Genomic DNA, 1,153,433 nt, shown 5'->3' on the forward strand with positions numbered 1-1,153,433 from the left:
GTGGATCTGTAGTCAAGCATCTGTTGGTGATTCCAGGGCTGCTCCTGGTCAGAGGAGGCAGAGTTGAGAAGAGTTGGAAGTGGAACAGAGTAGAGTGAGAAGCCAGGATCCTCCAGGTACCCCTGTGTCTGTTCTTTACTCAAATGTGATGATTTCCGATAGTGGTGCCCACTGCTTCACATCAACCTTCTAAATTTTGTACAATTTTCTTATTTGGCCATTGCTAACAGAGACCTATTCATGGAAAGAGAATGTGAAATACAATTCCCAGGTGAGCCTGGTTGATAATAGAATGATTCAGCACCCCTACAGTTATCAAGACACAGCTTGTGGGAGTCTGACCAGGACTTGAACCCAGACAACCTGGTTCAGATTCCAGTAGAGTCCACCTCTTTGTGCCCTTTGTGGTCTGGTTCTTAATAACTCTGCATTTCTCTGTTTTCACAGGTTTCTCTTGTACTTCCCCTGCTTCAGCCACCCAGGGCTACCTCAAGCGACCCGACTATAGGATGCTCTTCTGACTTCTGGGCATGTATTCTCAGCTCAGCTGTCACTGTCTCCAGAACAACTTTTCTGTCCTTTAAAGTGTGATTTAAGTACCCACAGTGTGATAGAATCTAACGCTTGCTGCTCTCTTAGGACTTGGCACACCATTACCAGGGCAAAGGCCTGTAACTGGGAAAATCTTTAACATCCAGATAATCAATTAAATGTGTTCTCTATCTAGTTAATTGGCAAAGACTTCGCATGAAAATTTACTTGGAATTCAATATTCTTCAGCTTAGATCATTAGACTCATTAATCACACTCTTTTATTCATCTTTCAGGCAGACTTACCAAGGTAAAATGATACCTAGAAATTCTGAGGGTTTTTTTTTTTTCTGTTTTGTGACATTACAGTATAATATAACTGACTTCTTAAAAGGATTCAAAGTTACCAAGTAATAAGTATGGGAATAAATTGTTGTTATTAGAGAATGAGAAAAATTGACTTTGCAAATTCTTGCTGGTTATCCTGTTGGACTTGATTATTGTGAGAGATGCATTTAACAGTTCTGCTTGCTCACGATTTCTGATAAAGTCCAGGGAATGAAGCAATTATGGTACTCATTCACAAGGAGGCTGTAATCCAGATGTGGTATAAAGAAAGGGAGAGTTAGTATTGTGTTTTCTATGAAAATACACTGGTTTCCCCAGGAAAACCAAAGTGAATGAATATGCCATGCTTTCAAGTAAATCCTAATCTTATCCATCAATGTGTGAGGGAGCAAAAAAAAAAAAAAAGAGGAGAAAATTACATGATCTAGAACACAATCTAGTGTAGTGGTTATATTACTGTGCCCCAGGTGGGGGTACAAAAACATTTTAAAGGTAAAATCAACAGTATCAACCACCTAAACCAAACATTAGGAAAAAATAAGCCTTTGAGAGATAAAGGAGAAAGTTTTAAATAAATGATCAGCCTGTCATTAAGTTTTACTTAAGATCAAACAAAAATGTTAGTAGATGAGGCCAGAGGTGTTAGTTGGAAAGTTTATGAATCACAGTTCCATTTGTATTTGCATTGGAAGGGTAATTATTTGTTAATGCAAGAGTTTAGTCCTTGACTAAGAGGATCAACAAATGCAAGTGTTGACTGAGCCTGAGTGAAATCGAGATGCTTATAATCCACACACAAATGTGGAGACTGAGATGCAGAGTTTTTTGTTTAAACAAATGATTAAGGTTAAAATAGGAGTATAAACAGAGTCATAATTCATGACACATCCAACTCTTTTTCTTGCTGCAGTCATTAGTTTTCTACCTTCACAGGAACACCCAGACGACTTGCAACAGAACAGATCCTGACTCAAGGATTTGGTAAGATCTCGCTTTACAAGAAAACAAAAGCAAACAAGACATTAAGAAAAAGTCCTGTGCATTGCTGTTTGGTGAAGAACTACATAGGTAGGCTATGGAGAATTCAATGGTATGACTCTTCTTTCATTTCCAAGTCTGTGATATACATGCAGGTCTATATTATATAAATTAGAATCAGGACTGTAATAATCCCCTGGCCGTTAGTTTTAGAGAAATGGAAATCTTGATATTAGGACTTTTCAACTGCTACTGTTCCAGGACCTACAGGATATACACGGTATATGGTGGAAAATAGTTCAGTCTGGTCATATATAAGCAGTTTCTCCTTTAAAAAAGCATAATAAAACTTGGGAATTTGTAAATCAGAAATCTACTTTCCCATATGCATGCTGAAGTAATGCTTTCAGTTATTTCTTAATTGCAAAGTAAAGTGATAAAATAGAATGGCAAGGAATTCTGAGGTACGTGCCTTTTTGTTACAATAGATAGTAAAGCTTGTAGGTAATTGGATTCCTAACCTTGACTTCTCCCTCTACCATACTCCCAAGGGGAAGTCATCCTGGAGAGGAAAGATCATTAAAACAAAAACACCAGCCATAAAACAATAGTTGGGTTATTGCCTTGGTTACCTCTATGCTATCTGCCTTCATGAATAGCAACACAAAGTTGCTAAGGTCCTAAATGTAGAAATTATGAATATTGGTAATTTTGAGATTATAATGAGTTATAATAATAATTCACGTGAAACATTCTGTTCAATGATTTGAAAGCCATTAAAAGCCCAGAAATAAGTGCATGCATTTATAGTCAATTGATTTTGGTAAAGATGTCAAGAAGATGTGATGGGAGAAGAGAGTCTCTTCAATAAATGGAGTTGGCAATACTGGATGTCTAGGCAGAAAAATGAAATTGTACCTAACAGCACATAATGAATAAACTCAAAATGGATTAAAGTCTTAGACATAAGACCTGAAACTGGGGCTGGGGTTATGGCTCAGTGGTAGAGCACTCACCTAGCATGTGTGAGGCCCTGGGTTCGAACCTCAGCACCACATAAAAATAAAGGCATTATGTCCAACTACAACTAAAAATAAAATTTATTTTTAAAAAAGACCTGAAACTTAAATTTGCTGGAAGAAAACAGGTGAGCTGGGTGTAATGGTGTAATGGCATACGCCTGTAATCACCGAGGCAGGCGAATAGAAAGAGATCAGTATTAGCAATTTAGCAAGACTCTGTCTCAAAATTAAAAAAAAAAAAAAGTTGTAGCTCAGCGGTGAACCACTCCTGGGTCAAGCCCCAGCTACAGAAGAAAAAAGAGAAGAAGAAGAGAAGATAGGAGGGAAGCTCTGTGATATTGATCTGGGCAATATTTTAAAAAATATTTTTTGTACTTGTAGATGGTCATTATATCTTTGTTTATTTTTATGTGCTAAGGATCAAACCCAGTGCCTCACTCGTAGTAGGCGAGTGCTCTACCACTGAGCTACAACCCTAGCCCCTGGGCAAAAGTTTTTTAGATATGACCCCCAAAGTATAGGCAGCTTAAAAATAAACAAATGACACTACATTAAACCAAAAACTTGGGACAAGTTTGTGGCTCAGTGGTACAGCATTTGCCTAGCATATATGAGACACAGGGTTCAATCCTCAGTACCACATAAAAATAAATAACTAAAATAAAGATATTGTATCCACTCACAACTAAAAATATCAAGAAAACCAAAAACTTGTCCACAGCAAAGGAAACAAAAGAGTTAAAAGACAATCTACAAAATTAGAGAAAATATTTACAAACCATACATCTGATAAAAGGAATAATATCTAAAACATGTAATGTAATAGTAAGAAAACAAATAACTCAATTAAAAGTTGAGTAAAGGTCCTAAGTAGACATTTTTTAAAAAGAAGACATAAAATATCTAACAGGTATATAAAAAAAATGCTGAGCATCACTAATCAAGAAATTGCAAATGAAAACCACAAAGAGATATCACCTCACAGCTGTTGGAATAGCTATGATAAAAAAGATAAAGACTAGAAGTTTGGGGGAAGATGTGGTAACCCTTGTATGTGTGTGCTGCTGATGGGAATGTAAATTAAGTATAGCCCTTATGGAAATTAGTCTGGACGTTCCTCAAAACATTAAAAATAGAATACCATAGGGTCCAGCAACCCCACTTCTGGGCATAAAATATAAAGAATATAACATGAGTATGTAAAATAGATACCTGCATTTCCATGTTCATGAAATAATGCAGGGTGAATGCTTGGTGTGTGAAGAATCATCTCTCCTTATTTCCAGATTCATATTAAAGTATTCACATGATTTACTTTTATTTATTCCTTGATTTTGACCTACATGTTATCAATATAGGTAATATGATTCATATATTCATTAAATATGTTTAATGTTGATTAACATTGGTCATTAGCATATAGTGTACTAAGTGCTGGAGACATAAACATGCATAGATATAACCCCAATTTCAAAGAGTTCAGAAACTGGTAAAAGAGAAAAATAGAGCCTAAAATTCAATACAATTTCAACGCTTAAAACCTTCAACAGAAGGAAAGGAAGATGTTAAGTTAAAATATTTCCTCATGGTTGCTGTGCGTTTCTTCTTGAGGCATACACTGTAAATATACTGGAATTTCTCTCTTTATGTTGGATTTTCAGTCAAGCATAAAAACTATCTTTAATAAGAAAAGAAATGATAAGAAATGTCTGTAATATAACTGCACAATAGCTTTATCATTAATAGTAACAGTTCACTGTCTGTATTGTGTTAATCATTGTTAAAAACAGTGAAGATCCAGGCACCGTAGCCCACGCCTATAATCCCAGGGGCTTGGGAGGTTGAGGCAGGAGGATTTGAGTTCAAAGCCAGCCTCAGCAATTTAGCAAGACCCTAAGCAAATCAATGAGACTGTGTTTCTAAATAGGATATTAAAAAAGGGTTTGGGGATGTGACTCAGTGGTTAAGTACCCCTGGGTCCAATCCCCAGTACCAAAAACAATAACAACAACAACAACAAAAACAAAACAAAAAAACAAACAAACCAGTGACGTACCTTTAAGGGAGTGAAACAGATTATAAACCATCTTCAATCATTAACTGTTTATCTTTTCTGTGGCACAATAAAACAATGTTCTAAGGTATGTCTGCGGTAGAAACATCTATCACTAACAGCAAAAGGAGAAAAACGATAGATCTGGTTAGAAGCACATTAGTCATTCCATGGGTTAGTCTGTGTGGCTGGACTCAGGTCTAGGGGGCTGCTATGGCTAGCAATGTGAGCTCTATACCCTAAAAACCCCCGTATTTAAATCCCCACTCAGTTGTGTGCTACCTCTTGGTAAACTACTTAATTTATTGAAATGTCATTTCCTTTTTCTGTAAGATGATTGTATTAATAGAATCTATGGTTAAATGAGGTAACAAAGTAAATGCTTCGTACCTGGCACACAGTAAGCAATGAACAAAACACAGACATGATTTCCATCATATTATTATTGTTTAGTTATTATTCCAGTTCATCCCAAATTTGTTTTTTATCCATAATGGGAATGTGTTTGAGAAGGGTCAGTCAATCCTTATTCTGCCTTAAGAGCACACCATGGGAGATACAGCAGTGGTAGAAATTGATATTGTCACATTGCACTATTTGTCCCCATATGTCTATCAAATCCATCATTACAGGCCAAGGTGCCAGACCACTAATTTTGCATTTATGTCTTTCAGGAGCTTTCATTTGCATCAGAAAATATCTTGGAATACTTTGTGCTCAGATAAAAGTTCTGAAAATCTGGGCTGGGGTTGAGGCTCAGTGGTAGAGTGTTTGCCTAGTATGCATGAGGTTTGATCCTCAGCACCCCATAAAAATAAAAATAAAGATATTGTGTTTACTTAAAACTAAAAATTAAATATATATATATATATTTTTTAAATGATTCTGAAAATCTGATAACATAACTCAGCAAGCAGTATGATGATTTGATGACCATTTTCTACCACTTGGAGATGATAGTCTGAATTCCTGAGTGAAGAATAAAGAAATTTGACCAGCCCTCTTCCTATCCCCAAGACAATAACTGCCCTGCTTGTCTAAACTGCCATCATCGGGGTAGAGAGAGAAGATGGGAGGGGAGGGGAGGGGGGATAGTAGAGGATAGGAAAGGTAGCAGAATACAACAGTTACTAGTATGGCATTATGTAAAAATGTGGATGTGTAACCGATGTGATTCTGCAATCTGTATTTGGGGTAAAAATGGGAGTTCATAACCCACTTGAATCTAATGTATGAAATATGATATGTCAAGAGCTTTGTAATGTTTTGAACAACCAATAAAAAAAATCTCAAAATAAAAAAAACAAAAAACAAATAAACTGCCATCATCTGGGCGCTGTCTAACCCTAACCCAACTCAAATTACTGCTCAGGTTGGTATGGTGCCATTTTGTATTTGGCCATTGAATTCCCTGACCATTTTTCTTCTCTGTGTATATATATTTTTTTAATTTAAAAATTCTTTAATTTTTATAAATATATTAAACCTATTCCACATTTCTTGCTGCCTACACAATCAATTTGTAGGAGATCAGTTGTTTCAAAAAACTCCTTGTGGGTGGACAATACAGTTGGGAATCTATGGATGTTTGTGAAATTCTGTTTCATGATTCCAATGTAACTGTGACAGTCTGTCTTAATTCAATAGCAAAATGTGCTTAGCAATTATTATGTATGAGGCAGATGCCCTAGACATAATCTCTTCAGTGATTTTGTGACATGGAAATTGGTATGAATGTCTTCACAATGTATCTTTTCAAAGAATAGGCTGTTTTTATGATTAGGAATGCCCACAAGGAACTCCTAAATGTCTTCCTTTAATGTATTTATTTCAATATTATTTTGACACCACCAATAGTGTGTTAAAGCTGTTTGAATTTACATAATACACAATCTCTGGAGCAGAGGCTACATTTCTACTTTCAAACAATTACTTTAAGAAAGTATGATGGAGAGAATAGGTTTTTACTTTTAAAAAAAAAGATTTAAAATTTATCCTTTCCACATAGTTTAATCACGGACCTACTCTTCTTGCGTTTTTGTTCTCTAACTTCCGTGCTTTCTTTTGGGTACAGAAGGAAATAGTTGCTGTATATTTCTTCCTGAGGCACACACTGTAAATATACTGGGAGTCAGGGAAAACACTGAGAAGTTCCAAGGTTGGCAAATCATTTTAGAAGGAAAAAGTCATCAGGAACATGAGACTCTAAAGAAACAGATGTAAGAATTACTTTTATAAGTTTTGTTACCAAATTTTTCCCAATTTGCCAGTTTTAGGAATTATGTAGGTGTATGGTTAGGGATGTTTCAGAAAAAAAAAAGATGCTTAGTGTTCAGAGATTTAAAACAATTGAAAAAAGGTAGTATTGAAATCACATTGTATTCAAATGTGATTTCACAGAGATTAATTTGTGTCAGGTCTTACATAATTTGGCAGCATATAAATAGGTGGATTTTATATCTGCTTTTACTAAGAAAAATTGGAACAATGTTGATGCCAAAAGAAAGTAAAATAATTTTAGCATTTCTACTTCATATTTTTTTTCATGTCTCATGATTTTGTTTCTGTTTAAACTGAAGAATTCTATTTTTCTTTTTCTCTCTCTCTGTCTCTCTTTTTGTATCAGGGATTGGATCCAGTGGTTCTTAACCACTGAGCCACATCCCCAGCTCTTTTTAAATTTTTTTTCTTATTTTGAGACAGTGTCTCACTAAGTTGATTAGAGCCTCCCTAAGTTGCTGAAGCTGGCCTCAAACTTGAGATCTTCCTGTCTTAGCCTTCTGAGTTGCTGGCATTACAGGTGTGCACCACTGTACCTGGCTCTGTTTTCCTTTAACTTACATATTAGACAAAAATAATTCATTGTAGAACTAGAAAATCTGTTATTTTCCCATATGCAGTTACAATTGTTTTATATAAAATCAAATAAGGTCAGCAGAAAATAGAGAAGTTTTAGAATGTTTGGGAGTAGTTTGATGTGCTTAACTAATTAATTATTTTTTGAGATAGGATCTTGCTAATTTGCCCAGTCTGGCCTTGAACTTGTGATCTTCCAGTCTCAGCATTACTAGGAGCTAGAATTACAAGTGTGTACTGCCACACCCTCCTTGGAGTGTATTTTAATTTTGAGATTGTCTTTGACATATTATACCAGAGTGAATCATCAGAAATATACTTATTCATATTAGTATTTATTAAAGGTAATAATCATACTAATATAATTAACATTAGTATTATATAAATGAAATAAATATATTTATATTTTCATTCAAGTTATTACTTAAAATATATCAAGGATGTGAAATACAGAATTATAAAGTGGAGAAGGGTCTTAGAGATTTTTTAATCCTTTTCTTCAATCCTATGTAGGAACTCTTCCCATAATATTCTATCTTAACCTAGGCTATGTACTCCGGGGATGAGAATCTCACTACCTTCTGATGCAGTTTGTTACAAAACATGAAAAATATTTTGAACTAAAAGCACACATTTCTAGCTAGCAAAAGTGATTAAGTAAATAAACCACCAGAGGAGAGTAGTAAAAGACAGAGAAGGATCCTCAAGAAGCTTACAACTAGGGCTGGGGTTGTGGCTCAGTGGTAGAGCGCTTGCCTAGCATGTGTGAGGCACTGGGTTCGATTCTCAGCACCATATACAAATAAATAACATAAAGGTCCATCAACAACTAAAAAATATTAAAACAAAACAAAACAAAAAAACAGGATCTTACAACTTGGCTGAGGTCCTAGTCAAGAATATTAAACACTGGCCCAGAGAGGGATATCCTAAAAACCACTGTCCCCATTGCTTCCCAAGTCCCTGGCATCATCAGCTTCTGCCCTAGGACTTCAGGAAAAGTGTAAACAAGATATAGTGGACTCACGTACCATGCTTTTTCATCTTTTTTCAGAATCAAACTCACATATTATCTTAGATTCAGGGACTTTGGGTATTTTTGTTTAGTGTTCATTGGATACTTAAAATATTCTATCTGGGTATTTTATCACATTGATCAAGACTGAGGTGCTGTGGCCAGGCTGTCTGGGCTCAAATCCTGCCCCTTCTAATTTCTGGCATAGCCTTGGGAATGTTATCTAACTTTTTTGTGCCTTGGTTTATTTGTAAAATGGGGAAATAAAATAATATATTCTATGAGACCTCAGCTTGAGAATGAATGTGATACACTTAGTAATGTGCCTGGAACATGATTTATCACTCAATAAATGTGGCTTTTGTTATAGAAGCTACACATTTCACCAGCAGTTATACATTCTCATATTAATAAGTGAGGATTTAGATATTCCAGTTCCTGAGAAGTTGAACCTCTTATCTGGTCTGTATAAAGTCAAGGCATTTTGACAGGCAGTGAGACAAACACAGCAGAATAAACAAAGAGACAAGAAAATGAACTCTTTCTTCTGCTGAAATATTTTTCACCTGATTCCTAAAACTCACAAGAGTCAGCCTTTTATTCCATAAAGACAAATAATTTGAAAGCACACACTCTAGGATGTTACTTATGATAGTATGCCTTGATTTATGATGAAATATTAATGGCTGTCAACCTTTTTTGTTTTAAAAAAAAATGGGGGGGGGTGGAAAAGGGAAGGTGGTAGAATAGAAGGTATTAGTGGAGAGGAAGTAGGAGCAGGGGAGGTTGAAAGCCCAGAAGGAAGTTCACCATAGTCTTTTCTTCCCAGGTTTGTCCAACATCTGCATATGTGAATTCCCCAAATGGTTCAGTTCTAGTGTGCCTGGGAAAATGTTCATGTTAATGGGAAATATACCTGCAACTAATTTCACAGTCTTTGCCTATAGAATCCCGGTGTCTTCATTTACAATTGGAAGGAGAAAAGAGATTGTGCCTTTGTTAAAATTTGGGGTGACACCAAATGAAGTCCCTCCCCCTCTTCAAAATATTCCTTCCCCAGTGATCTCTGTTGCCCTTAAAAGCACAGCCATCCCAGGCTGCAAAGCTGGAAGTCAGTACCTACCAGTCCCTTGAGCATCTTTCAAAGCTGCTGGTGATCTTGTAGGCCTGCCATTGTCTTGTTTGATCTTCATTCTTTACACAATGCTCTTAACTCATTGTGTGCTTCAATTTCTCCTTCTCTGGGTACCTCTAAAGGATCTGAAAATCCTAATCCACCCCTTTTAACTCTCTGGTTTAAAAATCTCCCAATACTTCACCTTCACCTGAAAAGGGAAAGACTCTCTCCTTAACATATCCAAGAAGGTACTTTCTGAACACCTGCTTTGCTAAGAGCCCATCTGCTGTACCTTCTCATCATGTGGGCAGCAGCCTGGAACTACCAGCCATTCCCCGAACACTGTATTCTTCATGCACCATGGTGCTTTTTTTTTTCCTTGTCTGCCAGAATTCTGTGTATGTGAATTTGGAATTTGCCAAATGGTTTTAGTGTGCCTGGGAAAATGTTCTCCTTAACGTTTATCCTTTTTTAAAAAAAAAAAAAATTTAAGCCTCCTTTGAGGTCTTAAGATTTTTCAGGATCCTTGTAAAACACGCTCTATGAAGTTTTTCCTGACATCTCAGGCAGAAGAGTTCCTTTTTCTGTGTGCCAAGTCGTGTGCTCATTCATTAACGTACTTCTCATAAAATGTCCTAATTATTAAAATATCTTATCTCATATGGGTTTCAAGAAGGAATGGACAGGATTTAAATTTCAAAATCAGTGCCTGGTAAGCCACAGCTTTCAGTAAGTGCTGATTGTGACTTGGCTTGGTCTCTAGACTCCCCACTCCTACTTCAGGGAATGCTATTTCTGAGGCACCCCTCAAACACAGGTTACTTTATGGAGCCTCCCCTATGCCCTTCTCTTCCACCCACTGTGCTTTTTCTCCCTTCTATTTCTGAAGACCTATAAATTGTTTTCCTCTGATTTGAATGTTTAAAATATCCTATAATGTCCAATTTATTTCATTGCAGTTTGAGAGGACTGAAATTCCAAGGGCGAATGTGCATCTGAAAAATAAACTTTATTAATTCACATAGCAAATGGGAGAGAGCCAATTATATTTCTTTGCTTTTTAAACGCAGTTAATGTAGGATGATGGAAATGATGATGAATTTGATTCAGGACCAGGTGGAAGTTAATTTAGGTGGCTGGATACTTTAAAGTTTTGAAAGAAGAGGTGGAAAGGGGGAAGGAGTGGGAGTTGGGCTATCAGGGAGGACATGAGGTTAAAGTAAAATTAATGAATTCTACCTTGGAATTCTTGGGGCAATAAGATGAGTACTAGCACTTGGAACTTAGAACAAGAACACTTACATATTTCAGAAAATTTCTATTGAACCTGTTCTAATCTCGCATCAGGAACCATAATGCAGATACATTATGGGGCAAACAGATTTTCCTGGGGACTCTAATGAAGCCAGATTTAAAATTAGGTAGTCAGTGTAGTTAGGTAAATTGGGTCTAATATCCAGTGAAATCTAAAATGGAGGCGATGTTGAGAATGAATTCCCAACTCTCAGAATGTTAATGAAGTCCAGGAAACAGCCCCCAAAAGATTTGAAGATGGCTCATACCAAAGAAATGTTAATGAACAGCAAACTTGAAGATGCTGACTCGGAAGTGCCCAGATTACTTCTTTGGCCCACCTGTATCCCACCCCTCTCGCCTTCCCCTCTACATTCCAAAACAGAAAACGATAAAATGGAGAGACAACCACACTTCCATGGATTCCATCTCTTGGGTCCCCTTCTTCCTCCGGGAGAAGTCTTTTCTGCTGTCCTTTATTAAATTTCTAATTTTCCACTCTGACCTGGCCTCAGCGTGCTTCTCTGGTGTTATTCTTCAACATTGGGGAAGCAAGGACTTGTCACTGGGTCAACAGCCCTAACACTAATGTTGCCTCTATGAGAAAAATATGTTCACATTTTACACATCAACAAGGCTCAGTTTTCTTATTGACAAGTGAAAAGATTATATTTAATGTCTAATTTTAGAAGATTCAATAGGAGTACTTGGAGAAAATAAAGAGTTAAAATAAAGCAGGGTGATAATTGACTAGATCATCGAAATATGAAGAAAAGAGGAGGAAAGCTACTTCAGAGTGAAATTGTGTTAAATTACTTCAACCCCAAACCTGATGGTGACCAGAGAGAGCTTATCAATCTATTCGGAAGCAGAAAATTTTACCAAAGGAGGAAATAAATTATGCGAAGGATGGGCAGCTGAAAGGCATTAGGAGGAAAAGCTATTTGGAAGTCATGCGATATCTCCCTGGGAAATGGAGTTGGCAAAATGGCTGATGCTAAAGAGGTTAACTATTTGCTCCAAACCTTCTGAAAGACTCTGAACTCCCTTACTTCTATTTACCCCTTGAAGTGTTTCAACACCTAAAAGACTTAGCAAGGAGACCGCAAAGTAGAGATGTTATATGCTTTTCCAAAGTCAACACCACTAATTGTACAATTTCATCAGAAGCAAATGGAAAAGAATCTTTTTTTTCTTCTTTAGTTTTCGTTTGTTTACAGTTTTAAAATACCTGTAGAAAGAAACTATTTCATTTCCCTAAGAGGTCCTACAAGAGGCTTCAAGGTTTCTGAAATCCCCACCGGCAACTGCAGGCAGAGTGTGATGTGTGCGTCTATGTTTTTTTACGAGGTGTGTAACCAACATTTTAGTAACTTCTCCAAAGTGTCCCTGGCCCTGGAAAGTTGAAATCCACTGCACTCTGCCTGGTCTGGGGGCCCCTTGCAGTTCTCAGCCAACGGTGCACTTTTAATCTTTGTTCCTCTAGCCTAAAAGATTCCTGGACACCTCTCCTGAACTTGACCAGGGGAGGATCCAGGACTGAAGTCCAGGTGATGCTCTGAGAAGCGGACGAGGCTCTGGGCGCCCGCCCCAGCCCCACACGGCTGACCCGCAGCGGGCAGCGCGGCCGCGCCAGTCCGCCCGCCGCTCCTCACACAGGCGGCGGCGCTGGGGCAGCTCCAAGTGCGTCGAGAAGTGTAATCCCTCCGCTAAGTACTTGGCTCTCAGTCTCCAATCACTAGTGGGAGCTGGAGAGGGCAAGTGAAAAAAAAATTCCAGAGGCAGCCGAGGAGCGAGAAGGAAAAAAAAAAAAAAAAAGTCCCGCGGCGGCGGCGGCGGCGGAGCGGCCGTGGCGGCCAGAAGTTGACGGCGCGGCCCGCGGAGGCGGCAGGGCGTGCAGGGCGCGCCGGACGGTGCGGGACGGCGGCGTGGAGGACCCGAGTGCGGGAGCGCAGCGGCGGGTAAGGCGCACGCGGTAGGGAGGGCGTGGCGGGGCCGCATCCCCGCGCTGGGGGTCGGGCAGCCGAGCTCCAGGGGGCGGCTGGACCGGCGTTAGCGGGGCGGGCTGGAGCCCTGTGCGGCGCTCGGCGGCCGTTGACCCGGGCGAGACCGAGCGCGGGAAGCAGGGGACTGGAGCGGGCGGCGCGGCCCTGGGGCGGCGGCGGGGAGGGGGTCAGGCGGTGGCCGCCGGGGCTTTGTGAACAGGCGCTCTGCCGGGACCCCGAGGCCTCGTGCCTGCGCCGGCGAGCAGCTGGGAGCGGGCAGCGGCGGGCGGGACACGTGCTGGTGGAACTGGGGAAGGAGGGACGCGCCGAGGCGGGGAGTCTGGAACTGCACGCGGAGGGATGGGGCGAGAGTAAAGTGCAGTCGCGGAATCCGGGAAATGGGAGGGAGCCCTGCTGGCCCGGGAAGCAGGGCGGGAGGAGGCAGCACCCGCAGGCACCTAACTGGGTGCGGAGCCACCTGCCTCATCCCGAGACGCAGCTCGCAGAGGGAGAAGGTCCTCTGCGGCGGGTCCTGAAGCTAGGTCACTGCTTCTGTTGTCTCTTACCCTGTCTCTGGCTTCTCGCTCCGTCTCCACTTCCTCCCTCTTTTTTCTTTATTTCTGTGTTTTCCCTCTCTCCCTGTCCATCGATCTCCCCTTCTTGCAGCCCAGCTCTGCTTTTCAGTCTCAACCAGTGTGTCCCTCTTTTCTCCTTCACTGTCTCCCCTAGCCTCTTGGTGTCTCTCTTTGGAGGCTTTCTGTTCCTTGTCTCACTGCTCTCCTTCCCTCCTTCTGTTCCTGGCTGCGCCCATCTCTGTCCATCTCTGTGTCTGTCCACGCAATTTCCATCTGTCCCTTGCAGTGATAGGATGTCAGAAACTAGCTAAGACCTCCGAAGGTTGCGTGGTGTGGTGGGGGTCCTATTCCTTTAGAGCCCCGCCTTTGCAGCTGAGGACTGGGTCCTTGGTGTTTGTCCTGAAGTGGAACGCTGAGTTTGCTTGAGTTATTAGGAACTGCTCTTAGTCACCTTCCACCAAGGTGAGGTCAGTGACTGTGAGCAACCACAAACGTGCCAGTGAAAGAAAACAGAAGAAGCCAGCAGTTTAATTGCCTCCAACATATAAAGAGAATGTTCCAGACATATCTGTGTTGAAGCAGAACCACCTGAGAAAAGGTTCTTGAATTCTGGAAGGAATCACAAAAGGTTCCACCAGGAATGAGAGGGTTCATCTGAAGAGTGTTTGAAAATAATTTGAAAAAAGCACTTAATGGAAATCTTTTGCTGTACTCAACTAATGCCAGCTAATCTGTTTTCTTACATATATTTTTAGGACCCCAGTGACAACTTTCCTAATAATTGTTTGGGAAAAGTTATGGGAAATACCTTGTGTCAACTGGGACATTTGTATTTAAGAAAATATTCTGTCTTTGTACTTTTATACCTCTTTACACTCTAGTGATCAAGAAGAATTATTTCTAACTGCAAAGAAAATAGGAAAGGATTTGTCAGTGATTTTTTAAAGCATGAGACATTCCCGGGATCAATAATTTCTTTGGAAAACTCTCATTATAAGGATGTTTTGAAGGATATTACATCTTAGTGAAATATGCAAGTTATTACACACTTAGATCATTGTGCATGCAAAAAAGTTTGTGTGGTAAGCAAATCAGTAGTGATGGTTTTTATGGGAAACATAGCTGGGAAATTAATTGCTGTGATTTTCACTGTTTTCTTTAGACATGCATAATGTACCTTTGTTTTTAGCAAAATATGGCCTAAGGCTACAAAACTTGATACAGTGTGTTATTTGTCCAATCTGAATTACCATTTAGAAAACCACCTTTTCCTTTTGGTCACATGATATAAGTTGATATGATCTCATTACTCATGTGCTAGGGGATGCTGATGAATTTTAACGGCACTGATTTGTGATTTTAAATCAAAATGTTAGTTTTTGGTGAGTTAAAAATCTTGATTTATGTCATGTTATTGAATCATCACTATTTATAGGGACTTTGCCACCTTGTCTGCCAGGTGCTGCCCAGCATTTAGTCCAGGCAGGGTTGTCCAAATCTCCCTGTTAGATTGACACTGAGTGACGTGCTACTACTCATGGTGTGTTCATATATGTGTCTCAAAATGTTCCAGTCATTAAATAATATTTATTAAAAGGAAATCGACTTAATTTTTCCCTCATAAACTTTGAAAACTCTGTGAGACAGCCTGATAAAGTATTTTATTACAGTAAATGCTGATTTTATAATTATTTGTTTAAAAATATGAGGCAGTTTAAAATGTGGTTAGCTTTTGGTAGGTATAGCAACTCTCCCCACTCTTCCTCAGCACCACTTATTTTTTTGTCAGCTATCTCCAACCTAGTAAAACCTTTTCTAGTTTTTATAAGTCCCCATCATCTTTCATGTTTCTGGGTGCTCACTTCTGTAGTATTAACTACTTGCCTAGTTCTTCTCTTTGGGACTATTATCTAATTAAAGTGAGCTAGTGTTCTTCTTTTTTTTTTTTTTCTATTTTTTTTTTTTCTTGAACTTCAGATGCTCAGCACAGTGCTTGACATATGATAGACAAAAAGTCCTTGAAGGGCACTTGGTTCTGTTTAAGGTTCTCTTTCAATTTGTCTTGTAATTCTGATTCTTGGTACGTGAAATAGGTCAAGGGAAATATATTAGCATGCAATACCAGCAGGTCATCAACTTAGACATAAAAGAGTTTTCCAGAGCTTCTTGCCACACATTAATATTGAAAATGAAGAGGATGAGGGCTGAAGAGTTTGAAAACCATGCTCAGAAATACATGGAAGCCACAGTAGCTGTGGAATCAAGTCCTTGTGCTCCTTCACCATACCAGTACTTCTCATTGCTGTCTTTCACTTCACTCTAAATGGGTGAATCGGTCTATAATTAGAAGCTAACAATTAAAATATGAACTCTAAAGATTTCATTCTAATCAATAAAAGCCATGAGTGAAATTTATCAATTGTGGTAACTGATAATCACTTGTGATACATATGCATGAAGGTAATATTTATCTTTCAGAACATTGACTTGAAGTTGCATCATTTATGTGCTAGATATTGTTCTGGGTGCTGTGTCATCTTGGGCAGAAGAATTATTTCTACTTGAAAAGTTCTTTGAACTTAACTATTTTCCTCTATGGCTTTCTATATGTGGGTTGAAGGCAGGTAGAGAGAAGAGAAAAAAGTTCATATCAGATTAGTGGCTGGTTTTAAAGTTTTTTTTCCCCCTAGAGACCATTAATTTTACTTAGGAACAACTTCAAATTTATGACCCTTACATATCAGTCTTCCTTGTAAACTTATTTGAAGAAAACCTAAAAACCTTAAGAAAGCTTGATAACTATATCACTTGATGTTCTCCAATCTATTTTCCAGTTTTTGAATTTCATAATCAAATATAGTTAGCTTTTAAATATGGATTTTGGGGGCTGGGGCTGTAGCTCAGCAGTAGAGCACTTGCCTCGCACATGTGAGGCACTGGGCTCAATCCTCAGCACCACATAAAAATAAATAAATAAAGATATTGTGTTCATCTCAACTAAAAAAATATTTAAAAAATAAATGAATATGGGTTTTGGTGGCTGGTTGGTAAACATTAAGAGTAGAAGGAGAGAGCTGGGGATGTGGCTCAGTGGTAGAGCGCTTGCCTAGCATGTATGAGGCACTGAGTTCAATTCTCAGCAATGCATATAAATAAATTAATAAAGACACATCAACATCTAAAAAAAATTTTTTTAAAGCTTTTAAAAAAATAGGAGAGATTGATTTTGACTAAGAGAGGATTAGTTCAGGTTTCCACATGCTAAATTAGATGTGATTGTGGAAATTGAAATAAAAGTGTTGTGATATGTTGAGGTAAGCCAGAATTCAGGGAAGAGAGTGGCCAAGATTAGAAATGTAGATTTTAAATTCATTTCCATTGAATTAATAGTTAAAATTGTGGGAAAATAAAACTTTTTAGGGATAGAGATTGGAGAAAGAAATATATGAAGATTTAGGAGTGGATAAGAAAAACATTCTCTTTTTAAGTTCATATGTGTAAGGCAAAAAAAGATAATGTATAATTTCCAGAAGACAATAATTTGTTTTCATGATTCTTAGGCTATTTGCTTATATCCTGGTTACATTCATTTTTACTAAAATATTTGAGTACTCTTCAGTAGTTACCATTATATGCAGTAGAAAGATTGCATCTTTAAGTGACACAGGGTCCTGGATGTCATTGAACTTAAATTCTCGAGAGTGGAAACAGTGAACTACAACCAACCATATGAGTAAGATAATTTCCAAAAGTGAAAATTGCCATTAAGAAAATCAGGATATATGACTGCAAATGACAGGTCTGCTTTAAAGTACATAAGGTGGTAAGGAAAACCTCTCTAAAGACGTTCCTAAATAGCAAAAGCACCAGCCCATGAAGATCTAGGGGAACTTCCTGGCAGAAGCAGCTGCACATAAGCTGGCTGGGGTGGTTGGACTCTGGCAGTTAAGGCACATGGCTGGAATGATGTCAGAGGCAGCCAGGCCCTAGGATGGGAAGTATGCATTTAACTCACAGTACATTTTATTGAATACCCTGGAGGATTGAAACAGAGAAGTGAAGAAAGATGACTTGGCATGTCTGTCTGTCTGGTGTGAGCAAGAGTGTCTGAAGTGAAATGATGTGGGAGGCTATGGAAATGATGCAGCTGGGAGTTTGGCCAAGGGTGGAACCTGGAGAGATTGATCAGACATTGTTCTTATCACTGAATAGGAGGTTCATTGAGTTGAATCACCCTCCCCACCCCCAACCTGATCTACATTGCAGCAACTCAATGGTTCATTAGTTGTTTTTACTTTTAAATGTTAGACCTCAGCATCTTCTTAAAGTTCCCAGACTTAACTTTCTTATCTTCCTTCAGATACCTCCTGGACTGTAAACTTCTTTCTGGGAGAGCCTGCAGAATGTCCTGAGAAGTGCTGTGGTTAAGTTCTTAGGGCTAGGGATGATCCCTGCACTACACTGCAGTGCTGGGCTCTTTGAGAAAAGTGGCCTAGAGGGCTAACTTAAGTAGTGTCTTTCCACTGGATTTTCGGTAAGGTTTGTGTCTGAGCACAAAGGAAAGTAGCAAGGGAGAATTCCTTGATTGTCTTTATTGTGTAAACCCTCAGCTTTGAAAAGCTTGGATGCTTCTTGAAGACTTCCCTGTCAAGTTCACATGTTTAGGTCTGGATATTACCACTGTTGAATGTCAGCCCACGGAGAGTGCCAGTTTAGAGTAGGCATGCAATAAATATTGTGGGATACTGTTAGATGTTTAATTTAGTTGGTTTTATTTTTCATGTCTTTCAACAAATATATAGCTGCAGCTTTAAAAGATTTTAAGTAGTAAATTTGGAAATGATTTTTCTGGAGATTGTATTTACTAATTGGTTGAAGGAAAAAAGATATTTTAATGTGTATCTGTTAAATGCTTCTTGTGCCTGGCTTTCTTAAGGTAATGTTTTAGTCATTTTTATAGTAGTTAGATAGATAGGGACTTAAGCAAGTACAGAAACATTTGTCACTGGTTAATTTGATGATTAATGAATCTGAAATGATTCCAAGGAAGTCTGTAATGATGGTGCCTTTGTCTAAATTAATCTTTTGATAGAAATCTTGAGTTTTATCTAAGTAATACACTTTATAACCGTCTATAAATGATAAATTATCTTCAATTCTTTTTCTGGAAACAAGCTACTATTTGATTGTCCAGTACACATGTAGCCATAATCACCTACATGGTGGGGGATTTTCCTACAATCCTTCCTCTAATTGCAGAATGTAGTACAGCATTCTAATGGGGTTGCAAACATTGGGCCATCATCTCTCTCTCTCTTTTTTTTTTTGTATATAGTAATTTCCTTCCATTGCCCCAATCCCCTGTTATACTGGAGATTTAATTCAGGAGCACGCTACCACTGAACAACATACTCAGCCCTTTTTATTTATTTATTTTTTAAATTTTGAGACAGCCTTGTTGAATTGCCCAAGCTGGCTTCCAACTTGCAGTCTTCCTGCCTCAGCCTTCAGAGTAGCTGAGATGACAGGAGTACAACATCACACCTGGCTCTACTGTATCCTTTGATGCTTCAGCTAGTTAAGAATCCTTTCTGTGTCTTTATCATCTCCCTTTCCCCCTTACTCCATTTTGCCAAAACTCGGTGCATTATTCCCATTGGCTTCCATGTCAGGTATCTCTGGTTGCCTCTCTAGGTCTTCTCTGAATCAATCTTTCTTACGCTTTCTTCCCAGGAAGATAACCTGATGAACCACCTGGATTACCACATAGCACAGGTCACGCACGGGGAAGCCTGGCAGAGTAGAGGGAGGGTGGGGGAGAGAAGATGTTCATTCTTTTGACTCCTTTTCTGCTAGATCAACTTGTGCTGCCTGTGTCCCTGCACCGAATGTCACTGTCCCTCTCAAGATAGCCTCTCTGTAAATTTCTTCTTCAGATTCCAGTCATCCCTAGAATAGCTCCTTTGCTTTTACGAGCTGATCCTTATAGTTCTTTTGCCCACAACTTATTAACTTGTTGTTTATAAATAAACTCTCCTCAGTTTATCAGGAGCTAAAACAGTTAAGGCTCCATTTTTTGTTGATTGAGCTTCATAAAGCCTCTTTCTTTTTGGAGTCTTCTTGGATTGGAGCAGTTGGCTTCTCTTAGCTCTGTTGGAAATCTGCTTTCCTTTCCAAATTGTGTGTTTTTATTGATGAGACAGTGGTCTGAACTCAAAGTTGTTATTATGTAGGTACTTTTTCAGTCAGTTTGTTGGTTTAATCTTTTTACTGGCTAGGCTGTATATCTTCTACATGGATACTGTTTCATTCACTCTTTCATTTATCCATTTATACAGTGCATATTATAGAGGCACTGTTTAAGACTAGGCAGTGTGGATACAAAAAGGCAGATCTTTGTCCTTATTTGAAATGCCCTTTTTGGGCATAGTAAACAGGAAATACACAAACATAATGTTTACAGTCAGATTTTTGTTTAGAGCTAAAAAGAAAATAGGGTGCAGTAGAAGAGAGAAATAGGTAGGATTATCATTTGGTTCAGATTACAAGCAACTCAGGAATGGGCATTATCTATTAACCTATATCTTTAATGCAGGCTTTTAATATATAGACTTTAAAAGCTTTTCCCTATGACACATAGAATAAATCTTGCAGGAAAATTAGAAATTGCAAATAAACCTTAAGAAAATAAGTTGCTTTATACCATTGTAATGGTATAAACTAAAATTAATAGTGTATATCTACATATATATCCCTTAAGAATTTTCTTTTGCATTCTGTACTTTTACACAAAAGAGATCATATATATTTTGTGACTTGCGTTTTTCATGTCATCATGTATTGGTAATATCACATCAACAGATGCATTTTGAAACATTTAAGTATGATCTAATACAAATCACAAGGATCCTCCTTTCCCTGCCAGATTTTAAAAAAATTAATTTTTTTTTAGGTTTTCAAAAAAAGAAGAAAGTTAAAATGACCTAAAATGATACCACACAAATAATCTCCGGATATTAGTAGACTTTTTGAATGCAGGTATAGAAATTGTGTCATACAGATTTTTATTTCATCAAAATTCCTTTGAATTATGATGTCTAATAAAATTAAATGACAGTTTAATCAAATCTCTTATTTAATCATTACACTCTGGAGTTATTTTAGGACTAACACCATTGCTAGTTATCACATATTAAGTGAAAAATTGGGGTTTGTGGTAATGAGCCATTTGACTAATCCAGATAAGCCATTTCCACATAAGTGTTTTACTTGGTTGCCTCTGCTTTCTCAGTGAGCCCCATGGAAAGGGCCTTCTGTGGAAGTGGGCAGCCCAGGAGAGACCCCACAGCCAACTGCAAACTGAGGGGCGTTGTAGGTGACTGGGTTGGAGTGTAAGCTGTCTCTCCCTGGCTCTGAGGTCTTGGGAAAGTTCATGAACCTTCTGTTCCCTGCTTCATTCTCTATAAAATGGGAATGAGAATAATAGTGTTTCCCTCAGAGGGCTGTTTGAAGATGACAGTCCTCAGTGTTTGTAAACAGTTGAGACCAATGGCAGGCTCATGGTAAACCTAAGGAAGTGTCTGATAAGTGAGTTAATAAATGGCCAATCATGCCTAAGAATTGTTGATACGCTTACACTGCAAACTCTTCTGAGCTTTTATTATGCTGTCAGGGATTATGACAGTTCTCAAAAAGAGTATTTGACTGTGGGACTTGTGTTTTCCCCTGCGTGATCACTGGACTGATGCTTCTCTAAATACACGTTGGGGGAAAAGATGGTTCAGATAATTGACTCAACTTTTCCACTGGTTTGTTATCTCCTGAAGGGGAGAGACCATTTCTATCGCCAAGACTTATTCTTACACCAGTTATATTTTGAGAAGGAACCTACCCAGTTCTTGTTTTTTTTTTTTTTTTTTTAACTTTTTCCTTTCAAAGATAAAAGTGCATGCTTTTCTTCTTCATCTGGAGAAAGAATCCAGCCACTGTACATGGATCTCTGCTGCTCATGAGCTCAGGATTTGCAGGGTATGATATTTTCTATAAAGGTACTGATTGTTATTTTCTAACTGTAAAGAATACATATTCATTGGAGTAAATTTGGGAAACGTAGGGAACTCTCACAAAATCACTTACTCTTACCATTCAGGAATAGCCACTGTTAACATTTTGGGTCTTCTTTCCTTTACAAAATCGGGAGTATAATATTTTGTGTCCCTTTTCACTTGACTTTGTTGATAAAAATATTCTCAATCCAAAACATGCAGTGATTTATGGCTTTCGTATGATTGGTAATCTACATTTCAAAAGAGCTTCCTTCCTTCCTTACTAAATTCTGAAGCCAGAGACAATATGAAAATAAAATGGTGTACGTAGAATAAGTTTCTCCCTCATTTAAAGTGTTCTCGGAAATTGGAACCACCTGGTAAGCAGTTGGCAATTCTGTTGAAAAGACCTGGAGTAGGTGACCTCAGGTTGCTTCATTTTTATGAGTCATTCCAGTGTTCAAGCCAACAGCCAGATGGACTCAGCACAGTCCAGACCAGGTTGTTTTGGAGGCATTACTTACTCATCTTGAGTGGCTTGATTGAACTTATATAATGTTGAGATTAACTAGGAAAAGGTATTCATGGGAACCTGAATTATTCCTACATAAATTTAATCGACTATTTAATTTTTAAGTGGTAAATCTCTTCCCTCCATTGCATGGTGGAGGTAGAATTCTCATATATTCATATAGGTAATAAAATGGTCTCTAAATGTCTGATGTAATTTTCAGAAGGAAATGATATTGAATCGATGTGACAGTGCATAGTGTAAAGACTTTAAATATGCTAATTGTTGCAAGTTTTTACTTTGTGTTCTTCATAAATGATAGATGCTGAAGTGGTTAAAATATACCTGCTGAATAAGCCATTTTTATTAGAAAGTCCTTAATCAACAACTTTGAATCTTCCTTTCAGTCACTCCTGTAAGTACTTTTTTTTTTTTTAAACATCTGTAGCAAATGAAAATATTTTAACCCTCTCTGAAGAGGAAAACCATACTACACTGTTTAATTGAATTAAATTAGCTTTTCAGGGAAATTTACCTACGAGCTGTTTCTGGAACCAATTAGGAAAATGATCTTTGTATTCTGTGGCATTTATGTTTGATTATGTTTTTCTTAGTAATTCTCAATGGACCTGATTCACTCCTTGCTTCGGTCATCCAACCCTTGTGATTTTTGTAGGAAAATTAGGCATTTCCTACTCCACAATTATGCATATTTATGAAATAATGTATGCTTCCTCTTTGAATATAAATGGTATAATAAATTTTTAATTCTTTAACAATAAAATTGAGTTTCAACATTTTAACATTCTGTGTAATATGTTAAAGATGAGATAAACAGTCATATAAAAATTAATTTCATCCAAAAAAGGTTTTATATATTTAGCTTTTAGCACCTTAACTGATAGATGCAAGAGATGTTGTTTGGAAAAATGGTAGATAATCCAAAATTTTTCATGGACGTATTGTATTGCCTTGGAATATTCTTTATTTTAGACCTGTTGAAGATTTGATGCACTATATTTTCTGCATTCTTTTTAAATTGCAGTCTGTTGTTTTACAAAGCCATAAGGAAATGAAATTGTGCTTGAAAAACTCAATATTTTCAAGTTTTTTAGCTGTAAGACTTTCTTTTGTGATGAGTAGTATGGGATACATTTTATATGCTTGGCACAAAGACTAAAGGACTTTATTTCTTGAATACTTCTGATTTAACAGTTTAAACAAAAAACTAATCTTCTTAAACAAACAAACAAACCAAAAAAACACTTTGCTTTCTGTGCCTCAATCTGAATCTCAGAATTGCTTCTGTTTTCCATGTAAATCCTAGAATATATAAATGCTCACTTGCATTCTTTTTTACTATCTACCTTCCAACTACCCCCATCCAACTTCTCATAATCTTCTCTTTGTCTCTATCACTTTTGCACTTGATTTGAAAATGCTGTTTTCTGTGACTCCTTTTCTCTGGGACATCAAGAATTGAAGTGTACTAATTTCTGTTGTGAACACCCAAAGTGTTCCCTTACTAGCTGTACTACTCTGTGACTGACCAGAGCTCTGACTAAAGTAGCATAATTTGGAATGATGATTTGGCATTTTATAGGCATAATATTAAAATATTTTAATGTTATAAACAAATAACATCAAGATGTTAATTTTGTGATGAAATCACTTGTAATTTCACTCCAAATGTTTTTATGAATTGCCCATGTTTTAAACATTTAAAGAAAAGCATTCCATGGCCAAAAAAACTAACAATGGAATGAACATACATTATATTAAATATTTTCTAGATATTATTTGTATCTGTAATTTTCATTCTTTTACATAATCTCTTTGATATGTAAAAATTTATAATTATGTAGTACAGGTTTTCATGAAAACCTTTTTAGCTCTCATTTTATTTGAAATTTCATGCATTTATTCTTTTGGTTTGAAAGCTGTTATTTTGCATTCTTAAACATTTTTCTTCAAACTTACTAGCATGAACCTTGATTTAGCTATAAATTTCTTTTTTGGCTCATGTTTCTTAAACTTGGAAGGTATAATGCAGTTCAACAATAATATTTTACATCTTTAGCTTATGAACAATGTCTTTCTTACAAATGGAATTATTAAATATTTATGTGATGTGAATGAATTTGATTCCATACTGTAAATCAAAGCGTGTCAAAGAGATAATCAAGTCCTGTTCTAAAGGGAAAGATGTTTAAATTTACAGGTGAATAAAAGCATAAATAGACTGAATATGGAAAAGAAAATGAGAGAACATTTTCGAGAACATGTTGAGAACATTTATGAAGTGTCAAGTTGATTCAGTCTATTATTCTGTCTTTAGGTGATGTATTAGGGGATATGTTAGGGAAGAGTAGATTGGTGTTCCATTATTTCACTTTTAAAAAATTAGTATTCTCTCTTCTTAAAATCTGTTTTCCTTAATCTAAACCTCAGAAGTCTGCCATTAATGAAATCTGTGCTCCATTCTTGGAAGTGATTAATACTTTTAAGGTTGTTTGATTTCTTGGCTTTATATTTTGTTGGTCAACTGAAGTGAATATTTAGTTGAAGTACTGCAGCAGTGCCTCAGCTGTGTCTTTGCCTCTGGGCACTGTCCATCTTGTACAGCACGTGCACTCCTTACATCTGTTGGGTTTCATTGTAAACTTTACATTTCTACATGGAAAGCAAGCTGACCTTTGTTTTTCTTCATATGGTTGTCCTGAGGTCCATGGATCATTTTATTTGCTTGGATTTTCCTGAGTTTCTGTTTTATTTTTTCTCCCTTCTCCTTTTTGGTGAAAGCAGAGTTGTAATTTTTTTTTTTTCCCATTAAGAAGCAGATATTTTTGGAGTAGCTAGCCTGGGTTAGACCAGAGCTGCATGCATGTAGCATCTCAAATAATGATGAACTCCATTGTTGTTGCTTTTGCTTTTTTGTTGTTGTTGTTGTTGTTTTTTTCTGGGATTGAATGCAGAGTCTTGCCTATGTGAGTCAAGCGCTGTACCATTGAGCTACATCCCCAGGCTGAACTCTGGTTTTAAATAAGATGAGAATCACATTTTCTGTTCTTAAGTGATGTTCGTGCCATTGTTAGCTCTTTTGGCTGCAGGAACATATTAATGCAGCATCCCAGAGGTGACTTTTAAGCCCCTTTTTATGATAACTAAGGCTCATTATCCTGAGAAGTACAGTAACCCTATAGCTTTCCAATTTGAGTCTTATTTGAGTTTTCCCCCTAGTAACTCATAAAGTTTTGGAAATCTTGTAGGTTATCCCACTGACTTGGCATTTCACATAGTGGAAAAACTTAGTATCTTTTGCAGACCTGGAAAATTTAATCTACATTTCCTCTTCTGCATCATTTTAAAAGATGTTAAATAAGACCACTTCCAGCACCTTCCCTATTTGTGGTTTTCCTGCCAAAGTCATGCCTTTTTTTTTTTTTTTTCACTGTCTTTGTTTCTCCAGTAAAGGTTCATCTAATCCTATGATGATTCAGTTCTTAAACTTTTGTGGTAGTTCCTTGTCAAGGGCTGTTAAAAAAACCAAGTGGATTATATTGACTGATTTCTCCCTTGAGACTCAACAATTTTTAATTTGCCAAGAGGTGATTATCTCTGAAAAGAATCAAAGCTACCTCCCCTCCATGATTATGTTTGCTAAATTCTTCAGTGATCTTATGCTTTAGCACATAAAGATCTCACAAATTTGCCAGATTTTTAAAAAGCAATTATAGCACTGAATTAGGGAAACTTCAAAGACTGGATAAAAGAGGTGAAACTCAGCATTAATATGAATGGTCAAAATGCAATTATATATAACCAGGAAAAAAAAAGAGGCTATAGTGTTTATCTTTCCTACATTTCAGGCACTATGCTAAGCCCATCCCATTGAAGACACTAAGTATGATCTTATCATTTTACAGTTGAAGGAATTTAAGGCACATTGAGGTTCAGTAGGTGGTGGCCCTGGACAGTCATGTAGGAACCTCTGCTGCTAAATCTGTGTAGGTGTTGGAGACGCTTGCTAGAGCCCATGTTGGTTGGTTACTGATGATGCAGAGCTCTTTGGCACTCAGCCATGTGGTCCTGAGCTTGGAAACATGCAGAGGCAAGGAAGAGACTTATGCATCAAGAACTGCATGAGATAGTAATTGTGTGTGGAAGGTGCTATTAGAGAACAGAGTAAGGAGTGATCAGGAAAGAGACCTGGGGTTGGATATGGTGGTACACACCTCGGCCACTCAGGAGGCTGAGGCAGGAGGATCTCAAGTTCAAGGTAAGCCTCGAAATTTAGGAGACCCTGTCTTTTTTTTTTTTTTTTTTAAAGAGAGAGAGAGAGAGGGAGAGAGAGAGAGAGAATTTTAATATTTATTTTTTAGTTATCGGCGGACACAACATCTTTTGTTTTTTTGTATGTGGTGCTGAGGATCGAACCCGGGCCGCACACATGCCAGGGGAGTGCGCTACCGCTTGAGCCACATCCCCAGCCCGAGACCCTGTCTTAAAATATAAAAAGTAAAAACAAAACTGGGAATACAACTAGCTGTGTGATAGAGCTACAGCCCACCTCCTCGCCCCACCCCCCCCCAAAAAGACTTGTTGATCATATTCTGAGATAAATGATGGGTGAAGAAAGAAAATGTTTAAAATCTTGGAAAAATTTATTTTGAACCTAAAATGATATGGTCCCCCCACCCACCCTGCTCATGTAACATTCTATAATGTTCCTATACAGGGAATACTAGCAGTAATTTTTTTTTTAATAGAGGAAAATTATCACATCTTTATTAAAACTTACTTTTACATTTGACCCACGTGTTGTGTGTTGTGGGATGCCACCCGTGAATTATTTGAGCTTATTTGAGCTATTATTTGAGCTATTTTGTGGCTCCTTCCAGTCAAAGGATTGCACAATGCACGTGACCTCTGTCTTGGCTCTGCTAGGGAGACTGCTCTCTTAGCTTTGGAGTGGGGCGTAACCCCTTGGAAACTGGACAGCCCACCTCGTACCTTATTTGGCAAAAGAACATTCTATGGAAAACATTTGATGCTTCCCACATATAAGTAAAGCAAACACAGGCTCTCACTCTCTTTCCAGTGTGGAAGCTCTACCCCTAAGGTTGAAGAGCAGTCCCATCCCCACTTTCTAAAATTACTTCCTGTGTCTTATGGTTTCTTCACCCTTTTCTCTTTCATAGCTTTGTTTTGCCGCCAGCCCCTTACACACGGAGTCACCTCAAATTTCATTTCCCGGGTGGGACAAGGGTGAGAGTGTGTGTGGTGTATGAGGGGCATTTAATATGGGTTAGCTATGACATTTATAAATTTGGGAAATTAGATAGCTCAAGTAATTCTATAAGAATACAGGAGTGCCAGACAAAGAAAAAGTCATTTAATTGGTTTATCTGAAATTACATTTTTAAACTTATTTTGAAGGAAGCATCATGACTTATCACCTACATGTGTGGCTTCACAAAGGTTGATGTTGCGTTGTGGAATGGGACCAGAAGATAATGTACTAAAAAAACAATAAAACCTTTAGGGAGAGTTTTTCATCTTGTAACTTTTACAGATTTTATGTGGTATTTGAATGATGGTAGATCATCTTTTGTAGTAGGACTGTCAGAGTGTACCAGAGGGAATGGAAATGAAATCACTGTAGCATCTTCCAGGCTGGCTTGCAACCTGTCAAAACTGTCATTGTCAGTCACTTTGCTTCCTATCTCCCCATGTCTTTTCCAGAAAGAAACCTCCCTTTGTTTTAAGTACAGTACTGTTAACATTTTGCAGAGAAAAATGCAGAGGGGCATTTTTACTATGGCAGCAGAGTTTAGCTGAGGCAGAGTTACTGAATTAAAAAATAAATTTTTGTTTTCCAAAATGACTGGATTAAACATGCATGTGGTGCTATGGGGAAAGCAAGTTTTTTTTTAAAATAAATCTATTTATTTATCTATTTATTTGTTTATTTATAGATGGACACAATACCTTTATTTTATTTATTTATTTTTATGTGGCACTAAGGATCCAACCCAGTGCTGGGTGAGCACTCTACCAATGAGCCACACAACTCCAGCCTGAAAGCAAGGTTTAATGGATTTCCGCATTAAAAGTAAAATGGCTGTTTTGCTTTGTAATATTTTTATTTTAATATTTAAAATATGTAATATTGGGTGAGGGATGTAGCTTAGTGTTAGAATACTTTCTTATCATATGTGAAGACTTGGGTTCTATCCCCAGCACTAGAAAAAATAATTAAAGATACCATGTATATGTCAAATCAAAACCTTTTTTTGGTAATTGAATAACCAACAGTTGATTTTCCAAAGGAGTATAAATATTATAGAAACATACCAAGTTATAATTTGTAACAAATAGAAAGCTTCCTACTGACTCCTTATATTCCAAAATATAATTTTTCCATTATGGAAAATTATATTCATGTCGAACATAAATAATCAGATATTTGCTTCACTAATGGTCTAGCTTATTTTGAAATCATGTTACTGGATTTAACGATGTGACCTCTGTTCTGCGACCTTGTGTATTCTGGAGGCTTGTTATGCTTGTCAAGGGTATTTCCTTTTATTTGTTTTAATTTTACCTGCCATTTAAATCATCGAATGACCCTTTATAATTTTATTATGAAACCATATAATAAGGAAGGACTAGTTGATTATTTTTTACTTTAACTTTCATAATCTCATATAATTCAGATCTTCTTTGTGTTCTCATTTCTCAGTTCAAATAATTCCAATTTCTTTTGTAATTTCTCATCACAATAATGGATGTTATAGAGTAACAGGTTTTAATGCATTCATTCTTACTTTAGCTTCCTTTACCTCTGCTCTTCCACGGGAGGAAGTCAGGTAGCATGTTAAAGAACACAGGACTGGGAGGCAGGAAAGGTCATAATTGGTTCTGAACCTCAGGTTGACCACTGAAAATGAGGTCAGCCAGACCCTCTTAGCCATGCTGGCTCTGAAATACTATGATTCTGTAACCTGAATGGGCAAATCATAGCTTGCTAAAAATTGCAGAATGGCTGTTGTTTCTTTTAGGGCAAGCCATCTTGAACTGTTTGATCATTGTATCTTTTTTATTCCGGCAGTTTGGGGAATTTCAGATACCAAAGTGAGGGTTGATAACTTAGGTCCCTATCAAACCTAATCAACTCTAAGATTTTATGCTTCTTTATAAGAGTCTGATACTTACAAATCAAATAATTACACTCTTTACCCCTTACAGATACCTTCTTATAGATAAACTCTCTCCTTGAGGTTAGCAAAGAATTTTGGTTAATGGGAAATAATTTTGTCAATCAGTATTATACTCCTCTCTTGGAATTATTTTCTAAGAACTTTAAAGCAATTGTTAAAAATATTTTGTTCAGGGGGCTGGGGTGGAGGCTCAGTGGTCCAGTGCTCGCCTAGCATGCATGAGGCACTGGGTTCGATCCTCGGCACTTCGTAAAAATGAACTAATGTATCCACCTAAAACTAAAGATACATAAATAAATAAATATTAAAAAAATTTGTTCAGAATTTGATTCAGTTTCATGTTGATTGAATTGGATGACAATGGCTAATTTTTGAGAGACAAAATATGTGCAACTTGACTTGCCCCAATATAATAAATTAGTTTCTATGATTGTACCTTTTCACTAATTTGTAAGGGATGACTTACCTTTAGGTGCCTTGTCTGTTCCTTTTATCCCTTTGTGTCTGCATGCTAAGTGTTCTTTTTAAAACAAAGACAAAGATTGACCTAGGTTTAAATGTTGTGCACTTAAACTGGCTTCCTTTTTTCAGAAGTTAATACCCATTTGGTTCTTTTCCTAATATTCTTTTTTCATATTATTGTAGGACTGGTTAAATGTTCTGATATCTTTACACACACAACACACACACACACATACACATTTTTTTTAAAAAAATATTTTTAAGTTGTTGATGGACCTTTATTTTACTTATTTGTATGTGGTGCTCAGAATCGAACCCAGTGCCTCATGCATGCTAGGCAAGTGCTCTACCACTGAGCCACAACCCCAGCCCCCATACACATATTTTTTAGTTGTAGGTAGACACAGTATCTTTATTTTTTATTTCCATGTGGTGCTGAGAATTGAACCTAGTGCCTTGAGCTTGCCAGGTAAGCACTACCACGTGAGCCGCAACTCCAGCCCCTGGAGTTTAAATGTCTAGGAAACTTGATATCTTAATGTTTTCAAATCTATGGATAATTTCCTCTGAAGAGACTATATTTTCATACAGTAGTCAACTTTATTATTTTTATATATGTGGGGATCTCAGTAGTGTTTTCTAGATTATCCATACCAAGTTTTTAGTCCCAGCATGCTAATGTTCAACCTTTCCTTACAGTATGTCAATACGTGCCAATGGGAAAATTACCCTTATCAATTTAACTGAAATGTAATGAGAAGATAGATCATCAGAGTCCCTAAAAATTCATCCTAGAGCATTTGCTTTAATGGAAGGTGGGAAGCCTCTCATAAAGTGAGGTGCAAATTTGCATGAATATTTTTTGCTTTTATATAAGAGGGGAGAAAAATTGGAATTCTTAGGAAACACTAAAAATGTTTTTATTCACAGCAAATGGGTTAGAGTTCATGATACTAAAACTTTTAAATTAGAATGAGAAAATGGGAACCAGAAGAAGGTGGCTCTCTTTTTGTGGACTGTTTTCTTGGCAGGTGGATTGAAAAGGAACAAAATAATCCGATAACTTATGCCCAAATGTCCAATATTATTCATGTGTTTTTATAGTGCTTCTATTCTTCTTACTTGCCCAATTCATAATTCACTTTTAGAAAATAGTGTGTTAATCACATTGTATTGGACTCAGTCCCTCCCATTGTCTCCACCCCTCCTGTTCTTATGTACTCTGCACTCTATCAATTTGTAATTACTAGCGTCTTCAATGTTAAAGTACATCCATCCTTTCAGTTTGAGCTGTATTGAATACCAAAACCTGTTTCTGTTTTTCACAGTATGGAAAATGAAGTCCAAAAGATGCTTGGTCAGTGTTGACTGATTTTAATGTGATTATAACCTTGATTTCTTGTAATTTTAGAAATTTTAATTTTGAAAATATGTGAAGAACCTTAGGATTAAAAAATGTATCATTGGTAATATTTGTTTTAAAAATGCATTCTCAGAGGGACTGGGGTTGTAGCTTGCTAAGCATGTGCAAGGCTCTGGATTCGATCCTCAGCCCCACATAAAAATAAATAAATAAAATAAAGGTATTGTGTTCAACTACAACTAAATTTTTTTTTAAATGCATTGTTTCAGATATGGAATAGGAAAGATTATTTTTTTTTGTTTTGGCTGAAGTTATATCAGACTTTGAAAGTTGATGCTAGGATTTGTATTCTGGCTCTTCCACCTCTAAAGTAAAAATAATAATACCTATTCAATAAGGATGCTGTAGGAATTAAGTACCTGGAGTACTACCTAGCACATAGTAAAAGTTCAATAAATGTTTCCTCTTTTGTTTTAAATATCTTTATGTGGCTTTGACACTCTTTCTACTGGGTTACTACATAAGATTTTCTTACTAAAATAGAAGAAGAAAATTTATGAAGTCAATTGATTAAGTAATTATTTTTTTTACAAAATGTTTCCAACTGCAAACATTTTTAGCTCACAGATGTTCAAGAACTTTTTACATAGAAAGTTGCTTCCTTCCCTGCTTATTCAATTTTGGATTCTTCCATGTCTATTTCAAATGCTTGCTTCTCAAGAAAAGTTTATGTAATGAAATAAGAAGCTGAATTGTATATTTTTATTAATTTGAATGACATTTTCTCTTGGGTGAATTATGAAAAGTCTGGTTAACTTTAGCATTACTGGGCCTTGAAGAGATGCTAATATTAAGCCAGTATTTAGTTGCATGACATGATCAGTTTACACTGTTGTGGAGACTTAATTAAAGTTTTATTAAACTGTGTAAGCCATGATCCAGTTTGGATTTGAAAGTAGATAGACATCTGTTTTAAATATTATTACTACAACTGGAAATTAAGCCTTTTTCTTTGAAAGTCTGAAAGTTTCCCTTTTGAAACTTTTGTTTTTAACTCCTCACCTATTCCCAGTGTATTAAAATAATTTTGAGGCATAGGTTTGTGTTTTTGTTTTCAGTACTAGGGATTGAACCCAGGAGTGCTCTACTGCTGAGCTCTATCCTTAGTCCTTTTTATTTTTTGAGATGGGGCCTTGCTAAGTTGCTTAGCCAGGCCTGGAATCTGTATCCTCCTGCCTCAGCTTCCTGAGTACCTGGAATTATGGGTGTGTACCACTGCGTCTGGCTAGGTGAAGATTGCTTTAAAAATCATTTTAATAATTTATATATTATCTATATGGAAGAAAGACAGAAAAGTCTTTGGAAGTATTAAATAGCTTTCTTGCTGAGGACAATTGTGCCTCCTTTCCTCTCTCCCTGTCTTGATTTCTCCTTTAGGAAGTGAAAACTAACTCTAGGCAAATTCTGGTATTATTTTGCTTACTGAACTGATAAACATGAAGTACTTTAATTCATTTTCATATTCTCTCTCTCTCTCTCTAATTTCTTTGCCTTAATGATCTCAGAAGGTTCTTTAGAAAATGTAGCTCTTTAATTGACTTTTATTTTTTGTTTTGGAAATTAATTTTGGTACCTCATTCATTTAAAATTATTTAGTGAAATCTGGAGAAAAAAATTTAAATTTAAATTTTGTATTACATTGCCGAATTGATGGAAAACAAAACTTGTAATACCTTAAAGTCCAGGATGCATTAATTTATCACTATGTCTTGCTTCTGCAAGATTATTAAATGAGTACAAGTTTAGTGGAAACTTCTTAAAGGGGAAGAGGTCAAGAAAGAGAAAACAAACAAACCACTTGACAGTGTACCACTTGGAGCCTGTTGCTTTTTACCAATTTGGTGGTCCTTTAATGTTTTCTCATGCATTCTTTCAAATGTTAGCAAAAGTGGGAAATTACCACCTTGATTTTGTGTTTTGTTTTTTTGCTAGAAATTTTTCCTCATGATATTAAATATGCTTAAAATATTATTTTAATTAATGTCTGGAAGACATTGTGTACATTTTTATCATAAATAATGCCGAAGTGATTTTTATCTGTTTTGTTTTAGGAATACTTATATGAAAACTTTCATATGTGGCAACACATTGCTTTCCAGTCAAGTCATTCTAATTTATAATTCTATTGAAAGAGTATATATTTAATTTTATTTGTTTGTAGATAAATTTGTTAATAAATAATATAGTTACAGCTGTGAAATCTCTATAAGACTCAAGAGAATAAGCACCCCACAAAACCCAAAAAACTAAAAAAAAATCTAAAAAACAGAACAGTGTGAAAGACCCAAAAGTTTAAGTAGTTTTGAGGAAGTGGATTTTTAAAATTTTTTTATTTACAACAGGAAAAAGAAAGAAAAATAGCTCTCTCTTCTGCTTTCATAAGATACCTTTCTCCCTGCTTTTTCTAACTTCCATCTATGAGAGAAAACATATTCCCCTCAAATTTCTCAGTCTGGCTTATTTTGCTTAATATAATGCTGTTCAGTTCTAACCATTTTCCTAAAAATGACATAATTTCACTCTTCTTTATGACTGGATAAAACTCCATTGCTATAAAAAAGGGAAAAAAAATAGTTTTTGCTTTTTACAAATACTGATCATTATCACTGATAAATAATTTCATTAAATTTACAGGAATATACTCAAGATATAGGAAAATCTGTAGTTTCTTATGATACTGACTTTCATCTTCCTGATGTCTAATGTTGTCAAGAATCTTTTCATGTGTTTATTGGCCATTAATATGACTTCTCTGGAGAAATGTCTATTCAGATCCTTTGCTTATTTTAAAAACTGGGTTATTCATCTCTAGCTGTTTCTGCAGCTGGGGGTGACATTGAGCCCTGGATATGATGCCACTTTATAGAGTCTGGCCAGCCACCTGATGGCAGATGAGTTATCTTGGATGTCTTTGAAAGAGGCAATTTAGTTTCTTTGCCAGAACTGATATATATATACACACACACACACATATATACATATATACACATACATACATACACAAATAATAGGTAGAAGTTTTAATTTCCTTGCCTAAAGAGATCCAAAACCCTCTGAGAGTGTAATCCACTGATTGCCTAATGAATCAACTAAAATATCAGGACACATTACCCAAAATATGATACCTTGAATATTTTAAACTGAAGGGATTTGTGAAGTGGCCAGGTGACTTTCTGATCTTTCTCAACCTTTTTCTTCAAGTAGGTTATAAGACCCTTATGTTAGACGACCACACCTCCCCAACAGAGGAGAACATCCCTGCCTCTGAAGATGGAGGGAGGTAAAGATGTTGAGAGGAAACCAAATGAATAGGCTTTACTAAGATTCTCCCAGTTTGTTACACATAGCTCACCTTGTCCTATCACATTTTTGTGCAAATTTTGACTGTTCACCAAGCCTAACATCAAAATGCTCAGGTTTAGCAATGATTAGCCTCTTTAGTTCCTTATGCAGTGGCTCCTGTGCCATGTAAAATCAATCTGTGTTCTTTTCTCCTGTTAGTCTTTTGGTACAGGATCCCAGCTTCTTGAGAACTCAGAGAAGTAGAAGGAAAAGCAGTTTTTCCTCCCCTATAATATAAGTGTGGTAGCCCACATGGTGTTTCCTTGAATCTGTTTTACACTTGAGCTCCTGGTCACAGGTTTCATGGGTCTCATCATGTTTCCCAATACCTAGAAGCATCTGGATAGAAGAGTGGAGTGTCCTCTGGAAGGGGTATATGTTATTCCAGATGGAGCATAGCAGCCTCCTTTGTGCTATTAAAATTGGAAAAGCTATCCTTTAGTGAGAAACTGGAGCAGCTTGGTAAACTGAGATTTTAGGAGAAATGGAAAAAAAATGAGATTTGAGTGGCAAAATCCTAATCTTTTTTTTTTTTTAAGAGTGAGATAATTTTTTTTAATATTTATTTTTTAGTTTTCAGTGGATACAACATCTTTTTTTTAGGTTATTAATAGTTGCTGATTTATTAAACACATTATAAATGTTATCAACAAAGCACAAACATAAAAGAAATCAAAGCAGACCTTTTTGGAATGGTACCAGAGAGAACATTCAAGACACAGGAAAAAAAGAGAGTTATCAATTACTGAGTACTTTCCTATTGGCCACCACTTCAGTTTTGTATTGTGAAATGCCTTTTATTCCAAAGTCAATATGGTAGGAAGAGCTAACCAAAATCAGCTTGGATGAGGTCTCACCTGTTTTAATAATTTGATTCTCTAACATTTAACTTTCCTACTCTTTCTCTCTCCTTTTTCTCTCTTCTCCCACTCCCTCCTCAATCTAATTCCCCCACTCTTCCCCACCCCCCATTTATCTTCTGAAATGAATAAAACTTAATTTTGTAATCCCATATTTGCTCATTATTGTTAAACTATCCTTTCCTCCTTTGATCAGTGGCCTAAGTCTTTCATTACTTGGCACTTAGGTGATTTACAATCTATTGTAAAAGATGTGTAAATTCTTGAAGAACCCCAAACCAAGTTGTTCCTCATTTATCTGTCATATTTAAATAATGGAATATTCAAATCAAGATAATTTTTCAGATATTCAGCTTTACCTTTCTGACCATTAAATATTTAAACTTTACTTGTAAGATTGCTTTAAATGTATATTTTCTTGCCTCATACAACAGGTTGTATTGGACATAATTCAGTCTCTTGATTACTCACTCAGTCGTTGTTATGGATATACCTTTAAAAACTCTCATAAGGATCTCTGATGTACATGTGCCAATTTGTCCCTACTCGGAGTGTTCTTGGGGCTCCGTTCTTTTGTCTGTTCTGTGGCTTTGATTTTTGTCAGCTAGTATATGGCTGCAGTATTTCTTTTTGTTTTTGGCCCATACTGAGTCCCCTTCTTTATTTCATTTTTATCACCCTCTTTTATTTTTGAAATACAACGTACATATCTCATTACCTCCCTTTCTCTCCCTCCCCTGCCCCATGTGTACACGCGTACACACACACACTCTCACACTCACACTCTTACTTTTTGCTGCTTCTACTGCTTTGAGTCCTTGGGAAAAAAAAATCAGATTTATGCCCAAAATAAGTGCTTTAATCTGATGCCAAGAGACTCAAGTGTCTCAGCCTCAGTGTATGTGTTATCTGACATCTTTTATTGCTTTGGTAGCTTTGTTTAATTTGCTTTTCAGTCCTTGGCTGTGTTAGAGTTGAATTTTCCAATTAAACATTCTTTAGGTTAATTGACTCCTTCCCCTACTACCCTGTGGTAGTGGGGATTGAACCCAGGGGTGTTCTACAACTAAGCTACACCCTCAGCCCTTTAAATTTTTAATTTTGAGACAGGATCTTGCTAAGTTGCCTCAGATGGCCTTAAACTGTAATTCTCCTGCCTCAGATTCCCAAGGATCAGTTTCCCAAGTCACTGGAATTACAAGATTGTACCACTTCATCTGACTTCTTTAGGTTAATTGAGAAGATACTGTAAAAATGTAATTTTTAGCTAGTTACATAAGAATTTTGAAACAGAATCGATTATGAAAGCATCCTGAAAATAACAACTTTCTTCTTTAAATAATGTTCATTAAACAACCATAGATACATAAAACTTACTTGAGAATTACCCAAAACAACAATCAATGGATTCTGCATAAAATAATTACTATCATGAAGCAACAGCATTATTTAAATAGTTCCAGAAAAGGGAACATGTGTTATAACCTTTTGTATGGAAGGATGTATAGCAAATCTCTTACTGAAACTCATTTCCAAAAATAGTTTAGCTCTAGGTTAATATTTAAAGGAAGCAAAATATTATACCATACCTGGTACATTAATATGACTGCAGAGATATAGAATAGCCTCAGACTTTGCTGTTTGAATTTTGTTTTGTAGATTTCTATCACATTTTTTAAATATATATATATTTTTGGTTGTAGGTGGACACAGTATCTTTATTTTATTTTTATGTGGTGCTGAGGATAGAACCCAGTGCCTCATAGCATGCCAGGCAAGTGCTCTACCACTGAGCCCTGGCCCCAACCCCAGCCCATCCTATCACATTTATTTTTATTTATTTATTTTAGAAGAAAGAAATTTTGTAAAGGTATTTACACATTTTTTCTTCTTTCATTTTTTTCTAATTTCCAAAGACATCTAATAGGATACATGAATAATGATGGCAACATGTGAATGTCTTTACTTTTAAAACTCATGGCATCTCTCTAAATATTAATAAACGCAGTAGAAAACTGCTAGGCACAGTTTCTACTGAATTGAAATGTAAGTAACAAGGTGTTGATGCTCAATTATTCAATTAAGTTAAATCCTGATTGCATGCTTGACATTGAATCACTGTTTTACAATCATCTTGTGATGATAAATGTAACCTTAACCCATGTTTTAATGACACTTGGAGAAAGTATATGTAATCATAAACAGATAAAATTACAGTGATTTTTTTAACTAGAAACATTATGCCTAACATAAATTGAAGGTGCGAAAGTGTCTTCTCATTATTAGGTATGAAAGCTAAAATGGTGGTGTCATTTCAATGTTTCACAAAATCCTGAGGTAAAAAAGCCTAATCATTTATAATTGAAACTGTAAATAACTGTCGGAAATCTAAGGCATGAATTACTCTGAGACTCGCCAAGAGAGGTCTAAAAAGATATTACTGTAATCAAGTGTAAGAAAAACAATACCTACAATCTTCACCTTCTACCAACCATTCATAGAAAATGAATGTTGAAAATGTCAAGTTCTAAGAACTGGTCTATCTCTGCATTCTTTTAAAATTTCCTTTTTCATGTAGTTTTTGCCTTATAATGAACAAATGGCAAGAAAAATACCACAATGCAAACGCTCATTTCTATAAGTATTCTTTCATATAAATACATTTGTGAACCAGAAAGTACTTAGATAAACATGTGCACGTCTATTACTGGTTTTATTCCATCCTGAAACTATTTTTTTTTATTCTACTAGTGCACTATAAGAACTCCATAGGAGAGAGGATATCTTAATTATATCCCTAGGACCTTATACAATATGGTGCTCAATAACACTTGAACTAAACTGAGCCTCAAAATGTAGGTTTATTGCTAAATTTCCCATTTCAAATTACATTATAATAACACAATAACACTAGATCCCCAATGACATTATTTAAAATGAAAAGCAGTGGGAAAAGGCCTGTGAAGAGACTTTCTTTTTCCTCAAAAGATCAATTTTCTCCTTATTTATTTATTTATTTATTTATTTAAATTAGGTATATGTGACAGTAGAATGCATTTTGATGCATTGTATACAACTGCAGCACAACTTTCCATTTTTCTGTATATGATGTAGCGTCATACCATATGTGCAGTCATACTCCTATGGCATTTTAAAAAATGGTATTATTATTACTTGGCATATTTGAAGGTGGTCAGTAAATTAGGTAAGTTTACATGAGGCTTCAGAAATGCCATTTTGCTGGATGTAGTGGCTTGTGCCTATAATCCCAGTAAATCAGGAGGCTGAGGCAGGTGATGGTTAAGTTAGAGGATAGCTTCTGTAATTTAGGCCCTAAGAAATTATTTGAGACCCTGACTCAAAATAAAAACTAGAAAGGGTTGGGAACATGGCTAATGCCCCTGGGTTGAATCCCCAGTATGGCCCTGCCCCACAAAAAAAATAAAAATAAAAACAAAAACACTTCATCTGCAGATGTGCTTAGTAATACTTGTAACAGTATATTTGTAACAGTAGTTTGTAACAGTAGTATTTGTAAAAGTAGTTTGGCTCCATTCTGTTGGACAGTAGGTTTGGTAAAATTGCAGAGTTGTGGCAAGTGTTTATGGCTTCATCCTGCTTTTGAGTAGCCTGGATAACCAAAAAGTTAAGTTTTTGGTCAAGACAGGACTGAATAAATGGAATAAGTGACATTTAAACACATCTCTTCATTGTTTTTAAATCTCCTTAAAGGCAGACTTTAAGGTAACAGAAGTTTTGGCAGAAGAGGGTATTCTTTATGTGCTCTTGGTTCTGTGTTTTGCTCCTCTGCCTTTGTTGGGCTTCACCAAATTTCCATTGATTACATTTCCAATATCAATCACAGTTGTGTGGATTATAGGGAAGCAACATCAAAAATCACCTCCAAAGTAATTTTTGAATTTCTGATCTGTAATTGTATCAAGATTAATAGGGTCTGCTTGTTTATTTAAATATTAATAGTGTTGTGTTGAAGGTTTTAAATAACTTGCCTTCTTTAGGAGTACTCAGAACTCAAGAGAGATGTATGTAAGAAATATAATTTAGTGAAACCTTTATTTTCAGAATAGAGATTTACTTAAAATGATAGGGGGACTTGTGTGTGTGTGTGGTGTGTGTGTGTGTACACATACATACTCGTTCCTTAAGTGTCTCTTGGATAAGCTGAAGTGGTATGTGGTAGATGTGTTATTACAAAAGGAATGATTTAACTACATTTTATTTATTTATTTATTTTTTAAAGAGAGTGAGAGAGAGAGAGAATTTTTAATATATATATATATATATATATATATATATATATATATTTTTTTTTTTTTTTTTTTTTAGTTTTCGGAGGACAACATCTTTGTATGTGGTACTGAGGATCGAACCTGGGCTGCACACATGCCAGGCGAGCGCGCCACCGCTTAAGCCACATCCCCAGCCCTTAACTACATTTTAAATATGAATACTGAAGGGTTTGGGAGCTATTGAGGCAAAAATTGTGCCCAGCTTGTGCTTGGCAATTAAGATTGCAGTGGGATCATGTCCTAGGGGCCTGGACTACGCAGTGTTCCCGAGATCTGCCTAATGACAAGGCTTTCCTGGATGTAGTGTGTGTGGTGGGGTATTAGAAGCACATTTCTAAGTCCTTTCTGAAGACATTCTGATTGGGTAAGGTTGGGGTGGAGCCCATGGATTTGTATTTTTTAACACGTGTTCCAGATGATTCTTATTCTTAAGCATGTTTGGAAAACACTGTCATGCAATAAACTAGCAAATAGCTTTAAACCCAGAACCATTGATGCAGCTGTCAAAGAGCAATACTTGAGCCATTTGACTGTTTTCCTCAGTGGTTAGAGGATGAGTTTGTTGAAGTGATGCTAGGAAATAGCTCTGCTTATATAATTGCATTGCTTTTTTATCATAATAGGTAGCATTTTATTTGATACTTAAGATGCACCAGTTATTTTGTTTATCACATATTGCAATTGTGATTATTACTTTATTTATCTAATTTTAATCTTTTAAGTAGGATCAAATTTAATGAGTGGTGGAAGTATTTAAATCCAGGCAGACTATTGCCAGCATAAGCACTCTTAAGCAGAGTATGTTATATACTTTGATTTCCCCTTCCTTTGATAAGAGTTTATAATCCTAAAATTGTTTATATTACACAGTAGCATCTCTGCTGTAGAATTATTTCTCATAAGAACACAATTCTGGCAAAAATTGGTGTTGGCTGTTGAGAGTTTTAGAAGGGGTTGCTACCATTCTCAATTAAATGTGTCCCACAGCTCTGGAATGCCTTAGTATAAAGAGACATAAAGTCGCCTACCATGGTCCTACAGGGTGCCCCACTCTCAGATATGGAACTGCCACATTGGGCGTGGGAGGTCCTAGAGAATGAAATTGATTAGTGAATATTGTGTGCATGAAGAATATGCTACCATGAAACCCACTCTTTTGTGTAAGTATTATGCACCAGTAAAAAACAAACAACCCTCTCCACTCACACACCAAAATGAAATCATAACAAGCCTTCCCCAAAGTATTTTCTTGTTCCCACAGACATTATCTCAGAAGCCAAGCAGGAGCCCCCTTCACTTATGTTTTTACTTATTGACAGACCTTTGGCAGGTTCAGCTGCCTCTGACCTCAGTGGTAATTTGTGACATCTGCCAGTCAGGCCAGTGCTGCAGATCGGAGTGTGTGATCAGGGTGCTGATGACCTGAGGTGTTGACGGTGTGAGAGGTTGAGAGGTGCAGAGTGGGATTTACCCTGAGTCCTCAGAATTATAGGTTCTGAAGGTTTCTTTTTTGCAGTTCCCACCCACTGCTGTGTCTTAAATAGATTAATTAATTTGTCCTGAGAATCTGTTCATCCATACTGTTCTTCTGGAAGGCAGCATGCAGAGAGCAAAGTAGAAGAGGAGCAGTAGCCTCAGCAAGATATTTGGTTTATCTGTGTCTTGGTGGTGTTGTACCATCTCGTTGAGCATCCCAGAGTGTTTAGGTGTGTGTTTCTCTGAGACCCCTGAAGCTTTCCCTTCTAGTCAGTTTGAAGCAAAAGAAGAATAATGCTGGTTTTCTTAGTGTACTAGCAGAGTGTAATTTTTGAGTATAGCCCTCCCCCCTGCCCTTTTATACTGGATGAGGACTTTTTCTCTTGGTGGCTGAAAAGATTCTATCTTTGCATGCTGAGTAGAATTCACACCTACTGCACTGGGTAGTAATGCCTACCCATTCTTCAGACTCCAGGGAAAGAGTTCATTGAGAACTTCCTCAGACTCTCTGGAAAAGCAGGAAGGGAGAGTCAGGTTGTGGTTTTTTTTTTTGAAAGAGAAGAATTGCATTTTCATGTAATTTAAAATGACTGGGTTTTTAATTCGTGATTTCCCCCCTTGTTTGAGTGCATTTGAGTTTCAGTATCACTTTTCTAAATGGAATTCAATCAGAATAGTGTAATATTTGTGGCTGAAATCTGTTCTCGGTTAAATGGGGCTGCAGGATGACCCCATATTTCTCTCATTTGCCTCTTTGCCCTCGTTAGCAAAAGATGTTCTTTCATTGCTGTGTCTACAGAAAGAAATTCCAGACTATTATCAGGGCCTACACAGGCTAGACTAAGTCAGGAATTGCTCTTTTGGCAAGGTTTACAAACTTATAATCAGAGATGCTTTGTGCAAGAAGAGCTTTTAGATTCATATGTGAGATTTTGCATTAGTTCAGAGCTTATGTTTGAAGAGTGTGTAGAAGATGATTTATTTTTCTGCTGTTTCAGGTATTGTTAAATAACCCAATTATAGACATTTTCTTTAAGGATTATTTAGATATTTACTTGTGGTGGGAAGCACAACTGTTTTGAGGTCTTTTAGTTTGTTTTACTATTTTCTTTGGTTAGTGAACGACCTTTTGGTGCATAAGTCAGGGACTACTAAGTAGCCAAGCTTTCTTCTCAAGTAAAGGGGCAGCTGTGAAGGAGAGAGTTGCTTTTGCCCTGCCTGCTATTGTGTTTGCCTCTGCCACTCATTAGTAGTATGACTTCGGGCCGGTCCTTTCCATCTTTGGAGTTTGGTGTCCTCAGGTGTAAAATAGAAAGGATCCAATTTGGACATTTTGCCTTCTGAACTGGGTTGAGGATTCCCCCCCCCCCAAAAAAAAATGCCTTTTTAAATCTCTAAAACAATTATTTAAAAATTAATTGGCTGTATTTTTTAACTCTTATTTTTTCATATAATTGCTGCTCTTGAAGAATTACAACTTGTGTGAACAGGATTTGTATGAAAACAAGTATACTGAGAGCAATGTAAAACACGGTACAGCCAAATGCAGTTCTTTTTCATCACTTTGGAGGCTTTACAGGAAATCAAGCAAAGAGAAGGTGGATGTAGATAGATGAGTTAGAGCAGGCTTGCAGGAGTAGGAGGAATTTTACAGTGTATACCGGGCAGAGGGTGTGAAAAGACTTAGACCTAGAGCAGAGAGGTACGTGATAGTAAGAATGGAGGTCAGCTGAGTGCCATGGAATTGAAAATTGTCTTCCTATGCCTTGTGGGACCGAGACTCAGCCTTCCTAGCTTTTTCCCTGTGCGTGGAACAACTCCAGTTCCTGGAATTCTTTACCTCCTCCTTTCTCCTCTCAACCTGGAGTCATTATCTCATGACTGATCATCACCCATCATTAAGTTTGCCCCCTGTGTTCCTATGGTACCTTCTGGAAGATCCCTTTACTTACCACATTTGCATCATGTTAGATATGGTACTGTGTGGTCTAAATATATCAGTTCCTTTTGTCATCGTAGCTTCAAGAATTAGTAGTACTATTATCTTCTTTTCCTTTTTTTAAAAAAATTTTTTTAGTTGTCAATGGACCTTTATTTATTTATATGTGATGCTGAGGATCGAAACCAGTGCTTCACACATCCTAGGCAAGTGGTCTACCACTGAGCCACAAGCCCAGCTCCTTATCCTTGTTTTCTAAGTATTAACAAAAACCCTGAGACTTTAGAAATTTACATCATCCAGCCAATAATAAGTATTGGACTTGAACTAAGTCTGTGTAACTGTTTTTCTCAATGATAGAGAACTGGAAGATAATTTTAAATTATTTATAAAAAAAATTTGGGAATTGAAAGATACTTTTACATTATTGATCAAAAAAATTTTTTTTTGCATACAAATATGAGAGAAGAAAATGAGGCAAAATACTTTCCCCATTATTCTTTTACCCTATTTTGCTGAGCAGCAGATAAAATGAATTTATGGATTAAATAAAGATGATATTTGACAGAACTAAGAGTTAATGACAACTGACTCGGGTTTTAAATAATATATTTTCTCCATTGTGAAAAAATAATATTTATTTTTATTTGTCGTTGGACACAATACCTTTATTTAATCTATTTTTTAAATGTGGCACTGAGGATCGAACCTAGGACCTTGCACGTGCTAGGCAGGCATTCTACCCCTGAGCCACAACCCCAGCCCCTCTGTTGTGAAACTTTCTACTATGTAAGTCAAACTTTTAAAATTCTGATTATAGGATTCTGTTATTTCATAATTACTAATGAGTGAATATATATCAAAGCATGTTGGCTAAGCATTGGAAAATTATTTTTCTGGTTTTTAGCAGGGAGGACTACTCCCCCTGGGGTGGGAGGTGTTTGTGTTTGGTTATGTGTGGTAGTTATCTTCCATAATTGTATTGAGATGGGTTCTGCAGAAATGGAGTATACTGGATGTGTTTGGCCTCCTGCTTTCTTTGGTCATTGCTTCTGGCTGAACCACACAGTGTGTTGAGGGTAGCCTGGTCTCGGAGTGTGGCAGCAGGACCAATGGTGAGGGGCCGCAGGGCTGCTGAGGGCCCCCCCTAGGCTGGCCCAGGAGCTTCCACGTTTCCCCAGCAATGAAGCAAAGGCTCTGACTCAGGGAAACTCCCAAAGTCCAATCTAACCTTAAGTTACTTTTGTCCAAGGAGGTCACTGAAGAGAAAGATGACAGAGGTAAAAAATAGAGAAAGGTGAAAATGGAATTTGAGCTGAATGTGAGGGGTGGTACATGTGCTGAATAGAGAACAGGAGCAAAGACCTAGAACTGATACCACATTGAGGATCTTAGTGGAAGTCTTGATAGCACTAAAGGAAAATGTTTTTGAGGAATCCCAAATTATGTTACAACTTGGATGCACAGAGAAATTTGAGCTTTATTTTGTGTCTGATCTGGACTTTCTGATAAGGCTCATTTTTTTCTCATTGTTCAACAGGAAAAAAAAAATAACCCCTAAATCAATCTGGATTAAAAGTAGGTAGAATCTGTAATTTAAACAGTATCTTTGAGTAAAACTACCACTTTCTAGGAAACATCTCTCAATATCTCGCCCTTTTTCCTAGCACTTCTACAAGATGGGGTAGTGGCTGTGCTGGGTGGGGTTTGCAGATTTATTAATCTTGTGCCCACTGTCCCTTGTCCTTGTCTCTGGGGCATTACCTGTCCCTAATTGCGTAGTGCTCTATCAGTCTCCAGTGTTGACACTCGGAAACGATGACCTCGTGGTTTGTTCTTTTTCATTTCCCCCCTGATGATTCCAGGCTCCTCCTTGGCTCCTACTGGACCATAGGCCCCTCCAACATCTGGCTGCAACTCCTGAACACAGCTGCCCTGCAGGCTTTGTTCTAGAGCTGTTTCAGTTGATGGCAGTGGTCTCCCCCTGATGAACATCCTTGCCGGTTTTGTAGGTGTGGCTGTGTTCAGTTTGCCCTCACAGTAATCTGTCACTATGCAGGAAGTGGAACCTCAGTGTCTCCTGCACCTGGCTGCACTGCTTTACTTTGACTTGGCCTCTCTCAAGTTGTTACAAGTACTCAAGACTCTCAAATGTCACTTGGCTAGTGAGCCGAGTGGACTCTTGAGAAGTGGAGGATGGACCTGTGGCTGCTTGTGTATTTTCTTCCCCTCTTCCCTTCCTTCCCACAATTCTTCCAGAGGAATTGCCTACTTCCTCTTCCTTTCACGTCTTCCTTATGTAGGACTTTAAATTTTAACTCAACAGGGATGGGAAAGAAAGAACAGAGGGCTTTATGCAACCTTTTTTGAAGATAATAACAATATGAAAGCTCTGGTTTTGAAGCAGATTCTTATTTCCTGAGTATCAGAAGATGAATATTTCTTTTGTCTTGGACTTTGTACGTGTGAATACATTTCTTCTGTGGTGAATCTCATTTCCCCAAGATGGACTCTCATGGAAGAGGTCATGGCTTAAAAACTCAAAAGGTAAAACCTGGGTCAATATTCCATAATACAGGGGCTGGGGATGTGGCTCAGCGGTAGCGCGCTCGCCTGGCATGCGTGCGGCCCGGGTTCGACCCTCAGCACCACATACCAACAAAGATGTTGTGTCCGCCGAGAACTAAACAATAAATATTGAAAATTCTCTCTCTCTCTCTCTCTCTCTCTCTCTCTCTCTCTCTCTCTCAAAAAAAAAGTGTTTGTACAGTTGCCTAATTTCTTTGAACTAGATTTTCCAAACTGTTTTCTATAGGAAGAGTTAATGGTAGTTTAAAATGATTCTTTCCAAAAAGGAATCTATGACCAAACAGATTATCTCTCTGGCTTTTAGAGAGTCACAATGAATACTTATTGAAGCTTCTGAAAAGTCCTACAATTAACTCTTGATCAGTAAGTTAAAAAAAAAACGTAAAAATTGGCTGATTTCTAGTGGAAAACAGTTTTTAACTATGACTGTGCTTTCAGGGCAGGGTCATGGGCATGTCAGTCAAAGCCTAAAATCAAGGAGGAGTCAGAAATTTGAATGGCTGTTCATATAACTTGCGTGGTGATGCTTTCTTGCCAAGGACTATTAGCAGGCTATAATGAAGGAATTTTTCAAAGTAAATGTATAGATCAAACCTGTTCACCCAGTGTTTACCTTGAGCTGAACTCTGGATAGAAATAATTTTCTTTGGGACCTATTTTTTGGTAAAGTAACTTTATGTGATGTGGAAACTATTTTGTAACACACATGCCCAAGCAGCGAGCCTTTTGTTAGATCCAATTAGAGTTTTCTCTTCTGATTAAATGTGAGATTGTAGTGTTTCTCTTGGCTGCAGGCACACTAACTCACTTGGGAACTCTTCTGCATCAGCTTTCTGCAGATGGAGAGTAAAATATTAATAATATTTATTTTTCCATAATTCTGGAATTCATTATAAACAGAAATGGCTAGGATATATACTTGTCTGAACTAATGTACTAACTATTCATACTGATTTAAGAGTCCTTCTGTAATCTACAAAATGAATATGTTGTACCTGTAAGAGGGATGTAGTAAGTCTTAGAAGTATCTAACTGAAAAAGCATATTAGAACTAGGAGAAATGAAGCCAGTGCCTTTCTGTACCATATGTGGAAGCACAGAAATGAAGCCAAACAAGTTTAATAATTTTAGGATCCTGTAATGAGCTCTAAAATATAATTTTACCTCTATTGGTAAACTGATCAATAGCACTTAAGTAGCATTTTTTGATAATATATTACACTGAAATAATAAAAGGAATCTGATTTTTGTTTAAATACTCATTATGGTTGTTAAATAACCCCCATTGTCTCTATGAAATTGTTTAATTCATTGAAAGGAAGTATATTTGCAAAATTGACAAATGTGAAGAAATAGCCTTGATTTCTGATTTGTAATGAAAGGAAGAGAGTTTTGTGGTTGAAGAGCTGTGGCTTTGTTGCAGAAGACTTTTGTCTCTTAATTGTAATGGATTGAGTTCTGGAGCCACTGGGAACTGAATTTATAATGCAAATATAAATCTATTCATTTATTTACTGACTTATTTTTGGTACCAGGGATTGAACCCAGGAACACTTAACTACAGGGCCCACATCCCCAGCCCTTTTTCTAAATATTTTATTTAGAGACAGGTCTCATGAGGTGCTTAGGACTTCACTAAGCTGCTGAGACTGCCTTTGGACTCGTGATCCTCCTGCATCAGCCTTCTGAGCTACTGGGATTATAAGCATGCACCACAGAGCCCGGTGCAAATATAAATCTTACTTACACTCTTGCTCCTTAAACTGGCAGTGAGTTTTATTTACTTTTTTTGGTACTGGGGATTGAACCTAGAGTGCTTTACCACTGAGCTATATCCCCAGTCCTTTTTATTTTTTATTTTGAAACATCTAGGTCCACTAAGTTGCTAAGGCTGACTTGGAAATTGTAATCCTCCTGCCTCAGATTCCCAAGTTTCTGGGATCACAGGCATGTGCCCCCATGCCAAACTTGAAATGGATTTTTAAATATCAAAGTCCCAGAACAGTTATGTAGTTCTGATGGGGATGGGAGAATGACCAGGGGGAGGAGTGTGAAAAGTGGGAAGACAGTGTGGATGGAGATTGTGGCCAAAATTTAGCTTTCTAAAAAAAATTATTTTTAGATATACATGACAGTAGAGTGTATTTTGACATATTATACATACATGGAATATAACTTTCTTTTTTAAAAAAAATCCTTTTAAGAAATATTTTGTTTTAATTCTAGATGTATACAGTGCCTTTATTTTATTAATTTTTTCATGTGGTGCTGAAGATCCAACCCAGTGCCTCACACATGCTAGGGAAGCATTCTATCACTGAGCTACAACTCCAGCCCCAACTTCCCATTTTTGTGGTTGTGCACTATGTGGAGTTAAATTGGTTGTGTAATCATATATGCATATAGGATAGTAATGTCCCATTCATTCTATTGTCTTTCCTATTCCTGTTTCCATCCCCCTTTTATTCCCATTTTTCTAATCCAGTGAACTTCTATTCTTCCCTGTGCCCCCCAGCCCCTTAAAGTGAATCAGCATCTGCTTATCATAGAGCACATTTGGCCTTTGTCTTTTTGGGATTGGCTTATTTCATTTAGCATGAGAGTCTCCAGTTCCATCCATTTACTGGTAAATACCATAATTTCATTCTCTAAGGCTGAGTAATATTCCACTGTGTTTATGTACCACATTTTCTTTATCCATTCATCTATTGAAGGGCATCTAGGTTGGTTACATAGTTTAGCTATTGTGAATTGAGCTGCTATACATATTGACGTGACTTCATCAGTGTAATATGCTGATTTTGAGTCCTTTGGGTATATGCCAAGGAGTGGGATAACTGGGTCAAATGATAGTTCCATTCCAAGTTTTCCTTGAAATCTCCATACTGCTTTCCAGAGTGGTGAACCATTTTGCAGTCCCAGCAACAATGTGTGAGCATACCTTTTCCTCCACATCCTCACCAACATTTACTGTTGCTTCTAGTCTTGATAATTGCCGTTCTGACTGAATTGGAGATGAAATCTCAGTGTAGTTTTAATTTTCACTTCTCTAATTGCTAGAGAGGGTGGAACATTTTTTCATATAGTTATTCTTCTGTGAAGTGCCTGCAAAACTTAGCTTTTAACCTGGGAATGGCTAAATCTGTTCTGTTTTGTCCTAGGTTTTTTATGTTTTTATATTAAAATTTGCACATCCTGAAACATAGTAGCAGCTAAAAAGTTATTTATAGGATGAAGAATATGAGTGAATAAATATAGATTTAGAAAATTGTAGCCAATAGTAACACTGTAACAGAGGAATGTTTTCCATACAATTTAAAAGTTCCCAGTTCCTGTACAGTACATTTGTTTGATGTTTTCATTGCCTGGAGATTAGCAGTAAACCATATATTTTGGGTTCCAGTGCAAGTCAACAAATTCTTTTTGAAGCAATACATTTTGTGAGATGACTTGTAAGTGTAGTTCAGTTTACTTGATTGATGAAAAACTGGCCTCTTTTTATTTTAAAGGGACTTTTTTTCTTAATGTATAAGGTTGGTCATGAAGGAATGTGTGTAGAACTTAGGCTGAGTCAAGGCACCCCAAGATATTCAGGGGATTCAGTCAGTGCTGACAGTTAATTTCTCCACGTCAGGCCCCAAATCAATGTGCCTTCCATCAGGACTGGGGTCTGAACAGTATCACTTGGTTGGCGAGGTGATGGACTTTGTAGTTCCCATTGTTTGGCAGACTCTTGGCTGCTGAACTTGAAACGAGTTATTCAGGCTCTCAAAGACTGTTCCTCAGTGGTATAAAGCTGTGGTAAAATGAGAGCATGGCCTCACTTCCCAGGTTCGGTGAGGATGAAGTGGGTCTTTTGATATGTCAACTGCTTAGCACAGCTCCCAAGGAGGTTGTTGCACTAGTCTCTGGTAATTCCTTCCTCACTTTCCCTCTGTATTATGTTACTGTGTTGTAGGTCAGAATGTAAATAAATGAGTTAATTATGTTTCTAGTGTGGTAGTTACTTCCTTCATTACATTCAGAGCTTCTAGGTAAAATAACAGACACCCAGTTAAATAATATGAGTATGTCCCAAATATTATGTGGGATATACTTATAGGAAGAAATTATTCACTGTTTATCTGAAATTCAGATTTAACTGATTGTCTCATATTCTTATTTGATGAATCTGGCAACTGTCATTCATTTTGAATTTACATTATTAGTAACTCTTATTCCTTTTTCATATAAAAGACATTATTACTAAATAAGCTCATAATGAATAATAAATATTGGGGGATTGCTAGTTATTTATTTATGAAAATAATTAGAATGGAAGTAATCTATATTAAAATTTTCACATTTGATGTAAAAATTCTGTTATTTATATATAAATTTGCCTGTGTCATAATTCTTGAATGAAAAAACTAGAAGTGGGGCAGGACAGGTATGTGAGATAAAGATTGTGAATGTTAACTAATGAAATGGATCATTCTTCAGTAATTAATAATGATTTAATTTAACTTGAAGTAGTGAAATGTGATAGTAAATCCCATGAATGTGTCAGCCACACCTGAGACACTGAAGAGAACAATAGTGATGTTTCGTAAACTGTAGAGGATAGAATGTACAGAAGCCCCCCCCCCCACCCCTTATCCATGGGGCAGGAGTTCTAGCAGCCTGAGAGGGTAACTGAAACTGCAGATAGAGAGTGTTTAAATTCTATGTCTTTCTATCTTAGCTATGTACTGTGGCCAAAATGACTATTTTTCTTAGTAAGTTGAGAATTTTCATATTAAAGAAATACTTTTCAGCTTCTCTTTCTGGTTACCAGCGTCAGTATTCTTACACTTTGGAACCATTATTAAGCAGAACAAGGATCATTCCAACATAAACAATGTGATACCAATACCATGACAACTAATCTGAAGACCATCACTAGGTGACTAAAGGGAGGGTAGAGTATAAACTGTGAATACACTGAACAAAAGGATGATTCATGTCCTGGGTGAGACAGAGTGGGATGGCATGAGATTTCATCACACTTCTCAAAGCAGCACACAATTTAAAATTTATGAATTATTCTCACAATTTCCCACTTAGTATTTTTTAGACCATGGTTATCTTGAAAATAAAACAGTGAATAAGGAGGGACTATTGTAAATTTAATCTGGATCCAACATTATTTTTAACTGAATTTTTATATTTCTTTGGCACTTTAAATAGTGAAGAGTAATGAGAAGTTAAGAAAAATTTTTTTAAGTGCAATGCACTTGTAATATTCGTCAATTGCAGGTTGCTATTTTGCAATTATTTACAATTGTTGAGAGAATGCCACATTTGTTCTTAATGTTCTTTTAATTTTTTTTTCATATTTTGGTATACTTAATACATTTTTTTCTAATTGAAAGACATAATATTCCTAATACCGAAAATTTGAGTTTAGAGAAATTTAGACAAGAAAAATTATCCATGACCCCATTACCCAAAGAAAACCACCACTTAGATATTTTAGTTTTCATCCTTTTCTCTATGCATATTTTAGATTAATCATAATCATTGTATTACTATAATATATTCAAAATTATATAATTATAATTTTAGTGATTATGTGATATCATGTCTTGCTTTATTTGTACAATAATTTACTTAGGCACTCCCACACTGCTAGATGTTTAGTTTGATTGTAGGATTTTTTTTTTTTTAATTAGTCATGCTGAGGTGGGCAATTTGAAGCATAACAGCTTTTTATATGGTCATGATTTTGCTTTAAGATAGTTAGCAAAAGAAGAATTTTAATGGTTCAAAGAAATATATACATTATAAGGCTCTTGCTATGCAGTTTCAGAAGTACTATCTGAAGGGATTGTGCTTATTGTTGTCAAGACTGGCAGTATGTTAAGAATTTATGTTTTATTTCATCATTGACTTTTCAGTTTCAGAAGTACTATCTGAAGGGATTGTGCTTATTTTTGTCAACATTGGCCGTATATAAGAGTTTCTGTTTTATTTCATCATTGACTTTTCTTTTACTTACAAAAAATTGCTCATTTTAAAAAACTGAGTTTTTTTTGCATTTCTTTGATTATTCTTACAGTTGAACCTTTATAAATATGACATGCTTTTGGTCATTGTACTTTTTGTTTTTAATGTGGTGTGAGCTCAAATGTTACTCATTCTTTGTTGTTTTTATTGTTTTTAGATATACATGACAGTAGAGTGTATTTTGACATACTTTTCTGATACTTATATTTTAAGGTAGCATGTAAGGTACATGAAGGGAGCCTAATAGATGCTTGTTATTTGAATACTTGTATATAGGTAGAACATTATATAAAACTGTGCCCATTGAACAGTTTCTTGTTTTGCCTCTGTTAGACTGTAATTTTAGAATATTGTAAATGATCAAGTGCTGAAATTAGCATACTCTGATTTCTTCCATTTTAACAAAATTATATAATCTCAATAAAATAAACACAAGCTTACTTACAAATGAAGTTACTATTTCTGTGTGAAATGTATACAGATTCAGATGATGCCACTTTGCCTTCTCTGAGGATCATGCTGACTGTAAGTTGGAGAGTGCAAACAACAAACATGCACAGCTCTTTTATTCTCTAGTAGTAAATATTCTCCTAAGTGATGACTTTTGCATTCATGTATTTCCCTCTTCCTTTTGTATATACTGTATATGTAGCTTCTCCCCAACCAACTTTTTGTATTTTTTTTAATATTGTTTTTTTTCAGTTGTAAATGGATCTTTTGTTTTATATAATTTATATGTGGTGCTGAGGATCAAACCCAGGGCCTCACACATGCCAGGCAAGTGCTCTACCACTGAGCCACGACTCCAGCCCCTGTGTTTTTTATCATCTTCTTTCTAGAACTCATTTGTTTTACTCTTCAGAAATAGTGGCCACAAATCTGAAGGACTCAGGAATACCAATTAGCTTTCTGTAGCTTTCTACTGTAGGGAGTTTTGCATAAAGCAACGCATCTATCTAGTCTCTGCCAGTGTTCAATATTTGAAAAAGAAGCAGCAGCATTTTCCTGAGGAGAGGGTGGGACTTGGGCAGCAGCTGTGATTTCACTCTATAGAGTCTGAGTTCCTAAAAGAAAGTATGTATGCAGGTCAGTGCCACCTCACAGTTATTCAGCATTTGTCTAAAACCACAATGCAAGAGGTATAATTTATAGCTTTTTTGACCCTAAACAGATTGGCCACAGACTAAGATCCAACAGGCAGACCTTTTTCTTTATTTTATACTTTAAAATGAAATTCTCAAAGGGAAGAGTGTTACACAGGATTACAGCTTTTGGAGGGGTATTTTCTTTGCATTTAAGGGTTGGCATTGTTTGTTTTCTAGCCCATCAAAGTATTTTTATTGTTTTGTGTTGTTAGAGACTTGGTGTAATATGTTTAGCACCTGTTGGCCATATACTGTCTTTGATGAATGCCATGTTTATTTGATAAACTTAGGAGACTAAGCAACGTGGAAATGTGAAAAACATCCAATTTACACAATATAAATAGGTGTGCAGGTTGAATATCTCTTATATGAAGGACTATAAGTATTTCAGATTAGGGAATTCTTTTTTAAATTTTGGAATATTTGCATAGATTTTGAAAATCTCAGATTAGGATGTACAACTTGTGTAACCAAATATTACCAATAGTTGATCATTTTTGTTCTTGTCTCTTAGAGGAATGTCTAATCATTTTTTGGAATTAAAAAATTAGTGTTGGACTGGGGCTGGGGCTCAGCCATAGAGCACTTGCCTGGCATGTGTGAGGCCCTGGGCTCGATTCTCAGCACCACATATAAATAAATAAAATAAAGGTCCGTTGACAACTAAAATAAATAAATAAAAATCAGTGCAAGGCCAAGTGCGGTAATGCACGCCTGTAATCCCAACAGCTCAGGAGGCTGAAGCAGGAGGATCACTAGTTCAAAGCCAGCCTCAGGAAAAGCGAGGTTCTGAGCAACTCAGTGAGACCCTGTCTCTAAATAAAATACAAAATAAGGCTGTGGATGTGGCTCAGTGGTTGAGTGCCTCTGAGTCTAATCCCCAGTACCTGACCCCCCCGGGGAAAAATCACTGCAAGGAGAGAAGGAATAAATTTGCTTTGTGAATGGGATCTTACAGTGAATTGGAGATATTTTCTGAAGAGCAGAATACAGGAAGATTGGGAATTAAACCCTCATGAAATGTTTTATTACACAGAAGGCAAATGCCATTTGATCTGTATTTTATATGACCAAGTAGAGCCAAATTAAATTTATATTCTCCAAATATCTAAAATGTATTTCATACTTCATTCTTTGTTTGTATAAGGCATAACCTAACCTGTGTTTCTTGAGGCTGTTGAATTCATGTAAAGCCAGAGGAACAAATATGCCTCGTTGAAACCTTACTGGGATGCATGTGTATTTAACCCTTGTGAGTTGGGTAGCTACCTTAGTGTCTGGTACACAGTAGGTAATTAATTGATGCTGGTTAATTTGTATGATTCTTTAAAGAAGTGTCAAGAATCTTTATTAGTAGTTATAAATATGAAATATATATATATACACACACATACATATCATATTGCAATGTTATGAATATTGAACTGAAGATGTTCTAGGTATAAGGAAAATCTTGATGTTTACATGATTCTCTATGAAATTGGAACTAAGAAAAAGGTGTTATGATAAAGGCACAAAAGGAAGCATAATACATAAATGAATAAATACTAATGAATTAAAGTTCTCAAATAGTTCAGTTAATACATCTAATCATAATACTGTCTGTTGCATAGCACAGTATCACTAAATGTGTGTTGCTTAACCATTAGAAGTGATAGAAGTTAATTTCTTATTCACATAAATTCCAAAACAATAGATGGTTGTCTGATTAGTGTGTGTTTCAAGGACCCAGACCAATTTCATATTATGGTTCCACCATCTTCTTTGGTGCTGATGTGCATTAAACCCATTGAAAAGAAAGAAAGAGCAGGGAAATGGGACCATGGAGGTTCTCATGGTCTGGGCCTGGAGGTGCTGCATGTACTTTTGTGCACATCCTGTTGGCCAGAACTCAGGCATAGGTCCTCACCTGACTGCAAGGGAGTACGATGGCAATTTTCCTCTGTGTCACAGTATAGGTAATCAGCTGCAACCAGTCTTAAGTCACTCTTGGCTTGTGAATAAGATGACTCCAATATGATTATCATAGTCCTGCTTAGGATGTTTATTAAGAGAACTGATAGCTCCTTTAAAACATGAGCCATGTATTGAAAGCTTGGGTACAAAATTCTAGTTTAAGAACTGCTAAGCTTTGATATCTTGGTCATGACAACTTCAAATACCAAGGAGAGAACCTTCGAATCCAAATATTTTCTTTGTATAAAAGGCCCACCCACAATAACATTCATTTGCAGAAGGAAATGATTTATTGCTCTCTGTGGATGAGTGCCAAAAAAAAAAAAAAGTTTTCTCCTAAAATACAGTGCCAGCGTTTCCATATAAACACAGTTTTACCATATTCAGAGATGTGGAAATTTATTTTTTCATAGAATTTATAGGTTTGGAGATGTAAAGGTCCTCATAGAGTCCTTGTGTTGCTAAAAGCTTAAAAGTATTTAACTTTTACAGTTTGAAAACTTGTGCTGTCGAAATGATAGAAACACTATCTAGGGGACATTTGCAGCTTTCCTTTTTCCAGCTTAGGTGGTCTGCTTGCCAAGGGGACACTACTTCATGTTATCTTTCATTAAAGAAGCACTTACTGAGCATCACCTTGCTGTGTGATGAATTCACACCTCATCCCTAGTTCTCCAGAACATGAAGCCACTTGGGGGGAAAGAAGCTCCTAACAGATGGAGTCTAACACGGAGTCCATACCATGACGGAGGGAGGAGTGAAGGAGGCTAGTGTTTGTGAGGAAACTCTGTTAAGTTTTCACAAAAAGATAACATATTTTTTGGTCCTGAAAAATCAGCAGAGTTTTGCCGGGAATGAAAAAGAGGGTAATCAAGGCAAAGAACAATATGAACAAAAGTGCATGCATAATTGGAATTCTGTAAAGTAGAAGATTTGGGGGTGGAGATGGTGGGATGGGTACCTATCTCAGTAGGCTGAGCTCATTTTACAGCCAGTACTAAGCACTTTTGGATTTTTTTTTTTCCCTGTAGGTACCTGGGAAGCTATGGAAGATCTTAATTTGGGCATGAGATAATAAGATCTGTACTTCAGAAAGATTGCCCTATTAGCTGTGCAAATGATGTGTTCATGTTGAAAAGAACAGAAGCAGGGAAGGGGGGATTGAGGGCAGTCCCTGGAGATACCAGCAGAAAATGCGTGAGGGAGAGAGAGCACTCGCTAACAAGTAAAATTGCTAAAACATGGTGATGAGTTCATTTTTGAACTTTTTTTTTTTTGTCATGAGAAATTGAAAAAATAACATGTACTATTGGGTAATGTATTTGACCCAAACTACAAGAAGTTTATTTTAAATATAATTTATGGACTGCGCCATGTGCCAAGCCCAGGAAAACATAAAAGTTAAAATGCACAAGAAAGTTGTCACCACCTTTGATGTTTCTTATTGTGACAACATTTGCCATTTTACTCTGGCTTGATCTCACGTAGTGATTTTAACCATTATTCTAACTCGTTTATTCATTAGTTAATTAAATATTTATAGAACACCCAAATGTGCTCAGAAATGATCTAGGTCATAAAGACAAATTAGAAAACTGTTGCCTGCATGGAGTTTATATTCTGTTAAGGGAGACAATAGTGTATCAGATAAACAAGAAATAAAGCAGGGGAAGGGACAAGTGCCAACTTATGGCCCCGGTGTCACATAGAGGGGATTAAAGAGAAAGTGACATGAGAGGAGAACCTGAAGGTAGTGGGGAAACAAGCTGTGTGGATGCCTTGGCCCTGGAGAGGAACAGCAGTGGCCACCACTGAGATGTGAGGAACAGCAGGGATGGCGCTGTGATTGAGGGGGTGTAGGTAAGGTCGGCCAGGAGGCAGAGGGCACATCACTGGAATCCTGTCCGGCTGTTGTCAAGATCCTGGCACTTTCTCTGAATTAAATGGGATGTTAAGTTTTTTTTTTTTTTTTTTTTTTTAGTAGAGATGTGACATCATGTTGGTTTTGAAATCATAGCTTTAGCTCCTGTGTTGAGAGTAGCCTACCGTGGCCCATGCAAGGAGGCAACGAAGAGGCTCCCTCAGCAGTTCAGTGAGGACCCAGACCAGGCCGGGGGTGTTGGTGATGAGAAGTGATGAAATCCAGATTCTGGGTGCTGACAGATTGGATATGTGGTGTGAGATACAGGAGTCAAGGATGACACCAAGGTGTTTGGTCTACACAACTGGAGGGATGGAGACAATTAACGATGTCAAGATGGGGAAAGCAAAAACGTGGGTGGAAATAAGAGGAGTTCAGTTTTGTCCTCTTTGGTTGCTGCGTCTGGGAGATGTGCCAGGTGGAATATCCAGGTAGGCAGTTGTATGTAGGAGTCTGACGGTCAGAGTAAGAGTGCGTATGTTGTGATTATATTTGAAGAATAATATAGAATTAATTTAAAACCGGTAGCAAATAACTCAAGTATCTATTCGTAAGTACTTAAAAAAGGTAACATTTCAACATAAATAAGGGTATGACAAGAACACACTTTCTATAAAAGCATTCTTCTCTGTCACTCTTCTATTTTATTCATGTTATCTTAAAATTATTTTTAACAGATTCTTTTTATCAGTATTAAAGGAGTACTTAAAAGGTGGCTCAATTTGAGGTTCAGAAAGCTTTCCTGAATGCATGATGTGTTATTTTCATAATACACATTACACTTAATATGTTTACCTGTTTTTTGCTTTTTAGCAACAAATTTTTGGAAGGGCCACATATTGAGTGCCAAGGAGCAGAATGACTTTGTGTTAAAGAGCATGGGTTCTGAACACATCCTGGGTCTGCAATTTATTAGCTAGTGAACTTAGGCCAATTACTTACTATTCCCTGTCTCTCATTTTCCTTAATAATAAACTAGAGATAATACAAATATAGATCATTGCAAGAATTAAATAAGTCAATGGAGATAATGTGCTTAGAGCAGTTTTGGGTACAGACAGTAAGCATAAATGTTAGTTGTTTCTATTGGCTATTAATTGTTTACTATATATCAAAACTTATTCTGGGCACTTTGCATATATTATTATTCAATTTGAATCTATTATCATATAATTTCTTATAAATATGTATGATATATATATATATTATACATATATATATATATTATATATATTTAGTTGTAGATGAACACAATACCTTTATTTTATCTATTTGTATGTGGTGCTGAGGATCGAACCTAGTGCCTCACACATGCTAGGCAAGTGCTCTACCACTGAGCCCCAGCCCCATGGTATATAATTTTAAGGTACATTTGTCTGACTGGAGTATACTTACCACACTGATTAACAGCATTCATGGGAAACTAAATTTTAAAAAATTACTTTGAATTCTACCCCCTGAAATTAATGACAAGTTCTCTTTCTCTGTCTTTTTAAAAATTAATCTCTCAGTCCTATTTGCTATTTAGGCTATTGTTTTGTCATTTTCAATGTTGCAGGATGGTCATGATCCTTATCTATCTATTTATTTATTTGTCTATTTAATTTATTTTTATATGGTGCTGAGGATCGAATCCAGTGCCTCACATGTGCGAGGCGAGCGCTCTACCACTGAGCTAAAACCCCGGCTCCTCCTTATCTATTTTAATGTAACAAAAATTACTTGGTACATATCTCTGGTGGATATTTGAACTTCCTAAATAATAAACAATGCTGTCATATACTATTATGAAGTATGCATATTTCCTGGCATATGACTCCCATTATTTTACTAATTTTCTGATGTTAAATTTTTAAAAGTAGAATTAGTAGGAAAAGGAGTATATGTTTTTTGCTGTGGAAACATTTTGCCAAATTTCTTCCAAAATTGCAGCACACCCTCTTATTAATTATGTATAGTCACTACTGGTAATATATATTTTTATTTTGCTAACTTGGGATATGTCGGTAATATGCTGATAAGTTGGTATATCAGTAATATTTATTATTTTGCTGAGTCGAGGGGACATTGGGATGAAAAACGTGAGTGCTGAAATTGGGCTGACTTGGTTCAAAATCCATATCACATCTGGCTGAATGTGTGATCTTGGAATGTTACTTACCTACGCTCAGCATTGGTTTCCTGGTCTACTCTGTAAAGTATGAACAATTCTATAGCTGGGCTCGTGTATTTATTGTTAAGGAATGAAAGAGGCATGTATGAAAATAGCATAGTTTCTGACATTTTACAAAATAGTTTTTACGTCCAGTTTTTCCTATCTGTGCTTTTGGCTAATAGCATGATGAGTTATATTGAACAATTTGGATGCTTGCTCATATTTTCATTTTTTATGAGTTAACATTTCAGAGTTCATATTTTTTTCTAAGTAATTAATATATATTTTCATAGAATGCAGTCCACATTATGGCTCTTTTTTTGTTATTTTGGCTTGTGTAGTTCCCTGGTTTGTTGCTTTTCTGTTCTTTTAGTTATTATGTTTAAGAAATATAGGATTCATTACAATATCTTTATATATTTGATAAATAGTTCTGTTTTATGGCAGTATTTATATGATTTGAACTATTTGAACGGAACTTTATCTGTTTAGTATAAAATATGAAGTGTGGATCTAAATTACTGCAGATGTGCCTAGAATTATGAAAGGGTTATGGCCTGATAAACTTACTGTGTCAAGAATATTTTAAGTTGCAAATGCATTTAATACACCTAAGCTACTGAAATTCTAATCTTCCAACACAGTAGGCTGTAGAGTGTGGGTGGTTTACCCTTGTGATGGTGTGGCTGACTGGGAGCTGTGCTTTGCTGCTCTCACATTGTGAGAGATTATTGTACTGTCTCTTGCTGGCCTGGGAAAAGATCAAAGTTCAAAGTTCAAGTATCCTTTCTAATTAATGCATACAGTGTTCACTACATCATAAAGTTGAACAGTGGTTAGTGGAACCATCTTACATCAGGGACTGCATTTCTAAATTGTTGACCTTTATTCTTTGCTATGCTATTGTTTTATAGTAGCTAAGGCTGTTTTTCTTTAGAAATAAATACAAAAAAAGAAGCTATAAAATGCCTCTTAATAAGAAGTCTAGCTATTGCATTGTTTGGTACTCTGTCTTCTAAAAAGCTAATTTTACAGGAGTTATTGTACTGTAACCTAAAAAAATCTCTATTATCAAGAAAAATGAAGTAATCCAGTTCTTATTAAAGTCTTTATTTGTAAAAGTATGATGAAAATAATATTTTTTGTGTGTCTGTCTATGTAAAGATTGTGGGGTGGTCTGAACGTGTGCCCTAAAATTCATGAGTTGAAACTCAATGGCCAATGTGATAGCATTAAGAAAAGTAGGGCTTTCAAGCAGGTATTTGCACCATGAGGGCAAAGGGCCATAAAAGGGCTTGAGAGAGTGGGTTCATTCTTTGCTGTCTTGATTCATACGAAGACTCTCCTGCTATACAGTGTTTGTCTCATCTACACGACCCAGGAATAAGGTGCCACCTTGAAGCAGAGAGCAACCCTCACCTGACATTGACCCTGTTGCCAGTGCCTTGGTCTAGGACTTCTCAGCCTCCAGACTGTGAGCAATAAATTTCTGTTGTTTATAAAATACCCAGACTCAGGTATTTTGTTAGAGCAGCACAAATGGACTATGTCAGATGGTAATTTCCTCTTTTTGAGAATTCTTGGCTGTTATAAGAAGTTTAGTTGTGAGAAGAATGTGCCATAGCATTTCTAGAAAATTTGTTTTCAGACACTGAACAATTTTTTCCCCCTAGTACTTGGAATTGAACCCAGGGACACTCTGCCACTCAGTTAAGTCCCCAGTCCTTTGTATTTTCTATTTTGAATCAGGCTTTTGCTAAATTGTGCCCACGCTGTCCTCAAATTTAATGATACTCTCACCTCAGCCTCCTGAATTGCTGGGATTACAATCGTGTGCCACAAAGCCCTGTAGACGCCGAAGCTTTAAAAAATACCTGGGGTTATTTTTTCCTTCATAGTTTAAGAAATTTCCATTTTATGTTCTTTGGTCCAGATTCTGGATCTGTTGTTTTCTAGGCGTGTGGCCTCTGGCCTGTTAGCCTCAGGCCTCAGCTTTCTCTTCCTCATCTGCAAAATAAGAATTGGGAACCCCTCCCTTGAAGGCAGGGCTGATAATTAGCCATATCCTTCCGTTGCTTCTAGCTGGTGTCATTCTGATTGATCAGTGCCTGTGTCCTAGTGGCTGCTAAATACATTTAAAGTTTCCTCTGCTTTCAGGGTTGCTGTGAGGATGGGAGATGGTGTCTGTTGTTTGCTTCAGGGTTAGGGCGGTGGTGATGAGAGATAGATGCTCCTCAGAAAAGCCATCAAGACATGCAGAGAAAGAGAACCTTTCCCATGGCCCTATGTTCCTCTTTCAGCCCCTTTCAGCAGAGTGTCTTGTACTGATGGAGTGTGTATGTGCCTTAACTGTGTTGGGGTGGAAGAGATTAGAAACCATCACTCTAGATAAATGGTTCTTAACCATTACTTCACAATAGGACCACTTGGGGAACTTTAATATAAAGTTAAAATCTGAAGTGGGGTGGGGTACTCGGTTCCCCTTCTCCCCCAAATGATGATTGTCTTGCTCATCTAGGTTTGAGAACATGTGCCCTGGGGTTTTTCTGAGATGAAGCAGTGCTGCCCTTTGTGTTCTGTCTTGTATATTACTTTGTAGGGCTCTTTATACGTGTGCTTTTCAGGGCTCCTTGACTTACGTTGAGGTTACATTCTGATCAATCCATTGTGATCTGGGGATACCATACATTGAAAATGCGTTTAATACCTTGATAAGCCTGTAAAACTTTGCAAAGTGGAAAATTCCTGAGTCCAACCCTCATTAGGTTGGGGAATGTCTGCACTCTATTTTAGCTCAGCCTTCTGGGACTCCTCATTTATTCAACAAATAATAATGTAAAATATTAATAGACTGATAACTTTGTGCCAGGGTTTCTTCTAAGTACCTTAGGTATCTAACTTAATTTTCATGACAAATATATGGGATAAGTACAAGAGGAAACAGGTACAAAGAAGCTGAATGTCTTGCTTCGGATTACACTGTTAGTATGAGGTAGAGTTGTGCCTTGTGGGTATATTCTCAGCATTTATCTTCCTGCCTGTGTAACTGAGTACTTACAGTGTGCCAGGGACATAGTGAACACGGAAGTGAACAGCACAGGTAGAAATGCTCTTATAGGTCATACATTCTAGTAGAAGTTCTAAGAATTTTGTCTTAAAATGCTCCTGAATTTTAATCAAGATATTGTGTGTCAGCAAATGTTCTACCATTGAGCCGTTGCCACTTCCCATATATTTGTTTACAATTGTACATAACTTAAAAATATGTCGTATTCTTACTTGAAGAAATTTTTTTATCTATCTAGACTGATTTGGGGAAGCAGATGAATAAGTGAATCTTTATAGAAAAGAGTTCTCCATGTAGTCTCTAGACTTTCTCAAGGCTGTTTGGTTTTCTTTTCCAGGTTTAGGTTTGGGTCAGAACGTTTACTTGTTAGTGCTTTTGCAGGCTTCTCATCGAGGGCTCTAATACTTCCTTTTTTTTTTTTTTCTTTGAAGTGGTAAAACTTGAGTGCTCAGACTTTTATTAACCCTCATTCACCTTTACCACCTCTCTTGTGGCATCCCTTTCTCCCAGAGCCCTGTTAAGCCATACACATGGCCAACAAACTAAAGCAATTCAAGCTAAAATATTATGGTTGGTGATTGCTTAGGAGCTACCTATTCTAATACCAGCTGCGTTTTAGGAGAGCATCAGTGTGAGCTCCAAAGAAGGAGCTGTGTGGGAATTTCAGGCACTGGGGCACAGCCAGTGGAAGTATTTTTAGTCTGGGGCCCTTTCATCACCCCTCTAGTCACATCACTTAAACAGCTGCTTACTCTGTGTGTGTGTGTAAACAAGTTCTTCTCTCTCCTCCCTGAGGACTTAGATTTGAGACCCTTCTTCAGTCCCTCACAAATATAGCATTGGTTGTGACCTTTCACTCTAATCTGGACACTCTTGAGATTTTCAAGTACATGCTGACAGGGGTTTTGTGAGAATATGTGAGTATCTGCTTCAGGGTAAGAAACAAACCTTTGAGCAAGGAGCTCACCCAGGGCTGTGCACTTGGACACAGTTGGTCTAGTACCTTAAGAGTGTAGCTCAATGTGCCCAGCAGACATGTTTTTTGAAATGTTGGCTTGAAAACATTTTACTCATTTGTTGTTAGAAGAGAGCTTTCCTGCCAAAACGAGCAGTTCCTAAAACAGTCTGTCATCCTGAGTGTGTGTTCTCCCCTGCTCCTTCCCTCCAGCCCTCTCCAGCTTCTCATGATTGGGGAGTAGCACCTGGATGGAATTTGCCTGCATTTATTACCAGCTCTATCCACAAAACTGTAAGATCCTTGGAGCCGGTTGTGCATCTCGTTCAGTGTATTCTTCCCATACCTCATTCCACAGGCCCATTGAAACCTTCAGTATGTACCTGTGGAAGAGAATGAGGAGGAATTTTCCTAGGGTGCTAGACCTTGACTGTGGAGAATTTTCATTTGGGGTGATCTGATGCCAAAGTTCATGGTTTATTTTTCACACACAAAAAAAGTTGTTGTTAAATGAATCAAATATGGCTACCAGAATAGAAGCCATCCACAAAAATCTTAACTTCCCGGGAGAGCCTTACATAGCTGCAGATTCCCAAGCAGTCTGTCAGTGGAAGCAGGCATCGCTTCCACTGTGTGCTGAGAAGCAGGGTGTGTGTGTGTGTGTGTGTGTGTGTGTGTGCTTGGCTTCTTGGTTATTCCCAGGACTATGCAGAATGTTCCCTGAATAAGTGTTTTTGAACTGCCTAATACCCCGTTTTTAAGACAGGGTTTTCCTCATAAAAAATGTGGTAATGATTTGCAACAACAGAAGCCTTTTCTCTGAGAAGTTAAAAGAGATCAGGACTTTTAAGAAGGACACTAACTTATTCTCAGAGAGCAATTGTACCTCAGGTTGTAAAATAAAAATAATGAAGTCTGAAATATCGATATGTTTTCATGTTTTCAATTCTTACAGATGTTAACAAAAATACATACATATTTAATGGATACTCAGAAACTTCATAAATTAAAAAGATGTACATTTAAACTGGTTGGGGGAAAAAAACTGGACTCATGTTAGTTTTAGTGCTAACTTTAACCATATAACATGTTGCTAAAATTAGAGTTTTCAAAAATATAGTATTCACAATAATTAGAATAATGGACTCTAGGAGAGATCATTAGAGCTCGAAGTGTGCTTTAACTCTTACCAGCTGGGACAGGGTACCCCCTTACTATTCCTCAGATTTTGCCTAGAAACTTTAAAAGCATCTGTTTATAAACTGGAACCAATACTTAAGTGTCACTGGATTAACACTTCAGAATTTCATGTTTACACATATATTTCACAACTCTCTTTAATATGCTCTAAAGCTGGCTGAGACTTATTTATGTGTTACACAGCTATACTCAGTTCCATAATCTATAGCTACTTTCTTTTGAAATTAAATTTATTGCCCTTGAAAATTGTGGTGAAAATAAAGCCAAAAGGTGTTGCAACCTACTAATTGAAAGCATGTATTCTATAGCTAGTGTGCATGAGTATGCACTTGAGAGGTCAGTTTTATTTAGATTTTTTTAAAGTTTAACACTAGCAAAAAAATTTAATATTGTTAGAGTTCATCAGAAAATACTTTTAGTTAGGATGTAGCTACAGTACATATGTTGTATACATATAGATGTATATACACATATACACATATGTGTCATTTAAATTTATGTTTATTTTCCTTTATTTAAACCTAACCTCTAATTCCAAACAGAATTCATGCAAGATTATGAATCAAAATTAATAAGAGTTCAGTAAAACATCAGAGCATATAATCTATTAAATTCAGTTTCATAAAACATTTCTTGAACTCCTATTTGTTGGATTTGTGCCAGCAATATATATGTATGAGAATAAATGTGTTCTAGAAGTTTTCTGGTGGAGTTTTTTAGGTTTTCTAAATATAGGATCATGTCGATGGCAAATACAAATAGTTTGAGTTCTTCTTTTCCTTTTCAGATCCTTTTAGTTTCTTTCTTCTGTCTAATAGTTCTAGCTAGAGTTTCCAGGACTATATTGAATAGAGATGGTGAAAGAGGGCATCCTTGTCTTGTTCAAATTTTTAGAGGGAAGGCCTTCAGTTTTTCTCCATTTAGAATGATGTTGGCTTTGAGTTTAACATATAGCTTTTATAGTGTTGAGGTGTGTTCCTACTATTCCTAGGTTTTCTAGTGTTTTGAACGTGAATGCTGTATTTTGTCAAATGCTTTTTCTGCAGCTGTTGAGATAATCATGTGATTCTGGTTTTGGTATCAGGGTGTGTTAATAGATTCATAGAATGAGTTTGGAAGTGTTCCTTTCTTTTCTATTTCATGGAATAATTAGTTCTTCATTGATGGTCTGGTAGGTCTTGGCTGAGCATCTGTCTGGTCCTGGGCTTTTCTTTGTTGGTAAGCTTTTGATGGCATCTTAATTGCTTGAAATTGATCTGTTTAAATTTTTTATGTCCTTCTCATTCAATTTTGTGTAAGTCATATGTCTTTATAAATTTGTTGATGTCTTCAAGATTTTCTATTTATTGGAGTATCCATTTTCAAAATAGTTTCTGATTGTTGTCTATTTCAGTAGTGTCTGTGATGATATTTCCTTTTTTTTTTAGTTTTTTAAAAAAATTTGTTCTAATTAGTTATACATGACAGTAGAATACATTTTGACATATTGTACACAAATGGAGTAAAATTAGTTTTTAGAATTAAAAAAAATTATCTTTGGTTGGATACAACCAAAGATAAACCAATATTATGAGGATATGATATGTCATGAGCTTTGTAATGTTTTCAACAACCAATAAAAAAAAGAAAAAAAGAAAAAAAATAAATTATGAAAAAAAAAAAAATTTGATATTTCCTTTTTTTAAAAAAATTTATTAGTTGTTGGTGGGCCTCTATTTACTTATTTTTATGTGGTGCTGAAAATCAAACCCTGTGCCTCACACATGCTAGGCAAGCTTTCTACCACTGAGCCACAAACCCAGCTCCATCAGTTTTATTTAATTTTTCAAAGAACCAACTTTTTGTTTTATTGATTCTTTTTCTTTGAATTTTTTTGACTTTCTGTTCTTTTAAGTAATGATCTCAATGCAATGAACTTTCCTCTTAGAACAGCCTTCCCAGTGTCCCAGAGGTTTTGATATGTTGTATCGCTATTCTCATTTACCTCTAAATATTTTTTTATTTCATCCTTTATTTCTTCTGCTATTTTTGGTCATTCAATAGCATATTATTTAGTTTTCATGTGTTAGAATAGCTTCTATTTTTTATTTTATTGCTGATTTCTAATTTTCTTCCATTATAATGTGATAGAATGCAAGACATTATCTCTCTCTCTCTTTTTTTTTTTTTATATTTATTAAGAGTTACTTTGTGGCCCAAGATATGGTCTGTTTTAGAAAGTGATCATTGTACTGCTGAGAAGAATGTGTATTCAGTCATTGATGGATGAAATATTCTATATATGTCCAGTCTAAATTATGAATTGTATTTTTTTTAGTTCTATAGAATGTGATACAAATGCTAAAAGTTGTATGGAGTTAATTTTATGTTTAATAAAGACAAGGTTTATAGATGTTTCTTGCTTTGTAGCCTGGGTCAGTAGCTTTTGTCAGTAGCTAGTTTTTAAAGAAAAAAATTGGTTGCTTTTGATAAATTCATATCTTTTGCTTCCTAATGAATCTTCCAGTTTTTCCTTTCCCCCTCCTATAGTTAATGGGATATTTCTAATGCTAGTACATAGCTGTGTGTCACACTTACTTTACTGTGTGGTGATTTCTTATTGTCTTAGTACTATTTGTGTTGCTATAACAGAGTACCTGTGGCTGGATAATTTATAAAGGACAGAAATTTATTGGCTCACAGTTCTGGAGGCTGCAAAGTCCAGGATCAAGGTGCCAGTGTCTGTCTGGGGCCTTCTTGCCATTACATCGCAGATGTGTAAGAGTAAACAGACAAAAGGTGGCCAAACTCACTCTTTTGTAATAGCATTACTCATCTCCCACAGGCTCCACTTCCTAACACACCACCACCTTGGCAACTAAAATTCAACGAGAATTTTGTAGGGAACAAATATTCTAACTAGAGCACTCATTATATCTGTGGTTTTTTTTTTTTTTTAAACTTGGAGCACGACTTTCTAGAAAGTAGAGACCCTTTCTAATATTTGCTGTCCAGAGCTTCCTAACACGTTGGATATATTTTACTGTGGTTGGATGTGCATGGATTATACATTGAAAGGAAAGGAGGAAAGTGGAAAACAGCAAAGAAAGAATGAGAACAAAAATGGACAGAGTTGAAGAGAAGGAAATATAGGGAAGAATAGGAGATAGATAGCCATCTCTCTTTCCTGTCCTCTTCAGGTGAGACTAGATGTTACCCTAAGTCCCTGGGTGCTGGAGATAGTCATCTCTTAAATGCACCTAAATGTGATAGCATTGACTGAATAGCTTTGGCCTGAGAGGAGTCTCTAGGGCTTATTTAAATGTCACCATTTTAGCCTTAGTCCTTAGGTGAGTCATTTGGGTGCATTCCTAGGATGCACTCCAACCGAGGCATATGGGGACCTGCCAGCCCCTTGTTAGTCCCCTGAGGAGCAGTGTTACCTCTTATCTACTTACTGAACCAGGGCAAAGCTCACTGAGGTATATTTAGTGTAATACTCTGTTCTTCCCACATGAAGTTATGGTGATTTTTTTTTTTTCCAGCCAGTCATTGAGTGATGATTACACTTGAATGGGAAATGGCTATTCCTAAAATGTGTGCTTTAGATATATTTTTGACTCCTGGTTAAAAAGTATCAATGATGGGGAAAAAAATGTTTTCAAGTTAATATTTGGTATCAATGTTTGGCAGCATTCCCACAGGCAGCCACTGTTTATGCTGTAGTATTAACTTTCCTATTAACCAGAAACACTTTTAAATGCTTAGTTGGAATCTTTTGAAACCATTTGTTATTGAGGTTGTGGTGCCCTTGCTCAGCTCATATCCTAAATTAGCCTTACCAAGGAGCAAGAGAAGTGCTTACAGAATTCTGAGACAAAGCCAGTTCTCAAAATTCTGCTTAAAGCTAGAGTGGAGTGAGCCAAGGAAAGGGGTTCTTTGCTGTTGAGGGGCTGCTGAGAGAACTGACTTAATGGAAAATGGTTTTCCTTCTTGTACTCACTTCTCTCCTGGTGGGCTGCCAGGTTCCATGCATGGTCATGTGTGAACTGTAGGTGAAAACTGATTTTTGGATCTGTGCTTTGGGGAGCTCTGCCCCCATCTTGGAGAACCAGTTAGGTTCTCCTAGATGCTAGGTGGTTCTGGGAAACACCTAGCAGAGAAGGAAACAGTGTTCACAGTTTGAATTAAAAAGCGGGGCGGGGAGAGTACGCATGTGCGCCAGGATTACACACTGTAATCCTGTGCTGCGCACGCAGCTCAGCCTATCTCTATGGCCAAATAGTGATTTTTACATTTACTTCCCAGGGCTATCATCTGCCTGAGATATGGCCCAAAACAGGTTGGTTGTGCCTATCAGAGCAGCCCACAGATTGAAAACTAATTGATGATAGCAACCTTTTAGTTTTTGGAATTTAAAGCAAATTTTCTTTAGCATTGTAGTGAAATAAAATTAAATGTTTAATTGAGCAGCCGGGTCAGTGTTTAAAAGTTTAAACCATTTTCATTCGAATTTTGATGTATTGATTTACCAAATAATTCTAATTAGTCTGTTCATTGCCAACCCTTTTCCATACATCTACTGAGGTGAGAGCTAAGGGAATCTTCCTCACCAGAAAGGATTTCTTAACTTTTACTTCCCCACAAATTCCTTAGTTGACCAAGTACTCCCTTTGTACTGGTACATCTCTCTGTGGTGCTACTAATTATATTGTATGGTGATTGTCTTTTCAGTATGATTTCTTTACTAGACTGTGGGCATATGAATAGAATAAGTACCTTTTTAAAAAAATTGTTTATTTTTTATTTATATATGACAGCGGGATGCATTGCAATTCTTATTACACATATAGAGCATTAATATCCAGAATAAGTATCTTAATCACCTGTGAAACCACTTTATGGTTTCTCCCCAAATGCAGAACCAACATAGTGTATCCACATAATGTTTGAACTGATTGGTTTTTAAACATCCTAGATATTTTGTAAAGATCTCATTAGAATAAACAAATTATAAAATCAGTACATTTTTTTTTAACTGTCTATTTGGCATTTAGAGACTGAGAGTATGAAAGCAATGACTTATGAAAAAAGAAACAAACCCTATTTGAAATGTTTGATTCACACACACAAAAAAACTTCCTTGTTAAATGAAGAAATCAGTGGGAGAACTTTGCTGGTACATTTTTGAATAGAAACATTTTTATATTAGGTAAAATTTTAATTTTGGTCTGTGAATGTAGTAAATTTCTATATGATATTAAAATTACTGTCCAGTTTCTTTTTTCTGCAAAATTTTTGTTATAAATTGTCTAAAAATTATCCACGTGACTGGAATCCTTGTCAGTTTATTAACCAATTTAAATGGACATTTTGTTCATTGCTGTGTTAGAATGATTTGGGGTATAAACGGAAAATTCCAATCACAATGACCTGAACAAATAAAGGAGTATATAATCCTCTTCAATAGATGTCCCAATAGTTTGGGTGCCAGGGGTGATTGATGAGGCTCAATAATGTCATTGCAGACTCAAGATTTTTTTTGGAGGGGGTATCGGGGGGGAAGGTATATTTCTAGTCCCTGACATTGCATGTTGTCCCCATTCTCTGGTTGTTAACATCAGACATTGCCTCCAGATCCAAGGACATTTCCAGGGGGGAACAGTGACATCTTGTATTATGCTTCTTTCTTCAAATGGAGGAAACTTTTCCCAGAAGTCTCACAGCAGACTTCTCACAGCAGACTTGTTTTCTTGGCAAGAACTGGGGCACTTTGGTTTCCCTAAACTTACATCACTCAGAAGAGAAATGGATGACAATGACTGGCTTAGACTTGTCAGATGTATTGAAACTGATACATTCCCCAGCATCTGAGTGGCTACTATAATAGGCAAATTCTGCCTATGTACAAATATCAAGATGTTTTATTTACACAATGTGGAAACAAAATGGAATTCATTGCATGTGAATGAAGATAGGTTTATGAGAAAATTAAAGCACATAAAAAATACACATTATATTTGTACAGAATTGAAAAAAAACATGACAAAGGATTTATTTTTTCAGGTTTTTCAGAGTGTTGGAGCCAGGCATACAATAACTTTTTATTTTATTTAATTTTTTGCATTAAGGATATTGCTTTTTTTTTTCTCCATGCCATTGATTACCAGAACAAAATGTGAATGGTTTTTATTTGGGGAGGGGGAGGAATTTTATAATAATTTCATGAGAAGAATATGAATTTGTGTTTTATTTCTTTTTATTTGATATGGCCAGTCAAAAATAAACAAATTGACAGAATAGTACCAAATATAGAACTTAGATTTTTGGAGATACAGAGTGAAGAGTAAATGAAACGTTACTTCTTTAAACATGAACTAGAGATGTTAGACCAAGAGGGTTTTGGCTGTGCTCTGTTGGTAGTGGGCTGATAGCTTGTGAAAAAGGTTAAGGGTTCAGCAAGGGTTGGGGAATGTTGCAGATGTTATTCCTCTGTCAGGAGCAGACATTTGCACACCTGCAGCACTGGGGTCTTCTTTCAACTTGCTTAAAAGCTCACTGGGGGCCAGACTGCTTCCAGATTGACTTCCTGCCCACTCTGTTCTCTCTTCCACTGTGCTTTTCTTACTTTCATTTGTTTAAACATTTTTGGAAGGAGTTGGTATGTGCTTGCAGATTTTAGATTTCCTTATAATATTAAAAAATTATATCATGGACATACATATTGTTTTTTTCTTTCTATTCAATTACTGTCACCATTCTTAAAGTGATTATAAACAGAATCTAGTAAATGTATTCTTTGGGGAATACCAACCAAGCAGGAACATCTGGAAAGTTCTGTACAATAATAAAAAAATGGAAACAGATGCATAATTGCTACTCTCCCTCCTGTCAGAAATCTCTGTTATTAGTAATTTAGGAAAAATTTCATTCTGCCTAACCACAAGAAAAGGTAAATATATACTTAAGATATTAAATTGTTGAAACTGAAATCAGTAGATTTCTGTTAGTCATATTAATTTCAGTAAAAAATCCTACATTTCTAAGAGTAACAATTTTTTTTGCCAATAAAATGTAGACATTAAAATATAGTAACTGCCAAACAGATGTAAATTCTTTAATTAAAATTTATGATTAAAAATGCAACTTAATATTTTACAAATATAATTATAAAAATAAGTTCCAAATACTGAATTCTAAAAAGAAATCTGTAGGATGTTAAGGAAGTAATTTTTCTAATATGAAATATAATTTAATTTGGCTCATTAAAGGAATACTGTTCCCAAAATGGCATTCTGTGTAGTAGTAGTTCTCTTTTCCTCATTCCTAATCCCTGTTTCTCTGATACAGTTGGTTGAGACTAGAGTGGCAAAGCTCCTCCCTTTGCAGAGTAAGAATATTAAGTGATGATTCCTTTGTCTTTGACATTAGATAGTATGATTATGATATAAGGTCCATATCATCCTTTGAAAATTAAGTGTATATGAAGAATTAAGCTCTGTTTCTCAAGCATATTATTTATGCTTCTATCCTGTTTTCAAATTGCTGTCTCAGTCATTCCATCATAGATTCAGTAAATACGTGGAATAGCTATATTATACCAGATGCTGGGTTAGACCCTTGAACAGGAAGATTACCTCTTCTCTCAACTTACTTAAGAAAAAAAAAAAATCTTTATTTTTTTTTTAAAGTAAGTTCGAACCCAGTGCCTCACACATGCCAGGCGAGCACACTACCGCTTGAGCCACATCCTCAGCCCCTCAACTTACTTTTAAAATTCTATTAAATATTCACTGATGCGTTTGTTCAGAATTAACTAGTCTTTTTATTCTTCTTGTAATTAATTCTTGCTCTTAGGACAGCCAGCAGGGCTTATCTTCTAATATAGGAGTATTTGGAAGCATCTTTCTGTACTATGATATGAAAGATTTATAATGTGCATTTATTTTCTCATGCAACTTTTGTGGTTAAAGGGGAGGAGAACAAGAAATGTCGCTCCATAAAATGAACAGGAGGAGTATAGAGTTGTCATGGAGGCAGTTCCGTGGGATGGAGAGGTGACTGGAGTGTGAGTCAGAAGACATGTCATCACCTAGCTCCAGTGAATAGGTGACTCACTCTGCTGTTCCTTTTTTCAGTTAAACAACTCATGGTAGGAGAGAGCAGTGTTGCCCTGTCAGCTTCACACCCGGTGTTTGTAAACATCAGATAAGATCACCCCTGAGAAAATGTTTTGGCCTGAACAAACTTAAGGTATCTCATTCTGTTTACTCTAGCATTTCATGAGTAAATGTGAGCAAATAAATATCAATTTGTGGCTTCCAGACATTCAAATTAAAATTGTGTTAGATTATGAATAATTTCTAATTAATTGGATTGAAGCACTGTGTAATTTTGATAGTTACTTCACACCCAAGCTACAAAATTTAGTATTGTAGGGAATGATACATGTGATGGGTAAACTGCCTGATCTGAAATTAAGGTGCTGTCATATAGTAAGAAGTTAGATTATTTCTATGGACAAAATTATTTTTTATTGAAATGCATTTTAAGGAAAAAAGAGGAATAAAGCTTAAAGAGTTAAAAGTAAAATTTTTTTTCAAATGTGTTCTATAGGGCTTGGTAAGATATAACTGCTCTTTGATTAAAAGATTTCAGGGTCACATAATTTTGTCTGATAAGCAATTTAAGGCATGTTAATTTGTTGCAAAGCTTTTTAGAGTATTTCATATGCTAATGTGTATAATGAAATTTTTATGCAGCAATTTCCAATACACACTCCAGAATGGATTTCCCCCCTCTACAAGTTCTGTTAACAGCATAGTAGGGCACTTGTCTTCAGAGTGTGGCCTAGGAACCAGCAGCATCAGCACCACATGGGTTCCAGTGCAAACGTACTGAATTGGAATCTCTGAAGGTGTGGTCCAGCTGAGTGTTTAACAAGCCTTCCAGGTGATTTTGATATGTGTAAGAATGGCTTACCAGGGTTTCCTGGAACATAGTTTGGAAATTACAGATCTAATGAATTTAAAATATTATATGCTTTTAAAAGAAAGGCATTCTATTCTGAGTAGTGATATTTAGATCTCAAGTTTTTGTGCTGAGGTGTGTGTGTGTGTGTGTGTGTGTGTGTGTGTGTGTGTGTGAGAGAGAGAGAGAGAGAGAGAGAGAGAGAGAGAGAGAGAGAGATCATCAAAAAAAAAAAGTAAAAGAAAGCACCTTGCCAAATAGAAAATGTGTGGTAGAATGAAAAAGGTTTATGATTTATGATTTAGTAAAAGTTGAATTCCATTACCTTTAGATTACATATCTTATCTCACATACTACACCCTGACTATACTCCTAATTTATACTTCCTTAAGTCAAAGAAATGCATACTTTACAATTAATGAATCAGTAAAGTTTTTCAGGATTTTAATTTACACAAAATAGTATGATTTTACCTTTTTCTTTAAGCTTCCTAACTCTACCAATTTATTCCAGTAGGTCATAGTTCCTTATGCTACTGCTCTTAGGAAATTATTTCAGCAGTGTATTGGGGCTTGGTAGGCACTATGCTAAGTGCAGGATATACATTAGTAAACATAAACGGCACAGTAGCACACATCTACAGCACATAGCAAAGTATAGTATGGAGCAGCTGTTTGCTCAAGAGAAAGTATTCTGGTAAGGAAGCTCAAGGTGCCAACAGAAAAGGAGGACGTGTAATCTAGACCTTGGGGATTAGGAGGGGTTTTTCAGAGATAATGTAGAATAAAATATTTTTGATGTGACAGAGTCAGTTTATTTTTTTACACAGTGATTGTCTTGTAAAATATTGTGGGGGATATTACATTTCTAAAATTGAGAAGGAAAAATAGTACTTAGTTGGAAGGCATCATGTAGGATAAAATTCATGGCATCTTTGTAGAAAAGAGTTTGAGAAAAACCAAAGACCATAATTATGCTGAATTTAATAAATTGGAAAGGAAATTTAATAAAATAAGTATATGGTGTGTGGTTATTTTAAACATGTTTTGATAAGTAATATTTGGGGGCCATCATAAGAAAAAAATGTTATATTAACACTTGCATATATTTCTTAGAATGAATTTCTCTCAAAGTAAAAAATAAATTATTCATTCGGTTAGTTTTAAAAGGGAAAATTCCAAATTTAGGAAACATAATATTAGAGATGTTATTAGAACTTTTTTAACTTAAAAAGGGAAGTTAATGTGTTAACACAATGTGAAATTATAGAATTCTTTCCATATATGTGTTTATATTTAAGTGCTTCAATGTTTTGCATTTGTAAATATAATTTTATTTGACAAATAAGCCATTTATGACAATAAAAGCAAATCTTTATTTTAAAATTTCAGTATTTAATATATTTTTGAGTGACTTTCATTAACTACCTACTAATTATCAGCACCATAGGTAAGATTTGACATTACATAGTATATAGTTTAAAATTCTTTCTCCTTCCCTTTAAAACTCTTTCAGTAGTTGTTACTCTTGGGAAAATATACCTCTATAAACTGCCACAAAGTCTGAAATAGAGATGGTTGTTAATAAATATGTATTGTTTTTTAAAATATTTATTGCTAAATGTATATCGTCTACTTCAGACACTATTATTACTGAAGTTTAACTGGAGTCCCCAAGGGTCCACAGAGGAAGGTTTATTTGATCAAAGGGGTGGCTGCCCTACTTGTTCCATCAGGCTGGTCATGTAAAAAGAGGGAATATAGATATTGTGGCCATACTCCTGGGTCAGATCCCCACTGCTTGCAAATTGAGCAAGTCATTGAACTTTTTATGCATTTCAGTTTCGTTGTTTTTAAAATACAGTTATAAATAGTACCTACTTCATTGAGTTGTTATGATTAAAAAGGTTAATTGTTGCCAAGTTCCTAGAATAGGAACTGGCTCATAGATGATCGGTAAATGTTAGTAATTGCCATGTTTCTTTTTGACCTTCAATAGCCTTTCATTACTCTTAAAATGAAGAACAATATTCTTAACAAGGTCATAAAATAGCCTCCCTGTATCTGGCCACTGCTCATGCTTCTCTTTTTTTTCCTCTGAACCTTTCAAGATTCTTTCCATTTCGGGGGGCTTTTGTACTTCCTTTGTTAATGCTTCATCCTCCTTCCTTGACTGTTTTCTGAAGCAGATTTGAGCTCAGGTTCACATCCTTAGCACACCCTTCCCTGGTGTTCCTACCAGCTGTCAACATTGCCCTCCCTGCCCAGACCAGATACTGTCCCCATGTTACCAGCTAACGTCCAGGTAGCATTTCAACAGTGTCATTATACCATTAGGTCATCTGTTATCTTTCTACAACAGAGTGTTTTATGGACCCAGAGTTGCTGTTAGCACACAGTAGGCACAGAATAAATATTTGAGTGAGGGATAAAGAGTGAATTGTGAGTAAATGAATTGCCTTTTGTAAACTTGGATCATATGCATATTTAGGGATTATTGTACAGGTACCAGATAATCCTTACACATGAGGTTGGATTATTTTGTTATTCTTGAAAGTAGAAAGTAGATTCTTCATTAGATGCAGTTATACTTGAGAATGACCCATACAGAGTGTAGTGTATTGCTTGGTTGATTCAGTGAATTTTTAATATTTGTGTATTGTGCTAAACAGATTAGAAGTATTACAGAACTTGAAATATGCTAATCACTGTATGAACATTGCCAGTCCTCTCCCATTATCCCTGGGTATTTACATCTCTCTACTTTGAACATCTTTCCTGGCTGCAGAGGCACAGTTGTGTGGAGGAGCACATCTGCAGGTGAGTACCCTGAGGCTATTGCCTGTAGGAAGCCACTGAGAACTGGGACAAGTTGGATGCCAAGGCTCCTGAACTAGCATTACAAGTACAGATTTGTTTGGGGGACAGATCAGTTCTGTTAGGTTGTACTTTCAGCATGTGCTTATCTTCCTTGTTTTTTTCCTCTCCCCTTTCTTTTTATATTTGTTCTACTTTCTTTCCAACCCTTCTTGTTTCTCCTTTCTTCTTCCCTCCATGCTCTTGCATACTTGCAAACATTTCTCTTGTTCCTCTTTACCTCCTCTTTGATTTCAAAAGCCAGGGGAGTCTTTTCCCCTTCTAAACTTTTAAGATTCTTCTGTGACACCGCCTACATCTTTGACATAGGCGGTGAAAAACTGATCAAAATGAAGCCTATTCAAAGACATTTAAACTCCTGTTCCACTGGAAGATGAAGGTTTGGCATAGAAAACGAAACTCTATAGTTAGAGCCTTATGAACCAGAACCAATAAAATGGTTCACCAGAATGCGAGTGTTTTATACTTTCTGGATCACTGGTTATCCAGAACAGCAAGTTCAGCGTCACTAGCACAAGCAGTAGCAGCTTTCCGCATCTTACTCTGAGATGGAAAGAGCAGTGCCAAATAATAAAGGGTACAGACTTTTTCCTCACTGAAGGAATCCAGTTCTTAAGAATGAGTCCATTGAGCTGAAGTCGTAGTTCAGTGGTAGAGCACTTGCCTAGCATGTATAGGGAACTGGGGTCCATTCTCAGCACTGCATATAAATAAATAAAATAAGGATCCATTGACAACTAAAAGAAGTCAAAAAAATAATGAGTCTATCACTAAAATCTCAAAGGAATCTGAATATTGTGTAGTCTGTGCTGGCTTTTTTTTTTTTTTTTTTTTTGAGGGGTACTGGGAATTGAACTCTGGAACACTCAACCACTGAGCTACATCCCCAGCCCTATTTTGTATTTTATTAGAGACAGGGTCTCACTGAGTTGCTTAGTGCATCACTATTGCTGAGGCTGGCTTTGAACTTGCAATCCTCCTGCCTCAGCTGCCAGAGCCACTGGGATTACAGGTGTGTGTCACCACACCTGGCTAGTTTGTGCTTTTTTTTTTTTTGTGTGTGTGTGTGTGTGTGTGTGTAAGAAGTAGTCTATTTAAATTTTGGAATATTTGATACTCATTAACATTTGCACTTTCTGGGCCCTTTAAAAGATATACAACTGGGTATAGTGATGCGTGTCTGTAATCCCAGCTATTTAGGAGGCTGAGGCAGGAGGATAGTCAGTTCAAGGTCAGCTTGTGCCCCTTGGTGAGACCCTGCCCCCAAATAGGAAAACAACAACAGCTGGGATTATAGATATGCATCATAATACCCAGTGGTATATCATTTAAAGTGCCCAGAAACTGCAAATATTAATGTGTGTCAAATATCCCAAAAGGGCTGGGGATGTAGCTCAGTAGTAGATTACCCCAGGGTTCAATCCCACTCTGGCAAAATAGAAACAGACATACAAACTTTTGATTGTGAGTCATTGTTGGTTGTATCAACAGAGAGAGTTCTAATTTTCCATTGAACAGTGTGGGTTATCCTTACAGTAATTAAAAAACTATAAGACATGATTTATTGACCTTTTTGATAACACTATGGATACAAATCTTCAACTACAAAGTCATTCCTTATACATGTTAACATTTTGTTTGAAATTATTTTCTTAAAGGAATGCCTTTTATAAATTGAATGACCTTATGGTAAAGTTAACAAGTGGTCAAGATTGTAATAAATTGTATCAGTTGGCAAAGCATTTTAAAACTGTCATAGCAACAATCTTTTTGGTAATAAATGTGGCTTGAAATATGCAATAATATATTTTAGCTTCAAATTTATTTTGAAAATATTACCTATTAATTTTGTAAAACTCAATTATTTAAAGATTCTATCTCGAAACCATGCTAAATTTTTTCAAAAGTGAGATCACCAGCTACTTAGGATTAATCCCATTTCCACTGATGATAGTTAATCTGGTAATGATAGTGATGGAATATCTGTAAATGATATAATTTTCAGTAATGTTTTTTGGTATTCTAATCTTTGTGGGAAGTCTTCTCTCTATAAGCTACCTAAAGAAAATTATTGCTGGATGAGCTGAAGGACATTATTTTAAAAATAACTCTTTTGCATGTGGTGTTTCAGCATGCAAACATACTCTCATACAAGCTCTGTGCAACCAGAATAAAAGGTGTTTACTCAGTTTTACTGGGTAAGTAGATTTTAAGGCACATGCTATGAAACTTAAAAGCTGCAATAGTGAGCTCTCTTTCTCCTTTTGTCTTGCATCTGCTCACATGTCTTTCCTAGAGATAATTGCTGGCACCAGGTTTTTGTTATCTGTCCAGATATAGTATGTATGTGTAGAATTCTTGTGTTTAAACACATGCTTGAGTATCTAAATGCAGTTGTGTATCTAGCTTTTACTTATTGTACTTGGTAGTCTTTCCATCTTATTACATATAAAGCTGCATCTTTGTTGCATATAGTAGCAGGGTGAATATAGTGGAATTTACTTGTTTTTTTCCAACTGCTTGCTATTTGTAGACTTGAGTGGATAGGTCTGTGGGAACATTTCCACAGGACAGAGGGTGAAGTTGTACATCACAGAGTATGTATCATTTCTATGCCCATGAATGATGGGTAGGAGTGCCTGATTCCCTGTACCCTATATGCTTACCTTGAACATTATGAAACTTAAATTTTGCAAAGCTGGTAAAGAATAAAATATTATCTATTTGATATTTTATTTTTCATTTCTCTTATTATGGGAGCAGTTCAGCATTTTTTAAATTTACTTCAAACCCACTTGTTAGGATTTTTTTGAAATATTTATATTGATTGCTTCTTGTAAATTGTTGGTTAATTATTTTTTAAGGAGTTTATATATAGAAAATAGGCATTTGTGATCATTTGGAAATATTTTAATCAATTTATATCTTGACTGGATTTATTGTTGTTTTTGGATAGTACTTTGCCCTTTGTGCTAAGTACTTTTTAAAACCTTTTATCACCTTAATTTATTTGAGCTTCAAAAATTAAGAATAGTCACTAAGAGGGGATAAATATCTTGCCCAGAGATGCAGAGCTAAACCTATCTTGGGTACTCTGACCTAGCACCTCATCTGCTTAGCTGCTAATCCTCTTTTCTTAAAAACCACAAATGTAATGATGATTTTTTAAAAAAAATTGTAACTTATGCCATTTCTTTTTCTTCTTGATATGAACAACATGATAATTAGCAGGTACACATTTTTTTTCCAAATATAGAAAGTGATTTAGTATTCATTTCTCAGTGAAATTGTTCTTATGGCTAGAAAAGCGTTTTTATACTCAGTTTTTAAAATCAGAAGCAAGGCACATTGGGTGTGGAAGAAAGGTGATATTTATATAGAATAATGCATTTTGGATTATATTTTTCTGTCTGAAAAACCAAGTGCCTTTACTGATTGGATTTTAAGTGGAGTGTAAAGGTTAGATTATTTAGGAATATTCTTGGCATTGCAGAATCCTAAGGCAGGGTGCATTGCAAAGACGTGGCATCATGCTTTTTGTGATTCCCCTTTTTGGAAAGGTGGAAAAAAGACCAGCACTTGTCCAGGTCCTCAGCTTTCTATTACTTGGATAAGCCTATTATTGAGCAAGACCTTTTGTGAGTATTTGTTTTCTGTTTTATGTGTAAAAAAATTATTGTAAAAATACTGCTTATTGACATATCTACAAATTTCTTAAAAATTGTTTTCTTAAGTCTACTTTAAAGGCTTATCTACAGTCAGGTTTTGTGGGTGCTTTGGTAAAAGTTAGTGAATTGTATGATGTCTCAAATAGTGGAGAGCAGACAGTCTTATGAGAGTGGGGGGAAGATAGCAGGTGGAGCAAGGCATTGTGGAACCCAACCTTGGAAGAGGAAGAGGGAGCAGTGGTTTTGACAGCAAGGGCACTGAGGAGATCTGTGTCTGTGGGTCTGCCAGGAATCCAGGGAAAGAGAAGTCACACCAGAGCTGTGCAGCAGACATATAATACAAGACACAATTATGATTTAAAATTTTAGTAGCTACGTTACATAAAGTTAAAAATCAGGTTACATTGATTTTAATAATCTACTTTGTCTAAACAGAAAAACTGGATGGGAGCTGGGATAGATTATGTCATATGGGCTTTAAAAAAATTGTTAAAGGAGAGACTTAATGCTTTAAGTTGTAAAAGGGGATTCAGAAGAATGAAAAAATTCAGAATATAGGAGACTAACTGGGGCAGTATGGATGGAGAGCTTGGTCTTGATTGGAGAAAGGAGAACTTTTTCTGAAACTAAGAAGGGGAGTGGAGGACTGATAAAAAGGAAGATTTGTGTCTCAATGTAGGCTTTCTAAGTCTAGAAAAACTTTAAACTGTGTTTACAATTACAAATACAGCTTTTTATGAGGAAAGATTAAAATTTCATAAAAAATCCAAATTGTTCATAAAACAATAGAATTCTTATTATTTGTGTTCAATTTTCATTTTTGATAATAACATTAATTCACACTAAGAGATGGCTAGTGACAGAGGACTATAGAATATAGTTGACAAGAAATGTCACCAAAGGAGAGCTGCCGCTTCCTTTGGATTTTGGTAGGGGGATACGAGGCTGACTTGCTACAGAGAGAGTCATGGAAGTTTTAAGCTAATTCCTACAGAAAGAGATGGATGTCGATTGATGGGAATTCTTGATGTCAAGCACGAAGGAGTAGAGGGGGAGAGGAGGAAGGATGGTATGTGGAGAGAGAGCTGCATTCACTTGAGTTATAGAAGAGATCTGTGGATAAGAATATCTTTGCTCCTTGCCTCAAGCTATGTTTTTCTTTCAACATTTTTCTCAAGAATATCTGTGACATTACATAAAATGCATTTCAAACTCTTTTAAAGAAATGCACTGGCTTACAGAATTGGAAAGTGCAACAGTAGCAGGTCAGACAAAGTTTGGCCCAGAGGCTCAGGATGCCCTTGAGATCCAGCTGGTTTTCTGAGGTTGTCTCTACTCTGTCCTGCTTCATGTTTGTTACTCTCCACATGGGAAGTCCTCTTTGTCTCATACCTTCTTGGTATATTATGCAGAGGAAGAGCCAAGTGCATTGGACCAGGAAGTCTAGGGAGTCAAGGGTCCTGAGACTTGGTCTGATCAGACTTCAGCTAGACTGCAAAATCCATGCAAGGGCCCAGGGATGGAGTTCTGTTCCCTGGATGACTCTGCCCTTGGGGGAAATAGGGCTTATTAGGAAGGTGGGGATGGTATAGTCCAAGTTCCCCATAGTACCAGGGGAGGGGGGATGAACACCACCACGGATTTGGATAAGTATCTTGAAGTAAAATCTTTTGCCTTTTTTTTTTTTTACATCTCTTGTTTTATTTTTTAAATATTAATTATAATTTTAAATATATTCTGAAATACATTTTAGTCTAAATCAAGAATTCCTTTTAAATATTTCAGTAAAATGAATGGTACAAATCTGTTGTTTAACCATGATTTCAGATATTACTTGGTACCAGGAGGTCAGTGTAAATAAGTCTTACACAATCTTCACCTACTCAATTGTTTAAATACACATTTGGTGTTTAAAATACATTGAACACTGAAAGATATTTTATAAATATTATATCATATAGTTTCTAGAAAACCATGATTTTCATAAATGTTGCCCATTTTAAGAGTGGGTTATCTACAATTCACTTTTATTTACAACTCTGTGAAGTCGTAGCAATTAACTAGTTCTTAGATATTAATAGCCACAGTAAAAACATCTGAGGATACTTTATTTTTTAATGTGCTTTGTACCCAAGGTCATTAAATTTAGTCTGAGAATGTGTTTAGGAGCTGTAATTGTGCTGTGGGACAATTTAAAACTAGAATTGAACTCTTAACCCCAGGTTTCCTCTGAGGTAATTTTAGATGAAAAATAGTTAAGAGCAAATAAATCTATTTATCTTCATTAATAAAAATGCCTCACTGTACTGTTCAATACCTTTTAAAAATCTAATGATATTTTCATCTTACACACACACACACACACACACACACACACTGATCTTAGAAAACAATTATTCATTTACTCCAATACCCAGATTTCCCATGAGATGTGGGTCCTAAAGAAAAACTTTTTTAGTTATTTTTAAGCAGGAACAGAAATTAACTCTCTTTCAGCACTGTTTCAGTGTTCATAATCAGGTTTAATACTTTAAAATTAACATTAAAAATCCAGATCCAATTAAGTGACTTTGGGCAAGCTGTTTATCTATTAAGTAGCCACTGGAGAACCTAGGCCACCTGAGTCTGAGATCCATGACCTTAACTACACATGGTGCATTCCTGTTTATTCTGTTCATGAGAAGTAAACCTTTGCCAGATAATTGTGTGGGAGTGCATCGTCAGCATGGCTTGCGGTGATACGTTTCTTGGGCTTTCCCTGTTGGAAGGTGGACAGCCAGCCTGCGTTTGAGCTTTGGCATCAGAGCAGGCTGTTTCCCAGAAGCACATCTGTGCAGTGCCTTTTGAAGTCATGCTTCGCTGGGTCTTTGATGTGTTTCTTCTGCCCAGGTTCCTTTCAGGTGTCTAACTTCAAATGAATGGTAATGGTTCCATTCTTCAGCGATAACATAACAACATAATGGAGCTGGCATTCTTTTATCCTTGTCCTTATGTTGGCCCTAAAACGCAGCATTTTTAGAGAAGTTTTATTTTTAGCCAATCAGCACAGTGAGTTTTGATATTTATCCTTTGGTGGTTGTTTTATATATTTAGTCCCGTCAAATGGTAAATTAAATTAGAAACTTTTAGAAATGGTTTTTGGAAACACTATTCCATTTAGAAGAAGTGTGGGAATGGATTTTTGTTTGTTTGTTTTTGTTCTGGTAAGTGTCAACCCATGGAAGGCTTTAGAAAATTTCCTCTCCCCTCACTGAGATGCAGCTCACCTGCATCGACTTTCCTTTGAGTTGTTAGTTACACCATGCTCCAGTTCAATAAGGCATTCCCTGTTTTTTTGTAGGAATAATAAGGATGAGTTGGAGCTGCAGCACTAAACCAGAAACATAGGAGAAATGGTAAATGTACTTTTAAGATTGAATTTAGAGAAACAAAGAATAGGATGGTGTTTATCAGGGGCTGGGGGAAACGGGCAGATGTTGGTCAGAGGGTACAAATTTTCAGTTTTAAGTTCTCCAGATCAAACGTCTAGCATGGTGACTAAAGTAAATAATGTATACCTGGAATTTGCTAAGTGTAGATCATGTTCTTGTCATCCACAAAAACACTAAAAACAAAACAAAACAAAACAAAAAAACCCCAAAGTCCAAAAACTTTCAACAGTGTAACCTTTCTGTTTTGAATCATGTTTTTAGTATGAACTGTCTACTTTTATTTTTCTTTCTTTGTGGCTTGCTCTTTTTTGGCCCTCCCCTAACCCCAACTCCCTCTATGATAGACATAAGAAACAAAATTAATCTTAAGGAAAATAGATTGATTGGGAAGGTTCAGAGTGCTTCAAGGGGAAGGTTGAACACTGGGGTTTTAGGACTGGGGCCAGTGAGTTAGTTGCCTGTTTATCTGAGTATCTAGTAGTTATAAGTAGATGACTTACTTCAGATTTCCTTCTCTACTTAAGATTACATAATCTGAGAGCAGGCAGGAGGACGCAATTCTGTTCCCCACATGAGCCCATCTCTATGCCAGAGGGACATGTACTGTATGATGGAGCTTGATGCAGAAGACCATGTCTCTCCTGTTCTCTTTGTCTCTTCCTCTGCATTTCACACAGTCTGGGACATAGGCAGTCAAATTTGATACAGGATTTTGCTCTGGGGAAGAAAGACTTGCTGAAAAAGGAAACAACTAGTGGCTCTGGTTTCCAAATCAGTTTCATATTGATCGCTGGGTAATTCTCAGTGAGTCATGTTTTTCACTAATCAGTATGGCAAATTGGTAAGATTGATGAATGTGACTGAGAGCATAATAGTGAGCCAGAACACAGCAGCCATGTCTTCACCTGTGTCCTTCTCCAAGGAAAATCCAGAGGAAAGAGGAGGAGCAATTAGATTAATACTGGTGCTGCTTGTTCTGGTTCTGCTTTTTGTAAGATTTCTCTTTCCAACTAGAAAGTGAGCCAAATAGAATATTAATACTAAGAATGATAAAAAAAATTACATGTGGAAGCTAAACCACAATAAATGGGGGGTGCAGGGGAAGAAGAGAAGTTCAGTAGATTAGACAAAGGGTAATGAAAGAAAGGAAGAGGGTATAGGAATAGGAAAGACAGCAGAATAAATCTAACATGATTTTCCGGTGTACACATATGAAAATACCTGAGTGAACCTCACCATTGTGCCCACCCACAAGAATGGGGTCCTAATTAGAATAAGATATATCCTATGCTTATGTAATTTTATCAAAATGGATTCTACTGTCATGTATAACTAAGAAGAGCCAATAAAATTAAATTAAAAAGAAAAAAGGGGAAAAAAGAGACCTGAAAGGATCTAAATGGGTCTAAATAACTTAATTGCATCACAGAATAAGGCACAAGACTACTTTTAGGAATTCAACAAATATCCTGCATTTAAGTTAGTGTCTGGTTAAAACAACAAAATTCCTAGGCACGTAAAGAATTAAGGAAGCACAACCCACAGTGAGTAGAAACAATTCCAAACTGGCCTACAAAGTGCATAGATTGTATAATTCGGAGACTATTGGGTCGTTGACCACTTATAAATGAGAGGGATCATGAAGAATCGTGAGGAAATACTTGATAGTGACAGATATGTTCATTACATTTATTGTACTGATGGTCACAGGTGTATACAGATGTTAGAAATTCTCAATTTACATGCTTTGTATCTGTACAGTTATTGTATATAAATTATGCCTTCATAAATTTGTACAAAATGAAAAAGTAATTAAAAACAATGTTGATAATTAGAATTTTGTAAAATAATATATCACAGATGACCTATTTCATAGAGGATTTAATTACATAATGTGAAGAGCACTTGGGAAAGAAAGTTATATGAAGTTTTTTTTCCTAGGTTAAATTTACATTTTTAAAAATAAGTTGAGTTCAGTTAAATTGCTGAATTTTTAGATAGTTTGAAATAAATTGTGTATTAGAAAAGGTGAAACCAAGGAAATTTTTATTTTAAGAAAAATCACTTTGAGATCTTAGAGCAACTCCTATTGGATTTATTCATAATTTGAAGTTTCTACCTTTTATAGCTTATGTTTAAACTATGTAGAACTTGTTTTTAATTAAAATTCTGTCTATGTATAAGCATGAATATTAGTGTCTAGTCTTATTCACTTGTAATCCTTTAAGAAGAAATATTAAGTCAATAAGTGTTATTATTTTGGCTTAACAGAAGATCAAGATGTATAGGGGAGGAATTTGGAATAAATCCCCCCCCAGGATTCAAAGTTAATCTTTCTTAAGTTATCAAGAATATTAAAAGTGTACTGTGAATTGCTGTGGAAGCAACCATGAAAAATACCTGGTTTAATATAGTTGAAGTGTGTGTAAATAAATGCAATTCTAGTCTGTGATAATCTTAGGATTCTGTTAGGAATTAGAAAAAGGGAAACTATATTTTAACTAAGCTCTTTCATCTACTCTTTGAAAGCCATTTTTAGGAGGGGAATTAAAATTCATTGAACCGTTTCATGTAATAATTTTTCATAATTAATCCCCCAAAGTGTCCAACTGGGATACTTTTTATTCAGAGAAGTATAAAAAGGGAAAAAAAGTTCTTGTGAAAAATTAATCACTGCAGTGATTTTCATGTGTTAGGTTTGGAGTACAGTTTATTTTGTGTTGTGAGGAGACCTTCCTAGCAGAATGAACAAATGCAGATGACCATGGCAGCATGTGGTCAATGTGCTTGAAGACTGGCCACGGTATGCCTGGTGTGGTATGATCCAAGAGGAAAATAATGAATTCAGAGAGGTGACAGGCAGTTAGATCATGATTGGTCTTATAGGCAATTGGAAGAACTTTAGTTTTATCTTTAGTGATTTAAGAAACTCATTGAAACGTTTGAACCAAATGAATAACAAGAGTTGTCATTGACTTTATAGAGCCTGTTCTGGATTCTTCATGGGGAGGAATGTTAGGAATAAGGGTAGAAGAAGTTAGACCAGCTAGAGACTACTGAAGCATCCCAGGTGGGACCCTGGTGCAGAGGAGGAGCTGATGAGGAAAGGTAAAATTCAGGCTATATTTCAGAGAGAAACAGAAAGGAATTGAATTGGCCGTGGGTGATGAGTGAGAGAGAGAGAGAGGCATTAAGAATATTTCTAAGGATTTTTCCACAACAAAAGATGCAGTTCCCACTTACGGGATGGGATTTGAGGAGGTTGAGAGGTGAAGAAGTGGGTTCATTTTTAGACACATGGAGATGCCAATTAAAATGGATCTATGAGGCTGGAGTTCAGGGAGGAGCTTGGCTGGAGATTAGAATTTGGGTTCTGTTAGTATGTAAGTTACCTGAAGCCACCAGACTGAATGAAGTCTGTGTAGGAAGTGAGCACAGATAGAAGAGCAATATGAAGACTGAGCTCGGAGCACTCCGTGGTTTGGAATTGAGTAGAGGAGGAAGGATCACCTGTGTCCTACTACTTTCCTCTGGGAGTATTCACTCCAGGCATGCTGACCTCCTTGTCATGTCGTGAAAGTATTTCAAGGAGGAGGAATTGATAACTCCAGTTAGGTCCTGTTTAAAGTTCAGCAACATGATTTTCTTTTTAAAAATTAAAGTCAAAACAGCATGGTAATGATCTGGTAGAGAGCATGAGAGACGGGGACCTGCTGCAGTGCTGGGCTCACATTGGAGGGAGGAGATGGGATCTAGTACAAAAAGGAGTGGTCTACTGTGCACAGATTGTCCAGTAAGGAGGAAGGAGATCTGTTCGTGGACACAGATATAGGTTGGTAAGTAGGTGTGATAGGCATAATTGGAGTTGTTGGTTTTTTTGTGGTGTGTGTGTACTTTTTTTGTGTCAATTTTTGTGAGCTATCCTAAACAGAGGACTGAAAGGTGTGGAAATGAGAGGTAATTGAGCACTGGGAGAGAAGGCACTTTTACAAATAAAATGAAAAATCTAGCCATCATTAGCTTTTTAGAGTAGCTGATGTCTCTCCTAACATGTATTATATTCTGACTCAGTTTGTTCCAGTCCTTCAGACAAAACTGACAGCACATAGAAGGTAGCCCTCTGATGTCTGCCTTCCCTCTCTTTGCTTCTTTTTTAAAATATTTTTTATTTTTTTTTTAGTTTTATTGATTTTATTTTTTTAAATGCACGACAGCGGAATGCATTACAATTCTTATTACACATTTAGAGTCCAATTTTTCTTATCTTTGTAATATACAGTATGTTCACGCCAATTCATGCCTTTATACATGTACTTTAGTTTTTTTTGCATTACAATTCTTATTACACATATATGCCACAATTTTTCAAATCTCTGTTCATATATAAAGTATGTTGCCACCCAATTTGAGTCTTCATATATGTATTTTGGATAATAATGTCCATCACATTCCACCATCCTTGCTAATCCCCTGTCTCCCCCCTTTCCCTCCTACCCCTCTTCCCTATCTAGAATTCATCTAATCCTCCTATGCTCCTCCTCCCTACCCTACTATGAGTCAGCCTCCTTATATTCAGAGAAAATATTCAGCATTTGTTTTTTTGGGATTGGCTAACTTCACTTAGCATTATCTTCTCCAACGCCATCCATTTACCTGCAAATACCATGATTTTATTCTCTTTTATTGCTGAGTAATATTCCATTGTGTATATATGTCACATTTTTTTTTAACCATTCATCCACTGAAGGGCATCTAGATTGGCTCCACAGTTTAGCTATTGTGAATTGTGCTGCTATAAACATTGATGTGGCTGTGTCCCTGTAGTATGCTGTTTTTAAGTCCTTTGGGTATAGTCCGAGGAGAGGGATAGCTGGATCAAATGGTGGTTCCATTCCCAGATTTCCAAGGAATCTCCATACTGCTTTCCATACTGGCTGTACCAATTTGCAGTCCCACCAGCAATGTATGAGTGTACCTTTCCCCCCACATCTTTGCCAAAACTATTGTTGTTTGTCTTCATAATAGCTGCCATTCTGACTGGAGTGAAATGAAATCTTAGAGTAGTTTTGATTTGCATTTCTCTAATTGCTAGTGAAGATGAACATTTTTTCATATATTTGTTTATTGACTATATGTCCTCTTCTGAGAAGTGTCTGTTCAGATCCTTGGCCCATTTGTTGATTGAATAACTTGTTTTTTTTTTTTCAGTGCTTAGCTTTTTGAGTTCTTTATATAACCTAGAGATTAGTGCTCTATCTGATGCATGAGAGGTAAAAATTTGCTCCCAGGATGTGGGCTCTCTGTTCACCTCACAGATTGTTTCTTTTGCTGAGAAGAAACTTTTTAGTTTGATTCCATCCCGTGTATTGATTCTTGATTTTAATTCTTGTGCTATAGGAGTCTTATTAAGGAAGTTGAGGCCTAATTCTACATGATAAAGATTAGGGCCTTCTTTTTCTTCTATTAGACACAGAGTCTCTGGTTTAATTCCTAGATCCTTGGTACATTTTGAGTTAAGTTTTCTGCATGGTGAGAGATAAGGGTTTAATCACTTAAACCCTGTTTATAGCAGTATAATTCATTTTGTTGCATATGGATTTCCAGTTTTCCCAGCACCATTTGTTGAAGATGTTATCTTTTTTCCAGTGCATGTTTTTGGTACCTTTGTCTAGTATAAGATAATTGTAATTTTGTGGGTTAGTCTCTGTGTCCTATAGTATTATAAAAGAAACCAATCAATGAAATACAGCTTTCAAAATATAAAAGGTGCAATGTATGAGTCTTTATTATGTGTTAAAACAATAAACCACCGACAGATCTCATGACTGCCTTAATTTCAAAGTAGTAATGTAAATAATTAAGATAACAACTGAGATATGATATGAAAATGTGATTTCCACTGGTGACAAGGTCACCAGCATTGGGTAAACAGTTCTGTGACTTGTTGCTTATATTTATAATTAAAAGAAGTGCTAAATTTCAGTTAGCAGTTCATAAAAATAAGACAGTCTTTTTCTGATCCAAAAGCTGTCCTTCATTCTATGCATGAATCTATTGGGCAACTTAAGTTTGACCTCTGCCTCAGGTATCTCTGAGTGTGCCTCTCCTCTCCAAGGCCAATCCCTACTACCTGGAGTTTAGTTCCATACCTGACATTCCTACCCATTTATTCGAAACAGACATCGAAGATTGTTCTTATATTTTAACTCTGTCTTTTTCTCCTTGGGTGACTTTCCTTCCTTCCTTTGAACATACTTGCATTTATTCTATCTATTTTCCTGAGGGGCAGTAAATAGCCTTTACTTGCCTAGGTGTGGCCAGTGTGATGACTGGAATGTACTTTTTAAATGTGAACTATTTGTAGAAGCTGCTCACAAATATTTATTAGATAAAAAAAAAGAGGTGCTCCTGTTTTCACTGGAAATTCATAGACTTTTGTCTAAATCAGAGAATGTGTTGTCCTCCTGCTGATGAGGGGAAGATCTTTATAGGGTTGATGAGTATCATATAAGCTCTGGTAAGAGTGTAAAGTTCAGGCTGTGAAGGTTAACGTTCTCACAGACAGTTGTGCCAGATTTCCAAATTTAAGTAATTTTTAAAAAAATATTTTTAGTTTTAAGTGGACACAATATCTTTATTTTATTTTTATATGGTGTTGCGGATCGAACCCAGAGCACTGTGCATGCCAGGTGAGTGTGTTACCTCTTGAGCCACATCCCCAGCACAAAGTAATTTTTTTAAATATATGTTTTTAGCTGTTGATAGATCTTTATTTATTTACATGTGGTGCTGAGAATCGAACCCAGTGCCTCACACATGGAAGGCAAGTGCTCTACCACTGAACTACAACCCCAGCTCCCAAATTGAATTTTGATGAGAAAAATAGGTTGAGTATAAAAACCATTTCATTAGTTTTTATAAATGTCTGATGGAGAAGATAATTTTGAATGATTTATAGCTTGCTAGACTTTAGAGTTAAAAAATGTTTAACTTAAAATTTCTTTAAATCACGTGTTTAAAAATATACTTCTCATTCAAAATTTGCAGAACATCAATATGGATACCATGTATCTTAATAGTGTTCAGGGGCAGGGGTTGTGGCTTTGTGGTAGGGTGCTTGCTTGCCAGGTGTGAGGCACTGGGTCCGATCCTCGGTGCCACATAAAAATAAAGATATTATGTCCACCTACAACTAAAATAAATATATGTATATATAAATATATATATACTCATATATAAATATTTATATATGTGTATATATTCATATATATATAAATAGAGTTCAATGGCAATAGATTTTAGTTTGGGGAAGTATTCACTATTAGTATTGGAACATGTCTTTTTTTTTTTTTTTTGTGGTACTGAGGATTGAACCCAGGGCCTTGTGCATGTGAGGCAAGCATTCTACCAACTGAGCTGTATCCCCAGCCCTCTTTTATTCTTTATATAAAATTAGTATAATTAGCTAAATTAATTTGTTTTCCCCATTCCAGTAACTGATATTCTTTGAATACATCTTCTAATTTATATGGCTACTAATTTTTACTTGTAATATTTATTCTGTTCCTCTCTGTGTTGGTTAGCTTTTTGTAGTAGTGACCAAGATACCTGACAAGAATATTGGAGAAGGAGAAGTTTATTTTGGAGTTAAAGATTCAGAAGTCTCAGTTCATGGTGGGCCAAGATGAGGCAGACCATCACGGCTAAAGGGCGTGGGGGGAAAAGGCTTTCAGTTCATGGCAGCCAGGAAACACGGATAAAAATAAAGGCATGTCCCTAGTGACCTACTTCCTCCAGTTATATCTGCCCACATTCACTACCCATTAGAATGATCTTTTCAAATTATTAACCCATCAAATGGATTAATCCAGAGTTTAGATCACAGCTCTAATAATCTCATCATTCCACCTCTGAACATTGTGTCTCATGAACTTTTTGGGTACATCTCATATTCAAACTGTAACAGTTGTCATTTTCTATTTAATTATTGAATGAGGATTTGAATTCTCTATTTATGGAAACAAACGAGTCTATATTCAGTTGATTGTAAAGCTGTTATATTGGTACTTGGCACTTAATAAGCACTACACAAATAAAATATGAACTTACACACACGTATATGCAAAAATATTTTATTTACTCAAACTATGTCATAAACCTCGCTGTAAACCTCTGTGTGAGGACCTTGTTCTGTACATCTTCTCATCCCCCATTCCTGGCACAGTGTCTGGCTCATAATATGTTATCAGTGTTTGTTGCGTGGAGGTGAGCCCCCAAGGAGTGCAAGTCATGTGTAGTGGAAAAGATATAGTAAGATATATATATCATTCAGGTTTCTCATGCTGAAAGTGAAACTATTTCCCCCTCTTTATCTATTTCTATCCATTTCTTACAAATACAAAATGAGTGTGTTCACTGCAGGTGGATGAGGTACAGGGAGGGACAGTATTTAGCTGGGATACTAGCATGGCTGGTTCCTTATGGCCAATCTTCCCATCCACATCAGGTGAATAGCATTTTGAATATGATCTGTGGGTTTAAATGGATATTTGGAAGAAAAGTTATTCAATTAATAACTTTTATATATAGGAAAAAATGTACTATTCACACACGTATGGAGCTTACTTTATGTTTAGTTTTAAGCAATGATAGAAATTTAATCATATATTCAATATCAACCATTTATATATCAAAGAACCTATATAAATGGTTAATCTTAATAAAACTAAGAGATTATTACATTTTAAGTGTTGCTTTTCCTAGTTAAAATTGGCAGTAATGGCAATGAAATGATTGGTTTCTTTCCATTTACATGCTTGCCAGTTCAGTAGAGGATTCAAGTATTTTACAGGGTCATGAAAATTAATCAGTAGCATTTTCTTGCCCCAATGGCAGACACTCATATTAAAATTATCACTTTCCATGAACTTTACTTTTTGATTATCATTGTCTTATTTCTTCTCTTTAACAAAAGCAGAGCAACTACTAGATTATATATAAATTTATTTTATACTTGCCAATTGATCTTCCCTTGGGGGCTACTGTAGGTTTTATAAATAGCTTGCTGACTTCGAAGAAACATAGTTCTGTTCTTAGGAACTCATCTGGAAAGGGCATTTCTTTAGGGGATATGGAGTCCATGTGTGTGTGGAATTTCAGCTACAGGAAAAATTCCAGGATTTAGACAAAGAAATATTAGGAGGTTTAAAATCCAAAGTCAGTTTGTGAAAAATGGGTTTGCTCTTAATAGCCACAGTTTGTTTTTAGAACCTAATATATTGTGGATTCATAGTCCCTAGTCTAGAGTTCCCAGATTCCTAGGGAATTGTAAATCCAGATTGATACCACTGATTATACTATCCTGGTCAAAAATATTGATTTTTTTTGGAAATAGTATGTTTCTGGCTTATTAATAGTGAGCAAATATTTATTATTCAAAAATTATACTTTCCTAAATTTTTATAACAATGCATTCATGGCATAAAAATAAGAAGTTCCCTTGGGAAAGACTCATGCCAGTTCAAAGCTTGACCTATAGATCCGTCAGATATGTGAGACTGCTACCTATAGAAATTTTAACTTATTGAGTAACTATATACATTTGGAAAGCTAAAGACACAAATTACTTAACTGAACTTTATTTACAATATGTATCAATGTTTGAGCTACTTTTTCTCCAACATTAAAATTTTTGATGAAAGACTCTAGTAGTTTTATAATAGTTCCATGATATATGCACAGAGACTGTATAGGTTACTTTGTTGCTTATATTACCCTTAATGTGATGAATGGGTAATGCTAAATTCATATATTTAAAATACAGTCACTTTTATTGTGTTTGGATTAAGAGCTATTCAAACTAAGCTTTGCTGTTTTCAGGGCCAGCATTTCTCTCCCTCTTTTCTCTCTCTCTCTCTCTCTCTCTCTCTCTCTCTCTCTCTCTCTCTCTCTCTCTCTCTCTCTTCCTGTTTTTTTTTGGGGGGGAGAAGGAGAAAGTCAGGGTTAGACTAGTAGCACATGCCAACCTCAAACTACAGCATTCGAAACATATTTCACACTCGATCCTGTTCCTCCAAATCATTGTAAATGCACTAAAACTCTTACTGAAGAATGTGAATGAACATAGCATTTTGAAATTTTAAACATTTAATGAATAGTTACAGAGTTTTCCCAATTTACAGTTCAATTTAATTTTTAAGAAATTTGCTTATCTTATTCTTAAATGGCATAGAAATGTGAATTAGAAATTGCTCATTCTTGTGATTTATAGTGTTTTTCTTTGGGATGCTATTCTAAATGCCTAATCTAAATTCTTTTTACTGCAAGTTATACTTACATTTTTTTCTTCCATCTATAATTGAAGGAAAGTAATTAAGTTATTTGCATTTCCTCTGGGCTGCCTTCATTTATTTGAGAAATACTATGAAGCTCTCTATTCTTGATAGCACTCTATTCCTTTAAACCCCTAAATGCATTCATAACAACACAAGTATTATGAAATGATAAACAGTTGACATAATACTCTACTGTATTCCTAGTATAATATAAAGCAAAATTTGCATGAAAGCTATTTTTTATAAAAAAATTTAACACATTTTCAAGAATCATATAAATTTTTATATGGAAATATATGGGCATGACTGCACCAGTAGTGGTGTAGCTAGACACGTGTACATGTGTAGCATCATTATGAACACCATAGCTAAATGGAGGCTAAAAAAGGTTTGTTCTATCAGTGACTCAGAAATGAGTACTATTTACATAATTATTGCTTTCTTGGAAAATTCAGTGTATATTAATAATCTTAACAATGGAATAAAAGTTTAGACTTAGATAAGCATAAACATTTTTTTTTCTCTTAAAAAAAGTTGTGATCCACTCAAGAAAGTTATTTGGGACTCTCCCATATAATAGGAGAAATTCAGAAGCCTATTCTCAGCCATGTAGTCACTGTGCAAGCCCAAAATGTGGTATTCAGGAGGTCAATTCAGAATGATTCCATTGAGAACCTTTGCTCCAGGTTAAGCTTTTAAGCTAAGGTTGTTTGTAAATCATCAGTAGTTCTCCCCAACTCTTCTGTAGTTTAACCAAATTTTCATAATCTTAAATATGAGAGGAACAAAAGATTTGCTTTTCTTAATCTCAGAATATGCCTATGACATATTGTATATGTGAACATAATAATCTAGGTGTAAAATGAATTTTTAAGCAAATTATTAGTCATTAACAAATGATTATGGGTGATTACCAAAAAGCTACTTTCATGTTCTTTGAACTGAATTCCAGTTCCCATTGAGAATGTTTTATTTTAAAATGCATGTGGGATGATAACGGTTAAAGGCACTCATCAGACAGTTATTTTTACCTGACTTCTCTGATTTTTTAATGCCCAATAGCCATCTGATGAAGTAGGGATTTCTGATATCTTTATTTCACACCAGGGAAATCGGAGCCATAGAGAGGTTGATTGTCTTGCTTATTTTCACACAACTACTAAGTAGCAGAGCCAGGATTTACACCCAGGTTTTTCTGCAGTTGCTCTGATTGTAGTGCTTTTCCTGTGACTCTTCAGAGGTGGATTGTCACTGTAAATTGCTAGATAGCATAGACATTAAGGAAAGGCCTCCCATCTCTTCTGATAGTATAACTTATCTATAATTCCTCTTACTTTCCCACTTTTCTTTCTTTCGAGCCAGCCTGTCAGCCAGCCAGCCAGCCAGCTAGCCAGCTAATATGAGATATAAAATGAATTATGCACAGAAATTCTGCTTGGTGTTATTTAAGAGACATTGATCGGGGGGCCAAGTACTTGGAACTTGCCAACATCATGATGCTCATCAGTGATAAGCAAGTGAACTTAGCCTTCCTGTGTGGTCTAGAATGATAGCAAATGCAAAAACACTGTCATGTGTGTGTACTTAACAAAAACTGTATGAATAATAAAACTCAGAAGGCAGAGCTTAGTGCTTATTTTTTGTTAATTACCTGTCCACTTCAGCTAATGGGAAAGCCTGTTTCTCAGTTCTTTTGGCACCAGCTATCACTGTGTTGCCCTTGGTGATACTCGTGACTTCTAGATAAATATTGCCTTCTAGTCTCCTGCATGTGCATTAATACATTTATTTGAAAGAAAGTTATGTGAGTGGGTCAGAAGAGTTCTTGTGCTTGGCAGTAATCCAATTTCAACTTAGTTGTATCATTTAGAAGGATCTGATTTGGTCTTTCCACAATGTATAGATGTATCAAAACATCATATGTACCCCATAAATACATAGTTATTATTTCCCATTTAAATAAAACTCAGAGAAAATAGCATTTGACATGATCTCTTCCAGATTTTCTGCCAAAAGACCACTGATGACCTAGGAGGAAAAAACTCAAATGAAATAAAACAAAAACCATCAAACTCACAATAACGGTGGAAAGGATTGGCAATTGATAGAAATTTGATGTGTTTCTTCTGCTTCTAAGAACTGCATTGGGAAAAACAGGTTGTCTCATGAAACCAATAACCCAGTTAGTCCAGTGTAGGAAATGTGGTTTTTTCCTTTGTAACATATACTCTTGCTGGAGACCCATGATTTTGAACAGTTAAAAATCTGGGCAGCCTTCCAGCTGCTGTGTGGATGTCCTTTTTTTTTCTGTGGAAGCTAGAATACTATAATCATTGTGGCTTCTTCTGGCCTCCTGTTTCCTGTGTCCATGTTCTCTTCTTACCTCTGTCTACATCCATCCAGCACCAGAAATTCAGAGAAAGCAAGTACCTGAAGTTCTGGGAGAGGCAGAGCAGCTGACTGTGGCATCCTGATAGACAGAGGTCTCTTCAGGTAAAGGGCTGAAGGTGGTTACAGAGAACTGAAAAGTTGGCATGTTCATCTTCGGTGATCTTTTTCAATCTAGCAATATGCAAATGGAGGAGGTTCCTTTGTAGTCCAGGAGACAGGTTCAAATTAATGCTGCCCCGTCAGTGAGAATTGGGCTAAGAACTCTTTGACAATATTTGCATTCTTGCTACAGGATTGAAAAAGTGTTTCAATAATCTTCCAAGGCACAATGGACCAGGCCAAACTCTCTGATGGAAGAACCAGTAGAAAGATCCTGGCAACTTGGGACCTATTCAAAAGTTCTGTGCTTCAGAGTGAGTGCCAATCATCCTGAAGGTGCCCAAGTATATTTTTTGAAAGTCTTTATTGTAACTAGAAGAACATTTAGAGAACAGTTTAACATAGCAAAGGTTGAAGATGTGAGACCTATGAAACTGCAGCAGAGAGCTCCAGGAAGAAAATAAACTTGTATTTTAATAAAAATTAGGAAAGATTCAAGTAACACGAAGACTAAGAGGGGAAGTCAAAGAGGAGTCTGTCTAGAGAAGGCAAGAAAGAATTCCTCTTTTGAAAAACTAAATGATGTGAAGAACTAACTTGAGAAGCTTCTTGTATTTGAGAGAAACATCAGGAGATAAAAGGTAATAAATGTGAAGGAAAGAGAACTGAAGTGATATGAAAAAAATATAGCCTTATTCTTTTTTTAAAAATTATTTTATCTGTTTTAATTAGTTATATGGTAGAATGCACTTTGATACATCATATGTAATGGAGTATAATTTCTTCTTCTTCCTGAATGTACGTGGTGTAGAATCACACCAGTCATATAGTTATATATGTACATTCTTATACAAAGAAATGAAATGAAAATAAAGGTGATTGATTGTCTCATTGTCTCTTTTGCCCCAAGTTAACAAATATTAGGCAACAATAACACATTTTTTTTTGGCATAAGGTCAGTGAAAAAGTACTGATGGAAACGAATAGTTATTTAGGCTGTTGGATAACATTTTATTTAATTAAGTAATTTATTTATATAAAAAAGCACTTTATCTTAAATGAATCATATCGGTATAATAATTTGGAAAACATACAGCAAACTCTGAGACATTTAAATGTAGTAATACTTTGTAGCCTTCAAATAGTCATGGTTTTGAAAAAATTTAAAGATAAGGAAATATTATAATATATGTGGTGTCTGTGTTTCCCAAGATGGCTGTTAAGAGAGTAACAAGGAAAATATACTTAGTGGGAAATAAATTTGGGAAGCTGCTTGCTACCCAAGTTTATTATGACTTTCCATGTCATTTCTTATTATTTGAAAAAAATCATAAAAGATGTCTGTTCACTTTTTTAAAAACCTTTTTATACCATTTGTTACCACAGAAAACATTTTAGTGGAAGAGATATTAATATATCACCTCCCAGATTATATGAGTTTGAGAAACAGTGTTATATTAAAGAAAAGTAGATAAAATGGAAGTAAATACACAAAATAATTTAAAAATCATCTCTGAATAATGAAATTATTTTTGTTTGTATGTAACTCCTAAATTTTCTTCATTAGTCATTTCTTCAAAAAATGCAATACTTTTATTATTATTAAAAACACAGCAAATATATATTTGGAAATTTGGGAAACTGGTTTTAAAACTTAATAGTCATTAGTGTATTTAAATGGAACCATCCTCCTGATGGAATTCATATGATAATTTCTTCCTATTACAGAATTTTTAATTAGGCATTTATTTTAAAATATGGTGAGAGAGATTTGACTAAATCTTTAATGATGCATATAGAACTAGCTCCTCATGAACTGTGAATAATGAATTCAAATAGAGCAAAAAATTGAAGTGTTATCATAACCTTAGTGGAACTAGTTGTTGCTTTTCATTTATTTTGCTTTAATCAAAGAACTGAATACAACCTTTCTTATTTGTGTAAGAAAAATAGAATTGGAAGGTTAGTTACTGTTGATGTTGGAATGTGGATGTGTCCACATATATGTGTGTTTAAGCTTTGTGACTTCTTCATTTTCTTAATTTTTAATATATCAAAGTGAAAGACACTGTAATCCTATCTCCTCAGCTTTTGTCCATTTCTTCCAAATCAATGTAAATTCTTCTAATTATTCACAGATGAGATGAAGTCCAAAGGAATTTTTGTTCATTTTGTTGTTCTGTTTTCTTTTTAATTTTTTTTTAGAAAAGACTACGTTCTTTTTGCAACTATGTTAATAGATAATCATGTCAACATAGCTTACTGTTGCTATAATCATGTTATTTCATTAATGTAAGAATTTTAGACTAACAGGCAAATCTGGAAGTAATTTAGATCCTTGTTTTTTTTTTGAAGAATTTGAACTGTGGTCCCATCAGTCTATCTAGAGAAAATTGGGTTGGGAGGTGAGAGAATTAAGCTGCAAGAGGCTAGTCCTTATGTTAGATTGGGGAGTAGTCATGGTAACTTGTAAAGTGAAATAAAAAGAAATACATGTTCTAATCAATAATTCTTTTTAAAAACATAACTTTATATCTTTTCAGTTATCCAAATTAATTTTTTTGTGATTTAAACTGAAAACCACAGCACACAAGATTAATACCCTTCCTACAGGGAATATTTGGATGCTGTAGAAGCAAACCAGCCTTAAAATGTACTGGAGTGTGTAAAGTATCATAGTGTTTCCCCCATGTTAATTTATTAGGTAAGACATCAATTCAGAAGATCTTCTTGCACATATTTATTTTTAGAACAAAGATAGAAAGTACTGAAATCCTCATATGGTCAGCTCCTGTATTCTTGATTTCTTTGAACTCTTTGATCAGTGTAGTGTGGCAGGTTTGCAGCCAGATCTCAAACCAGGTGGCATAGAGATGACGGGACGGACCTTACAAGCAACATTCAGTGATGAAGCTTTTTTTTTTTAAGTGTTAATATGCAGTAATAACTAAGTACATAATATTTGAGAAATCCATGAAGACAACAAAATATTTTTGAGTTATTTTGACCCAGATTGTGCACAAATCGCTTAATTTGATATGGATGACTAAAGGATGATGTAGTAAAGATTTCAAAAGCAAAACATTTTCATTTCATTTCATTAAAAATCTTCCTCTTTTGGGGTCTCCAGGAGCTCAGTTACTCATTTGCATCATGATCAGCAAAATTTTGGTGGTTTTTATCTATTTCTATTTGTTGTTGATTTGAAATTCTACCTCCAGGGAGAATCTTCCTCATCGGAATAAGGGAGGCCATTTTTCTGTCTAATTCTTCCTTCACAGATGATTTCTTAACATTTTCCTCAGTTGGGTGGATGTACTGCAGATGAGGGGAGAGGTTGAGGGTTGAAAGGATATAACAAATTAACAATACTGTTTCTGCATTTTGTGTCCTGATTTTCTCTTTCTTTTTGTTGTTGTTAATGGGACATTCTCTGATCCTCTGATAGGAAATTAAGGATGAAAATTAAATGATATACACTACAAACTTGAAGAGCAAAAATTGTGACTATAGGAGCATTTAGAGATACATGAGTATCATTATGATGTTGAGTTAATGCTGTTTCCAAAACAGTCCTTAGATGCTATAGAATCAGATAATAAACTCACAGAAGGAAGCTCTTGACAACAATTGCTATTTCTCACTTAATTTTCAATACCTACACTTAAAAAAGCAGTTTTTATATGAGGAGTGTGGTTAAATCCATAAAATTAAAAAATCAAGGCAGAAGGATTCACTTCATATTCTTTAATTGAATTTGTTTGTCTCAGTCTCTGTAACCAGATATATTATTTTTCTTTTATTTTTGAAAGAAGATATAGGTGTGACATATAATTTTTTTAAGTTTCTGTACGAATTTGCTCTTTCCCTATATTAAAGCAGTAAGAATATAGGATAGTAAATACTGTTTTATAATGATAAAACCTGCTTTGGAACTTGGCCAATCTGATCTTCTTGATTCTAGGTGTTTCTGCTGTCCATCCATCTTACATGAAGTTCTTGGAATAAAGTCCACCTAAAAGTTGGCATTTATGTCTTTCCCACTCCATTCCATTCTTTAGGCCTTTATATGTGTGTGTATATGTATGTTTTTGTCTATGTCATGAGAGTTGTAGAGAGTGATTAAGATAAAGGATGCTGCAGCTTAACTGAATTTTAGTCCTAGTTCTGCTGCTTACTAGGGTAAATTTTTTAACCCCTTTGTGTATCAGTTTCCTGAGGTGGAAAATTGCAGTAATATCACCTTGCCTTCCAGAACTGTTGTGAGGATTAAATGTGGTAATACACACAAAGTACTTATAGCATTGTGTGGTGTGCATATAAACTCTGAGTGTCTTTGAAGGCTAATTAGAACTCGACATTACCTGTTTCACCCAAAAGTTGTTCCTGACCCAGTATGATGTTTTTATTTCTATTGACCAAACATAAACTCTTCCCTTGCTATATGCCATCCATACTCTGTGAGTTGCTAGAACATCCAGTACCCTGCTTCAGCTGTCTAAATTCTATTCTTGAAAGGCCAGATGGACCCTCCTATTCCACCATTTTCTTATATCAATCAAAGTAAAGGCATATTCTTTAGTAAGTATACAAAACGCATATCACCAAACTAGATTGTAAGTTTTTTGAGTGTAGACGCAGAAATTATCTTTTATGTATCCCTAAATGGTCCTTATCATAGGAAAAAGATTTTTCCTATAAACAAATTATGCTTGTTGCTAATTCATTTTTCAAAAGAGATTTAGGTCAGAATAGAATTATGCTATGTATATACATATATATATATATTATACATGTAATTGAACAATAATTTCAGTTGTGAATTTTATTAATAGATTATTATAACAATCAGGTTGTTTCACATTGTATATTACCTGAACATTGTTTGAATAAACTATGATTGTCCTATGCATTTTATCCAGGTGGTGAGGAATTTGTATTTACTGCTTATCAATCTTTAATTATGAGGAAACTGTACATTTTAATGGACATAATAATAGTAACAACAGTAGTTAACATTATGTAATGCTTGCTATTTGCCATGTAGTATCTGTCTACCAACACCTAAAAAACCTTGAAAAAAATAAAAATAAAAAGTTATGATGACTTGTGAGAGAGTCTAAATTCAAATATATATTTTGGAAACAAGTTTCTTCTTTTTTTAAAAAAAAACAAGTTTCTTAATGAAAGATTTTAGTTTAAGAGAGTGTGTTTAATGGAAGAAGTGCCTCTAGAAAGTTCTCCAGGTTCTTTAGGCTACCTATGGCTCCTGAGGATACCAGTCAGTGGTGGTTGGCAGAAGGACTAATGTGAGGCAGTGGACACTGTAGCAATACAGAATGGGGAATAGCAGTACTAGGAATTTATTTTCCACTAAAAATCTGAGATCTTCAGTCTGTATAAAGTAAAAGTTGAAGAAAATAGTAGCACTCTGTATTTAGTTTGCAATTGCCATTTGGTTTCTAATTTAGGTTGTATATTTTCCTTTAATGTTTCATTTTGACATAGTATGTTTTAGAATGGACTTTTCTTGTGGATAAAATTTTATGATATGCTTTTTCTTAAGTTCTAGGCGACAATGTGGCTGTGTTTTATTTACTTGGAATCATTTGTGATAGGAACCAGACTCAAACTTATTTCAGAAATAGTGTTAATTATACAAATAGAGGCAGATATCTTTTTGAATCTTCTGCACAGTTCAGAGTTGCTCTTGTGGTGCATTCCTGAAACTGTATTTAAATAATCACACATCATCTTTGAATGCAAGAGATATTTTATTCTTGCCCGTTGGAAGTTATATTTAATTAAATAATTACCCAATAATGTGTGGTCATGAGACAGAATAGTGTTCAGTACACCGGTAGCTAGTGTCTGGCAGTGAGATTAAAGGTAATGGAAGATAGATTCTACTATATATGATGAATTGCTTATTTGTTTCTTTAATTATCATAGGTTTTAATTGGTCTCATTTTGATATTAATAAAACAAAAGGGAAAAAAAATGTCTGTCAGGTTATGTACTGAGGTATAAGAATTCTGAGTGGGTACAATACAAGGAATATATAGTGCAAAGAAACAGTGGTTTGTGGCCCAAGCATGCCCATTGTAATTCCTGGAGTCTAGTCTTCAGAAGGCCATTCTCCGTGCTGGAACCCAGAACAGATTCTAACCTTTATCATTTATTTTTGTGTCTTTTTCATGGCAAGTGGAGATTGTTGGTGGCAGGCAAAGGGAGGTCAGGATAAAGATCAGAATTTAAAAAAACCCTCCAATTATTAAAAGAATCAAAATCAAGTTAATATTCTGAAGAGTTTTTGTGGGGTGGGGAGATGGAGAGAAGATTGGTAAGTCAGTTTGGGTGTTAGGGTAACCTGAATTCCTTAGAAAGGAAATGTTTGTTAGCTACTCTTTCTGGGCCATATTTTTTTAAATTTTAATTTGTTATATATGACAACAGAATGCATTACAATTCATAATACACATAGAGAGCACAATTTTTCATACCTCTGGTTGTACACCATATGGTTTTGTTTTATATTTCTTTTACAAAAGGCTCTTTTGATAAGATTCAAAAATTAATATTAAAATACTTAAATTGTATTTAAAGTGATCATTTCTTTGAATTTTGTGACTATAAAGAAAACTTGGTTGTATTACATCATTGCATTTGTTAAAGGGGTTCAAACTCAAGATACTTTATTTATGATTTGGAAATAAATTAGTACTATAGGCTAAAAGTCAACAAAAGATCAAACTTCCTTGATTGCCTTTTAATCAAGTTTATTTTAATCATATTTCATATAGCAGTGAAGACCAAGATAGAAGACATCTTAAACTTCTTTTCTTCTCAAATAGTTTTTGAATTACCTGAAAAAATATTTTTAATAGTTTAGTGGTAAATAGAAGCTTTGTTTTATAGTTTACAAATGGTATACTTCAATGCAATATATTTATGATATTTTAATATTCAATTTTTATTTATTCTAGATTCAGGAAAATGTAAAATGTTAGTTTTATTAAAATGAATCTGAGAATATAGTACCTAGTTCAAAATGTAAATCTCTTCATACCAGTTTTTACTTAAAACCATTCAACAGTTCCAGTTGCCTTCAAGGTGGGGTCCAACATCTGTAGCCCAGAAATCTCATCTTTTTCATTTATTCACTTGCTAAGAGGGAGGAAGAGCAACATGCACTGAATGACAAGACTGATAAAAATTTTTTTTTTTTTTTGGAGATGACAGTAGAGCAGTGTAATGGTCTTATTAAGCATGTAAAATATTTTTCTTTTTCTGATTTGTGTTAGAAGTTTTCAAATATATAGCATGAATATAAAAGACCACTTATTGTATAACCTGCTGAAAAAATGAGTACCCATCATGAAGTGTATGCTTAGGTGTAAATCTTTGGCAGTGAGGTGAATGCACAGGTCATCAATAGGTGATGCTATAAATTCTTGGTCTCTAGTGTTTTAGGCACTAATCGCAGCTGAGCAAATCTTCTGTTTGTCCCCAGTCTGATTCCTCTCCCATTTCTCATAGGGGTCATATTACTGTCATCTTCTTAAGCTCTCTACATTCAATATATCTCTGTCTTTTTTCAGAGGATGACCATTTCCCTTCCCTCTATGAGAAAATACATGTCATCAAAAATGGCCATCTTTCTTCTGCCCATACTGGTATCCCCCGCCCCCCATTCTCATAAATTCATGCTGCCGTCTCTCCTTGCAAGGTATAAAGATTACATGCCCCCAACAATACTCTTACTCTATCATTTTCTCTCTTTCCTTCTTCCCTCTTCTCTTCCTTCCTCTTTCTTTCCCCCACCCCCTCGTTTCTGCTGGCTCCTTTCTTAAAATCTTTTTGCCCTTACCAAAACCCTTCCTTGGTCCAATGTCAGCCTCTAACTGCAGCTCCCAATCTCTGTCTGGAAGAACACTGTGTTCCTTACCACCCATTCATTGTTTATTTCACTGTAATCTCTGGCTGGAAATGCTTTCACCAAGTCACTAATGTCCACTGACTTGCCAGGTCCTGTGGACTCTTATTTCAGGCATGTGCCTCCTCTGTACCAAATGGAGCCCCATATTGAACACACAATAAATATTAGTTAAATGAATGATGTCTTCTGTTTACATTATCTTACTTCCCCTCTTTTTACTTACATGACTCTTCTTTCTCTTGTGTCTTTGCTGGCTCTTCTTTCTTCTTCCTAAATATTTATGTTCTCTGAGGTTCCGAGAAACTGCTTTGTCTTTCACTTTAGCAGGATTTATCCTTCTCTGGATTTCACAAGCTTGCCTCTAAAAGATGCATATATAGCATATCTCCTCCTTGACCCTTATTAAAAGGTTGAAATATTTTGGGGGGTTCATGGACTTCTCGATTTAAGTGTATTCAATTTTAAATTCATCATCAGTCTCAGTGTTCCTTTACATTATCACCTATGAATAACATCCCTGTGAGTGACAGCACCAGATACACAATTAAACCAGAAATCCAGGCATAGATCTTGCCGCATGCAGTATCTTAATTCTAGATTCTTTTTCTTCCTTTTTATGCCTATCATGGAATACCAGTTCAATATCATCTCAGTTTTTACCTGGAGTACCTCAGTTTAGTTTTTTTGCCCGACTCTCTAGTTTGAGTTATCATTGTTTTGTTATTTTTGTTCTCTTTTTTATTTTATTTAATGCCAAAACAAAAAATTGTGGAGTGCCCCTGGGTGGCGTGAATTTTGTTTTTCTGGAACGGAAATAGTCATTTGTGAACCCTTGGGAGAACATGATTTTTCAGAAATTTCAAAATGTGATTGACATTCAATAAGTATTTATCATTTAAATAATTATTGTTGAAATTTAGTTTTAGCTATAGATTAAAAATCACAGTTCACTTCCTTAAGTCAGCAAAAAAGGGGGAATTCCCCCATTGGTACAGGAGTTAGTTTTGGGGAGATTAAATGGGATCATATTTCCCTGGATGGGGCCAAGAAGTGTCCTTTATTTCCAGTGTTGGGGGATTAGCAGGACTTGGTTAGATCTGAGGGAAAGGCCATGCTAGGCCGGGGGTAGGCAAATGCCAAACCTTGGTATCAAGAAAAGAAGCAGAGGGAAAAGAACCTTGGAACATGAACACTTTGGAATTTAGAATAATGTATTTGCCTTATTAATCAAAGGCATGAGATAGGAGGATGAGGATTTATAATCAGCCAATTCACATTGTAACATATATTTTATCTGAGATTCCCAAATTAGTAGACTGAGGCAGGAAAGACTGAATGTCCCACTGTAATTTCTTCTGTAACCTCTAATTCCTGGTGCAGCACTCGCTGCTTGTTTGCTCCGTGGTAAGTAGATGCAGAGTCATCATTCAGAAGATGTTAGAGTACTTGGAACAGGGTTAAAAAAATACACAGCCACATCAATGTTTATCGCAGCACTATAGCTAAACTGTGGAACCAACCTAGGTGCCCTTCAGTATGGATATGGATGCCCTTCAGTATGAATGGATAAAGAAAATATGGTGTATATATACATAATGGAATATTATTCAGCATTAAAAGAGAATAGAATCATGGCATTTGCAGGTAAATGGATGGAGTTGGAGAATACTAAGTGAAGTAAGCCAATCCCAAAAAACCAAATGGTGAATGTTTTCTCTGATTTAAGGATGCTGATTCATAATGTGGTTGGGGGCGGGGCATGGGAGGAGTAGATGAACTCTAGATAGGGCATAGGGGAGGGAGGGGTAGAGGGGGCATAGGTGAGATGGACATCATTACCCTAATTACATGTATGAAGACAGAAATGATGTGACTCTACTTTGTGTACAACAAGAGATATGAAAAATTATGCTCTATATGTGTAATATGAATTGTAATGCATCCTGCTATCATATATAACAAATTAAAATTTAAAAATAAAAAAATCGAAGACTATATCTTAAATTTTTCTAAAATACATATACAAAAAATAAAAACCCTGCACTTAAGTTCTTACCACCTTATACACACACACACACACACACACACACACACACACACACACATACAGACACATATATACACACTTTTAAAAGGAGGAATGATAATTTGTGTTCTACTTGCTAGATAATTGGGGAATTTTACTCTTTTTATATTGTAAAAGATGAAAACTCCTTGATCTTTGAAAATTAGAATTATTACTCATATATTGTATGAAAATAATTTTATACTTTTTTTTGTTCAGTGTTTTTTCCTCTGTATTACTTAGCATCAGAAGAAAGTCAGACTTTTTTTTTTTTCGTGTATTACTAAAATTTCTTCCAGATCATCTGCTGTAGTTTCTTTTCGTTTTTTTTCTTCGAGGCTCTTCTTAAATGATCAAATACAGACTTTAAGTGTATATGGCCAGCCTGTTAGTCTAACCTACTTTGTCTAAGTTTATGTTACTCAGATAGCATGTATTTTTAATATTCTTTTGCATATGGGCTATACTTTAACAGATAGTATGTATTTTTCTTCTTTAAGTTTTGACTGAATTAGAAGCATGTTCATCTGCCTTATATAGGGTCCAAAGACCTGCTCGACTTTGAAATACTCGACTTTTGAAATACTCCTATTCATTCTAAAATAAAATGTGTATTTCTAAGTATGTATGCTTTTCATAGTTTTCATTCTAATTTGTTATTTTTCCTTGAGATCATGTAAAGAGTTCTTTTAAAAATTTAGTTTTTATAAAATGGTTCATGTTCCATCTATACTTGGCCTTAATTTTTTTCTAAAGATGTGCAATTGAGTGGTTGTAAGGAGCAGGAATACCAACCACTTTCCCCTTTGAGGTCTGGTTAGTACTTATATGCAGCATAACAAGTATCTTTCAGATTGAATAAATCAAGCTTGATGAGGCTGAAGTTCATAGGTTTAAAATTTAGAGAAGAAATTTCTAGAGAAATTTATATTTTAAGAAAAATTGGTTTTGGTTTCCTAAGTAGCCTTTTAAAATTCTATTTTCATAAACTCTGATCTATCTAAAAATCCATATTATTTGCAATGTGAACTTAGTGCCATATTTGGCTATGTTTTGTGATTTTCCTTCTACTAAAGCTTGGAATGCCATCTTGAAGAGTAAGTTTTGGCTTTCGAGGGCCTTTGCAGTCACGTGCTGGTTCATCACTGTGTCTGTGGAGTATCGTACTATTGTAGCTCTCAGTGAAATATTTCCCCTTCTTTCTGTTTCCAGCTAAGATTTCTTTGGAATGTTTCAGTTAAAAAGAATCTACAGTTTTAACACTTGTGGTGGAGAACATCTTTACTTGGTTATTCTCTTTACTGTGTGAGGGTTATGGAATTACAGCTATAATAGAAACTGTCAAATTTAAGTTATCAGCTTTGGAATAACAGAATCCTTAGCTTTTATTTTCCGCAGTCATTGTGCTCATTTCATTATACCTTTGGGAATGGAGAATGGGGAATAATAAGAAATGATTTAGTGTTCCATCATTTAATTTGACTTTTTTTTTTTTTTGGTATGTGCTAGAGTCAGCCTGAAATTTTTGGTTACAATGGGACTTTTGCATTATCTGTGGATTTAATAGTCTTCTGGCACAAATTATACTCTATTAGTACCATGAAATGATAATTGCTCCAGCATTATTCAGAGTCTGGTGTTGGACTCTGTCATGAGTTTGGAAGCAAAGATGATACAATGGTTAATGTGAGTTTGGGTTTGGGATTTCACATATCAGCATGGGAAGGTGCCTTGTGGTAGGCTCTTGAAAGGCAGATGTGAGCTGTGTAAATAGCCTTAGACAAGGAGTTGAGCACCTCCAGAGCTTAGGTGTGTGCTCTGTTGCTTAGTTTTAGACTCTTATATGTAAATAAGATTCTGATTCCCGACAACCCCAGAAATATCTAATGCTCCATACATGTTGTCTTAGGCATTGTCTGCATTTTACAGATGAGGAATCCAAGAATTAGGGAAGTTAAGCAGCTAGCCCAAGATCAAACAGAGAATTCGTACCCAGGAACTCTCTGGCTCAAAGACCTGGCTTTTCACAGCTCTGCTTCTTTCTTTCTTCCTTCTTTTCTTTTTTTTTTTTTAACATGTGCATCTTATGAAGATTACCTAGCTAATGTGTACATCCTTTGTGAGGCAAGCTATTAGTCTTGATATGGTAAAAATATGAACACTTTTGGAACTTGGAGCTGTTGTTAATCCCTCCTGCTATTTTAAGGCTTTACATTTACTTCCTAACTTTACCTGTAAGTATTTTATACATTCAAGGTTGCTAATATTTTGTCTGTATCATGTTTCTTGATTTACAAAGTGCTCACATGTTTTTCTCCCCCCCACCCCTCTAAATCTTTACTAAAAGAGAAGGGAATCTTCTGTATTCCATGGGTTTATTTATTTTTATTTAAAAAACATGGTAAGTTTACCTCAGACTCTTTTTCATTCCTTTCTGATTTCCAGATTTTAATAATGATCTCTGTTACTTATAATCTTATGCAAGAGAGTAGGATCTTTAACATTTCATTATTTAAAAAAAATAATCTGAAGTAAGCACTTATAAAAAAAAGTATTGATTTGCTTCAGTAAAGATACTGAATAGCCAAGAATTTTGAACTTTATTTACTATCTATATACACAAGCTATTTTGAGGGTTCCTGCATTACTGAAATACTTTTGGGCCTTCCTTAGTTTGTATACATTGCTGAAATACTCCAAGATCTGATTCTAGAATGTACAAAAAATTTTAAATTGCAAGAGGAAAACAAATGAATGCTTACTCATGTTGTAACACTTTTCTGTAATTTACCTCAATTTCTGAGGTTGCCTTACGGTACCTTTTATTGAGGTTAGGAATAGATTTTAAGTACTCTTGATTCCGAGTAATTTGTTTAATTGTCCTAATGCTATCTTCATAATGATTTTAAGCTGTGGCGCTCTGTGAGCGAGTGCCCAGGGGCTGGGTAATTGACATGCTGGCAGAGAGGTCTGCTTTCTCTTACTGGCCCTGTGGCAGCCTCCGTGACCTCGAAAGGGCGCTTTTGAAACGTTGTAGCTTCCAGCAGCTCTGAAGGCAAAGTTCTAGAATAGGGTTTGGGATTTAGTAAATATGATAATTTAAGTAAATTTCAATATTTGTAGACAGAGCTCTCAAGTCTAAATTGTAATTTTAAGTATCCTGTAAAAGTATGAAGAGATGGTTCAAGGTTATTTTTTGAACTCATAAGCAATACAGTTTATACTTTCCGTATGATTATTACCTATTTAGTGACCGTTTCAACTATTCATCTGAAATATAAAAGTGCTAATTCTGTCCTTCAGTTAAAGTAGTGTTATATGAGTTTTTTTAACCATCTGAGATGGGACATTAGAAAATTTTCCTTTATCTTTCATAAATAGTAAGAATTGAATCTACTAGATTTTGGTGATATTTTAGATTTACCTTTTTTTAAAAAACAATTTCAAGTATTTAGCACATTTCCCCATAAACATTCATCAATAAAAAATGGCCAGCAATTCCCCAATGACTTATATGATGCTTTCTTGGAGCATGAAACCCAATCTTTAAATGTGTAGGATGTCAGAGGTAATCTGCTTCTAAGAAGTTTCAAGAGAAGATATTTCAGTTTTCTATGTTTCAAAGGTAGTAAAAGTCCACACTGGACTTGAAAGGTTTTTCCTGGACGCGTCTTCATTTATGAGAAATCCAGCTGATCTGGTTGCCTGGGGAGGGGGGATCCCAGGCCACCCTCATGTGCTCCTGGACTGTATCGAGAAATACTCCTCCTGAATTTTTCCTGCCTTAATGCTGACTTGTTGGGTCACCGTTGAGAAGTCTGAAGCAGATGTTTTTGACTTCTTTCTCTCTCCTTCTGGTCTGCGGGGTCAGAGCTTTGCTTGTTTTGTCACTTCAGAGACTCTCCCTTGAGTACTGACCACCTTACGCAGTGAACCTCAACCTGCTCTTCCAGTTTTATCTGGGCTACACTTCTGTTATTTGCCTGTTAGCTTAAACTTTGCTGTTTTCCTCCAAATGACTTTTTGTAGATTCAGTCTTCCACCTGAACTTTCTACCCCGCTTTTCTAAATTTTATCTCTACTTAGAGGCTATGAATTCTCACTTTATAACTTCCAGTATGTTACCTATGCCTTATCACCTTTAAAAAAAAAGTGGTAGAAAACACATAACAAAATTTATCATTTTAATCATTTTAAAGTGTATAGTTCAGTAGTAATAAGAATAGTCACATTGCTTTGTAGTGAATCTCTAGAACTTTTTGATCTTGCTGCCGAAAGCCAAGTGCCAATGTCTCGGCTTGGCACAGAATCACGAGCCACCACACAGCTTTGTAGGTTCAAACAGCAATTCTTTATTCCCGATCTCACACCAGCCTCCACACACGTTCAGGGGCAATTCCAATATGTCCGATCCCAAATCCTACTCCACGAGGCTTTTTCCAAATCCCATTTTACTCTCACGCCGAACTCAACAAGCCGCAGGAACACCCTAATCCCAGCAGCAATAATCTTCAACCTCAACTTCCCTAAAACCCATATTCTTAAACCGGGAAACGCCTTAAACCCAAGGACCGGGATACTTCCTCAAACCTGCAGGATACTTCCTCAAACCTGGATCCACCCTCGATCACCTTGAGCAGGGTCATCTTACTAAAGCACACAAGCAAGGTCGCAGCAAATTTCCAAGGCAAGTCCATTTAACATGGGGTACACTGGCAAGGATTACGATGTGTCATACCTACTTGATAATGGCCCTCAGCATCTTGCAAACCTGAAACTCTGTACACATTAAACCACAGCTGCGCATTTCCCATCCCCACCCGCAGGCCCTGGCAACCGCCTTTCTTCTTCCCTTTTCTTAGAGTTTGACTACTTTAGGTGTATACAGTATTTATCTTTTTACGACTGGTTTATTTCAGTAGCATTATGTGACTATATCTCCTTTTTTCAAGACTGAGTAATATTCCGTTGTTTATTACCATGTTTCATTTATCTGTTCATCCTTCAGTGGGCATTTGGATTACTTCCACCTCTTGGTTATTTTGAATAATACTGCTATGAACATGACTGTACAAATAAATCTTCAAGGTCTTGCTTCCAATTCTTGGACATTGATCCTTGAAATCTGGGATATATACCTAGAAGGGAGATTGCTGGATCATATGCTAATTCTCTTTTCATCTTTTTGAGGAACTACCATACAGTGTTTTAATAGTATCTGTATTATTTTAAATTTCTACCAACAGTGTATAAGGTCTCTGATTTCTCCATATCCCTTGGTCTTTTCTTTGGTATTTTATTTTTATTTTTTTTAAATTTTTTCCTGCTAAGGGTCAGACCCAGGTCTTTTGATGTGCTAACTCTGTGCTCTCCTACTAAGTTACAATCCCGGTCCTCTTTTTTTTCTTTTTGATGTAGGCATAATAATTGGATGTAAGGTGATATCTCACTGTGGCTTTTATTTGCATTTCTGTAGTGATTAATGTTTAGCTTTCCATCACTACAACAAGATATCCAGACAATAAGCATAAACAGAGGAAAGGCTTATTTTGGGTCACAGTATTGGAGGTCCAGCTCATGGTCCTATTACTTTGGGTGTGTGGTGAGGTAGTGGCTTATGAACCTTCTACATGGGCCCTTCCTCTCAAAGGGTCCAAGAGCTCCAGTAGCACCACCCTGGAGATATAGTATTTAACTCCCAGGCTTTCAGGGGACATTCAAGGTCTGACCTATAGCAATGAGAGATGGGGAGCATCTTTTTGTGTTTACAGGCCATTTGTGTATCATTTGTAGAGAAATGTTTACAGGTGTTCTTTGCCCATTTTTTAATCAGGTTATTTCTTGTAAATTGTGATTCTTTATGAACCAATTTGATATATAATTTGGAGGTGTTTTCTCCTATTCCTTAGCTTGGCTTTCATGCTGTGGATGAAGTTTGGTGTGGTCCCATCTTATTTGTCTAATTTTGCTCTTGTTGCCTACCTATGCTTTGGGTGTCATTTTCAAGAAACAGTTGTCAAATTTTATGCCAGAAATCTTTTCCTCTAGGTTTTCTTCTGGGAATCTTATAGTGTCAGGTCTTTAGGTCATCAATCCATTTGAATTAATTTTCGTAGGTGGTGTTAGGTAAGAGTCAAAGTTCCTTCTTTGCAGGTGGTTATCTACTTTTCCATAACCATTTGTTGAAGAGATGGTCCTTTCCACACTGAATAATCTTATTCTCTTTGTGGAAGAGTCTTTGATCATAGAAAAAAGAGTTTATTTTTGTGGTCCCTATTCTGTTCCCTTGGTCTCTACGTCTGTCTTTATGCCAGTACCACACCGTTTTGATTACTATAGCTTTAAAGTGTTTTGAAATCATTAGAGTGGGTGAATTCTTTAGTCTTGTTATTCTTTTTTTTTCAGAATTGTTTTGGCTATTTGGAGCATTGCCTTTTAAACACAAATACCATATATAGCTTATTCATGGTTGTCTTCTGGGCTTATTGCAATGTCTGGCTCACAATAGTTATTTAGAAAATAGCAGATAAATTAATGTTCCAGGCCACTTTTGCACTGAATTTATGAGTTCAATTCTTGGGTGAAGGGCCAAATAAGTGCTCAGCTGGCTGATCTTCCAGGGAAGTTGAATAATATAAAATCCATACTTCATATGTAATGGAATTAATGAAACACAGCTGAGTAGTAAAAATTAATTTTCATTAAAAATGAGCAAATTAAGCAAACTACAGTGTCAGCAATCTTTACATGATAAAAAGTAGAACCCTTAGAGATTTAAAAGAGTTTTCAAAACTACTTGAAGTAAGATGATAAAAACCTGCATAGGAGTTAAACTTGCTTGACTGCTTAAGCCATTTCAGATAAACTTCTCTCTCTCTCTCTCTCTCTCTCTCTCTCTCTCTCTCTCTCTCTCTCTTTAAATTAATGATCTAGTTTCTACATATAAAGAACATAGTACATTTAAAAGTCTTACTTCATAAGGAATGTGTTGTTGAACATCTACCAAAGTCATGATGAATGAGAGGAAACATGAGTACAGTATATCATTGCTTTTTGCTGATTCCTCTAATTGAAGAGAATATTGCAGATTTTAAAATATGCAAACATATGGAGGTTTGTGAATGGACAGCCAGATTATGTATTCTTATGCTCAGATTGTGTACTGATGGAGTTCCTCCTCATTAGCTGATATCAAACCCAGATTGTTAGTGATTTGAAGTCCCCTGAATTATGTATTTTTTAAATTCCTGATTTTACACCAGCATGGTTCTTGTTAGACATGTTCTTTTATGATATAATCCTATAAATTGCCATAGAAATTGTATTGTCTTTTTTTCTTTTTTCTTTTTTAACTGGGGATTGAACCCAGGGCCACTCAACCACTGAGTCACATGCTCCAACACCACCCCCTGCCTTTTTTTTTTTTAAATATTTTTTAGTTGTAGGTTGTAGATGGACACAATATCTTTATGTGGTGCTAAGGATCAAACCCAGTGCCTCACACATGCTAGACATGTACTCTACCACTGAGCCACAACCCCGTCCTCATCCCCAGCCCTTTTTTATATTTTATTTAGAGACAAGGTCTTGTTAAGTTGCTTATAGCCTTGCTAAGTTGCTGAGGCCAACTTTGAACTCATGATCCTCTTGCCTTAGCCTCCCAATCCTCTGGGATTACAGGCATGCACCACCATGCCTGCCAATTGTATTGCTTTTGACCTCATGTCAGTCCTAGGACTATGATCATTCTCTCCCTTAGGGGTTGAGGTATATTATCATTTGGGAGCAAGTGGTCATCTCTGCAAACTGAGAGCTTTTTAGTAAGAACTATGACTTCAGCAGGTTGTCTACCCTGAAAAGATTCCTGGGTTCAAACAGTCTTTGACCTAACAGTTTAACAGTCCTGCTGTCCTTCAGATTTGATTGACATCAGGTTTTGGCTGGTAATCCAAACGTGTATGCTCTCATGAGTCTAAGTTGATAGGAAAATGTCTGAAAGAGATTTGGGGCCTGGGTCTAAGTCACATACTCTGTCTTTTCTTCATTTTGGAGAAGATTGCTAGCTTCTCATGTTCAAAATGCAGTTTGTTTCTGAATTCTGAGAGTCATAAGTAGTCCCTCTTTGAAAAAGAAATTGTTGTGAAAGAATATAAAATAAAGAAAATAATATTCTTTTTGAAAGTTTTATCTTTGGATAATCTCAAAATCAAAATTTCTTGCAATACTTTATAATGAATAAATAGATTTTGATTTAAATTAAATGTTAAAAATATCTAATACACCGCATTAATCATCCTGGTGGTAACATTTATAATGTCCTCATTGAATATCACAACTTTTCTCAAAATATCATGACTTTACAAATGAGGAAATTGAAACATAGGAGGTTCGGAACTCATCTAAGGCCCAGATGAGATACAATTTTTAATTCCTTGATCCTAATTACATATCTCCTATGTGTCAAGTCCACATTTCTAGGTGAATCTGTCTCCTGTAGACCTTTCAGGCAAGATGCCCCTGTAGGAAGCATTTCAGTATGATGCTCTTGTGGCGAGCTGTGACCTATGTTGGCTACACCATTGTGATGCCAATGCTCTTAAACTTCAGTGTTCTTTACAACACAGGGTAAATAAATGAACCTATTAATTTCATACTTAGCATTATATATGTACTTTTGTTTTTCAAGTTATTAAAATGTTCTCTTCATGAATCCAAAGTCTCTTCTGATTTTGGGTTAAATGCAGTTGTTTTCTGGCAAAAATCTCATTATTATTTTGAACTGTATATGCAATAGATTTTGTATTGTTTTAATGTTATATCAATATTATTTAACTTTAGCAGTTTAATGCAGATATTAATTTGTTTGACAACCTGAAAGCAAGAGAATGGAGAGTGTTTACAGTTATAATCTTATTTTTGACATCAGCTTTACTGCATAGCCCTACTGCTTTTTGAACTTTATTCCAGTTTCACATTTACCTTTTGAAAAATACAGAAAAACTATTTCATACCTAATTAAGATTGAATTATGGTTTAAATAATTTATTGAAATAAGGTATTGGTGATGAGAGTATTAACATAAGGTTATAGAAATCTGATGTGTTTATTTTTTTGTTTTCTATATTTTAGTAAGTAAACTGAGTGAGAAAAATATTTTGGAGTAACATCTAGTTTATATATTTACTCTCCAAATCTATGGCTGTTCTTTTATTTGAATAAAACTCTTGTATTAAATAAAATCCCCACAGTGCCAAGTCTGCTTAGACTTAGTATTTGCTTCTTTTTGGAAACCTGCAAGAAAAACTTAATATGATGTCTGTTTTGTTATATTGGATAGTATCTGTTCTCTTATTTATAAGTTTGGAGCTCAAAAGTGAGAACTTTAAGGTGCTATGATATGTGTATATTTTTCAGTTCAATTTTGTATACCATCAGTTCTGCGTTTGAACTGGTAAGTGATAATCCAGATTTTCCTCAAGCCAATAGATAAAAACAAATATATATTTTTTCTTTTTGTTGACAAGGTGGAGTTCAGCTTACTCTTTCTTAGATGTGAGAGGAAGAGAAAGTCGTTTCGTGCCTTGCTGATAAAGGTAAGGTCATAGAAATTATTAAAGAAATTGGGATGTTTGGTAGGCATCATTATTATGCTTTGACATTTTGACTTTGTGGCATACTGAAATCAAAAGAAAGATAATGTATTTATACAGTAATAGAATGAACAATTGTTCCTTTAATTATCACTAAGAACACAGAAGATAAGAAATAGGTATAAATCAACACGGCAAAGTGGATGTGGATTTGCTGTGTAATGAGCAAGTAGCTTGTGGCTTTCATTTGAAATGTTGGCTTACACACTTAGACTATTCCTCAAACATTTACACACTTAGTAATAACCTTTCTCAAATATTGATGATATCATTTTCAGGTTAATGCAAACTAGATTACAAAACTGTGCTGTTTTCAAGCAAATCAATCTATTACCCTTTTCATGATGATAGTTCTAGTTGGCTTTGTTGAGTTTGGAGGAAAATGTGAAATGGGTTGTGTGGACTCCAGGCCCACCTTTGTGAAGGCTGCCCTGTGCATTGGTGACTGTTCACTAGGAGACACTCTTCTAGCCATTCTGTCCCGTGGTGTGGCTGTTTTGTATAGAGTGCTACAGTTCTTGAAGCACTGTAAAGAAGGCTTCACCCATATATCTTTTTCACAGCACATTGGTAAGGACAGTTTTGTTTCCATTCCTGTTTTAAAGAAGTTAAAATTGACACATTGGGAAGGTTAAGAAACTTGACTCAGGTTACATGGGCAGTAAGGGGTAGGGCCAGAATTAAGTTGATACCTCCTGCTCTTTACTGCTGTGCTGTACTGAAAATCTGTACCAGGGTTTGAGCAGTGACCCTGTGGCAGAAGACCCTGCATTATCACACATCAACTCATGGGTTGAGGTACAAATGTAGACTTTTTGCCAAATTTTACTTTTAGGTAGATTTCTATATTTCACGAATAGTTCTTAAATGGCCACTTGGTTTGTTTTCATTAAAAAGCAAATGTCTAAAAATAGTGGGGCATAGTGCCACACACCTGTAATCCCACTGGCTTGGTGGGCTGAGACCAGAGGATTGCAAGTTCAAAGCCAGCGTCAGCAACTTAGCAAGGCCCTAAGCAACTTGGTGAGAGACCTGTCTCAAAATAAAAAATAAAAAGGGGCTGGGGATGTGGCCCAGTGGTTAAGTGCCCCTGGGTTCAGTCCCTGGTATCCCCTCCCCTCCCCTCTAAAAAAAATAATTTCTGTGAGAGTTACAATGTATTGACTATTTGATCTCCACAGTTCTGTCCATGTTTTTTTTTAAAGATTAAAATTGTTATATTGAAAGGTGAAGGTAATATTAAATAAACCAATATCTATTTTTCACCTTTTGATTAGTAATTGAACATATTTTCTACTTAAAAAAGGGCTCTGGGAATTATTCATCATTTTATATTTTTTCGAATATTTGAAAAATCACAAGATTAATTGCACTTTCTATGAAAAGAAGTCACTTCATTTTTCTTGGAAAATGACATATGTAGGGATGTGAATCAAATACTCATTGGAGTGAAGTTGTTCACATATTCTATGTGACTAGCTATAGAGGCAGGACATTGCTCAGAAGTTCTTTTCATTAGAAAGTTTAGGAGACCAAAGAGGGCTGAAAACCTTCCCAAGAGGGCTGTGTCATTTTCAAACTTGTTCCATATTGCTCTAGGTAAAGGCTCACAAAAGGGATGTCAGTAATTGTTTACTTATTAGATTTTAATTGTTTTTTTTTGTAATGCAATCTCTGATGAAAGCATGCTCCCTTGTTTTTTTTGTTCTTTTTGCATCCATGGTGTCACCACACTGAACCCTGTCTCTAACAGAGGGAGGAACTAAGAAGGCTTTTAAATGGTTTCAGACCTAAATTTCAGTTTTCAATCCACTACCTCTTTCATGAACAAACACCACTTCAATGTGGGACACTAAAAGAACAAGGAATATATCTGAACAGCTCTTGAGATTCTGAATGTCAGAGAATTCACGAGTCAGATTAGAGTGCTTGGCTTGATCTGCTTTTAGGAATTAGACAATAAAGGAAATCCTAATGCAACCCAAAAAATGAATAAGAATTTTTTCCCCCAGGTATTTCAGTGAGATTGTGTCAGTTCATTTTCAGTAAGAAGGAAATAAGCAAGAAAAGGTCAGGAAAGGGTTGTTTGACACTTGTTCCATGTGGACATTGCAGGGTGAACTGGTTCACAATAATCATAGGAAGATGTACTTATTTTTTCTCATATCTTTTCTCATAACAAATGAGCAAATGTAGGAAGAATAAAAATCATACTTGTTAATGTATTTGACTTTAATTTACTACAGTGAAATTTTAAACTTTTTTTATACTCTATATCATTTTTTAAATATTTTCTTTAGTTGTAGATGGACACAATACCTTTATTTTATTTATTTTTATTTTTATGTGGTGCTGAGGATCAAACCCAGTGCCTCACATGCATGCCAGGAATGTGCTCTACCACTGAGCCCAACCTCAGCCTAAATCATTTTCAAAATACTCAATAAAGTTCTCAGAGGGTTACTTTTCCATATTTATGAAAGATTTTATTGCTTACTTAAAAATGCCCATTAAAAGATGGTGGCATAATTTTAAGATTGCAGAAATAATGCAGTTGAGAGTATTGGTGTTCCTCCTTTGGGGGCTTAAATAGAATTCGTTTTCCCCCTGGGTTGTGGTTTGGAGGGTAAATTTATGTTTTAGTTTTAAAAATATTTTTAAAAGTTAAAAAAATTTTAATGGACATATAATGGTCTGTAACTTATGGGTTAAAATGTGATTTGTCAGTACATATATACAAGGTATAATGATCAGATTAGGGTAATTTGCATATATATTACCTCAAACATTATTTCTTTGTGCTAGGAACATTCAAAACTGAAGCTAAAATTTTAAAACTTAAGTTTTCACTTTGGCTGCTGCATTGTGCTACTGTGCTTCAAAACCGTGCTGACTTGGTGTTGTGGTTTGGATGAGAACCCCAAAGGTCCATGTGTTGAAGGTTTGGTTTCCAAGGTGGTAATAGTGGGATGTGCTGTGGGCTTTTAGGATGTGGAGACTTAAGGGAACTCCTTAGATGGTTGGGGATTGTGGGATCCTGCTTTTCCTCCATAATTTTGCTTCCTGGCTCAGGGTGTAAGTGGTTTGTTCCATCACATGTTCCCACTCTGAGATATTGCTTTCTTCAGGGTCCCAGAGTTGTGGGGCCTAGGGAAGTATTTTGCCTTGTGTAGGTCACCTTTAGGTCAGCAGTACAATAAGCTGTTGATTTCACTTTAGATGATGGCCAGGGTGTCTTCCAGGTCTGAAAGTCATCTTGGTGAAGCAGGTGGAGATATCCTGGAGTAGGCCTTAAGCAAAAGGAAGGTAGGCAACTTCCTGTAAAGGTAAGACAGTGTCCCACCTGTGGTTGTGCACCTTATTAAACATGGAGGCTTTGAAAAATGCTGCTTCCCTTCTCTGAAAAATGACTCCATTCTAGACTCAGGATTGTCTATTATTGTAAAGCTGTCTAGTGAATCTGATGGATAGTCAGGCTTGGAACTATTTGTATAAAAAGGCTCTTGAGTTCCTCTTCCTCACTCGTTTTTCTTAAATGAAGGATGGAAGAGGGTGACATCTTTCTGTGGGTTGTTCAGTTTTTTAAAAAACTTGTCTCTTTCCCATGGAGGAGGATCTTTTTAATAGCATGCAAAGGGAAACATGATAGTCATTTGTGTCTATCAATTCTTGCACCACATACATTTTGATTTCCTATTGAAACAGGTATAGGAAAACAGATATATATATATATATATAAATATCTCATGGAAACAAGTACTTTCCTTGTTGGAGCTTAGCTTAGGGGTGGCATTATGAGTAGAGATACAAATATTTTGATGAAGAATTGCCGTTTTGCCTTTCTATCCCACAATAATGTGTAGTTACATTTGCACTGTACTTGTCAGGTACTGTGCTAAAATCACTTGGTGCATATTTCATCTGGTTGTTGACTCTGTAATGGAGAGCAAAGTTTGTAGTCTTCTTTTTATAAATGAGGAATATCAGCAGCACAGTTTTTATTTATCTGGTCCAGAATAACCCAGCTAGAATTGGTACAGTTGAGATTTGAGTTTAGGTGAGTCTGACTTGTAGTATTTATGAAAGATAATGGTGTATGTGGTTTTCATATAGGGTCTTCACATCTCCTCCAAGGTCATGAGGTAAAGGTGAATTAAATTTTTAAAATTTTTTTATTATTTGTAGTTATACATGACAGTAGAATGTATTTTGACATCATACATACATAGAATATAGTTTCCCATTTTTTGTTTTGTTTTATGTGATGTGGAATTACACTAGTCATGTATTCATATATGAACATGGGAGAGTTATGTCTGATTCATTCTACTGTTTTTCCTGTTCCAATCCACCCTCCCTTCCCTTAATTCCCCTTTGTCTAATCCAATGAACTTCTATTCCCTACTCCACTTATTGTGTTTAGCATCCACATATCAGAGAGAACATTCAGCCTTTGATTTTTGGGGATTGGCTTATTTCACTTATTTCACAGCATAATAGTCTCCAGTTCCATCTCCATTTATCAGCAAATGCCATAATTTTATTCTTCTTTAGGACTGAGTAATATTCCATTGTTGTATATATATCACATTTTCTTTATTCATTTCATTGACTGAAGGGCATTTAGGCTGGTTCTATAGTTTAGCTATTGTAAATTGAGCTGCTATAAACATTGATGTGGACCCATTATTGTAGTATGCTAATTTTAAGTCCTTTGGGACTTAAAATTATATATATATATACACTGAGGAGTGGAATAACTGGGACAAATGTTGGTTCTATTCCAAGTTTTCTGAGGAATTTCCATACTGTTTTCCAGAGTGGTTGCACTAATTTGCAGCCCCACCAGCAATGTATGAGTGAACCTTTCCCCAACATCTTCACCAAAATTTATTGTTGCTTGTATTCTTGATAACTGCCATTCTGACTGGAGTGTGATGAAATCTCAGTGTAGTTTTAGTTTTCAATTGTCTAATTGCTAGTGATGCTGAATATTTTTTTTCATATATTTGTTGACTGTTTGTATTTCTTCTTCTGTGAAGTGTCTGTCGAGTTCCTTTGCCCAATTATTGATTGGGTTATTTGTTTTTTGGTGTTAAGTTTTTTGAGCTCTTTATGTATTGTGGAGATTAATGGTCTATCTGAGGTGCAAGTGGCAAAGATTTTTTTCCCGTTTTTCAGGCTTTCTGTTCATGTTCTTGATTGTTTCCTTTGCTGTGAAGAAGCTTTTTAGTTTGATGCCATTTCATTTATTGATTCTTGATTTTACTTTTTGTGCTTTCAGAGTCTTGTTGAGGAATTTGGTTCCTAAACCGATATCATGGAGATTTGGGGCTACTTTTTCTTCTAATAGGCACAGCGTTTCTGGTTAATGCCTATGTCCTGATCCACTTTAAGCTGAGTGTTGTGCAGGCTCAAAAGAGAGACAGGTGTCTAATTTCATTTTGTTATATATGGATTTCCAGTTTTCCCAGCACCATTTGTTGAAGAGGCTTTCTTTTCTCCCATGTGTGTTTATGGCACCTTTGTCTTGTATGAGATAATTTATGTGGGTTTTTCTCTGTGTCTTCTGTTCTGTACCATTGGTCTTTATGTCTCTTTTGGTGCCAATACCATGCTGTTTTTGTTACTATAGCTCTGTAGTATAGTTTAAGGCCTGGTACTGTGATGCCTTCTGCTTCACTTTTCTCACTGAGGATTGCTTTGGCTCTTATTTTATTCTGGGCCTCTTAATTTTCCAAATGGATTTCATGACTGCTTTTTCAAATTTTTATGAAGAATGTCATTGGAACCTTGATAAGAATTGCATTAAATCTGTATAGTGCTTTTGATAGTATGGCCATTTTGACAATATTAATTCTGTGTATCCAAGAATGTGGGAGATCTTTTCATCTTCTAAGGTCTTCTGCACTTTCTTTCTATAGTGTTCTGTAGTTTTCATTGTAGAGGTCTTTCACCTCTCTTGTTAGATTGATTCCCAAGTATTTTTTTTTTTTTTGAGGCATTGTGAATGGGGTAGTTTTCCTAATTTCTCTGAAATTGGATTTTCTAAGACCATTTATCTGATGTCATGTTTATAAAATATTTTCATTGCTGTAATTTTGTTGGCAGTACAAATTAAATGGAAAACTTACCCTTAAAGTTGCTTATAAGTAGTGTAAGAACTGGCCCCAGGAGAAATATGAGAAACATTGAGATCTTTTTGCTCTGTCTTGTCTTTTCTTTCTTCTCTTCTGTGAGTTCCCATTTCATTTAATATACTTATTCAAAAATTAGCTTCTAGCTAGAGGATTCTTTATTGAGGTCTGGTCAATACATAGAGGAAATAATTAAAGTCCAGAATATAGGATGCATAGTTGGCTTGAATTTTTTCCTTTGTAAGTAATCTTCTCCTGATTGTCATGATTGTGTAAAGCTTAAGTTTGTGACTGTTTCTCTAAGTGAGAGACTGGAAATTTCTGTGAGTTTTCAGGCTGTACCCAATTCTCAGTTCAGGGTTCTTTCTCCTTCTCTGCCCTTCCTGTTGGCATCCCAGAGAAGCACTGAAATGTAACTGAGTTTACCTCCTTTATTACACTGCCGAGGGAGTGTTATCAGCTGGATTCCAGCCCAGAGACTTGTCTTTCACTAGGTGATTATGCATTCAAGGAAGCTTTTTGGAAGAGGATGTCTGTGAACAATGAACCACATACCAAATTTGTATATATGTACATTTTCTGGTCTACAACTTTTGTTTGTTACTAATAAGATACTACTGTGATTGCTCATTCCCCAAGGGTTTCTTAATTATTGACATACCTGCTCATTTATTTGTGGTTTACATCTTTCTTCTATTTTTACAAACTATTTAAGATTTTATATAAAACAAGCAGCTTATTAATAAAGTAACTTTTTATCCAAATGGAATATATTTCATAATCTTATATATGTATTAATGAATGTATTATATAAACATATCAATCTCATAGTAGTGGGCATTATAACATGATATATTCCTTAATTCATGTGATGTCACATTATAAATATCATATAATTACTTATGGTAAAATTACATAATCCTTAGTAAATTTCACAAACATTTCATTTAATATACTTAATCAAAAAGTAGATTCTAGCCAGAGGATTCTTTATAGAGGTCTGGTCAATACATAGAGGAAATAATTAAAGTACAGAATATAGGAGGCATAGTTGGCTTGAATTTTTTCATTTGCAAGTAAGTAATCTTCTCCTGATTGTCATGATTGTGCAAAGCTTAAATTTGTGACTGTTTCTTTAAGTGAGAGACTGGAAATTTCAATTTATCTAATCCAGAGGGCTGATGGAGAAGGGTGGGTGGGAGCAAAATGATAGGGAATAGTTTGGACTGTGACAAAATAAGAGAGTAACTGCACTGCTTAGAGCATTTGTATTCACAATGTAGAAAAACTCTGATAGCTTAGTAAACATGGGCAAGGCCAGATGTATATGACTCCATTCCACATTCTGTGTAGACGTAATGTCAACAAATGGGATATATTTGTGATTTACGATAGGATAAAGCAAATGACTTTCAATCATCCTTTAAGGAACATGTGATTTTTAAAAATTCATATCTCTTTTATTTTAAGCTAAAACTTCCATGAGTAGAATTACCTACAACCGATAAGAATATTTGCTACGTAAGAGGTGTGTTATACATTTAACAGTGTAGGCAGTTCCAACCCTAAACATCCCCTAAATTGGTCTGTTCTCATGCATTTCCACTGTCATTACCCTATTCTAGGACAGTATCATATTTGGGCAAAAATATTGCTAAAACCTACAACCTACAAAATATTTTTTTTTCTGATTCCAGCCTACTATCTGTCTCAAAGTCAGAATGTTCCTCTAAGGATTCAAAAGTAATGATACAACTTTTTCAATTAAAAGCCTTTAATAGATTTCCATTGCCCTTGGGATAAAGTCTTTATGAGCTTCCTACTAGTCTGTCTGCTTTTGATTAAAAAAAAAATTGGCCTCAAGTTAGTTAACTGGAAGATCCCATCGAATGGGGTAAGAGTTATGACTGCCCCAGGGAAGTTAAGAAATTTTACATGGACTTATTTAGATGTGATGGAATTTTCAGACACAAATAAAAAGATATATCATAAAATATCTACTGTAGACATAAGCTTCATTCCTATAGATTGTGGCTGATCAATTCCAAAAATGTCTCAAACTTCCCCTCTCCTTCTGTGTATACTCCTTGCAATATGACTTTATTTAGAAAAATCGTCTTTTGCTGAGTGTCATCACACATACCTGTAATCCCAGTGACTCGGGAGGCTGAGGTAGGAAGATAGCGAGATCGAGGCCAACTTCAGCAACTTAGTGAGACCCTGTCTCAAAATAAAAAGGATTGGGGACTCAGCTTTGCCCCTAGGTTCAGTCACCATTACACTTGAGACACTTTGCCAGCATTAAAACATTTAAAATTCTGTGGAGGTTATGATTTGGATTTGGAGTCCCTCAAAGGCTCCTGTGTAGAATGCTAGGTCCTCAGTGCATCAGTAGGTGGGCCTTTGGGAAGGTGATTGGATCATGGGCTCTAACCTCATTGCTGGACTACACCACTGACAGATTTATAATTTGATGGCATTATTGGGAGGTGTCGAAATTGTAGGAAGTGGGACCTACTTGGAGGAAATAGGTCACTGAGGATGTGCACTAGAAGGATATGTCTTGTCCTGTCCTCTCCTTCCCTGTCCCTCCTTCCTTATCTCTCTGTCTGCTCCTCCTGGCTGCCATGAGGTAAGCCATGACTTCAGTAGCTTTTCTCTGACCTGTCCCTTGCCACGATGTGACTGCCTTGCCACAGGCCTAAAAGCAATGGAGCTTGCTGACCGTGGACTGAAACGTCTGAAAGTGTGAGCCAAAATAACTCCTTTCTCCTTTAAGTTGTTTTTCTCAGGTGTTTTGTCAGAGGGTCTAGACACTGATTAACATAGTGGAACATAATTCTAAATTTAGATGGCTTTTTTTTTTTTTGGTAAATAAGATATAGTTTCAGGAGTCTTATTTTTTCTTGTTTTAATAGTATACTAGAGCCCCAACCAAAAATAAATCTATAATGTTCTTTTGGTATATCAGTACCACAAGCCTCTTGTATGGCAACCAAATTTCACCTGTTCCTAATGAATTTTTACTATAAGTAGTAGAGTGATGATGTCCGTGATGTATTATCTCAAAGGGAACATAATTGACTTTTAATGATGATATTTTATTTCTTTTCTTTCTATATTTTTGTTTAAATTTGCCTGTGATTAAATTGTGGAACTTTTTGCAAAATTGTGTAAAAATTTAAAATTATAGTATATAATACACCATAACCTAAAATATCTATAATGAATTGACATTATATGTGATAGGCATTCTGAGCCAAATATTTCTAAGCTTTGCGACAACTTTATGCTATCTGCATTTCCCAGATGAAGAAATAGAGGCGCTAATTAGCAAAGTGAATACATTAAGATTAAAATCTTAATCTGTCTGCTCTTTTTGTTTCTCCCGCGGTTTTGCAGAGAATCCTTCCAGAGAGAATCACCATATTATACCATGGCTTTCATGGTCCCAAATAGGAGACCTGAGAAGGAGCCCCAGTCTTCCTCAGAGCAACAGATGGTTACTGTTTAAATGAGGGGAAACTCTGCCCCTCATCTATGAAGTGACTTTAGTTTTCTGTGGGATGGGTGGGTTTGGAGGTTAGGTCATGGGAATAAGCTAGGAACAAGATTTAGGAGGAAGAAGTAAACAAACCAAATATCTGTAGCTTTTTTCACCCTTATATACTCTTTAATCACCGTCCTGTGGCAGGTTGTATTTTTCTGCCCTCTGCTCCACCCCAAATAGAGGGGGAGGGATGAAGGGAGAGCAGTGCAGGCTGTTGGAATTTGTGGTGTGTTGGCATCTAGCAGTGCATTTTGCTCTGGGATAAGTCCTGTGGCTTGTTTTCTGCCTTCGTGAATAGAGCCTTTCCAACTTTGCCAAGCCTCCAGTTAATGCGGTCAAGGGATTTATTATGAAATGTACTAAATCTTGGCATGGAGCTAATTGCATATAACAAGAAGCGTGCTAGAGACTTGGACCTGAGAAGTGACACATGCAAAAAGCATTCTCTTTCTGATGCTGCTGAAAGAGGTTTTGTGTAAGGGAATGTCTACATGTCTGCACTTATTGCTAATGAGGTAACTCCCCCACCCCCAAAGTATATTTCTTAGTTACTTGTTAAAATAAATGAAGAGTTTTTTCCCTCTTTTTTGCATTTGTATGAACAACTGGCAGTTGAAGTATGAATATTTATTTACTATATCCACTTCTAAACTTCTTAACATATCATAAAAATATATTCATGACAGTTTAAACTACATGAACATAATTATGCCTTAGAGTAATTCTTCTATAAAGATATAAAAAAGAAGTTGTCTTAATTGTCTTGGGTTGATATAACAATATACCACAGAGTGGGAAGTTTAAACAGCAGAAATGAATTTCCTCACAGTCCTAGAAAAACAAGGTACTGGTTGGCTTTTGGTGAAGACTTTCTTCCTAGCTTGCAGATTGCCACCTGCTTTTTGTGTGCCCACAGGGTTGAGAGGCAGAGCATATTCTGTGGTGTTTCTTCTTCTAGAGGGCAGTAATCCCCTTCTCTTGACTCCACCCTCATGACATCATCTGAACCTGATTACCTCTCAGTGTTCCATCTCCAGGTACCCTCACCTTGGTGGTTAGGGCTTTAACATATGCATTTGAGGGGGACACAGTTCTGTCCAGGGCATAAAATTTTAAAGGAAAGGGCAAATATTGCATCTTTTAGAGTTCGTTATGTATCCCCAAAACTTTATCTAAAAATGAAGCTTAAAAATAATAAAGAACTGTTTTTATCCTTTTCTGTTTTTGGTACAATTTGTTGTCTGAATTTTCTCAAAGCTTTATTAGGATATTCATCTGTATATTCCTTCTAGGACCATAAGGTACAAAATGTGTGTAGTAGATGCTTAATATTTGATTCATTTAGCACTTGATGACTTAACACGCTTGGTAACTTAATATCTTCTGCACTTTCCCTGTCTACATGCCACTTGAATCTTATTATTAGATGTGTAGCGATAAGGCAGTAAGACTTGGTTCAATGGAACAGTCACCACACTTCAGATATTATGATAAACATTCCTCTGCAAATAAGAGGAGTGGATTCTGTTAACAATAGCCTGGTATATTTAGGGAATAAATGCAAAGTTTAATGGATTTCTTCCCAATTTAGTAACATTCCTGTGCTCGAAAAGCTAAGGACCTGATACTTAATAACTTATTATAGTGGCTTCCACCATATGGTTAACAATGGTATTTCTGATACTAGTGGTTTTTGAAATAGCAGTCATCCTGAGCTTAAGACACAGCGGTAGTGGCCATGAATTTCATCCTTGGCACAGCAAAAGGGAAATGTTGGAATGAAAGAGTATGTAGTATTTGATGGGGTGGGGGAAAGAGATAATTTCAAAACTACTTTTAATAATAGAGTACCAAAAATACTTTTAATAATAGAGTATCAAAGAGGTTGTGCCCTCCATCTAGCATTGCAGGTTCATTTGTATCTAGGGCTTATGAAATCTGTTAGAATAGTGATCAAATACCAGAAATAGGCATTGATTGGGGTGATTAAAACCTTATGATTTCCAGACAAAGAATGGCTTGCTTGTTTGTTCATTCAGCATTTATTTACACAGGCTCTCCTGTATTGAGGCACCATGCCAAGGACCTAACAAAGAGAAAAATCAATGATAGATTTTACTGTCAAGTCCTTCATTTTTATTTACTTGCCTAATATTAAGTTGAGTTCCCCCTACATATAAAGCACTGTCTTGCCTCTTGGGATTGAATATACAAACCTCATTAAAAATGGTACTTTTCAAAAAAGCTTATTGTCTCATTTAGGGAAATTCACATAAACATGTAATTGCTCTTAGTTATTAAGTTTAATAACTTGAGGTTTGGTGCCAGGTCTAAATGGAAGTTAACATCTAAGAGGAATGTAACAACTTTCTAAACAATTAAATAAGTCTGGTACCCATATCCCAGTAGATTTAAGTCTCTTCTATCCAGAAGGTGGTCTGGTAACCAATTTCAGTGTCATCACCTGAGAGCTTATAAAATACAGAATTTCAGGTCCCACCTCAGACCTCCTGAATGTAGTCTACCTTTTAATAAAATTTTCATGATTTATATGTGTATCAAAGTGTGAGAAGCTTTAATATAAGGTTTGTCTTGAATTCATAATTAAAGGACTTGAGATTTTTTAATCTCATTGTTGAGATGTTTTATTTGCATATGCATTATTTTTTAACAAGCTTTTGTTGAACATGAGGGTTTATTGAATGTACACTAGCTACTGACTGGGAATTGAGGTCAAAGAGAAAAGATAACCTTTAATCATAACTCACAGTGAAATTCTGTAACTCAATAAAGAAGTAATTATGTCGGTATGGAGAGGAGACATGATTCTTAAACTAGACCTTGAAAGATGCATGTGGATTTGTTCAGGGGGAAGGAGAGAGCATGGATAGGTTGTTGAAAGTCTTAAAAATTATTATGTGAACTTAGTCAAGTTTTTATATTTTGGTGCATTTTGTCAATAGTGTACATTGTACTTTTGTTCAGAAAGAGTGGAATAATGAACTTTAGAGTTCCTTATGAGTGGTTTTATGTCCTGAACAGTTTCTTCATCTGTAAAGTGGGAATATTAGTCCTGTAAGATTACAGTGAGGATGTTAGAAATATTTTAGCACGATGGAATCCAATTAAGTTTTAAGTGTTATTAATGATTATAAGAATAATTTTAATTTTTTCTGTGTGTAATGTTTCTAATTTACCAAAAAATATAACAATGTGATGTGCTTAAAAGAAAAGTCTTCCTCTGTAATATAAATGAATTGAAAACATGTAAGTATGAAAAATTATGAGTCAGAATATCCACAGATGACAGAAAAAATATTTTTACCTTCTCAAAGAGGAAAATTTGCAAGCCCAATATTCTCTTTTGGCTTTAGACTTTGCACTTAGTGTTTATAGTCAATCCCAGGACAGGCCCTCTCTGTCTATAGTAATGGGCCATTTCAGACCTTCTTAATGAGGCTTACCCCCATGCCTTTTAAATATTTGAATAGGAAATTTGTGTGAAGTGGACTCTTCACCATGTTGTGTGTGGGCTTCCGAAGAAGAAATAAATGCATATGTTCTTAGATAAAAATCAGACTTCTCATTCTTCTTTTTTTTATTTCATAAATTCAGGAAATACATTTTGGTATCATGCTGATAAAGAACAACTGATTCTTTCTTGTATAAACAGAAATTGAAATTAGATTTCTCTAATCAGTGAGAAAGAAATGTTCTTTATTTGGTGCTCAGGAACTGGGTACGCTTGTTTTACGGCTGGAGTCTGACATGACTTCAGGCAAAATTTCTTGGTGCCTTTCCATTCCTGTAAAATGGCATTCTGAGAGCTACCAGTAGAAGGCAGAATGTAAATGGGAGGTATTAATCTCAAAACAAGGCAAGAATGGTGGAGAGAGTCCATTGCTGTGTGGCAGAATCTGAAATGGATACCATCATAAAGCGGGCTGAGGTACAAAATCTGAGTCTCACAGTGAAATGTGCTACTCAAGGTAAACAGTTCACTTTTGTTGTCCTTGGCAGTTCTTGAGAACCTTGTCATGTTAACGTAGTTATTGAAATTGAATTTGGAAATTGTAATGTTGCTCTCGTATTTCACTTAAAAACAGTGCTGCTGACTCCCACCTTGAAAGGAATCACATGTATCTCATGAGCAGGGTACTGCTAATATTTTTGTAAATCCATAAAAAGGGTAGTGAAATGAAGTACTGTTAAAAAAAAAAAAAAACAACAACACAACTAACTTGCATTTTCTTTTTCCAACTTGTTTGCAGGGAGATGCATAATATAAAAGTAGATTACTGCCCAGGTTCTCTTAACAAATACACAAATGTTAGTCACTGTGTGTCAGAGATTGCCTGGGGTCTCTGTGACCTTGGCAACATTCCAGGGGTTACGTTTTCACATAGATAAACTGTTCTTGAACAGTTTCTCCAATGTATTGGCACAGGCCAGCTTTTCTTCAACACTAAGCATTTATACTTTCTTTCCCCACCTATTTTCCCTAACAAACTTAGCCATTATGGGGGCAAGTGTGGGGAGAGAAGAGAGAAGGCCCTAGTTACCACATTTCCATATAGTCCAATGTTGTGATTCCTGATCTTGGTCTACATTTGCCCTATATTTTATTTTAAAGGATTAACTTTTTAAGGATTTCCTTTTTGACAATATTCTATTTTGTGTATTGGCCCCCAAAGAACAGTTAAAAGGGTATTTATAAAATTTGATATGTAGTTTCCTTGACATATCTTTTGATATTTCTAAGAGTTGTTTATTTGACTTTTGGTTATTTTGGAATTATTTGAGGAAAGTAAAATTATTATAGTTCTTCAAACATGGTAATCTTGGTCACTGGATACTGAGAGAGTGTGCTCTTTATACCAATTATTTTTCTTTTTTGTTCTTCTTTCACATTTTAGCCTACTCCTTAAAATGGTTGTATGATTAAAGTAAATTCCTTTCATCATTATTGGAGTCTCAAAATTGTTTTAAAATTCATGATGAAGCTTGTAATTTCCCCTTTTGAGTTCTCTGAGTATTAGTCAAAACTTACTCTGCAAGTACCATGATAGAGAAGACTAATAAAAGAAAATAGTGAATATAGATGTCCCAAGGTCCTCAATGCACCTTTGTATGGGAGAGACTTGGTAGGATCATGTTCAACTTTTAATGTAAACAAGTATCACAAAATTCTTTTTTCCTGCTGGGTTTTACAGTTGTATAGCTAGTCCAAAGTCTAAAATGTGTTTGTTCTTGAAAGGAAAATGTCTCGCATTGCTTAGATTAATGGTGCTTTAAAACATGTTTATTCAAAAATGGCAGCAAAGAGGTGAATAGGCTAAATGCTCTGCATTAGAGATCACTGTGTCATATACAACAGATGCTGTCAGTGAACTGTTTATGTAGCTGCCATCAATTTTCTTTGATTTATTGTCTATGAGAAAATTGAAATGTTTCGTTTCTATTTTTTAAACAAATATGGAGATTTTAGACAAACATATTCATTAATTTTAAAAATCAATTCCTGAAGAAACTTTAGCCTGCTGCATGTCAGCTCTATTGTTAAATTATATATTAAGGTTCTTTCAAGAGTTACTCCATGGAGAAATTGAATCAAGGAAAACTATTTTGATTTGGGGTTCTTAGAGGCATCCATTGGTTAAATTTGAAATATGGTACTTCAAAACAATCCTTAATAAATACTCTTATGTTTGAGATACTTGACATCTGTCATCTTTGAAGGGTTATAAAAAATGTGCCCTATGTATATACACACAGTTAATATGTGAAATTTTTCCTAAGCCTTTGTTTTGTTTGTGTTCGGTTATTAGGAATCATTTTTAGAACATTCTAAAATATTCAAAAGTTTTGTACTATATGCTTTATTTAGTGCTAAAATGTTATACAAACACAAATCGTAAGAGGGATGGATATTTGCAGCTATATGTAGTTTGTTCTAGAGAGCTTTTGGTTGGTAGTGGACTTCCATTCTATTGGGGACACAAATATATCTTTCAGTATGTTCTTTGTGACAACTCTCACCAGTATCACCTTTTAGATGTAACTAGCAGGATAGCAGTAAAAACTTTCTACTTCCAGAGATTTATTTTTCATTCAATGACGTAGTCCTGGTTAAAAGCTCTTTGGGGATTTGTAAAAAATATATTTTTCTAATACCAACTCAAAGGATAAAAATGAATAATATCTTTCATTAAGGGTTTGAAAAAATTATTTATTCTCTTGTTGCTGTGTTTAAGTTGATGTGACTTCTCAAATTCGTGATATATTTGTCTGTGCATGTGTGCATTGCCCATGAGTATACATGATTTTAGACAGTTAAATCTAGGCTTGATTTTCAAAACATCTGTTCCAGTATAGAAAGAGGAAAGTTTGGGAATGAAGTTTTTAATTAACACTTGAGAGGTGATTTTTTTTTGATGCCTTGAGATTGTTGAATCCAAATCTGAAAGTTGAAAATTAACTACAATTTGACCATGATCCATTTCTTCACCAGTTAATTATATAATTTCTTTGATTATGCTCTAATTTTAGGAACTTCTGAAGCTCAAAATTAATAAAAAATTATTTTAAAAACTAGAATTAATTAGAAAAAATAGAGTTTTTTAGAATGTATTTACAAATATCAAATGCCAAATTATTTTTAACATCCTAAATGAAAATATAAATTTTTGAGGGAAAAAAACACTGTATAATTTTTTAAATACATTTTTGTTTAAAGGTGAAGCTTCTGGAATTTTGTGAGAGTTAGTTTTTTTTTTGTCCCTACAAATAAAATTACAGCTATATCCAAGTGTTTCAGAATATATTTGGGTCTTAGAATAGTAAAATATTTTATAAAATGGTTAAATGCCAAAACTAAAACTCTATCATAAGGAGGGGCTTGGGCCAATAAATTAATATAAACAATACACTGAATCACAAGTAAGTAAATAGAGGATGTTGATTTGAAAGGTTGAATATCTCCTGCAGTATTTCTGATTATGTGTAGTAAGGAATATTCATAAAAAGGACTAATTGGTTTATACCTTGGCTTATACATGAATCTGAAAGTATCATAGGGAAGGAAGTCTGAGACAGGTTTGCATGATAGGTTTTGCTTGCTAGTCAGGCAATTGGAGTAGGTTTGGAGCCTTGACCTTGCCTTTCAGAAGCTTGCTGATAAGAAGAGCTGCCCACTCCCCAGCTAAGCCTGGCTCCTTGCTGTACCATTACCACAGGGAGGTGGATTGAAGCCCCAGGTTGGAATCACATGGCTTGGCTTTTGTCCCAGTTCTTCCTGCTTGTGTAGGATGACCTTGAGTGGACTCCAAAACTTCTTGTGCCTTGGGTGCTCCCAGTGTAAATAGGTGATAATAGTATCTATTCCTGCATGACTCACAGATATTCAGTCATTGTAGATAATGCAGTATATTTGAAGGCATTTGGGAGTTTTGGCTGGTAAGATGTTATTCTTCTGTCTTGCAATTACCCAGAAAACTAGAGCATTTGTAGCTGCCAGCTGCCCCCATTATACTGCCCCACAGCCTCTGGTTAGAATATCTGGGGCATTTTAGTAAAACTGTTAAAAGTGTTGAAAGAAAGAAAAAATCAGCTATAATGTGCATATGTCTTTCTGGTATTTTTTCTAGGCAGTTAAAATAAGAAAGACAATAATGGATTTATTCTTTATATGTTGCTTTTTCCATGTAATATTATAGCACAAAGGTGTGTTTTTTTTTTCTTTTAGCTCCAAAATCTTTGTAAACATTGTTTTTGATAGGTGTATAAGACATTCAGCCAGGGAGACACACTGTGATTTGCTTGCTTCTTCTATACTTGGATGTCTAGATTGTGTCTAGTTTTTGATCGTGTATGTAATATCATGCCATTGGGCACATCTTTGTAACAATTGATCTTATTTTGGCATGTCTTCTTAGTATTGATTCCTAGCAGTGGAATTACTGAACAGAGTAGTAAAAGTGCTTAAATGTTCTTCATAATTATTCAAATTATTTTTTGAAAGATTTTAAGGGTATTTTACATTTGCCCTTTGGACTGGGCAGTTTTCTTGGCTTACACACTTTAAACACACTTCTTTTTTCTACTCCTTTCAAATATGCTCCTCAGACACCTCAGCACACTGAAGTAGAATCATCATTTTTCTCAGGTGTTTGTCCCCCACGTTGATTAATACAACTTGAAAATCCAGGGTTTTTCTGAGGTGGGACTGATTAAATGTTAGTTTTCTGAGGCTGCTGCAACCAATTACTACACACTTATTGGCTTAAAACAACAGATTTTTTTTTCTTCTCTCACACAGTGGGAGAACAGAAGTTTGAAAACAGTGTTCCTGAGCTGAAATCAAGGTCTCAGCAAGGCTGTGCTCCCTCCCAGTATTTTAAGAGAGAATTCATCTCTTTTGTCGTCCAGCTTCTAGGGGCTGCTGGCATTCTTTGAGTTGTGTCCTCCATCACTCCAGTCTCAGCCTCCCATCACATTGTCTTCTCCTGTTGTGTGTGTGTGCCATCTCCCTCTGTCTCTCCCTCATAAGGATACTTGTGATGGCATATAGGGTCCACTGGGTGTTCCAGGAATCTCCCTATCACAAAATCCCCAGTCTAATCACATCTGTTAAGAGCCTTTTCCCAATAAGGTTACATTCAAGGCCGTAATATTAGTTTTGTTCCTAAAATGAGTACTTTGAATGATGATTTGGATTTTCATTTAAATCTTATATATTCATGGGAGCAAAATAACTGAGATGACGGGGAAATGATGTAGTTGGGAAGATGAACATAAAGATGTAAAGACTATTATAGTTGGAGTATTTCTACAAGTATTAAAATGACTTCCTGTTAAATGTGGCATATTTATATTTATTGAGATATTACAAAAGAAGAATTCATAGTTATAGTCAATTTTTAGGAAACTTCATCAGAATATGAAATTTCCTACTTCAGACTCATGGAAAATCAAGAGACTTTATCATAGTCACAGAGTTAAGCAAGATATTTAAACCTTTCCCTTTGAAATGGGAGTGTCTGTACTGAAATTAAATTGAGCATGTTTTCTCTCTATAAACACTCTTGATGTCAACCAGTGTCTTTGTTTACCCACACATGGTGGGTTTCAGGTATATTTTTTGGACAGTCTACACCAGGCTCAGTGCTTGCTGTTCAAATTGCTACTGTACAGTTTCAGAAAATAGCAGGTTGTCACTTGTAGACTCCCAGGTGCGAGAGGAACTCAGGGAAGGTGGGAGAGAAGGCAAGGGTTAGAAATAACCTGCCAGTTCTAATCTTCAGAACCTTTGCATAAACAAGATTGGAATGAAAACAGTGTTTTTTTTTTAAAATTTAGAAACCTGTAACTTATCCAATCATAACATTCCTTGCTGAGTGCATGCACACTTTTAGAAAGACACCACAGTGTAATGCTTGAGGTCCCCAAATCTCCTTCAGTGCTGGCTTTGTGTATAACTTGAACTTAAGACGTCAATTGGCCGCATGGTGTATTTTTACATTGCGTTCAGTAAAATGGAAAGAAAGGATAAAATAACTAGTAAAAAATAGTTAGCAGAGTGGTAATAAGTTTTAACAGCATGTTACATGTTAATCAGAGTGTCTATTCCTATATGTCACATAGTTTTAGTACCTAGCCTCAACTAGATACATTGGAAATGTGTTAGAATCAAGAGCTGAGGTCTCAGAAAAGTATAAAAGCAATCTAAAATAAGCCCAGTGTCCTGCACCTGATTATTTTGTTTGTGTACAAATGTCTGTATTATTTGAGGCAACAGTTGGAACAGCAAAGAAGCTGTCTGTATTATTTCAGTAAGAATATCAATCAATAAGTTATTTGATTACTTCTTAAGGAATGAAATAATTTTGTAATTTTGTTATGGCAAATCTTGGGAACTCAAATGAGTTACAGAATAAAGTATGCTTCTAGGTATGTTCAAAATATACTTCTGGCCCACACATCTCTAAAATCTGAAATACAATTTATCAAACAACAGCTTCAAGATGAATACTGCCTCCCTCAAATAGCTGAAAAAAAGCCCTTAAAATTTTACCCCCCAGAGTGCCAGACATCCACAATTCTATATCTCATCTATAGGAAAGGTAGATAAAACTTTAACACTGAGTACTGAAAGCCTGGAGACTCTTGGACAAAGGGCAATTTAGATATGCCTGCTCTTAATACTTTGCAGAATAGGGAGGGACCCTCAGCCAGAAGTGGAAAAATAAAAGAGAATTTTCTTCTCCTTAAGCAATTGAGCATAGAAGAGAGCCAATATTTTCTAAACTCGGTGATATGATCCATTAATGGGATCATGACATCAACTAGCAGTTACACAGATGAAATAGAAAATATCATGTAGGGAGAAGTATTGTGAAGACTTTTGTTTCTGTTCTGTAACAAGATGTAAGATCTAATACACTGTTCTGAGATCTGGCTCATTATTGGGGAAAGAGTGCCTAGTACACCACTGGTTCTTTGTGTTCAGGTCTTGCGAGGGTCTCAGATACCAGATGGCAGTTATTACTGCTGTAGATGATTGTAGGGGAGCAAACAGAGAATGACCTGAGGCTTTAGACTTTGTTTAGCATGACTGAGAGATTTTCCTCTACCTTCTTGACCAGCTGTTCACTTTCCTGAATTGTGGACTCAATCATCTCCAAATATCTATAATCTAGGAGACAGCAGTGAAGCTGGGCACAGCAATGCACACCTGGAATCCCAGTGAATTGGGAGGCAGGAGGATCACAAGTTCAAGGCCAGCCTCAGCAACCTGGAGACACCCTGTCTCATATAAAAAATAAAAAGGGCTGGGGTTGTACTTCAGTGGTAGAGAACCTCTGAGTTCCTTCCCCAGTACTGTCCCAAAAAAGCAAGAACACAGGAAACAAACAAAAACCAGCAGTGAAATACCACTTTATAGTTACCACATTGGCAAAAAATGATATCCAATATCCTGACATTAATCTGAATGTGGCAAAAGAGAAATTATTTTTCTGCACTTTAGAATGCAATTTGACAATTCCTGGTAAAGCAGAGAAAATGGGTGTAGCCTCTGACCCAACACCTTTGTGACTACAAGTTTGCCTGGAGGAGCTCATCTGCATGTGTACAGCATTATACTAGGTGTGTTTATTCATACATGAAGCAGAGTATGGTGGAGATCAGACATGTGTGTATTAATTCTGCTATAGCCTGCTTCATTTCAACAATAGAATGGGAGCTATGCAAACTCTGTGTGTGTGTGTGTTTAATAGTCAGCAACTCAAGTTGAGGAATAATAACAAACTGATTTATTTATGCCATAAATATAGAAGTTGGACCAATGTAATACTTTTATAACATACACACACACACACACACACACACACACACACACACGCGCGCGTCAAAAATAGAAAAAAATGCTGCAGAAGGATTTGTATCATATAGTGTGCTACTTATGCAAAACTTTGACCTATAAAACACAGTGGTATCTATTATGTCTAGGCATTCATACATATTAAAACGAAAATCCTGAATGGAAATAATAGTCTGATAATTATCTCTGCAGAGGGAGAGAGTAGGAAAGGATGATGGGAAAGACTGGGTAATGATATTTTAGATAATGTCTGTAACATTTTGTTTTTGACAGAAATAAAGATTTTGAAGCAAAAAGAGCAAAATGTTAATTCTTAAAAATTATTGATCTTTTCTGTTTAAAACAACTTAAAATGTCTAGTCTATCTTTAGAGGTAGAATAATTATTGAGTTATAGGTTGATAAGTTTGTTGGAACTTCTATATCTCTTTGAATGCATTAAATTTAATATTTTAAAGGAAGAATGTATTGATATATTCCAACTGTTCCATTTGCTGATTTTTGCTGTTCTCAGCTTCATTTCATTGATGAAATGGTTGAGTAATTTGAAATACTCAATTCTTTGCTTTTGCTGTTCTCAGTGAAGTCACTGTTGATTGCTGAATTCAGTTCTGATTTCTATGTATGGTACGAGAACAGAAGCATTGGGAGGCTGGGATTTTGATCTTGATTTTACCAGAGGGTGGAATAGGAAATGCCTGACCCATACCAATGTGTTTGAGTCAGATTTTTTGCTGGTGTCACTGAAGACCTGACAAGAACAATTTTAGAGGAGTGAAACTTTATTTGGGGTTCATAGTTTCAGAGGTCCATAGATGGCTGGCTCCACTGCTTTGGGCCCAAGGTGAAGCAGAACATCACAGAAGGAAGAGTATGGAGGAGGAAAGCAACTTGTGATATGGCAACAGGAAGCGGAGAGAGCTCTGCTCACCAGGTACAAAATATAAACCCCAAAGACATGCCCCTCAATGACCCATCTCTTGTAGTCACTGTCTACCTGCCTGCAGTTACCTCCCAGTTAATCCCTATTAAGGAACTAATGCACTCATTGGCTTAAAGCTCTCATAAAGTTCACCTCTGAGCTTTTCTGCATTGTTTCCCACATGAACTTTAAGGACATAACCTCATCAAATATTTGGAAATATTTGTTGAATGAATGAACAAGTGTATAAAGAATGAATCTGTAGCTACGAATGCTTTGTCACAGCCTGTTAGCATATGCATGTAGCATGACTGGTTCTTACTTTTCTCCTAGAATGTAGATTGGGGCATGGATTCTCTGGATTGACTAATCAGCTATCTAACTTTGAAAGATAGGAAGTCAGTTTACTCCCGATCTTCCTCCCTATTGTACCCCTCTGTTTTGAGTTAATTCCGAGTTAAATTAGTGCCCAGGTGGACACAGTGAAATTATTTTGTGTATACCTCTATCTATCATGTCTGATGGGTTCTGACTTGTCGTTTTTGTTATTTTATTAATCATATTTCATAACCATATAAACTTCCTCAAAAGTATTGAAACAATTAGGAAAAATCATTTCCCTAGAAATTGCATTTGCTTTGTACGATTCATAACTGGATTCTGTTAAAAATGTGGATTCCAGGCACATTTTAAATGGTTCCGTGTTGTTTTTTAGTGAGCCATGTGCAACAGGAATATCATTTTATGTGAAAGTAATTTGCCATGCTAAGCCTTTCAAAAGCCTAAATTTTAATAGATAGTAATATGCTATTTTATCTTCTGGAAATATGGAATCATGTACAAATGTAGAAGGTAAGTCTTAGAATCTTTAAATAATTCATGTTTTTGGAAGGTGCCATTAGAATTATTTTGAAAAAAGCATTTTAAAATGCATTTCATTTAAGTCATATTCTGTCTGTCAACTACACACATTGTTCAGAGATGGTAAAATTTTGTCTTTAGTTTAAGATAATTATATTTGTTAGAGTGTTTTGAATTTCTTACCTGACCAAGTAGCACGAGTTAGCTTGAACAACTTTATTCACTCTTTGTATTAAGGAAACTTAAAATTTTCAGATTTGTATTCCACATAGTAGTATTTATGTAATTATCATACCACTTGTCATTAGATAGCAATATGACATCAATGGTTTGCTTTAACAGTGCCTTCCAGTACATGAGAATCTTATAGCGTATATGTAGCCACATTTCTTATGGATGTATAGTTCTGTAGTAATAATTTATACCTATAATAGTGACTTTCAGGAACTTGTATATTTCAGGCACTTTGCTACTTTAATTAGATTTAGTGTTAATTTTAGAATATTTTATGAAGTGGTCAGAAATATTTATTATATGGTATCAAACAGTGATTCAGAATATAAGATTAGCTCCTTGCTTAAGTTATTGGTAAGTATGATTCACCATATTGCCTTTGTAGTAACTAGCTGTGTGTGTTTTGGATTCAGCCAGCCTAAGTAATATGTGAATTACTAGTAAGAAATCATACTATAAACCTTTGATCAGCCTTTGTGCAGCATTCTTGTGCTTATTCTGAAATGAGAGATGTGATAATAATGTAGAACCTCATTTTTTTCTGGGAACAAGTGTAGAGGTAATTCCTCTGAAGTTTTAAGGTGTATTAGATTGTGAAAAACCCATGCATGGAAAAGGTCAATTGTGAACTTACTTTTTAACATTGGCTTGCTTTATTCTATAGCATAGTAAAATAGTAAGTTGTATTATTGCATTCTTCTGTTTCCTTTTCTTCATCTCCTAAATTTCTATGTGTAAATGCTACAAAAAATAAAAGCAGCATCTTATTTTATTTATTTGTCTATTTTTTGGTACTGAGGATTGAACCCAGAGATGCTTTACATCTGAGCTATATCTTCACCCCTTTTTATTTTTTTATTTTGAGGCAGTCTTGCTTAGTTGCTGAGTGTCTCACTATGTTGCTGTGGCTGACATCAAACTTGCTTCGGTCTCCCAAGTCACTGGGATGATAGGCATGCACACCAGCAAGAATGTAAAAACAGTGTTTTCTTTGAAGTAGTCTACCCTACATTCTAAATACTTATTTTTAAAATAACTCTCGAGATTTACAAGTCTTGAATTTTTAAATAATTCATTCTTTTGGAAGGCGCAATGAGAATTATTTTGGATAAATTATTTTTTTTGTGTGTGAATTCCTTTACATACATTGTTCAAAAGTGGTGAAATTTTCCCTTCAGTTTATGATTGTGATTGTTAGAGTCTTGAATTTCTCACCTGATCAAATAGAGTGAGTTAATGTAAATGACTTTTTTTCCATTCTTTGTTCATTAAAGATCAAATTATGTTTCATAATTCATTGGACTGCTTTGGTCAGACATGGCAAATTTCCTCATTTTAATTTGGTTTAGAATGTGTGGACTTTATTGCCATTCAGTATTGCTTCTCTAGAGGACAGCTGATGACTAAAGCAGAGTAATTGGTTAACAGTTTTAAAATCATAGTTTTAATAATCAGTTTGTGGTTTAGCAACTTATTGATAACTATAAATATTGTTTTTAACAGCTTAATGAAAAATTAATCTCTATTTTCTGTTGCTTTGGGTTTTCTGATAATCCGACCTCTTTTGCCAATCAGATCTTATTCTTACATATTCCTTCTTCAGATATCCCCCTTTTGCTTAACTCCATGCATACTGTATCCAAAAGGTGGTTCTTGTGACTGTGTTGCATGTTCTGCATTCCTTTGCTTGGCCAGTCAGCCTCAATGTTCAGAGCTCCTTACAAAAGGGGTGATTGCCTACCTCTGGCACTGTGGCTTCCCTCAAGACAGGTTATGGTGGTAGTGCTTGGAGGGCAGGACAGTCTCCTCTCTCCCTTCGCCTTCTCTGGATTTACTTTATTTTTTTTTTCTGATGGGAAATTTGGAATTTTTACATTTATTATGATAACAGTGTTATATTTTACAATTTAAATAGTAGGAGTCTTTTTTTCCTTGTCCCCCCAACCACTTTTAAAAAATAACAACAGAAACTTATTTCCCTTTGGGAAAGCAACAAGCTACAAAGGAATGCACAGTAAGATGAACAGAGTAATTTTAGTGATTTTAAAGAAGTATTTCACAGCTAAGGTTTATTCTTGTCAAGGAAATAGTTTCTGTTCAGCCAAGATTTTTCTCGACTGAATAGTGTTTGGACGTAATTCATATTATCCACAGTGACTCTCCTTTTTCCTGGCTGCCTAGGCTAAATGACACCTTTGATTGATATTTTTCTTTGTGTAGATATTTTGATAATCCAATCAGTTTAGAGTCAAGTCTAGTTGATTTGAGTCAAGTCTAGTTGAATTGAGAATCAAATTGTTTTAGAAACCAAATGGTCTCTAAAAACTGCAAAAATGCCTTTGAAAACCAAATTAAAATTAAAACTTCTGTCAAAAATCACAGTTCAAATGTTGATACATTTCAGATTAAACATTTATTTATGTAACATTTATTTATTATTTATGTATTATATGGGCAAAAACACATAAAAATCAACACTTGAGAGGTAAAGTAAAATATTTAATGATCTACTTACAGTCTTTGTGACTGTTTAGCCAAGAAAGAGTCACCCTCTTGTTTTACATCTTTTTGGCCAGATCTCTTAGTGTTGAAGTAAACCTTTGAGGGTAAGTATATATCCTTTGTTTTCAATTTTTAGGGGGTAGCTCACATTTTTGTCTCCGTAATATAAATGTGTTGTTCCAGTTGTAATTTCATCAGTCCATGGGTCTTGCAGAGCCATTCTTGGGTTATAGTCTCTGTCAGGATCTTTCCACCTATCTTTTTTTTAAATCAATTTTTAAAATTTATATATGACAGTGGAATGCAGTACAGTTCATATTACTCATATAGAGCACGAATTTTTCATATCTCTGGTTGTATACAAAATATATTGGATGGGCATCATTATCCAAAGTACATGTATGAAGACACAAATTGGTGTGAATATACTGTCCACCTATCTTTAGGCAGATATCACAGAATGCTTCACTGTTCTGCTTTTTGAGTACCTCTTGGCCTAATGTTACACCATAGTCCCAAGCTTCAGATCAGCATCTTTGGGATGTGTGACAGCCAGGCAGGGAGGTTTTTCAGAATGCATCTCTGTGCTTTAGCCTAGATGTTCTACTACTTTGGAACTTTGAAGGTGGTAGGGGGACTTGTACATTTTTGAACATCTTCTCAGTATATTTTGATATGTTCCCTTAATGAAGAAACATTGATTATACCACATGAGTATAGCATCATCCCTGGAGATATGTCATTGGCAATATTCCCATTTTGCATGAGAGGAAGTCATCTTTGGTGGTTTCTGACCCAGAATGGAAGGAAATGCCTGTAACTAGTGAAAGAGAATCATGCTTTATTCAGAGAAAAAAAAATTAATTCATCTGTCATTCTTTCAGTCACTTAGGGTACCAGTTAAGAGTCAGTATTCAAGACTCAGCACCCAGGTGATCACCTATGCACGTGCTTGGTCCTTTCTCTCCAGAGTTCTTCTCTTCTTCATTTTTTGTTTCCCTAACTAACTTGTGTGTTGTGATGTAAATCAGACAGTGCCATCTGTCTCAGTGACACCCTTACCAGTACCTTTAGGTAGATTTGGAGGCCAGCTCTGTAGTACTCTAGAATCCATGGATATTGCTCTTGTCTATGTTTCATTGTCTGTAAAAGTGTTCTCATTGCTTGTGGTGGCTTACTTGTGTATCCTTCAACAGACTGAATTCATTCAGGAAAGAGGTGGTGACTTTTGCCCAGCTTGGGAGATCTGTGTCCCCCATGCCTTATACAGCACTACTTTTTAATCTAGTGGTAAAGTTAATGGGAATGCATGTGTCTGAGGCCTTTATAAGTGCAAAGGTAAGAGATCTTGCAGAAGAATGGACTATACCAATAAATACAGGAAATCTTGTCTGTTCCTTTTGGCAGGAAATAAGATAGTTCCCCTGAGAGTCACACTTTTTATATTGAATTAGAAGGTTTGATGGTATTATCAGAGTTTCAGAATTTTGTAAAGGTAAATTTAACATTATGTGTCATACTTTACACACTACATTTAAAATTTACTTTTTGCTTCCTTATGAAGTCATTCGTCGAGCATTATTTGAATTCCTCCTTCTGAGCCCCTCCTTCTCTCATGGTTGCCATGAGCTCTTCTCTCCTGGTAATCTTCCAGCCCCTCATTCTCTTTTGCTTCTTAACACTTTATTTTTTCATGAAGGCTGTGATGTTCTTCTGTCCTAATTATCTTTCAATCTTAGTACCTCATTCTCCTTTGCTTGCTTTTCAAATTCTACATGGTAGAGTTTCTTAAGGTTTTATTCGGATCAACTTCTCTTTGTTTCCTTTTCCATTATCTGTAATGATATCAGCCTTTCTTAGGGCCTCTTGTACCATCTGTATGTTGATAACCTCAACATTTTTATCTTTAGCTTCAATACGTTTATTATAGGTAGAAGTTCATTTCAAAAGTTCAGTCATGAGTAAAGGGTGGACTGATGGGTATCTGCAGCTGAAGACAGCAATTTTCATCAAATTCAATAGTGTTTCATTAATGAATTCTTGTCGGATATCTTTTTCTCTTTAAAAATTATGAAAAACTCATATTCTTTTCTTTATTAATTCTTCCATGTTTATAGTTCTCACCTGACCCTCTTGATCTTATTCTGTATCACAGTCCTAGGGCTGCATTAAGAAACTATCATCAACGTGGTAGCTTGAAACAATAGAAATTAATTTCCTCTTGGTTTTGGAGGCCAGGAGTCTGATATCAAGGAGTCAGTAGGGCTATGCTCCCTCTGAAGACCCTGAGAAAGAATCCCTTCTTGTTTTTTTCTAGCTTCTGATGGCTCCTGACCATCCTTGATTTTCTTTGCTTTGTAGCTGAACATTTCAGACTCTGCCTCTGTCTTTACTAAGCCTTCTGTTTTATTTTACCCCCCCCCCCCAGAACTGGGGATTGAACACAGGGCTCATACCTCTTGAGCTACACTCCCTTCTTAAGCCTTCTCTTGTGTGTAACTCAGTATCCTTTTCTTATGAGAACCAGTCTTTAGATTTAAGACACAAGTGGTATGACTTCTTTTTAACTAATTATATCTGAATAATTCTTCATTTCCAGTGTTCTGGGTGGCATGAACTTTTGGGCAGTATACTCCTTAGGTTTATCCATGCAAAATGCCCTGTTGTAGTGCACAGCTAATGTAAAATTTGGAAAAACGGCTGCCAAACTCTGCTGCCTGTGGTTGTGTGGCCTTGGGCAAGTTACTTAATGCTCTGTACTTCAGCTTCCTTGTGTGTAAAATGGAGACAGTGATGCCTAACCTCATGGAATTGGTGTGAAAATCAAAACATTTGCATGTTAGTTAATAATTGCTATTATAAATAATGTGTTTTTTTGTTATATTAATGAAGGTGATTTCTTGAAAGTTTTCTCCATATTAATCTTCTCCTCTCTGTCTTCTGATTTTATGTATTATTTGTTCTCTTTATTCTTGTAATCATCCATGAATTGCATCCATGCAAGGGTTCTGCTGTAGTAAAAGAGATGGCCTAATTTACCTTCAGAACAAGGTCAGTTCTGGACTGACCCACTTAGAAACCTGTGCATGGTTGAGTGGTTAGAGATTATGGGCCTATTGTGGCTCCAGGTGCCTGTGGTTACCTGGGATTCTTGGAATGTTAATTAATTTTCATATTTCCTTTAAGTTACCTCTGTGGCTTGAACAAAAGCATTTCTGAGCAATGTCCCCAAATGTCATTCTCTTTACTGAACACCCTTAAAAGAGGCTATGCTTGAAACTTTCTTTTAATTTTTAGGAGCCTTTCAAATGCATCGTAGATCAGTAAAGCTTCTTTAAAATCTGCTCCCAGGTCCAGAAACTTTTGGTGATATCTTCACACCAAAGACTATGGTATAACTTTTAGATTATGTGCCTTGTAATAAACACTCTAGATTTATTGTAACTGAGAGACCCTGAGATAAGGGAACATAATCTCATCTCTCCTCTGAGAACTTTCTGGCTTCATTAGAAGTTATATTGCTTGAAAGTATGCCTCATTTTATATTCTTCTCTGCTGCATTTTTTCTCCGAAAGGAAAAAAAAATAAAACCAAATTTCTAAGGTGATAGTAGTACTCAGTGCCTTATTTGGGACTTGATATATCCATGGAAGTAAATTGAAGACTCTGGCATTCTTTTCTGCTCTTAGAGATGAGTAGCAAAAAGCAAGATTCATTTAAGCTAAGCAGTACTTAAGGTTGTTTACTTTAAGTAAAAAAGTATATAAAAACACATTTATTTTTAGATTTAGTTGCTTATTACTACTGTATTAGCAAATGATTTGTTTAAAAATTTTTATCAGCTGGGCATGGTTGTGCATGCCTGTAATCCCAGTGTCTCTGGGGGCTGAGTTCAAAGCCATCCTCAGCAATTTAGCGAGACACTAAGAAACTCAGTGAGATCTTTCTCTAAATAAAATACAAAATAGGGCTGGAGGTGTGGCTCAGTGGTTAAAGTGCCCCTGAGTTCAATTCCTGGTACCAAAAATAAATAAATAAATAATAATAATAATAATAATAATAATAATAATAATAATAAAAAAATTCTTACCATTGTTATATTGTGTGCATGTATGAATATGTAACAACAAATACCACCACTGTGTACAACTATAATACACCAGTAAAAATATGGAAAAAATTTCTTACTAATAAAAATAGAATTTATTAAATTGATTCATTCCCTGTAATTATGTTAACCACATATACTGTACTTTTCACCACATGTATATATTTTTTATATTTGATACATATGAATACTCAAAACTAGTTTATTGTCTTTGTACAGTGGGATGAGCTGAGAAAATTGCCCACTATTTACTTATAAATGTTATTGTAAATATTATTGGCACAGTGTTAGACTCTGAGGGTGGAGAGATGAATGAGACCCAAACCTTTGGTCAGTGAATCTGGAAGAGGAAATTGGTGTGTAAATCATTGAAGTCTAGTATGAAAAGGGCAAGAGAAAGAAATTATCTTGATCTAGATATGAAGGTGGGGAGGAGTTTACTTACAGGAGGAAAGCTGAGCTGTACTTTGCAACATAAAGCTTGTTGGCTGATGTGAACAAGGGAGAAGATGACCAGCAAGAGCTTCTCAGGTATTATGGTGTTATAAAACATAGCATATTTAAGAATTATCAGCAGGGTTTGGGCTGTGGCTCAGTGTTAGAATGCTCATCTCACTTTTGTGAGGTAATGGGTTTGATCCTCAGCACTACATAAAAATAAATAAAATAAAGCTATTGTGTCCAACTACAATTTAAAAAATATTTAAAAAAAAGAATTATCAGCAGCTGGGTATTGCTAGAGTTTACAGTACACAGTTGTTCCGTTTGTAGGACTCCTCTAGTACTTGTCTATTTTTTTTTCCCCCCTGGGTGATGCTGGAGTTTGAACCCAGAGCTTCTCGCATGCTAGACAAGTGCTCTATCACTGAGTGACATCTACAACCATGTATTGTGTCTTTGGGTAGTTGTGGATATTTGGGAAATTTTACTTGACCTCATGCTTGTCAAATCATTTGAAGATGATGTAATATCAATAAGCATTTGCTCATGAGAGTGTAGACTAAACCTGGGAACTGATATCAAACTTAGAGATTTGAAATAATACAGTTAGAGAATTTTTAGTCTTCCTTCTGCCGTAGTGCATCTCAGAGTTCTAATAGTAATGGTGGCTCACCATGACAATTACTCTTTATCTTGGGGCAGTTGGTTTGGGGTTTTGCCCAATTGGGTGAAGCAGTTGCTAAGGCCAATCTAGAACTTATTATAGATATATCTTAAGATATGGATGGGTTAATATATTAAATATTTATTAAGTAAAATACAAAGTAAAAGTTTTTGACTGGTAGCAGGTATGAGATGAGTAGATATTAAATGGGAAGAGAGTGAGCCCCTGGTGGTTACTTGGGGTTCACAGTGATAGATGCTCCTCAATTTTCAGCATATAGCTTATGAAATTGCCTTGGGTGACCCCAGCCAGGTGGCATATGATGGGAGAGAATGGAAAAATCTCATATGCTTTTTATCTAGCTAAGCTCTGAAGTGACATACTTATCTTCTGCTCATATTCCCCTGGTGAGAATAAGCATCAAAGCCCCTCTAAATGAAAAGAGGATGGGAAATGGAGTTGCCTGCTGCTGGACCACTGCTACCCAGCAAGCTGTATGGAAGGTGACTGTAGATGTCTGATGGACAGCCAGTTGTCTCTGTAGCCAGGATGTGTGAGAATCTGTAGCAGGGAATGCAGGTTATGAGTGTAACATAACCTAAGAAATCTTCTTAGGCCATTTTGTTTTCTTCATTGAAGCATTATGAACACTAGGCAATTCTCTTTCTAGGCAGATATGGATCTGAAAATTCAGGAAGGGTAAGTTTTAATAGTTTAATGTTAGATGTTGGTTAAGTATTTCACATACATCATTCTTGTTTTATTTTATTTTCTTAACAATCATAGCTGTTTTTGGTTTCCATATAATTTTCAAAATCTATTTTTTAAAAGAATTGTTTAGAATTCTTAAAATCCCTGGAGTAAAATCATTTTAGAAAATACATTTTAAAAGTTAAATTTCTGCCAGGCATGGTGGTGAATGCCTGTAATCCTAATGGCTCTGGAGGCTGTGGCAGGATCCCAAATTCAAAGCCAGCCTCAGCAACTTAGTGAGGCCCTAAGCAATTCAGCAAGACCCTGTCTCTAAATAAAATGTACAAAAGGGCTAGGGATGTGGCTCAGTGGTCAAGTACCCCTGGGTTTAATCCTTGGTACCAATAAACAAACAAACAAACAAATAAATAAATAATACATTTTTAAAAAGGTATTTCTTTTGGGAAAAGTGACAGAATCCTTGAGTTGATGAAGATTTGATGTAATATTTTTATTTTAATGTAATTGTTAATATTACACTATTTGAGTATAATTTTGGTTAATGAAGAGTCCATGAGGAAATAATTTTTTTTAAAGAGAGAGTGAGAGAGGAGAGAGAGAGAGAATTTTTTTAATATTTATTTTTTAGTTCTCGGCAGACACAACATCTTTGTTGGTATGTGGTGCTGAGGATCGAACCCGGGCCGCACGCATGCCAGGCGAGCGCGCTACCGCTGAGCCACATCCCCAGCCCATGAGGAAATAATTTTAAGTAGGCAACACATATATATTTTGTAACTCAGAACTAGAAGTTGTACTTTCTGATTTCCATCTTCATTTCAACAATAGCTGCTGTGGGATTTACATTATTAACTTGTAAACTTATCTAAGGTGGTAATGACTCTTAGAGTTAATAATAATTACAAAAACCCTTAGAATGATATTTAGAATTTCTGCTACTGCTGATAATTTCTTGGTTTTGAAACAGTCACATCCTTTTGTTAACCCATATAAAGATCAGATCTGCCATAATAAATGAGATGTTTAGTGTGACAACCTGATCTACAATTTTTTAGTCATCTTAGCATCATTTACTTTAAATCTGTAAACTTTAAATGTAACTTGGCTTCAGTTTCTTAACAGCCTTTTTAAAAAAAGAATAGTAAGGAGATGTGCCAAACAACGTATGGGATTTCAGAAGATGATTTATAGTCTTTGTTCCATTGTCTTTATATTCATTTCACCAGTTCTCCCTGTGTATGTATAGCTCTCCTGCAGTGTTTAAAGCTCTGTGATAATTGCCAGATGGAGAATAATGTGTAAAAAAGACACAATCCTTGCCTCCTAGAGTTTATGCTTTAGTGTGGTATTGTTCCATAGAATTTCCTGCAATGACAGAAATGTGGCTCATTTGTATTATTCAAAGTGATAGTCACTGGACATGTGGCTGTTGACTAAAGCAAATGAATTCTTAATTTTAGATAAATTAAACTTGAATAGCTACATGTGGCTGATGACATCTTATTGGACAGTGCAATTCTAGCAGAAAGACTGTTATTTTCAAATAATCACACTACAAAAATATAAAATTTCAAGTGTGACATTTTGTATGAAGGAGATATATATGAACATTTGAGCTCCTGTGTAGGTTTATTTGATTTACACAAGCAGGTCATTAAAGGCTGAATTTTGGATGATAGGGATGAAGAGAAGTAGATAAATTTAAAGAATTAATAGTTCATAAAGTAGAGAAGATGTAGCAATTGTTTGAAAAATGAGTCTGAAGTGCATGGTCTCAAAATTGACTTCTATATTTATTGTTTGTAAAACTGAAGAGATAAGGTCATTAAGAGAGAGAAAACTGTGAAAAAGGACCCAATTGAAGGTAAAGCAAATGACTTCAGTTTTGTCATATTGGTTTGGAAATTAGAGGCCAAATCTCAGATGAAAGGTTTGGGCCAGACATAAGTACTTGAGGGCTGAAGTGGTGAGCAGGACATGCTCTCTTTTCATGAACTGCGTTGATTAGAGGCTAGTCATGAGCTGCAGAACTTAATGCTGAGTAAGAATTATGGATTCTGAGAGAGTTGAGGAGCCAGTGAACTTGAGGTTCTAATGAAGGCAGAGGATGAGCTTAGTGGATATAGTTGAATAAGTAGGCTGGAGGACAGAGGCTGATGGTCTAAGATATTTGAAGAAGTGAATTTTGTTTCATCCAAAAGATGGAATTTTGGGGGTGATTATAATATTCAGGATCTGATTGTGAGAATGGGTGACTAATATAAAATAGAGTCTGTGGTCATAGAGATAAAGGTCATGGACTGTAAAAATTAAAGTCAAAATATATTCCATTTTGACAAAAAAGGCAGTCAGAACCAGTCTTCCATTAGAATTGTAAGATATTTAAATGTATTTCATAATGTTCATGTACTTAAGTAAGGAGTACATTTTATGAAACTCATTTGTTATGGTGCATAATAAAACTAGTGATCACATAATATTCCTTAGGAAGGTTTCAATCATTTAAAATGTGAAGTTTTGCTCTAGAAGATCATTTGAAAATGACTAAAGAGGTTTTGCACCATTATTTTTAAAAAGTATATGACCTCCTCGACCTTGGCATGTACCAATAATAAAGTGCCTTGAATTTTGCATTTGTAGCTTTGAAGGGATTACTGTGATTGAATCATCCTTGCTCTGTAATCTTTAAAACTGAGTATTTGATCACTCATCTTTCATTACCATTGGCTGTTTCTAGCTGCCCTTACATTTTCTTCTTCTTCTTTTTTTTTTTTTTTATAATTAGCTGAAACCACAACCTGGAAAGAACATGTTATTTGAATCATGTTCTAAGAAAGCCAGTGAAGTTTTAATACCTACAGGGAAATAGATAGTTATCAAAATCATTATGACTTACTCTCTGTTAACTGACTCTCACCCAGCCTTCCATGCAAAACACACATAAGTTGACCTTTCTAGCTTGGGTCATGTTTTAAAATACTAAAATTATGTTTAAAAGCACAACATTTAGTTAACATAAAGAAGATATTAAAGTAATGATATAAAAGAAAATTCCAGTTTTTAGGTGTGATTTATTTCTAGTATATGCACAATCATATTTGATCATCTTACCAACAACTCCATAAATAGCCATAACAAAAATATTTCTGTATGGAAAGTTCTTGTTTTCTCATTTTGTCCAGACTTAAGTCTTGAAGCAATTCTATTCAAGTTGCACAAATATACATACATCATAGTGCAATAGAAAGAAGTTAAGTTCTTTATTCTCATGAATAGCCTCATTTTAAATCACAAAATAGTAAAAGGGCAATTTTATTCATTATTTCTCATAAAGTAATGCAATTTCTGCCTTTAATGAATTTAAACTTCCTCCTGAGCTCACTCTGCTTAATTCCTGGTTTTTAAAATTATAACTTTCCAATTAACAGTATTTTAGCCTCTTCAGGATTAAGCCATTTTGACAAACTAACTCTTTTGCTGTAAATAGTCAATCTTCTAATTTCTCTGAATCCTTCCTATATTACTCTGTAACATGACACTCTTACTTGTCCTGTGGAATTGGGTCCTTTCAGTGTTCTATCACTATAGGTTCTTTGCTGTTGGGAGTCTGGTTTGATGTGAGCCTATTAATGTCAGCTGAGGGGTGACTGGTTCTTTATGATCTTTTGGGTCATTGTGAAGGTATGGTACACTGAAGCCCACAATCCCAAATGTTCATCTTCAGTTTTGAAGACCTCAGATAATGTACCTCCTTTCTGCTCCTAGGCCTTGTTACCCACCACCTTGTCTGCATGACTATAGCTCTCAGTAGGTTTTAAGAGATGTTCTGAATCCTTCAAAGCCATTCCCAAGTCCTGGACACCCAGAAGGACCCTGTGTTAGGAACTCTGTCACTGCCTTCTTCTAAGCAGCATTCATATTCTCTTCTCCTGTAGGGTATGGAGTTGAAATGTTCTTCTTCTAGAACAATTGTTTTAAAAACTGGCTATAAAGTGTGATAGTGAACACAGCTTAATTGAATTCATTGAGGATGTTCTTGTACACAGACCTAATAGAAACAAATACTTAATCCTTGCTTCTTGAGATTACAGCTTGATATTTTCTCTACTATTCTAACAAATGAAAAAATACCTGGAAGTTTTGACCAATACCTCTTTGTTCCCCAAGAAAGGCTCAGGACAGATAGTAGGGTTTTGTGAGGTCATTTGGATTTTATCTCCTGCTGTTCATCTTTCTCCTACTCTCTCATAGCCACGGAGCAGACCTCTTCCTTCCTGCACGCCAGGCCTTCCCTTTTCTTCACAGGCCAGTGCTTTCTCTATTACGGGTAAACTCACTGGTGCAGGCATCTAGCCCTTGACATGGGAATGGTGCACTACCAAAAAACACTAGTTACAAAAATTTTCTAAAAATGTCATCCCAATATATTGATTGGGATCATGCTGTTATATTAGGAGATTGTCTGAGTCACTTTTTCTATTTTAGACAAAGCTGGTGATACACGTGGAAATAGTGTCCTCATTTTTCTGTTACAATTTTCGAAGGTAACCATTTTTCAGTTGTTTTTGCATATTAATAATTCTTATTTATAACTCTGGAATACTGTGTTGGACTATGGTGCTGCTAGTGGAAAAAGTATGTTCTTGCAAGTTTTCATTGTGTTTGTAATTTCCAGAAGATCCTTCAAATACTATTTCATGTGAGGTTTAAAAACAGATACACCTCATGGGTATTGAAAAAGGAGGGTTATTGTTTTCTATATTACTTGAATGAATGGCATTCCGACAGATAATTCTAAACAAACAATGGACCACTTTTGTCACTATACAAGGAAGTCCTCTTGATAAAGAGCAATTATTTTAGCTTTTTTTTAACAAGCATAAAATATTGTCCAGTTTTTAAGTTTTGTGTGGCTTTATGATCATTTTTATTGAAATGCTTATTGTCTCTTGTTAACTGGCTGTATTAATTCTACGACCAGTGCCCAGTTTCTCAACCTTTTCCAGAAGAAGCCCCCAGTTTCCATTAAAGAGTTTTATGGGGGCTCCCCACATGTCAAATTTCACCCAGCCAGCTACACTGGCTTTTTATAAAGGTCTTTGAATGCAATGCCAAGGCCTCCCACTAATTGTTTTATGAGCGCAGTGTGGGATCTGCATCCCTGACTGGGGAAGCCCCAGGTTAGAGGGCTGTGGGAGTGAGGAGTTGTCCAACACACCAAGAGCAAGCACCAAAAAAGAAAAAAAGAAAAAAAAATCCTGGTTAGCTGCAGTGTTGTTGCCAAGGAGCATAAGCAGAGTCACAAAACACGCCAAATGCTGACTGATTTTAAACAGTGACCCCTATTTCAGAGAATACTCACTTCATTACATTTTTGGGAGAAATTCAAATCACAAATAGCTGTATAATTAATTTGAGTGCTCACTTAAGGGTTGGCACTGGTAAATTATTGTTTCCTAAGTGGTTAAAAAAAAAATAACAACAACCAACCAAATGTTTTTTTTGTGTTCTTTCAAGGAGAAAGAACTCATCCTGGTTATCTGTGAACATTTAGTACTGGAATAATGCGTTCAAAGTTGTGTGCCTTGTTATCTTTTTTCCTCTGAGGAGGTTAAGGGAGTGTGTTTGTGCCCCTGTTAACCATTAAATAACCATTTTTTAGTGTCTGCACTAAAAAAAAAAAAAAGTAAATTTTCTGGACTTTGAGAAAGAGTTGTAGTGATAAAAATGAAAATTTTGCTTGTTCTCAGCCTCTAGTAGTATTTCTTTTAACATTTATTTTTTAGTTGTGGTTGGACACAATACCTTTATTTTACTTATTTACTTTTATGTGGTGCTGAGGATCAAACCCAGGGTCTCGCGTGTGTGCGACATTGAGCCACAATCCAGCCCTTAAGTAGTCTTTTTGCCATTTTGAAGCTGTCTTTTCTTTAGAAACCAAATCAGGGTATTTTCAAGGTAGAATATGACTTAAGAGAGTGCTGTTGGCTTGGTTAATGTTGAAATGTGACCAGAATTATTGGAGTCACACTTGAGTTGGTTTGGAATGGCAGTGTTATATTCTGTAGGAAGATAAGTACAACCTGTCTCCTCACAGCATGATAGCATTCAAACTAAATGATATATCTCAAAATTCACAAAAACATTAATATATCTTTTAGAAGTTGAAGAAGAAAAATAAATATTTTTAGTAGTCTAAATATGCTACTCTTAGAAAATATTCTAATATTTCAAGTAAACCTTGGATTAACAATTCCTTTTTTTAATATTTTTTTATTTATTTCTATGCGGTTCTGAGAACTGACCCCAGTGCCTCGCACATGCTAGGCATGTGTTCCACCAATGAGCCACCACCCTAGCCCCGGATTAACAATTCTTTATGAAAAGTTAGAACTCTCCTTTTGTTAATTATATTCTTTTATGTGTGTAAAACATGTAGATATTTCTTATGGGGTGTGTGCAAGTGTGAGTATGTGTGTGATAAGTCTATATGCTGTTCTGTTATACTGTTAATACAAGAGCAGTATGTAAAGTGTAAAGCAAATCAAGATAAAGCATGATGTATGTTGAGTGTAAATATTAGTTGAGTTTTGTAGACTATGAAAATAATGTTAAATCTGTTAATATTTTATACACAGAACTATTATTGTGTTCTTTCAAAATTGGTTATAAGATTGCAAAACTTAAGTCAGAGTGGAGATCTTAATGGTAATTTCTGTATCACTGTGATGTCAAGAATTTTTCTTCTCAATTATAATAATTTTGGACAGTATACCATTACTTTATAGAAAAGCCAGATTTTATCTCTGGATGGCTTTTTTATTTTTTAATCACAGTGTGGCCTTCCTCCTCCTCCTCCTCCTTTTTTTTTTAATACCTTTATTTGTTTACTTTTATGTGGTGCTGAGGATAAAACCCAGGGCCTCACACATGCTAGGCAAGCAGTCTACCACAGAGCTATAAACCCAGCCCTGGATGGCTTCTTGATATGTCTTTATTTTGAATAAGAATCAACAGTTTAACCCCTAAAACCAACTTTAATATTCTCTATGAAGGATAAATTTTAAATTATCTTTACAACTTCTGTGGACTTAAATTGATAATTTCCTTTTTGAACTCCAGAGTATGTAATCTTTTAACCATTGTCAATATTTCCTCGCAAGGCTGTTGTAAAATTTGCCCCCTTTTTTCCTTCTTACCTCTTTCTAGCTCTGGCCTTGTGCATATGACATATCTCTTTACCTACCACACATTCCCCACAACCCTAAAAGAAATATGTTTGATAAGTGACTAACTTTGAGAGAGTAAATCATAGAGGTGCAAATCCTCTTATTTCTAGAACTATGGGACATGAACTTTTATCTTAAGAAATCAAAATTCTTTATGCTACCTAATATACCCTGTCCCACTGGTAAGATCAACTAAATAAATTATTGGACCAGTACCCTTCCTGCAGTAATTAGTCCACTAACCTCCTCTCCTGCAGGGCCATTTGGATGGAGCGCTTACCACTGCTCTGTGCTGCCAGTAGGTTCACGTGTCCCAATGGAACTCACATCAAAAGTCCTGTTTCACTGACCCATTTTCCACTGTGGGTCCCTAAAATGTTACAACAAGACATTTATCCTTATGTGTAATTATTTAATCTTTATACAACTTATTTTTCTTCATCAAACATTTTGCTTTAGAATTATTCTATTGATTATCTTTCTGAACATTTTTTATATACATGATAGTGACTTTTAATTGTTTTTTGTTTTGGGTACCAGAGATTGAACTCAGGGGCACTCAACCACTGAGCTACATCCCCAGCCCTATTTTGTATTTTATTTAGAGAAAGGGTCTCACTGAGCTGCTGAGTGCCGTTGCTGAGGCTGGCTTTGAACTCGTGATCCTCCTGTCTCAGCCTCCCAAGCTGCTGGTGTTACAGGCATGCACCACTACGCTCAGCTGATAGTGACTTTTTAAAGTGACGACAAAATTCTGCAGCCTCAGTAATACAATATAAAATAATGTTCTGAGTTATTTTCAATTAATATTATCAATTGGAAAATGTTTTCTCAGTAATGTATACATATGTTACATGCATATTCATATAGTAAACTTATATATATATATATATATATATATATATACACACACACACATACATATATATATATAATCAGCAACTTTAACTGCTAATCTTTTACTGGTAGCATAATGTTTTTCCTCTTTAAAGACAGTTGAGTTTTAAGAGAGTTTGGTACCTGTCCTGCAGTCACATATCAGGTAAACAGAATTAGGATATGAATGTAGCAGGCTTATATGCTCTGACATTTTATTTTTGTGTCAGTATTGCAATTGAAGGTTCTACTTACATATTCTGATTCACTTGTTTCAATTGGTATCTGAGTTAGACCACTCTAGGTAACCACTAATAATAGATGCACAATTTTTGTTGTTCTTGTTGTTGAATGACTTGAAGTGGCCTGGGTTCACGTTCTAGCATTTTTTTTTAAGATAAACAATTGAACCTTCTTTGACTTAAGTATCTCAGATGGAATAATAATGAGTTTAGATTCATTATTCTTTTAACCATAAAGCTCTTTGTTCAAATAAAGTTATTTCCAGAAGCTGTTTTGGTAGAACAGATAAAATCAGATTTGTTCTTGTTGGAACTAGAGTGATAGGAGAGGGCGTGATTATAACATGTTCTCTACCCCTAGGCACAGTTTGAAATGTACTAGATTAGATGATCTTTCAGCTCAAGGGTGTTTTGGGTTCTAGATCTCTCTGTGATCTTCTGAAAGGTCTGGCTTGTGTGAACACAGCCTTTGGAAAGTCCGCAGTATGGAGCTAACTAATAGGATGAGTAAACTGCTCTTGAAGGGCTGCCTTTGGCACTGGGTTGCTTCCAGTTATTATGGGATCCTGTTTAAGATGTTATGTCTTGACTAGCATATGTTGTTTTGGGGACTGTGGTATTCACTTTCATTTTTGGAAGAAATCCCTGGCCTTTCTGAGAATGATTTTTCTTTTCCTCTCTGCCCTTAGGCATTAAAAACTTTTACTTGACACGTCTGTATTACTTCTATTTGGCAACTATAGTTGCTTTTCTTCACTTTTTCTGGGACAAGCAAGGTAAAGTTGGAACTTTAAAATTACTGAAACCACCCTATCAGCTAAACTATTTCCTTGTGTAGTGACTAAAACTTACTGTATTCTTAAAGAAACATAATATAAAGAACATTTTTGGCATTATATTTTATTTTCTTAACCTAACCTAGAAGAGGTGGTGAAGCTTGAGAACCCAGTAGAAGACATAGTCACTACCACCTTAATTAGGAATAGGGGCACTTGGGGAATATTTTGCTGCTTTTGATAGTAAATACATTCTTGTATAGCTGACCACCACTTCTCAAAATAGGAACTATGAAAAAGGGCAGTGACACATGCCCTGTATATGGGATCCGAATGTGCCCCAGACTTGCTTGGTGGGGTGCCCTATTTGTCTGCCTTCCCATCTCCTATCAAGCTGTCCATGGTTCCCTTATGAGTGTCTATGAGTTTTCAGAGGCTCTGACTTCACCGCCTGCATGTAACTTAGATCAAGACAGTCAGTGTATTTCGTGGTTCTGTTGTGACGATGTATGCAGGATGGGTATGTGACCTAATCAGTTCACAGAGTGAACAACAGAAGTATGAGTATTTTGGAACAACAATGCTCTTTCTTGCATGTCAACAAGGGAAGTATTTAGCTTTAAGGAACTTCTGGCTGCTGTGCTGGAATAACGAGCTAAAAGAGTAGAGTGAAAAAGTGAAAAGGGTCCCAGTGTTTGGTTATTTCACAGAACCCTTGAATCAGATCTTACCTGAATCTTATACTGTTTCTTAACTTTTCAGTTGTGTAAGTCAAAATATCTCCTGTTTGAATAGTTCATTGCCACTGAATGAACTTTGTATGCTACATCAAAAGCTTTGGTGTTTTTGCCTGCATCTTACTAATTTAGTTGACTTTCCTAGAACCCAAATCTCCTGTCCACTTAGAACTCAGTTTCCTCACCAATTCAGTGCACTCTGTAATGGGCTATACAGACTATCTGTTGGATCACTCTTTTCCTCTCTGCTTCTAAGACCTGGAACTCATGTCTTTTACATCAGAATTTTGTCAGCTTCTTTCCTCTCATTTAGCAAGACTGCCACCCAGACTCCAGTAATATTAGGAATGTGGATTCCTTCCATACCAACAGCATGAATGCCATATACTTTAAGTCAATTTCACAATCTGTGACTACTCCTCTCCTTTTTTTAAACTCCAAAAATATAATTTTAAGATGTCGATTTTAAGAGATGGGCATAGGAATGCTGAAATGTTGTCATTTCCCCATTAATCTGTAATTCTGAAACAATTCACAACTATAGAGAAGCTAAGAATTAATGATGCCAAAGACAAGTGGTCTGCCTTGATGTGTCAGTGACTTTTACTGTTGTTTTCCTTAATAGCTCCCTAACCTTAGCCAGGCATATCCTAGGTGCTATCTGTACTTAAAGGTAATTGTTTGAGAAAAGTTTCACAGGTCAGCCCAATCTTTCACCCAGTGTTAGTAAAGTAGCTAAGAGCAGATGCCTTAAAAATTCCAAGTCCATGTCAAATTCACATGTTAAAAAAAAAACAATCACAGACATGCTTTGAATCTTGAACATGGTACTGGAAGGGTTAAATGGGAGTTTGAGTATTTATAAGGACCTTAACCATCTATTAAAAAAAATAAGGAAAAAAACTGAGTCGGTTTTTAAAGTTAAATGGATGGTGATGGTGATAGGGTATTGGTGGAAAATAACTTTTATTGGTTTGTGTCAGGTGGTGATTCACAATAATTGGACTTTATAAGAATTCAGTGAATGTAATTAGTAGTAATCCAATTTCATGAAGCAAACAAAGATTACCTGAAAGGTACAAATTTCTTTTCTCTCTTTCTGAATAGGACAGCTTTGATATGTGTGATTCAGTGATGAATGAGTAGGAAATATTATTTATGAAAAATAGGTGTGCTTCTCCAAGCTACGCTGCAGAATGCTTAGTGATTTTTTCTTCTAAATAGATATTTTGTAGGATCTAAAAATTTTATATCATACTCATTCCTGTGCATAAAGTAATAGTGCATTGTCACATGTAAGCATTAGACTCCTCTAATTTTTGTTGCTTGATAGCCAGAATTATGCAGAATTTCTCTGTGTTTTGAAGTTATTACTTAAATTAAAGATGTTTAAATTTTACAATTTTTATTTAAAGCCAATCACAATATTAGCTTAGAAAAGTTTGCCCTGGAGTTCAGATGCATCTGCCATTTTGAATGGATGCTCTGGGGACCTGTCTTATTTTGTTTCTCTCAAGAACACCTTGTTAACTTCAGTGATCATGTCCAAAGTCAGCAATGCATGCTGAGTTTTGTGAGTTATTTGGCTATATATTAGGTTGCAATTTTCAAAGCTGTCACTATTTTCATTGAATCTTATAGTGTTATATTGATTTATATAGTGTCTCTCTGTGTGTGTATGTGTGTGTGAATTGTAAATGGCTACCTTTGCTTTTCACAGTTACAAAAATAGTACCTTTAAATGGTATTCATAGGTGAAAATCTAGTAGATAATATTAAAAAAACAGATGATCTCAAATTAACTTATGTATTGACCTTTATAAAAAAACGTGATTTTGACTATTTCCATTTTAGTTTAAAAGAGTTATTTATTTATTTATTTATTTTTACCTTTGGGAGCATAATAGGAGTTACTAAAAATATATTTGCTTTCTCAAAATTGACTTGGTATTTACTTTGTTTGAAATTATTTGCATATAATCCATTCTTCCAGAATTCTTAAAGTTTCACTGCCTGCAATTGGCAAACTCAGATTATGTGGATACAAATTCAGGACACAGGCTTATGATACAAGGAAGGGAGAGTAAAACCTCTAGTGGATAGACCAGTTTGTCTATTCCTTGTGGGTCATTGTTGAGTTGATTCTGCTCAAAACTTTCATTGTGTTGTTAATTGAACATACAATTAAATTCAGTCAATGCTGATAGTGTTACTATGGTCAAATCATTAGTCTCCTCCAGGTGAGAAATAGCTGTTACATTTTTTCTCATGGAACCAATGGATTACTTAAGCGCATGGCAGAAACAATGATAAATAATGTTCAAGACATAATATGCTTTGAACTATTCAAAGCACAGGCATTCTATTGGGCTCAGAAGGGCAGGGTCAGAGATAGATGGGGAAAGATAAAATCATCATGAAGGATCAATGAGATTATGAAGGTACTCAGGTTTGTAATTATTATTGAAGAATCAAGCATCCTTTAGGTGAGAGAAGATGCAGGGAAAGGTCATTCCACTGGCAGAAATGGCATGAATAAAGTTAGGGAGGTCAGAAATTGGGGAAAGGTAGAGAAATGAAGTTCCAGAATAGCGAGTTGTGCATGAGGAAAATGGCCATGTAGTGGGTCTTAAATGCCAGGCCAAAGAGCGTTCCCTTAGTTTGTCAGGATTTGACTTGGATTGTGCATCATGGAGAGCAGTCAGGACTCTGCTTGGCATGACCTGGAACACACTTGGAAGTTGCACAGATAGATAACAAAGGGTCTAAGCACATTGTGGCAAAGGTAATGGAAAGAAAGACAAATCTCTGGCACATTGAGTTCATGGAATCCATTGAATTTGGCAGCAAATTAGATATAGAGGGTGAGGGAGGCTGGAGTTAGGATAACTCCACAAAGTTTTGAGGCTGTCTCAGGAATTTTAACAGAAATTGGAAAATAAGAAGAAGGAGCAGTTGTGGAGAGGAAATGTAGGAATTTGATAAAAATAGACTTTTAAACCCATAGCTCCAGTAGGCAAAAATCTCATTTGATCATTAAATATGTGTGTGTTTAATATTAGTATCTTTAAGCCTTTCTTATGAATATGTAAAGTTCTTTTTAGGTTTCTTAAGTTGTATTCAGAAGCCTGGGTTATTATGTATGAGGGCAGATATTTTAATCTTGTGGAAAAGTTGGGATCTTGTTCTAATTTCTGATAGATTCTTTTGAAACAATTCTGGATTGATCCAACATATTGTCTTGTCAAGCAAATGAAGTGAAAGGTGTGAATTTTTTTTCTGAGAGTTCTATTTTAAGACAAGAAAAAATATTTTGGGGTGCAAAGGTAAATAAAAAGGTGGCTGGGACTGTCTTTTTGCTTGAGATATTAAAACATGTTTAGGAAGACATGTAAAGTCTTGCTCTTTAATTTTTGGTTTATATCAGATGTTTTACCTTTATAACTTTTATATACATTTATATACCAGTGTTATCCACAAATAACATAGTTTTTTGATTCTTCTGTAATCCTAGCTATATCTTATTGCATGTTTAATGGGCTATCTAAGGAGACAGATAAACTTATAAGAAAATAAATCCTTCATTGCAATTAATATTTTATAAAGAACAATAAATTGTAACTTTATTAAGTCATTTATGTCATACAGAATCTATAACAATCTATTCTCATGTCATATTTTTATAAGTTTTATACTTGACATACTTTCCAAATGCTTTAGATAGAGAAAAATTGATTTTATTATTCTGACAAGACTCATTTAAAAAATAAAAGTATTTGTGATACATCTCCACGAATAGTTTTTATGACACATATACTTAAGAGGCACTGGCTTTAGGTGTTCTTAACAATTCCATTTTGCCAGACTGTGGAACATGAAACTTGATGAAGGTATTGGCTTGAGAGATCCCTAAATGTTTTGACCCAGTAGTTGTCCCAGAGCTCTTTCTTTACCTCCCACTGAGGCTTTAGTCAAAGCGACTAAAGATTGGTATTAATTTTGGAGGATTGTGGCATATCATAAAAACTTGACTAGGATGACATGCAGTGGAGAAGGTAACCTTCAATCTGTTGGAACATTTAGTAAGTGACAGGAACTCTGCTGAGGCCACTTTCTCTTTGTTCTTGTAACATGCTGATTCTCATTGACTTTTGTCTCTTCTGTTATCATCTTTACTGAAACTCTGTAAAGGTCATGGATGATTTCTTTGGTTCTAAAATCTGTTGGCCTCTTTGTAGTCCTTTTGCCCTCTCTCAGGAGGGAAAAATTAGGAATTCCCTTCTTCTAAGTATTCTCTGTGCTCTTCTGACCACCATGCCACATCTCCTTCCCTTTGCAGGTCTCTCTACCTTACTCTGCTTCCCATCTTGGGGTTCCCAGGAATTCAGTCTGAGGCGCTCTTGTCGAGGCCCTCTCCTGGCACACTGCATCCACTTTCATGACTTCATTAAACAGTACAATATGCTGGTGGCTCTCCTATCTAGTATCTCAGAACAAGTTTGTCTTTCTTATATTGGATCTGATAACTTCTGCATGTACAGACATTATGATTTTTAATTATAATTATGGGAATTACAGAAATACAATCCTGCATTTACAGAAGTATGATTTATCATTATAATTTCAGAAATTACATTCCAATTAGAAGGTAAAGAGGAGCTTCAAGCTTGGCATGTCTCATGTCCCAAATAAAATTCATCTTCCCTTCCCACATCAGTTTTGCTGCTCCTCCTTTGTTCCCTAAATTACTAAATCTGTACCATTATTCTCCCTGTTACCCAAACAGAAACCTAGTACTGCTCAGGAGTCCTTGCCTGCTGTATCCTCAACTCAGTTTTTAAGACCCGCTTGCCCTCTCTCCTTAATATTTCTCAAGTATGTACACTATTCTCTAGGACTAAGCTGTAGGACTCTATCATTTGTCTTCCAGATTACCACGACTACTTCCTAACTGGCTTTCCTGCAACCAGTTTTGACCCTCTAGTCTCTATTATATAGTCAAAGTGACTTTGCTAAAACTCATCCTTGATGGTTCCTCAGGAAAAAAAAATGCAAAATCCTTAGTGTACCATTATCAGACTCTTGAATATGTATGGTACTACTTCAATCTCTTGATATGTTTCATCATTGTATTTCATCACCTGTTCCATGGTTAACTCCAGTGTAGTGTGGATATGTGCTCTCCCTAATGAGCTCTATGACTTCTCTGTGCTCCTGTGGCACAGTGTGTTGAACTCTAAGACACTTGCACTAACTTGTTTTATTTAATTTTTTTTGCGACCCTCTTAACATTTATGCGATAAGACTGTGACATTCCCCCCACTCCTTTATAGTGTACTACTTACAAATATTCAGCATAGGGCTAATTGGTGTATTTGTGAGAACGTTCAATGAATTAATGAGTAACCAAACTGAAATCAGCAAAGCCAGCATCCCACTCAAGCAACTCATTGCCTAGTGAAAAGAGTTGTAAGTACAAATCATTTTTAAAAGCCATGAAAAGACAGTTACAATATAATGTGGTCGGGGCTAGTAAAACTCATGATTAAATGCTAATATCTCAAGGAACTGTTTATATTTTCTTAAGAGAGTGTCTCTTGAAGAGATATAATAGTATATAGAAATGTTCATGGTGTCCAGCCATGTTTCTTTGAAATGAGGCCATTTTGTGGCATTGGAGATATTTACAGTACTGTAAAAAACAATTTTACTGATTCTCTAAAACTCTATCTCATCTTTTGTCAGTTTTATGAGGATTCACAAAAGTGAGACAGTATGTATTAAATTTTTGGGTGACTATTTGGCTGGCCATGAAGACCATTGTTTCTTTTCCTTTTCCTTCTGAAACTACTGTAACAATTTCTGTTTTCTAGCAGAGTTTGAAATGATTCTGGGCTCTGAGTTTAATTTTTATAGATAATTCACTAATAACTACTTACAAAAATATGTTTTTCCCCCATCTTCTTTCGAAAACAATTTGGTAGGACAATATGCATTTTTAAGAACTTGGGTCTGTTACTTTGGGAGCCCGTACATTTTAAACGCTGTTGATGAAGCTCTGCAGCCCTGTTATCTCCCCTTGTTTAGTCAGATCAGCTGCTTTTGTTATCTGTTGGAATTTTTTTTTAAATCATTTTAGAGGAAAACATCTTGAAAACCATTGGTTTCATGCAGGTATTCAAGGAGATTGCTTTGCTGACAATTGTGAGAACCCATGAAATTAGAAAATGTACACAGTATTTTCTTTCACTGACTACCCTTTTCACATGTCACTTAGAGGCACCCTCAGAGACAGGGGCTGGGAAGTGCTTGTGTGTTTCTAAGTGTTAAGCAGACAGAGTGGCCTGTCTCATCTGTTTTCCATCAAATACTTTTGAGTCCTGCATGATATTTCCATTGTCTGGTAGGAGAACCTATGAACTGGGGGAGGAAGAAATTTTGGGGGATGATGAGAAGCAGAAGTTGAGTGCTTCTAAAGAGCCAGGGGAAAGGTGGACAGTGTTGCCAACGTCATGGTGTTCACATCACAGTGCGGAGAGCTTTCGTGCCAGGAAGCCCAGGTCAGGTCAGGGTTTTATAGATTCTGGCCAAAGTCTGTTTCAGATGGAAAGTAAGTGTTTAAAAGGAGCTGACCATTGCCCTAACTTTCTCTCCCATTCTTTTAGTTCCTTACTTCTCTCCCCTGCCCCAAACAAGCTTATCCCAGATATGAAATCCAGGTCGCTACCATGGTAACCATGCAAATAGAGCATAAAGGAGTGCTTATGTGCTTTAAATATCATGAAGATGGAAGGGAAGCTACACATGGAGATAACAGAGGATGGTTCAGGGAAGTGTCTCTAAGAGAGAGGCTTAGAATGGACTTTACCCAAGAAATAATTTGGATCTTAAAAAAGCAGATATAATGATTCTTTTTGACCTAGGGAGTAACTGTATCTCCTGAAACACTTTAAAAAGTTGGCAGTGTTGATTCAAAACACTGTTTTTCAAAAACTGACTTTCAAGATGATATTTTTTAGAGAAACTATAACTGTCATTTTGAAGGATGGGATTCTCTTCAGCAGAGCTTGTAAAAATATCTGTGGCCATATGTGAAACAGGTTTAGGGCAGTTTGTCATAAATAAATGAGTTTGTCAAATACGTACACACAAAACTTTTTTTTTTGGCCTCAGAGGAAAAATTCCAGAGTCATAGGTAAAGAAATATTGGCATTTTTACAGCATATCTCACACATAAGTAACATAAGTAGACATTACATTGATATACATGTTACTAGGAAACAGTAGCTTAAGGACAGGGATTAATTATATCTGGGAGAAAGATAATATTGGCTAGTCCAGAGTTGGATGTGGTCAGGTCTGGGGTCTTAGTAAGAGCCTGAGAAGAACATAACCTTTTTTCTGCCAATGATTGCACAAGAAGCATGGTCTTTAATCGTGGTAGCCTTACTTGGTTTAAATTCTTCTCGTGACTACAATCACTTCACTTCTAATTATGAAGACAACATTCATTCATAATAGGAATTGAGTTTAGTTCTACTACCTTTGTGGATACTTGTGATTTTTTTTGTTTTCTCTTTTTGCATGGTATGCATATTTTAAAAATGCATGTATAATACATTTTGACATACACATATTAAAATTGGAATCAAGCTATACATTTAATTTGTAAGCTGCATTTTTATTTCATTCATTTAACACTTCTTCATTGTATACCTGCCATAATGTAGGGATTTTATATCTGTTACATATTCCCTAAAAGCATGGCTCTTAATATTCTGTGTTATAATTTATTGATCTAATTTTTTATTTTTGGACACTTACATTGTTTTAGATTTTTTAAAAAATTTTAATATTTCTTTTTATTAGCTGTTGATGGACCTTTATTTTATTTACTTATTTCTGTGTGGTGCTGAGAATCAAACCCAGTGCCTCATGCATGCTAGGCAAGTGCTGTATCACTGAGCCACAAACCCCGCCCTGTTTTAGGTTTTTGCTATAATAGTTAATGTTAGATCATTGTCTTTTTGCCACTTCAGTTCTTTTGTTGCAGTATTTTATTTTCTGAAAAATATTTTCAAGAAATATAATTATATTTTAATAATCCACAATTCAATGGTACTGAGTTTGGGGAAAGTTAGATGAACTTAAGTTTTTATAGAGCTCAAACCATAGAATATTCATGAGAAAACATAAGGCACAATTACTACAGCTTCCTTTTCAGTAACCCAGAATGCTTGGTGGATTTTAAATGATTGAGAGTTTAGCATCACTTTATTGTTGGTGCATCAAAGTTCTGTTACTGTGGGATTGACTGATACGTCACAGGTATTTGTGGTGAAATATAATGTCATTGTGAACTGTTTTTTATTTCTCATTACTTTTCTCAGACACCTATCTGAGACCCTCTTAAACCCTGATTAGTAGGTATATAGCAGTGCTTAGGGCCTAATCCTGTGTACATTTCTGAGTCAGTGATGCTAGAAAAACATTTTACCTTACTATGACTTTAGGGAACAAAAGAAAAGGAAGAATTTAAGAGAAAGATCTTACCTAGTGCATAGATGTATTTGCTTGTGTTTCATGACAGTCAGTGAACTGCTTTTATTGAGTTTTAAACTATATATGGTAAGTGGTTGTTTTAGATACACTCTGCAGCAGCTCATGTCTGTAAGGTGAAAGATAACTGATAGTTTGCTTCCTTCTTTTCTCTCTCTCTCTCTCTCTCTCTCTCTCTCTCTCTCTCCCCCTGACTGTATGCACATACATTTTTTTTTCCAAACAGGTGATTTGGTTCATGTCAGTAATTTGTAGCATCTACAGATATTTAGTCAAGTGTTTAATCTTCCCATGAAATGCCTCAGAGTTCGTCATGTGAAGTCATTGGTTTCTCTTCAGTGCTAAGTCATAGCAAATTATCATCTTTCTTAGGTTGATTTTGTAGAGTGTTAAGTACTATTTAAATTTCCTTAGATATGAAGCCAGTTATTTTTCTCCTAATCACTTAAAATAGCACAAACCAATCAACTGGAGTTTTTCTCTTTTTTTATGAATCTCCTGATCTACCTCTGACTCACGTGCGTGTTTCTGCCTTTAGGTCAGTGGGAACATTTCCCAGCCATGTTTTCTTTCTTTTTTTTTTTTTTCTTTTTTTTCCCTTCTCCCCCCTTCATTCCTAATTTCTTTCAGGAACAAATGGCAGCATAGTTAAGCATTAGAAACTTGTGGCTGAAGGTGCTAACCTAAACATCAGTGCCAGGATACGACTGAGACTTAATAGACTAATTAATTTGTCTACTGCACCCTGACCTGGGAATTACATACAATGGGCTATACTTAGGAAACTGAGAGCCTGGAATCCAGAGTAGGGAAAATGCAACTTTTGTATGCTTTATATATCAACAGGCAATTAATACTGGTTTCTTTAAGAAAGTGGGTTTTGAAAGTGGAACCCTATTCCATCAGGTGTTTTGGAAAGTTGGATACTGTATGATTGTGTGTACCTTTTTGTTTCATTTTTTTTTCTTTTACATTTTACAGTATTGCCAAATAAAACCCTCAGATTATTCAATCCAAATATAGATGTACTGCTGACCTCCAAAAAGGCAAAATTATATATCATACCACGGTTTCTCTATTATCTCTTCTAAAATAGTGTGTTCTCCTAACAAGCACAGTAACTCCTAGAAAAAAAAATATGAACTTGAAGCGTTAATAGCATTCTGAAACTTGTTTGTGGTATGAATTCCTCGCTATGGTATTCATACTTCTTTCAGCAAGAAGATTAGTTTTGTTTCCTTTTACTTCCTTTTCTCACTTTTCCATCTTAGAGGTAGTTTAAACACATTTCAGTGTCAGCATTTGACCACTGAATTCATGGTGCTGAGAAGCTGAACTGAATAAACCTACTACTATTACTGTCCATCTAGGATGTCTTGTGTACTCACAGAGACACTAAATAATCTTTTTCTTGTTAGAAGTTTATTTAGAACAAGTTTTAATATTTTAATAGTTTTGTGAATTTGGAAGCATTCATTAGAGCACCAAATGTATGCAGAGCTCACTCTTCTAGGCACTGCTGATAAAGTGGTAAACATGTCTGTCATTTCCCAGCTCTGCTGGAGCTTGCACAGAGGAAGTCATATGTCAAGTAAACACACAGAGTAATAATAGAGCTTAAGGCTGTGGTGTAAAAAGATGAAACAAAGGATAGAGAGTGATTGTGTATGTGTATGTGTGTGTTTTTAGTACCCAAAGTATTTAGGGAATGGCTTTCAGGGAGGTGAACACAGAAGAACTAAACAGTGAACTGGTAGCCTTTGGGTACATGCTGATCTCATTTAGTTATTAGTAGCCACTTTACTTGAAGAAATAGGCAAGATTTTATGTTTCTCAATATAGGTGTAATGTATGAGACATAGTAGATGCTCAGAGAATGTTAACTGGATGAACAAAATAGATAAATATGGGTAATATTACTCAAGGAGGTTTGGTTTATCTTTTTAAGTTATAAAGTTGCCTCCAGTGCTGGAGTTAAAGGTTTTGGTTTTGTATGCAATTTCTTGTTGCTAAAATGTGATGCTACCTCACCTTAGCAGTGATTCATCATTTCTTTTATCTTATAGGTTTCAGCGTGGTCAAAAGTGTAGATGTACTTGGATGACTCTTGTATAAATCCAGTAAGAGAAGGCTGCTTTTATAACAGTGTCTTATGCTACAAAATGTCATTGGCATATTTACATGATTGGTCTTTTATATGAAACCAGATGGTCTTGATTGTGTACCTCATAGAAATTATATCATTGATATTGACACATAAAATCATTTTATGGTTTTCTTTTTAAGTTCCCTAAGGCCATTTCCACGTGTCTAACCAGGTCACATAGATGTTACAGCAGTAATTTGAATTCTGAGGATCTTGTGATTCCAAATGAAGGTAAGAAGTCAAGTGGCACAAAAGCCAAATACAATGAGTGACAGTCTACTTGACTTTCTGCCTTCAGATGAATTTTTTGTACCCATTTTAAAAAGCCAGATGAGCAGGCATGTTTGCGGCCTCTTCACTTTGACAGGCTTTTTGGAAGAGATGGGCAGGAGGTGGAATTCTGTTATCTCTGAACACTTGGTGTTTGAAAGACATTCCAAGATCAGTAGGCAGATAAAGGGTTTCCAGTTTAGTCTTTAAAATATTAAATCTTGGCCTGTTTCTTCTTGTTTATACACCAAGAACTACAGTTTTAAAGCTAGAAAGTACTTTTAATTTATTTTCAAGGTAAGAATGGATTCAATTTTCAGCAAAGATTCATGTTAAATGTTGCTCACAATTCTTTTCCTGACTCTCTTATTCCTTCGTTTTCATCCACACCTATGCTTTTTTGTTAAAAATTATTTTGGTTGTTGATGGGCCTTTATTTTATTCATTTATTTATAGGCGGTGTTGAGAATCAAAACTAGTGCCTCACAGATGCTGGGCAGGTGCTCTACCACTGAGCCACAACCTCACTCCGCACACCTATGCTTTTAATGATCACGGTTCCTTTCCCTGCATCCCTCAACTCAGCTTCTCATCATTTCTGTTAGACTCTAAAATAGTTTCTTATCTGTCCATTCTTCCTTCTTTTCAGACCACCTATCATTTAATCTGCAGAATGGACATCTAATCTTGTCACTCTCCATAAAGTGACCTCCTGATGCCTTCAGGGTTGGAGGAATATGTCCTGAGGAATTAGGGCCCTTCAGCTTCATTGAGTTCTTTCCTGCCATTCTCACCTTGTCACCTGTCACTAGCTTTTTCACACCCACACTGAGAACCTGTGCGTTTTTAAATAGTTCCTTACACATCTGCTTGCTCATCCACACACAGGCGTGTCTCTTTGCATTTGCTGTTTCCTGCTTTCTTATCCTGCATAATTATCTTTTGTCTTGTTTACTTGGCAAATTTTATTTACCCTTCATGATTCTGTTTATAGGAAATCTATCTTTCTCTGTGATACCTTTCTTGGCAGAGTTGATTAAGCATATGTTGACTATTTTAGTTTGCATAGGGATAAATCAGATAGGGGAAAGTAGAATAATGAATGATGGTTGAAGTGGATATCAGTGATATGTTAGAGAGAGGTGAGTCACATACAGTGATAGTCAAGTGCTGACTGCAAACACCAAATGGAAAATAAGATGATTGACATTAGAATTTTCTTTTTTAAATAGTAGATTTAATGAAGAGCAAATAGTACAGAAATACTATAGGGCAAACCAAATGGTCTAAAGGTAATAAACTGGGGAAATTTAACAAGTCCTGTTTTGTTCAGATACTTTTCTACATCCCTGTGTCTTCAGAGATGAGCATGCTCATTTCTTCCTGGATTAAGAAGAGCATTTCTCACATGCACATCTTATGACCTACTCCAGGAGAGGTTTAGACAATCCTTTGTAGGTTTTTTATGACCTGCTTTAGGGATGAGGGGTAGGAGCTAGGTCCAAGGGACTTTTTGCTTCTGGCATTTTCTCAGACTCCGTCAGCTTACCATAATATGCCAAGTTCCATGTTTAGGGAAGTGAGTCCTGAACCTTGTCAATTCCATGAAGGTAAAAACAGTGTTGATTTTGCTTTTTCATGTGTCTAGAAGAAGAACCTTATGTGACAAAAGACCTATCCTTGGGTACTAAACAGTAGTTATGAACAGTATTTATGTTATGGCTAGAACATTGTTTATCCTTGTGGAGAAAACAAACAAAAAAAACCAGAAATAAAAGCATGTAAGCAAAATGCCAAATTCATGAGGTTTCAAGAGAACTGTGAGAACAGTTTAATCTGATTTGAACATGGCTGGGGGATCGAAACAGAACCATCTCCCTGGGGGATCAAAAAAAGAGGAACCAGTGGGAATGTGCAGATGGCTTACAGACCAACCAAGTAATTAGGTAAGTGTGCAAGGTTGAAATCAATAGCCACAAGAAGCAGCTATAAAATTCTCACTTGCATAATAGTTCCCTGAGAGCATTGGGCTAATTCAGTGACACAGACATGAGACAGGAAGAAAATTTAGGGAACTCTTAGCCATGTTGTTCCCATTGGGTCCTGAGATCTCCAGTTAACCAGTGCCTCCCCACTTTTCAGTTTCCTTTGTGTTTATATACGATGACCAGGTACTGGCAGGAATAGAAAGATGTGCTCGTATGCATTAGCACTAGAATCACTTACATTTTAAAAAGTTCCTGCTTGATCTTTGGAATTTGTTATTGGTAAAGTCCCTATTCGGTCCTTGGAATTTTTTATTAGTGCATGTTGAATTGATAGCACTTTGTAGATAGGAAAATAGCGTTCTCAATATGCTTTGGATTCTGAGGCACCATAGAAGATAACTGTAATAATAGTTTACACTTAATATATTCCAAATTCTCTCTAAAAGCACATTATAATTTGAACAGTATACTATTTCTGTGACAACCCTATGTGCAATGGAAATTAGGTCAAAGAGAGGTCTGTGAACTTTGCCTAAAATTCTAGACAGTTGAATTCCATAATCTGAACTCTGAATCACTGTGTCCCTTCTTGCCATAAGGCAAATAAAAAATTGTTTTAGGGCTCTGATATCCTAAATGAGAATCACCAACTTTTAGAAAAGTATTATGGAGACTGGTGATGGACCCAGATGCTTAAATTGATATATTCTTAAGGAAATCTGTATATGATTAAAAAAGAGCTACAACTGGAAATTTAATTTTTAATCTTCATTTCTTCTTTGTTCTGTAATTCATTTTATAGTGTCTAAACTAGTATTGTGAGATAAAACCAAAATAATAACTAAACTCTTCAACACAAATTTAACACTTCTCAATAACATGGTGGTACGTGAGTTCATTAGGTCATTCTGACCTCTTAAAGACTTAGATTTTAAAGTATGTTTAAGTGTCCATTGTGAGTGTGTACTTGGAAATTTTCCTAGACTAATCTAAAGTGCTAGTTTGTGCTTGATTTCATCAGGCCTGTGAAGTTCATAAACTTTGTTAAACCTGTTATGTCCCTATGTTCTGTATTATAGAACATTTATAAAAATTTCAATTGAGCAATTTTATAAGTATCCTGTGCAATTTTATGTTTATATAGGTATCCTATATATAGGATGATGGCACATAATAGATTTTAAAGACAGGTCCATAGCAAACTGATAGCTGCCTAACATTTGATGTCTCACTGCAGCTTTCTGATTTTCTGTTAAATTCTTCACAGAAATAATCAGAGGTAGCGTATTTCTACTACAGCTTGATAATATGTAGCAGAAAAAAATTCTTATGTTATTTTATAAATTTTTACCTTTTCTGATTTTCATGATTTGATCATAACTTTCTCCAGATATTTCCTAGGAAACTGTCACTTTTGGGGTGTGACATATTTTAAAGCTAGAAGCATATTGAGACTTCTTTACCACAAGTGAAGCAAACCAACACTCATGAAATGACCTGGTGGACTTCTCCAGTATCCTATGCAGTCACTGTGAACAGTACTTTAAACTGAATTGTTGCCTGTGAACCAAATACTTTTACAAGTTAATACTCCTCCTTCCCCCAGTTTTCTTTTTTGTCTAGGAACTAGGCCAGCAGCACTAATGCCTTTGGGGGTTTTTATTATGTTGTGATAATCAAACATTTGTGAATATTTCACAAAACAAGGACTGACTGGCAGAATACAGTTAGACACTGAGTGTGGTTAGTCAGTCTGACTTCTTATAAATTGAGGCTTTTCCAAATTTGTTTATGGGCATTTCAATATGCCATAGTCCTTGGGGATAAAAGTGTCATAGTTTTGTCAGAGCTTTATGTTCTTGAAAAAATTTTTGTGTCTTTTTCATAATTGTTTAACATGTGAAGAAGTAGCATTTACTGAGTTGTAGGGTAGATATAGGCTGCATTCAATTGAGGCCACTGGATTGCTAATTAGATAGCTTATTACTGAATTAAGTGTCTCTTTATCTTATCCCCAGCTATGCACTAGAGCCATCATAACTGCACTGAATTTGCTTTTCATCAGTAACACAGCCATCCTCTTCAAGGCTTTCATCCTTGAGCTACTGAGTTTTGCACAGAATTTTAACTGTTTTTTTTTTTTTTTTGCTTTTGATGTTTCTAACCCCTGAAGAATATTTTCTCTGATTTTTGAAGTGCATGATAGTACATAAATTATACGTATGCCATATGCTCATTGATTGAATTAGAAATTAGTTCTCAGAGGTAGTTGTAAAGCCTGTATCCTGGCCTTCCTATAGGTGTTTAATGAAAAAAGAAGTGCTGTTTTTGAATGAATAAACATTTAGTAGTTAAATATAAAGTTAAAATTAATATTTTCTTTATAAAGATTTTCCATTTTTATTTATAAAATAAATTTAGACATTTAGAAAGATGAAGATAATGATAAAAGATTAGCAGTGGAATGGGAAAAGTAAACAAATGAAAGTGAATTAGCATATTTATAGAACATTTTCACAAAATATTGGGGTTGTTGAATTGGTAATTATCCATTTTCTGGGCTTATTTTCAATGGTTTGGATTTATGTTTTCAAGATGAAAAATAGGGTTGGGGATGTGACTCAGTGGTAGAACATTTGCCTAGTATGTGCAAGGCCTGGGGTTCAGTCATCAGCATTGCACACACACACACACACACACACACACACACACACACAGAGAGAGAGAGAGAGAGAGAGAGAGAGAGAGAGAGAGAGAGAGATCTGATTTTAGCCTTTTGCTTTTTCATCAAAGTTTTTTAGTAAAATTGTTGATGCTGAAATGTGTGCAGAGAAATTGTGTAAACATTCTCTTCTATTGTTTGGCTTCTCAAACATCACTCATCCATTTCCAACAGGTGTCCTGCCAGCTGTGTCCAAATGGTTCCAATGATTTAGAATCTGTTTCCACACTTACCTTGTATTGTGGCTATTTACTGTAAAAGGAGTTCTCTGATTACAGAGTTCTTTGGCACAGGCAAAAAACCAGGAGATAGAAGAGCGAGTCTAATTTGAGGTTTACCTGCTTGTTGTTACTACTTGGAAGAGGGAAGAAGTGGGGGTGCTAAGATCACTTTGTGTGTAGTGCTGGCGCTGATAAATGGACTTTTCTTTTAATCTTGTGTACTTTGGCATGTATATTTATGTTGTGGCAAGGAAGAATTTAAATGGAGTCAGAATAACTTTATTTTCACAGCTGCATGAAGATACAATGAAAGACAGTTCCAATTCTCAGAAATTCTAAAGCTATGTGGTCTATTAAAATGGAAAAGATCTCTTTCCCTTTACTTCTTTGATGAAGAAGTGAGCAGCATGTAATGTCTTTTCTATCTATAAAGCTATATGGTTAGTGATCATAAATAACTGGGAATAGATAGGAAATTTTATGAATATATCACCTTTTTGTCAAGATAATAAAAGCAAACTTAAGTACTTCTGGATACTTACATGTTTCACGCTGGTGAGATTAAACTGTTCTTTGTTTGCTTGTTATTAATCAACCAAATAAATAAGACTCAATAGGCAGTACATTAAACAAAGCAGTTTCTCATGCTGATAAGAAGGTTTTGTTGTCAGCTATAAATAATCATGGTTGAAACATCTCATTCAAACTATAGTTATAGAGTTAAACATGGTAACAGATACGATGTTTCAATGTCATGTTATAGTTTATATCAGTTTTAACTGTTGCTGTCACTTTATGGCATGCTACTATTGGGTTGAATTCTAGCCTTACAATTGAATTCTAAATAAAAGCAAGTGTTAAGAAATGTTGCCTTGGAGTTTTAGGAACAGGATAGAGTATATCCAGGAAGATAAATATGGTCTTATTTGTGACATTGCAAATGTATTTGCTCTTTGTGGATGGAGTAAAATTTGTTAGAGCCTAGGGAATGATCCAAAACTTTGTTTGTATTTGTATATGTATATCCTGTGTTATATACGTGTATCTATACTGTATTGTAGAACTGTTCTTCATGGCAGTGATCTCAAGGCTCTGAAGTGACCTTTATCATCAATCTGCCACTATGAAGTTTTGAACTTTCCCTTTAAGTAGAAAATTAAAGCACCAGACTGTTTTATTCTAAGAATAATCAAGTATAGGTTGATCAGCCCTAATCCCAAAGTCCAACATCTAAAACTTTTGTTTGTGGTTCTGGGGGTGGAACCTAGGACCTTGCAAATACTAGGCAAGCAGTCTACTATTGAGCTACATCCACAGCCCCCAAATCTGAAACTTCTTGAGCATCATCAATAGGTAAAGAGTATGTAAATATTTCAGAATCTGAAAATCTCAAAAATCAGAAATCTTCTGGCCCCAGGCATTTTTTAAAAAGGATTATTAATCTGTGTATGCACTGTAGTGTGGTGTTGGACAAGCTGGATGTGGACTCGGGCAGCCTGAGTGTGAAGCCTTGCTCTTCTGCTCTCCACTCAGTGTGACACTGCATGAGCTATTAACATCCATTCCTCCGTGTGTTCAGCTCCAAGTGAGGATAATAATAATGGCTGGGCAGGCTGTGGCTGCAGCAGCAGTAGGCAAAGCAGCCCTAGCATGAGGGAGAGGCCAAAGATTGCCCCTCAGCTGTATTTGGGGCTGGTCCTGGAAGAAGTACGCAGGGCTTTGGCATAGGTTTGTTTGAAGGTTAAATTAATTAATATGTGTGCCATGCTTAGGACAGTGTCCTGCATCAAGAAAAGCATTCCTGTGCTTGGTCCTTCCATCCTTGACAACTACGGCTTGAGAATTACTTTGGCAGAAAAGCAGGACTTTAATTAGCCTCGTTTTTCACGCTCTTCACTTTGAAATTAAGGAAGTGGAATACCATAAGTAATTTCTTCAAGATTAGACAAGTAGTTAGTGTCACATTTGGCCTGAAACTTAGACACCACCCCCATCTCTTTTCCCCAAAGCCACTCAACCACTGAGCCACATCCTCAGCCCCTTTTTAAAAGTCCCCCCCCCCCCAGATATGGTTTCACCCAGTTGCTTAGGGCCTGGCTAAATTGCTTAATCTGGCTTTGAACTTGTGTTCTTCCTGCCTCAGCCTTCTGAGCTGTTGGGATTACAGGATGTCACCATACCCAGCTAGACCTTTTTCTTTTTCTTTGTTTTTTTTATTAACATTGAGGGGAAATTCACGTATCATAACTTAACCAATTTAAAGCATATAGACAATTCAGTTACATTTAGTACATTCACAGTGTTGTGCCACCATCATCTCTATCTGGTTCTAAAAGACTTCATTACTTCAAAGGAAATTTGTGAAACAGTCATACCTCACTGCCCTTTCAGCCCCTATCCATTGACAAACTACTTGTGATCTCTAAGGATTCCCCGACTCTGGATATTTCACATAAATGGAGTCATACAATATGTGACCTTATGACAGACCTTTGTCCAATGTTCTGACTTTGTTCTGTTTTTTTTTCTCCTCTCAAAAATATTTTAGAATTTTTATAGTTATCATTTAGACATTTGATTTTCAAAATTTCCCTTTTATTCTTATTTGGACTTTAAGATCATTAAAATAAAAATAACAGTATCATAAAAATACTGAAAATGTGTATAGTAGAAAATACTTAATTCATATATTTTTAAAGTTATTTAAAAAATCCTCACTTGGACTACGGTTTGCATGCTTTGTTATGAAAGAACCTAAAATGAGGAAACCAGACTCTTCTACATTGGCATCTGACCCAGGATGAAACTACTAAGTATTCTCTGCCATATAAAATGGTAGCAAGTTTTTAAATACACAGGTGTAAGCTCTTAGAATTAATAAAGCATGATTGCCTTGCATTTCTCTGGAGACCATAATTTTTAATCCATTGTATATTCTGTAGATATATTACTAAAAATGGCTTTATTTGTTTAGAAGTTCTAATAATTATGCAATTTTTGCAAGCTCTGTGATCTCAAGCATTAAGGTATCAGTGAGATGATAATGTTTGTACTTTTTGGGTACTTCTAGGGGTCAGGGAAGCTTACTAAAAGCGGAACTATAGAGAGGACTTGATTACTTGCCTTCAGTGTTTTTTTTTTTTTTTGATGAACTTATTGCCTTATTGTAATGCTACTATTAACATTTATGGTGCAACCTGTATACCTCCATTGACTGGAGAGATTGAATGGCTTGACTGTCTGGGATATGTAATAGATTCCAGCCTTTTTCCGTGACATCATTATTATAACAGACTTCTTTGAGAATATGAACAGCAGCTGTGCACTTTTGTGAGTTTTACATTATGAACCATAACAACTTTTCAGCTCTATACAAGTGATAGGGCAGCTTGATACTTAACAAATGAAGCCAAATTCTGAGCTGTGAAACTGTTAACAGATCTAGTAATGACATGGGCCCCACGTATGGAACATTTCATAACACAACAGGGGAAATGGGTGACGATCATTTAGCACATTGGCTAAAGGTTTTTCTTTACCTCTTGTTCAGTGTAACTTCACAGAGTTAGTACAGAATTACAATTTGTGTGTCAATACCTTATCACAAATGTCCTCACATGAAGTAGCTTAAATTTAGTTTTATTTTGAAAGTTTAATCAGATTTTTTTCCAGCATATTAGTGCTCCATTTTCCATCCCTTAAGTAAAAAAAAAAAGAAAAGAAAAAGAAAAAGAAAAAAGAAATTTTTTGAAGATAAAAACACTCCTACCCTAAAAGTAATAATATGAAAGGAAACAAATCTTTTGGTTTAACATCCATGGATAACTTAGGTGCAGGAAGAGATATATCTACTTCTAATTTGCTGAATAGTAAAGCAAAAATAAAACATCTTAATAGTAAAATTTATTTAGCTATTGAAGAACTCATTGTAAAATTCTTTACTTACCATGTTTGCCTCATCAGTTTTCTTTTCTTGAATAATAATTAACACTGTGATTGGCAGTATAAACTATAGGACTTCTGTGTTTCTGTTTTCTGTAGTGAAAATATAGCTTAGTAATAACTTTGGAATATTTTGTTTTCCTGGGATAGTTAAATCATGCAGAGTATTTTAAACAGATCAAAATTCCTGAGATGGGGACATTTTTAGAAGAACATTTTTTACAATTCCTTATTATAAATCTAGACTCTTGGAATAACAATGATCTCACAAATCTTTATGTATAAATCTTGTTAAAAATAGTGTATATTGTTATGGAATGTTGATGAGCATATTTGTTATCTCTTTCGACTTGGTAAAATTTTTAAATTTAAAAATTTTTAAATTTTTAGATTGATGTCACTTCTTTTGTTTTTTTTGAATGGGCATGACTTCTTTGTTGGCAACATTAAAGAATATAGAATATGCATTTTTCTTTTTTAGATTCCCATTGAAAATTGTGGGAAAATTATAACTTCTGAAGACATCAAATCTCACATTGTTAATGAATAGTTGTTCTTAACTCCTTATCAATTTTATCTTTGTTTTCATACATCACTTAGTTTGAAGTGAGGATGTTATGGTTGAGACAATTAATACCTAGAGGAAAAAAGTTGATCCCTGAGAAAGGTCTTATAATAAGACTTCTTATAGAAGGCACTGGAATAAATTTTAAATAAACTACATATAATTGAATTTTCAGTAATAAAAGTTGAAAGTATAGTACATATTGCTCAAACTAGCCCAAAATTATGAATCTACTCTTACGAATTTTAGCCTCAATTACTAACTTAGTTTACTCAGTCAAGCAAAAAATCCAGCATTAGGTAACTACAGTGTTCCTTTTTAAGTGCTCTACTTTGAAATTAGAACTCACAGTTTAAGCCATGATATTCAAAAGGGAAAAATTCAAGGAAAGGTCTTAACTTTAGAGGACGATGTGAGGTCATAATCGGTGCGTTTCTAAGGATTAAATTTAGGTTGAGTTATTATCACTCCAGGAATAAGGATTTAATGAGGTATATGCTGAATGAATCTGGAAAGAAATTCTAAATGCAATCATCCAGTGAATTCCTTTAATAAGTGGTATTTTTTAGTCAAGAGAATTCCAGATATACCTATTAGGTTGGCTTATATCCTTTCCATGATTATCTCTTAGTGAATGTACTTTAAGGAACTAGATAAAGTGAAAGATTTGATAGTGCAAGATTGCGTAGGAATATTTGTGTGCAATAGGCCCATCTTAAAAAACTGTCACTGTTCTTCCCAGATGCCAATCCTTTGAGCTCTTCAGTGGTCCTCATTAATGTGTATTAATTTTATGTATTCTAAGGTTTTTGAGGGCTGGAGCATCTATGCATGCATGCCTGGAGATGAGAAGCACAGTAAGTGTTTAATTTAAATGTTAGTTGAAGTCATGTGCTTGCCAAGGAACCAAGATTTCAGCTCCAGGTCACAACCTTTGTGTGGTGGGACCCACTGGATAAGTAGCCCAAAAAGCAAAGATCAAGTTGTTCAGCTGCCTGGCTTGTCCTAGTCCTTAGGGTTTCATACCAATGCTGACATGGGGCCTTCTCCAGCCTGTGCCACCTCTGGCTGTCCCTAGCCTTAGTCCTAAACCACACTTATCTTAACAGGTTTCACTTTATTTTTTCACTACTCACAGGTTCAGGTCATATGATTGTTGCTCCTACTAACTGCCCCTCCATCACCACTAGCCACTACCTATTGATGGCCATTACGTGTTTACTACTTGACTAAAGTGCTAATTTATTTAATTCTCACAATCCTGGGAGATAAATAACATATTCAATGACACACACCATACAGATGGAGACAGGACACTCACCTAGAGCTGTCTGACTCTGGACCTCTACCCTGAACCTCTTCCTGGTCACAACTGTTGTCTACATGTCAGATAGTTGCATTAATCTAGCTTCAGCTGTGTACTTACAATTCAGACTTTTGTCCATACCAGGTGATTGATTCTACTGTAAAACCACCAGAATCACCCTGAGAGGTCGTAAAAGAACAAACATGTTGAGAAGCATGAAGGAGACCTGAAGTGAGGAAGACAGAGAGGTGCCAGGGTAGTGCTAGAGAGAGAGTAAGCTGACCTTCATAGTTCTGTGTATCTGTGATCAGAATTCTCAGGCTCCCAAGCTATATATATTGTAAGAATAAAGTCAACATTTCTTCCTGAAACCAAATGAAAGAGTAGAGCTTTGGAGGTGTCTGTTCCTCATTTAAGTGGGAGCTAACAACAAGCCTAAAGGAAGGATAAGGTTTTGTAGTTCCTACCTTTGAGGAGCTTGGGTGCTTTCTTTTAAAGGGTTTGAGGGTCTGTGTAACCTGAGCTCCTCGTCTAACCATGCAGTGTTGGGCAACTTATGTAACTCTCTGAGTTCAAGTTTCATCATTTGTAAGTTGGAGATTGTCATGGCAGATTCAGGCTGTAAAACCAAACCTCTTGGTTTCTTTCCCTCCTTTTCTTTCTTTTTAAGCTACAGGTGTCTAGGAACAGTCCAAGTTTGCTAAATTACAGCCTGTGCCTGGGCTCGGGCGGGGGTCCGGAGATGAGACTGTGTGGGAGGCTGCAAAGTATGTTCTTCTTGGGAGTGTGGGCATGGCTTTCTGGCTGATAGGGTGGCAGTCAAAGAGTTAGTTTTTAAGCAGTTTGTTAAGTGTTCTCCGACAGCAGTAACTGAAGGTAGGCAAAAGGGTATGCCATCACAGAGGTAATTAAACCTGTCTTTATTTTTTGGAAATGTGTTAGTTGAACTAAACATGTTTGTCAATAAATTGTATTCTGAAAGGAAATAAAAGTGAAGCTAGTCAAGAGACTAGCCTTCTTTGCAAGGATGGATTTATATTTCTACTTCATCTGCAAGTAAAAGTTCATTCATGCTTTTAATTCATTCAGTAATGTTAATTGGTGTCTCTACCAGGTGCCAGACTCAAATATGTTACTTCCTCAAAGAAAATAATGCAATCTTATCGAGTTGCTGCCTCATGTGAAAAAATTGAAATAGGTTATTGTGAGTCAAGGGAAGGAGGATAGCTCCTGGGGACTTTTAATTGGCCTGAAAAATGTGTTAATTATCTCTACTTCTCACTCATAGGTACCTCTTAATCACTAACATTTAAAGGCAATAGATTTTTCAAAACCGCTCATACTAAGTTTTTAAAAGAAAAAACATTTGGTTTCACTAGCAAGTGCAGAAGAATGTGCCACAGACTCTTTATATCTATCACCTCTGCCTTGTTTCTGCCTGGTCTCCAGTACTTTCTCTGTGTGTTTGGAATAGGTTGCATTTCTCTTCCAGAAGTTTTATTATGGGGAACAAACAAGTCTCATTTAGACTTTGGTTTCAGTATTTGTCACCACATTCCATTCATTACATTGCCATTAAAATATCAGCTGGGATTTCCTTTATGATGCATATTTTTTTACAGTAAAGTGGAGGCATCTGAAGCTAGTTCAGCTTTTACTAGCAGGTGATAGGAACAGAATACCTGCTGAAAGCTTTCCTGTTAATTTCCTTTAGTCAGAGTCAGGTAGAGCTCACAAGGGTGAACTTACCCACTCATGTTTGTGGCATTGTTACTGGATAGTTGCTCTTTAGAGGTCAAGAGATAGGGTGAGGAGGAAAAGCAGGTTGGGATTTGTGATCCTGACAGCAGGCCTACAAATTAGTGTACCACCATCAAGTTCCTTATAGAAGGATGAGGGCTCAACTTTCTCATTTATACAATGGATCTTTTAATTCCTATCTGATAAAGTCACTGGAGATAAAATGTCCTTAGAAATAAGTATCTGACTTAATGTTAAGCCTTAAATGCTACTTTCTTCAAAGAAATGTTTCCATCCTCTAAACAGGAGCATGAAAGAGCATGTCACATATGCTTATCATGAAACTCCCCCACCCAAAGGAAAAAGATCCTTGATAAGGTTATATATTTGTATTTAATTCTTTTCTCCAAGTGAGCTAGAAAACTGTATTCTCACCTTTTCTTCTCTGATATTATAGATTTCACATTTTGTATTTGTAAGTGGGTTTTTTTTTGTCCAGAATATTGTTATATCCATTAATGAATTCAGTCCTAGGAATACCCTGTTTCAAGCATTTTGCATGTGGCTTTGACCCCATCCTTTTCTGTCACCTCTCTGACTTTGAACCTTCAGGGTTGTCTCTTTGTTGCTCTTCAGTTTTTTTATCCTACAGAAGGGAGAGCTTTTCACGATTCATCCTTATGATACATTGCTGCCAGTTTCAGGGCTTTGAAGTAGTGGTTATCTGTACTTTCCAAGACCTTGCTTTTGCTCTCACCCAGGGCATAGAGGTCATATGGGAGGTGAACTAAGGACCTTCAGTGTTTCTCACTATTCTCTATGATGAGCCAGTGGAGATGGGTTTGAACAGATCAAGGGCTGCTTTACTCCCTAGAGCCTAGAGCAAATCTGGCTCATTACCATACTTTGACTTTGTGGATTGCTTTTTCTCTGGCTAAAATTTTCTCAGCCTTTATTTTCTGCTCATATATTTAATGGCTGAGTGAAAAAGAGGAAGACTCTATTAAGATCTCGACTTACAAAGTGTAGACTTGGCTAGATGATTAAACTTTATACCTATGCAGTTGCAGATTGATGTGGTTGCCATACTTGGCTGCTCAGATTGTACACTACACAGTCTTGGGGACTCTGTTCACCTAGATTGCAGTATGTGGAATGCACAGTTGCCCTTACTGGGTTGTTATGAGAAGTATGTGGACCCATAGAGTAGTTAAACACACGATAAAGAGTCTGAGCTCAAGTGCTTGGGACCATAGCTCAGGCCTTCAGTCTAATAGCTATCTGATCTAGGACAAATTATTTATCCTTCCTGTGTCTCACATTCCTTATTTTTAAAATAGAGAAAACAGTGCCTATCTCAAAGGAGTATTTTGAATGTCAATTGCATTAGTATTTATAAAGTATGTAGAATAGTTTTGGCACATAGAGAATACCCAATAATGGTTAGCAGTTTTTCCTACTTTATGAAAATCATTTTACTTATGACATGTTCCTTGTAATTCCTGTTGACATATACGACTTATCATTCACATTCATGGTTTCTTCTCCTTTAGGGCTTTCCTAACCTCCCTACATTTCAGCAATTTTTTTAGCTATATATTTAAATTTCATGCAACAGCAATTATAGTCAGTATGGAATTTAGCTTAGAATTTATGCTGCGGACAGCATGCATGTTTCTGTCTCTGAAGTGGGAGGAACGTGAAGGCCAGCACCATGATCTGTGCCTTTGTGGTGTTCTTAGCTTTACTCCCTTTTCTCCTCCTTGCCTGCCACCAGTTAGTTGAACACATCCAGTTTTGCCTTCTGCTTAAGGATTGAGCTTTGGGAATTGTAACAGACCACAGAAACTTTGTACTCAGTCTCTCTTTTAAAGATTTTGTGATCTACTTGATTGTTGAAAATTTACATACACCACAGTGAACAGTTGAAAGTGTAATTTAATTCCACGATATAAGACTGATAGCAATGAATTGAGAAGAGTGCCATATCCCTAAGAGCCAAGTCAGTAGGATGAGGCTCTTGGTGGAGTTCTGCTTAATTGAATTGTATGTGGATAGATGGAGGTGGTCTGGCCTTCAGCAACCTTGAGAATATGTAAATACTAGCACTAGTGCCCACATTAACTAAGGGCACACACCAACAGGGTGCATCCTATGCCAAGCATTTCTGTTGGTAATTTAGATATATTAGCACATTTAATTCTTACAATAATTCTCCATGGCAATAACTGCTATTGGCTGTTTTATAAATGCGGAATCTGATGTTGCCAGTTGATTTTACTTAATTGTGTTTACGACTACAAGTTTTACCTTCTTTCATAAGTTCATAATTAAATGAAAGCCTTTATGATTACTTGAGATAGCCAACATTTTGAAATTATGTTTCATTATATTTTTTAACCAATCATGTCCTGGAACTTTTTAAATAAAGGTTTAAGGTTTTAGGCAGTTTAAGGTCCATATGTTCTTTTTTAAGTGAAAGTTTTAACGTTAATGCTCCATAAAGATATAATATGATTATCAACAATAACACAAAAATTATAAAAGGCTTTTCATGTTTTGGAATGTGGAGTAGCTCATTTTAACCTTTAAAAAATAATTTAGGTCAGCACCATTAGATTTTAATTTGTGTGATTAAAAACAACTGGTAAAACTTGTCTCCAGTGAGAAAAAGGACAGAGTATTGAGTTTGCAAAAATATGTATTTGGCAAAGTTTTGTATTTAATTTCTATCTACTTGAGTGATAGTAGCAGACCAGAAACTGCTTTCTAACAATTTTGATAATGTGATCTTGTCAAACATTATAATATAAATTGTAGATCAGGGGCAAATTCCATCAGCATTTTTAGGTGGCCCTTTGGTAGAAATACACTTTTTTATTGTGTTATTTAAAGGAAAACATAATTTAATATTTTTATACTCTTCAAAGAATCTGCCTCAGTTTCATTTTGATTCATTTCTAACTACATCTTTTTCTGATGAGACATAGACTGAGTCCTGTGACATCAAGGAAAATTCCTTATTTTCTAATAGAAATCAAAATTTTATTTAAGGGTCAGGTAAAGATGAACACTGACTGTATTGTCATAAAAATTGACAGTCTTTTAAGTGGTGGATGACTGCGATTGTTCTTGGCTTATTCATTTGCCAGCGTAACAGATAATCAATAGGGCAAGTGTGTGAGGCCTTTAATTGGGGCCATTTTTCTCGCCTGTGTTTGCCTGTCTTTTCCCTTCTCATTCACAGATCTTGCTGTGGATTAGTGTTAACAATCCTGTGTTTGAGCATGGCTGTGAAACCTGATGCCTCACCTGGAAGGCCTGCCCTCCATGGCGGTATATGAGGTGTGACTATGAAGTGTGAGACTGGTTTCCACTTTATGGACACGCTGTGTACACAGAGTCGGCCTCCTGTTTGGTGGTGCTTTCCTCTTGCAGTATGGGTGTGGAGGATTGTGTATAAGTATTGTCTGTGGCTCTTCCTTTTTAGCAATTTTCTATCGAGACTGTGGGATGTTTGAAAGGAGTTCTAGTACTTAATCCACTATGTTTGTTCTTTCCTTTGCCTATTTTTCACTCTGTTTTTCTCTCAGGGTCTTCTGCTCTGCACTTTTGGGTGAGAAGCAGTTTCCTTTGGCCCACCTATCCTACTATGTTCCTTTCACTAATCACAGTGATGTTTCATAGATGACATTGTGGTCATGAAGTTCTTAAGGGAAACATAAAACTTCAGTTAGTGAATTCAAGTTTCATCAACTCTAAGATATGGGATACATTCTGATTGCCTAGGATCATGACAAATGTTCTGATTATAAGATGTGTCTTTTAAAAAGATGTTAAAATGTAAAACAAATAGAATTACAGGGCTTTGTATCAGTAAGTTATGTTAGCATTTTCATTAGAGGAAGTCATTCATGTTTGATATGAAAAGTAAAAAAAACATTAGGATAGACAGACTCAAGATAGGTATCTGTGCCAAACTTCATTATTTTTTTTTAATTGTAGTTGGACACAATACATTTATTTATTTATTTATTTACTTACTTACTTACTTACTTTTATGTGGTGCTGAGGATTGAACCCAGCACCTTGCACATGCTAGGCAAGCACTCTACCACTGAGCCACAACCCCAGTCCCCACAAACTCCATTCTTTGAGTATTTCTGAAAACAACTCTTTTAAATAGGCCATTATTAATTTTAGACCTGACTATTACATATGTTCTTAAAAATCACAGAATAAAAGGAAAAAGAAAAAAGAAATTGTGTAATTTTCAATTCATTGGCTTGACATGATAGTTAATATCATGAGCTTTAGAGGAAAATAGATGCAGGCTCTAGTATCTGTGAGGTCCTGAGCAAATTACTTCATTTCAGGTTTGTTTTTTCCTTTTATTCAGATTATAAGCATACTTTCTGCAGAGCAGTGTTAAGAAATAACACTTCTTAGAGCTGGTGTGTGGGTTAGTGGTATAGCCCTGGCCTAGTAGGCAGGTGCCTTGGATTTGATCCCCAGCATTGCATGGGGGTGGGGGAGACACTACTTAGTGTCAGGACATGTGGCTAGTGTGTGTAAATTTGCCAGGGCTGCCATAACAAAACACCACAAGTTTGGGGTTTAAACAACAAAATTGATATTTACAGCTCTGGAGGCTGGGTCTTAACTGGATGATGAGGATACTAGTGTGCGTTTAAGAAAAAAGATCACAGATCAGGAATTATAAATAATGTTTAAAATCTCAAATTTGGAATGGGTGTGGTACTGTTGGAAAAATGTGAGAAAGCTGATTTGGATGGAAAAGAGCTTGAAGTTTGGAAATCTTGAGAGGATAAGTTCTTGTGAGGGATGTCAGTTTTAGAATTGCTTGAAATACAGGCTTAGAATTTTTACCTCTAGGTCCTTAGTGATGGAGAACATCTATTGAAGTTATTAAACCGGATAGTGACATAAGAACTTAGGAGAGCCATGTATGTGTTCTAGGTTCTAGTTCTACAAGTTTCTGTGTATTTTTTTTGGGGGGGGGGAGTGGGTGGGTACAAGGGGTTGAACTCAGGGACATTCAACCACTGAGCCATATCTCCAGCCCTATTTTGTATTTTATTTAGAGACAGGGTCTCACTGAGTTGCTTGGGGCCTCGCTTTTATGGAGACTAGCTTTGAACTTATGATCTTCCCGTCTCAGCCTCCTGAGCCACTGGGATTACAGGCATACGCCACTGCACCCAGCAAATTTCCGTGTATGTTTAATGTAAGAAACAAGAATACCATCACACATTATGCTGTAGTGAATAGAAATACCTCTTAAAGTATTTGAAGTGATTCTGTTAGTAGTTAACGATAATGATTAGGTAGTTGAGGTATTAGCAGTCTCATAAGATACGTGGAGTACCCTGAAATAAAGTGTTCAGGTGATTGCTTCAGGTGCCCCCTGCTCTCTGCTCTGTGACAACAGCATGAGATCTGAGGACCCTTCCAAACTCAGTCTGATTGGACTCCCTGCAAAAGGCAGCATTTTATGGAGACTCCTGAAGTTGAGTACTGCTTTGGGTTGTTAAAATATTTCTTAGTTCTCGAATTTCTTTTAAATATTTTTACCATTATTATTGTCTGAGCCACATTGGCTATCTTTATAAGGACAGCATTCTTTCTTGAAATGTAATATAAAATTTCATTACAAAATATGTAGTTGGGTTCCATTTCATAAAGTTAATTTACTTCACAGAGGTTTGGAACTGCTTTGGCCATTGAGGTTTTTGATCTTTGATTAAAATGTCAGGTAATAAAAATATTATGTGAGTTGAGATATATCTGAAATAAAATCTAGGGTAGAGAGTATGACTGTAGAAACCACTTGGAAAGTTTTGTGCATTATTTATTATTTTTGAAACCCCTTTAAAAATAAGAAAAAATAAAATGTCCGAGTGAGAGATAATTTGAAAATTAATTTTTAAAGCTTTAAATGTTCATTGAATTATCTGCATGTTTCCAATTTTAAAGTATAGTCTTTGAATTATTGCTTATATTGAGTGTTAGTATCCACACATAATTATTGCATGATCATAAGAATCAGTGACTTTTTTTCCCCTCGTTAGAACTGTCTGGGATGCTAGATTTTTATTTCCTTTTGTAAATATGAAGGGCCAGAAACTTGGGGAATCTTCGTGTTTTAAGATGGAAGTTTAGTCATTTATAAGCATAATTTCATTTATAAGTGTCCTATATACCAAACTCTTTAAGAGATCTTTATCATTGGACATTGTTATTTTTCCTACTCAGTGTGCCAAGGAACCATTTTCAGGGACAACCCAGAAACGGTGTGGTCACTTTCTTCTATAGCCACATGTTTTTGGAATAGGTGATAGTAATGTTAGAACATAACAGAGAGGAAAAATAGTTGGCATTCTGAGGCAAATTAGATTTTAGGGTCTGCTTTAATTTTAAAAACAAAAGCTCTACTGTTTCTAGCCAGAAAACCAAATATCTTGGAGTTAAACATGGAAAATGTTTATAGTGTTGTATAGTTTTATTACTACAGACAGAAGGAAAACAGTTTATGGAGTACTTTTCAGCCAGTAAGAAATTTTATACAGGCCAACAATCAAGAGGTGTACGAATTCTTTTTTTTTTTTTTTTTTTTTTTTGGTTTAGTGAGAAGGAATGATACAACTTAAGATACTGAGGCATTCATTTTGAATCCAGCACAATCCTTCTTGACTTTTATGTGGCAGTAGAAAGCTAAGGTGAGTAGAAAGGTTTTGTGATTTGCAGAATTGTCCTTCAAGTGAGGGACATGTCCTTTTTATTTTTATTTCTTTAGCCCATCTTTTTTCCTGCTGGCTGGAATACTAATTTGATGGCTAGAACTCAGGTATATACTTTGTATCATATTATTTTTGTGTATTATTTTTTACCATATATCATATTTTTTGTATCATTATTTGTATCATATATTATTGTATCAGTATTATTTGTATCATACATTATTGTATCAGTATTATTTGTATCATATATTATTTGTATCATATATTAGTATAGTACCATATACTAAAAGTTATATGTAAAGGATGGTGACATGGGAGTATAGAAGGAGCCTGGGCCTTTCGGAATTATGGAGTTGCCATACCAGACCTTTCTGTTACCTTTCGATTCTCTTTAAAAAGAGAGGGAAATGAACTTCTGTCTGTAGTGTTATTTCATGTTTTCAGTCACAATAGTGACTGAGTTACCCCATTTTCCCAGCCATATGTAGTCTAGGAGTCACTAAACTATAGTCTGTGGACTAAATCTAGCCAACTGCCTCTGTGAATGTGTGTGCACGTGTGTGTGTGTGTGTGTGTGTGTGTGTGTGTGCGTGTGCGCGCATATTTATGTTTGCCGTAGTTTAGATATGGAATGCCCACCAGAAGTGTACAGAAGTGAGGCATTTAGAGACTGATTGGATCATGAGGAGACTGACCTCATCAAATGGATTCATCTATTGATAGCTTAAAGTACTCCTGAGAGGTAGGACCTATTCAGAGGAGAGCAGGTCACAGGGAGTAGGATCTAGTAGGGTTTATTTTCTTCCCAGCTCCTCTTCCTCTTTCTCTTCCATGGGGCTCCCTCCTCCCCTCCCTCCCACACCTCTGCTTCCTGGTTGCCACGAAGTGAGCAGCCTTCCGCTACCCTACACCCTTCCACCATGTTCTGCCTCACCTCAGGCCTAGGTCAATGAGGTAGCCGACCATGCACTGAGACCTCTGAAACTGTGAGCCAGAGTAAATTTTTTTGTTTTCTAAGTTGTTCTTGCCAGGTATTTAGGTCATGGTGATGAAACCCTGACTAATACAATTTATTTATTTAAATTTTAACATTTATTTTTGTTCATTTGGGTACAGGCTGTTTGTGGTTGGCTGTGGCTATATTCTTGCTACAGTAGCAAATTTGAGTATCTTTGTCAGAGACCATGTAGCCTGCAAAGCCGGAAAGATTTGTGATCTGTTCTTTATAAACATTTTTTTTTCCTATTCTTTTTTTCTGGAGAGTGGGTATCACTGTCTTGTCCAGGTTGGCCTTGAACTCCCTATCCTCAGGCCTTAGCCTCCAGAGCAGCTGTGACTACAGGCATTTGCCACCACTCCTCACTTAGAGAAAAATTTTCTGATCCTAGAGCTAGTTTATTGACTGACTTTATCTTTTTTGAAAATGTCTCATCTTTTTTTCCTGTATTATTGTCAGACTCTTACCAGGGTAATTCTTTTCACCTCATGTCTAAACTATCTTTTTACCTTGCTCTTTAATTGTGTAATTTTATCACTTATCCATCCTAGTAGATAAACTGTAACATGGTAGGCTTTCTTCAATGGGTCATATTATGTCCATCCCATGATCAGAAATTTACAGTGACTTCCTATTACTTACAGCATTAGGTTGTAGTATTTTTGCTTGCTTTTCATGATTCTTTTGTTCTTGCCCCTACTCTACCATGTCAACATTATTTCTTTTTAGCAATTTATTTTTAAGATGCCAACATGTGCTAGGAAGTCAGACATATCTACAGTTCAGATTATCCTTTGTGAGATAGCAGCTCCTGATGGGTCGCTTGCCTCCCGTATCTTGGTCTTTCTTCTTTGGTGCTTTCTTTGATGCTTCTTTGATGCTTTCTGGTCTCAGGTGCACTTTGATACAACCTTCAGTGACTCCAGATCATTTCCATGGAAGGCTCTTCAGCCTACATAGCTTGTTGGCATACCTTATAAGGTCTTGTGTGACACGGACCCTGTATCCTTCTGCCTGCCTCTCTCTCTCTCTCTCTCTCTCTCTCTCTCTCTCTCTCATATATATATGTAGTTTTTTTAGTTTGAGTAAACCACCTTTTACTCTGTCCTTGAAGGACTTGCCACTTCTGGAATTTCAACCCAGTTTCTGTTCCTTTTGCAGATATAATGTTTCTATCTGAAATATCCATTTTTTGGTCCTCTTTTCCTGTCAATCCTTTTCTCCCATAATGTGTCTTTATCAACCCTTCCTAGATTAGACACAAATGATGCTTTCATTGTGAGGTGTTTCTGCTGCTTCCTCCCAGGTTCTTTGCTGTCTCCTGTGCCACCACGTAGCCTTTGCATACCTGTGACTTAATTGGTGTTGGGTCATACAGTCACTTTTCCTCTCCTAGAGAGTGACTCCTGAGACTGAAATCTCCTGGTCATGTGCTGTCTTCTTATCTTATAACTTTCCCTCATGCCATTTATTATGCATTTTAAAATTTGTGTTATCTGATTAATAGTTGATTAATAACTTTGTAGTTTACTGTTACCTAATCCCAGACCAGACCTGTCTTTTTGCTCAATCAATGTATAGCTCAGTAACTAGAACAAAATATACCAGTATTTAATTGCTGAATGGGTCAATTAATTTGTTGAGAACAAAGATTTTTATCTTTTATGTTGTACCTCTGTCATACAGCACTGAACTCAACAGTGATGATTATAATTACTAATGATTATGGTTGCTTTCTTCTATAACCATGTTTTTTTTTAAAAGCATTCTTTTTATTTTTTTTAATCTTTATTTATTTATTTTTATGTGGTGTGGAGGATCGAGCCCAAGTGCCTCACAACATACTAGGCAAGCACTCTGCCACTGAATCACAGCCCCAGCTCCCCACGTTTTTTGAATAGGTGATGTTCATGTTAGAACATAACAGAAGACAAACATATTTGTCATTCCCAGGCTTTTAAAATGATAATGTACATTTCAAAATACAGAAGGATTTTTTAAAATTTATTTGTTTATTTTGGTACTGGGGATTGAACCCAGGGTGCTTAACCACTGAACCATACCCTAAACCCTTTTTATTCTTTTTTTTTCCCCAAACCTTTTTATTCTTTATTTAGAGACAGGGTCTCACTAAGTTGTTTAGAGCCTCACTAAGTTCCTGAGGCTGGCCTTGAACTTGGGATTCTACTGCCTCAGCTGCCTGAGCTGCTGGGCTTACAGGTGTGTACCACTGTGCTCTTTAAGGATTCTTTCTTAATGTGGAAGGACTCTTTCCTCAAAAAAATTTTATCAGAAGTCCTAAAAGTAAAAGGGGTCAAATGCAGTATTTGAACATACTTCTCCCTTATAACCCATTAGGCTCCTGAGGTAACTTCATAGAATCCCTGGGACCTCATGGGTTCAATGCATGGGAACTCACTGTCGAGTAGAAATGCATTGGCTGTTTTGGGAGGTAAGCAGTGTTTTTCACCAAGCCCTGTCTGTGGCTTGGTGACTTTGAGCAAACCATCTAACCAGTCCAAAACCTGGTTTTCTTTTCTTTGAAATGAGAAGTTTGTCCTTAATGTTCTTAGCATTTTTTTTTAGCTACATATCTAAAAATTCCAGGCTCATTCCAGCCCTTAGTCCTCACTGAAGCTATGTACTTAAAAAAAATATATTCTTTTTAGATGTACAAGATAGTAGAGTATATTTTGACATATTATACATGCACAGAGTATAACTTATTCTAATTAGGATCCCATTTTTGTGGTTATACATGATGTAGAGTTTCACTAGTTGAATCTACATATATAAACACAGGAAAGTTTATGTCTGATTTATTCTACTGTCTTTCCTATTCCCATTCCCCGTCTCCCTTGCCTTCATTCCCCGTCTCCCTTGCCTTCATTCCCCTTTGTTTAATCCAGTGAGCTTCTATTCTCTCCCCTCACCCTTATTATGCGTCAGCATCCACATATCACAGAGAACATTCAGCCTTTACTTTTGGGGGATTGGTCTATTTCACTTAGAATGATAGTCTCCAGTTCCATCCACTGGCAAATGCCATAATTTCATTCTTCTTTATGGGTGGGTAATATTACATTGTGTATATGTACCACATTTTCTTTATACATTCATCTGTTGAAGGGCACCTAGGTTGTTTCCATAGTTTGGCTATTGTGAATTGAGCTGCTATAAACCTTGATATGGCTGCATCACTGAAGCTAGGTACTCTTAATGGAATTCACATGCCTCTACTTATCCTAATGCTAAATTTTCTCCAAGACCATGTCAACTTCTAATTCCTTAAGAAGTCTTTTGCTTATACCAGTGCTTATTGCTCCTATTGCATTCATTTTCTACATCATAGAAAGTAGAACCTGATATATAGAGTTTCCCAGAATAATCTACTATCATATATTATATTAGTTGTCCAGGCATTATCCACTGCCAGTTTTGCTTATCCTACACATCCTAATATTATTTCAAAATGTTAAGGTTCTTTTTATCTATCTATCTATCTATGATTTACCATCTGAAAAATATTTAAGCTTTATTAGAACACTGTATTAGTGTCTTTTATTAATAATTTTGATTAGCCTATCTTCTTAACTACAGAGAGATTTCTGTGTACCTCCTACCAATTACTCTTTACTTGTTAATTGATCAGTTGAAAGTTAAAGGCCCATGTAGTTGCCTAAGTTAGAAGAGGAAGATATATTTTGAATATGGTTTTGTGTTAGTCAGCTTTTCATTACTGTGACCAAAATCCCTAACAAACACAACTTAGAGGAGGAAAACTTTTATTTTGGCTTACAATATGGAGATTCAGTCCATATTGGGCCCAAGTTGAAGCAGAACTTCATGGTTGAAGGGCCTGATGGAGGAGTGTTACTCCCTTCATGGCAGCCAAGAAGCAGAGAAAAAGGGAAAGGACCACAGGGAACGTGAACCCTTCCAGGAAACAAACTCAGTGACCTACCTCTCCCAGCCACACCCTGCCTGCCTACTTTACCACTAGTCAGTCCATTCAAATTAGGATGGACTTATCAGGTTACAACTCTCATAATTCAATCATTTCACCTCTACATATTCCTGCATTAACACAGGAAATTTGTGGGTTACCTCATATCCAAAACAACAGTTTGGTAAGACTGTAATTTCAAGCAGGTTGTTGAAAATGTATTCTACTTTTCTTTGTCCACTGTTTATTAGCTCAAAGAACAAAGCAGAAGAGAACCCTATTTTGGGAGTCAAACATCTGAATATGAGTCAGAGCTCTGTGTCACCTTTAGTCAAATTAAACCTCTATGACTTTGATTCCTTATTTTAAAATGGCAGTAATGCCTCCTTTCTCAGGTTGTAGTGAGGATTTCTTTGAGCTAGCTAACATTCATACATCATATGTAAGTATATATGTATCTCTTTATAAATGTATGTATACATGTATATATATATATATATATATATATATATATATATATATATATATATATATATATATATAGTGTATATGTATATCAAAAGCCTGGCTTATTGTGGACCCTTCACCAAGGTTAATTATGTTTAATTTATGTTATTAGCCTGGAATAATTGGAATAACCTGGTATCTAACTGGAATAACCTGAGGTGAGTGCTGCCTGGGTGGTGGTGGTGGGTTGTGGAAATTCAGGTATTCAGAGAGTCCGTGCAAATCCATTTTCTGGCCTGGGTTATGTAAGATATTACTTGTTGGGTATTTTCTCCCCCCCCACCCCCTACAAATTTTCTTCTAGTATAAACCACTGAAAGAAATTGGAGCAAATATGGAGATTTAGTAACTTTGGTTAAAGCTGGTCAAATTTTTTGTAGCTGACTTTTTTTCCATCTGAATTTATCTGGTGCTACCCTGAAGAAATATTCTTCCTGGTGAATGTGTTTTAAAGAAAACATATTTTGATTTAGGTTTAAAGAGCAAATTGTGTGTGTGTGTGTGTGTGTGTGTGTGTTCGTGTTCTCATGTTCATACATATTCACAGGAGTATCAGTGTGATAAACACATCTCAAGGCACTCAGCAGCTCTGACCAGTATATAAAGCAGCAGCACTAAGCTCCAACAATGGAGCATTTGTGGAATCAGAAAACACAAAGAAACATTGGAAAGCCAGTGCATTGGCACACAGGAAAAGCGTTAGCCAGCAAAGCACTTAGAATGAACGTACGACCACACAGTTGTAGAAAAAAGGTTTTGAATCTCTCAACACAAAGTCTTGGCTTTGGACTCCTTTAGTTTAAATATTGACTTTTGAAATGGGATGGAAGTTGATATATGCCATGTTGCAGTATCTTTCTCACCACATGTAAAGTGGCAGTAACACAACCTTGTTGGATAACTAGTACTGTGTTGTTTCTGATTTACAGCCCTGGTAATTTTTCTTGTTCTGGGAATACATTGCATGAGAACACATGTTGAAGCTAAAATTAGCTTCCAACCTGCCGAAGTAAAAAGGAGAATTTTCATATAACTGTAACTGATAAATGTTTAGATTTTAAAATGTTCCTTAAATGTATAGATTTAATTACCTTTCTCAGAAAAAAGAATCAGAAGAATAAAAATATATAATCATAGAAACAAAATAGCATCAGGACTAATTGCAGTGAATGATAGATAGTTTGGTTTTCAAAGAAAATAGTGTTGACTCTGTGTGTTCTTAAGAGAGCTCAGTGAGTAGAACACGCACATCAAGGGGACCTGGCAGGGGGGAAAAAGAGAAGGTAAAGGGGAATGAGACTAATCAAATTAGGTTGTGTGCATGTACAAATATGGCATCATGAATCCAACAGTTATGTATAATTATGACACACCAGTTAAAGAAAATGGAACATTCAAGTATCCATGAGAACAACCATAGTGTAAAATTTTTGCTACAAGAAAAACAGGCATATGTCTGCTTTTACAGAATATAAAGAATATACTATAAAGAAAATAATGAAACTTTTAAAATTGGTCACATTGTTTTTTTTTCTTTCCAGTGAGTAATGCATTATACAATTAATATTCTCTAAGTAATGAACTATTTATACTGAACTATATGAAAAATCTCCCAGTAACTGGGTAAGTCTGGAACCTTCATTGGCCATGTATATAGAACATAAATGTTCTCAGTAGAATTTATGACTTAACTTTAATGCCTGAAAAAATTGCATTTCATTAGTTTAATTACACATAAAAGTTGAAAACCTAAAGTTTGGTGACTACCTTTACACTTTTTACAATTATTGGAGGGTTCTAAATGGTAGATTTATACTGAAAGGTTTTCATGAACGAATCAGCTGTTCCCTTAGAGATAGGATGGAGTCGTTAAGGGGCAGATTCTGGGAGTTCCGTGAAGCCAGTCAGGGCTCTGGAGAAATACTATTCAGCCTGTAGTGGCCCAAATATTTTATCTTGGGAAGTGACAGAAGGAACCAGGAAACCCAATTGTCTGAAATATATTTATATATTTATTTATGTAGGAGGGATATGGGAATCTGTGGTGGAGTATCTCAAAATTTGTGTTGTATTCAAGCTCTGAGAGTTTACAGAGAAATGAAACTGTAGACATAAGAGATATATTTTTCACCAGGACCAACCAAGCCCTTTTAGAACTTTTGCTACTCAACTCTGCTAAGCAGAAATACAAACACCTTTAAAATCTTTCTTGTGGAAACAATTAATGGTATCTGAATTGAAAAATTACATTAAACTTGAGCCATTCAGAAAATTGAGTCTGTTCCAAATACAGCCCTGCTGTGATAGTGTCTATCAGCCATGTTGATTGTAAAGTCACTCTCTGTAATCACATTTCATTTTTATTAACTTCTATTATAGCAATTTTCATTTGCAAGTGTTTTTTGCCACATGAGACAGAATTTTTTCTATTAACTATTTAATAAAACAGTAAGTACACTCTATTCTGATCATAGTGCTCTAAGAGCTTAAAATCAGTCAGACTCAAATTTATTGTAGAACTAGAGACAAAAATACATTCTGAAGAATGGCCATTTTCTTTATCTCACTTGGAAGTTATCTCTAAAAACATGATGACAATAACATCTTAGTAGTTTACTTTTCCCATTAGTAGTTTTGCAAGTGTTAACTGTATTTGTAACTTTACTTTCAGGGAGATTTTCCTTCTTGTCTTCTTTGAACTTTTCTGGAATCTCTCAGACATCATTACTTAATCATATTTGTGTGGTTTATTAGGCTTTATTTGCTCAGAAAGGACCAAAGCTAAAAGATCATAGAGGTTAGAACTTGCTAATTATGGTGGCTCCATCCTGCCTGGTTGCCCTTCCTTGTCAGGAGAAAATCTCACTGGGCCTCCACCTGGAGGAACATTATTAGACTTGGGATTTTTTTTTTATTAAAAAATAAAATGGCAAGTTTAAGAAAGCTACTTTATGGACTGCACTTTAACATTTTAAAGATGAAAATGATACATTGAATTCTGGGTAAAATGTGTTTATTTAAAAATTAGACACAATACTTTATCAGACTTAATGTCATTAAAAAAAATTTTGCATTGCTTTAGCCACTAAAATGTTAGCCTGGGGGGAATATTGGAGAAGCAGCAAGCCCAAAGTGACTTTGTATTTCTTAATTCAGTTTTAGTTTTGATTCTCATGCTAAAACTTAAAGGCAGCCCCTAGAGTTGGGCAGGTGTTTAACCTACAGCCTGTGGGCCTCTGATGTTTGAGATAGCCTCCTGCCAACCCACTGATTTAAGATCCTCCTGAGTTTTACCCCTTGCCTTTATGGTCGTTTATGTCCCAACTAATTTTGCCGTTTGTGGGGATTCTACTCCACCCAGTTTCTGCTGCCAGATTTCTCTGATGTTCTCTCTGGAGTTCCCAGCTTTACCTTGTGACTTTCTTTGTGGGTTTTCCAGCAGTTTTTCTGGGCAGGCATGTTGGTACTACTTCCTGGATCTCCTGGGATTGCTGCATTCTGCCTATCTCTCTGACTACATTCTGACACTGAGACCCTTCTTTGGTCAACAGCCTGCAATTGCTAGGACACTAAATTGGATTGTCCAATCCATTCTAACAGCTAAGGCCTTCTTTTTAACATTGAACAATGTTCTCAGAAAACTTGTAGCCCACTGGGGAGGCATGCCTGGGAAAGTCAGGGATTTAAAATATCCTGTTTGCATTTTAGGATTAAGAATCTATGTTCTTGCTGAAATAGACAATATAACCCAAATCTTCCTTGTCTGTTTAATTTTCTTTTTAGTGATTATCACTAACTACTATGCCATATATTTCACATTTGGATCATGTTTATTGTTTGTCTTCCCCACTAAAGTAAAGGTGTATTAGAGCAGGAAATATTGTCTGCTTTATTTCCCTCTGTATCTTTAGTTTTTGTTACGGTGCCTGACACGTAGTATGTGATCAATAGTATTTGTAGCTTGAAATATCCTTTGATAAATAATTATGTCTTCAGTTTTAGAAACCTTCCCAAGAGAATGGTGTTGATGTTTTGACTGCTTTGTGCTTTCTTACATGTAAAAAAGAATGTGATATTTTTATAAGTTTTTAGATGTTTATTATACATTTAAATGTTTCAATATTTTTTACATCTCAGAGTTATGATTTCTTTTTTTGTTTGTTTTAATTAGTTACATATGACAGTACAACGATCTTGACATATCATACATTTGAATCGAATGGGGTATAATTTCTTATTTTTCTGAGTGTATAGGTTGCAGAATCCCATTGGTCATATAGTCATGTATATACACATGTATATATACACAGCAATACTAGTGTTTAATTTATTCTGCTGTTCTGATTAGCTTCCTTGGAACTTACAAGCCAGGATTATTTTGTTGTTGTATATCCCACTTTGTATAGCTCCTTACATTTTCTTATGAACTCAGTAAATTCATTGAAATCAACTATACCATACTTAATTAATTTTAAGACACAGTCTTAACTCTTTTTTTCAGTTGCTAAATTTGTCATGTTTTAATGTCATCATCACATGACAGTTGCAGCATTTTTCTCAATACTACATAAAATTGGTACGGCAATATATGTAATGATATTTTATATTTTGTGAATTACTTTAGTTATGTTTCAAATTTTAGATAGTTTTTAGAATCATTAAAATTTGATTTTTAAGGTAATGTGTTCCCATTTGAACAAAAGAGTCACTGAAAACATTAAAAAAAGATAGCCACCTTTTATATATTTTATATTCTGCAATTATTCTAACAGTAGTATTTTGGAGAGGGTTTGCTATTACTGTTAAATGAGAGGGAGGATTTATTACCCAGCAGTGATTGCAAGGTACTACTTCTGAGCCAGTATGTAATGGAAACCTATCCTTTTGCAATTTGACAAATGAAACCAACTCCTTTGTAGGGCTTGAGTACTTTAGAACTCAACAAGGCTGGTTGCTGAATGTTTTGTCCTCTGTGGGCTTCTGTATTAAGGAGCCCTGATGCTGAGAGTGTGGACAGATTTGAACATCAATCCAGATGTTCCTTACATGTGACCTGCTCTGTAAGGTATACTTTTCATCTGTAATAAACCACAGGTACCCTCTGGAGGCTTATTCAATTTTTGAAAGAATATTAGAATCATATGTTAAACAAAATATTTGTGAGAATCTAGAATATTTCTCCCATGAAGGAAAATCACCCAGCCTCTTTGAGCTTCAGTTTTACTTGTGAAATGGAAGAAATGGACCATGGAAGCTGATAAGTAAAAGGAAATAAAAATTACTGCTTTTCTTCCAAGATTAGATGTGTTATAGAAGGGTTGTTTGACATAAAATGTGTCTGCTTCTTGGAAAAATGTGTTTAAAGTCAATGCATACATTGGTTGAATTAATTATTACTAAAATCTTAATAAGGCAGCTTATTATTAAGTTAGTTATTTTAAGGAAAAATAATTACATTATAGCTTCTATCACACATGCCGGTTAGTTGCAGTGCTTAAGTTTCATAAAACAATTAAAACATTTGTAAACAAAAATTATTCTCATTGTATCTAGAGATACTGCAGTTTCTGTCAATAGCTCCCTATTTTTCTTCCCAGTCATACTGAGCTTAGCAACATATAATTCAGATCCATTTTCTATTTTATCTTTGCTTATTTATTAGTACAGTTGTTGCTTTCAATACTTAACAATAACATTTCAGATGGTTTAATAACAATTCAAGTTTTTAAAGCATCTAATATCTTCATAATTAAATTTTAATGACTAATATAAATTTTATTAGCAATAAAATATAATTTCATTAAATGTAATTTTTTTTACCATGAAATGGGAAGTTCAGGAATAGTTTGTTTCTCATATAACACTACAATTTTAAACTAATATTGGCAGTTTTTCTCCTTAAAATATTTCCTCTCCTAGACAAAGTGCTATAAATCAGAGTAAAATGATGATCTTTTTAAAAAATAATGATGATGCTCCTAAATGATGTTAAGATCATTTAATTTTATTTGAAATTAATGGTATTTGTATGAATGATTTGTGAGATCATTTAGTATAAATTAGTCCTTAACATCAGTGAAGAAATTAGAGGAACTTACTATTCAAACTTAACAGTATCACTACAAATTATAGTATGTACAAAAGTTACATTTATTTTTTTATATTTGTGTTATTTTTTCTACAATAAATAATAGAAACCATCAGTCAAGTCATGGTAACATGATGTCTTCTTTTTTTTTTTTTTTAAGAGAGAGAGAGAGAGAATTTTTTAAATATATTTTTTTAGTTTTCGGCGGCACTACCCCTTGAGCCACATCCCCAGCCCCAATGTCTTCTTTAATTTATAAAGTGTTTTGGGAATAACCAAGGTCACTATAAATATATAATTTGTATTCAACTTTTCTTGGTAGCTGTAACTTTGCTTATTTATTGTGTCTTTAAAATGATAACTTTTTTATGACCTTTAAAGAAATTTATGTTCGTTGTAAAACATTTGAAAAACATGGATGATACAAAGAAAAATGTAAATATTTATTAGTTTTATCCCCTGAGAACCACAGATAATGTTCTTGTCCATTTGTTTCCTTTGCCTTTTCTGGGTATACATGAATAAGTATTCAAATAAATACCTTGCACATGTTTTTCATAGTTTGATTGTAATATTTTAATATATCTTGAGCATATCTTAATTTACTACATTTTACTTAAAATATATTTTAATAGTATCATGCAATGTTCCATAGTTAGTTGCTTTGTGTTTTTCTATTTCTTGGTCTCATAAATGCATCTAATAAGCAGTGAGTACAAAAACATAAAAGAGCACAAACTTTAGAGTCAGACACACGCAGGTTTCAATTGTAGGTTTAACTTTTTTTTCTGGATTTTTACTCTGCGCTACTTATTTTATCTATTTATTATATGAAGATTTTGCTGATATGGAAGTATTAAATATTAAAAGTACTCTGGGGGCTAGGGGTGTAGCTCAGTTGGTAGAGTGCTTGCCTTGCATGAACAAGATCTGGGTTCAATCCCCAGCACCACACACACACACACACACACACACACAAAGTACTTTGGTAACAGCATTTTCATAAAACCTAGTTAATCATAGATGCTGAATGAATCAGTGTCATAATAATTGGTAATATTTACTTTTTGACTATGTAGCTATGCTGTGTTTATTGAATACAAAATTGAAATTTATGCCTCTGACTTTTGATAGATTTCTATGAGCTGAATTGTTAAGAATAAAGTATTTATAGTATTGATATTTAAAGACTCCAGTCATAGATTTATTGGTATTTTAAAGACTCTGGTCATAGATCCAAATTGCTTTCCAGAATGCTTGTATCATTTCATCATTGAAAAGTAGTATATGTGTGCTTTTCTTTCCACATCCTTGTCACCCTTGCATACTATTATTAAAACTCATACAGATTCTCTTAACTGAAACTGTCATTGTTTTTAAAATTTTCATTTATTTTATCACCAATGAAGTTAAGATAATTTCCATGGTCAGGGTTCTGTTCTGTTCATTATATATTTTTAATCTATTAGTATTTTTCTTACCAACTTATATGTATTCTTTATATATTGAAACTTTTAACTCTGTTGTATTTATAAAAATATATTATTTATAGTTTAGTATTTATCCTTAATTTTATAAATGAAAGATTTTAACATTCAATATTTATAGAAGAGTCATTTTAATATCACTTTTCCATGTTGAACTTAGGTTGGCTCTGACTCCCGTTAGCCTTTGAAGACTAGCATTCAGGGCTCCCTATTCCTGGTGTCCCTCATGCATACCTCGTTTATTTCCCAACTTTTTCCTCAAATCACTGATGCTGCCAGATAGACTTTGCTCCTGTCTGCCTCTTGTAGATCATGTTTATGGATATCATGATATCATTTCTATATTCTGTGGTTTTTCCTTCAAAAACCTGTGATATCTGAGCATGGGTCTAGTGTCTGATTATACCACAGTTTAGTATTGGATTATTTTATAATTTGTTTTATGTTTCATAATTAGATTAGTTTCCCAGCTGCATTAAAACATGCTTCATAATAGAGCTCATACTTTATGCCTTTGTGTAGCCCCAAATCTCCTCGTACAAGTAATAAGCACCCATTGAATAGTAATTTTGTTTTTTCTTTAATACCACAAAATTGTAAAACCTGACCAAAAAGTTTTGTTTTATTCAATTATTTCACCTAAAGATTTATAGACAATGTCATTGGAAAAAAAAAACTTTTGACTTTGTGAAGTTTTATCAGAACATCTAATTCTATTTTTAGTAATTTCTGTAACATTTCCCACATATAATCAAAATGAGATGTAGATTGATCCTTTTGTGTGCCTATTATTCTAACCGTAATAGATTGTTCCAGTGTATAGTGGCTTAAAGCTACAACATCTGTTTTATATCACAGTGATTCTGTGGGTCAGGAATTTGTGTAGACTTTGTTTGCTTCTAGCTCAGGGTCTCTCAGGTGTTTGTAGTCAGCCAATGAACAGAGTTTGAACAGAGAGTGATGAAGTAGGGGGCTAGTTTGGCATCACTCTTTTCTTATAGCTTCTATTGGACTCTGTAGTCTTTGTAAATGAGCGAATTTGTGTTTCCTGGAAGCATGGCAGCCGTAGGTAATTGACTGCTAATATGGCAGCTTAATGTTTTAAGAAAGAGTTACAGTATTGTAATGATCAAGGTGAAGACTGCGTAGCCTTTTATCACCTAGCTTCTGAAATCAGAGAGCTTTGCTTCACCAGGGGTCATAAATTCAAGATGAGGAAAAATAGATGGCAGGAGTGTCAGAGTTACATCATAAGACAAGTAAGTGGGACAGGAGAGATTATTGTGGTCATCTTTGGAGAATGGTCTTCCACAAACCATCCTCTAACCGCAATCATTTCCAGCTCTCTCATGCACAGTTACTCATTCCTGCCCTCAGAAACCCCAAGTCGTGTTCCATTACTACATGAACTTGACATCCAGGTCTTGTCTTCAAGTCTAGGTGCAGAAATTGGGTAAGGCTTCTTGAGTACTGAAAACCTTTGAACTCAGGGTTCTTTTGAATAACTTTGAACTAAAGAGACAAGTTATCTGCCTTTTACACATTCAACATCCAATGGTGGGACAAGCATCATGGGAAAATTCTATAGTTTTTTTTTTTTTTTCAAAGGGGGAAAATGGGAGGTGTTGTTACATTTCCCAGCAGTTCTGAAGTGAATTGAGCATGTAGTCCTTTGCTTAAGGAGAGCTCAGATCATTCCCTGGGAATTGTTCTTTGTGATTCATGGCTATTCCCACTGTGCTCTAGTTTCCATGTTCTGAATCATCATTCTTTTCCCAAAAACACGTCCTGGATTTAGAGCTGACAATTTTCTAAGCCTTATTTCTGAACATGGCAAATTTGGGTTCCAAAGACCACTTTTATTTTGTATCCTTTTAGTTCCAATTTGTAGAATTCTTTCAAAATCTTGGAGGGTTTCTTACGTATTAAATAATAATCTAGTCCAATAGCAAAAGTCACACCTCCAAATTTTTGAGATGATCTTATTGTTTTTAAATTTTTAACCAGGGATGCCCTGTGAGGCTGCTGAGGGATAATTCTTAAGATTATTAGTAATCCTTTTGTTTAGCAGAAAAAGTCAGTTATTAATGCCCTCCAGATTCTTGGAAAGCCTGTATCTGTCTTAAAATTAGACCTGTGAGACATCATATCCCCAAGGTGTTAACAAACGGGATTTGTTGTTACCTCCTTACCTTTAGTTTAGACCAGGTCTTCCTGATTGTACTAAGTATTTTGTCTTCTCCAAGGCTCTCCCTTAGGGTCAGATTGCTTTACAATTTGAAGTGACAGGGAATGCAAAATAGTTTTATTTGTAAACACAGCAACTTTTGTCTTTTTAAAAAATAGTTCCTTTAGATTTTGCTGAAACCTGAAATTTTCTTTTTTTAACTTATCTACCTCTATCCATTTTTTTCAAAATTTTATATTAATGCATTATAGTTATATATTATATTGGGGTTCATTTTGACATAATTACACAGCATGGAATATAATTTGCTTCAATTCAATTGCCAATATTTTTCCTTTTCCTGTCTTTCTCTCTCCTCTGTTCCCTTTCATCGATTCTGTGAGTCTTTCTTCTATTTACTTATACTTTTTTTTTTAAATTAGTGCATTATATAGATACATAAAGGTGAAATACACTGTGGTATTTTCATACATGTATGTAGGATATTTTGATAAGTTTCATTCCACAGTTTATCCTATTTCCTATCCACTCTTGCCCTTGATCCCCTTCCTCTACTCTAATTTTCTCTTTTCTATTTTAATAGGATTCACTGTCTCAAACCCTTTTTTGCTTTATTTTGGTCTAGATTCCATATGAGAGAAAATATTCAACCCTTGCTTGACTTTCTGGGTCTGGTATATTTCACTTAATATGATGTTGTTCACTTTCATTCATTTACTGGCAAAGGCCATAATTTCATTCTTCTTTATGACTGAGTAAACTCCATTGAATATATATATATACCACATTTTTCTTTATTCATGTGTCTGTTGATGGACAACTGGGCTGGTTTTATAACTTGCTGCTGTAAACATTGGTGGACCTGTATCACTATAGTGTGCTGATTTTAGTTCTTAGGGATAAATAACTGGGTCTTATGGTGATTCCATTCCTACTCTTTTTAGTAATCAACAAACTACTTTCTAAAAGTGGTTGTACTAATTTGCAGTCCTACCAACAATATATGAATGTACCCTTTTCCCCACATCCTTTTCAGCATTTATTATTATTTGTATTCTTGATAATTGACATTCTGACTAGAGTGAGATGAAATCCCAGTGTAGTTTTGATTTGCTATGATTGCTATAGGTATTGAATATTTTTTCATATATTTATAGGCTATTTGTATTTTTCTTTTAAGAAGTGACTGGTTTTTTGCCCTTTTATTAATTGGTTGTTTTTTTAGTTCAGTTCTTTATAAATTTGGATATTAATTCTCTGTCTGAGGAGCAGGTGGCAAAGATCTCCTATTTTGTAGGTTTTTTTCTTTACATTCTTGTTTCCTTTGCTGTACAGAAACTTTTTAAATTTGATGCCACCCCCTTATTGATTCTTGGTTTTATTTCTGGTGATATAGAAGTCTTGCTGAGGAAATAAATGCCTTTGACAATGTATTGGAGTGTTGGGCCTACATTTTCTTCTTGCAGTTGCAGAGTTTCTGGTCTAATTTTCAGGTCTTTGATCCTCTTTGAGTTGACAGAGAGGGATCAGTTTTCATTCTTCAGTTTTCCCAGGCCTGTTTGTTTAAAAGGCTATCTTTTATTCAACATATTTTCATTACTTTTGTCAAGTATCAGGTGGCTATACCTATGGGGATTTGTCTCTGTGTCTTCTATTCTATTACACTGGTCTGGTACTAACACTATTGCTCTTTTTGTTACTCTACCTCTTTAGTATTATTTGAATTCTCTAATTGTGATGCCTCTAGTAATTTCCTTTCTTGTTCAGGATTGCCTTGGATATTCTGGGTCTCTTATTCTTCCAAATGGATTTTTTTTATATAGTTCATTGAAGAATGCCATTGGTATTTTTTGATGGGGATTGCTTTAACTTTGTCTAATGCTTTTGGTATATGGACATTTTGATAATATTAATTCTGCCTGTCCAAGCACATGGGAAGTCTTTCTTTTTTTTCCTTCTAAGGTCTTCAATTTCTTTCTTCAGTGTTCTATAGACTCCATGATAGAGGTCTTTTACCTCCTTGGTTAGATTTACTCCTAAGTATTTTATTTTTGAAATTGTTGTGAATGGGATAGTTTTCCTAATTTCTTTTTCAGCAAATCGTTTATGAAAATATAGGAAAGTCTATATTGATTTCTATATATTGACCTTGTATCCTGCTACTTTGCTAAATTTGTGTATCAGCTCTATAATAGTCTTCTGGTGGAGGTTTTTTTTTTTTTTTTTTTTTTTTGTGGGGAGGGGGTCTCCTAAATAGAAGATCATGTTGTCAGCAAAGAGAGATAATCTGGCTTCTTCTTTTCCTATTTGTATCCCATTAATTTCCTTCTCTTGCCTGATTGCTCTGGCTAGAATTTCAAGAATTAGGTTGAATAGAAGTTGAGACAGTGGACATCTTTGTCTTGTTCCTGATTTTAGAGGACATGCTTAGTTTTTCTTTGTTCAGTATGATGTTGGCCTTGGGTTTGTCATATATAGTCTTTTTTTTTTGAGAGGGAGAGAGAGGGAGAGAGAGAGAGAGAGCTTTTTAATATTTATTTTTTAGTTTTCAGTGGACACAACATCTTTATTTTTTTAAATTTTTTTATTGGTTGTTCAAAACATTACAAAGCTCTTGACATATCATATTTCATACATTTGATTCAAGTGGGTTATGAACTCCCATTTTTACCCCAAGTACAGATTGCAGAATCACATCAGTTACACATCCACGTTTTCACATATTGCCATACTAGTGTCTGTTGTATTCTGCTGCCTTTCCTATCCTCTACTATCCCCCCTCCCCTCCCCTCCCCTCCCATCTTCTCTCTCTACCCCCTCTACTGTAATTCGTTTCTCCTCCTGTTTTTTTCCCTTTCCCCTCACATCCTCTTATATGTAATTTTGTATAACAATGAGGGTCTCCTTCCATTTCCATGCAATTACCCTTCTCTCTCCCTTTCCCTCCCACCTCTCGTCCCTGTTTAATGTTAATCTTTTTCTCATGCTCTTCCTCCCTGCTCTGTTCTTAGTTGCTCTCCTTATATCAAATAAGACATTTGGCATTTGTTTTTTAGGGATTGGCTAGCTTCACTTAGCATAATCTGCTCTAGTGCCATCCATTTCCCTGCAAATGCCATGATTTTGTCATTTTTTAGTGCTGAGTAATACTCCATTGTATATAAACACCACATTTTTTTTTATCCATTCATCTATTGAAGGGTATCTAGGTTGGCTCCAGAGTCTAGCTATTGTGAATACAACATCTTTATTTTATTTTATTTTTTTTATGTGGTGCTGAGGATCAAACCCAGCACCCCACGCATGCCAGGCGAGCGTGTTTCCGCTTAAGCCATATCCCCAGCCCCTGTCATATATAGTCTTAACAATGTTGGAAGTTCCTTCTATTCCTACTTTCTCTGGTGTTTTAAACATGGATGGGTGCTGCCCTTTGTCAAATGTTTTTTTCTGCATCCATTGATAATCATGTGATTCTTTTTTAAAATTCTGTTTATGTGGAGAATCATGTTTATTGATTTATGTATGTTGAATCAACCTTGCATCCCTGGGATAAAACTAACTTGACAATGGTGCACTCTTTTCTTAATGCATTTTTAAAATGTGCTTTGCAAATATTTTATTAAGAATTTTTGCACTTATGTTCACCAAGGATATTGACCTGAAATTTTCTTTCCTTGATGTGTGTTAGTCAGATTTTGGTACCAGGGTGATAATGGCTTCATATAATGATTATAGCTTTGTGCCCTCATTTTCTACTTCGTGAAATAATTTGAGGAGGATTGGCATTAGTTCCTGTGTAAATGTCTGTTAGAACTCAGCTGAGGATCCTTTTGATACTGGGCTTTTTTTTTTTTGTTATAAGGCTTTTAATTGCTGTTTTAATTTCACTACTTGATATTCATCTGTTTTAAGTTTTCTAACATCCTCATGGTTTAATATGAGTAAATCCTGCATCTCTAGAAATTGGTCAGTATCTTCAAGGATTTCAAGTTTATTATAGTATAAAATTTCAAAATATTTTCTGATGATCTTCTGGATTTCGGAAATACCTGCAAAGATATCTTCTTTTTCACCTCTAATTTTCTCTCTCTTTTGGTAATTTAGCTAAGGGTTTATCAATCTTGTTTGTCATTTCAAAGAAACAACTCTTTGTTTTATTGACATTTTTAAATTTTTTATTCTGAATTTCATTAATTTTGGCTGTGATCTTAATTATCTCCTGTCTTCTACTGATTTTAGTGTTAAGTTTTTTCTTTTGCTAGAGCCTTGAAGCGTAATGTTAGATTATTTATATGGTATCTTCCTTTTTTTTTTTTTTAATGTACAAACTCAGTGCTTTAAACTTTCCTCTTATAACTGCCTTCCTACTGGCCCAGAGATTTTGATATGTCGTACCTCTCTTCTTATTTGTTTCTAAGAATTTTTTTTTATTCTCTCCTGATTTCTTCTGTGATCTGTTCCTTATTCAAAAGTATATCATTTAATTTCCAGGTGTTAAAATGGTTTCTGTTTTTACCTTCTCATTGTTTTCTAATTTCCTTTTATTATGATCCCAAAGAATGCAAACAATTATCTATTTTTTCATTTGTAAAATTGTGCCCTAAAATATACTATTTTAGAGCAAATTTAATGAGACCCTGAGAAGAATGTGAATTCAGTTGTTGGTGGATAAAACATTTTATAGTTGTTCATTAGGTCCATTTGATTAATAGTACATTTTAGTTCTGAAGAGTCTTATTTTCTGTTTGGATGATCTGTCTAATGGTGAGAGGTGTGCTGAGATCATCCAGTATTATTGTATCATGGTCTATTTGATTCTTTTTATTGAGAAGGTTTTGTTTTATGTACACAGAAGCAACATTGTTTTTTGGAGCATAAATGCATGCAATCATTATATCTTTTTGGTGGATGATTCCATTAACCAGTATGAAGTGACCTTTATCTCTTATTAATTTTGGCTTAAAGTGTACTTTGTCTGATATGGGAGGAACTACTCCTATTTTCTTTTGGTTTCTATTTTCATGGTATATCTTTTCCCATCCCTTCACCTTCAGTCTGTGGGTGTATTTGCCTGTAAAGTGAGTCTAATGTCAACAGTATATGGTTAGGTCTTTTTTTTTAATCCATTCTGAAATCTTTGTCTTTTGATTGGAGAGTTTAGACCATTTTCATTCTGGGTTATTATTTTAGAGCAATGATTTTTATTTGCTGTCCTTTTGATTGATTTCTAATGCTGAATTCCAACTTGATTTTTACTTTTACTTTTCTAGTACAGGTCATCACTATGCTGGGTTTCATATTTTTTTATTTCTTCAGCTTATATATCATTAAGTACATTTTGTAGGGCAGGCTTAGGGGTTATGAATCCTCTTAGTTTCTGCTGACTATGGAAGGTTTTTATTTCATTGTCAATTCTTAAACATAGTTTTGCTGGATATAATAATCTTAGTTGGCACCAATTTTTCTTTCAGGGATTGGTATTTATAATTCTAAGCTCTCCAGCTTTTAGGAACTGGACTGAGAAGTCAGTTAAAATCCAAAGTAGTGGGCTGAGGTTGTGGCTTAGTGGTAGAATGCTTGCTTAGCACACATGAGGCACTGGATTCTATCTCTAGCACCACATAAAAAATACTAAATAAAGGTATTGTGCCCATCTACAACTAAAAAAATTTAAAAACAAAACAAATTGGCTTACCTGTTAATGTTACCTGCCTTTTTTCTTTTAGGACTTTAAAAATTCTGTCCTTATTCTATGTTTTAGGTATTTTAATTATAATCTGTCTTGGTAAGGATCTTTTTTGATGTTGCCTATTTGGTGTTCTATATGCCTCTTGTATTTGGATTTCCATCTTGTTCCTATGATTTGGAAATCCTTTTTGATTATTTCTTTGAAAATATTGTGCATTTATTTAGTTTGTATTTTGGAGCCTTTTATCCTAGTGATTCTTAAATTTGGCCTCTCATTGTTATCTAAGATTTCTTGAATATTCTGGTTATGGTCTACTAAAAGTTTTTATTATCAAGCTTATTTCAAGATTATATACTTGATATTCAAGATCTAGGAATCTCTCTTTAAAGTAGTATCATCATTGTTGATACTTTCTATTGATATTTTAATTTGATTTGTTGAGTCTTTCATTCCCAGGATTTTTGTTTAATCCTTTTTCAGAATCTCTATCTCTTTATTGAAATGATCTTGCATTTCCTATATTTCCTCCCTAATCGTATTCCTTATATATTCTTTTTGAACATTTAAACTATGAACTTTCTAAATTTTTCTCTGGAATCTCCTCCACTGTGGTGTCAATGGGATCAATTTTTGAAGCAAAATCTTATAGATGGTGCTCTCCATAGTGCTTACAATCCAGGTGTAAACTTTTAGTAATGTTAGTTTTTGGCATCATGATGGCACCAGCCACAACATGGAACACTTTCCTCTGTTTCTTTTCTAGCAAAAGTAACCCAGTTGTTCCTTTCTTTGTTCTTGGATTCTTGGAGTTAATTGGTCCATTTTCTGTTTTCAGCATCAGTGGGCTAAATTTATTGCTGAATTTTCTGCCACTGCATAACAAGAATCTTTACCCTTTAGTAACATAGTCCTTATTTTTGTAAAGCCTTCACTGTTCCATTGACTGTCTGCTCCAGGCCCTTTTACCTTCTGAATGCTCTCTGGTACCAAGGTCAATACCACATGCTTTGAAATTATTTAATAGCATATCACCTCTTTTATCAAAATATCTTCTCTTTGCCTATTGATTTTTAATAAAATAATTGTGTCACTTCTCATGGTTTCTATGGGTCAGGATTTTGGACTAAGCTCAACTGGGTGGTCTCTTAGGGTCTTTCATGGTGTTGGCAGTCTGGTGGTTTCTGGAGGTGGGACAAAGAGAGTTTGATGCAGCTGGGAGTTGTCCAGGTGTGTCTTTATTCATGTAGTCTCAAGTTGTCCCTGGTTTTGCCACACTGGGTAGTTTGGTCATTCTAGTATAGTGTAGTAGCCTATGGATGGTGAGACTTCTAAAATGGTAGCTGAAGGTTTTGAGAATATATGTTCTGATTAGTAAGGTGAGAGATGAAAAATTATATAATTTTGTTTGGAAATTATATAATGTCACAGTCTCCATGGTTTTAAGTTCACCCAGATTCGAAGAGAAAGCATTTGGAGTCCAGCTGTCAATGAGAGGTGTGCTTAAAACACATCATAAGAACATTTGTGATGGGAGAGATTGTTGTAGTGATCTTTGTGAAGTAAAATCTGCCATACATTTTTGTATCCAATCTTTATAGGTTAAAGCTAAAACTAATAGAAATTTGATATATAGTGTTTCATGTTAAAAAAAAATCCCTTAACCTTAACATACTTGCTTTCACACTCTAGTTTTGCTATTTATACATCTAGTGAATTTCTATTTATAGAATTTAATGGTATTTAAATTTGATGTTTTTCTCTTGGCAAAACCAAAATTATGATTGTGGGTGGTGCATGTTTTAAGTGATATCAATTTCTCAAACATGCAGAATTTATGAATGGTGATAGTTTTAACTGGCCAGCTACTGAAACCTTGTGTTTCTTTAAGAAAAGAGGAAAAATGTTCTTTAAAAATGAAGAATTACATTTCTTTCTAAATCCATGCATAAGTACTGACAGATTGTCCCAGCAGTTCTTAAAATTAATCTTTTAAAGTATCATGACCCATATGGTTGAACTTCATGAATATGAACAATGAAAACTTTATTGAAGGCGATGAATGTGCAGCTGCTGGCATCTCTTTGCTCTCGGCCATACCCATTTAGTTGATCTTCTGTCGCTACATATGTGGGCCATGTGTGCTTTGAAACATTTTTGACTGTTTCGGATGTTTAGTCTGCCTAAGCTGGACCCTGTCCACTGCATCGTATTACTTTGGATTCCTCTTTGCTTTCAGCAACAATACTGTCCAACTAGTTTTTGTGAGAGAGCCAGGCATGCAGCTTATGAGAATCAAGGACTAGAAAACTGCTACCTCTGTGAACATACCTCTGTATGTTCCATGGGCTGTCAAAGGACCAGGCTCCATGTAGCCTTCTTAAAAGGATCAAATATAGAAAGAGGAATGAGAAATACCATAAGTCATCACAGTTCACTGTAATTGTTGTGCCTAGGAAAGCACGTCACATTTTGGCAATCAGCTTGGTCACTGATGATGAAATTTAAACCTTTGCAAAATTGAAGGCAGTGTTGCTTTTTGTGAGTAAGCTTACTAACCATAGTTTGAATGATGTTCTAAAATACAGGAAAAGTATAATATAGTAAGTTCCAGTATAGCATTGATTAATTTGTGTCATAGCCATAATTTTACCTCATAAATTCACTCTCAGGTAAATTCCTCTATCATGCAAAATGAATCCTAGCAAGAAGTCCAGTGAATTTTTTAATTATGTGCTGATTTTTAAGACTATTGGAAGGTCTTTCGAACCAAGCTATTGAACAGTCTATAAAAACAACATAAGGCAAAGATAATATGAAAAACATCAGAAACTGGTTCATAACAAATTGGATTATAACTGGATTATAACAAACTAGATTATAACAAACTGGATCATAACCGGATTATAACAAAATTAACATGAGGTGGGTAAATAATTGGAATATCAGTTTTTGATAATAAATATTTCCAGACAATTTTAATTTCCTTCTTCCAGCATTTCAGCTGTTATGAGATTGTATATACATGATTATATATGTAACAATTTATCATTGTTATTTGTGAAAATTGAACTTGTTATTCATTCTAATCTTTAATTTCTGATTGGTCAGTAACTCACTGATTATCAAGGTGTTACTTATATTAATTATATGTATTGTGTTCATCATAAAAGCCAAATTTTATTAATAATTTGAACATAAGCCTTTTAGGTCTTTGAATTCCTTTTTTTTTTTTTTTTTCCCCTACCACAAATTGAACCTAGAGGCATTTAACCTCTGAGCCATGTCCTCAGTCCTTTTTATTTTTTGAGAGTGTCTTATTAAGTTGCTTAGGGCCTCGCTAAGCTGCTGAGGCTGGCCTGGAACTTTTGATCTTCCTGCCTCAGCCTCCCAGGCCACTGAGATTGCAGTCATGCACCACTACTCTTGGCTAGGCCTTTGTATTTTTTTTGCTTGTCTCCTAAGAGGTTCACACCCCCAGCCTCTTCTGCATCCTCCACTTGGCTCCTCAAATCTTAGCACATCCCTCAGTTTCTTAAAACTGCTCAGTGGTCTGCCCTTTGCTGGATGACACCTTTTCATGGCAGAGCAGATCTTCCATGATTAAGTAGGCACTTCCTTTCTTAATGTATCTCCTGACATCCCTGTCCTGGAGCTTCTCCTCCAAGCTGCAGAGACTTGCTTGTCATTCTTTCCCAAAACTACACCGTTTCTCACCGTTGTGCCTCTTTCTGGAATAAATCTGCTCTGCCTCTTCTAATGGACTAATTTTTATTGGTGCATATTAACTATGTGGAGGGCTGGGTTTCATTGTGGTGTATTTATACATGCATAAAACATAATTTAATTAGTTTTACTCCCTATTATATCCCCTCCATTCCTCTCCTCTTTCCTGCTTATCCCTTTTTCTACCCCAGTTGTCTCACTTGTACTTTTATGATATTCCTTTTTTCTTATTTTCCCCTTCTACCTTTTACATGAGAGAGAAAATATGCATGATTTTTTTCCTGAGTCTGGCTTGTTTTGCTTAACACAATGCTATTCCCTCCATGTCCTCCAAATGCTTTTCCTACAAACAGTGTGATTTTGTTCTTATTTATGTTTGAATAAAACTCCTTTGCATATATATAATTACATTTTCTTTACTCATTTATCTGTTGACACCTAAGCTGGTTTCATTAGGTGGCTATTATGAATTGTGCTGTTACAAACATGGGTATGCATGTATTTTGACTTAAAGTCTTTTGTATAAATACTGAGGAGTGGTACAGCTAGATCTTATGATAGTTCCATTTTTAGTTTTTTTTTTTTAAAGAAACATCCATACTGATTTCCATAGTGTCTGCACTAATTTGTATTTTACCAACAATATATTAAAGTTTCTTTTCCCCCGTATCCTTGCCAACATTATTACTATTTATAGTCTTGATGATTTTTGCCAGTGGAAAATGAAATCTCACTGTCATTTTGACTTATATTTACCTGCTGGTCAAAGATGTTGAACATTTTTTTTATATTGTTAGCCATTTGTATGTCTTATTTGAAATCTCTATTTCATTTGCCCATTTATTGAATGGCTTATTTGCTTGGGGGTTGATTCTTTTGTGTTCTTTATATATTCTAGATATTAATCCTCTGTTAGGAGTGGCTAGCAAAGATTTTTCTCTTATTCCATAGGTTATCTCTTCATTCTGTTAATTGTTTGCTGTGTAGAAGTTTGTTAACTTGATGACATCACATTTATTGGTTCTTGGTTTTATTTCCAGAGCTATAGGAGTCCTATTTAAGAAGTCATTGCCTTTGCACATGTGTCGGAGTTATTTCTCCTCTGTTAGAGTAATTCTACTTATCCTGTGAAGACCTGATTCTAGGATACCTTTTCTCCCCAATTAGGTACATTCAGATTGATCGCCTCTGAATAGCTCTTTCATTGCTTTTATTACTATGTATTACGGAGTTTGACAGCGGGTTGCAGGGAGGTAGGCGTTGTGTCTTATTTTTTTCTGTTTATACTGGGTACCTGATATATATTAGACACATTCAACATTATTCACTGATGGAATGAGTGAGTAAATAAATTTATGACCCTATTTTTTATTTTCATTTGAGTCTGCAGTTTCTACTCAGCAAACTCTCATCTATTGGCTCTTCTTGTTTGGAACATAGTGGTACCACTCATTTAGATTTCCAAGTATTTTTCCTGTGTCTTTATTTTATCAAGTTGGGAGAGAATGGGAGCCAGAGCTTGGAAGTGGAAAAGTATATTTGCACAAGCTTCTACTAGCATTCTGCTGCTTTGATATGTCTTCCCTTTGACTATGGAAGGTTGCTAAGTCTTCATTATTGATTCATTAATTAGCTGATTGTTTAACACAACAGAAGAAAGGAACTGTGATGTGCAGAAAGATATAAAACATAGCTCCTGATTTCAATGTCATCTACTAGGAAAGGAAAGACAGATACCTAATACAGGTTGAGAATATTATAGCTTTTAATAAAGGTCCCCAAATAATTGCAAAGGCTGAGATAGAGATTACCTTATCTGGATTCATCAGATAGAATGTTGAGTAGAAGTTTTCATTTGTTTTATCTCATGGGCTGTGAATTCCATAACCAGTGGACTATGGAGAAAACTTGTATACTGTCTTGAAATTTTCTTTGAAGAAAAATTGGTTGTAGTAATTCATACATATGCAGTTTTTATATCTCCTGTTGAGTGCTTGAGCTTTTTAATTAATTTCCCTCGAGTAGTTAGCATACTTTAATATGCTAATAGAAGCTTGAAGAGGTGGTCCACAGTGGAACCCTTAGTGCTATAGCACCACATCATAATGAAATCAGATTTTGTCTGAATGTTTTTTTCCCTTGGAATGTGACCAGTACTTGATTGCTACTGCTGTTTTTACAATTAACTAAGGTTTCTTGATTATGAACAATTATTAACTCTCAAAAAAAAATAAGAACCTAAAATGATAGAGTTGGAAAATATGAGGTTTTAATATGATTAGGAGACTTTTTTCTCTACTAAATACACTCTGAAAAAAAGATAATCCAGTGTGTTTATTTTAAAAATAGAAATGCCAACTGCACCTGATAAATGTATCTAAGTGTACATAAACTATCAGGTTCAAACAGTCTTAGTAAGTAACCACATTTTTTCTCAAATATTATTTCCCTGTTCAGTCATGCAGCTTTAGCAGTGAACTCTTGTCAAAACTACATGCTGCAAAATGATGTGTTGGGCCCTTTTAAATGGGATCAAGTACACATAAGATTCACACATAGTCGGTTATGAGTAATGGAAAAGAATAATGCCTTGTGAAGGTGGTGCCTACAGCCACAGCTACTGGGAAGGCTGAGGCAGGAGGATCACTTGCACTCAATAATTTGGGGCCAGTCTGGGCAACAGTGAGACCTCTATTTCTTTAAAAGTAATAATAACGTAAACAAAATTTATCTCAGTTTTTGTATATATTTTCCTCAGAAGATATAAGGTTATTTAAAATTACAAGCAAATGCATTTTAAAATATACAGAGAATACATAAAAGCAATGAATTAGATGGATATGACTGCCTCAGACACTTCCAAAAAATTGTTTTCAACTAAATTGTTTTAATTTTTAGAGGAAAGCATTTTAATAATTATTTTTGTTTTCTATAGAGGGAATTTTCTTTAGAAAGGAAAGTATTTCTGAGGGACATTGCTCCTTTTTACCAAATATCCAGATAGAAATGAAATAATAGGTGCCTGACAGAAATTTCAAATGAAACTCTTACATTTCAGTGACTGTTTTTATAATTAGACTAACATTTAATTATAATGGCCTTAAGTAATGCTTCTCAACTTTGGGTGCACATGAGAATCACATGGAGGACTTTAGAGAATATTGATGTCTGGTCCTTACTGTAATGATTCTAATTTCATTGAGTTTTGGATATGGCCTGGGCATCTGCATTTCTGAAAACATCCCAGATGATTTTAACATGTAGCACATGTAAGAGCCGCTGACCGGAAGCTCCCACATCTTTCAGCCACCATTGACTTATCCCACATGATCATGTGCTCCCCCCTCTTTTGTGTCACTTGAATACCAGAGATTGTTCTTATCCCAGGGACTTTCCCTTTACTGGTTCCTTCTGTTTGGAATGCCCCTCCTACTCATTAGTACATAGCCATCCTTTTTTATCATTTAGGCCTCAGCTCCAAGGGCTCTGCTTCAAGCAAAGCTTTCCTTAAGCCAGTCCCCTCTGAAGCTTTCTTTTCCCCAGCATCGCCACATTATTCTGTATTAGTTTTATTATTGCATTTGTTTTACCATGAGATAGTATCATATTCGTCTGTTAGTTTTTCCTTTCCTACGAGGGCAAAGAACAGGAACATCTGGTTCCCCACAATATTCCCAAGGCTTAAAACTGAGCCTCACACTGCAGTCGCTCAATAAATGTTTTCTGAATAACAAAGCAGATAGAAAAAATTATTGTGGTAATATACATAATTATATCTCTTTTATCCCTCCAAAAATACTACATGGGACCTCATTTTAAATATTAAAGACAGTGAAATGAGTAGAAATGTCAATAAAGAGTTAGAAGCAAACCTAGAAATGTGGCTAAGTACTGAAAACTTAAGGGCAGCAATACTAAACCTGGAATAGTTAATAGTTACTTCCACTAATAGTTACCTCCACTCAAACTTCTCTCTCCAAGACCATGTTTTGATTCTTACCATCAGCCCTATAGTGCCCTATATTTGCAATCATTAAATACTTTTTGGTGAACTTACCTCTTTTAAGAACTCAGGCATCGCCTCCCCCTCCTAAAATCCTTTTCTGAGCTGTGTATCTAGGAAGTTTATCTTTTCTGTTCTGCATGTTTGTATCGTGTCTCTTGTACTCTTGGAATCTGGTTACTGATATGTCTCCCTCACCAGCTTTGGAGAATAGAGATGGTGTCTGTAATGCCAGGCACATAACAGGTTCCTAGCAACTGTTTATTGAAAGAAAGCATAAAAATAAATACAAAATATTCCAAAAGAAGCATTAGAAATGCTAATTAGAATTATAAAATGGATTTGTCAGGAATATAATGAAGTCAAAGTAGATTCAAATAGAAGAAAGCAAGCAAGGGTAGCATAAGCCACCTGGGGGTGTGTGATGTTATGCACACTTAGGAAATTAAGAAAACATTGTTGGTGCCAATAAGTCTGAGCACTGCTTTCTAACTGATATGTGGCTTGTCATTTGAACAAGGTTTTCATCACTCACTCGGGACTTTTTATACATTATTTACTCTTTTGATAAACTTTTCAATAGCTGCTATTCAGATGGATGCATTTTCCAGTAACACCTGATATGCATTTTAAAATGTAGCTTTTAATTGATATTGATTGCCAGTAAATCTAATGATAACTTTCACCAGTATACTCTGAACTTGGTTGTTCTAACCAAAAGAAAATGCAGCAATCTTTAGGCACATAAATATTTAAAATTCGCTACGTAGATGCCCTGTTAGTTTCATGGGTTCTGTTGTCATAATGCAAGCACTTAAATATTACTTAGGATTCCTATAACAGATTGTATTTCTGCTTCAAAATCTCTGTGGCACCACCATACGTAATTTTACCCGAGAGCTAGATGACTAGGGTTTTTGAAAGGAACATCATCATACAGTCGACACTCATATTTTCATTGACTAATTTTTTTTTTATCACAGAGATTATTTAAAAATAAAGACGAGTGGGTGCTCAGGACAGAAATGCTGGTCAGAGCTCATAAAATCATACTGAAATACACCATGTAGTCTCAACTGTGCTGCTGAAGGCATGGGATTTGTATGTGCTTTTCCCTTCAGTTTTCAGGAGGAAACCAGTGCACAGCAGACAATTTGTTACATTTCTAAAGAGAAAGCCATTTTTAATGTCAGAATTACAGCAACCAAATAATATTTCTTCTTTTAATTTGAATCTGCATGTCCATACATTTGAATCCAGTTCTTCATGAGCTTAAAATTTACTCTGTGGAAATAAAGGTGAACAGAATGCCATTCTGTGAAGAGGCACAGAGGTGTGGAAGTGTGGCACATGGCATTTCCAGAGAACATATGGTTTGGTAGGTTAGGAGAGTATATTGTGGGATTTATGTTATAGACAAAAGGGAAATGGAGCTGAAAGGGTAGGGCCAGGTCAAGATGGTGGAAAGGCCCATATTCCATGCCAAGAAGTCAGAACCCTGCTGTCAACAAGAAAAGGTGTTGAAAAAAAAAGTTTTTTTAAAGTATAGTAACAATATAGAAGATTGATGCAGGAAAGAATAGAGTGTTGATGGAGAGACTTGATTATGATCACTTTGATATATAAGGTTATATAAAAGCTAAATATGAATTTTTGATAGAAGTAGAGGGAGAGGAAAAGAGAAGACCAGACTCCAGAGATTTTTTGAAAGAGAGAATCTTGAGTATTTAGTTTCCAGTTGGAAATAAGGAAGAACAGAAGTGGGACACAAGGTTTTTAATGTGGCTGATTAAGTAATGGTCCTATCATTAACCAACAGTGGAGAAACTGAGATAAGAGCTCTCTGTGTGTGTGTGTGGCCATTATCAACAAAACCTGCCCCAAATTGGAACATTTCATTCTGTTCCCTAAGAATTATTATTTTTTTTTCTCAAAGGAAAATAATTTCTACTGAGATATTTTCCTGGGGTGTTACTGAAAGATTGACTGATCAGGGAACAAGATTTCATGTGAGAGGACCTGAGAATTCCGTCTATCCTTTCAAACTTTGACATCATGTGTTGTTCTCTTACTTCAGTTTCCTCGTATATAAAGTAGGGATGCTCTCATTACTTGCCCTGCAAGTCAGATGATACGATATTAGAAAGAACACTTCTTAACAATATAAAATGCTATGTAAATGTGAGTATTGGACTTGTACATATCATTTGGAATTGGGCAATAAGGCCCTGAGAGAACATGTTTTGAGGTTCCTTTTCTGTACTTCCAAAATATTCTATCATATTCTCTGCTGACATTTTTAAAGTATGGTTTTCTATTTGTATATGCTTTTCCAAACACAAATATTTATGCAAAATAATTATTTTTATTCAATGGTTTAATAAAAATTAAAGCAAAACAGAAACATAAGCAGGTTGATATGCTATATGTTGATATTATTTGATCTCTTTAATTGGGTCATGTAAAAGAAGTGTATGGATGTCCTTTATTTTTACTTTTTCTGCTTTTACCACCCATCTGTCTTCAGCCAAGTTCCAACTCTGCCTTTGCTCAATTTAAGGCTCATATCAGAATAAAGCAATTAGAAGAGGGGAAATAATCTGCATTTCCCTACAGCTTTCACCTACTCTAAAGTAGTCTCGTGAAACTAAAGCTTTAGAAACTGGAAAAGATTACATCAATCCATATCAAAATCTAACTTAATTAACTCTTGCAAATGTGTTATACATGACAGTTTTCAGATCTACTAAATTACAAAGTTAAAACAAATATGAGATTTTTTTATTGTTAGCTTTTTTTGGCATTAAACTTAAGTTATTTTTGACACCACATTTCAAGAAAATTTTAGGCTCTGTCAATCAGGACAGCTAGTAGAAACAACCACATTTTATATGTGAAACAAGCATGATAATAGATGTTTCGTTCATGTTCATTTCTTGTTAAGATTACTTTGCTTTGTTATTTTCTTCCTGTTTTCTCTTTTTTAAGAAAACATATTTTAATGGAAAAGATCTGGTATTAAAATGAATAATGATATTTTTCAGGTTTACAATTTAAATCATCCATAGGAAAGCATATTTATCATGAAACAGTAAAAGAAACCAGTTGTTGTTTTCGTTTTATTTTCTTTGATGAATTATCAGACTTAGTTTACATTCCTGTTTTCACTACTTAAAGTTAGTCATTGAGTGGTATTTTCACAAACTACTGGCACATGATTGCTAGATTAAAAACAAAAACACATCTTAAATTTGGTAGACAAGCACTTCTCTCCCTCGCTGAGGTCATTGAGTTGGTTTTTGTGGAATCTTTCCTGGCTGGGATTTCCCAGTCTCCATCCTAAAGCATGTATGGCTTTGGCTTATTATAGGAAATCCTGCAATGTTTGCTTCTTTCCTTTCATCTAATATAAATACCTATAGAATGGATGGTTCCAGGATCACCTTTTTGACCCCTCTCCTGTGTTGTAAAAGACACTAACTAGTCTCATGATTCCAGTTGCATTTACTTAAAAAACAAAACAAAACAAAACAAAACAAAAAAAACACTGCAGTTTTTTCTACAAACATTCTATTAAATTAATGATACATTGCTAATTATGGGCATTTGTATAAATGAAAATAATTCAAGTGAGTAATTTTTAAAAAAGAAAGAAAGTAACAGGTATTAAGAGCTCAACTACATCTTTTTGATGAAAGAGAACTCTTGCCTAAAATGTCAGGTAATGATTAGAACCACCCAGTGATGAATGGAATTAAAACTCTTATGCAGATTTTTACTGCCATTTAGACTTAATTTCGATTTTGGAGTGGTAGTAGAAAAATTTGAATTAGTGGGGATTAATTCAACAACTTTAAGAAATGTCAGCTGATTGCAGTGGAATACAACTATAATCCCAGCTACTTGGGAAGCTGAGGCACAAGGATTGTAAACCTGAGGCCAACCTGGGCAGGTTAGTGAGATCCTGTCTTAAAATGAAAAGGTGTGGGGATTGTATAGAATACTTACCTATCATGAGCAAGGTCCTGGGTTAAATTCCCAGCACTGAAAAAAAGAAAAGACAATTATTTAAAGGTAAATGCTAATTTTAAGAATTGTTCTAAAAATAGGAAACTGTATTGCAAATATTATGTTAAAGAAAACTTTTGACATTGACTTCATAGTAATAGATATGTACAGTAGTAATAGAAGAAAAAAATGGAAATACTGATACATAGCTGGAAACTTAGGTATTTTTAATAAGCATGAAGTAAAATAAGATTTTGTCCATTAGCAACAACTAAAACATAAAAATAATGACATTTCTGATGTTATTCACCATTATTAACTTATTTCATTAAGCATAATTGAATGTTATTGGTTCTGGTTATGTGCATTCTATGAAGTATGAATTTCAGAACAATTTATGTTTATATTTGATAAGGTTTTAGTTTGGCATTAGTTTGGTGTGATATCAAATAAAAGTTTAAAAGGATACACATTCTTTGCTATGGTTTGCTTATTTAATATATTCCTTCTCAGTTTACATATAACATTATTCCAGTTGAGAAGAACAGATGGCCTATTTATTAATTGCGCAGTCAATACTTCTCAAACTAATAATGGATAAGTACTTACAATAAAGTGGCAGCAGTAAGAGTTAGTAGACTTATATATGTTTTTCCTGTGGGGTCCTGGGAACCCAAAGTATTTATTACCTGAGAACAAAGAACCTTAGAGTTAAAGGTAAGCAACTCTATCTGATATAACTAATACTAGGCCTCTAAAGGAAGAAAAAGCAGAAAATTGTCTATGGTTTGCTCTTAACTAGGAGTCAGTTTTCTTTTTCCTCAGTCATTAATGATGAAAGTCACATATTACCTCAGGTGAAAAATGAGGACAAACTTGTATTACTAATATTTTGCTTGTAGCTATTTGCCTCTGAGCAGTGTGTCATTCTTTATAGGGTTAGATAACTTTCTATTATTCCTATATGATTAAGTTGTTAACAGCATTTCTTAAAAAAAATCCACTGCTTAGCTTTTTATTTTATTAACCTCTTACTTCAAGGAAACATTAAAGCATTAATATAACTAATTACAGTTTCAGTTTCCTAACATTATCTGATGCTTAGCTTATTAAAGTACAATGCCAATATAGGTAGCAGTTATCACCACGCTGAACAGAGAATTATTCTGTTTTCTCTATGTTTGCTTTTTTCCTTTCAAGACTTTTTCTCATTATTAAATATTCTATTGAGTCTGTATAGGAATTCAAGTTTAGATTAAAAACTGAAAGAATATGCTAGTAAATATTTCTAATTCTTTAATCTTTCATTTGTTTATTAATTTATTCACTTATGAGTGAATGGATATGTCTATGCCAGGTACACCTCCTTTAAGCACTTTAAAATATACTTTAAGCTTTATTTGGTCTTAAGAATTTTCTCAAATAACGTTTACCAAAAGTTCAGAGTAAATACCTCAATGGCAAATAAGAACATGAAAATACACTTAACATTATTAATCATTGGAGAAATGACAATAAGATTCTATTTCAAATATTCTATTATCACTCTGAAGAGATGCTTATAGATATCTATTAATTACAGGTGTTTGTGGAGAACCTTCATATGTTTACTGGCAGGGATGTAAAATAGTACAGCCACTTTGGAAAGCAGTTTGACAGTTTTTTTAAAATGTTAAATTACCAGATTGCTTAGCAGTTTCATTCCTTGGTATTTACCCAAGAGTAATGAAAACATAAATTCAATCAAAAACTTGTACATGAATGTTCATAATAGCATGATTCATAATGGCCCAAAGTAGAAACCAACCCAAATGTCCATCACCTGATGAATAAAACCTGGTGTATTCATACTGTGAAACATTTTTACAATAAAATGAAGTATATACTGATTCTCAATGACACAAATACTAATATTGAACCCATTTTTATTAAGAAGAAATTAAGGCACATATATAACTTATATTGTTAGTTTTTCTGAAAAGAACAACTTAGAGGAGGAAAGTTTTATTTTGGCTCATGGTTTCAGAGGATCCAGCCCATGTTTGGCTGGCTGTATTCTTTTGAGTCTGGGGTGGGGCAGAATATCATGGCGGTAGAGAAAAGTTCCTTAGCTCATGGAAGCTGGGAAAGTAGAGAGGAAGAGAAGAAGGAGCCAACAAGAGTCCCCAGCCACCTCTTCCTCCAGCGTTGTCCCACTTTCTTAAAGGATTCACCATCCCAGTAAGTGTACTCATTACTAACCCATCAAATGGATTAAACACAATGAGGTCAGAGCCCTTAGGAACCGATCATTGCCTGAAAGGCCCAGCTCCAGACCTTGCTGCATTACGGAGCATGCTTTTAACACATGAGCCTTTGAGGAGGACATTCCAGACCCAAACCATAGCACAGTCCAAGGAGAGAGAAAAGAAAACTCACGTCACCACGAACTCAGAGAACTTACTTGACCTCTACATTGTAATGAGTTTTTGTTCCTGCTGTTTGAAATCACTGTCCCTGTCCTCCTTTCTATTTTCTTCCTGAGCAAACCGTTTGAGAGAGATTTTACTCTTATCCCACTTCACACGCTGATGTCCCCCCTCCAGTGGAGACTGCTCAGGTACCCATGCTTGCTTTCTTCATAAGTTCTTTGCAAGACGTCATTCATATGCCATAAGTTTAACAGTTTTAAGTTATGTATTTCAGTGGTTGTAGTGTCACAATACATCCTGAATAACGTATATAATTGGCTCTTTTCTATCCTTTTCATATTTGACCTTTTTGTGACATTTGGCATTGTTGACTTCTCATTCCTATTAATACACCAATCTCGTTCATCCCTTTTCTTTCTTCTCCTGTTTACCTCATAGTTGTTTTCCGTCTTTGTGGGTACCCCCTTCCCCAATCTGCCTTTAAAATTTTGATTTGGGGTTATTTTCTCATTATACATGCTTCCCCTGAGAGAGTTCATGACTTCAAGAACCACTAATGTGTGTGGCTCACCAATGTCTATTTCAGTCATTTACCCAATAAATATTTATTATGCATTTATCATGTTCAAGGCTCAGTTTAGGTATTTGGAATCTGTGCTGTTATTGAACCTACTTTCTACTGGGAAGAGAAAAGCAATAACAATGAAGTAGTAAAGAAGGAAGTTTGCAGTTTTAAATTGGCAATGATAGGGTTTGCTGAGCAGGTGCCTTTTGAACAGAGAATTGAAGGAGGCAAGAAGACAGTCCTGCCCCTGTTTTCAGGAAGATCATGTGAACATGGCAACAGCAAATAGAAGGATACTAATGACAAACTTGTTAGGCACATTTTAAAAAAAGGTAGGGAGATAAGTGAGCAGGAGTTGAGGAGCGGGGTGGATGGATGTTGGTGCTGAGATACTGAGTGAGCAGGTCAAGTAGAGATTTATGGATCATTATGAGGTCTTTGGCCTGTATGTAAAATGAGGTTGAAGTACAGGATTTTGTTGAGCAAAGGAATATGATGGGCACGTCTTCTGTGTTCACCATAGACTCCATGGTGACAAAGTTTGGAGCAGGAAAACAAGAATAGAAGACTAATGAATTGGTGCAGTCTTCATTCTCCTGTATCATAGACCAGCACACCTAAATGTCCATCGAAAATACTTACTAGGTCGCCACACTTCTCAAGTTCATCATCTCTAAAGCTAAACCTATCTTTTTTCCCAGCTGCCTGTTCTAATGTTTCTCCCTCCTTCTGTAACTTTTGTCTTGAGAAAGGCCCAAAAAACCACCCTTGACTTTTCATGGGTTCCTTACTCTTCAACCAAATTGAAGATTAAAAATGTTAAGTTCCTCATATGGCATACACTACTTTACTTTCATCCAGTGATTAGTTAATCATGTATTTCTGCTGCCTTTCAGTAATTGATATTAAAATGACTTTGGTTTCTTAGATAAATGCAGGATAAGGCTCTTTCAGTCCTTTCTGACTTGTGAAGAACCTGCTCTGTTCACTTCCCTGCCTGGCCTGGGCAGCCTCTACTTCTTATTTAAGTGACTGATATGAAGGTGGTATGTGCTATAGTTGGGTTGTATTCCTGCTCTACAATTTATGAGTAACATGACTTTAATTACCACTTAATAATAATTCTAAGCCTCATTTTCTTTCTCTTAAACAAGGCACAAGCATAACCATCTGTCTGGATTGTTTTTTTTTTGTGTGTGTGTGTGTTAGTATATATAATACCTCTAAAGCCTAGGTAGTAATGACTCAAGAATAATACTCCCTCTAGCGCACATGCTTCAAGAAGACAGTAGAAAGGACTTAACTGAAAGTCATAATTGACATTAGGACTTACTCTTTGTGTTGTATGATGCTGTGGATCTTGTCAAGTGCATCTGCCACCACATAGACATAGTATCATAGACTAGTTACAGTGCCCTAAAATTCCTATTTCTTTCTATCCCCAAAGCACCCTTGGAAACCATGGAACTTTTTGCCATCTTTTCTGTTGCCTTTCCCAGGATGTGAAACAATGGGAATCATATGGTTTATAGCCTTTGCAGACTGTTTTCTTTCACTTAGCAATTGAATGGATAGTTTTAATGGAATCCGTGTCTAGGTTCTCTACTTCTACATATACTTTTTATTAATATTGATCTGGCTAAGAGCAATGCTTTAATAACAACAGTCTTTTTTCTTATTCTACAAAAGTAAGGCACCCTCATCCATGTCAAATCTTACTATGGTGCATTGCCTTGGAGTCAGAAATTTTAATATTTTAACAATTTTAACTAATGCATTAAAGTTTTACTTTAGAGAAACCTGACAGGGAGACCAGTGAACAACTTCTAATTATAAAATATATTACCCAAAAATTCTATGAAGAAGCAAGATGGAAGTAAAGGTCAAGAAAATAAAGTGTAAAATATAAGTTTCAGCTATTAAAAGTATCTCTTTGTATATTTAAGGGGATAATGATTATACTAAATTGTTATGGATTTAGATTCTATTGAGTATATTTAAAATATATGATGTCTTATTTTGAAATGGCAGTATTTTCTAACGGAGTAGAAATTAAATTCTTTGAAGGCATACATTTACTTTAAGTGAAAATTGTAGATGTTAAGTTAGTAATAGGTGAGGGTTATATAATGTTTCAAAATTTCAAAAGTCAATGAAAAATGTTGAAGGTCTACCTACTCTATAAAACTTAAGTTTGTTAACCTGGCTTGTAAAATCCCTCTACACCTCTCCTTCTCTAGTCTTTTTTTTTTTTTTTTTAATGTTTTAAAGTACCTTTTCTTTCTGTCTTTATTTTCCAGCAAGAATGAACTGTTTGATTTTCCGTGTGCATACCCCACTCTTTCCCACCTGTCTTAATTGTGTTATTCTTCCCTTCTTTGCCTCACTAAACTGCTCATTCTTCAGGTCCGGAAGTCTCAAGTGAAGAACCCCTTTCTGTATCGCCCTCCTATTGGCTCAAGGCTCCTTTTCCTTGGTCCCTCAGTCTTCTTCCTGGGACTTTACACATTGTCTTGCAGCCAATCCCCCAACCCCCCCACTTAGACTATTAGCTCTTCCAGAGTAGGAACTGTGTTTTATCTTTGCCTCCTCAGCATCTAGCTACTACATCTTCTGGCAAGGAGTTTATTTATTGGACGAAGATTAATTATTGAAGTAAGAAAGATAGATTTCATTTGTCTGAAAGTTAATTGGACAGCACTTTTGTTCTTTCAATTACTGTTTTGTTTTATGCTAATTTTCTGGCTGTTGTATCTGCATTTACTGGTAAGGTTTTCAGTAAACTTTCACATGAAGGTGGACCTGAAATTGAGTCTGAGAAAGAGAAAGAACACAGTCTTTGAGCAATTAGGCAAGGACTCTAGTTTTGGCTCTGCTGCAGAGTTGCCACTTGACCCTGGGCACAGTAATAGCCTAGGTGGGGGTTGAATTTTTTCATTAGTAAAGTAAGTGACTAGATCATTTCAAATGCCTTCACCTTGAGAAAAATTAATAAGGTGAACAAATGATTACCCTTGACACAGAGAATAAAAATTATGGGCTTCAGTTATTTTCTTATCCTTTATACTGTGAGCATTATAGGTTTTATTGGTAGATGATAGGGATCTTATTCATATCACCTACAAACTATAAATTAAAGTAATTTGGGGTTAATACAGTATGTTGATTCATATAATTTCAGATTACATTTAGCTTTTTTCACCAAATATATCATTTACCTGATAAATATACTTTCTAGTGCATTTCTATTATCCTAGAAATGAACTTAATTATGTCAAAACATTTCTTTGTGTCCAATTACTGAGTCACTGTAGCCTTAGTTTAATGAGAAGTAATATTAAAACAATTGCAAGAATGCTTTCCTATGTTTTTGGCCATTTATTATATGTAGTAATTAAGTTTTATAAAGCCTGATTGAATGACATTTAGGTCTTTTATAAAGGGTTTGAGATTGTGTTTGGCCAGAACAAAGGCAGTATTTCCTTTCTTGTCTTGCACTCCTCCCTGCCCCCCCCTTCTCCACCTGCTTGAGGAAAGCTGTATTTCTTCAGACAAACCTCATAATTGCCCTTCTGTGCCTGATTTGGGCCTCAGGAAAGGCCCATAGCATCTGTAAAGCTGGCAGCAAAATGGTATTTCCAGGCAGGCACAGGGTTGCTGGGTAGTGAGCCAATCCACAGCTTTGTCTGAGCAGCTGAGAACTTTGCCGGAGTATTACCACGGTGTTCAGTAACACAGACCTGTGCCATGAGCAAGTAAAGCACTGAGCAAGTGTGAGGGTCAATATTTATAGACCACTACGTAGCTGCCTTGCAGAGAGAGACGAGAGAGAAACACGCAGGCAGAGGGCAAGGAAAGAAAGACCAGAAAGACCGCAGTGGAGGAAACTTGAATTTTCAATGTTGTTTTTTTTTTTTTTTTCTGAAAAAAATTCTTTTTAACTGTCAGGTTCAAACTTCTGCTGAATCATAACCATTTGGCGCTGAGCTATGACAAGAGAGGAAACAAAAAGTTAGACGAGCAAGCCTGCCTTAAGTGAGAAGGTAAGTAATTAGCCAGTTTAGTCTCGCTTTTACTTGTAAACTCCATCTCCCTGTTGGCTGTTCTGATCAGTAAGCAGAGGACTGTGTGGCATGCTAAAGCTACTAAGGAGGGTTGTCTGCTTCTGAAGAGTGTTCTTGGTGGCAGTGTAGTTTTTTGTACTGCTTCCGAGAATGCTGTGTACATACATAATGCACTTGATGTTGGTGGTGGGAACAGCTGTCAAACACTAATTCCATGTGTGTCCTATCAATAAAGTTTCTGTCTCTCCTTTCTGTCATTCTCAAAGTCTTCCAGTTGGTGAGTTCCTCTTTATTTTTTAATATCAGTAATTAAAACATTAGTATCAGTTAAGTTTATAGTAGTGTCAAGGCTAGGGGTGTATGGGAATTTTCAGATGAACATGTGAAGATGTAGTAGATAGTGTCAAAATGTAGAAGCTGGGAACATAGGCATCATGTTGGTTTTCTTTTTTTTTTTTTCCCCCTAAACCAATGTCCATTTGATAGTGCACTGAAGTGAAATAGTGCCTTTGGGAACAAAGGTAATCAGGAGTGACGAGGAGTAAGAATATCCTTCTTAATCCAAGGTGCAAAAGACTTAGGCACTTAGGACACAGTCCTTGCTTGTCCAGGTGACTTGCTACTGGTTTCTTATAAAACATGACTTGCTATTAAACGTTAAACTAAAACTAGTGCCTCTTGGTACACATTGTTTATTTTTCCTGTCACCACGCATAGCACTTGTTTCTGTGTGTGTTCATAGTGCTGCAGTATGTTCGTTTATCAGTTTGTTTCTGAATATCCCAGATTATCATTCAAAGTAGTAATGTTGAAGGAGACAGGAATAAATTCTTTTCTATGCATTTTTGGATTTAGAACACTCACAAAGTTTATATGTCTATTACCCATGGCTTAGAAAATAAATATATTGCCTCTCTAAACTGTGGCAATAACTACATGATATTTATGTACTGACATAGTGAGAGTTTCCTTGTTTGTTTGGTGTTTTGGACTGTGGAACCATAAACAGTATGATATTTTGAATTTTTACATTATACATGAGTTTATATTTCCAAAGCGTTTTCTTACTACATATGTAAGTTAAAAACACAGATAATAGTAATGCTGCGGTACATATTAAATGATAGGCCAATAGAAATAAAGAACAACTAATACTCTGGCACATATTTTGTTAGGGCTACTGTGCAGAAACCAGCTTATTCTAAAATAGGATTATACCAGGTCAAAGCAGCAGGTGGAATAGGTCTCAATTAACATAAATATCTTAAAATAAGGCCAGTAGCTGTGCAATATCACTTTTTTAAATGCATGTATAATTTTTTAAATTACATAAAATGTGCACAACATCAGATTTATTAACTCATAAATGCTTTAAGACTGATCTAATTGATATCTAAATTTGAAGTATTTTTAACACTTATTTAATGCATGTTTCATCCTCTGAATCACTGTTTCAAGTTCTTCCTGTCAGTTTATTAATGAGTTTGATTTAGATTTTTGACACTGTTTATTTTGAAAATGCCATCATGGTTAATCCAGGATAGGTATTTCTCAGTTAAAGAACCTGAGTTCAGCAATAATGTTATTTTTTTCCTGACAGCCTTTGAGATACTGTGTCATGGGCAAGAATATAATTTCAGTTTTTTATTAAGTATCTCTCTAGTTTTTTTTATCTTGCATATACATCATAATGCTTCTTTACCCTTTTTATTTATTTATTTTTATTCCTTCTGGCATCTTGTTTCTGAAGTATGACTTTGAAACTTTGGGTAGAAAACAGGGCAAATAAATCACTACAACAAAGAAAAACCAAAGAAACTTTTTTTTTTTTCTGTGAATAGAAGGAAAATAATAGAAAATTGAGAGATTGGTGCATAATGTCTAAAGTGGGCTATATATTGCTTGAAGGTTTTTAAAACTTGAAAAACTTGTTCAACATTGTTTTTTTTGGATTATTGTTAATCCTATATTAGTTATTTATCATTTTAAAATAATGTTTTTATGTAGGCCATTATAAAAAATGAATGTGGGGACCTTTTGTATTATGTGTTAAGTATCTATGGAAGCAAGGTGAGTTTTGAAATGTTAATTTCAGCTTCCTAATGAACCTCACTGTCTCTACTCATGTGTTATGATTCCAGTCCATCTGCTACATCACCCTTGGAGTAATCAAATCTCCCACCTGGTGAACACATTGCTTGCTGCAAAATCCCTCCCATCTCTAGTGCTAGAGATGGGAGGGATTTAAAGGTCAAGCTTCTAGGTACTGTGAGACTCTTTTTGACCTGGCTGCTACTTTTCTGTATTACTCTTCTGCCATTCCTTCCAGGATATTAGCTACATCTGTCCTACCCACCCATGAGATTGTTACCCATTTCCTCTTTTTCATGCACCAGCAATATTCAATATCTTATATTTCTTGAAACCGTCTAAACAGTGTTGCTTCTCTCTGGGATTGACACTGCCCTCTCTGTCTTGAAAGCCTTCTTCCACATCTTTGCCTGTCAGTCTCAATGGAGGCGTCCCTCCCCAGGAACCCTTCTTGGTCCACTCTCAGCTTCTTTATAGGCCTTAGTTACAGCATTTGGCAAAGCTTTCTATAATTTTCTTGGGTTTATTTTTCCATGTGAGACTGTAAGCTACTTGTGGCCAGGTTTTAAAATGCTTTCTTTTATGTTCCCCTAAGACCTACCATATAACAAATGTTCCAGAATTTGAAAGAAAAAAAAAAACAAAAAATTCAATTATTTATTTTAAACACCCACTTTTTAAATAGCTCTTTTAATATATTTTAAAACTGGTTAGATTGAAAGAAAGAAACTCAGGTAAATAATATATGGATTGAGGACAGTAGTAATGATTTGTAAGATAATTATTTTGTCTTTCCAGCACCAATCACAGGATTGTGCATCCTCATCCTCATCCATGCATGCAGATAGTTGTTGAAAATACAAAAAAAAAATGTACAAAATGCATTGTTTTGAAAATGTGTATTCAGGATATATATTTCCCAAGTGTTGTTTACTCAGTTAATTTGATGAAATCTATCAACATAATAAGCTAGTTGTGGCTGCCACATGGACTGCTGAGATAAATTGATACCCAAGCAAACTAGCCAGTGGCCCACCTTCCAAAAGGCCAAGAGAGAAATTCAGGAGGATCCATCCTCATGGATCCTAGAGAATTATAGCATGGAATTATTCCCAAAGTTACTAACAAAGGTATTTCTTCAAATTTTACTTTTGTTGCAGAGATATTTAGGGATTTAGGGAAATGATAGAAAATCATGGCTTAAAAATCCTCAAACCCAAAAGGTGATACTCCATTTTAGTCAGAAGAAGAATTTTCTTCTCAAAATAGAAATGTTGAAAGAAAAGGAAGTCGATGTTTAATAAAGTAGTTGAGAAATAGCAGCTGTTTCTTTTTGTTCTGATACTCAATAAAAATAAAATTTATTTGGTCTTTAATGGTTTTATTTACCCATCATACATAAAAGTACTTACTTTATATATGAAATATTTTGTATACCAGAGACAACTATAAAGCTTCATGCATAATTTCGAGTAATTTACAGTTTTTCTCATTTTGATTATTTTGACTCCTTAGTGTACTCTACCAGCACTTTCCATTATTATTTAAGACTTATAAACCTTTTCCAGACGTTGAATATGACTCTTTTGTTTGTTTAACCTTGAATTGTATCTTTCTCAGGAATGAAAACAAGATTGGTATTTTCATAGGAAAATTTGTTAACCTTTTAATTGCTTGGAATGGACCATACTCAATTTGGAATTTCTTTTCAGATATATTTTGTCCCTGTAACTTGCCTTTGGTAAAACTGATGTGAACTGGCATGTCAAATTACATATGTAATTTATAGAGGCTGGGAGGGTAGGGGTTTCACTGGTCATGGATGTAGAAATGTACCTAGCTCCCATTGGCCAGTAAGGACAGAAATCCAAGTTTCCCCCAGTACTGAAAGATTATATAGCAAAACCAAAAAGGCAAAACACCATCACCACTACCAAGTAAAGGTCAAAGAACTTTGTGGTTGGAATGAGGTATAAAGGATTTCACCAAAATAATAAAGTCTTATTTTATTATTGTTAGCAGCTTACCTTGCCAATGAAAACTTTTCTATAACTAAGCATGGCATAGAATTCATAGAACCCGAAAAAAATAATAAATCCGAAGTACCATCTTGAAGCTTTTCTTCTTCAACTCTTTCATGTTGTAGACAGGCATTTGTAGCACAAATGGGTAACGGAACTTTCCAAACACTAGCTTTTAAGGCATCCTAGTTAAGACTTGGATTTAAAAGAAGAAATACATAATTACTGGGCCAGTATTTTATTAAATATTCTTACCTGATTTTAATGACTTTTAATTGATTTAAATTGTCTTTATTATGCATACTCATTTAAAACAAATTTGTTGTATTTTTGTATCCTATTAGTCTTATTTCTTAATTTGTGAAAGTTAAAGCTAACAGTTATTGTCTGAAGTGAGATGATACTGTGCTTTTCCATTCATAACCAGATTTAAAGTATTTTTTTCCCCCTTCTGATAGCTCTCCTTCCTGGGCCCCCTGGTTTTCCCTGTTCAGTTTGGTAGTGTGATCACATCTATGCCTCACAATCTTTTTCCTTTCAGCAGAACGTGGTAGGTAATCCTGAAGCAAAGACAAGAATCTACAGAGACAAGTTTTATGCTTTGATTGTATCTAAGGGATTCGAATAGGGAATACACAGTTATATTTTGTTTTCTAACTTTGTTTTTAAGATGATTATTTGTTCTGGTTTACAGCAGGAAAGAGCCCTGAATAAAACAAAAATCAAAGGATCAAGTGTGCTTTTCCAGACTATATTGATTTTCATCTAGAATTCTTTAAACACATGTAAATAATTAAAGAGGGAGAAAGGGGCAAAACAGGGTTGTTTTAAATATGAATTCTTCTAGTAGGTCTTTATTCCTCCAGTCCTGTTTCTACCACTCACTCCCAATGAAATTGGGGACTTGTTGCCTCCTTAAGATTAAGGTTCCTGGTCAGAATGGTTTGCATACTTAAAGGTTAAGGAGTTTTTGAGCAAATAGTTAAAGGTTAATATCAGCTTCTTCCTGTGATTTCTGTACTTTCCTATGTCTTCCCTCACATCAAAATCAAAGTAATGTTCTTTCCACACTTCCCCAGTCTGATTACCCTTTAGTGAACATTTTCTATTAGATTGGTAATGTTTCACATTGGATCTGTATCACCCATTTTTAAAAATTCTTTCCTGAAGAGAGAGTTATAATTTTGTGATCCTTTGAGGAAAGTGATATTTAACATGCTTTCAATTACTAGTGAACTTAAATCTAAGGGAATCACTAATAATTAGGATTTTATTCTTTATCATTTCTATTCATATGTTCATTATGTTTTCAGGGTTACATTTGCTTTTCTTGGTTTAAAAAAGTTCTTTTTTTTTAAATTAAGTTGATTCTTTTTTTTTTTTTTTTGAGTGTTCTACTTGTGAGCCACACCCATTTGAGTGTTCTGCTCCTGAGTGACACCCACTAAGGTCTTGATTCTTTTTTTTGTTGTTTTGTTTTTTTGGTACCAGAAATTGAACTCAGGGGCACTCCACCACTGAGCCACTTCCCCAGCCCTATTTTGTATTTTGTTTAGAGTTGCTCAGCACCTCACTTTTGCCTAGGCTGGCTTTAAACTCACGATCCTCCTGCCTTAGCCTCTGAAGCCATTGCGATTACGGGCATGCACCTCCATGCCCTCTTAAGGTCTTGATTCTTTAAAGACTTACTGCATCTGTTTTCCCAAATTTTTATTAACTTTTTACTGTTGTATGTTTTGAAATATCTTTATTTTTACAGGTAATCAATATTTCCTTCATCTCTGTTGAAATTTAGAAAGCTTTTATGTCCAGAAATAGTAAAAATATTTTTCTACATTTTTTGTTTAATTTACTTAAGTGTTAATACTGGGATCCCCATAGATCTTTTTCAGCACTTTTATTGAATCATTCTCCTTTTCCACTTTTTTTTGTGAAATAATCTTTCTTTCATCTTCCTGTTGGTACAAATTTAAATCTTTGTGCTACCTCTCAACTCATATTGCATTTAAAATTTTAGCTGTTTGGGGAAATAAAGTTTGTTTCTTATTAAATGAGATTTAAGCATTGGCATATGTTAGGGTGGTGGTAGTGGTATTGGATTTAAATTGACATACTTCTTGAAATTGTTGGGGATAAGAGGCCAGGTATATTTCTTATGTTAAAATAAAACCTAATGAGAATATTATCTGTGTGAGAAATTATGCATTAATAATAAGCACTGTTAATGAAGGATGTGTGCATGTGTGTGTTCCTCTAATCCTTGTAACAGGCCTTTGGTTGACTGATTCCTTTTTAGGATTAAGAAACTGATACCCCCAAATGTAAAGTAACTTGGTCAACCTGACATAGCTAACTCATAGGGTCATGATTTAGTGTCAGATCTGGCCTAAATCCATCTTTCAAGGAAGTATTGCCAAATAGAACAAATATGCTTGTTACTCTAAGTAGTGTAAATAGATGTGGGTCTATAGGGATCAGATGTCAGAAATACCAGCTTGAGTCCATCTGGGAAAAAGTGAGTTCAGGAGCAATGGCTTCCTAAAGTGTAGCCACCGATCAATGAAACTGGTGAAACTTGGAGCTTTTTGTTATTTGTCATTAGCACTGAAGATGCCAGAATCTCAAAATAGAAGTAACTTTGTCCCTTAAGTCATTTTGGAAGCAGTCAAAAAATTCCTTTAACTTTCCTGTGTTTTAGGTCTGCTGTTGATTTAATCATTTTGTTCCATGTTTAATCCAACTTAGATTTCAGTTCTGCCTTGAGAGCTTGACAGAGCACCATTGCTTCCCCCCTGCCCCCATGTCTCCTGATGACCTTAGCAGGAAAATTGGCAAGGAACTGCCAGGACACAGTGGCTGTTGCAGGTGGCTTACTGTTTCTTTACTGTAAGTAACACGAAAGGGAGAAATGAGTCTCACCACCTAGCTGCCTTTGCTGTCATTTCTATTTTAAGATACTCATTTAAGAGACTCAAACTTGTACCCTATGTATCAAGCTTTGGTAGTCCAAGAAGGAAAAGAAATTCTGTATATTTTGATATCATTGAAACTTATATATTTATTGGTTACCTGGAATGATGTAAAAGAGAATAGCGTAATCTGCTTATAAATGGACACACTTCATAAATATCGTTTATATGTATATATGTGGGGGTCCATATGATAAAGTTTATAAAAATCACTTGTAATCTTAATTTTTTAATGTTTTTGATCACCACTAAATAATTTGTTCAATTTTCCTCTTTAACTCAAGGCAAATATTTTTGCATAAGAGTAATAAAGGACTTTTACTACTTGGATCATTCTTGTTGATACATTGGTATATCTTTGGAAGTAATCATTCTATATTTCATTGGGGTTTTTGTTTTATAACCTTGCCCTGGAACATTTAAAAGTAAATTATAGGGCTGGGGCTGGGGCTCAGCAGTAGCGCACTTGCCCAGCATGTGTGAGGCACTGGGTTCGATACTCACCACCACATTAAAAAAAAAAAAAAAGGTCTATTAAAAATTTCTAAAAATAAATGAAATCTTGTAGTTTATAAACAAGTGGTTCTTATTATCTGGAAAATTATACATCAGTATTTGTGCTAATTAGAAGTCTTAAGATTTATAAATAACTTAGGTATAAAGAGATTACTCGTATTATTCCTCCTTTTTTCAATCATGTTTAGTTTCTTCTTAAAAATGTACAGAGGATTGTTACTGATTAAAACATATGATTCTGTATATTAATTCACTAGGTAAATATTTGCTTTTTCTTTATGTAAAACTCACCCCCACTTAAAAGTTTGTTTTCTACTTTTTCCATTCCAATTTTTACATCATCAATAAATTAGCATATTATTATTCCCTGTGCTAGTTTATGTTACTAACCTTGAAATTTATTTCCATGTTTATTGTCAGAGTCTCATTGGCAAATTGAACTTGACAATAATAGGGAAAGAAAGCATGGTGACCTAGGACACACCATTCTACTGAAGGAATTCACAGTTCTTTGAATGTGTAATTTTTTTTGTTCATTTGTTTTAAATGAACCAATATACAATTCATATAGTCTCTTGAGTTATTCATTAATACTCCACATGCAGTTCTTTTAAATTATTATTGGTGGACATAGACAATGATTGAGTGATTTTTTTTTTCCTTGTGCTGTTACCGTCTGAAGTAGATTGGTACAATTTCCAAAGTACAATATGAGTTTAAGATATAAACTGATGAAACCATCTATTCTTAACTTGGGGGACTGGTTTTGTATGGGTTATAAGCTGTTTAAATACTACATGCTTCTCCTATTGGAAAGGAAATCGGATATCTATGCTAACATGATTTCAGTTTCTTAGTATACCAAACATGTACATAAGATTTGTAGAGATGAAGAATCAATTTTAAAATTTTGGTTGGATTTTAATGAAACATTTCTGTGACACATTTATGTTTCTATTTATTAACTGTATGTTTCTAGTGGTATTATAATTGATGCTGTTACAGACAAAAAGCATACGTGAGACCACATTGTGGTTTACAAATGTTCATAAGATGTGGAATACACAGAAACTTCTGTACCAGATATACTGTATGCCTGCTCATTTCTTCATGTTGGGCAGCTCACAGTCTTCCTAGGGAGGAGCAGGTGGCCAGCTAAGAAGCATCCACCTAGCTAGGAGCTATGCATGCTAGCTGTTTCTCTCTTCCTCCTGCCCTTGGTTACTCTTATTTCCCCCCCCCCCCCACTTCCTCCTCTAATTCCCTTCTACCTTTCTGTCCTGATTATTTGCCCTTGTTCATGAATGGCTATTGTACTGGTTATATATCATACCAAGTTGATACAAATTTTTTTAGCTTTAACTTTTCCTTTATCTTTTGACTTCCATATATCACCCACTTCTATCAGAAAACTGTTCTTTTGTATTTTACAGTTTGAAGAAAATTTTCAAGCTTCAACAAACATTAAATGCCTGGAAGTCAAGAATTTTTTTATCATAGAGTGTTAAAGTACAATTAGTATCTTTCACAATTTCCCTAAAGTCATCTACTTTCTTATTTTATAATTAATGGCAACTTAGCCAAGATTATGCCATGGGTATTTGTATGTAAGATAAGAGTCTCAATTAACTCATAATATTGCCACAGAATGGTTATTATCCCCCTTTTAAAGGAGAAGTATAAATTCAGAAAGGTTAAATAACAATGCTTAAGATCAAACAGCTTGGAAATTACAGGAGGTAGAAATGTAGTCTAATTCTTTTTGACTTTAAAAGCTTCACAGTGTAATAATGTGACTTTCTTTTAAAATAGGCAATTTCACTTTTCTTACTCCTGTACATGTCTAAAAGCTTGAGAAGCAGCAGAGTGCAGTATCTTTAGAGCAGAAAGCTTCTAAATGTAGCAGATGTCTACACCAAACATCTCCCCTCCCTGCAAGAAAGGCAAAGTTCTGTTGACACCAAGTAGAGAAATATATAGTGTATTCTCATTTCAGTCCATATTTTTTTTTCAGTTTTCTAATTCTACCTGGGTTTCTTTATAAAAACAAACAAAAAACATACTTTAGAAAGCATTTTCTTTCAGATAAATTCAGGCTACCTCTTGAATTTTTTTAATTAGTTGTAGATGGACACAATACTGTTATTTTATTTTTATGTGGTACTGAGGATCGAACCCAGTGCCTTCTACATGCAAGGCAAGTACTGTACCACTGAGCTACAGCCCTAGCCCTCTGGATTGTTTTTGAGGCAGGTCAGATTTTCATTTGTGCTCCACACATTTCTTAATTTTAGTTAGATTCTAATAGTTTTTTGCATTAGTTTTATCACACTAGAGTGGCATAAATCATTAGATCACATCCTTATAAAAACTGATTTTTGTTGTTGTTGTTATTTGGAGATAAGTTTTTCTGTTTATATTTTAACATTTAACCTTCGCCTTGTTCTGCTTTTCAGGACCTTTACTAGAACTATGTGGTGTAGAAAATGACATCCAAAACAAAATTTATTTTCAGTCCATTTAAAAAATCTGTTTTTTTAAAGACTTTCTATGGAAGAAACAAAGAATATAGATAAAAATGAAATTATTGGTTTTCCTATGCTTGTTCTAGCACCATGTTTATAGGATGTAATTTAAGGTTATTATAAATTGAAGTGCCTATGAAATATTTTTAGTGTAACATCATTTTCAAACAGTGTTTGTTTTCACACTCTTTCCCCAAATACTTTAAAGTAAGTATGTGACATGCATTTTAAGGATGGAAACGTTAATGTGAATTGAGGGTGGGTGCAGATCCTAGAGTGAAAAACCAAGTGTTTCAACCTTCCCAGATTAGTTCTAAAACTTGATTAGCTTAATTGTAATATATGAAACTGTAAAGAAATAAATTTGTAATTATGTGTTAACTCATACCAGACTCTAGTAGAAATAATGAGTAGCAGGTGCAAGTAATTTAAGAAAAAAAATTATGAGTATTATCTAATATTGAGAAAATTGTATAAATTTAATTTAGTTGTTTCTGAAAACTTAGAAAAAAAGTTTAATATGATCATAATGGCAGAACACCTGTATTGAGCTTGTGGAATTATGTGAGAATCTAGTTTGAGAGCCACTGAATTATTGTGAAAAATTTCTTAATCAGTATATAAGGTAGCAGTAATATTTTTCTAAGCAGTACTGGTATGTCAGTAAGAGTTTATAAGGAAAATAGTCCAGTTTAAATAAACTACTGAATGTCTCATATAGCATGGGGTAAACTGATGACAGTGTGACTATGTACAATTATTTAAACTATATAAAAACTCTTTTTTAAAAAATTTATCAGGGTGGTGTTTTCCCCCTTAGCTTCCTCTACTTCTCTTTCATGTAATGATATGTGTGGACGTTAGTGCCTCCATCTATGGCATTCAACCCAGCCCTTGTTCTGGTTAAATCCTGATGAGCCTTGAATCCAAGCTGCCACTATAATAATTGACTGGTTTTTCATATGGAAAATGAAAATTCATCCTTACCTCATTCCATAAATAGAAGCAAATTGTGTACGAAAGAAGCACTTAACTATAAAAGGCAATATTTTAAGATATTTGGAAATGAATATGTTTATTGTCTTCAGAATAAGGTAACAGTTTCTTTAATAAGAAATAGAATGAACAAACCATAAAGAAAAAAGTTAAACGTTAAAATTTTTTTTTAAAAAATGTGTTCATCAGAGGACACTAAAACATAGAGTAAAAAAGGCCCAAACCAGTTTGGTATACAGAATATATTGAGGTTCCTGTGAATCAATAAAAAAGTAGAGAATAAAAATAGGGATTTCAAAAAGAATAAATCCATACTGTCAATAAAGATATGAAAACTTGATGGGCTTCATTAATAATTAAAGAAATGAAAAGTGAAATTAGAGTGATACACTATTTTGTGTATACCATGTTGGTAAAAACATAAAAGTCTGAAAATAACAAATGTTGATGCAGATAAAAAGAATAAGAACTCTCATACTCTGCTTATGGGGGTGTAGATTGGGACAATTGAATTATAAATAGAAATTGAACGTAAAAGTATTTTTTTTTAGCAGTTCAGCCCAAGTTGTCTATCCTATAGAAATTTTTACTCATATATGTCAGGAAATAGGTATGAGGTTTTACATACACACACACACGCACACACATATAATAGCTTTGTACATAATAGCAAAACATAATTCTGGAAACAGTCCAACAGAGAACAGAATGGATAAGTTGGCAAATATTTGTATATAGTAGTAGAATTAGCATAATTATGAAAATGAATGAACCCAGCTGTGTGTGTGAACCTCTATGAATTCTCAGAACTTAATGTTCAGTGAAAAAAACAAGTCCCTCCAAATACTTCACAATTTCAATTACACAAACTTTGCTCAGAGGCAAACCCAAGTAATATATTTTAATGGAACCACATGTATGAGATCAAACTATAAAGAAAATCAAAGGAAGAGGATATTGAGTCCCTCTAGGGAGGGAAGGGTTGGATTCATAAAGGGCCAGAGAGCTTAGGAGCTACATAAATGAATGATTGTCAAATATAAATATTCAAATTGTTATAACAACTATGTTATAGATGTTAAAATGGGCTTATATTATATGTAAAATTGTAAATTATAAGTAATTATTTAAAGTATACATACATAAGTAATTAGTAATGCAAAAAAATATATAGGAAAGCATTTTCTCTCCTCATCATTCTGCAAAACACCTTTAAAATTTGAAGCTAATTTTCTTTAGAACAAGCTTCTTGATTTTATGTGGGTGCTTATAAGATTGAATTTTTGCGCACTTTATGCCTACTATCCCTATTTTGCTAGCTATTCCTCAGATCCAGAGATTTTCCTTTAGTTGTTGTATTCATTTCTTAGCCTGCCATGATTTTCTGTTTGTAGTAGTGTGGTCGAATGGTGCACGTGCCTCACTAGCTTTTTTTGGTCTTTACTATACTCAGATTTCTTTATTTAGCTCCCATGAGCTTGGCTGTAGTGCTCTGAAATTGCCTTTTCTGGATTTTTTTTTCCCCTGCAGTATTTCTGGGAATCTTCAAGGGATTTCCACCTGGTTTCACATGCAGCCAGGTTGCCTCTGTGAGCCAACACTCGGGCCTTCTCCAGGCTGCCAGCGTCCTAAGTAGTCACCATCTCCAGTGTCCTTCCTGCTCCCAGCAGAGGCATGCTCCTTCAGTTGGCCAGTGTTGCTGCTTTATATTGTTGTATGACTTTATGTCAGAGGGATTAACTATGTTGGGTTTTTTTTTTTTTTTTTTTTTTTTTTTTGCTGCTGCTCTTGATAATGCTAATCTATTCCTGACTGCTGGTGTATCTGCTTCTTCTAGACTCTGAAGCCTATATTCTTGCGCAATGCCAGTTAATCATCTGTTTAGCCTCTGATGGTGTACCTTCTCTTGCAAAGTGAGAAAGGTAATAGCTGCCTTCCTGCTGGTACTTTTATTTTGAGAACCTCCAGCATGTTTGCTTAGGCCCTAAAGTGTTGCAGGTTTTATGGAATATTGTTTTCTAGGCACACATGCCACCAAGGTAGATGGATCAGAAAGGGTTACATGTATTTTTAAAGTTATAACTAGAAGCATTGGTTTCCTCTGAATCTCTGGTCCTGTTGCCAAGTCTGACTTGCCAGGTCTGGCTCTTAAGAATAAATTCTCTCTTAGAGATCCTGGTTCCCCTTGAAAATTTACTTTTAGTATTTTTACAATTCATTTATAGCTTCATCTGTGGAGACAGAAATCAGTCAATCAATGAGGCTCAGTCTGTCCTCCACTCCCTTTTTCACTTACACACACACATACCACCCAACCCTAGATTCTTAGATATCCAGTCATGCCTGCACAGGTGAGAACTCTTATTTTAGATCAGGTTTGAATTATTTCTTAGAGGGTTCCTGAGTCCCCAAATAAATCTTTGGTGCACTAGTTAGCTGGAGGGAATTGGTACTTTTAAAAGATATACAGCCACATGTATCAGCAACTAAACTCCAAACCCAGCCAGTATTCCATTAATAATGATGACCAAAAAAAAAAAAAAAAAAAAGCAAAAGAAGCAGCAGCAACTACATTTCATGTTTTATATTATTTAATCTCATTAAAATAAAACATATGAGGCAGGTTTTATCATCCCCATTTCACAAGTGATAAAACTGAGACTCAGCTTATAGAACTAATTCAAAACTAGATAGATAGTAAAAGTGGAACTAGGCTACATTATACATGATTATAAACTCTGTGTTTTTAACCTCAAAAGAGATGTAATCTTAAAAAATGCATTAAAATAATTTTATTAACATAACACTTTTATTTTTAAATTAATTTTAGCTGATACGCAAAAACATGAGAATCACACACACTTATGGGGTACCACTTGATATTTTGATAGTTGTTTATATTATATAATGTTTAAATCAGGGTAAACCTGTTTCCTCATTTATCAGTTCTTCATGGTGAAAACATATAAAATCCATCCTTCTTGCTTTTTGAAATATACTGTACCATATCATTATCTATAGTCACCCTACTGTACAGTGGTACATCAGAACTTACTTGTAACTGTAACTTAGTGCCCCTTGATCAGCCTTTTCCTAGCCACTTTTTTCTCCCCATTTCTTAACAAAAATTAATTTCAATACATTCTTTAAAATCTGATTTTAGATTCTCTTACTAGTTTCTTACACTGAATATATCATCAAAATTATGAAGTATTCTTTAACAATATTATAATCATTTGTTTTAAAATGACAAATTAATGGCATAACTTATTTTGTGTAAAATATTCAAGATTGGTGTGTTTAATTTAATTTGATGGCTCTTTGTATATGAGAATGCAACCTGTAAAAATTGAGTATCTCATCTACTAAACCAGAAGCTGCAGAGGCCACCATGTTTCCTTGACCAGTAAAATCTCTGTAGTCAGCTTTTATTGCATTGTTATTAAGATTTGTTAAGCTTTTGTTAATTATTACAATTAAATGTTGTATTTTAATAACATTTTCCTTGAATATATAGTTTTGAGTAATAAGTAGCTTCAGTTTTTGAATTTGGGTTGTCTTATAGAATGATTAAGGATGGAATGAGAGTGATCAAAATTCTCTGAGAAAAAACATGTATATGAGTCTTCATTGTCACACTGTAAATGAAAAAAAAAAGTCACTTAAATGTCGGTTCTTAGTAGAATACATGAATAATTACATAAATAACTTATTATACAATTAAATCATATTTAGTAGTTAATATACTGGAGCAATGTTTACCAACAGGGTTAAATCATTAAAACATAGTATTGAGCAAAATAATTTACTGCAGTGTTATGTTTGGGTAGGTGGTGACCCCCAAGAGCTACTGTGTTAATGTAGGAATGTTACAGGGGTGAAAATGATTAGATTATGAGAGCTGACCTGATAGTCTATTGTAATTTGAATGGAGTAATTGGTGGTAACTGTAGATAGATGAGGCATGGCTGGGGGAGGTGGGTCAGTGGGTGAAGGCCCTGGAAGAATTCATTTTCCCTGCAGCAGATTGCACACACTCTTTCTCTGCATCCTAACCCCACCACAAGATAAGAAGCTTCCTTCCATTGTACCCTTCAGCTATGGTGCTTTTCCTCACCTGGGACCCAGAATAATGGAGTTGGCCCACCATGGACTAAACCTCTGAAACTGTGAGCCAAAGTAAACTTTACCTCTTCTAGATTGTTCTTGTCAGATACTTTTGTTACAGTGTTGAAAAATGATTAACACATGAAATGCAAATGGATTTACAGTATCATTTATAAAAAATGTTTATAAACATTCCACAAAATAATATATATATAGTTTATGGACATGTGCATAAATATACATATGTGTGTCTGCCAATCAAATAATATTAAAATGTGCTTGATAACAGTAAACAGAAATACCAAGAGAATAGGTTGCAGATACTAGGTCCTATTAGAAAGTTTTAGCTCCTCATGCATGGTCCATAGTATATGTGTTTAATTGTTCATGTTCTGGATATATGCATTTTGTCCTTTTGGAATTGCATTTAGATGCAAATAATGGAAATTGGAAATATTAGCACAATAAAACAGATTGTTTCTTAAAGTCCAGAGGTAAGCCATCAGGGATAGTGTGGGTTTTTCAGGATCCTCAGGGACCTAATATCTTTCTATTTTTTTCTGCCCTCACCAGCCTAGTATGTGGCTTCTATCTTTATTGATATGTTATGGTCCATAGTATCTGTTATTGTTTTGGCTGCCACATCTAATTTCTAAGTAGTAGGATAAAACATAAATGTGGCGAATAGAACTTATGTTCAAGGATCCTAGTCAAGTCCTTTCTTGTAAGCAGCAATTCAAGATATCCCATCTTGGTTACATTTCATTGGCCCATTTTTAATTAAAGAGCCATATCATAATTTTTTAGCTGAGTATATTGCTACCCTGAAAAACAAAGATTCTATTGTCAAGGAAGAAGAGAAGAATGGATAATGAGTAATGGATAATGAGAACTTGTTTGTTCTGCCTCAGTTGTTCTACTTAAGATATTGATGGGAGTATTTCATAGACAAGAACAATGGACTTTTATCTTAATTCATAAAACTTAAATGTGCAGATTCCCATTCTGAAATGTCCCTGATGGAACATTAAAGTTCATTTAGCCATTTAAAATAATGTTTTAAAAGTCTGTGCTGTTTTCCTCTTTTTAATACATTAGGTTAAAATGCAAACTTCCCTGAAGAGATTTGAATATCTTAGATAATTGAGGAACTATGGGATCTACTACAGACATCTCAGTCTGAATGCATAGATATGTGTAAAACCTTAGGTATGTTAGAGGGAAGGTGTATAATTCAGACAAAATGAAAATGTAAGGTAGTGATTTGTCTTAAGTTCACAGGTGAATAAATTGTATATTGTTATTTTAGTAAGTTACAGTGTTACTAATTCAAGAGAAATTGATTTTTCATGTATTTGAATGATTCATTTCTAGTCTTAAGCATAAGTACTAAACTTCAACTTTATATACTTTGATATGATTGTACTTATGCAGCTTCTAATTAATATTGATTTGGAATTAATACTGGTATAGGGACAGTTATTTTGGGTGCTTTTCCAGCTGTATAAATACCCCTATTGCATAAACAGACTAAATTTAATCACAGAATTTACTGTGCTAGCAGTATTTACAACTTCATTGTGAACCCAATGTTTTAAACATCTGTCTTTCATTTACTATATCTTAAATATAGACTTTTATAACACAGGCAGAGTTATAAGTATTTATACAAAGATGCTATAATGAAATCGTTCTTGGAGGAAGGAATAAAATTTCCAATTTTTTTTAAACAAATAACACTTACTTGGCAATCCTGTCTCCCCTACAAAGAAATAGGTGTCTATCAAAAATAAGGATAAAGGTATTTTTTGAGAGAGCTCCTGAGAATCAAAATTTTAAAATAACATTGAAGATATTGAATGGAATATTTTTAAAGGAGAGATTTATGTTGTTTTCAAAATATCTTTGTCATGTGTTAAACAAATTATGCAACTTTTTCATTAAATAGCTATTCTTTCAATGAAAAAAGTGTGGTCTTCAAAGGAGTTTAGAAGGATGTACAAAGCAGAGAAACAGATCTTGTATATATCATTTTCAAATTAACTTGTTTCCCACCAAACAATGGCTTTATATCTGTCCAATTTGATTTTATAAAAGTAGAGTCTTATTTTTATAGTTAATTTTTTAGTTAGAGCCCTGCAGGGCTGGTTCCTTGTATATTTCCTCCAGCTGATTTTATTTTGGATAAAATTATTTTTATCTGATTTTCCTTTGAGAAAACATGGACACTTGCTTCTTTGGCTGACTTACAGGTATGAGTTGAGTACTGAAAGACCCACATGAATAGACTTCACACAAGAGACACCCCATGCAGAGGTGCTTTCCAGGCTAGTTTTTGTGTTCTGGAAAAGTCTAAATTACCTGAGAAGACAGGTACTGAGACTGCTCTGTTTCTTGGACTTAAGCAGTCTTTTTTTTTTTTTTTCTATGTACATGGTAGCAGATAGCGTTCTTAAAGATGATAATATTAGAAAATGTTAACTTCTAGAATTGTACTACTGATACATGGATTGGAAAAAACCTACAAGGTTAAAGAGGTGATGAATTAGAAAAAAATATGGAAGTCATCAGCGTATACTGAAGTACAAATGTCTGTTGCACTTATTATTTTACATTATAAAGCTAGCATTCTTTTGTACTATTTATTTACATAATTGCTTTATAAATGTATATATGTATTTTCACTAGATTCCAGTTTCTTGAGAAAACTTTATTTTTTATTTTATTTTATTTTATATTTTGGTCTCGGGGCTCGAACTCGGGCATTCAACCGCTGAGACACATTCCCAACCCTATTTTGTATTTTTTTGGGAGACACGGTCTCAGTGACTTGCTTAGCATTTTGCCATTGCTGAGACTGGCTTTGAATTTATGATCATCCTGCCTCAGCTTCCTGAGCTGCTGGGATTACAGGCGTGCACCACCGCTCCCAGCGAGAAAACTTCTTCAAAATTCCCAGTAGAATCTAGCATTATGTCAAATATTTCATATGCCTAAAATAAAGATGTTTAACTGGATCCAGATGACAATTGTGGTTGGTAGTTGTTTCTTGGTACAGGGTTTGAGGGTTCGAGGCTAGGTTTGTGTTGTTAGAAAAAACATGGTGATAAATTAGGCGAAGGACTCTATTTTGTTTATTGAAGTATATCTGGTGCTCAGAATAGTGTCTGACAAGTTGTAGAATTAAATAATTATTCGTTGAAAGAATGAATAAATGATTCTGTAACAACTGAGGAAGCAAGTAAGTTACAAAACATTTTAGGCATCCTGTAACTAAACCAATTCTAAAGTTTTTTTTCTTCTAATCCTAATCTGTAATTAGTATAAATATTTGTTGATTCAGCAAATGTTCAATCATTATTCAAAATTAGAAGTTAGAATATCTTACTGATAGAATCCACTCAAGAAATGGAGACTCAGAATTACAAAAAATAATTAAATTTAGTAAAGACAATATTTTGTAGGATTCACCATCATGATTTAAGAAACAAGAAAAAAAATCTCCTCACCTGTTTAACTTGATGAATTGTGCAGTTGTACTGTGTTATGTCAAACTCCAGTTAATGTTATGTTAACTGAGTAGAATTACTCTTCAAATTATATTGGATTTGATATAGTGTGAAAACCCATTAACCTGGTTGTTAAATAAGGTTTGGAAATGATTAAAATTTCTCTCTTAAGTAGGGAAAGATTATACTTGGAACTTTTATCTGATTTTATCATTATAACATCAAAATTCAAAAAGAGGTTTAATCTCTCTTTGATCTCCATCTTTTATATGTAAGATGAATCCTTAGAAATTAAGTGATTAGATTTGTAGATTTTGACTACAGGGAATAAATTGCCACTGGAGTATTGAGTCAACTCTGGCCATTTTGAAATTTCATCAGTCCAAAGTGATTTTTTTTTTCCCACTAAATACTAAGGAAGACATTCTGTTAAAACCCAAATGATTCTGCTCTGCGCAGAGAGTCATCCATTAGTCACTTTGGACTCCTCAGTGTATGATGAGAAGAGGCAGCCATAACATTGACCCTTTGTCAAAGTGTGGTCCTGGGGCCCCAGAGGTCTTCAGGAACTTTCAGGGTATCTGTGAATTAAAAACTATTTTCATAATAATACTGAGATGTTATTTGCCTTTTTCACTGTGCTGATGTTTTCTCTGAAGGTTCAAAGCAACGGTAGTTAGGTGTTGGCACCTCAGCACCAACATTGTGGTAACAAACCATATTATTTGACATTGTGGTGGTCTCTGGCACACAATTGAAGGGAAATAAAGGAGGGGGAAAGGTGAGCTTTAAGTTTTAAAACGTCCTTAATAAAATGGTAAAAATTGTCAATTTTATTGCCATATTCCTTTTAGATATTCTGTGGGATAAAATTGGAAATTGGCTTCCTGCTGCATTCTGAAGGACAATGGTTTTACTCAATGAATTCCTGCTAACCTAGTTCCTTTTAAATAGAATATCATTTTTAATTGAAAACACGACTAACAGACAATCATTGGAAATTCAGACTTGGATATGGGGTAGACATTTTCTTGAAAATGAGTGAAAAAAGCCTGTAACTTTAGGAAAATAATTGATGGTATTTGTGAGGGCAATAAAATTCAAGGTTTTAAGTAAAAACTCCAGTTTTGGAAAATGTGTAACTGCCATATGACCTTGAAAACATGCAATATTAAATTATTAAAATCTTTTTGGTTATATGCTTGGTGATGTTACTAGATGTGATATTTTGTTCCTGAATAAGGGAATGTGCTACTTTTGGGAAGTTCCATATGACTCAAAGAACCAATATTTTCCAAATGTTCAATGCGTGACATAAAGTTATGCATGGATCAAAGATTGGTTTAAAATGCAAGATAGTAGATTGGATTGTAATGTTAACGGGGTACAAATATTTCCTTGATAATGGCTCAGATTCTGCATCCTAAATAAACTTAAAGAAACTAGTAATTGTTGAACTTTGGAGTAGTATTAAGGAAGAATCCTCTGTAAATATTGAGGAAAATATCATCACTTAATTAAAATCAGTTTAAGTAAATTTTATTATATAAAATTAAACTTTTTATTGATGAGGTAATTATTAAAGAATGCATGTCAGTCATGTATATATAAGGCTATAAAACTTGCATTTTGATTTTAGTAATAATTTGCTTTTGTAGTGCTTTTCTTCCCCCCAAATCTTATTTATTTAGTACCTTGGAGTTATACAAAATATTGGAATTTGTTGTTACATATTTGTTCATGCATGCACTATAACGATACAATTTGTTAATTTCATTTTTTAAGATTTAATATTATGTTTCAAGAATGATATTACTGTCAACAGTTATGAATTGAATTGGAGGTTGTATGGAAATTACCTACATTGTTTTTGGAAAGTAGTTTTTAAAAAGAGTGAATAGTCAAATTTTAAAAGTGACTAATAATAGTTCCATAAACCAAATAATGAAGCCATTTACTCTGCACTTTTTAGAAAGTGTGCTCTTAGGCCCATAAAGTGCTATTTAGTAGCTAGGGGGGGTGCTAGTTACCAATATCCACACAGTACTCTAGTTGTTTCCCAGAGTTAATATTAACTACCACAGATTTCTAATTTATAATGTGAAAATATTTTAGTCACTGGATTACCTGGATTATTTAGTATTTTGTATTCCTGTGAATAGCCACTTGTTCATGGAATGATATGACCTTTTCATGCTGCTATTTATGGGATTATTTCACCTAACTGAAATATCTTCTTAGTGATATGTATCTACTGTTTATCAAAACTTCTAAAGAAATAAGCCGAGGATTCAATTTTGGGTTGCACAGAGAGACGCAGTATGGTTAAGAAATGGAACCTGAATGGGAAGAGTTAATCTTCAAGTACAACTAGAGCTCTGTTTACTGATCCTTTTCTGCTGCTGCTTGTTAATTGGCACCTCGGACTCCATACTAATTAATGGAATAGCAAGGGGCAGGGGTGCCATTCTATTTTGATAATCCTTGTCAGCAATGTCTGTGTAATCTTCTTGTTTAATTGTAATGAATGTGCAATTGGGGTACATGAACTTTCAACAGTTTTTTTTTCATTGAAAGTTCACTGGTCAAGGACAGTTTTTCAACTGTCACACATGGCTGCATATTCAAGTTTCAACACCACAGTTACTAATTCATACAAATGAAAATCACTACTGGAGGTATAGTGTTTCTTTAAAACTAGACAAGTATAACTCAATTCAGAGGAATAAAAAAATTGCTTTAGTTGTGCCTTTTTTTGAGAGAGAGAGTGAGAAATTTTGTTTAAATAGAGACATTTAATTTTAAGAGGACTTAATGGATGAAAATATTAGAGTAATGTTTTCTCTGGAAAGAAGAGCCTAGGCGGGAAGTCAAAATAAATGGAACTGCTTTACTTAAGAATTTGCAAGGTTTAGCTGTGAAATGACTAGATAAATGATTCCTTGGAAAGTTAGGTACCTACTATATGATGTATATTTCACTCATTTCCATTTTAAAGAGACTGTTATGCTTCCAAGTGTAAAGGTGTGTTTAGGTAAAATAAATTCACCATATTAGTCGTTTTTAAGTTGGGGGACTGGTCTTAAAATTGTAATCTATGCAGTGCATTATTTATTTGGGGGAAGTGGGAGAAAATGAGGGAGGAAAAAGTCAAAAAACACCTCCTTGGCTGTTAATACCTTGAAACTTAGTGGAAAGGAAATAACACCCAATTTATAAGAACTCCAATGTAAACAAACAGGAGCTATGATAGGAAATAGCACTAGGGCCAATTTATAAGACTTGGTACATGTTCATTTTTCAGATAAAACTTCCTGTACTTACCCCTAACCTTTTGGATCAGACCAAAACCAAAATAAATCTTCCTCAAATAGTGAAAAGAAACATTTAAATTGAATGATATTTTTGGAAAATCAGAAATAGTTACTTCTACGATTGGTACATTGATAAAATTTTAAAATATTATTGAAGATCAAGTTTATATGAAATTAGATGTTATGCACTTTACAATTTATTACATAATAATGAAACTTTATCATAGCATGTTTGTGTCTAACCAGAAATGCTTTCTCCAACTTAGTTTAAATTTATAATCTAAATCCAGTGCTTTAAGTCTGAGGTTCTCAATCCTGAGGGAGTTTTGCCCCCCAGAGCACATTTGGCAGCATTTAGAGACATTTTAAATTTTTACCATCAGGAGAGGAGCTGCTGGCATGAATGAGAAGAAGTAAGGGAATGCTATCTAGTATCCCACAAGTGGAACAGGCCCTCCCAAAATAATTTTTCAACTCAAAATGTTAATGTTACTGGGATTGAGAAACTTGGCCTACCTCAGTGACATCATCTTCTGATAAAATACTGTCTTATTTATGATAAGTGGATTGTAGTGGAAACTTCTTGAAGAAATGCTGTTATATACACTGGAAGAAATATTCACATGTGGGTATGCATGTGTTGTGTTGTGTGTGGTTAACTAGAAATAGCAAGTTCCTAATTTTTATTATTTCATTTCCCTTATGTATTATAAGTTGTCCTGCAGTAATAAAGTGATTCTTTGTGGGTAGGTGTCCAAAATATGGAAAATTGCGGTTACAAATTCTTTGTGTTTTTATCTATCTCTCCACACTACATTTGTATGCAAAATGGGGGAAAGTGCAGTACTTAGTTCACCTAGAAAGTATACAATGATTTGCCCTATTGCATGCTTTTTAAGTTTACAAAATCTTGTGTCATTTGCTTGGTGTGAAGTAGCTGTATGTTAAAGATTTTTTCAGTGTTTTAATCTGTAAGTAGTAGACAAAATTTAAACCACATACTTACTATGAAACCAGTAGATTGATTTGAACTTAAACACTTTAAATTTTAACTGCTCATTATTTTTCTTTCATGATTAATGCAACTGAATAAATGCTGATTAGGGTGTATCAGATGTCCTTTTGGCATTTTGGTATATATCATCTATGTAAAGTCACTAAGTTGGTTCTTACCGGTTTCCATATATGATAGTACTTTGCAAAAATTGTAAAAATTGTATATGTTACAAAATATATAAGGCCTATATAAGTTAGGAAGCATAAAAGTACTTCTCCCATTGCATCTGAGAAATTTTAAGTTAACATTCTTCATACTGTTTGCATCTTGGCTGACATAGGTGGAGATATTTGTTCTTGGGCCTTGTCCATTCTCAGGGGTCCTTGGCAAAGCATGTTGTATCTGAAGAGCTGTGTTAGCAGGGTGAGGGGCTTCTCCTGTGTTTGTTCCTAGAAGATAGCTTGCTAAGTAAATGAAAATAACTTGTTTGAGAAACAATTTAGTATATTTTTGCATTTTATTTTCTGGGGGAGAAAAAAATAGGACATGCATCCTGGCTAGCAGAGCTGTATGTAGGGAACTCCTTAGATGGGGAGAGGCTTTGTGCACAGAAACACGGAGGCTCATTCAGCTCTGTGACTGTGGTATATTTTATAAGGAAACTTGTGTCTAAAAATAGATGCTGAATGAAACTTCTCTTAGAGAGCAGGGCCATATGGTTTTTAAAGGGATACTTTGTTTTACTGGACAGAAAATATGAAAACTCCTCATTTGGAAGCAAGTCTTAGTAATGGCGGTTAGAAAACATCTTTTGGGGCACTGATACTAGGTAAGTGTTCCAAAACATGTTTTCTCACCATATTGTTTACGTAACAAACTTGAACTGTCAATCTTTTTGTAATTCTGTTACAGTTGGCTTCTTTTTGAATGATAGTAGAAATCATTTGGCATGGTCAGTTTTTTTTTTTTCTGTAAATATTGGGAATGTTCAATATATGGCATAAAATGTGAAATTGAAGCAAATTTTATTGAAGTTCTAGGTGAAATTTCATATTTATATTTACTTATTCATTTTCTTAAAAATTTACATGATATTCCTAGAAAATAGTTTTTTTTAATTTTTTTATTGGTTATTCAAAACATTACAAAGATTGCAGAAAATAGTTTTAATGTTGTGTCTTATGGCTGGAAAATATGTTTTCAAGTGCATGTTATAAATAGAATTCATTTCTGTGGCATCAGTGAAATTTCTGAAATTTGGGTTCAGGAAAAACTAGGTGAATTGAGTTTTTAAATGAAACTCTGTTAGAGTGATATTAAAATAGTATGTGTCGTGAAACTACTACTGCTAGTTTAAATCAATGAGAAAGATTTAATGTAAAATCTGTTTTCCTTCTGACAGAAGAAAAGAGGATGTGCTTTCCTGTTGCAGGAAGGACTGTGTGGTATCTTGTGGTGCTTAGGCTAGATGTGGGAAAGGGGAACTACCCTGTTAGTAGGCCTTACTCTCAAGTTCCAGTTGAGAACAACCTCAGATGTTTTCTTTACCTACATCAGCACAGAGCAGTTTGAATATTGTTTCCTCAAAATATGTGGTACCAGAAGTCTTTTAGATTTCAGATTTTTAAAAATTTTGGAAAAATTTGCATATACATAAGGACGTATCTCAAGAATAGGAACTGGGTATAAACGTGAAATTCATTTATGCTTCATATATGTCTTACACACATAGCCCGAAGGCAGTTTTATCCAGTATTTTTAGTACACCTGGTTTTGGCTGCAACTGATCACATGAGGTCAGGTGTGGAATTTTCTGCTTGTGGTGTAATGTCAGAGCTCAGAAAGTTTTCAGTTTTAGAATGTTTGGATTTTGGAATTTCAACCAAAAATCTTAAGGTTCAACCTTAGAGATACTCAACCTGTATATATCATCTTTATAGAAAAATTACCAAGAATTTTATTCTCCTGAATGTGACAGTATTTCCCATTTGTAATGGGGAATTCATAGGACTCAAAATATGAAGCGTATTATGTTTCCAGTTTAAATACACATCCACTCAAAGCTTTTCTCCATACCTTTCTTCCCTCCCATTAGAGACCTCTGCCCTGTCCTGTACAGAACATGCTGCCAACAAAACTTCTAGTATGGTAAAATGTTTTTAATTTATATGTTCTTTCCAACTATTATGTCAGAGGCTCTTGTACTTACTTCAGATCTAGAAGCAATGATGGCAAGCCTTCAAGGCTCACTTCTTTTAAAAATGTGTTTACGTGCATTTATGTAATGTTTTTGGGTTCTGGCCTTTGAAGCATATGACCACAAGTGAAACAGACCTCTCATATCAAATGTAGTTTAATATATGCAAGTTTATGCACATGCATGAGAGTGTATAATACAACATGTTTTAACATGAAGACTTTAATTTTGGGCAATCTCTTATAAATTATAAGCTTTCACATATGATACATCATTTGTTCAATGTGAAGGTATTGTGAGCCATAAAGGAATTTTGATTTAATAGTAAGAACTGATGCTTAGAGGAATTAAGTGAACTACTCAGTATTGCAGTAGAGCTGTGACCCTTAGTCCAAGGTGCTTTTCAGCAGACCACACCAAAAATACATTTCAAAAACCCAACAGTGTGTGACACTGCTTTTTCATAGTACTATTGAATTCAGAATTACTGGGTCTGTAAATTAGCCACGAGGCCAAAATTCTGAGCCACTTTAGTGGTGATTCTTTTAGCTAACATATTGAAGTCTCTCTCTGCACAATGCATATTCATTATGTAACTTTAGCTTATCTTATTTTAGAAAACTGCCTTTCTGTCTCTCATGATTAAAAGAGATTAATGGTGATTTGGCCTAGGTATTTCACATTAGAGGTTCAATTTGAGATTTACTCTGGATATAGTGCTGCTAGGTATTGATAGAGTAGATTGGATATTAGATCTGAAAGAAAGGGAGGAGTCAAGAAAGAGATAATGGATATGTAAATAGAAAATATATCTTATTAGAGGTAAAAATGATACTGGATTATCAGTATATGTTTAGAAGTATGAAGTATCAATCACCTTAGTATTTTGTATTTGAATTGCTTTGTGATCATCTTTATCTGATCAAGTTCTCAGAAGTTGCTATTTTAGTATGTTCTAGTACACAGTCAAAGAAGGTGAATGGGACAAATTTTACACTTTAAATATGAAAGTGATTTTCAGAAATATCTTCATTAGGAATAGGTATCTTTTTTTGAATATCTGTTGTAGAACTTTGATCATAATGTCAGTTTTCTAGAATTTTTTTTCTGCTTATGAGAGGGTAGTATAGTTTATTTATCAAGATAAATAATATTATTTCAATTTGTGCTATAAATTTGAAAGATTTAATGCAGTTTTAATAACTTTAAGAGAGCAAATATAATTGTTAAACATTTGTTTATTATTCTAGCTATCATAGGTTTATGATTGCATACAGTACATCTTAGCCCACTTTATAGAAGTTGGAACCCAACTTTATTGTGTTATGTGGAGGCTTATGTTTGACTGTTTTTTTAATTTATAACATGTAGGTCACATATGTAATATATATGATTCTGAAATCCTGTTTTAAATTCAACCCCAAATTATAATATTAGAACCAGTCCTAAAATTATAGAAAGGCATAGCCTCCAGAATACCATTGTGAAGCTCTACCTCCTATAAGATGATTTTCTTTCCTTATTGACTATCTATATTAAGCATGAATTGGTTCTCACCGTTGCTTTCTCCAAGTATTTAGGTTCTCAATTTCATTATTAGTGTTTTTCATTTTCCTGAAGAAAAATAGTTCTTCAATATTTATACAATTTTTAAAGACCATTAAAAATTTTCTCATAATGTTTGTTATTTTAGATAAAAATGGTAATTATGAAAATTATCCCAAAACTTGATTTTCTAAAATGTTGTTCAGTGTGCTAGCTAGATTTTTTTGAAGTCTGTACTTTTTATAACATTAAAGGCAGATTTTTTCCTAATTACATATTTAAGATTAAGTATAGTCCAGGTTATTATTATTATTATTATTATTTTTAAGCCTCATTAAAAGAGAAACAGCGCTCCTTTAGGGTCAGCAAAGCAGCTAGCTTTGTAGAACATGATGAAAAGAAATATTTGTTAACAAACCTCAAAGAACCTGTTTCCCAACTAATTTTTTTTCTTTTGTGTTTTATTAAAAAATAAAACACTAGAGTTGGAAGTACTGATTGTTTCATGGATTATTTCCTTAGCTTCTGAAATGCTAAACCAGTTATCTGAATTTATCTGATTAGAACATGAAGGAGAACCCCCAAATTTCTTCATTTCTTATCACCAAATCCTGCACGCTTTTGCCCCAGTATGTGATTTTGAGAGGGAACTAGGCTTGCTTTATTGTTCTTCTTTCCTTTTGAACTGGATGATAAATGCAGAGCCATCATGTCAAAACCTATTCTGAAAATTTCCATAGTAACAATGAAGCCTTTGTGATGAAAATAGCCCAAGATGGCTATTTACTAACGCTGAATTTATTTGTTATCCATATTCAGTGCACTTTTGCACATAGACTTTCTTCAATTTATAGATAGGGAAGACATGAGTTAAATTATTCTAAACAGAATATAAATTGTTTCGCTTTCAGTCTTGTCCTTTAATCCCCAGACCACTCAGATGATTAAGCTGATAGATGAGATGCCTGTTTTTGTGCATATTATTATTTGTCCAATAAGTTCTATAGTACTTCTTGGTGCTAATAGTGATCTTATATATCTGTGTCATTTTTTACTTGATCATTCCAACTATGTCAAAGATCATCTTGTAGAGATAAACTTTCCACAAGGGAAGAGCTCCTCAAGTAAAGGAAAACACACTATTATTCAAATGATTTAACTTAATGAAGATCATCTCTTCTGTGTAGAAGCAACAGAGAGGCAGGGCCAAAAGCATTTGCCCCAGGAGGTTATATATAGTATGATTGGAGACATTCCTAAAGACAATGAGGCACTAGCATTTGTGCAAGAGGGAGGCTATTTCACTCTGAGCACTCATGCTGGAATTAACTGGTGTCATTTTGAAGGAGTGTTTTGCTAATTGGCATCTCCCAATTGGATATAATGCCAACACCTTTTTCTATTAATTATTTCCCACAAGCATAGCTCAGCCAGGTAAAATTGCCTGCAAACTTATAAAGATTTAAGTGGAACTGTTGCAATTTAATTAGTTTCCAAAAGCCCTCTGTGAACTTAACAGTTGGTTGGTATTATTTGTGTAATGTTTTGTTGTTTGACGTTGGAAGCATTATGTTCCTGTATTGTGGTGATGGCCTGCTGAGTAATTGCAAGGTTCATTATACTACCAGGACTGTCAAGGGGTGTTTATGGATATTCATGTGCAGTGAACCCTTGAACTTGAACTGGTCAGTCTTGTCTCCCGTGGCTGGAATTGTGTTTACTCTAAATGGCAGCAGAAACTTTAATTATGGAACCAGAAAAGAAGCAAAATTATCTGTTTAAAATTGTAAAGGACTATTAAGATATGTACCTGCATCCCTCCCAATACATACATGTCTTTACTCTCAAGAAAAGTTGTCATCATTATAAGCTTTAGAAATTTTAAAAGATTTGGTGTTTTGTAGTAAATGTATGCTTAAAAAATTATGTATTTTTTTTGCTTATAAAATGATATTAGAGATTTAATATTTTGACTGAAGGAATTCTGTACATTGACCAAACATTAGTCAAAAATAAAAAGGTTAATATGAAGTTTAAAATGTGATCTGAGCATCAGTTAGAAAAATTTTGGAAGTATGGAAGAAAGTAAAATTTGAGAAATATATACACACATATGTATATAAATATATGTATATATATATATATATAAACTACATATTCATGATATGTACATGTTAATATGAAGTTTAAAATGTGATCTGAGCATCAGTTAGAAAAATTGTGGAAGTATGGAAGAAAGTAAAATTTGAGAAATATATACACACATATGTATATAAATATATGTGTGTATATATATATATATATTAACTACATATTCATGACATATTCATCATCATCATTATCATCAGATGTTTTGTTTTTTCTCCCATTCTGAGGGTTGCCTATTCATTTTATTGGCTGTATCCTTTGATGCACAGAAGTTTGAAATGTTGATGTAGTCTAATTTATCTGTTTGTTGTTGTTGGTAGTGATTTGGTCTCATAACCAAAAAATCATTGCCAAATGCAATAGCATGAAGCTTTCTTTTGATATATACATATCATGAACATGTAGTTTTGTGTTTAAGCTAAAGTATATCTTATATTACTTAGAAAGATCCCTTTATGAGTATGTCTCCCCAGTTGATTTTTAAGTTCTTGAGAACAAAAACGTTTTCTCAATCTGTATGTCTTGTACTCTTTCAGTGCTCAATGCATAGTGCATATTCAGTAAAAGCCTGTGGAATTGAATTGAAGAAAACCAAGAGAGAAGATGGCATATCAGAGAGGATTGCTGTGGAAAATAGAATGTTGTAACTGGAGCATGGGGTACATGAGAGATGGAATTTGGGAATTAGGCAGTGCAGATACTTCTGTTCACAGCAGCTATGACTCCATTCAGAGGATGATATGGTGCCATTGCAGGATTTTATGTAGCTTATCACTCTGAGAGCAATGTAGAGGATGAAGATAAGAATGGAAATATGAAACCATTTCTTGTTTTACCAGGCTGGCATATGGCATGCTGGAATTCTGGGTTGAGCTAATGCCCCCTCCACCTCCTTTTAAAAAATATTAAAAATATTGCAAATTGTGGTAAAATACAAAAAATAAAATTTATTGTAATGATTTTTGTTAAAGTTCAGCAATGTTAAGTATGTTCACATGAATGTATGGCCAATCTCTAGAACTCTTCATTTTGGAAAGCTGAGCTCTGCTGGTCTGCTGGTCTGTTTAAGTTGCTATAACAAACACCGTGTGGCTTAAACAGCAGACATTCTCACAGTTCTGGTGGATGGGAAGAACAAGGACCAGGTGCTGGCGTATTTGGTTCCTAGTGAAAGCTGTCTTCTTCACATACTGCTGCTGCCTTGCTGTCTCTTCACGTGGTAGAGAGAATGGGGAGTGGGAGCCAGTGCCTAAGCCTGTCTCTGGTTTTTCTTCCTCTTCTTATGAAGATATTAATCCCATCATGAGAAACCCACCTTTATAATGTTATCTCAACCTAATCCCCTCCCAAAGGGCCCACCTTCAAATACCATAACACTGGGGTTAGACCTTCAGTATAGGAATTTTGTGGGGACACAAATATTCTTTCCATAATAATCTCTATATCCATAAACAACTCTCCCTTACCTTTCAGCTTCTGGCAACCACCATTCTACTTTCTCTCTCTATGAATTGGATTACTGTAGATATTTCATGTAAGATAAATATTTATTTCTGTAAACTGGATTATTTATTGCATTCGGTGTAGGGCTCATCCATGTTATAGCACGTTTTAAAGAAAGGAAATTGGTCAACAAGCACATGCAAAGGTACTCAATCACTAGGGAAATAAGCAGAATTTCCTTTCTTTAAAAGATTGAATAGTATTTCATTGTGTCTATGTACATGTATCACACTTTGTTTATCCACTCATTCATGATTTGGTCTGTTTTGAATAATTTTGCTCTGAAAATGGGTGTACACATGTGTCCTTGAGACCTGCCTTCAGTTAATTCTTTGAGGAACTACCATATTGTTTTCCACAGCTGCTATGCCATTTTTTTTATTGGTTGTTCAAAACTTTACAAAGATCTTAACATATCATATTTCATACATTAGATTCAAGTGGGTTATGAACTCCCATTTTTACCCCATATACAGATTGCAGAATCACATCGGTTACACATCCATATTTTTACATAATGCCATATTAGTAACTGTTGTATTCTGCTATGCCATTTTTAATCCTACACAAGGAAATCAGGACACAAGGGCTCCAGTTCTGCAGATCCTCATCAATACTTGTTATTTTGTGATTTTGATAGTACTCATTCTATTGGGTATAAAGTGGTATCTCACTGTGGTCTTGACTTCTGTTTCCCTAGTGATTGAGTACCTAGTGACAGGCACCCCCACCTAAGGAAATACAAAATGTAGTAGAGGAGTTGGCATGCATAATTATAATACAGGGTAGAGTAATCAGATACATATCATAGAAGTAATACTGATTGAATGCCATGGAAGTTTAGAAGAGGAAACAATTATTTTTGTTGACAGGACCAATTTGATTTTCCTGAAGATTTTATATATATATAAAATATGTATACTTTTCCAGTTGAAATAACAGAAACTGACCATGATTAATTTATACAGAAAAGAAAAGTATTAAAAGTATATGCTTGATCATAGAATTTGTAGGAATAGAAGAGAATTTGTTTTAAAAGAGACACAGTCAAGAACATCACTTAAAATCCCACCCCAGAATTTATTCTGTAAGGACACCATTGTCATTAGTGCTTAGCATGGCCACTCCAACTTACACTGTTCTTATTGTCCATGCTAAATTTGGATGGTGTCCCTGGCAGTGTTGTTGTTGGGAAATAATTATGGCCTGTGGTTTTCTCTGTAGGCTTCATGTAAAAGCCTAGTGCAGATACACACACACACATATATGTATATATATATGTGTATATATATATATAATTTTTTTCAGGAGAAGCCAGGGAGGTGAGTGTCTTATGCTTCAGCCTCTATGCTGGAGGAGCTCTGCCTTCAACAAGTAAAAATACCCAACATAAATAGGAAGGGGCAGGATCTAAAGCTAGGTGGCTACACAGAGTGGTGATATCCACACATTGGCAAAGATTGAATTTTTCTGGCTGCAGGAGAAATTGTAATGTTCAGACACTCAGAGGCAGTTGGAAATATGAAATAGTCATTCAGGAAAAGATTTAACCCAGTAGTCGAAGTGATGCTAACTGATCCCCTGATAATACAAGTGAACATCTTTGAGAGAAGAGATGATTGAGAAGGAATCATGATCACCTGTATTTTTGTAACTGGAAGAGGAAGGACCTTGGATAGATGGGCCTTCATCATGAAAATCAAAGGTACATGGTTATTGTTCAGTTTACTTTTAAATCAGTGAAGCTCTTGAAGCAGTCACAGTACCCAGTGTTACCTAGGGCTGAAAAGCATGAAGACTAAGAAAAATCCATTTGTTGACCTTTGGGGAAGATATTCATTAAAATGATAAAGATATAATACCAGAGGGCAAGTAGGGTTTATAAGGAAAATGTAATTAGGATGAGACTGATTACTGGCGTCAAGGGTCAAGTACTTCAGAAAAGAGAGAGAATTTGCAAAAGAAATGCTTTTCAAGAAGGGACTTACTGAATACCTACTGTTACATAATCATTGCTTCAAGTGCTTAGAGTAGTTCAGTAACAAAATGAGCAAAGATTAGTGTCCTTGCATTCTACAGATTTGAACTGAGATTGACAATGAACCCTTGACATAGTAAATGAGTATATTATATATGTTAGACAGGGACAAGAGCTATGGGGGAAAAATAAACCTAAAGCTTTATAAGAGGCATTTAAGACTTAGGGTGAGGGTGGTTGTGGCAGTAGGGTAGGTTTCTTTGAGAAGGTGAGATTCAAATCAAGATCTTCTGGAGATGATGGAGAAAGCTGGCCATTATCTAAGGGAAGTGTGTTTTCAGAAGAACCAGAAAATGTATCTCTCTGAGCTAGAGCATGCATGATATTCTGAGCACGTGTAGAAGAAAGAGGGTGAAAATTGGGAGAATAACCCAATGAGGTAGTTAGAAGCCACATCTCATAGGAACTTGGAAAGCTTGCAGGTAAGGACTTTGCAGGGACATACCACTTAGGTTAGGAATGTTAGCTGATATTTTCTGTAGCCAGACATGAGGATAATGTAAAATTTCTTGTACTGGTCAGAAAGATTTCAAACTTAGTTTCCATAGGCGATTGATGTTTGTAATAACGTCTGGAAAGTGATAATGTAGAAAAACAAAGCAAAGCAAAATAAAACAACAACAACAACAAAAAAAAACCCACAAAGAGATAAAGTTATATAACCAAGGCAGAGGTGAGGCCAAATCCTCCATTTAAGAGATAGAAGATGAACTATGATGAATAACTAACTCATGGTTGTTTTGCCTAAATTTTATATAGTGGAGTAAACATTTTTCGTTCTATGGTCAATTTCTAATTCTCCACATATTTTAATAGACAATTGAAAATACTTCTTAAGGAAGTGATTCTAGAAAGCAGCTACTCCTTGAGAACTTCCTTGCTTTTCTTTTTTCTTGGCACATCCTTTGGTGGAGGTGCTAATGAAATGTATTGAGGTCTTTGAAGTGTTTCCACAATAAACATTTGTGAGACCTCAAAGTAGAAATTATGGTGACAGTTTAAATCATAGTGCCTGTCCTAATAGGCCTTAAATCATCTGGATAAATACAAGTTTTACCCATTTTGGTTAAGGTTGAATTTGAATGTTGCATTTGGCATAATTCTTAGGATAACTTACTGACTTTCTCTCTTTTTAGTGAGGAGTTTGGTGGTAGCAGACAGAGGCATACAGAGTGCTGACTGATTGTGAGGAGGGGTGTGGAGCAGGCTGATCAGATAAAGGAATGCTGTATAACCAGGCCCTTGCTTGACAAGAGCGCATTACCATTTCATATCTTCCTATTGGACTAATAGAAAAAAAATTGTTTTTCTGTAAAAATATATCACTGGTTTTATCTGACAGCCTTATTACTTAAGTTTATCCTCTTTATCTCCATAATTTAAGCATCTCACTTCTGTCATTTCCTACACATTAAATATCTTCTGATTTTGAGAAGACACAGAAAGAAGTACCAAACCTGCATCTCTGTTCCAGTTTTACTAAGGCTAAAGTCTGGTTTCCTTATACTGTAATGTTCTCAGATAGAAAAGTTCTATAAATGTGATTTTGTTTTACTTTTTTTCCCCCCATAAACTAATTTTGGAAACAACCAAATCAACCTTCAATTTTCTGAAAATTCTCCATGTATGAAATCAGTTAGAAAGGCTTTAATGAGATTACCAAGAACTGTTACTTCTTCTGATGAAAAAAAATCAGGCCACTAAGCAGCTGTGCTTTTGTATCTGAGGACAGACAAAGGAAGATAAGTGTGTGTGTGTGTGTGTGTGTGTGAGAGAGAGAGAGAGTGTGTGTGTATACACACAAGCACATACCTATTAAAGAGATATGTTTTCAGAGATCCTTTTCATATCAATTAGTGATTAGGAACATATTTCATTATACACAGTTTACTGGGAGAATATGAAAAGGTTCAGTATATCATAAAATCTGAAGAAAGAATGATGGAATTATTGCTTCTTTTATTTGGAAATACTTTTTTTGTGTACATAGATATCAGTGTCACTTAAAAACACTGGCTTCCTCAAACCTTTGTATTTCTTCTGGCATTAATTTTTGAAGACCACTAAGAGCTAAGTCTACTAATGAATGTGTAAATCACACACTGACATTTAGTAGTGCTTTAGTTGAGGCTTTCTATGGAAAAGCTAGTGTATGCTAAGTAAGAACAAAATGTCTTGCTATTAGTAATGTCTTCTGTTCTATTTTAAATAACATTGTTTTTTCATATAACTCTCATATTTAGGTATTTTTGAAAGAGTGGAAAACAGATCTTGGAGGAGCTGTCTTTATCTGGCATGTGGAGAAGCAAGTTCAGCATGCCCTCCTCAGGGGTTTAAACAAGAGCTATGCTGTGTGCACCTTCTTCATTACTAAAGCATATTCAAGGAAGCTAAAGGGAAATGTACAAGATAAAATATAGCTTCTATGGATATTATCATTTCTATTAAATTTTTCATTTTCAATTTCCGTATATCAGTTCAAGTCAGATTTACATGAATGCCATACGCCATTGACTTTAGGATGAAATAAGCATGATAGTAATCCTCAGTAAGAAATTGGTTTTTATATGAAAGTTTGTTCAGCTTTTTATAAATGGATATCACGGGAGGCATATAGATACTAGAGATTTTGATTTGCTGCTCAAGGATGCTATATCACTAATTTAATAAAGAAGATAATGATCTTAGAACCTCTTTAAAATAGAGCATCTGAACCCGGTGCAGTGGTACATGTCTGTAATCTCAGCAGCTACAGAGGCTGAGGAAGGAGGAACGCAAATTCAAGGCCAGCCTCAGCAACTTAGTGAGCCTTTAAGTAACTTAGTCAGACCCTGTCTCAAAAAAAAAAAAAAAAAAATTAAAAGGGCTGGGATATAGCTCTATAGTAAAGTTCCCCCTGGGTTAAATCCCTTGTATCAAGGGGTATCAGGGAACACGGAAAGGGAAAAAAAAATAGAGCATCTGGTAAGTCAGGTTAGTAAACTCAGGGTTTGCACAGTGTGGAATTTTAACTCTCTGGAATTCAGGTGCTAAAGTGTTAACATATGCACAACCAGCATGTCTGATGTTTTTCAAACAAATGACAAATGGCCTTTTCTCATTTAGTTCCCCCTAAGTGGGGCAAAGTAGACCTTCTAGAAAGTTTTTCTCTTGGTGTGAAGAAGGAAGGCTCTTTTGTTGCAACAAACTCAGACTCATCTAGGGAGGGAAGGACTACTCACATGGTTCTGAAGACTTCATTCATCCACTTTTTTTCCTCCTCAGTCTGCAGTGCTCTCTCTCCCTGGACCCTCTAAAGCACAGGCCTGTTCCAAAGAAACAAATCTCTTTCCTCCATTCTAAGGCACCCCCTCATCTTAGTTGCTTCCCTTGTAAAATGGAGCCAGTGCACTGAGTGCTTGTAGGAAGGTTTAAAAGAATGTGTGCAAAACACTGCTTTAAGTTAATAATGACCTCTGTATTTGATTATTATGTCAATTTTTTTTTAATGACAAATAATTAAAGGGGAGTTCTGCCTCTCAAAGCATTTGAAACCCCTGACTGGATGCACTGCTGTGGCTTCCACAGTGTTTGGAGTCATCTTCCTCTGATCCCTTCTGCTCCAGCCCTCAGAATCTCTGGCAGCCATGTTTCCTGAATGTTTCATTCAGAGTCTCTGAGTCCCCTGTCTACTGAATGGATTATTTTTGCCTTAGATGTTTCTTACTGAACAAAAGCAAATGGGTCCCTACCCAGTGAAGTAATGATGTCTGATCCTGTAACCAAGTCGTGGGACTCTTGAGGCACACTCAGTATTCTCATCTGTAAATGAGAATGGCCTTCCTTACCACACAGGGAGGCAGTGCAGACTAAATATAACATTTTAGGGATATGGCGTGATATCTAACAAAGAGTAACAGCTTGCCACATGGTACATCTCAGTCATCTATCATTGTTATTGCCATTCTATATTTATTTGGAAATAACTGTGCTTGTCTTCCCTGGGTTCCTTGCTTCCTTACTCCGGCGCTAGACATCTTCCTTCTATTCGGTTTCAGTTTTGACCTGAGATACTCCTGTTCACCAGGTGATGCGATTTGCCCTAGAGTGATTGACGTACAGAAGAACCTCAAGTTTTATCTGTCATCTAGGTCCCTATTACTGGGGTACAACTTTGACTTTATATTCCTTTAGTGGAGTAACAATCAACTAAACATTATGTGCATATATGAGACTTCTGGAGGTTGTTTTTAACTGCAGAGTTTATCTTACAACGTGTATTGAGTTAATTTTCTTTGATAGTTTTAATCCTGTAAGTTGTCTTTAAATCTCTTCCTATTGTATTAATGTTCTTTGCTTTGTTTTCTCATAAATTATTGTTAAATGGTTGTGTATCTGATCTTTCTTTGCACACGTTATACATATAATTTTTATATTAATAGAATGAAAATAGTTTTTTAAAAAAGAACTCTGTGTTTTCTAAGTAAATGATATTGCCATTGATTTAAGATAGCATTCTATCCCCATATTCCACAAAGCATCTTTCTTTGAAAGATTTGGTTTTGCTGATGATCAAATCATGCACGGTAAATACATACACAACATTGCAATGTCGTAGAACACAGTATGGGACTTTTTGTTCTTTCTCAAAAGTAGCCTCAAATTCCAGTGACAAGTTGTGAGGAGGAGCAGTAATAAGAGTCCAAGCCTGTAAAGAACATATCATTATGTCTACTCCAGAATATTGGGCTCTTGCCTGCTAACAATGATAATATTTATATTTGATGAAAAACAACTTAGGCTATTGACTGGTATTTAATTTATGTCAAGATATTCTCAGATTATTTCCTATCAAATATATTTCCTCCATCACTTATGTAAATGCATCAGAAAAGATGCCCATTAAGTATAATTGTTATAAAAATTTTGTTTAATGTTTGAAATATATCCTTAATAAAATGTCTTCAGAAAAAAAACAGCAAACTGAGATTTAGTTTATAGTTATAGTTTTGAAATTTTAAAGCTGGAATGAAATCTGATTCTCTATTTGTGTGTGAGTTTTTTTGTTGCTAGTGGTAACTCTAGAGAATTTTTTTAAAGGCACCCTTTTAATAACAATGGTCTCCCCAAATATACTGTGGCATTGCTTTAAACTTTATTAAGTCTGCCTTGGACTCCCCCTTCTTATCCCTGAGTAAAGGGAAGAAAAGTTTGGCAGGCTCCATGCTGTGCACTTGATTGATGTCCAGAACATCTGAAGGACTTTTGTGTCCTGCTTGCTCTCCATGAGTGCATAATGTGTGAATACTTAAGGAAGGTCAGCCCTTATCACATGTAATCTAGGCCTGAAAGCAGATCAGCAGTGACAGTCATATCCCGTAAGTAAGGACACAAATCATCCTCTACATGCTTTAGACAAGTTGTGGGATATTTTGTCTCTCTTTTTACCCCTTCCCACTCATGGGGGACCTTGGCAGAGCAATGAAAGCGGAGAGGAGACGTGCTCAGAATAATGTGTCACCCTTTCACGGGAGGAAGGGATTGTTTATTTGTAATGATGTGATGGTCTTTCACTGTGCAGCTGAGGGGAGCTCTGGGTTGTTAATGACTAGTGATGTGGAATGCTGCAAATTAGACCAGGGTTGGGAGGCAGGAGGCAGACTGAAAGCAGACAGAAGTTGTGGTCTTTATAAACTCCAAAGTCAGGGGGAAAGTTTTTATACCTTGAATTCTGTTTTTTTTTTTTTTTCTTTTTGCCCTCATAATAGGGTAAGGGTTTTTGTTTTGTTTTTTAAATGTCAGTGGTTAGTTGAAAATCAGAATAACAATATAAATTACCAGTAGAATTCTGATTGCTGTGTTCTGTTTTCGGCACAACACATGAAAGTTTGAAAAGTATTTTAGTGCAAGACCGTGGAATGGTGAAGACTGAAAATGCTATAACTTTCCATAGGAAGAAGGCAGTAACTATTGTTTTTAATGCCTTTTTATTTGAACAGAAGTTTAATTAAAAGTTGATTTTATTCCAAACAATATTAGCAGGGATGTGAGGGATGTGCAAGTAACAAAGAGAATAACTTATTATTTCCTATTAAGGAAAATTAAGAATTTTGTTGGTTTTCCTGTATAAAAAGGAAAATATTTTCATATTATTCCTAAAACTTTTCTGTTTAAATTCGGCTGCAAGAAGTAGTCCTTGCAGCAGTCAGTTTATACAATAGAAAATAACCTATATAGATGCCTCCAGAAACAAGGAATTGCTTTCCCATGTCTGTAGGATAAAATCAGAACTTGTACTTAATGGGGTGCGAGTCCTCTCCGACTGCTCCCAGTCTGCTCCTGCAGCCTAGTTCCTGCTCTGTAGACGGATCCAGTTTCTCATGTCCCCTACTCATAAATGTCCGTGCTGGCTTTTCTTATGTGTAGTATTTCTTGGCCCTCCCTTCACCCACTTATCTTTGAAGACCTGGCTCAACTGCCTCTCCCAGGGAGTTCAGCCCCCACCCTTGGGCAGAATTAATCCCTGCCATACTTTCCTGTTCCTTCAGCACAGGGGGCAGACACTTGACTGCATTGTCACTGTTTGTTTGCCTATGTGTGTCTTTACCCATGACAAGGTAAGCTTTTTTTTTTCCTAAAACCATGTGCTGGCTGTGGTTTTAGAAAATGTCCTCACATCTCATTCATTAGACACAGTCCCCCCAAATGTAGCAAAATGTGAATGTTTGTGAGAGAGTAAAAGACTACATATACATAAAACCAGGAGGTTTGAGTGATTTCTATGTGAAAAAGTCGCAAATTGAAATTGGTAACAAGATAGTCTCATTTTAAAATGATTAGTATACTTCTCCAAATGCATGGAAATTTAATGAATTAAGTAAGAATAAATTGGCTAAAAGATATTTTTAAATTTGAATATAATTTGAATTCTCTTAAAACTTAAAGACATATTTTGATAAAAATAATAAGCAGTGGATGACGTGTCCTACCCATATTCTGTGATCTTCATACTGCACCTTTTTCCTTTTCTTGCTTTTCTCTCAGGTTTGCATTTTCAAAGTAAGAGCTTTTTTTTTAAAAAAATTTTCTCTTAGAGCTTTCATGGAGGCCTCACTTAGTGTGTAAATTAACTTGTAGAATTAAGTGAGCTGTGTTAAAAGCTGAAGAACACCTCAGGCTTAGGCATGCTGTTCCCCTTTCCTGTATTTCTGCTTATAGATAAAAACACGATTCATTGGAATAGAAAATGTTGGGCAGTTTAGGGAGGCAAGGGTGACAGTTCACCAGCAGGTACACAACCCCTGCAGTGCTGGCTCTAGGTATAGAAGTCAGCTCCACTCTTAGGAAACCAGGGTGCAGATTTAACTGCAATTATTGATCTGGTACACTTAGATGACTAATTAGATTGGATTTTAAAAATGGAAACATTAACTGTGGCTAAAATGGTATACAGTCGGGTGAGTGGATTAAATCCTATGCAAATCTGGAATGCATGTCTGGCCAGCTTTCTGATAAACACAACAAGAGATTTATTAGGGTTTTTGAGACCTGATTATTGTATGCATTTTAAAAGAATATATACTTTATGATCAGCACCCACCAAACAATAGAGGGAAAAAACCAATAGGGGTACATCTTGAATTTCTTCCAAGAAAGAAATCTATATTAGTGAAAAAAAAAATGATGGAGTAGAAACCTCTCCTTAAAGTTTTTATCTAATCTTCATTTCTCCCCCATTCAGTTAGAAATTGTGTTCAGAGATTTATGCTACATTCTGAAGTTTTGAACCTTTTTTTTTTAATTTTAATTCATCAAGCCAGTCAGTTTCTCAAAAGCCTTTAGTTACTTGTTTATTATATAGTCTCAACTCTGTAACCTGTATTCAGAGTCCTGCATAATCTGGTTCCACTCTGTCTAGCTTTCTTTCCAACTTACAAATAGGAGCTGTCTGTTCCAGTAAGGTTTTTCTTCTCGTGCTGTTGCACTAATGAAATATTTATTCTTACATCTAAATCTTGCTCATTCTCCTTCTCTACCTTCTGTGCTGCTGTATACGTTGTTCAATACATCTTTCAGCAGCCAGCTTTCCCTTCAGTGTTTGGCCTAGGCTCATCTGTCCCCTACTCTGAATGTCTATGTATGTTCCTTTTGGAGGTACTTCATCTTAAAAGATGTAGCTTTTTTCTTACTTACTATATGATTTTTTTTTTCCTGTGATGTTTTATGTTTCTTGAGTGCATCTGCTTGAGCTAGCAAACAGTTAAAAATCAGAACAAGTTGTTGACATAAGTTGGTTTGAACTGAATTGGGATTCTGAGGGGAGAGTAAGATTCTCTATGCTTTGAACCATTTATAGATATCCATATCGAGGACGTGGGAGCAGTGGGAGCTGTCCCACATTTCAGCCATTCACTCCTTGCGCTAACACTCAATGCTTGTTTCCAAACTGTCCGTGGAACCATGTTGTGAATGTGGCTCTGAGCCAGACAGAGATTTGAACAAATTCAGTTGTTTGATTTTTGTCTCTTTTTCCCCACTTATCACCTACCTCTCCTGATTGTCACTATTTATTTTACTATTCCAAAATCTCCTATCAAATAGGGATACTCATAAATGACACTGAAAGAAAACCCCTTTTCGGTACTCCCAACTGCCATTTTCCCAACAAATAGGTTGCATGGCTTCTGCAAAATGCATGCTTTATTACCTTCTGAATATTCAAAGATTTCATAGGTGACTAAAAATACCATATTTCTGTTAAATTTTGTCTTATGAAAGTGTAAATTGAAATAGTGTTGGATTGATTGCAGTATTTGTAATATCAGAAAAAATAATTTGGGGGCTCCCTAAGGTGAAGGGTGATTTGAATGTCCCTTGTAGTGTAGTGCTTAGAGGTACAAGGTTAGGTGGAGGTGTGTGTGTGTGGGGGGGTCTCTTTTAAAAGTGAGAAGAGAGTGGAGATATTTTTCCCCAAGAAAATAATTCCAAAAGTATCAAACATATCATCATGATATCTTAGATATAATCATTGAAATATTTCTGCTTCTATATCCATAAATCCTGTATCAGGCAAGCTGATGAGGTTTAATAATTATTTCTTTTGTATCTGTGTTGTAGTTTTCACACGTACGACAATATAATTACAGTTCTTGTTCTCCTTATATTGGAAGTCCTCAGAGTAAAAGAAAAGAATATTTTTTTTTAAAGACCCTTAGTGTTGAAAAGAATTATTTAACATTAAGGAAAATGAAACCTTCCAAAAATGTTCACAGTTTTCATTGAAACATAGTTACAGTCGAAATCTAAAAAGTTGAATAACTTATATTGGTGTTATTATATAAGATTGATTAGATCCTCAACAGTTTGTTTTCTATTCAGGTAACTTAAAACTGTTATTACTTAGAATTAATTGATAAGTGAGAAGCATAACTGTGAAATATGTTAACTTGCAGTGCTCATCAGTGATATCTTACAGCTGACCTTTTATTATTATCTGTGCACTCAATTCAACAGTATTTGCTTCATTATTTAAATGTTGATGAGGATAAAAGCTGCTGAAACATGACACTTTGATGTGTTGCACTATTTGTCATTTCATCAAAGGGGAAAAAAATTCTCCTTTCTGCATTTCTCAGTTACAATTCTCTGCTGAGGAAAAAAAAAAATAGAAAGAAACAAGCTCTTTTCTGACAGTAAAGTGTAAGTGTGGTCTGCTGTGGATTCCCTCCTCGCTGCTCAAGAGATTTGGTGGACCAGGGTGTTGCCAGTGCAGGGTGAGGCCCCCTCGTGTGTTGGCCCTTGTGTGGGCAGCTGGGTCAGGCTCTTTTCTTAGGAAAACAATCCAGCTCGGGGGTCCTCACCGCCTTTTGTTGTCCTCCCCACGAGGTGATCAGTTGAAGTCTCGGTGGTGACAGAACCAGTTTGTAACAGGCTTGTCTTTCAAGGTCCTGTCTCAGGCTTGCTGGCAGACTTGCCGGAAGATCTGACAAGAGTGGCAGCAGAGGAGTCTCAGTCAGAGAAGGCCAAGCAAGGAACAGGAGGCGTAAGCAGGCAGGTCACAGTGACTGCTCTCCTGCTACAGTGGGTTGGCCTGAAGAACCAAACTGGCAGCTTCACATTTCCTTGCTCATTCTTCTCTCTGTGCATGCGAGGGGTAAGAAGATGAGTGCCACACCACAGTGCTGACAGGGAGCTGAGTTAGTGTCTGATTTTGTGGCTTTTGTCACAGAAGGGAAAAGTTCAGGGCCGAGGCTCCATGGCTAAAAATGTCCACCCCCTGTCCTCCAACTGCTCTGTAATTTTTACTACTTTCTCTACTAGGGCAAAGCTTTCTAGGTAATCTATTAGAATAATTGTAAAGGGATTTAAAGTTTCTGTTTTCTCTAATAGGAGTCAAATAGGATCCAGTTTGAAGCTTTGAGAAGGAAGTTAATTTTTAACAAATTGTGACTTTGTGTTTAAAGTGCTTAAGATAGTAACAATTCTAGCAAAGTTTGTTGTGATTATGGTAATTTGAATACTGTTAGATTTTTATAAGTTAGCTAATTAACTTTTAACTTCATTGCAATTTTTATATCAATGCACTGAGTCAGTCAATCTGTAAGTTACAATGACAGTAATTATGGCTTGTGAATGTATGAAATGTTTGTCAACATTTAAGAACAGGGGCTTGATTGGCAGCAATTTTGTCCAGAAAGATCATTTCTCATATCAAGTTAATAAAAGCAGTTTTTAAAAATTATTTTAAGTTTTTGAATTAAAAGAGAGTTCAAGAGTAGTTGAACTGTTTTCAAATTAGAAAATAGGTAACTTAATGAATATGAAATGAATATGGTGTTAGTAATTGCAGTGAAAAAGTCATGATGTTAGATAGAAATTAAAAATGATGATTTTATAAAATTAAGCCAGATAAATAAAGGAATATATACGAGAAAGAAATGCATTTGTAGTTGAACTTTTTATGTACTTCTGAATGTGTTTCATAGAACTAATTTGGCTATATTATTTATGCAGAAAGTATGTATTATTAGTTGGCATGTACTTTTAATTGACACAGGATTAATATTTCCATAGTCTGCAAGTATTTTCTGTGACACTATGAAAGTGTATTTTATGACTTGGCTCTAGGGAAAAATGCTTTAAATTTCTAGTGTAGATAATTGTAACTCAAAGGAATTTTGTGCATTGATATGCAGGAATGATAGATAGATCATTTACCTCATTTGCTAGTTTAATTCTTATCATCTCCTGCCTTCTAGAAGAGCACTGAAGGATCTCAGAATTAAAATTAAATTCTTTTTAAGAAAGTTCCAGGGAGCTCAAAGCATGATACACATAAGGTAAAATTCTTATTCCTTTCTTCTAGTTACTGTTACTACTACTCTATTGCTTGAAGGTAATTTTGAATTTTCTTTTAGGATTTTCCTCAAAACCCGTGAATTCCTTAATTCGCTACTGAATTAAGCCAATAAAAAGCAGAGGCCAGATGCTGCATACAGAATCTTTGATCATGTTTCTAGTCTCTTACAATATTCCCTAAAATAATGTTGTAAATATATATATATATATTTTTTTTTTTTTGAAGTAATGAGGTTGAAGTCCAGAGACATTCCCTGCTTTCCTCTAGTTATGTAGTCGTAAACAAAACCAGAAAACTCCCTGTCCAGGACTCTTTCGTGTGTGTGTGTGTGTGTGTGTGTGTGTGTGTGTGTGTGCGCCCCAGTATATACTGCTATTTATCTTGTAGCCTGGTGGTGAAGACTATGAATTCTGGACCCAGGATGCCTGGGTTTAATTCTGCTCTGTTGGTTACTAGATAAGTGAACTAATATTGATGTCTTAAATTTCTCTACTATAAAATGGCAATGATAATTATATTTACCATAGAATTCATTTATTTTTAAATGAATAAACATACCTAAGTACTTAGAATAGTGTCTGGTGCATGTGTAATATTACCGGAGAGTTTGCAATCATAAATACAATCATTAATAATTATCTTATGCTCAAATTGAGAGGCAACAAAGTTGGAAATGTACATTGAAACAAGATTGTGAACAATCTGATAGTTCACTTTAATGTGATTAGTAGCCTGAATCCCAATTGACATTTCAAACTTTGTCACCAATTAACTTTACCTTTTTTTTTTTTTTGAGGAATTTCCCTATCAATAAGGTTTTAGAAATGAACTTTGGTACTTGTGACTTTTTCCTGATGACAATACAGAATGTGCTACAGAGATTTTGAATTGAACCTGTTAAGCATCTTTGACTACTGAAGTGCAATATTGACTGACAACTTGTTACATGCTTTACAGTCATTAATTCTGCAGCCACTTCAGTGAGAATGATGATCGCAAAATCAAAATAAAACAAGAAAAAGGTGAATATGAAGCACAGGTAAATAAAGTGGCCATGACACTTAAGCGGGTGACAAAGCTGAGATTAATATTCTTAGGCCTTAAATCCTTGTTTAGAGTAAATGTGTTTCAAAATGACAAGTAGAGATATTTGGAGAGAGTGAGCTTTGGGTTGATAGAAGTATTTCGTTAATCAAATGCATGGAGATCTAAACATTTTATTTGGAAGAAATCTGCATGGTACTGCAGTTCCACTTCAAATGTCGCAAAAGCTGCATTCAGTCCCAAGTGGAGAGAACACTTTGTACTTGGGGTAGCAGCAACAGTAGACTGTGTATAGGGACACACATAGCCTAAATCTCATCACTGCCTAAATCTTATCTTGAATGTTAAGTAATGAGCAGTCACAGTCTTAGGAAAAAAAGAAGCAAGAGTACATCTTGGTAGGGGTTTTGAATTTTATGTTTTTTGTTGGCACGCTGTGATTGCTTTAAATATGCATTTTTAAAGCTAGAGATCCTTAAATGTGACATTACCTTTCTGAATGTGAAAATATGATCTGCAATGGTGAAAATCTGTAGTGCTCATTTTTACTTAAAATCAGTTATTTAAAAAATTGAGCTACTTATACTACTCTGCCCCTTTATTTTCAAGGCATAGTAGAGAGTCTCTGAGGCCTAATGAATGTGATGCAATGTGTAAACAGCATTGAAGTATTCTTTTGGTCACTACCATTCTTCTTAAGTTCTGCTAAGGGAATTTAGTACAGTTAGAAAAATGCTAAACTGATAGACCTAAAAAAGTGAATACGCTGTGTTTGTTGTTCTACACATTGGCAGATACAGTGTGCCCTTCCTGGCAAGAATGGGCCTCACGTTCTGGCATTTAGAAAGGTGAAATTTTTATTTGGCTATATTATATTGCTAAATGTACATGTGAAATTTCCTACAACCCCCTCCACAAATAAAAGTATGTTAATAGGTTATTATAGTGATACAATTAATATAAAAGTTATCAGCCATCTTTTAATCTCTAGTTTTAGAGATTAGAATGGTTCTACATCATTGGAGATAGTTAACACCAAAACATGGTGAGACAGGAAGTAGAAGTCAGCTCTCTTTGAATACAAAACAAACAGATTCCAATCTCCATGGCCTCTATAGTTTTATAGATTTTATATCCTGTCTGTCCATTGTCAGGTCATATCCCCATAGTTTTCCTTAATGTGTAATATTCATATCTGCCCTAGCTGACGCTAATTCAAAATTCAAAATTGCTGTTATAAAATACTTCAATAAAAATTAGTTCAAATAGGTAATCCAATAACAGGAAGATAACAAACAGGGCTATGAATGCAGAGTTTCAAAATTACAATGGTGATATTGCTATAGGGTATCAATATTTGGTAATATTTTTTCAGTGAAAAATGATCCTTGTTACCATATGGCAAAATATAGTGAAAATCTGAACTGTTAGACCAACACAGCTGTTAAATGCATCAATGCAGTGCTGTGTTTAAAATGTTTTCTACTGCCTCTATTATTCGGCATTTCTAACAATTAATCTCAGGCTATTAATGGGCAGTACCTGCAAGTTGTGGTGAGCGTCACAGATGTAAGAAATCTGATCTCTGTGGTAAATTACCTAGGAGGAAAATGACTGAACTATAGCTTTCAACCTAAGTTCTATAGATTGGATAATAAACATTTATAGAACTATGTACTACAGACTCAAATCATATTTGATTTAACTTTTTTTATGAGAAGTCATTCTTTAAAAAAGTGATAGAAATCACACATGGAAGTCTTATATACATATAACTATCTGTGTATCTATAATTTAATCTTATATATTCATGAAGGCTATGGAAGAATAACTGTATTAGAAACATCATAGTAATATCAATTTTTTCCTCTCTAAGCCAATTGAATTTGGAATGACATTCTAGAAATCTTCTATTGATTTATAACTGATAAGAACAAATCTGTGGATGTTTTTTCCTACCTTTTCAAGTGCATATCTATTTTTATAATTCATACAAGAAATTGAGCAAAGACTCGAGGAAGTATCAACTATTATAGGAAAATGATCATAATCAGCTAAATTTTCTGTCACTATGTTACTTATGCTACAGGTTAGATCCAGATGGACTCTGTTGGTCTTTACTACTACCAAACTTTCTATACTTTTTTTTTTTTCATCTTAAAAACAAGTGATTTTGAGAGGTGGTTTTTTAGATTTTGGAGTGTGCACATAGAATAACCTCACTACGCTAGACCCCTCCACTTTTAACTTTGAAGAAGCTGTGGCATTTCAATGAACTGATTTCTCTATTTAATAGCATCTCCATCACATTTCTTTTATTATTAACTATTCATATAAAATCACATTATTAGTATGGATATTTTAGTTGTGGAGAGCAGAAACTTTAGTAGAAAACAAAGTTGAATGGAGACATGAAGAAAAACTAAAGGAAACTTGGGCCTCCCGAGAAGGCTGAGAACTGAGCTTCTACTCTGTGAATCTTTTTGAGGGCCTTCCTGGGCAGTCTCTCCTCTCATCCTAACCAACCCCCCCGGCCCCCCCCTGCTTTTAATTGCTTCTTTTTAGTTATACATGACAATAGAATCCATTTTGATGTAATTACAAAAGCATGGAATATATCCTGTTCTAATTCAGTCTTCTCTTCTTGCTTATGTTCTGATTCCTACTTTTCTTTGGGTCTAATAAAATTCCTCAGACACTCCTTGGATTTAGGATATAATGCAGATCTTTATTTTGGTGGGGGAGGTGGGTATCAGAGATTAAACTCAGGGGCACTCAACCACTGAGCAACATCCTCAGCCCTTTATTGTATTTTATTTAGAGACAGGGTCTCATTGAGTTGCTCAGGGCCTCGCTAAATTTCTGAGGCTGGCTTTGAATTTACAATCCTCCTGCCTCATCCTCCTGAGCTGCTGGGATTATAGGCATGCACCACTGTGATTACAGGCATGCACCACTGTGCCTGGCTAAAATGCAAATCTTTGTATGGCCCACAGGGTTTGGTATCAGCTGCCTCTGACTTGCTTTGTATATCATCTCACTTCTCATTAAGCAACAATAAGATATACCTTTTACTGTTTTTTTTTTTTTGTTTTTTAAATCTAAAACGTTTTCTCACATATTTCACATGTACTATTTCTACCGTCTGGAAAGTTCTTTGCCTTTCTTCTTTGCTTATCCATAGGCTAAATGTCATTGAATTTAGTTTTCCTTAACAGTGCAATTTGAGATTCCCTTGATATAATCACTCCCTGTAAATTTTATTTTTCTTTTGTAGTTTGCATCATGATTTATTATTATACAGGTCTCTCTCCTGACAGGAGCTTGCTTCTCAAAAGGAAAAGCTCTGTCCATTTTGTTTATAGTTGTCTCTGGAGTGTACAGCACAGGTGTTCCATGTAGAGGAGTCTGTCTCCTGGATATCCTCAGTATTTCTTACATGACCACCAATAGTGAAAAGTCTCTGGTGTTCTGAGACCTTTTCACTTAGATCTCCAGAGTCCAGTTATAAATGTTTCATTGTTGTTTGTTTGTTTTGGAAGGGCTAGGGATCAAATCCAGAACTTCACACAGGCAAGCATTCTACTACTGAACTCTACCCCAACTTTTTATATTTCATTTTATTTAACTTTAAAATATTTTTAGTTAGGGTCTCACTAAATTTCTGAGGTTGTCTTGAACTTGTGATCTTCCTGGTTTAGTCCCCCACAAATAGTGGGCATTATACGTGGCTGTTTCACTGTCAAAATATTTTCAAATTTTGAGAAAGGGATTTGCTTGGCTGCTGATCCTTAGAATAATCATATGTAACCCAGCTGTACTATGTAATTGCCTAATACCAGGATGCCACTAGATAATAATAACCACTGTGGACATGTGCAGTTTTTCTGGAAGAAGTTTTGGATTAGGTTGATGATCAGAAACATTTAATATGGCTACTACTGTCAGTTATAGCAATATAAATACTCCTAGTATTCTCTTGTTTATGATTAAAGAAGCTACTATTGGTTACTAATTATTTATTTTGGCTGTTTAAAACATTTAAAAACACTTAAATATTTCTCACTCAAACTTAAGTATTTAGGAACTATTATAACCAATTATTTTTTTTTGGGGGGGGGAAGATAGTCTTTTATTTTTTATTATTATTTTTTTTAATCAGAACATTTGATTTTTATTCAGTTTTATAAATGCATAGTATTGTTTGTATGGTAAGAATTTTTTGAAGTTAAAACTTTTAAAGTTTCTGAAAATTTTATGTCCAATGTGGCATTAACTTCAGCCTCAGATAGATCATCAGGTGGTTCTTTAGATTCTGTCTCCAACTGAGGTTTAACTTCTCTCAGAGAATCTGGATTTTTTTTTTTTTTTTTTTTTTTTGGTATCATGGATTGAACCCAGTGGTGCTTAACCATTGAACCACATCCCAAGTCCTCTTATTCTTTATTTTGGGACAAGGTCTTGCTAAGTTGCTTTGGGCCTTCTTAAGTTGCTGAGGCTGGCTTTGAACTCACAATCCTCCTGCACCAGCCTCTTGAGCCACAGGTGTGCCCAAGTACACCTGTCCCAAATACCATGAGTTTTGAGGAAAGATTTTATTCTGGTTCCCTCAGAACTTTACCAATAGTTGTTCATTCCTCTGGAAATTTTATAACCAATTATTAAGATAATATATTTCTCCAGTTACTATAGAATTATTTTATCAGTAAATGAAGGGCTAAGTGATTAGTTTGCTCTCTTAAAAAAAAAAAAAAAGAAAAAGGTGAAGTTTAAGCCAGACATGTTGGCACACTCCTATAATCCCAGCTATCAGGAGGCTGAGGCAGGAGGATCACAGTTTCCAAGCCAGCCTATGCAATTTAGTTAGACCCTGTCTCAAAATAAAAAGAGCTAGGTATGTACATCAGTGGTAGAGTGGAATGTCCCTGGATTCAATCCCCATTAAAAAATCATGTTATCAAGATGGTGGCAAAAATAATATTTGAAACAAGCAGAGTCGTGACTTGACAGATTTTAGTTCTGTAAGATTGTTAAGTGTAATTTTCACTGCTTTATTAAAATAGTGGTTGCAAACATTGTGTCTCAAAGAACATAGTGCATTTGGCATTTATAGTCCCTGAACAGGCCATGAATTTTAGGCTAGCCCTGTACATCATTTATTTGATCAGCTTCTAGAATGTGTAGTATGTGAAACTACGCTTCTGATCTCAAGAAAGTTAATGTGCATTTCTATCTCACTTTTTAAAAACTTTATGAGTACATGTTGCAAAATGACTTTGGTTTATAGTTTTCTTTGCTCTACAGTACCCTGTGGTATATAATGTCTCCATGTTCATCTTGGTATCTTCATGATTTTCACGGGAGTTTTACATGTATGGAAATAGAAAATTAGAATACTTCTTCATCAGTTGTGTAACTTCAGTGATGTGGGAACTAAATGGTTGAGAGGCATCAGTCAAATCTGAGAAAGTTAAAATAATTTTCCCATTTCTGTTTACCTTAAAATATGAAAAAAAATCAATATTTCAAGTCAGTAGTCTTTAAATCTGAAAAAATAAAACTTGCTGATTGGAGTTGAGTTTTAATGATTATGTACTTTTTTATGGGGCTAAATCTCAACTGAATGTTCATCTTGGTTAGCATTATTAGGCTCAAATGAGTACTGTTTTTAAATTTCATTACAGAGCAACAGTCTTTTTGTGTTTCTATTTTGGAGGAAAAAAGGTTAATGTAAGAATAACATGCTGTATTTATCCATGAAATGTTAGATCATTTGAGTAAGGGTCTTTGCAGCAGCAGCTCCTCTGTGGAAGAATATTTGAGTAGCTCTCTGAATTTAACTTAGCCTCTGGAATCAGCTGAGGCTATTGAGAATTGTGCAGTGACCCAGAAAACAACAACAAAAAAAATGAGTTCCATCATGACATGGTCACAAAGAAGGGTAGATGCTACTTAATTGAAATTGCTAAACAAATTGGCTTTTAACTTTGTACATTTTCTTATACATTATCCAGATCCATACAGATGTTTCTTATATATCTGTGTATATTTTATAGGATTATTACACTTTATTGAAATCAGACCATATCACTAAATATTTCCTACTTAATTTCCTATGTCCGAGTGAAATGTTCAAACTGGGGCATGGTTGTAAAGGAAAAGGAGCCTCATGCTAAATCATGTGATTTGACAGACACATGACATTCTTTCAATGGGGGCATGTCTGGAGATTGTTTTTGGCTTTTATTTTATGCATCTATACCAAACAGTCAATTTTTGACTTAAGTATTTAAGAGCTATTATGAATATTACTAATCCATACTATTAGCCTTTTCGAGTGAAAAATACAATTTTCTGTCTTTTTTAAAAAAATAAGACTTAACGACAAATATCTTGCAAATTAGATTTTCGTATATTTCATCTCTTTCTTATGCTCAATTTAATCTATCAAAGCCACACATTGTAGAAGACATCTGGTATTGAGCTTAAGCAGCTGGGTTTCATTTGTAAAGGTTTTGAGCAAATTTTGGTGCATGCCAACAATAATAGAGCAGTTGGCCAGTGTGTTTTCTTTGCGGCAGCTTTGTGCAGTGTGGTAGAAGAGCCTGAGTTCAGGATCAGATGATTTTCTGCCTCTTTCTGGCCTGCCTGGTAGAATTGAGGGGTTTATCAGATATTCCCGGAACACTGACTGAGGGCTTATTGCAATGGCTATTGAGTAGAAACTAACTGGTGTGTGATATGCAGTCAGTGTTCATCAATTTAAGAAAGGTAGTCTCCAGTTCTCACATAATGGTTCAATATTTCTGATATTAGAAACACTATAGGTCATTTTTAAGATATGGGTCCCAGTACCCCTAATCTGCTAAACCAAATATTTGAGACTTGAGTCCTGAAAGCTTAAACACAATACGGTTTTGTAAGGGATTTCCTATACATTGGATCTGAGTTAATAAATTCTAGTACATTCTCACAGACAGAACCTCTAAACCCTCTTCCACCTTTCTGACCAATAGAAGATGCTATTTTATTAATTAGTAGGTAATAATTATAGACTATATATAATTAATATAATTACATATTGTATGTAATCGTATATGTCATTACATACAATTGATTAAGAAAATTGTTAGAATTTTTTCCAAAAGTAATTTACTCACATATCTAGTTTAGACATGCTTTTATAAAATATGGCACCTGCACGACCTGTTGTTTAATAAAATAATTGTTCTTGTACTATTAACACCTTGTCTTCCATGAAGAGTAAGAGATAAAATAAGTCTGAATTTATTTACAACAATTTAAGTATGATCTGAAAGTTTTCTGGTAGAATAAAATGAAATGGGAATCACATATTTCCTGTATTTCTCTCTGATATACTTAAGCAAATAATTTCTGTTTTTAAATAGTCGTTAAACACTTCTTTGGCTCCTGGAACTCCTCTCAGAATTTAGCTCTGTGAACTACCCTCAGAAAGCACCGTATTGTTGCTTGGTAGCTACTGAACCTGTGCCTACCCCCAATTATATTAAATATATTATTCCCAGTGAAAAAAAATATATTTTTTGTGGCTGTCTAGTAGGTCTGGGGACTGTTCTGGAAGGAAACCAAGCCTCTTTTTTTTCTGCTTCTGCTGGAAAAGTTCTATGCCAGAATTCTTACTACCTTAGTTTAGTGTTGTTTTGCTGGTTCTGAGTCCAGAATTAAGTTTTCCAGACAAACACTTTTAAGTTCCAGTGCAACATGGAAGCATACCCAAGGAATCTGTATTGATGTGAGGTTTGTCTCTTTGAAAGTTAAGAGGTAGTGACTTGTTAAAATGTCATCAACTAAAAATTTCCTCCCCCCCTTCTTTAAACTTATCTTACTTTGAAAATTAGCACTCAAGACAGTAATTTTGTGAGAGCTTCTGTGTTCCTGCGGGAACTTGATTTAAAATAAACATGCACTACACACTCTTGCATGTGCACTCACACACCACTGATATTCACAGACAATATCCCAGTAAAGAAGGGTAAGAGAAGGGCAATCTAAGTGCTTGGGATTGTCTCTTTCCGTGATCCATGTCATGCATGGGCTACATCTGCAGCTTTTTAAAGTTGCTGGAGGAAGCTCAGTAATGCAGCTGTCTCTAATGTACTGTGAACCTTGAAAAGGAATTTCCTTTCAAGTAAGAAAGGAAGTAGTTTGTGTGTGGGATGATGGAGCTGAAGGTTTCTTTTAACAGAAAATAAAGTGCTGTTGTGTACATAATCATCTACACCATCTAAAAACAAACCTAGTAGAACTACATATTGAAGGAATCTACATTTACATTTGGAAAAGACTTAATTGATTTTAATTGATCTACTTTTGTTTTCTCATTTTTTTTCAAAGGAGGAAAATGAGGTGAGAAGTTGTTAGGTGGCTTGTCTGGAGTCTCACTGTTAAGTAGAACAGAATTTGGGATCCAGAGTTTTAGTTCTAGTTCTTCAGGAATTACATTTGATTATAGAATTGCTACATAGGCTAAATGTGCAGAGAGCTGAAGCAAGGTCTTTGCCACATAAACATTTTCTGTAAGAGACAGATTACAAAAAAGACACACCACCAGCAAGAATAAATTTCAGCTTATGAATATAACACAGCTGATAGCTTCTGTTTGAATTGTCCACTTTATTATAGTACATTCTGGTTTACTAAAAAGGACTCTATGCAGCCACATTTAGGCTATCATGATTAAGTACTTTGAGGAATGCAACTTCCACACAGTTTGTTCTGAGCCAAAATACCTCAGTATCAGAAATGAGGAATATGTTTGGGTTCTAGGAAATAAATTTGCATCCCACACTGAAGAATGGAGCATTTTTTCCTTTTACCTCTTCCTAAAATATTAATCTAAAGAGCTTACTTGCAAAATATCCTGAGTTGTTCTGACATGCTAAGAAGAAATGTGATCTGTAGCTTTACACCTTGGGAGTGAATGCTAACACCTCTACAGATTTATTTCCTAATGCCAAAATTACATGGCTATTGTTCCTTTTCATCGTAGCATATCATTTGTACTGGGATCCTCTAGATTTACACATTGGATTTTATGGCTTTGGGCAGTTGCTGTTGAATGTTTTAGAATAATTGGTGAACTGTTTTTAGTAAGTAAAATTGCTGTAGTGTTTATCCTAATTTTTCTCTCTCTCCATTGATTATTTCTTCATTTACTGTGAAACTAGGCTTTGATTTTGCAAACTGAATGAAAATGCATGGTCTTTTGTTCTGTGACTTTGTTTTAATTCTTGTATCTGATACTTAAGAGGGTTTAAAGACATGCTGAGGATATCGTATTATCTATTTGTATTTTACAAGATACATGGGCAAAATTACCCCCCAGAAGTTCTATAATGTTTTACTTCTCAGTCTAGATTATTTTATTATTCCTGTACTTTTTAATAAATTATTAACTTATTATCTACAAAATTATCTAAAGGATCTAGGGAGAAAATGGAAAGTAGCATTCTTATAGTTACATTAAATATTAACAGCTAAATAGATGATTACTCATATATTTCATTTGGATTTTATAATTTACAAATTCAAGGATACAAATGTCAACATTCTTTTTATATTTTAACATAAAATGATTTGTATTTGTAGATGTTAATCACAGAGCAAGGTAAGGATATTTGCCCTTCAACTTATTATGGTTTTGCAGTTTTATAGCTGTACTAATTAATGTGATTATGGCCTAAGGTAAACTGTGATGTAGGTGTTTTATTATCTTCATTATACTGAATAGGAAACAGGTTCAGAGTTGAATAACATGTTCAAGGTCACAGAGTTAACATGTAAGTAGTATCTAGATTAAAATAAAGATTGTCTGGCTGTGTACATTCTATCTATACTAAAAAATATCAGGAGAATTTTCATAAGACTGAAAATCCAAAAAAGATGAAGAAAAACACAAAATATAAAACATTTTAGAATTTGATGTTTGTAATGTTGGGTGTCATGGCACATGCCTATAATCCCGTAGGCTCTGGAGGCTGAGGCAAGAGGATCACGAATTCAAAGCCAGCCTCAGCAAAAGCAAGGTGCTAAGCAACTCAGTGAGACTCTGTCTCTAAATAAAATACAAAATAGGGCTGGTGATGTGGCTCAGTGGTCAAGTGCCTCTGAGTTCAATCTTTGGGAAACAAAATGAAACAAACAAAAAATTGATATTATTAAACTTAATCGTTCAGCAAAACAAATAACAAATAAGTGAAAGGACAAGCCACACAGTTGGAAAGCATGCCTCGGCACATATAACTGAGAAATTCAATTGTCAATTGTATAGTAAAGATTGTCTTCAAAAATGGTTCTAAATTTAAAAAAATGGCAGAAGACAGGAACAGGCAATTGACAGAGCAGGAAGGTATAGACATAGGAAAAGAAGCGAAATAAATAGAGAATTTTAAGTTAAAATAAAACAAGTCTAAGAATACTGATGTTTGGCAAGGATATGGAGAAGTGAGAACCACTGACTACTATAATTTGAAAGATAAATTATTTTAACTGTTTTGAAGAGTGATTTCTCATTTTATAGGTGAATATAGGGTTGATATTTATAGGCTTAGCAATGGTTTTTTTATATAACCCCTAAAGCATAATCAGTAATAAAAAATAATGGAGTCAGTCAATTAAAAAGGAATTTGTGTACTTCATAGTAACTTGTGTACATCACCAAGAATATCAGAATATTTGCAAATAACATGTGATAATGGGATTTAAGTCACATTATATAGAGAACTCTTACAAATAGTAATGAAAAATAGTACAATTTAAAAATGGGTAAGAATCTGAACAGACATTTCTCCAAAGAATATATACAGATTCCTAGTAAATAAATAAATGCTTAACATTTTATTTATCAGGGACATTCCAATCAAAACCACAATGAGATACTACTTCACTCCCATTAGAATGGTTGTAATCAACAAGACAGATAATAAGAAGCACTAGTGTGGATGTGCAGAAATTCAAACTCTCTTACACTTTTTTTTGGAATTTAAAATGGTGGAACCACTTTACCAAACAGTCTGAAACTTCCTTCAAATATTAAATAAAGTTATCCTATGACCCAGAAGTTGACTCCAGTGCGTATAGCCAAGAAAAATGACACAAAAGTTCATAGTAGCATTATTCATAGTAACCCCAAAGTGAAAACCTAAATATCCATCAGCTCATAAAATGATAAACTAAAATTGTGTGTGTAAATATAGTAAAATATTTGGCAACAAAAATGAATGAAGGGGGCAGGGGCTGTAGCTCAGCCGTAGAGTGCTTGCCTAGCATGTATGAGGCACTGGGTTTAATCCTCAGTACCACATAAAAATAAACAAATAAAGATATTCTGCCCATCTACAAATACAAAAAAAATTGAAAAGAAAAAGGAATGATGTATTGACATTTGTTACCACACGGATAGCTTGAAAACATGCTAAAAAAGCAAGATGTAAACACTGATGTTGTTTTATTCTATTAATTTGGAAATTCAGAATAAGCAGATCTGGACAGACAGTCTGGGGCTGAGGACTGGTATCAGAAGTGACTGCTATCAGGTCTAAAGTTTGTTTTAGGGGGCTTGAAAATGTTATAAAATTAGATTTTTGATGGTTATCCATCTCTGTGTATACATTAAAAAGGATTGAATTATACATGCTCAATGAGTGAATTTATGGTATGTGAGATTTATATCCAATAACAATCTTAAAAAATATTAATATGATAAATAGCAAATTTATGATAGTGAGGAATACGGGAGAAGCAGGAACTGGTCTTCATTTGGCTTCATTTTATCACATTTTATCCCTGAGAAATAAAAATGTCCAAGATTTTATAAAAGTGAGTCGTGAGAATTCAAGATTCTCTATTCTTTTTTTTATTTGTATGATTTTATGTAATAGAAAATAATTAGAAATCAAATCAAGTGTATACCCATCCCCTTTCAGCTAGAAAACATTGTTTCTCCTTTACCCTGTTAACTGAAGACCTTGTTCTGGAAAATATTCTCTACAATAAAATATTATGTTAGAGCTCCTAATGTTGTTTGTTAGTGAATGATGTTTGCTGTTTATAATATCAATTATAGTATTTTATCTCTAAAGTCAGAATTTTATTATTTGGTTTATAAGAAAAAGTCTTTGTGATTAAGAGTTACCATGAGCTCTGGTTCAAATCAGGTCATTTTTTTCATTGCTAAAACCTTAGCAGAGTGGACAACCTGCAATCCTGCTTGCTCAGAAAGGGGAAATTTTATCTTCTTAGGAGCTGCTATTCATAATTCTGAGTCTGGCCTTGTGGGAAGCTATTAATTTGCCTCTGAACTTTTGTCACAGACTTTCCCTTCACAGATGAAAAGATCCTCTTGAGGACAGAGTCTAGGAAGGCTCATTCCCGAATCAGAGGTGCTCATTAATTTCCTTCTTGCTAATATAGCCCAAATACCTTTCCTGTCATAGGGGAGAATGAGGGGTTGGTAACTTGCCCACACTGACAGGCCCTTCTCTATAGACAGGGCTCATAGTCATAACAAAAACATATTTTCCTAGAATGTTGTTTTGTACTTTACCCACTTAGTGCTGTGGCCACCAGTAGGGAGGGAAATAGACCCTGAAGCCTTGAGGTTTGCATGGCAGAGTATTAATACCAAGCAAGGAAGCTGACTCTGGGTGGGTAAGGATATAGTAGTGGCAGCATTCAAATACAGTTACCTTGTAGAGTACAGGTTAAATTTTCCTTATTCTAACATAGAGCCTATAAAAATAAGAGCACAATTAAAATAGTAAACTAAATCAAAGAACTGAGAATGGTGTGGAGCTAGAAATTTGTGTAGGAGTGTGGAAGTGGGTCATAAAGGCTAGATAGTGACCAGATCTTACTTTCCCAATCATGGTTCCTGTGTGTCAGCATTACATGGGAACCTGTTAGAAAAGCAAATTCTTGGGTCTCAATCCAGAGCTACTGAATCAAAAACCTCAGGGGAAGAGCCCAGAAATCTGTTTGAACAAGGCCTACAGATGATTCCTGTTTGCTTGAAAGATTGAGAAGCACTGAACAAGTTTATGTAGGTGAATAAGTTTGAACTTTATCTCACAGGCAACCAGGAAATATTTATGAGCAGAATATGGAATGATTGGAATGATTGATAAATGATTACTAAAATGTTTTAGTTATTAGTCTTCTGCCTTATTTTTCTAGTGAAGGAATTTTAGGTAAGTTTAAAAAAATGCCACAATATCTAGTGATCTGATTTAACTTACACATTTATTTTTGTTTGTAATTTCTCTTAATTAAAAAAATTATTTAATGATTTACTTAAAACTTTGAAAGTTTCAAACTTAGGTGATTGTTATTTACTGTAAATTATTACTTCCCTTGTATGTAATTTTGTTCCTTAAAAAACTTTACACATTTAATATGACCTAGGTGTACTTTTAAACCCTGAAGATATTATGCAAATGATTTTAGAAAATGGCTAAGGGCATTCCTCAGGTCATTTCCTGTGTAATCTTTCCCAACTATGTTTTGCATTTTAAATGTTTTCATTTTTTTCTGTAATCTTGTTATGTATCAGTAACACATGATGTGTTGGCATCTTCTGGAATAACACATTTGTTCCAAGTGAAAATGACTAGACTCCAAAAACCTAGCTGGCCAAGATGTTTACCCAACAAAACCTATATTGCATCTAAAATTAATGTGTTCACATTTTCCATCAGAATGAAAATAGAAAAAGCCAAGAAAATACTCTCAAAAGTTTTCTAGTCTTTGCCTTGAATGAACAGCATTAACTAAATATATATAATTTAGTTCCATGGATAATACAAAACATGTTGGAAAAAACCCTTTTTATCTTTTACTTTTTTTTTTTTTTTTAATTTGAGATGGAGCCTACCCTGTGTTGGTTAGGTTCAAGTGATCTTCCCGCTTCAGTCTCCTGAGTAGCTGGAATTATAGGTACATGCCACCATACCCTATGGAAGAAGATTTTTTAGCAGTAAATCTGAGATGGGGGTGACAATGTCTGATTTTATTATTCCTGTCCTTAAGAGTCATTTTGGGCCGGGTGTGTTGGCACATGCCTGTAAGCCCAGCGGATCTGAAGACTGAGACAGAAGGAAGGATCATGAGTTCAAAGCCAACCTCAGCAAAAGCAATGTGCTAAGCAACTCAGTGAGACCCTGTGTCTAAATAAAATATAGAATAGGGCTGGGGATGTATGAAAATAACAATTTTATTTTACTTCTGGATGGCCTTATTTTTCTGTTTCAATAGAAATTGAGTATTAAAATGCAATAGGTATTTTTGATCTTCTTTCTACCTAATTCTATAAAATATCCTAAAACATATTTAGATCTTGTCCAAGAGTTAACTGAGAAAAGGCAATAAGTAGCCTTTTTGGATGGACATAGGAAGACTTACACTTTTTCTCTGCTGTTAGATACTTAACATGACTTTGGATATCACCATTAAAATATCTTTTCTATATGATGGATGTACCCTTCATAATACTTCTAGTATGGATGAACTAAATAACAACTTCAGATTACAGTTTTTCGTCTTCTCTATTTTACATCCCTAGTCTTATACTCCAACATCCTGAGGTGACACTCCCAAATCCACTGTCTCTATGTATGCAAGTGTCTTGGCTCTGCTTTCCTAGGAAGTCATGGTTAGTTAAGTACCTTCAAAATATATCTCTAGTGTGACTGCTTCTTAACACCCCTCCTACCACCACCACCCTTGTCCACGCCACCATCGTGCTTGCCTTAATTGTTGCTGCAGCCACCTAACTGGCTCTTTGCTTCTGTTTTTGCTCTCTCTTATCTATTCTTAGTATAGCAATCAGAGGAAACGTTTCTATTGGGGGTCTGATTCCCATTTCTTCTCTGATTCACCTCCTACTGTGGTCCCTCTTGTTGAAAAAAAACCTCCCCTGCTGCTCTGTGAGAATACCAGGTATGCGTCTGTCCCCAGGCTCTTGGTTGAAATCACTCTGTCTAGAGTGTTCTTATGCTTTTTTTTTTTTTCTTTTCTTCAGTGTCATCTTCACCTCTCCCTTCTCAAGGATGACTTTACAATAAGTAAATTCTAACCATCTTATATAAAATCACCACCATTCCTAGTAGGACCTATTCTATGTCCCTACTTTATTTCTCACCATAGCACTTGGGGTAATTTATATATTTTCATGTTATTTGGTTGACTGACTCATTTTCTCCAATGATTCTGTGAGGGCATGGAATTGTATCCACTTCTTTCCACTGGAACAAACCCTGGGGCCTAAAAGGTGCCCAAAAAATTCTTGCTAAGTAAATGAATGAAGGCATATTTTAGGCAATATAATTCTGGGATGTAGTGTGAAGATGATTAAAGGAAGGCAGGGATACAGAACAGAGATTGAAAGGTTTTTGCTATGAATCAGATAAAAACTGTTGATGGCCTCATTTAGCATGTTTTGACAGGAACAATGAAGATGATGGATTATATGAAAACACAGAAGACTAAAATGATTGTGCTGTAGATGGTATAGATATAATGAATATGAGACAGGGCAATATCTAGGAAGACCCGAGGGTCTTGGCATTGACAGCTGGGTGCTTGTGATTATGAGAGATAATACTCAAGAAAGCAGATATAGAATGGAAAGAAATAGAGTGAAGAGGCTTCAGGAAGGAGAAAAGATGACTACAGATTTATTACATATGTTTAGTTTGAAAAATTCATCAGCAAGACTTCTGAGCATCAAATGGTAGCAGAGTAGTTGTCAGATGAAGTATAGCTCTAGAGGTCAGGAAAGGGACTATAAGCCGACTGTCCCAGTAGAAAATGGTGCCTGGCAGTAGCAGGTAGCCCCTCAAAAACCAATTGGGAATCCCCATGCGGCTCTTTGAGTCCCTAGACTAGCACAGGAGTTCTTAACTATTGTCACTATTTATTTTGACTATTTAAAAAGGAGAGAAAGAGAGAGAATTTTGAAAAAGAGAAAAAAAATTCTCCTTGATTCATTTTGTTGGCATATTTGAAAGTATGAAAAAGGCATTTATCTGAAGATGAAGTGTCTAAGTACCTCTAGAGTGCAAGGAATTTACCTTTGGCTTGTCCTGGCTTTCAAAGTCATCTTCTTTGATTGAAAACATGTTGAAGCACTTTTTTTCCTTTAGTCACCGGAAATGAGTGAGTTCTTTAGTAAAACATTAAAAATACATGAAATAAAAAAATGTCTAAATGTTTCAAGTAAGATTTTTGGCATATCCATATGTGTAATATAAAATTCATATTATATTTAGTAATATAAAATTCTTAATGGTTCTGTTCATGAACACATTTTTCATTTATTTTGATGCTGAGTGTTTTGCCAATAGCTTTCATACCTCTGGTGATTTTTATTCCCTTATTTAGTATAGGAGAGTCAAGCGTCTTGAACTGGTCTTCAACCTAGAAATTTATTAAACAATTTGATTTCTCAAGGGAGCAATGCTGTTGGAAAGATTACTTTATACAAATCTCTGGGCCAATAGGGGATATAGATAGAAAAAAATACTGCTGATGGAAATTTATAGGAATGAAAACAAATTCACTCTCTCTGATTAGTGATTTTCTCTTAGTTGGCAAGTACACCTAGACTATGAGTAAAATGTTACTTGAGTCTAATCCTTGCTGTTTAACCTTGTGGTAACTCTTTGCAGCATGCTACAGTGTTAATCATCTCCCAGTTTGGGCTTACATTGGATACTCCATACAGTGATGAGGCATTAGGGGCTGCGTTTCCTGAATCTCTATTAACAGAGCATAGAGTATGATATATTACTTTTTTTTTTTTACTATTTGTATACTTGTTTATTTATATATGACAGCAGAATGCATTACAATTCATAATACACATATAGAGCACAAATTTTTCATATCTCTGGTTGTATACAAAGTATAATCACACCAATTCGTGTCTTCATACAGGTATTTTGGATAATGATGTCCATCACAGTCCATCATCATTTCTAACCCCATGCCCTCTCCCTTCCCCTCCTACCTCTCTGCCCTATCTAGGGTTCATCTATTCCTCCCATGTTCCCCCTTGCTACTATAACTCTTAAACTATATTGTTGGCAGTGAAATTACAACTCTTGCTTTCTTGGATGGAAGAAATTGTGAGAATCACAATGTAAGGGCCTAAGACAGTTCATATTTAATTAAAATTACCTATTGTATTTGTTTAAAAGAAACTTGGTTATTTAATAAGCCTTGTAAACTTATAATATGGGTATTAGGATTCTCCAGAGAAACAGTCAGAAGCATGGGTATACATGGTTAGAAAGAGATGTATTTATAAGGAGTTGCCTTATATGTTATGGAGGCTGACATGTCCCAAGATCTGCAGGTGGTAACCTGAGGACCCAGAAAATACTGATGGTATAATTGCTGTCAGAAGGTCTGGAAGTGTGAGATCAAGAAGTGCTGAGGCTTCCGCTTGATTTCAAAGGCAGAAGGGAAAAACAAAACAACCAACCGTGTCCGGGGTGGAAGGCAGTCATGAGGGTGGAAGGCAGTCATCAGGAAGAGTCCCTCTTGCTTGAGGGAGCGTCAGCCTATTTTGTTCTGTTCAGACCTTAAATGACTGCTTGAGACTCACTTACATGAAGGCAATCTGCTTTACTAGGTCTACCCACTTAAGTGTTAGTCTTATCCAATAGTCTTCATGTCTGTTTTGGTACCAGTACCATGATGTTTTTGTCACTCTTGCTCTGTAGTATAATTTAAGGTCTAGTTTTGTGATTCCTCCTGCTTCATTTTGCTCACTAAAGATTGCTTTGTCTATTCTGGGCCCCTTATTTTTCCAGATGAATTTCAGGACTGCTTTTTCTATTTGTATGAAGCACATAATTATAATTTTAATAGGAATTGCATTAAATCTCTATATTGTTTTTGTTAGTACAGCCATTCTGACAATATTAATTCTGCCTATCCAAGAACATGGGAGATCTTTCTGTCTTCTAAGGTCTTCAATTTCTTCCTGTAGTGATCTGTAGTTTTCATTGTAGTGGTCTTTCACCTATTTTTTAGATGGATTCCCAAGGTGTTTTTTTTTGTTTGTTTTTTTTTTTTTTTTTTTTTTTGAGGCTACTGTGAATGGGATAGTTTTCCTAACTTTTCTTTCAGTTGATTCATCATTGGTGTATAGGAACGAAACTGATTTATGGGTGTTGATTTTATATCCTGTTGCTTTGCTGAATTTGTTTATGAATTCTTAGAAGTTTTCTGGTGGAGTTTTTGGGGTCTTCTAAATGTAAAGTTATGTAATATTGGCAAATGAGGTTAGTTTGAGCTCTTCTTTTCCAATCTTTATCTCTTTGATTTCTATTGCCTAAATGCTCTGGCTAGAGTTTCAAGGACTGTGTTGAATAGACGTGGTGAAAGAGGGCATTCTTGTCTTGTTCCAATTTTTAGATAGAATGCTTTCAGGTTTTTTTTTTTTTTTAAAACATTTAGAATGATGTTCTTGAGTTTTGAACATGAATGGATGTTGTTTCTGTCAAATGCTTTTGATGCATTGATTGAGATAACTGTGTGATTCTTGTCTTTAAGTCTATTGATGTGATGAATTACGTTTATTGATTTCTGCATGACAAACCAATCTCACACCCTTGTAGAAACATCCAGGATGTTTTTTTTCTCCTTAAACTTTTATTAATCACTCTCAAACTTCTCTGTCAGATATTTTAAAATCAAGTTGTTTCCATTAAAAATTACCGATTTTAAAAACAACTTAAAACTGCCACGTACACACAAAAACAAACGGTTCACAAAACATTCTCCTTTCCTTCTGAAGGTTTTACAGTGTGTTGGTATCATTAACCAGACTTCTACTCTTAAATGGTAAGTTGAGACAAATAGTTCTGATACCTTTCTTTCACTGTTGATTAAGACTTGGGTGACAGATATTAAGGATAATATTCCTTTAGCCTTTTGAGCTTTCTGGGCAAACTTGGTGACTTTAGCTCCAGCAGCTTTCTTGTCCACTGCTTCACTGACACCCATAGCAACCCTCTGTCTTGTGTAATGAATAGCCAAAAGACCCAGAGGTGGATAATCTCTCAAGACACGAGTTACCAGGAACCATACCAGTGAGGGCAGCATGACTGGATTTCAGGAATTTAGGACCATCTTCCAGCTTCTTACCAGAAATGGCAATCACCCCTCCCCACCCCCAACCGCAGTTTAGCAGACTTTCAAGCAGTGTGAGCTGAGTGACAGTCAAGTTCAGGGGCATAGTCAGCAGTGATTGGGCCTGGATGGTTCAGGCAAATCACCTGAGCAGTAGTACCAGCTGCTTTGTTGGTGAGTCACTTTTCCTGTCATCAGCAAGGCTGCCACATGAATATTCTTGAAGCCCATTGGAACATCAGTTATTGACCCCAGGGCGCTTTACTCCAGGCTTCATGGTGCATTTCAACAGACTTTTTACTCCAGTTCTGATGATGACCACCATGCTGAGTTTGGGAACTCCAGTCTCCACATAGTCCTAGGACAGTTGCAAGCCCATCAATTTTGTAGGCTTTTCCTGGATGGGAAGACACAAAGGCTTGATAGTTGAATGAGTTAGTGGTAGGATTCAACCCAGATCTTTAAATGTTGACGTTCTATGGTTACATATTTATGTGTGATTTTCTATCCTAGGAGCTAGCACTTGGCTCCAGTATGTTGTCACTGTTCCAACCAGAAATTAGCACAGAACTTACCGTATTGGGATTATAGCCAATTTTACTAATTCAGGTGTTGGCTTCCTTAATGATTTCCTTATATGTCTTTTGGCTATAGAGAGGCTCAGTGTTAATACTGTCAATTTGTTGTTTTGGACTCAAAGTCTGAGTCAGAAGAGCATGTTCATGGGCCTGTTCATTCTTGGCAGGATTCATAGCTTCACCATCACAAACATCATCAGCGACATTAGGACAGTACCCTCAGGATACAGTGTGCCTCTAATCAGGTCTTTGAAAAGTCCTTGCATCCTGTAACATCCATAATGGTCACCTAATATATTCTGGTCTCAGTTTTCCATGGTATATTCTGTGATGATACTGTGCTTATACTTGGCTATCCAGGAATCCTTAAAGGAGCCCTGTTCCCTCTTGGCAGCCTCCTGATTTTTCAGTGGTACTTTGTTGAGCTGACCACATTTTTTAGATCAGATGGCTGCTGGTGGTGGACTTGCCCAAATCTACATGTTTGTTTGTTTGTTTTTTCCCCTTCCCATTTTGGTTTTGATTTAGTGCTGGTTTTTATGATATCCCCCTCCCTTTTTTATTTTTTGCTGCAAACCTGCAAAAAAGGCAGAATAATGTTTGAGCAAATATCTGGTGTCCCAATTTAATTGACATATTAAATTAACCATCAAATAACTTATTTTAAATTCATTCAAATTTATTTAGTCAGTAAACATTTTAGATACATCTCTGGATTCAATACAGGGTTAGACATTTTAAGTACTGTAAAGAAGTAGAAGACAGTTGTCAGGTTACCTTTAATAGAGATCAAAATAAAACAGTAAAATAAGGAAAAAAATACAAGTTTTAATGTGGTTACATTCTTTACCAATATTTTTTTTTCATGTTCAGATACTCCCCAGTTTATGAGAGGGTTACATCCTAATAAACTCACTGTAAATTGAAAATATTATAAGTTGGAAGTGTGTTTGATACACCTAGCTTACCAAACACCACAGCTTAGCTTACTCTACCTTAAAAACACTCAGAACGTTCACATTAGCTTGCAGTGGAGCAAAATCATTTAATGCAAAGCCTGTTTTAAAATAAAATGTTTAATACTTCATATAATTTATCTAATACTGCACTGAAAGTAAAGAACAGAATGGTTGTATGGGGGTATTTTCACATCATTCAAAAGTAGAAAAATCTTAAGTCAAACCATCGTTAGTCAAAGATCATCTATCTATTGAAGCTGACTATTTGGACTAAATTTATGTTTCTTATTCTGAACTTGAAATTGTTAAGCAGCCAATAAAACCCCATAGATCTACTTTTTTCTTTTTCTTAACCCCCTTTTATTATTAATATATATTATAATACTTATCTGGAAGGTGGTAATATAATTGTCAAATGATGAACCCAGACGGCTTAGTCTGTGTCTTAGTCTGTTTTATGTTGCGCAACAGAATATCACAGATTGGATAATTTATAAAGAAAAAAAAATCATTTCTCACCATTTTGGAAGCTGAATATTCAGTCGAAGTGCCAACATCTGGTGGAGCCTCCTTGTCGTGTGATAAGATGGCAGAGGGCATCACGTGTGAGGAGAGTAAGAGAAAGCTGAATAAACTCTGCAGGAGATCCTCTTCCATAGGAACTCACCCGTTCTTGGGGGTAATGGCCCCACTATGTTCATGGGGATGGAGCCCTCATCACCTCCTCACTGCTTGGAGGACTGCTTTGAAGGTTCATTTCTCAGTACTCCCATAAAGCCAATTGAATCTCAACATGAATTTTGGAGGGAATGTTCAAACCGTAGTAGGCTGTGTTTTAAAATGTTACTATGCAAGTGGATACTGAAAATTCCTTAGCATTTTGTGACCTGAGTTGCCTCATTATATTCTTGTATCACATTTAGTGGCTCGCCATTTTGTGTTTCTGAATCCAGGCACTATAAAATGTTTCTGTGTTTACTGGTTGTAGTAGTTTTTATTTTTTTTATTTGAAAGGTAATGTGAGTCCCTATAAATATGAAATAATTATTTAGTCACAAAGCAGAAGTGATTAAATAACCATTACAAATTTACCTCCTGTCTTTACTCCATCCTTACCCAGACCCACCGAAGCTTAAGAAACTGAGAGGTACAAGGCAAGAATATGAAGTTGTATTTTTGGATTATTCGGATCAGTTTAGAATAAAAAAGAAAACAAAAATTATTCGATTTATCATTTTTTTAAAATTCAGAAACATTAACATGATATAAGTACTTTGAATTTAGTCATCTGAGAAATTATAAAAGTGGGACTACATTAAATAAGCTTTTTCATCTTGTCAATTTAATGGTCATCTCTTATTTTTTTCCAATTGGACTGATATTTATCTTGTTTCTAATTCTATGAGGATGACAAGGTAGGGTCTTTGGCAGTTCAGCTTTTATGAAGTTACTCCATAGAAACCTGTCCTTGTTTCTTGGTTGAGGAAGCAAAAGTTCTAATAGATAAAGGGAAAAAAAATTGTACATACAGAAAGAGCAAATGCATTTTTCTCTTTTTTACAGATAAGTTTTCAACAGTGAATCAGGAGTGTGGGTTTGGGATAGATTTGCTCTTAGTTAATATTTGCCTTGCCAGGATGTTGCACTTCTGAGACTGGCCTCAGGAACCCTGGAGCTGCCACACTGTCTTGTGGGCATCTCCTCCCTTTTGGAGAAGCACTTAGGACTTTTAGCAGGAGACATTTATCTGGGTGGTGTTATTATCAGACTGTTGTTTAGGATTGATGTGAAACGCCACACTTTGGAATGCTTCCTGTGAAGATTTAAATGCAGCATGGTGCATTTACTTTTTTTTTTTTTTTTTAAAGAGAGAGTGAGAGAGCATTTACTTTTTTAACAATAGGACTTGCCACATTGATTTAGACCAAAATATTTCCTCCCAAGATCATAGTCATTTTATTGTTTAGAGGCACAGAAGGTATTATAAAGAGTTGGTGACATATTCTGGATGATTTAAAACCGGATGAGATATAAAAAGAAAATATGGCCAACTGAGATGAAAATATTCTGTATTTTTAAAAAGTACCCAGTACGAAAATATCTTATTTTTGTCTTTCTGAATGTTCTGGCGATACCAATTATTGAGATAAACATCTAATACAAAAGCAAATGTTTACAGTTGCACTTCTTTGTGTGGGCTCCACTTTGGAGTCTTATTGTTTTTCTCTCTCTGCTTTAAGGGAAGGGAAAGAAGTTCTCTTAATGTCTAATGAATATTTATGAAGTCCTTTGACAATTAGGAACTCATTAAAATTCACTTCAAAAGAAAAGAGATAAAAAACACTTCTAAGACTAAAGCAGAATGTGGTGGTCAGTGGAAATTCCAGTTTCTTTTTGCTGGCTGCTTGTGACTTGTCAAGACAGAAACAATGCAAATAAAATGGCTTTTTAAAATGATTCTAGGTAGTAGTTTGACTATAACAGACACATTTGACTATTACATGGTGACTTTAGTTTTGCATTGACTTTTGGCTTGGCAAGTGTTTGTCTCTGGAGATACTTGAAAATCCTGATTTAATCATATCATAATGGTTAGGAGATCAGGCTTTGGAGTCAAGACTTGTGTGTCTTTAAACCACAGTATCAGCTTTTTCCCGTTCTGTGATCTTGAGCAAGTTCTCTGTGCTTCAGTTTCTGTATTGAAGTGTAGAAGATACACACTGCACATGCCTCAGGTCCGATTCCAAAAGGAAAGAGGCTTGCTTATTTAGATTTGCAGAAGTAAGCACAGACTTGGAAACCAAAAAAAAAAAAAAAAAGTTGTTCTATTGGTTAACACATTCCTCTAGAGAGTTTGCCACTGTTTTTAAGTTATTTGCCAACTTACTTTATACATGATATGTCATAACATTGAGTTTATCCTTGTAAAGTGATGAGTAGCTCTTATTTAACTCAAACTTTATCTTTAAGATATCTCATAAATTTATGCTGATAAGTCATAGTTACCATTGGAATTTTTATTGTTTTCACCATCTGCTCTCTGCAGAGTCTGTATACAAGTTGTTGGATTTATTTCACAGGAACTAAGGAAACTTTTTCCTTCTAATTATTTTCTATTGGAAAACGATGTTGTAATTATGATTTTCAAGCAGATAGTGAATCTGTGATTCAGTCTTCAGTTTTTTTAAATGCATTGTAAGGAGACTTCATCACCACATCTATATGTGCATGACTTTAATAATATGATTCTGATGAAAGACTAGAAAATAATCCTTTTATCATGTCATGGCTACTGCATATTTATTTCCAGTTTTGATTGTTAACTTTGCCTTTATAATCCTAACCCACTAGTCACTATTTTGGAGTGGACAACCTTTAGAGAATGTGGCCAGTTCTCTCCATGTTTTCCAAGTAGACCATTAGCTACACTGGTGATGATCAGCATGTTTGTATGTTAAGGCTTCTGTCTTCCAGCTCAGAGTGGTCTGTAGGTGGCCTCATCCAACCAGCCACTATCACAACTCTATGTCCCTTCTTGTTTTAGTTGAGCTAGGGGCTAAAGGATCAGAGTTTTGGGACCTTTTAAAGAGGGAAGGAAGAGAAAGGCCTTTGAAGCTAAACTATAAAATAAGGCTTAATTGTTTTGTGTTAATGGTAAAATGTTCAGAAAGCATTAAAAGAAAGTTCATAAATTGTGGCCAGAAATGAAAATATCCAGTTAATAAGTTTGTCTCCTCCCAAGAGTCCCACCTTGATTTACAACCTTCACTTCACTGTACAGTAAAGTTTTAGGATGAACCGATGCTGTGCTTGAAGGAATGAGCTTATTTCGTGCTTGGAAGGAATCTATTTTAGTTAGCTTCATTAGTATTACACTCCAGAATGGTCTTATACCATAGTTAGCTTTGTCCTTTAGACCTATTATGATAATGGATATATTTGCTGATATAAAACTACTTTGAAAAGTTATAAAGTAATCTAATTTGCTTTAAAAATTTTTTGTGCTTTAAAAACTTTAATGTCTGCTCAAAATTTTATGAAGGTTAAAATCAGAGTTGGATTCTTATATGAGCCAGTTAACATCAAACAATGTAATTCTTTGGTCACAGATTGCAGCTAATAATAGTATATAAATTGTGCCGACTCATATGGGGCAAGCTGTTCTAAGATGTTATTCTAAGCATTTTATGTGTATGAATAAATACTACTATTATCCTCATTTTTCATGAGGACATGAAAGTTCATGGAGGTTAAGTAACTTTTCTGAGGTCATGGTTAATTCAAATTAATAATCAAGTGGGTGGCTTGTATATAAATAAACATAGTGCCTGCAATAAGTCATTCAATAGGTCGGGATATATATGTGCAGATACTATTTAAGATAGAGTAAAATATAGCATGGTAAAATTCCATGGAAACATCAAAAACAAGCATGTACTTCCTACTGGAAAATGTAATATAGATGGCAAAGGAAAGATGTTGTAGGCTGCACAAATATTATAAAAAAAGACATGAAAATATAAAAATTATGGTGCACATAAGAATAAGGTATAGCCAGGGAGCACACTATGATAGGCGATGAAGCTGGAAAAATAGTTTTAGTCAGTTTACGGGAACCTTGAATGCCTTCCTAAGAACCTGAGAAACATTAGATATTTTTGTTTATTTTGCTTGCTGTTTGGTTTTGCAAGGACATGCATGTGTGTTGTTATTTTTAAGTCAGCAGTGCAAATAATGGATTATGGAAGTGGGAAGGAGATCAGAGAGTACTATAGTAGCACTGATTAGTGACAGGGATAAAGGGGATAGAAAACAAAGGCTCCAGCCAATAGCTTGTGTTTTGTTATAAGGGAACATGGAAAACTTAGAAAAACCTTTCCTTGCTATTGGAAAAAATAGAAATCGAATTCTCACAAACCTGCTGACGATAACATATATTATTATTATTGTGTTTAAGTATTTTATTAAATATCAACCTTTGAGTAAATACCTTTTTTATACTGTCTGATGAATTATGAAACATATATAAGGAAATTCTTCAAAATACCAAAGAATAATTTTTGAGACTAATTCATGAAAAGAAATTGTTATTAGAAGGAATGACTGACAAACTATGGCATTGAAAATTGAGTATTTGCGCACATATTCTCAAAAATGAGCAAAGTAAGCCTGCCACTCCTGGGATAGTAATTGACAGTGGTTTTTGCTAATGATAAAATTTAAACTTTCAAGCAAAATTTAGGATTTTGGAAAGCTTATATTCACACAATTTGTCTGCATAACTCAGTGAACCAATTTTTTTTCCAGGTGACAAGGCATGGTGTTTTATATTTATGCATAGGTGAAAGATCCATTCAAAATACATGATTGGCAGCAGGTTTTGTAATTTATCAGAATATGAAAATTTCATTCATAGAGGTTTCAATCCTACATCATAACTAACTTTTAAGAGAATGTCATTTGTATACTTCTAAAGTCTTAAAGAATTTTATTGTATTTAATGTTTTAATGTATTAAAGAATAACCACTACTATGTGGAAAGGCTATTAAAATATCCTCCTTTTCCATCACTTTGCCACTGGGCTACATCTCTCTAATTGAAAAAATTAGTTAACTTTGGAATAGGGTCTTACTAAGTTGCCCAGGTTGGCCTCGAACTTGTGATGCCCTTGCTTTAGCCTCCTGAGTTGCTGGGATTACAGGTAAGTACTACCATACTGGGTCTCAGGCCTTATATTCTATATATGTCAACCAAAGCAGTTTATTTTGACAGATTAAGTGCAGAAGCAGATAATCAGCTTCTTCTGTTGAGTTAGACATTAAAGAGATTTGCAAAAATGTAGATGTGCCACTGTTTTTTGAAAATATGTTCAAGTATAATGAATTTACTATTTAAAATACATTAAACATGTGTTAAAACTGTTCAGTTTTAGTTTCTAAAATGCTAAATTGAAGATAGGTAAATGGTTAATTCTCATTTAATCTTCTCCAAAATTCTATGAAGTATAAGTACTGTTGCCATGAAATATTTCAGATCAAAGGAAATTAAGAACTATTTTAAGATCACATAACTTTAATAATTAATGCCAAAACTAAGATTCTTAATTTTTTAATTAATTTGTTTAGTTTTGGGGATTAAACCCAGGGCCTCATACAATTTTTATTAACATAATATTCACTGTCCATTTTTCATAGTACAGATTGAGGGAAAAATGCCTATAAGAAAAACAGAAATTTACATTGGAAATGCTGGCGAGACTAGAGAATTTATCTTCTTACACTGTCATTTTAATGATAAGGTATTTCAGGGTACACATATATAACAGTATGACCCCTAATTTGCTTTAAACCTGGGGATATTTTTAACATAATGCTCTCTCTCCTCCCTTTTTTAGCCTTCTGTTTGTTTTTTTTTCCTTAATGAAACTGAAAGCAGTCAAGCATCTTTGGGAAGAACTACACTTCCTCTCCCACACAGATGCCATTGAAAAAGAAACACAAAACACAGTTAGAAGGAGGACAGAAAGGTTATGGTAAACAATCACAGCCTTCTGTGGCTACTGGTTTACTTGTATTCAATTTTTTTTTTCAAACCCTAGAAACTTGTGAAGTGTTAGAAGTTTAGCTGAAGTGACTTTAAAAGGGTATAGGAGGAGTTGTAATATTTCAATTAAAAAGCAAAAGGAACTGAAAATGTTTTGAACAGGAAAATGCACATGATAGGGCCAGTCAGCCCATCTCCTCAGAGCAGACTGCTAACAGGGTCACACACCATCTTCCAGTGGTTTCTAAAGATGAGGGCATACTACTTGACTGCACTGTGCACTCTGAGGCTGGCTTTCTTTACCCACAACCTAGAAAGCCTAATGGAGGATGGAGTTAAGGTTTGGGTCATCACTCTATGATATTTATTTATTCCTTTGTGTTTCTTCATAAATATTTTTCCAATTTACTAAGTAAAATTAAAAAACATAACCAAGTAAATATGTTGTATCAGTAAAATAGAATCATTGTTTAAATATATTTTGTGTACCTAATAAGCTCAAAGGAAATGCAAGTTATTTTCCAACTAATATGTTAAGTTTGAAATTTACATGTCAATTTTTTTTCTGTAATGTAGTCTCCTTTCCACTTACTTATCAGTAACTCGTTAATGCAAGCACATAAGCACAAACAAGTTGATGTATATGAAATATTCCTTAAATAATGCAAATCAGCCTTAAAATATACTTGAAATTAGATGGATGAAATCAGGGCATTCATGTATACATCAATATTTAATATATAAGTCTATGTATATCTTTTTATTTTTATATCTGTATGTATCTTTATATATATATATACTCAGTATCATTCATATATATATATATATATATATATATATATATATATATATATATATATATATATATAATCTGTATGTATTGTATGAATGATTTCCTGTGCTCATGGCCATGCAGATTTAGTTTATTTTTATTTCTCCTGTCCTTGACTAGTTATAGTTTTAGACAAGGGCAGTTAGATGTACTTTCTCCAAATCCTTTATGAGCTAAGCATAGAGTTGGAAGTAGAGGTGGTAGTCTTTTGATGTACTTTGAAGTTACCAAACAGTTACCACTTCTTTCTGCATGTGATTCCTTTCTTTAGAAACATCCATTTTCACCCTCTGTTATCCGTGCAGGGAATGTGGTCCTGTCTGTGTGGCAGTACCACATATGGTGTTGACTCGGGATCATTTCCTCATAGTCGTTTCTAATCTTGACAGGTATGGTTAACTCTTTTCTAGTGATCTCATGAGTTTGCTCAGTATTCCCTCAACAAATATATCCCGATGACCTTTGTTTGGTAAGTCCTCACAGGGCTGGTTTTCCAAACAAGACATCGAGAAGATTTCCAAGTCAGTAATGTAACTGGGGCTAGGAATCACGGTTCTGACACCTGTTTGGAGTCTAGTTATCCTGTTACACGTGTGACTTGGCCTTTTGTAAGAGTTGGTGCCTGGTTACATGTTTTGTGTATAAGTCATTACATTTTGATATAACAGGCAAAGCATAAGCCTGTCAGGTTTCCTTTCAGGGATCTCTCACCCTTTCTTCCCAATACCCTCATTTTCTCTTTGTCCTAAAATGCCTCTTCAGTTGGGCTGATTGAGGCTGGGAAAACTGCCCTTTGATGGTAAACCAGGAGAGGACCTATGAGGCAGAAACCATCCTCTGTGAGAGGGACGGTGGCCCAAGCTGTGCATCCGGGTGTGTGAGAAGAGATGGCATCCGGCAACAAATGGCAGGGCAGCTCCCCTGGGGCAGCAAGCAGGGATGAAAGATGGTTCCCAGGAAGGGATTAGTGTTGAGTGGAGGGGGCCACAGGGCCATTTCACACCTGGTGTTTCCTAGCTGCTCAGTGCAAGTGGCAGGGAAGAAAGGAGACACACGCATCTTGGAGAATATTTCAAAATTTTGAGAAAGTGTTAGGGGTTGGGAGACAAGAAATGACGGAGGAGGCAGAAAAGGATCTCAGATCCGAAAGGCATACCCTGAACATTACTCAATAGATTTCCCTTCCATCCGCCTTCCCACACATTGTGAAGGGTGAGTGAAGGCTTCTGAGGAGAAAAATCAAACTGAGAACGCTGGTGTGTGTAGGTATGAAGTGTTTAAGCAAAGTTGTCAGCCACCATTGATACTGCTGCGGAAGCGTAGAGTGTCACCGCACACCCTGTCCTCACATTTAGTTTTCGTTCAGGGGCCTGAGTATTCAGGCACTGGTGATTTACTTAGAAAAGGGTAAAGGGAAACATTTTCTAGATTTTTGATCATTAGCTGCAGGGTTTGTCCAATAATAAGACATTTTTTTTTTGAGGCTTGTAAAATGGTAGGAATATTTGTCAAGTAGAGATAAGTTTATGGGAGTAACAGTTTGTTACTTGTGGATCCTCATGGGACATATTTGTGGAGTATGAGTATAAAAAGGAAGGGTATATAAATACAAAACATTTTGAATGGGTATTAATGTTATTAATGGTGAAATTTTTAAAAAAAATTTTTGTTTTAGTTGTAGTTGGACACAATACCTTTATTTTATTTTTATGTGGTGCTGAGAATTGAACCCAGCACCCCACAGTGCTAGGCTCTACCACTGAGCCACAACCCCATCCCTAATGATGAATTTTTAAAGATTAAACTGATATGATTTTGGGGGGGTCATGAATAAATAACAATAAGAAATCTAGGATTATTAGGTCATTCTACTGATGGGCAGAAATTTTCTGGACTTAACTGAGAACCTTGTCATCAAATAAGAATTACTTTCTTCCTGTCCTTTTTTAAAACAAAATTGAGAACATGTCACATTTATATTACTCTTTTTATTTAGCAGAGATTTCAAAGGACTAACAACACAGGATTTTGGTTTTTTGTTGTTGTTGTTTTTAGCATAAATATGGGTATTTTCACCTCTCAAAACAGTACTCCTATTTTTCTGGGTCATGACGGTTAAACTAGCAATCAAAATATGCAATGCTTTTCTCAAGACCAGTGGCCATTAATGAGATTTGTTTTTTTTTTTAATGTTTGTTATTTATAACCTAACATTTATTTATTTTTCTTATGGGTTGCCATAGTTTTTCACGATATGACAAAAACGCATATGTGTTGGTGTTGTATGTTTTATTGTTCAGCTTGTTGGATTGTTAGGAAAATGGAACAGAAGGGGTGATATTGGAGAAAACATTAAAGGTTTGCTAAGAGGTGGTAGTGAGTTTGATGTTATTAGCAGAGATGCTTTTGAACAATGCTGCTAAGGAATAGGTCTAATGAGATTTGGGATGTTTTTAGAAATTAGTCAGCATTAGTGTAATATTCCTTTAGGGAGCATTTGTAATGCCCACAAGAATGTGTTGGTAGAGGGATCAAATTCCAGGCTAACTTGCAGGTACTTTCAGTAGTTGACATAAAGCACACCTGTGTGTTCTCTTCTCTGACCTCAAAATTGTTTTGAAAAGCTTCTGACATCTGGAAGTGTGAAAAAGAGCAGATTTTCATTTGTTTTCTGACAAGTAGGAAAAATACGTTCTAAATATAGTGTTGTGCCTCTATATGGTGCTTGCAGTAAAGGCCTGGGTTACATGCTTCTTTTTTAATTCTCAAAATGATTTGTCTAAAATTCTACACGCTTTGGTAAATAAAATCACATTTTTAGCAAATTTGCAAATAATTTCCCATTTGGCTCTCTAAAAATGAAATCTTGATTATTTAAGAACATACAAATAGAATTGCATAAATAGTGTCTGTAAGTCAACTTCTCTGTGAGAAATAAAGCTATTTCTCAGAAAACTACTTTTTCACTGATAAGTTTGCTTATTTCTTTTTTTAAAATTGGTTCTTTTTAGTTATATGTAACAATAGGGTTTGTTTTGACATAATTTTAAAGCATGGAATATAATTTGTTCTAATTCAGTCCCCTCCTCCCTCCCCAAGTTCCCTTCCAACTACTCTGCTTCTTATCACTTGTGGAATAAAGATTCTCCAAGTTTCCATGATATATTTAAATTTTATAGTATATTTTCTTGAAGCATTTTAAAGTACTATAGATAAATGGATATGTATATACATATCCATATATATCCTTATTTATATGAATGTACATATATATATATATATATATATATATATATGTGCATTTACTATAAGGTATAGAACAGCACTCATAGGGTTTTGTTTTGGTTTTTGATCTAGTCATTTAGAAATTCTCTCATAGTAAATTATTTGTGGATAGGAATAGAGGTCCGAAAGAAAGTTGACCTAGTTCAATTTTACTTTTTACATAGTGATAGCTAAAGCTTTCCTTGATAACATGTATTTGCTCAAATTTCAGTAAATTTACTTCAAACTTCAAATTACTCTGCAGTAACTTCAGTAAGTGAATTGGTCCTTTAAAATATGTCATATCTTATAAAATATTGAGTATTTTTACATTTTAGCATCATTGGCATCCCACATTGATTTTTATTATAGTTACAGATTTTTCTTTTCAAAATTAACCTTCAGTTGGTTTGGCATCAACAGTGTGTTTCTTGTGATCTATTTAATTGAATAGTTCCTGGTGTTTATTCTAAAATGCAGATAAATGGCTTTCAGCACACTGTTTATAGTGGAATAGCTCCTGAAGTGGGTCGACATTATCAGCTAGAGTCTCCCTGTCATAACTAATGATCTCTGTGCTTATACTTTCCTGCTGGTGAGGAGACGCTGAACTCCAGAGGCAAGAGCCTGGCACAGCTGGGGTCAGTGGATTGTTTGCAATGGTTCCTATTGGACCAGGATTTTTTCCCCTTACTGATTGGTGTGAAATGGGAATGGGAATATGTCCTGGCCCATGATTTTAGCATGAACAAAAGCTGTGTCCTAAGTGCTGGAGTGAGGAATATGTAGGCAGGACCTGTTAGAGAGATTTGCTTTACTTCAGATTATCTATTTAATAATTAGCACAGTTTCAAAACTTTTCATGCTTTTTGACTTAATGATAGAGAATAGAAGCCACTAGGAAATATTCATGTTACTTCTAAGTACGTACCATGGTTTAAATGAACATAAATATTGTATTTCTCAAGATGGACAAAATAAATAATTGTTAAATATTCATTTATCATAAATGGGGCCTTTACATTCTGAAAGATCATCATAGTCTTACTTAGAGGAAAAAAAATCTCTTTTAGCAGGGGAGGGATCAACAGGCTTGATGACAATAAGCTAAAACTGAGAAGTTTACCAACTTCTACTGTTTGACTGGTTTTATACACAGAAAAATAGTGCATTCTGTAGGTTATTATAGGAAGTAGTTTCTTTTTAGCTGAAATGCCAGCTAATTTTGGCAAAATATCTTGTTTGATCTTGTACGTTCATTGTGAATATGGAAAACTTTCTGAGTGAAGTGGCCATTGAAGATGTCACTTGTGCCCCTTGCTAGTATAGTGATCGTTTGGGAGCATTTTGGATATTTAAAATAGAATGTATATGTATTTCCTCTCTTCTTACTCTGATATTGAAATTTAGGATTATATACTCAATTTATCACAGTATTTCAGGATGAAAAGTGTGACATACACACATCTGCCTTATGATTCAAAATACAGAAATTTGTGATGGAATTGTGAGGGGTAATTATTTTTCATATTGCATTTTAGAGTCAGTCTTTTAGTGGGTTTTGGTTTTTATTTTTATTTGGTGGTTGGTTATTTATTCTGAGAGTCCATGCTGATAATTATTTTAAAAAGTAATAAGGAAACATTATGATCTTACTATAGAAGGTGTGAATGAAAACATTATTGGCATGAATAAAGGAGTATAAAGAAAGAAAATGAAAGGCAAAATCCGTGAGACTTTTAGAGACTGGGCTACAGAGGCTAGTAGGAGTTATACAGTTAAAAACCAAAGTGCTTTTGGAAAATGTTTTGAAAACTAAGCCATTTCTTTATCAAAAGAAGGACAGCTTGGGCAGCATCAGGCCAGAATGTTCCTGTGTGTGCCATACCCAGATTGAAGATAACACAATTGTTATAAAAACATATTTTCAATTCAGATTGCTCCTCGTTTCTCTTCTGCTCAGAACCCAACATGATTGTCCTTTGGCCGTCTTCCTGCAAATGAGAGCAAAGTTGATGGTGATTCAGAGTTGGGCACCATTTTAATGGTAACTTAGTATAATTAAGGGAAAATGGTCAAAACTATGTATCATAGTCTTACACATATCCATGACCTAATTCATTCACTTTATTTTACCTTGGATGCACAAACTGGATTAATGGGAAGAGTTAGGAGGAAACCAATATAACATTTGTGGCATGCCTCCTAAATATTGGCCTTCCTTCAGTTGGTCTCAGAGTGTTACTTGGAACTCTAAATATAGTATTAGTTCTAACACTGGCATCTGAATGTAAGGTAAAACTATTAAAAACTTGTCAAATTCTGAAATTTCTTTTCACCCTATTTCTCCTAATATAAATCCTATGTATAGATTCAGGTTTTTTTCCCTCTAATAAAAAGCCTTTAGACACAACTTGGTTTAGCAAGTACTATAATTAGTATCTGAGCAACAAAGCAAAAATAAAAAATGTTAAACATATCCCTTAAGTATATTTAAATTATATTTAGCTTTCAAAATTGACAAAATCTCTTTATTTCAAGCTCTTTTGTGCATAAAACAAACATTTGTTTTTTAACCATCTGCTATTAGGAAAGGACATTTTTTTTCTTTTATAAGTTTTAGGTAGTTTAAAGTGGCAGACTCTAGTGTTGGGACAAATGGTTTTGCTTCTATATAGAACATAAGAGGAAACAGAGTTTAAGTTTGGTGTGAGTGAGTAGTCAGCATCCTTCTTATGACAAGGGAACAGCAAAATTAGTTACTTCAGTGCTACTCTCCAAGTAAACTTTTTCTCTTTGAGCCTGTGGTGCTTTTCAGGCAGCCTGTGCATGATAAGTATTTCTTAAATTGATTTAGACTTATTAACAATTTTATAGTGGTTATAATAAACATTTCATTTTGGTTTATCCACACATGATCAAAAGGACAGTTGTCTCAAATATGAACAGTATATAAAATTTTTAGTGAGTCAGTCCAAATTATACATTAAATTTGATGAAAAGATTGAACTAATGGCAATGATTTGGTATTCAATTTTCCCACCATTTTGAAAGGTTGCAGATTATAAAAGGAATTTGACATACATAGTAAAGGTAAACCTCTTTGAAGAAAGATGTTTAACTGCTTGTGTTGCTTATCAATTGTGAAATTGTGCTTAAAATAAGTTTAAGATAGTGCATTTTGAAATACCATTCTGAAGGTCGAAAAGACATATAAAAAATAGGTTCTAGATGTTTAAGTGATAAATTCTGAACTTTTTCCTGCCTTGCATATCATCAGAGGCAGCTTTTAACCATCTGGGAATGTTACATAATATACTGTGGTCAATGGCCTCTCTTCTTTGCTTTCTTCTCCTATTCCAAGTTTTCTTTTCTCTTTTACCTTTCCACTGTCATATGCCATGGATCCTGAACACAGTTCAATGCTTGACCAGAATAATCTCTCTTGCCAGCTTATAATCAAAGGAGTACTGAGAAAAACAGCTGAGCTGTATTAGGCAACCGCAGTCTGGACTGCATTTCCTAACTGCTGAATAACACATCACAGGTGCAGGATTAGTGCTGCCTACGGTGCTGGGCTTTTTAGTGGGAAGTCCTAGCAATTCTGTGCCTCCTCCTCATGTCTGTCTTCCCAGGGAACCTGGCAACGATATATCAAGCGTGCAGAAATCAAAAGTGAGTAGTGGGAGACGCTTACCATCTTAGAAACATAAGCAAGATCTGTAAAGCCAATTCTGGCACAAGAAAAAGCTTTTTGAACTTAGACTTTCTTGGCATAGAGTGTGGAATATAACAATTCGGGGGCTTTACAAATTTTATGCACAAAAATCAGATGACAAGAAAATGCAGCTTAACTGAACTGTCATTCCAATGCATATAACGTAGACTATGCTTAAACAAGTGAAGTTTTATTTTACATGTATTATTTTAACTTCTGTAGCATGGGTGTTGCATGACTGTGTTTGCCCCTGTGAATTTTCCAGCACTGTCATGGTTAAAATTGTTGTGGCTCTATCTAATTATTCTAGTGTTTTGACATTATAAAGTTCTTTGACTCTCTATGGCATTCAACTCTTAATTCATAGATTATTTAAGTCAAAGTTTCATGCTTTCAAATATGAGTTTTAAAAACTGTGAAATTATTTTTTAAAGTATAAGGTAAGTATTGGATCATATGAAGATTTTGAAAATATAGTGACTGAATCATTTACTTTTGATAAGGAAGGTTATAAAATTACATTAGCAAGATAAAGCATATACTTGGAGAAATGATAGCAAGTGCATTTTAGTAATTATTATCATTTTGAGTATAGATCTTAAGGAAACATTTCTGTGGAACATAACAAATATCCAATGGATAGCGATGCAGGTTTTCAACAATTCTCTTTAGTTTCAAGCTTTCTGTTAAAATTCTGTAATGGCTTTCTGGTATTCAAATTTTTAAAATTCATTGTTTCTGGAATCATTATTCCCTGATGTTTGAGCAGAGATAGTCCTTTAAAAAACTCATTGATGATGATAGTAGTTGACATTAGTATATTCAAAGTTTAGTTCAAAATGTATGTACACACAATTACACACTATATTTTAATAATGCAAATATTTAAGCACTTTAAATAACAATATATGTTTTAGGTCAATGTGCAGCATATCTAAGGTGTCCTTTAGCAATTATCCTATTGAGGATACACTCAGGATTAGAAACAGAGATCCTAAATACTTTCCAGGTTTTTTCTTTGGGGAAAAAGAATAGCTTGAACATGCTGCTTTAGCTTCTGATCTGTCTAGCTTTTTTGTTACTTATCTTCTTTATATACGGATCTGTTCAAAGTAGTTTTACACATCATGGTGTCCTGAGAATGCTTTGCAAAGCTGCAGAGCAAATTTGTGGTGGCAAGTTGAACATCACTTCGATTAGCTTCAGAACTCTGTGAAGCAGACCACTGATAGAAACGCCACCGAAATAAAACCTTAGCTCCTGGCTTGGAAGTCTGCCAAGTTCTAGTTGATTCTTTGACATCATTGTCAAAGAGACCATGGTTCAGTTTCTTTCCAACAATGTGTACCTGAACTGACACATTAAATATTTTAAAATATAGAGACGTTTTAAAATTTTAATCATCCTATCAGTTGCGATTATGTTGCCTTGTATGTATGGATTCAGTTTGATTTTTAAGTATATTTTCAAACATCCTGATTACTTATAAGGTTTTTTTCTATTTTAAAGTAGTTTTAGAAGTATTTTAGAGTAGTTTTAGAAGTATTTTAATTAAATAAACATTTTGGTCAAGCTTGTCTAAATTCAAAGGCATGATAAAAATTAAGGGAAAGGCTAGCTATTGTTTTAATTTTTTGAGAGTATGACTGTGATGTCCAAAACTTTAATTACTGCCATAATTAACTATGCTTAGCCAAGTTTAATATCTGTATGGGTTACCTGGAAAACAAATAAATATTAATGCATATATTATTTGTTGACATTTATCTAATATTTAATCTTTTCATGATTTGATTAAGCCATAATCTGGCATCACAAATAAAATAAAATATTTGAGTGATTGAAGCTTTCATTTTTTTTAATCTAGATGTTTTGGGGTCTCTTGGCAGGATTTTATAGGAAAACATGATTATTCAGCATAATCTTAGGGATTTGGTAGTGTGGATGTGCATGGGGAAAAGAAACAATTGCCTCTGACTAGAAACATGTATAAATATTTTATGATAAAAGCTCTACTTTTATCATAAAACCATCACATCTCTTCCATTTAAAAACGAATATGTTTTCCTTAGTCTATTCAGTGTTAACAGTCTAGTTGAAATGAAAAACTGGCAGTTTCCTTGGCTTTGGTGGTTATGTTTTCCATAAAATATATGAATTGATTTCTGCCTACCAAAGTAATTTTCCCTCTTAGGCCATCCTATCTATGACTTAAACATTTGATGATTAGATGTGATGTTGTGACGTCTGTTTTATTGTTTTCACATACTAGTTTTTGGTTTCTCTGCATAGTTAGTCTCACCATGTTCCACATGGAGCTGATTTGTCTTATCAGGGAGATTATTTCATTGAGGTCATTCTCAGGTATTCTGGACCATCATGTAATATAGATATATTTAGTTATTATTTTCTTAAAAAGTCAGCATACCACAGGAAGGAAAAAATTCAATGACAGTGTAATAGTCGTCCTTGAATAAACTTGAAATATTTCTTAAGTCAAAAAGCTTTATATTTATAGACACTTTGCTCACAGTGATGAATCTAGAGAGGAAGGGAGAGTAAAAGGAAGTGAAGTGAAATAAAAGAAAAGGGAATGGAAGAGGAAGATGAGAACCAGGAATAGGATAAGAAGAAGAGAAGCAGAAAGGAGATAAAGGAGTAGCAAAAAGGAGGGGGACATTAGGAAAAGAAGAAAAAGCTTGAAGAAAAGACAGGTAAATTTCAGCAGCAGAGAAAACAGCAATCATTGATTTTCACTCCCTCAAAGAACTCTAGTAGATGCTTTGCATGGATTATCTTACCCAATACTCACTCAGCCAATGAATGCTGCCATTCTCCTCCTCTTTCTCAAGGAAGGGTAAGTTGCCTGCTGAGACCCACAGCAAGGAACTAGCTGAGCTGGAGTGTGGACCAGTTTGCTTCATGTACTCTGCATCCTGGCCAGGTCTGGCTCCACTACTTGAGGACCATACCTGACACTCCCTGTCATTTGACAGTTCACTGCCCCATTGCATGCCCAGGACTGACACCAGCTTCTTCTTTTGGCCAACTCTCGTCTGACTCTTGAAGTTAGAAAGTTCCTATGTGGGTAACACCACAGTTTCTATTCTGTCCCTGCATGTGGTACTCTGGTATTGGAATCAAAATTATGTTAGTACTTCATACTTACCTGAAGATCTAAACATATATTCCCCAATTTTTATTAATGATGATTCCATGTTGTTTATTTGTATATATGTGTATATATGTGCCTCTATTTGTATACACACAATATGTGTACATACATATACACACACATACATGTATATACATATATATTTTTTTCATCTAGGTTTTTGCTGCCAACAACATAGAAAATCATTTATTTGAAAATGTCTTAGTATAAGGAAAGAATTTTGAAATGAAAATGAAGGTCAGACCTTTTGAAATTTATCATTTAAATCTGAGCAAAATGAGTCAAGTTTGTATATAAAAATCAATTACCTATATAAGTTCACTATTGTATATCACTAAGCATTATTTTAAAAATTAGTATTTTTTAAAGCTCTGATTCTGGTTTTATCCCTGTATAAAATACTCTAAGTAAAATCAGTGTATGTATTTAAATTACATTTGATTGAGAAGGGAAATGAGCATTGATAACATTATTTGTTGTTGTAAGCATGTGTGTAGGGCTAGGATGGATCATTCCCAAAGTTCAACAATTCAGCACTTAATTTTTTTTTTTTTTTCTTGCTGACCTCTTTACTCAAGAGAAAGTACAAACTTCTGTGATTGGAATTTCAATTTCTTTTCTTGCTCCTGCCTGCCCTCTAGTGTGGATGTCACTGAACAGTGGAAACAAACAAAATTTTGGAGTTTTAAGTCAGAGAATTAAAAAAAAAAAGTCAAAAGAAAAATAGATTATTAGGAAACCCTATGACAAAAATGATCACATGTCACTTTTCAATAAATTTTAAGAACAATATCCTTTAAGTGTAAAAATATATTGAGATTTAATTTTACTTGGATTGTCTATATTATTCATAGAGATCATTCTCTCTATATTTTCATGTGAGAGTGAGTTCTGATATTTTCTTCACTATGTATGTCCTAAAGACAATCCTTTATATCACACATTTAAAATGTTTTATTTATGGTATTTTTAAGAATGTTACTGAGAAAAAATAATTAAAGCATGGCAGAAACATACTTTAGATTATAATGGATGAATATTGAAAACAAAATTTGATTGTTATAAAATTGTACCCATAGTTTTTAATATTGTGAATTTTTCATTTACTTTTGTGTCTTTCAGTTTTTCTGTGAAAGTAATGTTTCATTTTTTTATAAAAATCATATGGAAGAGTATACAATAATATAAAATGATACAGAAATATTTTAAAGAACTGATTTATTAAGTATATACATCAGTGAATGAGTTTATTTTGTTTGTACAAAGCTTCTAGCTAGTCATTACCCATTTCCAAATTAATACTCTAAAGAACTTTTTATATTTCTGCCTTATTTTTAGAAGAGATTCCATAGAAAATGTGTACATAACTGAAACTATGTATAAAACTAACATTTTAAAGAAATTATATGCAAAAAATAGTTTAACTATTGTACTTAAATGGAAGTAACAGTTAAATCTATGCTGATTATTAATGTTATTTCATGAACTTTGATGAATTTGACTAAAAATCTATTCTCTCTCTTATACTGGAGAATCATAAGGAATGTAACTTAATCATGATATACTAACACCAAACTATATGTCATAAATTTCATTCTTCAGTTCAGTTGTACTCCTAAAATCTAGTGGTCCTCTCAAAATTGAGTACTAATTTTAGATTTATTTTCAAAAGCCTTTTATTATCATGGCAATTTGGATAGTTAGCTACCTGGTTTAACCACACTGTAACCCACTAAGCTAACCACATACTCAGAATGTCTAAATTCAAACTATTAAGCTAAATAGAGGTTACTATAAAGGGCTGGGGGATGGGCAGACAAGTGGGGGAAGAAAGGAAACAGAAGTAAAATGGGGTATAAAAGAATGATCTGTTTAGTGTAATATTTATTCCTATAAAATTTCTAGGCAATCTGTGTGTATGAAAAAATAACTGGAATGTTATTGGGAAGAAATTTTATTGGAATTTGCATAGCAATTAGGTAGAAACTGTTCACTATCTAGCTTTCCTTGGTGAAAAAAATTTAAGATTTTTTGCTTGATTTAGTAAATACAATATATTAAATTATACTCAATGTTTCTTTAAGGTTTATGTACTTTCTACCTTTTCATCAATGGTTATTTTCTTTTACATACAACTTTAAAACAATCAAATAAAATGAGAATTAATAAAGGTCTTACCTTATATGAGCTATCTAAATCAAACTTTTAATTATCTCTTTAGATTTCTGCATTTCTTCTGTTTCTAAAAGAGGGATACTAGTGATAAAAAGTGACATATATTCTGATATGTGGTTTTCATAATCTCATGTTCATCTAGATGTTCATTTAATATAAGTACATATATTTTAAAAAAATTATTATAAGTTGTTATATATGACAGCAGAATGCATTTCAATTCATAGTATACATATAAAGCACAATTTTTTTATGACTCTGGCTGTGCTCAAAGTAGAATCGTACCACTCGTGTCTTCATACATGTACTTGGGGTAATGATGTCTATCTCATTTCACCATCGTTCCTATCCCCATTTCCTCTCCCTTTTCTCCCTCCCCTTTTCCCTATCTAAAGTTTCTCCATTCCCCCATGCTCCCCTCCTCATCCCCATTATAGATCAGCATCCTCATATTGGAGAAAACATTCGGCATTTGGGGATTGGCTTACTTCACTTAGCATGATATTCTCCAACTTCATCCACTTACCTGCAAATGCCATGATTTTAGTCTCTTTTAATGCTGAGTAATATTCCATTGTGTATGTATACCACAATTTCTTTATCTGTTCCATCTACTGAAGGCCGTCTAGTTTGGTTCCACAATTTAGCTATTGTGAATTGTGCTGCTATAAACATTGATATGGCTGCGTCACTATAGTATGCTGTTTTTAAGTCCTTTGGGTGTAGACCTAAGAGTGGGATAGCTGGGTCAAATGGTGGTTTTATTCCAAGTTTTCCAAGGAATCTCCATACTACTTTTCATATTGGCTGCACCAATTTGCAGTCCCACCAGCAATGTATGAGTGTGCCTTTCTCCCCACATCTTTGCCAACACTGATTGTTGTTTGTATTCTTAATCTGCCATTCTGTCTGGAGTGAGACAAAATCTTAGAGTAGTTTTGATTTGTATTTCTCTCATTGCTTATCTTCTATTTATTTCAGCATCATGGACTAAATTTTTAATAAAATGATCATTCTTTACATATGTATACAGTTGCCTTTTTAATGTCTTGTTATTAGTCTAAAATACCCAGTTTGTGTCCATGAGGCTGGACTTTGTACAAGTTCAGTAGAACTTGACATCTGTGTGGTATAAAGGTGTGTTAAGAATTGTAATGCAAAAAGAAAAAAGTGTATGAGAGCTCATGTATAATGGCATAATTTGGCATGAACATACTTTATATACAGAGTTACAAAAATTGTGCTGTGAATGGATAATTATGAATGTAATGCACTCTACTATTTTCATGTTTGTAAGAAATAAATTTTAAAAAAAGAACTTGACATCAGCTAGTGATCCTTCTGCAAGTCCCTTTCCATAGTTATGACATTGGCCCCTTTTTTCCAACATGAATGGACACTGGAACTTTTTTTTTTTTTTTAGTCTTTCTTTTTTTAGTGTTCTTAGTGTTTAAAATGAATCTAACTATGTCTGTTCACTTTGCTTTTTCTTCTCTTCCTTTTATCCGCTGCCTTCTCTCTGTTAACCTCCAGATTATCAGTTACTCTTATCTGGCAATTGGAAGTATTGTGATTTGTTTGATAGTGATATTTATTCATAGGGAATTGACTACATGTATATTAATAAACAACAATTGCTTGCTTATATGTGAATTATTTCCTTTATTTGATTTTTTTTGACAAGAGCAGGTGAGGAGCTCTCTACCTTACCCATATTTGCATTTTATATAATGTTTAATGAAAAGCAGTCATCATCTCTCAACTTTTCCTTATTCACTTCATTAGGTTGTTGTCTGTTAACCTCAGTTTATGGAAGTGGTGTCTCTCGTATGATCCTGCAATAGCTTTACCCTTTTGTTCCTGTGAATGTGTTTCTGGCAAGATAGCATATAGTCTGCTTGCATATTAAAATGTTACGTATTTTTAGAAAGGCTAGAAGTAATAAACATCTTCATCTTTATATTAAAGGTGGTTCTTACCTGATTTTCCAGCATTTGAAATGCAATATTTTGCTTTAAAGGTTGCCTGAAGTTACCAGACTCACATGTTTTTCCTTAATAACTGAACAAGGTAACCTAGGATATTCTATAAAATATTACAGGTTGAATATACCTTATTTGAGATATTTGGGGATATAGAAGTGTTATGGATTTCACATTTTTTTCAGATTTTGAAATAATTGCATATGCATAATGAGATATCTTGGGGCTGGGACCCAAGTCTAAACACAAAATTCTTTTATGTTTCACTTATACCTTATACCCATAACCTGAAGGTAATGAAGTTTGTATACATTGAACCACCAGACTTGCGGCATCATATTGGCACTCAAAAAGTTTCAGGTGTTGGAGTGCTTTTGACTTTCAGATTAGGGATGCTCAACCTGTGTAAAATAGATTGTTGGTAATTAATAGAATGAGCTGCATGGATTTACCAACAATGAAGCTCGGGTACATCCTGCATACAACAGGGTAGTAAACCATCAGTGGATTTAGTATTACTTATCAAGCCACACTCATTGGCAGGTGGTGACAAAGAAAAGCTGGACAAGTTCCTTCTTTTTGGCTTGGTGATCTTTTTTGGTATCTTGCTTTTTCTGTTGTCATTGATGTTCTTCATTCCATATCAGAATATGAGACAAATTTTTTCCCTGTTTTGAACTGATAGAGCAATTTAAATGCATTTTCAAATTGCCTAAGTGTTATTTGTTTAAATTTGCAAGTCCATAGATTTAGGCAGATATAGAAACAGGAGTTAAAGCCCCTTTGAATGCAAACTGAAATTTCATGATGTAAAATGATCACAGAGCTAATTTTTCTGTAAGAAGTAGGACCTTTGTGTACTTTGTGATTATCTGTATAATGACATGAATCCTCCCCCCTCTAATACAGGCTTCAGTGAGCCTATATTAGATATGTTATTTCAAAATCTATTTTGCTTGTTTTAACATAATTTAAACAGACTTATTACTTTTAAAAAATCATCCCAATCTCTCCCTCTCTAATAGCAACTTCATCTATGACTTTTCTCATTTTGTCTTTTTTGTATTTTTCCTTATTATCTCTGAATTAAGATGTGTACTGCTGCCTTTTAGCTATTTAATTTTAGGCTTAACCTTTGACTTTCACAATGAAGATGAGGGTTTAGTTCTTTTTTAAAATCATACTCACTGTATGTATATATATTTCTATTCTCTGCCACGTAGGGTAAAATATTTATTTCTTTGGTGTCCTATGTTTCCATCAAAAATTAATTTCTGAACCCTAATTTGGATTTAAAATGCAAAGTTGATTCTATTAATTTCAACAATGTGCAGATTGCCCTTCCAGAGTCTTTTGACCAGTTCTCAATGAGGCTTTGGGTCTTGTCTTATTATGCATGTGTACCATTATTTTGGGGGGTATGCTTTACCTTCCTCTTGGGTTGGATCTGTCATTAGCAGGAACCTATTAATTCTTCTTTTTAAAAATTTATGTTCTTATTTTGATGGAGCATCTCCTTCATCAGACTTAAATGATGTCTCATGTATGTGTCATTTTATTCTAGTTTTTGGTTTTACTGTGGGAAGTTCGGTGCCATGCTTAATTATTTTTTTATGGTAATGAAGATTGAACCCAAGGGTGCTCTACCTGTGAGGTATTTTCTCATCCGTTTTTAGTTTTTAATTTTCAGACAGGGTCTCACTGAGTTGCTGAGACTGATTTCAAAGTTGCAGATCCTCTTGTCTTAGTGTCCCAAGTAGCTAGGATTATAGGCGTGCCCCACCACATCCAGCTTGCCATACTTATCCTTTATCTTTCTCTCTTTTTTTCCCTTGCTTCTGTCTCTGTAAAAACTTAGGGTTTTCTTTTGTCTCCAATGTTAGGGAAATTTACAATGGCACATTCTTAAGCTTCATGGGTCTTTTCAAATTAGAAATTCATAGTTTTCATTTATGGGACTTTGCATGACTCATGATACATATATAAGTCTTCTCTGTTTTCTCAAGTCTCAAGAGAGTTAATATTATTTATATGCTGAATTTCCTGAATTGATGCTCTAAGTTACTTAAACCTTTTCCTATATGTTTTGCTCTATTAGATATTTCTTACCATTTATTTTTTCACTCATCTGAGCTCTTGATTTATACAATATTTTTTGGGGGGTGGGGAGTTGCTGAGGATTGAACTCAGGGGCACTCAACCACTGAGCCACATCCCTATCCCTATTTTGTATTTTATTTAGAGACAGGGTTTTGCTGAGTTGCTTAGCACCTCACTGTTGCTGAGGCCAGCTTTGAACTTGAGATCCTTCTGCCTCAGTCTCCCGAGACGCTGAGATTATAGGCCACTATGCCTGGCAGATACAAAACTTTGTTTTTCTAAAGTTTTTATTTTCTTTCTTTCAGTGATCTATTTTTTTCCAAGTGGAAGTGGATTTCTCTATGCTTTTGTTTTATTTGCAGTCTTTGATGTTTGAGGCATTCTTGAGATACTTAAGTGACTATGAATTAGTGGCTCATGCATAGGAGAGCAGAGCACTGGAAGATGTGTACATATATGTTACTAGAAGAGTTTCCTGAAAGCTCTTGTGCTTGTCACTAGAATGCCTCCCTGTAGGATTACACAGATTCACTGAGAAACCCTCAGTTTCTCTATCTTCAGCTTTTTGTTTGTCCCTGGCCCAGTTCCCTAGGGAAGAAGGCATAAGCCACATGCACTGAGTTCTGGAACCATGGTGGGGAGGAGGATGGGAGGCAGTAGTGTCCGGTGCATGCATGTAACCCACGAGCCTGCAGTAAGGTGGGGCGCCTGCCCTTCTCTGTGCTTGGCTTCCCATAGTCCCTGACCTGCATGGTGGAAAAGGAAAATAAGGAAGGTGTCTCAATGATGTGACATACATGTTACCCTTCCAGTCCTCTGCAGGGGTGAGGAAGACAAATTACTAGCCTGTAGGGAGTAGGGAGGGGTATCCAAGCTCTATGTAGAAAAAATAGATTTTTAGCCTCCTGTTTTCATTATCTCCTTCACCTTCCTTTCTCATAGTGCCACTTCTAGATTCTTTGGGGAGTTGTCTGGTAAACTTATGCTGCTTCTCAGCTTCTCCCCACCTTTGTTGAAGGAAACTGTTTTCTTGGCTTTGTTGAATCAGCCATTGTTTGTCCTTCTGCTCCCCCAGCTTTTATTTCTGGTGTCTCCTCCTTCTTGATCTCTGATTTTGTAGGTTTCTGTCTAGCCCATTTTCCTCTTATTGTAGGAGGATTCCATAACTAGACTACTCCATAATCCACTCTTTTCACTAAACATTATATTCTACCATTTTTTTCTTGTCAATGAGTATACTTAATTCTGTTTCAACATTTTAATGGCTATAAAGCCATCTCATTTCAGAGATGTAACTAATCCCTTACTGTGGTAAGCCTGGATTGTGATAAGCAATACTGCAAGGAATCTTCTAGCTAAATTTTATACCACTCTTTAAATAGATTGATGATGTTAGAAAATTGTCAATCTTCTCTTAAACTGTTTCTCCCAGATTGATGTCTTATTTCTAATCAGATGAAGAGGTTTCCTTTTCTACTTTAGACCATTCAGTGTCACACATTTCATTTAACGACTTTTCCCAGAAGATGGGAAATTCAGTGGATGCTGTATTCATCACAGTAACTCAGGTTGTGTCTGGGGAAGTGGTAGGCACCCAATACATGTTCCTTAAGTAGATATTTGCATAATAAATGAATTTTTATTATTTTATTTTTAAACTTCAAAGACAGCCTGGTATGGAGGGAAGTAGAATGCAGTTAAATACCCTGTTTTCATCACTTTATCCCTTCAGGCAATTCAGGTCATCAAGTTAGTAAGGTTGAGAACCAGATTTAAAAGAAAGGAGCCTTGGGACAGGGTAATATAGTGACATACACACACACCACCTGGATCACAAGCTTGCTGACATTCCTCCTGAACAAATGGCTTATAAAATGAAGTACTAACAGGAACTATGTTTAACTTTTCTTTTTCTGTTGTACAGAAATAATATACACCTATTGAGATTAATGTGTGATTGGATTTAACAAATAGTCTTTGCTTAATCTAGCCTAGGGTTTCCCAAAATGGAGTCTGCACATCAGCTATCTCAAACTCAAATGGATCTTATTGAATATGCTCTTTCCTTGACTCACCTGAGATTTCCAGAACCATAAGCACTGTGGACAGGGAAGGATTCTTTTTTTATTATTATTATTAGTTGCTCATGACAATACAATGATCTTGACACATCATACATTTGAATCAAATGGGGTATAATTTCTCATTTTTCCAAGTGTACAGGTTGCAGAATCACATTGGTTATATAGCCACGTTCATACATACAGCAATACTAGTGTCTATAAACGTTTAAAGTACCTCACATGTCCACTGGTCAACATCCTTTACTAGACTAAGTTGGCAAAGAAATGTTTGTTAGGTACACATAATGGAAGTTTGAAAAACGTAATGAAATATCAGAGTTAATAATGCTAGAAGGAGATTCTAATAAATGTCATTTTATTAATTTTTACTTCAACTACTAGTCTCTAAGAATTTGACTAATTAGCTTAGAAATTGAGGAAATCATCCTAGATTATTTTCCCCTAAATTTCTTATTCTGTGATGTAACTGGTGAAATTAATTTGTGATTCAAAAAAATCACACTTATTCTGTGATGTAACTGGTGAAATTAATTCGTGATTCAAAAAAAATCAAAATTGCATATTATGGCACTTCTTATACATAACTTCAATTAAAAAACAGAGCCCCACAGTATTTGGTTTAGATAATATTTTGTTGAAATTTGATTTATAGTCTAGTTAGATGTGTTATGAGAAACATTATAAATTGAACATTGGTTAAGGTGATAGTTATGGAGGGATATGGTGTATATGAGAGCTCTTAACACAATTTCTGAAACACACATCAATTAATGCATTCTCCCTTTTATGTAACATATGTTTGCTAACCTTGACATCAAATGTAGGTGTTTATAATTATCTTCATTTTAAAGGATAAGCAAGTGAAGTTCAGGAAGATTATTTATAAAGTTTTCCAAGGACAACTAGCTAGTGTATACTCTAGTTGATTGTAAAACCAGGAAATTTTGTCTACAAAATCATATCTACTATATTGTCATCCACCAAAAATAATAGGAACATCACTAAATAGTATGTCAGCACCTTCACGTATAAAAGCTGATGGGGAAGATGTATCTTTAAAAGTACATCTTGATATTTACTGTTTTTATTTTCCTACCTGATATTATTCAAGGAAATATTTCTGATAATTTCTTTTTTAAAAATACGTAATGTGTGTCAAATACGGAAACTTTGTGATGTGGTAGAAAGACAGTTTTAGGTTTCAAGCAATCTGTATTTTAAATTCTAGATCCTTTATTTAAACTTTGTGAGTCTTGATTTTTCTCATCTGAAAAAATGGATTTGATAATATTTACCCCTTGCATCAACATAAAGAGTAATCTTTAAACATGGATTCATTGAGCAACTTGTACTCAGTTAAATACAAGTATTATAATTTGATACATAAAGCAGTATCCTGGGAGGATTCTGGGTATTTATTTGGGACATATATAGAATATGAGACATACATAGAAGGTATATTTTTAATATAAAGTGGAAAACCCTCTCTTTTCTGTTTAAACCTTAGTCATGAGTATTTCATTTCTTATTTACTCTCACATTATTCTTTGGAGAGAAGATTGTGGCAGGCTACCCTGCATTTGCTTTAACTCTCACTCTTTCTTCCTTTCAGCAAACTTCCATGATAACATGCTTTTGCGAAGTTCAGGAAAATTAAATGTGGGCACCAAGAAAGAGGATGGGGAGAGCACAGCCCCCACCCCTCGTCCAAAGGTCTTGCGTTGTAAATGCCACCACCATTGTCCAGAAGACTCGGTCAACAATATCTGCAGGTTGGTGATATAAATCATTTAAGCCTAGCTTTAACAAGTGCTCACACTTTTTTTTTTTTAATCGTAAGCCAGTATTTCCAAAGAATACATTTTGAAGAATAGTACCTAACTACAATGATGCTTAGAACTGTGCTGTACTTAGGGAAATACAGAATTGTGTTTTACCCTGACACAGCATTCTGAGACGTCTTCCTTCCTTCATATAGCACTTATGCACATAAACAGCACAGATCCTAGCCTTTCTGTCAAGGAGCAAAACTACTTATTATTATTTTTTTTCAAAATACCAGCTCCCTGCAGTCAATTCAACAGCAGCAAGTGCCACATATGTGTGATGTTTTTTGTTTTAAGAATTTGTGGGAAAGAACACCTAAGCTATTGGAAATATTGACAAACTGGCTCTGGGAAGCAATATCATGTGGAGCATATGTGAGTCCATCAGATGTCTTAGGAAAGACATTGTCAAAGAACTAGAAAAGTCAACATTGAACTTGATAATCATGGTTTTATAAATGCTTTGTAACATTTGAAACTGAACTGTAGGCATTTTTCTTTCTTACATGTCCTTATGCACTCCCATCCATCTTGCTGATCACCATGGCTGTGTTTACTCTCTAGTGAGAAAGGCAGTCTAATGAGGCCAGAATGTGCCAAGGGAGAAGTGGATAAGTTAACCAGAGAAGTGTGGATCTCAGGAGTTAAAATGTCAGAGAAGCAGAACAGACTGTGTTATAGTTTGGATCTAGAAATATCCCCTGAAAAGCTCATGCTTTTAAAACAAAATCCCCAACACAGGAAGGTTCAGAGGTGGGGCTTTTAGGCAATGATGAGAGCTGTAACCTCATAAGTGTCTTAGTTCATTTGGTGAATTAATAATTTGAATGGACAGTTACAGGTGGTAACTGTAGGCAGGTGGGGCAGGGCTGGAGGAAGTAGTTCATTGGAGGAGTGCCCTCGGGGATTTGATCTTATCCCTGGCTTCTTGCCTATCCTCTCTCTTTGCTCCCCAGCTGCCATGAATTGAGCAGCTTTCCTCTGTGATACCTTCTGCCATGATGTTCTGCCTCACCCTAGGCCCAGAGCCACAGAGTCAGCCAGCCTTCAACTGAACTTCTGAAACTGAGCAAAATAAACCTCTGAAACAAAATGAACTTTTACTCCTCCAATTCGTTCTTGTCAGGTATTTTGGTTAGTGACAAAACAAAAAACACCTGACTAACACACATCTGGGACTTTATCAGCCAAGAATGTATGGGAAACTGATTTGAGTCTTTTTTTAATTTTCCTTTCAGAGAGTTTTTGTAAAGTTTCCTATGATGCAGAAAATCTAATATAGGTTGAGAATCTCTAAAAATTCAGAAATCCAAAATGCTCTAAAATCTGAAATTTTAGATTACAGAAATGATGTGCCATAAATTGAAACTTACAAACCTAACCTCGTGTGGCAGGTCATAGAATACAAGCTCATTACACACATTGTATGTTATCTTCAGGCTATGAGTATAAGATGTATGTGAAACCTAAATGAATTTTATTTTTAGATTAGTTCCTGGCCCTTAGATATCTCAGGAATATGCAGTTATTCTAAAATCTGAAAAATTCTCATGTCTGAAATACCTCCAGTATGGGTAAGGACTGCTCACCTTGATAAGCTTACTAGAATATCCTGAAGATCTATATAATTAACACAAGAAATAACATGTTAACTGACTAACACAGGGAGAGAAGTTGTTGGGTGTATTCAAAAGCACATGTCTCATTTAATCAGCAGTACCATTCAGAAGGGAGGGGAATTGCATATTCTCATTTTAGACATGGGATTTGGGATCCAGGGTGGTCTGGTAACTTGGCTCTTTACTGCAGAACAATGCAGAGATCACTGAGTTTTGTGCTATGGTAAAATAATTTCTAGTTGTTTTTTCCTGGGAAACACTGTCTCTTTACAATAAACAGAAGATTGTCAGGAAAATTAATTTGTTTTTCTGAATAAAGATAAATTAGCAGGAGGAAGCAAATTAAGGGGAGGTAGTTTACTGTTTTATCTAAGCCTGTGGTGTTCGTAATACATCTCTGTGTCATTTGAGCTATTGTCTTAGTAATCCTTTGTTTAGGATTTTCCATATCTATCTCAGTTTAAAATATTTGTCTTTTTTTTTTTTTTCATTAGCCACAGGAGTGTACTAAGTTGGCTTGGGAGAAAATGGCCAGGCAGGGAAATTCTCTGTTGTAAGAAGGGGAGCTTATTGTGTTCAAAGAAGACTGGTTTTTTTTAGAACAGAGGGTGTAGGAGATGTGGTAGGAGCTGAGCATGGAGACAGGGGAAAGATAACTATGCCTGGTAGGCTATCGTAAGCAAACCTAAGAGCCTTGGAAGCCATTGATAGAGGTGTTTCAGTGGTAGGGCCAATGGAGAGTGACATGATCCTTTTTGTCTTTTTAAATTTGCTTTGCTACAGTATATTAAATGGGTCAGGAGGAAACAAAAGTGAATTCAAGAAATACAGTTAGAGAACTTGGAAGGGGATTCAGTAAGTACAGTCCACGTGAGAAAAGGATCTGGAGCTAGTGTGGTGTTGGTGAGAGAATTGAATGCATTTGAGAAACATTCAGAAGGTAAAGTTGAATGTTAATGGATTGGATATTGGAGGGAGAAGGACAAAAGAATTTTACAAGACTTAGGTTTAGATTTAGGTGCATAGTATAGCTTTTTATTGAAAGAAGACAGAGGCAAAGAACCATATTCCTGGCTCCAAATTGAGTTTTGGGTTTTTTTTTTTTGACATTTTCCAATAAATAAGTGAAACAGTCTGTACAGTGGGATATGGATCTGTGCTCAGAATAAAGATTGCTTTGATAGTGTAGCGTACGTGGAGCATTGGTTAGTGTTTGCTGTAAAATACACAATCTCAAAGTCACAGAGGCTTACATGTAAAGACGTTTATTTTTTACACATAGAGTTTGATAGATGGGTTGCAGTTGTGCTGGGCTCTGCTGGGATTGGCTGGGCTTGACTTCAGGCTGCCAATGGGGTACAGGCTTGCTCTATATTTCTTCATTTTTCTTGGACCAGTGGTTGCCTGGGACATTTCTTTCTCATTTCATCACTCCCGTGGAGGAGTGATGTTTTAAAGCCCCTTTCTGCATCATGTCCTCTAATATTTCATTAATCAAATCAAGTGATGCAGTCAAGCTCAAAGTCAAGGGGAAGCCATCATGATGGAGAAGGATGCGGAATTGGGATCAATAGTAGAACAATCTACCACCTACCAGAGCAGGACTGAGCCTTGAGACATTTAATGCTTGGGTCAAGGACATGTCCCAGGAGATTAAGAATTAGTGTCCCCAATGCTAATTTTACCAAGGGAAATATTAAGGCTGACTATCTTCAATGCAATTTGAGGTCAAGTAGAAAAAGAACTAGAAAATGGCAATCAGGTCCAATGACATCAATAGAAGCAGGTTGGAAATATTTAAGGTAGTAGAGATGGAAGCCAGGTTGAGATGGGCTTTGAATTATATGTTTGCCAATCTTTGATTTTTGATAATGAAAGAAAGAAAATCACAGGAAGAAAAACAGCAATGACCAAAGAATCCCTCAAAAGAACATAGTTATGACCAGCATAGGTGGGTTAACTTGGAGAGGTCAACAGAAAACTAATATTTGCTGAAACTTTTATAAGTTTATAAGTTTAAAATAACTTTTATAAGTTTCAGTAGCATATTTATTTTACCTATCTTTAACTAATAAACATTTCTATATAGAATGTAGCATTATCTATATTTTCCAGGTAAGAAATCTGAGGCTATGGAAAGTTAAGTAATCAGTAGGCATGATGACATGATGAGAAATTGTGGCCACAATTCCAAAATCACGAATTCTTAGCCAAAAGCCAACCCTGACACTGGTTCTTAGAGGATTGAACATCCACTCTTTTTTTTTTTTTTTAGAGAGAGAGAGAGAGAGATAATTTTTTAATATTTATTTTCTAGTTTTCGGCAGACACAACATCTTTGTAAGTGGTGCTGAGGATTGAACCCTGGCCGCATGCATACCAGGCGAGCGCGCTACTTCTTGAGCCACATCCCCAGCCCCAACATCCACTCTTGAGTAAAATGCACATGTATTTTTCTAATGAGATTTCAACTCCAATTGAGACTTCCATGAGCTGAGATCAATAATGTGCAAATCACAAGGACTACTTTTGTTCCCTTGTCCTAAGACATAGAGTAAATCCTTGACTTTCCACCTTCATTTCTGTTAGCTCACACTGGATTCTTTGCCCTCCAAAGAGTAATTCTCTAGATTTCTCTGGTGAAAGATAGCCACCCCCTCTAAAAGTAAAATAAAAATGAATTATTAAAAAAAGAATATAAACTTTGCAAATTACATGCCCTTTTTTTCTATTTCTATCATTTAGACATGGATTTATACACTGAAATTACTGTATGAGTTTCAATTTCTATATTAACTCCTTCACAGACCAGCAATAAGCAATTTTCTGTCCTGCTGGGATGTAACTTAAGCAACGCTGCATTAAGTCTTGCACTCTGAAGTAAAGCAGTTTTCAAGGCAAAGGGGTGCTTTCTTATGCCTTACATAAGGGCTGGTCTAAATTGTTTGGCCTGAGGCCTTGTACCAGGCAAATGTCAGTCAAACAGTGTGTCCCAGGAAGGCTTCATGTTCATCACATCCCAAAAGGGACTAGAAACGAGTACTATCTACTATAAAGAGATTCTGAAATATGTCACTGTGAGATTGTGAGATATGTTAATTCAGAGGATGTGTCGTCAGTTCAGGGGTTCGTAAATTCTTCACTAGTACCATCAATTGTTCGCTCTATCAACCAAGTTCCAAGGCCAAAGTCATGCCTGGATTGATCTCTATTAGCTGCACGTGTGTCTGCTACCCAATTGCATGCCATTCCCATTGCTCATGGTTTGCATATTGGAGAATATAGTGCAAATATATCATGACTGAGTATCTATATATCTATAATCCAAAGTAAGGGTAAAACCATTTTACTTTTCCCCTCACGATGATGTCTGTCTTCTAAATGTTTTTCCAAGAGTAACTTTGCATTGTAATCCTTCCAATTCCTGATTCTATTCCTAGGACCATAGACCATCAATGCAAAGTCTTAAATAACTCTTCTTATGTGATTTTTTCACTATGCAAATGTTCTGTGTCATTTTCCTGTTCTAGCAAGTGTTATCTTAGACTTGTTTATTTTTCTGTATATAACTGAGTCTGGCTTTATATAGCCTTCTTGTTTTACTACTGTGATCTGTGATAGTCATATTTGTTCTCTCTCAACATCTCTTTCAGGTTTCTTCATGCCTTCATGAATGTCTATCCATTTCTAAAAATTATGTTACATTCTTTTTTCAGAGGTAATTTTTAGTATTGGACACTGAACAAAAATTCTGCCCAAAAGTTTTCAGGTTTTAGAGAGATGATAAATTGAAATGTATGTTTGCACAAAAGTTATGCAAATGACACCAAGCTGCTTAAATTGGGATCTAGACAGGTCTCCCACTATATATCTTGAAGGTCATAGGGCCAAAAGGAAAATCTTAGGGGCTGCAAGTCTTTTTACAGGGTATATTAACTTGGGACTTTTAAACCTCTTCCTGAGTCTTCAGACAGGTGCTCCTGACCTAGTCTCAGAGGATTTAAAATGAACGTGCTTACCTTGTATGCTGAGTATCACTGTAAGCCATCCAGTTTTTGCCACTGTGGCCCAGGCCACCTAAACATTGAACTTTATGATTCTTTTCCAGGAGAGCATTCTGATTTCGAACTATTGCACTTAGAAGAATGGTGGGTCCCTCATTAGAAATTTATTTAGTTGGAAGAGTATATGATTTCAAATTTGCTGACAGAGCCTTTTATGAAAGATAACTCTCCTTTTATGCCTCTGGTTAATCAGAAATGAGAATGTCAAATGAGGCCAGTTTGTTATTGGGCTTAATGAGAAGTCAATAGTGTAGGGCTCTTTAAAATGGTACATAGAGAACAATTGAAGGTTATTGATCAAAGCAAGAAAATGTAGAATCTATCAGGCAATATTGTGTGCAGTGGGTAAAGGGTTAAGAGAGGAGAGAAGTCCTTCAAAGAGACAGTGGGGATCTGTACAGGGTGGTGGAGGTAAAAATATATGAGCACTTGATGAGTGTATAAACTGAGACAGAGTGGAGAAGTCTTATATGTCAGAAAAAATAAACACAATACTAAGTCATTTAGTGTGTTGACCAGGGAGGAGGGGTGGACAGTAGTTACATGTTCTTGAGGACAGAATAGAAAAGGGCAGCCCCCGCTGGGGCTTTGTCATTAATGCAACTGCACCTCCCAACTGCATAGCCCTCTCAGAGAAAAAGCCAGAGGAGGGCACAGTAGAGCCATATATATTTCATTCCATTCCTTTCCAGTTGTATGGGAATCTATCTAAGAAGTTAAGGAAGGGAAACAAATCTCTAGAATTCTGTTGCTTTGGTAATTATTACTATTCATCTTTTTTTTTTTTAACTTTCTAATTGGTAGAAAACACTTGGGTAGCTTGTGATTTCTATTCCTACTGCTCCATTGAATGCTGTTCTTTTTCTTTTAGGATTTGGTGGCCTGTATTAGTGACTCTCATGTCACTTAGCTCAAAAGCAAAGGCCCCGTCGTTCTTGCCCTGACATTCTTGCCATAACTCAGCCAGAGTCATAGTATTCTCAACAAATATCAAATGAACCACCATTAACGAAAAGCTCTATGCATTTCCAGCTGTTTTAGTCAATGGACTGAAATGTGCGTGATTTAAATAGCAACTTGACAAGTTGTACACCTCTTTTGAGTTTACCTGTGACAGGAAGTTTTGAAAACTTACTTTATTCCCTTGCATATGAAATTGATATTTTTGAAGATAGGATGCTCTCAAGCATTTGCTTACAAATGACCCAATATTAACCAGCCTTCTGAGATCCATTCTAACAACCACATTCAGACTAACTTTATGAATTCTAGCATTATAACTAAAAGAGGGAAGGATAAATATTGATCAGTCAAGAGAACTGTTATTTCTTTGGGTAGGTGATATTGAACATATTGCACCCATTTATATAATTATTTTTTGTAGAGACTAAATTTGAAATAATACTTTTAAATTTTCATTCACTTGATTGAGCGAAGCAGATACACTTTTAGAAATTATTTCACAGTGATGTTAATCTTTATATAAAGATTTAAACTAGTTAGAGGAAAAGTTTTACGATAGTGCCTTCTCAGCTTGGTGGCTGTGAGCAGCCCTTGGGTTTTCAAAAGAGAGACCTGAGGTCTTAGTGGAAGAATAGAGTTGAAGGGACCAAAGCTTGGATGAGCCTTGTACACACTGTACTCACATTAAATCAAAATGCTGTCAGTGCAGTTTTTAATGACGTATGAAGTTTCTCACCATCTACAAAGCTCAGGAATGAGGATTATAAACTGATGTGACCAGAAATGAGAGGAATTAAAAACCCTCAGTCTCTACTTGCATATCTACCTAAAAAGCATATCATTTAGTCCCTCGAAGCTTTAAAGCAGGTGCACTCCTTTCTTGTTGGTTTATGTTCACTTGGACACACTGAAAAATCTCTTGAAATGGTTACTCCCTTGATGATCTTTCTAGATGTTCCAGACACCTTTTTGCTCTTAGAATATTGGTCAAATTTAAGAAACCTTAATCCTGCAGAACCATCTGGAGAGTTGAGCTATATTTTCCCTGCTGTGACCTCATGTAACCTTTGAATTCTCACATTCTTTGCTTTTTTATGAATTTAGTGTTCCGTGAGGCATCCATCAGCAGCACTCTATATGCTCTCAAGTGCTATCCTGTTTCGTTGTGTACTTTTCTTTGCCTGTGACCCAGAGGGGGCAGAATTTTAAAAATGGTACATCTGTTGTTCTTCTATTTTTAAAAATTCATGATCATCACTCTCACCATGATTCGTCTTATATTAATGTATACATCTCACTACTTTTGATTTGATTTTAAAATTATTTCTATTTTGATTTCCATTATGATTCTTCATTTCCTCTTCCTGTCACTATCAACACTGTAGGAATGAGGCTGATAATCTGCACACATAGAACTAAGTTTAAATAGGTCACCCAGGCAGCCGTCAATAAGCCAATGGGAGGAGTCAGTTGCCCTCTGTATGTGACATCCAGCGACCAGCTCCTGATGGTGGGCAGAGTTGATCAGCTTTGACTCTGGAGCATAGGTTGGTTTAGATTTATGCTTGTTTGAGAATTGAAAGCTCTCCTGTGATTCTCAAGCTGGTTTCCAGTTAATGTTCCTTGCTAGACAGCAGTTTCAGTGAGGAATTTATAAAGTACTTTAGCTTGCTGCAGATAATATGCCCCAAAATGGCTCTGTCACCTTCTTTCTTGTTCTTCAACTAATATTCCTTTCTGAATTTATATTGATGGCAAATGAATTCTTTTCTCCAGAGTCTTTCTCTCTTTCACCATCCTTTTATATATTTTTTGATTCCTCTCTTTGCAAACAAGGAGGTGTACATTTAAAGCTTGAGTTATTCTCCTTCAGTTTTGTATTTTCTAGGGCATTACAACAGTACTTGCCAACATCTTTATCTGATTTTTCTATTGCCATTTTAATTCTTTTTTTTTTTGGCAATACTGGTGTCAAGAAAATAAGCATAGAGGTTTGCACCACCACTGAGTTGCATCCCCAGCCTTTTTTTTTTTTATTTTGAGATGGGGTCCTCCATAAATTGCTTATGCTGGCCTCAAACTTGTGGTCTTCCTGCCTCAGCCTCCTGAGTGACTGGGATTACAGGCGTATGCCACCACCGTGCACAGCACCCCTCCCCACCTTTTTTACTCTTATAAATTTACAAGTCCTTATTTTCAGTCTTTGATTAAAGGGAACTCATGATTAAGGAGAAACTATTCTGTAGATGTAATATATTACATTGACTGCTATAGCCCCTATGAATTCCTAATGTCAGAAAATTAGGATGGCTTATTTCTGATAGTTCCTGAATCTTGCTTTAGATAAGAAATGTAGGTTATATATCATCTAAGTCTGTAGGAAAAGAATTTTAAAAACCATATGAGTACTTTTCACTCAGATTGTTTAAATTTCTAAGGAACATTTATTTATTACCTTCAGCATCTATATGGCTTACATTTTCCTGGCAATTTTAGTGAATTGGCTAAAAAGCCCCAGAGAATTTAGAACATAGGCTATTGAGAGAATTTTTTTCTTCTCAGTAATATTCATGCATTTGACCTTCGTCTGACAAAGGTATTTATCATTGACCCTTCCAAGCCATTCATTAGTATGTGTGAACTTTGCTCAGCTACTTCTTATAAACTGAGGCATGCTGGATTGCTTGAGGGTGATAAGCTGAGTAAACACTTCTAAAAATGTTGATGATAACTGAAGGGCTTATGTGTGGCAGAATGCTGCTACCCCTAAGACAGAACAGACAAACTACAAATCACATCTAATATATGCTCCAAGCAGTAGTGGCTTATGGCTTACACTGGGAGTCTACTGGCATTTATTATCCAAACTTGTGAAGACAGTAATGTCTGTTTTCAAATAGTTATATTTTTACCAGTTCTTGTTTTTCATTTTAGTCCCAGGATAGCAAAAAATTATGTGGGAATTAAGTAAGAGAGCCTTTATCCAAACCCTGGTTCTGCAAATGTTTATCTTTCAACCTTATGTAAGTGTAGTATTCTCTCTTATCTCCAATTTCTTCATCTGTAAAATAGAAGAAATATTACTATTTTCTCTCTTGTTAAAAAAATATATGACATTAGTGAATGTTAACCTAGGAAAACATAAAAATTAAAAATTTGCTTTTTTTTATTGTTTTGTCAAAAACCCCTTCTTTCTATTGTCTGCCCTTATCCACTCCCAGCATAAGCCCAGACTGCTTAAGCCAAACTTCTGGCCAACCCAGAGGCAGGGGAACCCAATGGTGGAGTCTTTGCTACCTAAGATGTGCCCTGCTGGACTGGCTCCTACCTGTCTGTAGTTGTCATACCTCAGTGATAATAAGTTTACTTCACTACCTCAGGCCAAGGGGAGCCGGCCTAAATATTCACCTTCATGGGTTCCAACTCCTGCCTGCCTTCTCTCACTGACTGTATGACTCATGTTCTCTGAGCCTCAGTTTTCTCACATAAAAGGTGAGGATGGTACTACTTCCTCAGAGTTTTATGTCTTGATTTGTCCAGGCAAGTGGTATCTGTGAAGGGCCAAAGTTCATCAATGGTATATATGGATATCCATGTTAATTAATGATATGTGCTATTTGGACATTTTACATCCCGTGGCACAAATTTCTAGGTAGAGAAGATATTACTAAATGTTCCTATGATAATTAAATTTACTTTCATAAAAGGGAAGTTTTGAGATTCTCCAAAGTGTGTAACCTATAAAGATCATTGACTTTCTCCTTATTTATAATGAAGCAAATGATACATGTCATGTATTTTGCTTTCCCTGAACTCACAGACTTTCTCCCTCTGCCTCCCCACCTGTCTCTCTCTCTCTGTGTCTTTCTGCCCGTTTTGCTTTTAGCACAGACGGATACTGTTTCACAATGATAGAGGAAGACGACTCGGGGATGCCTGTGGTCACTTCTGGATGCCTAGGACTAGAAGGTTCAGATTTTCAGTGTCGGGTAAGGAAGATAACCCGATTTCATTTGTGATTTTGCATTGGCTGTATTTCTACCAAGATTCAAGTAAGACAAAATAGTTATTTTTCATGGCTAGCCCATTTTTAGGAATCTAGAAAGTAATTAAAAATTCTCATTGGACCAACTCTCCCTTTTTTTTGAAATGCCCTTTTTAGTTTTGTTAACTTCTTGTTAGTGTGTCATTAGTTCATATTCTTCAAAACCCATTTTATCTAATTGCATTAAACCAAGACTTCTTCCTCAGTTTATGGACACTGATTATTACAAATATAGTGGTAATTTGATTGAAATGCAGAAGTTGCAATAATATACAATAATTTGAAATGGATTATCTGATACAAACTAACATTTTCAAGATGTTTGTATAAAATTATTGGATGTTTAAATGAGTTCTCTTAGTAATCGTTTCTTATATTTTAGACCAACTGAGTTTGAAATTTAGAGGAGACTCACTAAAAGCTGTTTGGGTTCAATTTTAGGACACTCCTATTCCTCATCAAAGAAGATCAATTGAATGCTGCACAGAAAGGAATGAATGTAATAAAGACCTCCACCCTACTTTGCCTCCACTGAAAAACAGAGGTAAGGCCAGGATGACTTTCAGGCTGGCAAAGCTTGGGCACAGTAAAAATGAACATGGGAAGCATTTTTTCTTTTTCCAGCTCTTCTACCTGCAACATTTTTCAGAGCTGAAATGGAGGGCTGAGGCAAGATAACATAATGAACCTGTCACTCAGAGAGGCATGCAGACAGTTCTGGGGACAGTAGTTGCCTGTGATTATACTTTTAGGATGTGTGTTGCTTTGACTTCTCCCCACTTCCCTCCCAGAGTTGTAGTTCCTAGAGCTTGCAGGGTGTCTCAGGAGAGGAGAGGGAGATGGTGCTTCGTGCTTACCCACAAAAGGTATTCAGAAGTTGTATTTAACTTGGAAACTGCCATTTGGCTTTCTTGATTTTAAAATAAAAACCTTATAAAAGACTAAATAAAAGATCATTTGCTATATGACATTTCATTTTATCAATGCTAGAGTAATTTTTACTCATCATATATCAATAGACTGATAAAATAGGGATGATGTTTATAAGTTTTAACTTTAAAACTTATACATTTAAGTTTTGCTCATTGAAAAAAAAGATATTAAGTCCCAAAAGACTTTGTATTAAAAATAACTCCCATGTTTCCTTTCTTCTCTTTGTTCTCACACAAATAAATGATTTGTATTGTCATGGTCTTGATTGCTAAGTATTATATAAGTGGGTTCAAGGGATCCTTCATGGTGGATTTTCTTTCTTTCTTTCTCTCTCCTTTTTTTTTTTTTTGTACTGGGGATTGAACTCAGGGAGCACTTAACCACTGAGCCATACCCCCAGCCCTTTTTATTTTTTATTTTGAGATGGGGTCTCACTGAGTTGCTTAGGACCTTGTTAAGTTGCTGAGACTGGCTTTGAACTTGTGATCCTCCTGCCTCAGACTCCCAAGTCACTGGGATTACACATGTGCTACATCACAGCTGGCTGATTTTATTTCTTAAAAAGAAAAAGAATTCACATCAAAAATTCACAATTTAAAAAAAAATCCAAGCAATAAGATATATAGAAATGGATAAAGACAATTTTTGCTTTCCAAACTATACTTTAGAATTCGAGAAAGAAAATGTAAATAATTGACTTAGGTTTGGTGAAAAAATTTCAATAATAGAGTTAGACAGTAAAGTATGTTAGTTACATAAAAAAGTGAGTGGCTAGCTCTGGGGTGGGAGGATATCAAAATAGCCTTTTAGAAGTGACGCTTGAATAAGACTTTACAGATGAACAAGAATTACCTAAGTGTGAGGAAGGATAGGCTACATGGGTGAAATTTAAAAATTGTGCTGAGTATTATGTGAACTAACCCAATTTATACCTTACAGAAACTCTATGAGGTACTTAGGACTGATGGTCCCATTTTAAAAATGAGGAAATTGCAATATACAAAAAAGGTTAACTTCATCAAATTTACACAGCCTGTGCGTGGCATGATTTGCTTTGCTTATTTTTCACTGCAGCACCAGCAAAGCAAAATACCTTAGGATAATATTCTTTCTCCAGAATGAGGAAATATGAAAAATAATTAGATCAACTCCAACACCTTCATCAATAACAAAATATGACTCAGAAGCCTAGTAACACTACAGCTGTTGGTAAGAATAGAAATGAGAAGAAACGTCTGTTCTGAAGTGAAGGAGGATGTGAAGAAGTCCCTCATCCCAAAATTACTTCTTAAGTCACATTGATTTATTTATTTGTTACCCAGGATTGAACTCAGGGAACTGAGCCACATCCCCAGCCCTATTCTGTATTTTATTTAGAGAGAGGGTCTCACTGAGTTGTTTAGTGCCTTACTTTTGCTGAGGCTGGCTTTGAACTTGTGATCCTCCTGCCTTAGCCTCCCAAGCCGCCAGTATTACAGGCGTCTGCCACCACACCCGGTTTATAGCAGCATTTGTTTATTTTTAATGAACACTTAAATAAATGATAACAGTGTCAAAATGAAATAAATAGAAGCTCTTGCTTTATTAAGTAAGATGCTGATTTGGCTTGTGAAAAAACAAAATTTCTATAATTGAAGAAAGTTGGTGTGGGTTTTAATGTTTAAATATTGAAATTACTCATGTACTACATATAGACTTTATAGAAAATTTTTCAGAAATAACCTTCTGTTTTGGAATGTGATGATTTTAATGTAGTTTCAGTCAAATTATAATACAGAATTTCCAAAGTTGAAAAATTTTTTTCCGTTTAATAAATATAGTGTGCGCAGCTTACAGATTTATGTTAAAATGCTATCCCTGACATGCCAGAAATGGTGGTATACACCTATCTATAATCTCAGTGATTTGGGAGGATGAGGTGGGAGGATAACAAATTTAAGGCCAACCTGGGCAACTTAGGCCCTGTCTCAAAAAATAAAATAAAATAAAGCTGGGGATGTAGCTCAGTGGAAGAGCACCCCGAGTTAGATCCCTAGTACAAATAAATAAGCCAACAAGTAAGTAAATAAAATGCTGTCCTTTAGGTATTGCCAATTATAAACTAAAGTCTCTAGGTAAAGGCATCTAACTAGTGAAACATCCATATTCTCCTCAACAGATGGAATGTATGCTAGTGTACAGCATGTGAAGGGGAGCCCAGAATGGACCTTCTGTTGTGCAGGTTGTGCCCTCAGTATTGTAGACCAGTATACGAGACGGAGCTCAGTTCCTTGCCAGAGAGTAGTGCTAACATTTCTTGCAATGCTCCGCTCCTTTGGTGCCCACTGTGTGTTCTTGCTGTGAATAAGCATAGGCTGTTGTGACTGGCACTGAAGAAGAGATGGCACAGGAAAGCCGAGCAGATGTCCAAAGCCACTCAAACATGCAGGGACCACGTTCATGATCTGTAACTAGAGAGTGGACTGGTCTGTGGACTGGCCCAGGACACCAAAGGCTACTAAATAGCCGGCCCTTTAGTCCTGGTTTCTCTCTCTGCATGGATCTCCTCCTGAGGTAGCTGCTGAGTGGCTCAACTCTTGTGGGAACTTGTATTTAGGAAGCTGTGGGCTGTGCAGAATTGGCATCCGGAGAGAAGGCTGGTGAGAGGCCCAGTCCTTGAGCTGTGGCCAAGGCAAGGAGAACTCCTCTACCCTGAGGCCATTCAGACTTGGAGGAGCTGCAAAAAGGGGCAATTGTTAAAGTGGGTAGAACTGCCTTCCAACTGGGCAGCTCTTGAGAATGACACATGACTGGGTTTTGTGCCCATTGCCAGCTATGTCTCTGTCTTTTCTTACCAGTGTACATAAAATATACTGGTATTTGTCCCCCCCATACACCCCCAAAAATAAAATAAACACTCAATTCCTATCTGGGAAATTCGGATTAAATTTGTGTGTAAGACAGATGAAAGGAATTCAGAGGTAATTAACTTATCCCCCCCATTCTCATACAGAAATTTGGATATAAAAGTTGTTTCTTAAATCTCCTTTATTATCAGGAGATAGGACCCCAAACAGTTTTATACGTGAGAATAACTAGAATATTGTTTTTATTCTTAAGAAAAATTTAAATCTAGATTTAACTGTAAAAAGAAATCCCAACATATGATAAAAGTAAATATATAATGTTATTACTAACATTGTGTGTCAAGGCTATTCTTTTTAAATTCTTTATACTGTATTGATTGGATGATATCTCCCGATTATCCATAATCATTAATACTTAGAGTGCTTGAAAAGATATCTTTGGACAAGCAATTATTTTCCAAGATCCTTTCTAGCTGTATGATTTTTTTTCCTTTTTATTTCATGTTGCAAATATGAACCACCTTCTAGTCCTGTAAACACAGTCCTGTCAGCCTGAGAAGTTCCTAACTACTCCTCTGCTGGGTCATTAGTAGTGACAGGTGCAGTTTTGTTTCAAAGTTGCTGACGATCCGTACTTGCCTCTTGGAATCAGTTAGACATCCCTGGGGAACTCTTGGTTCAGTTTCCTGAGTAGTTGGAGTGACAGTACAGGTAGAAATAAGCTGCCCAGAGAGAACTGTGGGCTCTGCTCTTTTCCTGATAGGTATCTGGCCTTGTTGGCTTTGGAGACTCTGGCAGAGACTTGAATGTTTACATTTGTTAATGCTCTGAGCCCAGGTAATGGTAGATTAAAACATGACTGGTGTGACAAAAGGTGTATTGCTAAGGATCTCCTGTTCATGAGGAGAGACAGGGGGATGGACAGGGAGGCTGCAGGCGCTAGGGTATTGGGGCCACAAAAAAAAAATGTGAAAAGGGAGGTAAAACTAGCCTTAGAGAAAGAGCTTATTGGTAAGGAGAGAGCCTTTGTGGTCTCATTGTTTTCACAAACCAGAAAGATCATGAAATGAGAAGTAAATACAGTGTTCTTGCAGTTTAGGGTGTATTCTGTACTCATCATTTACATGAAAAATAAAAGACAAGGGAAGGTGAGAATTTTAGTAAAACTGTATCACTGGAATTAAAAAGAGTTTTGTGTCCTTATACTGAAAATGTGTTGTGATTATGTGAACCTCTGTAGTTTTAGTTGAGTAGCATTCTTTTTGAATTTCTGCAAAATCAAACTTTTCTTACTTTTAAAACTGGGAATACATTTAAAACTGGGAATACAGTGGATAGGAGTGTTATTCTGCAACTTTATATAGTTAAAAAATAATACAGACATACAAAAGTAAATAAATACAAATGCAAATATATGTATACGTATGTGTGTGTATACTGATACACACACATGTATGGGACACTAATAGAGCAAGAGAATTATAAAACAAATATAAAATTTTAACAATGAGAATAATTGGCATATTGGAGTTGTTTATTCTCATAGATTATTAGTTGTTTATTCTCATAGTTGATTATTCTCATAGTAAGGCTGAAATATTTTCAAAATAGTTAAAACATTCTTACATTGATAATGTGGTCTTTTTAAAGGATGTTTGACAATATGACTTGAAATATATGTCCTTTGACCTAATAATTATTCTAGGAATTCCAAAGAAATAAGCATTGACATGTGCCAAGACATATGTGTTTACTTACTATAGAATTGTATTTATTATAATAAAGAAATATTATAGCAAAATCTTTGAAATCTCCTAAATAAACAAGAGAAGACTGGCTAATTAGGATGTCCCTACATATAATAATATGTAGTCTTTAAATCATATTTCAGAAAAAAAAACTTGTTGTTTTGGAAAATGTTAACAATATTATAAATTAAAATAATCTATAATGCAATATATTATACAATTTTTGAATGATTTTGCTTATGAATTTTTTTTATTCATTACAATGACACCAAGATGGCATATACCTAACTGTTGGCTATAAATTCTCCTGTGTGGTAATGAGGTAGTGATTTTGTTTTTAACGTTAGTTAGTTGATGCTTTTTAGTTTTTCTTCATATAACATATACTTTTTTAATGGAAAATAAGTAACATTGGGTGGGATAAGAACTTCATCCAAAGAAATTGTTTGGGTGGCCATATTTGTAAAGATACACAGTTGGAAAATCTCCACTTGTAATAAAAGACAATAATAACTCTTCTCAAGGGTAAATGTTGCCCTTAACAATAATAGTACTCATTCTGTTACTGCATGAGTACAGTGCACATTGCTTTAAGTCATTTTTCTCAAAATATGGCCCAGCAACCACTGCATAAAAATTACCTGGGTTTGGTGGCTCATACCAGTAATCCCAATGACTTAGGAGGCTAAGGCAGGAGGATTGCAGGTTTGAGGCCAGCCTCAACAACTTAGCAAGACTGTATCTCTAAATAAAAAAGGCTAGGATGTAGCTCAGTGGTAAAATGCTCTTGCCTTCAGTCCCCAGTACCAACCAGCCAACCAACAAACAAAAACCCATACACACACAGTCAGTAAATGTAAATATGCATTTGTATTGAATGTCTTTCTGTCATTCTTACTCATACAAAGTTTGAGAAAACAAGCATTAAGTAAATCTGGTTTGTCAAGAATGAGAGTTAAGACAAAGTGAATATGTTTCATGTATTTTTATATTATAAATTTTATATTATATATACATAATAATATATAATATCATTTAAAAGTTTCACATATTCTTTGGCAAGAACACATTCATTCTTTTATAGTGTGTTTCCATTTGAAAAAAAATTGTATTCATGAAGGACATCCATTTGCTCTTGTCCTGTTCTCTCCATGCGTTTATCCTGTGCCAAGTCCGTTCCTTCCAGAGAGGAAATGTATGCTGTTGAAATGTGTCTACATGAAGGATGATTGACATAAGTCAAACATGTAGTTTTGAGTGTCTGTGTATTTTTAATCAATTGTCATGCTAAAAGTGTTTTCATATCTTGGATATATTGCTTAGCAAGTACTTTTGAGAAAAAGTTGTTTCCTCATTTTAAGTAAAAATATTCTCCATATCATGACTCTCTTTTTAATTTCAGATTTTGTTGATGGACCTATACACCACAAGGCCTTACTTATATCTGTGACTGTCTGTAGTTTGCTATTGGTCCTTATCATTTTATTTTGTTACTTCAGGTAAGGTTCTAACAATGTAGATATGGAATTTGGCATTCACAGTACCTTTCATAAACTAATATTCTACCATTTTTTTTCTGTTGATCTTCTTCATTGAAGCTTTCCTTGGTCTAATTGGATTTTAGACTTAAAATATTTGAAACTATTGACAAATATTTATCCCAAGGAAGTTATAAATAGGTACCCAACTCATTTCCACTTCAGACATCAAAACTATTCTTATAAATATTTCACCTCTAAGGAAATCAGGGGAGTTCCAGCACTGATTACTTCTCAGATTGATTCTAAGTAAAGCAAGGACTACGCTGAACTTTGAGTAGTTCAATTTATTCCATGTTTCTTGAGCTAAAAATTTCTCATATAAAAGATTTTTAAATATAATTTATAGAATAAATGTTAAAATAAAAAGTTGTTATAATAAAGTATGACAGCTACAAACTATTTTCAGTCATCTAAGAACTTATTTTCTAGTTTATGAAATATGAAAGATCTTTATACCCATATAATTTGTCTTTCAGGCAATTTAATATTCATTTATGATACTCTGCAAATGTGTCAATGAATGGATTCAAATAAATTCATGTTCTAATTGAAAACATTATAATTAAAAGGAAAATAACTTAGGGAATAAATATTGAAACTATGTGGAAATATTAACAGAATATAGACGTGCAATTGAAAGAAGCAGAAAAATTGTAAATGGTTGACACTGTGTAAAAAACATGACGTTTATTTTTAAAAAATCAGCAAAATTTAAGATTTGTATTTTAGAAACCATAACTAGGGGCAACATTTGATCTTGTCTTGCATTTTTATGATAAAATCAAACCTGCTGTGATTAGTGTTTATCTGCAATGCTTTATCTGTGTCAGTACATTTCAGTTTCTAAAATTATCCCAATCGTCTATCCTTAGGTATAAAAGACAAGAAACCAGACCTCGGTACAGCATTGGGCTGGAACAGGATGGAACTTACATTCCTCCTGGAGAATCCCTGAGAGACTTAATTGAGCAGTCTCAAAGCTCAGGAAGTGGATCAGGCCTCCCTCTGCTGGTATGAGAAGAACATATCTTGAAAGGAAATGTCTTGTGAAAGGAAATGTCAATAAATATAGGGTTTCATTTTACTGAAATAGATAGGACAGTGGAGAAGGAGAACGCTTTAGGCAGTCGATTGGACATCAGATTTCAGATGCAGGGCTTCCTGATAACATTTTGACATATTGAGGGTAAGGTGATTGTTTTTTAATGAAAGTGTATGGTTACAACCTAGACCCTCAGACATCTTTCTGATACAGAGCAGATTAGAAAACATTAAACGTGGGACTATCTTCCCTCTGTTTTCATTGAGGATAGCATTACAGCACTTTGGCCTGGCTATTGAAGGCAAAAGTATTACAACCAATTGGGATCTGAGCACTTCTACAAAGGAAGAAGGCTGCATTTCAGCCACAGAGTTCATGTTTCAGGTTGAGATCTTAGCTTTTCCATTCAGGAGAGGTTTAATTTTCCAATGGTGAGTACTGCCAGCCTGGACAAGCATATATATACCAAATTCCAGGCGCTTGCTTTAATGAGAAAAATATTTGATTCTTTTATGAACCATGAAGAAAGATAGTTGGGATTCATGATATAAATAATTCTCATGAGGAATGATCTGGTTCTGACTTTGGATATCTTATTTACTTTATTCATATGATGGCCTTTGATTTACTACTATGAGTAATAATTTTGAGACCAGGCAGAAAATAACTGATGGAGCTCTTTCAGCCTTCCCAAATCTTTAATCCTGCTAGGTTCTTTCCCTGGATATGACATTATAATACCCAGTGCTGCTCCTGGGTCTTCTTTCTTGGCTTGATACCCATTGTACCTAAGCTCAGCCTGCCTGCCCACCCTCTCCTACCTCCCTTCCCTACCTGCATCCTGAACTTAACTTCACCTTTGAGTAATTTCTTTCTTTCTTTTTTTTTTTAAGAAAATTCTCTTTAATGGTCCAAGTTCAAAGTGGAAATTCTGGTATACATTATTATTACCACAAACAGAAACAGCCTATACACAGATATGCACAGATTCATGGCAAGTTTTAGTTACAAAAGAGGTGGAAGAATTTTCTTGACAGTTCTTTATGTAATTGAAAGTAAATAAAATTAAAATCTTGCAAGCCAGTACAAATATTATTGCAATTGGTATTTTAATTATCATGCATTTACTATACTAGAAAGGAAAAAACCCACTTTTACCCACTATCCAAAAAAAGAATTAAATAATTTTTTAAAAGACTGTTTTACTCAAAAGGGAATAGGAATGAAATGGTAAAGTTAAAAAAAAAAAAACCAAAAAACTCCATTTCAGGATGGGCTGGTAGCTCAGTAGTAGAGTGCTTGCCTAGCATGTGTGAGGCACTGGGTTTGATCCTCAGCTCCACATTAAAAAAAATAAATAAAATAAAGGTATTGTGTTCATCTACCAAAAATAAATAAATAAATAAAAAGCTATTACATTTGTGCCAGTATCATCTAAATTAAGAGTGCAATATCTTTCAGACATATCACTAATAAAAGCAAACTACAGATATTTGAAAAGTTGTACTATCATGAACAAAATACTTCATAGACATTTTTAACCTTTGAGCAATGAAAATATTTCCTTTGTCCTCTCACATAAAAGGGGGAATTTGTTAATAAAATAACTAATATTTCTATGTATACAGTGCTTTCAAAACTACCACATCATTTTAATATATATATACACATATATACATATATATCATAGTGATATATATGTATATATATGTCATTATTTTAATATATATATATATACATATACATATATAGCATAATGATATATGTGTGTATATGTCATTATTAACTGAAATTTACAGATAAGAAAGCTGAGACCAGTGATCAGACAGTCAGAATTTGGTGGAGCTAAAACCTAAATTAAGAACTTCCAGGTCTACATTTCATATAATTTCTACTACACTCAAAGAGAAAGAACATTTTTATTTGTTGGTATTTTATATATGAAAAATCTCTGCATTTAAGGAAGATAAACATCATCTTGCCACCAATGTAAGTTCTCCATATATAAAGCAATATATTTTTATTTTTCTCTGACCTGTGCTTGAAATTTGTTTTTGTCAATAACTATCATTTTTTTTAACATAATGACCTTTCTGTAATTACTTCTTGAAAACCAGGTATGTCCACATCTTCACAAATGTAAGCTCTTTATGGAACATTCCTCCAACTTATGGCCAAGGCCTACTTCACATTTTATCTCTCACAACTTATCAGTTACCCAAGAATGAGCCAATTTATTTTGTCTTTTATCATAATATTTTCCTTTTAATACTAATATGGCTGCTTAAAATAAGGTTACAATTAATGTTAATGTATCTTTGTGTTTTGGTGACCTGGGTCCTGTTTGAAGGTGGAGATTATATTTTATTCACTTTGAATCCCCAGTAGAATGTCTGATTCATTAAGGGGCTGCTCAGTCATTTGTTTTAGAAAGCTTTCGGTTCCTACTTTTGCAGTCTATAAGGATACTGTTTCTATAATCAAGATACCAGAATAATGACATTTTCCTTATATCATACAATTATTAGGCATACAAATCCTCAAGCCACATTGCCTGGGTTGTCTAGTCTAGACAATGGCCTTTATATATATTCCAATTTAATATTCATTCTAATCCTGTGATGTAATAGAGCTAAGTGTCACTTAATGACAGGGACAGATTGTGAGGAATGCATCACTAGATGATATCATTGTATGAACATTACAGAGTGTTCTTATACAAACTAAGGAAACTCTTCCATCAGTAGGCAAATTCATTGTCTTACGGAATCATCATTACATATGCAGTCTGTCTTTGACCAAAACCTTGATAAACAGCACATGACTGTACTAGAAATATATCCTTGCATTTTCACATCAGGGGATACAACAGAAATAGGCCAACTAATTGGTGTATGAAAAAGTAAGGATTTAAACCCAGATGATGGGACCCAGTCAGGATTTGAACCTAAAATCTGTGCTTTTAACCTTTGGAAGATAGGAAGCAAATGTTCAATAAGTCAAAGAAATGCATTTGATAGGAGAAATAAGGAAGGAGGGTTCTATAAAATCCTGTCAGTAAAAAATAAAATAAAATAAACAAAGTCTCAGCATTACAACTTTAATATCTGGTTTTAGGATTTGGTTTTTCAGATTAAAATATGCTGAAGTATATGGTCTTTTCTCCATATATTGTTGTGTAAATGAATATCTCACCTTAGTACAGATTTGCTGTTTATCTCATTAATGGAAGAAAAATTCATGCCTTAACACATATGTGGACCTAATGTTTACCAGATGATTTTATATCCTTTAATTTGGGGTCCTCTCTTTTTTTTAACATAAAATATCTATTTCTTTCTTCCTTAAAGAGAAGGAATATCAGAGTTGTTGAAAGAATTAAGATAGTGTATGTTTCTGTTCTCTGTGTGTGATGCATATGTATTCACACACACACATCACAATTACTGGCATATTATTTAACATACATATAGTATGTATTTAATAAGTAATAACTTATTGTTACTTATATTCTATGTTTTTGATTTTGTAAAGGAGCACAAGGTAATTTTTCTAACTGAATATTAAAGCTCTTTAGTGAGGAGTCTTGTGAAAATCTTTCCCATACATATTATTAACACAGCCTTATTAAGTGAAGTATTTTAAGCCACATAGTTGTTTGTAGAGGGGTGTGTGTGTGTGTGTGTGTGTGTGTGCGTGTGTGTGTGTTGCTCATTTAGAGACACAGGAGAGAGTGGGCAACATTATTAACAGATATGTATTTTTATGGTACATGGATTTAAACATTAGACACTATCAGATCATTAAGTAAGATGCTAATCCTGGAATAGTTATAGCTCTTTATAAATCCTTATACATTCACTTGTATCCAGTGCACATGAAATAATTCTTCTTTAGAATCGCAGTTACTCTGATTTATATGTAAGATGAAATCAACTAGTAAACAGAAAAGATCTCTCTTGGTTCACATTTTAGAGATTTCAGTCAGTTAGCCCTGTTACTTCAGGCTTGTGGTAGCACATCATGACAGGAGTGCCTGAACTGCCCATCTCATGGTCAGGAAGTAAAAGAGAGAGAAAAGAAGAGTCCATGCTCCACAGTCCCCTCTGAAGGCACACTTCCAGTGACCTCAGTTCGTCTCAGTAGGCCTCATGGGTTAAAAGTTTCCACCTCCTCCCAATAGCACCAGATTGACCTTTGAGGGGCACTTAAGATCTAAACTATAGCAAGATATTTTATGTATACACCCAACTTTCAAATATTGATGTCTACCAATATAATATAGAATGAAAATGTAAGTACAAAGAGACCAGAAATATTTGCTAAATCAAATAAAAACTCAAATTTTAGTTTTTAAAATTGTCAAGTTATATTTTCATGCCCTTAGGTGTTATAATCCCAAAATATAAGTGCATTTTAAACTCCTGAGTGTTAATTTATTATCTTGAAGATATGTTGGTCCTAGTTTATCAGGCTTTGCCAATGCTGTCAGTACTTTCATTAAAGAAGATGTATTATCACTAAAAAAGAAGCAGATGCAAAACTGTTTATGTTAGGGAATATTCACAGATTTACATAAGCAATGTTTTGTAACATCTATAAATCGAGTACAATATCTCTTTAATAGATGTGGCAAGTTTCCTGTCAAGTGAGTAATTAAACTGCTTATGTATTTGGCTCCCAGCTGCTCAGTGCTCTTGAAGCTCCTGTCAAACGGTTTGGGGATGGAGGTATACCAAAGGTTTCCTTGCATAACACATTTGGCTGCTAAATGAAGGGCGACTGCTTGTGTGTACATACTTGCTTGCTTATTTCCATTTGGCTTCATGGCTTTATAGTATGTCAGTAATTCTCTTTTATTTTAAATTCTTTTAAAGAAACAGACTTTTCCCCAAAAGCTTTCAGTTTGTTATCAGTGCCAATAATGGTTTGGGGAATGAATAACATTACGTTTTGAATTGATAAAATACCTTATTTAAAAAAAAACCCAGAGAACTGATCCCTGTTGGTAAGACATCTGTGGTAGGTGGAATAATGCCTCCCCCCATTTCCATATCCTAATCCTTAGGATCTGTTATGATAAAAGACAAAGGGGAATTAAGGCTGCTGATCTGCTGAATGTGAGGTGAGATTATTTGGATTATTTGGGCTGTTCATTGTTATTGTACATAGTTAAAACTGCAAAAACAAAATGGAAAACTTAGGTTTTTACTCAATATAAAACATATCTGTACATGAGTACATTCTTTGGATTCTTTATGAATGTTTTATAGATTATGTAAATTATCAGAGATGTTTAGGCCTTCCAGTTATGGAACCATTAATATCGGTTTTCTTAAAATATCCTTTTGTAAGTATCGAGTGGAGAAAGATTATGTGTACAGGGACATTTAACTTTGATTTCACTTTTATTTTCTTTTTCTTTGCTCTACTGCATTCTTTAAAATTCTTCGGAGCTGTCTTATAGCTTGTTAAATAACTTTCTCTTCAGCTCGTTAGTTTTCTCTCATTAACGTTTCTCTTTAATCTGCTGCTTTGCCTGTCCGTTTTGCATTTTTAATTGTGACAATTAACTATTCTATTTCAAAAGTGTAATTTTCAATAATCTCTTCTTGTTTGCTTATTTTTCATTTGTTGTTCTGTTTCTTAAACACTTCATTTAGTTAGTTGGAATTCTGTATGTGAAAATTATAATAGGTTAGCTGACTGAGTTAAATTCATTTGCTGTGTTAGTATGGACTCACAGTGGCTGTTTCCTTTTGTCTTTTGTTTTAAGGAATTCATTCTGTTGGATCTTCTCTCCCTTTTCCTTTTCTCTTCTTTTTTTTTTTCCTGTTGTTCTCTTCCTCCCTACCACCTTGGAAATTTTCTCTATTGTGAGTCCATCAGTGTATTACAGTCACGTTATGTGATGACAAGAGTTTCTTCAAAATACTATGATCCCACCATGACTGTAGAGTGAAAAGTATTCTGCATTTGATTTCCTCTAGAGAGGATTTATGTTCATTTTTCGCCAAGAGCCATGACATGTGCCCAACCTAGATCAAATTTAGTACTGTTCCATGGTTTTAGCTTGATGCTGAAGTCCTAGAATTGCCCTGGCACATGACTAAATGGGTCAGGGTCACTCCAGGAGAACTGGGCTGGCACGAAATAATGACACACAGACAGAGAAATACCTTTTTCTTTGGGTTCTGTGACGGCCCCTCTGACCCAGCTCCCACCAAGGAGGCAAGGCAGGCAAGAAACAGAGGGAGCACGCCTCAAACCCAGATTTTATTAATGGAGGGAGCAAATCCATGGAACAGTCTATCCAAAAAAGGGCAGAAGGGTAGGATTACAACAAGCAGGTGGGTGTAATTCAACCCCATCAGGTAATGCCCATTCCTAGAGCTTCACCTTTATTATCCGAGTAGAGGTAAAGTCCAGTTGCATTGCAGGGTGCAGTACCACTCCAGTACTTCTCTACTGAGGACTTAAATAAAGGTGTGTGCATAGCTCCTGAACAAGGTGGCCCCGGACACTAGAGTAAGTCCCCTTAGTTTTTTAAAAAATCACTGTTTAGATTCTGGATCCCAGCACTGGTATTGTTCTCTGCCAGACAGAAGTCTGGCTTTTCTGTATGTTTAATGTGTATCGTTCCTTGCTTTGGTCTCAGCTCCCTCCCTTCTTTCTACTCCCTTTTCTTTTTTCCCTTTTTCCTTCCTTTTTTTCCCCTCATGTGCCCAACAGTATATTATAATTTTGTTTCATCTTAATGTGTCTGTGATTGTTATACGTTGGCAAGAGTTCCTTCAGAGAACACAGTAACACTGTATAGCAGGGAAGTCAAAATATTCTGTTTTGCCATTAGCTGCGAACCCATTCACTTTTTTTTCCTCTGTAAACATTACAATTAGAGGAATGAAATATTTAATAATTTGGAGGCAATATGTTGAGCATTCAGAATCCACAACCATCTCAAATAGGTTTAAAAGGGAATAGTATAAATTAATAAATAAATACAAATAACTAATCTATATCTCATCTATATAAAGAAAAATCCTGACTACATATATTTTACATGCACTAATCGTTTCTTCTCTGGAAGAAAAAAAAAAACAAACAAATCTGTAGTGCCATGAATACACTAACAAGAGTGTTTTGGGATTTCACAGGTCCAAAGGACTATAGCTAAGCAGATTCAGATGGTGAAACAGATTGGAAAAGGTCGCTATGGGGAAGTTTGGATGGGAAAGTGGCGTGGCGAAAAGGTAGCTGTGAAAGTGTTCTTCACCACAGAGGAAGCCAGCTGGTTCAGAGAGACAGAAATCTATCAGACAGTGTTGATGAGGCATGAAAACATTTTGGGTAAGTCTATACAGCGGTGCTCAGGGTTTTCTGCTTCCCTTGGTCTTTCCGGCAACATCTGCCTATGAAAGTCTGTGTACATTTGCTATGAAATGTATAGATGAGTAGAGCTTTTCTTCTTGGCATTGGCCCAAGACCACAGCTTCTAGTGGGAGGCCTCACAGGCAGAATGACCAAGACACTCCTGTGAATGGATGGCAGACTGAACTTGGAATGCTCTCAAATGTTTTTCCTTCAGAAACTGGAGATACAAACGCAACACCAGAATTTCTTAGGATTTGAAGGAGCATGTATTTTTTTTAAATGTCAAAAATTATGGGCATTTTATCTGCAGGGTTTATTTATGTCAAGAATTTATGATAAGAATTGATTGACTTTCTATTAGGCCAGACTTGGTCTGTCTGCATCACGGAAGGGTGAATGCAAACTGATCAGTGCGGTGTGTATCTTAACTCAAGACTGGGTTTTGCAAACAATGTTGTTCATGTCACTTTAACATCATAAAGGGATTTAAATGTCATCTACTGATCAGAAAGGAGTCATGTTTTCCGACGTAAACTTTTAATCATTCTTCATCTCTACAATTTCAAGTGTGTCTGATTGTTATTTGTAATTTAATACCACCACAGACATGATCGGAAAACTTAGTGAAACTCTAAAAAAACGACATCTCTGGACAAAGAATCATATTTGAGACTGTGAATTATTCTAGATTTTATTGAGAAAACACCTCCAATCTTTTTTGTCTCTTTTCCTTTTAGGGTTCATTGCTGCAGATATCAAAGGGACTGGGTCTTGGACCCAGCTCTACCTCATCACAGACTATCATGAAAACGGTTCCCTTTATGATTACCTAAAGTCCACCACCCTAGACACTAAATCCATGTTGAAGTTAGCCTACTCTTCTGTCAGTGGCTTATGTCATTTACACACAGAAATCTTCAGTACTCAAGGCAAACCAGCGATTGCACACCGAGATCTGAAAAGTAAGAACATCCTGGTGAAGAAAAATGGAACTTGCTGCATAGCTGACCTGGGCCTGGCTGTTAAATTTATTAGGTTAGTATCAATGTGAACAAATATGCTTTTTATGATTGTTTTCTATCATTTTAAAAGATTATACACTCTGTAGCTCAGTGTTTGTAGGATATTTAGTAGGTGAGGCATTTCATTAATACCAGCTTTTCTTTGGGGGCAAAAATATCACTCCTCATTTCTGTGCTTATCAGGGACCTGGCTTAGAAACTGTTGATGTTAGATTTGCAACCGTTATGAACCTCTCTTCTGTGGAAAAGAGGTAGCTAATGCCTGGGAATCTGTTGTCAGAATTCTGTGTAACATTTGTAAATAGGAAAAAGTTTAAGGAAAGAGCTATCCGTTATATAATGAGAAAGGCCCTGTTTTGTTTTGGTTTTTAATTTTTTTTAATTGAGAATAGGAAGATAACTTGCATGAGTGTTTAATAAGAAATATTAGAAACTTATCTAATACACCCAGTGTTCAGCACTATTCTACTGTAGTTTAAATAATGAATATAACACTTGGGCACCATAAACCGGGGTGTATTAACAGTGGTTTTCAGACCCCCTTGGGGCTGATTGGTCTACACAATGTAGAGCAGATGGGCCCAGTTGGGACTTTATTTTAAGTGGAAAGGCTCCTTTTTTTTTTTTTTTTTTTTTTTTTTGAGGATGATTTAATTAGAGGAATGGTTCTTCTGTTCTGAAAACAAAACAGCCAAGATGAGTTTGGGTACCACTGGCGTAGAAGAACCATCATATACCTACCTGCCTTTTTGAAAGCTCACTTTAGATTCGAGGGAGAGTCATGGAATGATGAAAATTTTGGAAAATAAAATTCACAAGAAAGGACAGATGAGTTGGTATTTCCACCTGGAAGTAAAGGCTGCAGTGTGATTTAATAATGAACCCCAAACATAGAAGGTCTTTACCATTTAAACATGACAAATTAAAGTTCCTGATCTTTAAAAACAAAGGAAATGCTTCGGGCTATAGATTTAAGTTAGAAATATGAATCTCCTGCCAATAAAGATTATTACGTCCCCTCTTCCTTCTGAGTTCTTTTTAATGACCTGTAGCCCTTTTCAAGTCACACACACACGCACACACCATGGCATTCTTCACATTACTAACCTTTTCCTCCTTCCTCTGTTAAATTTCTCCATAGAGGTACAAAGGGTAATCTGCTTTCCCAGCCTAGTAATTTTTAATGTCATATAATGTGGCTTCTGTTTCATCCCCTCCTGACACTTCTTTAGTGAGACAACCATTTGTCTTTGTCACCAGGTGGCCGCATCCCCTTCCCATCCCACGGTCCATAGCATCCAAGCCTTTCCCTTCCTCCTCTTTTCATGAGACTTTTTTCTGCATGTTCCCTCTTCTCTCTCCCACTATGTCTTCTTACCTGCTTTTTAAATACTTTCCACCTGTGTGATTTCTTGTTCTTTCTTCTAGTTCTTAGTTTTGCTGAACCATCCTAAACCTAGGATGTCTAACATCTTCTTTTGTTCCCAAACTTTTTGTTTTTCTAACAAATGAATTCTGTCTTCATGAAATTCCCACTTGTCCCTGGCCAGCTTGGGCCCTCAACACCAATTTTCTAAACTCAGGAGTGAAGCATTTTGCAGTTATTTCCTCTTTGTCTTTCCATTATTCAATCTTTTCTGCATGCTTTGCCCTTTATTTTCTTGGAGTATAATTTTGGACATTATCATAATTTCACAGTTTCCTGTGGCTTTGGGTTAATACGTAAAGTCCCTTGGTTACAGTGGCCTCTCTTTCTTTACTGATCCTGGACTATTGGTGAGCCCTATTCATAGCACACTATTTACTTTTGCTGTCTTTGTTCTGAACCCTTTATATGTTCATACTCACAAGTTTATTTTTTTAAAATGCTTTTATTATCTGAATACTCATATCCCCTCCTCCATCAGAACTACTGCTGGTCTTCAGTTTCTTCCTTAGAGATGTCTTCTGTTGCTATTCTTATACAAGTCTTATTTTTAGTTCATCTTCTTGTATACCTCCAGGGTGACCCTGCACCTGTTATGATACTTCTCACTCTGTTTTATAGTGATCATGGGCTATTTATCTGTCCCTCCCAATAGAGAATAATCCCCTTGAAGGAAAATAACATATATTTTTTCAAATTTCTATCCCAGTACCTTCCATTATAAGGTGTTGCTTATAATTTTTATTTAATAGATAAATGAGTGATTCCATATGGACCACAGAATGAAGAAGAAACACCTTTCTCTAGCTCCAGAGATCCTATACATTATGCATTAAATCCACCTTCCTAGTTTTATATTCTACAGACTCCAATTTGTATACTTTTACAGAACTGAGTTGCTTGCAGTTTCTCCTTATAATTCCCCATGCTTACTACTGCCTTGTATTTGGTTACACATTCCCTGGCTTGAAATGACTCTGCTTCTCCATGTACCTTAATCTCAGAGGTGCTTCTAAGCTACTTTATTCACCCCCACTTAGAAATAATGATGTTATCTTCTGTCCTCCTGTAGTAATTTCCTGGCCCTTGTCTGCCTAGTATTATAATTATTTTGTTACATGCCTCATCTCTCCTACTAGTCATCAGGCATCTTGAGAGCAGTATCTATGCCAAAATTTATTAATGTTTTTCCCATTTAATATGGTATAACACGTTATTATAAGTATTGTTATTTTGTTTTAAATCAATAAATGTAGGCAATAGCAAATTAACTGATACCTAATCTTCTTTGTAGAACTTCAAACAAACACAGTATCTATTATGTTTCTGAAACTTAGTTTTGCTTAACATAAGGGGAATGAACTGAATGGTCTCTCAAATTTTATGCAGACCTTGATTGTAGGAAGTGGAGGGGAACTACTTTAAGGGACAATTCAGAGATTTATTTGGCATTTAGTGGCTTGTTCATCAAGGGAGGAGAGAGATGTGGCCCTGACTCAGATGTTGCACAGATTCATATAGCTAAAGATGAGCGAGGCTCATTCACATTTCTAAACCTCAGTTTCTTCTTCCATTAATTGGAGCTTACATTTGATCATTTCAAAGGTCCTGTTCATATTATTTCCTACATCTCAAAGTTTGCACCTCCAGTTTGTGGCCTAAATTTTAAGCCTTTCTTTATATGTCCCTTTGGTTTCTATCGTTTTTTTTTTTTACTTTTATATTTTGTGTATGTGTCCATGTACAGATATTCAGAACATTTTATTGCAAATAGAGTCATAGCAAATCCAGTGCTGAATTTTCGGACTTCCTATGCGAACTTCCTGTGAAAACAATCTATATTCCAGTGTCTTCGTTATGACAAGTGGTCTCTTAGTTTCTTCAGTCATTTCTGGAGGTTCCCAGGGAAGTGGAGAGTCAGAGAGAGCCTATGGTGCCTTACGACATTTCCTGCTCCTGGAACTGTTTTGCCCTGTGTTCAGTTCTTCCTGCACTCTTCTGACAATGACCTGAGTGCTGATGCATTTCCTGCTCAACTGAGATTTAATTCAGGTGATGCCCTGGCAGATATCACCATTACCCTGGATCTCTCCTGGGGAGAGAAAACAATGAGACATGAAGGAATTTACACAGTTTTTAATGTTTTACTCTGGAGAATCAAGCAATCCCTCTGGTGCTTCCATGTCAGAATAAAATATTTTCTTAGCAGGAAAATAAATCCTGACTCAGGCCCTCTCAGGTATTAAATTTTAAATAGAAAATCTGCAGTGAACACTAGGCTGTCACACAGATATCTCCCAGCTGATGATTGTCAAGTTGTCCAAGTGTAAAGAGATGGGTGGCCCAGCCCAGCAGGGACTGAATTTCCCGAGTCCTTCTGATGTCATTATTTTCTGCACTGCTTTGGTTTCTATACTTACTAGGTTGTTTTTTTAAAAAAGTGACATGGCTAAATGACTCACAGATGTCACAGAACTAAACTCATTAGTGGCAGCCTCAGCACTCCTCCCCAGGTTTCTGCAGCCAGAGAATTTTTAGTTCCAAAGTTCTGTTTCCAGGAAACCCGGAGATTTCTCAGAATTTAATCACAGCAGCATTGAACCCAATGAAAAGTGCTACGGAAAAATCTCATTGGTGAGCATCAGAATGGGCAGAGTTTAAGTGAGCAAATCAGTTCCACGGCCATTGAGAGGGTGCTTCTGGAAACACAAAGGAAAGAGCTCAGCTCTGCTGTAAGCTTCTAAGACTCTTTCACACTTTGGGGGAGGGTATTTCTAGTAAGTCACACACTAGATCTTCTCACCCAGCCTTGTTTTACATGTTCTTCTAAAGTTTTAGATTATTAAAGGTATACAGTGTTTACTTTTCCTGTCTTTCTCTATGACCTTCTTATCCCCCCAGTTCCCCTTTCCCCTCCCTGTTTCAGGTAAGGTATCATGAGGAGGAGCCTGGTCCTCCAAGCTAAGCACCGTGCTCCTCCCAGCTAAGCACTGTGCTCCTCCAAGCTAAGCACTGTGCTCCTCCAAGCTAAGCACTGTGCTCCTCCCAGCTAAGCACTCTGCTCCTACCAGCTAAGCACTCTGCTCCTGTGAGGGCCTCTGTTGTCATGAGGGCTCTGCTTAATACCTTCATGAGGCTCTTCCCTCAGGGAATGGTGCTATGGGGATGTGCTGTGTGCTGAACTGAGCAGAGGCGTCTCCCTTTATATAACACTTCTCATCTGGAAGTTTAATGAGAATCATTCAGTATAAAATACAACTCATACTGATGCTTTGTACTTTTAAATTTCCCTTTATTCCCTGTCTCCAAACTCAAATCTTTGGCTTCCCTTTACCTAGGGCCTGGTGACTAAGCACCTAAGGCATGTCCTGTAGGTGCTCATGGTTTGTTCTCCTACCTGCTTAGGGTCCTGAGTGGATGCTGCACTTCCAGGCTTTCTGCAGTCCCAGATGTCCCTCTGGCCATAACACCAACACCTGTGGTGACTATGCACCATAGACCCCCGGTACTGTGCTGGAGGTATGCTGGGCCAGTCACCAGGTGTAGGCATGAGGGAGTGAACTGCTGGGGTCATTCCCTTCCCTGGGTCATTCCCTTCTGTCCCTCCCAGAAGGAACCAATTCCTGTTTTATCTTTTGGCTGTACAGATTTCTAATCGGACTACAGATGTGTGTGGCTACTAGAGTGCATAGAACTACTTTGTGGGTGTGTGGTGTCTGCCTCTGTACCTGTTCTGTGATCAATGACTTTTCCTGCCAACCTGGTTTCTGACTGCTCCACACTCCTCCGAGGGAAAGGAGCTGGAGTGGGCTGAAGGCACCCTGGCCTTTTCTTTCCCCTGGGCCTTTTCTTCTGTCACACCATACTCTGTTAAATGTCTTACTCAAGCTGACTCTACCTTCTTTTTGTGTTCTTTTAATTCTTGATGCCCCCCCGTATTAAATCATTTTAATTTCTAATTTTGGCCTTGAAAATTAATACAAGGTCACATTTTCTCTGCAATTATTTGAGAATAGGTAAAGTGATGTTACTGAAAAACCTAAGAAATGCAGTTTAATTACTTTCAAGCATAGAAACATGCCTGAGGGAAGAAGGGCAGAGCTTTATGTCTTAGAGAGTCTGCTACTTCGTAATATCAGACATGAATTATTTAAAATTAACATGTTTGTTTAAATGTAGTGCTAAAGGCGTTTACCATGAGGTCAGTAGTAATTCTTTACAAAATTAATTTGCTCAGTGAAATTCTATTTATTTTCCTGGATATTGATAACCTCTCATTTCATGGTCTTTGTATGGCCTTTCTTTTAAAATTATCCATAGCAAAGATGGCTATAAACAGGCCTTTTCCTTCTTTTATTACAAGTATATTGTTTTCCTACATGTGCAAGAGACACCATGAGTGGAGATGGACTGGGGCTACCTCCCCTCTTTAGGGAAATACCATATGATGATGACAGATATTGGGGGCTTGAAGGAATTTATAATCTTATATTGGAAATGATTATTTATTCAAATACTACCAGGGAAGATATTTATTTAGGGAAGATATTATTCAAATTCTATTTGGAAAAACACCAGGTATGGGGGAGGAAGAAGAGGAGGAATAGCTGTGCTGAGATTTTGTGACTGGTGGAAGGAACTGGCTTTTTTTGCATTTGACCAGAATTCTTAATTATATGTTTTTGCAGTGTTTGAGGGGGAAAAAAATAGAGATAACTACATATAGTCTCACCATCACCCATCCTGATTCTTTCCCTAGGTAGTAGTTACTTTTCTGTCCTCCAGTAGATGTCTCCATATCACACTTTCCATTGCCACTTCCTGACTTCTCCAGTTCAAATAAACATGAAGGAGCTAAGAGTCGGAAGGGAGTGTAATTGCCAAGATCTTTATCCACTGTGGTCAGAATATAACTTTGACCTTTGCAAATGCCTGCTTTGAGACTATTCTTAGATGGCTTTCTCAGGACATGTTCTGGTTTATATTAAAGCCCTTAACTATTTTCTTTTCATTTGCAAACCCCTGTTTATTTTCTCTGCTTGAACCCAGGTTTCCTTACCTAGGGCCACCACCGTTTTCTTCTAGTGATTAAAAGTGATAAATTATAATACATTCAGAAAACATATTAATGAAATACCTGCTGTGTGCTCACATGAGAGGTGTGGGCAGGTAGAGCAGGAGAGAAGTTCTTCTCCTGGTAACTGGGGGTGGAGCTGGTGCAGTGTCTTTTCAGCTGACATTTTCCCAGTTTGTCATTAAGTCTGCTCTTGGCACACTTTCCTCCCTTATTTACTATTTTGATACACAGACAAATTTTTCTTTAGTATTATGTTGTAACTACTGAATATTAATGTTTTTATTGTTTTTTTTAGTTATCCATGACAGTAGAATCCATTTGGACATAATTATAAGAGCATGGAATGTATCTTGTTCTAATTCAGCCCCCAGCACCTCTTCTTCCCCTCCTCCTGCTCCCTTCCTTCTACTGTACTCATCTGAAAATCAATATTTTGGCATCTCTTCCTAGGAAAGAACCCAGTACATTAAGACCTGTTTGTCTTAAATGTAAGACAATGTAAGATGATAAGGGATACCTGCTATTTAATAAATTTATATTTTAACTTTCATTTTATGAAGATAGGTTCTTTGTTACTCCTAGACAACCATAAGAAATCTGGTGAGTATATTGGTGACATGTCTTTGGGAATAGTTTTTATCTTTTGGAATAGATTTTATCTAGAAGTGAATTTCAGAAGGTTTTTTAAAAGAAAGCTTTATAGTTATGTTTTAGTGAATGCGAACCATTTGAGAGCTACAGAGCGACATCTGCCATACTTTACATTTTCCCAAATGATGCCACATGCTTTATGTTTTAGTAGATAATGAAGCAATAAGATCAAACCCAGGTGTTGTTGTTTTCCTCAAACCTGCTAGTGTTTCCGTAAGTTTGGTATTGATCATCTGTGACATCAAAAATCCTCACCTGGCTTAAAAAAATAATAATTCTCTCAGACTGGAGCTCAGTGGGAGGGGGCTTACCCTAGCACGCAGAGCCCTGAGATCAAACCCTAGTACTACACTACACTACACACACACACACACACACACACACACTGTCTTTAACAAACCAAGTTGTTATGTGCACATACCAATTATAATAGCAAAACTATTAAAATATAAAGTATTTTTAAAACTTTTATTAGATATTTAGCAGTGGGTTAGAGTCTAAATTTGATCTAGTGGTAATGCAGTTTTTTCTGGTATAGTTTCATGCTGCATTGGGTTTTTACCTGTGGGCATTTGCCATAACTTCTGGCAAGAATTATTTTTCAAAGAAATGTTTTTTTATTCCCCGAAAGGTTTTCTTTTCCCACCAAGGTTTTCTTTTCTCGCCGTCTACTACAGCCCTATTTAAAACCATCACTTCAAACTGTCATTTGAGGGTCCTCTTCGCTATTGATAACGCTCTGCTTTATTCTTCTTTCCTTAGTGATACAAATGAAGTTGACATACCACCCAACACTCGTGTTGGCACCAAGCGCTACATGCCTCCAGAGGTGTTGGACGAGAGCTTGAATAGAAACCACTTTCAGTCTTACATCATGGCTGATATGTACAGCTTTGGACTCATCCTTTGGGAGGTTGCTCGGAGATGTGTTTCAGGAGGTAAGAAACCATGATGTCTCTGAAAAGTTACTATGGGAGTTACTGCAAATTCTTTCTTGCTGATCAGAAATCAAAGTCATATTGTCTACAGAATCAGGTTTTCTTTTATTTCCCTTTTTAAACAGAAGTTTATGTGTCACAGTCTTTCCAGGGAATGATATTTGACAGAGTAATCTTTGCCTCCTTCCCTCCATCTGCTGTTGAAGAATCTCTTCCAAACACTCTGTTAACTTCTCCTATCTCCTCAAAGAATATCTTCTGCTGCTCTGTGTATTGTTTCATTTCTCTTTTGGGCTTTTCCTCCAGAAGTTCTCTTTCATGTCAATACTCTTTCCTACAAGCCTTTTCTCACCTACCTGACAGCCCCTTCTCCAACCCCACTCTCCCATCCCCTGTGCTTCCTCTGCAGAGATTACTGTGGAGACATAACCCCTGGGTGGGACATCCATTCATTAACTCTCTATTTCTTTATTTTCTATAAAACTTCTTGTAAACTAATTTTTAAACATTGATTTTTAGCAAAAGGAAATTAAAACATCAGAATATTGTTATTGTTTATGATAATTTTTCTACAAGCATAGGGATTCCCTAAAAGACCAACTATAGTTGATATCAAAAAGATATCCTTAAATATTCAGAAGTATTATTGGTTGTACTGTTTTCGTTTACTGCTACCGTATCATCTTCTAGAAGATTCTGATTCCTTTTAGGTAAAGAGTGTTATCCTCTTCTGAGTCAAGTACAAAATATACACTGTAAATTATTCTGCACATGGTTGTGCTCCTGAAAAAAGGTTGATGCTGCTGTGGTTCCTCTACATGGCCAATTTAAATGCTTCACGTAATCATGAACTTGCTCCAAGTTGTGAAAGTACATATAACTATTACTGGGAATTGTTCCTTTACCTGCTCTTTATTATCTGGGACATCTTGGGAAAGTTGCTAAACTTTTCCTTGATTCAGTGTTTTATTAAAAATGAGGCATATTATTGTATGTAACTCAGACAGTTGTGATGCTTCAGTGAATGTAAAGAGAATTAAAACCGCCTGGCACATAAATGGCACTCTATTAGCAATACATACTATTAATTTTCTTTTTGGTTGGTGGAGCCATAATACATGCAGATTTGTATTTAAATTACATAAAAGCAAGAAACAGTTAATGGATAAACATTCATACATATAGATGTAGAAAGATCACCTTCAATAATGCAGTGCCTTCTAATCACCTTGGGAATTCTGAGCCTTTTATAAGCAATTTGAAATAGAACTCATTCCCTTTGAAATGAGAAAACTGTTTGTACAAAGGAAAGTGAATACAAGAAATTTACTGTAACGAGCTATTGACTAAATCTCCTGTTGTAAGTATGAAGAAGAAGAGAAGTAGCCAAAACATAAATAGATTAATTGCTTTTGCCTTGATTTCATGCTGTGTAAGTAGGAGGGGAATTTATTTTTGAATAATCTGCTTGCACTGAACTAGAATAGTTTTATAGATGTTAAAGGTATAGTAGAGTACAAGATGACTTTCTACTTTTGTTTTCCTGAACATCTAAAGCAAATAGGTCTACAAACTAGAAGTCTAGGTTTGAAAAGCCTTATGTCAAATAGAGAAGAAATGATCCCCAGCTTTAGAAACAAACTAGTTTTATGTGCACAGCAGGGTCTTAATTGCTTTGCCTGGGTTGTCTTTGCAGGTAGAGGTTTGAGAAATATCCCTGCAGGAGATCGACTTGTTTCTCAGAGGAAAAAGTCCCTGCTGTGCCTCAGGCCAACTGCATGGCCTTGAGCAAGTTTTTTAAGCCCTGGGAACCAAGTTTCCTCTTTGTGTGTAGTAATCCTTTCTCATGAATGTGTTTGTGAGAATTTAATCAGATGAATTACATAGCATACCTACCTGCATGCTTGGTCTAAGTGGGCTCTCAAAAAATGTGTTTCTTTTCTCTTTTCCAGAGAGGCAAAGCACAGTAATTTTTGTTCTGTAACATTTTGAAGTTTTATGAAGATATTGGAAGACTGGGGAGTTTGTCTTTCTAGTTCAGGAAATCTGGGGTGAAGAAGACATAACCAGATGTAGGCCTTTCAAACTTGAGAAGAAAGTGGTGGGGAAAGAGAAAATAAACCACAAAATTAAATGGCAGCTCACATGGAAATTTTGATAACTTGGTTACATGATAAAGAGAAAGAAGTAAGGTCTATGGTTCAAAGCCAGAATTTGATTGACTCATAATTTTGTATGATTGGTTCTGCTGGTGTCTATTGTAGTTTATATTCCTGCCTCACCATCCATCCATCCATCAATTCATCCAAGCAATGGCACCACCATTGGACACTGAGGGAAGTGTGAGATGAATCAAGTAGATCTGGTGGTTGCCCTCAAGATGTTTGCAGGACCATTGGCTTCATAGTCGTAAAGGGAGGAAAAATTGAAAAGAAGCTGATCTCCTATGTGTCTGACCCTGTGCCTTTATTATCTTTTATGCTGAGATGATAAAGAAGCACCGGGAAGGAAATAGAAACATAGTTAATGCATGTAAGAGGCTTAGTTGTCACAGCAGGGGGGCACAAATGATGAACAAATGGTGGGTTGGAATGGTCTTTTATGATTTTGAATGGGTTTGATATTACACAAAAGAGCGTAACACACACCCAGGTTTTGCCACAGTGAACCTCCAGTGGATTTTCTGATGTGGCGTAAAATCTGCCAAGTTGATGGTTTCATCTTTGTCAGGTGAAAAGCAGTAGCATTTCTATAAAAGGTGATTTAGGATAGGGGGCAACGGTGCTCTGGAAAGATTTTTCAGAAGAGAATCCATTCATCCTCTGAGACCAGGAGCTGCTTAGCATTATTGTGAGGAGTTCATCAGATAACGTTAAAAGAAAGACACCAGTAGCCTTTTTTAAAGGACAGATTGAAAAAAGTAAAAATTACTTATTAGGAAAGATAAAATAGAGGAGTATATACAGAAAAAAAAATAAAGAGAAAATAAAAATTAGACAATCTTTAAACCTAAAAAATATGGTTAAGATTTTCAGTATATATACAACTTTCCAAATATTTAATGTGCAGAAAACCCCATTCTTATGATTAAGCAGAAAAAAATATGTCTGACATTTTGCAACCAAACTTATGATATTCCTAATTTCAAATTACAGTAATAGAAACAGTCACATATTATGTAGTATGAATTCAAGATGTGTTTTTCAAATTTGCATTGATTTAATATAAATGTCTTAAAGATTTGGTCTTTATAAAATTGGAAATTTTGATATGTTCATTTCACTTAGCATTTGGAAGTTAGAAAAAAATAGCAAAATAGCTTGAAGATCTATGAAAGTATTTTCTTCTGGGTGTTTTAATTTTTGTAAGTTAGGCTGAGAATCATTTGGATTAGGTTTCCCTCCCATCCCCAAGATCTATTGTTGTTTGTTAGCCTAAACTTGTATTTAAAATTGATAGTAATTTTCTTCGAGAACAGTTTGTCTGTTAAGAGTTTTTTTCCCCCCACTTTACAGAAAATAATAGTACTGAAAACATATTTTCAGGTATAGTGGAAGAATACCAGCTTCCCTATCACGACCTGGTGCCCACCGACCCCTCTTACGAGGACATGAGAGAGATTGTGTGCATCAAGAAGTCACGGCCCTCATTCCCCAATCGCTGGAGCAGTGATGAGGTAAGGCCTGAGGTCACTGTGTGTTCCATGGTCGTCTCAACAGACTTTTCCTCTAATTCCAAGTATTCCCTTAATGTCATTCTTCTTTGTTTTGATGATGATGATAATGCTGCCTTACTTCAATAATTTATATGGAGCTATGTGTAGTGTGCTGAATCTTCCGTTCATTTCTTCCAATTTTATTTTGCCACTTCCAGAATATATTGGGTGGGTCAACATTGAGCCTACAAAATAGATAACATTATATCATTTATTTATGAAGTCTTGATATTTGCCTAAAGGCTATTATTTGTTTTTATGAATATACTTTAAGCATCGTGATTTTTCTTCATAACAAACCCAGAAATAGCTTTCTGCCATTTGGATGAGAGAAAAGGCAGGTATCTGAAGAGCTGAGTTTTCTGTACAGTGAAGTGGTACAAGTTGTTCTAGTTGAGCTGCCTGACCGAGAGTCTTTGTTAATAAGGATGATGAGATATGATTTGAACAAATCCATATTCAGTTTGGCTCTGAGGGCTTACTGGTAAAACCCAGATGTTTCTGGAAAGGAGCTAACAGAAAGGACAAAGTGAATTGGGCAGGACATGCCTTTCTGACTCTGTTTCCTCTGTTCCTCGTGCTTCCTTCACTCACTGTGCCTTCGACTCATCCAAGCCCTGGAGTTCTCCAGCATGCTGGAACATTGGAGATGAATTTGAAGTACACCCAGAGAAATAAAAGAGACTCTTATCAAAATTGAACCAAACCCCATGCAATCAAGCAGGCAGAGTACTATCTATGAACTAATTGTTCAGTGTAAAATTCTTAGAAAAATAATCTTTGTTTTATTGGCTTTGCATGTAGTCACTGAAATGATAAATAATATAAATGTTTTCCAATGAACTGTGCAGAAAGCATTTTGAAATGTTGGAGTTACATTATTTCAAAGGTAGTTATGGGTGTCAATGTTATTTGGAATCCCTTCACTAAGTATTTCTGATGAAGTGAAATTGTGCTTTTCAATAAGAAGACCAATGATTGATGTAGCATGGGAGAACACAGGAGAAAGTTTTAGTGATGCTGTGCACAGGTCATTAATCTTGTTAAATGGTACAGTGTGATGCTAATATCGTAGCAGGCAACTGTGGTTTAGGAATAACCATGTTTGTTTGAATATTATAAAATTAGATGAAATATTTAAACTTATCAAGTTTATAAACAATCTGGGAGTGTGGTATAGAACACAGACTTCCTTGGTGTCTGTATATTTGCTTAATATTCAAAACTTCTTCAAATAGACCCTGTACTGTACCATCAGCAAAACATTTGCTTGCTCCTATTTCAAGAAAGACCTGAAAATCTTTTTGAGTGATTATCATTTTACATAAGAAGGAATTTTAATGGAATTTTGTTACTATGTAGTTTTAAGGGTACATCTAAAAATTATTTTCAGATTTTATGAACCCAAAACTGAAAGACAAATATCAAGTGCCAGCTTTGCAGATAATATATTTCTTAAACATTATTCCAACATTCCTCCTCTTTTTCACAGTGTCTAAGGCAGATGGGGAAACTCATGACAGAGTGCTGGGCTCACAATCCTGCATCAAGGCTGACAGCCCTGCGTGTTAAGAAGACACTTGCAAAAATGTCAGAGTCTCAGGACATTAAACTCTGATATGAGGGTAAAGGAAGCATCTCCGCCGAAGGCCAATAGATACTCGTCTGCTGTGGGCAGAGCAAAAGGTGTTAAAGAAGCATCTGCAGTCCAAGCCTCGAATGTTGTCCTGCTTCTTGGTGGGTTCAGACCTTACCTCTCAGGGAGCAGCCTGGACATAGAGTAGAGAAGTTCCCAGAACCACAGATTCCTCTGTGTCTGTTTGTAGGAGGGAGAAACCGCTTGGGTAACTTATTCAAGATACGATGCACGTTGCTTTCTAAGAAAGCCCTGTATGTTGGGATTGCCATTTTTTTAAAAAAAGATGCTTTAATTTTGCCAAAATAAAACAAATATTGTATATGTTTTAAGGTTTATACTATTATAGTTTAATGATAACAAAAGTTCTTCCCAGAAACTGTGTTGGAAGGTAAATTAAAATATATGTTTTTCCATTGGTAGAATATGTTGCACTCTAACAAAAGACCGTCTGTGAAATTGGAGAACATAGAATGGAACTCATCTTAAGATAACCCCCAACCTGGCCTCCTCCAACCTGGCCTCCTCCTACCACTTTGGCCAGCCCTGCATTTGGGGCTGCCACAACAATGTGAATGCATGTGGGCACAAGTTCTACCTTTCTGGGAACATGTTTTGGAATTCCTGCAGGTGGCCTTTTGCAGCTTCAGACAACATGGAACAAATGAAGGTTTTATGTGTCTGTAATAGAAGTGTTGATGGGTGTTCTTCAGAACCACTTCTGTCTCTGATTGTGTTCGGCTGTTCTTTCATGGTGAAATCCCCTCCTTTTCATTAAACACAAGCAAAGCTTTTTCTCATGTGCAGAGAATTGACCTGTGCATGCTTTTGATCTCTCAAATAGAAAGATCAATATTAAATAAAATGGCCATGAGTTGTGTTAAAGACAAGGTACTCTAAAATAATTTGCTATTGTGTTGTAAGAACATGTCAGCAAGGTAGGGAGGACGCTGAAGGTGCAGATGACTTGTTTCTCATATGTGCAAAGGAGCCTATCTCAGAAGCACAAGGAAAGAAGTATGCACATCTTATTTTGTATGGTTAAGGATGGTTTATTTTTGTTCTTTTTTCTTATCTGAATTAAGAGATAGAGGGGAAGCATCTGTCTGGTTAATTTCATTAAACTTTAATTTAAAAATAGATAAATATAACCTTCAGATAGAATAGCAGAAGAGAGTTAGTGGAGACCACAAGATATTATGGCTGCTGTGATTTATTATGCTAGAATAGATATGGTTCTAACATGGGCATCTTCAATGATCATTTCACATCTTAAGATCACTGGCTCACTTTATTCTTGTGATGTTCAATTCACTATCTAATTTATTATTGTTTTTCTGCTCTGTAATACTTGCGTAAAATATTTCTCCATTTTAACTTTTGAGCAATAGGAATAAAATTATCGACAGTGCCATTATTCCCTAGCAACAAGAATCTTATAGTTTTAAACTGTGCACACTGTTCTCATTTTTTTTTTCATTTCATTTCCTTACAGTGGTTTTCCTTTGCTTCTTTAGTAGTTAGTTAAAAAAAAAAAAAAAAGTCAGCACTTCCCCCTTGGTGTTTAAAAAAGACATTCCTTCCAGAATACTCCAGGGGGCAGTGTTTTCTAATGCATTTTCAGCGGGTGACTGAAGGATGGAAAGTTTTTGAAAAATTGACAGCTGCATGAAAAATGAGAAAATATTTTTCTCACTTCTAAAGTAGACCTGTAGCTGGTGTCTTGTTCATCCAGAGAACACTCTGAAGCAATGAGTGCATGGGAGACTGCTTTCGGTTTAGGAAAATCATGAGACATGCAGCACTCTCCATTCTGCATTCATTTCCCTGGGTTTCTTCATAGCAACGTTTTGTTTTTCACTCAGAACAATTTCTGAATCCTTGAGTTTGAAAAAAACTTAGGAGTAAAAACAATTGGTACCAAATATAATTGTAGTCAGAAGGCTGCTTACTGATATTAAAGTAACCTCAATAGCAATGTAAAGGTTCGTGTCTGTTGTGTCAAATTATATTTTTTTGTGATAGTTTAGAAGGAATACAAGGTTAGAACTAAGTGTGATGATCACCTGAGCCTTGGAGAGAAACTTTGGTGCCTCTAATCAGATCATCTACAAGCAAGTAAGTAAGCATTTTTGCCAGTTAAGCAGGGCATAGTGTTTTTTTCTTGGGTTTCCCTAAATGTAAGTGAGGTTGGGTTCACCTCTTAGATAAAACTGTGATGTCTTTTTCTTGAACATGAATAACTTCAAATGAGAAAATTTTGTGGAGAGGTTATGATTTAAAAGTAAACGAGATTTCTAGGGTTCCAGTGGATAGAAGGAAATTCAAAGAGTGTCCAAATTTCTTCTTTGTTGTTCATTTGGTTGCTTTGGGGAAAACCGATAGCTTACTTTATAATCCCCAACCTGATTTATTTACTATGAAAATTTGAAAATGATTCCTGAAATATTTAAAAATACCCACATAGCTATGATAGTATTTCAGTGAAACAAGAATTTGTTTATGAATAGATTTTTTTCCCCCCTCGGTATCTTACCAAAATATACTTTTCTTAGGTAATACTAAATTGTTCTTGAAGACTACCTACTCAGCTCCCAATAATCCTTTATAGTTTTTAAATTTCTAGCAGCTAAGTGAATTTTATTTTTATTATTATTATTTTGTTTTGTCTTTCAATTGAACGAGTGAGAACCTGACAGTCATGTAGTTGATTGCTTATTTTCTTCTAACCCCTCTGTCCCAAAGGAATTCTAAATTATTAGTTGTTAGATAAGCTTTGTATGCTAAGACGTTCAGGTTTATAGCTTATGTATGTGTGTACATATTATTATAAATATAGATGTATATATAAATATTATGTTCAGTCTGGAGTCTGGCACAACTCCATTATGTGGATTAGAGAGTAAAATATTATGGATGATAAAGTACTAAATGAAACATAATATTTATTTATGAAAGCATATAAGATTGTTAACTCACCAGTGAAGTGCTCTGAGCATCATGTATGAGGAGACCTGCCTTTGACCTGGAAGCGCTGCTCAAGAGTCACTCGCGACAATTCTTTTTATTCCCCAAAAGAAATCTTCTTAGAAAACATGCTGGGGTTTTATTTAAAGGGAATTTTTGGATTCTGCATTTCAATTGGTGTGTAGTCAAGTATAGCATGTACTTAATTAATGGCCGAATTGCGTGCTCCTAGGGTCATGCGTTTTCTTTTGGAGTTTCATGTGGGGCCCATCCTGGCTCCTTGGAAGGCAGAGAGAGGAGAGTCTTCCACACTTGAGTTTGTTCAGTCCTAATATCTCCTCAGGAAACTGTCCCATAGCAGTGAGAATGAAAGGAGTAGCATCAAAAGCGATTTAGTTTAGCAAGTATTCCTCTCACAAAACAAACACAACAATGCCATGTTTGGGGGAGAAAAGTTGGGAATATAGAGGGGTTTTGTTGTCTGTCTGTTTCAGAAGAAGACTCATTTGTGTTCTTCGGGGGAACCAGTGCCTTAAGAATTTGTATATACTGTAATTATTCAGAACTAGGGAACAAACAATTGTATTTGTTACAAATTGTATATGGCTTTGTTTTAACATTCCCTTAAATAAAATGGTTTCATTCTCCCCTTAGAGAAAACATGACTGTTATTTGTGTCTTTTTTTTGTTTGTTTGTTTTTGAAAATATCACATTGTAACAGGAGGAAAGCAAGGAAGACGGCAGATGCAGGTAAGTGTGAACATTTTGTGGAATGAGAACAAGCAACATGGCCCAATGGCTTCCATTTTCCCTGTAATTAGGAAACACAGTCATCTGCTGAGAATAAGGGGAAAGTCAGGGCCGTCAGTGGTTTGAGGAGAGTGAAGAAGGTTTAAAATTGCACTGTGGAGAATGATAGCTTCCCAGAGAAACAGCCAGCTAGGTATGGGCAAGACCAAGGGCCAGTGGAGGTAGGTCATGCTGGGTGACACCATAGCCCAGTCTCTGGGCCACCAGCCGTCCTGTATGTGAATCCAGGCTAAGTCATTCTCCCAACTCTGTGACACTAGGCATGTTCTGAACTTCTCACAGACTCACCTTCTTCCCTGTGCAGGTGAGAATAATATTAATAGCTACCATGTGAGTTGTTCTGAACATGAAATAATCCTTGTACCAAGCATAGCTAAGCACCCAGCTATTGCTGTTAGCTCTATTACAGATTCATAGTGCCCATTTTCTATGTGGCTTGTGATTTTTATTTTTATTTTTTTCAGCAACCCCAAATACAGGCACAGAGACAGCAATGATTGGCTTAATTTAGCACTGGGGTTTTTCAGTCACAGGCAGCAGCACATCATGGAAAAGAAGAATTACTATCATCAAAGGGCCATGTGACATGGTCTGCAGAAGGCAGGAATTAAAGAGAGGAGGCTGCTAATAGACTGGAAGGAACTAGTCAAAAGGAGGGAATCCTGGCGGAGTTGGAGCTGTATTGGTGGCTTCTGAAAGAGCTGAGGTGGTCAGAATCAAGATTTCAAAGGGGTACCAGCAAGACTAAGGACAGGCTGAGGGTGTGATCTCAGGAATGGATCTCAGGAATTTAGTGAGTGGACAGGATTATTGGTGATGAAAGAGGAACCGCAAGGCCTGGCTTTTAGATTTGCTGTCTCTGTGGATTTCAAAGCTCCCCTGATGGCAGTCATTAGAAGAGCATATGAGGCAGAACTATCCAAAGGCCTTGGAAAAAAGGGTGGGTAGTTTGTGGGGCCAGAAACTGGAGGTGAGGTGGTAGGGCCCACTGGCCTGAAATGCATGGAGGGGTTTTTATGCAAGGGTAATGATCTAGCAGATGAAGAAGGGTATGAGAAAGACCCTGCCTCCTTGATAGCTGTGAGGCCCTTGGAATATGGAAGAACGAGACTACTGCTGTGGCCTCAAAAACTTTCCCAAGGGAGGAGAAGATCCTCTGCCAAAGGGCAGCAAAAGTATCAGGGCTGATTTTCCAAAGGTCGTGAACCTTGGAGAGCAGGTTGGGAAGTTTGATTTTGAGGGGGACCCATTGGAAATGGGATCAGGAGAGAGGAAGCACAGAATTGTTTGGGGTGGAGCATGCAGGAGGTTTTGCATCATGAACTGTAATCGGGGACTGAAAAGTTGGCCTTTGGCTGTCCATGTTGGCAGCTTCATTCCTGCCAACTGAAATGTGACTCACAGTTGGGGTTCAGACTGACCTGGTTCAAATCCCATCATGTTCACTTTCTGAGTCCTGCAGAAGTATACAACTTTGCACCCACAACCCTCTCACCTATAAAATGGGATAAAAATCCCTACGTCTACCTTATAAGGCTCTTATGAGGAACATGAGATGATACATGAAGTATGTGACAGCCCCATGCCAGGTGCATAATAGGTGCTCAAAACACTGCCTGACATTAGTTTCACCTGGACATTTCCTTTGGAACATCCCTCCTACCCTTTCTGCTCCCCACTTCATGCTGAGACAGCCATGCTTCTCTAGACTCACAGGCAGACAGTAAACCCCAGCCAAGGAAAAAAGTTTCTTCTCTTGGGTCACTTTAGGGACAGGCATGGTTGTTCCATGTGTCACAGTGGCAAAGTATAGATGCCCCCACTCTCAGGAGAACAGAAATGGTTGCTCGCTGATTCCTAACCACATTGGGATATAATCCAGCTGTCCTGTCTCTGGGCCTGGGCAAAGTTCTTTGCCTAGCACCCACAGGCAGGCACAGAGGGTGGATGGAGAGCGTGGTCAGTTCTCAGAACTTTCCAGTGACCTCAACTTGGAGACAGGCTGGAGTTGGGTTCCCTGACTTGACCTTGAAAGCCTTTGTGTGCTTTCCTGGGAGCAGCAGCTTTCTCAGCGGGATTCCCAGCTGCTGAAGCTCCAGAGGAGAGGTCAAAAATGGGCTGAGACGGTGCTACCAAGTGTTTTCTTTGTACAATTTTTGTTTGCTTTTTAATTGAATTTTTATGCTTCCAGCCACAGGCCTTCATTGATTCTACCTAGGTTCCAGTTTACATAGTTTCATTATTTCCTTGGCCCTGAACAAACATTTGTGATGCCACCACTGAATCCATGGTAAGTCGCTGTCCTGAGGCCCATGGATGAGAGTTGCCCAGCCCTGCTGCAGCTGCCTACACTGGCTAACCAGGCTGAGGACCCTTCTTGAAGTAGTTCTCCCAGGGAGGAAAGCGGGACCATTGCTCCCACTCCTCAGTCTCCTAGCTGCTTTTCACCTCTCTCCTGGAGCTTTCTGCTGGCTCCCTAAGGGAACAACTAGGAGATCTGTTCCCAGTTGAACACCTTTGCTGGTATTTTGCTCCAGCTCTTAGCCATGTCATGGAGTTTCTGTTAACCTTTCATTTCCCGTTAGTGTCATTGTGTATAAACTCCATTTATAATCAGATCTCTGAGGGTAGGACCTGACACCACTGGCAAGTTCTCCAGGAAAATTTTGACACAGATGGTCTAAGACACTCATTCTCATTCTCAAGTGCTCACTGGCATCACCTGGGAACTTTCCAAACTCAGTGCCCAGGCTGCAGCCAGACTGATTACACTAGAATCTCTTGAGGTAGGGTCTGGGCATTAGTTTCTGAGTCTGGGGTGATGCCTGTGTACAGCAATGTTGAAGAAGCACTGTCTTAGAATGTCATCCTGTGACTGAGGGAGGTTGTGACTACCATCCACACAGGATCCAGAGGTCTTGGGTCCTACCAAAGATACATAATGATGCTTTGTCATGAAGAAACCAGGGAGGCAGGCACTCTGTTGCTTATAAATATAATTTATTACCTGTTTAAAAATTCTTTCTTACATTTTGTACATGTTGGCTGATGGAATAAATGCAGGCAATTTACAAACCAAGGGGACTGCAGGAAAAGTCAGGAGCGGCAGTAAGAGAGAGGAAAGAGGCACACCCAGAGCTGGTGTCCCTCACCTCTGCCACACAGCAGGGCGACAGACAGAGTGCCCAGAGAGCTCTCCTCTGTCACCAGGGAATTTTTTTTTTTTAGAAAAGGAATTGCATAGAAGATACAGCAAGAGGGAACTTCACAACAACAAAAGAGGTGTTCCATATCTGAGAAGCCAAGGTTGTGTTGTTTTGCTTTAAAAAGAAAAAATGACAAAGCACAAAACCTCAATCTGACATTTCTGCGGTTGAACTGTTCCAAAGAAGACAACAGGAGGACGAGCCAGCCGCTCCCACTCAGACCGCTGCCAGTTGTTCTCTGACAAACCCTGGTTGTCATCTTTAGAAAGAGCAAAGAGGAAGTCACCATGCTACAGCTCAACATTCAACACAGACGACACTGTGACATCCCACACACACACAGTGATGATATTCCCTGCATCTGGGCCCAATGCCTTCTGTCTGGGCGAGGGCTTCACTGTCGACAGCAGGTCTAGGTAAGACTGAAGAAGGCAAGTCACCTGATGAACTCGTCCTGATTCTTGCTCTTTTTTTTCCTTTCCCAAGGCCTGGAGGACTATACAACTGAGGTCACATCCCTACATTTACAGATGTTGTTGAGGACTTTAGGAACATAAAAGGGCAAAGGCATTTCCTCTGGCTGTAGAGTTTTTATGCTATTTTAAAACAAGGCTTGCTTTAACACCTAGAACACACTCAAGCCATGATTTTTGATGTTGCCTTACCATAGTGCTGAGGATCCAAGGCCAAGAGCTGATCAACCTCTAGTGTACAGATCAGTAAAAGCTGCACACAGTTCAGGTTCCAAAATCCACAACGGGGAGTGGGGAGTGCTCCACCCCTGTTAGTGGCATCCGGCTCCACAGCAGGCTTGATAGTGCCTCCTCCAGTAGGCCTCAAGGATGACCCATGATTTAGACTGATTTGTAAGGGAGCCTGAAGTGTTCTGACCTGCACTTGATAACCTTGCTAAAGCACAAATTTGAAGTGGTATGATAAAATGCTGCTGTTGTAGGGTAACACAATGGCTGTTGGGCAGCTGATTTTACCTCGGGGCAGCTTCCTTGTTTTCTATTCAACTGGTGGGGCCTTAACTGCTATGATGTTCTACAGGGATTTCCAGTTTAGCATTCTGAGAATTTCTGGAAAGATCGGTTTGAGTATGCAAGTGTGTGAATACGCCAAGGACTGGGGAACAGCCCCTGAGAATTGCTTGGTTTTGTGCGCTCATACATTTGTGGAGCCCTGTGGGTTTGTCCTGGTAATGCCTCCCCAACCACACTAAAACATGCCTGAGGCATACAATACACTTGGTTGAACGAGCCCATTAATGTCCCACCACAGATCAATACAGGCAGTGGCCAAGCCCACTGGAAAACCTAGGAGCCATGAACTCTTCTGACAACAGTGAAACGTGAACAGCCACATGGCCAGTGAGATGAAAGAACCAGGAGGGAAGTTCACTGTTAGACCTAGTCTGTAGAGAAAATCCACCCATGACATACATGAGTATCTCCCCACTTTTCAAAAATAGGTTTTCAGGCCAGAATTTTGGAAATAATTATGACTTCATTTGGCTTACTTATCCTACATGGACACAAGCTTAAATCAACATTGGTTACAATATACTTATTCCCCATATTCCTTATTTCATTAAAAAATCATTAGGGATGCAAAGGAAATCTTTCAAAGTGATCATTAAAGCCAGAGATTATACAAATAGATCTCTTAGGGTAGAGAAACAGTATTTCATTGCACAGAGGAAAAGTTCTAAGGATTTCAGTCACATCAGCTTAGTACATTTAAAAAATATAAAAATAATACAAAAACAAAGTATAATAGTTGGTCCTATGAGGCACTCGAAAGGCTAAAAAAATTATTAGCTTGAGATAATAATAAAAATATTCCTTATTGGATCTATAAAATCTAATGGTCATTGGCCACGGTCATCTTTACAAATAATTGGTTTTGAGCAATGGCATTTCTGATTTACAAAGGCTTCTCTGTTCTCAAAGAAGATGGCTGGAGCCTGATTTCAGTTCAGCTGTTTCTGCAGCACTCCCTTCATTCATTGGCCTTGGACTTGCACTGAGGTCTCCATATGAAACTTGTGCCCTGTCCAGAACAACTGCTTATGAAAAGCTGAAACTCACATTCAGCTTGAAGACTGAGACTCAACAAGTAAACCTTTCCACCGTCATTATCCACTCTTGGAGGTTCTTACACAGGTTTCTGTTTGGTCCTGGGGCCAGGCCTTCTAGAAGCAAAGGCCTGTGGATTCTGGGGAGATGTGAGCATCTCCCCAGCTCCCCACTTCTTGTGTGGATTACAGAGCATGAATGACCCAGGAGCACAGCTGCTGTGTCCCTGACAGAGACACAAAAGAAGAAACTCAGGGCAAGAGCCTGGTTTTCTCTTCTCCAGAAGAAAAGTCTAGAGTCTACCTACCCTTTGAATGATGGGTTATAAATATACCTCACTTACAGGAAAAGGCCCTTAAAGACCCTTTACTTCATGCCTGGTTTCCAGAGTGTCCTAAACTCAGGCCCCATGACTTTTCCCTAAAGAATGGCTCTGTTCTTTGATGGTCGAATATGAAGATGGGCTAATGATGATGCATTTTAGTGTTGGGCACTTCACCCCACAGTGCTCTGCCCTCCAAGAGCTTGGACCACTCATGTAAGAAGGGGGTTCCGGCATCACAGGGGAGTGTCCATTTTGGAAGATATCCATGAAAGGCTGTTAGCTGTGTGTTCTTTGGTGTCACACATACTCGCATCATGGTCTGCCCAGTTGCCAATATTGAATCCAACTTTATTCCTTCCAGATCACTTTAAGAAAATCTGAATTAGGGTTGTGAAAAGAAAATAAAACCAGGATGAAACCTCTGCCATTAAAATCCCAAATTCAGAAGAAAGGCTTCTTCTCCATTAACAGTCACAATTTCTCTTCCTTTAGACATAGTGTTCCTATTTGCATATATAAGACTTATTTCTTTCTAAGCAGATACTCTTACATTTCCAAAGATAAATATTAGGAGAGGAGATTTAAAATATACAAAGCCCAGTTAAAACCATAAATGTTAAAAATGACAACTTCCAAAGACTTTTATACAGATTTTATGTATTTCTGTTACAAGAAAGCAAATAATGATGCGTATGAATGACTTGATGATGTACTAGGCTCATAACGACATGTAATTTTGAGATGGATGATTGAAGTGAAACTGTGAGAATAAGAAAATTACACATTCGAAGTGATAATATCCCCACATCTATTTGTTAAAAAGGTCCTGTTGAGTTGTACAGGTACACATTCCCTTTGTCAAACAACTTATATTAAACTCAGGGCAGATTGCATTCCACACCACTAGATGGCACCATGCACAAATGATAGTTCTCTCCCTCCATCCAAATGAAGGAAGCTGGCCTTCCCCAAACTGTGTAAGCAGGATGTGGCACATTGGATGGCTGATGAAGTGGCTCCCTATGAAATGAACTGTTCTGTCCAGACCTTCTAAGTTGGAAAGCAATCTAACAGCTATTACTTCACTCCCAAAGAGAAGGAAAGCAGAATTCTTAGTGAAAATTGACATATGGTGTGTTGTTTGGAAGGAAGTTGTTCTTCATCTGATAGGAAACATGAGCTCTGTGATAGATGAGTAACTCTCAAGAAGTCAATCATTCTTCTCTCTTCTAGTGGTGAGGGGTAGGACCAAAAAGCAAGCGTCTGAAGTGAACCCTAAGGGCCTTCAATGGCTTTGACAACACCATTCCTGCTTGCTCACTGTTTGTTGATTTTTTTTTTAATCAAAAATTTTCAGCAAAAGTTTTGGGATTGATTTCATATGTATAGCTACATATTTCCTCCCCTCTATTTTTATGAGGCACAAAAGTTCCTTTGAATATCCAGGTCAGATTTCTTGGTTTCTATAGATGATTCTGCAACACCAGTACTAAAGAACAATCTTGACAAGTTTATTTTAAGATGCAGCCATGGACAATAACTCCTGCTCTTTTTAAAAATATCTAAATTTTTTAATTTAGTAAAATCTCATTGGTACAGTCATTTATCCACTAAACTTGTGTACTAGTGCAATCTCCCTCTTCCTGATCAGTGGAACAAATATTTTTATATGTGGAAATTTGAATGCACAGGTTGGCTAGAGAGAGATTATACAATATGTATCTAAAACAAAAGATAAATAGCACGAAAGAGGCTCCATAACTAGGTACCAACTGTTCCTCAATCATGGGGCTGGAGAAATCTGAGAATATCAAGAGGTATCCAAAATGGGAGAGGAAATACATGTTGTAAGATGGGATAAAATGTATAAAATGATTTCTAATTCAAATCCAGCCAGCATCTTGGATACCTCCAGCCTTAAAGTAAACCACAGTCATGTTTAGAATGTTCTTATTTGAGCACACTCAGTCTTGGTTTGGCTTCTGGCTTTGACTTTGTTCCCCACCAGCTGAATGAATAGATTCACTGTGTTAAACGAAGAGCCTGTGATGGTCCCAAGGAAACTTCCTTATTGACACAAAGTAGTTTGTTGACTAACATTTTACAGGTAAAAAAAGGGGGGGGCTAATTAAGCAGCCTTTGTAAAAGACTGTGGGGAATAAAACACATCAAGTTCCTACTGCAGGAAGAACTTGTAGGAATGATTTTGATATTAAGAGAACAAAACAATAACAAAGCAGAATTTACCACTAGTCAGGAAGGCAAGAAAGCTAGGGGTCCCATGAGAGGAGAAGAACATGATACTAAAGGGATGCTGTCTCTCATCGAGCAGCATAATGCAAGGATATAAAGAAAGGACTTTAAAGCTGAACAAATATATTGCAGGTTAGAATAATTCTCTGCCAAGTCAAAATGATTTGAAAGGCATAATGTAGTGGGGGGGGGGGGAAGGCTAGCTGACTGAATGATCCAGGTCAGAGTCTGTTATCAACTTCAGACTGATGAATGAGACTGGAGGCCTAACAATGGAAGTCCAGCATTGTTGAACCTTGAAGGTGATCTAGTCCCATCCCTTATGTTACAGGTAAGGAAGCTGAAATCCAATGAGTTTTAATGCCTTCCCCAAGGCAGTTCAGCTAGACAGAATTGGTTTTCTGATTTCTAGCTATTTCCCCAACCACACTGCCCCTAAGGCAGACAGAGTACTATGGAGAGTCAACGTGGCACCACACAACTACACTACTAAGTGAAATTCAGGGGGAACACTTCTCATAGTAAGACGCAAAGGAGAAAGACCCTGTCTGAGCAAGCTGAAAGAATTGATTGATAAGCCAGTGAATGCTTTCTACCTTTCCAGGGTAGAATGGTAGAAGAGGGTCAAAGGTCAAGGAAGCAATGCCTGTTGGACTAAGCTGGTCACCACACCCACCTCTTATGTGAGGAAGTGAGGCAGGTCTTGTCAATACCAAATACTAACAGTACCGCTAACAAAAACAGAAGTTAAAAGAAGACCCTTTTACTAAAATACTTGCAGATACTCATCAATAATAATAATGATACCTTTTTAAAAAAAATCTTTAAATTTCATATTTCAAACACGCCAAGAAGAAATGTTTTGAGCATTTGAACATGAATCACTATCTTCCCTGCAATGCTACAGCTTTACTCCTAAAAAGCGCACCAGGCAGGTGCACCCAAGGCATAAGGAATCTTAAGTCATTTCTCCTTTCCATTGAGATTCTCCCCTTCCCTGATACAAACAGTAACACTGGTTCTACAAGTTCTAGAAACAGAACATTGATTGGGAGGATTATCTGAGACACTGGATGTACGAGATTTGTAGCAAAAGTCTGACTTCTTTGTAAATTACTAATCTGAAATAGACACAACAAACCGTCCACAGCTTCAACTTCAAATGATTTTGAACAAAAATAGAATGCGCCATGGACAGTGTCTGCATCCCTGTCCAATTTGATGTAAACAACATTTGTAGAAATTGGGTTTGTTAAGAAAGTTTATCCATATATCTGGATAGCAATAAAAAGCGTTTCCTAGGAAACTGTAAGATCCTGTACCATACAGCATACAGCCCAACTAAGAGGAAAATTAGGTTGACTTCTAAATTCAAGGTACACATTTACACGATTTTTCTTAACTCCTGTGATACTGTCCAAGTCAAGTGGGCATGTACATTGGTAGTCGTATCTGTTCTCCTTCTCTCTCCTGCTTCCATCTTGCCTGTGAAGCTCATTGGTCTAGTTTGGATTTCCTCCTCAGCTGTGTTTTCCCTGGACGGCCACAGACTCCCTGTGCATTTTCCTCCTTCATCTTCATTTCCAGTGTGGTCAATACTGCCCTTCTGCTGCTAAAGACACTACGGTTTCATGTCTTCCCATTTCTTCCAAGACAGCTGCCAGCATGCTCAGGTTTCCATCTGGGAAGTTCTGTGCCTCCCAGAGATCCAGGATTACACCAGTGGGGCTTGATTTGGTGGCAAAGTAATTCAAGTACCTGTAATTGGGAACGGGAAAACGTGCTGAAAGGCAAGATTTATGGATCTATTTTCTCTTCTGTTGTTACAGGGCGGAACTTTTCTGTCTCTCCATCTGTCTTGAAATATCTCGGCCCCACTGTGGTTTACAGTGAGCCATCCTAAATGACTAGCCCATACTTAATTAGATCAGCTCCAGACAGGAGACGTGATGTTTAACTTTGTTAACCTCAACTCTTGAGTAAGATAATTTAAGAGACGAGATGTCTATGGGTCATATCCTAAACAGGAAATCAAGAGACTTATGTTTTCTTTCCAGCCCAGGATCTTTGACAGGTCATGCCACATCCTTTGCCCGGTGGTGATGGCAACATTCTACCAAGCGGAGGTTCCTGAGGTCTCATTATAACTTAATATCAATGCTATGTTGGCATGATAATTATTCACCAAGCATTAGGTCCTGCTCCACTGGAGATAAGGAACAATAATTTAGTGAACGGATATAATATCTAGGAGCATTTAGCCTATCAACTTGGCAAAGTAGGTCACAAAACCCCACGCTTACAAATGTCAAACAAACCAAGAATATCTCTGTGAATTAGGATTGTAAGTCTGTGTTGTGAGATGTAAAGAAGCAGCTTAATACAGGTTTGCAGAATGAAAAAGTAAATAGATGTATGGGTGGGAAAAAAATGAATGCTGTGCTATGTCTAACAGTTATCAGTCCTGGAGACTTGTGTCTAACAGAAAATAACAGAAAGAAACCAGTCTTGGAGCCTGGCCACACCTACCTGTCCAGATTTAGCTTATGAGCCAGCATCCTCCAGTCATGGCCTCTTGTCTGTGGGGCATCCAGGCTGCTGCAGAGCTTCTGCCTGATGGGAAGAGGGATGCTGAAAGCACTCGGCCCTGTGACGGTGGTGATGGTGCTGGCAGGATCCAGCAAGGGCAAATCTATGCCAGTAGGTTCCTGTAGGAACAGCACAGCATTATTTGTGGACAAAAGCAATCCCTATTGAACTCATGAGCATAATATGCCTTGCTTTGAGTGATAAGAAGAGAATGGGTGCTGTTATTCTCCTCAGTAAGAATGGCTTCTTACAGACCTGAAAGTTATGCCTCGCTGTAGGTAACTTGGCCTGGAGGTGGACAGAAGTACATTTTGAGCTAGTTTGCATAGCCTTGCCTCCTAGATCTATGGTAAGGATTAGGTAGATGAAAAGCTCTGTTGTGATTCAATCATGGTTTTTGTAATGGGATTCTCTAGGAGGAGAGAAGAGAGGGAATATCAATAATCCTAAAGGTTGAAATTTCAAGAAGGGAAAATGTTCAAAAGGGCAGTTCTTTTGAGAATGAACAGATTTGAGATTAGAGAGCTACTGGAAACCATCTGACCCTGAAGGGAATGCCCTGGACCAGTGCCTGAGTAAACTCTTTCTCTGACCCTGCAGAAGGTGGTTTGCTTCTTTCTTTTCTTGCTGGGTAAAATGGAACGAGTCTAAACGATATTAAATTAAGACAAACTTTTTTATAGAAAATGATAAACACAGTATATTGCCTTAGGGCGAGCTGCTAACGGCAGGCATCCTCCAATTGCTGCACATCCTTTTTTTTAAAAAAAAATCTAATTTTAGCAGAGAAAACTATAAATTGGCTCTTAAAATAGTTTCAGCTCATAAAACAGCACAAATGCAAAAATCGGAATTTCATCTGCAAGAGAAATTCTAATCATTTTCTGATCACTTCTGTTGGTTGGAAAAGCAAAAGCAAATGTTGCCTGGGAACTATTAAAGCAATAAAAGAAAATCTACTTAATCTACGTTAAATGTCATATCTCGTTCTCTCTCTCTCTCTCTCTCTCTCTCTCTCTCTCTCTCTCTCAAAGCAGGTTACTCCTTGGTATGCATAATTAGTTGCTGGAGGATAAACTAGCCATACAGAGTCTCAGCCATCATGAAGTTTCTGATGTCCTGCAGAGTGCTCAGCCCAGGAGGTCAATGCCACAGTTTCCCAGAGTCCCCTGTACCTGCTCTACACTGCTTTAGTGGCCTCTACAGATATGTGAGTGCTGGCACAGTGGTAGGTAGGTGGGGTCTCAGCTATATGCATCCCAGTGTAACTGGCAGTGCACTCTGTATTCTGGGATCTGACTTCTAGTCAAATTGGCTGCTGACTTCTCGTTTTGTGAATTCCCACTGCACAGGGACCATCCAGGGACTTGTAGGGTATTGTTGAAGCAAAACTAATTAATTTTTTTTTTTTTTTTTTTTTTTTTTGCTATACTGTGCACAGTGGTGTTGGCTGCAATCACAGTGTTTCGCCTCAAAATCCAAAGCTTGGCAAACAGATTCCCTTGGTTCCTTTGTGTTAGCTCCAGCACATACCAGGATTTAAAGGACTGTGGTATGAAGCATAGAAGCATCCAATGGGAGTTGGAATACCTGAATGAATATCACAACCTGTTTCTCTTCTCCCCTCAGGCACAGAGGTCTTTCTGAAGAACAGGAGAGAGAGTTCCTGACCTCTAGGGGAACAGAGTTTAAAGAAAGGTAACCAGAAGAGTGATCTGAGGATGCATGGCAGTGTTTATTAAAGGATTTATGTTTGTGATAGCTGAACCCAAGTCCCAGTGCTCATATTGGACATAGCAGGAAGTATGGATGGGTTGGGGGTGTGCAAGCAAAGAGGAATCCCATGCTATTCCTATAATATTGTGCCATCACCTGTGTAGAGTCCTGTTTTCTTCCTTTCTGGGCAATAACGATAGGGCCAAGGGAAATCTACCATACCCCCTAATATACCACCACCTGATTGTCCCTGGGTGGCAGTGGAGATTAAAGTCTGCAAAGAGAGAAGTCAGACTTTTGAAGCTCTGACTTGTGTCCCCAGAGACTCTCCTTATTACTGTTGGCCACAGAAACTCCCTACTGCTTACTGTGATCCATCCTGCACATCTGCCTGCAGGGCTCCAACAATGGGCACCACTATTTCTCTTGTCTTTTTTCCTCTTCTCTCATTAAGAAGTGTTACATACCCCTCCTTCTGCATAAGTTCCAACTCATAAAATTTTTTATTAATAAATACTAATTATACACATTAATAGGGTTCTGTGTGATCTTTCTATACATGGACATGAGAGGTCTTTCCATCTTCTAGTATCTTCTTTGATTTCTTTCTTTAGCGTTTTATAATTTCCACCTAGTTAGGTTTTTTCCCCTGGGTATTTTATTTTGAGGTCTTTATGAATAGAATTATTTTCCTAATTTCTTTTTCAGTGAGTTCATTATTGGTGTATAAAAAAGTCACTGGATTTTGTATGTTGATTTTGTATCATACTACTTTGCTCAATTTATCAGTTCTCAGAGTCATTTGGTAGAATCTTCGATTCATATCACCTGCAGACAGGGATAATTTAACTTCTTCCCTTCCTATTTATATCACTTTTTTTTCTTTCTCTTGCCCAATTTCTCTGGTTAACATTTGTATACAATGTTAAAATGAATAAAAGTGATGAAAGCAGATACTCTTGTCTCATTCCTGATTTTAGAGAAAATGCTTTCACTGTTTCCCAATTTAGTGTAATGTTGGCCATAGGGTTGTCATATATAACTTTTATCATGTTGAGGTATAATCCTTCAATACCTAGTGTCTTCAGAAATTTTATCACAAAGGGATACTGAATTTTATCAAAGGCTTTTTTTTTTTTTACATTTATTGAGATGATCATGTGATTTTTGTTTTTGGTTCTATTTAGGTGCTGTTTTGTATGTATTGTTTTCTGTATGTTGATCCATCCTTGCATACCTGGAATGAAACTAACTTGACTGTGGTGTATGATATTTTTAATGCATCACTGAATTTGATTTACAAGTATATTATTTTGGATTTTTGCATCTGTGTCCATCAAGGATGTTGGTCTGAAGTTTTCTTCTGTTGTTATTGTTGTATCCTTATCAGGTTTTGGTGACAGGGTAATACTGGCTTCATATGACAAATATAAAAAAGTTTTGTCTCCCTATATTATAAGATAGCTTGAGGAACAGTGGTGTTATTTCTTCTTTAAGAGTCTTGTAAAAGTCGACAGTGTACCTGTCGAATCCTGGGCTTTGCTTTGTTGCAAAACTTTTTTATAAATGATTTAATCTCATTGCTTATTATTGATCTGCTTAGGCTTTAATATCCTCTTGGTTCAATTTTGTTAGGTTACACATGTCTAGAAATTTGTCTATATCTTCCAGAAATTTTCCATTTTATTGTAGTATAATTTTTAAAATAGTCTCTAATTATCATCTGGATTTCAGTGATAGCTGCTGTAATATATTTTTTTTCTAATTTTATTTATTTCAGTATTCTCTCTTTCTTTTCATTAGTTTAGCTAAGGATCTGTCAGTCTTTTCAAAGAACAAAGTCTTTGTTTCATTGATTTTTTTTTTTTTTGTAGAGTTCTTTTAGTCTGTCTCTATTTCATTCAGTTCAGCTCTGATCTTTATTATTCTTTCTTCTACTGATTTTGGTTGCTTTATTCTTTTTTTTAGGACCTTGAGATAAATCATTATCTGAGGTCTGTTTTGTTTTGTTTTTAATGGAAACGCTTATATCTATAAACTTCCCTCTTAGTGCTGTTCTTGCTGTACCCCCATATTCTGAGATGTTTTGTTTCCATTTTATTTCTTCTAGGAATTTATAAATTTCCCTCCTGATTTCTTCATTGACATGTCTGTTCAAAAGTATATTGAACATTCTCTATGTGTTTGTATAGTTTCTCTTGCTGTTGATTTCTAGTTTTATTCCATCACAGTCTGATAAAATGCAAGAAATTATCTTAACTTTCATGTGTTGAGATTTGCTTTATGGCCTAAAGTATGGTATATTTTGGGAAAAGTTCCAACAGCTGATGAAAAGAATGTATATTCTATAGCTTTTGGATAGACTATTATGTAGATGTCTATTAAGTATAGTTGATCTATAGTATAATTAAATTTGTGTTTCTTTATTGTTTTGGGGTCTCTCTGTAACTTTTATGTCCAGCTATGTTTGTGACATTTGGGCCATACATACTTATAATCATTAAATTTTCTTGATGAACTGTTCCCTTTTTTAATATGTACTGATATTCTTTGTCTCTTTTGACTGCCTTTGGCTAGAAATCTGTTTTGTTGGCTGTGAGTATAGCTACTCCTGATTGCTTCCAGATTCCATTTGCTTGAAACATCATTTTCTATTTTCAATTTCAGTTCATTTATGTCTTTGTCAGTGAGGTGGATATCTTGCAGGTAGCAGATTTTTGGGTCTTGCTTTTTAATCCAATCAGCTGGAATATATCTTTTAATTAGAGAAGTGAGACCATCTATATGTACCAATTATTTCATTTTCTCTTGTTTTTCTTTTGGCTGTTTAGAATAATCTATGTTCATGTTTTTCTTAAAGGTTTGTTGGCTTATGGAATTAATAATGCTTGATTCATTACCAATTATCATTGGTTTACTCTTCTAGTGAGAATTATTCTTTCCTATATTCTATGCTTGTGTTCATCTTGCTTTCTCTTCTGTGTGTAGGATTTTTTTAAGAATCTTTGTAAGACTTATTTGTCATGAGTTCCTTCTGTTTATGCTTATCTTGGAAGGCCTTTATTTCTTGTTATTATATGAAGGATAATCTAGTTTGGCAGTTAGTTTCTCTCAGAACTTGAAATTTATCATTTCATGTCCTTCTGACATTTAGAGTTTCTGCTAAGAAATCTTATGTTGTTCTTATGGGTTGAGTTTATAAGTGACTTGTAACTTCTCTCTTGCAGATTTCAGAATCCTTTCTTTGTTCTGTACTTTTGATAATTTAGCTATATTATGACATGGAGAGTTTTTTTCTGATCATTTATGGGGTCCTAAATGCATTCTGTATACCTTGATGTGCATATAAGATGTGATAATCTTCTGCTATTATTTCACAAATAGGTTTTCTATACCATTAGCCTGTATCTCTCTCCTTTGTCTACCCCTATGGTTTGCACCATTTGTCTTATAATCATGTCCTATAGATCCTGCGTGTTTTGCTCATTCTTATATTTTTCTTCATTACCATTTGAATGTGATAATTTGTCAACCTTACCTTCAATATTATCTTCTTTCTTAGGCTTGAGCTACTCATGATAAGGCTTTAAACATGATTTTTATTTGAGTTTTTGAGCTTTTTATTTCTAAGATTTGCTTGGTCATTTTTTAGAATCCATATTTCTTTATGAAATTGTTCTTTTACATACTTCATTCTCTTCCTTAATTCATCCAGCTCTTTATTCTTATGGCCCTTGAATTCATTGATCATTTTTACATCAGACTTTTGAATTATTTGGTATTTCATTCACTTCAGTATCTTTGAAAATATGCAATGCTTCATGAATGTGTGTGCCATAACTGCACAGAGGCCACGATAATCTTCTCTGTATTGTTCCAGTTTTAGTATATATGCTACCAAAGGAAGAATCAGCTTTTCTGTTTTTATTCAAGATTTCTTTGGCTATTTGTGTTTCCATTTGAATTTTAAAATTGTTTTTCCTTCTTCACATAAGAAGGTAATTGGTAGTTTGATGGGGATTGCATTGAATCTGTAGATCACTTTGGGTAGTGTGGCCATTTTAATTAATATTAATTTTTTCATTTTTGTGAATTCTTCAATTTCTTTCATTAGTGTTTTATTATTTTCATTGTAGAGGTCTTTCACTTCCTAGATTGGTTTTCCTATTTATTTTATTTTTGAGGCTTTGTGAATGGAATTGCTTTTTTTCTGATTTTTTTCTTAGTTCATTATTGATATATCAAAAAGCTCCTGATTTTTTATTTTGTACCCTGCTACATTACTGAGTTTATCAGTTCTAATAGTCTTTTAGTGAATCTTTAGGATTTTATATCTATAGGAATGTGCAAAGAGAGATAACTTTATTTCATCCCTCCATTTTCATTCTTTCTCTTGTGAAATTGCTCTGCCTAAAACTTCTAGGAGTATAGTGAATAAGAGTGGTGAGAATAGACACTCTTACCTTCTTCTTATCTCAAAGGAAATGCTTTCGGTTTTTCCATATTCTTTGTGATGCTTGTTGTGGGTTTGTCATTATAGCTTTTATTATGTTGTGATATGATCCTTCTACACTTAATTTGTACCACGAAGAGAAGTTAAATTTTATTAAATGTTTTTTTTCTACATCTGTTGAGATGATTGAGTGACTTATATCCTTCATTCTACTGATGTGATATATTATATTTAGTGATTTGCATATATTGAACCGTCATTATATCCAGGGAATGAAACCTATTTGATTATGGTGAATGACTCTTTTGATATGTTGTTGAATTCTATTGGCTCATTTTTTCTTCTTCTTTGCATCTATGTTCATCAGGGTATTGGTCTGTTTTCTCTTTTTGCTATGTCTTTGATTTTGGTATTAGGATGATATTGGTCTCATAAAATGTGTTTGGAAGGGTTCCCTCCTGTTAATTATGTGGAATGATTTGAGAAGAAGTGGTATTCGTCCTTCCTTAAAAGTTTAGTCCCAACTCTTCATTAAGCAGCGACAGATATTTTCATGACCTGTATCAGTGGCTCTTATTAGACCTCAGAGTTGGCGCATGTAAAGTGAAGAGCCTAGGTCCAACACAGAGTAAGATCTTTCACAATTTCACAGTCTGACCCCAATCTTTCTCAGGTTGCCCCATCCTTAGTCTGACTTTATATGACTCATACTCTCAGAATAGACCACTCACTCTTCCTAGCACTATTTCCATGGGTGCCCTCTCACCTCTGTCTGGCATATACCTCAAAGCATGGCTCAAATGGCATCCTCCTCCTTGGAGGCCTCCTAGGGCCCTTTCACAGTTCTTCTGCTTTTCTCCCATTCTGCCCTGTGCATTTTCTTGAACTTGTATGTGACTTCTTTGATTTCTCAAATTTTGTGAAGGTGAAAGAATTTTTGTCATTAGGACTGCTGTGATCCCTAGCATTGTGTTCTGAACATGAAACCCACTCAATATTTGTTGAAATGAGAGAAAATATTTTTTTTTTCCTGGTATAGGACATAGAATTCCACTCATGGAGTAGTGTGTTCATCTTTCTTCCAAATAAATGTGACTAGTGGGTTGATTCTTTTTTCATTTTTAGATCCTGAAGTTAAAGGGCAGTTAAAAATAGGCCTGGATCTCAGGATAATCTGCTTCCATATTCATGTTGCTCCTCTTTTCTTGGTGAGTAAAGAACCATCACCATTTATGTAGGCGTTAACATCCTGAGCTCTCTAATCCTGGCTACTGTGTATATTTCTTTCTATGTAGACAAAACAAGCTCTATAGGGCATAATTTCTTGTCTCTCTTCCATATGGCTGACAATAGCCTTGGAGATAAAAAAAAATATATGTACATTTACATTCAAATTTCGTCTAGTAATTTCTTTTACTGTTAGTTTTTCTTTTACTTCCAGGTAAAAGTAGAGATCACTCTCATGGCATGCTTATTACAATAATTGTTTATGGTATTCGTACCATCTGTCTCTGATGTTATGATTCTCTTAAACATATGATTTTTCAACATTAACCAAACAGCTGCTATGGGTGATGGCACATATTTCAGGACCCCACACGTTCTAAGCATATGCTGTACCACTGAGCCCAACCCCCAGCCAGACCTTGAATTCCCTAGGCCCAGGTAACCCTCCTGCCTCAGCCTCCCAGGTAGTTAGGATGATACTTGTATGCCAGTACACCTGGCTTCTCTTTCTAAAATCACTTAGAAAAACTAAATTTTCCCAATTTTGAGGAGGTTCTAGAAAAGAAATTTAAATAAAATGGCTATAGCAGAGTAATATTACATTGTACATTTTCAATATTCTTGTATATATGAAAGTGCTCTGGATCAGCTGTTCACAAAGGTTTTAAGATATAACAAATTTATCTGGAAAGCTGTTATTAGATAACTAACATCTTAAAACATTACTTTTCCATTGTCCAGAGACATGAGCTGAGCAACCTGTGATAAATAAACTTGGGACATATGCCATCTTCTTTGGGAGCTAATTTGCTTGTATTACTTGGTACTATGTAGAAACTGAAAGGGAATCTGAAGCTAAGGTGATGAAGGATCCTGCAGATTTGGGTGGCAGAGTTAGTCTGAGAACTGGTTCCCCTAACAACAGTGAGAATGGTGGCCATACCTTAAGCCTGGGCTCTGGGTCAACTTTTGTCCACAGCATTTATTAACACCCACTCACCTAGTTTTTACAACATGCCCAACATATATATTACTATATGATTTAAGCATTAGGAAACTGAGGCCAGAAGGGGTAAATGCCCATATTCTTCTAGAGCTACCTACCTGAGAATTTACTACAATGGGTCTTTGTCTATAGCTAAAACTGAGAAAAGGCCTGAAAAAAAACTATAAGTTTCTTTCTGTATACCATTTATTGCCTTTGTGGTGTTCTGGCTATTATTCACCCCACATCTGTCTAAAATATATATATATATATATATATATATATATATATATATATATATATATATTTTACATTTTGGTATTTATTCATGCCCAATCTTTCAGACTTCCAGACATTTTCATTCTTCAACTTCATCTCTATATAATGAAAGTCAGGAATCTTTGGTACAGGAACCAGAGAGGTTCATGCTGTATGTCACCCACAGGCTGGTCTCCCTAGGGTGCAACAGGTCATCCATCTGCCAGTGAGGCCAAGGCCTATGTGCTTTATAGGAGTGCCCTTGGGTGGTGGAGGAGGGGTGCTTGGGGGAGGGGCAACATATTCCAGACAAGGCCACTCATTCTTGGGAGGTAGGACATTGGAATTGGAGCACCAGTCCACCTGCCACCTTGCCCTGTGACCCTAGGAAGGAACAGAATTCAGAAGAAAACAACTGCAACTGGGGCCTTTTCTCCATTTGTTTATGGTTTATCAGTCACACTGGATCCCTTCTCATAGTTTTTGGGTCTCAGGACTCCCCATAGTCCTTTGTTCATCAGCTCAGGGCCTCAGGCTCCAACCTCTGTGTTCCCTGACCCTCATTCAAATGCTAAGCACATGGTGGGACTGGTGACCCAGAAGGAGAGTCAGCAGAGTGCCTCTAATCCCCAAAGTCATGCCCACTCTGGTCACTTCTTCCTTCCTCAGTTACATGCTCTTGTCTGTCTCACATGGGTAATTGCCTCCAAGGAGACTGCAGGGCTGGCCTCTGAGCTGACTGACACCCGGTTGCAAAAGAAATCATCTTTCCTCTATGTTGGCACAAGAAAGAAAGTCCTTAAATTGTGATCACACTATGCAAAAGTGTTCTTTCTCTGAGAGGAGATGGTGGGCCCGAGCAGGGGAGAGTGCTGAGCAGCTCTCTTTCATTTATGGCTGCATCTGATCCACCTTTTCAGCACATAGCAAATGTTCCTGCCAGCATCAAAGGACCAGACCTCCTCACCCCCCTCCCAAATTCCTCAGCCTTTGTTGTCACTGGAGCTGGGTGGCTATTGAACTTTGCAGACCTGCTGGGCCTGGAAAGTGAAAACACCCTCCAGAGCCAGCAGGGGTGGTGCAGTGTGCCTGGGAGATAGGGCTGTGCATCCAAAGGCCCGGCGGTTGCCATGGCACCCTGACACCGAGATCATTCCTTATGAATGTCACTGGGGTCTGTGACTAAAGTTGTTTATGAGTCAAAAGTCTCATGGAACTACAGGAGGAAAGGATGACCGCACCATGGCAGGCTGTGGGAAAGAAGGATGGAGGGTGCCGGCTGAGCATGATGGTCTTTAAATAGGACATGTGGAGCAAGGCGAGCCCAACAGGCTGACATTTCTTCATTCGTCACTATGCATGAGACAGTGAGGGAGAAGTAGTATTTTAAATCATATACTGGCCTGCTGAAGATGTGAAATACGACAGTCCCGTGCTTTGTGGCTCAGCAAGCAGCGTGGACTCATCTCTGAGCGGCCCCTGAGAGGCTGCCTCCTGACCGCTTCCCTTATTCTTTTTCCTTTGTTCCTCCAGCATGAAGGGTTACCAGTTTTCAAACTATCGCCTTTGGATCCAAGGGAACAGATAAGGTCACGGGCACCTCCTCTTTCCTTACAGAGAAGTTTTAAATAGCAGTGATCATTGTTATGGCCATCATATGGTTGTATAAAGATGCCCAACTGAAGTGTGTGAAAATCATAGCAAAGAAAGGCAAAAAAAAAAAAAAAATGACAGCTACAGGGGGAAGATATGTAGATTGGACTATTATTTCTGAGACACTTCCCTACCCTGGGAAAAGAACGTCTCTCTTGATACTTGGGGGATGATGTTATGAGAGATTTCTCCTTACAATATGAGGAAAGACCAGGAAAAGAAATGGGGGTGCAGAGGCCTCACTCTCTTCCTCCCACTTAATGGGACATAAAAGGGCAAAGGTGTGTGTGTGGGGGGGGTCTCTGAAAAAGAACCAGAAAGGGAAGAGGGACAGATGGAGGACGTGGGACACTTGGGGGAAAGTTACATGTGCACACTCCTTAAACCTTGCACTTGAAATTCAGATCTGTTTTTAAAAAGTTAGAACAGGATGCTTAAATTCATGTCACAAGAAATGAAACTTGAAAAAGAATTCCCTGTTACATACTTTTATGGATCTTGCTCCCCGTATGCAATTGAAAATATTATCCTTTTAGCAAGGGAGACTTGTAGAAAGCTTTGAGGACCATGGGAAGAAAGGATGAGGACTCCCCAGCAGGCTGGGGAGAGGAGGATGGAGTTTTCTGGGGCCCATGTGTTCCCCCTCCCCTGGTTTGCTAAGGAAGATGGTCTTCACTTTGGACATGCGCAGCAAGGCAAGCTGAACGGGACGACAGTGAGACACGTCTTGGTCCCACTCCGCCTCAAGGGTCCCTTCCATCCCCAATATGTGTGATTGACAGGAGCTTCTTACCTCTGACACGGTGCAGTTCAGCTGGAAGATCTGCCCTTCTCCTTCCACCTGTCGTACACAGAGTTTGCAAACCAGCTCCACTGTGTTCAGGCTAAATCTTTCCAGAGTGAAGGTACAGTGGAGGTTTCTTTGAGACCCACTCCAGATATGGTAAAAAGGAATTTCCTAAAGGATATGAAAGTGTTAATCACAAATGAGGGACTAATTGTACCTATTAGACACTGGGCAGGCAGGTGCTCATCTCAGTATTCCACAGAGTACCTCACTTAACCCTCATAATAGCCCTATGTGCAAGTATGTCCCCCTTTCACATGAAGAAACTGAGGCCCAGAGAGGTCAAGTAATTCATTCACAGTCACACAGCTAGTAAGTGGCAGAGTTAAGATTTGATCCCAGGAAGTCATCCTTCAGAATCCACATACCTGACCAGTCTGCCACATGTCTCTCATTTACAAAAATATAAAGCCATTGTAAATGATATTTTTTTATGTTTAAAAAATTCCCAAAATAAAATCTACACACGCCATCATTGCTCATTAAAAGGAATCCCTGCCGTGACATTCCGGAGAAGAGCAAAGAAAGCCCAAAGGAGAACGTGCTGACACAGTTCTCTTTCATGCCTCTGTCCTTCCTCTGCGCAGGACAGGGGGCAGCCAAAATTCCCTACAGTTGAAAATTGTAGACTCATTTAGCTGTCCCCAAAAAAGTCCCTGGCCTAAAAAGCACCAAATGTCTAACAGGTATTAATTCTCTAAAAGTTTGAGCACCTTAAAGAACCCATCTTAGAATCTTGTTTCAACAAAGTTGATTGATACATTAAAAATTGGAGAACATGGTGATTAAGGGCAGAGGTTCTGATGCCAAATCCAGTATGATTGACAACATCCTGCCCTTGTTGATTTGATAATTCAAGGCCAGTTACTTAACCTTTTCACGCCCCAGTTTCCTTATCTGTAAAAGAGTGGGCAGTGGATTACTTAAGTCATGAACGGGCTAGGTTCACCGAAATAAGCCAAGTGCATAAGAGAGTGTTTGCAGGATAGTAAGTGTTTTCAGTTATGATTATACCAGGGAAATTGTTTATGAAAGGGAAGAATTGTGGAGTTTTAAGAATGAAGAAAGTGAGCAAAGGAAGAGATGTTATGGGAAGTCAAAGCCTCATCTAACAGGGCTGAGGTATGGGTAAGGGTGAAGTCTGCAACCCTCACCCAAGCTCCTGTTTGTTAACAAAGGAGTAGATTTGCTTCTCTTAATCTATGTGTAAGTACTTGACATACGGAAGTGAGAAGGGAGAGAAAAGGAAATTCCAGTCCTTACAGTTATGTTCATTGACTTATTTCGGGAACTAGCCACCAGATCAGCAGCAACACTGGGGTTGGTTGGATTTGTATGTGTGCAGATGTGGATTCACAGCTTTTCTGACTGCGTCCGCATCTCATGGGCAGGGTTGAGATCTGTGGTCCATCAGGATATCAAGTCTCAGAGTGCACAGGCTGACTGACAGAGGAGGAGGTGAAAACCCTAGAGTCCTGCCATTTTTCCACAGGTACCTCCAATGAGATGAACCAATATCTTTATACCTGTGACTTAATAAAATCCTGACTAAGTTTTACTTTACATGCTATTTCAATTCCCAAATTGGGGTTCCTTCTAAGTTTTCAATGTAAGGGTACTGTCCTAGCAAGGCTGAAGACAAATTTGTGTCTCAAGGGGTATGATGTCCTCTATTATTCCTATGAGTGCCTTTGAAGTTGTTTTAACTCAATGAATTCCCTATGAAAATTAATTGAAATAAAATTGAAGTGCTCTTATTAATTAAAAATATAACAAAGGTAATATAATTATAAGGATAATTGTTTTGAAAAGCATTCCTTCAAATATGCCTATCAGCTACTTTATGAAAATCCTGAAAATCCTGAATGATCCCAAACTCTTTTTTTTTTTGGTACTGGGGATTGAATCCAGGAGTGCTTAACCACTGAACCACATCCCCAGCACTTTTTAATATTTTATTAGAGATAGGGTCTCGCTGAGTTGCTAAGTGCCTTGCTAAGTTGCTGAGGCTGGCTCTGAACTTACAATGCTCCTGCCTCAGCCTCCCAAGCTTTTGGGATTACAGGTATGTGTTACAGCACCCAGCAGATCCCAAACTCTTGATGAAACAAGTACTAACATAAAAGCATTTTCAAGAAAGGGGGTTGGTTATGCCTACATAACTTTGGTTATTTTTCTTCTAGCTGTCTCCAAGCCTTTAGTTCAGCATGGTGAACTTACCTGATATTTAGCCAGCAATTTGCTCTTCCAGAGGGAATGGGCAACGTCATGAATGGATAGGCGCAAATTGTGGGTACTTCCTTTAAAATGAAGTGCCTTGGGTTCCTCCAGAAGCTGTCCTCCCATCTGTCTCTCAAGTTGTAAAACTTCCTGCAATGACATGCCCCAAACCAAGTCACATTGTATAATTGTCTCACTTTTATCTGTCCTTTTATTAAAAGTGTGTTTCATCTTTGCGCCTCCTGAGCAGCAGCCCTGGTTTAAGCAACAGCACGAGCAGCTACTTCTATAGCCCTGACCCTCACACTGAGGCCCATGCCATTTTGTATGGGATTGGGCCCTACTAACAAACTGTTTCTGCGATTTATGTCAAATTGCTGGGAAGCAAGTGCAGTTCAGTCTGCCTTTACCAACTGGCAAGTGGATTATTTAACTAAATAAATAAAAGGAAAAATACATAGAAAATATAGATAAGTAGATACAAAAAGTAGACTTCAATTAACTTTCAGGGAAATGGGAAAATAATTAAAACATGTGTTGGACTGATAAAAACCAATGAGCCAACAAAAATTTGGAATGCATTTTAGATGTTTAGTTTGAGCTCTTGTTTTCTTTATTGGTGCATATTAATTATGTAGAATAGTAAGTCTCAATGTGGCATAGTCACACATGCACAGACAGTTGGATCAATTTCATTTGCCAGTACCTTCCTCTCCCCCCACTCCTTTTTCCCATCTCTTCCTTCTACCCTGTCTACCTTCTACTCTCATGACATCTTTTTCCTCCCTCATTCTTCTTGATGTACAGAAATTAAAAAAATTTAGATTAAAATGATTCTCTGCATAATTACCAATTATCAAAAGTAAATAGAAGATATTTATTTTATGTTCTATTTGAAGAAATTTTGATACAAATTAGCAAGTTTTTTTTACTAATTACTCAGATTAAAGTTTACACATTACTCAGATTAAAGTTTTAAAAGAACAACTCATTTTTTAAGAATTGTGCTGATGAATCAGCCTCCTTACAGCAAAGAAAACATTTGACATTTGTTTTTTTGGGATTGGCTAACTTCACTTAGCATTATCTTCTCTAACTCCATCCATTTACCTGAAAGTAGACGAACTCTTGATAGGGCAGAGGGGTTGGAGGGAAAAGGTGTGGGCATGGGGTTAGAAATGATGGTGGAATGTGATGATCATTATTATCCAAAGTACATTTATGAACACATGAATTGGTATGAATATACATTGTATACAACCAGAGATATGAAAAATTGTGCTCTATATGTGCAATAAGAATGGTAATGCATTCTGCTGTCATATATAAATAATAAATAAATTAATTAATTAAAAAAAAGAATTGTACTGATGAAAAAATTTGCTCCATAGTTTACTTACAGTATAAAGATATAACTAGAAGACAAATTCTATATCTACTTCCATTTCTCAAGCTTGTTAATGGGAGTTAATGAAGCATTTCCAACAACAGCTGCAATTATCCACACAGCAGCATGCCATAAGTTACCAGTGAACAAAACATCCGGGTTCTCCCTTCCTGACCAAACCGTCCCCGTGAACTTTACTGCTCTTACATCTTAAAGGTTTTAGTGACAAAAGATGCATAATTTGTGTCCTTTTTTTTTTAAAAAAAAAAAAACAGGATCAAGAAAAACAATGGATTTTATGAAAAGTCAAAATATGATTTTTTTCAGTGATATTTTAATAAAGAGGGAGTTCAAGAACACATGTGTTCAGTAGAATACCTCCTGCATTTACTGGGAATCTATCAGGGTACAAAGTACATCAGATGGGTCACAGTAGAAGTTCCAGTAAGGAAACTAGACTGACAGCAGAAGCATATGTACTTTGCATTTGTCGAATGAATGGTAACCCACACACGGGCCCAGTAAGTGCAATGCTTACCAACCTCATCAATGAGATGCAAACAGCTCATTCAAGCTGCTGCTTTGTGGGGTAACCTTCCATCATCTTGGGACTAGGCCACTATCCTGGACAATGCAAGCTGCTAACGGTCCTATGGCGTAGGGAATACTAGGGTAATGTGGAATGCGGGCTCCGACAGGGAGTCCTCTAATTAGTGTCTAACTGAAGTGATGAGGCAACAGCACCCTCATGTTGAGAAGCACGTGGTTCAGCTGCCTGACAATATTGACCTGCTCTTTCCTGTGGCTGGTGATGAGATGAGTAGCTATTACTTGTGACAGGAGACTGAGCAGTCATGCGGCCACCCTGACACATATGTTGTGTCACTGTGCCCTGACTCTGCTGTGTCTGCACTAGCAGGTCTCAAGGGTCCCCAGTAGGCCACACAGATCCACCCAGCTCAGAGTTACCCATGGCCCACCAGAATGCCCTTCACAACACTGCACACCCCATTCCTTGACAAGAATCTGGCCATGTGGAAATCGAGAAGAAGAAGAAGAAAAGTGAGGGTTAATTGCAGTTTCTTCTGCTTCAGCAGGAAAGCATAATGAGCTTATGTTGATCATGTTTGGTGTCTAGTTAGCATAATAGAGAAAGCTGATGTTCCCAGTGAACCTGGCACCTGACAAATTCTAAAGCCAAAATGATGTTTGTTTATAAGCCATTAGAAGAAAAGAAACATAATTAGAAATCTTTGAGATTACAGTCATGCCAATCAATCAGTTCTAGCTTCTTTCCAGTATGCCCTAATTACCTCATCAAGACGTCTAAAGAGCAATCGATAGTAATTATCTGATTACTATAGATCTTCATTACATCCAAATTATCTCCCTGGGATGTCTAAAAGAAGATGCATTGTATTCTGGGAGGTAATTGTACCCAACAATGTATAATCCACACCCTATCCCTACAATCAACAAAGACTGCCAAAGGATACTAGGGCATCATCGGTTTTCTTGTCAGGGGGACCACTGAAAAAAAAACCCATAACTGCCTATTGGCTATGACCTTGAAGTCAAGCAATCTAATACCAACACATTTTAAGTGCAAAGTATGAGTTGAAGTCAGCCAAGAATAAGGCGCATTCCCTGCTTTCTTGAGCCATAACTCAGAAGTCACGGTAAAGGCTTTTCCCTAGTGAAGACAGTCTGGCCTGGCTTAGAGAGCCCTTTTTGGAGAGAACAAACTCAATAAAGTGACAAAGAACCAAATTTAGTGACAGTGGAGCCAGAGAACACACTCTCCATATTCCTAAGCGCTCTCTCTCTCCCCCTCAACCAGGAGGGACATCAAGTTGCTGCACAGAGCTGGGAGAAGCCTGACTTTTCTCTCCCCTTCAATTGGACATGAAATCTGTGACAGAAAACTGCCCATCTAGCTGCCTCTATGCTAAGAGCAGAAGGCTCTAAGCATACTTGCTTGCATACCTCTACCAGTCATAAAATTGACTATGCATTTTATGTTATTTTCCTTATAAATTATAGACCTATATTAATTCATCAGTTCGTCAATATGTTACATTATAAATATACAGTTAAAACTGTGAGGTAAGGTAAATCAACAGAGAAGTACTAATATTGCCCCTTTTTGCTCCAATGGTTCATGGGCCAGGGTTTGTGAATTGCATTCTGGAGACTGCTCGGGTAGGCAGCTGTCCTCTCACTAGGACCTTGGGAGAAATCAGCCCAGGAGTGAATGATTCAGTAAAACGAATCTTTTCCAAACTTAAATTTAACACATTTTCCTAAAAAGTATCAACGGGTATCATTATATGCAGAATGTTCAACTTGAAGAAAACATCAAATACAGCAGAAGACGAGAACCAAAGCATTACAGAAATTCAAAGAGAAATGAAAGATACCTCAATCAATAAATAAAACTCCTTGGAAACTAAACTAACACCATACATGAGTCAGAGTTGACTTACCACGTACAGCAAATCCCATGTGTGAGTTTTGTGTTAGGCGATAGAAGCCAGCCCCAGGACAGGCTAATCAGGTTTAGGTTCCATATTGCTACAGTATTAAGTATAAAAATTTCAGATATGCTATTGCAGATTCCACTTAAAAAGACACTGTACCTCGTACTTCAAAAAAACCCTGATTTTCTGGATTCTTTCTGCATGAAATCATCTTGGCTAATACTTATGAGGTACAGATATGCAAGAGGACATAAAAGTGGCAGACACAAAAATCAATAAACTGTGGCTTTACAGTTAAATGTGTTCCTTTCTTTTATCTTCCTGGGAATGTTCATTTAACATCAATGAGAGGTGCAAGGCCTGGTAGGAGTCATGTTAGGGTCTAGAGCATGCAGGCAAGGGAGTCTCAGTCTAGCCTCCAACAGCTCCTGGTCCGTGGGGGAGACCGACATGTGAATACCTAAACACACTGTCATGTGCTCAGCTCTAAAGCAGCTCCTAGACACACTGATTCTGGATCACAAAGGTTAGTCTATTCCCCACATCTTTGGAGAGAACAAGTACCAAATATACTTAAGGTCAAAAGATTTAGGAAGACTTAAGAAAAATATTATGACCTTGAAAAGAAATGCCATCTAGGCTCTGCTTTTAGAAATATAAATATCATCTTCTTCTGTAGGAGTTGTCTTTCCAACTGGTAGCATCACTCACCCTAGGTGCTGGGTCAGACTCTGGGCAATCCACTATTGCTCTGCTGAGCTTGCTGTGCTACACGAGAAGGAAATCCATGCATGGTTCTATCTCCATCCCTCTCCCTTTACCTTGAAAACGTACTCACAGAGTCAGTTATTCACAGAGGTGCCCCTAGCCCACCCTCCATGACAACATGCATGTCTACACCTGGGAGCCTCAGCAGGAATGACACCGGGAGTCTAGTGTTTCTAGGGATCCAAGCAATCCTGTGGGATGGCACAGTGCAGTGGCAGCTTCCAGCATGAGCCTGAGTGAGGGCTGAATAGATTCCAGAAGCTGTGAGGGATTGCTCCAAAGGCGGCAACAGGGGATTCCACAGTAGAAACAAGCAGCTTGCACAATAACCAATTAAACCAAGACATTATCCAGGCCGAGCCATTAGCCTGGGCCACTTAAGAGCCCTAATAAATTCAAGCTGTTTTAAAGGCCTGTGCATGAAAAGGGAGTAGCTCTGGCCTGTGCCCAGAATGCTCCCGGCTCCTACATGATAGGATCTGCTGCACTGGGCCTGACAAAGAGAGGCAGGAAAGGGATGCCCCTGGAAGCCCTATGACTCCTCTGCTCCATTTTTTCTAATCTCATAACTTGTCACTTCATGACTTTAAGGTGAGATTGCATCTGTTTTCTCTGCTTCTCTTGTCCTTCTTTTTCTTCCTGGTTCCTCCAAGCCTGGTCAAATTCCCTTCAGTGAAAGTCTTGGAGCTATTGTTTCTGGGGCCACATAGATGCTTGAGGACCATGTTTAAGAATATAAGTTTCTGAGCCTGGTCCAGTGGCACACACCTATAATCTCAGTGACTCAGGAGGCTGAGGCTGGAGGATCCCAAATTTGAGATCAGCCTCTGCAACTTAGTGAGACCCTGTCTCAAAAAATAAAAAAAGTCAGGGAATGTAGGTCAGTGTAGAGTGCCCCTGGCTTCAGTCCCTAGTATCAAATCAGAAAACAACACCAGAAATCCACAAAAGTCTGGCTACAGGGTCACAGGTTCCAGGTTGAAGCTGGTTATGCAAAGGGAAATATTGGTGACTTTGGCCAAGAAATTTGAGGGGCAGAGACTCCAGAGCAATTTTGGGAGACCTTTGCTTCTGGTGAGGGCTGTTCTTCTCAGGCTCTTTCCTTGCCCTCCTCCTCCCCACCCCCCTCTGCTCACCATTGCCCTGAACAATAACTTGCTCCTTCTCTGACTTCACTCCTCCAAACTGCATCACCTTGGAAGCATCTCTTTTAGCTTCCAGGTTCTCAAGGGCTGTTTTTCCTTTTGGTGGATTATATAGACTTCAGTGTAGGTATGTCTCCCTCTCTTTCCTCTCGTTTCCTCCCCAATTGCTTTCCTATCATTTTTTCCCTTTCTTATTAAAAACCTCATCCACCAGAGAAAGGGTAAAACAGATGATAAACGTAAGTCTTATATAACCCATTGAAGAGAAGGTTGAAAGGAGGTTAAATCATGGTTTCACTTTGTCTTGCTTTGTTCTTGGTACCATTTCTAGATGTTATATTTCCAGCATCCTTATTCTCAAAAGAAACAGAATCATGGATTGGCTGTGCCTATTGTTGCACAGGAGCTGGAGAATGGCATCAGGCCCATGAACAGACAGAGGGAGCTATTGTGGAGAAGACTCTGAGATCCTGCACTGAGACTACAATGAAGCAGCACCCAGCCTTGAACTACAGCTATTCCCTTTGTGTTAGATGGAACCCCTCCCCTATGCTCTGTCCATGGTGCTGGCCAAGCTGGGGGACCAGTAGTACCGCTGCCAGCCCCACCTTCACCCAGCTTCTGCAACAGGAAAGACACAGGGAACAGCTCAGCATGCCACATGGGTTAAACCTCAAAAGACCAACCTTCAATGATTGTGCTGACTGGTGTTGAAAAGAATCACATCTGCCAACAGATTTAGCGGAACCTGCTTCTATTGCTTCTATTCATTCTTTAATCCTGTGTTGAAACCTGCCCTGGTCATTGGGGATGAGAAATTTCTCTCTTAGCTACTGTGGCTGTCGCCACTGTCTCTGTCACAGCTGTGTGCCTGCACTCCACCAAAGCAGAGGCCAAAAACAGTGACCATCCTTCTCTCCTGTTCCCTGCCAGTTTTTCAGCAAGGCTGCTCTCTGCCCTGCATGTGCTGTCTCCTCCTCTGGCCTTCGGGCCTCAGGCTGCTGAGCCAGGCAGTGGGGAACATCTGACTGTCAGCTTGGCCTCTTCCACCTGCTCAGGTCATCCTCACTGGCACCCAGCCTCGAGTTGCTACTTTCCCTTCCTGTGTTCACGCTGGGGTGCCCTGCTCTCCCTCGGTGTTAGTCTGCCTTGCTTCATCCCTAATAATAACAAGGCTGGACTCTAGTGACCATGTGCAAACATTTCCACATCAAGTCACTTCATTTCCAGGGCTCTGCCTGCTGTTCCCACAGCTGTTGCTGCCATGGATTCTTGGTCTGAGATGCCACGTCCAGCCTGCCAAGTCAGGGAAGTTTGTGACACTTTTAAAGCAAAGTGCCAAGGGGTAACATTCAAGGAAGTGGCCATGCCCCTTGGATTCCCCTGGGCATACTCCTGTGTTTTTGTTTTCCTCTCACATCTATGTATTGGGAATAGGTTGCTTTAGGTCATTTTGGACTAACATTGCATTTCTTAACTGTCTTACAGTCAGAGAGGTCAGTAGTCCAGCATAGGCCTAACTGTCTATAACCAAGTTCTAATTGCCTTCCTTTTTGAGGCTTAAGGGAAAACTTTGATTTTTTTTTGTCTTTTCCACTTTCTGGAGGTTTCTCACATCCCTTGGCTCATGGTTTCCTTGCTCCATCTTCAAGTCTAGCCATAGCACATATTTCCAGTTCTTTTTCTATGATCATGCCTCCCTATACCTACAGCTGGGAAAGGGACTCCACTTTGAAGAACCTACATAATGAGATTAGACCCACTCAGACTGTCCAGATTACAGCAAGGCAGATCTCAGATAGTTTCATGACAGTGAAATCAGTTTTTTTGTTGTGTAATACATATTCACAAATTCTGAATATAAATGTGTAGGTATCTTGGGGGGGGCACTATTCAATCTACCACTACTTCTATTCTCCCTCTGTCTCTTAAATAAATTCAACATGGCAGGTCATTTCCAAGCTACAGGACTGGCCAGGGCCAAGGCTAAGTCTCCTGAGAAGATAATAAATAAAAGGTGAATTTTAAGGTACCAGAAAAGATCCTTGTGATTAAATGGCTGAATGATCAAACTACCAACAAACCTGAAATGCGTCCCACAATTACATCAAAATTCAATGTAATATTTTCATTGAGCTATTATCTTTAACATGCCATGATAGTCTAAATTCCCTCTGTGGGATGATTAAGAGATTCATATCTAGGTCCTATTTTGTTCCAGGACATTTAATAATCTTGATCTCCTTGAATCTTCAAGGTATTCCTGAGGCAGATAAAATCATTAGGAAACTTTTAACACATTTTTTCTTCTCGTTATGCAACACATGTGTCATATGCATGAATAGATTAATTTAATTCCCAAAAGCAAGATTATGAAAGTATATAAAACACAAGTTACGGTCATTTTAAGGTTTGTATGAGGGCATGGTAAGTAAAGCTGTGGCTAATGGGGCCCAATCTATGGAAGGCCAGCCTTCAAAGGCCTAGATGAAGTAGACTGAAGAGTTCTGGGTTCAGTCAGGGCACAGGTGGGCATGAAAGAAGCAACAGAAAGAGGCCAGTGGAGGTGGTGACAGGTGGTAGGATGAAAATAAAACCACCTCCCCACTTAACCAGCTGCCTGTGACTGTCTCCAACATGGCCAAGGAAGGTAGCAAACAATTCTCAACTAGGCTTCATCCAAGACATTTATTTTTCTCCACTTTTAAGTGTTTCTTTTTTTAAAACATGATATTATCTTTCACAGAGTTCTTCGAGTATATTAGAACCTAGATTAGGGTGTGTGAAAATTGAATGAATCCAACAAAGACTCTTCAACCTTCCAGGTGACTCCATAAAGCTATAATATGTCAATACACATGATTTGGTTCATATCATAAATACATTTGTCAGAAATTCAACGAAAATCTCACACTATCCACACTATATGAAAATAACTCCACTTTTATGTTCTGAATCTCAGGGTTTATATAAGCCCCTTTGTTAGGAGCAGAGTCTCAGATATTTTACTCTTCATGTAGTGGGGCAGAAATTTCTTATTTTTATGTAGATGTACATTTCTCCTTGGGTGTTTAAAAACTTATTCCAAATATAACCTTGCTCTCTGTTAATTTCTGGTCTATTTATACTAGGATTTAAGTCTTTACAAATAATGAAAGGAAAACACCATTTTTATTACTTTAATCACCTGATGAGGAAGGAAAAAGAAAAGCTCTGATACTCCAAATACCATCTTTTCAATAAACTTGACCTCTCTATTTGAGTTGATTTCCAAACTACTCTCAAAATTCTTAGCATCTTTATGTCTTTATGTGAACTCAACCTGAGCATTGTTCCCACTGGTCCTTCAAACTCATGCATAGGAAAAACCCCTCCTGAAAGGTGTATAAAAGAATTCCACTGTTTCCCACCAGCCTTGACTTCTACCCCGTCAGTCACTCCTGGCATTCTGATTCCATACGAATGCTTCACAATTGCTAAATGTGGCTTTTAAGTTTCAGGTGACCATTTTGCCCCAAGGCTTAACAAAATACAGGAAAATTTGTTATAAGAGCTGCCAAACTCAAAGAAGTATATGTGAGATGAAAAAAGGTACCAAGGTTACTTGAGAATGACTGATATGGAAACTTTCTTTTTTTCCCCATCCATAAATATGATAATATAACCAGAGATGATAAAATGTGATAGCATTCTTGACACACTCCTCTCTAGACATTGGGCCACCATTTTTTTCTAAAATCTTTCAAGGACTGTGCAGCTATGTCCCCTGAGAGTGACTACTCCACAGGGGCTCCATATCTACCCTCTTCTGATGTTTTTGTGAGTTTTTCTGTCATTCATAATGAATCCCCAACTTACAATAGCAACTTTAAGAAATTATCAAGTCCTGAGAGGACCACCTTTGGGCATTACTTGCTATGCTAAAGATGGAAGTGGCAAGGAGTTGGGTTAGATCACAAACAAAGAAGCAGAGCTTCTTTTCATCAGAGTCCAAATTATGGAAGAAGAGATTGAAGTTAAGGATTTGTAATCAGAAAGGATGCATCCACTGGAAGGTGAGGTCATTTCTAAACATGGAGAGGCAGGACAACTGGGAATTTCAGGGGAGTGGAAGATACTTGGAAGAATGCTGCGTGAAATCCAACAGTCTAGAAGAGAGAAATAAAAGTGTGTGGAGAAACAGGTGAGGTGTTGCTTAAACTCAATTGGAAATGTATGATTTTTTTTTTCATAGCAGTACAACAGAGTAGAACTGAAAGTTGTAGTAGAGCATACGTGTTCATTTGAGGTCATCATTGCTATGGAAATTCATAAAGCCTCCTCCAGCTCAAGATGACAGGTGATTTCATGTGGGAAGTGAGTTCCCTATAGATATGGGTAAGAACAGAGGAAATTTTACAGACTTTTTATAGATCAGGAGACCAGGAAAGGTTAAGCAAGTTTCTCCTTAAGAACCAAGGGCAGCTTCAGTGTGCAGCAAGGAAAGATGGTTGTAGTCATTAATTAAGCCAGTCACCATTGGAGGTCTTGGCAACAAGGATGAAAGCTATAGAACATTTATACTGGTAGGTAGATAATGTGGGATGATCAAATGATGGAATAGAGGACCTCTGGGCCAAGGGATTATGATTTAAGTGGTGACACTAAATTTCAGAGAATTGTTGGAATAAAATGGGTAGAAAGAATGATGGAGACAAGTCTTGCTAGGATGAGGATATTGACTGTGCTAAGGGAATTGAGACAGGTAATGAGCCACACAAGGAAGATCCAGCCCATAAAATGGAGAGATGCCAGAGAAATAGTCATGGAGTATGAGAACTATTAGAATTTTCAACCTAGTTGGGTGTCCACCTGTAATCCCAGCAACTGGGAAGGCTGAAGCAAGAGCATTGCAAACTCAAGGCCAGCCTCAATAACTTTATTGAGACTCTGTCTAAAAATAAAAAGTAAAATAAAAAGGTGTGAGGAATGTAGCTCAGTGGTAAAGCACTCCTGTGTTCAATGGCCAGTATCATTCCCAGCCCCCCAAAGAATTTTCCTTTTGGCCTGTGGTGAATTCAAGGGTGTGGACTTCGTGACAGGCATTGTTAACCTGGAAGATCTACTGGTAGTTAATGTGGTCAGGTAAAGAAATGGGGAAAGAACCATTTGGGGGTGTAGGGAAGTTTGTCCTTAATACAATCAAAGTTGCAAAAAAGAGATGAAAATATTTAGGATGAGTTCACAAGAGAATAACACAGGTAGCCGTAAGAAAAAACTTCAGTACCCAGACAAGTTAGATCAGAGCCTTTGGGGTAGAGCCCTGGAGTGAGTCTTTCAAAAGCTCGTCACTGATTCCTATGTGTGTTGAGATAAAGAACTAGTGGGTTGGGAAGAACATGAAACAGGAGTGGGGTAGGCCTGAAGGAGGAAGAAGGACTTGGGAGGGGTGATGTACTATGGGTTAGAGCGACAAGAGAAGCAGGGACATCAGAGAGACTGGCAGGGAACATTAGCAAGCAGGGTGCCAAGAAGGCAAAGTTTGAGCCTTGAAGGGCCTTTTCCAGCTAATCCACTCCTAATCCACTCACAATTCAAGGGTGAATGTGAGATTGTATAAATGTGACTAAACTATCTCTTTGGTATGTTGGACAGACCATTTACCTACAACTAGAATTTTGATATTTTTGCATTATTAAAAGTCTATGAGGTTTAAGAATGCCTCATCCATTATTCATGTTTTGGTTCAGGCTAAGTGCTGGATCCCCAGATGCTGAAAATTTATAAAGGTCTATTTGGAAAGCACTGACCACAATACAAACTACTTTGGGGTTATTTTCACTGCAAAAAAAGCTGTTCATTGGTCTTTCTCAGTGTTGACCATTGGCATGGCTTTCTAATCAACATAATCAAATGTATTTTATAAAATATACATTTGCATTTTTAATAGATCTCTGTGTGTCTGCTGGGAAGACAGGACAAGAGTTTTCTGAGTATAACTATGTGTGTGAATAAAACTACGTGTACCAAACACTTTAGATATGATTTGGGTCTTCTATGGTATGATTTTTGCAATAATTTTCCTGGAATTCTTTGAAAAGATTTGTGTTAATCAGATCCCAGGATCCCCAAACAAATACAACTTTCCCTAAGAAGAATTTAAGCCTTGCATGATTTCTACCTTAGAAATCATGATGCTTCTTAGTGTCTTAGAGGTATTGCATTTTCAAGGAGTCTAGAAGAAATGTCCTGAAGCTTTACACTAGAGCTGTGTGTTCGCATCATTTATTCCACATCAAAAAAAAAAATCCTATAGGCTTGATCATCAAAAATACATCCAGCAAGCAACCCACCGGGTCTTATCCCCTCCCCTGGGAACCAAGCTGGTCAGATCCACCATGAGGAAGGATGATTGCAATTGGCTCCTCACTTGTCTCTCTGCCCCCATTTGTGTCCCTTGAGTCAATTTTGTTTTCATGACCCCAGAACTACCCTGTAGATGGAAACTCCATAGGAAATACCCTGACAGAAAAAATTTCTTCCCTTGGCTTCCTGGACTTGTTTTTCCCCCTTCTCTTCTTCCTCTGGATGCTCATCTTTCTTTAGCAACTTGGGCACCCTGCTGGCTGTCCTTTCTCCTCCTTGGTCCCTGTCATCCAGGATGTGACTCTTCAAGCAGCTCAACCTGACATCCAGATGCAGCTACAAAGCCTGACTTCTCCTCATAGTAGCTGATGCAATCTAGAAAAACTGACTTGAACTTTCTGTGCCATGTTTAGCATATCAGTCAAGTGGGGATAATGAGATTGATATAGAATTTCTGTGAGGATTAAATGAGTTAATACAAAATATTTGGAATTTTGCCTGGTACATAGGAAGCTCTCAGAAATACATTACTGTTTTGTTGTTATTATTATTATTATTTTCTCTCTCTATTGTCTTTTAGTATTTTCCCTGGTCACCTTGGATGACAAATATCAATATTGTTGGTTCCTGAATGTATATCTTGGGATCATCTCTCTGTCCGGACAGCCACATCTATATTTATTTCAAAAAGATTGGGTATGGCTTTTTAAACATTGCCTTAATTGACACATAATAGTTTTACACATTTATGGGGTACACTTTGATACCAGGCACAGAAAGACAAACACTGCATGAGCTCACTTATGTATGGAAATGAAAGAAGTTGATGTCATAGAAGTAGACAGCAGACAAGTAACTACCAGAGGTGGGCAAGGACAGGGGTTGCAAGAGATTGGTACAAAGCCACACCTGTATTTCTAACTGTGCCCGGGTATCTCTGTCTGAATGCCCAATTTATGCTTCTAATCCAGTATTCTAAAAGAATAAGCACTGTTATAGATGGAATATTTGTATCCTTCAAAATTCATATTTAGTGATCCCAACCCCCAATGTGGTGGTATTAAGAGATAGGGCCTTCAGGGTTGGGGTGAGGGAAAACTCTAGTAATCTCTCTACCATGTAAGGACACAGTGAGAAGTTAGCAGTCTGCAACCAGGAAGAGGCTCTTACCAGAGCCCAGCCAAGCTGGCACCCTGATGTCAAGTCTCCAGCCTCCACAACTGTGAGAAAGAACTGTTGTTTAAGCCATCCCATCCTGGGTATTTTGTTATAGCAGCCTGAACTAAGGCCGTAACCTCAAAGTTGCCTGTCCCCTGAGTTTACTACCATTTAGAGATACAAGTCTGATCTCTTACTCCATCCACTGAGGTTAGTGACCAGGCCTGATAAAGGTTACTGAACAGGACCTTTTCTCCTGTTCCATTTATCATCCTCTTCTATTATCATCTCAGCTCTATCCTGCTCTTCTTATTAACTGACTCTCTCTTCCCACTGAAGTCAAACTAATATTTATTTTTTAAAAAAATATTTATTTTTTTCCTTAGGTGTAGATGGACACAACACAATGCCTTTATTTTTATGTGGTGCTGAGGATTGAACCCAGGTCCTGCCTGTGCTAGGCGAGTGCTCTACCGCTGAGCCACAATCCCAGCCCCTCAGACTAATATTTCTAATGTATATTTTTGATCATGTCTTTCTTCTGTTTAAACCTCTCTATCTCTATTAACTCATCAGATTGAACCTCAACTCCTCTCACTGAAAGTCAAGGTCTCTCTTCATGGGAGGAACCTGTCACTCTAGGCTTCCTGGAATAATATGCCTGCCTAGAGGCATCATTTGCTCTGTGTTTCTGCATGCTGTTTCCTCCACCTGGAAATATTGAATTTTTAGTCAAAACCCTACCTTCCACTTTGGTCAATTTCAAATGTTAGCTTCTTTTCATCTTTTCTCAAAATAACATGACGCCTCTGTCTCTTGAACTTGCATGAACTTTGCATCTTGGCTGTGACATTCATCACATTCTGACTTATCTCCTCATCCTTGCCATACTTCTTTTATTCTTCTTTCTAGATCATAACTTTTTCAAAGGCACTTATTATATCCCTTAAAGCTTCAAATGGGATAAAATGAATGGCAATAATCACACCAGGAATTAAGCTCATTTATTCTGCAAAGCAGCAGCCTGTTGTCAAATGCTAACCCTCTCCCTCACAGCCCTCGTAAAAAGAATGGGAAAGCATATAAATGAAGTAGCACACAAGAGGAACATACAGTGTGAGCAATTACGCCAATTTCTTTTATAGGAAGAACACAGCTGAGATAAACATGGAAGCAGATTATTTACCATCCACGGGTTTCCTTGCCAAACTCTTCTACATTTTTCATTAAAAGAAATCAAGGAAGGTAAACAAAAGTAGCCCATTGGGAGGAATCAGCATTAAGGAAACGGCTCATACATCAGCATGGCCCCAGAGATTTGTCTGTTTCTTTAACTGTGTCTTTTGGGGCGGAATGCACGTGTTCACACACCTGGGTGCATGTGCACAGACAAATCTCCAGGTGTGTTCAGCCACACCAAACCTTGGCTTACAAGTGGAGTGAAGAAGAAGGAGTGTCAGGCAGGAGTCACTAACCTTCAGGGCATCCTGAGTGTCATCCAAACAGTAGACCCGGATGCTGTACTCCAGGGAGGAACAGCAGAGAGGCCCAAAGATGGCTAATTTCAGGCGTTTTGCTGCGGCTTTGGTGGTGGATTGCCCAACCAGGGCGTAGGTGCTGAGGTTCTCTGTGAGGATGTGGCAGGCCTCTGCATCCAGCTGAATGTAGCAGGGGGTAGTGAAGTTTTCCTCTCCAACCACTACTACATCCTGGAAGAGACAAGGGACAGGGCTTATAATATATATTTCTAAGCCACGGAGGATGCATGCTGGTCGCTGTGGGTGGTGGTAGGCAGAGTAGTCTCCTCTCCTGAGTGCTCATTATTCTTTATCCTTTCCTATTCCTTTCTTTCTCAGGCCTTTTGATTCTGCTACTTCCACTCTTCTTTTTTTCTTTTTTCTTTTTCTTTTTTTTAGTTGTAGATGGACATAATGCCTTTATTTTGTTTATTTATTTTTATGTGGTGCTGAGGATTGAACCCAGTGCCTCACACTTGGTAGGCAAGCGCTCCACCACTGAGCCCCAGACCCAGACCTCTACTTCCATTCTTAATAATTATAATTATCTCCTTTTCTACTCTTCCCTTTGCCACCTATATGCTGATAATGTTCTTTATGTTGAAGTCTTTTACACAGTGCATTTTTTTTTTTTGGTACTGGGGTTTGAACCCAGAGGAATTTAACCACTGAACCACATCCCTAACCCTTTTTATATTTTATGGAGAGACAGGGTCTCACTGAGTTGCTGAGTCTGGCTTTGAATTTGCAATCCTCCTGCCTCACCCTCCTGAGCCACTGGGATTATAGGCTTGTGCTACCTTGCTTGGCTGTTTTTTTGATCTTCCTAGAATCTACATTACTGGAATCTACATGAAAATCCAAAATACCTTCATAAGTTACCCTGACTTCAGTACACCTTAGTTTATTTTCTGTTTCTGAGAAGTGAATGATTTAATATATATTTATTATTTAATCTAAAAGTATAATGTTTTGCTGTGCCATTATAGTATAACAGTTTTTCCCCTAAAAAAACCCATATACTTGAAAAGAATTAGGAAAACTAAGGCCTTATGCAATACCATCCAATTGCATTCTTTCAAAATTCACTTGCTAGTTACTTCCCAAAGCAGGACACTGTTTTTTTCAAACTATCTTTCTTGCCACATTTCATGGAAGGCAAGATTTGGCAGGCTTGATGTCTTTAATATACTTTTTTTTGCTGAGTGCAGTGGTGCACAGGCCTATAATCCCAGCAACTTGGGAGGCTGAGGCAGGAGGATTGCAAGTTCAAGGCCAGTATCAGAAATTTAGTAAGACCTCGATTAAAAAACAAACAAAAAACCCACAACAGACTGGGGATGTAGCTCAATGACAAACAATTCTGGATACAATCACCATTATCTCCCTTACACATACATACACACACACACACACACACACACACACACACACACACACACACAGAGCATGATCTCCTCATATGGCCAAGAGTAGCAGATATCCATAGAAAGAAAAATCTAATTAATTCCAGGATGCCCTCCTATTCTGCTAACTCTACATTCCTAAAATATTAGGGGTTTAAATCTTCAAATATATCTTTAAAAATTTGTTCCCTAAATGAAAAATACCATATGTAATCATGAAGTACATAATATATACTTTGCATATTATACATGTATATGACATACTTATGTATATATATAGTATAACATACTTTGTATATTACAACTTCATATTTCATAATTTTATTATATATATATATAGAGAGAGAGAGAGAGAGAGAGAGAGACAGAGAGAGTTATATAATTGGCATTATTTGATAAAGCATATTCCTCAGATACAGGTGCTAAGTGACAGGTTCTGATGTGAGAAGTGGGGCCCACTGAAGGCCCTGAAGTTATGATGGCAATAGATGTAGAAGGACAAGGTGCCCCAGATTCTCTTCATTCAAAGTAGAGCTTTGGAGACACTTCCTTTCTGTTTTCTCAGTTTAAATTCACAAGACTATATCTTAAATACTTCTCTGCAATTAAGTGCCTAACATGCTCTAACCAAGGTACAATGTGCAATGACTCTCTCCCACCAAATTTAAATAAATTAAAAAAATAAGAGTGTATGTATGTATATGCATGTATATGTGCATACACAAACGCGCGCGCGCACACACACACACACACACACACACACACACACACACAGACACACTACTCAGAAACTAGTCTCTCTCATTTTGAGTACAACCTAAACTTCTCCCCTGATGTTTTGCTTTAGAAATGAAGGCCTCCCATAGTTACTCCTACTGATGTGCACGAATCCCATCTTTACTCTGAAAGAAGCCCCCTCACCTCCCACTGTCCCTGTGCTGTCTGGTTTTTGAGCTGGATCTTCCAGTCCTCTGTATTGGGATCTGCACAGTGATGCAGAGTGAGGATGACAGGGCGGGTCAGCAGGGCTCCCGGAGGCCCACAGCTCACCACTGGGGTCAAGAGCGTCTGAGAGTCTTCCATGGGTGGCCTGGTAGGAGAGCAGAGAACTATGTCAGTGACATTTCATAGTAATTATGCACTGCGTACTTGTTGAGATCTGAGATCTAAAGTTGTACAAACAGTTCAAATAGTTTTCTCTTGGGTTTTTTTTTTGGGGGGGGAGTGGGGGAGTGAGGCAGAAATAAATGTGAAGACATGCTCTTTATACCAAGGCTTTCATCTTTCAAGACTGGAGGTCTCTATGAAAACAGGGAATTTGCCATCATCTCTTTGATTCCCTCCCTCAGACACAGGTTGCCTTTGGTAGCTTCCTCTGAATATATGTGCTGATACTTTTCAGGATGGAATGAGAAAGAACAGAGTCCTTATGAAGTTATATAACTAGCTTTTCTGATAATACTTGCCATTGGTCTCACAGGGTTTTAAATACTTTTGTGTTTTTAGGACCTAACTTGTAAAATACTTAAAAAAAAAATCACTTCAGAATGAGGACACCCTGGAGCTAAACTTAGTCCAAATGACTTTCAGGAATAATTCAGGCTAGTATGGCAGATTCATTCTTTCAAATATGACCAGACACACTATAGAACTGTATTTCTATAGAAATTAAAATAAGTACTCTTTATTTATATATCTCATATTCAGATCTGGGCAGAAAGAACCTCAAAGATCTAAATTCTTTTCTTTTATTATTTTTTAAAGACTAACATATTGTTTCCCCCAAAAGATTTTAACCAACAATCAAATGGATAAATTAACCTATCTTGATAGGTGAGTAGTCATCTCATAAGTGTTAAGTGGATGGTACAAAGTCTCACACCTCGTAAGTGCTGGTTAGCGCAGGGACTAAAACTGATGCCTTCCCAATAACAATGCTCAAGCCACTGTTAGAGTAGCCTGGCCTTAGAGAATGTGGATCCAAAGAATTTCACGATCCCTCAGGAGGCCACTGAACATCACCTTCTATCTAAAGCAGGAACCTCTGACAACATGGCTGTGCTTTAGACACATCCACATTGACAGTCCATTGCTACCAAAGGGTCATCCTGTTTATTAAACACTCAAATTTCAAAAAGATCCTTAGCTGGGATGAACCCAATCTAGTTTCCTGAAGTTTCTCTTCACCAATCTTTGACCTGTTTTCTAGCCCACTTTGTTTCATATATTTGGAGATTGTTACAACTCCAAAATCTTCATTTCACACCAAACATTCTCATCTTTTTTCAGCAACAACTGGCAAAATATGGTCTCCAGATCTCTTCATCTTCACATGGAATTTTTACAGTGTCCACCATAGTTTGGGGAATCTTAAAGTGAACTCAATATTCAAATACTATGAGGTACTACTATTTCTTTGATTTGAAATGTGTAGTTATATTCATTCATCATAAAATTGTTCTCTGAGATTACTGGTAATCAAGTAATTACTTATAAATATTATTGAGAAGGCTCCAGTTAGAAAGAAAGATGGAGATAGTATGGCTAAGTATCTCCTTTATAAAATGAGGCAATGAAAGGCCCAAGGAAGTTAAGTAATTTGTTAAAACTAACCACTCTATGTGTTCCTTACATGAATGACTCTTAGGCATACTTTATATTGTTATGTGTTAGCAGTAATGGCTTTTGAATCTAGGTATGGTCATTTAAATTAAGCTTTTTGATTTTACCTTAATAGTCTCACAGTAAATTTCTTAATGTTACGTCTTTCTTCCAAATATTGGCTGTATCTGCCAGTCTTTCATCCTTAGGCATAAATCTCATATGTCTGCCATCTGTGCTTTCACTACAATCACTGATAACATTGTAACGCAAGAATAAGGCAAGGACAGAAATCTTTTCAAGGACACCACTTGAAAACTCTCTCCCATCTAGCATCAATACCTTTGAGTTATTTAGTTCAACCAAATAGAAACCCATTAAAATGTACATTGTCCAGTTGACATCCCCTTTATCTTATTCACATAGATATTAAAAAGGACATATCAAATTCCTTTGTAATTGCAATGGCCACTTGAAATTGATTTTTCTCTATTCTTTATCTGTAGTTTATATATTATTTATTACAGCATCTAGAAGTTAGTTTATCTGGCTTACCTTCATTTAACACTCAATGAATGATAGTAGCTATTATTATTTTTAATATTGTTGGAAGATAATTCTCCATGGATTTCTCATATTACTGTGCACTCTTTAATGTCTTTTCAAGGATGCTTGTAGAAGAGTTGCCTTGGAATATAAAAATAGTGTCTGCTCTGGAGCAAATGGCAGGCAGTTTTCCTTCTCATTACAAAGACCCAGGTTCCCTAAGCTCAGAGGTCCTTTACTGGAATCCAACATGTAAGTGTGTAGATGTCATCTGATGCTCTTTGTATCACCCTTTGAGAACCTGGGCTCAGGAAACTAGCACAAAGAGATAATATTCTAGATGACATGATTGCTAACAAACTGTCCTTTGTCTCTGACCCAGGAGTTTTGTATCTTCCATCAGTAGCCACAAAATCAAAGTAGAGACCTCACACCTCACAAGTAAGGTCACATCTTGGAGCAATCACAGATGACAATTATTATCAGTTCTAAACTCTGAATTAAAATTTGGCATTTATTATCCTTAAAAAGTCTTAGCTATCACTGCTTCCTCTCTAACTTTAAAATTGCACTCAGATCCACCAACCTATGTCTTTCTCTCTTCCTATTTAGAAACCCCAAACAAACATTACCTACTTTTAGTCTTTTAATATTGTCTCCATTCTCTATGAATAACAACAAAGTTTTCTCTATTCAATCTAAAGTTTTCTAGGTACTTGGAAATGTACTTACACTTCAAATCATAAGGTTATCAGCAGCAGCTTGAGACCTCATTACTATCCCCTTTTCCACTCTGATTTTCATTTTCTTTTAACCCAGTTTGTCCTCCTTCTTTCCAGTCTGAAATTCATTCTCTTACATGACTGAAGTTTTGCTTTCATTTTGTCATATTTAATATTACACTATCTGCCTTAGGCAGTGACTTTATTATTGCTTAATTCTACTTTTCCTTCCAAGGAGAAAAAAAAAAATCTGCAATGATTGCATTTTCCAGAGCACTGCTCTTACCTTTTAGTTACAAGTGTACCTCAAGAAGTGAGTATTAAACTTTTGAGGAAGGAGCCTAAAGTGGAATCCATTTCAAGTGGCCCTTGCAATATAACTGGAGATTGGAAACATCTGTCTCTCAGTCTGGTGTCAGCAGCCAGTGCTTGAAGGCAGGAAGGATAGGAAGCAGGGGTTCTTCTTGTCATTGAATTGGAACAGAAGGGAGCAGAAGATTCCCTGCTGGGTTGGGGAGCTGTCAGACTGGTATTCTCCAAGCACACCACTGGCATGCAATATTGATGGGCACTGTTCTTGCAGGAGGGATAGCAAGGGAAGCGGGGAGGAAGGAGGGACAATGAGTGTCAAAAGAATTTATTAACCCAGTGAGGTGGGAGAATGTAATGAATAGGGAAGTGGTGAAGTGGAATTCATAACAGGGGATGAAAAACAAAGAAGAAATAATAAGACACTCAAATGCTTTCAAGATGAAAGAAATTGGCTTGAAATTGGAAACATTTCTGAGCATATACAGAAAGAGTGACTTAGATCAGATTTAACTTTGTGAAACCAAAGGTCAGAGTGTCTAAATTCACCTTTCCTTTATTTATATAAAGGTAGGATACTAAGCATACATAAAACAGTAGAAATTAAATATAACTCTGATTCATGTTTTGTAGAGAAGGGCCTCACTCCATCATGTCTCTTGTGTTATCCAAGCTATTCAAGCAGTCTGTAAATATTAATTGCAGATGAAATGGAGATGAACAGAGAGCAAAAATTAGCTGCAGAAGCAGCAATTAAGTAGAAATTTAGCAATGAACAATGATTAAATTTTAGAGACTTCTTAAAGACCAACAAAGACAATATCATGGTAAATGCTGGATGGGTCCTGAGGCCTGTAGGACAAAGTCCATAAGAGTTTGTTTCTTGTCAGAGATATTTTTCATTTCTTGCTTGCTATTATCAGTGAGGAGAACTTCTACACAGAAGTGCATAATTTACACAATTTCCACATGAACAATTGCATTTGCTGCTCATGGCATACCTGTAAGGTAAAGTGTTTATATTACATTTTTTTTCCCCAGTATGGTAAACTGATATCCAGAGCTGTTAGTTAACATGCTTGCCTCAGGACACAGAGCAAAGCGAGATTTCAAACAGGAGTCATTTTGTTTCTTTCACACAGTGGTGTATTTTGTGTTGCTTGTAATGGGTGTAAGGACTTTCTTGTCGGTTTTGTTAGAGCAAAACTCTTTAGAAAGAAAGAATGGTTCTCCCTCCATCCACCTCTGGGTGGACATGAGATGCTCATCTCTTTTGTTAGGCCTCTCGGGATGACAGTCCCACCCTAGGCTCAGCTGCCTTTTCAAGCACACGCCTTCCCACATAACTGGCAACTTGAAATATTTGCACTCTAGGTACCTGACAGGGAATATCTAACTCACTTGCTATCAAAAGCTCAATTGAGCAAAAAAACATATTTATGCAAGCCACTCTGAAGGGCATGCCACCATTTCCCCAGACAGGCAGAATCTATCCCTGGATGAAGCCAGAACAACTGAGCATTGTGCTCTGGATGGAATAGCTGGGTCTTTGTGGAATTATTTCACTGAATGTGTGCTTAGGCCTTAGATAATCTGTTTCCACTGAAGGACACTAATAGAAGCAGACCTTGAAACTCATTGCTATTTTTATTATCAGAATGCTGTTGGTTGTATTATCAAAATGTCTTGTTTTTGAGGAATCAGAGAATGATAATTGAGCTTCTGGGCCTATTTCACATTTTCCTTTTGAAAGCTTAGAAACAGTCAATTCATGATCTATTACCAGGGAATGTGCAGGGAATTATATCAAATCTATTATATTCCAGCTGCTCACCTGACTTTATCTTATCTTTAATAACCTTACTTTCCCCATTTTCTTATCTTTTTTTTTCATCCACTTCTTTAAGTTCATCCCTTCCACTGAGACCCAAAAGAAAATAATGTATTTTTTATAAACCACCTTGCAACATTTCTTTATAAGTAGGATTTCAATATATAAACATGGTTCAGAATCAGGAGAGAATGACATTTACATATACCTGGTCTCTGTTGCCTCCACCCTTTAGTCTTTTTATAGCTATTGCTTCAATCATAGGAACTTGGGACCCATGAACGAGAAAGGAGTCTCTCTACCAAAAAGGAGAAATAACTCTAAGTGTCACTGAGAAATGTCAACTGCTATTTTATAAAATTCCAAACGGTAACATGTCAAAATAAACAAAAAGGATTTAGGCATGATTACTCACCTAATGGAATTTTGGCCTTCCACTTTAACCTAACAAACACTTCACTGTTTGTATTTAGTAGATATATATATGATAGCTTTGGTGGCCTTCCTTAACTCACCTTAAACCATTCTGAAGTGATTTCTACAGGAATTTTGGGGGAAAAAAATTCTAAACACTACCAATTCCTACAGGCGACAAACTGTATTTATTATTATTTTTGTCTAATTATTTATACACATACACTTGCATTGTACATACAAAATGTGTATTTTTCCTTGTTCTTCCTCTGTCTTTACATTTTGTTTTGGCATCTGAACTGTTAACCATCTCAGCCATCTTGCTCTTTCCCTTTGTTTCTTGGGATCCCCCTCTACTGCAGTTGATTGATATATCCTTATACAAATATTCTTTCATTCAAAAATATTCACTGAGGAGCCCCTTCATGTCAAGTGCAGTGCTGCATGCAAACTCTTTATCTAGTTCCTTATCCTTACAAGGTAATTTAGTTTCTCTCTTTACACCCAAACCTGAATGGGAATATTTCCCAAAGTTGTTTCCCCAGCTTTCTTCTTTCTGTCCCTACATTTTCTCTGTCACAGACTTATCCACTGCCACGACTGCTCTTGTGTGTCTCTAGTGGACTCCTTATCCCCACTTGCATCCCGAACACCTCTTGTTTGCAGTCCATGATTCCCCGCCTCCAGCCAGTTGCTGCTTCTGACCTCTTTCTTCTGTTGCTCTGCACATTCTTACAGTGCCCAGGACTTGCATCCTAAATGGATTCTGTGCATTCCTTCTCAACACTGTGGGTCAGGGATGAAATTCCTTCCCTTCCTCAATACATTTTACTTTCTGTCCTCTCAGACTCAGGCCTGACTCACTCTCCCCTCTCTCCTCCCACCTAAATTGCTGCCACAGCAGAACCCAGCACCTAGCCTTCAGGAAGAGTCTATTTCCTCTATCAATTCGATCACACTGTCGCCAAATCAATCTTTAAAAAGCACCACTATTCCTGTGTCACTTGGCTGCTCAGAAGCCTTCTGTGGCTCCCTACAGTTTACAAAAAAGAGTTCTATTTACTTTTATATTTGGAAATTCTAAATTGATTTTCTTTTCTTTTTTGCTTGCCTTTTGATAAAGCCACTGGGAGAACACTAAGGAAAGGGGAAATTAAGTTTTCTATATATTTTTTCATTGCTGGGGATTGAACCCAGGGCCTCGGGCATGCTAGGCAAGCACTCTACTCTCAAATTGCTTTGCCGTAAGAGCTGACAAAGGACAATGTTTCGATCTTAGACTAATTTTAAAAACTTGTTACTAGAAATGAGGCAAAAGGGCCACTTGGTCACGGAACTTGTATCCACAGGGGGAACAGGCTTTGCAACCTCTCTAGATCTATAAAGCAGGAGAGGCAGAAATGCTGGGTGCAGCCTTGAGGCTCCACACCCTCTTTGGTCAGAGGTGGCTTGTCGCATCTCTGGCTCTTTCAGCCTATCCAGCTTGCGCTTTCTAAAGAGCATATTCAGTAATGATAAGGTCCCTCTTGTCACATTCACTATGCCACATGCAATTAAGTTCACGCCTCCTGTCAGGCAATTCATATCAGCAGATGACCAGCTGGATACCATCCAGCTGGAAACACACCTAATTTTTGATATTATGAAAGAATCAGAAAGAGGGAGAATGGAGGCAAATATTCAGAATTTTCCTACACATGCCTTGAAATGATACCCATGCCTTCTGATCCTTACCACGTCTTCCTCCAGAGAAGTTCCATCTCATATCATGTGAGGATGGAAAGGGTCTTTAGTGAGCAGTAGACACTCTGTCCACAATGCAGGATCATAAGAAACAGAGGTTTGCTGAGTGCCAGTGCTATGCAGGAGGAATGAATCTAAGAACACCCAAGAGTCCTTGGGGTCAGACGAACCTGGGTTTGAATTCTGCCACCCTTAGTTACTAACTGGGAAATCTTGACTATGTGACTTAATTTCCCTGAGACATAGTTTCTTAGTCTTCAAAGAGAAGCTCTTTATCACTTGCAGAGCTGCACTGAGGAATAAATGAGGAGTATGCTGAAGACATTGCCACAAAGCTTTGCATTATTACTATATTAAAGCACAATCTTGCCATTGTGCTTTTTACAAGAAAAAATGCATCTAGGTCACAATGGAACATGAGTGGAGAGAGGACTTCTCATTTATCTGAGACGGTCATCTTCTTGTGTTTGTTCCTTGTTTCATGGTCTCTGGTGCATATTTTCTTTTGAGATCTTGAGCTTTGTCTAGAATCATCTTTATAAACAGGACTTCTTTGTTGCACTCCAAATTCAGTGAAGTGATTCCCTGTGCACCTAACCTTAGGTGGTAGGCACAGCAAGGAGTGATTTATTGTTTTCTTTTCTTTACAGTTAAAAGAAATGGAACCTAAAAGCAGTGTGTCTAGCTTTACCAATTTTCTGCTTTCTCTTTCCTTCATTTCAAATGCACAATTATCCTGGTTAGAATGCCAACTAAAGTTTGGGAAGAAAAACCAGATGAGTTACACATATTCAGCTTTAGCCGGCGCCTGCAATAGCCCCTTAAGGTCTGATCTTCAGCTGCAGATAATGGTAATCAGATGAACATAGAGGCCATCAGCCCCTCATGGTTTCTCCAAAAGCACAAGCCAATACTCATTTCTACTTAAGCAAATGGCCACGTGGGCAAAAGCCTTGATGGATGGACATATTTAATGCTAACTTTAACCCCGAACAAGAGAAAAAAAATGAATAAAATAAAAGGATCTTGGAGTTTGCTAATTTTTTTTTTCTCCTGCTGCAAAAGAAGGAGTTCTGAGGTCTGTGAATGTAGCTTTGCATTGGGAATGAAAAGAATAAATATTTGATGTAGGTAAATACAGGCCTTTAAGTGACTTTCGGTTGCTCAAATTTAAGGCACGAATAATGCTCAAGGAATTTTATTCTCCTCTTATTCTGGCTATTGTTTGCATAGGTGAAAGTACACCACCTGAGGAAAAAAATGTTCTGGGTCATACCGATTATAAATACCTATCTGTCCACCTGAGTGCATAATAAAGGAGCTCTTTCAGCTACTGAAGACTAAAAATGGATGTTTTTCTGAGGATGAGAGCGGGTTAAAGAAAAGGCATAATGCGTGATAATGATAACCTACTTCTACATTTGTCACTCACTCTTTGTACTCTGAGCTCAGGGCTGAGGAGCCCACACTATTCCCCTCATGATGAACAATGGTCATTACATGATGAGGGTCTTCCTTTTTAACAGCGTCTGTTATATTAAGGCTTCTGTGTTCCTTAGAGGCCTCTGAAGGACTATTTAACACACACTTTATGTGGGAACAGATTGAGAAAGACTCTCAATGATTCATTAAACTTCAAACTGAAAACTGATTTTAGAACTTCTAAACCCCTTGTGTTAATTTTACTGAAAATAATTTCCTCTTTGTGATTAGGACCCATTCGAAACACAACCTTTTGATTCCATCTAGTTTTAACCAACCCTTGACCCACTTTGAAAGGCCTGAGTTTGAAATTTATAAGTACTAAACGTAAGAAGGGGGCTGATGACACATTGGAAGAGAATCACAAAAAATTCTGTGGGTGAATGTCGGCGCTAAACTGAGGTAGGAGGGGCGGGTCAGGGGTTATGGGTGTCCAATCCTTTGAGACCTTTAACCCTGTAATGGGAACAGGCTAGATTTCTGAATAGGGCCACACAAAGTCAATGTCTCTGTGTCAACTCACACATCTCTCTGGACATTTCAGGGATCACATTCTGACCACTTTTTCCATGTTAATATGGCCACATGTCTACTTGGAACAAAGATCTTAGGCATTCCACCCATCCTCAAGATCTGCAAAAGTGTCAGAAGCTTCAAAGGTAAAAAGAAGTATAACTTGACCTTTTACAGGTCTAGAGAAAGCTGTATGTCATTTAAGACAAAAATATGTTGGGTTTATTGTTTCTCTTGTACAATTCTCCTCCAAGTTAGACTGGTAAAGTCAAGTGCATCAGGGGGAAAAAAAAGCATATTTACCTCATATTTTCTTTCCTGTGTACAGTCACATACATTTCGTAGACTCTCCCTTGGGGAATGGCCCCAGCAGGAATCAGCAAGCTTACTCCTGAGCAGCAAAAGAAAAAAGCAGTTGTATGAGACCTGTGAATCAAAAGGAAACTTCTAGAAAGAAATGCCTTTGCAGCAAGCAAAAAGTAATGAGGAAATTCTGTGATCACGCAGCACTAAGACTGCTGCTTTTTCTCCAAAGACATGTAAATACTCATAGCTGCCCTGTTTTCCTTCCTTATTGGCCTCTGTAGTTACCACAGTTCCCTCTGAACTGTTATGGAATTACTTAGAGGAAGGATTTTTTAAACCCTGGTTTTATTTAAGGAAGAGACAGATGGTTCCACTGTTATTTTCCTTGTAAAACAAGAGAAAAACCAAAAACTGCTATAAACTTTCAAACAGCAGTAATGATCCATTGTTTCTAATTAAAAAAAGTCTCCACAAGATTCAAAGACAACCTCAACCATATCAAAAAAGATTTATTTCTGAAATATCTGGTTATCATCATGTATTCTACAACAGAATCAGAATTGTTGAGGTACTTTTGTTACACATAACTCAAAAAGGTGAACTGTGAGTTTAGTTAGAGCCAGGCAAAGCACTTCTACTTAGCTGCTAATTGGTGCCCTGTGGGAGCACTTTTGGACTGAACTGTGCTCTAAGCTAACTGTGCATGCAGCAATCCTTTGCCATTGAGTTTGCATCAGGATCACCTGAAGGGTTTGTTAGACCACAGATTAGGGGACCTTACTACAGAGTTTCTGATTGAAAATGTTGAGGTGGGGATGGGAGATTCTATAGTTCTGATGAGTTGCCAGGTGATGCCCATGATGAAGGTCCGGGGCCCAGCCTGTAGGAACTGCTGAAGGGCACTACTGATCATCATCTCAAAGTGACTTGGGACTGGGGTTGGGGGTCAGCATTGTGAGGATGTTTAGCTCCATCATTTCATTCCCATGAAATGCACTTTAATTCAGCTCAATAACGATGTATGGAGTATCTTTGTGAGAACAGTGTTTGGCACCATTGTGAATGCCAAGTAGGAAAAGGTAGTGTTCTTGTCCTTGAGTAACATATAGTTAACAAGGAAATGGTATATGTCAAATGAACATGATGCAACAAGAAAACTTGCCCCACTGCGTTACAATAGCTCAAGAGGAAAGAAGAGAGAGTCAAGGGGAAGTAGGGATACAAAGGCCTTGGAATAGCTCATGGAAGATGCCGAGTCAGGGCCCTCTTGAAAAGGAGAGTGATGAGGGAGCCCTGGTGGGGCAGGAAGGTCAATATCAGGCTGATATATAGAGAATGGTTGTGGGGGGCATGGAGGGAGAGCAGGAAGAACACACAAATCCAGTAAGACTCAGCATTTTTTTCCCCAATGAAAATCATAAAAATGTACCTTTGTCTTTGTTATGGGGATGACAAAAATTATAGATGTAAATTAGAAACAATAAGGCCTGGCAAATATGAATGACTATGTTACTTTATTAAATGAAATGATGTTTCTGATCATTGTCTCATACATATTAAGTACTTAAAACATACTGGCTCCCTCCCTTCCACTTAAGAAGCCTTTATATAATTCATATATGAATAAGTGGCAAGTGTAGCAATGGGAAGGAAAAGCAGAATCCCCAGGGGGGGGCGGGAAATGGTCTTAGAAATAATCATAATATTAAAACAATGGGAGAAAATAGAAAATGTTTTCCTGGAGTCATCTGATGTCCTAATATAAATATACTAAAATATCATAATCTTAAAGAGCATACAAATATAATGAAATTGAGAAAAAGGCAAAAAAAAAGCATTTAAAATAAAACATCTCAGCTATGTAAAATGTATAAAGGCAAAATGACATTCTATTAAATATTTCAACTGTATTAAAATTTTTCTTCTTTAAAAGTATGCTATGAAAGGCATTGCAATGGGAGAATAAGAATCAAAGACAAGCCAGGTATGGTAGGGCATGCCTGTAATCCCAGCTGCTCAGGAGGCTGAGGCAGGAGGATCACTAGTTCAAAGCCAACCTCAGCAAAAGCAAGGTGCTAAGCAACTCAGTGAATCCTTGTCTCCAAATAAAATACAAAATAGCGCCGGGGATGTGGTTCAGTGTTTGAGTGCTCCTGAGTTCAATCCCCAGTACCAAAAAAAAAAAAAAAAAAAAAAAAAAAAAGACAATTTCATATGCAGGTCTAGAGATCCTCCATAGGTCTGAATATTAATTGCATTTTTCATGTGACATTAACACATTAGGTCAATGAAGTTGCTTTCTATTACTGTATTTAAAAATATTCACATTTTTTTTCCAAAGAGTGAAGATAGATTCAAAGAGCAAGTCATTAGCCCTCTTCTGGCCTATGGTTCCAAACCCATTACTATTTCTGATTCATGAGTACCAATCTCTAATCCAACATCATTGGTCACTAACTTAAGGTCACCATGGAAGTCCTTCTGAGGCTTTTTCTCTAGGTTGATATTATAGATGGATATATCCAAGGTCAGACTTATAAATACTTTGTGGTTGAAGATTGAGGGATGAAGAGTTCAGTTAATAAAGGAAGAATCTGATGTCTATTATGAGGTCTCTGATCATCAAAAAATTAGTGTTCTGAAACGTCTCTTCCTTTAGTTAGCTGGAACTGAATCAACTGACATTTTTTTTTCTAATTAATTTGTCTTTTTATAATACAGTGACAATTGTGAGGGCTCCTGGTTTACGGCTGCCTCCCGAAGCTCTATTAAAAAGAAGGTCAATGACAGTTCTAAATTGTATCTCAGCAGAAAGTTGGGAGTCAAATATTTCTAGAGGAAGTGTTTCAGACTTGTTTGAGGGAAGATAAATGGTTTTGCTGATTGGGTCTGAGGTAATATTTGATTTATGCTGAAAGGAGATTTGGGTTAGATACACAGTTAACTTTTCAGTTTAATAAGGAAACAGGGATGTGGGGACAAAAATGTTTTCAAGTTGCATCTTTGCCATTGAAACCTTTAGGAATTACCTGAATTGGGAACAATAAGGTGGCCCCCAAGGGAGTTGAAGGTGCCAAACGCTGTACAGGATGGGTCCGTCTGCCTGGCGAGACTCTGATTCTTCAGGTTAAGGGCCTCATTCTCCAGCAAGGACTGGGTCATCTGCGGGGACAGCTTGGCTGTAAACTCAGAGAGGTCATCTTGGGGAGTGACAGCCCCCGAGGTGTTGTACACTTTGATTTTCAGGTTGGGCAGTGGATCCAGAATTGGAGAATTGGTCATTGGGATTTTGTCTGAGACGTCGTGTAGGGCGTAGACAGGTCCCCTGTACATGGCTGCCGCTGAAGTGAGGTCTGGGGGCACCGCCAGGAGATCTGAGTCAGAGAAAAGAGAAATTCCATTGGCATTCTCCATTCGGGCCAGCCTACATAAGTCAGACACCCCCTCACACTTTCTGAGCCCAAAGCAAAGCAGCTCAGCGAATGTTAGAGATGGACAGAGTCTCAGGCTCTGCTGAAAGCAGGGCAAGTGGATAACGAGCATCCATTTTGTTACTGGCTCATTCTATATTTTCCTTTGAGGTCTCTTCACTTTACCCAAAGGATCTGGCTGTTGCAACAGACTGGGTTGAAGAGTATGCCCCATGAGGTCCCCATTAGGTAACAGTGTCCCTTTTCTATATCAGATTTGGGTTCATTTGAAAATCACTGTATTCGTAGTAATACAAGGTATCTTGTCAAAGAAGGTAAAGAAAGAGACTAGGAAGTCAGTCCACAAATCAATGTTCTTTTTGCCAAACAGAGGTTAAAAAGTGTGACAGAGCAATGTGCCAGGGGGGCAGAAAATGATTTGTGAACACTGTCAACTCTTTTTTTTTTTTTTTTTTTGGTACTTTGGATTGAACTAAGGGGCACTCAACTACTGATCCATATCCCCAGCCCTATTTTGTGTTTTATTTAGAGACAGGGTCTCACTGAGTTGCTTAGTGCTTTGCTTTTGCTGAGGCTGGCTTTGAACTTGAGATGCTCCTGCCTCTGCCTCCTGAGCAGTTGAGATTATAGGCATGTGCCACCACACCTGGCATGAATCTTGACAACTCTTAATTTGTTTTGTGGAATGACATCAATCCAATAATGAATAAAATCAATAATGTCATTGTCCTCAATGAGCTTACGTTCCAACTGAACTAGAGGACGGAAACATCATTGATCTTGAAACCACCTAAAGAAACTTCATACATGCATGAGTAACAGGGTGTGAAGTTCAATGTCCACCAACCTTGTCTGGCGGCCTTGATGTTCACAGGCTGAAAGCCCCCGTTTAGGGCTGAAGAGTCAATAATATCAGACTCAAAGTCACGATGGTTCTTCCGATACACAAATAGGGCCACGACAACAGAGATGGCCAGGCAAACAATCACTGCGATCACAATCCCAACATAGAGAGCAACATCATCCGAATCAGGAGCAGCTAGAGGGAAAGATACAATGCTGGACTAACTGCTTAGAGAACTTTCTCACAGTACACATATGTATTGCTATAATTTTTTCAGACATTTATTGCCTTTTTTATAGGTTAATTTCAAAAGCTATATAAAATGACTGTGGCCTTTCAGTGGAAAATTATCTCTGATTTCTTTTTCTTTCTCTCTCTGCATCAATCCACCCACTAATCTATCTTATAATTGGGCAGGATAACAGACCATTTATTACCAGGCATATAAACTAGAGCTAAAACCAGCCCAATCCATGGGGGGAAGAGTTTATTATTCTTTCAGATGAAAAAAAAATGGAAGGAGTTTTGAATTCATTGATAGTTCTTTAAGAAACATAAACACCTGGCGTGTTTGGAATCTGTATGTTTATTGAACCAGAATATTTTTCTAAGAATCATTCCAAGTCATAAAATTACTTTCCATAGTACTCTTCTTACTTTCCCTAAATCAATGAAGCAGTGAATGGGAATAGTGTAACTAAGAATCGCAAGTATTAGGAAAAAATATATTGAATAAGAAAGGGGTGCTTTTAGAAGGCCCAGACTTGGGGGCCAGAGGTCAATTCTGGTGACTTTTGCAAAGTCCAGGCTTTTGATACAGATACAGTATTATCTCTGAGAACCTTCAGCTTCTCGTGGGGCCTGTCAGAGATTTACATTTGAGCTTGACATTACAGGAATAAAATATAGCTCTATAATGTACTAAGTCAGATATAGCTCTGGCTCAGTGATCATAAAGGCCATACTACCCCAGGGTAAACATCTGACCAATACAAGGTGCCGTCCGTCCCAGGGGACCCATGTTTGGAAGAAGCAAGAACAGAACTCCTATAAGTGTTGTATGTTCCTTGGTGGCATGAGACACGTTTGATCTAACTGGAAAAGATGATAAAAACTGATAATTTAAGCCAAAATTAAACCTTTGTTGAACTACTTTGAACATTGTTAAGTCTCTGGTTTCAGTTTTCTGTGACTCACGAGAAATGCTCAGCAAAGCTAATTAAAGTTGCTGCTCTGCTCACTACAAAAGAGGTGTTTCAATTGATACTTCAGGTGGTCAAGGCAAACTCAAATTTTATGGTCAGTTTTATACACACGTATTTGTGGGAGAAAGAATTTTCCAATTCATAGGTTCTGTGACCTCCTAAAATTTGAGGAGCCACTGCTCTTTCCTAAGGCTCACAGCCACATGGTTTATATGGGGGACATAACTCATCCCTTCATTTGCCAGTGGATCATGTGATAACCCACACTCTCCAGTCATGGTATTTTTTGTATGTTGGGAATATAAGTGAATTTGCTATTGGAAATTGCTTCATCTCTTTTAGCATTTCATATTTAAATGTACTATGGAAGATGATGCTTTCTTCTTAAAAATACTGTTCATTCTAAAATTTGCAGAATATTTATTGTCCTGTCAATCAATCAGCATTGACATATCTTTTTTTCCAGACAACCAGTGACATCCTAAATACTCCTGACTATGTGAGCACTAATCTTAAAGTGCTGACACCTCTTTGCTGCTGGTTTTTATCTAAGGCTTTGCAGGAAGATTCTGAAGTCCAGTTAGAATATTATATTGAAATCCTTAATGTTTTACTTTACCAGGCCATAATTACTTACTCAACATTCATGATTTCTAGCACAATAGGTCTGCATTTTCTCAACCTTTTCCCTTTTAATATTTGAACCCTGCCCTTTATTTATATCAGCATGGTACATGATATGTTTTCTCAGTTACCAGACTCAAGCTTTGAATGGTAGACTGACAGATTTTTAAATCAGGCAGAGACTTGAAATGACCCTTTCTTCTCTTCTGCATCAAAAATCTAATTTGTTTTTCATGTTAGAATATATTAGGTTCCTATTTCCTGTGTGCACATCTGTGATCCAAAGAAAGGCAAATTTGAACTGGGGGCAATAATGTTAAATGATTATTCAGCAACATAAAATCCAAACATCAAACTTACAAGAAAATCCATATTCATTCTGGGTTCTCTGTTCAGTTGAAATAGGATAAATGAAACCTTGAAAAGAAAAAAAAAATGAAACAAAAATGGGAACAAAATCAAATTAATGAAGGAAACAAAATGGGAAGCATGAAAAATGGTTTAATTAAAAGAAAAGGAAAAGAAACCTGTGGTCCTTTAAAATTCTGGTTCAGTACAGAATTATGATTTTTGCATCCCCTGTCTGCTCTGGAGCCTCACTAAGAATTAATAAGGAGGCAGATTGAATTTCAGAGCAAAAACTGGTCTCGAGTCACTAACATTGGAGTGCTTAAAATCTTTCTTTTATTGAGCATAAACTCTAATGGATCTAATTTATTTCAGACATCAAGGGTCATTAGCATAAGGAAAATCTTTTTTCCTTATCCCTGCCATATGTTTTAATTCCCAGGACATACTCAGTAAGGCTCTAAACAGTTTTTTTTTCCTGTTTTATTTAATCATAACAGCTCACTCTTGGTCTAATAGAACTAAAGGAGACCTGTCGTCATTGGTCAAAGGTTAAGTATCCATTTACTGAGCTGAGTTGTGACCACCTCTCCCCACTACCTCAAATCCACTTTTTGTATTTTCTGTTGTTTCCTGTCTCTTTCATTTAATGGGAATCCAATAGGGATTGCTCAGGGATTGAGCAGTTTGTCAGTGCAATGGAAACTGAATGTTCTTTATTTGAAATCATTTGAAAATCAATAGGGCCTAAAGGTTATAAGGTTATTTATTTTAGGGCTTCAAAAGAATGTTGTAAATTGGGGAAAAATAACCTCATATCAGCTGAAAATACAGAAATAGTACTGTAAGGTTTTCTTTGTAATGGATTATGAAGTAGGAAACCAATAATTATAACAACACAATACTTAAAATGGTAATAACATGAAATGGAAGAAAAGAGGAAAAAATGTACAACATGAAGTTCTTGAAATGAAAAACCTTTGGAAAACTTTTAAGTATAATTTACAACTGGCACCCACAGTTCCCCAAGATTCAATATTCTGCAGCATATGAATTAATCAAATGACATAGCACCATTTGGATTAATCAAATGAAGACGAACAGGAAGCATGCAAATTAAATATTCCTAGTAATACTCAAGGGCAAAAAATATAGGGAAACTGCAAGAACCACAATTAATTGGTTCAAAATGAAAGGTCTGTAAAGCTTTAATACTAAAAGCAACTCTAAATCATGCTTCAGGTAGCCCCTCTGCAGTTTGCAGCGCACTCAGTTCCTATGAGCTATTTACCTATTTGGGAACTCATTCTGGAGACACATGCAGCGCTACTTTAATGAAAGGAAGGCTTGCTGTAGCACAGATAGGTTTGCTATGAATTAATTTTTAATGCTTTATTTTAGAGCAATGATTGCAACCTCCTACTCAGTTTTATAAATATTATATTCCTTATTCCAGTTGTCTGAGTCCATGTATTAGGTTTGATTTTCATTTTTAAACATCTTTGCCTGGTAATAACCTTTTTCCATTTGTATTCTATGAACTCAATAAAAGGACATCTGGGACAGATAGAGGCTTTATTTTAGGAACCCAAAGACTTATGCCAAAACAAGTTCACTGCAAATGGGGGAGACCAGATAACAATGTCAGGGGTTTGGAAATGATGCTGCTATGTAGAAGGTAGTCAAAAGACTCACTTTTTACAGGTGAGAGGGCAAGGGTAGGAGCATGAACTAGGATATTTAGAAATGTTCTGATGCTCACCTGGAAAATTTTGGTAAAGACCCACAGGGGCATATTTGAGTACAGAAGAGTAACTCTTACAAACGAAGAAGTCTATGTCCATAAATAAATAACATGGCCTGTTTATCCCACCAAGCAGTTCTGAGTTTTCCATTGCTTATATCCTTATTTCACCAACAGAATTATTGTTCTTAACAGGCAGATCAAAGAATAATAGAAAAGAACTTTATAATTTTGATTTTAACTTCTACTTTCTCATATTTATTTAGATTGGGATCACTCAATAAATGTACTTGTGCCTTATGGTATTTTTATGAGACATATTTAATTCCAGGCACAACAGACTTAGAAGTAACTCATTCATTCAACAAATGCTCTTGAACCCTTCTGTATTCTGGGTTCTATTCTAGGCACCAGAGATACTTTCTTGCATTCATGGAGCTTATGTTCTAGTTTAATAGAAAATACAGAAGTAAAATAATTTTGAGTATTGAAAAAGTCCTTTTAAAAATAAAGCACAAGAATGTTCTATGATTGGAAATAAAGGGATGGCCAACTTAGAGAAGAGGGAAAAATTTTTTTCTTATTCAGATGAAATTTGAGCTGTAAGTGAAATTTAAGTGATGATGAGGAACCAGCAGGATAAACATCAGGAGGCAATAAGGTTGCAGGAGAGTGACAGCAAGTGTAAAAGTCCTCACAAAGAAACAGAGTGGTTAGAGGGTAGGGAGTAAGGTAGGAAAGGGAGGGGTAGGGTCAAAGAGGTAGGTAGCAGCCAGATCATGTAGGCCTGGTGGCTCAGGAGGAAGAGTTTTAGTTTCATTCCAATGAAATGCAAATCCTGGGATTGAATTTAATTTTGAAAATAATCACTTTGGTGTCTCTACAGAAAATAAATTGCAAAAGGAGGAAAGTGATAGACTTTTATAAACAATTATATAATGTGTGGCTTGAGAGATGTATATCAATAGGTATATCAATATATTTGATGAAGTATTTATGTTTCAAGCTGTTCTAAAATAATATATATATGTATATATATACACACACATATATATATATACATATACATATATATATATACACACACACATATATATATATACATATACATATATATATATATTTCAAATATCTCATCCACAACCAGTTATTCCTCGTAAACAATTAGGACCAATCTAGCCAAACCATTATTTTCCAACATGGGGAAATTAAAAACAGAACAGTATTAAGTGTGTTCAACAAAAGCTCAACACCCCAATTTACTCTGTTATGGAAACACTGATAAAGGGTTTTGGAAGACAACCCTATAAAAAATTTCCCATCCCTTTCAAAAAACTTCTGCAACTACAGAAGTAAAACATCACTTAGGAGACAAGAAATCAGAGAAGAAAGGGATTACTGTTCTATCCCCTAAACCAAGGGAACACAGAATCACTTTCCAGAGTTTGTTTTTATGCTTGTCCATCTGATCCGCATGTCTCTGAACAACAGGGGACATTTTCTTCAGCTAATGAGGTAACCCTGCTGAGAGTAGTCCTAGCAATAATGAAAAATAACATCTCAGGGAGAACACAGCACAAAATAATTGTTAGTGTCTCTCTGACAGGCAGGTTCCTAAGTTAGGGATTTCAGTTAACTTTTCTGCTACTTGAAAGTAAGGCAGAATGAAAAGACACCAAGGCTGAAGGCCAAAGCAGTGGAACACATGTGAACTTTGAGTGTTTTCAGTCTCATGAACTTCAGTTTGAATCCTAGCTCTGCAAGTTCTTTAACTGTGAGAACTTGCTCAAACTAATTCCCTTCTCCAAGCATCGGTTGTCTAATCTGTGTAAGGGGCTATGAATACTTGCTTCCATTGTTGTGGAAAGGATAAATGAGATTTGGAAGGTGTTGGTATATTGCAGGCAATCAACAAATGACCAGCAATTATATCTATATCATTATGATGCATACTGCTAAGCTACACTAAGAATTCTTAAGAGAGATTTTATTTGTAGAGTTGATATAGCCTATTATTTAATGAGGAAACTTAGGAGGTTTTTGAATTTCAGTTTCCCTGGTTGTTACAGAGACAAGGAGCAATATAATTTTAAGTCCTATGTACTCTTTAACCCTCTCTGCTCAAAGAGGTTTATACCTGGTCTTTGTCACTTCTGACAAAGGTATAGTGACATGGTTCAAGAGCAAATTTCCAGAGTCAGAGTGAAAGTTGATTCTAACAGAGTATCTCAATCAGGAGATACCACTTTTCTAGGAGATGTCTGGGAATGGCTGGAGCACCTTTTTTTTTTTTTTTTGGATTGTATTAATTACAAGGTCTAGGGGGTTATTTTTGGTATTTAGTGAGGAAGGCCAAAGATATGTCCTGTAATGGGAGTCTTGCTATGGAAAAACTTTTGGTGACAAAATGCACCTCCATGGATGAGAACATTGTCACCTGTCTTGGACTGATAGAAAAAACACAGGCCCACAGCTAGGGAAAGGACACTGCAGGCCAACCCAGGGCTGTGCTCCCCTGGAAAATTTGTTTTGTAAAGAGAAGATTTTCCTTACCTGGAGGACTAGGGGCTGGAAGTTTGTTTGTGGACAGAAATGTTAAAAAGTGAGCGAGGACACAAACAGTTGGAAAACGAGAGCAGGCATCCTCTACAGTTAGTGCAACAATCCTTTTGCTTTAAAGCCAGCTTAAAATTGCTCACAACATCATTTCAAGAGATTATCTTGTCCAATCTTTTTCAGATGAGGAGACTGAATCCCAAAGGTGAGAAGTGACATTTTCAAAGTTGTACAAAGTGTTAAAATCCAACCAACTGAAATTGGTTTCCGCTATCTCATCAGTAGCACTGACCACCTGCAAGTTTTGCAAGTTCCTACACTGGGATGGCACCCTTCATCCACACATGGCCATTTTTTGGCTGATGGTGTTAAGGTGACTTGAGGAAGGACTTTTTCTAATTTGTCCTAGGACATTCATCTGTTAAACGAGGGGCAGCATTGTCCATATTTTTCAGCTAGTGTCTTAACTATTTTAAAAGATCAAAGCCCATGTCCAATTATTTTTTTAAAGGAAAGAAAACTTGCCCTGGATTTATATTGCAGTAAGTAACAACACATTTTCTGTTAAGGTCTGTAAATAAGTCAAAAATAACACCTGGTATTTTGCCAGAGAAATGTTAGAGTTCGTAAACAAGTCTGGGTGGTGCCTGGCAAAATGTCAGAGGGAGTGGTTTGAGAAGTAACAAAAGCGAGCCATTAAGTGTGGAGATTCCTTATTGGTTGATTGATGTATCTAGTTTATGCTAATTAAGATAAGCTGTGCAAAATGTATAAATAGCTCTGTTGCCCTACAATAAACGGCTCCTATTCCTGCTGTATCAACGTACACAAGTTATTCGTCACCCCCCCGGCTATTCTGCTGCAGCCGGACCCCGGCAATTTTCTTTATGTACATGGACAATACTTAGTAATTGTTTAGTAATATGCCAGGAGTAGCCTATTTAGTGGACTTATATTTGGGAATCCTCAGGAAAAATGCCAGAAACTAAGTGTAAATCTCTCTTTTCCCATTAAACGGCAAGTATTTTTATTTTTCTAGTCTTTAAAAGTTTTTTTTAAGGTGGTATATATAGTAGTTGATAACCGAAAATGATCATGGTTTTACAATTAAATTTTTTAAAAAAGGTAATACAGACTGTTACATGAGTAAAATGTTTATAGGAAAATTATCCAGCAAATATGCCAATGTAAAAAATGTCACAACAACTTCTAAGCATCACCAGCCAAGTTTAAATTCAAGGTCAAGTCTATGCCTCTATCATCTTGGAATCATCACAGATCATAGACTAAAACTTCCTGTTTTAACACTTTTAAGCACAGAATGGTAAAGGGACTTGTCTAATATTCAAAGCTGGTGAAGCAGCAGAGCAAGGGTCAAGTCTCAGCCCTCAGGCTTTAGCCCTGGACTATGTAAGTACTGGATTATATAAACGTTAATTAGTAGATTTAAATCAGGAAGGATAAGGAAATTATAGAAAATGGCTTGATATGTTCCTGGCTTCATTTGGAATTCCAAGTTTAAATGAGCTAATGTTAATGATTTAGACTGAAAAATACCTCTCCATTTGAAACATCTCTATTCTTGAAATTTAGAAAGGTGAAATAGAGAGGTTTTCTTCCTCAAATGAGACAACATCCTAGTAGTGTCTTTTGTCTCAAGAGTGGGGCAAGCAAACAGGTGCATCACACCTTGGCCCAAGGTAACTGGAGAAGCTTGCTAAAACTATGTTGCTGTGGAAGTATGATAATCTTGTTAAATTTGTCAAAAAAATCCTACAATAAAAAGGAAATATTTAAAGGAGAAACATAATTTCTTTCAAGAATGATACCATCAGGAGAAAAGGAATAAATATTAATAACTGGAAAGACTATACATCAGAGGAATTCTCATTTTAAAGCAATAAAGTCTGGCAGCCATTTGTGTCCAGCATCCCAGAGCCTGCTTGAGAACAGCCTTAAATATGATACAGATTTGGGGTTACATGTTGGCTGTGGCACTTGCTTGTGGGCATTGGGTAGCTTGCTTCAATTCTATGCCTGAGTTTCTTCTTTGCAAAAGAGAACTATTAATAGGGGTTTATCAAAAGCCCTGTCTATAAAGTTATTTTTTTCTTTCTTTCAGAGTTAATTAAGTTAACTTGAAGTTGATTTTGTCTCAGGATGGCCATGCCTAACATAGAAGATTGGAGAGGCCACTTGGCAGGGCCTGACATCAGTACATTAAGGTGCAAAGTGAGTAGAATTAAAGTTGAATCCGAAATTCCTTTATGTACAAAATATAAGATACAGTAATTTTTATGCCATCCAAAATATGAGAACCACTTATGGAATACCTAAAAGGAGAGTCTATATGAAGATACCTGTCTTCATATTAGGTCTTCAAAATGGAGAGAGGTGAAGTTTTACAAAGTGTTCCATCTTGCCTTCAAGGTTTATTTGTTATAGTTCAACATAAAGCTGCATCTACATCCTTAATGCATATAATTTTAAGATGCAGGGAGGATTAAAAAATTTAAAATATGCTCTGATTCATATTTTATACAGGGATGAATATGCAGGCTATGCATCTGATATAACTGTAGTTTATAAGTACATTAACTATTTTCTATAAAAAATTATATTTTAAAATGACCAAATATTGAGTTAGTTTTAGCCCTATTTACCTACTTCACTAGACAACCTCATAAGACTTTATGATCTTATCACGAGAAGGCTTTTCATTCCCAATGGATTCCACCTTCTCCTTGACCTGCCTGCTTGGTCTTACTTTTTACTGGTAATTTTATACTAAGCCACAATGTGGAATTTTTCTCACCCCAATTACATTTCTTATGATGCAAATGTTCTTACTAAAACCTCAAGGGCCATTCAAAATAAACATGTCCAGATTCTCTTTTTTCCTTTCAGGTCAGTTCTTATCTTGCAAACCCATCAGGGTTGCACTAATGATGTCAAAGGTCAGGTCTGTCAAAGACACCCAGGGTCCTTTATTATAATTTACCACTCTTCTGAGGGCTTATGTATTGATGGGACTTAAGGAACTACAAATAAATGAATACATCAATTCTAGGACAAGACAATTGAAAAGAACATTTGCTTATCACTGTTGTCAGTAGCCTAAGTTTGCCATTGTTAATCTGCTTTCCTGGCCTTCAGAGGTCAGTTGGCCATAGCCCTGATCCTGATGGTAACTAACCATACCCTTCTGAAAAGGAATAATATAGAATTAACATCCCAGGATGTAAAAGTCTTATCTCATGACTCATAGTATGTACAGCATAAATGTCTGAAACCCATCAGTTCATTAAAATCATCTTCATACATCAGCTCTTCAAGTGTTTTCATGTAGTAGACTTCATCCCCATCAACGTTTTTATTTTATTTTTAATATTTTAATATTTCTATTTGTTATTGATGGACCTATATTTATTTATTTATTTTCATATGGTGCTGAGAATTGAACCCAGCGCCTTACACGTGCTAGGCAAGCACTCTACCACAGTCCCCCATCAACATTTTTTAAAAAGAACAATGCATTATTAAATCTAAAAGTAATGCAATCCCTCCATAGCAGGAAAAGTATCTGATAGAAAAAGTAAAATAATGGAGAAGCCTAAAGTAAAGTGGCTGAATCCCAGAATATATCATCCTATCTGCTAGACTTATAGGCCAAAAGGAAAATGTAACTAACACCCTTGTCCTGCCCCCATGTGCCCTCCTGCTTTGCTCTGTTGCTTGCACAGTGACCTTTCTGGGTCCCTCATAGCTCTGAAGACCTTGCTTTTGTCTCCTCACGCTAACCTGTTTGGGATCCTATAGGTGTTCATCAGGTTTCTATGGGCTAGAGTTTCTAACCACATCCCTGCTTTCAAAAGCAGGAAAATGTTTTAGCAGAAAGGAAAAAAGCAAACCACACTGATTATACCGGAGACTGTCAAGCACTGTGTGGGGCAGGCAGTCCATGTACAGAATATTTATTTGCCATCTGGGACACTATGCATATCAAGAACTATACAAACATGGCTATGACATCAGCTTCTTACAAACTACAGATAAAAGCACTCACTGTCTAACCCTCACAATTATGCTTTCCTATCAAACTGCTGTGCTGACAAGAATTTCACTGGGAACTGACTAGCACCTTCTCAAATCTTACCCTGGGTGGTTATAAACACATCATTCTGAAGTCGGGACATGACGGTTTGTAAGGTTAATTATTTCCCCACGTTAAATGCACCTGAGATTCTGGGGGCCCTCGTATGCAGCGTGTCCACACTGAAATTTACACATGGAGAGTTCTGCTACTTCCTCTGGTGAGAATTAATGGAAGAGCTGTGTGACATGTAAATGTTTTAATGAGTAGAAAGTGCTAAATTTGCAGAATGCATAACATTTTAATTTCCCAAAGTCAGGAAGTTCACTGATGCAGACACCATTCGAGGCAGTTCTTGTTTGTAAATTGCAATTTTTAATTTGTCTTCTGTGGCATAAGCTCTCTTCAGCAAGAAGGGAGTAATTCTAAAATCAGATTTGAACTCTTCCATATGCCCATGTGAAACTTCAAACCTAAAATAGGATTAAAAGCTAAAATCCTTATGAATAGTTGCAAGAATGTAATAATCTAATCGAATGCATTCATAAATGTAGATAAATCCACATTTCTGGACCAACCCACATATACGGTCTTTAGATTGCTATTTTCAAAAGGAAAAGGTAAGCATGGGTTAAACTATTATATCCAACCATGAGAAAGTAGGTCTTATAATAAACTCATTATAAAGATTACAAAAGTTAAAAGTTATCAGATCTCCATAATACAATTTTATTTGAACATAAAAGGTAAATGTATTTGTTGGCTTAGCATTTTTGAAGGTTTATTAAGGGTTTTCTTACTTTCCTTATCTTAATTAATTAATTAATTAATTAATTCATTTCCTCTCCCTCCCTCTCCATCTTTACCTCCCTTTCTCTCTCTCATTAGAACTATTTCATGTAATCCTATTTTTTAACTGCAAATTGGGGGGGGGTAGTGCTATTTTCATATCATTTTAGGGATGATAATAAAGAAATCCAAATATTTTAATGGATAGATAGTCCAGTGGGCTCTCCAATACGGCCTTCTGAATAAGATGCACTATTCTGTAGTGCTATGAAATAAAAACAGTGAAATTTGCTGTTAATATTAAGTTTCCTTTTTCATACCAGAGCGATTAGACATATGTTGTTATTTTCAATAATGTCAAACACCTCAGTCATTGTTCTTTCTTGTTCAATGCAATCCTTAACATTTGATGTTCCAAAAGACTTTGGTTTTTAACATTTTTTTGGTTTATTTAAAAAAAAAAATAACAATGTGCCTATAAACCAAAAATGTTCAACTTCTTTCTGGGGCATTAATGATTCTAAAGGTTTCGAATTATCTTTTAATAATAGCCTTTAGTTAAATTCTACCAATTTATGGAAGTTCATAATTTAAAGGTTCTAATGTGGAAACTACCTTTTTAGGCCAAAAGACTATATAGCCTCTGTGTGTGTGTGTGTGTGTGTGTGTGTGTGTATAAAAACTATGTAAAATATAGAGTGATGTATATGAAAGGTTGAAAAATTTAGTGGAACTTTTGAAATTGCTTAAAGATTGTGATCTTGTTTCATAAGTGAATTTACACAGAATCGTGCACAGAATTGATTTATCCAACAGTCTAAGAATAAGACAGTTGCAAGGACAGAGTAATGTGTATATGACAGGCAATTGGGAAATAATGCAAAACTATAATTCAATTCCAAACCCCCATGTCTTTAAAATACTTATTTACTGACTATAGTAGCTCTTGCCACCTAGGGTTTTATACAGTGAGGGCTTTCTGCAGGTATTTTGTGAAACACTATTCTTGGTAATCTAATTTAAGCCAATGTGACCAAATTCTCAGAATAAGTCAGTGATATTGTTCTGCCTCGAATCCAGAGTACCATGCTTCTAAGAGCTTACTGTTCTCTAGCCTATTGTCCACATTTCTTTTCAAAAATGTTATTTACAATTATAAACATAATCAAATACTAGATATAAGGAATGTTTAGAATATAGCATTTTTTATGTAGAAAACATTACATGCACTCTCATAAGCCCTGAAAATGCATAAATTTTATTGATCTTTTTCCAAAAAGCATACTTCTATGCAGTTATGACAGAAATATGTATACATCCATATTCTGCTTTTCTATGTGAAATATGAATATTTTAGTGGCAGTGTAAATGTTCTATTTTATAGGAGTACCATGTATTACTTAACCATTACCTTAACATTGGACTTTGGGTTTAAATTTTTATAATAATAGAAAACAAATACTATAGAAATATTTGAAATGTATGTTTTTAAGTATTTAGCAATTATATTAATTGCTATAAAGTGTAGTCATTGAAGTAGGATTACTGGGTCAAAGGGTACCATTTACCAATTTTAAAGCTCTTGATTTACATTGTGAATAATTGCTTCCACAAATAATTATAAAAAGTTGTATTCCTATTAGTGAAGTATAGGAGTTTCCATCTAACTACACATGTCAACATTTCCATTGTTATGTACTTAAAATACTAAATAATACTATAAGTTATTTTCAAGAATGTTGATTAAAAATTTCAATTATTGTTATTTGAGGAAATACATGGGCTTCAAGATGTCTTACATGACATCAATAGGCTAGCAAACAATTTTGATAATTTTTGATTATTCAGTTGAAAATTAAACATTCTAAAAACTATAACTTCTAAGAGAAAATAATCCTATGAGTTAGAACAATGAGCAAGAACAATATCTTATGTATGTTATTTAGTCACAACATAAAATAGAATTGAACAAAGAAAGTCCAAATAGATGGTTAAGGCCATTAACTGAAAATTTAAAGATAAATACTATTAGGTTCTATTTCCTAACTTTAACCTTTCTTTGTAATTATGATTTAAGTATACCATACATAATCAGTATAAAATTTGATTTTTCTATATAATTTTTAATTTCCTTTATAGTGAGTTTAATTCATCTATACTCTGGTCTCCAATATATGTAGATTTATTTTTAGCATCTTATTTATTGTTGGCATTCACTATGTGTTTTCTTCTTTCTTTATTTATTTTTTGCTCCTTTTCAGCCCTTAAAATTTTTATTTTGAACTTATCCATTCAACTTTTACATTTGTCTTAACATTTTAACTGGAACATTTGAGTCATTAAAATTTAGTGCAAATAACATTACTATTGTTTTCCTGAATAGTATGTGAAAACTGGAAAATTCTCAGTTGAGACCTTTCCATGCATGTGTGCATAGTTGCAAGCATTTTAAAGAGTCAGTTCTTATTTTTGGCAGTTTACTCAATGAGGGTAGTAGGTACTCTCTTACACAATTGTTTGAAAATCTTTTAAGTGTTGTTCTCTTGTGTAATAAATGTGCAACTTTTTTTTTTTTTTTTTTTTTTTTTTATTGGTCGTTCATAACATTACATAGTTCTTAATACATCATATTACACGGTTTGATTCAAGTGGATTATGAACTCCCGCTTTTACCCCGTATACAAATTGCTGTATCACATCAGTTACCCTTCCATTGATTGACATATTGCCTTTCTAGTGTCTGATGTATTCTGCTGTCTGTCCTATTGTCTACTATCCCCCCTCCCCTCCCCTCCCCTCCCCTCCCCTTTTCTCTCTCTACCCCTTCTACTGTAAATCATGTCTTCCATTTGTATTCTCTTGACTTAGCCCTCCTTACCTCTTATATGACATTTTGTATAACCCTGAGGATCGCCTTCCATTTCCATGCAATTTCCCTTCTCACTCCCTTTCCCTCCCACCTCTCATCCCTGTTTACTGTAAATATTCTTCTCAAGCTCTTCGTCCCTACCCTGTCCTTGTTTACACCCCTTATATCAAAGGAGTCATTTGGTATTTGTTTTTTAAAGATTGACTAGCTTCACTTAGCATAATCTGCTCTAATGCCATCCATTTCCCTCCAAATTCTATAATTTTGTCATTTTTTAATGCAGAGTAATACTCCATAGTGTATAAATGCCACATTTTTTTTATCCATTCATCTATTGAAGGGCATCTAGGCTGGTTCCACAGTCTTGCTATCGTGAATTGAGCTGCTATGAACATCGATGTAGCAGTGTCCCTGTAGCATGCTCTTGTTAGGGCTTTAGGGAATAGACCGAGAAGGGGAATAGCTGGGTCGAATGGTGGTTCCATTCCCAGCTTTCCGAGAAATCTCCATACTGCTTTCCAAATTGGCTGCACCAATTTGCAGTCCCACCAGCAATGAACAAGAGTGCCCTTTTCCCCGCATCCTCTCCAGCACTTATTGTTGTTTGACTTCCTAAAGGCTGCCAGTCTTACTGGAGTGAGATGGTATCTTAGGGTAGTTTTGATTTGCATTTCTCTGACTGCTAGCGATGGTGAGCATTTTTTCATGTACTTGTTGATTGATTGTATGTCCTCCTCTGAGAAGTGTCTGTTCAGGTCCTTGGCCCATTTATTGATTGGGTTATTTGTTATCTTATTGTCTAATTTTTTGAGTTCTTTGTATATTCTGGTTATTAGGGCTCTATCTGAAGTGTGTGGAGTAAAGATTTGTTCCCAGGATGTAGGCTCCCTATTTATCTCTCTTATTGTTTCTTTTGCTGAGAAAAAACTTTTTAGTTTGAGTAAGTCCCATTTGTTGATTCTATTTGTTAACTCTAGCGCTATGGGTGTCCTATTGAGGAATTTGGAGCCCGATCCCACAGCGTTTAGATCATAACCAACTTTTTCTTCTATCAGATGCCGTGTCTCAGATTTAATATCAAGCTCCTTGATCCATTTTGAGTTAACTTTTGTGCACGGCGAGAGATAGGGATTCAGATTCATTTTGGTGCAAATGGATTTCCAGTTTTCCCAGCACCATTTGTTGAAGATGCTATCCTTCCTCCATTGCATGCTTTTAGCCCCTTTATCGAAAATAAGATAGTTGTAGTTTTGTGGATTGGTTGCTGTGTCCTCTATTCTGTACCATTGGTCCACCCGCCTGTTTTGGTACCAGTACCATGCTGTTTTTGTTACTATTGCTCTGTAGTATAGTTTGAAGTCTGGTATCGCTATACCGCCTGATTCACACTTCCTGCTTAGTATTGTTTTTGCTATTCTGGGTCTTTTATTATTCCATATGAATTTCATGATTCTTTTATCTATTTCTACAAGATATGCTGTTGGGATTTTGATTGGCATTGCATTGAACTTATAGAGAACTTTTGGTAATATCGCCATTTTGATGATGTTAGTTCTGCCTATCCATGAGCAGGGTATGTTTTTCCATCTTCTAAGGTCTTCTTCTATGTCTTTCTTTAGGGTTCTGTAATTTTCATTGTATAAATCTTTCACCTCTTTTGTTAGGTTGATTCCCAAGTATTTTATTTTTTGGGGGGATATTGTGAATGGAGTAGTTGTCCTCATTTCCGTTTCAGAGGATTTGTCGCTCATATACAGGAACGCCTTTGATTTATGAGTGTTGATCTTATATCCTGCCACTTTGCTGAATTCATTTATTAGCTCTAATAGCTTCTTTGTAGACCCTTTTGGGTCTGCTAGGTATAGAATCATATCATCTGCAAATAGTGATAATTTAAGTTCTTCTTTTCCTATTTTTATGCCTTTAATTTCTTTTGACTGTCTAATTGCTCTGGCCAGTGTTTCGAGGACTATGTTGAACAGAAGTGGTGAGAGAGGGCATCCCTGTCTTGTACCAGATCTTAGAGGGAATGCCTTCAATTTTTCTCCATTCAGAATGATGCTGGCCTGTGGCTTATCATATATTGCTTTTACAATGTTGAGGTATGATCCTGTTATCCCTAATTTTTCTAGCGTTTTGAACATAAAGGGATGCTGTACTTTGTCAAATGCTTTTTCTGCATCTATTGAGATGATCATATGGTTCTTATTTTTAAGTCTATTGATGTGGTGAATAACATTTATTGATTTCCGTATATTAAACCAGCCTTGCATCCCAGGGATGAATCCTACTTGATCATGATGTATAATTTTTTTGATATGTATTTGAATCCGATTCGCCAGAATTTTATTGAGGATTTTTGCGTCAAGGTTCATTAGAGATATTGGTCTGTAGTTTTCCTTCTTTGATGTGTCTTTGTCTGGTTTCGGAATCAGGGTGATGTTGGCCTCGTAGAATGAATTTGGAAGTTCTCCCTCTTTTTCTATTTCCTGAAATAGCTTGAAAAGTATTGGTGTTAGTTCCTCTTTAAAGGTTTTGTAAAACTCTGCTGTATACCCATCCGGTCCTGGGCTTTTCTTAGTTGGTAGTCTTTTGATGGTTTCTTCTATTTCCTCTATTGTTATTGGTCTGTTTAGGTTGTCTATATCCTCCTGGCTCAATCTGGGCAGATCATAGGACTCAAGGAATTTATCTATGCCTTCACTATCATCTATTTTATTGGAGTATAAGGATTCAAAGTAATTTCTGATTATCTTCTGTATTTCTGAAGTGTCTGTTGTGATATTGTCTTTTTCATCCCGTATGCTAGTAATTTGGGTTCTCTCTCTTCTTCTCTTCGTTAGCATGGCTAAGGGTCTGTCAATTTTATTTATTTTTTCAAAGAACCAGCTTTTAGTTTTGTCAATTTTTTCAATTGTTTCTTTTGTTTCAATTTCATTAATTTCAGCTCTGATTTTAATTATTTCTTGCCTTCTACTTCTTTTGCTGTTGTTTTGCTCTTCTTTTTCTAGGATTTTGAGATGAAGTATGAGATCATTTATTTGTTGGTTTTTTCTTTTTTTGAGGAATGAACTCCAAGCAATGAATTTTCCTCTTAGAACTGCTTTCAATGTGTCCCATAGATTCCGATATGTTGTGTCTGTGTTTTCATTTAACTCTAGGAATTTTTTAATTTCCTCCTTGATGTCTTCTAAAACCCATTGATCACTCAGCAACCTATTGTTCATTCTCCAGGTGATGCTTGCTTTTTCCTTTCTTCTTTTATCATTGATTTTCAGTTTCATTCCATTATGATCAGATAAGATGCATGGTATTATCTCTACCCCTTTGTATTGTCTAAGAGTTGCCCTGTGACATAGTATATGGTCTATTTTTGAGAAGGTTCCATGTGCTGCTGAGAAAAAAGTGTAGCTACTTGATGTTGGGTGGTATAGTCTGTATATGTCAATTAAGTCTAGGTTGTTAATTGTGTTATTGAGTTCTATAGTTTCCTTATTTAACTTTTGTTTGGAAGATCTGTCCAGTGGTGAGAGAGGTGTGTTGAAGTCTCCCATGATTATTGTATGTTGGTCTATTAGACTCTTGAACTTGAGAAGAGTTTGCTTGATGAATACAGCTGCACCATTATTTGGGGCATATATATTTATGATTGTTATGTCTTGTTGGTGTATGGTTCCCTTGAGCAGTATGAAGTGTCCTTCTATATCCCTTTTGATTAGCTTTGGCTTGAAATCTATTTTATTAGATATGAGTATGGACACTCCTGCTTGTTTCCGCGGTCCATATGAGTGATATGATTTTTCCCAACCTTTCACCTTCAGTCTATGTATATCTTTTCCTATCAAATGCGTCTCCTGTAGACAGCATATTGTTGGGTCTTGTTTTTTGATCCATTCTACTAGCCTATGTCTCTTAATTGGTGAGTTTAAGCCATTAACATTTAGGGTTATTATTGAGATATGGTTTGTTCTTCTATCCATATTTGTTTATTGATGTTACTAAACCTGATTTGTTATCCTCTTTGACTACTTTCCCCCCTTTACTGTCCTACCTCCCATTGTTGGTTTTCAATGTTGTTTTCCATTTCCTCTTCCTGTAATGTTTTGCCAAGGATTTTTTGAAGAGATGGTTTTCTAGCTGCGAATTCTTTTAACTTTTGTTTATTGTGGAAGGTTTTAATTTCATCTTCTAACCTGAAGCTTAATTTCGCCGGATACACGATTCTTGGTTGGAGCCCATTGTCTTTCAGTGTTTGAAATATGTTATTCCAGGATCTTCTAGCTTTCAGAGTCTGTGTTGAGAGATCAGCTGTTATCCTGATTGGTTTACCCCTAAATGTAATCTGCTTTCTTTCTCTTGCAGCTTTTAAAATTCTCTCCTTATTCTGTATGTTGGACATCTTCATTATAATGTGTCTAGGTGTGGATCTCTTATGATTTTGCACATTCGGCGTCCTGTAGGCTTCTAGGATTTGGGATTCTGTCTCAATCTTCAATTCTGGGAAGTTTTCTCGTATTATTTCACTGAATAGACTGTTTATTCCTTTGGAATGGAGCTCTGTGCCTTCCTGTATCCCAATGACTCTTAAATTTGGTCTTTTGATATTGTCCCATAATTCTTGGATGTTCTGCTCATGGTTTCTTAGCAGACTTGCTGAGCTGTCTATGTTCTTTTCCAGTTGAAATACTTTGTCTTCATTGTCTGATGTTCTCTCTTCTAAGTGATCTACTCTGCTGGTAGTATTCTCAATTGAGTTTTTAAGTTGGTTTATTGTTTCCTGCATTTCTAGAATTTCAATTTGTTTGTTTTTTATTACCTCTATCTCCCTGTGAAATTGATCTTTTACTTCCTGGATTTGTTTGTCAATGTGATCTTTCATTGTCTGATTTTGCTGTCTCATGTCTTCCTTGAGACTCCAGATCATCTGAAGCATATATATCCTGAACTCTTTATCTGATATTCCATCTGTTGCAGCTATTACCTCTTCTAAAGTTGAGTTGACCTGCATTGCTTGTGGACCTTTCTTTCCTTGTCTTTTCATACTGCTCGCGTTTCTTTCTGCTTGGTGCAACTGTTGTGTTTTGAAATTTACCCCCTATTTATTTATGTTGCTCTTGTATACTTGAAAAGTCTCCCTTGCAGGTGCGGGCGGCGGCTGTGCCCCTACTCCAATTGGGGTGACGTGTCTACCACGCTGGCGGCTCTCTGGGCCTGTTCCGGGAGTGGAAGGCGGCTCTGCTCTGTCCCTATTCCAATTGGGGTGTCGTGACTACAATGCTGGCAGATCGCTGGGCCTGTTCCGGGCGTGGGCGGTGGGCTTGGCTGGCGGGATTCCACCTAATGGCAGTCCCTAACCTCCCTGCTTGCTAATTAATGGCTTCTCTGAGGCGCCACGCCTTCTGTAGCTGCGGGGCAGGCCGCGCGAATCAGTTGGCCTGGATCTCCGGGGTCCTGCTGCTGGCTGTTTTGATGTTGCAAGCTGTTGGAGAGTGGTAGTGTATTCTTCAGCTTTCCCGGATGGTGTCCACTGACTGCCTGGATGGAGTGTCCGCTGTTTTGATGTTGCACTCTGAAGGAGAGTGGCGGTGTATCCTTCAGCTTTCCCGGATGCTGGCCGCTGACTGCCTCGGCGGGGTGTCCGCTGTGGGGGATGGGACTGTACCGCTTCCTTCCCCTTCTGAGAACCCGTGCTCGGCCCAAGGGTCCGTGTGGGCTTGGCTGGTGGGATTCCACCTAATGGCCTTCCCTAACCTCCCTGCTTGCCAATTAATGGCTTCACTGAGGCGCCACGCCTTCTGTAGCCGCAGGGCAGGCCACGCGAATCAGTTGGCCTGGCTCTCCGGGCCCTGCTGCAGGCTGCTGGGATCCCTGGCACTCTATCACTTTGATTTTTTCTGCTTGCCCCTCCCCCAGCGCTGGCTAGCCAGGTTTCCTTTTGGCTGCTACTGGGAGGAGGGGTTGGAGGTCAGGTGTCTCTGGTTTCCCCCTGGCCTGTATGGAGGCTCAGCTTGATACTCCCTCTCCCGGCAAGCCTAGGAGAGATTTTATGCGAATTCCCGCTGTCTGGGGTGTGAGCTGAATGACACCGACCTGTTTTGATGTCGCACTCTGAAGGAGAGTGGCGGTGTATCCTTCAGCTTTCCCGGATGCTGGCCGCTGACTGCCTCGGCGGGGTGTCCGCTGTGGGGGATGGGACTGTACCGCTTCCTTCCCCTTCTGAGAACCCGTGCTCGGCCCAAGGGTCCGTGTGGGCTTGGCTGGTGGGATTCCACCTAATGGCCTTCCCTAACCTCCCTGCTTGCCAATTAATGGCTTCACTGAGGCGCCACGCCTTCTGTAGCCGCAGGGCAGGCCACGCGAATCAGTTGGCCTGGCTCTCCGGGCCCTGCTGCAGGCTGCTGGGATCCCTGGCACTCTATCACTTTGATTTTTTCTGCTTGCCCCTCCCCCAGCGCTGGCTAGCCAGGTTTCCTTTTGGCTGCTACTGGGAGGAGGGGTTGGAGGTCAGGTGTCTCTGGTTTCCCCCTGGCCTGTATGGAGGCTCAGCTTGATACTCCCTCTCCCGGCAAGCCTAGGAGAGATTTTATGCGAATTCCCGCTGTCTGGGGGGTGAGCTGAATGACACCGACCTGTTTTGATGTCGCACTCTGAAGGAGAGTGGCGGTGTATCCTTCAGCTTTCCCGGATGCTGGCCGCTGACTGCCTCGGCGGGGTGTCCGCTGTGGGGGATGGGACTGTACCGCTTCCTTCCCCTTCTGAGAACCCGTGCTCGGCCCAAGGGTCCGTGTGGGCTTGGCTGGTGGGATTCCACCTAATGGCCTTCCCTAACCTCCCTGCTTGCCAATTAATGGCTTCACTGAGGCGCCACGCCTTCTGTAGCCGCAGGGCAGGCCACGCGAATCAGTTGGCCTGGCTCTCCGGGCCCTGCTGCAGGCTGCTGGGATCCCTGGCACTCTATCACTTTGATTTTTTCTGCTTGCCCCTCCCCCAGCGCTGGCTAGCCAGGTTTCCTTTTGGCTGCTACTGGGAGGAGGGGTTGGAGGTCAGGTGTCTCTGGTTTCTCCCTGGCCTGTATGGAGGCTCAGCTTGATACTCCCTCTCCCGGCAAGCCTAGGAGAGATTTTATGCGAATTCCCGCTGTCTGGGGGGTGAGCTGAATGACACCGACCTGTTTTGATGTCGCACTCTGAAGGAGAGTGGCGGTGTATCCTTCAGCTTTCCCGGATGCTGGCCGCTGACTGCCTCGGCGGGGTGTCCGCTGTGGGGGATGGGACTGTACCGCTTCCTTCCCCTTCTGAGAACCCGTGCTCGGCCCAAGGGTCCGTGTGGGCTTGGCTGGTGGGATTCCACCTAATGGCCTTCCCTAACCTCCCTGCTTGCCAATTAATGGCTTCACTGAGGCGCCACGCCTTCTGTAGCCGCAGGGCAGGCCACGCGAATCAGTTGGCCTGGCTCTCCGGGCCCTGCTGCAGGCTGCTGGGATCCCTGGCACTCTATCACTTTGATTTTTTCTGCTTGCCCCTCCCCCAGCGCTGGCTAGCCAGGTTTCCTTTTGGCTGCTACTGGGAGGAGGGGTTGGAGGTCAGGTGTCTCTGGTTTCCCCCTGGCCTGTATGGAGGCTCAGCTTGATACTCCCTCTCCCGGCAAGCCTAGGAGAGATTTTATGCGAATTCCCGCTGTCTGGGGGGTGAGCTGAATGACACCGACCTGTTTTGATGTCGCACTCTGAAGGAGAGTGGCGGTGTATCCTTCAGCTTTCCCGGATGCTGGCCGCTGACTGCCTCGGCGGGGTGTCCGCTGTGGGGGATGGGACTGTACCGCTTCCTTCCCCTTCTGAGAACCCGTGCTCGGCCCAAGGGTCCGTGTGGGCTTGGCTGGTGGGATTCCACCTAATGGCCTTCCCTAACCTCCCTGCTTGCCAATTAATGGCTTCACTGAGGCGCCACGCCTTCTGTAGCCGCAGGGCAGGCCACGCGAATCAGTTGGCCTGGCTCTCCGGGCCCTGCTGCAGGCTGCTGGGATCCCTGGCACTCTATCACTTTTCGCAACTTTTTAAAAATATATTTTTTTTGTTGTAGATGGACACCACATCTTTATTTATTTATTTTTATGTGGTGCTGAGGATCAAAGCCAGTAACTCAAATGTATGAGGCAGGAGCTCTACCACTGAGCTACAGCCCAGTCAACTTCTTACTCTGTCCTCCAATGGGTCTTAACAGTTCTTTTACATAATCATATATTTTTTTGTCTTTCTTCCCTGTATTGTAGGAAATTTCCTGAGATCTACATTCCAGTTAACTAATTTTGTCTTCAGCTCTATCTATAGCTATGTCTGATTTTTAGTCTGCCATTACATTTTAGATTTGTCATCTTGCTTAATTTCTAGACTTTCATTTGATTTTCCCTCAAATGTGTCTGTTCTTTTAACAACATTTTCTTCTATCACTGTATTTATATTACATTTAAAACATAGTCTGTCTTTTCATTTTTACTTTGTATAGGGTCTTGATCAGATTGCTGTATGAGTATGTTCTTAAAATGCTAACTGTATATTTCAGACTCTCCTTTACAGTGAACTGTTTTCTTGGATGATTTGAAACTTAGTATTATAAGTTTATTTTCAGGGGTGAGCTATTTTTGTCATAGTCCAATGCACTTCGATTGTACAAGGGACCCAGATGAGTGGCTTGCTGTTTGTTCTGCTAGTGCCCCAGAAGTTTTACTCAACATGTTAATTACACATCTTTTGTTTTTGCTGCCTGTACTATATCCACACCAGAGCATGCCAGAGCTGGGTGTACTAATGTGGTTTTACTATAGGTTTTATTTAAGTGAAGACTTTGTTTTCCTCTGACCTACCATGAATTTTCCTGTGGTTTCCTTGGGCTGGTGGGTGAAAATATCTCAGTCATTTCTCATGGTGAGGCAGCTATTTATGAATTCAGTTTTATTCAAGGTTCTTGTTTTCAAGTCTCAGATCTTTGCTTTCACAAGGCCAGGGCTTCTGCCTCTCTGCCCAAACTAAACCCCTAACTCCTGGCCCTGAGACCTACCTACTCCCATGTCTACTGCTCCTGTTGGCTATCCTGCTGGCCCACACTTACCTCTCCCTTTGAATTGCAACTGCATTTCTGGAACTTGAGGATTTCCCTCCCTCCCTTTCTATGTATGTGTTTTATCCAATATTTCCACTATTTTGAACCAAAGTTATTTGTATTAAGGTAAGTGGTTAAGGAAGAAGTGTGTCTGAATTTGCTGTTTTTAACAAAATAATAAACATTGACAACCACATTTTCTCTATATTTCACATTGTATTACCAATTTAGCTTTTTTAAAAAATTGCTACACACTACCACCCATATCAAGGTAACTTAGTCCTACTCACATCCACTATAAATTATGATTACTCTTATCCAACAGTATACCTACATTTATATCAGAATTTTACATATATATATTGAGTAGATTCAGAGATTATATTTTATATCTGGCTCAATGGTAACTAGGATAGCTTTATTTTGAGCTCTATTGCAGTATTGCTGTGATACATTAAGACCCTAATTCTCCAAAAGTAAAATATTAAATGATAATTCCTAATTGGTAATGAAAATTTTCTGCCTGTTTTTTCTACTTTTGTTCTGTTTCCTACTATAAACCTCAACCCCTCTTGTAAACCATGTAGTTTCATTGTTAAGAAAGTCTTTTGTTTTCCAAAGTAAGTTTCTAAGTAATATTATTTCTTTGAAAGACTTTGGCCAGAAACACCAAGCTTATTGGTAAACAGAAACTATAGCTTTCACTGTAAAATACTGTAATTACACAGCACAGCAATATCTCTGTGGTTTTTATCACTGAGGAAATCAATAGTAGAATAGACTGCAATTCTCTGTCGGACAACAGTAGATATAAGAGGGTAGATGAAAGGGTTTATTGACTTAGTAGGAGTGCTATGATAGCAAATCAGAGCTGCCCAAGGAAATAGCTTTTTAACTGAACGATTTTAATCCAAACATCAAAATGTTTCAGTCTAACAAAAGACTTGATAAAAATTAAACAAAACAAATAAACAAACCCCAAACCCCTCTTGTAGTCTCATGTCTTATCCCTATTTACACACAAACTCCAGACAATAATTATTGGCAAATATCCAGTCACAAGAAAAAATTCTGTGAATGTGAATAAGGAATGATTTAGATGTTAAAGAGTTTCATGTCATGAGAGCCTTAGTTTGATGATTTCATATTTGTGTTTGACCAACTTAGTCCCTCTCATATCCACCATGAACTATGAATTACTCTTATCCAACAGTATACCTACATTTACATCAGAATTATATGCATATATACTTGAGTAGATTCAGAGATTATATTTTATACCTGGTTCAATGGTAACTAGGATAGCTTTATTTTGAGATTTACTGCAGTATTGCTGATGAACTATTTATTAATACATTAAGACACTAATTCTCCAAAAGTAAAACATTAAATGATAATTCCTAATTGGTAATTGAAATTTTCTGCCTGTTTTTTTGTACTTTTGTTCTTTTTCATAATTTAGAAAGACTCATTTTGTATAACTGAGAAATGATCCAGTGTTCCAACTTGTAGCATTGCAATCCTTGTTAAATAGGTTGTTGTGAGGATTATTAAATATGGATAGTAGAAATAATAGATATTAAAGCATTCAAGGTTGAAATATTAAATTGAGAAAGGAAAAAATGTATAAGAGGGAAACAGAAAAACTCTAAATATTGCTACTTTTCAACTACATAAAACAGTTTGTTCTATAGTAAAGGAGGAATCCCACATCATAAAATTTTTAAAGAAAATAACTGGTGCATATTATGTTGTTATTTTATTTCTCAATTTAAACTCCAGCATAGGGGAGGAACCCTGTATCTCTGGATAAATGGTTGGTAAAACAGCTGTATTCTTCTCATTCTAGCATTTCTGATACAAACTTAGCAAGAAACACAGTTGCAGGCCCCAATCATAATCAGAGGCTATATGCTGCACTCAGCAGCCTGTTCTCAAAGAATGCAATGTGTGGGGAACATAAAAATAGAGGCCGATTGAATTTTTACTGTGTGAGCAGCATAATTATTTATTTGCATTTTAAGTGAGATTTCCTTTTAAAGTTCCTTGAGTGTATAGATTCTGAAAGGTAAACAGAATTTCATATGTGTGGCGAAAACAAAATACTTTTCCTAAATAATAAATACAAATTGCTCTACACAAATACATTTGATTGCTTGAATTCTGCAAACAATCTGTAATGCATTATAAGAAATGTCAACATTTGGCCACCATTAGTTCAGATCCAAATGCAACACTTTGATCCAATCATCTGAACAGGTGCAATTTCAGTACAATTCTTAGCACCTTCATTCATGGTCACAAAAAAGATGGTAAACTGTGAACAGCTAAGGGCTCTCAGTAAAGGGATAAGAGTTTATAAGTATAGAAATCAAATTACCATGTCATTAAGAAAATCTAAAGACAAAAAACATCTAAGAAACAAAGACATGAAAATGGAGGTTATGAAGTTTATATTACCCACTGTGCCACTCTTATGCATTCATTTTTAAAATTTGTTTTATTAACATTATGTCTTTTAAATATATTAAATCATACCCACATTATAATTTCTCACACAACCTCAATACTTTAAGAAACTGTGAGATGTCCTTACTAAACAGTTATTATGAATTGGTAAATCTACCTGCAGAAACGTTCACAATCCTTATATATTTTACACTTCATAGACATTGGTTTGGTGCATGGGTTATGAATAAATTGCTCACTTTTTGGAAGTCATGTCTTGATTCTATGAGGAGTTTAGGGTACCCTTTTGTGCATGCTAATAAAACTGAGTCATGGTTCCTTGGTGTGGAAAGAATGACAGCCCCTGCACGGAAATGACTAACTCACTCCTTGCTCATGGAAAGCAATGCTGCGTGTCATTTGTTCACTAGACATAGTTATTATTCATTCTGGTTCCTAGGAGATTAGCTTTTTCCAATTTTAAGAGAGAACTAGGATATTGCTACCTTATTGCATTTTTTATTGTTGTTCCAAGAGTTCTTAATTTCTAATATTTCCTTCAAAGATGTCTAAATGGTTTAATCCCAGGCCTCTTAGCATCTGTACTTTGCTCAAATCCACTTACTCTGCATGCAAAGCCCATCGGTGCAGTTCTTCGATTGCAAGACCAGGCCATCACAGTCCTTGCCCCCATTCTTAGGGGCTGGTGCTGTGCACTCCCTCCTGCGCCAGTGGGTACATTCAGTCCCACAAGTAGACCACTTGCTCCATGAGGTCCATCTGCCATCCACTGCCATAAGAAAACCAGCATCAGGTCAGAGGGAGAAGCAGGTACTCAAAGGGCCGAGGGGGCAGAGTTTGAGTATAACATAACAAAACATAAAATGGAGGAAAACGCCCCACTGAGAAGTATTACATTAATTTCAAGCACCAGAAAGTTTATCTGATGTACTGTACACAGTCTGAGTTCTGTGAATAGTTTTGAATGTCATATGACTGTTTTCTCACTGAGGAGCCAAGAAAGGACCACTGGGGCACATAGAAACCAAAGTTGCCACCAGGAACTGTGTAAATCCATGCTGTAGTGCCACCCTTTTTTTCTACTGGGGGAAGCTTCTGGATTTTGTATGGAGAATTAGGGTTCTCTTTTTGGATCCAAATTTCTCTCATTCATAGTAACATGTGAACAATGAAAGCAAACTTACTTGCAAGTTGGAAAAAAAGATCGGTACAGTAGGGAAGAAATCCATTCATTCATTTATTCATCTCTCATTCTTGCTCTGTCACTCCATCTGTCCATTTATCCATTCATCCATCCATCCATCCATCCATCCATCCATCCATCCATCCAAATAATCAGTTCACCTCCATCTATATCTTATATACTTTTAATTTTTCCTTTTTTAAAATTCAGACTGCATGATTTAGCTGAAATCTTCTGCCAATACCTTCTTTAAAAGGCTATTATTTGATGATTCCATTATTTGATGATTCCATTATTTGATGATGTATCCTTTTTTTTTTTTGTCGGGTAGAATATTGCATTTCAGACACATGTTCTCACTGAGTTGCTTAGCAAGTCACTTTTGCTGAGGCTGGCTTTGAACTAGTGATCCTCCTGCCTCAGCCTGCTAAGCCAATGGGATCCATTTATATTTATTTTAAAAATAATATTTAGCTAAGTTTCTAATTTTTGCCATGATTGCATCATTTAGAATTGGCTCACTTTCTTCCTAATTTTGGTGGCTGACTTGTGATCAATTTCAATGATAATGAACTAAGATATCTCTTTTAAAAACATTCTACTTAAGTCCCAATTCGAAAAAATACATAATAAATTTAACTGGCTTACTTTAAAATGAATCTTTTAGTTTTTTCACAGAAATAGGTTAAAAATATTGTACTACAAGTTTTAAAATGTTTGATTTTTTAGTGAAACACATGTTAATTATGATTAGCTAGGTTTCCATGTATAATACTATCAAACATTATTTACTGAACATATAGACCTCTAAAATCTGGATATTGATAAAAAGTTATAAAAATGTTAATAGTTTACATAGTTTGGGACATCTGTATGATTCCATGGTCTAATAACTATGTAAATATACATACTGTGCATAAAGATATAAACACACTTTGCAGGAAAAAAATGAGGATAGCATTATTATTTCTACCATACAGAGTTGGCTACAAAAGCAACTCCCAACCATCTGAAGCAAAGACACTTGCTTTGACCTAGAACATCCTGGTGTACTGAAACACACACACACACACACACACACACACACACACACACAACACGCCACACACCCTTCTATTTTAACTCAAATTGATCTGTGCATTTTTAATTGCGAGAGTCAGCACCTAGATAAAATATAGGAGAGTGCAAGATAAAATTTGAAATTCTAAGTCTAGCTGAGTGTCAAAATTTGTTCCATAAATAAAAGCTCTCAAAGGTTTCAGTGTGGAAAACTATTTTGATAGTTGGAAATCGATGCATGAGAATGTAACATGTAGATTTTATTTTTCACTCCTGTTTATTTCTCCATCCCATTTTTGACAAATGTTCTATTAAGTATGGACAAAACAAAATTAGGTAAAGTAAAGAGAAGTAAGGTGGTTATGTATCTAAATAATAAAATTGTTAACAAAATAACTACCCCAATGAAAGTATTAAATTTATTGATTATTTCAAAATAATTGTGGCTTAACTTTGGGATACATTGTATAATGAGGCATTTTAATATATTTTGGTTTTGGCAAATAGTAACTTCAGTTTACCTATGTGTATTAGCAATATGAAATAGTATTAAAAATGCTAACAGGCAGAGGGATGCAATTTTGCTTCAGGTACCACTGAAAATAACTCACAAGACAGATGACCAATATGTACAGATAATAAAGAGCTGACTGCATTGTATTTTCAAAATCCATTAACTTATAAGTCACAAAGCCTTGACTTCCTTTTAATTCATTCCAAATATTTTATTTGCCTTTGCCCCAAAACTGACACCTTGTGCAGAAAAGAAAAACATTTCAATAAAATATATTTTCTAAACTGCAATTTCAATTCATTTCCATGGTTTTCTGAAGATCAAGGGTTGTTGTTCTTAAAATGTGTGGGTTTTCAATGCTGTTTAAATTCCTTGAATTTCAGAGCCTACAATCTTGGCTTTAGCAGTTTCATTGATATAAAGAGATTACGTTCACATGTTTCATTTCCTGTTTTCTACTATTTTATATGTTGAGATAGCAAAGTTATTCTTTTTGAGGAAAGTACTTGATTTCTCAGCAATATAAATAATGAATACAGAATAGATTTAAACAATGTTTATCACAGATTTAGTTCAAAAGTAAGGCCTTTGTATTCATTTCTAAAACTCTTTCTAGAATGGTGGAGACAATTGGAATAAAAGGACTTGTTTGTTTACCTGGGCACAGTGTGGTACAGGCTATTTTCTGCACGCTCTGCCCCTCACAGAAGGCCCCGCCATTGAGTGGTGCTGGGTTGGTGCAGGTCCTTGTGCGTTTCTGATACCCTCGTCCACAACGGCTATTACACACAGACCACTCTGTCCAGGTGGACCAGCCACCATTAACTGAAAAGAGGCAACAGTAAAAAATGGATTAAATGTGTTATGTACACACAGACACACAAACCACACACAACACACAAATAGAAAGTCATCTTCCAAGTGACCATTGAAAAAATTCTAAAATCTCAAAGTTTTATTACATAATTGAAGAATCTAAACAAAGGGATACACAAAATTATTTACCGTAATTTACTTATACAGAAAAATAAATTATAATGTGCTCAGTTTTCCTTGGCTAATATTCTCTAAAAGTAAAATCTGTCCCCTTACCTAGTTGAACTCCCAAAATTACTTTTGATAGTTTATCTCAAATAATAAATGTTTACGTGTTTATGCGATGCCACAAGTGGATTTGTAGCATGGGGACTAAAACAGAAATCACTTAGCCTTTTGAAAGAAAAGGAACAAACAGATGATTGATTATTTTTCTTTAGCATTTGCAAACTTTATAAGCTCTTAAGAAATTTTATTTTCACAAATTAAAAAGTAAACTTTGTTAAAAAGTAAAATCTCATAGTGTTGGAGTTTTAAATTGACCAGCAATTTGAGTGAATTGGCAATTAGTTGACATAATTGAAATGGACACCTCTTTTGTGTAGGAAACCTGATTATGGTGTTTGATGGAGCTGTCAGTACATGTATGATTATAAAACCTACACCCTAACACTCCAGAGACTATTCACCTTCAGAGAAAAACCTACACCCTAACACTCCAGAGACTATTCACCTTCAGAGATCTCCTCCTAGAGAATACTTATAGTTTATGAGTATTTTGATAATGTGAGTTCACATAATTACTATGCCAAAGCAATTTCTAAGAAAAATTATTTGCTGTAGTTCAAATATGGTACAACTAGTATATACATTTGTCTTCTGGTAATAAAGAAGTGTGTTAGCCATTGAAGTAATACAAACCATATATGTGTATCATTTGTTCAACTTCTTATTTGCTAGAAACCTATCCAATTGGGAATAAGCATGAGTTTGTTTACAAACAAAAGTTTTTTTATTCTTTCACAGCAGAGCTTTTTTAATATATAAAATAAAAAATTAAAACACTTGTAATGTTCAAAAACAGAAAGTGGTAACATAAACTATACTATATTAGCTTGTGTGATGAGACTCCTGGGCAGCCATTAAAAATGATGCTGAAGAAGGCTATTCATATATTAAAGTATATAAATATTGTGATGTTATGTTTTAAGTAAAGATAATACAGTATATCCCTTATTTTAAAATCCAATATATGCATTGGAAATATCAGTGGTTAAAAAAAATATATATAATGTTTTTTTAACAAAAGAGTCTCTGTGTATGATAAGATGACAGTATTATAAGTATTTTCCTCTTTGACATTTTCTATGTTTTTTGAATTTCTTCTACTAGCTATATATTCGTAATCTAAAAATTGTACTAATAAAAAATAGAGAGAGCAGACTCAAAATAATAAATACTGGTTGGAAGTATGTTTTTCTATGGCCTTCTAGTGATCCCAGCCTATGAGCCTTGGACAACCCATTTCATGAAGCCATGAAAAGGATAAGTGTTCTAATGAGCAACTGAACCTGCTCAACTTAGCAACATTTCCCATGCCATGGAATTGTCTGTATAAAAGGCTTACTAGCCTATTGTCAAGCTATTGTTTAGGGCTGTAGGATACATGTACTACTCTACTCAAATTTTAATGAGAAATAAATAATCAGAAACTTTTAGAGACAGAAACATCTTTGCAAATCCAAGGCTCTATGCTTCATTTTACAGAAAAGGAGACAAGGGCTTAGAGAATCTTGGTTTAAAAAGGACAGTTAGTAGAGGATCTAGTCCTAGAATACATGATTCCTGACCTTAGTTCTGACCTTATCTCAAAATGCTTAAGTTACTAATGTTTGTTCCTTCCTAAGACAATGTAATCATTACATTTATAGATATTGAAAGGATGTATGCATAGGAAGAGATTTGCATGTGTGTTAAATATCTATATAATGCATCTATATATAGTCTGCCTTCATTAGTTATTTATGATTGGTACATGCAGTGATTGGACCCCATTTCTACTTTGCATTTCAAATGCTGTTAATCAAGTCTTTCAGGCAGCTTAGACAAAGATAAAAACTAGGAAACATTTTATTGTGATTTAAGAAACACAACTGCTTATGATTCAACATAGTTGTTATCTGGACGAGGAAATTAAACCTCAGAGTAATCAGAGGATTAAAAAAATTGTATGCATCTGTCCTGTAATTAAAGTGACAGTTTTAAAGCATCACTACATTCAGCCTTTGGAACATCATAATGTTTCTGTTCTCATAACTCCTTACATCATAACCACACATCCACTGGGATGGCAGGAGAGGCAAAATTTTAATCTCAATATTTCTAGGTTTGTTTTTTCATCTGGACCTGATTAAACTAAATAAGAGATAAAACAGGAGGAAAGCATATAGATTTATTTAATACAATATATAGGAAATTTCATAAAGAAATGAATACCCTAAAATGGCATTAGAATTAAATATTGTAGGCTGAATTGGACAAAGAGTGTTAAGTTTTGAAAAGGTAACAAAATTATGTGGTGAGGTTAAAGGATTTAGTGTTATTTTAATAAATCAGTATAGACTTATCTCAGTCTCCAATTCCTATCCTTAATGGTAAGAATGTTATTTCCCTTGTAGGATATGGAAAACACCTTTCATTTGAGAATTTAATTTCCTGATTTTAAGAAAAAGAAGGAAGATTAGAGTGATCTTTCTGTGCCTGCTGTTTTTCAAGTGTCTTTAATTCAAAAAAGGGTTAATAATCCAGAATGGCATATTTTGAGGTGCTATATTCTTAACTATTTGAGCACTACCTGCAGTAAGTACCATGAACCATATATGTGCCAGTGACTGTCCCTCTTTCAGTCCCTCAGACACCAAGTCCCCTGAATATCATTTCCCATGGAGGCAGGGATGCAATCTTTGTTATGCTCTGAGTGGTGCTGAGACCTGGGCATGTCATGCCAGAGGGAGTACCACCTCAAAATATTTCCCAGGGATGTGTAATTTTCTCTGGGACAATAAATCCACAATGCTATGAAGACTTATTGTCAGTCTAACATGGTGAGAAATATGTAAATACACATCCCAGTCTCATGGTCTACAAAAAAAGCTAAAAGCTTAGCTGGGGAGTTAAAAAACCACTTGAGAAATGACTAGAAGACAACTGAGAGCTAAACTGCACATGGAGATAAAAGCAGATATGCCACATTAAAATGTAGTGTGAAATTGGTTGGTACTTGAGGAGAAATGATAGGTTTAGAGATGAGCTGGATTAGAGAGGGGAAAAGCTTCCTGAAAACGTCCTCATGTGAGCCTTTGCCAAGTCGTGAGAATGAGTGTCACTCGATCGTGGCTGCCTTTATCTCTGTGCCTCTTTGGAGGGAGCAAAGCAAGTTCTATGGATATCAAGTTGTTCTGTGGTGTTTGGGAAACAGGTTAGCTCCAGTTTCCTTGAGGTTTCACAATCACAGGGCTGAGCCTAGGACCACAGATGCATCAGTGGGCTGGTTAAACACTTCCACCTCTAGACTCAATCCAGACCTTGGTGGTTTAGGTCATGGACAGGTGAAAGCTTAGGGAAGCAGTGTGACCTCATAGACATCCTTTACTTGTCTATGAACTGACTGACAAAGGACTAGCAAAGGCCAAGCCTAGTTTTTCTTAAGAGGATCAGAGAAGCAGCTATGGGAGACAGGACTGAATGGCAATAGGGACTGAGAAGTGTCCTTGACTCGAGACTCTAAAATAACAATGAGAAACTGCAATTTGACATGAGCTAGGTTGAAAACACCCAAATATGACACTCACCATAGACTATGACAGTAGCAGTTGTGCTTTTCCTCTTGGCAACAATGTTTTTGGCGACACAGGTATAATTTGCAGTATCTGAGAGGCGGGCCTGCTTTATGATTAGGTTGTGATCGATTGTGATATAAAAGTTTCTATCTTCAACAGGATCAATTATGTCTTCATTTTTCAACCATTCCACCTAAAGATGCAAACAAACAAACAAACACAAAAACAACAACAAAAAAAATCCAAACAGATAAATCCCCAGTGTGGATCCCTTGATGGCTGCCTATCTCCATTTGTATTTATATGTACAACATTGTTCCATGCTATGAACTTCTGCAAACCAGGGGGAAGTAACTTTCTGAGGTCATGTTAAGTATCACTCACCTGCCAAACATGCTGATTCTGTCTGTACTACATTATTCTCAAATGTCAATGAACCAATTGGGAAATACAGTGTTCAAATTGTTTTCACTTTGCCCTGCAGGCAGGAACCTGGAATGTGCACTGCCAAGTTCAGAACCCAATCAAAAATAATAGGCTAAGCATTTCCAACTGAACTCAAACCTTTTGCTATTTGATTTGTTTACTCTTGGCAAACTTACCTGCTGCTTTTCAGAAAAGAATATAAGGACTATAAAAAAGGCATTTTCGACATTATGTAGCTCTAACAAAATAACATTTGGATGATTTACTTGTAGCCTCACTGCAACATATGGATTAAATTTCCCTGAAAATGCTCAGACTTTAAAATGTAGCAAAAACACATATTTAGTGATGTATCTAAGCCAAAATATTTGGGAAAAAAAAAGATTTTTCTACCAATCCTCAATATAATCAAAATAGCTCATAAGTCATACTCTGATTTCTCTTTTTCTACCTGTACTATTCAAATATTTCACTCATGGTTTGCTTTTGGGGAACCTGACCTAAGACATGACTGTACAGAACTATTGAACTATTGTTTTTCTATGCAAATAATATCAATTTAGCAGCAGTGATGTTATCCTTGCTGAATAAAAGGAGGGAAATAAACCTGTACAGGCTGTCCTTCCTGAGGGTAAACTATATCATATTCTGGCTTTTTAAGCGATGCACAGGTTTTTCCATAAAGCAAAAACAATCTTGATATTTACCACACTTAAAGTTTCCTTTTGCATTAGAGTGGATGTGGATACAAGCAACCTTTAGTGGTAGGGAGTCAATATTGTTGCCATTTTCAAAATCTTAAAGAGCTTCTCTGGCACTGCAAGAGGTCTAAAAATTAATCTCTAAATCTGTCAGTGGGCTTGACACAGCACAGTTCTAAGTTATGTCTAATGCAGGGAGTCTCAAATAATGCTCCTCTAATCCTTACAAGAGGGGCCAACATTTTAAAGGGGAAAACAAAAGCCAATCACAATCCTGAAATATAGAGAGGGATGGGGATGCAGATTAGAGCAACTATTTGTAATAATGTAAATTTTGGAATAGTTAAACACTCTTGACATTTGTTCTAATGGTAGTGAGAAAGAGAATGGAATCCATAAAAAACAGGAGATTTTTAAAGTGTGTGTTTTGTTTTCAAATATAGAATATACTCAGCTAGGAGCATGCTTGGATATATCCGATATGCATACTCATACTCCCTGGACCTGGGTGGATTTTCTCAGAGTTTGGTCCAAGTACAATATTATGATCTTGATGAAAATACACAGGAGAAAGTAGCAAAATGGATCCTGTCTGAAATCTCTTTGAAGATAGTTGAAAGTAGACATTCATATATTTTGAATCTAGTCTTTAACTGGGTTATCTCTGCTGCTATCCTAAAGAAAGCTTTCTATTTATAGAAGCATTCTTGGGTTCCATTTCCATTGGTCTTGGATCCCTACTTTTTGTGTTAATATGCTTATTTCTCAAGGATCCATATCTCCTGTTCTTTGAGGGATATCCCTCAGACTCATGAACTCTCAGGCACAACTTCTCCCCACAGGCTTTCTGCTAACCATTGACCAATGGGGGCAGAAATATGCCTACTGTCCAACTGGGTCAGAACTGAGTTGAAACTCCTCAGAGTTTGGTCAGTCTAAATGTCGTGACCGTGAGACCTTGACTGAATTTACCCTAGACATCTTCGCCTTTTATCTCCCACTTGCTCTGCTCATTTCATGAGCTCTACTGGGAGTACTTCCTTAAAAAGCTACTTGCAGTTAAATGTTTGGCTCTTGGTTTTCTTCTGGAGAACTTAGCTAAGTCATGGCTGTCCAAAACTCTGGCTTCTCTATGTAAATTGACATCAGTTTAACAACAGTTAAGTTATCCTAATCACAACTGACAAAAAGAAATCTCAAGGGATATTGCAAATCTCAAGGGATATTGCATACTTGTTTATTGGAAGGGTTTATTACATGGAAGAAAGAGTTCAATTTGCATGGTTGACAAAAGATTTAAAGAAACATACGTACTTGCTGGGTATATGATCTTTATGTTATCATACATAATGCCACATTTTACTTGGTTGTTTCTCACCAATTTTGGATCAGTGATTTTGTCCTGAGCCTCTGGAACCCCTAAAAGTCCCCCATCCCCTGCAATGCTGTGGACGCTCCAGGGTCCTGTGCAGGGCACTGTTCTCCTCCATAATGACCTCTTTAATTCAGAAGCTCTGCTTTTATCTTTTCCATATTTGGTTGGCTTACATACCTTCACTGGAAGAAACAGAGGGTTCTAAAGCTAGGAAATAGCTATAAGAATAAAGGGAGAGCTAAGGATTCTTCCCCAGCTTCTGGCAAGTTCCCTCAGTTCCCTGCAGTGCTGTACCACCAACTGTGCCATGGTCCTCTGCTTTGAGAACATCACCTCCAGAGGAGGCTCAGTTCAGGACTGCAGGTCATCCCTCACCTCCTGCACCATGATCCCTGGTTGTGCTACACATCTCCATTGCTCCAAATCTTGAAACCTTTCCGTGCTGGCTTGATATCCGGCAGCAAAACCTCCCAAGTTTCAACCTCATTTTAGATTATTTACTTCACATTTTTCCTACTTAAGTCCAGCTCATTTTGGATATTTCTTTTGGAGTCCTCTCAATTGGTAGATGTTTGATTTCCAAAGTCCAACTAACCTGAGCCTGGCAATCAGGTAAGTGTCCTTGTTCTACACTGTCTATTTCAGTCCATTCTTTTTCGCTCTGAATCTCATGATGAAAAGCAGAACTTTTTAGGATTAAGGGATTAAAGTCTCTCAGGGCAGGATGAGACAGGCAGCCTAGCTCTCAGTCTTATGTTATTAGTAGCCATCTAGGAAAATTAGGAGTTAAAAAGTGAGCTTGACTTCAGGGCTATGAACAAGCCAGGAGACAGGAGGCTGAGAAGTCAGCTCAGCCCTCTGAGATTATGTAGTCAGCAGAAATGCCAAGAAGCTGGAGCCAGACAAAGCAAAATCACCATGTCAAGGCCCCTGAGACAGAACAACAGTCTGCCTGGTTCTGAAATAACCTTAGGAATTTTCTCAGATGATAAGGAGCAGCTCCAGGTGGTGAGAGACAAATTCATGTGAAGAATAGTCACTAAAGAAACTCAAGGTCACCTTTACCTTATTAGCATAGTAAAATATACAGCTCTAGGTGGAGATTGAAGAGGGTAATGAGACAGGGGACTCATGAATTAGCCTAAGAAGAAGATACATGCACAACCAAACCCCCACCTCTACATGTGATGACATCACAAAACTGGGTTCCTACCTGCCCCATAAATGCCCATAAAAGCTACATATCTTCGTCCTTTGCTTGTACCTGCCTGAGACTCTGCGTCAGTGTCTTCTCCCTTCTCATTCATGCAGAACCCCTCCCCCAACAGTCTTGTTACACTGTAACCTCTGCCTGATTCTTCAGTAGGGAGCACAGAAGCCAAGAGCCAGCGACAATGCCCTCAGATATCACCTAATTCTGTGTTTTTTTCCTATAGTCATCTACAGACTTCTGGGCTTATAGTTACTCCACCCAACAAAATTTCTGATGACTTTAACAGCCTCAAAGATGACACTTTTCATGTCGTGGCCCTTCAGTTTCATGTCCCTTTCTCCCAGAACAATCGTGGCTATGAAGATCACACATTCTAGGCCAGAGGTTTTCAACCCTGGTTTTATGACAGAAACACTTAGAGAGTATTTGTAATGCGTGAGTTCTAAACTCCATCCAGAGAAACTTCTGACCCATAGAAATTCTGATTCTCTGATCGGAAGAGGTCTAGAGTCAGTATTTTTAAATTTCCCCAGGGGGTGGTAATTTACCACTAGATTATTGCCTTTCAAACTGAGGTCCCTGGACTAACAGCATCAGAGTCACCCCACCCGGGGAGCTTGACAGAAATGCGGAACTCAGACTCTGCCCACCTAGACTTACTGATACAAAAATGTGCTCCCTAACAAGGATTTTGGTTGATTTATATACCCATTTAAGGTTGAGACATATTGGTTTGGCTCTTGTCCTTACCATTAATTACGAGCTCTCTGAAAATTCAATTTCAAACATGCCTTTTAATATTTTCTGTCTTTCCTGCTCACTTTCCTTAGGATCTCTTGCTCAACAATCCTCTTCACCCAGACTTAAAAGCTACTTTATTTACCAATTTCATTTCTTACTCTCCTTTAGCTACCTATTCCTTCTTCCCTAAGCATAAATTCAATGTCTAATTTTATAAATAATCTTTACATTATACCCTCAGCTCACTCACGCTTCTTCTCTTACTTCTGGGAACTCACTGGTCACTATTCCCCTCTACCACCTCTGAATCCTTGAAGTGGAACATGGCTAGAAACAGCCATATTGGATGCGCTCATCCAAAATTCATGAAAACAGAACACAAGTGGGCTTTGGATTCTGCCAAAAAGTCATACTATATTTTCATCATCTGCTCACTCTCCCATTCTCCTAGACAAATGTTTCACACTTTGTCCTCTCTCCTCAAACACTACTTCCCCCTCGCTCCTCACTTTCAGCTGATGACCAACACGAATATGTAACCGAGAAAACTGACAATCAGTTGAGATCTTCCAAAGCCCCCATCTTCTACCTACCCACCCCTCTTCTGCACCCTCTCCCTCAGCACTAGGAGAGCTCTCTGGGATCCTGTATGTCACCTCTGTGTTCCATTCTCAGGCTCCTATTCAAGGACAAGTCTCAGCAATTTCCTTTCTTCTAAATCGTTCAATTTTGCCTCAATTCAGAATAATTTTCATAAGCATCCTGACTTGCTGTTTTTTTTTTTTGTCAAGACAAAATCCTTCCTGCCCATTTTTTGCTTCTATTTACCCACACATTTCTCTGCTTGTGTTACAAGACTCTCTAGAAGAGTCGTTTTCACTTTGTGCTCAATTCTCACCCTCTTCATCACTGCACCCATTCGGATCTGTGTTTACTCCCACCACGTGTTCATGACTCTTTCTCCAAAACTCCCCAAAGCTGCTAAGTGCCCTGCTGAGAACTTGGTGCTCCTTGCGCTTTACTCAACAGCAGCACTTGATTCCTGCACTTGACCCCTGATTCCTCCCTCCCTCCTCTTCACCTGACTTCTTTGCACTTTCCTGGCTTCTGTTCTACCTTATTTCATTCCCAACCCCCAGCTCCCCTGGGCTAGTGTGTGTGCCCCTGTGGCTAAGTCCTTGGATTTCTATTTTCTCTTTTTTTCTCCCTATTCACTTTCTTAGTGAGCTCATTCAGGCTCATGCACATGACTCCTAAATTTATCTCCAGTCCAGATTCCACCCCTGAACTCTAGACTCATATATCCACTGCCTTCTTGTGACTCTACTTGGTTGTCTAATAGTGACCTCCCAAGTAGCCTTTCCAAACCTGCTCCTCCCCCACCGGGCAGCCATCTCAGTTGAGGCCACCTCCAGTCTCCAGTTACTCAGACAAAAAAACCTCAGACTTAGCATTCACTCCTTTCTTCCTCCCTCTTTGCCCATTCAAGAGTCTGATCATTTCTTATACCCTCATCACCATCTCCTTCTCAGTTCGACTCACAACCATTACTCCACTGGATTGTTGCAAGAACTTTCTGCCTTATCCTCAGCACAATGAGGCTAACCCATAAACCCCAAGTCACAGCATGCTACATACACCACATCTCAAATCCTCCAACTACTTCTTGGCACATTTAGTGTCAAAGCCAAAGTCATTACAACTCCTGAGCCCCAAAACTCTGCACCTCTAGGACCCCTGGCTTCCCTGAGTTCACCTCCTTCACACTCTATTATCTTTTAGTGTGCTGGCCTGTTTGCTCATCCTTATCAATATCAGGGGTGCTTTCCTTCTTTGAGGATTTTGAATCTGCTGATGTCCCTGGAGGAAATAATCCTTCCCCATAGGCCTGTTTGCTACCTCCCTTCTTTCAGTCATTGTTCAAGTGTCACATTCTCTGTCATTTTCTGGTCCTCTTTCTCTGCCTACATTCTAACCTGTCACCTTTTTCTCTGTGGAGTTTTTATTATCTCATTTAATCTATACTTCTTTTTTCAGTATTGAGGATTGAAACCAGGGCCTCATTGATGCTAAGTAATTCCTCTATCACTGAATTGTCTCCCCATCCCTTTTTATTTTATTTCAGTGTCTTGCTAAACTATTTAGGCTGACCTTGAACTTTCAGCTCTCCTGCCTCAGCCTCCTGAACAGCTGGGATTACTGGTGTGTACCGCTGCACCTGACATTAATTACACTAGTTATTAATTTTCTCCACAATATAAACTCCATGACTTGTCTTTTTCTTTCTTTTTTTAATTTTTATATTCTCAGGGCTTGTAACTGATCCATAGTAGATGCTTAGTTAGTATTTGCTCAGGGCTTGTAACTGATCCACAGTAGATGCTTAGTTAGTATTTGCTCAAATGTTTGAGACATGTAGCAGAGTCAAATCTATGGCATACACAATTAGTCCTATATGAGGTTTATGCTTTGACTGTTAACATTAATATTCAATGTATTTAGTGAGGGTCATTTTCAACATCTCATATAATTTGATGTCATCGTTTGTCTATGGCTGTTCTGTTGGGGATTAAGAATAGAAATTCCCTTGCCTTTGAGGATAAGATGCTTTGGTGAAATCATGAGACAGAAGAGGCCGCCAGTATTATACTGGTAGACTTCCATTATTTCACTGCTAGTTAGTTGAATATGAGTCTACAGCTTCCTATGGTCAGTATGTCCAGCTGTGAAAGTGGCATGTCCCTCTAGTCCACATTATACCTAGATATCTGCTAGAGAATTTAAAAAATGTGTTTGGATAATTATTGTAAACTTTCATCTAGGAGACACAGAATAGTAAGCCTTCTCCTGAAGCAGTTTTAAGAACTTTAATTTTTAATTATCAAAGAGGTAGACATCCTGTGATTGCAATTCAATTCTACAAACCCTGAGTACCTATTATGTGCCAGACACTGAGTACAGGGTGTGCTTGTTGTGCTCTATAGTTAAGAAGACAAACCTGTACTAGTATAATCACAGTACAGACTGTACTAAGATGTGGGTAAACTGAGGCTGGATTACATCAGAGGAGGATGTGTGAGGAGAAAATATCTGAACTCCTTTCTGAGGATGGAGTTCAACTTAGAGGGAAGACAAAGGAAGGACATGGGGTGAGGAGGATGCTTCAGAAAGGATAGCAGGTACCTGGGTTCCCTCTGTTAAGCTACTTGAGTCTAAGCACTTGACAGCTAGGTATTAAGGGTATAGCCTGGTGGAGCGCAGAAAGGAGGGAGAAGTTTGCATTTGGGAACACTTGGACTCTAATGCACTGATGACATGTTTGGCCCCACCCATGGTTCCTGCAATCCAGTGAAGGGTTAAGATGTGAAGGAGCATGATGATACTTTGATTTAAGAAAGGTATTTTAGGGTGAATTAGAAGGGGGCAATTTGGAAGCTGGAGAGCTGTTAACAGACTCTTACTACAGTCCAGGTGATAGACCATGAAGAGTGACTTGAAATGGGGCAAAGAAGATGCAGTAGATTCAGACAGTAATTTAAAGGAACAAAGGACAGGGCTTATGAGTTGATTGTGGAAAGGGGGACAGAAGGGGGACTTTCTTGCAGTTTCTGGCTCGGGACCGTGTGGAGCAGGGATGGATAGAGGAGGCAGAGGGCTGATTTCCAGTTCAGATTGTCCTGATCTTACAAGGAATCCAGGTAGCACGGCATGATTTTGTCAATGGCTAAAATGCTCAAAATTTTCAATATTCCCATTATGAGAGAGGTGCTTTTCGCTTAAGTTCTGAAAACAAACTGACCCCAAAGGCTTTTGCTTCTCTAGAGTCAGCTTTGTCCTATCATTAAGAACTGAAATTGAATATTGTTAAAAGGATATCTGCAGGCAAAGTGGGCTGAAATAATATTTAATTACTATTTTGGCCTTGACAAAAATTATGAAGCACTAATGAACACTTAAAAGTGCCTGGAAAAGAAAGAAATGTGTGAGAATAGTTCTGTTTACCATGCTAAAGACTGAATCATCAAGAGAAATCAATTATAGAAGAGCCACAACATATAATTTTTTTAAAAAATCATTTTTCATGCAATATTTCCAGAGCTAACACAATCAAATAAAGTGACACTCTTTTGTCTGAAGCAATTCCTCAGTGAGTCTCCTTGCAAATACTGCATATAAAATTACAAGAAATGGTACAAATCTTTTGTTGTGCTAGAATTGTATTGTATTGAATAGTAAGTAGTTAGTTCAATTGTTGCAATGCTATCTATTTAGAATTCAATTTCCTTTAGTCAGGAGTCAGTACCTGTTCTGGCCTCTAAACTGTTCGTATCTTGGTCATTTCCACGGTTTCCGTTGATTTCACCTTCAAATCTTCCCATCCCTCCCACTTAGCAAACTGATTTATATGAGAGAGAAGTCTTTGGGAGTTGGAAGTTATTTTTAGCTCTGTATAAAACATTCAAGATGAAAGAAAAATCAGTTGAAGTTCAGAAAACGATAAAAGGTTTCAACCATAAACCATGAGTGGTCGCCATGGCTGAAAGGAACAACACAAACTGGTGTTCAGCGTCTGTCCTTGTGGCTCAGTAACCACAGCCTCTTCAGCAATTTGGGGTATATTTGAAGTAATTTACTCAAGTGTTTAAAAAGATACATGATTTTATTAAGGGGTAATAAAAATAGTTACAAGGCAATATCAGGATGATCTACTTCATATTCTGCTGTTATGTTTGATATTGATCAATCCCATGGTGTAACTGAGTGTCTTACTTGAAAAAGCCTCAGCTAAGAAGGCTGCTCTTGACTGCAGGGGTGCAAAAGCTAAAATTCCATTTTGGGGGTTATTTGTGCCTCTCTTGGGTGGGTTTTTTATTTTCCGTACGCTGCAGAGTCCCTATTTATAAAAACAAGAATGACTCTAGAACTCATTTCACAAGGTTTGTAGGGAACCAAATGAGTTAAATACATAACACTGCCTGGCATACAATAAATATTCTAGAATTATTAACATTTAATTAAGGATATATTAAAGGAGGTGAATAAAACCAAACAACTCTAAAAAACAAAAAATAGTGAGAATCTAAAACTAAAAATATTTTAATAACTGAATTTCTTTAGCTTTCATTGACATTTCTACCAAATTCTACTCCATTCATATTACAACTGGAACATTGCACTAGAAGTAGACAGTATTCAATTGACTGATCTATTTGAATGCTAATCTGTATGTATATTTCTACTTATACTCTGTGAATCTAAATTCTGGAGATAAAATTAGCATGCATTTTCTAAGTAGATATTAAAACAACAATTTAATGAATCCATATGAATATTATTTTCTAATTAAGTTATAAGAAATCATTACTACATAAATTTTTTAAAAGTTTAAGTAAAATAAATTTTTAATCAAAGGTATTTTATTACCCGGGTGTGGTGGCGCACGCCTGTAATCCCAGCGGCTTGAGGCTGAGGCAGGAGGATTGCGAGTACAAAGCCAACCTCAGCAAAAGTTATGTGTTAAGCAACTCAGTGAGACTCTGTTTCTAAATAAAATACAAAAAATAAAATAGGGCTGGGGATGTTGTTCAGTGGTTTAGTGTCACTGATTCCTGCCACCCACCTCTATTATTATGTCGATTAGACTTAATCTGAGAAATACAATTGTCTTTGGTAATAAAGCATGCAATAAGCAATTTATATTTTTACTGTTATCTAATCTAAACCATCTGTAGTTTTCTAGTATTTATATTCCTTTAAGATTTGTGAGTTTTTCTGTTTTTTCCTTGGGGTACTTTAATCCTCATCATTTCTTCTTTTAATGGGAAGTGTCTCTAACCCACCCCACACCCATCCCATGGCACAAGTCTCATTAGCTTTAATACTTTTATCTAGATTTCAGGAAATGGAAATTTCCCTCCAGTCACCTCTGTTCTCCCCAAAGGCCCTGAATTCACGTGTGATTGTTCCCAATTCTCTCCTTGCTTCTTTCTCCTGGTAGCAAGGATTCTAGAGGCAGTTGGGTTGATATAATGGGAATGAAGAGGTAGGATTTCTGGGACACACCCTGTGGATATTGAATAATTACCCTTTTGGGGTCAGGGGAAGTAGGGAGTGTGATTGGGAGAAGGCAAGGGCCCCCTATTCCCCAGTGTGAATCATGAGAATAGTGACTTGAATTAAGGGAGCAGAGAGTGTTTAAAAGCTGAACATTTTCTCTATGCTGAGAAAGTGGAAGGAGGGGAGAGGAATGAAGAGTTTGGCCAAAGGGGGAGGAAGAGGAAAGCAGGAGATCATCTTGACAGTTCCAGACACTCAGTGAGGTCCTTTGTATATTTAATCTCTAGTCCTTACCACAGAACTCTGGAGGAGGTATTTATACACCTGTCTTTTTCAGATGGAGAGATGAGGTTCAGAGAGAACTTGCTCAAGTTTACAAAGTCTGTGCAGGAGCACAGATATGAATTCAGAACGGCTGGACCTCCAGGCTCTTTTCTGTCTACTACGCACAGAATTCAGAGGGAGCAAGTACAGTGACCCAAGCTTGAGCCTTGGCAGAGTGGACTCCAGGTAGAGGCTAAAGAAGTAGGACACTAAGACACATTGTACCCCTCCGGGACTTGAGCGAGCCTCTAGTTGGTGCTCCCAGGAAAGCAGAGAGGTCTTGAGGAGAGGCATTGGCTGTGCCCTCTCTTATCACCATGACCTTGACCACTCACATGGCCAGTGAGGTTTACTTTCAGGGCTGGCACCAGGCCTGGGTATGCTTTGACTTGAGTGATGCCAGGAAAGCCTCCTAACTTTCCAAAATTACCTCCCAAATTTTTGGCAGTAACCTGAAATGTCTTTAAGAGGGACAAGTGCAAGTTTTTAATTCCATCATTTCCCCTCACGTGCAAATGACATGAAGAAATAACATAAATGAAGCCATACAAAATACTAGAAACATGGAATATAAAAGCTAATGGAACTCCTCGTGGTTTAGATAAAGAGGAGTTTGAAGGTAATATGATTTCAAAATAGGATTTCAAATTGCAGAATCACATCGGTTACACATCCACGTTTTTACATACTGCCATACTAGTGTCTGTTGTATTCTGCTGCCCTTCCTATCCTCTACTATTTGTATTTGGGGTAAAAATGGGAGTTCATAACCCACTTGAATCAAATGTATGAAATATGATATGTCAAGAGCTTTGTAATGTTTTGAATAACTAATAATAAAAAAATAGGATTTCAAAAAAACTCAGATCAAAGCATCTGGCACTGTACAAAAATTTCTAAGGGATACACACCAAAAATAATTTGAAGGGAATCAGTATATCTTTAACTTCTACATGTAGTCCTTCAAAACTAATCCTTAAGAATATTCTTGTAATTTTCAAGGATGGCATCTCTTACACTGAAATTGTACCATAACACATTGTCTGAGAGCACAGAAACCTCCAGGGTGCCAGACATGGAGAAATCTGGAATATGAGTGTCGGTACTTGAGAAAACAGTGGGACTATAATAACTGGGTAACAAATCCTTCTACAAGCCAGGTGTTTTACAATCCTAAACTTTCATCAAAACTGGAGGAGGGACTAATATACCAGCTGGTGGAATGCTGGACATAAATTTTGAGGATAGGTCACTATGTGATATTTGGCATATAAGTCAGAAGTTGTACAAGGAGTTGAGTGACATGTGAACAGCCTAACGATGTATTCTTACTTATGTATGAGAAGAAGAGTCTCAGAATTTGAATTTATTATAAATGACAGAAAGAAATAAAAATGATTTTATCCTGTCTCATTTTAGCCATAAGTAACATAAAAATGTGGCTGGATGAGCTAACTGGGGGAAGATGACAACCCTATTTCTATTATTAAAAGATATATTTTCTACAATAAAATTCTAGGATTTATGGCAAATAATTACTTACTGCAATCTGTAGTAAGCTGGGTTTCTTTAGATCAATCATGTACTAATTATAATGAATATAATGACAATATAAAAGAAACTTTAAAACTAAAATTCTTATGGTCATAGAAAATAAAATGTAAATGTATATTTTTATTACAGAGAAGTATGTCATGGTGATCAATGACAAAATTTTATACCTAAAATGTATTCCATTAGGTTAAAAATCATGGAAGAAGTAGTATAGAAATACAAGTTAAAATAGAAAAGGGAACATGATTAATCTCCCTATGACTATTAAAGAACAGTTTATACTCAAATTTTATTAATAGATGACATTGAGTAAGAAGTCATTATGATGTTGGCTTTCCACTGGATAACTTTAAATCATCTAACAGTTTTTAAAAAGGTAACAAATATTTATAACCCAACTAGACCTAGCATCTTTTCCCAGCATTTAATTCTAATTTTAGATACCTACTTAAAAATGTGTCAGGGGATATATACTTTTTGTTTGTTTGTTTGGTTGGTTCTGGGAATTGAACCCAGGGTACATAACTAGTGAGCCACATCCCCAGCCCTTTTTATTTGTATTTCTTAAATTTTGAGACAAGGTCACTAAGTTGCTTAGGACCTTGCTAAACTGCTGATGCTGGCTTTGAACTTGTCATGCTCCTTCCTCAACCTCCCCAGGTGCTAGAATTATAGATGTGGAGGGACATATCCTTTTAAAATATTTAGGGATAGTCAAGAAAAAAGTTTGAAGATAACTGCTCTAGGGCATGGGAGGATAGTTGGTGGCTTTGATAACAAAAAAAATAAGAAAGAAAGAAAGAAAGAAAGAGAGAGAGAGAGAGAGAGAGAGAGAGAGAGAGAGAGAGAGAGAGAGAGAGAGAGAGAGAGAAAGGGGGGAATTTTACCAAGGGAGAATGAAGCAGGCTAAGATCTGGAAAGACCAAAGAACAGGGTGGTAAGAGTAGGAATTGAAGACTAGTGAAAATAACCCTCTATGTATTTCTCCTGGATATTTCTACAGTTATTTAAATCAATTCACTTTTATGAAAGGCCAGTGAGCCCTTGCCAAAAGACTCAGACCCACCTGTGCCATTCCTTGATTCTATGATCTTAAGCAAGTTATATAACACCATTAAAGCTTATTTTTATATCTCTAAAACAAGCATATTCTACCTTACTCATAAGATTCTTATGAGGTACAAAAACTATATACATATGAAAGCACTTTTGATGACTACTATGCAATTTTAGGCTGAAGTTTTATTATGATTATGTCTCCACAGAGTAAATAATCCATTCTAGAGTCTTGAGACAGTATACTTAGTACTGTAAATGATTTTCATAAATCAATATTTATAAATAAGGAAGAAAGATATAGATACCTAGCAAAAAAATGAAAGATCTTTAAAATATTTTTAATGGGTGCATATTTTACCCATGGTATCCCATTAAAATCTGTCCTAAAGACATTTGCTGATTCCTTTTTTGGTGTGGGGGGTGTATACCAGAGGGTGTTTATTTACATCTCCAACCCTTTAAAAAATTTAAATTTAGAGACAGAGTTTCACTGTTGCTTAGGGACTTGCTACATTACTGAGGCTGGCTTTGATCTTGCAATCCTCCTGCCTCAGCTTCCCGAGCCCCTGGGATTACAGATGTGCGCCACTGTGTCCTGCGGTCTTTAGTTATATATACATACATATTCAGATACTTATAAGCCACCATTTTAATCTCACTGGCCATTCTGTGGTTTGCTATGACAAGGATTCTGAGCAACAACAAGACATAGTTCTATTAGGAGTAATCTTCACATGTGGTCCTTGTTCAACATTTAATTAAGGAAAATCAAACAAAAATGAAGTCATCCTACTCTAGCTGAAAGTGTCAGCACATTAGAAAGAGAGAAAGTGGTTCAGTAGTTATGTGCCCCTGGGTAAGGTGGTCCCACATGTAATCCCAGCAGCTCCGGAGATTAAGGCAGGAGGATTTTGAGTTCAAAGCCAGCTCAGCAAAAGCGAGGTGCTAAGCAACTCAGTGAAATCCTGTCTCTAAATAAAATACAAAATAGGGCTGGGGATGTGGCTCAGTGGTCAAGTGCTCCTGAGTTTAATCCCCCGATACCAAAAAGAAATAAAAAAGAATGTTAACCCAGAAGACACAAAACTGAAGGTTTACAAACTCCTCTCAACATTCCCAACTGCCTTGCTGACTCTTGTACTCAGAAATAGTGTCTGCTAGTGACTTCCTATTCTTCTACCTCTTGGGCTTTGTGATGCCCTGGGACTCCAAAAATTTAATAATTTTGTAATCTCCTTTAATCCCAGTGGATGAAGCATGCCTCTTTTTTTTTCTTCCAACAGATTAAATAAGTCAAAAGATAGAAAACTCCTCCCAAAATTCTTTGCTTTCTTTTGCATCTCCGAAATTGTCACACATATGTGTCTCTTCCATCTCGATAGCAAGTCCACAATGAAATTATCACTCACCTCCCTAGTTGTGCTTTAGCCTTCTTTTCCCTTAACAGAATATTTTCCACCTCCATATATTCACCTGCCCATTCACTCTTCAACTGACCATTGTCTGAATTCACAGTCACTACACTACTCAAACTTCACTTTGAAAGGTGACCAATGGCCTCCTAATTGCCAAGTCTAAAGCCGTCTCCTCTTCATTGACCTCCCTAAAAATGTCCCTCTGAAAACCTTTCCTCTGGTTTGGGGTTGTGACTCAGTGGTAGAGTGCTTGAGTGCTTGCCTAGCACATGTGACGCCCTGGGTTCGATCCTCAGTACCACATAAAAATAAATTAAATGAAATAAAGTCATTGTGTCCATCTACAACTAAAGAAAAAATTAAACAAACAAACAAAATCTTCCCTCCCACTGCTGCTCTTTTTTTTTTTGTTTTTTTTTTGGGGGGGTCCCCTAATTATCTGTGCTTTTGCAAAGCTTTCATTAGTCCATTTATTTTTATTTACCATTTTCTTATGGTCCTTCTTGGGGATCTTTCATTATTTCTCTTTTCCATTTTATATCAGTGGTTCTTAACTTTGTACATTGGAATCTTCTGGGAGCTTTCAAGACCTCCTCCTTTCTGGACCCTATTTGCAGAGGTTTTGATTTAATTGGTCACATCAGAGGTCCAGGCAAGATGTTTAAAACCTCCCTAGGTGATGTTCATCTGCAGCCAGGTTTAAGAACAACAGGCTTATGAGCATTGCTTGGGTGATCTTATTCACTCTCATGGCTGATAACTCAAAAATCATTAACTTCAGTTCCAATTTTTGTTAAGCTCCATCCATATTTCCAATTACTTTCTAGATAATTTCATCTAGATGCTCAACAAATATGAAAAGCATAACAAGTGCTGAATCGATCACAATATATCTTCACATTGATTTCTCCATAAACTTGGCTCTCCTAGTCTTCTTGTTAATGGAGTCAGGAATAGACCTTAAAGTTGAGTTTAATTTCTCTTTTATGTTCTAAAATTCTAAAATTTTTATTATTTCATGGAGTATGTGCCTATAATAACAACACTCAACACAAAATCATGGGCTTAGTCTCAGAAAATTGATGAGCTGATGTATCATATTTTAAATAAGTTAAATGAATCTTCCCCAAAGATATTTTTGTCTGGATATTATCTGATTAGCTTACAAAAATCCATTGAATAAGGCCACACACACAATCTGTGCCATTTTAATGGGACAAATTTCAAAGATGTACAGTCGATAAAACTTTTTGGTTGTAAAGGAAAAAATGGCTTTGGAGCTAGGCCTGATTGGCTCTGTATTCAGCCTCATCACTAATTGGGTTCACAGCCTTAAGTGGGCTGCAATCTCCCAGAATCATAATCTTTACCTGTACAATAGGAAGGACCATTGTTCATCTGCAGCCAGGTTTGAGAACAACAGGCTTATGAGCATTGCTTGGGTGATCTTATTCACTCTCATGGCTGATAACTCAAAAAATCATTAACTTCAATTCCAATTTTTGTTAAGTTCCATCCATATTCCTCCAGGGGCTATTGGAGGTTTTAATGAGATATGGAAGAGAGAGAACCTGGAATTAGGAGGTAGTCAGTAAATTTAATTGCCTCTTCCTTAGTACTTAACTGTAACTCAGAGCTTTATCAACATAAATGTGTCTTCAATGCATTCAGTACCCCTCAGTGTCTCTATTAAGAAGGACATTATCTTTAAATTCATAATACCAATTAGGAAAAAAAAACAAAGAAACAAACACCTGGGAGAAATCTGACTTTCAATTCACTGCTGCAAGTGAACCACTATAGGTGGTTGGCTTAGGAATCCTCATCCAGAAAACTCATGGTGAGGAAAGTTTTCCATGGTTACAGTGACCAGTCCTTCCAGTGTAGGCAGCAGAAGAGATGCACATTTCTAGCCTCCCCCATGTGAGGACTGATTTCCAGCTCTGGTAGTTGAAGGATAAGATGTCTAGAAGTCCCTCCAACAGTTAGGTCTCTCCGTTCTATGGAGGCCTTCACTCTGGCACAGTGTTCTCAAAATACTAACATGATTTGATTAATGAAGATCAGGGATTCCCAGTTCCATTGTGAGTTTCAGGACTGAAGTATACTGAACCCATATTGTGTGTTCCCAGAAAAGGTGTATAAAACTGCCCTCTTTGCTTGTGTGTGGTGTGATTTAAGGAACAACTTTTTTATGGTGCCGAGATGCATGGTTTTATAGTTTCACTGTTACTAGCATTTTATAAAAGTCAGAACTGTTGGCTGTGTAAGTTCTGTCAGGGAAAGAGAAGTTTTGTAGCAAGGCATGGGGATCATTTTTCAATGGCTCAAGCTTCTATAATTTCTTTTGAGTGGCTACTCCAGCATTTAACAACCTTCATATTAAAAAAAAAAGAAAAAGAAACCTCTATTCCTCTTTTCTAAATGCTTTTTCCTTTAGTTTAAACTTCCTTTTTGATTTATATTATCAGCAAAGAGAAAAATGTATTAATATTCCCAATGGGTTGTCCATTTAAAGCTCATGATTAAATATGGGATAAATTATAATCCTCAATTTAATCTTGATTTTCCATAGTCATTCTCTCACCTTTATTCACTCCCATCCATCTTTCTAATTAAACATTGTACAAGCTAGGCTACCTAAGACAGATTTCCAAATTTCAAGTTGTGTTCTCATATTTAAGAGTTTATAAAGTAGGGGCCCCATTTAGGTAGTTTTTAAACTGTCATTTATTTCCAGTAATTTTTAAAAATATAATTCACTAAAAGTTTGACACATAACTATGTTTATGCTTTACTATTAAACACCAAAAGAGAAATATTTGGGGCAAGGTGATACAATTTTTTAAAAGTCAGAGCCATGGCCTTCTTGATTCTTCATCCTTCCCAATTCCCCAGGCAAAAGGAATATATTCCAGGATGATTTTTTTTTTCTAGGAATACCAGATACCAGGGTTAGTAACCATAACTATTTTTAAATTCATTAAACATATTCTCTGAGTTGTTTTAAAAGAAAAGCAAATTAATGTCATAGTAAGAATTTCTAATTTGACATTTTGGTCTTAAATTCTGACCAACAGATCTTAAAAAAAAAAACAAAAAGGATGATATATTTGAAACCATAATAATGACATAAATGTTTCAAATAATAATGGAGACATCATAATAACAAATGATGATGTTGAAACTTTACACAGTTGAATATTAAATATTAGAAATGCCAGCCACATTTGGTGGCAAGCATATTCTTTTAAATTCTAAACAAAACAAAAAGCTTTTTGTAATGACATGCTTTGATCACCTACAGACGACTAACTGATTGATTTCATAAGTCTTTCCACTTTTAGAATGGACACAAGGGAGGAGGCATCTCTTGTACCATGAGATAATCTGGCTACAACTCCATCTCTTAACACCCTGCCAAATACGTACTGCAAATTCCAGTAAAATAACAATAGAAATAAAATCATTTTTTCCCCTAATCAGAGGCTCTAAAGTTCAGATACATGGAAACAGAAACAGAAATAATAACATATTGATTCATATGTGTATAATGTTCACTCTGATCTACAGGCTGGATTTTGTGATTTCTTTCATTGTAATCTTTTATAACCATAAAACTGAATTCTTTCTGAGAGATTTAAATATTTCTACATAAGAATTTGTTGATTTCTGTAGTGCAAGGTAAGTAATATACCTGCTTTTTACCAGTAGGGCCATATAATTTTGTTATTGTGAAAAAAGAAGGAAAGATCACTTAAATTCTTCTTCTTTTTTTTTTAATCACTTAAATTCTTTGCAGAGCTAGGTTAACCAGTTTGTTTTTGGTCAAGATCATGCTGACAATGAGAGGTGCACAGCCCCTCACCCCCCCCCCCAGTAGCTATTGGCACTCCTTGCCCTTTTGATTCATGAACTTGTTAACCTGGGATTGGTTAAGGAATTGTCTAATCATACATGTCAATAATAAAGAGCAAAGCACCTTACAGTTTTCTTTCCTATTGTACTCCCCTGTGAAAGACAGATGTGTTGTGTCTAATTATTCACTGATTGGTATCGGGAGAAACATTAACATAATTGGCACATTTGTCCTAATTAACCAAGGGAAACTGCCACATGCCACCCAAGATGAAGAGTGAGTCCTGCAACCATCAGCAAGAAAAATCCACGTCTATCAGAAAGGTTACTTTGTTAATCTTAAACGGGACCCATCAAGTCAGAACACTGGGGTTGAAAATGACATAGAGACTTGTGAAGTGTGTGCACACCTGTGAGAATGGAGGTTCAGCCTGGAATCGTTGTATACAGGTACATTAATCAAACAAATGGGAAAAGCAATTATGGGGCAATTATCGAAAGCACATTCAGCCAAGCTAAGCTTCTCCAAGGAGCATTAGCTAGACTCTGGGAGTCTGCCAAATTTACCAACTGGTTTAGAAATGACAAGTTTGAAGTTTTCGTATGTTTGTTAGTCATAACCTTGCCTTTTAGACCAGTACTTCTTAACACTTTGCTGCATTTTAGAATCATCTGGGAAGCTTTTTAAAAACTTAGTGATCAGGTTACACTGCATTCCTACTAAATCAGTATCCCTAGGGTTAAACAAAAGAGGTAGTAGTTTCTAGCCATTCCCAGGTGATTCCAATAAACCCTCAAGTGTGAGAACTAGTAGAGCAGGCTGGTTCTGATGATCTTGCTAAAATGCAGATTCTGATTAGGTGGTTGATGGTGACGCCTGAGATTCTGCCTAAGAAACTTCCAGATCATGCAAATGTGGATAATCTATGTGACACAACCTGAATAACAAGGCCTTGAAAATTCTAAAACTAGGTATAGCTAATACATCTTCTTTATACAGTCATAGATAAGGTTTGGCTCCAGCTGCTCCTGAAGTTGAAATACCAGAATTTTCTTGTTTCTCACACTTGCAAAAAGTGCCTCAATGTCCCTTGTTGGGGCTTCAAATCACCAAAAAGGTATTCTGCTATGGGGAACTGTGCTAGATGCTCTCTCTTGCCAAGAATGGAAAGCCATTTGGGTATACAGCTACTTGCTTCTCAGATCTGGAATAAAATAAATATCTATTCTCTTCTGTATTGACCATTATGCAATATACATTGCAACTTTCAGAAGATTTGTAAAAGTATGCATATTTTTATGTTTTAAAATAATGTTGGTCTTCAAGTGAGTTGAAATTATGTATTTCGACAATTGTTAAAAATAGACAAAGGATTAAAAACATACACACAAAATGGAAGCTGTCGTGATATTTTGCTGGGTTGTTGTAACTTCTGCAAAGGGAAGGAATTTGCCAAGAAGGGGAATGTGTTTTCCTGCTGGGAAAACACTCCTTAATCGCACATATGCCTGGGTCATTGCTTTTGAGAGCTGAACATACATAGACCATATCATGGAGAAAAACTTGTCTTGAAACCTGAAAACTTCTAAAACCTAAGTTAGAACATGAGGAGATTAAAAGCATGTGGACAAGTGAACTACTAGCAACAAAACATGGTACATAAATCACTAACTAAACCAAACTTAAAACCCTTAAAACCAGAGGAGAATGACTTATATAAGAGCATCTTCCTATGGAACGAGATAGCACTGACATGTCCTTTTTTTAAAATTAATTAATTAATTAATTAATTAATTAATTTTTTATTGTTGGTTGTTCAAAACATTACATAGTTCTTGATATATCATATTTCACACTTTGATTCAAGTGGGTTATGAACTCCCACGAGTATGGCAATATGTAAATCAATGGAAGTGTAACTGATGTGATTCTGCAATCTGTATAAGGGGTAAAAATGGAAAACTGACATGTCCTTAAAAGGCTAAATTCTTCAGGGTAAAAGGACTAAAAATTAGCAATTCCACAGCTTGATCTTCAGCAGTGTTTACTACTAACTTGCCTTTCGGGATAAGCATCTTTCTGACTTTCTTCTTATTTACTGTTTGGGACTACTGCTAAATCTTTAGATAAAGCAGGCTCTGGGCCTTCTATCCATAATGAACTTAAGTATATAGAGAATCATCAAAAGAAGTTCCAAATTAAGAGAACTCATCAAAGAAATAAGATAACATTGTTTTTTTTTTTTTAATAAATAAGGACCTCAAAATAAAAGACCCTCCCTGTGTGTATGGGCATTGGCCAGGTCCTTGCTGAAGCACCCTATGATAGAGACTGTATTTGAAAATAGCTGAGGTTTATTGACCACTGATTTTAGGTCATCTAAGAAAAGATCAGGGTATAGATCTGAGGAACTTTAGCATGGAAGATCTCGCTTTCTCCTGAAAGAACAAATATTTTCAATATTTAGTAAAATCAAATTTAAATGCCACACTTAGAGTCTTTAATTTCCATGGAAATTAAAACATGTTTGTATTTCTTTGCTTTTCTCCCTCTCTTCTATTCTCACCCAGGTACAAACACCATCTTCTTTTTCCTGGGTGGAGGAAAGATTCCCTAAATGGTGTCCCTACTTCCATTCTTGCATTTCTTAAAATTATTTTCCATGAAGCAGTGGGAATTATCTTTTAAAGACATATACCAGGTCTTGACAACTCCATACTTAAAATCTCCAGTGGCTTTTCATTCATTTAGAGATGATTCCAAACCATTCGCCATATCTGTACATCTCTGATATCCACCTTCTCCTCCACTAAATATCTTGCTCTGCTCTTTACTGCTAACTGGGTCTCAGACACAGCACCTCCTTTATATGCCTGCAATCATGTCAGCTCCTTCTGAGGATATTCTTTCTCCTACTCCCAGTCTTGGGAGTTTTCTGGCCCAGATCTTTTTAAGACTGGCTCCTTCCTCTCATTCAGATCTCATCTCAACTACTACCTGTTCAGATAGACTTTCTATGAACTCTAAAGTGACTCCCACCCTGAACAACCACCACTCCCTCTCATAAGACCATGTCTTCCATCCTTTAACTTATAGCATCTGAAAAAAATTTTATATATATATATATTTCTTATTGTTTTTCTTCTGTAGGAAATTTGACTTGTTTTTCCAGTAATCACAAGAGTATGTGGCACAGATTTACATCATTTCTTAAATAAATGAATTAATAATAAAAAATGAAACCTGAATTTTGTACTATAGGCTTGAAGCAACCACTATGTATATGTAAAAAAAAAGTTCCAAATCTTAGACAAGATTTATTATTTTATCTTTTGTTTTAAAATTTATTTTTATATTGCCAATTTTATTATGACTGTTTTTGGCGGGGGGGGGGGCGGTACCAGAGATTGAATCCAGGAGCACTTAATTACTGAGTTGCAGCCTCATCCCTTTTAAAAATATTTTATTTAGATACAGGGTCTCACTGAGTTACTTAAGGCACACTAAGTTGCTGAGGCTGGCTTTGAACTTGTGAAACCTCCTGCCTAAATCTCCCCAGCCACTGGGATTTCGGGTGTGTACCGCCATGCCTGTTTGCTTACTGTAACTTTTAATTTGCATGATTATATGGGTTTGGGTGAGCTCTGTATGTAAGTATTAGAGGTAGATCAGAAGAAAAATGAGTGGGGTGATCTTAATAAACAGGTGATAGTAGATGTTGATTAGACTATTGCAAAACTTGAAAACTACTAGCCAAGAAACCTAATACTTGTGAAAAACTGTTTTCAAGGCTGATAATCATCTCATAATCCAAACCCCTTCTTGTTCTTACACACATGCTAGGAGAAAATTCCAACAGATATTACTGGGCACTGAAAGCAATGTCTCCCTTCAAATTAGTATTCTAACTCTTTTCTCTCGGAATCTCTTTTGCCTGCAAAGAATATAAAATGCAGCTTAGTCGGCAATGCACCTGCATGGAAATTCATTGACATGAAGTTCCAGTTATGAGAGAATGACAGTGAAACACGAATCACTCTCATGAAACACAGTGTTGTGCAGCCATATTAATAATCAATTAGGTGGATAACCACCTGATGCTGCACATGTGGTGGCACCTCCAGCTGCCTGTGGCTTTATGCCTTGACAGTATCAGCTGAAAAAAAAAATCTGTTCCCTGTTTATCACGACTAAACTCAGCAAAATAATCCATTCTTCTGCACTTCACCCCATATTTTCCCACTTGATGATTAGAGATGCAAATGTTGATAAATAAGTTGACTGTTTTTAAGTACAACTGGGTCAATAAGTTGAACATTGTGCTCTTTTCCTCCAATTACACTCCTATGAGAAATAGCTCAATTATAATTAGGGAAGCAATTATCCCCTTGTTAAAGGTGAAACAAATCACAAGTTTTAGTGAAAAATTCAGTTTTGCTCCTTTTACCATGCCAACTAATCTTGTATCCATTGATGTTTTGATCCCAGTGCTCTCCAAAAGGGATAATCTGATGAAATAAAGCATCTTTGAGTGTATTTCTGGCTCACCATGTGATAGTAACATTTTCTAGGCATAAACTAAAATGAGCAAGAAGGGATTAATTTCATAGAATGCTGCCATTATGCCACTGGAGCAACCCAGCACCCATCCGTGGGTTTATTAATTTTCTTGTTTCTTCAGGGAGATGGGAGGGAGGTTTGCCTACTGAAAGGGAGACAAATGCTGCATCAGAAATGTAAGGAAGGAATTTTATTTTCGGTTTGGTCCTTTCAAAAGTGTTGTAAAAATACTGAGCAATATGATTTGAGAGTATTCTGGCAATGGGTTTTTCTTTATTTTACCCAGTCTGCCTTAAAATTTGAATGTGATTATTATTAATCTCCCCTATAATCCTTGAGTTAAAGTATATCTCAGTGGCCTTTTATTCCTGGTCCTAGTGGATTGGAACCTTGCTCTCAGGTTCAGGTTGATGGATTCTTCTTCCTCCTCTGCACTGAGTTCTCTCAATAGGGTTGTGTCTTCTTGGTGAAAAATACCTTTTTTTTTTTTCCCATTTGGTCAAATGTGGGAACCTACTTAGAGATCCATAATCAGTTGGTGTTAGAGATAAACATGAACAAAAGAATCTTTTGCTCCTTATCTTGTCACGATGTAGTCAGAGGCAGAAGAGTAATCAGATAACATTTCAATGCAAGTTGTGGTCTGACTGTATAAAATTGTGACTATAGAGGCTTCCATTTAGCCAGTCACACTGATTCATCCATACCAAGTGTTAAACACTGAAATAGTTCTGAATGTGTTGATAAATAACTGAGTGCCTGCACCACACATCCTGCCTTGGAATTCCTGGACTAACCTATGGTTCGGCTGCAAAAGGGATTATATCAGATACAACAAAAGGCTTTCAGAGCTCTGTTCCTATGCTAATGGCAGTGTGCAGTTATTAAATATTTTTCATAACATCCCTAGATAAAAAGAAAGGATGTAGGGAGACTAGAGAAGAAAGTAGCCAAGTCTAGAGCTGTGAAACCCTTGTTCTTCATCTCTAGGGTCCCCTCAACCTAGTTTTTCTTAATCAGTAATACTGGGAGGAGTCAAAACTGCCACCACATGGAGAGATGGCATATAAGGAATCCTGAGTTGGCCTCTTCTTCCTGTGAGACTGTTATTTCCTTGGGCTCTGAAAAGGAGATCCAACAACAATCATCTCTGCCCCAATTTCCTCTTTGGGAGAAATCATGAGGACTGATCCACTATCTTAGGACCAGAAGGACCAAATGAATGAAAGTAACTTTAATGTTAACAGTAAGCAGAGAAGTATATCATGATTTGCTGTAGGTGTTTACAGGGACAAGTCATTTGATGGCATTGCTGAAAGTGCATTTCTTTGTTTTAAAGTTCACAATGTTATCTTTCTTTGTAGCACTTATGAACTCCAACCAAAGCAAATGGCTGAAAGAATACCGGACAGCATCTTGATTCTTCTTCATAGAATAGAAGTTTCTCTTCATACCCACAGTGCTGAGCAGTGGGCAATGTACTCAACAGCTATTTTGAATTCAAGAGCCAAGTACCATTTTTCTGTGAATAACTGATAATATCTAATAGTACTAATAATATGTTATGTTCCTCAATTGTCTTTAGATATTTTCTAAGTGATATCCATGTATCATCTCATTTAAACTTCACTACCCCACTGTGCCTTATTATCTCCCTTTTACAATGCAAGAAACTTAAGTGCAAAGAATTTAAGTATCTTGTCCTAAGGTAAAGAGCTGGAAATAAAATGCTTGGATTAAGTTAACCATGAGGTCTAAAAGGAAATTAGGTTTAACATTCTACAAAGATGATTAAAGAAGGCCAAAGTAGAGAAATTAAATGTTATTATCTCAGTAATGCCTTTGCCATTATTTCCATCAAGTGCAGTGCTATCATAATTGAGATTAGAACTCTTGAAAAAATTGCTAATTTGGATAGGAAGAGAAAAAATTACTGCTTCCTGATATTCTGCAAAGAAAGCATCTCACTTCTTCCTCAGTGAAGCTAGACATATGCTGATAAAAACAAGAATCATTTGAGTTGATCAGCTACGTGTTCTTTGAATATTTACTATCTGACTCTCTTTGAGAATCGTTTGCCTGGATAACAAAGCACATATCCAGCCTGGTCTGATCTCCTAAGAACTGATCTAATTATTCCAAAACACATGTATTTTACCTGCTGGTTTCCATTTAAGATCAAAATTTCCTTTTATAGTATTTTTATACTTTAAAACTCCTTAAACAAATAAATGAAATTTAAATAATGAATGCATTTATATTTAAACTAAAATGCTCATATAATCCTTTAACTCCCCAAGTTACCTTTCATTCCTTCCTTTTTTATTTATCTGTCCCTCATGAGCAAATGGCAGTTGTAAGGTGTCATGTTAAGGTGTTCATTAGCTTTCTGATCTTGGTGATTTTAACAGTGTTGAAAAGAGTCTACACAGGAGTTTATTAACCTGCTCTTGAGCTTGTATGTTTGATCTTTCTTCTGACTTCAAAAAAATGGAAAAAGTAATATGCATTAAATATAGTTCTTTGAATGTCAAATGGGTAGATGATTTTTGAGCTTGCCAAGTGTTAATTGGTCTCTTCCCCAGTGATGATACAAATAAAATTCACAGCCAATTAGTTTGCAGTCATGAATCTTTACTTCTTGACAAAGTGAACTACTTTGTTGAGGAGACTGAAAAAAATGAAGAGCACCAGAATCTCCTCACTGAAAGTCTTTGCAGAGATCAGTTGCCTTTAAAGAATTTTGAGTGAAAACAAGGCAGGGAGAGCCATCTTAATCATGATATGTTTTGGATTTCAAGGGGGTTTGATGAAAGAGGGTTGCATTAGAATTTAAGAACTACAATTAAGCAGACAGATATACTATTGTAATCACTAAATGAAATATTGCATAGAGAAGAGTTTTTTTTTCTTTTTAGTCAAAGTAAATCACACTATGTCTTGGTGCTGGAAGATAAGGACATGATTTTGGATGAAATAGCTACAATCAAGGAGTCTTTGATTCAGTGCTAGAAAAATGTCAACTACAAGGTAAAAAATTGCTCTCTTCTTCCAAAGTAAAAGGGGAAATTTCATTAAAATTTTCTATGAGATTGTTACATTGCTTCTTAGATATGTGAAAAATGGAGTCATTTAGGCCCTAAATTTTTACTTAATTTAGTATTAATATTAGTTTGGAAAAAGGAATCAGGTTTGCTTTTTTGTCACGGGCCCAGCGGAATAAGCTGATTCCCACCTTTGCTTAAATCTCTAAAAGACTGAAAAACTGTGAGAGAGCAAATAGTAAAGGCCTTATTAATTATTTATGAGTTACTCACCACTTTTTGAACAATGTTTTAAATTTCACTGATAGATAAAATTTCAAATTTTTATATTATGAAACATCAGCTAACTCCTATGCATTGAATGCCAATATATCCAAATCGCAACACCTAACATATACCTCTTAACACATACAAAATTTTTGAATGAATCAAATGTAGTATGGAGGCTAAGGAGAACCAGAAATTAGCACCTATGTCACTTGTCAAATTAAAATGTGCCTGGGTTTATAGGACTGGGCCAGCTAAGATAATCATCTTGGGTGCATATCAGAAGAATGTCTCCTAATGATCCTGTGAAAAGTAAAGTTTTAGAATTTGTGATTATCTGTTAGTGAATTAAAGTCACTGTATTAGAGTTCCTCAACAGGATGCTCTAAGCTGGTGGTCAGTGTCCCCAGGAGAGCATGTAATCTCCCGTGAGTCATGCAGGCCTATTCCTTGGAGACAGGCATTTTCAAAGGGCATTGTATAGTTGGGTGCCGATGAAAAGTTATGGTATACATCTGATTCCTAATACTTCGTGAGCATTCAATAGGCTTTGTTTTAGCAGACACACAAAAAAGCTTATAGGATGAAACTAAATGACACATTACTCAAGCATGTTCCAGGCAGGTGGATATGGCTTTTAGGGATGTCCATGATTACATCATATAATAGGAAATACACATGTAGAGTGTATAGACTCACAGACAGACATGGATTCACACACATCCTTCTCACACACTTTTTGCACATTATCAAGTGTCACGTTAAGTCATACCATCTCTCTCTATAAGTGCCAGATAAAACAGTATTTCTGATTCCTTGAAAGAGACAAAATTAAACCAAGCTGCCTGTGGCTTTGTCCAGTGGGGCATTATAATTGACTCCCAAGTCATTAATCAGTTCCCAATCAATCTATTTTGCCAGCAGCAGGCAGTTAGGACTCCATTACCAGCCATTCATCATGCCATGCCCTAATTCACCGCACCATTAGCTATGGATTAGGCCTCTGTTAGAATAACTTAAGTGCCAATTGCTAAATGCAAAGAATTTTTGTTACCTCAGCCACTGGGATCCCTTCAGGTGGTCGACACTGGAGTAAGACTTCCTGTTCCAGGGACACTTCCTTTCCCAGGGGTTCCTGCTCAAATGTCTTCCGCAGATCTATAAAGTACAGGTGATAAATTACACATCAAAACTAAGTGACATTTATGCATTTACAGAAAGTGCCAAAAAAGTTTAGCATTTTATGTCTTTGTATTCTTCAGCCACATGTTAATACTGTGCCATACTTAGATTTCCTCTGGTGGAAATTATGAAATTCAAAGGCTATGAATTATCCCTATTTTAAATTTCAACAGAAACCTCTGGGGATCCTCATTTTTAACCATTAGTAAAATTCATTAATTGTACTTCTTTAGTATTTCTTTATAATCAACTATGGGGATCACCTTCTTAATCAAAAGAAACTCTGTTCTTGTTATTCAAATTAATATAGAGTCCCTTATGTACATATATATTTTCCTCTCACAATAGATACTATTAAAACTGTAGAAACTCTAGAATCTTTTGATCAATAAATAAAAAACAAGCTTCTGTTGCATGCTGGACACCAGGATGCTGGAGTCTTCAAAGAAAGAATACAATTTCTTGAAATGTCTCAAATATGAGGCAGGGAGAGAGTAACTATTGAGAAGAATCCAGAAATAACTCTAATTAAAAGGTATTCTTCAATTAGAAGATTAAATAGTCATTTCTGCTTAAATATACCAAGTACATAATTATGTGCTTATTTGGTAATAGTTGTTACAGCAATATGCAGCCAAGTTTTAGAAACTATTATTATAAGATAAAAAAATATTAGAAACCAGCTTGTTATTGAAATGCATCAGAGGTACACACTTTAGGAAACAGGTTTAACTAAACTATCATGAAATATCATGTGATTGCTTTATTTTAATATGTTGGCTTAAGCTCTAAATAAGTTTTTATCTCATTTCTAAAGTTAAGAAGGTAGTCAGTCATGGAGTTTTAAAGCAGCTTTTAAAAGAAATCCCACAAATTTTTATTTTATTTATTTGGGTCTCATAGATTGAATCCAGGGTGCTTAACCACTGAGCAACTTCCACAGCCCTTTTTAAAATTTTTTACTTTGAGATAGAGTCTCACCAAGTGGCTTAGGGCCTCACTCAGTTGCTGAAATTGGCTTTGAACTTTTGATCTTCCTGCCTCAGCCTCCTGAGTTGCTGGGATTACAGGCATGTACCACCGTGTGCAGCCCAAAATTTTATTTTATACTTCTACACTTCAGTTATTTCCAAAAAAAATTATTGGAATTTTATCCAGTAGATTTCAATAAAAATTATTGCCTCTGTCCTTCCATCCCAATTCCCCATGAAGACAGAAGAATCAGAAGCACCATTACATCCTGTTGAAATAATAGGTGGAAACCTAAAGACTCTAGAGACATGCCCCTAATGTCTCTTCCATAAAGCACCACTTAGAAAAAATGCATTGAGGAAAAAATATCCATTGTTACACATTTGCCTTTTTGTTGAATTTCTTGGCAGAAGAAAATCTGCAAGATTATTGTGGTTCTAAAAATTTCTGTCATCAGGGAACCTCTAATTTGGTTTTCAAGAAATTGAGTATAATGTGGAAATGAATACTTAGAATCCACAGTTACTATAACTCGAAAGGTCTCTAAACCATGCCTTTGTTTTGCATATGAAGAAAATGTGTACTGAGTTACCCAAAGCCTCACAGCAAAATACCTGATGCTGTAGTTGAACCCGCTGACCTCAGTTTACACAATTTGCCATTCCTTCTAACATCTCTTTTGGTTAATCTATACCCTCCCAACAGAAACATTGAAAATGTTTTCTTCTAATATGGTAGTTTCTGGGGATTTTTTTTATTTGCATTGAGATAAAACTTTTGGCAATTCACCAGATAACAATAAAAAGACTAGCAATGAATAACTTCTAGGGGATTTAAGAGCAATAGATAAGGTATATCTTGTTTGCAGAAAATGACATCAAATAGCTCCCATCCTCTGTGAAGTCAGGTGAAGACATAATAACTGGAATTAGTTCTCAAATTAAATAGCATACTAACTCACTCTCCAATTAATCAGGAGCCTACAAAATTAGGTGAAGAACAAGAAGAAGTGAGGCATATATGTATCCAAAGAATCAAAGAAGCAGTATCATCAATATTTATTTTCTTCTTATGGTAGACATTTTATTGGGTATGTAAGAAGAAGATGTGTAAGATGCAGAACCAAAACTGGAGAGGTAAGCTGAGGTTTATTTACAAAAATCCTTTCTACCATGGTAACAAATACCAAACCCTCAAAGACTCCTAAGCAAACAAGGAGATCAGATGTCATATTGTCCCTAGAGTGGCAGATGGATTGAAGTGATGGTGAGAAGACAGAAGGTAGTTAGGGGCCCATTTGGATAGACCAGGAAGGATGATGGGGTCCTGAACTCAGCTAGTGATAGTGGACAGAAAGAGGAGGAAGCATATTCCAAAGCTAAGTAGATGAGCCTAGGTATTTGGAAAGTGCCAGGAGGTAAGGGTATTGCTGTATTTTTCACTACTGCATTAACTTGGTACTAACACTAAATAAAATGGCACCCACCTGGACAGAGAAGTGGAGAGAAAGATAACTTTGTGTTGGTAGGTGTTCAGTTTAGTGTATCTGTGGTATAATCAAATGGAAAGCCCCAGTAGGTCCAACTCTTGGTTTCTGAACTTCTACACTATTAATTTTGTGAACTAGATAATTTTATTTGTTGTGAGGCTTGCCCTATCCATTGTAGGATGCTTAGTAACATCTCTGGTTTCTACTCACTGGATGCCAGAAGAACCCTCATAGCCATGACAAAATTATTGTTAGCTGACACTAAATGTCCCCTAGTAGAAAAAATCCTTTCTTCCTCCATTGAGAAACACAGTCTAGAGTTGGAGAAAGAAGTCCTGGTAGGACATCTTGTCTTCCTTGTCTAGGCAATGGCTGAAGCACTAGGAATAGATGACATCACCAGGGGAGAGACTGCATCACAAGGACAAGAGGGCTCCAGCATTTAAGAAGTATGATCGCCAGCAAAAATGAGTGAACCAAGAGGCAGGAGAAAAATCCAAAGAGAATTGTGTCACAGAAGCTAGGAGAAAAAAACATTAAGAAATATGGAGATCAACAGGACAAATGCAGAATAGGCAAAGGGGAAAAGTCATTGGTTTGAGAATTTCAGAGTGAGGGGAAGTAGAAGCCAAGTTATGTTGGGGAATTCATGGGGATTGGAGGAATGACTGTTAGAAATACCTACGACCCTATTCCAAAATTTTATGGTGACAGAAGTCAGCAACACCACTAAAGGGCAATGGATTTGAGTGTAGCATGCTGTCATTGTTGATAGGATGTGGTGTAATTTTTGGCCCACTTTTCAAATTCCTGCACCATGAAAGCATATCTCATGCAGTCTTCATTTCCTAATTGAGATGGTGACAACCAGAGGCACCTACTTAAAGAGAAGGTTTAACTCAACCATCATTGAATACCATATCATTGTTTTGTTTAAATGGTTTGGTTTTCATGTCTATAGAAATTTTTTTCTAATTTCTAAATATCTCACATTTAACCCCACACAAGACAATACTTCCTCCTGAAAAACGCTTGTAATTCCTGCCATAAAACCTCTCCTCCAGCTTTCGGGGTGTGTAATGAGCATAGAATATATTGTGGCTGAGCAGCGCAGCAGCTGCTCACTGCAGCCTCCACACTACTCTGCAAGGGGAGGGTGGGAACATTTTCAGCATATCCTTTATCATTTGTAGAGATGTGATAGAAGGCAGGCCTGATGCCTTGCAGGCTGAGTGAGCACAAGGGTGACGAATGAATAAGCATGAAAAACGGACACTTGTCAGCTAGGAATTAGATGTAAAACAGAATGGTTCAGAATAATGTGAGCCTTCCTGTCAGAAAAAAATGAGATGAATTTTTGCCCTTGAAAGACCTTTAGGATTCTAGTTTTCTTTCCATTAATTCTAAGGTTGCCTTGAATAAGAAGCATTACAACTTAGATTACTTTTGCAAAGTCAACTTGGCCTGACTCCTGATTTAGCTATTGATTCTACCAATTAAAAGAAAAATCAGCTCTGTCATAAGCGTGCATTCAGAGATGTTTACTCAAGAACATGAATATTGGCTTACTAAATCCATACACTGAAATCCAATTAACAGATGTCAAATCAGACTTGAAATGATATGAATTTCTATTGACCATTTATACTTAATCAAAGAATGCCTTTTTGAACATATACATGTGTGCACACAGTCTCATTTTTCATTGTAGAATTAAGATGCTTTTAATTATTATTTTCGATGCTAATAATGCTGTGGTTGAAAATTATCCATGATGTGGAATACACTAATTCATGGCATTCTGCAAGCATTAGCTCTGCTTTTTGACAATGTAGTTAACAGAAAAGAAGGTTAACTGGGGCATGAAAGACTTTCTGTTCTTTTGTTTTCCTCATTTATAAAATGAACATAAAGAACTGGAGATTGTTGAAAAACTCTTTTGCTATAAGGGCCTATGACTGAATAAGATTTTAAATATTCATTTTAGGAAAAAATATCCTATCCTTTGTGAAATAAAATAATTCTTGGTTGAAAGCAGTGTTTAAGAGAAATAATAGAAGAAATTATTTGTAAAGTGTCGGAGTTGACACATCTTAGAAAAGAACACCCCAAATATTCCCCTTGAGACAACTTTCATGAACATTTTTAATACGTTGATCTACAGGTATGGGTAAGGTAATTGAAAACTGGGGAGAAGGTTGGTTTCCAGAAGACCCAGTGTTAGAAATATTAGAAAATTCTGTACAAATATCAGAGTTCTGTAATATATTATACAAAGTTCTGATTAAAAATTAAAAGTTCTCATCATTATAAATATACTGAAAATTTTTCTGATAAAACTAATTTTTCAGTCTCCATCAGAGAGAGAGGAGGGAAAAAGGAAATGCTTACTCCAATAACATGCAAGAAAGCCCCTCATGCTAATGTGCATATTTACAAAAGAGGCAGAACATGGTGCCTCTTCCTCAGTGACAATCTTGAACAGCTTTGCCTGATAATCTGGAAAGGGTAAATGTGGCCTCTAATAGGAAAGTTGAGGCAGAACAGGTCCCAGCTTGGAGAAAAACAGGCCACACCGCCATCCATGCACCTGTGAGCCTTGCTGATCTGGGATGGAGACAGGAGAAAATGTTAGCAAAAAGATCCATCACCCAATATTTAAGCAGACAGGTTGCTAATACTATCATCTTTACAAAAGATAAACATGTTCTTGCTCCAAGTTTAAAAAAAAATGATTTACACTTTTAAAAAATGTTCATTCCTTCAGCAATGCTACATCATTATTCAGAATGATTTACTATAATGAAATATGTTTTAGAGAACAAAATCCTGGCAATATAATAGACTAGTGTTATAAAGTCAACAATTCTCCAATAGTTTATACTTCAATGGACTACTCTAGTGAAATTCAAATCTCTAAATTCTATAGAATGATAAGATATAAGTGAAATTTTACATTATTAACATTGGCTTTGCTTTTAGATCTCAAAGGGTATTACGAATACTAGGACACATCAAATTCAAAAAGGGTAGAAGATAGTAAAGCACAAAGCCCAAGTAATAAACTTTTAGAGCTACATTTATTATTACTCAGACAGTTTTGGAGTAAAAGACATGTATACTCATGTGTAAATTTTCAACATGTCCCTCTCTTATGGATTTTGACTATATGATCTATGAACTATAGTATCTAATAATCCTTATTGTTTTGTGGAATTTCAGATTTATTGCTGTTTTTCAAACTCTGTCATGACCCTTTGGAGGGCTATGGAATCTATTCAGTAGATTAAAAGCCAGTATTAAGAAATTTGAAATTGAATAAACAGAAATTATTGAGATATACATATTATGTACAGGTTTAAGTGTGTGCATGCGTATTTGCATGTATTTGTGTGGTGAGAAGGTGGGTATCCTGTCCATTGGATCAAGATATAAACAATATATTTTTTGGTCATTGTAAGTCACTGTAGGAAAAGACCCTGGGAGGAAGGATAACATTGTGACTAAGAGCAGGGTTTAGTGCAGACAAACCTGGGTTCAGTCCTGACTTTACCAATTGACATCTGTGTATCCCTGCTTTAGTTTCTTCAGCTAAAAAAATGGATATACTATAACAGTAAATTCAAATTGTCAATTTGATTGAATTAAGAGAGACTGATGATGAATAGGCTTATGGGTGTGTCAATGAGGGTGTGTCTAGGAATGACTGGCATGTGGGAAAGCCAACTGAAATGAAGACCCTCCCTAAGCATGGGCAGCAGTGACCAATAGGATGATGGCTTGGATGGAATAAAAGTTGGAAGAATAAGGAAGCAGCAACAGATGTAAGTTCAATTCTTCTTGAACAGGTTCTTTATTGCTGCTGTGATTGTCTGAGGATATCGGACTCTTGCCTTTTCACTCTTCCAAAGAGGACCCTGCCATTGATTCTTTAGAAGCCTTTGATCTCAGACTAGGGTAGCACAAGTTGATTCCTCTAAAGAGGCTTCAGCCTCTTGGACTGCAGCTACTGTTTCTTCCAGCTCTCCAACCTGCAAGCAGCCATTGTGGACTATCCAGCTTCTGGTCACATAAGCCCCCTTTTTATAATTATACTTCCTGTTGATTCTGTTCCTCTAGAGAGCACTAATACATACAGTAATAAGTATCTATTCCACAGGGATACAAAGGAAGGGGCTCCTATAAAATGCTTATGCCTGGAACACAGTGAGCACCCAAAGATAGTAATCCCCACCTCCTATTTTCCCATAGTAATAGTGAATTTCAATATGGCATACAAACATTTAGCATTATTTTTATTATTCGTTGGTCAAACAAAAATGAATGAGACAGAGCAACTCCAATATGGGAGGACTGGTGATTGCAGGTAAGGTTTCATAAAGAGAAATCCAGGAGAACCATGCTGCGCTGGATAGTCATGCACAGTTCATATTCAGGTTGGGCCTTGAGAATCTAGATTTAACAAGCCCTGTAAGTTTCATGCACAGCACGAAAATCTGAGAACCACTGAGGGATGGATCGATTACTTGATGGACTGTGGACCACCAAGATCTGCATGGTGCTGCTCAACACTGCAGGCAACCCAGGAAGCTGTGGGGAGCCGAGGAGACCTGCTCACACTGTAGCTCTCACCAATTGGTTTACCTTCAGTCCCTGCTAGTAATTACGCAGCTTTGGCAGAGCTCACTTTTGTGACCAGGGAGAGTTGACATTATCTATCAAAGGACTTGAACTTCACAGGTACCTTCACATGAAGGTAACATAAATGGTACAAAGCTAGGAATAAGAATGTTTTTGTTTCCAGAATGCTCACCTGGGTTATCTGTTGGGTTCTAAATTTAAATAGGATGTGGGTAAAAAATAACAATAAACCAATCCATTTCCTCTTTATTCTCGCTACTCAGGTCTGGCTGCATGCTTTCCAGAAGAATGCAGCCTCTGTGACCACAGATACACTTCTTTTGTAGCGAGCAGAAATTGGTAATATGAATTTCTGTGTAATTATTTTCTAATCATGTATATTTCCAACTACTCAAGAATTTATTGGAATCTTTGTTTGAGCAATATTTTGAGTGCTAAACAAAAACTTGTGGAGCTTACTGGGCCTGTGGACCGCCATTTTGAGACAGTTGGTCTAGCAAGTTCAATGCTCAAAGTAATGGAAGTTAATATTTCTTTCTTTTTTTTTATTGGTTGTTCACAACATTACAAAGCTCTTGACATCTCATATTTCATACATTAGAATCAAGTGGGTTATGAACTCCCATTTTTACCCCAAATACAGATTGCAGAATCACATCGGTTACACAACCACATTTTTACATACTGCCATATTAGTGACTATTGTATTCTGCTACCTTTCCTATCCTCTACTATCCCCCATCCCCTCCCCTCCCATCTTCTCTCTCTACCCCATCTACTGTAATTCATTTCCCTCCGTGTTTATTATCCCATTCCCCTCACAACCTCTATATGTAATTTTGTATAACAATGAGGGTCTCCCTCCATTTCCATGCAATTTCCCTTTTTTTTTCTCCCTTTCCCTCATGTCTCTGTTTAATGTTAATCTTTTCTTCCTGCTCTTCCTCCCTGCTCTGTTCTTAGTTGCTCTCATTATATCAAAGAAGACATTTGGTATTTGTTTTTTAGGGATTGGCTAGCTTCACTAAGCATAATCTGCTCTAGTGCCATCCATTTCCCTGCAAATTCCATGATTTTGTCATTTTTTAGTGCTGCATAATACTCCATGGTGTATAAATGCCACATTTTTTATCCATTCATTTATTGAAGGGCATCTGGGTTGATTCCACAGTCTAGCAATTGTGAATTGTGCTGCTATGAACATCGATGTGGCAGTATCCCTGTAGTGCGCTGTTTTAAGATCTTCAGGGAGTAGTCCAAGAAGGGCAATAGCTGGGTCAAATGGTGGTTCCATTCCCAGCTTTTCCAGGAATCTCCATACTGCTTTCCAAATTGGCCACACCCGTTTGCAGTCCCAACAGCAATGTACAAGAGTACCCTTTTCCCCACATCCTCGCCAGCACTCGTTGTTGTTTGACTTCATAATGGCTGCCAATCTTACTGGGGTGAGATGGTATCTTAGGGTGGTTTTGATTTGCATTTCCTTGACTGCTAGAGATGGTGAGCATTTTTTCATGTACTTGTTGATTGATTGTATGTCCTCCTTTGTGAAGTGTTTGTTCATGTCCTTGGCCCATTTGTTGATTGAGTTATTTGTTTTCTTATTGTCTAATTTTTTGAGTTCTTTGTATACTCTGGATATTAGGGCTCTATCTGAAGTGTGAGGAGTAAAAATTTGTTCCCATGATGTAGGCTCCCTATTTACCTCTCTTATTGTTTCTCTTGCTGAGAAAAAACTTTTCAGTTTAAGAAAGTCTCATTTGTTGATTCTTGTTATTAACTCTTGTGCTATGGGTGTCCTATTAAAGAATTTGGAGCCCGACCCCACAATATGTAGATCGGAGCCAACTTTTTCTTCTATCAGACGCAGAGTCTCTGATTTGATATCTAGCTCCTTGATCCACTTTGAGTTGACTTTTGTGCATGGCGAGAGGAGGGGATTCAGTTTCATTTTGTTGTATATGGATTTCCAGTTTTCCCAGCACCATTTGTTGAAGATGCTATCCTTCCTCCATTGCATGCTTTTAGCTCCTTTATCAAATATAAGGTAGTTGTAGTTTTGTGGATTAGTCTCTGTGTCCTCTATTCTGTACCATTGGTCCACCCGCCTGTTTTGGTACCAGTACCATGCTGTTTTTGTTACTATTGCTCTGTATAGTAACCTGATTCACACTTCCTGCTTAGTATTGTTTTTGCTATTCTGGGTCTTTTATTATTCCATATGAATTTCATGATTGCTTTATCTATTTCTACAAGAAATGCCATTGGGATTTTGATTGGAGATTAGTGACATTTTAAATAAATGTAAGTCAGGAAAACAAAAAGTTCTTTGATGGCTGAAAAGACAAGTTATCATTTCTCTAATTCTTTTTTTTTTTAACCATACGATTTATTTTTATCATTTCTCTAATTCTTGATGACTGTATAGGACAAAAATGCCCCTACATTCTTTCCTGAACCAACATCATTGCTATGGTTGCTACATATAAAAACCTACAGCTCTTGCAGGTATAGCAGGAAACTGTCAAGTGATTTTGATCAGCGTTTAACTCTTGTTCTTCAGAGTAGAAAGGGCAAATATGTGGCACCACTGTTTTCACTTCCATCTCATATTTATATTCTTTACCACAGAGTCTGAACATAGCTTCAGGATCCTCCTCAACACTGGACTCCAGGAAGCTAAAACTAGGCAGGAGTTTGGAGTTAGTATGTGATGCATTTGTATCCCCAACATAGAGTCCACTGCACAAAATTTCCTGGTATGGAACATGTGGGTACAGTTACTGCCATCTTTTTATCAGATATATCACCAACCAATTGCATGCTAAATTTTGTTTTGTCTTCTTTTGTTTTTTGGTTCCAGGAACTGAAACCAGAAATGCTTTACCACTGAACTACATCCCCAGCCCTTTTTTATTTGAAACATGGTCTTGCTAAATTACCGAGACTGGTCTTGAACTTCCTGTCCCAGTCTCCCAAGTCGCTCTGATTATAGGCATTCACCAGACCTGGCTTGAATACTAAAATTTTAAATCTGGGGAAAAATTTAAAATTAGACAAATTTTAGGACAAATATGTCTCCATGAATTCAGCATAGAAGTTCCTTAATAAATGCTGAATTTAATTCATTTTCCAAAATAATCTGATTGCCTCCTTTATAATTTCTCTTATGGAGCAGAACTATAAAAGATCTTCCAACTTGAATAATCCAGTCCCCTCACTTTACAGATTATACAATCAGGACTCGGAGAGGTTAACTCCCTTGTTCAAGTGGCCCAGCCATTTAGAGTAGGTGACTCCTTGATGTAGATGTGTTAGGGGATGAGTGTTGCTTTGCGGTTGTATTCATGTCCTGTGGAAATGACCACAAATTTCCTGGCTTAAAACAACAGAACTGTATTCTCTCACTGTCCTAGAGGCCAAAAGTTTGAAATGTTTCACTGGATCACAACCATGGGCAGCAGGGCTGTGCCTGCTCTGGAGATTTTCTGAGATACTATTTGTTAGCTCCAGACTCTTGGTGGCCTGCATCCCTCATATTCGCCTCCATAGTTACACTGCCTTCACTTCTGTGTCAAATTCACCTCTGCCTTTACCTTGTAAAACACTCTTGATGGCATTAAAAGTCCCTCTGGATAATTCAGGATGATCTCTGTATCTTAATCACATCTACAAACATGCTTTTTCCAAATAAAGTAATATTTACTATTCCAGAGATCACGGCCCTGTGCACTGTGGCCACAATTCAACATTTTACAGTGGATAAAAGCATGAACCCAAGCTCCATCCTGCCTGGGTTTAGCCCTGGTTCACTGCTTAGTGAGGTTTCTGTGCTTTCCCTTCTGTATACACAAAATGATGATTGTATTGCTTATGTTATTGTGAAGACTAAATAACAAACTTGGCATGCACAATGGTGCCCACCTGTAATCCCAGTAGCTCAAGAGGCTGAGGCAGGAGGATAGCAAGTTCAAAGCCAGCCTCAGCAATGGCAAGGCACTAAGCAACTCAGTGAGACCCTGTCTCTAAATAAAATACAAAATAGGGCTGGGGATGTGGCTCAGTGTTTCAGTGCCCCTGAGTTCAATCTCTGGTAACCCCACCCCCCAAAAAAGAAAACCAAAAACAACAACAACAACAAAAACCTCACTTGGGACAGTGCAGTTACATTAAAAAAAAAAAATCCTCTCTAAATACCCAGTATATCCTGTCACCAAATTCAGTATAGCTGTCAAGTGTTTCCAGTTCATGTTGTACTGATATTTATTTATTTACTTATTAAATTTTGACTGAAGAGGGCAAACACAAGCATCAGAATTAAGTTTCTTGCCTCCAAAATTTGAACCTGTCTTACTAAAATAGCTCTAGATTTAGGAGAATTGTGTGCTTAGATGAGATCCTTGTCACAGCATTCTGCTGCTGTCCATCTTACATACTTTCTGACACAGGCCTGACCTTGCATTAAGCAAATACAGCTGCTTTACTATGATTCATAGTTTCATACTTTCAAATTACTTTTCAATTAAATTTTTACGTGTTCAATAAACAGAGGTACAGAATACATTTTTAATTTTTTTAAAAAAAGTTTTAATGTATTTTTAAAGTGTTCCTCTAGTGAATAAAATAATTCCACGGTCAGATAAAACATGAGTACCTGTGTTCTTACAGTGAAAAAAAAAATGTACCTTTTCACTAATAATGATGGAAGGGACTAATTATGTTGTCATAGTAGAGTAGAATTTATGTTTAAATCACCCAATTTAGCTATTAATGGGAAATAACTGCTGTGAACCAACCAGTACTGCACATTTTAAGAGAAGTAGATTAGTCTTTAGAGCTTTGAGTACTTATTAAAAGTGAAAAATACCTGGCTTAATGCCATAGAACCTTAAAATGTTTGTCATGTTTTCTGTTCCAGGAAAGGCATATCTGATTTTTTTCTGGATTTTTTTTTAGATCACAAAATATTATTATATTAGTCAATTTTATTGTATTTTTAAATGCAAGGGATACAAGGTACATAAAAATTAGATGAAATTATCTTTTTTCTACTTGCCTTTTGATCTCAAATATTATGAGTGATAAAATAAACAACAACCAACCAACCAACCAAGATGAACTACATGCAGTCACCTCTTTGGTTAGATGGAAAAGTTTAAGAGTCATTTCTGCTATTCTGTGCAATGAACTAGACTGCAGAGAGAAGAATTTGCTTAAAATTCAGAGTTATCATTTCTCAATGATAACTCATGATGACTTAGGCAAGTTACCTAATATTTCCATGCTTCTGCTTTGTTCTTTATCCAATAAGGGTAATAAGTGCCCACCTCACAGGCCTTTTGAGAGAATCACAACAGCTAATGTACATCAGGATCGCCAGTCAGGTGCGTGGTGCACAAGCCAAGATGCTGGCTACCTGGACACATAGAGCTTCTTAAGAAGAAAGGATGAAGATGATGGATTTTTGTTTTTCCTGTTACTTCATGATCTCATTTCCCTTCTGTAAAAGCTAAAGTTTTTTCCACTCTTAGAAATGTACCACAAAACCTTTCATAATGTCATAAGTCACATCCAGGGACAGAGGCCAGCATGTTGGCAGGAGGGTCATGTTGGCAACATCCTCAGCTAAGCCCAGGTCTATCCCTCACTGCACTGAGATCTTTTAAACTCAGAAATCTCAAAAATAAAATAAAAAAATAAAAATAAACTCTGAAATCTCAAGTGAACACAGTCCCTGAAGGAGGGAAAAAGAGTTTCAGCCCTTCTTCTTTATTTCTTGACTTTGGGGTATTTATAGGACAAATACATTTGTATTCAGATAGTCTTGCTAAAGGGTTTTTTAAAAAATAAATATTTTAGAGCTAGAACTCTAAATGACATCCATTACCGAAGAAAGGGAGAAAAAAAAACACCCCCTGTAAGTCACTCTTTTATATTCATACTGCATCTTTAGTTTCAGAAAAAAAATGATTATATGTCATCACAATATTTTTAAGGTATGTCTTAGGGATAAATAATAAGGAACATGCCGACTTTATGGATGAGGAACCTGACATACCAAAAAGTTAAGGCTCTTTTCGCTGAGTACAAAGAAAGAATGCAATGACAGCAGACAAGATTTTTGCAAATAAGCATTTTAGCCATAAACTTCCCTTTTCGTGTGGCATAAAACATACTTTAATGACACATTTTAGTCCAGTGGGTTATCAGCCCTGCCTATAACATATTTATAGATGATTTCCTCCAAAATATAACTTTATGAGACAGAATTCTATGAGATGGTCCCCTGCATCTCAAAATAAAAATGGGTTATAAATACCCATGGATTTGTGGGGTCTTCAGGAAACTCAGGAGCTTCTGCTCATCTATAAAAGTAAATAAGTTTGGAAAAATATAGACTGACACAATCAGGTATTTGCTACAGTTCTAAATCTTGAAATAGAAATATCATTATACACGTCTTAATACCATACAACTATTAAGATCTATACAAAACAAGCAGAAACTTAATGTTAAAATTTTCTCCCTTATTTAAAAAGTGCAATTAATTCTGATTCAAAATTCAGCTTCTATTATTTACAATGGGCATTAATGGGGGCTTAACAGTTGTGTAAGGGATTAGACTCAACTCAGACGTGTACCTTAGCAAAGAGGCCATTGATCCTAGTGTCAGGAAATCTGCTGAGTTCTAAGACACCACTATTCCCAGCTACTAGACACTGTTCATGGCATGACCTTTAGCATAAATAAATATATTATTTGGTTAAATCATATAATTAATTTTATTTTATGCCAAATATTTTAGACAGGTATAAAATCGAAAAGTAACGTAAGGGTCATAACTTAGGACTTATGTATATATAAACCATCACAATAATTCACCACACACATACACACACACACACACACACACACACACACACACACACACACACACACTGAATTCTGATACCTGAATATAGAACCTGAATGTAGAAGTGCTATTTCACCTACTCCTTTGGGATGTGCATTGAGCACCTGAACTGTGTCAATCATTATTCTAAACATTTTGAATTCATCATGAAAAAAATCAGACACACATCTTTGCCCACAAGGAACTTAGTTTTTAAGGGGACGAGGACAGAGAGAATACAAACTATGAACATAGTAAATATGTAATTGTAGAGTAGCTTACACATTGATAAAGGCTAAGGTGTGTATGAATAAGTACAAGAGAAGAAAAAGGGGGCTTGAGGAAGCGAGCACAGAGGCAATCTCTTGAGCTGATGTTCTTGCATTCCTTGAAAAAGTAACCATTTTTATCAAATGAACAAAGGATTATCATTGTATAGCATCATCCCTTTGCCTCATTAGTTGCTTTCAGTTTTACTCCACTTGTTGCCACTTATTCATTGTCTTCATTAATTTAGCAACAGCCACTTGCAAGGCATTATTTTTAGGCAATGGGGATATGATGATGAAGAAAATAACAAGCCTGTCCTCAGGAAGCTTGTATTCTTGTAGGGCAGATGGTCAATGAGAAAGTAAACAAATAATGTCAAGAAAAATAAAGCCGTTTTGGGATTAGGACCATAGTACGGTGGTCAACCCCTCTGAAGAGGTGATAGCTCAGCTGATAGCTGAATGAAAGGAGGAAGAGAACCCCAGGTTTAGTGTTGGAGAAGATCCTCTATTTCTGAATAGTTGGTTGCTTTTTAGAAATAAGGAAATGGTGTGTTTAGAGCAGACCAAGCAAAAGGAGAGAAGCAGGAAGCCAAGATCCTTTTTACTTCTATACTGTAAATAGAGGTGCTCCCTGTTACTTCATGACCTCATTTTCCTTCTTGTCCACTCTTAGAAATGTACCACAAAACGTTTTATAATGTCATAAGTCACTTCCAGGGATAGCCAGCATCCTTCTCACCTCCTCCTGTCTTTGCACCCAGCGTGTTGGTTAAAAGCAGGGCTGGGCTCCTGGACTGACTCACTTCTCCATATTCCAGCCCTGTAACCTCAAGCAGGATTTATCATCTCTACTTGCTTTCAATTTCCTCCATCTACAAAACGGGATAATAACAGCATCCATCGCACAGTGTTGTTTCAAGGACTGGATGAGCTCACACGTAAGAAGTGACCAGAACAGTACTTCCATTGCCATTCTGATATCCTCGAGCCCATCTGTTCAACACCAGCCACTTGTGGCTTTCAGCACCCAACCTGAGGCTCCTTTGAACTGAGAAGTCCTGTGGGTGTACATATACCGGATCTCAAAGACTGGTATGAGAAAAACAATATCAACTATTTCATTAATGCTTACTTACATTGGTTATTTTGTTATAATGCTAGTTTAGATATTAAAAAATGAAGTACATTATTAAAATTCATTTCACTTGTTTCTTTTCACTTTGTGAAGCGTGGCTATTACAAGATTTTAGGCTACAAGTGGCTGGCATTATATTTCTACTAGACACTGTTATTCTGAACAATGGATTCACAAATATGAATTGTCAGGTGGATAACAAGGTGGTTCTGATCACAGAGAAAAGGCAGCATGAACTGTGAGAGGAGGGTAGCAAGGGCCACCTTGATCACCTTAATTCTTTCCAGGAGCTATCTGACTGCCCTCAGTAGCCAGTGGCCTTTGTGATGCTTGCTGTGATTTATCGGTTTGCAAACATGATAAATAGGAATCCTGAGGACCTCTCCCACCATTTCCAGGGAGATGGATTCTTGGTGCACATAAATCCCACTTTCACTCATGAATTGTAGGAGGGTGACCATATGACCTGCTTTTCCATCCTCAGGCATGGGCAATCATTATATTCTAATGTTGTGTGAATCAGAAAAGAATTTTCATCTCTAGGATTCACAGCCCAGGTCCAGGACATGAAGGGGGTAAAGGAAGAAGAGAGTTTTAGTTTTTCAAGCTGGTTTAGCATGGAAAAGTTTCAAAATGAATATATCAGGTCATTTAAATTGTTATGTTTGTTATCATGAACATGTGTTATCATTCACTGAGTGCTGGCTTTTGTGTCCTGGCATTGTGCCATATGCTATACAAGTTTATCTCATTAAATCTTAAAATAGCTTTATCATTTTCATTTCATGGTTGATGAAACTAAGGCTCAGAGAGGTTAAGTAACTTGATTGGCATCTCATCAGTCAGTGATAGAAGCTGGATCTGAACATAAGTCAACCTGGCCTGAGGCCAATGTGCCTCAGCTAAGTGCCATTCCACTTAGCTGCTTTTATCACCTCCCCTCCCTCTCCCCAGAAGACCACACCACTGCTGCATCAACACCAGTGACAGCCACAGCAGCAGCAATATTGAAACCACAACGATTCTTAAAGAAAGTGTTTGCTCTCACTTTGCCTATTCCATTCTCCTGCGTGCCTCACACCTTGAGATCCTCTCGTTGGCCCTTAGCAAGAAACACTTGAAGAAACAGACCCTCCACACTCAGCGGTGCTGCCAGAAGAGTTCTACTTAGTCACTGCAGCATCCACTTGAGCTTTCTCAGCAGAAACTTCTCTCTGCCAGGGAAGCTAGAGCAGCCACCTGAGAAATCTGGAAGAACATGTAGAGCAGTCCCACTATGTTCTCAGTGAATTCAAACTTTCCAATTTCCGTATTTTTCCTCTGCCCTGATTGTTTCACAAATTTATTTTTTTATAACTTTATTTCATTTACTTATTCAATTTTTATGTGGTGCTGAGGATCGAACCCAGGGTCTTACACATGCAAGGCGAGCCCTCTACCGCTGAGCCATAACCCCAGCCCCACAAACTTATTTTTTTTCTCTCATATAGTTTGATGGCATGGAATATTCTTGGCAAACAAATACTTGTCAATGTTCTCTTCTGCTTAATCAACTTCTGACAATCGAACTTTTTCAAGAAAGAACGATGGACCCATTACAGTATACCTAATAAGCATAAATCTAATTAGGTGAGAAGTCATTGTACTTATTTAACCTTAGCATTGTGGCTATCTTCACCTGTGAATTAAATTTAAACTTTAATTGCACTTCATGTGATGGCCATCTGTCAAGTGTTACTAGGCAAAGCACACACGGCTCATTTGAGGCAATGAAGACTAGAAAATTGACATGCATGGATTAGCAAGGCCTGCTTGGTAGGGAGCAGCCTTAACAGAGAGAACCTGTAACCTCACCTGTTTTGTTTCTTCACATGATATATATCTATACGAACAAATCATCACATGTTGGGTGGTGTTCCCTGGCCACACACAGGAGTTCTGTTAATTATAAAGTTTTAGGTAAACCACTGTTAAGTATTCTTATAGGACGGAAAAGGTGCTATGGATTAATTAATCTCTTCCTAGAGTTTAGTTTCTTATAATTGGAAAATGTCAAATAACAATTAAAAGCCATGAATTAAGTAGCTAGGTTTGCAGAATATGTTGTATAGAAAGATGGGGGGGTTGTATTTTATATACCTAATTTTTACATGGAAAAATAGGATGTGTATACCAATATTATTTACATATATATGTAAAATTGGCACCACAATCTTTCTAAAAATCAAATCAAATTGAAAGCTTATTAAATAGAAATCCAGCATTTGAAATTATGCAGCCCTTAAATTTCAGCTTTAGGCAAGTCAATAATTTAGTATAGAGAATAGACTCCAATTTTAAATATTTATTGTGCTTGATATACATAGAAATGAAAGATAAAGGTAAACTTTTTTTATCATTGTGCCTCTTTTGATTATAAATCAAGCTGATTTTGAATTCATTTAAATCTTCAACCAAAACAATTAGTTTCTTGTTTCTTTATAAAAATGATTAAAGACATATTTCTTTCTTATAATAATAACACCAATTCTGCAGGGATTTGTGGAAAAAGATTATAGGGGATGTGGTGATATTCCCCCTAGATCCCCTTTCAGGCCTGTCCCCTCCCTATTGGCAATGTTGGTGTTGCCAGCTCTCCATCTTTCTCTGGGAAGAAGGCTGCTTGGTCCTAGGTCACACTCGCTGTTGGGGTAGGCAGTACATGAGGAGCCCACATCCACTGACTAATCCATCTAAGGCCTCAGCCTCCAGGTGGGCCAATTTCATATGGCTACTGGTGCTCCACACCTTCCTATAGGTTAGCCATTGTTGGATTTGCACTGAAGTTCAATTTCTCCTTCTGCCCAATCCTATTGACTCCATTCCTCCACTTAACATCCTGATATCCTTAGACTATTGTTCCTAAGAGTGCTCTTCAATACATTTTCTGTAAGTATGTCTCCGTCTCACAGTCTATTTCATGGAGAATCCACTTGAGACAAAGAGCAAATCTCTTTAGACATATTCGAAGAGGAAAGATTAATGTACAGCATTTCAATAAACTTCAGAGGGAATTCCTTGTGGTTTATAGTGGTTTTATTTCAAAAACATTTATTAAGCATCTAGGGTTTTCTAGGCATTATTCTAAGACTTGAAGACATAAAGTAAAACGAACACTTGATCTCAAGGAAGTCATTGGAATGAAATACAAACATTGCAACAAATGAATATAATTAAAATGTGGCAATCCCTAGATTAAAAGTATAACAAACTGCTCTGAAAATATATAGAGAGGAATGTCTATCCTCCATGCATGGAACAGGAATGGTTTCACCAGGGACACGTGATAGAAATTCTTCAAAAGGCTCAGGTCTCTTGAACTATTCTTTCTTCTCTTCCTCTCACATCCCAACTCTCCACCAAAGCTCTTCTAAACTCATTAAATGTGTCTAGAATCTTGCTCTCTGCACTCCATCCCTGCTTTTGTTTTGGGCCTGCCCAACACAGCTCCTAGCTGCAGCCCTCTTCCTGTTTCTACACTTGTAGCCCTTCCAGGTCTCTTCTCACCAGCCCTTAGGTGATTTCCCCAATGAAGTCAGATGCAGTTGCTCCGCAGAAAAGATTCTAAACATTTATTTTAAAAACAAAGATGTCACAGCACCTACCGAGTCCCACATCTCCACACACCCCTCTCTGTCTTTACCCTCCAGTCTTACCTTTCTCAGGCCCTCAGGTCTCTCCCATCACACAGGCTGTTTGGGCCTCTAGGGCTAACCACATTGCCTGGATGATGCTGTGCTGCATGTGCCTGCCTCAGAGGTCTGTAATCAAATCCCTTGCTGCTCGGTTGGTCAGCTGAGTCCTCACCTGGCCCTTTTCCTGCAGGCAGATTGACTCAGCCATCAGCTTATTCAGGAAACTTTCCCTGACCACCTTTACCCTGACTACCCATTCCGTTTTTCTGCTTTATTTTTCTTTACAGCACATACTAGCCGCTCCTTAACTGGTTATTATTTATTTTATACAGAGGTTGCATTTCCTCACCAGAAGACAAGTACCACGAGGGCAACCATGATTATATGTTTGGCTTCCCCAACCATCCCTAATACCTATAATTGTCCCAGAACTGAGTAAATCCTCACTGAATGTTTGTCAAATACATTAATTTTAAAAAGTATAATAGAAACTAAGATGAGGGTGAAATTCTTTAGGCATAAGCAACAGTCCAAAGGCATGGAGATTAAAACATTTCTAATCTAGTGTGACTAACGTTTAGAAATCCTTTGTGGTCAGAGCTTGAAACATAGCATGGATATGGAAATCATGAAATGTGGTGGTTATGAGCTGAACTGTATCTCCCTGCTCCCAATGATTATGTTGAATCTCTAACCATTAGTATCTCAGGAGTTTATACTAAACCTCTTATACTAAAACCACTTTAACTTTGTCAAAGAATATATTTCTCACATTTATTTGATTATAGAACCCTTTGATATTTGGAAATAAGGCCTTTAAAGAGGTGAGTTATTTAAAATAAAACAGTTATACTGGGCTTGAATCCAATCTGATGGCTGTCATTATAAGGAAAGGAAATTTGGACTCTCAGAGAGACACAAGGGATGTGTACACAGAGAGAGAGAGAGAGTGACCATGTGAGGACTCAAGTGAAAAGGTGGCCATCTGCAAACCACAGAGAGGCCTCAGGAGAAAGCAAACCTGTTAACACCTTGATCTCCAGAATTGTGAGAAAGTTAATTTCTGGTTTTTAAGGCACTGGCCTCTAATATTTTGATAAGAAATTTTGACTTTAAATGTCCCTGAAACATTTTAAGCAAGGGTAGAAGTGAGATTGAGACCTAAGTTTCAGGAAGACTGTGTTCGTGGTAACATGGAAGAAGGACTAGAACAGGGAAAAGACTTAGCCATGGAGACTAAGGGAAAGTGTCTGCAATGGTCCAGATCCAGATCAAGTTGAATGAAGGGAAGCAAGAAATGGGCATCCACCTGAGAGCACATATGAGTCAGCACCAATGTGACTTACTGACACAGCGGATGTCTTATTGACACCTGCCACAACAGAAAATTCAGTAAGTTTCAGCCATTTAAAGAGGTTCAAAAAATAAAGCATGTGAATTTCAATGGAACTTAAGACGGTCTAGCAACACTCATGCTGCTCCAGCAGTAGAGTACTCAGGGAGAGAGGGTTCTGCAGGGGCTTGGTCTCTCTTGGTGATAATGTGCCTATTAGCATATCCACAAATCTGAGAAATTTTACAATGAATAAACCATTTAATTTTGTCAAAGAATATATTTCTCACATTTATTTGATTATAGAACCCTTTTTTTCCCCCTGAGGCACTTTTCCTGAACATGACTATTCTAGAAATGAACACAATTTGGAAAACAAGGCTGTGTTCTAAGGCACTACAACAGTTCCTAGATAAACAGAGAAGCTTGATCTGGGCAGTCTTTATTTCCAATAAGGACACTGCTCAATACAGTTTTAAATCAACTCATAAAAGGAATATATTTGGTTCTCCTATAGCCTAATTACTACAAGATTAAAACAAAATAAGAATCTTTTGAAAGTAGAAAGAATTCTTTCACATCTCTAGAGGAAAACTACTCACTGCCTTGAAAAAAAAAAAGATATCTCAGGAACTTCAGAGGGAAAATGAAGAAATCTGCAGCAATTTTTTCACCAGGGATTTTGATCAGAGACACTAGATCCAGTTATGGTCTAAACTTTCTGATATTTCCATAGTTTTTGAAACCCAGTGTGTGTGTGTGTGTGTGTGTGTGTGCAGCGACTCACATGCGATGCGCACATAAGCCTTCCGACTCTTCGTGGTGCCTGCTGAGCTCCAGGCCACACACTGGCACCAGTAGTCTTCAGGCCCAAAGAGTTCTTCCACTTGCTGTCGTGAAATCTCAATGCTCACTTCCCGGACAATGAGACCTGAGAAGAGAAAGGGAGGTTCAAGTCAAGAGAAGATCTGTACCAATGAAATATGAAACACATATTTTTCTCCCCAATGATCCTTCTTGTTGCTAAATGCCAACATCCAGATGTTGTCTCTCATCTCTGGTTTTTCAGCTGGCTCCTGTTGCTTTATTTAACCACTTTTTCATTCTCTTATTTGCTATTTCAAATCTTCTGGATTCATCTGAAGATGAAAGCGGAATGAATCCATCACCCTACAAAATAATGGATTTCCCCAGAGAGCTTGCTAAAATTCATCCCCCACCAAGTTATAGCCCTCTGTTTACTGAGGAGTGAACTCAGATTTCACATCTAAGGACTGTACCTCAATTAAAATGTGGCTAGGATGCCCAGGTGCTATACACAGTCTTCCAACTCCTCACAAGAAATGAGAGAGAACAACCTAAATCTATAATCTTTGTGGTGCTAATTTAACAATTCAATTACTTTAATAGTTGTGTTTCAATTATAATAGCCCATTATTTTTTGTGAAAGAAATACTTCAGTTAACATACCTCTAATATCCTAATCAAAGAATATATGCCTTTAGGGTTTTCATGCAAGATATCTTGAAAGTCCACCTGATGCATTATAATTGCAATGTAACTAAAATCCTGTTAAAGTCCTTCAGCCAAAATGCTGAAATAATTGCAATTTATTTCACAGCCTTATGTAATCTTGGATAACAAAAATTGAACTAAGAATCTGGGATTATCATTTCAAGGATATATATCTTTAGCTATCAAGATTGTTACAGAGAATCATTCTGCAATGCTCATTTTTGCAGTGAGTAAAATGGATTAACTGAACATTGTATGTGGGGAACTTTCAGTTCTCCTGGAAATGGAATACACATATTTTCAGAATGGAGTGTCCATTGAGATAACTAGCAGAATATCCAGGGAGTAGGAGAACTTGTTTTGAGCCAAGTAAGGGCACACAATAAGAATGATTAAATAAATCTCTTTGCACTATTTACTTTATATTTATTTATTCATTGAATAAGTATCTATTGTCAGTTACATAAAAGATATTGTACTGAGCACAGAGAAATTCTAATTACTCATATTAACAATGGGGTATACTACTTACTATTTAAGAATAATTGTTTTTAGTGCTGCAAAGGCGAGCTATAGGGATGTGAGAAAGTAACAAAGAAGTTCAATCTAGCCTGAAAGATTGAACCAATGTGAGCTATCTTGGTAGCATAATATAGTGAGAGCCCAGGGTGGGAGCACATGCCTGTAATCCTAGCAACTCAGGAGGCAGAGGCAGGAGGATCACAAGTTTGAGGCCAGCCTCAGCAACTTAATGAGACCCTTTCTCAAAATTTAAAAATAAAGAAACCAAAGAACATAAGGAGCTAAGAAAGATATTTAGGAGACCAAGAGCCCAAAATGTCTCTGAGCACTGTAAGCACTGGATATGGAGAATAATAGGAGATGAAACAAGACAAAAGAAAGAGTCTAATTCATGTATTCTTGTGGTCCAATGATTCTCAAAAAGTGACTCCTATGACAATGTCATCAGTTTCACCTGGGGTCCTGTTAGAAATGCAAATTTTCAGACCTTACTCCAGACTCAGTGAGTAGGAAACTTAGAGAGTAAGGCCCAGCAATCAGTAGGCTTTTAACAACTTACACCAAGTGTAATTCTGATACATGCTAAGTTTGGGAATCATTCTGTGTGTACACAGTGCTTAAAATTTTGGATTTCTTCCTAAAAGCCATGGAAATCATTGAAGTGTTTTAAGCAAGTAGATGTCATGATCAGAGAGGAACATATATGTGTGTGTGTGTGTGTGTATATATATATATATATATATATATATACATCTTATATGTATCATATGATATCATATCATGTGTCTGTATATACATGTGTGTGAGTGCATGTGTATATTGTGATATTGTGCATGTGTGTATATGTATGTCAGTGTGTGTATATTTATTTATTCAATTCCTTGGAGTTTAACAAGTTCCAAAAAGTAATAATTTTTTTGTAATGTTGATCATAGGTGACAGGAGAGAGTATGCCTTTGGGAAACCCCTAAAAAGGAATTCCAGAAATTTCTCTGTAACACATAAGAAATACTCAAATGAGTGAGAGTACTCAGGAAATTAACAACCACCCAGTGGAAGCAGGTACTGTCCCCCAGAGGAGTGAACAATATATTCTATTAAGAGCTGAGAGGGCTTGAGTCATGGGAACTAGTAGGCTCTTAGGTCCACTAAAGATCCTCTCGATTGGATTGAGGACCAGGAAAGTGGGTTTTAGAATCATAAGAAAGGATGAGATCCATTGTCAAAAGTTTACTGAATATATTTAAAAAATATCTTAAAGTTTTGAAAATTAGTAATCCTATCATGTTTATACAATGACCAGTTTAAAAAGAAATTTCAAGTAACTGCTATAATGCAACCCTTCAGCCCTGTCTGAAAAGCCAGTGCATTATTTTAGCCAATGTCCAACTGATATAACAATCTTCACAGCAAAAATCCCAAACTATCAGTGAATAGCATTACTTTCGACCCTCTTTCCTGGCTCTGCTCAGGCCTCCTGTTTTTCTGATCTTATTATAATTTTTCTCATTTTTCTAATATCTAGAAATTTGTGTCTTTGGATAGATGGACTGCAACCTCTCTCCCAACCCCATCTCCTCCTGTTTTCTTCTTCTTCACTCTGGTGTTTAATGCTTTTCTATATTCAAATGAATATAGAAATTCTTTATACATTCCCTTCTCATGCAGAAATTCAGTTACTGGAAACACAACTCTTCCAATTTACAGTTACCAAAGGGCTGATAAACCTGCTGTGTATATTTCCTTCAAACTATAATGGCTCTTTCTAAAATTCAGAGCATCAACAAATGGGCTCAGGATATTAAAACCACATACAAATATTTTGTGTCCCAAGAGGATACCTCAGATTTCATTCCCCACTTTTACTTAAAGCAATTACAGGAAACCTAATTAAATGCTAGTGGAACTTCACTAGGTCCACTGTATCCTTTAGCCCAAATAGGCTCATGGATGTTTCTACTGACCACAAATCTGAAGCCTTTTAAGAAGCCACAGACCGACCCTCCTGCTACAGGAGCTATTCATAGTATGAATGTTCTGAATTGTGTGGTCTGGGCTGGAATCAAGCACACACCATTTTTTGTCTTCAGCTCCACAGACACCCCATTCAGGAGGAGGTGGACTAATTACAGTTGTGTACAGTTATTCTGTTACATGTTCCAAAGTTTACATTCCAACTTTTGGTCAACAACACAAGAACAAGAAAGAATGGCACCATAAAGTATCAGTTCAGAATTCCCTGGAATCGGCTGCAGTATTCAGACTCTGAGCTACAAGGTTACATACCATAGTTTTATTACCATAGATAAGTTCATTACCTATGACATTTTGCTCATCATCAAACCAGGGCTAGTGGTTTGGGTAAAAGCAGGTAATATCTTTTCTCTTTGAAAGTAAAATTTCAAATCTGCTTGAAGTCCTGAGATGGAAAAAGCAAGCTTTCTTGAAATATGAAATGCCATCAGCATTACTTCCAAGGCAGGCTGCTTTGAAGAGCATTTGGGAACTTGAAATTGGTTTCAGGTTATTTAAGGGTAGGGGAAATGCTTCAGTCTACAGGATTTACACAAATACAAATGTGTAGTTTCCATCACATCTGATAACATCAAAGATTCCCCATCATTATGTTTCCCTTAATAGTGGCATCTCAAAGACGCATGCTGTTTGAAGTTTTCAGTGATTTGCTTTCATAATATGATTCATTGTGGTTTGGGAGCTAGAGTGCAGGAAAGTAATTAGCATGTTATAGCAAGAAGTCTTATAATGAGTCTGAGCATACACTTGTTAACAGGGAGTTTCAAATGAATATAGAAATCCAGATGTAAATGCCACCTTCTGAGTGGATCTTTGTGAGGCCATACATGGATATGGCAATAAAACCTACTAAATGACATTGATTACTTATATTTAGTATACCTTTAATTTTATAATAGTGATCAGGCACCCACAAATAGCATTTTCCTAGGATATTATTCTAAACTAATCAGCAATACATGATGAATTTCCTTGAATAATTATTCAAGACAATATGTGTATTCCCATAGAAATTGAATTTGTAGTGTCATCAAACACGTACTTATTAAAAATCATTAATGTCAGAGACTATGTTAAGTTGCAGAAATATAAAAATGGATCAAATGTTGTTTGGCTTTAGCTATTTATTTACTGAATAAAAGTACCTTGTTTATTAGTTGATACTTAAAAATTATGCACCATCTTAATACATTTTAAAAAGTGTGGTTACCAAACTGTACCTTCTGATAATTCATGAGTGTTTAACTGAAACCCACCTAAGCCAGCATTAGACTTGGGTGTTATGTGTGTCTGAGCTGTATTCCTCCTGCCTCCCAACGACTTCATCTTCCCTTTGGCAAAGGGAGACAACACATTGCACAGGCCCAGCAATTTGCCTCCCAGCCCCACCCCCATCTCTCTAATGGAGAAGAGCTGCAGAGCTCTCCCAAATCTCATTACAGGACATTCACAGTTAGGACAGGAGTTAGTGGGAAAGGCACAAAGTTGCAGGTAGGGATGTTCTGGAATATATTATGACATTTTATTGAATTAGTGTGGTCTCTTTCTTATGCTTTCATTGGGAGCCTAATCCTATTAGTCTTCACTAATATGATCTAAAATATGAAACATATCAGTTCTAGATGTCTTAATCTAAATTAAATCACAAAATACCCTGCCATTATTTAAAAGGATGTCATACCATAAAAACTGATAATCATTTTAGCAACCTATAACTGTGACTATAATAATCAAAATATGATAACTTGAAAGGCAGAACTTCACTATCAGGATGCTAGATTATATTCCACGAGGTCATCTGACAATCTTTACAGCAGGTTATATTCCACGAGGTCATTTGACAATCTTTACAGACATTGTAAACACATAATTTACCAACTCTGCTCTGCAATGTTTTTTCTTGAATTTTTAATGTAATTTTTAATATATGAATAGGCAATGAAAACTAAAATTATGTTGTGCAATTTGAAACTGAGCCTTAGTTGTGTATTAGCATTATTGTTAATATAATTTTATTAGTTACATTACTGTATTTGTGATTGAGATGAATTTAAGAAACACAGTGCCTACAAAGACTGAATCATAACAAAATAGAAAATCTGAATAAATGATGAATAAGGAAATTTACTCAATAATGAAAAGTCTCCTATAAAAGAAAAGCAGAGGACTGGATGGCTTCACTGTTAAAATCTACCAAACACTTAAGGAAGAATCAAGAACAGTCCTTCTTAAACTCTTCCAAAAAAATCAAACTAGCATTATCCTCACATCAAAACCATACAAAGACATTATTAGAAAAGTAGGGGCCAATAATCCTGATGAATACAGTTGTAAAAGTCCTCAACAAAATATTAGCAACCTGAATTTGAAAGCATATCAAAGTTCTACCATGCTCAAGTGGGACTTACTCCTGAGACAGAGGAACAGTTCAATATATGGAACAACATGATACATCACATTAACAGAATAAAGGACAAAAGTCATATGATCATCTCAGTGTACACAGAAAAGGCATTTGACAATATTCAAAATCCTTTCATGATAAATACTCTCAACTTAGGAGTAGAATGACTGTACCTCAATATAATGGAGACTATATATGACAAGAACACAGCTAACATAATGCTCAATGGTTAAAAGTTGAAAGCTTTTCCTAAAAGGTTTAGAATAACACAGGGATGTCCACTGTCAAAACAGAATGGGGGAAAACACTTGTAAACCATACATCTAATAAGGAACTCAAACAACTCAATAGCAAGAAAACAACCTAATTAAAAATGAGCAAAAGACCTGAATAGATATTTCTAAAAAAAAAAAAAGACATACAAATGGCCAAGTATAATACCAAGTATATTAAAATATGCTCAACATCACTAATTATGTGAAATGATACACTTATTAAAATCATAAAGAAATATCACCTCATACCTGTTAGAATGACTATGATACAAAAGATAAAGGATGAAAAGTATTGGCAAGGGTATAGAGAAAAGGGAACCCTTGCATACTATTGGTGAAAATATAAATTATTACAGTCATTATGGGAAAATGTGGAGGCACCTCAAAAATTTAAAAATAGATCTACCATAAGATCTAGTTATCCCATTAGTAGGTGTATTCAAAGGAAATAAAATCAATATGTCAAACAGACACCTGCACTCCCATGTTCATCGCAACACTTAATAATAGCCAAAATATGAACCCAATAGGTGAATGGATAAAGAAAATACAACACACACACACACACAGGATGGGATACTATTCAGTATTAAAAACAAAAGAAAGGAATTTTGTCATTTGTGACAATGTAGGTAAACCAGAAGGTTATTAATTCAAGTAAAATGAGCCAGGCACAGAAACACAAAAACTGCAGAGTTTCACTTATAAATGGAATTAATCCACTTTTTTTTTTGAATACAAAAAAGTCAAACTCATAGAAGCAGAGAGTACAGTGGTGGCTACTGAGAGCTGATTGGGGAGTTATTGGTCAAAGGATAAAAAATTTTAGGAAGACAAAAAGAATAACTGTTAAGAGAACTATCATACAAGTGGTGAATATAGCTTCATTATAATGTATTATATTCTTGACAAAAACTAAGAAAGAAGATTTTGAGTATTGTTGCCACACACAGAGAAAAGTACCTGAGGTGATGTGTATGCTAAATAACTTGGTTTAACCACTCTACAATGCAGGCATATTTGAAAATATCATGTTGCCTACCATAAACTTACCCAATTTTTATTTGACAATTAAGAATTTTAAAGGGATGAATTCACACAAAGTTTTAATAATAACATGGCTGGGACTGAATGGTGCAAGTGATTTGCTTAGAAGCTTTTCATATCTGTCATTGACTTTATTTCCTTTTCTGGTTATAGTTTTATAGTCGCTTAATTCTATTTAAATGGTACCAAATGTGTCAAATGAGGACCTGTGTTTTGTTGTCTTTGTTTTGTATAAAAGTCAAAAGAATATTCAATGGATTGTGACTCTGGGTTGAAGGATTCCTAGTGCCTCTGGAAAGCTCCATGATGAGTACAGTTCAATGCACTATTTCCTGTCTTGAAACTTAAAATTTTAGTTACGATATTAAATAGAGTGACAAATGATTCTTACTCCAGCAATAACAACATTGTTTTTCTGTTTCTTTTGTGGGAGCATTAGGTTTTGAATTTCACAGGAGAAGCAGTCCTTCTGTTTTTTATTTGAGTTTTCAAATACATGGCACCTAGAGGGTCAGGTCTGAAGGATAATGGGAGTGATGGGTCTGAAAATATTTCTGTCTTGCATTCAAGGTTGTAATGAGTCAATAGAAATCAATACTACCAGCATTGACCATCATTTAATTCTTATTCTTAACTTTGGTGGTGAAAAGAAATCTATTGAATCGGTGCCAAGAAACTTTTCTGAGGCCAAACTGGAACTAAAATGCTTTCTCTAACCTCTGCCTTGTGTGAATTCTTTGGAATTCAATGAAGCAATTTTATAAAGACATGATGGCAATTTGTTTAATTCAGAAGGGCACATTCCCTTAAGTTGGCAAGTAGAACATTCTTCTATATATCTTTCCTAAAACATCAAACCTATCACTATATTTGATTATATACTCTCCACCATTTCTCTTTGACAGTTTAATTCTTATTATGACCTAAATCTGAATACATGCATTTCTTGGCTTCCTTGTTTTATACATTTCATTAATTTCAATAAAATTTTTAAAAAGATTCCAGTCAATAGGGTGAATAATGAGTTCCTGGAAATCTAGTTAACACTACTGTTATGAATTATAGGTCTTCCTATCCTTCTTGCTTGATCATTCAGTATATACTTATTGAGGCTCTACTATGTGCCAAGCACTCTTTTTTTTTAAATTTTAATTTTTAGTTGTAGTTCAACACAATACCTTTATTTTATTTATTCATTTATTTTCAGGTGGTGCTGATGATCAAACCCAGGGCCTCACATGTGCTAGGCGAGCGAGCCCTGTAGCGCTGAGCCACAACCCCAGCCCCTACCAAGCACTCTTCTATATGCTCAGGACACATTGATAAAGATTGCAGAGAAAGTCTCATCCTGTTATGTTCTGCCATGGAGATAATCCTTGAGCATCTGTTTTGTGCCTGGTGGTTGTGTCCTAGGAAATCATAAAGATGAATCACTTATAGTTACTTCATTCAAAAGAAAAGAAAATAGGCATGCATTGAGTATAGGGACTCTGTCATAAAGATTTGGTTTTAATCCATGGAGTAATTGTCAAAAATATTTGTCCAGTTAATGTATGTTAAATGAATTGTTTGTATCTAAACAGCTATAATGCAAAGGAAAAGGTTTAATCACAGATATGAATTTAATTGTAGCTCAGAAGAGTAAAGATAACTAGTATCCTGTGAAAGGAAACATACCAAATTATGCTGTGTTTATGTATTATCATACCACTATGATTGCTGCCTTTATATATGATTATAACACACTAATGAAAATATTAATAACAACAATAGAAGGGAAATCAGTACAGTAGAGCAAGCAGATCAGAGGGAGGTAGGACAGGAGGAAAAAGCAATATACTGAGGAGTGTGATTGGTCAATTTATGTCATAGCATGTACAAATATGGCACAATGAATCCCACTACTATGAATAATTATCATGCACCAATAAAATTTTTTAAAAAGATAACCAGTGTCTACTATGTGTCTTAGTTAATCTGCATATCAATGATTATGAATTAGTATTATTATACCTGTCATACTGGGAAATAGCAGAGATCAGAATTTAAACAATGATTCATACAGCCAATGTGTACTGAAAAAAGGAATCAGCTACATATTTGTCTGAATTCAATATTCTTATTCTTTCCACTACATTAATATTTATCAAACCATTTCTCAAAAAAAAGGGTTCCATAGTTAAACATCTTCAAGATTTCTGTTTAATATACCTTCCTTTAAGAAACTCAGAATGCCCATCAGTAAATTGCAGACATTGGTCTGAAGTTCTGCCATCAAAGTTGGTGTAATGTGAATCAGCACCATTTCCCCTAATATATCAAACCACAGAACTTCAGGCAACACTGACACAGCCCCATCTCACTATGGCTTTCAATGTAGTTTTGTTTGGCATTCTCTATGAGGGTCCCTTCAAAGTAATTCACAGTTTGGGAAATCCTGGAAACCCCACGAAGAAAGCTGTAGTGATGTAGTTTAAGACAGAGCCATCAGGAAAACATGGGCAAGTAAAATATTTGAGATTGACACAGATGCATAGTTTGGGTTTAGAGAGTGACAGGAAAATCAAAGACACTTCATGAAGAAAGCATAACAGTCAAGTCAAAGAGCAGAGATTCAACAACAACCACAACCATCACCACAGAACATTGCAAGGAAAAATAGTTCACATAAATAGTTCACATAAAAATGTTGAATGTGAAGAGAGATTCATGGAGAACCTTGAATGGCAACTACAGACGTTTGTTCTTTGGAGCAGGGAAACTGAATATTGTAAATTGGTGAAATGACTTTTTAAAAAATGTTGTATTCTTTAGGAAGATTAATCTGTCTCTGCTAGTAAACAAGGCTAATTTGACTTAGAATTCTAATAATTTTAATTGTTATTACAAAATTGTTTCAGTGCTATGTTCTTATATCAAGTCATTAATCACAAGTGTTAAGAGCACTATTTTTGGTAATCTTCTGAAAACACTCTGACAATGGCAGCAAGATCTATGTTTCCACAATCATAAATACTACCAGGCGTGGTGGTACACACCTGTAATCCCAGGGGCTCAGGAGGCTGAGGCAGGAGGATCTCAGGTTCAAAGCCAGCCTCAGTAAAAGTGAGGCTCTAAGCAACTCAGTGAGACCCTCTCTCTAATAAAATACAAAATAGGGTTGGAGATGTGGCTCAGTGGTCAAGTGCTCCTGAGTTCAATCCCCAGTACTGTTCCACCCACAGTTGGGCCTCTTTTTGCACTTACTCCAAATAATTCGAAAACAAGCATTAAGAGCAATCATTTCTGAGAGAAGGCCACTTAAATAGTTTACACATAGTATAGTCTATTGGGGACAGCTATTTGATTATCATAAAAATAGTAGGTTCCAGGGTTTGGGCTGTAGCTCAGTGGTAGAACACTTTTGCCTAACATGGGTAAAGTACTAGGTTCGAACCTCAGTACCACATAAAAAATAAACAAACAAAGTTATATATTTTTTTAAAAAAATAGTAAGTTCCAAATTCCCAGTGAAATTTTTCAAATAAAAATGTAAGGATTTATATTTTAACAAATTGTACTCATCCAGGAAAGTTGTTATAACAACTGGTGGATAGAAAAAGTATTCATCTAACATACAACAGCCAAGTGATTTATTCAGATAGGAAAATAAATTCCTGCTCTGTATTATTATTTGACTTTTGGCAAGCCAAATTTCATCAAGCTTTTATTCCCCAACTTTAAAACAAAGCTTTTTTTGTGTGTGTGTGTGTATGTGTGTGTGTGTGTGGGGGGGGTTGCTGGGTTGTGAGAAAAGAAATGAAGGAATAGTTATAAAAGTACTTTATTTATTTATTTATTTTGGGTACAGCTAGCCATTGTACTTTCTGGTTTTATTTTTATTTATTTATTTATTTTTATTTTTTATTATTAGTTGTTCAAAACATTACAAAGCTCTTGACATATCATATTTCATACATTTGATTCAAGCAGATTATGAACTCCCATTTTTACCCCGTATACATATTGCAGATTCACATCAGTTCCACATCCACTTTTTTACATATTGCCATACTAGTGTCTGTTGTATTCTGCTGCCCTTCCTATCCTCTACTATCCCCCTCCCCTCCCCTCCCCTCTCCTCCCATCTTCTCTCTCTACCCCATCTACTGTAATTCATTTCTCTCTCTTGTTTTTTTAAATCTGTAAAATTCCCTTTATATATACTTTTAATATTTTGACAGTAAAGTATATCATCATTTCAGGTACTGAATAGACTTAGGAGATGAGAGGAGCCTTACTGGTTGGATATTATCTTAGGTAGACACTAAAATGAGAAAGATGTGGTAGTTGATTTTGGAAATTTTTAGTGGAGTTAGGTGAGCTGGGTTAGGTGGGGAGTTTCATTGTTCAGGGCCATGAATAGGAAGCCAGGATAGTAAGAAATGGAGTTTGAACACCTGAATGAGTTCAAGAGATTTGCTTTGGTTATTTTGCCTGTTAGCCAAGTCACCTGGGATTTTACTAATCCCCCAGATCTCTACTGAATGTTGTTTTGTAGACAGATTGGAGCTACCCTGACAAAGTGGGTGGCAGTGTGTAATCCTAATTATATTAGCAATAGAATGCTTGTGCACCTCCTTTATTTGGCCTTCCTGATGCTCCTGTTTAGTAGTAACAGGTAAGACCAGAACATTCAGCAACTGTATGGAAATCACCAAGTAGGCTAATTTTGAACAGGATAAGAAGATGTCAATATTTAAGTGAAGGTATAACATGGACGATCTCATGCCCTCTTGGGTCTTTACATTTTCCAACTAGAATATGAGCTCCATCAGGGTGGAGATTGTTGGCTGTGATGTACAGTTTCCAAGGACTTGAATCATGGCCAACACATATTACAGGCATACAATAAGTATTTGTGGAATGAATCAAAGAATATTGTCCTAGAACACTATTATACACTTATTTTAAAGATATGTGATTATGTGCACTCTATATAATGTAGAAGAAAGGGATTTTCAATCAAGAGAGGAGTTGTATCTTCTACCCTAGCCAGAAAGACATCATAAAAACCACTTTGATTCAAAATTGAGCATGCTGGGCATTCACACTAAAAATAGGGGAAAAATTGAAGTTTCATGCCTTTTAGATCTTCCAAAATTATCTATAATAGCTGAGTAAATACAGATCAAGTACCAATGAAAAGATTTCTTTTTATTCTCCTTTTTAAAAACCATTATGATATACAAAAATGACTCACTAATGTACATACAACAAGGAAAATTTTTGTGGAATTTCAAGTGGAGATGAAAATGTTAGCATTACATCTGGTCAAGGTAAGAGCATGTATTTTGAACTTGTGCTAAAATATCAGTTTTCAAATTTAACGTTGTATAGGGATTGATAAATAATTACGTATTCTCATATTTCCAAAATATTTCTATACATTCCTGAAATCCTAATATCAAATCATTCTTTTATCATTCTAGAGGGAGAAATAATTTAATAAAATGCCCAGATATAATGAATTTTCTAAATTTTTGTTACCTTTTTTTAACAAAGAAAATCTCTTTGCCCTTCTGCTGACTCTGTTACATATACTTACTTTCCCCCCTTTGCACTTAGTTTTTGATAGCATAAGGCTTTACATAGAATTGCAGACTGCCAAAGTTATGCTAGTAAAACCTTATTTTAAATTACTCCTTGGCAGTTGATTTAACTAAGAGTATGATCTTTGAAAAAAGAATCTGGTTGAAATTCTGGTTCTTCTTTAACTAAATGTAGGATCTTGAAAAAACTTCTTCATTTAATCTGACTTTCCTCAACAGAGCAATGGAATTAAGGTTCCTAATTCAATGGGTTGTTGTAAGGATTCAATGAGGCAATGCACATAAAATTCTTGGCAGAATAAGCCCATAATATGAGTTAGCTAACATGATTTTAGAAGCTGGAGTAGTTTATGCTATCCTGTGTCCTAATTTTTGTTCTGTGTCCTCCCCTAATTTTTCAATATCACAAAGACATCTTCCAGAACCAGCCATGTCTTTTTCGTCAGGGTGTATGCCTAATATATTATATGCCTGTTCATGTCTTCAGGCAAAGTTTTGTTCTACTTCCTTTTTTTTAAACATATTCTCTTCAAAGGATACATAACTCCTCTAAATTTTCAGCATCACAAAAGGTCTCTCTTCATGAGATTTCTAGGAGATCTTCCCTTCTAACCATGGTTTTAGAGTTTCCAAGAGAGAACAGAGGACTCACACTTGCTCTCAAGTGTCTTAGCTGGGAAGTGGCAGCATAATTGTCAGTTGCAGTCATTGGCAACAAATGATCACTCCACCCAGGTGAACTTTTAGGAAAGGAGGCTGGAACTTAGAGTATTCCTACGTACCTAGGCAGCAGAGGTCCTATCACAATGTAATTGGGGGAAAAAAGCTGCTTAGGAAAAGAGAAGAAATTTAATTTCTAAAAAATCACAATGCCATTGAAATGCTAACAGTCATCAAATAAAAATGAAATTTGGATTATTGTTTTCTGCAGAATGAAATCTTTAGTGACAGAGAAAACTAAATATGGAAAAATAGAACATTAAAATGAAAGGAAAAAAACCTGATTTTTGATCCTGGATTGGCTACTATCATAAGTAAATTTAAACATGGCACTAAATTTCTCATTTTCTTAAACTTTAAATTGATAAAAATAGTTTTTTTTTTTCTCAGTGCACTTCACAGAACTGCAATGAGATCACAAGAAATCTTGAAAAGGGACTACTTTTATAGACAGATTGCATGGCAGAGACTGCCAGCTCCTTACATCTTCCCGTGGACACAATTTGACCATATTTTCTAGCTTGCTTAGTTTCAGATGTGGCTACAAAGCAATACTGGTCAACAGAATGTGAGCAGAAGCCATATGTACCTTTTATAGGTCAGGCTTTTGGAGAAGCTGCTGGGTCTCACTATATTTCCCCTGCTACTGCCGCCTGGATGCAAAACAAAGTAAGACCTCAGAGGATGGTAGAGAGACAGTTTGGAGGAGCCTAAGTCCATGCCCCAGTAAGGGAAGCAGTGCTGCAGCAGACAAGGTCACCTCCCTAGGACTGTTACATAAACAGGTGTGTCATTGCATCATGCTTGAGCTACCATTCTTGGGCAGGGAGGTCTAAATGTTACTGCAGCTTCATACAGTACTGACTAAAATGCTATAGACTATAACATGAATGGCACACAGTAGTTTTCAATTAATGCCCATTGGATAAATGGATGAAGAAAATACTTATAAATCCCATGCACTTTGGCAATGTTTTTTTTTTAATTGGTTGTTCAAAACATTACAAAGCTCTTGACATATCATATTTCATACATTTGATTCAAAAGGGTTATGAACTCCCATTTTTACCCCAAATACAGATTGCAGAATCACATCGGTTACACATCCACAATTTTACATAATGCCCTATTAGTAACTGTTGTATTCTGCTACCTTTCCTATCCTCTACTATCCCCCCTCCCCTCCCCTCCCATCTTCTCTCTCTACCCCATCTACTGTAATTCATTTCTCTCCTTGTTTATTTTCCCATTCCCCTCACAACCTCTTATATATAATTTTGTATAGAAATGAGGGTCTCCCTCCATTTCCATGCAATTTCCCTTTTCTCTCCCTTTCCCTCCCACCTCTTGTCTCTGTTTAATGTTAATCTTTTCCTCCTGCTCTTCCTCCCTGCACTGTTCTTAGTTGCTCTCATTATACCAAAGAAGACATTTGGTATTTGTTTTTTAGGGATTGGCTAGCTTCACTAAGCATAATCTGCTCTAGTGCCATCCATTTCCCTGCAAATTCCATGATTTTGTCATTTTTTAGTGCTACGTAATACTCCATGGTGTATAAATGCCACATTTTTTTTATCCATTCATCTATTGAAGGGCATCTGGGTTGGTTCCACAGTCTAGCTATTGTGAATTGTGCTGCTATGAACATTGATGTGGCAGTATCCCTGTAGTATGCTCTTTTAAGTTCTTCAGGGAATAGTCTGAGAAGGGCAATTGCTGGGTCAAATGGTGGTTCCATTCCCAGCTTTCCATGATTCAATGCTGAGCTCAAATAAAAATATATTTTTTTAAAAACTGACACCATCTGATTTAACACATAAATAGAAATTTGTATTAATTCTGTTTTCAAATATGTGAATGTTTGATTTTAATATTTATGCTTAAAATATTATAAAATTTAGAGGAATTTATTTATCATATAAAATTACTTTCAAAATGTTATGTGTGCAATGCTTTCAAAATATCATTTCAATATTGCACAAATTAATGTGAAATACTAGGTCATAGTTTTTAATTGTCATTATCACTTTTTTGCGGTCAAACAAATTTTGATGTTTTTGCAAGAGATAAATAAGCTTAAAGCAGAAATGACTGAAGAATGATACCTGATCCTGAATATTGTTTGTAACTGATGATGTCTTTTTGTCCATTCTCCTCTAGCATCATAAAGAAAAATGACTGTTTCTCACCAGGACTCCAATTCCCCAAGATATTTATATACCTGTGTAATATTGCCAACTGAACAAACGGCTTCCTTCATATGTCTGTTCATATCTCCTGGCAAAATTTTGTCATTTTTCCTTTTTTTATATGAAATATATTCCCTTCCAAAGATACATACTTTAGTGGATAAACAACTTTCATGGGGAGAACATGAAAGACAACTATATAACAAGTAGAGTTGGAGTCAATGAGGTATGGAATCATAGTTAAAAAATATTTTGCAATGATACCAACACTAATAAAGATCATGCCATTTTCATGATTAGCTATGTTTTTAGTAAAGGGAAATTAATGGATGGTATTATTCAGTCTAAATGATATATACGACATGCTGACAGACAAAATTGGGTTTCTGCCTAAAGTGAATATATTAGACAGTATACTCATGCGCCTAACATCTCTGTGTACATTTTTATGCATGTTATTCATCTAGTATTTTCTTTGTACCTACAAGTTGGAATGCACTCACTTCATATCCTATTATAACCCCTTTTAGTTGCATTTCTGTCAGGTTCCACTTACTTATGCACTGTTGAATAAATCAGTGGTTAATAAATGTTCTTGGAAATGTGTCTTGAGATAAATAATGAACGGCACTATCTAACCATAAATGTACATCAAATACACATTTTTACTCTCAGAATCCTAAAAAGAAAGACAGTCTCACCTATTATGTACATACATGGGAAAAAAAAGAGAAATAATTACAGAGAAATCATGTAAAAGGAGACTGACTAGTTTATTATTCTTGAATGGATAGAGCGAACCTTTCCATCATAAGTACATTTTGTCACCACTCCAAGGCCTTGGGGTGTGAGCCCAGGCCCACAGCATGTAAAGCTGCAGGACTCAGGACTCCAGCCCTTCTGGGCCACCCTCTCGCAGGTAATACTGGAGCTGACCACACATTTTTAATTTGCAGTAAGATGGTCTGACAAGCAGATTGTGAAGATGGTAGAGGTGAAAGTACAGATCAAATGCTGATTAAAAATATGTTCACTTTGAAAAATACAAAGAAGACATATTTAACAATATACAGGGATTATCTATTAGAAAGATGAGAAGCATATTATTGCTTCCTTCTTGGTAATTATCACAATCCCCTTTAGATTCTATTCCAAATTTTCCATAATCAAGTATTTATATAAATCTTACATCTAAAATACTTTATACAGCACATGTCTTATCAGTATCAGCCTCTCACCTCTCATACCTTCTTGCTATGCAGCAGGTTTTCAGGTTTGTTTTAAAAATCTGTCCTGCAGGTGATCCTTTAGCAATACTTTGAAGTATCATCCCTATTAAAAGTGAAGAGGGTTCTGGGGTCTTGAGAAACAATGAGACAGAACGGCTATGATTTCGCATGTTTCTGATAGAAAGCTAACTGTTTAAAAATTAAAAATATTAGAACACATGTGCCAAAGTAGAACTGAAAAAAAAAAAAGCACAAATAAAATTTGGGAAGTAAAAGGGGCCATGTAAAGTCTTGCTAAAGGTCTGTGTTTTACATAAAGCTGCAGTTGAGACTTCACAAAGGAAATCTCTGCACTTTTTATTTCTGGTTCAGAGGATTGACATGCTCTTTCTAATGATCTGGGCCTTCAGTACTGGGTAATGTCTCCCAGTCCCCAGCTTAGCACTCATGCAAAATTGAAGCACTTTGGAGGCAGTTTAGTAGCTGCAGATGAATCTCAATGTGCAGGAAAAGGCATAATGGCTGTTTAGCACTTGCTAGGAGAAGCTGAGGAAATCAGGGGGAAAAATCTATTGAACTTAAGCCATCTGGGAAGCCAACTGAGAGCGACTGCATTAACAACGTGTTTACATTCCCATTGTGTTGCTAGGCCAAGCAAAAATAAGTGTGTGAATGTGTGTGTGTGTGTGTGTGTGTGTGTGTGTGTGCTCACGCACTCACATAGGCACTCACATGCGCACAGGCGTGGGCAGAGAAAATCATGAAGTGCAGCCCTTTGATTGTGTTAGCTCTTCTGGTTTGGCTCTGGCAACTATGTGGGGAAAGAATTTGTATGTGAAACGTGGCCCTGAGAGTTTTCCTGTCTCCATGAGACAGGATGATGGTTACAGTGCAGGGCTGGCAAGGACACGTTGGGCATGAGGAAAATGAGCTGTACACAGAGCCTGGCTGAACAGTTCTTTCCCTGTCTCTGGCTTGGAGTGCGACACAGCAGATTGGGGGAAGCTTTAGAAAGCTGGTAAAGAACACCAGGGAATGCTTTCATTGCCTGCTACATTGATATTTAACTTAGAAATTCCGAACAAATGAGGAAAAGCAGCCAGGTAAACAAATGCGTTTCGTGTTAACCCTCACCAATCCTACTCACTGTCTTCACCAGCATGTCCCTTTCGTCTTGTCACATTAAGGGATGTTTTCTTTTCTTTTTTTTTTTTTTTGGTACTGGGGATAGAATCCAGGGGTGCTTTGCCACTGAACTAAGTCCCCAGCCCCCTTTTATATTTTATTTTGAGACAAGGTCATGCTAAGTGGTTGAGGGCTTCCCTAAATTGCTGAGGCTGGCTTTGAACTTGTGATCCTCCTGCTTCAGCCTCCTGAGTTACTGGAATTCCAGAGGGGTGCCACCATGCCTGGATAAGTAACATTTTTCTTATAGATGCCTGGGGACACAAGTGAGCTAAATGATGGTCCCCTAAAAGACACGTCCACATATGAATCCTTAGGATCTACGAATGTGACCTTGTTTGGTACAAAGGCCTTTGCAGTGGTCATCAAGTTAAGGATCTTCATTTGGGATAAGGACACCATCCTGGAAGATCCAGGTGAGCCCTAAGCCTAACAGTAAATGTTGTTGTAAAAGACCCACAAAGAAGACAAACATGGAGTATGGGACAATGTGAAGATGGAGGCAGCCACCTGAATCAGAAAAAAAAAAAAAAAAACAAAAAAAAAACAAACAAACAAACAAGGAATGGGTTTTATCCTAGAGTCACTGAGGGAGGGAGCATGCGTGACTCTGCGGAACTTGAGACTTCTGGTCCCCAGAACTGTGAGAAAATTCCCATTGTTTTAAGCTGCCACATCTGTGCTGATTTCTTGTGGCAGGTCTAGGAAACAAAGACAGTGACTAAGGGCATTTACCGTCTGTCTCCACATTCAAAGAGTGGCCTCAAGAATCTGACAGAGGAAAAAGGTGAGGAAAAGCTGTCTGCCATGCAGTGTTTTTCTGGTTTCACAAACGCTCCCAGAATGGGTGTGGGGAGGTAGCCTTTTAGTCATTAACATCACCTCATACAGAGGGCTTCATTGTCAGGACCATCCGGGCTGGAGTAATACAGAGGTTTGACATTCAGACCCTGCCATCCCTGGACTAGCCTTCCACAGAAGATTCTTTGGGTGTTTCCAGCTTTATTTTCACTCACTGAAGCTCCGGGGTACCTCTACTTTCCCCAGAAGGCTGCAATCCCTCAGTCTGAGCAGTTTAATAGGCAGAGACAAGGGGAAGGATACTGAAGAAAGCAAGGGCTCTATAACATGTAACTCCACACCACAGAATTTCCAGGGGTGGAGATGTTCATGAACTTGTTTATTATTCTCAGAATAAGAGGAAAATCAAGCAAACGGTAAAGCAGACCTTTTTCTTCTAACTTCTCCTTGGCCTCTTTTGCTGGCTCTAGATGGGGCTCTCCTGTAGTACAGTCATCTCCTTGGTGATGTCTATGCTGACAGCACCAAGCCAAGTGGCTGGGTCATGGTTTTTGAAAACAATGTCTAGGTCCTCCCTGTACCCTACTTTTACAACACAGTGTCTCTCTCATGCCCTGTTTGTCAAGCTTGGTGGTACCTTAGCATTACTAGAGAGTTTAAAAGCAAACCAACCAACCAACCAACCGACCAAGGAAATGCTATGCTCTGTTCCCAATTAAATCATTACCTTTAGGGTTGGAGCCAGGACATAGGTGTTTGCAAACCTCTCCCCTGGTGATTGTCAAGTGCAGTCAGGGTTGACAGTTCCCTGCCTTAATAGTTTCTTGTTGCTCTTGCCTTCATATCCTGGGAAATGTCTTCCAGAACAGAATTTTTATAATCAGGTTTAACCTCAATAAAATTAGGAACGAGTCCAAAATTTCTCTATTCTGAAATTGTTCTTCATTGCTAGATGTTATACTTCCCATGTGCTACGCTTACATTTTTTTGCCAGATACCCTGATATTTGGCAAATTGTAGTGTTCATGTAATACATGCTGATTTTGTGTCTCCAAATGTGCTTTTTCAGAGGATCTGGCAAGAATGGATATTTCAACAGGCATCCCAAGAGGGCTCTGAGAATCACTAGCTAACGGATGACTCAGAATTGATGGTATGTTGCAGAGAAGATGAAAGGATCCAGGACTAGTCAAGTTCTCTCCCCTCAAAGTTTAACATTATATTATTCATGGATTGTAGAGTTTTAAAACTCAAAAAATGCTCTATTGTGTCTTTAAAGGTGTGAAAATAACTTGGAGTGAGGAGAGAGAAAATAGGATTTTGAGCAAATTATTGATAGAATAATGGGTATTAAGATTCAGTGACAGGGGCTGGCAGCGGTTGTGGTTCAGTGGTAGAGCTTCGCCTAGCACTTGTGAGGTGCTGGGTTTGATCCTTAGCACCACATAAAAATAAATAAATAAGATAAAATGTATCGTGTCCAACTACAACTAAAAAATATTAAAAAAGAAAAAAGATTCAGTGATATACAACCAGAGAAGTGAAAAATTCTGCTCCATTTGTGTACAATGAATTGAAGAGATTTCTACTGTCATGTATAACTGATTAGACCTAATTAAAAAAAAAAAAGATTTGATGATCCAGAAAATCATATCAAATGGATAAGAGTTTGTGACATCACAGAATAGAAAAGGATAACAGTCTACATTGTACTTTGCATATGAGGTGTTCCCCAAAGCCTCCTGTCAGTGCAGGAATATTCAGAGGCAAAATGATTAGATTATGAGAGCTGTAACCTAATCTGTCCATCCTTGTCTGAAATGGTCTGACTGGGTGGTAATGTAGGCAGGTGGGACAAGACTGAGGGAAGTGAGTTTCTCAGGATGTGCCTGGATGGGTTGTTCTTCCCTCATCCCCTTCCTTTCTCTTTGTTCCTGACTCCCATGAGCTGAGCATCTTTGTTCCTCTGGGCCCTTCTGCTATAATATGCTGCCTCACCTTGGGCCCAGAGCAATGAAGTTCACCATCTGTGGACTGAGACCTCTGAAAACATGAAGCCCAAATAAACTTTGTTGTTCTTTTTAGGCATTTTGGTCAGAGCTACGATGAAGCCAACTAAAACAGCCATTCTCTCATCATGATCTACTAAGTTTATTTACACATTAACACCATTGTTTCAGACACCTAAAAAAGAATAAAGTTGAGGACAAAAGCTAAGCTCTTTAGGAAGGTAAACTGCCATGTAAGCTGAAATTGCTTCATAAAACAACCTCTATAAACATGATGCTCAATCTGTTTCACATATAATTCAAAATTCTCTTAAAGGGCTGGGATTGTGGCTCAGTGGCAGAGTGCCTGCCTAGTATGTGTGAGGCACTGGGTTTGATTCTCAGCGCTACATAAATTAATAAAATAAATTGACAACTAAAAAGAAATTTTAAAAACTCTGTTAAATATGTCCTTTCTCCCCCATGAAAATAAAGTAGGAGAGATCCTTCTTAAATCCTTCTCATATTTTTTCCAAAGGTTAGATTTAAAAAAAATACACCATGGCTTTTTAACAATTGTGCTATTCTCACTTTGAAGTGGCACTTTAAAACTCTAAGCCACAGCGTATGCACGGTTGCTGGGCACAAGGCATAATTGCCATAGCAACACAATTACTAGTGTTGCTCTGAAATGCCCAGTTTGGGCAGCAAGTAATCTAGATGAAGAATGTCCTTGGACACCTGCTTCTTACTGTAGCCTCTGTATTGGCTTGAGGGTGGTCGGACTTGGTTCTCTCTTTTTCTGAATTTGGGGACACACACACACGTACTTACATATTTACTCACATGCATATACTTGACTAAATTGTATTAATCCATGCTTTCATCTTAGTTGTGGCAAAAGGAGTAGAAACAGATTACAAATAACCTTGCCCTATGTGTTAATTGAAAGGGGAGGGTTCTTTTATGTTCATTATGTTCAAATTCTAGCTATTTGTAATTTTAGACAATTTGGGCTTTCCTCTAATAAAACCTAGCTTGCTAAAATAGCACTGAACAGTGTAACATTTTCTTATCTCTACTTTTCATTCATGTTCTAGGCCATATCTGTTCAATAAGTAATACTATTAAAATTTTCTATCCAGTGTTCAATGTAGATATTTAAAATATTCCTCATGGGGTTGGGCATGGTGGTGCACACCTGTAATCCCAGTGGCTCGGGAGGCTTAATCATGAGTTCAAAGCCATCTGCATCAACTTAGTGAGACCTTGTCTCAAATTAAAAAATGAAAAAAAAAAAGGGCCGAGGATGTTGCTTAGTGGTTAAGTACTCTTGGGTTCAATCCCTGATAACAACAACAACAAAAAATCCCCAAGAGATATAAAGATATAATTAAATTAAAATTAAATTGTTCTGTAAATACAATGTAATTAGGGTGTTTAGGCATATGTGCAAGCTCTATAATATTACTATTTGCAAATATTGGGACAGCCAGAAATGAACAAAGGCCAAAAACAAATATTCACAGCATAGTAGATTGGCAACTAAAGAAACTCAAGTGTGTAGCCTAAAACATTCAAAGTACTCACTTCTGTTCACAAGTTAGGAAATGAATGGAGATCTTTAAAGTCAGGTTTATACACAACAAGTGAAACCAAATCACTCAACCTAGCAGAGACCCATCTTCCTGATAGGACAGAAGTAAAAGCACTGTTAAGTTTAAGTTCTGAAACTCTGACGCCACTGTGATTCATAACTGCAGCTGAAGTTATGGCAGCCACATCAGCCCATGCATTTCAAGACAGCATCACTGTGAAATGCGGACGAGCCCATTGTGAACACTACACAATGAAGAATAAGAAACAGCATATGATTCAGGATAACTGACACTCGGTTATGACTATCTGGCAACTACTCTCTTGTGAAGTTATCAGATTGACTCAGTAGAAAAGCCTTTGTGTACTGCATGGATCCTTATCAATTTTCTATTTTTATTTACTCAGCCCTGAGACCAACCTTATATTGAAAAGAAAAATTGTTCGTTTCTGGTATTGAAATGAGTACCTCTGGGAAGGAAATCAAATAAATAATTGATTTATATTCCAGAACCATTTATCTTCATTGGCAGACAACTATATTACAGATATAAACCTCCACTTTTACAAAGTCAATATGCCTACTGACTTAAATAAAAAAATATGGAATGAAGTTCAAACACACTTCCTACATTTTATGCATCATTTACTCAAATTTAAACAAAACCCATGTAACTTCCTTTGGAACATATTCACTCTGTTAAAGAGAGCTGAGTTTAAGATGATTATATTACAAGGAGAATAATGAATGGTATGATGTGTATACTGAATGTAGAAAATAACTCTTCTTACAGAAGATTAAGCTATCTTTATGTATTCCTCAAATCACCTATTCATGAAATATTCCAAGTAAACACATCATTGGTACATCTCACTAAATTTCAGTTACTTAAATTTAGTCAGATGAGTAGCTGTAATCTCACAAAACAAACGTTCATTGATCATTTCCTGTGCTTAGTGCCTTGTATTGTAAATTTCAAATAAGACAATGCTTTACACAATTTGAGCTATACCATGTCATTCTAATCTTGCTAAAGATGCAAAGATCATAGATAAAATGTACATGTTTATGAATAGATCTGTGTATAGATGACTATAACTTTCATAAATAACATGATAAATATAAATTGATAAGAAATTATGAGTTGTGCACCTAAAATTGTCAAATTGTTGAGATTTTCAGGTGCATTAACATAAAATATACATACACATAATATATCTGAGTGAAATGAAATGGGAGTACAAGTAGGAGAAATAAGGATATGTTTGCTTATGACTTGGGGTTTTATAGAAATATTCTTCTACAGCATTGCATTTAAGATACTTCTTTAAGAATGAGTAGGACTTTAACAGAGGTAGGATGGAGGGAACTATAGAATGAAGAATAATTCACTCAATATGTATTTGTTGAACACCTACTATGTGCAACACCAAGTTAAGCATGGTACTGGAACAGAGAAAAAGACAGGCATAACTGCTGATCTCCTGGTGCTTACCCTTCAATGTACAGTGTTTAAACTGAAGAGGAGAGATAAATTGTGAAAGGAGACATGATAACTGTCTCTTTTATGTATTAAAGATTAATAAGATGATAGTCTGTGACCAGACCTATTTTGTAAGCAACTTTATGACATAAGTAGATTCATAAAGTCAAGATAACAAAAAATTGGTTACATTCAATTTAATGAAAAGCATGCCAACAATTCATCAAGTTTAACTTAAATGATTGTCTCAAAATTTCTGTTTCTTAGACACAAAAGTGTAAAAGACAAGAGCATATGCACCAATTAATAAAATTTATACAAATCCTCCCTTATTTCCCTTCAAAATGTACAAGCAGCATTTCTAAATCATCTCCTGTGTGACAGTAAGTGTCATGATATTTTAGTAGAGGTTCTGTAAAAAATAGTTTAGTTACCTAATAGTAAAAAAGGCTGTTCATCATCAGAACTTTCCTAAGACTTCTGCATGCTAGTACACATCTGATATGGCCTGTATATTTATGTCATCCAAAATTCATATGTTGAAATCCTTACTTTCAAAATTGGAACAACTGAAATTTAGTGAGATATACCAACAATGTGCTTACTTGAAATATTTCATGAATAGGTGATTTGAGGAATATGTAAAGATAGCTTAATCTTCTGTAAGAAGAATTGTTTTTCACATTTAGTGTAGATATCATACCATTCATTATTCTCCTTATAATATAATCATGTTAAACTCAGTTGAAATTCTTACTTTCTAGGCGATGGTGTTAGGGGGTGGGGGGCCTTTAAGTGATCGGATCATGGAGGTGGTCCTCATGAATGGGTATTAGTGCCCTTATAAATGAGGTAAGAGACAATCTCTTTCTTTTCTACTGTACAAGGACACAGTAAGAGGAGCAGACCCTCACCAGACACCTAATATTGTGGCACCTTGATCTATGACTTCCTGATCTTTAGATCTATGAGAAATAAATTTCTTCTATTATAAGCTACCCAGTCTAATATATTTTCCTAAAGCCAGCCCAAATGGATTAAGACAAATTCATATTTTTTCCAAAAGGGGAATATAGTTATTTGCAGTGTTTTATAAATTATTTGACCACAAAGCTTTTGTTTGCTTGTTTTCCAAAGTAACATCTATTAAGAACTTAAAAGACACCATAACTCATTGAACACAGATAAGAAGAAAAATCCAATTGGTCTATCATATACAGCATGTGGCAGAGAAACTATTAGAATGATCTAGAATGTTTGATAAGGAACTAACTATACTGAAGAGTTTAAAGTCTTCCAAAGAGGATGTCCTTTATTCCAGGGACAAAGGGAAGCCATCCTAGAATTTTAAGAAGTAAAATGACATCTCTTGGAGCTGTGCTTAAGACTCATAAATACCTGGACAGTGGAAAAACCGAGAGAAAGGCCAAGACCAACAATATCCATGGAGCACCTTAGTCTAATAAAGACCTAAACTGGGGAACAGAAATAAGAATAAAAACAAAATGATGATTTGAGAAGGTATTGACAGCAAGTGATAATCACTGTTTGGCGGAGTGAAGGGTTAAAATGACATGTCTATTTCTTGGTACTGGGATGGAGAAATAGGAATACAAAATGAGAATAAATTTCATTGTTCCACTCCTGCAAAAATTGAGGATTTGACTGACAGTGTATCTGTGAAGGCTCCTGGTGAGGTATGGAGTAGAAGCCATTCACTTAAATTCATGCTCAATTATAGTTCCTCTTCTCATCAACTTTTTTTTTTTTTTTCCTACTAAGGCCCACCTTTTGCTCAGTGACCAAATATTAAAGAGTTTCAAGAACAAAGGAATCAAATCCTAAGCACTGGCTTAAGACATTACATTCAGGAATCACAAAGGCCTATGTGTAGAAAACTAACACAAGACAAAGAAGGCATAAAAAAGCAGTAAAGATACAAGAGTTAGCTGGCATTTTGAACCAGGCTTTCTGTTCCTGAGAAAAGGATGATTGTCCTTTTTTAGATTAACTCTTCTGTGTTTAGCAATTGTGACAGAATTTAGGGAGACACTGGGCACAGTGCCAACAGCAAAGGTTTTGGAAACAGAGAGTCCTCGGTTCATATCCTGATTCTAATCACCTCCTCTGTATGTGATTTGGGGAGAATTAGTTTATTTATCTTGTTGAGCTTCAACAAGATAAATCCCCCAAATCTCAAAAACCATTTCATAGGATTTTTGCAATGTCTAAAGGACATCATACATGTAAGGTGTTCTGTATGTGTCTTGGAACTCTTTTTATCATTATTGTGTTGGTCTTATTGACATTTTCTGCTAATTTGAGAATAATTAAAGATGAAAGGAGAAAATCTCAGGGATTATTAAAATTTGAAAACAACTGTGGATTTCCAAACTCCCTTGCTTCTTTACAGAGGAAAAATATTTGCTTTTAGATGGGGGATCTTAGATACCATGGAAACAAGAGTTGAAAAGACTTCAAGTAAATAGAAAGCAAGCTGCTGAGCCTGAGTTTTTCTTAAAAATATAACCATAAAATTTTGAGCAGATCAAGATTTGTATGGAATTTTGAAGGCCACATAGGTATGTATTACTCTATTACCAAATCAAGAGCTTGTACTGAACATTTCTAAACCACCTAATAAATGCTGCTTTCCCTTTACTGTTTCTTATATTATGCATATGCAAGAAATGCAAGTACAGTTTAAATGATGGAAAGGCAAACAGTAATCATAATGAATGCTCTTTAATCAGTGCATTTCGTTATGATCAATGGTAGAACTTTGCTTAGTACAAATAACCATTTGTTTCATTCTTTAGAGTTAGAGAGATTTTTTAACAGCTTGACAATTTAAAAGGAAGAATTTTTTAAAAATGACATTTTTAGTTTCGCTTTTTTAGTTTTGCTTTCCCAGTTTTGTGATTTTTTTTTCAGTGTAAAGGTATGTTTGATAGAGATTTTAGTGAATGTAACTGATTTTTGTTCATCACAAGGCAATGTCTCTGATGGACACCAAATATGCTTCCAAGTGGTATTTCTAAGGGCAGAGGTCTCTGTAAAAATGAACTTGTTTGCAATATTTTTTATCTGTCCTATCATCTGAGAACAAACCTGATTTTTTAAATGCCCAGAAAATTTATCTGATTTGTAATATATTTCAACACTGAATGTATTCTAATATTTCTTAGTATTAAAATCACCAAGGCCCTAATAATACTATAGTCAGATTGTGTTAAGTGGAGAGCTGAGGATCAAAATTGTAGGTGAATTCAGTTTTATGCAAAAACTATTTAGATGCTATTCACAATATTTCTGATATCACAGAAAGGTAAAAAACTCTAATACCAGAGACCTACAAATTTCCCCACAATATTTGTCCAGATTAGAGATTGATGAGAGCAGGAAAAGAGATGCAATAATGTGGTATGGGAAGATTTTCAGGTTTCATTATTTATTCTGAAAATAATATATTCTGAGTACTTAAAAAATCAAACAATAAAAGTCTCTCTTTATCACCAGGATTCTAAGCTGTCAAGTGTTTGTTGCACATTTCTCTAGAAAATTTCAATGCATATATAAATACGTTGTATAGCTTCTTTCTTTGCAAAATAGGAACATATCACACGAAATGTTCTGTGCGTTGGTTTTCCTGCAAAATTTTATCTGAGAATTTTCCACAGCTTCACATGTGGAGCAACTTCAATGTTTCAACCAGCATCACAGTATTCCATCCTAAGGAAAAACAGTACCTGATATGCTACTGCAGTGGACAACTTGCAAGGACAAGACTTTGTACAAATTTGGAATTTTATTTTTAGATGGTTCCTAGACTGGAAATTACTCAGTGAAATGGTATGTATGTATTTCAATATTGGATGTATCTTTAAATTGGCTTTCAAAAAGATTGTATCAATTTACAACCCCATCAACAAAATATGCCTGTAATCAACTCTGTATACTAACAAATGTTTTAATCATGATAACATCTCTTTGGATGCTTAGTTGCTATTGGCATCTCTGTTCCTGTATCTCCATGTTCAAACTCTCCTGAATCTTCCCTTGGGTTGTGGTATTGTGTTATAGTTTAAAAAATGACTATATGTTAACTAAATTAGTCCTTTGACTAATATACATCCACAGATATTAATAACTGTTTTTTTTTAACCTGTATCTTGGTTTTGCTTGAAGTATTCTTGCTTTGGATATTCAAGTTAAGTAATGCATTCCTGTAAGATTTCTAGATTTTTTCTTGTCTTAATAAAAAAGGCTTGGAACACCACTGTTATGATTTAGATATGAGGTATCTCTCAAAAGTTCATGTGGGAAATAATGGTAGAATTTTCAGAGGTGAAATGATCAGATTTTGAGAGGTGTAATTTAATCAGTGGATTAATCCATTTATATGATTAACTGGGTGGTAATTGTAGGCAGGTAGGGAGAGTGGCTGGAGTAGGTGAGTCACTGGAAGTATGCCTTTGGGGTTTACATTTTGTCTCTGGTGAGAGGAAACTCTTTCTACTTCCTGGCTGTCATGTCCTGAGCTGCGTTCCTCTGCCGTGCTCTTCCCCTACAATGTTCTGCCTCATCTCGGGGCCCAGAACTATAGATTTTGGTGAACCATGGACTGTGCCTCTGAAACCATGAACCAAAGTAAACTTTTTCTTCTTTAAGTTTTTCTTGTCAGATATTTTGGTCACAGTGATGAAAAAGTTGATTAAAACAATCACTGAAACCAACTGACCAATCAACAATTAGTCAAAAATTTCTCCTAGTTATGATGGTGATGGTGATGATGACAATGATGACTTTAAGTCCTAATATCTAGAATTTATTTTTAAAAATAAGATAGAATTCAAGCTTGCTTCCTTGCTTGATTATACTTATTTTTCTGTTTTCTGTTTCCTAACCTTGTCTCATCTGTGCATTCAGTAAACTCTTTTCCTCAGTGGCTACAAATATATCTTTATCACATTCTGAAAGGCTTTAGGCATTTGAGAATTTTATCTAATTGATTTTAATCCATTAATATGTGTGTTTTGTCTTCTGCCAAGATCAAACTCACTTAACATCTTCAGATTTATAATACAACAATAAAAACCTGGGGTACCCTGATGACTCTACTATTTCAGAATTTTCCCAATTTTTTTTTGTGAATTGTTTTTCATAAAATGTTAATGACCTTAAAGATTCATTTATAAATAGCAGAAATTTTAAAAATATTAATGATTTCTACTCAAGTACAATGTATGTCTATTTACTTGAGTCATAATATTTTTTTATTTTTAAATTTTTGGCTTCTGTGCAGAAAGAACTTAAAACTTTTCTTTTTAGGCCCAGGATGTAACTCAGTATTAGAGTGCTTGATTAGCACGTGTGAGTTCCTAGGTTTGGTCCCAAGCACTAAGAAAAAAACAAAACAAAACAAAACAAAACAAAAAACTGTTTTCCTTTCCAAAATTTGACAAATGTCTTAACTTTATTCCAAGTAATATGTTTTATTACATTTTAGTTCAAACTGGCTCTCTGTACAAAGAAAAATTAATAGGTTATGCACATTTTTTATCAGCTACTTTTCTGTATTCTTGATGTTTTTCCTTTGAAATTAGACAACTTTTCCAGATATGAAACCATACCACTTGTCATACATGATAATTTCTCACTTTTAAAATAATTTAGTCTCCTTAATTACTTGTGTTGTCTAATAACACTGGTTAGTAAGTTAGAACAATACCAAATAAGATAGGCATCTGCAGACATCTTTGTCTTTTCCCAATTTTAGACCTAGAATGTGTCTAGAATATTAATTTTAGGATGGATGCTGGCTTTCTCATAGAGTTTCAAATGGAAACAAAACCCAATAGAAAACCATATTGCATTTGACTCCACCCCTGCCATCTTCAGAAAACTGTGTTAAAGCTCCCAAATCTCTTCTTCCTTCTCATCTATCCATCCTGAATTTGATTAGAAATATGTCATCTATTTTAGTTTATAGTAACTTTAAAAGGTAGTTTCAATCATTGGATACATGTAGTAACAATTACTTTTGTGTAGAAACATAGAAAACAAATGTTTTATGGAAAGAAACCCTGTGTGTGTTTGTATAAGTGTTACTTACATAGCATGACGTTGGCAGAAGTGCTGAGTATCAAAGAAGTTTTATTATTATTTGTAATCTTTCTAAACAGGCATTTTCATTAATTTGGCAAAGACAAGTGTATAAAGTATGTTGTGAGCCTAATGTTAGCTTTTGTGATATCTTATTTTTCTCCTATCATTAAAAGCTTAGGTATCCAAAATCTTTACAAATAAATGAGCTGAAACAAATAAAACTCAATCCACTTGAGAATTTGAAGACATCTGGTGGAGTTATTTTCTGAGTAATTAGACCAAGAGGTGGGGCAATTCCCTGAAGTAAGCTACCCTACAATTGGATACCCAGCTATTCCTGCAGTCAGCAGCTTACATACAGTGAACATATTGATTCACAAATAGACAAGCAATTATGAAGAGTTGCCACCTGATTTCCAAAGACCCATTATGTTATATGAGTTTATGTTCCATATAAGTTGCCTTTTCTTAATTATCTCATAGTAAATTTTATTTCTTTATGTCCTATTAATTCAACATACTACTTTTGCTGTTAGAGATATTGAGTGTAGATCCCCTTCATGCACCGGTCTGTACTTGTCTTTGGATAATCCAATACTCAGGCACAAACATGACTTATTTACCATTTGGATTTTGAAAACGTCAATCCATTTTGGTACATAGAGATATCTATGAAGGACAAGATGATATTTAAATGCTTCCATTTTTTTTACCATAAAGGTAACTATTTATCTTAGAAATGTTGGTGAATGAAGTCAGTAAAGTTGAACATGATTCCTAGAACTCAGGACCTTTAGGTCTAACTACCACATAAGTAAAATTGAAAGACATCCTTTAATAGGGCATCCGCATTCATTCAGTCTATTTATTCACATTATTTATCTCCTCAAGCATGAATCATGCTATAATTACATGCAGTCCAACAGGAATCGAGTCAAGATATATTCATCACAGTTTATTTTGTAATGCTTGGAATGAGATCACCAAATCTTAACCAAACTGACTCAAAACTTCTTCCATGGGATAAAATCTCCATTTTTCATTTCACTAACTGAAATAACAGTATGACAACAGGCCAGCGTAGGATCTCGCACTGCCGTCCAAATGCCAGTGAAAACTCACCAGAAGTTTCGTCCACTCGTTCGTCTACTATGTGGTCCTTCTGATGAACCCACTCGCTATTGCACTTGAAGTAGATCTGGGTGGCAGGGCTGGCTTTACAGTACAGGTTCACAGGCTTGTTCTTTACAATATAGGCTTCTTCTGGCTCAATGAGAAAATGTGGCAGAGGCTCAGGTGGATCTGATGGAAACGTTTCTGGGAGTTCATGAAAAAAGTCGTCGTCTGTTAAGAAGAAAGTGGAAAATGGTCAAAACATTCAGATAAATTGTCTTTTATTTTGGTATTCACTTTAAAATCCCGACTTATAAATAATTACATGATTTGAAAGTCTACTACATGTGAGATATATCAATAGACTAGATGCTCAATTAAGGAGCTGCATTATTATACTCATAGCAAAACACATCATCAGGGAGAATAAACACCTTTCCTTCAAACCACAGGCAGTAATTAGTAGAACTGGAATTGGGATTCAAGGCTGTCTAACACCAACACTGTGTCTTCCCAATACATTACTACACTTCCCACTACACAGTGTTACTCTCAATGAGAACTGATAAAAACTAAATGAACTTCATAATAAAAATTTGTTTGAAAAGCACAAGGCTCAAATGAAAATCTTAAATCCTTCGCAAGGCATTGAGTAGACATACTAGAGACACAAACTAAGGATCTTTAGATTCAGTTTAAATCTATCACTATTTTCAAAAAATTCCACAGTGTGAAACATTATTCAGCCAACATATATTAATTAAACTCATAATTTACAAAGCATTGGAAACAGTAATGATAACAGCAATTCAGAGGCACAGTACAGCCTAGAATCTAGAAATGCTTTTTGGTCTTATTTTAAAATTACACTTCAGACCTTGTATGGTGTTATGTGACTGGGAAAACCTGTTTTCATTGGATTACTGAGGATTTTTTGTTTTAAAGAAGAACAACACACTCATTTTTATGGCACTGAAAATTATCAAACATATTGCTCCTGCCCTGATGTTCCAACACCATTGAATAAACAACTTAAAAATCCCTTGAGATATTTGTTCACTTTGAGTTTTTTTTAAACGTGGATTCTGCATGATTCTAAATAAAAAAAAAATCATAAAAGTGATTTTTTAAATAAAATCTATCACATTTCACAAAAGTCAAGGTAAAGGGAGTAAGGAGTCTTTTCAATACAGTATAAATAAATTAAGCTTGATAATTATCTTTTTTTTTTTTTTTTTGGTACCAGGGATTGAACCCTGGGGTACTCAATCACTGAGCCACATCCCCAGCCCTTTTTTGTATTTTATTTAGAGACAGGATCTCAATGAATTGTTTAGTGCCTTGCTCTTGCTGAGGCTGGCTCTGAACTTGATCATCCTGCTTCACCCTCCAGAGCCGCTGGGATTACAGGCCTGCACCACCATGCCTGGCTGATAATTATCTTTTTTATAAGAAACAGAGAAGAACAAAACTATTTTTATTTTCCTAAACATGCTAATCTGTAGAGGGACAAAACTCTCAGATCAAAATTTAAAAATAAATTTAAAAATTTTAATAAATCCTTAGCACTATATATATTCAATATGTTACCTTGAAACTCTTTTTTTGGTCATTCAGTTGTTGCCCCATTTTGGGAGATGGCCATTGGTGAAGTGAACATCTGTCTCCTAAGAAACCTGGCCGGGGACGTTTTTTCATCTAGATCATGGGATAGCTGTCAAATAGTAATGACATCCAGTTTCTGCTAATCTCTTTTGCAGTAAAAATTGGCTTCACTTGCATCATGGGCAGAACAAGTTTTCAAAGTAGCTCCCCTGACTCCTACATGTAAGTGATGTTTCCTATAGTTTTCTTTCTTTCTTACTTTACCTCCTTAATTTTTTTTTTTTTTCTTTTTTACTGTTGAACAACAAGGACCCAAACTGTCAGCTTACTAAAGAATAACCCTGTTTCTATCAGTTCAGCTCCTTTAGTCAATATGCAGGAACACTCAAGACTGCTTAAATAAACATAGCTCAGAAAGGCAAAAGGATGAGGAACTGAGCTATTGATGGATCCATCACCATAAAACTATTGTCCTGAAGGCCCTATCCAATCTTTTTCTTCAGCTGAAGTACTTCCTGTTGTATATGATGACTGACAGGGCTGATAATCAATAAAGCACTGCAAAATATAAGACTCAAATTCTACACAAGGTTGGCTTTTATTTTTAATTATTATTCATGGAGACAGATGGTAAACTAGACTTCATTCATTTTTTTTTTTTACTGTTAGTATGTATTTGTATACACAAAACATGTGAAAACATTTAATAATTATGTATTTAAGTATGCAAATTATAAAAAGGCTTTCAGCTGTGGTTTTAAATGACTCTTATTCATTTAAAAGGAATTATAAGATATCAGAGGATCATGTATTACATTACTTTATTTAATAATGTAACAAAGTATTTATAGGTTCACATTCTATGGAAAGACTTTATAGAGACACTAAAAATTGATTTCTATGCCCTGCTAAAACTTGTATCTTTTTTATTCTGATTATCTTATTGTAAACTACTGAGAATAATAATGAAGTTAAGAAAATCACACATATATTTTCAAGTAACAAGAGGCTCTGTTAAATGTGATGGGGGGAAATAAAGATTCAATAATATCATTATAAAACATATGATCAAACTAACTTTGCATTTCCTTAATATTTAGTTTTAAGATGATTGTGATAAGAAGAAATAAATCTATGTCTTGGTTTGAGGCTTCCCACAGTATTGATTTTCCAAAGCACTTTTCAACACTTAAAATGAAGGTTACTAAAAAATGATTTTTATCATTAGAAATGTTTTCTTCATGTGACAAATTTAATGTTTTCTTTTTTTACATATTATTCTAGTTTCTGCAGAACCCATCTCTTAATATTGCCCTAGAGAGCTGCTCTCACCAATAATAGCATAATAGTCTATTAATATTTTCTAAAAAATGTATTCAATGTTACAGTCTTGGATTAAGTAACATTAAGTGATATGGCATGTCACTTCTAGCACTTAATTTAGGTTATAGAAATAAAATTAGTAAATAATATTCAAGACAGTAGATACGGATAGTGGGATAAATATGAAAAAATACAAATGGGATGATTACTAATGAGCTCACGAGCTATTGTGAATATTCATTTTGGAGCTTATTTGGTATTTCCAAGTTTTTATACTGATTGACTATTTTGTAGAAAACATGGTCTTGCAGATGCCCATCCATGGAAATGATCCAAAACAAGTAAATCCCTGTCTGCTGAGGCTAACTCTTCCAAGGCCACTAGAGGACTGTTAAATACATGGCAATCAGAAAGTTTGAGATTCTACCTTGAGCTGATAGACTATTTACTGAAATCAGTTCCTAGCATGCAATTCATTTTACTATACCAGCAAACCAGCTTTCTGAAACTATTAAGGTCATGCTGCAAAAGTTGAAGCCATAAAAGAACAATTTTTATATTTCTCCACAGGGAGATCAGTGAGTGAATCTTCTTACCACTTTATTTCTTAATATAAATATCTGAAGAAGGGATCAGTGTGACAATAGGAACCCAATTTTCAAACAGCAACTTCAGACTGTGAACTTATTTCTAGTGACATATTACAGTTACCCTAAATTATTTTATTTTATAAAAATGTATACTCTGCTGCCGATATTGATTGCATTACTCTATTTAGGCAAAATGATTTTTTAATTATAAGATTGCTAAAGCGTTTTCTACATTTAGTTCATTCAAACTAACAAAGGAAAAAATCTCTGAAGTTGCTTTGGTTCTGTACACTGGATTCAGTATCAACTCAAAGCTATAATTTCCTTTTGTTTGATGGAGATATAACATTATTATGAATTTTGTTATCCCCTACCATTTTACTTATTTTTCACTTTCTACTATTAGTTAATAATGACATTGCAACAGTAGTGCCTTTCTTATCTTGATATCAGTAAATCCCAGTATTTCCTTTTCCGTTATCTCATATGGGCATTTGATTTTTCATTTATATACAAGAAGAGAAAGCTTTGCACCATGTATTATTTTTATAGACTTTCATTCCACCTAATTCTTGACAGGAAAATATTATGCTATGAACATCAATCTAGGAAGCTTTAGGTTGCCGGTTTTATTGCTATATATCAAGCTTTAATTTTCATCAACTTAATACATAAGTTTCTATATTTCTGAATCATAAGACTTAAACTATTATTGCTTATATCATAAAATATAGGACCATTATCTCTTTGTCTGAGACTTGAAGCGTATTCTTCTGAAATGGAATTTACTTCCAAATGATTCAAGAGCAATTTAAAATGAATGACTGCAAAGCTAATTTTATCTGCATTTGGCTACCCATCCATCAGAGAGATAATTCATGATATATTACCACAAAAGGCAGCTGGAATTAACTATCTGAATGAGACTCAGCTTATTTTTAATATTTTGATTAAAATATCCTTTGGAAGACAAAGACTATGGTCTATATTTCAAGAAACATATTACTGAATTCATCATTTAAATTCAAGTACTTGAATATATAATGCCTTAAATGTATTGCACAATTTGGAAGTACTGAATGATTTTTAACTTCAAAGGAAAAATCTTTATTTTTTGCTTTTAAAGAAATATTTGGCAAATGATGTCAATATATTACTAATTATCACTATTAGTAATCTAGTGATAAAAAGTTAACATGCCATTCGGCATATAGTTGCTCTGGAATAGATACCTCCTTCTGGCCCAATATAAGCCTTCATGATATTTGACCTTTTATTTATTTATTTTTTCAATACTGAGGATCAAACCCAGGGCCTCATACATGCTCTGCAGGCACTCTACCACTGAGCTATATCCCCAGCCCCACATGACCTCTGACTTTTACTAATATAGAATCTTCCTTTTCGCTCAACTACCATCTTTATTTCTGCCATGTAGTAGTACTGTGTTTAGAGGAAATTTTCAAGAACACTTTTATTTTCTTTTCAAATAACAGTAAATGTAATGTAAAGCAAGAAGATAAGTTTATTTTCCTTAACAGATTAACTTAAAATATTGAATGATAAGGAAATGTGCTTTTGAATATTCTGGTTAGTATATAAATGGGTATTACATTAGAGAGAAACTGACAATATAAGTAATAATTAAATCTCTGCATACTTCCAAATTGGCTATCTCACTTCTTAGAATCCACATTATAGACAAAATGACATTACATCAAATGTAAACATACATGTACAAAGATGTTTGCTACAACATTACTTATTGAAAAACACATAATATGTTACAACACAAGGCAGAAAAAAATTAGTTGAGTGAGACTGAGAGCAATTGATCTTCAACAGGAATGGTTAAATAATTTCTTTCTTTAGGTTCCAGGGATTGAACCCAGGGGTGCTTAAACACTGAGCCACATCCCCAGTCTTTAATATATTGTATTTAGAGACAGAGTCTTGCTGAATTGCTCAGGGCCTCACTAAATTGCTGAGTCTGGTTTTGAACTCACCATCTCCCAAGCTGCTGGAATCACAGGCGTGCACCACCTAAGGATGTTACATAATTTCTGATAGAGGCTGATTTGTATGTCTTAATCTCAAAGAACCTCCATTATTTACTACTTAAATAAAGCCACTTTTTATATAATTATGTCCTTTTTTATTGAGAATGACAGAATGCTTGTGCACAGGTGACTATACCAACAGATCACAGGATATGTCAGGTGAAACACTGAAGGTGATACACATAAATATTAGTCGTCATTGTTTCTAGGTAGAAGAATTGGGGGTTATATTTACCTTTTATTTGGAGATTTTTTCAAATCCTACATTGTAGATGATTTATATTTTTAATGTGTTTTTGAGGTTTTATTTAAATTAAGAGAGAAAATAATTCCCATGTGCAACCTATTGTTTCTGCTTACAATAATCACTACAAGTTTCTTCACTCAATTCAATCTTCCTAAATCAATAACACTGACTGCATTAAACATTATTCAATGTCTCCATGAAAGCTGTGTTTAACAGTCCAAGTTACTTGCAAATATATAGCTTTTATTTAATTCTGCCTGCATTCATCACTTTTTTCTCTCATTTCCCATTGTCTTAATTTCCTCATTTCTGTGACCTCTGACCTTGAACTGACATAGTTTACTATCTTCTTCACATTTTGTTCATATGTCGATATCTGTTGATCACCTTCTGTATGCTAGGACTCTCCCAGCTGTTGTGGCTGAAGTTGTACTTTATCTTTTAATAAAGTAAGTCTTTTACTTATAAAAAGAAATCATGAAATGGAAGATAATAAATTTATGAAAATTTTAATTTATAATAGAAATGAGTCTGATTATATAAATATCAAGCTTATAATTAATTTATAATCTATTAGTACTTGACTTTCATTTTTAAGCACTTAATTTTAAGAAATCAGAAATGTTTGCTAATATGTTTAAAGCCTTACATAGTGAATTATGGAAAATTTCTGCCATTTTCTTAATCCCTATTGGGTTACAGTTACAAATACTGAACTATTATTATGAACCTCAAAAATTCAAAGAGTAAAAAAATCACAAGGAGGCTGCGGATGTGGCTCAAGCGGTAATGCACTCGCCTATCATGCGCAGGGTCCTGGGTTTGATCCTCAGCACCACATACAAATAAATTAAAGATGTTGTGTCTACCGAAAAATAAATAAATAAATATATATTTATTTATATATATATATATATATTAAAAATTTCTCTCTCTCTTTAAAAAAAATCACAAGGAATAAAATTATAAAAATTAAACCGTTATTGGCAGATAAATAAGGCAATATCAACTTATTGCTGACCCTTATGTTAATAAGTAAAAATGATAGCTAGAAGAGTCTATCAAAGATTTGAACATTCAGTATTATAATATATTCACTTAATGGACAATATTATGTGTTAACTTGGCTATATGGTTTGCAGGTATTCAATAAAACATTAATCTAGGTGGTACCCTGAAGGTATTTTTGAATGTGATTAAATCCATAATTAGTGACCATAAGTAAAAGAGATTATCATAGATAACATGTGTGTTCTTCCTTCAATTAGTTGAAAGCCCTCAAAAGAAGAAATGAATTTTTCCTTAAAATAGTAAATTATGGTTCAGCTGAGCTACCAGAAACTGTAGCTTGACCAGCCGACACCATCAGCCAACCCTGATTCTCTTTAGCAACATACTCATTCTTCAGATACAGTTTTAAACAACCGTCCTGTGAAGCCCCTCTGAATATAAGCCCAGGTATTCTCTCCCATCTTTGCTGCTCTTTCCTCATTCACATTTATTCTCTATTAAATGGCAAGTTCAAGAGTGAAGGGTAATGCTTATGTTACTCAGTTCAGCACTACCATTATCTAGTCCATTCTCTGTTAATGACTTCAAAGTCTATTATTTTCTCCCAACTTGTATTGTTGTTTCTAAAGTGGTTCCATAGAATGAAAGAGAAGTGTACATGAATTACTCAATTAACTGATCTTTGTATAAAATAAAACAGAAATTTACATATTCTGTTGTATATCTTTAGTGTTTTTAAGTGTGGATCCATTTCCAACATTAAAAAAAAAATTATACCTTCCTACTATTTGAGTTCTAATGCCACCTATAATGATATGTACATAGCCTTGGGTTAAATGTATTCTCTCACTAAATAATCAAAATTGAATCTAAAATGACCTGAGTGTCGAATAATACAATACCCATGATCACAGTGTCTCTTCATCCTCTTGGCCTCATCTGACACCTGACTTCATTGCATCACTGTCTCCTTTTGGAAACTTCCCCCTCTCTTGGGGACTATGCATTAGTGCTATATTGCTTTCTATCCTACCTCTTCGACCTTTCTCTTTTTTCTTTGCTGCCTGGATACAGTTTGGTATGTTCCAAGGTTTGTCCTTCAGTCTGTCCCTTGGGCATGTTATCACAACAGTAGCTTCCATTATCAGATCATGTCACATACACACAGCCTTCCACTCCATTCCTCTGCTTCTGAAAACTCTTGGATGCCTTTGCATTGACTGAGAGTGAAATCAGACCTTTTCCCAAAGCCAACGGACCTGCCAGGTCTGATATTGCTGCCAGCCCCTAGGTCTCCTTTCTGATCCTCCTGTCCTGGTGTCATCTGCCAAGAGACAGTCAGCTTGCTATTTGCATCTTTATACCTTCCAAACTCAGTCTTAGCCTGGGGGCATTTGCACTTGCCCTTCATTCTCTAGGAAAGTTACTGTTTCCTTCTTGCCATCTGGGTTTCAACTCAAGGTGTCTCCTGGAAAAATGAGATCTTTCACCCCTCCCCCCCAATTTCAGGTTGATGCCTCCTTCAAAGAACACATCATCCTATTTGATTTCTTCTTATCATTTATCATCAGGTCAAATGAACTTGCTTACTAAATTACTTTGTGTATTTTTCCCCCTTCCATAAAATTTCCAGTGTGGTGGGATCAGACTTTGTCCATTTTGTTCAGTGCTTTAACCTCAACATCAATCAGACAAACTCATCTTCCTTCTAAAATTCAAGTTTTAACTGGCTCCCCATTTCTAACTATAAGATGGTTCTTACAGTCTAAATGAGGCCCTTATCATTTTTGTTTGAATAAGAGCCTTGAGAGTGATTTGAGATGCCCCAGACTTTCCTCTCTCAATTCCACCTATACCACATCACTAGTATCAGCATTCTCAACTACACATGAAAATACAATATTCTAAAAGATTAAAATTGATGAACACAGAAAAGTTCAAAATTGCAAAATCTTAAACTCTCATAGGATTGTCCCAAATTAGAAATCTATGAATTTTCTTTGGCTCTTTCTTCTCTCTCACTTCCAACATTTAAAAACAAAAACACAACAAGTACTATTCATTATAGAAAGGACATAGCCCTTAAATTTCTCAGCTTCTGTTTTGGATTCTACTGCCACCATTGTTTTTTGCCAGAACATCTTCAAAGTATCATAACTGGTGTTCTTTGCCTCCTCTCTAAAGGCAAGATCTTACATCATCATTTTGTTTAAAATCCTATATAGCTCTTCCTTCCTAGAAGAAAAATCAAGCTTGTCAGAATGATATACAAACTCATCCCTAATCTGAAGTTTGCATATCATTCTACCCGCCCAATTCCTGCTTCCAGTTCACCTGATAGTTAATTTGCTACCTTACTTAATTTTGAGCTAATCTATGAACTATTGCTTTCTTTAATGCTGTTACTTTTTCTTTGTTTAAATTGTAATGCTAAGATATGTTAATGGCTAAATATCTAAAATAAGAAGTTTAAGCATGTGTATAAATATGTGTTGAATACACACATAGCATTACAAAACTACAAAAGGGATCATAATGAACATGTTGTTTATACTTTGGCTACTGTTTTATAGCACATACTTGGCCTCCCTGGACCCATGAATTAACAAATAAGTTGCTATTCTCATCAATATACTATATACCAAGTAGTGTCCTACAAAGTTTGGTATAAATTTACATCATCTAATTTTAAAAAAAGCAACAGTACACATTCATGGTTTGGGTAATGTTTACATGACAGAGAACTTTCTGCAGATGTTTTATAATAAAAATAAACAAGCATCACAACCTATATTAATGTTAGGAGTTGAATTGTGGATCTATGTGTGTTTCCCTTTTTAAAATTGTGGTTTTCATGTGGCATGTGATATAAATTCATATTTCATGTCTCTGTAAGGGGGATTAATTCTGGGGGCTGAGCAAGGATGTTGTAAGGAACCAATACCTTCACATCTTATCCTTTTTGATGGAACAAATGACATTTTTCCAGAATGTATTGTTGTGAAGGTTAGCATACCCAGTACACTGAAGAAGATGCTAAGGGTATGAATCACCTCCAGCAAAGGGCAGGGCTAGTTAATGTTTCACATTTTCACCTCCCCTGCCACAAGGCTTGACACCAGGTCACAAAATTATTAAAGCTTCAAGCAGCAACACTTCCTTCTCCACGTGAGGCCTCACTTCTCCTTGACACTTTATTCCTGAAACCCCTTCAGGCTCCTGGCCTTTTCTCCTTCTCCTTAACCCCCATAACTAATTAAATCTGGACAAGTCTTTGCTGAAAATAGTTTCCTTCAAAGTTATTCATTCAAAGTTCCCCTCTAGGCAGTCTTTGTCACTTCATCCCAGCTTACCATCTTTACATGAAGTTGAAAAGAGGTGAGCTATTTTTATGACATAAAAAATCTTTCAAGACTTAAATCTACCTTTGATGCTTCAGATAAGTAATAGATTGTGAAATATGACAAATGCTTTGGCAGCCATGAAATTGTTATTTCTAGTAGTTTATAGGTAAACAAAAGGTTCCAAGGACTCTGGTCTTACTCAAAGGCAGTTAAAACCTTTAAGATTTTTATTTGAAGGTACTTTTATATGGGTTCTAATTAAATTCTACATCAAAAAAAAGAACTAACCAGTACAGTAGAATTTTCCCCCAATAAGTGTGTGTGAGAAATCATAATGGACCTCAACATTAAGCAACATTTTTTGAGAGAGAGAGAGAGAGAGAGAGAGAGAGAGAGAGAGAGAGAGAGAGAGAGAATTTTTTAAATATTTATTTTGTTTAGTTTTCGGTGGACACAACATCTTTATTTTATTTTTATGTGGTGTTGAGGATTGAAGCCAGCGCCCTGCGCATGCCAGGTGATCCCGCTACGGCTTGAGCCACATCTCCTGCCCTAAGCAACATTTTTAATGTTGTTATCTTTTTATGAGAAGGCAGAAGTGTAGATTGAAGGAAATATGGAATTAATTCTGAGAAGATGGTACTACTGCCAAAGTATTTGTCAGTTGAGATAAAATGAATAAGTTGACAATTGCTTTATATGTATTTTTACATTTTACAAATAAAAGGAAAATAATGTTTGAAACTTCTTTGGTTGGTCTAGGAAGTTCAGCTCTGAGGCAAAACATGGGATGAGATTTAGTGATGGGTTCCTGTATGCCTTGCTAAAGCCAGAAAAATGCTCTCTCAGTTTAGTCAGTGCTACATACACTGTTTCAAGATGCGAGAGTAATTTTCTTTCCTTTTCTTTTTTGGTACCAGGGATTGAATCAGGGGCACTCAACTCTTTTGCCACATCTGCAGCCCATTTTTGTATTGTATTTGGAGACAGAGTCTCATTGAGTTGCTTAGTTTCTTGCTAAGTTGCTGAGGCAGGCTTTGAACTTGCCATCCTCCTGCCTCAGCCTCCCAAGCTGCTGGGAGTAGTTTTCTTTATGGAGATTTTTTTTCCTGTATTTATTTAACAATACAATCTCCTTATTTTTCAGCTGTGCTGTAGAATGTGACTTTCTAAAGCTCTTTGTTTTTCATTGATGAAAACTCCGGTTTTGAAAGTGTGCATGTGTTTCCCAAGACTATCCATATGTTTAATGGAAGAGCTAGAAAAGGAATCTAGATTCTCCCCACTTTGTGAACCTGACTCCTTTATAGGACACTGTCTACTACAGCCTGAACTTCTATCTAAGAAGATAATTCTTTATAGTGCTATGTTAGGCAACAATATCAAAACAAAAAGAATAAAACAAAATGCTGGGTACCCCACCAAGGACTTTAGATATATTCCCCCATTTAATTCTCATAACAGCCTGACAGGTATATCATAACCTCCAGTCTAAAGATGAAAAAACTGGCACTGAAAATAAAAGTCAATTAACTTGCTGAAGTTTACATAGCTAATAAAACAGAAAATTACTTTGACTACTGTTCAAAACATAGACTTAGAGAAACACGTGAGGAATAATCACTGTGCAGAGATTTTTATGGAGATATCGACATCTAATTTGCTAGCTTGTCAAAATGAGAAATATACAAATACTAGCTTTTCAACATATAAGTTTATACATAGTGTGTGTATTTATTTTTTGTTGAGGAAATTGCACTTCAGGCCCTCTGCCAATTACGCATGTCCTTGACCGCTGAGCCACACCTTGAGCCTCTACATACTAAATTTACTGGTCTCTTCACAGATCCCCACAATACATTCTTATGGCTCTTTTGTTTGCATTACTTTCTAATTCAACCAACATATTTATAAAAATTGCTTTCGATTGCTTATTAAAGCAATTTTGAAAGTTAAAAAAAAAAGACTTAGCAAATCATTGTCCACATTAAGGAGTGGAACAATAAAACACAAGTGGCACAAGAAAAACCAATCTGGAAATTGTTTACAGCTCCACTGAGTAGGGTATGAGCATTGTTAAAATTATTGTCAAATAAACAATAGCACCCCGAGACAGTTTGCAAAAAAGAGTAGAAGGAGAACAAAGTAAGCAGTTCAATCCATCTGTAATATTTGATCATCTTTCACTGTTACTCATAGGCTAGAAGTTTTAACTTGCAGTTTATTCAACTATTATGTGTTTTTTTCCCCCAGAAGATCTTTAATATAAAGCAATGGTTATAAACCAATATAAACTGAGGCAGAGAAGGGTGATTTGTGTGGCAAGATGGGGTCAGAGGTCGCAACTGTGGCTTCTTGTGTTAGCAGAGGTAGGTTTCTCAAACCACCATCCATTGTCTTTTATCTGTTTTATCCAGCCTCCAAGAAAGAAATAGGAGTTGATCATTTCTGCAAATACAAAGAGGCAAACGGTTTGTGGAAAGGAAGAATAACACAGTGTCCTCATATTAAGAAGCCATTCTTTCAGAAATGCACTCGTGTTTAGAAAATACAGGTCTTTGAGCGTATGTGGTTATTTTCAGGGAGGCATATCCTTTCTGTCTTCCACTTCAATAAACTCGAGGAGTGAAAACACATTCTGAGTGCAGCTAGTTCATTGACATTAGCAGCATATCATTTTCCCAAAGTTTGAGAGCAATGGATTGATTTCAAGGTTCACAGTGGGGCAGGATGAGACAGCATGGCTCACATGTCTTTCGGAAACAATATAAATTCATAGAGCTATTTCAAGGTTTCATGAAGATGTGATAAACTACTGGATTTGGTTACACGTTTCCTCCTGCAGGGACTATTTTATCCACTCCTCTTAGATAAGTCAGGCTGATTTGTTGTTTTCATGCTCTGTTTTCCTTCAAATCTACTTCAATAAACAGGTTGATTCCAGGGCAGGTCTCCTAACTCCCTCTTCCTCTGCTTGGGTTCAACTCAAGTTCTCATGAAATCATCATCCTTTTGAACCTTCAGGATGGACTGCCACACACACACAAAAAAAATGAATTACAGAGAAAACAAAACTAAGTAAAACATGGTCATTAAGGACGTTTTTTTTTTTTTTTCTCTCTGTACAGATGTGGACATGGAATTATACAGCATTTATCAAAATGTCTACTGTGCAGCGTGGGCTGCTGGCAGATTGAATGCCTGTGACTCTCTAAATCAGATCCAGTCCAAGAAGCCAAAGTGCCACTTCACTCTCACCAAAACCAGAACCACAAAGAAAAGCAAATAAAATCCTCTCAATTGTTAGAAGAGGGGCTGGGGTTGCAGCTCAGTGGTTGAGCGCTTGCCTCACATGTGTGAGGCCCTGGGTTCAATCCTCAGCACCACATTAAAAAAATAAATAAATAAAAACAAAGATAAAATATATATATATATATATATATATATATATCATTCCCCCCCCCCACACACATATAAAATAGTTAGGAGAGCAGAGAAACAAAGCAGTCTTTGGATTTGGTTGTTGCTGTTGAAATTGCTGCCAAACCTTCAGGAATAGCTTCTACGTGTAGGAACTGTCAGGAAAATCAATTCCCATTTTTTTTATAAATTGGGTAATCAAGCTGAATCCTGATGAAACTAAAGACTGAAAAAAAATCCTCTCATGATTTTCATTTCAGTTTATCTGATGGTGCTCTGGTCCTTCAGAGTTCTCAGAGGACTATGTTAGTTGGCCTGAAACAAACCAACGAACACAACCCTATATTGCTAATTACCAACACAACCCTATATTGCTAATTACCAACACAACCCTATATTGCTAATTGCCTACAAACTGATACCACCCAGGAATGAATGAGAGGGAGTAGAAAGAAAAACAGTGTGGGAGACCCACATCATCATGACATGCATCTTCTCTGAGAAGCCTATCAGTGTTAACACCTGTTAAATGGGGCATAATGGAATGGACATGGGTTGTTTTTCTTTTCCCATCATCTGTTTCTGATTTTGTAACAGAAACATGCCCCACACTCTCAGGCCAGGAGGTTCAGGTTCTCCCTCACTTCCCCTCCACCCATGGCAGCGTTCCCATCCCAAGACCACAATTATTGGTTCAGGATGAGCACATGGTAGTGTAATTAGAATGAACTCTGGCTTGTTGTTGTCATGGAAAGGAGATGACTGCTGGAGGCACTCGTGCTAGCCGGTATGCTGGAGGCCATCTTGACATGGGATGGGAAGAGCAGTTGCAAGAAGCAACACAAGGAGGCAGTACAGAGTAAGGAGTTTGTTGTTCAGGTCATCATTAAAGGCAATGGATCCAACTGTGACTGAAGCCACATGGATCTAACTCTAGAACTTTCTGTTATCTGAACCAATCATGCATTCTTTTCTTTTGACTTAAATCTATTTGATTTAGGCTTCTTGTAGCCAGAAGATTCCTAACTACTACAACTAAGTTGACCTACCAATATGAATAATATTTTTTTGGAAGGTTTTTACTTCTTGAAACATAAAACCTAAAATCTTTGACTTTCAAAATACATTTGCATTTTTATTTAAGTCAATGAGGACATTTAAAAAATACTTTTCCTCTGTCATAGGTCCTCAAGGACCTGAGAACATCAAAATCAACAAAATAAGTCAAGTTACAACAGAAGTTATAGGCAAGTAGGGCCACAGACATGTATTAAACAGTAATAGGATATGCTGCAAAGGGTCAAAACTGTGGACTCTACAAAATGCAGAGATATAGGGTAACACAACTCTAGAGGGCATTATTAATACTGTAGCTTATGTAAATGTCACACAGGAAAACTCTAGTCTAGCTACAGCTCTGCCAGCTGGTGGAAGGGCCAGAGAAACCAACACTTGCCCTAGTAAGTGTTTTCAATCATGATAATAGTTCTTGGCTGTTTTATTTTTTAATGAACTGATTACAGCCCATTGTATCTGAGTTTTTAGGCGGAGTTTCTGGCAGAGAGCTGGTACCACAGGTTTATCATGACAGGAAACAGACACAAATAACACTGGTGTTGCTTGGTTATGGTATCATTTGTTAGTGATCAACCAGCTTAGGCACCATTAAATCAAGTATCTGCAAGCACAAAATATTGCACCTGAGGATTATAGATATCTTTGGGCAGTGGGATGTTCACTGAAAATCAGATTAATGATTTGGCAAAACAAGTGGAGTTTTTAGGACTCAGAGGTCATTTATAACAACATATTTTAACATTGTTGCCTCAGTGATCATACTTCATTTTAAGTGGCAAACTCAAATTATAAGTAAATTAATGTCCAAATTAAACCAGTAGCTGTGTGTTTTGATTGCGATTAATATGTACTATATAAAAGAGGATTTGCTTCTCTTTTGTTCCATCACAAAATAGAGAGGGAACAAAAATTCTTGGATGTAATGTTTCTTCTGAAATAGTGCCAAGGTATCATTGTTAGTTACAACAAGTGCTAGACTCCTCTTTGGTGGAGTAAAAGCTACAGCTCCCTGTGACAGCTAGGGAAATTTGCCTCAGGCCTCCCTGTGGAGGCTAATTCAGACCAGGTCACCTCTTTCTCCTTCAAAAGACAAAGCAGCTTCAGCGCTGGGCTTGGGTGGATTGACTTATTATAGTTCCATGTTGAATTTCACTGTTCTGGGGAAGCAATTGTAATATAGTATTTGCATCACACTGGGCAAGTTATTTAATATGGTGCTGTGACGGCCAAACTGACACACTTTCACGTTCATATTTCCCTGAATAGTAAGATTTGCCCCTTGGCTACATGTTCAAGATCACCCATGACAATAATTCCTAGTTTCACCAGCATAGAGTACACTATGCATACACTAGTCATCATATCATCAATTCATTCTCTTCAGGGCCTCAGTGAGTATCCTGCCCTGCTAGGTTCCTCAATGATTTTTCTTATTCTCTGTGTGTGTGTGTGTGTGTGTGTGTGTAATTTTCTAAGGATTCTCAAATTCTTTATCAAGCACAGTATAGCATAGACAAAACAAAAGTGAAATAAAACATTTTAAGTGATATATTATTCCAACTTTTCTAAAGAGTTATAGACCCAATTTTGCTCTTATAAACACATCTTTGGTGAAGATTTTATTTCATAATGCTACTTCAATTAGCTTATACCTTTTCAAATGTGTTGTTTTCAACACCTACATTGTGTGCTGTCAATTAATTTTAATTCCTCTTTTCCAACACAGATAAATGTCTAATATACATAGAGTTAAAACTAGACATGCCCTGAATATCAATACATTTGAAAAATTTTTGAGCATAAATAGCATAAAAGGTAAGCACAGTAACAAGACCTGGGCTATCTGAATGACTGATTATTTTCAGAGATCTAAACACAGGCATTCATCTATGAGGCAATATTTTTCTTATTATCTAGGGGTTAGCTGCCCTGTACCAAGTGACTTTTCCCCAAGGATTTTTCTGTTCTAAAGAATTTCCTGAGAATCAAGTTTTTATTTTTTAAAATCCAAATTATAAGATAAGATGCATTGTTTTTTCTTCGATTTGAAGTGGAATTAAATTTGTTTTGGGGGATATCCTGGAGCTAAGGTACTGCCAATTCACTATTGGATCTTGTCACAAATGTCCTAGAATTACCTTACAAGAGAGAAAGGTACAAGTTTATGACATTTTAGGAAATAAAGTCAGGGTAAGCATTATTTTCTATTAATAAAATATCTCTGATGTTGAAATCACTAACTTACAAATTATGTCTCATCCAAAATTTATTCTGAGATGAGTCACAATAACCTTTACCCTAAACTTCTCTAGGAGCTCTACCTCATATATCCAACAAAAACAACAAAATTAAAGTCTCATTGCTTTCTTGAACTCCTCTTAAGACTTGAGATATTGTTTCATATGCCAAAACCTCTTATTAGAATAAAATATTAAATCTAGTCATAAAGTTCATGTTGTAACACGGTGTTACCCAGTGATAGAGTTGGTGCTTAGCATGTGCATACAAATCCAGCCCTTATTCATCTCAATACAATCCATTTGCTGGCATTTATTGACACAGAAGTTTACAATCCTAAATGAATATTTCTTGCAGCTCAGAAGTATCTCTCCAGATCTGAGAGTCGTCAAAAGAAGACAACTTCAAGTCTCTAAGACCTGCCTACACTGTTGCCTACATTACATTACAGAGACTTCAAGGCTGTTTTTCTTTTTTTTAATTAAAAAAAATTTAATTTTGTGGTACTAGGTATTAAACCCAGGGGTGCTATATCCCTGGCTTACATCCCCAGCCCTTTTTCTATTTAGTTTGGAGACAGGGTATTGCTAAGTTGCTGAGGCTGGCTTCAAACCTCTGATACTCCTGCTTGAGCCTCTGAAGTTGCTAGGATTACAGGCATGTGCTACTGTGCCTGGCTCAAGGCTGTGTGTGTGTGTGTGTGTGTGTGTGTGTTTTCCTACAATATCTTTATTTTATTTCATTTAAAAAAATTTTATGTGATGCCAGAGATCGAACCCATTATGTCATGTATACTAGGCAAGTGCTCTACCACTGAGCCACAACCCTGGCCCCTCAAGGTTGTTTTTGATGAGACCACCAACTCAAGATTTGGGCCTGTACAGGGGTCCTATAAATGACCTTTTGATAGCAGGAGGTTGAAATCTCTATCCTTAGACCACATTATTATCTCCACGTGTCCCATGAACTGCCATAAGGTTCGACGATGCCTGCAGAGACAACTAATAAATTCACCTCCAATCACCTTTTCCCTAACTTAAGTCATCCAGCTTCTCTATCCTTAAATACCTCCAAATCCTGTCCACAGGGAGGCAGTCTTGGGACTTGGCACACCTCCCTGTATCCTTAGTTGCCTTGCAAATGAACTCTTTTGCAAAACTTGTCTCAGTGATTGGCATACTGTGGGGCAAAGCAAAACAGGCCTGGTTGGGTAATATGGAAGAGACTCTGGGTTGGATGCCCAACACCTAAAAAATTAAATTTATATAGAACATTTAATATAAAATCTAATTAGGAAATCCAAATGCAAAATAATTTTCAAAAGCAATGTTTCAAGATTATAGCTATATATGGCTATAATCTTGAAACATTGCTTTTGAAAATTATTTTGCTTTTGTATTTTATCTTTGTATTTTGTATTTTATCTCTTTTTAAATTTTTATTCTGCTTTTTGTCTCATTAAAACAACAGAGCTAAATATTGAGGCTGTTATTTTAAAATAACATTACTTTTTCTTTTGTGTAGTGAGTTCATAACACCAAAATCTTTCTATTTCTGCCCAAATGTAATTTGCAATATCAAGTCTAGAGGCAGCTAATGAAAGCAGAGGGACATTATAAGCCTTAAAAGGAATTAGAGGGTTAGATTCATAATAACTGAAGTTGACTAGTCATTTGAAGTTCAGAAAAACCCTTCACAACCCTATCTCATTTCATCTTCACTCATAGCTCAGGCAGAGCAGGATTGATTAATCCCCAGTTTATATATAATGAGATCATGTCCCAGAAAACTTAATAACATATCTCCAAATCCTACCACTGTCAATGATGGGTCAGATCTAGAATCTTTTTTTTTTTTTTTTATGCTAGGCTTTCTTGCCACTTTATGTGGATATTCTAAACATTCTACATATTCAATATTCTGCACTTACCCTCTAATGTGTAATCATTTCTTCTTTCGAACCTTATTGGTCTTACAGAATACGCTAAGAATAGTGGATCCAGACTTTTGGATGTTATTATTTATGGTACAGCTTTTACCCTTACCTTTCTTGGTTCTGATGTGTAAACTTTTAACATAGATTAATTTGCATGATTCCTATAAATTTCCATTGTTTCAAGGAAGTGGATTACATTGTGTACCCCTTAGCCCATAGTAGGTGCTTAGAAAGCTCTTTGTGAATTGATCAGCTTCTAAGGAGAATTTTATAGATTGTGTTAGCAATGGAATAATCATAGTATCTCTGGGAAATTATTTTACATTATCTCTACTAGCAGTGGCTGACAAATTCCTTCTGATGAAAGACAGATAAGGTGCAGTGAATAGATGCTTTCACAGGGGCATTGCGGGCTGTGAGTGTAACCCAGACAGTCTAAATTAGCCTCTAGTGTGCTGACAGCCTGTTAGCATAGCATATGAATGCCCCTTTCAGGATTTAAAAACATTTGGACGTCTAAAATAACATTAAGTCTCGTTATCTGTGATGTATGAAATTATAATATATCATGAATGAGCAGTTCAATTGAACACTGAGGTACTTAGAAGAGCAAATTCAATAAGCTAATAAGTCTAAGTTGTTTCTCTCTACCCATAGAATCTAAGTAAAATAACTGATGTTTTAAAAGTAACTTTTTAAAACTATTAATTTAAAAATGCTACAAATTATAGGCTTTCTGCTACATTTCAGATCCCATTGTGGCATTGGGAAAAATTATGAATTCACTTTAAAATGTAAAAAAAAACAAAAAAACAAAAAAACGAAGAAACAAAAAGCCAAAAACAAATAAACAAAAAAGGGAAAAAGCATTTCACAGAGCAATAAATTGTAAGGTGGGCTAGCTCTGAGGACACTTGTTTATTTATGATGTCCTTCATTAAAACTCTGTGACTATGTTAAGGGGCCACCTGTAAACCAGTTATGATTTATAGGTTTTAGGAATGCGTTCTACTCTCTGCCATTACTCTCTAAACCAAGTGTTTGAGACATTCCCAAAACCCAGATGACAATAAGGAGCTAAGCCAGAAAACTGTCTTAACATAAATATAATGCAAACGACATACATGCTTTAAAATTTTCCAATCACCACATTTAAAAAAGTAAAAGAAACAAGTGAAATTGTTTTAATGACATTTTAACTAAATAATCCAAAATATTGCTATCACAACATGCATTCAGCATAAACATTTATTTATATTTTATATTATTCTTCTTGCATCAAGTGTGTGAAATCCAGTGTACAATGTATATACCTCTATATATCTATCTATATACCTATATGTATACACATGTGCGTGCGCACGTGCACACACACATGCACACACATATATTTAGCAATTTCAATTTGAGTGCTAAATGTTTGCTGAATGGGCCTGATTAGAAATTGGTTTTCATGAATTTTGTAATTTGAAAAGTAGATCCTCCTACCTTAATGTTCCAAATGTATTTAGAAATGTCTCAATAACTGAATCCAGTATCAAGTTTAAATTTAATAAAAATTAGATAAAATTAATAAGTCGTAAGTCATACTTGTTGTGTTTGAATTCCTCAATGACCCAGTGTAGGTAGTTAGCTAGGGCTACAAAATTAGGGCACACAGATCTAAACAAAATTAACTGTCAAAAAAATTTCAACTATAGCATTAGTTAAAATATCAGGGAATGAGAAGAAAGACATTCTACAGGAAGAAAAGTAGTTGAAATGGCCACTTTGGAGAAGACTGCCTTTGTTAAGTATGATTATATTAAAAGTCATTCCAAGATTATTCTTTCATTTTGCAACTTTTAGAACAACTTTGCCATCTATTAATTCATTGTCTACAAGAGAACATAGGACACAGCTTTAGGACTAGAAAGGAACTTCTTCTCAACAAGTAGTTTGCTCTAGAGCTGGGACTCCAGCACATTAACTACTGGCCACATGTATCTATTGGACAAGGGAAATATGACCAGTCCAAATTCAGAAGTGGTGTCAGTGCAAAATGCATATGAAATTTCAAAGACTTAGCACACAGTAAAAATAATTCATTAATAATATTTTAATAATGGATGCATTTTAAAATGATAATATTTTCAATATGTTGGTCTATAGAGTTATGTAACTCAAATTAATTTTACTTCTTTTTTTTTAAATGCAGCGACTAGAAAATTTAAAATTACCCATGTGGTCATTTTATATTTCTTTCAGTGCTGTAAAGGTAGCTTGCATGTGCTTCTGTCACAGAGTTGACACCTGAGGCTGCAATGTCTGTATGTGTGAATTTATTTATGTTTTTATTTTTATTATTATTATTTTTTTGGCACCAGAGATTGAACCAGGGGTGCTTAACTACAGAGCCACATTCCCAGCCTTTTCTTTTCTTTTTCTTTTTCTTTTTTTTTTTTTTTTTGAGATAGGGTCTCCGTAAGTGGCATAGGGGCTCACTAAATTGCTGAGGCTGGCTTTGAATTTGCTATCCTCTTGCCTCAGTTGCCTGAGCTGCTTGGATTACAGGCATGTGCCACCACAACCGGTGGACATGTGATTTTTGATATTTACAGAACTCTTCTTCACCAATGTGCTTCCAAACAATGGCTGCACGTTCCTGGCCACAGTGGGGACTTATGACCTGGTTTCCTGTTGCTGGCTTTTGCAAGCCAACTTAGGGTATACTCCAGGGCCTCCATGAAAAAGAAGGTTTATTTGTACTCATTTGCAGCTAATTGCTGTTTTGTTCTGTTAACCTTCTCTTGCTCACTTATATTTGGCAGCTTGATTTGTGCTTTTCATTCTTCAGGAGTTGCCAAAGTAGCAAACTGCAACCACCCATTGTGGGTGACTCCAGGCAATTATGGCATGCAGTTTTACATTTTATCACAGTAAGACAAAGGCACTGGGAAAAAAAAGCACTATATGAATGATTGTATGAATAAAATAATCACTGGGTTGTACAAAAGAGTATGTAATTCAAAGGAATATGCAGTTCTAAGTGGTTCTTCATTTTCTTAATAGGCAAGCAGTCCGTAGAAGGAAAGCAGTGGTTTTATTTAAGCCTCTGTCTTTACATTGTCTGTCTGGTTATCATAGACATAGTGTGGTCCTAAGGTGGTTAGACAAGCTGAAAGGATGTTGAATTACTCATGCTTCTGGCTGTGCTCCACCCTTGTTGGGCAGAGAGGAGGGTAAAAATAGCATCACAGTGATGTACCAAGAAATGCTAAATGATTGTGAAACTGAATTGCATATATTGTCAGCATGTATATTGATGGGGCATCTAGAAATTTCGGTGTGGAGAACTTACATAGTGGTTTTATTGCATCAAGTCTTTTGGGATTTTCTCTGCATAAATGAGTCAATCATATTTGGTCAAAGCACTCAGTCTTAGCCCATGATGCTGTCACCAATTCCTCAAAGTGACACAGAAGGTATATCGCTCATTCTGCTGAGGTGCTGACACTGTGTTGAAAGCTAATGGACCTTCCTCAAGTTTCCCCGTATTATTAGGGACACAGGAAAGTTGCTTCTGTACCACAATCTCTGTGCTTGGCTCTTGAAGGAATTTTTGCCTGTAGCTCCGGGACGCTAATGCAACACACTCTTGCATGGCCCAGATAATGAGGAGCAGATTTCTACTCTGCCTTGTAACACTGTGGTAATATGCCTCTAAGGATCCCACGAAGGCAGCCCTTAGAATATGAAATAGTCAAACCTCATTAAAAATACACCATCTAATAACACAATTTACAAGCACTGCTTTTCAACAGGAAACATAAAAGGACAAAGCTATACAGAATGATTGCCTGCTGGAGGTCTATCAACTCCAGTACTTTCTTTGAAAGGGTTGATAAGGTTGCCTGAATGTCTGAAACAGAAAATAGCTGCTAGAACTCACCTTTTCAAAGGTTAAACTTGCTGAAGACAAGATGTTGATGGGCAGTTTAGGTAAACTCTGACTTTAGCACCCCATGTGGGTATTTGTATGTGTTTCAAATGCCTAGAACAATACATTCTCTAGTTTTAAGAAATAGTTGTTTTAATTAATAGTTGTTTTTATAATTACTAATTTACTGATCCAGGTAAATTTTGGAAAGAGTCAAGCTGAGATATTAATTACAGAAGATCTGCTTTTTTCTCTCAGAATTATTGACCTAAAATTTCAATTATAAATAAAAGAGGCATATCCTTAGAAACAGAATTTCAAAGGCAATGGGGTTTTGATATATTTTTCTTAATAAAAATGTCACAAATGTTAGTAGAGATTGACAGGAAAAGAAGGGGGTTGTCCCTAATATTTGTCAATTAATTTATGGCTTGACTAATATAGAACTGACATCATTAAATAGTTTGCTATTCCTTCTTTGTCATTTTTGCTAATATCTATCATCTGTCTTTCATTTGACTGGCACTCCTTTTTGAAAAAGAACTTTTACATTTGTTGATGGCCTACTGTGTGCAGGCCTGAAACATGGCATTTATACGCATACCTGCTTAATCCTTATGACAATCAGTTCAAAAGAGAACCTCATACATGTGGAAGCCAAAGGGTGAGTAAAGGCAGTTTCAGCAAGGCCACATGACTTCATGTGACTTGCACAGAATAAGGCATTCTGATCCGACTCTAGAGCTTGGGGTGGTCTACAAAGCTAACTTCTACTGTGAAAGCAGTCCTACAGCAACACGTGGACATTTTAGGACTATTTTACTCCTTGTTGCTGGTGGGTGAAATTTAGGAATTCTGCCTACTGAATCTTCAGGCAATTGTTTTCTGGTAATGGAAAATAATATCAAACCTCTTCTGATGATAGACAAAGTACCTTTGTCTCAATCATCCTTTCCAGAATCCACAAGATCAAGAATCACAGACATGATTCTAAGACTGATTTAAGTTTTTACTGACCTTACTTCTATAACCAAGCTTAACTATCAGTTTCTTTCATATATGTATGTATATATATATATATATATATATATATATAATTTTTACCTGAATTATTACCTGTTCTTGTCTGGAATGGAAAATCACAATCTTTTTCATTGTTTTTCTAAAATGCAATCTAATCACATTATCAACTTTCTTCAAAATTCTTTAATGTTTCCCAGTTATCTCTGGTTTTAAAATCACTCGATTTTTATTTGTGTTCAAAATCCTTTTTATAATATGGCTCAGGTCCACTTTTTGAATTGATTGTAACATCTTTCCAACCCACTCTGATCATATAGAATTTTGATTTGGGGCTTTAATCTAATTGTTGAGCCTCATTGTTATTTCTTGGCTTTTTATTTGCATCTTTAATCTTCATTCAACTTAAGAAAATTGTAACCCTCACTCCCCAACCCACCTCTCCCATTTCTTCTTGCTCTGTTGTTCCCCCAACAACATCTGTGAGCATCCAACCTATGGACAATTTATTTATTTTGCTGTTATTTATTGTCAGTTCTAACTTACTAGAATTCAGGCTCCACCAGAATAGAACTTCAATCTGTTTTGCTTCTCAATGGGGTATAACATATTATCTGTTCGATAAATATCTGTGGAGAAATGAGTAAAACCCTTGATGACATTGTTCTCTATGTCTTGTTTCCAAGGTAATCTCATCTTTTGCCTGCTTACCCATTTTTAGGTAGAAACAAATCTCACCTATCCTTAAACTTGTACATATAAAATTGCTTCTTTTTGAGGGAGGCTTCATTTCTCAGGTGACATTAATCAATTCTCCTTCTATGCTTCCACTGCACTTAATCCAGCCTCACTCAGAATATGGTTTGCAGTCTCCATTATCAAACTGAGATCAATGTAACTGTTCATCTGTCCAAACTTGCACAAAGTAGGACTTTAGAAACATGTTCAGTAAATAGATTATTTAGAGCTTTAAGATGGGAGAGAAATTGAGGAAATAAGAAATGAGTTTATTAAATGGAATCATGATAAGGCTACTATTGTAGATAAAACCAAGCACAATGGGAGACAATGTATAATTCCCTAAATGTCTATCAACTCTTCATGCAAAAAGGAGTAGGAAAGAGTGAACTGGCTGTGTTAAGCCAACAACAGCAACTTTTAAAAAATGGTTTGTTGTTATTGTAGATGGACGGAATATTTTTTATTTATTTTTTAGTTTTTGGTGGACACAACATCTTTGTTGGTATGTGGTGCTGAGGATCAAACCCTGGGCTGCACACATGCCAGGCGAGCGCGCTACCTCTTGAGCCACATCCCCAGCCCCGAATGGAATATTTTTTACTTCATTTATTTTATTGGGGTGCTGCTGAGGATTGAACCCAGTGCCTCACACATGCCAGGCAAGGCTCTGCCACCGAACTGCAACCCCAGTTCCCAAAACAGGGACTTTGGACAATCATTTGTTATCATTTGGCTGACATTATTACCTTTGTAGATTCATAAATGGACAAATACCATCTATGAAAATAAAAATGAGAGAACATTAAAATAGTCCTTGATGTTTTTGCAAGTCACTTTGTCTAACACAGCTCAGTTTAAGAGATCTAACAAAAATCACAGCAGTGGAATTGCTTTGGGCCACCGGTGAATTCTGTGTGCTCGGAGACACTACACAGTATGTCAAATGTTAATTAGACAATGAAATAAACCAGAGTTGGCATTAGAAAATAGGCAAGCATTGATTTTCTTTTCACTTTTTATTTATTAAAATGCTATAGAGGAAACAGATAAACTTTCTTGGCTCAATATTTATGACCAATTTCCTTCTTTTAAATGGGAAGTGCCTTTAAACATGGATCGAAAGCCTGTCTGTTTTCAGTAACGCTTCAGTTAGGTAGCTTTTCTCCAGCTAAAATAAGCTCCTCACCACAATGCTGTTTGGTACCATTTTCCCATAGGTTAAATCTTGACAGAAACAGTGTCATTAAAAAAAAAAAAAACAAAGAAAGAAATGTAAAAGTTGAGGGAAATCCATACTGCTTATGAAAATATGGTGAACTTGCTTTACATAAAGACAGACCTGTCATAGCACTTCAACATCTGTGGAACCTACAGTTATAATAAGAAAGACATAAAAACACTTAAGATATTGTTTTTGTCTTTTGGCAAAATCAAATGGGATTGTGATTAGAACTGGAAAAGACCAAGGCCTTTGGATACTCTCAAGATAAGGCAGATGCAATGTCATGTTCATTCAGAGCCAAGTCTCTGCATCTGCAAACATCACATGAATTCACCATTCAATATCTGTGTGAGTAAGTTACTTAACCTCTCTGTGCCTCCTTCATTCATTTAAGAAATAGTGATGTGGGGCTGGGGTTGTGGCTCAGAGGAAGAGTGCTCATCTAACATGTGTGAGGCACTGGGTTCGATCCTCAGCACCACATAAAAATTATGAAATAAAGGTATTATGTCCACCTACAACTAAAAAAAGTTTAAAAAGAAAGAATAACTTAAAATAATAGTGATGATTTATTATGTACTTTAAAGTATTGTTATGTAGATTACATAAGTTAGTACGTGGTATGAAGCACTAGGAATCCAAGAAATGTATGTGTGTGTTCAATGAATAGCCCTTCACAAAAGGAATCGGGCTCAAAACCTCACAGCATATAACAGAGAATGTTGAGAAGCCATAAATCAGACGAGTATTTAATTCAAATTTTCAACCAGTAAAACATCTGTTCTCTCCCAAATCATAACATTAAAATGCAATAATCCTTACTAGCCTTTGGCAATTTATTTATAAAGACCATGTTCTGCATTTTGGTAAAGGTTTTCAAGTCATAAGTCTTTCTAGTTTCTAGATTATAATTGCAACTAGCACAAGATCCAGGACAATTACACTGTTTTCTATCAATTGCCTCTTCAATGCAATGCCTCCTGAAACCATTTGCTAAAACTTGTAACAATCCTATCACATAATTGTGTAAAACCCAAGACACCCATGTCTGTTGTTTAATGCTAATTTCTTTGAGCTTCCTAAGAGGAATTGCTATTGACTACTTTCATTAGGAAACTATTGACCCTTCTCCAGTGGAGCATCCTGAGAAGAAATTCTCTAAATATGCCCATATTTCATCTTTCGAATATCAAGGTGCAATAGGCATGCTGAAGGATATGGCTTATTTAATCCAAAATTAAAATTTTATAGGCTACATTACCTAAAGTAAATTGCTTAATACATTTAGAAGAACAGCTGCTTTCTAAGTGTTTGGCATCTATGTATTTGAGGCCTAAATTAGGTGAACCCACGAGCACTAGTGCAGACATAATGGTTTCCATGATATTTCAGCTGTTGTATCTAGTGTCCACCCCTCCATCCTGCACACAGGAAAGCAATTCTCAAACAGGAAAGAGTTGTTTTGCTGGATACAACTAATTCCAAAGAGATTTCTTAATTCTTCCTCTTGCTTTTCTTATTCCATGAAATTGAGAAAGTCAAAAATATTCTATAAGAATGAACGTCTGCATTTTTAGTTTCTTTAGCCTGGTTTGGCTAATATTACAATTTTATTAAAGATCTGTATTCTACATTGAAAATTAGATCAGAGGCATCTTACAATAGAAATGGATATAAACTATAGTACATAAAATAAAGCTCCAGCTAATGGGTGCTTGGTGGTTTGTGAACACAGGAGGGATTTTCTGGTTCTGCTTCTAAACAAAGTATATAGAAATCATCCTAGAGTGCTCAGGGGATGCGGCTATAACACAAGAATACAATCTAAATTTCTGAAGTTGGATGTAAGCAGTGAAACCAAACTCCTGACTCTGCTCAGAAAGAATCCTCAGGAAGCTAACCCTATCACATGGGAGAAAACTGAGGAGTAAATTCTGCCAGCGTGCCTTGAAGTTAGGTGTAAGAACTGACCAGTTCTGCAAGACCAAATATACCCCCAAATCAATTATGTTCTAGGGAGTCCTCTGCTACCTGCAGAGTCAAAATCACCATGAGCTCTTGTCTTGGACTACCATAAATGCCTCCTCCTAAGCCTCCCTGCTTCAACATAAAACCCCTAAACATAACTATCTCCCCATAACCAGAGCCATGCTTTATACACATAAATATACACATGCCAAGTTTTCCCCCTCCTGCTTCATCTTACCATGGCCCAGACTGCCTAGATCTACATGAGCTGTCACTACCTTCAAATCCCATTTCTTACCATTTCTTCCTGACCTACTCTGTTCAGGCCATTTGCATGTTCTTGGTATTCTTATACCTGCCAAAGGACCTTCTTGTGAGTCTCCATACCCTCCTTCTGGCTATTTGCTGTCTCCACTCATCCAGGAACCCTCTCTACCTTCACTTGTCCAAAGACTCCTCTCTGACCACCCCCTGCTTCCTCCTTCCTAACTGCTTTATGCTTCTTTATGGTCTTTATCTTTGCCAGACATTATGGCCTATATTGATTTATTAATATGATTTTTTTTCTGATTCCTCTCAAATATTCTAAAAGTGTGTTCTGCGGCTATACCTCAGCACCAGCACAATGACTGGTATGAAGTAGGCACACAATAAATAGTTACTGATAAGTGAATTAACCTCTAGTTTATAGAACATGAGTAGTTGGCTGCTTGAATATTGAATAGAGAATGAAAGACAGTGATTCTTTTTATAAATCTAGGAAAGGGTGGCATGCATACATGAACTCCCCTTTGTTAAACTGTTTGGCTTCAAGATAAGGCGGTAAGAGTAAACACATTGCTTCATCTTAGTTGGTAAGCAATTCTTAATAGAAAGAAGTGTTTGGATGATAATCTCTAATTGAATCACTAGAGATGAGACCTGATCTCCAGTTGGTTTCCAACTGGCACTCTTTCTTTGAATCTGAAGGATGGATCTGAAAGAGCCCTTCGAGTATTTTATCAGCAGATCTATAACCCAAGACTAAACTAAGGAATTGTGCACTCTGACATTAAGAAAACAAGAAGGCCATGTCAAAACTGCAGCCCTCAAGGACCAATTTGAAATGGATTAGGAAAATAATTCAAGAAAGCAAAGGAAATTAATATTTCAACCCAGACATCTCCCCAATAATTTTCAGGGCTCAGGACAAGATTGTACATGGAAACCTGTATACCATCTGCCTAAATATTTCAAAGATATAAATCAAGCTAACAAACTACTAAATAAAATATACTTGTTATCCTCCAATTTTGACAAATATACCTTCCAGGGATTTACTGTAAGGCTGTGTTCTAAATTATCATCCCTTAAGTGCTTTGGGTTCCATCAGGTCATAGGAAGAACTAATATATTCTGCTTCTACCCCCAGATCCCTTCAATGCCATGAGCAGCCCTGCACATACCTATCAGTCATAGATGACCATCCCAGTTCAACACACAAGCTCTGACCCACACTCCTTGCAAACAATTTTCTTGGCCACTCTTCAGACCTAGGGATTTATTTATACACTGGACAGCAATATTTATCTTTGGGAGGACAGACTTCAGGAAATGGCTCATGGAGGATCTGAAAGCAAGTTAGAATCAATTGAGCATAGAATTCTGGGTTCTTGGTTACACACAACATAATCCAAAACAGGAAACAGGTGAGGAGAGACATAGTTGGGAGAAGACCAGGATGGGGACAGTCTAGAGTAGGAGGTCCAGCACAGCAGACCCTCTAACCCTAGTCTGGTGCAGTTAGTCTCCTTCACAAGAGGAGACAAAGGAAGTAGAAAAATATTGGAAATTTCCTATAGTACATACGTAAAGAAAGCATAGACCTTAAGAAAAACCTTATTACTAATTTTCCATGAGTTTAAAATATCATGGTTGCTCAATGAGAATAACATAATAGGCTGAATTGAATACTGAATATTTATTTAGGTAACCATATTAAGCATTCAATAGTTGAATTGATGCAGAAAACCACAGGGAAGCACAGGCTGAGCATGGGAAGTGGGTATTTTGTCATATTCATCTTTCTTTCATCCCCCTTGACCAGACGCCTGCATGTACCAGATGCTCAATAAACATTTGAGGAAGAGGAATAATAATTTTAAAAATAACTAAATTAAAAAATGATTGGAGAAAAAAGAGGATAAGTAATAGTCCTGAGTCACCATAAAAATGCATTAAATTGCTTATGAAAAGCATAATTGCAGAAAGTATTTTAAGACTTAGGTAAAGTTAACAAAGAAGCATATCAAAGTACATTCTCTAAAGATTCCTTAATTTCATAGAAAAGTATACTTTCTATATTTTCAAACATGGTGAAAATATAACAATGGATCATTTTAAAAGAAATTATTTTCAAGAAATATGCCAATGTTTCTTCTACAACAAAGAAGAAACAAAGTAGGAATGCAAAGATGATTGTGATAAAGAAAAAGCTAATAAGAATGCTAATCTGAAAACCCAAACATCATATAATTAATTTAAGGCAATAATGTTTTTGATCACATTTAACACTTTTGCTTAATAAAACCACTGAAAACAAGATTAGAAGGAGAATTTTCTAAGAGCAAAGTATCTATCTTAAAATGAAAACCAATATTCTTCATGACAAGGTTTTTGAGAAAGTTTCTTTAAAATTCAGGAATAAAAGAAGCATACTCAGTGTTTAATATTATTGTGAAAATTATTTCTCATTTTTCCCTCAAATTTCTCAAATTATTTCTTGATTTTTAATTTTTAATTTTTTTTTATTGTTTTGTGAGGCTGGAAATCAAACTCAAGTCCTTGTGCATTCTAGTGAGTCATATCTCCAGTCTCCCAAAATGTTTTTTGTAATTATTATTTTTTGGCAGTATGGAAATCAAACCCAGGGCTTCATGTGTGCTAGACAAGCACTGTACTACTGAGCTGCATCCTCAGTGTCCCCAAAATATTTCTAAAGACAGGAAATAAACTGTAGGTGAACATCTATAGAATAGATGTTTGATTCATTAAAACATTTTTAAAATTTCATTGTTGAGATACTATAACTACAGAGAGATATATACATATATCTGACATATGAATATGTTTATAGATAAATTTGAGTGCATAAATATATACCTATATGTGTATACATGTGTATGCATACATACATACAAATCTCTATTTGTTTTTAGTGAAATGTTTATTATACATTGTATACTTCTGCATTATAATGTGATCTCCAGTTTCTACTCTGAAAAGCAAGTTATGTAACATTAGAAACTAAAAAAAAAAATAATCCTTTTAAATATTAAAGTGCTTTTAAATTCTATGTGAAGTAGTAGAAATATAAGTGCTGTGCTGGTATATCAATATTTATGTTGGTTTATAACAGGATCAGCTTGAGAACCAGCAATAAACTCGGATCTTAAGGAGTTTCTTTTCTTTTCTATGAAAAAAAAGATTTTTTTTCTTCCAATTTATAACAGAACTTTTTGAAATGCTCAAATGCTTCTACAAAATATTTTGTTATGATAAAGACTTATGAGTATATCATTTTGATTAAAAATATAGAGTTTGACATGAGGTTGAGCTTACCTTGAAATAAAAATAGACTGCATTATAGATCTCTTTCTTAATTAAATGTTTTCAAATTACTTTTAAAATAAAGTGTCAATATTATCTGTAGTGTAGTCTACACCCATCCTGTACTTTGTTCCTAAAAGTTCAAATGTGACCATTTAAAAATGTTAAGTAATTTTCTTCATGTAAATTCTTATAAATTGCATGAGGACAGTATAATCCATGAGTTTTTTCCTGTGCCCCACCACAGTGGTCTACTTTTTCTGTTTTTTTTTTGTTTGTTTGTTTGTTTTTAGGCCAGTGAAATGCTAATAATCTCCATCTACAGGCCTCAATTCTGCAGATTTACTGAACATTTGAACAACTGGGATAAGCAAATCACTATTCAATAACATTCACGAAATGTAATCAGTGGTGTGATTATGTTTGGGGATGTAAGAGCACTGAAGGAAAAGAAATTCAAATAATGACAAAAAGAGCCTAGGTAAGTTGGCTTATTTGGTAGGGGAGGTTGTGTTTGATATTATTTTAAATTCATACTTTTCAATTTTCCATTTTATAATGAACTACAGCCAATTACTTCCATTCAACACTGATAAAAAGAGCTGTCCAACTGTTCAACATTTGCTTTAGTAATTGAATGATCAATTATTCAAATAAATGATTCTCCTTATCAAGCTCCAGGAAAACCTAGGTGGTTGTTTCAGCTCCAGTCTAACACAGAGCAACAAAGGGACCAAATCCAGATAGAATTCTGAAATGTTAACAGAAATCCCTCTAATTGGGCGAAGATTTATGGCAACTGAAAAGGCTTTGGCATCTCCATGCATTCTGATCTTTTTCTGAGGCTGCTAATCTCACCTTCTCATAGTCTATTTTGCTGATTAATTCATTGGCTAGTATCACTGTATTCCTTAAGAACATGCACTTTGTTAGGTAATGGGTTTTAATGATTAGTCTAAATGCACTCGCTCCTTGCTAGCAAAGAAAGACCTCTCCCTAAGTTATCTTAGCCCCAAGAGGACTTTGCAGGGAGTGAGGTCGGGTGGTGGCAGGGGAATTCTCAGCTGACAGATGGCAGATGTGTTCTGTATTCACGCCCTACATTTAGATGGATTAATAGTAGCTGAAGGTCATTCTGTGGATTTGCTCTTTTAAAGACAAAATAACTTTTAAAAGAGTCAGACTGCATGTATAAGCAGATACTATCCAGAGTGTTCGTATTATTCAGGGATTCCTTCTCAGTAAGTGCCTTGCTCTGAATAGACCCACAGGCCTCCAAGCAAGAGGAGCTCCCACCAACAGGAACAGGTTCCCTCCCTGCCTCTTCTTCTAGTGATTATTTTCACACCCAGAATCTGAGTAGAAATACTTTGAATGACTTCCTTTCATGCCTTACCTTAGACAGAAGCCTGTATTATTTTTTTTTTCCCTCACTACTTTTGCCAATGTCTAAAAGCCCCCTGTTAAATAGAAACCTAGGGTTCAGCAGTTTATGTAAAGATTGGTCCAATTTTCATTGGTAGGTCATGCTCTTTCCCCCATAATAGGTTGATGGAAATGGGAATTATAGGTTTAACAAACCAGCTGAGTTTGCACTTGAAATCGCCAACGTCAAAAGTTTACATTAAATGCACAATGCAACTGACTTTCAAAATAAGGACTACAAATCAGATTCTCAGATAAGTTTTAATCTGTTAATGGGAAGTACATTTACTAAACCGGACAGACTATTATCTCAAATCAGGCTGGATTAAAGTACTTATGAAAGTCTGTGTAATTGTAGCTATTTTTATGATATACTAAGGCTATTATGACTGATGGATTTCAGAAGCACAAATAAAACAAGTAAAGCCAAACTTTTGGAATTTTCAAACAAGCATGGCGTATGGAAATTCTAATTACTAAGACCTTCCATAAAGCTTACAATGGACCACTGGAATATAAGCATTATAAGAAGTGGGTACTTTGTCCCAGTTCCTGGTGCATCATATGTCCCTAATAGATATTTATTTAATGAATGAATGAATAACTCCAGGTAGTTATAACTATTTCAAACTTCATTTAAGTGTTCTTTCCTTATAAATATGAGAAAGAAGCAAGCATGTGATTTTAAAACCTTGATAAAATAGATTAAAATTTAAAATTTAAAATTTGGCAATAGTTGCTTCCTAATGATATAATAAACAAAATGATTTAGGGTTATTTTAAGGTTGCTTAGAAGTAGTTGGATTACTGATTTTGAGATATGTGATGGGAGAAATCACTAAGTTTTCTTCAGAAAGCTTAGAAACTTCAGCTAATGTGTAACTAGTATTTTGTTTTAGGACCTCATGGGATTGGCCACATGGTTATTCTGGTTTGAGAAAGATGCAATTATTACTTGTTTTGAAAGTAGGAACTAAATGCTCAAATGGAGACCGTTTATTAGTTCTGATACATATAATTTAAAGACTATTGGTGAAGGAGAGGAAGGATAACTGGGGCAAGTACAGAGACAATAAAGAAATAGTATGATCAATAATAAATAGGATACTAAGAAACACCCCAGAGATTCCATGCCTCCAAGTTCACTTAGGTCTTAACGTACTTTACATTTCAAATCATATCTCACAAAACAAGTGATAGGATTACACTGCTAAATCCATAAGCATTGATTTTTGTCTCAGTCACAGATGCGTGTTGTGCACTATTGGAAAATTTGCTAAAATAGGTTTATACCGCACAGTGACTACCGTGCAGCCAACACTATTTCTAATACACTGGCTGAAGTCTTTAACAAGCAATTATCCAAGCTTTAGAAAACAGCAACAACATTAAATTATGCAAAAACCTCTCTGAACACGCTCATGAATCTTCCCCACTTCCACCATTCTTCATTGCTGCAGAGCTTGTCCAATTCCCCAAGCGGAGTATCCCGCTCTCTAAAAATCACAGCACACATGTGTGAGCTTTCAGAGTGTTTTTAGGAAATCTCCCCAGGGGACTCTGGAGAGCTTGCCTTCCGGTCAGAGAAAGAAGAAGCGCTCAAATGGGCTATTATTTTCACTGATAGGTTGACCCCATTCCTTGTGGAATTTTGGGTTTAGTTTCACATGATTTAGTTTCACAGGCTGTGACGGGTGCTCAGCAGCCATCAGAGTAACAACAAGGCCTTGGCACTTCTGAGGCACCCTGAGGAATCGCAGAGAGCACTGGCCCCAAGATAGTGCGGATAGCAAGATGGCAGGGCCCACTTGCCTCTTGGTTCTGTGACTCCTAGAACGGGTTGTGAGATTGGGCTTGTAGGGGGGATCAGAACAACAAAAGGTCACTGAAAGACATGTGGCTGGAGCACATAAGATGACACCATTATTATAACATTTGTTTCATTTATCACTTTGCTCCCTCTCCACTAGAAGCTTTCTGAAGCATCTTCTTTAAAGTTTCTGCTTTGAAAATTCCTTTTATACTCCCTTTATTTTCATGTCCTCTATGTTGACTTGACTTCTTTGCTCACTTTGATGGGAATCAATCATAGTTTGTCCCATTTTTCCCATGCTCTAATTTTTTGTTTTAGCTAGGTTCTCATCATGTACTTCAAATGAATGTAGAATTTTTGTTAGTTTAATGCTTAAAATAATATAGAAAATTTAAATGTACTTAAAAAAACAAAAGTCATCAATTGGTATCTTATGTTTCCTTAATGTGGTAAAATTTAGAGTATAAGTAATATAAAGAAACCTCAGGATCATTAAGACAATTTTTTCTTATGTCTAATAAACTTCATATTTTTAAGTGACTATTAAAAAAATCTTCTTAAAAACACTGCCCCTCTCCCAAATCCCTACAAACTAAATCTTGGATTTTCTGTAATGCTATTTTCTTATCTTTCTCTGTGTGACAACTGCATTTTGTGAACGTTCTAGAGTAAAATCACACTGTTTAGTCAGAATTCATTAAATGATCTCTAATTTCCATGACTAAACATTTAGCTTCATATTTTACACGTAGATAGTAACACTGAGCCCCTTTCAATTAGCTTCATTAAAGAAAGCCTCTCTTTTAAGGACCGCAGGAGAAGTGCAAATGGGAAGTTTGTATTTTGTTTGATTTTAAAATTCAGTTTAAAAGTTCAATTGTGATAAATGTTTGTTAAGTGTATAATTTAAAGAATTTTACTCAGCCCCTAGGAAAAGGAAACAATATATAGGAGTTAATTTCTTTTAAAATTCAAATACCTAACTTAATCATTGTTTATAAAATATTCTTCATGAGCTTTCATATGGGAGTCATGTGTAAAATAAATTTACTACACTATTACCAAACAATAAGAAACAACTTGAATTTCTTACAGGTGCAGAATGCGATGGATACTTTGCTTCTAAGTGTGAACACTCATCATTACTGAACATCCATAGTGCATCTAAGAGAGCCATTTTGAAAAACTACATCATGGAGCTGGATGTGTTGATTGTAGATTTCTGTGAAATTATTCATGAAGGTGCTAAATGGCTTGAAGTTCATGGCAGATCTACTGTGAAAGAAAAATGTGTGTATGTGTGGGGGGGCATGTCATGCTGCTAGGAAAAAAAAACAAGTGGGAGGAGCAACTATTACTATTCTTATGTCTTCTTATTTTATTTTAAAAATAAATATGACATTTCTAACTTCTCCTCCAAGAAAAAACACCAAACCAACACCTCTACCAATACTTTAGCTTGAGAGACAGTAATCTTAAGTAGTATTAACTTTAGTAAAAAAATAATTAAATTTTAAAAAATATGTCTAGGCTCAGATGCTAGAATACCACATTAAATTATATAGCTTAATTATGTGATAGATTTACTTTTTGAGTGTTTATTGCCAATGAGGGAAATCTGGAGATACTGCAGAAAGTATTTCCATCCATTCACCAACTATCCAAATGATAACATAAATGTGTGTGTGCACATGCCCAAACCAAAAAAGCAAACCTGCTAAAACATTAAATCAGAACCACAGATCCTCCTGGCTATTGAGATATTAAGGTAATGGGGCTCTCATGCTGGTATGATATCAGTTTAAGAGTGATTGGATATTGACTGCAATCCTGGAATGTGGGAAAAGTGTGTGTGTGTGTGTGTGTGTGTGTGTGTGTGTGTGTTGTGGGGGAAGCTGGCTGGTTATAGGTCTTAGGGGAAGAAAAGAGAAAAACCCTAAATTTAGGATTACTAAAGCATCCACCTTCAACCTCAGGAGCCCTAGACAAAGCTGAGGTGCATCTGTTCTCCAGCCCAGCAAGGCTGCAATTGTGCTGCTGAGTGTGTTCACATCAGTGTGGCCTGTTCCCAGTCCAGTGTGAGCACTTGACAAACAACATCCTTTCTACCAGGATCATTATCTCTGACTTTGTGAACATATCCAAGTTTCGTGGGATCTGAAGCTCAACAATTTTGAGAATCTTCATTAAGAAGATCTAAAAAATCATGTTAAAATAAGCAGATCTATAAATTTAGACACCTTGAATGTTTTATTTAGGATGAAAAAAGAAGTAATAAGTGAAAAAAAATTGACAAGTACCACAAAATTCAGAAAAGTAACAATTTTTCCTTAACTGCTTGACATACTTCTACAATATTTTTTTTTCTTATTACATTTGTTTTGTGCCCACTCTTTGATGCCTTTCACTGTGACAAAGATTTCAAATTCAGTACATATTAATCTGTCTGGTCTCATTTTCCTGATAAGAACATTCTCTAATTTCAAGCTTGCAGCTCATTGTCATGGTGGCCTTTGAAACATTTTCTAATGCTGTTTCCTATTGTTTCTGACTCCTAAGTGCAGACATTTGCTCCACTTTTGATGGCATGCCAACACTGGTCTGTTCAGTGCACTGATTACAGCAAATTCATTTTCTCTGTCATACTGACTAGCAGATATGCCAATGGGTTTGGTTTCATTATGCCACTGGGTTCTCCCTATCACAGCTTCTCTGACCTTTCCTCACAGAAAGTTGGGGAGTGGAGTGGAGTGGAGTGGGAATCTTGAACCCGAAATATTTGTTTGTTTGTTTAGGTACAAAATAGCAGGCAAAGAACCACTAGGGAGGCTACTCATCCAGGTTAGCAATCTTTTTTAAATGGTCCTTCCATATTGTCCATTGGCATAGCTGTGGGGCAAGTGAAATAACTCTGTGTACTTTTGTTAATAAAGAACACTAAAAATTCATATTGTTCTTCCAGTTTGAGACTTGGAAGTGTCTTCCTTGCTTTTTAATCCTTTAACACTTTCTAGCCATTCATATGACTTTTCTGTAAGAAAACAACCTATACATATTCTCCAAAGCTCTGGTTTTCTTTGAAGTCTTGAATATCATCTTGCATATTTTTATTACCCCTATGCCCTGCACAAGAGACAACTAGAACTACCTTGTGTCACTTTGCATAAATCAATCTGTTGGGACCAGATTACAGCTTAGCTTTTAATCATGATTATTAATAGATGAGCAAACTGGCACTCAAGAGGAACACAGAGTTATAAGTGACCTACCCCCCTCCTTTGGGTAAATTCATAGTCTAGAGTCCTCAGGTAGAGAAAGCTATAATTTGCCCGTATCCTGTTTTGGCAATGGGATAAATAGCCTTTCCATTTTTTGATTCTAAATTGATTTCCTATTTAGCCATTGCTTTATCAATGCTTGGCTGAATATAAAGCCAGAAGTGAGCAACTTCCTCAGGGTGTGCTGCTTTTGATGGGTTAGCTGTCAAACGCTCCATTGTCCAAATTACACTGCTACTGTAGATTTTCCTGCTAAGAAACAATTTACGGCAGTATTGGGCTATCAGTCTTGTGGGCTGTGTTAGTTTTGGGGTATCTGAATCTGATTAACTTACTGCAGATACACAGCAGCTTCCACTGTTGCTTTCGCTAAATTTCCATTTATGACATTGTTAGCAAGATATGATAACAGAGGTTCTGTATAGGAAGCACCCGTAGAATAAAGAGTATGCAGTGAAGCCAGAGCCTGATGAAATATCAAAGCCAATGATAAGCATGGATGGAATGAATGAAAAGAGGGAAAACGAAACTGAATTGTCAACACTTACATTTCTTCTAACAAAGGGTATGCAAACATGCACACACCATACACACCACACACAAACACAGACACACACACATGTTTATATATGAATATGTATACATATAAACAAATGAACACAGAAAAACACACACATTTTATCTTTAGGCAGCTATTGTTTCCAAACTGATGTGAACAGTTAGTTATAAAGGAGTAAACACTCCAAACAATATGTTTGTGGGTTTTTTTTATTATTGTTGTTAAATGCATAGAAATAGATAGAAGTTGAAAATAAATCTCTTCTATTGATTAAATGTTTTCTTCTTTTTGCAAACTCTTCCCAAAATAGCCATTCTTAGGATTTCTATTTTGGTATGTTAAGACTCAATTATATACAATTCAATATAACAACTTAATGATGAATTTGTTTACCTTTTTCTACCTAGTTATTGACATAAATACCTTACATCAGCATTCCAAGGAGCTTTCTGTGACAAGGAAAATAGCAGGCTGTTTACTCTTCATTCAGTATGAGGGAGTAGAATACTAGACTTAATTGAATCATTACATTTAAGATAGCACCAAGCATCAGTTCTAATACTGCATTAATGATAATACTGTTATCATGTTTGCTAACTTAATTGAAGCATGACAACTTAATTTTAACATAAACTTCCCTATTTCTAACAAGTGGAGACAGGGCTTTTCTCATGACACTACACTGCACCCTTTACAGTAAGTGCACATGCGACCTCTACCTTCATTCCCAGTAAGACCTGCTGGTTTCTGCTTCACATCAGGTTGCTCAAGTTTGACTCTTTCATTTAAAAAAGAAGACTAGATTCTTTCAAAATGGTTCTTGACTTCAGTATACTAAACACTTGCAAATAGAATTAACTAATTTATTTCATAAAGAGCTATGCATTAAATTCACAGAAGAGTGTTCAAAACTGATTTAATCTAACAGAAAATGATAACTGGAACAGTATGTTCCAAATCCACATATGTTCTTTCTTTCTTTTTTTTTTTTGGTACTGGGGATTGAATTTAGGGGTGTCCTTCCACTGAGCTGTATTACCTGAACTTTTAATTTTGAGGCAGAGTGTCCCTAAGTTACTTAGGTTGACTTAAATCTTGTAATCTTCCTCCCTCAGTCTTACAAGTAGTTGGGATTGCAGTTATGTACCATTGTTTCTTACTCCCATATATTTTCTTATATAAATATATACTTGTAAATATATATGTGTATATATATATATCTCCCAAATATGTATATAATGTATATTTCAACAGGATACATATAAAAGCTTGCCAGTGGGCATCATTAAGGTGAGAACCAAACATTATGTCAGCATTAAGTCCATCTCTGCCTATATTCTTAACTGAACTTCAGGTGAGAACTATTTTTTGAGTAACTATGACATACTAGTTTCTGTGTTTGGTCTTATGAATACCAAGCGCTTATGAATACTCTTTCCTTAACACATTAAGTCCCAAGTTTTCAATTCTGTGAATATTTCAACAAAATTGACATAGGTGCATTAAAATGGATTGAAAATTATAATCCAGTGCTTATGTATCCTTCATATAAATATAAAATTTTTCATATATGTATGGCAATATAAATATTTTTTAAATGTTCTAATCATTCACCTATTACTTTTCTTTAAAGACTAAAACTCTAAAAACAATATTTATTTCATTGTGACCAGAAGTGGTTTATTTGTTGCTCAATTCAAGGTTTTCATAGATGACCCACATCTGGAATGATGGGACAAAATGGGTTCAAGTGCTCATAATGGAGAGAGAGGGAGAGAGCGGGAGAGGGGTTGAAAAATGATCACAAATTCAGGAACAGGAGATATAAGTACGTGGAAAAATGAGAGTTCATACCCCATTTGAATCAAATGTATGATATGTCAAGATCATTGTATTGTCATGAGCAACTAATTAAAAAAAAAGTATGAAGCAAGGGAACAGATTGGGCCTGGAGGGGTGAGATTGGAGGAGATAACGTCCTAGCAGAATCTTGAAAGATGACCCAGTTACGTGGGTTGCCATGTTACAGGGTGGGGCTAAGCAGAGCAGGAGTGAAGGACCACAGGGAGTTTGGTGGAGCTGGAAAGCAGGCTGCATATGCATGCATGTGGATAAAGGCTGGAAAACAGGTATAAGGGCCTGGTATGGTGAAATGAGAAGTGTGAATGGTGTCCTGGAGGCCATTAAGGACTTTTTCAAGTGAGAGATGCACATCCAGATTTTCATTTTAAAATTATGACCCTGGTGGCTGTGCAGAAGAGAAATTTGATGTGTGGATGTGGAAATGGGGATGAGTAAGCAGAAGACCATTTCACAGCCAGTGAGGGACTATGTGAGGCCTCTGCCAAAACAGTAGCTCTAAGGGTTGCGATTCAGTGGTAGAGCACTTGCCTTGAAAATGGGAGTTCCTGGGTTTGATCCTGCAAAAGAAATAATATATAAAATACTAACTTTGGAGAAGAAAATTTAAAAAGATATTTGGAAGTTGAATTTAAAAGATTAGATCTCTAGTTGCATATGGGTACTGAAGGGAAAAAATAATGTAAGAATGAAGTATCTAGCTTGGCAATCTGGTGCTACCAATAATTTAGAAGGAGAATGTTAAGAATAGGGTAGACTTTAAAAGGATGAGAGGGACCTGAGTTCTGTCACATTGCATTTGTTCCCAGAGGGAGGACTGGAGCTCATATGGAAGTGGAAGTGGGAAATATTCCAGAGTGAGGTGAGGTGTTCTCAATCACTGGAATAATTACAGGCTCCCTGTTTCTACTGTCCATTTCCAGTGCTTTATAGACTTGCAATTAAAGAGGGAAAAAAACTATCAAATGGTTTGTTCATAAACTTCCTTTAATTTTAAACATGTTCAGAGAGTACAACTGCTCTATGTATGATTTTCCTTTATTACATAGATATATTGGATTGATCATTATCTTATAAAAATGGCAGATTAGTATTTGCAGAAAGATGGAAGAATGTAGAATGTGATACTGTTCAATTACATGTGGTTCTTGAAAGAAAAATTATAGTTTTATTCAAGTTCATCTTTTTCATCACTAAACAAGGAAGAACTAAATCCAAATGGTTTCTGATGATGCTTTCTAGAGCTGCAGAGTGTTGAAAGAGGACTTTATTGTCATACTGCATAATTTTAAGTTTCCACAGTTTAAAATATCAAAAGTTTCCATTGCTATCATGTAGATAATACTCACCTTAGGAAGAGAAAACAAAATGTGCTTATAAACTACCATGAAAGGACCCTTGTAAATCTTTCTGTTCTTAAATGAAAACTACTATTTTTGCTGATGGTTATCCAAACTTATCTCTAGTACTTGCCATGGCTGAAACTCCAGCCCCATGAAGATGTCTCTAGTAAACAGCCTACCTGACTATCCTCGTAGAACATCAAATTACACATGATTAAGCATACACCTCCCCCGTCTTGTTTTTTACTTAATATCATTTTTAGTTCTAATAATTCCAGAATTCTTCTTTCTGGTCATACTTTCACAATAACCTGAGAAAAAATTAGGCTCTGGTATAGCATGCCAATTGTTGCATATGCCAAGACTCAGACTTCTCCAAACCACTTTCTCTTAATGTTCTCTCTATCCAAAGTGTCTGTTAAGGTACTGCAATTCTTACTGGTACCCTGAAACTTGTGTTGACCCATTTCTGATCAGCCATTATCACCTGCAGTGTCTCTCCCTGTATTTTTTAAAAATATTTCTCCCATTGCCTTCTGCAGTCTCTTTAACTCACCCTTATGTTACTGCCACCAATTTCTAACATCCTTTTGATACTACTTTTGTGCTCAGATATACTTTTTGCATTTGCTGTTGGTTCCACATTTTTTTCAATCTTTATCTCTCTTTCTCTCTCTCTCTCTCTCTTTTTTTACTGTAGCACTGATCTTTTGATCTATACAAATATTTCTTCCTTCTGAGCACTCTTAGCCTAGTTGTAAAGTTTGGACATGAATAGCTTTGATCACACTGCTGTCTTTATCAGAAGCCCTCTGTTCTTCTGTCTAATGCTTGTGTATTCCTTTGAGATGCAGATGGTCTCTCACTGTCTGTGATGTTCTCCCTAGCCAGCATGGACAAACTTGTGAAGAGGCAGTGACTTGCTAGTCTCTCTGGGGCAAGAACGTTGACAGCAGGAGACAACGTGGCCATGTTCAGAAGGGAAGATGCTGGAGCTGTTCTCACTTCTCACCCAAGAGGCCCTTGTCTTAGGCTTCTCTCATGCTTAATTTATTGTGGCAAACCTTTCTTTAAAAATTTTTAATCCATGAGGATCTTCTTGTGGATCTTAATGAACATTTGTATGAATTATCAGATTGGAAACATAAATATGATGCCAAGAAAACACAGTAAAGGCTTAGACCTTACTGCAATGTTTAAAATAACGTAGACACTGGCCTTCAAGAGACACTCCTCTTTCACTCTTCATATAAATAAAAAGTGAGACTTATAGAATATTGATTTAAATTCTAGAAGGAAAAGAAAACACATTCTAAATCATGAGGAGGTAACATTATAAAAACACATTCATGTTTCAATAGCTAGTGCCGTATCCATTTGAATTCAATATATTTTAGAATAAGCAGCCATACGTCGAAAATAAATATCCTGACATTTCTAATTTCTCGTCACTTTCTGCCCTAGTTCCACTTTTAAAATGTAAAATCAAGTGCTCTGAAACTCCACCATGTGCAAAGCTAACAGTTTGATATGAAAGGATTTAAAAATAATGCCCAGTACTCTAAAACCCTGTGTATTTGCCATTGCGGTCTTGTCTATGAACTGTTGTAACTAACCCTGTCAAAGAGGAAAGCATATTTATTCATTTATTTTTTTCCTGTGATAATGCATCCAAAACATCAGTCCAATGTAGTTTTTCATGTTAGCTGGCAGAGATCAACTTCCTAAAATATTTTTACTTGTAGTAACCTGATTATTTCAAGGAGTTTGCTGTTCAGTGGAAACTGTCTAAATGATTGAGTGCTCCCCAAAAGCATGGGAATGATTTCCAAGCTATGTTTTCAAGGCAGTTAGGCAGATAAGTAAAACCCATAAGAATTCTGTTCAAGAGATGGATAGTTCTACATTTGTTCCAGAGGGATATTTTTCATATTCAATGAGTAAGCACATTTGCGTTAACACTGAAAACTACCTACCAGGAATGATCTATTTTTATGCAAACACTATAAACATTAAACATGGCACATTAATAATAATAATACAGAAAAGGATCCTGAGAAATAGGAGTCTAAGAACAGGAAGGATGATGTAAATTAAAAAAACAGCCACCAACAACAATAATAGGACAGCTTAAAAGTACAGTAATTTACCAATCTGGCACTAAATAAAATAGCAAATGTACTACATGATGTTTATCTTTGCTATAATTTTCAGAACATAAAACTGTACCTTGATTAAAAGTCTGATCTGTTATTCATAGACTGATTTTCAGAGAATTTGTTCATAAATTCTTGTTTCAAAACAGATGCAAACTGGTCATCTTGGAACAGATAGGAAAAACGTCTCAGAGTGAAACAGCTGATCAATTCCTTTTGGGGGCTCTTGACAGAAAGATCTTGCACAATAATTAAATACAACAAATATCAAAGAAATTGGAGATGAGGTGATTTTAACACACACACTTTTCAGGGTTTATGCACTTTGAATTTACTTTACCATGGTTATGGACAAAACTTGCCTTATCCCCTTTGGAGATGGGTTCAAAATGTGACCATGAGTGTCACTCTGGTAATTGTGTAGAGTAATAATTTATATTCTGAACACTTCTTCTGTGCCAGGTATAGGGACAAGGACCTATTCTCAATTAATACTCTAACAACCCTAATAAGTAGGTCCTATTTCTATGTCCATTCTAGAATGAGGAACTGAGGCTAGGAAAGGGGAACTAATTTTGAACAAATTCGTACCATTTATAAATTGGTGGCATCATGATAAAAACACAGTTGCTCAACTCCAGATCTGTGCTTTCGGTTTCTTTACTATACTGTCTCTTTATATGGGCCCAGAAGCCTAATTTTGTAAAAGGTAATTGTTATAGTTTGGATCCGGAATGTCCCCTCAAGGCTCATGTGTTGAAGACTCTCTCTCCATTGCAGCCTTGTTCATAGGTGGGGCTTTGGGGAAGTGATAAGATCATGAGGACTCTGACTTCATGGATGAATTAATAATTTGATGCTAGTATGGGGAGGTGATAGAAACTGTGGGAGTGGGACCTAATTGAAGGAGGTGGTCCTTGTGGACATACCCTTGGGGATGATATCTTGTTCCTAGAACTGACTGTCCCTCCCTTCCTGGCTGACTAAAGTTGAGCAGTTCTCCTCTGTTACAGCCTTCCTACATGATGTTCTGCATCTTTTTAGGCCCAAAGCAATGGAGCCAGCTGACCACAGGCTAACACCTTTGACACCATGAGGCAAAATAAATCTTTTCTCCTTTAAGTTGTTTTCCTTAGGAAATTGTTGCAGTAACACAAAACTAACACAGTAACAAAAATTAATAAGCCCATATATTCAATACTAAAGTTAAGAATCCATGATGCTATTGAACTTTGTTTTCCTGGAAAATTCTTTTCCAGATACAGTAAGCATTGTGTAAAGCTGCTGTATGCATAGTCCCTGTAACTCTCCCTGGCAATTAGACAAGCCTGTTATTCAAAAATACTTGTCCTTACCATACTAGAGCAATCAAGTGAAACAAAGAAGGTTACACTGAAAGCATTTATAAAGCAGGGCACATGCTTATACAAACCCACAAGTCTTTGTTAAGGAAATATGACTGATTCCAGCACTACCCACCACAGTTAAGGCCATTTCCCAACTTTAGCTTCCCATCAGTCATTAAACCACTTAGTATGAAAAAGAAAAGTCTAAGTACTACAGAAAGTATGTGGGAAATGTTTGCATTATGAAAGAAAGCATTAGTAAATGAAATAAGGTAGAATATATGGAAAGATAGATTTTGTCCCTTTTGCTTCTCACATACGTGGGAATATGGTAAAATAGGAACACTGCATATCTTTTAGAAATGTATTATTTTTTTTTCATGGCCAATGGTTACATGTAGTTATTGAGTAATAAAAATGTGTTTAAATGTAACTGGTGAGCTGAATTTTTAACTTTAATTAAATTTTAAATTAATGACTGATATTTAATTCAATCATGGGAATGATTTTTAAGTCTGTTTGGAACAACTTGCATATGCAAATTTACTTTTTCAAATGCAAATTTTATAAAATCAAATACAGACCATGTATTTCTGATGGAAATTTGGCATCTGAATTGGTGAGAATAAAAACACACTTGATTTCAAAGACATTAAGGAGAATATGAAATATTTTATTAATACTTCTAAAATATTGATTACATATTAAAATATTTTAGATATATTGAATTAAAATAATGTTATTCAGATTAATTTCAACTGCATTTTACTTTTTAGTGTAACTACTTGAAAATTGAAAATTACATATTTAGTTCCATTGGACAACCCAGTTCTAGAAAAGTAAGACTCATCTTAAAAATTGTTTAATAGTGTGCCCCCAAACTTGCTTCAATGATGTTATTTCTCAATTATAGTCTCATTCTAGTTGTTATAGTAAAAAAGTTTCCTTCCGTTTCATTAGTATGGAGACTCAGTAAGAAATAAATCAACTCCAATTTATTAAAGGAGGCTGCAAGGGTTCATGTAATATCTAACTTACTCCATTACTGCTGATATCACTGGTGTTATAGCCAGGATCTGGCAAAATAATTGCTTAGCTTGAAAGTAGACAGATGACCTGCACAAGCTACATTTCCAACATGATCAAAATCAAGCATACTCGCTAGTACTTCTAAATAGGCAAGCATGCAACTTAAGAAATTTCTATAGTATTCTCATTCTTCTACATTTTCCAAAAGGGTTTTCTATAGTTTTCTCATTCTTGACTTCTACATTTTCCAAAGGGTTTACACATTACTGTGCTTCTTAATAATCCCAACCATGTTCTAACCTTTAGGCTGTATGCTAAAGATAAAGATAACCAAAACAACAACAATGAAACAAACCAGAAATGATAAACAGGTGAGCCAATGTCATGGTCATGGCTCAGTATGCTCAGAGGTCTGATCTGAGGTTCAAGTCCTGCAACTATCATGGTCTTCCTGGGCCTTTCCCCTTATTTTCAGAATACAACCACGGAGGCTCACTACTTCTAAAGGCACCTTCTGCTGGGTTGGTGCCTCTCAGTGAATTCTATGTTCATACTAAAACACTGCTTTACATTTTTACATCATGCTTTCACAATCTTAATTCCCAATAACAGCATTTTTATTTGTCCAGAAGAGAAATCTGAGACTCCAAGAGCTAAATGTCCTCCCATTGACATCTTTTTAGAACCAGAGGAGCCTGGAATTGCAGTGAATCTAAATCATTTTCTAGTATATTATATTGATTGTCATGTTCTGACAATCACAAAAATTATGCTGAACAATTTTCACACACTAAATCATTGACAGGAAATGGGCTAGACAATCAGTTATCAGTAGTTTCTTTCTAATATATTTTGCACTCTTTCTCTTCTCTCCTGCTCTCAATTGCACCTTTTTATACATAAACTCTTAGAACTCAGTGTTTATTTTTATCTATTAAGTTTAGATATTAGCAATTGATAAGACAGTATCATATCTATTTTAAGGTTGATAAATTCTTAAATTGTTTCAACTACCATGTTATACAAACTATGAAGCAAGTCATGTTCTTCACAGGGAAAAGAAAGTACCTTTAGAAAGGTACTCATGGTGCATGTCTGTAATCCCAGCAGCACAGGAGGCTGAGGCAGGAGGATTGAGAGTTCAAAGATAGCCTCAGCAACTTAGGCAGGCCCTAAGAAACTTGGTGAGATCTTGTCTTTAAATAAATAAAATATATATATAAAAAAAAGGCTTGTGATGTGGCTCAGTGGTTAAGTGCCCCTGGGTTCAATCTCCAGTACCAAAATAACAATGAATAAATAAAATACTCGTGATATTTTGTTAATATAAATTGGAAAATAAATGAACATTTCTTACAGACATGAAAAATTACCCAGGATCTTTTCTTGATCCTGGTTCATTATTTTCTAATTATATAGTTACTTCTAACAAAATCTGTGAGTCAATAGAAAATACTTATGTAACTGAGACCATTTTTAGGCTAAGAGAAAACATTAGCGTTAAAACAATTAGTCATTAATTAGTTTAGAAGTGGCACACATTTTTATAATTTAAACACTTGGCAGAGCAATTTTTCAGAGTCTGAATTATCTAAACATTTTTGCAATAGTTTATTCTAATACAGAAATGTTATAACTGTAAGGTGCTTAAAAACATCTGAAGACCGAAAAGAGAATTTTAATTTATCAGGTATTTTATAAGCCAATTCAGTAAACTAAACATATATTATTGGTTTGGAAGGACTGAGGTCGTATTGATTTAACTGTAAGTGTCTAAAAGTAAAAATCTCCCATGAGACTATAAATAAGATATATACATCTCACATTCCCCCAGGGAAATTCCTTCAGATCAGCATGCACAGTATTGAATGTCCACAAATGTACCCTTTAACCTGGAAACAAAAGAGAAAAGAAACAGAAGGGATTTCTACCCTGGGGGAAATAGAGTAAGTCAGTGGCCTAGATTTATTAGGCTGCACTTCTATTATGTGTCACTTCATGATAAAATGCAAGGTGGGAGTTAGGACAGATGGAAGAGTTAGATGGCTCAGAAAGAGGCTAAATGTCACGCCTGTTGACTGAAGTTTTACTCCCCTCTTCAATATATTAGAAATTATTGTTTTACAGACATCAAATAGTGAAATATAAAATGTTGATTGAATGTAAGTAATTTGAATTTTCTAAGATGGAACTTCTGGGACGTGAACATTCTAGCTGACAGTAGGGCACTATCAGAGGAAAGGAGGGGAATCGTCATAGAAGAGGGACAGGACGTTTCCTTCAAGATGCCTAAAACACACATAATACGTGAGATGGAGTTATGACCCCCTGGGACACTTGCTATATTTTAAGGTCCTTCTGGAGTATTTTTAAAGCTAGAGTAATTCCAATTAGCACTCTGGACTTGATTAGGAAGTTCCACTGAGAACCATTAACATTTTCAAATACTTAATTTTTTGTGGCTTCTAAATATTGAATGAGGGTATTATTTCTGAAGGCTAATTATCCACCTCATCTGTGAATTATGAACATGAGTGTAGTTTTACTAGATTTATGTGGAGAATATTTAGCATGCTGATATTTTCTTCCTATGAACATTTATTCATTTGAAATTAAAAATCTACATTGATAATTTTCCAGATGTTTTCTTATAGCCAGCTGTTCCAAAAATTAGGGATGATTTTTTTACAAAAACGATGAACTCAAATATCAATTTCTATACAATCTGCTTTACAAAAAGAAAAAAAAGAAAGAAAAGCAAAAGAGAAGTATAAGTCTCACCTTGAGGCACCAACCCCAGATAACAATTTTGAATTTAAGCAAAATTCAAGTTATGATACTGACACTCATTGTGAAAAACTATGAATATTTTCATTAAGAAATAGAAGAAATGAAGATGTGTTGCTGGGTGGCTAAGGCCTCTATGGAGTCAACCTGTACTAAGTATTGTAATGCACTGCTGTTAGAGGTTCTTTCAAAGCTCACATTGATACTGTGAAATCTTCTCTTTTCTGTGGTATTGTTGCTCCATTCCCCATTCAAGTTAGCTCTTTGAATTCTATAAACAACTGTTTTCTAGATGTTTAAGACTTTTGTACACACAAAAGCTTTATGAATCAACTTGCAAAAGCAACAGTCCCACTAAAGCCATTTTTGAAAAGAGGAGATGGAATCTTATACACTAGGGGCAGCTCATCACATAGTTAGACAACTTTCACAGTATGAAAAATTTTATAATTGGAAAACTTGTTTTGGGAAAACAAGGATGGACTTTCTCCCTATCTTTAGTAACAAAGAAAGAAGACTGGGAGAAGTAAACAGAATTCACTTTAACAGCAACAATATAAACATTTCACACTGATTTCTAGGTAGAGGGCAGATGTTGGGCTACAAAATCTAATGTTGGGACAAATATCTCCTAACATCAATTGCTGTATAAATCTGAATAATAAAAAAAATATAATCACTATTCTGTCATCTGCTTTGAAAAGGCATTTGCTATATGTTTTTTTTTTTCTCATTTGTTATTATCCGGGATTATTTTTATCCTTTGTTAGTGTTATCCCGCTGTTTGCCAGAAAGTACTCTCTGCTGCAAGACGCTGTTAAAAGTAATTCAGCAGCACAAGCTGCGCTAGAAGGATTGATGAAAAAGAAATCGGAATAAGAACCAAAAAAAATAACCTCACTCTCCTCTGCTCCCGACACTGAAAACAACAGGCCTCGAAAATGGTTTCATTAAAAAATAACAAGCCCCTGCTCACCAGGGGATAGATTGGGGCAAACTGAATAAAAAATTCTTCAATCATTGCTCAAATAGGTCAACTAGAATTAATTCAAAGGGCAAAGATGCAGAGTGAGCTCCCCATTCTCACCGGTCTGCTTCAGAGCCCCCCAGTTTGTCCAGGAGATCAGTGTTTGGAGGTACCCTTGGTAGTGGGCAGGTCACTTGGCCATCCTTCTCTTCACATCAGTAAAAACATGGGCCCATTTCCTGTGTAGTATGGTTTAGCTCTGCTAGTTGTCTAGTTTAAAGTGCTAGGACTGCTAATTGAATCCAAAGTTGTTTTTTAGTAATGTATTTCTGTCACTTTATGTTGCCATCTTGCTTTCCCAACAAAGCCATTAATCTAGCTGTATGGTCAGAGTGTTGCTCAACATTACAGAGGAGATATTTTTCTTTTGCACATGCTCTAATAAAGCATGATTAAGTTTATTCCTGTATGTAGAATTATATTCCTTTAAAAAAAATAGGACAAAGCCCTTATAAACATCCTGAGAGGCATTAGTCCAGGATAAACCTACAGAGTTTCCAATCTCAGTGTCATCTTCTAAGAGCTCTGGGTAAAGCTGTCTCATGGTAGGTCTTTTTCCTTATACTGTCATATCATGGCTAACAAGCCTCCTTAAATAAAATGCAACATGCTGTTCTAATGAAATTATTTCTTTCATTTATACTATTAATTGGGGCTTTACAGTGCTAAGCTTTGCTATTAAAACATAGTGGTTTCTATCGTGTAAAAATCAGATCTGAAGTTCCCTGAGTGTCCAGGGATTTATCACAAAGATCCAATAATGCTATACAGAATTGGTCAAATAATTTGTGGGACCCAAAGAAAAAGGATAATGTTGGATTCCTTACTCAAAAACATTTAGAATTTCAAGTCAGAGTAGCAGGGTATTGAACCACGCATGGTGCCTTGGGACCTTCGGGTCCCAAGAGGCCCCACCTGTCTTCATCATAAAGCAACTTCTGTTTTCTCTGACTCAGCTCATACGGTAAGAGCCCTCTGAAACACCTTGCAGGCTATTAGAAACAGATAACTGATAATTAGAGCCAGAGCTTTAGCTCAGAACAAACCTACAGCATACTACATGGGGAACTTGTGTCTAACCATTTGGGTAGCTACAGGGGAAGAGAGAAATTCTGCTGTGTAAAAACCATGCGCTGACCCCACAGGTATCAGAAAAATTGGATACAGGATCTGTTACTCTTTAACCAGCTGTGATCTGAAGTAAGATATCCCAACTCCCTGGATTTCCTTTTTCTGACTTATAAAGTAAAGGTGTTGGATATATGATTCAAGGATCTGTGAAATCTTGATTAAGGATCATGAGACTAGAAGAAATAGAAAATGACTGCCTTTTCTTTTCTGAAAGAGAGAAACATCTTTATGTTTAATGGGCATTTAATTTTGTAAAAGGATAATAATAATGAAAATAAATATGATGCTATGTGCCAAGCACTGCTTAAATGATTTACCTTATAACTGAACTAATTTAGTTCAGATTTAGTTCATTTAATATTTCATAAATACTTTATGAGATAGGTATTATCCTTATACCTACTTTATAAGTAAGGGAATCCAAGCCTAAAAAGCTTAGGGATACTGACATTTTTTAAGCTGGAAGAACATTCTCAGTTCTATGGCAGAGCCTCCAGGTTCAAAATATTCAAAGTTCTGGAAGTCAAGAAGTCAGGAACAGAGACTAGTCAAGAAGATGAAGGTTGCATATTCCTGAGTAGGTTATCTAGTTTCCTGAGGATCATAAAATAGTTTCAACTCGTGGTTCTGAGAAATACAGTAAACACAAAGCAAGAAAGTCTAACAAATTCCAAGGCTAATAAACTGATGCATTTGCATCTGTATCAATGTGTTATATTTTCAACTAAACAACTATGGATAAGAGAACTCACATTCTACCAATGAGTTTTAAATACTAACATTAGAGAAAAGTTAGAAAATGTGTGGTACCTAAAGGATATACTTAGGTAAATAACTTCTTTTCTTTATGTTATAATCCCCTAATTTCCCATTAGATACACTAACAATTTCCAAATATATACTGAGTATATTTTTCCAAAAGTTTATTAAATGGAATAAACTGCAAATAGAAACTTATATAACTTGTGTCATGGATTTTTTATATTTGTGTCATTTGGGGCACAGAACAAGAATGTACATGATGTGGGCAGTAGAATCCTTAAAGTTCTGTCCTTTGGACAAATTTCCATATACTCAAAAAATAATATCTGAGTTTTAGTGCTGTTCAACTTTTTAACACTCACTTCCTGGAATAAAGCACATCTAAATGAACTGTAAAACAGTGTAGATCATCTTAGCATACAACATTGAGACAACTATCAAAAACATTTCTTTAAGAGTCTCATCTATATTTTAGAGCAGTAGCATTATTAATCGTTTGCATTCTGCTCCATCTTCATAATTCAATGTGTCCAGTTATACATCTGTTCCATAAAACTGGCATATTTATTGCACCCTTGGGATACAACTTCCCAAGAACCAGCTAAATGCAGTTTTTTCTTGTGTGTGTACTACCTATGTATAATGCTATATTCAGTAACATATATCCTTGCTCCTGAAAGAGAAGGGAAAAAAATTCTACCACCAACTATAAGCAAATTAAAATGAAGGATCCAATAAAAACCATTTACTAAGTCATCAAAGCTACATAAGTCATCAAATGAATGTTATGGAAGGGTATCTTCTACTGTTTAGTAATTGAATCTATTTTTTTCACGTTACCAAAGTTACAGCCAAGAAATCATCATCCCTGATTGTGACCCTGGTCCTGCCTAATAATTCAGGTGGCCATATTCTACAAATTACCTGCAAAACTAGTGAGACACCAGCTGCAATCCACCAGTCTTACCTCATCTAGTCACCAGTTATTCATTCATTTAACAACTGAGAATCTACTAAGCTTAAGACAGTACTTAAAGTATGGCTTTTTCAGGTTGAAGAATTTTCATATTATTTCTAATTTGTTCAGTGTTTTTTATCATGAAACACTGTCTAGATTTTGTAAAATGTTTTTCTGCATTTATTGATATTGTTATGTGTTTTGTTCTTTATTTGGTAAGCAAGGTATACCATATTGATTGATTTTTGTGTGTTGAATCAACATACATTCCAGGGATAAATCCTACTTGACCATGATAAATAATCTTTTTATGTGTTACTGGAGTGATTTGCTAATATTTTGTTGAGTTTTACATCTATATTCATAAGAGAAATTGGTATATAGTCTTATTTCCTTGTCTATATTTTTCAACAAGGTGGTTATGGTCTCATAGAAGGAGTTCATAAGTGGTACCTGCTCCTCTATTTCTTGAGTGAATTTGTCAAGTATTGCTGTTAATTTTTTTAAATGCTTGGTAGAGTTCATCAGTGATATCATCTGGTTCAGGAACTCTTTGTGTAAAGCTTTTGATTACTGACTTTATTTATTGTTACAGGCCTAATCAGGTTTTCTATTTCTTCATGTCAGTTCTGGAAGTTTCTGTGTATCTTCTAATTTTTCCATTCCATCTACGTTTTCTAATTTGTTGGCTTAAAATTGTTCATAATAGTCTCTTATAATCTCTTTTCCTCCTGTAGATTATAATTTCCTATTATTCCTGATTTTGGTAACTTCAATCCTCCCTCTTTTTTTCTGGATTAGTCTAGCTAAAGGTTTGCCAATTTGTTCGATCTTTTCAAAGCTCCACTTTTTGTTTCAGTTGATTTTTTTCTATTGTCATTTTTCTACTTTCATTTATTTCCACTTCAATCTTCTTATTCCCTTTTAAAATGTATTACTGCACTACTGTTATACATAATAGTGGGGTTCATTGACATAATCATGCATGTGTGGAATATAATTTGCTGCATTTCAGTCCCCAGTCCTTCCTCTTTCCTTTCCCTCCTTTCTCCCTCTCCCCCGGCTCTGCTTCCTTTAATCTATTCTAATTCCCTTGCATTTGCTTTGAGTTTTTCTGCGCTCTCCTTTTTCAAGGTTCTTAGGTGGAAGTTTGACTTCTTTCTTTTTACAATTTTGAGGTCTTTTAAAAATATAGGTATTTTCAGCTATAATTTTCCCCCTAAACATCTTTTATTGCAAACTGTAGTTTTAGTATATTGCATTTTCACTCTCATTTATTTCAGAGTATTTTATAATGTCCCTTGTGATTTCTTCTTTGAATCATTGGCTATTTAGAATCTGTTGAAGAATCTCACCATTGTGTGCATCCACAAGACTGGGATCCTAATTAAAATAAGTTACACTCCTTGTATGTATAATATGTCAAAATACATTCTACTGTCATATGTTTCTGAAAAGAATAAAAAAAATCTAGAATCTATTGGTAAAAAAAAAAAAAGTCTACCATAGTAGACAATTCTCAATGTTTTCTAAATTTTTATTTGTTCTTTTTAGTTATACACGACACAGCAGAGTTTATTTTGACATATTTATACAAATATGGAGTATATCTTATTTTAATTAGGACCCCAGTCTTGGGGATGTACACCATGTTGAAATTCACTGCACCGTATTCTTATATGTACACAGGAAAGTTATATCAGATTCATTCCACTGTGTTTCCTATATTATCTCCCTCTCCCTTCCTTTTATTCTCCTTTGTGTAATTCAGTGCACAATTAATAATTTGAATCATTCTAAGCCATTGTGACTTGCTTATACTACCATTTGAAAATAAAAACTTGCATTTTAATTACTTGCTTTGACAAAGTGATAAAGATATACCTCCTGTTTCTTGTTTTGGTTGTAAATTATATATTTCTAGAAGACAACAGGTCACTGATTTTCAACCACAAGTAAACAAGGCATCTGGACTTTGTCTTAATGAGATAAAGTTTAGTCTGTGCTTTCTCAGTGGGATGATTTTTGCTATTTAATTGGGAGCAAAAAAACTTCAGCAGCATGTCCTTTTTCTGCCAACAGTGAATTCTATGTGGGAACGAAGTTCCTGCAGAGGACCTTCAGATAGCATTTCTATGCTGTCTTAGAACTAATTAGATAAAAATCATAGGAAAAAATATTATTTATTACTTGAGAGGCAACATGGAAACATTGTTTTACTTCATGAATTCCTTGAATAATAGAGGAAAAAAGCAGAATTTAGGTTCCATGTTTCTCAACTGAAATCTTTCAGAATAAGGTCAATTTATGTTAAGCATGCTATTTATATCACTGAGGTCTTTGTAAGATCTTAGACAAAATTGGGATAACAAATATGAACAGAACTGTGTTGCCTGCAAAGTCCGTGTTCCTAAAATAAAATTGTGATCACAATAGAACAAGAAAGAAAGAAAGGAGAAAATAAAGGAATTATCATGCCAAAAGCAGCTTTCTAAAAATGTTAACTCAGACATGATTAAGTACCAATTACTTTAATTTAAGCAGGGCCTTCCCCGGAGACTACCTAGGAAATCTTGTCAACAATGCCACAAAAAAGCATCACACCATATACAACAGGCAGGATTCCTTTCAAGTTAATGAGGATTTTAAAAAATGCAAAATATTTTTCTCCTGTACTATTTTTCAAACTGGGTCATGTCCCTTCCTTGCTGAATCCCTTCAATGGATTCCCACTGCACTTAAGAAATGTAAAATCCTTATCATGGCCTGCAGCCCCTTCCTACCTCCGCACCTTAATCTCTCCACAATGCATCCTCCAGTGATACTGGTCTTCTTCCAGCTTCTCAGACCGATGTAGCTTTTCCTGCCTGTGGGCCTTTGTGTTCTTGCCACTGAAAGTTTTCTTTCCTTCCTTGTGAAAAACTTTGGGAATTCTTTAGGTGGGTCAGAAACTTCTTTAAGGGAAACAGGCCCTGATTGCTATATCCAGAACACTTTTTCTTATTACTCATTCTCTCTCACAGCACCCAAATTAATCCTCATTAATCTTTTTGTTAGAACCCTGTTCTTTCCCTTCTCAGCACTTATTGTAAACTATTTATACATGGGAGTAGGATTTTTGTTTGTCTGTAATGTGAGTCTTGCCCATTAGATTATGCATTCCACAGCTAAAGGGATTGTGTCTCCATTGTTTACCCTTAAATGAGCACAGTGCCTGAGTATGTTTATAGATACATTTCTTGAAATACAGGTCAACTTAGTCATTGAACTTGGTTTCTACCACTTCTGTAGACTGTACCAGACAAAACTGTTGTGGTGGACCCATCCTGAATTGATCCCAATGTGTTACATGATCTCCTCTGTGAGCACAAGAGGGACTGTGACTTGCCTCTAACTAACAGAAGATGGCAAATGTGATGGAGTGTCTTTCCCAGGACTGGGTTCCATTATATTAGACTCTGTTTTTGCAGAGAGAGACTTGTCTTGTTGAGAAGTCAGACACCAGAAGTAAGCTGATGTGTTCTAAGAAGGGGGCAAAGGCAAGGAACTATGGGCACCCTGTGGAGCTGAGAACAGACCTTCCAATTGCTAGCAAGAAAACATGGTCCTTGGTCCAAGGAGATGGATTCTGCCAACACAGAGGTGGCCTAGAAGTAGAACAATGCTTTCTTCCCAGGTCAAGCCTCTAATGAGAATGTGGCCCTGGCTGACACCTGCATTGCAGCTTGGTGAGACCCTTAACAGAGAACCCATGTAAAGCCTGCCTGGACTGCTACCCCACAGGGACTGTGAGATAATAAAAGAGTGCTGTTTTAAGCTGCTAGTTCTGTGGTAATTGTTATGAAGCAGTAGGAAACTAATTTGACTGCCAAACTGAATCACATCCAAAGCAAAATTGCCATTAAATGCTTTCTTTCTTATTTCATACTCTAACTTTATTTTCTGTTATTTTAACAACTGAGTATTTGGATAGTAGGGTGTTTTACTTTCCTTCTTTTTTAGATGATTTTCTCACTAAAAAAATATTTTCTTCTTTGAGATATAACACTAGATGCATTTTTATTTTCAATATATTTTCTAATTTGAGGGCTTTAAATTTATTCAGAATGAAGTACTTACTATGTGCACTGTTGAATGCATAAGTTAGGGTGCACTTTTAGGTGTTATTGGAGCTGTTCAGCAAAATATAGTCCAATGATATAACAGAGGATTGCTTAATTATACTAAGAACTCAATATAGATGTTCAGTGCCTCTTAATGACATTTTAATTCTAGTCTTCAATGCAGCAAGGTTGAGGTAAAGGCCCTGTTGGGGCTGGGAACAGAACAAGTGGCAGAGGACCTGAAGAAGCAAGGCTGGGTGGATCCATGCATAGAGTTGTCTGATATTCTCCCCTTCCTAGGAGGCCAGGAGCAAAATTTTACTCCCCTGCGTATTCCATAGTTGCACAATTGATATTAAAAAAATTGTTTTTTTTTTTTTTTTTTTTTTTTTTTTAAATTGAAAGCTCAAGAGAGAAACGGTTTGTGTCAAGGACACCTTCTTGAAAATGGTGTCTTACCTGAAGAACTGGATATGGTCATTGGTGAAGAGACTGGAGAAATGTCATTTCTCTTGTCTTCATACAATTTCACAGTTTATCTAGTTTTTCCCTGCAACCTGTTTCTAAAGAGGCATCATCATTTTGTGAAATGTAATGCTCCTCATACATTATCTTCATTTAATTATACTGCTAAATGATTGAAGTTTTTAAAAGAGTACCTTTTAATCAATGCTATTTCACAAGGTACAGATGTCACCCATGTTCCACTCTTCTGGCTTTAATCTTTTTTTTTTTTTTAAGAGATTTTTTTTTTTTTTTAAAGAGAGAGAGAGAGAGAGAGAGAGAGAGAGAGAGAGAGAGAGAGAGAGAGAATTTTTTAATATTTATTTTTTTTAGTTTTCGGCGGACACAACATCTTTGTTTGTATGTGGTGCTGAGGATCGAACCCGGGCTGCACGCATGCCAGGCGAGCGCGCTACCGCTTGAGCCACATCCCCAGCCCTGGCTCTAATCTTTAAATGGCACTGCCTGCCAGTGTGTAACGTCCCTCAGACAAACATTTCCAGGTTCCTCTCTCCAGCCTGGGCCTATGGTCCTGGCCTGCTGGAAGCATTGGTGTGGAAGAGCTCTGGAGGTAGACAAAAGAGGCCCTCTGTGTAAATCTGGGCTCTGTAATCAAGCATACTTCTCTCAAGGACTTATTTTGTATAATAGGTATAATCATTCTCCATTTACTTATTTCTTAAGAAAATGCTTGGTTTTGAGAGAAATAAACGTGCATAATAATGGTTCCCCCTGTTTTTGATCACACAAATAGTGAAGAATAAACAGATAATCCCAGAAGGCTTTACATGATTATAGTACCCAAGTGTTACAGGGTGGTGTTTGAGGACAAATAGAGTGCATACAAAAATAATTTACAAGCTATACAAACTCTCCAGCACTATATAATTATGCTATGACAAATATTTGCCATTTCTCCCTTGACTGGATGCAATACTTTTCAGGGTAGTTTGTGCTATTTCTTAAATTATCTTCACTTAACTAAATCTTTTTGAAACCTGTTTGAAATCCTGGTTCCTTTGGAAGCAATGTCTTTAGATTCCCTTAGTCAAAAGAGATTTTTCTTTTATCTAAGTTGAGAAACTAAAGTATCATTTCTTTGAAATATTTGCTCTGTGGTCCTAATGGTGATTTGAAGTTTCGATGATTTGCTTTTTCATGTATTAGATACCAATTCTTTAAGGAAAAAAATTGTAAGTTATTTAAGCTATTTTCAAAATTTGATAAGTGTAAATTAATTTTATGTTCCAGAATGTGTCAATTTTATGTTGTCAGAATGTGTAGCCTTGAGGGGACAAAAGAGAGAGAATAACATGTGTACCAATAATTACTAAGCGAAACATAGGAGTAAGCACAGCAGGTACTGAAAATTTTAAAAAGGAGCCAGGCTCAATGATGCACAACTGTCATCCCAGCAATTTGGGAGGCTAACACAGGAGGATTGCTAGTTTGAGGCTAGCCTCAGCAACTTAGCAAGGCCCTGTCTCAAAATAAAAAATAAAAAGTATTGGGGATATAGCTCAGTGCCCTTAACCCCAATTGCCAGTACAAATAATAATAATAATAATAATAATAATAATAATAATAATAATAAAATAATAATAAAAAAGAAACTTGGGGAATCTGAGGGAAGGAGAATATTTGAGGAAATAGCCTGAGGAAACATTTTGAAGAACAACCCTGACCATGGTCTTGTAGAAGTCAGATTAGCTGGAATCTGGATGTGGTTCAGGGCTACAACTCACAAGTGGGAATCAGCTCAGAGTGGAGGTGAACAAAACGTACTTAATTTGACAGACAGCAAGAAGCCATTGAAAATTTCTGGGCAGGGAAGTCAACAGTATTCAATAAATATTTGGTAATATTTTAATTTTATTTCTACAACTGTGGGGGGAAATCTTATTCCCCTTTGGGAGCCAGTGAGAATATTTTAAGCATCATGCCTTTATTATGGAAATAAAATAGATACTTTTCATATTCAGAGTCAGCTGCAGACTGATCACAATTTCACAGTACACCTGTTCTGGTCTAAGCTCACTCTCTTCCCAGTTTTCCCCATTCCTAGGCCACCCATCCCTCTTTTCTGATGTGCTCTGTGAATCTTTTTTCAGGTCCCCATTTCAGGGACATGCCTCAGGTTATAATGAAAGAAGAAACACTGGTATGTTATGTTTCTTGAATCATCTTTTAAAGTTCTTTCTAGTAATCAATAGGAGGATATTTCCAAAGAGACCAGCGTGGCTCACAGATGGATCGCTCTCCAGCAATAGAAAACTACCTTGGGGGAAGGAAACTACTTAGCCTCCTGTGTGGCAAGTACATTAGACATCTATAACACAATAATTAAATTGATGAAAAGTCGATGGACTCCAAAGGTCTGGAAGGAAAGAAGCAAAAAGTGCATAAACATTCTCTTCCATCATTTTTCTTTAAGAACTACTTTATTTAACCAATAAGAAAAATAGAAATTAATAATGCACCTGTGTACAGTTCTGAAGTATTTTATAATGTATGCAAATTTTCATAATATTCTCTGGGAGTGAATCTGGTTATACCCTATATTTTGGTTAGTTCTAATCACCAAATGGAAACAGAAAATACTTGAACAAAACTATTCAATGTGTGCCCACAAAAAATAGTGGTCTCAGGTTATATCTATTAGTTCTGGTATTGATGAAAGTAGCTATGTGACTGTTTGATTTCCCACCCGACTGAACCATACTTCATTTCTGAATGTGTTGGATGCAAGACTTTTCCACATGCCACATGCCTGTGTGACCTTCACTACTTCCTATAAGCATAATAAAGTCAGGTCTTTATTATCATAGAATTTTAATCATAAGACTATAGTGATGTAATATAAAGAGGAATGAAGTGGATCCAGGGTTCTAGGCTGAGGACCAAGTATCTTAAGTAGTTCTTTGTCTCTATTTGCTTGCATGATAATGGGTCATATAAGTTTTTTTTTTTTTCTGGGACACTTTACTCATTTATTAAACAGGTGTTGGCAGGGAGAGTTAGTCTTCATGACCTGTAAGGTTGGTATCAATTCTAAAACTCCATTAAATGGTGAGTCTGCTCTTCCATCACCCCCATGTCCCTCTGTGGGATGTTATAGATGGTTGCCATCAGCCACTTCATGGTCTCTGCAGCATTCCTAATTACATCAAACCAAAAAAAACCAAAAACCATATCCATATACGAAGTGCATAGTCTATTAAAGATCCTTGAAATCACAAATTTTCAGATAAGCAGATTATTGAGGAATTTGGTCCAACTATATAAGGTAAGGAGAAGTTAAATGACAGTCCATGTCATACATTTGCCACAGAAAGAACCAAAGTTTTAGTAGGCCTCTTATCTTCTTGCCTCAAGCCTGAGTTTCCCCAAAGCTGTGTGTGAACCATATTCATATTTTGATATATTTGCTTAATGCCTTTACTATTACTTATGAATATTTTAACTTGATTTGATTGAAATTTACTTATTATTAGGCAAAGCTATGAATCATCAGAAACAATCATCAACTCTCATTAACAGGTTATCAAAATATATAAAATTAGCAAAAAAATGAACATCATTTACTTAGATTCTTTTAATTGTGAGAGACCTGAGGACTAAGGCTGGCTCTCTTTAAAAATAAAGATTAGAAAATGTTAGGAAATGCTAGCAAAAAATAAAGTGGAGATCACTGTTTTTGAAATAAATATGAAGGCAGAGTTTTTTCTTTATATGTGTGTGTGATTCCAATATATCTTGACTTCCAATATCTTCATCTTTAACTCTACCCTTGCTTGAAAAAATAGTTTACTAATTTTGTTCCTCCCTCCTCTGCCTACCCTGCTCTGCTTCCCATTTGTAGGAAGGTCATCTGTACTCTTGTTAAGATGGGTGAGAAGCTACCCCTGCCTCAAGTTCACGTGGTGCATTATATAACATGGGCTTCTTGGAGACAGCTTATGATCCACAGATTCTGCAGTAGGATTTTCAAAGACCTTGAGATCATTGGAAAAGTCATTGTTTGATTCCATTAGGGCCAGCCCTGATCTCATTTCTCCAAAATGAAACCTGACAACTCTAGTTTAGGCATGGCTTATATGTGATGCAACTAGGGCAGACTTGATTCATAGTCCAAATTTATCAGAACGTGGCAAAAAAATAGGTTATATAACAAAAATAGGTCATAACCCCTGATTTTTTTACTGTCAGTTTCTTAAAGCCACCCCACCTCATTAACAACTGTTATTCATTTCCTGTTTCTATGCTTAAATTTCTGAATATAATTTATATGGCAACTGAGAAATAAAGTGTGTCATGTGTTTTGGGGAGAAATCAAGTAAAATTAAAATCTTAAGGCTTTGAAATATTAAGTAAAAGAAATTTATATTTTTCCCCAAAAGCTGGCTTGCTTCAAACTATATTTTCAACAATTTCATTATTGCTTTGGAAATCATAGTTCAGTGGTTATAGATGGTAAGTTTAACAGAGACATATAGTAAATGGATATATTTTAGAGGTTTTATGAAGAAGGTATCAGTTACTGATTATGCACAAATGACAGTAGTTATTTCTGAAACCCTTAATTCCAGGGAAGAAATAGAAAAGACGTAACCACGCTAGAACAAAGAGAATGGGAGAGTAGACAATAGCAGATATAGGTTGTCAAAAAACTAGATGATGAATAATTAAAAGTTAAGGTTTTGATAATAAAGTTCTTTCTGGAATTTTATATGCAGCACAGTATCAATGACTATATGAAGAGACTAAAGGTATTTTTTGATAAACAAGGGCACTGAAATGTTACTTTCCACAATTATTCATTCTGAGGAAGATAGAATATTCTACCAACACTAGGAAGTCAAACATCCAACGGGGTGTGAGGTATTTCAAGAGGCAGGGGTCTAGAAAAAGTGAAGGGCAGCAGGTATTTATTTTCAGGACAGTGGGCACAGAATGCTTAGGGAAACACCTCACCTGTGTGGGAAGCCTGGAGGAGAACAGGTAAAGCTGGAGCTTCGAACGAAGGGTAGAGGCTCCAAAGAAATTGGACCCAAAGAATAAGAGATAGATTATATGAAGTGCTTGGCTTTTCTGGGAATAGTTTTAGAATTCTGTGGAAGCATTTGGAGAGGGTGAGAGAGACAGAGAGATGCAGAGTTGCAGAGAGTCAAATTATCACATTAAAACATAGAGTTGTACACAAAAGAAAATTCATATGATGATTCACCTTTGAATAATATTTACACCATCACAAGGCTGTAAATACGAAACACTAATTGAATCAAAATGTGTTGTATTACTATGTTGGAGAAATGGGAAAGGAACTTGAGGAGTGGAAATAGAAATCATAACAGAGCTAAATTGCAGTTTGCAATAGTTAAAAGTCAATCGTGGATGACTAAAAATGTTAAGAATAACAGGAAAAAAGAGCTCACTTAGTAGTTAATAGGTAAAAACTAGAAGAAATAATTGGAATCGAAAGTGGTTGGCTCAGAGGTTAGAGAGCAGTGAGTAAGGAATTATTTGACTTTTAAAAATGTCATGTTTTACTATTGTGGTAAAAATGTATTACACATTTAATTAATCTGTAAATTAAAATTAATGCTTCTACCTTGTTGATGTATTGAAATACATTTGCTTTAAAATAAATTGTTAAACATTTTCCATAAATACTTCAAAGTAGATTTTTATAGCATTGAATATGAAATGTAGCAAGAATATTTCATTGCATGGAATATACATATTCCTTTAATCTGTTAGGTGTTTTAAATGTTCAAACTATTTTGGAGTCTTCCATAGAATAAAAATGCTTCTGGTTGGTTCGCTGAAATTCTAAAATCTATCTTATAAGACTGCAAGGATTTCCACCTGCAACCTTTCTTTTCTGTCCTTTATCACATAAATGTATTCAACCAGTTTTAAATTAGTGCTTTTGCCTTTGGAGTGACTCACTCTTAACCAAAAGTATTAAAAGATATTATGATCTATAGAACCTGTTTTGAATTGCTGATCTCCTGTAAGTTAGGGTTTTAAATGGAAATCTTGCCTCTCTCAATAGCAACGCATTTGTTAGCAAATATAAAAAGCTGTGGAGATAATATTTTTTTGAAATATACTAGCTGAAAACCAGACTGCTTAACAAGAAAGGGAATCAGATTTGGCTATTTAGCACAGTAAAATATTAATGCTTAGGGCACTGAGATATTTCTAATACTAAAAAATTGTGCACAGATGTCTGAGATTACATTATACACAAGGGAGCAGAGAATAGATACAAGGACTATAGAAAGGAGATGAAGGAAAAAAAAGAGAGAGAGAAACATTCCCAGTCCTTCAAATATGGAGACTTCACTCATCTTCATGGGGTACCTCCTTGAAGATTAGAGAGCTAAGGATAAGCACCCCTTTTTCATGTAGATCAACTCACACATCATTTAGGCAATGGAAACTGGCTTAGGTGGTTGATGTCTGTAGATTCTCATGATCTTAATCCAGGAAGAGGTAGGTGAAGTAAACAGCATGACAAATTAGGTTTTTTAAACAACTGAGTTGTATTCTATATTATTGGAAATCTTTATTTCAAGCTACTATTAAACACTTTATGTAGTTCTAAACGCTTTGAAAAAACTTTCCTTCTGCCAGATTAGTTCAACCTCAGAAAATCATTAGGAGGCTAACTAAATAACAGACATTACTATCTTCATTCCAATAATGAGAAAACAGACTCATAAAAGTTAAGTGCCATCTTCATTTTCTGTTTCCTTTTGAAAAAGGAGAAAATAGGGCTAAGCTCCTTTTTCCTTGTCTAATTTTCTTTCCACTCTATCAGTGAGTCCCAACTTGTTAGACTCAAACAGCTATTCTCTATCCCAGGCCCCTTTTGTATTCATAGCACTTCTCACATTCCCAAACACTCTATCTATCGATCTATCTATCTATCTATCTATCTATCTATCTATCTATCTATCTATCTATCTATCATCTATCTATCTATCTAACTTCTTTGGGGGTCTGCTCTGCCCAATCCCTCAACTGCCACTAGAGGGCGCTGTCCTGTCCACTGTTTACACCAAAGATTAGCCTTGTAAAAAAGTCAGCTACGTTGACTTACTATTGAACATATTTGCACAACCAATCTCCTATCTGGTCATGTCTCTACCCTATTAGGCAAGATGATCACCATGTAAGCAGAAAAACAACTGTGTCAAAGGTTGACAATGGTGCCTACTAATGGTTTGGGGTGCTTAGCATGAACCATCTATGTACCTCATCTGTGTACTATATTTGCACTCTGGCCTATAAGGTGAAGATTGCTGCCTATATTGGCAGATGGCACAGTCGATTCTCAGAGAACTGAGCCTGAGCTGATGTACCTCTGACTACATCTGTATGCTCCTAAGCACTGTCTTAATCCACTAAGACATATTGTCCTTGTACCATTCCAAATGCATGGCACCTTCTACTGAGCCAAAGTATTGTTAAGAATAAAGAGAAGACCAACAGATTCTATCCAAAATGCTACCTATCTTCTCTCACTGCTGTGCATTCATTAGACTCTATCCCTTCTTTAGCATTCAACAGATGTTTCAGCGTTAACCAACCACCCCCACTTATTTTTCAACTCCAGGAGGAGGGGAGGAAAGAGGGAGAAGTACTGACATGTTCACAAAGGGAAGTCTGTGATGCTGAATCAGCCTCAGAGCTGAAGCACAGGCTGAAGGATGCTGCTACCACCCAGAGCAGAATGAAAGAGCCACTTTGTTAGTAATGGGAGAGGGTGTTAGGGGATGCAAGGTTTTGCAAGAAGAAAGTCAAGCCTCAGGCAGAAATCAGGGCAATTATTGAACGGATCTGGGGGCATCACATTCACTCTGAACACTAGAGATGATGGCCTTCTGCTCAGAGGCAAATGACAGCATTCAAATGTATATCCCACCCCAGTCCAGCCCCCACCCCTTCAGCCAGTGCACTGAATCAAAGGGTGTTCTAAGCTCAGCCAGGCTCTGCCTCAGGGTTGACAAATGTGAGATCAGCCCCTCCTCATCACCACCTGGCTCCCTCTGGACCTTCTAATGGTTCGGAGGGCAGAGGAATAATGTAATTTGTCAGGAAAGGGACAAATGCTGCAATAACAATGTCCACCTAAACTGAGCAAAAGCTTGGTTTAATTGTCTCTACCAGTCAACCTAGCAGGAGTTCAGTGGGGAAAGCTGATGATCCAAAAGAAATTATTTTCTTATCTTTTATTGAAAATTTCAAGGAAAACACATGCCCACAGCCCCTAGGGACGAACCAGAGAATCACTGGGACAGGGAAGATGGATGTCTTCTAATGTCTTGGCACATCTAACTTTAAGATATTGAGGATACTATCATAACTTTCTGCCTTAAATGCTTTTATTAGAGAAACAAGATTTATGTTTTTGGTCTAGGGGGCAAAAGACACTTGGATGTCCATAAAGGGTTCTCTGGCAGTCACTCAGCCTGACTGATTAGGGGCACATGTGGCGGAATTTTAGAGAAAGTTATCTTCTTTTGGGTGGCCAGGTTTCCCTTCTTTGCAATTTACTTTTATTCATTCCCTTGTGCTTTCTGGCACATGATATTACTTTTTGGTTTCTGTTATAAGTTCCTGCAGGAAATAGTAACTCTCTAGTTTCCTGATTTTCAAGAATGAATGTGCACATATGTTTAGCATCAGGCTCTCTTGTATCCAACCATAAATCTGTACACTACAGGAAAAGTGCATATATTTTAAATAATTCACATATTGCAGTATGAACTTGTGTTGCACTGGAGGAAATTAGGTACACTAAAAATTCACAATTATATTGGATTTCAATTTCTTCTATGTATTTGTAAGCTTCATATCCTCACAGTTGGCTCAGCCATGTCTGGGAGAATTCAGCTGGTTAGCTGGTTATTAACTTGGAGCTTCTGATGGTTTTCAGCAGGGCAATTGAGGATTGAAGACTAGTCATTACTTTCCCTCCATCTGGTCCCCTCCTGCCTGCATCTACTGCTATTGCCTTCATTAAGGGTCTTGCCATTTCTTGCCTAACAACTCCAAGAGTCTCCTAACTGGCTTCCCCTGGTCTCTTATCTTCACTCCCTCCCAACAGTTCTCCATAGTGGTGTGGAAAAAAATTTTTTTCTTAACGCAATTATTATCATACCATTGCCTCACTTTATTTATTTATTGGTACCAGGGACTGAACTCAGGGGACACTTAACCACTGAGCTACATTCCCAGCCCTTTTTGTATTTTATTTAGAGACAGGGTGTCACAGAGCTGCTTAGGGCCTGGCTAAGTTGCTGAGGCTGACTTTGAACTCTTAATCCTTCTGCTTCAGCCTCCTGAGCCGCTGGGATTACAGGCATGCACCGCTGCACGCAGCTAGAACGTTCTTTATGTTCATATACACTTCTCTCTCCTCATTCAACTTTCTCCTCAGTCCTCTTGGCCACATTATGTTTTCCATAATGGCTTTCCTGTGCACGTTCTCTGCACCATAGCTGTCCTATCACAGGTTCACACTGGACTTGCTTTTCTTCTCTAGCACTTTGCTGTAATCTGACATTAACTCCTCTTTTCCCTTTCCTGACTGTTAGCTCCTTGAAGGAATGAACTTTTGCCTTGTAGTTGTTTTCTCAAGTATTAAGAGTTTTGCCAGGCACAAATTTGTGGCCCCTTGAGAAAAGTTTTGTGGGATGAATGAATATATTAAGAGTGCATTGATTTACAAGTCACCCTATTTGGTATCTGATGAGAAACTGTGAAAAGTTAAATGTCTCCCTCCCCCCCCCCAGAATTTGCTGATGTCTCAAAATCTGCCATTCATGATTTATTCCATAAATGATTTAATTGCCTTAGTCCTAGGAGACTATTAAAATATAAATACACTTTTGAGAATTAGCAAAATGAGTCACCACCACCTGCCTTCACTGTCACCAGAGAGAGCAGAGCACACAGAACTGACTACAAGATAGAGGAGGTAAAAGAAAGGGCAGATAGCAAGAGGGTGGGGCTGAAGTGCACAGGCAACAGAGGAGAACCAAATGTGTTTATCAGCTTTGGAATTGTTCCTAGTAATAGCTCTTGCTCTCCATCTACATACCCAGGATTTTCCCAATTTTGTTCACTTATGGGAAAAGCAGGGCAGTGTTTCTTTCACAGATGGAACCCATCTTAAGTCAACAAAGAATGAGAGAATGTCATGTGACCACTGATAAGACCACCTTCTCTCTTTTCTACACCCAATTCCCAAAACCCAACTACAATGCCCTTGTCATTTTCCTGGTCTTATAGCTTCCTTGCTTTCTGGAGTTATTACTTGCTTTAATAGTCCCGCTCAATTTTTTTTTTTTTTTTTTGCAGTGGTCTCTTCTCCTCTGCTTCCAATATCTCTCATAACACCACTATTGCAACCCCAGCCGTCTTCCTCTTGCTCTCTGAAGAGACCTGCAAAATTGTTCACTGGTATTTGCCTGCTGCCTGTGCTCAGCCCTGCTTCTCAAGGGCCACCCATGGTGGGGCCTGGCTTCCGACATTTTCCCACAGAGGGCCCCTTTCCAGAATTGCCATTTATCAACCTCATCATTCAGATTTGACCTAACATCTAATTATTCTGATTACACCACATTTGTGTGGAGGGTCTTATTACCTTTGCACTTTATTGAGGATGATGTGATTCAGAACAATCGACTGAATTCATTCTCCCAATGGTGGGAATGAAGGTTGAATAACCATGTAGATTGGGGAATGTGTTTTCTAGCACTGTTACACACCTCATTTTTGTTCCTTTTATAACGATAATAATAATGCTATTCATTAAAAGCATGTTTCTCCCAAAGAGTTGAGAACTTTTCCACATAGCCTATTTATGAGCCTATGCAACAGCCAAGGAAGCTGAAGATCATAAATTTCCTTTAATAGCTACCTGAGTCATCAGGCTACACAGCTCCCCACTGCAAACCCTGCAAATGTACAGGTGTTAAATTAGCTGCAGAATGGATCCCTGGTTGTCCTTTTAAAACAAGAGACAACACTCTGCAAACGAGAAGAATGAGCCCTCATCTGCAAAGAAAAGATGTTTCCTAATTTGCACTCAGACCCAAAGGCCAGCTCAAATTTCTCAGGATCTTTTTAAATAGTGGAGGCTCATCAGACCAATACAAATTTCTTTTGGTCAGATTTGTGTGTCATCCCAAATGGCACACCAACTGCATTCACTTAACAGCTCAAATAGTTGGTAAAAATTTCTGGAATTAAGGAGAGATTCCTTAATCAGTTCTTTAGAACCTCCTCAAATTCCCTGTAGCTTCACTTTCCATACTCTTTCTTCCCTTCAGAATATGGGTCTAGTAGAGAGAGAACGTTAGCAAAAAAAAAAAAAAAAAAAAAAAAAAGGGTCAGATAAGCTAAAAGAAGATGGAGACAAAGAAATCATGCAAGTGCACCAAAGTCCACCTTACCTATAAAGATTATGCTGTCCCTCTTTCCTGGTTTCTGAAAAGTTCCCTGAGACACAATTGAGCATGTAACTCAACTGGCTTTGCAATGAAGATTGTTAGTGCAGATTTGCATTCTGTTAAGCAATAAGCAGTCTTACCTGAAACTATTGGCAGATGATAGCTGATACAGAACTTAAAGAAAATACCTAGCAACTAAGGTACCTCATGTTAAATAGGAAAATGTTTGGGGAGAGCTTATCACTGTGTGACCACATGCTTATGAACATTTGTGTGATTTCAGCTTTCTCTATCCATTACATTCTCTCCTAATAAAATATACATGTACATACAAAAGATAAAGTAAATTTTTCTCTCAATGAAGATATTAATGCATATGACTTTATCCACATAATGTAAATGGGCAGGCAGAAACCCATAACCTAATATTTCAAGGTAATTTATTCAGGTTCAATAAACTGCCTTTGAACTTAAACACAATTTCTTCAAGTAGGTTATACAGTGCTGTGAAGGAGAAAAATTGATCTGGATAATTATGCTGAAAAGATATAGAAAAGAATTTTGGAGATTATTGTGACCTTTCTTTTACAAGTGGGAAATAAGATAAAGTCCAAATCTTCAGTACAATAATATTTACTCATCATATTAAATTCATATAACCTTAAGCCTCTCCTTTGATTATAAATCTGTCTGAGCCCAAGCCATCACAGCCAAGAATTTCTTTCTTCTCTTATCTTGTTGATACTTTAGCTAGCCTGAGTTGTCACAGATTCTTTTAACTCTTAAAGGAAGTGCCAGAGCCATGAATGAAAAGAAAATTAAAAAAAATAAATCATGTTCTAATGTACTAAGCATCCAAAAATTTCATTAACCATGAATTTTTGTCCCAGATTAGTCTACATTTAATGGTACACTACATTCTTCTTCTATTGACAAAAAAAACTTTTGCTTTTCCAAACTTTAGTCATGCTCCTGAATCTTCTGCTAGACCCTTCTGTTTATTTCCTTGTAAAATCCAATTTTAGTAGAGGACCCTGCTAAGTCAGTTTAGCTAGAATCTCTGGACTTCAATATCTGATCACCCTTATCTGCTACTATCCCCAGGGGATAGCTATCACCCTGGCCTGTCTTCAATGAGAATTCTGCTGGGTTGGTTTGACTAGAATCCCCCTTACTCCTGAGGTTTCTTCTTAATAATTTTCAATGAATTTATTCCCACCTGATCCTTGACTATAAATTCCCACTTGTATTGAAAGTTGAACCCAATCTCTCTCCCACTGCAAGACCTTATTGCAGTAGTCCCTAAACTCATCACAAAGGTGATGAAGAAAATCTTCTATCTAGTGCTTTAACAAGTGTCATTGAATACTCTTCCCTTTGACAGTAGTCACATTTCTTTACTTCAAAGTGTCCAAATACATTAGGACAGTAATCCTCAAATTACTAGGTGAAAGGAATCATCAACATGTATACCTTCCTGGCCTAACTTGATTTTGTGAAATTAGATCTCAGAGGAAGGGGTTGGGAAAACAGATGCTTCATAGCAAACACTGAGCACCGCCCCCCCCCCAATACAAATTTCTTAAAAAATCAACAAAGATAACAAAACAACCAAGTAGATGACAAATAAAATTCCTCTGCTCAGGTAATCATTTGTTGGTTGAGTTGGTGTTTATTGAGTGTTCTTTATGCTCTGGTCACTTTTCTAGTCTCTAAGCATGATGTGCACACTACTCATGAGGTCAACTGTCTGGTTTTAATAAGCTTGATGTCTCATTTTCATTAAGGCAACTTTAAAATAAAGTTATCATATGCATCATTTTTCAAGCAATTCTGATAGGAGTCTATGAAAAGGAATTATAAAGTGGGAGTTGGAGTAGATTTATTGCTTGAGTTCAGGAAGTGTGAGTATTAAAAGGCAACTCCAAGAATAGCCCACTCACTTTGAAAATGTGTCTCTTTTTTTCACTTGAGCAATAAGAGATAACAGTGTCCCTGTTTCCTCATCCCTAACTGTGGACCTAATAAGATTAAATAAAAATACATATGGAAATGACATGTTAAGAATAAAATCAGAGAAAATAAGTGAGGGAGAGAGGTCTTGAGAACAAACATATTTGTGACTGTTTATAGGCAGACATAGAACTAATAAATGGAAGATAGAAAAATTTAGGTCAATACAAGAAACTTCAGGCACTTATTTCATGAGACAGACTGACTTCTCAACAGAGTGGAGGGAATTTTCTATTAGGGTGTAGAAAGATTACTGGCAAAATATTAGTTCTTACAATGAGAAAACCTGAAATGGAGACATGCACTGAAACTTTCCTGAAGAATGACAAAGTTCCGTTCAAGGAAGGTTCATTCCTCAGTTCACCCTTGAGCTGTTTCGCCTCTAAAAACCAAGTTGAAAACCAGTAATGAAAGTATATCTTGGGGACAGTGATCAGCATGATTAAGTCCCCCTCCCCCACCAAAAAAAAAGGGGGGAGAAGGGTGTGGGCATGATGCCAATTCTGTGACATCACACATAAGTCCTATCCAAATTCTCTGGCTAAGGCATGGAAAGAATATGAATGTGTGAAAGTTAAAAATAGATATAATTTTTTTAAAAGAGAGAGAGAGAATTTTTTTAATATTTATTTTTTAGTTTTCGGCGGACACAACATCTTTGTTGGTATGTGGTGCTGAGGATCGAACCCGGGCTGCACTCATGCCAGGCGAGTGCGCTACAGCTTGAGCCACATCCCCAGCCCAATAGACATAATTTGATTCAACCCAAATTGGCATTTTCTGTCAATCAGGATAGTTAGGTCCAGTTCACTTGAATATGTCTTTATCAGCATTATAAAAATGTGCTTTTGTTTTTCAAAATGTCTAGGTTATCAACAAGAAAATGTTCGTCTGCAACATTCAAATCACAAGTCAACAGGATAAAATACCTGACATAATTAAATAGCTTATGCTTCTTGGAAGTATAAGCATTTAATAGTGCGTTCAATGTAAAACTATCTGGGAGGACCCATCATTTAGCAGGATGTCCATCTTGCTACAAAGGAAAAGCTCAATACAAATTTATGGAATGCAGAGATCAGAACTAGATGAACACTTTTGATAGCTCCCACTTCTGTTCCAGGAACTTTAAGAACAATAAATCTATTGTCTCATTTAATTCCTTGGAATAGCCTTATGAGGTAGATTCTATGACAACACTTTTACTGATAAGAAACCGAGGCCCCAGAACTTGCCCAAAGGAAGTGCCAGAAACAAGATTTAGACGAGTGTTCTGTTTTAATATCAAAACCCACACACTTCCCCACTGTTCTGCCTGGCCGGAGTGACCTTCATACACTTCTCCCCTGACATGTTTTTCTTTATACATATCAGAATGAGCACCATTAGGACCAGGGCAGGAGAAAGATATCCTATGGCACACAGAAAAATGAATTGCATATGGAGATGATTTTGCCTGGTGGAGACTTCATAAATCTTTTTACATAAATTAGCACTAGCAAGTCCTGAATGTGCATTAAGTTTAATCATTTGTTTTAAATGTGTCTCCCCACACACGAAGCTCTTTGACCTATGTTCTGTTATTTTCATTATTAATAAACTTCCAGTGTTTGACATCATGCACTTGTTGCATAGTGATTTTCACATTTGGTGAGCAGGAAAAATATCTTCTTGATGACCATTTTGTAATTCTCCCTCAAAATGTTTCCTTGGGATGTTGTTCAGATTGATTAAAACTAATTAAGAGTAAAAAAGGAGGCAAGTATTTTCAGTTCCTAAGCTAATTAGGCTCATATAAAGTCTCTATAATTGACATAACATTTCGTAGTTGTATTTCATCATTCATATGATGATTATTCATGAAGTGCAGCCAAAGCAGGAAGGAAATGTGGGCAAGCACAAAGGGAATGAGTAGGTGAATGTGCACATACAGGACTGAGTATATGCATCTGGCAGCAGGCCAAGTCCAAATAAAAATGTGGTCGCTATTTGATGTTTTGTCACAATCACACTGATTCTTTCCTCTCCCCTGATCTGTTATCTGGCACAATTTAAACAACTATATATGAACACAGGAAATGCAAAGCAAATGAGAAAGAAGGGGAGAGAAAGAAATTTTGTGTATGAAAAATTTGTACACAATTGGCACTTTGAGAAAAGCAGTACTTTTCTCTCTCCCTTAATACCAACTGCAAAACATTACAGATATACATCTATATATTCTCTAAATAATGATGGTTTATTCATGGATTTAGCTACACACTTTATGGGTCTGTTTATATTTTTAGCTTTGTCTCAAAAGACAGTCATAATCTTTCGTTGAATTTAGTATTTCATGTCATTTGACCAAAGAGCCTTTCCTCCCTACTTCCCAGAATATTTCCAAATTTTGAGATCTGACAAAATGGACTTATTTGCTTGCTCTGGGGTCAGTTCTTGGAGAAAGTTTAAGCAATTAGAATTTGTGTTTCAGCATCTTTATTTTTCTCCTTATGAGCAACAGGTAGTAATCTCTTGTAGCTTTTTCTCCCAAAGAAAATGACTTGCTGATAAATTATTGATCTTGTAAAGTGACTGGAAACTTCATGATTACCCCCTTCTTTAGCAGGGAGAAGAAGTAGCCTAGGAATGAGCAAAAGCTCAGTGGGGAAATGTTTCTAGAATGGGTTGCTTCTTCAAGGACATTTCCTCCACCTCAGTGGGGAGCCATTGAAGCCCCAGCCTGCTCTGCCCCATAATATTAGTTGATAATAGCTCTGTAGCCTTATTTTCTCTAGGGAATAATTTGTTCTGCAAAAACAATTGCATCCTTCTTTGAAATATCAGTCTGTATTTATTGTTCAGTTTCAATATTCAATTCTAAAACTAGTCAAGTCTGATTTAAAATGCCATGGCCAGGGATTTTCACTCAGATTGATGATAGTTTTGGGAAACCAAAAATAAGAGTTTTATGTTACCTTTTAGGCAAAATTCGAATAAACGTGATGAGGAATTTTAAGAAACACAAAACTTAAGGAAGAAATGATGAGAGAAAAATGTGTTACCAGCAATCATGCTGCGATCCAAAATACACATTTAAATAGGGGTACCTTGCTGGTGGATGAGAAGTATTCATAGTAACATGAGACCTGTCTTTTGCTATAAAAACATGAATATCATTTACTGAACAAGCACCAGCTGCCATGGCTCTCTGACTCCTGACCATTTATAAAAAGAAAAAGTATTTTCAAATACTTCTAGCCATTATAGAGGGGAGCAATGCTTTCAGAGGCAACAAAGAGAAAAATCTAACCTTCTTTAGAAGGATGAAAATAAACAGTTACAGAACAGTCCCCATTCTTCATCACCATCAGAAGCCAACGGGAATGTTTCACAGCAGGTGTGCAGAGGAATGCGTGAGACCAACTGTGTTTGGCCTCCTCCCATGGCCCATGGTCCCACTCTGCCCCCATGGCTTCAGAGTGGCTTTTTGCTGCTCACTTTCTGTATCACTGCCTTTAGTTTGCTTCTGGAAGATCAATCTCATTAAGTGAGACACAATAATCTTCATATTTTGTACATCTCGTTTTCCCTGTAGACTGATATTTGGAATTGAAATGATATAAACAAAAAGACAGACTTCCTTATGTTTGCTAAAGTCAATATTCCAACAGCTGGAACATTAAGATATCAAATTTGTGAAAATGATTGATGGAGATGGAGAAAGATTATATCCAAAGTGATTCTTTGGTTGTTCTCTAAATATACCCTCAGGCTCACTCAGTTTTATATCAGGAAAATGAAGATGCCTAGGTAACCCTGCCATCATGTATACAAGGAGAAAGTCATTATTAATTTCTTTAAGAAGGTGAGAATCATTGGGAACTCTGTAACAGTTGTAAGAAAATTAGTATTTTACTCCGTTTGCTTTTTTTTGTCCATAGGTTCTTTATGACATAAAATTTGTTTTCTATTACACCATTTTACAAGAGGTAAGAGATTACAATTGATCTTATGGCTTGACTCTCTTCTTTGAACAAATGTGGATACTAAAAAGAGGCTACCTTCCTTCCAGCTCCAGGGAGAATAAGCCATGGTTCTCAGCAGCCTAATGTAACTGGCTGCCAGCAAAGGATTTCTGGTAAATGCTATTTATGCCCACTCAATTAAAGTAAACAGATATTTATTGAGCGCCTCCGTACACAGGACAGAAGTGTAGCAATAACGTAGTCACTGCCTCACTAACCTGTAGACCCTCAAACTTCTTTAGAGCTCTGCACCAGGGAATTCATCCCCAGAGTGGTGCTTTTCTGGTTCATTTTGAACATTTATAAAACACCAATTATTCTTGATGCCATGTTGAATAAATTGGATACTATAAAATACCCCCAAACAAAGAATCCTTGCCTTCTACAATTTAACTTCTACAATACAAGTTCAGGATAGCTCAAATGTTCTTACAGAAATGGGTAATGTGGATCTTCCTCACATGAGCTAATATGTAAAGAGGACTGTGATATACAGTAATATTTTCATTCTTTTGATGGTCTGTCTTTTTTTGTAGAGATGATGTTTTCTATATTTCTCCTTGAGGGAAGTCCTAAGTACAAATATCAGTAATCACATGAGAGGTCCTAAAATCTGAGTATAGATATCAATAATCAGATGTGAAAACAAAGCATTAGTAAGCATTTAGTGTTTGTTAATTTATTCTACATGTACTGTGTGTCTGAAAAATAAAAACATCGGGTTCAATAATGAATATCAGAAGATATTATGAATTTGCACCCTCCAAAATATGATTAAAACTCATTAAAAAGTATCAAACTGTATCCTTAGGTTTCAGTTTCTGCTATTCTTCATTGTTATATTACTGTGCTGTCTGATATACAATCCAGGGAGGTTTAGGCTACTTTGTAAGCAGTTTCATTGAGAATGTCAGATATATTTGTGTCAACGGGGGCATATAACAAAAAAATCAATATTTTCATAAGTCTAAAAATTCAGCAAATCTAATTTGTTCTGCCTATTAGCACTTGAACTTTTTATTTTTTATAAAGGAATTGATAACTATATTCCAATAAAACTGTATATGACTGTTTTATTAATGTGTATGCTAAAGTACATAAAATAATTTTTAGAATTCTAAACTGATCTAAACTCATTTATTTGTTCATCTTGTTGTCCTTTCTCTACCATGGGATTCCCTTTTATATTTTACTACAATGAGCTGTAATCATCAAAAATTTCAATAGAACATTGGCTTCAAAACAAGGTAGAAAGCATTCTCTTATCTTCATAGGAGGCGTCTGTAGCTGAATACACTGTCACTGTGGGTGACATGGAAAAGATACAAGAGACTCAAAGAGGACCAGAAAAGGGAAATGTAAATAATCCAGGTTACACTTTAAACAGAGCTTCATTTTATGTGAAAAAAAAAAATTCTACAGTAAAGACGACAAAAGCTACTTTGATCAAATTCTAAAAAAATCATGTGATTAGCATTTGAGATTAGGAAACCTAACACCAAGGCCATGCTGTAGTTTAATTCCGGATCTGCCACCTATTATTATATGTTAAGATTTGAGACCAGTTCTCTGAGAGATCTGTTTTCAATCCTTATAATAGTCCAGCTTAGCCTTCCTTTCCATCTACACAAAAATAAGCAACACTTTTAATTATCAGACATATGTTCCCCACCTAAAAACCTCTCTCCACTCATTTCTATTTAAACAGATTACTCTGCCTCCTCAGAACATTACATCAAAATCACTTGCATGAGATCTTTTCCAGGCTTTCCTAACTCCAATAACCTTAGACGTCTCTTTACTCTTGAGTAGCATTTTATAACTGTAGTTCATTCCTTATAAAGGTCAAGAAAGACCTGCTAAAGATAATAGAATGAATCAAACATTACTATCCCATGTGCATATATGATTACACAACCAATTTAATTCTATATTATGTAAAGCCAGAAGAATGAGACATTATATTCCGTAAATGTATAATATATCAAAATACATTCTATAATCATGTATAACTAATTAGAACAAATAACAATAAGGAAAGACCTGCTAAATAGTATAGGATGATATCAGAACCAATTGGCCCTGTGGACAGACAACATGAGAGAGAATTAGTGGGGGGTCCCCATGATCCCACCTTTCCTTGCCCCTTATCTTCACCCCATCTCCATTTCTGGAATACATCTATTTCTTAACAAGATTAGAAAAAAATAAAAATAAATTTGACACTTTATGGAATGTTTTTTGAATGTTTGGTGCTATTCCAAGTACCGTGGGAGATTTAAAAACAAAAGGATTTCTTGGTGTTTCTGTTCTGTTCTATTGTTTGATATTTGATCCAGAACAAGAGTCAGAGTTAAAACCAAAATTTCTTCATGCTTACTTTCATTACTACTCTTCTCTACACGCATGCACACTCACACATACAATGTTAATTGTTAACACAATAGTTTTTATCAGACTATGAAATACAATCATGTTTGGCAAACAAATGTTTATGAATAATTTAATGGAACTATTTCAAGCCCCCAAAGTAACACTCTTCGTACTGTGTTTTCCAAAGCTCTCAGTCAGCTAATTGTGCTGCATGGCAGAGTCCCCATCACATCTTCTATTATGGATTTTATGGTTCATTTTGTTGAAATACTTTTCTCCTTCTTTATTATCTAGGACTTGGCTGCTTTTTTCCTCTAATACTTTACTACCAAGACAGGAAATCAGGTTGATAATGTCCTATGGATCATAACAAGTTCATCTATTTGCACTAGCGAAAGATCTGTGGCAATAGCAAGGGCCAACTGAGCACAACATGTCAGATGTGCTGACTGGTCCCACGACAGCAGGCAACAAGAAACAAAAAAGCCAAGTTCAAGACCTCTCTGACGACAACAAGCTGCAGCAACAGCTTCCCAGCTGAGTGACACCAAGCCCATAATGGAAACATTACTCGTTTAGGTAGGCACACATGAAATATTAATTTCCTGGATTGCCTGCATTTGCATAGTAATAATAAGTTCATCTTCTTGGCTTGTTCTGGCCTCAATTAGCAATTCTATTGTCATACCTGAGATTTGGGAAAGGAAGGAAAAAGAGGAGGCTGTAGAAAATTTCCCTCTGGAAACAGCAACACTAATGGAGCTTATCACTACCATCATTAATTTAATCAAAAACCTGGAGGCAGAGGGCTAGAGCAATCTGTTAAGAAAACATTTTCTAAAATGAGAATGCTTCCCATTTCAATTAGGGTCTTGCTCTTTTTTTCTCTTAGAGACATTTTGTTTCTCTCTGTCCTCTCGCCCACCTCTCCCTACACACCACTGATTATATCTGCAACTGGGGGCTGTATTTTTACTAAAGAAAGTCTTCTTGCAAATTGACCATTTTGCAACAACATCCTTCTCCCCTAATCTTCTTCCCTGACTTCTTTTTTTATGACATCTCAATTAGTTCAGACCCACTGTGCCAAAGATAAAGTCCTTGTATTTCAATGAGAGAATACTCTAGAGAGAATGGAGTGTGCTTTACAGTGTGTATGTTAATACGCTCTTCTCTTTAATTAGTTTTCCAGATATGGCCGCCAGTGGATAATTCTGCTGTATTTGTATGTGTATGTGTACACATGTGGGCTTATGTGTCTTTCCTCTCCCAGATGCAGAAAAAGCAAAAACAAACAAAAATGATAAGGACTACGAGGAAGGATACTGAGAATAAAATTCATGAAAGTAGAATACCAAAGAGAACTATAAGCATAATACATATAACATATATGTACCAACCACAATTTCAGAATTTTAACTGTGTTGATTTTTGAAAGTTCAGAAATGACATCATTATTAAATATACATAAAGCAGTGGTGACTTCTGTTCAACAATGACACTTCTTCCTACCACTACAGGGAGTACCTTTATTAATGCAGACAAATCCCTCGACAAGCCCCAAAGATGACACTTTGTATTTGAAAGAATCAATTGCTCCAGAGAGAATTCTCTGAGAAAAAAGTCATGTGTATCCTAAAAGGAAATCTTTCTGAGAAATGGAAGAAACCAACTGCATTTTGGATCTTTTTGACATTAAAGACAACAGTGATGTAGCCATGCTCCCTGGAATACATAGGTCATCCTCCACTTGTGCTCACTTGCAGCTTTTGCTGTTGGGCCCTAGTGTATGGCAGGAGAGAACAAGTTGCCTGCTCCAGGCTCACCTTTCCCAATGCAGGTATATTTTAGAAATTTAAATAATTGTAAGTAACATCGTGGAATTATGAGACCATGGAATTGCATGTAAGGGGTTCTATGCAAGAAACACTAAAAGATGTTCAAAAGTTGTCATAATGAATACATTCACAGGTCAAAAGTTCTTGCACCTGTAAGCATTTGTATTGGTGTAACAAAGAGCCAGGCCCCTGGGACTGTTCTTTAACACCTCAGTGATCTTGTAAAGTCAAGGACACAAACAACAGTGAATCAAGCATTTTAGTACAGTTATCATTTCTAGAACTAATAGAAATCTGCTTAGAGTCTAAACCAGAAGGTCTTAACATGGATAACTATGTAACAAAATAATCAGTGCTCACAAATGTCAAATACTAAATATAAAGGCCAATATTAACTCACAAATAAGAGGTGACACCCTTTAAATGAGGGGAAAATTGTGAAGGGCTCAATACTTTTTTCTTTCTCTCATTAATGAAATTTTTAGTAAATTGTATTTGAAAGATGAGAAAATGGGTGAGTGACTTCTGCAGGTATAAAGGTATCATTAAAAGTAAATAAACTGGATTCACTCTGGATATTCTCCTCCCTGCACATACCCCTATCCACAGAAGAGAAGGCAGGACTGATGTCACAAATGTGCTGATTGATGCAAATGCCTTAAAGCGCTCAGTGCTCTCAGCAACCTTACAGGTGAGACAACCCGTTTACTAATGATGTTTTTCAACATAATAGGCCTTCAGAAATTTTCTTTTATGGGTAAGAAATTGAGGTACACAGATGTCCAGAAAGGATAAATAACTGAACTGGAATCCAGACGTAGGTACTTAGAAGCATGGAACTATTCTTTCTCTACAGGAGGGGAAAGAACTGGCCTCCTACAGGAAGTGTGAGTCAGCAGCTCTCTTGCCTACCATTAGGACTCCAGACCTCCATTTTTTCTTTTAAAATATGTCTAACGGGAGGTCGTGGAACTCTATATCCCTTTTAGCTCCAATCTCCATTGTGTTTCCAGTTGTAAGTTGCTTTCTTGTCGTGCCCCACTGGCACTAGTGTTGAAAGGGATTTGTGATTCCCCAATCCAGGGTCCCTCTCTCTCGTAAAGAAACTTATTCTATAATAAATCTGCTGTATGGTGATTTTTCTGCCATAATTCTTCCAATGAAGGAGATAGCCCCAAGGTTATAAGACATTGCTAAAAATACAATTGCTAGAAATATTTTCTTTTTTCTTAACTTTATCACTAGATATGGTCTAAATAATTGATTCATTTGGTTTTTGTATCTATTGTTTATATAAATTTCTACAAAGAAAATAAGATCAATTTGTAAAGTTTTGAAAAATACAGGGATAATACAAATAAATAAAAAATCATTAATTCAACCCTCAAAGAGATTAATTAAAAGTGATTTCTTCATACTTATTTTAGTACGTATATTTAATTTTCAAGGTTAAGCTTTGGGGCTGGCGGGTTGCTTGACTGTGGAGCACTGCCTCTGTTTTCTTTCATAATTTTTATGATTTCTTCCTATTTTCCCATATGTATCTCTTTAATCCCTCTGTGATTTATTCTGATGTGTGGTTGGAGGACGTATAACTTGCGTGAAATCTCACAAAGGGTATTTTTCTATATGATTGTCCTTCAGATATCTGAAATGTCATGTCTTTTGTTTATCTTCTATCCAAATTATCATCAGTCTTATCTTCTCTATGTTTAACATGACTATTGCCTTTTGGGGCTTTTTTTTTTTTCCTTGAGGGGCTTAAAAAATTGTTTCTTTCATATGTTCTCGAATTTGCCAATTTTATCCAGAGGTGTGATATTCACAACTGGATACAATTTTAAAAATGTGTAATTGGCATCCATGCATCTTAGGGCAGAAAATCATAATTCTATAAATGCAACCAAGATTAAATTGGTTTGTTGGCCACCACATCATAACCTTGGCACTCATTCAACTTGTACTTAACTAGAATCTCCCAGATCTTTTTCACGTGAACCATTGCTGTCAAGCCCCATTTTCTGAAAATGTTGGCAATTAATCTGCAAGCCTTTCATCTACATAGCAGCATATAGGCTTTTGATACACATTTTGCCTTCAAATGGTGATTGTGTTTCTTATTTAAATAAGATTATGCAATTACCCAGAAACGTAGAAGTGGGCTCAATGAATGCCTTTGATAGGAGTGATAATGTGGAGTGTACAGATGCTAGAGGCCCTATTCAGTAATCCTTTGTCATAATCACTTAGTTTCACTGCTGCCCAGGACACATGATGGCCATAGAGTGAGCAACACCTTCCTTTAAAACGCATGCCTACAGAATGATAATAGGTATCTCACCAGAATCCCCTGAAGAATACCAAGAAACAAACTTAGAACGGCCCCAGAATAAAAAAAAAAAAAGGAGTTTCAGGCAACCTAAAGAACTGAGCAGACCACTTTTTTGCAAAGCCCTTTGTGATCTTCTTAAGCCCATCTATTCAGAGTAAAGGTCAAGTGGGCAAACCCGGCAATTCTGTTTTCCCACAAAGCTGCTACAGTTTTCAGTCTCCTGACAGCCATCACTAGGAGTCTATTATCTACCATTCTGTTTCCAGCACCACCCAGATCCTTAACTGGAAACCCACTAAACAGCTCCTTTCTTTCATGGGCTGACTTTCAGCTTCTTGTAATGGCTTCATGTTATACATCTAAAAGCTTTCTCCCCTTGCTCTGTTTGTTTAAGGAGGGCAATTTGAGAAAGCAGAACCCACCCCAAACAAGCTTTGCACTACTCTGGAGACCCAATGCAAGCAAATTTGCTGATCAAGACCTCTTCTAGTTCATTAGGTAGCACTTTAAAAGTAGCTATCAGTTATCACGCCTAAGACTGTTTTTAAAGACTATCTTCAGGATTTGATTTCTACTTGCTGGAGTATTTTACATCTTACCTTTAAGTAACAGTTAGTGATTCTTTAGGTAAACAACTACTCAGGGTTTTTGAACTAATGCTCCAGACCACAGATTGTGTCTGTGCTACCAAGACCTCCAGGAGTAAAAGGTTTTTTCTTGCCCCAATTCCTGTTTAGGGTGGTTTCCACTTTCTTGTTCAGGGTCTTAATCCAGATCAAGAAATCAAATGCAAGGAAAGAAAATCTAGTTGTTCTGAGTTAACAGATACTTGGCAAGTCAAAAAATCAAATCCTCCTACTTTCAAAGTAATGGAGAAAAAGAAGAACATAAAAGAAGTCTCCTCCTGGCAGGCTTTAAGCTTTCCTCTTAAAGGTGTTTGTGCACCAATGTGAGTCAGAGTGGGCCAAAGAGGCGAGCTGGCAGCAGTGCAGTCAACACATCAAAGTTAAACTCATGTTAGCTGTTTTTTGCATTTCTCACATTTCGGTATACATTTTCTTGCCATTTCTTAACTGGCAATTTTTTGGGGAGATAGGGGCGGGTACTGGGATTTGAACCCAAGGTGCTTTGCCACTAAACTAACATCCCCAGCCCTATTCTATTTTTTATTTTCAGACAGGGTCTTGGTAAATTGCACAGGCTGATCTCAAACTTGTAACCTTCCTCTGCCTCAGCCTCCTGAGTCACTAGGAGCACTAGGTGCCTCTGCCACCCAGCACTTGAACATACACACATTCTTCACCAAGAAGAGAAAACTAGTAAAAGGAGATTACTGAAACATTAGTGGCAAAAGAGCTATCAGACTTTGAAAAGACATGGAAGAAACTTAGATGTATATTACTAAGTGAAAGAAGTTTAAAGTGACTTACTAAGTGACACAGTTTAAGGCTGAGTGGTGTTAGGGTTTGGAGGAACTGGTGAAGCAGCAGACCACAGAGGAATTTGAGGGTAATGCCAATACTTATATGATTTTATAATATTGGCTACATGCCATTGTACATTTTTCAAACCTATAGAGCATATAACAAACACCAAGAGCAGACCCTATGGAAAACTTTCGATTTGAGGTGACAAATGTCCTCCTCTGGTGTGGGATGTGGATAATGGGGGAGACTGTGCATGTGTGGGGCAGGTGCGTATGGGAAGTCTCGGCCTTCCTCTGAATGTTGGTGTGAAACAAAAACTGCTCTACAAGAAATGAAGTCTTTGAAAAAAATTTTAATTCTTCATATAAATTTCATCTCCTTAATATTAGGATAAATTTTAATGTATATCTTAATATTAATTTGTGGGATGGGGTAGGGATATTTACTTACTTAAATTTTAAATAAAATGTATTAAAAATAAATGATTTAAAAATGACTGGTTTACCTTCTGTTACCTGAAAGGAAAGAAAGACACTTAAATACAGGCCACGTGACCTCCAGAGTAGCACACTAGTCTAGTTCTCGCTTTCCATCTTTGTCAGATTGTTTTGGCACAGTGCTGTTGTTCTCTCCCCAATATTTATGACTCAATGAAGGGAGCAGTTTGAGTTATTAGGTTGCAGCTATCTTCAAATAAAATATTTTTTTATTCACTTGTCTCTCTTTATCCAGACACATCTATTTGCGGACTCTACTACCTTGTCGGTTTAGGTTCTTCTACTGTGTAGGTTCAGAGCATCCTGTACTCACCCCTATTAATACAGTAATAGTATAAAAAGCAGACTTTTCAAAAACTCTGGTGCCAAGGACCATGCATTGAAATCACCCCAAAGGCTTGTGAAAACAGATTTCTGGGTCCCACAATGGTCTTAATTGAATCTAACTATCAAGGGACAAAGCATCCAAAGTAATATGTGTGTGTCCATGACAGATGAAAATTTATTCTTTGGAGGGGCAGAAATACAGATTGCATCTACTTTTGCTTCTCTAAAACACCAAGAGAAGTTAGGCACAGTGGTGCATATCTGTAATCCAGTGATTTGGGAACCTGAGGCAGGAGGATTGTAAATTAAAGGCTAGCCTCAGAAACTGAGAACCTATCTTAAAAAAAAAAAAATAGAAAGGCCTGAGGATATAGTGCTCATAGCAAAGCACACCTATGTTCAAAGCCCAGTACCAAACAAATAAAAAATCAAAAACAAACAACACCAAAAATCCACCAACTCAAGCAAGTAAGGGGTGAAGACCTCAAAATATGAGAATTTAAAAGTGAAATATAGTTTTGACAAAGGGGTAGAACCATATGATTATCTGAAAGCCACAATTCTCTAGAATTCCTTTCCTATCTAAAAAAAAAAAACAATAATAAAGCAAACCCTTCACATATTTATTCCATTCCTCCCTGCAAGAAAAAGAAAGATTCCTCTAAAAAAGAGAAGAAAATGTGTGTGTGTGTGTGTGTGTGTGTGCGTGCACACATGCTCAAGAGAAGTACTTTTAAAGGAGACATTTTAATTAACCCCAATTTAGTAGACAATGGTGAAACACAGGGGACTTAAGACATTCCTGACCTATAGCTTTTTAGTGATAATGATGATGATAAATGAGGCTACATTCTCCAGTCTAGCAATACTTGCCACAGGCAGGATTTCTGAACAACTGGCTTCCCTCATTTCTCAATGCCCCATATCAAGTAATAATGATGTCAAACACAAGAATAGAAACCAGGGGAACCAAATGAAAGAGATGTTAAAGGAAATGAATATAAGTGAGGGTGATACAGCTCCAAAGACATTTAAAGAAAATAAAATTCCAAAGAAGGTTGTCAAAATGACCCTCCAGGTTGGTTCGGCAATCAGCAGTCTGGTTTCCTGAACAATTCTGGTCTTGATTCTCAGGTTTTAATTAGCAGTGATGCCACCCTAACTGGATTCCCAGCAATTTCTCATAGACTCCGGGCCATTTGCTCTCATTATGAAAGTCTGCTTTCATCGTTCCCGCCGTATCATTGATCTTAGCACAGTTGCTAATGCCAACAATCATCTAATTATTTTCTGTGTAACCTGGAGAATAAAAATAAATTCCTCTGTAAAAACCTAAGACATATTTTATTTTTAAAATGTCTGGTGCCTTTTCAGAAAAAAAAAATGGGATAGCCAGATAGTTTTATAAATGCTGAACTATTTCTCTATGTGAGTCAAAAACATTGATTTTGGCATTTTGCCTACACCAAGAAAATCAGGGCTTTGAAGGCAGTAAGAGACTGTCTACTTCCACACAGCCTGTTATAATCTCTCACCCCCTACCTTCTTAGAAAAGCAGAATTCACAGTAGTTGGTCAAAACCCTGTTTGGGGTTGGAAGAGGCAGAGACCACTGAGAAGTTTCTAGAGCCAATTAAATACCCCTGATTTACAGATTTAATAAAGAAACCCTGTCTTCTGACCTCAGAGGGTCAACAAGAGCAAACATCAATAAAAGGGAAATGTTTTCACTGAAAACATGGGGAGATCAAGCGTGAGGTTTCTGACGTGGTGATTCTGTGATGCTCTCATTTATCGGTGAAATGCTCAGGGTGGGTAACAGCTCATCAAGGGAAAGCACGGTGGGTTCTGTAGGCTTTACATGAGGATGCTTACATTTTTACAGAGACAGGTTAGAAGCTAAACTACTGAGTACATGGAGACTCTTGGGCACACGTAGCTAACTTTCAAAGAAACAATGGTTCTCTCTTTTATGTCATTATGTCTACCACAAACCTGAAAAAAAAAATTAAAGTAGAACCTTCTGACTGCTGATCACACTAGACTTCAGTGTGTTCCCATCACTTCCTTTCTGCTACTCTGACAGGCACTGGGTGGACAGTTTGGCATTGATGAGGTCTAGTCTAACAGATTTGTCTTTATACCTAGTCCAAGAAGTATCTCATCAAAAGATTTGATAGTTTAAATGATGTGAAACGATGCAAATAATTTGACTTAATTTTTGAAGCTATAGGATATCTGTATAAAAACAGGTGTCATAAGAATAAAAAAATCATAGAAAACCAATCTAATGGTATGCTAGAATCATTTTTCTTTTGGTTGTGGGACTTTTTCATTATCTGAGCATCTTCTTTTTCCCAATATTTTGTTATGCATGTCTTCAAACACACAACAAATGCAAAGGAGTTTTGCTATGAACATCTGTGTATCGAATGCCTAGATTTTATTGGTAACTTTACTATATTTGTTTTTTATCACACTTCTATACATATAATCCATTATTCTATCAATCTTATCTTTTTTTTAATTTTTATTGTTGGTCATTCAAAACATTACATAGTTCTTAATACATCATATTTCACAGTTTGATTCAAGTGGGTTATGAACTCCCAATTTTACCCCGTATACAGATTGCTGTATCACATCAGTTACCCTTCCATTGATTGACATATTGCCTTTCTAGTGTCTGATGTATTCTGCTGTCTGTCCTATTCTCTACTATCCCCCCTCCCCTCCCCTCCCCTCCCCTCCCCTTTTCTCTCTCTACCCCTTCTTCTGTAAATCATTTCTTCCATTTGTATTATCTTGTCTTACCCCTCCTTTCCTCTTATATGTCATTTTGTATAACCCTGAGGATTGCCTTCCATTACCATGTGATTTCCCTTCTCACTTCCTTTCCCTCCCACCTCTCAACCCTGTTAATGTAAATCTTCGTCTCAAGCTCTTTGTCCCTACCCTGTCCTTGTTTCCTCCCCTTATATCAAAGGAGTCATTTGGTATTTGTTTTTTAAAGTCAATCTTATCTTTTGATACAATTGAAAGCAAATTACCAACCCCAGGACCCTTTGCCCTAAACATTTAAGATTGCATTCCATTAACCCATGTCTCACCTTTTCATTTATGAACCACTCAAAAAATGTAATTCAAGCAACAAATACACCACTTAGGTTAATTCTGAAATAGATATATTTTAAAGTTCTATCAAGAAAAATAATTAGTGAGTGATTAGTGATAATATATTATTAGTGATACTAAATTATATAATAAGATCTAGATTATGATTTTCAACCTATTTTATTGCAGCTGTGTCAGTTTCGTTGAAAAATTCACAGAATTGAAAACTTGGGACTTTTGGGTTTAACCAGAGTTTAATATTTGTTTAGTGTTTTAATGTAATATTTACACAGAATAGAATTCACAAATGTTAGGTTTAAACTCACTAGTTTTTGATGATGACAATCTTGATTAAAATCCACCTCTATGAAGCTTGATCAGGCTCCAGTTGTTTCTCTACCCACAACTCCAGTCTCTCAAGCCTGGCTGGCTCATCTCCAGTTCAATCAGTTCTTTCCTTTTCTCCCACAATCTAAGCTCCTGATCCCTTCATAGCCTGTGCATGAATCATTCCTTCTTTCTGCTTGTCTTCATTTTTGATCATTCACTTTTAAGTATCACCTCCTTAAAAATACCTTCACTGCCTGCCCATGTGGATTATAACTACTCAGTTGTGCCTTATAATCATTCTTATTAAAGCTTGAGTTATATGTTGATTTGATTCCTTTTTAAAAATATATATATATATTTAAATTGTAGATGGACATAATACCTTTATTTTCTTTGTTTCTATTTTTATGTGGTGCCAGGGATCAAACCCAGTGCCTCATGCATGCTAGGAAGTGCTCTACTACTGGGCCACCCGCCCTGGTTTATGTTTTCTTTACTCAACGTCTGGTACTTCGATAGACTAGAAGATCCATGATTGTAGGGACTATATAGTTTCTAATTTGCTAGTTCATCTTCTGCAGTGGCATACTGTAGAAGACTCTCCATGGAATGCAGTATAGTCCTCTTTGAGCTCTTCTTTCCTGGACATTATTTGTTCATTCTACAATAATTCATTGTGTTATTTCTTAACAAATTTGGATATTTTATTTCTGTGGCTGGTAAGTTTTTGAGTTCCAAAGCTTATTTACTCTTTCATGCATCTTTTTCAGTACCTACTCTGCACCAGACAATTAACTGAATACAGGGGATTTGGGATGGAAATATTTCTGTCCTCATCACACAACAGACAAATATGAGACCGCCTGAAATGTGCTTTGGAAATGCAAAAAAGTTACTTAGCTTTGATCAGAGGTGTAGGAAAGACTTGCCATTGAAAGTGGTCTCCAAAGCTGAGGCTTGGAGCAGATCTTAGCCTTACTCTACTTCCTTTACACACTAAATTCAGACCACCTTCCCTCTTATGTGTGAACTCCCTTCCACTTTTATCAATATGGACTGTGGAGCACTTTTCCCTATACAGAGAAAGAACTGGTAATAATAAGGTGTCAGAATGACTCTCTCTTGGTCTCTAGCAAGTAAAATCCAGGAAAAGTTCAAAGCTATGACTATATTATCTTTCTCCCCATTGGTCTCCTTCTTGAATATCCCACAGTGACTATGAAGTTTCAGCTCAAAGAACTTATTATTTTTCTACTCTGTGCAGTGGAGACTTGCTCCAGAATATGAAAGTATAACAGTGAAGGACCACAGAAGCACTGAAGTCTGTCAAAGTCCATTTCCTACCAATATTTGTTAACTTCTTTCAGAGTACAAAAACACATCACAGGAGATTTTTGCTCTTGCAGAAAAAAAATGTACAAAGAGAAATAGGATAGGATGAATAAATTCTGCATGTCCCACCTTTTCACCTTCTCTTTTAAATTCATTCATTCTAGGAAGGTACAGAGAGACCCATGGTCACTTATACTTGCTGCATGATAAGCACATATTCCAGAGGTAGAATACAGGAAAGCAGGCAAATGAGAGATTTTTAAATGTCACATGATTATTCATTTCACATTCTCACATCCCTTGTTACCTCTCAATGCTAAACCAAGTTTGAATGAGTGATTCAAGATTTGCATAACAGTAGATGAAAAAATCAAAATATGGCCATTAAAATGAAATGATGTTGGGGGCAATATTAAATAGACAGGTGGTACTCATCATGATTAATTAGAAAGTTAGAGTGCCCATCATTTTTCTATAATTCTTGTTTTGAAAATACAAATTACCAATAGGGAATAATTTGAGCAGGACACATATTTCTCGTTTAATTATGTGTTGTTTTGCTTAAGAGAAACAAATTTATTGTGTCACCTAATGAACCAAACTCTGTAGGAATACACAAAATGTGCTGATACATCCTTAAACTTGTATCCATGATCTTTTGCCACATGTGTTAGGAGCCACACTCACTTGGCATTACAATTTTCTGTTAGTTTCCAATAACCCTCCATCCATATCTTCACAATTACTCTTGAGCTACAGCTCTTTTGATATCCTCTTCCACAAGCAAGACATCAGGTATCTTTCAAGGTAAGTCCATGTTACCTGCAGTATTTCTTTTTATTTTCATATACTTTTTGTTTGTTTCTTTTTTGGTAGTGCTGAGGATCAAACTTTAGAGCCTCACTCATACTATGCAAGCGCTCTACTGCTGAGCTATATCTCCAACCCCCAGTATTTATTTCTTAATCGTTTACATGTGTAAAACTAGTTTACTTTTTTTATAAAGTTTCTCTTTATGTGTCTAATTCAAATTTTTTGTGTTATTCTCCAGCCTCATTTTCCCCATAAGCTCTGGCAATTTTTATTTCACGATTTTGTACAGTAAGACGGACTTTTAAAACATAAGTGTCATGTTATAGCAGAACTTATTGTACCATTTTCCTTTGCCATTTGCATTATTTTTATGAAACTGTCCTCTACAATTTATAAGTGTCCTATATTGGTGATGCAAACTTAAAACAAATTTGTTCTAATAATTTCTTAAGTCTATCCACTTGTTGTGTTATTAATAACTGGAGATATAAGAAATTATAATTTTTCTGTTGAAAGAAGAAATCCCAAAAGATCAACTACTGGAGCAATCACTAACCTGTAGACTAGAACAATAATCCACAATGCATAGTCTCCCCTCTTCTGAAGGGAGAACATGCCCCTCAAATTATATGAGAGTATTTTCCAAGACTTATTTTCTTGAAAGTGGATTCTCCATCTTGGTTGGAGGTAGAAAGGGCTCCTCAATATGAGAAAGAATGAAAGAAACTACAATTATTAAATTAAAGGCAAATTGTTACCATGGCAATTGTCCAAATATTACATTGTGAATAGTGCAAAGATATACTGTACAATTAACTAAAGACAAGATCTATGGATGAATAGTCTCATTCTTGCTTTATCATTTTATGAGACAGTTGTCTTGCTAAAAATGTGAAGCCTAGTCACTCATGACAAAGGACCCAAGGTTGTTTCCATTAATTAACTCTAAGAATAATTCAGAGTTAAATTAATACTATCAAGCCTCTATTAGCATTGTGCTACTAACCTTCAATGTTGCTATATATATTAGCACAGTGCTAATTGACCAATAGTTAATAGAAATGCAGAATAAGTTAGCAAACCAGTTGGGGAAGGGTGTGTGTGAGGTTTTCTCATGACATTATGTTTTATTTTTCTAGAACATATGTACTGTTTTTATCTTAGAAATAATCTTTAACCAAATTTTATGGATTTTATTTACTTGAGTTTATTTTCTGTGACAAATGTGTCATGAGATCTTTACAATGTATTAATGAAGTCAGGAAACATTTTTTGAAGTGCTCCTAAACTCTGAAAAAACTGCTTTTTGCTGAACTTAGATTTTTGCTTGCCTTTTTCTTTCTTGTAAAAGAAAAGAGAGAACTAATATAAAACAGCAGGTCTGCAACTTTCTCACTAAGGAAATAAAGGGGGGGGGAAAACCTGACAGAGCAAATCCAAACCAATTAGGCGAACAGAAACCATTTTAAAGTGAATAAAAGCATAGCTGAACATCAAATATAGGTCTAATATTGATGTGAATAAATTATGCAGCTCTAATTGTGAGATTTACATAAGTGTATCATGTCAATTCTAATATATTCATTATATTTTATTAAAAATATTATTAAAAATTCATATTTAGACAGTCCTGAATACTCGAATTAATGTTGTTATACTACCATGGTTCTGTTTTTCATGTACTACCTAAAATTCTCAAGGATTAAAAAATACATATGATTTTAAATTGAGATCAACATTTTCTTTGATTGAAGATTCATAAATCATAGTATCATTTGAATAAGAAAATAAAAGCCATTCTTTATTTCTGTGGCATATTGTATAAAAAACTAAGGAACCAGGAAAAAAATATATAGAATCATATAATATATGGTAAAAATTTTCAATTAAGGAAAAAGGAAATAGACTTTAAGCTACCAAAATCTTTAGGTTAACATAGTTCTCCCTATTTTGCATTAGGTTGAGTAGATAATAAGGTAAGTGCTATGTAGAACTACAATTAACTTTCCTTCATCTCTACAATTGTGCACAGAAGTTGAGTAAGCTGGAGCTGGGCATGGTGGTGCATACCTGTAATCCCAGCAGCTCAGGAGACTGAGGCAGGAGGTTTGCAAATTGGAGGCCAGCCTAAGCAACTTAGTGAGACCCTAAACAACTTAGCAAGACCTGCCTCCAAAGAAAAAAATATATATATAATATATAATATGTACATATATATATATATATATATATATATATATATATATATATATATATATAAATGATTGGGGATGTGGTCAAGCACCTCTTGGTTTAATGCCTGATACCAAAAAAAATAAAATAAAATAAAGAGGGGCTGGGGATGTGGCTCAAGCGGTAACACATTTGCCTGGCATGCGCAGGGCACTGGGTTTGATCCTCAGCATCACATAAAAATAAAATAAAGATGTTGTGTCCACTGAAAACTGAAAAATAAATATTAAAAAAATTCTCTCTCTCTCTCTCTCTCTCTCTCTCTCTCTCTCTCTCTTTCTCTCTCTCTAAAAAAAGAAGTTGAATAAGCTGGAACTTATCACTGGAATAAAGTTCCATTGTAATGATAAGGCACTCACCTTATGATTCTGTAAAAAAAAAAAAAATAAAAAAAAAGCAAAGCCCAACTAAGAATACTTTTATTATTTGCAGCATCAAGAGAAATAAAATAGAGTGGAGGATGCTTATCAGAATACAGGACTTCAGTATGATTAATTCTACATTAGTTGTTGCTTATGTGGGTGGTAGAGATAATGGCAGGGCCACAGGGAAACTTTGCACATTAATACTTCAAAATTCATTAGTGGTCTGTATGAATTTTCTTCTCCATCACTGTAACAAAACCAATGGTAAAAGAAACTTTGCTTGATAGGAACCCCATCTACATATGTTTGTACCATACTGCTAAATTAGTGTTTTACAGAAGACTATGGACATAACCAAGAAATGATTTCTTTCTTTTGCCAGGAATCACTCTAGCTTTATTTTTATTTTTGGTAGTGACAGAGATTGAAGCAAGGGTCTTGCACAAAGTAGGCAAGTGATCTCCCACACAGCTACATCTCCAGCCCTCACACTAGTTTGGATTAGACATTTTTCAAAAAGATAGTGAGCTTCCTGAACCTGAATTTGCAGATTTCATGAGTACATCAAAGCAAAAGTGAAATAATACCAGAGAAAATTTAAAAAATATATTATTTCTTCTTCTATTCCACTAAAACAAAGCTCTCAACCATATATCAATATTTAGCAGTACAGATTAGAAGAATGAATTATGGTGGCTTGGGACCCAAAATGAACCCTCTGGGAATAGGTACTCTCTTACTTGATAATTCAACCAAGTGGAAGTGTCCTTTTAAAAATATTCCATAAATGAAATGATTCCAAAATACACTAAGAAGTATAGCATGAGGCAAACATAAATCTGGAAAAATATATATACATATAATTGTGAAAATGATTTTTTAACTTTTCATTGATAAATAATGATAACAAGAATATAGTTATCACTCAATCATCCATAAGAGTTAAGGTATATTCTTATTATCCACATTCTATTGTGAAGAATCTAAGCACACATTATCTGAGATAAAATATAAAATGCTTATCCTATGTGTAGCTTCTGAAATAGCTGCTTTTATTGATTAACTTATTTGTGAAATTTGTGAAAAGCACTGCTGATCTCTGAAGATCTTTAGTTTTCCAGAAATGAGTCATGAGATACTTTCTCCTCTTCCTGTTGTTTCTAACCAGTGAGGAAACTCAGCAATAAACTGAGGACCACTAGACAGTACCAGACCATTCCTAAATGATAAGCATCTTTCCTCCTCCCCAAGTGAAGATATACAAGATCACTTTGTTTTTAATCTCGAAATCTCCAAAAACTCTTATCAGTGATATTCAGTCTCTGTCTGTCCTGTCATGGAGCAAAAAGATTTACACCCCGGATGCCTATTCCAGTTCATAGGCCAAGTTCAACTGATTTTTCTTTTATAGGCCCTTGCAATAAGCAGTTCATTACAAACAGTCCTCTTCAGCAAGTCCAACAAATACAGATAAATAATAAAACTTCACAAGCTTCTAAAATGTAAAAGATTTATAAATAGGGCTGGCATGGTCCCTGTGAAGAAGGGCTCAGAGGCCATTTGAGCATATACTTGGGAGGAAAAATTGGAATCATTTAGCAAAAAGAAGATTGTTACATGAGTTTTTGTTGCCTCCTGTTTTTGTGTTTTAAAGGCAAGTTTATTTGACACAACACATAAGCATCCCCTTATTTATTGGATATGGTTAGGGTCATAGATATACTTTAGATCCACAAAAGAGAAATGCTCTCAGAAATAAAGCAATTTTTAATTGAACTCTTTTTGAAAGGAACCAAAAACATATCACAGGCTTCCTTGTTAACATGATATGTTGAACTTGTAATCGAAACTTTGTTGATTATTTAAAACATCATTCCCTAAAGTGCATTCTATGGAACACTAGTTTCAGAAGCAAGATGTTAATGGTGTTTTGGGGGGAAAAATATTCTGAGGTCAAATGAATTTGGGAGATACTCATGTCAACTTGATTGTTTAAAACAATGTACACTCCCATTTTAGCTGGCTAATTGGATGGGAAACATAAACCCACAAGTCAGCGGGTGTAGTGACCCCACACAAGCAGTAAGAAATGGAATGTTAAAGTAAAGGAAATGACTAAAAGTGTAAAGAGCGAGCCTACAGAATGGGAAAAAATCTTGGCTAGCTACACCTCCAATAGGGAATTAACAGAATATACAAAAACATTAAAAAATTGAAATCCCAAACTAACAATTGAGTAAAAGAATTAAACAGAAACTCTCAAAAGAAGAAACATAAAAGGCCGAAAAATATATGAAAAAATGTCCAACATTTCCAGCAATCAGGGAAATGGAAATCAAAACTACACTGAGATTTCATCTCACTCCAGTCAGAATGGCAATCAAGAACACAAACAATAATAACTGCTGGCAAGGTTGTGAGGGAAAAAGTACATGTCTACATTTGGTGGCACTGCAGACTAGAAGAAGCACACTGGAAACAAGAGAGGATATTCCTAAAACGTCTATGTGTGAAATCACTATAATGACCCAGCTATCCTACTCCTTGGTGTTTTCCTAAAAGATCTAAAATCAGAATACTGCAGTGATACAGCCACCCCAATGTTCATAGCAGCACAATTCACAATAGCTAATTTATGGAATCAACCGTGATGCTTGTCAATAGATTAATGGATTAAGAAATTGTAATATATATGCAGATCACACACACACACACACACACACACACACACACAAAATGGAGTTCTACTCAGACTTAAAAATGAATGAAATTATGGCATTTACCAGTGGATGGGTGGATGGAAATGGAGAATCTCATGGTAAGTGAAATTAGCCAAACTCAGAGGTCAAATGTTTTCTTTCATATGTGGAAGCTAGAGTAAAACAAAGGAAAGGGGAAGGGGAGCATAGGATAATATAAAGGGAAGATCAGCAGTATAGAAAAAGCAGATCAAGAGGCAGAGTAGAGGGAGAGGTAAGAGAAGGTAATGCAGAATGAACTCTTTAAAAATCATGTTTTTTTGTGTGTGTGTGTGTATGTACACACTACAGGGAACTTCACCTGTATGCATAGACAGTAAGAACCAATCAAATATAAATTAATAGAAGAACAAAAGAATGTCCATTAGAGTAGAAGAAGGAGAATGGGAGAGGGGAGGGAGAACAAGAGGGAAAAGTGGGAGGGAAATTGAATTCCATCCATGTATGAGTTTGTCAGGATGAATCCAACTACTATGTATAACTATAAAGCTTTAGTAAAGAAGAACAAGGAGGAGGAGGAGGAGGAGGAGGAGGGAGAAATGGAACATCAGCATTACTCTTGTGATTTCAAGGTACTACTAAAAAGAGACAGAGAAGGGGCTGGAAGAGAGAAAAGCTAAGAGCTTCTGCACCTGATAAAGCCATTGGGTTCTTTTCCTTTATTTACTAGGAAACATTTCCCTCCTATCTTCTGTGTAAACTCAGCCAACTATGGTTCTTTCTGCTTTGCTTCAGCAGTGCTGCCATTTCTGTCTCCTGTTTGGCAATGCAGCTACCCTGGAGACTTTCGCTGGTGTTCTTCCATGGAGATGGTAACATCCTGCATAGGCTTATTGTAATTCTGCCTGGATGGAGATGCCAGAAGTATATGTAATGGATGAAGGGAGACACCAGGTTACTTTCAGGGTGAAGTGACTTACCTGTGTTTGCTGGCTGTTTTGTTTATTTCCCTATGCACTAGTATTAAAGAGGGAGTGAAATGAAAAGAGACTGCCTAGATGAATTTAGTCACATCTTAAAAAATATTTTTTTTTGCTCTCTACATATGAGAAATTCAACTAAAATTGACCATTTTTTCATAACCTTCATTAATAGTAATTTAGTAGTAATAATTCATATCATTTACCATTAAGAGAGGATGTTAGCTTCTCTCCAATTCAATACTCTCATAATTATTTCAAATATTGGAATGACTTTTAATTAATAAAGTATGAGGAGAAGACTGCTGATTTCTTTATGGTAAAAAAATACCAATACTGCATATATAGCTAATCTTACTTGCATAAAATTTTAAGGGGCTGTAAGTTTTTAGATGATAATAATGTTGATGATTAAGAAGAAAAAAACAAAGGATTCCTAGGATCTGGCACTTAGGAAAACAAAACCTCCTAAAAGGAGAGAAGATTCCAGTAGTGTTTGAATAATACTTGGCTATGCCCCAATGAACTTCTGGAAGGAGCTCAGTGAAAGGAAATTTAAGAAGCATTCATCAGCAAATGGGCTCCAACATCCTATTCTTCAATAAATGAAACTTAACACTTAGTGCTTACATTACATTGTTCATCTTCAAGGTACTTTCTAAATGTGAAGTAACTTTTATAATTTATAGTTGCTCATTTGAAGAATCCAACAGGACTTCACAAATATTAAATTTAAGCCATACTCAATTGATTTTCAAAAGGCAACAAAATCTGGTCAGGTGGATAGAAAACAGATTTGATATACGATTAGAATTAAGAATTTCTGATTTCTAAATTTGGTTCTGACTATTTGAAAGTGTCCCTACCTGGCGGTTACTCAAATTCAAAGAAGTTTAAGAAACTGGTTTAAAAAAATTAATATAAGGACTAATTGCAGTTTAGAGACACCAGACTCCCATTTTGCATTTTGGTTCTATTCACTTCCTGATTAGTCCAGCATGGCTGTCTCCTCAGGGTCCTGCTTAACGAAAAGGAGCACTGGCACTGCTAACGCAAGATTTGGTACAGACATCACCCAGAATGGACTTCAGATGAATTTGTTACTCTCTTTGTGGTAAATTTAAATGTCAAAATTGTATGTTTCTAAAGATAATATTGACCTTATCTTACATTTAATTAATAGTGAAGAAGTACGCTATGATGAGTGATGAAAATCTGCCTAGAGTATTTAAATGAAAATTTGATTAAAAAAGAAACTGGTAAGTTTATTTGGCCAGGTGTCATTTGTTTAATATAGATTAGTTCTCAATTTCTGTTCATCCTTATAAACGTTTTAGATTTATTTTTTAAATTAGGTATAGTTGATCTTTTCTTTATATACAATACGTACATATGCTGACATATATATATATATATATATATATATATATATACGTATATGTATAGTTACACATAATATGACTAATTATAAATTCTTTAAACCTCATAGCAAAAGATGGGTATTGCTGTCACTATTTTATGAGGTATACTGATATTAGTCACCTAGCCAAGGTGATATAGCTAGTCAATGGTGTGGTCAGGAGACTCTTTCAAGAGCCTAGGGTATTAAGTGATGCTTCAGAATACGTGCTTATATGAAAACAAACAGCAGAGTAAAACTACCAAGAAAAGCATGGTTTCCATTGACGAGCCTAATTGTATATTCTACTACTGGACCTGGATAGTCTGTCTATTCAACATGTGACCCTGTGTACTACTTCAATTTTGGGGGGTCTCTTTTATTTTAACAGTATAACAGGAGTGGAGAGAGTTAAATATCATAGTCCTTAAGGCCCTTACTGTTTTTAATTATAGAAACCTTCTGTTTCTATTATTCACAGCTGGAAAAAATCTGGAGAGGTAGAAAAATAGTTGTCTTACATAGACTCAATTAGTAATGTACGTTGATGTAACCATTAGTATGCTGAATAATTAGTGGTATAGAGATGTATCATTTTTTTCTTAGAAGTTCTGTGTGTATGCACAAACATATGCAAACACACATGCATAAATTCCTACAAATATATACTACATCATGCTTCCAGTATCATTTATTATGCTAATAATCCAGACAGGTGTTTCTTAGGTTTGAGGACATCATCAGGAATCCTTCTTTGCTCTCAAAGAATTTACATTCTAGTTGAGGGAATATGGAAGTAAAGTGTGTGTAGAATACTAGGGATATTTTAGCCAGCTTGATTGGGGCAGGACTAGATGAAAGGTGTTTTATCAGCTTTTCTCGCTGCTGTGGCTAAATTACCCAACTAGAACCATTGTACAGGGGGAAAAGTTTATTTAAGGGCTCAAGGTTTCAGAGGTCTCAATCCATAGATAGCAGGCTCCATTCCTCAGGGCTCAAGGTGAGGCAAGCCATCATGGTGGGAGAGTGTGACAGAGGGACACAGCTCATATGATGATTAGAGAGCAGAGAGAGAGGTCTCCACTCTCCAGATACAAATATATACCCCATAGCCACGGCCCCATTGAACAACTTCCTCCAGTCATACGTGCTGCCTCCAGTTACCAACCAGTTGATCCCATCAGGGATTAATCCACTGATTAGGTTAAGGCTAGGACCCAATCATTTCTCCTCCAAACCTTGCATTGTCTTACATGTGAGCTTCTGGGGGACACCAGGCATCCAAACCATAACAATGGGACTACAGATACATTACAAAATCTGCTTGGAAAACATCTTGAAGAGAGGGAACCACTACTTCAGGTGGTTTGAACTGGCAAGCTGCTTGAATAGTCCAAGAAAGGTAACAAGGAGATTGATGTGACATAGAGAAGAAAATGTGACCAGATGTACATGACCACATCAGGGGACATGGCCTGGCACAAGCCACCTGGAAAGATTAGGGAGAATCTTGAGATCCTTGTTTTTGTTGTTAGTATTCCAGTGTAATTGAAAGTCACTGGAAACCATTAAGCTACCTATTTTTACTACTCACAGTATGAATTAGTATTTTAAATACCATTTCTTTAATACTTCAGAATTTTCAAAAGGTTCCTTTGGATGACCCAATGGTATCTGCTACCCTAAACATATTTTGGTTTATATGAATAATCAAAGCAATTTGCCAGTTGTCTGTGCCTCTACTAGAACTCAGAGCAATCTGGAGTTAATAATTCCTTCATTTGGAACTCACACAAAAAAAACTGATTTTAAATAATACTTCCCTTTTATTGTCTTATTTTCAGTTTGTACTTTAGAGATACCACATGAAAATTGATGTTTCTAGATAGAATTTTACCTACAGCAAGGGATATAAGCCAAGTTTATTTGACCTACGTAATTGTCTCTTTTTAAATTTTTGTTCTTTACTAAGTTTCTGTGAGGTTACTAAATTTCATGTCTAAGTACTAGTAGGATTTGTCTCTTCCTGTATGATATAAACATTCCATCGCTCACTAAATGTAAAAATCAAGCTAAGTTTACAAAAATTTTAAATTAGGTGATGAATATTTTATTTTATACATAATCACACATTGATACATGAAGAGTCCCTCAACCTTTTTGCAAACTGATAGAAAGGATTCATTAGTCTATCACACAGGTAGCTATTAAAATAACATTCCCATATACACTTATAGACTACCGTTTATCCTTTGAGAGTATAAAACTTTCTCCATATAATATATTGGAAGTGGACAGAAGGGAAGAAGACAGGGTTCCCCTTGTTAACATGGGATTCTGTAATAAGAACAGCAGTGTAGATGGAGACCTGCTTTTCATTAGCCTCCTCTTCCTTTTTGTACTGTAGAATCTTGGAAGTTCACCATGGGCCTTAGTAATCCTGCTGATCAAATGGGGATGCTTATCGAACAAGTAGACAGCAGAACACTGCTTTTTGAAGTGCTTTAGGAACCTGTATGATTAGACAGGGCCATTAAATGTACCCTAGGTATAAGAAGAACAGTCTTCAAAGCTGGAGCCATGGATCAATAATTTTTTCCTCTACTGACTATTGGCATCAAAGTCTCTAGTATGGCTGACATTCATGTGTATGGGGGTATCCCCACCACTATGCACATCTAAGACTCTGCTTCCACTAAAAATTAACTGGGATATTATATTGAAATGGTTTTCAATTTTATTTAGAAATGTAGAGAGAGGCATATAAATAAGCCATTCCTGGTAGATTTGTTCTACTGGAGCCTTCATTGCAGGGTTTAATAATGTTGGAGTTGACTAAATTGACAGCTGTGGAGGCTCAGCCCGAGTGCGTCATTCTGGAAGGGAAGGAGAGGGTGAATCCAATTAAAAAAATGACAAAGCTGTCACCTCACTCAACTTATTTTCATTATTAGTCGCATTTTGCTCTTCTATTTTCTGCAAAGGAGAGGGTGTAAGACAATTCACATATCAAATATGCTTGGTAAATTAAAACACCACAGTTTACTTTTTTCTCTCTTGCAAATATATATCATTTTCATTCTTAGATTTTTCTCCTTAATTTCATCTCTCCTCTTTTTTAAATACATTAATTCAAGGAACACATTTTTTTTTTCCTTTTAGGAATAACTGCAAAAAATGAGGCAAGTGGAGCAGAATGTAATTAGGTCTCTGTTCCATCAAACCTGGATTTTATTTGGTGTTTTCCTCTATTGCCCTTTGATAGTATCAGAAAAATATAGGGGTGTTCTGTCTGCCTCCCTCCCTCTTTCTTTCATTCATCATTCTTTCCTTCTTTCTTTTCTTTTTCACCTTGTGATAGAATCAGCAACATGGAACGTACCGAATTTGTAAGATAATGACTCTGTTAGTAATGTTGCCTATGCAATCTAATCAAGCAGTCAATCCATAAATATGTATAGATTTAGCCATAATATAAGATGAAAGGAAGCATTTTGAGGAAGAAAGAGTAAGTTCTTCACTATTTTGTTGCTAAGATAAAACCTAACATTACTGTAAAATGGTGAGTATGTGATAAAGCAATGAATGAGTTTTCTGAGCAAGGTGAGTCCCAGAAATCTTGGTCAATTGAAATCATTGAGATACATTCTTGAAGAAGACAGTCATAAGCTAAACAGGAGAGGACAGGTGTTCACCACTGGAGTGGAGGAAAGGGGAAGCCTGCGATGTGACTCCTTGTTATTATCAAGATAGAAGAGTAATCAGAACTCACTTATCAAGTAACTTCTTCATGTTACTTAGCAAGATTCTGGAAGATAACAAGAACCTGCAAAGAAGTGACAGGGAATCCTCTTGGAATGCAAAGCTCTGAATTGTTTTTATCTCCAGAACTTCCTCAAGCTGACAATGGAAACTAAAAACTACCCTCTGTAAGGGGACTCCAAGCAAGCTGAAATGTGACCCTTTCTCTAGCTAGCATGGCCTAGCTAAATCTACATATGTGTATCTCCTGGAGTTGTTTCTATAAATTGTAATCTCTTTTGTAGGAGTGATGAAGAAACAAACAACCCAATCCACCTGCTTCTCCCCATTTTGATCAAACAGTATTAAATTCATTTTTACTTTATGCCTCCTTTGCTGATTTCTTATGTGGGTGGGCAGCTAAATCTGATCAAAGGGAATCTTGGCAGGGTCGCTAGCTTAGCTGCCCAATAACAGAAGGAAATGCTTTTTCCGAAAAGTAGATTTTATAAAATACTTAAGGTGAAAGGAGGGCACTTTTCTTTTCAAGAGAGTGCCCAAAAGGAACAGGCCATCATTCAGAACCTTGCTGTTCTTAAGTAACCAACACATCTACAAGTTATTTAATCTGCTACAAATAAAGAATAAAGATGAGAGCACAGCAAGTAACCAGAGGACAAACTGAAAGCACATTGTAAAGACAGAAGGAAAAGACCAAATCAATAAAATAGAAGAATTCAAAAACAGTTGTGTGAATCCATTTAGGAAAAATTAGCACTCTGTATGATGATACATTCTGAAGGACCATTTAGAATAAGAATACAGATTCTTAGAGTAATTACTCAATTCTCAATAAGCCGTGCTTATAATGATGACTACTTAGGAAAATCTTACATGATACTTAATATTATTAAGTCAGGGTAAATCTAGAACTATTCAATTAAAAAATCAGTGTGAGAAAACCTGTTTGTCTTTAATAAAATCCCTCCAAGAAATAGTACAAAACACCATATGACCCGAAATTCCATTCCTATTTATCCCAAAGAAATGAAAACTTATGTTCACACAAAGCCTGTGCACAAATGCTTATTTTGGATTTATTTATAACTATTGAAAGCTATAATCAACTCAAATGCCCTTCAACTTGTAGATGGACAAACAAACCATGGAACAGCCATGCAAAGGAATGAGAAGGAATTATCTATGGACACATGTGAAACACAGCTGAATCTCAATGGCTGTAAATGAAAGAAACCAGAGAAAAAGGATCCATGCTATGTGGTTACAGTTATATGACATTTTGGGAAAGAGAATCTGTAGGAAAAGGAAAAAGTAAATGGGAGCAGGGGTAGAGACTGACAGTAGACATGAAAACACACTCTAATAAGGCCAATGGGCAAAAGGCATGCAGATACTGAAAGAGGCAGATTGACCACCCATGGTAGGGCACACCTGTAATCTCAGTGGCTTTCGAGGGTGAGGCAGAAGGATCACAAGTTCAAAGCCAGCCTCAGCATCTTAGAGAGGTCTTAAACAATTTAGAAAGCCCTGTCTCAAAATAAAAAAAATAAAATAAAATAAAATGGGCTGGGAATGTGGCTCAGTGGCTAAGCACCCCTGGGTTTAATCTTTCGTATCAAACACACACACATACACACACACACACACACACACACACACAAACCAAAAAGGTGGCAGATTGTGTTGGTTACACAATTGGATAGTCATACAACTGGATGTGTTTCAAAACTCAGAACTGTACACTAAAAAGTTATATTTTACTCAATGTAAATTATAGCTCCAATTTAAAACACCAGCTCATTTTCTGTGATTATCTGGTGGTGGAGCATTGAATATGTCTCTTGACTGAGAATGTCTAGTGTCTGTCATATCTTGGCTATCCATAGATGGTCCTCACTATTTCTCTCTATTATTCCCTCTTCACAGCCCAGTATCATTGCCATTATCTGTGCTTACATTCTTTCCTCTGTTTGTCCTAAATAAGGTTGACTATATATAAAAATTATTTCTTACATATTCATAATATCTCAGGCCATGCAATCAAGATAGAGTTCTTTTCTAGCATATTTATAATGTTGTCTTTTCTCTAAATACATTTGCTTAGATCTGAATTTTGTGAAATAATAGTCAAACACTTAGAGATTAGATATAGATTTAGATATTACTACAAAACCAAATTCAATATCCAATTACTATGCTAGATTCATAGGAAAAATGAATATTTGGATTAAACTAGTGACACACACAAAACCAAAATAATAACTCCAATTTTTTGAGCACTTAATCTGTATCACACATACATGTTGTAAACTTCTAAACTTTACCACTAGGAGGTAAGTGCTCTTACTTCCAGACAAGAAAAGTTATATTAGAAAAAATAATACAACTTGCCCAAGGATACACATAGCTAGTTAAAGTGGCAGTTTGAGAATTAAAATTCAAGCTTATCTAATTCTAGATTCATTGAGACACAATGAGAGAAACATTTTATTAAGTATCCATAAGCAGGCTGTGAAGAATATGATAACAGAGGAAAAGGAACTGTAAGAAAAGGGATTTTCTTCCAGGAAGAAGGGATTGGGGCTGGCAGAGTAGGATGGAGAAAACTGTCACAGAATCAGTGAGAAGGGCTTTGCCTGCAGTGGGAACAACCATTTCCCTGCCAATGCTTTTCTAGTTAATGTCCAGTTGAGAGTGTGAATTCTGCTACCTTCTGTTTACTCATAAAAGAGACAGAGAAAGAGAGAGATGGACCCAAACCTGATTAGTAGAAACTGGGTTTTCACTTCTGTGGGTAGAACAAATGATGGTCTATCCCCATCAGCAACATTCGAAGATCTCACCAAGGGGTACAAAACCGTACATCCTAGCTGGGTCTCAGCTTCCTCATCTAAGAAAGCTAAATAACAATATGATCCATATTGTCTACCACTTAGGATGATTGCAAGGATCAAATTATATGTATATGATATACATCTCAAATTCCAGTGATGGCATGGAATTTGAAAAATTAAATGAAACAATTTAAAGAAAGACAAAAAGGTAAAACAAACAAACAAACAACAAAAAGAAAACCAAAAAAGCCCAGAAAACAAAGAACAAAACTCTATTATCTGCTTTCTTGGCCTGGATTTCCTGACATACAGTACACAGAGATGCTCTAACTCAGGATGGGGCTGAGGGAAAATGTTGGCAATGAATGAAGACAAGTTACAAGTTTTCATAATGTTCTGGTCTGTGCAAACATATGAAGTGATGGCATTTTCTACATATTTTCCTTTGATAAATTGAATTACAACTACCAATAATGTCTGCAGATTTTTAACATGAAAGTATATGCTAATGTTATAGCACCTGGAAAATATATTTTTGTACAGAAAAGCAACCAGTAACAGACATACTATATTTTGAGATGAACATTTAATATCATTTTATGATTCATTATATTTGGATACTTCAATTGTTTTCATGTGATTTCTGCCTAACTTAACTAGTTTCCTACTGTTTGTTCTAAGAAGGCCCCCTGCGGGAGTCAGGCTGGGTAGAATCCTCAATTTAGGTAGATTCTTCTAATGTTATGGGGACATTTGATTCATGGACAGGCCAGATGAGGTCCAATATCCACTGTTTCCTTTCCTCCTACCCCCTCCCAGTTCTCACTGCTATTTGTACAATCTTACTCCTACTAAACAAAATCAAATTATGTAAAAAAAATACACTTTATTGATACTTTGTTGAAGACTCGCAAGACTCGGAGGGCCTATCTACATCTAGAAAAATTCACAGTGGCCCACTTCTAAGCAGCAAACTAAGCCCTCAACTCAATACAGTGTTTCTCTCTCAAATTCTATTTATGTTTTAGATACCCTAAAGCAAAGAGAGGACTGTCACCTTGTTATCAAGAACAGATCTCCAGATCTTTCAGAAAACCAGACTATTTAAAGATAATTACTGACACTTTTGGATCAAACACTTCACTTTTAATTATATGAGATATATAAGTGAGAAATTTCTACATTTACATTCTGTACAAGGTGTATGGTGGCATATATCACCCACATCTGAACCCAGTTGGTTTCCTCCTGTTCATGAAATAATAGAAATTGTTTTCTTTCCTCATTTAAACTGTTTCCCAGAAGAATGCCAACTCCTTAGGCCATCAATAGAAATGTGGAAATTGTGAAGACATCTAAGGAAGGGGCTCCTGTTCTTAGAAAGAAGTGCATATGAAGAGTGAAATGCAATGTTTTGCAATGTTTCAAATCTGTAATTGAACAGATCCATACATGAACACTGGACAGAAACTGTTTTAGTGAAGATGTCAACTAAAATGTATACTAATGCCTTTATTAATAATTTTAACCTGATATTTATGGAAACAGTAAGTCATTGAAATTTCAGATATATTTTATCATCCTGGTGAAAATTCTAGGCTCTAATTGTGTTTAAAGTCAGAAGTGTTGTCAAACACTGGAGACACGCCTTTCATAACATCAAGGCCTTCAGATGGCAATGGAGAACTTGGCCTATACCCAAGTCTCTTAATTTCATCTGACACAAACAACCCTGAACTATTCACATTTTATTTACTCCTTTTGATTTGTTTCCAGGAGAATGTAGAGTTTGATTTTATAAGAATCTGTTTCTTTCCTCCGTACATTTAAATTGGACAGAACAGATAATAAATCTGCCCTTTCTACTGTGTGAGCGTTGCCCCTGATCATTGTGGGTGATTTGGCATTATTTAAGCTGGAAGGCGGTTTTGTATTAAACCTGATGTTGTTGAATCCCACTGTGAAAACTACTTTGTGGTAACATTCCTTTAGGTTCCTTTCTCAATTTTTGTTTCCCTTGGTAAGAAAAATAAATTTCTTACTTTCCTATTTTTTACAGTGTTATTTAAATAACCATGAGTTTGTATTGTCATGTGCTTCTGCATGCTATATAGTGCATGCCCTACAGTAAACTAAATAGTCAACTACTCAACTACATAGTATATATTTTTATTTTCTAAAATGCTTATTTGAAAGAGATTAACTAAAATGTGTATATAGCTATTCTAGTTATCATGTCTTGACATAAATAAAGTAATACCTCAAATATTTATCAAGGTTCTATCAATTTCCAGGAATTAGTGAGGCTTGGGGCTAACAACGACCAAGGTAATTATCTATTTTGTCATAAGCTTCAAAGCCCTAAAAGACTAATGGAGTACAGAGAATGTATGTAAAAGTGCCTAAAATTTTGCTTGACACATGAGAGTCAATACATGTCTGTGATGAAAACTAATGATATTAATATTGATTCCATATAATATAAGGATGATATTTGTGTCATAAAAATGTAAGAAGTACATAATTTAAGGAGCAATTATTTGAGTATCACTGGTAGGGTGTTTTTTGTATTCAGAATTCTCTTGAAGTCACAACTTAGAAGTCTTGTTACTCCGACCTTGTCAGTGGCAGATGTATCAAATGACACATCTAAATAAACCGATATACAGAGAATTTATTCCAAATGGCAGGCATTGCTGATTTAAATGAGGTTTGAAGTCCACCATAGCAGCTGGAAACTTTTCCTACTCACAGCATAGTAAAGTTGTATTCATTTGCAGAAAAGAAACACTGACGGAAACATACAAGAGAAAGGAAATTGTCATTTCTGAGAAGCTATTGGGAAGCTACTGGTTTTATTCCTTCATCTCCAAATGGCTCCAAATGTAAAAACTAGACATGTGAATCATCAGACAAAAATGATATAGTAATGTCACTAAAGTTTTCTCTTTGGTAAAGTAGATAAATTAGAAATTCCTGTCATAAATATACATTATGGAAATGCAGGCAGACCTTAACATTTGCTACACTTTGAATCATACTTAGTCTTGTATTACTAAGAAAGAATATTACCTTGCTATTTTGTCTAAGATAAGATTGATGAAAAATAATAAAATACTATTAGGAAAAGGGCACTGTATTATTTCACATCTTCGTCAAAAGAGAAAGCAACTATATTTTTCAAGACAGAGTTCTTTTGACAAGCATCTCTTTAGTTCAATAATAGCCATTGTAATATATTGAGATAAATGCTAAATTATTAATGTAACTATTTTGAAAGCTACATTTGTTTTCTCCCTTACCCTATATATTTAAAAACTTAAAAACCTCCAAGAGTGAATTTTTGTTTTCAGAATCAATGTGGTAATTATAGCTCTGGAAACATTATTCTAAGTTGCAAGTCAGAAAAGAATATGTTGGTGGTAAAATTAAAACTCATACACACAACCAAAAAAACTGGAAGATAATCTTTTTAAAGCAAGTATGTGTGATTCCATAGACATAGCACGTCAATTAAAAGAAAGTGATAATACATATGGTACATTATTTTTAAACTGTCTGTTCTAAAACTTTGCTTCAGTGCTGGATTTACCTTGTTTTCACATATCAATTTTTCACACAGGAGTCTTTTTTTTTTTTTTCCTTTAAACCTCTAGTGAGAAGTATTGGTTAACACAAAATGAATATGCTGTAATACTTTCTCTGAAGCCCTGCAGTCAACCCTTTGCATATAACTTTCCAATAGAAAAAAAAAAAATCCCACATACTTCATTTTTCCCTAAAGAGCAGCATGAGATTTCCAATTCTTTGCTCGAACACATAAAATATTAAGAGCCAATTTTCAGCTGCACCTCTGTCACTTCCATTATCATTCTACACGTCCAGAGGTGATAATGGACTCTGTAAATTGCAGTCTTTCTCCATCCCAGACCACTGAGGCTTTCACCGGGGGATGGTTCCACACAAAGGGTGGCCCAGATGTATGTTAATGGCACTGAGCAGCAAGCAGCAGACACGACCACACAGGATAATGTGATGTGCTACCCAGAGGACAGACAAAATGAGCAGAAAACAATTTTCTTAGGAATTCAGTAAAAACAAAGACCTGTTTGTCCCTACAAATCCAATATGTAGCACCATCTTTATAGAACCTTGGGAAAAGATTAAAACACACTCCTAATGCCCCACCTGTGACAGAATTGTCTCCTTAAGCTAACACAGAATGAGACTTCATGGACCCTGAAGTTTAAAGAATTATGGACAAGGTTATTATTTCCTATTGCTTTTCACACATACTGCATAGATCTGCCAGCATTAGTGGAATGATCTTCCAACATAAAGTGAAAAGAAAACAGAGAGACCGAAAGAGAAAAGGAGGGGGGGGAGAGAAAGAGAGAAGAAGGTAAAGAATAATTCTTTTCTGATCCATTGCTGAAGTGAATGCTCACTACCCATTGTGGTAGGCACTTCGTATACCAGAAGAAAGCTGTTTAGTAGGATATTGGATGAGGTTGATACTAGGTTTTCAAATTTTTTTTTTACTGTGCTATGCAAAATAATTGAACATTAAGGAAATATTCAGGAAGAAGGAAGAGATTAGAAACTAGACTGACTTTTCCATTGGCACTCATGGTAGTTGCCCCATTCTAACACTGGGTAAGTGTTCAATGACCAAACCACCAGACTGAGTACTGATGCTCTGGGGCTGGGGCTGAGAGTGGGTCAGAAAACAGGGTTGTATAAGAGGAAGGAATACCTAGGGACTGAAAAGAGGCAGAACAAAATCAGATTGTGTTACCCTTGTAATTAAATGTAGTTCTTTTACATGTTAGACAATAATACCAATGAGATGTCCTCCTTGCTTAATGTGCTAATAAAGTTCAATAAAACAAAGTAAGATCAATTTTAATATCATAAATATATCTTGGGAACAATTTTCCATTTCTCAAAGTAATTTCAGGAAAAGCTAGAAAGGATAAAGAAAGAAAATTGAATGAAGAAAGAAAAAAGTAAAATCATTTCTTTATTAATTTAGGATCAAATATTATCAGTGAGCTCTTCTTCTCTTTTTCTCCCCTTTCCATTCCCTTCATCAAACACAAAGCACCCAGATATATAAAGGCACTGTGCTAAGCACAAGGGTGAAAGGGGAAACACGTCCACCAGTGATTAGGGTCTTAAAGAAAGACAGACAAGGAGCACATCATTATCATACAACATGATCCTTGCTCTGGGAGGTATCAGAAGGCTGCTTTGGATGATACTTCACCATCCTGTCAGAGTTTCCAGAACTTAGGATTTCACATCCTTTTCTTCCACGTCTCTTAATCAAGAAAAATGGGGAATTAAATCAATATGCATTGATTATGCATTTAATATGCATACACAGAATTTGTAATTTATACATATGTTTCAAATGAAAACATTTGAAATCCAGACAAAAGGCAAGTCCACAGAGACCCTCAGAGGAATGGAGGAGGCAGAAATGGGGAGTGTTTATTTAAAGGCTGGGGAGATGTTTTCCTGGGTGATGATAAATACTTGAAAGTAAATAGAAGTGGTAGTTGCAGAACACTGTCAATATACAGAATAGCCCTGAACTGCATACTTTAAAACTGCTGTATATATATTACATGAAGCTTAACTGAAAATATAATTGAAGTACTTTAGATATTTTGTGGCCATTTGAAATAGGAATTCTGAAGAATCACAGAAATTAGGAAAATCAACTAGTCTCTTCTGTTTCTTGCTTACTCTACATGCAGAAAACTGTGATGTTATTTAAAAAAAAATCAGAAATGTCTTATGTAATTGGATAACCAAAGCAAGGTTACCACCTTTGGTTTTCCAGAGCAAGGTTAACATCTTTGAGAGAATCTTTAAAGTTCACAAGATTGTACAGTAGCATAATAGGAGGTTCCATATGACAGAATATGCCAGGATTCTCAAAAACTTTATTTTCTATGAATTTTTAATGATGCAAGTAATTTTTCAAGGTCATTGAACAAGCAATCAGTTATTCAGACATTAAATTTGTTCACAGTTTCTTGGCAGCTTTGCAAGAAAACAAGCAAGTGGGATTTGTGGGGGAGGGGAAATGATACACTGAAGAAGAGGTGAATTAGAAGTACTGTATAATTAGCTGTAGGTAGAGTTGATTCACTCTTCAAGTTTGCCAGCTGAATGTTCTTCACTAGGTGTTCTAGAAGGTAGAATGAAGCATTATAATTAGTCATTTTCTGGCTGCAAGTCTGGTTAGTAGCATACATATGCATGTGTTTTTAAAATGTCTATATCTATAAAACTAATTTTCTAGTGATTGGACTAATTCAGTACCAAATATCTGAATGTTTCTAATTTTCCAATTAAGTACATAGGAAGGGCATTAAGAAATATACACTTAGATTACCTGTGTATATTTTTTTGTTTAACTTGTGGATAAAGACTTAGAGAAGTGTGCAAAAACTAAATCCTCTTCCACAACCCACATCTCATTGTTTAGAATGAGTTTTGATAAGAAGAAATGTTTGGGGACAGGGATGTAGCTCAGTTGTGGAGTGCTTGCCTAATGTGTGTGAGGCCCTGGGTTCAATCCCCTGTATCACACAAATAAAACAAAACAACAACAAAAAAAACAAAACAAACCAAAAAAAAAAAAAAGGAATATCATAATGCAAAGATAGTGTAAAGTAATGAGGTACTTATAACCATAAAGTTGGTTCCAGGATTGAAGATTTTAAAATTAAAAAGCAGAAGATATAATAGAGATCTTAGACATATTGATTTAGTACTACAGTTTTCATATTGACATGACACACCCAAGATGGCCTTAAAATACTCATTTAGGCAACATGATGTCTAGAGTTGACAATATTGGCATAGTCCACAAATCTCTATATTCTTGAGTGGGATATACTCGGAATAAATATGATCCAAACTCATTTATGATCAGAGAGGACATCAGCAATTGAGAGCCCAGCAGATCTATCTACCCTATAACTAATCTTAAGGTAAACTTCTTGAAGACTTACTGTCCCAAATATTCTAGGTGGGAAATTTGAATTGTCATCAGTATGTCCATAATTGAAGTGGAGATAAAAGAAGCTCAAAGAAAAAAATGTGCAAAGCTCTCCTGAGGATAAATCATTACTCAGGCTTTAGAGAAACAGATGTAAACTTGATGGCAGTGGAAGGAATCACATATGGAATTCCTTCAATGAAAATTTATTGACTTTAAATAAATAAAATATATACTTATTAATACTTGCATCCCTGAATGAGATATCCTTCATAAAATTTTTAAAAATCAAGAAATTATATTGTTCTCTAAATGTTAAATTATAAAAAACATAATAGAGCAAGAGAGGGGTATGAAGATGTAGCTATATGCTAAAATAGTGTCCCAATCCCCAGAGGAAACTACTGATAATGTGGAATCATATTAAAAAGGGAATCACAGAAATCAATATTCAAAGTACCTTTTAAATATTTTTCAGGACAGTGTGAACTTTTGGCAATAAACTGCAATAATTCTCTCCCTTGGAAAAGTCATGTTTAAGCCAGAAATAAGTGTAAGAGATTGTATTGTTCCCTCCCTGTTAGCCAAACCTTCTCTTCTGCATTTGGTGCTCATTTGTAATGGCCCAAAGTCACAAAACATGATTTAGCTAAATCTTCTTAGCAAGCAACATTTACTACCTATGTGCCCATGCACACCCACCCACCAAGAGAACCAAGAGAAAATATTCACTCATACGGACTTTAATATTCTTGTCCTAGAGATACTAGATCTTACTGTAAACTTGACATTCTATATGATTCAACTTTTAGGTTATGTCCACCATGTCCATTGGGGTATTACATTCCATATAACAACTATGATTTTTATTTTAAATTGAGGTTTTTGGGGGGCATATCAGTGTACCCATGAAATAGGATTGCATCCACCAGTGACTAAAACCATAAGTCAAAGAGCCATCCAGGTGGGAGCTGATTAGCCAAGGTAATGTCTGCTACCCAGTGAGGCCTATGGGTAAGAGCTGGGGCTTGCTTGGGTGAAAAACACACAACCCAGTGGCTACTTAGTGGCTGCATGTAGAAGTACTCTATTTCCTTTACTTTAACTGCTGTGCAAACAATGGCAATGAGCATAATAAGGGGATGAATACCTTTATAAAGGAACAGACCACCAACTATCTAATAGAGATTAAAAACTGAGAAAAGTAAAATGTTCAAGTAAAATCAAACAAAAGGGTAAGTTAATTTCATATGTAAATCTTCCACATATGAGGAGGACATACAAGTTGTAGGATATGGGGTCATGGAGATGGAGAGCTCATGGAGTTGAAGGAATATATAATTAAAATTGTGTCACATGAAATAAATAGAATAAATTCATGAAATTTAAATACAACTCAAAGATTGTTTCCTATGCAAATATAAATAAAGAATTATTTGTTTAGAAAATTAAAAGCGAATGAGAGTATTTTCTAAGACTATAACTTCTTCAGATAGAAGAAATGACTTTTAATATCATGAATAACATGAACAACAAATATTTTGTTCATCTCTATGTTCAATGTTCCCAGAAAATTCTATGCATTTTCAATTCTTAAATGAATTAGAAATCAATTGACATAATTTTAAATGAGCAAATTAAAAGCAAATTAGAAATTTCCACCAGCCTTTATCTAATACTTATACACATATTTAAGAAATATTTCATATCACACTTTTCAATACTGCTTTTTATAGTTGATTTTAACTTGAGTTAAAAGCATCAGTTATACATCTATTTTACTATTTCCCTTTTTTGAGACCTTTTATGTATACTGATTGTAAATAAATATTCTTTAAAATGTGGAAAAGGGAATCATTTTTCATATAGAATACAGATTTGTCCAGGGTTTTAATAAAAAAATGTTTCTTAAAAAGCAAATATGAACAAGAACACTTTCCCTGTCTTCTCTATCCATCTGCCAAATTTCGCTTTCAAAGAATTGTGGTGACAGTATCAAATACTCTTGCCATCCTTGTCACTTTTCGTTTGTTTGAGAAAGGCACAAGAAATTCTCCTCTAAGGAACGAGAGAGAGAGAGAGAGAGAGAGAGAGAGAGAGAGAGAGAGAGAAAGAAACAGCTGAAAGTCTTCTGGTCTACCCCTATATTTCCTATTTGCCTGCATTTCATGCTGTTAATATTTTAGCAGCTGTAGTACCAGGGTCCAACTTAAGTTTTTAACTATTTAATTCTGAAACCTCAGTCATAGACTGGAGAAAAATAGCTACAACTGGAACCACAGAGGTAGATGTAGAGGGACAGATTGATTCACTTTTTAAGAACCGACAGACAACAAGGAAACAGAGACCTCAGTCTTACAAACAAAACGGACTTTATTCTGTCAGCAACGGAGGGCTTGGAGGAGGACCTGCACTCAGAAGAGATGGCAGCCCTACCCACACCTTGATTTCAGACAGATAAGATTGAGCAGAATGCTCTGATAACCTATGCCTGGGTTCTTCTCCTATGGAACTCTGTGAAATGTGAACAGTTTTCTTTCTAGTGCTAAAGACTAGGAGAATCAATTTATTCTTAAAAGCAAGTCCAAAATTTCTAATCTAAGATAGATTTGGTTGCTTCATAAGGAATGGGAAAAAAACTAAATAGCATATAATATTTGATATAGCGTCTGATACCTAGGAATACATATTACAGAGCTAGCTGTGTTTTTATCAACATTTCCTTTGTTCCCATTTCTGTTTGGACATAAATGGTTTATTTGTGTATATACATTTTACCCCTCACTTATAGTTTTCTTATTACATTGTTTCAATGTAGCTTTCAAGGAAATAAGCCTTTGAGGAACCCACTAATAACCAAGGGCCAGAATTTTCTTAGGGCTTTAGAAGCTTCCAGTGAACCAGAGTGGTACCTCCTGTTGGAAAGAGCAGGACTGTATCTTCCAGTATTACATTTATATTCCTGTTTTGGCTGGAAAATAGGGGCCACTGAGATAAAAAATGTGGTTCAGGGATGTCTACATCACATCTTTCTACCAACAGGATTTTGTGCTGAATAAAGTTTTTCCATCATGTTAAAATGATTGGAAAAAAATTTCTATTCTTCCCTATAGATACATTTCTCTTTTCATAGAAGCTGACAAATTTGTAGTTTGTCTTTTATACTTCTTCATTTTTCCCCTAAAACTACAAATTCTTTTTCTTATTTCTTTCCTTTGAACCACAAAATTTGCAGCCCCTAACTAGAACTAACTGAAGAAAGGAAGAACTTCAGTTAGATCTCTTCTCAGGTCTTTCAGGATTAAAATTCATTTTCCCAGAGTGGATTGATTATTAAAATATATATTATCTCTGTCAGATAATAGGTACTAATGAAAATCAGGTTTAAAGGGATAAATGAACAATAAAGGGATAAATGAACTCAATACAAAAATTGTATTGAGTACATTTTGTAGCTTTGTATGCTAACTCCTTTAATCCCCATAATAATTCAATGAATGAGTAATGTTATTACCAACATTTAATAAAATACTGAAGTCCTCAGTGATCCCCAAATTCAGATGTTATGGCAGGAATTTCTATCCATCAGTTTAATTTTTATCACAATATTTTATAATTTATATAAATGATAAATGAGTTATAATTTCTTTTGGCTGCTCTGAAAAGATCTAGTTTCTCTTGCAATTTCAGACATGTTAAGTGGACATTGCTACCACCTTTTCATTTGCAGCTACGCACTACTCTTCTATGCATTTTCTGGGTTATTTGCTCACTAAAACTATTTTTAAAAAGAACAAAATTTAACACAATCTTGAATACTATTTTAAATTTTCTTTAGTTAGTGGCAAAAGTACTCCAAAGTTCAAAGTTGAATCAACTTCTACATTTTTCTTTAGATCTTTATGCCTTTCCTACATTGATAATAGTAAAATTATCCTGAAATTCAAGTCCCTTCACATTTCATTGTTTCTTTCAGCTCAAAAATCTGACTGGTTTGTACCTAGAGAGTAAATATAAATAAAAATACATAATTATGTGTATAAATATATGTATAAATATGTATAAATATATAATATACAGGTACATATTTAATATAAAAGCTATTAAATATCTATACATAATATATAAGTATATTATATTTATATAATAATATAAATATGTATAGATATATACATATACACATATCTATACATAAATAAATAAGCTGAGCATGATGGTGCATAACTATATGCCCAGCTACTTGGGAAATTGGGACAGGAGGATCGCCAAGTTTGAGACTAGCCTGGAAAACAGTGAGAACCTATCTCAAAATAAAAAAATAAAAAGTTCTGGGAATGTAGCTCAGTGGTACAGTGTCCCTGGATTCAATCCCTAGTACCAGAATATAAGAATACACACACAGACACACAGACACACACAGACACACACACTCTCACACGTATATATACATGTATATATAACATTATACAAAATCCTTCAGAATATTGACGTCATATTATTCTGGTAATCAGTGTACTGAAAGGCTCCAAATGCCCATTAAGGCATCAGACTGTACAGGCTCCAGACCTGACATTGTCTATTTTGGTTCAATAATGATTATGCACATGTAATTGACTGAGAATGTATCAGACCCATAAGTCACATTGTAAATGGAAAAAAAGGCAATAAATGTATACAAATAGATTGTAATTACAAGCCAGTTCAATAAAATGGATTTGATAAACTTCCTTATAAGTTATAAATATTCTAACAACCTTGTGTAACAACCTTGTGAATGACTGCCCACAGTTTTATCAAGGGTTATATAGTTGTAAGCAGAGCAGGTAGTGTGTGTTCTAGCCTCTTTAGAAGTGAGACTTGAATGTGGCTTAAACTCCTTTCACATTGCAATAGTGACTGAACATGTGATTCCAGAAGGGCCTAAAAAACTTCCCTTAAAAGACTCTAATTATCACGGCTGAGATTGTGGCTCATATATAAGTATATTATATTTATATAATAATATAAATATGTATAGATATATACATATACACATATCTATACATAAATAAATAAGCTGAGCATGATGGTGCATAACTATATTCCTAGAGCGTTTGCCTAGCACGTGTGAGGCACTGGGTTCAATACTTAGCAGTGCATAAAATATATATAAACAAATATAATAAAGGCATGCTGTCCATCTACAACTACAAAAAAGACCCTAATTATCAAATAGCAGTCATTGTGTTCCCATCATTACAGTGTTTGAAACAAGTATTTTTTCGAATTTTCTAACTATGCAACATATTTATCACTTACTCATGCTTTAGGAATTGCTTGAATTATAATTCTCACAATATTTAACACCTTATTCATTATTTTATATGATAACAGAGGTTTTTCTCATGAGTCAATAAATCAAATAATACTCAGACAGGCCCTTAATTCAGATTCCATTTATTTCTTCCAAAAATTAATTTTTCTCTGGGTCAACTATAAGAAAAGTACATTTAGAAAATGAATAAGAGTAAGAAGTTCTCAGAGGGTCTTCCATTAAAACCAATCTCTGGGTAGGTTGCTTTACAAGCCTATCTATACATGAACTGCCCACATGGATGGATCAAAATTCAAAACTTTTTGGTATTTTTCATGTTTCCTCATAAAACTTGCTTTTTCAAGAAGTCCATCCATTTATAAATATTTGTAAAACATTATATTTAATAAATTATCATAATAATTTTATCTTGTGGAATAATTTAAACAGCAAAGTGTTATCTCCCTTTTGTTTAGCACGATGTCATCTGCTTACAGACCTTGATTACATCTACAAAGTCTCCTTTGCCAAACAATACAACAAATACTTGGGAGATGTCCCGTCACATTCATAGGTCCACCACTTCATGGGAGAGATTTCCTCAAGTGTGCACATCAGGGAGTAGTCATTGAGCCATACTAAGATGCTACTTGCCACACATTCAGACAAAAGATGACTATTATCTGCAAAATTACAAATAGCATAATAATTTATACATATGCACAGTGGATGGCTTAAGATATGTCAGATATTTTCTGATATTTTGGCACATTACATATTCTACAAATCCACCTTTTATTGTTATAGAAAAAATTCATAAATCCTAATTTTATGTTACAGCATTCATAATGACAACAGTTCTGTTTAGCTAAGTACTGTGATGATATAAACAGATCTTCTGTTCATTCTTTCAGAAGGATTTCAAGGGAAAACTTTTTAATGCAAAATATATTTTTCCTTCAAGGGATTTATAATTCACTTACTGATAGATTGATTCTTCTTTATAAGATCAAGATGTGATACAGCCTTTTCCAGAATGAAGCAGAGAACAGAAATGAATTGAATAGATTTCAGAAGACAGAAACTAGAGAAAGAAATTGTCACTCTCTGTAACTGAAATACTATATTATAAACATATTCTAATCAAATATAAGTAGACAAATATTGCCCTGGGTAAAATTATAAATTAATATTGGCCCATCCAAAATATTCATAATCTAAATAAGAGAATCAAGCACTCAGGTTAATCTAAGTACCATTTTAATTTTACTCCAAAAACATTATATCAAGCTGATAAATAGTATAAACTATGATGATTAAAAACTATACATTTTCTCTGTTTTATGGCTGGTTAAATTGTTTTATATTACCTTTAGTCTTTTTCTAAGAAACAACACCAAGGGCAACAACTCTTAATCTTTAATTTGGCAAGTCCACTGTCAGCATGCTGGTGCACAGCTCAAATCCTGTGCTTTCCAATCCCTTGCCTAACCCTGTACCTGTTGTGAAGGAGGATGTCAATCAGAATTGATGCCTGGTGATGATATTTCAGAACCTTGCAATACTCTTTATTGGTAAAGTCAGATTGCTTTCTCAGCTACCCCCAAGATATCTTTTTAAATGCGGAAATTTTGGCAAATAAGAGGAAACATTTGTTTGCTTCTTTTGATTTTCTTATTTTTATCTTGTAGTTATGTGATTGGCTGTTGAAACTATTTATTGACCTTTTATCTGTTTACTCATTCCCACAGTTCTTTCCTCAATCAACTTGATAGAGCCTTGGGGTTTTTAGGTGAGTAAGTAGAAAGAAAATTATATGCTGAAATACCATAAAATATAACCACATTTGAAAGTAGCCATTGTTGCCTTTTAACTGTTATTGCATGGGCAAAATATTTCCTCGAAGCTCACTTTCTGTCCCCAGCTCCATATAACCTTTGGTTTGACATATGCAGATCATACCTAAGTGGATACGCAGCAAATGCATAGTTGTAAATGTAGGTGACAAAAATCAGAACATTCAAGCCGGTCACAGGGTAATGGAGCGATGTACAATATGGATTTATTTATAAATTAAAAAAATATTTATTGAGTGATAAACATGTTCCAGGTGCTATATTAGGCTTTAGGGATAAAATCATAAAGAAGACCTATTCCATGCCCATAAAGGCCCTTATCAGCCTAAAAGCATTCTAGTAGAGAATATAGTCAAGTTAACCCTACTATAAAAATGAAATCCTCAGGAGTAATTCCTAGTTCAAGGATAAGTTTCTTGTAATAAGGCAACACACAGGAGGTAATTCAGTCTAAAAGAGAGTCAGAAAAAGCTTTCTGAGTAGAATAAGTGAGAGTTAACTCCTGTAATGCCTTAGACCTTTCCTTAAAAAAAAACAAAAAAACAAAAACAAAAACAAAACACAACCATCATTAACATGTATCCTGAGTTTATGTGGCAAATTTTAAAACAACTGATGCAGAGGAATTTCTCCCAAGATATTCAAATAATTAATGAGTGGCCCTTTTCTTGTTGATATTCAAGAAGTCATATTGAAGTGCTATTTGATTTTGCAGGTTCTTTGATTAAGGCAGACAGTCAAATCACCTAGTGCAAAGTCACCACAAACACCATGAGCAGTTAGGGGTCATGAAGAGGTGACGGCCTTGTGGCTGCTCTGCTAGTCTTCAAATCTTTGAGGGTGACAGTGTCTTTGATCTGTGTGCCTTTTAAACAAGGAAACCTGGAAATATCTCAGATGATCATTTGATCTGTTTCTGGTGGGGAAGTTGGTGCTCCAGCTGCCACCAGCAAACATGCTGTGCTCTCCCCCACTGGCTAAACCCCAGGCTTTTATGTTGGAGAAAAACCAGGCTTCCAGCCACATAGAGAGCTAAAGAAAGGGCTGATGAATAAGGCCAGTGATTGGAGTGGCAGGCAGGCTGCAGTACCCAGCCGCAACATACACACAGAGACAAGTGGCCCCAGGACCTGCAGAGCAGCGAAATGTGTAGAAGCATTCATAACAAGGGAGAACAAGGCGGCTACTGCCATGGGAGGGCGGGTGCTCAGGAAGAGTCTGGCCAGGAAAGGTCTCCGTTTAGAAAAACACCAGGCTCTTTAATTTAAATGGCAAGAAGCCGAGTCATGCCACAGTGGTAAATGTAGAATGAGGCACAAGCAGAGGATCTGGAGACCATCCTTTAGGCAGAAGGATTCACAAACCCATGGGAAATGGGAAGTGGAGCCTGGAGCAGAGGCCAGATCTGGGTGAAATGAAAAAGTCCTCCTGGTGAAATCTATGGATAACTCACACGATCTACATGACTTGTGACGCAACAGGGAGGGAGGGAGGAAAATGGTTTATGAAGATAGTGGGATAGCGTGATCTCAGATTACTGTAAATCACAAGAGCTTGTAAATCTCAGCATATGCCTTATGGGAACATTCGCATCCATTTAAACATTTACTTAGCAGATCCACAGTGGACTCCTTATTTACAAACCACTGTAGTGGATCCTCCATCTACAAAGATGAATAAGAAGCAGATCCTGCTATGTGGGAATGGTCTGAAGAGGAGAAGAGATATGTTAACATAACGCATTATTAAACTCCACTATCAATTATTAAATTATTAGTATTCAGCTGAAACAAAGCATCGTCATAAAATGATTGCTAATCCTTTCTGTAAACCAGCTCTCTCAGGAAATTCAAGATGAGATACAACAGCATAAATGCTTTTCTATAAGCTCAAAGTATGTGCTTATGTTGAGAACAGCACATTTTATTATTCACAGGATACCACAGTTATCACATCTCAGAACAGTATTGGACATGTGTATAGAGGGAAACATCTCTTTTTATTGACCTAATAAAAATCTATTTGGATACTATTGATATTGAGCCATACCATAAGGTTTATATAAACTCTGCATTGGTTTACTCTTAAAGGAAAAATATGTGGAGAAGACTAAGTTGGCTTGCAGGGAGGAGATGGAACAACGGGCATCATTGGCAGACTGCATAACAATGAATTGGTTCCTGCAAAAATAAAATTGTTACTGTTCGTTTTTGTCATTTACAATTGATTCATGTGCTGCATCTGGCATTTTAATCTTAGCATTTGAGAGCTATTCCATCTTTCTTTAAGACATGAGAATTAGTCAAAGACAGTTAAAGAGGACAAGTATCGAACACAGCATCATTAAAAGAAGAATCTGATTAGAGAAGTTTGAAGCTTTAGGAATTGTTATTTGACAGTATCCTGTGTGCTGTATGAAAGACTTTCTGAAGCCAGAAAAGAAAGAGAATCTAAAATAGTGCTGCTTTAAATTCTTTAACTTATGAACATAATCACATATGCTTATGCATTATGGACAAGAATGTGTAATTAGAGGGTTACATTTTACTAATGATATTTCCAAATGTCATAGATGCATTTCTTAATTATAGGTAAAGTCATATCATTTTGTAATTGGAATGATTTATAAAGTTATTTGTATAAATTTATTTTAGGAATCACTATCTTTCTTACCATGAAAATGAAAAAAAAAAATCCTAGTAGGCTTTTGTTTCAACCCAAATCTTTTGAGGGTATCTTCCCAGCTATCCCTTTGGCAAGTTCTGAAAATGGAAAAAAATACTTTAAAAATTTCATATTCAAAAAACTTCGAACATGGACTAGTTTTCAGAATGGGGTTAAGTGCTGTGCTTCAATTTTTAACCAATTAAACAATCGTGAAGAACTCAAATGCTAAACACACACACACACACACACACACAATTGGGTATTAAATAATAAAAAAGAAATTCTTTTGGAGCTTTACAAAGAGGGATGATCTGGGCTGAATGTTTGTCCCCAGTGATAGTAAAAACTGTGTGACTGCTACCTGACATCTTCAGGGTGTTATAAAAACCTTACTAAGGCATATAGTTCCAAATGAAAATTGTACGGGTCACTTGCAGGCTATGTTAAGTAAACAATAAAAAATTTAAAACAAACAGCCCCAAAGACTTAGGAACACTCAGGAAGGGAAGTGGATGAGTTATTTTTGAAGAGACTTACATTATCCATCCTTGTCAGGGGATAGACTCTCAAGCCATATTAAAGCTAGTAGCTTGCATTTCTGAAGTAGAAACAAAGAGGTTCAATTGTAAAAACTGTCATATTAACACATCGAGGTGGGAAATTATCTAAATTATCTAATATTAGAAAAGGAGATTAAAAGACCTAGTCTCAGAGTCTTACTTTCAATTCTACAATCATTTGAATTATTGTGTTATACTATACACTATTGCATGGGGTTCCCAAAAAAGTTTTAGCTCCTCCATATCTCTTTTCTTTTCTCCCTTGTAGGAAGAAAGCCAAATAATCTTTCTCTCAAAGCCTTGCTTTCTGAAGAGACTTGGTGGATCTTTAAGGTGGATCTGTACCATCATTTTGGGTAACATGTGGGATGAATAAAGAATATTCAGCAGTTTATTTTAGAATCTATAGCAATATACATTCCAGAAATTAGAAAACCTAATGGTGGATATATAAATGGATATGAAGGATTCAGGTTTTAGAAGAAGAGTTTGGATTCGCACATGTTATTTCATTTCTAATTTCAGGACCAAATTTACACATAAGCAATTTCTCCCATGATTTTCTTCTTCTTTGCAACCTAGATCAGGTCCTGGAACATGCTTTCTATCTTCAATATTCAGGGCTTTTCTTTGCTATACTTTGACTGTATAACTTCACTGCCCCATTTCTCACACTACAAGTTCCAAGGTGCCAACACACTCAACACTAGATCATTCTGATGGGGCTATTTCTTGGCAATATCAGTAAGTGTATGTTTCAGTAAAGGTCTTTTTTTTTGTTTTTTAAGAATTTAGTTTTAATGAATGTCACATCATTTTTTAACCTTTATTTTGTTTACTTAGTTCTTTTTCTTTTTTCTTTTTAAGCCTCATGCATGCTAGGCAAGCATTCTACCACTGAGCCCCAGCCCCAGCCCTCAATAAAGGGTTTTAACAAATGAACTCTTTGTTTTTTTGTACTGGGTATTGAATCCAAGGGTACTTAACCACTGATCCACATCCCCAGTCCTTTTTTTAAAATATATTATTTAGAGACAGGATCTCACTGAGTTTTATAGGGCCTCACTGAATTGCTGAGGCTGGCTTTGAATTCACCATCCTCCTGCCTCAGACTCCCAAGCCACTGGGATTGCAGGCTTGTGCCACTGTGCCCAGCCAGATAAACTCTTTAATACTGAAAACTTTAGCCCAAAGAGGATAGGTATTTTGATGATCATGGAATAGATTTAACTATACATAACTGTCTAAGTGAAATTCCTATGAATGACAATTTAAGGTTCTGACTTGTTTAGCTTAGTGAAAAATTATTCTTTTAATTAACATCTACAGAGTACTTATGCTATGTCATACAATGTTATAATCTAGGGATATAATCCAGGGATGCTGCTTTGCAAAAGATAGACAAAATTTATGACCTTTATGAAGCTTAAATCTAGTGATGACAATAACAGAAAATAAACAAGATGTATAGTAGCAGATAATTAGCATATAATAAAAGATAATACATTGAAGAGTAATAAGGAGATAAATTGGGATTCTTACAACGTTTAAAACTAATCCTTAAAATTCAAAGGAATAAACACACTTAATCCCATTTCCTCCCCATTTCCCAATTATTGGAAAGAAGAATAAAATGCTGGCAATAAAACTTTAAGTGGGGGAGGGAGAGGGAAGAGAAAGGAGAAGTACTAGAGGCTGAATTAGAACAAGATATATTCCATGCTTTTATAATTATTTCAAAATGGATTCTATTGTTATGCATAACTAAAAAGAACCAGTACAATTTTTTCAAATGTTTAGAAAACATATCCCAGCATTTGGAGTTAATAATAAATTAATTTTATAGCTATTCTGTACCAACTACTCTTGAGTTATAGATACAAGGGTGCATTAAAAAATAGCCTTCAAAACAAACTCATACTATTATATTTTTAGGGTGATTCATAAATCTCATTATAGAGTTATTGTGTTGACTAGATATTTTTTTTCTTAATAAGGATAGCATTTTAAAAATATGCCCACAAATTCTTTGATATTATTTACTTCAAGAGGTGGAGCCATTCCCACTGTGTGGGGTCTGGTTCAGTGACTCACTTCAAATGAACAGAATAAAGAGGAAGTGATGGTGTGCAAGTTTAGGGAGTAGATCATAAAAGGTACTGTGGCTCCTTACTTACCCCCTTGTTCTCCATTACATCAGATGCTCTGTTAAGGTCAGCTGTCATTTAGGCAGAACACTCAGGCCTCCTGAGAAACTGAGGCCTCCTGCCAACAGCCATATGAGTGAGTCAAGCTGGCAGCTGGTGTAGTTCTACTCAAGCTTGCAGATGACTCTGGTCATTGCTGATAGCTTGACTGCTACCTCATTGAGATCTTGAGTCAGAAGAACCCAACTCCCTGATTCCTGACACTCAGGTTCCACATGAAGGTAATCAGTGTTTTTGTTTTAATTTGCTCCATTTGGGGGTAATTAACATTATGCAGCAACAGGTAAAGAATGCAATCACTTTTTTTTGGAGAGTAGGTAAGTAACAGGGTAATCAGTATGTGTGTAGACAATGATAAAGAAATATGTATAATATTTATAAACAGAGATAGAAAAAAGTGGGGGCAAGCAGAATTTTTGCAGTACTCACATGCTTTTTTTTAAGATTGTCACTAGAATTTAGAACATTTCCCATAGATAACCAAAATTGCTACAGGATTTTAAAGATGAGTTTGGAAGAGCAATGAAATTATGTGAAAGTTAAAAGAGTCCCATGGGTTGGTATATTTACTACATGAAAGTATTGTTTCAAGGAAGGTCTCTTAGGAAGGATCAATATTTTAGAGGATGAATGGGCAAAGTAACATGGACCCATTCATCAGTTTAACTTGGATTACCTGGTCAAGAGGACAGACTACACCATGAGTATGTTGCAGCATCTGGGAAAGAATTGAGTGCTGTGTTTTTGAATGAGATGCCACCTTGGAAGGGATAGCCCACTGTGGTGACTTCAGTGAGAAGATGAGGGGCAGGTGGTGGATAACAGAGGGCAGAGAAGGGCCAGGAAAAAAAAAAAGTAATACATGATGGTAATAAATTATAAGACTATACAAAGTGAGTACTCAAAGTAAGGACATTTCATGATAGTTTTTGAGATGGGTCAGATATTAATCAAATTTTATGCTCAACAAACATAACTAGAGCAGGAAAATAAACAACATTTTGATTTGACAAATATATTAAGAAGGTGATAAAGAACACCCATTTCTGGCAAATCCAAATTACCCTTATGGTCTATTTGCTTAGCTAAGCAGAAACTGCTAATTATTCTTTTTAAATTTCAAGGGCCTGCCTTGTTTAAAAGAAAAGTATAAAATATTTGATCTTTCGACAAGACAGATTAATGATACTAAAGAAGTTCTAGGTATGGTGAATGTCAGGAAATAGTTTTTAATTTTTTTTATCCTATCAAAAAAGATCCAGTGATAGAAACCTTTGGATACCCAAGCAAAATGTATCTAAATTCGGAAATTTGGAAATATCCTTTATGCAACTTTTTAAACTCAAATATAGGAAGATTTGCTGTAACTTAAAACCCCTTATTTCAATGTGGGAGGGCCGGGGAGATAAGCTGGTAGTGAGGAGGCTGAAATTAAAAATAGAAAAAAGGATTTTCCTTGGGAATGTTGATTTTACTTTGAAATTGAATGAATAAAAGTAATATGAATAAATTATTTTATAAATATAATAATGATCTATGTGGATAAGACTTCATGGATAAGACTTCATGGGTGATGTACTTCATGTAAACATACCAATGAGTAATTTATAACACCTTATATAGAAAGATGAAGCACTCAAAAATCTTAGAAACCATGAAGTGATTTAATGTAGAAACTACTTTAATAAGAAAGAGTGTCACAGCAGAGGAAATTAGCCACTGAACACAGTATTTTAAAGTCAAGAAATTATTCCTGGTAGCTTGCAACCTACATGAACACTTGTCCCCTACTGACAGGCAGACCCTCACTCAAGACACACTGCCTATAAATATGACCTTCAGATTCATCTATTACTATGCATCTTATTGGAGGAAATTTTTTCCCCTAATACCATTTTATTTTCTAGATTTTTATGTCAAATCTCCTTTAATGCACAGGTATTTATGCCTGCCTCATCTTAATGCTTGTTTATTTTCATTACAGATATTAGGAGCACTCTATGTAAAAATGAATATTATACACTGTCAAAAAGTTTTACTTTTGTGGAGTTCAGACAAAAAACAAAAAGCAAAAACTCTAGTTGGGTTTGATGACACATGCCTGTAATCCCAGAGACTTGAGGGTGCTGAGACAAGAGGATTGCCAGTTCAAACCCAGCCTCAGCTATTTAGCAAGACCCTCAGCAACTTAGTGAGACCCTGTCTTAAAATAAAAAAAAATAATAGCTTGGAGATATGGCTCAAGGGTAAAGTGCCCCTGAGTTCAATCCCTAGTACCAAAAGAAAAAATAATAAATAAGAAGAAAAAAAGTCTGATTTTTTCCTTTAAAATTGCAACTAGCCTTAAAAATCTAGACTAAAACCAGGTAAGTTAAAGATAGTTAAGGCCCAAAGTGTCTCTGTTAAGTCTGAAAATAGATCTAGCTCTGCAGAAAGAAGGAATTGCATTCAGAGCACATGTTCTCTTTTTTTGAATAGTGTACAACCAGTTATTTACAAAATTTTTCAAAATTTCCAAAGTCCTTGATCTTTGAAAGCACAGATACGCATTAAAAATTGACCAAATTATGTGCATTACTAATACGTAACAGCAAATCCTACTATTATGTATAATTATAATGTACCAACAAAAATCTGATGAAGGAGTATCAAATTAAATTTATTAAAAAGACCAAAGTGAAAAATTTTTTGTAACTTCCACTTGATGGCTTTGCTATAAGAATCTATCTTCAATGTATTATTAAAGACAAAAAAGTAAGCTTTCCATTGTAAAGTATTATAATTAATCTGCACAAGTACAAATTAAATTCTTCTCATGAAAAATTGAGAAGGCTTCCATTTCACATTTCCAACAAGAGTTTTACATTTCTAATTAAAGTTTCCAAAATATTCTTATATGAAATAGGTTTCAAAGTATGTAATCTATGTTTGTTTATTTATTTTTTGGGGTCAAGTTTCCCTAGGTATGGACATCATCTACCAGGAGGGTAGATGATGGCTCACTTTTTAACTCTCTAACTTTTAAGCCATTAATGAAATTCAGAGTTGTGGGTTTTTTTTTTTTTGGCAGTAGTGATATATCATTACTTTCCATATATTTAAATATCATACATCTTTAAAGTGAGCACATAAAGACCAAAGTATGGAAATCCAAAATGAATGGTTCATTTTATCCTTTGAAGCATCATTTCACTGCAGCCTGTTCCCTGTGCTGAGCCCCATGGTACAAATATAAATTCACCTTTCAATCATTTGTGTGGGTTAATGACACTGAGTAATAGCACATTAGCAAAGTGCCATTCCAGACACCAGCCAGGCATGCCAAACAGATAATCTGACAATCGTTTCAGATTCATTTTCCACGAACAGAAACACTGTTCAGGCTTATTAACTAGCAAATCTGCATAAGGCATAACGTACAGCACAAACCTCCATTAAAAGTAGCAATCTATCTCATTAATGTAATTTACAAGGATATTTGGCCCATTCTATTGTTGTAAAATCTAAAAAAAAAATATGTTCCTGTTCAACAAAGCTGTCGTTTATTTGTAGCAATTTTTTATCATGTCTTTTACACTCCTTTGAAATGAACGGATCATAAATTGGTTAATAATGAAACTGTTACTCAAATATCTTATATTTTGCTGCCAACAGTACAGAGCATTTAGAATTTAACTCCTTAATGTGTTCCTCAAAATTTAATCTGATGATTGACTAACCCAGTGGTCATTCATGCCAATTCCTCTTCTTTTATGTTTTGATTTTCTACTCACAAATTGTGTCAAAACTTCCTGTTGAAACATGTGACCAGGGATGGTTGTACTGAATATCTGCAACCTGATTCTAAAAAAAGATACACTGGCTTAAGATTTCTACCATCTCTCAATTCATGCCAACCCCGGGTCTAGTCTTATTTTTATATCTACAATTGGAAAGCTGAAGCTCCCATTTTATAGTTTGACAATATATTTAATTTCTGTCTCTTGAAAGCTTGTTACTTCTTTGTGTTCTATCCTTCTTCAGATTTTGTAATACGAGCAAATTACATTTAGAATTTATCTTTTACAATGGTTTAATTTTCCTTCACATTCTCCTGATACAGGTATAACTCATGTAAAATTAAGGTGACCTGCTCCTGAGTGCTCATTTTTCAAGAAAGCTATCAAATGATAAAGTCTTATTATATAGAAATGGTCACATACAGGCAGCTTGTCAAAGACAGTGACCTCTGCTGAATTACTCATAAACATTAAAATGTTTCCACTCCTGTGTGCCATTCTCCAAGTCTAACGTCACTTACATTGAAAACTTCTACATGAGGGAAGACAGTAGCTGTCAATGACTTAATTAGATGAGGTCACCAAAGTCTCAGAATTTTGGAAGGGCAGTGATTGTTAGGATAATAGTCTCCTCCTGAAGATCTGTTTCCTTTCAAGGTCCCACTTCCTGAAACAGAGCACAGGGTTTTTCAACCCCAGTAGGCTGCAATCACAAAACTCATCTTTCTTCACCCTTCAATTTTCCTGCATTGAAGACAATGATATTCATATAATAAAATTTCTTGCTTATGCCACCTCAACTTTCAATGATAAACTCTTCCTTCAATGTTTTGTACTTGATATTTTTCTTTCATTCAGAAATCATTAGTGTTGTCATTTATCCCCAATTTTTTATATTGCAAAAAAAACTTGACTCCATTTCTCAGAGTTGATTTGCCTTCCATGTTTGTCCCATTGCCATGGAGTTGAGGTAGGGTCAAACTGGGCTGGATATATGCAATTGACCCTCTCTACTGAGGATTCTGCTTTTATGGATTCAACCAATTGTGGATTAAAAATGCTATTCAGTCAGGTCAATTTATCCAACTCTAATCTAAGTTCATTTCTTGGCCCTTCCTTTAAGACCAGTCCTTTCTGGAAAGCAGTACTGTTATGGTTTGGATAGGAAGTGTCCCCCAAAAGATTTTTTTTGTTAATGCAGTAAGGTTCAGAGGTGAAATGACTGGATTGTGAGAGTTGTAGACTAATCAGTTCTCCTAGTTTGAATGGAATACTTGGGTGGTTTCTGTAGGCAGGTGGGGCATGGCTGGAGGCAGTAGGTCACTGGGGGACATGTCCTAGAAGGGTGCATCTTCTCTGTGACTCCTTCCTTTAGTCTCTCTGCTTTCTGGCTGCTGTGAATAGAACAGCACTCCTCTACCATGTCCTTGCACCATGGTGTCTTGGGCCTAGAGCAATGGAGACAGCCTACCACAGATTGAACCTCTGAAACCACATGCCAAAATGAACTTTTCAAAGTTGATCTTGTTGGGTATTTAGATCACAGCAATGAAAAGCTGACTCACACAGGGATCTTCCCTCTGGGCTCACTGCAGATTGCCCCAGCAATGAGCACTAGTTTCACCTGTTGGTCACAAGTTCCTCAGTCACTAACCAATGGATAAGCTTTTTAGTAAGCATTTCTGTCTGGAAGATGCTGGCTAACAGGTTTTTAAAAGACTTGTGAGGTTTGGCCTCACAAGGTACTTTGTCCTCCTAAGAGGAACATCATCATTTGGGGACAACAATGAGCTATGGGTAAAACTACACATATTACATAAAATTTCATGTAACAAATACAATATATTTTAAAACAAGGGTATTCCTTAGTTTTTCCAGAGAATGTTTTCATTATCTCTAATTATGTTCCCAAATTCAAAAAACACAAATTTACATTTTGCTATAGTTTTCAAAATATAATAATTTCTTCATATTCTTTGAAGAACTATACGTCTCACATTAACTATAAATCCTCTCAAAATCCTGTATAAAATGGAAATTGCTCAGGCTGAGTGCTGTCTAGGTTGGGACTTAAAGGCTGGGCCAGAGTTCAGAGTCCTCAGACTTTGCTGGCTTTGGGAACTTGGGCAAGTTTCTCATGTTCTCTGAGATATCATTTCCTCATTCACAGAACAAAACAGTAAGAACTGAACTGTAATTTGTCATGAAGATTTAGTTAGGACTTAATTAATCTGTGCTTTACATGTATTAACTTGTGTAACACGACACAGATTAAACACATGTTGAAAGTAAACTACCATTTGCAACCAAATCAGGACTTTGAAACTCTTAGAACTTTGTATGGCTATGAAAACAACCCCTAGGTACATAATGGTATGAGTTGACGTCTTGTTCAGATCACATCAGGGCACAGATGTGTGCTTTGTTAGAATTATCCTGATATAGGGCCCAAGTAATCTTTGAAAAATAAAAAAACAAAAAAACAAAAAACACCACAATGCTGCTTTGAAGGAAAGCACAAAACTAAAGCACACTTGCAGTAAGGATTTTTCTATATTTTCTCATTGAATTATAACCCTCTGAGGTATACACTATTCTTATTCTTAGCTGACACACAAGAAAACAGAGGCTAGAAGAGAATAAGTAACTCTTTGGGATCATCCATGACTTTCAGCCCAGTCTAAATGCCTTCTTTCCCTTACATGGGGAAAAGCAATTTCACTCTCAATTCATTTATTTGGACATATCTGGAATATAAATTATGACAGTTTGTGACCCATGAACATATAACAGGCACATATGTGAATGAAACAGCAAGAAAAATAGAATGCTGATTTAACTAGAATAAAAATGTTTAAAGCCAACTTTTAGACTGATCATATATTTTGGGAAGGAGCAGATAATGTGTAAGGATGCATGGAGCTGAATTCTAAGACACTGGAGAACAATTTCATCTACAGGCTGTGACATACATTAAGTTCCTTCTTGCTTCCCTTTAACTAAGTGATTTTCTTGTTCTTTCTGTGTCATAAACATAGACCACAATTTGGAAATAAGTTTGCATTACTGAGGGGTAAACTATGAAATCACTTTCTGTAAGATCACTTAATAACCTTTCCTTTTTAAATACTTGCACTACCTGACATCTGCTTTCCTTTATCAACTACTGAGATCCTAGATACTGTCACACCTCTTTAAAGGGTTCAGGATTGCTTCCAATTCACTGAATTTCCCTCCTGTCAGCTTTAGGGACAATAGTCCTAATACTGGATGATCCTTCTAATATCTGAGTGGTCACTTCTATAGATGAGAAGAAAGACAAATCATGACATCAGTACCAAAATATTCCTGATTCTCAAGCCAAAGACTTAAACCTTTCATATTGATGGTATTAACATATCAAAGAAAAAAAATGAAAGGGAAAGTTCTGAGACACTGAAGCTGGTGGAGCCATTCTAAGCACTGCTCACAGTAGAGGGTGTGGGGGTCTCTCAAACAATATTGTTTCCTGGAGACAGAGAAGGCAGCCTGCTGGAGCTGGATGCCTCTGGAACCCACATTCCCTAGAAGGTTTCCAGGGTGTGGGGGGGATCACTTGGGAGACAGTATACACTATTTTTTTTTCACCAAATACCTGTTATTTCTTAACTTTCCTAAATTTAGAATAATAAAATCTTTGTAAAAAGAATGATTTTCATCAATACCCATTTAGACACAGACAGCTTTAGTAGTCATATCAGGAGTCCAAACCTACACATAAGAGCACAGGTTTTGGAGCTGGATCACCTGGGTTGTAATTCCAATTCTAGTGTTTATTCATCATGGGGCTCTTACCATATTATGTAGACTCTCTCTGGGACCAACAGTAATCCCTATTTTATAGGTAGATATGCAAATTAAGTTCATATATGTAAAGTGTTTTAGAAGAGTGTATGATATAGAGTAAGTTCTTATTACTTTTAACTATAATTATTATGGTTACTCTAAGTTATTTCTAGATTTTTAGCTCAGTCCTACCACCTCTAAGCTCAATTACAACTCTGTATTCAGTCCTCACACCATGCGCTCTCTGTATTGACAACTTCCCTTACAGTTTGCATTCCTCAAGCTCCTCCTACCATTCCATTCATTCTAGCACCATTTTTCTTTTTCTCTAGCAACACTTGAAAATGAAAGCTGGACTTTCTTCTCTGTGCCTTTCAATAACCTTCCTGACTCACAGGACAAAGATAAGAGACTGTCATTTTTCTTGTTCCCCACTACCACTTTCTGCAAGACAACTCAACAACCCTTCTTCTTCTGATGTTTGCACTACCTGACATCTGCTTTCCTTAATCAGTTAATGAGATCCTATGCACTCACACCTATTTCAGTGATTCAGGGCCACTTCAATTTCACCATACATCCTTCTTGTCAGCTTTAGGGACAATTGTATTGATACTGATGATGATCCTTCTAATGTCGGAGTGGTCATTTCTATTCTTTGCCCTTGTTGCAAATTAAACTGATGTGTATGTTCTTCCAAAATCAGTTCCCTTAGTCTAGATTTGCATTAATGATTCTTTATTCAATCTGTATTTTGTCATCTAATTCTGTCCATAGTAGGCACATGGATTCTTACAGCCAAAATCCAAGGTAACACAGTTGGTTTGAACTTCTACCTTTAGGAAGGAATTGTGGAATTAGTCCTGTTCTTTTAGGTTGATTTATATGCAAACCTATATGAATTTTTACTTTTTGGGTAATTCTTTTTATTATTAGTTACACATTACAGTACAATGATTTTGACATATTATATATTTGAATCAAATGGAGTATAATTTCTCATTTTTCTGAGTGTACAGCTTGCAGAATCACATTTGTTATACACTCACATATATACATACAGCAATACTAGTGTCTATTTTATAATAGTCTCTCCCATTACCTTCTCTTTTTTTGGCGGGGGGGGGGGCTGGTATTGAATTCAGGGGCACCTAGCCACTGAGCCACATCCCCAGCCCTTTTTTTGTGTTTTATTTAGAGTCAGAGTCTCACTGACATATATAGGGCCTTGCTAAATTGTTGAGGCTAGCTCTGAACTCATGATCCTCCTGCCTCAGCCTCCCAAGCCACTGGGATTATAGGTGTGTGCCACAGTGTATAGCCTCTCTCATTACCTTTATATGTACATTTCCCTGTTATGTGTCCATTTTTAGTTTAAAAAAATATTGTAATCACTGTTCCCATGTGGGCTTAGATGATGTGGAATTTAGACCACTGAATAGGGCCCTGGGTGCAAGATTGAAGATTGTGGCCAGAAGCAAGAAATGTGCTCCACTGGATGAGGCTAACATACAGCCACAACTGAGATCTTTGTTTCTCCTTATGTTTTCTTAATTATTTTTTTGTTTTAATTAATTATACATGATAGTAGAATGCATTTATGTACTTTGATATATCATACATAGATGTGATATAATTTCTCATTTTTCTGAGTGTACATGTTGCAGAACCATACTGGTCATACAGTCACATATATACATAAAGTAATAATGTCTGTTTGATTCTATTATCTTTCCTATCCCCACATCCCCTCCCCTCCCCTCCATCACTTCCCTCTACCTAATCTAAGGTAACACTATTCATCTCTAGTGCCCCCAACCTTGTTGTGAATTAGCATCTCCTTATTGGAGAAAACATTCAGACTTTGGTTTTGGGGATTGGCTTATTTCGCTTAGCATGATATTCTCCAACTCCATCCATGTACTGGCAAATGCCATAATTTCACTCTTCTTTAAAGCTGAGTAATATTCCGTTGAGTATATATACCACATTTTCTTTGTCCATTCATCTATTGACAGACATCTAGGTTGGTTCCATAGTTTAGCTGTTGTGAATTGAATTGCTATAAACATTGACGTGGCTACATTACTGTAGTATGCTGATTTTAAGTCCTTTGTGTATAAACTGGGGAGTGCATAACTGAGACCTTATAGAATATATTACAATGGAGGAGAGAAACTGAATATTCTCATTTAAGTAGACAATATTGCCACTTGGCTACCTAAATGAACATGTACAACATTAGGGTGGTTCTGAACCTAATCAATGTCCAATGGAAGACCCAAAATGACAAATGAACTGTCTTTTGCAGAAACAAAAGTTCTCAAAGAAGAGCTTAGCTTCCTAAAGGACTCATAAAAGTCACTATATTTTTCACCCAGAAAAACTTCTTCTTCCTGAAAAAGTAACTAAGTTTTCATGGGTATGATGGTTAATCTTAATAAATACATCTTAATCTATAATAAATCTCTTTACAAAGTGTATACATACATGCAAATATAAATATGCACGTGTGTGTATCGTATTAGTTATGTTTCTTGGGAAATATGAGATTGATACAATAGGTTTTAGTTTGTTACTTCTGGAATACTTATTACTTTAGGAATCAGTTGTCTAAAACACTAGTTGTTATTTTTCCAGAAACGAGTAATAGATGCTATCATTTGCATGTATATATGATGGAATCTGGTTGAGAATTTTCCCAAAGACCACCAACTGTCATTTTTCTGCCATTGTACACAACCTACTTGTTATGCTTAGGATGGGAAAAGAAGGGGGCATGTTTAAATGACAACAATGGAATTCACTGGAACAGCAGCAGGGGTTCTAGCAGTTCCCACAAGACAGGCTTTTATAAGCACCAGCCCATTGCTACCTTGTTTTCAAGACCTCCTGCTAATAGTAAATGCCTGGGTTTTGGTTCTGGTATATTAGACTATCCTCTGGCCAGGAACTCAAGTTCCATTCAGGCATAATAAATCATCGGTCTCACACTAGCAAATAACTCACTCAGACTCCCTTCTGTCTTCCCTTTGACAGTTCATCTCCTGTCAAGTGAACTAAAAAGGGTATTAATGTTCTTTATTTTGCAACTGTTCAAGTCAGCACTTTTCATATTATCTTTAACTCTTTCTATTTTACAAATATGCACTCTTTAACTCTTTCCATTTTACAAGTACATATTCTTTAATTCCACCAATACACATGTGCATATGTATACAAACATATATGTGAATTTTTATCTACTTGTCATACTAATAAGACAACTACCCACCAAAAGCTTATAAGCATTATAATTTTAAGTTGGTAGACTATGACCTGAGTATATAAAATGGCAGCCTAATAAGTTTTACTCATTTCAGACATCAAACATAAATAATTAAGCTTAAAAAAAGACCCATTTATGATTCTGTCTTCATGAATTTAATTTACAGAAGCCATCCTAAACAATCACCTCAATCAGGCCTATTCTGACTTGGGTTCCCACTTTTCTATACAATTTGTCAGTAGAGTAGCTATGCCCCAAGGTTGGCTATGATCTCTAATTTTTGGGGGGTTTTCAATCCAGATCCCATTAAGCATGGGACAAGTCTTGCATGACTCATTTTAGAGCACCCTCAAGAAACAAGGAATAAAAGAGAAGAAGGAGTTAAAAAGAAAGTACATTTCTTGCGAAATAGTACATGACAAACAAGCTAACTATACAGAGGAAATGAGAACTCATAACAGTTATCAGAACATTCTATTTATTTTTTAATTAATTAATTCACATTCTAACATGTTAGGCACCATTCTAGGCACTGGAGTTTGTGTGGTGAACTAAATGGTGTCCTTGCCTTATTGTGGCTTACCTTTGAGTAAGAAGAAATTGGCAATAAATAGTCAAAACCAAAAATACGTGCCAGAGTAGCAAGTGCTGTGGAGAAAAACAAAACAGGGTAATGAAGAAGGGCCTATCTACTGGGCCAAAGGAAGGCCAGGAGTGAGCCACATGGGCAGACATGTGTTCGCCTTTGTGCTTCATAGTAATGACTATTTTTTCATCAGAGTGAAATATGAAACCATTCAATGTTTTCAAGCAGGAGAATGATAGGATCTGACACACTGAAATGATGATTTTTGGCTGCTCTGTTGAGATTGTCTTGTAGCAAGGAAAGGAGTGGATCTTTCCAATCAGTATGAGAGACACTGTTAGTCCTCAGTAACATACAGTCTCTTTTGTCTGTCCTGAATAAGAGGGTGTATTCCCAGCACCTTCTCAGTTAGGTGAGAGTCATTTGTCTGGTGTTGGGCAATGAATTGTGGGCAATAGTGGCATGTGTCACTTTTATGTGGATGATTCAGGATTGTCTACTCTCTTTCTTCACCTCCTGCTTCAACTGGCAATCTTGTGAATGGTGTTAGCTTGGATCCCTGAGATGTCATAAGAAGCCCCTTCACCCTTTGCAAGATATTGAAAATCTTCATTAACATGATATCTATATCTATATTTATACACTATATATCTAAAATCTCAACACAGTTCTTACAACATTCTATTCATTCATTCGCGCATTCATTCACATCCTAATACATCAGGCAACATTCTAGAACAAAGTACATATGGACATTCTGGTGAGACCAAAGGGATTTACCAGTTACAATATATAAGATAGTCACCTCCTCACAAATTAGTGGAATTATATATATATTATACCCCAGTTCCTAGAATGGGGTATATATGTAATAAAATTATATATATATATATATATAATTTTATTTTATATATAAATAAACCACTGAGGTTTAGGTTGTTGATAATAATTGCTGCTGAAGTCTAGTCTGTTGACAAAATCAACCAATTATGAGATGATTACAGAAGCTCAATTCAGAGATGACAGTAGTTCAGATCAAGGTTAAAGCAACAGAGGTGATGAGATTCTGTATAAATTTTGAAGGTAAATTCAAACCACTTAACAAATTCCTATTATTTTTAAAAAAGCTATTTTTAAACTCCAGAACACCTTCTGTACATTTTTCCTAGGTTAAAAAAAATGTTTAACAATGAAAAATACAATCCATTCTAGTTTATATAATGTCATGAGACTGATTTAACATAATTACTATAAGGAATCTCAGAAACATACATCGGTGAATATTTGACATTTATATTCTGCCTTTCTTTAGTGTGAAAATTCATTTGAAAAATGTAAATTTCCACTTAGTAGAAACTAGTATCATATTAATTACATGTTCTGACATCAATTTCCAAGAAGACTCATAATTTTTAAAAACTCATTGCACTAAACTGCACTGGATATTACTGGATATCTTATACTAAGGAGGAATGTGACAGCTTCCAGTATTTTAGTTATACCAAATGAATTGAAGTTACACCTAAATTTAAATATTATAAGCTATTTATTTAGCAAACACATAGGAAGGAAAGAATTGTGTGTGAGAATCAAGTCCTTGAGTCATGATTACATAAATAAATTATTGCTCTTCTAGGGTCAGTGCCCTAAGTGAAGCACTTAATAGTGTTTTTAAGAACAAAGTACATATGGACATTCTGGTGAGACCAAAGGGATTTACCAGTTACAATATATAAGATAGTCACCTCCTCACAAATTAGTGGAATACTTCAGTTTTGTTCTGTGTATCTTATAAAATAAGCATGTGAAAATTGAATAGTTATCATATTGATGAAATAATGTTGCCCTAAATGAATGCTGGACAGATGTGTGATATATCTTGATATTTAGTTATCATTTTTAAAGGGGAAAGGAAATGAAATATCGTTTCGAACAACTCTTGTCATTTTCTCCTATAATTTCTTTTGCCATTAAACCCTGTTTATGATTTTAAAAGGGTCAAGACTGTCAGATAGGGTTCTGTAAACTACATTTATGCTGTACCAGGTGGCCACTTTATGAGTATTACTAATAACATATCATCAACAAGTCTAACCATGCTTTTAATTATACAACCTTAATCTTTCCATTAAGAATTGAGAACATTGTGATATGCAAGAAAATGTTACATAGTATGGAGTAAATTTATAAATTCATGTTGGGAAGAAACTATGAAAACTATTTTTTTTGAAAAATATTGGATTACCTAAGGGGCAACCTTTTGCTGAAATACTTTTATCTGATTCAATCAGCTTTGATTTTTTAAAAAATATTAGCAGACTTATCTTTTTAGTTTCTGATTTGTTCAAGTTCAAAATGTCAAATATACATAACATAAAATAAAATGTATATTTTCAGAATTTATAACCATTACAGAACTTTTTATTATATTAACCTTAAGGTATAAAATGTTTCTGAAATTACTCTGGACTCACCATTGACAATATGAAAGTCTGTATTCCCTTTGTCTAAATTTTAGATATATGTAAGCATCACTGTCTGGATTTTTGTTTCCCAACTTATAAAACAGGCATTCACTATCAACAGTCCTTTCCCTTTCAAATATTCTTCAACTCCAAACTGTTGCTATGTTAATACTCTGTTATCCCTCCTTGACATTCTTCTTATAACTGACTTAATTTAGGCTCTTATCCCAAATTTGAATGACGCAGTGGTCTTCCAAGTATAAGGTATTCTTATTTCCAGTCTGGACTCCTTCCCACCAGCATCCAAACTGCTACCAGAATTATCATTTCCAAATACAAATCCAATCACTTAAGTTACCCCTTGGCTTAAAACATCTTTAATGTATTTCTTCTTCCAGAAATACATCCTGGATCCATCATTTGATTTAGATGTCCCTCCAAGTCCCTGGCACCCAGAACATTTCTTTTATAGAACTTACCACAATGTACTGTGTTGATCTATATATTGTCATCTTCCCTTTAGGCTCTTTGAGAGTAAGCAAAACATTTGATTTGGGATCCCTGATATTTCGCACATTGCTTTGTACCTAGTAGTAAATACTACATGCTTGTTGAATAATATGAGGACTGATGAATAGCCATCTCTCATACCTGAATGCAAGGTTTTGTTAAAAGACTGACATAGCACATTCTCTATAACCCTATACCTATTGATTACCATTTGCATATATGGCAATAAATCCCTAGCACATATTTTGCCATAAGAGATATAAAAGAACATAACTACATAAACACTAAACTCTGCATTTTACTTTTAATACTCATATATAAAATTTTTATACAAAATAAAACATTGTGGGTTTTTTCCCAATTTATTTAGGCAAAGAAACCAGTTTGGTTAGATTTAGGAGCTGGTTAGATGTGCCATGTATTGATTTTTGTTTTAAGAAACTACAAATGTTATTAGAGAATTCCCTCCTACCCCACTCTAGTTATTGTAAATGGAATCTAAATTTGGTTCTAACTCAAGAGAATATATGTAAGTTTCACACAGCATAATTTAGAACAGGAAGTTACCCTGGTAACCATATAAAAGTTGGCAAGCAGTAAGAGAAACCATAGCCTTAGGTTCTCATAAAGAAACAGAAAATATATTTTATGACCTTGAATTTGTTATTGGCTAACTTCTTTTTCCTGGGCTATGTAATTATAATTTTAGGTTTGTCTTTTCCATTTAAGTTAACGTTTGCAAGTAGGTTGAATAGAATGTTAGTAAATCCCATCCCGTTTTTCCAAAACTTTGCTGATGTTTTATATTAGGATTAACAAGGGCAATACCATTTCTGCTTTCCTTGGTCAATACACTGATCTAATCCATGAAGAAATTTACCCTCCTTCAAACTACAGTAAGCTCAAATGAACTTTTAAACATCTTATCCTGGAAAAGTTCTGGAAACAACCATTAAGTTAATAGCAGGAATTTTGATGTTAAAATTATTTATTTAATTTCTGTGATCATAAATAACTTTGAAAAATAAAGTGCCATCTATGCAATATATTACCACTTTTTACTCTTGACAATTAAACAGAAACACAATGCTCTAAAGAGATTTTTGTGTTAATTTACTTGATACAAATGCAAGAAAAAAAAGACAAATGAGTCACACATTATATACTCCTTGGCAACAATAATTCAATTCTCCCAATTTTGTTTTAGCAGATTAAAAAAAAATTCCTGACGATCAAACAGTATAATTCTTTTTTTTTTTCAAACAGTATAATTCTTTTATAGATTCTGAAAATTATTTCTTTGTTAAGAGGAACACCTAACATGTTTTAAAGAACTTTCATGTCAGTTCTTTGGTATCTGTAATTCTTAGAAACCAGTACTCTAATTATTGTATATGATTTAAGGAGAAAAAGCACACTCAGGCAAATTCTACCATTAACAACAGGAACTCATAACACAAATTAATGGTAGCACATGCCCCTTAGTGGTTAATATAACATTTACAAAAGCTTTTTGTTAACTGTAGCAATATGCTGAAACTTCAGGGCCATCTGGAAATAATTCTATTCACAGTCTCAGGAGGAGTCAAGAGTTGTTAGCACAGAGTATTTCAAATATTTAGATAACTTTAGATAAAGATAATGTCAGATAAAGCAACAGCTCACTCTCCTATAAGGATGCATGCTCCCCAGATTCAGAGGTATCCCCAGAAAACGTCAGTTCAAAAAATTATAATGTGACTAAGCCATGCAATCTGGCAGATATTTATTCTTTGCTACATTAAACTGTATTAATCAGCATGGGGATGAAGTTATAAATGATGTAACAAAATCAAAGAATTTAGAAAGAAAGGGGGAAGGGAAGGAAAAACAAGAAATGTGATTCTCAAGATGGAAGAGGTTTAAGGTAGGGACGGTGCAATGTAAATGTCAGTAAGAAAGCATAGGTGGTTCACCTTCTGGGATGCAGGCCTGTGAGCAGAGGAACCCAAGGTCCCCAAGTGGTAAGAGACAGCATGAAGGGCAGTGGAACCCTGGGTGAGTGTGGCAGAGGATGTGATCTGAGATGTACAGAAAAGCCAGATGTCACGGGGCCTTGTAGACCACAATAAGTAGTGATTATTCTATTCTGTGTGATTATTCTATTCTATTCCTCAAGCATTAGAAAATCACATGAAATGAAGTCACTGACCTGGTATGGATTTTAAGAGTCAATCTTGAATCTGTGCAGAATGTGTTCTGGGGAGACAGGAATTGAAGCAGGAGAAGTAGAAAACTACCATTCTTTAGGTTAGAGTCTTACACAGGAAGGAAGCAGATAAGACAGAGAAGTATGGATAGTAGACTGCTAGTAGCTGGATTCAAAGTATGTTAAGGAATCAGTCTCAAGCCATGCTGATGACTGTAGTACACAGTGAGAAAAGGAGGAATGGGGATGGGATGTGAAAGACAAGTTTTGGGGTGAGAGAACTAGGGGGATAAATCAAGAATTCTGTTTCCAAAAGGATTGCATGTGAGAAGCCTATTCCAGGAGGAGAGATTGAATATACATTTAATTTAATGAGCCAGGATGTCGGGGGAGAGTCAAGGCTGGCATTGTGAATTTAGAATTGAACAGCATACAGATTAAACTTCAGTCCAGAGAACCAAATGAGATTGCCTACAAAGATACTTGGAGGCATGGAACACAGCTCAAACACATATATGCATGCATAGAGAAGAAAATGGGACCCAGAACAGAGTTCTGAGACTGTGGCACATAAGAGTTGTCAAAAAAGAGAAAATACCAGAAAAGGAGACTGAGAAGCATAGACCTAACAAGCAGAAAGAACCAGGTTAGGATTTCATGGCAGTAAAGAGAAGTACTTCAAGATGGAAGGGGGGTGCACTGGTCAAATTCAAATTGTGCAAGTTATCACAAGTCCTTAAAGAAATAGCTAAAAAGCGAATAGAGCATTAAAACATAACCTCTCTATAATGTTTGAATTTCTCAAAATATATTTACAGATAAAACTGAAGTTCAAGGCTTATCTGGAGTACAAATACCACTGTGAACTTTTAATTAATGTGTGAATCCCTTTATTAATTTGTTCTTATTGTTATAAAATAATTAACACCTTGCCTATGACTCAGATTCTACATGCCTATATCTATGAAATAAAGCATAATTAACACACATTAGATTCATCTTCACTTAGTTAATGACCTTATTGCTTCAACAAAACCTTATTAGAACATCAGCACAAATATAAATGCAAAAGAAAAATCACATTGAGTAGTTATCATAGCAAGATCTTTCCTGCAAAGGGGAAAATTTTGTTTCTGAATACATTTAGTTATTTAGTCATATTGACTTAGAGAACATCTTAAAGAGGTCTGTTAAGTCTCTGAAGTTTTTGATTTGTGTTAAAGGATAAATAGCAAGATGCTTAAACTGTAAAATATTCTACAAATATAATGTTTTAAATTGAACAACTCTTGAATTATATATCCAAGCATATCTCATTTCACTGCACTAGATTAAGCACAGAATATAATTTATTCATTTGATTTTTATATCGTACCTGTTTTTCTGTTAGATGAAAGAATCCATATGGCAGGGACTGAGTTTACCTAATTACCTAATGCTGCATGGAATAGACCAGGAACTGAATGTAAATTTTCAGAAAGAACAAATGAATGGAAAGGTGATAGTACATGATATAGGAAACACACAAAATTGGCCCTTTCCAAAATTTAAATAAGTTCAATTAAAACATTTTTTTGATGACTGGTCATAAAAGCAGATGTACGTTAAGAATTTACATGTAATTAGGAAGCAAATGAACATAAATTATTTAACTGGTGATTGGCAAAAAGAATCACAAGCACAAATAACAAATTTCCCCATTCTAGTACTGTCTTGCTGTTTTAAAGATGAAAAAGGTACAGTACTTTGTAGTGGTTATTATATTCACACATTGTTGGCAAAAGAAAAAAATGCAGAATTTAGGATAAGAAACACTTGGTTTTAGGCAAAGAAGCAAAATACATTCTTTTAATGAACATTTTCAAGACGTGTATATGAAAAACAAAACAAAACAGAAACTTCCTATCTGTCAGACAAGTCTATAGAACAGTCATTACATTTTCTGGGATACTTCACTAGTTTATTGTGCAGAGATAATACAAAGGATCCTAGCTACTCAACAAGAGGCTGAAGCAGGAGGTATAACAACTTTGAGGCCAGCCTGAGCAACTTAGTGAGACCGTCTCAAACATGATATACAAAAGGTACTGTGGGTATAAGTCAGAGACTAGTCTAGAAAGTGCAAGGCCATGGGCTTGATCCCCAGTGCTGCAAACCGAACAAATAAACCAAGTGAACTAAAATCCTGATTCATTCACTCATGAACAAACATGTTTAGGCTTAGATGTGATAATTACCATATAAGATCCACAGATCAAATGAGATAATTTGAAACTACTATAAAAATTATAAATCAATATTGAAATTTGTTCTGTTCCAAATAATAAATAATGATTTTATTTCTGCATTTTGTCTTATTAATATTTTGTTTTTACTAAGGCATTACCAAAAAGTTTACTGATTTGTTCTCTTTTTAAACAGAAATTGCCATTTGAATATCTATATGTGTCCGAACACTGTAAGGCCACTGTAACTGGCATTGTTTAGCTAACATCAAGGTTAGTCAGAAAATTTTGATTTAGATCAAAATGTATGTGTAAAATAAAGGAAATAATCTGAAGAACTTGAGAAGCATATTAGTTACATATGCATTTGTAATATGTATTAGATATATAGTATGTAATATAGTATATTAGTTATCTATATCATATATCTATTATTAATTTTGAAAAATTATCTAATATTTAACTATTTATTTAATATTGGTGACACAAAATTTTACAGGAAAGTTTTCTTGTGTATGTGTATGAGGGAAAAAATGTACTCATGAGAGAAAAAATAAAAGGAGGGGGATAGAAATAAATTTCTATTGTAAAATGAGATGTATTTCTTATGCTATTTAAATAGGAATGTGGTGTGGGGGAGGAATTGTACTTTTATGCTACTTTATAGTTTTCTTTATACTATCTAAATAGCCTAGATTATGGTGGTTCATAACTATTTGTGTTTTTGTGTCTATTATGTCTTTTCTACCATGTCATTGTTGACTTAAAAAATCAGAATAACCATTTTGCAAAATGTTGTTGTATAGTTTTTTTTTTTTAAATGTTTCTGCCTTCTGTTAAAATTAATATGGAACCGACTTAACAAAAACCATTCACAGTTACTGGGCTACTTTCTTCCATCATTAGAAACCTGAATTGTCATCTGCCCTTTGTTTTTATGATAACCACTTTCAAAATATACACTAAAAAGCTTAAATGTTTTGTCTTTGTTACCTAATGCACAAACATGAACTTTTTCACTCAAGGCAAAACATAAAAATATAAGTGTTAATCCATGTTATTTAAAAAAGAGAATCTCAACTTTACCTTTAATGGAAATTAAGTTATTAGTGGAGACTCTTGTGGTGACATTACTATTTCTCTAAGACAAATTTATTACCTAATGAGGTCATCAGAGTAAATTCTTACAAATACAGTGTTTAACTCAACAAACTTTTCAGATCTGATTTTTAGGCTTATCTTACCTCACTCTCATCTATGTTTTAATTATGGCAGTTGTTCAAGGACTTCTTATTGTTATTATTTGATAGCTAAGCATGTTTATTAGTAAATAACTCTTGTCAGGTTAAATTATATAATTCTAATTTGGCTTACTCCGACTACTCTCTTCAATTACAGAATAGCTCACACTATTTATCAAACACCCATTGTAAGATAGGATATCTGGTATAGAAAACTTAAAGAGCATAATAAATTTAAGACAGGTAAAGGTAATCAACATTATTATAAGTAGTTTTTATCCCAAATTAGAATAAAGCTAATAAGTAAAATAACACGTTCAAGGATGAGGTTATTATACCATATTGGAATGTATGTAAGGTGTCTGGAATTCCAGCAGAGAGAAGGATATAACTTGGAAGCAGGAATTACAAGACTTCTTTGGAAAACTGGGAGCACACTAATCTATTTATAATGCAGAATTCATGGTTGGAAAGACAGTCGAAAATATAGATTTGGAACAGACTATTAAACACTGAATTTCAAACTAAGGTTTTATTGTGTGTATTCTGTTTTTAAAAAGAGTTTTCTAATACCTTTATCTAACAATGCACTTTTTACTCCTTGGATGAGAACAATAGATGATGAGCTTCATTAAACATGAACATTTTTTTAACCTGGGAGAAAAAAATCAATAATATTACAAAAGGTGAAAAATAAGCACACTATATATTTCTCAATAAATCTTCTTTTTTAATTTTCAAATTGTGCGTATGTATTCAGTTCCAACTATATACTATTGGGCAAAAGTGGTCTAGGTTTTTAAGGCAACCAGAAGCCAGGTCAGGAACTTAAAAACTATTGCCAAAAGCTTGCTACACATTCCTGCTTGTTTCATAAAGCTTTGCAGACAATCATTAATTTGCTAACTCAAAGTTATAGATGCCTAGTTGATCAAAAATATTCTGACCTAATAGCCAAGCCTGTTATTAATAAACAATATGAAGGCAAATGATAGATTGGAAATCTCTACTACTATTTCCAGTTAATATTCTATTTCAATTATAATGCCATCTTTTTAGTTTTAAAAAATTGAATCTGCCAAAGATGCCAAATATATGGTACATGTCATGATTAAATCAAAACTATGATATCAAAATTCAATAAAGAAATATTAAAACTGCAAGAGCCAGTTATTTTAACTCATGCTAAGGTTCTTAAAAAATGTTCCCCAGATTGAAAAGGGCAAGAAAGAAAAATCACTTATATGATTGGTAAGTAAAAAGAAAATATGACTAGCTGAATATAATTTAATCTACCGGACAATCTTGAGGAGAGGTGCTATTTGGTAAATGTAAAGTGTGAATCAAATGCAATTTAAATCTATTTATATTTGAGAGAAGAACAAGCCTTTTATAATTTAGTAACAGTGTCCAGGTGGGTCCCTATGCTCTGTCATTCAACTGGAATGATAATAATAGCAACTCATGATTCATTCAAAGATGTCAAGACCTTTAAAAAAATACTACTGATAAAATCTGCAAAGGTTTTTGCTGCAAGAAAATTAAACCAAGGTGTTCCCAGAATTTGTTTAGGGCATTAGAGATCATTTTTTTTCAGATTTGTTGTCTTCCCCATGTCCTTAGCAAAGCTAACAGAATTTAACGTTGTTATTAAAAGAAAGTGCATGGAATGCAGCTCATGGAAATGTGTCTGTTTAGCTGGGCTTCCCACATTCAACATAGTTCCAAAATTGGAGAAGTAAAGCTTAGGTAAGAAAAAGCAAATTTAATGGAGAAAGGAGAGATGTCTTCTGTTTCTAAGAGGCAATGCTAAAATTAAACTTATTTTAAAATAAAATTTAAAATGAAGAAGTTCACATAATGTCTTAATGTGCTCTCAAAATTTAGAATTGATGCAAAATTTTTAAAGTCATTGTTTATTGTGAAAGTCTTCATTGATCTGATTACCCAGAAGTAACCTTATTATTGCCTTTCTTTCAATTTGACTGAAAAATTTAACTGAAGAAAAACTGATGTCATATTTCATGTTCAGATTTATGGCCACCATATACAGAAAATATTTGGAATTGGGATATATGTGATGTTTCTGCAAATGAAGCCAAAGTGACACAATTATGTGCAGTTGTGAATGCTAATAATACCGGCATTTCTAATTATTTTTATGTAAGTCAGCTGGTCATTAAGTTGGAAAGAGTCCATTTATTTTCCTCCAGTGCCCCTTATCCATTTTCATTTTGCTGATTTTGAAGGGGAAATTATAGTTCTCTATTTTTCTTATTTATTTATTTTGCAATACTGGTGATTGAACCTAGGGCCTTGCATATACTAGGCAGTCTACCACTGAGCTACATCTCCAGCCCTTCAGTATTTTCTTTTCCTACATAATTTCTTATTTTTAAAAAAATTTAAGTGTAAAGGAGACTATAACATATTTCCCTCTCATCTCTTTTGGGAAAGTTCTTAATAATAGGATATTCCTCTTATCATCTATAACTTTGCCAATTGTCAGTTAAAATTATACTCAGTATAGAGGTCAGGTTTTGTTGATCTATAATATAATGGCTGCCCTGAAATTGGGAAAACCAGTGCCTCCAAAGCCAGAGGGGAAGAATATATAAATTCAAAGACCAAATTAAGCATTTATCCCTTTTCTGTAGTCATGAAACTCCTGAAGAAACTAGTGACATTTGGAATTAGGATGCATATATGATAATAAAAATATAATAACTGATGTGTACTTAACATCAAAAGATCAAATTAGTTCCACATAGACTATCTCTCTGGACCATCACAAGGATCTCAGTGAGTAAATTGGGAGAGGGGTTAAAAATCCATACTTTATGGACAGAGAGTTAAGGCTCTAGCAAGTTAAATGGTTACCCAAATTTGATGAACAGCTATTAGAAAGCAGATCCAGAGTTTAAAATTCCTTTTCTGCTTCTGGAGCTCATGTTCTTTTAGTGGTCAAGTTTGATAATCTTATTTTTAATTTATGAATTTAATGGAAATCTCTGTTTCAACCAGAGAGCAACAACAATATAAAGGATGAAAAAGGATGAGCAACTTCAAAGGTTTACTAAATTTTAATGAATGACAGAGGATCTAGGCTTCAAACATTATTTTCACATGGAGAAATTAGAAATTATTCAGGAACATAAATTGATATTAATAGCAATACTTTTCATTTATATCCAACTTTGCAATTTTCAAGACATTTTACATAAATTATCCCATTTACATTGCACATAGGAGTAATTCAATAAATGCTAGTTAAATAAATTATTTTTAATGGCAGAACTACTGCAATTGGAAAACTGAACGTCTAAGGACTGGAGGACTATTTTATTCGGAAGCAAAACAGTATTAGCCATTCTATATAAATTAGTTTGCATATACTCTTACAAACTTAGCAACTGTCAGAAGGGCATTATCTTTTGACAGTGTATATGCTATTTATTTTACTTCTCTCCTGATTTTCAGAGCATTTTTTTTCTCAGCCTCAGAAATTAGGACTTAACCAAAAGTGTCACATAACTATTTCTCATTTTTAAACTACTGAATCACCCAGATTGGTCAAGAAAAGGTATGTTAGTGTCTGATTAAAAAACAAAAGCAAAACTATGTATTTAACACTGCAACCATACCTAAAACTGTAGTGTTATTTATGTCAAGAATATAGAAGGGGACATAACTATAGGTTGTTAATTTTTTAATTAGGAAATTGTGAACTGGCCATCCTTAATCATTAGTAAATTTTAACCTTAAAATATTTTAAAGTATGCTCGTAAACTGGGTGTGGTGGTGCAAGCCTATAATCCCAGCAGTCCAGGAGGCTGAGGCAGGAGGTTGCAAGTTCAAAGCTAGCCTTAGCAACTTAGTGAGGCCCTAAGAAACGTATTGAGCCCCTATCTCAAAATAAAATAATAGTAATAATAATAATAATAATAATAATAATAATAATAATAATGGCTGTGGATGTGGTTCAGTGATTTAGTACCCCTGAGTTCAATCCCTTGGTACAAAAAAATAGAAAAAAAAAGTATGCCACTAACAGAAGAATCACTAGAATCACTTTAGGGATGGGGAGTGTAATTGTAATTCAGTGGGACAGTGCATGCTTAGAATGCTTGAAGCCCTTTATTCAATTCCTAGCACCCAAAAGAAAGAAAGAATCCTTTTAGTTACCTTAGGTCTAAAACATGTGCAGACATTATTTGTATTGAAGAGAACCCTAAGTTGACCAAGTGACATAAATACTGGACACTAAATGACAATATCAATGAAGACACATGTAACAAGAAATTGATATGGGTACTTATTTTTAAAATACAAGTTCATATTGGTAGATATAACGTAAGCCATTTAAGAGGAATTAATTTATCTCTGCTTACTTGGTAAATTATTTATTATTATTAAGTTCTGGAATGGCCCGTGTTCATTCAATGTTTCTTAACCTGCAATTTATTCAGTGAGTAGATGGGCCAATCACTGTGATGGTACTGAATTATATAGATAAAGAGGACATGGGCCATACTCATGTGGAGATCACTAGAGGTTTCCTGGGAGTATATAAAAATGATAAGACAATGTACTAAGTATAATACTCCTGGTTGAAAAGCCACACAGGTCAAACAAATAATCGACATTTTCCACCTAATCCTTTAATACTCAACCACTTGGTTCATTTATCTTTTAAAACAGGTATTTATTAGCAGTACAATCATATTATTAATTAAAGTTAAAATGCAGCCAAGAGAACAAAGCTATACTAAAACCATTTTTTTCTTTCCTGTTTTCTCCAAGTTTTTAATTATACATTTTATTGTGACTTCAATTTGCATTTACTTCTACTCCTATAGAATTATTTGATAAATTACAAACATTCCATATAGTGATCAGATAAAATGGCATAATGAAAAGGTCACAGGGTTCTAAATCTGAGACTTGGGTTTAGATTTAGAAACTTAGTTTACTCTTTCACTGCTCTATTTTCTCATCTGTAAATTGGGGATGATAATAATAAATACTGTCAGGCTGTTCAAGTAATTATTAATTTATGAAGCACATATCACAGACTCTGAAACTTAGAATTAAGAAACAACAGCTGTAGGTTATAATTCTCGTAGTATTGTGGAATTTGATTACAGTGCTTAGAATAATTATTCATTTGGTTTATTTAATTTAACTTGACCCAAAACTTTGCTGATAATTCATGATGATCCTTTATTTTACAACTCAAATCAGAAATATATTGTATTGATTATGTCGGCAAAGAGAAAAGCCATTCAGGAAGCCATAGGCAGAGGAAGGCAAGAGGCTAAACTTAAAAACATTTCCCCTGACTAGTTGACAATGATACATGATGAAACCATTCCCTTTTCTCTGCAAACATCAGATACTACTTGTAAAAGTATTTAAAAATTGAAAAGTGAATACAAATATTAACTGATACTAACACATAACTGTGAGATTCTTTTCTTCACTGATTGTACCCTAAACTTTCAGCTAATATTTACATATTTGTGAAATTAACTAAGGGGAAAACTATTATGTTATTTCTTTGAAACTATTTTCAGAATAGAAAAAATATTTTTCCAGGGGTCCTTTGATATTATAACTGAATTCGTATTTTTCCCTTAAACATTTTATTTTGGAGTTGATTTACATCAAGTCACACGTCAAACTCCATGAGGACTCTAAGGCTGGGCAAACCACACAGAATCACTACCTCAACTGCTGACTTGGCTCTCTTATGCTGAAGAAAATCTGTTTTCTCAATCAAAACAAAAAAGTACTGCTTAGAGAACAACAAGAAAAGATAAGAAATTAACATTCTCTATTGCTAGTGTCTTTTGATAATGAAAACTTTTGGGGCCTGTGGAAATGGAGGAAAATGATAGTTTATCAAGAAACTGGTAAAATGCAGATTCAAAGAAGTATTTTAAGGCATAGTTTAAAAATATACTTCTTATTCTAAGACAGATCTCATTCATTATGGTATTTCCAATTTGGGGGGAAAATCCAAATCCCTGGTTTTCTCAGAGTCTAAGGTAGGGTAATTAGATGAAAACTTGACTTGATATCATTACAAGTTTTGAAGAGCAATAGACTAGTCAACTGCTATTTTCTCCTTATAACTACTTCTCACAGGCTACACAGGAAGTTTCCACATGGCTTTCTGCCTTATTATGGTTATTTGAAAGTGTTCTAAGGTCCTGCTCTAGTACAAGTAGCCTCTACCACTGTGGGAAACCCCTGTGATTAACTAGGAGCAGAGGCCAGGACAGGTGGCAGGACTATTCTTTACTCTGGAATCCTCATTCTTGTGTACTTTTCATGCAAAATCAACCATGAAGGAAAGGTCGATGGACAGCCTTAGATAACTGATTCACTAACTACTGACATTGATCTGGTCAGAGAAGTGAAGTTGTGTGGAGATGAAGGGAGAGGCAGAAAAGCCAATCAGGAAACCTAAAGCCAGTTACCTCTTCTAAGGAAACTAAACAACACTGCAATAAGCTCTCTTGCCTCAGTCACAGACATTAGCCAAAGCTATTAAGGTAAGTGTATAGTGATGTCCAATTAGAAGTGGGTGGGATGTGTGTGCACACACAGAAGGTGAGGGCACTAGGGAATTCACAACAGGAGTGAATGAACAGTCTTTGCTGTGGAGATTAACATCATGAGACAGAACCCTGTTTCAGAAAGGTTAACTGGATCAGTCCTAGATCATTAAGTGTAGCTCTGAGTTTCTGAAAACAGAAGCGTATGAGGATGAATCCCTCCATCCCTTGAATACTTCATATGTTTTTAGTGTCTGGCATAATAGTAGATGGACTAAAGGTAGTCTATAAACCTAGTTAAGATGAAAACTCAATAGAAATGACATAAACTTTGGTGATTTTTTTTGTTTGTTTGTTCTGAGAGTACCCAGTCCTTTAACACCTAGTTCACAGAAGTGTTGTAGGATTTACTTTTTAATAAAAAATAAATGTAAAGTTCATCTTGGTTTCATTCTTGGAACCTTGACAGGCTAAAAAGAATGTCAGTGAGAAGCCCTTCAGTTTCAAATGAGTTGAGTCCTATAAGACTTACTGTCTACAATCAGTGTTGTTCAGACAACACACTTCCTGAGAACAGGGACCTGAGAGTTCTGCTCACCAGGATGGTCCTTCTGCTTACAGCACAAGGACTGTACCAAATTAAGTCCTAAATAAAAGGCTGGGTAATGAATGGAATGGGTTCCCAAGGAACTCCGCCTAACAGAGCCATACTAACAAGGTATTTTCCTAAACTTTCTATGGGTATTTCATTAGTCATGTTTATGTGGGTTTTTCCCCCCCTTGATTGGCATAGAAATAATAAAATGAGAACCCTTGATCCAAAGTTTCTCAGCTGGATAAACAACAACTTGCTCTTATTTTGATTAAGCAGAGCCATTATATGTTCTTCCTAAAGCTATTAGTCTGCTAGGAACATGCTGTAATTTATAAGCCCTATCAAAACTTTCCATGTAATGAAGTGAATAGGAAATTAATGCAGTCAGGCAGAAAGCTCTTTTAGCTAATAGTTTTTAGTATGTTCTTTTCTGAAATACTAGAGAGCAATTTTCATTTACTGGTTATATAAGGAGGAAAAATTCAGTCTCACTGATATCACCTTGATTGGGTTTATGTACAATTATGGTATATTCTTTCCCTTGGGCAAATCATATGCTATAACATAGAAAAATAAATGTTTCAGCTTCCTAACTTCAATTGGTAGTTTAAATAGTACTATATAACCATTAGTGGAAAAACTCTGAGAATAAAACTATTTCCTATGTCTTAATAAAAATTTGTAGAATTTAGGTATTTAGGGAGTTCAGATACTGTACTCATAAGCACTGGAAGAGTTGCAGCTCCAATTTTGCATTGAAAAGGAGTATAAATTAACATCCTCAATTTTGTTTTTGGAAAGTGCTTTATGGTTATAAGATTGAAATAGATGACAGTGAAATCAGATTTTACTTTTTAGCCATATCTATACAGCTAGCCCTCTGGTCTATGTAGGCTTACGCTCTTTAAAAGAAAGACTAGCTAGAGGCTCAGGAATCTGAAAATTACACTACAATTTTGTTGCTTTTGGTACAATAAAAATGTCTATTTTCATTATCGATAATGATAAAATTGCAACCACGTGCTTTTTTAGGGGTGGTGTCAATGGCTCAGAACTCTGAAAAACATACTATTATTTAGGGCTTTCATTGTCAGCAAAAAGGATAATTTTATAAATACTAAACTGACATATAGTTTCACTATTTAATTAAGAAAGTTGAAAGAAGTCTGTGTTCTAAGAATGGTAACCATTCCCATTTGCATTTTTTTATAACTAATTAGTTTAACAAACTCTTTCACAGAACAAAGGTCATTTCCACCTAACAAATATTGGTATTATCACATGCTAATGAGCCCAGAAATTTCAATCACTGTTGTTAAATTAATAAGTTATTTCACTCTTGTTAATACATATGTATGGATCAGATGCTAAAGTGTGTTAATTTTGAAGTAAAATAACTTTAAAAATAACAAACTATAACTTATACAAATATTATAAAGGCAAATTAAAAACTCTTAGGTACATGAATAGGAACAAGGATTGTCTATTATAGTCTCTTTTTAAGGATTCATCTTCAAGGCAATTTTGAATTCACATCTGATAAAAATATTCTCTCTTTGATGAATGACCTTTTCCATGTAAAATAGCATGTGTATGTAAATATGTATATTTATAAATTTATAAATAAACATATATATATTTACTAACATATATATATACATACATATATTATATATGTGTGTGAAGTATGTGTGTGTATGTGTGTTTGTGTTTATTTACTAAAGCTTCTTTTTCCTTTTCTCTTTGGGAGGAAATGTTTATTCTTTGATTGGAAGGCTATAGTGATGCCGCCACAGAAAAAGATTTATTTTCCCTTAATATTATGTTAACAAATCAGAACACTAAGAAGTGGCTACTGTTTCATTTCTTCAAGGTGCATGGGCTGTTAATTGAGTAATATTTATGTTTTCACTTTCTTATCGTGATAGTGTGTTAATACTTCTTCCTTTCTAGTTTTGAGAGAAGCAGCAATAAGCATTTATACTTGAACCTTTAATAAAGAACATTATTTCCCCTGGTTTGATTGGTTGTTTTACTAAAACTGATTGGACTCAGCCCAATTGCCTTGTAAGTACCGAATTTGAAACTTTTATTAGTAATGTAAAAATAATAATTTTCATATAAACATCTTTAGACATGCATAATTACAAATGTTTTGTGCTAGACTTGTGTTGAAACAGAACAGTTAAGTGGCAATGTGTGATGCACAGGACTGACACTGTACCTAAAAAGTGTTCGGTATATGTTGATTAACATGTATATCTTTATTAACAATAGTAGCAGACATTTACATTACATGAAAAAAAACTTAATAAAATCACCCCCCCCAAATTGCCTATTAGAGAAAAGTATAGATTTTACTTCAGGTTATTCTGAGTATTTATAATGACATTAATTATTATCAGAATCTTTAAAATTTCTGTCCTGCAAAGACACCCACACTTGTCATATCAGAATTTTTAAATGATGTTATTCTGGATTCTGACAAGCCTTACATTCATTATTTCTTCATTAAAACCATTGCTCTTTTGATTTTTATTTATATTCAGTAAATGTATTCCACATCTTCCTATTCAGAAAAAATTTTTGGCTCATATTTTCCCTATTCAAATTTGTAATTTTTAGACAATATAGCTAATTCTTTTCCTTTTGTAACATTAATAGGTTGACCTTTATTTTATTTTTATTGTAACTTATTGTCCTTTAGAGTTAATTGACATATTCTTCTAATGCAATAAATTTAGTCCATTCTTCTAAATATTGTTTGGCTGCCATAAGGACATAGAACTTCTGAAGATTATTGAAGAGTAGAAGCCAAATAAAATTTTAAAATTGAACAACTTTTTTAAAGAGGTGCCAAAACAGAGCAACCATGGGATTTATGTCGTTTTACTTGAAGAATATGCAAAACCATCTAATGGACTCTAGAATTGCGTCAGATGTCATGACCTCTTTCCATTCCACCAAATTTTTTATTGTGGTCATTTATTTAACATTGTTCCCACCCTCTGCCGCCCCACTTAGCTTATACTCTGTGGACAGTTTTCACTAGTGTCCTTAATGCAACAAAGTAAATTTGTTTTCTGAAACCAATGTCATTTTCTTCTCTTTCATCAGAACCCCTAATTATCAATTCACATCAACCTGAGAGGAACTTCAAATTTATGTCATTAATCAATCACCACTATCTAATATCACTAACAATTCTGTAAAGCTATTTCATACTGTTATCTTTACATTACACAATAAAATATGACTTCTGTTCTGGAAGCCTCACTGATGCTTTCCAGGAAAAACAGTGAACATTCAATGATGGTAATATAAGATGACACTCCCTGGTCCTCTGGTCCTTGGGAAAGGCTTCCCATTTCTCTCTCTTTGAACACATTGGCCTCTTCCCCTTCTTTACTGCAAATAGACTTCCTCTTTGGACAAGTTTACCTGTCACTAGTTCTAACACAGCTGGAAAATAATCTGGACACTAAGCATTTCTGAAACCTCTGTCTTCAAATCCCCAGTTGCCCGGGGCATCTCTCATTTCCTCTTGACCTAAGTCTATGGCAAACATATAAAGAACCTATACACTCGTCATATGAATCATATCTTTATAAAGCACTCTCAAGAGCACTCTAGGAAATAAAAACCCTAGTTTGAATTATAATCATGATCATGGTATTAAATAATTTAGGGAATACTCCACTGCTGATTTTCTCCATTTTTTAAGGCAAGTAGGAAATTTTTTAAAATTTGGGGAAAAGCACACATTGCTTCAATTCTATAACAAAATTAAACTGTGGTTTCAAAAAAGTGTTGCCACATTAGAAGGGGTAGTGAAAAATTAACCCTTTAGCCAAAAACCTATTAAAAGTCCTTTTAGAAAGTCTTTTTAAAGAAAGATTATATATGCACGTATATGTACATATCCTCACTTACATGAATGATCCATTAATGTCTTTTCCTTATGATGTCACATAATCCAGTTTGAATTTATGGGTGGTCTGTTTTATAATTTTTATGATCTTTTCTTATGATATTACCTAATTTTCATTTTTCATATAATTACTGTAATAAAGGATTTCTATATTTTTTTTAATTTTTCAAATTCAACCAATGTAAATGTCAGAGGCTTAGCTTAATTGACCAAATATTCCTCCCCAAAATAAAAATGACAATGAGAGGTATGACAGGGAATCAAAAAGAAAAATTGACAAGCGTTCACTTCTTAATTTCAGAACTTTGATTCCTACTTTAACTGGTTTATTATCAGAATTTGATTTTAATTATTCATTAACAGAGAACAATTTCTTGATTAAGAACAGTAGCGAATGAGCAATTTACGGTCCTCAAAGTGTAACTACCCTGGTACAGGTCAATAGAAGTAGGCAAACAAGAGGCCAATTCAAAAGTTCCTGCCCAATTTCCTTCCACAGCCAGGTCTTTATGAGCAAGCAGTCATGGAAAAGATCCTAGAAAAATAAACTGTGGAAACATTTCAGCAACTTAATTGAGATTTTGCAAGGCTCTCAAAGCCTGCATTGTTGTAGCCCACTCTCATCAAAGACCATGATTCAGCTGTAGGAATGGTGCTATTCAAACCCATTAACCATATATCTTAGGAATTTACTTCCTAATTATGCAGTATGGCTTATAAACACTTTTTTTTGTTCTGTCACTGGGTGACATAATGTTTTAAGTAAGTAAAGCAAATTGGCCTGATCATTATTTTGAAAATTTCTTTCTCAACACTTGTCAGATTTAGATTTGGGGAACACATTGCATTTTTGTTCTAGAAACTCTAATGATCTCCTAATGAATTTATCACTTGCTACAGACTGAGAAAACAATGGGTATATTTATAACCTTATATCTGACAGTGAAAGTACTAACCCTCCATTTTAAATATAGAAGGTGTCGAAATGGCAAATACTACAGTATTGGCCAGAAGTGGGCAACCCTATATGCTAGAAAGAATGCCAATAAGGACATGATTTTTGATTTGGTTACTTCTGAGGAAGTCCAAGAACAGATCCAAAGAACACAAAACCCACCTTATTAGAGTGAAGAATAACTCTAAAACACTTTTTTCTTGGGAGTTAACAAAGTAGACAAGATTCTATGCTACATGACAATGATAGAAAGTAATTTGGAAGTAAAATCACTAAGTAGTGGCAACATATTCAACTCTCACACAGTTAAGTTTAGAGCAATAGTGCTACAACAGTATTTTTATTTAGGATGTTGTTTTTATCTGGCTCAGGTGAATAGTTGTCATAAATTACCACATTTGAATGATGCTCAATAGTGCAGCACATTCCAGTCAAAATATGTCACCCAGCTACCAACATTCATGATGGTTTTCGGCCCTAGGTGATAGTGATATTAAGCATAATACTCAGTAGTAATTTACCCTGTCACTCACAGATTTTAAAGTTGCTATTTTGAATGGTATTTACTGTAATAACATATTACATGTCACTTTACTTAAAAAAAAAATCCAGTATATTGAGTAAGACTCATTACTACAGAGGGAAAAAGACCTAGCAAAATGACTATGTAGTTGGCTGGGAGAAATGGTATATCTGGAAAAAATCAATCAGTAACTTCCTCAGCAAACTGGAGCTGTTAATATCTAGCTATACTATATTAAGAAGGATAACATGCTTTCTTAGGTATAAAGCAATGATAATGTCCAGGATATATCTAATTTTCTTCCCAGTTACTGTGTTCTAAATACCTTCACAACTTGATTTTGAAAGTATATTCATAAATACAATACAAGCAAGGTATGAATGATATGAAATAAATGATGTATCTGTATAAACAGATACACAAAAGCACACATATATTACATGATTAGAAATTGTCCTTAAGCCATCTGAAAATCATTGCAATTTTATTTTTGAGTCAGAATAGGAACTCAATAAAACTTGGAGACAATAAATGTGATACATTTTTCAGTTTTCAAAGTTTTTACTCTCATGAATTTGAGGCTATTATACATACTTCTTTACAAGATTAGAGAATAATCATTTTCATTTCTTCTCTAATATAATATCATACTGAGTAAAGTAATTGACAGATACAAAGGAAAGTGATTATCTGTTTAAACTTACCAGAAAAAATGAGCTCATGATGCACCATTAGATAATTGAGATAGATAAATGACAGCTGGTAACTCTGGAATGAGTTACCCAGTTCTTTCTAATGACAGCTGAACAGTCCAAAACCCCACAAATTAGTGTAACTACTACATCCTCTTCCCAGTATTCTTTACTTTTGTCCTCTTTACCAAAATGTTGGGTGTCATCACTCTAAATGTTTCTCTACACATTTTGGCAACACTGTAATTTCTTCTTTCTAAAAATTCTTGGTTCACTTCTCTGATTTTCCTTCCTCCATACACTTGAACACTGAGCATATCCCACAACCCATTCTCTAGCCTCAGCTCTTCCTATGTCATTGTCAGCTTTATAAATTCATATTCTCTCCTGATCTCAAGTATCATATTGGTGATGACACTAACTCCCTGTCGACCACTATTCCTTCCTCCCAATACACAGTTACATAATTCCAGAATGCTGAAATCATTTCCAAATGATGGTCTTTAAAATTCAGACTCATCATCTTCTCCTGTGATTGTATCTTCTATATGAGTTCCTCAGCTTTGTCAATAATATCATAATTTCTCCATCTTCTTGTTCAAAATGCCACCATCAGCTATAACTGATAAGGGCACTCCGCTTCCCTGGATCAATGTGAAGTCATCAGTTAAGTCAAAGGGGTAGCCATAATGTTTCCATAGAATCTCTAAGCTTCACTCTTTCCTTCCCATTCCTCTGCCATTGCATGATCTAGTTTAAGGATCTCATACTTGGTTTATTGCCAAGAGCCTTCTGACTAACCAATTTTTATTCCAGTCTATTTCCTCTCAGATCCATTTTTTCACATGGTTTCAGATTAATGTCCCTAGCCAAGATTTTCTTTATACCACAGTGCAGAGTTTCAGGGCAAAGGTTCTGGAATTATACTGCTTGTGAATACATGCATGCCAACTCCAACATTCATTGGTCTTGGAAAAGTTATTTCTCATTTTGTTGCCTTAATCCCTGCCTACAACACAGGGTTGTTGGGAAAAAATAGATGTGTTGATACATGTAAAATACTCAGAGAAGTTCCTCAGGCAAGTGTTCAATAAATGCTGGTCACTGTTATTATTATCATCTTCATTAACTACTTCTAACAGCTTTGTGTACACCGTAGGATAAAGCTCAATCCCTTAACCTGGCAATTAGGCTCAGTACAGTCTGGTCCCATGTAAATGACCCAGATTCAATGAATGGTATTTGCTAATATATGAGTTCTATGCTCCAGGCAGAGTGAACTAAATCAAATACACTTGGAAATGATGTTTTCATTCTTGCTGTGACTCATCATGTTCCTCTCTTCCTCGGTGTGTTTTTTTTTTCTCTCCACATTTATCTTACTACTTATTTTTGACTTATTTTCATGAGTTGCTCAAGTCTTGTTTGTTCCCAAAGAGGAAATACCAGATCAACATTTCATGTGGCTCAAAGTTTTTAGAAGAAGTGTTCCTCAAACTGGGAAAGAGCTGCATCTTTTAACCAATCTTGGAGATTAGTATTGTACATTAATATTTAATGAATTTTGAGATGTCCTACAGTAAAGAATTTAACACACTATCCCAAAATTCTTTGAAGATGAAACACTTTATTTTCCTTTAGAAACTACTAGAAATGTGGACACAAATATTCCAGAGGAGAGAGTCGAACTGAAAACTCTTTCAGTTTTGAAACTGTACTATAGTCACAACTTCCCATTTTAATTTTAAATTTTGAAAGTGTGTTCAAAATTAGAAAAAATGTGTGAAAAAGTTAAATTTATATCAAGTAATAAGTTCAAGTTATACTAAAAGTAGAATATCAAAAATGTAATTAAGTTTATTCTTGATTAATATCACTATATCCATTAAAAATTCTGAAAGACCAGAGACTTATTGATAGTTTTTATTTATTAACTATAAAAATTTGCAGTCTTTTACAATATTTTTCAGTGTATTGATGTTGTATCTAATGGCAATAAGTCAAAGAAGTATAACCCAATGTTGATTAAAGGTTTATTTAAAATTTCTGTATCTGTGGGTTGATTCTTTTACTGGCTCAGTCTATAATTCTATGCTTTTGTCCCCACACATTTCAGCCTTCCATTCCTAATATCTAGGCCTTGACTTATAGCTATAAAAATCCCATCTTTAGTTCTATTAAACTATAAACTAAAAGAAATAAGAGGACATGCTGAAATATCAGAACAAATAAGAGGAAGAAATTTAATTAAAAACCTGAAGGTTGACATCCAGTTTTTTAAATAACTGATTGAACCACTGCTGCTTAAAATGGCATTTAAGATGTCTGTGCCATTATTAATTTGATTAAAAAATAATTATAACTTATACAGATTGAAGATAATTATATAGCGAGTTGTGGAGGGAAAACACATACTCCTTGAAATTTAAGTTTTATGTCAGTTTATTTAAATTTATTCTCAAGTATAATAATCTATATTATACTAGATGATAAATTTGCAGGTAATTTTAATCCAAATAATTGTTTGCATAATAATCAAACATGAGCAATAGGAATAATATTAAATAAAAACTAAATATGAATCAACCACACTATCTAAATTGTCAGTAGTTTTCTAAGTAGTTATAATCAGAATATTCCAACAGTACAGTATGCTTCTCTTTGATGTCTATAGTCACAATGCTGTTAGACAGATTTTTTACTTTTTATCTGTGAAATACTTGAAACTTAGAAGACAGGAAAAACAGTTTAAACTTATTTTTTATTCAAATCACAAAAAATGGAAGTATAACTAAAATATAATACTATTAGACTTAAAATACCAATGTCACACATAAAATATTTTCATTTGGCTAAAGGGAAAAGTCTTTTAGGTATTTATTTAGTTTTGTATCCCTAGTTCTCCTTGATATGTTTTACTACAGAAGTTTTAACATGGGCAAAGGAAAGCTTTATTAGACATATATTTATTAAAAATGAGATTTCCCTTACTACCTGTTTATAAATACTTTACTATTATCAAGTAAGTACTCATCTTTCAAAAGCCAGGATTAAAGTTCATTAAAACAGACCACTAGAGGGCAAGCGACACTCTGAGCTCAGTTATAAATAAGTGAAAGGATACAGCTATTTAAGCCAGTAGTTCTATTTCATACTCATTGTTTCCTTCCTTCCTTTTTTATTCCTTCACTCAAAACTATTTTTTCAGTGCCCACTGTGTGCCAGCCACACTGAATAGAGAATTAAAGTCAGTCTTTAGCCTTGAATCTCTTCACATATTCATGTGCATGTATATTTGAAAAATGGTTTTAATACTTTCCTTAAATAGTTTTTAATCCTTCAAAGCTCATCTTTAAAATTTCATCATAAGTAGAGTGTGATGTGGTAAAATCAGACACCCAGACTTAACCAGACATGTTGTAGTCAAATAACTTGGACATCTCTAACACTGAAAATCAAGGGGTCGCTTTGGGGCATAAAATATATTAATGAATAAAATCCTATAGAGTGGGATTTTAATAAAAGTCTGTGGAATGTTCTACAACATTGTCCAAAATTTGCCTCAGCATTTTTCTTACTCAGTTTGTCTTTTTTTTTTTTTTTTTTAACTAGGCGGATAAGCACTGACATACAAAGATAAAAAGTGGTTGAGTTGTTGTCAGAGACAATCAAAGTCTTCTTCAGGTCCCCATTAGCCAGTGCCCCAGAAAGGGGTGGAATGATTTCATAATTTCTGTTGAATAGAAAAGGACACTGATACCCTGGGGATATTGATTTGGAGAGACAGAAAGAATAGCTGGGAAGCTCTTTCAGTGATGGAGAAGATAATGATTTTGTGATTCATCCAAGAGAAACGCCCTACAACCTTTGATAATTGCAAGGCAGATAGTGAGGCTGCTGACCCTGTCAAATTAGCAGAAGCTAATAACACTGTGGTAGAAGTCAAACCCAAGCACCACGAAGGAGAGTTTAGCAACACCCACATATTTTTAACCATATTTCCATTTGTGTGTGTATAGAGAGGGGCAGGGGGCTTGTGTCTCTAAAAGAGAGATTGCTTTTAATCCTTGTTAATCTCACATCCAAACCATTTTTCTAACCTCGGTACTTTAAGGCATGTTAGATACACCAGAAATGCTCAAGCAAAATATTAAGGAAAACAGAAGCTGACTCTCCTCCATGTGCCCAAAATAAGACACACAGCACTAGTGATGTGTTAAATGTTCAACATAATTAAATTACATAGAGGAAGAAAAACCTAGCAAGATGTAGGAATGGATACAGTATTGTTTAACCACCAGGCAATGACCTACATCTTTTTAGTTAATGGCTTCTTCCCTTAGTTAAATTGATGAATTCATTTAGACTATGTTTGCAGAGCTCTAATTTAGGCTCCAAGGACACAGCAGAACCAGATCTGTTCCCTGGTAACTTACTTTCCAGTGAGGTTCCCTGGCTAGACCCATAAAGAGCTGATCAACACTCCCTTCTTGAAATGTTCCCTTAAATGTGGGGAAAAGAAATAGGAATTCAGAACCATGCAATAGGAAAGTCAATAAAAATAGAAATGTGTACCAAAGGCTGTGACAGCAAAAAAAGGTGGAAACTTCCTGAGAAACTGAGAGAAGGGGCTACATCCTGAGCATTTTTTGAAAGAAGATGCAAAGAGAAGAAGGTCAGTTTGCCAATATCATCTCGTTTTGAAAGAAAGTTGAAGGAAAATTGAAGAATCCTTGTTAGATGAGGAGGAAGTAGCATGTCAAGCACATGGCACGGAGTGGTTTGTAAAATGGAATACAGAAATAAAAACGGGGCTGGAGAGGTGAAGGGCTGATACATTGCACGTCTACAGGAAACTGTGACTTCCTCTAGTTGATGATATGTGAGCATTCAAATGTTCAAGCTTGCTTTTGATGGGGAAGCATTTGAAAAACATGAAAACAAATTACTTTTGCATTGCACATGCATGCACATGCATGAAGGTATAAAGAATGGATTGAAGTCAGGCAATTATTCTTACACTTACAGATCAGGATATTGACAGAGAAACTGGATGAACTATTTTCGATCAAATAATAGGGAAAGTTTCTCATGTATGACTAACAATTATTTAATCCTTTTCTCCCAGAATAATGTACTATGGGAAACTGGGCATGGTTCTGAAAAGACCGTTGCTGTATAATAAAGCAATGAGAGAACTTCACCTGTCATTCTTGTAACCCTAGGGCACCCAAGTCATCCCAGGGAAGAAAAGTACCATATAAATACCATTTAAGTACCTTATAAACTGAATGATTTAAGTATGAATTGCTCTCTCTTTATGCAGAATCAAATCTCTTAAAAATTACCATCTTTCACATTTCAATGGGGTACAAAGATTCTATAAAATTATATTTGTTTTGTTAATTACTCTGATAAATTAAATTTTCAAGTGCTCTTGCCAGGTTCATGGAAATAAGCTTACATATTTGCTACCACTCAGTATAAGTAAATTTTTTGTTGTTTAATGTCAGATTAATTGGTAAAATGTTAAAACAAAAAAATCCATTTCCAAGTACAAAAATCATTTCTCAGAAATGTTGACTCAGTAATATAGTTGATATTTTTGAGGACATAAAATCTTTACAAATTAATAAATGTGTCCTACACATGCTGTGTGTGTTTTTTTTTTTTTACATGCTTTACCCCTTGGCAAAGGTATCTCTCTGCAGAGGAAAAAAAAAAAAAAAAGGAAAGAAAAAACACAACAATTACTATTTTTGACAGAGGTTAGCATGGCAACCTCCACAAGTGGTTTGACAAACCTAGTTCTTGTCATGGTGCTAAATATGTAAATTACACTGAATGACCGAGGCTAAAAGCAAAGTGACAGTTGACTGTGACTGCCATTAACCGTGGATCACATCCCGGCATGTAATGCAATTATATGGCAGGAAACAACTAATGTGGGCTGCTCTGGTGGGAGAGGGGAGAAAATATTGAATTTTTCTTTGTAATCTATTTACATCTTGCAATGGGGGCATTAGCTAGATTAAGGTTCAGCTTGCCAGGCACACTCCCGCCCAGTGTGCTAAGTGGTGCCTCCATTCATAACGCGATAAGAAGGTAATGGTTAGAGAAACAAATACATTAAAATCCCACTGAGTAGGGGGGCAATTTTCTCTCATAAACTTCCCTTACTCTTACGCCATCTCATGATGGAGACTGAAATCTTTTAGAAATTTAAAGATCTGCCAGCATTAGTCATCTGATCGCAACTTCTCCTTTACTCTCATAAGTAGACAAAGCCCATTGAAAATTTGATAACAATTCATATGAATTTCCTCACAAAGACCAAACTTAATATACACGATGAAGACACAGGAACAGAGCACATTAAACTGTACATCTCATTCTTCCCTCAGCCTCCCAAGTCCCTGGGATGACAGGCAGGTATGAGCCACTGTGCCTGCTCATTTTTTTTTCTTTTTATATACAGTGTTAAAAGAAGTGAGGAGGGAGGTGCCACTTGCACTCCTGGTATCTGATCAGGTTCCTCAGCCTCAACCATGCCCCAGGTGATGCTTCTGGTGGGTATCCCCTTCTTTTGGCAGAGAATCCTGATTCTATTCAGTCATTTGAACCAGAATCCACCCTGACCCCCACTCCGACCCCAACCCATGTCCCCAATTATTTTATTTCTTTTGCTGAATATAGGCAGGGAAATAGAAAAAAATATCAAATTTGAGAAAGAAACAGTTCAATGGGGGGTAGGCATTTAGGACAAATACCTTTTGAATATTCTAGAAGCTTGAAAATTTGAACTTAAAGTCTATTTTTCTCAAATGCTCATATACTGTCAGCCATCATGATAAATATATTAAGTGTGTGCCTATCTTCTTTGGACTATTCATTTGTTTTCCAAATACATGGATTTTAATATTAGAACTCAAAAAATTCTATATCTGAGCTTTAAACTTTAAACTATATAACTTGAATAATTTGGGGTTATGTAAAATACATGTTCTGGGCAGATACTATACTTCAGAATATCAAAACTGCTAATGTAACCGCAAATAAACCCCCTTTTCCCAAAGCAGCTTTCTGAGAATACAAGTTTTGTTCTTCCTAGTAATACTTTCCTATTTTTCCAAGTTGTTTTCCCAAATGTGTTTATATTAAATAAAAATTCAAAAATTATCAATTGTATATAATAACCCAGGACCAAATGTGTTATAGAAAAGCTTAAAGATTATCTCAGCTAACAAAATTGTCATTTATATCTAAATATCTATATTTAATTTGTGTATCTAAATTAAGGTAGGGCCAGAAAAATTCCCTACTCCTTATTAAGTACAAACATAAAATAAACTCAAATATTTTTAAAATGTATGTGATCTTAATGGCTAATGAAACTTTTTGGTCCTATTATCTCTCAGTAGTGGATTGGAATTCTCTTTATGCCAAGTTAATTCTTATGAATACTCTAGAGGTCAAATAATCTCCGTTGAGAAGTTTTCCTTGGCAATATCTACAGGTTGTCATATATTTCTAAAATTTATTGTTCCTTTCCTTCATGGCACTTATCATAATTTCAACTAAATAGTTCTTTACGTCACTTTTTACTGTTTATCTCTTAAACTAGCCTGTGTCTTCTACATGGACAGAAACCACACATTTGATTTATTTACACTGAAGCTTTAGATACAAGAAAGGTGCCTGGCAAACAGTTGGTACATATAAATATATGAATGGAATTCATTCTTTGATATTTCTCCATTTCTCTAACATACTATCTTTACTAGGCCTAATCTGCATAGTAAAACTAGAAATTTATAATACCTAAGTAATAAGATAGAAGACAACTGCTTGTAACAGAAAATGACGATACAGAAATTGCATCAAGAATATCTTCTTAAACAATTCACGCTTATACTACTATGTATAATTAATTTATGTATTATAACCCAATTCCTAATTCTAGGGCATTTATAGAAAATGTTGCTTTCATATATATCCTCTCCATAAATCTTTACAAGAGTCTTTCGGAGAACATTGCTGCCTCAATTCTACGGATGGACAAACTGAGGCTCAAACTATTAAGGTTTTGCCTAAATTTGGACCCTCAGTAGGCAATACTGACAGAATTGAATCTGCAAAGTCATATAGTCTAAATAAAATTTGAATGACAGAAGTCTTTAAAAATATTCAATAGCTTGCCCTCTAAAATAAGGTATTTATGCTTAACATATTAGGTTTTCCTCAGTGAGTCTGTTTTTGCTAAATGAGTAAAATGGATAATTGAAAGCATTGAAATTTCCCTTTATGGTAGAGAAAGAAGTGAATGTTAAGCATGAATAATGCAGTTAAATAGCTGTAATCATCTACGATGCATAGCCAATAGTCAACAGATGTTCAACACAGATCTAAGGGAACAAACACCTAACACATCTAACAGGATTTTATTTGAAATAATGCATCTTAAAACAAAGGACAACTTTGACACACACACAAAAATCATTTTTCATCATTTCTTACTTGTAGAGATCACATTTTCCTATTCTAGGGCTGTATGGTAGTTTCAGCCAAAGTGAAACTCAGCAATCTTGAAGAACAGATATATATGTTGTAAAATTTTTGTAAGCATTAGCCAAACAATCCTTAAGCTATGTGGTATTATGTATGTATACATATATTAACTCTATATGTTTATATATGTAAACATATATTAAATCTCACATTTAAACTTATAAATTATACCTACATAATTTGAGTCAAGTTAATTAACTATATGTTTTTGGACAGGATCACCCATTCGGGAAAATCTTCACTATTTTCCCCCCTCAATACTGTGGTAGCAATATTTACTTATATTTTCAAAGTGAATACTTAAAATATAATTCCATGATAACAAATTGTCTTATTTGAATAAAATATACAGATTAGCACATATTTGATATATAAATAAAATATGATATCTTGAATTGACCCAATATATGGATGCGTGCAGAAAATTCTTGAATATACAGTAAAACTAAATGCTTAAATGTTAAACAAATGAAAATAGTATTTACCGTGATGGAATATTCTGTGGTTTTAATATCCTTTATTCACTGAACCAAAACATAGTAAGCACTGTGTATCAGATGAAGAATAAACATACACATGATCCTCACTTATAGCAAAACTACTGGAAGCTAGACTGAATTTTTAGATTGTTCTTGTTCTCCCAGACATTTCATTTGGCTGGCACATGGTGAAAGCGTGTGTGTGTGTGTGTGTGTGTGTGTGTGTGTGTGTGTGTGTGAACACCCAGTGGTGGTCAGCTGCCCTCTTAGGAGTGGGCATACTAGCCTTTGGAGGGGAGAGAGTAATGGATTTGCAAATCTCCTGCTGCTTCCAAAGCTTTCCCAAGCCCTGCCCCTAAGTCCACTGCTCTTCTAATCAAAGTAACATGCTCATCAGCCTGGATAATCGTTGTCACATCAATGTCTGCATCTGGTGTTTATCATCTTGGAGAGCCAAGCAACAGAAGGCTCCATTTCAACCACGCATTTTAAAATCTCTTCTTGGAATGGCACTTCCTGTGTGCCCTAAAGGACCTATAGTGAGTGCCAAGTGACTGTTTCCTGCAGCACACACACAGGAGAACACTATGAAAAGAGAACTGAAGTCCCCTGGATAGAGCTTATAGACAGGACCATGTCATGAAAGACTAAGGAGGGGAAAGATGTGTTCATAGCTCAGGCACTTACAGATCTGTTTTCTCCTCTGGCAACTGAAGGATACTTTCAATATCTATTTCTCCTTCTTCAAAGACTAGTTAAAAAGGTTAAATGTCAGAACATATGCACCTTGCTTTATAAATCATAAAGCTGGATGCAAACAGCCATTAAATAATGATGATAATGATAAAACACTAATGTTAAACAAATTCAAGAGACTGTTTCCTTAAATACAATTCAGAAAACTCATGCTTTCTGTAAAATATAGCTCTTACTTCTTTGAAACTTGCATCTTGTTGTTCTTTTCTGTTTTAAGCTATGAATTAGAGAATTTCCAAGCCCTGGTGACCTTATGTTGGAATCATGCTTACTCTGCAAAAATGTCTCACACTCAGAAATAGGATGCCTCAAATACAATCAAAAGGAAAAAGAGAACATTCCAACTATCTTATAAACACACAACTAATATTGAAAAAATACAGAAACTTGAAAGAAAAAAAAAAGGACATACAGTTTAAAGTGTTCCTAAAAATATCACAATAAAGTACTCCTAAAAATATCACGATAAAGTAACAATCCTGAGGATGAAACTAGTAACCCAAACCTACAAAGACAAACCCTTAACAGGTCAAGATTATACTATTTCCAACCCTTCATTGGAAGAGGAAAATATTTTGTGGTCATGAAAAGTTGAAACTGAGGCACCGGATCTAAAAAAAAATCATACCATTAAAAAGAGACATCTGGTCATTTTGGCATGATCACATTTCTGTTACAGAGCTCGCAAATACATACTTTATGAGACTATGCCATTGATTACATACTTTGCATTTTAGCACTGTTTCTAAACATACTGTAAATTATGTTAAGTAACTCATTGAGTCTCTGATTTAGTTTTTTTTTCTTCCTCAAGCAGAAAGATAATGTTTTCTCCACAAAAGAATAAACCAGTAGACAAATCACATTTATAAACTCTGCAAGTGACATGAGTGACGTTAAAACATCTGGGAGATGTTAGAGACTGCATTAACTCTAATCATGTATCACATGATGGCAGAACTTTTTTTTCCTTAATGAGGAGGAAAGACTGAGATAGTGAATGTGTTATTCAACATAACCCTGAAGTTCTTGTCCAAAAACTGATAAAGCACCAGAGAGAAGGCCTGGCCCTGCCAGATTTCCAGAACTAGAGCTACACAATCTCCTTTATGTTTGACCAATGTGTCACTGGTGACAGTGCCTGAGAAAACAAGGCCCACTTTCTCACTCCAAATAAATCACAGGCTACCCAGCACCCAATATTTACATTTAACAAGGAGCCTGCCTTGTTCCCTTTCTTCTAGCAACACTCCATTCGTCTGTGAATTTAGAAACTTAAATAGGTCTTGAAAGACAAGACTCCAGATATAATGGTAAGATTCAAACGCCATAAAACTAACATATTTGGTAAAACCTGATTTGGTAATTATGCTATAAAATTAAGTGAAAATATTTTAATATTTGATTTTATGTATGCCTATCTTTAGGGAAAACTATTCGGAAACCTAATATAAGGCATATAAATATGAAAGGCTTAGGAAATCAACTGCGACTGCAGTAGCTCACCTTGGAAATATTTATTTATCATTTTCAATATGCAAGAGAAGTGCTTTCCAGCGATTTAATATTTGGTCATTATATTTTTATTTCATTTACAGAAAAGCAATCAAACAATTTACTTTGGAGTTTGAGCTCAAAGTATAATTAAATAAAATATTAACAGCCCTTTGATTAAGAGGTTGTTTTTTTAAAATTTAAGTCTTAAATAAGCTTGCACAATATTTTTCTTTTTTAAAAAAAAATGAGGTTCTAATTAAAAATCCATTGATTTGGGTGTATTGGTATGCAAGAGTTGGAGGGATTGGTTTCAAATAATATTTCCCAAAGTATCTATTTTTCTGAAACTGAGTAAAAGACAGAGGTAGAGAAATTTATATTGATAATTTTGTATTATCTTTTAGAACTAGTCTTGGGACACTTCTCTTCAAGGTTAAATCATCTTTTGAGAAATGCTACTTCAGGACACAGAGAAAAAGGAGTTAGAGAATTTATGATGATTCTTGGGTAGGCTGCTAAACTTCAAGCAGCTGGTTAAGAAATAACACATTCTAGAAGAGTAATTGACACTGAAGCCTGGGTTCCTGTTGGTTAGACAAGGCCAACATGGGTTGAACCCCACAAAGGAGAATGCAACCATTTGGAGGCAGAAACCAGAGATCTCTCATTAGGATAGCACACCACCCTGATCTTTCCAGTGTGATTACATGACTTTCTTCCTTTATAGACCATAGATTATTTCATCATTACCATCATCACCATTACTTAAGCTCAATGGTCCAAATATTGTTTCACTTACAAACTCAAAAAAAAAAAATCAGAAATCAAATACAAACACATAGATACCCACTCATATATCTATGCACACACTTTTTTCTTAAAAAAATTCATCCTTCAAATGATTACTGGGGAGATATTTTGACTAGAACTCCTTGCACTAAACTAAAATCAACTCCTTGTCTAACTGCTTCCCAGCGAACACTTTTCTGTCAATAAAAGCAATAGAATTAATTGTGGTAGTATTTATTAACTGTTTTAATTGTCCAGAGTGTATAAGGGAACAGAGAAAGGAGACTTTTTATAGATTTCCCATTTCTTCCACTGTCTGCCCTACTTACCTTCAAACCTAAATTGCAAACATAGCTGAAGGTATTTTTGTCTTGCATAACTGCAAATGCTTGCATGTTTAACATAGATGATTTATAAAGAGGTTTTGGAACATGCTGACTTCATAATGAAGAAGTTCTATTCCCAGAAGTGTCATTAACCCAGACATCACCAGTGCCTGAACCACTGGGAATTACACAAAACCATTCTGTGAACAACTCTAAGATGGATTCTTATTTTTCAGATAGGCTGACTTACATAGGAATGTCTATTAACCCTCCAAAAACTTTGAATGAATAAAGAAATTGGAGACTTTAAAGAGATAAAATGACTTTCACAAGAGCCTATCGAGTCTCTTGATACCCAAATTTGTCAGAGATTTCTACACTTTTTACAGATCACACTACCCCCATATACAGAAACATATCTGTAGGTGTGTGGGTGTTTTTCCAAGAAATTCCAATCAATTTAAAAATATGAGCATTATCTCTAGAAAGATTTAAACATTAAGAGTAAAAATCAAGACTCACTGTTTTATTTTTTATGATTGAATCATTGTGTGTTCTGTTTATTTTACTTACTGAAAAAATGCCAAAATTCATAGTGGTACTAACATGATAAAAGTTTACATCTGGACTCTGATGTATATACTCTCAATTAAAGAGAGAGTCATTGTTATTTTGAATGAATGACCAAAAATGGGCCATGAAACTGAGCTTTCATGAACCATCAGGAAGCTGCATTTAAAATTTTTTTAGAAAATTTTCAAGTATATGATCTTTATTCATAACCTTGGTACCTCCTGTTCCTATGTAGTCTTGTAAAGAGATAATTCTACCCTCTGTCTTAGAACCTGTCATAGAAACTGTTTCATTAATTTTGGCTGCTAAAACAAATTACCCTAAACAAGGTGGCTTAAAGACAACTATTTCTTTCTCCAGGAGGCTAAGTCTATGATCAAGAGATCAGTATGACTGGACCCTTGGTGAAGGCCCTCTGCCTGGATATATCCTCAAATGGCCTTTATGGAGTGCTCAAACTAAAGAAGAGAGCTAGAGCCACTTCCTCTCTCTGTAGGGTATTCATCTCATCCTGAGGATTCCACCCTTTAGCTGGATGGCATCCTAGCTAGCTCTCCAATACCCCGCCTGCACATGCCATCACACTGAATATTAGAATCTCAACATATGAATTTGAGGTGAGGGGACTTCAGCTCATAAAAAATATCATGAGAAAAATGTGAGAAAGGTACACAAATCTACATAAATTTTCCAAACTACTTGCTTAAAAATGCAGACTCTAGACAGAAATAATCATATATTTTTAAAAGTTTGTATCTATTTTTATATATCACAGAATGCAGGGGAAAATAAAATGGGCCAAACTATGAAAAAATAAACATAATTTTCTATTTAATTTTATCATTTGGTTTTGTCTTGGTGAATGAGAAAACTGGCAGTTACAAATCATGTAATTCAACTTAATGAATATCAAACTGATAATAAATCTCAGAAATGTGCATTTATTTTCCTGAGGGGGAAAAATGACCAAATTTCCTCCAGTAATTCATTTCTGGGTTAATTTAATTGTATGTACTATATCATATTCAATTTTCTAAGATCCTCTACAAATTAGTCTCTGATGGAACAGATGCATGTGAAAAAAATGACATTATTTAAACTTGGATATAGTTTATATATTTGATTTTCAATATAATTAAAACAATGTTTTGAATTAATAAATATATGCAAAACAATGTTTTGAAAATACCCCTTCTTTAAGAGAATTAAAAACAAAAAGCTCTCAATAGGTCATATATGAACACCTTAAAAATGGCCAGGAGCTATAATCATTTTAAAGTGCAATGCTAATGTGTCTTTCAAAAACAGACTAAATCACCAAAGATGTAATTTAAATTCCAGAAATTATTATAGTCCTTGCTTAAAATAATGATTAGTTTATATGCCTGACTTGTTCACCAAGCCAAATATGCTTTGTACATGTCACCCATCATCTTCACAGTACAAAAGCCATTCTGAAGAAGGTATGAGAGAAAAGGTATCTCATGTGAGAGAGATTGGAGAGAGGGAGGAGGGGAGAGAGAGGAGTCAGAATAAGAGGCTTTGTTAAAGTTTTAACAATTTAATCTTTATGAAGAAGTTAACTTGAAAAACAATCCACCGAAAACTATTGTGATTTGTTTTTAATCTTTGGAGAAAAGAAAGTGTTCTGTAGTTTCAATTAGTCTTTAAAGGTTTCAGAGTTGAAAGTTAACCTCCAAAATCACAGTGGATTCTGCTATCACCATTAACCTTCAACACAAAGGGCTATTGTAATCCCCAGCAGAATTATTGAAATCATTATAGTATTTCAATCTCAACCTCTTTCTTTTTCTCCTATTAGTGAATTTTTATCTATATTAGCAACAGGGAGCAGGGGTGGTGGTTGGTGGGTGGGAATAGCCTGATTCCAAACCATATGTTCTCATAATTGTTCTATTCAAAGACCCTATAGTCTTTCATGGTTTTTGGTTTTGCACAATACCAGGGAACAGAGTGAAGAACAAGAAATGAAAGGGCCCCTCACATGTAGGCACATTCTCCAACAAATTACAGTGTGTTTCAGCAACACCAGTGGATACCCTGGTGTCTATCACTGCCTGAGTTCCCTAAAAGAAGAGCTCAAGAGAGGAATTTTGTGCAGGCGACTCACAGAGGCACAGCCTCCAGCAAAAGGGAGTGAGGGAATCAGGGTAGGGCAGGGGAAGAGTCAAGTGTGAAAGTAGTGGGCAGCTTAGAGTTAAGTGGTGGCCTCATCAATAAGGAGCACTGAAACATGAATTGCCCCACAGAATTGTTCTCACCTTGAGGAAACTGATCAGCAATGGCTGCTCCAGGTTCAGTCACAGACAATCCTTTGGAGAAGGAAGAAGAGGGCAGCTGTGAGCCTTTAGTCCGCCAACATCACAGCAGCTGGGGGATGCGTGCACTGGGCCAGCAAAGGAGATCAGGACAGGGAAGCAATAACTTCCACTGTTCTATGCATTCCTTAGAGATTTCCCATCACCTTTCTTTTAATGTAACTGATCATCTCTGCATGTAGCAGAAATAGACGTTAGGACAGATGAAATATCATGAATGCAGATGGAATGAAGTGTGTCTGTGTGTTTAGTGGTATAACTTATGAAAGAATACATTTCTGCTCTGTAGAATCAGAGAGATAAAATAATAAAGTATTAGAAATTAATTTTCAAAAATTAGTCTACTAGTCTCACTAAAGCCACGATGCTATACTCCATTTTTATAATTACAGTTAAAACAACTTACTATTTAAAAACATGGAAACTTAGATTTCCAATTTTCAAATACATAATAAATCAAATTGAACCAATCTTACCCTTAGGAATAAATGTCTAAAGTATCAGTCCCCTAATACGGTTTTCAAAAGCTTTAATTTCATCTCTATTAAATGTGTACAAATAATTTATTGATTTTTTTTCAGAATAAATGTAAGAGGAAATGTGTCAACCCAACTAGAAGCCAACTAAAGAAGCAGTTAGAATTTTATTACACCAGAGAGGTGATTTAAATTCTAGAAATTATTACAGGCCATGCTTAAAATAATTGTTAGTTTATATGCCTGGCTTGTTCACCGAATCAAATATCATGCTTTATACAATGCCACCCTTCATCTTCAGAGTATAACAATATTTTTACATGGTGGAAATCCAATACATGTTTGAAAACATTTGAAAGGTGAACTGTTATGGACTTTGGAAGATGCCACAGATTCCCCAGTAGCTCTAATGCAACCAGCAATGGCTGAACCATCACAGAAGCTAAAGAGTATTAGTGTAGGATTAAAAGCTACTGGTTCAGGCATGATCCTTCAGTCCTAGACCTGTGTTTGGTTGTTGGACTTTGGCAAATCACTTCAAATTGTACAGTCTCAGTTCTTAGAACTTCCTGGGTTCTAAGGATGAAAAGAGATGATGCATAAGTTTTGCATGCATGTTTTAATCAACAGGGACTATTATTATATACATGCAATTAAGTGGCAGTGCTGGCAAATGTCCACCTGTATGTATGCTTTCTTTGGCCTGTCCTGCATAAGAAATTTCAAACAAAAAACAAGATCTGGCTTTTCCCGAAAAACTAGATGCTCCCACCATATTGGGCCTCTATTCCTGCAAAGAGGGCCTGAAGCCTTTTGTGTTAAAAACAGAATGTATGCTCTTCAGTTTGCCATGGTCCCCAGCAATATCTGTCATCCTACACTCAGCCCACTTACTCATGGAACCCCACTAGTTCCAGTGGGCACTGGATCTTGTGACACAGGGTTTGCCAAGGAAGAACAAATTCTGAGGCATGGGATATAATTCTGCGTGGGGGCATTGAGGATGCAATACTGCATGGTGGTAATCAGCTGGAACTGGGAGCCATAGGACATGAATTTTAGTCCTAGGTATATATTAGCACCTGTGTGAACTCTGAGCACTAGAAGGGTCTGTTTCCTCATCTGTAAAATATATATTGGATAGGTCAAGTTTCTGAACACAAGACAAGTCAGTTCCCCATCTGGGTTTCAGTTTTCCACTTGTTCATTTTTTAAAAATGATGCCAAATTAGAGGGTCACTAAAGCCTGGCTGAATTTGAGAAAGCTTTCCCTCCACAGGCCCCTGTCAAAAAAAGACACATTGCACACAAAGTTGATGGAATACATTTGGAAGCTCAAATGCCAGAAGGAGGTTTAACATGCACTTGAGTAGCAATCTTGAGAATGCCCTTTCCTGAGTTCCTGGTCTTATGCATTAGTTCTAACTGAGTAAAGAGAATTAATTGTCCCCCCCCAGTTTATTCTTCCCAAAATACATGTGAAGGCTCAAATACTAGCATAAATTAGATCTGCTTTATAATTCTTGAGCAAAATTCCAATCTTCTTATAATTTTGCACAACTACTTTTTGTAACTTACAACTGAGTGTTTAATCATTGTTCTTTTTACTCAATCATTATTTTTTTCTTGTGAGTTTCATTCTAGAAATTTTTAATCAAATAACTTTTGTAAATTCCACAAGATAAAAGAAGTGAAACATGTATAACTCAAAATGTATCATGAAACTTTTCAACCAAAATTATATAAAAAAATTCACTGTATGCAATTCTCATATATGTGCTAAAGCTATTTCTAAAAACAGAGACATGTACACTCATATGCCCTTTAACAAAGGGATAAGTACTCAAAAATGAATCATTAGGCTATCTTGTCACTGTGCAAACATCAGAGCATATCTGATGAATTAAGACTTCCAAAGTCACTAGACAATATAGTCTTGTAGGGACCATCATTATATATGCAGTTTGTCATTAATTCAAATGTCATTATGCAATGCACGATTGCATAGATAATATTGCTTGTGTCAATGATACCTGTTTGGAAGTATTACTTCTTTTGATCCAAAAATTCATTTTGGCTCCTTCAGTTGAATTTCAATATGTTCTGAAGTAGAAATCAACTAAGACAAGTAAATCAATTTACAGAAAGTCACTGTCAAGGTTTTGTATTCTTTTGTTGTTGAATAGAGTAGCTAACTACTTGTAGATGATGGTCATTTGACAATAATTCCCAATTAGATAACAAGATAAAAGGGGGCAAATATATTCCAAGTCTATTTTGTTTGTGTGTATTGTTAAACAAATCTTGATCTCATAAAAAATGAGATTCTCAATTTCTATGGGGCAATATTAGTTTTTTGAAATAGTGTAGTAGGTTTCAGCCTCTATCTTTCTTCAAAGACTTCAAATTGGTATCTATAGAGATGCCAATGCATTTTTTGTATATATGCATTTAACATAGAATCTCTGAAATACTTTCACAATTGCTATTTTCATATACTTTGGGAAAAATGAATTGCTGGTTTTTATAATTATACTGTTCCAAATAAGAATAGAATTTAAGAATTATGCAAACTTCATTTGAGAGAAATGCAGGGTGATTTTGTTTTTAATCTAAATATGAAGTGCTTTTATAGGCATTTTTAATCCAATGAATTGGGAAGCTTTTATTTGAGCCTACCACGTGAACGGCTGTGCCACTATACTGCAAAATCACTTTACACTCTTCTCCCACATTCTTCCCACATTTTTGTTTTTAACATTCACTTTTCTAAAACTGGAAAATACCAGCTCTAGAAAAATACCAGTCTCAGAGACAGTCATTGGCATTGTATATTCTGTTTACTCCAGCAATACTTAAAAAAAAAAAAAAGTCAAAAAGTCTTTATTAGCGAGATGACTACAGAGTAAGGAAATTACAACTCTAAAAATTATTAATTACTATATTATCAAATTTAAAATTAATATCTATTAACTGCATATTGAAATTTATTTGTGAAAGATGTTAGGCAAAAAAAAGTCTTATGTTTTAAATTTAAAATCTATATTTCAGAGTCATTCATATAACTCCCCCTGGCCCTTTCAATTTAAAGTTCCCTGAAGAGTTTTACTAATTATAAAAGTTTCTACAACTGACTTTGAAGTAGTTCTACAGGTGGCTTACGCCTAACTATCAATTTTCCCACCCATGGAGATTCATGTTCCGGGTCCCCAATGAGAAGGAGAAATATCTCAAAAGCCAACCATCCTCTACCTTCAAGCTCTGACATCATTTTATAAATCTCAGAGCGCCAAAGAGACCATTACTCAAAATCCAAACAAGTATTAAAAGATGTAAAACTGTATTTAAAAGGAGATGACAAACCTGCACCACTTGACAAACTCAAACTCTGTTGCTGAGGGATGCGGTCATGTCTGGCCTAAGTGGCTTAGCTACAACATGTGTAATAAAACAGCTAAATTTGGATTGGAGACTCATTTTACTCTGCAGAAATGGAATGCAACCCCGGGAGAGAGTAAAGGCAGAGGGTAGCTCTAGAAATCAGAGACCAGGCCTCTGTTCCACTCCTCTGTTCAACAAAAAGACAAGAGCTGTTAGTAGAAGCCAGAAGGAGGAAGAATTGCTCTCAAAATTGAAAGGGGAAGAAAATGGAAAGAGGTCAAGAGAGGATATTGTCCTTCATAGTTGTACAAAACATTTTCAGTAGCCTCTCCACGGTAAGTGAGAGTGGTACTCATTATTAAAGGCAATGAACAGTTTTGCTTCAGTCCTTTCTCTAAATCAGCTGAGTTTATCCCAGCAGAATGTTCTAGCACCAAAGCACATTTATCTGTTCTTTCATCTCCTCTAAAATATTTTGATTATTTTGTCATGCCAGTCTACAATATTGTGGTTTTTCAAATTTTACCTGTAATACTTGATCTTCCTAACAAGTTTCTTAAAAGATATGTTTTATTATTCCATCTCATTTATGTCTATGGGATATAGTAATTAATATTTCCTGAGTTAAATTAATCTCAGTTGTACTGGATTTTTTTTCCCTCCATAAACAAAAAGCTTAACTGCACCTGGTCTGAGAGAAGATACAACATATTAAAATACATGGATATAGTCTAACTTCCATATCTTTACTTCTAATCACATCTTTATCCTCACATACATTTAAAATGAAGCTACTGGGAATTCAGACAATTACTTGGCTGTGTTGTTACACCTATATAAGCTATTGCCCTACTGTCTGGATTAGTTTATTTACTTGACAATCTGAAGAATAAGAATCCCAAATAAGTATGCAGATAAATTACAAATCATAAAAATATTATTTCCTTCTATTTGTTCTCCATCTGGTTTTTTAGGTGATTCTCGACTCTTCCTTCCTTATTTGGTATTCACATTGAATAAGACCGAGACCCTCTGAAACTTACACATTTTTAGATGGAGTTATCTTAAGCATAATGCGTCAAGTGTGACTTAAGTTTAGTTTAATTTAGCTACAGAGATCTTTTACTTCACATTTTTTGAGGGCTGGTCTGCTCTGGTAAATTTCCAGAATAAATTTTATGTCTTCCTTTTAAGTAGGGCAGGATTTTGACATACAACTACTGTGGGAGCTGAAGGCATTTCTGGCAAGTACAGTGAATGATTGACGTCTCCACTGTTTTCATAATAATAAATACACAGTTAGCATTAGGCAGGAAAACAAATATTCCCCAAAATATGTGCTAAGCACATCTGAGAATGAATGGGGTCATACAGACATATCATCACTCTTTTCTCCATTAGAAGGAGTTCAATTCCATGAGCTTTATTTACCCCCACAACATAAAAACAACTAAAGTTTATCTTACTTGGGGAAGAGGGGAGAAAGCAAGAGAGAGAGAGAGAGAGAGAGAGAGAGAGAGAGAGAGAGAGAGAGAGAGAGAGAGAGAGAGAGAATTAGTTCTCCATTTAAAAATGCAGAAAACTACCAAGGCAATTAAGTTTTGTTGGTTTTCTTTTATCTATTCCTCATATAACAGAATTTCCTGTAAGTAATATAAGCCACAGTAGTATACAGTTTAAAATAAAAAGATAAAAGGAAATACTGGAATATACTGCATTATTGAAGTAACTTGGTTAAGTACATTTCTAAAAGTAGTGTTGGTTATCACTTGAATATTTCTTTTATACCTTAACTACAAAGTGTTATCAAATATATCTTACTATAAGATTCATTATTCTTCAGGACTTCTTAGAGAGGTTAATGTTTTATTTCTTTTAGAGGAAAAAAAAGCTGAAATTAAAAACTGTTACCATTTAAAAGTGTCATTTTGTGCAGCAATTGACAAAAAATTTTGGTCCTTCAGGATGAGGACATCAAGATTTGGTGTCCTTTGAAGCCATGAAAAGTAGGTTCAAAAAGAAATGAATGTGCTGTTTGCCCAATGTATTCGTATGGTACTTATTAAAATAAACAGCAATGCTTTTGTTTACATCATAAATAAACCTTTTAATAACCAAAAAATGTCAAATGATAAATCATCCCTTTTCTGAAAGTGGCGTCCATTTTTGTTTTAGACTCCATATCTTGATCATATGTAAGTGTGTAGATGGAAGAGGTTAATTTACATTAAAGGAATTTATTATATTTTCCTTTGTTTCCAAAGAAGTATTCTTCTAATATAGCTCTCAAGCCAGTTTTTACTTTAAATGCCTTTTGGTCTAAATTGACAGTCTTGAAGTTTTTCCTAAAGTAATATTTGCCTCTTTAAAGATCTCTCTGGCATTCCATTATGGGCACCTGCTGCTGATAATTACAGGTCTGTCTCCTAACCACTTCCTCTGCTTTATGTCAAGGCAAGATTCAGGCTGCTTGATTACAAACAACTACCAGTTAAAGACCACTGCATAGCTCTCTGTGGTAATTATTCAGGGCGAGTTAGGGCTGTGTTTACTGAAGTCTTAAGAAAAAAGTAGCAGTTACTTGTTATAATTTCCTCTGTGCTAGCAGCGTAGCATAATCCGTAACATATTTTGGTCACCTTAAAAGTGCCTATGAGAATAGTTGATTCAATAATGGTTCATAATGATACATTTCAGTATACTATTTCCTAATCCAAAAATCAAAATATCCTGCCCAAAGATAATAGGCTGTGGTCCTATAAAATACAAAAACAAAAACCAAAATAACCCTTTCAAACAGTAATCAACTACAGGGAAACAATTGGGTGAATATCTAGTCCAAAACAGATTTATTGTTCTTGACCCTGGGCCATTCTGCCTCTAACCCTACAGCTACGTTTATATAACCCACCTCACATCAAACTATCATAACCTGAAGAGACTTATTTATCTTATTGTGGAAATAGGAAAAAAATAGTCCATAGTATTTGGGACAACAATAATCCAAATATAAAAGAAAAATTTATCACCCATCTGGAGAGTCAATTTATATTACTAATATTCCATATGATAGAATTCTACAACTGAATAGGTAGAAAAATTTTGTGGGAATATTGTGGTATTGCTTGACTTGAAAACCTCCATAACTCCTACTTCTGTTTTAATCAAAATGACGAAACCAGATAGAGCCCAATTGTGCTCGAATTGATTAACCATCAATTATTTAGGGTTTCTTCATTCCTTAATAGCTCCAAATTACAGGATAGAAAATCAGAAGTTAGGAATGAATTTCTAAAGCTAAAGAGATTGCCCTATTTAGTTAGTGCTTGAGCTTTTCATTACTGTGACAAAATACTTGAGATAATCAACTCAAAAGGAGAAAAGATTCATTTTGGCTTATAGTTTCAGAAGTTTCAGTCCATGGTCAGCTGGCCATGTGGCTTTTAGGCCTACAGTGAAAGAAGGACATCGTGGTGGAGGGTGCCATACTGGAGCAACACTGCTCATCTCATGGTGGCCAGGAAGCTAAAGAGAGAGAAGAAGGAGCCAGAGTTCCTATATCTCCTTGAAGGGCATGCCCCCAATGATATAATTTCCTTCTACTCAGTCTCACCTCCTAAATGTTCCAACACCTCCTGAAAGCACCATGGGCTGGACACCAAGCTATGATCTTTTGAGGGACATTTCAAATTTAAACTATAGTACATAGTATCAAAGAGATGGTAAACATTCACTCCTAAGACAGTTTTGATTTCCACCTACAACTTCACATTTACCACCCTAGGTCCAGGAGCTCTCAAATTAGTGATGAGAAGAACCTGGAGAGCTTCCACTAATTCCACCACCATGGGTCATCACAAAAATCCCCTCTAAGATGTGTTATTTATGCATGAACAAAATCTGCACTCATCCAATACTGTTCAAAGGATATCTATTAGATGCTGACTGTGTGCCAAACACTGTGCCACATGCTGGTGATATCAGGGTGAATAGGGTTCCTGTATTCATCATGTTGACATGTGGGCTGGGGACACAGATAAAGAAGAGTGATCCAGTTGGATAAGAAAGGTTGTTTTATGAAGGAATGGACATCTAAACTGACATAAAGATGCTAGGATTAAGCCAGGAGGAAGGTGTAGAATATGAGAACATACACTTTTTTTTTTTTTTCTGGAAAGGAAGAAGCACAAGTGAAATCTGGTGATGAACGAGCATGGCAGCTTGCTAGAAAACCTTGAAGTATTCCCCCTATTAGGAACAATCTGAGCCAGATCTGGGGAAGGCGCAAAGTCTTAGGAAACTATAACTAGAGAGGAATATCCAGGAGTATAGTTAGAAGGATAAACACACATAACCTTGTCGATCTCATTCAGAAGTTTAGATCTTGTATTTAAGGCAATAGTTTTGAGAAAGAGAGCGCTATTGATGAATTTTGTTAGATTTTCCTGGCTTTAGTGTGGAGGATAGAGGAAGGTGGGGAAGGACAGGGAGCAGGAAAAAACTTCTTCAGTGTATCAGTTCAAAGATATCAACATATTTATGAAACATGCAGATAACATACATCGTCTTTTCTAATATAACACCATTGATGCTTGAATATCTTTAAATTTTTCCAAACCTATATAAGACCACAAGAAATATTTTTTTTCCAATTTCTTTAACAACTGGACTTTCTGAATTGCTCTTCTATCCTGTCAAATAATAGCAAAAAATCATGCATTCCAGGAAAAAAATAAAAGATATTGTTCAATCAATTTAAAAGAAAGGCTAAGCTCAATGGCACATGTCTGTAATCACACTGAGGCTGGAGGATCACCAAGTTCAGGGCCAGCCTCAAAAACTTAGCAAAGCCCTGTTTCCAAAACAACAACAAGAACAACAACAAAAGGCTGGCTGTGGCTGAGATTCAATGGTAGAGTGCCCTAGGGTTCAATCCTCATCCCCAGTGCTGCAACAAAAGAGAACAACAAAACATTGAAACAAATGAAAATAAACTTTCCAAAGTCACCTAATAGTATTTCCTAAGACAGTTTAATTTTTAGAACATCAACATTTTGAGAAGTTTGACTTGAAAACAAAACAGGTATATTCGAGAAGTTATTAAAGCTACCATCTCATCTTCTTAGTCATTGTTGTTTCTTTGCCCCTGGAAATTATCCAAAAAAACTACTAAAAACTAAATGTTATATGCAGCATAAACCTCAATTAAGCAGTTTACTCAGTCATTAAAATAATTATAAGTTGTTTTTGTTGGCTCTGTGAAAGGAGTAAGATCCTATAAAGATAAGATTTTCATAATTATGTAGGTAGTAAACCACACTGTTGATTACTTAGATCCTACTAATATTGCCTTTAAAAGGTGGAATGTACCTTATAGCACAGCACTTGGAGAATTGGGGGAGGAGTATATTAGAGTTTAAGAAATAAAAGAATACTGAACTTTGACTTTTGGACAAAAAAAAATTGCAAATGAAATAGTGTTCCAAGAACATACTTAAAGTGATTCCTAAGTTAGTATTATTTTGATGTGGTGGATGAACTGTCCTTATTCATTTAGTTAATGCATCTGTTATGTTATTGCATTAAAGTTTGGGTTACAAACATTTTTGATTAGGTATGTTCTTCCAATCAAATTGATGAATTTAAAAAAAAATTGAATGTTTTGTCTTATTTAAATTTTATAAGAATATAAAACAATAGAAAAGAGAGATTATAAATGTCATAGTGATTCAAATATCCAATGTGTATGTATATGCACATATACACATGTATATTATAAATGTGAATATTCTTTGTAACTAAGGGTTTTTATTTGTTCAGATTTTAAAAATAAAGTTGTTATTTAATTTCTCATACACCTTCTGCTTATAAGTATACACTACAGACTTTTTTTTCCCAGATACAACTATGTTTTTGGAAAGTCTCTCCACTCCTGTATATCACAAATATAATACAAGTATGCCTGTGAACTATAGAGTTCAGCTAGTCTGTGCATTAAATAATACTGTCCAAAATATATTTTATTAAGTGAAGTACTTACACTGGGTATCTAATTAATATCTCCTTGGCTTTTATTGTTATATGGCCCCTGACACATTTAGAACTTTGGCCTTGCTTAGAAATTTCAGTTTAATTAATTTTTGCTTTTATCACTTCAATAAATGCTTTGTTGTGTTAAAATTTCTGACATAAGTGAAGAAGGTTAATTGTTTCAATTTCTCTAGGAAAAGTTTAACTACCAGTAGAATGTAAAGAATTTGATAATTGTTTTTTCTTACTCTTTAATTTATATTGTACAAATACAGCAATGTATAGTAGAAACACATAAACCAGATTTCTTCCTGAAGCTTATCAGGTAGTAGTTTTACTGGGATGTATTCTAGATTCAGAACCTGGTATACGGAACAACAACAACAAACAAACAAACAAAAATCACTTAAGCTTTCTTGTCCCTAAAATGAAACAAACATGTAACTTTCCAACGGATTTTAATGTAAAATTTAAAATCTCATGACTTAAGTGGATATAGTAAGAGTGACTTTAAAGTCTACCAATTTTTTTAAAAAAATTGACCTCTGATAATATGCCTTTTCTGGTCCAAGTGACATTCTTCCACCTGATGATACCCCAACTGAACGTATTCTCTCATTCTTTTGACACCCTAATTATTTTTATATTAATGCCAAATGCAAATGAAAACTACAATATAGTATAGACTTCTGTGACAAGAATAAATTAGTAAGAGCAGCAACAAATATCAGTGTGCATTCAGAGCTTATCTGGTGCCAGGAACTGCTCCAGGTCTTCTCTTTCGATCACCCTATTAATCCTCACAGTTCTATGGCATAAATACTATGATTACTCTCATCTTCTACTCTCCAGAGTGAAGTGAAACTAAGAGATTTTTAACTTGTATGGAATTGCAAGCAAAGAGTTAGCAGTCTGTTCACCTTTACCAAGGGACTTATTGACAGGCTTGCATGATTATTTGCCCATGACTAGTTGTCACAGGATTACTCCTGGTCATACGCATTAATATTTTCTCAATAAATTTTAATGTATTTCCTGTATTAGGAAATTATCAGACTCCAATACACACACAAACACACACACACACACACACACACACACACACACACAGACACACACAGAGACATATATCCAATATATTTTTATTTCCCCAGTAGTCAAAGCATAGAAATTTTAAAGGTTGGGGTGGGGGGAAGGAAAGAAAAGAAGAAAAAGATAAAGACAAATCTAAAACTACTAGCTCATTTTACTACAGTTGATACATTATTTAAAAATATGAAACATTACTAAAGACATTCTTAAAGACTATTTAAAAAAACTTTTTTATAATGTATAAATGAACAAATTCAAGTGACAGAAAAGTACTCTTGTTTTTTTACTTAAAATTTTTTAAAAGGTAATTCATACAAAAAAGGACACACTGTTGAGAAGCTATTTAAAAAGTAACGGTATATTAACATTGCAGAGTATTTTTTCTAAAACTATTAAAAAAACTTTAATGCAATAATTGTCCTATTTAAATCAATCTTGCATCATCTTGTTACTTTCAACATAATTCAATGTCATAATACTGGTTCATAGATGTGCACAAATTCATTACGTGACCAAACACAATGGCATTCTTTTTTCATATTGCAATATAATTAATATTTATGCAATACAAAAGGAAAAACATATGGAAAATGGTGACTTTAAAAAGATGCTTTGGTCTGAAAAAAAAATGAAGTAGGTTTAGAATTAAAAATCAAAGACCAATGGTTGAACTGAGGCATATTTCCATCTGTTATTAATGTTTGAGTTACATACTAAAGACGAGATTGTTCATCAAGTCTCTCATGTAATATGTTAGTAAATGGGATTTTGGTTAGTAATTTAATTGCAAAAACTCTATTCATGTAAACTCCCAATTCATTTAAAATGAGCATTTACAGTGGTCTGAGATGAATTAAAACAGTTAACAACACCGAGGAGTATTTCTTTATTTTATTAGGAAGTGCTTGTATGAAAATTTATTAACATAAAATGGAAATCTCTTCTACTTTGTGGGCAAAGGTAAGCCTTTTTGTTTTGTTTTGTTTTTCTTTGTCACTTTCTTTTTTACAATATTCTTTTCAAGAAATGCAGAATTATTTTTATTGTGCTACTAAGAAATAATTTTAAATTATTTTATATTTAATATATAAATAAAAGATGTGATGTCTGTAGTTAGGGAATGGAATAAAGAATTCTGAGTATTATAAAGTGTGATGAAAATTCCAGTGACCATTGTGAAAATGCTCACAAAGCTTATGCAGAAGCTACTGGGGTCATATGCTCTCACAGGGCTCCACCATGGTTACTTGTACCGGGTTTCACTAATGGCCTGATAATAGGGGAGGGGGAGGTGGGCCTGGAGGTTCTCCTAATACTTCATAGTGGTGTGCGTGCGACAGCCACTGATTAATTACTGCCTTGTTCTCAACTCACACACTAGACTACTGAGCAGCCCCGTTTGTCTCCACAATTGTTTTATAGTCACAGAACACTGGCTTAGAGAATACTTTAAAGATGTTCTAAAAGATTTTTAGATTCTAGTATAATTTTCAGTAATACTTGTCTTTTAGACAATTGAAATGTTGATTGTAAAATATTACAAAGATGGAAAAACACAGATTTAGGGAACTCTTCTGAGGATAATATGAACATTTCACCTTCAATTTCATTTCAGACAGCAAAAATACACCATATTGCTTTCAAAAATATAATCATAGTAATCACCTTAAAATATTAGTACATATTAAGTTATACCTATGTTTTCATTTGCTCCCTTTGCTATCTCCTCACCCTCTTTCCCATTTACACACATAAGTGTCTAAGGAGGAGGCCTCCTGTAATTTCAAATACATGGAAAAACTACTGCAACTATTAAGGAAAAAAAATCATTTCACTTTATATGAATATTTCAAAGTACTTCATGTGCTTCTATGGAAACAACTCTTTCTGAATGTCAGCTTAAGCTTCTCCAGATGATTTTTCTCAAAGTCTCCCTTTTAAAATCATCATGCCATTTATTATCTTCTTGTTATATAGACTGTTACTTTTGTTTCATCACAAACCTCTGCCTGTTTATTAGCAGCTCTGCTACTACTATCAGATGACATTTGTTTTACTTAATGTACATAGTTTTAGAAAAAAAAATTGTAGAACTGCTATTACTGCATTATATGAAAAAATTCCAATGTACATTTAGCTGACACTGCATCAGCTGCTATTTAAACTGGGCTTAGCTAATGGACTTTTAATGTCAGCGGGGTTATGTGCAGTTACTGGCTATTAGCAGAAATGGCTCCTTTCTATAAAAATCACTTTTCCTCAAGTGTGTTGTTTGAACATTCCTTTCCCTAATTTAGTGACTGTCACTGAATGCAAAACAAACTCAAGTACTCTGGAGTTCACTGTTATCTTTAAGACCCTCTTTTAACCTTGCAATTCAGCATTAAACGGCAACGTCTCTCATTAACAGCTTTGCAATCATAAAACTTTGAGAGGAATTATTATTTACTTTGCTATTCTTAACAGTAGACTATATGTTTTGCTATGAAATCCCTATGTTATATGTGTATGATAAAGAATATTCAAAATACTTTTCTGAATCCTAGGATGTATTTGCATGGCTTAAAATGCCTAGTTCAAAAATGCCAAGTGATATGAAAACATGACAATAGATACTATATATCTATGTAACTTGGTATATCATGTAAAATTTGTACATTAATATTATAATATTGAATATAAACAAGGAGGCATATCATCACCATATCCTCAAAGAAATTCTGCATATTCTTTCCTTAGTAACAACCTCACCCCCCTCCCCTTTCAATTAACTTTCTTCATCCATTTAAATAGAGCCTTTAAATGGACATAATGGATAATCCTGGAAATAAAACCACCAATATGGCATCTGAGGGAGTCCAAAAAAATCAAGCATAACTCCATTTGATTAAGAGGTTAAAACCAACCATCACTGGATTCTGGTCAGGGAAGAATAACACAGCTGACCTCTTCTTCGATCAGCCCACACAGGAGGTCATTTCACATAGGGTGCTTACCAAGAGAATGCTGTCCCTCCGAGGGAGCATCCAGAAAGAGAAAGAGAGTCATGAAGTGCATAAAGGATTTTACCCCTGCATGCATGAAAGTGGACATTCTCCCTTGGTCAATGAGTTATAGTCCACCATAGAACTATCAGAACACAACAGAAGTTCTCTACACATTTGAAACAAGCCAGTGGAAGTGGAGATCACTTGGATGCCAGGAGAAAAACTTGTTTCTATCATATAAGCCACTTCACTTTTGAGGTAGAGGCATCCCTATTGTACACCAGGGAAATGACTTAGCAATGCATCAAGAGAAAGGTGACTTTTTTCAGAAACATAAGATAATTTTTTTCATAAGAAACATAAGATAATTGAAAATGGGTGATTAAATCTGATTTTCTATTCATGAATTTATTTTATAAGTTAAAAAAAAGTATGTTTTCATTTGTTTGATAGGTTCATTTTGTATTTTAAGGATATTGCCAAATCTGCTTGAAAATGAACTTTCACTCCTAAAACAATCCAAAAGGTACACACACATGTGCGTGCGCACACACACTCACCACACACACACACACAAATTGGCACAATCACATCTGCTCACAGAGAATTACTCCTTGCAATTCTTTGCTTCACTAAGACATGGCCTAAAAATACCACCCTAGAAAAAAATTTCATAGTTACTTAATTCATTTCAAAATGATATGTAAATCTTATCTAGTAAATCCAGTAAAATGACCCTTTCTCCTTTCCACTGGGAAAACATATCCACTGTTAAAATTTTCCCAACCACTTCTCTACTCTTTTTCATATAAGTAAAATATAAAATTTTTCACTGTGGTCCTTTTAAATCTATGTAGAAATACTGCATGTTTAACTGTAAACAAAAAAATAAATATATATGTTTTAATCAATACATAAAAAAGTAATACCATTTTTATATGTATTATAATTCTCTTAAAAGATAAACTACACCTATGCAAATCCTTTTTAGGGGAAAGAATGTCCCTAAGAACATTCTAAGGAAACATTACTCAATTTCTTATGAGCAGGTGAGATTTAAAAAATAACATTGGAATTGTTATTAATGACAATATTTAAGAGTAGCTCAGCAAGTGGCAGTGCCCTTCACAAAGACCACTGAAGGATACCAGTATACCATGGATTTAATTCTAGATATTTCCAACACATACACCCAGTCAAACTTGTTCAAGAATATCCAAGTTCACTTCATGTAAATAATTAATTAACTTCTAACACATATATGCCTTTAAAATACTTTCCAAGTTATTTTGCTATGTTAATTGAAATAAGTGCAAATCAAGACTTATTTAGATAAGTCTCGAGTCAGAGGATGTGTCAAATAATATTAAGATGAAGAATTGATCTTAGATCTCTGTCTTGGATAGCACAAATTATGAATCATTCGAACATGCCTGTTTCCCCTCAGATTCTGAGTTGTTTTCCACCACTCTGCATGTTCTGTGAGTGATGGCTCTGATAGGCAGGGAGAGAAAAGTCTTAACTTCCTTCAATTCTTAAATTTGATCCCTACCTAACAAATTTTTAAGTTTTAAGTTTTTAAGTCTTTCATCATCTCATGGAGATCCAGAGTGAAAAAGGAAAGTTGCTAAAAAAACAAAACAAAACAAACAAACAAACAAAAAAAACATAATTACTGTTTTATTTAGAATGATTTCAAGATTGCTACTTGCTAAACTTGAATACTTCCACTGGGTGGCTACAATGTATATATTTGGGCAAGCTTTTTATTCAATGAAGATATATCATGTTGCTTTTACCCAAAGCTAAATCTCAATGCTAACATATATCACCCAGAAGTGAAATTGCCCTTATTTATTTCATTTTTGCACTCCAAGCTTTGGTTGTGATACTGGTAGTAATTTTTTGTTTGCTTGCTTTGATTAGAGATAACACAGGTCTCTGGAAATCATGTATAATAAAACAACAACAATAAAAAAAGCTGTGCTGTTGTCACAGACTATCATTTTTAGTATGTGTAAAAAGTTAGAGAATACCATCTGTTAAAGAGTATTCTTTGATCTTGTTCTTAAAAGAACTTTTTAGACTCTTAAAATTCCAAAGAAATGATGTTATAACTTAAAATATCAAATTTAAATACAAGTAAAAAATTAAAATTCATATGGAATAGAATTTTAGAATTTGCTCCCTTTAAATTTAATCCCATACATGAATTTTCTTTGCTATAATTATAAGTGGATATTATTACACCATGCACCCTAATATATTGTAGTAAACTTGCACTGAGAATGTTTATTATAATTAATTTAAAAGGATTAGCTTTCTACACAATTATAGAAGGATACTAACTAGTTCGATATACTTCTATGCTAAACTATTATGTTATTATACATATTAATTTTCTTAAGTTTGGGAGGGAAAACAACATTTTTATTCATGGGAATATTTTACCTTATAATTGGACTGTGGATACATTTTAATATGAAAGCACTGGTCTGTTTTTATTGGAAAGGAATGTTTCTATGTAAGGTTTTTCTTCTCAATAGTGAAAAAAAAGACAATGAATTATACTCAAGTTGAGGCAGTCCATGATTAAATAATCAATTAAGACATTGACTGAAAATGAGAAATGTTAGCATTCATCAATAAGCTCGTTAAACTGTTGCAGAGCTTCCGTTGTTTAACATCCTTAGTTAGAAGAGGACATAATATGTGTTCATTTACATGAGGCATTTTTATAGCTTTCATAATTGCTGAGAAATGAAACTAGCCACAGAATTCACATGACAAAATGATTAATGAAGGTAAAGCCCCCCTATCCACACAACATTTTTTTAAATAAATAGGATTGGTAACTCTGGAGTTAAATTTGATTAATCAATATCATCTGTTAACATGATTATTTTGAACACTGATATTTAAAATGAGAAGTCTAACAGGCTTGTCAATATAATTCAGTTTCCTGGGGTTCTCCGCATTCTCCCATCACTGTGCAGTGGTGGCCATGGGAAGCAGTTGGTTATTTAATTTACAGAGGGCACTCCTCACACGTAGGCGATTTCAGATGTTACGCTTCACTTTTACAACACAACACACTTTTGAGTCACTGCTCAATGCTAATAGAAGGCACACTGGTGTAAGCACAAGTAGCTGCATATTTGGCACTTTTGAAGCTTTAGCTCACTTTCTAAATTACAACTTCAGTTTAAGAAAGGTCATGGTAACTTTAGTACTATGGACTCTGTGCAGAAGGCTAGATGTGTTTTAAGTACCTATAAAAATCTGTTACATTTATCTGTGTATCTGAAAATATCATTAAATAGTCCTGAAGGAGCAACTTTATGAAGAATGTCAATGTTCAAAATGAGAATCCATGTTACAAATTCGATCCAAAACGTTTTTATTTATTTCTCAAATTATAGCTCAATATTTTGTAATATTTTGTTTATAAATGTCCCAAAACTTGCAGTATGATATATTTTAAGTTTTCATGAAAAGGCAGAAATTATTCTGATAGCTCCAAACAGGTAAAGAAGATTTTTAAAAATTTTCTATTTCTGATCTAATTATAAAAATATTAGTATAAAATGTTATCAATTAAAATCTCTATACATTTTGAGGTAAATACTTACAACAATTAAAAACAGTAAATTACCTAGGTACTAGATTTCTATTTGAGAACTGGAAAAAAGGAAACACTAGTGTTTTGATATTGTTCAAGGCAAATTTATTCTGTTTCAAAGAAGTACCATAAAAAATAGCATTGAGTTTCTGTGAATAAAACATTCTTGAACTTAATAATACTAAAACAATATCCAAATCTCAGATTCATGCAGCCCTCCTACACAAATACATAAGCAATAACAAATACAAATAAGTAATGAAATCAAAGAGCCCATACATAGATTTAAGGAATCAGAGGGAGGAAGAGAGGGAAAGGGAGAGGGGGAAAAGGAGGGAAAGAAAGAAAGAGGGGAGGTGAGTGAAGGGGACAGGAGAAGTGAGGAGAGATTTAGGGCAGAACCAGGCTATCAATAATTTAAAGCAGAATGTTAATTCTGTATAAGAAAAATCTGCCTTAATAATGCTAAGTAACATACAAAGCCCTGCAAATTCCTAGTTTTACCTTAAAAATTTGCCAGAAAGTAGTGTGCAAAGAAATAGCAATAGTTGTTTATTGTTTATATTTAATACAATTATAAGTAATTAAATATGTTTTAAAACATATATTGCATATATTAATGTTATCTCTGCTGTCATAAATTCTACCAAATTTTCTATTGCAAATTTAGTATGAATAAATGAAAATTCTGGTGAATTTAAATGATAAACATTTGTATCATTAAACAATTTGATTATGTTCTTAGACTGGGTACTTTCATCCATTTCATTTTAAAGAAAAACTGTTGACATATATTTGCACAAAGGGCTCATTTTCAAGGAACCCTTGTCAGAAAGCCTGTATATGACATTTTGTTTTGTTTTCTGTAGAAGTCTTTTTTATAGATTTATTAAAGACCCATCTTAAATATTTCTTGTAAAGATACAAAGTCAAGGGTAGAGACTGTTGCCTGTGCTTGTTTAGAACTGCTAGTGGGTTCATTTTCCCAGAGAATACAGAAAGGAAGAAAAGAGGCTAAGAAATAGAGTGAGACACCCACAGGTTGTCCAAAGAAGTTGATCCTGTTTAGAAGTCTGCAGTGATCTATTTTGGAGTGTCTCCTTAGACAACTCCATTTCTTACCTTTGGAAAAGCAGCTCCCACAGTTATTCTCATTTTGAGTTTCAAAATTATTGTTCTTTAATTCCTTTAACATCTTGGGCTTTGCTGGTGTTTTAGAGTTGGAAGCCAAAGAATCATATTTACTTTCTGTGAGTTAAACACTGCTCTAGCTGCTTCATATGTATCAATTCATTCAATCCTAGTGTGACCGATAGCATATATGGTTCTCATTCTACATGGGAGGAAACTAAAGCACAGAGAGGCTAAATATCTGATGCATGGTCACATAGCTAGGAAGCTTAGAAGCAGGATTATAAAACACTGGTAACCACTGTGCTAACTGATAAAACGGGTATACACTACACATAGCCCTTAGCTGGTCCCTCCCCAAAGCAGGACAAAATACATATGAAATCTAAGGAACATACTTGTTAAGATGTAAACAACTTTAAGAAAATTGCTTCCATCTAAATCATCCCCATGAGTTTCTCTAAGTAGAAACTTTGGAATTCCCACCACCAATCAAATCAGAATCCTGGCCTAACCTATGTTTACTATCTCAGATGTCTAAATCCAGAAAATACTATACCTGTGACTACTGTTATATTTCAGAAAGTGAATTATTCTTGCAAGTGAATTGTACTATATATTTGTAAGCCCATCTTCCTGAGGTCTCATTCAACTCTATGTTCCTAAGGAACAGCACATTGTCTGGGAGAAAAGTGTTATGAGATGTACCTCTTATACTATATTCAAGTCAAAGGAGCTAATAAGTTTTTAATGTGTGGGAACATGTGAATGGGTTTGTTTTTAACTGCTACAAGTACAAAAGTCAAACTAAAAAAAGATGTAGGCCAAAGCTGCAAGGCAGGAGCACTGGCTGAGTCTCTACTCCCACCATTTTCCCTACTCTTCTCCGGAAGTGGTTGCAACCTGTAATGTTAATGTTTCTTCTGAGAGTGACTCCCTCTGCTGCTCCAGCAAAGCCATGACCCGAATCAGAAAAGTGCTAAATGCAGTTAAGGCCTAATAGAGCATACTCTTGCTATTTGCACTAATTGGAGACACTAGCATACATTAGAGAACAGTTATATTTAAGTCTCAACAATAATTCTAAATAAGCTAACAGGGTTTGCCTAATAGAGCTGATGCCTCCTTCCTATCATTAAGGGTTTGCTAAAACTAGATCAGTATAAATTCTGATTAAAAGCAGTTCCCAAAGTCCAATGGTAGATACTCCAAAGAACCTGTCTTGTTTAAATTCAAATTCTCTATATCCAGAAAACAGAAGACCAGGGCATATGCATGTCTATTATGATCTAATGATTTCTCATTTGTTGAAATGCTTAAAAAGTTTGTTCCCTGAAAACTGTTTAGCACTTTCTAAGCTATAACACATAAAATTATTTTTCTGAACAAAGATAAACTAACATACTTTCTCTTATTGAAAATTTCCAAAGTGAATTCATGAATCTGCCCCTAGAATGGAAAAATATATGGTAGAATTGTAGTGAAACTCAGTTGTTTTCTTTTTTTTTTTTTTTTAAATCTATAGCTACAGCATAGCTTTGCAGAAAAAAAAATAAATTCCACAAGCTAGAAAGAAATGCCATATTACAGTCATGAGAACTGTGGGCACTGTGGATTTTTAACTAAGAGAAAATTCCAGTGCCCATGCTATAATGCCCACGTGAGATTATGTTTTTATTTTTTTTTAATTTTTTATTTATTTATTTATTTTTTTTATTGTTGGTCGTTCAAAACATTACATAGTTCCTCATACATCATATTTCACAGTTTGATTCAAATGAGTTATGAACTCCCAATTTTATCCCGTATACAGATTGCTGTATCACATCAGTTACCCTTCCATTGATTGATTGTTTTCAATGCCAGTTGTCAATTTGTTCTACACCAATATACTTAAAAGCATGAAAGTACTCTTTCATTGGAAGAAGTGTAATATTTGTGGGTTTTTAAAAACACCATAAATTAAGATAACAGAGAATTATTCCAATCTGCTTTGAATCTTTAGTAATTTTCAATTCTGAGTTCGGAGGTGTTAACACTCCGAACATAACACTAGTTGGTGCTAGATAAGCAGCACATCAATACTGTGTAGTCTAGATAAAATGCATTTATACAACAGGAGGGCACTAATTCAGAATTACACAAATCAGAAACACTCACACACACACATACACATCCATACTTTCACTCACTGGGCTGCCTTTACTAGTAAAATCTTTCATTCTTGGAATCAGAAGCACAGCAAATTCCCTGGAGCTAGGAGTTCCCAGCAATCCTGAATGAAACAATTAGAGCCTAGCAGGAAAGAAGAAAGTTGTTGCCTAAAGCCTAGAGAATTTCCCAAGGACCTGTTTAAAATGACTGCTGTCGGTCTTTAAACCACAGTTACAAACTCAGAATACTCACAAATAACATCCACTCTGTTTTGCTCTGAAAGACCTGTTTTTTCCTTGGCTATCTCCAAAGAGACATATATTTTCCAAAAGCTTCTAATTTTTTTCCAGCACTTCTCCAACAATGGATCAAAAATTTGATGTTGTAAAGTACTTAAATGAACTATTCTATTTTAATTGCACATTCATAAAAATACTCCACTCCAGTCTTTAACTCATAGAACAAGGAAATCATAGCTTGAGGGCATGGGCTGTTCTAATGCAAAATGAGTAGACCTGAGAAATATTGAAGGAAAGGGATGTCTGACTGCCAGCCCATTGTAAATATGTGATTCTGAAAGGAAAGTGTTAATGGTGGTTCAACGTTAAATTGGCTGGGATAATAGGTAGCAGTGATGGGGACAGTAGCTTATGGTAGAGTTTGGTGCTTTCTGTTTCCTTTGATACCTAACAGAACACAGGAAGAGCTGATGTCCTGGAACATGGAGAATAACAATCATAAAAGTGGTTGTGGCAGCATTTCACAGGACACATAATTTAAAAAAAAAAATCACTGGAAACTGAAAGAATTAAATGAAGTAAACGGAGAAGACTGTGCACAGAAATGTATACACACCACAGAATACACTTTCTTTTTCGAGTTAAGATCAAAATAACTCTTGAATTGCCTGGTTTATAAGAAGAAAAAGTGCAAGAGGAAAACACTCAAGTCTATCTTGAGTGTCTTTTTTTAAATCTCTTCTCCCTTCTTCTTTCAATATCAATCCATTTACTATGTCCTGTTTGATTATCTTTATTGATCCCTTTTCTTCCCAGTCTTTTTAATTGGACTGTTGTAAGCTCTCAGCAGGCATCCTATCTCCTTTTGGCATCTTTGGAGATTTTAACTTATCCTTTCCCCAAATAGTTCTCTCACCATGTCCCGTGCCTGGCCACCCCCATGGCTCAGTCCTTTGTGCGCCCAATAACAGCAGGAGAATTCCATAGGGAGTCACGCGGTTGATTCCACATCTATTCATCAGGTTGCTCACTTAAGCTTCCAAATACCTTCCTCTAAGTATCCTGGGCTACCGCCCTGAGAACTTCTTACCAATTTCAAGAAATCTATAACAAGAACCATATGATTCCCAATGGAGATTCCATGGTAAAATAGATAGATGAGCTCTGGAGGTATGCATAAGAAAACCCGAGCAGAACCTCGGGGATGGGAGGCATCTGGCGAGAAAAGGACGGAAGGATTTATGAGCGTGGCCACTTAGCAGGGCAGCAGGAAAATTTACACCCGAAGTAGCTATCTCTAATTCACAAAGCCTTGCTAATCACTTACCTCCCCACCCGGACCACACTCGCCTTGCCTAGGCACTCCACTCCACCACTACCTTCCCCCTCCCTTGCCCCCAGCTCCTCTTGCTTCTCACAGATCAGATGGAATGCAGACGGGAAAATCCAGTGTCTGAGCATCACCCGGGGAATTGGGGCTACCTCCTTGCTTCCCCCAGCTCTCCAAATTTGGAAAGAAGTATAACCAAGATGTGTATGAGTGGTGTGTGTGTGTGTGTGTGTGTGTGTGTGTGTGTGTAGGGGAGATCCCTGAATTGCCTCTGAATGCTGAATAGGCTTCCTTCCACATCACCACCACCCCACCCGCTTTCAGAAAAAGCTGCTCTGCTTCTCCAAAGCCAGCTATCACCACCCAACTGGGCGAAAAGATCTAAGTGGACTATGTTGGAGTGTAGGTTAGGGGCCCAGATGACCTGAGAGACTTTGGTAAAGGCAACTTTGGCTCTTTCTTCCCCTTAAGGCTGGGAGCTGTCCCCACCACTTCAAACTCCGGGAACAAGAAGGGAGTGAAGGGACCAGTCCGGGGTCTCCTCTCCGCCCTTATCCACCCACAACTTCCAACCGCTGTCCTTCCAGCCTGGCTTTGCCCAAGGCTCCGAACACTTATTTTAAATCTCACACGCATTAAATTAAAATGTCGGGAGTTATGAACTGGTTGGCTACCCCGGGGAGTTGCAGATTTGGATTGAACAACCAGCCTATTCCCCCAGAGCTCAGAGGTTTTAAGTTTCTCTGGCGCCTGGTGGGAAGGAGATACGAAAGGGTAAGAGTGCAGAGGCAGGCACACCAGTGGCCTGCCTCTGGCTGGGAACGCAAGTCCAGCCGGGCTGTGTTTCTCCACAGCGCCCCAAGCAGCAGCCAAGGGGCACCAGCGCTTTTGGGTCCTCAGCGGTAATGGACACATTTCCTTAGCTGAGATGCAGTGAAGGCTGTGCAACCCCAGCTACCGCACAGCGCGGGAAGCCTCTGCCCACCATTCGCATCAGGGTACATCTATGGCAAACCACACAGCCACCCGTACGAGAGTCTCTTCAAACCTCTGTGTGTACACGATGCAACAATGTGCGCGTGCGGAGCTGGAAGTGCAAAACACCCCCGGCTCTCACATGCACAGAGACGGATGCGTTGTCCAAACCCCGTGCGTCCCTGGTCGATCCTTGCCCAGGATTATTAAAAATCGCAATAACCAAAGCTTCTTGACTAGTTGGGAAAGTGGAATATAAAGTGGTCTCCAGTTGAGAGCAACGAGGTAGACTGAGGAAGCCAGAAGAACTAGGGAAGAGGAGATGTAGAAGGAGGGAAGGAAGAAGCGAAGGGAGGTGGCCGCTTAGCCTGGCGGACCCCCTTACCTTGAGCGGCTGAGCCGGTGCCGCTGGCGCTGAGCAGGGCCAGGGCAGGTAGCACGAGCATTTGCAGCACGTATCCTAGTCCCAGTCCGCAGCGGGCCGCTGTCGCCCGCAGACCTTTCCTCATCGTCGATAGAGGTGTGCCGGAGGGAACAACACCGAGAGTCGCGCAAACAGCGGAGAGCCCCACTGGGCAGCCGCTGAATCCGTGCACGGCGAAGCAGTCCCAAGAAATAACCACAGCCAAACGCCACACTCCACTTTCTTCAAGGGCAGGGGCCAAAGGGGGTGGAGAGGAGACGCCGAGGAGGAGTTTGAAGGTTCCTGTTTCCCTGTGCCTTTCCAACTGACGTCTCCCGCGAGCGACTGCTCTGCCCCCACTTGGGAAGTCCAGGGAGGCGCAAGATCGCCACCTTCTCTGCTCCCCTCAGCAGCAGAAGCAGCCGCAGCTCCGCCGTGCGCCGAGCATGGACTGCTCTCTGGGTCCCTTAGCCTAGGAGGAACACACACAGGCACCAGAGGGTGGGGGAAGGTGGGGAAAGTGGGAGGAGAAGGGAGCGGACGGAAGAAGCTTGGGCACGGTGAGGCGCTCCTGTCTCCAATCTCAGTGGTCTCGTGCAAGAGAAGAGACGCCCCGATTGCCGGTGCTGGGTGGCCAAAGAGTCACCTCCCAGAGTGGGACGCACGGGTACTCGGAGGCGCTTGCCGCGCCGAGAAGGCGTGGAGGGCACAGCCCAACTCTGCTGGGGGTAAGCGGCAGCGGGAGCGCGCCCGTCCGCCTTATGTAAGCAAGGATGGAAGGAGAGATGCACGCCTAGTTGAGAAGGCGGAGACCATCGTTGGTTTACTCACTGGAGCCAGGGCAAGAGACACCTGGGGGCAGAAGCGGCCGCGGCTAGGGGGAGCGCTCCTGTCTGCTGCGGTGCGCCAGACTTGGACTCTGAGAGCGCAGCGGGCGCGCCCCGGGCCACTAGGCTGTGTCCAGTGGAGCTCAGCCTGCCGCCTGCCAGCTTCTCCAGCCACGCCGGCAAACCCCGAGCCAGACTTCCCGGGACTGGACGCGTCCTGGGACTTCGCGTCTTAAGGTTGATTAGGCCGGCTGCTGGCTCGAACTTGTCCTCAGCGATGGAGAAGAAGGCAAGAAGCTTTCTGCAGTGTTCTAGCCCACCCTTTGGGTTGTCAGCTGCACTCAGACTGTTTTATGCTCTGAAAGCTTATGACCTCTTTGCAGTGGAACAGAAACTAAAAAGCTCAACGAAAACTCCTTCAATAGTGCTTTCTTTGCGTGCATCTTGGTGGCTGACAAGGTGGAGTATGTAAAAGGTGGTGAGGCAATATCAGGAGGAGCTCTCCCAGAAAAAAAGGCAGAAGCAAATTTGTGAATACTCACTTAAAGCGATTTGGAACCTATGACATATTTTCCAAATTCCTAACAGCATGTGTAAGGACTAAAACTGCTATGATTCAGAAAGAATTAGTAGTTAGGTTGTGAATTCCTGTTGAAAGGGTGAAGGAGGAATCAAAGAATGGGTGGGTAAAATAAGGAAAGGTTAGACAAAAGGAAAGTGAATGGATTAATAAACCAATTACACTGGTGCAGCCAACACTCTGGGAAGAAGAAAACATCTTCTCAAGATTAGTTCATTTTTAAACTAATAAATGCTATACAGGGAAATGTTAAGTTCTGGATGCCAATGGGGGCCATGTGTAAACACACACACGCTTGCACACACACACACACACACACACACACACACGAAACTTGAGCTCTAATTTTCACTATGGTCCTAACTGTTTTCATGGGCAGGTCAGGTAATCTTTGCATGCCTTGGTTTCTTCATCCATATAATATGTCAGCTCTTTTCAGTTCTAACACTCTGGAATTCTGCATGTCTGACTCCATTTAAACCTCTGGTCCATAAGACCTATTTTGGATAAATTTCATAGACATAAAAAGTCATACTTGCCAAAGACATTGACAAAAATATCCACTTCTTATTTCTATAGAGACTCTGCCTGTCAGAGTAAAATCTCTTCTTCATTCTCTTCAGTGTCCCCACACCAAGATGTTATGATACTTTGTTAAGAAGGTAGACTCTACTGTCAGACGGTGGGTTCTTTTCTTAGTTTTTGCTACCTGAATGATATTGAGCAATAAAATTAGGCATCTTTTTTCCTAATCTGTAAAATGGGTCTAGTAGCAGTATTTACATTTTTGTGGGGATTAAATGAGTCAAATACACACACACACACACACATATATATAATTTATATGTGTATAGATACACAGACACACCTACATATATGTATATAATGTCTCACACATAAAATTATTGTCAACTACTATTATCATGAATGGAAGATTTCCATCATCTTCATACTATCTAGACCAGTATTGTTCAACAGGACTTTCTGTAGGAAGAAACATGCGTGTATCTATGTTCTTCAAAATGACAGTCATTAAACATATATGGTTATTGAGCTCTTATAATGCAGCTACTGTGGAATGGGAATTTTAACTTTTGTCCAATTCATTCATTTAAATTTAAATAGCCACATGTAGATAGTGCCTACTATGCAGCTAGGCCATTAATAACCCTTTGAGAATGATATCATAATTATATTTCATTTATTCCTGTACCAATTTTTCCAAGGAGGTTATATTTTAAATAGTATGGAAGAAATCCCTGTGCATACTCACTACCATATTAAGAACATCCAAAAGTTGTAAAATTTTTCATTTTTAAATATATAACTTACTTGTAAAAGAGTTTATTTAACTCTTTTAAAGTAGGCACTTTATCTTGTTCATCATTTTATCTTCAGCTCCTAAAGTAGAATCTGATGTATAATTGGTATTCAATGAATAGTACTTAATTGGTTGTCAAAAAGACTCAATGGGGAAGAATCCTCAAAGTCTAGTTAAAGAAGGTTGAATTATCACATAGTTTGGTCTGGGGCATTACAGGGCTCAATAGCAAATGCTGCATGAAATTAAAAAGAATGAGTAAGAGAAAAGAAAGGAAAACATAGTTCAGTACTGGAATTCAGCCTAAAGAGGGCAGGAGAATGGCTTGAGAGATGATATGTAGAGAAGAGGTAGAAAAGGGAGGGGAGACTGGAAAGCTCAGGAACAAGGAGAAGGCAGGCTCTAACCAGCAGATCAGCTGCACAGACAGGCAAGTTTTCTGCTCTTGTTGGTTACAGATGGGACTTGCCTGTGTATCAATATTCTGCCTAGTTTTCTTGTCTGTCACACTTTTTTTTCATGAAAGAGATAAAGTATCATTTATAGGTTCCTGAGTATAGACTTGTTAACATCACTTGGATCTGGACTCAAATATCACTGCCTAGGGATGACTTCTCTGACCCATTTACCTAAAATAAAAACAACACATTGCTTCAATTGTATTCACCTACTTTGATTTCCCATATAGAACTTAGTTTATATCTCTCTATATGTATCTACCTGTATACATGTATGCATACCTACAGGTATATGAACAAATATTCTCCAGTAGAATACATGCTTCACAAGGGGAGGGTATTTTTGTTGTTTTGTTTTGTTTTGTAGTGAGTTCAGCATGCTGTACCCATAAATCTAGAACATAGCCTAGCACATGATAGATGGTCAATAAACATTTATTGAATATTGAATTACATGAGTAAGAGTCAGTGGATTTTAAAACTGAGCTAAGTCCTTGATTACCATCAACCTCCAATATGTTTTCAAATTATGAGTAGTCTTTTTTTTTTTTGATTGTTGAATAAAATCAAGTTTGGATGAATTTCCACCAAAATTTTATTTGAATATGAATGTTTAGGGTTGGAATAATGCAGATGTTTAAGAAACTGACGTAAAATTCATCTCGTTTTGAAAACTAAAAAGCTTTATTTAAATCCATACAAGGACTTCCTTTTTCTTGGCTGCAGTGAGTGGAGAATTAACTCTGGGATAATAAATCCCAGTGACAGGTGCTAATGGGAATTAAGCATGCAAATCCCTTGCATATCCCTCCAGAAATCTACACCAAGAAAAGTATGCTATTTAGCATGGGCTGCTTAGTAATAATAGTATTTACTCTAAACTGGTATGGAAAAAGTTTCCAGCTTAAGGCTTAAATAAAAAGGAACTGAACATTAATTTTAATTACAGAAATATTTTCCTTTATTTTTATCTCTGTCCTTATGTTTGACTCCTTCCTTACAGTTTATATTTTTATGTATTTTTTAAAAATAAGCTTTATAGCAGTAAGCAGAAATATTATTAACTGGCAACATAGAAGAAGGAGAATTTTAGTAAATAAATAGAAGTAGTAGTGAGGAAAACTCTTCCTAACTAGGAGTTGGGGGATCAGAGACCTCAGATAACATTGCTGATAGACATCAACTAAGGAGAACCAGATGGTCCTGTTCGGCTGATTCAATTCCTCTTCTCTGCCCCAGCCTAGGAAAAGAGACTTGATCTGTTATAAACCTATATACACTGGAGCTCTATGCTTTCTATTAGTTGTATTAAACAAGACTCATTTGGTTGCAAGTGAAAGAAATCCAACTTAAACCAATTTGAGCAAAAAGAGTCTTTAGACTGTATATAAGTCAAAAGCCATGGGTAAAAATTGTCTGCATTAATTATGACTAACATTTATTGATCAGTCACTAGTGAAAGGTACTGTTCTAAGCTCTTTTATATGGCTGTCTCATTTAGTCCTCACATTAAGGATCAAATTAAAGTAACATTATTGCTTTAGTCCATTCATACTGTTATAATAGAATATTACAGAATGGGTAATTTATAAAAATTAAACTTATTTTCTTATAGTTCAAAAGACAGGGAAGTTTAAGATTGAGGGGCTGTCAACCTATGACCACCTTCTTGCTGTGTCTTTCATTGGTGAAAGAGAAGGTGAGAGAAAGCAAGGGGGACTGAGCTGTTGACCTTTTAATAGGAACCTACTTTTGCAATAATGAATCCACTCCTATGATAATGGCATTACTTCACTTACAAGAAAGAGCAGTGACCAAAGGACCCATACCTCCCATTAAGCTACCATGTCCCAACACTACAGCATTAGAAACCAAATTTCTAACACCTGAACTTTGGGGAACACATTCAAACCCAGTGATTATTATCCCCTCTCCACATAGGAAGCTGAGTAGTTAAGTAACTTTGCCAAAGTTCACACACAGCATTTATTAGTACCAGTCTAATTTTAGGGATCATCTTCTAAGCCCAGGAATTTAAATGCAACTTATTGGACTTAGTCTCTCCCATCCCCATCCTGATTATGCTCTCCTCTGTTGAGACTTCATCCACAGACTTGTGCTCTCAATGCTGGGATTCCTAGAGGCTCTGGGTTTACATTGTCTTTACCATTATGGATATCAACACCAACAGCATATCTATTCTCAACTGGTCAACAAAGTCCCAGATGCCCCTGGTCTATCATGGGTCACATATCCATGACTGAGCCATCATCATAAGCAGATGGTTGGAATATACTGAATGGCAAAGTCTGGGTCATGTGCTAATTTTGGCAACTGTAAACTTGAATTGAGAGTGGGGATAAGAGGTTCTCTCCAAAGAGAATCAATATACTGAGAAGAAAGAATAACTACCAAGAGAATAGAAGTAGGGCCAACAAAACAGCAGATCCCTATTCTGTGGTGCGTGGGGCAGAGTTCTCTAAGGTTGAGTTTAGTGCCATAGCATATCACTGTAGCAAATCAAGAGCACTGCTTAAAAAGGGCTGATGAACAGCCTGTTCCTTGTATATTGCTTTTTCCATTAATTGACTGGCAGAATTGAGTCTAATTCAATTGAATATAGAACACTTTCACTCTCCCCCCACTCTAGTGAGGCTCCATTCTAAGATGCCTGAAAAAGAATACTCATGAATAGTAGTCCTTGTGCACCAAGGGATTAAAATCTAACAGATAATATAACAGAATAAACAAAAGGGTTCTAAATAAAGACAAAAATGTTGTGGAAATATAAGAGTTTAAGAAAATTTCCACCAAAGAAATCTGGGAAGAAATATAACTAGAAGTCAGACTTAAACAAATATATTGGCAATGTTATTCTCTGACAATGAGTATATTTGTCTCTAATAATAAGAAATTTGAAAGAAGGCAGTCCAAGGCCACTATGAGAATTCAGTTGTATCTTTTTTTATGGGTTGGTTCAATGTTCCACCCACAATGTGTGACTTTTGTTCTTGCAGTTGTTGATGGCTTTTCCACCTCTAGGCAGAGTCCACTTTCCACAAAGGAAGAAGAAAGAGAAGGTCTATAGGAATGCGAATCTTAGGCGCCTTCCAAACTGCTTTTCTAGAAACATGCAGCTAAAGCAGTACCTCCGACCAATCACAAGTGGTGAATATTGAAGGGTATTGTGAATGCTGGCTGAATTATATATGTTGGACACAACTTTACTATAAAGGAGGAATAAGGAGAAGGCACAGATAGTAAAGACCTTAGTGTATATTTTGAGAATTGTATGTAGATGGGAAGTTGCTCTATAATCCGTTAATCCAAAAGGGTGGGTGTGTTTTTATATGAAATTAGGAGATAAAAAGATGAAAAGGATGACATTACTATGTCCACTAGAATGTAGGTATTTGAACTTTGGGGAAGTGTATTGCATTGAGGTAGGGTTTCATGGAGTTTGGAGTTGGATTGTGTGGAGATAACATTTATAAGAAAGACACAAAGGGAAAAAAAAGCAGGAAAGATGACAGGAAAGCTTGGGAAGGGAGAAAGGAAAGAAGGAGAGAAGAAGTAAGGCTATAAGTAAAGAAGGAAGAAAAAAGGAAAAGAAGATAGAATAAAGCTAGGTGTGGTGGCTCATGCTTGTGATCCCAGATGCTCAGGAGGCTGAAGTAGGGGGATTGAAAGTTCAATGCCAGTTTCAGCAACTTAATAAGGCCCTAAGTAACTTAGCCAAAGCTTTTCTCAAAATAAAATATAAAAAGGACGGGGGATGTGGCTCAAAGGTTTTCAACCCTGGGTTGAATCCCTGGTATCAAAAAAAAAAAAAGAATATAAATATAAATAAATGAAGAGATAAGTAAAAGCCAGTGAGCCAGCATGATTTCTGCATTTGTGTAACATGCTTTAATTAGTATAAGAAAGAAAATCCACTAAGAAGTTCAACAAAAATGAAAAGAAAAATAGAACATAGTTTAATAGAACATTTCTGGGGATAGATCATTGCCTACTAGACTTTTTCAAATGCTTCATTTTACTTTAAATTTATCTGGCAAATTGGACCATAGTTGCTTTTCTTGTTTTACCAATTGAAGAAATAAGATACTTAATGGAATAGTGGGAAGACCCTGGATCAGGAAACATGGATTTAAGTTTCCATTTATCTAACTTATTTGCTCAGAAATCCCTTTAACTTCTTTGCATTTTAACATCTTTATTATGAGAAATAGTCACAGTATCAACATATTAAGTTGCTGTGAAGATGGAATGCATATGAAAGTGCTTTGTGATGTGTTCATACTTAAGACATTATTATAAGATGTTCTATGTTGCCTGCTGTCCTTATTTTACATAATTATCTGAAGAAGAGTATTATTGACTTAGATTTCTAAACATGAATGAGACCATGCTAATGCAAACTTTGCAACTATTCTTGGTATCTGGCTCTTTATGTACTTTGTATCACCTATTTGATTACTAAATTTATCCAATTTTCCTACTTAGAGAGAGCTGTAGAACCTCTCTCATAATCTCCAGTTCCACGGCCACATTGTATTTACACGTTCCATGTGGTCTTATTGCTTCCTGGTACCTAGTCTGCCCTCATGTTTTAATTCACCTCTCCATAATTTCCAGAATGTCCTTCTAAAATGTAAAGTATGTCATTTTACTGTTTTCACATCCCATTTGATGATTCCTCATTGTCATAAATCTGCTTTCCCAAAGTTCATTACAGGGACCTCCTGTCCTTACAAAAAGGGTTCTAAAGTGAACTAATGTGGTAGATAGCACTCTTTCTGCTTCTTTATTCCTTCTTTATTAATAGAATTACTCAGCCACCCTTTACCTTTTGTCTCTGCAATTTCTTCCATTGAACTGTGGGTGGGATAGACTTCCCTGCCTCATGGATATTGCCTTAGCCAGGAGAGTTGCTTTTTGGAAAGTTGCTGTAGTATGCCAGTTGCTCCCACTGAATACCTCTGCTTATTTTCTCATGCTCCTGCCATTAGTCCTGAAATATTAGAGTAGCCACCAGTTCAAGTTGCATGAAAGAAACATGGAAAGACATGAGGCTGGGAGCGTGAAGCCTGGTGCCTGTCATCTGGAGCTCCAGAGCCTGAGACTGGGACAGCTTAATCCAGTTGCCTCAGACCCAGTGACACACACAAACAAGAAAACAAAACAAAACAAATGCTTGTTGTGTTCAGCTACTGAATTCTGGGGTGATTTTTTTTTTTATGCAGCATTGTTATAGCAAGTGCCTTATATGCTTTGTGTGAGAAACCATGTCCTCAGATTGAGGACAAGGAAAATCAGATTATAATCTCTGGCAGTGCTAAGAAGACAGAATAAAATAAGACTACACAACTAACTTGCATGACTCTGAGAAGCTTAGTGAGAGAGGTATAGATACACATTCAGGGAGGTGAGAGGAAAGTGCACTTGCTTCAAATTAAGGATCAATAGAGTCTTAAATGAGAGCACAATATGTCTGGCTCTTGAAGGACAAATAGAATTTGTATCTGCTGAGTTGGAGAGGAAAGCATTCCAAGCTGAAGAAACAATGACATTGAAGGTGGGAAAGAAGAGGAAGTCATACATGGCAAATACTGATCGCATTTGGAGCCCAGAAACCATTACACTTAATGCTATAATAATTTTAATATTAATATTGAGTTTTTAAAGAGAGAGAATTTTTTAATATTTATTTTTCAGTTTTCGGTGGACACAACATCTTTATTTTATTTTATGTGGTGCTGAGGATCAAACCCAGCACCCCGCGCATGCCAGGCGAGTGTGTTACTGCTTGAGCCACATCCCCAGCCCCAAATATTGATATTTTAATATTGTAATTTTAAGAATCATAAGTTAAAATTTTTGAATATTCAAACACATTCTTAAATGTATGAGTGTATTTTCTTTCTCTATATGTATTCATATTCATTTAATATATACAATAATACTACATAAGAGGTGGATTCACTATCATCCTCAATTTAACCCTGAGGAAACTGAGGGGTAGAGGAGTTAAGTAAATTGCCAACATTAAATTAGTATTGGATTGGTATCTGGACTTGAATGCACCTGGATGCACGCATGTACCATGAGGTATTTCATGAGGCTTCTAGGCTTGCTCTGGCAGTTGGTCTTGCATGATGCAATATTGGAAAGCTACCAAAGCACTGAGGATGAGGAAGTGATATCATAACCATGTTGCAGCCCAGTGTAGGATGGATTAATGTGGGAAGAAAAATCACAGTTTCCATTTAGAAGTATATGCTAATAATCAAGATGAAAAACAGTGAGGATCTGAAGGTGTATAAGTAGTAGTAAGCAGGAAGATGAATAAAGGGAGGGCTGGGAGTGTAGCTGGGTGGTAGAGCACTTGCCCAGCATGCTGAAGGGCCTGGGTTCAGTCTCCAGCAGAGGATATATGAAAGATGTCCATCAGAGATGGTGGTTCCTATTTCCAGAACTCAGGATAAAAAAAAATGTATTATTAAATATTCATGATATAATTATAAACTAGGTAATACTGAGAATCTACTTGCAACAGTAAAGTATCCTCATCTTAATTAAAGGCATTAAAGAATTAAAAATAAGATTCAAAGGGTGAGAGGAACACAAGAATTTCTTAGGACTACTAGTGTTCACTGGGACTTGAAATAGTTTATTCATACAATGTTGTAATGATTCACCAACATCTATTAACATGCTATTTGTTTTTTCTAGTCTTTAATGTTCTGCCTGGCACAGAAAAATAATATATATTTGCAAAATAAACATTTTAATTTATGAGATACTTCTATAATATATAGGCTAAATCAGCTATATGTGTTAGAAATCTTTTACTTTTAAAATTTCCCCTAAGTTTATTTATGAGTTCACTGTTAGAAATGTGTTCTGTTTTATCTCACAGAAACATGTCATAAATTATGGTCTGGAATTCAGCCCACACAATCCTGTTAATCATGTGTCATTATATGGAAAACAATGCTATTACAGCATATATAATCCAATCAAAACACAACTTATAATTAAATAAAATGAAAGGCAACATGCGATCATTGTGCTCATGGTACAAATAAAGAAGAATGAGGAAGAAAATGTAAGATTTTATAGATTTTCAAGTTTATTTCATGATATTTCTAATAACTCTCAAATATGGAACAATTCTTTGAGTTCTTTTCCAATCTCAACTGGAAATAGACTTTATTATCTTTAACAAAAGTGTAGCACTAGTGCTAACTCGCCTTATGTTGATCTTGGTTGTTTTTGTTTGTGGTAGGTTAAAAAATTGTATCAAGAGGAAAGAAGAAAGTAAAAAAAAAAAAAAGAAAAGAACTTTTTTTCTTATAAGATTGAGGAAAACAAATGAAAATATAAGGAAAGAAAGAAAAAGTAAAGTAATTCAAGTGAAAATTTTCCAAAGCTAATTTATACATACTTATGTGAGACAAAAGACAAAAAGAGATGAAGTTAAATATTGAGGAAACTGTAGTTCAGATAATCACTCACCTGATCCACCAGATGGCCCCACTGGCCAAGAACAGCCTGGTGAGCAGGATTTAGGGTGCAACCAAACATCAGTGAGAATCTTAAAAAGTTGGGTATTTTAAAGATAAAGGCATTGCTATTATTTGCTTGCTCAGAGTTTTGCTACACTATACTAATATTTGAATCATATCATTGACCCTACTCCAGGGACTTAATGCTTAGAAAATCCCAGGAGTGGTTGCATAATAAATAAATGAGTAAATTATATAATCAATTTATGTGCATTTTAATTTAATCAATGCTATTTTTTGTTGCCCTTTGCAATTTTATTTCTTGTTAGGACCAGAAAAACTTTTGGTCATTATTATTCCCAAAGGCAAATTTCACCTTGCATTTCTGTCACTGGTGAGGTCAAAGAGAACTTCCCCATTTATTACTTTTCATTGTCTGCTATTGTGTTACTCTGAAAAAACCATGGGGACCATTTACAGGTAGCAGATTGCCTTTCACCTAGTTGACCATCCAACCAAGGACTACAAGTGACACGGTTATAGATTGGGGGAGCTCCCCTTGAATGCATTTATGATTGTAGGGGACAAGGTCAAATAATGTGAAGAGCCAGGTGTGGAGACGCATGCCTGTAATCCCAGAGACTAGAGAGGTTGAGGCAGTAATATTGCAAACTCAAAGCCAGCCTCAGCAAAAAGTGAGGTGCTAAGGAACTCAGTGAGACTCTGTCTCTAAATAAAATACAAAATAGGACTGGGGATGTGGCTCAGTGGTTGAGTGCCCCTGAGTTCAATCTCTCATTACTAACCCCACCCCCGAAAAAAGTAAAGGAATCTATTTGAATAATGGAGGAAGATAAATGCTTCCAACAATAAGTAAAATGAGTTATTTTAGGAGGAGTGTTGGAGTACTGAGATACATTGAACTGACCTCTGCCTCCATGTTCTCATCATAGCCAACTTCCCTTCTCCTAGGGCTTAAGCTGTTGTTGGTCACTGTTTCCTGGGACATTGAAAATTTCAAGTTTCTTTGCCTTTGTTCATTTACTTTACCAGAAATTTCTTTCCACATAAGTAGTCCAACCATCTTTCAAAATCTAGTTTCAATGTTAGCCCATGGATAAAGATTTCCTCCAGTCCCATATCTGCTGGTGCTCAGGTCTCCTCTGTGGTTCACATGCTTTTATAGCACCTTCTATTGATATCTCTGTAAATTCAATAATTTCCTTCTGTTTCTTTATATAACATGTATGATTTGAGTCTGGGCCTCAGATACCTTGAACTCTTTGTTCAACAATAGTTAATACAAGGATCTACACATAGTAAATGGATAAAAATGTGCTAATAAGCTCTGTTCTTTTGCCTTTGCCTGAACAGAATAGTCCTCTCATTTATTTTAAAACACTCATCTACCTGTGGAAGAGGGGAATTCCCCAGAAATGGAATATATCTTTGATTAGAAGAGAAATGCATAATGGAAATACTTCATATTTAGTTTCTGAATTCCAAATAGATTTTTATGCAGTCTAACAATGGATTGAAATATTAGTTTCCATAGTGTAGAGAAGATGCTTCTTACATTTAAGACTCAGGCCATTAAACTTGCTGATTTAAAGAATGTAATATGGAAAAGTGAAAATCTCCTATATCCAAATCTCACTCTGCTGCAGCTATTGGGGTGAAAAGCACTTAACAAAGCAAGAGTGACGAAACAGCTTGTTTCTCCTTATTCTGCACGTAGTACACTTAAGAAAGAGAAGAGTATGGAAACTTTTAGCTAAGTTAAGGGAAATTTTATAGGTTAAGAAGAGGAGATAATAAGATTACCTTACATTGACATGATAATGGACTTCCATGGAAAAAATTAGAAAGGGGCTATTTCGCATTCTGAATCTTTGATGGCAATTTTGTATCAGAGACATACACAGAAGGTGATTAATGCAAAAGGATATAAGGGTAGCACCGATTTAGTACCATGGTAACTTCCATGATACCACTGGGCAGAAGTCAAGGGCATGGGTGAGAATCATATTCTTTTGAGCTGACAGGACCCCACATGAGAATGCACCGTAGAACACTAATGCCCCCAACTCTCACCAAATGTTTCTGAGTTTGAATTCTGAAACAAAAGCTTCTGGATTCTAATTCTTGCTGTTTAGAAACTTTCACAAGCTGTTCATACTCTTCCTGTCTGTAAATTGGGATAGTAATATTGTTTGTTATATGAAGCAAACAAATTCATTTACACAATGTGTGGATAATCATGCTTGGGATAAAGTGAACATTAAAAAATACTAGCTACTTAAAAATGTTAATATTATTACAGTTCAGAGGTTAAGTATCTATGAGAACTACTCAGAAATCTTTTATAGATGTAAATGCTTGTTGTATCAAATATTGGTATCATTTTCATATTTTAATCCCATCAATTTAAAGTGTCACATCCACTCACATAAATATTTTTATTTTTCAAGATGGAGAGTAATTTATGAGAATTGAATTTAAAATACTAAATTTATTCAATATTCCAAATAAATTGGCAATGGCATGCTTGAATAAAATGATTCAATTATGTGATTATAACATAAAATGTGAGCAGCGTGTGTATTTATGTTTGTACCTTATGTTCACAAATTCAAGATAACACTTGCAGTAAAGGAAGCCTAGGAGGTCAGTTTTGTGGAAAATAGAACAATATTTTTGACAGGGAAAAAAACTCTAAAGGCAGTGTGACACAGTGGTCTTAGGATTGTAAGTGCTGACTCTCAGAGTTCCTTATGGTGCAGTTGATGCTACCCACTATGCTTTTCTAATAGCAGTAGTTGACTGCAGCTAAGTCTCTTTTTATTAATTGTACAAAAGCTTGTATTTATGAAAATATCCCACAATAAAGCCTGAATATGCAGGAAATCCTCAGAATAAGGCTTTCTGACCTATATGACTATTTAAAATAGCAATTTGTACCTCGTTAGTACAAGGGGCTAACCAACTGAATATATCACACAGAAAATATTATAGACATATCCATTTTTTGACATGTCAGCATTCAGTTGAAAGATGATGTCATTGATGTATGTTTCAGGGTTTCCCCTCCCCCAACCATACATGTGAGAGGCTCATGTGCAGAAACCTGCCCTTTTGGAGATAAAAATGCCTATTTGTAAGTGAACAGATGGTGTTCCTCAAGTTCAGAGACACATCTTAGACAGGATCTCAGGGGGAGGAGGGACCGCTGGTAGAGGAGGGCTGGTGTAGTTTGAAAAGGCTTCCTGGGTGATTCTGATATCCTCTCGCCTCGCCCCCACTGTGCAGCACTGATTTAGAGCTTAAAGATATATAAATGTCATGTAGACGCTGATTCGAGCTGCAGAGTAAAAAACGAGCTCTTTGCCTGGTAGAAACTTGTCTGATTACATTTCTTCACATTTTATAGCATAATTTTCAAAGCCTGAACATCCCAACAATATCTTAAAGTTGGCTCATTTAAAACCTTCTGATTAGTTCAAATACTATTTTATTTCCATTTGTGAGGTGGCACTGACTTGCAGGTCCAATGTGGTCATTCAAAGATAATTTTTATTTCCTCATTTGTGTATAATATATATTATTCTTGAGTGTGGTTGCTAAAATCATAATGGTGTGTGTGTGTGTGTGTGTGTGTGTGTGTGTGTGTGTGTGAATACTTAAAATAATTACAACTGAAATTATCTTTGAAAATACTTTAAATCAACCATGAAGAACAGTCTGTGTTTTGTGCATATAAACATGTCCAGTGATTCTGATGCATGATAAAATTTAAAATACTCTTGATAACCTAAAGAAAGAAGAAAAAAATTATTTTCAGATGTCTGAACATTCAACCTGGTATGAATTTCAGGTAGTATTTAATTCCAAGAAGTGAGGGATTTCAGGCAGAAGTGCCAGGAAGTTACCCTGGTTTCCCTTGGGCAGTAAATAGACTTTACCACACTAAAAAGAAAGTTAGTTGTGTTTCCCTGGAAGCACTGAAGATTTCCATCCTTGGGAGGGTAGACAAACTATTCCATTTCCTTTGTTTAGATAGTGCTGTAATCAGATGATTTTAGGGTATCTAAAGAGACAATGTTCTCAGAATTGAATACATTTTCTGTACACTAAGGAAAAGATTGTATTTTATGTTGTGCTTTGATATGACAGTGGATGTCAGAGTCCTTCTGGCCCAGTTCTGAACTCAAGAGTTTCCTAGAGGGAAATGTGAAGAGAGAAGAGCAGCAAGCAAATGAGAAGAATCCTGCTAGAATCCGTGACAATCCTGGGGATGGTAAACCTAGTTTATTGCCATGGGTTCACCCAATCACCAGACCAAATGGCACTTAGCTAATAATAGTGTCTGCATTTTGTGTTTTCCTTATAAGACAACCTGCTCTGATTTCTAAAATTAATAGATGGCGTGTGGTGGTATGTGGTATGTATGTGTTTAGGGAAGAAGAGGAGAGAATGTGATAGAGATAGAAAAATGGGAGAGAGAGAATTATAATGAGAATATATGCTAACTAGCTCTTTCTTTTTGGAATTCAAACAAATACTTTTCTGTCATTAGTTTTCCAGTATTTCCAGGTAATTCTGGAGTAGATGGTACATGCACGTATGTACACACACACACACACACACACACACACAAACGGTACATAATATAATACAAGTCAGACATCTCTGAGTCTGTATCCATGAGTTCAATTAACCACAGATCTAAAATATTTGAACAAAAAAGCATCTGTATTGAACATGTCATGTGAAGATTTTTCCTTTCACTGTTCCCTAAATAATAGAGTCTAAGAACTATTTCCATAGCATTTATGTTATATCAGATATTGTAAGTAATCTAGAGATAACAAAGTATATGGGAAGATATGCATAGACTATATGGGAACATTAAGCAATTTTGGAGAAATTCCTTGAGCATCAATGGATTTTGGTGTCTTTGGAGGGTCCTAGAACCAATTTCTCACATTTGTTTACTTATCTTTAGGTAGGAAATGATAAATGTGAATAAATAGAGTTGTTAATGAAACATCACTGTGATGGACATAAAATGACCTAACACAGTGTATAGAATATAGTAAGCATAAATTAAATGGAATCTTCATACTAATAGTTTTTATTTTATGTTGTCAATTGCCTTGCAATCTCCCTTTTAATTTATGCATTTCTCTTGTGCCAAGTTAAGCGTCTCCATTCAGGCTTCAGTGGTTGAAGAACTCTTTTCAAAATCTGTTAATGATATCTTGAGTGATAGGGCAGTTTCCTGTCTAAAGTTTTCCTGTTGAAGGGTTCTATGCTGGCAGGCCTTATATCAGCATGCTAAAGTAACCAAGGGTTGCAGAGGCTCCCATTCCTGCAAGAGGTGGGAGGCGAACTCCCCACAGGACTTGACTTTTGCCTATACCATCATTACAGCAACCCCATGGTCTCTGGCATAAAACACCAGCTTAGAAGGTGGACCACAGATATTTGTGAAATGCATTAAAGAATTACTGATTGAGTAAATACAAAGATCCTTGCTTCCCTGATTGAAGAGGACCAAGAGCAAGAGCTTCTGTGCTAGAAACACTGTGGTATACCTGGTTATGCACTCGCTGGCCTGCCAGGTAGGACAATGAAACAGCAGGCTCTTTTTGTGCCATCTTAAATCCACCTCTCTTTTGATTCTGTTTACCTTATAGAAGAAAGGCCAAGATAACGAGGTTTAATCAATTCTCTATAGCTGTGCTCTCACTAAAGAGCAGAGGGCAGGGTGATGTTTTGAGGGACATTTCTTAATATCTAGACCTGAACTTTCCACTCCCTACTCCCAGCCACCACATACAGCTGGTCTACTTGCTTTCCAGGTGTTTCTTCATCTTGCTATTCATACACTCTCCAAGGTTGGACATCCTGATCTAGGTGTGGACCGCAGCCCATTTCCCTCAAAGCAGCTCAGATGATATGACATTTTCAAAAGTTGCTTTATAGCATCATAAGGAAGGACAAAATATAATAAAAACAGCAGCTAAATAGTCATGCTTTGAAGTTACAAGAGTTACTTCTTCTGAGTGGTGCTACTTTGGCTTTGAAGACAACTCACTTGCCTGCATGCCCTTCTGGGTCTCTGATGGATTCATTTGATGTCTTCTTTGCCTCTGACATACATAGGGACAACTGGGGCATTTCCTTTACTTGAAGTTTAAGTGAAGAGAACTTTATGACAAATTTGTGTCTTCTTTACAAATCTCCAGTTGCAAAACAATGTCTTCCACAATCAATGGTCAGATGTGAGGGCTGAAGCAGTAGTTGACCTCAATCTATATTCTTTAGGTTATCTGTTCCACTTAGTTCTAGACAGTTTACTGATTTATTGCTTAAGACACCTTTTTAGCTCACAGGAGCTTCAGAAAACTTGTGAATGTCCACTTGTTAAAAGTCCTCCTTTTACAAAATCCTGTCACATTGGCTTAGTTTTTGTCTATAAAATTATCACTGATACCTCCAAGAAAGAAAGAGAATCACTCCCTGACCTGGGCATGTGAATTTGCCTGCATGTACCCATATCTTTAGCAAAAAGACTCAGAGAATACCAGTCTGTTTTAGTGCCAATACCATGCTGTTTTTGTTACTATTGCTCTGTAGTGTAGTTTAAGGTCTGGTATAGTGATGCCACCTGCTTCACTCTTCGTGCTAAGAATTGCTTTAGCTATTCTGGGTCTGTTATTTTTCCAGATAAATTTCATGATTGCTTTTTCTATATCTATGAGGAATGCCATTGGGATTTTGATTGGAATTGCATTAAATCTGTACAGTGCTTTTGGTTGTATGGTCATTCTGATAATATTAATTCTGCCTATCCAAGAGTAAGGTAGATGTTTTCATCTTCTAAGGTCTTCTTTGATTTCTTTCTTTATGGTTATGTAATTTTTATTACATAGGTCTTTTACCTCTTTAGTTAAGTTGATTCCCAAGTATCTTATTTTTTTTTGAGGTTATTGTGAATGGGGTAGTTTTCCTCATTTCCTTCTCAGAGGATTTGTCACTGATATACAGAAATGCCTTTGATTTATGGGTGTTGATTTTATGTTCTGCTACTTTGCTGAATTCGTGTACTAGTTCTAGTAGTTTTCTGGTGGAGTTTTTTTAGGTCTTCTAGGTATAGAATCATATTGTCAGCAAATAGTGCTAATTTAAATTCTTCTTTTCCTATACATATCCCTTTAATTTCTTTCATCTATCTACTTGCTCTGGCCAGTGTTTCAAGAACTATGTTGAATAGAAGTGATGAAAGATGAGATCCCTGTCTTGTTCCAGTTTTTAGAGGAAATGCCTTCAATTTTTTTCCATTTAGAATGATGTTGGCCTGGGGCTTAGCATAGATAGCCTTTATGATGTAGAGGTATGTTCCTTTTATCCCTAATTTTTCTAGTATTTTGAACATGAATGCATGCCGTATTTTGTCAAATGCTTTTTCTGCATCTATTTAGATGATCATAGACCAATGGTACAGAATAGAGGACACAGAGACTAGCCCACAAAACTACAATTATCTTATATTAGACAAAGATGCCAAAAACATGCATTGGAAAAAAGATAGCCTCTTCAACAAATGGTGCTGGGAAAATTGGAAATCCATATGCAACAAAATGAAATTAAACCCCTATCTCTCACCATGCACAAAACTCAACTCAAAAAGGATCAAGGACCTAGGAATATAACCAGAGACTCTGCATCTAATAGAAGAAAAAGTAGGCCCTAATCTCCATCATGTGGGATTAGGACCCAACTTCTTTAATAAGACTCCTGTGGTGCAAGAATTAAAATCAAGAATCAATAAATGGGATGGGCTCAAACTAAAAGGTTTCTTCTCAACAAAAGAAACAATCCATGAGGTGAATAGAGAGTCTACATCTTAGGAGCAAATCTTTACTCCTCACACATCAAATAGAGCACTAATCTCTAGGGTATATAAAAAAATCAAAAAGCTAGGCACTAAAAAAAACAAATAGCCCAATCAATAAATGGGCCAAGGACCTGAACAGACTACTTCTCAGATGATATACAATCAAATATATGAAAAAAATGTTTATCATCGCTATCAATTATAGAAATGCAAATCAAAACTACTTTAAGATTTCATCTCACTCCAGTCAGAATGGCAGCTATTATGAATACAAACAACAGTAAGTGTTAGTGAGGATGTGGGGAAAAAGGTACACTCATATACTGATGGTAGGGTTTCAAATTGGTGCAGCCAATATGGAAAGCAGTATGGAGACTTCTTGGAAAATTGGGAATAGAACCACCATTTGACCCAGTTATCCTTCTCCTTGGTCTATACCCAAAGGACTTAAAAACAGCATACTACAGAAACACAGCCACATCAATGTTTTTAGCAGCACAATTCACAATAACTAAACTGTGGATCAGACATAAATGCTCTTCAATAGATGAATAGATAAAAAATGTGGCATATATATATATATATATATATATATATATATTAGAATATTACTCAGCAATAAAAGAGAATAAAATCATGGCATTTGCAGGTAAATGGATGGATTTAGAGAAGATAATGCTAAGTGAAGTTAGCCAATCCCCCAAACCAAATACCAAGTGTTTTCTTTGATATAAGGAGGCTGATTCATAGTGGGGTAGGGAGGGAGGAATAGAGGAACTCTAGATAGAGTAGAGGGGTGAGAGGGGAAGGGAGGGTGTATGGGGTTAGAAATGATAATGGACTGGGATGGACATTATTATCCAAAGTACTTGTATGAACACACAAATTGGTGTTAATATACTTTGTATACAACCCGAGATAAAAAAAAAATGTGCTCTATATGTGTAATAAGAAGTGTAATGCATTCTGCTATCATATATAAATAAAAAATACAAACTAAAAAATTTTAAAAAGAATTACAATGAATTCTGCTATCATATATAAATTAAAAAATTAATAAAAAACAAAAAAATGAAGCAAATTTTAAATGTCAGAAACAGATTTAAAAAATACTTAGAGAATAGCTTCCCTGGCTTTGAACTTTGTATACTCAGGTTCTAGCACAGTTTTTCTCAGAGTAGGGTTCTTCCCCAAAGCTATAGCACTTATTTCCAGTGATAATTTGGAAATACAGGTGCTTCTAGACTTATGATAGGGTTATGTACCAGGAAATTCATTGTAAGTTGAAATTGTTGTAAGTAAAAAATGCATTTTATTCACTTAATCTCCTGAGCAAGTAGATTAATCCATTTAATCTACTAAGTATATTTAAGGAAGCCTTGTCTAGAATATACTTAAATATACTCAGAACACTCACATTGACCAAAATCATCTAGTGTAAAGACTATATTATAATAAAGTGCTGAATGTCTCATGTAATTTAATAATAACTGCACTGAAAGTGAAAAATAGAATGGTTGTATGGTTATTCTATGGCTTATATTGAATATGTATTCCTTTTATATTTTCATAAATTTATAAGGTGACTATAATTGTGCACATAGCTCTAGGATAAAAATGAAGATCTGGTTGAAGAAAGAAAGAAAAAAATGAAGATCTGGCAGTTAAGAAGAAAATGGAGAAGAAATGGTTTATATCCTCCTCAAAAAGTGCCACAGCAGGATAATTTGTAAAAATTAAACTAAGCCATTTGAAAGGATGACAATTCTGTAAATCAAAGATGTTTCAGCTTGGCAGTGCTTTCATTGACTATGACTTCCTGTTCCCAGAGTTCCAAACAGGTCTTCCATGATTATCTACCTAAAGAAGCTCCCACCCTCATCTCTACACTTCATCCTATTTTCCTGTTGTTGTTGTTGCTTTTCCTTTCATCATACCACTACTAGACAGCTCTGTCTTCGCCAACTAAACATAAGTAAATGCCATCAAGGTGGGGTCTTTCTACCTTATTCAACCTAATTCCCTAGTACCTCTTATTGTGCTTGGCATATATTAGGCACCTACTAAATACTTGAATGGCTAAATGAAAAGTATATAATTTTAAAAACATCTGAGTAAATTCTTAATTCATTCTTAGGTAGTTTTTCAGGAATTATTAAACGTTTGGAACTGTTAAATAGAATGTCAGAAATAATTTGTTATCTCCATGTAATACAGAAATTATTGGAGTTAAGTAATATTCACTTTATGAATACTATTATAAAAAATCTCGTTCAGAGAATAACATTTTAGGATGTTGTTTAATATTGATAATAGATATAAATATTGAGCCTCAGAAAAATATCCTAATATTGTTATGATAAAGACCATATTAGAGTGTAAAAAGTACCCTAAGAGAAATTATATACTTAGACAATAGCAACCTCAGTGGAATACATTGAGGAGAATACATACTAGTGATTTAAATGCTCATATGAATGGAGTGTTACAGTCCACACATTAATCATCCATGCTTGAGAGTCTGCTTAAGTGGATGATGTTCAATATTTAAAATGCCACATTCATACACTCACACATATATTTTGAAAACAAAAATGTTCTAATATTATAATTAGTATAGAAATACAACACATTCTGATTTGTTTAAGAAAATGAATATTTTGTTTCCTCACTTTTCTGTCAAAATTTTTTTCAAAATACTTATTTTATGAGATTAAAAACAAGTCAGATGAAAAGAACATCTCAATGTTGTACATTAGCAATGTCTTACAAAGACAAATTAAGCCCCAGGAAAGAAGAATACACACACACACACACACACACACACACACACACACTCTCACACACACACACACTCACGTATATATGGGTGGGGAGAGATAAAGTCTTGTGCTATTTGGTTAAAAATATACATGGTAGGTAGAGATAATATAATCTGGAAAACTGATGATAGAGTATTTTCCAGAGAGAAAAATGGGTAAATCTTACACATTTCATTTTGGTAATCTTATACCAATCCTAGGTTAAATGATTTGTGAGATTTCATCTAAGTTAACATTCACTAGGAAACAAGCATGAATTTTTAAGAAAGATTTGATCAAAGTAACATTATTTTCTTTTGGATAATTGTTATGTAGATTATCTTAAGAGAATGCCATTGATATAGGTTCAGTTTTTCTCTGAGGTAAGTGGAGACAAAATGTTAAAATGCAACCTATATAACTAAATAAGTTTCTAGTAAAATAAAATAAACCCAACCAATGAATTTAAATCTCCTATGACTACAGAAACTGATACTCCTGACACTGACTAATAATAAATATTTTGTGTTTGGGGACAGTAGTAGAGGAGGGGTATGTAGAATATTTACATCCTGCCTTAGAATGATGGTCTGGCTAACTCATTTGAGGCAGAAAGTCTTCTAGATGGTGCCACACATATTCATATCATGCTCAGTCCTACCACTTTCCAGAACAATGAGAAATTAGAAATTCAGGATAGCTCTGTGGAAGGTCTGGGTACTAGGGAGTGATAAAAGGATCCCTTTCTCCACAGCCTTGCTTCTTCTTCAACCTGAGAGCATCTCAAATGACATTGTAACTTGGATTTGACTAATGTGGACATGGAGGAGTAGCAATTGCTGTTAGTATATCTCTCAAGGTTGTTTTAGCAATGGACTATTTTGCTAATGGAACCCTGGACTACATCAGAGGTCTTCTAATTTCCCTAAGTACTAAAGAAGAATGCTCATAAGCCTGAGGAAGCATAGTTGAGAAATTAAACCTCGTTTCCTTTTCCACTTATCTTTTATGATTGCCCTTCTCTTACTTCACTGAAAAAAGGTACACTTCCCTTCTACCATGTTGCAGCCATTGTTGAATTATGGCGTAGAAGCGCTATTCTCAGCACAAAATAAAATAACAAGTACAAATGTAAGGGTCTGTTGTGAGGAAGTAAATGAATCTAATAACAATACCAAATCAATTTGCAAGTCAGATGGTTTCTAATTCTTTGCTTTCAACAAAATTGAAGGAGTATCTAATTGATTTGCTATTTGATGATAGATCAAATGGAATAAAATTGATGGTGAACCCTATCTTATTCTGGCAATAAATAATATTCATCCCTGGATACACAAACTAATTGGGGGAATAAAATTGCATCTATCTCATTAAGAGATGCATTTCTAATAAAAATTTGTTCTTTACAGTAATTATTACAAACATGTAATATATTCCTGTTGTTTTACTCAAGATTTTACAACTAATCATTGTAATTATATCTCATTTGAGAGAAATTTTTAGCACTTAAGAGCCTTGCAATCAGAGGAACATTTTTTTAAAAATTAAATTTCAATCTACATGCATATTATATTGCAGATAACTATGATGGGGGAATCAATAAAAGATGAAGACCTAATAATTTATTATACCTGAATAAAACTGTCTACATAAGTGCAATGGATGTATAAATTTGAGTAGAAAAAGTCATAAATGTTAGAAACTTAAGTTTGTTGAAGAGATTTTCCTGTGTGTTTTTACATGGATAATAACAAGTATAAAACTGCTATCATCCAAAGATTCCACTGGCTACATTTTAAAATCATGTAAGATTTTTATTTTAAAACATCAATAATCATAAGGTATTAGAAATTATATAATTTACAATACAGATTTAAGAAAATTGAGATGCCGACTAAAAATTCTGTGAAGGGTTTATAGGCCTTCAAAATTTGGGGTATCAAAGCACAATTTTGAAGAGCATAGTTCTGGTAAATTCATAGAATTCCTCTTATCCAAATTAAGAGGAAATTTATTGAACTTATAAAAATTAAAACAGAAATTAAGTTTAATGTAAATAGATGGAAACACAAGTGATCATTTGGTGCCATTTTTAGGTGACTGTCCAGATGGTATTTCTTTTCTTGAATTTTATGAGCTGAGACTTATTTCTTATATAAACTAATAATTATTGTTCTAGCACATGGAATTGTTATGGGGAAAAAAACCTGCAGTGAATGTGAATCTGAACTTAATTACGTTCAGTGTTTATCTATTGAAAAACTAATAAATGCTTAGCCTATAGAGAATTATATAAATGTGTTCCAGTTCAAAAAACACTTACACACATGAACACATATAAAGAATATACATATATACTGTTTTAAAATATAGTATATGTATATTATTAAAACTTTTTATTATTAAGTTGTATGTTACAAGCAAATTGTTTCCAACTTAAATTTCTTTTTAGGATAATGTATTACTTACATGTACCAGGTACTCAATAAAAAATGTTGATTATAAAATAAATGTTAGTTTTATGATATATTTTGGCATATATTTTCTCATACAAACTCATTTTCTGTGTTTATCCATATCAGTTATTTTTAATAATTCATGTAGTAATATTTTATTTATTATTAGAAGATCCAATAACATGAGATGCAAAGTAAAACATTTCAAAATTTAAGATTTGTTAACATTTTCTCAGATTATTTTGTCGATATAATGTCTATAGCAGTAATTATCATTTAATAATAGACCTTATAGTTTATAATGGAGTTGGATTCATTTAGGTTCCACAATTAACAACCTACTCAATTATCCTTTAGTAATTAGACTTCAGTACATCAGATATAATAGCTAAAACAAATTGTTTATATCTAGGTTGAAAATTGCAAGCAGATGAAAATAGCAGCTGCCCTTAATAATTGGATATGATTTTGTTTTATGTGTTTTAAATACATTTTTAGATCTTTACTGAAGAGTTTATTAGATGAGAGAAAATAACCATACCAGTGTGGTTTGTGTTATTATCCTAATTAAAATTGACAAGGTTCTTAATTTGAAATTGTTTTTTAGAAAACAGATGTGCATTTCCTGGATGAGTCATATTTTATATAAAGAGAACTTGAATTGCAATGGCAACATTATCTATGCTTCTTTGTTGAAATAAGCCTCATTTAAAAAAGTATTTGCACTTAAATGCTTTTCAATTTTATCTAGAAATTAAGCATATATAGACCCATAATTTATTTTTAGCAATGGAAATATATTATGGCAAGGATCATTTATTTTTCTGATCATCAGGTTTTTACTGTGAAATCTTGCATTTCACATAATTGTGCAAGTAGAAAGCATGGATGTGAATCAGGAGGTCCCAAACTTAAGTTTGTGACTTACCCTGGGTCAGTTTTAGATTTATGTTGTTTAAAAATGATGCTCGGATCTTGGGAAGCAATATACCTATCACACATAATGCAGATCAAATCACAACTGTTACATGTAAAAAGCTTTGTCTCATAAATTTAATGTATGTATTCTTGTATGCTCTCTCTCTCTCTCTCTCTCTCTCTCTCTCTCTCTCTCTCTCTCTTTCTCTCTCTCTCTCTCACACACACACACACACACACACACACACTATTGTGTGGTCCTTCTAAATGCAGGTACATATTTTAGGAACATTAGCAAACTAGAAAGCATCTAGAGAAGACATCTTAAGGAAAGAGTGTCATTTAGAAGCAACTAAAATAAATTTAGCCTCAAAAGAGTAGATCTAGGAGAACCATCTTTAAATATTCAAACAGCTTTAAAATAATAAAGGCATTATATTTCTTCTATATTGTTTCAGAATTTAGATTAATAGTGAAAGTAAAAATAATATAGACTTTGTCTTATTGTCAGAATTACTTTTAAAACCCAGTTCTTTGGCAATGGGATAAATTACATTATAAGATAGTGAACTACTTATAGTAGAGCTACTTAAATCAACTATCTTTTAGGAATACTGTAAAGCATATTAAACTCTAAGATTCCTATAATTTGACTTTATTGGTTTTTATAGAATGTATGAATTTCTTTTAAAATTCAATATTTGGACACAGATTATTTAGCAAATCTGTCTTTACTTTTATTTATAATGACAAGACACATAGTTTTGAAGGCTCTTGCACTGATACAGTCAAGTGTTTTTGAAGTGTTTATTATGTTCCAGGTACCGTATTAAGCCCTGATATAGAAGTTACCCATGGTGTCAGTTTTATCATGGTCATAGATTAGTAGGGACAGATATCATTCAATAGTCATTTAAACAAATGAGCAATTGCAAACTTACCAAATGGCATGTAAAAGATACAGTACATTTTGTGACTGTATATCAATGCTTAAAAAATTTTTTTGGTTTTGTAGTGAACATCATTACCACCTAGTCCAGCCCACACAATCTCTGACTTGGAGAACCACACAATGGGGCTCTTTGTTTCTACTCATGTTGTACTCTAAAACTTTCTCAGTTGAACAAATATAAATTTCTCCAAATCAGATAATTCTTGACCCTGCCTAAAATTCTGTGATTCTTCTCATTTTTTTAAAAATAAAGATCAGAATCTTAATGGCCTTAAAATTTTTTTTAATAATATGTCCATTTATATCTCCAAAGCTCTCTCTTTCATCAATTTTCTGTGTTTAGCCAGTCAGAATTTTCAGGACTAGGACATTACTCATCTGCAACAGGGCCTGCACACATCCTGTTCACTCTTTCTGCCAAACTCTTTATCCCCTCTCTCTTCACCTAGATTATTCCATCAAACATAAACTATACATTTCCTTCTTTTACATGATTGTAAGCTATTTACTCATTTACTCAACAAATATTTATTGAGGTGTTATGAATACTAAGCACCATTCCAAGTGTTTGGATTATACAGCAAACAAAACAGACTTGCCCTGGTCAAGTGAAAATAAAGACTCCTGCTAGTTTACACTTTACCTGGAGAGTTATGCCATTGTCTCTAATGATTAGATTAAAAAGTCAATTTCATTGTGTTTTAGTAAAGCTTTTTCATTGCTGTGACCAAAAGACCTGATCAGAACAATTAGAGAAGATAGAGTTTATTTGGGGGTTCAGTTTCAGAAGTCTCAATCTATAGACAGCTGACTCTGTTTCTTGGGGTGCTGACATGAGGCAGAACAACATGGTGGAAGTGTGTGGCTCAGAAAGTAACTGGGAGCATGGAACCAGGAAGTAGAGAGAGAGCTCTGTTCAACAAAGACAAATATAGAGCCTGAACCACCCCCCCCCATTAGGGACCCACCTCTTCCTGCCACACCCTACCTGTCTACAGTTACCAGATAATCCCTATCAAAGGATTACTCCACTGATTAGGTTAAAGGTCTTATAACCCAATCATTTCACATCTAAAATTTCTTGCATTGCATCATATATGAGCTTTTAGAGGACTCCTTACATCCAAATTGTAACACATTGGATATACAACAATATTTTAGAGATTTTCAATGCTAAGGTTTTTAATACTGCTTAGGAATATAAAATTAGATAGAATACTATATAAAATGTTCTTTTTATAAATCACACATTCTACTTGTGTTAGTCAGCTTTTCATCACTATAACCAAACTACCTTACATAAATAACTTGAAAGAGGAAGGCTACATTTTGGCTCACAGTTTCAGAGGTTTTGGTCCAGGGTCAGCCAGTGCCATTGCTTTCGGCCTGTGGTGAAGCAGAACATCATAGCCCAAGGGTGTGGAGGAAAGCTGCTCAGCTCATGGCATCCAGGAAGCAGAGAGAGTGAGTGAGGAAGGAACCAAGGACAGATATAGTCTTCAAATCCATGTCGCTAGTGACCTATTTCCTCCAATCATGCCCTACCTGCCTACAGTTTCCACCATCTCCCAGTAATCCATTCAACTACCAATGGATTAATCAAGTGACGAGATCAGAATCCTCAGGACTAGTCACTTTCCCAAATCCCCTGCTCTGAACATTTCTGCTTTGGGGACCAGACCTTTAATACAAGAGACTGAGGGATAGTCCAGATCCAAGCTATAGCATACTCTATATTAACAATTACAGAAGATTTGGCTCATTTTAAGCCACATGATTTCATAACTTGGTTGATAATATTCTAGTATAATTTCATATATATTTGATGTATATTATATATATGTAGTTATGCATATGTTATATATGACTGTAAATATATATGTTATTTACTGCAGAATTCAAACTAATATTTTACATTGGAGTCAGTGGATTTATTTAAAATTAGTCTTGGTAATTTGGAAATAAATTTATGAATTTATAGGATAGAATTTGTATCTTTCCAAGAGAGTGATCATTAATTAATTAATAAGTTACTTATTTCAGGAAGGTTTTATTTTTCACCTTTTATTCAGTGTTGGGCATGAGGGAGGCTTTTGTAAATTAGGAAACATCTTCTCTGGTCTAAGGAATTTATAATGCATCTAGAGAGACAACATAAATGAAACAATATGAGGCTGTATATCTACAAAGTATAGCAAAGTATAGTAAAAAGTGAACATAAAACAGGAAAACAAGAAAACTTTTCCTCATCCCAATTATTTTCAACGTAGTTCCTTATTCAGCAAAGATAAAAACAGCATAGTCATGAATTTATGTTCCATCCGATAAAATTTACTAGCTAGACTAAGATTTCTAGTATGAAACAACTGCTAACTAGTGTTTTGCACTCCTCCAAAAAACAGAGAGCAGCCATGCAGAAACTCCAGGAAGCTTCTATGGGCAACAGATTGTGACTGAGCTCTCTTATGATCAGGACACCTGGTTTGAAGGCTTCACAAGTTAGGGATCCTAGGAGAAAAACAGCAGTTTAAGGAGAGTTTCTTCTTTGCTCTCTGCAGCTGCCACAGATGAGGAAGAGGTCAAAGCCAATCTGAGCCATGATAGCAGCTTGGAAAGCGGCTGTGACAGAAAGGATCACAGATGACAATTGTAGCTCTCCTTTCTTCCCTCAGCCTGCTTGTGCTGAGCCGAGAATTTAGAGCAATGGATTGAGAAAATACCATGAAATAAAAAGGGCCATTGTTCTGTGTTAAACTACAGTCAGTAAAAATGGAAAATAAACTTCCATGTGTTTGGTCTTTAACAGCCTCAGAGACTTCAAATAACATTTTACTAAATTGCTTTTGAGTCTCTCATAGGTGTAATGCTTTTTCTTTGGGTCACTTCATACTTTTAAAATCTGTTAGCAGTTGCAAAGTGGTGTGAAAGGGATATAGAATATATTTTCCTTCTAAAATGCCACTTAATCCAATAAAATTTAGGCCAAGGGCATATATGAATTTTAAAAGTTACTATTGATTTCCGCTGCTGATGATATGGATAAAGTTTGTGCTGTAAAAAGTTCTTTATTTGATTCAGGATTGTCCAAAACAAACTTGTTTTGGTTGGCCAACAGATTGTTTTCACAGAGTTCAATCCTATTAGTTGAAGAATTTAACATTACTCCAGGTTTCAAATATTATTTATGCTAGATGGTTTTGTATGTAGGGCACACAGTTTAAAAGGGTGCACTCTGTATTATTAAATGATATGAAAAATGAATGCTGAGAACCGAATTTAAATTTGAAAAAACGAACATGCTGACAATTGACAAATAACCCAATTAACATTACAGATCTTTCACCAAGCTGAAAAATTAGAATCAAACAAACAAAAATGTATTTGTATTAAAAACAAAGTTTAGAAGTTTATAAAAATCATTTCCCTTATTTCAGGAAAATTAACCAGGATTATTTTTCTCAATTGCTTATTTATGGTACTTTAAAGAGAGCAGTAATGTGTAATTAAGTGCTTCATGATTTAGGTGTGTTATTGAGAAGGCTTTGTATAAAGTGAATATTTATATTTTGGATAAAACTGTGCCATTGAATGATCTCTTCAGTACCCAAGAGCAGGGTTTCCTTGCTCATTGCTGTGGTTCTAGGACCTGGACAAGTGGGGGACACACCAGAGACCTGGAGACCCGTAAGGAGTAAGGAGTTCTCAATGAGTATTTGGATGAAGGCCCTAACAAGAAAATGAATGTAGACAGCAAGATATGACTCCCTATATGGAAGTTTTCTGGATGGGATGTCGGTGGAATTGAGCTCAGGAAGATTAAACTAATGTTTTTCCATATTGACATGAATACATTTGCAGTGTATATAAATGGAAGATGTTCTATTTATCCCCAATAATTGTCTACCATTAGCTCTGTAAGGGGAAAAAGTGTGGGAAAAGAAAACATGCTCTAAAGAGGGACTTAAAATCACCTATGTATCCTGAATCATAGGAGTAAATAGAAATATAAAGGTGCACACCATAGCTGTTTGTTAGTTTTTATTTCAGAGAATTGCTCCTTGATAGGAAAAGGGACCCAGAGAGGACAGAAATAAAAAGAAAGTGAATTCAGAGCAAAACTCCATCTAATAGAATCGGTTTTAGTTCTGACTTCAAAATTTCCTGAAGATGGGTTCATTTGTTCTTTCACTCAGTCGTGTTTTCCTTCCTTCCTTTCTCTCTTTATCCATTCTTCTTTCTGTCCTTTCTGTTCAGCCTTAGATACCTGGAAGCTATCCAAAAAGATTCAGGAATCTGCTTTGAGATTTGGACTGATCTGAGGGATTTTGAAGGAGCTTCTCCTTTAACAGATATTAAGGTTGTGGGCAAGGAAAGTAGAGGGATGTGGAAATAGAGGTGATTCTGAAAGATACCACTCCCTTATCTTCTGTCAGCGAGTATGATCTTCATAGCCGATCTGTGCTATTATCAAGTTTTTATACTAATCCTGCAGCATCTCCCTGGCACAGTAAATACATCCTTGGCTCTCCACATTTTCTTGGTCCTACATTTATTTTCATTGAACAGAGAATCTCTTCATTATTTTATTAGGTTATCCAACTCTCGAAGGAATATCATAGCAACATCATATTAATAAATCTAATGAGAAGGTGTGAAATCTGCTTGATATTTATCACATGTCTTGGATACGTGGCCCAGTAATTTCTTAATTCATGAGGAGCACTTCCAAATGCTTTTCTGAAGTATTACCGGGTATTTAAGAACTGTCTCCACTTGTTGGCACTGCCTAGCTATCCAGGAAGTGCAGATCTTAAGAGCTTGATACCTTAAAATGACCTTATAGCATGAGAGGATGAGGATCAATTCTCCTCTGCTACTACAGGTCTACTGGGGATTGCACCTGAGTTGGAAAGTGCCACATTCTCCTAAAAACCTCAGAGGTTACCATAGTTAAATGATATTGGGCTTCTGGGTGCCAGGAGTTTCAAAGCAGATTCATCTAAAAAATCAATACAGACACAAGACATTTATTACATTATTCCATTATACATCCATACCTCAAACATTTAACATGTTGTCAAGAATAATACTTTGAGCTCTTAAACCTTAACCAAATGTAAATGCAGGGATCCACAGAAAATTAAATCTCCAGTGAACCAATATATCAAATTTACGTTTTTTGTTCCTAGTTATTTCAATGACTCTATGAGAAGAAAGAGGGCCTATTCAAATACATCAAATACATGCTCAATAATAGAACCATTTTTAGAAGTCATTGACAATACATCAATTAAATGAAGTGTCCTGATTGATTTAGCAACAACATCAACATAGGGAATAAAAGAATTATTGAAAGTAACTTTGAGGAATATATTGATTTGAAGTAGTTCATTCTGCTTTTTTGTGACAAGTTTGCAAGACAGTGGTAAGGCTTAGAATAAGGTGATGAAGTAGCAGCATTGAAAGAGGTTTGATGGGTAAAAGGGTAGCATGAGTTGTAAATCTGACTACTAATGATGTCCTAGAAGGGATGAAAGTAGGAAAGTGTCTAAGAGCATTAATCTGTGAGAAGAAACCTTATGATAGATAAATGCACATTTTATTTGCATTAACCACTAAATTATGTTTAAATAACACCAAAACACTTAAGTAAAGAATATAAAATTCTTGCATGTAGATGTTAGGCTTTTTAAAGTCATGCTATTCACAACAGAACATTTCCTGGATTATTAATGTTTTTCTGTATAGGAATTGGCTAGGTCAGAAGAACAATTTAAAAGAAGGAATAATATTAAGGTTAAAAAGTGTGCATTGTACCATGCTTTATATAAAACATTCACCAGGTTATGTTTATTTATTTAGGCTTCACTCTATAGAAATGTCTAAATATTTGAATTACATGTAAATTTGTTCCTCAATATTTTCTACTTTTTCAAATCATACTAAAAAATATTCATGTTCACTAAGGTAAAATTTTTAGGATATTTTAATAACCCAAATTATAATTAAATGCTTTTAAAAGCATTATTGGATATTCCTCCCCACATTCTAATGATTCAATTTTAATTACTTCAATTATTTAATATTATTGAAATTCACCTATATGTTAGGTAGTGTATTAGGAGTAAATGTATGATACTTGTCAGAAACATACATATGTACATATGTGCATATCTATACACAAATACATTCAATAACAAGTATACTCAGTTGATCTCATTTTTTATCTCTATTGAAATTTTAAAAAGAAGATCATAGGAATATAAGTAGCTATCAAAACACTGTTTTCAGCACCTTTGTCTCAATTTTGACAAAAATTGTACATGTATGGGATTTGATTTACTCCATTCTGTTCCATGTTTCTTCCTTTCCCTTCCATCTTCCCTCCCCCTATTGTCCTTCCTCTTCTCTACTGATCTTTCTTTCACTTGTTTATTCATTTGTGATTCATACTTTCTACATATACAAAAATATGGAAAGTTTCACAAATTTGGGTGTCATGCCTATGCAGGGATCCTGTTAGACTTCTTTATATCATTCCAATTTTAGTATATGTGCTGCAGAAGCAAGAACTGAAGATAACATTTCTAATATAAGATCTGAGCTCAATATATTTTCAACAACTTTTACTTGTGCATACTTTCTTTAATTAAATTTGACACTTGCATTAAACTTTTAGAAAAAGAAAGCTATCCAAATACTTTTTTTTCTAAATATTACAACAAAGAGAGAGACTTTATATTCCTATAAGTCTTATCCACACGAAAAGATATAATGCAGTATGATGAAAGTAGATAGGAATATTATATTACAAATTTGAGCACAGTCCTCAGAATAGCAAGGTTGCTACAGTGCATTGGAAAAAAAAAAGAAAAAGAAATTTCCCTTTATGGGTAGTAAGTTCATGTTTGTTCGGTGAAGCAGTATTAACATTTTGATAAGAGCAAGATTTAATATGAAATTTTAGATGACCAACAACTTGTATCAAATATTATGCCTTTTTGAGTGGCATATTGCTCTTGCAGAAGGTAATTTCTTTTCCAATTTAGAGATGCTTTAGGACACTTGCAAAAGTGAAGATGCATAGAACTGTTCAGCCAAGTGTGTGAGGCCCAAGCTCTACATGGTGAAAGATATCTAAGTAATAACATTTCTAGCAATTGAAATAAAACATGTTAAAAGTTATCTATACCTGTCAGTTCACTGTGATTGTTGTTCAGATATAAAGTCCTTCTCATGGCATGCATGCAAAAGTCCACTTACCTCTTTGCATAGAAAGCCACAGAAGACTCTGATTATCAGTCATGCCCTCCTTTCTCCAGTTGTTGTTCACAGAAACAATTAAGAAATAAAATGTGCGTCTGGCAGGGAAAGATTATGAGATTATGTGACTTTGAAATTTGTTTTCTAGTATTTTACCAAGTTAGTGACTCATAATGTTAGAATGAATTCAGTGCAGAAAAATATCATTACAGGATACACAGAAGTAAGTTTATATTTGCTCAGGAGCTTAGGACTTGTTCCTGTGACTTTTCATTTGTTGTTTTGGTTTCCTTTCTTCAGAGTGACTAGTCATACTAAAAACAAGCCTCCATATTCTGTATTTACAGGAAGTGGGTGAGACCCATTTGTCTGAACTGTGAAACTGATTGCCTCTTGGAGATAAACTATCTGAAGATACTGAGAGGCAGAATACATAAATAAACAAGATAAACAAAACAGGGTTTTGCTAGGACAACTCTCCAGAACCAAAATATATATAATGAATCATTAGTTTTCACTAAACTTTATATACTTAAAACATTGAAATACATGCTAAATTTTGTTTAAAAATTTTTTAATACAAAAGAAAACTGGGATTTTTGTGGTAGAGACTCAATTACGTCACATTCTCCCACACTGCATGCCCTCCACGCCTCCCACTCCTGTCCCTCTAGGCCTTCTTATTTTTGTTTTATTATTCAATTCAAACAGAAGTCCACCTGTCAATCTCCCATAAAATTATTTTCCATATATTCCTTGAGCTCTTTTACAGAGTTGAGCACCAGGCTATGTGCTTTATATATGTTCATCCACTTAATCCCTAAAAATTATTCTGAGATTGATAGGATCCTGTTTTATAATGGAGGAAACTGAGCTTTAAAGAGATTAGATTACTTGCCGAAGCTCATGCATCAGTAATTGTTGGAGCCACAAACTGACCTCAAGTCAGTTAGATTTTAAAACTTATACTCCTACAAGCACAAAAACTTTTAAAATTTAATTCTCTGGACTCATCCAAGAGAAAATCATGTTACATTATGACAGCATTCAGATTAATCACTCCTTTATTCTAGAAGTGCTTCCTAAGTACTGTGGTAAATTCTCTGCAGGAGAGGCAATAAGGAAAGGCCTAGGAATCTCAGGTTTAAATCCAGTTTGTGCAAATTATTTGAAGTCTCTGTGTTTCAGTTTGTTCATCTATAGAGAGGTAATGATATTCATCTCATGTGTCATTGAGATTTACATATAGTAAGGACAGATTTTTTTTTAATGGATTATTATATTATTGTTAGAAATAGAGTCCTGCACTAATGAGGAAAGACAAGAGGATAGAGAGTTTAAAATCTAGTTGAGGAGATAAATAACCAAAGTAAGGGTAATTTCAGGACAATTTTAATACATGCTAGAGGTGGTGAGCATGTGGTGGAACAGAGCTATATATATGTATATATTATATGTATTTACATTTATATTTACAAATATATTACACACACACACACACACCATTTCTAAATAAGGACTAAGAATAATGAAGTATTGAGAGAGAGAGACTGGGAATATACAGAGGATTTCTGAGAGCAGGAGCATTGCAATATGCTGAAGTGATGGATAGTGTTTGAGTTTAAGGGTGTCCATTTAAAGGAGAAGCAGGAAGCTAGACAATGTCTCATTGCCCTAAAGAGGAACTGAAGGGTTAAACTGAAATAGAACCTTGAGGTATTTCTAATTCATTTATCCTTCAAATAAAATAAAGGCTAATATTCGTTTAGCGTATTCTAGATGGTAGGCACAGTTAGCTCCCTCACCATTATATTTGGGTGGTGCTCTTCTTTTTCCTTTTTATATAAAAGGAAACTGAGGCAAAGAGATGCAGATAACCTTGCCTAGGGTCGCATATCTAGTGAGCAGCCAATCCAGGATTCCAAATCCACGATTTCAAGCCCTGACAGTTTGGTTCCAGATCATAAGAAGCTTCCAGAGAAGCACTTAGTTCATGTCAGGGTGGGGGTGGGTTACCATGGGGAGGGTGGACTGTGGATCATGACTTAATATTATGTTAGTCTTATTTTCATTGCTGTGACAAAATTCCCAAGAAAAACAACTTAAAGAAGGCAAAATTTATTTTGGCACATGGTTTCAATCCAAGGTTGCTTGGCCCCATTGCTGTGGGTTTGCAGTGAGGCAGAGCACCATGGTGGGAAGCATGTGGTGGAACAGAGCTACTTACCTCACAGCAGCCATGGAACAAAGAAAAAGAGAAAATGGCCAGGGACAAGATATAGTTCCAAGGGCATGCACGCAGGAACCCACTCCCTTCCACAAGGTCCCACCTTTTACAGTTTCTATCACTTCCAAATAGTTCATTCAGTTGTAAATCCATAAATGGATTAATCTGTTGATGAGGTCAGAACTCTCATTATCCAATCACTTCTGTAAAGCCCTACCTCTGAACCTTACTGCACCGGGGACCAAGCCTTCAACACATTAACCTTTGGGGAAATTCCATATCTAAAGTATAACACATTAAGAAGCAGACACAGGTGCCACTTGTCATGTCAATTGAAGGTGAAGCAACAAGGCTTTCCATTTAATTCCTAAGAATCAGAGGACCTGAAACTTATCTTTGAGATAAAAAATGTAGAGGAATTAACCAGGAATTTTGCTGGTACAAAAGGATAAGCAGGTTGGATTAAAGGACTACATCTTCCCTCAGTAACAAGAAATCAGAGTGCGGAGACAAGAGGATGAGAAACGATTGTAAATCACACTGTAGAATTCTAAGTAGCTGGGGGCAGGATGAAGTTTGGGAAGGAATGTTGTGTGGAGGCAGAAGATTTTATATAAGATGCATTAATGGGATACAGATGGAAGTTTGGGGAAAATGGAAAGGGAAGGAAGAGAAGAGAGAGAGAGAGAGAGAATCTAGGCCCTACCCTGAAATCCCAAAATCTCAGTCTGAGTGACAGATAAAATGAAAGTGTTATCAATATTATGCAGAATTAACAAGGTGTAAAACTAATGGTAAAATGGAGAAAATTCAGTTTTTATAATGTTGAGCTAACAGCAAATTTTAACTCAACTATGAAAATATTTCTAAACAATGTTTAGCATCAGAGTTAAGTATTTCCAAATAGAAATTTTAATGAGTTACTTGTTGAAAATATTTGAGTAATTAAAATACTTGAAAAAGCATTAGAAAAGGATATTGGATATATTTCACGTAGGGGGAAAATAGCTCAGGAATGATATTATTTTCATCTATAAGTTTTCTATATGCGTGAATGTGTGTATGTGAATATGTAGTGAAAAAATTTATGTTTTCTAAAGAAAGCGAAACAGAAAAAAATTGAAGGTAAGACTAATATTGAAGATTAAGTCAGGATACTCTGAAACATACCCTTTCTGTATGTATATCACTGAAAATAGAATTTGCGGCTGACTGTGATATTTAAATAAAATTCAGTCAGTGTGACCTGTCATATTATTTTGTGGCTCTAATTTCACTAACTTTGCTGATGTCATCAGCTCATATCCACAGCATAAAACACCTGTCCCATGAAGCTTGACTTTGGAAAGCCTGGGGGCTCCCTGAATTCATGAAAGTGTGTTATTGAAGGCTTTGACCTTTGCAAAGTCCTGGCTTTCTTGTCTTCACTCCACCTTGGAGTGTATGTTCATTGCAGGAGCAAAGGCGTAGTAACAAGACTCTCAAAACTCACAAAGCCAATAGTGAAAGCCATTTGAAATGGCATCTTTAGATTCACCTATGATGATTACCTGATCCCTCCTTGAGAATCAAGGGGTTATCATAAAGTCCAAGTGTTACTGCCTCCTTTCTTCCTCCTCCTCCTCCTCCTCCTCCTCCTCCTCCTCCTCCTCTTCTTCTTCTTCTTCTTTTTAATGAGGAAACCCCCAAATGATAATTGTAAAGTCCCATCTTTGCTTTCAGTGGTAACCAAAGTAGGGGTTGCCATATACAGATTCAGTGGCAAATGAGAACTTCAGGTCCCCTTTCTATGGTTAACACCCAGAATGGATTTTTGTTGAATTTTGTTTAGTTCTCTAAAGTGAGAGCTAGCTTGTAACTTGGTTGAAAATTTGAATTTCTCCTTTGGTGGTTTTCTTTTCATATATATAAATTTATAATCAGAGGCCTGTTTATAAAGAGTAACACCTAGGTTAGTAGAAAGCTACCTTAGAGTTACAGTTTCTATCACTTCCCAATAGTTCATTCAGTTATAGATCCATAGAGGTCAACTTGTACACAGAGCACAAATCAACTCTTAAAAGCACTCAGCTTTCTGAAGAGCCTTGCTAGGGGCTAACCTCCCCCAAAGTTTTCACTTAATAGACTTGGGTATTGCCAATGAGCTGCAATGGATTAGTGCTCTGAAACAGGCTGAATTGTATCACAGACCCAGTTAAGTGCCTACAATGATCCTTGTATGTCCTAGTATTTGTGCATTGGTAGTCCCCATTCTAAAATGAAGAGATGATACCACAAGAGTTTTAAGCACACTGTTTAATTATGCTTTCTCTTCTAGTACTTCTATTTACCATTCATAATTTAGAGGATAAACATTGACTAAAACTACAGAATAAAACCTACAATAGAATGTTAATTTGACAGGGTCAGGGATTTTATGTCTTCCTGTATACTGCTGTATTGCCAATAGAACAGTACCTGGCATTTGGCAGGAAACAACAACATTTATTGAACAGTTATATTTTATTCTAATATAAACTTTTGAATAAAACATTAGAAGTATATATATATATATATATATATATATATATATATATATATACACACAGACACACACACACACATATATATATATTACGATTATATCATGTATATAATATTTTTGTGCCAGAAAACATATGTGTATATGTGTGTATATATATGTAGGTATGTATATATATGTATGTATATGTATGTGTTTTCTGGCACACATACACACACACAAGCACACACATATGGCTTTGGATAGAATCAACATATTCCAAATAACTACCATAATTATCATTTAACAATTTCTGCATGTTATAGAACTTACATTACTGTACTATTATTTTTTAATACACAATATATCTCTGCTTTGCCAGATGAATTACTCTAACACATGGATTCTTAGTTTTATATATGTTTTAGTCAGCTTTTTTGCTGCTGTGACTGATAGAATTGACCACCACAACTGTAGAGGAGGAAATTTTATCTGGAGGCTCACAGTTTCAGAGGTCTCAATCCATAGACAGCAGGCTCCATTCCTGGAAGCTCCAGGTGAGGGAGGACATCATGGCAGAAGAATGCTGCAGAAGAATTAGCACACCCGGTGATCAGGAAGCACACAGAGACAGCTACTCCACTCTCCAGTTACTATATATATACACCATAGCCACGCCCCCAATGAGCCACTTCCTCTAGCCACACCCCACCTGCCTCCAGTTACCACTCAGTTAATCCCATGAGGGCCTAACACACTGATTAGGTTAAGGCTATCAACTAATAATTTCTCCTTCAAACCTTCTTGTATTGTCTCACATGTGAGCTTTTGGGGGACACCTCATTTCTCAACCATAACAATATAGTTTTATTTTTCCTATTTCTGCGATAGGAAAAATGTACTGCCCTTTTCTTGCTCTTTTATGATACTACAAATCTCATTTCAAACACTTACATAGAAAAGCCAATATAATTTAAGAGAGGATAGTCCAGGAATATAACGTCCAGGTATAGATGAAACAAAATCTGGACATTGCTGGCCTCTACAGATGTGAATTTTGCTGGTGACTGGATGTGGCCACACAGACCTGCCTGTGCTCCTGTTAGGCTATGTTGGTAGACAGGTTAAAAAAAAAAATAAAAAGGAAAATTCCATAAGTGACTAACTTGTTCTGATATTTACAAATCAGCTATAGAAGACACTCTCTTTTTTAAACTATTGCTTAATTATGATTAGTTGATTAAGTTATCAAACATACGTAAATTATCCTGCTGTAGCTAGCATTTTAGTGCTGGAGGAGAATCCCCAGTGTGTTTAAATTATAGGGCTGCCCAGAATTTGAGGCATCCTTTACGTAAGCCATAACGGAGCTTTTCTTGCGCATTATTCAGCCTCTTGTTGGCTTTGTAAGGATTCATGTGATTTAGAAATAGACAATAGGACAGACAGCAGAATACATCAGACACTAGAAAGGCAATATGTCAATCAATGGAAGGGTAACTGATGTGATACAGCAATTTGTATACGGGGTAAAAGCGGGAGTTCATAATCCACTTGAATCAAACCGTGTAATATGATGTATTAAGAACTATGTAATGTTATGAACGACCAATAAAAAAAAAAAAAAGAAATAGAATATATGAGTAGGGCCTTCATGGGAATAGTGTGGTGAAAATGCTTTTTGCCTTTTTCTTGTTCCTTCTTTCCTTCTGCTTGACCTTGGGTTATACATCTGGAAAGTGGCCCAGAATAGTGCAGGTTCTCATGGTCTTCCCTGTCAGACCCACTGAAGTCAAGTTCCAGATATCTGAAAAGAAAAAGAAGTTCCTGACCTTGTTCCCAATCAGAAGGTCACCAGGCTCAGACTGCCAAATGCGCCTGAGTCTTTTCATGTGAGCTATCCTTATCTAGAGATGCTTATTTCCCCTCTTGAAAACTGAATATTTTAACATCACACTATTCCTTTCCCTTCTTTCCCCTGGTGTCATTCTTATAATATTTCCTTTGGTTGTACCTGTCTTTTTTCCTTAAATAGTGAAAAGGTCTGTAGTTTGGCTACAGAAGCACAAGAACGAAAGGTTACCTACTCATATCTAAGCATCAAATGTTATTAGTCAAAGCAGGTCTTAAGAAAACTGTTTTACACAAAATTAAGATAATTTTGCCAGGTGAGTGTAAGGTCTCTGAGCTATTGAAGTTTTTCCAATTAAACCGGGACCTAACCTCAGTTTCTTAGAGGTACTTAGAGAATAAAACTGAAATCACACTAAGAATTTCTGGGGAAAATAATGTGTCCAGGGTTAGAACATTAAAATTCTTATCCAGAAAATGTTCGTGAAACAATTTCCATATAAGCCTTTAAATGTCACCCAGTTCTACAAAACTCAAATTGCCAAAGTCTTAATTACACTGTACATTTGCATTACAAAATTATAATCCTATTAAAAAGAGCTCTGACTAAAGGTTCTTGCATATAACTTTTTCCTTCTTCTCTCTCTGATAGATATTCAGAGTGAATTGCTTGAGGACAAACATTGATAGTACCAATAAACAACTTTTTCTTTTTTTGTGAAGTACAAAAGCCACACTACTTATCTCAGTATTGGTTACATATTATCTTACAGCTGACTTACAACTTTACCTCAGAAAACCTTACCTGGGGTAAAAAATCTCTGGTCTAAGGAGTGATATGGTTCTCAGTTCTTTAAGCCACATACATTTGCAACCTTTAATAATACAATGCATTTCAAAAATAACTTTATATTTTGCCTTGTATACAAAAAGAAAAATTGGGGTATATCATTTTTCTTTTCTTTCAGAGTAACAGAAAATTTCCTCAGGGAAAACAAATCCAAGAACTCAAATCTTTCACCTAATAACTTATTGCAGTGGGCATATGGCCTTTTAAATGTATCTGCCATTTTATCTGTGGTGACATCCTACCCCACTGGGTCACAACTGCCTGCATTTTATGCTAACTTTCTTCCACAAAATTGAAATGGAAATTATTTCTAAAAAGCAAAAGCAAAAAAATCCCCCAAAATCCCACAATCCAAATAATGTTGGTTACATTTTTAATTATATGTTACAAGAAATTCCTTTCTCACTCACAAAAGGGAATAAAGGCCTAAATATAAAAATCAAAAACAAAAACAAAAACCATGTACCAGATAGGTGTCCCTAAAATGGAAAAAAATAAAACAACTTAACTTGTGAGCGAACAACAAATAACTTTGGTTTATTGTTCAAAGACCAGGTATTTTTACAGAAAATCTAAATGCCAAGAATCCTTGAGTTGAATGATTGTTAACTAGCAGATACAATATTTAATTGTTGAAGGCATGTCCTCCCCCCAAGGGAAAGGAGATGGAGGATGCAGTCCACGTGGGTGAGCACTCCTAGGCCTGCCAGACCACATACTGCTCACAACCACAGGCTCTTAGGAGCGGGGCTTTCATAATTTGAACAATGGAACTCCCTGTTTCCAAATGAAAAGGACATTTTATTTTTTTTTAACTTAAGTTTCTGAATATTGAATGGTCTCCTAATGCCTTATAAGAGATTAAATATATACGGTTTTCTAAATATGATTTGGATATAAAATTTTAATTTGGCACTGATGTAGGTACCCAGATACAGGAATGAAGCCTTGGAAACCTAGTAACTGTTCATCCCTCAGTGAATTCTTATTTCATGGTATTGGTTGGTATTAAATACTATTGATGTCTTATTCTTATTTACAAATTTTCTTATTTATAATTAAACACGACAGTGGAATATATTTTGACATATTATACATACATGGAGTACAACTTTCTCTTCTTGCAGTTGTACATGTTGTGGAGTTACACTGGTTGTGTATGCATGTATGAACATAGGAAAGTTATGTCTAATTCATTCTACTGTCTTTCCTATCCCTGTCTTCCTCCCTTTCCTTCTTTCCTCTTTGTTTAATCCAAAGTACTTTTCCCTCCCTCCCTATTGTGATATCTTATTCTTGATTCACTCTTTCTCCTCTGATTCTAATTAGTCTCTCTCTCTCTCTCTCTCTCTCTCTCTCTCTCTCTCTCTCTCTCTCTCTCTCTCTGTTATGGTGCAAGTGATATTTCCTGTTTATATTTTAATTTGCAAATTTGTGTATTTCTAATCATAATGTCTAAAATTGACTTTGAAAGTTGGTTGTGAAAAATGCAATTAGAGAAACAGAACACTTTGCTCTTGAATTTGGAAAATAAAAGCTAATTTCTTCATGGGAAGGGACAAAGGGAAGTTATTACTTGATGACCATGGAGCTTCAGTTTGGGATGGTGAAAATGTTCTAAAGCTAGATACTGATGGTAATTGTACTTACTTAATGTCACTGAGCTATACACTTTAAAGTTGATAAAATTGTATATTTGGCAGTAGGAGTGGAAATTCTTTCAGCAGTTAGTTATGTGTATTAACTACAGTTTTTAAAAGTCTGTTTTGATAATTTATTATCTGAAAAAATTCTGGCCAGAAAAATAGAAAGGAAAATAATAATAATAAATTTGTATAATTAAATTCAAATTATGTTTGTTAGAAATGTTCTCATGTTCTGAAAATGATGATTTCCATTTTCCAGAATTATCATCCAATAAACATAGCAAATAATGTTTGTTTTTCTTCTGTAATTTACTAACTTTATGAGTATAATTTTCTTCACATTGTAATAGGCAATGCAGAGTTGTATGCATTGGTCTTGAATTCTGGATTTAATATGTGAAATTCTTTTTTCATTGCTTTGATCAGTAATTATATCATTCAGTAATTATACCAATTATAATTGATTTCAACTGACTTTTTCATTTGAGAATTAAATGATACTTTTATAATGTTTATGTGTATTGTTTTAATTGCTAACTAGAGCGTCATTAAATATTTATAATGTCTTATTTGTGGATTTTATACGTTTGGCTGAACTCTATATAATTTTATTGTTAGCATTTTCAAAACCTGAGCACACCAACTCTTGGAAGATTCCCTTTTTCTTTTTCCTTTTCAGTATCAATCATTTGAGCTCCATATTTGTGTCTTCTCTTTCTATCATGACCTGGACTTGCAATTAATCATAATGACATAAAGAATTTAAAAATCAGGTATGATTGCATTTAAAGTGTACAAATTAAATGTCTTTTTCAACAAAAATAATCACTAAAGTAAACATAAAGTGTCAAAAAGTATCAGTTATATGTTTTCTCAATAATACTTGATTACACCAAATGGAAGACAGTATCCTGAAACAACACAGTTAAATTCCTATAGAGTATATACAGTTTATACTTAAATCAGTGACCAATTTACTCTGCTACTTGCTTGGGGAGCAGGGGTAGACAGGATAATGGCTCTTCTCACTATTACACCTCATAACCTGAGCATGGAATTGTTTTTCTCCCAGTCTCTGCAAGTTGCTTAAGAGCGTTTAGTTTCCAAAGGGTGCACAATAAGGACATGACAGGGGTCCCAATGCACTGGACTGCTACATGCATTTTGGACTTTTGTGCTTTTGAACCAAGAGGCAAATAAAGGACGTCCAAGTCACCTCTATGACTGTGACAGAAAATTCTGTCTTCCCTTATAGTAGGATATGGCCAACTGTCCCTGAATCCAGTGGGTTCCTTTTAGTATTTCAATTTCATATAATGAAAGTTAATGAGAAACCATACCCAGGCAAACAAAGAAAAAACAAAAACAGTTAATGACATTGAGGATTTCAATTTTTTAGAAATGAAATTTTTGATCACTTCACTGGGTAAAAAAACCCAAAAAACCCAACCAGTCAAGATCAGAGATAACATAAACAGGTAGAGAAAAAAGAATAACCATGGCTTCATGGTCTGATTATAGGAATGAGGGATTTAAACTCTTGTGGGCCTTTGCCCTTGCTTGTTACATGTGCATGCCACTTCATTGTTTTAGAGAAAAAAAAATGTAGTTTCACTTTGAAGCTTATTTTATTTTTGTTACTGACTCTCCAGGCGCAAATTTGTGTAATTTTTAAGAAGGAATATTAATAATTTCCAGATTGTCACCTACATAGAGCATTATGGTTTTCCCATGGTGTACACAATGACTGTTCACCAAAAAGTCTCACTTTTTTCTTTTTGTGGGAGAAAGTGAGAGATGAGAGTTTTGTTTAAGTAAGAAATATAATTTGGAAGGCAAAAATAAAACCCCCAAAACAGTAGAAGCATAGAAGTTTAAATCCATTCACAAGGCCAGACGGGAGTAGTCAAGAGGTGGGCCGTGTGATGGACTGTGTATTCTGGAAATTTCAAAGCCACCCTCCTCCACACTGCATTGTGGTGCTTAGCCTCAGTCTCAAAAGCCCCATTTCTTCTTTGCCAGTTGGATTGGGGTCAGGTGTTTCCAATGGGGCTCTGAAGAAAGACTGGAAAGCAAGATTGAGAAGGTCTCGGCTTCTTTATGTAGTTTGCTGTTGGTTCCTGTGAGAGTCTCTTTAGCAATGGTTCTTCATCCTGGTAATGGTTGCTGTCTTTAGTCCCAGGTTTTTGTTCATTTGTTTTATTTTTCAGAAACAGACCCATTATGTCCCCTCAAAGATACCAGGACCAAAAAAACTGTTTACCTTCCTCAGATCTGTTAGGACAACAGCTCTGTTGGGATACTCTTTCTAGTTCTTGAGGTACCAGCTCCACCCGGTTAGTACCCCTCTATAAAAGCCTGGGTCACATGTAAACTTCTAGGTTATAAAATATATAGGTTATAAAAATCCAGTCTGTTTTTGTTTATTTGGCAGTAGGAGTGGAAATTCTTTCAGCAATTAATATTTCTGTTACTCAGTTTTTACTTTTTCCCTTTAAGCCCTCTGAAATCTATTTAACAATTTCTCACATAATCTTTGTTCTTTGGAAATATGTGACTAATTAGTTAAGATTTTCTTTTTCCTGACTAGATTCTGAATACTAGGGAATTAAGTAAAAAGAAAAACATATTCATTCAAAATATTCAAAGTATATATTAAAATGAAAATAAAATTAAGAATTATAATGGATAAATGTAGTATTTAAAATCACAACTGTTAGTAAGTCTTCCATTTCATATTAAAAATAAAATTGTATTAAATTAAAAAAATTTAGTTGTTCTTAGACCTTTATTTTATTTATTAATACGCAGTGCTGAGAATCAAGCCCAGTGCCCCACACATGCTAGGAAAGTATGCAACCGCTGAGCCCCAGCCCCAGACCCTATATCAAAATTTTTAATAAAAATGATCAGTTCTAGTATTCAGTATCCATCTAGTTATGCATAGACCTAGACATGTGCATATTTAAGAGTAATATAAGTTGTCAAATGTCACAAAATGTTCCTAAGTCATTATGCTTAACCACTGTAAATGCCACTCAAATTCAAAAGTACCTCCAGAGCCATTGTTTGGTACACAAGAAAAAACAATAAGCATTTCTACTGACACTACTGAGACTCATACTTTGCTACACTGGAATTTATTTCTTCATGTTGAGAGGAATGATTAGAGAAAAGATTAATTAGTCATTTTTCTTATTTGATCAACTTCACTTTCCAAGTTCTTCCCATTAGGAACTTTGTTCTTTTATCTCTCTAGCAGCACAACTTACAAGCCTTCAAGCATTCCTACATAGTGACCTATTTTGAGATCATAGGATAAGAAATGTGGAGAAGCATTTTCTTCGGTATCTTGACAGCAATACTCAGCCAGTGCTGAATGCAAGATCTAAGTCTAGAGTTGTGTACATGTGCTTTAATACAGCCGTGTATGTGTGTGTGTGTGTGTGTGTGTGAGAGAGAGAGAGAGAGAGAGAGAGAGAGAGAGAGAGAGAGAGAGAGAGAGAGAGAGAGAGGTGGACTTGGGGATCTATTAACTTGGAATCAGAACAGGAACTCTGTTAGAGTCTGTAAACAAGTCAGGATGGCACCTGGCATTTTGCCAGAGGGAGTGGTTTGTGAGGTGGCGCCAGCAAGCCATTAAGTGTGGAGATTCCTTATTGGTTGACTGCTGATTCTAGTTTATGTTAATTAAGATAAGCTGTGTGTAATGTATATATACCCCTCCTGTCCTACAATAAACGGCTCCCACTCCTGCTGTATCAATCTACACAAGTTGTTCGTCACCCACCCCCCTTATTTTTCTGCAGCCGGACTGCAGCAGAACTCTTCTTGCCCTGGGGCCTGAGGACTTTATGGGTCATATAAATGCAATGAAGTACTTCAGTGTTTAGTAGATTTAATTTTAAGACCCTAAAATCTTTTTAAAACCTTTTCTCTGGCTTTAATTTGAGTTCTTTCTTTTTTTCCCCAAGCATCATCTCTCCCCACGGAACTCTTACTTTTTTTTTGAGTTTTATTCTCTCTCAGAGGATTAAATTTCTTCACGCTTCCATGATATAACCAAGGCTAGATGTCTTTCAAGATGTTCTTTGTTCTGATCTTCCAGCTGCCTTTCATTGATTCCCTTTTCCAAAGCAGCATATGACACACTTGAAGTTTTCACAGTTCTAAAGTTTACTTTGCAATCCACTGAGTACATATGTACCCAAATTTCTATCTTCCTTAAGAAACTCCATTGCAATTGATCAGTTTGCTCCAGGAATCACAACCTGTGAAAACCTCCTGTAGAGTTATATTCCCTCCAGCCCTGGGCCTTAGTAGAACTGAACAATTTAAAGATTTGCTAGGAACTCCCAAGTTCCTTCTCACTTTGCAAAAGAGTGAAAAGTCTACTCCTAAAGTTATAAAAATTTGAGATCATATTTGCGTATCTTGAGAGCCAACAAATCTTCTCTTCTTTAGCTTGTACATCTTGCAGCCTTTCAGGTCAAATCAAACCAATACTGAAGTCTTCTATTATCTTTATTACACATCATGGAGGCAATGGAAGCAAATAGGATTCTCTGTTTCTCAAGAATTCAATTCAAGGAAGTGGATGAAATAAAGCTTGTCATGTTATGGTGTCTTTTTTTTTTTTTTCTGTCTTGGCCAATCCTACAGGTTTGTCCTTAAGTCTTGCCTATGTCCGAATCCTGGTCCTTTTCTCTTCTAGTTCTACAATTAATTTTCATTAATGTCTTTATTTTATACAAATATAAATGAATGTATTTGAAAGTATTTAATATAATTTGCTTTCAAATTTTACATTTTATCCTTCATTATATATGAACTCTGAGATTAATACCTATTAATTATTAACTCTTTTATATGTCTACATTTTATTACTACTCAAATATAATTATAATGCTTTAATTATAAAACGATTAAATACGTGAGGAAACAACAATATGAAACTGAAGATATACACTTACAACAGATCAAACAACATACATGCTTTCTAAGCATTTTACCAAAGTAGTTTTTTTTTCCTGTATAAGGTAGATATTAATGAAATAAAACCTAAAAAAATGAACTTCTTTGTGAATATAATAAACCAGAATATACCAATATTCCATTTGGAGTATTTTAAAAATTTTTGAATAAACTGTTCGAATTTCTTGTATACTCACATATTTTCTTTACTATTTGACTATGTCAGAATGATAAATAAACTCTATGATCCTGAAGTCAAAATCTTCTCAGGATAATTGCAAAATCCAAGTCTCAAAGTTTTGTTGACTACAAACCATATATGTAATCGCCAATAATATGTCACTTTGTTCTCAAGATAGAAAGGAATAGTTGAGTTCTTGGTAGAGGCATAAGGAAACTTAAGAGGGTGGGAGAATGTGTTCTTTGATAATATAATTTTTCCCACCCAGTGTTCATTCACACCTGCACATAGAGCTAAAAAGCACAGATACTGTACTTCACCAATTTGAAAAAAAAAAAAAACAAACAACAACAACAAAGTATCAGAAAGCTATTAAAAACTTAAACATTCAAATTTAATTTGCCTGAGCAACTCTATATTCAGCAATGTGATAAATACCAATAGCCTCTTAGAAAGGTTAGGTAACAAATTCTCTCATTATAGTAGTAAACCCTAAGAAAAAGCCAACTATTCTACGTCATCTCTGTGTCAAAAAGTAAGCCTTCATGGCTCAAAATAAAACAAATTTTTAAAAAGTTGTTTTCTAAATTCTGTGGCTTAAGTAGAGTCTTGATTCACTTTGGTGGTCTGAGTTGAGTAGTTTCATCTTACTGTGGAAGTCTATTACCTGTCCTTTTCCAGACCCCATCTAATATTCTAATTAGGGACATTTCTTTGAGGACCTTAATTTATCTACAACTTAAAATGAATTAATTTAAGATCCAGGTGGAGACACTTATTTGTTCCAGGCATTAGAGATTAAAAGTGAAGTTTAAAAATTTCATCTGTTAAAAAAAGACCTGCGAAATTAAAAAGTTAGGAACTACATTCTTCTTTATCAGGAAATATCAGATATGGGCAGTATTCTCTTTAGTTCCTAACTTATTTGCTTAAAGGCAGGTAAATAGGAGACAGGATTCTAAAGAAACAGTGTAAGTATAATTGTTAAGTATGGTCAATTATATGCATATCATTTATTTATTGAAATTATGTAACTTCTTGTACCATCCTAATTGCAATATTTTTGCATATATTATATCAAAGGAAAATATTAATTTTGATGCCATACAAACCCTGTATTTTAGAATCAACTCTCCATTAGTTAGTAGGTTTATAACCTCAAATAGGTAAAAATTTCCTTTTTTAATTCATTTCCTCCCCTGTAAAATCAGGATATCAAAGAGTTAATTAAGGATTAAGTGAGATAATAAGAGTAGATTCTAAGAATGGATTCAGTTGGTGGTTGTTTTTGTCAACTATTTTTGAGTTTGGCTGGAAGGGAAAATAAAAGAAACAAATAAGACAAAGCCTAAGTTGTTGTTTGTATTGGAAAATGCACTTGAATGGACATTAGTTCTGCCTGCAACAGAAATTCACAGGTTCGTTCAATGACTGTACACATAAAATAGACATTTCTTATACTTCTTCCTATGTAAAAAGATAATATTTGAACCACAACACCGTTGTGAGGCTAAAGTGAAATACCATGTAAAGTTATGTAGAAAAATATAAACATCAACTATATTTAGACCAAAGTTCAATAGGCAAATGATTAGAATTGATCTGAAACTAGTTTATGTTACCAGTTTTTAAATTATGAAATAGCATATACACATGGGAGAAATGTAACAAATACAAAGTTTTAAAGTGTAATAATAAAGTTATGGAAGCCCCCAACCAGTAAAATAGAGCAATTACTGTGACATCTCCCTACATTCCCTGTTTCCATAAAAGTCTCTTGGTTTACACCCAGAGATGACAGCAGCATGATTTGGACTTTACTCTTATTGTTATCTTGTGCATGCTTTTACTGCCATCAACAATATATTTTTTAAATTCATAGAAATGATATCACAATCTGGATAGTCATCTGTAATATATTTTTTTCAAAACTGCTTTATTGAGACATAATTCAAATATGAAATTCATCCGTTTAATGTCTGCAATTCCGTGGTTTTTAGGATATTCGCAGGTTATGTGATCATCAACATATCTAGTTTTAGAATGCTTTAAATGCCATCCTCCATACCAACCCCATCTCATTAGTGGTCCTTCCTTCTTCCTCCCTCAGTGCTATTAATCAGGAGTCTACATTCTGTATAATGTGCTTTTTACTTCTCACTATGCATCCAAAATCCATTCAAGTTGATGCAAATAACTAATTTCACTGTATTTTGTTGTTGTTGTTTGCTGAATCTATTAGCCACTGGAGAAATGTACTAACATATTTACTTTTAATGGTTGAGTTTTTAATTTTGAAGCTGTTTCTAAGTACATGCATATTTAGAATGGCTAGATTCCTAGTAATTTGAGACCATTATTTTCATGTAGTGATCAATATCTCTTGAAGTTCTTTTTGCCTTAAAGCCTCTTTTATTTGATAAATAAAATACTAATAGATCTTTTTTTCTCTATACTTTCCCTTATGATTTAGTTGTGTCTCTTGTAAAAGAACATATTGGTTAGTATTTATCAGATTTTGAAGAACATATTATTCTTAGAGAATTTAAGAATAGGAACTTAACTTATAACTGTATACTTATGGATGGGTGGATTTACATATATTCATTTTCAAGATTTGTGATGGTTAATCTTGTTGGTCAACTTGACTGGATTTAGAGAATCCTAGAAAATTGGTAAAGCACACTTCTAGGTGTGTCTATGAGGGTGTTTTCAGAGATGATTGGCATGTGAATCAGGGAACTGAGGTGGGATGACCTGTCCTGAATGTGGGCAGCAGTGCCCAATAGGCTGGGGCCTGGATTGAAGAAAAATGGAAGAAGGGCAAAGCTTGTACTGATTGGTAACTCTATTCTTCAGGAGCCTGTGTGTTTGCTGCTGCCATTGTCCATGGACATCAGATTTCAAGTTCTTAGTCACTGACTGTGGACTCACACTAGTAACTGCCTGAAGCTTCCAGTCCTTCAGCCTCAGACTGGCGCTACATTATTGATCCCTCTTGTCCCGAGGTGACCAGCTTCTTGGAATGAGCAGCTACTGATTTCCCCAGCTCTTCTACCTATAGATGGCCATTGTGGGACTCTCCAGCCTCTGATCTTGTAAGCCAACCTAATAAATCTGCTTTTATATGTATGTTCTATTGGTTCTGTTTCTCCAGGGAACTTTGACTAATATAGTATTCTTTTTCCCTGTGTTAGCTTTTGGGAGTAATATTCAACATAATAAATAAGGTTATTCTTTTGGGTGGTTGATGTATGTACGTTCTTTGTTGAGAAAAAAATTGCAATTAATTTTTTTATTTACAATTTTTATTACACATACAGGGCATAATTTTTCATATCTCTGGTTGTGTACATAGTATATTCACACCAATTCCTATCTTAATACATGTACTTTGGATAATAATGTCCATCCCATTCCACCATCATTTCTAACCCCTGCCCCTTCCCTTTCCCTCCCACCCCTCTGCCCTATCTAGAGTTTGTCTATTCCTCCCATGCCCTCCCTCCCTACCCCGCTATGAATCAGCCTCCTTATATCAGAGAAAACATTTGGCATTTAGTTTTTTGGGATTGGCTAACTTCACTTAGCATTATACATCTCAGCAAAGCAAGGTGTCTAATCAAGAGAGAGCCAAAGGTATTAGGTTAGATAATTCATATCCCAATGTAATCTCATAATGGAATTCCTCAATATGAATGTTTCACAAACTGAAAACAACACAATTTCTGTCACTTTCTTGTAAACCCTAGAATATACAATGAAACAAATTTAAGACGAATAGGTAACTGTTCACAGGCAAAATGTCTGAATATAGACAACCTTTTAGAGACTAAGTGTGTGTTAATACTAATAAATTAATTCATTAAAAATATGCATGTATGTTTGATAGATGATATTTTAAGCTACAATTTCAGATTTTGAGCAGAAGCCACTTTGAGTAAGAAAAAAGAATTCAAAAAGCAAGCTGGTGTACACATGCTCAAATAAACCTTAAATAAGAATCATTTTCCAAGGAATTTGAGTCCAAATTGTTTTACTAAAGATCAGTAATTATCAGGTCTTATGCATTCTAGAGTCAGACAGAGCCTGGAGCCAACTTTTATAACTTTTTGACCAAAATACTTAACATTCCAGGCTTTTTCAGATCTGTAGAATGGGGAATATGATGATACCTCATCAGTTTCATATTTTTTATTTTTTTGGAAAAAAAATTATTCATTTCAGATTATTTTATTACCAAAATTTATTAAACAGTAACTCGATCCCAAACATATTATTTTGCATTATTGGATTTAATCTCACACAAATTTATGGGATTTGTACCAGTGTTATTCCCTTTGTTTAGATGAGGAAGCGGAGCCAGGACTAGAAGCAAAGTCTGTTTGATTTCTTAAATGCTAGGCAGTACTTTGTCATAGTCCTGATATCATTTCTCTTCTTGTGAGCTTTTTAGTTATATATTTTCAAACAGCTTTACTTCTACCTGCTACATATAGGTGTTTCCTGAATTCCATTCCATCAGACATCTTTCTCATTAACTTATGATCTCATCTAAAGTCATACCTTCACCTTTCTTCATTCTTTGTATTTGTAACTTTCAGGGATCTCCTGTATTTCAGGTACTTTTTTTTTTTCTTATTCTAGCTATTGTATTTGACCACCATGATATTGCCATACTTTGAAGTCTGTATGTGAGAACCTAAACTCATCATAATTTTCAAAAGTGTTCCTTTTTTTAGATATTGGTATTCTCCTAGTTTCTTTAGTGTGATATCTAAGAAAAATCTTTTAATTGTTCTTTCTTGAGATTACCGTTCTGCCTGTTGTGAGCCTTCCCTTATACCACTGATGTGTCTCTTCCATTTCGTCTCCATTTTCTCATTCTCCTGTGATCATTCTGGCTCATGTCTCACCTGAACAGTCCTCAGCATTCTCCTGATCTCCTCTCAATAGGTGCCCTTCTCCTAATCCTAATCTCCAGAGGAAGCTTTCCTAAAGCCCATCTCTAATCTTTGAGATAAAAAAAAAATGAACAAATGAACAAACAAAACAATGAATAGGTAACTGTTCACAGGCAAAATGTCTGAGTATAGACAACCTTAAAACCATTGCCTATCAACTTCAGGCCAGTTTCTTTTTTAAAAAAATTAGCAGTAATTGTGTATTAGTTAATCCTCATTGGCTTTAATATTGTCATTAAACAAAGCTGGTTCAATATTTTTAGAGGCTCTTACAAACTATAAGACTGTCTGTAACTTTGTATAAACCCTACTGTCCAGACTTTTGTCTTATAATCTCTGAAAGTGGCCTGATCTTCTGGAAAACTCTTATTTTAATTTCTTAAGCATATCTTTCTCTCTTTCAAATGTGTGACATAGTTGTCTAATTCTGCTTTCCTACCTTTTATTCCCTTTACCTACCACCACCTAAATATGACATTGGACAAATTACCTTGTTTTCCATAGAGATTTATCAACCTTTTATCAAATGTGATAGAGTCTACCTAATTTACTTTGTGCGTCTCTTCTCTTTTATTAAATTGTGGTGGAGAAGAGAACCAACATTTAATGAGGGCTCTTTTGGAGAAGGGGCAGTCAAGAGTTGTACGGGATAACATTATCTTCATTTTACAAGTGAGAAGACCCAGAGAAGTCTTAAAATCATACATATTTTGAACTGCTTTGTTTTAAGACAGAGTCTCAAAACTTCTTTGTTTTGAGACAGAGTCTGTATGTTGCCTAGGTTGGTCACAAGTGACCCTCTCACCTCACCCTCCAGAGTAACTGAGATTGTACCTATTTTTGAATTGTACTTTCACGAAATTCTGGTAAACTTTGATCTCAAGGCCAAGTTTCCATGTATTAAAAGAAGAAAGATTCCTTAAGTCTTGCCGTGGCACACCTGTTTCTTATTTGATCTTTCATAGCAGAGACATCTGCAGTGGTTGACAATAAACTGTGACTGAAAATTTACCCATCTGACTTTGTTCTAACTTTCTTTAGTACTTCTACAGAGTGACTTCTTGCCCTTACATATGATAGCTCTAAATTCAATGAGGAAGATATTTACAGTTCTGCAAATATCACTTTGGCATTTTACATTTTGTAGGAAAAAGCTTTTACATTGCAGTTCATAGCATAGTTTGAGGTTCTTAAATGCCAACTAGAGATGTAGAAAAGAGACCTTTTCTGAAAAAAAAGAACAACTTTCAAATTTGACATTGAGAGATGTGTAGAAGTTTTAGAGTTGCTAGGAAGAATGAAGACTTTTATTTGATGAAAAACATAGAACTCTGACTCCTTTGTTAATTGACTCACAGAAAAAAGCATGGGATATTATAAAAAGAGAGAAGGGGTTGGTCTATACTCCCTGTATCTCTACATATATGACCATCCAGAACATCATGCAATCAGCAGGGATCAAATAGATACCTGAGGAAATAGCAATGTTTGTATTATCTTGATAAATTGTGAAGAACAGGGTTGTTCTGTGGTAGATGTAAACATTTTAAAGATAGATTACATATCCATTGAAAAATAGAACTGGGATGTTGCTTTCTAGAGTACATTTTCAGAGGGAGAAAGAGAATGTGATTTTAGCTCATGCTGCTACTAAAATGGATTGGAAATTGGCAATAAAGTTCTGAAAGATAAGTTGGAGTTCACTGAATCGGAAGAACTTCTCTTCCTCCTAAATTTTTGTTTCTTGAACTTATAGAGCAAGAAGGAAAGCATATGAGAAAAAAAAAACATTTATATTTCTATTTATATATTTGCATTCAATATGAGTATAATAAATATATTTGTTCATTTAATTAAAGTATACGATTGCCTCTTTTGGTGATTTTATATAAAATAGGTAAGTTTAGGCAATATTTCTGTGTGAATATGTATTGCCCATATTCAGGGCCCCAGTAAAAAAACAGATAATATACTTAAATGAAATAATGAGAATTTAATGAAATGACTTTATAACCTAGGCTGAAAAGGGGAAGAGGAGCAATTGGAAGAAGTGATACCTGAAAAGAGTCTAGGAAGCCCTAGAAAAGGTGCCTTTGAGAGAGGAAATCAGCCAGTACCAACCTGTATGCTGATGAGGAAGTAGCTAGAGGAATAGATACCTTGACCTCTGCCTCTTCTAGTTCTCCAGTCTCTCATCAATGCCTGCCATTCGCCACACCCAAAAAGCAGCCCGAAGAAAAGGCAGTCTCATTTATGCAGCCCATGAACCTTTGCTTCCTGGTGCACAGAGCAGAAGAGAGGCAGAGAGTTGACCTGAAGAGGTAAACGGAGGAAAGCAGCACACCAGTGCAGACATTGGTTAGGAAGCCAAAGAAGAGCCAAAAAAAAAAAAATTGTGGAAATTTGAGGATGTTTGGGATTATTTGAATCTAATCATAATTTTATGGATTGTCTCTCATTTTTACTTCCTGGTGACTCAAGAACATCCCTAAGAGTAAAAGGAGTAATAACATCTGGGCTTCCATAGTTTAGTCTTATCAACAAACTTATATTTAAAAAACTTATATTTTAAAAAATATAATACATAATTTATATCTCGATTTCAGTCATAGGAATATTATACCCTATTTTTGACCCTGTGGGTCACTGCTTTTAAGCTTACTGCTTGCTATTTATGACTATCCAATTTAGTTGACTTTTGTAATTCCAGTTATTTCTCAATTTTTCCAACATAAAGTCTGTTTTCTAATCTGGAAAGAACAAGTAGTCCAGGACATTTCAGTTTTGCAAACAAATAAATAAATAAATAAATCTTTTAGAAGATCGGCATTACCTATGATTTTTCTCAAATTATGGTTACATTATAATCAGCCATATTGACATAATAATGTAAACAAATTATATGAATAGCATTTATCCTTCCATAGAGATGGTTTCTATTGTGTTTTTGGAATTTAAATGTCAACAGGTCTAGACAGACATGGGCTGCCATTGCCAGCCTGGAAATGTTGATCTCTAAAATCCCATCATAATGTGAGGTTTAGTGTTCCTACGATGACTTAAGAAAAAAGTCCTTGAACGATATAATGTTAGCTGAAATTTGTTTCTCAAATTATTCTTTATTGTTTTCCAAAAACAGCATGATACACCATCTAAAAACACAAAATAAAACAAAACAAGCAAAACTCTTTGTTTAACTGCCTGTTGCTGACATTTGGTCTTTTCTATGAAAGCAGCCTCAGTTAAAAACAACTCAGAGGCATTTGGGGCACATTGTGGCCCTGAATAAAGCTATCTCCATAAGTTAGCTATTTTCCATTTTAGAGTTGGTCGACAAAGAAACAGCTAGTATATTGTGTTCATTTTGTGCATATGAATAAGTACAGTCTCAACCTAAGAGAGATTCACTAATTATGTGGAATTGACATGGCTTTGAAAGATTATCACTGAGTATTCATATACAGGGCAAATTGATTTCAAAACAAGAACATCTTAGAAAGATAAGGGGATTTTTTTTTTTTGAAGCTGTTAGCAGGTAAATTGATATACTTAACACAAAAGTTCTCGTTTGGTCCTTTCTAATTCTTTGCTTTTTCCTGAGTTATCTCATTTTTAGCCACAACTTAAACTATCACTCATTGATAGGCTTAAAACTCTAAATAAGACTCTAGATAGGGCCCTACCCTAAGCTCCAAACTGCAAATCTAATTTCTTAATTATATTACTTGTCTATTGCTGTATAACAAATTATCCCCAAACTTAATGGCTTAAAATAACAAATAAAGCTATGGTGCACACCTGTAATCCCAGCTATTTTGGAGGCCAACACTTGAGGGTGATAAGTTCCAGACCAGCCAGGGAAACCTAGTGAGGTATTATTTCAAAACAAAAAATAAAAGAGGGGATGTAGTTTAGTGGTAAAGCACACCTGGTACTTCTAAATAAATAAATATACCAAAATACCCCAAACACTTATTATCTTATAGTTTCTTTGGGCTAGGAATAAGGTCTTGTAACCCAGGGTCTCTCACAAGGTTGCTCAACCATTGGAGGATTTGCTTCTGAGAATGTTTCCATGATTGTTGGTAGGGATTAGCAACTTGTTGGGCTTGGACTGAGTCCTCTTTTAGTTTTTTATCCCATAGGTCTCTCTACTGGGTATCTCACAATAAAGTAGCTGGCTTCCATCTGAAAGAATAAGAGAAGAGCAAATGAAAAAATGGTTATAGTCTTGCTCTAATTTAATCTTAGAGGTGTCAACCCATTGCTTTAGCTGTATCCTATTCATTAGAAGTGAGTCATTGGCCTAGTGCCCTCCAGATGAGGTGATTATATGGGCATGAACCAGGAGGTGGAACAGAGGTGACAACACAGAGGCAGCCCACCACACGAACACTTCCTTCCAGGGTGTCACAGGCACTTAAAACTCCACATGCCACAAATCAGTTCTGTGGATGTTGTTCCCAAACCTGCTTTTCCTTCCAGATCACTCTTGAATATAAGTCACAGATTGTCATCTACACAGTTTATGCTTTGTTTGTGTTTTACTTTTATTTTTGGCATGTGAGTTTATTACATTTACTCTTTTTGTTTTCTTATGTTTTAAAATTCTGGAGGGTGGGGAGAATCTGGGGAACTGATTGATGTAAGCTTGTGTTACGAGTTGAGAGATCTTGGACCACAGTACAGTGGGAAGAGAGCACAGTCTGTATGTGTCATTTCAGGAGACTTCATGTAGAGTGAATTTCTGTCTGAAAGATCAAAGATCTCTACTTTTCTTTTTTTTGCCTGGCCTGGTCTCCCTCTACCCCATTTCCTTTCTCTTTTACAACTGTGTGGCATGGTGATATCTGGCATCCTTCCTGAGGTTGCCTTCTCTCACATGTCATGTGGAAGCACTGCTTCTTCTAGAGTTAATGGCCTTCCCTTGCTGAGACTGTGAATGACTTGTCTGCACAGAACACTGCTGCAGAATGTCAATGGGAACTGGGAACCCAGAGGAGTGGATCCGAATTATACTATGCCCTTCTCTCAAGGCCAGCTCTAACATTTTCAAGTCAGAAAGCTCAAGATCTCCACCACTTGCTTCCTTGAATTCTCAAGCAAAGGAATCCCAAGATGGTTTAGATTCCTTATGTTACCTATATTGGCTGTTTCCCTTTATTTTTTTTTTTTTGAATGTAAATAGTACCTCATGATGTTTTCATATGAGCATTTCTGTTTTTAAAACGTATTGATAATTTTTTCTGAGATCTGGGATGAGTTGGAGGTAAGTTGAGGCAAATTAGAAATGTGGATTCAACTGCCTTCTTTATACAGAATTTTCTTTTCAAAAAGAAAGAAAGAAAGAAAAACTTCATTGCTTACCTCGCTAACAAAATTTGATGCTATTATAGAGACTTAATAACGTCTTGAAAATTTCTCCTGTCAAAAATAATTAGCCACCAGTTCCTCCTTGTCCAGCCATTTATTTGTCCTTCCCAAAGAACTCTAGTAGATTAGTAAGAGCTAATGTTGTCGTGTTCTCAATAGACCGCATTTCTGAAAATAGCATTATGCCTGCAACTTTCCTGCATGGAAGTAAAGCTAATTTAATTTCATGTGCTCTATTGCTTTATCTGGAAACTTTCTGAGGGTTGGGGCACCTCATGGCAAGCCCTCTCTGGTCTCTGAAAGTAGCTGTTTGTATGACCATGGACATGTACATTAACTATGGTTTATACAATTTATCCTTATAGTTTACCCAAAAGTTTGGCTGGAAATTCAGTTTTTGTGTTTTACTTCATCAAATAAAGTAAAACAACCAGTCTCTATTCTCTTTTACATTTTACTTGTCTACTAAGATTACTTGGGATTGACATTCTTTATAAAATCTTGTAAATAAGCTCCAAAATAAAGTGTACAGAAGTTTTGCTGTTTTCTTGTCATTCCCAGGCATGAATATACTACCAGAAAGATAAAGTGGCTCCAGAGATTTAAATTTATTTAAAGAAATCTTTTATCATAAACTGTATCCACATGGCCAGTAGTCCCTGGGAGTGCCCAAATGTTTACTCTTATCTTCGTGCTTTATTTTTCTAAAATTTCTTTACATGGTTAGAGCCATACTTTTCATTTCTGCTCAACAAATGCTTAACTGTTTTGGTATCCTCTGTTCTGAAATTGAGTAAACATCTTGTGGATATCAATTACATCAGGGCCTCCACTTGCTGCCAACCATTTCAAACATCAATTTTCTTTTTATGCCTCTAGTATGTGTCTGGAGGCATTTGTCTATATTTCCTGGATTAGCTTTTCTGCCACTTCCTATAGTTGTCAGTTATCTGAGCATTTAGAGGATTACCTCACTGTTCCCCTTCTCAACTTTCGACAGAGAATCTTTGTAAGGCTAGTGTCCATTTTTTGCTGGTCTGTACCCATCCTTTATTTCAACATTATTTTCTAAAAAAAATCACTTTTATGAACATTTGACATTTTAGTGCTAACTGCCTGGATGCATTTTTATTCATATATTATTTCTTTTCCATCAATAAGTCCTTCTCTTTATGATGGAAACATTTCTTGTGAGTTTGGTCAAACTTCAGGTGGAAGCACTGCTTGTTCTAGACTTAATTTATTCTCAGTGTCAAAGTGGAATCAGCTAATGGCTTTGATTTTTATTTCACTGATAATGTTCAAGCAATGACAGGAAAACTGATTTACTTTCTTGTCACCAGATTTGTCAAATCCACATATATGTAACAATATATTTTATCTTTCCTCCTGTTACCAGGCACCTATTACTCCCATTCTAAACAAGGCATCATATTATGTACTTGGTTTCACTCATTTTCTTCTATTCAAGGGCTTTTGCTCCTACAAATAAATCATCTTTTTCTGCATCATCAAATTTTTCTTATTAATGAATGATTCCCATTAGCATGTAAACATAATACAATATTTGCCATCGAAAACAAGCAGCCTAAACCCAGTGAATGATGATTGATGTAATTTTTCAGTTATTCAAATTTTACTTCAGTCAGATTAAAATGACATATATAGTCAAAATGTATATGCATTAACAACATCAATACTTCCTTGTTTATTGTAGAAAACAAATAAAGAAGGCCAACAAATTTTCATGTATTTGTTAGCCAACTGTACAAGTTCAGTGTAGTCTCTTGGCATCAACTTTTTCCTATGAACTATATATAAAAATTCTTTAACTTTATTGACTTCTTTATTTTAAAGAATAATTAACACATATGATCTGTTTAAATTGATGATATTCACTGTAATATTTCCCTACATGTGTATATCATGCATTAATTGTATCAATTAACCCTTCTACATTCAACCTCTCCCAAACCCTTTCCAGTACCTAAAAGTTCCTTCTAATCTCTTTCCGAGCTCCTTGCCTCTTGCCATTCCCCTTATCTAGTGACCACTATTCTGTTGCATGTTTGTACAAGTTTGACTTATTTGATTCCTTCAATGAGTGAAAATGTGTGGTATTTGCCTTTCAGCATCTGACTTGTCTCACTCAACATAATGTTTTCTGTTTGTATCCATATTGCAGCAAATGGCCATATTTCATTCTTTTTATGGCTGACTAGTATTCCACTGTGTAAATATGCCATGTTTTCTTTATATGTTCATCTGCTGAAGGGCATCTGGTTTGGTTCCATATTTTGACTATTATGAATCGTACTGCAATAAACAAGGAAGTACAAGTATATTTTTGGTATAAAGATTTTTAACTTCTTTTCGTATACACATGGTAATGGAACTGATGGATCATATGGTAGTTTTATTTTTAGTTTTTTGAGAAATCTCCATACTGTTTTCCATAATGACCATAATAACTTACATTCCCATCAGCAGTGTCTAAGTCCCTTTTCTCTGAATTCTCACCAGCATTGTTATTTCTTGTCTTTTTGATGGTGGCCATTCTAATTGGGTTGAGATAATAATCACATTGTGATTTTTTGAATTGCATTTCTCTGGTGATAAATGACAGTAAGCCATTTTTATGTATTTGTTGGCCATTTGTATGTGTTCCTTTGAGAATTTTTTGTTTGGTTCTTAATCTCATTATTTTAATTTGGTAATTTTTTGGTTTCATTTAATTGAGTTCCCTACATGTACAAATTCTAAAGGCAAGTCCTATTCCAGTATAAGATTGACCCAGAGCATACATGTTTTAATTCTTTGACTATCATCAAAACAAAAGCATTTTTAAAATTCAAAAAACAATTCCTAGATTCCTGATGAGGAAAAATAGAGTTTGAGAAACATTTTCATTCAAATAGAGGATAGGGAATTAATTCCAAAACTCAGATGTGCAATACAATGGCAAACATTTATTTATTTACCCTGAGTATCTCTATATCTCTATGGATATAGAGAAAAGAGAGGGCTCAAAGACTTGAATATTCCAATCTAGTCATTTCTTGCATTTTTCCAATATCAATATTCAACATCAAAATGATCCTTTTATACATATTTAGGTAGTGTTTATTACTAATAAATGTAATCACTCAAATAGATTCAGACTTCATAATCATCAGCTAAGTGAAGCATTGGTATGGTGTAGTAGAAAGCAAGAAAACCAACTACTAGAGCCAGGAAACTGAGTGAAGCCTGGCTGTATGTCCTTTGGGAAATTGTTTTTCTCTTTACAGATTGACAGTGTTGGATTAGATTATCCATATGGTCTCATTTGCTCTGAAACTCAAAGAATATTTTTTTGGCTAATAATAATTAAACTGCTTTGATCTCTTCCAAGTTACATTTCAAAATGCTGTTATAAGTGCTTAATATGGATTACATAATTTAATCCCACAATAATCCTTTGAATTTTGGTACAATTAATATCACATATAAAGACACTGGAGCTTATAAAGGCTAATTAATATGCCCAGAACTTCACAGCTGGTAACTGGGAGAGCTGAGACTTAAATGCAGGCTGTGTAACACAAGAGCTATAGACCTCTAACCTTATCAAAAGGCTACCTCTCTCAAAGTGTAGACAGATTCAGAAAGAGTGAATAATAACATAAATTGAATGATTGTTTATTTTTTTAAAGATTTGTGGTGGGATTAAAATTCGTGATATTATAAACCTTGTCATTTCCTCATTCAATCTACTTGTTCCCAGGAGACTCCCCTCCTCTCCGAGAATCAGATATTGCTTCAGGGGAATGATTTCACAGAATACAGGGAATAATGATTCAAATTTTATCCCTTTGAAAATCTAAGTTGATTTTTAAACTCATAGGGAAGGCAATTAGTCTATTGAAGTAAAATTTGTGATGTTTTTGAAATTTAAATGTCTGGGCACCCAGACATATTGAAACAAAGTGTACGTTCTAACCAATGTATATTAAAGGGCAAAAATGAAGAACATGTCTATCCTTCACTCAGAAATTAGAGTATCCTGGGCAGTAAAGAAGACACAGGAAGCAAGTAAGGTTGAGTTCCAGAATAAGGGTCTATGATGATTCTTCTGAGTCTAAAAACCTAGGAGGAGGAGGCAAGCAATAGAAGTTCCAATAACCCTGCTAGGGATTTGGAGAGTAATGAAGATTTCTGAAGGTTTTTTTTTTTTTTAATTTTTATTGTAACCCTGGAGTTTGGCAGCCTCTCTGAAGATCCTAATAGAAAGAAGACACCTAGGAAATGAATGTCAAGAGTGTATGTGCCTCTAGTGAAGAATCAGAGGGCTTGAGATAATCTTCAACAATTTTTCTGAGTTTGTGTTAACATGTGATAACATCTTGTTTTCCTTGTGGATTGTGTGAAAGTTACACAAAAGAGACTTTAATTCTGTAGTGGACTTAAATTAGGGATAATGAAGATACAGAGTGAAAGGATTCAGCTAGAAAGATCAGGAAAGATGAGTAGTGATGACTAGATGTCATAAGAAATAGAGAAGCATCAGCAGGTATTGAAGATGTTATAGGAAATACCGTAGCTCAAGGTCGTCCTGATTGCAGCATCTCTTGACTCTCCTTATCCTACCATTTAAACTCCAATCATACTGACTCTCTTCCAGTTCCTGAAGTGAATTAAACTCTTGTCTGGCTGATGTTATTTTCACGTGTTCTCGTGCAACTCTTTTCCTGGTAACTTTGTGTATCCTTTGGTTTCAATGACTATCATTTCTAGAAATATTCTGCTTTGAACCTCTATCCAAATCAAGACTTTATTATAACTTTTATCATATCGTTTTTTAACACTAACATTTCTAATTACACATTTATTTGCTGAATGCTTGTGTCCTCTACTAGACTAGACTCCTCATAATCATATCTGTTTTGTTCCTTGATCAATCTCCAGAAGGTGGCCCATAACTGGCACATACATAAGTTTTCTTTTGAATAAGCAAATAGAAGAATGTCAGTCAGTGATATGAAAGCCAGGTTTCAAGTTTGAGGGAAGAAAGGATTAAAAAAAAAAAACATGCTAGCAAAAATAAGAGTTGGGATTTTTGCAGTTGTAAATTATAGAAAAGCAAAAGATAAAAATTTAGCTCTTTCGTATCTTGGGATACATGGTTTAGCCTAGTGCAGAAGCTCCATATTCATCAGAGCCTTAGATTCCATATATTTTACTGTCCTGATTTCCCTAGAATTTTCCTGTCTGAACCATTGAGGTGGCCATACAAATTCTCCCCACAAAAGACTTCTCTTTATGTCTTACCAGCCAAACATTCAGTGGCCATATCTAGTTTCAAAAGGGCTTCCCAGCTTCAACCAGAGTTCCGTTATCAAAAAGGAGAGAATGAGTGTGTGTTTGCACAACTCAATGTCTAACAAGGTAGCTATGATGAAAATTGGAGGGACTGGAACAAGTATGGGCCGCCCTTCAGAAGTCCTGAGAGGGCCATTCTGATTAGAGGAGCTCTATTACATTGTGTTTCGTGGCTGAGAAAAATGAGGTCAGCTCGAATGAGTGTCTGCACCCACACATTTCTTTCCATCATTCTGATAACAGAAGGCTCAATCCGGTCAACAAATGGTTTCACTTCTGCTGACATTTTCAACAAATTTCATTTGAACTAAAACTTTATGAGAAATTCACAAAACATCCTCAAAATGCTTAAGCAGTTTGCACAATGTAAATATTTAAAACAAATATATCCAAATACATAAACACCGACTGTCTCATCTTTCTTGTAGATAAATCCAAACATGTCAATGGGGCGGTAAAAAAGTCAGCTATCTTTGTTCGGATGTTGTTTAGCATATTCCCAGATACAGTGGAAAGCATTTGGGGGTGTTCTTTCTGTTAATCTTTTTATCATTGTATAGTATTTTAAAATACAGAGACATAATACTGCTATTGTTGATTATGCCCAATTAAAATCTCATCCTTATAAGTGTGTCCCACTCACAGAATGAAATTTTAAACGATGAAATAAAGGTTCTGAAATATCAGCAACTATTTTGTGTTTAATTAAACCTTATTTTAATCAAATAACATTCTGTTCTTGCAAAATATCTTTTATAATATGTAGTAGTTCATCTTCTAATAATTTTCTTTATTTTTCTTTCTGGTCAAATTTGCAAGCTTCTGTTAATAATAACTTCTCATCTCAGGTATTAGCTTTTGTCAAAGTTCTATCACATTGAAGTATAGTAAATTCATTACTCATTCATGGTAATAGAACCATGGCAAAATAACAAGAAACAAAATAATGGTCAACAAGAAAGTATTTATAGAAGTATGAAGGGTGTCCTTAATACTTAACATACATTATCTAGTTTAAAACGAACCATGATTATTTTTAGATTTCTTTCTTGAAGAAAATAAGTTCAAACACATTAAGCATCATGTTTAAGGGTATACAGCTCACAAAATAAAGCCATATCTGTGTGACTCAGGGCTTATACCATCCCACTTTTGAGTATATGTACTCTCTGTCCCCTTTCCATTAATCTTCTGACAGATACTTCATTCATTTAAGAACTCAGAAAATATGGCTAAGGACTGACTTATTTGCTTTCTTGGATGATGTGGATCAACAATTGCATTAGCTCTTATCAAAAGTTCATAACCTAGACATCGAGAGACCCCTCTTGAATTTAAAAATATGTGTTAGAGTGCCTATGAACATCCTGAAATTTTATGTGTTTCTTTAGGGAGACTGTTCATAGGCTCCTTCAGATTCTTACAAGAGCCATGATTTCTAAAAACCTAAGACTATAGAAAAATCAATAAATATTCATGAATGATGAACATGACAAAGTAGTAAGAAATTCCTTGATACATTCCTTTGAAATATAGCAATGCCTTTGTTTTTTTTTTTTAGGAAGCTTGAGTAGATGGTAGGTGACACTTGTTGAAATATATCCACTACTTTAAATTACTTACTGTAGGAGAAAGTGTAATCAATATTTTTCCAGGAGGCTGTTGACTTGTTGAATGTACTGAAATGTGTGGTAAGAACACAGAAGAAAAGGTTTGAAGACTGAACTCAATTCAGATCTTTTCTTCTCTTTGAGGTAAGTTTCTTAACTTTTCTCCTCAGTTAAAAAACAATAAGATAATGATATAAGTCCTATCTAGCTAATAAGGGCAAATGTGATCATGGGTCTAAAACAAACAAACACAAACAAATTAACACCATTATTAGTAATAGCTAATTGAATCTCTAGAGTTTTCTATTGCATTGCAGGTTTTATAATGACACAAGTAGGCAAGTCACTTCACTGAGCTGGGACTTTACATTCCTCTTTGGAAAATGAGAATGTCCTCTTTTCTTTCTGTCTCCCAGAAGCAGTGTTTGGGAGAACAATAATAACCAAGGGATAGTCAAATGTTATTTCTTCAGTGAGCTTGGCTATCTGAAACGGCATCTAGTTCGTTAATGCAACAATGAACTAGGTTCTTTAACTAGAACTGGAACAATGAAGTAGGTGCATTAACTTAATCATTCACTCTTCCTTGACTATGATCCTTTTTTCACTACATGAGGTTAAATTACTTATTTGTTCCTTTGCTTATTGTTCCTTTGCCCCACTACAGTGGAAAAATCCGTGAAGCCCAGGGCTTTATTTTGCCATATACAGTAGTTAGAATAGTACGTGAAATATAGTCAATATTGGTAATGAATGTCAGGTAATTTAGACATGTAAATGCATCCATAAGATTAAGAGAAAAATACTACTATATAAATTTAAATTTATTACAACTCACCACTGACTCCTCCCTTATTTTTCTGTTATTTTCTCCTTAGATCCATTCCTTCCTCCCCAGTTTCTCACCACCACTATCACAAACTTCCCTCTTTGTCTACATTGGGCGTTTTCAAGTCATCACTGCAAACACATCACAAGTGTCAATGGCTTAAGCTCCAGAGTTAGTCATGAGGGGGCATCCTGGTTCTGTCTTAGGAAAACTTGTTAACCTTTTTAAGACTTTATTTTTTTCCCCTATAAAATGAATTTTTAAATTGAGAATAGAGCCAAAGAAAAAGAAACTAAGAATCTTTTCAAACTTTACCTTGACTAATGGGCAAAGACTAGGAAAAAATCTTTAAAATGAGCATTCATAGGATAAACATGATGGCAATTAGCAAAGTAAGTGATTTGTAAAGTAGTGATGTGGACTTTGATCAGGTTTCAAGTTTATCAGCAGCTTTTGTAATGTTCTATCCTTCGGTAATTATTCCAACAGGCCCTCCTGTGGTTGTTCTTACTATTTGGACTTTAACAAATCCCCTAAAATGTGTGTTTTCCAGGGGACTTTCAACTGTAGTCAGAAGCACACCAGGAGTTCCTATGTGGGCAGAGGCACAGATTGTTGGGGCCATATGGGCCTGTGGACTTCAAGTGTAATCATGTACTAAGAAACCTTCTCAGATTATTTCTTCCATCCAAAACCTCCTACTTGGTTCATGTTCCTCCTTCAAACCATGGCACATAAGTCATTTCATACTGAGAGTTCTAAACTTTCTTGGTAGGAAGGTGAAGTATGAAGACATATGAGATAATTCTGGGGAAAAAGTCAAGTTATTACAGATGCTATTATTTTAATGATTTTGATGAAAACATAAAGTTTTAGAGTCAGTTATATGCTAAGGTGGAGTTAGATATAGTTGATTTCTCACTTTTGAATATTAACAAAATCCATTCTACCTAAGTCTGTTGGGAGGATGGGTCCTAAGAATTGGCTGAGAGTATTTGATGTGGTGGGATTTTAAAAAAGCTATAAAAATCCAGGTACAGTGGCGCACGCCAGCTGAGGTTGGAGGATTGTGAGTTCAAAGCCAGCCTCAGCAACAGTGAGTGCTAAGCAGCTCAGTGAAACCCTGTCTCTAAAGAAAATACAAAAAAGGGATAGGGATGTGGCTCAGTGATTGAGTGCCCCAGAGTTCAATTCCCAGTACCCTCACCCCAAAAGGGCTATAAAAGGATTACTAGTATCAGATAAGTCTATGAATGAGATCTTCCTGCAGAAGTTGCTATAAGATGACCTGTTTTCCAATTGGCTCCATAGATTTTTTTTTTAATATTTATTTTTTAGTTGTAGTTGGACATGATACCTTTGTTTTATTTATTTATTTTTATGTGGTGCTGTGGATTGAACCCAGGGCCTCACACATGCTAGGTGAGTGCTCTACCACTAAGCTACTAACCCAGCCCCGGCTCCATAGATTTTAACCAGATGATTATGATAATGAATGATTTTTAAAAGTTTTTGACTGGTTTTATATTTATACATTGACTAGATTCAACTGGTTTTCATGAGAAGCAAATTAAGAAGCTATGAATTTAAGTTTTACTTATCAATCCACAAAGGATGTTGTATGTACCTGCATGCAGGTTTGTACCTGTCTGCAATTTGTCCCCAAATAACAGTAATTGGCATGGTCTGCCACAATTTAAGTCTATGTCATTTTTGTCAGAGTAGTAGGGAAGCTTACAAGTTCTGTTGATATATGGGAAGGTACTGTTACTGTGGATGCTTTGCCCGTATCTCCTTAGCACTCCCCATTCTGTACACACCAATGGACTATAACTTGTGTCCAATGGTATGTTTCTCAGCTCTTTTTTATGTGGCAACTTGGAAATATCTGGGTAATAATTCTAAGAGCAGACTAACCAATTACTGACAGCAGATAAATATCTAGCTTCCTTGACCTTTGATTTGAATGAACGAGTTTGTGGCTTGACTCATGGAGAGTCCCATCAGCTCCCAGAAGGACTGAGCCCTAACTGTGCATTGCACCATGACAATCTACTTAGTGATATATTTTGCATAAGCTTCCTTTCCTGTCTCACTTCTTCATTTCAGTCCTTAGGCTTCCTGGGATTATTTCTCAAATAATCTATTACACTCAAATCATTATCTTCACCTTTTTTCCTAGAGGGAACTTAACCTAAGATGGGGTCAATAGGATTTAGAAGTGCTGTGGCTAGTAAGACAGATGCTATTCATTCATTCATTCATTCATTCATTCATTCATTCATCATCTACTGACTGATGGCCTGCAATGTGCCCATAACTGAGGTAGACATTTTAATGATGAATAATACTTGGTTCCCATGTTTGGGGAGCTCATAGTGAAATAGCAGGCCTTTTAAAAGCTAAGACTATTTCAAAAATATTTTCTTGCTATTTTAGGAACCAGATTCCAAATCGACAGGATGAAATAATAAGGAGAATTGATAGTTATTCATTTGTAAATGATGGGGCTTTAGAATTAAGCACAAAGCAATGTTAAGGCAGGGTGGCTCTTGTCTACATGAGCTGCCATTTTGTTTCATACGCAAAGGGAAATCTGTACCATACTAACTGAACTCTCTATATCCACCTCATAAGGGTGCCACTAGTGAATTCTTTCATAGTGGCTTCCCTGGGCTTATGCTTATGATGGCTCCTAAGTACAAGATGCTATGTTCTCAACTCTTGCAATATTTTTTCTTTAAAAAAAACCACACAGTTTTTGTTTAAAGCAGTGTGTAGGAAGGTTTTAGAAAACACGTTTTATGCCCACTCTCTTGTTCTGTTCCCTCAGTGCCATCTGGTACAAGGGAGAGCCTCCCTAATTGACACTAATGACTGGGAGATCCATTACAAATTACTCAATTTTGCAGATTAGCAAACATGATTAGAAAAATCAAGGGGTCTGCATTGAACTAATGTATTTGTTGAAAACTAAGAAAAAAAGTTTAGACACATTATTAGAGCTTAATATTTTAATATAAATAGATATTTTATAGGGGTAACTATGCTATTAGAAACACTGGAACAGAATGTTCTGTGGAAGAAATTAGTTGCAATTTAAAAGGAAAATGTGCTCATGCTTTATGCATTTTCTGAACCCTACCAATATCCACAATGTGTAAGAACTAAAGCTTAAATAAAAATTTTCTGTAAAAATCCTAGAGGTCATCTAGTGTCATTTATTCTGATACAGGAAATACAGAGAGTTTATTTGTGTATGTGTGTCTCTTTATGCTGTGTCTTATTGCTTTATAATAACACTGCTTATGTTAATGGAAATTTTGTGGTTTGTAAACATTTTAAATGTCAGCTGTTGAGGCCCTTAACGTTTATTATTCTCAATTCCCATTCCTCTGTTATCCTTGCTCTTTATCAGGCAACAAAATCGCCCTCTTCCTCCCACACACCAGAGTAAATAGTTTAACACACAACCCATATATGCATACAACTTTCTTAGGCCCAGCTGTGTGTGCCTTCTGGATCCTTCAGGAATTCAGTCATCAAGTTGGGGGTGAGAGAGGGAGGGAAAGAGAAAATGAATGTAGAGATTTGTAGCAAGGATAATTTAGAGATTTTTTTCCTACCTTAAAGTGTTGTGATATACAGTATGTTATATGCTATTGTAATGTGAATTATTTGTCAACTTTTCAAATTAAAAAAAAAAAAACTCCTTTAAGATTAAGTGAAGTGTGGGATTTTGAGCTTCAGCTATTGTTGCTCTGAATTACCTACTTTTCTCATCACAAGAAACTGGGATGAAAAAAGGTCACTTTGTTGAGATACAGTAAAAAGCCAGCAGGAGGAGTGTCCAGGCAGAGGTGGCTGAGAAGTAACCCTACCTGCTTTCTCCAGTTGCAGGCTGAAGGACACAACATCCTAGCTTGCATGTGACATAGTTAATGCTTCTGTGACTAGAAGCGGGAGAAGTGAAGGAGGCCCCCTGACTTTGAATTAAGAGAAATAATGGCATCCATTGCTTTAAAACAAATAGGAAGCTATTGAAGCCATTGCTTATTTTTAAAACCCAGGTTTCCTCTAGCACGAGCTCTTCATCTACCTTTCGTTCTTGAAAATGAATTATCCCCCCAAATTACACAAATACAAAAGCAGTTATAAAACCTAATTCATTCTGTTATGTTCATGTTTCATTTAACACAATATATTAAACTTTCTCTAAGAGGAAATGAAGAGGGGGTACAAAAACATAATATAGTTTTGGTTTTTTCCTACTGCTTCTTTTGTAATCAAGCTTTGTGGAACTTTCCCACTCCTCACTGACCGAGTTGAAAAAGATTAGACAAGATCATCCTACTTCAGAGAGTATGTGGACGTTACTTCATCGTAACGTCTTTAGAGTATTTTCTCTAATGTTTTCTCTTTTCTGCTGTTTTAAACACTGTCAATGTTTTTGTTTGAAGACTCCTCTATAACTTGAGGCTCCTAAAGGATTTTAGATTATGAAATGTACGTGATTTAGTCACTGAATGGATTATGCTTATAATAACAAAAACCCCACGGATCCTTCTAGCAAATGTATTTGCTTTGATTTATTAAAAAGAATGATTTTTTTCCCTTTGGTTTTTCTAGCACGAAAATATGTTCACTTCATAACTTCTGCCTCAGTTTTTTTTAATTTATTTTTAGCCTCAGTTTATATTGTTTCACCCTGCTGACAGAATTGGGAAGAACATAATACAAAAGAAGGGTTAATTGCCTACACTTGCTAAGAGAAATGCTTGACAGCGGTGGCAACATTGAATTGAGTTCAGGACAAACTGAGTTGGATGGTGCAGCCATAAAAATTGCACTGGATAAGGAAGTGTAAGGAAGGTTTCAGGAAAGAAAAAGCAATCACCGATGCACCAGCAAATAAAAGAAATATCCATAGTGAATGGAGAGAAGCTCTAATCTCCTTCGATAAGGAAAATATTCTCTTGGCATTCATAGATAAATTGGTAAAGGATGGGAAGGCTGCTGAGTTTTGTTTTGGTATTCCTGTTTGTTATTGATGCAGTTGAAAAGCAGTCATTTCTCAGAACTTTCGAGGTATTTCTCAGCAGTAACCATAATGTTTATCCTGAGGGATTTGGGCCCAATAACTTCAGCAACCAAATTGGCTTAAACACATCAAAGGTCTCTGTAGTGTTCAGAAAGAACCAATTGTCCTTAATCCACTGTTTAAATTGAAAGTGAAAGACAGTAGACATTAACCTGAGGTCTCCTCTCCACAAAGCAGAATTGCATTAAAAGGCCCTACTTGGAATGACAGTCTGGTAATATCACTATGGTTCTATGTGCTTTAAAATATTAATCACTCTTTTTGTAGATCTGGAAGATAGAATATAAGTGAGAAAACATTGTAACAAATGCAGGCCATAATAGGGACATTTCATTTGAGCCTTGGGAAATGTTTTGTACAATGAGCAAAGTATTCAGACAAGGGAAAAAGACTATAGTTATTGTACATTAGACTCCTCTGTAGTTATATAAGACACAAGTCCTTCTTCCATTTAGACTTTCTAACATGGATAAATATTAACCCCATTTCAAAGACAGGAATACTAAGACACATATTTCTTTTTGCTTTAACTTGACTCATTCATAGTCATAATCAATTAGTACCAAAATTGAAGAGAAGATGAAATAAATCTTTCAACACAGCTCTTCCTTAGAGCTATTAAGTCCCAGGTTTCTGCTCATTCTGTCAAGTTCTATTGCTTCTTCTTTTTAATCAGCCATCAATTTTTCAAAAGGACTGTGTTCTAATTCAAGACATAACTACAGTGCTATTTCTTAAACCCTGTAGATAGACATAAAGTTGAATTGAGGCAAACCATAAGGCATATGATCCATATGGTCAGGGGTCAGGAGGTGAGGCAGTTTTGGGGATGTTGTGAGGTTCATTGGAATAATGGTCTGCTTGCTGACCTTCTCTCAGCAGCTGCCAGCATTCTCTAATCTTGAGCCCTGGTTGTGTAATAGTCCCCAGGTCTCCAAGTCTCCAATCACTTGTGGCATAGTGAGAACCTAGGCTACACTTGGTCCCCAATATATCCAGGGGTGGGGCTTTTGGGAAGTAATTGGATTTTGAGGTCGTCCGCAGTGGCTTAATTCTTTTGATGGATTAATCATTTGAATAGATGACTGGGAGGAGGTAGAAACGATAGGCAGGTGGTGGGGCATGGTTGGAGAAAGCAGGGGTGTGCCCTTGGTGACTATTTCTTGTCCTTCATTCCTTCCTTCCTTGCATTCTCTGCTTCCTGGATACCACAAGCTGATCAGCTTTCCTCCACCATGCCCCTGTACTATGCTGTTTTTCCTCAACTGAGGCCCAAAGCAAGGGCCTCAGTTGACCATGGACTGAAACCTCTAAATTGTGAACCCAAACAAAATTTTCCTCCTTTAAATTATTTATGTTAGGTACTTTGGCCACAGTGATTAAAAAACTAACACACCATGAGATTTTGTCTCATACACAAAATTATTAAAGAATTATATGAAATCACCTCCAGATGGTGTGTATATGAAACAGGAATTAATTTCATATTTAGACTTGGGTCCCATCCCCAAGATATCTATTTATATATCTACAACTCTTCCAACATCTGAAAAAATCCCCAATCCAAAATACTTCCAGGCCCAAGCATTTTGGTTAAGATACTTAACCTGTACTCACTAATTTTCGTATACTCTCTGAAACTTATTTGCCCTATAGGTAAAAAGCATGTATTATAAATCCTAATCCACAAGGTTGCTTTGAGGACTCAATATTATAATGCTCCTGCCACAGTCTCTGATATAGTGGAGCCCAATAAATGTTTGTTCTTTATTGCCTTCTGTTTATAATTGCAATGACTCTACCTGAGTCTGAATGGGTGTGCGGTGCTGGCAGAGACTATGTTTTATTTCAGGCAATATCTCTCACTACAGCAAAGTGCCTGGACACAGCAGGGGCTTAGGAGATGAGATGTCTCAGCTCATAACAGCCTGTCCTTGTTTATGATGCTCCAGACACACAGGCCTTCCCTCTGTTCCTCTCCCAAGCTCCTTGCTGCTTCCTTTCACAGTTGCCCTTCTCTTGGCTGGAATGCTAGTACCACAACTGTGTGGTGACCGACCTTCCTCTTGTCATTCAGGTACCAGCTCAGCAGGCTCCAGTGAAAGTGTCCCAGTTATTCATACATTTAGTCATCCCAAGTGAGGGTCCTGTTCCAGGCCCGGATCCTGTGAGTGATCGTTCAGGCACAACTGCAAGGCTATTCCTGACAGGCCTCTTGTGTGGGTATGTGTGTGGGGTGTTGGGGTCAAAAGGAGGGGGGAGTGCCACAGCCAGAATATTGCAGATTTTCTGGAGGGACCATAGTAAAGGATCCATCTCCTCACTATCTCCCTGAGCTGACCAAGCCCCTGAAAACATATGCATATCTGTCTAAGCTCCTTCAATTGGAGACCTGCTTATCTAGCCAGGACCGTGGCTGACCTTATATACTTTGACTTCATAACTTTCTATCCTAGTCCTTCCTCCGCTCCCTTGCTCTAGCCCATGTATCCATTAAGAGACAGAAGCCTTGTGTTTTGGGCTCAGGAGATGCAGGAGATGATTCTCTCATCTGCATTTCTTCTATCTTGTCCCCTGTGCCAATCAAGGGTGAAATGGAACGCAGCTGACCATCCTTCTTTTTGCCTCTTGCACCATTGGAAGCTCGTGAGTAAAGATTTGATTGTTATTTTCAATTTAGTTCACTTATTAACAACATCTATATGTGATTGCTGTTTGAAATTATTGTGTTTACTTTTTTGGTCTTGTTTACTGTCTTTATTTCCTGATTTGAAGTAAAGTTCCATGATTCTAGGGGCCTCTTGACTCTGTCTATTGCTACACCTATACTACATAGAAGAGTAGCTGCCCTATACTAGCTCTTTGATAAAAAATATAAATACCAAGTAAACAATAGCTACAAACCTGGTAAACTGCTTGAACTGGGTGCTTCTCAGCAAGCAAATCAGTTTATGCCAAGGACAGCAATAGGATTCAGTTCTGTAAAGCTAGTTCTCATGTCACCTTTATTTTCCTGGATGTAAATACTACTTGCATTATGTCCCTATTCCACTCACCAGAAATTCATACATTACCTCTTATAAGAACACTTGAAATAAAATTCTATATAACTTACTGTGTTCTACACTTAAAATTTCTATTTGTGCTGTCTGATACTACTTGCTAGTTGGCTAAGATATTCTTCACTAGCTTGTTAATTTTTGCTTATCTTATTAAATATCCCATCTTTATAGGACTTTCTTCTCTTGGGTTCTAGAAATCTTACTTGAACAATTTCACTTGTTGTAAAATAAAGGTTGGCAAGTTGTGGTCAATAGGACAAATCCAGCATGTGGCCTGTTTTTGTACAGTCCTGGAGCTTTTTACATTTTTAAAAGGTTATTTAAAAAAAGAATATATGACAGGGATAGTATTCCTGAAATATTTACTATCTGGCTTTTTGAAGGAAAAGTTTGCTGAACCCTGCTCCTGATCACATCTATCACATCTAGCCAATCTCCGGGGTGCCAACACCCACTGATTCATTTGTTAGCAGCCAGAAAGATGCACTAAAATGGCAAACTAAATTCCAAAAAAACTACTCACCTAACTGTAGGTGAAATAAACTCTACTGTGTTTGACTTCTGTACCAGGAATTTAAGCTTTTCAAGGTGACTTCTTGCATAAATCAAGGTATGAAGTTTCACTTGTGACTTTTAAATAGCAGACCTGACTGTGTATTTTATCTTCTCTTCTAATCAGAGCACAGTTGAAGGCCTCCTTTGGACTTAAGGGTGAAATGCTTGTTATGATGTTACTGGCATCTAAGGTCCAGGTGGCAATTATTTGCAACAATGTACTCTGAACCTTATAAAAGATTACTATTGTAATGGACAGTTTCTAAATTCATCCTGGCAAACATGAGACAAGATGGCTAAGGTGTGAAGGGAAGGGGATTATAAAAGCAAAGCAGTCAATTAGCAAAGACACATCCATCAGAAACAAAGAACTATGTGGTCTTCCACTGAATTTACTGTTGTTTTGATTAACATGCGCCCCCCCCACGCCCCCTCCCCTCGAAAAAAGAAAAAAGTTAAACTGCATTTAACAAATATAGAAATGTCTTTTTGGCTGTGAAGAGCAGTAATCGGTCATCAAACCCACAGCAGGGCCTAGGTCAATTCTCATGACCTGGTAGACAGTAAATGTTCAATGAATATTTGCTAAGTGGTTACTGCTCTTCACAGCCAAAAGGACTTTTTTCTAGAAGTAATGGAAAAATGAAATTGACATTTGCTGAAATGGAAAAAAATTATAGGAGGTAAGGTTTGGTAAGAGTAAACTGGAGGTTGGCTTCTAGACTTGTTTTGAGATAGAGACAGATGAACATATAGGTCAGAAGGACGTTTGGAGCTGCAAGTGTGTGTTTGGCGGTTGTTGTTTTAGAGATTGTATTTAAAGGCATGAAATGAAATGAGGCCTCCCAGGGAGTTAGTATGCTTGAAGAAAATGCCTGACCTCTGAGGTATGGGCTCCAGGTATAGAAAAATTGGTAAAATAAGCCAGGGACGTTGAGAATTAATATCCAGTAAAATACTGGGAGAATAAAGGGTGACATGGTGTTAGAAACCAAGTGACAAGAATGTCTCAGGGAAGATGTGACCAGTTCTGAAAAATGCTGCTGATGTGTAACAAAATGCATATTGTATTTAGCAATGTAGTGTCCACCAGTAACCTTTGGTGGAGAAGCTGGAGGTGGATTGGGTTCAACTGAGAATAGTATGGTAGTAAATACTTTCTTGGGTAAATCACTAAAATGCAATATTATGGTATAGCAGACATAAAAGAAATTGGATAATAACTTGAAAATGCATAGCTTCAAGGGAATTATTTTTAAAAGGAGAAATTTTAGCATATTTGTATGTTGATGGGAATGAATAGTGAAGGAATTATTTTAAAAAGCAAAAGAGAATGAAGAAAATGACCAGAAAGGTGTATTTGAAGGCCTGGTATCCAGAGGATTAGAGAGAATGGGTTTTGGTAGGCACATGGAGAGCCCATCCTTCATCAAAGTAGATGTAGACTGAGAATTGTCATGGAAAAGTAGGTAGAAATCCTATATCGCTTCTATTTTCTCAGTGAAATAAGAGCCAAGACTTGAAGAGTGATCGTGGAATAAATGTGAAGTAGGCAACAATTACTGGCAGCTGGCAGCCAGATCAGGGGTGAGTATAAGTGTAGTTGTTATGGGGCTGTGGGTGCAGTATAGGCAGAGCAGAAGCTCAAAGGTGCTAAATCTAGAATGTAGGGTCAGACCACCACAAAGCTTCAGGTTCAGGTGAAAGAAATCACAAAATGAACTAGACTTGGGCTAGAAAACACTGACACTTATATATATCAACTTGCACTTTCATTTAACAGCAAAATTAGCAGCTGTGCCAATTTGGAAAGGCCTCGGAATGAAGTGACACCCTGGCCCTTAGGATGGTTGTTCATTCTCTAATGGTACCAAGACCTGGAAGTTAGTCAATAGGGCTGTGGAGAGTGTAGGGAAAATATTTAAGTTATGAGTAATTGATTAAATGCCAAGCCTCACTTTTCCTGTGCTATTTTAATAAAGCAACGAAGTCTGAGATCCAGAAGAATTTGAGTGAAAAAATAATATCTTAGCATTTAACTTTCTTTTTTTAGTTGGTTTTACAGTTAATCTATTCAAACCCAATTTAGAGATCTCCCTGTTATTCATGTTAATAATTTCCCTAAGGTTTTGCAAATTTATGAAAATCACATCAAATGCCATCTAGTTAATATCACCGTTTTATTGTTGATAATCAATTTATTTGGTTATTTTCTTAAGACATGGCTGTAGAAATTAAATGTATGCTTAACTTTATCTACAACTATTTTCTGGCAACATATTTGTTATTTTCATGGCTTTTATGAATAAGGGGGAAATCTTAAAAGCTAGTGTTCTACTATGTTATGTTTCAAGTTTGTAGTCTTATATGACCTTTTTATTTCATTTACAATCATGCTAAAATGAGCTTTTTCCCCTCGTAACATTCTTAAGTACTAGAAAAACCTTTATACTAAGCTAACTCTAAAGATCAATCTTTAACATTTAATAGATGTATTGTAAGTACAAAAGGCATAAGCTCATCAAACCCTTGATATGGAATTTCACTGTATTTTATAGCTTATAATTTTATTTTCTCATTACCTAGCAACAATGTTGTTCAAGGTTAAACTTTGCTATTCTATAGTTCTACATGCAACATATTGATATTAGATTAGAGAGGAGTTGTTAATGGCTTGCATTCTATAAAACCTAATCAAGAGGAGCTATTAGTTTGCAATTGATTTGGTATATACCAAAATTAACCAAAGTTTTCCATTAAATTTTACCTTTAAAAAGTTGCAATGGAAAAAAATGGCAATGGATACATTATAAATTTAGTTGCTAGTGTCTAGTAATCCAAAGCACAGTTTCCTCCTTGGGATAAAATGAGATGACCTGGGAATCTAATTTTTTTCTAATTCTAAGGTAATAGGAACACTGTTGAAGTGATATGAGTCTTTGCACATGTAAAAGAGATCATCTATTGCTTATCTATTCGGTAAGCAAGACCTACCTTGCTTATCCTTTATATGTTTCTTAGATTCATTATCTTCTCTCTTTGTTATACTACCACCATCTTAGTCATAACACTGCAAGTCTGTATTTGTATAATAGCTTACATTTGGTTTTTATGTGATATATATTTTGCATCCCAATAGTAGGTTGTTCACTAACTCATTCATTCAATAAATATTTACTAAGTATATACTATGTTCCAGGCATTATTTTGTTCAGCTGTGATAAAGCAGACAAAATACTTTATTTCATAGGGTTGTAGCATAGGAAGAAAGACAATAGTAAACCAGTAAAATATACATGAGTTGAATCTTTATGAGTAGCATGAGGAAAGTAAGGAGGGTTGAAAATTAGGAAAAACTGGAGTGGGGCAGGGTGGAGTTAAAATTTTAAATAGAATTGTCTGGAAAGATCTACTGACCTTTTAGCTAAAACTGCTCACACATTTATTGGGAGTACCACACCCAGAGAGTTCAAGATAATGTGACTTTGTAAGTTGTGCAAGGGGGAGAAAAATATATAAACATAATCCCATAACTCAAGGAGACAAGAGTCCAGTAGAGGAGCTAATAAACTCTTCCAAATAAACCACCAAGTAAAAAAAGAGGTGTCCATAATATAATGTAAAAAACCATGAGTCCAGATTTATCCTCTGCCACTTTTCAGTTGTATAGCCTAGGAAAATTTTTTAACAATGCTAAACATAAGTATGTTCATCTGTAAAACTGAGATAATAATAGTACCTATATCTGTGTCTAAAAATAATTACAAAGTATAATAGTTGTTTTAGTTGTTTTTTTTTTTTTCACTGCTGTGATTAAAGACCTGACAAGCATAATATTTAGCACAAGGGTGTGGCGGAGGAAAGCAGCTCAGGGCATGACAATCAGGAAACAGAGAGAGCTCTGATCACTAGGGATAAAATTTAGATCCCAAAGGCCCACATCCAGTGATCCACCTTCTTTAGCTACTTCCCACCTGCCTACAGTTATTACCCAACTAATTAACACTTGTGGATAAATGCAATGATTAGGTTAAAGTGGTCATAACTCAATCATTTAACATCTAAAGTTTCTTGACTGTCTCACACATGAGCTTCTGGGGTGAAACCAACCTCATATTTACACCATAACACTATTGCAGACATACACAGATTAGAGTTTGATGAACTCTAATCAGCGATATGTAATATTAATCTAGAAATTGTTTTTGAGGTGTCAAAAAACATGGAAGCCAGTGAACTTAATTGATTAATGTTGTGTATGTTCTGACAGACTCATGGATTGATTGATCCTCCATTTCTGTCTTTCTCTTCAGTGCTCCCTCTTCCCTGAGACACAATGATGTTAAAATTATGCCAGTTAATAACCTTACATTGTCCTGTATGTGTTCAAGTGAAAGGAAGTTAAATGTCTCTCATTTTAAGTTAATAGCTAGAGATGATCAAGTTTAATGAAGAAGGCATGTTGAAAGCAGATATAGACCCCAAACTGGACCTCTTGTGCCAAGCAGTGACCAAATTTGGAATGCAAAGGAAAAATTCTTGCAAGAAATTAAAAGTTCAATCCCTATAGTGAACAAAAGAATGATAAGAAAGCAAAATAATCTTCTGGCTGAGATGGAGAAAGTTTTAATGATCTGGTTAGAACATCAATCCAGCTACAACATTCCCTTAAACCAAAGCTAATTCAGAGCAAGGCTCTAACTTTGAGTCTGTGAAAACCAAGAGGGATGACAGAGCTTCAGAAGAAAAGTTTGAATCTCACAGAGGTTGGCTTATGAAATTTAAGAAAAGAAACTGTCCCCATAACGTCAAAGTGCAAGATGAAGCAGCAAGTACTAATGCAGAGACTGTAACAAGTTATCCAGAAGATTGATTGAGTTAAGGTAACTGATGAAGGTGGCCACACTCCTTAACAGATTTTCACTGTGGATGAAAAGGGCCTTACAGTAGAAGACTTGTGTAGCTAGAGAGAAGTCAGCGCCTGGTTTCAAAGGCTGAAAACTTCTCTTGCTAGAGGTTAATGCAACTGGCATTTTGTAAGGCTTTTGTTGCCATACTGATTTCTCTGATGGGGCTGGGCAAAGGAAATGGAACACCTTCAGGAAAGGACTCACCATTCTAGATGTTATGAGAAACATTTGTGATTCATGGCAGGAGGTAAAAATGTCAACATTAGCAGGAGTTTAGAAAAAGCTGATTCCAAACCTCATGGATGAATTTGAGAAATCAGTGGAGGAAGTTACTACAGATGTGGTGGAAATAGCAAGAGAAATGCAATTGAGCTGGAGCCTGGGGAACTGGCTGAATTGCTATGGAATTTTAATGGATGAAGAGTTCTTTCTAATGGATGAGCAATGCCTTCTAGAGATGGAATCTCCTCCTGGTGAAGATGCTGTCTGTGAACAATGTTTAAACGATAACAGCAAATTTAGAATATTACCTAAACTTAGTTGATAAAACAGTGGTGGGGTTTGAAGCAATTAACTCCAATTATGAAATAATTTTTACTGTGCTAAAATGCTATCAAGTGGCACCGAATACTACAGGGAATCTTTCATGAAAGGAAGAGTTAGTTGCAAACTTCATTGTTGCCTTATTTTAACAAATTGCCCCAGCCACCCCAACCTTCTGCGTCTTCTATCGGGGTAAGTCAGCAACCATCCACATTGAGGTCAGAGGCTTCACCAGCAAAAAGTTATGAATCGCTACAATCTCATATGATAGCATATTTTAGCAGTATTTTTAAACTTAATTTGCTACAATAGAGTAAAAGCAATTTTTATGAATTTCTGGCATTTTATAAGACTATTGTTGTTATACTGTGATATTTGCTTTAGGGCAGTGATCTGGAGCCAAACCTACAATATGTCCAAGATATGCCTTTCCTTTTTTGTTTTGTTTCTTTGACTTGGTACTATAGCTAGCGTACAGTGAGTTGGCACTTAATGTATGTTTAATGATTGGTTAAAAGAACAATAAAATATTTATTTTAGGAAGTGCTTTTTGTTTTAGTTTCACCTATTGTGCATAAACTTTGTGTGTCTTTATTTGTTTTATGGTAAATCTCAGCTAAGCTTTTCATATTTATGCTTGTCTTTTGAATTATCTGAGCTATAAAAAATATCTGAGTACAATAACAACAGTGAATTGAAAAAGAAAACAATCTAAAAACACCACTGATTAAAATGTTAAATCTTTGCTGCATAAATATAATTTTCAATGAACAAAAACAAATGTTAACATTAAATTCACAGTTATTATTGCTAACCTCCAGGCTTCCTAGGCAGAGTAAAAGAGTGTTTACAAAATGAATGAGTCTATTTCCTTGTGCTACATGAAGGTTTTAATTTTGATGACAATGAAAAGCATCTCTAGTACCTAAGTAACAGATATTTACATATTCGATTGGAGTTGGTCTTTGCAATTTTTTTTCAGGTAGAGTAAAATAAGCTGTGTCTCATTTTATGCCAAAATGAGGCTAATCAAAGGCATCAATCAAGTTCCTACTATAAAGGAGACAATATGAAAAGAATAAAAGTAATATATATATATATATTTGGCACAATCATAGAGACCTATTACATGACTTTTTTTCTAACATTTTCACATCTTTCAGTATGTTTAAATTAAGAGCCATGTTTAGGATTGCATGAAAAGCCACAATCCTTCCATTAAAATCATATACCTAGTACATTTCCAAAATGGTGAACCTGATACAAATAAAACTAGAGAAATTGTTTTTGATGCATCTTGGCTTTTGCATCAAAAAATATTGAAATAAGCACTCAAGGCAAATAGTTGTCTTTCAAAGCTATAGAAGTTTTTCCCCCTCATAGAGTCCATCTGCTTTTGAAGAAGAAGGAGTCTTTCACTTGGAAACAGAGGTCATATTAGGAAAAAAAAGAAAAACAGTACATGCATGACTAACAAAATCCTCTCATTCATGAGCAAAATTTTATTTAAATTTCAAATCAGTAGCAAACCCTATCCAAACACTTTCTAAACAAGAAGAAATGAACTGTATTTCTATGGAGATAGTTTGTGAAGCATAACGTATGATAGAATCTTTCTTATCTTTCATGTGCCCTTGTTTACCATGAAAATTTCAAAAGGTCATGAAGAGGTACAGTTTAACTTATAAACAATGTTTAATTCAGATTATTACTTGTCATTCTGTATGAAAGCAAATAATTAATCTTTTAACCCAATTATAATAATTTCACTACACCAAAACAAAACTGTTACAATACATACAAGGAAATGTTTTTCTGTGCTTTCCTATGCTGGGGATTGAACCCAGGACCTCATATATACTAGGCAAGCACTCTATCACTGAGCTACATCCCCAGCCCCAAAACACTTTTTCTATCATTAAAAATAAATTTAAATATAAGTTGTTACTAAATAATATTAAATTCTAGAAATTGTTAGTTATGTTCAAGCTTGGGGCAGGAGTGATAACATTTGTATTCTCATATCTAGCATCTTTATTGGCAAGATCAGCTAGCCATCTTTGAATTTTTTACATATTATACAACTGGTTTGGGAAAATACTTGTATAAAATACATTATACAAAACTAATGTTAGTAGATCATTTGGGAAATAAAAAGAAGCAGGTTATTGGAAGTGGAGATCATTAAAAATTTTAGTTTGAAAGTGACTTTGAATTAAGCTCTGAAGACAAAGCTTGTCATTAAAAGAGAAATATGATAAAAGTAGTTCTTTTCATAATTTAAAGTTCTGGATGTTAATAATTTTATATATCAGACAATTAATCTTATTTTTCACTTTTAGTCAAGTGTTTAGCATTGTGTCTACATTGCCATCCTGGAAAAACATTCGATGAAGCCACAGAGTGAGTAGTGTGGGTAACATATTTTCTTTGAATTACATCAAATCCATATGACTATTAACAAGTACAATATGTCACGGGAAAATAATAAAACAGCTTATTAGAGGTGTTTTGGAGGAAGAAGCCAAATTTTTTCCATTGTTCATAGACAACTTCTGAACCAGAATCAAGCAGATAGAAACCAAACTTCTCTTACTGACCCAGTGACTATTGGAGGCTTATATTCAAAGGCAAGTAGATTTCTTAATATTCTACTGCAAATTAGGTGGAATTCTTCCCACAGTGACAAGAACTTCCTAGAGACTTGTAGTATAGCACACATTCTCTTGGTTTAAGTCTTTTTATCCTATGAAAAAGAGTAACAGAGGAATAGAATTGCACATGTTCATGTCTCTTTTCATGCTCACTAGTTAAAAAAAAATCATTCTGAGATAAAGTCAGAATGTGGGTAGAGAATCCAAGGATAACTAGCCATTTTCTAGATGGCCCCTTCCACCATCTAGAAAACATCAAGAGTGGAGATATAGGTTACCACTGAACGCAATACAACTCTTTATATGAATTCTGACACAGATAATGAATAGTATTAGATAGACAAAGACTCTGTAACCATAATTTCTATGTTACTATGTGCAAATGAAAGTGCTTTATACAGATGTTTACAACAAGGTGGAGTTTAGTAAGTATTTGAATTAATGAAAGGATGATATAAAAGCTCCAACTGAACATAAAAATCAGAACCACATGTTCATTCAGTTAATTGGCAGTAGACCAATGGTACAGAATAGAGGACACAGTAACCAATCCACAAAACTACAACTATCTTATATTTGATAAAGGGGCTAAAAGCATGCAATGGAGGAAGGATAGCATCTTCAACAAATGGTGCTGGGAAAACTGGAAATCCATTTGCACCAAAATGAATCTGAATCCCTATCTCTCGCCGTGCACAAAAGTTAACTCAAAATGGATCAAGGAGCTTGATATTAAATCAGAGACACGGCATCTGATAGAAGAAAAAGTTGGTTATGATCTACACGCTGTGGGATCGGGCTCCAAATTCATCATTCCAATTGGCTTTGTTTATCTGTTGAAAAAGAGAGAAAAGCAATATTCAGAGCTTCTATTGCCCTGCCATATACCTAAAGTAATTTTTTTTCATGGTGGATGGCAAAAATTGGCCTCCATTTTTTTCTACACTTTGTTTGATGTAATGTGATCGAGCAATGTTCTGGGATTGGCAATGTACCTTGCCTGGGTCAGTAGGATGCAGCAAACATGACCAACCAGAACCTGGAACGTGCTTCAAGGAACCATTTGGCTAACCCTCTCTCTTCTACTGCTGCCATTACCATGAGATATACTTGGTGTAGTATGGTTGCCTGTGAGAGACAAGCAGCAGAGCCTGTTTACTCCGGTTGTCTCACTTGAGACCTTGGTAGATAAACTCAATGCCAAACCAAAAAAAAAATGCAGCAAAGTTTAGCAGATCCACCTGGAAAGCATCATAGATGCTTGAACATCAAAGCCTGTATGACACTGAAGTTTTGTGATTCTTTCTACACAACATTATTGTATAGCTTCATTCCATTTCTCTCTTTCCTTTCACTATTCTCTCTCTCCCTCAATGACTTTCTCTCTTCCTTTTTTTTTTTTTTAAAAAAAAGATAAATCAAAATGTATTCATTACTTGCTGTGTGCCAGGCCCTATGCAGAGAACTGAGGATGCAAGGATAATAAGCCACTAACCTAATCACTTTATCCCAATGTATGCCAAATCTCCTCACAACAATCCACGCTCTCTTATGACCATCAAAGTCAATAGGCTATAAAATTAAGTGACTATCTGCAGCCAAGTGTAATTTGGTTAATTGTAGAATTCAAAACCTTTGAGCATCTAACTAAAAGTAAATAATAGACAGTGCTTAGTCATTATTTTTATTGTTAGCTCTACCAGCATGTCTTAGAGTCTGGGCATAAAGCCATGTGCTAATCTATAAGATTACTGGTGTCCAAAGTGCCAGAAACAAAACGCATCAAGTAGAAGGTGTTCTCTTTTTTTATTGGTTGTTCAGAACATTACAAAGCTCTTGACATATCATATTTCATACATTAGATTCAATTGGGTTATGAACTCCCATTTTTACCCCAAATACAGATTGCAGAATCACATCAGTTACACATCCACGTTTTTACATAATGCCATATTAATGACTGTTGTATTCTGCTACCTTTCCTATCCTCTATTATCCCCCCTCCCCTACCCTCCCATATTCTCTCTCTACCCCATCTACTGTAATTCATTTCTCTCCTTGTTTTTATCCCCATTCCCCTCACAACCTCTTATATGTAATTTTAGAGCCCTAATATCCAGAGTATACAAAGAACTCAAAAAATTAAACAATAAGATAACAAATAACCCAATCAACAAATGGGCCAAGGACCTGAACAGACACTTCTCAGAGGAGGACATACAATCAATCAACAAGTACATGAAAAAATGTTCACCATCTCTAGCAGTCAGAGAAATGAAAATCAAAACCACCCTAAGATACCATCTCACTCCAGTAAGATTGGCAGCCATTAGGAAGTCCAACAACAACAAGTGCTGGCGAGGATGTGGGGAAAAGGGTACTCTTGTACATTGCTGGTGGGACTGCAAATTGGTGCGGCCAATTTGGAAAGCCGTATGGAGATTCCTGGGAAAGCTGGGAATGGAACCACCATTTGACCCAGCTATTGCCCTTCTCGGACTATTCCCTGAAGACCTTAAAAGAGGCTACTACAGGGATACTGCCACATTGATGCTCATAGCAGCACAATTCACAATAGCTAGACTGTGGAACCAAACCAGATGCCCTTCAATAGATGAATGGATAAAAAAAATGTGGCATTTGTACACAATGGAGTACTATGTAGCATTAAAAAATGACAAAATCATGGAATTTGCAGGGAAATGGATGGCACTAGAGTAGATTATGCTAAGTGAAGCTAGCCAGTCCCTAAAAAACAAATGCCAAATGTCTTCTTTCATATAATGAGAGCAACTAAGAATAGAGCAGGGAGGAAGAGCAGGAGGAAAAGATTAACATTAAACAGAGACACGACACGAGGTGGGAGGGAAAGGGAGAGAAAAGGGAAATTGCATGGAAATGGAAGGAGACCCTCATTGTTATACAAAAGTAGAAGGTATTCTAATCATAGGAACTGCATAGGCTAAAATATATACTAATATGAAACTATCTAAATTCTGATAATATAACCATCAGTGTTAACAGCCACACTTTTAATGGCCTTATAGCAAAAATCTAAAACTTGTATGCTTCATATTTTAATTAAAATTTTTATTATTAAATTAAAAACTCCTGATACACATTAAAGTAAAGAAAATAATATAACTCAATGTCATATGTACCTGTTAACCCAAACTTAGTGACTATCAAAACTTAGGGTCAATTTTACTTCATTTATGTCCATGCTCACCTTCCTCAACTTTATTTTGAATCAAATCCTAGTCATCAAATTATTTTGATTGTGATTGTTCAATAAATATATCTAAAAGGTGAAATCCTTTTTTAAAACATCAGACTTTATTCTGTGATTAGTATTCTATATTATAATAAAATGTAACTTTTTTTATCAGTATCTTATTTAATACAATGATAATTTTGATTTTAGACAATTTAAACGTCTATTGATTTTAATAATCCTGTAAAAATCCCATGATTAATGAACTATGTATAAAATTTTATCAAGATTGATAAATTAACAAAAAGTAAAGACTTTCTTCAATATCTATAATAATTCTATTAAATTGGGCTAAAATGAACCAATATGAATAAGAATATATAAGAAAACAAATGACTTAAAAAATAGCAAGAGAATATTATTACCTAGGGCAATGTCACCTAAACCATGAATGCCTGTCATAACATGTACTTTTTTGGGGACACAGGTACTGGGAATTCAACTCAGCAGTGCTTTACCATTGAGCTACATCCCCATCCCTTTTGATTTTCAGACAGGGGCTCACTAAGTTGTTGAGGCTGGCCTCGAACTTGAAATCTTTGTGCCTCAGCCTCCCAAATTGCTGGGACTACAGACATACACCACCACACTTGGTCCTGGCATATAATTTTTAAGTCTTTTGCCTACACAAAGAACTTTGTACCATCAAAATTGCATTAAGTATGTGTTTTGGTTCCCAAGGCAAGTCCAAAGCAGTCTTATTTAATTTGCCAAAAATATAACACATTATTAATACTGCATCTCTAACCCAGAAATATCAAAGTCCATGAGATCATTTCAGCAGAAGCCTTCCTGAGTAACAAAATCCTGGTTTCAGGAAATACTTGTCAAGTATCAATTTACTATATTGTCTGGAACATTGCAAGCTAGGGTAAACTAATAGTTGTTACACAATATCTTTAACTGCCCAGATTCAGTATTTTATAGAATGTTCTCTGACATTAGTGGGGACTAATTGCACTGTGCATACTTAACTAATATTTTGGTACATAGTTACTATTAAGGATTTCTGTGCTATATAACCTTTTTTTATTGTTGGTCGTTCAAAACATTACATAGTTCTTAATACATCATATTTCACTGTTTGATTCAAGTGGGTTATGAACTCCCAATTTTACCCCGTATCCAGATTGCTGTATCACATCAGTTACCCTTCCATTGATTGACATATTGCCTTTCTAGTGTCTGATGTATTCTGCTGTCTGTCCTATTCTGTACTATCCCCCCTCCCCTCCCCTCCCCTCCCCTTTTCTCTCTCTACCCCTTCTACTGTAAATCATTTCTTCCATTTGTATTATCTTGTCTTACCCCTCCTTTCCTCTTATATGTCATTTTGTATAACCCTGAGGATCGGCTTCCATTTCCATGCGATTTCCCTTCTCACTTCCTTTCCCTCCCACCTCTCATCCCTGTTTAATGTTAATCTTCTTTTCATGCTCTTCGTCCCTACTCTGTTCTTAGTTACTCTCCTTATATCAAAGAAGACATTTGGCATTTGTTTTTTAGGGATTGGCTGGCTTCACTTAGCATAATCTGCTCTAATGCCATCCATTTCTCTCCAAATTCTATGATTTTGTCATTTTTTAATGCAGAGTAATACTCCATTGTGTATAAATGCCACATTTTTTTTATCCATTCATCTATTGAAGGGCATCTAGGTTGGTTCCACAGTCTTGTTATTGTGAATTGTGCTGCTATGAACATCAATGTAGCAGTGTCCCTGTAGTAGGCTCTTTTTAGGTCTTTAGGGAATAGACCCAGAAGGGGAATAGCTGGGTCAAATGGTGGTTCCATTCCCAGCTTTCCAAGAAATCTCCATACTGCTTTCCAAATTGGCTGCACCAATTTGCAGTCCCACCAACAATGAGCAAGTGTACCCTTTTCCCCACATCCTTGCCAGCACTTGTTGTTGTTTGACTTCATAATGGCTGCCAATCTTACTGGAGTGAGATGGTATCTTAGGGTGGTTTTGATTTGCATTTCTCTGACTGCTAGAGATGGTGAGCATTTTTTCATGTACTTGTTGATTGATTGTATGTCCTCCTCTGAGAAGTGTCTGTTCAGGTCCATGGCCCATTTGTTGATTGGGTTATTTGTTATCTTATTGTTTAATTTTTTGAGTTCTTTGTATACTCTGGATATTAGGGCTCTATCTGAAGTGTGAGGAGTAAAGATTTGTTCCCAGGATGTAGGCTCCTTATTTACCTCTCTTATTGTTTCTTTTGCTGAGAAAAAACTTTTTAGTTCTTGTAAATCCCATTTGTTGATTCTAGTTATTAACTCTTGTGCTATGGGTGTCCTATTGAGGAATTTGGAGCCCGACCCCACAGTATGTAGATCGTAGCCAACTTTTTCTTCTATCAGATGCTGTGTCTCTGATTTGATATCAAGCTCCTTGATCCATTTTGAGTTAACTTTTGTGCATGGCAAGAGAAAGGGATTCAGTTTCATTTTGATGCATATGGATTTCCAGTTTTCCCAGCACCATTTGTTGAAGATGCTATCCTTCCTCCATTGCATGCTTTTAGCCCCTTTATCAAATATAAGATAGTTGTAGTTTTGTGGATTGGTTTCTGTGTCCTCTATTCTGTACCATTGGTCCACCCGCCTGTTTTGGTACCAGTACCATGCTGTTTTTGTTACTATTGCTCTGTAGTATAGTTTGAAGTCTGGTATTGCTATACCGCCTGATTCACACTTCCTGCTTAGCATTGTTTTTGCTATTCTGGGTCTAAGACATTTTGATGACAGAAATTTTAAATTTTTTTCATAATTATTTAGAGCACTTTCTTTTTTTGAAAGTCAAATTCATAGAGAAGAAATAGTAATTCATTTCCAAAGTCTTTAAAAATATTTTATGCCCACAAAGATCTTTGCTTCTTGATGTTCATACCCTGGTACTATTCCTCCTTGCACTAAATCAGGTTAATCAGTATGACCAATAACATACTGTGAAAGTGATGATGTGTGACTTCTGAAGATATGTCATAAAAGACATGTGGCTTAGCCTTGGTTCTCTGTATTCTTACTCTGGATAAACCTCCACCACTGCTAATGTATTTCTGAATACTTCATTGAAAAAGTTCTCCTCTGGGTCTTTTCAAAGAATTGAGTATTAAATAGGTAAATGGCACGTAATAAATCTACTTCTACAGCTGTGCCTTCCTAAACCTTCAGCTCTCTCTCTTGACATTTCACTAAAGAAAATCTAGCATGTCAATGTTTTAAATATAGGGTACTTTTGCTGGGAAGTGGGGTATTGGGCATTGAACCCAGTGTTCAAGTGGTGCTTGAACACTGAGCTTCATCTTCACCCCTTTTTATTTTTTTATTTTGAGACAGGGGCTCGTTAAGTTGCTTAGGGCCTTCCTAAGTTGCTGAGGATGGCTTAGAACTTGTGTCCTCCTACCTCAGCCTCCAGAGCCACTGAGATTACAGGCATGTGCTATCACATCCAACAAATATTGACTACATTTAAGTCCATGTTTTGGTTTAAAGACAACCGTTAGGGTTATTTGTATCTGTAGGAGCCACAAAATTAAGTCCAGAGTCTCAAAAAAAAAAAATGCATTCATGGGGCTGGGGTTATAGCTCAGTGGTAGAGTGCTTGTCTCATCCTTGTGAGGTACTGGGTTTGATCCTCAGCACCACATAAAAAATAAATAAAACAAATAAAGATATTGTGTTTATCTTTAAAAAATGCATCTATGACAATCATTTGGCATAATCAAAAGTTATAGTCTGTCTTCTATGGTTTGATGTCCTTAGAATTCATTTTCACATAAATTTCCCAAAGTTTCTGGCAATATAAATTAACAAAACATGGCAATTATTTTGGACTATAAGTCAACTTCCCTCAAGCCTGCTGAGATCTGACTTTAATTTAGGTCTAGAGACATAGTGGGTGACTTAGGTTGGGTTTGAGGTACATAACATATTTTTTAACATATTGTGATCTCAGGTAAGTTTATTACAAAGGAAGGCTAATTTGTTCAGACATGGAAAGAGAAGTCTTTTCTAGTAAAGAAGATGCCTCAGAAAACCAGAGGGTTTGGGTCCTCAGCATTATTTTAAAATGGGTTTCCAATCCAAATCTCTGGATCCCAATCTTTCCTATTCAATGATCACACATGCAGTCTGTGAATCTGTAAGTTAAACTTACATCACATTTCTTCAAGCTGCACAATTAAATGTTGGGTATTAACTTTAGAAGGGTTGATTTTGCAGCTGTAAATAATAAGTCATTCCTTTAGGTCTGCCATAGAATAGAAACGCTCTAGTTCTTTGTGAATTAAAATCCTATTTTAATACTATAATATATATATTATATATTAAATAAATAAATAAATATATAAATTTAAAATATATATATATATATATTTGGTATTGGGAATTGAACTCAGGGGCACTCAATCACTGAGCCATATCCCCAGCCCTATTTTGTATTTTACTTAAAGAGAGGGTCTCACTGAGTTGCTAAGCACCTCACTGTTGCTGAGGCTGGCTTTCAACACGTGATCCTCCTTCCTCAGCCTCTTCAGCCACTGGGATTACAGGCGTGTGCCACCATGCGTGGCTGCCTTCTACTTTTGACAGAGCCTAACAAGTTGCCAATTGACAAATAAATTTCAGAGTTCCAGCCCCAACTCAAAGATCAGGATATAAAAGAACAGATGTGAAATGGAGGGATACTAGGTAAATAATTGCACACCCATGGGTTTTTCTATTCTCATAGTAGAGTATACATGACTTAAGGCATGTTTTCTACCTTCACATATCCAGGGCTTCTTCCTCTCTTATTAACATTAGATATCCAATAATATGGGCTTGTGTGCTCTTGAGATCTATACCATCTGATCCTCTCTCTACTTTCCCTTGGAATTTCCTTTTACTTTGCTTCATTCTTTCCTTCCTTCCCTATTTAGTTTCTCGTTCCAGTAGTTTATTTTCAGAATGACTGAGTCCTGGAAGCCATTTGGTTTCTATTTAGAGTTTGCAAGGCTCAGGTTGCCATGGACTGACCACATTCAAAAAATTCCTTTACCTTTTTTTTTTTTTTAATTTGGAGAGCGTATGACCTCTTTCAGTCTTAGTTGCACAGATCTTGACATGCAGATGGGTGGCGTCTTTATCTGGGTATGAAAAACTTGATGAAAATTTATTTCATGGAGTCTCTGACACCAGGGTTTTGGAAAGTGCTTTGCCTTATTTTTGTGTCTTCCTGCTTGGTTGCTGGTACTGCATGTATCTTTGGACAGTTGCAATTAGGCCCAACCCTCCCCGCCTTTTTTCCCCATTCTGTGGATGTTCTGTCATCTGTCATTGATTTTGTGTAAAAGCTGCCTGTGATTTTTTTCTTTGTAATAGCTCTATTTCCCACACCATACATCCAATTCATTCAAAGTATATAATTTAATGAATTCTGAAGTTGTATAACAAACATCACTCTCAATTCTGGAATATTTTAATCACCCTAGAAAGAAACCAATTAGTAATCATAATTCAATAATTTCATTCCTACTACCAGCCTCTCTTCCAGAGAGCAATGGCTAATCTCCTTTCTATAGATTTGTCTATTCTAGAAACATCTTATAAATTCAATAATACAAAATCAGTTATTTTCTAATTGGCTTCTTTCATTTAGTATAAAGTTTATATATATATATATATATATATATATATATATATATATATATATATACATTATGTCTTAATTAGTGTAGTTTGGTAGTAAGACTTGAAATGTGTGAGTTCTCCACATTGGTTATACTAATTTAAGGTTATTTTGTTTATTATATATTTTAGTATTAACCTGTCAACTTTTCCAAGAAGTCCACTAACAATTAAATATATATTATGTTATATTTCTAGATCAATTTGGGAAGTATTACCATCTTAACAACAGCAAATATTCTGATTCATCAACATGAAATTTATTTTATATTTAGGTATTCTTTCTTTTTCTAATTTTAACCATGTTTGTAGATTTAAATATACAAGTCTTACACTTTAAAACTGTTTTTTTATTTTTTTTTGTTTTTAGATAAAAATGATGGTAGAGTGATATTCTGAATATTATACATACATGGAGAATGGCCCATTCCAATTAGGATTGCATTCTTGTGGTTGCACATACTGTGGAGGAAAAAAAAAAAACTTATTCTTAAGTGTTTTATCCTATTTGACATTTTTATAAATGGAATTGTTTTTTAATTTTTTTCTTATTACTTTTTTGTATGTTAATTTTGTTTCCTCCTGCAACTTTGTTAAACTCACTTATTTATTCTAAAGATTTTTTAACTAGATTCTTTAATTCTTTTGATTTTCTATATACAAGATAATTCCATCTATAGAGATAGTCTTACTTCTTCCTTTCCAATCTGTATGTTTTTTATAAATCAATTCCTGGCTGGAAGTTTTAGGACAATATAGAATGGAAGTGGTGGGATCAGATTTGTTTTTCCTGATCTTACTAGAAAAGTATTTAATCTTTTCCTATTATGTGAAAACAGCTTTGGAATTTTCATTGTATTACATTTATATGGTTCCTTCTGTTTCTAGTTTGTTGAATGCTGTTATCCTGAAAAGGTATGAGTTTCTTTAGTATATATATATCCTGTGTCTATTGAAATTATCCTATGTTTTTGCTCTTTTCTTCTATTAATATAACATTGTGTTGATTCTTTGTTAAACTAACCATGTATTTCTGAGATAAATTCTACTTGATCCATTTTTATGATTTTGGATTTGTTTTCCAATATATTGTTAAATATTATTCTATTTGTTTTCATAGGGGATATTGCTTTCTAGTAAATTTTTTTTTTTGTTTGTCTTCATTGGATACCTGGGTTTGCTATTATAGAAACACCTCATTGAATGAGCAGGAAAGTGTTTCACCTCATTTTTCTGCACTGATTATGTCTATTCAGATAAATATAGGCATCTGTGTCAGAACAAAGGGAGGAATGAGTGAAAAAGAGAAGACTAACCTTGCATCAGGATGGATCTCTGCTGGGCGCAGTGGTGCACACCTATAATCCTAGCAGCTTGGGAGACTAAGACAGGAAGATCACATGTTAGAGAGCAGCCTCAACAACTTAGGTAGGACCTAACAATGTGAAACCCTATCTCAAAATAAAATAAAATAAATAAAAAATACTGGGCATGTAGCTAAGTGTTAACTTATCCTGGATGACATTCACAATACCTGCCTTCCACACAAAAAGATGGATCTCTGTAGGCTTAATTACTAAAATTCTTTGGGCAAAGACTGCCAGATTTTACCATCTCAAAATGGCTATTTGGCCTTGTAAAGGGCAAATTATTAATGCTGACCTGCAAAACTTTAGGATTGGCATGAAGCTTCCATGAACAATCATGAGTAGAAACATAAAGTGCTTAGTGACAAGTGACCCTCCATTATTGATATGATTGATGGCAGAGAGTCATAAGTGGTAGAGAGTGATCACCAGAAGGAATAGCCTCAAGGGAAGAAATCCTTTGTCCATGAAGATGAGTTGGAGAAGAGGTTACAGGACTGAAAACATGAATTATGGTTTGGATTAGGATGTGATAAATGAGATCCTTCTGTTGATGTTCAGTGGAACCCAGAGGCTATTTGAAACAGTTAGGAAACTAAACTGCAACAGGAGACAGACAGCTGCATGGTAAAAGGGTCTTTAAAATACTTAATTGACATGACCTTTATCTCCTTAAAAGGAGTACATTCACTGCCATTCCTCAAAGTCCTGGGGTCATCTGTGTATCTCAATTTAGTTTTTTCAAAATCAACTCCCCAGGATTGCTTATTGACCATCTCTGAAAAAGAAAAAAAAATTACTATTTCAAAAACTAGCTTTGTGAAATTTTTAAAAGATTAATTTACACATTTCTTTTTTAGTAGTGTCAATCTTGCAGAATTTTATCCAGCTGAAAATAGAGAGAAAGAAGAATGAAGAATAAAACATCTATGAACTCCACTTACTGCAAACTTGTCCACTAATGGGGTGACAGCAAGCTTTTGATGTCTGCTTGAGAAATTTCTAGAATGTGTGAATGACTATTCTGCTCCTCCTTTTTCCATGCTCCCTGCCACCAAGGAACTGTGCAGGACCACCAAACCTTGGGGTCTAAGGTTTTGTTTCTGGTTTGTTATTTTTGCCTCCTTCTGATGCAGGGGATTTGTCTGGCTGTCACATTTATATATACTGAAGAACTTCAGCCCAATTCTTGACAATAGGTAGCTCTCTTTGCTCCCTGCTGAGGTCAGACTAAAATTGCTGAAATCATCAGTTTCTACCATCAGTTTCCACCATCACCCCCCCTTCACTTCTCCTTCCCCTTCACTTTTCTTTCTGCAATCCAATTCCTTTAATCACATATATTACCTTCCTGATATTTCATACTTAATTTTCCACATTAGCCATTAACTAAAACATCAGGGTCAGAAAAATATAAATGAACACACATTTTCCTATCTTATTTTTATCCTGATATAATGCTGGGTAGAGTGTCTTTAGCTTTTTTATCTGTAATAGTCCAAGATAAAACAACATGAACAGCTACTTGCTTAGAATCTCTTGCAGATTTAAAGAAGGAAGAACTAATTGCATGACAGTTCCTGAGCCATGTACTTTTTACGTGCTTATAAAAGGCTTTTAATTTTGTGTTAGCTGTCTCATTATTAATATAAGCACGAAGACAGAAAACCATACCTGTCTGACCTTATTGAACTCTATATTGAGTTGTCTTCTTCATGGATGGATGCAAAGAGAAATTATAGGGCAAGATGATGAGTAAACCCAGTAGCAACTTATGACATCAAGAGCTTCGAATTACTGGGAGATAATCATATTCTAAAATCTCATAGTATTAAGTTTCTGCAGAGAAACAGTACTATCTTTCATCTATCTTTGTTTCTATCTAGCATCTATTTATCTATCAAGCATCTATCTCTATCTACCTATATCATCTATCATTATCATCTATTCAGAGACCAAATAAGAGAAGAATCAATATTGAAATTGGCTCTTGTGATTAGGGAGGCTAAATCCTATGATATGTCATCAGACATCTGGAGAACCAAGAAAACTAGTGGTGTTATTTAGTTTGAGTCTAAAGGCCTGTGCACCAGGAAATTAAGGGTAGGAGAAGATGGCTGTCCCAGCTCAGGAAAAGTGAAAGTTTGTCTTTGGGTTCTATTGAGGTCCTCAACAGATATGATGTCTTTCTAAACTGGGGAAGGTGGTCATCCTTAATCTAAGCATTAACATTCTAATCTTTTCCATTAATGCCCTCACAGACAATCCCAGTGTAATGCTTCTCCAGATATTTAAGTTAAGCCTCCCTTAGCCTGATGAAATTGACTATCACACTAATAATAGTCTGCAAATTAACAATCGAGCAGAATGAAATTTAGGTTTTTTTCAAAGCAAATAGTTTTCATTCCAATCATCATATCATGTACACTTATACTAGCTAAGGATCATGCTGATGAAGGGCTTCTTTTTTTTTTCTTTTTATCATGAGCTCATATTTAAAAGTAGACAAGATTTCTGACTGTGTGTGTGTGTGTGTGAGAGAGAGAGAGAGAGAGATACTTAGAATTAATGTTTAATTTTCCTATTCTGTAGTTACACCACTGTTAAAATGAGGAAGATAATATCACACCAATGTAAGTGAGAAGATGAATTAGATAATGCCTGTCAAGTTCCTGTAGCTCCTTAGAGAAAGGTTACATCATCTGATTCAAGCTCACATATAAATGAATAAATGTGTAAAGATCAAGAATTTACTTCATTTTCCTGAAATTATATTATAAAACATTGAATGTATTGGTATCTTGTGTTGCTACTATACATTGGACTTCGAACTCTACTTAGGTTCAAATTTAAGACAATGCATTAATTTATACAACCTAGGCAAGAGCTTTATGATGAATAAAAATGTGAATATAAAATAAAATTATTCACATTTTTAATATGCTTCATGATTAAAGAATAAAGCCACTTGATAAAAAAATAAAGATGACACACCAGTATTAATCTTTTCACTATAACTTACCATTATGTTTCTACAGGCCCTTCTTCTAAATGTTTCCCATTCAAAAATTTAAAACCTAATTTAGTTGGAGGAAAATTTCAACTATGATTTTCTCAAAAGGGCTGTTCTTTAAATTGTATCTCTCCCCCCCCCCTCTTTTTTGATTAATAACCTTGTTTAGCATTACTGGAATTGGCGAATGCTCTACCTGTAAAAATGTACAATGTTAGTCAAAGATATTTATTAAAGACAACAGAAATCAACTCCAGGGGCTCAAGAAAAATTGTGACATCATAAAGTATTTTAAGCAGCTCACAGAATCTTTGGATAGATCAGAGAAATAGGCTTGGAGGGTAAGTACTTTAGAACAATGTCTAGAACACATGAAAGAATGATATAATTGTTGCTCATCCAGGGCTTGTATCACCAACATTGGATGCTTCTGCAGTAACCTTGACCTCTGCTGCTATGGAAACTAAATAGGGTCTATGGTTAATATAACCTTCATAAAATATTCCATTTGGTATTTCTCTTCTGTGTTAGTCATATTTTCATCACTATGACAAAATATATGACAAAAATAACTTAAAAGAGAAAAGATTTCAGTCCATTGCTGATGTACTCCATTGCTGTGGACCTATGGTGAGGCAGAGCATCATGGCTGAAAGAATATGGTGGAACAGAGCTTCTCATCTCATAGTGACTGGAAAATAGAGAGGCAAAGAGGGGTGGGCAGGGACAAGATGTCATCCTCATCCTCAAGGGCACATGCCACTCCCTTCAATTAAATCCTACCTCCTACAGTTTCCATCACCTCTCAATAGTGGATCCATCTATGAACTCACCAGTGGATTGATCTATGATGAAGTTAGTGCCCTCATGAAATAATCACATCCCCACCCCTGAATATTGCTGGAAGATTCCAGGCTTTTAACACACAATCACTGTGGGAACATTCCAGATATAAATCACAATATTCCACCCCTGGCTCCCAAAGACTCATATCCATTTCACAATGCAAAATGGATTTAGTCCATCATCAAGAATCCCCAAATTCTCTACAGTTCCAATATTTCCCCAAAGTACAAGTCCAAAATATCCTCTCAGAACCAAGAAAATGCTTAGCTGTCAGCCCCTGTAAAAATAACAATAAAAATGCATGTTTCCAACATACAAAGACACAGTATATATAGTAGTATAGAGAGAAGGGATAAGATGGAAATCCAGCAGGGCAAACATTATGTTCTCTAGCTCCACATCCAGCATCAAGGGCATGTGGTGGAGAGATGTTAACTCCAAAGGGCGTAGGAAGCCCCACTTGTATGGTCTTGCTAGTTGGAGCCCACATGACCTCTCTCTTGAGCTCACTGTGCTCACTGCCTGCAATTTTTTTTTTCTTTTTGGCAGATGTTCCATATTCCTAGCCTTTCTAATTTCCTAGGGTCTCCATTTCAGCTTTGGATTCACTCTCACAATTTCATGCATTGTCTGTTCAGACCACAGGGATTTCAACCTGCCACACATTGCCTGGCCTCCCAGCCATCTTTGTGGAAGCCTCAGTGACCCCAAAACTCCTGCATTGTATGTACTTGGAAAACCAGCATCATGTAGATGACACCAATGTCTTCCACCAGGTCAAACAGTAGCCAGGGGTCCCCTTAATGCATACCTTCAGAGGCCTTTGAGTTCCCAGATAGGTGAACATAAGAAAATGATTCCTGGGGAAACAAATTCATATGTGGCCCTGTGCCAGCAGGGCACCTTGGTGCTCTCTTCTCAGTCTTTCAAGCAAAGTTATACCTTTTCACCACTGAACTCTGATGGGTCATGTCTTGTCCAGGTATAAAGGATTTGGTTTCTTTTTAGTGGCATTAATCCATTTATCTTCCTTGGTCTTATTTTTACATGGATTTTTTCTGCAGGTGTTTCACAACTTTTCAGTTTGCTTTTTGCTTCTTGTTTTCACTGTAAGTCTGGGTAAAAGCTGCCAGTAATATACATGCTACCACCTAAATGCTGTGTCCTAAAATTCTTTCTCCAGGTAAATAAGTCTATCCCTTTAAAATCAGCCTCACAGAAAGTCTCAGGACATGGGTGAAATGTAAATGCGATCTTTTCCAGAATGTTACCCGTGTGGCCTCCAGTCCAATTCCCACTAAAGTCCTCATTCCCACCTGAAACTTAATCAGCACAGGCTTTCCTCTTCACATTCCTATCAGCATTCTGGTCTTCTGTGCTCACATACTTGTCCGTGAAGCTTACAATATTCTAGTGCTTCTCTAGCCTGCATCGCCAAACCTTTCCAGGTCTTTTCCACAACATGTTCCAAAGGTATCTGAACCACCGTCAGGTATAGTCATAGAAATGAACCCATATTTGGTACCAATTTTCTGTTAGGGTTTTTGTCACTGTGACAGAATATCTGAGGAAAACACTTGAGTACAGGAAATACTTATTTTCGTTCATGGTCTCAGAGATTTTATTCTGTGGTCACTTGGGGAATTGATTCTGGGCCTGTGGTAAGACTAAACATCATGTCAGGAAGGGTGTGGTGAAGAAAAGCTTCCCACCTCATGGCAGACAAGAAGCAAATAAAAATAGGGGCCTGGGATAAGATGTAGCTGCCAAGGGCACACCCCAAGGACCCATTCCCTTCAACAGGTTCCCACCTCCTATAGTTTATATCACTTCACAATAGTCTATTTAGCAATGAACTCATCAATGCACTAATCCATTGACAAGATTAGTGCCCTCATAACAAATCACTTCCCAATTGCCCCACTTCTGAACATTACTAGAGAGGGATCAAACCTTCAATATATGAATATTTGGGGGGGAATTCTAGATGTAAATTATAGCCTCTTCTCTCTTGTATGTGTGTGTGTTTGTTTGTGTGTGTGTGTGTGTGTGTGTGTGTGTGTGTGTAGGGGTGCTAGGAATTAAACCCAGAACTGCTTTAACACTGGGCTGAATCCCCAATTCTCTCAGTTTTTTAAAATTTGAGACAGGTTCTCACTAAGTTATGAGGGTCTCACTAAATTGCTGAACCTGGCCTTGAACTAGGAATTCTCTTGTCTCATCCTCCCAGGTTGCTGAGATTACAGATGCTTGCCACCATGCCTGGCAACATCCTCTGAATCAAAGTGTGCTCTGATTGCATATGACTTCAATATAAATTCATTTAGCAAACAGGTGGCTTCCAATTGCCCTTTCTTAACGTGACCCTGTATTGTTAGCTGCTGACCATGGAATTATTGAGAACATGTAGATTTTCTCACACTTTGTACTGTTTAATCTCAGAATTATCCATGGCTCTGAACCAAGCTACATATGGCTACTTACCTCTTTAATTTCAAAGAGTACACAGAGAAAGTGAATTTTCATTTGAAGTGAATTTAAACTTAAACATGACTTGACTCAAATAGTATTAAACAGCCCAGTTCTGTAACATTTAATGACGTCTAAGAATTACACAAGAAATATTTGTTGTTTTGGTGAATAAGTGATGTTTCTCCCCAACCCAGTGCTTCTCTCTCCACACTCATTTTGATGCAGACATATGTATGCTTAAGACTGAGTTCTCTCTATATTGCACACTCACGGCAGATCTCTGTAACCCCAAAATGATGATAGAACTAGGAAGTAACCTAATTAATTTTGCCTCTTTCTTCTACTTTTGTCTATATTCTCATGTATGAAACTGTATTTTGATCCTGTTTGCTGTAAGTTCCTCTTCCCTTCTTTAAATGTTAGGATGTATAACATTAGTTCCTTATTTTTCCCTTCTGATGAGGATATTAGCAGGAAGACATCAGGTCAATAACATGTGAAGTACTCTCCTTTTATATATATATATACACACACAAATGAACTTCTCCCTATATCAGTGAAATACTCCTGGATTATAAATACCCAAGTACATCTAATCTGAAAATTAAACAAATACAATATTTCATATTCATTTTTATTGTTACTTTGTTACTGGCAAAACATAGACTTGAAACCAGTGAAATAAATAAAACCATTTCATTAATAAAGATAAAAGTAGAGAGTTTTTCCTTTATATACTTATTTAAACTCTTAGAATACATTTATGTGTTTTACCAATTTTCTGAATTTAATAGTTAAGTTCTTCATCTGCTTATCAATAAACAATAGACATAATAAGCAACACACACACACATACACACTTTGAGTAAGAGCTTCTGTCTTAATTTGGTATATTTAGCATTGATTTTATACGATTAAATGTGTCAGTCTAGAGTCTTGTTAATATATCTCCTTAGACTGATCAAATATTATTTTATGGGGCTGGGGATGTGGCTCAAGCAGTAGCGCGCTCGCCTGGCATGCGTGCGGCCTGGGTTCGATCCTCAGCGCCACATACAAAGATGTTGTGTCCGCCGAAAACTAAAAAATAAATATTAAAATTCTCTCTCTCTCTCTCTCTCTCTCTCTCTCTCTCTCTCAAAAAAAAATATTATTTTATGATGAGTAATGGGGGGTGTGTCTCTGTATGTCTATGGTCTTCACCCAAACCACAGTTTTACAAAGTCAATCACTGTGTACACATTTTCTCAATGTATTATCATAAAACTCGGTGAAGATACCAAATATGCATGTTTTCTGCAATCTGGAACAAGGTATGCCATCCTGGAGCCCTGCTGTGAAGATTTCTGTTCCAAAATTTGGGCAACAAAGCCTCTTGTTTCTAGGATGCACAGTTAGTGCTACTATTTTTATTGTGTAAATTCTGAAACTCAGTTGTTGGGGTCTCATGGGGTTTGCATAATGCACAGACAATATATAGAGTCTGATAGGCTGAGACCATCAACCTAGGTAACAGGAAAGGGGTGAAGAATCATGCTTCTTTTTCATCCATTGATTTATCTTTTAATGACCTACTACACCTATATGGTACTAGGGAAATCCCAGGGAATAAGAAGCAAGTAGTTGTTTTCTGGTGGGGTGGGGGGTACCGGGATTAAATTTAGGGGGACTTGACCACTGAACCACATACCCAGCACTATTTTGTATTTTATTTAGAGACAGGATCTCACTGAGTTCCTTAGTGCCTCAGCATTACTGAGGCTGGCTTTGAACTCAGGATCCTCCTGTTTTAGCCTCATGAGCTGCTGGGATTACAGGCCTGCACCACTGTGCCCTGCCCAATAATCTCTGGGAAATTCCAAGAAATGGAAAAGTCCCATAGAGTGGTGATACAAAAATATTGTCCAAAATGGAATTAAACAGTGACTTCAATTAAAAAATATTTCAAAATAGGCATATATAATCTGAGTAGCAAAATAATAAGAAGAAATAGCTTAATCTCATCTTCAGAAGGAAAATAGTATGCATGAAGAGGACCTCAATTAATGTACTTGGGCTGTCATAACAAATATTACAGACTGAGCAGATTAAACAACGTAAATTTATGCCTCATGGTCTGAAGCTAGAAGTCTCAGATCAAGTTCCGGCAAGTTTCAGTTTCTGGTGAGGGCTCTCTTTTTTGCTTTCAGATGACTGCTCCCTTGCTGTGTCTTCAACATTGCTATTCTTCTGACAGCACATGGACAATGAATGAGTGAATTCTCTGGCATCTCTTCTTATAAGGACACTAATCTTATCAGAACACCCAATTTTACCGTAAATACCTCCTTACCTCCTTTATAAGCCCTATCTCCAAACATAGTAACATTGGTGGTTAAATCTCCAACATACAAATTTTGGAGGGAGGGACATAATTCAGTCCATAGCAAATATTAAGCATATTTTATGCTATATATATATATATATATAATTTAATATAATATATAAATAAATATATAAATAAAAGAAATTTTATTTATATATAAATTTCTTTTGGAAACTCCATATTATTTTCCACAGTGGCTGGACATCTACTTTTTTTTTTTTTAAATATGGTTCCCTATTCTGTATTCTTACCTACATTCTTCTTTGGAGAATTGCTCATTCTGCTTTTTTTTTTTTTTTAAATTGAGCTATTTGTTTTGTTTTTGCTGTTTTTTTGCTTGCTTTTTTTCTGTTGAGCTTTGAGTTCCTTATATATTTTGGATATTAACATCTTATCATATTTATGGTTCACAAAATTTTTCCCACTCCAAAGGCTGACTTTCCATTTTGCTGTTTATTTCCTTTGCTGTGCAAAAGTTTTTTTTTTAAACTTGATATTTTTTTACTTGCTTATTTTTGCTTTTGTCTACTGTATTTTTGGTATCCTATTCAACAAATCATTGCCAATACCAAAGTTAAGAGGCTTTTCCCCTATATTTTCTCCCAAGAGTTTTATAATTTTCAGTCTTTTGTTGATTCCATTTTGAGTTAGTTTTTTTCTATGGTCATTAGAAAGGTCCAATTTCATTCTTTGCCATGAGGTAATTCATAATTATCATCACCATTTGGTTGAAGAAACTTTCCCTCCCTGTGATATGTTATTATTGGCATCCTTATCAAATTTATTTTTCTGTATGTACTTGAGTTTATTTCAGGGATCTCTATTCTGTTCCATTGGTCTATGTCCTTTTTTTTAGGCTATTAATATACTCTTTTGATAACTATAACTTTGAGGTAGATTTTGAGATCAAAGAATGTGATGCCTCAAGCTTTGTTCTTTTTTGCTCAGCTTTGTTTTGGCTATTTGAGGTTTTTTTATGGTTTCATATGAGTTATAGGAATAATTTTCCTATTTTTGTGAAAAATGTCCTTGGAATTTTTATAGGGATTGTATTGGATATATAGATTGTAAACATGTTAGCAATGTTAATTCTTTCAATGCATGAACATGAACTTTTTCCCATGTATTTGTACCTTCAATTTCTTTCATGGATGTTTTGTAACTTATCTGTTTGCAGATCCTTTACTTCTGTGGCTAAATTGATTCCTAAGTACTATTTTTTTGAACATACTACTATAAATTGGATTGCTTTCTTGATTTCTTTTTCAGATAGTTCATTATCAGCATATGTAGATAATACTAATTTTTGTATGTTGATTGTAGCAGGAGAATTTTGAAAGAATATTTGTCCTTTACTTCACTGGTAACTCCATCTACACTGACGGGGGAGTAACGGTAGCAATCTTGCTTACTGGCTTTGCCATCCTTAATATACTATTCCAAAACCTGGTAACTGTTGAACAAAACAGAGGCTATGGCAGTAATTTCTCTAAGAACTATAACCCCATGCCACATTACTAAGTCTGGCCATACTATAGATTTAAGGGCCTTTGATGTAGTCTGTTAGGTATTTTTGAATTCTAAATATGCATTAATAGAACAAAAAGACATAACACATACAATAAAAAGAAAAGACAAGAAACATGCAAACTAGCTAAAAAGTCACATTTTTCAGAGATTGTAAACTAGAGCATTTATTATAATGATCACGTCAGTCTTAGAGTATATATTTATTTTCCCCTGAGATAGTATGTATCTATTTTAAATTATGAGTCTCATATAAGTTTTTCTCCCCCTCTCACCAAGTTTGAAGTATACAGTCTTAAGTCAATTTTATTTATCTGAAATATTTTAGATATTATGTATTACATATCCACCAAAGTTTGATGCATCCTAATTGTTTGCCTGTGACTGAGAACACAAGAATTAAGTGAGCTGATTGTATGTATTTTTTTTCCTTGAGATAATAATCACTTTTCCTTGCTTAAAGTTAAAAGTTACCAATTTATTTTCACAAAGAAATTTCTCTGCTTAATTCATGGACATGTTTATTATGGAACATTCTCTGAAGTAGAGAATAATATATTGTGAGCATAAACTGGTAAACAGAGACAGACAAACAAACAATTTTTCCAAGAGACAATGAATATGTGTTCACTAATATTAAATAAAGCAGAATTTCCTCCAAATTCTACAAACAATGGATTTATACTACAGTAAATAATGAATATCATTAGTGTTAATTTTATACAGGATTTATCTGCATTTATTTTTAATTGGAGCAGGTGCTTGAAAAATAAAGAAAGATAGTATACTTTATTCCTTCTCTTTACTCATAAATATTTTATCTCAAAGGATCCACATTAATATTGTATTTGGCTTTTCATTCAGTCAGCTAAGTGATAATCTTGTTATATCATTATAACACTGATCAATTTTCATTGAAAAGAAAGGAAGCCTTTAATAAAATATGAACCTGCCAATATACCTGATTATCTTTAGTAATAAGGAGAGGCTTTTTGTTCTATTGGTAAAGTATAAAATAGTTAAAGGAATAATATTAAATACTCTTTGAATTTTGAATATATTTGAATACTGTTTAAAAATATAGCAATGTTTTTGGTTATAATATTGGATTAACTTATTTTGAAAAAATATGCAACATGGGAGAATTGACATAGAAAAACATGAAGAAAGTATAGTTTTATAATGTTTCAATGTCTTAGTAAACTTTCTAAATATTCATCCTGGCAGTTTAATGAAGACTTTAGAATAGGTTGGGTGCAGTGGTGCATGTTAGTGATCCCAGCAACTCATGAGGCTGGGGAAGGATTTGAGTTCAGCCTCAGCAACTTAGTGAGGCCCTACACAAATAAGCAAGATACTATCTCAAAATAAAAAATAAAAGAACTGGGGATGTTTGTGGCTCAATGTAAAAATGCCCTAGGTTCAATCTCCAGTACCAAAAACAAACAAAGATTTTAGAATAAATCTCTAAAATGGAAATATTTGTGTTGTCATTTTTTTAATTATCCTTATATCCATCTTTTGTTTGAACTGTTTGATAGTCAAAATAATGGCTCCCCAAGCAGCCTACCACACCCTAATCTCTGGAATTTGTGAATATGCTATATTACATGGCAAAGAGAAATTAAATTAGCAGATGCAACTCAAGTTGCTAATCATCTGACCTCAAAATAGTGAAGTTTCCCTGGATTATCTGTTGGCTCCAGTGAATTAACAAGGGCTTTTAAATATAGAGGAGGTTGTCAGATGAGGTGAGTGATTTGATGTGAGAAGAACTTGATCCACACTTGCTAGCTTTGAAGAGAGAGAAAAGAACCGTTAGCCAAAGAATGGCAGTGGCCTTTAGAAACTGGGAAAATCAATGACAACAACAACAAAGAAACACACTTCCTGAGAGAGCCCGCAGAAGTGAAGACAGCTCTGAGGTCACTCTCCAATCCTAGAGGCCGCCCTCTTGTCCTAGCTGCTTGGCCTTCTCCTGACATGAAGACTCACTTCTCTAAAGTCCATGAGAGAATGGAGAACCTGTCTTTTCAGCCTGACATAGTAATGTCTTAGGTAATGTAATGTAACCAAATTAAGAAAGGGACATTCCCTCATACTCATAGGTCTTGTCCACATTCAAGAGGAATATGTATTCAACTTGAATACAAGGGACAGAGTTTTGGAACCATTCTTTGCACCACATTCTAGGTCCTCCCTGTCCCCTGTATGTACACACACACACACACACACACACACACACACATATGCTTAAGCTTGTAACATGTTTTATAATATATCTTATAGATCTGATATGACACATATCAGTTTATAATATATGTCTTAATTTTTTGCTACTTCATTTCAATATTTCTGTTTTTAAAAATATTTATTTTTTAGTTATACTTGAACACAATACCTTTATTTATTTATTTATTTATTTTCTTTATGTGATGCTGAGGATCGAACTCAGGGCCTTGTGCATACTAGGTGAACACTCTACTGTTGAGCCACAACCTCAGCCCCAGTATTTCTGTTTTAACTACCAGATTCCATCTGATTTATGACAACGGTATAAAAACGATAATTTCTCTGTACCTTTTCTCTCATAACATTTGACTGCATATCTGTCATCATCAAAATTTCAGATTATCTCTCTTAATATTTATTTACATTTAAAAGGATTTTTCTTTATCTATGAAGGCAGAGTAAAAGTTAATTCCCTGCTCTGTATTTCTGGTGACAGGAGAAACAGTAACAGAAAAATCTTCACATTAATCTAGCTTTAAATCCTCATAGGGTCAAGTAATTAATTAAATCCCAGCACTCCTTTGAAGGAGATTGGACATTTTTTCAAATGAGAAAAATTATAGCTCACATCTTGAATTAAGTCATTTTTATTATCAACCTCATGCACTCAAACATACATAAGAACAACAAAAAGTTTTAAAGATTTCTTATGGGAAAATGTATTGAAAATTTTTCTCTGAAAAGCAGCTGATGATATTATAAATGATAAATATTTCTATAGTAAATTTATAAAAGTATGTGATAATTTTATGAGCCAAAAAGAGGTAGGGAATACGTAAAATATTGTATGTAGATAAAATCTTTTAGAAAACATAAATGAGAACATATGAAGCACTAACTCTATACATGTGCTGATAACCTCTCTTCTCCAGTGCTCAACTCTAAAATTCACAAATCAATTATATACCCTATTAACATACTGAAATTTTCCATTTGTGGTTAAATGCAACTTGAAATTTTTCAAAAATATGAATGTTGAAAATGATTTTTAATGTCTTATATTTCGGGGTTAAGAAACAAACTATTATTTGTCTATGCATCTTATTTTTTTAGGAATGAAATAGTTTTTAAATAAGAACCATTCCATCTTTCTAAGAGAGGTTTGTATATTTAACTAAAATGAGGCCATTCATATGATAGAAGGCCCCAAGAAAGATTTGCAATCTGCAAATCCCATTTGGTTAAAAGACTAAATAAATAAAATCTCGCTGCTTTTTAAAAAATCATAAAGAGAGAAAAGAAAAATAAAATTCACTAGTAATCCTATTACTACCTCCTCGAATGTCTCTGCTACATAAGGATGTATTTCCTTCAATTCTCTCCTCTTTGTTCCCAATGGAGTTGTCATGTGATGGAGCATGTCTTGTGGGATATAATCACAAAGTCTATTTATTCTTGTTTCCTCCTGTCTCTTTCCATTTATTCTGTTGACTAATTCTTTCTCTAGTCCTAGTTCTTTTCCTGGAAGAAATTTAGGGCAAGTCCCCAGGCTTCTCTAGGCACTTTCACATAAAATCTTCTCCAAAACAGTCATTAATATTTTCATTCCTCTGTAATATTCAACATTTTAACCTCATTCAAAGTACAAGGTACACCCCATTTCCTAACTGTGCCTGTTGTAGGATAGCTAGCTGCATTAGGAAAGAAGGGTGCTGTCTGCTTTTTCTCTGATTTATATCTTTGCTGTCCTTCATCTTGTCAATCACAGGTCTACCCCTAAGGGGAGAAGAAGAGGGAAAAAGGAAAGGAGGTAAATATTTGACTGAGACTGTTTAGAGCTGGAATAAGTGGTTTGGGAAGCTGGGTATTTAAAGCTAACTTTTCTACATTGCTGGTGGGACTGCAAATTTGTGTAGCCAATATGGAAAGCGCTATAGGGATTCCTTGGAAAACTGGGAATGGAACCACCATTTGACCCAGCTATCCACTCCTCAGTCTATACCCAAAGGACTCAAAAACAGCATACTACAGGGACACAGCCACATCAATGTTTATAGCAGCACAATTCACAATAGCTAAACTGTGGAACCAACCTAGATGCTCTTCAGTAGATGAATGGATTTAAAAATTGGCATATATACACAATGGAATATTATTCATCAATAAAAAAATATAATCATGGAATTTGCAGGTAAATGGATGCATTTGGAGAAGATAATGCTAAATAAAGTTAGCCAATCCCCAAAAAACAAATGCCAGATGTTTTCTCTGATATAAGGTGACTGACTCATAGTGGGGTAGGAAGAGAGAGCATGGGAGGAATAGATGAACTTTAGATAGGGCAGGGGGTGGGAGGGGAGGAGGGGAGCAGGGGGTTAGCAATGATGGTGGAATGTGATGGGCATCATTATCCAAAGTACATGTATAAAGACATGAATTGGGGTGAACATACTGTATATACAGAGATATGAAAAATTGTGTCCTATATGTGGAATAAGAATTGTGATGTATACCGCTGCCATGTATTTAAAAAATAAAAGCAATTAAAAACATGATAAAAAATAAAGCTAACTTATCATGGAATAGTCTCATAGGTTCTTTGGAGTCTGATCTGCCTGATCTCTTCCCAATAGGAAAGGAGTCTTCACCTGCTATTCCCTTGTCCAGGTAATGGCCTCACCTTCTTGAAATCTTTCTTTCCCTAATTCTCAGTCTTTGCCCCTCTAAGTGGAAATCCTGGGCAAGATTCAATACAAACTCACCAGGCTGTCTTTCACATGAGATTCATGTCTTCTCACCTAAAACACTCCCTTATCTTTTGTTTGGATGGTCTTGAGAGGAGTGATCCCAGCAGCAGACTGACTTGTGGAGTTATGCTCAGAATCCTCAAGCTCATTCTGACACTGGCCCTCTTTGTGCACCAACAACAGGTGACACAATGGAGCTCTCTGAATAGCTTCCTTTTTTGTTCTCTATTTAGTTGAGGAGAAGAGAGATTTTATTCTTTCTTCCTTGGGGAGAATAGTGGAACTTTTGCTCACAAGCACACCAAAGACTCCATCAAAAATCTCTTCCGATCCTCTATTTCTCCTCTTGATGCTGTTAAGAGGGGTAAAAACAGGGTTTTTCATAACTTCCTTTTGTGAATTTTACATGAAGGTCTTATCTTTTGTTTTGGCATGTAGCATCTAGTTTTTGATCCTCAGAAGAAATTACAATAAAATATTTCTGTTGTAGCATTTGATTACACTACTTTTATAAACAAATAATACTTATCTGTATTGATATAATATGTAGTTTTCTTTGCAATTTTATAATTCAATTTTGTATCATATTTTATTCAATTATTAAATTCTACTTTTTTCCTTCTTTTTTATGTTTTATGTTATAATATATTCATATGTTCACACAATAAAACAGTATAATTTGATCAATTTTATTCTTACTACATATTTCCTGAAAACATGATTTTAATGTCTGTATAACACTTAATAATATAGATGTGCTATCAATTATTTAATCATGTTCTATTGTTGGGCATTCATATATATGATGATTTTTAAGTACTATTATGAACATATTTTTGTCACATTTCCTTTTGAAAGGGGTGCAACAATTTAAATTCTCATGAATTACTGAATAAAATTTATGGGAGTCTGTTGACTTGGATTAGGGTCCCATATTGGGCCCAGAAGGCCAAAACAATATGGGGTTATTCATCCTAAGTACAAACTAACTTATGAATATATTCATGTAATAAATAGCTGAGTTTCAGGCAGTTGTAGTAACTGAGCTTCAGTGAATGGTGGGTGTTTAGCCGACTCAAATAGGAAGGCAAAGTGTTAATCAAATAAACTGTATTTTATTTTTTTCCCCTGTTCAAAAATACTGCTTGACCATAGCAGGCAAAGAGCTTTTTGATTGTGTTCTGAATCTGTGGGCTGCCTGATTCATGAAAAAAACTTACTTATTTTTAGTCAATAAACTCAATTAAATTTAAAGTTGTCTAAGTTTTTCCACTTAACAGTACTGTTTAACTAAGTACACTTTTGATAGCCTTGAACATGCATTTTTCAATTTAATAGATAAAAATAATGCATCATTGGTTTGTCTATTTGCATTTATTTGACAGAGAAATGCTTTTTTCATGATTATTTTTCTTTTTCCTATCTGATATGCTCTTTTTAAAGGTGGGTTTTCCCCATTATTTGTATAATTTATATTTAACACATCATTTTATAATTTGTTTGTTGCCCTTTTTCTTTCTATTTTTCTACTTCTCTTTCCCTTCTCTTGGTTTGAGACAATTTTCTGATTTTTTACTTCTTTTTTTCTTTAATGGCTAAAGGCTACAGATTGAAGTCCTGTTCTTTTAGATGTTTTCTAACACTTTTAATACTGAATGTTTACCAAAAGGTTAAACAAACAAACAATGTAAGGTTTATATTTAGTGACTTTTTTCCTGAATAAAACATGTAAGTAGGATAACTTTTCTGCCTTGTGAATTGCCTCCTAGTATACCTTCCTAAAACCACACTCCTAAAATTGCATATCAAGTTATTTAAGTTTATAAAATATTTTAACAAAAGTTGGTGTGAAACTTGATCCAAAGAGTTTTTTAAAAATTATTTTCAGTTGCTAATAGACCTTTATTTTATTGATTTATTCATCTTTATGTGGTGCTGAGGATAGAATCCAGTGCTTCACACGTGCTAGGCAAGCGCTCTACCACTAAGCCACAACCTCAACCATTGATCCAAAGAGTTTTACATTTTTTTTTTCTTAATGCAGGTCATCTTCTAATACATTTGCATAAAAGAATGTGAATGTTGAATCCTCTATGTTAGCCCTGCCCAATATACATATAATGCAACCCACAAACAGAAAGCACATGTAAAGATTTTTAGTATTCACGCTAAAAAATGGAAAAAGAAATAGATGAAGTGAATTTTCACTTCTAATGCATACTTTATTTAATATGATATGTTCAACATAGTATCAACATATAACCAACAAAGCTGTAATAAAGTGCTTTATATCTTTGTACCAAGTCTTTGACAAGGAATGTTTATTTTAAACTTAAAGTACAACTCCATTCCAAGTAGGCACATTTCAAATTAAGTAGTCTATTGGAAAGTCCAGTTATCTTTTTTAATTTTTAAAAACTAAAGATGAAACTATTTAATTAATTTATTTATTTTGGCATACTTGGGATTGAACCCAGGAGTGCTCTAACACATCTTCCAGCCCTTTTTGTATTTTTATTTTGAGACAGGGTCTCTAGAAGTTGCTAAAGCCCTCCCTAAATTGTTGCTGAGGCTGGTTTTGAAGTTGTGATTCTCCTGTCTCACCCAGCAGATTCACTGGGATTACAAGTGTGCAGCATCACACCTAATTGAAACTAGTCTCTTATACTTATCCCTATTTTTACTCACATGTTATTCTTGCTTCTTGTTTCTCTTCTTGCTGGTTTCATTTTCTTTCTTATTAGAGAAATTTCATTAGTCATTCATGAATATTTGGTCTTCTGGATATAAATTATTTAGTTTTCCTTTTTCTGAGAATGTCTTATCTACACTTCATTCCTAAGGTATACAAAAATTCATTTGTTCTGTGTTGAAGTTCTTTCCTTTCAAATCACTTAAAAAGTGATTTGCCAATTTCTTCTAACGTTCATGGTTTTAGATAAAATGTCCACTCTTATTTGAACCACTGTTCATTTCTAAGTAATGTGTCATATTGCTCTAGTGGTTTTCAAGATTGTTCCTTTGTCTTTAGTTCTCAAAGTTTTATTACGATTTTTCCTGGTAAGTGTTATGGACTTGAGATGATGAGTCCCCTGCAAATCTCCAGTGTTAATACAGGATTAGATTATGAGAGTCATAACCTAATCAGTGTATTAATACATTTGAGAAATGATGAATAATTTCAAAGAACTACCATACTGAGTATTATAGTGTTGATATGAGATATAGTCCCAATGATCCTGTGTTAATGCTGATAAATTTTGATGTACATTGATTAGATTATAAGACCTATAACCTGATTAACCCACATAACCTAATATAATCCATATAACCTCATCTAACCCATGCTAGTTTGTGTTAACTTATTGGGTGGTAACTATAGGCAAGTGGACCATGGCTGGAGGAGATAAAGGTGCGTCTAGTAAGGAATCATCTTCCCTAAAGCATCCTTCCCCTCTCTGTTTCCTGGCCACCATGATCTGATCAGTGCTATTCCATCATGCCCTTCTGCCATGCTGTTAGGTCCAGGGCTATGGAATTAGAAAATCATGGAATTTATCTCTGAATGCATGAGCCAAAATAAACTTTTCCTTTTCTTCTTATAAGTTGTTCTTATCAGGTATTTTGGTCTCACAACAACAAAAACTGTAATGCAGAAATTAGAACTGGGAGTGTGGTTATTGTGGTGACTAATCTGATCATGTGATTCTGAAGCCTTTGGAAATGGTTTATAGGAGGACTTTGGAAAAGTTTGAAGATGCAGGCTTGAGAAGACTTATAATGTTATAAGTAGAGCATGATAAGTGATTTTGGTGAGAGTTCAGAAGACCAGAATGCTGATAGAATTATGGATAGTAAAGACTGTGCTTAGGAAGTTTCATGGGGAACAGGGACTCTATTAGAAGCTGAACTAGAGGGCATTTATGTTACATTCTGGGAATAAACTTATCTACATTTTCCTCATATACTGAGAGTTTTTATGAGACTGAATTTAAGGTAATGACTACTAAATCTCATGCAAAAAAAATTTCAAGGCAGCACAGAATTCAGGCAGTGGCATGGGTATTTCTGGAAGTTTTAGCCAGGTTTACTATAAGAATGAGGAGAAAATGCAGAGAGAAAGAATTTGCAAAGCTTGCAGTTTGGATAGAAAAGAAGCACATATCAAATTGTGGCCAAAGAAGATGTAATTGTTGAAGAAATTAAAAAGAAATTAAAAAGAATTAAGTTAAATTAAAAAGAAGCTAAGTACTTTGAAGAGAGATAGAGGAAAGATCCTGCAGGACACATCAGGAATTGGTAGAACTACATCCATTGAAGACTCAAGGGTGTAACAGAAAAAAGTTCTTTATGAAGATATGATGGGAGCACCCTGCTTACACAGGAGTGCCTAGGAATTGTTTACCTACAATTTGTTTCATCATGCTCAACCACCCAGACACTCAGAGGCTTCTGCAACTTGGTCCAAAAAGGCCCAGCTACTGTTGAGCTGGCAGAAGATCCCCAGTATTCATGTGCTGCTAGTGCAATAGTAATGCAGGAGTCTAGAGTTAGAGGATCATAGATTTCAGAGCATGTCCTGAGAGGTTCAGCAAAGTGTAGCAAGATGGGAATATCTTTGGAAGTACCTGAGAGGGTAATGCATGAAGATGTGAGAAGGAAACAAAACCTGCAGAGAAGACCCCCTTAGCTTAAGTGATGTTGGTAACTTGGAATTGTGGACAGCCTAAGAGAGGAGCCATGTGGGCTGCAAATGGCCAAGATTTGGGGTGGGATTTCACAAGACCTTTGAAGATCACTTATCACCACCATGTGCCCAGATGCTAGACATGTACCTGTAGGACTTGTTTGCACAGCTAGGCTTTGCCTTGTTTGGTCCCATCTCTTTTTCATATCCCCCTATTTCTCACTTGGTAATGCTTACTCTGTGCCATTGTATATTGGAAACATGTAGCCCACTTTTTGACTTTTTTACAGAAGGACACAGCCATGAATTTTCCTTGAGTCTCAGATGAGATTTTGAACTTAGAATTTTGAGCAATGCTGGAATTGTTGAGATCATGGGAACTCTTGGAGATGGGCTAAATCCATTTTGCATTGTGAGATGAACATAATGGTGGTGGTGGGGGGAGCAGGAACAGAATGTTATGTTTTGGAAATGAGGTGTCCCACAAAAGGTTCTGTGTTGACAGATGAGGTGAAATCATCTCATGGTAGCCTAATCCTTGGGTTAATCCATTTGATGGATTAATCGTTTGAAAGCACTACTGTTCTGTTTGGTAACTGTAGGCAGGTGTGGCATGGCTGGAAGAAGTAGGTCACTGTAAATGTTCCCTTAAAGATTATATCTTGTCCCCCTGGATCCTCATTTTCACTCTTGCTTTTCATTGCTATTTGGCTTTTCTTTGTGTGGTACCCAGAGTCTCATCTGAAAACCTGGAAGTTTTCCACACACTAATTCAGCTCCCAAAAATCTGCTCCTTAAATTTGCTCCTTAATTTCTCATGTAGGTTGTTCAATAATCTGTCTAGGAGAAGGGAGGTGGTGGTGAGGTGGTAGGAACATTTTTTACACCCCCATAGTGTTAACTGAGGCAAGATTCTATTCTTCTAGGCCATGCTTTTCCTAATTCTTGGCTTGAGAGAGCCATCTTGTCTTGGGATTTTTTTACCCATGCTAAGTGGCATATCTGAGTTCTTGGCTCCTCAACCCTTATTTTGGAATATATGAGAAGCAAAAAGACAATCCAGGAACTCACTGCTGTGAAATTCCTCAAATCACAGGATCTGCCTTCTTTCCACATTTTTACTCTTCTTATGTTGATTGTTGTATTTTATCCCAGGGCTTTGACTTGCACTTAGGGGAAGAACTAAGGTAAAAGGAATCTATGCCATTACATTTGGATATGGAGTTCTTCTTGCTAAAATGAAATTTACCTTTATTGATGTTATTAATGGTTTTGATAAATCAGTTTAAAATAATTCACAAATATATTGATATTCACAAATACAGTCATTTCCTTTTGTATGGATATTTATTTAAAATTGTGCTGTACTCTAGCAGCTAATCAAGTTACAGAATCTTAGTTGACATGCAAACAATTATCCTTCATAGTAAAACTCTATCTTATCTAGTAGATAACTATCCTTCTGAGATAAAGAATGATTTTCCTTTAGTTTTCTTTCTAATAATATTTAAGGTCTTAATACCAAAGATAAGATTCAGAACTTGAGAGTAATCCATTTTAATATGTAATCTTTCAAATGCTTTAATAATTTGAAAGAAATGGCAAAGAAGGATTATTCAGGGATTATGCTGTTAAGAGGATCTAATTATATTTAACCATGTTCTATTAGAGTTAATATTAGATACTGAATGAACTGATTTGTTTATGAGAAGAGTTTATGCCTGATCCTACAAATACTTTCACAATGCAAAAATAGCTAAGACTTTTCAAGATACATCAATAAGATACTTCTGTATTTTGATGATCTTTTTGTATATCTTGTAAAATTGCACATAAATTTATAAGACGAGAAATATATTATCATATTTAAGACCAAATATATTATTTGCAGTCATTTAAAATGTGCTTTATAAATGGGTAGTCATCTCTTAACAATATACATAATTATGGTTTTAAAATGTATGCTAGGAGCCCAACATGGCCGCCGGCGAAGAGGCAGCACATTCAATGCGTCCGTGGTAAGGGGATCAGAGAGACTCATTAATACACCCACATGCGTCAGGCTGAGAAACTTCAAGCAAAATTCCACTGAAAGGAGACCTACCGGGAACTAGTAAGTTTAATTGGAGGTGTCTGCTTGTCACAGACTACTGAATCTCGGCAACGCAGAGCAGGGCACAGCCCCTCCAGCAGCCGCCAAATGGCTGCTGCTCACTCGTAGCAGCAATCTTAGGAGCGGGCGTGGCCAGCCTGGGCCCACACTGGCCCAGCTCCGTGATCCACCACCAGCCGCTGCTGGGTGGCTGCAGCCCACACGTTGCAGCGAACGTAGGAGCAGACATTGACCACCTGGGCCCCGCAGCCCGGTTCTGTGAACCGCAGCCAGCCGCTGCTCACACGTAGCAGCAATCTTAGGAGCGGGCGGGCCTGCCTGGGCCCACACCAGCCTGGCTCTGTGAACTGCTGCTGGCCGCTGCCAGACGAGCGGCCCACACGGTGCACCGAGCTTAGGAGTGGGCGTGGCCTGCCTGGGCCCACACCGGCCAGGCTCCGTGATCCACCACCGGCCGCTGCCGGGTGGTTGCAGTCCATACCTCACAGCGAACGTAGGAGCAGACATTGACCGCCTGGGCCCCCGCCACCAGGATCTGTGACCTGCCGCCGCCCACACGCTACAGCAAACTTAGGAACGGGCGCTGCCTGCCAGGGCTCACGCCCGCCGCGGCTTTGTGAACCGCTGCCGGCTGGCGCCAAGCAGCCGCTGCCTGCAACCTTGCAGTGAGTGGGGGAGCGGGCGCTGCCTGCTCGGCACCGGCCGGCCCGACTCTGTGAACCTCCTCTGGTGGTTTGGAGCTACAGACGACCACCCCCCACCTGCCAGCCCAGTGCTGCAAACGACCCCTGACCAGCTCTGAGAAAGGCCCCGCCCACAGCAGGAGTGGAGACTTGCCCAGTCCGGGAGGAAGAACTGCTGCACAGTGATTGACTCCCGCCTACTGAGAGGAGAGACTTGGCCCGGTAGGCATAGCTCCATCTACTGGAAGAGCAGTTAATCGAACTCTAGGACTACATTTATAATTTTTTTTTTTGCTGTCCTTTTAAATGTTTTTTTAATCCATCTTATCTTATTTTATTCTATTTTTTTAATTTCATTTTTCATTCCTACTATTATTATTTTTTTAAATTCTTTTAAATTTTCTATTTTGTTCTTTCCTTCTTTTCTCCTGCCTTTACATTTCTTTTCAATTTTCTTATTCCCCCTTCCTTGAATTCTACCTGCTTACTCTCATTCTCTTTAGTGACTTCTTCCCATCCCTTCTAATACCTTTCCTCCCAAGCATCAAATAAATTTATAGGAGTAAACAGTAACTCAGCAGTCAAACAGAACAAGAAACAATATGAACAGCATGAAAAAGCAAGGAAGAAAAGGAGTGCAAACAATGCAGGGCAGCCTAAATATTCAGGAGGATATAGAGTCACCAGAAAAATGGTCATATAAAGAACTCATGGATCACCTGAGACAGATGGAACCGAACCTTAAAGAGGATATGAGACAGCAAATTCAAGCAGCGAAAGAACACATTGAGAAGGAATTACATAAACAGATAAAAGAAGAAGTTAAGCATCTTTATCAGGAGATAGAGACTATAAAAAAGAATCAAACAATGATCTTAGAAATGAGGGAAATTATAAACCAAATTAAAAACTCAAATGAGAGTATCATTAATAGAGTGGAGCAAGTAGAAGCCAGAACGTCAGATAACGAAGACAAAATATATCATCTGGAAAAGAGTCTAGCCAACTCAGATAGGCTGATTAAAAATCACGAGAGAAACCTACAAGAGATATGTGATAATATAAAAAAACCAAATTTAAGAGTCATTGGGATAGAGGAAGGGATAGAGATTCAAACCAGGGGAATGAGTAATCTACTAGATGAAATAATTGCAGAAAACTTTCCAGAAATAAAAAAGGAAACAGATATACAAATTGTAGATGCATACAGGACACCGAGCATACAAAATCACAGTAGACCAATGCCAAGACACATTGTTATGAAGATATCCAATATACAGAACAAAGAGAAAATATTAAAAGCTACAAGAGAAAAGAGAAAGATTACATTCAGGGGTAAACCAATAAGGTTAACAACGGACTTTTCAACTCAGACACTGAAAGCAAGAAGATCCTGGAACAACGTATTTCAAACACTGAAAGACAACGGATGCCAACCAAGAATTCTGTACCCAGCAAAATTAAGCTTCAGATACAACAACGAAATAAAAATCTTTCACGATAAACAAAAACTAAAAGAATTTGCAGCCAGAAAACCAGCGTTGCAAAGCATCTTGAGCAAAACACTTCACGAGGAAGAAATGGAAAACAATAACCAAAGCCAACAGTGGGAAGTACCTCAGTAAAGACAGACGGAGCGGGGAAAGCTAATCATGGAGAAACAAACGAAATATTAAAAAAAAAAAAGAGATAAATAATCAAACATGGCTGGAAGTACAAACCATATATCAATAGTAACTCTAAACATTAATGGTTTAAACACTCCAGTAAAGCGACATAGGCTGGTAACATGGATTAAAAAAACAAATCCAACAATATGCTGCCTCCAGGAGACACACCTGACTGGAAAAGACATACACAGGCTGAAGGTGAAAGGTTGGGAAAAAATATACCACACACACGGTCCGCGCAAGCAAGCAGGTGTGGCCATCCTCATATCGAATAAAATCGACTTCAAGACTAAGTTAATCCAAAGGGATAAGGAAGGACATTATATACTGTTAAAAGGAACCATTAAACAACAAGATATAACAATTATCAATATTTATGCACCAAATAATGGTGCTGCGAAATACATAAAACAAATTCTCCTCAAGTTCAAGAATCAATTAGATCACAACACAATAATTATGGGTGACTTCAACACACCTCTCTCACCATTGGACAGAACCTCCAAGCAAAAGTTGAATAAAGAAACTATAGAACTCAATACCACAATCAATAACCTAGACTTAACTGACATATATAGAATATACCAACCATCATCGAATGGATATACTTTTTTCTCAGCAGCACATGGATCCTTCTCAAAAATAGACCATATATTATGCCATAGGGCAACCCTCAATAAATATAAAGGGGTGGAGATTATACCATGCATTTTATCTGATCATAATGGATTGAAACTGGAAATTAATGATAAAAGAAGGAAGGGAAAATCCAATATCACATGGAAAATGAACAATATGTTACTGAATGATCAAGGGGTTACAGAAGACATAAAGGAGGAAATCAAAAAATTCTTAGAGATAAATGAAAATTCAGACACAACATATCGGAATCTATGGGACACAATGAAAGCAGTTTTAAGAGGGAAATTCATCGCCTGGAGGTCATTCCTCAAAAAAAGGAAAAACCAACAAATAAATGAGCTCACACTTCATCTCAAAGCCCTAGAAAAGGAAGAGCAAAACAATAGTAAATGCAGCAGAAAGCAAGAAATAATTAAAATCAGAGCAGAAATCAATGAAATTGAAACAAAAGAAACTATTGAAAAAATTAACAAAACTAAAAGTTGGTTCTTTGAAAAAATAAACAAGATTGACAGACCCTTAGCCATGCTAACAAAGAGAAGAAGAGAGAGAACTCAAATTACTAACATAAGGGATGAAAAAGGCAATATCACAACAGACGCCACAGAAATACAGAAGATAATTAGAAATTATTTTGAAAAACTATATTCCAATAAAATAGAAGATAGTGAAGACATCGATAAATTTCTTAAGACATATGACTTGCCCAGACTGAGTCAGGAGGACACACACGATTTGAACAGACCAATATCAATGGATGAAATTGAAGAAGTAATCAAAAGACTACCAACCAAGAAAAGCCCAGGACTGGATGGGTATACAGCGGAGTTTTACAAAACCTTTAAAGAAGAATTAATACCAATACTTTTCAAGTTATTTCAGGAAATAGAAAAAGAGGGAGTTCTTCCAAATTCATTCTATGAGGCCAACATCACATTGATTCCGAAACCAGACAAAGACACTTCAAAGAAAGAAAACTACAGACCAATATCTCTGATGAACCTAGATGCAAAAATCCTCAATAAAATTCCGGCGAATCGGATACAAAGACACATCAAAAAAATTGTGCACTATGATCAAGTAGGATTCATCCCTGGGATGCAGGGATGGTTCAATATACGGAAATCAATAAATGTTATTCAGCATATCAATAGACTTAAAGATAAGAACCATATGATCATCTCGATAGACGCAGAAAAAGCATTCGACAAAGTACAGCATCCCTTTATGTTCAAAACATTAGAAAAACTAGGGATAACAGGAACTTACCTTGATATTGTAAAAGCTATCTACGCTAAGCCCCAGGCTAACATCATTCTGAACGGAGAAAAATTGGAGGCATTCCCTCTAAAATCTGGAACAAGACAGGGATGCCCTTTATCACCACTTCTATTCAGTATAGTTCTCTAAACACTGGCCAGAGCAATTAGACAAACGAAAGAAATTAAAGGCATAAAAATTGGAAAAGATGAACTTAAATTATCACTATTTGCAGATGACATGATTCTATACATAGAAGACCCAAAAGGGTCTACAAAAAAACTACTAGAACTAATAAATGAATTCTGCAAAGTGGCAGGATATAAAATCAACATGCACAAATCAAAGGCATTTCTGTATATCAGTGACAAAACTTCTGAAACGGAAGTGAGGAAAAACACTCCATTCACAATATCCTCAAAAAAAAAATAAAATACTTGGGAATCAACCTAACAAAAGAAGTGAAAGATTTACACAATGAAAACTACAGAACCCTAAAAAGAGAAGTAGAAGAAGATCTTAGAAGATGGAAAGATATACCCTGTTCATGGATAGGCAGAACTAACATCATCAAAATGGCGATATTACCAAAAGTCCTCTATAGGTTTAATGAAATGCCAATCAAAATCCCAATGGCATTGCTTATAGAAATAGATAAAGCAATCATTAAATTCATATGGAGAAATACAAGACCCAGAATAGCAAAAGCAATTCTGAGCAGGAAGTCTGAATCAGGTGGTATAGCAATACCAGATTTCAAACTATACTACAGAGCAATAGTAGCAAAAACAGCATGGTACTGGTACCAAAACAGGCGGGTGGACCAATGGTACAGAATAGAGGATATAGAGACTAATCCACAAAGTTACAACTATCTTATATTTGATAAAGGGGCTAAAAGCATGCAATGGAGGAAGGATAGCATCTTCAACAAATGGTGTTGGGAAAACTGGAAATCCATATGCAACAAAATGAAACTGAATCCCTTCCTTTCACCTTGCACAAAAGTGAGCTCAAAATGGATCAAGGACCTGGATATCAAATCAGAGACTCTGCTTATGATAGAAGAAAAAGTTGGCTACGATCTACATATTGTGGGATCAGGCTCCAAATTCCTTAACAGGACGCCTATAGCACAAGAGTTAACAGCAAGAATCAACAAATGGGACTTACTTAAACTAAAAAGTTTTTTCACAGCAAGAGAAACAGTAAGAGAAGTAAATCGGAAAAAAAAAAAGAGAAGTAAATCGGGAGCCTACATCATGGGAACAAATTTTTACTCCTCACACTTCAGACAGAGCCTTAATATCCAGAGTATACAAAGAACTCAAAAAATTAGACAATAAGACAACAAATACCCCAATCAACAAATGGGCCAAGGACCTGAACAGACACTTCTCAGAGGAGGACATACAATCAATCAACAAATACATGAAAAAATGCTCACCATCTCTAGCAGTCAGAGAAATGAAAATCAAAACTACCCTAAGATACCATCTCACTCCAGTAAGATTGGCAGCCATTAGGAAGTCAAACAATAACAAGTGCTGGAGAGGATGTGGGGAAAAGGGTACTCTTGTACATTGCTGGTGGGACTGCAAATTGGTGCAGCCAATTTGGAAAGCAGTATGGAGATTCCTGGGAAAGCTGGGAATGGAACCACCATTTGACCCAGTTATTGCCCTTCTTGGTCTATTCCCTGAAGACCTTAAGAGAGGGTACTACAGGGATACTGCCACATCGATGTTCATAGCAGCACAATTCACAATAGCTAGACTGTGGAACCAACCCAGATGCCCTTCAATGGATGAATGGATTAAAAAAATGTGGCAGTTATACACCATGGAGTATTACGCAGCTCTAAAAAATGACAAATTCATGGAATTTGCAGGGAAATGGATGGCACTAGAGCAGATTATGCTTAGTGAAGGCAGCCAATCCCTAAAAAACAAATACCAAATGTCTTCTTTGATATAATGAGAGCAACTAAGAATAGAGCAGGGAGGAAGAGCAGGAAGAAAAGATTGATATTAAACAGAGACACGAGATGGGAGGGAAAGAGAGAGAAAAGGGGAATTGCATGGAAATGGAAAGAGACCCTCATTGTTATAAAAAACTACATAAAAGAGGTTGTGAGGGGAATTGGAAGAAAAAACAAGGAGAGGAATGAATTACAGTAGATGGGATAGAGAGAGAAGATGGGAGGGGAGGGGAGGGGGGATAGTAGAGGATAGGAAAGGTAGCAGAATACAACAGTTACTAATAGGGCATTATGTAAAAAGGTGAATGTGTAACTGATGTGATTCTGCAATCTGTATTTGGGGTATAAATGGGAGTTCATAACTCACTTGAAACTAATGTCTGAAATATGATATGTCAAGAGCCTTGTAAGGTTTTGAACAACCAATTAAAAAAAAAAAAACAATTTTCTTGACATTAAATTTGACCTATTAGCTTAAAAAAATAAAAAAAATTAAAAAAAATAAAATGTATGCTATATATTATATTGCTGAAAGTTGTTTGATAAATATAGAATAAACATAAAAATGCATTTAAATAATTAAGCACTTTATAATCCTCTTAAATATCAGAAGGAATGTTTTGGTTAAATTTTTCTTTGCATATACAGTTCACTTGAGAAAACTACATTATGTATATTGTAAATCATCTCAGAATTAAAATTTATGAATTTAGTAAATCATCTTTTGATTTCATAATAATATTTATTGATTATTGATTTTTGTTTTTATTACTAGTGTGTGATACAATACTTCCAATATATATTTCAAATTTATATATTAGTTAAAATTGGTAAAATAAGCAGATGTTATGTTTTTAAGAATATTAAATCTCTGAAGTTTATGAATTAGTATAGAATTGGGAACAGCAGGCTTGTTCTCTATTCAGTTCTATAAATGAATGATGGACAACTCATCAGACTACTCCTCAGAGTTATATGAGGGCACTAGTTTGTGACTTCTTTCACAAGGGTAGTATGAAATATTATCTCAAAAGCATTATGAATGTCTTTAAAATGGACATTTTTAAATATAAGGAATTATGTGGATAACTTGATGTCCTTGAGGAAAAATAAACATATATTTTTACATCTAAAATATTCTCAACAGTCAAATCATCATGTTTAGAGGTAGAAGTGTTACAATTCTATGTCAGTAGCAATAATTGGGGAGATGTAACAAACATATGCCAGAATTAACGCAGAAGTAACAATATGGGAAATATTCTACCTCAACTTCTACAAAAACAATACATCAATGTGATTTATAAAATCATGTCTACATGATTTTCTTCATTTTCTATACCCAAATTAGGATTTAGAGTTCATCAGTGGACATTAAGTCATTTGTTTGGGGGTAAATAATGAATGTCATCCATTAGGACTGTTGAAGAATGCCATTAAATCATATATTTTACTCATGTTTAGTCATATTACAAGTGACATTGGGAGGGGTATTTTATTGTCTAGAAGATATGGGATTTTCTATTTTGTCAGAAAGAGTTGTATTTTCCCCTCATAAATCATGTGTTTGGAGATATCTTCTCTACCAAATTAACCAGATTAATTTGCAGTCATTTATTTATTGAACAATTACTATTAACCATTTTCTATAAATTAAAGACTACTCTTTACTGTGGGGATACTGTCTCCATTTAAAGCTAAAAATATTTCCCATTTCATAGTAATTGAAGACATAAGCAAATTCCTGAGAACCAAAAGTATTAAAAGGGCTTGATATAACTTCAGGCAAAAGCAAAATATCTAGGTGATTTGCTTTATCTGTTCAGATTAAGTGCCTTATGTTTCTAAATTTAGAAAATAGCCCAAGGGTCCTTCATTACTAACTCTAGACACCTAAGGATACAGTGAATCCCTCTAGGGGAATTGCCCTGTAGCTTAAAACTCTACTGAATTTAAATATTTGGACAATTTCCCCAAAGTTTATCTTGATCTATTAACTGCTATATTTGATTAATTCTATAGTTGCTGTATTTGACTTAGTGCTCTTAGAGAAATGAAATGAAGCAAAAGTACTACAACCCCAAAATTGCTCATGTTAATACTTCTTATATATTTTATCTTCATACTTTTCATTGATTCTGGATTTTAAGATATGATTTCTATTTCTCAAAATTTGGATAAAATCAGTCCAAATAAGAGTTTTATATACACTATTATTTAAGTATTAGATTCTAAAGGAGAAAACAGTGTGTGTTATGGGAATTTGCCAAGCCACCCTTCTAACCTGGACACCTCTCAAATTAATATTGTTTGCTTAATCTCACCTGACTGAGACTTATGTTACTGTCCTGTAAAATTAGTCATATAATGAAAAAGTGTTAGTAAAATTTAAAAACTCGTAGCTTTCAAGATAATATAATCTAACCTCTTTCAAAAATTTTCAAAACCTTCCTTTTTTTTTCTATCCTTATGTGATATTTTTTACTATTATTACAGAAATATAATTCTGAGAAACAACTTTCCCATATATTATCCAAATGGTGTATGGGAGGCCCAACCTTTCATATGCCCCTGTCCTGCATGCAATCTCATGTCAGTTCTGGACATAGCCATGGGACTAGATTTTGGCCAATGCAACATCAACAGCAGACATTAATCGGTTCTCTTTGGATATCCTTTTTGAATCCCAGGTACCAAGAAATGATGGAAGGCCAGGCAGCCATGTGGAATGGTTCAAAGGAGTAGAAATGAATTTCCGACCTACAGCCCCATGTAACAAGTAAATGAAACCACTTGGACCATTTATTCTACTTAAGAAGCCTATTGATGTCACATGAAGAAATGAGATTTATCATCCATCCACAAACCCACAGAATCATGATTATAAATTTCTGTTATTTTAGCCCAGTATTTTTTAGAGTAGTTTGGTTCACACTAATAGAGAACCAAAACATAATCTTCCTTATTTTCTTTCCACAGCAATGTTAGTTCCTCAGAGTATCTCCCTCATGACTATTCAGCTCAGAGCCATATTTAGAAGCATATTCCATGCATTTGAAAAAATTGAAATTAAAAAGAAATTACTTATCTCTCCAAAGAGCTTATAATCTAGGATAAAACAATTACATATTTAACTAAATTTGAGTTTGAAAGTACAAAGTTTCTTTAGAGTGTCAAGGTAATATACTACAATGATTGAATAGCAAGAAGAGTGAAAGTATCATGGAGGTTGCTGAGTATGGTGGCCATGAAAATACACCACTTGGATTTGTGGCTGAGAGGAGGACAGTTGACCAAGAGTCCCAGCAATGGATCCTCTGGGTCCACAACTGTATTGCAGTTAAGACCATCTTTCCCATCAACTTGAATCTGCCAATGACAGCATGTATCTCAGTCCATATACAATGCCTTAACAAAATACTGCACACTGGTGATTTTTAAGTGAAAAGCATTTATTTCTCACAGTTCTGGAGGACACAAAGTCCAGGATCAAGGTGCCAGCAGGTTTGGTGTCTGGTGAGGGCCCACTTTCTAGATCAAAGACCACATCTTCTACTTGAGTCTTTACATGGTGGAATGGGGAAGGTCTCTCTCCAGTTTCTGTTTTGAAAGTACTGATCCCATTTATGAGGATGGAGCTACCTAATCACCACTCAAAGTTTTCACCATCTAATACCATCTCCTTGGAAGTTAGGGTTTCAAAATATAAAGGGGAGGGCATGTATTGAGATTTTAACAGGAAGCGTTCAATTAATTCAGGCAAAGTTTTTTGAGATATGAAATTTAGGAGACTTGAAATTGATGATTTCACATTGGCCTTGTTGAAACTTTCACAAAATTCTGCTGCAGGATGACACACTTCCAACCTGAACCTCCTGATCCTCCTTCAGAATTCTGTCCTTGTCTTCTTCTTCTTCATCATCTTTAGTTTTTACTAGTTTCACTTGTTTTGTGTTTCCTGCCAAAAAAATCTCTTATGTAGTTTATTTCATCTTGGCATTTGTTTCTCAGGGGAGCAGAACTAACACATCAAGCATATTGGGCTTTGAAAAATGGGACTTGAACACTTTGAGGAGAGATAGCATACGAGGTGAGAGAAAGAATTTGCAAAGGGATTTGAAACAGAAAGTTTTATGTCTCATATATAAAACAAAAGTTAACAAGAGAATAATGAACAAGAAGAAAGATCAAAGGAATGATATCAGAAAATTGAACTGTGGTTTTAAATTCAAGACAAGGTAGTTTGGACACTGGAATAGATAAAGGGGTGGCATAAAAGGATTCTGCATGAAAGAGTAACATAATTTGAGCTGTGCTTCAGGAAAAGTGACATGCAGGAGTCTAGATTAAAGAACACCAATAGAGTAGAGGGAGGAAGGAAGGGCTTAGGGAAGTACTGGTGAATGATATCTACCAAATTATGGTAATTCCCAGTAAAAATATACCACAATAAATCCTGTATATATATAAAACACTAATTAAAATAATAATAATAAAGATAATAAAAGGAAGGTCAGTAGATTAGAGCAAACAGATCATGAGGAGGGAGAAAAGGAGTGAAAACAAGATACTAGGGAATGAGATTGATCAAATTATGTTATATGCATATGTGAATATTGCATAATAAATCCCACTATTGTGCATAATTGTAATGTACCAATAAAAATTAATTAATTGAAAAATAAATTTAAGGAGTCAATTATTTTTTATCTCCACTTTGCAGATGGAGAAACAAAAGGTCAGAGAGTCAGATAACATAATTTAACTTCAGTGCAGAATTTGTAGGTAGCCGAAGTAGAATTTGATACTAAATTTTCTGATTCTAAGAGCTCTTTATGGTTATATCAATTTTTAAATTTATGTTAGTTAGTATTCAGCTAACTAAGAAGGAAATCAGTGAAGAGCATCTTCACTAGAGAAGTTTGATGAATGTTCTTGCTCAGTGTTTTAGGAACAAAGTAGATCTTCAATAATACGAAAAACAACAACAACGAATGTTAATTTGACAATATATTTATTGAATACATAACCATTTGAATAGCCTTGAGATAAAGAGTTTTAAAAAACACAAAAATATTATATTCTAGAGATGTTAGTCAAACAGAATTAAATATTTTTAGCATTTATGAATGAAAAGACTGGTTTGGTATCAACTGCTTCTGACTACCAATTTATATATTGTCATAGGAAAAGAGTGAGATTCCCTTACATCACCATATAATAAAGTTTTTTCTCTTTTGCTGTTATGCCAAATTTAATTTACAGACATAAAACCACTGTTATGGGTTTTTAAAATATTTTTTAAAATTTTTATTGGTGCATTAGAGTTATGCATAATATTGGGTTCATTTTTACATAATTATACAAGTGTGGTATATAATTTGCCTCAATTCAGTTCCCAGTAGTTAACCTTTCCTTCTCCTCCTCCCTCTGTTCCCTTTCTTCTGCTCTCTCGAGCTTTCTTTTATTTATTTATATATTTTTTTAAGTTAGTGCACTGTGGATATACACAAAGGTGAAATTCACTGTGGTATATTCATATATGTGTATGAGAAAGTTTGGTCAGATTCGTTCTAGTGTTCCTCCCTTTTCCTGTCCCTTCTTTCTCCCCCTCAATCCTCTTCCTCTATTCCACTGAGCTCTCTTCTGTTTTCATAGGATTTCTTCACGTCTTTCCCTCCCCCATTATTTTGGTATAGCTTCTGCATATGAGAGAAAACACTGGACCCCTTGACTTTCTGGGTCCAGCTTATTTCACTTACCACAATGTTCTCTAGTTCTATCCATTTTCCAGCAAATGCCATAATTTCATTCTTCATTATGGCTGAGTAAAACTTCATTGTGCATATATCCACACTTTATTTATCCATGCATCTTTTGACATTCATCCAGTCTGGTTCCATAAAATGTGAAAGCAATTTACCTTTGGTGAGTTAATGCGCAACACTCTGTATCCATATTCTTTTAAATGTTCATAGCTTTTAGGTGTTTGTGAAAAACATTTCTCTCTCAGGATGTGTAAATTTAGTCTAGGTGTATTTTTGATAACTTGGAGATGTAGCTTTCCCAGAGCAGATTCTTTTTTTTTTTAATCCAGAGGAAAATAGATATGATCACTGTATTGGAGTGCTGTTTTTTTAGGGCCTGCGTTGCTATGGTCTCACTGCTTCCCATTGCACCCAGACATATTATCAGACACAGCCAATTATTGGCAAAGTCTTTCAAATCATCTTTATAATCGCCTGCAGTTATTTATAAGAAATGATAGATTTAGAAAGGAATGCAGATATTCTATCTTCCCATTTCTTTAAATTAAAAAAAAAATAATTTCTTTACGTTTCTATAAGTTCCCATGAATAAAACTTCAGAAAATATATTTTTATATTATTAATTTTTAAAGTGTTTATATTTGTGCTTTCATATACAAAAAGGCATATGTTTTCATAATATACATATCATATACACATATGTAAGCACTTGCAACATGCATATAGACACAATCTTATTCCACAGTAAAGCTGAATTTGCACTCAGCATTTTCTCCAAGTCAAAATAAATCTCTTCTTCCCTCATGCACAAACACATACCATCTATGTACCAATATAAAATTATGACTTCAAAAAGTAAAATGCCATAAAATCCTTAATTGCAAGGGCATTAATGGGAACTCCTATAATATTGGGAAACTGCCCACTGAATAATACCTCCCCAGAGAGACTTGCTGACTACACACCTGCTTCCATAAATGAAAGCTGAACCTGTTCATTTCATCCCTCTACTTTTAAAACTGCTGGAAGCCCTCACTCTTCTCCTTTTGATATATCTCTCATATGAGTGACGAGTTTATCCGTGGGATAATAAAATGTGTTAGGATAGTCATCTTGGCAGTGTTTTTGCTGATGTATTAATTCATTTCCTTTCATGTGCTATATCACCAAGATGTCTAACCAGATTTTATGAGAGGGCTCACTGAAGTGAAAATCAAGCCAATGAATCGTTTAATATGAACTAATGAAAACCAGATATAAAAGGCTTTAGTAACTGTTTTGAAGCTCTAATTGTAGAGTGGATGTAAATTCTGAGTACTACTAAGTAAAGGAAAGGACTGTAATGAAGAAATTGGGATCACTTTGTGATAATTAGTTTAATTAAATAGTCATGTAAACAATGATGTTCTGGATGAAGCCACTGAAATAGAAAGAGGAAAATGGTTTCTCCTAGGTGGGAGATGCACTTAGGAAGGCAAAAAGGTGTACTGTTTTTTTTTGCTACAGTTTGAATAAATTCATTATTAGCATGTCATAAGAATTTATACATAGCACACTTTGTACTAAAGAAATTCATTAAGGAATTTTTAATAGTTTCAAATAAAGAATTAACAAAATATTTTAAAGCTTCTGTTTTTGTTTATGATATTGACTGGGTACATTTATGGGTTTACCATTTGATGATTTATTACGATACACGAAGAGGATATAAAAAGAAGACAGCTATAGACACAGCACATAGGTTGTTCTTGATATTAAAAAGTATTTTATTGTACTAAAATGGGTAATGCCTGAAGTAATTGATTCAGGAAAAGATTACCAATGAATACTGAAAATAAGTAGTGAAATACTTTTAAAGAACAAGATATTGGTGGGATATCAAAGTATAATCCAACAGATAACTTACTAAATACAACACACACACACACACGCACATACACACACATACACACACGCACACCATGTTTAAGATCAGAAGTTTAAATAAGTAATCAAATTTAGTATCCCCACTGAAAATGTTTCTTGATGTTAGGTAGCAAAGATCATGGAACATCCTTTATGTAATATTTGTGCCCAAAATATGTAAACTGAATTTAATTGTGAAAAAACAAGTAATAAATCCAGGATGTAGGGCATTCTAGAAATTACATCCTAACAAACCTATCATGAATTGAAAATATCATATGCAATACATGCATTTAATACATGTAACCACCTGTACATTATAGCTTAACCTAATCTACCTTATTCATGCTCAAAACAAGTACAGTAGCCTACAGTTGGGAAAAATCATCTAACAAATGCTTAGTTTTTAATAAAATACTGAATATCACATGTACCTACACTGATGAACATTTGTAGACATGATGGGACGAGGAAAACATAAAATCCACTATCCAAAAAACTCTGGCAACAGAGTAAACTGTAGAATATTCAGTCTTTTCCCTCATGATCCCCTGGCTGACTGGGGGCTGTAGTTTGCCACTGTTGCCCAGCGCTGGGAAAGAGTATTGTATCACACATCACTTGCTTGGAAAAAGATCAAAATTCAAAATACAATTTCTACTGTGAAAGCATATCACTTTTGCAGCATCATTAAGTTGGAAAGTGGTGGACTGGAAGCACCATAAGTCAGAGACTGTCTGTATTTGGATAGAACTGCATTAATATTGATTTTCTTAATAGAATAACATAGGTGACTGTCATATTCATAGAAGATTATGCTGAAGTAGGATGTAAGTGTCACAGTGTTTGCAACTTTCTTTCAAATAGTTTATCATAAAAATTAGAGCAAAAGATAGAGAAGATGTGACAAAGTGTTTACAGTTTAGTTGGCAGTATATGTGTTCATGGTACTGATCTTTAAACTTTTCTGCAGTTTTAATTTTCGAACAAAAATTGAAGGAATTGTATAGAGCCTTTTAAAGTCAAAGATAAATATGTTTGGGGTTTGCCAAGTAGCTATATTCTTTGCTGAAAAATTTAGATCTCTTTATAACTAGTTACTAAACTCTGGTTTTTGAGGGGTTCTATACAGATAAATTAGATAATTCAAAGTGATAATTATTCTCTGACAAGTAACAATCCAGATTTCTCATGAAATGAAACACTCAAGAATGTACATTGTTTTTGGCTCAATATATCTACAGGGAATTATATTTAGCTTTCCCAATATAGATGAAAAATTCTAAAGAGAATAGTCAATGCAGCTTTGTAATTTAGACCAAGAACATTTAATTTTAACACATTTTAGAAATAAAAATCTCATTCTTACAAAGACATTCACTTGCATTTTGCTATATAAGCATTTAAATATCTTTGAAAAGTGAAGAATTCTGTCATTCAGTTATTTGGTTCACACCATTTATATGACTCATTCTATTTAATCATTTGATTTCCTTTAGTGTTGCAAATAGATACATTCAGATGCTTGCCAAAAGTCATGCAGAAAAATGATGTTAAGAGCATATAATCTTCTCTTTTTTTGTGACAAATCTCTCCAATGTTATAGCACATTTAAAAATTTTTGATCTTTGCATTCCTAACATGTTAAACAGATAGTGCTCATAAACAAAGAACTAAAATTATTCTTCAAGCTATTTCTCAAAACAGGGAAATTCCTAAGTATGGAAGTGGAAGTTAATAGGAGTTTAATTACATGAATTTCATGCTTTGTTAACCTGGTACATTATTTTATATGGTACCGTAGAACCTTAGGAATGCAAGGATAGTGTAAGGTCATGCTGTGCTGTGGTCTGAATGTTTGTATTCCCCCAACTCATATTTTGAAATCTGAAGCCCTAAGGTGATGGGATTAGGAGATAGGCTTTTTAGTAAGCAATTAAATCATGATGGTGGAGTCCTTAACATTAGTATTAGTACTACTACAAAAAAGACTGAAGAAATCTAGCTCATGTGTTTCTGCCATATGAGGATGGTGAGAGAAGACGCCTTCTTTGAACTAGGAAGCAAGCCTTCACCAATATTGAATGAGCCAGTTCCTTGAAAGTGGACGTTTCAACCTCCAGAACCGTGAGAAATACAATTCTATTGTTCATCAAATATGAGTTCATGGTATTCTATTATAGCCCAAAGAGACTAAGACATTTCAAATTCCATCAATAAATCAAATACAAAACTCACCTTTGCAAGAGAAACTGAAAAGGCATTGATAACATTCAAATAGTTTCTTTGTAAATCTCATCCATTCTGTTAAAAAATAAAATAAGGAATATTATTCCACAATAACATTATAGAAAACATTTGCTCTAAATAAAAAAAAAACTAGCATTATATTTAACAATACAATTTTAAAGACATTCCTCACAAAATCAGAAGAGATATTTTAATAAAATAACACTATTTTCTAACCACTATTTTCTTTGGATAGTGTTTTAGTTAGCTTTTTGAGTGCTATGACCAAAAAAAAAAAAAAAAAAAAAAAAAAAAAAAAAAAAACATGATGAAAACAAATTTAAAGGAGGAAAGTTTATTTGGCGCTCATGGTTTCAGTGGTCTTAGTCCACAGGTGGCCAACTCCATTGCTCTGAGGTTGGGGTGAAATAAAATATCAAGGTTATGGATGTGGCAGAGGAAAGCAACTCAGGCCATGGCGTAGGAAGCAGAGAGAGCTCTGCTCACCAGGGATAAAATATATACTCCAAGGTACACCCATAGGGACCTACCTCCTTCAGTCATACCCTTCCTGCCTACAGTTACCACCCAGTTAATTCATTCAAGTGGGTTAATGCACTGATTAGGGTAAGATTCTAAAAACCCAATCACTTAACCTCTAAGTTTTTCTGATTGAGTTCTTAGGGACCGTCTCATATCTAAACTATAATAGATAGGCAATTAGATATAAAGTAGAAGTGAAAGCCATAAATTTGGAAATGAGGAGAAAAAAAAAGATTACATAGAGACTATATTGGTATATTGTTTAAAATAAAAGTGACAATTGGGAAAAACAGACATAAAAGGGAAATTCAATAAAGTATTTGAATCACATAGAATAAATAATAATTTTATTGTTAAAAAAGTTAATTACTTAGAAAATACAATGGAAAACAATTTCATTCATCATAGTAACAAAATATAAACACTGAGAACTAAATTTAACAGAAAGCATGTAGCATATATGTGAAGAGTTATTCTTTTTTGATTAATGAATAAAAATTTAAAATTACAATATTTTCAATAATAGGAAAATAGTTCACAAACTTTATATACCTACTCAATGGAACATAATGAGATGTTGAGAAGGCTCCACAATAGCTCGCTTTCCTTATGATCTTCCCTTATGAACCCATCAGGTAATAAGCTAAAAATATCAGTATATGTAAAAACAGAATATGACCCTCACATTTGATATACTTAATTTGGCTTTGAGTGATAGCCAAAAGGGCTATATTTGGGACTTTGTTGCCCCCTGGGGATGACTGAGTCTTAAAGTCAGATCTTCTAATTCAGATTTATTTCCCAGCAATGGGGATCAAGATGTATTGCAGACCAAAGATTTGTGTCCCCTAAAACTCATTATTAAGCCCTGACTGCCAGTGTATCTGTCTTTGGACATGGAACTTGTAAGGGTAAAATTAAGGTTTAATTAGGTCCAGAGGGTTGGGCCAATCTTGATTTGATAAGACACAGCAGAATGCTTGTGCTCTCTCTCTCTCTTTATCCTTACAGATAAGAGATCACTTGAGTTCACAGCAAGGTGGTGGCTGCCTAGAAGCCAAGAAAAAAGGCCACCCTATTTTTCTTGGACTTGCCAGTCTAAAACCTGAGAAATTAAGTTTCTGTTGTTTAATTACCCAGTCCATGATATTTTCTTACAGCAACCCAGGAAAACCAGTAAAGGAGGGAAGAAGAAATGGAGCAAATTTTTGGCAGAGTACAATTATTTGTTTGAAAATTGTAGGCTGGAGGCAGCTGCCCACCACACATCCTCTGAACAAAGTTTCATCCGTCCATTTGTGTGCTAAATACCATCCTCTCACCTCCTCTAGAACATGTCTTTTCATTATCATTTATTCCCTCCTTTCTGTGGATTTTTGTTAGCAGAAAACATTCAAGATCTGACCATTCTTCACCCCCATTTATTGCTAGTATCTAGGTTCATGTGCAATCATTTAACCTAGCAAATTTTTCTTTCATTCCTGTGAAAACTGTCAATTAAAAGAGTCATTTGTGTCATTCCTAACAAAAAGTAATAATAACTTAGTAAAACTGGGTAATTATAAAGAACTCCTGAATTTATGTTTGATAATAAGAACTGTTTCAAAAGACTCCCAACCATAACCTTGCACAAAGTCTATCTAGCACCTGACTGACCTTGGACTAGTGCCAACCTTGTTATTGATCTTTGAACATTCTTGATTTTGTTTCTTGGGACAAGGATTGTTATTTTTAAATTACTTATGTGATCCCTTCATTTTGCCTTTGAAAGATTCCCTTTACCCCATTCCTGTGGCTGAGCCCATTGTTAGATTTTATACTGTTCTTTAAAAAATCTCTCTCCCCACGCCCCCCCCCCAGTATTTAGTTTGACTGTGTTCTTTCATCCTTCCTTGTGTCTCCTAATCCATTCTCAACAGTGATTCTTTTTTAAAAAAATAATTCAATCATGTTACCAACCTGCAAATGTCTCCTAATGACTTTTTTGGGGGTGAGGGGTATTGAGGATTGAACTCTGGGGTACTCAACCACTGAGCCACATCCCTGGCCCTATTTTATATTGTTTTACTTAGAGACAGAGTCTCACTGAGTTGCTTACCACCTCACTTTTGCTGAGGCTGGCTTTTGAACTTAGGATCCTCTTGCCTCAGCCTTCCCACCTGCTGGGATTACAGGCGTGCACTCCCATGCCTAACTCCTAATGACCTTTTTAAAAATACATTTTTAAAAATTTGTTCTAATTTGTTATATATGATAGTAGAATGCATTTGAATTCATATTACACATATATAGCACAATTTTTCATATCTCTGGTTGTGCACAACTTATTCACACTATTTATGTCTTCTTAAATGTACTTAGAGTAATGATGTCCATCTCATTCCACTGCCTTTTCTACCCCCTTACCCCCTCCCTTTCCCTCCCTCCCCTTTGCCCTATCTAGAGTTGGTCTAGTCCTCCTATGCTCCCCACCATCCCCATTATGAATGAGCATCCTTATATTAGAGAAAACGTTTGGCATTTGGTTTTTGGGGATTGGCTTACTTCACTTAGCATTATATTCTCCAGCTCCCTCCATTTACCTGCATTACCTCCATTTAAAAAAAAATCTATTTCATGGTAAAAAATAAATTTCTTACTACGGCTTTTAAAGAACACTTGACCTCCTGTTAACGCCCTGGCCTGATATCCTCATTCTTTCCCTCTTTCTCACTGTTTCCATCACTCTGGCCCACTTTGTTGCTGTTTGAACATACCAGCCATGCTTTTACTTCAGGAGTCTTGCTCTTTCTATTTATCTGCTGAGAGCATTCTTCCCCAAGATAATAACTCCATGGCTCATCTTCTTACTTTCTTATCTGGACATTATTTAAATGGTTTTCTCCATGAACTATCTCATGGCTGCTGTTATGGGTTCAATTGTGTCCCCTCAAAAATGACACATTGAAGTCCAAATCCTCAATGCCTCAGAATGTGACTTTATATGAAAATAGGATAGCTGCAGATGTAAATAGTGATGATGAGGTCTCATGGGAGGGGACGGGGTCCAAAGCCAGAATGACTGGTGCTCTTATAAGACGACTAAGTGAAGATACAGAGAGAGCAGCAAGTGCTGATGAAGGCCAAACTGGAATGAAAGGCAATGCTTGCAACCCTGCCAATGCTGATTTCAGACTCTGGCCTTCAGAACTGACAGACAACAAATTTCTGTTGTTTGAAGACACCCAGTTTGTGGTATTTTTTTTTTTTTATGGTGGATTTAGGAAGCTAAGACAGCCACCCCAATTAAAACTCTAAATCTTTAGATAACCCATTCCCCTAATCAGCTGTATTTTTATTCCTACTTCTTTTCTTCATCTGTCCTACCATACTGTATTTTATTTTATATATTTTGCTTTGTACCTCCAACACACTCCAAATGCCAGCAATGTGAGTCTGAGATAGTTTTCTGTTCTCTTCATTACTCTCAGCATTGAAATACAGTCCTTGAGCTGTTACAGGTCCTCAAAATGAATTTGTTGACTGAAGGAATGAAGACACGAAGGAGGGAATGAGCCCAGTAATTGGTTCCGTCTCCAGGGGGAAGAAGAAGGTGTTTCAAAATGACTCGAGTGTTTTGGAAAATTGCTTCACTTACTGTATAAAACATGGTGAGTGGAAAGAAGTGTTCCCTCTTATAAAATACTACAGCAATTAAATATAATTTTTTGAAGAGTTTCAATGATATGAAGAATTCTTACCATTTTCTAAAAAGGTAGTTTATAAGATAGTTTCTACAATATAAATCGTAACTATGTAAAATAGACATTCTTGGATACAGACTACACTAGAAGGAAATATTTTAATTTTATGATGATGTTTTGATGAAACTGTGTGATAATTTTGTCAAAATTATATTATTTTTTGAGGCAGAAAGAGGCTATTCTGGAATAAGAAAAAGGGTTTTATGTACATATAGTAAACTTAAAAACTGTTAAACAGAATTTTTTCCCATTTGTAAATGTTGATTTGAGCACAACTGTGATTTTATATAATAAAAGTACCATAATATATTCAAATATTCAGATATGTTTTTCCTATAATCTTTCTTACTATATTTGTGCATTTGTATTTATTTATATATTTATTTTATGGTATACAATGGGATATTTTGTTATATAGACAATTTATGAAATCATTGCTACAGTGAAGCTAATAAGCATATTCTTCATTTTATGTAGTTACCTCTTTCTTGTGATGAGAATACATAAATAATTCTCTTTTAGCAAATTTCAAGTGTATGATATATTATTATGAATGATAGTCACTGTACTGTGCATGACTGCCCTTTGACCAACATCATACCATTTCACCAGTTCCCCCAACTCCTGGTAACCACTCTTCTAGCCTCTGTTTCTCTGAGTTTGTCTTTTATAGATTCCACATATAAATGAGATCATGCTATATTTTAATTTTTGTATCTGGCTTATTTTTCTTAGCACAATGTTCTCCAAGTTCACCCATGTTCTCAGAAATGTGGAATTTCTTTGTTTATTAAGGCAGAATAATATTCCATTGAATGCACACATATTCTCTTTATCCAGTCATCTGTACATGAAACACAGGTTGTTTCCACATCTTGGCCAATGTGAATAATGCTACAAGGAACATGGATGTGCAGACATCTCTACATAATAGTGTTTTAATTTCCTTTGGATTTATCTCCAATAGGAGGATTGATGGATCATATTATAATTTTATTTTGAAATTTTTGAGGACCCACTATACTGTACTAATTTATATTCCCACAAAAATGTGTAAAGTTTCACTTTTCCCCACATTCTCACCAATACCTATTATCATTTGACTAACATAACTGAGATGATAGCTCCATGTTGGATTGATTTGCATTTCTTTGCTATTAAGTGATGTGAAACATATATTCATATGCCTGTTAGCCATTTGTATGCCACTTTTGAAAAATAGTTAACTCAGACATTTTGCTTAGTTTTCATTTGGATTCTTTTGGTTTTTTTATTTATGTTGTATGATTTTTCAAATAATTTTTTCAAGTTTAGTTGGATATTAATCTCTTATCAGAGATGTTTTCTTCCATACCATAGGTTTCATTTCATTGATGCTTCCTTTTATTATGCAAAACTTTTCACTTATTTTTCTTTTTGGTAGTAGGGAATGAACCCAGGAACATTCTACCACTGAGCTACATCCCAGTCCTTATTTTATTTTTGAGACAAGTTCTCACTAAGTTGCCTAGGATGACCTTGAACTTGCCATCCTCCTGCCACAGTCTCCCAGTTGCTGGAATTACAAGAATGTGCCCCTGCCCCCAGCAAAACTTTTCATTTTGATGATGCTTTACTTGTTTATTTTTGCTATTCATTTTAGTATTCTTCAATTTCTGTACAGGATGAAATTTACATAAAGATAATTTATGTGTTCTAAAATTCTTTTTAAAATCTCCCTTGATCTCTTGTGACTTTGCATCCTATCAGGAAAGAACCCAGAAGGGCAGCTGTGGTAATTCTATGACTAATTTTCAAAACCACATCATCGAATGAATCCACCAGAGTGTCTAGCTCTATTGTGTTTAGTAAGATTAGAAGCATAATTATCCACTGGAACTTTCAGCTCCAGAGTATTCTACCTTTATTCCTTCATTCCATTAGTAGGAAGATGATGGAAATAGATGTTAACCACGAGTGAGTCAAGAACCACAAGCATCTAAGTACAATACATGCTCACAAAATGGACATGCTATATTCGACCTCTATCTCATTGGTAATTTGAATTTGTCAACATGATTCTAATTGGTAGAACCTAAATTACATGCAAATTCCTAATGGTAAGGGAGACCGGAAATGTAGTTTCCGATTTTACTCTTTCTGTATATCAGAAAGTAGTTGGAATGCAAGGTAATTACCCAATAGATGAAAAATAATCTTATTTATTGTACTTTCATTCCTAACATATATTCAGGTAGAATAGGGTAACCAACATGTGAGGAATTGTTGAATAGAAAATAAAACATTTTTAGTTTGTCCCTTCAAGAATGAAGAAAGAATCAAAATCAAACTTCTTCAACTTTTTTTTATTGATGAAAGTCAAGAATATTCTCTCCATCAATGTGTCGATGTGAAGGAGACTCAAATAATTACTGGAGAATAAATATACAGGAGTGAAATGTAATGAAATTGAGAACAAGTTCTTGTTACCTACTTTCATTGGTTGTGGATAATTTTTCAGATTTTCATGTTTGTGGTATGCAAAATATCCCTTTTCTCCTCATGAAGATGGGATTCATTAAGCCACTCACTTAAAAATGGATACATTTGATTGCATAGGGACTTATTTTACTTATTATATAACTTTTTGAAAAACAGCTTTTAGAGTATAATACAAAGGGAGTGAAGACATTAGATTAACAAGAATCAGGCCTGTGGTAAAATGACTTGGGGCTGCATTACCTAGGGAGAGAAACCCAGTAATGATACCTGCAGACAGGATAGATTAGTTTTAAAATATTCTACCCATGTAAACATGAAATAATTTTTGTGGTTTATGAATCAGTGCAGAAAGTAAAGTAAAATAACTATATTCTACTTCCTCTGCTACATGACTTTCTTTGTGCTCAACATTCTCTTGTATTGATATTGTAACTAGTTGGCAGACTGGCCAAGGGTGGGCTACCTTTGGCACACCCAAAGAAAGTAGTACTGAAATTTTAACGAGTCATTTTCTGATTCTGTAATTTTGGTTAGTTAGTTGAATGTTGGCTAAGGTCCCCAAGCATCTTATCAACATGAAAGATGGGGAAATACAGCAACTTAGGGAAAATACACTTTACTCTAAATATATACGTCAGTGAGTGGTGGGCTTATGATATTCAGGACCACCTCTATTTTAGAAAGATGCTTTGTGAAATAAACAGAGATCACAGAAGTTAATAAAAAGTTTGAAGTTGAAGATGATGGTAGCAATAGAGACATATTTTCAGACTAGGAGAGGATTGACTGCAGCCTGTTACACCATTGTGTAGTATTTCTGGGAGCCACATTTTGACAGCATTCCCAAGGCTTAACAAAGAATATAGCAGATGTTGTCAATAACAACCAACTTAATACTCTAAATCACTTGTACTCTTTTTATTCTTTTCTCTAGATTCATAGTCCTCCCCTTTATCTTTCCTCATCTATTCATCTGTTCACCTGCCATATCACAAGTTTATTGAAATATCAAACTTTTGGGATTTTGATCTAGGTCTTCCTACAGATTCAATTGTTCACTTTCTTTCTTGAGTGGAGAAATCTTCAGTTACCATCTATTTAGGAATAAATTTTCACAAGTATCTTGTATTTCTACCTGTGCTGTGAATGAGGCACTGATTGCCCTTTGTTTTGGAACATCTTTTCAAGTATGTTTGAACAGCATGCAGCTTTAGAAACCACAGATTGTGTCTTTCTTAAGAGCAAAGGCCAAATTTGCTTTCAGCCTTGGAAGATAGAGATAATATCTCCTTTTGGATGAGAAAAGACAGCAGGCAGTTTTGGTGCTTGTTATAAAAGTTTCCATGATGGCTAATGATGTTGAACATCTTTTCATCAATCCTAAATTTAGGATTGCATTTTGGTACTGCAATCCATATCTGTAGGTGTCCATCCAGGACCGTCTTTATCACCACAAGAGGAAATGTAAAAAAAATAAATAAAAAACAACAAACAAAAAAACAAACAAACTCATGTTATTTGCTGCACTTGAGTAATAAAGTCTTTTGAACTTAACCTAGGAGTCCTATATCTTTTTTACTAGCCTTGAGTCTGTGGTAGGCTAATTGTTATTTGTGAGTAGTATGAAATCCCAGATTACTCATTTTTTTTTCTGTCTATCTTGGACTTTATGATTCACCATGATAGAGTGTAAAATTCAAAGGTTTTTAGTGTTCTAATTTTGGAACATTTTATCACCTCCAAAAGAAATTTTGTATCATTTAGCTATCACCACACTATCTTCCTTACCCCATCTTAATCTTATTTTATCTATATATTTTGCCTATTGTGGAAAATATATAGATAAAATAAAATATATAGATAAAACATTCCAGGTTGGTAAAAATATTTTCAAAATCAATAAATGCTGCAGAATTTATCAAAACATTATTCTTTTAGAGAAAATGAGGATTCAAATTTCTCCAGATTCTTGCTAATACTTGATATTGTCTTTTTTTTTTAAATTTATCAAAGATATCCATATGGGTGTGAAGTGGTTTCTAATAGGTTTGATTTTTGTTTCCATAACAGCTATCATGTTAAACATCTTTTCAATGTTCTTACTAGTCATTTGTATATCTTCTTTGAAAAAAATGTTTATTCAAATCCTTTGCCCATTTATATTTTTATTTGTCTTTTTATCATTAAATTATTATAGTTTTTATATTTCTATGTCAGCTATATAATTTGCAAATATTTTTTCCCATTCTTTACTTGATATTTTCTTGACGATGCCCTTAGAAACCCTGAAGCTTTAATTTTAATGAAGTCCAGATTATCTATTTTTTGTTTTAATATTGCCTTGGTATAATATCTGAAAAGGATTTGTATAACACGAGGTAACAAAAATTTATTCCTAATTTTCCTATCAAGAGTTTTATCATTTTGACCCTGATATTTAGGCCCATGATCCCTTGAGTTGATTTCTCTGTATGCTGGAGGGTAGAGTCCACCATCATGCTTTTGCATGTGGATTTTTAGTAGTTCAACAACCATTTATTCAACATGAAGAATGATACAATCCACCTCTACACTGTCACTCCTGTCAAATAGTCATTGACTATAAATATGAGGCATCCTTTCTGGAATTGCAATTCTGTTTCTATAATTTATATGTTTATCTATTGCCTGTTCCATGCTGCCTTGATTACAATAGTTTTGTAATACGCTTTGAAATCAGAAAGTGTGAGTTCTTCAGCTTTTTATTCTTTTCCAAGAATGTTTTGGCTAGTGTAAGTTCCTTGAATTTCCATATGAATTTTAGGATTATTTTTTAAGTTTCTTCAAAGAAACCAGATGAGATTTTGATAGCATTGCATTGATTTATAAATCAATTTTGGAAGATTTTTTCCTCTTAGCAGTGTCAAGCCTTCTGATCTTTGAACAAGGCATGACTTCCCATTTATATAGGTCTCTGATTTCTTTCAGTAGCATTTTACAGTTTTCAGTGTCCAAGCTGTGTGCTTCTCTTGTTAGATTTATTCCTATAAATAAATGTTTATAGTAAATAAATGATTTTTGAAAAATTTACTGTTGGATTATTTACTTGTAGTTCTTAGAAATCCAAATACTTTTTTTGTATATTGATCATAAAATTTTGCTGTACTTATTAGTTTTAAGATTTTTAAACATTTTTAAACATTTTTAAACATTAAACATTTTAAGATTTTTAACATTGTCTATAAGACAATGTTAGGGAATCTAAGATAGATCTTGTTAAATGCAAATATAGTTTTACTTCGTCGTTCTAGATGCCTCTTATTTTTTTTCATATCTAACTATTCTTTGTACAAACTTAAAATTTGAATAGAAGTGGTGAGAGTAGACATTTTTGTCTTATTATTGGCCTTATAAGTAGGGCATTAAATCTTTCACTGAATATTATATGTTGTTAGCTGTGGACTTTACATCAAGGAAAATGAAGGGTTCCCTCTTATTCTTCATTCATTGAGTATTTTTCTTATGAAAGATTATTGTATTTTTGTCAAATATCCTTTTGCCTTTATTGAAATAGTTCAAGGGCTTTTGTCTTTGTGGTACATTCATTAATTTGAATTTGCATGTTATCATGTAATTCCTTCTTTGACCTCTGCATTCTTTTTTAAACATTTTAATTAATTTATTTATTTTTTATTCTAATTTGTTTTTATATGACAGAATAATGCATTACACTTCATATTACACATACAGGACACAATTTTCATATCTCTGGTTGTACGGCCCCTTCATTATTTAGGACTGGTTTTTTACTCATATACTTGAATTCTCCTAATTTATTTGTCTTACTAATTCCTTATTTCATTCCATTGTGGTTGGAGATCATGCTTTTTATGAATTTAATACTTGTAGATTTATTGGGGCTTGTTTTATCTCCTAGCATATAATCTATGTTGGAGAATGTTATTCATGCATTTAAGAAGGATGTGTATTCTGCTATTATGGACAGAGAGGTCTACAGAAGTCTGTTAAATTTTCTATTTTTTTTCCATTCTTTGGTTCTTCCATTTTTATTACTGTTACTCTTTTGCTTATACATTAGTCAGGGTTCTCTAGAGGAACAGAATCAACAGGAAATATAATTATAGAAAGAGGACTTATTAACTTGGCTTATTCGTCCAGAAGCTGGATAGTCCACAGTGGCCACCTGCAGGCTGGAGAGCTGGAAGAACCAGTAGCTGTGCAGTACAAGAAGCTGAAGCCCTAGAACAAGAGAGATCAATGGTGCTACCCTCATCTGAGACCAAAGGTTTCTGGGGAATCAGTGGGAGAGTCCACTTTGGAAGAGTGAAGAAGCAGGAGTCCGATATCCTCAGAGGATGGAAGCAGCAATCAAGAACCCTTTCAAGAAGAATTGAGCTTGCATCTGCTGCTGCTTCCTTGTTCTTTCAACTTTTATTCCGTCAAAGCCATCATCCTATTGGTTGGTGCTACCCATTTCAGTTGGCTATCCATGTGCCAATCATTCCTAGACACATCCTCTCTGACACACCCATAATCCTTTTAGTCCTTGGCATCTCTTAATCTGGTCAGGTTGACAATTCATATTAACCATTACAGTTTAGTTGCTATATCTGTTACTGAATATGGAAGACTGAAATCTCCAACAAATACTGTTGAATTTTTCTGTTTCTATTTTGTCAGTTTTTCTTTCACGTGTTTTGGATATTAGTTGTTAGATGCAAATGTATTTATAATTATTATATCTCCTGGGTGGATTGACCCTTTTATCATCATATGGTGTCTCTTTTTATTTCCATTATTTTTTATAAAATCTATATTTTCTGCTCAAGTAGCCACTCTAGCTTTCATATAATTGCTGTTTCATGATATAATTTTTCCATCCTTTCACTAGTGAATATCTTCAATAAATTTTCATTTCATTTATTTATCTTAAACTCCAAAATTTCTATCTGGTTCTTTTTCATAATTTTAATCTCCTCTTGATGTTCTCTATTTGATGAGACATTGACATCAGACCTTCCATTACTTATTTAGTGCTTTGATCATGTTTATGATAGCCATTTTGAAGCCTTTGCCTGTTAAATCCACTATCTGGGTCCCTTCAGAGGTAGTTTCTATTGTTTACCTTTCTCTACTTGTTTATGGGGCATTTTTCCAGTTCTTTGCATGTTTTACAAATTTTTGTGTTAAAACCTGGGCATTTTACAAACTATATTGTAGTAACTCTGGCTGATCATGATACCATTCCCATTTGGAGTTTGCTTTTATTTTTTTGTTTGTTCAATGACTTTGCTGGATTATGAAACAGATTGAATAATTGTGTCCCTCAAAATTTCTGTTTTTTATCAGCCACCTAGACTATGGTATTCTGTTGTAGCAGACCAAATAGACTAAAATGAACTATGTTAGTGAAGTCTATATCCCTAACATGTACAGTCTCTAATTTGTCTGGTCTTGGGCGCTGTCACTGGGGGAATAGTGCTTTTAGCGAGACTCTTGAGTGTCTTTTTCCCTGATTTGTTAAGCAGCCTCTTTCCCTGCGTACCACACCTCTTCTCATTACTGATTGGCTATTTTATTCCTTTTAAAAAATGTCCTGGGCATAATTTGATCTCAACTTGATCCAATAAAATATGGTTCTTTTTACAAGCATAGTCTCTAAGGCCAGGCTCGGAGAGTTTTTACGACTCTAAGAAGGATCTTTTCATCTGTCCCTTTTCTCTGTTCTCTCTGTTAAACTTCTAATTGGGCTACTATTTAGCTTTTTGCTTTCATAGAGGCACCATCCTCCTCTTAATAGCTTAACACCAAAATTTATTATTTTTAAGAGCATCATTTGGCTTTTGTTCCCCATGTTCTGTTTGACCTAGTCAATTTCCTTAGTTACAGCTTTGGATCTCTAAGTTTTTATAGTCTGCCTCTCTTCCTGGTCAAAACCCATGTGCCACTGCTCCTGAGCTCAGGAGAGTGACAACAGGGTGTTTCTATTGGATGTTAGACTTAATTTACAAGAAAAGCTCTTCATAAGGAATGTATCCTTTGACATATAATCCATGCCTTTTCTACCCTTTAGAGATTCTACCCTTGTGAAAAACAGGAGCAAATACAACCAGGCCTTTTGTATTCTTGGTCTGCTGTATCTTGGAGAGAGCTTTCACTTAATAAGAGTAGGCTGAGTGAAGAACCATGCCTCTCAATTGCTCTTGTCTGGAAGGGCCCTTCAACCACAAAAAGCTGAAAGTGTGATACAAAATGTTGGTGGCTCATCTCTCCCGGGTGTAACTGTTGATCTATGGCAGAGGCTGGGAAGGCAGAGAGTCCTCCATTTCCTGCTGTGCTTGCCCATATGGAGCTGGTGATGAGGCAGGTAGAAAAGAGAATTTTGCCTCAAATTCCACAGGGTCTTCTTTTTATTACCATGACTTATTAGATTTTTCTGAACATTAACTTTCCTGAACTTATCTTCCCTTCCTTGTTCTTGACATCATCTTCCTCTTTTGCTTTCCACACCACCCTCCTGGAGAGTTCACTACCCAGAATATCCTGAATGCTTGAATCTTAATTTTAGTAAGAGGATTCAAATTAATTCACTGGAACTAGGAAAATCAGAGACAAAATAGAGCATTTGTTAAGGTAGGACTTAAAGGATTAGATCACAGAAAATGAGTCTGAGGCAGAAAACCAAAGATAACTCCTGTGTTTTAACTTCGGTGTGAGACAGTTGAAATACAGGAGAAGAAAATAATCTAAGAAGGCAATGAAAACTTTGTAACAATGTGAGAGTAGACTTTTTTTTCAGAGTGTGGGTGGTTTATAAGTTTAGAAGTTGATAGCTGGCATACAGTTCTTGGTTATTTTGTGGTTTTAAAAAAAATCTCCATTTTGTTATTCCAAATCTTTATCGAGTTTTAAGAATACTAAGATTGTGTGTATGATTACCTCACCAAAGAAAAACTATTTTCATTCTTTATATATACAATCTATAAGAGTAAGCAGAGGAAAAATAGCAAGAAATTTTGATTGGGGAGGGAGTTCTGAAGAAGAATTTAGTGCCCAGGAAATATATGTATGTTTGTCCTTTAGAAAAATCTTTATACTTATTGAGTAGGGAGCTGAGCTCTCTACTGGGGCATGCCATGTCAACTCAAATAATTTTCTTTGGATATTACATACCTAAATATGAAAGGCAGAAGCCTAGATGACCAGGGCACAATAATGATTCTAGTACATTTCACTTATTCTTACTCTGCCCAGTTAAAATGTTTTAATCTAGAACTGAGAAAACTGATCTTTACTGAGAGACAGATTTGAGAGTCACCAGTTCCCTAGGAAGAGGCTGACACTGAAGAGAATTTCTAGAGAAAGGGAATGTGGCACAAGAAAGGAAGAGTGAAGCATACCAGAGACTAGGGAAATACTAGCTTGAAATGATGGATAAAGAGAGATAAATTAGTAGATTATTTAGGAGAAGTGAGAATAAGAACAAAACAGCTGTACAATAGTGTTTATGAAGGCAAGGTTTTCTGTGCACGTGCATTCATTTTAGAAGTAGAAAGGTTTGTTAAACACCAAGACAATCCTCTTACTTGAATTCCTTTATCGTAGCAGGTGGATAATGAGTGTGGTGGATGGTGAATTAGTTTTCACTGGATGATATCTTGGTCTCGTAGTTCTTTTCAAAAGACTGAGTGCTTTCAGAAAGTAGCAAGCAGAAATCCCATAGATATTAACAAGTATTTATTGTGAACTTCCTGTGAGACTAAGTGCTTTATGGATAGCAATGGGTTCTTAACTGGGGAGACCAACCTTCCAAGGGACATTTGGCAATTTATGAAGCTCCTTGGGATTGTCACATTTGTGTGGGAATTCTGCTGGTATCTAGTGGGTAGGATTTTGGGAATACTGATAAAATAACTTAGGATGCACATGACAGACCCCTGCAGCAAAGAATTTTCTGACCCCAAATGGTGATAGTTCTAAAGTTGAGAAATCCTGATGAGAAATCAAAGTGTTAAGCTTCACAGAAGCACTTAGAAATGAATGCTGTCATTACTTTCTTCTCTCAGCTGAGGAAACTAGGGCACCAGGACTTTGATAATTTTTGATAAGGGGTAGAGCCTAGATCTGGGTGAGAGTAATATGGCCCTTGGGCATCCATTAAGTACTATGCTGTATTATGTTTGTAAATTACCTCTATAAATGTGTGACCAAGCTCTGCTACATTAACACATCTTATTTGAATGAACTCAATTAGAACAAACGTATCTATTTAAATGCATCTTTCCTCACCTGAACAGTATGTCTAAAAGGACGGGAATATTTGTTCTTCCTATGCATGGAGCAGGACACAGTAACTCACACTTGTTTCTGGTTTTAGAAGCAGTAGAGCAATTTTTTATTTATGAACCCTTATTTCATGTCCTATTTATTTATTTTTAAAGCTTATTGGCTTAGCTTTTGCAAGTTTAGGCTTCAATTGACAGTAGAATTTTCACATAAGCTGAGATAATTTTTCTCTTCAAAAATTACAAGTGTACATGCAGAGACTCTCTGAGCTTTACCAAGGCTTTTAAGGAGTACGTTTTAGTCATAGAGGGGCGATTGATAATAGCAACAGAGATGTTGTTTCAGCTCTGAGCTACCACAAGCACCACTTGCACTGCTGTAGAAGCACTCTCTGGAGGAAAATTTGCTATTTTACCTGTACTAAGTACTTAGTGTTTTTTAAAGATTCACCATGTACCCATCCAGATTTATGTAAAGTAATGATTGTAGTGCACTCAATCATTCTCTCCGTATGGCACAGTTTGAAGATTGTATTTTTTCCCTCAACCCCAAGAATGTGTTATTGCTTGGTGTAATTACGAGTGTTTTACTGAACTTTTTTGTTATAGGTAGAAAATAATGCACTGAATGTTTTAAGACCCTTTGCTTTGATATTACAGAATTCACCATTACTCTCTAGCATATTGTGTTTTAAAGTACTGCTCATACAGTAAATATTGTTATTTTACCACACACCCTCTAGTTTTTGTTTTCCATTCATTCTCTCCTCCTTCCTTCTTTCCCCTTTTTTCCCACAAGGCCTAGCTCTTTGTTGAAAATTAAATAAACTAGTATGAATGCATTAGAAGTTCTGAATTTTTAAAAAATAAGTTATTTGTGTTGAACCATTTTGTTTATCAGAAAAAAAAAGTTTATCTGTTAAGAAAAAAAATGTAGTTGTGAGGAGTTATCAAACAATTTCAGTTCCATAGTCTTTTAGCTATATGAGGTAAGTTCTCTGAAATGCATTGGGATGGAGTTTGGAGAAAGGTTGCTTACGGAACTGTCTAGGTCAAATTAGCAAAGACTCTGAGGTCTTCTAGTAATCTTGCTATTCTTTACACAAAAAGCTTTTTCCTCTTTAGGTACAAACATACTCCAAATTAAATATCAGGACCTTCTCAGTCCTAGTGACCAAGGGGGAAAAAACAGTCAGTACAACAAATACAGTAAAACCAGAAGGACAGTTTTTATTTTCAGAAAATGTAATGTTCTAGGCGAATGAGAACCAACATAATAAATTATTTCTTCATAAGATATATTTTTCTATTCTGTTACATTAGATGTGTCCACAGTTACACTTCTGTGCAAGTTAGAATGCTAAAAATAATTGTCTTCTCCCTCAACCTCACATGTATCCATTCAGCCATCTAAGTCAGCCAATCCTGTATTTTTTAATATTCTGAAATCTACATCTTCCTCTCCAATGTCACTATCTTGATGTAAGCCATTATTCTGTCTTGCCTCACTTATTATGACAATTGTCCCTTCCTGAGCAACATGTTTCCATTTTTTTTTTTTTGTTTTCTCCATATTGAGTCATTCATCAGAGGGATGTTTAAAAAGCATCCATACTACTTTGTGACTTGAAAGTAACCTGTGGCTCTCTGCTATCTTTATGATTAGCACACAGTTCCTTAGCAGAGTCAGCAGGGTCCTTTATAATCCAATCTTCACCTTCCCTCAGGTTCATCTTGGGGCCTTCCCCACTCCACACACACTGCTTCAGGAACTCCAAATTATTTCAGAGCCTGATTGAAGCCTGTCGTATTCCTTCCTTCCTCCACCCCCCCACCTCCCCTCTCTCTCACTTCCTCGCTCCTTTCATTCTTCCTCTCTTTCTTTCTCCTTTTCTTCCCTCTTTAGGTAAATTGTCTTATCTTTACCAATAATGGCCCTTGCTCTCCATCTTTACTTGACTCAGCTGACACTTGTCATGAAGGTGTCTGCCTCCTGTTCACTAAGGTAGTTAGTTTACTTCCCACTTAAAGAGTGATATTTCTAAAATATCAATATCACTTGACAAAGTTATGTTACTCTGTTCTAAATTACCCTGTGTGAATTCATCATTTTTGAAGGTTCTATCACTCTGTGTTTTTATTGTTGGTTTCTCATCTGTCTCAAGCACATGACTTTGAACTTCAGAGCAGGGATTATGTTTTGCAAATTTTATGATCACTTGTCTAATTCAGTATCTAGAACACACTTGGAGAATAATAAATGTTTAATAAGCCTAGTAGCTTTTATTTTACTGCTAGGGGAGAAAAGATTTGAAATTTTTTTTGTGTGTATGTGTGTGGTACTTGGAGTTAAACCTAGGGTTACGCCACTGCTGAGCTCCACAACCAGCCCTTTTTTAAATTTTTTATATTGAAACAGGCTCTCCCTAAGTTGCTGAAGCTGATCCCAAATCTGGGATCCTTCTGTCTCTGCCTCTTAAGTTGCTGGATTCACAGGCATGTGACACCACACCTGGATAGACTTGAGTTTTTTAGATGTAATCATAAGTTTCAATAGTTTTGGAAGAAATCACAAAAATAAACAATATTTCTTGTTAAAATATTAATAATACTTGAGCTACAACACTTTTTGAGAAAACATGCATACACAGACACACACGGAGATGGAAAATATTGAAATAAATTTTATAAATATATCAATCCTCCTTGTGTTTATAGCTGCTGAGCTCTAATGGACCAGTTTCAACTACTTTAAAGATTATCAAAGTTCTCTACTATTTCCAGTGTAATATTAAACTCTGGTTTGTGTATATTAGGCCTGTGTGAGTTTCTGTATTTATTTTCACTTGTTTTAGTGGAAAGTTTGGAGAGGTGGGAGAGAGACTGTTAACCATATGTAATTTGAACCTAGCAGGAGCTGATGCTATAATCTTCATTCTTTTGTTTAATTGTCCCCCTAGATCACTGTGTAGCCCCATAACATCACATTTGCCAGTTACAACATAGTCAGTGTTTTGCTTCCCCACTGGAAACATGATCTCATTGATAGAACATGTTTTCTTAGCTTCTATCTTCAGTATTTAGATCAAAACCTAAGGTTTACAAGATATTCCAAGTATTTTTTTTTTAAAAATAAATGAATGGAATCTTAGTTGTCCTGAAATAATATGCTAATTTATTGTATACATACAAATTTCCATTTTATTATGAAAAAACCTCCTAGTGGTATACATTTAACCGTTTGTTTTGTTTTGTCTGTTTTGTCTGGAAACAGTAAGCCCCAAGGGAGCAAGACAGAATAGCCTCAGAACCTTATACATACTCTAATACCTGTAACTTCTTTAAATAGAATTGTCTTGTTAAAGGACACTGTTATGGTTTGGATGTGAGGAGTCCCCAAATCTCACGTGTGAGAACATGCAGGAAGGTTCAGAAGAGAAATGATTGGGTTGTAAGAGTCTTAACCCAATCAGTGAATTAATTACTGATGGGATTAATCAAAGTGATACGGTGTGGTAGGAGGAGATGGGAATTGGAGTGAGGATATGGGGTATATATTTTGTATCTGGAGAGTGGAATCTCTCTCTGCTTCTTGATCACCATGATATGAGCTGCTTCCCTGTGTCATAATCTTCTGCCATGTTCAGTCATGGAGCCAGCTTTCTATGGACTAAGATCTCTGAAACTGTGAGCCCTCAAATAAACTCTTCCTCCTCTATAATTGTGTTGGTCGAGTCTTTTAGTCACAGTAGTGAAAAGGCTGACTAAAACAGACACATATTCATTTTTTAAAGGAAATAATAAATTCCTTTTATCATATCAAATTTCCAGTAAAAGTCTACATTACCACATTGTGGTAAATAAAATCATGGCAAATGCTTTGAATTAAGGTGAAAATTGTAAATTCCTAGTATTGGGATTCTCCAGGGACATAGAACTAATAGACCTGGAATCCAGAGTGGCTAGATGGTGGTAGTAATTCCCAGTTCTATGGAGTCATTGTTCTGTCTCCCAATAGGAAGTATTCCTCCCTTTAGAGCTAAGACCTCTAGGCCAACAGAACACACATGTGTGGGAGTAGGAAGCAAAAATTTCCTTTCCTACAGTGTCATTAAAGGTAATTATGAGTGGTCATTGGTTCCATTGTTACTCCTTAACTCCTGGACACAAGTCTTAGCTTTGGGAGAACAGGATGCTGATTCAAAGTGTTTGTGATGCTACTTTTGGTTCATTATTTCCCTAGTAGAGGCAGTTCTATTAGCTTCCACTAGGCTTTTCTCACAATTACAGCACTTACTCCACAGACTAGGAACAAATGCAGGGTTTCTGTGGGCTGCTAGATATTGCTATTTGAATCATGCATTATGGAACTAGAAGGACCCACAGTAAGATAAGTCGGAGTTAAGACATCATTGATTACTTGACTGTCATGAGATCTCACACTGATTGGTGGTTCTTGTGATGTTTTGGGTTTTCTAGATTTAGGGCCAAATTAGAGCCAGTGTGCAGTTGTCCTCTCAAGTTCTGCTCCTACCCCCTTAGTGCACATTTTTACTTGCAAAATACCATGGGTCCTTGTGAAAAAGACTGGCATAAGTTTGACAGAATAAGTTTGTGGTGGTATGCCAGGGTCCTTCTTTCAACGGCACCCAAACTGCTTTTCAGAAAGAGTTCTGGGTCTGCAAATTAGCTAATGTATGGGAATTGGCTATGATTCTCTGCTTTTATGATCCAGGTTGAACCTTTGTCCATTTGACTTAGAACTCTTCTGCTGATAAAGATGGAGTTAAGAATTTAGTAAGCTCCTATGTGGTTCTTCTGAGAAGATTATGATTAATCACCCTGTGCAAGTTAGGATATTTTGATTGTTGCTTTGACTCTGCTGTTCACTACTATAACCCTATGCCTTTAGCAGTTCAGTGGCACCAGTTAGAGTCTTTCCTATTACTTCTTGGATCCAATCACCTGTACTCTTATTGCATTTACTTTCCCTAATTAAGTGACTGAAATTCCCACTATAAGTTTTAGCCTACAAAAGAAAACTCTTTAAAGATGTCAAGGCTATCCTCCACAAATTATTTCTCCAAGTACTAGCGAAGGGCATATTTTCTGGAGATGCACACACACACACACACACACACACACACACACATATGTGTATATATATATATATATATATATATATATAGTCTATTACATTTATTACATCTATTATATTTGATAAAGGGTGTTTGGCTCACATGACTATGAAGGCTGAGTAGTCTCATGATATGCTGTCTATGACTCAGGACTCAGAAAAGCAGTGGTATAGCTTGAAAGCCTTTATACCGGGGCAATAAGGTAGATTCTGTTCAGAGGCTGAAGCCCTGAAACAATCACCAAAGGTAGGAGATTGATGTTCTAGCATAGCAGTCAGGCAGAGGAAGAGTAAATTTACCTCTTCCCCCTTTTATTCTATTCAGGCAATAAATGGATTAGATGATGTTATAGTTTGGATGCGAGGTGTCCCCCAAAAGCTCATATATGAGACAATGAAAAAAGTTTTAGAGGAGAAATCTTTGGGTTACAAAAGCCTTAATTCAATCAGTGAATTGATCCTCTGATGGGATTAACTAAGTGGTGACTGAAGGAGGGTAGAATAAGGCTGGAGGAGGTGGGTCATTGGGGGCATGTCTTTGAGGTATTTATTTTGTTTCTCGTAATGGAGTCTCTCTCTCTGTGCTTCCTGATCATCATATGAGCCACTTCCCTCTGACACAGTCTTCCATCTCACCCTGAGCCCCCAGGAATGCAGCAGCCATCTATCTATGGATTGAGGTCTCTAAAACCCTGAGCCCCCAAGTAAACTTTTCCTCCTCTACAATTGTTCTGGTCAGGTCTTTTAGTCACAGCAGCAAAAAAAGCTGACTAATACATATAATACTCACACACATTGGGGAGAGCCCTCTGTTTTATTCAGCACTCCAATTCAAATGCTAATTTCCTCCATTTAACACCCTCACAGAAGCCCCAAAATAATCTTCAATCAGATATGTAGGCATCCCATGGTCACAGCAATGAAGAGCTGACTAACATACCATTGCAGCCCTGCTTCAGCAATTCAGTCTCTTTGTCTGACTCTTGGGCTGATACTTGGATTGTATACTGGTGGAAATTCTATCCTGGGGAAGAATTTAGTTGCGTTGATTAACTATTTAATCATGTTCCCATAGGATTTAAAGTGCTTTTAAAGAAAAAATACATTTTATATTGACTCATTTTTATCTTTCATTTTTATTCTTTTTATTATAGCATTTTAAATATACACAAGAGTGGGTTTCAGTGCGGTGTATTCCTACATGAAAATAACTTACTTTGATCATATCCACTCTTCCTTTGTTTGCCTCCCTTCTTCCCTCTCCTGATCCCTTTCCTCTTCTGTGATGATATCCTTGCTACCTTCATGGTTTTCTCTTTGCCTTAGATTCCATATATAAAGAAAATAATGTGATTCTTGTCTTTCTTTGTTTGACTTATTTTACTTAGTATTATGATCTCTAGTTTCATCCATTTTACTATAAATATTACACTTTTGTTCTTCTTTGTGGCAGAATTATGTTTTATTGTGCATTTTTATCCATTCATCTATTGATGGTAGCTTAGGCTGATTCCTTGACTTGGCTATTGTGAATTGTATATAATAAACATGGCTCTGCAGTATCTCCATAGTCTGCTGGCTTTAATTCCTTGGCTATCTCCTGAGGAATAGTATAGCTGGATCATAAGGTAGTTCTATTTTTAGTTTTTTGAGGAACATCCATTCTGATTTCCATAGTGACTGAACTAACTTCATTCCCACCAGCAGTATATAACCTGCTTTTTTTTCCACGTCCTTGCCAGCACTTATTGTGTGTGTGTGTGTGTGTGTGTGTGTGTGTTTGTATTCTTGATGACTACCATTCTGACTGAGGTGAGATGAATTGCAATGTAGTTTTGATTCTCATTTCCATGATGGCTAAAAAATGTTAAATATTTTGTCATGTATTTATTGGCCATTTATTTATACTTCTTTTTTAATTTATATATGACAGTGGAATGCATTATAATTCTTATTGCACATACAGAGCACAATTTTTCATATCTCTGGTTGTATACAAAGTATATTCACACCAATTTGTGTCTTTATTCATGTACTTTGGATAATATTTTTTTGAAAAGTATCTGTTCACTTCATTTGCCCATTGTTGATTAGGTAATTTGTTTCTTTGGTGTTTTCTTGAGTTATTTAGAAATTCTGGATATTAATCCTTTGTCAAAAAAACAGCTAGAAAAGATTTTCTCCCATTCTGTAGTCTATCTCTTCACTGTGTTGTATCCTTTGCTATGCAGAAACTTTTGAATTTGATGCAGTCCCATTTGTGAATTCTTTCTCTTATTTCCTGAGCTATTTAATATTGTCTATGGAGTATATAATGTTAATACATATGCTACAAGAAAGGTAGTTCTCTGAGTGTGCCAGCTGCTGTTTTGTAAGCACATGGGAACAATCTTGTGGTTATTGAGTTATGAGTTGAATTCTGTATCTCCCCCATTACCTCAGAATGCCACTATTTGGAAAGAGGGTTAACACAGAGGTAACCGAGTCAAAGTAAGATGATTAGGGTGGGCCCTAATCCAATGTGACCAGTATCCATATAAAAAGAGAGATTTGGACACAAACATGCACACAGGGAGAACACAATATGAAGATGAGAGCAGAGACCAGGATGGGACATCCATAAGCTAAGATACATCATGATTTTTCAGCAGAAGCTAGAGGGGAGGCTCAGAACACACTCTCACAGCCCTCAGAGGTACCCAGAGAAAGCTAGAACTGTGAGAGAATAACTTTATAGTGGTTAAGCAACACAGTTTGTGGTACTTTGTTATATCAGCCATAGGAAACTAATGAAAATTAATAGATGCCAAGTAATGAATGGCTGATATTGTTCTCGTATATGGGGTCTGCAGTTATTCAGGGCATCTGACAAACAGATACCAAGAAAAATGATGTGCAAGGTTTTTTTTTTTTCTCTTAATTCTATATAAAGAAGTAAGAGAAATAGAAGTAAGCCAGATGAGGCTAGGTGGATGGAGATACCCTAGATTGCCTTATAGTCTAAGGAGGTTTGGTTTTCAAAGCCACTGTGGTATTTTTGAGCAAAAGTCAGCTTTCAAGAATATCTTGGGTTTTCCGGGTACAGTTTTTCTTGCCATAGTCACTCAGTGTCTGTGAGAGCTGTGGGAGGTATGTTCTCAGCTCGAATGAGGTTGTGGATTTCCAAATGCAATCTGAGGGGCCCTTCATTAATCCCACTCTCTGAACGGGGAGTTCTTTCTGCAAGGCCTCAATATATTCTAGTCGTCCCCATAGATGTTCCTCAATTAAAAAACTGATGCAGAATACAATATTTAAAAGAAAATGATTGAAGCATAAATTCTTACAAGAATAAAGAAAAATTTAGTCAGCTAGAGTATATTCCAAAGTAGACTAAGTTGTGAAAATAAATAAATCCTAACATGTAAGGGCTTAATGCAATAGAAGCTTTTGTTGCTTATGAGGCAGTTTAGTGACAGGAAACTTGGGGTGGGGGTAAGTGAATTGTTGTTCCACACAGATAATGAGAGATGCAGGTACTGATAATTCCCATCTTTAATAAGTGACTTTCATGTTTGCCCTGGGATGGGGGTTGTGGTTACTACCCCAGTTAGCTGGAATGGAGAAAATAATGGAGAGCTCTGTGTGGAGATTTTTATGGTCAAGGCTTTGAAATGGCACAAGTTTGTTTCACTCACGTCCCACATGCTAATATTCAGTCATTAGACTCCATCCACATGCAAAGTAGGCTGGCAAATATATTCAAGGTGTGTGTGCAGGAAAGAAGAGAATGAAAGTCAAATACAGTGGCACATGCCTATATTTCCAGAGACTTGGGAGGCTGAGGCATGTGGATGGCAAATTCAAGGCTGGCTTCAGCAACTTAGTGAGACCCTGTCTTCAAAAAAATAAATAAATAAATAAAATGAGCTGGGGATATACAAATGATATATTAATGAGTGGTAAAGTGGTAAAGTATTCCTGGGTTCAATCTCAAATACCAAAAAAAAGATTAAAAAAAAAAGGAGGATGAATCTGGGTGTACAGGTGGCCCCAACACCTGGAGATGATCACATATCAGTATTGAGTATTGGTGTCATCAAGGGAAAAAATAGTATAAAAGAGTGAGATTCTCTTTGTATACAGCTGTTCGATATTATGCAAATAGAGAAAATGGTCATTAACTAATGCTTTTGGGATTAAAGGTAACTAAAATATATGGATACATATTACTATCAAGTAAATAAAGTAAAGTAAACATATACTAGGGAGATTATTACAGTTCTATGTTTCATAACAGAATAATTTTCCCCCAGGTTTTGTGAATAAAAAGACACAATTAAGTACTCTAGAAATAGAATTACAGATGGTCCAAATGAAAATGTATGGAGGTGGATAAATCCGACATGTTGAATCAGTCCTATAAATAAATTCCTCTTTCATTTTGTTTTACTGGCTTTTAAGAGTGTATTTTCAGGTTCCTCTTTTTTTGGATTCTCTGTATTCTCAATGTGTATGTACTCAGAGGCTTGTACTAAGAAAGTTATAGAAAAACAAAGGAATACAAAGTATACTTTTAAGAGCAAAATGGTAAAAAATAATAATAATTAGGAATAAATGAAGACTAAGTATAGATAATACTAAGTATCAATAATACTTTCTAATCAAACCCAAACCAGGATCAAATCCACCATATGTTGTTTAATCCTTCCTATGCCACCCATGCCTAACAGCGTGCCATGAGCATTCTGCCACCTGTCAACAGCCCCACCTTTCCTCAAAGAGCACTAAAGCCCAATGTGTAATAAAATCTAACAATTATTAGTGATACCCTCAGGTGGACCTAGATGAGAATGTTAGTGTTGCTACTAATGATCTGCATGACCTTGGGAAACCTGCAGATGTTTCATACTCTCTAAATCTCAATTTATTTATCTATAAAATAGGAATGACAATACAGTCGTGTAAAGTTGTTTATAAGGAACAATGAGATAATCTGTGGTTACCACAAACCAGACATTCAATCACAAGTTATTACTATTTATATTACTATCATAATTTTTTCTAAAGAAAATCTACCCTACTAGTTAGTAGTATCCAAAAACAATTCTCAGTTTAGACGGAAATGGCTGAAAGTTTACTTGTGTAATTCCTTAATGTAAGAGAGTGGACCCCCTGGGGAGGGGAATCTTAGATTTCACAGGGACTTCCTAAGTTTTTGTCCTGTGCCACATGACAATTGGTGTCTGCTCTTTGGCTTCACTTTTGTGAAACTGGTGATTGCATCCAGAATCTTCTCTTCCTATTTACCATCGTTTCCAATGTTTAATCCTACTCCCTCAGTTAACCGAATTTGTATCTTAGCAGGGGCTGTCAAGCCCCAAAGTCTAGGTTTTTAAAATGCTCTTTGATTTATAATCCTTCCTTGGATTGCTTGCTTTGCCCCCAGAGGGTACTGTCCTATTATCCCAATGCCTTCTTCACATTTTTAACAGACACCAGTATAAAAGTAAGTTATTCATGTTGAATATGAGTGAAATTTTAGTATCACAATCTTTAGATTTATAGGATCACTTCTTTCTATATTTTGTTTTTCTAACATATCAGATTAAGCAATGCCTTATGTGTCAGATTAAATCAATTCATAGGGTAAATGATAAATGACTCTGGGACTTTGTTTATCCCATGTTTTAATGGTTAAGTAGTGAGATTATATTGTAACTTTGGTACAATTTTGATGAAAAGTTTGAGATGAAAAAACTAAAAATATGCAAATTTCCTTTTGGATTTTCTCCCTCCTTCCCCTAAATGTAATATGCAGATTTTACAAGAAGATCATATCTCTTTTTTATATGTAGTATATTCATTTTAATATCACTTCACCTTGAAACTGCTCAAATTTAATTTGAAGGAAAAAATGCTTCCTTGTGCAGATATTTCTTTCTAGATCATATGAGTATTAATTCTTTCATCTGATCATTTTTGTTTTCATTTCACTACCATATCCCAAGATATTATATTAGGTGTTGGTTATTAAGTAAACAAGACAGATACTATGCATGCATTTAGAGTGTTCACTCCAGTAGTTCATGAAGCTAAAATAACTATCTTTACATGGAACATTTTTCATCTATGAGATCATTCCTTCTTGCAAAGAAATTATTGAGCCTCTATCTATACTATCTGATTTCCTAGGTTGATGTATACAAGGATCAATAAGGAAATCCATTATCATGTTCTGAACCAATCCGGATGAAACCAAATGGTTTACCTGCATGCAAAGAAATTCAGAATATACAGAACTCCAGCTGTATGAAAATAGGGGTTTGAAGAAATGGGAGCAGAGTCATCACTTCCACGGATTCTTCTGCTGAACCATACTGTTCTGCACTCATCTCTATTCTCATTCTCCTATTTGTCTTGGGAGTTAGGCTAAAAATACCAACATAATGCTCCATCCCTAAGTCAGTGCTTCTTCAGCCACTTTGGTTTAGCGAAGCATTGAGCTCTATGAAGCAAATGACTGTCTCTTTTTCTCCTAGATATGCTACTTAAATAACACACCAAAGCCTTGAATGAAAAGAAGGTGCTTCTTGTTTAGAAAGCAACCTCATCTCCTGCATTATCAGGAAGATATGAGGTGGCAAAAACTATTTTATAGACATCTTTTTAAGTGTGAAGAAAAGTAAAGACTATTATGTAATACTAGATGTCCAATTATACTTATGCAAATGATAACATTAATCTCAAAAAAATAATTGAGAGAGTCAATGAATTAGAAACTGAATGCTCTTAAAATAGACCTCTTCATTGTTTTAAAGTAATCAATGCATAATCATAAAAATGGAGATTACTGTATAAAGGGCTAAGGAAAATATTAAAGCTCTTCCCTGTCCATGTGCCTGCCATGACTTTTGCATACCCTTGACAGAACATCTAAAGAATGCTGACATCTTTAGCAGCTTCAGAAGGACTCAGATCCACTCACTTTCCTCAATGCTATCACTCCCTCCGTTCCAGGATCTGGCCAGTCTTTGAGGGGGATGAAGTGTCTTTGAGTGGATCAGGAAGTCACTAAGGTTGTCAAAATGGAGCTTTCTTTGTACTAATTTGTATTTAAGAAGCACCACTGGGAAGAAGACTTTGGTGTCTCACCTGTGGAAAGAACACTGAAAAGATGCCCAAGGGACTCCCCAGCTACATGACTTCAGGTATTGGTGTTTCCCCCAATCTGGTGATGTATTTACTTCTCTTTATCTCTCACCTATCACTTTTGGTTTTACTCTTGCTTTCATAACATTACCAAAATAAACTCTATCTTGTATAAAGAAAGTGTCTTTATTGTCTATTGGACACTTTATTGCTAATATTTTTAAATGATGTATAGAACTAAGAGACAAAACTACCTAAAATCTTCCCATTACAACTTTAAAGTCATTTTCTATGTAATTCTCAAGTATAAGATTTTGGAAAAATTAATAACTTAGATTTTATCATACTACAGTTTTGCTACAAAAATTCTCTACAAAATTCACAAATGAGAAAATCAGCAAAATGAAATTACTGTTATCCATTCACTGTTGAGGTGGGTGAATTTTTACTATTTTAAAATAAGGTGAAATTTTCAATAAATTCGAGCATCAGTGACAGAGCAATTCTGATTTAGGAATACTACATTATTTCTTCAACTTTAATCTCATATGCATGCTAAAGATGCATATTTTTGCAACAATGGTTAAGACTATTGTGTATGCATATGTGTAGTCTGTTATGCATTTTGCCAGCAAATTAGTGCAGTGAATTCATGACACAGAATAACACAGGATTTTCCTCACAGTCTTTCTCTTTTTCTTGTAGAATTTTCAAATAACTGCTCTCATGTACTATAATTGTACTATGATTATTGACTTTTGTTAAAGAAGTAGAAGATTAAATAAAGATGAAATTTAGTTCATCCTTTTTAATTCATAAGAGTTAGCGTCTCATTATTGGCTCCAAGTTGAAATGGCACCATAGTAGGCACTCGTCGCTTGTCACTGACTGACTCAGGTCTGAGGAATGAGAGATACTGTGCTTCTGGTTATTATTACACCCACTGCAGTGCATTCCCACCAAATGGAAAATAGCATTCAGCTTGAAGTATGTGAGAAGGGAGGAAGGGAACAATTTAACCTAAGGTCTAAAGAAACACTCTGTAGATTGTTCTGAGCAACAAATAGAGAAATGACTCCATTTGTTTCCTCATGGGCTGCTCACTGGACTAGCCCTAAAGTAGAATTTCATTTGAATCCTTACTGGTAGGCATTTTTTTCTTCACCTCAGAATGAATTGTTATTCCTGTCTTTAAGACCTTTTAAAGATAAATTGCAAAGGGTAGGATTTGGTTCTTTTTGTAATCCTTTAAAGAGAAACAAATAGAAAAAAAACAATACAAGTTTTTGAAGGCATGAGATAAATTAGCTGTACAGAACAGATTTGGGTGACCATTCAGAAAAATAGTCAAGGAAAAGAATTAAGTTTCTCTTTTCTTTAACTTCATCAGGATAAAAACCTACATTCATGAAAAGTTACTTTGGACACACTAATTTCAAGAAAAAGAAATTCTTCCTTGTACCATTAATTATTAAATTATAAAATGGGTTAAGAAAGATAATATATGCATACATAAGCCCAAGAACTTTTAAAAATAAATTACATGTGCATGAACATACATTATACATGTACACTCTCTCCTCTGTCTCTGGTTTCATCCCCATTTTCTTCATATTCCATTATGGTGCCACATACAGACTGTAGCAGCAACAGCTATTCACACATATTCACTAATGCATCCAATACATTCTCTTGCTGAAGGGAAGTTGCTCTCTATAGCACCTTTCCCAATCATGCCCTCAATTAATGTTTAAATCACTCAGCCACAGGAACATTGAGGATCTTCCTTGGCTGCTACACAGTAGGGTAGAGAGATGTCCGGAGACATTTAACCTAATTTCTTTTATTTTGATTTAAAATAAGTTTTGCATTATTTCTACTACCTAAAACTCACTTTTACCATGGTCATGGCTTTCATATCTATCAAGAGATACTGTAATGAGAAGAACAATCTACTTGACCATCATTTTGCTTGTTTATGTGTACCAAGTTGTTTCATTTCAAAACGCCCTCCTGACCTTTTCTTAGACATGCTTTGTGATCTGACCAAACGATCCACTTTAGTACAATTATTAGCTAGATTTTTTTGCACTTTAAAGTGGGATTTGCTTCAGAAAATTTTCAGGTTGAAGGTAAAGTGAGGAACAAGAGATGAGTAAGTGAGAAATGAAAGATGGAGACCAGGCAGAGATACACATGAGAGTTTATTAAAGGCCATCTCTCTATAGTGGAGAGAGGCAAAACAGGGTTTGGTTCTGGGACTTTTATGGGGGAAGCTCAGGAATTAGAACTAGGAGGATCCTAATGCTGGCAGTTAGGGGTTGGGTTGATATGAGGGAGTGGTGAACCCTTCTCAGAAAGCCCTTGGGTGGAAAATTAAAAGTTTTCTTAAAATGGCGACTGTCACTTAAGATGGCTGTCCAGATGCTAAGCAAAGACCTTATACAGGTCATGACCTTTAGAAATCCATGTACATTTCAGAGGTTGTATGTTTCTAGAATATAATAGTCAAGTCTTATTGACACCTTCATTCCTTAAAATAGGATCATAAAGAAAGTTATTGAATTAAATCAAAATCATGCCTTGAAAACTGAGGTTTTGCATATATATCATAGTGACTCAGAAGGCTGAGGCAGGAGGATTGCATGTTCAAAGCCAGCCTCAGCAAAAGTGAGGCACTCATCAACTCAGTGAGACCCCCGTCTCAAAATAAAATACAAAATAGGGCTGGGGATGTGGCTCGGTGGTTGAGTGCCCCTGAGTTCAATCCCCTGTACTCCACCCCTCCAAACAAAACAAAACAAAACAAAACAAAACAAAAATGAGGTTGTACTGAAAATATAGCATTTACAGTCAAGATTTGAAAGATCAAATTTGTTCATCCTAAAAAAAAATGTTCCTTCTGTTAAATCCCATTTAGATTATCTTTCATATCAGGTACTATTTCACTGCTTGTTGCATTGGATATACCTTAGTTACTTCCATTTATGTTCATAGTTTCAGTCAGATTTTTCAGTGCTGTGACCCAAAGAACTGGCAAGAACAATTTTACGGGAAGAAAAGTTATCTGAGCCTCATGGGTTCAGAGGTCTCAGTCTCTAGACCATTCCTCAGGGTCTGAGGTGAAGCAGGATATCATGGAGGAAGAGTACTGGAGGAAAGTAACTCAGGACATTGGCCAGGAAGCAGATAGAGAGACTATCAGCTCAGCAAGAATACAATATATTCCTGAAACACATACCCACAGTGACCCACCTCCTCTAGCCACACACTACCTGCTTACAGTTACCATCCAATTAATCCCTATCAGCAGATTAATGCACTGATTAGGTTAAGGCTCCCGTAACTTCTAAACCCTCTTATATTATCTCACACATGAACTTTTGGGTGACATACCTAAACTATAAGAATCACAATATATACATATATATGTGTATGAATACATATATATATATATACACACATATATGTTTTTTATTTTGTTACATTTATGTTCATTAGAATGTTTTCATATAGTCTTGAGCAGTTCAGTTATGTAGAACCAGATACAGAGGTATACACTTATAATCCCAGCAACCTGAGTGGCTAAGGTAGGAATATTACAAATTCAAGGCCAGCCTGAGTAACTTAGTGAAGCCCTGACTCAAAATAAAAATAAAAGGGATAGAGATATAGTTTAGTGGAAGAGCACCCCTGGATTCAATCCCCAGTATAGCTAACACCACCACCACCACCACTAACAAAAGGGTGGGAGAAACCAAGAATAAAATTGTGGGGCGTACCAAAATAGAAGCTTCTGGGATATAGAAGTAGGAAGAATTAGTCCAGAGTCATATAGGTTAGCTCTCTAACTTTTCTTATTTCAATTCTCAGGACAGAACTATATTGAGACTATATATTGAGTTGAATCAAACATGACGCTTAAATTCCATGTTAAATGAAATGGAGCTACACAATTTTTTGAAAATCTCTTTATTTAAAATTGAACATATTCATTACTGGGTTAGCTAAGGTTAAGAACTTTTTTTCTATTAGAACTTGAATCTTCTGTTTGGAGGAGCTTTTTAGTTTTGGCTTATTCAAAAATTATGGGGTAGTTAACAATTTTTTTTGGTGAACATTATTAGGGCTACCACAGTACTAAATTTTCTATTATGACTTTATTGTCTAATATGGTTGGGATGAAACATAAATCACTCTAGTAATTAACAAATTAACCCAGTCATCTTTCCATTGGCATGCACTTTGAATATTAAGTATTGCTATTGCAGTGATTGCTGAAATCACTAACCTCCTCCATATTGAGGCCTAAAGCTCTCTCATTTCTCCAGCTCTGGAAGTAATGGAGCCTGGAAGTTTCAATGGTGCCCTTTTTGGAAATTGGCTGCAAAGTGACCGCACTGCCAAAGGTCAATCCCCTTTCTGGGGACAGCCTACATTTTAATGATTGACCTATGTTCAGTTTTAATGTTCCAGTTCCCTTGTTTTTAGTTTTGGACAGCTCTGAAGGCCAGTAGGAGCTCCAGGGTCATCTGAGATTTTGGCTGTGGCTACATGGCAGTCTAACTCTTCTCCTTATCCAATCATTTTAGTTGAGTTCCCTGCATGTGATAATCTTGAGGGCATTTCTGGATAAACTCCCTCCATTCAAATCTGTGAACCTCAATCTATTTCCCTCGAGGAAACCTAAACTGCAACAGCTATACTTTTGACTTCAGCTTTGTGTGTAAGGATGAAATAGCTAACATAGAAATGCTGAAATATTAACATAGAAATGCTGAAATATTAACATAGAATCTATAGAGATTTCATATATTTGCAGGCCTCTTAAAAGGGATATCACAATGCATCTCTAAGAATGTCAAGCCAAATGTCAGGAATTTACACTGAGGCCCCCTGCAGAGTTTAAGTAGTTTTAGATAGTGCCCTTGATTTCTACCAATGGTTACTGTAATACACAGATGTTTCCATTTACTACAGTACTGATTTTTTTTTTTTTTTGGTAGGTCTAGTTCATTATATTCTGTCTTTTCCTTATAAGTAAAATTTTCGATGCAATGTCCTCACCCATGATTAGAGTCAAATATTTATTTCCACTTATACACTGATTTGCTTCATCTTTCTAATTTAGACCTTGGGCAAAGTTTTAGTTCCCTGTGGAAAATTACCAGTAAAAATAAAAATAGCCAGGTACAGTGACTCATGCCTGCAATCCCAGTAGCTCAGGAGGCTGAGATAGGAGGACTGCAAGTTCAAAGCCAGCCTCCAGCAAAAAGCGAGGTGCTATCAACTCAGTGGGACCCTGTCTCTAAATAAAATACAAAATAGGGCTGGGAATGTGGCTCAGTGGCTGAGTGTTCATGGTTTCAATCCCTGTTACACTCCCCCCACCCAAATATTAAATAATAAAAATATGAAAATAAAAATAAAAACAAACTACAAAATACCAGAAGCCTGAATACTAAATGTAGAGATTGTTTGGAAGCAAAGTCAAGGTTATCACATTGCATGTGGTGATATGCCACAACTTTTCTACTTTATTGGGTTTACAATTCTGTTATGATTTCCTCAAAGACTTCTTACTCACATTTCAACTACTTTGCTCTGAGCTCTGGCAAAGAGGGATGACCTCCGAAGGGGATGTTTTCTGCCTCCTGTGTCAGTTGACTTCCAGGGAGAAGCTGGAGCGAAGGCAGAAGAATCAAGGCATATCTTCAATTCTCTGTCTGCATCGGGTAGAGTCTTGGCAACAGCTACTTCTCTGTGACTCCAGCTCTTATCTTTTCTTTCCTGCTTTCTGACTCAGGCAGCTCTGCCATCTTCTGTGTTCTGTCAGCCTAACAGTTGTAGCTGCTTTCTATTGTTAATTTCTGGTTTGCTTTACAGTCTTCTTTGGCGACTCAGCTTTTTCTGTTACCTGTGCAATAAAGTCCCCACTTTAATTCTACCTGATTGAAAGGCATAGAATGGTTTATCATCATCCTGCATGGCTACAAGTACATTTACTGCAACAACAAAAAATTCCTATCAAACACCAATGGTCATTATATTGCAAAGAAATAAAACAGTCCTCAAAAACTATCCACATTTTATAGGACAGAAAGGTGGGCTTAGCAAGGATGTGTAATTTGTGTATGATCACATATTGTGATTCATTGAATGTGTCCCCCCAAAGTCCACATGTTGAAAGCAAAACCCCAAATTTATATGTGGATGCTTTCTGCCTTTGGGAGTAATTAGGTTTAGATGAGGTCATGAGGGTGAGGCCCCAAAGATAGCAGCACTGGCTTTTCAGAAAGAGGAAGAAGCTACCATGACTGCACTGTCTTGCAGTGTGATACCCTCCACTATGGTATGATGCAGTCAAATGGTCCTTATCAGATGTGGAACAGATGCCAGTGCCTTGAACTTAGACTTGCAAGCCTCCAGACCCATGAGCCAAATTAACTTCTTCATTATAAATCACCTGGTATCAGTTATTTTGTTATAACAACAGAAAACAGACTAAGACATTTATCTAATTCATAGTTTACATGAAGACAGCCATTTCCAAAGTCAGAGAGCCTGATCAGAATCCTGACTCCAGCTTTTATTACCTGGGAAAATTATTTAACCAGTCTGTATTCAATTTTCTCTTCTATAAGGTAGGGATTTTAGAAATTATCTGCTTCAAAAAAGTGTTGTGACAATTAAATAAATTAATAAATGTTCAGTGTTATGTTTGGATGTGTGGTGTCCCCCAAAAGCTTACATGTGAGACAATGCATGAAGGTTTGGAGAAGAAACGATTGGGTGGAAGTGTTAACCTAATCAGTGAATTAATCCCTTATGGGATTAATTGAATGATAACTGGAGGCAGGTGTGATGTGGCTGGAGGAAGTGGTTCATTAGGGGTGTGGCTATGGGGCATATATTTTGTATCTGGAGCACAGAGCCTCTCTCTCTCTCTGCTTCCTGATCATCATGTGTGATGGTTTCCTCTGCCACACTCTTCTGCCATGATGTTTTGCCTCACCTCAAGCCCTGAGGGATGGAGCCAGCCTTCTATGGACTAAGACCTCTGAAATCGTGAGCTTTCAAATAAACTTTTTCTTTAAAATTGTTGTGGTTAGGTCTTTTAGTCACAGCAGTGAAAAATCTGACTAAAACATTCAGTTTCCAGTACATATTATATATTCAATAAAAGCTAGCTATCATTATTATTAGCCACATGACTTCTGTATTGTTCTTAATTACTTTAAAAACAGAAAACAAGCAAAAATGATTGCTTCCTTCTTGGGTTTATGGCCCAGTGTGTGTTTTAAAATGCAATATTTACAAATGTGATATGACATAATATCAGACAATAATTTCTAATTTTATTAATTATCTGGTTCTCTACCCCTAATTAGCAGAATAGCTTAGAAAAGAAAGATTGATTTCTTTTGTGGAATAGTCACGAATACCACAATGGCCTAAGGCACCAAATTATCACAAACCATCATCCTGCAATTAAAATGGCCAGAGCTGACCCGCTCTTTATTACACATTAATCTTCTGTTTCCTCTGAATGCACCAGTGAGTTCAAGGTCTGGATGTGTATGACTCAAGCAAACTCTGTGCCATTAAGCTGTTGCAGAGAGGAAAACTATTCTTCATTGCATTGAGGCTGACATGAGATTCTTTTTAAAATGTGAAAATTGGCAGCTTGGAGTATATTTAAATGAAAGATGCTAGCTTTTGTCACTGTCATCTAGATGGTAAAAACATTGTTTTTCATCATTGAAGCAACTGTATATAAAACAATGTGCTCTGAAAATGCTAAGCCTATATATTAACATTTTTATACAATAGTGTTAGCTCATTTTAGTTTTACGTCTGTGAAGACATGATAAAGCCAATATAGCTTTTTCTCAACTTCTGTGACTCACATCTTAGGGACTAATGGCTGCCTGGTGGACATTCTTGAGGGCTATGGCAGCAGCTATGAGCTATGGTTGTGGTTCTTTTGACTACAGCAGTCCAAAAATGTCACACACAATTTCAACAAAAGTCTACCAATAATTATTACTCTAATAGTTACCACCTGTGAAATTTTATAATGGACTGTACTAAGTGATATAGATTACATTATGTAACCTCAATACAATTACTCAAAATAGACCATATTATTATTATGACCACTTTACAAAAAAAAAGGGTGACCTTCACTAACTTGACTAAAGGCTTAGAGTTAGTTAGTATGGCAAAAATAGAATAAGGCCTATCTAGCACCAAACCCTACACTTTTTTTAATTTTTAAATTTTGTTTTAATTAGTTATACATGACACTAGAATGCATTTATGCACTTTGATATATCACACATAGATGGGATATAATTTTTCATTTTTCTGAGTGTACATGTTACAGAATCATATTGCTCAGGTAGTCACATATATACATAAAGTAATAATGTCTGTTTCATTCCACTATCTTTTCTATTTCCACATCCCCTCCCCTCCCATCACTTCCCTCTACCTAATCTAAGGTAACTTTATTCTTCCCTAGTGCACCCCACCTTATTGTGAATTAGCATCCCCATATTAGAGAAAATATTTGGCCTTTGCCAAACCGTACACTTTTGCTGACTGCACTGTATGACGTCTATTCCCTCTATCCAAATCATCTTGACTACATTTATTCATTATTTATTAAATATTCATCTAAATAAGGTGGTAGAAACTTAGAAATTATACATTTCATTCTGAGATATCCCAAGAAAAAATAGTTTCTTGTCTATTCTGAAACCTAACTACTGAAAAGTTCAATTATTTAGAATGCAATAATCTTATTTGTTATTTTCTGTGTCTGAGGCTTCTGACTAAAAGTATTTTCAAACTTGGAAAAATGTTTTACATTTTCTAAGATGGTAGGATATGATAGAATATAATTTTTTGAGCAAGACTACACTATAATTTTTCCCACATGCATGAAATAAAAGGCAGTAAAGACGCAGACAGAGTTGAAATCAAAGGATCATCTGAGTAGAAAAGCGAGTGGCAAGCAAAAATTCAGCTCCAGTAAATGAGTGGCTGATCCATCAGTCTTTTCCTTTGAAGTTTTGATCTAAAGGAATAAGACCAAAAAGAGGCCAAGAAGAAAAAATAAAAAATCTTGCTTCAGTGAGGGCAAAACGAAATGTAAGCTAGGTAATATCCTCTTTTTTAAGTACTCTGAAGAACAAACTTTAGGGTGGAGGCACACCTAAGGAGCAGGACTACTTCTAGGTGTTTAAATGAGAAAAGACAAAGGTTAATTTTAAGAATAGGCTAATATCAAAAGAAGGGTCCCTTGATTCACTCATGACATCAATCTGATCAGATACTGTGATCATTATGCACCCCAGGGCAAACTCATTTGACATTTCCTTCAGAAATACAGAGAGATGTTTGGAATGATTTAGAAATACCCTCATTTAAAAATCATGGCTCTGTCCTGGCTATGGGAAGAATGTTAATCACATTCATTTGGGGAAATTTTACCAACATGATGCATGTAAATGGAATTCAGTATACTGAATTGGGTGAACGCTGGGGACATACAAAAACTTACAAACCACCTGAGGCTTGGTTAGCTTGAACTAAACAGCAAAGGAGAGCTATTTGTAGATATGCCTTAATTTTTCAGGTATTTACCACACATTATGATTAAAAATAAGACAGTAGCTTCAAAGAGAGTGACTCTGTAGAGTTTTGATGAATAAATAGGAGTTTTCCAGAAATATGAAAACAAATTAGGGTTCTAGGCAGAGAAGAGTAGAAAAAGAGGGCCAATCATTTCCTGAAGTTTTTAAGTCACTCACACTAAAATCACCTGGAGTGTTTGTTAAATGTGTCCCATCCCAAGTATCACAGCCAGTGATAGTAGGAGACAAGGTTTTGCATTTCTACTAGACATACTTACACAGTTTTTACAAACATTAAGGTTTGAGAATGGTTGCTATCGGTGATGGAAAATGTGGAGAGTCAAGCAACAGAATTTCACAATCTGTTTTACATTTGCAAAGGATATGCTAGAGGGCTATGGATAGTGAAAAAGGATTGAAGATGATGGAGAGACCTGTTTTAATGATGGATGCACTGATCTCTACCTTCCTTTCCTCATCTAATTTATTTCAATCTGGCTTTTTTTCCCCCTAAACACACTCTTGTCACAGCCACCAAGAATCTTTAGTTCACCAAAGTGTTAATTGTCAACCTGAATCTCAACAGCATTTGAAAAAAGTGACCATGCACTCTAAAACATTGATATCACATGATATTCATCTTCCTATCTCTCTCTCTCTCTCTTTCTGCTACTTTTCCAGATTCTGCAGAACAGACTCCTTCTTTGCTTCTTCTTTACTTATTCCTTGAAATAGTAGCTGTAAATTCCAATCCATATGATTAGACCTCCACAGATGTATCACCCAGGCCCTCTATTTCCATTTTGTCACACAGTGATATATTCAAATATTTACTCTCAATTTCCACTCTGATAGTAGAAATCTCAAATGATTTATGTTTAAAAGGGGCTCCCCTAACCCATACGCAGTCTTCCTCTAGTCTTGTTCATCTTGAGTAATGGCATCCTCACTTCATCAGGTCAAGTATCTGGTACTCATCCTTATTTCCTATAATAATACTCCTTTTTTTCCCCCCTCAAATTTCATGGTTGAAGGCTGAGGATATAGCTCAGTCAGCAGAGTGCTTGCCTTGTGTGCACAAGACCCTGGGTTCAATCCCCAGCACCACAAAACAAAACAAAACAAAAAGATTTCATGGTTGATCCATGGAAGCCCAATGAAACTTTCTGTAAATTGTATGGTGATTTGAACAACTGACAAACTCCTTGACTACTACGCTCTTCAGGTTGCCAGAATCACCTTTTGCTTAGCCGATAGTAATAATTTCCTAATTCAGCTCTCTGCCTCTACCTTTGCCTCATATGGTAAAGTTTCCATAGTTATTCTGAGTGATCTTTAAGAATATAAATCAGTAAATGTCACTTTCTTTTTCAAATCATCCAAAGTCTATCATACTTAAAATAAAACTCAAAGTCCTTTCTAAGGCCCACAGCATCCTACAACTTTCTTAGCTTATGCTGCACTAGCTATAGTGGTCTTCTTTCTGTTAAACACATAGTTTGCTTTACTCTGAGGATTGTCATTAGTGGTTCCCTCTTGCTGGTGTCCTCTCTTTCCAGCTACCAGCATGTTCTTTTTTTCTCATTTTATTCTGATCTCTGCTCAAATAAAATTTATGTTGAATGCCCTTTCATAACTATCTTATTTAACAATCCTGTCCTCTGCATTATTCTGTATTATCCTACCGAGCTTTGTTTTTTTCATAGCATTATCCTTACTTAACATTGTAACATATAGGTGTTTGCTTGCTTATATATTATCTCTCTTCCACATAGGAAGATAAACTCTATAAGAGTAAGTACTTTATCTTGTTCACATTTTGATCCCCTGTGCCTGGAACAGCCTAGAATATAGAAGGGAGACAAAGAGTATTTGTTAACTGAATGAATCTTTTGTATGTAAAATGTTGAAGCTTTAACAATGGCATTGTGAATAAGGGTGACCAGAAAAGGATGATTCTTTTTTTGTGAAATAAAAGTCATTTTTACTAATATTATATCATATTATGTTTTAAAATGATAAGATGAACTAGAAAACATGAAAAATGTCAATGCATCTATTGTAAAAATGATAATACAAAGGATAAGATGATTAATCTATCAAAAAATGAGACATCATCAGCAAATATAGGTTTAAAGAATTCTTGAAAGTGGATTTTATAGAGAAGAATAAGGAGTGAGAGAAGAAAATGAGCAGCGATAAGTTCAATAGATATTCTGAGGCTAGGGATTGCTATTAAAAATCATGGGAGATTTGGGACAACTGAAAATATTTTACTATTATGAGGTTAGGGAAAATTATAAGGTAAGAAATAAGAATAGAAAAATGATCATAAAAGATCATTTGAAGATCATAAATAAATTACTGGTTATAAACCTTAAATAGGATTGTGGGAAATTGAAGAGTTGTAAACAGAGAGGGGTATAGTGCACTTATTTTTGTCACTGCAGAGTGGAATAATTCTGAGGAATTCCATATAATTTGAGGAGTATCCCATCTCCAATCACAGTAGCTAAAATGGGCCAGATAATACTTCTCTCCCCTCCTAGGTAAACAAGGCAAGGATGTGTAGGTTAGATTTAGCCAATTGGATATTTCTCTTAGGGACATTGATACCCAGGAAACAAAGACTACTCTTGGTGGCAGTGGAAGAAACAAGAGTCCAAGGCTACTGTGGCTAGATTCTGTGCATTGCAGCTACACTGTGCAGTAGAAATCACAGCACAGTGTTGGAGGATGTGTATGTATATATACATCCCCCAACATTGGAGTGTGTGTGTGTGTGTGTACACACACACACACACACACTCTCATACAGGGAGAAAATTAGGAAAGGAAATCTACAGTGTATACAAATCGAAATATAATTTTGTAAAACCTTAAGATTTTATGAAACTTGCTGATAAGAAAAGATGATATTAAATGGTATCCTAGTGATTTCAACAATTGGACTTCCTGAATTTGAGAACCAAGTTTTATTATATCTATAATGGTAGACCCATATTTGACAAATGCATGACAGATTAGATGAGTACAGAATATTAGATGGCTCTGTCTAACATAAAATTTTAATTTTCTAACTTGATCAATTTTCTGTTACATTGTCATATTTATATTTTCTGTTATATATAAATGAAACTTGATTTATTCCCTCAAGAATGTAGAAAGCTCATCTCTACTGGAAGAATTAATTTAGTGAGTTATCATGTAGTCCAATAGTTCACAAATATTTCTTAGAAAAAATAAAATGTTCTTAAATATAATATCTGGTAGGAGCAGACCTATTAAGGGTAATTTAAGCATAAAGTAATTGTCAAGGGATCTCTACATATAAGTAGATTCAACTGACATTGTCATAGGATTGAATAATTGGAGGTTGAACTTCTTTAAGTTATATTGTGCTCTCTTTAATTATTATACTGCTAAAGCTCAAAACTTTCATTAAAGTTTGGTGTATTCATTTTAATTATTTCTTTTTTTGTGCTAATGTCAGCCCAAATAATAACTGATTTTAATTATCTGGGTTTATTTGAAATTTTCCATGAGTATTTTAAATATTATAAATAGCTCATTAGCCTAAAATCATTCCATCTACTATATGTTACCTCTCTCACCAATATTTTGGACATATTCAATATGTATTGCATTACAAAACATTAATTTAATAAATATCAGTGAAAATTATTATTTGGCAAGAATACAATTATATGATGCTATTAATGTCATAGAAATTCAGTAACAACATGACAACTTGTATTATTTGAACATTACATGTATTAATTATAGCTAAATCATTTTGGGAAGTACATAGCAAGCTTAAAAGAACTTATCATTTAAAGAGATTAAAAGCATTTAGAAGTAAAATCCTAGAGGTTAAAAAACTGAAACTGCAGTTCAATTGTTGAAAGCGATGGTAGACACAGTATTTTCATACAAAAGTTAGTTGGAAGGAAACAGTTTTCTTTTGAATAAACTGACTATATTTATGATTTAGCAGAATCAGTTACTTTGCAATTGATTCTGATTATAGCTATTATTTGAACTTTAAGCACTGTGATTTCAGGATTTCACCTAATGGCACATATGAATCACTCAGAGCTTCTGCAAAACATGCAAAATATGCTCAATAATGATTTCCTTTGCATTAAAGAAGCATTCTTCAAGGCAGACTTTATGAAAGGGTCCAACCATGACCTTAAGAAATGACAGGAGTTTTTCATAAAATACAGAAACTGGGAAAAATTCAACACTTGCAAGGAAGATCATTAACCAAATGGCTGATATAGAACACAGCAATGGGGTTTGCTAGGCACTGGTGAACCAAGCTGAAAGTTTGATAGTGAAACATGTTACACATAATTAAATATGGATCCTTCCTAATCAATAGTGAGGACATAATTACTTTTCTCAAGGTTAGTTAGCCAGGGTCATTTGAGGGGACAGAAGCCAGAGTGAAGGAAATCAAGAAGACAAACTAGAGAATCATGCATTTTGGAGCTGAGAAGGCTATTAGGAGCTTTGGCACACTTGAAAAACCAGACCACAATTTTATCAGTATTCTCAATGGGGAACTATTAGACAAGGTCAAAAAGGCCTGTGAGAATAGATGGGTACATTTAAGCAATGCCTTCCTGCTTCACCAAGTTGCTTAATAATGGCTGCCAGATTTCCATGTCTTTGAACAAAATATTTTACATGAGCATCTCCTTAAACTATTATCTGATTCTGTCTTTTAAAAATGTTGTCATTTCTTTATGGACACTATCTATGATGAATTAACAAATGTTTTCAACAGTGATTTACCCAAACTGTTCCAGCCACTGACTGGAAATCACAAAAGAAATAAATATGTATGTAGGTATGTGTAGATGTTTATAAATATGTACTCCCCCAAACAGATCCACATGAGGGAGAGAAAAATTAAATAAAGAATATAACATTTTGGTCTGATCAAACAGGTGGCTGGTAAGCTCTCTTATAAATGTTGTGAATAATTATATCTTGCCTACTTCTCTCTTCTCCATTCCTAAATGTTTATTGAATGACTTCTATGACACAAAAATTGACTATAGTGGATAAATACTTAATTTTAAAGATGTAAATGATAATAATTACAGAAAAAGTCAATTATAAGAGTGTGCCAAGGGTCATCAGATGACCAAGAAGTTTCCATATTAAAAACTGGAGAAAGGATGACGTGAGCTTTTAATCATTTAATACAATCCATCTATCTGACTTTTGATAGAAAAAGGTGTGAAGGGATTTTGAATTTATTCCAGGAACAAATATTGTGAATTTGTGTGTACCAAAGGATAATCTTTTCCTGAGATTTTTTTTCCAAACATACTTGATGTAATTTCTTATCTCAGATCTTTTTTTCCAGAAAATTTATAGCATTCTAAAAATAATTTAACAACCTAATAAATAAATTCTTGAAAGCACTTTTTTATTACTTTTATTTCCAAAACTTTAATTTGTTCCCTGAAAATACATAGAGAAACAATTAATGTTTTTTTTATAAAAATGAATATATCATATTTATTAAGCATTATGAGGTGGTCAAATTTTGATCTGAGATAATACATAAAAATCCTTTGAAATTAAAGTCTGAGAATGGAAAGCCTCTTGGTTATTATTTATGCTAATTAAACTTGGGAATCAAATGTTAGTAAGTATCCTAGATGCCTTCAAAATACCATGCATACCAGGGTTAAGAAAGAAAGTTCAAGAAAATTTTGGGGTTGTAGCAGTCAGGGTTCTCTACAGAAAGAGAATCAGCAGGATACACATTTAAAGAGAAAGATTTATTTCTAAGAACCTTCAGTTTTTGTTGACTCCTTTAACTCTTTATTTCTTCATTGAAGCATTTTCAATTTGGGATTATTTTTTCTCTGCAAGACCCTGATTAAGACACTGTCAGGTCCATAGAGAACATATTCATAGATCTTTGTCATAACCTTCTAATATTGAGGTGTAGATATTTGTAAGGTAGTTGTGATATTGTGATAGTTAATGTGATATAATAGCAAATATGTGTTTGGTCTTTGCCTTCAGTTCCTGATGCAGAGCTCCTAAAACCCTTTTATTTTCCTGAGCGATATGGGGTGCATGGTACAGCTTCTGTTTTAATATTTGGCCTTTTACCTGCTCCTGAAAAGGAGCTCTTAATTCCTTGAAATTTCTTAGGTGACAGGAGCATCTTTAGTTCTAATGAGGCAAAACTTTGTGGTTCCCTGGAGGTGGGCAAAATGTCCAGCTTCGTAGAATCTCAGGGCTTCCCTATCTTCTGGAAGAGAAAAGGTGCTTGAAATTGAATTCATTATCTATGTGATAAGGCCTCCATAAAATTCCTGAATGAGGGTTCTGTAAGCTTCTGAGCTGCTGAACACATGAGATGTACCAAAGGTGGTATACTTGGAAGTTCTGTGTCCTTTCCCTATACTTTGCTCTATGGATCTCTTTTATGTAGTTGTTCATCTATATCCTTTGTAATATCCTTAATATAATAGTAAAGTTAATGTTTCCCTAATTTGGGGGAGTTGCATTACCAAGTTAATGGAAACTGAGAAAGGGGTTGTGCAAATCCTGAGTTAGAGCTAGTTGATCAGAAATACAGTTCACAGCCTCGGGCTTGTGAATGACATCTGAAATGGGGGACAGACTTGTGGGACTCGGCCCTTTAATTATGAGATCTCCTAGTAGATAGTGTCAGAATTAAATTAAATTATGGGACATCAAGCTTACATTCTCTGGAGAACTGGTTTTGGGTGGGGAGAAATCCCCATATATTTTGATGACCAGGAGTGTCCTATGTTGTGCAAGTGTGAGAGTAGAAAAAAAGCTTGTTTTTTCTTATCTTTCACCATAGTCACTGTTGACTGATAATTTTCCTAAACACTACTCTTTGAGCTTGATACTATGTGCCAGAAACAGTGCTAGGCATTTTGGATTTTGCATTTTGCATCAGACTTCTTTATAATTCTAATGGTTTTTATAGATAAGAAAATAGAAACTGAAAGAGGTTGGTTGCATGAGGTCAAAAAACTAATGGGTAGTGGCATAGGAATTTGCAGCCAGATCTCTCTGTAACAATATTTTACCATGCATAATAAATAATAGCTCCTTTGTTTCCATGATATTAATTTTGATGTGGTAACATGGAGATAAATAATTCTGTTGTCTTCAGCATGATATATTTAACAAGCGTGCAAGAAACTATAATTCTATTTTTTCCTGGAACTCACAATCCTCCTTTTGCTCCCAGTTTGCCACATAAAGTTCTATATGGAATATCCTAGGATTTGACATATTGTTCCCAAATTGGGAACACTAATTCACTGAATCGAGCAGGCAGTATTTGTAGCCACTTTACTAGTGTTCTTGCCTCAGCAAAGGCATCTGTCCATTATTTGGAAAAGTGTTTTGTACCTATTTCTACCTAAGAAATATCACCACTAAAAACAAATATCACCACTAAAAACAGCAAAAGAAGCAATATGACTTTTAAATTTAGGAATGTTGCTGATAAGCCACTATCTGCCTCTAAAAATGTGAAAAAGAATGAAATCTCTTTTTCTGGTTTATTGTGAGAAATCTAGTATGAGGCTCCAAAGTGTTTCCAGAACCCTCTTATTGACTGTTATGTTTACTCATCTTATAATAGTAATTATGGAGTGAATAGAGTCTTAGAAGGTATCCTGGAGCTGCTGCTTTGCCACACGTACAGTAGATGGCCATGAATAGAAATGGAATAAAAACATGCTGTTTGATTTCGTTTCCTAAGGAGTAACAGGACAATGGTGTAGATCAGGACCATATTGTGTAGCTTCTTCTGAGACCTAATCATCAAGGGTCAAAAGAGGGGCATCACAAAATAGTGTTTATTCTTTTCAGAAGAGCCTGACCCACATATCCACCAGAGGTGGTAGATTAAGTTATGTCCTGAGGGACAAGGATGAAACCTATGCAGGAAGCCAAAAAGTCATCAGCTTCGAGCCAAGTAGCCCAACATCAGTAAGCCTGTGTGTTCAGAGGATCTGCTCTGTGAATGGTTAGCCATGCTTTGCCTCACTCAGATTTAACCTAACTTCTACCTTCCCCTCCTTCCATTTTATTTAAACTTGCCACTTTATATTTTAGCAAAGAAACTTTATTTACATTGCAGCTTCTTTGTTCCATTAGCAAAAGTTTGAAATGAATGCATCATATTTTTAATAGCTTTTTATTGTTGCATTGTAATTATATATAATAGTGGGATTCAATATAATATAATATTTTCAATCTCATTCCCCAGTACTTCTGCTTTCCTTCTCTTCTGCCTCCCCCAACTCTTCCTTTACCTGGCTTGCTTTCTATTATTGCTATTTTTAATTAGTATGTTTCTTATATATTATATATATGGTACATTTTTTATATTTCATATATATATATATATATGTGCATGTTCATACATGGGCATAGCATGATTTAGTAGTTTTTGTTCCCCAGTACTTTTGCCTTTGCTGTCTACTTTCCTCTTAATCCCATTCCTTTACTGTATCTGTCTCCCTTTTATTTTCAAGAGATACTTTCTTCTCTTTAGCTTCCACATTTGATCTTTGGCTGTGTGTGTGTGTGTGTGTGTGTGTGTGTGTGTGTGTGTGTTTTGTACTAAGTGATTGAACCCAGGGGCACTTAACCACTGAGCCACATCTCCAGCCCACCCTTTTCATTTTTTTATTTTGAGAAAGGATCTCCTTAAGTTGCTTTAGGGCCTTGCTAAATTGCTGAGGATAACTTTGAACATGACAATACTCCTGCCTCAATTTATTGAACCACTGGGTGATCTTTGAATTTCTGAGTCTGATGTTCACCATGGTGTTCTCCAGTTCTATCCATTTAATAGAAAATGCCATAATTTCATTCTTCTTCATAGCTAAAGAATAAAACTCCAATGTATAGGTGTACTACATTTTTTAAAAAGATTTAGTACATTGTGATTTAATGTGACAACTAAGATAATTTAACAGATTCATTGCAACACATGTAGAAGTAAAGTGATCTGTTCAAAGTTAGGTAGCAACTCAGAAACAAAATTAAAAGGATTCCAGAAACCAAGGAAGGAATCAATAAATAAAATGATGATGGCATGTGGAAGAGATACAGGATACAATGTGAAAGAACTCCTATTGATCAAAGCTGCAAAAACAACAACAAAGACCAGACTATTTAATATAACTCAAAGTAGAAAATAAATATTCATAAAACAAATATCCAGGGTTTTATAAATAAATGATTGAACCAATAAATAAATGGGGGAAAGATAAATTTCTTGTATAGAATTCCAAATAATTTATGAAGCTTGATTACTTACTTCTTTCCAAGAAAGGAAATTGCTCCCCATTACCTCTCTCCTTGCTATGTTCTGGGCTACGTTTAGAGACTTGTTTCCAAAGACTACAATATGAAAGTGGTTGGGAAAGAAGGAATGACTTTAGTGGAGTAGTCTGGCAAATACTGCCTTGACCAGATGATGGAGGTTAGCACCATGAATGATAATTTACATATTCTTAATGTGATATGACAAGAATGATATTTTGCCTCTTCAGTCTTCTCAAAAATTTATAATCCCAGCCTATAAATGAGAAAAGAATCAGATAGATTCAAACTGAGAACATTCTACAAGATATCTGACTCATTCTATTCAAAATTGTTTAGGGCACAAAAGCAAGGAGCATATGGCAGTCTTTCACATACCAGAGAGGACATGGTAACTAAACATAATGTATCATGAATGGAGTCCTGGAAGAAGAAAAGAACACGAGGGGAAAACTTGTGAATTCCAAATATAATGTAGAGTTTATATAATAATTATACAGAAATGTTGACTCTTTAGTTGAGACACATTTGCCATTGTAATATAGGAAGCTAATAGCTCTTCCCAACTTACCCCTACTATGTGAGAGCTCTCCATATTACCATTATAATTTATTTATAATGATAAAACTACTGTAAAATTAAAATTTATAATGAAAATCAGAAAGAAAAAAATCATTCTGAATACTAGAGTTGTTTAGGTTCCCCAAAACATTTTGAAATGAGATAGGTGTTTTTGTGTTTGTTGTTGTTTTTTGATGTAGTACTGAGTAAACTCTGTAAATTTCAATTGTTCAGCACATTCTAGTGTGAGAGAGAAGTGTTTATAGTATGATATAAGTGAAACAACATTCAGCTCATTGCTTTGTATAAAGTAACTCTCAATAAATAATTATCAATTGATTGAATGGGATTACAAATTATTTTTTCCATAGCTTATTGATTTGTTCTAGTTTTCAATGTATCAAGCACATGGGCATAAGAGCAGCTTTTAAGATATGAAAAATATGAATCCCTGAGAACCATACTAGTAAGGATCAATAAATTATATAGCAGATTAGTCATCTGATAAGTAACTCATGCTGTGAAATGGTCCCTTGGTTTGTCCTGGAGGAGATTTGAGAAAGGTCCATCTAATCAAGGTGATTAGGAATCATGTTCAGAAGAACATAACTGGAATGGGATCCGTATGAAAGAAAAATAGGTAGATCAGTGACATTAACATTCCTGAAGATAACAACTATAGTATGAAGAAAGGGGACTCTGAGGAGAATAGTTTGTCAGCATTTTCCCAGCAGTCTTCATGGATGCCTTAGGCTATCATAGCTTGATGTCATTAACCATTAAGTTCATTCAACTAACTAACTCTCCTTGCTCTGATTAACTTTATTTCCCATGTAGATTTTTTAGTGAAAAGAGGGTACTCTAGGGTCACTTTGCTAGTTATAGTTCTCCTGACACATTTGTAAATTTGCATTCTAGTTTACTCATTAGTTTCTTGAGCATTTGGCTAACCTAGTTTTCATATTTGCAAAATATGTTTAATATTACTACCTACTTCATATAGTAGTCTTGAAATTAAAGATAGTGATAATTTCAAATACATGTTGTGCTTGGTAGAATGCCGTAGGTAGTCCTCATTAATTCTTGTGTTATGTTTATATTATTATTATCATTCATTATTATTAGTAGTAGTACCGTGGACTGAACCCAGGTGCGTTTAACCACTAAGCCACATCCCAAACCCTTTTTAAGTTTTATCTTGTGACAGGGTCTTACATTGCTTATGGTCTCATTAAGTTGTTGAGGCTGTCTTTTAAGTTGTGATCCTCTTGCCTCAGCCTCCTGAGCTGCTGGTATTATGTATGCATGTGCCACCACACTCAGCTCTTTATATTATTTTAAAATTATATTTGCTTGGCTATTGATATTGTACTGTTGTTGTTTTGGAGTAACTTTTATCTTCATCCTGAATTTGAGCCAATTTGACAAAATCCAATCCCTTAACCTGAAAATCAGAACATTCAACAAACACTCTGATGGAGTACAGCTTTGCTTGACCTGCTTAGTAGCCAGTTAATTTCCCCCTCATACCTTTGTGCGGGGGTTTCTCTTTTTATGCCCAGTACCTGAGGATCACACACTCCACACACTTGTGACAGCTAATAACAGGTAGCTAGGTTACTTCCTAGAGATTTCTTAATCCTTCACTGAAATGTGGCACCTCTACAGTGGAACATAAAAGTTTTTTAACCAGCAGGTTTAGCAGCTGTGATAAATGGTGTGTATGATTTAAATTTGAGTAAAATTGTGTTTAACTGAAAATTTGGCCACTTCATGAAACTTTCACTGCAAAGATTAGGATGACATTGAAAGACTGCCAAAGGTACCCCGATGTGATAGAAAGAACCACTTAGGTTAATATTTCATGAGGCAGTCAGTGTGTCACAAAGGAGAGTTCTAGTAAATATGTTCCAGGATGACTTTTTCTAGAATCACCTGGGGTATTTGTTAAAATGTAAATCCTTTGGCCTCAAAGAAGTTCCACTGGATCAGAATACTGGATCAGAATCTCCTTAAAAAAAATTAGGGATTCACAGCTTTAGAAAGGATCATAGGTAATTCTTATACATCCTCCAGTTTAAGAACCTGGTTTGCCTTCATAAATCGAGAGAGAGAGAGAGAGAGAGAGAGAGAGAGAGAGAGAGAGAGAGAGAGAGAGAGAGGGAGGGAGGGAGGGAGGGAGGGAGGGAGGGAGGGAGGGAGGGAGGGAGGGGAAGAAGGAGGAGGAGGAGGAGGGGGAGAGGGAGAGGGAGAGAGAATATGAATGTGCTAACAGATTTTATTCAGTTTGATCATGCACTTCCAGGAAAACTCAAATTTATAATTTACTAGGGAACAATAAAAAGGACAATAAGATATGATGTTCAAATATTACACCTTGTTAGCAACGTTTAAAGAAAATGTTTCAGACTACGTTTTGTAAACTAAAATATTGTTGTACTCTGCGTTTTACATAAGTGGTGTTTTAATTACAAAGGCCCTTTGGTACAGAAAGTTTCTTCAATTTGCATAAAAATAGCTAAGCAAAGTCTCTGTTACTAGATTCACAGTAATTCAACCAAGTCCTGTTTCTCTGTTTTACATTTGTAAAAATCCTTCTGTTTCAGGTTGTTTTTCTTTCTATCAGAAACAAGCTCTATCAAGCTTAATCTCATTAATAGCTAGCTTAATTTGGTTAATTTTCCCAGGTATGCACTTGAAAACAGATTTACTTTGTTCATTATTTAATATTTGTAGTGCTGGAAATATCTATGAATCCCGATTTGTGGATATATTTTCAGCTTCCACAAAACCTGTTCTAAGGAAAATGCACTGGATTAGTTCATTTGAAATGAAATATTCATTCTAACCCCCATTAAATGGAAGCCATCACAATAATAGACTGCTGAAAACAATCAAGAAAATGATTTCCTTGTGGTCAAACTGAAGAAGTACAGCTTTGAGTCAGAGAAACCTATATTAATACCACTTGTCACTCATATAGCATAGAATAATCTATGGGCTTTCTGAGCCTCAAAGTGCATGCCTATAAAATGGGTTGATCAAAAAAGATAATATTTTTGTAAAAGGCTTGGCATGTACCTAAACAAAGTATAGTAGCTAAATGGATTAACAAAGAATCACTGAAAATAGTGGAACATCCCTCAGAGGACTGGCTGTGACTTCTGAACCATTTCTTCTACACAAAAGAAGTCTTTATTTTCAAGCACAAGGAATCCAGACTCTTAGGAGTACCAAAACCACATCACAAAAAAATAAGAAACGGGTGAAAATTATTTAGTAGTACAGCTGGAATGTTCAGTAATTTTAAGATTTTTGAATTGTAAAGTGAATGAATGTTATTTACTTCAAGAAACAACTCCATCCTAGCATGGTTGAATGAATTTAGAATACTTAAGAAAGTCATTGCGCTGTGAGAAAATAGCTCTGGATGCAGCTGACCTTATATTTTCTGTGTTACTTTCTTATTCTTTGACTACATTTCCTGTTTCCCCCTTCATACATAATGAATAAAAATTGTTTCTATATTTTATATTATGGCACACATTATTTCTTATTAACATTTTTATTTTCACCAAAAGAGAGCAAAAAGCCATTTCTAAGATGAAGAAGAACTAAGATTTTTAAGTCCTGAAATTTTTTATGGTTATTAGAATCACTCCTGTGCTTTCTCAAAATACAAGTCATTTTAAAGGAAAGGACCTAAAAACTTTCCCTGGTTTCCTACTGATATAATTTCCCTATTACATGTGTTAATTAGACTGAATTGATGGCTTTATTTTTGCAAAATAAGGTTATCTGAACACTAATATTTTCATGATATGGAACTGCTGTTTTAAGTAACAGGATTTTGCTTTTTAGGACTTTCTGCATACTCTTTAATTCAGATTCAAATAACAAGATATTGGAAAACCCACTTGAAATCAGTTTGCAATGTTTGAAAAAAGTTTTTATGCGTCAGAAATAAGAAGACATGGATTTCATATTTAGCATAAATGTAAATTAGAATGCCATGAGTCATTTTCAATGTAGGAAAACTTATTGACCTGTAATTAATTCTGGGCCCTCATATTGGACAAACTGAGAACAGAGCAAGGAATTGAACCCATGAAATTCTGAGAAAGAAAAATATTCTGGACAAACTTCATGAAAAGTTAGAGCCTTAAAGATTTGGAAAAGAAAATTTTGCTTGTTTTTCCATTTTGTTTTCATTATAGGTTTATATGCAAATTTTGCTCCAATTTTATTTTATTAGCAAAAATAGAATTATAGCAAGCAGGAAAAATTAAAAGCTGTTGCTATATATTGCTAAAAATTATTCTATATGTTGCATAAAAAAATTGCTAAATTTTACCTACATATTTTTTGAGACTGCTGGTCTTACTAAATAATCATTTAGCATAGTACTTAAAAGTTACTGAAAATTTTGTAGTGAAAATTTTCTCTTCTTTTTTTTGTGCTATATTTGTGCTATTACTAATAAGATACCAATATTAGTAGTAATTTCCAGTTTTGTGAACTGTTCATGAGCAATGACCATTTTTCTATTCAAGAATTTATATTATGCATCTCTATGAATTTTTCTATTTTTAAAAGTACTTATTTTTATGAGTCAAATTTGTTGCAAATATTTTCCCAAGTTTGTCATTTGCTCCTTAAAGTATTTTTAAAATGATTTTTAGATATAAAAATGTATGTTTTATATATTTAAATATTGTCTTAGGAAAATAAATAAGCTGTCACCATGCATGTTCTGTTAGGTCATGAATTTGCCTGTCTTCTACTGTGCTGTATTTCTAGCAAGTGTCTAGTAACTAGAAAATACTCAGGGAATGTTTTTAAGGAAATGAGTATTTGCAGGTTTAGCACCTTTGGTTATTAATAATGCTGGCTAAAATTAAATTCTATGAAAAGTTATCTATTGTTTGCTTTATTTTTCATCCCTTTAATTTCACGTTTAGAAGTCATTTATTACTGTGTTTTACTCAAGTTTCTATACTTGAGAACTTATTATATTATCTTTTCATACATATTTATGGAACTGAATTCAGTGCAAATAAAAATATCTAGCCAAATAGAAACATAACATTTTCTTCTCCAAATCCTTATTTATGTTTATCAAAATTTACATTTTCAAAAATTATTTAATGCTTATCTATACTGTGCCAAGCACAGAAGTTTCTTTGATTAATCAGTCAGAATTTTTGGAGGCAGGCAACACTAACAAACTTTGGCTCCCTCAAACAGCAAGGAAATTTGCTGTTTGAAGGAAAGGACACGCAAAATAACCAGAGACCAAGTTATGGGACCAGGGCTGAACAATAATCAGTAATGGAGGCTGCTCAAGAGGTAACGTGAAACCAATAAGATTGTTCAGGATGAGGTAATAGTATCTGAGGAGCATCACTGTCAGTGCTGTAAAGTCAAGTCTAACTCTTCTTTGTTTCTGTGTCACTAAAACAAGATTCAAAGATGAGAATACATACTTCTGATTGGACAAATCTAGATCACATATTTCAGCCTGAGTGTTAGAAAACAGGAAGAAGAAAAATTTTCTTCAGCTCCTATCTTCTGTAGGACATGGCATAGTCCTGCACAGTGGTCACTCAATAAACTAGGCAGGGACTGTTAAAAGTTGGGGAGAAAGAAATGACAAGTATTCTACAGGAATAGAAATGTTAAACTACAACAACAAAAATACTTTTTTTTCCTTCTTGCACCTTATCATGTGTAAGAGTAAAAATTAAATAGCATATTTATATCTATTATAAACTTTGATTAGTGAGTTAAAGATAGAGGCATGACATTATGAGAAAAATACATATATATGTGTGTGTATATGTGTATAATATACATAATATCTAATGTACATATTATATATAGAATATATATCAAATTTTTTATATACTATATATGTAGTTTTTTTAAATTTGTGATAGATATGCAGCTCATCCAGGTCATCCTGCTCATACCAGCTAATAATATAAGGAATTTATCAACTAACTTACCTAAAAAAAAAAAAAATTCAGGATTAGGTCTGGCTTTCTATGTAACTAGATCCAGTCTCAGACAGTGTAGTGTGCTAGTTCTTGGTTCTTCTGTATACCTGTATGTATTAATTCCTTTAGTGTAGGATATATATTCAGGCAGCCTTGTTTTTGCATGTTGAGAAAACTTATTTTACATAAGCCCAATGAAAGAAAGTTTTGACACTTAAAAATCTCAAAGGATCCAGTGGGGGAGATATGAGGTGGAAGATAAAAAAGAATAAACAACCCAATTGTTTATTGAAGTGGTAAATCTAAAGGTCAAAGGAGAAAATGGGGTGGCAAAGTCTCTTCACTGGACAAATATTGTGCAGAAAAAAAACCCCTAGTCTCAGAGTTTTTAACTATGAATATTTAAGGTTAGGACTTCCAGAATATATCTGAGTGAAGAACTTTGTAAATCTTTCTTAAAAAACAACAACAAAATCCTCAAAAAAAAACTTTTCAGCAAATACATAAAAAGTGGAGAAGCTTTTATTTAAGATAAATGGCTGAGACATTATAAGCATTTTAATAATCTGTGGCATTGTGGCCTGGGGCTGCTTTCATTTCCCTCTAGATCCATGGTGGTTTCAGTTATTCTAGGACAGGGCAGACTCTGAAGTCAACTATTCTTAAGAATGACTAGAGATGATTTGGTTTAGACCACCACATGGAAAACTGACTCTTGGAAGTGTTTTAAAACAAAACAAAACAAAACAAAACACTTTTATCCTTTCTGACAAAATCAGGAACAGCTAACATTGCAGCTATTCTTGATTATATTCTGCTGATGGGGCATGCAATAGATAGGCACATCATCTAGAAATTTAATGGAGATACAGGGGTTAAGTCAGCTGTAGAGAGGCTCAATGAATTGAATATCTCTCTCATCACCATAAAAGGCTGCAAACATGCCCAGAAGAGACCAGAGAAAATAACTATCTAGTCATCTCTGAATGACTAGGAGCCTTATACTCACATAAACTCAAAACTTAGGTTTACTTTTAAGATCTCTAAACTTTGCACACACTCTCAACTATATACACGTTTACTAGCAAAGGGCCATAGTTGTGACTACTTAAGGTACTGAAGTGCAACCTCTACCAATGACTGACTGAACAATTAGCTATGGTGACCCATAGGTGAGCATAGGCCTGAGTCCAGGAATGAGTCCAGAAATGAAACAAGAATAACAAACTCAACCAAAAATTTAATAAAGATAGCTGTACATTCCAGAAGAGAGAGATTCTACAGAATTAGTTCAGGAAAGTCACTAAACACATACACAAAAACAAGAGTAATAAAAATCCCTGAAGGGGGATCAAAATACAGAGGTACTTTTATATATTACTTAAAATAACCCTTTAAAAAATTAAACAGCTGAGGATAGTGTGATCCATAAGATGTAAGACCCATACCCAGTGTTGGGTCGGGAACTGTCAATAAAAATGGTCTCAAGTCCTAGCCATTAGTGTAAGCATAAAAAAATTCAAAATAGGTATTATAAATATGTTCAGTGTGCTAAAGGAAACCATGTTTTTTTTTTTTTTTTTTATTGGTCGTTCATAACATTACATAGTTCTTAATACATCATATTACACGGTTTGATTCAAGTGGATTATGAACTCCCGCTTTTACCCCGTATACAAATTGCTGTATCACATCAGTTACCCTTCCATTGATTGACATATTGCCTTTCTAGTGTCTGATGTATTCTGCTGTCTGTCCTATTGTCTACTATCCCCCCTCCCCTCCCCTCCCCTCCCCTCCCCTCCCCTTTTCTCTCTCTACCCCTTCTACTGTAAATCATGTCTTCCATTTGTATTCTCTTGACTTACCCCTCCTTACCTCTTATATGACATTTTGTATAACCCTGAGGATCGCCTTCCATTTCCATGCAATTTCCCTTCTCACTCCCTTTTCCTCCCACCTCTCATCCCTGTTTACTGTAAATATTCTTCTCAAGCTCTTCGTCCCTACCCTGTCCTTGTTTACACCCCTTATATCAAAGGAGTCATTTGGTATTTGTTTTTTAAAGATTGACTAGCTTCACTTAGCATAATCTGCTCTAATGCCATCCATTTCCCTCCAAATTCTATAATTTTGTCATTTTTTAATGCAGAGTAATACTCCATAGTGTATAAATGCCACATTTTTTTTATCCATTCATCTATTGAAGGGCATCTAGGCTGGTTCCACAGTCTTGCTATCGTGAATTGAGCTGCTATGAACATCGATGTAGCAGTGTCCCTGTAGCATGCTCTTGTTAGGGCTTTAGGGAATAGACCGAGAAGGGGAATAGCTGGGTCAAATGGTGGTTCCATTCCCAGCTTTCCGAGAAATCTCCATACTGCTTTCCAAATTGGCTGCACCAATTTGCAGTCCCACCAGCAATGAACAAGAGTGCCCTTTTCCCCGCATCCTCTCCAGCACTTATTGTTGTTTGACTTCCTAATGGCTGCCAGTCTTACTGGAGTGAGATGGTATCTTAGGGTAGTTTTGATTTGCATTTCTCTGACTGCTAGCGATGGTGAGCATTTTTTCATGTACTTGTTGATTGATTGTATGTCCTCCTCTGAGAAGTGTCTGTTCAGGTCCTTGGCCCATTTATTGATTGGGTTATTTGTTATCTTATTGTCTAATTTTTTGAGTTCTTTGTATATTCTGGTTATTAGGGCTCTATCTGAAGTGTGTGGAGTAAAGATTTGTTCCCAGGATGTAGGCTCCCTATTTATCTCTCTTATTGTTTCTTTTGCTGAGAAAAAACTTTTTAGTTTGAGTAAGTCCCATTTGTTGATTCTATTTGTTAACTCTAGCGCTATGGGTGTCCTATTGAGGAATTTGGAGCCCGATCCCACAGCGTGTAGATCATAACCAACTTTTTCTTCTATCAGATGCCGTGTCTCTGATTTAATATCAAGCTCCTTGATCCATTTTGAGTTAACTTTTGTGCACGGCGAGAGATAGGGATTCAGATTCATTTTGGTGCAAATGGATTTCCAGTTTTCCCAGCACCATTTGTTGAAGATGCTATCCTTCCTCCATTGCATGCTTTTAGCCCCTTTATCAAAAATAAGATAGTTGTAGTTTTGTGGATTGGTTACTGTGTCCTCTATTCTGTACCATTGGTCCACCCGCCTGTTTTGGTACCAGTACCATGCTGTTTTTGTTACTATTGCTCTGTAGTATAGTTTGAAGTCTGGTATCGCTATACCACCTGATTCACACTTCCTGCTTAGTATTGTTTTTGCTATTCTGGGTCTTTTATTATTCCATATGAATTTCATGATTCTTTTATCTATTTCTACAAGATATGCTGTTGGGATTTTGATTGGCATTGCATTGAACTTATAGAGAACTTTTGGTAACATCGCCATTTTGATGATGTTAGTTCTGCCTATCCATGAGCAGGGTATGTTTTTCCATCTTCTAAGGTCTTCTTCTATGTCTTTCTTTAGGGTTCTGTAATTTTCATTGTATAAATCTTTCACCTCTTTTGTTAGGTTGATTCCCAAGTATTTTATTTTTTGGGGGGATATTGTGAATGGAGTAGTTGTCCTCATTTCCGTTTCAGAGGATTTGTCGCTGATATACAGGAATGCCTTTGATTTATGCATGTTGATCTTATATCCTGCCACTTTGCTGAATTCATTTATTAGCTCTAATAGCTTCTTTGTAGACCCTTTTGGGTCTGCTAGGTATAGAATCATATCATCTGCAAATAGTGATAATTTAAGTTCTTCTTTTCCTATTTTTATGCCTTTAATTTCTTTTGACTGTCTAATTGCTCTGGCCAGTGTTTCGAGGACTATGTTGAACAGAAGTGGTGAGAGAGGGCATCCCTGTCTTGTACCAGATCTTAGAGGGAATGCCTTCAATGATAAGCCACAGGAAACCATGTTTTAAGAATTAAATAAAATTGTTATTACAGTTACTCTTAAAATTAAGAAAGAAAATTCTGGAGTTAAATATGTAACAACTTAAATGAAAAATTTGATAGTAGGATACACCAACAGATGGGGGTTCAGCCAAAGAAAGAATTAGCAACTTGAAGATAAATGAATGGAGGTTACTAAACATGAATAATAGAAATAAAAAAGAAATGAAAACAAATTAACAGAGCTTCAGAGACCTTTGGAAACCATATGTGTATTATAATACATGTAATTCTAGAAGAGGATAAAAAGTACAAATAAAATGAACAAATATTGATTGGAATATTGCAATTTTGGTGAAAAAGATTGATGATTTCTATATAAGACAAATAAAAAAAGATTAATGATTTCTATATAAGACAAATAAAAAAAGATCCAAACTTAGACATATTATAGTCATTCTATAGAAAAACAAAAACAAAATCTTGAAACTGTCAAGAGGAAAATGACTTATTACATACAAGGGAGATACCATGAGATAATTGATGACTTCTCATCAGAAACAGTGAAATGATAACTTAAAAGATTAAAATAGCTTTCAATGAAGAATTCTAGGTCCTACAAAACAATCCTTCAAAAACTGAAAGAACAATAGACATTTCCAGAGAAATAAAACTTGGAGAATTGTTTATATGAGGAAGGCTTTGCAAGAAATTGCAAAGGAAGTCCTTCATATGAATAGGAAATGACTCCACATGGTAACTAAGATCCATGCAAAACTAATAAAGAGTACTGCCACAACCCTAGTCCCTACTAATGTTTTTTTTATGTAAGTAAATGCAAAAGAAACTATAGTTATTATTTTTTCTTAAGCGATTTAAAAGAAAGTTGCATAAAACAATGATTATAAAACTATTGTTGGATTTATAAAATTGAGGTAAAATATATATGATAATGGTAACCCAAAGAAGAGGGGAAGTAATGAAGCTATATTGGGGCCAAATTTCTATATATTTCTAGCATATATTTTATTGAAATATGTTTTACATAATTTTAGAAGTAGTTAAAAAAGCCACAGTGAAACACATAACCTAAGATATATAGTAATCAAATAGGAAGATGAAAGACATATTCAACCATGGAAATAGATTAAGCACTCCAAATAAAGGCAGAGGTTATATATATGTGTCTTAGTCAGCTTTTTGTTTTGTTTTGTTTTTTGTTGCTGTGACCAAATAACTAACAAAGAACAATTTTAAGGAGGAAATGTTTATTTTGTCTCTTATGGTTTCTGAGGTCTTGGTCCATAGAAGCCCTCCTTGTGAGGTGAGGCAGAACATAGCATGGAAATGTATGGCAGAGGAAAGTAGCTGGTAACATTGCAACAGGAAGCAGAAAGAGAGTTCCCTTCACCATAGACAAAATATATACCCCCAAAGCATACCCCAAATAACCTACCTACTCCAACCACACCCTCCCTTCCTGCAGGTACTACATAGTTAATCTAGATCAAGAGGTTAATGCACCGATTTGTTAAAATTCTTATAAACTATTCATTTCACCTCTAAACTCTCTTGCATTGTCTCATACATGAGTTCTTTTGGGGATACCTAATATCTAAATCATAACAGTGTAGATAGAAAAGGAGGATCAAAATATATGTGGTCTATAGGAGACATATATTCAAGAAACAAATAGGATGAAAGTAAAAGGATGCAGAATAATAATCCCTTGAAATAGTAATCATGAGACATAGAATGGTTATACAAATATCACTTTTAAGGAAAAAAATATTACTAGAGATTAAAAGGTCATAGAAACATATAACAACTATGAACACAGGCACATCTAAGAACAGCCTCCATATATATTAAACAAAATAGTTAAACATAAATTCACCAAATAACCCAACTATTCCACTTTGTAACTGTTCAAGTTAGAGGAATTTTATATCCACTTAAAGACTTGCATTTATATTTTCATAACAGCATTTAGAATTAGCCAAAAGGTAGAAATAATCTAATGTTTATCAAATGTTGAATGGACTAAAAATATTTGGTATATCCACACAGTAGAATATTATTTAGCAATAAAAAAGGAATTGACTACCAATACATATGCCTATGAATGAATTTTAAATAAATTATGCTAATTTAAAGAAAGAAGAATCCAAGCTCACATGTTATACAAATATATTTGTATGAATTATCCCAAAAGGCAAATCTACAGATATAGAAAAAAACTTAGTGGTTGCCTATAATTAGGATTTGAAATGATATTAATTATAAATGGGAAATAAGTGATCTTGTTGGATGACTGGAAATGTATTAAATTTTGATTGTGGTGATGTTTGCGTGGACCTCTAAAATTACAAAAAAATCACTACCTTCTATACTTCTGTGCCAATTACTTCTCAATAAACCTATTAAGAACAAAGTCCAAATATTATAGTCAATACAATGTCTTATAGTTTTATGTAACTCAAATATTCAGTGATGTTTTTAAATGCTACATGTGAGGGCAAATACATATAGACTCTTCTCTAATTCTGTTTTCTCTTTCTGCACACAAAGATCAATTTTATTTTTCAGCTTTCTAGTTTTTGTATGACCAGTACTGGCCACTGAAATCTAGACAAAATTTATATCCAGCATTTCCTGGCTTGACTTTCTGTGTTATCCTCTCTCAACCTCAGTAAGAGACCGAAAGCAGATGACTTAGAGATAATAAAGACATACAGTGGGAAGAGCACAAATCCAAGAGTGTCTACCTGTATAAAGATGCTCACATAAAAAATGAATTTTTATGCTGTTATATAATTGATATTCAGGAATTATTATTACTATGACTTAGACTATTGTGATCAAATGTTCCATTTTAAATTTCTATAGAAAAACTCTCTTATTCAAACACCAATTATCATCACTATTCATTATCTTCCTTTCCCAATATAATTTCCATAATTTACTTTTATTTGTTTATCACTAATTCATAGTATAGAAATATAGACTGTGCTGTCTATGTGTGATTTAGAACTGAAAGTGAAATTGTTACCTTCAATACATTAAGAAAAATATATGATGAAGATCACATCAAACATAAAAGCATAAAACCATTGGTATAAAGACAACTTATTATGTATTTGTAATGGAAGTCACGTAGAAGGAAGCCAACTGGCCTGAGAAACTAGATAGTAAGGTTTAGGGAGTTTTCAAATATGGTGAGGTCACATGATGAATGAAGATGTGTGAGTAAGAAAAAGTAATGGAAAATAAAATATAGAAGGGAAGTGACCACAATTGGCAAGTCTGACATACAGGAGCAGAGTGTATTGGAAGAGAGAAACAATGAAGCCATGAGTCAATTTAGTGTACCAAGTAACACCATCTTTGTACCATGTTAATCTCCCCCAAATAAATACATAATTATACATGCATGTGTATTTGATATGTATCTTATAGTAAATATTTTTTTATGAATTAGTGAAGATAAATGCCTTTTGAATGATCCCTTCTGGTCATAATAGAAATAATGGAAGCTTGTTTCTTCTCCTGGGACATTGCTTCTCTCACTTTCCATCTACTATGAAGGCAGGGAGAAATTTAGCAATTAACTTGCTGTCCATTGATTGTGGTTGAATATCCATCTATCTACTTTCTCATCCTATGTCTCATTTAGTGTTCTAAGATTATATTTTCTGTTTTTCTAAAGTGCTATTGTCTTTCCAATTCCCTGGTCCTTTTGCTATAAATATAGAAGATTTCCCCCTTATCTTTCCTCCATCATTATTAACACGCTAATTTTGAGTAGTGTTGATATTCATATTGATTCATTTAATACAATAGCTAATAGTTTCCTAATTTTGACTTTAAAACCACTGCTTCTGGTAGTATTTAAAGAAAAGGTTGGACAATAAAGACAACAAATCTAAGTTTTATGTCAATTAAAGGGATCTAGTCATAAAAAGCACAAAACCTACCATTCCATTAAAATAGAGTACTAATAGACAAAAAATTAAACCTTGGGGTAAGAAGTCAAGAACATGAATGGGCCACCAGTAGGAATTTGCTATGTTGACAATATTCTGCTTTATAACCTGGGTGTGTGTTAAAGAGATGTGTCCACTTTTTTTTCAAAAAGTAACCAAGTAATCAATCTACTGTTTATGTACCTTAATGTATTCTGTGTTATCCTCTGTCAACCTCAGTGATGAGACTGAAAGCAAATGACTTCAGTAATAAGATTAAACAATAGAAAAGACTTAGATTTTAATTCTGCGTCTACTTGGCACTGCTTTTGTGACTGTGAGCCAATTAACTAAGCGATCTCATCCTCAATTCCTCAAGACATAAAATAGATTTTAATTCATACAAGTAGGCCTTAAGTTTCATGGAAAAATAAAATGATATTGAGGAAATTATTGTATTAGCACTCTAATATAAGAGGAAATCATTCATTCACATTTATTATTATAATATTTTCAGTTAATGATTTTTAGTATATAATGATGATGTATAATTATTTTCTGTAGTAGTTGTTTTTAATGTAAATTAAATTTATTTTAGCTAATATATGAGAAAATAAAATGATATGATTATACACACACACACACACACACACACACATTATGTATGGTGAGGTTAAACATATCAATCTCCTCAAAGATTTAGTATACCTTAATAGCAAAACATTAAAAAAAACTTTATTATAGATTTTTTAAAAATATAGTAAAAAAAAATAGTACATAATTGTTATAGTAATTATGGATTTTAAAAATACTTCATTAAAAGAATCTGTGACCACAATGTGAACTTTGTCATATTAAGAAATCTTTTAGTTTTGAAATTTTAAGAATTTTAATATATCAAAATAATGATAAACTTTTCTACTTGTCATTCTTGTATTTTGATGTTCCCAGTCCTCTATGAGAAGAGGCTCTACAGCAAACCTTCCTAATCTCAACCCAGACTTCATGACTCCCCCCATTTGCCTTTTTTGTTATATGACCTGGTTTCTAGGATTCATTTCTCATTCTTTCTTAAAAATAATTTTTAGTTGTCAATGGGTTATTTTTATTTATTTATTTATTTATTTATTTATTTAGTTATTTATTTATTTATTTATATGTGGTACTTAGGATTGAACCTAGCACCTCACACATGACAGGCAAGTGCTCTATCACTGAGCCACAACCCCATCCCTCATTTCTCTTTCTTAATTTCTTCTTAATGTCCTCTAGCTGTGCCTATCCCAAAGCAGAGTACTATTATTTTGACTATACTAACTTTGGAATCCAGGGCTTGTGTGGAAAATTAATTCTTTGAAGGTATTAGAAGAATTTTTTTTTCATTTTTTAGAATTTGTTCTAATTAGTTGTACATGACAGTAGAATGCATTTTGACACATCATACATAAATAAAGTGTAACTTCTCATTCTTCTGGTTGCACATGATGTAGGATCATACCAGTTGTGTAGTCATATATGCATGTAGGGTAATAAATGTCTGATTCATTCTACTATCATTCCTCCCCCCATATCCTCTTCCTTCCCTTCACTCCTGTCTGTCTAATCCAAAGTACCTTTCTTCTTCCCTAGCCCCCTCAACCCCTTATTATGAATTAGCATCCATATATCAGAGAACACATTCCACCTTTAGTTCTTTAGTCTTTGGTACAAGAATTTTTTTAAATCAGAATCTAAGAAGGGAAAGATTCTAGTTAAGAGTCTATAATTATTCCACATGTCTAGAATCTTAGGGATTAAAGACCTGGGAAAGAGTGGACTAGAAAGTAAAATTACACAATATTTCACAAATTATGAGTAGCAACTTCATCTCTAGCAAAGGAGGAAACCACTGCTATATTTGGCATCAAAAAAGTAGGAAAGGTTTAGAAGTCAGGAGCACAGTTGCTACACATAAAGGCCAAGAGGCTAGAAACTGTCATATTTATGATGTAATGTATATTGTATATTTTTGTAATTTGGTGAAACAAAAGAGAATCCTTTGATTGATGAGTTGCAGGAAGTACAGCTTAGATGTCTAAGCCAGGCAATATAATGGCAACATAAAACTGGAGCTTGCTTTAATTTATCTCTCCTTGGACAGGTCTATCCCTGGTCTTCTGTAAACTGATCATCTCAGAAAAAAAGTAAGGAAACAACTAACATTCCTGAGATATTATAAATTTCTTGTGGAAACAGTACTGTTTTATCCTATTTCCTCTATGATCTGACAAATGCAGATGTTGGAGGTAACTTATGTGTCCACATCATTTAGAGGGAGGGCACAAAGCAGGGGCAAAGGGGGCAGGGATTAGAATAAGCACATGTCTCAGTCTCTCTCCATCAGAGAAAATCTTTTGGTAATAAAACAAAAATTTAGAAGCATTCATTGAGAAACAAAGGAGACTTAATCTGCATACAGCTTTCCAAAAGACCCTAACTGTGAACATAATGATTTTATATATGCATTTCACTGTAGCATGTGGCTTGTTTCTTCTTAAAAGCCATGATAAAATATTTATGATTTTAATATTTATCTATTACTTCACAAGTTGAAAAATGAGACCAGAGGCCATCTGAACGAACCGATAACTTGCCATTATCAGAATTCTTAGTTTTAATCAATATAGACACCTGTATCTTATTTGAGTATCTATATGCCTATTTTTGTATTTTTAAATATTATCAATGTTTCAGCCTAGTCCACTCTTAATTTTTCTGCCATTTGTTATCTAAAATGAAGAGAAAACTACTAATGTATTTAATTTTCTTTTAAAAAATATGAAATGTAGCCAGGTGTGGTGGCACATACCGATAATTCCAGTGACTTAGGAGGTTGAGGCAGCAGGATCACAAATTGAAAGCCAACCTCAGCAGCTTAGCTAGGCCTCAAGAACTTAGTGAGATCCTGTTTTGAAATAAAAAATAAAGAAAGAAAGGGGTTAGGAATGTGCCTCAATGGTTAAGTGCCCCTGGGATCAATTCTTTGTACAAAAAAAAATTAAAAAATTCTGTTATGAGGTTAAGTACCAATTAATAAAGTATATGGTGCTACAAGAGATTATTTTATGAATGAAATGGAGCAAATACTTAAATTTTTGAAATAAGATCCTGTGTGTGTGTGTGTTTTCTCCATGTAAGTTTAATAAAATTGAAGAAAACAGAATTTACATGTCTTATTTTAAATCTTGAGAATGTTATTTGTGTGTTAAGTTATATCCTAGGATACCCAAAAGTTATAGACAGTTATAAATGGATGCACAGATATAAATTGACCAAAGAAAACATTGTTTTAGGCAAAATTTCAATTACTAAAATTAAAAAGGATTCCACCAAATTCTTTCCTTTCTCACTCCTCTGTGCTCCATCTCTACAATCTCTAGTGAGCTCACAAGTTACTGTTTGTGGAATATAGTAATCAGTTGCCTTACTGTGTTGATAATAAACTTTAGAACGATTTATAAGCATTTCTTTCTCTGTTGTAAATTACCCAGTAGGAATGGTAAGGAAACTACCCAGTTTCTCAACAACCACATTCAAATCTAAGGACTCATTTAGACAACATCAACATCTGTTTTGTAGAGCTACTACAAAATCTGTTTTTGTACTTTTCTAAGTTTTGTAGAGCTACTACACAAAAAACAAATCTTTGGTGATATTTATTTGATAACTGACTAGTCATACAATGGATTAAAAAATATAAAGAATTAGCCATTTGCAACAGATCCAAATCAGTAGACGTTGGGTAGTTAATGGTTATTGTGGAGCAATAAGTAAGTGACTTTCTGGGTGAAGACAAATTCAGAAGGTTTTCAAGCTACATTGTAGGCCATTTTTTTTTTAAGCTAAAAATCTCTGCTATCTTGCTCCTGCAAGCAATCACTCAGCTAATGTGTACTACAAAGACCTTTTGTTCATTTGGCCCACACTGCAGAGGTGAATTTAACATGGCATAAAGGACAAGGGGTTTTAACAGTCATTGTAGGCAAAGAAAATCCATCCACTAACAAACAATCCTTACCACTTAATAAATGAAATCTTCAAATGATTTATTTTTTTCTCAATATAAAGATTGCCATTTAGTTTTTCCTTTAAAGACTATATATCTTCACTTATAGTATCTTTGAACATTGATTGAAAATTAAATATTTGAGGAGTTGTTACCAAACTTGGTGATAATAGGAAATATTTCAAAGGGAGTAAGTTTTCCTCTATGAGGGAAAAAACATGTTATGCATTTTATTTTACCTAATGCACTCCACAATAGGATATCAAGAAAAAAAAATATTTGGTATGGGTATTTGTTGCAAACACACTGATATTTTTCATAGAAAGTTACTGATTCATCCATTCATGCATAATACATGTCTGTTAAATGCAAAGATTGAGACAAGACTGTGGTATTATTTAAGACACATGTAGAAATGTGTATAACCCAAACTTAGGACTAATAGCAGAGGTAAAACCCTGATCACAATGGAATAACTTATCTTCAAAGGTAATATGTACCTACATGTCGGAGGCAAATTTTGGCCTGTGAAGATATAAAATATGAAGATGAGATATTTCATTGATGAAATTTCTCTGGCTCTTGGGAAGGCAATATTGCTCTTATGAGATATAAATGTTTGCACACAAATCCAATACAATCTCTTTCAGCATTTCACACCAGACATTCTAAGCTGTGATAAAGTGATTTTTAAAAATATAGCATTAATTATAATTAAACCAGGAGGTAGAAATTAAAATGTTAGGAATAAGCTGCTACCATTTGAAAAAAGTTGGGGGTGGGGTGTAACTCTTAGGATTAATAGACTGAAGCTTATTATGACCCTGGGCTCACTGCTCAGCTATGCTGGGGGTGGGGAACTCATAATGAATACCAAATTATTTATTGATAGTAAAGATCACCTGGGTTGGGGATATAGCTCAGTTTATAGAGTGCTTGCCTTTCATACAGTAAGGCCCGAGATTCAATCCCCAGCACCACACACACACACACACACACACACACACACACATTTTTTTAAAAAATCACCTAGGCAGTGACTATACAATTCTTTTGAATTTACAAATGTTGAAACTAATACTTTAATTATATTCAACAATCTATAATTGTGTTTATATAATAACATTTGTTATCATTGTGTTACTGTCCCATGAGTTTCAATAATCATAAATTGGTTTATAAATGGGTGGATATTACTCTTGGATTAAAGAAGTTTCTTGGGTAATTCAATCTAAAGGATCTGTCCAAATTAGGCTGGACTAAGGCAAGAAAAAGTGAAATAATGATATATGAGACACATTGTCAAAATAATATAAAGCTTTTCTGGGTAAATTGTAATACTGTTATCTGGGAAATAACATTTATATTAGTATTACAAGTTAACTGTCTGATTGCCTTCTGTGCAGAGAATTTTTAACCAGTGTTATAACTACCTTGATAAGGTATTTGAAATTAAACCACATTTGGAAAGTTTTTGGCTTTTACTGTAATTCCATGGTTTTCCTGCCACGTAGTTTCTTTGGCCCCTCTTCCTATTCTTAAAGAACATGACTATAGTTTCTTTTATATTGCTCAATGTTTTATGCACTTTAATCTTTGCTAATATATCATGGCATAAGTATTGTTACCATCATTTCACATATGAGAAAACTTAAATTCTGAAATTTAAATTATTTGCTCATAATCATAAAACAAATTATTTGATAGAGAGAAGGCTTGAGTCCAAATGTCTATTTGATATCAATGCCATAAAATAGCATGCAAACACATTGTAATATTTCTATATATCCTATAAACAAAAAGTGATTGAGATCTTAGATCTTAGCATGGTGTGTGTGTGTGTGTTCTTGTTAATTTTGCTGTATCAATAGAAGTTTTTGATTAGAACTAAACTAGATAAATAACATTTGCTGTAAAGGGAAGATCAACTTCTCAATACACATAGTCTTATACTCCATGCTGATATCAAAAGTTCCTCTTGTATAAAATAAGAATGAAGAGAACAGAGAGGATCAAAAAATCTCATGAGTGGAGAGCCCATTGACAGCTTCAGAAATGTTAAGTAGTGATGTTAATTCAAAAATGATTATTCCTATTCTTCAATTGGTTTTTTTGACTCCATCTATCCATGTCTAGTTGCATAAGCACCAATTTTTCACAAATGATAATCTGTGTGGACATTAAAAATATACATAGGGTAGAAATATTATCACATATTCATTCTAGCAACAATAATTCATGTGTGCTTTTGCAAAGTAAAACTTAATTTACTATACTATTAGTGTTAAGAGCTGGTACAACTGCAATAAGAGTAGATTCCAGTTTGTATTTAATAACGATGTCTCAACTTTCCTTCTTAATTTTTAATTTTTAATGTATGTTATCTCCCTTGAGTTTTTATAGTTTTTTATAGGTGACAATATTTCCCTTTTATAAATAAAAATAGTGAAGTTCAGAATTGTACGAAGTTTTATCAGAAATTTTTTTCTGTTTACAGAAACCATGAGTTTTAGAAGTAGGTATTCAAGTGAGATTTCTTAAAAAAAAAAATCAAGCCCAGAATTCTTTCCACTTTCTACATCTTTATAGTAATAATATGAACCTCAATGAAATTCCTCTGATGGTGAATTGTTTAGTCAGTGAGAGTTAATATTTGTTCATCCCAGTTTTTATTGTTCAGCAAGATGTATGGAGATTCGTATATTTCAGACTTTTGTGCTAATAGAGTAGGTGTAACAAAGGAGTAAGTGAACAATTTGGGAAGAAATGAGGTAATCAATGGAGGATGAAAACGATTATTTTCCATAGAGAAAACTATCCTTTGCAGCTAATTCAGAGAGTTGACAAGAAAATACATTTGAAATACTTGGTACGAATCTAGTTAGCACTTAAAACCTGAATCTTGTGACAGAAAATAAATCTTGTGACAGAAGATAAAGACTTTATAAGAAACAGAGGAGGACTCCAATGTGATAAAGCAGAATTGTTCTGCTTGAAAGGCATAGAATGAGCCTTGGCAACTTGGCCTTCCCCTAGAATTTTTCTGGGTCATCTATGTTAATAACTTTAGGGAAGATCCTTATCTTCTACCAACCTTGGGTATGTGATATGTCTCTATATCTGCTTTGCTGTCTTTACTGTGGAGAGTTTAGGCCAGTCAGATCTCCGTTGAACTTAACAACTATGAGAGGAGAAGAGTCAGTCCACCTTTTGACTCTTCTCTGAACTTGCTATACTTTGCTGGCAATTGCCCTCATTCAATCAGTACAAGAAAATCATGATTAATACATAGTGTTATGTTTAATATACATAGGTGAGAAAAATGTTGACCTCTGATAATAGGTTATAAATGACTATAAGAAAACAAAAATCAGGGACTGTGGCTGTAGCTCAATGACAGAGTGCTTGCCTAGTATGTGTGAGTCCCTGGGTTTGATCCTCAGCACCACATAGAATATAAATAAATAAAATAAAGGCATTGCATCCATCTACAACTAAAAACAAACAAATAAATAACTTTTTAAAAAGTAGACAAAAATCAATAAGGAAGATAGGGATATATTTCACCTTGAATTAGCTTCTAGCATTTCACTTATCTACTTTATTCTCAGTTCTTTGATTTTAGAATACTCACCTATATCCTAAATGATCTCCTTCTCCTCCTCCTACTTCTTCTTTATTCTTTTTTTTGTTGTTGTTGTTCTTCTTTTTTGTTTGGTTTCCACATATGTGAGAAAACATGTGATACTTGCACTGTGTCTGGCTTATTTCATTTAACATGATGCCCTCTACCCAGGATTTCATTCTTCTTTATGGCTGAATAATATTTTATTGTGTATATATAGCACATGTTTTATATCCACTCATCTGTTAATGGCAGATTTCATATTTTAGATATTGTGAATATTGCTGCAATAAACATGGGCAAGTAGCTATCTCTTTTTGTGCTGACTTTATTTCTTTCAGATATAAACAAAGCGAAGGAATAGTTTGATCACATGGTATTTTTTTTTTTTTTTTTAGGAATCTCCACACTGTTTTACATGGTGGCTGTGTTAGTTTATATTTCCACCAACAATGTATAAGAGTTCCTTTTTCTCTAGATCCTTACCAGCATTTGTTACTTTTTGTTTGTTTTGGTAATAGCCATCCCAACTATTCATTGTAGTTTTGACTTGCGTTTTCCTGATGGTTACTGACATTGAGCATTTTGTCAGGTGTTTATTGACCATTTGTATTTCTTTTGAGAAGTGTCTGTGCAGATCATTTATCCATCTTTAAATTGGATTACTAGGTTTTAGTTTAGACTTTTAGTTCTTTTATTTTTCTGGATATTAATCCTCTGTCAGATGAAGACTGGCAAAGATTTCTCCTGTTCTATAGATTGTATCCTCACTCTGTTATTTGTGCTGTTCAGAAGCTTTTGAATTTGGTGTAATTCCACTGGTCAATTCTTCCTTTTGTTTCATGTGTTTTGAAGTCCTGTCCAGGACATGGTTGCTTGTGCCAATATCTGGAAATATTTCCCTGTATCTTCCTCTAGTAGTTTCAGGGTTTCAAGTCTTATATTGAGGACTTTGACAATTTTGAGTCTTTTTTTTTTTTTTATACAGGGTGAGGAAAGATAGGGGTCAAGTTTCAATCTTCTACAAATATGCAGTTTCCCCAGCACGTGGGAAAACAGTTCAGGAAGCTGTCCTTTCTCCAATGTAGTTTTTGGGAACACTTGTCAAGAATCAGTTGCCTGGAGATATGTGGATTTTTTTTTTTTTTAATTTGGGGTCTTTTGTGCTTCAACATGAAATGTAAGATGGTTTCTCTAGTTCTTTGATGAATGTCATTGGTATTTTCATGGGGATTACATTGAACCTTTAGATCACTTTGGGTAGTATGGACATTTAACCAACACCAATTCTTTTGATCCATTTAACACAGGAGGTTTTTCCACTTTTCACTCTCTTCAGTTTTTGTGTTTTTTTGTTTTTTGTGTTTTTTTTTAGTGTTTTGTAATATTCATTATAAAGGAATTTCAGTTTGATTCCAGTATTGTTTATTTATTTATTTGATAGCTATTATGATAGGATTGCTTTCCTGATTCTTCCTGAGTATATTCTTAATTGATGTGTAGAAAAGCTACTAATTTTTGTATGTTGATATTGTATCCTGTAACTTTACTGAATTCATTTATTAATTCCACTAGATTTTGGTAGAGTCTTCAGGTTCTCTATGTCTAAAATCATATCGTCTGTAGATGGGAACAATATGAGTCCTTGATTTCCTGTTTGCATGCCTTTAAGTTCTTTCTTTTGCCTAATTTATTTGACTAAAATTTCTAGTACTCTATTCAATAAGAGTATGTGAGCAATGAGAGTGGACACCCTTGTCTTCTTCCCAAGGAAATGCTATCAGTTTTTCTACATTCAATATGATGTTGGCTGTGAGTTTGTCATACATAGCCTTTATTACATGAGGCATGATACTTCTATCCTTAAATTGTTCAGAGTAAATCTTATTATAAAGTCATGTTGAATTTAATCAAATGCTTTTTCTGCATCTACTAATTTATCCTTGACTTATTTTATGTGCTATATTATTATTTTAGTTAGATTTTTCATCATTGTGGCCAAAACATCCAACAAGAACAACTTAGAGCACAGAAATATATTTGGGGTTCATGGTTTGGAGGTCTCAGTTCATATATGTCCACCTTATTGCTGTGGGCCCAACATGAGGCATCATATTGGGGAGTGGTAAAGGACAGGAGGTCAGTGTAGATAGTAAATGTAGGAATGATGTAGGTAGGACAGATGAGGGTTAATTAGCTAATCCTCAAAGAAAACGAAATGGGTTGTTAACACCTCCAAGAAATCACTCCTCCCAACACAAGGAGTTGCTAATGATTAGTTCCAGGGATGCTCTTTTCCTGCCCTTAGGCATGTAAGCAGGTGGGAGGGAGAGGCAACCTGGACCTATAAAAAGGCAAAAAGCATCCACTTCTGGCAATACTCAGTTCTGGATTTCCTTCTCTGTGGAGAAGTCTTATCTCTGTCTCTCTCTCTCTTCCTCCTGAACTTCCTTGTCTCTTGCAGTTTTTGTTTAAAGTCAATAAGCATTTCTACTCCTGCTTGCTTTCAGATTCCATTTTCTTTTAATATGAATGTCCATCCTTTCACTTTCAAATCATGTGTCTTTACAGGTAAGATGAGGTTTGTAGTAGCATATTGTTGGGTTTTATTTTTTTAATACATGCATCCAGTTAGTCTCTCTTAATTGGAGAATTCAGACTATTTACATTAGAATTAGTATTTGAAAGTTATGGAGTAGTTTCTGTCATTTTAAAAAATTTTCTTCTAGTTGTTCTGAATATCCTTTGGTCACTTCTTTCTTCCTTATTCTCCCTTATTCATCTTTGTGGTTTGATGGATTATTGTAATATGAATGCTTGATTATTTTCTGTTTCTCCTTTGCACATCTACTTTTCTTGAAGGATTTTTTCTTTCATATGTTCTCATGATGGTGTTTATCTCTCTTAATTTTCTATTTGTGGGATTCCTTAAGCATCTTTTATTATGTTAGTCTAATGCTCATGAATTCCCTTAGTTTATGCCTAACTTGAAATGTCTTTGTTTCTTTTTTAATTTTAAAAGAAAGCCTTGCTGAATATAGTAATCTTGGTTGGCAGTTATTTTCTTTTAGAACATGAAAAACATCATTCCATGACCTCTTGATCTCTATGGTTTCTTTTGAGAAATCTGCAGCTATTCCAATGGGTTGCATTTAAATGGATTTGGTGTTTCTCTTTTTTCTTTTTTTTGCAGATTTTAATACTCTTTCTTTCTCCTGAATTTTTACAGAGTATAAAATGTTGGAGAGGTTCTATCCTAGTTATATCTATTTTGGGTTCTAAAGGTCTTCTGTACCTTATATCCATTTTTCTCTCCCAACCAAGGCTTGGAAAATTTCTGCTGTTATTTCATTAGTGATATTTTCTAAGACCTCAATCTTTTGTTTTTTTCCTTTAGTTATGTTGATTATAGGGATATTTGATCTTTCATGGTTTCCCAGAGATGTCAGATGATCTCTGTTCTTTCTCATTATTTTCTTCATTTCTATTTGAATGTAACATTTTGAAAGACTTGTGTTTATGTTTTGATGTACTATTTTGCTTTACCTAGTCTGTTCTTGATGTTATGAATTGAATTTTTATTTAAATTATTAAGCTTTTTATTTCCAAAATTTTTGTTTTGTTCACTTTTAATGTCTCTTTTTGATGAATTTCTAATTTGTATTCTGCATTGTCTTCCTTATTTCATTCTACTGTTTATCTATATTCTCTTGGATTTTATTGAGCTTTTATAACCATTCTTTGCCAGGCATTTCATCAAAGTTGATATCTTTGGAATATGTAACTAGAGAGCTACAGACAAAGTTTAGGAGTTTGGTTAGTTGATGTTGTTGTTTGTCGTTTTTCTATGTTGAGATTTTTGTGTCTAGGGGATGGATATCTTTTCTGTGATGTCTTTTATGTGATGGCCTTCTGAGTAAGCAACCGTCTCCAGATGAAATGTCTTAGGGTTTCAATTTGTTGTGTAGGGTTGAATTTATTTCCAACTGCCACCATGGCATAATCTCCCTGTGACTTCTTTGGCTATGATTAATGGGTTTGGGCACATGTGTACTGTATTGGAATTTAAAAGATTCACTGTCTCTGTAGGTCTTGCAAGAGTGGGGAAACTGATAAATCAGGCAAGTGTGGTGTAGACAGTACAGTATTTGGGGGTATGTTTTCTGTGACTACTTCTATATTGAGAGTTGAAGCTTGTCTTTCAGGTGATATTGTTTCTGTTACTTGAAAGTGATTCTGATACTGAGTGCTCTAGTTCTGGTGGAGGGTCTGAAGTTCTTGTTCTCCAATCAGATACTGGTGCAGATTGAGGTCTTTTATGGGGAAAACTAGGGGCTGGAATCACCAATTCCCTCTGCAGCATTCACATCCAGAATCGTTGGCAGCGTATGATCTGACAATGTGTTGGTGCAACTGAAGCATTGAACCTCTGTAGATATGGTGCCTAAAAAAAGTTGTGTTAATTCTCTGCTGTTACTGCGGAGGTAATTTCCTAGAAGTGGGACTTCAGAACCTTGTCCCCTGACTGCCTGCTTGGAGACAGGGTAATGACTCTGAGTATTTGTCTCATTAGTCTTTAATGAGGGTTCTTTAATGTCAGGGTTCCAACAGGATTAGATTTAGGCTGTGGCTGGATTTAATTTCTCTCAGCTTGGCTGGGAGTGCAGTTTAGTAGTAGAGCACCTGCCCAACGTGCATGAGGCCCTGGGCTCTGTCTTCTCAACATGAAGTTATATACCTCTTGTTTTGGTTCTATCAGAAACTCTAGCATTTAATATTTTCTTGTCTTCAAAATATAACTCTCTTCCATTTAAATTAATTATATTTTGTAAAGATGTATAATTATTTTGAAACATTAAATAAGAAAAAAGTTAAATCAAACAACCATTGTTAGTACTACCATAGGATCAAAAAAATAATTATAAGTTACTGTGTTTTTTGAACCTATTGTGGATGTGAACTGACACCATTGAATTCATTTAAGAATTTAAAACAAAATAGGAGTCTAAGCCATAGAATTCCTCAAAACTTAATTCTTGTGGTGGGAAGTCCTGTTGAGGTGGGGTGGAGAGAGATTAACTTGTCATATTGGATTATGATCATACTGGGGAAGTGTGAGTAGATCCTCAGATGAAGACTTTTTTCTGGTTATTGGGAATTCAGACAATGAAATGTTAGAGTTTTCTATTATGATTGATTACACTGTTTAAAAAAATCATATATGAAACTGTAATTCAATTATATGAACTCTATAATAATTGAAAATTTGGTAGTACATTTAAGTTATTTAAAAATTACCACTTTATTCTTGTTTGCTTCCTTGTTTTCTTTTGCCTTTAAATGTTTGAAATAAATCAGTTCCAATGAAAAATCTTCAAAAGCTTTCTAACTCATTGAAAACAATAAGAAGTCTTTATAAAATACAAGTGGTAGGCACTGTCTGGATATGGGGGGAAGATCTTTCTTTTATAGGGTCAATGAACCATATGTTGTGGGGTAACTAATTGCATTTTCCTAAAATGCAAGCCTCTTTATATATACCATTGTACATCCTCTTCTTTCATTGTGATCAAAATGTTCCTTTATTGACAAGTGGAATTTATGTTCTCCTTTTAACCTTGGAAAAATTTTTTAAATTTCTTCAACTAATGGAATGCAGCAATAATGTTACTCTATGACTTCCAGGGCCAGATCTTGATAGATAATGCAGCTCTCACCTAGCATACTTTTTGTCTCTCTGGACACATACCATCATATTGCAGAGAATTCCTAGTCACATAAGAGGCAATATGTGGATGTTCTGGCTAACATTGCTAGGTAAGTTTGGCACTGAGCCAAAATCAGGTATCTGGCATGTAAGTGAATTAAAAAGAAAGAAAGACAATTCCAGTGCCTAGGCTTTCAGCTGATGGGGAGATTTCATGTCCTTCCCATCACTTACCCAAAGAAAGAAATCTTCAATGATAATCATTATTATTTTAATCCATCTAAATTTTTGGCCAATTTGATAATTTCTAATAGTTAATCAATATTCTTGGGGGCTAGGGATGTGGCTCAAGCAGTAACACGCTCGCCTGGCATGCGCGGGGCGCTGGGTTGGATCCTCAGCACCACATAAAAATAAAAAAGATGTTGTGTTCACCAAGAAAACTAAAAAATAAATATTAAAAAATTCTCTCTCTCTCTCTCTCTCTCTCTCTCTCTCTCTCTCTCTCTCTCCCTCTCTCTCTTTAAAAAAATATTCTTGGTAACTGTGCACCAATGACTACTAATCATGGCTTTCAATAGATTATGAAGCCATTTTGATTTATCTGCTAGATTTAGAATAACATTGGCAATGCTATTCTAAGAGTACCCAAATAACGGATTTTTAAAAAAGCTTTAGCTTTTTGACTACAACAAAGAGTCTAATAAGAAGCTAAACTAATAACTTTCCTCAAATTATTTCTAATATGCTCAAAAATTACTAAGTATAAAATGAGTTTGAGGTTGTTATTATTATCATCAAGAAGAATAGTGAAGCTGGGTGCAGTGGCACATGCCTATAATCCCAGCAGCTAGAGAGGCTGAGGCAGGAGGGTCACAAGTTCAAAGCCAGCCTCAGCAACTTAGTAAGGTCTTAATCAACTTATGGAGACACTGTTTCTAAATTAGATATATAAAAGGGGACTGGGGATGTGGCTCAGTGTTTAAGATTCCCTGGATTCAATCCCATGTATCTCCCTGACAACACACACACATACAAAGAAGAAGAATAATGAATGTTTTGGGCCAAAATGTCAGATATCATATTTTTAACACAAGAATATCCTTTCAGTTAGATCATTTTAATAACAACATTGTATCCTCTTTTTGATATACACATTGGCCTAAAAATGTCTCCCTCAGAAGAATGTAAACATAGTGAAGAAATTTGATATTTGCCAATTATTTAAAAAAAAATTGTTTCGATAATATGAGTGTGTATGTTTAATTTTGAATTGAATTAAGTCCTCTTGTGGGTGCCAGATGGACAGAAGTGTTAGGTGCGGTTCTGTTTTTAGGCTGAGAGCAGATGCGGCATTGGGGGGGTGTGAATCATTCTCCCCCACACCGCCTTGTCTCTGAACATCCTGTACGACTGTTCTGCCTTGGGGGATTTCCCCACTGTTGGCTTACCATTGGGGTTTCTAAGAATAGACATTTATTTTAGCATTTAAAGGCTTCTGATCCCCCAGGAAATGAAGTTAAGCCCCCAATTCATTTTTACATATATCTGTATACTTAATGGCTACATTCTCTATTTGCATTTTCTTTACCCAGTTGTAATGGGAAAATTTGAATTGAAGAATTTCTTGTCTTCCTAATCTATTGAAGACCTCATTTCCTTTACTGTAGGGAATGAAACATAATGTGTCATGTTTAATAATGAGGCATATATTTTCATTTCACTGAATATTAAAGACATTTAAAAAAAAAGAATGTGTTCTCAGTGGCTTAGACTCATAACATACCCCTAACAAGTGTGTGGCTAATTAACCTTTGGTTTTGTAGATTCAAATTCCAACATTTAATATATTTCTGTCTCTGGCATAAAAACAGACACATAAATCATTGGAACAGAATAAAGAACCCCCAAATAAATTTATGTATTTATAGCTAATTGATTTTCAACAAAGGCAGGAAGAACATACATGGAGGAAAGAAAGTCTCTTCAATAAATTATACTGGGAAAACTAAATATCCGTACACAAAAGAAAGGCTTTGTATTCATTTCTTACCACATATAAAAATCAACCCAAATTGACTCAAACTCTTAAATAAAAAGATCAAACTATGAAACCACTAGAAGAAAACATAATGGAAATGCATCAATACTTTGGGCTAGGCAAAGATATTTTGGATATGACCATAAAAGCACATCCAACAAAAGCAAAAAAAAAGAAAATTAACTAATAGGATTACATTAAACTAAAAAGCTTCTGATCAACAAAGGAAATAATCAACAGAATAAAGATACAACTTACAGAATGAGAGAAAGCATTTGCAAACTATTCATCTGACAAAGGACTAATTTCCAGAATACCTAAGGAACTCAAAACAATTCAGTGGCCAAAAATAAATAAAATGACATAAAATAATAAAATAAACTTCCAATTTAAAAATGGGCAAATAACTTAAATAGTCATTTCTACAAAGATGATATACAAATGGCCATCAGGCATGTGCAAAAATATTCAATTTCACTGTTTTCAGGGATACTCAAATGAAAACCACAATGAGATATTATCTCCATTCAGTTAGGACAGCTAGTATCAAAGAGACAAATGTTAACAAATGTTGGAGAAGATGTGAAGTAAAAGGAACTCTCACATACTATTAATGAGAGTGTAAATTATTGGAACCATTATAGTTAATAGTATGGAGAGTTCTCAAAAACTAGAAATAGAACTGCTGTGTAATCTAGTAATCCCACTACTGGACATATGGCCGAAGAATTGAAATCAGTGTGTCATAGAAATATCTAAACTCCTACCTCACTGAAGTACTATTCACAACAGACTAGATATGAAAACAACCAAGGTGTCCATCCACACATGAGTAGATAAAGGAAACAATGGAATGTTATCCAACCATAAAATGAATGAAATTATAACATTTGCAGCAACATGAATGAAAGAAGAGGACATTATGTTTAGTGAAATAAGGCAGGCACAGAAAGGCAAATGCCATATGTTCTTAATTACAAATGGAAGTTAAAATGTTAACCCTAAAGTATTAGAAAACAGAATCATCCTGGGAAGGGAATGGGGAGGGAGGGATGAAGAGAGGATGGTGGGTGGGTACAGGGAGATATTTAGGAGGAATAACTTCTAATGTTCTGTATAACAGTAGGATAACAGTGGTTGACAAGAATTAATTTCGTGTTTCAAAATAGGTAGTAGAGAAGATTTTTAATATTCCCCACAAAAATTTATAAGTATCTGAGGTGATAGATATGCTGATTACCCTGATCATGTCATTATACATTGCATGCATATATTGAAATATTATACTATTCCCCACAAATATGTATAAGTAAAAACATTTTTTAAATGATGCAAAATCTCATCTAATTACTATAAAAAAGTATATTTGTGTCTTTATTCTGTGTGAATTAGCCCTATAAATTATCTGTAAACAATGCATTTAATGTTCCACCAGTATCCATTAGGCAACATTTCTTTTGTCTTTGGACTTTCTCTTGCATCTGTAGCCCACAGTGTCTCCTGTTTGGCATGTTGAAAGTGTGGAAGAATTCATATCCCTGGGAGCAGCTCTCAACTCTGATACAAGTTGATATATAAATACCCTTTTCTGCTTGAGTCTTAGAGAGCTCAACTCTGAGGTTGTGTGTTTATTAGGAGTCCTTTTGAGGAGTAAATTTCAGTAACTTGCAATGGTGGTTGGATGAATGAGATAGTTCCTTATTGTTTGTTTTCTATTCCTTGTTTCATACACCATTCTCTCATAGGTGTTCCCTTCACCCTTCAAGTAAACCACTTTCCCTGAATTTTTGTCTCAGGATTCAAAGACATCAATCATTCTTCTATTTTCAATGTCTATTTAATTTCACTGATTTTTTAAAAATACATGCCTTATCCTGATAGCATCTTGATTTTTCTGATCAACAAGCCCATTTACATTTATTCTGTTCTCTTTTAACTTGAGACATGACATCAAGGATTTTTCTCATTTTAAAATGTAGGTTCAAAAAAAATAGAGGTTTCTTGATTGTTCTTCTCTGCTTTAGTCAGGTTTTCATTACTGTGACCAAAAGAACTGACAAGAACAATTTAGAGGAGGAAAAATTAATTTTGGCTCATGATTTCAGAGGTCCAGTCCATGGCTAGTGGACTACATGGCTGTGGGCCATGGTGATGCAAAACATAAAATCAGAAAGCATGGAGGAGGAAAATAGCTCAAGACACGGCCACGAGGAAGTATAGGGAGCTCCACTCACCAGGGATGAAGATATGAACTTCTGAGTCTTACCCCTAGTGATATACCTTTTTAAGCCATACCCTACCCACCTACAGTTATCACCCAGTCGATCCATATCTGTAGATTAACCCACTGAGTAGGTGACATCTCTCATCATCTTATCATTTCACCTCTGAAAATTCTTTCACTGACTCATACCTGAGCTTTGGGGAAAATACCTCATATCTAAACCTTAACATTCCCTCTTTGTGGATTTTGTTTGGCTGTGTTTTGATTGTCCTTAGACAATGTCATTTTACTCATCATTCAGTTTTAATTTCTTCTACTATAAGAACCCTTCTTTGAGTATATATTGTTTCATTAGACTATCAGAAGATTTTCTACTTTATTTTTATTCAGGCTTACACAGCTTTGAAAGATCCTGCCACTCTGAAGGTGATACAAAAAAACAAGTTGATAAATGAATATTTTTCTAACCCACCACTTTCCACTGTGCATCCTGATGCTATGTGGGACAGAACTGCTTCAATCTTTTCTTTCCAACATGCCCAGCAGATCCATGTTATTACTGAATGTTGTAGGGTATAATAGTATCCTTATTTATTTATTTTTTTTTAAAGAGAGAGAGAGAGAGAGAGAGAGAGGGGGGAGGGGAGGGAGGGAGAGGGAGAGGGAGAGGGAGAGGGAGAGGGAGGGAGGGAGGAAATGAGAGAGAATTTTTTAATATTTATATTTTAGTTTTCGGCGGACACAACATCTTTGTTGGTATGTGGTGCTGAGGATCGAACCCGGGCCGCACACATGCCAGGGAGCACGCTACCGCTTGAGCCACATCCCCAGCCGGGTATGGTGGTATTCTTATATAAATTAAGTTCTGTGTCATTTTTTCTCATCTCAAAACCTGCCCCCTTTTGGAGACTTTTTATATGTTTTTGGTAGGGGTCTATAGAAATTATTAGAAGGTAGCCAAATGGTTGTATCCAGGTAAAAATGTATATAATTACCAGGCAGAACCATAAATTTTACTCATAAAATACTTGATGCACTAGGAAGCCTATGTGCAAATTTTTTTTTAGAAGAAAGGTACTAGTTCAGATTTTGCTCTACATTATTTTTATTATTTTTTGAATACCATGGCTATCATCATCATTATTATTTGAAGACCATTCACTACATTTTTTGAAGGTTCATGGCTGAGATACCTAGAATAAAAGACAAATTAGTAAGAGACAAACATACAAATGTATTTAATATTAATTTTATGCAATGTAAGAGACTTCAAGAATGAAACCCCCCCAACAGAAAAAACTGCATTTTCCCCTTAACTTTGATAAAGAGTAGAAAATTAAACATAAATATGATAGGATAAAAATCAGGCCAGCATGAAGGCACATGCCTGTAATCCCAGTGGCTCAGGAGACTGAGATAAAGAGGGTCACAAACTCAAAGTCAGCCTCAGCAATTTATAAGTCCGTAAGCAACTTAGTGAGACCCTATCTCAAAATAAAATGTTTAAAAAGAGTTGGGGATGTTATTCAGTGATTAGTACCCCTGGTTCAATCTCTGGTACTACAACAAAAAGTAGGTACTATCTAATGGTAATAACTGAGGAACTTAACAAGATCTGCTTCTTTTGTATCCCTGTGTCTTCATCTCTTTGCTTTTGGTATATGGAAAAGCCCTCTAGAATGAAAGTCTTATGCCCTATTTTGCAGGAGCTCAGATAATTTTGTTATGACCTTCAGTGGAGAAACAGTGGGTTAGAACTTTCTGCTTCTGCCATTTTCTCAAATGCTGATGTGTCATATTTTGGGGTAGTGGGTCCTGAACACTATCAGTGGGTAGTTCTGTAGTTTGGAACTCAGAGCTGTAATAAAGAAGTAGGTGAAGGTTGATTGCCAAGGGAGCCATACTAAATATTGCCAAAACATCCTTTGGTTGCAAAAATGTGATGGCAATAATGGAAGTTAAAGTAAACCAGATAAGTAGCAGTGCAAATGTTTGTAAGGAATAGACTTTTAGGTTTGAGGGATTTAAGATCCCCAAGGAGAATTCTCAAGTTAACAGTAGGTGGTCTACCATGTTTTAAGACACATGGATCCAGTTACACACTTGTCTTTTTCGTGGTTAAACAGGTGATTTGTGAATTTGGGCCTGAATTGAATGGGTGAGCACAATAGAGAAAGATAGAAAGATAAGGACCACAAAATGTACCTTTTCCCCACAAACTATCCAGCCTTTCTTTTTAATAAATATTTAAAGAAACCACTGTCAGGGCATGCCAAATTATTAGACGTTCCCAAGTGCCCACATGTCAATCTGATTCTGTTGTCTCCTGATTTTTGTATATACTAGCAATGATGCTACTTGTTGAAGTCATATTAAATTATTAATAGAATTGGGTGCACATAAATTATAAATTTATATTATTACCATGTTACATCTTATCTTTTTTTCACTTACAGGAGAAAGAATATCATTAAGGTAAATCCATCAACCTTTCTTTCATCCAAACCCCTATAAGCCATTCATGCTGTGACTAAATTTAATACTATAATTACTAACAGAGAACTATTAATAAGTTATAAATCTCCAGAAAGTTCTTATTATCTCTGCCTTTACTGATGTACTTGTAATTTCCTTAAATACAAACTATTCAGAACCTTGAAGAGATTTTAAAAATATTAGTGCTTGTTATGAACTGAGGCTCTAAATATTCTTGGAACCTAGGGCTGAACATGTTGGGAAAAAGTATTTACTTCCTTTGAAAGCTAAAGAGTATAATGGTTTGAAATAGAAGCAGTTGTGGACATTAGCTACCAATGTCATTGTTAACTAATCTCCTTTCTCATATGGGTGCCGTGAACTACTAATCAGTGAGCTTGTGCTCACCTGCTTTGGGGTATTCAGATCAAGGCCAATGAGGATGGTTGTGATCATTAAGTAAGAGTCTAAAATAAGAATCTATAAATGGAAGCTGTCAAAAAACACTGTGCTAAACATGTACTATTACATGTACTCTGCCAGTGTTTCTCATGAAATGTCTAAAAGCATGAGCGTTGTCACAGGTTTCTTTCATCATCTAACTAGTACTAGAATAATCCACTTGCTATTTTCATGTGAAGTGTTTGGTGAAGCATTTTTGATATTTTGTCTTTTTTTCCCTGAGTTTTCTTTTTAGCCTTTGATCCTCATTCTCTTCCATGTAATTTTATTTCTTTTTCATTTAAATTGGCTTTCAAAGGGAAGACCATTAAGAAACACTGTGTAGCTGTCAATCAGTAGGCCCAGAAAGTTCTTAAATGATAATAGTTGATTCAGCACACTCCCTCGTTGGAGTTATCTGCATGGCAGAGATGTCAGTGTATTGTTTCCAAAACCGACTTCTACATGCGAGGAGTAACAGAGCATGTCCCTGCTTCTTTTATCTTCCTCAGGAGAGCAACCAAGTGGCATAATCAATTCTTCCAGTCTTTGTATTTCACCTGATGTTTACTGTAGGCATTGCTCTGGGATCTGCCTTTATTTTACCTCTTTAAAATCTATTTTACTCTTTCTTTTTTATCTTAGGAAAAAGGATAATATTATTTTGGTGCAAGGTCATGTAGCATTTCATTAAACACTCATAATATTTTTCTTTACTCAGCATACACAAACCAGTGAAAAGTTTCCCTGATTATGGAAAGATTTGTAAGACTCTGGGTATACCAAGAATAACCTTTTTACCAGGTGCTGAGGGAATTGGAACTGTGCAGATGGTTGTGACACATTAATTTTACTGGTCACTGACATATATTATTGGACCTAAGAGAGATCAAGCAGAAGCTTGATATCTTTTGTTCTATGAATATAAAAATCAAGGAAGTGTGAATTTGGTTTTTCATAGATGAAAATAACTCTTTACTGCTTTATAAAATTCAAAGACAAAAAGGAAATCCCAGATTTTCACAGATGACCAACTTGGTTTTGTTGTTGTTATTGTTGAGTTTGCTGTGTATATTTCCTAAATTGTTTAATTAACAAGATCAGAATATCAATTCTGTTGTTAAAGGTCAAAATAGGAAACCCTAGGCATTTTCTTTATATTGCTATTTTTTTTTAAGCAGTCAATATCAGCCACGTGGAGGAATGGTCACTAGTAAACCATAGATTCTTTTGCAGTGACATTTGCTCAATAAATTTTTTCATGGCAAGAGTTGAAAAAAGTCAAATGGTGTGAAGAAGTAAATGTCATATTCTCACAATGCAATATAAATGGAATTCATAAGGGCTTGGTGACTCACAAGACAGGTTAATTAAAGCCTCCACGTGGCATATAGAAGTCAGCACAAAATCTGCTGGACCATGTTATTTTCACAACAGCGTTGAAAGAATGCTCTATTAGAATATCTAGCAGAGGCTGTGATCTAGTATTAATCTGTTATTGCTTTCTTTGGGATTATTTAATCTACTTTCCATTCCCAGGAAGGAATGTTTTATAGGTTAGTTTTAACATGTACAGTTAAGTGTTGCAAAAAGTCAATGTGATCTCTGTCTCACAGAAGCTGCTCTGACTATATCAGGAACGCCATGGCCATGTGAGTTCCACAGCCTAAATGAGGAGAAAAGCAGAATTCAAGGTATGGAGACTTTCATTTGCTGCAATCACCACATGGAGTCATGATTAGGAATCATTATTCCTTGTTGCAAAATTAGGTTAAATGACTCTTCTACCCACTAAAGGTAATCTCCTTTTATTTTTTCCTTTTCTCTAAACTCCTCCAAATTTTGTCTAATTTCGGTTCCAATATGTTTAAACTCATTTTATCTTATGTGAGATGACTTCTGCCTTGATCATTCTATTACATACTATTTTGTCTTAAAAATCATTGATCATTCCCTACTGACCAATTCCATCTCTTCTTTTCATTTTTGTCTTCTTTGACTATCTTGCTAAATGCAGGATTGATAAAATCTATTATTTTGTTAATGTATTTTGTGGGACCAGGTATCCATTCATTCATTCATTCATTAGGATATTTGTTTACTTCCTCTGCATGTTAATCTCCAAGGTTTACTATGATTTAGACACAATGTTTAGAGTGAGCAATGGCATTGGAGAATAATGCAAACACTAATTTTCATAGTTACTATGGATATAAATCTGCTTCTATGGCAATCATATTTCCAATATACTTACTTGGTAAATATTTGTGGAACACCCAGTATATGCCAAAGTAATGAACAATTCAAAATTTGAGACTCCTGAGTACTCAAGCAATCATTAATTATACATTCAAATGTATAATTTTTAGAAAACCTTACCTATTGGGGTCTAGTTTACATACTAAAAATACGATAGAAAGAAAAAAAATTCCTGTTCTCAGGAGATTTATATTCTGCTGGGAAAATAGATAATAAAATGATTGAGCATTATAATATGACAAATGCCATTAAGGATATATTAAATAAGGTTCACAGCTGTAATCCCAGTGACTCAGGAGGCTGAGACAGGAATATCGTGAGTTCAAAGCCAGCCTTAGCAACCTAGCAAGGCCCTAAGCAACTTGGGAAAACCCTCTCTCTAATAAAATACAAAGTTGGGCTGGGGATGTGGTTTGGTGGTTAGGCACCCCTAGGTTTAATCCCTGGTATTAAAAAAATAAAAAACAATATAAACAATATTATGTTAAGGTTGGAAGGGTTAAGGTTGCTATTTTCTGTTTGAGAGTTTAGAGATACCTGTTTTAAAGTGGTAGTTTTTGAGGTTTGAATGGGAGAGGGGAGTGAAGCTGGTAGATTTATGTAGATAGGTGATTTCCAGCAGAAGGAAAATAAAGTGAAAAGTCTTAAGGTGGGATTTTATTTTGTGTGCTTCACATCCAGGAAGACCATTGAGTCTGGAGGCAAAGGAGGAAGTAAATGGTATCTGAAGTAAGCAATTCAGTTTATTCAGAGCCTGTTAGGCCATGGTTTGAATTTTATTTGAACAGTAGCGGGAATCCATTGAAGGGTTTTAAAGATTCCTATAGCTGCCAAAGAAAATAAACTATGAAGGGTGTAACAAAGTGTGCAAAGGGCCCGGGTGGAACCAATACACTAACTAATCAAAGGAAGATGTTATGAAGGTGCTTGGCTAGGGCTGTGACTATGAAAGTTTTGAGAAATCTTACTCAGGATTTATTTAAAATTTTGGTATTACATAAATGGCTGATGACTTGGGGTAGGATTGTATAAGAACTATAGAACACAATTATGACTTCAGAGTTTTTCCCCTAAGCAAGTGGGAAAGACTAGAGAACATCAGATTTATTTATTCTACTTCCTAAAAAAAAAAAGAGAGAGAGAGAGCAATCAGGCTTAGGGTGAGAAATCAAGAGTTTGAATTTGTTCATAGTAAATTTTTGAGACCTCATAGATATCCAAGTACAGCTATCAAGTGGATTGTTGGATATATTATCATGCAGCTATCAAGTGGATTGTTGGATACATTATCATGATGAAGAAGAAAAATCTAAAATAATCTAAGTAGCAGTAGGAGGAAGAGTAAACAAAAGATAATGAAGTAAAAACAAATTTATGAATATTTTGTATGCAATATCCCTCAGTAGAGAAGGACTCAATTATCAACTGTATCTTATGTTGTGAAAAAAATGAATAAAATATATAGTGAGAATGTCCATTAGATTTGGCAAAATGGAGGTCATTGGCAATCTTACTGTAAATTTTTTCAGAGAAGTGAGAATAACAGAATGAGTGGGGTTGGAGTTAAAAGAGAATTAGAACTGAGGAAACAAAAAGAGCCAATATAGATAAGTCTGATGAAGAGTTTTTTTATAATAGAAATGAGTTGCTCATTGGAGAAGAACACTGGTAAAAAGAAAAATAGTTTGTCATTTTTTTTTTCAGGAGAAAAAGTGATATGATAATTCTATGCTACAAGAAATATTCTGAAAAGAATGAAAATATTAGGATTAAATTGAACAGATATAAGTAGTGAAAATGGCAGCATTGCATGGAATAAAAAATAGTAACCTAGTATCAAATTCCAGTATGTTGGAGTTCAAAGATGGTCAACACTCCTGGTCATCTTCCGCAATGAATTGTAAGGGGGGTCCGGCGAAACGTCAGAGGGAAAGACCACCCAAGAGACTGACTCCATGCAATTGGCAAAAGGGGATTTATTGAGGATCCATTCCATCGCGCTGGGACTCTGTGCTCACTCAAGAAGGGAGAGCAGCCCAGAGCCCAGAGCAGAGTTCAAGCGGAGCTTAAATACACTTTTTGGAGAGGGTGGGGGGCTTTGCATATATCAGAACAAATCATCATGAGGCGCGGGAAAATTGAACAACAACCCTGAGTCAGGATTAGTGCATACATTGGCGGGAACAGATTGGACAGGGGTGATTGGTGCTCCTAAGTGGGGTACACATTCAAACTGATTGGTTTAGGTCCTGCAATGCCTACGTGCCAAGCAAGCTATTAAACAACCAGAAAGTCAGTGGAAATATTTACTGGGCAGTTCCAGTATTGTCCTAACAGCTACAGGGATTACAGGTTTTGGGGGTAGCAGAGGGACTCTAACAATACCTAGTCTTTTACTTTTTAACCCAATCTCTGCACTTTGGAAACTTTAGGATGCCTGGTCTTTTACACTTTAACTCAGGCTCTACGGCTTAGAATCAGCTTAGAAATTTTACCTTTACAGAATGACCTCTCTGTCCTAGAGTTAGTGTGTATTAGTAACCTAGTGCTGCATAGAAAAGCATTGCCCAAATTAACGACTTAATGAAAAACAATAACAATTTAGTATCTTATAATACCAGGATATGTAGACTGGCAATTTGGGAGTAGCTGAGTTTAGTGGCTCTGGATCAGAGGTTTTAGTGTTATTTGGGCCTACAGTCATTTGGACTTGACTGTGACTGTAAGATCCAATACCAAGAGTGTTCACTCATTTGGCTGGTATATTGATGCTAATAGGTGAATACTCTTTAGTGTGACCTCACATTATGGTGGCTGGATTCACCAGGAATGAGTGATAACTAAGAGACTAAGCCAAAAGCTCCAATATATTTATGACACAGTCCTGAATATTATAAACTGACACATCTGTCATATTCTATTTTCCATATAAATCAACCTTGATTCAGTGAGGTGGCAAGACCACCTCAAGACCATAAATATCACAAGAGAATTATTGGTAGTCATCTTGCAGATGGATTACCATAATCACCAAACTTATTTGAACTTTTAACCTTTCAGTATCCTCAACTTTCAAATAAGAAAGTTTTGCCATATAAGCTGAAGTTTTTTTTCTAACTCTAAAATTTCTTGGTTTTATTTTTCTGCTGGACATATGGCTTTTAAAGGGAGCATATGAAGAAGAGGGGTTAGAGTCAGCTGGAATTTTCTGTTCCCCAGCCTCTTACTAATTTCTGTTTTGTTCAATGATTCTTTTTTGGAAAGTAGGGTATATGATGGCTCTGCATATTCCAAAGTGCAATAAGTAGCATTTTGAATAGCAAAATTATCACCAGCTGGTTCATAATGTAGACTAGTGTTTAAAACAAAACAACCACTCCCACCAAAACAAAAATTCTCCTGCTGCATTTGTTGACTTACTGAATTCTGATTAGGACGTAGTCTAAAAAGTCTTTTAGGAACAATATTAGAATACTTAAGAAAAGAGGGTATGTGCAGAAAAATGATTGATGTTCTAATGGACAAATCCAAGAAAGGTTTTGGATGAAGAACTGAGTTTGAGATCTAGCTGTGTCTTATCCAAATAGCTAATCTTCAGCAATAACCTTGTCTATGCAAATCTGTTTCCTCACATGAAAATGAGATGGTAGTTACCATTCCACAAGATTCTTTTGAAAAAGTTAACTATAATTCACCATGTGAAGTGACTATTGTCATGCCTACCACATAATAGGTGCTTAATTATTGCTATTTTATCTCTGGCCTATGCTATTCCCTCTTCTTATTAAGAACCCACAAACATTGAAACGGTTATATTTACAATATATGAAATCTGATGAGATGTTATATCCAAAATAATTAAGGAATTAGAAAAAAATTATATAATGACAAATCAAGGAACTTGATTTAAAAATGAATCTGAATAGACATTTTTCAAGAGAAGACATGCGAATGACTAACAGGTATATGAAAATGTGCTTAATATTACTAATCATTGGAGATCCGTACCTTGAAGCCACAATATCAGTTATCACCTGTTAAATTTGCTGTCATCAAAAAGTCAAAAAAGAAAATGTTGGTATGCCGCAGTCTGGCTGGGCACAAATAACCGACCCCGCCACAAAGCACTTGTATGTTCAAACAGGAAGCTTTATTGCCCGAACTCCCTCAGCACTCCACGCACACTCCCGGGAACTCTCTCCCACACACTCCTGGGGAACTCTCTCCCACTCCACCAGTTACTCAGCACTCACTAACAGCGGGAACTCCAAAGTAGAGGGCCCCCAAGGCAGCAAGAGCTGCCCAATTAACAGATTGTAAAGGTCTAATATACAATTGAATACACAGCTTAACCTAACCATCATCATCTCAATGGCTCCATGGCTTAACTTCTTAACCACTCCCTTCTGGCATAATGCCATGCCCACTGGCTGTGGCCCTCAACGGTAATGTTTTGAACAACCAATAAAAAAAAAAGGATGCAGAGAAAAGGGAATGTTGAATGCTATTGGTGTGAATGTAAGTTGATATAGTCCTTGCTATGATTTGGATATGGTTTGTCATTCAAAAGTTCATAAGTTGGAAGCTTGGTTCCTTTTAACAGCACTAAGGTGATGGAGCCTTTAATAGGTGCAGCCTAGTTGGAGATGGCACCATTTTGGAAAGCATTAATGTAGTTCTCACAGGTTTAAGATAGTTCTCAGGAAAGCAGATTGTTACAAATTGAGGCTACCTCATGATCATGGCCCCTTCTTCATGTGACCATTTCTGCTGAGAGCCATAGCTAAGTAAGAATGACGCATGGCAATTTTCTTGTCAGCCTACCCCATGTTGCTTAGAGGGAGGACTCTCCATTGTGGAAATGGGCTTGCCTTGGACCCAGGTCATTTGCAGTGACATTGCATGAAAGGTGACCTTGCTCAAGGACCAGGGCGGATCCGGGTTTAGGGCGGTTCCAGGTTTGTGTATCCTGCTGGGAATAGGGTGTATCCTGCTGCCTCAGGCGCCTGCCCACTCCTTGAGTTCCCCTTGAGTTCTCTTGGGATTGAGAGAGTATTTCGGATTCAGAGCCAGGTGGAGGTGTGATTTTCCCCAGAATGTGCGTGCGTATAGAGTGCCGGTGAGAGTTCGGGAATAAAGAATTGCTGTTTGAATCTACAAGGCTGTGAGTGGCTCCTGATTTTGTGCCCAGCCAGACTGCGGCACATTTCCTTTTCTATTTCTTTACCATGATATGACACAATCTAGGGGACCCTTTCCAGATGTCAGCATCATGGCTCTTTGGTCTTCCAAATACCAGAATCAAGATCCAAATGAACCTCCTTTTAAAAACATTAAGTATAGGTATTTTGTTAGAGTGACACAAAACAGGCAAGAGAGCTCTAATGGAATACATTGTAAAAGGTCTTCAAAAAGTTAAAGAGAACTACCATGTGATCCAGTAATTTCACTACTGGGTATATATCCAAAGGGATTAAAATAAGTATGTCAATGTCCATCTCATATTTGTTGCTGCATTATTTACAATAGCCCCAATATGGTATCAACCTAAGTGTCTATCAACAGGTGAACAGATAAATAAAATGTGGCATATACACACAATGTATACCACATTTGTGCTTAAAAAACATACTATTTATGCTTAAAAAAGGAGGAAACCCTATCATTAGGGACAACGTTGCATGAACCTGGAGGGTATTAAATTATGCAAAATATGCCAAGTATAGACAAGACAAAAGCCATATGATGTGGCTTCTAAAACATCTGAACTCATAGAAATGGAGTATAGAGTGGAGTTATTAGGGACTGGGTGAGAGACAGTTGAGGATATATAGGTCATAAGATACAAAATTTCAGTTAAGCACAAATAAATTCAAGAGAACTATTATATAACTGGTGACTGTAATTTAAACAGTGTATTATAAAATTGCTGAGAGTAGATTTTGAGTGTTCTGACTTTAAGAAAATGATAAATATGTTAGCTTGATTTAGCCATTCCATAATGTGTACATATTTCAAAACATCATGGTGTATTTTATACACACACACACACACACACACACACACACACACGCACACAAAATATGTGTAGTGTTTTAGTCAGCTTTTTCACTGCTGTGACCAAAAGACCTGACAGGAACAATTTTAGAGGAGGAAAGGTTTATGTGGTACTCACGGTTTCAGGAGTCTCAGTCCATAGACCACTGACTCCATACCTCTGGGCCTAAGGTGAATCAGAACATCACTGCAAAAGGACATGGAGTAAGAAAGCAGCTCAGGACATGGCAATCAGGAAGGAAGAAGAGAGAGCCACATTTACTGGGGACAAATACAACCCCCAAATGTATATCTGCCTTCTCTAAGCTACACCCTACCTGCCTACATTACCACCCAGTTAATCCACATTAGTGGATTAATGTACTGATTAGGTTACAGCTATTATTATCATTTCACATCTGAATATTCTTGAATTGTCTTACACATGAGCTTTGGGGGAAAGGATATTTAAGCCATAACAATGTGTGTGTGTGTTTGTGTGTGTCTGTGTGTGTGTAATTTTTAATTTGTCAATTTAAAAATTAATCAATTAGAAAAAAAACAATTAAACCAGAAGCTACACGTATTGGAAGTAAGCAACATTGTCACATCCTGTGACCCAAAATTTTGTTCTCTCATGGGGTATACAAAGGGTGGGTAATTCATGACCCAGTGATATTTATGCAGCTGTCTGGGCTAGGCTGCAGGCATGACATGTCACTTCCAGATGTTCAAACAATATCAGTGGCAGCATCATTTGAGAGAATGTTAGAGAAGACCTGGGCTAGTATTTTCTTGATTCTGCTGTTTCTGCATTTTCTTTTGTGGAGAAGGAAGAATGCTAACTCCGTAAAGGGAGAGTGTTGCGATATAAATGTGCAACCTTTGAACTTCAAAAGTGCAGTCATGCTCTCAGTTGTGTCTTTGTTATGGATCCTTATGTCTCAGAGCTCCTTAGGCACCAAGAAGAAAAAAGGCAGAGACTCTACTTCAAAACTCATAAACAAATAGTAAATAACTCCAAAAAAAAAAAAACAATAAAAACAAACACAAAACAAGTTCCTTTTAATAAAATAACTTAAAACTGTCACTGTGTCAGATATGTAAGCCCCCTATCCAAGTCTTCTCTGGTTCATGTATGATCATTTGTCATTCTGTCATATAACCAGTGACCAGACCCATGGAAGTTTTCTCTGCAGTTTCCCTCTCAGGCTGGGATGGCTAACACCGTGTGATAGAGTATATAAGTAACTGTTTGAAAACATTAATTTCTTTCCTTCAGGAGAACTACTTATTGTTGAACTCAGGTGAATCCTTGTAACTTTTGTTGGCCAGATAAGTAAGCTCTGCTTGTGCTCTCCCCTGTTCCTGCTACCTCTGGCACTGGAGAAATCCATCAGCGTTCCAGACAGTGGCTGAACTGTCAGCTTGTGTCACTGGAGTGCAGATGGTGACAGTGCAGACAAAGATCACCAAATAATGATCACAAAACAATAGCAAGGTATTGTTTCCTTAAGCCTGTGAGATTTAGGGGTTATTTTAATCTCTCCTTGTTAGGGAACTTGGTAGGGAGCTGTGGGAACTTGAAGTTAAAGAAATAATTCTAAAAACTGAGACCTCTTTGCTGACACCCCCCCCCACACTTTCTTTTTTAGAAAGCAATTTACCTATAGCCCTGCCTGGCTTAAGTTGACAGGATATGTTACATTCCTCAGCAAACAACTTCTTATCTGCAGGAGAAATGCAGGCCTGAAATGCAGATAGATAAGAAGAACACAAGTTACCCTGATGGGGAGAGACTTTCATGACTCTTACATAGACCAGATCCCAGAACTCAGGGAGATAAGGATAATTCCCTCTAACCATAAAATCTCTAAGGACAGGCTCCAGTTAGAATTGGACAGCATGGGCTAAAGTGACCTAGAGTTGTCATGCAAATGGTGACAGTGAAGTCTGATGTCATCCTTCTGTCAGTTAAAAGTAAAGAGGTAGACCTGGACAGGACTCTCTGGAAACTTCCTTGGGATGCCTAATTAAACTGGAGGGCCATGTGTAGTCCTTCTCCTCTCTGTGAGGACCCACTCTCTTCCCTGAGTGTCCCCTTTACTATCATTCTAATAAACTCATGCCTGTTAACTCTGAGCGACCTCTCTGAAATCTTTGTAGCATGATTGCAAGAATTGAGGTTTAAACAGGGGGGCCTCCGCACTGCCTTGGTTTCTCAGCAGGCATCTGCTCTTTAACATCTTCACAGATAGGATAGTGTTTTAAACAGTCTTTAAGAATTTTTTATGCATCATTTTATTATTGTACAATGTATATTCTAGACCAATTGAAAGACACAAAGTGACTAAAGCAGCATTTCAAAGGAATTAGCCAGAACCTACTTCTAAATCCCAGGTCCACTTGGAAAGTCTGAGGTCATTTTTTTGTGGAAGTAAATTTGTGAGGTGATTAATGAAGTCATGGATCCCACTCACTGTTGGGGGAAAGGTCTGGCTTTCTCATGGTAAACCTACATAGAGAGCTATAAGGAGGATTCCTTGGAGAACTTCAAAATGTGTTCCTGAATTTGGGGGACACACAAGGATTAGGACCTGAATTCTCTTTGTGAATGTTGGAATGGATTATGAATTAAGATCTAATTTTTGCCTGGGAAATTTAGAGACAATAAAAAATAGTAATTGTTAGGTGGCTGAGTGTGCCAGTACTACTTCATTGAAATCTGCTGGTCCCAAGTCCTACAGTTTGAATGGGCCACTAGGAAGAAAGAAGTGTCAAGGGATACCACTTAATAGAATCTCATGGAACAGCCAGAAGATATTAAAGGCCTTGGGGACCCTGGTATTTAACTGAACTCACAGAATGGATGTGCATCTATCAAGACTAAAGGAACTTCAGAGAAAAGGGGCTCAGCAGAGGATCTATTAAGAAAGAACATTATATGATAAAAAGTCAGCTTCTCACCATCAGTGTGGTCATAGTACAGAGATACCCAGGGAGATAAGTACTGTTTTACCCCTTACATTTTCTTTACTTCATTCTTATCAGATTAAACAATGACTGGTTTTGTTGGGGCTGAAGGTGATCAGTAGGAGAATGGACGGCAAAAAGACCACATGCTTTCCTTACCTTCCCCGAGTAGAGATGAGTTATATAATCATGTGGATGTACAAGGTGTGTCCTTAACATTAATTACCCTGGCTCTGAATCCACTGAGCTGGTGAGACAGAGCTGGAATTCAGCAGTGTTCCATTGGTCAAGCCCTCTCTGTGGGTGGGGGAACACAGCCTGTTTAGAAAGAGTGGTACTTTTTCCTCATTTTCACAGATACCATATGCACTAACAATGACCCTGGAGAGAAGAAGGTTGATGTAAATTAAAGTCAATTTTTTTTTCATCTGATGAAATGGTGATTATAATTTCCCATTTGAAACTCTGTTCCTGACTTACTGTTCCCGTAGATTGGTGTGGGCAAAAGTGTCATTTGACATGCTAGGTTATTCCTCAGGAGGAAGAGGAGGATTACTACCAATGGATACATTTATGAAGTGCAGTGGAAGGCAAAAATAAAATGAAATAGTGTTATAATCTTGTACTGCATGCCTGCTCTATGTGTTGTTTACATGTAAGCACACAGAGAAAGAATTAAGAGGGAGGAGACAGAGGGAGAGAGAGCATAACTGAGCAAGACAGAATCCTTTGTTCTATCCATTCTCTTCTCCACGTTCTCTTGACTTCCTCTACCAAGGGGGCTTTTAGAATAATAAGTCATCGAGTTAATAAAATGCTAGAGGAGGCAGGTGATCAACACCAACAAAGAAGCTTTTGTGTTGCTTTTAGAGGTTGCTTTATTTTCTTATAGTTTTAAAATATTCTAGTTTTATTGTATTTTTTTTAATATGAACAAGACGGGAATCTGGTATTAGTATATCAAGATGTGAACACAAATGTATTATTCCATCCCTGATTTCAAGGCAGTTCAGGGGGATGGAATTATGTCAAAGAAGTCAGAGCAGAAACGTAGCCAAAGACAGGGAATAGAGACCACAGGAGAAATTGTTTCTAGGCTCCCATTCAAGTTGAATTCTGCCCAAACTCAAGTCAATCCTTTGGGATCACTAACTAATTACTTGACACCATCATCTGGATTTTGAGTTTGGCTGTGATCATTAACTGCTAAGACTACTATTTTTGATTATGAAGAATAATAGCTTATTGTTTTAGAAGCTTTGCTAGTTAAATATGTATATATCTATAAGTATGGCTGTATAGATATAGATATTTATAAGACACTTATTAATATTTGTTTCATCATATTTTGTCATACTCTGTACCATATAAAACAGTGTTATCTTCTATTCGTCATTGTGTTCATAAACATGCTAATATATGAAAAGCAAGTGTACCTGAATAGAACTTAGTAGCATGGGTTGCATGCAGTCAGCTAAGTTTACAAATTATTTTTTTCTGGGCCCATATTTACTTCCAAAAATAAACTCCTTTTTTTTTCTAAATAAAATGCCTCAAAGAAAGGGGGGAAGTTAAAAAATGGGCACCAAAGAAGATTCTAGACTTAAACACATCTGATATTTTTAAAGTAGAAATTTTTGATAAGAGAAAAACAGCATGTGTACTAGGCATGTGAAGATGTAAAATTGCTTTTGATTTGTGTTAAAGCAAATGCTGAGGAATTTTATGGGTGCTGAAAACTATGAGAAAATAAAGATAACTTTGAAAAGCAAGATATTAATATGTGAATTTAAGGCTGTTCTGAAGATATCTGGGAATATTAAATCATGAATATTTCAGTAGGTTCAATTTCATCTATCAACAGAGTCATATCCACATGTTCTATTAGGTTGCTTGTTGAGCTGGTAGTTTGTCTCTTATTAAAAACTTTGGTGGTTGACAGCATCACAGTCAATGAAACTTAGCTGATAGACTGGTAAACTGTCAACAGAAGGAAGGGAGGAAACAATTATCAATGTATGTGGGTTGGTGATGGAGGGCTTACTTCACCTGTAGGACTGGCATAGGTGGGAAGGTGTTACCAATTCAATTAAGGGCTGATGAGGGAGAATGGACCTGGAGTCCCTCAAGATGATGCTATTAACCATGGTACCCAACTGAGGAATAGGAAGATGTAATAGGAATCTCCCAGCAACCACAGCTTGTACTCAAGTGTCAGGTAGCAAGTATTACTTTTCTTCCAGGAATCCTACTTCTCTTAGAGGCAGACCCAGAGTCATTAACTATAGGAACAATAAATAGTCCCTACAGAAAAATCAGGATAGCAGTTTGATTATGAAAGCCCTAGCAAAAAGCCATGGGAAACTTTTTTTTTTCTTGGCAAGAGCTTGAAATACAAATCAGGGATTGGTAAGAAACCCACCCCTGTCAAGTCCTCATGACTGGAGGTGTGGTAGAACACAGAGTGGGTGAGAAAAGAGCTTGCTGTATGTGGGGAAACCTGGGCTTGTGATATTAATTCCCAAGTCTTTTACTCTTGGAAGTCCCAAGTATAAAAACAATTATCTCTGAAATTTAGTACAGAGGTGAAGTTTGAAGTTTGAATGAATAAAAACTTCCAATTAAATGACCCAGAAAGGAAGATATAAGGAACATCAAGGGGAGTTAATAAAGAGTGAAAAGCATCCAAGGACATGTTTCTTATGTTTCATTCTGCAAGATACTGAGAAAAACCCCAGTCCACGAAAATCCCAAAACTTAGTAACCAAATATTGAAATTTGAAAAGCTCCAAGGGAAGAAATCCCTAAATTTCTTCTTTTCTGATGAAGTTCAGTTTTCTAATTTTCAACCCCAGTTTTGAAAAGGGACTTGGTGGGAGAGTAAGACTCTTTCTAGCCTCTTTTAGAATTTCCAGGACAAGTATTCATTCCATCTCGTGAACAGATCTATTCCTCATCACTACGAATTAGACTCAGCAACAGAATGAATTAATCAGAAAAGCACGTTCCATTTCTTTATCCTTCACCCAAGGGCTAAGAGACTCTTTACCAATGAGAACCAGCTGAGCTCCTGATGAGTACCAGGCGTTTCAAAGTCAGGCATGAGCATCTCAGAGGTTACCTATGTTTAAAATTCTGGTTTTACATATTAAAAATATCTTAAGCTATTTTTCAAATATTTTCCTCCAGCAATTCAGCTTATTTAATCCTTTCAAAATTTTGAGCTGCAATATAGCAACAAATCAAATAGCATAAAACCCATCTCAGTCTAATACTCTGAGTCTCCAACTAGCAGAACTGAATGTGCTTTTAAAATTGCAAAGTGTGTTTTCCACTATTTAACCTAAATGCCACTATAATTACAACCATTTCAAACTTACTCCCATAATTCTTTCTTCAGGATATAAATTAAAATAAAGTGGTAATCTAAACAATGAGAATAAAATGGAATCCTGCAATTACATAGTCAAACTTTTTTCATGTTTGAACAGAATGAAGAGAGGCATTATTTAATTAAAATACCAAGTGCCATGGGGAAAAAACCAAGCATGGCATAAGTACAGAAGATAGAAGGTGATAGTAAAGACAAAACCACATGTCTAATACTTGACATGATGTGTAAACATGAGTTATACCCCAATGAAATATTCCTATTCTCCATGGTAACCATTAGTGACTGTATTCCATGCACATTATTTTCAAAATATTTCATGGGAAAAAGTAATGCTGCCTATAGCTTGGTGGTGGCCATGTCATCAGCTGGACACAAGCTTCCTGGAATACTGGATTAGACCTACACCATATCCTGTTACATTAAACTCAGTTTTCTTGGCTGTCATAACTAGTCCCTTTGAGCATTTGAGATTATGAATCCTGATTGTAATTCCACCCTAAAATGTCTTTTGTATCTCCTTTTTCCAAATCATGAGGTAGAAATATTGGGATCAAAATACATCTAAAAGTTAAATTGTCACTTTTAATATGATTAGCAGTAACTAATTTGAGAAATAAGCCATGCAGTTTTAAATATTAGATATGCAATAATGGGAGTACTTAATTCAAATATTAATGAAGTTTTTGTTAGATTTATAAGCTGAGGTTCTACTTGATATTATTAAATTATTATTATAAATAAATTTGATGTACCATAACTTCTTGATTACCCATAGGGACATCTGGCAATTTTTGGTTAAAATTTACTTAAAAATAAAGTAGAATTTATTCAGCTTCTGAAATTATTATATTTGTACTATAAAATAAAGGTTCTATGCATGTATGAATTATGAGTAAATATGACCAACTGTACTCAGTAAATCAATAAGAAGAATCATGACTAATAAAAATAGCTTTTCCCCCTTAGTGAGATAAATGCATTTATTTAGGCTTTTCTGCTGTGTGTGTATGTATTTAAATATTATAAAAATTTTAATTCCACATATACCCATATATGTAAAACATAGTGCTTAAATATATTTGCCTCAAAAAGATGGATCAGCTATTAGACTTACAATCATGTTAAGCACTTTAATACATGCATAGTTCACTAGATATTCTGAAGAGTAAAGCAAAACTGTAACAAGACCCCTGGCCTATAGAATTATAAACTTTAGTTTAAAATATAATATTCCAACTTAAAAAAAAATTGCCTCTGTCCTAACTTTGGCTGTTCCTCTTATAACTTCTTATCAATAAAAAGGAAGAGGAACTTCTTAGGTTAGGAAAGCAACACATTCTTTATTTTTCCCTTCATGTTTGTTTGTTTTTATTTGTGTATTTTTGTTTGTTTGTTTTTATTTTTCTTTTCTTCTGGGTATTCTTTCCTCTTCATGCCCTTTTAGTATTGGTCCTAGGAGGCTTCTAGCTGCCATTGCTAGGACACACATTTTCAATAAGCAACCTCATCATCTTCCCTGTAGTAACAATACACATGTTGTTAAACTCACGTGTATATATTCAGCTCAAATCTTCCTATGGAGACATGCTGCCTACATGACAATGTAACTGCTTCACACCACTTCAAACATCACATGTCTAAAATCAAATTCTTAAATTTACTGACTTTAAATCCTAAACACTTTCTTCCATTTTTATTTCTTAGCTCTAGTTAAATAAGCTAAAAATGCCCATCTTTCAGGTCAGTTTCTTTCATGACCACCTCCATTCAAATACCACCTCTCATCAGTTTTGCCTCTTGGATAGGTCTCCTCAGAGTCTATCACCTTCCATCCACTTTACAGAAATTCCTAAATAAGATCATCACAATTTCTTATTTGCTTGATTAAATATCCTTCCAAATATTCTCTCAATCATCTAGGCTATCTCCTTTAGAACATCAGAAAGCCAAAATGATTTCCTGAAAATGCAAATGATATCATGTCACAACTTTTTTTTTATATTGTCTCATCACTTTTTTAAGGATCAGTTCCAAATTCATGAGTTTGTAATAGAAATCTCTTTATGTCACATGTGTAACTACCTTAGTTTCCTCTTACCCATTCTTCATACTCTACTACAATAAATAAAATGATGTAATTCTACACACACAGATACAGCTTCACATACATTGCTCATTGCTCACTCTCTTGCCCTTTCCTTATCACCTCCATTAACTCTTTCTCTTCTCTTCTCCATCTCTTTCTCTTTCTTTCTTCTCTCTCTCTCTTTCCCTCTCTTTCCCCTTCTTCCCCTCCCTTCTTTTCCATATCTCCCTTTCTTCCTCTCTCCATTTCTTTCTCTCTCCTCTTTCTCATTATATGAATAAATGCAATTTGTTCAAAATCAGCTTAAAGTCTTAGAAAAGATTATTTAATGACAAAACCACTCAAGTCTGCCTAGTCTATTAAGCTCTCTCATGAGCATATACACATCACTTTTAAAACCATTTTCACATTGCTTATTAATAAACTGCTTTTTTTAACTCTACCTATAACCTGGAAACATTCTTACAATAGTTCTTAATATATAGAAGTCTAACTGGTAGCTCAAATTATTTAGCAATGTAGGAAAAACTTTAAAAAAAATCCAGTCCTATTTAAAATAAGTTTGTTACCTTTTATTGAAGAAAGTAATAATTTAGGAGTTATTTTGTTTCCTCTAAATTCAGAGTACCTAAGTACAACCCTTCAGCATATTTTCATCACATAAATGTAAATTCTATAATTAATTCTTTTCCCAAGTGACATTAATTTACCTTTTATATTTAAGGCTCATTATAAACATTAATTTAAACATAATTCTTTAATTTTTGTCACTTTTCTTCTCAAACTTTTCAATGACTCCACCTTATTAAAAATAAAGCTCAGTTTTGGTAATTCTTAATGCCTACATGACTGAGCTCCCTGATGCCTCTCTGATAACATCTCCTGCCACATAGTATCTTCTCAATTAGTATTATTAAGTGAATTAACTATTGAATATATTATATTTTCAGCACTCTCAGGAAGGTGATTTGTGTAGTTGTATTAGAGCATTCCTCGGATGAAGCAATAATTGCTTGTGTTCTCCATGGATCTCATTTGCTGCTAGTTTCAGGCATCTATTTAGCATGATGCTGTCTTAGATATATTCTTTGCAATACAAAAACCATCTCAAAATAAAAATTCCAAAATACATGTTTTGTAAAATTTTCTATACACTATGTAATTACTATGGAGAAAGCATTTGTTGGGAATTAAAATATTTTAACTTAAGTTTAGACCCCAAATTTATGACCTAATTATGTGTTTGGTTTCCTAGAAACTGATATAATGAATACTGAAGGCTATGTCAGGTATTTATTTGAAAATAGCCTTGAACATTTTGTAAAATTCTTTATTTCAGCTAATCAGTAAAAGGATGAATTCTGAAACTCCAAAAGGAATAATACAGACGATTAGAATGAATTTAGTTAAATGGAAGAAAAGAAATTAACCTTGAGCTGGCTATGGGTATACCAGATGTATTGAAATTATTGTCCCTCCATTGAGCATAATGACTTCATTCCACAAGCAGCATTAACTAGGACTTTACTGTCCACATTGCATGAAGACATATGCTGTTACCTGGTTAATCACTCTCTCTCATCTTAAATATAATATAGATTTTTCCCTCTCCATTCAAATGATGAAGGAATGTGTCATGTCTAGTCTGTCTCTTCACATTTCTTTTGGAGTAATTGTGTCATTTATGATGTCCTTTCCTCTTTTTTGTCAGTACCAGTGTTCTTTCATGAACGGGCCTGTCCTCAGGGTGGGAGTGTGGAAGTGAACAATTAAAACAAGTTCTTCTTATTTTACTATTTGTTAATTAACTGAACACCTTCATCAGCAGATCTTAAAAGCTTTCTTTCCTCAAGTTTTAAAGACTAAGCAAAGTGAGAATGAGGCTTGTGTGCAGTATATGAGGTATGGAACAATTGAATTTATTTTCATCTTATATGTGGTTATGTGGTGTGGAAATCAATGAGGAGTGGAGGCATAGGTAATTAAAACATGCTTTGTTTTCATTTTATATGAAATGCTTTTGTTCTATTTGAAAAAAAATCCCAAAACACAAATAAGCAAAAACCTATATATACATACACATACACACACACATTTAAAAAAAGTCATGTGAATTAGAAAGGTGCTCAAGATGATACAAACAATTAATATTAACTCAAAATGAGCTTATTGCAAATGAGAAAGATGTAATGAAATGATTCACTTTAAAACAAAAGTTCAATATGCCATTCTTCTATTAAACAACATCTGTAGTTTACACTAATATTTCCTGGGTCATTAGCCTCCTCTGCTAGTGTATCCCTCACTGTCTGGGCACCTCACACAGAGGTGTTTTTGAATACTTGAATATGCTATGAACCCCCTGAACATAGGGCTTTCTAAAGTGTTGCTTCTGTTTGGAACACAATTTCTTCGTCTCTCCTCTAGCTTAATTTTAGCTCATATTTTAAAATTCAGAGCTGAATCCGAGAATTCTTCTGGATCACCTGGAAGAATTGTTAGAGGATGGGGAAGATGCTACCACTTAGAAAATATCTAAGAACATGTAGGAAGACTGTTTTCTATATAGTAACCCCCTCTTATGTGTGGAGAACACATTCCAAGAACTCTACTTATAGTATGTTCTTTCCTATACATACAATACTGATGACAAATTTAATTAAAAATTAGACATTGTAAGAAAATAACAACAATGGTAATAAAAGAGCAATAACAACAATACACATTGCTAAAAGTTATTTAAAACTTTTGTTCATTTCTGGAATTTTCCACAGAAAATTTTCAGATCATGTTGACTACAGGAAACAAAATCACTGATAAAGGGACAGTATTGTAACAGTGATGGGAGGAGGAGTGCTACTGCCACTTGGTGCTCAATGACCAGCGCTGCTAAATGATCCAGAGTGTGAGAGTAATTTTGTACATCTAAATACTGTGTCTCTCAAAATGCAAGTAGTACATTGAGAAGTACTGCCCATTGAGAAATACTAATCAAGAAAATAGATTGTTCTCTTGTTAAAAGTTCTGTTAGCTTCCTGATCTCTACCTGACTATAATTTTAGATATATAATTTTATTGATCCTTTTATATCAGGGCAAATAAAATTATTGAACCACTGACAGAGATCTTTATTTCTGTTATTTTTTACATAAAGAGAATTCAAAAAGTATAGTACTCCTGAGCTCTGTAGCTGTTCTTCCTTTACTCATTTTGATTCATGGGAAGGGAAGGACTTATTAGATTTACAAATTTAGAAAATACAACTCAGGGATCCTGTTCAGCTTTCCTTCTCCCTTGATAATGTGCTGCCTACCATCCTGCTCCTCCTTGTGGGAAACTTCACAGCATTGCTTGGGTGTTGGTGGGTTAGTCTGCCTAACAGAGAGTAAAATCTGCAAGTTCATTTGATTTCCTTATTAAACCTCATCTTCTGCCCATAATAGAAGTTGACTTCCCTGAAATATCCCTTTTTGAACTCTCAATTAACCCCCCATATTAAAACTCAACATTTCAATTTTTATGCTAGACTAGATGTTAGGGAAAAAAATCACAGGGAGTAAAATTTCAAGGAGAAAATTAACAAGCAAAATGTAGCAAAATAACAAGACTCATGGTGTGTCTTTGCTTTGGGGGATAGAGGAACAGTTTTTCCATATGTATTTTTCCAGTGAAGCTTTTATAACCCAGACATCTGATGCTGTAAAAATGGGCCAGCAGACAGGCAAAGTTTGTCTGGCAAGCAGAGCTCAAACAACAGGGTCCTCAGCAAAGACAAAGTCCTCATCTGGGATGAGAGAATTAGCCAATGTGACCCTCAGTAGTACTGCCGTCTTTTAATGATGTGGTTGGTTTCAGATCTCAAAACACTGCAGACAGACCTGTTGCTAAACAGGCACAGGTGAGGCAAAGCTTCATCTGGGAGAGCAGCCTAGGTAAGCAACCATGAGTTGACTGCCCCAAATGCCATTCTGAATTCAGGACCAAGCAGGAAAGCCTGGAAGGAAAATTCTTAATTTAATGTAGCTTATCCACTGACTCAAGAATGGAAGGCACTTAAACAATTGCTGGGTGTGGTTCAGGTGATTTGGTTATTATAACCGGGCCTAAAGGTATGGCCTGTGTTGTCACGATGGGGAATTGGGAAGAACTTTATGAAAGCCAAAAATAGAGCTGTGGCAAAGTCTGCAGAATCATGGGCCCCTGCAAATGGAGCATCAATAGCAGCTTCAGGTCAGAAACTTTCCACTTAGCTCCAAAAGGCATTTACGAGGTAGGACAGGTATAAAGGTAAAAATGGAAAAGACTTCTTGGGAAGAAGTTTTCTTAGTTCTCAATAATCCTGTGTAGAAAATTGGTGTCAGCAATAACTAGGTACAAGACCAAAGTACTGATTCACAAGAAATGATGGAGACCATATTACTAGACAAACCTCACTTTGCTGCACCAAATTGTAGATAGACACTCAATGCTGAGAGGAAATGGAGGTGAAAAGATTTGGGAATATAAAAGGAAAAGCACACAAATGAGACCTTGTGACTGTGACTACCACCATTTTTAAGCTTTCTTCAGAGCTACTGAGTGAGCATTTGACAGATGGGACTTTCCTGACACCTACCCCTGGCTTGGCAAATGGATGGTGCAAAAATTCATCTCTAGCTAGAGGTTTTTCTCATTTAAGAAGTTTACAGGTCATTCTCCAAAACTGACCAGCATTCTAATAAGACTAAATCTAAATACCTTCCTCCACTAACTCTCTTTTTCTTAGGTGATCTTGAGGTACTTTTTTGTTCTTTGGCCAAAATTGAAGGAAAGGTTTTTCACCCTGTCCTTGTATTTGTTTCAGCTTTTATTACCAGATTTCTGATTGTCTCCTTTCAATCTCATGGCAAAGCCTCTGAAAGATGACCAGACATACTTTGGAATGTAGAAAGTTTTAGCACTGGTAAGTGTACACTTAGTATTAATTTAGTTTATTCTGTGACACATGGATAGTCATCTATTCCAAAATCCATTATCTTCTTCCTCTTTTTGAGTAACTGAATCCTTTCTTTTACCTATATGGCTAATGAGAACGCTAGATTTTCCAGCTTACCTAGCTCTTTCCTTAAGTGTGGTTTTGTCAGTAATTGTCAAACAAACACAGAAATAACATTGCGTAATTTCAAGGAAAACTCTGTAGATATCTGGCATATGACTTTCACCTGCTTTTTGTCCTTTATAATTCTTTGTTTATATGCTCTCTGAAATGCAGATCTGATGGTTGGAGAACTAGCAGCCACCTTGAAATTGAAGAACAGGACAGGGCTAACTACTATAGCTAGAGAACCAGAGAATTGAAAGGACCCTGAATTTCTTCTTGAGACAGTGAAATTTCATTATCTCAAGTCTTCTACTTGAGATAATGAAATTTTAATATACAAGCAACTATGAATATGGATTCTTTGAAACATGCAGAAATCTACCTTTAACTGGTATATATTGTGAGTAATTTCAGGGCCTTCTGAGAAGGAGTGGTGAATTGAGAATTGTTTTTTCTTAAAAGAAAAAGTCACTGTTGGCCATAGGTTTAATTATAACGGTCAATGAGTTAAGTATTAAAGATAGGAAGAAAGAAAGAAGCAAAGAAGGAAAAAAAAAGGGAAGGAAGGAAGGGGAGGGAGTAAGAGGAAAGAAAAGAAGAAAAAATCCAAAGTGAAACCAAATAACATAATAAAGGCTAGAAGAGAATACTTCCAGGATTTGGGATATCAAAGACCTGGCAGGACATAGATCCAAGTGATATGAGCAAGAGAAGATGAGATTAATAAAGACAGTAGGTGGGAGGCAGTGACCTTGTGGGAGGTGCCACCCTTAGCCTTGAGGAGCAAGGGGGGTGGTTACAGGAAACTGCTTTTGGCAAAGCTACTAGGAAAAGACTGAGGACCAGAACCAGTAAGCAGGTGTTTCTGATTACCCTAAAGGATGGGAACTGGGCAAGTCAATTCTTCATGCCCTTGTGCCAAAGCTTGTTGGCCAAACCCAAACACAAGTCTGAAGGCCCTGGAGCCCATCAATATAATCTATATTGATACACTGAGAAAGGCGTGGAAGCACATTGCTTATCGAAAGCTCTGATTCGGCATTATCGATTCTATCTGAAGTGCACCAAGTGTTTAATAGTTGATGTTTTCTGCTTCTATTTACAACCTGCTCTTGTTTTGGTATGATTCTCATTTTAGATTTTTGTCTGTAATTGTTCTACTTTATCGTCAATGACATGGAGGCATGTATATTTGCATATTTTTGTCCCAAATCTTCTATTATTTAGAATTTCATATATGTTGCAGTTCGACTACAAATTAACTATATACATCTTTTTCATTCACTATGACTCATGTGTTACCTTGGGCTTTTTAAACATGAGCAAATAAATATTGCAAATAAACATTGCAGACTTTCAGTATCAGATAAGATTTGAACTTGCAAGGTATGGGATATAATGCAAAGTACTATTTATATGTTCATTGTCTCATTTAAAAAAAAAAAAACGAAACATTTTTATTTCACATATGCTCCTTCTTAATGTTTTATTCTTACTGCTTTATTTTTAATATTTTACCAGAAAGTACAGTTTCAAAGAACTAGTAAATCTTTTTACCAACCCATTATTTCTTGACTTCTTAAAAATCTGGATTTCATTATTTTGATCCAATTGAAAACATTTTCAAGATGTTTATCTTTAAAACAGATCAGTTGCTCTCAATGGATCATATGGCTTGTTTTCTTAAAGCTTCCTTATCAAATTTTTGTTGCCCATTTCTTCCTTTATAGATGAGAACAAGAGTTGTTACAAGGACATATAACCCTTTCCTTCCATGTTTCCCGAGTGCCTACTACTCACCAGGTGCCACAGTAGCTAGTGCACTGCAACTCTGAGCAAAACAGACTGAGTTCTCTGCATGTGGACTGGACTCTTTCTCTGTAGTAGAGAGAAATCTGATAAAAGTAAGCAACAAAAATATACATATTGGTCCAGTGATAAATACCCAAATCATTAAGCACTTTATTTTTTCAGCAACAGGTATATGAAATCTGTTTTTCATACTTTGAGTACTGTTCATTATTTAATTTAATTTTTGGAAAGCTGAGGACTTAAAATAAGTAGATGCTCATCCATAATGGGGAGGAGGAGGGGCATCAGAAAAATGGAGGAACTTTGATTGGGCAAAGGGGAAGGAAGGGTGGGGAGGGGACATGGGAACAGGAAAGATGATAGAATGAGATGGACATCATTACCCTAGGTACATGTATGACTGCACATATGGTGTGACACTACATCGTGTATAGAGGAATGAAAATTTGTGCTGCAATTGTGCACAATGAATCAAAATGCATTCTGTTGTCATGTATACCTAATTCAAATTAATTAATTAGTTAATTAAAAATACTGTTTCATTGTTTGTGTTATGTCTCATTGTTTGTGTTGTCTTTAATAATGAGTGAGGTTGAAATTTTAAAATTTTTCTTGATAATTTCTTTTTATTGAACTTCCTGTAACTAGCTTCTTTGCTGTTTTTCCTTCCATTCCTTTTCTTCATTTGTTATTTGTGTAGAGGGTAATTAGATATTTGATTCCCATGTATTGCAAATATTTTCCTTACTTGGTAATTTTTACTTAATTTACCATACTTTTGGACTATAATTAAAAACAATTTGATCAAATTTGTTTGTATCCTTGTTGTTTCTAGATTTCATGTCAATACTTTTCCTATAGTCCAAACTTTGTCTAGAATTTTATATTGTTATTTCTTTATAACTAATATTTGGATGACACTGAAGTTAGTTTTTGAGTTATAGCAAGCTAAGTAGTCAAATTAATGTGTGGTTATTCATTTGCCCAATACCATATGCCAGAATCCCATTTACTTACTAACATGCTATTATATATTTTAACATACTAAGTTCTCATGTATGTGAATATCTACTTTTTACTTGACTTTGTCTTTACTACTCTACAAAATACCATATACTAACTAATTTGCCATTATTAATATTTTAATAAAGATAAAGTAGACTACTCCTTTAATGATCTTTTCTAGGAGTTATCTCTAGAAATTTTTCCTTGGTTATTTTTTAGATAAAGTTTACTCCTATTTTCTTAATTCCTTATTCTTCTCTTCCTCCAACAAGTATGTTATTTTGTTTTAGGCAATAATGATTAATTTCCAGAAAAACACATATTTAAAATATCTTCCTATGGGCAAACCAGATGTGTTTATTGTTTATTTGTTGGAGTTTTAGATCACTTCCTATTAAGAACATTTCTCACTAAAAATTTTCCTAGCTATTATTTTTTATTAGTATTATAAAAATTAATCCCCTTTCTTTGCATTTAAACTATTATGCTTGGTGTGCTCACTTCATAACTAACATTTTTATTCATATAATTATTTATCCCAAAATTAGTTGACTCTTTTGTACTTTCCAGGTATATATTTTTAAAAGGGAAAGATTTCTAAGTATTAATAGATTTCTTCAACCCCCAAACCAACAATTTATAGAACTCACTATCTATACTAAGAGAAATGGGTCACCCACTGAGAAAACTAGACAAAAACTAGGAACAATGAGAACAAAGCAGCAGAAGACACAGGAGTTCCCCAGTGGTGGAGAACAGGTCAATAGGCTGGCAGGAAGGATTGGGTGGGTGGGAGGAGAGGAGAGGTTGGACAGGCGTAAAAGAAAGAAGAGGAATTCCTTAGTACTTGGGATTGAGTAGACCATTTCTGGGTTTTTGTCATCTTTTCAGGTACCCCACTCAGAAAACTTATACAGATGGCAAACTTGGGAAATTAAAATTGAGTGCCAGGTTCAGGTCCTCTCTCTCTCTCTTGTGAATCAGCATCAAACACATTGTGTGTCTTCCTCTTTGATTTCCCCATTCAATGATCCAAACCATTTGAGCCCAGCATTACCTGTGACTAAGTAGGTGAGTCTGCTTAATTGGGGATCAGGTGAGCAGTAGTGCTCACACACTAAGCTATTCTCCAGTGAAAACTATACAGATCAGGGTGATACTTGATCTTCCATTTCTGAATCCTTCATCTTATACACCAATTTGTTTACAAGGCAGGCAGAAAGAAGTGGAATTTGATTGGGCCTCTGCCTAGACTTTAAGGCTCTTGAAGACAGAGGGCCTGCCTTTTTTACTTATCTTTCTCCAGTGTACAATGGTTAAGTGTGAAAAGTCAGGATTTAGGCTTAACTGGTTCATAATCTGGCCAAAAATTTACAACTTTGACATGGGGGATAAGATATTAATTTCAATAGAGCTCATTTTAACCATGAGAAAGTGTGTGGCATAATAAAACTACCCCATAAAAGTGTGCTTGTGAGAATTAGATAATCTGTGATAAAGTTCAACATAGTGTCATAAGCTAAACATATAATAAAAGTTATTATTGTAACACCTGAGAAATTTTAAAAAATGACCTTAAATAAATGCAATTTATTGAAAATGACAGTGAACTAGCTATTAGAAAAACTGACTTCTGGAATTCAGATTTGTCCTATGTGACCACAATTGGCAAAAACAGGGATTTTTTTATAGAAAAGATTTTTGTGGAAATCAGGCTAGGCAATTTGTGAATGAGTAAGATTAATTAATGTTAATCATTTGAATTTATCACAGAAATTTGAGAAGCATTTATAATTAGAAAATCTATATAATATACTTGCATATAGGTGTCTTATTCAGATTACACCTACACACACACACACAAACACACACACACACATTTGTGTGTGAGAAAGTATATTTACATGTTTTAGTCAGTCTATCGACAGCCATCTCCATTCCTCAGGACTCAGAGTCAGGCACAACATTGTTGGATAAGGGTGTGGTAGAGCAAGCAGCTCAGGACTTGATGATCAGGAAGCAGAAAGAGAGAGTTCTACTGAACCAGGACAAAATATATACCCCAAAGGCATATCCCCAAGGAGCCATCTTCTCCAGCCACATCCTTTCTTTCTACAGTTACAACTCAGTTAATCCTCATCAGAAGATTTATTTTCTGATTGGGTTAAGGCTGTCATGACCCAATCATCTCACCTTTAAGCCTTCTTGCATTGGGTCACACACGAGGTTTTGGAGGATACTACATATCAAATCATAATAACATGCATATGTATTTCTTCTCCTTGGGATATTCTCTGACACTTTGGAGTTGTCTAGATTCTCAGAGGAGATTTGAGACACCTCCCTGTTGGTCATCCCATGGCCCCATGCCTGGCACCATATCCATGTAAGTGTCCTGAGAAATATATCACTCACATCAGCCACTCTGTTGACAGTATGCAATATTGAGATACCAGAATTGTGCTGATATCTCAGTTTTGTGTGGCTCTCATTTACATGACAAAATCAAGACTTTTGGCCTGATGAGTTTTGGATTAATTCAGCATAGATTCTTAGGTTTGAGCATTAAGTAGGGAATGGCTCTCACACAAGTATTATGACCATGGTGCTGCCTCCAGTCTATAGCACTCAAAGAGGGCTCAGGTGGCAGCAGGCATCCCTTATACCATGAACCTATCATAAACAATTTGGTAGCTAAGACAGTCAATCCCTTACTCCCCCTGTCAAGTAGGCTTCTTTTATATAAACTTCCTATCTCCTCCTAGCACTTAAGAGATTATTGATACACAAGCCATCAGGCCCTTCTTATAGATTTCCTCTTTTGCTTCTATTGATATAACATTGTGGTTTTCATTGTTGTTCTTGAGCTGTGAAACAGGAGGAAAATCCATTCCTTGTAAGAATAGGAGTGCTCTTCTCACGTCTATCACCCTTCTCACCAGTGGGAATATGCTGCCTGATTCCACTTTCTGTTGTGATAACAGAATACCTAAGATTAGCTAATTTATATAGAAAAGAAGTTTATTTAAATCACAATTTTGGAGGCAGGGAAATTAAAGATTGAATGGCCATGCCTGGAAAGGTCCTCATACTAACATGGTGAAAGCAAACAGTGGGACAAATTTGCGTGAACTAGGAGGGAAAAAAGAGTTGACCTACTTTGTAACTACCCATTTTTTGCAAGACTAATCAATTTCATCGAGAAATAATCCAGTCGTGCAAGATAGACATTAATCTCTCTTAAGAACCCTACCTCAAGGCTGGCATTGTGGCTCAGTGGCAGAGCACTCACACAGCATGTGTGACGCATTGGCATTGGGTTCAATCCTCAGCACTGCATATAAATAAATAAATAATAAACGTACATCAACAACTAAAAAATAAAAAATAATTAAAAATGTAAAAAACTTACCTCCCCAAACTGGAACTTTGACAACTAAATTTCAACATCTTTGAGTGCACACTACATCCAAACTGTAATATGTGCAGAAGGCAAGAGTTAACTGACATGAAAATAAATCACATTCTGGAATATGGTGCATAGCCTAAGTGCTCAAGAAAAAACGTGAGTAAAATAATTGTTTTCTTACAATGTGTTTTGTTGTTGTTGTTTTACTACATTTATTCAATAGGTAAATTATAATTATAAAATTTAAAAATTCAGGTAAATTATAAAAATGTCCTGTAGCTAAACCAATAATGAATTATCATTTACTTTTCCTGCATATTATGTATAAGACTTGTGCTTGTATGGACAAGACTTAAAATTGAATTATCATTTACTTTTCCTACATACTATGTATAAGACTTATGTTTGTATGGACAGGACTTGTATTTGTCATCATCATCAAAACAGCAGAGCCATAAGTTTTGAGAAGCTAGTGTTCAAGGGAAGCAGGATGCATGTTGCCACATAATGAGTAATTTTATAGTCAGTGTTAAATAATTGGTATTAGTCAACTGTAGATTCAAGAGACCTTGTATTGTTTCAATGCAAACAAATTCTGGAGAAACACTAGTGATAAATAACAAACACTATTTCTTTCTTGAGAAAGCAGATATAAAATAAGATAGACATGATGCATTTGGCAATGAATAACAAGTAAAAATGGACAGAAATAGACTGTATTGAACATATTATTTTCCCAAACTCTAATTGGGCAATAAATATATATGTTACCTCTTATCTATTCCTTCTTCTAAATAAGTATCCATAAATCATTAGATCCTACATAGACCCAGAGATTTTGTAATGCACTTTGGCATTTAACAAAAATACATATTTTGTGTGAGTTCCTGGGATCCCATCCCCTCTAGCGATGGGCTAGAATATCGACATATCCATAAGTTAAATGAAAATATCTGAAATGACTATCTCAATAAATACTGAAATGATGGTTGATAAATTTTACATATTTTTTACATGACTTAAAATTGAACTTGGAAATTTTTCTTTTAAAAACACATTTTTTTCTGTCTCAGAGATAACTTTATAATGAAACATTAGAAGCTGTGGAAATAGATCTGGATTTGAGTCTAGTTTCTATCACTTGCTGTCTCTGGTTCCTGGAAATACTTGCTATTAAAGCCTTGGTTTTCTTATCAGTAACAATAAGTAAGGCAATCTTATCTACGTGATAGGATTGGGGTGACAGTTATATAAAATATTGCTTGCAATCTGCTTAGCAAAGTGCTTGGAATGTAGGGAGAAGTCAATAAATAATTGTCTATTAAAAGTACCATCACCCAAGTGGAGAAACGACTTTGCAATGTATAAGACATTCATAAGGAAAACCACATGATATCAATTTACAAAATTGTTGAGTAGAGTTGCATATCTTGGATGGCAAAACTAAGTATTGTAAAGATAGAATCCTTTCTAATATTTTAATGTGTTTAATGCAATTCTAATCCGTATTCCAAATTATTTCTTACTTTAATAAAAAATCATTCTGGTCTTCATATTAAATAGCATATATGCTATAAAGTCTTCAAGGGTTTTTTTAGAAAAAAAATATCATGAGAAAGGGCTTGTTCTATTAAAGATATAATTGTTTCTTTCTTTCTTTCTTTCTTTCTTTCTTTCTTTCTTTCTTTCTTTCTTTCTTTCTTTCTTTCTCTCTCTCTTTTTTACTACTTTGTGGTACTGAGGATAGAACCAAGGATGCTCTACCACTAAACTACATCCCTAACTCTTTTATATTTTTTTTGAGACAGAGCCAACCTAAGTTGTCCAGGCTGATCTCAGACTTGTGATCTTCCTTGCCTCAGTCTCCTGAGTAGCAGGCATTACAGGCCACCATGCCTAGCTTCCAACATGTATTTATATGATGCTATAAAAATGAAAACTGTAAAGTGATCATATAGGAAACAACCAACAGATAATAAGGCTAAAGACACTAGAAAAAAGTAATCTATGTATGAAGATGTAGATGTATGTATAGTTGTGAAGTGAGCATCCACAAACAATATAGATGCATACTACTTGATACATGAAGTGGCAAGAATCAAGTGGGCAACATGAAATTTTTATGTCACCACTCTTTATTATCCAATAATTCCTGATGTTTCAAAAATTAAAGCCATAAAACAAAACATTAAGCAGTTAAGAATAGTATCTAAGTATATAATTACGTGTAAATAAAAATGGAAAAAGAGTGCATACACTGAAAAAATTAAACATTTGTGTAAGAACATTACAAACTGAATTCAACAAATCAATATATTCACTAATACACAGTGCTTGGCAAATAGTATAAACTCAGTAATAACCCAAGTGTTCAGTCACAGGAGAATATTTATATTATATAATGTGAATTATATTCATAAAATGAAGATTTTTTGTAGCAATTGAAACAAACTTTTAAATAACTTTTGGTGATTTTGAAAATTGGTATAATATGATGCTAAGAGAAAAAACGTCAAGAATTATAAAAATGTAAACTAGATCTTAATTATATCAGAAAATTTTTAAAAACAGATAAAATTTAATAGCATTTAAGTTTTGGTGAGTTTTTTGGTTTTGATTTTATTTTTGCTTTTACAGTATTGAATTTTTAAATGTTTTAGTTGTTAATGGACCTTTATTTTATGTACTTATATGTGGTGCTGAGGATCGAACCCATGGCCTTACACATGCTAGGCAAGCACTCCACCACTGTGCCACAAACCCAGCCCTAGTATAGAATTTTTAAAAGGATACTATATCAAGGTATATGTTAACTTTATGAACCAGAAATAGGTCTCTGATAATAACAAAAAAAAAAAAAAAAAGAGAGAAGCTACTTTTCTTTTAAGTGGGGAGAAAGTTGGAAATACCTATTTTTAGAACTTTTCAAGTTTAAATAGATAAAAGCCTTTAAAATACATCTTTCTGGTACAATAGTAAGAGTGAATGGAAGTTCATGTTGAAAATAGAATTGACATCTCCCTGGTGGTGAGAATTAAACCGATAAAACCCATGAATCCCTGCGGGTAATCATTTAAGGTGGCAAGAATAGAACACATTTCATTCAGCTTTAGACCCGCATTTACTTTTTTGGGACTAAATTTACATATTAGGAAGTGAAGTCTGGGGCATAAGCAGCATAAGAAAAAAAATATATATATATATATATTTTTTTAAGTTAGAGGAAGAGAATATCCATGGACAAAGACTTGGTGGAGAGTTCCAAAGACTGATAATACTAAGGTTGTCATTAAATTTAACCAAGTCCTTGATGTGAGAAATTTCAGTTCATTGTTGATGACACAGATTGCAGAAGCATATGGCAGCAATTAGAGGAAAGTAAATGGAGACGGTGGGTGCAGGCTGCATATTTGTGGAGCTGGACTAGATAAAAGGAATAATGTAGGATGAGATTAAAAGAGTCAATGAGGACTCTCTGGTGTCTTCTTTCAGACTTGAGGAAATTTGAGCATGAAAGAAAGTCAAAGGAGAAGACAAAATTGATGATTCTCTGGTGGGGGTGTGGGGAGTGGGGAGAGTATGAGTGAGAACAGTATCTCATTATGAGGGAATAGAAGGTTCTGTAGCAAAGGCTGAGGGGTTAGATTTCCAGATAAGAGAATTCCTCCTCTGTGGAGATTAGCCGGAAGGAATTTCTGATAGATGTTAAAACTTCTTCAAGAGGCAGACAGCTGTGGCCAGGGAGCCGCTTGGTATGTGCAGGCCAGAAGCTCTACATCAGAAGATAAGATTTTGGCTCTCTATGAATTACGTGTAAGACCTGAGGACATGGCTGGTGGTTACTGGGCCGCCTACTAACCTCAGAGAGTTTATTTCTCCTCTCATCAGTGGGAATTCTATTTAGTCTATAAAATATGGGCAGGGCTGGGGGAACTGTAAAAATAAGGAAAATCCCTTGGACAACTTGTAATGCATTTTTATAAATAGATGATAATTTTTTTTTTTTTTTAAATCATAGCATGAGGTGAGAAGAGGGCTAATTGGGTGTAGAGTCTGCTTAAAAGGTTCTGGAGAAACACATAGATTTTAGTGCAGTATTTGGGTCACAAGAGAATGGAAGCAGCCTGGCCTGCTGGTGGCCCTGACAGCCCTGACATGAGCTTGTTAATTCTTTTAAGAATCCCAAACAATCTCACTGTCTGAATATGATCCTTTTGATGAGTGACTCACATGTTTGAGCTTAAAAACCCGTCTTGCATACTCTCTTATTTACCAACGCAAATGACGTCTATTGGGCCTCTAATTTAAAATTGGCTTTGAGGCTCCCCTGTGGTGTCCTTTTAGATTTACAGTGTTGGTACTATGGAAATATCTTAGAATCTAGAAGCACAGTGGGTCCGTGGGAACAGAAAGGTTCTCACGCACGAAAAGCTCCATAAACCATCTACTGCATTGTCTTAGGTTGCTTGGAGAAACTGCATTCATATTCATAATGTATTGCATAATTATGGGATTCTGGTTTTCATATGTCCCAGTGTGCCTTTTCAGCTTTTGCTATATTACCAAATTAAAGGAGACAACGCAACTTTACAAAATTAGAGTGTTCTGTTTTGTATGTTTCAGTTTGACAGTACTCTATTTTTAATTTGTTCATCATTGATCCTAATAAAGACAAACTGTCATTGTAACCATTGCATGGAATGCAATGCATTAGTTTTATTGCCTCTATAACAGCTGCTCATGTGTCGCTTTCCTCTGTCATTCAATGTTGATGAGTCCTTTTCTCTAGTCAGTGCCAGAAATGCAGGAGAGCTCACAGTATAACACCTCCATATGACCTGGATTAAGGAAAAATTCCCAGGAAAAGGGGGATTTTATTGTGTGTCTTTATTTTATATTTACTATTTAATACAAAAGAGGACATATACAGGAAAGTAGTTCGTGTGTGCTTGATGAATAAGGGATGTTAAATATTTTTGCTGGTTTTCTTTTACTAGGTTTATAAATTTTGTCTATCACCTGAACTTCCTAGGCCTCAGTTTCCTCATGTGAAAATTGGAATGAGAATAACTGCCTTACCGGACACTGTAAGAGTAAAATGGGAAAATGTTGTTAACTTCATTGCTAGAGCAAAGAGATGCAATGTTTTGCACAAATTGTGGTAGTAAAATTTCATGAAGATACTGTGGTGTCAAGTTTTTATAAAATTATACATCTAGTACATGGGCCTGGAAATATTTACAACAATGCCTTAAATCTGAAATGAATACATATAAAACCTAAATTTTATCTTCATTGTTCAAAATATTTTGCCAAGAAAAAAATTTGCTGGCATGTCCGTACACATTCAAATACATACAGGAATCTCTTCTGAATCTATGGGATGGTACCATCCAAGTTTAGAACATGATAGGTAGTATTGTACCATAGCTTAGCACAGGATAGGGCAAAGAAAATCAAGATGTGGTCAGGAGTAGATTGTATTTAAAGTGGGGCACACAATCTGTTCTCTTCCTCTGTTTCTTCAGGTTTGTCTGCTTTGGTCAAGTGCACTGCTCAAACTTCCTTCTAGGGGGCAGCAGCGCCTTGGAATTTTGCCAATCTTTTCTTCTTTTCTATTTAAACCTATGTCAGTGACTCTTAGGTCGTCTCCAAAGAAGCCAAATCAAAGGAAATAAATGTGTGAATTATGTTATCAAATGGGCTCACTGATGTTAGAAACTAGTAATATTCTACTCAATGTCATTAGAAGGAAGAGTTGTGGAAAGGCATTTATAAAGAAAATATAAAATGGTACAGTTAAAGGGAAACTAATATATTACAAAAGACTGGTTGCACATGGAAGAGAAGCCCTTATTTCACCATCACATTCGATATATACTTTATTGCTATTAAAATCAAGGTTACTAGGGAAAAGTGTATATTTATTTGCAGAATAAAATTTTGAGACCTGGAGTTTTAAGTGAGTGAGAATTAAAATCTGATGAATAAAACACTTTGAAACAAGTATAAAAATTTTAAATCTGACTTGGATTTTCTTAAAAATTGCTCTGATTTGTCAGGAACATTTATTGAGTTACTGATTTTTATTTCGAATAAGAATTATGCCTTTACAAAATCACTCAAAATTCAGAGCAGAAATCAGTTCAAAACTTTTGAGTCCTCCACAACTCTCTACCCGTTGAGACACTAGAGCATAGCAAATCTTGATATCAGATTACATACATGAAATTTTATTTCTTATGTTACTTGATCACATTCAGCTACAGCTTTAATATGGGTTGCTGAATGCTTGGGAGTTTACTTTCTTTATAGTTTTATATTTTGGTCTCTTTTATCATATCTGCTATACCTGGGTCCCCAACTCTAGGATAACTGATTGGGTACTTTTAGTGTGAGGACTCATGGATCGCTGTGGTCATCCACAGGAGAATGAAGGTAACCCCATCAGTGCTTCAAAAATTAACTCAATATTGTTCTTTTGATCACTCCATCATTATCCACTTAGAATAAGGAACACTCCCTATTTTCTTCTTATTTCCAATCCAGTCCTCTCTACCTGGTAATTTATCCTGAATTTTTACTTAACGATATTTAAAATATGGTGGGCATGAGGAGAAGCAGAAAAAAATATAGATATATTTTTTTCCTAAGGCTCTCCAATGTTCTGGAGTAACCTTCTTTATTGTAACTTTAGAGTGGAACCTTGTTTGATTGTCATTATTTTGTAAAATATATGATACTGACATTTTCCCTTTTCTCCAAGAGAGATAAAGTTTATAGACCAAATGGGAAAAAATCCTTTCTGAGTTATATATAACTCTTAATTTTTTACACCAAGTACTTACTCATTACTTTTAATAGACAAATCTTAGAACTATGAAAAAATACATTACTGCTAATCATATAATAAAAGTGAGATCTGATATTATTTATCTAGAACATATTCACTCTTTAGCAGCTTTTTTAACATTTGGTGAAAAGTGCAATTCTTACTGGAGAAATGTAAATATCTTTCAAATATGCTAGCTGTTCTTTTTTCCAACATACCCTTGCCTGTTATTAAAAAGTATTTTATTGCTACTAATGCAGGGGGAGTGACACTTTTAAGATAAATTCAGAAATGCCCCTGTAGGATCAAGCATCAGACATGAAATGTGAAATGCTGTCACACTGGCATGAATGACTGCTACTATAATCACTGGCTCTACTTTTATTAGGTTTTTTATTAATTAAATATAAAGTCTGTCATTGGCCTTATAAAAGTACTCATCTGCTTTCCTTTAATTTCAAGCAGATTAAACGTAAGACTTGGCATTAATTAAAAACTTAGAATTTATGAGGAATTGTAATTGCAAACAACATTTCAGTGGTGAACATGTAGATGACTTCTTAGTTCTGTTTAGTAATAAACTTGGTATTGAACCATGACAAGATGAAAAATGAATTATTTGAAGAAAAGAACACTATCATTTGTTGCCCATGTGGAGTATGTATCCTGTCCAGCTGGGAGGATACAAGAGGAGAGATCAACAGTTTAGGATGTCCTTGGCCAGTTTTGAAATTTTGCACTGATGTCTGGAAATCTCACTTTAACTTTGAAAATGTGGCTGCATTTGGGAAGACAGAAATAAAAATCCACAACCCACTACCATGATTATTCAGTTTAACCAAAATACTTCAACATCAAAATCTGCAAGTTCAATTTCAGTCACCTATTTTTAAGTTGAATTTGGGATATATGGAGCAAAACCTTCCAAGAGGTTCCTGGAAGTTTCACGTTTTATTATTTGGAGCCTGTTGCCTAAAAAGGCCATCTTCTTAGGGAACCTGTAGTACAGATATTTTCAAATTAGCATCTTTGCTTGTTCTCCTCTGTCATAAGTCGGCTTTAGCCTTGTCACACTGGGCTTTTAAGGGGAGCTCTATCTTTGCAGCCCAGGCTACATGTGACAAGATTAAATTGGCACACTTTACTCTATAGCTCTTGTGTTCCTGGCAGCACTAGCCTGGCTGATGCCTCTGAGAGAAGGCTCAGCTGTCACTCAGTGACCCATTAACACTGCTGGTCCATCCAGCAGTGTCATTTTTCTCATTCTTATGGAGATAATGCTCCCCGGAGATCGCCAATACCTGCAGGAATGAAAGAGAACAGCAGAGACAGGCTAACTATCAAAGAGGGAGCAAACAACACAGCAAGACTGCAAGACCACAAATTCCAACAGTTGAATTTTAAATGGAGTAAAAGATGAGGCCCATTGGAAATGGGAAGAGGATCCAGTATTAAGAGGCATCATAACTTTTTAACAAGCTATTTTCTTCTCCTTGCCTGAATACCAAAAGAAGTGCCCCAAGTAAAAGTTGTGACTAGATATAAGGAAGACAACTGCTTTAAATGTTTAATAGGGAAATTTGGATAAGAATTTATATCAATGGATATAAAACAGAAAAAACATATTAAGGAGAATTGTTTAATATTCTTACCCAAATAAGATCCCTGATTACAGTTGTCTTATTGGGATATAACATCACCTTGTTAGAAAAAAAAAGAAAAACACAACAAATAAAATAATACCTTTGCAACCCCGGGCCTAAGAATTTTTCTGTCTTATGATTAAACTGTTAGTGGTTTGAGCAAATTTTTGCTCTCTTGCAATTAACTCAAACTACATTTCATTTCATGGATCACTTTCTGAGAAGTTGCACTTGCTGTTGTTACTACCAAAAAAAAAGGCATTATAAGAGCATGCTTCTCCATTCCCCAGATAAGGCTGGTCCAATTTAGATTGCTATAAAAGGAAAAACAAAGATGAAAACAAAACTCAATCAACCAAACACCCCAAAAACAATGCCATTAAGTCTATGGGAACTTGTTTGAGACATATTTCAGTTGAAGAAAAATCCTGAAACAACAACAAAAAGATAGTAAAAAATAGGGATAGAACTGAAAAGGTTTCAGAATTCCTTAAAAGGATAAGGAAAATGGGTGCATCATATATGCACCAGACTTTTACCAGAGTCTGCATCTCATCCTTGCCTCTATTTTTCCTATACCATATTATTCCTATTCCAGATTATTATATTATTCCAGATTCATATGCAAAGATTATTATTGGAATTAGACCCTTATTTTCAGGCTGAGGTTTGTGTACACTCCCTGCACCCCCAGGTGAGGCAGATGTTAAAAGCATATTGTTTAGGAGCACTAGCTTTTTTTTTTTTTTTTTTAACAGTGGATTTTTTAGGTTGTTTTGAAAAGAGCTGATCATTTGAACTATTAAAAATTTAGACCCTTTAATTAAAATACGTATGGCATATTATGGAGTAGGATAAAATATTCACATGTATTTTAAACATCAAAAACAAGGCTTTTCAAAACTCTTCCTAAGATGATAGATTTTTGATCCAGCCTCTTGTGTGCTTTAGGGACTGAATTTGTCCTTCTTGAGTAGACCATCCATGAAGAGAAACTTTTTTTTTTTTTTTTAATGTTGGTTGTTCAAAACATTACATAGTTCTTGATATATCATATTTCACATTTTGATTCAAGCGGGTTATGAACTCCCATTTTACCCCGTATACAGCTTGCAGAATCACATCAGTTACACTTCATTGCTTTACATATTGATATACTCATGTCTGTTGTATTCTGCTGCCTTTCCTATCCTCTACTATCCCCCTCCCCTCCCCTCCCCTCCCCTCTTCTCTCTCTACCCCCACTACTGTAATTCATTCCTCCCCCTTGTACTGTTTTTCCCTTTCCCCTCACTTCCTCTTGTATGTAATTTTGTATAACCCTGAGGGTCTACACAATGGAGTATTACTCTGCAGTAAAAAATGACAAAATCATAGAATTTGGTGGGAAATGGATGGCATTAGAGCAGATTATGCTAAGCGAAGCTAGCCAAGCCCTAAAAAACAAATGCCAAATGTCTTCTTTGATATAAGGAGAGTAACTAAGAACAGACTAGGGAAGAAGAGCAGGAGAAGAAGACCAACATTAAACAAGGATGAGAGGTGGGAGGGAAAGGGAGAGAGAAGGGAAATTGCATGAAGAGAAACTTTGAGGAGCAATGCTGGATGCTGTGGAGTTGAACAGGGAAGAGGGACTGAGATGATCCCAGTTTAACAATGAAGGTGATAATTACCTTCTGGGCCCCTGAGGCCAAATCTTCAAGCAGAAGCAGCGACCTTAAGTCTGATTTTACAGTAGCGTGGGACTGCACGATGCGGTCAATGCAGGCATTCTAGCGCCCAGCAGGCTTCGGTCCTGCTGCATTGGCGCCATGATGGTGGCACCCTGTACCCTGGGCCCAGAAGGAGATGCAATCCAGCCCGCCCACCCGCCAGCCCCGCGGGGCTGGTCGTGAGCCGCAGCAGCCCAGCTCCATTGCTACCAGGAGGAAGATGCTGGCCACCACGGTGTCCCACGTGCTGTCGGGGCTCACCCAGAAGCTGGCTTGCAGAGGGCTGCTGGCTTCTTGTAACTTTTCAAAAGAAGTTAAGTTTGAAATTAAGAGCTGCGACCTTTAGGGGTTGGAAGAGGGTCCTCCTGTCGCAACAGTACTCACCAGGGAGGATGGGACCCAATACTACAGGACAATGCAGGTGGTTTCCCGCAGGGGAACTGATCAGCTGTATAAACAGAAATGTATTCGCAGTTTCTGTCACTTGTGTGATGGTCAGGAAGCTTGCTAAGTGGGGCTTGAGGCAGGAATAAAGCCCTCGGATCATGTCATCACATCTTATCATGGCATGGGCTACATCTGGGGACTTAGCATCAGATCTGTTCTGGCAGAGCTGACTGTTCCGAGAGGAGGTTGTGCTAAAGAAAAGTGAGGCTGGATGCACTTGTATTCCAGTAAGTTCTATGGGGGCAATGGCATTGTGGGGGCACAGGTGCCCCTAGGAGCTGGTGTCGCCCTGGCCTGTAACCATGTGGGAAACGATGAGATCTGTTTGATTTTATATGGGGATGGTGCGGCTAATCAGGGCCAGATAGCGGAAGCACACAATGTGGCCGCCTTGTGGAAATTACTCTGTGTTCTCATCTGTGAGAATCATCTCTATGGATTGGGGACATCTGTTGAGAGAGCATCAGCCAACACGGAATATTACAAGACAGACAATTTTATGCCTGGGCTGTGGGTAGATGGGCTGGACATTGGAAGTGTGTTTGGGAGGCGACAAAGTTTGTTGATGACTCTTGTAGATCTGGAAAGGGGCCTATATTGATGGAGTTGCAGACCTACCGTTATCATGACCATGGTACAAGTGATCCAGGATTCAGTACTGCACACGGGAAGAAGTTCAGAAGGTAAGAAGTCAGTAGGACCCTATTTTGCTTCTCCAGGAGACAATGGTAAAGGACAAGCTCACCAGTATGGACGAGTTGATGGAAATCGAAGCTAAGGTGAAGAAACAAGTTGAGGAGCCAGCCCAGTTTGCTATAACTGATCCGGAATCACCTTTGGGTGAATTAGGCTTCCATCTTTACAACAGTAACCCACCTTTTGAAATTCGTGGTCCGAATCAATGGATCAAGTTGAAGTCCATCAGTTAAAAGTAAATTTGTTAATCCTCCAATGGAGCATGCGTGATTAACTTTAAGCACCTGTGTCCTCAACTTTATTAAAAGAGGAATAAATACTATAAAACAAAAGTTTTTAAAATTTTTATTAAAAGATTAACAGAGAGACTAAAAGATAGTCAATGAAAAGGAAAGTTCAATTTGTATATTATTACATTAAAAGATACTATATGGTAATTCTTTTAGTGTATGAATATCTTTTAGGTTATTTTAAATGTATACAGGCCTAAACCAGGAAAAATAGAAGATTAACTTCACAAATTATTGTTGTAATGGTTTTATTTGATTTAGCTTTGTATTATTTTAATAAAAATGCTTATTTAAAGGAAAATCTGTTCTTTGATGCCTGCTCCCCCTATCATGACTTTGTGTGTAAAGTCACTATGCTGAGTTAGGGCTGGTCACATTGAGCCACTCATGACTTCTGCTCTGCCACTTGGAACAGTTTACTTGAATTAACCAACAACTAACACTATTTATTAACATAGCAAGCATGCACATGTAATAACAACGATTATATTTTTTCCAGTGAAATATGATATTTAATGGGGTGGGGGGAGTGAGAACAAGCACATTTTTACAATACTATTTTATTCTGTTACAACATTATTAGTGTACTAGTTTAAAGGAAAAACAAAAACAAAAAAAAACTAGAGGAAATTTTATTTTTCTTAAATCTTCATGTTAAAGTTGCCCTTATTTTACAGTCCTTTCACACCATTATGTGTTCTGGATTTAAAAAAGGCATCCTGGGCCAGGGTTATAGCTCAGTGGTAGAGCAATTGCCTTGCACACATGAGGCCCTGGGTTCTATCCTCAGCACCACATAAAAATAAACAAAGGAAAATAAAGTTATTGCATCCATCTACATACAACTAAAAACAATGTTTAAAAAATAAAAGAAGCATACTGGTGAATGTCAGCCTGAAAAAATGAAGATATAAAGATGGTGACATCAAAGAAGTTAAATAGCGGGGATGATGGCATTAATACAAAATTAAAAGTAAAATCTTCCATGCCTTTAACTATACCTCCACATTCCAAATTCAAAAAACAGATTGAACATTGTATTTATAAATGAGTGGTACTACTAGCTAAGATGTTCTAGTGAGAATATTACGGCTATAACTCAGAAACTTCAGTTGGATGCCCACCATTAGAAACAAAAGGATTTTCATAAAGTGTTCAAAATAATAAATCCATTCTTCTAATGACATTCTTTTTATTTTGATATGCTGATATTTCCATATGCTTGCAAGTGGAAAATAAGCTGTTCAGTTAAAGCCATTTTACATATACCATATACAGAAATCATTTTAAAAGTTTGTTTACATAACGGATTCTTTTGATGCCAGCAAAATTTAAGATAGAAAAAATTGATAACAAATGGAAAATAAATAAATCAAGATATACAGATATTGGACTTCATTTTACATTTCAAATTACAAATCTTACTACATTAGGGAAATAAAGTATCTTTGTCACGGTTTACATTATCAAATTCCATTAGGACAGGAGTTTTGATTTGATTCAATATCAAAACATCGTTCTGACTTCTATGTGTACCTTCAGTAACTACTATAATTATATCATTGGTTGCACACAATTCTGTAACTATCGAATAAACAAACAAACAAACAAACTGAAAAACCACCCAAACCTGTTGTTTTCAATTAGGTCAAGCTTTATTGCTTGACTAATAGTAGTGATCATTTATCAAGCTTTCAACTAGAGAAGTGTAGAAATTCAGCAGGTGGATTCTACTGCCTGTCTATAACTACTAGGTTATTCAATCTGTTTTATCCACATATTATAAGATCTAAATAAGCCATGGTAGTCATACGAATTTCACTGATGCAACAAATCTAGGACAAGTGAGACAAAAAAGAGTTCTTAAGGTCTTAACCTGTGTGATACTATATAAAAACAGACTCTGCACATGTGTGGAATGGAGTGAGAAAGGAAGGAGATTAAGGAAGGTGTTTAAAGGAGACACTCAGATGCATTAGAATTTATTTAAAATAAGTGGATATGTGTTCCCATCTAGTATGCAAAAGACAGCATATTATTAGTAAAATTTAACCTGAAAGTTTGTAAGGAAGAACTTTTTAAAAATCAAAATATGATTCACACACCAAGAATTCACTCTTCTAAAAGTGTATACTTTAGTATATTCACAAGGCTATGTAACCATTACTGCTAATTCCAGAACATTTTCATCACCTCAAGGAGAACATCCATACCCATTTTCAGCTACTCTTATTTCATTAGAAACTACTAATCTGCTATGTAGATTTGCTTAGCTTGGATATTTCATATAAATCCTACAATATGTGGTCCTATGTATGTAGCTACTGTCATAATGTTTTCAAGTTTCATTCATGCCATAGAATGTACTAGTACTATATTCTTGTTTTATGGCTGAATAACATTCCACCTTGTTTATCCATTTATCTATTGGTAGATATTGTTATTTCCTCCAACATTTTTGCTAGTGTCACTGAGAAAAAGATCAATCTTTTAAACACAAACTCATTAGAAATTTTAAAGGCACTGGCCAAGGCATATCTCTTATATAGTACTATCTCTTTCAATTAAATCCACTGGAAAAGTGTTAAAACACTATTGGAGTATTACTCAGCCATAAAAAGATTAAAATTATGACATTTGCTGTTAAATGGATGGAACTGGAGACTGTCTTGCTAAGTGAAATAAAGCAGTCCACAAAAGACAAAGGTTGAATGTTTTCTCTGATATGAGGAAGCTAATCCAAAAATAAGGGGTGGGGAAGAGAAGGGAAAAAATAAAAAGGGAAAGGGAATTTCATCAAAACAGGAAAAATCAGTAGAGTAGGGATTGAGGAAGAGAAAGAAGGGATGCAAAAAGAGAAGAATAGTTGGATGAATCTGACCAAACTTTCGTAAGTGTGTGCATGGATATGACACAGTGGTTACTGGCATCATGTGTATCTACAGGATGCCAATTAAAACACAAAGAAGGTAAACTATAAATGGATTGGAAAGGGATCCATGCAGTGGAGGGAGTGGAGGTAGGTTGGGGGAGAGCCAGGGTGGAACTGGAACAGGTTATGCTCAATGCTTTTGTGGTTATAGCAAGGTGTATTCTGGTGTTGTATATCATGAAAAATTAAACAAACAAACAAAAAAACCTCTATTGGGCCTGAATATTTAACAACTTACATGACTACTGCTCTGTTTGGATGTTGATTTTTTTTTTAAATAGAATTTGTTTTTAAGGCAATTTTAGATTTTCAGAAAAATTGAAAATCAGGTACAGAGTTTGCATATGGCCTTCACACATTTCTCCCAGCTTTTAACATCTCATATTAGTTTGGGGTAAGGAAAATGTAAACTCAGTAGGTTGGGTGACTCAAAACTTCCATATCCTTTATACTCCAGAGGGAGAAGCTGAACCCCTGGATTATTCTGCCTGATTATAATGATTTTGTAAGCCTGACCCCTTGGTCTGTGGCATGTCTGTGTAACCAACTAAATTTATCTTAATAATGTATCTCTAGGTTACTCCACTGAGAAGATATGCCTGAAAGTGTGTGCATGGGCTCTCTAGATTTCTCTCCATGTGTCTTTTGCCTTTGCTGATTTTTAAAATTAGTTAATTAATTTTAATTAAATATATATGACAGCAGAATGCATTTTGAAATTCCTGCCTTTTTTTTCCTTTTTTGGTAATGAGGATTGAACCCAGGGGCGTTCAATCACTCAGCCACATCCATATCCCTTCTTAATATTTTGTTTAGAGACAGGGTCTCACTGAGTTGCTAAAGTGTCTCACTAAGTTTCTGAGCATGGCTTTGAATTCAAGATCCTTACAAGCCTCTAGAGCCACTGGGATACACAGGCATACACCACAATGCCCGGCCCTTTTGCTGATTTTGATTTGTATCCTTTCACTGTATTAAGCCATAATTACAACAAAATATCAACTAATCAATTTTTTTACATATCTGTAATACAAAAATATATAGAGAATAAAAGTTATAGAGATATTTAATGGCTAATACAGGTTCACATATTGAGTGATATAGTAACCCTTGTTACTATTTTAATTTTCTAGAATGCTTTTGAATGTAAAACATGATACTTAGTGTACACACACACACACACACACACACACACACACATATATATATAGTATGTCACTTGATATTTTTAATATTTACTTAATGTAGGCATTACGTCTTCATTTTACCAGTGAGAAAATGGAGGTTCAAATAGGATACTCAAGGTGTCACAGTTTATAAATGGGATAGGCAAGATTCAAAGCCAGGTAGAAAAAGTCCATATTTTGAAAATTATTTTTTAAAATACTGCTTTCTAATTTCTGCTTCTGGTAATACTCATCCATGTATTACATTATTCAATCAAATTTAGGGTTCTTAAGAGAACAAATGGCAGTAAATAAACCAAGTCAGATTTAGAAACCCCAAAGGTTAGATCAGTACGTAAGTTCACAAAGGAGAAGTAGCAAGAGAGAAGAGACACATCTACAAAAGAAATGAGATTGCCTAAAGACATAACAACAACAATTCAGTTCACTTTCCTCCCATCTCAGTCTGACTTTCAGGTTAACTACAATACCAACAACATGTGCTTTGTGGGTTTTAGAATAAAATGTTGTCAACCATGAGACAAGAACCACACTATAAATTACAGTTGCAATTTCAGTGACAGAGGCTTGTGTTAGCACCCACTTGGAAGTTTTCTGTTGATTGGTGAGTATGAGGCCTTGGTGAGTCAAAGTGGCATTTGAAATGCCAAGGATGCATGTGAACAGTGGGCTTCACAGCTGATATGACTCATCTAGCCAAGGAGAAGAGGAATTCAGGCAGCCAAGCTCTCAGGAATAATAGAAACTGAGAGGCAAAGGTGGAGTAAAATCAGGAAATGAGTCAAATCAATATCCATTAGACAAGGAGGGAAACAGAAGACTAAATCAGAGGGCAGGAGAATGTGGTGGCATTTGATGATCTTTTGGTTGTTAAGAAAGTTACCTATTGGATGGTTTGAAACAGGAGCATCTCATGTCTTAATTGTCCCTTTAGAATCTAATCCTTCTTGTCAAGTTTTACTAGGTCTTAAAGCAACCCTGCCTTTATGTGATATGGAGATATATTAGAGTCTAGACTCTGATATCACTTAGATCAAGGTGAAAATCCATAACCCTGGCATCTAGCTTGGGTAAGTGACCTGTGCATCTCTTTGTCTATAAGAGGTTGAATTGATATGACCAATGCCAGTGTTAAAAGAAGAATTAAAATAACAGGTAGCTGAGTCCAAGTGCATACAATACGATGTATTAGTTGAAATTTTTAATTCACAGGAAGTTCTTCACTGAGAAAAAGACAATTTGGAAGAGACTACTCCATCTTATATGAAAGTAATAAAAACTCTTAGATTCATGTGGTAGGTAAGGAGGTAGATTTAAGGACTGCAGAAAATCAGAGCAGCACACAGAATGCAATCTTCAAATTCAGTCACCCTTTGTTTTCTCACACCCTCTGTTTTCCCAGGATCCTCTCACTCTTAAGTAATTCTCCTTCAGACTGCATTGGATGCTGTAAATAGCCCAGAGGGCCAACATGTTTAGATAGGAAGATTAGATATAGCTCTCCAACTTGCACCCAAACTTCATTTAGAACTAGGCATAATCACTTTTTTGACTATAGTAAAGCATGTCGACATTGTACAGGTACCACTTTGGTAGAATCAGTGATGGCAAATACAGATTTTGCTATTTTATTGTAATATAGATGGCTGTAGATAATCTAATATTAGTAATGCCTTCAAAATTGGATCCACTATTTCCATTGTAGATTTCTTTTAAGTAATGCTCTCAATTAATATTAATAAAAACAAAAATCTGATCTGGATTGAAACAAACATCAAACAAAATCTTGCCATTCAATCAGTATTATAATTCTTTCCCATTGACTAAATTCATGTCTGTTTGATTCATGAGGCTGATCTATATAGCAAAGAGCAAAGACAGAGGTCCCTGTACTAGAATTTGAGAAAGAGAGATGGAGATTTTCTGCTGGGGGTTATGCACAGAAAAAAAAAAAAACGCAATCAAATTAGGAAACAGTAAAGAGCAACAAGACAGTTTATACAATACTTTCTTTTTGACAGGCCAATAAATACTCAGCTGAATAATTTACCAAAAGAAAAAGAGCCCACTCAAACCTCATGACCTTTTGAACAATGAGCAGGAGTTCAATTATCCGCAAATGTTCTATTAAAAGTCAGCTTTCCAGGCTGAAGTGTTATTTCAGCAGTCATATGTTAGGATTATTAAAGAGGGAGAACTCTGCCTTTGTAGTTTCTGTACTCTGCTATGGTTTTACAGTTTGTTACCATCTTAAAAACAAACAAAAAACCTCCTTGCTACATCAAGAAATGGCATGTTGTCAAAAAAAGTGGGACACAATTATGCAATTATTTAAATTATGTTTCTGGAGAGTATGAGCTATTAGATTTCACTGGAACATTTTATCTGAACATGACTGGAGTGATACTGTCACGTTAGGAAGTATATAATTTGCTTCCATTAGAGATGCAGAGTGACATGCCAACAGTTCTCAGAGAATTTCTCTTTTGCCCACCACACGGACTGCCATGTGGCAGTGAGCTGTTTATTGATTCTTTGGTTATATCTAGATTCCAAGTATTAGAGAGCTTTGTTCTTCACTGATACTGATTAGTCAACTTTTTATCACTGACACACCTGAAATCAACATGCTAGAATGAGGAAAGGCTTATTCTGGCTCATTTTTTTTTTCACAGTTTTCAGTTCACAATCCCTTGGCTCTAATGTTTTGAGCCTGCAGTAGCACAGTTAATCATGGTGGGTGCACATTTTGGGGAGTTGCTCATTTTATTATTGAGAAGCAAAGATGGGGCCTGGGATCTCCATATCCTCTTAAAGGGTATGTCCCTAATGATCTAGCTTTCTTCAAACAGGCTAAATTTCCACCACCTCCAATAGTGCCGAAGGCTGGAGCCAAAGCTTTCAACACATGGTTCTTTGGGGAACATTTAAGATCCAGACTATAGCTGATACCTTGCAAAATCCTACATCTTCCCTGAGACAAAGACTGTTGAAGTCATCTATAGAATATCACATATTTTATAATCAAGGTACTAAAGTTTACTCTATTAAGAGAGCACTAGACAAACCTAGTACTCCCAGAGATGACATGTTTTCCATGATTTAAATTTCTTTCCAAAAATTCTTTGTCATTTTTCTCACTTATTTTGATTTTGCCTATATTCTTCTGAGTTGTTGAGTGTAGAACTAAGAATTACATATAATGAAAATTTTAAAGATAATGGGAAAAGTTTCACTATTTTGATACTGAATATTTCCTTATTTATTTACTGATTTATCATCACTAGGGAAAAAACTGAATTTTTAAAAAAATATTTAATTTTTAATTGTAGGTGGAAACAATACCTTTATTTTATTTTGGGGTGGGGCTGAGGATCGAACCCAGTGCCTCACACATGCTAGGAGAGCGCTCTACCTCTGAGCCCCAATCCCAGCTCCAAAAGCTGAATTCTTAACAGAGCACACTCAACTAAACTCTTAAATATACCCAAGATCAGATCCAACTAAGGTTGAATGATGTCCTTTTTTGGGGGGGGTGTGGGTTAAGTTCCTCTCAGTCAATTTTTTAGTACTCTGTAATATTATACTTATTTTTAAATATTAATCTGTAATATTATACTTATTTTGTAGTACTTTTGTGTGGATGGGAAGTAACATGTATTAAGTCCTTTTTGCTTGATATATTAGTACTCCAAATAGTAGTTATATTTTCTCTTCTTCCCTTCATCTTTTCTGTTATCTCCTATATTACATTCAAGCCTTGATTTTTCTCATCTATCTTGATAGAACATTCTACTTGCTATTACTTTTCACAAACGTCATTCAGATTTTGAATCTGTCATTCTAAAAGCTTAGTCATGATTTTTTATTTGGCGATTCCAGAAACTCATTAAGCATTGCTGTTATTACATTATACAGGTCATCAGTGAAAAATTTAAATGTCACCTGATCTACAGATTCAGTTCACCACACATGTATAGTCATAAATTTCTAGGCATGTGTTTTGCCATTCTTATAGTTCAGACTTACTATATACTAAGTCCTGCCCTATGTTCTAATAATTCTATTTCACTCCATTTTGTTACATTTTATTATAAAACATAGTACTTGTCATAAAGATTTGATTACTATGAAATCTTACAAATCTCCAAAACGCTGTGACCCTTCCACATATTAACTAATTTTGAAAGAAATTTGACATATGCACAATAATCTTTACATGTGTATAAATGTTTCCTTTGAGAATAAATTTGCTGTTTTTTATTCCTTAATAATGATTTTATTTTAGTGTTAATCAGAAATATTAAGGAGCAGGTGGCAACATTTTGTCAAGTTAAATGAGCAGCAGTGCAAACACACTTTATTAACATTATTCATAAAGTTCCCATCGTAAACAGCATTAAACTATTTACTATTCACCATAAGGGTATAAAAAGTGCATTGGAGCTTCAAAATCAATGACATGTTGCCCTCTACCCAATGTTGCTCTTTGGCAAAGAGAGAAGAAGCCGCTCCTCAAACTCAGCATGCCATTTTTTAATTCACACTTAAATTTCCACTTGAGGAAGCAAGCCAAAACACACTAGTCCTCCCTGAGATGCACCCTGGGAGGGTGTACCCTCCCAACTTTAATAATTATCTGAGAAGAGTCTTTCTCCCACTCCCCTTTTCCATCTGAATAGGGGTTGCTTATTAGAACCTAGTTATTTTCTACTCCTCTATTTGCATAATTCACAGATGTCAACTTGCTGGCTCTAATCTGTTCCATCGAATTATAGTCTTTGTTTGCTGAGTAAATTGTTCTGTTTGCAGCTGTAATTTGGGTACCCTATATAAAAATTGTAAAAATGAAGCAACTATCAGCAATTAGGTAGATAGATTTTTACATTTTTTTTTTAGTTAATCATATCATGATTCAATATTGCTTTTTTTTTTTTTTTTTTTTTTAGCAAATTGATCTATGTACATGTCTTGAAAACAGTATGGGTATTTAAGAAAACTTTATTGAAATAAAGGCTAGCTCCAGGATATGTAAACAGCTGTTATTGTCACTTGATTCATTATTAAGAGTCTCTAAAATCATGCTACTGTAGATAGGAAGTATATAATTTTTTAGTTACTAGAGCTTGGCAATAAAAATTTAAAAACAATGGTATCATATTCACTCAGAGTATCTTCTTAATGATTTCACAAATATTTGGGTAAAATTTCTTCTTCATTTGCTATTCAAATGCAATACTCTTTAATTTTTCAAATGTTAATTATTTTTCATATCATTTATTATTTTGGCATTTTCTTCAATTGGTGCATTATAGTTATACATGAGTTGAGTTCATGATGACAGAATCAGCCATGCATGGAATTTGATTTACTCCATTTCAGTCCTCAGTTATCCTCCTTTTCATCCTTTCTTCCTTCCCTCTATTTTCCTTCCTCTACTCTACTAGTCTTTCTTACACTCGTTCCTTTACTTACTTTCACCTAAATTTCTAAGAAAATATTTTTTTTTTCTGAAGAAAGTGATATATGAGGCCATGGTATTACAAATAAAAGAGAAACTTACATGTTTGAATCACACAAGGCTCAAAGACAATCAAATGTAATTTTGTCATATAGAGACAGAATTGCAGGAAACTACTTCTGATCAGCATATTCATCTATAATAATATTTTAGGAAGAAAACATTTGGGCTTCAACAACATGCAATGAAATTTGATTCACACATATTTTGCTCAAGTGGGATCTTTCTGGAGTTTTATTACATTCGAATTTTCTCTGCTGTTTCAATTTGGTCTATATTTGCCATAGATTGGTTCACTCAGTGGGTGATGACTAGTTTTTGAATTACATTGAAGTGCAGGTAAACTTCACTGTATTTGTTCATCCTTATACAAATTGTGGATGAGTATTCTTGGAAGTGTCAATCTATATTAACAGCCATATGCCAGAGCATAATTTTGTAAATTCATTAAAATAAGAGTGAATATAAATTCTTAACATAGAATCAATTTCTTTGGCCAGGAAAAAGAAAACCCTTCATCTGTTAAAAATAAATTATTTGTTAATGTATGGATATTTTGAATTAAATTGCTAGGTAAGACAATGGGATATCTGGTGATAAACATTTGCAATCATTTTTATGGGTTTCTTTCTTTCATGAAAGTGGCAAATAAATTTAAGATACAAGCAGATCCACAATAATTGTATAATCTCTCTGCCTTATAGCCATGCTAATCTTACATATGTGCACATAATACTGAAGTCTAGGTTTATATAATACCAGTCTACTGTGACTGAGGCATATTGGAATATCTGTACCTTACCAAGACAATTTTCTTGATTTCTGCTCTGTGATTGGTCAGTTATAATTCTATGACCATTTAGATTCTAGAACTGAAATTCTATGGCATCCTGGAAGATGCATAGCAATTGAATAAGGTATGTGACATTACTGTAAAAATAAATGAGAAAAGTGATATACTTTTTAGTGTCTGCATGATTTAAAAAATGTGATGTGTTTGAATATATCTAATTTATGCTCTCCTCAATTTAAGTACAAACCAAAGTTAATCATAATAATGTGCTGTGAGAACCAAATATACTACAATTGCTCATTATCCTCAGCACTGAACCCATGGAAAGTGTATCATAAATAAAGAGTAAATAAAGAAAACAGTTTTACTGGAAAAAAAGAGAGAGAAAAACTATATATTTGGTACAGAAAAAAAAAAGAAAATTAAAAGTTACTCTTAGGTAAAAGTGTCTTTCTCCATATTTTTTTTCATAAGGAGTCACAAAGAACTGAGGATAGGGAAGTTTTCCTTTACTTATAAAAATGCATATTGTTCAAAAATGAAAGAGAAAAATCAGAGAAAAGGGAGCATAAGATTTTAAAAAATCATTAGCATGTAATTGTACCAGAGGCAACTTGGCAAGCCATATGCTAAAACTGGGGAAAAATGTACTTTTTTAGCTGCAAGGACTTTTGAATGATTCTTCCATTTTAAATAGTTACTATTGATAGTAAATGTTACTGATTTAAAATTATACTTTTTTCTATGCTGATATGAATAGTGACTGAACAAATAAATAAGCAGAGAACAGAAAATTTTCCATGCAGAAAAATTCCAAGGAATTGGTATAGATACTCTTTCTTTAAATAGGCGAAACATAAGTCCTGACATTTTTAAGTGTAGGATGAACAGTGACTAATTTCCAAAGATTATAGAATTAAACAGGAAATTGCAGTAACTTTACGGTGAAGAAAATTGACAAATTGTACTTAAGCAAAGTTACCAATATCAATATCAGCAAAGATAATCACATATCAACCTTTGATATGACACATAGCCACTTTTTGACTGTGGTCTTCTTCCCAATACATGCAATCCTGAGTCTAATCACAAGAAAAATATTAAACAGATATCTATGGAAGCACACCATATAAAATGCCTGATCAATAGTCACCAAGCCTATCAAGGTCATGAAAAATAAGCAATGTCTGAGAAACTGCCAAGAGGAGCTCATTATGATAGCAATACTAAAAACTGAATGAGATTTTGGAACAGAGGCAAGACATGAAGTAAAAACTAAGGAAATCTGAATAAAGCATGGGCACGAGTTAATATGTTGTAATATTGAATTATTAATTATCATAATTCATAATTGTGGCCATATTAATATAAGATAGTAACAATAGAGAAAACTGGATATAGAGGAATTCTACACTACCTTTGCAATTTTTTGTAAATCTAAGATAGTTATAAACTATATCATTTAATAAAAGTTATCATAATTTCAAAATAATTTTAAAGATAGATTTCTACATAAAAGTAGGTTTTCTAATAGAACTTCTAGTCCAAAATGTGTTGTTAGTATTTAATCATCATCCTGTTACTAAATTTGCTGCAAATATTTATTCATAAAATGATATATTATATTGTTTTTGGTGTTTAGATAGAAGAAATATTGTTTAATTCATAAAGTCTTTTATAAGGGTGAAAAGGAAAATGCCAACTAATTAGAATTTATGATATTAAATAGTTTTAATCTATTACATTTAAAATTTTATATGTTACTATTTATTTATGCCCCAAATGTTTCCCTTGTACTCTGAGTATTTTTGGAAGGAAATACGTTAATTTTGGACATGATGCTAAGTAAAAATAACCTTTGATATAAGTAGTTGCTTCAAAGTAATATGACTCATTGCCTAACTAGGTTTTGCTTTTGTATCCAATTGCAAAGGTGTACAATTGCATGAAGTTTGAATAAATCAAAATATTAAACATTCAAAATATTTTAACTTACATTTATTAAGTAAGATAAAATGTTACATTTATAGCCAAGGCATTCATAGTGCATGAGCTTGCTCTTCCTTATTCAATAAAAGTTTAATTATCTTAATTACTCTGGCCCAGTTAGAAGTCCTTTATCTAGTATATACTGTTAGTTTGATAAATACCTGATGTGCACAATTGTAACTAATGTGTGCTCAGATGATGACTTTGTTAAACTGAGTATTTTATTTCTATAAGATTTTTATATTATTTGTGGTATGGATTTTATATTATTTGTGGTATGGAAAGTGTCTAATTATTAGGGTATTTTGAAAATAATCTCAATGAAAACTAAAATGAAACTAACATAAAAACTAAATAAATTAGAGTAAAAAAATGAGGGACTAGGGTTGTGGTTCAGTGGTAGAACACTTACCTCACATGTGTGAGGTAGTGGGTTCAATTGTCAGCACCACATATAAGCAAATAAATAAATAAAGATCCATCAATAACTACTAAAAATATTTTTAAAAAATTGAGTAGCATTAATATCAATAGGCAATTTTCAGTGATTAGGTTATAAATACAAAAAAGCATTAAACATGAGTATATTAGAAAAATTAAAAGAAAAATTACAAATATTCTGCAAAAACATCTCTTAAAAAGATGTAAAAATTCTAATTCCAGATACAGGTCAAAATGGATATATCTGGGTTATTTATTTTGTATACTTCTCTTAATAAAGAAAATAATCCAAGTTGCAGCATCTTATTTCCAGTTACAATCTAGAATGAAAGCTAGTGGCCTGACATTCGTAATACTTCAGTGGCAATTACGGCACAGTTAATATATCAATTTAATTAAATTTCTATAGTGATTCATGACATAAACTATCAAAATAAGTTAACTTGCACAAAGATAGACAAAAGATCAATTCAGTGGGCAGTGATAAAATGAATTAAATTATAGTTGCTGCCTCCTGAAAGGATTGTGTGCATAAGTAGTTTCTTTTCTTGGGTTTTCCTTTCCTCTCTTTCTTTCCTCCTTCCCTTCCTCCCTCCCTTCCTCCCTTTCTTCCTTCCTTTCTTTTTTCTTTCAACACCTCTTTTAAAGACATCATTTAGGGATATTAGATGTGAGCGATCTGAGAGAGTTTCTAATTTGGCTAAATCTAAATTGTTGTTTATCTTAATGTTAAGGAGGAATCAAAGAACTATGTTTAATTAAACAAAAGCAAATGGAATTCTTTCTTGTGTTTCACACTATAGTTTAAATTTTGCATTTTCATTTGTGATTTATCACTTTTTTAGATTCTTTTCAGTAAATGCGAAACACTGAAATCTTATAATTGTAAAGCTGTATGTCGAAATAATCATCTTCTCTCATCCAAGAGAGAAGGAATAAAAAGTGGAATTGGTGAGGAAGTTGATAAAATTCTCTCATCTTCTTGCCACCAATTTGAACTACATATGATCAGAGACTGTCAGCAATTCAGAAGGAAGCTACTAGCATTTTTTTAAATAAAGGCAGTAAGTAATGAAATAAGAAAGGAAATACCATTCATTGAGTAGCCTTAGCTGATGAAGTAGGTCTTATTGGTTTGATTGAATGTGCTGAACAATTAATAATTTGTACTTTCCTGTATTGCTGATTTATAAATAAATTTATGATTGTGTGATTTTTTTTCCTGTAGCTCTAAACAAATTCATCTATAAAGAAAAATAATGTTGCTGGGCGCGGTGGTGCATGCCTATAATTCCAGCAGCTTGGGAGGCTGAGACAGGAGGATCACGAATTCAAAGCCAGGCTCAGCAAAAATGAGGTACTAAGCAAACTCAGTTGAGACCTTTTCTCTAAATAAAATACAAAATAGAGCTGGGGATGTGGCTCAGTGGCCGAATGGTCCTGAATTTTATTAAGATATTGTCTAACCAAGCATTTTATAATTCCATGGTAAAGGTATAACACCTAGGTCATTTTCTGTGTTAATAATATTAATTTAGTTATTGCTGGATAAATGAGTAATTATTAACTTGTAAAATAAGATATTGTGTATGTGCATGTCATGCACAGACACATGTGTACAACTGAGTGTATGAATTACATTACAAATAATTTTAAAAGCTCCCAGTTAGTTAAAAAATATCAGTAGCTATATATGAACATATTTCTTCATAGAATTAGTGAACATTCCAAAAAATTTTGAGTTGCCACTTTCACATTCAACAACCTTAAAAACCTTCATTGTTAATGTTAATGAAAAATAAATAATTGACACTAAGAAAAGAGAAACATATAAATAGCTGTTAGCATAATTGCAGCCATCTTCCTTTTCCCCACCCTCACTTTATGAATACTGTTGTTATTCCCAATTAATAGAATGTAGCCCAAGATAAAATCTACTGGCCTGGAGACCTGCTGGTCTCTCCCTGTTCCATCATTGAGAGATAGGAGACAATTTACCAGCCTCTGAAATGGGGATGTACTGGTTTCCTGTTCTCTCCTTGAGAAGATAAAGGACAAGTCAGTTTCCCTGTTCCCCCTCTGAGAGATAGGAAAACTACCTGTCTCTGTTCCCCAGAAACAAACTTTCCTTCTACAGGATCAGGGGATGCGTAGTATGTCAGTCAAGACTAAACCCGGCCCCTAGTGCATGGCCATGATTTTAGCCTATAAAAGGTAATATTAAGGGGGAGTTGCTGCTGCTCTCCCTCCTTGCTGCTGCTGTCCCTGTCTGTACAGAGAAGCCCTATCAGGCTCCTGACAATAAACACACTGCTTATCCCAGGTGTGTGTGTGATTAGTCCTGTACCATTCTTCTTTCAATAACTAGACTCTCACTTTTCTCTAACACTACTGAGTCATATCTCACCTAAAATTAGGATCAATTGTAACACAATATCTCAAAACATGGTAGTTTATTCCAAATACAAGTGTGTTTTCCTTTCACAAAAACATTGGAAGATAGTTACATTGAACTACATTTGACCTGAGGATGCCTTGGTATTTTGAGACCTTCTGAGGAACTCCAACCTAAGTGTGTAAACTACTTGAAACACAGGAGTGTACTTTTGTAATTAATAGCTGATTCTCATTACATAAGCATCAGTAAATCACATGAGACAAAGAAGGCTACTAAATCCTGGTAGAGGGAACAACCCAACAAGAAGATATAATGATAGTAAATATCTATGTCACAAATGTTGGTGTACCTAGTTGCATAAACAACAACAACAATTTCTTGGCAGAAAAGAGACCCCAATATAATTATACTATGCAATTTAAACACACCCTTATCACCACTACACAGGTTGTTCAAACATGAAATCAATAAAGATATTATCAACTTAAATAATACTATAAATCAAGTTGAATTAATAGACAACTACAAAATATTTTACTCCAAAACATCTGACTTTACCTTCTTTTCAGCAGCTCATGGGCCCTTTCCCCAAATACAGCATATTAAAGTACACAATATAAGTCTTAGCAAATATAAAATAATTGATACAATCCTGTTCATCTTGTCAGATCATAATGGAATGAAACTATAAATTACCAACAAGAAAACGAATGGAAACCACATAAAGACATGGAGATTGAACAATACACTTTTAAATGAAGAATGGATCATTAAAAAATGACACGAATCAAGAAATCCTTAGAAACAAATTAAAAAAGAGATACAACATATCAAAATTTATGGGACAGTATGAAAGTAGTTCTAGGAGGAAAATTTATAGGATTATGTACCTATGTTCAAAAAAAGACCAAAGAAATCTATAATAAAGACCTTAGAAAAGGAAGACCTTAGAAAAGGAAGAACAAACTAATTCCAAAACTAGTAGAAGACAGAAAATAATAAAAATCAGAACCAAAATTAATGAAATTCAGAACAGCAGCAACAACAAAAGAATACACAGGATCAATGCAACAGAATACTTTCTTTTAAAAAATAAATAAGATTGATAAATCCTTAGGCAAAAGTTAGAGATGGCCTGAATAATCAAAACTAGAAATGAAAAAGAAGATGTTACTTCTGAAAGTAAAAGACTCTACTGAAATCCTGAGGATCATTAGAAGCTATTTTGAAAATTTGTACCACAATAAACTGGAAAATCTAGAAGACCTTGACAAATTGCTAGATACATATGAACTGCCCAAACTGCACCTGAAAGATACAGAAAATCCAACAGACCAATATTGAGTAATAAAATTAAAACAGCAATTAAATTTCTTCCAAAAAAGAAAAGCCCAGGACCAGATAGATTGTCAGCCAAGTTCTACTGGATCTTCAAAGAACTGACATCAGTCTTTCTCAAATTATTTCATGAAATTGAAAGGAAGAAAACACTTATAAATACATTCTATAAAACCAGTGTAACCCTGATGCCAAAACTAGACAAGGCACATCAAGGAAAGAAAACTTCAGATCAATATTCCTGATGAACATAGATATAAAAATGTTTAATGAAATATTAGTAAACCACATTCAAAAACACATAAAGAAGAAAATATACTGTGATCAACTTGCCCTCATCCCAGTGATGAAAGGCTGTTTCAACATACACAAATCAATAAATGCAATTCACTACTTGAATAGATTTAAGAACAATAATCTTATGATTATCTCATGACATGCAGAACAGGCCTTTGATAAAACCCAGCACCCACCCATACTAAAAATGCTACAGAAACTAGGGATAGAAGGAACTTACCTCTACACTATAAAGGATATATATGAAAACCCCAAAGCCAACATTATACAAAATGGATAAAACAGAAAGTATTCTCTCTGAAATCCAGAACAAGACAAAAATGTTCACTCTTACCACATCTATTCAATATATTTTTTAAAACACTAGCCAGAACAATTAGACAAGAGAAGGAAATTAAAGGGATTCAAATAAGAAAAGAAGAAGTCACACTATCTGTTTGCTGATGATATGATCTTATATCTAGAGGACCCAAAAACTGTAGAAGCTGATAGATGAATTTGACAAAGTAGCAGGACACAAGATCAACTACCATAAATAAATAGATTTCTTATTTTCCAACAGTGATTCAGCTGAGAAAGAAATCAGGAAAATCATCCCTTTCTCTCTCTCTCTCTCTCTCTCTCTCTCTCTCTCTCTCTCTCTCACACACACACACACACACACACACACACACAGAGAGAGAGAGAGAGAGAGAAACTCGTGAAAAATAAAAAAGAAGAAATTTTGAAATTAATCTGATCAAGGAGGTGAAAAGTATAATGAAAACTATAGACAACTGAAGAAAGAAATTAAAGAAGACATTAGAAGATGAAAAGATCTCCCATATTCTTGGAAAGGGAGAATTAATATTATCAAAATGGACACACTACCAAAAGTGATATACAATTCAACATAATCCTCATCAAAATACCAACAACATTCTTTACAGAAATAAAAAAAATACTGAAATTCATTTAGAAGATTAAGAGTCCCAGAATAGAAAAAGCAATTCTGAGCAAGAACAGAAATGTAATAGTCAGTTCAATACCTGATCTGAAATTATACTACAGAGCTTTAGTAACAAAAATAGCATTGTATTGGCATCTAACAGAATAGAAGAAACAAAACTATCTGATACTTGTCAAAGATGCCATAAATATATGTTGGAAAAAAGTTAACAGTTTAAATGAATGGTGCTATCAAAATTAGATGTCTGTAATAAAATTGGAACTCTACCTTTCACCCTGAATAAAAGCCAATTCAAAGTGGACCAATGATTTGGGAATTAGAGTAGAAAGCTCACAACTGCTAGAAGAATGCATGGGGTCAATTCTCCATCATGTTGGTACAGGCACCAACTTCCTCAACAAGACCCCTAAAGCTCAAGAAATAAAACCAAGAATCAATAAGTGGGATGCCACTAAATTAAAAATCTTCTACCCTGCAAAGGAAATGATTAAGAGCATGAAGATAGAGTCTACAGAATGGGAGAAAATCTTTGCCATTGCTCCTCTGTCGGAGGATTAATATCCAAATATATAAAGAACTCAAAAAATTTAATGCCAAAATCAAAACATAAGCAAATGAATAACCCAATGAATAAATGGGAAAAAGAAATGAACAGATGTTTTTCAAAAAGAAACACAAATGGCCAACATATATATAACACAATCTCCAACATCTATAGCAATCAAGGAAGTGCAAAACAAACTATACTAAGATTTCACCTCACTCCAGTTAAAATGACAATTAGCAAGAACACAAAACAATCAATGCTGGTGAGGCTGTGATAAAAATGATACAATGGTATGTTTTTGTTGTGACTGCAAAGTAGTACAATCACTCTGGAAAGCAGTATGGACATTCCTCAAAAAAAAAAAAAAATAGGAATGAAACCACTATATGACCCAACTGACTCACTCTTTGGTATTTATTCAAAAGAACTATAATCAGCAAACTATAGTAGCACAATTCACAATATCCATATTATAGAACCAGCCTAGATGCCTGTCAATAGAGGAATGGATTAAGAAAATAGGCCATAAAGAAAAATGAGATTATGGCAGTTATTGGTAAATGGTTGGACACAGAGAACACTGTACTAATTGAAATAAACCAGATTCAGAAATCAAGGGTCAGATGTTTTCTGTCATATGTGGAAGCTAGAGCAAAATAAGGGAAAGAAGGTAGTGGTGGGGATTGGATAGCATAAATATATAGGAAAAAAATCAGTGAAGGAGAAGGATATGGAGAGTGAGAGAAGAGGGATTGGAAAGGGGAGGCAATATGAAATGAATTTAACAAAATTATACTGTATACATATATAAATGTTCCACAGTAATTTCACCTTTATGTATGTATAGAAATTAGAAATAAAAAATAAATAAATGAGTGAAAGGAAGATCAGTAGAGTACAGGAAGGAGAATTAGTGGAGGTAGGAAGGAAGGGAAAGTGGGGAGTGGGGCAGGGAGAGGCAGGAATTGAAATAAAATTCCATGCATCTATGATTCAGTCCAAATGAATCCAATTGCTATATATAACAATAATGCTCTAATCAAAAATAAATAAAAAGATCAAAGCTAGAGAGAATTTTTTGAGCAGTTAATTATTTTTAAAATAATATGAATTTTTAAAAATTTAGGATATAACTATCAATATTTGTTGCTTTAAGAATTAAAATGAAAAATTTTAAATTATGTATATTTTCCAAATTAAAAACAAAAACATATGGTGAGAACAGTGGCATCATTTCAACAGTTGCTAATTATTTTAATGTATGACTTCAAAATTTTAAAAAAGTTTTTATTTAGAAGACAGTTGAACTCTGAGGTCTACTTCTTCATTCAATGTATTATAATGTTGGTGAAATAGGTGAAGCAAATCTGCCTCTATACTTGTAGAAAGTTGGAAAATAAGGCTAGTTTTCTAGCTGTCTCAGAACATATGGTTATTCCTCTTGATGCTAAAACAAAACTTAATAAATGGAAGCTTCTCTCTCTCTCCCTCTTTGTTTCTCCGCCGGCTCCCTCAGCCCCCTGCCCCACTCTTTTCGTTCTTATAGTACTGGTGATTAAAACTAGGTCCTTGAATATCCTAGGCAAGCCCTCCTGTATCACATTCTGTAGCCCAGAAACTTCTTAAAGCTTAGTTCCATTGTGGAATTTGAAAACAAATCAATTTTTGTACTCAGTTAAATAAAATATATTTGTGTGTTTTGCATTTTGACTAGCTCTTTCATCTATGCCTGGGTCATTTGAAAGTAAGTTCATTTTGAGTTAAGATTTTTCCAAATATTACCATATTTGGCAAATAGTATGAAACAATTCCATTTGTTAATAACACCACAGAAAAGTATTTAAATATTGGGAAGCTGTCAAGTTCTTGGTGATGAATATAATGTTCCAAAATTCAAATTTTTGCTTGAAAGCTCAAATGTGATCATTGGCAACAAACAAATAGTGTCAGTTGTTTTTCTGAAGTGACAGGCTTGCTGTTCAGTTTAGAAAAAAAAGTATCTCCCCAATACTTAAGTCTCAATAACCATAGTTTGTCTGTCATTCATTCTTTCTGCTAAAAATGATGTTTTATTAAATTAGGGACTAGTTCAGTTAATATAAGTTTTTTTTTTTAAACAACTCTCTTCAATACGCAAAATAAATGCCTAATATAGGCCTAGTTTTATCACATAAAATGTAATAAGAAGCATATACTCCCAAGTCAAGTTGTAATAAAATTTTAAAGAATTAGTGCTTCTTTAATGACATTATGATTACAACTATGTGTGTGTGTGTGTGTGTGTGTGTGTGTGTGTGTGTTTGTGTTTGTGTGTGTAACTATGTGTGCATGATGGATAAAAATGAAATGAAGATTAGTAAAATCTGTTGCCATGGACTTTATTTCCAGTAGAAGGATGAGGCATTTCACCATCGTTGCTTTTGAACCAGCAATGTAAATGTTTGCACAGTGAAAACAGTAAATAATATTTTAGAAGTATGATGAAAAGCATTTTGACCTCACAGATCCTTTGAAAAGATTTTGCTGACTCCCAGGAGACATTGACTCACTGTGAGGTTAAAGTGTGTGCATGCTTAAAATATTTATAGATGAAACCTGACTGTACAATTTGTATTTCCATCAAAAACTTGGTGTGACTAGTTTTGACATTCTAACCAACACTGGTATTATTAAATCCTTAAATCTTTGTCTACTTGACAGATAAAAAGAAAAGTTCAGCGTTATCTTAATTTGTTTTTCTTTGACCATAAGTGAAGTTAAAAATCTTTTGTGTATTGGTCAATATGATACTGGTCCATGTGACAGAGAGAATAAAGAGTTCACAAATTGACCTAAATTCATTTGGGAAGGTAATTTATGATCAAGGTTGTATTTCCTTAATGGTAATCACCAGGAGGAAGTTAGAAATGTTAATAAATAATATTAGGATATCTGGTGAGTCATTTGAAAGAAAGGTAGATCTATTAGTAATTTACATTTGTATCAAAAATCCTGGATTTGTAAAAGATGAAATGTTAAAAGAGCAATTTATTTTCATATTTTATATTTGAAACATCTATTGAATGATAATACAGGAAACCAGACTTAAAGAAAATAAGTGATAAAGATATGAACCAATGAAATTCCAAAATGGCATAAAGAACAAAATAAATTTAAAAAAAACATAAGAAATAAATGCATTTAACAATTATCACAAATTAAAAACAATTTCCATTTTTATTTTTTATTTTTTTATTTTATTTTTTTTATTGATTGTTCCAAATATTACAGAGCTCTTGATAAATCATCTTTCATACATTTGACTCTATTGGGTTTTGAACTCCCATTTCTACCCCAAATACAGATAGCAGAATCACATCTGTTACATACTCACATTTTTACATAATGGCATATTAGTGACTGTCTTAATCTGCTACCTTTCCTAACCCCTACTATCCCCCCTCCCCTCCCCTCCCACCTTCCCTCTCTGCCTCCTCAGCTGTTGTTAAATTCTCTCCCTTTTTTTTCCCCCCTCCCCCTTGCCCATCATAACCTCTTATACTTTTGTGTATCATTGAAGGTCTCCTACCATTTGCAAATCCTTTCCCTTCTCTTTCCCTTTCTCTCCCCCCATTCGTCTTTGTTTACAGTTAGTCTTTTCCTCATGCTCTTCCTTCCTGTTTTGTTCTTAGTTGCTCTCTTTATATCAAAGGAGACATTTGGCATTTGTTTTTTAGGGCTTGGCTAGCTTCACTTAGCATAATCTGCTCTAATGCCATCCATTTCTCTCCAAATTCTATGATTTTGTCATTTCTTATTGCTGCATAATACTCCATTGTATATAGATGCCACATTTTTTTTATCCATTCATCTATTGAAGGGCATCTAGGTTGGTTCCACAGTCTAGCTATTGTGAATTGTGCTGCGATAATCATTGATGTGGCCGTATCCCTATAGTGCGCTCTTTTAAGGTCCTCAGGGAATAGACCGAGAAGGGCTATAGCTGGGTCAAATGGTGGATCCATTCCCAGCTTTCCCAGGAATCTCCATACTGCTTTCCAAATTGGCCTCACCATTTTGCAGTCCCACCAGCAGTGTACAAGTGTACCCTTTTCCCCACATCCTCGCCAACACTTATTGTTATTTGACTTCATAATGGCTGCCAATCTTACTGGAGTGAGATGGTATCTTAGGGTGGTTTTGATTTGCATTTCTCTAATTGCTAATGATGGTGAGCATTTTTTCATGTACTTGTTGATTGATTGTATGTCCTCCTCTGAGAAATGTGTGTTCAGGTCCTTGGCCCATTTGTTGATTGGATTATTTGTTATCTTATTATTTAATTTTTTGAGTTCTTTGTACATTCTGGAAATTAGGGCTCTATCTGATGTGTGGGGGGTAAAAATTTGTTCCCAGGATGTAGGCTCTCTATTTACCTCTTTTATTGTTTCTCTTGCTGAGAAAAAACTTTTTAGTTTAAGTAAGTCCCATTTGTTTATTCTTGTTGTTAACTCTTGGGCTATGGGAGTCCTATTAAGGAATTTGGAGCCCGACCCCACAATATGTAGATAGTAGCCAACTTTTTCTTCTATCAGACGCAGTGTCTCTGGTTTGATATCTAGCTCCTTGATCCATTTTGAGTTAACTTTTGTGGCTGGTGAGAGAAAGGGATTCAATTTCATTTTGTTGCATATGGATTTCCAATTTTCCCAGCACCATTTGTTGAAGATGCTATCCTTCCTCCATTGCATGTTTTTAGCCCCTTTATCAAATATAAGATAGTTGTAACTTTGTGGATTAGTCTCTGTATCCTCTATTCTGTACCATTGGTCTACCCACCTGTTTTGGTAGCAGTACCATGCTGTTTTTGTTACTATTGCTTTGTAATACAGTTTGAACTCTGGTATTGCTATACCTCCAGATTCACACTTCCTGCTTAGAATTGCTTTTGCTATTCTGCGTCTTTTGTTTTTCCATATGAATTTCATGATTGCTTTATCTATTTCTTCAAGAAATGCTGTTGGGATTTTGATTGGCATCGCATTAAACCTGTAGAGAACTTTTGGTAATATCGCCATTTTGATGATGCTAGTCCTGCCTATCCATGAACAGGGTACATTTTTCCATCTTCTGAGATCTTCTTCTATTTCTCTCTTTAGGGTTCTGTAGTTTTCATTGTATAAATCTTTCACCTCTTTTGTTAGGTTGATTCCCAAGTATCTTATTTTCTTTGGGGATATTGTGAATGGAGTGGTTTTCCTTATTTCCATTTCAGAGGTTTTGTTGCTGATATACAGGAATGCCTTTGATTTATGCGTGTTGATTTTATAACCTGCCACTTTGCTGAATTCATTTATTAACTCTAGCAGCTTCTTTGTAGACCCTTTTGGGTCTGTTAAGTATATTATCATGTCATCCGCAAATAGCGATAATTTAACTTCTTCTTTTCCTATTTTTATGCCTTTAATTTCTTTTGTCTGTCTAATTGCTCTGGCTAGTACTTCGAGAACTAAATTGAATAGTGGTGGTTAAAAAAGGCACCCCTGTCTTGTTCCAGATTTTAGGGGGAATGCCTTCAATTTTTCTCCATTTAGGATGATGCTAGCCTGAGGTTTAGCATATATAGCTTTTACAATGTTGAGGTAAGTTCCTGTTATCCCTAGTTTTTCTAGTGTTTTGAACATAAAGGGATGCTGTACTTTGTCAAATGCTTTTTCTGCATCTATCGAGATGATCATATGGTTCTTGTCTTTAAGTCTATTGATGTGGTGAATAGTATTTATTGATTTCTGTATATTGAACCATCCTTGCATCCCAGGGATGAATCCTACTTGGTCATGGTGCACAAGTTTTCTGATATGTTTTTGTATTTGATTCACCAGAATTTTATTGAGAATTTTTGCATCCAAGTTCATTAGAGATATTGGTCTGTAGTTTTCTTTCCTTGAAGTATCTTTGTCTGGTTTTGGGATCAGAGTGATGTTGGCCTCATAGAATGAATTTGGAAGAGCTCCTTCTTTTTCTATTTCTTGAAATAGCTTGAAAAGAATTGGTATTAATTCTTCTTTGAAGGTTTTGTAGAACTCCGCTGTATACCCATCCAGTCTAGGGCTTTTCTTGGTTGGTAGTCTTTTGATGGCTTCTTCAATTTCTTCCTTTGTTATTGGTCTGTTTAAATTTTGTGTGTCTTCCTGTCTCAATCTGGGCAAATCATATGCCTTAAGAAATTTATCAATATCTTCACTATCTTCTATTTTATTGGAATATAGGGTTTCAAAATACTTTCTAATTATCTTCTGTATTTCTGTAGTGTCTGTTGTGATATTGCCTTTTTCATCCCGTATGTTAGTAATTTGAGTTTTCTCTCTTCTTCTTTTCGTTAGTATGGCTAAGGGCTTGTCTATCTTATTTATTTTTTCAAAGAACCAACTTTTAGTTTTATCTATTTTTTCAATGGTTGTTTTTGTTTCAATTTCGTTGATTTCTGCTCTAATTTTAATTATTTCTTGTCTTCTACTACATTTGCTGTTGTTTTGTTCTTCCTTTTCTAGATTTTTGAGGCATAGTGTGAGTTCATTTATTTGTTGGTTTTTTCTTTTTTTGAGAAAAGAACTCCAAGAAATGAATTTCCGTCTTAAAACTGCTTTCATTGTGTCCCATAGATTCCGGTATGTTGTGTCTGTATTATCATTTGACTCTAAGAATTTTTTCATTTCCTCCTTTATGTCTTCTGTAACCCATTGATCATTCAATAACATATTGTTCATTTTCCATGTGGTGTAAGGTTTTTCCTTCCTTCTTTTATCATTGATTTCCAATTTCATTCCATTATGGTCAGATATGGTGCATGGTATAATCTCCACACCTTTATATTTACTAAGAGTTGCCTTATGGCATAATATATGGTCTATCTTTGAGTAGGATCCATGAGCTGCTGAGAAGAACGTGTATCCACTTGATGATGGTTGATATATTCTATATATGTCGGTTAAGTCTAGGTTGTTGATTGTGCTGTTGAGTTCTATAGTTTCTTTATTCAATTTTTGTCTAGAGGATCTGTCTAATGGTGAGAGCGGTGTGTTGAAATCACCCATAATTATTGTGTTGTGGTCTATTTGACTCTTGAACTTGAGGAGGGTTTGTTTTATGAATGTTGCAGCTCCATTGTTTGGTGCATACACAATGATAATTGTTATGTCTTGTTGGTGGATGGTTCCTTTTAACAGTATATAGTGCCCTTCTTTATCTTTCTTGATTAACTTGGGTTTGAAGTTGATTTTATTCGATATGAGTATGGCCACTCCTGCTTGTTTCCGAGGGCCATGTGAGTGGTATGATTTATCCCAACCTTTTGCCTTCAGCCTGTGAATGTCTTTTCCTATCATATGAGTCTCCTGAAGGCAGCATATTGTTGGATTTATTTTTTTGATCCAGGTTACTAGCCTATGTCTCTTGATTGGTGAGTTTAGGCCATTAACATTTAAGGTTACAATTGAGATATGATTTGTACTTCCAGTCATGCTTCTTTATTTATTTATTTTAGTTTGGCTAATTTTACTTTTTGGTTATTTTCCTCCCCCTTTACTGAGCTACTTCCTGCTATTGGTTTTGTGCACTATTTTTCAACTCCTCTTCTTGTAGTATTTTGCTCAAAATACTTTGCAGTGCTGGTTTTCTTGCTGCGAATTCTTTTAGCTTTTGTTTATCATGAAAGATTTTAATTTTGTTGTCAAATCTGAAGCTCCATTTTGCTGGATACAGTATTCTTGGTTGGAATCCATTATTTTTCAGTGTTTGAAATACATTGTTCCAGGATCTTCTCGCTTTCAAAGTCTGTGATGAGAAATCAGTCGTTAACCTAATTGGTTTACCCCTGAATGTGATCTGCCTCTTTTCTCTCGTAGCTTTTAATATTCTCTCCTTGTTCTGTATGTTGGCTATCTTCATTATTATGTGTCTTGGAGTTGGTCTATTATGATTTTGAATGCTTGGGGTCCTGTAGGCTTCCAGGATTTGGCAATCCATTCTATCTTTCATCTCTGGGAAGTTTTCTACAATTATTTCATTTAATATGCTGTCCATTCCTTTGGTTTGAATCTCTGTTCCTTCTTCTATCCGAATGACTCTCAAATTTGGTTTTCTTATGACGTCCCATATCTCTTGAATAGATTGCTCGTGGGTTTTAAGCATCTTTTCTGTGTTGACTATACTCTTTTCAAGTTGATAAACCTTGTCTTCATTATCTGATGTTCTGATTTCTACTTGATCAAGTCTATTTGTAATATTCTCGTTTGAATTTTTAATTTGGTTTATAGTTTCCTGCAATTATAGGATTATCGTTTGATTTTTTTTTAAGATCTCTATCTCCTGGTAGAGCTCGTTCTTTGCCATTTGAATTTGTTTGTTTAATTCATTTTCAAAATATATTTTTATTTCTTGGACTTGCTGTCTTACGTCTTCTCTAATATTCCTTTCCATTTGAGTTAGGTATGCCTTGAGTTCTTTCCCTATCCCTGCTTCTGATGTTTCTATGTCCTCCTGTAGCATTAAGTTGTCTTGCATTGTTTGTACTCCTTTTTTCCCTTGTTTTCTCATGTTGTCCACGTCACTTCCCAGCTCTTTTTGATTGTCGTGTTTCTGCTCTCTTCTATAGCTTTGTTTTGGTTCTGTATTACTCTGATGTCTCTCCTTTGTGTTGTTAAACTATGCCTGCTAACTTGGATTCCGCTGGGAAGGAATTCTGACGTCTGAGTTCCAGTGACAACACTGCTCTGCTATGGCGGGCCCCAGGCTCCTTGCTGGGGTGTCCTAAAGGGGGGTGTGACTGGACTGCCTCTGTTTGATATCGGTTCCCAGTCACGGCAGGCAGGCAGTCTCCAGCCGCCCAGTATCACAGGCCGCTGGCGGGTGATCGGTCGTCTGCGGGCGGCGTTCTCCTACCGCGCAGTTACGCAGGCAGTGGGTGAACTGTCGCTGGCGGGCCTGCGGTTTCCAGCCCCCCACTGGCCAGGGTCTTGCCTCTAGTCTCCTGGTTTCTCTTGTTAGTCTTGATTTCTCCTGTTTTGTTGTTGCAATCTGTCGGAGAGTGGTGGTGGATACTTCAGCTTTCCCAGATGGTGGCCGCTGACTGCCTCTGTGGAGTGTCCGCTGTGGGGGATGGGACTGTACAGCTTCCTTCCCCTTCTGAAATCCTGTACTCAGCCCAAGGCTCAGTGTGGGCTTGGCTGGAGGGATTCCACCTAATGGTAGTCCCTAATCTCCCTGCTTGCTAATTAATGGCTTCTCTGCAGCGCCACGCCTTCTGTAGCCACGGGGCAGGCTGCGCGAATCAGTTGGCCTGGATCTCCAGGGTCCTGCTGCTGGCTGTTTTGATGTTGCAATCTGTTTTGATGTTGCAATCTGTGGGAGAGTGGCGGTGTATCCTTCAGCTTTCCCGGATGGTGGCCGCTGACTGCCTCGGTGGAGTGTCCGCTGGTTTGATGTTGCAATCTGTGGGAGAGTGGCGGTGTATCCTTCAGCTTTCCCGGATGGTGGCCGCTGACTGCCTCGGTGGAGTGTCCGCTGTGGGGGATGGGTTCCATTTTTAAATATATGCAGTGCTTCTATAAATCTGTAAGAAAAAGAAATAATTAGCTTCTTAGAAACATAGGCCAATGATATATATGTAAGATATTAAAAGAGATTATGAAAATCATTTTATAATCATTATATTCTAAGAAATATTTAAAGTCAAAATTTTCATCCCTCTCATTTATAGGTGTGTTAACAAAAGTCCAGTAGGGCATGTACAAAACTTATCTATTATCTGTCAAGTGCTTTAATCACTATAGGTTATTTACTTATTTGTTTCTACTAGTTTACTAAGTTACCAAAATCTGATTTATTTTCAACTACATATAATAAATTTGAATATATGTCAAATATCTATACCTGTATCTCACTCTCTATCTCTCTCTGTATCATTCTGCAAATATTCCATGAACATGAAAATGGCATAGGATGACCTTTAGCTGCTTGCAACTGATATGTTTTTAAAAATAGATTAACATTATTCTATTGAAATCAGCACCATCTGCTCTCAATATACAGGAGTTGTTATAGTGATTGAGATCTTAGGCTCTTGGAAACCCTTCATGCCTCAGCTTCTTGATTTAGGTGTCATCTTAATTCATAAGGTGATTGTGAGGATTTAGGCAAACTTATAAAAGACTGTGTGAGAAGACATGACATACAGTAAATACTTAATGAATGTCAGCTAGTGTTATTTTCATAGCTATTGATAGGTGGGCAGTTTCTGGTGATCATTAACAATTTTCTTTTTTGTGTGTTTTCCACTGTAGAACAAGCATGTGTTACCTTGCTCTGCATCACTCCAGAAGTGGTCTGCATATAGAATTGATTTCTATCACAAAGTCGGTAACCCAGTTATTTTCATAATGTATCAAGTAGCATGATGAATGAATCCCAGGTGTGTATTGTCAGTACAGGTTTGGAGAAAAGATTTCAAATAATGAAAATTGAAAGGAGTAATTACTTTAACCTAGTGTTTGAGGAAGAACTAACAGAACCTAGTTCAAAAGTTGATGCAAGGGTGGGGCGAAAGAGCAAATGATAGAATCAGTTAATTTCATATTCAGATTATGCCTACATATCCTCATTTATCCTGCTTATGTTTCTCATTGTGACACTACTTTCAACTTGACATTGCTGTTCCTTGTTCTTTTAAAATTCTTCTGGAAATGCTACAAAGCTGAAGGGATTTTCACAAGACTGGATATACAGTATTCTAATGCAGTCTGGAAACTAAATTGAACTGGAAATCGTCTATGCATACTAAGGCCAATGCCTGCCCATTCTGAATGGATCACTGATGGCTTATCACAATTTCTTACTCAATACTGAACTTAGGCAATGATTCTCAGAAGCAAAACAGAATTTCATTTTTCAAGTTTTCCCCCCTTTGTCCTTTACGGTCTGGAACTCAATCAAATTGTCAGAGGAAGCATCACAAAGATGATGGAAATGGGAATTTGGGTCTTCTCATTTCTGAAAACAAAGAGGCATGGGTATGAAAACTTCACTACTCAGCATGTTTGTCTGCATGTAATACACTAAAGCAATCAGGGTTTTCTTGCATGAAATTCTTCTTTAAAAATACCATACACCAAATACCAAGTAGACTTTCTGAGTAAGTCAAATTGCATTGCGGCTGTCATTGATTCTAATGTCATCCTTTCTGACTTTTAGCTGTCTCCTTGTAAATACTTTGACATAATTATGAATTGGACTAATGGATAACCATAGACTCTTTTATACTGAAGCAGAATTTATTACACAATATTCATATTTATCCCTCATTTATCCCATTTAAAAATATTATTTTAAGACTATTTCTTTGAGGTTTTTTAAATTTTTTTTTTAGTTGTAGGTGGACACAATACCTTTATTTTTTGTTTATTCATATGTGGTGCTGAGGATTGAACCCAGCACCTCACACGTACTAGGCGTGAGGTCTATCACTGAGCCACAACCCTAGTCCCTCCTCTGAGTTTTTATATAACTTTTTCTTCTATATATTTTGGGGGTGCTGGTTGCTTGTTTTTAAATAGCCTATCAACATATGACCCCTACCATAAAATTAACCAATTTCAACTGTATAGTTCATTGACTTCTGGTATATTCACAGTTGTGCCATCATCAAATTTTGATTCTAGAATATTTTATTAGTGCTCAAAAGAAAATAAATCTGCTTTTACTAGTTTTCACTCTCCATTCCTTCCTTCAAACTGCACACCCAACAAACTAATCTACTCTGTCTCTATAGATATGCCTATTGTGGACATTTCATGTAAACAGAATCATATAAGTGATCTTATTTGACTGGGTTATTTCAATTTGGATAATATTTCAAAGGTTTATTCATATTTTAACATGCATTACTATTATATTTAAAAATGCTTTTTATTACAGAATAATATTCCATAGTATGGATATAAGCATTTGTTAACCATTCATTGATATTTAGGTTGTTTCTACTTTTTGACCATTTTAAATATTGCTGCTATGAACATTCATGCACTGGTTTTTATGTACACATATGTTTAATTTCTCCTGGGTATATGCTTAGGTATATAACTGTGATATCAGTATTCCTTTGTAAACTCTATAGAAATTACCCAATTGCTTTCCAAAGCAACTCCACTATTTCACATTACCTTCAAAAGTGTATGGGAGTTCCATTTCTCTAAATTCTCATTAGTCCTTGCTTTCCTGTCTCTCTCTGTGATTATAGCCACACAGCCATTATTGTGGTTTTGAATTTAATCTGTAACTAATGTTGAGGATCTTTTTGTGTGTTATTCAGCCATTTGTGTATTTTGAAAAAATGTTTAATTTTTTTTTCTCATTTTTCAATTGATTTGTCTTTTGTAATTGAAATGTAACAGTTCTCAATATATTATTGATACTGGTCCATTCTATAGGTTATTTTCTTTTTGGTGTCCTTTGATGCACTGACATTTTAGTTTTGTTTGTTTATCTTCTTTTGTCACTTGCACATTTGGTGTTGGATATAAAAATGATTTGCCTCACTTAAGGTCAGGAAGACACACTTTTTTTCCTAAGAAGTATAAAACTGAGAATTATAGAAATTTTATGTTTTATATTTATATCTATGATCAAGTTTGATTTAATTTTAAATTAGGGGCATCATTACCATGCAATGTGAACATCCAGTTGTTCCATATTCATTTATTTAAAAGATTATTTTTTTCCATTGAATTGTATTGGCACCTGTTTCAAAAAGCAATTAATCAAAAATGGAAGAACTCACTTTTGAACTGTCATTCCTGTCCTATTTATGTATCTTCCTATCCTCATGTAAATACCACACTTCTTGATAACCATAGATTTTTATTGTTTTAAAATTGAGAAACACAAGCTCTTCAATGCTGATCCATTTTTTTGCCATTCTCTTTTTTTCATTCTAATTTGTTATATATGACAGCAGAATGCATTACAATTAATATTATACATACAGAGCACAATTTTTATATCTTTAGTTGTACACAAAGTACAGTCACACCACTTGTGTCTTCACACATATACTTAGGGTAATGATGTCCATCTCATTCTACCATCTTTCCTACCACCATCTCCCCTCCCTATCCCTTCTTCCCCTTTGCTCTATCTAGAGGTTGTCTAATTTTCCCATCTCCCCTCCAACACCATTATGAATAAGCATCATCATATCAGTAAAAACATTCAGCATTTTTTGGGGGGGATTGGCTAACTTCACTTAGCATTATCTTCTCCAACTCTATTCATTTACATGGAAATGTCATGATTTTATTCTTTTTTTTAGTTTTTAATTTTTTATTGATTCTTTAAAAAAATAAATGACAGCGGAACACATTACAATTCTTGTTACACATATACAGCACAATTTTTCATTTCTCTGCTTGTATATAAAGTATATTCACACCAATTTGTGTTTTCATACATGTGCTTTGGATAATGTTCATCCCATTTCACCATCATTTCTAACCCCATGCCCGGTCCTTTTCCCTCCCACCCTTCTGCCCTATCTAGAGTTCCTCTATTCCTCCCAGGCTCCCCCTCCCTACCCCACTATGAATCAGCCTCCTTATATCAGAGAAAATATTTGACATTTGATTTTTTTTGGAGGGGTTTGGCTAACTTCACTTAGCATTATCTTCTCTAACCCTATCCATTTACCTGCAAATGCTATGATTTTATTCTCTTTTATTGCTGAGTAATATTCCATTGTGTATATATGCCACATTTTCTTTATCCATTCATCAACTGATGGGCATCTAGGTTGGTTCCACAGTTTAGCTATTGTGTGGCTGTGTCCCTGTAGTAAGCTGTTTTTAAGTCCTTTGGGTAGACTGAGGAGTGGGATAGCTGGGTCAAATGGTGGTTCCATCTCCAGTTTTCCAAGGAATCTCCATACTGCTTTCCAAATTGGCTATACCAATTTGCAGTCCTACCAGCAATGTATGAATGTACCTTTCCCCCAACATCTTTGTCAACAGTTATTTTTGTTTGTATTCTTAATAGCTGCCATTCTGAAGTGAGATGAAATCTTAGAGTAGGTTTGATTTGCATATCTCTAATTGCTAGAGATATTGAAAATTTTTCATATATTTGTTGATTGATTGTATATCTTCTTCTGAGAAGTGTCTGTTCGGTTCCTTGGTCCATTTATTGATTGGGTTATTTGTTTTTGTGATGTTTAGCTTTTTGTGTTCTTTATATATCCTAGAGATTAGTGCTCTATATGATGAGAGTGGCAAAAAATTTGTTCCTAAAACGTAGGCTCTCTATTCACTTCACTGATTGTTTCTTTTGCTGAGAAGAAGTTTTGAATTTGAATCCATCCCATTTATTTATTCTTGACTTTAACTCTTGCACTATATGAGTCTTATTAAGGAAGTCAGGGACTAATCCAACATGATGAAGATTTGGGGCCACTTTTTCTTCTAATAGGTTCAGTGTCTCTGGTTTAATTCCTAGGTCCTTGATCCACTTTGTATTGAGTTTTGTGCATGGTGAGAGATAAGAGTTTAATTTCATTTTTTTTGCATATGCATTTCCAGTTTTCCCAGCACCATTTGTTGAAGAGGCTATTTTTTCTCCATTGTATGTTTTTGCACCACATAAACTATATTTATGTAGGTTAATCTCTGTGTCCTCTATTCTGTACCATTGGTCTACAAGTCTATTTTGGTGCCAATACCATGCTGGTTTTGTTACTATTGCTCTGCAATATAGTTTAAGGTCTGGTGTAGCGAGCCACCTGCTTCACTTTTCTTGCTAAGGATCGCTTTAGCTATTCTGGATCTCTTATTTTTCCAGATGAATTTCATGACTGTCTTTTCTATTTCTATGAGGAATGTCATTGGGATTTTGATTGGAATTGCATTAGATCTGTAGAGCACTTTTAGAAGTATAGTCATTTTGACAACATTAATTCTCCTATCCAAGAACAAGGTAGATCTTTCCATCTTCTAGGGTCTTCTTTAATTTTTTTCTTTAGCATTCTGTAGTTTTTGTTGTAAGGTCTTTCACCTCTTTTGTTAAGGTGATTTCCAAGTATTTTATTAGATTTTTTTTTGAGGCTATTGTAAATGGGGTAGTATTTCTCATTTCCCTTTCAGAGGGTTTGTCACTGATGTACAGAAATGCCTTTAATCTATGGGTGTTGATTTTATATCCTGTTTTTTTTTTATCAGCAGATAGTGCTAATTTGAGTTCTTTACCTGTCTGTATACCTTTAATTTCTTTAATCTGTCTAATTGATCTGGCAAAAGTGTTCCAAGAACTCTGCTAAATAGAAGTGGTGAAAAAGTGCATCTCTGACTTGTTCCAGTTTTTAGAGGCAATGCTTTCAATTTTTTTCTATTTAGAATGATGTTGGCCTAGGGCTTAACATAGATAGCCTTTATGATGTTGAGATATGTTCCTGTTATTCCTTATTTTTTCTGGTGTTTTGAACATGAAGGGGTGCTGTATTTTGTCAAGTGCTTTTTGTGCATCTATTGAGATGATCATGATTCTTATATTTAAGTCTATTGATGTGATGAATTATATTTATTGATTTCCCTGTGTTGAACCAAACTTGCATTCCTGGGATGAACCCCACTTGATTGTGGTGCACTATCTTTTTGATAAGCTTTTTTTTTCAATTTTCCAGAATTTTATTGAGAATTTTGCATCTATGTCCATTAGAGATATTGATCTGAAGTTTTCTTTCTTTGATGTGTCTTTGCCTGGTTTTGGAATCAGGGTGATACTGGCCTCATAGAATGAGTTTGGAAGAGCTCCCTCCTTTTCTATTTCATGAAATAATTTGAAGAATATTGTATTAATTCTTCTTTGAAGGTTTTGTGTATCCATCTGTTCCTGGGCTTTTCTAGGTTTGTAGCTTATGATTGTATCTTCTATTTCATTGCTTGAAATTTATCTGTTTAAATTGGGTATATCATCCTGATTCAATTTGGGCAAATCATGTGACTCTAGAAATTTGTTGATGTCTTTGATATTTTCTGTTTTATCAGAATATAAGTTTTCAAAATAATTTCTAATTACCTTATGTATTTCTGTAGTGTTTGTTGTGATGTTTCTTTTTCATCATGGATGTTAGTAATTTCAGTTTTCTCTATCCTTCTCTTCACCAGCATAGGTAAGAATTTGTTAATTTTATTTTTTAAAAGAACCAATTTTTGTTTTTTCAATTTTTTTCAATTGTTTCTTTTGTTTCAATTTCATTGGTTGCAGCTCGGATTTTAATTATTTTCTGTCTTCTACTAATTTTGGTGTTGGTTTTTTTCTTCTTTTTCTAGGGCTTTGAGATGTAATGTAGAGTCATTTATTTTTTTCACTTTTTCTTTTTTTAGGGAATGAACTCCATGCAGTAAAATTTCTTGTCAGTACTGCCTTTATACTATCCCAGAGATTTCAATATGTTATATCTATGTTCTCATTCACCTCTAAGAATTTTTAAATCTCCTCCTTGATGTGTTTTTGCAACCCATTGTTCATTCAGTAGCAGATTAGTTAGTCTCCAGGTGTTGGAATAGATTTTTTTTTACTTTATTATTGATTTTTAATTTCATTCCATAATGATCTGATAGAATGCAGGGTAGCATCTCTACTTTTTTTTTATTTGCTAAGAGATGCTTTGTGGCACAATATATGGTCTATTTTAGAGAAGGATTCATGTGCTTCTGAGAAAGTGTATTTGCTCGTTGAAGGATGAAATATTGTATTTATGTTAGGGAAGTCTAAGATATTGATTTTATTTTTGAGTTCTATAGTTGCTTTGTTCAACTTTTGTTTGGAAGATCTATCCAGTGGTGAAAGATGTGTGTTAAAGTCAGCCAGAATTATTGTGTTGTGGTCTATTGTACTCCTGAACTTGAGAAGTGTTTGTTTGATGAACATAGATGCTCCATTGTTTGGGGCATATATCTTTATAATTATTCAGTGTTGTTGTTGTATGATTCCCTTGAGCAGTATGTAGTATCCTTCTTTATCCTTTTTGATTCACTTTAGTCTGAAGTCTATTTGATATGAGGATGGAAACCCCTGCTTCTATAGTCCATGTGAGTGGTATGATTTTTCCCAACCCTTCACCTTCAGTCTGTGGATGTCTTTTCCTATGAGATGAGTCTCTTGGAGGCAGCATATTGTTGGGTCTTTTTTTTCCTTTATTTTATCCAATCTGCTAGTCTATGTCTTTTGATTGGTGAGTTTAGGCCATTAACATTCAGGGTTATTATTGAGGCATGATTTGTATTCCCTGCCATTTTTGTTTATTTTTGGTATTTAACTTGACTTGGTTTCTTCTTTGATTAGTTTTTCCTTTAGTTTAATACCTCCCTCTGCTGATTTTCATTGTTTCTTTTCATTTCCTATTCATGGACTATTTTACCAAGAATGTTCTGTAGTGCAGGCTTTCTAGGTGTAAATTCTTTTTAACGTTTGTTTATCATGGAAGGTTTTTATTTCATCATCAAATGTAAAGCTTAATTTTGCTGGATATAAGATTCTTGGTTGGCATCCATTTTCTTTCAGAATTTGGTATATGTTGTTCCAGGATCTACTGGCTTTGAGGGTCTGGCTTGAAAAATCTGCTAAGATATGAATTGGTCTCCCCCTATATATGATCTAATTCCTCTCTGTTGCAGTCTTCAAGATTCTATCCTCATTCTGTATGCTAGGCATTTTCATTATAATGCGCCTTGGTATAGATCTGTTATAATTTGGTATATTTGGTGTCCTGTAAGCCTCTTGAATTTGGTTTTCCATTTTTTTCTTTTGATATTATTTCATTGAAGAGATTGTGCATTCCTTTGGTTTGAATCTCTGTGCCTTCTTCTATCCCAATAACTCTTAGATTTGGTCTTTTGATGCTATCCCATAGTACTTGGATGTTCTGTTCATGGTTTCCTACCATCTTCACTGTGTGGTCTACTTTATTTTTCCAGATTGCATACTTTGTCTTCATTATCTGATGTTATATCTTTCAAGTGATCTAGTCTGTTGATGATGCTTTCTATTGAGTTTCTCATTTGGATTATTGTTTCCTTCATTTCAAGTATTTCTGATTGTTTTGTGTTCAGAGTCTCTATTTCTTTCTTGAAGTCATCTTTTGCTACCTGTATTTGCTACCTTATCTCTTTGTTGGTGTGATCAATGGATGCCTATATTTGCTCTCTTAGCTCTTTTGTTGGAGTGATCCATTTTTGCCTATATTTTTCTCATTTAGGTCATTCTTTAATTAACAGATCATTTTAATTATGAAGATTCTGAACTCCTTCTCTGATATTTCATCAAATTCACTGTCCATGGGTTCTGTTATTGTAGTATCCTTGTTTGTTTGGGGCACTTTCCTCCCTTGTTTTTTCATGTTGTCTATGTATCTTCCTTGTTTGCAGTGTGGATCTGAGATATTCTAGTTTCTACCCTATAATCTTATAGTATCCATGCAGATTATCTGTACCTCATCTTGATGTTGGGCTTCCAGACCCTGCCAGTGTTCCATGATAAATGCTACTGCAACTATAGGTGGCGTCAACAATAGTGGAGGTAACTTGAGATAGTTGTGGAGGTGCCCCAAGTTGCATGCGAAGTCTTTCAGTGATGGGGCTGAAAGGGTGGCCTTATACTGGCTTTGTAATGCCTGATCCAAGATGCAACTGCTTCTAGGCCCTGTCTGTTGTCACAAGGTAGAGGTTTACTGTATGGGGAAGGCTATGAGAATGGCTGCAGTGTCTCAAGATGGAAGTGGATTAGGCCCAGGCTCCCAGGTGGGGGTGGGAGGCTGCAGACATGGGCCTAAGCTGGGCCTAGGCTCCCACGCAGGTTGATGGAGGCTGTCTTGACCTATCACAGGAATCTGTGGGTCAGTGGGATGAACTCAGGCCTACCTTGGGCCTGGGCTCTCATGAGGTGTGTGGAATCGGTCCTGGCTTGAGCTCCAGTGGTGGTCTGCTGGTCTGTGAGATGGACCTGGTTCTACTTTGGGCCTGGGATCCCCTGCAGGTTGGCAGAGGCAGATCTGGCCTGTTCCATTTTTCAAAGAATACTTGGCTATCTTTGGAATTATTGGATTCACTATGAAATTTAGGATCAACTGATTCTTGAGGAATAAAAGGGAGAGGAATTGGAATTTTAATATAGATTGCACTGAATCTGTAGGTCAATTTTTAGAATACTGTCCTGTAAACAATGCTCATTTGTCTAGTAGATCTATGCACACACAATGTCTTTTCATTTTCATCTGGTTTCCATTTTTAAATAACATTTTGTAGTTATCAGTGTACATCTTTTGCATTTTTCATTAAATTTATTATTTTGTTATGTTACTATCTATGGGGTCTCCAGTTCCTTGTCTTCCTTCAGCAAAGAATTAGAAAACAGGACACAATGATAGCAAATAAGCACAAGGTTTATTATAAGAGCAAAAGTTATGAAATAACAGGCTTCTCCAAGGAGATGGGGCCCAAGAGCCAGGAGTCCCTTAGGGGAGTACTAACTTGTTGTTTTCACAGGTTTTGAGATTTTCTACTTTTTCTACCTCCTCCCCTCTCCACATTCTTTTTATTACGCCTCATTGGTACTCCAGTGTCCACACATCTATTTTAGTCCTTCTATTGGATTCCCTGATCATGTCCACAAGCTCTTTAGTAACCTAGGAAGTTAATCTTATGGGGGACCTTCATTGTACTCACTGTCTGGACTTTCCCCTACCTTCTTCATTTGTCATCTGGCCCTGACTGCCTATGCAGTTCTAAATATCCCTCACTATTATATGATCTGTACTGGACCATGTTCTATGTGTCCTTAAGAAGAACATGTATTGCAAAATTGTATTAAATATTCTACAGGGCTTTTTTAAAGATCTATTTTTTCCATAGGTTTAGTCTTCTATTTCCTTGCTAATCTTCTTCCTCATTGATTTATCCACAATTGAAAGTAGGTTGTTGAAATTGCCAATTATCATTGCTTGTCTATTTTGCAGTTTTATTCCATAGATTTTTACTTCATGTGTTTTAGAGCTGTGTTGTGAGGTACATAAATATTTATAATTGCTACATTGATAAATTACAAGATATTATTCTTTATCTCTAGCAGTAATTTTTGTCTTGAAGCATGCTTATATCTTAGTACATCCAATCTATATTTGCTTTGGTTTGGTCACTGTTTGTAAAGTATATCTTCTTATCTTTCATTTTTAATCTATTCGTGCCTTTGAATCTAAAGTATAAGAGATATATTAGTTAGAGTTTTAATATCAGTTGGAGTATGTATTTTTAGTTGGAATATGTAATGTTTGTGCATTATGAAAATCTATCCTTTTTGAGTTTTTACCCTATTTACATATAAGGTGGTATTACAGCTGACATTCTGCCCTTTATAATCTATGTATGTCTTATTTTATTTCCTTTATAGTTCTCTATCTCTCAAATACTGCCATCTGTTCTCCTCTCCTCCTCCTCTTTTCTTCTTTTGCACCTTTCCATTCTTCAATTAATGCCTTTCAGGTTTTAAGAATATGTTTCCTGGTATATCATTTTTACTGTCTTACATTTTATCTTTCTGTATTTTGGAGTTATTTTATTAGTTATTTTTCTGGGAATTACCATTAGTTTTATAACTTCAATCTAGTTTGAATTAATATTAACTTAAATTCAAAGTTATACAAAACTTTGCTTTATCAGGTTTGGTTTTCTCTCCTCTTTGTTCTCTATTGTCATTCAAATTATATATTTACACAACGTAAGTCTATCAAAAGACTTAAAATTATTGCTTTATGTAGTTGTCTTTTAAGAGGGTAGGAGAAGAAGAGTAATGAACATATATACGTATATACCATATATACTATGTTTCTTATTTAAACATGTAGGACCCTTTACTTGTGCTCTTTATTTATTCATATGGATTCAAGTCTCCTTTCAGTCTGAATGACAGTGACTCTTTCAAATCCCGCTTTGGTAACAAATTATCTCTCTGCCCATTTTTGAAAAAAAATCTAGAACTGTATTGATTTTTCCATTCATTTTGAAGGGGAGCTTAGCTGTATATATAATTCTTGGTAGACAGTACTTTTATTTTAACACTTTAGAGATGTAGCACACTGTCTGTTAACATCCATGGTTTCTGAGGAGAAGTCAGTTATTAAACTTTTTGATGATATCTTGTGATTGATAAGTAATTTTTCTCTTCCTGTTTTTAATATATAATTCTCTTAACTTTTTATGAATTTTTATGAAATTTTTATGAATCTATTTCTTTATTGTGTTCTCTATTTGACAAGGTATCATAATTTTTATCTGATTCCTTTTATACCCACATATTCTTTTTATTTTTTATAGATATTTTTGTTTGTAAGTCATCATTATTTTAACATTCATTGAATGTTTTACATATGCTTTTGCTAATTCTTTCAATGTGTTTATAATAATGTATTTATTTATATAAGACTTTGGTAAATCTATAATTGGGAACCCCTCAGGGATATTTTTTGTAGACTGATTTTCTCCTTTATATCTAGGGAATATATACTGTTACTTTCTTTGTTAACTTTTATTAAAAATTATACATTTACATATCCCATTGTAGACACTCTGGTATCAGAGCCTGCACTCTGAGATCTGTTGCTCTGGCTTAGGCTTTTCATTGCTGTTTTTGTAGCCCTGATGTATTTTGCTTCTGTTCATTTGTTTAGTAATCTTCCTGGATTAATTCTGTAGATTCTGCATTATTGAAAGTGGTCAGCTAGTGAGCACTGTGATATGCACACATACACACACATATGTATACATATATATAAAATTTATATATTTACATAACATAAATTATACATAAATTAGGGAGAACCTGTCTCAATACAAAAAATAAAAAAGGGCTGGTTGTGGAGCTCAGCAGTGGCGTAACCCTAGGTTTAATTCCAAGGACCATACACATACACAAAAAATTTCAAATCTTTTCTCCCCTAGCAGTAAAATAAAAGCTACTAGGCTTATTAAACATTTATTATTCTCCAAATGTGTTCTAGATACTGAATTAGACAAGTGATCATAAAATTTGCAAAACATAATCCCTGCTCTGAAGTTCAAAGTCATGTGCTTGAGACAGATGAGAAACCAACAATAAAAACACAGAGTGATAAAACCTTCAAAAGTGATGAATTCACATAGAATTAGAACAGAGTCACATAACTTTGTCAAGTGATATTGATATTTTAGAAATATCACTCTTTAGGTGGGAAGTAAACTAACTACCTTAGTGAACAGGAGGGAGATACCTTCATGACAAGTGTCAGCTGAGTCAAGTAAAGATGGAGAGCAAGGGCCATTATTGGTAAAGATAAGACAATTTTCCTAAAGAGGGAAGAAAAGGAGAAAGAAAGAGAGGAAGAATGAAAGGAGCGAGGAAGTGAGAGAGAGGGGAGGTGGGGGGAGTGGAGGAAGGAAGGAATACGACAGGCTTCGATCAGGCTCTGAAATAATTTGGAGTTCCTGAAGCAGTGTGTGTGGAGTGGGGAAGGCCCCAAGATGAACCTGAGGGAAGGTGAAGATTGGATTATAAAGGACCCTGCTGACTCTGCTAAGGAACTGTGTGCTAATCATAAAGATAGCAGAGAGCCACAGGCTACTTTCAAGTCACAAAGTAGTATGGATGCTTTTTAAACATCCCTCTGATGAATGACTCAATATGGAGATAACAAAAAAATGGAAACATGTTGCTCAGGAAGGGACAATTGTCATAATAAGTTAGGCAAGAGACAATAATGACTTAAATCAAGATAGTGACATTGGAGAGGAAGATGTAGATTTCAGAATATTAAAAAATAAGGATTGGCTGACTTAGATGACTGAATGGATACATGTGAGGTTTAGGGGGAAAAACAATGATTTTTGGCATTCTAACTAATGTAACAGCATAGAAAAAATATATCTTATGAAGAAATAATTTATTATGTTGGTTTTAATGTAATTTTCATTACATTTTCTGAAAATAAAAACTGTCTTCTGTATTTGTTGTACTGACTGTTTTTTCACTGATCTGGGAGAATTGGGACCTAGACTATTCTCAAATAAAATTGTCTCTAATGATGCTGCTTTATAGAGTTCAGTTCCTTTTCTTGGATGGATAATGTTCAGGTCAGCTCAGTTTTTTCTGTGGCTTTTATTAATCTCCAGAGCTATAAAGTTATGACATGGTGATTTTGGGTTTTTTTGCCCATATATTTTTTTTCAGTTTTAGTGGGAGATCAAATTCATAGATGCCCTCAGTCCATCATTCTAGAAGTATATTTGCATTGTGTTTTCTAGGGGGGGGGGGAAGGCACAGTGTGATTTTTCTTTAAATTCTTATCTCTGTTATTTTTTGTTCCATTGTTTTCATTCTTCATTACCTATCTTCTTTATATCTGAAATTTCATGTCAAATTTATATTTAATTATGCCCCTTCCATTTTGAAGTTTACTAATACCCCTACCTTCTTTTTTCTGTTAAAATATGCATCTATCTAGGTGTAAAAGATACAGATATCATTACATTTTTTACATTCTTGAATTCCATATATTTTATAAAATTTCATTATTTAAATGATTTCTATTCTTTTTAACACAATTAGTATTGATTTTCTTAATGTTCTTATCTTTCAGATTCTACTTGCTACTTCTATATTTGGTTTCATGAAAAAAATTAAATCCTATGGAAATATTCCCTAGTCTTTGCAATTCTGAATTCCAGATGGAATAAGAACTACATTCATTACATTTTAACAAATAGATTTATATAAATTTCTTAAAATAAGATAGAATGATTCAAGTTTATTGCAGTAAATTTATGGTAATAAATTTACATTATGTCCTTTATTTACATTATATCATTTGCATAAAATCAGTCAGTGAATCATAGCTTGAGAACACATCTTCAATTAATTATGCAGCAATAAAGTCCTCAGTATGCATTATCATTTACAATTGTAATTTGCTAGATGATACAGATGAGATGTAGCAATGAGTAACATAATTGCCTTTTTAATGCTGTAGTAGGTATGCTATGGCCATTAATTATCAACTTGACTAATTATTATTGGTAGCAATTAATCTTTGCTCTAATAATTATTGCTGATGAATATACATGTTTTGCCCCTATTACCTTTTGCCATCACTTGAAGATGATGTATGTGATTACTAAACTACACATTGTCTAAAACAGACCTAAATAATTTGATATGGTAAAGGTGTCCCTGAGCTCAGATAAATTTTCATTAAGCTATTGGACCTGCAAAAAGTCATATGATATAGTGATCTTTTTGAGATATTACTATTGACCCAAACCATGCCAAGGTTTGTTTCTTTGTGTATCACATAACACTTTGAAAAGATCTGGATGTCTCAATTAGGGGAGTTATTAAAAAGTGTGCTTCTAGATGTGAGTGAACATAATGTTATCATTGTGCAAAAGGAGTATAAACAAAGTTATAAAATGATAATTCTTAAAATTTCATTTCAGTAATTACCAAACCCATGTTTACAAATGCTTATGACTAATGTAATATTTATAAGAAATATAAACATTATGCTTTTTATATTTCCAGCACAAGAGTAATGCCTAACATGGAGTATTTGCTCAATACATATTTATTAGATAAGCAATTGCATCATGAGGTGGGCTAAGATTATTTACTATGTATTGGTAAGATAATCATTCCAAACCTAGCTTCCTCATCTTTAAAACACAGTTATAGAAATAGGATTGTGTCATGGGATTATTATGGGGATGTACGTAGGTAAAGTGCTTATTGTGTTTATAATGATAGTTAACCTGAAGTTATTGAGAGAGGTACATGTAGGAAAATCACATCTTAAACTGAGGACTAACCAAATATTATATGTTATTCACCCAGAATATATGATTCAAATATTACTTTGAAATTTTAAAATCATATAAGACAAAACAAATACCAATACATTTTAAGATAAAACTCTTCTCAAAACCAAAAATATAATATTTATTGAAAAATTTCTCTCAATCTGACAATAAGTTTACTGAAGAGCATTTCTATGTCATGTGAGATATTCTCTTTAAGCCTAATTGATATTCTCTGTTCTTAGCATGAGAAAGTATAAAAGCAGAAGCATGGCTCATAGCCAGTCATCTTATATCTCCAGGTCATTCTAGAAAGTATTCCAATGTGGATTTCACACTGCATCATTGGTATGGGTGACTTATTAATCTGACTCTTTCTTTCTAAATGGATCCATACCAATAACTTATTCCAGTTGTGATGTCCTTCAATACTTAACCAATAATAACTTCTTAGATTAGGCTACACTCTATAGTGGTGACAACATTAAAAATTTTTATATGCTAGTCCTGCCCCCTCAGACATCATGTTCTTCCTTTAGCTCTACTGAACATAAGCTCATGACTTGGCAAGTGCTAAAGATTTATCTATTTATTAACATTTTACTCACAAGGATAAAACTCTTGAAATATTACAGCTCATTTTCAAGAATGTCCTTGGGATGGAAAGCAGATATATTCTTTGTCATATTACATTTTCAGACCATGTAGGTCACTGTCATAAAGCAGTCACCAGAAAAGTTAAATGAAACTGCATTATGCAACATATTTTTTTTTTCATATTTTAGATACATATACATTTGTAAAATACTTGGCTGTAAATTTTGGTGTTTGGCCTAAGGAATGTATAAAGAGATTGTTAAGCTTTTAACAAGGTAAACAATTTTTGGAGTGAACAGAATTGTGTTTTTTGCTGAAACATGACAAATTTTCATGTCTACATAGTAGGGAATTATGTGTGTGTGTATTATGGTTAATGGTCAAGTGAAAAATATGATAGAGGTTCTAGCCATTCCACCTTTTCTGTCTGGCATGTATTTTGCATAAAATAGAACTAGGGTAGAGGATGTCAGTGTTCGGACATGGATAAGTATTAGATTTTCATCCTCCTTGGTTCTAGAATATTTGCTGTCTGTCCTCAATTGCCTTTATGAGGAGTATATTAAGTGTCAGTGTGGAGTGTGGAATAGTGGTTTGCCAAGACTGGGTTTGTGTTCAACTTTCATTACTTAATAACCTTTTGATGCAGTTTCCTTACCTCTAAAATTGGTATTAGTGTTATTGGGTGGCTGTGTAGAAAAAAGGGGGATCATGTTTAGCAAAAATAAGCATTTATAAAATGAAAACCACTATAATTATTTCTCCTTAAATTAAAGCATTCCTTCAACATATTGCTATGACTCAGTAAGAAATTAATGTATGCATTTCTTTTTTTTTGTAGTTTAATTTACTTTTTGCCCAAGGCTCTTCTTACCTCAAAGGGTAAGTTACACAAACTTAGTTCCCATGACTACTTCCTTTTATTTTTTATATTTTAGATTCATTTCAATTTTAGGTGGGTTTCTTTCTTTAGTTTAAAGCGTTTATTGATTGAATCAGTTCCCACTGAACATACCCATGTTCCAGTTTTTGTACTAGGAGTTGGGATAAGAAATGTAAAAAATAAATATAATCCCTGCTTTGATGGAACTTATAGTTTAATTATTGAGATAGACCTGCAGTCAGGCAGTTGCCCTTCCATATGGGAAGTTCTCTAATAGGAGAAAAACATCTTGCTGTGGGAACCCCTAGAGAAATGATGTTTAAGCATATGCCTAAGGTTAAGTAGGAACTATCCAATAAAAATGTAAGTGGAGAAATATGTCACACTGAAGAAATAGAATGTTCAGAAACCTTTAAAGAAGATTGCATATGTTGTATTATAGAAATTGTTTTTGTTTTGGATAGCATGTAGGATGGAATTTCAAAGGTAGCAAGAAATGAGGCTGGAGAAGTAAGCAAAGGCAGTGACATGCACAGATTTTTATAACACTTTGAATAACTTTAATTTTATCTTAAGGGAAGAAGGAAGCCACTGAAGGATATACAGTTGAGTAAGAAATGATGACTACTTATTTAGGAAGTGTAATTGGAGTTAGAAGGAACTGAGGGATGAGGTCAAGACTAGAGCCAAAAGAACAATCTAAGAGGTGAATATTAATTAGAGTAGAAATGCTTGGATAGTTGACCAAAATTATGGGAGAAAAAATGGGAAGAAGCAAATGGATTTGCTGGATTTCTAAATAGTTTAATCATCAAACCCTCACCAAAGTTTGGGTGATATCTGTAATAGTGCCAGCAATAACAAAAATGCATCAATAACATCTATTATGTTCTTATACTCTAAGTTTTCTGCTTGTAATGAGCAATTTATTAAGTCATAGAAAATATCTGCATTAGACACACTCATAATCTTCATTTTAGATGAGCAAACTGAGCAACTAAATATTTAAGTAACTTGCCCAAATTCACATTATTTGTGAGTGGAAAAGTCAGGATTTAATCTCTGTGTTTAAAGCTGTGGAGTTCAAAGTATTCATCATAAGACTACTCTGCTGATCCAATTAGCAGTTACTAAGACTCATTTTCTGCCGCAGTCCGGCTGCAGCAAAATGCCGGGGGGTGACGATTTTCCATTTATGTTCTAGGCACTGTTGTCAAGTGCATTATAGCCATTAGTTTGTTGAAATGGTTGCAGTTGGTGCTGGTGAAGGAAGAAGTGAAAGAAGAAAGGTGAAGTATAACACAGTTGGGTTTCTTGCTCAGAAAGATAGGAGTGCAGTAGATCACAAGTTGGAAGTGATGCATTTAATATTTGTGAAGTCTATTTTGAGCTGTTTCTGCGTCATCCAAATTAAGGTGCCCAGTAAGGAAGTTGAATATGCATGATTAAGGCACTGGAGAATCATTTGGGCTGGAGATGAAAACGTCTGCATTCATCAGCATGTGGATGGTAATTGGAGACATAAATGTTCAGGTACATTCTTGACAGAAGAGAAAGCTTAGAGAGGAACACAGGAAAATGACAATTTTAAAGTCCAGAAGAAAGAGATGACTAGAAAGCATGAAAAGTAATGATCAGATTATCTCAAAAAAATGGAAAATGCAAGGTCACAGAAGTCAAGATAAGAAAACTTCAAAAATGAGAGAATGGCCAAATCAACAATGTCAAATACCACAGAAAGCCCAAGAAAGTTAAGGCCTGAGAAACTTCTTATTTGTCATGATGACATACAAGTCACTGATGACTTTAGTGAGTTTAAGTGAAATAGTGATGGCAGAAGTCAGATTTTGTTTTGGTAAGAATTGAGGGCTGGGGATGTGGCTCAAGCGGTAGCGCGCCTGCCTGGCATGCGTGCGGCCCGGGTTCGATCCCCAACACCACATACCAACAAAGATGTTGTATCCTCCAAAAACTAGAAAATAGATATTAAAATTCTCTCTCTCTCTCAAAAAAAAAAAAACAATTAAAAAAAAAAAAGAATTGAGTGGAAGGTAAGGAAGTGGTGACAGGGAAAACAGACAAGAGATGCAAGGATTTTAGCATCAATCTATAAAGGAATAGTAAGGTGGTCACTGTATGGTGGGTGAGTACACTTGTAAGAGTACTTAGAGATTATTGGAATAGTATAGATAGTCCAGAAATAAAGCCATACTTGAAGAGTCAATTGATTGTGAAGGTACCAATAAAATTAAGAGTAAAAAGTAGCCTATTCAAGAAATGATACTGAAAAAATGGGGCAAATCTGTGAAAAGAAAGAAATTTTGATTTCTTATTCAAATGATGTACAAAGATTAACTGGAAATAGAAGTTAAAATCATAAATATTCTAGAAGATCATGATATGACACTTAAAATAATAATTAGAATAGAAAAAAGTGTAATTCATTAATGTTCAGATGTTCTGTTATCAAGGTACCACATATTAAGTGAATAAACAGTCCAACAAGAGATATTTGCAGACCATATACACACCCTTGATTAATGATTTATACCAAGAATGTTTAAAGAATTATAAAAGTAAGTATAAAATTAAAGATAACATCGACTATGGGCAAAATTCTGAACAAATATTTTAGAGAAGAAGATATATGAATGGCCAATACATACATTAAACAGTACTCAAAATCAATAATGATTAGTAAAATGCACATTCAAATATAATGTAACACCTTTACATGCACATACTCAAAAAAAAAAAGAAAAAAAGTGAGTAAAATTTTTAAAATGGACCATAACAAATGACAAAAATATGGAGTAACCAGAACTCTCACAAATTGCTTTTGAGCAAACAACATTCTCAACCACTATGGAAAAAATATTTGCTGGTTTCATTTAAAGTAAACATGCATCTGATCTCTGTCTGAATGATTTCACTAGTATGTATCCAAAATGAAAGGATCAACAGGTTCAGTGTCAGGTGAGGTTTGACTCTCTGCTTCCAAAATGGTGGTTCCTCATGTGCCCTCACAAGGTACAAGGACAAAAAGGGCCAACTGAGTTTTGGCAAAGGTCCAAAGCAATTCAATAGAAAAGAGAAAGAGAGAGAGAGAGAGAGAGAGAGAGAGAGAGAGAGAGAGAGAGAGAGAGAGAGAGGAGACACTATTCTAAGAAAAGAAATAATACTGGAGCAATTGAACATCCATAGAAAAAAAAGAAAAAATATGACGTAGATTTCACTCCTTATAAAAAAATTAACTTAAAATAGGTAACTAACTTAAATGTAAAATGGACATTTGGTTTCAACATGAATTTTGGAGGGACATAGACATTCAGATCAGAGCAGCAGGAAACAGAATTTATGGGTTTGCTCTGAAAAAGACTTCCTAGTACTTGTGGGTTCCCCTTACTGAGTTAATCCACCAGCCCTAGCGCCTCAACTGCCTGGTTAATTACTATGATTGGATATTTCTTTCCTATATGGGCACTTGTCTAATGCTTGATAGGAAAGAGTAGAGTGAAGGGGGCTTCCTAGCCAGGCTGTTCACTGTGCAGAGTTCCTCCTGCTGGTTCTGCTAACTATCCCCAGTGTCTCTTGGAGTGGCAGTGGAATCTCAGTCTGGTGGGAAAGGAAAGAACTTGCCTAGTGGGAATTGTTGTTGTTGTTGGGTTTTTTTTTTTTTTTTTGTGGGGTTATTGATTGAAGTCCTTTCTGTGGTGCCAAGTTTGCTTGTTGTTTCAGAGGGACTCCTGTTTCATCTCAGAAACGAACCCTTTTGGGGCTGCCTTCTGTGGTTACATTGAGGCAAGCAAATGCCCTATCTAGCCCCACCTTCTTCTTTTGAGTTGGCAAACTTTAACACCCTTGCTGCTGTGTTTTTCCTCGAGTCCTGGGGTCTAAAAGCAGTTTACCTTGTTTCTAGGGTTTAGAATTGTGCTTAGCAAAAGGAGCAAGGGGAAGCAGGTCTATTCATTCTTGCCTGCACTATAAGTCCCATATTATTTAACTTTGATTGTGATTTGGTTTTAATAGTTATGCAAGGATGATACTTAACACCTATCTCTCAGATATTTGGATTTTTCATTTATTGTTTTCTCTAATACCAACTTTTAAAGCAGTGTTACAGTCCTATGATAACATAATAATATTCATGTAGCAGTAGTTCTCTAATATTTATTTTCAAAATTTAAGAAACCTTGATGATGACCTGATCTTTGCTTTTGTCACTTAAGTGTGAAGTTTTCTGATAGCTCATCCAGCCTCGACTTTGTAGTACTTACTGTTCGCTGAGATCTCCTCTTGGAATGAAATTGAGAAGCTTTGCATAAAATAACAAGTTAGAAAGGATAAAATGGATATACATTGGATGAAGTCTTAACATATTTGGGAGGAAAGTATTATCTTTGTCATGAACAACTTTGGCAGTTGTAAAGTTATTGAAAATATTGTGAATTCCTCCTCAAATAATTTGATACAGATCAGAGCAAATAAAACATCAACTTTATTTGAAAGATATATTTCTAAGAAATAATTTTTCAAGAAAGCTTTTCTAAGTTTTATGATGACAAATAAATTGTTAAGTAAATATTTTATGTTATTTATAAGAAGCATAACAGTTTGCGGTTACCTTTCCAAAGTAGTCAAGTTGTGCTTTTATGGCCAGTTACCAAACTTTAAATTAGGAATCATTAAACAGAATGTGAACAATGAACCTATGTCCATTTTAAAATATTTGCTGCATAATTTTACTGAGTAAATTATTTGAACTTTTATAATTCTAATAACATTGGTTTTATAACATTACTGGTTGTATAAATGATTTATTTTATGCTAAGACATTGGTTATGAAGGCAATAGGTAATTATAACTTTTTCAAAGGAAATCAGTTTCATTTCCACAAGCAAATTGTGGAGAAAAGTGGGAACTGTTACTAATAATGTTTCAGTGTATAAATATATTCACTAAATAACTGAAAAATAAATTGTTCAGTATCAAAATTGAACCAAATCATATGACTCTGGAACAATCACTGTCTACATTACTCACCAATTTTGAATCACTGCAGTTACTTCTGCTCTAGGTGTTTTACCAGCATTGGTGGGTATTTAATCCGAAATCTCTTCATCATTGACTCTGCTATATTTAGTCTTCCAAGCAGATTTTGTATTTATTTTCCCTTTTGGTGTCGAGAGCTAAAAGGATTTTAATCTGTACATTTATTCTGAGAAAATCTAATTTACTTTTCCAATTGCTTAGGATTAGTCTATTGGCAACAGTGGAAGCCCTGAAGGAGTCATTTACTCTCTCAGTTTAGTGTGCAGAACAAATTAGTACTTCCCAAAATAATACCAATTAGGCCAATGTAAAAAAGTTAGTATCTATATTAATCTCAAGAGACAAGTTACAATATCTCTCCAAAAGGGCTGCCACTCAAGGACAATGCTTTTATAGTTTGCATAGCTATGCTACTTTTCTGTATACTCCTAAGGTCTATTTTTGCGGGATGCCATCTACTATGACTACTTTTACTTCTGCTGTGCTGCTCTACACACACACACACACACACACACACACACACACACATACACACACATATACACACACATACACACACACTTATATACCCATATACTTTTTTTTCTACAAATTTTGGCATTTTGTTTTGACAATTTGTTTTGAAAATTGTGTTGGAGTCAAAAAAGACCTAGATTTCGTTTCCAGCTCTTTTATAACTACACTGTGACCTTGGGCAGTTATTTCACTATTTTGTGACTCATTTCATCATTTGAAAAATTAAAATGTTGGACCAGATCAGGGGTTGGCGAACTAAGGCTCTTGTTCCTGTTTTAGTAAATAATGCTTTACTGGAGCCCATCCACACTTATTCATTTATGTATTGTCTACCATTGCATTTACATGACATCATCAGAATTGAATAGATGCCACAGAGACTAGTAAACCTAAGTATTATCTTATAATTTTTAAAAAGTTTGCTGATCCTGGACTAAATGATCAATAAAGTCCTCTTCAGGTACAGATATTTATTACTCAAGAAGATTTTGATGGAAAAAAATTCTTAGTTGGCCCACCAAGTATAATAATAAAAGTTTTATATGACTTAGATTTTTATCCTTAAATTCTTCCTTGTGAATCCAAATTACAAAAGTCAATCTGGTTCATTTAAATGGACTGTCTCAAATGACAGTCTGTTGAACAAAGACAGATATAAATCCAGTGGTAGTCATATTTTTAGCCATTTGTACATTGTTCCAAAGCTCCAATCTTGTCATATCGATTACAAAAATAGCCTCTGAATCCTAAGTCAATCTACATGGAGTAGAAGACCTTTATTTGAAATCCATTTGGGAAACTTAAATGCAACTGCACTCCTAGGATAATTAGAAATCAAATAGAAGAAAAAATGTAAAATGAAGTTATAAATGCCTAAATTCATACAATTGTAGAAAACAAAATAGAGATGGATGTGCATCTGTGTACATTAATTGGTAGATGATATTAACAGTGAAGGCTTGAGTTCTACTATATATCAGGGAGGACGATTGGCATTCATATTAGATTGATGCTTAGAATGTGTTTTATTTTTCTGAGGCTTTCAAAGCACTAAAATGAAAATATGTCAATTAAGTGCCACTGGGAAGTGATGAACTGTCAATTTTCAAATTAGTGAAAGACTTTAAAACCTATCATCAGGAACTTAAATTTCACATAAGAAGCAAATTGGGAATTACTGCACCATTATGAGAAATAGAATGAAACATCCATTTATTATAAAACTTAGTCTGAAAATAGGAATGCAGTAAAAACCATAACTTACACTGCAAAAAAGAAGCCTAGGACAGGGTATCCACTAAAAACTGGATCTCCTCTTTCTTTTATTCTCATAAGAACTCTATGACTGAAGTTTAGGTTGTTCATCTTAAAATTTAGTTTATACAGGAAATTGTGATCGACTTTGACAAAGATAGTCAAAACCATTCCCTTCAGGGTACTGCATGGCTTGCAATGTGATTTGGGATCCTTTCATTAAAAATTGGATTCTGGTTCCCTACAAATCAAATCTGGGCTGGCCTTGTGACCTGGCTTGGCTAACTTAATTCAATGGGATTTGTCGTTTGCTAGTTTTGAACATACCTTGAGTGGCCTTGCATCCTTCTTCCTTTCACTCTCTCAATGAGGGTGCCAAAGATCTTCACTTCATGATATTATTATAAAAACCCTTATGTAGGCATTTCCACATTGGAATGGGCTTGGCCTGTATATTCTGTAGAATGTAGCAGCAGTGACAGTGTCTGATATTTTAAACCAGGTCAGAAGTGCATTATTATCTAGGACCTTTGGGGCACTTACATGAGGAAGCCAGCTGCCATGTTGGAAGGACACACAAACAGTCTCAGAGAGAGTTCACTATGGGGAGCAACAAACTTGCCAGTACTAGCTTGACAGACAGTGGGTGGAACTACCTTGGAAACAGATCTTCAAGCTTCAGTCAAGGTGAAGGATTGCTGAAGCAGCAGATAACATCTGACTGCAACCTCAGGAGAAACTCAAGCCAATACTGTCCAGCAGAGCTCCTCCTCAATTCCTGCCCCACAGAAGCTTTGATGATTATCCTTTTAATGTATTGTTTCTTGCATATTTGTTACTTAGCAATTTTGGTTGTACTAGCAACTGAGCCTGTTGGTGGTGGCAAAGGTGTTGTGTTCAGGTGTAATGCCTTGAAATATTTCTATCTTAAGAAAGAATGTAGTGTTTCCCCAGTATGAGCAAAATCTGATTCAGTACACTTCACTTTTTAACCCTTTCTCTTCCTTTAATTCTTTATTAGATTGTATTTATTATAATCTAATACATTTAATTATTTATATTGATGTGATATCTATCTACTTATCTATATCCCTTATTGTTTATCAACTTTAAATATCTTTATTCTGACTTATAAAAGAGTTTATCATTGCTACCTGAATTACATGACCCCCCCAAATTCTTGTCACCTCTGATTCTTAAAATCTGTTAGGTTTATGAGTACGTTGTTGATGTTTTAAAGCACACTATTAACTATGTACATTTCATTGTGGTCCTTGAATTATTCAGTATTTTTGCAAATTAACTTTTTCCTTAATAGTTTTTATAGGAAGACATGGGTACTCAGTTGTTGTATGTTCCAAAATTTATTTTTGTTTTTAAACTTGAAGGATTAGGAATAAAATCATCGAATCACATTTTTAAAAGGACTTTTAAAGATATTGCTCCAATGTTCTCTGGTATTTAATGCTACATTTAAAAAAAATCTGAAATTAGCCTGATTTATTTCATAACAAAAGGAAATTTAATATCTGTAACTGATGTGCCAGAGGATTGTTAACTTAATTTTTATTTTTTAAAAGATAGTACTAGTTTTGGCAGGACATGTACTAAAATTGAAATGATCTAGAGAAGATCAGTTTGGCTTTTGCACAGGATGACACACAAATTCATGAAACATTTTATATCTCTAAATGAAAAAAAAAATAACATTTTAAAATGCTTACCTGTGTCATGTAATCTGATTTATAGGTGGAAATACTGAGACAAATTAAGGAAATGTTTCAATGCCACAAAAGAAATAAGTGACTCAGTGTTTCTGAAATAGTGTCAAGGATCACAGAAAGATTGGTTCTCTAAGGTTAGGGATAGTCAGCTTAGGTTTTCTTTTTATATCATCCATTCTGAAGAACATGTAGGTTGAACCTACCTTTCCATGCCACCCTTCATTTGTTTGCATAGATTCAAGTTTTTAACAAGTATTGTTTCTCTTCTGCCTTAAAAATTCCCTTATACACTTTTTATGCTATATATTTATTGGTGACAAATTCTCTCTGTTCGTGTTTGAAAAAGGATTTACTTTGCTTTGATGTTTGAAAAGTATTTTTGCTGGGTATCACATTTTTTTTAGGACGTTAAAGATGCTCATTGACTTGCATCATGCAGTAATTGTTTTTTGTTGTTTTTGTACCTAATGATCATTTTTTAAAATCTCTTACAGCATTTAAGATTTCCTTTTTATAACTGGTTTTCAGCATATTGCTTAAGATTCAGCTTGGTTTATTTTCTATATATTTACCTTGCTGAGGGTTCCTTTGATTTTTAAATATGTTCAGAGTTCTCCTTAAATAAGGAAAATTCTTAGCCATTATTTCTTCAAATAAATCTTTTTTATGTCCACCTCTGTCTTTCTATTTTTCTCAGAGGCTCCAGATGATGTTTTGTTCATTTATTTTTAATTTTTTTCTCTTGTGTGAGTCATGTTTGATAAGTTTTTGCTATGTATTTTGACTGATGTTTTTCTTGTAGCATCTAATTTGCAGTTAATTTCATCCAGTGATACTTTCATTTATATTTCTTATTCTAAAAGTTCCATTTGGCATTTATTTTATATCCTAGTTTTCTTTGTTCATTGTATTTTTTTTCCTTTTCCTCCATGAGCATATTGAACATATTTATAATAGTTATTTTAACATCCTCGATTATTAATTTCATAATCTTTCCCATTTCTCAATATATTTGTATTGAAGAGCTTTCTCTTCATTGTTGGTCATTTCTACATCTGGTCATGAGAGAGTAAGAGCTTTTATAATTAGCATTCACCCACCCAGGCTGAAGAAATACATTATTAGACTGAAGAAATATAATGAATCAAAATTTTTAAATTCTGTTTCCCATTTGCAACTCTAAAGAAATAAAACGAAATCATCAAATATTTGAGAAAAAATTGAAATTGAAGATGTGTCCATATCAAAATTAGCATCTCAGAGTGGGAAATAAACCTAAATCAAAAAAGAAAATAAAACAAACAACAACAACAACAAAAAAAAAACTTTGAGCAGACAGATAAAATTAAATATCTTTAGAATAATTCAACCAATAAAACAACCTAAAACAAAACCAAGTAGATATGATAAGAAAAACATTAATTTTAAAAGTTTTAAGTAACCACATGAAGGACAATCTCTCAATAAGTATGTAGAATAGCAGGGAGATACATGGCAGATGATAAGACCAGAAATTTGAAAGACTGAACTGTTTCTTTGAGAGCATGTACTTATTAAAAAGAGAAAAAGATGGAAATCATGGAAAGATGAAGATGAAGAATAAATCCAGGAATTTTCCTATTTGTACAAGGTTTTCAACAATTATGAGAAAAAATTAAAGAGACTATAAGGAATATAATAAAGAATGACAGAGAAAAATATTTCTGAGTTGGGATAATATACAAAAGAATCTTTAAGAGCCAAACAGTCCACTGAAAAGACAAACACCTAGAACAATCTAATAAAATATTAAAAATCCAAGGAAAATGAATTCTGAAAACACTCAGAATAAAAAGATAATAGATTAACTAGTAACCATTCAAAAGCTTTGCATTCATCTCCCCCAGGATTATTTCAGAAATCTGAAGGCTCTTCCACGTGTTATAATTTTACTGTAACCAGACTTTAGTGTAGAAAATAGGCAAAGGAACCTTTTAATCATGGAAAGCAATGCTCAGTCTTCATTTATCTTCTTTTGTTCTTTCCTAGCACTGCATATTTTCTTACACATTGTAAACTTAGACACATAAAATTCAATTGTACTATGTTTTTCTTCAGGAGAATGTAAGTTCAATGAAGGTAAGTGCTTTTGTTTGTTCACTGATGGGTCCTAATACTTATAATAGTGATGGAAACAAAAAATAAGTTTATTATACTATTATTCATAGATTATTTATGATATCAAGTATTTGAAACTATCTAGATGATCATCAATAGAAGAATAGTTAAATAATATATTGTATATAATGAGACTATGTATTGGTTAGATACAGTAACATCATCCTATATTATGGAATTAAAAGTCACAAACTTATCTGTAAGAATATAGGTACTAAAATATATATTTTATCTAGAACTGATAAAATGTCATGTATATGACATATTATATATATGAACTATATGATATGAACTATAATATAAACTATATGAACTATAATTGAGAGTGACAAATGGTAGGAACAGACTGGATGGCATTAGAGCAGATGTAAACCAAATTTATACATCACCCTTTTGTTTGTTCTGAATCAATAATCAATATTTATTATTGAACTATAATATATAAATAATCTATGAATTATATATATGAACTATAATTTATCCAAGTGAGATTGCATAATGTATGAACTATATATGAGAACTATAACTTACCCAAATGAGATTGAGAAGTTATGGTCAATGAGTAATCAAATGTATTTTATAAAATTTTATGTGCCATGTAATATCCTAGGAACGGGGATATAAGAGAGAGCATGAGAGTGATTATGCATTCATAAGTGTGAGATAATATGCAAACATAAGTAATACAATTTCAAAAACTTCAAATCAAAAAGAAGGTGCAGTAGGGCTTTGTAGTGGAGACCAACCTGGAGCATGTTGCTTGCCTTTTATAAGTTGGTCAGGATAGTATCTCTTAATGAGTAATATTTTAGTTGAAACCTACATATACGAAGGATAGCAGCATAAATATTATGAAGATTTAAGGAATAAGCACTGGAAACAGAGAGAGAGGGAGAGAGGGATAGAGGACAATCAACAAATGCAAAACACAATGGCATGCTCACATGGTGCTTTTCAGCCAGGTGATTTAAACTTGAAGTTCAAGTTTATTGGAAGCACATAAACAGGATTTAAGAAAGTCTAATTATGATCTGATTCACACTTAAAACTGATACCATGGGATGGAGCATTAAGAGTAAAGTCTTAATCCAGGTGGAGGATTGTGGTCACTCCAAACTGTGTGGTGACAGTAGCCTTTTCTCTTGTCAATAACTATTCTGTCTGTGTCTATTTGTCAGTCCTTCCTTTCTCCTTTCATTCTTCTCCTTTCCTTTATCCTCTCTCTTCCTCTCTTTGTCTATGATGAGCACATATATTGTGCCCTGGTGTGGACACACAGAAATAGCTTCAAAATTCACATTCTAGATAAAGCTGCAGAGATTATTACAGAGTTAACACTGATTGGTAACACTACATAGTGATGCAGACAGTTGCTTTGAAAATAGTCAGAGATTTATTTCATCGTGCTTATACTGCTATAGGGCATATTTTGAGTTCCAAGGGGGAGGTGTCTTCTTTGCAGTATATCATTTATAATCCATCATAGGCACTGCAGTGGGGAGAAGAGTCTGCATTTGCTGTGTGTTCAATGGCTTGTCAAAAAGAGCTGACCTAAGAGACATCCACGATATTTGCAGAAATACTTGTTACGCTCTAAAGTGTTTTCAAATAACGGTTTTCAGGCTCAAGGTGGAATTTGAAATATACTGAAATGTTTAGAAATTTCTCTCTCTCTCTCTTATAGGGATTTTGCTGTTTGTATCTGTTAGGAAATAGCTATTCCCAAGGCACAAATTTGAGAATAAATATTTGAAAGAAGACTAAAAATCTGATTTGCTAATATCCATGAAGAAAGCAGTTGAGGTTACTAAACTAGAAGTTTATATAGTGTATCTTAGAATAGTTTCTTATATTCCATAGGAGAAAAGATTTATCTGACCTATTCCATGCAAAAAATTAAAGGAAGAAGTAGGATTTCACTTGTAATTGGATCTCTAAGCTAAACACGTTGTTAGCACTTGCTATGCATGACATTTCAGGGAATATCACACTTTGTCAGCTCATATTTGATCCACTCGTGGAGGGCCAGCTCCAATATGGCCAAAAGCTGAGGAGGGCTGGTACAGAATCACAGTGCTACTATTTATAAATCCACCAGCCTATAGCTTAGTATGTTTTTGTTCATTTCTCAACTGGGCTGAATTTCTTCTGAGAGAAAAGGACTACTATATGGATTAAGCTATTAGGTATTAGAATTAACTATGTTTATTAGTATTTAAGACAGTAGATGTCAATAAAAACAAATCCACTTAAAAGATTTACTGAACAAAAAGTACCACTTATCTATCATCCTGAGTGTATAACATAAATAAACTACTCTATGTCTTCCAAGTAATCTAGAAATGAGTGGGAAATACCTGTGATAGTTTTAATCTGGAGCTTCACTTACTGAGTAATTTTAAGTCCATACTTGACCATTCTTGGATTTGTGTTCTGATTACTAAAATGGTTATGATGATAATCATTCCTGTAGTATAAAATTTTGATTATTAATTCAGAACAAACAATGGAGTGATGGATAAATTTGGTATATATCTGCTCTAATGCTATCCAGTCTGCTCTTACCATTTGTCACTCTCAAAAATGCCTGAGTTTGGATAAGAAATAACATGGTGAAGATAGGTCTGTAGACATCTTTGCTGACTTTGCTTTTGTGCCTACCACCTCCTCTGGTCAGCCCACATGCCTGAAAGGATGGGGATAGTATCTCCATGCCCTGGAGAGGGTCTTGATATGTCTAATCCAGTGATTGATTTAGGAACTCTTGCTATGCTTTATCCAATCAGCAACAGGCAATCTCCTGGGACTCTAAACTCCAGGGTGGACACATGTTCCTGGGTTGTCTTAACTCAAAAATTAAAGATTTGTTTCCTGGATGGGGAAGAGAAAAGTTTCTGTTTTCTCTAAACAAAGAGAGCACACTGTCTCAATGACTGATGGCAGATATCTTAAAACCAGGACGGAAGGTAGCCTGAAGGTAAAGCTGATACAAAGAGGCAAATTAAGAAAGTCATGGGAGCTCTGTTCAAAGCATACAGGAAGAGACTCTACCTTCCTATCTTGAGCTCTTTAAAATAATGTGTCTTTATTGTTGCGCCAGTGTGAGGCAATATTTTTAAAAAATAAATTGGAGTTAAAATATCCTACTAAATGCAGTCTCTTATGATATTTTCTAATGATTAAATAAAAATTAACATGTTTACTGATAGGTTGAGAACTGTAAACTGTTAGCATTTACTTATTTTTCATACATGTGGGCAAATACCATCACAAGAAATCTTGGTTCAGCTGTGATTCCAGTGACTCAGCAGGCTGAAGCAGGAGGATTGAAAATTCAAGACCAGACTCAGCAACTTTATGAATCCCTAAGCAACTTAGTGAGACCCTGTTTCAAAGTAAGAAACAAAAAGGGCAGGGTTCTAGCTCAGTGGTTAAGGTTAAGCACTCCTGGTTTCAATTTCTGGTATCAAAAAAAATTTTTTTTTCAAAAAAGAAAAAAGAATTCCTTTTACAAATGCTCTTATGTACCATATGTATAAAACTTTGGGCCTTAGATTATTAATGTTCTTTTTAAAATCGAACAATGCTCACTGGTTTTAGACAGATGAGATAATTCTCTTCACCAAGCTTGGCAGTCAAAATCTAAGCATATTTTGAAGTTCGTAAATACTTAGATTTTTTTGTCCTATTATACATTTTCATCAGCCACATCTCGCGGTCTGTGTCTTGAGTGGCAATAACATGAGGTTAAACATTAGCCTGACCTGAGTAACTGGAGTGGACATCTGTGTGTGTATGTGGGTAGGTGAGAGACCTGGACTCCCTATGTGTAATCATCCCACTTGCAGTAATAATGTTAGGGGACACACAGATGTGAGTGGTGGGAATATGAAATTAAGGAAATAATTCCTTAAAAGGAATCCACTGTGCTGAATCTCACATGCTTTCACTTTAAAAAGCAATTTGTAGCCTGGCCTACATTAAGTGAACAGAATATGTTCTATTCCTCAGCAAACTACCTGTTTTCTGCAGGGGAAATGCAGGCCTTAAACACCTTAAGAACACAAGTTACTCTGAAGGAGGAAAATTTGTGACCCTAACACAGACTAGATCCCAGAACTCAGGGAGATAGGAATCACTCCCCCCAACCATAAAAGCTGTCAGAACAGATTTCAATTAGAACCAGTTGGCAGGGGCTAAGGTGACCTAGAGTGATCATAACAGCAGAGACTTGAAAGTCTGACGTCATCCTTTTGTCAGTCAAGTCAAGAGGTGGACCTCAAGAGGACTCTCTGGAAACTTCTTTGGGATCTCCAATACAACTGGAGAGCAGGGGAGGCATGCTGTACCTTTCCTCTCCGAGAGGACCCACTTCTCCCTTTGGAGTGTCCCTTTTTCACTTTTTCTTTCTCTTTTAGTAAACTCATGCCTGTTATTTATGAGTGACATATCTGAAATCTTTCTGACTTGATTGCAAGAATTGGGGTTTAAAGGGGCCTTTGTATGGCCTCAGTTTCCCAGAAGATCCCAGCCCTGGAACAGTAACACTCAAAATATTGAAGGAGAGAATCTAGTCTTCTCCTTTTTGTAATCCATGTAATTTGGGGAGGGCTCTGTCCAGTCTCCTAAGGTGAAACATACACTCAAAAGCCCAGTTGGAATTAGAGCATAACTTTCAAACTGGTCAAGAATGAGCATGTGACTCAAGCCACATCAATAAGGACCAACCAGAGCTAGAATCACAAGGTTTTTGCTGAAGCCACTGAAGAATAGTGTGTTCTGTCACGCCATGCTTAAATTTGAAAGCATGGAGGGCTAGAGCTGCTCCCACCCTGAGGAATTTTGTCTATCCTTCCACTTAGTTCTCTCAAGAACATCGTAGTTTTTTTCCATCCTGTCAACTTTTCTGCAGACCCATTTTTCAGGGCTTCATAACTAATGAAATTATTTCATGTAAAAATAAACGTGTTGGGCATCACATGCAGGCCCAGTATTAGAATACTTTGGTGAACAAGTCACAGACTCTGCCTTAGAGGACTCTCATGAAAATTTTGCAAAGCACGTAGCAAAGGCAACTAAAATAGCATCTGTTATTGTATACACAGATCTCTTTCTACAATGCATACAAAAAGAGTCACATATCTATAATCTCTCTCTACCTCTATCTAGGTAGTTGTAAAAGTTATGAGTTTGGTGATCAAATTGTAGAAGTACTTTCAAAGCTAATATTAAATACATTGCTTCTCCTGCACTTTTTCATATAGTGCAGAAGTCAACAAGGAGCTTTACAGATTTCCATGTATGCAGATAAATCAGGCTGTCCAGCTCCTGCAGCTAAGAAATGTGTCACCAGCAGGAGAGAGGAGCCCATAGGCATTTTCTCAGGGAAACTGACCATGAAGACCTAGATACAGAAGGAAGACAGCAGGCTTCGAACTTATGAAGACATCAACAATATACCCAAAGATAGAATGCTAAATTACCCTATCTTTTGAGACTGATAAAAACAAAGAAAAACCAAACTAGCAAGACTACTCTAAACTTCTGTTTTGCTCATTTTATTTCCCATATATCAGAAAAGAAAATCAGAGCATCATGGCCAGAAAAAAAAGTCTGGATCAGTTCTGTGTTATCATAACAGGATGCCTGACAACCCTGGAGGCAGATGATAATAATATGTTAAGAGCTGACTGGGCCCAAAAGCTTTGCAAGCCAAGCTCAACTCTTCAGAAATGTTAATTGCATGAGAACACTAGCAGGATTGTTTTATTTTTAGGAGGAGGGTGATAGGTAGTCTATTCTGATTTTAAGTATATAAGGTATGGTGTCATGTGTCCCTGAACTTTCCATGTAAATGAGCTCTGGATTGGACTGTGACTGCCCTGCTTACAGTAGGGAAAACTGCTGAAAGATGAGAAAATGGCATGAATTAATACCGGAGATTTTGCCAGAGGGTAGGCAGAGAGAAAAAGAGATGATCTGATTATACATTCAGGAATGACAGGTGAACCTCTAAAAGTTCAGAGGTTCAGTTCTGATATCCATCTCAACATTTAGCTGCTTATGTGAAGCTTTGCCACACACAAGGGAATGTGTTCTGTTTCAGAAACTGTTGACAGTCCTAAGATCTGCGGGGCTCACCAGAAGAACTCTTATTCCTGCTTTTCTTCTCACTCCATCTTTAAGAACAAAGTGTCAACAAAAAATGTGTATTGTAGTCAGAATTTTCCTTGACTGCATATTTTTCTATTGTTACTGTCCTTGGGGGTTCTAAAATATAATGGAATTTTACTACATAAAGAATAATACTACTTTTAAAACTCTTTCTCCATCCTAAATCATGGAATCACACCAAAAAAAGGAAGGTGAAAATTTTAAATATCATTACTATCAATATTCTAAATTTGTCCTTTAATTTTATGGACTTTTTTATTGGCTTTTTTAAAAAAAACACAACAACAACAACAAAAAAAAAAACCTTTGAAAAGTTAGAGAATAATTATCTTCTTTGACCTAGTTGTTTGTTTCTCATGACTAATTATTGTTGAAAATTGTACTTTTGTTACTGTGCTTTGACAATACAAATTAATTTTAATACCACAGGCTACATAACTTCTACCATTGCCAGGCATTTAGTTACAGTCACTATCTGTAATTGTTACAGGGTTTGACAGATGAAAAACAACAACAACAACAAACAAAGTGAAATAAAATTTATGTACATATTCTACATACCAAACAAATCCTGATGAAAACAGGCCTTATTCTGTCTGTTGCCAAAATTAATCATTTTCTATACATGCTGGCTCTACAAAGTGGGATATGCAGATCAGCAGCATCAGATCATCATCTAACCACATGAAAGCTGGTTAGAAACACAGAATCTCAGGCTCCACCTCAAATATATTTCATGAGAGTGTACCTTAGCAAGTTCCCATGTGCTTCCTGTGTACATTAAGAAATATTGAACACTACTTTGCCACTTTCTCTTTTCCCCTCCATTCCCAGCCCCTCCTCTCCCCTCTTTTCTCCTCTCCTCTCTCTTTCTGTTGTATTGAGGATTGAACCCAGGGACGCTTTGCCACTGAGCTACATCCCCAGCCCTTTTTAATTTTGAGACAATGTCTCCCTGTATTGCTGAGGCTAGTCTCAAACTTGTGATCCTGCCTCAGCCTTCATAATCACTAGGATTACAGGTGGGCATCATTGCACCTGTCTACTTTTTTTTGATAGTGATATTTTTTGGGTACAGATCAATGTTTTTAAGAATAAAGACTATTTCTTTTAGGCTGTAAATTAAAATATATATTTTTCCTGTTTTCAAAAGAATATATGTCTATTTAGAAATAAAAGTAAAAACATTCATGAATTTATAAAGAAGGAAGTAAAATTTCTCATAACCCCTGGGTTAAATCCCCAATGTAAAAAAAAAAAAAAAGTATATGTGCATTCTACTCTGTTCAACATACTGCTCTTTTGCACCTCTGTCTTTATCTTTGGTTAGCTCCCCCTTACATAAACTACTGATTCTTGGCACAGACAGAAAACATGATATGAAAGCCTGATGGAATTTGTATATTAAACTTAAAATAAGAAAGTATCAGATGTTAAAATTCTACAATGTTTATGAGAAAAAACATTATATAATTCCGTGAAATAATAGAAATAATGAAAATGGTGAATATTACAATGGGACAAGGTGTGTAAAGTAGAGAACATATTATTTTTCAAATATAAATTGTCAAAAATTATATTTTACCATAAGAGAATCAAAGGAATACAATGTCATTATCACATATTAGTTGGAACAGATATAAAAGAATAAAATGGTAAGAGTATAAGAAAATAGAATTCCCATACATTTTTAATTAGTTGTAAATTGGTACATTTCTAAAGTTTATTTGGATGATGTTTATCAAACCCCTTATAAGAGGCATACTAATTTTCTCATGAATAAGATTTTTAAAATTTATTCTAAGAAAATGATTATGGTTTCTGAAATTTTCATGAAGATGTTTATTAAAGAAGATTTTATGATATACAATTAAATAACCACATAGATGTCAAACAACTTAGGGTTTGTTAAATGGATCACATACAGTACTATGATAAGTCATTAGTGTAGTAGTATGATAAATCTTTAAAATTTATATTCAAATAGTAGTATGATACATTATTAAAATTTTACTTTAAAGACATTATTTCATAAGACTGCTCATGGGATAAAGAAAAAAATCATGATACATTTTTGAGTAAAAAGAAGTATTCAAATTGGTGTATTATTTTACACCAATTTCTGCTTTGCAAACTTGACATTTGAAAATCTCATAGCTAGTTAAGTTTTACTAACCATTCATTTTTTTTCCAAACTGAAAATAAAGGTGATTTCACTCTGAGGGATATGTCCACCCAGGGATACATTTTATTTACTGCACATTATCAAGGTAACGATATAGTGTCAAATATGTTTAGAGAATATTAGAGGGAAGGGGATAGGTGGACTCCATTTCATGATGATATTGGAAATGTGTCTATGCACATTCAACTCAACATTTCCGAGGTCAGGGTCTTGTATCAAGGGAGGTCTCCTCCATTCTTGCAAATGTTTGAATTCCTGGCATACTCACAGTCAAAAACTCACAATCTACTAAATGGTATGCTATGATTTCTCTCTGTCACTTCAACTATTATGAATCCTCTCACTTTACACTTGTATACAATGGAAATCACTAGCCACAACAGCACCAAACAAATAACTTTGTCCTCAATAGTCTGTTCGTGTATGTATGTATGAATGTACGTATATATCTATTGTAACTAATGGCTTTAAATTTGGGGTCCATCACTTATAATTTTTTTTCATTTTCTCTGAGTTAGGTCACAAGTTAAAAAATGAGGGATAAATATATACTGGTTCTAAACTAAAGCTATTCTAAAGGTCTCAGATGTATTTGTGTGGTATAAAAAAGATCAACTATATTTAACTCACAAAACCAGATGCCAGGAGTCCATTTCTAGAGGAGAGATCTTTAATGGTAATTTATGAGACTAGGTTTTCTACCAGACCAACTTCTAAGACAATTTTGGGGATGAGTGGGTGAAGAGAACCTCATGGTGAATGAGAAGGGGAAAGTGGCTTCTCACAGCAACGTTTAATGCTTGTTGACCTGCAGAAGCTTTTAGTTTTGTTCTCGAACTTTTATTAGTTTTATACAGAAGAATATGTAAAAATGTTCTTGAGAAATCTTAGCATGTCATAAGGAGTGGACCAAGGCAGTCACTAAGAAAAACATCAGGAAAGAGGGCAATGAAGAAAGAAGTCTACATATACATTTATTATTTGTCTAGACAAGAATGAATAAGGCTCAGTATGTAAAATGGTGAACAACTGTGTCACCTTAAAGACCTTGCACAGGAGGCTGCCTGCTGGGGGATAGGGAACTGGAGGAAAGAAGCACCAGCTATGGGAAGGTCTGAGGAAACAACCAGGTTGTATTTCCTATACCAGAGAGCTAACAGAACACGGGGGAGTCCTTCCTGAACACATGAGATGGTGAAAACCTCCTTGAAAGTACCCTCCATGAAAGAGGTTCTTAGTCAACAGCCACCAAAAATACACACCAGCTAAATAACAAGTCTGTAAATTTCTCCTTCTAGTGTCTCCTTCCCTTACCTGACCCTGCAAAGGACAGGAAAGGTAGAGAGTGAAATACCGACCAAGTATCTCCTCTGTCGATACTGCTGGCCACGAAGTTACTACCAATTTCAGATGTCAAAGGCAGGAAAAAAAAATCTTTAATTTGGTTGGAAGTCTAAAATATTTCTTTAAATTAGACTGAATTTATGAATACATGAAAATAAAACTGTTCTAAGATTCTTCTAAGATATAAAAATTACTTAAAGTCTATAGGATCAGCCAGAATTGTGTCTAAAGTAAGAAAAGAAGATACAGTAAATCATGTTGGATGACATTTGTAAGAAAGAAAATAAATGCTATTTATTGACTGCCCCCTAAGGAGTTCAACTGATTTCAAAAACCACTTTCTACATATATTAAATATAGGGCCATTCACTTGCAAGTATGCTTTATATAAATGACTTTGTTTTTAAAGTAAAGTATGATGAAAACCTTCAAATATATCACATATAACAGTATGCAAACCAAGGCATTTCCTGTCAAATATAACTTTCAGGAACCTCAAACACATTAATCCATCAACCATTAGGTATTGCATATTTATTCATTTGTTCAAACATATATTGACTACAGTAAATAGGTACCAGTACTATAAATATGAGTCTGGAAATTCTTACATATGTATGTCTCATATAAACCTTAATACAAAAAAAAATGTTTGAGCATTTTTCTATCTGTTAAACATTGTCTTTGTTCAGAGAGGTAAGGATAATTAAAATGCTCTTGGTATCCTCACCATTAGAGTGTAGTGAGAAATTAGACATAACTATAACAAAAAGTGCAAGATGATTGATGTACTAAGAGAAATACAAATAAAGGATCATGGATTGTCAAAGAAGAATCATGAAAAATGAATTTTAGTCACAAGCAATTGATAGAGATGTCAAATTAATATCACAAAACTGAAATTTCCTTTGTTTAAGCCACTACCCCACCATTAAAAAAAAAAAACCCAGGAACTGCAAATCTGTATTTAGAAATAGAATTTTCCAGACACGACTCCAGCACACTGGTAAGAATAGCAATTCCATATCATGACTTTCCAAGGGCTTTGCACTAACCCAATTATGTCATTACATCCTCAAAATGACTCTCATGTTAGGACACGTTCCTTTTGTAGAGGGTAGGAAATTAGGATTTTTCTTGTTCTTTTTCCTTCCTTTCTTGTTCTTTTTCATCTCTCTCCACCACCATCCCCTTCAAGTCTCCACATCCTTCTTTCAACATTAGCACCAAATGTTGTAGATGTGCCAGAGTAGAGGATCTAAAGCCAAAAGCCTGAGGTTTGAGTTCTGAGTCTGCTACTTACTCCTCTTGCTCTTGCTTTACTGAATAGCTATTTCTGAGCATCAGTTTACCTTTCGTTGGAACTTCAGATGTGACTACAAAGTATGATTTTTGAAAGTACTCTGTAGCATATACAAATGCTACAACATGGTGTAAGAATTTCAAAACATTCAGAATTAACCATCTCTTATTCTTTCCAACAGTTTGGATCTACGTATATTTCTAACTTGTCACCATGGTTCAAGTACCCTTTTCTCCCCCAGTAGATGACAGGTTCTAAAGAGGAAGCCATACTCCTATTCTCTGTAGCCTGTTCAGCAGCAGGATCCATAGAAGATTCAAGGGTATTAGTTAAAGAGAGTGTTTGAGATTTGTGGGATAAAGCTAAGATTATTTCAATCACAGATATATTAATTAGAGGTCCAAAATAAATTTGAATATAAAATTTAAGAATAATATATAAGTACTAGTGATGTGAGAACAGGAATTAACCTGTTTACAGGGATGTTTAAGAAGCTCAAGGAAAATGAGTTGGCAGTGAGGCAATATCATATGCTATCAATTGATCTTTTAAGTAAATGAGATTAAAGGTCTGTATGTAAAAAAAAAAAAAAAGGAAAGCATTCTTACCCTTCTTCACAAATATCAGGAGACTAGATTTCTAATCAGGGATTGGATGACCTTAGCAGTTTAATTAACTCTTCTGTGATGTTCTCTCTTCAACTAATATGGTAATAAAACCCCTTTCATGCATTTCATAGGATGCTAAAGATAAAGTTATACATATGAAAAGCTTGGAGATTTTTTTTAGAAAGGTCTTCTAATTTTCAATTCTATGCTCTTTCCACATCCTTGACATTTAAGTTATTGCTTTGTGTTTCCTTGAGGGTGCTGGCCCATGGGTAATCCTGACAGAGGATGTTTGTTTTTGGCATGGGTTCTCTCTGGTTTGGGTGAAGCTGCCGAGCTGGGTGCCAGTCCTGCGCTGCTCTGCATCTGTTCCAGGGTTTGCTGGCATGTGCTCCTCTTGGGGATGGAGTTAGACAGCTGCCTCTTCAGTGGAGAATGCTGTCCCTATTGGAACCTTCTCATCAATGCTGCTGTGCCCATTCCCTTTCCCATTTCCACCACGGCTGCCCTAGAGGTTCTCCTGGACTTATGACCTCTGAGAGAGCTACTCACATCATTGTAGACAATTTACCCTTCCACCACCACTATCCCTCTCACTAAATCTACTCTTCCAGTTTAACTGAAACTTTAGTCCTTATCTTCCAGGTATTGCTGTGAGGAACAGCAGCAGGAATCCTGGGTGGAAAAGGTTGCTACCTGAGGCTGACCTGTTGCTTATTTCAGTCCCCTACCACCAACACTGCCTTAGAATCCCATCTAATTGCACAGGCAAAGGAATTTCACAGGGCTCTAATGTGTTTGGTCTTGTTCATCCAGTTCTTTTTTGATCTTCATCTGTCAATTTCTGCCCCTTGATTCTCTTGCAGTCCAGAATCATTCCCAGTATTCCTGGTGAGGATTGCCCATCCCATGAGGAATGTCCTGCCAGAGGGTCATTCTATATTTGCATTGAAGCCAGTGGCCAGAACACAAAATTTCTGACACTTTCATGGCTCCATGAACTTGACTCTTTTTGCAGGATTAGTGAGGGATGTGTGGCAGAGTATCAAAAGTTTGTCCTTAAATCTCGATGTCTTCCCCATAAACAGTTGTTGATATTTGAAAAACGGAATGCCCTTGCTAGCATTCCATTCTATTTCAATATGTTGAGAAAATTTTGCCTTTAATATTGTTTCCTACGCTTGCACACTAACTATTTTGGAATGTTTTTCTGATAGTTTGGGGATTCCTGATTGCTAACTGAAAAGTCAGAACTTCAGCATTCCCAGACTTACAATAAACGTAATCAGCTTCTTAAGTGCAGTGTGTTTTCTTGCACACAAGCCTAACTAAAGCCCCTTAAGACTGCTGCAAATTTTCTTTAATTTATTCAAGATAAGCAAGGATACTTTCTTTCCATTTCTTGTAACTTCAAAAAATACATCAGAAAGGAGTGTTTTCTTTTAACTTGTTACAAATAATGAGGAAGCTTAAAGAATATCTTTGGAGAATCTCTATGCTTAATGATAATAGTTATCTATGGTCAGTGTACAGAGAATATTTATATTTATCCTTACATGGATGAAAGATTAATTTTTAACCATGGAAGGGCTTTTGAAATTAGAAAATGTCTTTAATAAATTCTCTTGGTCTTCTCCTCAAGCATTTATTTTGGAAGAATTAATAAGTTGTGGAAATTACTTGTGCTCCTTAGAGAGGTGCTGTTTAAATGTAAGGTAACAGTATAAGGAGCCATTATATTAAGCATCAGATAATTATTTGAAGGACTATGAAACTTTAACCCATGGTGATTAAAATATTTTTTTGAAATTTTGGAAATGATTAATGTCCAATTCTGAATGAGAATTGTCATTGTTAATAGCTTTGGAGAGTATCATCAAGCAATATTCCTTGTGCTGAGTTAAGCGACTTATAAACCTAATCATAGTCATTTCCCATACGAGAAAATATGAAATAGTTTGCTTTAGGCAGTACTGAAGAATTTCCAAGGAGAGCTTTTATTTTTCTTTACAATTCACAGAGGTGTTTTACTATAATGCACAGTCCACCGCCTGCTTAACTGGCTTTTCAGTGTCATAAATGTAAGGTTACCTTGGGTTAATTTTCCTGTGTCCACCTGATCTGGCAGATCCCCCCTCCCTTCCTCAAAACTGCCAGCAAGATGACGGATTACAGCCAACTGCAAGTCCCCTTTTGGAATGCATGACCTTTTCTGGAATCAAGTTAGAAATTCAGAGGACATGCAGAAATCACTGTAAATTAATAAAGGAAGAGTTTAACACCCACTGACCAGTTGAGCAAATCATCATCATGTTCACTTGCTTCTAGAAATCATTTGCAATGGATATTCTTTCAATTACAGAGAAAATTAACTACCTCAGAAGAACCAAATTAAGAAGTCCAGTGCAATGAGGTGGGAAGTCCTTTATGACTGGGATGGCCACCTGATGAGCAACAATTTCACATTTAATTACAATGGTGTATAATTTATAACTCTCCTTTCAAATGATGCCACAATGGAGGGGCTTCCAGCTAAGGGAATTATGTGATGGGAGAAGGCTCTACATAAGATAATCTCATCACCTCTCTGATAAGACAGGGAACTCCAACTAATAGTACTGGCTTTTACCTTGTTCTGATAAGCCATGTGTCTTTCATCTAGATCCAAACCTATGTCTTTGATTACCCTTCCTCAGGCCAGACTTTGAGTCTGGCAAGAAACGAATTTCTTGCCTTCTCTACTTATTCCTACTGGATAATAAAGCATCTTTTTTTTTTCATGTTCAAACACATTATCACTTAGACACATTTGGAATCTTGCTGAAGTAGAGGGGTCAGAAGACAATGCAAGAGAAGAAATAAAAGCTAATAGTTTGAAAGGGTATGATTTGGAGGACAACATAGGTTCTGGGGACTTTCCAATGGGAAAACCAATGTGGCTAAAGACATATGTCTATATTTTGCATTTTATATAGATATTCTCATAATAGTAAGTAATGTTAGGGAGTTAAATTTGACTTCTTTTGATGTGTTTAGACTGTCCCTTTAACAAATAGCAATAATACTGGAAAAAAGACATGTACAGATATTTGTTGAAGGCAGCAGAGTCCCTAGACCTCAGTTTATCATATTGCATTATGCTTTTACCTATTTCAACCCTATTAGAATTATTTTTATTCTTCAAATGTTGTCTTGTAATTAATATGATTAATATAAATTTTGAATTTCTTGTTCTGTTTTAAAACAGAATATTTTTTTCATAGGATGTAATTCAATAAGTGCATTTTAATGTCATTGAAAAAATATGTTTTAGGACAAAGGCAAACATAATTAAAGAAATACTTGACACATTAAAAGTAAAGAAATATAGATAAGGTCTAATGTCAATGTATCCTTAAACACTTTAGAGAACTACTAAAATTATAAAGACATTGTAATTTGAAAAGAAAAATAATATATAAAAAATAATAAAGGAAGACCTTAATTTTTGCCAGAGATTATGTAATTGTGGATGAATAGAATTATCCTTCAAAATGACCAAGTCTTGCATTATCTATTCTGGAGGGCTTGATAGTATGCACAGGAAAGGGTAGAGGAGTAGGAGAGATTAGTTGGAGAGGGACAAAGACCACTGAAGAGTGCAGTCTCTAACTCACTCAGTTGGGATAATGGACAGAGATCTCCTCCTGTAAGGCAGCAAGATGGCTGAGTTTACTGGGTGAAGTACTCAGCTCACTGGTACTCAGCAGCAGCCTACTTTCTATGATCCATGTCAGGTACTCTTTCTTACTCATATTTTTTTCCAGTCATCTTTTCTTTGTTCTCCAAACTGTCTACTTTCTTTCCTGCCCAGCACCTTTGCATACTCTTCACCTGCTTGGTGTCCTATCATTCCCTCCTCACGCCTTCCAGTGTCAAAATTTCTCATCATTATACCCCACTTCCTTTGGGAATCCATCCTTAATTATTGAGACCTGTGCTGAAATTTTATAGCACTGCATACATTTCCTTCACAATTATCCATATTGTAATTTAGTTATTGTGAAATTAGTTGTTCAGCATCTATCTTCCAACTTCTTTTCTGTACCTTCATAAGTTCTAGATTATTATAAAGGCACTGAAAACTCAGGCCTTGCCTATCTTCTTCATTATCAGAGACATATTTGGTATATGAATAATTTCCATTATGGATGACCTTGTATTTTTAGAAGACCAGTCTCCTTAAAAAAACAAACAAAAAATTGCTCTTTAATCTAAGAGTAATCAATTGAGTCATTACAAGAAGTCTGTTGCTTTCACAAAACAATCTTCTAAATTCTATGAGACAGTTCTCTGTCCTTCTGTGTTTTCTCTGTCATTGAACATCATTCATTCATTCACTGCAAAAACATTTTTTGAACACCTCATCAGATGGCATAAAGTACAGAGTTTTTGTCACTTCTCACATACACCATGTTGACAATGTGGTTCCACTTTTTTCCTTCCAGTGCCCTTGATTTTTGCTTTTCTGTAGTCTGTACTTTTTCTAACTTCTGCCATTGAAGAAATATACTGCATAGTGCCTCTTGAAGTTTCTTGTACATATCTTCAAAATTTGACTCCAGTTTTCCAGGGGATATCACGTTTATTAGCAAGCAGATGGTGTTGATAATAAAGAGGCTCACAGGGTTCAGTTACAAACACTAGGTAAATTGTGGGTATGGAATGGATATAGAACAAACATATTCTTACTCGGGAATATTTTCCTATAAATATTTATACTCAAGGGAAAGTGAAAACTATTGGAAGGTTTAATACAATATGAAACTTAGAAAGGAGTTGTTATGGCTTAAATGTGTCCGCCAAAGCTTAGGCGGTGGAAACTTAATCCCTAATGTCCAATGTTCATAGGTGGAAACTTGAAGAGGTGATTAGGTCACAAGAGAGGAGCTTTCATGATTGCATTGATGTCATTATCATGGGACCTGGTTGGTTATAAAAGTAAATTAAGCTCTCTCACATTTTCTTGCCCTTCTACCTTCTGCCATGGGATACTACAGCCTGAAGGCCCCTAGCAGAGCGTAGCTCCATGATCTTGGACTTCCCAGCCTTTTATACTATAAGAAATAAATCTCAGTTCTTCACAAATTACTCAATCTGTGGTATTCTGTTTTACCAGTACAAATCAAACTAAGAGGGCTGTCTTCTTTCAAAATGAATATTCTGATAGAACTTTTTCCACACTTAGGTTAAAAAAGGTAAATATGTAATGAGTGTAAAAATGTAATCATCTCTATATAATATGGACAAAATTTTAAAAGTATCTAGAAAATCAAGAAATCTGTAGGACCAACATGAAGAAAATTTTCACTGAAGTATATAACTTTTTAAAAAAAATTCATAAAGAACAAAATATTTGATAAAGTAGAAGTAAAAATGGCAGTCTGGGAAAAGGCTTTAATGATTTCCAAACTTAGGAACAGATTTTGGGCAAAACAGACTAAAATGTTGGTATATTTAAAATGATAACAAATATCCTTTAGTCAAATGTGAAAAATAATATGTATAACACTGTGGTAGTCGCTCTTCCCCAAACAATGTGCACTTTGTGATTTTTTTTTTGAATAGAACATCCAGAAAATATTTGTGACCTTGTGCTCCCAGAATCACATCAAAACCATGATATTAAAAGAAGACTTCAGCAGAGACCAGGTAACTTGGAGAAGTCTCTCCTGGATACCTGCTCAGGTAAGAAGCTTAGAAGATAAAATTTTTACCCAGGTAGGGATTTTTTTTTATGCATGAAACTTCTTATGGAAATCTTAGTGAGAAGGGAGTGGAGGTGGGAAACACAATAAAACCTTGTCTCAGTGGATGGTAAAAAATTATAACATACTATAGTAGGCTCTACTTGGAGTCCAGCATAGGCACAATTCTGAAGATACCTGTATCACAGTGAAACTATCCATTATGGGACTGACAAAAGAAAAAAAAACAAGATCAACTTCCTCATGAACCTATTCATGTTAATCAATTTCTGTGTGTACATATATATTTAATAATTTACACACATTAGAATGTAAACTGTTTTATGTATCTCTATTGTCCTTTCAAATTTTTCTTTATGTAGACTTTTATAGCATTTTTTTCCAGAAAGAAAGTTTGGTTATGTCCTATAGAATTTTTGACAATTTTTGTTAAAAGGCCTCTATCAATTCAAGAAGTAAATAAATTAAAAATTCAGTTATGAAAATTGTCTCTCATCATACTGCAATCTCCATATTTTATAGACTAGATATGAGAAATTATAATTATGTATTACATGTCTTATCTGGGTGGTATGCCACATGCCTTTAAAATGTGAATGTCCTTTGCTTCTGTTCTATTTTAGTTTGGGGTCCTCAGCACAAAACTGAGGCACAAAACATCATGGCACATATTCACTTGTAAACTTGAACAATTAAGAGAAACTTACTACCTATACAAGGAAAATAAGCAACAGGATCAAATGACTTCCACTGAATCACAATAAGTGCAGAAGAGAATTTTTATGATCTCATTAGCATTTTCAATGAGATTTGAGCATTAATAAAAAGAATGCTATAATGAGAATGGAAAACTCTAAAGAAAATAATTCTTGAATATTATCCTCCCCACAGTAAAGTCCTCAAAATATGATTTTTGAAAGTGAGCAAATCTCAAGAGAGAAACAATAAAAAAATATGGTCAAAGTTGAAACATAATATTTTATATTAGATGAAGAAACAGTTTCTTTGATAATGCAATAAAAATACAAAAGCAATAAATTGCAAATGACTTGAATATACATAAAATCAAACATTAAAATAAAAGGTACAGATAAAAAATAGTAGAGTAGCTGAAAAAAAGCAAAACTGAAAAAATAAAATGAGACTCTCCTATTCTGAAGAAAGACTTAAGTCCCCATATTCTCAAAACTTTTTCCTTTAAATGGTTATTCTATTTTCATATGCATTTAGATATCAGTGCACTTATTCATGTATTGATAGATAACCCATATTTACTAAGAAATAATTTGCAGAGTTGTTGCTTAATAATTTAAGTTTTTATAACTATCCTATATGTAGAATGCCAGGACATATTGGATTAGGAGCACCAGGTATATAAAATTCAAATAATTAGTTCTTATCTTTCAAGAATTTCATAATGTTATGAAGATCCTTATAACTATGTATGTGGAACTTTGCAACTTTCAGGTGATACCTACCTCAATAAACATTAATTTCCTTTTTTGTTTACTGTGTTCCATATGATCTTTCATGTATACTGCAGATGTTATTATAAGAACTAGTTCTTCTGTGACAGAAGTTTATCTGCCACATTTTGGTAATATTGTCATGCCTTATTTTATAATATGCAAGTTTACCAATCACCATATAAACATACTTCTGTTTGAAATAAATTCATGTTGAAAAATTATCTGTCCTTTTTAATAAATTAAAAAAATCTCTCCCTGTTGATCATAATATTCTAGAACATATTTTAAGTTTTCATTTAAATTATGTGGGGAATTGGTATGTAACTCAGTGATAGTGTTTGCCTATTATGTATAAGGCCCTATGTTTAATCCCCACTACTACGAAAAGGTACTCCCTCTATCTTTCTCTCTCTCTCTCTCTCTCTCTCTCTCACACACACACACACTCACAAACATACATATATACACATGTGTATATATGTGTGTGTGTATGTTGTATATGTGTGTGTGTTTGTGTGTGTGGGTGTGTAAGCTAGAATTGCATGGATTGAAGTTCAGGGATGTGTATAAATAGTTTTGTTCTGTTACTTCTTCCTCAAATTATCTTATTCATGTGAATCTACACTTATTTTAAGAATTGAAACATTTCAAAAATAGAGGCCATGGAGCTTTCCTGTTAGAAAAATTTCTAGTGATTAGTAATTAATTTTAACTATTAATGGTGGCTGCCTGACTTGAAAATAAGCCCATATGTCTAACCAGTGCTAATCTACATTGTGCAGAGGACAATTCATTTAGAGATAAACATTTTCATATGTGATCATCAATATCCTTTGATAGTGAATTCTTTGGAGAATTTTCAGCTAATTCATTCTCAGGATTTAGTTAGTAGGGATTTTTATGTGATGCTGAAGATGAGAATAATCAAATAACTAATTTCCACAAAGGCATTATATCTACCTGCTACAAGTTTGTATTGTAAAATTTGTATAAATATAAACATTTAACCACACATTTGAAAATTCCTTTACACATATATGAATTACAGTAAAAAATACTTCTAGGAGTGCCTGGAAAATGATAAATGTGTTTTAATTGTCAATCACATAATTTAATAGTCAAAACTATTGTCATTCCATCTTTTTTAAAAACACATGAACACAAGTTTTCCCCTGTGGCAATGTAAATGTTCTTTCTTAAAAGGATAGTTATTCCAGATTGGGGCAGAATTGTAAGCAATATAGTATAAATGTAAATTACTGCATATTTTTAATGGAAATGTTGGGATATTCTGGGATGTGGTGACAGCTGTCAATAGAACTAACATAAATCAGTTGTGTCAAACCTGAGAAGAAGACGAAATGATTAAGGCTGAAGGTAGGGTTGAACAGAGGTTGTCAATAGATACAGAAATAGAACTTCTAGACTGTTGAACACCAAGGGTACAAAGCAATGAAAGAAAATTTAGTAATTGTTAGTTCATGGATACATAGATCAGGTACTATTACAACAATGGAATTTGTGGTATATAAATAGTCACTAAGGAAAGAGATTGAATTGAAAGATTGGATTTACAAGTGGGTAAAATTCCACCATATCATTAATCTGTCTAGATAAAACTTCAACACACTACTTACCAAATAAAATAATGTTAGTGTATAAACTTTAAGGTGAACTTTCTGAGGTTCAACACTGTCTTCTCCACATAAGAACTATGATCTTTTGGGCTGGGGATGTGGCTCAAGCTGTAACGCACTCGCCTGGCATGTGTGCAGCCTGGGTTCGATCCTCAGCACCACATACAAACAAAGATGTTGTGTCCACCGATAACTAAAAAATAAATATTAAAAAATTCTCTTTCTCTCTCTCTCTTTAAAAAAAAGAACTATGATCTTTTGAACAAAGTTTACTTCTCTTAACCCTCTATTTTCTCATAACTAAGAATAGAATTATTCATACAATCAACTTCAAAGAAGTAAAAGGTTTGGAAATTAATATTTGAAAGAGTTTTCTTCTGTGCTTGGTTCATACTTTTTACACAAAATTTTATTATAGAGAAAATAATCTATATTGGAAAAAAACCTACAGACACATCCCAGAATCAAACTATTCTATGGGTGAGATAAAATATAAAGTCTACAAGGAACCGTAATATACTAACTCATACCAGTAATTTCATAAAGTCTGGATGCTTGCCTATGCTATGGAAAGTAGTACCAGGGCATCACTGTGAGAAAAACAAACTTGGCTCCAGGCTATTCTATGTTCTCCAAGCCCATTGAATTCTCCTAAAAATCATTTGTTTTGTCTAAAACTTGTACAACATCCCTACCATATCCCCTTCTTCTGTAGAAAAGGGGCTATATAAGTTTTGCGATCTTGTTGAGCTGGTTGGTAATAATACCATATGATTCTTTCCAGGCATGTAATGAATGTATGTTTTTCCCTTAAATAATCTGCTTGTGTCAGTTTATTTCAGTAAACTTTTAGGAGGTGAAGGGGAAGTCCTTTTGCCACTACATTATCTACAATATTAAACTTTAAATAGAAAAAATCAGGTAAGATAACATATTAACACTAAAAAACACTTTCAAAAGAAAGATATTAGAATAATTATATAAATTTCAGACCAAGTAGTCTTCAAACAAAAAAAAATGTTAGTTATGAAGAGGATATTAGATGATTATAAAGTGGTCAGTTCCCAAAGAAGATACAAAACCCCTTAATGTTACTAGGAGTAGTGATGCACACCTGTGATCCCATTGGCTTGGGAACCTGAAGCAGGAGGATCACAAGTTCAAGGCCAGCCTCAGCAATTTAGTGAGAGCTTGTCTCAAAATAAAAAAATAAAAAGGGCTGGGAACTTAGCTAATGTTAAAGCACCCCTGGATTCAATTCCCAGAAAAAAAAATCTGTTATAGTTTGGATTTAGAATGTTCCCCAAAGGCTCATGTATTAAAGCTTGGTCCCTAATGCAGTAATATTCAGAGGTGAGGATTTTTGGAGATGATTAATCTATTGAGGGATTAATACTTTGAATGGTCTGTTGGAAAACGATAGAAACTGTAGGAGGTGGGACCTAGTTGAAGGGAGTGGGTCTTTGTGGACATGTCCTTGGGAATTATAATTTGTCCATGGATCATTTTTATTCCCCTCCTCTTCCAGACTCTTCTGCCATGATTTTTCTGGCTCACTTCATGTCCAAAGCAATGGACAATAGAGCTAGCAGACTATGAATGGAAATCTTTGAAAAGTGATTCAAAACAAATCTTTCTTCCTCCAAGTTGTTGTTCTTAAGTATGTTCTTAAGTATGTTGTTCAAAAAGCTAACATGGTGTACAGGTGCAAATTTACTGTTATAGAGATTTCAACATTCCTTTGTCAGTAATTGCTAGATTAAACAAGAGAAGATAATAATGATGTAATTACCAAAATAATACTGTCAATCAACTTGATCTAATTAACATTTATAGACTATTCCATTGAAAAAGAGCAGTCCATACACTCTTCTCAAGATTACATCAGAAATTCAATAAGATAGATTCTTTTTCATAAAAATATAGGAAGCACAGAAATAAAAAAGAATCCTCTCAGAAAATAGAGTAATTAAACTGGAAATGTCAAAAAGAAAAGTTGAAAAATACCCAAATATTTAAATATTAAATATATTTCTAGATAACACTTGGTTCAAAGATATCATAAGAGGAATTAAAAATAGTTTGAGTTAAATAAAATGAAAATATAGTTTATAAAATTTGTGTAATGAAGCAAGTAAAAAGCAATGCTTAGAGAGAAATTTGCAGCATTAAATGCATGTATTTGGAGAAAGATCTAAAATGAATGATATATGTTTCCATATTAGGAAAATGGAGAGCAGTGAACAATTTAAATGTATAACAAACAGAAAGAAAGAAACAATAATTTTAACAATAGAGATTAATTTAATTGAAATTAGGGGAAAAACTTCCAAAACCAATAGCAACAGAGTCAGCCTTCATTAGTGAATTCCACAAAGAATTTAATGAAGAAATGATAATTCTTCATAATATTCTACAAAAAAATCAGCAGCTGCAAAGAGGGTACTTTGATATTAGGGCAATGCTGGCAACATTGGATGATATAGATATTATAAGAAAGAATAACTACAGACCAATATCTTTCATGAACACAGATATAATTTTTTTTCCACAATATGAGCAAATTGAATCCAACAATGCATAAAAAGAATTACACACCATGACCAAGTGAGATTTATTTCAGGTATGCAAGGCGGGCACAAAATTTGAAAATGAAATAATGTAATCCATCATATCAAAAGGTTAAAGAAGAAAAATTATACAGACATATCAACTGACACAGAAAAATCACTTGACAAAGTAAAATGCTCATTTATGATAAATGCTTCTAGCAAACTAGGAAAGGAGGAGAATGCCCTCAACCAAATATGGAACATATCCAAAAGCAAAAGCTAACTTTGAGGACATAGAATTCTTTGTTCCTAAGATAGGGATGAAGGAATGATTTTACTTTTGTCCTCTCTTGTTTGATGTTGCATTGGAAGTTCTTGCTAGTGCAATAAGAGAGGAAAAAATAATAACCAGTATGCAAAAGAAGATGGAAAAATCCCTTTCTTTGTTCACAGATGACATAATTGCCTATGTAGAAAATCTCAAATGGTTTAAAAATTACTGTTTCAACTAAGAGATTACAGCAAGGCTTTAGGATGCAAAGTTAATATATAAAAGTTACCTTTCTATATACAAGCAACAGACAGTTGTAATATGAAATTTAACAAAACAGTACTATTTATATTAACATTCTTTTACAAGGAAATACCCAGATATAAACCCCACAATGCATGTACAGTCCCATGTTTTCAATATCAAAATCACAAATATTGTAAACCTTCATCAAAGAGATCAAGCACATCTAAATAATTGGACAGGTTTCCCATGTTTATGGATTAGAGTGAATATTTTTATAATTCTAATTCTTCCCACTCTTATCTGTAGATTCAATGTAATCCCTATAAAAATCCTAGCTGCTGCTTTGTACATATTGACAAACTTAGTAAAAACTTATCTGAAAAGGCAAAAACACTGAGTATAGCCAACACAACACTAAAGAGGAAAAAAATTAGGGGTCTGAAACTATTCAACTTCAAGGTTACTGTACAGAAAATAGATATCAAGATAGCATGGCTTAAATTGAATATCCCAAATCTGAAAATTCAAAATCTGAAATGCTCCAAAGTCTAAAACTTCTTGAGTACTGATGTGAAACCACAAGTGGTTAATTTCATACAGCAGAAGTTAGTTTTATGTGCAAAATTTTTAAAAACACTGCATAAAATTACCTTCAGGCTATGTGTTTAACATGTATGTACAAATTAAAGCAATTTAATGTATAGACTTGAGTCTCATCCTCAAGATATCTCATTACATATATGCAAAATTGGGTGAGAAAATCAAAATCTGAAGTATTTCTAGTCTCAATCACTTCAGATGATGGACACTCAAACTGTGTCAGGTTAAAAATATATAGCTCATTGACACATAATGTGGAGCTCAAATCAAGTCCCATAAACTTATTTATGTTCTTTGATAAGGCAATTCAAGACAAAAAGAACATTATTTATCAAATAATATAGGGAAAATTGGACATCCATATATAGAAAGCACTCTATACATAATACTTTTTATCTTTCACAAAATGAACTCAAATTGGATCATAAACCTCATTACAAAACTATAAAACTAGAAAACTACCAGAAGAAAACCTAAGATAATCTAAATAGCACATTTAAACACAATACCAATAGCAGAATCCATGAAAGAAAAAAAATTAGTACGTTTTAATGTTTAGTCATAATTGATAATTGGAAGGAACTAAGATGTCCTTCAATAGGTGAATCAATGATCAAACTGTGGTAGTTCTATGATTTAGATATAAGATGTCCTTTTAAAGCTCATGTGTGAAATATGATGTGTCAAGAGCTTTGTAATGTTGTGAACAACCAATAAAAAAAAATAAAGCTCATGTGTGAGACAATGTAAGAATGTTCAGATGGGAAATGGTTAGTTTATGAACGTAGTAACCTATTCAGTGGATTAATCATCCTGATAGAGTAATAATTTGAATGTGTTAATGAATGGCAGTTGTAGGTAGATATGGTGTGGGGAGAGGAGGCAGATCACTAGCAGTGTGCCTTTGGAGTTTATATTTTGTCTGCCATAAATGGAGTTCTCTCTGCTTCTGGATCGCCATGCCCTGAGCTGCCATACTTCACCATGCCCTTTCTGTTTCACCTTGGGCTCAGCACTTTGGAGTTGGACAACCATGGACTGAACCTCTGAAACTGTGAGCAAAATAAAGTTTTCCTCCTCTAAATTGTTCTTGTCGGGTGCTTCAGTCACAGTGATGAAAAGCTAGCTATAATAGATGTTGTATTCATGCAAAGGAATATTACTCAGAAAAAGACTCTTTACATACATATACATAATTATGATAAAAATTATGATAAAAGATAAAAAAGGAGCTATCAAGCCACAGAAAAACTGGGGTGAATATTGAATGCATGTTGTTAAGTGAAAAAAAAAAATGATCTCACAAGGTTACATTTTCTATGATTTACAACATTCTGGGAAAGAAATAACTTTAGAAATAATATAAGGATCAGTAATTGACAAGAGTTCTGGGAGAGTGGGGAGGGTTGAATAGGCACACAGAAGACTTTTTAGGAAAGCAAAATTATGTGTACAGGCTATAGTGATATACAGATGACATTACACATATGTGGAACCCATAGGATTCTAACAGTTTAAAGAGTAATTTTAACATATGCAAATTTTTAAAAATACTCATTTAGGAAGTCAGGAGATACCAGAATGAAATGCAGACTGTGACAAAACAATCTAACTGTATTATAAATGTATGAAACCAACAAAAGAATGTATCTGAAAAGAATGCAGATGGAAAATCAATGATATTATCATGGATCTTATGAAATAAGGAAAAGAATAGCAAGTTAAACACAAAATGGAAAGAATTCTAAAAGAGCTAATAAACATTTGATGATACTGTATGGAAGGTAGTAGTGGGGTAGAATGTGCACAAATGCCCTATATAGTAGGTGAAAATGAAATATAGTTTCCATAGATATTAAAATAATAAGAAAATATCAAAAATAACTTATGTCAACAAACTTGCAAACTTGTAAATTTAGATAAATTGACAAATTCCTACAAAAACATAAATAACCAAATGTGACATAAAAACAGAAAACATGAAGTCATATATATATTTAATATATAAATCCATAATTATATTTATGTGTATGTATGTAAAAAGTCTTTTTCTGAATTTCTAGCTAAGAGCAAGGCCTGATTGATATTTTGACTTTGATACATGCATATATATCAAAATATACATTATTAATATTTGATGTATGTAAGCATATAAATATAGTTATTCATGTTCACATCCATCTCTCTATATAAAATATCTGACTCAAATTTTGTTTGTTCTGGGGATGCAAGGCTAGTTAGGGTATAATTTATAAATTGGAACAATTTACTATATTAATTAGAGAATGTAAATACTTATCTCAAAAGAATTAGAAAAAATTGATAGAAAAAATTCATAAGAAAAATTAAACAAATTAAAATGACAAGCAAAATTTCACAATGTCATACACAGAATTTAAAGACTGGCCCTAAATGACTTGGCTTTTATATAATCCTCTGGCTTTTGATGTGGATGGAACCTGTGAATTTGAGGAGTTATCACTTATGTGTTTATGCTGCTTTGCATGGAGAAAAGGTGGGACTTACCCTGATCTCATGACCAGAATCTTTTAAAAAATAGTTTTATATTCTTGCTAACAGAAAGGGGGAAGTCAGGAAGACTGAAAGAACCATTTCTAGGAAACATGCTGACACTGAGCAAGGCAATAGAACATGAGCTCTTAGATCACTCTGAATTGAATTTTGCTAACAACCTGACAGAACCTAGATATGGATTGTTCTCCAGAGTCTCCAGATAAGAACAAAGCCTGGCTGGCATCTCTATGTTTACCTGCAAGACTCTACCCAGTGAACCCAGCAGATGCCCTTTGGTCCTCAGATCTACAGATTTGAGAGCTAATAAATAGAGGTTTTCTGAGCTACTAAATTTATGACAACCTGTTTAGCAATAGAAACTGATACATGTAGTCTGACATACTATACTCCCTCCAAATATAAAAATGAAAAACCATATAGCATACATCACAGTTAAAAGCAAAGTAATTTTAACTTTGAAGTAAAAACTTGGTTGCACAGGTCCATTATCACCACTTATCAATATTTTTTGCTAGATGTCCCTTTCAGTATAGGGCAAGATAAATATATGAACAGAAAATGAATAGTTATTTTCACAAATCATAATTTTTAATATAAAATAAATCAATGAAATTAAAGAATGTATTCATAATTCTCACTGAATTCAAGGTCATTATATAAAACTTAATTGCATACCTATATACTGGCAACAAACAATCAGATAATGAGCAGAAATACACCATTTGTAACAGCTTCTGTATCATCACAGATTTATAATATTCAGGGGGAATGTCTAATATAAATTGTCTTGTCTCCCAGAAAATGCTATTTAGGATATTGCAGAATTTTTTAATGGTAAGACCTCTCCAGTGTTTGCATCTGCAGTCATCTAATTCTTAATTGCAATGTTTTTCTTGCATGTTAAAAATCTTTGTATTTCCATTTCACATTTGGGCCCTGTGTTCCTGGTATTTTAGCATTGACTGGAGCTTGGGTAGGTAAATCTCTTGTGAGCAGACATTTTTTGGACTACAAACAGTCTAAGGTGCCATGGCCTCTTGTGGATTGCTCAAGCTCTTGTTTCTCAAGCTTGGCTGTGATTTACAAACACTATGGAAGCTATGTAAAATAATGGTTTCCAGACCCCACCTCTAGCTTTGGTTCCAGGATTGGAGACATTTGAAATACTTTCTATGGGATTCTATTGTACCTACAGATTGAGAATCACTTGTGTAGGTCTATAATACAGTAGCTCTCAACTATGTCTGCACATTCAAATCACCTTGGAAACCCTATAATACACTGATGAGTGGGCCCAATCCCACATAAATTAAATGTAATCTATGGTTAGCTTGTGAGTGTATTGGTTTTAATATAAATTTCCCATGTGAGTCTATTGTGCTATCAGGACTGAGAACCTCGTATACAATCTGCTTCTAAAGGCAGTATTCTTGCTTATTATGATATCTACAGCAGCTAGAGAATAACCCTGTCTATGTTTCTCCAGCTGAGGATGGTGTGACTCTTAGAAACTAGCAAAGACTTACATCTTTAGAGTTTCTTCCTCAAGATGCTAGCTTTCCCCAAGTTTGAACATATTCGATATTGGTTAGCATTTCTTTCTATTTCTTTGCCTAAAATGGTGGGGTAAAATGTTTCATTAAGCTTTATTATTTATATACAGAATTCACGAAGACTTAGTAGTTTCTAATAAGTTAAACTACTTCTTAAATTTCTCTCTCTCTTCTGTTTCTGTCTCTATAACCACATTTTCCCTCTAATATATTGCATGTAGGCCAGTATAGTTTGCTAGTCTGTTTTTGCTGCTATGACAGAATACTTGAAACTGGGTAATACATAAAGATCAGACAGTTATTTCTCACCATTCTGAAAGTTGGGAAGTCCATGATAAAGGTGCCAACATGTGGTGAGGGCCTTCTTTCTGGAAAAAGGGCACTGAGATAAACTCCTTCCATCAAACACTTTTATAAGGGTACCTAGCCCCCTTCATGATGGAGTCCCCGTCACCTCTCATAAGGTTCCACTTGTTAATACAGTCACATTGGTAACACCTAAAATTCGGAGTGACTATAATCAAACCATATCCCTGGCATTTTATATTTTTTTTTCTTTCTTTTATGGCCTAGATGTGTGATTTTCTAATTTAGTCCTCTAAATTTTATTGCACATTTATTTTGGTGAGAAAAGAGAGATCAAGAAGTTTGGGGTCTGATAAATCATCTACAGTGTAATCAAATCTTTTGCTCCTTTTCTTTCTTTCTTTCTTTCTTTTTTTGAATTGAATAATTTCTCACAGGAAGCATTCTGCCATTAGAAACATTCACACAAGCCTGGATGTAATTAATGGTCAGTTGTCCTACCTCCTCCCCAGGCCTGTTCCATCCTTCCTATGTCCTGCTTTAAAGCCTCAATTCTAAAAACTTACAAAATACAATACATATTTCTTTATTTTAATATGGTTGTATCACTTTGAAACAAATAATTTTTTATTGTTGTCTTCTTTTTATTTTCCATTGATCTTCTTGGTTTTCCCATTCAAACTTCTGAGATTTCCTGAAACCTCTTTGTATAGTCATTCTAATTGAAGAACTGAGGGTGGTTCCTCAATTGCTGTTGCTTTAAATTCTCTTTCCTTATCTCTAAGAAACTTCCCATGAGTTCCTTCTGTCAGCCTAAGTAACAATCAGAAATATATTTTCTGAAGAATAATGGTATTTATTTGGTAGTAGCAGTTTATAATGGGAAAAGAGGGTCCAGTCAAGGGGAATATTTTAAAGGCAAAAAGTGAGGGATTTACATAAGCTATTTTGATACAAAGTTCATTGGTCTTGGAGATCCCAGGCCAGAGCTGGCCTCATCTAATAGGTGGAGGTGCCATTGCTGGGCAAGTGTTTGATCAAGAGCATCTTGTCTGACTTATTGCAGGCTTCTAGAATGTGAAAGATAAAACTTTGTTACACAGTTTTGTGGCATACTGTGGGAGGCATACAAAACATGGGATGCTTGTAGAATGAGAAGAAATCTCTTGTGTTTTTAAAATTGTGAGAAAGTACTCAGGCAGGTCGGCATGAGCCCTATTACTTCATAAGTTCCTGACTCTAATTTTGTCTGGGTCTCACAAGAAAGATCCTATCTTGTTATTATCAACTGTTACATTTCCAAGATCCTGGCACACTCTTGGAGATTATTTCAGATTTGGCTTCTCTTCTGTTGAATTTTTCTGATTTCATATATTTTTTATGTATTAGATAGCAACTAAATTCCTCTCATCCAGGGATATCTTATTTTAAGAGAGGGTAGAACTGAGTAAATTTTGTTCTCTTTTTACTTGTCTATCTTGGCCTTTAAGACATGCTTTTTTTTTTTTAAGGGGGGATAGTAGGGGATAGGAAAGGTAGCAGAATACAACAGTTACTAATAGGGCATTATGTAAAAATGTGGATGTGTAATCGATGTGATTCTGCAATCTGCATTTGGGGTAAAAATTGAGAGTTCATAACCCACTTCAATCTAAATGTATGAAATATGATATGTCAAGAGCTTTGTAATGTTGTGAACAACCAATTAAAAAAAAAAGACATGCTTTTTTCTTTTCCTGGTGTGTGTGTGTGTGTGTGTGTGTGTGTGTGTGTTTATATTTTTCCTAATATGCAAATTTTTCTTCTAAGGAAATCTCCCTCTTATCATGAGCTCAATAACACTATCTTCGTTTATTTGGTTTCATCCTTCTACCACTCTTAATATGAAAGTAAAGCTGATTTGTACTTTTCCATCTTTTAAAATAACTTCCACTTAAAAAAAATTATATGCAAACTTGACTTTTCAGACAGTGTTTTAAGAATAGGCTGTTTGAGTTGCCATTTTAGTCTTTGTGTCTGCAATAATTTAACTGAGTTGGTTTTCTTCTCTAAGCAGAATAGAAGGCATATTCTGTTTCTGATGTGGGCTCCTTTTACTTGGTGTTGATTTATAAAATCTTTTCTGTTCTTATGGGTGAATCAATGAAAATTTATAGTTAGAGCATATATAATTTAAGTCTATTGATACAGTTTGGATCTTGAATGTCTTCCAAAGGCCATGTGTTGAAGGCTGAAGGCTTGTTCCCCTGCCCGCATGAAGCACTATTGGCAGGTGGTGGAACCCTTAGTAGTTGGGGCCGAGTGGAAGAAAGTTAGGTTATTGGGAATTTTCCTTTGAGGAGGATATTGGGACTCTTCCTCTTTGTGTGTTTTTTTCCCCTCCATAAGGTGAAACAGTTTCCTCTAACACATGTTTGCACCACGACACATTGTCTCATGCATCACAGGTCCAAAAAGCAATGAGCCAACTCCTCATGAACTGAAACATTCAAAATGGTCAAAGTAAACTTTTCCTCTTTTTTAGGTTGATTATCTCAGTTACTTGTACAGTAATACTGAGCCTAGTAGTTGGGAACACATAGGGAAAGGAAATTTCAAGAGCTTATAAAATTCACCCAAGTTCAAGGACTTGGCCCTATTTCAGGTTTCTCTTTCTAATTGAATACAATTTAGGCAACATGAAAAATAATAGCATAAATGAAGGTAGGCTATATGTGTTCAGATTAGTTATTTCTAGAAAAAGTACATCTTAGTTTCTAGCCTCAAGACTAAGTTGAACTCCAGGCCAAAAATTTCAGGGAAGCCAGAAGATTTGTGTTTTGTCTCCTGATTTTTTTTGGATGACAAGAAAAGCAAAGACTTCCTTTCCTTAATTCAGTCCTTGCCCCATACTAGCCTAGCAAATGTTGGATTGACGTAAATTGAAAGAGATCTCTGGAAGCCTCCTTTATAGAACCTGCATTATCTAAAGGTTGAACTTTGACCGATTGTGATTTTTTGTTCTTTTATAAGGCCAGTGAAGCCTATGATGGCTGAATTCTTCCTGTTGTGAAACTTAAGAGCTTCTAAAATTTGAAAAGGTATGTTTGTATAAGGCTAGCTAACACATTCCAACCAGCAGAAAGTGAGTTAATTGTACAGTAATGGAACACTGACTAACTCACAGTCATATTGGTGAACCAAGCCATATTTTACTACTGAAAAAAATACCAGAACACTTCAGTCTTAAAGGAGTATTTCTAGGACATATCAGTTAGTACCAAAGGACAGTAGCACAAGCCAGGGCACTTTCTATAAAAATGTCATGAGGAGAGCTAGCACTTAAAATCCTCTTAGGTATAGAGTTAGTGGTCAACTTAAAATACCCTCCATGAATAACTACCTAACTATTGTGAAACAGTACGTTTCAACTAGAATGTTAGTGTTATCATCCCAAATTCCACTTCTTTATAAATATGTTTTCAACTCAGTGCACCAGATCTTTTCATTTTTATGAAGTAAAATTGCTTCTATATGCTCTACTGCTGAATCTTACAGGGATAAGCCTATCCATTTAGATTAAGGGACATCTCTTTAGAATAAGCAGAAAGGAGGAAAGAAAATATATGCTTATTTCTGTTGCCTTCTAAGAGTGAAAGGTAGAAGTGACTGATATGCCCATATCCTCTGTCAGATTCACCTTTTCTCCAGGGGAGAAATAAAGGAGTACAGATTGACCACACGTTTCACTATGAGCTCCCTCCACAAGGAGGGACATATTAGGAAAAGGGAATGAGTGTCTGCTGTCTGCATTATGCATGCTCCCCACCCCACTGACAAAAAAAAAAAAAAAAAAAGGACAGGTTAGAAAATTTCTAGATATTTTTTTTTAAGGTGCACTAATTTAATTCACAAGCTGAATAGCTTCTACTGAGAGTTTTTGAACAAGGAAGAAAACAAAAGTAAATTTAAAAAAATTAATAAATCTGAGAACAGATCCTATTTGAAATAATCTGTTTCTCTGAAAATAATAGGCCTGTTTTGTACTAAGCTGAAGGATGCTTCTCTAGGGATCAGGAAGCTCAGATTAAACTTGACTATAGAAATAGGTGGCCCCCTTGCCCCTTCCCTTCTTCTCCCACCCCTCTGCCCTATCTAAAGTTTTGTCTATTCCTCCCATGTTCCCTCTCCCTATCCCACTATGAGGCAGCCTCATTATATATCAGAGAAAACATATGGCATTTGTTTTTTGGGGACTGGATAACTTTACTTAGCATTATCTTATCCAATGCTATCCATTTACCTGCAAATGCCATGATTTTATTCTCTTTTATTGCTGAGTAATATTCCATTGTGTATATATGCCACATTTTTTGATTCCATTCGTCTACCGAAGGGCATCTAGGTTGGTTCCACAGTTTAGCTATTATGAATTGTGCTGCTATAAGCATTGATGTGGCTGTGTCCCTGTAGTATGCTGTTTTTAAGTCATTTGGTTATAGTCCGAGGAGAGGGATAGCTGGGTCAAATGGTGGTTCCATTCCCAGTTTTCCAAGGAATCTCCATATTGCTTTCCATATTGACTACATCAATTTTCAGTCCCACCAGCAATGTATGAGTATGCCTTTTCCCCCACATTTTTGCCAACACGTATTGTTGTTTGTCTTCATAATAGTTGCCATTCTGACTGGAGTGAAATAATATCTTAGAGTAATTTTTATTTGTGAATGTGATGGGCATCATTATCCGAGTACATGTATGAAAACATGAATCGCTGTGAACATACTTTATATACAGAGATATGAAAAATTGTGCTCTACATGTGTAGTAAGAATTCTAATAATTCCACTGTCATGTATTTAAAAAATAAAATCAGTTAATAAAAAAAAGAAAAAGAAATATGTGGGCCCAAGAAGAAAGAATATGGTTCCCAGGCTAGGTTTATAGATGAGGAAATAACAATAGAGGATCTCTAGAAAACTGCACAATTCTTAAAATTCCACACATAGTCTTCATTTTCATTCCTCAGAGAAAGAGGACAGCTTTTTAACTAAGTAGCTTTCCATTTCTTTATGATATACCAAAGTCTGAGAGATTCTATTGTCTATTCTAGGTGAACACTATGAGGCATAAAGTTTTTTTCATTAAATTTATTTTTTGTAATCAACACAGACGTGAATATTGCTAGGTTTTTGTCTTGTAGTTAGTGTAACTAGGACAAGAAAAATGATAATTCATCTAAGAGGACTCTATAAGCTGAGAAATGAAGATCAGGCATTACATTTTTACTGGGGTCTTCACTGAAGTAGAACTGATGGAAAACAAAGTTCAGTGCAAAGATGGGCAAAGATATTCCAGGCAAACATAAACAAAATGAAACCAAAAGTAGTACTATTAATATAAGACAGAATAGAATTCAAGGGCAATATCATTAAACAGGACAAAGATTTTTATTACCTAATGTAAAAGGTGAAAGCTGAGAATAATCTATAAACATAAAACTTTATGCACCAAACAATGGACCAGACAAATCTATAAATGCCTAAGAATACAGAGAACACTGTATAAAGTTTTAATTTACACTGGTTAATAACATAATTCATTTCAGAATTTGACAGATCAAGTTGACAAAAAAAGATTCAGGTAATAATACAGTCAGTGATTTTATCTTTATATATAGATATAGATATTTATATTGTAGGATTTTCTTCTGTTCTCATACATTTAAAAGTTGTTAAATATGTATTTGCCAGAAAAAGTATTATAAGTCATAAAAGACTATTTTGTAGAAGTCTGTGGAGTGTACTTGGAATAAAATAGACATTTTTAGTAGAATTAAACAAAATTATTAAAACAAAAAGAAAAGACAGGGAGATAATAACAATCATGGAAAAAAAACCCTGAAAAATAAAGTCTTAAAGCCAAATTATATTTAGATATCAAAAACAATATTCCCTATTTGACTACTCTAGTTACAGAAAAATATGGGAAATGCTTTATTTAGTATTAGAATCTCCAGATAAACTTAATATTAAAGTGTGATAGATACTGTATAAAACACTTTAAAAGAGATATAACCAATATTCTTCATAAAATAATGTACCACACATACAGATTTGTGCTAAAATAATCCACAGTGACTAAGCTCAGAACTGTAGATACTTCACTACTCTAAGAATATCAAAATATTTCATGATGTCAAAATGTCAAAGATATGACGTAGTAATAGATGCTGAGAAGACATGGTAAAATTCAACAACTATTTCTAATTAAAGTTCTACATAAAGTATATATAGAAAAAATGCTTAAAATAGTAGATTTTTCAAAAAAAATTAAGAACAAATGTATTAAATGGTAATTTCCTAAACCTAATTCTATTAAAATTATAAATATGACAGTAGCACCTTTATGACTAATATTACTCAATATTGTAGTAGAAGTCCTATTTAATAAAAAATAAAGTAAAATAATTATTTTCTATTCAATTTCTAATAAACATAGGTATTTGCTTGGTTTTGAGCACAGTCATTTTCCCCTAATAGTATCTGGTTATATGTTATGTATTCTTGTTATTTCTTTATTGGGGACACTGATCTAATACTAATTAATCTACTACAGTCTTACTGAGAAATCATGCACTTTACCAAGTTCAAAAGTTTCCTTAAGTTCCTTCTTAAGAAGTTTAACAATGCAAGTCTTTATTCTAACATTAGTGTTTGAATACAATAAAGGTATGGTAAAATATGTATTTTGTAAATCATTTTCACTATATCTTTATAATATTATTGATTATTAAAGTAACTTAAATGTTCAAACAAAACATCTCCGCCTGGGAAAATATATGTAATTTATAACTATTTATGTAGATTTCTATATACAATTTTAGTAGAGTCTATACTATAGTACATGGATTTACATTTGACAATTTAAGACATTGACTTTCTAGGAATATGTTATATTTCTGTGTTATGCAAATTTTATTTATTTCCTGCTATGAGAGTTTACAATACCTGTGCTTTTCTAGTTAATTTAATGCAAATATTTTTTTTAAAAAAATCATTGTAAATTGTTATCTTTTGTTCCTAAGTCATTAATGCTAATATCAAAAATAACTACTCCTTTTTGTGTAATAAATAAATATATATATATACATGTATTCTTATTAAAGGAAGCAGCACAATTTTTGATGTAGGAAACAGAGATGAAACAGCAGAATTCTTTGGCTATGTCAGAAGCAGACAAAGGTGACTGGAGTTCTGCTTCTGTGAGAGATGTGGAGCCACTGAGTCCCACTAACGCGGCTGGAGTTATGATCACTGCTTGAAACATATGCTTAAAACAGGATAAAAAGTTGGAGTTAGACATTATGTGAACTTGTGTTATGGAGCTGCTAAAAGAAACACAAGTCTGTACTGAATCTGTACTTAGGGGATGCGAGTTGACACAATTAGTGGATCTGTGATCCCTTTAATTGCAGTACAGAAAGGAACTGATAGATTGCAGGCCCCAGTGGACTGGATGGAGGCAAATGGCTTAAACTAACTCTGTCAAATACACTTCCAAGTAACTTGAGAGAAAGAAAAATGATTTTGAATAATTATTTTAGGTAGTGAAAGACAGAATGCCATTCCTAAATAAACAAAGCTTTATGAAGCCAGTAGATAACCAACAGAAAATGTCAGAAAAGAAATAGCTAGTTTTAGATGTAAAAGAGTATTTTAGAAATATTATAATTTAAAAATAGATTTTTTGAAGAAATATCCTCAAGAGATGAGGTATACTTAAGTTGGAATATAGTTGATGAGATGATTATTTAGTATAATTATCATATGACCTAGCAATCCCTCTTCTGGGTATTTGCCCAAAGGAAATGAAACAGTACCTTGGAGAGACATCTGCACTCTCATTTTCACTTCCATTTTCTTCACAATGATCCAACCATGGAATCAACCTAGATGTTCATCAGTGGATGATGGATAAAGAAATCTTCATGTTGGTATAGATATAGATATGGATATGGATGATGTATGCATATATGTATATTATACATATATATCATCTGTAAAATATATACTTCCATTTGCAATTATAAAGAAGCACTTGCAGAACATTATGTGAAGTGAAATAAGCCAGATACAGAAAGAAAAATATTGTATGATCTCACATTTGGAAAAAAAATATGAGAAAAGTGGAATACATAGAAACGGAGAGTAAAACCATGGTTGGGGTGGGGAAGAGATGTAGGACAAAGGGTACAAATTTTCAATTATGTAGGATAAATAAGTCTAACGATCTAATGTACAGCAGGAGGACTATAGTTAATAATATTGTAATACATACCAAAATCTTTTGAGAGCAGATTTTAGGTGCTCTTACAACACAAATATACACATATGTGAGCTGATGGATACACTAAATAGCTTACCAATAGTAATCATTTTATTAGGGATATGTGCATCAAAAATCTGTACAATAGAAAAATCCAAAATTTTTAAAAATTATTAATAAATATCCAGATATAATTGCCTTGCTTGATGGAAGAAAACACCTCTACCACGTAAAAGCATAAAGTTCAGAAGCATTGAAATTTTAAAATTTAGATTAAAACAACTAAGAAAAAAATTTAAAAAGCATTTAGAAGGAAATATTTGATACTACTTGATTAGTTTTCTGATATGTGACTTTTGAAGCAAGATTGAAAGCACATAGGCTATAAAAAACTGTGTGTATATATATTATATATAATTTACATATTATATACAAAACATTATATTAAATAATGTTACATATTGAATGCTACATAAACAAAGTAAAAACACAAACTATTTTCCATATTCACATAGAAATAGATTCTACAAACTGATAAATAAAAAGCAAATAAAATAGAAGAGTGGGCAAAAGATGCAAACAAGAAGAGAAAAGCCAGATGGACAATAAAAATATTTTCTGAGTAGGTGTCAGGAAAATGCAAATTACAACTACAATAAGAATATTTTCTTATGTACAAGATTAATAAATACAAAAAAAAACCCACCCTGTCATCTAGTATTGGAGACTATGATGACTAATAGGAAATCTCATAGATTCTTGGTGAAAACAGTGGAAACAGAAGAGAAATGTGTTCAGTAATGTCTATTTGCTTTAAAATCATTTAACCTAAAATTATAAATTTATGTATTCTACGGGAATAAGTGGACTATTTCATTGGGACTTAGCATTCTTTTGTAGTGAAAGCACTCTGAAATGGTGTGTCCTGAAGATGTTGAAGTAGAGAAGAATGCTCTGTCTGGGCAGCCAGGCAGGCCTAAGGAAACTATGCTCCTTTGGTTTGAATGGGTTCCCAAATTTCATATCTTGGTAACTCATTCTCCAAAATCATATGTTAATGGTATTTTGAGGTGGAGGTCTTTGGGAGGAATTTAGGATTAGATGAGCTCTCTAGGATAAAATTAGTGGCTTATAAGGCGAGAGCCAGGAAAACATGCTTTCTTTGGCTCACCATGAGATGCCCTCTGCCATGTCATAAACCAACAGTGATGGTCTCATAAGATTCCAAGCAGATACTGACACAGTACTCCTGGACTTCCAGAATCATAGATTGAATAAACCTCTTTCCTTTATAAATTACCCAGTCTGTGGTACTCAGTTATAGCTACAACAAACAAACGAATACACATGACTATCAAGACAGTAGAGTTGTGATTGCTAAATTGTGTTGATGCTTGGCAAGAATAAAAAGAAATGAGAATTGTTAAACAAGATGTAAACAACTCAGTTTTAAAATCATAAAGCCCATGTTGTGGCTTATAAAGATGTCCCCATCACCTGTAATAGAGGAAAGACATAATTGGAAAAAGTAGCCTAAAAAGCTAATTGTGGAAGCTGCAGAGGTGTATAGATAATTGAACTCCAATCAATTCAGTTCTGTTATCCAATGTTGGATGTGGGTAAAGAAAACATGGAATCCTGAAAACACAGATGGAAAAGCTGGTGAAATGCTCCTGAGGATGGTTATTATATTGGCTCTCTTGATTCCCATACTTACAGAAGTAGCCTACATTTGCCTTCAAAAAGTACATATATCCAGTGATGGCTGTTACTACAGAAATCTTTCCCTATAAGGTAACATATGCTCTCATCAGATGTGAATCACCTTCTTTCCTAGCTGCCATATTGATAGATAAGATTAAATCCTTGCATACCCCAACTGATATGTTGGCACTGATGAAGGAGAAAAAACTGTACCACTAATGACTTATAAGAACAATAGGCACATACCAGCAAGAGCCACAGAAGTACTCGGAGACAAGATGTTGATGGTGATTGACCTAGGGGCTGGGGGAAAAAAATCCACTTTGTCAACAGTGGGGACAATTTTCTAACAAGAGATTTAACACGGTAGAAAGGACCCAAGGGAATGTGGGTTAAATTCACTTCTGGGTGTCTTTTAGAATCTGTAAGAAATAGTGGACACCTCTCAGTGAAACTTTGGCATCTGAGTTTCCCAAGGAGAACATAAAAAAAGAAATCAAAAATTGAAGGAAGTAAGTGACAAAGCTTACTTATTAGGCCTAGCCAGATGTAGTGGCTGGAACATATCCACTAGAGGGTATCTTCCATGAAAACACCCATAGACTATGCAAGTTACCAAAGCCATAACAAATGTGTTGACAAGAAAAGATCAATATCAATAATAAGTTCAGGAGGATTCTTCTTGGCAAGTCAGGCATTGGAGGTACCAGAGGCATTCACACAACTGAGCTCATTAATACCTGTGTGATGAAGGGCCTTGAAGTAATAGAGGCCAAATGGCAAAGTGTAATCACTAGATGCCAAGAACCCACAATTATGATATCATGGGAAAGGAAGGAGGAGAAACCAGAGTGACTTGTCCTTCAGAGTTATACAGATGGGTAATGGAGTGTAGTGGCCTCAGTGGTGAGACAGATGGGTAACCAACAAATAAATGTGAAGTTGCTTAAAATCTATAATATAAAAAGAAATCAAGAGCAGGGAAGCACAAAACCAAGGATGCTACCCCAAGAATAAGTCATGACTCTTAGTTTCAAGATTTAAGCCACTATTATATTCAGAACCTGTTACTTGAAAGGGTGCTGGTTACCTGTGTTACCAGGCAATATCACTCCTCAGTTCTGGTATTTGAAGGAAAGATGCTGGTTAAGAGATCTAGTGAATAAACATAAAGAGTTTATTTAGTATAGTGGAAGCATGCTCCAAGGAGAGTAGAGCAAGTTGACTTCCAAAATGGTCTGAGGTTTCCACATGGGGGTGGTGGTGGTGATATTTGGTCTGGGAACCTCACTCCTCATGCATCATGTATTTGTCATGGTTACTGCAAGTTTATGCCATGGCTTAGTGCACCTCTGCTGGTTTCACCATGTTGGAACTTTATATTAATATCTATACAAAACTTACAGAGAAACGCCATAATGAAAACTACAATGAATTGGGATACCTCCAAACGATAATGCTTCAGTGCTCTATGCATGTGTTGAAGTTGGAAAGTCAGGAGCTTCCTTCTTACACTAGAATAACAATATATAACCCACTTAAGGGATTTTCTAACCTCAGGATTATGGGTAGAAATTCTGTCACCCTAGTAGAATGATTTTTCATTCCTCAAGATGGGCTTATCCCTATTATTTCTTTCCCAATCCCCTATTCATGTCTATCGATCTGCAGCCTATGTTAACACCCAGGAGGGGCCCTGAAGCACTATGGCAAGTACATATGTCATGATTCACCCAGTCCTTCCTAAATAGGACTTATGGCTAGTTTCTTGGGTGATAGTACATAGGGGGAAGGGGAATAACCAGACATTTAGAGAACTGAGAGACATGGAGTCTGATTGATGCTGGTATCTGAATCCCTCATCATAGTCCTCTTGTCAGAATGGTAAGGTATAGGTCCCAATAAAGGGTTACTATTAAAGTGTGATTCCCAGTGAGCATACCTGACCCAGACATTTTGAGTGGTCAATTTTGTAGGTTTTGGATACAAAACTAGCAGCAAGAATAACTATCATGTTGGATCTTTGTTCTTTAATATAATAGTTAATACACTGGTGAAATTCAAATAGAAACTTCTGAAACTGTCTTACCCTCTGCCATTCCTCCACACAGTGTATCAAAACCAATAAATACCATACCATTGGAGAAACTAATTTCACCACTCTATCTGTTAAATTCTGGCTCCTGTGGAAATCAGAGGAATACTTCAGTTGGAGGAAGGTAGCAGCCCCAATCATTCCTACGTATCATCATAATACGGTATCATTACTAGAGTGAATTAATAATACCTGAAATACACATACAGAGTCCTTCTATTTCATTCTAATTAGGAATCAGGCCAGGCATGGTGTTGCACACCAATAATCTCAGTGGCTCAGGAGGCTAAGGCAGGAGAATTGTGAGTTCAAAGCCAGCTTCAGCAAGTTAGTGAGGCCCTAAGCAACTCAGTGAGACCCTGTCTCTAAATAAAACATAATAATAAAAAAAAAGATTGAGGATGTGACTCAATGGTTAAGCACTACTGGGTTCAATTCCCAGGACCCAAAAAAAAAATCCAAAAAATGAAGGGAGATCAGAAACATTTTGTATTCACATGAGTAGACCAAATATTCTTTTCATTTTCTTTTTTCCTCAGAGTTATGCTAACTTGCCCTCTGTTATGATATAACCACAGATCTGGACCACCCTGACACCCTACTGAGAAACACACTGCATTATATTGACAGTGTCTTGTAAATTGATTGAACACCCTTTGCAAGGCAAAGACCTTTTAGTGAACCCCAAGAAAGATGAAATTCTTCACGAGTGGGCACCAAGTTATCCTTCACCTAGAACCACCGTTTCAGTTAAGACTTGTCAGACAGGCCAAATGGAAATTGGGACAGACTATTTCCCTCCACACAAGCATTTCCCTAATAAAGTCCCTGTATATTTAATCTTATCATGGGATTTGCTTTTAGGACAGGAACTAATAGGCCTACTTTATTAACTTGTTTTCCCAAATGTTTACTGAGAATTTATGAGATACCAGAATGGAGTTCTCTGGAATATAAACTTTCTTGAGAGAAGAGGGATTTGAGTCTATTTACCCATTCTTGGAAAAATACCTGGCTCATATTAATGTTCAGTGTAGGTGTGTAGTCATTGAAGACACCACTGTGTGGAGCAATAGAATGAACACAAGTGTCTCAGACACAAATACGTTTTCTGGCTGAGCAGTGGAGCCTTGCTGTGTGCAGGCACAAGGAGGACTAAGTGAAGAGACTGAGTAGGACTGAAGAGCTCATCCCCTTCCTAGGAGCATTTAAGCAATAATGTTTTAACAGGACTGTGTGAACCAATTAATCCCAGTCTAGCAGTTAAGTCAGGTTGGTGGGCTTTCAGTTTGTAACCACTGAGTAATAAAAGGTTGAAAAGTAATTGATTCCCTTTGGTAATAAACAGCAAGATGATGGGATGCCCACAGTGAATAACAAGGACAAATGGTAACAAATAGGACACAATTAACTGGCATCGTGAAAATCTCACAACCAATGTCTGGACAAAAGCACCATGTAGATATATATGCCTTAACCTCAAGGAGTTTAGATAAGAAAGCAGAACATATGCTTAAGAGATAGCAAGAGAATAACTGCAGTGTTTTACATAGCTAAATGCACGAAAAGCAGCAAAGTGCTTAGAGGCACAGATAACATGAGACAATTAGAAAATGGGATCCTTAAAGACTTGGAAAATGAAACCCTGTATCTATGAATTCACAGAAACTTGAAACTAAGCACTGAAGAGATAAATGTTCAATTTTTTAAAACTTTATTTTCCATTAAGCATGGGGAGGTATTAATGAAAAACAGGAATTTTTTGAAGCATATCAAGAATTTTACAAAATTATTTTAGCACCTCAGTCTCTAAAATTGCTTTAGTTTCACCATCAAAAATTGAGTATATGTTGCCTAGTGCTTCTCTGAAGAACAAGTAAATGATTTAGGAACTATTCTCAAAGTGTACACTTTCTTAAAAATGCTTATGCATATCTTATAAAAGATCTGCTGTACAAAGAGTACAATTTGGGCCAGATTTATGCCTAAAAGTCAGAGATAACTCATTCTCATTGTCTACCTAGTGATAATATATTTGTAAAAACAAGTAAACAATCCCTTACCCCCATGAAACCTTTAAAGATAAGATGAAGGAATGAAAATGAAAGTTAAAAATAAGATGGATTTTTAAAAAATCTTGAAGAAATTCACCTGACAATATTGTGTTTCAGCATTTGTAAATTAAGTCTTATTTTTCTTATGCAGATTACAAATTCAGGCAGAAAAAAAAGGAGTAAAAAGATGCCAGCAAGATGTTTAATTTAACTATAAGAGAATATTCCAAAAGTCAGTTCATGAAACTATCAAGTAAGGAAAAATAGAGCTTAAAAGTTCTTATAGATCCATAATATCATGATAGGAAGATGCTTGTTTTCACAAATACTTCCAAAGTAAGTCATGAAAAATGAAACACTCTTTTATACTTTAAAATGCATGACAAATGTTGATTAATTTTACCCTGAGAGCATGTCAGTTTGAAAAGGGGGATTATAAATGTACATGCCACCAGGTGCTCTTTTTTCCAAGGGGAGGGGAGTGAGTGTATCCATTTGAATCACTTAATGTGGTGTTAGCACCGGCATACTTTGAATAGAGCAAAACTGGAGGAAAATTGGAATAACATTGGCTTTCTGGAGGGTTAGAGAGGCTGTCCCTGCAGCAGGTTGGCAATTTGTCACATCAGTCCCTTCATGAACTATCAACCTCATTACCATGGTTCACTGCACAGTTGGCCCTTGGGAGTCTAACACTAATAGCATGTAGAGGGTGATGAGGCTTGTGGTCTCAACTGCTTCATTATTGATTCACTTAAAAATATGCCACCTCCATATTTGAATAAAATAGGTGATACATTAGAGAAGGAGAAACACCAAAAATCAATTGAAGTAGGGGGAGAAAACAAGAAAAGAACCTTGGCAGTAAGAGCACCACAAAAGCTGTCGTCTTGGAAAGATGGAGGGTGAATGATTTTGTGTGACAGCTACCATTTGTTTATTCTGTTGTGTGAGGCCATGGATCACCAGAAACAGCTAAAACTGTACATTAAGTAGGGCTACTAAATGAAATAGGTCTCGGAATATTTTTAAGTCACCGCAAAGACACACAGCTTTAGGGTGTTTGAAGGACATATATTTAATTACCACCAGCACCAAAAACATGTTGGGATTTCAACAACTTGAATAAGAAAAGAGAATTGTTCATTTCTAAAGCTCTAAAATAAAGATCATGTATGCAAGTTTATATTAATACACTAGCAGGTACCATATTTTCTCCAACATTAATAGATTCCTCAAATTACTTAATAAAGATCTCTACAGAGCCAGAAAACCACTTATTATAAAGTATCCAGGCACTTAATATACTCATTCAGCAACAATGGATTTTTAGCATAATGATTGCTTCTAGCATTGAAAGAACAAATAGTATACGTTGTGTGTATAATATATACAATATAATATACAAAATGTAGCTACAATATCTATATTATACATACACACATAGATGGAGGTAATATGATGCTAGGTTTCCTTTGGTTTAACATTTACTGATTCATTGATAATGCAAAACAAAACAAGCAAAATCTGAAAGTAAAACAAAACCACACAAGAAACACTTTTTTTTTTGTCCAAAACTTTGATATACATTAATATATTTCAAACTATATTTCAGACTCTAGATTGTTCTGTCCCAAATGGTAACTATGGGCTTCATTGGTTATTTAACCTTAAATTAATTAAAATTCAATAAAAATAAAAATTCAGTTATTTAGTCATTTGAGTTATATTTCAAATGGTTAATACATATAATCCATGGCACAGATACAGAATGTTTCCAATGAAAAGAAAATTATAGTGGGTAGAATGTTCTAGAGTATATGATTTCAATAAAGCTTCAAATAATACATCTGAAAAGTAATGAAGTGAAATAAAATAAGTATAAAATTTGAATTTTCACAAAGTTACACTTTTTTTTCTGGCATCAGTCAGTCACTGTATTTTTGACGCTAACATCTAAAAATATTTTGCATTTAGCACATATTTAAATTACTCTTGGTGAACATTTGTAAAATCACTAAAATATGGTTCTCAGATTTGATCATGCAAATGTCCCTTTTCACATGGAAATATGGATTGATGCAGCTAAAAATTTTTGTAGAAGTAGGGAACCTTTTGTTGTACTTGCAATTATAAATAATTTGGTACCAGTCATCACACATCTGGCAACTTAAATTAGACAGGATGGAATTTCTGGCTATAAAGTATCAACTGCTGAAAAAGCATTAGATTTTCAATAATTTAAGGAGCACACAAAATGTCTAAAAGTGGTTAAAGGCAAAACCATCCTAAATTTAGAAAGTCAATTAAAATGCTGTTTTAGCACAAAGCTTTATAACATATCCCCATTTCTAAGGCCATTTCTATAGAAGAACAAACTAGTGAGATAAAGAGTGAATGAGGCCTCCACACTAGGATATGAAGCTAATCTTTTTTGATATTATTAAAGATTTCTGTAACTTTTCTCTTCCATAGGCTCCTCGAGGGTTGGAGTATGTGTGCATGTGCATTTTAAGATAAGGCAAACCCATATTTCAGTCACAAAAGAAATGAAAGGTTTGAAATAGTGTGAAAAGTGGTTCAGCATAGCTGGAGGCTACCTGAAATCTTAGGAGGATTTGGATAAAAATATTTCCAGCTCAGTTTGACAGAATTCTGAAGATAGAAATTGAATCAGCACTTTTGAACCCAAGCCTTTGTTCTGTCTGACTGCCCATTTTGGGGCTGCAGTAGGCTACAGAAAAAGAAAAATTCTGCCTATCCAGAGTAGCTTATTTCTGTATGTCACATATATTTTTTTTTTGGCTTTGATTATCGTTGCTTATGATTTCTTGGAGTCTTACTTCCTTGACACATTTTAGGTTGTTTAATTTCCTTTTTAACCTCAATGCTTAAAGATTTTAGAAGGCCAGCTGTATGTGGGTTAGTGGTTCACAGTGTTCAATCTCCTCTATTGTTTCCCATTACTTACAAGGTTAAAAAAAAATGAAGTCTTTAGGTTAGCACTCATGATTTTCTCTAATCTTTGTCTGGATTGATGATTCTTCTTTATAAAGTCTATGCATCAGATTAATTTCATTGTTGTTTCTCCAAATCCTAACCTCTTTACATCACTCTCATTAAAGGACTTTAGTCTGGAATGTTCTTCACTCTCAAAGTACCACATCATCCTTAAAACTATAAATTTGTTATCTTCAATTATCATCTAATTGAAACTCCTTCTTCATTCTCAAACAAATATGCAAGGTGATGTTTAAGAAGAAGATTCTAGGTCAGACTGCCTACACTTCAAAACCATCTAGGCTAAGGATTTACTGTATGAAGGACTTATTTCAAAACTTCCTTTAATATTGGATTTAAAACAAGAAGATTCATAAGGAAAATACAATTCACTTTCAAATCTTAACACATTATTTCTTGTATGTGTGGCAGCAACTCAGAACCTGACAAATAAAGAACTATAAAAATAATAAAAGGTAAACGTGACAGGGGGCTGCCTGCGATTGTAGCTCAGTTGTAACAGCACTTGCCTAGCACTTATGACGCACTGGATTTGATTCTCAGTACCACATGTAAATACATACATACATACATAAAAATTAAAGGTATTTTGTCCATCTAAAGTAAAAACATTTAAAAAATTAAATATGACAAAATTTTAAGTCCAAGAGTCATTTTCAATTTATTAATCAAATATAGAGTTGCTTGTTGATGTTTTGGCTAACTAAATGCACTATGGAGCATAAACAATCATATAATTCTGTGAAAAACAGAATTCTAATTATTTATAAAAAAATAATATTTTCTGTTATGACCAGCACAGTAAGAACAAGTGATCTCGAGGAGAGGTGACAGGAAATTAAGTAAAACACAGAGAAAAAGGAAAACAGGAGACATTTTTAAGAAGAAACCTGGGGTCAGGTGGGACACTATCCTCTGATGGAGAAACAGTGACCCAGAACTAGCTCAGCATGTTTATTATATAGGGTCTCATGATCAGGAAGTTTAACTACAGAAGCTCAGAATACTGTTCAAGGCCTGTGAGATATCAATAGGCTTCTTGTGCACTAAACAGTTACAGTGTTAGGAACATCTTTCGGCTATCCTGCTGCACCCACAAAACCCATTGTACTAGAACCTTTGATAACAGTGTTGGAGCCGAGTATCAAGGCTGTTCACACATCCTGCCTTTGGCAAGGAGTGTTTCCTAGGCTTGGCTTTTGCCTACATGGCAGGTTCAGCTAATGACTAGGACTCATTCACTGTCCACAGTTTTCTATACAGAATCTCATAGGATGAAGAATAATCAGAAGTGTTCAATAAAGTGACTAGATACAAGATAAATATTCTAACCCAGGAGTTTTTCTATGTAGCTCAATTATCAATTAGAAAATGTGAAAGAGAATAATAAAAGCACAGTGTTTCTATCATGCATCAGAAATTATTTCAACCTACTGAAGTTTTGGCTGTCTTAATTTTCAAAATATTTATATATTTATTGTTTACTAAAAATCATATGCATATCATTAATATGACAATGGTGATTTTGAAAAATGAGTCGATATTGACTATTCAGTATGAGAGTAATAATTGATTTTGTAACTCCTGCATTGTCTCCATGCCCAAACAGATGATTTTCCAATAAGTTTAGGGTGATTTGAAATAATGATAAGTATAGTCAATTTTGTAAATTAATTAAAAATTCAGATTATATATAACACATCTATGCATACATTATTAAATCCAACATCTTTGAATAAGTTCACTTCCTTAACCTACATTCACCTTCTGCAGTAATTTATCAGGAATGGAATCCCCTACTACATACACACACAAACAAGACAAGCTTTCCTATTGGTCTTTTATCTGTTAGGTCCCATCCCACTTCTATGCTCCTTCTGTGATGCAAAGTTAGAAAGTCTTCTTGAGCTCCCTTCTCAGTTAACTTCATCTTAGTTTCTCAGAGTGGGGTCAAGTAGTCTGTGAACGGAGAAAAGGCACTTTCTTCATATTCCAGCTCCTGTCACTTTCCTTGCTACTACAAAGAATGGATTCAAACTAATCTCTTTGGCATTCCCACTATGACAACTCATACATGTAATCACCAGCAAGCTATACTCATCTTAGTGACCTATGTTCCAGTTGTATTATGCCACATCTATTAGATTTAAGTCTTGGGAAAATTAAAAACCTAATTTAATCCATGTACTTTTTTGATCACTTTAGATAGTCAAAACAGATGTGCTAAAATGACAGTCACCTACTATATTCCAATAAAAATTCGAATTATGCCTGTTCTTCCACCTTCATGAAACTAATAAGGGGATAGATATTCTTAATATATTCTTATATTGTCAGATAAAAGCAAGTCAACTAACAACCAGGAATATGTAACTAGATATTATCTTCTACCAAAGTTATAAAAATGTAAATGCCTTTCAACTCTATCTGACAAATAAAAAAATAACAATCAAGTAAAATTATTTACTTCTAAAAATAAGCTTGTGAATTGCTATAGGTTAAATGTCAACTTTGCTTTATGACTTTACCTCTGCTTTATATTTTGCCTAAGACTAGGGACCTGGTTAATCTCCCAATCATCTTCATTCTTCCTAATTTACCTCACACCCTTATCCTAGGAACTCTTTATGTATCCTTTATTTATGAAATCATCAATAAGGAAAATGGTTAAAATAGATAAAGGGATTTTTAGATGTTCTTTTTCCCTTCGTTCATATACAAAAGGTGGAATAGTTGCTCCATCTATCAAATTTGCTTTTACTAAAAGAAAACTATTTTAAAGAATATATGCTTTTGGTTAGGATAGATAATAGGAGTTGATCTAATTCAAAACAACAGGTACTTTCCCAAAACATGCATATTTTGGCCTGGGGATAAATTTTATGTTTGCATTAAAATATGAGCAAATCTGTTTGTTTCTTCACCTTTTCAAAGTGAAAAAAATAAAAATAACACTAAAAAAACTAAATTTAGAAGGAATAGAATTTACCTCTGCTCTCCTTAAGTCATTTATAGCTTTTTGTTCTGCAAGGCACATGCAGAAATGATATTGTATCTTAATATGAAAATCAACATTAGCATTTGTGTTGGTCCTACACTTCCTTTGGGAGTGGAGAATTTACTGGTGAGCAAAGCAAAATGGGAGAAAAAATAAAGTTGCAGCCTTTTTAATCCTTTCCTTTTTATGTGCCTTTTAGGATAGGACCCTCAGTTAAGACTAGTACTCATAATAATCTTAAAGAAAAGCAAAGAGTTTTCTTTGTCTTTAAGAATTCGATATTCCACTTTGAATTCTGAATTAAAAATGGATTATCTATTTATGTAAAATTGAGAAATAACTACAATTTCAATCTCATTTCATTTCAGAATGGTCAAAGCCAATTGAGCTAATTCCATAATAACAGAGAACAGTTTTGATAGTGATATATAGGCTTGCCCTTACCACATAAAAATTTTGAAGCATAATATAATTTTTGGAGGTCTCCAATATTAGTTTTTATCTGTTTTTCAAGCTTATGAATGTTCCCAAATGAATAGTCTATTGTTTAGCTACACAAAGGGGACCATTCCATTTGACCCCCAAGGTGATCCATCTGATCCCCAAGTGGGAGAATTCATTACCTGAAGCCTAGCATGAATAATGAATAGTCATCATAAAATTTTCCAACAGCTTTCAAAATTCTGACCACAGTATTTGATTCAGTGACCTCCCATGACAAAAACCCCACAGGCTAACTGCACACCATGTAATGAAAGATTTTTTTCATTTATTCTATATTAATACACCATTAATTATACCATGCATTAGAAGACAATATACAAAAAAAAAAAAAAAAAAAAACCAAACAACTGATAGAACTTTCCAGTAATTTCCAGGATATGCAACCTTGGATGGAATCTAAAATATTTTCAGTATATCCTGAAGCACTTTTTAGTAGAAAGAGTTCTTTATTACCTTTAAGACCAGCTTTCCTTCCCTTTCAAAATAGATCTTACATCAACACTATATTCAAGCTATACCAAGGCTGCATTTTAGATTTACAGACTTATATTGATATCAATACTTATAAGAATTACCATAGTCAACAATTATGAGCAATATTTTCAAGATTATGAAATGATAGTATGGACTGTATTTGGTAAAAATTCAGTCTCTTCTTTCATTATTGAATTGACTTTCCTGTTGGTTTTGGCCATGTGACTGCTTTAGCCAATGGGATGATTAGCAGAGGTGACACAAGCAATCTTCAAATGTATTTGTCCAGCATGGCTTGGTTCTTGAGCTTCTGTGATCTGCCACGAGAAGGGCAGGCCCCAGAGAGTCTGTGCCTTGCACACAAGGCTCCAGAGCAAGCACTTGTGGAACTGAACTGAACTGAATGTCAGACTGAAGCTAAATAAAGCTGACTCACACCTTGGCCTGAACCAGAGAAGCCAGTGTACCAGTGAGATCTGCCAAGCTGCTATTAAATAGTAGAGACAGAGGCAAGAACATGAATGCTGGTAGCTATAACCCATTGAGTTTGGGGGTGGTTTTCTACACAGTATTATTGAAGCAATGAATTGACAAATAAGCCATGGAGAATGGACCATTTTAGATTTATCAGTGATTCTGAAGTCATTTAAAGTTGACTTGCCAGCTCTGACTTGGAAGGAAAACAAGACTTAGAACAGCAAGTTCCAGTTTTAGCTGCTTACTTTAGGATGATATTCAATCATATTTCTGGAAACAATAGTCTTTTAAATGTTAGTTGAGATATGAATTATATTTAAAAATCTGTGATCAATATGAGAGGATGGAAATACAAGATAAATAGGGAAACCAAAATACTGTATATCTAACTTCTTTTTCACAGCCTAGATTTTTTTTCTATATTGATGCCTTTTAAAAAAAAATTACGGTTTCTGATTAGAGTCATATTTTATTTCCCAATTTGCTTTTGGTTAAAGAAAAACAAAAACTGACTTTATCTGATTAAATGGGCAATTTTCACTGTACTATAGCAACATATTCATTTATAAAGAATTATATATGTATTCTTAAAATTTTTACCCCAAATGTCCTTTATTTCCACAATTGCATAAGCAATATTTATCATGAAAGGGAAAAGGAAGGTAGGAATGTCATGAGGAGAAGGAAGCGTATAATAGTACTAATTATACCTGAAATCTTAGGAGTTCTGAGAGTTTACAAGGTGTTTTGATTTTCATTTCCTCATTCAAGTTTAAAAAAAATGTGAGATTGTTAAGACAGTGAATATAATAATGTTTTCTTGATAGATCAAGGATTAAAGAATGTAAGTATTTAAAAATTTTTTTTGTAGATGGACACAATACCTTTATTTTGTTTATTTATTTTTATATAGTGCTGTGGATGGAACCTGGTGACTTACGCGTGCTAGGTGAGCACTCTACACTGAACCACAATCCCAGCCTGAGTAGTTGAGTTTTTAATGGCAGACCTTACTTGAAGTAAGTTCCTCTGATGCTCTTATTTTTAATTATAAAAGTCACTTTTGATTATAAAAAGTAACATGCTTTTCTCAGTGTATCATATAATTTCCACCCTATAGTAGTTAAGCAAGGACCCACTTCAGTCTAGGTCAGAGAGATATTTTAACATACATTTCATAAGCTTTTAAATTAAAAATATCTTCCTGTTTCTATTCCTCTCAATTCCATTTTTCTTCTAAAATATTGCCATATATAGGGTTGTCCTGTTATCTCTTGTTGATTTCTCTCCTTCTGACATTCATTCCATCACCCAATCCTTAGTTTCTGCACTTCAGATAGCTATTGACACACACAATTTCTCTCTGCATACCTGATATTTTATATAAAACCAATTTAATTCTTTTGACCCTGACTCAAAGCTCTCATCAGCATTTCTCTGAGGGGAATTTTAGAATTTTTCTTCCCACTGATTTTATTTTTTTCAGTCTCTAGCTTTAGTTGGGGATCCTGGATCTAGGAGTTAGAGATCTTGTTTTGTGGTGTGATTGTGCTACAAATAGAAAAAAAAAAAGAGAACCCCAAATCATTTTTCCCTCTATACTCACTACTCATAGTCAACACAACATAAAATACTTCTTCTCTGGTCAACAAAATGTGTGGAGATTTCTTCCCACCAGCCATCAAGCAATTCTCCTGTGGACAAGAGATAAGGATGTTAAAACATGCTTATTCAATTTGATGCATTCAGACACTACCTAGATATGGCATCAGATCACACAGGTTAAGGGCTCCGTCCTATGAGCCTGCCACTTCTCATGCCAGCCTCTAGTAGTAGGTGGTTATCAGTATTTATTATTGGTCTGCTATAAATCATGGGTTTTCCTACCTTCTCCTTAGGTTTGATTTATTGTTAGAGCAGCTCACAGAAATCAGTTAACAACTTTAGTTTATTTATCAATGATATCCCCTCTCTGAGTGGAACACTCCTGAAGTGGAACACTTTAGGTGATCAGCTATCTGGAAGCTCAGAAATGCCATCCTCTGTGTGTATGTGTAAACTTCTTTATGCAGCCACAATTGATGAGTAAGTCATTGATGGTGAAATCAGACTACAGCCCCTCTCCTCATCCTAGAGGTTGATTGTATGAGGCTTAAAGTCCTAACCCCATAATAACATCTTGAACTTTCCAGTGACCAACCCCCATCCGGAAGCAATGTAGAAGCCCCAGCCATCAGTCATCTCATTAGCATACAAAAGATTATTAGTTCAGAAATTGCAAGGATTTTAGGATGTTTGCCAGGAAATGGGGAGAAAGATCAAGTAGGTGTATTTCACTGTATTATAGGTTGGTATTTATTATTATTTATAGATTTTCTTTTAATGATTTCTTTGGCTACCTGTGGCTTATCTCATTTAAACTTTGCCCAGGATTTTTGACAAGGGGAAAAAAAAGATAAAAATGATAGAAAGCAAAAAGAAGAAGAAGAAGAAGAAGAAGAAGAAGAAGAAGAAGAAGAAGAAGAAGAAGAAGAAGAAGAAGAAGAAGAAGAAGAAAGAAGAAGAAGACGACGACAAGAGGCAAAGTGAATAGCTCTTTATTTACTTGAACAACACTTGAAACAGATGGAGAAATATGGCTTATTGTTCTCTGCTATCTAGGTGTGAGTGATGCAAGGAGAGTTTTCAAAGTCTTGTGGTTCATAGTGTCTACTGACTGGATGGTGGAAGATGGGAACAAAATATCACTTACAATGGTTCTATCACGTTTCACAGAGGATATTAGAAAGGAAGGGAGATTGGTTACTAGAAGATACAGGAATTAGTACTGGACACTAATTCTAGAGATAAGCACTATTAATCTTATGGTTTTCTGTACATATGTCTACACATTTCTGTGTTTATAAACCTGTAGCACTTTTAATGCAAATTGCTCCTACAATCTTGTAAAACAATGATAAATTCATTCTGTGAAGTCAGTATCATTGTGATATTAACTTTGAACATGGGAGGTCTTCAGTTTGTTTACTGAGTGTTCTTAATTTCCAATGTAGACATCTCTCACCTCCCTGGTTAGATTTATTCCCAAGTATATATTTTTTGAGACTACTGTGAATGGGATTGTTTTTCTAATTTCTTTCTCAAAAGATTAATTATTAGAGTATAGGAAAGCTATTGATTTGTGTATGTTGATCTTGTCCTGTTACTATGCTAAGATTATTTATATGCTTTAGTAGTCTTCTGGTAAAAATTTTATACATATTTGAAGTACAGGATCATTTCACTGGTAGAGATATTTTTTTTTCCTATTTGCAGCCCTTTAATTTTCTTCTCTTTCCTGATTATTCTGGCTAGAGTTTCAAGAACTATATTGAGTAAGAGTGGTGAGAATGGACATACTTTAAAATAAATAAAAATACAATTTCTAGTAAATGTAATTTACAAATGAACATTGCAACAAAAGAAGTAGCACATTAAATTTAAAAAATTATAATAAACGTTAGAAGAAAATCTTAATGTGACAAAAAAGAAAGTAAATAAGTAAAATAGGCACAATTTAATCCTCAAAAGGTGTGAAACAAAATCTTGAAATTAATCAAATTGTTGATTAATCAAATTGTTGATAAATCAAAAACTATTTGAAAATTAAACAATCAGAAATACTCAATTTTTAAGATTAGCCCATATCTTTAACATGCTGCTGAGAGATATTAAGTAAACTGGTGGGTCATACTTAATATAAAAATGTATGAATCAGAAAATAAAGATTCTTTAAAGGTACACAATATTTGAATGACCTCATAAAAATTTTATAGATGTCTCTGAGAATCACAACTTTTTTATTGTGGTCAAAATACACATTACATACAACTTACTATTTTACTCTTTCTCAATCATACAATAACTATATTCACAGTGTTGTGCAATCCCCCAAATCTCCTGCCTCCACAACTTATTCACCTTTTCAATTGAAACTCTGTACCCATTAAACAATAGATCCCATTCCCTCCTCTTCTGGTTCTCAGTGGCTGTCTATCAATTTGACTACTAAGAACCTCAAAGAAGTGGAACCACACAGTATTTTTTCATTAACAGCTTATTTCACTTTATATAATATCTTCAAGATTCAATCATGTCAGGGCTGCGGATGTAGCTCAGTGGTAGAGCACTTGTCTAGCATGTGTGAAGCCCTGGGTTCAATCTCCAGCATTACACACACACACACACACAATTATGCTGAAAGCTGGGGATGTGGCTCCATGGTAGAGTGTTTGACTTGCATGTGTGAGCCCCTAGGACTGCTAACAAAAACAATGAAAAGAACAACACAAAAGATCTTGAAAATTCATCCTTGTCATAGCATGTTTCAGATCTCCCTTCACTTCAAAGACTGAAAAATACTCAATTATGTCATTTACCACATTTTATTTATCCATTCATCTGTTGATGGACATTTGGGTTGTTTCCACCTTTTGATTATTGTGACTAATGCTGTTATGAACAAGTATCTGTTTGAATCTCTGCTTTCAGTTCTTTTTGGTACCTAGCCAGAAATGGAATCACTGTACCATATGGCAATTCTATGTTTAATTTTTTAAGAAACTGCCATACTGTTTCCCACAGTGATTGAATCACTTTGCATTTCTACCAGCAACACACGAGGATCCAATTCCTCCACATCCTAGCCAACACTTATTTTTTTCCTTCTTTCTTCTTCTTTTTTTTTTCTTTCTTTGAGGTGGTATCTCATTATGGTTTTGGTTTGTATTTCCTTAATGATGAATAATAACAAGTATCTTTTTACGTTCTTATCAGCCATTTGTAGGTCTTCTTTAGGGCAATATTTATTTAAGTCCTTCCCAATTTTAAAAATGGAAACTATTTTAATTAAGTAGTAATCATATTTTAAAATATAATCATATTGCATATTGACTACTTAAAATTCTAGCATAGTGTCTTGCTTATTCAGGTTGCTATAACAAAGTGCTATGCACTGGGTGGCATACAAACAACAGACATTTATTTCTCACAGCTCTGTAGGCCAGGAAAGGCCAAGATCAATGCACTGGTAAATTCAGTGTCTGTTGAGGGCTCATTTTCTCCTAGACAGCTATCTTTTCAATGTAACCTTTTATGGCAGAAGGAACAGGGATCTCTTCAGGGAGTCCTTTGTAAGGCATCTAAACTCTCTCTCTTTTTTTTTTTTTGTGGTGGTGGTGGGGTAAACTATTTTATTTTGTATATCTAAACATTGGTTTACTTATTTAAATTCTGTCTTTTCTACTAGATCATGTCTGGGCAAGGTGCTAGTTCATTGTTGATTGTGTTTTGAGTCGACACTGAAGCTCTGGGACAGTACCTGGAATCTCTAAGGTGCTAATGAAATATTTATGAATCTTTGTGATGAGAGAGTATGGGTTTTTGCTGTGGGCAGAGTAGGTGATAGGAGCTGAAGGGGCACTCATCAAGAGTGTAGATCATACTAGAATTGCTCACTGTCTTGTAGCTCTAATCTTCTCTAGGAATCCATATGGTTTACGCTTATTACATTTTGTAACATGCCTCCAAAGACTCCCCAGATTTTCTATAGCAGTTAGGAAATTAGACATTCTTCATATTTTACAACTCACATACTGTCCTTCCTTCAACTTCCATGGGGGCTTGTTTTAAACAGAGACACTCCAACAATCAACTGGGGAATAAAAGAGTCAGGGCATACATTGTGCTGATTATTAACCACAGGAAGCCAAGCAGTCTGGGAATACTCCCCTGTGGGGAAAGAAAGGAACTGCAGTGGAAACATTTACCCTTTCCTCAAGTTTACTATTATCTTAATACTATTTAATACTATCATACTACAATGTATTACAGCAGGTTGAGTCTTAAAACCTTTGCTTTAATCTAAAATTATAACTGACTTCCATTGTGTACCACTAAACCAGGGCCTAAAATTATACTATGAATTAGGCCACTTTTTGTCTTCTGAAGTTATTTTCATATTCAAATGAGAAAATAGCATAAGTCTAATTTATATAATTTACTTTCAGATATGACAAATGAAATGACTGCAAGATATTTTTCAAGATCTAAAAATGATGTAAAAAATACAGAGCAACAGTTTCCTTAGCAACCAACTTTGTCATGTAAGAGCCCAAAGACACTCTAATTTATTTTTTCCTCCATTAGAATTTAAGAAGTGCTTCTTTTAATTAAAAGCCATAGGATATAATGATTAAGTACCCAAAAAAAGTACTAGGAGCAGATCTTAGAAGATTTTACATTAGTATTATCAGGTTTGAGTCCCTTTGATATAGACAGAATTTTTTTTATCAATATCTTAGAATTCCCAACAAAGTAGTTCTGGTTCAGTGCTTTAAATCTCATTTTTACTTTTCCTAGAAATGCTTAATAGGATGATTCCATATCTTGCTTTTGAAAATGTTGCTACTGTGAGAGTTAATTATTGCTATCTCTTATATTTTCTGGTTTCTCTTTAGATTGAGTTTAAAGTGATTTTTTTTAAAGAGTCACTTATTACATTGACTAATCAAAACTTCCAGAGAAAAGGTATAAATATACTAATGCCAATTTCTTCCTTTCCTGCACATCTTTTATTTTTTCTTCTTTTTGTGCCCTTTTAATTTCACTGCTATCTGGACTCATTAAGTTTCAAGTTATCAGTTCTGTTAATATTTCAATGAAATATTAATATAGGTTATAAATAAAATCAAGGTCCATATTGTATTAGCTTATTATATTATAATGCTTATATTATAATCTGGTTATATTCTTATATAATCTTATATAATCGTATTATCTATTATGTGAATATATTATATACTCTATTTAGGTTTTTAGTGTGTGTTCCACATCTAGGACAGTTGGACAAGATGAGTTAAAGTGACCATTCTCTCCACTCTCTTATAATCTAATCCACTCCTCTGATCTTCTGTTAAGCAGTATTATCCTCATGGAACATTTGGTGACAGGAGAGTCTCTGCTTTCACAGAATCCCCTTGGACAGCCCTTATGTATTTCACAAGCTTGCATTAGACTGATAAAGCATTTTGTCTTACGCTCTCAAATGAGAATGTTAACTCTTTTATATTCCAGGTGCCACACAAAATAGTGCCCAGTATAGAATACACATTTAGTAAATGTTTCAATGTCAAATTGAATGGTATTCAGAGTTTTACATTTGACACAATTAAAGACTTTATAATGGTATTTCTGACTCATTCATAGTTTATGATAAGAACATAATTTGGAAGATTAAAAGATAATTTTTTTTTACTGAACTTTGATCCTACATTCTTATAGACAGAAAATTTCCCATACCTCTGCCATTTGTCCCAAAATTGACTTCTTAATGTAGGCACAAAACTCTGTAGTATACCTATTCATTGAAATATCAATGTACTTACTGAAAAAGCAATCCTGCAGAGGACAATGTATAATATTTGGATCAGAAGCCATAGGATATAATGATTAAGTACCCAACAAAAGTACTAGGAGCAGATCTTAGTAGATTTTACATAGCATTATCAAGTTTGAGTCCCTTTGGTATAGACAGAATTTTTTTATCAATATTTTAGAATTCCCAACAAAGTAGTTCTGGTTCAGAGCATTGTTAAACCTGTTAAAAACAGCTTTTTAAAGTAAACATTTGTGATAGGTAATGTGAGGGCTATTTGTACCTTCATAACTGGCTAAAAATAATACTGCATTTTGCATCTTTCATCTTTGTCTAAAAGAGGTCACACATACCTTTGAAATCCTTTGGGAAATTAATTTTGAGAAAAAAATCACTATAATGTGCCACTTTTATGTAGTATTTGCTGTATTTTTTTTAATCAAATGGGGATGAGAAGATTATCTATAAATGTCCACATAAACTTTATGCTACCCTTTAGACAAATGCTGGTCTTGAAGGTAAAGTCATTCTGGCAACTGAAAGATAAAATCCCAAGAAACAAGAAACTGACTCCTAGCTTTTAAATCCAATTGCTAAACTTTCCCTACATACTCTGTAGTGATCACTTTAAAGTGTTTGATCAGTTTAGTAGTAGTTGTTTCAAGTTAGGCTACCCAGGAAGCAGGCTCAGAAGTGGACATTACTGTGCCAAAGGTTATTGAGTTCTTTCAGGATCAGCAGCTTGTTGAATAAGTGGAGGAAGCTGACCTGGACAGAGGGAAGCTGAACTCTGGTGCAGTCACAAGAAAGGCCAGAGAGAGGGACAGGGAGATAAACCAGTGGGGAGCTCTGTAGCTGGTCTGTCACCTCAGAGGTATCATGAGTTGGTGCCAAGAGATTAGGATTTATCTCTCATGATATTCAGTGAATGGAGCTGGTTTATCCCAGGAAACAAGACATAAACTCAGGCAAAGTATCTATCTTAAATAGGTAGTCCCCCCAAAGTGATAACTGTTAGCTGTCAACTTTCCCAGTAGCTGGGGGAATGAGCGCTTTGGTACAGAAGGTAGAGTACTGTGTCGTATATTATAGACCCACAAAAATGATCTTATAAATATAATAAAATAAAAATATATTAATCATAAGTATTAATATACTTTATTTAATTATATACATATTTCGTTAGTTTTCTTCCAAGTACAAGACAATATGGTTTTCAGAAAACACTACCCCTGAAAGACCTAAGTGATAAATTATTCTTATTAGTGAAGTAAGAGTCCAAACAGAGAATCAGTCTTCAGTACTTTCAAATTTGTGGATTTAAACCACAATAACACATTATAAACTATAAACCTTGTATCTGATATATTTTATATATTCATCAATGTTAAAATTATTAGTGTTGATCTTGGAAATATAATTGATAATTTCTTCTATTTTTGGTGTAATAACATTTAGAAAAACTTGCTGGAAAGTGTGGGCAAACTCAGTGACCCTGGTGTAATTTGTATCTTTATAACTTATAAAGTGTATTAATAATTTTTTTAAAAGTCCAAATATAGATTGATGTCTGGTGCCTAAAGACTACAGGAAAGGGATAAGGTGGGATAGAGTAGAGATATTAAATTGAAAAAGAAATATGTAAATATATTAAATATATATGTATGCCTGTATTTATATATATATATATATAAAATGTATAAAAGTGGGAGGAATTTCACTAAAATATTTATTATTACAGAAATTCTGGCTAAAATTCTATGATTTTTAAATTGTCTTTTTCACCTTCTACTTTAATTTTCTACAAAATAAAAAAATATGTACTTATATACATCTATCTATTTCTATTTATCTAGTAATATGATTCCTGGGACCACATATGAGATTGTAAACAAGAAGTCAAATTATTTTTCTTCTTTCTTAGCTTATGTATGCTGAAACATGAAATAGAACTCCAGATAGATCTATCACTTTGAAACATGAGGAAGGAATCCATCCCTTATAAAAAGGAATAAAGCCATAACGTTTTCTCTTTAATTGCCTGTCACGTTGTCTTTTGTACAAGATGCTTAAAAGACAGAGGTGAGTGACTGATCGGGGTTTGAAGATATCTTCATCTCCTCTGCAGCCCCAGTGTGAGGATTTAGTTGTTATTGGTTTTTATAAGAAATAACTTAAGCATTTATTTTTTTAAATTAAAATTAATATTATTTTTTCACATTCTTTGAACTTCAATTCAGTTGTCTTTGCTTGTTTTCACTCAGTTCACATTTTCAATTATGCATTTTTATTTGATTTTGCATATACTAATTTTATTTTGAAAATATTCTCTATAAGATGTATGTTCAAGAACAGACTCTTTCTCCAAATATTTCAGAAGTCATTGGTTTTTTTTTATATATCTTTTGCTAATTGTCACCTAAGGGCTGAGTGAGCTGTGCATTTGTATGTCCTGTCTTCCTCCCTCTCACTCAGCATTCCCTTACTTTAGCTGATAGGAGTTTACAGTATGACTTTCAGATAGTGAGCATGGTCAACACTGATGCTTTTTCTGATCGATCAAACCAGCTTCCTTTGTTGCTCACTGGCGACAGGATTAGTGATTTTGCTCAATTCACTGTCAGACGCAGTATTATTGAAGTTTTTAAAAATGTATTTTGAACTGTGTTTTAGACCAATTTAGAGATTGGAAGAAAGCTATAAATATGCAATCATTTTGCAAAAACCTCCTGCCCAGAGTATTAGACATCAAGGTAATACTTTCTTCCTGTGGCTTCAGGAAGTTACCTGACAATTCTGATAGATTTCATGCAACACAGTTTGGTGGATGTAAAGCAGAGGAATGTTTCTTGGTGAAGAACAGATCTCTTTCCTGCTGAAACCCTAAATGTGGGATCTGCCTCCATTCAAGTTCTAGCCCTCCGCTTTTGAGGCCGAAGAACTTACCTCATCTTATTCATGGATTTGATTTGACTCTGGAATTCTCACTCAGATTTACTAAGTTCATAAGAGATCTATTTATATCTATATTTACATTATCTATTTATATCTATATTACATAATTTACTGTGAGAATTTTGCCATGTGTAAGAAACTACTTATCTGAGCTCATTATAAGCATTTTTCTCCCCTGTAGCATACCAAATATCAATAAGATTATGTTGATTACAGAATCAAACCACTGCAAAGTACAGGTTAATGTTTTCCATGATAACTGATTAAGGTAGCTTAGAAATTCATTTTACCAAGAGGCATGTTCTTACCAATATAGTTCTAGCTTTTAATGTTCCTGGCAAACATTTCCTCTTGCCTGCATAGTTTTTTGAACCAGTCTTTTAAGACCCTTCATTTCTGTTCTTCACTGAATGTTACTACTTTTTCTAGTGGATACATGCTTTCTATAGAGACAGTAATGTCTTCAGTAAGGTACAATGCCATCCTGGAGGCCTTGGAGCCATCCTTTCATTTTTTTAAGAGATTTAATCTCTTGGCCTCAACACATTATGTGTCCATGTGTCATTTAACTTTCTCAGACCAATATCCCACCCCAAATCCCAAGCATCATTTTACTTTTGTTTCTTCATGGTCTACTATTAATGCCAACATTTCTTCACCTGCCAGTTTTATCACAGCTTGTGTGCCCTGAATGTACACTAGAATTACCTGTAGAAATTTAAAAATATAATAATGGGTATCTATGTCATTTCAAATAAACTCAGATCTCAAAGTGAAATAGCAATGTATGTTCTTTTGAGTGTTCACAAATTATTCCGATGATCCAGCATGGTTTAAAGCCCTAGTTTAGACACTTGACTCAACCACCAGGTATATAATTTCCTGCAAGGATAAGAATACTGACATAGTATCTAACCAATTGCTATATTTGATAGATTTCTCTCCTGGCCTGAACTATGTCTGCTTCTGAGGTTTGAGAGTAAAAGTACTATCATTAGATTTTACTTTCTTAACATAAATGAAATATCAGATCAGCACTGATGTAAAGTTCTGGCTTGTGGAAATACTTTCAAAAGTTAATGACAGGAGTTAACATTTATCAATTTTCCATGTGCTAGGTATTAGGTAGTTAACCTCTAGAAACCTTTTCAATCATCCCACTCAACAATGTGAAATGATGAGTGTTATTTTATCTCTATATTATAATAAAGAAAACTATAACACAGAGAAGGTAAATAACTCTCCAAAGTGTAAAAGCTAATAAATGGTGAACAGGACTTAAATCCTCTTGATTTAGTTCAAACTCAGATTTTTTTTCTTTTCTTTTCTTTTTAGTGGAAAATATTTTATCCCTTCATCTTTTCAAAGAAGGAAAAATAAAACTCAACAATAATGCATGTTATCAGAAAAATGCAAATACAAAATCAGATATCAAGGAAAAGAACTGCTGATCACATTAACATATTACAGAACTCAAAATTAAGCATGCAAAATAAATTAAAATATTAGATATTAACATTTTCTGTAGAAACATACCTACAGGTCAAAGTAACAAGTTTTAAAAAATCAGGTTTGTTGTCATTAAGATAATGGAAAAGTTAAGGAGTTCATTAAGTCATTACACTAGAAAGAGGATCTGCTTTGCAGTGTTGTTTGTGAGTGTGTGTATGTGCATCATTCGGGAAGCCTGGTAAAATCAGAGGCTAGGAGAACAAAGTCATATGTTACAACACTAATCATTATTCCTTATTATCTTGCATTTCTTAAATAGACATGCTATGTAAAGCAAAGCAAAGAAAAAGCAAATTTGAAACAAAACAAAAGGTTTAGTTCCTTTCTTCAGGAACACATTCTGTATAGCTTATAAGCTAATGTAAGGAAATTCATGATTACATTATATATTACATATACTTTAATAGACAAGTAATGAAGATGTTAGATGGCAAAGGTTCAAGAAAGAGTATCATCATGAGCAGCAATGCCAGAAATGGAATTTTGGACTAAGAGAAATAAAGAAGAGGGTACTCATTGCAAGAAGAAATGTACAGTGATTGGCAGGAAGTTGGAAGGAAGAGATCAACAAAAGTGAGTAGCTAAGTCAGCTCAGACTTTTGGAGGTAGTTTGAGGGATAAGAGATTTGATTATTTCCTTCTCGGAATTGGGTTTATATTCCAATTGAAGAGAAATTTATTGAAGACTGGTAAAAGGAGGGCTCCATTTTGGTATTCAAATTTTAATGATAATATCCCCCACTGATTGAGTCCTCCAAGAAACTGACTCTGAAAGGAAAAAGAGGAGGTTTATTAGGGGTTATTCTGAAGATCAGCTCCTACAAGTAGCAGGGCTGAGGGAGACATGGAGAGATGCAAATGCAGATTCAGTTCAGGCCTTCGCCATCCCAATGGAGAGATGGGAAATTGAATGCTGCGCAGTCAGCTGTCTCCAAGTGGAGGGAGGTCTGGGCCTTTGTAACTGGGTCATGGCATCCTCTTGGGTGAAACAGCCTTTCAGTTTAGACAATTCCTTGAGGGGTGGCAGTTTATTTTTTTTCTTGCTAGCAGCCTCCAGAGCAGTTGGAGGAAATAAATCCTCAGTTTCTGAAGGAAGACTTGGGTGGTGCATGACTGTCCTCCGAGTTTATTCTGTAATAGAATAGTATTCCTGAGCAACAGAATTAACTCAATTAGGAAAAAAAAAAAGAAAGAAAGAAAAAGAAAAGAGCCCACTAAACCAGAATCTCTCAGGATGGAGCCCAGATGACTGATCAATTTTAAAAAGCTCCTCAAGTAATTCTGCTGATCATCCAGGTTTGCAAACCACTGTTCTAAAGGGCATAAACTACTCTCATGGAGATTCAGAAATAATTACACTTTTCTTCCTTGACTATTCAGTAATCTCACATAGGATACACTAGTCCTTAATGGGCAGAGCAGAAGAATGAACGAAGAAATCACATTTTGAATAGCTCTGTATTCAATGAAAGGGCAGATAGGCATTTTAAGTGTGTTCTACATTATATAAGAACAAAGGAATTAAGCACAATAGAAAGCCCATTAAATTGCTATTGCATTTAGAAGAAATTAAAGGTTATGTTCAGAGTACTATAGAATAGACATAGAGATTCATAAAACTATGTTAATCTATGAAATCTTCAAATAGATACATAATGAGCTATCTGGGCAAGCAGATAGAATAAATAAAATTAATTTATGGTTTTGTAATGCAGGAGCTTCTTTGTGTGGAAATAGCATGCTATCTGTAAAATTCCAGTTCTAATATTTGGGGACAGACATTAAAATAATTTTTCAAGTAAAAAATAGATGCCACAAATACAGGGTATTTTGTCTGTATTTGCAATATGGTGCTCAGAATTTGTTAGTAGGAGAGCTTGCTGCCACTTCCTCCTCCCAATATTTGCCAGTGTTTCATGTTTACCTCTGCATGTTTAGAGACAATGACCTTAATTCCCAAATACTATTTGAGAGGTCTCTAGGTATTTGCCTCTAGAAATTTCTGTTTTCTCTTTCCTTCATCGGCGCAGCCCCCTTTCTGATTGAGTTTCAGTGATGTGATAAGGAGTTTGGTAGATTGAGGTCGATCTCACGAAAGTTCAATTGCTAACAGAACAGCAGGACCCGGTCCTTGTGGGCATAACATTACAACATTCATCTCAGCCCTCAAGTCATCAAGGATTGCACATGAGGATCATGTCGAAACATTTATCCATTTAAATAAACTGTACAATTAAACAACGGTAACACTGGAAGCCCAGCCAGTTTTCTATGGCATATCCATGACCTAGCCTTGACAAAGAGGAAGGAAATATTTCCTCCTCCACTTCATGGAACATTTTTTTTTGAACAGGTATGAATTGGAAGTTCTAGTATCTTGACAAAATTAGTGTTGGGTTTCCAGCTTCTCTAGGTTGTGAGATTCATCTGAAACCAATCAACATTCCCACTGACAAGTCAGTGCAGTTTTTTGAAGCAACTGAAATGAGTAGGAGAGAGTTTTCTGGTAAGCAAGAGTGAATCAAATCAAGGCAACCACTGAGTTTTGGGTTTGACTTTGAGAGACACCTCTGAGTTTCTACTGAGGTAGAGTAAAGGAGGAAAGATTCTAAGCAGTACTTGCTGAACAGTTTTGGAGCTACCTAGGGAAGATAGCCTTTTCACAAGATGTAATTTCTATTTGTTGATTAACCACTGTGATGTGTTTATATTGATATAAAAATGCAGTCACCTCTAATAGTGTGAAAGCCTGCTCATATTATTTAGGTGAGATACCACTATGCTTAGGAAATATGTTCATCAAATGCTCTTTAAAGATGGTAATTTATGTAGGACTGCTTTATGTAATACAGAATATTAAAACATTCTATGTCAACTTGAAAATACTCTTAATAAATTACCATGTTCCTAACTACTATAGTATTACCCATAACCAAGCAAATTGTTTCAAGGGTCAGGGATGTTTATATAAATTGGTGACATTAGGGCACAAGCAAGAAATGGTACATATAGCCAGACAATGCCCAATTTATGATGACTTAATATTATTTTGACTTAAGATGTTGCAAAAGTGGTTCCATAGAACTTGCAGTTCAATTTTGACTTTTGATCTCTCCTGGATGAGTAACAATACTGCTCTCCTTGCTAGGCAATGGGAGTGGGCAGTGAAGTGCAGCTCCTAGCCAGCCACATCCTCATGAGGGGAAGCAGCCTGTATTCTGCAGTGTACTGTGCTATGAAGCCACAATATTCAGTAGCATCCATTGGATGAATTTTCAACTTACAGTATTTTCAACTTATAGTGCTTTATCAGGATGTAACCACATAGTATCTAAAGACATTTGTAGTTAGTTTTTTAAATAACCACTGTTACTGTGTTATTTTCATTACAATCAACATTTTCGGTAGAAGTAGGTCATACTGTCTAATGCAGGGCATGGATGGGATTTCTGATTGTCTTCAATGTGTGACTGGCCTGTTAAAGTCTCCTTGCACTTCAAAGAGCAAGGTTCACACAGTAAGTCCTTCCCTGGAGGTCCCTGGGAAGATCAGAGCCTCAGGGTAGACAGGCATTCATGCACAGATGGAAAACCTCTAGATTTTTGCAAGCTGCACCTATCTATTGCTAGTTTTGAAAATGATGCTGCACTCTCTGGGAAAATATGGGCCACTGGGTCTAATTCCCAGGTGGTCACAGCTCTTCAGTTCTGTTTCCCCTGCAGTGACTCAAAGAGGAAGGCTTTTTGCCAAAATAATATCAGTTTTATTCACAATCTCTACCACTTTCCAAAATGATGTTAGTTCTATGCCCATGGGGTTTCTTCGGATACTACCACAGGTATGCACCATCCCAAAGAAATGAGATGTTCACATCGCGCGCGCGCGTGTGTGTGTGTGTGTGTGTGTGAGTGTGTGTAAGAGAGTATGTGAGAGTGAGCAAAATACATCATGCTTTGAAAGTCCACAGAATTTTTTTACTTGATGAAGATCATTCCGAAGGGACCACCCTAAATGTGATACCATGAAAGTGAATTAACCTCTTTTCCTGTTCTTTGTGCCCAGTGTGGTACATACACCTCTTGACACTGGTAAGGTCAGGTGGCCTCTCTGCCTTTTAGCAGGAGAGATCACCTGGAGTGCTCAGTGCAAGAATTTTTTTTTACACATCTTGTTACCAGAGAATGCTTTTAAAAGGAGATTTTAAATAATTGGTCCTGACATCTGTAACATCCAGGGTGTGGTGGTACATGTCCTTTCACTGCATTCATCAAACTGAACAAAATCCAAGTGGATGTGGAGGAAGTGTGGTTTAAGAGAACACTTATGAGGCTTGTCCTGCGTAAGAACATTTTGCATTAGACTAATATGATACCTTTCCTTTTGATTTAATGTGAAATTCCCAAGATTGAAGTTAATTCCTTGAATTGAACAATTTCGAAATTTTTATATTCAGAATACCATTAACATAATCCACGTACATTATCTCTGGGCAGAAGAAAATCCTGAAGTTTCATATTGGTTTTCTATCAGGCACTAACTGAAATGGACATTCTTAACTAATTGCCATTTTAAAAGTCACAGTATGGCTGAGATACAGGACTGGTAAGTCTCAATGGGTAAATGTGATTCTAGAGTGCTTTTATGAATGTGTTAATCATTTTTTATTGCAGTCATTGAGTTAAAACAGATAAACTTGGGAGCAGTGGGTTTTCCATATTTGAATAGGAGCACTAGTATTCAAAGAATTTCCAAATAGTTTCAGGAAGAGAAGCAGCACTGAGAGGCATCCATAAGACAACGCTGCCTCATGGAATTGCGTATTTATGATGAATTTCTCAGTTTGGGTTCAAGTCTCTCTTCAACCCTGATATATTTCTCTGCTCTTGGTACTCTGAGATATTTCCCTATCCTGGCAATTTAGCTTTGTATTGTTTTGGAACTAGTTTGAATAATTTCCTATTACTTTAAACTAAAAAGGTCTAGATAAGTGAGTCACGGGCATTGATTCATAGATAAGTGCAATAATTTAGGAGTATAATTATATACAGTACAATGCCTAGCCTGTATGATATGCTGAATAAATACTGAGAGAGAATTCAGCTAGGTGATCACAAGAAGAATAGAAAAGACAGGTTGGAAACAAGAGATATGTGATAAAAACAACAGCAACAAATATTTGGCAAGTGATGCATACAAAACAAAAAGGATCAATGTCCATGGTGAGAATTCAGGTTAGAGCCAAGTGACTTGAGAAGTAGGTAAACTGTGAGTTTCTCAAAAAAATAATTTCATTCCCATAACCTTTTTTTCTTTTCAACCCAGAAAGCACAATAGCTAATGGAGAAAAAAATAGTCTACAACAAATACTAATACAAGTAATATAAAACATCTGTAATTTTAAAACATTGTTTTCCTATGCATTTGATGAGAAAAGCAACTACACCACACCTGTCTTTATCCTTTGCTTTTTATGTCCAGGTTAATGTTTCTTGGCATTAGAATGAAAGCTAAAGAGTGCTCTCTTGAGAAGAGAATTTTTTACTTTTTAATGCAAAGTCAATTTAGCACTACACAATGCAATTCAAAATGGGGCGTTTCTATTTCACAGAAGGTGTTAGAAAGACACTGAGTGCAAAGAGACTTAGTTGTAAATAGCCTCAGTCACAGCAAGTCATAGCTGAAGGACAGTGCATGCATTTATGGAGGATAGAAAGGACCATTAGTCACCCATCCATCTTTTCAGTCACTAAGAGGACAATCCCCATTAGTAACATCATTTTTGAATAATAAGGAAAAAATGTATGTATGTCCTTGGAAGTTCAATAAATAGTGAACCTCACACCTTAGAAATGTGTTGGCACCTGGGAAAGTTAATTATCTCTTTCATATCCCACAATTTTATAGAATATTTTCTAGATTACTACAAGGGTATTAAGCCATCTCTTGATAACCTAAGAACATAAGTAAGAAAAGACTAAAAGAGAAAATATGTGAAAAATATTTAACGCATTGTCCACACAAGTGAGTTGCTTAAGATAAATAAATGAAGGAAAGAAAAAATGCCACTTGAATCAAACTGTGAAATATGATGTATTAAGAACTATGTAATGTTTTGAACGACCAACAATTAAAAAAAAAAAAAGAAAAAAAAATTTGAAAAAGAAAAAAAAAAAAGAAAGAAGAAATGCTTTCCCACTTCATTCCTGAGTTGACAGATTAGGACTGGACTTCAGGGCACTGTATCCAGGCTTTTGCTACTGATCATGGATACAGACTCCTGTTTTGGGAGGTGCTTTGACTCACCATGTGCCAACAGTGTAGCTTTTTGAGTTCATGCTGCTCATATTTATGTTGTGCTCCAATGTTGTGGAAGCCTCTGAGCCACCATACAAACTCAGCCTAAGAATGTGGATGATTTACATCCTTAGGGGCAACCCTCAAATGGAATAAGGGTCAATGAAAAAAATTTCTGCCCATCAGGTGGACAATTAACCTGTGGTCCCTAGCAAACTTGCCACTGCCTCCCCACATCGGCTTTTCTTTCTTGTCTCCACCTCACTCTCCTTGCTTCCTCATTCCTGCTTCTTAAAAATCACCTCTTAAATAAAATAACTGCACCCACGTTTTTGTCACTGTCTCAGTTTCTAAAGGATTCTATATTAGAATATTAGGTCATTGAACATTAACACAACTGATATTCCTATACAGGAACGTAGTCAAAACCACAGGCTCCAAAAAAGAATTTGATTCCTAAAATGTTAGAGAATAATAATGAGTAAATATCAGAATTAATTTAATATATTTATTTTATCTATAATAATGGGTATATTTCACTTTATACCATACCTATGTTTATGCAAAATTACAACTAAATGAAATTTTGCAAAACAAACTGTCATTAAGAATTTTCAGCATTACTGAAAATCAAATTTTCTTTTCACTTTAACTGTCTATATCATAAGATGGTAATAATTATCTACATAAATCAATACCATCACTTATTAAATATACAAAATGAAGAAATTTGGTTAGTGAAATGAATAAATTGCTTCAAAATAGTAATAATTCTTGGTTTCTAAGTTCTGATCCAGTATATTAGAATTCTTAATATGGGAAGTCATGTTATTCTGAAATATCATGCATAATCATTTGGGTTTTAATTTTGAGATAAATCTTTTCTAATTTCTTTTTGAGTGTGTAAAAAGAATTAGTGCCTAAAACAAACGAAATAGAATTACACATTATGAGTTAATTTCACTGTTATTAATAGTGTTATTATAGAGCTTATGAAGTCTTCGTAGCATACTTTATAAGCTTTGAATGGTAACATACATGATTTAGAAGGTAAAATCTGCCTATATCATACCTGGGATACATGGTGAATTTTGAAAAATATGAAAACACTTCAAAATGTTATGCAGTTGTTAAAATAATTTTATAAAATGAATGATTAAAAACAATTCATAATGATGGAGAATGCTAGTATGATATACTGTAAATTTTTCACTTCGAATTAATTTTAAATTTAATTGGAATTCAGGTAACTTTATAAAATTTAATCATTTTAAAGTATAAAATTCAGCAACAGTTAATGAATTCTCAGTGCTTTGCAACCACTACTTCTACATAGTTCCGAAAGATTTTAATCACTACCAAAAGAAAGCCTACTCATTGAGCAATTACTCTATTCCTTCCTTCCCCAGTCCCTGACAACCACCAATTCACACTTTTTTTTAAAAAAAGCAATTGTCCTTTTATATAATTTTTTTCATAATTTATTTAAAGAGTTAAAACTGAAAGTTCTATGAAGTATAATGGGCAAATAGAAGTCCATAATTTCTGATTTGCAATCCTTAGGGAAAATGTATGTTGAGATTCAAAAATTTTTAAAAAATAAATGTTACATATGGATACATATATAAGAATTAAGCACCTAGTGGAATATTAACAAGGTTTTTTTCTGGTTCAAAAAGTTGTTTTATTGTGGTATGAATATTTAACAGTTGATCTAACTTCTCAACACATTTTTAAGTGTACAATACAGTATTTATTGTTGACTACAGGTACATTATTGAACACCTCATGTCTTGAGTGTACTAATCTTACTCAACTGTAACTTCAACATTATTGATTAGTAAATCCCTATTTCTCTTGTTTTCAAATCCCTGATAACCATCATTTCACTCTTTTTGTCTATGAATTTGACTATTGGACAGAACATGTACGTGAAATCATGAGCTATTTATCTTTTTATGACCAACTTATTTCACCTGAGTTAACATTTTCAAGGTTCATCCCTGCTGCTAGGTATTGCAGACTTTCTTTCCTTTTTTTTTTTTTTTTGAAGAAAGTGGAATAGTCTTCCACTGTATGTGTGTGTGTGTGAATATATATATATATATATATATATATATATATATATACCACATTAAAAAATATATATCCCCCTGTCAGTGGACCTTGAGATGGTTTTCACATCTAGGTTATTGTAACTAGTAGTGCTATAATGAATACAGGAGTAGAAAAGATCTTTTCCAGATCATGATTTCACATCTTTTCAATAGATAACCAGGAGTGGAATTGCTAGTTATATTAGGCCATTTCCCATAGTGCTTGCACCATTATGCAGTTTCACCAACAGTGAGCAAAGATTCTGATTTCATTACATCCTTCATCAACATTTGTCTTGTTTCTCTGATAATTGCCAGCATCACAGGTGTGAGGTGATATCTCCTTGTGGTTTTGATTTACATTTCCCTGATGAGGAGTGATACTGATCATTTTCCCCCATGTACCTATTGGCCATTTGTATGGCTTCTTTGAGAAATGATTATTCAAGACATTTTTTTTTTGTTTTGTTTTGATATTAAGTTATAGGAGTTTATTGTGTATTTTAGAGATGATCTCTTTAACAGATATGTGGTTTGCAAATATTTTCTCTCATTCTGTAAGTTATCTATTGGTTCAGCCAATTATTCCCTTTGCTACATAGAAGGTTTTTAGTTTGATACAGTACCACTCATTTTTATTTTAATTACCTGTGATTTTGGTGTCATAGCCAGAAAATAATTGCCAAGACCAATATAATACTAAGGAAAGTTTATTGTGATAATGATTAAAAAAGAATAATCATCTCAAATAAATAACCTAACTTTACATCTCAACCAGCTATGAAAAGAAGAAATAGCCCAAAACTAGCAGAAAGAAGAAAATAAAAAAGATCAGAGAAGAAATAAGTGAAATAGAGAAAATAAAACAATGAAAAAAATCAGCAAAACAGAGTCACTTATTTGAAAAGATAAATGAAGTTGATCCACCACAGTTAGATAAAGGAAAAAAACAACCTAAACAAATATATCAAAAATAAAAGAGAAAACAATGAAAGCCACAGAAATAAAATGCATCCTACGTGTTGTATGTGGTTACAATAGGGAGATGATTTAATAAGAATTCACAAATCATACAGCTAAGCACAAAGATATTTTTTCCTTAGGCTCACATTGCTTAAAGAGGAAAAGAATAACCTTAGCAAATCTCATAGAATATATATTCCATTAATATAGTTCATTAACTGCATAGTGAATGAGTTAAAAATTTTTGAGGTCCAGTTGCTCAGTTAGGATGAAAATAGGCCTTTATGGAAAGTAAAGTCTCATTAAAGTTTGAGAGGACACGGAAAAAAACATATATACAGTTACCTATTATTAGAGAAAAGCACCATAAACATACATGGAAGAAAGTATAACTTATTCAACAAATGGTTCTGGGCAAACAGGAAATCCTTATGTAGTAGAATGAAATTTAACCTCTATCTCTCACCTGAACAAAACTAAACTCAGTGTGGATCAAGGACCTAGGCATTAGCCCAGAGACCCTGTGCCTACTAGAAGAAAATGTAGGTCCAACTCTCCATCATGTCAGACAGAGCATTAATCACCAGGATATACAAAGAACTCAAAAAACTTCACACCAAAAAAAAAAAAAAGTAACCCAATCGATAAATGTGCAAAGGAATTGAACAGTCACTTCAAAGAAGAAGAAATACAAATAGTCAACAAAAAATATATGAAAAAAATGTTCAATATCTCTAGCAGTTAGAGAAACGCAAATCAAACTACACTGAAATTCCATCTCATTTCGGTCAGAATGGAAATTATCAAGAATATAAGTACCAATAATTGTTGGTGAGGATATGTGGGAAAAGTTTCACTCATACATGGCTGATAGGACTGCAAATTGGTGCAACCACTCTGGAAAGAAATATGGAGATTCCTCAAAAATCTTGGAATGGAACGACCATTTGACCCAGTTATCCAACTCCTGTGTACATACCCAAAGAAATTAAAGTCAGCATAAACTACACTGACAACAGCCATATCAAATGGCTCAATTCACAATAGCAAAGCTATAGAACCAACCTATATACCCTTTACCAAATGAATGGATTAAGAAATTGTGATACACACACACACACACACACACACACACATACACAATGGACTATTACTCAGCCATAAAGAAGGATAAAATTATTGAATTGGCCAGTAAATGGATGGAACTGGAGACTGTCATGCTAAGTGAAATAAACTGGTCCCAAAACCCAAAGTCTGAATGTGGTCTCTAATGTGTGGATGCTTACACACAATAGTGGGGGCCGATAATAGAAGTTCATAGGACTAGACAAAGGGGCATGATGGGAACAGGGGGTGGGGAATAGATATAGGAAAGACAGTGGAATGAATTGGATATAACTTTCCTATGTTCATTTATGATCCACAAGAATGGGATCCTAATTAGAATAAGTTATACTCTATGTATGTATAATATGTGAAAATACACTCTACTGTCATGTAGATCTAAAGAGAATACATAAAAAAATATGAATTTAAAACAGATGTTTGAGGTAGACCTTTACAAGAGGCAAAGTTCTCAGAAGCAGCTGACTTTACCCCCAAAGCTGAAATCCATGGTCACAGGCAAGGGCTGTCATGCTGGAGAGCAAGCCAGCTGTGGTAGGCAAGACTTTTTAAATTAGCTGAAGGCTAACAGGGTGCTGCCCGGTTACAGGCTGAACACTTGGCGTACACCCACAGGGCACAGCCTTGCCATGGCCTAAGCTCTCAAGTTTATGACTAACATTTGAGTGTACGTGGATTTTGAAGTCCAGTATTTGAAGGGGGGTAACACATATCAAGGGGGCTAATAAGATGTGACATTGCATTCCTGAGGAGAGGGAGAGCTTACTTCAAGTTCTCTCTTATGGGATCTGATGTCACCCTCACAGACGTAGCATAGAATATACCGTGAAACATGTATTATTCACATAGCAGTGTTTGAAATCATTTCAAAGCTACCCAGAGATGTAAGACTGTTATGAGCAATGATAGGCCCACAAACTGTATAACCCTAAAGCTGTAGTTACTAGAAACATACAACCTACTGAGACCAAAGCATGAAGAAATAGAAAGTCAAAACAGACCTATAGCAAACATGGAGACTGAATCAGTCATCCAAAACCTTCAACAATAAATTTTTCAATTATTTACTTTCTTATTACAAGATATCCTCAATTGGAATATGTCTCTAAAAGACAATTATATTGAAGATAAAAATTTGTTTATGTATAGAAATTTAGACATTAAAGAAAGACTTAAGTTCTTCATATAAAAATTTATTAATTCAGAAATTTCTACTACTTCATTTGAAAAAGATTTTATAGCTGCCAACAATTTACTTAGACTCATTATTGATAAGAATCAATAGAAAAGCACATATATGCTTTTTGGAAATAATGTATATTTATACATTTAAAGTGATCCTTAGCTAAATGTAATATGATTATAAATGTCAGAAGTAAGCAATGACAGATACAAAACTCCAACTTAGGTGACATTGATTTTTAAGGAAACAGGTATTCTTACATTATGTTTGCTTTACAATATAAGATTTTATGCTCAGACTTTTTCAGCCTATGATGTGGTTCAAAAATTTAGACTTTCTCTGGATTTGTAACTTGTACGTAGATAATTTAATTAATTCTTCATTAGGTCAACCTCAATTAATCACATATAACTTCTGGCAACCTAACATAGATATTCATATTTACACATTGATGCTAGATATACTCCCCTACATCAACTGTGAAGAGGTATCATCAAAAATAGTTGTAAAAAGTAATAGCACTTCTATGTGACATACACAAGGAAAAAAAAAACCCATTAACTTGATCATCCACAAAGCTTTTTAGATTCTCTGAGTTTGGGAAAAAGTGATAACTCATTCAATATTTACTCTATAATTTGAAACAGAAAACATATCTTTTATTTATGTAAATTTTCACCCTCTACCCTTAACCTTTAACATCTTGAAATCACTATCCAGAAGAATGCTGTATTGAGTTACACATATATGTTGGCTAAACTCTTTTTTTAATTGGGATGTGAGATCAAAGGTATTATGCTTATTATATAATAAAGATATCCAAATTGTTAGAATTCGCAGTTACACCTTTAGTCAAAGGCACCAAATTGAAATTGGGCAGAAAATCAAGTTGTTGCTTTCTGTATATAGTAAGAGGATATATTGTTGGTAGGAAATTCAAATGAAAATTGTGAAATGCTTATTTTAAATTGAAGAATAAATACATAAAGATTATTACTGATTGTTGCATGTTACATAAAATAATTCTGTCTTTTATATGATGGTAATGCAAAAAAACTTACGTCCCAAGCACTATTTGCACTACATATGCAACTACTGAGGTGTTTACTAAATTAGATAACCACGAAACTAGAGAATATTATGAGATGCTTTTGGAAACTTTTTACTTACAGCTCCTTGTCCTGGGCTACAGTGCTATCTTAAAAGCTACTGAAAAGGCACATAGCTATTTTTAACCAAAATTGAACATGTACAATCCCTACCTATGCTTAATCATGAATATTATAATAAAATATTTAATATTGCCATAATCTAGCCCTTGCATGCGTAAAATTCTCTTTTATTTACAAAATAAATAAATTAATAAACAAACATATGCAAAAAAAGAGTAATATAGCCTTATTCCATTTTTAGTACTTAACTCCAGGCAGCTTTTAAGCCCCACCACTCTCCTTCCATTCTGTGTCACACCTGGGAAAACTAATAAAAATGCCAAAGGGCTCACCATGTTGGGATTGAATAAAAGCTCAGATCTTGCTGACCCTGAGGAATGCCTAATTACTATCAACCACATGCTAGTCATCTTTCCTGCTCTCTTTAAGCCATTTTCAAACCTGCTTGGAGGCCTGTCTTTTCTCTCAAGAAAACCTCATTGTATGAGTAATAATCCTTTTTCATACCTTCTTGGTGTGTGTACATGTGGCATTATCAGTCTAGACATTCAAACCAAATGTTCAGTGGAGGTTTTACTCCATCTCTGCAAAGTGAGTACAGTAAGGCTGCTCTCTCAATGTTGGATGCAAACTGAAGTGTGGTCAATATGGTGAGCTGTGGGAATATGGAAGAAAATGCCCACTGACCCCAACACCCTGAATTATTGGATATGTTAATCATACCACAACAAACATTGCATGCTTAGTTTAGCTCAAATCCAGGCATTGGTAACCTCAAAATTGTGTGGTTTAAAAAATAAATAGGAGTATGTAAAATGTAGACAGGAGTGTTGATGGCTGGAGTTTTTCAACTTGTTAAAGGAGGAGACTTTTGGTGTCCTGGAGTAATACCTACTTCAATACTTAAACAAATCTGGGCATCCCCAAATGATGCAGCATCCCTAAATTAGAATGAGGACATTTTTTTATATCTCCTAGAGCACTGCAAAAAGTTATCCTAAATCCAACCACTGATGTTACACCCTGGCTTATTGTCTGGTTATTTACTCTCCCTTCCCTCACCAAGTCTTTTATTTAGGCATTTATTCATCTACCTTTTCATTTATTGCTATAACAGATATATGTATCTGTTAGGATTCAAATGAATCCTATTGACTAGGGAAGTACATCTTTTCCCTCAAACCTCCCCCAATTACTTAAGAACCCCCCACTTTTGTTAGGGGAATTTACTTGCTTGATGTAAACATATTGAGCAGTACTCCATAACTAGCAGTGTGCTAGAGTAACCTAAGAGCCAGGGCTCCAATGTTAAATAAGATGGATATCATTGGAGCCTTTGAGTACTTAGTACTATGGTATATAAGTAAGTACTAGGAAATTTAAATACGGTATGATATTTGTTAATCAGGAAAAAAGACAGCATTTTAAAGAAGACGTAGCCCAGACATGATATGCATGAAATCTTGGCAGTTATGTCTAAGCTCTTATCTGAAATGTGGTTAAGAATAAGAAGAATTTATGATGGTAATGAAGGGTTCCAAGTAAGAATAATATCACAGATTATTCTTAATAGGTCACCCATTTTTAAATGATTAAAAAATATATTATATGCATGTCAGTTTACTGGGGTTTTAGGGGGATATATTGAGATGAAGTTGTTTTTTAAGTTGTTAATGGTTTCATAAAGTAGGCAGTGTGGGAGTGGATAAATTCAATATATAAAGTCACATGTATTAGCCCATTTTTTTTGGTTACTACAGCAAAATGTCTAAGATTTATAAACAGATTTCTTTAGGTCACAGAATCTAGACATTCAAAGTGTGGCACTGGCACCAGGTGAGCTCTGGTGAGGACCTCATGGTAAATGGCAGAAACACAGATATGCAAGAGGGAGAGAGTAAGTCATCACCAAAAAATAAGCCAGAGGACAAATCAGGGGTTGGCTTACTCTTGAAGGAGCTTAGAGGTCTCAGGAGAGTTACTTTAATCCTTTCTAAAGATACCACCCCCAGTAACTTAAGAACCCCCCACTAGATTCCATCTAATAAAGGTTCTCATTACCTTTTTTTATTTGCTACACATGACATTACAATGATCTTGGCATTGTAATCATTGAATCATTGGGGAATAATTTCTCATTTTTCTGATTGTACAGATTGCATTACCTTTTAACACTACACTGAGGACCAAGCCTCCAACACATGATTCTTTGGTGTGGACACTCATACCATATCAAAACCAAAGCATGGAGTATTAAGAGAGCATTACAGCTTATAAATAAAATATTCTAGGTAGATATAGAATTAGGGATATGGAAATGGGGTAGAAGGAAGTCAGTGGAAGATATTGCATTAAAAGATAAGCCTTAGAGAAGCAGGCGATAGAATGGTAGGAAATGAGAAGGTATCCAGTTTCAACATAATGAAAATATTATTGAGAAAGAAGTAATTGAACCTTGTAAGGTGCAAAAAGTTTAAGCTAGAAGATTATCATAGTCTTCTCCTTGATTCAATGTGAGTTCTCAGATGGCAGAAACCATAGCACTTTGCATCCTGCTTTTATTTAGTTACTTATTAATAGATATTGGATGAAAGGATCAGTGAAGCCATTTATTCACCATGTATTGGGCACTTTTTTGTGCCAGTGAATTCCCTGAGTTTTAGAAATATAGTCACTGATAGTCTCTGTTCTTTTTTATTAACTTCCTGTTCTCTGTTTTGAGTCTTGCTGAGGACAGATGCTGTCTACATGGACTTTAACTTGCTATCAATGGAAATCATTCTTCAGCCAAGCCATTTCTATGTGTGCCTCTAGTTTGTTTTATTACCTGATCTTTTAGCGTGTCTGTATTTCCTTGTGAGCATTTTTGTTTGCCATCAAAGTAATCCTGACTACTTCTCTATGGAAGTGGATCTCTCCCCTCAAACTCCTTCACTTATTTTAGGTTAATGCACTTATGTTTATCATGTAATGTACTTGAAATATCAATTGTATCATTAATAATGATAAATAATAAAGGCCTAAGATTGAGAAACTTTTCTAAAGATTTTTTTTATTATTTTTGAATCAGGAAGGTGTTTCTTGAACAAAAGTAAAATTTTTACCTTTACCTTTTTCTGGTACAAAATGTAAATGTTATATTTATTTATTTATTTATTTATTTTTTAAAGAGAAAGTGAGAGAGTGAGAGAGAGTTTTAATATATATTTTTTAGTTTTTGGCGGGCACAACATCTTTGTTTGTATGTGGCGCTGAGGATCGAACCTGGGCCGCATGCATGGCAGGCAAGCACGCTACCGCTAGAGCCACCTCCCCAGCCCAATAAATGTTATATTTATGAAGCCCATCTAGCATTACTTGATGAAAGATCCCTTTGTATGGCATCTCCTCACTTACAATAGTAGTTCTGATGTTGTTGACTTTAAATTGGTGACCTTCTAATTGATCCCCCCCCCCAACAGCCTTTATAGAAACAGGAAGGAACAAATCTGAAGCATTCTCTTGAATTTTCCTCTTTAGAAAGTTTTAAAGTTATTAGAAAGGTAGAAAAGTGATTTTATTTTAGGTTTTTGATTTCTCACATGTTTTCTTCACTATGATAGCTTCTCAATAAATGTAACAAAGCAACTCGAAACAAAGTTGTCTCTAGAGGTACAAACCCAACAGGATCTCTGTGACATTTTTCAAAACAAGTACAATGTGAATTATTAAAAAAAATAGATAAATACAAAGGCTAAACCATTCTTTCCTGTCTTGGCCCTTTCCTCTGCTTCACTGGTCAGCAATGATGATGTAATTCATCATCTCCACTTCAGCTGTTAGGATTCAACCTTCTAGAATTGCTGACAGCATCAGGAGGACATCTTTCCCCTTTGTCTCTTCTAAAACTCAGTCATGGCTAATTTACTTATGGTGAAAGGAGCACACAGGAAATTCTAAAGGGACATTAATCCATAAAAATTGTACTGTTTCTTCCTTCTAGATGCCAAAAAGTTTAAAGTAACCTATCACCAATTCACAATGATGAAATCATGGAGGAGCACTGAATGTGTGAATTGTAACATCATGCTTGCTCAGCAGTAGACTGACTCTGTTGGGGAGACGCTTCTCGTGGAACTACCACCAATGATACACACTGGGATATTGTCACTCAGAAATAACCATCATGTTCTCTCAAAAAATAAAAAATAAAAAAATAAAGGAAGATGTCTATATCATGAATACAGCATTCTTATGATCTAAAATATGAAGTCTCCAACTTTTAGTTTATTATCTCATGAACTTGAATTTGTACCTTGGGTAAGTCTGAAAAATTTTACTGATATCCCGGGCAACATCAGCTTTAGCTTAATGCTTTTGTGTTAACTTTATAAGAATATTTGAATTTTAAGCTACTAATGCTCCAAGAAGCTGGAGCAACGAATCACTTAGAGGTCAAAAATATAGCAAATAGAACATTTGGTAAATTTTCTGAAAGATACAAAGATTTTATGCAGTAGTGTCATGTCCCTGGGTAGGAAGAGAGAATATTATAAAGAAATTTGTTTCTTTAAATGAATCTGAAGAGCAAAATAATTTTTATTTTATAATAGACAAAAGTTGTTCTTGTGCTCAAATTAAATAAAAAAGAATGAAGAAAAATTTTGAGAAAAGTTTAAAATAAAAAAAAATAACTTGGGACAATTTTATTAGATATCAAGATTTTGTAATTAGTTTCGTTCTCAACAATGGACATAATAAATAGCATGAAAAGAGAGAAAAAACTTAAAATAAATATAACTACATAACTCAATTATATAAATTTAAATATAATAAAAAATAAATTTACCAATCAATGGGTTTTTAATAAAAGCAATTGGAAAAATTTAACTGTGTTTTAAACACATCCCAAACTATGCTAAATTAACTTTCAGCTGAATCAGAGTACTTACTGAATAACATAAACTCTAGAAACTTAGGGAAAATATATACGTCCTTTTTGTCACAGGGGAGATTATTATTAGTGTGAAATTACTAATAGAAGACACAAAAGATACACAATTAAAATGAATGATACCTATGAGAAACTTTATTATGGCAAACTACAAAATGTAAATTATAAGGGCAAACATTACTAACGATAATTGACAGGAAGAACTGTAGGTATGTAGTTAACATTAAAAATAATGAAATACAAAAGGTTAAAGACTTTAACAAATTCTGTTTGTACTAGCAAATTCTATATTTGTATTAGCATGATATTTAAACAAGTCACTTTTTAAAACATACATAGTAGTCATTTAAAAATATTATACAAAATATTGAAAAGAATGTGGCAAAATAATTGTTTTCTTCTGTTGATATTTTAGTTAGGACAAATTTTTGTAAAAAAAAAGTTGACAGCAATCATTTCAATTTAGCAACAACCATATAAAGGTATCAATGTCTAAACAGAATAATCTGGAAGTCTTATCTAAGAATATAACCCAAAAGATAATTATCTGTAAATGGAGTTACAACAAATTACTTAGAATAGCTGAACTTGAGAATAAGATTAAGAAATGCTTTAGTTATTTAGTATATGAAACTGGATTTACACAGATTTTAATAATCGTGTATATTCTATCAAAGGAAAACATTCAAATATCACATATAGCATATTCCAGCTGTGTAAAGCATACATCCAATGTATACAAAATGTAGCAGACTAGTGTTTCTTCAATTATTTTATCAACTCAAATGTGTTTTATAAGTTTTCAACAATAAGGATATAATCTTCTCACGATGGGAAAATATTGTAACCAAAATGAACAGAAGAAAGGTGCTAATGACTTGTTTAAATATACTACACATGTTTTTAATATATCTTTGTTTACAGATAAGAATATTGAGTAAACTCCTGATTTCACTTCTCCCCTAATTCACTTCTTATTGGTTATAATTGTTAAATGTCTTTTTAAAAAAAAAAAATTTGTTGCCTGACACATTATTTCTAAATGCCACTTCATTTGACTAAGTAGATAAGAACAGAAGTATTTTTAAACATTTTAGATGCAGGAATTCCATTAAATATTAAAACATAATTATAGCACTACAACTATTTAAAAAGTTTCCACAAACAGTAAAAGTGGAAGAACACTGGTGGAATCCCAAAATAGTATATACTTGAATATCATTTTTTATATGCAACTCTCGCAGTCTGGGTTTGCAAGAAAGCAAGTGAGCTGAAGACAAGGACTAATCTTTATTTAAGAGATGCACTGCCAAGGCAGGGAACCTAAGGGCCAGGAAACCAAAGCCCTGAAGGGAAAGCAGGGAAATCATGCACAACGATGCACTAATGGCAGGCCACTGCTTTGCTATTACCCTTAAGACAAAACGGAGCACTTGGCAGACTCCTCTGATTGACCTCATTTCACTAGACATCTGCAGAAATCTATTTGCCGAAATTACACCTTGTTGCTGTCCATTAGAAGGAGAAAGGAAAGGGCTACTGTGTCTCAGCCAAAAGATTTTCACACACAGGAATTTACAGCCGTACCCACCCCAAACACACAAACACAATTTGAGCTTCATTATTTGGCCCTTTGGTGGTTGCTTGGGAGCTCAGACTGGCTGCACTGTGTTGGGATGCTGTATTCAAGTTCAGAAAGAAGGGACCAGACACTGAGAGCAAATGACTAATTAGTCTCATTGTGCAAGGACAGTGAAATTTTATCACCAAGCTGTGTGGACTTAAGTGAAATGGGTCTGCTGTGGCAGTAGTTGACAAAGAGTCAGGAGACAGTAGTGTTAAGGAGGTGTGCACATCTTACCTAACAACTCTCCTTTATGTATTAAATGTGCTCTAATTTCTCCCATAAAAGAACAAAAGCTAAAATCCCAACAACAAACATTTAGTTATTTCTCATTCCCCCTATTTGCTATCCTTTCTCCCTTTTGGGATCAACATTCTCAAAATAATTAAGTATAATCTTCATGATACCTCTAAAATCTCAATTTCTTTGCAGCTATACTCAGGACTCCTGTTTAATCCGTTTTTAAAATCACCATTGAGTTGTTCTAATCTGTCGGTTCAAGCTGTTTCCTATTTCTTCCTTTCCCCCTTTTGTTCTTGTGTTCTTCTTTTTCAGCTGGGATTCTATTTTAAAATCATCCTGCTATATCTTCTCTGTTCTTATATCACAAGTGATTGGCATGGCTAACCACTCCCCGTTCTTTCTTCATTTCCTGGCTTCATTGATTATTTCCCCCTGGTTTTTTTGTAGCCTCTCTGGCCATTTTATCTCTGCCTGATATTTGGGTTCCTCTCCTCTGCTCAATTTCTAAACACTGTCGTGCTGCAGGGCTTTGTCCTGATGTACGCAGCAAGGGCTGGAAACAATTTCTCTACCTTAACCAACTCTATCTCCGGCCTGTCTCTACTTTGCTTCTAGCCACGTTGTTCCCTGAAGCTGCACGCTGTTATTTTGGTTTCTCAGAAATGACAATGTCTGATCTTAGGGCTTTTTCACTAGCTGTTCTCTCTGCCTGGAAATCTTTCATTCTCAGATCTTCAAATAACTCTTATTTTTCTGTACTTTGGGTCTAAAGTTAAAATATCATCAGGGAAGACTCTCTCAACCAGTAAGCTATAGGATTCCTCAATTTCAACTGCATTTTCCTGCTTATTTTTCTTCTTGTCATCTAAGAAAATCATATTCCTTATTTCTTCTAACTCTGGAGTGAGATTTCTCTCTCTATTTACTATAAGACAGTGTTTTGAGAACAGTACCTTGTCTGACTTGCTCTGTGTAAGTGATGGAGACATAAGGGTACCTCATGAAGAGCATTCAGTGATGACCTCATGAAGAGCAGGGAAACAGCTTTACAATGCACTTTACTGATTGCATAAACTACAATTAGAAAATGAAAATACCAGGGTTGGTATGAGCTATTAAGTACTGAAGGATGGTCACTCATATGCTTGAAGAAAAAGTATTTCATTAATAGATACCACTTTGACATATATGTATGCTCCTTGGTCAAAAATTAAAAAAATAATAATTACTTAGTGACAGCACTTCATAATATAGCAACTTATACTCATTACAGATTTAAAAACAGATAAACATTATTCAACTGTGATTAGCAAGCTCTGTGAGGTCTTTACTTGTGGTTTCACAACTGATATTCAGTTGTCTTTAATAATTATATTCCTGTCTGATAGTTAAATGGCTACTTTTTTTTTTTTTTGTAGTACTGGGGTTTGAACTCAGGGCCTTGTGTGTGTAAGGCAGGCACTCTACCAATCTGAATTATATGCTCAGCCCCTACATGGTTAAAATTTTAAAGATATAATCACATTTCAATTGACACACCTCAGATTTCTCATCATAGATCAGAACATTAATATGACCCTTGCTATACATACACCTCAGAGGTGTATGTATATGCATTTTAAGTTTCACAGTTCCTTTTCTCTTTATCTCTAAACATTCCATTTTAGTGATATATAGTGAATATTTATACATGTTTATATATGTTATATTTATATATGCCACTTAATGGTGTATAGTGAATATATACTTATATTCATATCATAAGTATACTACAATTAGAAAATGAAAATACCAAGGTTGTTATGATGTGAATATAACATATTTATTTACAAAATAGAATAAGTAGGGCTTTAGTTGACAATGGAAAAGGGAAGCTTGCTTTCTAAACAATAAATTTAAGCTAGCCTATTAATGAAATAAATCATAAAACTATCATGAACATATACATGGTAGGAAAAGAGGGACTCAAGAAAGGGGTTAATGTTAAGTGATATATATTCTGAACACCAGTGCAGATATACTGTAATGTCTTGGATGATTTACAATACTTCTCTTACATATTTCTGGTACCGTTGCAACAAATAGCAAGTAAAAATGGTTGTTAGGAGCTTTGAGCATGTAAAGTGCTACATTAAGACCTAATAAACATGAAGAAAAATGTTAACCTTTAAATATAATCTACCATGACAGAGGCTCTTTTATTTCTTCCTGAACAATACCTTAATGGACATAGTTTATAATTAGCAGCAGCTTTTATATGTCTATGTGTAGTAACTGAATTTATTTAAGTTCATGTAAATTAAGCTGTTGAAACTGTAGTTAAGATTAATTATAGCTTTATAATTTGAAATATGAAGTCACCATACAGCATTAACGTCAGCACCTGTGTGCCTTTCATTAGTTAATCCATTGATTCATTGATAAGACTTGTACGTGACTTAGGCAACTTACTAGTTTCTAGTTTTTTGTTTTTTTAGATAGAGAATTTTTCAAGATTTATTTTTTAGTTCTCAGTGACACAACATCTTTATTTAATTTTTATATGTGGTACTGAGGATCGAACCCAGTGCCCCACGCATGCCAGGCGAGCGTGCTACTGCTTGAGCCACATCCGTAGCCCCAATTTTCTAATTTATTAAGAGTTTTTAATCAAAATTAGAAATTGATTTTTTTTAAATCACTTTACCTGTATCTTTAAAAATGCTCCTATGTGTCTTCCACTTGATTTGTTAATGTGGTAAAGCATAATGCTACTTTTTATAATGGTAAATATTCATGTATTCCTGAGATAAACCCAATTTTATCATATTATTTATATTATATATATTTATATATACACATATGTACTATGTTTAATTTTCTAATCTTAGGTAACATTTTAGCATCTACATTCTGGTATAATTGATCCATATGTTTTCTCTCATGAATAGTTTTTGCTTGATTATAGTATAAAGTTTCATACTATTTTAAATGTCTGAGGTATGGTTTTCTTTTGTATTTATTTTCTCCCTTCTAGGAGACTTTGCTAAAGATTTGAAACATCTATTTCCTGAATGCCTTTGAAATAGGCTAAACTAAGATTTTTTTTTCTTTTTGGAAATATTTTAGTGATTATAAAATCCTTTAGTCTTCTAGTTTCTTTTAAAACCAGTTTTATTATATTTGATTTGTCTGTAATTTTGATCACTTTACTTAAATTGTAATTGTATTTGTGCAACATTATTCCTGATATTCTCTTTAAAAATCTGTGCAGTGTCTTTGTGGTGTTTACATCCCATATTCTAATGTCAATACTTTCTCATTCTCACTTTTTAACATGTATCTCCTAGAATTTTTGCTTTTTTCCTCTTTTGTTTTGGAAATTACACTTAATTTCCATGGGTTTTAATGTTCTATGTTCATTTTATTGTTTTTCTTTTCCCACCTCTCAAGTGAGATGCTTAACACCTTACTTTGTAGCCTTCTTCTTTCCTAGTACAAGTATTTAATTCCTCTAAGGACTATTTAGCTGCATGTCACATGTTTTTATATGCAGTATTCATTATGATCCTATTTCAAGTGTTTTCTAATTTCTGCTATGTTGACTACATAAACTCACAAGCTCTTAGTTACCTAGATTTTTGTAGGTTTCTTTTTTTATTATTAGTAATACTGTTTGTTACATTTTAATGAGATAATGTGACCTATATAAAGCCAATACTTTGAAATGTGTTGATATTTTCTTTGTGGCCAATTATATATCATTTAATAAAAATGTTTCACTGGAGCTTGGGATGCATGGCTGAGTACTGTGTTTTATGTAAGTCCATTGTATTAAGCATCTAATATGTGTTGCTCAAATATTCTATATCCTTACCTCTTTAATACTTACTGTGTTTAGTTATAATAACTAGAGAAAGACCAGATAAAGAGGTATTTAACATATTCTACCATGGGCATGAGTTTATTGATTTTTTTTTATTCTGTCAATTTTCATGACATTTATTAGTTGCATACAGGTTTAGAGTATTTTTGTTTGTTTGTTTGTGTTTTTTTATGATTGATTATAAGCTACTGACTTAAGTTGGTTCCATGTGGGCAGTGCTTTGCATCTATGTTTTCACTGTTACATGTACTGATTATACAATCATCTGGATACATTAATGTTTTATAATTAGTAACTTCAGCAAACACTGGAAGTACTTTTATTCTTTAAAGTCTATCTGGTTTTAATAAAGTGACATAAGATTTCATTAATTATGATTGATATTTCCGGTTTTTCATTTTATTTTAAATTTTACTGTTAGGCTAAATATGTTATGTGTAAATAATTAGTACATTAAGTGAGACAATGAACAAGTGCATATCTTTTCACCATTGTCTTATATACTCTGTCTCTGTTTTCCCCCTGTTGTTTTGTCTTTAATTCTTTTTACTTGTTTGAGTTTTCTCCCCATACTGCTTTTTACCACAATAAAATAAAACTGTATATCTTTCACTGACAGTTTTCTATAAATATATAGAAAAAATACATATAAAAAATTAAATATAAAATTTCAAGTGCTTTGAAAGGTATACATTTTATTTTCATTTTTTTTCAGTGATTAGCCTAGACATATCGATTATTAAAAGTCTAGTGTTGAATAGTATGCTCAGGCCCTTCTGGACAAAATTGTGATGTGATTATCACATCACAATTTTTTGTTGTGGTGTTTTGTCATTTTGGTTCTATGTGGTTTTCTTAACCTCACTATATAATATTACTATTATTGCCATTTTAATGCTCTTTTGACTCATGTTTTCTTTTTTTGGTTACTCTTTCATTTCACATTCCTATTGAGATTAATATTTATTTTCTTAACATATATCTTAGCATTTTCTACAGCCCCAAATGTATATTTATAGAAAACTGTCAGTGTTATCATAAAATACCTTTTTTTTTAACTTTAATCTCTCAAAAGTTAGTTGAACTGGGTGTAATTTTTAAATCAACCAGACAGTTTCTAGGAATTTTTAAGAAGTTACTCCACTGCATTCTGAGTTCTAATTTTGTTGATGAAAAATCTACCATAAGTATCATTATTGTGATTTGTGGGCAATTTGTGTTTTCTCTGTACTATATTGAAGATATTATTCATTTTGGGCTTCCTAGGTGACAACAAATTGGTGCTCTATGAACATGCTATAGTGATTCCAACCTTTAAGTCATGTTCTACATCACTAAGGAACAGTTATTCTAGCCCTAAAAAAAGTCATGGTAGTTTATTCTCAATAATACATAGTGGTGTGTGGGCTGGGGATGTGGCTCAAGCGGTAGCGCGCTCGCCTGGCATGCGTGCAGCCCGGGTTCCATCCTCAGCACCACATACAAACAAAGATGTTGTGTCTGCCGAAAACTAAAAAATAAATATTGAAAAAAAAAAACTCTCTCCCTCTCTCTTTAAAAAAATAAATAAATAAATAATGTATGGTGGTGAATTGTACATTAGAAACACTGCTCCCAGGAACCTCTGGATCCTTCTGTTTAGAGGGTGAATATCTGTTATTTTCATTGCTGATATCTATGAATCACCCTAGTTCTAGGCTTCTCTAGATGTAACATTTTCCTTCTGCCCAAATTAGTGTTCCTAGACCTTTGCAGTCATGTGTTCTAATGATAGTTCAATACTCCCATCTCTACTTCTTGCCACAGTACTCCCCTGCAATTACTCTACCTTCTCTCAATCACTTGTACTATAGAAATTCTTTTTTTTTTTCCTTTTCTTTTCTTTTGGTATGGGGGATTGAACCCAAGGACACTTAACTACTGAACAACATCCCCAGTCCTTTTTTATATTTTATTCTAGAGACAAGGCCTTGCTAAATTTCTGAATCTGGTTTTGAACTTGTGATCCTCCTATCTCAGCCTCCTGAGCTGCTGGGATTATAGGTGTGCACCACCGCACCCAGCTGCACTGTAGAAATTCTGAACCTTGCTTTGTTACATGTCCAATGGCACCAGCAAAATCCTTGAGCTATATGAAGACAGTTGTCTGATCTAGTCAGAAGCTGTGAACAATATGAGAAGAACTGAGATATATCTATTTTCCCACCCAAAATAGGCTATAGATAATAAGCTGCGTAAAAAATAACTTCCCATTTTGCAAATTTACATTGAATATGTAATGCCATAAAAATCTATCTCTTCAGTCTCAAAGTACATACCCTCCCCGCAAATTACAGTTCCCGATTTAGCATTAGTACCAGGATATTTCTTAAATTTTTGCTTCAATACTAAAGCCAGGATGACTCATGTCTTAAGAAGGCGTGTACTTTAAAACCATAAATCGAATGTTAAGGAGTCATGATGATACCTGCCCTAATTCAGTACAAAGCTCGTCAGTTTAATCTGAGGTGCAGCTCTAATTTGCAGTCCTGGTGCAACTCTAATTTGGAAATCTCTCAAGTAGGACTTAAAAAAAAAAAAAAAAACAACTCATGTGCCTCATTATGGCTCAATTTGTGTTCATTGTTACTTTCACAGAAACTACTGTTCAATCCCAGAAACCTGTAGTTTTGGTTAAAAATGTGCTTCACAGAATTAATCTTCCTCAAAGTTAATAATTTATCCAGTAAAATACCCTTTGTAAAGAACAACTTTGAAGTATTTGAAATTGATTCTATGGGGCATAAATTTTGAGTATTGGGCAATGACTGATTAATAACATATTCCATGAGAGATTATTCCTAATTCGGAACTACATGTGTCTTCTTTTTAAGAAAAATAAAGCATGTTGCCTTTTTAAGGAGCCTAGTGGGAGAAAGAAAATGAAATCAACAATAATAGAACTGAAAATGGCATGGTATTTATTTTGCATAGTGGTTTAAAAAGATTTTTAAAATGTATTTTGATTATAGAGTTTTTCTGGGAAGAAAAGCTTTTTAAGGTAAGATCTAAAAGATGATGGAAAATGATGAGCTAGAAAAAGGGGTGGTTTTTCTAGGGAGATAGGGCAGCCTGGAGACAGCAGTTTGAAACAGCTTGATGCTTTTAAATTTTCAAATAATGTACTATGGCTTCAGAGAACAATGCTTGCCAGTGAGTAGTAAGAGCTGAGGTTCAATAACAAGCAGAAACTATATACTAAAGGGCTTGTATTAGGCAAGAGATTTAAACTTCACCCTTGACCACGTTAATCACTGTAAGAGAATGATGTGATATTTACATTGGAGAACAAAATCACTATCAGCATTCTGGGTCATGAAGGCTGAGTGTTGGGATAAGAAATGTTGAGGACAACAGAAAAAAAAAAGGCAGGAGGAGGTATTCATAATGATTCTAAAACTTCTGTGCAAATATAAATGGAATCTACCATTAGCACCTGAGCAAACCTGCCTTTGGGATTCAGGGATACCTAGCTAGGTTCATCCCAGAAAATCTTTCAGGTAACTCTTTTAATCTCAGTCGGTGAGTTATTTCACAACAACATATTCCCCAGGACATCAAGCTGCCTTCATTGCATAATAAGACCACAGTCTCTTTCTCCCGCCATTCCTATAATTCCAGGATTAGACTCCATAGCCATGGGTACACTCCATCCCTCTTTAAGTCCCAGAGACTCTGGTGGTTTCTAGACCTGAAAACATCTTGTACTTCATTTAGGAAACGCTTGGGCAATCTGCTCTCTCAGCATCATGGGGCCAGGTGGTGAGACAAGGCTGTGACTCACAGGCTGTAGTTTACCAGTGTTTGATCCGAGTCAATTTGCTTTGATTGTTTAGGTTAGAAAAGTCTTGAATAATATTGAAAAAAAAAAAAAAACTATTGCCTTAAGGAAAAGTTTATTTGTTGTGCTAACATAAGAATATCATTGGGATATATTGAAAGTTATGCTGATTATTTTTACAAATGGAAGCTGGTGGTTCGTAGTGTGGCTTACGAATATGAAACTGGAGAACTGTTAAATGACAAAGGATCTGAATATCAGAAATAAAGAAGTTGGTTTTGACTGTCACTGGCCGAGTATGACTGATGATGATGATGTCATTTTTGTTTCTTCCTGCATTCTGCATTTTCTAGTCTCCTTTGCAGTTAGGAATGGTCATAAGACTAAGAGTATGGACGGATGTAAGAGAAGAGGAGATGATATTCACCACTTCTAGGCCTGGCCCCATAGTAAGCTTCTACTCCTGACTCCTGATGTTTCATGTCCTGATGTGTCATGTCCTACAGGGCCTTAGATTGTGGTGGAGACAATGATGAGAGCAGACTGGAGTACTGACAATGATTACTGAGTTTCTTCCAAATAAGGAACATTAACTTTGTAATTTAAATGAGCAACAAATATTATGTAAACAGATTCTAGGATTTGTGTGTTTTTGTAGCTAACAAAAATGAAGTTGATACTTGAGCCCAGATATTGTACATTCCTTGCTGCTCTGAGGAGTTTTTAAACTTAAGGAGCACTATCAAGACATGAATGTCCCCTAACAAAGGCTGTCTTTCCTCCTCATAAGTTTTTGTGATGTGAAATAGTTTGTGATGAGTTGTGAAAGGGCCGAGATTTTTGGCGTATTTCAAATCAAAAAGTTGGCTTTAGCCGGGCAAGGTGGCGCACGTCTGTAATCCCAATTTGGGAGGCCGAGGCAGGAGGATTGAGAGTTCAAAGACAGCCTCAGCAGATTAATGAGGTACTTAGCAACTCAGTAAGACCCTATCTCTAAATAAAGTATAAAAAAGGGCTGGGGATATGGCTCAGTGGCTAAGCACCCCAAGGTTCAATCCCTGGTACCAAAAAAAAAAAAAAAAAAAAAAAGAGAGAAGAAGTTGGCCTGCCTCAGTTTCATAGATGCCTTCAGAAGACACAAGCCTCTTGGTCACAGAATGATTTTTTAATTCACAGCGCAGCAACCAGCCGGGCACTGTATCCTCTACTTTCTGTATCCCATGGGTATGATACAGACGGAGGCCTAGATGACTCTAGCACATGCAGAGCCTGTGCCAAAGATAAAGAATCAAAGCTTGGGATCTGCCAATAATCTCCAGGGGTCTGCCATCAAATGGCTCAAGTTGGCCCCAGAAGATATTGTCTTTATGATCCTGTTCAGGAAACAAATCTGTCTTCTACCCCAGGGATTACAACATTTTCCCTCTTTGAGAGAAAACAAATACGCAAACATTCTTACAAAGGTATACTGGGACCAAATCTCGTAAGAGATGGGCATGAATTGCCCCAAAGAATGACCTCTCAATATATATTGGATTTCAGAGTAGAAACTATAGAACAAACCACAGACCCCTGAGCCATTACGGGATTTTAGAAGCCACTTATCCTGTTCCTGAATTTTAAGGATAAGGAAAAAGATGTGAGAGGACAACTGACTTGCTCAAGGTCACAAAAAATATCAGTGAGAATCCCAATATTATTATTCTTCCTTCCAGAATAATAATATACAGATTACACATTCATGTAAATGACATGCTAATTCACACATATATCAGATTTATAGTTTGTGTTTTAAAAGCAATAGATAGAGGCAGTGTACACAATGGTCTATACGAAAATAACTATTTTATGAGGCCATTTTGATATCACCCCTTCAGGAATAATTATAACCGTTACTCTCTTATCTTCTTTCAGAATATTTTGTTTGTATCTCTCTTATGTTAAATGTAGATATGTGTCTATCTCCCGCTGTTATGGTATGGATCTTAGATGCCACCAAAGGAACATATGTTAAATGCTTTGTCCCCAGCCTGTGGCACTATTGGCTACTGGTGAAGACTTTAAGAGATGGGGACTAGTTGGAGGGACTTAGGTCACCCTGGGTATGCTCTTGAAGGAGATATTTGGACCTTGACTTTCTATTTTCTTTTCCCATTCTGATAGGAGATGATCAGGTTGGCTCTGCCATGTGTTCTCTCCATGATGATCTGTCTCACGACAGGTCCCAAAATAATGAACTCAAGAGCCCATTGAATCGAATCTCTGAAACCATGAACCAAAATAAACATTTTATCATTTTGAGTTGATTGTCTCAAGTATTCTATCATAGTGAGGAAAGTTAACATAACCACATTTGATTTTGAATTTTTATTGGTTCTTTTTAGCTATACATAACAACATGATTAATTTTGACATGATCACAAAAAAATGGAATATAGTTTGTTCTAATTCAGTCCCCAGTACTTCCTCTTTTTTTCCCCTTCTCCTTTCCCTGTCCCCTTCCCTCTACTTTACTGAACTTTCTTCTATTTTTTGATAGTTTTTTTTTTTTAATTAGTGTCTTGTGAATGTACTTGATGGTGAGAGTCACTCCGGTATATCATATATGTACATAAGAAAGTTATGTCAGATTCATTCCACTATCTTTCCCTGTCCCATCTCACCCCTCCCACTTCCCTTCCCTTCTTACCTTTGTCTACCCCAATGATCTTTCTTGGATTATTTTTTTTATCTTTTCACATTTTGTATTAGCTTCTGCATATTAGAGAAAACAGATGACCTTTGACTTTTTGGAACTGGCTTATTTCACTTAGTATGATAGTTTCCAGAGCTATCCATTTATTGGAAAATGCCATAATTTCATTCTTCTCTATGGCTAAGTTGTACTCCACTGTGTATATAAACCACATTTTTTTTATTCATTCATCTGTTGAAAGGCATCTAGGTTGACTCCAGAGCTTGGCTATTGTGAATTGTGCTGCTGTAAACATTGATGTGGCTGTGTCACTATAGTACTCTGATGTTAATTCCTTTGGATATATATCAAGAAGTTTGATAGCTGGGCCATATGGTCATATTTGAGGAATTTCCAGAGTGGTTGTACTAATTTGCAGTCCCAACAACAATGTATGAGTGTACCTTTTTCTCCACACTCTCACCAACATTTATTGTTATTTGTATTCTTGAAAATTGCCTGACTAAAGTGAGATGAAATCTCAATGTAGCTTTAATTTGCATTTCTCTAATTGCTAGTGATGTTGAATGTTTTTTCACATATTTGTTGACCATTTGTGTTTCTTCTTTGAGAAATGTCTGTTTAGTTCTTTAGTCTATTTATTGACTGGGTTATTATTTTATTTTTTTGGTGTTAAGATTTTGAGTTCTTTGTATATCCTAGATATTAATGACCTGAGGAAAAGATGGCAAAGATTTTCTCCCATTCTGTTGGCTCTCTCTTCATGATCTTGATAGTTTCCTTTGTTGCAAAGAAACTTTTTAATTTGATGCAACCACACTTATTGATTTTACTTTTTTCACTTTAAGAGTCTTGTTAAGGAATTCAGTTCCTGAGCCAACATGTTGGCGTGTTGGGTGTACATTTTCTTCTAGCAGGTGTTGGGTTTCTTGTCTAATTTCTAGGTCTTTGACCCACTTTCAGTTGAGTTTTGTGCAGGGTGTGAGATAGGGGTTAAATCTCATTACACTACATATAGATTTCTAGCAATGTATGAGTGTACTTCCCCCCCCCCACATTCTCACCAACATTTATTGGTGTTTGTATTCTTGATAATTGCCATTATGACTGGAGTGAGATGAAATCTTAGAGTAGTTTTGATTTGCATTTCTCTAGTCACTAGTGAAGTTGAACGTTTTTCCATATATTTGTTGATCAATTGTATATTTTCTTCTGTGAAGTGTCTGTTCATTTCCTTAGCCCATTTATCGATTGAGTTATTCATTTTTTTTTTGTTTTTGGTTTTGAGTGTTTTGAGCTCTTTATGTATCCTGGAAACTAGTGTTCTATTCGATGTGTGTAATAAAGATGTTCTCCCACTCTGTTGGCTCTCTCTTCACATTGTTGTTGATTGTTTCCTTTGCTGAGAAGAAGCTTTTTGGTTTGAATCCATCCCATTTATTAATTATTGGTTTTATTTCTTGTGCTTTAGAGTCTTGTTAAGAAAGTCAGGACCTAGTCTGACATGATAAAGATTTGGGCCTATTTTCTCTTCTATTAGGCACAAGGTCTCTGGTCTAATTCCTGTGTCCTTGATCCATTTTGAGTTGAATTTTGTGAGGAAATGCTTTCAGTTTTTCTCTATTCAGAATAATTTTGACTTTGGGTTTGTTATATGTAGCCTCTAAAATATTCAGATAAGTTTTTCTAGTGTTTTAAACATGAATGGGTTTTGAGCCTTTTTAAATACTTTTTCTGCATATATTGAGATATCATGTGATTATTGTCCTTAAGACTATTTATGTGGTGAACTACATTTATTGATTTCCACATGTTGAACCAACTTTGCATTTCTTGGATAAAGCCAACTTGATTATGGTGCACTATCTTTGTAATGTGTTTTTGAATGAAGTTTGCCAATATTTTATCCCTACCACGTCCCATGAGGGCTGTGGGAATGGGATTCCCCTCGGTGGAATGGGCAGGCTGAGAAATAAAAGCTAAAAGAAATAAAAGGTAAAAAAAAAAAAAAAACACCATGGAACACAGAAAATACTTTCAAAAGCGAAAGCAGGATGGGCAAGCTGATCAGTCAAACTTCTAGACCAAGATGGAGACCGCACCTACTTTATATTGGGAAACATAAAAGAGATTCTATAGAATGTTCTCCAAAAAATGTTAAAGGTGGGCTGTTGGGCTGTTCAATTCCTAAAGGGTTATGTCCATCTCTGGAACTACTATGAAGAACCTTCCTAGCAGAGCTGAGGAAAAGGTCATGTGCGTTGGGCAACCTATTGCTGTGTGAGAGAGCCACGGAAAGTTCCCAATGTCAGGCCTAGCTCTCCCTGGCTACCATGCTGAGAGAAGATCCTCAAGTATTTCACAGATGTCTTCCCACATGTTATTAATTATTTTAGCATCTATGATCATCAAGGATATTGGTCTAATGTTTTCTTTCTTTGATAATGTCTGTCTGATTTTGGTATCAAGGTGATACTTGCTTCATAGAATGAGTTTGGCAGTGTTCTCTCTTTTTCTATTTCAAGAAATAATTTGAGGAGGATTTGTATTGCTTCTTCTTTATAGGTCTGGTAGAACTTATCTAAGAATCCATCTGGGCCTAGGCTGTTCTTTGTTAAAAGGCTTTTGATCGTTATTTCCATTTCATTGCTTGAAATTGTTTTGTTTAAGTTTTCTACAGTCCCCAGGGTTCAATTTGGGTAGATCATATGTCTCTAGGAATTTGTCTTGAAGATTTTCTAGCTTATTGGAATATGAATTTTAAAAATAGTCTGCAATGATCCTATGGATTTCAGTAGTGTCTGTGGTGATATTTCCTTTTTATAATCTGATATTGCAAATTTGAGTTTTTTTCCCTTTCTTTTGGTTAGTTTGATTTAGATTTTATCAATTTTGTTTATCCTTTCAAAAAAAGCACAATGCTTTGTTTCATTTGTATTTTTTAATCTCAATTTCATTGATTTCAGCTCTATTTTAATTATTCCCTGTCTACTATTCATTTTGGTGTTGATTTGTTCTTTTTTATAGGGCCTTGAGATGTAGTGTTAGATTGTTTATTTGATATCTTTCTATCCTTTTAATGTATGAACTCAGTGGTATAAACTTTCCTCTTATAACTGCCTTCATATTTTACCAGATATTTTGATATGTTTTATCGCTGTTCTCATTTACTTCCAAGAATTTTTTTATTATTCTCCTTATTTCTTCGGGTATTCATTCATCATTCAAAAGTATATTATTTAATCTTCAGCTGTTAGAGTGGTTTCTGTTTTTAATCTTGTTGATTTCTGATTTCATTCCATTATTGTCTGACAGAACTTGAGGTATTATCTCTATTTTTTGTATTTGCTAAGATTTGCTTTGTGACCAAAAATATGTTCTATTTTAAAAAATGTTCCATGTGTTACTTAAGAAAAGTGAATTTGGTCATTGATAAATGAAATATTTTATGTATGTCAATTAGGTCCATATTATCAATTGTATTTTTCAGTTCTGTAGAGTCTTAGTGTTTGTTTGGATGATCTATCCAATGGTGAGAGAAGAATGTTAAAGTCACCCAATATTATTGCTTTATGGTGTATTTGATTCTTAGTATTGAGAAATGTTTGCTTGATGTATGTAGATGCTCCGTTGTTTATGGCATACATATTTATGATCAAAATATCTTATTAAAGAATTATTCCCTTAAGCAGTATAAAATGAGCTTATTTATCTCTTCTGATTAATCTTGGCTTTAAGTCCACTTTACCTGATATGAGAATAGCTACTGCTGCTTGTTTACAAGTGCTATGTGAATGGTATGTTTTTTCCCATTCATTCTCTTTCAGTCCATGCCTGTGAAAGTCCTTGCCTGTGAGATGAGTCTCTTACATAAAACATATTGTTTTATCCTTTTATTGAATGTAATCTGCCAACCTATGCCTTTTGATTGAAGAGGGTAGACTGTTTACATCACTGTTATTATTGAAAGTTAATTTTTATGTCTTGCTATTTTGATTTATTTATAATGTTTAAATTGGATTTGATTCTCTTTAATTGACTATTATTCTACTGTATTTCCTCTCTATGCTGGTTTTCATTTTTAGTTTTCATTTCTTCTCCATGAAATATTTTGTTTTTTTACTCTATGTTTCTAGTTATCAATTCTTTTAGTTTCTGTTTATCATAAAAGGTTTTAATTTCATCTTTCATCTTCAAATTTAATTTTGCTGGATATACTATCCTGGACTGGCATTCATGTTCTTTCAGAGCTTAATATATATTATTCCAAGATCTCCTGGCTTTTAGGGTCTGGGTTGGGAAATTATTTGAAATTTGGATTAGTTTACCTCTAAATTTCACCAATTGTTTTACTCTTTCATTTCTTATAATTCTATACTTAATCTTTATGTTAGGCATTTTTATAAGAATATGTCTCAAAGTGGATCTTTTATTACTTGTAAATTCAGAGTCCCATATGTCCATTGTATTTGAATTTCCATCTAATTCTTAAGGTTTGGGAAAATTTCTGGTACCATTTAATTGAAAAAAAAATCTACTTAGCTTTTTCTTATCTTTCAGAGCCTTCATCTATCCCAAAAAATTGTAAATTCAGCCTTCTACTCTTATCCCAGATTTATTGAGTATTCTGTTCATGGTCTCTTAATATCTTTTATTTATTGTTGACTTTATTTTCAAGATTATATTCCTTGTCTTCAAGGCCTCTAAGTCTGTCTTCAAAATGGTGCAATCTATTGGTGATGTTTTCCATTGAACTTGTACTTTGGTTATTGATTGTTTGATTTCCAGGAGTTCTGTTTGGTTCCTTTTAAGACTCTATCTTTTTATTGAAGTAATCTTTCCCTTCTTATATTTTCCCTGTGACTTAACTCCATACATATTTTAGGTCATAAAAGATTTTGAATATGGACTTTCTAAATTACTCCTCTCACATTTCCCACTGTGGTGTCAATGAAGCCCATTGGTGCAGCATCAAGGACTATTTGCTTACTTATGTTTTTTGTATGTGTATCCATCTCTTGGTATATTTCTCAGTTCTTTTAATGGAAGGATTACAAAGCTTACAAAGCTTTGTAAGCTTCTTTCCCTTAAGTGCCCTGGGTTGGGTAAATATCCAGATAATGATATTTTAAGTCAATGTGTAACTTTTGGTGATCCCAATATCAACACCACTTGAAGAGATATCACTGAACCCCAGTTACTATAATCACTTCACTGCCAAGCCTCTTTCTATTCAACCTTATAATAAATAAAAACTTGTTGCTATTGTTCTCCATGGTTCCTCGATTTGATGTTTCAACCTACAATATAGTCTGGAATAGGTACAGAAATTGTTTCTTAAATTTAGTAAACATAACCTGATGTGAGGGCTAAAAGTGGGGAAGAAGAAAGATTGAGTAAAAAGGAATGGGAAAAAAGAGAGAGAGAGAAAGAAAGAAATGGTAGAAAAGGAAAACTTACACCAAGATAGATGAATGGTGGGTATTGAGGTAGTAGCAAATGATGAAAGAGGATGAATAGGGAGTAAGAAGAGCAAGCATAAACTGGAGCTAGGAAAACAAAGATAGGAAGATTCATTCCAATTAATGCTTTAAACCACTAGATGAAGTACATTCAAATTGATTCAAGGTACAGTGTTGGAGATAGGGTCAACAATTATTGTTCAAGTTAAGGAGTTATTTATATGATCAAAGTTGACATTAGAGTTTTTTATAGTAAAACATGTCAAGGTGAAGGAAATTCTTGGTAATCTTTGTTTGAATTTTATTGGGGTTTGGTCATTTAGCAGAGGATTTGGCTGTGAACGTCTTTAGAGTTACAGGGGCACAGGGGGTAAAACCCTAGTTGGTAAGTACCTCTTACCTGTTGCTTCTGGTTTGTCAGCTCAGGCACCTGCATCTGATTGCTTGGAAGGTGTAGTGTTATGGCTTGGCTGTTTCTATTGTGTGCAGTAGTTCATGATGCAGGCTCTAGAGTGTCCCTCTGATTTCTGTGGGTTGTCCTGTCCCTGCTCCCCTCTACAAGATCCTTTTTGCAGTAGTGAAGTTCCTGGTGGTTGTCCATGAGCACAGGAATTCTGGTGTGAGTTTTTTGTTTTTGTTCTGTGGTGTAGGAGTATTCCACTGACTGATGCTGCTCTCTGAGGTACTACAGTGAAGGGTCACAGGTGTTTCACCTGAACTCTAGTTTCCACTGCTCCCAGGTTGTAGACATTAGACATTGATTCCCTCTGTTTATTAAGTCCGATTCCAGGTCTGCAACCAAAGGATGCCTTTTCACTCACCAATTGTGATAATGTGTTAGGCTGTGTACCAGTTAAGGCTGGAATCAGCCCCTTTCTACTACATTGACTCTAATAATGTTCTGCAGCGTCTCTATATCATTGGATATTCAGGCAGCTTCCCCCTGGGATGGCCCCATGATCCTGGGTACCATCCTTAGACTTCCCACAGTGCCTCCCCCTATGTCAGTGGTTGGGCCTGGTGAATCTGCTTTCCTTTGTTCAGGGCCAAAGCTGCTTCATTGAGGTCTCTGAGTCAATTGAAGGAACACTGTACCCAGCTGTCTGCCCTTGCCTGGGTCATGCTGAGCAGGAATAGGCACAGTTCCTGGCTCAGGTACTCATCAGCCTGTTCCCCTTGTTCATGGTAAAGGGGATGGAGAGGAGTTTCAATAATTATCAGTTTCAATAATTATCAGGTCCTTCCTTGTAGAAGTTCTTTCTGGCTGGATTCTTAAGAGGTCCCACTGCAGGGGACTTCCCTCTGGTTTAATTTGCAGCTGTCTGGGTAAGGGGGTGACTGGGTGGCTAAGGTCTACACAGATGGCTGCAAAGCCCTGGATCAGCTTTCTTTGCATGATTTGGCTTTTAGATGCTTGCTCTGCTTTAATGACCCTTCTGTTACCATGATATTTTATATTTTGTCTGTTTTTCCAAACGTTCTTAAGTGGATGAGCTTAAGGAATTTCTGCAACCCTCTTTCCCTCTCTGTTGCCCCTTCCCCTTTTTCATCCCCAAGTTTAGTGCAAGGTTGGGGAATTCTGCACTCATTATCTACTAGTATCCTATCTTCCAGTCTCTCCAGGTGTCTGACTTTGTAATATCAAGTCTTAGAGCATTTATTTTGTCACCTGCCTCTCAATTCTGCTTTTTCTTTACTGCCTCCTTTCTGTGTTGTGAAGGAGATCAGGAATCACTGCCTAGCTCACTTCTGCCATCTTCCTATATGATTATGAATTTCTTAAAATCAAGAACACCTTTTTGAAAACCTCAGTAAGTTGAATAAAAAGCATGTATGCAAAAAATGAAAATGAAGTGTGCTACTTTGTGATTTCTAAATTTCAGCTCTTATATTCCATGCTTTTTAATATGTACACTAAGATTTCATTATTATGGCTTAGATATGTCCCCACCTAGAATTTAATATGTTGAAAATGTAATCCCTAAATTTATGTGTTAATAATATTTGCGTGCTGAGGTTGTGGCTCAGTGGTAGAGCACTTGTCTAGCATGTATGAGGCACTGGGTTCAATTCTCCGTACCACATATAAATAAGTAAAAATAATAAAGGCCATTGACAATTAAAAATATTTTTAAAAAAATAATATTTGGAAGTGGAGCCTTGAGAAGGTAATTGGGATTAGATGAGGTCATGAGAATGGGGGAGCCAGAATGGTATTAGTGATTTTATAAGCCAAGAAAGAGACTTGAGCTAGCATGCTTTCTCTGTCTCATCTTGTGATGCCCTCCACTATGTATGATGCAGCAATAAGACCTTTACCCAATGCCAGCACCATGAACTTGGACTTTCCAGCATCTAGAACCATGAGCAAAATAAATTTCTATTCTTTATAAATTACATCGTCTCTGAGGTTCAGTTATAGCAACAGAAAACAAACCATGTCAGCTGCATTTTGATTACAATGTTTAGTTGCTTAGCAAAAAAAACTGAATAAGTTATTATTCTGTTACATTGGATTGTAGGCTCCAGGTCCCAGAGATAATAATGAGAAAACATACATTTTCTCTTCCATACCACATTAATGATGAAAGAGGAATTATTAACTAATCATTAACTAATGATGAAAGAGGAATTATTAATTATTAATTATTAACACCTTTGAGAAGGAGTTTGCTAAATAAGAAAATCAAGATAAAAAAAGAGAAATGTATTTTTTTAATCAATCCTGTGAAGTATTAAAAATTCCTATTATACTGTTTTGGTAGATACAAAATAGGCTGTCCTCCCATACACAATTAATACAAACCTACCCTCACGTAGAAATTCTTTCTGCAACTGAAGGCAAATGGTGAAACAAAGGCAAGAGTTCAAAGAATTAGGTTGCAAAAAGGCCTCTGCTTTAGATTACTCATAAACATCTATCTCATTGTCTTTACATTTTCCTAATTTCAATTCTTTTTCCTACTCATACCAAGAACAAGTCTATCAGTTGATCATCCAGGTTAATTAACTGATTTTACAACAGTAAGAATGAGATTCAAATGTAAATATATGGATATAAATACATACTTTATACATAAAATATGTTTTCAAAAATATCAAAAGTAGCTATTAGCTAGGTGTGCTGGCTTACACATCTAATCCCAGTGATTTAGGAGGCTGAGGCAGGCGTACTGCAAGTTCTAGACCAACCTCAGCAATTTAGCTAAGTCCTAAGGACAAGACAAGAATGCATCTCAAAAAGGACTGAGGATGTGGCTGCATGATTAAGTGACCCTGGGTCCAATCCCCAGTACTGAAATAAATAAATAAAATAAAAGTATCTACTAAACTGGCAATATTATGTTTCACTCTAATTTTCTTTGTTATGTCTTGGTTTATAATGTTTTAGTATAATCTCTGATTACTTTTATAAGTACAATAATAATAAATATTATTTAAAAAATAATCTAGAACACAGTGGTAAATGATACTCGCCTATCCTCCAAGAACACATAACCTCTTTTATATGTTATTAGTAATATAAAATGATACAATGTCTACAGTAGACCTATTATTGCACTCTCCTGTGTCCACATTCCAATTCTGGTAACAGGTTAATATATTAAATTTTCATAGTTAAGGGAGATTAAGTTTGTAGATGGAATCAAATATGGCCATTAGTTAACCTTAAAATAGGGAGTTCACTATAGATTATCCAGGTGAGAACAATGCCTTTACAAAGATCTTTTAAAGGGAAAGGTGGTGGGTGGGAACCAGAGAGAGCAGTGCGAAATGAATCAGCATGAATTTGTTGACTTTGAGGATGGAGGAAGGTACCTGAGCCAAGAAATGCAGGAAGGCTCTGGCACCTGGAAAAGATACCCAAACAGTCTCTCCTCTGGAGCCTTCAGAATAAACACAACACTGCCTCATATTGATATGAGCTCTGTGATGCTCTGCTGACCTACAGAACTGTAAGAAAACAAGTTTGTGCAATTTTAAGCCACTAAATTTGCCCTACATTTTTTTTTCCACAGAAGAAAAAAAAAATCTTCATGTGATTGACTGCAAGTCAGAAACTAATCCAGGACAGATTAAAAGCATTTACACAGGAGATCGAATACATGGACTGTGTTGGCTCCTAGGCAGACTGCACTAATTTGTATATTTTTTCACTTCTCCCTCTATTTTGTATACTTCTCCCCCACCCAAAGAACCAGAATATATTTTTCTAAACTTTGACTTTGGACTCGGCCATATGTCTTACGTTGGCCAACACAATGAAGTAGAAGTGAGAGGATGCTCATTCAGACCTACCCTTAAGAGACATTGGATGTTTCCTTCTACACTGTTGCACTCTGACATCATGGGTAAAGCATGCCCCAGGGAGTGTTCTAGTTCCAGGAGGAGTATGAGTGTCACATAGATCAAAAGCAAACTGCCAGTGCCCAGTTTAGCCAAGGTCAACTGATATCAACTACTTTAAACAGGAGAGAAAAAAAGAAATTATTTCTGTTTTAAGCCAGCGAGGTTTGGAGTATTTTGTTATGCTGCAATAACAAACTTATAAAGCTCTTGCTTAGCATTTTTGTGCTGTTTTGTTTTACTTTTGATTGGTAGAGTGATGTATCCTAGCAACTTTCGTGTTATAATAATCAACTTTTTATTTAGTGGTCTAAATTTGATGCTGTTAAAGCTCAGTGCTGCCCACCAAGAACTTTCCCTCTGGGCTGACAATCAGCAGGTTCATCTCATTTTCCTTCTGGAAAAAGATCAGGCTTTTACTGAATATAACTGCCCTCCAACATACCTTGAGGATCTTATACCTAAATTTTATGGATTTTGGCAGAAAGTATGTTATTTCAGTCATTACTTAAATGTCATATTTGTACCATAATCCTTTCTATTTATATCCTGAATGTCTGCTTGTATTACATAGATTCTTTCTAATAAAAGTTCCTGAAATGGTGCCAGCCAAGGAGAAAATTCTTTTGCTCTAACTGAAGGAAGCATTGGAAGTTGAGTCACATTTTAAGCATTCACAAAGTGAAAAGAAAAGCCACTTATCAATAATTTCTGCCCTTCCTTTGTTTAATCCAGAAGACAAACCACTCTAAAATTAGTTTTCAGAAAGATTGCTAAGACAGCTTTCCCCCAAATTCTTTAGGGTGTTTATAATGATGGTATTCTACTCTTCTATTTCAGGTGAATGAAGAGAATGAAAGAGAACTAGCAGTTGAGGAAATCGGAATTCAATAGTTTTAAAAATTAACACCATCTAAAATGGAGCTTCTTACATGATTAAACACTTTCCAACTTATATAATATAGGATAAAATAGAGATGTAAATAACACAAGAGATATGGCAAACACAGATTAACTATGAGGTTTTGGATTTCTAGCATTCTCTTCCATTGCAATCTAAAACTCTATGAAGACAAGATCAGATGTATGTTGATTGTTTTGTCCCTGGTCACTAGCACAAGGGATATATTAGTAATCAATATAAGTATCCGGTTAATTACAGTCAATAGAGTTCTTGTTTGTTTTCCATTAGGTACCATGTGCCATTAACATGTGGAGCAGGATTATATACAGTAGAAAGAAATTTCTCTGACTTCTTTGTCCAGGATTCCTTTTTTCCATCTGTGAAGATAAAGAATGTGACTGTGCAAATGGATCCACAGAAAACTGTATGAGAGGGATTTGAAATCAATTACAAATGTTGGAAAGTATATATGCTTCTTTCAAGAAGGTTTGAAAGAGTTTGACTCTTCATGAATGTAAAACTTGGGGCAGATACACTGTATTTTCAACTCTAAGATAGTTGATAATATAGAAACAAGAGCAAGAAGTTGATGTTTCTCTTGAACATTTTCCCTTCTGACATCTAAAGAGGATCTCTGTTCTTATAGGGTACAAGGATAAAGTGAAGGCTTTTCTAATTGTCTAAAAGGAAAGATAACATATTCTGAAAGACATAGGTGGAACTTTGGCATTGTACCTACTGACTGTGCATTAGATCAGACAGCAAATTAGATATTGATAGAACTATTTTGAACAGTCAATAAGCTTCCTGATGATTGATATCTTTATGCTGCCTGGTAATATCAATGCCATTTGGAAACTAGAGAACAAAACTTTAATATAATATTCTCTTCGTGGAATCCTTAAGTGTAATCTAAGCTCAAAACTCTCATTACTTAGATGGGGGATCTACGCCGTTGACTTTCACAGGCACCAGAGAAAGAAAATTAAAACATCACCCTGTGTTCTGTGTACAAAACTGTCCTTCCAGCACCCTTCAGTCTGAATCAGAGGGTAAAGAAGTCAAGCATTTTGAAGTTCTTCTAATAGGTTGGGGGAAAAAGTGGTTCCCAGAAGCAGTCTGTAAAAGTGTACTCTAGAGAGCTAAAATAAACTGCATGCAGAACAAATGGTTCATTTCATTAGGTGATTGTTTCTGGGAGGACATTCAGCTAAAACAAAGTACTCTGAAAAACCACAAAATATAACACTGTCCACTTCTAAATAGTATTTTCTGAAATGCAATCAGGAAAGTGGGAGATGATGAAAAGAAAGCACTATTAATTATACAACAGCCTCTGCTTTTCTTTTGCCCATTTCCTCTCATCCTCCATCTTATTGTTCATGAAGAATTCTTCTCTATGTCTAATCAATAGATAAATTAAATTCTTGTTAATTCATTCATCCATTTACTCATTCACCAAATGCCTGTTGGCATCCTTATAGGCATTGAGATGCATCAGTGAGAAAGACAGATACAAATACCCTCACCAAGCTTACTTTATGGTGGGAGAAGATGGATGATTAGCAAATAAGCAAAATACATGGGAATTTATAATTTTAGTAGAAACATATCTCCAGTTTTCTGAGTGAACAAAGGGAATAGAGATTGCAGATGAGGTCATAATGGGAATGGTGTAAAAATGGTGTTATGGTCTTGTGTAGATGTTGGAGAGGTAGAGCAAATGCTGAACAGGCTAGGTAGAAGTATAGAAGGGTATTAAAATGCAACTTTGATTTTGAGATATGAATGTTAAAATTTATGAAGTGGAAAACATATAGATGGGATTAATGGCACATAAGTCATCTCTGAAGAAAATATCAGTGAACCTAAAACCACAATGAAAGTAAATATCCCCAATAAAATACAAAAAGAGAGGGGACAGAATATTAGAGACCTCTGGGAGAAATTCAAGTGCCCCATCATAAATACAATTGAAGTTTTCTAAGGAAACGAGAGTGATTAAAAAATAAGAATTGAGAAGGGCATTGGTGGCACATGTCTGTAATCTCAGGAAGCTGGGACAGGAGGATCACAAGTTCAAAGCCAGCCTCAGTAGCTCAATGAGGCCTTAAGCAACTTAATGAGAACCTGTCTTAAAATTAAAATAAGTAAATAAATAAAAATGTTGTTAAGTTCCCCTGGGTTCAATCCCCAGGACCATAAATAAATAAATAAATAAATAAATAAATAAATTTAAATGAACATTTCCCAAATTTGATGAAACCTTGTGGCTCAGAGACAGTCCAATTTTTAAATACATCCCAAACAAACTCCTAACCCAAGAATCTGAAAGATACTATACTAAGGGTCATTATAGCTAAAGTACTATAAGCCAACGATAAAATCTTAAAACATTCAGAACAAAAGGCCACATTGCATACTTAGAAGCAAAATTTAAAATCAGGGCAGATTTTAAATCAGAAATAAAGCAAGCCAAAAGCCATCAGGTATTTAAACTGCTAAGAGAAAGTCAAATCAAAACAAAACTGACTACATATAAATGTATACCTAGAGAAAATTATTTTCAAAATCTGAAGGAGAAATAGAGATATCTTTAGACACACCAAAGGTTAAAGAATTCATTAATAGCCAATGAGCACTGCTAAAAAACAAATGAATGAAGTCTTTCAAGAAGGAAAACAATATCTGATGGAAATGGGATTGGCATGAAGAAATGACTACCGGACATGGTATTTATGTGCATAAATATGGACACTAATTTTTATCTGAATTTTTGAAAATGTAATGTTTACTTGTAGGGGTTCTGTGTTTGGGATTGGGGTCCCTGATGACTTCATGGATGTGACATGATTGGTGCCTGGGATAGTTTTTGTGCAAAGATATAGGATGCCCAGTTGCTATGGTAATGCCCTCCATGCTAGAATCTTATCTGCTTCGACCTTAATCTTAGGCACATAACTCCTGGAAATAAAGGAACTTGCTTGCTTGATAACTAGAATGTTTCACCAAGCTCCTTTGCTCCTGGAGCTGCCCACCTAACAGTAACTTCAGACAACGGACTTTCTTGAGAACTTCACAAAGCTCCTAACATTGTATATTGTAACTATGAACTGTAACTGCAGAGTAAGCAACCTTACTGATACTCTAAACAATAATGTGATTATGGTACTAATGACCTAATGTAACCTATTGTTATAAATAAACTTGGCCCCTTAGACAAAGAGCCACTCTGCCACCTTCCCAATCTCTACAATTTGTCTTTCTGTCTATATTATTATTCTTTACATTTACTTAAAATGAAATGAATAATACCATTCTACAGACAAAAATAACTATTCAGAAAGATGTTATAAGGCAAAAATAGCACAAAAGTCAATACAGAAGAAATGAATGTCTACTATCGTGACAATCTTGTGTTATACTGAAATTGATATAATACAATTTGAACTGTACCTGTGGTAACCAGACAGCATCCATGACAATCCTTAAAAGATCTCTTATTTCTAGTAGCCACAGGATGGATATTGCTGAAAATCAAACAGTCTTTTTAAGGATAAGTTGCTGTGTTACAATGATAATTGTATTTCATCTCTCCTAATTTCTCCTATGAAAGTTAAGGCATTAATGAAGAAATAATTAAATACTGATATTCCAAATGCAGACATTTTATTGGACTCAAAAGCGACAATGTTTAATCTCTTTGTCATTCTTAGACTCCTTTAGAAGTAGAAGAAGCCCTTCAAGGACCAAAAAAACCCAGATTCCCTCAGACTGAAAATTCTATGGTTACCATAAAAAGGGCATGCACAATTTCTTTAAGATCCACTGTAATCACCAAGTTGCCAACAAAATAAAAAATAGGGTCAAATCTCAAGCATACTCTAGGAGGATGATTACTCTGGACTGCAATACTCCAGGAGGAAATAGAAATAGCTTATGCTAATATGTATCACCAGAAATAGGGGAAATGTGTAGAAATATGTGTAAGGATGTTAGATCATGAAAAACAAAATATTTATATTATATTAGGCTAAATGTATTGATAAAGATATAGTTAATAGTCTTTCCAGAGCCTATTAACTTTTGCAGCTGAACATATATCACTAAACATTACTTGGGTGTTTGAGTGTATATGAATTCAATATCAACTGATTGATAGTGGAATTCCAGAGTTTCCTTGGCATTGTATTAAAAGAAAACACAAAGGCTTAGGGAGGTAGTAATGTTTGACTGCATTGATCATATGTTATATGCACACCTATCCCACAATTATGTTTTGTAAAAAAAGATCTAGAAAATACTCTTTTCCTAAGGTGTTCATAAATACATCAGTGACAAGAGCATCTCTATGATTGACTCAATTTTAAGCCAGATATGACCATCGGGAATGCCACCATTAAGATGGGATTCTGTATTTCAAAAACAAATGACAAGAGTCCAGCATAGCAGAGGCCAAGCAGCAGTACTTAATCATCAAAGTCAAGGTGGGCAAATCAGCCATAAAGGGAAGCAGGGATATGCCAGTAATTAGAATGCATTGACCTGCAGAGATCTTTAGTAGAGGATAATTGATCACAGTGTCCCTAGGAATGAAATAGATGGACAGGTTACTAGCATATTGCTGGATTTACATAAGAAAAACATACTCTAAGCTTGGTAGCAAGAAACCTGACTTGGGTTTCCAAGGTACAGAATTATAGCCTCTCAGCCAGTTTCAATATGGGAGACTCACAGACAGACTCAGAGCCCATTGGCCATAGAGAAGTCCCAGGTCTTCAAGGAAGGACACAGCACTACTGCAGCAGGTTTAAATTGTAAATCTTTTTCTAAATCATCTCTGTTTACCAAAGTGCCTATGCATTGGGAAAAATGATATTCCTAGACATTTCAGGAATTACTAGATACTGGCTTCGAATAAAATTTATTTCTGGTAACTTGAAATGCCATAGTGGCCCACCAATCAAAGTAGGGGATTATGAATGTCAGGTGGAATCTTAAATCTGAATTATAGCCATTTTAGTAGGTTTTCAGACAAATCCTGGATATTTCCCAGCCCTTTGACATATAACTTCAGTAGACAAAATCAATAATTTTTAGAGTACTTGCACAGGTCATTTAACTTATAGCAATGTCCATAATAGTGGGAAGGGCTGAATTGAAGCTCTTTGGACTTTCTCTATGCCAAATTAGAATTATAAATCAGAAGCAATACCAGACCTTGGGGAGGATAACAGAGATTAATGCCATCATGAAGACTTAGGGATGTCCTAAGTTATAGGTATAGGGATGGTCCAAAGATATAGGGATGGTTCTACCTATCACATAGCCATTTAATTTCCTAGTTTGACTTGTATAGAAATCAGATGAAGAATTAATGGATTATCATAAACTTAATCAGATGTCGATTACAATAGTAGCTTCTGCTGTACCAGATGTGGTGCATTTGCTGGAGCAAATCAAGACAGCCTTGGTACTTATGGTGCTGTGAAGCTAACTCATGCCTTTTTCTTCTTATCAATTTTTATATGATTAAAAGCAATATACTTTTGTCTATCAGTATTGCTTCAGAGCTACATCAATTAGATTACTGTTCACAATATTATCTCATGAGAACTTGACCATCCTCACATTCCACAAACCATTTTTACTTGTCTGATATTATATGTGTATATATATATATATATATATATATATATATATATATATACACATATGTATATACACAAACATGTTATTGACTGTATTTGATGAGTGAGGTATAAGTAATTTACATGAACAGGTGGTTATGATTTAATTAATACCAATTCATGCTCATTTTCTTCTCAGTCCAAGCCTTTGGAATTTGGAGTGTTTTTCATAAACAAATAACTGATGAAGAACAATCCTGAATCTTATTTAGAAGTGGGTCACATTATATGCTGCTACTCCCTTAAAAGGAAATGCTACAGCACTATTGCCTGGTTCAGGAATGACCCTAAGATCATTGGGAGAGGAAAATATTCCCTATAGAGAAAATATGGAATGATAAATTTTGTTGTCCACTATGTATTGAGTGAGAATTGTTCTGAGAATAGATGTAGAATTATTTATGGGTTGATGGTGGTTTGGGTGGAATGATAAGGGACTTGAGGAATAAGATTAGAAAACTGATGGACAGAAAGTTTGGCAAAAAAAGTATATGGACAGACTACTCAGAATAGGCATAGACAAAAAAATATATTTGTGTCTTGGGTGAGTGCTCATCAAAAGGCATCCTTTATTGAGGAAATGTAATCAGAATGGACAAAATAATTAGGGGTGAAATTACACATCTATTGAACTCCATCAGCTTTTCTCCCCTGCCTCTGAAGCTCTTGGTCAATGTACTCATAAACAAAGTGATCATAGTGGTATGAACATGGTCTATGCATGGGCCAAACAACATGGGTTTCTCCTGAACAAGACTGACCTGGCTGCTGTTAACTGCCAAGTGTTTTATCTGCCAACAGCAGAATCCAAGGGTGAATCTTTGACACAATGCCATTTTGAGGGATGAAGAGAGTTTAAAGTTATCTTCTGATAGAAGATTGATTAGATTTTCATTCTTCCATCATTAAGAAGGCAAAGATTTAACCTCAGTGGAGTGGATACATATTCTGGACATGGACTTTTCTCTCAAACCCATAATGCTTTTACAAGCCCTATCACACAGAGTCATAGAATGCCTTGTTTATCATCATAGCATTCCATCTATCATTATGTCAAATAATTTCTTGCTAAGAAAAAGTGCAGAAATGGGCTCAAGTCCATGGAATCAACTATCTTATTATTTAAGTCAAAATTTAGAAGTAGCTGTCCTATTGGAGGGTATAATGACTTATTAGAGACACAGTTATGCTCCATTTGAAAAATAGCACCCTGAAATGTTGCCTTGTCTTTCATAGGATGCATTTCATGCTTTGAATCAGAGAACATTGTATGGTGCTTCTTCCCTCATGAACAGAATCTGTAAATCCAGGAATCAAGCAATGAATGTGGATATTGCTACTTTTACTATTAAAACTAATTACCCTCAAGGAATGGAATTTTGCTTCTTCAGCAGTTTTGACTTCTGCTGACTTGAAGATGTTTGTTTCCAAGAGAAAGATACTTCCAATATGGAAACAAAAATGGTTTCACTGAATGAAAGTTGAGATTTCCATTTCACAATTTTGGTATCTTTCAGTTATTTCAGGAGTTTAAAAAGATGGAGATAATTTAGTAGCTGAAATGATTGAAACGATTGACACCAGTTATGGAAGGGAATTAAAGTTGATGAAGGAAAATAAGATTTTGTTGGAGTGAAGGAGATCCTCTAGGATGCCTCTAGACTGCCATGTATTCAACCACCAAAATGAATAAGTAAATAAGTAAACAGATAAAAATCTGTAGCTGACTGAAGATTTCAACCATTTGTTTGAGAGTTTATATTTAGGTTACTCTATTGTGTAAAACAAACCAAAGGAGCTGAGGTTCTGGCTGAAATGAGAAAAAAAATATTGAATGGGTAGTTAAAGAAGAAAGCCATAGAGATCAACTACAACCATGTGGCCAATTAGAAAAATTAGGAGTTGGTCACTTTATGCATATTCTCTATGTCATATATATATATATATATATATATATATATATATATATATATATATATAAATAAGCTTAATCATTCCCTGCTCTCTATTTCTTTTAAAAAATCTTTATCTTCTGCACGAGTTTATTAGAGATTAACTTTACAATTTAATCTTTAGGTAAGAGAACATTTAGCAAGAACATAACTGAATATGAAGGGTAATTAAATATTTATTATTTGCAATGGTAACAAAATCTGTTGGGACATTTTTTTCTCATTTTATAGTAGAGACTTTAAGCTTTCTCATTTTGTAGCAGAGTAAGGAATTTACCTATAAGAAGGACGTACATATCTTGTTAGGTTGGAATAGCTTATGTTGCTTTACTATTGCAAAAGAGTTAAATGAAGAGTGAACGGGTGGACTGTGTGAGTTATCAATTTATTGCTTCTTGGCTCTCAGTGAACCTTTCAATACATCCTCTGTGATGAGCAAGGAAATTTGTTTTAGCATTTTTGAAAGTGAACAAAATATTAAGTTTGGTAAAGAGCACTGGAGGAGGAAGCTTTCCGTTATTTTTTGGCAACAACCTGAGCATCAGCTGTGTGGGTATGAGAATATCTGATAAACCTTATGAGCCATGAGCCCAGATTTTGTCCCTCTGCTACCTTTCAGCCATGGACATTGACAACCAAATATCTGCAGTCCACATGTCTATCCTGACTCCCTTTTCTAGTCCCTGTATGGCCCCCATGTAGCCTGCATCAAAAGATTGACATCAGTCAAAAATACTGCTCCTTCTTTAGGCCCCTGCACAGCCCACCTGCAGTTTAAAAGGATCCTATTTCTTCTGTGTGCTCTCTGCCTGCTCATAACTTGTTACTTATTTCCTGCTTCCCACCTATATGTAGAACCTCTCTGGTTGCTTGCTTCATAACTGAAGACCAGTCCCAGAAACTTGGCCTTAGGAGGAAACTTCTCTATTCTCGGTGTGCTAATATACCTTCTTATTGTCTAAATACCTTCTGAATTTGTCTACCTTCTAGTGCTCCCTATCAGACCCACAATACAATATCCAGTTTCTTTGCATCTTTTTGGTATTCTTTCTTATCATAATTAATTTTATTTTAAACCCCTTCTTTAACCTATCTGTGACTTCTGTCTCCTGAGGGGAACCACACTACCATAGTCATATTAATAGACTTAACAATAAAAACTCTATGATTATCTCCATAGAGAGGGAAAAAAAAACATTTGAAGATACTTACTCAACATCTATTCATGACAAAAACTTTCAGTGAACTATGAATAGAATGGAACTTCTTCAACCCAACTGGACATTCTAAGAGACATTCTACTTAATGTTGAAAGTGTTTTTACCTTATATTAAAACAAAGAATAGATCTTTGCTTTACCATTTTTATTCACCATTGTATGTAAAGTCCTAGCCAGTGCATGAAAATTAGACATATGCTTAGATAGGTATAGATAAAGGTAGATGGAATTCTGGTTGGAAAGAAGTAAAATTGTCTTTGCTTGCAGAAGACACAATCATCTTTGTGGAAAGTCCTATGAAAATAGCTACTGGAATAAATGAATGAGATTAACAAGATTGTTGCATACAGTATCAAGGTCCAAAATTCAACTGTATTTATATATATTCATAATGGAAAACAATTTTGAAAAAGAATATAATTTTAAAAGCTATAAACCTATATGAAGGACTTAGACCGAAAAAGGAAAAAAAAAAAAAAAGAAGTCAACTGCTATGGATTGAGAACTACAAAACATCATTGAGATAAATAAAAAAAAGATCCAAGGAAATGGACAGATTGTTTTTTCAGTGCACATTGCCAAAACTATTTAAAAAAGGACATGAAAGATATCAACAACAACAAAGCAAACTTCAATCCACACCTAACACACTATAGAGAAAAATATCAAAGTGAATCATGGACCTGAAATTTAAACCTAACACACTATACTTTCTAGGAAAAAGCATAAGAGAAAAATTTTAAAATATTGACTCAGACTAAGATTTCTTATATATAGCACCAAAAGAATAATCCATAAGACAAAGTATTCATAAATTGTATTTCAAAATTTAAAACTTCTGCTTTTTGAAAGATACTGTTCAAAGAATGAAAATACAAAATATTAGTTGGGAGAAAATAATTGCAAATCAAATATCTGATGAATGATTTGTATTATAAAAATAAAGTTTTCTCACAAATTAATAACAAGAAAACAACATAAATTAATGAACTACTGACTTGAACACGTGCTTCACAAAACATGACATCCAGATGCGAGTAAGTACATAATATGTTTTTTTTCTGTTTTGATCCTGAGTATTCATGAAAAGTTTTAATAACATAACATTATTCACCTTTAGTGAAATGCAATCATAATTAAGCTATGCCTACATACTTATTAAAATGTCTAAAATTAGAGGCTGATCATACCAAGTGTGGGTAGGAAACAAAGGAATGGTGATATATTCCTGTTGGAAATTTAAAATAGTACAGCAACTTAAAAAAAAAGTTTAGCAACTTCTGTGAATTTTAAATATATAAACAAGACATGACCCACAATTTTACCCATTTCATTTCTTAGTATTTACATAGTAGAAATGAAATCACAGATATATACAAAAATTTGCACACAAATATTCTTTTAAAAAATGTTTTAAAAGATGTTGATGGACCTTTATTTTATTCATTTATTTATATGTGGTACTGAGAATTGAACCTGGTGCCTCAGATATGTTAGGCAAGCACTCTACCACTGAGCCACAACCCAAGCCTGCCCACAAATATTCTTAATAGACTTATCTGTAATAGCTCAAAAATGGAAACAACCCAACTGTTACTTGACAGGTTAAAAAAAAAAAGATAAACAAATGTGGTACTTAAGCAAGAATGAATTATTGATACATGCAACAATAAGGGCAAATCACAAGTTAATTATGATGTTCGAATGTAGCCAGATGGCATAAAGAACATATTGTATTATTCAGTTTATATAAAATTTTAGAAAGGGTAATCAAATCTACAGTTATTGAATGCATATTAGTGGTTGTCAGTTGAAAGAAGATTGTGAAGCAACACAGCAAGAGAGCAAGGGCAATTATTTCATAAATTTGGCTATGAAAAGGAAAAGAGTGAAAGCTGATAGGGAATTTGTAGTGCTGGGTGTTAACTTCAGATGGAAAGATTTACTATATTTCAGTGCTGAGAGAAAGAAACAGAAAAGCTTGAAGATATAAAGAGAGGAGATAAGTGAGCAGAGAACTAGAAAGAAAGGAAAGTCAAATGGCCAGGCTCCTGTATGAGACAGAGCAGGGGTTGGATATTGGGAACTGCAAGGTCACTGGGGGCACATTGGTGAAAAGTTTCTGCAGAAGATGCAGTGGCAGATGCCAGAGAGAGGTGATTCTCAGCTTTGCGTTATGGAAGATGGTGTCAGTGGGAAGTGAGGATTTATGTACCCTAAAGACCTGTTGGGGATTTGCAATGCCAGGTTCAAAGTTGATAGAGCATGACTGGGAAGGGAAGACCAGCATTTGACTTTACTGGATAACTACTTAGGACTTACATCATCGAAGTATCACAATTGCAGCCAACACCTTTGGGCATTTTTATATTCTTCTGATACCTCAGCATTCCTTCTGCAATGGTTTCCCTTCCTTCCCAGTTTGTAGTAACTAGACTGTGGGTAACATTTGGCAGATATTAATGAGTCTAACTAGACAATACTGCCTTTTGAGTTTTGTTATTGATGTTGTTTACCACATGATACCTGTGCTCCCCAGAAGACAAAGCCTGCCACTTCTCAAGCTTCATTCAAAGAAAAGAATTTCACAAGGCATCTCAGGAATCCTCCTTAGTTTTCTTGACCCTTGTCTGCAAATTTCCTTTTTATCATAGTAACCATAATAATCCATATCCAATAGAAAAGCCAAAATCAAATAACAGAAGAGGCTGAAATTTGCCTTTTCTAAAAATATCGTTGGCTAAGGTTACCTGAGAGATTATGACCTAGTTCATCACTGAATATTCATTAAGTATCTACTTTCTATGTCACCTGACCTGTTATTTTTGGTACAGATATGTTTAATCAGCTTTTTTTTTGCTGCTGTAACCAAAAGAACTGACAAAAACAATTAGAGGAGAAAAAGTTTATTTGGGGGCTCATGGTTTCAGAGGTCTCAGTTAATAGATGGCCAGCTCCATTGCTCTGGGCCTGAGGTGAGGCAGAACATCATGGTGGAAGAGTGTGGTGAAGGAATGCAGCTCAGAACATGACACTAAGAAGCAGAGAGACAATACATACCCCAAAGTCATACCCCCAACAACCCACCTCCTCCTGCCATATCCCACTTGCCTATGACCTCTGAGTTAATCTATTCAAATGGATTAATGTACTGATTAGGTTAAGGCTCTCATCGCCTAAGCACTTAACGTCTAAATTTTCTTGCATTGTCTTTATAGGACACCCAAAATCTAAACAATTACAAGATATATTCTTCTGATATACAGCATCCCAAAGAATACATATTTTATAACACATATGGGGAATTTGTCCCTAAGAGAAAAACAAAATGAATGACACAGAACATGCATATTATAGTTTAGAAATTTCTACAGCACCTAATTAGGGGGGCGGAAATTATGGATGCCTATTATGTGAACAAGAGACTCAGATAAAAGTTGAGGAGTCATAGGAAGAATTGTAACTAAAAATGACCTCAGGAGAGAAGGAAAAAAGGTGAGAATCTTTTTCAAGAAGATCAACTCCATTCAACTAGTAAGCTTTCTTTCAGTTGATTCTTTGTAGATGTCTGTGACATTTAAAATGTGACAAATATAGAGAGAAAAGATATGAATTAGAAATTGGAAGATTTGGATTCATGTTTGACCTTTGCCATTAATTGCTGAGAAAATGTAGACAGGTAATTGAGCCTCCGTTTAATTATCTATAATATGACAATAATTAAATGTGTGCCATCTACTTGCCAGAGATCAAAATGGCAAAATTTATGTGGCCCATTATTAACTATAAAACATTACTAAGAAGAAAATTATTTTTTGTGTTTATCATTGTTGTTAAGAGGTAATTATAGGGCAACAGATAAAGATATCTTGAAAATAAAAAAAGTCTAAGTAAAGAGACACCTGTCTTTGCATACATACTTGTCCCCTTCACTTATTTTAAGCTGGTCTATAGAGACCCATGAAAATATGAGATGCTGATATTTTAAAGATGGAGAGATATTTCTAAATTAGGAATACATGCATGGCTGCTTCAAATATTAATCATTAGGCAGTTATCATATTGACTAGGACCTGAAAACTCTTGTAATCCCTAACATGATTTAAAATCATAGTTAAAATATGAAATAAAAATAGACTGACCAACAGACCTAATTTTTTTCATTTCCTATTTGTTTAACTTTTTCACATTAATAGAGCCTGTAACTTACAGAAATTATTCTTTATCTCTTATCTATCTTTTCATTGATGATTCACCCATTGCAATGCCAAGAATATCCCACTTTCATACTTGGAGAACCACTGATAGGATCATAGTTGAGCAATTTCTTTGACTGATGGTGGCCATTGTAAACTATAATGTGTTTGACAAGAAGCTTCCAATAAATATACTTTTCCGAGAGAAAAATTTTGAAATACGTTAATATATTAATGTTTCCAAAGTAATACATTTGGAGCATTGTTCAGATAGCTGACACAGTCCTGTACAGCCTGATGGAGAATGGAAATGATTGTTTTACCTGAGGATTTTATGAGATCTAAAATTGTTTTACTTTAATCATGTCTCATAATTGTGCAGAATTTTGGAAATACCGTATACTCTCATAACATGGGGAAAATTCCTAAATGTCTAGATATTTAGGTGCTTTTAACCATAATTGCTATGTGGGAAAAGAAAATAATACTATATCCAGGTCTGATACAATCAAAATGCTGTATTTAGGCTGCATTCAACTTTCTTCTGGGAATCACAGAATGCTCTGTCCTATTTAACATAGCATATGGACATAGTATATACAATTATTGTAGTCTGCTTTTTCTATTAAAATGCTAATGAATAAAAAGGGATTTCATTTTTATTAAGAAGGTTAGAGGTACAAGTGTGGGAGAGTGAATTAAAAACAAACCTACTGGGAGAAGAGATAAGAATTCTCGACATCTGCATGATTCTTCCTCCCACATATCAAACTCAGAATCATGCATCCACAGGGAAGAGGGATATTAAAATACAAAAGAAAACTGAAGCCAAACTTAAAAGAGAATATCAGGAGACACCAAAAGGGTTCAATAAAAGCAAGTAATTTTCTGATTTGATTCATAAATAATATTGATATTCATAAAACCCAGAGACACACATAGTGGGTGATTTTATCTTTTGTTCTCTTCCTCATTTTAAAAATTTACTGTATTTAAGAAACATGCAACAATACCAGCGTTTTATTATTCTAGGCTTTTCTCACACATCTCTGCTTTTTTTTTTTTTTTTGCTGACTTGCCTTGGGCTAATTCAATATGCATTATTGTCTCCTTCTGCCTGCAAAGATGTTTGTGAATCTGATCCCACATGAATCTATGTCCTGAATCCATACCTTCTTTCCAGGTTTCAGTTCCATTCAGGTATTTGCAAGGATGCAGCCACTCAGACAGATACATTAGATACCCCAAATTCAACAGATGACATTACGTTTTATAATTTTTGTCAGAAAATTAGAAACTAGCACTTCTTCTAAAAATACAAATGCTTTTGTGCTGACAGTCGGCTGAATTTTTGAGAGACTTTTATTTTTCATGATCATCTCTAACAAAGGTGAAGAACATGAAAGAAATGGTGCTATTTATTCATGACAATCCTAGAGACAAAAGAAAAAAGAAGATTTTGCCAACTTGAAAGTCTCCAAAACAAGATTTGCATAAGGAAGTTTACATTTTAGAGCTAATGTACTTATAACCATTAAATAATAAAAACTCTAAAGAAATGAACAAAAGGTTTTCATATTTAAAATTACTACTTCAAAAAGTAAAATTACTGTCAAGACTTAAAACTCTTTAGTTTGAATTACTCTTTTACCCTCAAAATTGAGGATTTTTTAAAACACAATTTTTAAAAAATGAATTGTATATCCAAATGAATTGTCACATGGATGTCTTACAAATTCAAAATGTCTTCACTACGAATAGCCTTTCTTCTTACAGTATTTTAATCTCATTTCACTTTGCTGGCAGATGGTATGTAGATATAGTCTGGTTCTCAAACAAGAAAACTGAGGACTATTCTATTCTTCCCACCTCATGGCTAACTGTTCAGCAAATCTCTACTACATACAATTGCATGCTGTTACATCCTATTCACTCTGCAATTTCTTTACTGAGAAATCTCTTTAATTCATCCTCTTTCCATACAAACCTCTATAAAACCTACATCTAGCTTCTACCTCCTGACTGCTGGAGAAAACTTCATCCTGTTATGACATCTGCAGCTTGGGTATAACCTCAATGCTTCATACCCTACTTGCACTTCAGAAAAATGTGCATTTTTTTCAACATCCATTATGTTCCTTTTACACTTTCATATTTTTTCAGTATTTCCCATGTCTTTTCAGATTGTTTTTAACCTT

The 1,153,433-nt window shown here is 35.4% G+C and overlaps 3 protein-coding genes and 4 non-coding genes across 11 annotated transcripts; 4 read left to right on the top strand and 3 right to left on the bottom strand.

The window, feature by feature from the left end:
- The first annotated feature begins 226,804 nt into the window (after nt 1-226,804).
- Nucleotides 226,805-364,549, top strand: Bmpr1b (bone morphogenetic protein receptor type 1B). Of its 4 annotated transcripts, none has more exons than XM_026407453.2 (11): nt 226,805-227,028; nt 320,110-320,269; nt 330,856-330,958; nt 331,456-331,558; nt 337,944-338,040; nt 338,955-339,093; nt 346,282-346,474; nt 347,236-347,533; nt 355,437-355,612; nt 359,158-359,288; nt 360,820-364,549. In XM_026407453.2, exons 2-11 carry the CDS (start codon nt 320,127-320,129, stop codon nt 360,943-360,945), a joined length of 1,509 nt encoding a protein of 502 aa, XP_026263238.1. In that variant the 5' UTR covers nt 226,805-227,028; nt 320,110-320,126; the 3' UTR covers nt 360,946-364,549. The 4 variants fall into 4 exon arrangements, with proteins under 4 accessions (XP_026263238.1, XP_026263240.1, XP_026263237.1 ...); XM_026407455.2 differs by having other exon boundaries at nt 330,861-330,958; XM_026407452.2 differs by lacking the exon at nt 226,805-227,028 and adding an exon at nt 240,044-240,089.
- A 9,649-nt stretch (nt 364,550-374,198) lies between these two features.
- On the bottom strand, nt 374,199-728,425 carry Unc5c (unc-5 netrin receptor C). Of its 2 annotated transcripts, XM_026407462.2 has the most exons (17): nt 728,302-728,425; nt 532,701-532,922; nt 501,678-501,821; nt 480,355-480,458; nt 452,718-452,898; nt 448,708-448,875; nt 445,899-446,063; nt 421,692-421,748; nt 419,506-419,697; nt 418,257-418,601; nt 415,225-415,312; nt 405,682-405,850; nt 403,313-403,546; nt 388,555-388,704; nt 386,281-386,445; nt 375,136-375,314; nt 374,199-374,364 (listed from the first exon to the last, which is right to left on the bottom strand). In XM_026407462.2, exons 1-17 carry the CDS (start codon nt 728,423-728,425, stop codon nt 374,199-374,201), a joined length of 2,853 nt encoding a protein of 950 aa, XP_026263247.2. The 2 variants fall into 2 exon arrangements, with proteins under 2 accessions (XP_026263247.2, XP_026263248.2); XM_026407463.2 differs by lacking the exon at nt 421,692-421,748.
- Nucleotides 380,715-380,821, bottom strand: LOC113195815 (U6 spliceosomal RNA). The gene has a single exon (XR_003302470.1). It is a non-coding gene; the product is annotated as a U6 spliceosomal RNA (small nuclear RNA).
- On the top strand, nt 642,632-642,753 carry LOC113195816 (small nucleolar RNA SNORA40). The gene has a single exon (XR_003302471.1). It is a non-coding gene; the product is annotated as a small nucleolar RNA SNORA40 (small nucleolar RNA).
- Nucleotides 728,426-760,512: 32,087 nt separating the features above from the next.
- LOC113195813 (U6 spliceosomal RNA) lies at nt 760,513-760,615 on the bottom strand. The gene has a single exon (XR_003302469.1). It is a non-coding gene; the product is annotated as a U6 spliceosomal RNA (small nuclear RNA).
- Nucleotides 760,616-978,726: 218,111 nt separating this feature from the next.
- On the top strand, nt 978,727-979,882 carry Pdha2 (pyruvate dehydrogenase E1 subunit alpha 2). Its single transcript, XM_026402015.2, is given in 3 exon segments — nt 978,727-979,485; nt 979,488-979,602; nt 979,605-979,882. Coding segments are annotated over 3 exon segments (1,152 nt in total).
- Nucleotides 979,883-1,033,109: 53,227 nt separating this feature from the next.
- LOC113192040 (U6 spliceosomal RNA) lies at nt 1,033,110-1,033,215 on the top strand. The gene has a single exon (XR_003301968.2). It is a non-coding gene; the product is annotated as a U6 spliceosomal RNA (small nuclear RNA).
- The last annotated feature ends 120,218 nt before the right edge of the window (nt 1,033,216-1,153,433 follow it).

Source organism: Urocitellus parryii, chromosome 10 (assembly GCF_045843805.1).
Source record: "Urocitellus parryii isolate mUroPar1 chromosome 10, mUroPar1.hap1, whole genome shotgun sequence".
NCBI classification, from domain to species: domain Eukaryota; kingdom Metazoa; phylum Chordata; class Mammalia; order Rodentia; family Sciuridae; genus Urocitellus; species Urocitellus parryii.

Coding starts and splice junctions, on each gene's coding strand:
- Unc5c (XM_026407462.2), bottom strand. CDS start 728,425: ATGAGGAAAGGTCTGCGGGCGACAGCGGCCCGCTGCGGACTGGGACTA. Junction 418,602..419,505: donor CATCAAGGCCGCCAGACAAG/GTTGGTGGACAT, acceptor TCTCTGACTCAG/ATCTCCTGGCGGTGCCCCCA. Junction 375,315..386,280: donor TGAACTGCACCGTGTCAGAG/GTAAGAAGCTCC, acceptor CTGTTCCTACAG/GAACCTACTGGCATAGATTT.
- Bmpr1b (XM_026407452.2), top strand. CDS start 240,059: ATGGTGTACCTTCTCTTGCAAAGTGAGAAAG. Junction 240,090..320,109: donor TCTCTTGCAAAGTGAGAAAG/GTAATAGCTGCC, acceptor TCTTCCTTTCAG/CAAACTTCCATGATAACATG. Junction 346,475..347,235: donor GAGGCATGAAAACATTTTGG/GTAAGTCTATAC, acceptor TTTTCCTTTTAG/GGTTCATTGCTGCAGATATC.